The following is a 946,143-nucleotide window of genomic DNA, read 5'->3' on the forward strand; positions in this document are numbered from 1 at the left end:
ACGACAAGGGTACCAGCCCCAGGAGGCTCAAAGTCTGAGGCCTACCCATCTTGCGTTTTCCGCCCTGCATCTTACATGGAATACAACCTACATGGCAAGTCAAATCCAGACGTATTGACTTAACTCAGTCAACATCTTGCAAAAGTGGTACAAATCATAGATTAAAATTCGCGTGCTTATATTTGTGAGTATATGGAGAGACTCAAGAAAAGGGCTTTCCTTGTTGAATGGACTGCAGCCCAAGATTAGGCTCCACAGTGAAATGGAAATGGGTTATAAGCAGGAAGATTCCTAAAGCCTGCCGATGGGGCCTTTGTGCTGCGCAGGCTCTCTGCCACGGCACCTGAGCAGTTCCCACTGTCATACTGCCCGGCTGCCCTTGGCCTGATATGCCCTGGCAGAGCTCAGAAAACAGTCCTCTAGATGGCAGAGGCTGCCGCATTTCCCCGAAGAACTGGCATCAGGACTTGTGAGATGTCTGGTATCCATTTGAGCTCTGAATTACTGATTTGCCTGAACCTGATATTTCGTGGCTGGGTTCAAGGCCCTCCCTCATTCAAGTCAGGAATACAAGGGAAGCTACAGCTAGCCTGAGCTGATTGACAGCAACTGCCTATTGCTTTTGGTGACCTCATTAGTCTTAGGGGGAGCTTAGTGGACCCAGGTCCCCCACTCTGTTAGGCAGCATTTCAAAAAGTGATCCAAATTTGGGTTGCAGAGAACCCCTCCCTTGGTCGTCCAGCCAGACCTATTGGGGCCAAGAAAGAGACCTGTGGGTGGGAAATGAGCAAATCAGATGCCCTCTAAGGCTCCTCCCTTGTGGCCAGAGAAAAGGAACAGCAGGAGGAACTTGAAAGATACAAAATTGTACCATTGATCAAAAAGCTGAGCCCACTCTTCCCTCCAAGGTGTAGGAACAAACAAGCTCTACTAAAACAAAGTTGACTTCTTATTGTTACCCTAATGTCACCAAGTAGCCTCAGAATTCAGCCCTCAGGATGTCGCGGTTCTGCTCAGACAGGAGTTAGCACCGGTCCACCCCATCCTGCAGGGTCAGGGCTGCACTGAGCCAGTGTCGGTGAACTAAACCAGTGTCTCTTCACTCTGACTATTACAATCACCTGGGCAGCTTTCACACCTAGCAGGGTCCCACATGGACCAGTCACAACCGCAGGGGGTGAGTTCAGGCATGACTGTTTTTGAAAAGCTCCCTGGGTGATTGTAGTGCTCAGTCAAGGTAGAAACACTCGGCCCACACGCCACTCTCCTCACTGCCTTCCTGCTCTGTGACCTTAAAATTTAGTGGTTGGAGTTTAGGGTGTGGAGTTTGCCTGGAAGAGAGTGATAAAGATTTGGAGTGTTACAGGGTGAGGTGAGGTTTTTCTTGCCGTAGCATGTATCTTTTGCCCATGCATACCATTTTAAAGTGATGTACTTTGAAGCCCATGGGTGTTTGCGTGTCAGAAACAATGACCTCACATACCCATAACTGTTTCAGTTTTCAGTCCCTGGCCGATGTTGGGTTGTCCACGTGACTGCTGGTTCTTGAAGTGAAATACCAACTGTTCACTTTATCAAGCACCATTTGCGGGGAACATCACATACATTATCATTTAATGCTCACAGCAAGTGTATGAAATCTGTAGTAATATCCCATTTTATAGATCCTGAAGCAAACTTGGAGAGGAAGTTGCTAAAGATGACACAGTGAGTAAATGGCCGAGGCAGCGTTAGTTAGCACTACAATCTAAACTACAAGGCCAGTGTTTTTAAAATTCAGTAATTTGAGTTCCAACTGAAATATTATTTCCTGAAAACTTTTTATCATTATCTTAAATTTGCAAAACGAACCTCTATCACTACTCTAAAGGAAAACGCATCATCACTGGTCATATATGAAAGCTAACCATAAAAATGAACCACTGGTGTCACATGGACCTCACTTGGGGAAATGTGTCCAGAGCATTCTGATGTGTGCGATGATTTAGGTTGGGCTGGGAACTCCCTTAAAAGAACCGTATGAGCCATGTCTATGATAGGACTCACTCAAACAAAATGTGCCATTAGACGACCTTCTCATTTTGATGCCTCAGCAATACGTTTGGAGGATCCCATATCTAAATCCCCTGGATGGTGGTTTTATTTCCATCATCAAACCAGATTATAAGGAAAAGTTTGTAAACTTGCCCATTGCTGTTCACCTACTAGATTTTTTTTAATGTTTATAACAGCATTATTCATAATACCCAAACCTGAAAACAACCCAAATCTCCAACAAGAGAATGGATAAATGAAGAAATGGATATATTCATGTAATGGAATACTAGACAGCAATGAAAAAGAATGAGCCACAGATACAATAACATCGATGAAAACATCAAATAACACAAATAAAAAACATGTTGCTTAAAAGAGAACAGACCCAAAAGAGTACATACTGGATGATTTCTTTCAAGAATAGGCAACACTCACCATGGTGATGGAAATCAGAACCATTGTTGCCAACAAGTGTGGGTATTGATTAGAGAACTTTTGGAAATGATGGAAATGTTCTATATCTTGACTTACACCTTATACAAAACTCATCAAAATGTACACATAAGATCTATGCATTTCACCTATGGAAAATGTACTCCAATAAAAATATTAACACTGCAAGTCACTAGAGAAATGTGTGATGACATTGTCTGAAACCTGGCTTTATGATCTAGAATCAAAGTTATGATTACTAGTCTCCCCTGAGTTGAAAAAAAATACAGTTTATATATGTCAAACTTACAAATATTCACGTAGAGTGGTTTCTCACACAAAAGATTTTAGCACAAAATTCTTCACAGTTATATACACAAGTCTACTTAAAAGCTGAGAGCTTACCAAAATTTAAACAGAATCTTAGAAAATACATATTTAAAAAACACTATATGGGAGTGTCCTTTTGAATGAGCTACGATTGTATACATTTACGCCTGTGTTGACAAGATGTGAGTTGAGAAGCAAAAACTTGAGCTCATGTTTAAATGTGTTGCCGAGAGAGAAGTGTGTCACTCCTTTTACTTAATGGTCCAAAGAGATGTCTAAATAAATACCTCACCCACCTCGGTGCAGGGAAGAAGTGTGGATGAAGAGCCTGTCAGCCAGAGAAGTGTGAGCAGAAAAACGGTCAGTGAAATCAGGCAGAGCAGCTAATGGGATTTTTTAACTCTGCGAATGCAGGGCAGACTTTGAATTCAAAGAGGATCTTTGCTGTAGGTCAAGGAAATCCTTGCAGGAGAGGCAGGGAACAGTTTTAATTAGTGTGCAACTGGGGAGGGAGTTGGAGGAGATAGCAAAGGAAGCAAACCATGGTTGGAATTCCATGGGGCAGTTTCCATCCTGATGCACGGCGGCCCTTTGCCGGTCTACCAGAGGCTGGACTGGGCCTCAGAGACCTTGTGCAGCCCTGAGCTGCCACACATACAGAGTGATGGTTCTTCGCTGGTACTGGTCAAGTCTGCCTTGCTTTAGAAGATCTTGACTTTTGTCTCAAAGCCTATTCATCCTTGTAATAGCAGTTTGCTGTTATTCACCCACGTGATGGCTTAACTCGCAGTCTTTATGAAGACACTTATTCAGGACAATCCTTCATGGCTGCAGACACAAAAAGGAAATTATTAATAAGCAAATTATGACTAGAATTTTATCTGTTTTAGTGCCCTTCCCTGTTTCTATGTCAGCAGCTTCTCTGGAAGCAGCTGGCATGTCCCCGAAGTGGTTGTTTGTGCCTTATTGCCGTTGCCTAATTCTAACTTGAAATCACTGAAAAGCATTTTGGGCTATCATAATCGTTTACACGGGTCATAACTCGCTCTTTCATTATTAAAGCCCCATCCAATGGTTGGGGGAATTTTGACACGATGGCCTATTTCACCCTCCGTTCATATCCCAGTGATTAGAGAGCTGACCAATACATTGTCCTGTAAAATAAAATTAGAAAGATTTGGTGCTGGGTCAAAGGTGTGATTCTGAAATTAAGTGGGGAGATATCAATTTCCTCCTTCAGAAATCCCTTATAACTGCTCATTTACTCCCCAAAAGGCAACACCTCTGAAATTTGCCTTTATTTGTTGGGAATGAAATGTATTTGGCTGCAACGCCTTGGTGAGCTGCCATCTACTAAGTACGAATCTCATAAAATGACTTCAGGGAGTATGACACTGCTGCAGGGTCTCTCTTCAGGGTTCTTCAGAGTCTGTGGTCATTCCCGTCCAATCCTAGGGAGCTCTCTTTCCTTTCCAGGTGTGAGTACAGTGAGGTGTGCCCAGCTTTCTGGGGACTGGAGGAAGGGATTCAATCCAGATGGGCTCCAAGTTGGAAATGACCATCATAGGAGGAAAGCTGGCATTTAGAGAAATGGCTGTGCTTTGAGAAAGGCATTTTAGCCTTCACAAAAATATTTTGTGAGGACAAACAAAGAAGCACATTCCATAGCTGTATGATTTGAATATTCGCATGTCTGTCAACATCACTGCAATCATATCTGGCCTCAGTGGCCAGCACTCTCCTTCTTGTCTCTAAAGTGTGGTCAGAAGATAATCGTCTGTTTATTTAGTTTACAACTAATTAGGTGCCTCTTTTTTCATTTGTATTGCATGTATTCTACTTTTTAATCACTTTTTTTTGACACTTAACAGTTCTATGGAGAAAAGCTGTCAGAGGATAGGTGAAGTAGTATGGAAACTCATCAAGCCTGTCACCACAAAACATCTTAATTGGTGAAAAGCTGGTCCAACTCCACCTGGAGCTATTAATATTGTTCTTTGAGGCCACGTGACTGCGTCGCAGAAGTATACTGTCACCGGGGGGTGCCAAAAAAATGTATACACATGACTTGTATTCATCTTTTGTTATTGGTATATATGGAGTATTACAATTTTAATAGTTTTTTCCTGTCTTAAAATGTGTATACATTCTTTTGGTACCCTCTGTATTTGGCTGATAAAGTCCCCATAAGTTGTAGCTGCAATAAGATAAGTTATACAGGTTTTGTGTTTTTTTTTTCCTCCCTCACATACTGAAATGAACAGAGAGAGATGGACCAGTGCTAGTATGGTGGTTCTACGATGTCTTCATGGATCCAGGCTCCATCCTAATTTCTGGGCATGGCCCTCGTCCTCATTGCTTCCTAGCTGGCTGTAGGAGCTCCAGCCATCACATCCTCACTCCTCAACATGGAGAGAAAAGTTGGGAAAGTAGACCCTGCTAACTGAGTCAGCCTCTTAAAAGAGCTTTCCTAGAATCCTCACCTATGTATTTCATTGGAAAAGTAGTTTTTACCTGGGCCCATTGCCACCTCTGCTCATGGAGGGGTCCTGTTAGTAAGGAAAATGAGGGAATGGAAAAGGGAAGGCATTATCAGTCTCTGCTCAGGATACAGATGATGCTATGAGATGATCCCTACACGTCCATTATTCGCGTTCCTATGAATGTAGGCTCCAAGCCAGGAACCCATGTTGTATTAATTCTATGCTTGGGCAGAAGCCATAGTACCCATCCCTCCCTAGACATGAAAGCTCACCAAAGCTGGATGGAATTCCTCAAGCTCAAGTAGTCCCAAGGGCACAACTCTCCAGCAAGTCAGGTTCAATGTACTGCTCCATTTCGTAGCTTAGAAAGCTAGTCATAATCAGCCATGTGTGGCCACAACGCCCACCCTCCTGGTGGCTTTCAATCTCTGAGGCACAGAGCCACAGGAGTCCACAGAATTACCTCAGGAGCCAAGGGAGGGACTCTGGGCCACTCTCCCCGCTGCACCAAGAGCAGCCCACCATGAACAGCTTTCTATATCACATGTCCACATAAGATTGTTTTAGTAAGCTTTCTACAGCTAAAAACAAAACTAATGGTAGCCATTTTGTAGCCAATGACTGCTCCTGACTGGCAAGCCTGGTGGAGTTACAGTAGCGGCAGCCTTCCTCAGCCACCCAAGCGAGAGTCCCTACAACTCACTGTGCATCTGTGGAGCATTCCCCAACAGTGTCCTAAGCACTGTGGGAAACCTGGAGACTGATGAGGCTGCCATCACCCCCAAGGCCTTGTAGCCCCCCTGAGCCCATCAGAGCCAACAGCAGCCATCACGACTGGGTTCAACTGTCAAGGAAAGCCTCATTGAGAGAGAGGACCTCAGCTTCAGGTTAATTCATTTCACATTCATTCTAAGCAAATGCACCAGGAAATAAATGAGAATACCAGGGGGCTAAGGAGAAAACCAGTTCAATCCAAGTGTGGAAAAGTCAAGAGGGAGAGGCAGAAAGAGGTAAATGGGAGTTTCTCTCACTGGTTTTGTTTGAGGACAAACCTCCTGATGTTAACCCTTTGCTGAGTGTTTACTAGGATATTAGGTGAAAGGACTGTGCGAAGTGCTCTCTACCCACATTATCCCCTTTAATTTTCATAACTCCTAAAACAGTACAAGAAGAGAAAATTGTCCTCAGAAATGGAGAGTCAGTGGCCCAAGTTCATATCAATTGGAGATAGTAACCTTGATCTGTTGGATTCCAGAGTCCCCATTAGCCCTCGGGGTCTCCCTGAGGAAGCAAAACAGCAGTCACCTCCAGCCCTCATCTAATCTAAACGCGTATTTATGCTAAAGTAAGTCCACGTGATGGCCGCTCTCCCAGCCAGAAATCTCCCTCTAGCTTTCTACCAGCTTCCTGGCCAAATTAGGCTCCAAGAATGCAAACTAGTTTTAATGTTCACCGTAGCAAAGACAACTTGGAAAATAACCTTATTGGCTCAAATCAAAGTTGATGTTTTTAAAAACAAAATTATAACCAGAGGGTAAAGGGGGTGGGGAGTGGGAGCTGAGGGTAAAGGGGATCAAATATATGGTGATGGAAGGAGAACTGACTTTGGGTGGTGAACACACAATGGGATTTATAGATGATGTAACAGAGAATTGTACATCTGAAATCTATGTAATTTTACTAACAATTGTCACCCCAATAAATTAAAATATATATATATGACAAAAAAATAATTACAAAATGGCCTGTTCACAAACTGCTGAGTCCTGGCAGGTCTGCAGCAGAAGACCTCACAGAATCAAATAAACCCAAGAGACCACCTTCCCATCTGGGGCCGGCCCACTGCTACCAGCTCAGCCTGAAGGAGCAACTCCGTTGGGAACGTTTGAGGCCTGGGCCGGAGGACGGGCAGGGGTGTGACAGTTCAGCCTGGGAAGGGGCTGGAAGCCTCAAGGGGGAGAAGGGCCCTACCCTCTGCCCCAGCTTCGTGGGGAAAGGCCATCCCCAAACAACAGCTCACTCACAACCCTGCAAATGTATAACAAGGGAACTATGGACATTCTGGAAGATGATGAACACTTTTATCCTTCTCTGCGCTCTACACTCACTCTTTACTCCTCACTCCACTTCAAGGGCAGAGGGGGGACCACCCGATGAGACTAGAAAAAAGGGAGGTAAGCTCAGCTGCCTGAGGTGAAAGCAGGAGTGTCTGGCCTCCGTGCAGGGACCGATCACCAGGCCGGTTCTGCGCTCCGGAGGCCTGGAGTCCTGGTTGGGAGAGTTCAGTTTCCCCACGTAGCTATAGAAGCCCGCTTTTTGCTCTGGTTCAAGCTATAGGTCCCACTTCACAACTGAGAACGTTGATAGGGTGTTTTAACACACCTCACCCCTGTGCAATTCCTCCAGGGTTCTGGCCTCAGAGAGGAGTTTGTCTGGCACATCCGAACCTGTGCACTGCGTCCGTATTGCCCAGAGACCAAACTGAATCTCAAGCTGTAAAGCAGGCCTCCCATCCTTCCCCGGGAATAGACAGGAAGAGGGCTTGTCTTCAGTCCCTGGGGTGACGCAGGGGGAGGGTTACCGGAAGTCCCGCCTCACTGACCTGGGCGCGCGCCCAGCAACCCTGGGACAGGCTTCCGGTTAACGCTCTGTGGAACATGGCGGAGCCTGAGCGGAAGTTGGGTTTCCCACCCGTCCGCGCCCATCCCCACGTGGAATTTAAGACAGTCGGGTCCGAAGTGCAGGTCTGAGTTAACTACCCACGGGTCAGAGGCCGGAAGGGAGACCAGAGAAGCATGAAGGGAAGGTGTCCTGCAGGGACGAGCTCACGGAAGCACAGGAACAAAACACAAGAGGGGGCGCCGTCCCCATTAGCCCAGTCCCCTCACCCCTACCCCGCAGGGTTGAAATGTGGCACTAAAAATAATAGCATTTATCTGTGTCTTGGGCCCTGAGCAAAGCCATTCACTTGGATTCTTTCATTTTGGGACGTTGTGAAGAAGGTGTCGTTTCTTTTTATAGATGAGGAAGCCCAGCAGAGGGAGGTTAAGAAATTCACTCCAAGGGCCAGTGGCAGTGGCAGCCCCCGGAACCTCCTCCGTGTGTCAGATTAGCGACTGGCCCTCGGCAGGGGGAGGTCACGGAAGCAGGGGCAGGAGCTCTGCTCAGCAGCCGTAGCTCTCTAGGGACTGAGCATGGAGGTCCCTTTCTTTATGGGCCAAGGTGGAAACTGCATCCCAGCTTCCTGTGCTCTGACTGGGCGGGTAAGGAATGTCAGACCTGCCCTGAGCTTCTCGCCTCTCACCGTATCACTGTGTCCCCTCTGGGAGGGCCCTGCTCTCCCATCCCCAGTGTTCCATGTTCTGCACTAGCTCTAGGAAGCCTCCATTTCTGCTTCTCCCCGCCACCCACACACACCCCAGGCCTGCCCGGGGCTTCCGAATCACCTCTCTATCCCCCTAGCTCGTTACTCACCTCGGGTTGGGGTGAATGCTCTCCAGCCCATGTTGCCCCACAACCAAACCCACAGCTGCACACCTCAGAGTAAACGTGCAGCCAGCCAGTAACTTCCCTGGTTGGAGCAAGCAGGTGAATTTCAGGACACTAAGCAGCTCTCAGCACTCAGGAGACCACTTCATCCTTTTCGCTGAGTGAAGCAGTTTCCCATGTTCCTCGGAAGATTAGTTCTGCAAGTTGTCGCTAAGAAGAATTTCATGGTCAGGTAAGTCTGGAAAATGCAGCGGAGTGTGTCTCTCTTGGAGGTTCACAATGCCTTTAATGTTCGTGTTGGAGGCTCCAAGACCTGCAGTAAATACTACATTCAGAACTCCAGTATTTCTCAAATTTATTTGACCCAAGAACCTTCTTTTTTCTTTTAGAAACAGTATTCAGTGGAACGCCTTTGTGCAACATGACAGTAGATAAAAGTTATTTTTCCTCACTCAAAAATGAAGGTTCTTTTTTCCTTTCACAGTCTATACTTTTATAATTAAAATATATTTTCTAAGACTTGTAAGGTCTTCTTAAATTCAAGGTAGCCTAAGTAAAACCTGGGCCCATTTATTTATTCTATAGAGGTAAGGAACAGGCATATAATGTGGGCCAGAGGTGCTGATGCTAAATGATGTAGGGGTGTTCTATCCCCCCAGTAACTTAAGTAGTTCGCAAACTTTTTGTTCTCAGGACCCCTTTACATTCTTAAAAAGTATTGAGAACCCCAGAGAACTTTTGTTTATGGGGGTTATATTACTAATATTTATGACATTAGAAATTGAAACTCAGAAATTTAAAAAATATTTTAATAATTCCTTAAAAAAATAAACCCATTACCTGCTAACCTAAATTATACATTTTAAGGGAAATAACTATCATTTTCCAAAACAAAAAAAACCTGTAAGAATGGCATTGTTTTACATATTTGCAAATCTCTTTAATATCTGGCTTAATAGAAAACAGCTGGATTCTCGTACCTGCTTCTATATGCAATCTGTTCTGCTGTCACACATCATGTGGCCTTCATAACATGCCACTATACACTTGTGACAGAATAAGACTGAAAAGAAAAAATGATTAGTATTAGTATTATGATGATAATAACTTTGACATTGTGACCCCTTGAAAGGATCTCTAGAGCTCTCAGGTCCCCGTACCACACTTGGAGAACCTCTGCATCAAATGATCGGCCCAGTCTTCTTACTGCATACACCTGAAACATGTGGAGGGCTAGATGCTTCTCCCTATTTCTGGGATTAACACATCCATGACCAGGCAGATCCACCTGTCAGGGAGCCCTTGTCCTCTGGGGGCAGGGCTACCTAGAGATCAGCCCCGTCCATCAACCAGTATTACCCAGTCTGTCTGATGCTCGTTCCTCCCCCTGGCCCATTGCTTGTCACCATGGTTGCTACAGCCCAATGGAGTAGGGGTTCAGTTTGCATGTTCTTGACTCAGAGGTTTTTAAAAAAGCTTTGATGTATAGAATTTCATTAATGCCATAAGGGCCCCAAGGTAGCCATTGTCTAAACACAGATATTGCCTTCATTTGTAAGCTGCCTAATTCCTGCAAAAATGAATTTAAGCTTTATCTATAATCCATGCCCTGTTCTCCTGCAGGGTTTGAGTGGGCTCATGATGTGCGTGAGCCAAGAAGAGCTATCTTTTATTCGTATTCACAGATAGGAGGAGGATGAAACGGTGATTCATCTTGGCCCTGGGGAGGTTTGAAGCCCAGACACAAAGGGGAACAGAGGGAAAGAAAGACACTAGCTCTGGTAGATCCAAGCACAAAGTAGCCCCTCCCTTGGGCCAACCCCCTAAAACCATGTGAGATATGGGTCTAGATGAGTAGGACCTACGTGGATCCTTGTTCTGTAGCATCCCCCAGGTGAACAATCAGACACAGCTAACGACTTTTCTGCCTGCACTGAAATGAGAGAAAATGAAACCCTGAGGATCCTGCTTTGGACCCTGGCAGTAGCTATACCACTGTTCCCTTTGTAAGAATCCGTGTTCATGAGGCTCAGAAATTTTGATTTTGGAGTTGGGTGGATAGGACATAGTTCCAGTTCACGCACTAACTAGCAGGGTGACCTTGGGCAAAGCACATGGCCCATCTGAGACTACTTTCATCATCTGTAAAATGAGTTATTGTGGGATTTGCTGAAATTGTGCATGTATGAAGTCGGACAATTAAGTTCGCAAACTCATCCTAGAAAAAGTGCTACATACCTCATTGCTGAATATCACTATGGTCACCTTCGAAGTATTCCCCTTGGGAAGCTATGCACCAACGCCATCACCTAGTCCACCCTTCAAAGCAATTTTGGAACTCTTTTTCTGGAATGGCCATCAGAGCTGCCGTTGTATTACCCTTGATGTCCTGAATGTCATCAAAATGTCTTCTTTTAATATTTCCTTGATCTTCGGGTATAGAAAGAAGTCATTGGGGGCCAGATCAGGTGAGTAGGGTGGGTGTTCCAATAATGTTATTTATTTACTAGCTAAAAACTCCCTCCCAGACAGTGCCATGTGAGCTGGTGCATTGTTGTGATGCAAGAGCCATGAATTGTTGGTGAAAAGTTCAGGTCGTCTAACTTTTTCACACAGTCTTTTCAGCACTTCTAAATAGTAAATGTAGTTCACTTGTTTGTCCAGTTGGTACAAATTCACAATGAATAATCCCTCTGATATCAGAAAAGGTTAGCAACATCATTGCAACAAGTTCACAAACTTAATTGTCAAACCTTGTAAGCACAAAGCACAGTGCCTGGCCTACAATTAGCACTCAATAAATGCTAGCCATTTTTTTGCACTCTAGCTCACATTCTAACACGATTAGAGGCAAAAAGTGCAGGCCCACCCTTGACATTTGCAGAGCACAGTGAAATACAAATGGAAGGCTGCATATTATATAGATATATAGACATGTAAAAGATATAAATCTAATAAACTGTTACAGGTTTCATATATTTATCTTGACAAGTATTTCTTCATAACAACAAAATATTTAAAGCATGCCATAAGGTATGGTTTTCATATGACTAAAAGTTTACAAATTATCAAATCTGACTAAATTTAATATTATTGCATGTATCTGGGGGGTCAGATGATTTGGTAAGTAATAAACATGAAGACAATTTTCTATTATAAATACTTCTTTCATAAAATATTTTTCTGCCTTCATTTTAGCAAAACCAGAAATGATACAGTTATGGTCAGTATTTTTACATAATTTGTGTTCCATTGATAGTAATAATTTTAAATAAAATTATTTAAAGTGCAGTATATTTAACATGGAGGAGTATATTTTTATCAAAATGTAAATGGAAGCTCATGTAAAAATAAAAAACATAAAATATTTGTTTTAAAAATACCATTTACATCTACAAAATTCAAAATGATAGAAAGCAAAATATAAATTCTAATTCATGAATATAAAATTTTTAATCTAAGAATTTAAATAACGCTGACATTAACTTTGAAATTTGATTAAATCTTATCTATTTTGATAAAATGAAACTTTTCACAATTCTAGCATGCATATCCACCTAGGTACCAAAATAATTATTTTCATGCTTCATGCATGTTAACCTCTAGAGTATCATGTATACAAATTTAAAGTAATATGAATTAATACTGCAAAAGCTTCTCATTGCCATGTACAACTGTTATGAGTACACTACTCCTTATTGACTACTGTGGGAACCTCACATCAGAACAACAAAAGGCAACAACAACAAAAAAGTCAAATAACCCAATTAGAAAATGGGCAAAGGACCTAAATAGACATTTATGATACACAAATGGCCAGCAAGCATATGAAAGATGCTCAATATCACTAATCATCAGGTGAATGCAAATCAAAACCACAATAAGATATCAATTCACATCAATTAGATAGGCAACAATTAAAAGAAAAAAACCCAGAAAATAACAAATGATGTCAGCAAGAGTGTGGAAAAATTTATTTTAAACAACCCTTGAGACTTCCAGTTTCTGGTCCGTCATGTAAGGAACTTGGAAATCATCACTCAATCCTAACAGTAAGTAAAAAACTGAACAAACTGAAAATCAATAACTCTTCTTAGATCTGCCAGAGAATTGAGATCGCAGGGCAGATTGCTACCACCAGACCAGAAACTTCCATGGGAACCAGTACCAGGGTAGAAAATCCTAATCTGTAATTGATGAAGTGGTGGAAGCTCAGTAATTCATTAGTCTCAACTCCAAGGGGGCCCAGACTTGCGGGTGGGGGCCTCACACTTTTGTGAGTTCTACCGCCAGAGCCCTACCAAGTTCTCACAGTGAAAAGCCCCATGTACTTCCTGCAGGAGGAGGGGAAGGATAGGTATTTTGAAATATGCCTGAGCATTCTGTTCTTAACGAGGCCTGCCCTCAAGAGAAAGTATTTTACCAGAGCCTTCCCTACTGGGGTTTTAAATAGAGCCTAACCAGCTTGGGGGAAGGTAAACACACAACTCTACCCTCCTCAACTTCCTGTTTCACCTAAGGTGGAGGGAAAGTTGAGAAGCACTTGTGAAGGTCACAGCCCAGGGGCACAGGATTACTAAAAGACTGAGACCTAATTACAGGATTATAGAATTATGTCCGCCCCCCACCCCCTTCCCTTACCCTACAGCACTAAAGGCCTACTATTTACTTCAGTTCCCTTTACCCACTACATCATGTCTGGCTTTCAACAAAAAATTACAAGGCATACTAAAAGGCAAAAAATACAATTTGAAGAGACGGAACAAGTATTAGAACCAGACTTATAAGGCAAGGATGTTGCTTCTATCAAGTTTTGAAAGGGGTGTTGATGTCTCCAGCTATAATTTTGGATTTGTCTGTTTCTTTTTTTATTCTACTCATTTTGCTTCATATGTTTTACAGCCTTGTTGTTGGTGGATACACACTAGTATTGCTAACTTGTTTTCTTAGTGAATTGATCCTTTTATCATGATTAAATTTCTCTCTGTCTCTGGTAATTTTCTTTGCTTTGAAGTCTACTTTATCTAACATTAATTTAGCCACTCCTGCTCTCCTTTGGTTAATATTTGTATGATATATCCTTTTCTATCCTTTTATTTTTTTCACCATTTCAACCATTTTTAATTGTACAGTTCAGTAGCCTTAAGTGCATTCACATTGTTGTGCAACCATCACGACTCTGTATCCAGAACATTTTCATGTTCCAAAACTGAAACTCCATACCCATTAAATCATAACTCCCGACTTCTCTCTCCCTGTCAGCCCACAGAAACCACCATTTTACTTTCTGTATTCTGAATTTGACTACTTTAGGTACCTCATATAAGTGGAATCATACAGCGTATGTCCTTTTGTGACTGGCTTATTTCACTTAGCAAAATGTTTTCAAGGTTCATCCATGTCTTAGCATGTGTCAGAATCCTTCCTTTTTAAAGCTGAATAATATTCCATTGCATGTATACACTACATTTTGTTTATTCATTCATCCATCGATGGACACTTGGATTGCTTTCACCTTTTCAGTATTGTGAATAATGCTGCTATAAACATAGATGGACAAATCTATTCAACTACCCACTTTTGTTTTTCTTAGGTATATACTCAGAAGTGGATTGCTGGATCATATAGTAATTAATTTTAAGTTTATTTGTTGAGGAACTGCCATATTTTTTTCCATAGTGGCTGCACCATTTTACATTCATATCTGCAGTGCACAAGAGTTCCAATTTCTCAACATCCTCACCAACATTTGTTATTTCTTGTTTGTCTTATTTTTTTTAATAATACCTATACTAATGGATGTGAAGTAGTTCTATCCTTTTACTTTTTATTTGCTTTTATCATTATATTTGAAGTGAGTTTCTTATAGACAGCATCATGTTTTTTGGTCGACTCTACCAATCTTTTAATGGATATTTTTAGACCTTGTACAGGTAAAGTAATTATTAATAATGTTAAGGCTTAAGTCTGCCATTTTATGTTTTATGTTTATTCTCTCTGTTTTTAATTTTTCTTTTTCCTGACTTCCAGTGGATTATTTGAACATTTTGTAGAATTCCATTTGGATTTATCTATAATTTTTAGTGTATCTCTTTGTATAGCCTTTTAGTGGTTGCTCTAGGCGTTACATTATATATTCATAATTTATTAATCTACTTGTGTCACTTTACTAGTTTGAGTGAAGTATAGAAACCTTACTTCCCTTTATTTCCCTTTACCCTCCTCTGTTTATAATATCACTTCCTTTAATATTTCCTCTACATACATTGAGAACCACATTACATGGTGTTGTAATTTTTGCTTCAAACATCAAAAATAATTTAGAAAACTCAAGAAGAAAGAGAAAGCCTATTGTAATTATCCATATTTTTTCTTACCAAGTTCTTTCTTCCTTCCTGATATTCCAAAGTTCCTTCTTTTTTCATTTCCTTTCTACTTAGCGAACTTTCTTTAACCCTCCTTTGAGGATAGGTCTGCTTGCAACAAATTATCTTAGTTTTCCTACATCTCAGAATATCTTGATTTTCCCTTTATTTCTGAAGAATATTTTCGCTGGCTATAAGATGCTAACCGTTCTTTCTGCATTTCAAAATAGTTATGCTCTTTCCTTCTGGCCTCCATGATTTCTGATGAGAAATACACTGTCATTCAAATTGGTTTTCCCCTGTAAGTATGGTATTGTTTTTCTGTGGTTGCTTCCAAGGTTTTTTATTTGTCTTTAGTTTTAAATTTGTTAATTATTATGTGTCTTGATGTAGATTTATTTGTGTGTATCCTATTTGCATCTCACTCGGATTCTAGAATCTGTAGTTTGATATCTCTTGCTAAATTTGGGAAGTTGTCAGTGATTGTTTCTTCAAATACTTTTTCATTGTTTTTCCTTTTTTCTCTTTCTGGAACTCCAATAATACAAATATTAGATCTTTGGTATAGTCCCACAGGTATCTGTAGCTCTGTTTGTTTCAGTTTTCTCTCTGTTGTTTAGATTGGGTAACCTCTATAGTTCTATCTTCCAGAATCTTTTCTCTGTTACCTATATTCTGCTGTTGAGCCCATCTATTGAGTTTCTTTTTCTTTTTTTCAATTTTGGTTATTGTGTTTTTCATTTCTAAAATTTCAGGGTTTTTTTTTTTCTTCTTTATATTGTCTATTATATTGCTGATAGTTTCTGTTTCTTTCCTGAGGCTTTCTATTTTTTCATTTGTTTCAAGTGTGTTCATAATGGCTTACCAAAGCTTTTTATCATGATTGCATCAAAATCATCATCAGATAATTCCAGTATCTCTGTCACTTCATTGTTGGCTCTTTTCAATTGTCTATTTGCACTCAGTTTGAGATCTTCTTAGTATTGGGTATGATGAGTGATTTCCAGTTGAAACTTGGACATTTTTATATTATTTTCTGTTTTAGCCAGCATTCTTTGACACTGTTCAAGTAGGCAAAGGGGAGGCATGGTGCTTCATTATTGTCCCACTGATATCCATGGGTGAGAGGGCTCCTTATTACTGCTGGGTGTGAGTTTTGGCTCCCAACATGATCTCCACGGATACGACCATGGAGGTGGCCTTGTTACCACTGGCCGGTGGTGAAAGTCCTGTGTCTCCATTAGGTCTTCCATGACACTTACCCAGCCAGGGATGGGGCTGGAGGAGACATTTCATTATTCCTGAGTAGGGGGTAGTCCAAGCTCCCTGTGTGGTTTCCATTAACACCATGGGGAGGGGGCTGCATCATTGTCAGGCCACAGGGAGACAGGTCCAGCTCCCTACTTGGCTTTCTCTGATACCACCTTGGCGCTGCTGGAGCTCCTGAGTATAGCTCATGCGGGTACAAGTCTAGGCTCTCCACTTGGCCTTTGCTAGAGGAGGTGAAGGAGGGGGCCACAGTTTTTTCTGTGGTGTCTGGCTGGAGTAGAGTTTTCTATCTTGTTAGCCACTTTCCTGGACCTTTGGCTAGAGAAAACAGACTTTTAGAGGAGCTATTTATTTATTTATGTATTTTGTATGTGCTTGTCGCCATTTCCAGGTTCTTCAGCTCCAAATCTTGGATACATGAGGCAAAAAGAAAACCCAGACTGTGTTATTCCTCAGGTCCAAGTTCCCTAACCAATCTGCCTTCTTTTCTCCACCTTTCAGTCTCTTCTTATGTTTGGTTTATATGTAATGTCCAGGGTTTTCAGTTGTCATGAGCAGGAAGAATAGGGAAAAGTATGTCTACGCCATCTTCCCAGAAGTAGGACTCTGAGAGAATGGTTTTCAGCCGTGGATTTTTAAAAAATGAAGCTAATATTGAGAACAGCATGATCTTTAGTCAAAGTCAGTAAAGACAATCGTTGTTTTGTGTAGCCAAAGGCAAAAGAGTGAACATCAGCATTTACTACCCTGTTCTGAGCCACGTTAACAGTTGTACCATGAAAGAAATATTCCTTTGTGATCAAAACCATCTGGGAAAGACTGCATTTTATGCCACTCCCTTCAGGATTGTCAATGCAGTGAGCACATTAAAGGCTCTGAGAAGATGTGCAGTAAAGAATGTGCTTAATTTTTTAATCCACTCTTTCCAAAATTAATTTGAGCATGACACATGTTTTCCCAGAACATCTAATAATATCCTGGAATAGTATCTACTTTGGAAATACAGAGCCACACCCATAATCCAGGGAGTTATCTCAGGACACAGGCTCTACAAGGGCGGGGACTGGCATCTTACTATGTGAGCTGTCCTCCCAGGTCTCCGGAAGGGTGGATATTCTGTCTTGATCGAACATGCATAGCAGGGATTGGGAACATAGTAATCCGTTGCATTTTCCCAACTCTAGTAACCGCTGCACTCTTACTCTCCTTTCTTTACTTATTTATTTTTATCCATAGGCTACCTCTACAAGGTGAGAGGGGAAAGTGTTAACTATCCTCATTTTGCAGGTGACAAACAGAGGCCCAAACAAATGGAAGTGTGTTCCTAGAAGAGCCAGATATAGATCTGTAGCCTTCGGACTACAAAGGCCTTCATAATTACTGAGTCTCCGCAGGTTCCTGTTGGAGGCCTGTTCTGCCAGATGCGGGTGTGGTGTCACCTCCTGGGCCTGCCCTTGGGGGCCTCCCTGGCCCAGGCACACCCATGGGGCTTCTAGGACCTCACTCCCTGCTCATTGCCCCATACAGGGAGCTTCCAGGATGGCCTTGCTGCTTTCCAGAAACCTTTGTTCCATGGAAAACAAGTGCTGTTTTCCAGAACAAAAACTTCTGGGGAGGGAAAGGGAAGCGAGAATCCTAAATACAGGATGAGAATCAAAATTGCTCCCTGACCCTCACTTCCTCTTCAGCCACCACAACCCACTGTGTGAGTGGACAGAGGAAGTGGCCAGCACTTCAGAAAGCATTTTTACTGAAAAGAAATGTTCCCAGTAAACAGAACATCCAGTGGCATGGCCCCTGCTCCCAGAACAACAATAGGGACTTGTCTGCTGCTTTGACTGCAAGGACTCAGGAGGAGGAAATGACCACGCTCTTATTTTGAAGAAGCTTCAGCTCGAGGGCAAAATCGCCAAATAATGTGAGATGCGGGATGATACTATAAAAACTCAACTTGTGTTCCAGACAAAGCTCCTATCTGAAGCCGTGGGCATTTATCTTTCCCTGTGGTGATGTCACAGCCCCCCTTTTCTCTGCAAATGGTCCAGAGGAGGGCAATTCTTTAGTGAGGGAAGAGATGAGAGACAGAACAAGGGATTTTGTGGTTCACATCACTTGTCTGACTGGCCTTTCCAGAGAATGGAATTTACTGTTGCCTGCAATTATACCTTCTTTCTTACTTAACAGTCCTTCTTGCTACTAAGGACATTAGCTCAGGCATTAAATTTCTAAATAGTTTCCCCACTGATCAGACCTGGCTGCTGCGATGGCTACAAGCTTCCTTTGCTTTAAGTCATATATGGCTGCTGCTAAAATCCAGCTACAACCTGTAAGGGGGAAAATAGTGTCAATCCTTTACTCTTTAGGTTGGATTAGCTTTTCCAGCTTGCTCAGATAGTCTCAAGGAATCAGACATGGACACAAGGCAGATGTGATTGGGAGAGAGGGCAGAGAAACATAGAGCACGCCCAAACAGTAGGTCCAAGAGGGGCCCATAAAAGTCACTGTGGTCAGCCTGGGGCCAGCATGAGAGAGAGCCCCAAGCAGACTCGAAGGAGGTGAGAGAGAGGGAGGGATGTAAAAAGTCAGGTGAAGGAGCACAGCAGAACTGCCTTAGCCCACACAGCTCCATCCTTGGGGGCCCTGGCATAAATACAGTCCTGTGGGTAGAGCTGAGAGGAAGGAACAAGGACAGTCAATTCATTTATTTTAGCTTTTACTTTCCTTGCCTTTGAGGTCAAATTCATAAAATCCTCTCTAAGACCAAGGTCCGTAAGTTTAGTATCTGTGTTTTCTTCTATGCGATTTATTGTTTCAGGTCTTATATTTAGGTCTTTGATCCATTTTGAGTTAATTTTGGTGACTCATATGGTGACAGACAGCAGTCTAGTTTCATTCTTTTGCGTGCGGCTTTCCAATTTTCCAGCACCATTTATTGAAGAAGGTTTCTTTTCTCTATTGTTGTTTTTGGCTCTTTTGTCAAAAATTATTTACCCATATAAATGTGGGTTTATTTTAGGGTTCTCAATTCTGTTTCATTGGTCTTTGTGTCTATTTTCCTGCAAGTACCATTCCATTTTAATTATTGTGCTATGTAGTATGGAAAAAAGTATAGCGGTTTCTCAAAAAATTTAGAGTGGAATTACCATATGACCCAAGCAATCTCTCTTCTGGGTATCTAACCCCAAAATTTGAAAACATTTGTCTGTAAAGATATATGTACCCCTATGTTCATTGCAGCATTATTCCCAGTGACCAAAACACGGAAACAACTGAAGTGTCTTTCCATAGATGATTGAATAAAGAAGTTGTGGTACATATATAAGTGGCATATTACTCAGACATAAGATGAAATACTGCCATTTGCGACAACAGGGATGGATCTTGAGATTACTAGGCTAAGCAAAATAAGTCAGAAAAAGTCGAGCACCATATGATTTTACTCATGTGGAATATAAAACTGAAAGCAACAAACAAACAGGAGAAACAAACAAACAAAAACTCATAAACACAGACAACAGTTCAGTGGTTACCAGAGGGAAAGGGGAAAGGGGGTCAAACATACGGTGATGGAAGGAGAACTAACTCTGGGTGGTGAACACACAATGCAATATACAGGTGATGTACTATAGAATTGTACACTTGAAATACAATTTTATTAACCAGTGTCAACTGGATAAATTTAATTAAAAAAAAAAAAAAAGAACAGTCAAGACAGCCATTCTCCACACCCCCTCCACTGTGTCCTGGGGCAGTTGGTTCACCTTCAAAACAACCTTCTCCTTGGATTACATCATCTCCAAGGTCACTTTTCAGTTCTAACTTTCCATGATTTTAAAAAGCATTTTAGGATATTTTTTTTTGTTTTCTTCTTTTCCCCAGATTTGCATTTTTATTACTTATTAACCTCAGCCAATTACAAAAGTATATAAAGTAAAAAGCGAAAGATCCCCTACCCACCTCCCCAGCCCCATTTCCCCCAGGTCGTGGCTTCTGGGATTTCATTTCTATACAATTGGAGCAGAGAGTTTAAAACCATGCTCTGCGGAACCACAGGTCCCAGTTCAAATTCATTCCCTGCTCCTTCCCAGCTCTGGGGCCTAGAACACAGCTGGCCTCTCCTGCTTTTTTCTTCATCTGTAAAACTAGGAAAGTAATAGTATGTATATTACTATGGATTAACACATATAAACACAACAATGCCTGGTGCGCAGTGTCAGTACACGCTAGCTGGTTTTGCTACAGCAGACCTCCACATGTAGTAAGGGAACATGAATACAGTGGGCCAGTGCTGCCTGGAGGAGTCAGCCAGGCAAGTGTCAGGACCCACTTTGTGGGTGTTTTACAGAGAGAAGGAAATGCTGAGTAGAGCAGAGAGAAGGAGCTACCCAGAACTGGCACGTCACACACTGACATCACAGCACCATCCCTTCAGCCAAAGGAGTCCTCCAAAGGACACTGGACAATCCAGTTAAAATCAGGGATCTGAAAATGACTTTGCAGAAAAAGCAACAGAGGGGAAAACTGAATTTCCTATTAATAATGTAGTTTAAAAAAAAATCCATTCCATGCAGAAATTCCCCATTGAGCATTGTTTGGCAAAGAACACTATGGAGCAGGGAATTCAATGCAGACATACTTCTTGAGGCAGAGAGCAAACAGAATCCCTCCTATCCCCATGCACCCCTGACTCCCCTGGGTCATGTCCTGCCTTCTTCAGCCTCCACCCAAAAATGGGCTGAAGACATTTCTAGATTTCCCAGCAGGTCCTCAGCCCAAATGCGTGCTATCTGGATTCTCCAGCTCATCATCACAGCAACTCACCCCAGGGCTGATTTGGTGTCCTGTGGCTTCAGGCTCCTCCATCAGCCAGTCCCCACTGAGAATTTCCCTCCTACCCGAGTGCCAGCTGCCCTTTCCGCTGATTCTGTAAGACTATACGTGATGTAAAAGGGTATCAGGAGCTGGCAGGAAAAGCATGGGCTTTGGAGTCAGAACCTGACACAATTTCCGTAAATCTCACTCTCCTCATCTCTAAAATGGGCTAATAATGGTGTCAACCTCAGGCTTGCAACAAAGACGTAAGTGAGATGATAATGTAGGTAGAATACCTAGCATCATGCCTGTCATATGCATGATAAAAATTTGTCCCCTTGTCACTTCCTATTGCAATTAGATGTTTGTCAGCCTGTCTGTCCCACTAGACTATAAGCTCCTCAAGGTAAGAGCTATGTTTTATTCATCCCTATATCTCATTCTCTATGGCTCCCGACTCTAAAACAGTGGTGGTATATAGTAGGTACCCAGTGTTACTGGTTGTTGATTGCCGTAATAGTGCTGCATAGCAAATCAAACTTTAAACTGTCATTATTTAGCTTCTGGTTCAGCAATTACACTGTCTAAGCCAGGCTCAGCTGGGTGGTTCTCCTGGTGTGGGCCGCAGCTCATGTAGACTCTGACCTGAGGAACGAGGCGGGCAGGGCAGGGTGGTGGGCTGTGTGTTTCTCACCAAGCAGCAGCTGAGTGTGGGCCTGTCCACATGGCAGCCGGGAGGGTTCTCAGAGTGGAAGAGTGAAGGGCTCCTTGAGGACCAGGCTTGAAACTGGCACACTGTCACTCACCAGATTTTACTGGCCAAAGCAAGTCCCAAGGCCAGCTCAGATTCAAAGGATAACAAAATAGACTCCATCATTTCATCTCTTAATAAGAAGAGTAGCAAAGTAATACTTTAAAGGGCATGGATTCAAAAAGAAGTGAGGGAGTTATGACCATTTTTGCAACTTACCACACCCAATTTTTTGTTTTGTTTTGTTTTTTCTTAATGAAAGAGGTTAGTTAGAGAAAAATGAATCAAAAAGGCAATAAGAAGAAAAGTCCAATTTCTGTCCTCAGTCATGGGCAAGGACATGAATTCCAGGTTGCTCAATACAATCAGGAGGAACATGACCTCTCAAACCACTAAGTAGCTGAGCTTTCTCTAAGGTACAGTAAAGAGAATATGTGCCAAGTGAGGGATAAATCAAGACACCCCTCTCCTGGTGTCTTGGGAAGGCAGATGAGCCTGGATTTATTGGGGACACTCAGCCTCCTGACAGCAGTATAATTACAGACTCCAGCGTCATTAATCAGCCATCACTGATGACTGAGGGAGTCTATAAACCCCGAAGTCTCTCTGTTCCAAAATTGATTTGACTTAAAAACAATTATTTAAATTCCGCATACTTGAGCATTTGGCTTAGGAGAAAGAAGGAAAAATATCAAAGGAGAAGTCTGTGTTTTTTATTAACCTCTAGAGCATCTTTTTAAGCCTTTCAGCAATTTGATGAAACTTCTGTAACACACACACACACACACACACACACACACACACACACACACACACACAGCGTCTATCAGAAAGACTCACCAACACCAAATGAAAAGGATTAGCAAAGTCCCCATTCCATCTCCTGCAGGAAGTCTGGCACCCCCCAACATATCGATGTCTTTCTAGGCATGGGCTCACCTTCTGCTCAGTCCTTGCTACCAGCTGCTGCTCACTGTCACACCCATTCCTTCATTGCCTCCCCCCTCCCCTGGCCTGTCCTCCCTTAAGATGTCCTGGCATTGCTCAAAACCTCGTTGCCTCCTTTCCTGCAAAATTCTTTGTACACAGCCTCATGTAACAGATTTTACTGAAGGTTTTGTGGCCCAAGGGGGTGATTACGGCACAAAGCAGAAAGCAAATTCACTGTCAGACAGACAGTACGGTTCCTAATTTGGTTGCCTCTACTTGTCAGCAGTGCTTTTTCTCAGGCTCTGTCTTCTATATGCTCCACCTCGTGCCAAAGCGCTATGCCGCATGCACTCCTCAGAACTCTTTCTAGACCACTGTGGTGTCTCCCTGCTGGTCCGGTCTTCCAGCTTCTCATCCCTTCCCCCTCCTGGATACCAACAAAATGTCAGCGTTTCTTATTTTCCAGGAGCTGTTTAGCCTTATTTTGTTTCATCCTTACCCATCCAGCTCAGGAGGATCTCCTTTCTCAGCACTAGGGAGGTTCCTATAATTGTTTCCCAAACAGAAGTGCAGTTCTCCCACTAAGAATAATTCTTCAAAGAAAAATTGCACTCAACTGAAATAACGCATGCTTTCTGTCATCTGTCCATTCTACCCGCCATGTGATTTGCAAGTTCAGAGAGCTGTGTCTCACCTCTGGGCCTGACACCACAACCAGAAAGGTCATTCCTTCAGGTGAAGGGATTATATCCTAAAGACATATAATCAACATTTTATTTGGAAGAAGTAACCCCTTAAGCTAGAAGTTCTCAAACTTTAGTGTAGATGAAAATCAGCTGTTGCACGGGTTAAAAATACAGCCTCCCTCGTTCTAGCCTGTCAGTCTGATTCTGAAGAGCTGAGGTAAAACCTAGGAATCTGTGTGTTTGAAAGGTGTACCACATCCACCCCTTTCTCAGATAATTCTGGTGTAGGGGATCAGCTGACCACACCTTGAGAAACACTGCTTTTCTGTTTGACCTACAGAGAGGAAAGTGGAGACACCAAGGAGCAGATTACTATCTGCGTTGGTTTCCTGTGGCTGCTGTAACAAATCACCACACATTTGGTGGCTTCAAACAACAGAGATTTGCAGAATTATTCACAATAGTCAAGAGGCAGAAACGACCAGTGTCCTTTGATGGATGAATGGATAAGCAAAATTGGTATATACATACAACGGAATGTTATTCAGCCTTAAAAAGGAACAAAATTCTGATATGTGCTGTGACATGGATGAACTTTAAGTGAAATAAACCAAACACAGAAGAATAAACAGTGTATGATTCCACTTATATGAAGTACCTAGAGTAGTCAAATTCATAGAGACAGAAAGCAGAAGGCTGTTTGCCAGGGGCTGTGGCAAAAGGGGAGGGGAATTGTTGTTTAATTGGTACAGAGTTTCAGTTGGGGAAGATGAGAAAGTATGGAGGTGGGTGGTGGTGATGGCTGCACACGATGACAATGTACTGACTGCCACAGAACGGTACACTTAAAGGTGATTAAGGTAATAAATTTTATGTTTTGTATATTTCAACAGAATTTTAAGAAGCTAAAAAATAAAACCCAGATAGTTATCCCCTCACAGACCTGGAGGCCAGGAGTTGAAAATCAGGACCAATGGGCCGCGACCGAGGTGTCAGCAGGGCTGCACTCCCAGTGGCCGCAGGGCAGAACCTGTGCCTGATTCTTCCAGCGCCTGGTGGCCACCAGCGTGCTTTTCTGTGGCCACATCACTTCAGTCTCTGCCGAACCTGTGGGTATCTTTTGGGGCCATTTTTTCAGCCCACCTCACAATCCGTCAGGGTTCCGGGGAATGGGCCCAGAATGGGGGCAGGAGAAGAAGAGGTGGGTCAAGAGCCTGGATTTTGGCCCCAGGGAGAGAGGGTCCAGGGTGTTAATGGGCGTCCTGGGCAGGCGAGGGCACCCGTATGCAGCTTCCTGATGTCGGGGTGCTATTCTAACCCAGAGGGCGGGGCCAGCTCCACGTGGATCCACTTGTCCAGGAAGGGTGGCCAGGATGCAGCCACGGGCCCCACAGATCCTTCCTGGGTGCCGTGGCAGGTACCCAGACACCCCCCACCATCACATGCTCTGGGGCTAAAAAGGAGGCAGGAAGTGACCACAACCCTTTTCATGCCCGGCTTGGAGCACCCAGATCTGAAGGTAGGACAAAGAGCCAAGTTTTGCTCCTACTGTGCCAAGCACAGAGCTAGCTTCATCCCCACTTCAGCTCTCGGAGGGGTGTATTACTCCCCCCTTTACAGATGAGGTACCCGCTGCTCAAAGAGGTGAAGCAGTTGGCTCACAGTTATACAGCATGTCCATCCTCTGAGTCCATCAAGGTGAAAGGCTCCAATTCGAGTTGGACAGACCTGGGTTCACATCGTGGCCTTGTCCTTACTGGCATGTGGCCTTGGACACAACCTATCTACACCTGTTCCCTCATCTCTAAACTGGAGGGCACTGCCGCCACAACAAGCGTCTACCTCATGGAGTCAGTTGTTAATGAAGATAAGCATAGTGTTGAGATTGTGTTTTGGCACCAAACATGCCCAGATAACCAATATTAATATTCTCAACCCTGCCCAGGCACAGAGAGCAGGGCCCACCACAGCCAGGCTCCGCCCTCCCCGGCCGGTGGGAGGGCCTGCGGCAAGCGAGCAGCCCCTGAGCTGGGCTGGTTAGGAGGGGACTTCTAGACAGAGGAGTGCCTGGGTTTGCCGCAACTGGACTCATCTAGTCCTGCCCGCTGCCTCCCCGGGCGAGTCCATGATTAACCCTCAGCAAAGCAGAGGGCCGGGAAGACTCATAATTCCCCATTCGTTCACCACCACCTACTATGTTGTTCAGCTCCCTCAAGGACTTCAGCAGGCCCAGCCTCACCCCCACAGCCACAGGGCTGGCAGCCAGACTGGGAAAAGCAGGGGGTGACCCCCTCCCCTGCCCTGGGCCTTTCGGACGGTTTGCCTGCACAGGAACCCTTTGCAGAGCCATCAATCCAGTTGCAGGACAGGCCCGTGATTGTACACGTTGTTTGAAAGCAACAACGAGTTATTTCAGCAAACACAACTGACCCAACAATAGCCTAACTAGCATTGGCTCTGGCAGTCCCCAAGCCCAGGGTGCCCCAAGAGAAACAATTGTGGCCCCAACTGAGCTGCCCCAGGTGCCCCAAGGCCTAGCTGTGGGTAGGCAGTGGGATGGCACTGAGTCCCCTGAGCTATACTCTGGGCACATCTCACACTCAGGAGGGAATCCGCCCTTTGTTGAGCACCATTCTATGCCAACCCGTCTACCTCATCACGGGTGGGGGGGCTGGTACCCTGTAAAAATGCCCCATGGCTGTGCCCCAAGGCCTCAGTGAATTTTTCCCACATGAACCTCCTACCCTCAGCCCTGGACCTATGTGCTGCTACCCAGTATCTCTAGCTCCTGCCCTGAATCCCCATAACTGGCCTCTCCGTCCTGCCCTTCAGAGAACATGGTGTGACAAATCCGCTCCCCACGGTGCTCACTCAGCGCCTTGTTGGTTCACTGCCAAGCACATTTCTGTTTGTCACAGGCCTTGACCAAATGTAAAAAGCCAGTGCACACTGGCTCCAGGGCTCACGCCCAGCCCTCATGGCAGCACACTATCTTTTCATCAAATCCTCCTTTAAAAGAAGAACTGCTGCAAGCATAGCAACATGACCCATGTAGACTATGCCACATCTATGACATCAGTAACCAAAGAAAAATGCACTCCTAAGTCTTGAGCAAATTCTTCATTTTTATTAACAATTTTACTTAGCATCTACAGGATGTGGAGCTGCAAAGGGCCTTCACAAGTATAAAGTCCAGTTCTTAGTTTTAAAAATTAGGAACCTGGAGCAAGGATGTCCTCCAAGGCACACAGCTGGGACTAGAGTTTTAAATTGTGTGGCACTCCCTCTCCCCCCATACGTTACTATTATTCCTGCTCACAGGATGACAACCTGGATGAAGGTTCAAAACTGGAACCTTACCAGGACTTTCCTCAAAGGAGGATCTGAGCCTCTGTCCTGGACAAGTGGGAGCTTGTGGGGCTGAGTCAGGGGCCTGGTGAGTCAGGGTGATCCACAGGAGAGGGTTAGGAGGTAAAACTCGTCACAAACAGGCACAGACTGATCCAGGGGTTTTTAAAGATGTCAGACAGACGGGGAATCCAGCTCCAGGGCCCCGATGGCTTCAAGGCTGGGAGGTGGGGCCTGAGAAGGAGCTTTCTTTCCCTGTAGGGCTGCAGCAATGGGATGGTTAAGTGGCATAATGGCTCTTGCTTCCTGTTCTTATAAAACTGGACAGCTGTCTAAATTGCTCAACCCTAAGTTTAGAATCTGCTTTTCTTCCTATTACTGTGGAGTAGAAGCTTGTTAACTGACTCAAGATTAATCAATTTCAAAATCAGCACAAGCAGGTCAGTTTTGTAGGTGCTCAGCTGTATGAACAAGCTCCCACAGACCTGCCTTTCCCAACTCCCAGCGCAGGGCTCTTCTCACCAGGCCAAGAAGCTGTTGCTCATGCACAGTCTGAATGCATTGAAGAAAGCGTTTAGTTTTTACCTATGTTTTTGCCCTTCTGGGTTTGCCTGTTTGAATCAAATAAGGAACTAAGGATTTAGCTAATTTGTAAAGTTTATCCAGCTCCAAAAGGAGCAGCAGGTCCCACAGAAGGAGCAGTTAGGTCAGCCATTAGTCCTCAAGCCAACTCCCAGATGGGCCTATTACTCTGGGTCTCAGTTTCTCCAATTAGAAAAATTAAGATAGAAAATAGAGAACAGATTTACCTAGTGAACGTTGCACAAGCACTCTTCAAGGCATGTAAGTACATAGTATATAATTTTGTATGTTTTTTTTCTTTAAAAAGGTTTCCAAATTACGTATGCCTGAGACTGTATAAAACCTCATCCATCCCCAAATGGGTTCATGTACCTAGTTCAGAGGCACTTAATTCAGATTTAATTCAGATTCACAACATTTTGAAGAAGGAACCCAAACTTCTTGAGAGAAAGACTGGAAACCATACAATCTTATCTCTACTTTTGCCAACTCCTTTTTTCCCCATCAGATGTTGAAGATGTTGGTATCCATAGCCGGCTCACATCAGATATTCATTAACATGATTCCATCTGAAAACCTACAGAACTTTGGGTTACAACGCCATCTCTTATTAATGAGATGAGGAGCCTCCACTGTGAAAACTAAAACTAAAACTCATACAAAATTCAGCTGGGCTAATTTGACTTGAAGGTCACAGAGAGGAGAAAAAAGAAGTAGGGAAGGCTATGAAGCAGAGAAAGATTGGCAGCCTGGTCTACAGGACAGGAAAAAGCCATCGCCTTAGCATGGGGCCACCTTGCAGCACAGAGAAAAACATCACTGAGCCCCTGCTAATGTTCCAAGGAGCAACTGAGGTCGCACTCCAGAAAAGACCCCCTTCTGTTCTGAAAGGTGGATCACATGATGTGTTGTGAAGGGAGTCAGCCATTCATTGTTCATTCAACAAATGTTTTAAATATTGGTTGCTAGATGCTGGCCACATCGTGATGAGCAAAACAGATGTGTCCCCTTCCTCTAGTCTGGAGGGGAATGCACACAAGCAAAGATATGGTTGCAATTCAGTGAGATGTGTGCTTCAATCGGGGAGTTACAAGGTATTAGAGGAGCACAAAGAAGGTATCTAATCAGATGCAGGGAGTCAGAGGAGACCTGTCCAGGGAAGTGAGGAAACAGCCGAGACCTACGAGATGCGCAGGAATGATGAACCAGAAGCAGGAATGGGAGGCGCATTTGGGCAAAATGAAGGGGGAAGCAGCTCAGTGTTCCTGAAGCACTGTAGACCAGCTGTGTGTTGCGTTGCAGGAGGAGGGTGGGGGAGACATGACTTAAACAGACGCTGGGTCACACATAGGTTCTGAAGCCCAGTAAGGAGTCTGGACTTTACCTGAGAGCTAATGAGAATGACTTGATGAAATCAGCCAGATGGTTTGGGGAGTGGACTAGAGAGAAGCAACAGAATAAGGAGACCAGTTAGGAGGCCACGGCAAAGACGATAGTGGGCTTGATGGGAAGGAGATGGGAGGGATGGGGAGGTGTGTACAGATTCAAAAATATTAAGAGGCACAATGGATGTGCTTTGATAATTAGTGAGAAATGAAGTGTGAGTTGTCCGAGGAATCTAGAGTGACCTCAAGTACGTCTGGCTTGAGCAGTTGGGCAGCCAGATGGTACAGGCATTTGGAAAGACAGGGACTCCAGAAGGAGCATGTTTAGTGCTTCTGAACTGAATCACCCACTAGGATAAAAGGAAGCGTCAGAATTTATAGCAGAAGGTCAGGTTGAAAAGCCCAAGAAAGATTAACTTAGTAGAATTGTGGAGGTCAGAGACAGACGGAAAAGGCAAGAGGTTAAGAAATTCAAGGGAAAAGATGGTCAGATGAGCAGAGCAGTCTATAAAACCATATGTACAATAAAACAAGCACACACGCACAAAATATATACAAGGAAAAGACACTGGCCATATATATCTACACGAGCACTTTTAGCAGTAGCTATTGCTCTGTAGTGAGATTACTAATGATTTGTATTTCCTTGCCTTTGCTTGGCTGTATTTGCAAGCTAAAGATTATACAATAAATGTGTGTCATTTTTTATAATAAAAACAAGTTATTTTTGAAAAGTGGCTATGTAGATGAGGGAAGATTATTAAAGGGCTTTTAACTGAAAGTGAAGAGGGCTTTTAACTGGGAAAGGTAATAACAACAGAGCTAGTGGACAGCTGAAGGAGATAAGTAACGCAATTTACTGCCTCACAAACTTGGTTGCATATTGGGGTCACCTGCAAAGCTTAGAAAATACTGATCCTGGATCCCCCTCTAGAGATTCTGATTTAATTGGCAGGAGGTGTGGCCTGAGCTTTGGAGACGTTATCACGCGCCCCAGGTGATTTTATCATCAGCAAAGATGGAGAACCGTTAATGTAAAGTAAGAGGGGTCACTTTCAGAATAGCGTCCTGAGTTCATTAGAAAGGAGTGAGAAACTCAGGGAGGAAGTTATGGTGGTAAGGCCATGAGGCAGGGTCAAAGGTTAGCAAGGAGATGGTGTCCCCTGAGTCAGACATGGGGTCAGTTACACAGCAGGCCCTAAAATGATAGTGGGGGAGGTGAACTGAACTCAATCTTTAAAAAAAAAAAAAAAGAGCTCCAAGAAACTGCAAAATCTGGGCATTTTACACAGAAAGAAAATCTATAGTCTAGAGTCTTGGAGACTCTGCAGTCAAGAAGAAATGGCAGCTGGTACCATGTTCAAGGCAAGAGACTCTGGCATCCTGAGGTGTCATTCAGCAGAGGCAGTGACATGACAGCTACTCAGTTGAAGGCCCTCAAGTTCATGGACTACAGTGTGTACACTAAGGAATGATTTTCAAACATACGCCCCGGGCTGCATGCGGATTACAGGGCACTTGGCGGAGCTGTGCTTTGGCGACGTGGGCTCAGGGGCTGCGGGTACGGAGGCCTCTTTCAAATTCTGGTCCCACCGTCACCATCCTGTTCTTCCTGGGTGAGTTATTTCATTTCTCTGACCTCACTCTCTTCACCTGTGAAAAAGAATAGTAATACATGTTTGACAGGTTTCTCAGGATTAAATGCAATAACGCTGTGAAAGCAGCTAATAGATTTTTTAAATATTTTGTGACTGCTATTGTTTGAAATAGGAAAATAGCTGTGAGAGTCATTCTGGACCAATGTCTCTAAACCTCATTTCCATCTTCCATCTGATATTTCCTCCATTCTTATTTAACTTTCTAAAATATAGTGGCTAGAGCAAACTTTTTTTTCCTTAGTAGGAGATTAAGGACATGGAATTGGTAGCCCTAAATAATGTACAACTTAAAAAGCATAACCAACAGACTCAAAACTATTTTTTATGGAAAAGAATCTTGATGCCAGACATCATCAGTGAATGATTATTGAAATTTAAACTCTAAGAGAAAAAGCAATTGTGGTGAAGTGTATGGGACTCTCCTATTTCATTAACTCTGAGATGCCTTTGGTTGTAAGATATATCATCATTTTATATGTCATTAAGGAAAAAGAATGTTCCTAATTAAACTATGACACAATGATTTCTTTCCTCATAGAAATTTTTTCATATTGAAAAAGACCTTTTAGATTTAAACATCTATTGTTATCATGTATCACTCTTACACATATCTAAAAAGGAAAACAGTGAAATAAGTTGGTCGAAGTGTTCTGTGAAACTTGTTCACATTCAGTTTAACTCTCCTGAATCACTTTTCGGTCATCGATGCCCGTGTTTTTCCACACAACAATGTCCTCTGAGCTTTCGAGTGAATTGGTGATACACTCTCTTATTAGCACGCATATTTTCTTTTAAGCCACTGACATCTTTTTGGAAGCTTTTTTGCCTAGCGCAGAGAGACAATCCTTTTACCTTGGTAATGAAACATAACTCAGCTTTATCTACTTGTGGATATCTTCCTTGCTTAAGTCCTATAAAGCTATGCTTCTCAAACTTTCACGTTCATACAAATCACCTGAGGATCTTGTTAAAAAGCAGATATAAGACAGGTCTTGGCGAGAGCCTCTGATCCTGCAGTGCTCACGTGCCCCCAGGTGAGTTCAACACAACTGGTCACAGCACCACAGTCTGAGTAGCAAAGCGGTAAAACAGTGCTTCGATGGGTTGCTTCTTTGCAAGAAAATGTGGAAGTATTCTTCCTGCAGGAAATGTTTGCTTCCCTAACATCAATTGTATGCCCTACTGCCGTTTTCATGCCCTTCTACGTACACAAGTTTTTCATTTCAATGCCAAATTAGAGTATAATCTTTTTGAGGTTATTCAAATGGCAGTGAAGTTCAACCTTTGTGGCCTCCGAAATGCACATAATTCATTGATGTGATAGTGGTGAAAGGGTAGGACACAGTGTTGCACCCTAAAGCCAACTGGAATGTACATTTAATGATAAGCGCCACCCCAATGTCAGAGACGCTAAAAAGTGCAAAAAGGCAGCACTTCAGCTCAAGGAAGTATGGAGAATCTGTTGCAAACCTCTGTCCTGTTTTAGCCTCTACTCTTTGCAGTTATTTTCTACTTAAGAAAATGTTGAAATCAGCTTTAGGAAGTGTGAGAGAGAACAGTAATAACCCCAGTGTGGTTCTGAATGTCTGTTTTTTGACCTTTTGTCTTCTATGCGAATGGAACACAAGCGTGGAGGTTGTTTGGTGTGTGAGAGTTGTTGATATGTGTGTTTACAGCTGATTCCTCAGTGGCCGGAATCACCTGATCACTTGTAGAAAATGCCTAACTGAGTTCCCCGCACCCTACTGAAGCAGCATCTCTGGGGGCCAGTCCTGGGAAACTGTCTCACCGAGTCCCCAAGGAGAAGCCAGCACCACTGAACCTTAAGAACCACCAGTTTCATGTCTCCACACGTTGCTGAAGGATTCAGTCCGTCAGTCTCTCTGGGTAGGGGGCCCTACCATGTACCAAACACTGCTCCAGGTGTCAAAGGGAACAAACACCAAGCGTCCTGACACAGCATCTCTCTTTGCCCCGCGGAGCTTATGCTCCAAATAGGTCAATAGGATACTGTGCTATAGGCTTTCAGAAGGGGAATGGAAAGGAGGAAGAAGAAGGTTGCTTTCAATGCATGTGATTGGAAAAGGCTTTGTGGAAAGGTGGGAAATGTGCTGGGTCTTGAAAGGTGGATGAAATGTGGATAGGACCAGAGAAGGTACAGGTGTTTCAGGCAGGGGGTACAGCATACGCAACAGCAAGGAGGCAGAGAGCGCTCGTCATGTTTAGTACGTGGAGAGTGGCGAGGTGTTCTAAGGAGGGGGTTTCTGTCACAGAATCATGAACTAAATGCTTGGAAAGCATGACGGGAGTAAGGCCAGGCCCCAGAAGTGCTTGCTCTGTTCTATCTGGTCTCTCCATTTAGAGTTTTAAAATTTATGTCTTATTCTTCTCTTTTCTTTATCCCCTCATCTTAAACATTCTACCCTCTTTTCAGAGGAGGGGAGACCAGAGCCTTTAATTTTTCATCAGTACGTCAGCCCATATCCCTCCTTCCTTTGTGCTGGCTTCTCCTGCCACTCAACTGGCTTCTGCACAGACTCCTCTGTCTTACCCCCTCTGCTGTCCACTGGTGCATGAGGGAAAATGCACGTTCACTGCAATGTTAATCTGAGCAAAACAGAACTAGAGAGGAAATTTTGCTGCTCTGTTGCAAATAGCATATGGTAACTTCCAAAAAGCCAAATAAATGATTTTTTAATCATCTGCTGTTTAGGATTATCCACGCTCCTTTTCCTCAGCGTGGATAATTGAGGGTTAGCTATATTTGGATTTCAAAGCAGTTTGGCCTTTATTCAAATCCAAGGCTCTCAGTTTGCACCCCACCCCTCCGTGGGCATTCGTGCCTGTAATTAAACTGATCTGTGAGGGCAGGGTCACAGTTACCTCTGATGTGAGTGGTTACCAGAGAAAGATGATTGGCGTTTTTACGTTGCACGCATAGAACCAAAATGATAGCAACTGACTCCCTTCAGGACAGATGCCCTTTAGCGCTCTGGGTCTGGGATCCTGTTACCTCTAGACATTTCAGTCTGCCCTCCAAAAAAATCTTTGGGGGACTTAACATCTTTTACGGTAAGGGTTTAATATGGTTCCTGTTGGGTTTCATAGTGATGCAAACAGAGATATTAGAGATGATTCGTTCTTAAGGTGGGCAAAAATTGGCGCACGCACACACTCACTGGGAGCTAAAATTCTGAGTAAAGGAGAATGGTGAATACAGCACAGTTAGAAAAATCCATCTGTTCCCTGCGTGTGTGTGCAGTTTGTGTGTAAAGAGGAAAGACAGGCAGCCTCCTAGAACACATCGGCTTCCGAGAGCAGGAGGTGTGTTGCTTCAAACAGAGCTTCCCTGGGTGCAGGGGACAGGTGGGGAAAAAAGAAGAGATGCAAGCCAGCCCTTCACCTGGATGTGTTTGCCACCTAGAGAAGGAGAGAGGAAAATTTTAAATGAAAACATAGGAAACACACACAAAAGAAGCACTGTAGGACATCCTCAGTAGCTGTAGAGGCTGCGTACACTGTTGGGGTGAGAGCTGAGATGCTGGGAGCCAGACTGTCGCTGGCTGAACAGGGGGCCTGGGCAGGTAGCTGAGTACCTTGGAGGAGCTGGGCTATTGGGACAGGGGAGAAAGGTCAGAGCAGGGCTGTACCCCCTTCCAGCTGGATACGTTGGGAGGATGCATCGGCTAAAGCCTCCTGGGCTCTCGCAGGGACTTACCCACTCTATGTCCCTCAAGTGTGCGCTCCTGGTTGCCAGCAGCCAAGGGCAGCGTTATCCTGAAGCCCATTGCCTGCGCCAACCCACGGGAGCAACCCCATGCCCTTGTTTAAGGTCAGAAGCAGGAAATGGGTATGCATGTGTGGCACCCCACCCCTTCTTTGCTAAAGTCAGAAGTAGAGAGTCACACCCCAGGCACCCGTCACTCACCATCTCCCCCAAATCACACCACAACAGCCGTTCCTCATACCTCTCCCCATCCGCACTCCCACCACGAGCACCGTGCGCCAGTGCAACAATTGTTTTCTGCTTTGCTGGCTGGCATCAGCTGGCCTACAAGGAAGAATGTCTTGGCTCAGTCCAGGAAGGCCAGCTTTGTAGTTGGGCCCCCCTCTCTCTCGCTCCTCGGGCTCCTCTCTCTGTGTCTCTGCCTCACACCAGAGAGCTTGCTCTTCTTGCCTGTATCATCTTGGAAGAGCTGCCATCAAGAGTCCCTGTACTCACATGGAGCTCATTACTGAATATTTATGCACCCTGCCTGTCCCATCAGCACCGCACAGACACGCAGCCAGCAGCCCTGCACTGCCAGCTGGCTCACCACCGCAATGCTGAGCAAGGAAAGCCATCCAAGGCGTCACTTCCCTGCCCTACGTGGAGAGGACAGCCCGGCCATTCTTACAATTGAACCACGAACCACTCCCATCGACTCTATGATGGTTTCTCCCGACCATAGTGGTTACTCGTTAAAGAGAAGCTGGATTCTTTCTTAGAAGAAAATTAAAGCCACATGGAGAAAGAGAGAGTGCCCTCCATTGCAATGCTCTTGGCAAGAGTCACAGATTGTTTAACCCAGCTTTGCTCTCGAGACATCCGGCACCCCCAGTCATCCAGGGGACAGCCCAGAGGACACAAATTGCCCAGAAAGTGTACAGACGCGTCTCTTGGGAGCACAGCCTCCGTCCCTAGTTAGTATGTAGTGATCCCCCCAGAGTGTCAGGCACTGTACTGGGCCCTGAGTGCAAAAGCAAGTTGTTGCAGCCTCCCTCTCTGACAGGGAGGCTGGCCAGCACACCCTGAGTGCAGGGGAGGATTTCAGGCTGTCCCTTTCCGCTGTTTCATCCTTCAAAGCTGCCTGTACATCTTGCTTTATACCCTGCAGACTGCAGCTCTGCCTCAAAGGCTAACGTGTGTCCCTCTGGCTCGAGAGCAATGAACTGTCCACCGGCGGCTCTCCAAGCAGGAATGGAAAGCCTGCATTTCAAATGAAGTTTCCTCTAAAAATAAAAATAATAGTAATAAAAATAAGGCACTACTCTGGTGTTTCCCATCCGTGTGCCTGCCTTTTATGGCCTGGACTCTTGACTCTCATCAGAGTTGTTTACAAAAAGCTGGTGACTGAGCATAATGGCGGCTCCAGGATTTCTATATGGGGAGCCATGGTGGTGGTGGGGGGTGTTTATTGAACATACTGGTTCCTTGGGGGATGCTGATGGAGACCGCAGGAGAGTTAAACCCTCTCCCACCAGCCCTACAAGTTCTTGGCAGCACCCTAAATAGAGCCTGTGTTGCATGAAGGAAGCCAGCGCTGGGAATGAGGAGAGCTGCAGCCTGTTCCAGCTCTAATAGGCTGGGGGACTTTGCAGGATCCTAGAATTTTTTTGAAGCTTCAGGATTTTCATCTGTAAAGAGATTCGGGTTGGACCGTGTCGTCCCTAAAATCCTTCCCAGTGATTCTAGGCCTTGGAAGAAGGAAATGAGATTGGAGATACAGTCCCCAACCCAGAAAAAGATACTGATGGGAAAATAAAGGTCCAACATAAAAAGTTGCATGAAACTACAAATGGTAAAAGTGATGGAAAGTTCCTGCTTTTTGTCCACCAGCATCTATCACCACTATTTCTAACGGAAGCCCCTAATTTCCATTTAGGAAGGTCATAGGGTTCTGCTTCCAGAAATGGAACCTATCCCTATAATATATCCTGAGTCCAGTTCTGTCACCACCCCCCTGTCCCAGCGATAGTTGTCTGTCCCAGCTTCCCATTGGCCCTCTCCATCCAGGAGCAAAAATCTTTTTGTTGTTGTTACCAATTTTATATGCATGTTTTCTTTCATTGAAATACAATTGACGTGTGCCATTGTGTAAGTGTAAGGTGTACGACGTATTGGTTTGATATATTAATACATTGCAATATGTTACTACAGTAGCATTAGCTAACACCTTTATCATGTTACATATTTGTCATTGCTTTTTTGTATTGAGAACAGTTCATATCTAGTCTCTCAGCAGCTTTGAAGCTCGTAACACGGTATTGGAGACTATAATCACTATGCTCTGCGTTAGATCTCCAGGACTTACGCATCTACTAGTTGTAAATTTGTACCTTAAACAGGAGCTCCGCAATCCCCTCCCCTCAGTCCCTGGGAACCGTCATTCTACTCACTGTTCTTACAAGTTCTGATTTTCAGATTCCACAGATAAGTGACACCATACCGTATTTGTTCTTTCTCTGACTTACCTCACTTATCCTAATGCCGTAGAGGTCCGTCCATGTTGTTGCAAAAGACAGGCTGTCTTGCTTTCTGATGGCTGAATAGTATTCCACTGTATGCAGGTACCACGTTGTCTTCATCCCTTCATCTGCTGACAGATCCCTAGGTTGTTTTCATCTCTTGGTTATTGTGAATAGTGCTACAGTGAACAAAGGGGGTGCAGCTATCCCTTCATGTGAGTGGTTTCATTTCTTTTGGATAAATACCCAGGAGTGGGATTGCTGGATCACATGTTAGTTCAATTTTTTTATTTTTTTGAGGAACTGTCATACTGTTTTCCATAGTGGCTGAACCAATTCATATTTCCACTAACAGTGCACAAAGGTACTTTTTCTCCACATCCTCGCCAACACTTGTTCTCTCTTGTCTTTTTGATAATAGCCATTCTAGCAGGTGTGAGGTGGTATCTCCCTGTGGGCTTGATTGGCATTTCCCTGGTGATTAGTGATGTTGAGCATCTTTCCATGTGCCTATTGGCCATTTGTAGGTGGAAATCTTTTTCAAACATAACTCATATTGTGTCTCTTCCCTTTTAAAAAGCCTCCAGACTCGCCACTACTGTCTGAATAAAACTCTGTTTCCTTCCCTTGGCCCATGAGGCCCAGCATTTCCTGGCCCTGCTCCTTCTCCACCTCGTCTCCCATAGCTCTCAGCCAGTCTGTGCTGCTCTGGCCACACTGGCCTTTGTGGCTCTGCCTTAATCAGCCTGGATTGTTCTGCCTCAGAGCCTTTGCATTTGCTCCCTCTGCCCAGAATGTTCTATACCCAGATCTTCATCCGTCTTCTGTTCACATTTCATTCAGGTCTCTACTCAAATGCCACCTTCTAAGAGAGGCCTTCCCTACCCACATTGTCTAAAACAGCACTTCACCCCACCCCACCTCACTCTCTACCCTCTTAATCTGCTTTACTTGTTTTCTTTTTTAATAGCTCGCATCATTTCCTAATTGTGTATCATTTTATACAATGTACTTGTTTTCTGTCTCTCCTACTAGTAAGTAAGCCCCAACAGGGTAAGAGTCTGATTTGTCTTGTCCCCTGGTCCAGCGAGCGTGGATCTCAGGACTCGGGCAGGACACTGAGCTGCGGACGCACACTGTTTCCGCTGCTCTAAGTGTTGTAATCGTGTGAGGCCAGGGCCAGAGCTGTCAGACATATCCGGGAACAGGGCCAGCCCAGGGGAAGCAAGACCAAGAGACAAATCCTGGTGGCATCCGTAGGGCCCTAAATGAAGCCAGGGCTGAGGCTGGAACTTTCTCTGGGCTTTTCAGCCAATGTCAGCCGATACGTTTCTATCGCATTGTCTAGTTAATCCTTACAGAACACCAAAGTAGCTCTGCTTCCCACATGTCCCAGATGACAAACTAGGATGAGGATAAACCAAGTTGAATGACTTAGTCAGGGTCGCACAGTCAGATAAGGGCTCAACTTGAGCTCTTCCGACCACAATGCCGTGTTAAGCGCTCTCCTCCCATGGCCTCAAAGACCCTTCTGTGGAAGGCAGCAGCCTCGCTGACACCAGAGCCTGGAAAGGGGTGGGGTCAGATTAGCCTCAAAGCATAACCAATTGCTGTTTGTGTTCACCCTGTGTAAACAGGGCTTTTCTTGAAAGCACTCTGCCTGCTTTTGCAAATAACTATTACAAATCTTTTCTGCAGCAAGTCTAGTGGAGACAAGTCAAACAATGGCAACAGATGTTCTCCAGCCTTAGAAACTAATGGTGTCCACCCTTGTCAGACAACATGCCTGACAGGATCTGGGATTCGTAGTACCACAGGCCTCTGATTTATCTGGTGAAGTAACGTGGCACCTCACAGACATTTAATCCACATTGTCCGTCGGCCCCACCAACAGTGTATGAGATGAAACTCCGTATATTTTAAAGAGTGAGAGATGCGTGGCCCTCAGCCTCCTCTTCCATGAAGTCCCCTGAGGAGGGCTTTGCTGGGCTGTGGTCGCAGCCACCTGGCCAGCCCTTCCCCCGGAAGAGCTGCCTTCTCAGAGCCGAGCTCACACTATGTAATCCTGTGCCCACCTAGGCCTGAGGATCTTTCCAGCAGCCACCTGCCGATTCCCGGGCTGGATGTTCTCAGGAAGGAGCCCACAGGGAAACATCTCAGCCTCATGTTCTCCCATATGCCCGAGGCAGCTAAATAGCGTCCAGTGATGTGTGTGCTGGAGGCCGTGCCCGGGCTTCTCAGCCAGGCCTCCAGGCTCTTAGGGCTGGGAGCGCCACTCCTCCGCAATACCACGTCCTCTTCTGGGCCTGGCTTAATGCCCTGCTGAGGCTCCCCTTGGGTTCCTTTCCAGCGCCAGCCTGCTCTGCCACTCAGACCAGGGCACACCTTAACCTCAACTCTCAAAGGCCCCCCATGAGGGTGGTGTCACCTGTCTCATCATGTCACCTGCAGAAGTGGGGCTGGGAAACTATACAGCATGGAGTCCGCATTCAGCTAATAAAGATGGGAAGACAGGTTTTATCTGGATCCAACTATCGACTTCCTCAGGCAGGTCTCAGATAACTAGAATTGGGAGAGAAAATGCCAGTTTTTGTCTGCCTTTGGACAGAAACTTCTAAGCTTATACAGTTGACCCTTGAACAATGAGAGTGTGAACTGTGCGGATCTACTTATATGCAGATTTTTTCCAGTTGACCTGCTCAGTTCAGTTGACCTACAGTTCAAATCCATGTCATTGGAGGGTCAACTGGTGATTGGAAAGCTGCAGATTCAGAGGCCAACTTAAGTTATATACAGATTTTCGACTGTGTAGGCAGTCAGCACTCCTAACCCCCAAATCATTCAAGGGTCAGCTGTACTAACTGACCATCTGGCTCCAGACCCCTAAGAGCCAAGCAATCCCCACGAATCTATGGCCTTCTAGCAGAGAGGTGCCTCAGACTCAGGGAATTTGGCTCCACCTGGGAGACGGGGGTTCAGTGAGCCCAGGACAGGATTGTTACACATGTTTCTCTACCTCCAAACTCCAAAGCCTTGAATTTCATAGACATAAAGGAAAGGCAGAAGAAAATCTGAGAGGTGACCTCACTTGACAGGTAGGACAGTCTCACCCGACAGTGGACTATCAGCTAAATATCAGCCACCTGCTGGGGAGCCACATGGAGCAAGTGACCGGTGCTTCTGCCTTCTTCATTCTCTCCTGTGCTGGAGAGACACCACTAGACATCAGGAATCTCCTCATCATTTGCCTCTAGGACAGCCAAGTTCTTGCCACCTGGGGAACAAAGGCAACCCTGGCAACCATCACCTGCACCTCGTGGCCAGCGAGCCAGGCATTTGGCTCCCCGCCAGGACCTCAGCAGGAGGCTGGCAAGTGGCAGACACCCCAAAGCCAGAGGGACTCAACCCTCCTGAAAAGAAGCCACTGATGAAGGCAGGGACAGGGTGGATTTCTTTGGGAACAGCGGCTATAGTTCAGCAGGAAGCAAGCCATGCATTTATTCATGGCCAAGATCACATGTCACCTTCGGTTTAGCTGATTTCAGGAAAGCGCAGCTATCTCTGCTCTAGAAGGTGGTCTGTGGTAGGCTTTCTCTGAAGCTGTACTGGGACACGTATGGTCATAATACTGCTTCTGTCCACAGTAACGGCTGGCACTTTCTAACTACTGTTCTAGGTACATGGTTATTAATTTTTATTAGAACTTTATCAGATAGCTACTAAAATTATCCCCCTTGATAGATAACTGAGGCACAGAGAAGATGAGTATCTTGTCTGAGAGCACATGGCAAGTGAGTGGAGGAGCTGGAGCAGGAACCCAGCTGCCTCTGGAGCTCTCCACAGATTGGATGTGAGGCAGAGGCCGCAGGTGGGTCTACAGTTCTGTCAGGTCAACAGTCAGGGACCCATCAGATCCAGAGGGATGTGGTAACAAAGGCCTCATCTCCTAACAGGGTGGTTAGGGTTGGTGTTTGTGACTAATGTCCAAGATAAGTGATTGGGTGACATACAAGCTCCATCAGTGTTCCAGACAGGTGGGGCCGGTGAAGCAGAGGGAGTGCCAGCATCTCAAGGGCTGGGGAGCTCCAGCTTCTGCTTTCCCCAGACACAAGTTCCCATATCAGGAAAGAGAAACCAGGACAAAGTTCAAAGAGTGTGCCCTGGTCCGTGGGCGCGCTGCAGAGTGGAGGTGGGAGAAGAGGAATTTCTTGGGAACCAGGACAAGAAGAACCTGAGGTGGAAATAGGTGGACTCGATGTACTGAATAAGGAACCTAGAATTTGGGGACAGAACTCCCCGAAAGAGCTGTGTCCTGGACTGGATGGAGTTGTCTGTCTCACCCTCTGGCTTTAACTGCTAATCTGCAGGGAGATTGGCCCCCGGAGGCAAACACACACCTGCATTGTCATTTACAGAGAAGGAGGAAGAGAAAAGCCATCTTGGCGATATTTCTAAAGCCCTATCTGAAATGGAGGCTTAAAGGAGGGGCCCCTCATCTCAATGACAACTTCCGCAGTGAGAGTCTACATTTAGCCACTGGAGCATTTTCTGTCTTCACACACACACACACCACAAACACACACACCACAAACACACATGCAGACACACACCCCGTATCAGGCTATGACCCATCTTCGGGGCCGTGTTCTGGAACTGTGCCGCACTCTCATCATAGGAACTTTAGAACTGCAGTGACTAAATCCCCTAGGATAAAGTCCAGTGAGGCCTTCTTGTTCTCAGTTCTGTTTCCCAATGTGCAGTGAGTTTCCAGCTGACGGCACCACAAAGCCAGACGGTGTTTCAAATGATCACTCAGTGCCAGAGGGAACGGAGGGACGCCACCCAAATTTCTCCCAATAATCACAGTTGCCTCATAGTAGTTCTTTCTGGGAGGGAGACATAGCCAATGTCAATCCCAGGAAAGTCAGTAAATTCTCTTGGGTAGAAGTGGTGCATAATGATGGGGTTTAGACCCAAACTCATAACCTGCCCCTCACTTATTTATCATTACTTACAGCCTCACTTTTTGTTGGAATCTCATCATTTTAGGTGCAATACAACTCCTCTTTCAGATTCTCTCCCTCACACACATCAGAGCTGCTTTCTAGTGAGAGACAGGCCAGTGAAGGTGTATTATTTGCAGGGTGGAATCTCTACCAGGGGGCAGGCAGACACTTAGGGCATTTCTGAGGAGCAAATGAAAACCCAGACAGTCCAGTGGTATTGGTCCAACAGCCACAGGAAGGCATGCAAGCCTGGAAGTCTCTGTGGCTGGCAGACTCCCTCTGCTACTCTGCTAACCTTTTACCTGCGGTCACTGGGGGCAGGGAAACCCACTGCTCAGGCTGGACCTTGTTCTCCCAACCACCTAACTCCTGGATCTCTGAGTTGCTGTTGCCCAAAGCATGGGATCTTTGGGTTTGTCAGTCTCTCCATGCAAGTCCTCTTTCTTCAGTTCTTCAGAGTCTGAGCTGAGCAAGACAGAGACAGCAGTAGCTTCAGAGGGTGGCAAAGGCTGTCTGTGGCCAACTTCAGCAAAGGGCATGGCTTGAGGCATCCCTGCTGAGACTGTTGGGGATGGATGTCACAATGCTCACGGCCAAGTTCCCCCAGAGCCTCAGGGTCTCAGCAATTAACGTCAAAACCCTCTTTTGTAGGCTCCTCCCAAAATTGTTCCAAGAAGTAGCCCTAGTGGCAGACAAGTGTAAATATGTGCCCCAGGGTCCTTCTCAAGCTAGGGAATTATTTAAAGTCATAGGTCTTTCTATTTCATGCAAATGTTGCATTCTACTCCATACTTATTTGTTTAATATAAAAATAATGTATTAATTATTTACAAGTTAAATTACAAACTTCACCCAGAAGTCTTTAAATTAAATGGACTCCCTAGGAAATTGCCTGCTTTTTATTCTTATTCCCTGCAATAGGATTTAATTAGGAATGGTCTTATCCTATCAGTTACTACCTTAATTGGAATAATAATACAACTTCCACTACCGTTTATTGACAGTAGAATTCCAGACTGAACACTGTGTCAAGAGTTTTACAGGTTTTATTCCACTGTTGGTTTTTGAGATATAATTCATATACCTTAAAATTCACCCTTTTAAAATACATAATTCAGTGTTTTGTAGAATATTCCCAAGGTATCATCACAATCTAATTCCAGAAGGTTTTCCTCACCCCCAAAATAAACCTGATACCCTTCAACAATCACTCCCTATACCCCCAATCTCCCAGCCCCTGGCTACCCATAATCTACTTTTTGTCTCTGTGGACACCTGCATTCTTTCAGATCATCCTAAACAACACCTTTGTGAGGATGAGTAAACAAACAAAGGCTCTGAGAAGTTGGGTAACTTGCCCAAGTCACATGTGCAGTAAGTGGCCAAGCCACAGTTTCAGTGCAGGTCTGTCTGACACCGGAGCCTGTGCTGGTAGTCACTCCCTCATTCCCTCCATCATGTCTGCCACTGCTCGCGTCCCAACAGGTACCCTGGTTCAACCTGAACACATGGAAAGCCCAGGACCTCACTCACACCTGACTTCCACGGAGCCACACAGCAGGTTTCTACATTGCTGGGGACAGTAGGGGAGGAACGTTTTTTTTCCCCTTCTCCTTATAGGTTCTTTTGACTGGCCTGTGAATGAAATTGACGTAAGACACAGTAACGGGAGAATTTAATTTTTAAGTTTAAATTCATACATACGGAAGCCTCATGTAGACATGAGAGATTCAAACACAGGCAAGTGAGGCTTAGATATGCCACACTGAGCTAAGGAGAAGGGGGTAGGGATCAGGGGCTTCAAAGGGAAGAGAGACAATTCACAGGAAGATGGGAAAAGCAGCTGTTTGGTCAAGAAAGCCTTGCCAGGCAGAGTCAGCAGGACTTTGAACAACAGGCCCTGCTGAGCTCCCCAAAGCCCATTCTCTTTGTAGTGATCTCTGCTGATAGTTCTCTTCCTGGGCCAGACCCTCTAAGGTCTTTAGGCAGTTAAGGGGGAGGTCAAAGCTCTTTCTGAGTCCTTTGGGCCTTGATTGTCTCAGCTCAAAATAATCCACATATCAAAGTGGCATATTTTGGGGTCACATATTCTCCCCCTCAAGATCAAACCATTCCATCTTTGTTTGCCTTTGGGATGGGGTTTGTCCTCAGCTCAGCCCAGATACATGGTTCCTTCCACCTGTAGGGCAGGGTTTGTACTAGAAATAGGGATCTTGGCTGAGAATTAGGATGGGACCGGATGCCTGGAGCTGGAAAGCGAGGAGGTGCCAAGAGCGGAAGCAGAGGACACCAAGAATCTACCTCACCCACCTCAGGGCTTTAGGGACAAGTCATCCTGTTCAGAACCATCCCAGGGGCTTATCATGGTTGGGAACCCCTGCTCTTTTTATCTGGAGCAAAACCAGTAACTGTTTCCAGGACAGCAAATGCAGAGGAGAGTGGAGATGAGAGAGGAAAGCTCCTTGCAGCTTTAGATGTCTAACATAAACAAGCGCCACCATTAGGCCTAATCATCAAAGGAAGCATTTTTTCCAGGTTGTTGACTCTTGATGTGCACTGCCCCTTCTACCAGAGCAAAGATAAAAGTTCTCGATGGCAGCATTGTTTACGTTGGGACTGCTGTTCAGTGCAAAAGCGGGAGTGTGTGGGTGCTGGTCCCATACATTTCAGCGTGTGTTTAGGAGTGGGTGTCTCTGCCTCCCCTGAGGCCTCCCCTTCAGCACAAGTGCTGAGGAGAACAGGGGAAAATGATGCCTTTTAGCTGTGACCTTTCTGCTAGGAAATCTCTCAGTTGATCCATTCTCGATATGTTTAATGTGATATTTGCAGGGAGGATGACCTTCATTAAATGGTAAGGTCAAGTGCACCATTGAGGAGGGAGCTGAGAGACACCATAAAAGTGACAAGGATATGAAGAGGAGGGAATTCACAGAAACCTGCCTCCCCCACCCCACCCCACCCCAGGGTGTTCAATGAATCCAGAAGGGTTGAAAAAAGGTCTCTCGGGAAATGATCACAGCTTCCCAACACTGAAGGGAGCTGAGTCACTTGCTGATTCACCAGCAAGGGCCACATACACTCGATAAATAAAAGCAAAGGGTGAAGTGAGGCCTGGCTGCCTCAGAGCTCATTTTGCTGATCCCTCACGAGGAGCCAAGATACTTAATTTAATGCAGCTGCTAAAAGGCATGGACTGTGGCAGTTCTGTCTAGAAGCTTCCCCTCCCCACCCCCATTCTGAAAAAGCCAAGATACCAAAAGAGTTTCCTAAGGGCCCTCAGAAAGAGCAATAAACAGAAAGGACAACCAAGTGTAGCTGCTGGTGAGTGTTCAAGGTCTGCGTGTCGTTTGTGTGTGCCTATAGAGGTAAACAGAGCATGCTGGGTAATAGCCAAGGTAAAGTATTATCCTTAAGGCCCTAAAGATGTCGTTTTTTGGTTCTTGTCTTACCAGTTTATTTTCCAGAGCCTTTGAAATACAGACATAGTTCACATAGGGAAGAAACAGCATGATGAAAACAAGAAAGCATGTGTTTGGGGGTCAAGAGCATCTATATTTGTGTCCTGACTCTGGCTTTTACTAACTAGGTGACGGGGCAAGTTATTCAAATTCTCTTAGCCAGAGCTTCATTGTCTGCAGAATGGGATTATCGATTGAGGTTCTGACTGCAGGTTACAAAAAGTCTAAGTCAATACTCAAAAAATCCAGGGGTTGAGGAGCTGCTGTCACTGAGGGCCAGAGGGCCAGCAGCAGCTCAGTCTGGGCTACTCCCTTTCTCTATATCTGGCCGATCCGTTCCACCACATGCTGAGCCATGGAGAAATGGTTACAGCTGTTTGAGGACTTATCAGCACACACAAGACCAAGAGAAAGAGAAAGACTCTCTCCAGTAACTATCTCTTCAGAAAAAGCTCATTGCTTTCCCAGAAGCCCTTAGCTAACTTTCTCCTGTTTCTTATTGGCCCAAAGGAGTCATGTACCATTTCTTAACTAATTGCTGTCGCAAGGAGAATGCCATACCTTGACGGGCCTATCGATGGCAAGTGATTCCTCTTGGATCAAGTAGGTCCATGTCTGGAGCTGGGAGAGAGATCCTTACTGGGAGAGAGGAATGGATGATGATGATGCTTAGGTAGGCAGCAATTCCAGTAAAAGTACCCATTGCACAGAAATTTATGAGGATTAAATGAGACAGGGGAAAGCACTTTGCCCAGCCCTTGGCACAGAGTGAATCTCGTAAGGGAGATTTTCTCAGGGTGAAAGGTGGGGAAGAATACCACAGATGAAGGGAAACCAGAAATGAATCACTCACATATCTGGGGATATGGGTTAGAGAGCATGCTTCTAAATTCATTGAAATTATATTCCAGTAACTAAACTACCACCCCACCACCACCCCCAAACAAACATTTAGTGTGTTAGTGTTAAGATCATTTTCCAGATGCTTCTGAACTCTGCAGTAGGAATCAGAACACCATTTACTGGCTGAGAAACACAACGTGTCCAAGCCTTCATTTCCTCCCATGAATTTGCTCCCAGTTAATTCCCACCTTTGTAAATGGCCTTATATTGTTTCCATTGGTGCCACAATACTGTCCAGTAGAACTTTCTGCAATGATGGAAATGTTTTCTGTGCTGTCCAATATGGTAGCCACTGGACTCATGTTGAGCTATTGAAATGTGGCTAGTACGACCGAGGAGTTGAACTTTCAATTTCAGTTACTTTGAATTTTAATTTTTATAGCCACGTATGGCCAGTGGCTGCCGTAATGGATGATGCATCCCTAGGCTGCAGCTTCCGGAAGGCTGATACAGCTGCAAGTTTCTGCTTCCTCCGTATCTTACCTTAGCCTTGAGTCAGGTGTGGGGCCCTTGGATGGGCCTCCTTAAAGGCATCTGGCTGATCGACTACGTGACCCCAGTTTGCACAGTCGTAAATAGCCCTGTTCAGCAAAGGTGAAATAACAGCCCCGTGGCAGCTTGTGGTACAATGCAGAAAAATGGAGTTAACCCGGGCACTGAGAGTGAAATGCCACTCGCTCCATTCTCTGCAGCAATGGATTGCTTCATTATCCAGGTCATTATCAAGTCTTCCCCTGCCTAGTTTTGCACGTGTGCCTGTTAGTTGTTTGTGTAAATAAGAATGTCCTCCCCGCCTCATCTTCCTAGCTCCTGGCCCTGCCTTCTGAGTTGATGGCCTCCCATGCTGGTCTCCCCCTCACTTGGGCACTTGCTGAGATGAAACAGGCTTGAAATGGTGAGAGGAAAACACCTACTCCAGGAGCCCAGCAGACTGAATACATTTCCGCTTGACAGCTGAGAGAATCACCCCTTCTACCATTGTGTTCAGGAAACGAAATGCCATCACTGACACACTCTCAGGAGTAACAATGGGCCCCGTGAACGAGGCCCTTTCTTCTCTGAGCTGATCGTTTCCTTGGGCACATGTTAACCTCTCTCTCCTGACAGCCCATGATCCCCAGGTACATGTGATATCTTCCCCACTGTTGTCATCAAGATGATCAAAGCTCTCCCATCTTTAAATCGGATCCAGAGAGTTTGGATCTGGGGGTTGTCTTGCAGCTGAGGTGTGGTAGCCTATTCATAAAAGCTCCCCGGCATCTGAACTGAGCCATAAAGCTCAATTTGCAGATGAGATCTACTCTTCTCAGGGTATTTATTATGGTGTGTGTGCCACCCAGAGGCTGCTGTCTTAAATTCAGCCTCAGTTCCAGCCACCAGCCTGTCGTCTCATTCTCTGTCTCTCATTTTTCCACGTCAAATAAAAGACGTCAAGAAATCTGTCTCCATTCTGTTTCTACCATCTCGAAATTGGCTCTCTGTGATCCCAAACCTTTCTGTCATGGAGCCTTCAGCCCGAGGGAGGCCTGCTCGACCAGGAAGTCTTTTCAACACTTTCTAGGCTCTGTCAGAGGAAAAGAACTTTTCAGGCGGTCATAAGACTGAAGCACGATGCTTAAGAAAGATGAGGTGAGACCGCGTGTTCTGTCCCAAACCTAGAAGAGCTCTCTGAGGGCCATGAGATGCACTGAGCTGCTCTCTGCTGGCTTCTGCATGGGGCCCGATGGCCAGGACTGAAGATTCATTCCATCATCCCCTCCCTCCTGTGACCACATCTGCAGCCCACAGCCTGGGTGAGTGTCCCTAGTATGGACACCACGTTAGGGAAACCAATACCAAATATTGTCACTGCTGTTTGTTTAGCTTTACTGTGGTAAGAGGTACATAACATAAAAGTTGCCATTTTATCCATTTTTAAGTGTCCAGTTCAGTGGCATTAAATGCATGCACAGTGCCGTGCAACCATCACCGCCATCCACTTTCAGAGCTTTTTCGTAATTCCCAGTGAAAACCTCCATACCCATTAAACAGTAATCCCCATGTCTCCCTCTCTTCCTGCAGCCCTGCTAACCTCTATTCTACTCTGTGTCTCTCGGAGTTTGCCTGGGTTAGGTAGTGGAATCATACAGTTTTTGTCCTTTTGTGTCTGGCTTAGCCAAATATTTGTAGTTGTGGCTGACTTACTTGGGTTTTGGAGGCCTGGCTTTCTTTTCTGTTTTCTCTGGAGCAGAGATGGGAAAGCAGTCAGCAAAATGAACTTAAACCTTGCCCTTGAGCCTCTGCCAACCACGGTTGTGCTCTCTGGCTGGGTGTGCCTCTGAAAATTGCTGCGGCATTGAGGGAAGGAACCACAGCTCCAAGCTCTCAAAACAAACAAGGAAGGGTCCATTGTTTGGGCGCTTAGGCAAATCAGGCCCTTGGGGGGCGTTTTCTGGCCCCATTTGAAAGGGATCCTGAGAAGGCTGTCACTGAGAAATCTGACAAGAAGGGTGGCCACCGCAGAGCCTGTGGGTAACTAGAGAATCTGATTTGGGAAGTTTGGGGCCAGACAGGCAAGAGGCAGTTCGGTGTCTGGATGAGTTGGGGAGGATGAGGAGGGGTGGTTTCCTGTATGTCTGGGGATAACCTGAGGATTCAAAGGGGCGATGTCTACACTTCTTTTCTTCCCTCATTGTATGGAGAACTGATTGTGTACTAGAGAGTCAGCTTCTTACTACACTGACAGAAAGGGCCCTCTTACAGAAATGGCTTTTGCTATATGTGTAGGTTTTAGTTATTTTTATGTTATGAAACTGTAATCTTGATAATGCCACTTCCTGGGGAGAAGGGATCGGAGCAACAGAGTGGGCCATCTTCATAGTAACAACATTTATATAGCACTTAATGGTTTATAAATTACTTTTCACAGGCGTGACCTCATGTCTCATCCCAGAGAATATAAGGAGCTAGGGAGAGTTTATAAGGGGCACAGAAAGGGGTGCATCATTTTATTGGTTTCGAGAAAATGACGATCATTTCAGATCGGTAAGTGGGCTTTAAGCCTGAGCTAGCTCCTTGCCTGAAAAAGAAAGACTTAGTGGGACATCCCCCAGGAACAAGAAAACTGGACATCAGAGAAAAGCATATTTGATGGGGAATTATAGCAAACTTGAGATGTGCAGGACGCAGTCTCCTAAAGCTGACCTCTAGGCCAAGGTTTTTTAGTTGATAAGAAGTGTTGAGTTAAATAGCATTAACATTTATTTACAGGACTTCTCAGATCCTTTATGTTGTACCTATTGTGTTGTGTGCATTGTGACTTTCCAGAGGGGGGCCAGATTACGTAATGTTCCCACTCCTGTTTGGTAATGGAATAGTGTTTGAGACTGTGGTTCCTTAGGACACACTTTGGGAAGTGCAGATGAAAGACAGTGAATCCCTGGACCCAAGGAAAGACCAGAACCACCAAAAGGTAGAAACGAGAGCTTTCCAGGAAGGTGTACGGGGCTGAGTAGCTAAGCAGAATGATCTGAAGCCCAGATAAGGAAAACAAGACAGGAAGGGGCTTACTCCTGGAGTGAGTACAGAACAAGTCTGAAGAGAGAATGTCCAGCTGCAGAATTTCCCATGCAGTCTGGCTCATTTGAGTGTGGTCAGTGCAGCCTCTGCCCTTCCATCTCTACCAGGTTGACAGCAATGGGATCAGGGAAAGCCCACATCCCCTCAAGTTCATAGGGATTCAAGGGCAAAACCCTTCACGTGGGCATTCAGGGACACCACAAATCACTTTCTCCTATGGGAATCACACTAAAAAGGAGCCATCAACACAGGCTTGGGGACCCTTCAGTCATGCTGTTTGGATGACATGTTTGTTTGAATGGGTTTTTAATTCTTATCTTGTGTCAACATAAAGGTTATCCGGTCTATGAAGATGAAACTAATTCTAACAGATACACCAAGCCATATTTCATATTGTGTTTCCTGGTCTTAGTTTCTAACTGCCTGCCCCATCAATGAATAATTTCCTCCATTAAGCCCTGTTTCCCTTCCACACCCCATTCCTCAGGGAAGAATGTTCCCTCCCTGTCTGACACAAGTCCTAAGTCCCAGTGACCTCTTCCACACCCACCCAGCCTCTCCCCGCTCTAAATCTAGCAATTAATACTGGAACCACACATCTGGGCCTTGTACTCTTTTCAGCACCATTCAAAATACTATTAGGAATGTTTTACACTAACGACTGTTTGAGGAGAAGCATGGTTTCATGTAAAAAGCACTGCCCTGGTAGAAAAACAAGTCATTGACTCTGCCCTCGGCAAGCTGCAAGGTTGGACGGGGAGAACCGGAAGGGGATCTCTTCCTTGACTTGAACCTGAGACCCCCTGTCTCGGCCAGTAATGACTTTTCCACGTTATAGGAAGCAGATGGGATTTTAATGGACTGTGACTATTGTCTATTTTCTTTAAACAACATACACTGATATCTATCTGGTTGCCCCTTCCTGGAGATACGATGCATAGTCAGAAAAAGGAAAGTAAAATTTGCGAATTCCTACTTAAATCCTTTATTTCATAAATCATGCTTCTTTGCTTTTTTATTCCCCCCAATTAAGAAGAGAAGACCCTGGCCCTTCTGTTTTCTAGATAAAGTATGGGATTCATTGGATAGCAACCCAATGCCACATTTTTCGCCCTGAAGAAAACAAAACCAAACAAAAAGGATCATTTCTTGATATATTAATAATAAATATTAGGATGCTCTTAGCAGGGGAAAGGGCAGGGGGTAGAGGTTGGACAGAGCAGTGGGTAGAGGACTTTGTGGATTTACCTTTTAACGAAGGTTCTGATTGTAAGAGTTTTCGCCATATAGTAATTCAGGAAGGCATACATTTGTTTTATGTTATTTTCTGTATTTATCTTATATTTAACATAACAGGTTGAAAATGGGAGAAAGGAGAGGTCACATTTTCCCATGAGAGCTGTCTCCTTGTCATGTTCATCTGTAGAGAGCTATGGATTCTCTACCGACCCGCATCTACCCCCACCTCCTGCCCATTGCTGAAGAAGCAGTGTTGGCTCCAGAAAATGGAAGAACCCAATTTCTGCAGAGGGAGATGTGATAGTAATAATGGCTAATACTTTCTGAGCATTTCCTTCAGCTAGTTACAGTTAAAAGATTATATATTTTCTCTTCTAATCCTTACAAAGACCCCATGAGACAGATACTTGCATTATCCCCATTTTATAGATGTGAAAACTGAGACACAGAGCGGTTGAGCAACTTGCAGTTCAATGCCCAGGTTAGAATTCAAATGTAAGCAGAATTCAAATGATTTTGCTTATCATTTATTTGACTCAGAGAAGAAAGGAAAACCATCGTGGCTACTCTTCTAGGTGTCTTGCATTTCCATTTCATTGAAATAAAGAATAAAGCATGGTCTTGCCAAAGATGGAAGGAATTTCTAATTTTGGTAGGTTCTTGGAACAGTTGGCTTAAGCCAGTTTTGCTATGCCAATGAGCAGCTACAAGCTCCTGGTCTCATCTGAGTGTGACATGCTCTAGTGACCAACTGTCCAAGTATGCCCAGAACTGAGAGGTTTCCTCAGACATAGGATTTTCAGAGCTAAAACTGGGCAAGTCCCAGGCAAACTGGGAGAGTTGATTACCCTAAGTGGGCAGGGACAGTGTCCCCCAGAACAAAGCTCAGGTGACAGCTGATTCATTGGGATGCATCTGTGAGCCACAAATAGCCATCAGACAGAATACCAAGGGATGATATCTGGTCGCTCAGAGCCTGGCCAGGCAGGCAGCTGCCTAGGATTGAGTTAACATCCTAATGCAAAAGGCTGAATTAATCCTGACATCTAGAAAAAAGAATTGATGATAGGATAGGAATGATTTGAATGAGAATGAAGTTTACATTTCTTTGTATTGGGTCATAAATCCTCCTCGGACTTTTCATCAATCTAGACCGTGTTTAATTCTGTCAGTCACTCTGAGGCAGCACTGTGGTCTTAACAGACAAGGATTTGTACACACTGCTGTAATCCCTGGCCGTGGAGCAGGGCTCAGGGCATCCACAAATGTCACAGGCACCTCTGCAGCTGACTTGGAGTTGTTAATACTGTTTAGCTCACTGTCAGCGGGGATAGAATTCAGCAGAGGCCACACGCCTTCCCACCAGGGTCCATTTTTTTCTGATCGTGTGCTGAATAGGAGAGGCAGACGTGGAACTGTAGTGTCAAAGGTGGAAGGGACATGGCAGGAGATGTGTAGGCAGGGGCCAGTGAGGAGGGGGCGGGTGGGAGAACAAGGACATTAAAAATGACTACCGCGTGACTAACTTGCATTCTGGTTCCTCTCTCTATTTCCTTCAATATTCATTGAGCACCTGGGGGGTATTTTTTCTAGGCAGTTGGGATCAGCAGTGAGTATCATTGATGAAGTTCATGTCCTTGTGGAGTTACATCCTGGTGAGGGAGCTCCCCTTCTGGAGAAGCCTACATTCTAATGCCTGGGCCTTGCAGTCTTGCTGCATTTGAGGCCTGTTCATTACAGACTTCATACCTAGAAAGTCAACATGTTACGTTTAAGGATCTGTACAAAAGAAAGTGTTTTTGAAGCACATGCTTGGGAAGGGTGACGGGTACAGCTGCTTCCCCCTCTGCATGTACTTCTTCCTCAACGAATATCTCTAATCCAATCCTGAGACCACCCAGGACAGCTGCACAGGTTGCACACTGCACAGTATCATAATGCACAGTATAATTACTCTTCGATCATCCTCCTGCCCTCCCCTGTCTGCCTAACGCAGAAATCCTGTCACCACACCCTGCCAAGGGGTAAGGCCTTTGAACGTCTCCATAAAAGAGAGTTTACCCTTCTCCTAATCCTCAAATCTTGACATGATTCTTTGTTCCTTCTAAAATGAAAATTGATCTTATTACTCTATTCAAAACCCTTTAAGTCAGTGACTTTCAAACTTTAGTGAAATATGTCTTACATTATGACCCAGCACACATATACACACCTACACACACACACACACATACACATAACAAATACCATCCCCTCAAATACATATACTGCATTCTCTTTTCTATTGAGAAAATACAGTGGTTGAGGGTATGACTGCAGAGCCAGACTCTGGGTTTCCATCTCAATTACCCACTTACTGGCCACATGACTATATTAGTTTGCTCTGGCTGCTATAACAAATAACCACAACCTGGTGGCTTAAAACAACAGAAATTTATTTTAGTACAGTTCTGGAGGCTAGAAGTCCAAAATCTAGGTTTTGGCAAAGTCGGTTCCTCTGAGGGTTATGAGGAAGAATCTGTTCCATGCCTGTCTCCTAGCTTCTGGAGACAGCCAGCAATCCTTGGTGTTCCTTGGCTTGTGGATACATTGCTCTGCTCTCTGCCTCCATGTCACATGGTGTTTTCCCTGGGTCTCTGTCTTCAGATGTCCATCTTCTTATAAGGATACCAGTTGTATTGGATTAGGGGCCCACTCTACTCCAGTATCGCCTTGTCTTAACTAATGGCATCTACAACAACCCTATTTCCAAGGGAAGATACATTCTGAGGTACTGAGGGTTAGCACTTCAACGTATCTGTTTTGAGGGGACACAATTGAACCCATAACTGTGACCTTTGGCTAGTGCTTCAGTTTCTTCACCTGCAAAATGGGGATAACAGTAGGACCAACCTCTGTTGGTCAATGAATTAATAGCAATTACATAAAACTCTCAGAACTGTGCCTTGAATGTGGTAATTGCCGTTTAAGAATTTACTATTATTATTTTGTTTTTATATGCTGGTTATGAACCACTGGATTGATTTCACATTCATATTTTAAAGAACATTGCTTTGAATATACTTGATGCATTGCTGTCAGAATAGAACTTCAACACCCCCCGCCCCCATGCACACATAGTTTCCAAGGCCTTCATGCACAATCCCTGCGGACCACAGAGCCTCCGCTAGCCCAGTCTGCCTACCCATGGTGAACTTTTCAGTTCGTAATCACTGTTGTTCCCAGGACTTCATGCATGCTCTCATTCAACTTCTACCTGCCTCCTGTCATCTGGAGAACTCCTACCTTATCCCTCAAGTCTCAGAGATCACCTCCTGTAGGAAGTCTCCCCTGACCACCAGTTATGGGTTACTGCCTATGGTTCTCCCTGCACAGCCCTCACACACTGTATTGTTAATGCCAGTTTCCTTGTCTGTGACCTCCCCTACAAGCTCCCTAGGAATTGCATCTAACTTATTAACCACTGTGTGCCCAACATCAGGGTCAGTGCCTGGAAAACACTCTTGGTTGCCTACCAATACCATTTCTTCACCTAATTGAACCTGCTTTTGATCTAATATCAATGACTCTAGAAGACTAAGGGACATCTTAGGGTGAATCATGATTGCTCTGTTCCAATCATGGAAACCCATTCATCTTGCCAGGAACTGATCTAGGGATGGGCAATGTGACCCACTTCTGGTCTATGAGGGAAGGTCTGCTGGGGCGACTTCTGGAAGTAGTTCCAGGAACATTCTAAAGAGTTGTGTGAGAGAAAAGAGCCCAGGCCTGCCTCTAGGTGGATGGAGTGACACCCATCTGCGGCCATGATGACAGAAGCACCTGGACGAACGTGAACCTGCTAAGGGTGGCAGAGCCAAAGTATGGAAGGAATCTGAGCCCTTGAGAATTCTGCTAAGACTTGACATGAACTAGCCCTAGAACTGCCCTACCTATGCACGTCTTATACTGAGATAATACCTTTTCCTTATTGTTTACTGGCATTTAGGTCAGGTTTTTTTTGTTGCTTGCAGCTAAAACCAACCCTACTAATACAGGTACTCAGTAAATATTCTTGAATGAGTAAGTGTGTATAAGCTAAACATGCTAAAGAGGGAGAAGAGAGAAGAGAACTAGAAAGCTGACCATGTACCAAGAGCCGGGAAGGAGAGGACTCTTTTATGTGCATGATGCTGTTTAATCTTCACAGCAAACTTGTAACCACAGAGGTTTTACCCATGTTAGATATCGGGAACCTGCAGCTCAGAGAAATCGTATATCCAGCCTAAAAGTCACAGAGTTAATAAGGGCTGGAGCTGAGAAATGTTTAATTAACTGTTTTATGAAGACTTAGTTCAGCATCTTAGTTGAGACTTCTCATTTATAGTAGAGGATTTTTTAATTCCTGTTTTTGTTTTTTTCATTTGCACTCACATTGAATTTTCACCAGCTAGTTTAGAAGTTAAGCATTCTAATTTTGATCTTATTGTGGTCACTCCTAACTTTTGACCCATACTCATATTTACCCCTATTAACTTCTCAATCCCATCTTTATCTCTGTCTTCTCCTCCAGAGTAGGATGTATTATGACTCCTATGAGAGCGGCCCCAAGACACTCTCATGTCACTTGGTCTCCCTAACTCCTCTCCTGCCTGCCTCCCATCAAGTTAATATTGCAGTTTCTCCAGGGTTGCCAGCAGCTCACACTACTTGCCATCTTGGCAGGAAGCCTGGGTGTGGGAAATGCGTCCCACACGTGTCTAATGCCAAAACACATATTTTCACTATATCATGAGGCCTGCATAGACACATGTAGCCTACAAGTATATTCTCCTAGTAATCTTAGAAACAACAAAACTCATTTGTTCAGCTTTCTGCAGCCTTTTTCTCCTCCCCTTGGGGGAAATGAGTGACAGGAACAGAGAATACAGTCTTTCCTCCGCCCGCCAGAATGTCTGCTTCCTACAGCCAGCATTTCACAGATGAATGCTGTAGAAAATGCCTTAGCTGCCTCCAAGGAATTTCAAGTGCTTTCCTCCTGTTTCTGAGGGAAAACAAAAACAAACAAACAGACAAAAGCGGTCCTCTTTGCAGCCCAGTGCCAGCAATGGCTGAAGAGACAGGGCCTTGTGAGTTGGAAATCACATGCCCTCTAGTGGTCATGTGTAGGAAGTCCCAGCCAGATGGTCATTTCTGCAGAAAAATCAGCCAGGAGCCTGGTAGACAAAAAGACAGGACGCCTCAGAGCACCTAAATAATAAACTTTAATGATGGAAAGCCACCTGCTTTAGAATTTTATTTAAAATATCAAATACAGGTCATGGGTATTAAAATGGATATCCAAGCTGTTCACAAATCCTGGCAGATTTTGTTGAAGTTGCCCTGGCATTAGCCTTCCAGCACTGAGCCCCCCTGTGGTTTGGACGGGTTCCCGAAGCAAAGGTACTGAGCTAGAGGAAACCCACTTGCCAGAATTCCTCCTGGGCAGGGAAGGCTGTTTCTGATGGGAATACATTTGGTAAGAAGCTGAGATCTGTGTGGACAGAATGGCTGTGGCTGGATCTCGGGAAGGGTTTATTTTTTCACTGCAGTCTGAGAAAGGGAAGATGGAAAAGATGAATGGAAAAGTGAGAAAGCCAGATGAGGGGAGCCTGCGCTGTCCTGGATGTGTGAGCTCTCCCGGTGCCTGCCCACCACATACCCCAGGAAACCTTCACATGAGTCTCTGCGGCCTGCCAATGTGTGAGGGATTCTTCTGGGCCTCTCCTAGGGGAGCTGAACTCTGCATTGGCGTTGATACAAAAGTGAAAGTGGCACATGAGCACAGGCGTGGGGTGGCCTAGAGAAGCACAAGAAGCAAGCCCAGAACTCACAGGTATCATGGGAAGGGACTGGGCCATGATTATCCAAGTTTAATGCCATCTCTGTGGCGGGAGGGAAACCCTAGCTGGTAAAGTTGCACAGGCGTAAACTTATAGTCGACGTTTAAACGGGTTGGGTTTTCAGAGCCAACAACCAAACTTAACAGCAACTCTAGCCTGAATGCCAAAGTTCACACAGTAATACGGGTAAGATAACTTGATAATGGTCCATGCCAACTCAGAAATGAAAAAATGTGACATTTAGTTTCAGGAACAAAGGCTGTGATCTTAAAACCATGTAATAAGCTGCTGAAATTCCTTCCGATTTAGTTGTTTAAATTTCCCAAGGAGGGTTGGGGGAAGACAGGGAAGACAGACTGGGATGAGCAAACCGAGGTCCAGAGACTTTTCTGTGGGAACATGACAAATGAGTAACCGATCTAGGACTCAAACCCAGGTCTTTAATTGCAAATCCCACAGTTTTCTCATATTCTACGTTGCCTTCTCATACAGAAAGCTCATTTTAATAATTTTTTTAATGGTGAAATAATTTCAATTGGGAAAGCTCAGTCAAATCCTTTACTCTGCCCTAATCTACTGCTTTTCTGTTGGTACTGGAAAAATCAGTGTTATAACAGCCCTAAAACTGCCAACACATCTGAAAAATATCTAGCTTTTCATCAGAGGATGAGACCCAACTGACCAAATAGAACTGAAATAAAGCGAGTAGAACTGCTCTTCCCCATATCTTTCATGCGTGCCTGGAAACAAAATTTTCATTTCTTTCCATTGAGATTTCTCTCCTCCAAAATAACCCAGGTATGTGGCTTTGTACTATGTACCACCTTACACGTGGACACGTTGAGAGCAGGGTGAGGAGTTATTTATCTTTGCCTTCCCATGGTCTAGCACCTTTTTGGCACTTTCTGGTAACTGGGAAGTGGACAAATGCTCTGACATGGGCAGCAGGAGGAAGGATTCGTATGCTTCTCCAATTTCACAGTGAGAGACAACAAATGAAAATAAAAACCAAGGGCTAAGTCATGCAGAGCACACATTCACCTCATCACTAGTCTGGAGAGCTGCATGCCAGAGTCACAGTTTCCCCAGAAGTCTTACAGTTTGCATGATGATTCATTCAGATTCCTCCAAATGCCGTTTTCATCCTCCCAACTGACTTGTGCAGGCACGATCAAGTGTGGACAATTTGGAGTCATTGGCTTTGTTTCTCTAATTAAAAAAAAAAAAAAGTACATGGATTTACACAGCCTCTCTTCTCCAAAGAGCCCAGCATGCTTTGCCCATCTGGTGTCTCGTTTGTCTTCGTTTCATCCCTGTAAAGTCAATAAAGGGTGTGAGGCTGGTGTTAAGGCCAGGGAAGGTGAGTTTGTACGTTCAGTGCTACTCACCACAAGGGGGAGCGCATGAGCGCTCCGCTACATTTGCCCAGGTAAGCGGCGGGCTCTGCTCCGCCGGCACCCAGATCCCCGCCCACAAGCAACCCCCACCTGCCACCTCTAACAATGGAGAGAGACAAGTGATCACAGAATTGCAATGTAGTGTGATAAGAGCAGCGCTGCGGGGATAGATTAGGTATGGGTGTGAAGAATCGGGGGTGGACACAAAAGGGAGGGAGTTATTGAAGGATTTAAAAAGTAAAGCTTCAGCATAAATTGTCGTAAGTGAAACAACTGGGAAAAAACGACAACATTAAAGGCTTTTTAATTAGTTAAATTAATTAAATCAGACTTTCCACTTATCAAAATCACTGTACCTTATATGTTTTCTATGCTTGATTGCCAAATTTGACCAAAAAGACTAAACTATTTTTCTCTTAATTACAAAATAAATAGAAAAACTACCACCTCCCCCCCAAAAAGTAAAGCTTCAAATAATGTGTTAACAAGCATGTGGAGAAGTTGTGCACTTGTGCATTGATGGTTTGACTGTAAAATGGTTCAGCTGTTATGGAAGTTTGGCAGTTCCTCAAAAAGTTGAACATAGAATTACCATATGACCCAGAAAACACACTCTTAGATACATACGAAGGTCTTACAGTTAAGTTCGCGAACTTATCCCATAAAAAATGCTACATACCTCATTGCTGAATATCACCATGGTCACCTTCAAAGTACTCCCCTTGGGAAGCTATGCACCAATGCCAGCGCCTAGTCCACCCTTCAAAGCAATTTTGGAACTTTTTTTCTGGAATGGCCATCAGAGCTGTCATTATATTACACTTGATGTGCTGAATGTCATCAAAATGTCTTCTTTTCAGTGTTTCCTTTATCTTTGGGTAAAAAAAGAAGTCATTGGGGGCCAGATCAGGTGAGTAGGGAGGGTGTTCCAATACAGTGATTTGTTTACTGGCTAAAAACTCCCTCACAGACAGTGCCGTGTGAGCTGGTGCATTGTCATGATGCAAGAGCCATGAATTGTTGGCAAAAACTTCAGGTCATTTTCATCTAACTGTTCCACGCAGCCTTTTTAGCACTTCCTAACAGTAAACTTGGTTAACTGTTTGTCCAATTGATACAAATTTATAATGAATAATCCCTCTGACACCAAAAAAGGTTAGCAACATTGTTGTAACAAGTTTGCGAACTTAATTGTCAGACCTCGTATCTGAAAAAACGGAACACAAGTACTGGAACAAATCTTTGTACACACATGTTCATAGCAGCACTATTCACAACAGCCAAAAGCTGGAAACAGCCCAACTGCCCATCAACAGATGAATAAACAAATCGTGGTTCTATTCAGGACTGAAGTACTGGTACATACTGCAACTTTGATGAATCTAGAAAACATGATGCTTAGTGAAAGAAACTAGAAACAAAAGGTCACATATTCTATAATTCCATGACAGACTGCAGATTGGTGGTTATCGGGTTGAATGGGGACTGAGTGCTTAATGAGCATGAGATTTTATTTTGAAATGATGGAAGTGTTTTGGAACTAGATAAAGGTGGTAGTTACATAACATTGTGAATGTACTAGATACCATGATATTGTTCTCTTTATAACAATTAACTTTATGCTCTGTGAATTTCACCTCAATAAATTAAAAAAAGATAATGAAGCTTGAGCCAAGAGGTTACTGGGAACAGGAGAACAGCCGGATCGTGACAGATGGCCCAGAGGAGGCCATGTGAGTCAGAGCATCATGTGTAAGAGGAAAGCAGCACAGGACATACAACGTGGTGGTGTGTCTGGGACTGCTGGAAGTAGTCGTGCGTGTTGGGTGGGGGTCCACAGGAGGAGTTCGGAGAGGGCTCTCCCAAGGAGTAGAGAATTAGATGACAAATGGGTCATGTATATATTTTCAGTAAGTCTGTCCTGTTACAGGCAATTCCACATGGTTAGACAACTGACCGAGTGAGGGTAGGAGTTAGCTCAACCAGGGCACGTTCCCAGCACTACACAGAGAAGACCAGACTTCACCTGAGGCCAGAACCAAGATTTTTCTCAGCAACTATCTGTTCTAGGTCTTTCTCTAACCACCACTTGAACCAATGAATGGTCAAAGCTCCAGAGTTCTACTCCATAAGGCAGGAGTGCAGTCATTTTTTTGCTGGGGAAACTTCTCAAACCTTTAAGTTACACTCCACGGCAGATGTTCTGAACTTTATGGTGCCATGACCTCTGCGGGCTTCTTCATTCACAGAAAGTGTGAAATAACATAATCCAGGGGTGGTTCTAATTACGCCGTAGCACTAAATGACATTCTGTATAAACAGTTTTCTGAGATATCTGCATAATGTGATATAAAAATATCCATGACTTCTCCTGCTGGAAAACATCACAGCAGTTGCTAATACTATGGTAGTTTGTTGCCTCTCTTCCTGATGGAAGGAAATGCTAAATTTTTGTTGGAAGCTAATAAAACAAAGCCGTATTTCACACAGCCCAGTTTAAGAACCTCTGCGTGACAACCCGGAAGGGAGGTTCTGAGGCAGTAGCTAAAGCTCTCATCCTGCAAACTGATTGGTTGTCACTGGTGTCTAACAAAAAGAAATCGAAAGCTTGTGCATGGAAATATGGGCTTGGGCCTATTCTCAGCCCAAGGTAGGAGACAGCAGGCAAGGGGAGATGCGATGAGCAGAAGGAAAGCAGTGGCAGGTGGGATGGATAGGAGGGTGCCAGGTGGGGTGTCAAAGATGAAGGTCAGCAAGAGGAAGACATCTAGATGGCATTTAGTTTTCCTACCTGCTTAGGTGGCTGGGAATGTGGTGGTGGCTGCTGTTTTTTTCTGTGTGGAACTGGTCAAGCAAGTTCTGCTGTGAGGTTTGTATGCTACCAACTGAGCAGGGTTTTAGGAGTGACAGCTTTTCTCAAGCAACTGTGTGCGTGTGTGCGCGTGTGTGTGAGTGAGTGACTGTGTGTGTAGGGGTAGGACATGTATCTTATCAGGCACGTGGCAGCAAAAGGACAAAGTGCAGTGTACCTCTCATTCTATCCTAATGACCATGAGGCAAGCCCACCCCCTATTTTAAAGAATCCCATTCCCTGTAGTGACTATAAGAGGCACCTAGAAGGAGTGACTATTAAATGTGTGCCTTACTCTCTGTCCAGGCCCACTGCGCCTCCCAGAATCACTGCAGCTGCCATGTACCCCTCACCTCCTATTCTTTCCTCTGCTCATTCTGTATCTCTGCTTAAAAGCCGTTACTCTTCAACTTGGCCCCCAAGGCCTGACATGCTCTGGCTCTGATGACCTCCCCTCCAGGCTCATCCTTACTTATTCCCACCACTCTCCCTTGACCAGACAGCAGGCCTGGGCCACCAGCCTCTCATTTCCCAGGTGTGCCAGCCTCTTTTACCTCCAGGCCTGTCTGTGTGGCTGTGGCCTTTTGCAGGTCTGTCTCCACCACCAGGCGAGAACAAGGCCTGTGCCTTATTTATATGAGTTTCGCCTCAGTGCCAGGAGAGTGCGAGTGCAGAATTATTGTGTGTATTAAAAGTGGAACGGCAAATTAATACTCACTAAATACAACGGAATCTAGCTAATGAGGTCACGTGTTAATCTGCATGGGCTGCCACAATAAAATCCACAGATTCCGTGGCTTCAGCAAACAGAAGTTTAATTTTTCACAGTTCTGGAGGCTAAGATCAAGGTGCCAAAAGGTTTGGTTTCTCCTGAAGCCTGTGGGCTTGCAGACAGATGGCCGCCTTCTCGCCGTGTCCTCACGTGACCTTTTGTGCAGGTGCCTCTCTGATGTCCCTTCCTCTTATAAAGACACCAGTCTTATTAGGTTAGAGTTCATTCTAACAGCCTCATTTTAACCTCATCACTTTTAATCTCAATCACTTTCATCTTAACTTAATCATTAAAGACCTTATCTCCAAATACAGTCACATTCTGAGGTACTGTGGGTTAGGGCTTTGATATGTGCTTTTTTTGGGGGGGTGGGGACACAATTCAGCCCATAACAGGTCTGGAGCCATGTATTGAGCAGGATACATGGCACCCTGACGCAGTGGAATGGTTTTGCATCCCCTCTCCTGCCCCCTACATCCTATGCTGCCATTTAAATGTCATAAATATAACACCCGGCAAATTGAGACTGACACCCATGGGCACCAGCGCCTTTTCCAGGGTCATAGCTCCCTTTGCAGGTTTCTCCCTAGCAGGGCTGGAGCTAAAGGGGAACTGAGGGAACATTCTACAATCACACTAGCTCAAAACTGAAGAAAGGCTCTTCTGAAATAAAACTTTCAGACCAATTTGGAAATAACTGAACAACTAGTAATCACTAAATTAGAGGCAGATTTTGTCTTGGTATTCACTGGAGACCTACTCAGAGAGCAATACCCAGAGAATCTTAAGAAAATCAACCCCAGTGTTTGGTCCTTCTGGATCCCCAGAGTACAGGCTTCTCGTTTCACTGGTTCTTGCTGCCTTGCAGCTCTTGGCCCTCCTACAGCTAGCTTTTTCAGCACTGCTGAGGCAAGTATGCTGCAGTACACAGATTCAGCTTTATGTTTGGTTATGGACTGTATCATGTCCCTGCCAAAATTCATACGATGAAGCCCTAACCCCCCAATGTGACTATATTTGGAGATAAAGCTTTTAAAGAGATAGTGAAGGTTAAATGAGGACACTAATTTAATAGGACTGGTGTCCTTATAAGAAGAGGACGAGACACCAGGACTCTTTCTCTGTCTCTCTCTCCCTCTCCCCACATGTGCATAGAAGAAAGCCCATATGATGACACATTGAAAAAGCAGTCATCTGCAAGCCAGGAAATGTGCTCTCACCAACCTTGATCTTGGACTTCCAGCCTCCAGACCTCTGAAAAAAATATATTTCTGTTGTTTAAATCACTCAGGCCACAGGATTTTATGGCAGCCCAAGCAGATAATACACCCTTGTAAGAAAGGCAGAATCCCAGGTCCCACCCCAGACCTACAAATGAAAACCTGCATTTGAATAGGTTCGTTCATGTACACATTGCAGTTTGAGAAACACTGTGCAGGAATGCCTACTGCTGTAACACTCTATTCTGCTTTCGATACAGTAAAATGGGCCACTCGTGAACCTCAGCCCTACTGAGAGCTAACAGACAAATCAATTAGAAGAAATCTTTGTGTGTGTGTGTGTGACAAAAACATGTAACTGGAGTGGACATCTGATGTTTTGTCTGTCTAGCATGACTCTTTTCTGTGGGAGAACTGGTCTGTCCTGTGTAGTTCCCATAGGGCTAGTCATTCACATCAGCCCACTGTCCACAGGATGGACCCATGACCTGGCCTGGCAAATGATGCTACCTCATCTGCCTGTCCTCCGTGGTCTGTGAAAACATATGACCAAGCAGTTCCAAGCAAATTCCTTTGAGATTTGATGTATGGATGCTGAGAAAGAAAAGGTTTCTTTCTTTTATATCACAAACTATACAGAAAAAATTGCCAAGCTCCAGCAGGAAAAAAATGAGACCGATCTGCAAAGAAAACCAGAGATAAGCGATGGTGAAAGAGAGACCTGACAGCATTGTTTGGGCTCCCCAAATCAAGCTGCACCCTTGGATTTACCAGTTCTGTAAGCCAGTTTGTGCTTGCATAGTTAGAAATGGGTTTCGGTCATGTGCAACCACTATTTTCAGGGATGGTTCTTGTCACAAACCTTATTTGCTATAAAGCTATATTCCGTCCAGAGGTTGATCAATCTAGTACCCACATAGTTTAGTGTTATGTACTAGGCATCAAGGTGAGGGCCAGGGACACCATGAAGAAGACACAACCCCTGCCTTCGAGTTGCTGACAGCCTTGGGGGCCGGGGTTAGTGGAGAGTCAAAGATGTGAGCAAGGCATGCAATAAAAATAGGAAGCGCTGTCCTGGAGCTATGAGTAAATTCTCGCGGGAACATAGGAGAGAGAGGGAGAAACCTTGTGAGAACGGAGAACAAGTGAAGTCTTGACAAATGAGTGAACATTTGAATAGAATCTTAAAAAGTGGGAATTTCCCACGAGTTTGATATGGGGAATGGTGTTCTAAACGGAGGAATTAGCATGTGTGAAAGCAAGGATCTGTGAAACACAGGGGCTGTGCCCTGGTGGGAGCGCTGGGACTTGCCCACAGAGGGGGTGACTGAGAGGCATGGGGAGAGGTGAGAGTGCGGAGATGGGTTCAGTGACATTGTGAGACCTTGTGCAGCCAAGGAGCCGGATGTAATCTGTAGGCAGCAAGGAACTAATGTGGGGCTTTAAGCAGAGAAGAGTTATGAGCAGATTTGTAATTTAGTGAGATCCCTCTGGAGGTTAAATGGGATCAATGAACTGTGAACCCCCAATGGCAGACATGTCTCTGGTACATGGTAGTATTTAATAAGTATTTATTGAATTGGGAGACAATGACAGTCTCAGTGGAGGCAGTAACCGTGGGACTAGAAAACAGAAAAATTTGGAAGACGTTTTTGAGTTAGAACCAATAGGACTGATCAAACCATTAGAGAGGAAAGAAAAGAAAGCATTGAGAATGATTTAGCAGTTTCCCTCTTAAGCGATCAGATGGGTGGAAATCAGAAACAGGCACAGATTTTCAGGTAAAGATATTAGCCTCACTTTGAACATATTAGATGTGAGGGTCCTGGGAATCCAGGGTAGACTGTCTGGAAAGAAGCTGACACAGCAGATCCCAGAGCTCGGGAAAGCGGTCAGAGCACAAGAAGGGAGGGCCTGGAAGTCATGAGCACAGAGATACAGTTCAGAGAGCAGGTGTGAGTCAAGAGAATTACCTTTGGAATGCCAGAAGTTGTTCAACTTTTGATTCTCCAAAGGAATGTGTCACACCTGGGTTCATTTCTTTTTTTTTTTTTTTTTTTTTTCAGTTTTGTTTTTTAATTTCTAGCGTGAATGAGGGGAGAAGAACGAAAAGGAGCCATCTGCCTGGTTGAAGTGAGAAAATGAGATAGCTTGGTTTTCCTTTGCAGCAAAATGCACTGTGGCACTGTGAGTTTTCCTCACTGGGTGTGTGTGTATTATCATGTCAGAAAAGGGCAATTTTCAGCAATGTCAGATCACAGTCTCAGCTGCATTAGGGAAAATCTCCGTCTTGACGCCAGGGAACAGGGCAAGAACGACGCCTGGCTTACTCCTGGCTGTAGCCCTGTCTCTGTGCTGAGACCCCAGCCTGCAGCCAGCCTGGGCGCCTTCTCTACTGCTTACTGCTCGGGTTCATTTCTAATCGTTACATAGAACAACAATGCTCCTCCTGCCCCACACACCCTCATGTCCCCAAAACAACAGTGACAAAAGCCTCCACACTACGGATGGGGATAAAGCAACCAAGACTCCAGCAATTTGACCTCTCGGTGTGCCTGGGCCATAAACAAAACGTAAGCTTCTTGAGCTTCTGACTGGCAACTGAGGTTGGACCGTGCATAGGGAGAAACATCTCAGCACCCACTGAACCAGACAACATTTGAAGTACTTGTGTCACCCCCAGGAGAAGCACAGAGCCAGGTAGCCTTCCGGTCTTTTCATTGTCCTGCCAAACTGGCCGCGTGCTCACTCTCCCTTGCCAAGAGTCCTTGCCTGCTCCTCCACGGGCACCTGATAAGATGCCACGGTCCTTGTGATGGGCACACACATGAACGGAGGGGACAGGCAGCCGGGGCCAGGGAGCCAACATTCCATGATCAGTTGTACCAGTGGTTCCAGCTAAATGCTCTGGTTTAACTGAGGTTCATGAACCTATCAGAAAGCTGATTACTTTTCTTCTTATATGTTTTTCTTTAAAAAAAACACAAAACACAAATTAACACAGAAAGAGATCTCTGCTATAATAAGTGACAGAAGCACTCTGTATAGCAGTATTATGGTATGACCTATTTGAGCTTTTATAAAAGTGTGTGTGTGTGTGTGTGTGTGTGTGTGTGTGTGTGTGTTAAACAAAAGCCTTTGAGGCCAAAAGTCCTCAAAGAAAGGGTTTATTGAGTCATATGTAGGCAAGAAAAGGACCAAGTCCTGGGGCGAGCAGCAGGGCTGGACCAAAAAGATGAAGGCCCACCATTCTAGAATTGACAGGGCTCTTTTACAAAATGAGTTTGGAGAAGAAAGATGTAAGTTGTTTTGAAAGAGTTCTTATTGGCTATAGATAAGGGGGGGCAGGAAAAGGTGAAGAGGGGAAAGTTCTGGGATAGGTGAATAGTTCACAAATAGTTGATGCTTTTGGATTGGCTGTAGGCAACAGTCTAGGATGTTCATTCATAGGCAGGATGTGATGGCATCTGGTGACAGTCTTTTCTTTCTAGATGACCAGCTGAAAGAGCTGCCTGGAAGTTGACTCAAAGTTTCAACATAAATTCAGGAATGTGAACAGTCTTTTGTTGGTTTCAGCCATGGCTGTTAACTGATTAACTTCCCTTGTCTCTCCCACCCTCCGACCTACTGTAATTTAATTTAGGACACCTCAGACTTTTTCTCCTGTTAGAATATACCTGAAGAATCACACGCAACACTGGGAAGCCGAGATGAGGAAGGTGGAATGGCGAACTTTTACTTTCTGCCCTTCTGTATAGTTTGCTTTATTAAAAAAAAAAAAAAAAAGTCGTTAATTTTCAAATAAAACTTTCTTCAAAAAGGATTGAACATTTTAATCCATCATAGAAAACAATCCAATATTTAATACGTTCCCCAGGCTTGTGGTGAATGTGCTCACTGAACATTGTGGTTTCAAATAGAAGCTCTTAACCAAGTTAATACAAGTTTCTGATGAATGACTGAATGAGAAGGTGGCCTCTAGAGTGCCTCCCTTTCGGCCTCCCTCCTCACATAATCCCTCCCAGGTCAGGTAAGAACTTGTCTGGAGAATGTGAGTAGGAGAAGGGAGTTACCACAGTGGTACATATGGGAGTCACTTGTGAGACCAGAACGAGCGCTGATTCCTTACTACAGGTTCATAGGGAATGTAATACTCTGCCCAGACTAACCCCAGTTTATCATACCCAGCCTACAGTTGACATGAAATTCATAAGCAGGGCAGTGGTCAAGTCTAAACCTGGCTTGTCCCTGTGTGCAAGGCAGGTGGGTGCATGTTCTGGGCTGACTTCTTTCCCTCAGTGAAAGCTGGATTCCTGACTGGTTGAGGTACCCCCCCTGCCAGCCTGGGGAAAGGCCATCAGGAGCATAAATCCTGGGAGCCTCCGCAGAAAAATCAGAAGAAACACTGAAGAATCAGGACTTACTGGCTCAGAAAACACTTCATACGGACAGAGATAAGGAATTCCCATTTGAGGAATTTAATTATGAAATTAAGTAAAATTAAAGAAACATAGAAGTCAATTTGGGAAACAATATACTCTCTATTACATTTTTGATGCTTTTTAAATATCAGGAAATTGGAAATGCTGACATCAGTGACAGGTAGCCCAAACAAGAAAGACAGTCTCTTTACATCCTGGGACACTGCCAACAGCTCTACTGCAAGGACCCCACCTGCCCTGGGCAGGGGCAGAGCATTAGAGAGGAAGCCTGAGAAGATTCCTCTCTGTCTTGGAGGGGGTTCAGACTGTTCACAGGAGCTCTTCCTTTTCTAGGGGGTCTTAGACCTCTCACATTCCTTTCACAGGTCCTGTCAGGGTGTCGGTCCCACAGTCCTACCTGCTCATGTACTAGGAGGTGTAGGACATTTTGCCTGCAGTCTGGAAGGTATATTTGTTGATTGGCATATGCCACTTCTTACTGAATAAATTCTGCCTTTCTCACTGAACTATTTGTTGGGAGTAGGGGCTAAGTTTTGGTCTTCTAGGGTCAGCTCCAGATCCAGCACATGGTAGGAAACCAAAAATGGTGATTATCTGTAATGGGAAATTTAAGGGCAAAATTTTATAGCTGTTCCATACTTATAAAATGTAAATATCATATGATATTTTGTAACTGGTTAATTTTATATGACTTTCTCATTTTTGTACTTGTAAATATATGTATGAACCAGGTAGACTGAAGACTCTGATATTAGAACTTAATTTAATGTTAGAATTTCAAGATTTTTTTCTTGAAATACACAAACTATAATTCACCCTTTTTTGGCTGTTTTACTGTGGGGATGTGTACTGTGAATTTTCTGGAGCTGTGATTCCCAGAATCCCCTTATGGTTCTGAGACAGAGTTGGCCAAAAGAGGAATTTGAGTAGGGTTTAGAAGGCAGGAATCTGGTAGCCATTATTCTCCAAAGGTGACAGACACAGAGGTGCAGACAAGTCCCAGGTTATCCTCACCCTCTCCCGCTTTGTGTCCAGCTCTTCCCAGCTGCCAACACTACTGACCAACAGCACCCCCCCGGCCCTCCACCAGAAGCTTGGCTGCAGACCTTCAAGAGCAATAGTTATGCAGAAGTCACACCTTTCACCAACTCTCCTTCATGGTCCTAACTCTGGCAAGTAGATTTATCTGGTTTCCCAGATAGATTCCCCTGCACGTTTCAAATTGCCCACCATGACAGCCCCTCATGGAGGGAGGCAGATTAATGACTTTTCTCTGATTCCCTCACCCCCTCCTTTCAGGCCCTGCCTTCCCCAGCTTCTCCCACAATTGATTAATGAACCCCGTCTTCTGTAATACTCCTTGTAGTTCTGCTTCCCTGATTAAATCCACACTGGGTCTCTTGCCTCCTGCTGGAAGCAGTCAACCAGCCAACAAGATTTCACACCAGAGTTAAGAGTTGGCTCCATACTTCTTGTTCCTGCAGAAAGGTGTATACACATGTAAACTCAATATCTATTAATTCTCAGCAGAAATAAACATGAGCCACATAAGGCAATATTCTATGTAAATTCTCTTTCTTGTGATCTAAAATGAGGACCTGCCTTGTAAAAAGGCTAAGAAGTTAGTATTTTAAATTGTCCTTTTTGGATTTCAAAGATAGTGTCAAGTAGTAGTGTGAGTGTCAGTTTTCTTTAAATGTTGAGGCCCCAGTTTTACCTGCTCGTTCACAATAGCACACAAAGGAAAAGGAAATGGGAAGCCATAGTTTTTATGCCCTGTTTAAATAGTAAGGCTCCCATCTTTAGTCTTGAGCTGTGTATAGCAACAACACAGTAATAATAAATATTTTTTTCCACCTTCTGAAAGTATATTGCACAGGAGCTCTCCCAAGCACTGACTTCCTTTATTATTCACATATGTCACCCCCTTACATACCCCCAAGTGTCTCATCTCAGTCTCTGCCAAATGCAGCTTCTCCTGATCATCTCATGAATTCCTCCATGAGCTACAGACAATTCTTGTCTGCCTCTTTGCTTTCTCTACACTTTATTAGGTCCCCAAGAGGCCATCCTGAGCCCCAGATGCCTCATCTGTTGTGACTTGAGAGTATTCTGCTATGTGGCATTAAGTGTGGCAAGAGGACTCACACACAGTATCACATACATTACCAGAGTGTCACACACACAAAGGAAAATGGCAATTTAAGGAAACCTGTTAAGTCACCAGAGAGGCATCTGCCTGTAATAGAGATATGTATGCTGTTCAGTGGACAGGATAAGGAACTAGAATAAAAATGATACCAGACGACAAGTAACAGAAAACTGGGAAGAGCTAGGTTCTATCTCACCCTAACTCTACACTAACTTGTTATGTGGCTGTGGGCAAATCACACATCTGTTGGGGCAGAAGGAGCTAATCACCCCAGTATACATTTGCCCTTCTAGAGTATCCACAGTTTATCTGAGCATGTGACAGCTAGGAACAAAGACGATTTCCCAGGCTTCCTGGCAGCAAGATATACCCATGTGACTAAGTTCTGACCAATGGGATGTAAAAGAAACAATGATTTCATGGAAGTTTCCAGAAATTTCCTTAGACAACTGAGACTGTGCCCTTCGCCTTTTTTCTCCCTCCTTCTTGGGATGTAAAAATGTTAAATGGAATTCTGTGTTGAAACATATCAAGAGCCACACTTTACTGACTGTGAAGTCAAAATCTGTAAGGAGCCTGCGTTGCCAATGACTGAGGACCCCCCACGCCAGATTTTAATGTGATAGAACAATACATTTCTATATTGTTTAAGCCACTGTTTTTCAAATCTCTGTTACATTTAGGTTTAATCTTAACAAATACAGAGGGCGCCAAACAAATGTGTACACATTGTAAGAAAGGAAAAAGCTGTATGAAAATGGTAATGCTCTATCTATACTGATAACAAAAGATGAATACAAGTCATGTGTATACATTTTTTTGGCACTCTTGGTATATATGTTACTATTTTTCAATAGTATTTAGATGCTGTTAAAATAAATAAGATAAATATCCAATTGAAATGTTATTGCATTAGCGATATTTTTAACAATATGTATTTTTTAATTAGTAGAAACTTCTATTGCAGTTTTTCTGGAGATTTTTGATGCTAAAAAAAAATCTTTATTCTCAAAAATATTGGGACACTGCTCTGGAGGTTGGGCAGAAGTTGTAAGTGAATAGAGGAAGAAGCAGAAATAGAAGAAAAGCCCCACGCTTGCCTTTTCCACTTCGCACATCCACCTGGTTAATCTCCTTGGCATAATGGGAGAAAGAAAAATAAAAGCACATGGGGGGAAATCGCCTATGGCCTCAACAAAGCTCAGTAGCGTACTCAACAATGTCCCTAAGGTTTGTCCCCAAGTGTCCCAAGTTATTTGCTTAGCTGGGCCTGGTTTCTCCAGGACTCGTGGTGTGAGCGATTCAAGTCTTCAGTGATACAGGGATAAGTTTGACTTGTTCCTTTCCTCACCACCCTTTGTCACTTCTTGTCTGTACTTGAGATAGAATCTTGACAAAGCTCCATGCTCAAATTCCCTCTAGATTCCTAACCCTTTTCATCTTCCCCCTCTGTTGTTCCTCATTTCATCACTTTCAGCGCTCTCCGAGTTATGGTTTCCTTCTCCCTCACCTCTCCTGGCTGTCTGCTAAAATGCAAAATAAAAACGTTTCAGAAAAACAGCGATCCCTTCATCCCAGGGTACTAATTACATCTTGATCTCATGTCAACTTAGAGGCAGAATGCAGATCGTTTGTTGAATATCACAGAAACCCCATTGCTCCAAGTACTTTGATTTCATTTTTCTGGTCTTGACGGGAAGCTCCGTGGATCACAGAGAAAGATCAGATCAAACAGTACATTAGATAGTTTTCTCTTAAAGGCCGCAGCGGCCTTGCCCTAAACAGCACTCTTCTTGGAGCAGTTTTCTCTCCAAGATTTCTCCCAACGACAGTCTGGCTTCTCCTTCCTTTATTTTCTGTCTCTCCTCCCTACTCCCTTTTCTATGCAGAGTATTTGAGTTCTGCTCCTGCTCTGAGCCCATTTTTGCACAGCCCATCTCTGCGATTCATACTCTCCAAGGAGCTTAACCAAACAAACGCCTGTCGAGTGACAGAAACCTTCTCTGGAAAGCAGCTTACCCATTCTCTCCTGTTGCCTGACTTTGCCCCGTGGGACCTCACCTTCTCTTACAGCTTATCATATGTATTTCTTACAAACAAATATCACACCCTTCTCAAGGAAAACATTACCAGCAGCTAAGAAAATAAACTCTCAGTGTATGCTTCTGCCTTCTGGATTTCTATGGACACACTAACCTTATCTCAGGTGTATCTTCAATTACCAATTTATTTCCTGGTTTGTTAATTTCATGGGCTCATTGAAAAGAATTCAGTGCTTTCCCTTTTGCTTTTCTTTTTCTTAAAATTACCATTTGTCGTGAGCAAGATCTAGACCGGGTCTGCCTATGCACTTAAAGGCAGGTGGACATTATTCTTCTAGAAAAATACTTCCTCTTGGGTTTTAATATTTGCAGATAAAGAAATCAAATGGATGTTTAGCAGAATGGACATTACTGACTTGATCTTGGGAGACTGAAAATGGAATCAAGTGAATCTGACCATTAGCTCTGACCATTTACATTACACGTATAATTTCCAGCAGATCCATTAGCCTCTATCGCAGAAGGAAAAAGCCATAATTCCTCAGTAGGGCATATAGGTACAAAGACCATTTTATTTGCCTAGGACAATACTGGTATCATTTTAAACAGAAGCCCTTTTCATTCTCAAAAATGTCCAGTTTTGGACAATAATCTACGTGCTGACCCTGGGTGAGGCACTGACCGTCTGGCTCCTAGCATGATGACTGGCCCTCGGTCGAGGTGGTGTCTGTAGTGCGAAGAGTGTCGGCTCTGTGGTCCGGTGGTCTGGATCCAAGTTCTGGCTTCCCCACCAGAGAGCCCTAATCAGGTAGGGTTCTGAGCTACAAATGACAGAAACTAACTCCGGCTGATATAAACAGAAAGGGAATTTACTAAAAGAATTGGGGTAGTTCATGTAAAATTGCCAGGAAAACTGGAGAACCATGATCCGAGGCTAGGCTTTTAGGGCGATACCCAAAAAATCACATTGCAGAAGTGGTCTGATGGTGGAAACTATCGCTGTGCCCTTGAGTGGTGAGCTGCCTCGGCCTGCTCCCAACTGGCAACACTGCGGCCCTAGGACCTGACCTTGATGCAGCCAGCACTGGCCCTGAGAGGGCTCTCCATGGCCTCTGCTTCTTTATGTTGCAGAAAAGCTACAAAGTGGAGCTCTGGGGTTACCCCTTCCCCGTGTCATTTTTATACATCTCTTAAATGTTCACTTTTACTATGCTTCTGTGGAAGCTCCCCCTGTTTTTTTTTTAGTATTGTTGGTATGGAATATTATATTAGTTTCAGGCATACAATACAGTGGTTCGACATTTTTATACCTTACAATGGGATCATACACCTAATTCTAGTAATCATTTGTCACTTTGCAAACTTATCACAATATTATTGACTATATTCCCCTTCAAGTTTTTCACCGACTCACCCTCACCCCCTCCTCTGGCAACCATCCCTTTGGTCTCTGTTTCTATGAGTCTGTTTTGTTTATTTAGATTCCACATATAAGAAAAACCATATGCTGTTTATCTTTCTCTGTCTCACTTATTTCACTTAGTATAATACCCTCTAGGTCCATCCATGTTGTTACAAATGGCGAGATTTCATTCTTTTATACGGCTGAGTAATATTCCCTTGTATATGTGTACCACCTCTTCTTTATCCATTTATCTGTAGATGGACACAGGTTGCTTCCATATCTTGGCTATTGTAAATATGCTGCAATGAACATAGGGATCCATATATCTTTTTGGGTTAATGATTTTATTTTCTTCAGACAAAGACCCAGAAGTGGAATTGCTGAGTCATATGGTAGATCAATTTTTAGACTTTTTTGAGGACTCTCCATACTGTTTTCCATTAAGGCTGAACCAATTTACAGTCCCACCAACAGTGCACAAGAGTTCCTTTTTCTCCACATTTTCACCAACACATGTTATTTGTTGACTTTTTGATGATAGCCATCCTGAGCGGTGTGAAGTGATATCTCATTGTGGTTTTGATTTGTATTTCCCTCATGATTAGTGATGTTGAGCATCTTTTCATATGTCTTTTGGCCATGTGTATATCTTCTTTGGAAAAATATCTCTTTACATGTTCTGCCCATTTTTTGATTGGATTGGTTGTATTTTTGTTATTGAGTTGTATGAGTTCCTTATATAGTTTAGATAGCCCCTTACAAGATTCATCACGTAAGCAAGGGTTTATTTCTCGGTTCTGTATTCTGTTCCATTGACCTATGTGTCTGTTTTTGTGCCAGTATAATACTGTTTTGATTATTATAGCTTTGTAGTATAATTTGAAATCAGGGAGCACGATAACTCCAACTTTGTTCTTATTTCTCGTAGCTCCATATAAATTTTAGGATTATTTTTTCTAGTTCTAAGAATGCCATTGAGGTATTCAGTCAATTTACATTTAAAGTAATTATTGATAGGTATCTGCTTATTTCCATTTTGTTAATTTTTTTTTTTTGATGTTGCTGTTGTTCTTCTCTGTTCTTTTCTTCTCATGACTCTTTACTGTTGATTTGTTGATTTTCTTTAGTGTTTTGATTGTGCTCCTTTCTCTTTATTTTTCGTGGTTTTTGTATGTTTTTGGTTTATGGTTACCATGAGGTTCATATGTATCTACCTATATCTATAACAGTCTATTTTAAGTTGATAAACATTTTAGTTCAATCACATTCTAAAAGCACTACATTTTTACTCCCCCTTCCACTTTTTATGTTTTTGGTATCATGTTTTATATCTTTTTGTTTTGTATATCTCCTGATTATTTATTGTACTTATAGTTAACCTTATTACTTTTGTCTTTTAACTTTCATATTAGTTTTTTAAGTGGTTGATTCACTATGCTTATTGTATATTTGCCTTTACCAGTGAGATATTTTTTTTTCTTTCCTGTACTTTCTTGTTTCTGGTTATGGCCTTTTCTTTTCTGCATAAAGAAGACCCTTCAACATTTCTTGTAAGGTGGTTTGTGATTATGAATTCCTTTAATTTTTGCTTGTCTGGGAAATTCTTTATCTCTCCTTCAATTCTGAATGATAACCTTCTGGATATAATATTCTAGATTGCAGGTTCCTTTCTTTGAACACTTTAAATATTTTCTGCCACTCCCATCTGACCTGTAAAGTTGCTTCTGAGAAATCAACTGATAGCCTTATGGGCTTTCCCTTGTATGTGACTTGTTTCATTCCTGCTACCTTCATGATAGCCTCTTTACCCTTAACTTTTGCCATTTTAATTACAATATGCCTTGAAGTGGGTCTCTTTGGGTTTATCTTTGTTTGGAAATCTCTGAGCTTCCTGGACATAGATGTCTGTTTTCTTCTCCAGATTAGGAAAGTTTTCTGCCATTATTTCTTCAAATATTCTTTCTGCCTCTTTCTTTTTCTCTTCTCCTTCTGGAATCCCTAATATAAATGTTAGGACACTTGATGTTATCCCAGAGACCTCTTATACTATCCCCATTTAAATAATTTTTTTTTTTTTTTTTTTTTTTTTTGCTGTTTTGATTGGGTGATTTCTACTATTCTGTCTTCCAGGACGGTAACCTGTTCTTCCATATTAACTAATCTGCTGTTGATTCCTTCTAATGTATCCTTCATTTCAGTTATTATATTCTTCATCTCTGATTCATTCTTTGTTACATTTTCTATATCTTTGTTTAGGTGCTTTCTGAGTTCTTCTATTCTACACTCAAGTTTGTTGAGCATCCTTACGACTGTTTCTTTGAATTCTTTGTCAGGCAAATTACTTATTTCCATTTCATTAGGGCTTTTCTCTGGGTTTTTTCTTTTCCTTCATTTGGGGCACTGTCTCACCATTTTGTTTGACTTTCTGTTTGTTTCTATGAGTTAGATGGAATAGCCATCTCTCCCAGTCTTGAAAAAGGGGTCTCTGTGTAGACTGTGTGTCAGATAGTTTTGGCAGTCTGGTTATACTCAGGGCATGTCATGTGGTGCCTGGTGTATGGCCTGGCCTAAAGGAGTAGGTTCCAGGTAGGGCAGACTGGTCTGTGTGAGCTTCCTTGCCCTTCTATGTGGGTGGGGCTGCCTGGTGTGGGAGGAGCTGCTTGGTACACATGCATGGCATGCCCTATTGCTTTAATTGTCTGTTGTCAGAGCAGAGTCTGGGTGGGGCTGCTCCGTGTGCACTTGACATGCCCTGCTGCTTTAGTTTTCTGTTGCCAGGGCTGCTCTGCATGCTTGCATCACAATGCCTTACTAGTTCCGCCCTTCCTTTGGGTGGGGTAGCCATGTGTGCATGCATAGCCTCACTTTGCTAGTTCTGCACCTTCTCCAGATGGGGCAGCCCTGGGTGCATGCACAGTGGCGCGGTGCCCCACTCACTCAGCACAGGGCAGCCCTGCATGTGGGTACTGCAACATTTTGCTAGCTCCACACTTTCTCCTGGAGGGGCAGCCCCACCTGAGTACACAGCACCCCACTATCTCTGCACTTTCTCTGGTCAGGGTAGCCCTGCGGGCAGATGCTGCAGTGTTTTGCTAGTTCCACACTCTCACCAGGTAGTGGAACCCTGCATGCTTGTGCAGCCCAGTGGGTGCACAAAGCAGCACACTTCCATACCCACTGGATCAAGGTGGAGGGACCCCTTGTATGCATGCTCTGGCACCCTCCTGTTCCTGCTGGATCTAGCTCCAGGAGGGGTGGCTGCAGACATGCTACAGTGGCCTTACAGGTCAGCCAGAGAACCTAGACAGAGCTCCCACCTGCTATTCAAGTGCAGATGTAAACAGTGGCGCTCACCTGTTCCTCTGGTCCTGGATTGTTCCCTCAGCTCCCGGAGAGCTCGCACAGTTACCGTTCTCTCTGTGATCTCTCTCTTTCTCTTTCTCTCTCTCTCTCGCTGTCTCTCTCTGTCTCTCTCTCACGCGTGCTTCTTGTGCAGAAACTGTTCAGTTGGCTTTCAGTTCTTTCTCAGAGGAATTGCTCTAAATATAGGTGTATATTCGATGTGTTCTTGGGAGGGGGCAAGCTCAGTACCCACCTATGCTGCCATCTTGGACGTGCCTCCTGGAAGCTCTTCTACAATCCACATTGGAGCTCCTGGATCTCTGATTTCACCATCTGGGAATGCTCTATTCCAATATTTGTATGAGCATACAAGTCAATGAGCACAAAACAGGCACTTCTGTGAAGCGATAAACCATCACTATAAATAGAGAAGAAAAAGGTATTGTAAAAATCCTGTTTAATCTAAACATATTAGAAGGACATGCTCAGACTTGGTTTAGAAAAGCAGTATATACTGACAAAAAATTATCACTAATCTACTCTTAAATCTATCCCCACAGTAAACTCTGATATGCCTTGGCTTTTTGTGGCTCATATTGAGCAATTTTTTTTAATAGACATTGTCCAGCTCTTCGGGATATGCACAATCTGGGATTTACACATTAGCCACTGTCCTTGCTAACTCAGCAGGTCTTTATCTCAGAGTCCTGTGCCTTTGAGCTCTCTGGAGAGGTCATGGGCAGGGAAACATGTTCTCCAGTCTCATTCAAATTTACTAGTTTGGCAAAGATGCCCAGGCAGGTGAATCTATGGAAAGACTGAGCATAGAGTCAGCATTAAATGGAGAGACAGATGCTATTCAGGCTGGTGTCTCTGAAGCTGGCATTCCCATCCCCAATGAACAACAGAGAAACTGCCTATGCTTGCCAAACTCCAAAATTAGAAAGCTGAGCTTGAGCTACTGTTGTTCAATGAATTTAATGGACAATGACAAGGTTTGAAGTTGATTAAAATGTGTTCAGCTCTCAATCATGCTCTTGGTTTAGAAGGTTCTCATTGTGATAGATGGAATTTTCTGGTTCGATTATAAACTACTAGTGAACTATATTTAAAATTTTTCAAATGATAAGTAAGTCCAGGTCTCAATTTTCATTCCACAATTGGATGCTGTGAAAAAAGAGTGGCAATTATTGTTTTTCCAGGTTCTCATATGCTGAGCTTGTGGGGTGCTTGTGAGACCAGAATGGAAGAAAACACAGGAAGCCAGGCTAAGTCTCCTATCTGGATCTTAATTCATCTGACACATAGGATAGGTTTGTTGTGCTTTCTTCTTCTGAACATTGAAGTTTTATAGAAAATAAATTTTGGACTAATTATAAAAATGATGACAATGAGGCTATTTCTGCTGAAAGAAAGACTAAGTCCAATTTTTTAAAAGCAAAACAGATGTAATTTATACATGAATATGAATAAAAATGACTGAATTAGGGGGGAAAATCTATGTTCAGTAGAGCTAATATGCATAAATAAATCAGAAGTTGACCTCATGGGACGTCAGCCAGCTTTTAGAGCAACTTGTACAAGTTAGAACAAGACAACCCCTTTTGAGTGGCGGAGCCTTGGGGACCACGGCTGTGCATTGGGGCAACAGTAGGCACATCCCAGGGTGCGTAGCTGGTGAGGGTCCTGGTTGGATGTCAGTGCTCCTGACCAGGTGCCGGGACACATCCCCTCAGATCAGCTTCTTGACGGGCTTTTCGAGTCCTGCACTGAAAGCAGAGTGTAGAAATACAAAGGCAATGGGACGGTAATGGATTGAATTATGTCTCCCAAAAAGATACAGAAGTTTTAACCCCCAGTACCTGTGAATGTGACCTTGTTGGGAAATAGGGTCTTTACCAAAAATCAAGTTAACATGAGGTCATTAAGTTGGGGCCTAATTTTAATATGCCTGTATCCTTATAAGAAGGGGAAATTTGGACACTGAGACAGACACACATGGAAGGAAGCCATTGTAAAGACACAGGGAAAGACCTCCACAAGCCATGAACGTCAGGAGCTAGGAGAGAGGCCTGGAGCAAAGTATTCCCATTTATCTTCACAGAGAGAGAGCATAGCCTTGCTCACATTTTGCCTTTGGACTTCTGGCCACCAGAATTATGAGACAATACATTTCTGTCATTTAAGCCATAAAGTTTGTGGTACTTTGTTATGGCAGCCCTAGCAAACAAATACAGGGACAAATAGTAGGGTTGCAGCAGACTGCAAAGGCTCTGAGCATGATCTGAACCAGGAGGTCAGGATTCAACAAAGACCACACTCGCCCAAAGTTGTCTCCCAAGGCTGTGTAAACCACGTAGCTAAGGCAAGAAAGAAAGAAAGAAAGAAAGAAAGAAAGAAAGAAAGAAAGAAAGAAAGAAAGAAAGAAAGAAAGAAAGAAAGAAAGAAAAGAAAAGAAAATAAGAGCCTAAGGAACAGATGCAGAACTGCAAACCTAAGGAGGAGGGAAGGAGGCCACCTCTGGAGGAAGGTGAGGGGTGCACAGAAGCCTGGTCAGAGTCCTGGGGCTGCTGGCGCGAGGCATGTGGGAGAGCTGCCAGCAGCCATCTCTCCAAAAGCATAGGAATACGACAAAAGTACAGGGCCTTGAGCCTACAGACTAAGGAGACAAGATCCAATGACAAGGCTTTGGGATGAGGAAAAGCACATTCAGAGCCAAGTGGCTTGAGCCATTCAGAAATGGAGTAAGGTTTTCTTGACTCCAGTCAATATAAGTGGGATGAAGAAAAACAGGAACAAACAGTTCTTCAAAATTAAAAATGTGTTTATGATATGTCAGTTTTACCTCCATAAAAAACAATAAATAAGATAGAAAATTAAAATGTATATTAGTGGTCACTTTCGGTGGGTCCTTACTACATACAAAAACCTTACTATATACAAAAAGTTTCCTTACTATATACAAAAACCAGCAAAACATTTGACGCTGTGGAAGGATTTTCAACTCCGGTCAAAGAGGGATACCCCACGTCTATATGGTTATATCACACCAAGAACTTAATTGGCTCCTTTAGGCCACATTTCTGAATGTTTTCCATTTCCTACAGATAAACATCAAGCCATCAATTGCATGCTGAATCCAAGGGAAATACCAAGGCAGTTGCCAGTTCAGAAAAGATAAAGTCTGACGGCCTAGGAGTGAATTTGCTGAGTCTCATGTTACATTTGTAGAGCAACCAGAACGGAACTGAGCCTGCAAGTGAAATGGAAATCAGTGTTTCAGAACAAAAATAGAATAATGCATGAACTCTCTCTGCTCTTGATCACATGTGAGTAGAGGAGGCAGAGGCGCTGGCTTTTCATTTCTGTTTATCATTCTTGTCTTACACATAAATGAACTGAGGTATAATCATAGTGTCCCAAGTGGATACACTTTCCTAGACAGTTCCAAATCATTTCGTAACCACATTCAGTGTAAATGTGTTTTCCTTGTAACCCATGAAAGGAACGTTACATTCCTCTGCCACACAAAATGCAAACATTATCCACATCTCCGATGAGCAAAAGACTGCCCAGATGTTTGTCATTCTGAACCCTTCAAATCAAAGAAAACCTGGGGATCTTTTTCTTCTAAAGAAAACTGTCTCTGACTCTTAGAAGAAAAGACCATAAATATATCATATATTCACTGTATATATATATATATATATATATATATATATATATATATATAACATTTTTGGAAATATGGATAATGACGAGAATGCTATTTTCAGCTTTGTTTGCCATAACACCTGAGATTGATGGGTTTGTATATGGCATTTACTATGTATGACAGAAGTGAAATGCTTTCATATGATGCCAAGCAAATAATCTCTGAAGAGTGTTACCTAGAACTTTAATTTTACTGTCTCCTGGAGATCTTTAAGGGAAGACCTCAAAGGTCATTTATTAAATACCATTAGTTATGGTTTCACCAGATTAAAAAGAGCTTTGAAAAACTGCAATAACTCTGTAGGGTCACTGAATCATCCAGTTGGGGGACATTTTAATCAGTAACCAGGCTCAACCATAAATCAATTTTATCTTGATAATAAAAATAATAAATACTTAATTGAGCCTTCTTTTAATCTGCTACATTCTACTGTGTGAAGACACTGAGAGGAAGACACACACACACAAACCATACACACAAGCCTACCAGTGAAATGACTGGATTAGAACAAGTCTATCTAATAAGCATTACACTAATGAAGTGGCAACTATCAATATCTGTCGAGGACCTATTTTATCCTGGGCTGGGTATCAGGCTGTACGTGCACCATCTCATTTATCCTCACAACTCTTTGAGGCAGATGTGATTCTCTCCATTTTATAGTTAAGAGAACTGAGGCTTAGGGAAGTACTTGCCAAGCATCCCACTGTCAAGAACTATGAAGGGTCTGAGATGTACCCTACTTGCAAGCTAATGAGTTAGCTTGCCACTGCTTCATGCATGCTGGCAGAAAACACAAAACTCCTGGGTCAGAGACAAAGGACTTTATTTTCCGGCACCGCAGACAGCATGAGCTTCATGCACACATCCACTATCTAATTAGCGTGACCAACCATCTCAGGTTGCTCAGGGCAGTTATAATTTTAGCATTGGATGTCCCAAACCAAGCAGGACAGTTGGCCATTCTAGTGCCCCTTGCCCCCTCTAAGTCCTAGGAAGGCAATGGGGAGAAACCCCGCTGTGATGCCCACTCTGTAAGCCGGACTCACAACTGAGAAACCCCCGGCTTAAGAACCCCCAGTCTTATAAGGGAGCTATTAGTAAATGCACACAACTCTTGCCCCCAAAAGAGACATTATTTTTATTATCTTGGATGACAAACAAATCTGCCCAGTGCCCTGGAGGGAGACACTGTGTCTCCTAAGACCATTCAGTATACAGACATCCTAGAAACGATGATCTAATACAAAAGCTTTCACAAATGCAGAAATGTGAGAGCGTCACAGATCTCCCAACTCCTGCCGCTGATGAGTGATGAAGACAGTATTCAAATCTAGATCCTACAGATGTCAAAACCCAGGAGCTGTCATCCCTCTTAAATTATTATGCTCAGATTTACAGAGTTAAGGCCAAAGAGGGTCAACTTTTCCTTTGGTTGAATCTTTGAACTTTTAGTCGTATTTTAAAAACTTAATGGTCTTTTCAATCTTGCATGAACCTATGGAATAGAAATTTGGAGCTATTGCAGAAATTACACTGTAACCCAAAATAAAATTAAGTGAGTCAGTTAATCTAGTTGACTTCTAAGGGCTCTTCCTGCCCTGAGAGCCTATGATTCTCCTTCCACATTGTTACTACTTGCTATTTTCTTTCCTCTTGTTGTGATAAATGCCTTATATGAAATTATATTATTCTGTCTCATTTTAAAGACAGGCAGAATTCCACCTAACCTATATATTGTGATGCCAGAGTAATTAAAAAACAGGTTCCATTATTTTTTTTAAAAAAGCAATTAAGATTATAGCATAGGAACTTGCTTTTTTCAATTTTTTTTTCTACTTTTCATTAAGTGTACAATGGTAAACATAGCGTCAAATCGGTGTGACTTTTATTAGGCTGAAAAAGTTTAAATTATATTTTTTCTCTCACATTCAGATCAAATTTCCTTTTTCTTTTTGTTTAACCTAAGGTACGAGCAGAGGAGGATATTACTGTATGATTTTAAAAGTTGTTTTGATTTCCTTTCTGGGTTGAGCTGGTTCTTCCGCCTATTGCTCTCTGGAGATCAAAGGAAAATGAAAAGAAGAACCAAATAAGCAAACAGAGAACGAAAGACCTGTAATAAGGGCGTTTCTGTATCGCCTAAGTGCTAGTTTGCTATGAGGATATTGTAGCCAAATGGGTGCACAGAAGTTAAGCAAAACATGAAAAAATTGATTAAAAAACAGTCCATCCTTCAAAGAGGTGACTGGTGATTCAGATGCCCTGAGGACATGATCACATCACCCAGAAACTGCCTGGATTACCTCGTAGGAATAATGGTGGTCCCTGTTCTGGGATGTCTAGGCTGCTCAGGGGCTGTGAGGATTGGCACTCAGAACTATTTCCGTGAGGGGAAATTATACACTCTCCCAGCAGAGGCCTTCAGAAGCCAGACCATCCATTTAAAGGCGGGAAGCAGAAGTAACACCACAGGGAGTGGAGTAGCCCTGGGCAGACTAGAGAACACTCATCCCACCTACAAATATTCACATTCAATTTGAACAAAACTTCCCAGATAGACTGTGAGGTAATTTGGAGAGTCAGAGGGCCAAACTGCCAGGCTGCCTCCCAGGCTAGCTCAGACGCAGACTGTTCCCTGGGATTTTAGTATCAGCAAGGACATGCCCATACAAAGCTTTGGTCTATACATCGGAGGAGGAAAAGTAGAACTATGACTTGCTTATCAAATGCATTTTGGTTGACAAGCTATTTCAGAACATGGGTCCTTGGGATAGAAAACAACGAAAGGGGTGTTTAGAAAGGAACTGTTGTTCTCTCCAAATGAATCAGGATCTGGCATGCTAGGAAAAGAAGCAGAACGCATTTTAATTGTGCAAGAAAGTTGCGCAAGCAAAGAAATTTCCTTGGCTTTAGAAAAAATACTCGTTTGAGACCCAGGGCCTCTACTTTCTCCTCCCCAACACAAAGCATGATGATGCCCCTGGCTTGGGAAGTACAGGCACCCAAGCCTCAGTGACACTTTCACTACTAACCTGACTGGGCTTCAACAAAGCATAGTGCTGCTTTTCTGAAGCACATTCCACTGGCTGAAAAGCAGAATGCTGGCATTTATGTAAGGTCCTGTTCTCATGTGGCTTTGCTCTTGAAATCAGCTCTTCTGCCTGCCTGACCCCTAGATTCCACCACCCAACTCCCATTTTATACAAGGTATTCTTTGCATCTTCTTTTTTATTTCTTCTTTCTCTTCTGCTTAATTTTTGACATTTCCATTCTTTGCCAGATCCCATAACACTTTTCTGACCTTTTCCCTAGTTCACAGGCTGACATCCTTTTCTGGTCCTTTTGTTTTTATGGAATACACACCGGTTGCAGATTAAAACCCTTAAAAGGACTGTTTATCACAACTGTTGGTCATTGTTGTCTTCCAAAGGCACTAGTAAGATTTTTTTTGGTGACTTGGATTGGTGGCCCTCCCTTTCTGAAGTGGAATTCTAGACGTTGGAGCAGCCAACATTCCTGCTGACTATTATTGGTACCGCACAATTAAGATCAAAACACCTCTCACCACTGTCCTGCCTGGTATTCTCAACATCAATAACATGTGTTTTATTTTGTGCCAAGCACATACCATGTGATCTGAATAATAAACAGATTCCACTCTCCTAGCCCTCCCCCACCACCAAGCACATGCAAAGATTAAAATGCTGCTGTTGCAAGTTAGCTTTGTTAATAACCACTCAGGGGATGGAGAGACCCAGAATCCAGAGTCAAGGTTCTTGTCCAAGCATCTTAAAATCCATGGACTTTGTATTTCCCACACCTCCGTGCAGACATGGGATTTCAAAGGGTGTATAACCCAGCACTACAAAGCAAAGCGAATAAAATGAAGGGATTATTTTTTTTAAATCTCTTTGGTTAGTTGTGATCATATAGAAAGGACGAAATTGTTTTCATATTATCTACCTTGGAAAGGTTTCCTATTCAGAAACCAGATTCATGGGTAATGTAATCCACTAAATCTATTAATACTATACTATAAAAATTTTAGTATATATACCTGTCATTTTTTTTAACCTCCAACCAGTGCTATTAAAGAGCAGATTATTTTCAGAAAGTGGGTATTCTCGCGCAACTTCTTTCCAGGAATAGTTGAAATCAAATTCTACAAGGCCTATCAGTGTCTTCAGATTTTCATTCATGTTCCAATTTCTAAAGCACATCAAGCACCACGTGCACCCACAGCACAATACCCAAGACAGAACAGAGCACATGTGTCTCTTTCCAAGCCCATCTACTCTCCAACCCACACAAGCACACATCTTTTCCTTAAAGACTGACTATTGCCATTGCTTTCATACCCACAGAGAAAAGAAGGTCCAAAGTGGGGGCACCTGTGAAACCTTTCAAAGAAGAGACTTGGCTTGTGATTTCATTAGTTTATTACTTTGTGTTTCCTAACAGGATTACCATATGTTTAGGAAAGTTATTTTTATAATTAAAATGGGATTAATTAATAGGATTGAGAGAATTTTAAAACCATCTAGAAAAATAAGATGACGCACAGTTGTATTTCTATTTCTTTGTTTGAATAACAGAATTACCTCTTACCCAAGATGACCATGAAGTTGGTATTTACTTCCCCTATATGTTTAAGCACTAGAAACATTGCAGTTATTGTAGAAAGACTTTAAGGAAAGTCACTTTCCATTGAGAAACCATGTGGGCTATTTTTCTTTGAAGAAATGCAGTTTTAAAAGCACAAACTAAGAAACTTGATTCCCTTTAAACAATTACTTCTAGAGGACCTGTGGGTTGGTTCAAATCTGGGATAGTATGAAATTTCATTCGTCAACCTCACGAAGCATTATGAATGGGGAGAGAGACGGTTGCAGGAGCATCTCATAGGTATGGGTGGGGTCCCGGAAGTCTGGGGGCCTCGACCAGGGCAGAGGAGTGTCATGAGAAAACTGAAAGCTCAGAGGCAGGAAGACAGAGCGAGCAATAATCACTTAGAAACTGAAAGCCCATGTGATCACAGCAGAGACCTTAGCTATCAAGAGTTCCTGAAAAGACATTTTCCAAGCCCCCTAAACTTTCACTAACAAAAGGGAGCTATAATAAACTAGATGAAGACCTTTTTAGTCCAAGTCAAATGAAAAGGAAAAGAAGGTAGAAAAATGCCTGAAATCGAAGCACACGTTGACACAGTAAGCCAGCGTATACGTCCCACAAATAACCTGAACTGAGGACTAAAGGGGACGTGAACCAAAACCACGCAGTTTTGTTCTGAGCCTTTGACTGTGTTAATATGAAACTCAGCTCCCATGTTGCATACTCTGTCCTCCCGAAACAAAGTTGTGGGTTTGTCCTCAGCACTTCATTTTCTATAGAGAGACAAGTTTTGTTTCCTGTATCGAATAGCGTTCTTTAAAAAGCAGCATGTCAGCTAAACTGACGGATGACCCTCGACATCACAGAGACCTCCAGACTTTACATGCCTCTTGACATAATTCAACAGGAAGTGCACAGTGAGACCCCTGGAGTATACTCGCCAAATAAATAAACAAATAAACAAATAAATAAACCTGAACTGGATCAATCCTATCAGATCTAAACACCAGTTTGCAGCAAATGCAGAGCACAGGAAAACATGAAAAGCCCAAGAAAATCCAGAATATTGCAAGTTCTACAGGAATACAGATCCAGCTTCTTTAACAAAGAAGAAAGATGGCAGGGACCTATAAATTTCAAAAAGGCTTAACAGATACGTTAAATAAATACAATGTGTACATTGGTTTGGACGCTTATGTGAAGAAACTAGAACAAAAAGATTTATGAGGCAATCAGGCAAATTTGAATACTGAATAACTCTTTGATGATATTAAAGAATGACTATAAATTTTGCTTAGGAGACATGATAGTAATATTTTAAAAACAATAGTAATCATCATGGTGAATTATATAGCACCAGAGATTTTTGCATCTACATAGTCCATGGTGGAGGGAGAAATCTGGGGGTGGGGTGGGGGGTAGCAAGAAGAGGTTATAAATGAAATAAGATTGGCCACGTGTTGATAATTTCTGATTCTGAATAATGAGTGCATGGCAGTTTGTTATGCCATTCTCTCTACTTCTGTATGTTTGAAAATATCAATAAAAAAATTTTTTTTTATTTAATGAATAACAGCATTGAAAGTAGCAAAATTTCTTCTAGAGGAGACTTTTGACATATAGAGCAATAATTTATATGTGTTTTTAATTTAGTCAAGAAAGTTATCAAAGTGTTGCTTGTTACCCTGACATCATTATGTAAAGAGCTTCTAAAAAAGCAATAACCAAAATGACCGACATACCAACAAACTAATAGAAGAATCAACATAATTTGTAAATAAATAATTTACAACAAAGAAAAAGCACATGAGTCTTAAACATTAAAAGATGTTCAACTTCACCTGTACTAAAAGAAATGCAGATTAAAAATAAAATTAAATGCTATTTTTCACCTATCAGCTTGACAAAGATCAAAAGTTGGCATATTGGCAAGACTGTGGGGGGAAAGGCATTCATATATTTCTAGTGGGAATAGCCCTCCAGAAATATTACAAATGCCCATACCTTTTGATACAGCAATCTACTTCTAGGAATTTATCTTTCAGGTAAACCAGCACACACTTTGAGGCAAAGTTGCATTTATACAGATTATTAAATGCAACATTACTTGAAATCGTAAATGGTTAGAAAACAACTTAAATTTTTATCAGTTAACATTTGTCATCATAAATAGTTACAGAAACCTGTTTTCTTCTGATGAGAACTTGTAAGATCTATTCTCTTAGCAACGTTCAAGTATACAGTATGGTATTATTAACTACAGTCACTGTGCTATATATTACATCCCTATTACTTATTTTATATCTGGAAGTTTGTACCTTTTTACCCCTCACCCATTTTGCCCACCCTTCAATCACCCCCACCCTTGGAAACCACCTATCTATTCTCTGTGTCTATGAGCTTGATGTATTGTTTTTGTTTTTAATTTTTAGATTCCACATATAATTGAAATCATATGGTATTTGTCTTTCTCTGTCTAACTTATTTCACTTAGCAAAATGTCCTCCATGTCCATCCATGTTGTCACAAATGGCAAGATTTCCTTCTTTTTATGGCTGAATAATATTCCATTTGACATATAAAATGGTGCATATATCTTCTCAAGTGAGTTTTTTGTTTGTTTGTTTCCTTTGGATAAATACGCAAACATGGTATTGCTGGATCATCCAGTAATTCTCTTTTTAATTTTTTGAGGAACCTCCATACTGTTTTCTATAGTGGCTATATCAGTTTGTATTGTCACCAGCAGTGCACAAGAGTTCCCTTTTCTCCACACCCTCGCCAACACTTGTTATTTCTTGTCTTTTTGATAATAGCCATTCTAACAGGTGTGAAGTGATATCTCATTGTGGTTTTGATTTGCATTTCCCTAATGATTAGTGATGTTGAGCACCTTTTCATGCACCTGTTGGCCATCTGTATATCTTCTTTGAAAAAATGTCTGTTCAAATCCCCTGTCCATTTTCAATCAGATTGTTAGAGTTTGCTACTGAGTGGTATGAGTTCTTTATATATTTTGGATATTAACCCCAATCAAATACATGATTTGCAAATATTTTCTCCCACTCAATAAATTGTCTATTCATTTTGTTGAGGGTTTCCTTTGCTGTGCGGAAGCTTTTTAGTTAGAGATAGTACCATTTGTTTGTTTATGCTTTTATTGCCTTTGCTTTTGGTGTCATCCAAAAAAATCATCACCGAAACTGATATCAAGGAGCTCAATGTCTGTGTTTTCTTTAAGGAGTTTTATGGTTTCTGGTCTTACATTCAAGTCTTTAATCACTTTTAAGTTAAGTTTTGTTTATGGTGTGAAAGAATGGTCCAGTTTCATTTTTCTGCATGTATCTGTCCAGTTTTTCCAACACCATTTATTGAAGAGACTGTCCTTTCCCCATCATATGTTCTTGGTTCCTTTGTCATAAATTAATTGACCATACATGCATGAGTTTATTCTGGGCTCTCTATTCCATTGATTTATGTGTCTGTTTTAATGATTTTTAGATTCCACATATAATTGAAATCGTACAGCAATACCATACTGTTTTGATCACCATAGCTTTGTAATATAGTTTGCAATCCAGGAGCATGATGATTCCAGCTTTGTTCTTTCTCAAGATTGTTTTGGCTGTTTGTGGTCTTTTGTGGTTTCATACAAATGTTAGGAGTGTTTGTTCTATTTCTGTGAAAACTGCCATTGGAATTTTGATGGGGATTGAATTGAATCTTTAGAATGCTTTAGGTACTAAGAACATTTTAACATTATTAATTCTTCTAATCTATGAGCACAAAATATCTTGTCTTCAATTTCTTCCATTAACGTCTCCTTTGACATCTTTTGAGTTTTGAATTACATGCATGTATTATCTGTTAAGTAAATAAAAATATAAAAATATTCAGAGATATTAAATTAGCTGACTAATTTGTAGGAGACGTAAGACAGAGTTTTGCAATTAAGAGATAAAGAAGTACTGTTTTCTCAATAGTAGGATGGAACTTTCAGAGGAAAAGGGGCTATGACATCGTGAATACAGGGGTCTGGGATACCTGTAAAGGGATCCCCAGGCTCAGAAGCCCACCCCCTATCATGTGTAGTTCTGAGAGAAGGTTCTCATCAGCCAGTATGTCTTAGTCCTCTAAGCCCAAGGCCCAAGTGAATATTTTCTCCATAAAGTCATCCCCGTTTTCCACATCCACCTAGAGCACATATAATGGGGAGACAGCAGAGAAGACACTGAATGAAATCAAAAGAGAAAACAAATCACTAAAATCAACTAGTAATAGAGAGTGAAAAAAAAAATTACAGCAAAAATTTACACTATGAATCTCCAGGTCTAGTTTTTCCATTAACGGGAAAGGCAGGGAGGGCCTTGGGCAGGGGAGGGAAACCAGCAGTGGAGCAGGTACACTGGCCCACAAAAGGCTGGTGGCTGGCAACCTTTCAAGGCATCTCTTTCCCAGGATCCAGGCTGGCTACCGTTGGAACTCCTGGCAGAATTTCTGGTACCTGAAACTTTCTAATGCATGGAAGGGACACTCATCCCTGTGACATATAATGTATTATTAGCATTTGCTCTTCAGAGAGTATGCTGCTCTTGGCCTATTTTCTTATCAGTGTTTTCTACTGATTCCTATCCTGACTTTTCAGATGCTTGATGGGTCTGTCAAACTCCTGGATAATAATAAAGATGAGGCCAACAATGGATTAATAGCCGCTTCCAATAATTTCTCTGCCATTTTACAGTGTTTAACAACGAACTTGCCTCTCTTTATCTCCTTTTATGACTTTTTCCCACCTGTAAAATAGAGGTAAATAAATTTTTACTTTATAGGAGGTGGGGAAGATAGGGGGTTACAGAAATGAGTGTTTTCACTGATCTTTTCTCAAGTGTACTTCTATAAACAAGTGACTATTATTATCTTTTAATGAAGTCTATTTGCCTCTTTGCTCTAACACCCACCACTAACACCTCAAGGCTCCAGGCAAGAGAAATATACTCTCCACTGTTTACCTTGTTATCAAGATTGACTAACTTCAAAACTATGCCCACATGCTATCCTGCATACAGACTTGTTTTATTTCTGGGGAAATCCCCCATCTGTAAAAGCGTCTGTCTATATGATAACTTGGAGCAAAGATCCCTACGTATATCTCTGAATTATTAATGGATTCGTAGTTTGGGTCCAGCAAATAGAGGGAGAAGACAGCACAAGTGTGCTGCTAAAGAATACCAAGAATTGAAAATGTCCCTGATGGGAACAAAAATCCTGGTGTTTGGAGAGAGAGAGGGGAGAGGAAGGCACACTACATCTTAAAAACCAACACAGGAAGCTAGTGAACCTGCAGGTACTGGAAGCTCAGAGGCATCTTACAAAACAGGGGCAGGGCCCCTTGAAGGGAGCTTCCCTCTAAACCATCCTGCCACATGAAAGTCATTACTCTCTGGCTAGCTTTCTTGCCTGTCATTTTTGACACACTCATAGATTTCTCATACTTTTAGAACTGGGCATTAGATACTCGTCCAGTGTGTAACTGATGTTAAGGGGGGAAAGTAAAATATAAGATGCACACTGCAAAACTATAAGTGCATGAAGAAGGTAATAATGGCTCCCCGCACACAAATTAAAAGAAGAAAGTACTCTGATGAAAGTGTTGTATAATTTTGAGATGTTATTAATGTCTTTCATGTTATATTGTCCTTTCATGTAAATGACAGAAAGCTTTCTGGCAGCCTCAATGTCATGAGAAGCCATTTTACTGGGCTTCTAGCATGACTAAGCACAATCCCAGATACTGCAGCCCTAGTGTGAACTACTCTCCCACTGCTGTTTACTAGATGAGCTACTACCTTCAAATGAGGTTTATAAGCCCATTTAAAGAGTAATAACATGTTGCTTTCCTTGGTTGAGACTTTGATCCTGATGGAGACTGTAGTACATCCTCAAAATAAATAATTCCGGCTCTGCTCGTCTGACAGTGTGCACAACAGGCCTGGGCTTTAATGACTAGCATAAGATAGGGCAATGAAGAGCCCACCACCCTGAGGAGGCACCCTGTGGTTGTACACATGCCTCAAAGGAGTCAGACTCAAGACTCTGGACCTCCTATTCCTGTGGAAGCAGAGGTGGTGGCAGAGCGGGGAAGAGTGTGCTGGAAGAGGCCCCCAGACGGAAAAACACATTGGCCTCATTTTCCCTTTCCCCCCTTCTCTACTGGTGTTTCTACAGTTAAAAGATTGTTTGTTTCTTTGCTAGTTATGCCACTCTTTTATTATATCCCCATTTATAGTCTTGTCGTTAACTTGTAGATATACATTTTCCATTTGGGGCCAAAAAGCTAACGTGCTGCCTAGTAGTCTATGAAGCTCATGGACATATGTGGGGTTGGGATGAGTAGCATACGGAGAGGATGCCCTGTGTGTGCTAAGTATTTATTCCCTTCATATTTCTCCTGAGGGGTGGTTGTCCTTTGATATCCTCCTTGCCTTCTGCAACACGCAGATAATCAACGCGATCTGGGCAACAGTCACACAACTGTTCTGGTGCTACAGACACATGCCATCCAATATAGTAGCCACAAATCACATGTAGCTATTTATATTTAAATTGATTAAAAACTCAGTTCCTCAGTTGCACCAGCCACATTTCCAGTGCTCAAAGCACATGTGGCTCATGGCTACCATGTTGGTGAAAGCAGATATACGACATTTCATCTTCACAGAAATTTCTATTGAACACCATTACTATAAACCTTGTCAATCGTAGAAGGAGTCCTCTCATCTCATCTTGTACATCCCCTAGGAGACTGACACTTGCTGAAAACGGGTATGGGGTTTTGTAACCTCTCACACCAGCTCCTAGTCCAGGGCCCTGCAGAGAAAGCCACTCACAAAATGTTTGCCAGATGACATGAAGATCCCTTCCCTTTGCTCCCAGAGCATCTACCTAACTCGGTCACAACACTTTAATACACTTTCCCCCCCCAAAATCTTATTGTTTTTTTAAATTGAGATATGATTGACACATAACATGATATTGGTTTTAGGTGTACACCATGATTAGATATTTGTATATATTGCAAAATGATCACCATAATAATTCTTAATAGTCATCACCATACATAATTACAAAGTGTTTTTTTCTTTTGATGAGAACTTTTATGATCTACTCTTTTAGTAACTTTCCAATATATGATATAGTGTTATTAACTATAATCACCATGGTGTATATTACATCCCCATGGCATTTGTTTTATGACTGGGAGTTTGTACCTTTTGACCCCCTTCACCCATTTTGCCCACCCCCCACCCATCCCTGCCTCTGGGTACCACCTGTCTATTCTCTGTACCTATGACTTGGGTTTTTTAGATTCCATATATAAATGAGATTATATGGTATTTGTCTCTCTCTGCCTGACTTATTTCATTTAGCATAATATCCTCTGTGTCCATCCATGTTGTCACAAATGGTAATATTTTTCCTTTTTTTATGACTTAAATAATATTACATTGTGTATACCACCATTTCTTTATTCATTCATCAATTGATGTACACTTAGGTTGTTTCCATATCTTGATTATTGTTAAGTAATGCTTCAATGAACACAGGGTGGATGCATATATCTGTTCCCATTAATGTTTTTGTTTCCTTTGGATAAATGCCCAGAATTGGAAATGCTGGATCATATGGTAGTTCTGTTTTTAATTTTTTAAGGAACCTCCACACTGTTTACAATCCTGGTTGTATCGATTTGCATTCTCACCAACAGTGCACCAGAGTTTCCTTTTCTCCATACCCTCGCCAACACTTATTATTTCTTGTCTTTTTGACAATAGCCATTCCAATAATAGATGTGAGATGATATTGTGGTTTTGATTTGCATTTCCCTGATGATTAGTGATGTTGAGCACCTTTTCGTGCACCAGTTGACCATCTGTATGTCTTCTTTGGAAAAATGTCTGTTCAGGTCCCCTGCTAATTTTTATCAGATTGTTCATTTTTTGCTATTGAGTTGTATGAGTTCATTATATATTTTGGATATTAACTCCTTATCAGACACATGTTTTGCAAACATTTTCTCCCATTTGATTGGTTGCCCTTTCATTTTGTTAATGGTTTCCTTTGCTGTACAGCTTTTTAGTTTAATATAGTCCTACATGTTCATTTTTGCCTTTGTTGACTTTGCATTTGGTATCTTATTGGTTTTTATTTATTTAAAAAGTAATATAAAAACTAAGAGAAGATAATAAAAACCAATAGGTAATACTCCTACCTATAGGCAGCTACCCTTAATATTTTGGAGTATTTTCATTCGTTTATTGAATAAGTAGATAATTTTATTGTATAAGTGAGGTATAATACTGGTATATACTGAGGTATAATTTGCATACAGTAAAATTCACCATTTTTATGTGATGTATATATAATGTATGATGAATGTAATCACCACCACAATCAAGATACAGAACATTTCTATCAGCCCCAAAAGGTCTCCTCCTGGTTCTTTGTGGTCAAACCACTCTCCCCACCCCTTCCTCTGGCAATCACTGATCTGATTTCTGTTCCTGTCGTATTGACTTTTCAAGAATGCCATATAAATGGAATTATACAGTAAGTAGATTTTTTAGTCTTATTTTTTTCATTTAACATAATACTTTTGAGATTTACCTCTGTTGTTGTATATATCTGTTCATTCCTTTTTATTGCTGATTACTGTTCTATTGTATGATATACCACAATCTGTTTATCCATTCTATAGTAGATGGGACTTTTGGATCATTTCTAACTCTTGGCAATTACGAATAGAACTGTCATAGACGTTTGTATACAGGTTTTTATGTTTTCATTTCTCTTGAGAAAATTACTAGTACTTGGATTGTTAGTTGTGTAGTAAGTATATGTTTAATTTTATAACTGACAAACTGACTTCCAAAGTGGCTTTACCAATTTTCATTCCCACCAACAATATATGAGTTCCAGTTGCTCTGCATCTTCACCAACATGTTGTATTTTCTTTTTTCTTTTTTTTTCTTTTTTGGTTGAGCCATTCTAATACATATGTAATGTATTTCATCATCTTTGATTTGCATTTTCCTATTGATTAATGATGCAAAGCATTTTTTTATGTGCTTATTTATTGTCAACATCTCCAGTTTTTGTTTGACTCTTTTGCTTATTTTTTAATTGAGCTGTTATTGAGTTGTAAGACTTCTTTATATAGTTTCGATGCCAATATTGATCAGAACTGTGTTCTATAAATATTTATCCCAGTTTGCAGCTGGTCTTCATTTTTTTTAACAATTTTTTTTTTTGAGGAGCAGAAGTTTTTAATTATATTGAAGAACAAAAAGATATTTCTGAGTGCCTGTCATATGCTAAATTTTAATCAGCACAGGAGATAAAGTAATGCCTAAGCTTAAAATTGTACTTTTCCTTTCAACAAAATTGCCATCTATTAGTTTCTATCCTACCTTTTCACTATCTTAGCATGAATATTTTTCACATTTTTAAATATTATTTTAAAGCATGATTTATAAATGTGTACATAATGCTCTCATAGCTATATTTTAACTTATCCAATTATCCCTCTTTATTTTGGGATGTTTTTGTTGATTCCAGTGAATACTGAATAAGAGAAAAGAAATACATGATTATCATCCTGGTGCAGATATCACTGTACACATCTCCAATTATTTTGTTAGCATAAATGCTTACAATTGCAAAGACTGGGACAAAAGCACAGCACTTTGTAATTGTCTCTTTTGAAGGACTACAGATGTCTGGAAGAAAAGATCTAGACTTTCCCTCCTTGTCATGCGGGTATATGACGAAGAGCCTGTCAGGTTGTAGGTTCAGCATATACTTGATGGATGAGTAGTTGGAGAGTAAAAGCATTCCACTGAACTTCATTCTCTCCCCTTCCTCCTGGGAAAGAAAAATACGAGTTCCCTTAACCATCTACCTTGGCTTCTCAGATGGAGGAGTAAGAAGAATGTTTTCTTCTGAGGGAAAACTTGCCGAGGAGATGCATGTTCCCAGAGAGCTAGGTGACAAGCCCTGTTGCTGCTCAGCAATGCCCTTAAGGGGCCCCGCCCCCAGCTGGTATAAAGCCAGGGTGCAGTGGGGCAGCCACAGCTGGCACTCAGCCTCCACAGCACCAGCACCGGCACACGCCATGGCAAGGGAAGTGCACGTCCTGCCCTCCCCACTGAAAGGGGGGCATCCTCCCGCAGGTAGGCTGCCCACCTGCCCTCTGTCCTGTCGCAAGCAAGGGCTTCACGGCTGCTATGGCCCATCCTTCCCCAGAGGCACCCCAACAGAGCACAGGTGCTCACCCTCCCATTGCACCTTTTAACTTCATGCAACCTGATTTCCCCCTATGTCTTTGACCTTTCCAGGCTTGTGTATAAAACCACTTGGGGATTTGTCTTGACCTGGTTGAATTGAAACCTAATTATACATAGGAATACAAGGGTTTGGGTGCTTGGGAAAGTGGGAGGGAGGGAGGTGGGACCTTTCCTTCCTGCCTGTCGGTTAGGGGTGACAACAACTACACCTGGAAGGGGATTCACTGCCATGGAACCCTCCTCCCTAGAGATTCGAGCTCTAAGACTCAGTCTCCCCTAGATGCCTGTACAGCACTTGACTTCGCAGCCAGGCAAATGAGCTTCCACATGGAAGAGAGCAACCGTAATTCTGTCTCCCACCTCCAGTGGGTTGGGCAGTGTTATCAGTGATGTAGTTTGCCTGTCAACAAGCTGAGGAGCACTTTGTAATAAGGACCGAAGCATTGGAGAGGGCGGACTGGGAAAGGCAGCTCTCAAGGTGTTTTGCAAAGCATCCACAGTTCTCTCTTTTTTTTAGTTTTAAATGTGTGCTATTTATATCAACTCTCTGGAGTATGGAATTAGTTTTATTGTACTTAACCATATGGCCATATACATCAACTAAGGCATACAGGCCTATTTTTAGCCCGTTGTATGTTCTTTCAACTGCCTGCCTTCTTTTTTTCCTTTAAGAAAGATCTCAGAAGCTTTATTGTTTTGTTGTTGTCTTTCTCCATTTGTAAAATATATTTATTGGTATAAGTCTTTGGCACCTCTAAGCCAAGTTTATTTCAGTCAACTTTGCCGTGGAGGATGAGGGCCGATACAAAGTGTGCGAGGTATGGAGAACTGACTCAGAGGGTCAGTGGGTTTCCTGGTGGACGCCCCACTGAGAAGAGTCAGAATTTTTACTACTAATTCTGAGTTTCCCGTTCTGGGCACCATGCCCGAGTCTCCTATGGCTGACTCCTGACATTTTGTATTTGTAATTCAACTTAGCAATAGCTTAATATTATCTGTACTTAAAATTAATGGCATTAGCTAATGGTCAGGAACTATATATGCAAATTATTAGAAGAGCAGTCATTATGTAGATAAAGACAAAAAACAAAAGAACACCATTCTCTTCCCAACACTTCCACCCCAGTCCTTAGTATAAAACAGTTAAGCTAAAACCTGATTTGCTAAATCACATTTATGCACAAAGAACACAGAGATAAACTTAACCAAATGAAAGTTTGAATAAAACCACCAGGAACTTTCTGTCCCCACCACTAATGATTGCTAATTACTCTGTGTACATAGCACACCATGACTCCATCAAGCATGTCGCAATGCCTCTGGCATGACAATTAATTATTATGAACTGTGACACTACAGATAAGAGGTTTGGGGTAATGAGAGTGGAGATGAAGGCAGACTTTTGCCTCCCCACTGAGAGCAAGGGAACAAAGAAGCCTCATCCTTCAGCGTGTCTCGCTACCTATTTTAAAGCTGAACCAGTTTGCTATGGTGCAAAATTTTATTTATGGAACAAAAACAATTCATCACCAGAATTCCATGAAATCTTCACCTGATTTTTTATAAGGAATAAACAGATCCATGAAAGTACAAAGCAGACGTGATAGGATGCGAAGGGTCTGACATGGCCTTTGGACCCAGACAGATCTGAGTTTAATCTCTGCTGTTATTTCACATCTCTGAGCCTCAGTTTTCTCATCTCTGAAACAGGGAGTAAGAAATGCCATTGCTATTGTAAGGTTGTTATGACAATTAAAGGAGATAGCTTATGCACGTGAATGTGAATCTCCGTAAAATGCAGGCCTAGTGAAACACATAGCTGTTGGAAAGAATTATCCTCCACAGTCGTAAGACATCAGGGTGTTTGAGGGGTGCATTAGGCACTACTGCAGTCGTCAGACCAAAAGGAAGCTGCAGTGCAGAAGATGCACATGCCTGCCCCATCATAGTTAAAAATGAAACCACTCAAAAGGCAGCCAGCTGTAACTCTTCCCCACCTACATGTGGAGTGCTTAGCGGTTTTTCTTTCCTGTATATTAATACATTGCACCTCTGTTGGCCCTGGTTATAAATTTTATGCCACACTACATTAAACATGACTACATTAAACATGAGCTGTCCTGGGATCTAGCGAGCTTAGCTTTGGATTTTCTGCTTTTTTTCATTTGCCTCACTTTTCAGTTTTATAAGAACCCCATTACACGAACAGCCAAAAAATGTGTGCATAGAAGGTGATGGAGGAAACCAACTACGTAATAAACTAGGAAGATCAGGAGTTCCTGCATTTTTCTTTTCTTTGTTCCCTGCACTTTTAAATTTGATGTAAGTCAAATTTGATTTAAATCAGAACCATCAGAGGGGCCACCACTGAACCCTCAGAGAGAATCAGTTTTCTGGCTCATTAAAGAGAGAGGGAAGTTTGGGGAGTGTATCCCCAAGTGTGAAACCATAGTTGCATAAGGACCAGCATTATTTTTAAAAAAGCAAAATAACAATAACAATAAAACAATAAAGGCTTCATTCTCTCAGCTCCAGTCTGCTCAAGTCAACTTATGGGGTTTGATCTCTGAGGTTCGAGAGAGAAATTGGGAGACCCACTACCCCAAGCATCACGGGGACAGGGGTTTGATGAATGCAAGGACAACTACCATTCTCTCAACACTCATTGTGCCCCTGGCACTGCAAAGAGCCTTGTAGACATGACAATAGCCCTGCAGACTGATGATATCCCATTAGCCTTGTTCACAGAGGAGCAAACTGAAAGTCAGCAAGGTTGAGGGACTTGCCCAAAGCCACACGGCTGGAGGGCAGTGGGGCTGCGATTTAAAAATAAAATGGGCCCCATGCCAAAGTGTTCCTGCTCTAAAGCCCTCTCTCCTTGTTCCACAACTTTCCGATGCCAGTCTTTTGGGTCTTGAATGGCAGCTTAAAATTTGCTGAAAAATCAAATGTAAATGCAAAAGAAATGTTTTGCAAACGTCTAACCTTTTGTTTAAGGCTGTCAAATTGAATATTTTATTAATATGGCAGTTGTCTTTGCAAACATCTAACCTTTTCATTAAAATCTTCAAATAAAAGTTCTAAGTCACAACGCAGAGTTTGCACAAACCTTTGTGTTGTTAGCTTTTTCACATACATTTTCCACTGATCAGCAAAGAAAAAAATAAGCTTAATTTTTCTTGCAGGACTTCCTTTATCTTGACTACCCTCTACTGAAAATTGTGCAAAATGTCCTAACTATAAATCTTAACTGGAAAATTATTACATAGCATTCTAAACTCAAGAGTATGCTTTTGAAGTTATCAACTTGAAGTTATCAACTACAAAAGAAGCCACAACAGTATAACTCTTACTCAGAGGTAGGAAAGCAAAATTTCATTTTCCCCACGTGCATTTAGGTTTTCTAATGAAACTATCCCAAAGAGTATCTCTCTTTTTCACATTTTTTTTCTCTAGTTCATTTTGCTAATTGAGAGGACCTAAAGACTTATGTAATTGTATTCAAAGGCCAGCCAAAATGTTAAATCAATTAATATTTCACTTTGTCCAATTCCAGTTTGTCCTTCTACAAAAGTTCAAAGGACAATATAGTCCCAAAACATGGAATTATGTAAATGATTACAAATTTAAATGAACTTAGTTACAGCAAGACTTTGAAGATGTCCTACGCATCAGACCTACCTGGCATAAGCTAAATGGGCAAGAACATGGTTGTGTTGGGTTGTAAGTGTTTATTTACAATAATTTAAATAGACCTCAGGAGACTAGTGTGAGCAGCAGAGCTTTGAACTTGACCCTCCCATCAACTGGTCCCATCTGGTTCAGTCACCCTAATGTAGTGAGAGCCTTAATCTATATCTCAGTGTACCCATTATAGTATGGGACTATTGTCCTCTGCTTCCTTCTACTGTACATGACTGACCAAGTGAGATTACCTACCAGAACCAGTTTGATACAAGAACAGTGCTCTGGAAATCCAACGTGTGGTTCACTTATGCTTCCTAAATCACTGTTAAAGCCCACAGCCCTACCAGAGAGGATTCAGACTCCTGGATGGAAGTAGGAATCTTCTGGGAGGATTTTTAATTTCCCCTCAAATGTCTCTATTTTATTGTTAAGAATGAAGGACTCCTATTTTTGTGTTCTTTTAAAATTTCTTTTGGCATTTGTCTCTCTGTTAAGTGCCTTATATTCTTTCGGATGGGAGAGAAGTGATAGGTTTTCCTTTGTAAGTAGATGGGAAGAGTTAGAATCATAGTAAGGACTTCATAATAAAGACCATCTAGTTCAACTTCTACCAATTCACCAAAATACCCCTAAGATATTCATGGCAGGTAGACTTCTTTACTTTAACACACTGAGGGACAAAGGACATACAAATGTACTAGGCAATCTACTTCACTTTGAAAAAGACAAACTGTTACATGTAGCCAGACTCTGCTTCTCTGGAATTTTCATTGTTTGGTCTTCATTCTCTCCTCTGGAGAAACATAAAATAAATGTAAATTATAATAACTACAAATATTTAAGTGCCTACCATGTACCAGGTACTTATGTCACCTCTATTCTCTAGAACAACCTGAACAATCAGTATTATTCCCTTTTGAAGGTTCCAGAAACTGAGCCCCCGTGTGGTTTAAGTATCTTGCTCAAGGTCACAGAGTTCAGGAGGGTAGAGCTCTTGGACCCTATATAATATTTTGTCACCAAGAAACTATTTCTTCTCCCACATAACAGCCTCTCAGATCTTTGAAGATGGTACTCTAAGCTCCCTTGAGTCTTTGCTTCTTCAGAAATGATCTTTCCAGATTCCCTAGTTCCTCATATGACACGACTCCCTTCTCCACTCTGGTCACTCTCCTCCGGACATTCTCTGGATTATCAGTGTCCTTTCAAAAGAGTGACACAGAGCTCTGCATTCCAGAGGTCTTCTCATTTTTCACTATTGTTAGTTTTAACGATAACAATTTGCTTCTGTAGTTGGCAATAATAATCAGTCCAGATGGAAGAAAATGTATAGAAGCAAGAGCATCAGGGAAAACAAAAGGAGCAGTAAAAACAAATAATAATTACCATATACCCTATTTTAAAAGCACTTGTCATAAGGAAAATAAAAAATACTGTTGGAAAGGGTACTGAAAACCCAAGCTCTAGCTCTCTTATTTGATTCTTCTTGATAAAAGAGACAATGATGCTGTGAAGACCACCACCCCTCACACAGGGGCACACACTCTTCAGTCTTCCCAAAAAAGTCATCACTTGATTTATTTCACCTCTGTATTCTATGGCTGTTCAGAAGGTATTTGCACATGATCACATTTCTGTTGCTGATTACTTATGAATTTAAAGGAAACCATATATGAGAATAACATTTTTCCCCCTAGACTGCGTCTGAAATTATAAAATTTTAGTGAGAGACTTTTATAGGCAATAAAACAACTTGGTGATTCAAAATGACCAAGTAGAGTTTTTTCCATGAATGCAAGTATGGTTTCACTGTAAGACTTCAATTAGTATAATTAACTACATATCTTCTTAACATGATGAAACAATATATTTTTGAAAAAATATATACATGGCATATATATACATATATAAACATATATATGAACATATATATATAAACATATATATATATGCCTAAGTACATATTATGCTTAAAAGGAAAACACTAAAAGCAATCTTAAAAATTAGGATGACAAAGACATTTACCATCACTACTATTTAAATTATTCTGAAAGAAATAATGTAATTCTTTGCATGTTAATCATTTTTGTACCTGGAAAACCTAAGAATCAATAAAAAAACTATTATAAACAATAAGAGAATTCAGTAAGATCTGGATATAAGAGCAAGTAATATAAGGACAACAATCCGTTAGAGTTATAATCAAAGACTAAACCCCATTTACAATAGCTACAGCAACAACGAAGATAAAATGCATAGGGGATAAATCTAATAATGTGTAAGATTTATGTAAACAATTTACTGAGGGACTCAAATGAATATATAAACAATGGAAAAGTATATCATGTTTTTGAATAGAGAGCTACTAGGAATATAAAGATACAAATTTTCCTTTTAAAAAACTCTATAAATATAAAGCAGTATCCTTAAAAATAACATCAACAGTATTTTTTATAGGAAATTGACACACTGATTCTAAAGTTCATGTAGAAAAATAAATAAGAATAGTGAGTAAAATTCTGCAAAGGAAATGTGACAAAGGAGGACTAATAACACTGTCAGATATTAAAATACATTATAATACTACAATAATTTAAATAGAGTTGTAATGACATATGAATGGAACAGAGAGATTAATGGAACACAGTGGAAATCTAGAAGTAGCCCCCCACACACACACACAAATATATATATGCATATATATACACATGTGTATACATACTTGTAATATACCTGTATATACACATTTACATATATATATATGAGAACTTAATATATGATAAAGATGGCATTTCAAATTAGTAAACAAAATATGGATTATTTTTGTGACTTTTATTTTATTTTTTAATTGTTAGTTTCAAAACAATGTAATAGTTAGACATTATATCCCTCACAAAGTGTTACCCCGCTCCCCCAATCTACCATCCCTCTGACATTGTATATAGCTGTTACAGTTCCACTGACTCTATTCCTTATGCTGTACTCCACATTCTGTGACTATATATATATATTAAATTATAATTGACATTCAGTATTATTCAGCTTCAGGTGTACTCTGAAGTGGTCTGGCATCTACACCGTCCATGAAGTGGTCTCCCTAATAAGACAATTGTCCATCGGATACCCTACAAAATCTTTACAACATTATTGATTATATTCCCCACACGGTCTTTTGTACCCCCATGGCAATCTGGTGGTTACTGCTTATGCTTTCCGATCCCCTCACCTTCTCCCTCATCCCCAGCCCCTCTCGTCTAGCAGCCCTCAGTTTTTCCTCTGTATTTCTGAGACTGTTTCTGATGAGTTTGTTCATTCTGTTCTTTAGATTCCACATATAAGTGAGATCATATGGTATTTGTCTTTCTCCGTCTGACTTATTTCACTTAGCATAATGTTCTCTAGGTCCGTCCATATCGTTGCAAATGGTAAGATTTCATTCTTCTTTATGGCCGAGTAATACTCCATTGTACAACTGTACCACAGTTTCTTAATACAATCATCTACCAATGGGCATTTTGTTTTTTTCCACGTCTTGGCTATTGTGAATAGTGCTGCAATAAACAGAGGGGTGCATAGATTTTTTTTGAATTAGTGTTTTGGATTTCTCTGGATAGATACCTAAGAGTGGAATTGCTGGGTCATAAGGTAGTTCTATTTCCAGTTTTTTGGGATACCTCCATACTGCTTTCCATAGTGGCTGCACCAATCTGCAATCCCACCAACAGTGCATGAGGGTTGCCTTTTCTCCACAATCTCACCACCACTTGTTTGTTGATTTATTGATGATAGCCATTCTGACTGGAGTGAGGTGGTATCTCATTGTGGTTTTTATTTGTTTTCCTCTGATTAGTGAGGTTGAACATTTTTTCATATGTCTGTTTGCCAAAAAGATGGATTTTTTAATATTATCAGAATAATCTTTAAAAAATCTATCATGCCTCCACATGACTTATACAGAATACATTCTAGAAGGGTCAAGGATTTAACTATTATGATCAAAGATTGGTTATACAAAATGAAACCATAAAAGTTCTAGAAGGAAATAAGGAATAATGTTTATAAAACATCAGAGTGGGGATGACTCCTTAGTGATACAAAACTAATAAAAACTTGACAAAAACAGCAAATTTCTGATTGCAAAAACATCATTAACACAAAAGGTAGTAACTGGTAAAATATTTTATATTTGTGATACATCTCATAGATAAAGAGCACCTATGAATCAATAAGAAAAAGACAGGAAAAAGACTAGCAGTCCAATAGAAAAAAAATGAACAAAGAATTTGAACAATTCATAAAAAGAAAATGGCTTCTAAAACACAGACCCAAGCTCAAGCTTTAATAAAATATAAAAATGCAAATTAGAACAATGAGATACCTTTTTTTAAACTTATTGATTGACACAATCAAACGTTTTCTAGCTCACATTGTTGCAAGGAGTAGGGGGAAATAATCCCTCTCACTGTTGCTGGTGAGATTGTAAACTGCAGCAACAACCTCCATGAAAGGACAATTTGACAAGATTTAGCGAAAGTCCAAATATACATGCTCTTAAGAACTAATAAGATCACTTCTAGGAATTTATCCCACAAGTATACTTGCACTTGTGCAAAATTATATTTATAAAACGATATTCATTGCAGCATTGTTTGTAATGACAGTGGATTAGAAACATCTGAAGTGTCTAACATCTGTGAATTGGTTAAATAAACACAGAATGTTCATATGATGAAAATACAAAGATGTTAAAAAGACACCTTTCTATATATATATTGAAATAGAACTTACTTGAAAATATATGATTTAATGAAAAATATGAACAAACAAGATGCAGAATGATGGATATCATATGCTGCCATTCAAAAAGTAACATGTAGGTATACACATTAGAATATCTGTGGATGAATACAGAGGAAACTTACAGCATTAGCAGTATCTAGGGAGATGAACCGGAGGCTGGGAAATAATGGTAGGAGGGAGACTGGAGACCTTTCATGCTTTTTGAATTGTGTGCTTTATATATGTATTATAATCAAACAAATTAAATAATCATTTTAAAAGAACAATGACAAAGTCAATTCACAAGGGCATGGAGAAATAGAACAGGCTTTCCTTATTTTTGACTTTATGGGAGCTGGTTTTAGAAAATTGCCCATCTGACATTCCCATAAAAAGAATTAACAGGTTGAAACAAATCAATGGCCATTTAGTTTTTTTTCTCATTTGAGCTTGTCAGTTTTCAGATGTGCAAATTTTCTGGGAACAGAAGAAAGTATTTGCTTTGATTTGCAATCCGAAATGGGTTGTTCCTTTTCAAAGTTGATTTCATCTGACATTGTTAAACACTTGAGTTGCTGTTAGGTCATCTGTAGCCTAATTAACACTAATTGATCTCTTGAATGGCAGGATTATTAATGCAGTTTAATTACTCATTACAATATCTGAGCTTAGCCAACATCGGAGGTGGGTATCTGGTGGGATCAGAAGCATCTCTGTTGAATAAAATGCCTGTTATCACCTCATACCCTGACTTTTGGCTCATTCTCGGAATTTGGCTTTTGAAAGCTTTAGTTGAAAAAAAAAATGCAAGCCTTGCACAAACTTTAATCTTGTGGGAAAATAGGAGGGTCACATTGTAATTGTCAGTTGCTATCATGAAGAATGTAATTGGTTTGATAACAAGGAAAAATGGTTTTCATTGCAATACCTAAGGGAGTATGTTGTTATCGTCCTCCCCAAATCAAAGATGTAACGGGCTGCCTTTTTAACCTCAGTTCCCCTTCTCTTAACGTAAACAAGCAGACCTCTGGGTGTTTTCCCCTCCCCACCTTGTTTGCACAAAACATATTTTTTTCTTCTCTTATGTGGTTTGTGGGTAGCTTTTGTATTGTGTTGTTTTAGATAAAAGTTTAGATCTTTAAAAAATAAGTTGTAAAATTCACTTAAATCTAAATTCATACCTTGAATACCAAAGCAAGCCTTCTCTTGCTGTTCTAACCTTGATTTCTGTGTTGATGCTTATTTGTTTATAGTAAAAGCTGGAGGAATGCGAATTTCCAAAAAACAAGAAATTGGCATCTTGGAGAGACATACCAAAAAAACAGGATTAGAGAAAACAAGGTAGGAGACTGCTTAATTTCTTCTCCTTTATCAACTCAAGGAGTTTTGAGTGACCTTCCAGAAACCAGAGGCCTCCCTGTATTTTTCCACAAACCAAGGCCCCTGCGGTATTTGCTAAGCAGGGTTAGAGGTAGCCACCAAGCTGGGGTGGGCTGGGGGTCAAGATTGGGGAAGCCTGGTGCAAGGTGACTGGCTACCTACTGGAAGACTCTTTCAGGAACTCCATCACTACCCCGACCCATCCTCCTGCTCTGCGACTCCAGCCTGGCTGTCTTGTACTTAAAAAACACGATCCTAAATGCATTGAAACCTGAAGCACGTCCCTTTATCCTATTTTCACATTAGCCTTTAAAATATTCTCCCTAGGCTGCACTGTTTGCATAATATGCTTTTTGCTGAAGCAAATCTCCTAAATTAAAAATAAATGCCTTTTTGGTTGTTTTAAATTCATCACTCAATTATTTAGACACTACTAATGGACACTATACTTGGCAGAGCCAGAGGCTTATAAATACTGAGGCTGGTTTCTTCCTGCTCCTTCCACCATAACCTTGGTACTTTAAACTATCCCCAGAGCTAAGCAGAGGGCTGTGGGCTGGATGGAATAAGCAAGTGGTCCAACCACCTTATGCCTGGTTAAGGAAAATGAGTGCATTCAAAAAGAAAGAAATGTGTGGAACTGGCTCCTCCAAGTAGTGTAATGAGCGGTGCTTCAGAGACTATTAATTTCAAGATAATTTCTATAGATGAGTTGATAGGTGTTTCAAAAGGAGTCTATTAGAGGATGTTCACGGTACCACCGTAAGAGTTAAAATGGCAACAGTCTCAGAAAGAGAATTAGGAGAGAAATAGACCTTGGAATTTATCTAGTTTTAGATCACTTTTAAAGTTTTCTTTCTGATATCTGTGAAGGAACTTTTTTGAGGATCTTTTCCACTTTAAAATAAAATACTCATTGGTGGCATTAGCAGTCAGTTTTTATTTCTCTTGATACCAGAAAATAACCATCACATGATGAAAGCAAAACTCAAGAATGGGGTGGGAGTCACATATTATTTATCTTCTGACCTACAATCTAGGACAGTTCCTAGAATAGAGAAAGCACTCTCTCTGTAAATGATACCTGACTATTGTTGAATTGCAAGCTGGTCAATTTTGAAAGCCTATTCTGCTACTAAAATGTGTCTTAAGCACAAGCTCTGTTTATAGTGACAAATTTTTTTTAAATTAAAGTTTATTGGGGTGACAATTGTTAGTAAAGTTACATAGATTTCAGGTGTACCATTCTGTATTACATCATCTATAAATCCCATTGTGTGTTCACCACCCAGAGTCAGTTCTCCTTCCATCACCATATATTTGATCCCCTTTACCCTCATCTACCACCCTCTCCCCCCTTACCCTCTGGTAACCACTAAACTATTGTCTGTGTCTATGAGTTTCTGTTTCTCATTTGTTTGTCTTGTTCTTTTGTTGTTTTTGGTTTATATACCACATATCAGTGAAAGCATATGGCTCTCTGCTTTTTCTGTCTGACTTATTTCACTTAGCATTATAGTCTCAAGATCCATCCATGTTGTCATAAATGGTCCTATTTCATTTTTTCTTACCTCCGAATAGTATTCCATTGTGTATATATACCACAACTTCTTCATCCATTCATCTATCGAAGGACATTTTGGTTGTTTCCACATCTTGGCCACCGTAAATAAAGATGCAATGAACATTGGAGCACACATGTCTTTATGGATAAATGTTTTCAGATTTTTTTGGGTAGATACCCAGGAGAGGGATTGCTGGGTCGTATGGTAATTCTATTCGTAATTTTTTGAGGAACCTCCATACTGCCTTCCATAGCGGCTGCACCAATCTGCACTCCCACCAACAGTGTATGAGGGTTCCTTTTTCTCCACAGCTTCTCCAACAAGTACTCCCTAACTCATTTTATGAGGCCAACATTACCCTGATACCAAAACCTGGTAAGGACAACACAAAAAAAGAGAACTACAGACCAATATCTCTGATGAATACAGATGCAAAAATCCTAAACAAAATTCTAGCAAATCGAATGCAACAATGCATTAAAAAGATTATTCATCACGACCAAGTAGGGTTCATCCCAGGGGCACAAGGATGGTTCAACATACACAAATCCATCAATATGATACATCACATAAACAAAATAAAGGACAAAAATCATATGATTATATCAATTGATACAGAAAAAGCATTTGACAAGATACAACATCCATTTGTGATTAAAACACTTAATAAAATGGGTATAGAAGGAAAATACCTTAACATAATAAAGGCCATATATGACAAGCCCTCAGCTAATCTCATAATTAATGGAGAAAAACTGAAGCCCTTTGCTCTACGTTCAGGAACACGACAGGGTTGTCCCCTATCGCCTCTGCTTTTCAACATAGTGTTGGAAGTCCTTGCCAGAGTAATCAGACAAGAGAAAGAAATAAAAGGCATCCAAATTGGGAATGAAGAAGTTAAATTGTCACTCTTTGCAGATGACATGATGTTATATATAAAAAACCCTAAAGACTGCACCAAAAAGCTATTACAGTGACACTTATAACATGCCCGGGCCAGGGCTCAGGAATCATAGCTTGGAAATGACCTCCTAGCTGGCAGCTAGAGGACAAGTCATGTTTCTGTGCACCTCAGAAAATGGGGACTTAATATTCATTTTAACATCAATTGAACATGCAGGACAAGGAGTTGCCTAGAGAGTAATAAACTGGCAATTGGAACCCTCTTTAAAAAAAAAAAAAAACTTAATTGTTTTCTAGTCGTCATTAAAAGATGGAAACTGAACTACTACAGAACTTAAGTAGCAAGAAATAGCTCTAGCTCTCTCTCTCTCTCTCCCTATTTACCAGAGACAGATATAAGTAGGTGGGACCTGAAACTTACAGAATTGGGAGGCCATTTTGAGAAAATAATAAAACGTTACAGATCTGAAATGGCCACGGCCCCTCCCAGGGCCTTGGAAGGAGCCTGTGCAGTGAGAGGCCCTGAAGCTCAAGCCTCGTGAGCTCCACCATCAATCCCCCTCTGCCGTTCACATGTGCTTCATGAGTGTGTGCACGGGATGTGAGTGCCTCATCTTCATGGACAAACAGCTCTCTTTACACTTCCTTGGAGAATAGCTTTTGAAAAATATATCCTAGAAAATAGATTTCTAGGCATCATCAATCTATGTCCATTTCCTAATAACTTCTATCAGCCAACACAAACCATCCAGAAAAAGAAAATACGCCAAGTGCAGAGTTTCCTATAAGAAATTGTACTGCAGGCTCAGCCCTAATTGAAATTCTTCTACAAAATAACTTGGCCTGAGAAAAGAAGCCAGACACAATAGAGTATATATTGCACAATTCATGTTATGACGTTCAAAACCAGTCCAAACTAATTTATGGGGCTTTAAGTCAGGGTAGTGGTTCTCCTTAGGGGGCAGCTGGTTAGACTCGTGTTTTAAGTTTGTGAATATCCACTAAGCTACACACTGATACTATCCTATTTGCACTGTTCTCATGTGTGCTATACTTCGATGAAAAGTTTCAAAAGCAATAATAGCAATAACTTGGCCTACAAAACTTGTGGTAGTGCACGGGCACACAGAGGCAGGAATTCTTGTCTTCTAGATATAGCCAAGCAGAGTGAAAGCTTAAAAGCCAAGTAGACTGCCCTCTATATAAATCATTTAGCCTCGTCACTGGGAATACTTTCAGGTCCTACATGAAGTATCTTTTTATCTTCGCAGTGTCATTGCAAATGTTGCCAAAATACAGACGATGGATGCTCTGAATGACACGCTGGAGAAGGTGAGCCGTGGGTGAGGTGCGTCATGGGATGCTGCCAGTCTATGGTATTTACCCAGCAATCAGGCTGCATGGGTGAACGAGCCAATGACCACTGAGGTTTTTTCCAGCTCAGAGGTTTGATGTCCTTGTGAAAGAATCTGCTCTCAGTCTGAGGAACACAAAGAGGTCTTGGTGAGAAAAGCTGTTTCTCCCAAATTCCTAATATCTATTTAATAAATAATCTCAAAATTAAGATAGAAAATAAGGCAAGAATCATGACACTGAATTGGCAGAACTTTCCTTTGCCATCCCAAATACTTCTTAGAAACATTGGCATGTTTTTATAAAAAGGTAGCTTTGTGTATTGGGAGTTCACCAGTCTTTGGCCTTGCTCCCCACCACTGCATTCCCTAAGGAAATCCTTGATTTGAGGCGAGGTGGGCTAGTGGAGGGTTGCATGGTTTGGGGCTGGAGGAAGGCTGGGCACTGGATGGGTTTATCCAGTAGTCTGTTTACAAAGGTGTTTGACCACTGTTATTTTTATTTCTATGTCTTGGATTTCTTCTAAGTAGCTCAAGGCACCAGAGAGAATGTGGTTTGGTTTTTGATTTAAGAGTTTGTTTTTAAATTTTGTAGGTTAGCTGAGTGAGGGTCCTTATTTTACTTACAGAGGGCAGATACACTGCATTTAAGGTAATGAAGAACCACTCTTTCTGCCGCTCCCACATTTATCGAAGGGAGTGGACTGGGTGTCCTTTATAGAAGGCAGACTTGCTGTTGCTGCCAATATGTGGGATCTCAAAAAGATTAGAGCAGAAACTATGCAGCTAGACCTCTGGGGCCCCATTTGGCACTGGCTCCTCCACTAATGATCTATATGACCTTGAACAAGTTATTTATCCTGTGCCTCAGATTCATCCCTTGTAAAATGGAAATAAGGAAGAGAACATATTTCATAGGGATATTGTGTGGAATAAATGAGTCTGTGTACAGGAAGCTCTTAGCACTATGCCTGGCACGGAGGAATCTGTTTGCACTCTCTGTTCTGGTTTTATGGCAGTGAAATAAAAGATGTATCTGAAGTCCATGGGATGCAAGGCAGATGGTACAAGGCAAGATCTTGATTATAGGCTATAGTTACAGCCTTCTAGTAGTGGTGGGGGCGCTTGGTTCTCTCATCAAATAGACTTCAGGTGAGGTCCTAAGTGATGCTTTGCCTTGCTGGCTTTACAAGAAGGGCAGGGATGGATGACGCCCTGACAGGGCAAGACAAGCTGCCCACTCCTGCATCTCATTCTCTTGCTCCTGCCCACTGAACGCCTCTTCCTCAGGGGCAAGAGAATGCCACAGTTGTTAAGTAGAACTGAATGGCATGTTCCTCTAGAATATATGTTACCCCAAAATAAAATATTTGGAGAGGTCAATAAAGGTTGATTTTATATTAGGTATGATGCAAGAGTCTATACTATTTTTTATAGACATATGTGCATATGTTGGTGACATAAAGGTTTTTTTTTTCCCTTTTAATTAAAAGTATCACTTTATTTCAATGGTAAAAAATCAAATAACAATAATAATAAGTTGCATTTGGAAATCATAAGAAAACATTGAGATGGTGTGTTATTACGAATATTGTTAATAGCAACTATACCTATTTTAAAAACATGAACATTTAGCTCGGTGTTTACTGGAGTAGGACTGTGGCCGAGACTGCATAGGTTACTGGCTGACACAGGTTTCTGCATCAGCCATCAGGTGCCTGGGTCTTATGCTGGCTCTGTCACTCACTAGCTATATGTCCTTGCTCAGGTTTCTTCACTTTACTGTGTCTCTGTTTCCTCATCTGTAAATGCAAATGTGATGGATAGTATCCACTTCACAGAGATGTTGTGAGACTAAAATGAAGTTTTATGACATGTGCACCTAGCACAAAACCAGACATAGTCAGTAAGTGTTAGCATCTATTCCCAGGCAAATGTCCTACAGGGTATCGTTTGGAATCCCAGGCAAAGAATAAGAAGCCAGAAAACCAAGTCCCAAAATTACCACAAGTGACTACTTCTATCTTGAATATGGAAGTTGGTGGGATCCACGTATTTCCTTACAGTTAAGAAAAAGTCCTCCTTGAATCCATAATTCAACCTGAAGTGTAATAGGATTTCATAGTAAAGGTCAACCTGGCATGGAAGAACCAATGCCTCTTAAAACACAGATCGGCTGATTTCAGTGGTTGTCCGGAGCTGGGGGTGGGTGGAGGGCTTGACCACAAAGTGAAAGAAAGGAATTTGGGGGGATGATGGAACGGTTCTATATCTTGATTGTGGTGGCAGTCACAAACTGTAGATACTTGTGAAAACCCGTAGAACTGTATAAGGGTACGTTTCACTGTGGACAAATTATATCTTAATTCTTTTAAATGAAAAAAATGCATAAACTATAAAGCCTCATACAACAAAATTAAGAGACATAATAGATGTAGAGATATAGATATTGATATCTGCTGATAAATTTTCATGTGCAATGCAATGATTTCACACCCACACACACACACACACACACACCCACACACACACAGACACACACACAAAATGTACTGTCATGAAGACCTAACTTCACGCAATTGTCAGGAAGAAATACAATAAAATAGCAGAAATGAGGGTCACGTCCTCTGCATTTATTAACATTCATTCATGCCCTCAACTAGAATTATGTCTAGTTCCAAGAACCCATGCTTATTCTCATGCCAGTTGAAGAACTTAGAGTCTAAGGCAGCAAGAGTACAGCCCAATTCATAGGCTCTCAATAACAATTTAATCATAGCAGGGAATTTCTGTCCATATGCTGTTCATCTCTGGATACCGTACTTTAAAACCAATAACCTAAGGTTTAAGATTTGGGAGATTGAAAAACAATTCACAAACGGTTGGAATTGTACAAATCTAAGTGGGAAACAGCCTAAAATTTCCCATCCCACTGTTTTCCCCACTCCTCTCTGCACACAGACATCTCTCCTCACTACTTTCCTCCTTCCCTCCCTACCTTTCCAACCAGCCTTTCCCACCTCTTCCAGATCTAAATAATGAGAGAATTCGTGTTGCCTGGTGACAGGCCATATGACATGGTATTCCTGACAGAAAAGGAGTTATGTAACCCTGAAACCCTAGGCTAAAAATCTGGGAGACCTGGTCTTCGACCAAATTCCACTTACTTTTTAGAGGTTGTTTGACCTTTTAGAAGTCACGTAGCTCCTCTGAGATTTATGGTTGCTCATTTACTTAATTTTTTTAAGGCAGGGAGTGAGAATGATACTGCCAAATATATTAATTCTCTGGAAAGTTATGGAAGTTAAATTTGGCCACAGTTGTGACACTTCTCCGAACTTAAAAGTACCCAGTTAAAACATTAGTAACAGGGTTGGGTTATGGTGTGGGAGGGGTTGGAATGTTGAAGCCTAGTTAAAGTTGGGCCCACTTTTCAAATTGCCAGATGCCACTGCCAAAGTGAGTGAGATGGATGTGAAATGGAATCCTGGGGGAGAGGAAACTATCAAAGGCATCTGCACATCTAAAAAGGTTTCTCTTGTTCTGTAGATTAACATCACCGTAGGAGTAGCCTTGAGTTTCATTGACTCGAGCTGAATGTTTTGTTTTAAGCACTTTGCTTAACAGGGTGTGGAAATCTGAGTGCCCACGTTCAAGTTGGAAGTTATCACCCTAGAAAGATGAATGAAGAGCTGCCAGGCTGCAATACTACCTGACTTCAGGCTTTAAAACAAAACCTGCCGCTGATTTTCCTGCATCTAGAATTTCTTTCACAGCTCCAGTCGTAAAGACTTTCAACATACTTCTTTTGCTTTTTCTCTGAAACTAAAAATATAGGTTCTGAGGTCAGACCTACCCAAGAGGAAGGTAAATTCTCAATGTGGGAGTTTCTACTGATCTCCTTTCCAAGTTCAATATGTCGGCCCTTATGTGATAGAGCCACAGCAGGGCAGAGTCCTTACACATATACTGGCCTTGAATTCTTTCTCTTGTCCGGTTACCCTAGATTCTCTTACCCTAATGAATCAGACAGGAAACACTTTTCATTCCACAAACGCTGTCATTTTACAAAGACGAATTATAAAAAATCCAAAGCTGCCCCAAAGTTAAGATCCCAGACTGAAGCACAGCTAGTTGTAGGTTGTACTCTAGAAAGCTATTCCTACTTGTTTCTAGTTCAGACTTGAAAATAAAATCTTCCCCTCTCCATTGATACAGAATCTACAACAGAGAATTAAGGCATTTAAGGGGTTTAGTATTTTATTTACAGTTTCATCAATTTTAACGGAAGATTCTTTGTAGACTTTCCACCCCCTATAACCAGGGGGTAGATACAGGAGAAAGAGAACTTCACACTATTGTTGTATATTCAAGAGTTGCTATGAAGTCCTGTTACTGCCTTCCTCCCAACCCCCACCCCCGCAAAAAAAAACCTTGAACATTTGTAATTGAATTATGGGCAGTTTCTCTAAGGCGATAAAATCTTTGCCAGAATTATTTCCCTTTCCTGCTCAATCCCGTTGATTTTTTTCCTCCTCAACTTTCCCAAACCAGTTACAAATGACCAACAGGCTCCAGGGGTAGTCTTTCATTCATATTGATCTGTGGCATTCCCCTCCTGAGAAGCAATTGAGCAGAGCTTTTAGAACCTCAGTTAAATGCCTTAATTAAGATGTAACCCCTAACCCTGTGCATTACTGGTGAGAGTATAAAATGATGCATCCACCATGGAGAACAATATGGCAGTTCCTAAAAAATTAAACATAGAATTGCCACATGTATCCATTTCTGGGTATATACCCCAAATAATTGAAAGCAGAGTCTTGAACAGATATTTTGACACCAGCGTTCATAGCAGCATTATCCACAATATCAAAAGGTGTCCATTGACATATGATAAACAAAATGTGGTATATACACATGCAACAGCCCTAGAAAGGAAGGAAATTCTGACACATGCTACAATAGGAATAAACCTTGAAGACATTATGCTAAATGAAATAAGCCAGATACAAAAGGACAAATTTTGCATGATTCCACTTATATGAGATACCTAGAAGAGTCAAACTCATAGAGACAAAAGGTAGAGTGGTGGTTGCTAGAGGCTGGGGGAGGGGGGATGAGGACTTACTGTTTAATGAATACACAGTTTCAGTTTTATATGATGAAAATTCTGGAGCTGGGTGGTAGTGATGTTTACACAACAATGTAAACATATTTAGTGCTACTAAACTATATACTTAAAAAGTTTGAAATGGTCAATTTTATATTAGGGTTTTTTTATATTAGATTTTTGCCACAATTTTTTAAGTGATCAAGAAATGTAGCCCATCAAAGTGGAGGTAACCCTGGAAATGATCAAATAATGTATTAGTGTCACATGAAGCAATAGTGTGTTCAAACGTACTGTTCTCCTTTCCCCTTTCTTTTCCCATCTCCACCCATCATCACTCTCCTGCCTTAAGAACAACAATCAACATTGTGGCTTTCTCTCTTCCCTCTCAACTTGTCATCTTACCTCATCTCACCTTGGCTAATTGCCCAGATTTCTGTTAAATCAGAATTACTTGTTCATTGCCTTTCTCACCCCCCTTTACGTTCGATTTTACGTAACTTGCCAGGTTATTCTTCCTACCTGTATGTAATCTTTTGAATGTGATTTAGAACTAACCTGAAATAATCCATCTGTTTCAGTTGACACGAAAGACACCCAGTCTGGAAGAAAACTACTGAAGTCAGTGACCTCTTAAGTTTCCTTCTAGCTCTAATGTTAAAAGAAAAACAAAACAAAACACTCTACCATACTATCAAATGCATGTCATGTGGCCTGATGATAATTGATCTGAGAAAAAAAGTCTCCAGCTCTTTTTTTTAGATTCTAAGGCAGCATTTCTGACCAATATCTCAATTGTGTTACTTCCTTTCTGCTAGAATGCCAGCCTAGACTGTCTTTGGGTTTAATTATTATATAACTTGTACCTGCTCATGGTAAAAGAACATTTTTAGAAAAATACTGATAGACAAAACAAAGAAAAAGACTAGGAATTGCCCATGATTCTATCCCTCAGAGATAACCATTGTTAACACTTCAGTGTATATTCTACCAGCGTGTTTAATTTTTTAAGACCAAGAAGAAAGGACTTTCTGGAGTTAAGTGTCACATGAAAGGCAATGCTGTGTGCCTAGAGCTCAGGGACATTTGAGAAGAGGTAGAAGGCACATATGTTTTCCCTGGCTTAGGAGAGCCCAATCAAACCATAAACAACGCGATGCTTGGGGTCATGAGCAGTTTATCTCCCCTTTTATTTAATTTGAGTGTCAAGGCAAGGGCATCTAAGCCCAATAGTGATAAATTAAATTCCTAGTGACCTGAGGCATCCCTTCCTTGCTCGCTAAAGAAGGTTTCCTTAGGTACCTTTCTGTTTGTATTGATCGGCTTGAAAACCAAGAACTGGAATGGACCCAAAAGGTCACTGGGTCCAAATTCTCCTCCTAGGAAAATTGTGTCTGCAGTGCTTGCAACATTGGGCATCCTTTTGATTTTTAAGCTATCCTTAAGGTAAATTCCATAAGGTCTCTTGGTTCTGTATGCAATTCCCCTTATTGTCAAATAGTCTCAATCTGTGTTAATTTAAATCTATTTGAACCTGTTTCCTCATACATGTCTTCTGTGGAGATGACTAATGAGAACTTTTGGAACCTGATGCCAGTGCCTCATTCCTCAGCCTTTTTTTTCACCAGGCTGTTTAGATTGAACCATATGAAAGGGCCAATGTCACACCATTTTTTAACCTGTAAAAAGAGCAATTTCACTTTTGTTACAACCTAAGAAATAACACTAACTCTTCCTAACTTCTTTCAGAGGTTCTTTATTCCTGATCTTTTGACAGTGGAGGGGTTTTCCCCCTCAAAACCTTTTCCACTGTTCCCATAGCCTTAGAATATGGTGATCCGTATATGCACACTGGTGCCAGAATAATTGCTAATGTTATAGGACTGATGCAGAAATAATTAACCATTCCTACCTTTTAACATGTCGCTTCAAAACATGGATATTAATGCACGTATACATTATGTATATTGTCTTCATATATTTTATAATTTTACAGATTAGAGACAAACTAATAAGGGAAAACCCAGGTTAACACATGCACCCACGGGTCCAGAGCTGGAAGTGGCAGGGAAAAAAGAAATATTATCAAAGAAGTAAACAAAATTGTGAAATGCCCCTAAACAACTGTATTGCCTTCTACTACTTTAATACTTCATAGCCAGAAAGATTCAATATGCTTATTTTTTTCTTTCTTTCTCACATTTAGCTCAGCCATAAATTTCCAGCAGTAGTGCACATGGCACATCAAAAACCCAGACCTGCTCTGGAGAAGGTCACTCCACTGAAAAGGATCTACATTATTCAACAGCCTCGAAAATGTTAAGCTGGGACGTAAAACACAGCCATCTGGCCAACTGCCTCGAACATCTGACAGCTTAGCAAAAGGACCAAAAGTGTCCATAGGCCTAGTGTACTTGCTTGGTAAATCAAACAGCTTTTGTATCTTCTCTTTCAACTATAGATAATAAAGTACTTGAAATTGTAAATCCACTGCATACTTAGGCCTCGTTTTGGCCCAGGGCAAAATCCCATTGATATTTACATAGGAGATTCTGTTGAATAAGTGGAGAATCCGGAATACTTGACTATTCTATCCCACGTCTCTGGGCAAGCTCTCATCTCCTTGATGCCGACCCTGAGTTGTTCTACCTACAGCGAGCTCCCCTTGCCAGCAAAGATTAGAGAGGCGTATACTCAGCTTTGCAAAGGCCAATATTCTATGCAAACATGGAGAGTTATTCTCAGTGTGTTTGTCTTAAGACGCTCAAGTTTTCACTTGAGGTGAAATGTTTTTTCCAGTTTCACACATAAATACATAATTTGTTTTGACGGTTTAGTGAGGGAAAATGAAAACATTAGATATACTACAAACATATTCTCTTCTGCAAACGAAGCAGGGTGGGAGGTTGAATTTAGGTTCAGGGGAAGATTTGCTGAGGGCGTCCCAGAAAGTTCATGCTCTAGAACTGAGGGGATCATGATGACAGGGCATTATGGTTGGGGTAGAAAGTTGATTTTAATTGGAGGAGGGAGAGAAAGTGTTGCCATAGCTAAACCTACTCTAGCTCGCCTACCGTCCACAACACATGCGTGCACACACACATACTCTCTTCATATACTCACATATAAATAACCAAAGGGATCCTCAGGTGATGGTAAGGGACAGCCCCATTCTGTTTCCACAGAGATTAGCTGTCACTCAGAGTCCACCATTTTGTACCTCTAATTAATAATGCTATCTGACAGTCCACACTTCTCTGTACCCGAGAATGGAGTCAGCACGCTCGTCCATCATTTTACAGGTTGACAATCCTTGAAGTATGACCTGGTGCCAAGCCTGTCTCTGATTCCTGGCTAAGTCCCTGTGGTCATAATGATGCATCCCACCCCCTCCCCTGTGTTATTTGGTTCTTTTTCAGGAGGAAGAGAATTGTTTGAGACAATACCAAGCCTCAGTCAACGACAGCATGAGTCAATAAGACAGTCCTAACCATCCCACTTTGGCTTATCTCAGTTCCCAGTCTCTGGGACTATTGTCAGGAATATTCCAGAAAGGTAAGTGTGACAAGGCAAATAAATGCACAGAAGTTCAAGGTCAGCCACCACTTCCCCAGGGGATAGTAGCAAAGGATAAGCCAGGCCGTGGGTGCTAGCTGGACCATTGAACTGAGATTAGGAGATTGAGGTTCTACGTCTGATCCTTGTCAAACAAGCATAATAACATCTGACTCCCCAGATGAACCTTCCCTGTGGCATACTGGGAAGAACACCAAATAGGTAATGAGATTTGTAATAAGCCATTTAAAGAGTAGTGAGAGCAAGGGGGTGCTAGGATGACTATTCTAGAAGCTGCCAGACCCACAGTAGTAGGAGAACTATAAGAGATGGTATAAACTGAGGCTAGAATAGAAATTCAAGGGAAAGCTGAAGATTTGAGCTAGAATGAAGCAGGAAGGAAACTGGGGAGGAAGATAAGGGAAATGGGAAGCGGAGATGGCAGCACGGCGACATTTGACTTTCCTGAGGATGAAGGTGAAGGCTAACCACCCAAAGGAAGTTAGAAGAAAAGAAGGAGCCATTGTCTCTGTCTGGAGATGGAAGATGTATCACAGGGGGGAGAGGCTGCTGGAAGGGAGACTCTGCAGTGAGGAGCCCAATATTCATTTAGGCCCACAACTGTAGCCATTTAAGTCACCAAATCATAGAAGTAAGAAGTTTGGTGTGAACTTCAGAAATGAAAGGAAATTGGAATTATCGTGGAGAATGTATCATAAGAAAAAAGAATAGGCCAATTAGAGAACTTTCTGGTGTCATGGCCGCACATATAGGAAGCCAAAGGGGCTGTTGTTCCTTCTCTGTCCTGAGGAACAAGCCTTTCATGGATGTGCTGTGGCTCCACTCAGAAGCCCCCTATGATGTGTTCACAGGCCCAGCAAAAGCCATGGCTGGGGCAGGGGATGTCAGTGCAGGCAGGCATGAGAATGGGTTCTTTGGCAGATCCTTTTTTTTGAGCTCATTTCATTTCAGTGTAGGAGACTCTGTGCGAGGCACCAGAACACAAAGATGAGTAAGACACTGCTCCTGCCCACCAGGAGCTCTTAGACCAACAGGAAATAAGCATGCCAGCAAATCAATACAAAGAGCAAGTTTAGAAATGACTTGGTGGGAGGTGGGGAACATGCTAGAGAAGAGGCTCATGAAATCACCTGAGGGTCATGTACAGTCAAAAACAATGTGTTGACTGTGGAGATCACTAACCCACATGCAGATCTTATTTCTTTTTTTCAATTATTTTTCTTTCAATTTTTTTATGTTGGGGTGGTGGATTTGACAGTATTTTTATTTTCTACTTTCTTTAGTCCTCTACTTTTCAAGTTTTTGGTTTTTTTTTTAAATATAGTTTCCTACTACAAACAGAAAAAGTCATTTTAAAGAAACAAGAAGTGATGTAATAAAGAAATATATGAATAAAGTGAGTGTTTTTTTCCCTTCACATCCATGTCTTAAAATCACAGAAACTTGAGATTAGCAAGGTCCTAAAAGAGCTACATGCAGATCTTTAATAAGCAAACTTTAATTAAGCTTTTTATTATGGAAATTTAAATACACACAAAAGTCAGGTGAATATTATACCTTCAGGTACCCATCACAGAGCTTCAAGAATGTGGCCAAACTTGTTTTATCTATAGCATCCAGCCCCCCACTTCCTCTTTCTCTTACCTCTTTCCTTCTGGATTATTTTGGATCAAATCCCAAACATCATAGAAACACTTCAGTATGTGAGCTCCAAGAGATAAGCATTTGTGTGTGTGTGCACTCTATCTAGCTCTATCTTTGTGTCTGTTTCTCCCTCTGTAAACTGAATTTTACAAATATTGTGGAGCAAAAGGGAGTATTTATGTAAACCACCCAAGAATATTTAATCATAAAATGGAGACTGGCATTGCGTTGCTAGCCACAAGTGCCAGAAACCAAAACCAAAACAAAACACACACACACACACACACACACCCCTAAGCCAGTAACACCCACAGAAATGACTGCTGGAAATTTTGAGAAAGCAGGGGAGGTAGAAAATAAAGATGGCTTTCAGGCTGAAAGAAAGAAAAAGGTAAGCATGAATTTGGTGGCAGTCAATACGAGGTATAGGAAGAAAACTCTAGAGAAAATTATTTCTTGCTGAGGAAAAGGATATAGAGAACACTTAAAAATAGCTAGTTCTGAGATCACTCAAAAGAAATGGGGTTAAATAGGAACAAAAGAAGATAAATTAATCTCAGGAAAAATTGAAACAAACATTTATCAGGTTCCTTCTGTGTGATAGGCTTTCTTTAGATGGAACCCAAGTCCAAGGAGGATATGGCTGGCATTTGGTGCACATTACAAGGTGTGATCAAATATGGTGAATGTTTACATTAAAAAAAGCTTATAACAGTAAGACACAATCCCCCTCAAAATACCCCCGCTCACTTAGAACACACGTATCCTATTGTTCTTGCGTCTTTCTGCAGTTCTGGAAGTCCTCTTTCGTGAGTGTCGTACATGTACTTCTTCCACTACTTCCCATTGTCCCCCCAACCCAGGATTTTGTTCACTGCTCATAGCACCCTGGGCACTCCCCATTCCTCACGCCATCTTACTGGATGCTTTCCCCATCCTAGTCTCCCTTTCCTCACTTTTCTCCTCTCCCCCTCCTCCTCATTTCTGTTCGGTTCCAAATCAGAAATTAGTATTTCTTGGTTTGTCTTGACACCTGGAAAACCACATCTTCAGGGAGTCACCTTACCCCAAAATAGTCTCCCTGACGCCAGCTGTCAGGATGTGAACATTTTTATCCAAATATGATAGAATGGGTGCATGGTTAATTAATTAAATAGATAGAGCAAAGTGACAGAGAACCTGAGCCAAGAAAAATGAGGAGCCAAACGAAAAAGATGAGAACTTTCAAAGAAAATTTGAAGGGCTGAAAGAAAAACACACAAAAAAAATTAGGGCGAGCAGAGATTCAACTAAAAATACATAATAGAGATAGAATTTTGAACATAATTTTGCATATCATATTTCATGAAATCCTTGCAAGAATCAAGAGAGATGGTAGCTATCATCCCATTGTACAGAAGAGAAAAATGAGCCTCAGAGAAATTAAGAGGTTCCCAAGGTTTTATAGCTTATTACATGAGGAACTTCTCTAGGAATCTTACTCCCAAATCTAGAGCTGTCTCCGTTACCCATGAGAACACAGGCTGGAGCCAAAGCTTAGAAATCTCAATAAAAGAGAAGATCTGGATGGAGTAGTGTTTACTTAAGAAATAGAGCTGAATTTGAAGAGAGAAATCTGCGTGTGAAAGGACTGGCTTGGGACGAAATTCCTCAATAGGGGAAGAGCCATTCAAGTTCAGATTTTCAGATTTTTGTTTGAAACACGCAATATGGAAGCTTGAACAAGCATGGAAGTGAACCAAGTTGGGAGAAAAGTTGCAATTTATAGATATGAACTCTGAAAAGGATGCCTCCCCTGTGTACAGCAAAAGGCATGAGTTGAGGCTGGGGGAGATGTCAAGTGCATCTTGGGAAAGGAGCCACGGCAGTGGATAAACAAAAGGTGACCTCTGCTGTGAAGTATTTTTTATCAGCCTGTAAGATGTGGTAACAGAGATGTGAATGCTTGCTACCAGGGATTTCCAAGTCAATCTAAATAATTGCAAAAGCATATTTTGAATGACCTGTATGCCTGACTTATGAACAGGCATGCCACAGGGCTTAGGCTCAAGATTGCACTGGTGGTTTCAACCCTACTGGAGTCAATCCCATCACTACTAAAATTACCAGAGACATGTGAGAAAAGAAAAGAGGAAGACAACACATAAATGTGCCTCGTGAATAAAAGTTTCAGGATAGTTTGAAGAGGAAAGAAAAATGAAAGAATTGAGTCATCATAGGCTTGCTAAAGTCAAGAAACTGTCCAAATTAGTCAAAACCATATCTATATTAAAAGCAAAATTTATTATAAATAAAATAGGTTAACTGTTTGGGTCCAGAAGGATTTTTTTTTTTAAAGGTCTAACAATTGTTCGGGTTTAAGAATCGTTAGATTGGCGAGAGGGATATTTATTCAGGGCAGATGCCAGCCATTTAAAAGTAGTAGGATTGAGAGCATCGCAAGCAAAAATTCTAGACGTGAAATGTAAAGTGAAAGGTTTTATTTCTATTCATGTAATGGTAGAGATTGAGATTAATTTCTTAAAACATAGGGAACTCGGTAAAGAAGTGAGGAACTGAAGTTGTTCTCCCTGAAGATTTCAGAATAATGGAACATTTGAAAAAATGACATAAAAGGAGCTTTCCAAAGGAATATAGCCAAAGGCTTTCTATAATAAAATAGATATTGCCACAGAAGCATTTAAGAGCGAGCACAGACAGAAAACCAAGGTGAAGACACTGGGGCAGAAATAGCAAAATCAAAGAACAGATGAAACAGAAGGGAGGTGAGAAGAGCAGAAGAAGGTCAGGCAAGAACAAAAACACTCCCTTCAGAAATCTGAGGTCTATAGGAAAAGAAAGATTGTTGCAAGATTAAAATGGGCAGAATAAGGCACCAAACAAGAGACTAGATATAATGGAAAGGTTTAACCGAACGTATCAAGTGCAAGGAAAGATTGAGCAATGAGCTTGGCTGAGGGCTGATGAAGAAACAAACGATCTGACAGAGGACATCGTGGGTCAAATGGTTCAAAGAGAGCCGGATTTTGAAGCAAGGAAGCAGTCGGGCCGGCAGACATGCTGCTTAGTTCTACCAGGCTTTTAAGAACTGAGCAAACCGCTGTTTTCCATGGCAGACGATGGAGAGGACAGTGAAGTGACCTGTACAGTGAAACAAAGAGTTCGTGATCATATTTTTAAAAGGAAAAAAGGTAACTAGATTTTTTCCTTTTCAAAGGTAACGTTGGGAACTAGACGCCACTCTCTTTATAAGCATGGAGTAGGAGGCTTTGGGAGGAAAATTTCCACAATATAATGGAATACTCAACAAAGTAAAAAAAGAAAAAAAAAGTCTGGAAAGGTGTGAAATCACAAAACAGGCCAGGAGCTTAGCTAAATGACAATGAGAGTGGAAGTGGGAGAGGATGGGTGGTACCTTGGTCACACAAGAAACTGTAAAAAAATGATCTTTGCTATGCCTGCATGGACTGGCCGCTTCACCTCCCTTCACTGTAGCACTGAAACACACCAAAGAGAGGAGCTGGGGTAGGATTTATCAGTCTATTTTTATCATGCAAGAATGAAGGTCCAATATTGGCACATCTGATTTTTTTCCAAAAGCAATCTGAAATATGGTTGTGCGTGAAATCTCCTGATTTTTGTATATTGATTCAACTTTTTATTTTTTTTTACTGTGCCCTGTGCAGACCAAACGACTCCAGCCTGCAGGTTGGATCTGGCCTAAGGACCACCATTTTATACAAGCTGTGGTTTTCACCTGAGGTCGGCCCAATGATCTGAAGTTCCTGATGACCTGGGGGATGGAAGAGTAGGGCTTGCGGTGGGGGTGCAGGAAAAGAAGTTACCACAAGGAGAATTCAGCTGAAAGCAGGATGCAAAGGAAAAAGGGAACAGCTTACTTCAGGCAGAGGCCTGCTTTAGTTTCCTCCGGTGATATCACCCTGAGTTATAGAAGGTTTGTGCCAGGACTGACAAAGTACAATACAAGGTCATGACAATGAAAAACCAGGGAAATCTGATAATATTAATGGTATGGACAGATGAAGAGGGTAGGCCCATGAGGATTTTTACTTCAATTTTAGAGGGTGTAGAATAGTATAATAGCTATCGTTTGTTGAGAATTTACTGCATGCCAGGGACCTTCCATTATATCTAATTTCTAATATTTACAACAACCCATTTTGCAGATGCTGAATGTGTTGTTCAGAGAGGTTTAGACCCAAAACATCCCAGGCCTTTATTTATACTTTTCCTTTGACGTGGAGAGCCCTAGTCTTTTTTGCCAAGATATTCACTGCAACATTATTTATAGCATTAAAAAAAAAAAAAGACAACCAGTGCTAGGTATATACCCAAGAAATAAAAACATATGTCCACACAAACACTTGTACACAAATGTTCATATCAGCATCATTCATTGTAGCAAAAAACAAAACAACCCAAATGTCCATTTACCGATGAATGGGTAAACAAGGTATAGTATATCCATACGCTAGAATATTATTTGGCAAATGAGGTACTGATTCATGGCAGAACATGGATAAATCTTGACAACGTTATGCTAAGTGAAAGAAGCCAGTCACAAAGAGCCACATATTGTATAACTCCATTTATATGAAATGTCAAAATAGGCAAATTTGTAAGCACAGAAAGTAGATTCGGGGTTGCCTAGGGCTGGCGGGAGTGGAGAGGCTTGGGGGTGGCAACTAATGGGTATGGGTTTCTTTTAGGAGTGGTGAATATGTTCTAACATTGATTGTATTTATGGTTACACAACTATGAAAATACTAAAAATCATGAACTGTATACTTACATAGGTGAATTGTGTGCTCTATAAATTATCTCAAAAAAAACTGTTAACCAAAACAGAGAGAGAGAGAGAAATTGGTTTTGAACCATCAGTCATGTGTTATGAAGTACATAAAGAAGGTAATGAGGGTTGGCACTGTTTTTATATTCTAGCTCCCTCACCTAGCAAAGCTGGGGCCCCTGCCCTCTGTGTTGGGGCCTGGCTCTGCCCCCAGCCTTCCACTAAGCAGGGCAGCTCCAAATATACTCTTGGCACTTGGACCAGAGCTAGAAACAGTAACAAGTGACAGGTATCACATACTCATTTCATATGCTGTATCTCATTTACTTCCCACGACAGCCCTGTGAGAAGGGTATTGTTATCATTTCCCTTGGAAGAAAGAGGAAATATTTAGTCAGGTTATATCATTTGCTAAAGTGTGAAACTAGGAAGTTGTAGAGCCAGAGTGCAAACCCCAGGAGCCTGATGTCTCAGCCAAGATTTTTAACTACAAGGCTCCAGAGGCCAGCGAGTTCCTAAGACTAGGACATCACATCCTCAGACACCGTTAGTGGGATTGGAAATTGGTGCTCTCCTTCTGGAGGTTAATGTGGCAGGATATGTAAAAAATCATAAAAAGAGGCATAATTTTTTTGACCCACCAACCCCACTCTAGAAATTTATTCTACAGAAATCATTGGACACAGTGACAAAGATATACATAAAAATAAGAATTTTCATCAAGGTGTTATATAAACACTAATAGGCCAAAAAAAAAAAAAGTAAGAAAAATCCACAGAGGATTGGTTAAATTCCAGCACAACACATCCCTCTGCCATGGTGGCTGAGCTCAGGAAAGGCGTGGAGCAGCTGGGGAAGACAGAAGGGGTAAGAATAATAGGTGAGTAGGGGGGAAGGCTACTCCCCAAAACCAGGTCATAAATCCCAGCCTAGGCCGACATGTGTCACAATCAGGAAAATCACCTCTTTTCCACCCTCCAAGTCTTCACAAGGATTGTATTACTGACAGAACCATTCTTCAATGTTGTTTACCCGAAACATGACATCTGACATGAATGTGTGTGTGGAATGCTTCTGAAATACAGGGGGGAAAATTAGGCCTTGGGCTTCAAAATATTATCTCCAAGTAGGTTGAAGCAGCTGTATGAGACTCTTAATTGTCTGACAAAGCCATAGGGGTTGGGGGCAAGGCCAGCCCCTTTCCTTAGACCTCTCAGGCTTATTGCCACACTCATATTTCTCCTCTTTCTCCAACAGGAGGAAGCTCGGCTTTGAGTCAGGAACAAAAAAGGAAGGTCTGGAGCTGGACCACATTTACCACTGTTGTAGAGGGAAGCAAACAAATGGATTTAAAACAAGGTATAATTTATTATTTTTAAATTACTTTTAGACAAAGCGTAATTGAGGAATCTTCTTCCAACCCCATTATTGAACTAGAATGGGAACATGTACAACTTTTTTATTTAGGACTTTGGGAAAGCTACAGGCTTTTAGAAATGAAGGGCTTGATTTGTACCAAAAGGAAGAGGAAAACAATCTTCTGAAGCTGACTGATGAGTGTGATCTGGAGTGTTTGATGATCTCCATACTGTCACGCTGCATTGCCTTCCTCACCTATAACAGGAGATTGACCAGGGGTCCTTTTGTACAATACTTAAATGAAGATGGGCCTTATGTTTCGGGAACATTTCTTTCCTCCAGAAGACTCTCTTGTTCATATTCACCATAAATTCATGAAATTGATAACGGTACTATAGTTATATTTTTAGGAAATACGTACTGAAACATTGAGAGGTAGAGGGTCATGAACCTCGGAAGTTCAGGCACAAATGAGTGATAGATGATAGATAGATAGATAGATAGATAGATAGATAGATAGATAGATAGATAGATAGATAGATAGATAGATAGATAGATAGATAGATAGATAGATACAAAAATGATAGATAGTGCATATGGGATAAAATGTTAATAGGTTAATTCCATAAAGGGCACACATTATCTCCTTTGTGCTATTTTTATTTTTGTATTTTTTTTAAATTTGAAATCATCTCTAAATCAAGTGTTAAAAAAGACTCTAGGCCAGAGACTAAGAATACACTGTTGCTTCTCACATCACGCTGGGACTATTTCTGACCTACATCTGGTATTACTTTATTTTTTATAATTATTCTAAATAGATGACGTATTTACTATATGATTGAAAAATCTGAACGCTATAAAAATGTAGGTAATGTGAAATATCACTCCCACACCATCCACATCCACTCAGTTACCTGTCACATCCTGCAGATAACCATACTTATTAGCTTCTAATGTATCTTTCCAGTGATTATTTATGCAAATATGAGTATATAATTCCCCTTTTCTTAGTAGGATATGCTGTACACACTATTCTGTGCTTTGCTTTGGTGGCATAGCAGTCTATCGTGCAGATCTCTCCATTCTGATATTTCTCTAGGATGCTCTCTCCTAGAAATGGATATAATAGTTGCTTCCTTTACTTACACAGAATGTATACCCACCCCTAATACTTGGTGATGGGTTAAATTAAATGTGCTTTGAATTTATATTTCACAGCTGAGTAGAAAAGGCAACTTCTAGGTTGTCAAAGGTCAAATTCAAAATGTCTAGACACTTTCTTGACTATTCTGATCAGTTTTGAACATCAAGGAACAATAAAACTTCAGTCATTTTTCTTGCAAGAACACCAAGAAGAGGGGTTGAGTTTCTCACATTTTCATTGTTCCTTCTTAAAATACCTCACTTTGAGAATTTTCAGACTATATTTGTTTTGCGTTCCTGCTCTTTACTATACATGGCTATAGCCCAGAGCCATCGAGAAGATTAAGTTTGTAAAAGAAAAGTTTCTAAACTGTTGAAATATTATGACCAAATGTCATAATATTGTCTGCCTACAATGCAATTCAGTTCAGTTCAGCAGATATTTATTAGACCTTGTGCAAACTACTGAGCTTTAGAAGTTGTGTAAGATATCGGTCCTGGCTTCAAGGTGCTTACAAATATAGTCATGTGCCACTTAACAACAGGGATATGTTCTGAGAAATACATCGTTAGGCGATTTCATTGTTGTGCAAACATCATGGACGGCACTTACACAAACCTAGATGGCATAGCCTAGGCCACATGGTGTAGCGGTGGCCTATTGCTCCCAGGCTCCACACCGGTACAACATGTTACTGCATTGAATACTAGGCAATTGTAGCACAGTAGTAAGTATTTATACATCTAAACATATCTAATCATAAAAAAGGTACAATAAAAATACAGTATAAAAGATAAAAATGGTACACCCATGGGGCACTTACCATGAATGGAGCCTGCAGGACTGGATGTTGCTCTGGGTGAGTCAGGTGAGTGAGTGTGAAGGCCTAGGATACTTCTGTACACTACTGTAGGTTTTATAAACACTGCACACTTAGGCTACACTAAATTTATAAAACAACACAAGATTAAATCAAGCACAAGAGAAAATGATGCGATCACGAGATGCGATAAACAAGAGATGTATGAGTCTGCTGCCTGTTTAACACAGCACACTGTTTTACAGCCAACTTTTTAATAAATAGAAAGAGTACACTCTAAATTAATGGTATAAAGTATAATGTAGTACCATGTTCCCCCGAAAATAAGACCAGTCTTATATTAATTTTTGATCCAAAAGATGCATTAGGACTTATGTTCAGGGGATGTCATCCTGAAAAATCATGCTAGGGCTTATTTTCCGGTTAGGTCTTTTTTTCAGGGAAACATGGTAAATACATAAACCAGTACAATAGTTGTTTATTATCATTATCAAGTATCATGTACTGTACATAATTGTATGTGCTATATTTTTATACGTCTAGCAGTGCAGTAGGTTAGTTTTTGCCCGCATCACCACAAACACGTGAGCAATGCATGTTCTACAACATTATGACAGGTACATCACTAGGCCATAGGAATTCTTCAACTCCATTATAATCTTGTGGGGCCACCATCGTATGCATGACTCGTCATTGACGGAACTATCATTATGCGGTGCCTGACGGCAGTGTCTCTTCCATGTAGAAATTGCTATGCGATACAAGCAGGCACTGGAAATACTGCAGGAGCACAAAGGAAGGATACCTGGCCCTGCCTCATTAGAGAAAATGAGCTAAATGACAAAAATGAGTAAAAGCTGATCAGAAAAAGAAGGATGGGAGCAGCAGCGAGGAAGGCCGTGAAGTCTCATGAAGACATGAAAGTACCTAGTATAGATGGAGAAATGACAAATGGCTCAGTGTTATTACAGTTCAAGGCAGCAAATAGCAGAACATGTACCTGGAAAGGACTGAGCCTTGTATGGGCTGCCAAGGCTCTAGGACTTGACTTGAATCTGGGCATTTATCGAAGGAAGGAGTTTGGGCAGGTTTGCCTTTGAGGAGGCTCATCTTGGCTTTGACGTGGCGGATGGATTTGAGAAAGAGTTCGATCCATAGGCAGAGAGCCATGGGACGAAGAGGAGGAGGCATATTTTTAAAAATTTGGACAACAAACAGTGCGGGGCTTGGTGATTATTGGCTGTGAGTGGGAGGAGACCAGGAAGACCCAGGGGTTCTGATTTGTGTGACTTAGGGAACGGTGGTTCCATTAAATGAAACAGAGAAACAGAGAAGGAGGAGGGAGGTGATGATATGAGTTCTGGTTGACATGAGTCATGTTGAATTTGAGGATAGCAGGCTGATGCAGCTGTGACTGATGATCAGAGGAGAGTTCTGGTATTAGAAATGTAGATTTGGGTATTGTATTCATTTTCTTAGGCTGCTGTAACAAATTGCCCAAATTTAGTGGCCTAAATAAAACACTAATTTATTCCTTATGTATTGGAGGTAAGAGGTCTACAATCCATCTATCTCACTGAGCTAAAAGTCAAGATAGCAACAAGGCTGGTTCCTTATGAAAGCTCTAGTGGAGAAACCTATCCTTACTTTTCCCACCTACATTCCTTGGCTCATGGTCCTTGCTCCATCTTCAAAGACAGCATTATAAAATCTTACTGTCTTCTTTTATAGTCAAGACTCTCTCTGCCTCCCTTTTATAAGGACACTTGTGATTACATTGGGTTCACATGGATAATCCAGAATAATCTCAAGAATCTTAACTTAATCACTTCTGCAAAGTCCCTTTTGCCAAATAAGGTAATATTCACAAGTTTCAAAGATTAGGACCTGGATATCTGAGGGGACCATTATTCAGTCGTTGGCATTACGTTAATGAGAATACATGCAATCAATGGGGTGGATGTGTGTATGGAGAGAAGAGCCTTAGATCAAGAACAGATCACTGGGAGCACTAAAGTTAAGGGAGTGAGCAGTGGAAGAAAGAAACCAAAGGAGATGGAGAAGGAAGTCTGAGCAGGGAGGGGAGGGCCAGGAAAGAGCTGGTGTTATGAGGTGGAGCATAAAGAGTAACAGGGAGGAGGGAGTAGCCAACACCTGAAGTTGCGTAAACCATCTGGAGGTCCTAGGCATCTCTTCCAGGACAGCATAAGTGAAGCACAAGGGGTAGAAAACACATGGCAGTGGTTAGCAGTACTGGCAGTGAGGAAGGGTGGACCGCTCTTTCAAAACGTTGGCTGAGAAGAGAAGAGATGTGATGACAACTAGAGAAAAAAAATACAGACTCAAGGGAAGTTATTTTACTTTATTCTGCTTTGTTTCTAAGAAGATGTGAGTCTGAAGTATACTTATAGGCTGTCAAGAAAGAGCCCATAGATAGGAGAGGCTAAAGATTTATGTGACGGTTGGCAGGGGGGTGAGGAGTGGGGGGGGCGTGAATACCTGATAGAACAAGGTCCCAAAGTAGGCTGATGGATGTGAATTCCAAGAGCAAAGATAAACAAAGTTTGAAAGAGGCCTATCCTTTGATTCAGCTTCTAGGAATGTATCTTGCAAAAAAAAAAAAAAGAAAAGAAAAAGAAAGAAAAGAAAAGAAAAAACTTAAAATTTTATTAAAATGCTCACATAGAAGAAAAAAAATGTACACGATTTTTCAAAGGCAAAGAGATATGTACAATAGCGTTCAAGGCAATGTTGCTTATAATAGGGTAAATTTGAAACTATCAGCAAAGGATTAGTTAAGCTCTGGAGTTGAGAATAGCTTTCAAATCTTGGAGTAGAAATGTTGCCCTATATAGATGATTTCCAGACATTATAAAAACCAGTGTTACAGAACTGATAACAAAAGATAGAGCTGCTATAGACCCTACAAACAAGTAAAAACTGGAAAAAACATTTCTAGTCTACCTAATATATAAAGAATTCCTTCAAATTTATTTTTAAATGACAACTTAATAGAAATATTGACAAAATCTATAAACTGACATTTCATAGACGACAAAAGTAAAATAGCTAATAAATATATATTTTAATGATAATCTCATTAGGAGTAAGAGATATGTAATAAGATGCTATCATTTTGCCTATAAGATCAACAAAAATTAGAAAGATTGATATCTATTTGTAAGGTTATAAAGAAAAAGACATTCTCAAACATGGTTGGTAGAATTTAAATATATACAATAGTTTTAGAGTGCAATTTAGGAAAATCTGTCAAAATTTTAAATGTACCTGACTTTTGACTCAACAATTCCACTTCTAAAAATCTATCTTAAGAATCTACCTAAGAATCTACCTCCACACATACCCAAAAAGTTATGAGTAAGTATATATTTTACTGGTTCATACTTTTCTACTTGCCTGGAATGGTGAAAAATTGGATGTGACCTAAATGTCCAGTTAGAGAAGAACAGTTAAATCCAATATGCAGCAAGTATATAATGGAATACTGGGAAGCAATTAAAAAGAAAGAATTAGATCTAGATATGATAAATTATATGAAGTTGGTTTATAATATTTAAGTCAATAGCATATATATATATATATTTTCATATTCATTCCAGGTATAGCAGAATCTCATTTTGGGAAACAAAATATATTTCTATGTGCTATACAAAATAAAGATTCGATAATACACACGTCAATCAGCATGGATGAATCTCAGATTCATTTATGCTAAGGGAAAGAAGCCACATTTAAAAAGCCGCATACTGTGTGATTCCATTTATATGACCCTCTGTAAAAAGCAAAACTAAAGGAACAGAAAACAGAACAGCGGTTGCCAGGGCTGGGGTTCGGAAAGGAGATCACTATACTAGGGCACAAAGGAAGGGTTTTGTGGCAATGGAAATGCTACATATGTTACCTGTGGTGTTGGTGCCACACTGTGTGCATTTGTACACCATGAAGGGTGAATTTTACTTTTTGTGAATTATATATCTGACTTTTTAAAAAGAGCAAAAAGATTCCCAGTAAACTGTTAATAGTAGTTACCCCTTGGAGAGTGGGAGTGAGGGAGTATGGGAAAGGAAGAATCTTTCACATTTTACACTTATGTATAATTTGGGTTACTTTTTAAATTAGTTTTTAATTTGGGTCATTTTTAGTACACATACACCACTTATAATTTTTAAAAGTTTTGATAAATATGACATACTCAAACAATGGAACATTATACAGCCATTAGAAGTAGGTTTACATCTAAGACATAAAGGCATTCACAGTCACTATTACGTAGAGAAAAACAAATGGTACAACAATCTACATCACAGTTTTGGCAAAATACAATAAAATTATGTGTATACATACATACTTAGGTATACAGTTAGATGTGGTTGTCTCTGTGTGTGAGTATATATGCGTGTGTGTGCAAACTGGGAGATTAGCCAACTAGTTAACAGTGATTTCACAGCATTTACTTTGGGGGAGTGGTGTCCTTGTGGGTTTGTGAATGGGATTACTTTTATTTTTAACTTTGGTTGAATGGTTATGAGGGTATATAATTTTTGTAATTAGAAAAGATATTATGTTTTTAAGTTGCATAACGTAAAAGGTTGCTTTCACCAAAAGGACTGTTCATCCTCTGAGAGTGCAGGCAAAATCTGTACCTGATATAGAAAACTTCACAGGCTGGAGAGTAGATAGTAGCTGTGTCAGTAATTTCAGCCTCACTTTGCTCACTAATAATAGGTCACCTGGTGAGAGTGGAAGGGAGTGGGTGTTGGGGAGTCTAAGCAAAGTGCGAAAGTCCAGAATAAATTTTAAGAGGTAGGATAAGGAAGGACATTAAGTTTAACTGAAAAGTACTGTCAAGGTAAAGATTACAAATGCCCTGAGGAGCTGGGCCATGAGACGAATGTGGGGTTGGAGGCAGGGAGGGTTTCAGCTCCCTGGCGAGGGCAGGGGTATCCAAGGTGGGTCCTGGTGTCTACAACAGCCCAGTGTTGCCATTACTCCAAGGAAAGGCAAAACTACAGCTTTTTAGATGAAATCATCCAATTGAAAATATTGGCAACTAATAAAATGTTTCAAACACTATCCAAACAAAACCAAACAACCCATGGCTGTGGGACCAAAGGGTGGTAGGGAGGATACATTTTTCCCCCTAATATTACCCTAGGTAATGTTTTTATTCCCCTGTTTTTACAGCCCAAGACTTCTCAACTCGGTGAAGCTTGCTTCAGGGGGAGGTAAGATATATTTCAGAATAACAACCAAAAAAATCATTGCTCAGTTGTGATGCACAAAACACACCTTTTTGAAAGAACATACCAGCAGAAACAGTAGTTTTGAAATTCAAGCCTTTGGTGCCAAGAGCCAGGTTCTTGAGAGAGAAAAAAAGGTTTTCTATATATGAAAAACATCCTTTTAGAGGCCTAGAACAGGAGCCTGGCTCTCTCTGAGCCCATAGGAGAAAGAATGCTACAAGATGTAGGGGCAATTATACCTCAAGCAAAGAGAGTTTGACCACTTGGTGGGATGGGGGGCACTTATGACCTGCTTTGCTCCTCACCTCCTGGGAGGCGGCAGTCTCTTCCAAGCCCCTAGCCAGCACTATTCAAGTAGCAACCTCAGTAAGACAAGTCTAGACAGAAAGAGGGCATGAGCTAGCCTCTCCTTTATAAGCCTCTGTGAGTCTCAGGAAGCCTGGATGGTACCAGAATTTCCCACAAGCCTCGGAGGAGATGGAGAAGATGAGCCAAGAAGGGATCACCATGGTGAGTGATGAAACAACCCTGAAGCTGAAGTCTTTGCGGTGGACTGTCCAAGTCACGGCAGCCCCCACCTCATGTGTAACAATACGAACAAGCATTTCAGGTGATTCTGAGGCATACTGAAGCTAGAGCACAAGTGAACTGCTATTGGAGGTACAAGCGTGAAGTGGAGATGAGGATATTGTAAAAGAATGACTCCAGTGACCCAGCGAACAGACTAAATCTATACTTGAGGTACCAGCAATGCAGGGGCAACCAAAAATGAAAAAAAAAAGTTTTTAAGAATATTATATTCTCCCCTGACTTCCTTCCTACCCACTCTCCCAAACGAACATTACTCACTGTGAGAAACAAATCAGAAACTGGACTTCCTTATACTTTTTAAATTACATCTAGGACATAGGTACCATAATTTTTTCAGTGCCTAGGGCATCTAATCTGGCCCTGATTTTCAGGTGAGTAACTGCATGACCTTACCTGGATAAGCTAAGGAACAGAAGATGCGGACACTGGGAAGAAAAAGGAGGGCTCATGGGTTGGAGGTCTTCACAGAGTCGAAGAGCTGGCATGATGGGAAGGAGGCTGTAAGGAAAGGTGTGGTCAGAACCCCCCTGAGGACAGGCTCTGGGAGTCACCATGGAGCTGGGTGGCTAAGGGGAGCTAGAGAAGAGGACGGATGGTTGAAAAAGTCACCAGAATAAAAAGCGTTGTAGGATGGAGAAAAGGACCGTGAGTCAGGTACCAGTCTTCAGTGAAGAAGAGAACCTCCCCACCCTGAACAGGTGCTGGATGCCCTCAGTTTGCTGCATATAACCTGTTAGCCACACATTTCCATAATTGGACTTTCATTTAATGTAGCCCCATAGCCATGTGACATTGAGTAATAAGTTTATATGGAATGCTAACATAATTACACAATTGATTAACAACATTATTTTTCTCATGTTTGTCAGATTTCAGCAGAATTAGCATCGATGTGAAATATTAACTCTGTACTATACCACTTGCTTTGTTTCCCAGTAAACACAAAAACTTCTCAATTTTTCAGTTGACGAAAGGAAACCTGTTATCTTTTGAAATTTTTGTATTTAAGCAGTTAAAGGTGGACCCAAGCTACCAGGGGAGTCCATTCTGTGCATTTTTACTTGACATGCAAAGTGAGGTTACATAGAAAACTTTTTATTCAACATAAATGCCTCTAAGTCTCCAGAGAAAATTATTATCCAGAAAAGTTTTGTTTGTTTGTTTGTTTTAACTTGTTTTCATTTTCTCTGCACCAGACTAAGTATGCTTGAGAGAAAACAGACCTCAGGGAATCCAAACTCAGTGTTATGATATCCAATTCTAAATGAATTAAAACACTTTTCCTACTGAGATGAGTAGAAAACAGGCTATAGTTGACTCCTAGTTAATCTTTAGTTTTACAACACATTAGCCTGTCTTTTCGCTTTAACAATGTAAGCATCTGATACTAATCTTTCTTCTCAAATAAACTAGAAGTCTGGCTCTATTCTATCTTCAAGTTTGTAGCTAAGTATCTATGGTTTGAAGAAAGAGGGAAAGTCAAATCGGTTGTGGTAGAATGCATTTCTGCACACATTATCAGACATTATTGAAAATGGTGATATAATTACTGCCATTTTAAATGCTCAGCTCTGCCTAGTAAAGGAGGTTCTTTTAGTTTTCCCAATAATGGTCACTTAATTTCCCTTATTTCGTTTTGCAAATTGAGACTTCTGCAAGATCTGAGACTGCATGGGGTCTAATCTAGGAATTTGTAGGGTGAGGGAAGTCCTTGTGAAAATGAAAACAAGCAGTTTGTATCCTTGATGAAATGAAGTACTAAATTATCCATGTAGAGAGAAGGGGGAAACTTACTGAGGACAACCGCAGATAATATAGGAACACTTTTTATTTACTTTGGACTCTTGTCTAGATATACATCCATTTACACAATAGTGTGATATGACTGCAAATGCTCCCCTGGTCTGGGAGAGATTGCCAGGCTTGCTTTCCTTTGCCCTTGGAATCTTCAAAACTAAAGGGGTGTGTTGTATGAAGACTTCAGGAAAAATTCTGACAACTACTAAGTTCTCCTGAGTGGGAAGGTTTTTATTACACTTTAAACCAGTCGTTATTATTTTCCTACTGATGATGCTGTGAAAAATTACCACAAACTTAGTAGCTTTAACACACACACACACACACACACACACACACACACACACACACACACACAGATTGACAATTTTACAATTTTACAGCTGGAGATCAGATGTCCAAAATGGGTCTCGTGGGCCAAAATCAAGGTGTTGGCAGGGCTATGCCCCTTTCTGGAGGCTCTAGAGGAGAACGCTTTTTTCTTTTTCAGTTTCTTCTTTCCTTTTTTTTTTTTTTTTAAATAAGCCCCCACATCCCTCCATCTTGAGAACACGCAACTCCAACTTCTGCTTCTGTCCTCACATCTCCTTTTTCTGTCTTTGATCCAGTTGCCTCCCTTTATAAGGACCCTGGTGACTACATGGGGCTCAATCAATAATCTCAAGAGCCAAAATTAATCACACGAGCAAAGTCCCTTTTGCCTTGTAAGGTAGCGCGGTCACAGGTTTCAGCGTTAGGACGTGACGTTGCGCAGCCTACCACACCAGGCCCGGACGCGTTAGCTCAAACCTGGGACTCATCCTGGCTTTCAGTCACCACAGCTGGTTCAACCCCCAACAGGCTCTGCAACACCTGCTGCTAGATGCTTGACCCTCTCCACACCCTGCTTCTGTTCTGATTCACCAGAGCGCCCAGGACATAGTTGCATGGCCCTGTAGAGAGCTGTCGAGTCACTAGAGAGGACCCACAAATCATTTCAACCCACATGAAACAGATGTGGTGAATAAGCATGAATTAGGATATAATCAAAATATACTTTTATTTTTGTCTTCTACTGTCCTTTCAAAACTTGTTCAAGGCAGGTGTGATCCTGTCCCTGCCTCTCTAGAGGTGCCCCAATGGGGGCATTGTTAGCATTTCAGGCAGGACAGTTTTTAGGATATTTAGCATCCCAGGCGCTTGCCCTGTAAATGCCACAAGCACCCTCCCCACTCATCATAGTAACAATCAAAACACACTCCCACACATTCCCTAATGATCCCTAGGGAAGTAGGATTGCCGGAAATCTCAGGCAGGCCCATGACTTATCTGTTTACTCTCAGGCCCTCAGGAAGTAATGGTTTTATGGTCCTGCCAGCTCACAGACATTGTGTTCAGTAATTAGGATGCCTGAATCCATGTGAAAACCAAAACTCTGATGGATTTAGGGCTGCTGCTGGGGAAACCCATTCAGGGCCCCACCTTGCTGCTTGAGTGGGGAAGGACTGGGAAAAGGGAGCCACAGAACTTTCCACGTTTCTGGCTGAGGGCTTGATCACAACGGACTTTTCCTTTTGGGGAGTACTATTGTGGGTGTTTTGGAGATTCCCATCTGGGAAGCTCTGCTACAGCTCTCAAGAGGTGTGGAATGCATTCCATTCTCAAAGCCACACACCCCAGTCCCTGTTTCCTGGCAGCACATCCACACACCACACTTCACCTCCCTCTGGGGTGAACATTTTAGAGTCAGGGAACTGCTTCTTCACTCAGAATACGGGTTGTGGCCTCCTTTTTGAATGTCACACCTGTGGCATCTTGGCACCTAACTGAGACTTCCATTTTAACATCTAATTGTGGACAGAAATTAAGAGAATAATTTCAAAACAAATAACTTAGATCTTGTGGGGGCAGAGCCCCAGAAAGTAGTTTCCAGGCTCTCGGCCTCACATAGACAGGTGCTGGCTCAGGTAGTAAATGGCCATCAATGTGATTGGATGGCCATCAGCTGTGGCTAGTTGGCTGTCAGCTGTCACCAGTGAGCCATTGGCCACTAATATAACTGCTGTGGCTACGCTAGCAGAGAGAGAAGAATGGGGGCTAGCAAGAAGGTGGTGGCTGGGCTGGCAAGAGCGGATTGCAGAGAGGCGGATGCCGCCAGAGAGAATATAGTAGTATGACTCCCCTACCTATGGCTCCGTGGGTGTTCCTTTTTGGCCTCACCACATCCTGCGTTCTTATGTGGGGAGCGGGAACGGAGACCCCGCCTGATACCCTGCATGACAAATGGCGCAGCGAGCAGGGTCTCCTGCACGACAGATCTCATTTCTGAATCGCTAAGAACCTGTGGGTCTCTGAGTTTCCCCACTATTGTAAAGTGCATACAATTCGTTTTCGTAATCCAATACCTTTTCACCCTACATTTGGAAGATAGCACCCGAAATGTTCTTGTGTCTGGAAGAGTGTTTACGAAGGTTCCCCCTCCCCCCTTCCCATTAAAACTCTTTTCTTCTCTTTTGTACTAATTCTTAAAGCTCTTCACCTGCTGCTTTACTTTCCAGTCCCTTCAAAATGAGGTGTAGGGACCCACAGATAACTTCTCATCCATGTTCTTTTTTGACTTTAAGGAATATCTGGAACACAGAGGGGTGACTTCCTAAATATGATGAAAATATAATGGCCTCTTTCACAATAACAACTACCACACACATATGTTCACACAGATTTTCTCCTTTGACCCTTAGGAGGCAAGGATAAGGCAAGTCCTCTTTTACAGATGAAATAAGTGAAACCCAGACAGAAAAGGAAGGGAACTAAGTTAGTGAGCGCTGCTATATGCTGGGAGGGTGTTTATACATGTATCAGCTCATTTAATGTCAGTAGTGAATATATAGGGTAGGTGTTATTATCTCCCCCAGACAACCTCAAAAAGGTTAAGTAATTTACCCCAAGTAACACAAGCCAGTAAGTATGCCTGTTTGCTGCACCACACATTTAGTCTCCTCTGTTGCACTAGAACTTGATCAGTTACCCATAAAATGCTTTGATATTCACCCACACCAGAAAAAAAGATTTTGGGGTGTTTTGAGCTGTCAGTTTTATCAGATTTTAATGCCAGCAAAAGGCCAGATGGCCAGAAAGAGTAGACTTTTATGGTTCCCAATTTTGCATTTAAGGGTGAGTGCAAAGGAACATGAATTTCAGGAAATAGCAGTGCAAGACGTTGCACATCTTTGTAAAGTTTTGTGAGACCAGTCACGCCAAGATAAACACTGGATCACTTCAAGTGAGGCAAACGGGTTGCTATCCCGTCTCTACCTTGCTCATTAGGAGCCTGGAGCCCAGAGCTCCAGGGTCTGGGGGTGGAAGGTTAAATCCCAGAGCACTCCTGTAAACATTTCCAGGACCTCCTTCACCCTTTGTCAGCAGCACATTAAACAGCTTCCTCAGAGAAAGGGGCCCCTTCTTCGGCAGACCTCCTGCTGGGCATGGCCTTCAAGCCTGATTCCTCTCTTTCCTATCATTTTAGGAAAGCCCTGTTGCTCCCTTCGTTGCAGAGCTCTGTTCTGCTCTGAGTACTCAGGCTTTACGAGCCCCTTGTCCCCTGAAGCTTGACAGCTCTTGCCGACTCTTCTATCCAGTGTAGCATTTCATAATACCTGGTATCCCTGGTTGTCATTATGCACATTCAAGTACTGCTGCAATCAGGCCTTTATAAATAATTGAATTGTGACACAGAACGGTGTGATGCAAGCTCAGATGATGACGTTTCACTGCACACAGGAGATTCGTAAGAGAACAAAGAGCATAAATATTTAGCAGTAATGACGTGATCACCATACAATAGCAACCAAAGTGGGAGAGACTGGTCAGCCCTGTTCAGAGGACCCCTGTCTAAGAGGATGACACATTATTATATGTAAATAATGGGGGAGAATTAAGAAAAGGACATGGCAAGCTTCAACTCTAAACGACTCCCCAGAAGGAAACTTCTCTCCCCTAAACCATATAACCTCAGTTCAAAGCAATTTTATGGTGCCAATAATTCTGTAGTTGGTCTGTATGCACACAATGAACTTCTTGCCTTTCAGAACAATTGATGATGGAGTAAAGCACCCTGGGATTGTGGTTAAGAATTTGTCCCAGCAGCTGTTCACCATCAAAGTGGTTGAAGCACAGGCTGTGGGTTTACAACAGCAGGTCTGCACTGCCGAGCGATAAGGTTCACTGATGCCTGCATGAGGCTCTTTCCGGTTGTCAGGGAAAAAAGGCTCAGATGTCTGGCCTTCAATGCACAGAAGAGTAAAACTCCAAAGTCTTGAAAGTCATTAAAACCTTGGGCTCTAAAGTCAGGCTGACTGATTCAAACACTGGCTCTCCCATCTGAGTTGTGTGTAAATTAATCTCCCTCAACCTTCATTTTGTCATCTGTAAAATGGGAAGATCAATGTTTAACATAAAATAGTTGAGATTAAATTAAATAATGCTAGTAAAGCACTTAATACAGTGTCTGGTGTTCAAAACCATGTTAGTTTTTCTTCATAAAAGGACACCATTAAGAAAATGAATCGGGTCTGAGAGGGAGATGTGACTATGGAGGAAGGGTGAGAGAGATGCAATGTTGCTCACTTTAAAGATGGAGGAAGGAGGCCATGAGTCAAGAAATATGGATGGCTTCTCATGGCTGCAAAAGGCAAGGGAAGAGATTCTCCCCTAGAGCCTCCAGAAGGGAACACAGCCCTACCAACCCCTTGATGTCAGCCCCACATGAGCTATGTCAGACTTCTAAACTCCAGAACATGTTTGATCAAGGAAACAAAAAACTGGAATAATTGCTATGAATAAAGGATTTATTATGGGGATTAAATACCATACAATTGTGGAAATTAGTGAAGACATTCATGGAAGGTTAGTGGTGGTGCACCTGGACTCAGCAAAATCAATATGACTAGCAGTCAAGAAGGAAAGATGGACGTAAAGAAGGACAGTGAAGAGAAAAGACAAACTGGAATCTACCAACTAGAACTGTATCCATTTCTCATCAACTTCAACCTCAGAAAGAACCAAAATTTTCTCCAGGGCAGGTTCCATATTCCAGACTTGCTACCCACTACTCCCATTGTGTATTGGCAATGCAATTTCCCCTCATTGAGAGGATGGATAACCAAAATCAGTGCAATATCCGAATTTTGAGATTTGGTTACAGAAGACTGTGGTTTCCACCTTGCTAACAGACCCTTTCGTCCTCGTGTTGGCTTTCATGAAGCTGCCTTGTTGGAGAGGGCCACATACATGTCAAAGAACTGAGAGCAGCCTCTGGCCAACAGCCAGTAAGGAACTGAGGCCCTCAGTCCAGCAGCCCATGAAAAATGACTCCTATCAGCAACCAATGAATGAGCCTGAAAAAGGTCCTTCATTAGTTGAACTTTGAGATGTCCTCAATTCTAGCCAAAATCTTGAGTACAGTCTTGTGAGAAACTCTGAAGCAGAGGACCCAGCTAAGCCATAACTGGACTTCCTACAAAGAGAAAAAGTGAGATAATAAATGCATGTTGTTTTAAAATAAATAAATAAATAAATAAATAAATAAATAAATAAATAAATAAATAAATAAAAAGGAAATGAATCAGCAAGCCACAGACTGCAAAAAATATGTACGCATATTAATCTGAAAAAGTGTCCATATCCAGAAAATATTGAAAACTGTTACATATCAACAATAAATAGATGAACCATCTAATTTTTTTTAATGGGCAAAAGAGGTGAACAGACACTACACAAAAATAAAGATACACAAATGGGTATTAGCACATAAAGAGGTTCTCAACATCGTTAATCCTCAGAGAAATGCATATTAAAGCTACAGTGAGATACCATTTCACACGCAATGAAATGACTAAAATCAAAAGGACTGACCACTAAATTCTGGCAATGGTGGGGGAACGAGACGTCTTGTGTATGACTGGTAGGAGTGTACAATGGTACAATCCCTTTGGAAAACAGCCTGGTATAAATTTAAGCATATATTAACCTTATGACCCCAAAATTAAACTCCTCAGTATTTATCCAAGAAAATGTAAACATATAGTCCCCCCAAAGAAGTCAATATGAATGTTTGTAGCAACCTTCTTCTTAATTGGCTCAAACTGGAAACAATCCAAATACCCATCAACAGGAGAAAAGATGAACAGATAGTACACATCCCGGCAATGGAATATTGCTGAGCCATAAAAAGAAACCAACTATTGGTACTTGCAACGACATGGATGACTCTCCAAACCACTACCATGAGCAAAAGTAGCCAGACACAAAAAGGACATGGTATATGAAGCACGAGAGAAAGCACGTTAATCTATAGCGCTTTCCGGTGCAAGAAGGACTGACTGGAAAGGAGCACGAGAGAACTTTCCGGGGTCACAAAAATGTTCTATCAAGTTTTGGTTGGTGGTTACATGGGTATATACAATTCTCAAAATTCATAGATATGAACATTTAAGATCTGTGGACATTATTGTGTTAAATTGTACACAGCAAAAAAATAAATGAACTACTAACTATTTTATCATTATTACAAGAAACCATCTCCTCAGCAACGCCATAGTCCTGTGGAGAACGGGAACATGGTTTGCATCTGTCGAACACTATAACATTTTGTGGTCCCATCAGAACTGAGCATCTTGTGTTTCCTAGTAATTTTGTACTCTCAGGACTCAGATCCTCTCTCTGAGAAACTTCTACTGCTGCCTCTATCTTTGTCTTTTGGCTTCTATTGTAAATTTTCCTACTTCCCTCTCTCACCCCCAGAGGCAGTAAGATTTGGTAAGTCGGCATTCTATTGCATCCCTATTGGTCTGATTTCTCATATCTGGCCACCTCAGAAGCCTCTGTTCTCTTTACTTATGACATATAGAGTTGCCTTTGTCAGAATCCTATTTTTTTCCAGTTTTATTTAGATATAATTGACAGTAAGTTTAGTTAACATCCATCATCTTATATAGGTACCAAAAAAGGGATGTGTGTGAGTATTTTTCTCCTTCTGATGAGAACTCTTAGGATCTACTCTCTTAACAACTGTCAAATATACCACACAGCAGTGTTAACTATAGTCATTATATTGTATATTACATCCCCAGGGCTTATTTATCTTATGACTAGAACTTTGTACCTTTTGACCACCTTCACCCAATTCCCTCACCCCCATCCTCTGCCTCTGATAACCACAAATCTGAATCTTTTTCTGTGAGTTTGGTTTTTGTTTGGTTTTTTAATTCCATGTGTAAGTGAGATCATATAGTATTTGTCTTTCTCTAGTGGACTTATTTCACTTAACTTAATGCCCACAGGCTCCATCCTTATTGTCCCTAGTGACAGGATTTCCTTCCTATTCATAGCAGAATAATATTCCATTGTGTGTGTGTGTGTGTGTGTGTGTGTGTGTGTGTACGTGTACGAGTATGATCCAGCCCACTCTTTGATTTCCTCATTTGTAAAATAGCGATAACAAACGTATCTACCTCATAGAATGGCTGTGAGAATTAAGTGAGTTACATAGTGGGAAGGGCTTGGAAACAGTTACTATTACAGTATTGTTATTTCCTCCTTTCTCCAGCCCAGACTCACAGCAGTCTGTTATGCCATGAACGTATCTTGGCAGGTCCTTCTGTGGCACCTGCCTACTCACCTCTTGTCCTCCGTAACCAGGTGCACCAGTATGACCATAATAGTTATTTTAAATGTTGAGAAGCTTCCACGCAGGTGTACTGTCCCCACCACCACTACCCCTCCCCTGGGACACTCAGTTTTCCTGAGAGGCAACCAAAGGGTAAACACCTTTCCTGGGTTTCCAGAGAGGGGCTCCAAGGCCCTGTTCAGCAGAGCCCTCCCTCTGCTCCCCCTCCTCTGCTCTTGGTTCCAGCCTCTCAACACCCTACTTGCTCCTTCCTCTCCCAATATTGACCTGTCCAGATAATAATAGGCAGCTTTAAAAAAAAAATGTTGCTACAAGCCCTGGGGCATATATTCAAGTGTACCATTATACACAAAGAATCTCATATGTGAATCACTTGAGTTTGATTCCATTTAAGAATCATTTATTGAATTTGGCATTATGCTAAGCTGAGGGCCACCGAACAATGAACTCTTCCCAAATCCTCAGCTACAAAGTGTCCTCAGCTGGTAAGACCAATTGAGCCCCAAAGCAAAGGGCCCAATAGGTCCTCTTGACCCTGGGGGCTCAGCCCAATCCCTGGCCCCCTGCCTGTTCCTACAGAGGTTGGTGACAACTTCAGGGCTCATTCTAACCTGGTTCTCCGGGCGTCCAGCTACTTCCAACTTAAAGCCTGTTCTCCTCCACTCATAGTCTTCTTGTCTTTACACCCAGATGACCAGTTTTCCCTGCTTTTGTTGGAATTAGATACAGTTTATTTCCTTGGAAGGGATAAAGAGACATTCCTTTTTCACCGACTTACTGCTAGAGGCATAGACTTGAAGAGAAACCAGAGTTTTGCCACCATGAAGCTGCTTTTGGGGATATTGATTTTTAAGCTCTTGATTAAGAAATGAGACTCAGAAAGAACCTTTGGCCTTCCCCCCCATTCTTGCCCAAGAGATTCGGATACAAAAACCTCCTTTAGGAGGGAGCCTTGGCTTAACCACCCTAAGAAACTTCTCCCTAGCTTTGGTCAGGAGACTCCAGGCCTGTTAGCGACATACCCCCGTGTCCCATTGTTTCTGAGGTGGCCAGCTAGACTGTTCCAGCCACGTCTCTTCTGTTCTTCCTCAACAACCTTTAAATCACCCACTTCTGAAATCTAATACCTCATCCACACCCTTTCCTCCTTTGTCCAGAAATGTCTTATATACCCAGTGTCGCCTCACTGTCTTTGGCATTTTCATGCCTGTGTGAATTCCCCATGTGCCTGTGTTAAACATCCGATTTCCTCCTGTTAATCTGTCTCTATTAATTTGATTATTGGCCCAGCTAGAAGAACTTCAAGGTGGAAGGACAAGTATTAATTTTTCATACATGGAAGCTGTAATCTTATCATAGTTTCAGACCCAACCCAAGGTGGAAGTTTGGGGGTGGGGGAGACATTCACCACAGGCCTCCCTTTTTCTGAGACTTCCCCACTGTTTTAAATGTTAGCGGCAGAAGTTCTGTTGGCTCAGGAGTGGAAGGAGGCACAGCCTGTGTGTGAAGGAACAGATGGCTGCAGGGGGGTGGAGGCTGAGCTGCTCCCACCGCCCTGCCTCGCTTGTCCTGACAAGTTCATCGACATACCACAGCCTGGGGATTGCAACAGCCGCCTCCTGGTCTCCCCACCTCCGCTCTCCCACTACCATTTGTCCTCCACTGAAGCCAGCCTTCTCCTCTTCAGTGAGGAATCCTGACGCACTCTGCTCAGCAGCCTTTGTTGACTCTGTAGGGTACAGGATAAAATGCCAGCTCCTCAGCTGGGCCCAGGTCACCGTCCATGCTCCACTAATCATGGAGTGCTCTTGTCACATGACCCTCCTATATCATTCCTCAAGTTCTTATACCTGCAGCCACTCCCTAGACTCTGCCCCAGGGCACAGGCTATTCCTTCCACCCAGAATTCCTAGGACCTTCCCTTACATCGTTCCCATCTGCCGAACTCCTATTCATCCTTCAATATCCATCTTCTGAAAAGCTTTCCCAAAGGTCCTTGTGGGAAGATAGCTGTTGCCTCTTCAGGGTTCCCTTAGCACTGGATTCATACATCTAATACCACATATTTTAGGTTTTCTTATAATTTGTCTGTTTACGTATCTCTATGTAAGACCCCACTAGATGGTAAGTTCCTCAGGTACATAATTCCTGTCATAAGTTAATGTTCATTATACATAGTGAATAAAATACTGAAAAGTCTAACACACACTACTTATAGTCTCTTCTTAAGCTTTAATATGCTTCTCAATATTATTGATATTCTCATGTCTCCCCCTTTTCCCTCCCCATTCACCCTTCCTGGGGCTTAGGGGTTCTAGGAAAAGGGAATTATAATGACTATGAAGTAAGGCACCTGGGTCTCTAGAACCTTCTGTCTTCTCTTTTCGGATGCCCTTTTCTCCCTTTCAGAACCCTTTCCTCCTCCAGATGCCCAGAGGGAGAGCAAAGCCAAATACCCACTGTTAGTATGTGATCATGAGTTAGACATTTAACATTCTAGATTCATCTGAGAAAGTTGAGATTTGAACATGGTGATGTCTAAGGTTCTTTGTAGTTCTAACAATCTATAAGCCATAAAGTCATTGGAATTCTAGGCAGTCCCAAATAATTGGAAATTTACTTCTGAGCAGAGGGCCTGTCAGTGTTCCGTACGATACCTATCTGTTTATCTGTGAATAAGGCCCCCCACCCTGGTGATAGTGCCTTCCTATGCTGGCACAGCATCTCCCCCCACTTCCGACCCAAAGCTACCTCCTAAGCTGTCAGCTCAGTACCTTGGAGACTTTGCTTTTGAGTTACTCACTTTGATGCAGCAGCATTTTAACTGCTACAATCTGAATAGTCCAAACTCTCCATATCAAAAATGCCTTGTGTTTTCCCATCTCCTGAAGTTTAAAAAAAGCCACCACTCCCATACTGGACTATTCACAGAGCCTCTTAGAGGTGGAGAGGCCTGGGTCTTTGTGTTTTGTGAAGCTCTCAGTCAGGGACTAAGAACAACTGGGCAGGTAGCACATTACACAACTGTAGGGGGCACCCTTCATATCGAGATCATTGTGGATTTGTATGTGCATTAGAATAACTTTTTGGCAGGTAGCAGCAAGACATCTAAGGAAAAGGTACATTTTCTTACACAAAGATGCTTTGAGTTTAGCTATAGTGGTAACCCCTTTTTATTAAGGAAACTATGCCAAAATAGGGTTATACAAATTGTGGTAGACTGTTAATATTTCCATGTAACAAACTTGTATTTTTTAATTGTGTTAAAATACACATAACATAAAGTTTAGCATCTTAACCATTTTTAAGTGTACATCTCAATAATGTCAGATGCATTCGCATTGATGTACAACCAGTCTCTAGAACTCTTTTCATCGTGCAAAACTGAAATTTTATACCCATCAAACAATAATCCCCATTTCTCTCTCTCCATAGCCTCTGGCAATCACCCTTCTGCTTTCTGTCCCTATGAATCTGACTACTCTAGGTTCCTCATATAAGTGGAATCATATAGTATTTGTCTTTTTGTGGACTGACTTATTTCACTCAGTATAATGTCCTCGGGTTCATTCATGTTGCAGCATGTGACAGCATTTCTTTCCTTTCTGGGGCTGAATAACATTCCATTGTATGTATATGTACTATATTTTGTTTATCCATTTATATGTCAATGCATACTTGGATTGCTCCTATCTTTTGGCTATTGTGAATAATGCTGCTATGAACACACAGAGAAAGTTGCATGATGAGTAACTCTTTGGGCCTTTTAGAGTACCTCTGAGATTACTTGTACAACCTCATTTCCTTCTGTGGGTATGAGGCCAGGATGCTACTGCTCCACCCATACCACTGTAGACTCTTTTTAAATGGTCCCTCTAACAGGGTTCCCTTGCATAATTGGCAGCCAGAATAACTATTTTAACACCCCTCCTCTAAACAACAAAGTTCTTTTCAGGCACAATCATGAAATGGAATGAGTAATAATGATAGCCAGAAAAGAAATGCAAACAGTATTAGTTTTATGTCATTGAACTTTCATATACGGACAACTGAAACGGTCTACAGCCATACAGTATACTGTCTGCAGTAAATAAGTTTGCTCTTCCAGAAAATTCTTGATCAGGATTATAAAGTTGAATTTCCTGAAAAATTGACTTATCCAAACAATAGAATATCAGTTTGCCCTTAGCAGGTGTCTTAGTTTGGGCTGCTAAAACAAAATACCATAGAGTCGGTGGCTCAAGCAATAGACATTTTATTTCCTCAGCTCTGGAGGCTGGGAAATACAAGATAAAAGTGCCAACAAATTAGGTTCTTGGTGAGGGCTCTCTTCCTGGCTTGTAGACAGCCACTTTCTTGCCATGTCACATATGGCCTTTCCTTAGTGCATGCACATAGAGAAAGAGCAGCTCTGCTGTCTCTTCCTCTTCTTATAAAGACACTAATCACATTCATAAGGGCTCTACTCTTATGACCTTATTTAAACCTAATTACCTTCTAAAGGCCTTCCTTCCAAATACCAACACATAGCGGGTTAGAGCTTCAACATATGAATTTGGAGGGGACACAAACACTCATTCCAAAGCACTGGCTGAATAGCTCCTTCTCAAAGCAATAGTTAGTTCAACTGTGCTTATCAAACAGTTGTTTACTTTTTGAAGACTCACTTCAAAATCCTAACTTCACTATATTAACCAATACTCAACAATTATATCATGAACTTTGTCCAATCCCAATCAAGCCTGACATTGAAAGACCCACCATAAACCAGACCCCAGAAACCTCATCCATATCCTACCTCTGACCTCCCTCTTCTAAAATGCTACTAAGACTTCATCAAGGTAGAGACTTCCACAGGGCATCAGCACTCATCAGTATAATTAAGCCAGTAAAACATATTTTAATAAAAAACAAAATAAACATAGGACACAAAAGGAAACATGTAATGGATTGGTGCTTTGAAAAAACATTAATTTTTCTTTTTTGAAAAGGGGGCAAAACCTTATACCTACGCTAGTGTGATGCAGTAATGAATGGAATTACAGTTTCCATTCTCAAGACTTCACCTCTGCAAATGTGTGGATGACTGTCAAAATCAACCTTCTCTGCGTGTTTAATAGGAGTAGACAGCATAGCTGTCTCCACTCATATGAAACAAAGAACACTTAATTATTTTAATTTTAAATATCTTCTTCCAAATAAAGCAATATATACACAGATAGTTAAGAAAAAACTTACATAAGGATGAGAGTGGCAGAGATTCATAATGATCCCATTTCACAGTAAATCCCAGAGATTGTAATACTGTCCATATCTTTGTTTCTTCAGGATGAATTGTAGCAGTTTTCAAATGTCTCTGCAGTTAAAAAAAATAAATTCCCTAAAATAACTTTACCAAAAGTTCATCATAAATTTCTACTGTATTTGGTTAAAAACTTCCCCAATTTTACTTTTGCAAAAATCAGAGAAAGTGACTGCATGGTGGTAAATATTGGTTGTATTTGATTCTTTACTTTGGAAGGAGGATTCAGCGCTTGGTGAAAATGAATGAAACGTTCAAGCATTATTCTTTTGATTTCTTCTGGCAATGGAAGAACACCATCTTTTGTTGTTTCTCCTGACATTCTTCTTTGAAATGTCCACTTCCTTAGGCTTTGTTTGTTTTTTTGCAATGGTATTTTGCACCATTTCTATGTGCTGGTTTTTACTGAACAATTTTAAAGCTTAGCATCTCACTGTACATTGTTCTGGGTTGATTCTGGCTGTTTGCAAATGTGTGTATGGTCACACAGAATGCAGAATTAAAGTTACTGAAATTCTGTTTGCCTTTATAATCACTGTGCTATTGATTATTTCAAATCTACAATTTAGACTCAGGGATATGTGGTTTAACTGTGCCCAAACTGCGGTCTAATGGTTTCAGTTTATCATGAAGTTAACTCCTGAAACAAATGCTTGTAGCTGAGCCTGCACTTATTACAGGGCAACTGTATAACTGGAAGTTCTACAAATTAACTCCCATGACATTAAACACAAAGTTTACAGAGGATAAGTAATCAAAGTGTGCTAATTGGAGATATATATATATATATATATATATATATATATATATATATTAAAATAAAACTATATATATAGTTTTATATATATATATATATATATATATATATATATATATATATATATATATATATGTATGTATATAGTTTTATAAACAGAAACCAAAGTACTTATTTAGAATTTAGGTCAGAAAAAACTTTTTTCAAGGAGAATTAATTCATCACTGCCATTGTTTAGAATTGCGAGTGGATGATGACAATAAAAAGCAGGCCACCTTTTAGTTGGCTTTATTGTTGTTTTTAAATTCCATTTACACAATGCACCCCTTACTGTATGCATGAGAAGGATTGTTCCCACTGCCCTCCCATCTGCAGGCCAGGAGCTCCTCAGGTCAGCCAGGAATGGAAATTGGGGAACAAGCAAGACTTAGGTGAGGCTGAGATGTACTTCAGCAGCAAGACTTCTTCCTTGTAAACACATCACCGTGTTTCTTTAGTTCTCTGCCTCTCAAGGATGGGGACCTTATGTCCAGCTCGGGGGAATATCCTAATTAGCCTAAGACTTTGTGCTAATTCAGTTCTCCTTGCCTGTGATTGGTTTACGTGTGGATTTCTAGCAAAAGAGCCTAGAAGAGAAGTCTGTTATGAGGGCTTTCAAATAGCTCAATGTACCCCAAGTATTGCCCATAGCTAAGACTTATAAATAAATCATAAATAATGTCATAAATAAATTACATACACACGTGTATGTATATATGTACGTGTATGTATATGTACGTATACACTGGAAATAAGATGATTCACATATACATATGTACATTAGAAAAAAGATGGCACATATATACATATATGTCACCTTGTTTGCAATGTATACTTTTGAGATTAATAAAAATGCATTCACATAAAGGAGGTGCTAAATTCCTAGTAGCTTTTTGTCTTTATGTACTTTTTTCAGTCAAAAAAGATACTAAAAGTACAAATACTGTCAATACAGGATCATGATTTATCTTTATGTTTAACAGCTGTCCTCTTGAAAGGGAGGACATTCTTTGTCATCAAATAGCCGTATCATCAAAATTTTCTATCAACCACTAGAGGGCAGTATAAACCAGCAAAAAGCCCAACCATGCAGCCGGCGGCAGCATAATACTGAGACCTAGGCCATGAGAACCAGCCACTTCATTAGAATGGCCAACTTAGGCAAAACAATTCAAATCCCATGTTTTACAAACTCAAAATGAAAATACCTTTACTAATTCCCATGAGAAATATGTATACTCTAACCAGTTAGACAACCTTAGACATTAAGTGTTCAGAGTCCAGGGTCAGAATGACTGGGTTTGAATCTCACCTCCACCCCAAATAGCAGGGTGACCTTGGGAAAGTGTTTCTACCTCTCTGTTTCTCTCCGTAAAGTAGATACCAGAAACATAGTTACAACAGTGCCTGCCTGCACACAGGACCATGCTGCTTTAAGTGTTCGCTCTTATTGAAGGTTAAGCATTCAGGCTCTGGAGTTACACTGTCTGGATTCGAATATTGGCTCCACCAAGCTAAACAAATAACTTGATATGTTGGACAAATTACTTTTCTTAATCTCAGTGTTCTCACCTATAAAATAGGGCTGATAATATCAACCCCATGGCAACCGTCTGAAGATTAAATGTACATTAGCTCTTAGCACAGTGCCTGGCACATAGTAAAATATATGTTTATACATGGTATTATTTTTAATATTCTTTTTATAATTACTAATAATGTTATCATTAGACTTCTAATGGTATACCTTGAGGTATACTTGAGAAATGGAGTACATTTTCTGATTCTTCCTGAAGCTAAAGCGGGATCCTGACCACAAGCTGCTCAGCACTGTTCTAAAGCTGTGTCTCTACCAGAAAACCAAACTGGAAAGTCATACAATTAAGTAGAGAATTTGATCTTTGTCAACAGACAATGCCTGCAATTTCTGCCCCTTTAAAGCTTCTTTTCTTTTTGGAAGGAGGTATTGTGTTAGGATCTTTCGAAAACTTGGAGTGTCTGCTCTAAGACTGTGCACAAGTTGTCTTCCTTTGTTTATTTCTGGACAGACCTTCACAGTTCAAAGTGAGCATCTGCTTTCCCATCAGGCTGGTGTCTGCCTAGGACGTCCTTGTCATGGAGCAAGGGTGGCGTGGGGTTGCCAGCCTGGTTTACACCCTCCTATCTCTGTGAAGAAGCCTGTCTTTTTTGAAAAAAAATCATCCTTCAAAGTGATCCAAAAACATCATCACTCATTTTAAGTGCTTTACTGTATCTGCCAGAAGAGTTTGAAGGGGTTGGACGGTGGTCTTAGCATGTGATCTCTGTGAATGACTGCCCCCCTCACCCCCATTTGTTTTTTAATGTTACAACAAAAACGAATTGCCTTCAGGAGCTTATCAGTAGTATGGGAGGATTTATAGTTTGCCAAAATGAACCAAGAGGGTCAAAATCCCACAGTTACCAGCCAATCTGGTCAATCTGGGGCAATGGATTGACTTTCTGTCCATTTTGCTCAGTCTCACCTCTGAGATTCCTATCCCACTAGACATCACCGCTGCTCAAAGCAGCCTCATTGTTACCAGAGCTCCAGTGATGGTATCATGGAAAGACAGACCACGGCCGCGTTGGACAGCTGTAAGCGCTGGATCACTTCCAGAAGAAACCTTCCCCATGTGACTCAGTGAATCAGTTTTTACCAAGAGTTCAAAAGACTTGTCCGGAAAGTCAGAACTTCTGCAGCTGGATGACTGGTGTTCCAGGGTAATCATGTCTTCCCTTTCGATGAAAAAACTGAAGTACTTTGTAAAAAAACGTGACAACAGTTTAAGACATTAGAAAGATACATACTCCCACTCAAAAAAAAAAAAAAAAAAAGAGGCATTTTCATGCACTGTAGAAACCATTCAGAGGCAAAACATCACATCCTAGTGAATATAATAGGGTCTTGCATCTCCCTCTTATTTGAACACAACTCTCATTGACTTAAAAGTGGTATTTTCCAAACTGGTTGCAAGGATGAATTGTCCTCTAAACAAAGCAGGATGCATTTGTTCTGGTACAATGGCTTCTCTTCTTTGTCTCCGGATAATTTGATACTGCATTCATTCATTCAAGTGTGACTCTCATTTGAAAAATTTCTCAATGAGACCATTTAAAAAATATTTTTGAATCTGGAGCTTTTATGACTAAGGCTTCTATCAGCCTCCAACCTTGTCCCTGTTAGCTTAATAGAATTAGTAAAAATTGACCTTTTGAAGTAAAATTTTCCATAGTAAATTTCAACTGAAAGGCGATTATTTTTCCCCTAAAACTTTGTTTGGACTATGCATGTGCAGTTTGTGCCAATAATTTTAAGACTAGGGATTTTCTACGTGCTTCAAGATTCTTTTTCCCCCAGATAAAATGATAGGTTATCAGCCTTAAGACTTGGAAAGGAAGGGAAGTTACTTAAATGAATTTTTCTGTCTTCCACATGCCTTAGGCTATTTCAAGAAGAGTAACAAATCTTTAAGTGTTTAAAAACAGTGTTCTGGAAACCAAAACTGCAGGTAACACTATTTTCTCTCCTGGGAAATGTACCCTATCAATGGCCAGTCTCCTTGCTACCTACCTTCTCCAGTCTCACATACTTCCTGGCCCCTTAGGTCAGAATTCCCATAAATTTCAGTCCCTGCCATTTTCTCAGGGCAGAGGTGATACCAGGAAGAGGAGACTCCAAAATCACATCTTCATTAACTCAAACAGAGCAAACTTGCAGGGTTTACATTTTAAGCCTATGAATCTTCTTCGTGATGGTTCCCATGTCTCATGAAATAAACAATGTGGAAAGAAAAATATTATGGGCTCTATTTGCGCTTTTTGTTCTGAAAATAACTTATGCAGCAGAGGTGCACTGGTGGCCCATGCCTGGGCGAAGCTCTCTGACTTCACTCTCACCATTGCCTCTTCCTAATAAATACCCAGCTCACCAGTTACCACAATACCTGCACACACACAAGAAAGCCCAAATTAAAAGCTCTCTTTAATACCAAAGGTAAGATAGGAATTAAATTTTGGACTAACCAGAAGGCAGTCTGGTTAGTGGTTTTGTTCGGCCTTCAGCTTCTGTTTTCAGCATATGAATAAGGTTTAGAAGAATAATCAGTATTTAAAGTTCTTGTAGATCCTTAACATATAAATAACTAAGACAACAGATGAGATTGTTAAATATCAAAGAGGTTATTACCACATCCTAAATTCCCCCTTGAGTGAGAAGTGAATGATCAAATTCAGAAACACTTCATTTGATAAAGCTCAATGTAATCCTTCTCGTTGCTAATCGCCTCCCAGGATTTTGCTCTTCGCTTGAACAAATTAACTGAGGGTGAACAATGATCAAAAGAAAAACTTAAGAAGAGCAAACTCCATAAATTGCTGGTGAGTCTGAAATACAGATCAGAAAAAAAAGTCTTTCTTTAGTCAAATAGAGATCAGAAGCAAAAGATACAGATATAAGCAAGAAATACCCAGTATAAAATACGTAGTGAGAAAACAAAAACAGGAAGGTTTGGAGTGGGGTTAAGCGTATCACAATCACAAGAGAACTTTGTGGTGCCGGCTGGCTCCTCTCAGCCCTCTTCCTGTACCTTTCTTGGCAGGTCCAGCCTGAATTATGAGGAGCTCCCGATTTGTAACCTCCCATGCTGACCCCATTCCCTCCATACATACACACACACCACCCCTCACACCTATTTTCTTTTTTATAAATAGGGTTTACACAAGGCCCTTGAGCTGAGCTGAAATGAACAGAGGAAATTTGCATAGGAATTAAGAAAGGCCATGCTTTAAGAAATATAATAGTAATGTGAAAATCACTTCTGGAATATATCCTACAGACATAACTGCACACATACCTAAGGACTTGGGTAAACAGTCATTTATTGTAGTACTGTTTGTAAAGAAATAATTGGAAACAACTCAAGCATCCATCAATAGGGGCCTGGTTAAATAAGACTCGTCCCCACAATAGAATCATATGTAACGGTAAAAAAAAATGCTAAGTCTGAAGATACTCTCCAGTATATCTGGTACTGAGCAGTGTACATAGTGTGTGATTTCTTGTGTAAGAATGGAGAGGAGATAGGAATTTATATTTGAATTTACTTAAAGAAGTTCTGGAAGGAAACGTAAATTAATGAGAGTGTCCCCTGAGGCTGCACAGTCAGGGATAAATAGGAACAGAGAGGGGCACATCTCAATGAGTCAATATTTAAATCATTTTTGGTTTTTCCACCATTTGCATGTATTATCTACTTTGAATTTTTTATTTAAAATAATAATACAACTCAACAATAAAACAACCCATTTTGTTTTAGAAAAGATATGAATGGCAACTACATACATGAAAAGATGCTCAACATCATTAGTCATTAGAGAAATGCAAATTAAAGCCAGAATGGCTCAAATTTAAAAACCTAATAATATCAAGTGCTGAGGAGGATGTGGAGCAACTGGAATTCATACATTGCTGATGGGAATGCAAATGGTACAGCCACTTGCAAAGGCAGAGCACTGGTTTCCTATATAATGTTTAGCATACATTTACCATATTATCCAGCAATTCCACTCCTACATATTAACCAAGAGAAATGGACACATATGTTTCTCCCCAAAAAATAAAATTCCAACACACCTGTACACAAATGTTTATAGTAAAGTTAATTGTAGTCACCAAAAACTAGAAACAACCCAAATGTCTAACTGGTGGATAGATAAATCCTTATATTGTAGAATACCACTTAGCAATAAGAAGGAATGTATCACTGATACACGCAACAACATAGATAAATTTCAAATGCATTCTGTTAAATGAAAGAAACCAGACTCAAAAGACTACATAATGTCAGATTCCATTTATGTGATATTGTGGAAAAGAGAATACTGTAGAGAAAGAAAACAGATCAGTGGCCAGGGGCTGTAGGTGAAGAAATGTTTGCCTACAGAGACACTCAAGTAAACTTTTAGGGGTGATAAAATTGTTCTATATCTTGATTGTGGTGGGGAGAATAACACAACAGCATGTATTTGTTAAAATTCATAGAATTGTGGGAAGGCTGGTTAGCTCAGTTGGTTAGAGAGCAGTGACGGTTTGATCCTCACGTGGGCCACTGTGAGCTGCACCCTCCACAACTACCGTGTTTCCCCGAAAATAAGACCTAGCCAGTATATTATATTATATTATATTATATTATATTATATTATATTATATTACATTACATTACATTACATTACATTACATTACATTACATTACATTACATTACATTATATTATATTATATTATATTATATTATATTAAAGACCTGGTCTTATATTATAGTAAAGTAAGAACAGGTCTTATATTATACCATATTATATAAGACCGTTCTTATTTTACTATTAATTTTTGCTCCAAAAGATGCATTAGAGCTGATTGTCTGGCTAGGTCTTATTTTTGGGGAAACACAGTAGATTGAAACAACTGCTTGACTTGGAACCAATGGGTATAAGAAAAACACACTTAAATAAAGTTTTTTAAAAATTTGTAGAATTGTATAACTTAAAGGAGGTGAATTTTACTATATGTGAATTATATCTCAACAAGCTTGACATTTAAAAAATCATAATAAAAAATAGGAGGGAGACTTGGTCACACTGCTGAAAACCAGATTGCAGCTGTTAACAGTGGTTCTGGTCAGTCACCTCTCCCGACAGCCAGCACCAGGGTGATGGCGGTAAAGACGGAGAGAAGCAGGCCTAAGGGACATTTTGGAGTGAGAAGTAGGAAGACTTACTAATGGACTGGACATGGGACAGGAGAGACCTCAAGTTATCGAAGGAGACTTCGAAGATTTTTTTTTTTTTTCCTGTGTGTCTTAGTCGGCTCAGGCTGTTATAACAAAAATACCATCAGCTGGGTGGTGTAAACAGCAAACATTTATCTCTCACAGTTCTGGAGGCTGGAAAGTCCAAGATCAAGGCACTGGGAGACTGGATGTCTGATGAGGGCACACTTCCTCGTTCATAGATAGCTGGGTTTTTGGTGTGTCCTCATGTGGCAGAAGGGGCAAGGAGCTCCCTGGGGGGGTCTCATAAAAGGGGACAAATCCCCACCTTGAGGGCCCCACCCTCATGACCTAATCCCCTCCCAAAGGCCCTACCTCCTAATACCATCACACTGGGGGTTAGGATTTCAACACATGAATTGTGAGGGGACACGGACCTTCAGTTTGTAGCACTGTGCCATTTGAGGCAGCTGTAGAGCAAAGACTACCAAACAATTCTGTTCCAATCCCACCATGAATTATCTGCAAAACCTCTAGCAGAGTCTGTGAGTGTATGTAAGAACTGGAATAATAATTCACAAACTGGAGAACATGAGAGAATTATTTTGTTATTGTCCTAGAAATTAAAGAACAAAGAACCATTCCGGGTAAGGTCTTCTCATGTAAGAAGGGCTTCTCCGAGGGAAATGCTTTCCATTCCAGGAGGACCACAGCAAATAGATGAAACTCTGTTACTTGTATTTCCTGGTCAAGAAAAAATGGCCTAACAAGGAAAGAAGGGGATAAAATGGCTGAAATGTATTCCATTTATTGTCAATACTAAATCATTATGATTTATTGGTATTATTTTTTCACCTGTAAAGTTGATTTCTTGTGCTTGCACATATATTTCCTGTGGCTGATTATGGACTGACAGGTGATCACCTATTAGCTTAGCTTCCTGTTAACATGCTGACCCCAACTGATCTCGTAGTGGAGAGCCAGGCAGTTGCCTATGGAAACTTCAGTTCAGAGTCATTTGGTCAAAGTGGCTAAACCAGATCTTGAAAAGTCATGTGAAGTTCACCAGGAACTCCTTTTGAGTTTGTGCTAGTGAAACAACTTTGTGATGAAGGGTGAAGACCTTGACAGACTGTAGTAGCAGAGCCCAAACCTCCTATGTATAACCTCTTATCTTCTTTTACACACATACATACACACGTGTACATACATATATGCGGATATATTCGGATTATAAAAATAACACACAAAGGCTGTAAAACATTTCAAAAGCCCTTTCCCAATTCCACTTCCCAGATATCCACTCTTAGCTTTTTATTATGTATTCCTCGAGATTGTCTTCTACACAATACATGTTTAAAAAGGCGAAAGATTTATGTGATCTGAAGAGAAACCAGAGTATACATGTTTAAGAGTGTCACTTATATGAAGATAATTTAAGAAGTTCAAACCAAGATATAGACACTGGATAGTAATACTTCTATGATGGTTAGGAGGAGGAAATTATATGAAAGGATATCTTTAAATTTCTCTAAAGGACATGTCTAAATAATTTTTTAACTTGGAAAGTATGAATCTAGAGTTGTTTCCTTTGATGGTTATTAAGTGAATGTGATAGAAAATTCATGTAAAAGAGTAAAATAAAATTACAGACTTGTCTGATGCTATGTAAAGATTCTTAGCAACAATATTTCAAAAAGAGTTAATACACTTAATTTATGAGCGTGAGAGGGTTCAGAAAGTGCTACTTCAAGTTATGGCACCTTGCCATGCTGAATACTTTAAGCTGAAGGAATTTGAGATACAGGAAGGACTCTCTGACATTCCCTTTCTCCCTGAAGCAGCCCATAAGACCCTCGTGTAATAAGTTCTCTCCCTATACCCGGAGAAAAGGAGCATTCTTATCTTCAAAGACAGAGGAATCTGTACAAGCAGGTTTTGCTAAGTTTCCCCCAGTTTACTAACCTTAGCTCATACACTTTTGTTCAATAACATTTTTTCAATGACTTTCCACTCTTCATCAAACCTAGTATAAAAACACTCAGGTTTAACCATTTCTTGGTGTATTCACTTCCTCATGAAGTCTGTTGGATCACATATTAAATACATTCATATGTTTTTTCTCTTCCTAATCTGTCTTTTGTTACAGAGCTCCAACCAAGAACCTAGAACGATGGAAGGAAAAGGGTTTTCTTTCCTCCCCTAAAATAGAAATTGTTTTTCTCGGATAGTAATACTTTCTAAATAATATAATAAATTATATTCTGTAATGTATTTAGCCATTCGAATTGTTTAAGTATTTGAATTAAGAAAAAATAGTGATTAATAACTAGTAGGTAACTAACAGCAAGATATTTTGTTTTTCTAGACCTAACCTTATTCCAGAAAGATTAAGAACATCTTTTTTTTTTTTAAGATTTTATTGGGGAAAGGGAACAGGACTTTATTGGGGAACAGTGTGTATTTCCAGGACTTTTCCAAGTCAAGTTGTTGTCCATTCAATCTTAGTTGTGGAGGAGGGTACAGCTCAGCTCCAGGTCCAGTTGATGTTTTTAGTTGCAGGGGGCACAGCCCACCATCTCTTGTGGGAGTCGAAGAGTCAAACCGACAACCTTGTGGTTGAGAGGATGTGTCCAACCAACTGAGCCATCTGGCCACCTGGGAGCTGAGCGGCAGCTCATTGTCTTCATTCTAGTTGCGGAGGGTGCAGCTCGCTGGCCCATGTGGGAATCTAACCAGCAGCCCCGTTGCCCAGAGCTCGCGCTCTAACCAACTGAGCCACCCTTCCGCCCCTAAGAACATCTTTACCTTGAATGTGTTTTATATCACCTTATACACAATTTATTTTGGTCACAAAAATATTTTGGGCAATCAACAAATAGCTAGACATGGTTTGAAAAATCAACTAATACTACAAAATTTATAATAACAAATAGTAATGACAGCAACAAAACAACAAGTCTTGGCCCCAGAAGTAGATTCTTCAAAGACAGAGGCAACTTCTAATCCAGTTAGCTGTTTCTCCCCCTATATTTCTCCCCTTACATTTAACTCCTTATTTTCAGTAATACTTTATGCTACCATATATTGGGTAGACAATATTAGACATGATCTACTCACTTCCTACTATGGACAATAAGGAGTTAATGCCCTTTTGCCACCCCCTACACACACACATACACACACACACACACACTTTTGCCACCCCCTACACACACATTGTATCTGTGATGGTTAATTTTATGTGTCCTGTGTATTTTCCTGTGTATTACAAGAAAGGAATACTCTGATTACATTTCTTTTTTATACAATTTTTTTTTCCTGGCGTTAAATATTGTTTATTCAGTTTATTTTAGTGTGTGTGTGTGTGTGTGTGTGTGTGTGTGTACTTCATATATATAAACTTTTCTTACACTTTTCCAATTCTCTTCCCAACAATGTGGTCAAGCCCCTCAAGTATTCTAGTAGCTCATTTTTTTCCTAAATGGAGACATCTCTCCTGGATCCTTCTATTTCTTCTGTTTCTCTCAGGACTGGTTGATTTTTAGAACTGCTACTTTTTGTCATCCTAGGACATTTCTTCACCATCACTCTAGTAATTCAACTTGCCTCTTTCCCTGTCTCTTCGCTCAGATCTTCCTCTTTCTTGGTTTATTCCTTTTTTTTTTTTTTTTTGGTGGCTCATATGCTGCAGAAGCTTTCTGAAATAAAGATGCACATTTTTTAAATTTTTGAGATTTTGCTTGTTTGAAAACATCAACATCTTTTTTGCGATTCTCATATTTAATAGTTGGGCTGAGCAGAGAATCGGGTTGGAAAGATTGTCGCTCAGATTTTTGAAGGCATTGCTCCATTAGCTATCAGCTGCTAGTATTGTTGCGAGTGCAATGCCATTCTATTTCCTTGTAACCTCTCTTTGTCTCTCTGGAAGATTTTAGATTCCTTTTATCCTTAATTAGAATTTTATAGTGATGTGCCTTGGTATGGGTCATTTTTGTTTCTTGTTCTCATGGGGATCTTTCACATTCTTTAGTCTGGGATATGTTTCTATATTGTATCTGTGATGGTTAATTTTATGTGTCAGCTTGACTGGGCCACACGGTGCCCAGATATTTGGTCAAACGGTATTCTGCATGTGTTTGTGAGGGTGTTTCTGGATGAGATATACATCCAGTATTGAGTCAGTGGATGAGGAAAGTAAATTGCCTTCCACGATGTGGGTGGGCCTCATCCATTGAAGCCCTGAATAGAATAAAAAGGCTGAGTAAGAGAGAATTCACTCTTTGCCTGACTGTCTTCCATCTAGGACATCAGTCTTCTCCTGCCTGTAGACTTGGCTTAGGACTGCAACTATATACCGTTGGCTGGCTTTCCTGGGTCTCCAGCTTGCTAATTACAGATCTTGGGGCTTGCTGTCTTCCATAATCATGTGTGCTGATTCCTTATTATAAATTTAGTTTATATATATATATATATATTTCCCCTAAAATAAAAGGCCCAAGTGAGAGGTAACAAATGTTTATTGGAGATCCAAAAGAATAGTTATTCTGGAAGCACTGATTCAGGCAGAAACCCAAATAGTGTTCTAATTAGGAGGTGAAGGCAAGGGGTGTTTATGAAAAAGAGAAGGGGAATAATTACATGAATGAAGAAAGGGATTTCTAGGCATGTTACTAAGGTAAGGAAGGAATTTCTGTAGGTGCACAGAAGTCAACATGGCGATGCTGATTCTAAAGGATGTCTTTCATTTTCAGTCTGGTAGTCATAACAAATCATTTCTTGAAATACAATGCCATCTTTGGCCCAATCCAAAGGTTGTTTTGCTCACTTTTAACATTCCAAATGTTTGAGGAATAACGCACGCAAGAGAGCGCCTCTGGGACATCAGCCGACTCCATTTTAAAGTGGCTCCATTTATATTATTTATATATTGGCTTTAACAATGAAATAACAAGGTCTTTAGTTAGCCGAAATGAGTTTATTTGGGTATAGTAGAGGAATTGCAATTCGGGACCAGCAAACTATGGTGAACCATAGGAAAACCTGAGGAGACAATGGGAAGGTCAGCTTTTATTGGGTTTTAGGAGGAAATTGGGAAGGGCTGTGGTTGGTTTTTTATTGACTGCAAGCAGTGGGCCACTTATAGTTGCTGGGTCAGAAGGAAATCCTCTTTCTTCCTGTTGGGGTCTGCGAGCTACGGTGAGTGATATGTGTGAGCCCTCCCTTCATGGCTTCCCAACTCCACTTTTGATTTATATTTCCTTTGTTTATTTTCACAATATATACATCTCCTATTGGTTCTGTCTCTCTGGAGAACTGAGACTAATACAGTATATTGGACAATTTCTGCCTCTCTCTTTTGTCTACTCTCTGAAATCCCTATTAATCTGATACTGAACCTCTTCACCTGCCCTACTTTTCTGAATTTTCTTACCTTTTCTCTTCTAGCTTTTTTGTTTCACTTTTGACAGATTCTCCAATTTTATCTTTCAACCCTTCTATTTAATTTTTTACTTAAATCAACATATTTTTAACTTCAAATGGTCTTCCTTTTTCTTTGGTTATTCCATGGTCTTAGAATTCTGTTTTTATTTCTTGGACACAAGGCCCTTGCTTACGTTTCTGAGGATATTAATAGTCTGTTTGATGTTTTCTTCTACTCCATGCACTGTCTTGGATTCTTCTGGGTTCCTTTTTTTTTTTTTTTCCCTGTTTGTTTTCTGTTCTCTTGCCAGAGGCTTTCCTCAAAAGTCTGCCTGCTCATATGAAAAGTGAGGTGCTAAATGGGTGATTGGAAGCTCTGAGCACATGAATAGGGCTTGTGACTGGTGGGTTTTACTGTGGGGTAATCAAGTGGAACGCGGACATTTTACTGGACAACCGTAAACGTCAATAGGTCTTTTTTCTTGGCACTTCTCCAAAGAATTATCCAGTCTGAGTGAGATGTGTCATAAGCCTTCCTGCCAGCACTCAGAAGGCTGAGAAAGGCCTGAGGTGTCACCAAGGGATATGTAGCCTTTCACTTTCAGTTGTGCCTGTCGTGCTCCCTGAGTCCAGAGTCTCTTTGGCATAATTTCTCCAGGAATCAAACCTCCCATTTCCTGCTGGGTTTGGGGGTGCATAATCACTGGACTTCAGGGAGTGGGGTAGAAGTTCAAGGGGTCTAATTGCTCCTTCTACAAGCTCTCAACCAATTTTCCTATGTTTATCTCACATCTTGCCCCACTTTGAAGGTACATGTAAAAGAAATAGTCTGAATGTCTCAGGGAAAACTGAATGCTTAGAAAGAATTAAAATAAAATTGCAAGTGAGGAAACCAGGGAAGAATGAAAACATAGTTCTAAGTGGATAAACGAGACCTTTCAAAAAGCAGATCAATGCTTCTAATAAAGTGTCTACCTGATAATCCACCGTGGGGGTGGCTGCAGAGCCCCTGTTGATTTTTGTGTACTCTTTGGTGAAGACAGAATGATTATGCCCTGGCACGGTTTTAAAACAGGAAGAATGAAGGTTTTAAATCACTGTTTTATTGAAGGGAAAACGTAGTCTGCACCAGAGGACTCAAAAAACCCAGGAAGTGAAGCGTAGCCAACTGCTGCCTGGAGGTATGGGGGGGTGGGGGTCTGTACCTGGATCCAGACCAAGTCTGTTTCAAGTTTATTTGATTGACAATTTCACTTTGAAAAGAGTGTTTCATGGGACCTTTGGGAGCTGTCAAACTCTGCCCCAGAGCAAAAGATTAACTGCTCTGTGGACCAGCGGGAAGAAGCCTAGTAAATCAGAGGCCCCTTGTTTGTGGATCTGTGGGCTTACAGGTGGCAATGTAACAGGCTGTGCCTCTCTGCAGGCGCCTCAGGGACGTCACAGTTTATGGGTCAGAACTAGCCATGTGGATGGGAAGGAGCATCTTAATCCACTCTCCAAACTGCTGATTAAAAAATGGACTTGACTGAGCCTACAAAAGAAAAGTTTCCTTGAATTATCTATCTTCTGGAAGGATTCCCAGGAAGCTGATGACAGTGGTGGCTTCTGGGGAGGGGAGCAGCCCTTTTGTGTCTTACGGCAGGGGGTGGTCAAGTGTAGCGGGTAAGAGCATGACCCTGGAAGCTTTGGTCTGTCCTGTAGTGTTTGTATGGGTTTTTGCCCGTCAATGGTCTCGGCTGCAAAAATGGGGATTATAATGAGGATTAAATGAGTTCATTATATGGAAACAGAACAACGAACATAGTAACTGCTTTACAATTCTTGGCTTTTATTATTACATGTATTCGTATGTTTTACTTATTGAAAACAATGTTTTAAATTTATGTTTTTATAAATCAGAAATATTTCTATAAAGCAAATAATTATCTCATAATCTCTCTGTTTTCTGGGATTTTGTTTTTATAAATAAAATTGTCTTAGTTAGATGCACCTATAATGCCCCTTCCACCTTCCCTCCATCTTCTTTCTTTGAATTTTATTCCCCATGATTCTGCTCTGCCAAATGCAGGGCTCCCTTTAGCTATGTGGTAACCTGGAAGGGCGAGGGGTCATTTTCATCAGTCACCCCATAGCCCAATTCTCCAGTTCACCTGACTGCTCGCCAGAGAGTTTATCACTAGCAGAGGAAATGAAGTAATCTCTACTACACCTCAGGCAGTCCCCTACCTGATGAGAAGAGGGTGCTGTCTTCCTCCATTTTATTTTGCAGTTAGTAAAGGCAAGGGAATTCCTTCTCAAATTTATGCACAAAGGACTAGATGTTAAAATAGAACCACCACCCTACTTTTTCTATTAAAATTTTTTTTCAAATATACAAAGAGGTAGAATAGTATAACAAGCCCCCATATATCCATCACCTAGATTTAACAATATTAACTTTGCCATATTTGCTCCTTTTTTTCTTAATCAGTTTAAACAAAATTACAGAGTGTGACTTTTTTAAAGTAAATTATGTGGTGTGTGAATTATACCTCAATAAAGCTGTTTTTAAAAAGAGTACAATTTAAAGTGTAAGATTCAATGTTTTTTTAGTATATTCACAAATATGTGCAACCATCATCACAATCGATTTTAAAACATTTTCATCACCCCCAAAAGAAACCTTGAACCCTTTGGCTGTTAACCCCACGTTTCCCCACACCTCCAGCCCTAGGCAACCACTCATCTATTTTCTGTCTCTATTATACATTTGCCTATTCTAGACATTTCATATAAATGGAATCATACACTATGTGGCCTTTTGTGACTGCCTTCTTTCATTTCGCATAATATTTTCAAGATTCATCTATGTGTGGCATGAGTCAACACTTTATGACTGAATAATATCCCATTGTTTAGATAGACCATATTTCATTTAACCCTTTATCAGTTGATGGATGTTTGGGTTGTTTCCACTATTTGACTGCTATAAATAAGACTGCTATGAACACTGGTCTATAAGCAACATGACATTTCACTCCTAATTTTTTATTTTCATCTCTAAGAGATAAGGACATTTCCCCATATAGCCACAATACAATCCAAATTTGCAATCGATCTAATAACCCAATCAAAATACAAATTTCTCCAATTTTCTCAAAATGACCTGTATGGTTTATCAGAAGCCAAGTAATACAGTGCTTTAATGTATTACATTTGGTCGTTATACTTCTTGAGTATCATTTAAGTAAAAGAATGTCATACCGCCCCCTTTTGTCCTGCTATCTTCTGGCAGCCTATGAGAAAACAGCAGACAGGGCTTACAATAGCCTCAATTCTAGTCATGTTCATTCATTCTTTTTGTGGTGACTTTTAATCTCAATCCACAAAATTCGTCTAATTTTCTTTCTCTATACAGAACATTTTAAGCCCTGCTCTTATGTACTAAGTGGTGGAAACTTCATCATGGTCAGTTTGGGAGTTTAATTTCATCTATCCCCAGAGTGACATCCATGTTCCTGGGTGTTTATGGACTGTGGACATGTGCAGAATGGTAGGTCTTGAGTCTCTGGGTTGCCAGGTCTCCATGGCATCTACTGAGACACCTATATTGCCCTCTGTCTGCTCAGCCCATGCAGCTCTCCTTAGGTCATCTGGCCTTTGGGCCTTGGCTGTGATATTCTTGAGCACACAAGAGTCATCCTATGGCTCCTGTTTTCAGCAGGGGGATTAGGTATTCAATGACTGTTTTAGGTCTCATTGTCTAGATCTGTGCTGTCTAATATGGCCTCCAGCCATAGGTGGCTACTGAACACAATAAAAATATGGCTAATCCAAATTAAGATGTGCTGGACATACTAGGTTTCAAAGATTTAGTACAAAGAATGCAAATATCTAATTAATAATGTATATATTGATTACATGATGAAATAATAATATTAGGATGTATTGGATTAAATAAAATATTTTAATAAATTTTATTTCACCTGTTTCTTTTTCCTTTCTTTAATGTAGCTCTTTACTAGAACATTGAAAATTATATATGTGGATCAAATTATATTTCTGTTGTACAGTGTGCTGGTCTAGACTTTCCACGTGGCCATTTCTTCCCTACCTTTCTATGCCACACTGAGGCAGGGGGAATTCTGGTGTTTTATCAACTCCACAAGCTCTTCTTCGGAATGGGGTTTAGTAGGGTGAGAGGTAACACTTAGGCCCTTTACTTGGGAACACACATCACTCTCTCACTTATTTTCTCTTTTTCAACTATCCTTTCTCCTCCCAGTTAGACCATATTTGGTCAGCAGATGGATAAAACAACTTTTTAGCCAGTCTTCTACATCTTTTGTTCATACCCACCTGAGCTTTTGAAAGTCAAAAGCCAAGAATTTGATTATGGTTCTACTGTGTTATTCTTACCATGAGGCGATCTGTGCATTGAACACCCTACCTGCTGCTGGAATGGGGGAGGTGTGACTTAGAAGTGGAAAATCCTGGGAATGAACACTGTATCAGTTATTATACCAAAACATTACCCATCATCTATCATTCCAGAAATGGGTGCTGTACAAAGATTCTGTGTCAAATATTGTGCTAGGAGCCAAGGACACCATGGTGAATGATACCCAGGTCTTACCATCAGAGTATAGGCCTAATGAGTGATGTAAGTATGTAAATCCATAGGTGCAATGAAATGTTAGAGTCATGCAGCTGAAATATGTGCAGAACACAATAGGGCACAAGGACTAGACATGGGAGTAGAGCAACCAGGAAATGCAAGTCAAAGTGCTGTGGAAACTACAAAGTTCTAGGGAAACCAAACACTATATTAAGGACTGTTTTAGTGCCTCAGGAAAGTCACTGTCTGAGCCTTGTTTTCCTCAACTGAGAATACTGTGGTTGATTTTGACCTATTCGCTCTACTGTTCTGAAGGAAAATTGTTCGTTCAACAGATATAACAAACTGTTAGCATGGTTAGCATTTGATGGTGGGATTATAAGGGACTATTATTTTGTTCTGTATTACCCAATTTTTATATAATGAACAAGTATTGTTTTATAATCAGTAAAAAGTGAAAGAGAGAGAGAGAGGGAAAACAATTATATTTTAAATTTTGCCTTTGCTGCCAAACTCCTTGAACTAGTGGTCTATACTGGCTCCCTCCACTTCCTCCCCATCCACTGAATTCAACCATTGTAATTTGGCTTCCACCCCCTCATCCAAAGGTCTCCCATGGCCTCCTACTTGCCAAAGCCAATGACCTCTTTTCAACCCTCATCCAACTTGATTTCTCCACAGCATTGACACAGCTCTTTAAACTTTCTGCACTATTTAAATTGTAGAAATTATGTATCTACACTACAAAAATTGAAAAACTATCATCTACAATGCCACTATCATAATACAACCAAGGCCATTTTGGTGGATTTCCTACTAGTCTTGGTACTTAAGCAGAGTTTTACATAATTATGGTATGAATGTATATCTAATTTTGAATTCACACCTCCCTCTTGAAACTCTCCATTATTTCCACAAAATAATTATTTCCTAGCTTTTCCAGAATTCACTCATCTCTCAAACTTGCACACTAACGCACTAATGTGCATACAAATCTCCTAAAGCACTGACTAAAATTAAGATGCCTGGACCCCACTCTACCACCTCACAAAGATCCTATTTCACTAGGATAGATTTCAGCTTAAGAGCCTACATTTCCTGCTTTCTGTCATATGGGGTCCAGAGGCACCACTGAGAAACACTGCTGCAGACATATTCCTCCACTACAACCAGTTAACCAACCAACCAAAAACCAAAAACAACCCAAACTAATGTTTCTTAATCATCAGATTCTCCGGGGGTGGGATCTGAGTATCTGTATTTATGTATTTTTAAGCCCTCCTGGTGATGCTGATGGACCACTGCCTTATCTATAACCATACCATTCTATCTGCATTTCCCTGAACTTTCAAGTCTCAGTGCCTTTGTGCTGTTCCCTTGGCCTGGATTTCCATTCTTCTTCACATTCATCCTGAAAGCCCAGCTCACAGGTAGCCTCCTAAGTTAAACTTCGCAGAGGCTCCTCTTCTAATTCCTCCATCTTCCTTTCCAACTCACATATTTGTGTTAGTCATTTAAATGTTTTTGTCTTTAGGCTGGGCAATGAGCTACTTGAGAGAAACTGTAGTGGCTGTATTAGTTATCTATTCCTGAGTAACAAATTACCCCAAAACTTATTGGTTTAAAATAACCATAAACATTTATTATGTCACAATTCCACAGTTTCTTTAGTTCAGGAATTCAGAAGCAGCTTAGCTGGGAAGCTCAGGCTTGAGTCTGTCATGAAGTTGCCATCGAGGTGTTGGTCATGGTTGGGGGCTGGAAAATTCACTGTGAAGATGGTACACTCAAGTGGCTAGCAAGTCCGTACCAGCTGTTGGCAGAAGGCCTTACTCCCTCTTCAAGTAGACTCTTCACAGGGCTGCTTGAGCAGCCTCACAATAGGGTGGCTATCTTCCTTCAGAGCAGGTAATCCAAGAGAGAGCAAGATGAAAGCTGCCATGATTTTTATGACCTAGCCTTGACAGTCACACACCATCACTTCTGCAGGATTCTGCTGGTCACATAGGCCAGACATGATATAATGTAGGAAAAGATAATGCAAAAATGTAAATACTGGAAGTGAGGATCGTTTGGAATAATCTTTGAGGCTGGCATATGTGTTCTTTTTCTCTATCCATCACACCTTTCTTTGTGTGGGGAACACATTCTGTGTTGTACAGCTGGGGTAAAACACCTTCTTCAGCTGAAGGAAAGTGGGTAACCTAGGCCTGGCCAATCTGAGTACTCCACTCCCGTGGCCAGAGTTGTCAATCAAAAGAACATGTGATCAGCTAAGGCCAGTTAGAATCTTCCTTGATTTTTGATGTATGGATTCTGAGGGGGGGGGCAGGTCTGTCTTTCTATGCTACTTTGAGCTCTAGGAATGATCTAAGCTGGAGCTTCTTATAGCCATTTGTTCAGGTCATATTGGTGAACGCTATCTTTAGTAAGAGAAAATGAGACCAGCACACGAAAAGAGGCAACGATGAGCAGAGGTGAAAAGTAAAAAAGGGAGTCTTGATGAAATAATTTGAGCCCCCTTAGTCCAGCCATGCCTGAAATTTACATCAGACTTTTCAGTTACATGAGTCAATAAATTTCCCTTTTTGTTTAAGTTAGTTTAAGTTGCATTCCTACTACCTGCGACCAAAACAACTCCAACAAATCAGCAGGGTCCATGGCTTACTCTTCTTGAATTTCCAACATTGGGTTCAATTCCTAGTACTCAATTCAATTTGATGAACACATTAATTATTATATTTTTACATAAAAGCAATCCAATACGTGCACACATTGGAGATGGTTTAAAAAGAATTGGCAACTTGCCAAGCAAGTAACAGTTACAAGAACCCTAAAAAATCCGAGAACCTTGTAAAGTTTGGTCATCTGGCAGCTCCCCGGAGCCATTTTGTTAGTCTGCTGTGTTCATGGTCAGTTTCCAGCAGTCCTGTGTGATGTGGTTGAGTGAACTGTTTGCCAGGATCCTGAGTACACATAGAGCTAGGCTGAGAAAAGAAGACTGCTGGAGATGCATGCCATGTTGCCTCGGTGACAGGGAAATGGGAAAAGGCCCTGAGTAGACCTCCAAGCACTTGCTTTATACCATATGTGGGTAAAATTATGTTGCAGAAATGAAAGTGGGTAAAGGACATCCATAGAATTCTGGCTGCGAGTTGGTGGTGTCTGTCCTCCTCTAAGAACCTGCCCAGAGATCAACTTGCGAAAGAAAGGTGCAAGACCAGATTTATAGCAGCAGATCAAAAGAGTTCACCAAATAACTGCGCTAGTAATCAGATTATCCCAACTCACGCCCTAGCTGAGGTACTGAAAGGAACAGAGAAAAATATGGCTTCATGAAGGAATGTTTTGCTGTGGCTTAGATCAGTCATCTCTCATGTGTGAGCAGTTGTTCTAGTGTAGGATGAGATAGGGAGATAAGAAAGGAAGGAAGTCAAATGTGGAAAAGAGAGAAGCAGCTTGGCTGCTGCCTGCTTTTCTCTTTAAAGCCTCCTAATGCTTGGCAGCTTTGTTGCGTCTAGGAAAACTGTTATACACATCATCAACCAAGTGACAGATCTTTATTTTTAATTCATCACAGAAGCCCTGCTGCCCAAATGATGCCTGACAGAAAAATCTCTTGTTGGTAAGGGCCTTTTCTCAAGCCAAGGAAAACCTCAGAATTCCTTAGTTTTCCCCTGGGCTCTTATAGCAAGTTCAGTTTTCTTTAACTCTATAAACTCCTGAGGCTCCTGGTCACATACCAACTGCTATTTTAAAGAAAGGAAACTCTGGTGTCTATAACAGTAAGAGCTTGGATTCTGGAGTCAGACTGCCTGGGCTGAAGTCATTCCTTCCCCACTTACTTGATCTAGGACAAGTCATACTTTGTGCCTCAGTTTCCTCATCAGTAAAATGGGGTTAATAATAATTTAATAGTATCTCTTCATATAGTGGCAAATAGTAAATGAATATGTATATTCATATATATGTGTGTATATATATATAGAGATAACTATAGATACATATTTATATATATAGAGAGAGAGACAGACAGAGAGACAGAGAGAGAGAGAGAATGCTTAGAACAATGCCTGACATATAGTAAACTCTATATAATTTTTAATAGTATTATTGCATAGACAAAACCATATTTCTCTATAAATTTCCCTTGAATCTTCGTCATTGTATGTAATTTTGGGGGGGGTCCTTCACTTTTTTTCATTTAATACAGCTCATTGCAACTCTCTGTGGACCAAACGTTATTAATGGCACACAAGTGTCAGTGTCTTAGTAAGGCCTCTGCCAATTTATGTCCTTAGAGCCTGAGCCTTCTCAAGTGCAAACACTGATTAGCAAATCAATATGAGTCAGGCATATCGTCCTTGTGATCTCTGTGAGCCTGAGGCTGCCAACTAGAACCTTCTGTGAAATGTTCACTTGAACAGAATGCCCCGATTTCCAGCCACACTTCTCATTAAACCAGGTGACAGAATCGTGCATGAAGTGGCAGGCACAGGACTCAACACCCAGGGCTAGAGCACTGTCTGAACTCATTCAAAATTCATGCCCTATTTTTTTTTAAGGGCAAGGTCCTGGTTTGGTATATATATCTCATAAGCACACATTTCAGCAGTAAAAAAGTTATTTCTAACATCTCTTACGCCAAACAATAAGTCCGCTCATGTAGCTGCAGAAACAAATAGTTGGCGGAGCTGTAGTAGTCCCAGATTCCAAGTCCAAGGTCCCAATTACGTCCCTTCAGTGCTCACAAGCCACCACCTGGAGTGTGTATTCTCCATTAGAGCCCTTCAAAGTTCATTAACGACTCCTAGGGTGAATATTAAAACGAACTTTTAAAACACACATATATCTTGCTGTCTAAACTGAAGTATTTAAATTATGACAAGAATCACCTAAGGTTGGGAAACCCTCAGAATGTAATTAGATGTTTTGGGGGGAGTTTTTTTTATTAGGTGAAAAAGCCTAAAATAGTCTACCTATTGACTCCAAATTTTTGAAGATATTCATAGTTTCCCCATCAAAAATGAATAATTAAAATAGTATCAACTGATAAAAGGCTCTCTTTGCAAGGACGCTCTTAATTTTTATAATCACCATAGTGTTTTCAGAGATGTGGGTGGGTTGGAAGTGATTCTACACGTGACTCAGACACCTCAGAAGCGACACTAACTCCAGCTCTTTTATACCAGGATTATCAGTGGGAAACAGTCCTCAAAGAAATAGATTTTTGAGGAAACAAATGGAAGTTTGGAACTTACCTATCAGTGTATTCACATAGAAGATGTTTTTTTAACTTTTACTGTCTGTAGAAAAACAATGTTGGTTTATGGTATGAAAGCTGTGCAGCAAAAAGAGCAGAATAGAGTTCATTGACATGTTTATTTACTTCACCCCTTGTTTTTGAAATTGAACTAAAAGGAGGTCACAGTAGGCAAAATATTAAAATATAGATATTTGTTTTTAGTGTCCTCAACGTTATATAAGTGTGGCTCTAGTTGATTGCACAGAGGAGAGCAGGAGGGCACAGATTTTCTGCAGGATAGGGAAGAGAAGGCAGAAGGAGGAACGATTAAGAAGAGCAATTGCCAAAGAGTGGCTTTGTCCTGCTCAAAGTGGAAGGTGTATCGCTAAAAACCTGAACCGAAGATTTTGGTTTTATTTTTTGTTGTGTTGTTAGGGGAAATGAAGGAACCCTATGATTATCGAGGTGTAGCAATTCATTGGAATGTAAGCATGAAACTGTTTCACTGATTCCAGCCTCCTAAGGTGGAATCCCTGGTGGGCAGTGGGCTCCCTTAATATCTTAATGATGTCTCCATCCAGTTCCATAACTTCCCAATCCCATTTCTAATGCTCAGTCCTATTCATTTTTAAATTTCAATCTCAAAAACAACACAACGCTAAACTTCATTGTCAATCTAGTGGGAGGGGCAGATGTGTCTGCTTTAACATGCCATCTTCTCCCTCTTCCCTAGAGAGGACCACCCTGGGTTAGGAGGATGGAATGAGAAGCAACATCTCCTTACTAGACTCTTTAGAGGGGCAGTGGGTGCTACCACCTAGGTTGCCGCTGCCTCTCTAATGCCAATAGATTTTCTTCCCCCACCACAGCTGCCCATGTCCCTGGGTCACATGTCCTGGGTCACATGTCTTGGGTCACATGTCTTCAGTCACATTACTTGACATGGAGTCTGGCTCAGGCTCAGCCTCTTCTCTCTGTCAGCCCAGTCCTCCCCCTCGTCAAGTGGTCCTTTTGTCCAACACCCTCTCGGGTGTAATACTGGCAAGATGGCTTGAGCTCAGCTACTATGTCTACTTCACTTACAGGAAATTCTGTCCTTGCAGAGCAAATGGTGGAAATGCAGTCTGGAGCCTCATTAAGAGTGAATTAGAGCACTTTATAGAAAACAAGGGGAACAATAAGAAACAATCTGTCATTAACTCGAAAGGAATGCACCATTCCTAAAAGTAATTCAATTCCAAGCTGAGGCAAGGAGTGGGTAAAGTGACACCGCAATCCATCTCCTGATTCCAAACATTAATTTAATGTCCAGTACAGAGATGGAGAACACATCAGATGCTTTAACTGATAAGAACAGATACCACACTTGATTTTAGCTAATAGGCAGAGAAAGGATACAGATCCCCCTTAAGCCGCACCCTTTGCTTGTCGTACTTGAGGTGGAGGCTGACACCTCCAGACCTCCCCAAATCTCCTCAGTGCTCTGAATCTGTCCCGGATATTGCTCTGACCTGGTATAATACTCCTGAAGAAACATCTTTCTCACTGAAAATGTTCAATTCTGATGTGTTCTTCCTGAGGCCTGATCCAAATACCTCCTTTGCATACTCACACTTACTAAACTTAATTAGGCAGCTCCTTCCTCCTAGCTCCCATATTTTCTGTACCCCTTTGGGAGTCAGGGACAACTCTGGGACTTAAGTCAGACTTCATTATGAAAATTTTCAAACATAAATAAAAGTAGAAAGAATACTGTAATAAACTGGCATGTACTCACCACCCAGCTTAACAATTATCAACTTGTGACCAATCTATATCTGTACCTACTCTCCCTTCCCCCTGAACCATGTATATAAAATATTTGAACTTTTTTTATTGTTTTAAACATAACTGCAATACCATCAACACATCTGAAAAATAAAGAACAATTCTTAATTATTATTAAATATCAGTCTGTATTCAGATTTCTATAATGGTTTAATTAATTGGGATCATAGCAAGATTTATCTGTTGTATTTGATTGAACATTGCTTGCATTAATCAGATTACATTAGATTATGCTGTAGTAGCAGACAACTTGAAAATCACAGTGGTTTACAATAACTGTGTTTTTTTTCCTGCTCACGTGAATTTCCATTGTGAGTCAGCTCCATATCCTTTTCATTCCTGGCCGTGGACTGAAGAAACAGTCCCTATTTGGGATACACCCACTTCCTAGCAGATGGAAATAAGTAATCCTTGAAATATACAATGACTTGTAAAATTTCTGCTCAGAAGTAGCAACCATCACAGCTGCTCACATTTCATTGGTCAAAGCAAATCACATGACCAAAGCTCATGTCAGTGGGGAAGGAGAAGTACACCTCCCCCACAGCAGAGGGCAGCAAATGTTGGGAATAATGCAATCTATTATAATTTATAAATCCCTTTTAACTTATAGGTTCCTCTCCTCATCTCCCCCCTGACCTCCAATTTATTAGTTGAAGAAACTGGGTTACTGGTGCTATAGAATTTTCTATATTCTGGATTTTGCTAATTGTCCCCATGATATACTTGTTTAACATATTCCTCTGTCACCTCTACTTCTTCTAAACTTGTAGTTAAATATAGAGGCATTATCAGATTCAGGTTCAGATTTTTGTCAAGGATAATTACTAGGTGGTCATGTAATGTTATGTTAGTTATCTCATGATCTATAACAAATTATCCCCAAACTTAGTGGCTTAAAACAACACTACTAATGTATTAATATTATCTCATGGTGTCTGTGGGCCAGGAATTCAGATAGGACACAGGGGAACGACTTCTTCTTGATCTATGATTTGTGGCGTCTTAGAAGCTGGGGTCTCAGAATCTAGAGGACTGAAGTTATATGAAGGTTTGACTGAAGTAATATAAAGGTTTGACTAAAGCTGAAGTTTCCTTGGTTAGCAAGTTGATGTTGATAAGTTGCTTCTTTCTCTGTGGGCACATCCACAGGGCTGCTGGAGCATTCTCATAATATGGTGGCTGACTTCCCCAGGGTGATTTATCCAAAGACCAGTGCTGGAGCAGCAATGTCTTCTATGACCTAGCTTGTGAAGTCATACATTGACACTCCTATTGGTCACAAAATCATCCCTTATTAGTGTGGGAAGTCTACACAAAGGCATGAGGTTTATTGGGGGCCATCTTGGAGGTTGGCTACTATCTGTATCAAGTGGCTTTTGATGTTAAAAAAGACAAGTAGAGACAATCTACATCATGTTCTATAGGACAGTGGTTTCCAGCAGTTGAGATGTCATGATCCAGTTGAATTTCAAGTGGAAAAATATAGGGCCTAAATAAAACTACTAGGTCTTTATTTTGCCATGTAAAAATCATTTTAAAAAATGCAATAAAAAATAAAAGCAACCTGTTAATTCTACTATCGGTAGTTTTTCACTTTAAAAAAGTAAAAACGCTTTTATACAGAAATGCATTATCTCAGAATGAAGACTTATCATTTTAGATGTGAAGCAATGAGAAGTCTCATAAATAGCTGGTGGGGGTATATATTAGAGGTGCATTTGGAAAACATTCTGAGGTAAAGTTGGAGTCACATAACCTATCACCCAACAGTTCCACTCCTAAGTATGTACCCTAAAGAAATGTTCACACATACACCAGGAATCATGTACATAACAGCATGCTAATAATAGCCTTAACTGGAAACAAACCAAATGTCCATTAACAGTAGCAGAGACACACAAATTTACGTATATTCATACCATATGATTCTCTATATATAAAGTCCCCAAATAAGCAATACTAAAGTATAGTGCTTTGGGAAGCATGCTTAGATGAAAAAGCTTTTTCTAGGAAAAAAAAGCAAAAGTGTTATTATTGTAAAGGTCTGGGTATGGTTACCTTTGAGGGGAGGGAGGGTTTTCTGACAGTGAAGAGACACAACGTGGGGACTGCTAGGGTGCTGGCAATGTTTTATGTATTGGTCGTTACAAGATACTGCCTTGATAACTCATTAAGCTATACATTTTATGTTTCTTCTGTCTGTGTGCTATATTTTGCCATAAAAACAGGGATTTTTAAGAAGGAAAAAAATTGTCTTTTTAATTAAAAATTTTAGCTTTCGGAAAAACTTTTTTTTAAAAAAAGACCATCTGTTCTTTCCCGGCTCCGTTATCCCTCTCCCACCCCTTTCTCCATGCGGGATGTCAGTAGGACCTCTGCTAGTTCCAGCACTGGCAGCTTCACACGAGAGACTCTCACATGTCCCTGACTCAGTGGAGCAGGACTGGAAGTGGTCACACAGGCATGCCACACATACACGCACACGCACTCCGGGGCCTTCCCTCCCCGTGCTTCCGGAGGAAGAACCTTTGTTTCTCTTTCCAGGCTGGGGGGAATAGCCTCTCCTGAAGAACTCTGCAGCCTTCACAAAAGGTCTCCCACGTCTTGTTCCCTGACCATCTGGGCAGGAATGACAGTAGAGTTGATGACTCTTCTGACAGGTACTGTCAGCAAGCCGGGCTGGCAGCCCCAGTGCCCGGCAGTGCCCTGGACTAACAATGTGTGGTGCTCAGTGCTGTCATTCTCAGCAGTGGGCCTGTACAGTCCATTTTGGTACTGGGCACTTTTCACTTCCTGTTACACCACTGTTGAGGGAACATCTATTTTATACCTGGGCTTGTGCTAGTTGTTTTACACTGTAGAATGCTTTATAACTTACAGTGTTTTATTTCATTTTCCTAACAATCCTGTGACATAGATAGGATATATCTAATTATTTCCACCTTTCAAAGAGGCCCTTTGAGGCCCCCAAGGTTTGAGGGTCTTACCTAAAGTCACTGTAAAGGGCTACCCGTACCTCTGAATATTTGCCATACCCACAGCCTCTTGGCAGAAAAGCACTCCTGGGTAGTTCCTCAGACACGGTTTTCTTGATGGTGTCTCCTGACCCCAACCCCAAACCCCAGTCCACAGCTGACTTTGTCAGAAGTGGTTACATGACTCAAGGGCAGCCGGGCTATAGAGCAAAGAAATATATGGGGTGGCTTGGAAAAATACATCTGCCCGAACAGGAATGATAGTGATTAGGTAGATGATTATATTATCTTGAGAGCAGTGTGTGAAAAATACAAGGAAGCTGTTGTTATAACAGGAAAAGCTAAAGGACACCAGAGATGAGAAAGTTGTACACAGATAACTAGGCAGTCGGAATCATCAAGAAACAGGGACAATGAGTAAGAGTAAGAAAACTGTGAATAGAAAACATATACCAATTTGATACAACTGCAAGGTGAGTTATCTAAATGGCGTCGGCAGGAGCACTGACAGCAAATTTCAGGGGACTAAGTTCCCATAATGACAGGGAAGCAACATTCCTGGTGCTGAGTGGGCTTAGTCAGCTACTGCAGTTCAGTCTCTCTCTCTCTCTCTCTCTCTCTCTCTCTCTCTCTCTCTCTCTCCCTCCCTCCTTAAATTTGAGCAGATGACCAGGCTAAAAAGACAATGATCAAGGAAGACAGCCTATAGGCAATGAATATTATATCTTATCTGATGACAGATAAGAGTAAATCCTTATTTCAAAGTACTGATGGAAAAGTAGCAGAGAGAAACTAAGTAAGTTAGAGAATCAGTCTAGGAAGACTGCCATCTGCTTGACAGTATATAGAGGTTTTTTTTTGTTTTTTTAAGTGAAGAGAAAGAAATGGAGTGGAGGAAATTATCAAAGAAATAATAGTAGAAAAATCCCCACAAGTAGATGATGTGACTCTTCAGAAGGTGAGGTCCCACTGAGTGCTCAGTGAAACAAACAAGACAAAGAAACCAAAAGCCATGGCATATCTTCACACACTCCCGGAAGACCAAAGGAAAAGAGAAGAGTCTAAAAGCTTTAAGAAAGAAAACAACAGATGATACATAAAGAAATTTGTAGGAAATGACACTAGACTTCTTAATAGCAACACTGGATGCCAGAAGACAGTTTTGAGAGAAAAAGAGTTTACCGATTAATACTCAGTTAAGCTGTCAATCAAACTTAAAGGAGGAAATAAAATGTCTTTCGTCATGCATGTCCTCAAAAGATTTACCTCCCAGGTTCCCTTTCCAGGAAGCCACTAAAGGTTGGTCTTCAGCAAAATGATTGAGTAAACCAGGAAAAAATACACTATAAAATAACAACAGCAAAAAACCAGGAAAGCCACGAAGGGAAACCTCAGACAGTGCAGGAAGCTTAGAGAGCAGCCATTCCACATTCAAGCAGGATGATGGGCTTTGAGAGGGTGGTCTCCAGGAAAAAAGATGATGATTACGTTTAAGAGTTTGGCAGAATTTGTATCTTTATGATAATGAGTTTCACTGATTTATTGCTATGTGCTTCATTGTTTTAATTACTATAACTTCATATATGTTTTGTTATCGAGTAGAACATCCTTATTATCTTCCTTTTCAAAATTTGCGCTTTTGGGTTGGATTAAAACAACTTAAATTGCAAGACAAAAACCTGCTTTTGAGTGCATGAAAAATATTACTGGGATTTTTATTTTAAATTTTCCATGGCAGTGATGTAGGGTTAATATTTAGCTGGTATATACTGCTTAGCTCTTCCGATTGTTTACAGTTTGCATTTATTTTGATTGCTTGATGTATATGACATACCAATTTTAAATATTTTAAAATCCCTGTGGCAGAGAAAGCTAGCTGGGCATATAATTGCCCAACTGTACCACATTTACTAGCCTCCTTTGCAGTTCTCATCAGTAAAGTATGAGTTGAAGCAATGAATGCCACTTCCAGGTCTAGCCAATAAAAATACCCTTCATGCTCTTTCCGCCTTCTCCATTGCTTAGAATGGTGATGGTGACAACCAGAATCACTTTGGAACATCATAAAAGTGGCAGAGACACTGTAATCCTGGATCCCTGAAGGAAAGTGTAGGTAAGAGATGTGTGAGCAATCACCTCCCATCCCCCAGGACCATTGCTAGTGTCAGGGAAATTTATTTGAACTATTACAGAAGAGGGAAATAAACTTCCTATCTTTAAGCCATGGAAAGTTTTAGCTCTCTGTGTTATTGCAGCTTAGCCTATCCTAACCAATACAATGATTAAATGAATATTGTTGTACTTTTTGAGGACAATTTGATAGTACTCATCAAAATAGTAAAAGCAGAAATGTTTTGATACAGCAATTACATTTATAAGAATGTATCATACAGAAAAACTTAAGCAAGCAGGGAAGGTTTTATGTACCAGGATGTCCACTGCAATATTATTCATAGTAACAAAAAACCATAAACAATGCAAATATATATCTTTAGGGAAATTATTAAATAAAGTATAAGTTTCTAATGAAATGCTGTGCAACTATTAAAAACAACAAGCTATGTGTTATGAGGAAAAATTATGTCCTTAAATTATTTAATGAATAAAAATTTGCACTTTCTGAGAGTTCTATAAAACAATATATAAATGTATATAAAACATGTTAATAATATATAAATAGAGAGGGTGCCAAAAAATGTATACACACTTTAAGGAAGGAAACATTTGTATTAAAATTGTAATACTCAATATATACGGATAACAAAAGATGAATACAAGTCACGTCTGACTTCTGCAATTACAAGAGGTGCTCAAAGTGGTTACCATCACCGTCCAGACACTTTGGATTATGGCGAACTACTGCTTGAACTACATTGATCAAAGTGTCCACTTGTATACATTTTGGGAGCATCCCCGCTATGTAAGTACACCATATATATTTTTATGTGCATAGAAGAAGGTCTAGAAAGTGATATACCAATATTAATTGTAATTAACTTTAAAGAATAGGCACATGGTTGTGGTTTTGAAGTAGTCTGCAGTACTTCAGTACTCCTCTCTCCAAAAGGTGAGGTCCAGTTTTCCTCCCCTTGAGTGTGGGCTGGTTTTAGTGTATGTGTGTGTGCATGTGTGAGGGTGTATGATTCCTGAGATTAGGTCATAAAAGACATTTGGCCTCCTTCTTGCTTGGTCTTTCAGATCACTCACCCTGGGTACAGTGAGGTTCCACCTTGTATGGTGAGGTCCATGTGGCGGAGAACTGAGGCTTTCAGCCAACAACCAGCAATGAGTGTGTGAACGTTTTACCTTGGTAGTGGATCCATCAGCCCCAGTCAAGGCTTCAGATGCTATAATCCCTGGTGGCACCATGACTGCAACTTGTGAGGGACTCAGCCAAGAACCACCCAGATAAGCCACTTTGCATTTCTGACCCACAGAAACCACATGAGATGATAAATGTTTATTGTTTTAAGCCATTAAGTTTGGGACCTGATTTGTTCTGCAGCAATAGGTAACTAAAATGAATATGAAAAGAAGGGTAGGGGATAACATTTTACTTAAGAAAATTTTTATATTCCTCATTGTTTATATTTTTATAATTAGCATTTGTAATGTAAAAAAAAACACTTTTTAAGTTAAAACAAAAAGGGCAAATTTTGAGAAAAAGTACTAACTCATCCTCTACTGAACCTAGAAAGAATAATACATATTTCAAAAAACATGTAAGAAACTCTTTCAATGACTAGTAATTGTGACTGCGTATATAGAGAAACAGGCCAAAAATACATAAGACATCTGCTCCTGGTGACACAAAACATAGACATTCCCAGTCATCAATCATTATTATGTTTTTCTGACTGAATATTACCCAGTCCTCCCTGACTTGCGAAGGAGAAAACCACAGAAGGGTATTTCTCTCAGTTGTACAAATGTTTATGTTTGTGTTAACAAAGGACAAAGAACTCTTTTCTGATTATTTTTTTCCTTAGAGAACCAGTACTTAAATTTGCAGTATTAATAGTAACGCCGCTATTTAGGACGCAGTTAAGAAGTTAAGTATTTAACATCTGCTTCTTTCTCATCTCCTCCATAGCCTTCCTCTGAATTGTACCCATGAGGACTTCAGTATTTGTCTTTTGCTCACATCATGTCTTCTCTTTTATCCAATCATCTTATCTCCGCACTCCTTGAGCAAACGCACCAAATCAGTCTATCTAGTTTGCAGAGTAAGGACTTCTAAAAAAAATACCATTGACTTAATGACTCCCCCTGTTCATAGTTACATTTAATTCCTCTTGAGCTAATGGCACCCGGGGACCGATGTCTGCTTCCTGTAGCAAATATTCCCATCATTTCTTCTTCTCCACTTAAAACATGCTTTAGCTCTTACTAAAGTTAAGGGCCCCCGAGTTCTTTGTGTGAGTATTGTACGTGCTGTTGTATGGATTTTATCCAGGTACCAGATCTTTTAAGAAGTGAATATTAATCTTGCCTGTTATATATAAACTAAACATCTGCAAGTTTCCACGTGTAATGATACCATCAAGGGAGGAAGGAGTGTAAGAGAAGAAGGGGAAAAGTCATTAAAAAGAGAACGTGAGGCTAAAACAAAGGAATCTAGACCTAGACCGACTGTCTGAAAGTTAAAATAATTGTTCAACTTGAATTACATCATCAACCCAAGTTGGGGGGCTCAGGGCATTCCAATCATGGCCATTCCAGCTAACCACCCAAGTAGTGTAAAATCTGCTCTTAACCTGTTCCTGTTCATTTTTAGTCTCCAGGCTTAATTGTGTTCAGACAGGAATTTGACACCTATTTGACTCACATAAGCTGTGTTAGTAAAACAATGGTCCCAGCACCCTCCTGAGCCCCCTTTGCTAACAGTCAAAGCATCCACTATAACGTTCCCCAAAGAGAGTCAAGGTCTCTACTGTTTTGACTATGGAAAGCAGGTCTTTAGGGTACTGTTTTATGGTCTCCTTTGGATTGTGGTGGGCAAATAAGAGTGAGATAAAGTCCAAATAAACTGCCTCTGAAATTCCTATGCTTTTGTGGATTTATTTGGTCCTTTGATGTCTTTTTTCCCCCTCCATTGGAATGTTTCAAATATGCACTTAAGTCACCCCTAGAAAAGGCTGCTAATGTAAATGAATGTGTGTTTAGAATGGGCTGTCATCTTAACCTTCCCTGAGATGCAAAACCCACAAGACACAAAGGGTCAATTGGAATTACCTCTTCTGTTTCTTTAAATATGAGAGGTTGCAGGGTTCAGATTCCCCGTTCCTCCTGTCTCTCTATTTATTCAGGTGACTTAAATTTTGGCTGTTATAAGGAGGGGCTGACCCTCAACTCCAGGACATTCCTCTTAAAATTGAGTTTTGACTTCCATGCCTTACGGATTATTTTTAAGAGTACTCTTTGAGTCTCTGATACTCTAGCTTCCCAGTGATTTCTATTTTTAGAAGTCTATGGAAATATAGGAGGGTGTAATATGAAGTACTTGAACTTTTATTATAAATGCTCTTTAAGTTTAAGAACATTTTATCATAAAAGTAATGCTAAAGAAAAACTGAGAAGCAGGTGGTAAAGTCATCTGTAACCTATAACTGAAACACAAGTACTGCTAAAATAGACCTACTCAGAGGTGAGGTGGGACATTGACCCATCCATGCACCTCCAGCTTGGTATATTGAAGCTAGTGAGCACAGTTGCCTAGCAGCTCTAGAACCGATGGTGCTGTAAAAGTGGACGGACTGCATTTCATACGTAACAGTTTATCACAAGCATTTTTAGGCACAGTCTTTATAAGAGAACAAATTATATTCCTTCAGGTTTATATTTATTTTTAGAGTGTACTTAGAAAAATCAGAATCTAGCTATATGATATCAACCTCTTCAACTTTGGTTGAATACTTAAGGTCTTACTGTTAAATACAGAGTAGAAATGAGACACAAATAAAAACCATTTTAAGAGCTTAAAGAATCCGCCTTTCCTTGCTGAAAATTACATCCTTCGTAGAAGCAGGTCAATGGTAGCTAGCCATACTCAGCCTAAGACTTCTAGATAGATTCAGCCTCTTGGACATGCTTGAGTTAGTATTTCACTTCAAAATATGAATCCCTCTCAGAATTAGTATATTCAGAGAAGTAATAAAAAACATATACATAATACTTTTAGTGAATTTCTCCAAATTTCAAGCACTCCCTAGGGATTAAAGGTGAGGCTTATATAAAAGCAAAAAGAACTCTTTAAAGAAATTGGGCATCACCCTGTGTAATAGGAGACATTCTGAAGAGACCACTTGAAGGTTTTTGAGGAACAGAAATAGCATGTTGCTGCCTCTCAGTTTGATGGCACTATCCGTCTGACCCACTTGTCATCCCTAGTATCTCCTCCATAATCTTGTTTTAGTCATTTTTGTTTCTGTTCTTTGGGGGCTCTGTTTCAGATCCTTGGTTAGATTACCTCGGTAGGTCACCTCATTATATCAATGAGGCCAAGGAAGTATCGACATTTGACCTGTGGAGAGAAGTATTTCTTAATAATAAACGCTTCTCTCCACTCTCTATCCCCCTATTTCACCCCGCTCCCCAAGATTGTGAGGTCGTGAACAGGATGCTACAGTAGGAGGCTTGAAGAAACATGGAAAAAGCATGAATTTTGGAATCAGATGAAACTGAAATCAAATCTATTTATTAGGTAGGATTTTTGGACAAATTACTTGACCTATCTAAATCTGAGATTTCTTGTCTGAAAATTAAAGTTAAACAGTATCAAAATTTGTTCTGAGAATTACATAGCATAAGTGATGGGACACCCAGCTTATACATAACAGGCACTGAGGAATGCTGTTTTTCTAATGTCAGTGCATTTACCAACTCTTTCTGGTGCTCTCCTTCCCAGCACACGACAGGATTGCACTTTAGGACCCATTTTTGGTTGGGTGGAGCTGTGGGACTGTTTCTAGCTAATGAATTGTGAGCAAAAGCAACACATATTTGAAACTACCAGTGCAAGCCCCTTTTCTTTTGACATGGTGACTGGCAACATTCAAGACAATGACTGTTCTCTCAGCTTGGGTTCAAGGGCTATAATGAGGAGAATGTCCCTGTTTACCCATGAAGGGTGAATAGAATAAAGAAGAAACAAATTTTGATATATTCAGCCACTAAAATTTTTATTTATTATTAGTGCAGCCTGACCCACTATCCTCTTGCTTTTTTCTACTTGAACAACAAAGTATGGAAACTAAGAGAAGATGAACACAATTTAATTAGTGGATTGTGGAGGCGTGTGATAGGTTTTCTGATTGTTTGCTGGTCACATGATGAAGTTATATTTCCAGACTGAAGCTTTTCTGGCGTTGGGGATGGATCCACATTTCAGCCCAAGTAGAGGAGCTTGGGGAAACAAAGATATGAGGAAAGCTATTTATGGTGTCATATACTAACTCATGGGAAAACCTTGAGAAATGTCCCAGGGCTTTTATGTATTTTAGATTCACTTTTGGTTGAATCAACAACATTCTATTCTCCCTACCCCTCACCACCAGTCTTACTTAGAATGCATTAAAATATTCTTGAGTTCCAAAGAAATTAATCTATTCATAAATAAAAATTTAAAAAAAAAGCATCTCTTGGAAGTGAACATTTCTTTCCACCATATATAATGTAATTTTGGAAAAAAATAAACATTAATCAAAGTATTTAAATGTCCTGTTCTCTTCCCGCTCATAAATTTACTAGGTTTATCAATAAAATTATCTCCTTAGAGGGCCAGTTGAATATAACCTACCAGTCACAGCAGTGAAAAAAAAAAAACTATAATAGAATGTCAATTTCTATTTCTAAAAATGTTATTACAACCAGTGTCTCTGAGTAATGAGAATGTTTACCAGCCCTAGTTGATAATGGAGAACTTGATGCATTATTTACCATAACTAAACTTCAGAACAGTACTTGTGAACCTCTCTTATTGCTCAGTGCAATGATAGCTGACCTATCATCATGATACTTTATAGAAAAATAAAAGGTAACCTTTATTAAGGTGTTACTATTTGCAAGGCGGTATGCTGAGTGCTTAGATCAGGATTGTATTCAGCTGCCTATAGCAGAACACTGGCCACAATGGCTTAGCCAAAATGGAGTTCATTTTTCTCATGTAACAAGAAATCCGGAGGTAGGTAGTCCACTCCTGGCACAGCTGCTTGAGAAAGTCATCGAGGACACAGTTCTTCCTAGCATCCTGATCAACCATTCTCAGCATGGAGCTTTTGTTCTCTTAGTTGCAAGACGGCCGTTTTTCTTCCAGATATCCCCATTCTACACAGAATTAAAAAGTAAGGGCAATGAGCACATCCTACTGGGTTTGTCACCCCCCCCCACTCCCATCCCCCCCTTTCTTTTTCAGAACCTGTCTCTTTCCTGGAAACCCCTCCCAAAATAATAAAATCATAGGGTCACCGTAAGTGTAAGGGAGTCTGTGCGGGGAGTATTTTAGCTGGGCACATTCCCATCCCACACAAAAATCTTGTTTCTGTTAATTAAAAGAAAAGGTAGAATGGATCTTGGGTAGACAACTAATCATATCCTCCAGTAAACATTATCCCAGATCTTTGCAACAAAGCTATGAAGTAGCTACTGTTCCCCATGAAGTGGGGAAACCCCACTTCATGCCTTAGGAATTCAAGGCATAGGAGGCTGAAATAACTTACCTAAGGTTACACAATGATAAGTGGTAAAACAGGAATAGAAAGCTAGGCACCGTTTTTGGAAGATGATTCTCAAGTAATCACAAAAGGCAAAAATGGAAAGCTGATCAAGTTTGGACCTTGGTTCTCCTGTAAGTCCTCTAACTGCTTAATCAATCACACAGAGAGCCAACCCAGGGCATGGCCAAGGTCTCTCCGGCAATCTGCCAGCAGGTCCCTATGGGAGACAGTTATGCTTCATACTTTCCCTGCTGTAACCACATTCTCTCAGACTCCAAACAGTCTTGAGGCAGCTGCGACAGGCATCTGTATGAGCCTGTTAATGGGGCAGAATTCATGAGTCCAAAAACTTGGCACATCGTGATTTGGGAAGCCACATAGGTTATGGGAGGGCTGAATCAAAGGTGTGGCCTTTCTGCCCTTTGGGTTATGAGAGTTTTGTTTCAGGCATGGTGGAAGGCACTTCCGGCTCAGGGAGAGAAAAAATTGTTTTTGAAGCAAGTAATATTTACAAATATTCAAATAGTCATAAAAATGCTGTTTTTTGCTTTTCTTTTTTTTTTTTTAATCACCCTGTTATCTTTATTCATTGCTGTAGTTAACTTTAACAACGCCTGGCTAGGGTAAAATACATGAAGTATGGAAACAAGAAGAAAGGCTGAGCTAGGAGAGCAGAGGCACTGGGAGCTAGCCAGTGTTCTCAGGTTGTAAAATAAAATCTCTAGACCAATCGGACACTGGCCTCAGGCCATGGCAGTGATTAAAGCCAGAGCTATAAAAAGTGCTATGGTGGGAATGGTTAGGGGGTTGTAGTGTGTGTGTGAGATGTGTGTGTGTGTGTGTGTGTGTGTGTGTGTGTGTTGGTTTGTCTTCAAAGCAGCTTAACATGAAACATAATTTTCAGTTGGTGTGGAGTCTAAAAATAAAATTAAAGACTCATTTACTTTTGTTTTTTAATTAAGAACTTAAGCAACTTTACAGAAGAAAAGAAGCCTAAGAAGCATTAAGTTCTAAACTAGTTACATCACTCCAAGTTGCCCTGATCTTTGTTCAGATACTTTCATGTATTTTTACACAATTGTAATTCTTGTAGCAGACATATAATTCTGGGTTCGACTTTTTAATGTAAATTTATTTCATATGAACATTTTCATACGTATTTGAACTATATATTTCTCTTTTTTAAAGCTTTTGAGTATTTTGTTACATCAATCTGCCATGATTTGCTTAATCATCTCCGTATTGTTGAGCATATGGGTTGTTTTCGTGGTTTTGTTGTTATAAATGATGCCACTTCCTACATCTTTGTATAACTTCTGTATTTCTTTTTTGCCTTTAGGTTATTTCTTTCCATCATGTTCCCCAAAGTGGCATGATTTAGTCAGTGGATATGAAGTGACTTATCTCAGTATTCTGACTTACAGTGTCATCAGCAATGTAGAAATATACCTGCTTTTCCACATCACTGGATATGCTGATTATTTTACCTGTTGTCTTTCAGCTTCACATCAACCCTTCCATAATCTGCTTTGAAATGCTGGCTGGGCCTAGGAGACTGCAAACCACATTTCCCAGGCTTCCTTTCTAGCTGCTTCCTGTTCGGTTCTACCAATAGAAGATGCCAGCAGAAAATTAGACGGCATTCAAAGGAAAGAGGGGAGAAGTCATAGTTCCTTTTCTTTCTGTTTCTGGCAGTATCTCTAGAGATGACTTCATTTCCGGACGCCCTCTCCCCAGTACTCCAGCCATCCTGTTTACCATTTCCAGTGACACAGTAAGAAGTACAGTCCTATTCTATAGTATTATGGTGTTTCTTCTTCCTTTTTCTACCCTCAGCTGCTTTCTGTCTTTCTGTCCTACTAATCTCAGGGTTACCTACCTTTCCCTGTTTGACCTTTCAGCTCTTTGAACAACATAGTTTTCTGTATTAAATGCTCTCTCTTTGAAATACCTAGCTTGGTTTCTTTCCTAACTAGACTCTGATGTACAAGCTGGGTTTTATCATTCTAATATATTTTTTATTAGGGTAATGTGTATATAATGGCTCCCCAAAGTTTGATTTTTCATTTAAAAAAAATCACTAGTGGAAATGCATTTTCTTAAACTAAAATATTTCACCCATTTGTCATCAATTTAATTGCATGTTTTTAAGAGTAATGATAAAAATCTCTAGTTGACTACATCTATGTACATTATTTCAATACAGTAAATAAATTACTTACATTAAACAGAAAAAATAATAGAACCATAAACATTTCATTAGCAAACATAATTGATTTATAAATTTAAATCTACACTTACGATCTTTATTCAATTTTATTAGCTTATTTTTCTGTTTTAGCAAATATTGTAGTAAGTTTAGTGGTGGCCCCCCAAAATACACATCCATATCCAAATACCTGGAACTTGTGAATGTTACCTTATTTAGAAAAAGGATCTCTGTAGATGCAATTAAATTAAGGATTTAGGGATTAGATCATCTTAGATTATCTGGGTAGGGGCCCTGAATACAATAACAAGTGTCCTTATAAAGAAAGGCAGAGAAAGATTTGTGACAGACAGGAGACTAGAAGATGCCCACAGGAATATGCATTCTCTTCTATTGGAAGTAAACAAGGCCATATGAAGATGGAGGCAGGAACAGGGGTTATGCAGCCACAAGCCAAGAAATGCTTGCAGCCATCAGAAGCTGGAAGTGGTAAGGAAGGATTCTCTGAGTCTTCAGAGGGAGCAGAGAGCATTTGGAGTTCTGGCCTCCATAACTGTGAGAAAGTGAATTTCTGTTATTGTAAGCCATAAAGTTTCTGGTAATTTGTGGCAGTAGCCATAGGAACCTAATGCAAGTATGAAACAATGTCAGTATTTATTGTTGAAAACTATTTTTTGTTTATTCCATTTGTAGTATTCAAAGTATTAACACATTAAAAGGGAAAAGAATCACATAAATATTGCCATTAGGTAATTGGGTTTCAGATACTTCTTTATTTGTATCCATCTCTTATTTAGTATTGGCCCCCACTTTTTTTAGGTGAGATTTGTTACAAGTTGTTCTTGTTCTGTTCTTTTCCACTTTGCTGATGACTGTAATAAGCCTTATAATTAGGCCTGTGTGTCATTCATGTTCAAGGAGAAACAAAACCCATTAGCTTCTTATTGAACCAAGACTCTTACAATTAATTTATCTTTGCCTGTCTGTTTTTTCCTTCCAGACCTTTTTATTTCATTTTTAATCTATTATCCTTTTCTAGTCCTTTATTTTGCTTCTTGTTATATCTGTGATTTCCAATCTAGTTTTTTTTATTTCCTAATTGTAAAAATCCACCAAAGATTCTCCTTGATTATTTCTTCCCCATATTGTTCAAATTTGGAGAACTTTTGTCTGTAACTCATATTTTCCAACTGTGGTAGATATTTATGGTTTGCTTCTCCCTCAGATATTCATTCGGGAATGCAACCTTTTCTAGTGTAGCCTACATATGTCAAGGCAAACTAGCCACCACCGCCTCTAACGGCAGAGATAGGCCAGGATTGACTTAGGCCAATCAGCACATTCCACTTCCCTGTTCAACTGTCCTTGATCTGCAAGTGGACATTGGACCTCAGATGGTCCAATCAAGGTGAGTTTCAGGACTCTTGCTTGGAATGTTGGGACAGGAATGTTCATTCTCTTCTATGGGATATAAACAAGGAAGCACACAGCCCATTTGCAGTTGGTAGCCATGTTACATTGTCAAGAGGAATCAGCACTAAGATGATGAAGCTCGTGCTATACGTAGCTGAGAAGAGGATGGAAAGAGAATGGATCTTTGCTTTACCTATGGCCTTGCCACTTAAGTGAGCCAATATAACACTTTGTTATTGGCTAGTCCTTTAAGCTGAGTTTTCTTTGATTCTAGCCTTAACTGGTGTGTCAAGTAATAATTAATAAGTCATTTTTATTAAGACATGTAAATTTGAGTTTTTGAACAAGAACTATAATACCTGTTACCATTTGTTACCTATTTTGTGCCACTATATTGAAAAGTAGTTATAATCTTTGTTATTAAAAGTACAAGTCGTGTCAAGTGCAGAGGGAGAAAGAATAGCACAGGACACACAGAAGTAACCCATTTCCACAAACAACTTTAAATTGAATAATAGGCACTCTCTCATTCTTAAAATGTCCTTGAGCCACCTCATTGCAGGGAACTTCTGGGGTGCAGGGTGGTCTTTCGTACACATTGCTTTGTGACTTTTGCTATCTTACTGTTTCCTCTTACCTCTTCACCTTAGAAGCAAACACAAATTCCTCTTCCTGTCACACTCAGAGCAGTCTGGCCCTCATCTGTCATGTCTTGCCCTCTAACTCATACTCAGAACCAAAGTTCTCACTTCCTGACCCAATGAGTGTTTTCCCTGTACAGACCTTCTGAAGAGGAATTCTCATGACAGTTATTAAGATAAGTTTCACCTTGGGTTGCAAAGAGGTTAAATCACTTTGCCCGGGGCTCATAGCTAAGAAGAGGAGAACTGGGCTGTGAATGCAGATCTGTCTGTCTAAAGCCCAAGGTATTTTTATCACACCATGGCAACTCTCAATGAATATTAAAGGTTGCTGTGTGACTTCTGAGTCTAGGTTAGAAAAGGCCATGCGGCTTCCCTTGCTCTGGGGAACTCGCTCTGGGAGCCTTCAGCTGCCATATAAGAGACAGTGGCTATGCTGCGGCTGCCATGTGGAGAAATCACATGGAGACAGATGCCTAAGGAGCTCCAGCTCTTCTGGGTCTTCCCAGTCCAGGCACCAGACCCCACGGAGCCACATTCTGACCAGCATGAGGGATCCTGAGTGAGCACTACCTTGCTGAGCCAAGTCAAACCCTAGCTTGTCTTGATATAAAGACACCAAGTTTGGGGTAGTTTGGTACACAGCAATAGATAACTAGGAAAAATGCGCCATTTGTATTCAGTCAATCATGCAGCATGTTCTTTGTCCTTATGGAGCTTACGTTCTAGCAGAAAACGCTGTGAGACTCACTATGACCAGCTTTTAAGCTGCTCTGCCATTTGGTCATCAGCCTTATTTATTGAGAAGAGCCTTATACAGATCACTCTTCTCAAGGGCCTCTGGATTTTATATTTTAATCAATATCTGTAGACTTTGCTTTTGATACATTTGTTATTTTAAGTGACAATATATAGGGCCTTCCTTTTAATGGCGATTTTATCTAACATTTTGATTTTCAACTTCCTGAGTATTTTCTGCCATCTGATTTTTTAATATTAAACTTTTTGTTTTGAGGTCATGCAGTTGTAAGAAATGATACAAAGCTCTCCTATGCGCTTTACCTAGTTTTTCTCAAACAGTGATATCTTGCCAAACTATACGACGTGACCACAAGGATATTGATATTGACATAGTGAAGAAACAGGACATTTCCATCACTACAAGGATCTCTTCTGTTATCCTTTTATAGCCACATTCCCCTTGCCCCCTCCTATTCACGCCATCTCTGACTCCTGGCAACCACTAAGCTGTCCTCCATTTCTATAACTTTGTCATTTCAAGAATGTTATATAAATGGATCATGCAGTATGTAACTTTTCAGAATTGCCTTTTTCTTCATTCAGCATAATCCCCTGCAGCTTCTACCAAGTTGTGTGCACAACAGTTCATTCCTTTCTATTGCTGACTAGTATTCCATGACATAGATGCACCACGGTTTGTTTGACCATCCATCTGTTGAGGATGTCTGGGTTGTTTCCACTTTTTGTCTACTACCAATAAAGCTGTTATAAATATTTGTATATACGTTTATTTTTATTTATTTATTTATTTATTTATTTTTGTATATACGTTTTTGAGTGAACGTAAATCATCATTCCTCTGGAATAAACGTCTAGGAGTACAATTGCTGGGTCTTATGGTAGTCTCACGGTTAGTTTTCTTTTCTTTTTTTTTAAAAGAGATTGCCCAACCATTTTCCAAAGTGGTTGTATCATTTTATATTTCCACCAGCAATGTATGAGTGATCCAGTTTCTCCACATGCCACCTGATTTTGAAATAAGATAAATATAGCTTCCCAGATAAACATTAGGACATTTTTTTTTTTTTTTTCTCCTTTTCGATAACGGTACCAATTCCTTGTCAAGATTTAGGCCTCTAACATCCTGGTTGGCTCCTGAAGGTAGGATGAGAGCGTCGAGAATTAGAAAGAGCAGGAAGAACCTAAGAGGATACCATCCAATTTTAACCCCCAGTGTTGCTGTCGTATTTTTGGTTCCTGACGTCTTGTTTTAACCTGTTTCTATTCTAATTGTATCCGTAATCTCTTTCCCTTCAGGTGGTCTTTTCAAAGGCACTGAAAACCTTGAAGAGTGAGAAGCAATAGATTAGCTGTAAAAGCAAAAAGAGGTTTAGGAAGAGCTTTGAATTCACGGAAAGGTAGCAGGGCTTTAGCTACAGCTCACTAGGAGGTCAAATCAATCTTTACCAAGTAGCTGTTTTTTAGAGCAAATGCTCTAGGTAAGGGGTGACTTCTCTAATGAAGCCCAGTAGTTTAATTTCTCCTGATAATTACATAGTGCCCTATTTTCTCTTAGGCAGACATGACTCCTGTTAAAGCCATTGAAACAGTTAGACGTGACATACATGAAAGTTATAGAGAGCAAACGTTTATATTTAAACATTTCTGCCCTAAATCTAAAATGTTCAGATCTTTAATAGAACTTCTAATTATTGTATTAAAATCCCAAGACTAGTTGAAAAACTAGTCTTCTAGATGGAGGAATCCCGCTTTATGTACATTTTGGCTTGGAAGTAGCTTCTATCTATTCTGCACTGCCCTTTCGTGGAGACACCTCTCTCCCTTCTAGAAAATTCATCATCATCATCAATAGTATCAATATTCCTCCTCTTTTTCTGGATTAGGTTGTCTGATCATCAAAGGGGGACCAGCAAATTGATTTTTGAACAAAACCAAAGTTTCCATTTTGGCTCGGCTCTTCACCCTCTTAAACCAAAAGTTTTGGTGGGTGCTATTCTCTGATTTATATTTCTTCAAATAAATACAAATATAAAACTCCTTTGCAAAGGAGTTTTCAATAGTGCTTGGTCTTACAGAACATATTTATATGAGTGAAGCTCCTAATCTCATGAGTGTTTATCAATACTATTTCACAAAATTGAAAGGATGGTTAGTAATTTAAAATGTAAATAAGATTGTAGTGGCACTTGCAAAGAATCTCAGCAAGAATTTTTTAAAGAAAACATTTCCTTGAAATGAATATATTGTGTATTTAGGAATTTCCATATGTCGATCTGCATAAACTGAGATACACACGTATTGTACATATACTACAATATCCCTCCTTAACACTAACACAGGAAAAAATATAACTCTATAAATGGTTCCTGACTACTGTTTGAGACAAGAACTGCCAATTTACCCCCAGATGAGCCTCTGAGAGTTTAATTGGAGTTATTATGTACTACTAAATCATCTTTAAGGCTCTCTTCCTTTCACATTTGGCAAATGTGGCATTCTGGACTGCTCCAATCAAGCCTTTAGGTTGTTATTCCAACCAAACTGGTCCTAGATAATGGGGAGGGAAAAACACAGTTTGTTGTCTGTTAAATAAAAGTTGGCTTTTGTAGAGCATTTTCTAATTTATTAAGTGCTTGTCACCTTATTTTATTTCATCTTCCCGACAAATGTGTGAGGCGGCAATCCTATGCTGTACTCCTTATTTCACAGATGAGGGAGACAAGGCTCAAAAGGATAAATGAATTGCCAGGAATTACAATTGCCAAAGTCAGAACTGGAGTCCAGATATGACGACTCCTATGTGAGTGCCTTTTTATACAACTTGCTGAGAGGAGAGAAAGCACCACTCCCAGGGTGGAGAATATTAAAATGCATTTGTTATACTCAAAGTTAAACGGCACATTTCTTTTTAAGCCAGCTTAGCCACATTCAACAACATTTATTGGAGGGATTACTACCTGATTATATTACCTCACCCTTCCTGAACATGGGAAATTTCTATATCTCCTTATAGATCATTTCACCATCAGAAGATTGGTCTAAATCTATATTTAAAATGCTAGTCAGATGGCATGCCATCTTAAACCAGATTCTCCCAGGCTTTTAGTTACTCCTACATTCTTATAAGGAAATGTGAACCCCTGAATCTATCTCCCTACTTTCTTTCCTCGGTGGATTCCTTATCGGTTTAAATATTAATAATTCACTGCCTCACCCCTATTGGATGAGTTTCTACAATATTGCCAGGCCATATGCTAGACCTGAAGAGGTGTTTATATGTCCCATTAGATGACTTTTTTAATTTAACTGCCTGGCTAACTGTGCACAACTATGGCTTTCAATATCCCTGGACGAATGTCTGCCATTAGCTCACATCTGACCATGGCACTGGTATGTGTGTGTGACCATGGATCATTACACACGCACGGATTGTGTAGGGGTATGTAATTTCATTGCTTTTCCCAACTGATTTCTACCTATAATCCAACTATTTCAGTATTCCCACGCCTTTAAAAATTCCTTTTCTCCCCAAAATGTTAAAAGGGAAAGGAAGAACGAATGGACCAAAGTAGAATGAATTCTGTAAACATTAAAAGATACTCCAAAGTAGGTGAAAAGTGTTTGTGGGCTGAATTATTTTGAGTCTGGATTCCCTACCTTGCCTTAATTTTTTTTTTTAAGTCCTGTCTCAGTTTTTGTATTTAATTATTACACTGTTTTAAACATTTCACTTCTCACTATGTATTCTATACTACACATACTATATAATAAACACTGGCTATGATCCTAACTTAGGCTTGATTTAAAATAGAAGTACTTAAGAATCTGAGCAAGAGAAAAAGCATTGTAACATGCACAAGCTACATTCTTTTCACGCCTTCCTCAGCCTATTGCCCTGGGATGTAAATTGCACGGTAAAATAACCAGTTTATTTGCTGTTTTCTTGCATTCTACTGAGAAAAGCTACATTGCTGGCAGACTGACAGAAACTTTAAAAATGGAATCCAGTATATGGTATATATGTTTGGGAATGTGTTCAGTATATAATAGTCATGTGATCCATATTTCTTTTTCAGTTCGAATCAACAGAAATGTAATGAGTGAGCTTTTTAAACTTAATGGGATGAGCTGAAATACCCCCAAGAAAAGCAAGAGGTGATTCTTGCTCTCCCCTCCCCCAAAATACAAATAAACCATCACCTAACAACTAACTAAAAACATTTTACATTTTTAAAAGGAAAAGCAGAGTTTAAAAAAAGCATTAAATATCATTTTTTTGAACCTGTGCTCAGCTAATACTTCACATATTTGATGCTTAGAAAACGTTCAAATATTTTCTTACAGACTTGATCTTAATGGGTCCCCTTTTCCCCCCTCATCCATGAATTTTTATTACTTGGTGTTTTTGGCCTTGTCTTCTATAAAATGTACCATTTTCACTCACAGCTTCAGACAGCTTTGATGTTCTTAGTATAACATACTGTATGTAATGTTAGCTGTTTAAAGCTGGAGATCAGATTGTGCATAATAACATATGTAGTTTGGATTATATAAGCACTACAGGAAGAAGGGGAGACAGGGCCCTCTGTGTACAAATTTCAGATTGCTAGCTATATGCCTGTTTCGAATATTAAGCACTCCTAACTAGGCAGTGATGAAGTTACTTCTTTCGTGACTGTGACTTCTGAAACACTGAAGACATTTTTTTCAACTAAAAAGAATCTAAAGACGATTCCAGTAATTAACATATTTACTTTATGTGTTTTTCTACTTGCTACTTAGGGAGCTCTGAGGATAGAGGGGAAAAAATGAATCTCACTGTCTTCAAAACCGAATTTAACTACGCTATTTCATCAAAAACTTGGTGAATATAGCTTAGAAGAGCCCAAGACAGAACGTGATACAAATTGTCGATTTCAGCCATTATACATTTCACCAATTATAAAGAAGTCTGAGGCAGGGAATTAGACCAGTCTATTTCTCCAGGATTGTTTCTTTTATATCTCAATAGTTCAGATTAGTTAAAACTACCATGGAGTTTCTCTTTTTTTCTTTTGTTTATGTCATTCTTTCATCATTAAGGTGGCTGTCTGGCTTTTTCATCTATTGTTGAAAGATTGCTAACTTTTATGCATTTCAAGAGAAGTTAAATAAAATACATTACAGTGTTTTTCAGCAATGAGACATTTCAGAGTGAAGAAATAAGTCAACGGTTTTTCTGGTTTAATAAGTTGATAGTTTACTTTAAATATTTCTGTCTTGCTTTGTTTTAGAACTTCAATGCTGCTGATATGTTTACTGCTCAAATATCAGTGCAGAAATAATCAGGCCTTTGAAACTATGGGTGAAAAATCCAGCAAATTTCAGCATTTTTTATTTACGTAGAGCGATTAGTGTGGCATTTTGCTTCCTGCCCCTTTTCGTAAGAACTTTAAGTATGGACACTCCCCTCCCCGGATATCTTTACATTGGGAAGCTCTGCGTGAGGTTGAAGTTTTTATGGGGGAACTTGTTTAAAACAGTTGTCTTTAAAGGCGGGTTTGCCACAGCAAGGTTAGAGGTTGCCAATAAATCCATTTATAGGAACTTCTGTATTCCCAGTTCCAGACACACCGTTGGGGTGACTCGTGCACAAGTCCCGCAGGCCACACAAGGCACAGCAGTCCTGGTTGATCCTTCGGTGGACAAGGCTGGTCTGGTCTGGTCTAAAGGGCTTTGGGTGTGGAGTGGGCTGAGCCGCCCAACCTGAATAGGAATCCCAGGCTGCCTGGGATTCTTAGGGGAAGCCAGCGAAACCAGGACTCCTGAATCAGTAGGCCCTATCCCGGGTCTCGCTCTGCTGCGGAATAACAAAACATTTTGGGAACTTGGGAATTTCATTCACTCCTACCAGCCAAAACAATAATAGCATCTTTGTATTCTCCCGGCTCCATACCTACTCCTCCCGCGGATAAAAGCCCGTCGTTAGCCTTCGGTAGATGTAGCACAGACAGCACAGGGCCAGCCTGGAGCTGTCAGAGGAGGCTGTAGACACCGGGCCCCGGGGACACCAGGGCAATCTCCGGTCCCTAAACGTCCCCAATTCGCTCTGGCGAAAGAAAGACACAGCAGGCAGGCGAGAGATGCTCCTTACACCTTCGATTACCTTAGCACATTCTTGCCCAGAAAGTGAGTGTTTAAGTGTGTGTGTGTGTGTGTGTGTGTGTGTGTGTGTAGTTAAGTGAGGCAGAGAAAATTCAAGACAGTCACACAAGTCACCCTAAAGAATCCAATAAAACTTCAGCTTTGTAAATTGTTCCCATATGTCCTTCTCGGTTGTTTTTAAAAAGCAGCAAGGAGGGGAGGCCGGGTCACTTCACTGATTTTAAAGAGACTGAAAAAAAGACTATCACCCATCTTGATCCAGTCCGGGAGTGGCTCAAGCTCAGACTCGAGGGACTAGCCCCCTTGAGGAAAGCTGGAGACCTGGCCGGGAGAGACGGAGCAGGGGGGCGCCGGGCCTGAACCCCGCGGAAAGTTCGAGCGCCGCGATTCAACGGGTCCCGGGAGCCGCGGCAGCCCAGGGCGGGGAGGGGTGCGGGAGGCGCGGCCCGGGCCCGCGCGCGAGAGGAAGGTGCCTTCGGGAACACGCGCAAGGGCGGGGATTCGGGCTGCCAATGAGGCCCTGGTGTGGGCCGTGCGAGGCGGGGGGACGGGCGGGATCGCAGCCTTTGCTGTGGCAGCTGCAGCAGCAGCGGCCGCCTCGGAAGCGGGAGGAGAGGCAGCCGCGGAGCGCCGAGCTGGCCGCACCCGGAGGCCCAGCCCTGGGGGTGGGGAATCGCGCCGAGGAGCTGGAAACTTTCCCAGCAGGTAACTCCCGCCGCCCTGGCGCCACAGCAGGCCTCTGTGCGCCCGGGGCACGGCCAGATGCAGAGGAGCAGAGGGGAGGAGAGGGTCCTGGGGAGGAGGAGAGGGTGATGGGGAGAGTGGAAAGGCATGTGGGAAAGTTTCTGGATCCTCCCCCGCCCCCCACTGGGTACACCAAGGAGCTTTCCGGGGATAGGAACAGACATGTTGGGCACCCCGGGCCTTGGTCCTGGCGTCTCTGGAGAGTCTGCGCCTTCCCTTCGCCATCCCCTCCTAGCTGTACCGAACCGGCCCCCGGCGGAGCTGGGATTCGAGGGCACCCAGGACGCACCACCCCCCGGCCTCCTCGCCCCCTTTCTCGCCTCCTCTGTAGCCCTCGGGCTTGGCAAGGGCTTGGGCTACGCCTGGTACCTGGGGCGGGGGAGACGAGGGAGAGGCGCTTCCAGCACCGCGGAGTCCAGGGTGACCCCCGCGTGTAGGGGAGCACGGATCGCGAAGTTGCTGGGTGAACTTAAGCCAGGGAGGGTGATGTCGTAATACCCCAGTCTGGGCTGAAAGTCTATTGCTTCGCTTGGAAGAACATTGCAATGAGCATATCCATGTTCCTTTGGGGGTGGGGGGTGAGCCAGGTAGGATTAGGTATTGAGGGGAGCTGAGAAAGACGAGAATTGTATCAAAATTGTGAATCCCCCTGTTGTTTGGAGAGTGGTCACTTTGAGAGTACTTATGTCAGGGCGCACTGTCTTCCTGAAGGACTTTGGGGTGCAGGCGAACAATGCTGGGGGTGTGCGGGGCTCCCGGCTTTGGCGCGGCAGCTTTCCGGAACGGCTGGCTAGGAAGGAAGCCCTAGGCATTGTGTGTTGTGTTTGCAGGCAGAAATGTCTCTGGACAAGCGTTCTCAAAACTTACTTGACTTATTGTACAAGGCTCCGGGAGGAAATGCGGCGGTGGCCAGGTAGAAATAAGGCGCCGCGGCCAGGGAGTCGGAGGACGCGGGGCTGAGAGACTGTAGTCTTCCCCTCTCAACTGCCTCCAGGCCACTCGCGGCAGCCCCAGCTCCCCATGCCTGGAGTGATGGGACTCGTCGCGGTAGCGCTGTTCCCTGTTGGAGTCATCTCGGAGAGGTTAGGAGGGCACCTTCATCTTGAACTTGACCCGAGTTGCAGCGCCGTCTGGGCGGGTTACAAGGTAAAGAGGAGCTGAATCTTCCCGTGGGATGGGCCTCCAGCTCTGGCACAGAAAGGAAGTGCCTGGTTCAAGATCTATTGAGGAAAGGGCTTAGGATCGCTGAGGTCCCTAACTCTGGAAATACCAGACCACCAGACTGCAGAAGTTAATGTGTTTGAAGGCGGTAGGAATGGGAGAGGAAAAGAGAAACCTGGTTAGTTGGTACAGAGAGTTGGTGTTTCTCTGTAGTGGAAATGAAGGGAGTCTGCATCTCTGCTTTCACCAGATCGGCTGCTCTCTCTGTTTTTCCTTCCTGGGTCATCTTTATTCCTGCCAGGCTGGCACTCCTGGGATGGGGGGAGGGGAAGGAGAAGAAAGCAGTTGTGAAGCTTCTCTGGCTAGCTTGGAGGTATTCCCATGCCTGGATTTTAACAGCTGCTTCTTGATTGCTGGGAATGAAAGAATTTATGAGGGACTGAGAGATGTTCATTATAGTAGTAGTATGAATGTTTTACTCATTTAAGCTACTTAAGGATCTCACGAGGGACCTTCTCTAGAGTATGCCATTTTCTGCAAAGTTTGTGTCAGCCAGAATGCTTGGTGATTGTCAGTGAGAATGCATGGTAAATCTATCCTGGCAGAATTAAGACGAAAAGTATGCAGGAGAAAAGGAAATACGGTATCTGACATCCTTCAGGACTTCCTCCCAGGGTTGGTCCTGTCACCTGCCAAGTGAACTCGGTCCAGGCTTCCGCACTGTTGTGATTTGACAATAAGGGATGGGAAATAGTGTCATCGATTTTAATGGAGGCAGGAAAGTCCAGAATTAAGTTTAAAGCTCCCTTTCATGGCCCTGTCTCTCAGCTGGGTTGCCACAAACAACTTTTGCGGGGACTTGGAAGCTATGGTTTTCCTGCTTTCTTGGTTTAACCACCAGAATGTCCAAATTATCATAATTTATGTCCACTGTGGAACTAAAACATAACTGATTCATAGTCAGCCCTTTTCTGCTTCCCATAACAGCCTGTAGAAAAAAGAACATTTTTGTCTCTTTAACCACACACAATTTCTTTGGTGCCATAGTGGGTTTTTGATACTGGGTGATTGAGGACACAGTTTTAAAGGCAATGGAATCATCTCCATTAACTGTCCATTTTTAGGTGACATCCCTTTCTAAATTGCTGATTAATTCTTTATCTCCCAGGGAACATTAAAACCAGTATCCCTGGGCTAGTAGAACTGTAATCCATATTATAACGATGCCTGCCCATGTAGCTGGAGGTTAGTGTTATGTCAATGTTTCCGTTAGACTTTTCTAACCCAATTGTAAAGGTTTTGTTGGGGTTGGGTTGAAAGTAGGCTGTGAGTCTCATAGCCAGAGAAATGGCTTTATTTTTCTCTTTCCGAGGAAAAGTTTAGTTTAAATTTTAAGTTACAGGAGTAAAGTTTACAAAAGCAAAATAACGCAGAGGATTTATACGGATATGTAGATGTTCCTCGACTTAACGATGGGGTTACGTCCCGATAAACCCAACATAGGTGGAAAATATCACAAGTCAAAAATTCGTTTAATACTCCTAACCTACCGAACATGCACATCATAGCTTAGCCTAGCCTACCTTATATGTGCTCAGAACACTTACATTAGCCTACAGTTGAGCAAACTCATCTAACAGAAAGCCTATTTTAGAATAAATTGCTGAATATCTCATGTAATTTATTATATGTATCACTTTCACACCATCATAACGTCAAGAAAATTGTAAGTCGAACCATCATAAGACTGGGACCATGTGTGTGTGTTTGTGTCTGTTTGTCTTTCTCTCTCTCTCTGTCTCTGTCTCTGTCTCTTTCTCTGGGGAGGGATATGTTTTAGTCCTAGGATAGTTTTGTTTTGAACTGTCTAAATACATATTTCATTGGTGGAAAACTAGAATCTCTCCCTAAGCCCCCACCAGTTTACAAAAGTGTTTCCTGTGAAAGGCTCTTAAGCCTTTCTGGCCCTTGATTTTCTCAACATTATCATCCCTAAAATGCAATTACCTTTCAACCCTAAAGTTCTATGACTCTCCAAGAGTTTGAGAAATGCAGGCATTCTGGAGTCAGTGCTATAATATTAGAACAGTACTTTGGGGTTTATAAAGGGCTTTACTTACATATTTCATCCCTGAACCCTCAATTCAGTAAACTGAGGTGGGGCAACTTAGATCCATTTGCTCAATAGCATCTATAAATGGTGGAGTTTAACTTGAACCTAGGTCTTCTGATTCTCCCTATTCCTCCACTGTACCTTTCTTTATTCAGGGCATCGACCTGTGAATTGGCTAAAACCTGACAAACAGACTAATGTTAACATGTTGTAGTTTCCTACAGTATTTCATGTATGGGTTACTCTGGTTTTAGAACCCCAGCGTTAATATCTATGCTTTTATGTCAACCATTAAAAACAGTTCACTGATAATGGTAATAAAACTTTCTCCCATCACAGAGTTCAGAAATACATATATCTCAAACTAATCATTTGTTTATTCTCAACTTCTATTTTATTAAGTAAGCTTCAGGGTAAAGTGTAATTTGTAATCTGGACTAGCACCCCAGACAGCATTCTTGAGGAAATCACTTCTCAAATTTGTATGTCTTTTTAAAAATAAGAAATATACATATTATTTGCCTTTCATCTTATCTTTCAGTTTAATTTACAAAGCCTGGATGAATGTCTCTTTTTTGGTGTTACCCTTTTTGGGTTCTTTTTACTGATATCTGGATAAATCAGGTTTTGCAGCACTGTGTGGGCTAAGTAAATTCTTCCCTTATAGTACTATTGGTTTAATGGTAAAGAAATAGTAGGTTGCAGGTGACCCATTTTCACTAAATGTTTGCAGGGTTCTAAATGTTTGTCCTGTGTCCTGCTTGCCTACTTAAGAGCACTGAGTACAACTTGACACTCGTGTGGAAGCTGGTATAGATTTTCTTTAAAAGGTTCTTCATAAAATTCTGTGCTAAACTGTAAGCTCTTTTATGTCTTAGCAGACCATCCATTTTCAGCTTTGTAAACTTATTCTAAATATTAAGCAGTAGTGTCTCAGCTGCATGAAGAGGATGTGTCAATCAGTGCCGACTGTCTGACGGACTGATGGTAACAGCTGCCATTGCTCTGTGTGTGAGGAAAGAGATTCACGAAGCAGTATTTGCTAATGAGGGTGGGAGACTTTGTTATCCATGTACCAGAAAGGGATGAGAGCAGCAAAGCTGAAGAAGAACTTCCAGTTTTTTCTTATCAGAGAATGGATTTTGAATGACAAGGGGATTTTTGGTAAAGAAGCCTGTGGGGGACATTATCTTGTGGAGTGAAAGGGGTTCTGGTTTGGCTGGCTGTGTCACTGAGGATGGTTGCCCTTCCAGGGTAGATGTTGTCTTTAGGAGCTCCTGCAGGTATGTGTGATCAAGGAGAATATTCTGGAAAGAAGAATCCCATAGGCAAGAATATCAAGGACAAGAAAAGTGTTGCAGAAGGATGGTATCGTCCCTGGATTTTAGCACAGGTTTTCCCACTACCACAGGGGAAATTTAGTAAAAATCTTCCAGCACCGTTGTATATAGATGTGAACCCAGGATGTTCACCCATGTAGCCCAGAGCCAATGACTCACCACCTTCCCTGCCCCACCCCAGCACATCTAGGGTTACTTGCCCATCATGAACAGTGGCTTTATTACCTCTGGGAGTCAGGGTGGGGTGGGGCAGTTTCTAAGAAACACTTGGCTATGACCTTTTCATGCATACGTAGTAATGCAAAAACAGGGTCCTATATTATATGTGCTTCTGGAGAAATCTGAAAAAGATTCGATGTACAAGGGTGTGTGCAATATATTTGCACAGTTTAGAGTACAGTATATCCTTACATAATGTGCTTTTTTCCCCTGTCCTATCAGTGCATTCTTCTTTGGCATTATTTTAATTGCTGTTTAGTAAGTTTGTTACATACATTACTATAATGTATTTAGCCAGTCCATTCTTTACATTTAAATGTGTTGGAAAGAAATATCTCTTAGGCTAGCAGAGCCCTTTGGCTCAGATGTGATTTCCTCATCATTAAATCTCAAGACCCAGCTCAGAACCCAGTACACAGGGGTACCTGGCTGCTGGTAGCTTCATAACCTCACATCTTCAAGAAACTGACTCTTTGCTTTTAGTTCCAATTTGGGGAAACCCTGGAGAGAACCTGATTGGACTCATGCCAACCAACGGAGAGGTATGGTTGGCAGTCCCCATGAGACCCACAAGATGTGATTATGGGGAGACAAAACGTCCCACAAAGAAAGGGGTTATTGTTAATGGAAGAGGGAAGGATCTGGGTAAACAAAATACAGGATGTTTCTATTGTAGGATATGTTTCCAAAAGTGGAATTGCTGTTCATAACAACATACCAATATGCCAAAGGGTATGGACATTTTTAATGTTCCTGTGTCATACACTCCACAGTGTTGAGAGTAGTAGATGTTTTCACATTGTGTGGGGATTTGAATCGCTGTGTTTATAGGCACTAGTGTAACAGAGTATTGAATTACTGCAAAAAACTCGGGAGGTGGTCATTATTCCCATGTAACTCATTATACACGCCTCTTTCTGCCATGCTTTATACTAAATTACTTGGGATTAGTAGCATCAATTATTAATGTTTATTGAGTGCTTGCTGACTCTGATGTTTGAATTTAAAAAACATCTGTGGAAATGAAACTGTAGTGTTTTCTTCCCTCATTGTTCTACATAAATAGAGTGCTATGGCAGGGATGGTTTGTTGTCCATGCCACCGCATTCCCCATCCTGCTCCCCTTTCCTCCTTGTGGCTTACACAGACAACTGTTTATTTTCTCGGGATTCAGAGCTGGGTTCAGCTAGATGGTTCTTCTGCCTGTGCCTAGGCTCACTCATGCTCTGTTGGTTACATGATTTACTGCAGGGGCCATTGCTGTAATAATTTACCACCTTATTCGATAACATAATCCTGCTTTTGATTTTCCACCGGCTGTGTACCGCATGGTAAGTTGGGTGTGTGTCTCCTTCCCCGGGGAGTGAATCCTGATTAAAGCAGTTTAACTTTAGGAATGCCATTCCTGTTTCTGTTGACTGGTTAATGACTAGATATGTGATACTATTGGGTCTCACCATATTGGGAATCTACGGTTGTCAGCAAAATAGAACAGATTGACTGTCTGAGGCTCACAGAGTACAAACATGGAAGGTGCCTAAGACGACAGTGACTTTTTTAGCTGCTGAATTAACCAACCCTAGAACCACTGTGACTTTCTCAAGTGAGAAAAGAAGTCTCATTATTGTTTGAGACAGTGATCTCCAAAGTGGAGTGTACTAGATCATCCAGTATGGGAGGAAGAAAATATTAAAACTTTATCTAAACAAAAATTAAGCTTTATTAATATTTAATAGATGGGTCGATGTTGGTTGGTATATATGAAAGTCTTCTGTTACTTAGATGATTTGTGGTCACTCAAGGGAAGAGTGGGGCATTGTACAACCTGGTGGCATTGGCAATAGTACCTTCATTCTTTTTCTTGCCTTTGGTGGACTCTATCCATGTAAATGGATTTATGGATTATGTTACCTAGTTTTAAATAAACTGACTTCCATAAAAATTGGCACATGGCTTAAACAGATTCTTGCAAAGAAATTGTAATGAAATAGTGTAAGTATATAGGAACAAGAAAATGTCTTATTTGGAGATTAGGAAATGAATTTTAAATCAAATTTAATAGGAAGTTGGTATAAAAATTGTATATGGGTTTGTATAAATAAATAAAAACAATAATACTGTTTGAATTGTTCTCATCCTTTAACAAGTTTTTTAAATCAATTAAATTTTTTTCAATTACAGTTGATATTCAGTATTATTTTATATTAATTTCAGATGTACAGCATAGTGGTTAAATGTTTGTATAATTTACAAAGTGATCCCACTGATTAGTCTAGTACCCACCTGGCACTATACATAGTTATTGTAACATTATCAACTATATTCTCTATGTTGTGCTTTACATCCCCATGACTATTGTGTACCTACAATTTGTACTTCTTAACCCCTTCATCTTTTTCACCCAGGCTCTCAACCCCCTCCCATCTGGCAACCATCAGTTTGTTCTCTGTATCTTTGAGTCTGTTTCTATTTTGTGTGTTCATTTATTTGGTTCTTTAGATTCCACATGTAAATGAGATCATATGGTGTTTGTCTTTCTCTGTCTTATTTCACTTAACATAATTAATACCTTCTCGGTCCATCCATGTTGTCGCAAATGGTAAGATTTCATTTTTTTTTATGGCTGAGTAATATTCCATTGTATATATGTACCACATCTTCTTTATCTGATTGTCTATTGGTCCATATTTGGCTATTGTAAATAGTACTGCAGTGAACATAGGGACGCATATATCTTTTTGAATTAGTGTTTTATATTTCTTCAGATAAATACCCAGAAGTAGAATTGCTGGATTATAAAGTAGCTTTAAAAAGTTCTCAAGGAATGTTTATAATGTACTCACTTCATTAGTATAGACGTGTAATTCATAACTCTAGTGTTTTAATTGTGTAAGTTATATACAACTTATAGCATAGTGGGAGTACATATTTAATTTTTTACTGTTCATGCTGCATGAGCAAAACAGTTTTAAGACCACAGTGTAAAGTCATTTATAATCACTTACTTTTGTTATTTGCAGCTGAAAAGACCATAGCTGATTCAAGGACAGATAAGAGCAGTAGCTGTCCCCTTTTTATTCATAGCTTTCAAGACTTTCCGTGATATGGTTCATGATATGGTTCGTGACTGTCTTTTCCAGACCCAGTTGTCCTCTCTGTGCCTCTGTAAATGCCACTGAGCTCCTGCTCATTCTATAACTGTCACGTACTATGTGTGAATTTTGCCTCTGAGGCGCCTGTTCTCCCCTTCCTCACCACTGAAATTTTCATTGTCCTTCAAGGCCTAACTCAAATAAATAATGTTTTATTTATTTATCTGATTTCCCCCTTCTGCATTTAAATGTTTCCTTCTACTTAACCCCCCTAGCACATTGCTTGTACATTCATTATAATGTTTCACTCTTTTTGCCTTTTATTATTAAGTTGTCCACCTCTTTGCTTTGCCTGTAGATTGTAGACTTCTTGATGGTAGGGGTCCTGTCTTGCCTTGGTCACTTTTTTAAATTGCTTTTTTGCCCTTCTGAGAGAAAGGGAGGGAGACAGAGAACCCACAATTGTTAAACATGACTCTATGCCAGTTCCTGTGGGAGGTTTCGCTCCCCTCCAGCCCTTGACAGCCTTGGGAGGTAGAGAGCTTCATGTACACGTGAGGGAGCTGAGGGCAAGGCACACACATGGCCAAGACAGGAGGATTCAGGATCCAAATCTGGTCATGTTTATTCCAAGGCTGCTTGGTCTGTCCTCACGCGTGTTGCCTGCAGTTACACATTGTCCTTTTTCTCATGTGGGATCACTGACATGGGTGAAAATGGGAAGCTCCTTGGGATGATAGTGCAAAAACATTACTGGACATTCCTAGGCAGGTGCAGTGAGTTCACAGGAGAGTCTTCTGTCCTAGTGGAGTGACAGGAAAGGCCTGGAGGATGAGATCTATGAAGATCTAAATGCCTGTGGACAGTTAGCTGTCTGCAAATACCACCAAGCACAGTCTTGGGAGATAGACCTCAGTGGTGGGGTCTGGCTTGAGCATCCCTGTTGGGAGACAGGAGCGTCCCTGTTGCACGCCACATTGCTCAGCTGAATCAAATTATTTATGCCGATATTCTCTCCATGGTAAGGATAATTGAGGGTTGACAAGTTGTCAGCTTTCAAGTTGCGCCATGTTAAATATATGTTATCATGATGGAAAACAGACATCTCTCCAGGGTTTTAAGGGTCAAATGACAGAATGTATATGAAAGGGTTATGAATGTAAATTGCTTTCCAGATGCAAGGGAGACATCAAATTTGATTGTTTCCTTGTAGTAGTGACTTCTAGCTCAGATTTCTTTGTTAGCCATTTTTGTCTTCTTTTAAGAGTATTTCCAAAGTTTTAAAGTGTTCAGGCTCTTAAATGGCCTAGGATGCAGTTTTTCTCAAACAACAACAACAAAAAGAAACCAAAAACCCAACCAGATATTCGTTGAAAGCTTGCTATAAAACTTTTAGCCATGGAGTCTGTAGAATGTGTGATAAGGTAAATCTGTCCTGGGATCTAGTTTTTCAAGTACCCAAAGGACCCATGTATAAGAATGGGACCACTTCTGGTGCATAAAGATGGAAATACGGGGAATTTGAGGTAAATTATTGGAAACCCTTAAGTACCACCTGAAAGACTATTAAAGAGTTTTGATTTCAGGTTTTTGTTTTGTTTTGTGTTTTGTTACTGGGAAGTCTGTAACTTATTTCAAGGAGTCTTTGGAGAGCGTTAGGGAAACCATTGAAAAATCTCAAGGTTTTGAAAGTGGGAAATAGGTGTGGTTTGACAACTTGGATGAATTTGAAATCTATTCTGTTGTAGATTTCCAAGAAAATAGATTTGAATAAGTAAAATATAACCGCACTTGAGGGAATTTTGCAGTGGCATTTTCATATTATAGAAAGAGTCCTACTTAAAATTAAAACATGTTAGCATATAAAGCATCTATTTCTTTATAGATGCAAAAATAAAAAAGTTACAAATAGATACAATTGTGAATTTTTTATTATTCAGAGTTCTTGAAGCATGTATGGACTCAGAGAGCCTTACCTCTCAGAGTGACCTATGTAGATAAAACAATAATTCCCAAAATGGGTTCCATGGGAAACTGCTTCTCAGGAAATTAATAGATGTTATGAAGGGAAAGTTCTATGTTCAAATAAGTAGCAAAATCTAGGCTAACCGAAGTAAAACAGGTAATTTTGCTTTTAATTGCAGGACTTTTGAGCACAATTATTTCTAATGTTCATTCTGAATCTCTTTGAAGGGAAACAGGGTATTTAGTATTTCTCAAATGCACTGAACTGTAGAAACATTTTTGCAAAACATCTTTGGGCCTGAGAACAATGTTGGGTTGTTTAATTTGCTGAAGTATTTTAAAGGATATCCCATCATATAATTTCACCTGACAAACTTCAGTATGCATTTCTAACTAAGGACTTAAAAAAAATCACTACTCATTATCACTTTTAATAAAATTAACAGTAATTTCTTAATATCTCTACTTGTCCCCCAAATGTCATTTGTCACCATTTTTGTTTTTTGGAACAAGGATTCAATCAAGGTTCACATAGTGCACTGCGGGTTGTTGTTTTTGTCCCTTTAGTCTTTTTAAACGTAGAAAAATACTATCTCACCACCCGTTCCCCCCACCCCCTCACCCCGACTTTTAGAATAGAAGTGAAAGGATGTCCCATATTTTGAGTTTGTTTCTTTGTGGTGTTGTTTACCTTGTCCCTTTGCCTCCTGTATTTCCTATAAACTAGAAGTTACATCTAAAGGCATGTTTAGATTCAGGTTAAATATTTTTGGTAAGAATAGGTTCTAGACTATGCTTTGCCCCCTCTCCTCTTACTTGGAAGAGACATTAGTTTAGCAATTCATAAGTAGCTTTTTTTTTAATATAAAGAAATAATGGCTTAGCGTATGTTTGGAAATTAATTTTATTAGTATATCAAGGGGATGCAAGTTTAATTTATCCCACTTGTGGTTGGAACATGGTGGTGTTTTGAATAGTTGGCCTGGTTAAATGGATATACGTTTTCGGTATATTTTAAGACTATGAACCACATGCCTCTTGGGTAAAATGGCTTGGTGTTAAACATTTTTCGTGGTTGAATTTGATTCAGAATGACAGGGTACCTGAATTGTAATGGTAGAACATTATTCCATAAAGATTTATTTCTAAGCACATTCATTTAGGAATATGCATTAATTCTACTTCTATTTGATAAGGTTTAGCAGAATATTTTTTCTGATAAATGCTTATGCTAATTTGAAATATACCCATAAATCTAAGTACACCCTCAAGGTAATAATTTCTTTTCTTTTTAAAAACTTTAAAAAATTTTTCATTTACAATTGACATGCAATATGATATTAGTTTCAGGTGTACAACATAATGATTGAGTATTTATATAACTTATGAAGTGACTCAGGGTGATAATTTCATACGTATGTTGTCTTGGAAACTCAGACATGTAAATAAAAGTTCTTGTCATAGCTGACTTTGCTAACTTAATTTGCTATTTAATTTTTTCCCTCTTGATATCCGTCCAATTGCTTGTTGTATGTCTGGGAAAAAAACAAACTTAAAGCAATTTTGTGAGTCTTAATGAAGAATAACATGGTATATATAAAGTAGCTTTGTGTGATGAATGGCAGCCATCCTGGGTAGTTCCCAGCGCATTCTTACATTTATTTTAATCCCTTAGCAGACAAGAACAGTTACATACATTAAAAATTGCCTGATTTGAATAATAAGGTGTCTTGGACAGAATAGGTACTTTGTAACTAGAGTGGTACACTAAAAATATACATACACACACTCCTTTTTTCTCCTTCCCTTTTAAAAATACAAATATATAGAATATAGTGAAAAAAGCATGATCTTTGAAGCCAGATGGACTGTGGTTTTGTGTGTAACTCTGTGCAGTTTACTTGACCTCTGTTTCTTTGTTTGTAACATGGGGTAGTAATTCCTGTTTCACAGGGTTACAGGGTTTTTGTCAAGACTAAAGGTGAGAACCTATATAAACCCCTGCCCACCATGCTTGGCTCAAAGGTGGCAAAAACACGTACTCTTTCTTCTCCTTTAAACCATATGTGTATTTTAAACCTCAACTTTCTGGATCAGTAGTTGAATGGAAGTTTTTGTTTGTTCTGAGTATTTTTGAAACTGCTAATTTTAAGGTACTTGTTACAGAAGTCCAGATAAGTACTTGATTTCAAGATTATCTGTATAGTTAGTTGCTTGTACTAAAACAATTAGATGTTTATATGAAATGTTTTGAACAAATCGAGTGGGACAGTTTTAGATGGTAATAGATAGAGGAAAAGGAATCAGAGAAGAAAGGATATTTTATTATTGGCATGAGGATATTGCCAACAAACTGTCTGGTTTTAATGAAAAGGAGTATTTTAATAATCTATCGACTTAATATGTCTGTGAGAACATGAGACTCCACAGACTTCAGTAGAGTTTTGTTTGAGTGTGGTTTAGAGTATTAAACTTTTTTATTTAGATGGAGTAAGTCTGTCACTTACACTTGTCATATGTGTGTTTGTGAATGGGTCTGCCGCCAACCAGGACAGCTGGCTTCCTACACAGGAGAGGAGTCCGTGCTTTCCCCACAGGGGGCTCCCATCCTCACAGTGGAGGGGGAGGGGAGCATTCTCCATACTTTGTGCCCTTCCTGTTCAAGACTCACGCAAAGGGAGAAGGAATATATCCTGAGTTTTGAACAGGAGAAGTCAAGGAACCATTTGGAGGCTGCTTATGTAGACATTTATGGGCCTGGCCTTGGCATTTATGGGTAAACAAGAAGTGTTCCCCTCTATCAGTTGTCCCCAAATGTCAGGACCTGTGGCTGTTATTGGCTTGTACCAGAAAAGTTCTCAAGGAGACAAGGGTTTACACTACTCTGCCCGCATAGTACCTATTCTCTGAGGATAGACTTGCGTTCAGCTGCACTTGAGCTTTTTACACTTTTTCCCTACCATTGAGCAACAGTTTGTTTATCCCTTCCTTTCTGAAATGTTTTGTTTACCCAAGAGGGACCTCTTAAACTGTCCAGCTCCACCTATCATCAGTCAAATCAGGAGGAATCAAGGTGTGTGATTTTCCCCTCCAGTCATGGAAAAATGAGGAGATACCATTTCTAGAGGGATAGTGATTGCATTCTGAAAATTCCGATGGAAGTGTTAAAGACATTTCACCTTCAAAGGGCTTGTTTTGCTTCCTTCATTAAGAGCGGCAGTCTTAGCTACCTCAACGAATATTATATCCTTATGAGTTTTAGAAGTAAAAAGTTACCATGAAGGTGTTAACTGTTTGACAAATTAGGAACTGTTTTCATTTGTCAAGGGGTGGTGTGGAAGTCTTGCATTAATTTTTCCAACAAATATTTCTTGAGGGCTGTCATTGTGCTCTTCTGAGTTTGAAGCCAGCTCTGTGTCTCAGTCTGAGGTGACAAGTGTATGCATAGTACACATGTTAGAGAGACACATGTGTGGCAGGAGAGGAGAGGAGAGGAAGGGGAGGAGGATGGAGAGGGGCTGAGGGGGGCTGGGGGGAGCTTCAGGGAGGAGCCCTTTGCCACGTGGGGAAGAGGGTGAGGGGCTTTCTGTGAAGGGCGCACCATGAGCAGCGGCTGGGAGGCATGAAAACACAAGTCATGTTTGGGGTGTTGTTACTAGAACAGATGGTGCTTGGCATTTGGGTGCAGTGGCAGGGAGGAGAGAGCCAGATTGCAAAAGGACTTGCATGGCAGGCTAAAAAGTATGGATTTGATCCTTTAAAGCAAACGATAGCTGTCAAAGGTTTTAAAGCAGGGAGATGATGTAATCAGAGCTGTGTGCTGGAGAAAAGCATTGGCAGTGGTGGTGTGGAGAGATTGGCATGGGGACAGATGGGCGGCAGGGCTCTCTGCTATGAGGCTTTTGAAGTAGGTCAGGTGAGTGATGATGTTTGAGCCTGAGTTAGTGGGAGGAAGGGAACGAATGTTAGTTGAATACCTTTTGTTGTGAATTTGGTGTGCATTAGCTCATGTAAACTAAGCAAAAAAAACTTTTCATAGAGTGGTATTGTCGTCATCCTCATGTTGCAGAGAAGGAAATGGGCTCACAGTCACCTGAGTCACCCAAGATTTGAACTCAGATTGACAGTCCTGTGCTTTTAGAACAGACAGAGGGAGAACCCAAGGAAAGCTGTGCATGGGAGATGATTTTTGAGGTGGAATGGGAGCTTCTTCCAGAACAGAAAGGAATACAGCAGGTCCTCGAATAACATTGTTTTGTTCAAGGTCGTTTCATTATAACATTGATGTGGTGCAATGAGATGCTTTAGAAAGTTAACTCTTGTTTGTATCAATTAGCCTGTGGTAAAACTGGTTTCCTTATACATTGTTTCGCTTAACGTCCCAGAACCTATGGATGATGTTAAGCGAGGAATTACTGTACTTGACAGCTGACTGGAGGTAGAGAGCAATGGCTGTATCCAGGTGGGGCAGCAAGGTGTGGACAAGTAACTGATGAATGATACAAGTAACTGAGAACTCTTTCAGGAGGGGAGAGGCAAGATTAGGGCCCCCCCTGGGATACCCAGTGGGAAATGCCCAGTAGGCACTTGGAAATTTTGTTCTTGGAGCGACATTCCAGCTTCCCTGTAGAAACTCCTTTAAGTCCTCTGGGTAGGTTTGGGGTAGAACTTCTGTAGGAGGGAATGGTTAACTAGCCCCTATCCCTGTAGCCCCTAGTCCTAAATGGTATTTATTGCACATCAGAATTACCCAGGGCACTTTGAACACACATTTGCAGGCCCTGCCCATAGGAGCTGGTTTACTGGGGTTTGGCAATCTGCATCTATATCAAGATCCTGGGTTGAGCAAGGTAGGTTATAATGGGCTCATGCTTTTGGGAATGTGTGGCTCTGAATGGCTTAGGCTGTCTTTTAATTTCACTTCTTTCAGGGAGATTTGGATAGCTTCTTAAACAATATGATGTTGACCTCTGGTAAAAAGTAACATCTAGGAAAACTGCTTGTTTTTTAGGAATTTATATACATTCATATTTAATTCTGCCAAGGATGCTTTTTAGTTATTTGTATTAATGCTCCAAAGTAGGAAGTCCTGAAAATTAGGTTTGTCTTTATATTTTAAGTGGACCTTTGGCAAGAGGTTTCTAGTGAAATTAGACTCTGAGTATTCTTCTTGCTTATGAAAAAGAGGTTGAAAGAGGGAACCTAGGATATGGAGAGTGGGGTGTAATGCCCTGGGTTCTTGGTTTGCCCAGGAAGGGCCTAGGTTATCACAGATTAAAAGTCACTCTATGGGGATCTAATCTACAACATGGTGACTCTTAATTAGCAATACTATGTTATATTTTTGAAACTTAGGAAAGTAGAACTTAAATGTTATCACTACATGCACACAAATGGTCATTATGTGATGGGATGGTGATGGATGGGATGGTTATACCCTAACTATGGTAATCATTTTGCAATATATACAATATATACTGAAAAGTACTCAACTCTTTGAAATCTGGGTTTTCAACCCAATCAACCAAGCAGTTATTAGACCATTTGCTTGTTATTAGTCATTGACTGCAGCCTAGGTCCCTCTCCCCTTCCTCTCGGTCAATTGTGTCTTTTGAAAATTGAGATATAATTGACATGTAACATTATATTAGTTTCAGGTGTACAACATAATGATTCGATATTTGTATATATTGCCAAATGGTCACCACACTAAGTCTAGTTAACATCCATCACCACACAGTTATAAATGTTTTTTGCCTTGTGATGAGAACTTGTAAGATTTACTTTCTAAGCAACTTTCAAGTACACAATACACTATTGTTAACCATAGTCGCCATGTTGTACATTACATTCTCAGGACTTATTTATTTTATAACCGGAAATTTGTACCTTATTACCCCCTTCACCCATTTAACCCTCCCCCCCACCCCGCACACACACACACAAGTTGTGTCTTTCTTGGGTAAGTGGAGACTTTAAAGACAGACAGACTGGGTTCAGTTCCCAACTCAATCCCTTAGTCTCTGTGTAACGTGGGCAGGTTACCCCGTCTCCCTGAGCTTGTTTTCTGTGACTTTGCAAGGTGGGTTGTTTTGGGAATTGAGTGACATAAAGTCAAAACACATAGATCTGAACCTAGCCATCCTCCCTTAATCTTGGGAGGGAGGGCGAGGACTGGAAATGTGCTTCATTCAACCAGTTTAGTGCCTACTTAATTCTAGTCGGCAGTGTATTAGGGCGGACTGTGCACTGCTTCTATTTATAACCATTTCCTACCTTATTCTGCCTTTCCTCCACAATTAGGAGGCATTCTTATTTGGTTGTGGCTGATAATAGCAAACAAAGGTGGGTTTTTTTTTGGGGGGGTGGGGGTGGGGTAGTGCTTGTTTTCAGCCTGTGTGTCCTTTTTGTCAGTGCCTGGTTACCCTGGGGATATTTTTTGCTTCTTTGCCTCTCCTAGTAGTGAACAAGGTTTGGGTTCATTAACTGCATGCTGCTGATCAGTTCATTTTTCTCATGTGTGGGAGGGAAGGGCGGCTTCCTCCTGTTTTCCCTCCTTTGCGAAGTGCCATCTCTACTTCCTTTGTCAATACAGGGCTTCCCAGCTCCTTGTCCTGGTGGAGGGGGGCAGGAGGAGGTCGGCTTGCTCTTTGGTAGGTTTGTTCAGTCAGTGCAGAAAAACCATTTGAGCCCTTACTTAGTGCCAGATTCTGTGCCGGTGCCTTTTCTTAAATTATCTAATTTCATTCTCTTAAGGGCCTTAAGAGGAAGCAGGCCTTCTTCCTCACTGTACCCAGTTTGCACACGAGGGTTCATGTCCCGCCCCAGGTCTCATCGCAGGTAAACAGGATCCTCTACCTACTCTTGCCTTGCGACCCTTCTGTCCCGCCCCTTGCCCACTGATAGGTGTTTTCTGGGAGGCCGTGTCTGTGCAGAATTGGTCAACTTTGAATTCCTTTAAGGGTGCTGGCCAAAGTTCAGCTTTAGTGAGTGGTCTGGGAATTATAGAGTTGGGGAGTGGGGAAAGAAACTTGAGATGTAACCAACAGTGCTCAGAGGGAGAGCAGGCTGATGGAATTAAGCAGGAATATTGCAGGTACTTCAGACTACTTTGTTCTTTTTTTATTTTGAGTGGCTCCTGGAAGACTCTGCCTGGGTATACTAAGTTCACATTTGTGGATGCTATAGACAAGAATTGCATGTTCATGACCTCTTTTTTTGTTTGTTTGTTTTCTGCCATTTTAGTCCTACATTCTAGGTTGCTTGTGACTGCCTTTTTTGGGGGGGGGGGGAGACTACAGTGCCCTTAGATTATCCACAATAATTGTGATGTCCTATCCTTCAGGACCTGTGTACGTGACCTCTTCACTTAACTTTCAGCATCAAAACGTGTAGGTGAACAGCGTAATGGAACAAGTAATGATTCTGGAGTAAAGTAGACTTGGTTTCAGATTTTCAGCTCTCCCTTCCTTAATGCTTCAGGGTCTCGGTTTCTTCATCTGTAAAATGGGGATCATTGTACTCAGTAAGAGATAAAGTTTGTCCAGTACATCTGAAGTAGGGCTTGACACCTAATAGGTGTTCAGAAGTGTCCTGATTCATTTTAGCTCGATTCAATGGGTATTAAATGTATTTTGCGTGCCAGACTTTGGACTAAATTCTGGCAGTCACAAAGATTAGTAAGATGTACTTTCTGTCCTGCAGGAATTTAAAAATCTGGTGGTCAGGGCTGACACATACAATTTCATCATGAGGAGGTAGAGTGCCAAGGACCTAGGCTGTGACAGGAGCTGAGCACAGGAGCATTTCCTCTGCTCTGAGATCCTTTCCTTCCAGAAGGTTATACCTAAACCCTCTCTTGAAGGATTGAGTAAGAATTCACCAAGAAAAGGAAGGTGGGTTGGGTTGCAGCCAAAGCAACAGCATGATCAACGGATTGAGTATTTAGGAGAATAATACCCAGCTTGGGTTTGGCTGGAAGCAGGGCATACTGGCACATGAGCCCAGAGAGCCTGGTATCTGTGAAGGTACTGGTGGGCCTTGCTGAAGAACTTAGACGATGTACCATTTGCTAGGTTGGAAAATCAAAATGTAAGGAAAAATAATTATATAAATAGTGTTAATAACATTGTGAGACATTTTTATAGTATAGCACACACTCTGATTAAATAAATGGTGCGTCCACACAGTAGAGTGATTGGCCGCTGTTAAAAGAGTGAGGTAGATTTATATGTGCTCTTAAGGAAAAAACTTCCAAGAATATTATCAAATGACAAACATATGCATAGAGTATCTTTGGAAGCATATATAAGAAACTACTTATGGTGATTGCCTCTGAGCAGTATCTAGGGGGTAGATGATAGTCTTGTATGTTACTGCAGACCCTTTTGTGCTGTTTGGCCATTTTTCACATGCATGTATTTCTTTAAAAAAAAAAAGAAAATACTGTAGAGAAATGACTAACGTTGTATATTATCAGGTGAGCCGGAAACCAAGCAGCATAGTGTAAAAATAACTCGTGCTACTGCACTGTAATGCTATTATGCAGAATGCTAGATTATTTCATCTTCTGACAATAATACCATTCATGGGGGGGATTTAGAGTTTCCCACTTTCACATACATTATTTCAGTCAGAATTAATCACTTCCATCTGTGCTGTGCTTTCAGCAATTAAAATATTTTAAGAATTATAAATGTTAAATGATGGTTTGTACAGTTTGGAAAGGAAAGAAAAGAATGATATTATTTAATACAATATTCATGATCTTATTACTTTCTATTTGCATATGCCCTGGTACAAAACAGAATTGGAACTAAAATATATCTTTACTTATAGCCTTTTCTATTTAATACGATTCCATGCATTTCCCCAGGTGTTGTGTAGTTGTTTTTCCTGTCTTTTTGAATAGCGGCAATTTCGTAGAACCCCATCATTCCCTTCCCCGTTGCCCCTTTGAATCACTCGTGTTCCTGTGCTCTCTATTACAGTTGTTTGATTTTCTGGGTTGATGTTCATCTCTCACTAGACTGCTGGGGCAGGGTGGCCTCTTTGTCACCAGACTGCAGGGCACAAGGAAATGGCTCAGCAAGTAATTTTGAAGGCACGGATGTTCCTTTTGGGCTTTACAAAAGCATTTTAAGATAGAGATGGTAGATAGGGGCTTTTTTCAGCCAAGGAAAGATTCAGGTTAAGCAGTGCCCAAAGTCACACAGCAGCTACCTGTAAGAGGCTGAACTCAACCTTGAATTCAGTTTTCCACTATTCTCGAAATCAGAATTTTCAGTCGGTTTTGCTGGGGAAAGAGACGGCTGCGTTTCAGTTAGAGCCAGTAAATAGGATTTTGACATTTTCATGAAATTTAATTGTTCCAGTGGATATAGAATCTGGTGATGGGTGAACTGGTTTCAAACCCCAGCAGCATCTTTGACAATGACAAGTTGTATGACTTTGGGCAAAATACTTAACTTCTCTGGGTGTTAGTTGCCCATCATTTAAATAGGTCTAAAGTGCATGTGGGCACCTAACCTCCACAGGGCAATCAGAATACACATAAAGTTTTTAAGATGGCACCTGGCGTGTGGTAGGGGCTCACTAAATACTAATATAACTCTTTTTCCTGATGGTTTGATGGAAAAGAATAATTAATACCAGTGTTGGTAAGGGTGATGGGAAAATGAATACTCTCATACAGTGTTGGGAAAATAAAGGGGGACAAATCTTCTGGAAGCCAACCCGTCAATGTGCTAATTTAAAACATGCTAACTCTTTGATCCGGAAATTCCAGTTCTAGAAATTTCTGCTAAGGACATAATTGTACAAACACATAAAGTTACATTCCATGGATATTCACTGAAGTACCACTTCGTAGCAAAAATGTGGGAAAGCCAAATATTTCCCTCAAAAGGAGCTTGGTGAAAAACTTTGTCACCCATCCAGTGGAATAATGAGGAGCTTTGTCCAGGGTGAGAGGGCGCTGAGCGCTGAGTCAGGTGGAAAGATGTTGTCTGTCTACTGTGAAGCTGACAACTAACAGCAGGTTACAGAGCAGTATGTATGCTGCAATCACATTTACGCTTCCCCCCTTTCTAAGTATGTATTAAGTAATTGCTTGACACATTTAGGGGTCTCCTATGTGCAGGTGCTAAGCGAGGCCCCATTAAATGTATTTGCGTACATCGAAAGAAGGTCTGAAGGCTCTTTGGGTGATAGGATTGAACGATTTTTCCTATTTACAAAATTACTTGTATACGCTTTTTTCATTAGTTATATATTTTATAATCCATATTAAAAAGGAAAAGAAACACAGACCGTCTTCCTCTACTCTTAAAAAAAATAAAAATAGAGGCATTTCCTTTCTCTCCACCTCCAAATTTCAACCCTTAAACTTTCGTCTTAAGTTTTTAAAAAGTTAATTATTAAAGTTCTCTTCTGTTTTTTTTTTTTTCTAAAGAGAAGACATTGTCTTTTATCCTGAATTGCTTTTGCTCCATAGCAAATAACATTTGAGTGTCTCTAGTGTGAGTGAATATGCTAAGTTTTGGCATTGATACTACAAACATCTACAGTGTGGATTTGCCAATATCACTCTAAATCATTTAAAGAGTGCTTAAGGAATGAAGTCATTTTAATATGAAAAACTCTTCAGGTGGTTTGGGCAAAGTAACTCTAGTGTACTTGACATATCTAGTTTTAACTTTCCAGGGGGATTTGAATCTCAGGACAACAGTGATTAAACTATCAATGGGTCCTAATCTTTCTTATTTCATGGTTCACAGAATATAATTGTTCTGCAATTAATGGTAGAAGCAGAACCTCTTTTTGTGGGGAGGGGAGAATCAGTAGAAGGGGAGGAGAAGGATATAGAGAAGAAGAGGGTAATATATTTTAGAATACATATATTTAGAATAGTCCTCATTGAGAACGAAAATAATCAATCTTGATGTTCATGTCTCAATTTGAGATCTTCATATTTCGAAAAAGTTGAGCTTTTTATATTTTACATTTGCAGTCATTTAAAAACCTTACAACTTGTAATCAAGTTTATTTGTGGGCTTTGTAATATTATTTTGCTAAATCCTAAGTGGTTAACTTTATTGCACTGGGGCTGGAGCATATGCTTTTAGATTTTCAAATTGAATTCTTGGCATCATATATGAACTATATTGTAAAAGAACTGTTTTGAGAAGAAACTGATCAAATATCTTTCTGTTTTAGAAGGGATACTGAAGATATGTTTAAGTCTGCTTTTGAGTTTGTTGAGACATATGACACCACTCTAAGTAGAAAGATGACAGGCTTGAAGCCGGACAGAGCTAAGTGTGAGTTTAAGTTTTGCCATTTAGGAACTCTGTGGCCATTTATGGGGCTAATGCTTCCTCGCCTTGCTGGTTGTGATTATTAAAAGATAATGTGTGTAAAGCTCCTGCTGCCTTGTCTAGTGAAATGTTCAGCAAATACTAGTTCCTCCTGAACTCTTACAGTTGAGATGGGGATTCCCTGAGTGCGTTGCCATTGTGTTTGTACGAGGGTGTCCTATGGCTCTCTCTGTATTTATACCCGTGTGGGATCTGGTCTGGAGGTGGCTGGCTAGTGGCCACAGTGTTGTACTTTGAAAGTTATGACAAGCTGAGAGTTAGTCATCATTGCCATTGAACTTTTCAGTGTAATGGATGGTTACCATATGTTTCTTTATGTTACTCTCTTTTAAAAAGCACTTTTCTAGGAATGGAGTGTAAATTCCAATGTAAAAATGTTAATCTTTGAAAACCCAGGCTCCTGTTATCAGCCACTTGAGTGTTATCAAATCTGCTAGAGGCTAACCAGATCCTATTAGGTAATCCTGCTCCCCCCCTGCCCCCCACACCCAAGAGCTTTGCCAGAGGACGGACTGCTAGAGGTCCGGGCACTTTCAACTGAAGCGCATATGGCTGTCATTGCTTAAGATCTTCCTTGGGTTTTTGTAGAACGGGATAGTGAGAAGACTTCCAGGTGCATGGATGGACTTATTAATACTACCTGTCTCCACTGACTTGCATCCTTCCTCCTCCCTCTCCCCCCCATTTAAATCTTTCCAGTCTTTTAAGGCTCTGTGCATGCCCCACATTTCTCAAGATGCTTTCCAGACAGTTCTCAATTCCACTCTTGTACGTCTTTCTGTAGTAAACGTATTAGCACAGGCACCACTGCCGTTGCCTTTTATATGTTAGTCTCAGATTATAGCTGACCCGAGGGCATCCATCAGCCAGCCATGCCTTTTGCTCATACATCTTTGCATCTTACCTGGATGTGACACAGAGCTTGGGACACAGCTGCTGATTTTGTTTCTTCCTCTTTGCCTGGTCCAACACCGTCTGTCTTAGAAGAATACTATGTAAAGTTATCCACACAACAAACAGTCTTCTCTCCTTTCATTTTAATTAAAAAATAAGACAAAAAGGAACTTCAGAAAGAATTTTTTTGGTGTATGTCCTTCTTTCAATGTTTACTTTTCGTAGACATACATGTGGATTATATATGTTAAAATGATATGCTATACTGCATTTTTTATTGTATAGTTTGCTGTTTTTGCATACACACAACTATGGTGTATATTACTCATATTAGTATGTATTTTACAATTGGTTTCTAGTGATTGCAAGTAATTCATATTCCAGGCTATACGTATACCACAATTTTAAACTACTTATCATTGCATTTTAAATAGCATTGCAATGAACATTTTCCGCCTATAGTTTTATTGAAGGACCTCCAGCAATTAAACTGTTAAAATCAACTTAACATAGTTTCAAAAAATAAATTTGTAGAATCTGTTCATTTTAGGAGTATCTGAGTAATCCCTGGGGTCTGGGACTGTTCTAGGTATGGTGGGGTACACTCAGAAATAGGTAGTAAAGGATTAAGGATAAAATAAAACATGTACACCGATAGAAAGTGATATTAGGTATTTAAACAGCCTATTTATTTAGGTAAGATAGGCATTCAAGAATTTATGCAGACATCCTAAGTGTCCATTAGTAGATGAATGGATAAAGAAAATGTGGTATATATTTTAAAAGGAGAATAATATTTAGCCTTAAAAAAGAAGGAAATCGTGTCATTTGCAACAACATGGATGAACCCAGAAGACATTCTGCTAAGTGCAATAAGCCATACAGAGAAACACACTGCACGGTATCACTTATATGTAGAATCATGAAAAAGAAAAGAGGAGTTTAACTCAGAGAAACAGAGTAGAAAAGTGGTTGACAGGGGCTGGGGGTGGGGGAAATAGAGAGACTTTGGTAAAAGAGTATAAACTTTCAGTTATAAGATAAATAAAGTCTGAGGTTCTAATGTGTAACATGGTGACTATTGTTGATAACACTGTATTGTACAATTCAAATTTGCTCAGACAGTAGAATTTAAATGTGTTCAAAATAAAAAAGAAAAGAAAAGAAAAAGAGGTAAATGTATAAGATGATGGATTTGTTAATCAACTCAAGGGGAATCCCTTCACAATGTATACACATTATCTATCACATTGTGCACTATATATATCTTATAATTTTATTCATCAGTTATACTTCAGTAAAGCTGGAAAAGAAAAAAAGAACTTTATGCAAGAACTGTACACAAATTAAAAACAAAAACCAGAGAGGGGTGTGGGTGTAGGTGTGTGTCCTAGGTGAATGCAGACTGTGACAAAACAATCTACCTGATTTAGCAAGTATGACACAACCTCACTGAAGGGGGTGAGGACCAAAGGCAACAACCTAAGTAACTTTGGAAAATGGTGTTTCGACCAGTAACTATAAGGCTAACGACAAAAGGAACTGTACAATTACACTGTATACTGGTTGGTAAAGTTGTTTCTCATGGGAGTACAGATTAACAATTCTAAAACGACATGTATTCAGGAGTCGAACAAATAAGTACATGGATAGTGGATGGTGGGAGCTGGATTTCCCATGGGTGGAGAGAGAAGTCACAGGTAAGCAAAGGCAGAGGCTGCAGTGAACAATGTGGTACTGGATTAGAGGCGGAAACATCAGTATGAATTTATGTTAGCTTAATATTGATACAGAAATCATTACAGATGGGTGGTGCATACACCGGTTAGTGGTTAGTACATATATACATTTCCTAGATCTGTCCACTGAGAAGACTTGGAAGCAGTGACACCCCAGAAGCAACAACATACCCAGATCTTGGTTTCTAAATACAATTCTCCCACAAAAGTAACCAGGGCTCCTTGGAGAAATGGGTAATTATAGATCTAGAGCATCTCATATTGCAAGAATATAAGGAAGTACTCAAAAAAACAAAGAATGTGGGCATGTCAAAAGGACATAGGGGCCAACCTCAGAGAGCTCCTAATAGCCAAAGCTGGAATGATTTAAGCAACAAAATAAACAGTGTAGTACTGCATTATCACCCAAAGTGTAAAATAAATATACATAAATTTATATAGGGTAGTCATCTGGTACAATCTATTCATATAGAATAGTCACCGCATTACACATTAGAACCTCAGACCTTATTCATCTTATAACTGAAAGTTTGTACCCTTTTACCAAACTCTCTGTTTCCCCCACCCCCTAGCCCCTGTATAAATTCTTCCTTATAGAAGAATTCCAAATAATTTATGTAAATACTTACTCCTTCAGGAGCTGGTACTTAATATCCCCCACACCTTGAGTGAGTGACTCGCTTCTAAAGGATGGAGTACGGAAAGGAGTAAAGGTAAATGTACAGGGGAGAAACCTGACACACACTATCTTAACCAAATAATCAAGGTTGACATCAGGAAGTCATGCTGTTAGCATGTACCCTTAATTTAATGTGATAAGAAGGGCACTTTGTATCTGGGGTCCCCCCACCAAAACCTATAACCTGAGACAAATTCCAATTCAGGGACATAATACAAAATACCTGACCAGTATTCCTCAGAATTGTCAAGGTCATGAAAAACTGTAACAGATCAGAGGAGACGAAGGAGATAAGAGGATCCTGGCTATGGATCTGGGAATGGAAAAAGGACATTAGTGGAAAAACTGGTGAAACCCAAATAAAGTCTGGAATTCAGTTAATTTTTTAAAAAGATACTAAAAATATCACCACCACCACCCCAGCATTTAAGTATGAAAACATTCAAATATAAAGTTGAAAGAAATGTACAGGGAACACCCACATACCCACTACCTAGAATCTACAGTTCGGATTTTGTGATTGCTGCTTTGTTACATACCTACCCAGCTGTCCACCTTATTTTAAAAAGCATTTCAAAGTAAGTTGCAAACATCACTACACATAACCCCCTCCCTGCTAAACACAAAACCAACACCTATTTAAAATGTCACTTCTGCCAAGGTTGCCGTGCTGTGCCTACCAGGCACTCAGAGTTGATGTGGCTGTGGTTGTGCCCTGTTGAGCATAGAGGACGAACAGCTGGAGAGGACGGAGGTTACCTTGGCACTTTCAGAGGGGATCGTGCTTCGCTGCAGTGAATCTGTGTTTGGGGGCCCTGGGCCGTCGGGGGGGCCTGTGAGTGTCCAGGAAATAGGAGCTCTTTTCCTGCTCCCTGTTTCCAGTCCCTCCGATGGCATTGACCAATGTAGGCAGCTTTTAAGATGGCCGGAAGGGTAGGCGGGTCTGGACGGGGACAGTGCTGAGTGCTCACGTTGTAATACATAGCGCCTGAGCATTTATTTGGGGGAGCGCAAGGCCTCCCTCCCAACACCTTTCTTCCCTCCTCTCTGGTCCCCTGGGAAAATAAAAAGAGGTTTTAGCTTGGGGGGTGGGGGTGTAGGAGGGCTGATCAGCTCATCAATCAGGAGAGTGTAATTATGCAGAAAGGACAGAAATCACTCCCTGAAGGCCACAGACTTGGGGATTTGCCCAGAAGAGGACCTTACAGCTGCTAACAGTAGCCCTATTCAGCTTGGGTGCATAATGATTTTAAAACTAATCGGGAACCAAAGCCGGAGGCTGGGGACAAACACAAATATCTTGTTGACAGAGCAAACATCTAGATTTTGTCAGATAGGAAGTTGCTGAGGAAGGTCAGAGTGATGTAATGGTGTGCGCCAAGCTTTCATCCTTAAACAGATGGGCCCCCAAGGTACCATCTGCAGCTCCCTGGGGCCCTTCGAAATCACTTCCTATAAAACAAATCGTCATAAGTCAGTACTGAGAAGTGAGCGTGGAAGCCACATCTGAAGTAAAACTACACAAAGGAAGGAAATTTCCACTGGAGTTACCCGCTTCCTCTTCCTCCCTTGCCTTATAAATACACCTGAGACATTATTTTGGTCCGTTTTCTTGTTTAGCACTTGAGTATCGTTGCCTCCCCAAGTAACCATCCAAAGTAAACTTCCCTTTATCCCCTTCAGCTCAGAACTGCACTTTTTCCTACCTAAGCCAGTGTCAGCTGGATAATTTTCATAAACTGTCTTGCTATTTTGGGTTTTCTGTTTTGGTTGAGGAGGAAGTTGTATTTTTGTTTCTGGTTTTTTCTTTCATCAAAGGAGTATTTGTTCTGGGGAGGCAGGAGGAGGAGGGATGTTTCTCAGTCCAGATCAGAAGAAGAAAATATATGGCGTCATATGTAAGTAGCTGATTAGGAGTCTTAATTGGTGATGTTTTTAATAAAACATTTAATAAAATCCTTCAGAGCAGAAAACTGCTGTACTCATCTTTGGATTTATTCGACAGTTACTGGCACCTCTATGTGCCAGTAGATTCACAATGGACCGTGTAGCCTCTGTTCTCAGGGAGAGACATGGTGAGAGGAAATGGCAAAGTGAAGTTTGCAGAGGTTAGAGGAGTCGGAGGAGGAGGAGGAGGAGGAGGAAGAGGAGGAAGAGGAGTGAGGGGAGGAGGTGGTCACTTCCTGGAGGAGGTGATTCTTAGCTGCCTCTCAAGGGAGTATCTAGATGAGGTGTGGGCTGGGGGGACAGGACAGAGCTGAGGCGTGGAGGGTAAATAGTGTGATGTGTGTGGGAACAAAGTGGGTAAGTGTGGAGTGCAGGAGGGAGCTATAGGATCGGCAGATGGAAAGGTCGATTTGGAATAGCAGCGGAGAGGAAAGCCCGGGGAGGTGCGTGTGGATGCGTTGGAGGGTAAGAAGCAGAGGCAGGAAGTTGGGGTGTCCGCAAATCAAGCTCACTGGCTTGGTTTTTCTGGGTGAAATGGAGGAAAGGGCATTCGCTAGAGCAGGGTTGAGGAGAATGGTGATGAAAGTTTGAGATGGTTGTTGAGGGCAATGGGGGAGGGGCTTTTGTTTTAGAATACTGAGGGCCTTCCTGAAGTGCGGTGGCATTTCTGTGAGTGGTTTGACTTCTCTTTGGGGACTTTGGGCCTGGGGTTCAGGTGTGGGGAAGCTGAGTTGTAGTATGGATTCCCATGGGAGTGGCATAAGAAGAAGTTTGCCGAGAATGGAAGGTGCTGGCGAGAGAGTGATGGGGGGATCAATGGTGGGGTCCACGCTGCTGGGGAATGAAGCAGGGGCACCCTTCCTGGAGTGAGGGGACTGTGTGTGCTACAAGGATGGAGGTGGTGTTCGTCAAGCAAGAGAACTGCGCTGTGCTCTGTGGCTCTACGGGGTGGCCCTGGGAATGGCTGCCCGGTCAGGAGTCAAGGATTAGAGGCTCAAGAGCAGTAATAGTGATAGTAACTGTGGTCACTTACAATGGCTGTGTGCTAGGCACTGCTCTAAGGGCCTTGAACTGTTAATTCTACAGCAATTCTGTGCATAGTACTCTTATTATCATCCCCATTTATAGGTGAGGAAACACCCTTCAGAGAGGTTAAGTAACTGCTCACATAGTTCCTAAATGATGGCATTCTAATTTGGGGTGTCCAAGCCCCTCCTCCCACCCCGTCCCTCACACCTGTGCTCTTGTTTCTTTAGGAGCTGACCTTTGTCTGAAGAGAAAATCGTGAATTAAGTCCCTTCCCACTTTTTTTATTGGCGAGTGAGGAGAAGTTACCAAAAATAGGTAGGTGACAACTGAGAATTTTGAATCTCAACGAAGGATGAATTTTTACATGAGGTTGGAAGGGAAGTGTGGGCTCAGCCAACACCTCCCAGTGGAAAGAGGCCCCGTCAAAGGGGGCTGGAGAGAATGGGAGATTAGTGTTTAATGGATTTGGGAAAGTTCTAGACCTAGGTGGGGGTGATGGTTGTACAACAATGTGAATATACTTAATACCACTGCAGTGTACACTTAAAAATGGCTGAAATGGTAAATTTAATGTTGTATGTATTTTACCACAATAAAAAATAAAACGGGGATGGAGGGGGAAAATGATAGTTGCTGCCATTTATGAAAACTTTTCCTGGTAAAAATGGACACTTATTAAATACATGAATATATGGTGGGGATTTTGCTGAATACTTCATGTGTATTTTTCATTTAATGCTCACTTTCAGAGATAGGTAAACCCTGTTGTACTGATGAGGAATCTCAGGTTAGAAGAGATTTGGCAACTTGCCGAAGGTAATGCATCCAGAAAATGGTGGAGACTGGGCTTCACCAGAACCTCTTGACTCCCAAAGCCTTTACCAGGAATCCCTAGGGAATTTAAATGGAAAGAAGTTTCCAGAGGCTGTGGTGAAGAGGGAGAGGGAGTGGTTTGTTGGTACAGGAAGGACCGAAGAGGCAAAGTGCTGGATGAGGAGAGGAGGGTGGAGGATGGGTGAGCAGCTGGGCCACAGGGATGAGATGTCGGATGCAAGGACAGTCCTGTTGTGTCCAGATTGGGCATGAGCTGTGATGGAACTGGTGGAAAGTCCAAGTAACACTGATCTGGGGAGTCAAGGGCTCAGAAGGGGGTTGGGGGCTCCAGAGAAGCATAAGGGCACAATATGGGGGGTATCTGCCATCTTCAGACAGTCGTGTCAGTAGAAGAATCTTCCCATATTGGGACCCGCAGTGGGAGGAAGGGCTGGAAGTATGGACAGTGCAGAGAAGGGGCATAGCCTGTACCCCCTTTGTCACCTTCCACCTGAACTGCCTTCCTTCCGGCTGCTCATTAAGTCTGAAGTCAGCAACCTGATACTGGAGTTAGGTGCATGAATATGGGGAGGAGGTGGCGGTGAGCAAGAGGAACTGTTTTTCTAATGCTGCCAGCAATCTGCCTTTGTAGCCCATCAGCAAACTGCAAACATTTTGCTCCAGGTTTTCTTTCTTTTTAGCAGAATGCTATAAAACATATATACGTATGAGGAAATAGATTTGACCTGGCTCCTCCCGAAGTTTTTGAGGTTGTGACCTAAAACTCCTAAGGTGTTTCCTGTCTTCAGTGTTGGCCAATGGCATTTGTGACTCCCGGCGGGAGATGAGGGCCTGTCTCAGATATTTGGATTTAGTGAGGTGTTTGTGAAGTGATCTAAGCTGTTTATAAAGGAAGTGCTCTCTTGGGGATTCCTGTTACTATTTTACTTCACGTGTTTCCTTTGGATTCAGCACAATTCTTTTATTCTCCTGCTCATAGTTTTAGATTCTGTAGTGAAAGGCAGGCTGCTCGAGCAATGCTTTCTGTGTAACAGTGGTGACCGTGGCCTGTGATTGTGATTATATAATAATTTTGAATAAATAAAGAGATGTCCTCATGGAAGGGCAGCCTGGGCACCAGCATCATTAGGGATTAAGTTGCACTGCAGTTAAATTTTGCAGCTGTCAGATGCGCAGCCGCACCTCAGCTGTAACCTCCAGGTGTAAATGGACCTTCATCAGCATCATCAAAAAGTCAGTCCTGGGAGCATCCGGGGAGGTCAGCCGCGGATGCTAGCCACCAAAAGTCAGGACCTTGTTCCTGGCTGTGCTATGTTTTACCCCCAGTAGCTGGCGGGCTCTATAGAGCTTAACTACAGTTCTTTTGAAGGTAAGGTAGAGAGTCTATGTACTTGCTGGTGCCAAATTCCGATGAATCATTTAACTGTCTTCTTCTCTGCCCTTTTTCTCTGGTTAAGAAACATTTGTGGGCTAGGTAGAATAAGGCAAATGAAATTTACCTTGAAGTGAAAATAGGACTAAGATAATGATAACTAAGGTAGCCCTTAGTTTGGGGAAATAATAATGGCTAACGTTAGAATGAGTGGCTATCTTTTGGGCCAACTGTCTTTCTGGTGTTATCTAATAGGCTCCTTGAGGACAGGATCTTGTCTTTCGTTCACCGCTATCTCTTCCAGCCAAGAGCAGTGCCTGGCATGGAGTAGGTGCTCCAATAATGAACTGATTGCAGATAAGGATTGTGAGCTACAGAGAGGTTCGATTGCCTGCCCAATGCCACACCATTAATAACTGGGATTCCTTGACAGTACGTAGGTGAAGAGAATGTAAAGTGCAGAGAATAATGTCGTCAGTACCTCTTCATGGAAAATATGATATGCTATGGCTTTAGAAGTTTCTTGAGTTTTGCTAACGTAGATTTATCCATTAAAGATATTAATTTTATAAGTAATTTTATTAAAAATAAATATTATGATATAATTTTATAATTACAATGTTATGAGGAATAAATGAGAAACAGAATAGTGCCTGTACTTTGTAAGTGCTATATGTGTTTGAAAAGTTGCCTTGAGTGTCGTCTGTTTTTAAAAGGAGGTTTGATTTTTACTTGGTTTTAATTTTGAAGAAAAGACAAAAACATTTTTTTAAACTATGGAGATTCTCTTTAAGGATAGACCTGAATAAGGAAATATAATTCAGAGATATAATAAGAAAGCCAAGCAGGAGGTCTCATTTTAGTAATAAGAATATTATGTTATCATCTAAACAGTGCATGAATACAAAATATTTTATTAGCTGAACAACTAGAACCTATCATTTTAGCAGGAATTGTCCATAGAAGACCAAGACAGTGTGTTACAAAAAAGTGCTATTGTTTAGCTCAGTAATCTAAACATTTTTGACATAGCAATCCTATCAATAAAATACTTTTTGCTCATACCTACAATATTTGTACATTTATGAATTATAATCACATACTTGTTTACTAATAAGCTATTTGCATTATAAAATACACAAAAACAGAACTTAAAAAATGAGACAAATAAACATGATTAGACCTTCTAGTGTTTTCTTTCTATATCCAGGAGATCACCTCCACTCTCTTCTTGTGATCTGATTTACAAAGACTGAAAGTAATCTAGAAGAGAAAGCACATAGCGTTTTTTGGAGCAGGGTTTGCTAGTTCTTAGAATGGTATGTAGATGAGAAAATTGACAGAGGTAAACTGCCAGGCAGATTGAGTGTAGGATGTTTTGGGGAGTAAATTAAAAAGCTATCCCTGACCATCTGCTTGAAAATGTTGGTGAGATGGTCACCAAATCACACTCCTACAGCTTAAAGTGTCCCTGTTAGAATGGTCTAATCACTTCCTCATAACTGATTATGCTGGACATGCTGAAATAGAGGAAAAATATAGTTCACATACAAAGTATGCAATATTGCTTTTAAATTTGAAAGGTATTTCAACTATTTGAAAGGAGTAGAACTGAATGGCGTAGTAAGGAAGTCAAATTAATTATTTGGAAGTGAAAAGTGGAAATACGATGCAATCACTGGAATTGACCGTGGCAAGAGCTGTGGGTGAATAGAGGGATAGTGAAGAGGCGACTGTGGTCGCAGCCCCCAGGAGAGACCAAGGTGTAGGCTTCTGAAGTCTCTGAAAGGCAGGAACAGAGCCTGGGACACTTATTGCTGTTGTGGAATATTATTTGATAGTAAGTTAGTCTTAGTTTCCTCACAGAGTAATGTTTTCTAAGATTGTCAAATACTTTTCCTGTTTCTGGATTTAAAAGATGACATGAAGGGAAACTATCAAGTTAACAAACTACTGTTGGCATACCTGCAGAGAGTCCTGTAGCAGCACTCCAAGGTAGAAGTCGTCAGCCTGGCAACATCACTGCCCGCCTCAGACCAACAGGTGGTAATGAATACGAATGAATTTGGGGTGATGGTTGAGGTAGACTGATCGTCTACAGTCTTCTATCTCTGGGATTGAGTATAACTACTGTGATAGATTGGGAATTTCAGACAGATTTAGAATTCAAATTATTGCTTCTGGAAGAACTAAAAGCAGACTGGAGAAATAAATGATAGATTGCTCAAAGCTTTGTTTTCATTTGAGATTGCACAAATCTATGTACTTAGTACTGAACGGAAAGTGGAATTTGATAGCATTTCAACAGCAATGGCATTTTATTGATTATCCACAAATCAAGTACTTACGTGCTATTGGAGTGTTTTCCACAGAGCATTTCACAACAGGAGAGGGAAAAGGTCTCTTCTGAAAATAGGTGGGCCAGTTATTAAAGAACCAGAGGAAATAGCAAATACGGACCCTTGGTAGGTACCTTCCATTTCTTTAGGAACTTCCTTGGAGGATGGGATCAATGAGGTCCTAGTCTATGGCAGCATTCAGCTCTGGAGAAGTTTTCTTACATGATAGATATAGTAAATATTTCTGTCCTTAATTTTCCATAAAAGAGGCTTAGTCACTCTCATAAATAGCTGGTTGATGTGTTTGTGTCTTAGATGGGGGATCTGAGAAACTGTGATAGTCGGCAAATACTTAGAAGCAACAGAGATAGAATTAGAAACTGATAAAATAAGTATTTGGGGTTGCTGGGAGTCCTTGAGAAAAGTGACCTCACTGAAAGAGTGACTCAAGGAAAAGTTATACTGATTCCAGAAACATTACTCATTACGGGAATGCAACTGGGCCCTTCCTCACCCTTTGAATGAGAAGCCGTGGGAGCGTCAATGGAGGGCCTGGTCTACAAAAGGGGTGCCCGTGAACCCCGCGAGCCCTCCTCACCATTGATGGTGTCGTAAGGAAAGAGTTAATACTAACACATGGCTCTAGTGGACAGATTATAATCTGCCAATTCTGTTTCAAGGATGTGGGAAGGAAATGATATTTAGAACTGTGTGTTTGTAGAAATGAATGAAAGCATTCAACATTTTTGTCTGAGCGACTTTTGGCAGATCACTTGTTCACACTGGGTCTCCATTTCCTCATCTAAAGGTAAAAGAAAGGTTTATTGGAATAATGTCCTAAAGCCTCTTCTGGTTCTAAATGAGTATGTCCATTCTGAATAGATGAAAGTAGGAGGTGACATTAAACACTACCTACAGTGTATGTTCCACGTACATTATGTGCTACAGCTCATTTAATCCTCATTATTGCATTCACTCCATAAGTCAGACCCGGGAGGTAGGGATATCACGATTCCCATTTTACAAATGACGGTGAGGAGCACGATCACATGCACTCAGCTACTACTAGTAAGTGGCTGAGCTGAACATGTGATGACAAATGGTCAGAATAATAGTAACAGTGATTCATCTATGTTTTGAATGAAATGAAAACAAGTCAGTGTTTTGGGTGTTAGAATTGTTCTGTTTCCTCACAGGTTACTTAGAAGCAAAATAACATTTTCGAAGATAGAAAGATATCAAATTCTACCCTCGAAGAGGAAAAACTCATTTTTGGTATTATTAGAATTAGGGGGCAGTAAATGACACCCCGGTTTTCCTGTCTGTCTGAATTCTGAACTGGGTCTGATAGAAATGGGTGAAAGAAGACGTCAGGAATTCAGATTGCAACATGTTTTTTACTGACAGAACTAATATTGGAGAATATGACTTAAATAGGTGTCAACAGTGGGCTTCCTAGTACTGAATTCCACAATAGTCAGTCTTGCCTGGCTGCGCACAGGCGGTGCTGGATGGTTAAGGCTTTCCCACATGGAGGCCTGCTCCCATACAGCCAGAATGTTTGAGAAGACCGAAATGTGTGCGTCCAGAGGGTAGCTTGGCACCAAGAGAGTAACTGGTTCCCTGTCCCTAGTTTCTGTTCCCAAGCTTCAAGGATTAGATAAGTCATTAGGGCTTCTAGAAAGGGGTGAGTGAGGGGCAGGAGAGAGGCCCAGACGGTAAACCAGTGGCCTGGTCTCCACACAAAAGGACACAGGAACCAGTCAGACCCCCCCACCCTTTGCTCCCCACCAATAGCAAATGCTCTTCTGTTTCTCAAGGCCTACAACATTCTAGATAAATTGTTTTCTTCCACTTGAGAGACTGGCTTTTATAAAAGTGAAGTTGGATTTCGAAATAAAGCAAAACAAAAAAGCCCCTAACCATAGTGTTTTTGCTGAGGCCGACATGGCTGTTGTTTCCATTTTAGTAGAAGTCAAAGCAAAATGTTCTGGCATGTATTATTCACTCCATGTTCTAAGAAAGTCACTGTAATTGATTGTGCTACTAGCAAGGTCTTTCAGAAACTGAATTCAAACACATGCCTTTGGAACTTTAAAATAACTTGGTCTTCTAGATTTTTTTGAGAGACGGTAAATAGATCGAAAACTTCAGGTAAATAAAAGCTGCTCCTTTCCATATAGCTGCTGAAGTCTGCCGTGTAGGAGACCCAGTTTTAAAGTTGTTCTCTCTCCTCACGCTATGTTTTCCTAAGAGTAATGGAAGATATTCAGACTGAAAATTATTGTGGGCAACTGGCTTGTCATTTTCTAAAGTAACATTTTTATTCAACAAATTTGCCCAACTAAGTTATTCATAGGGATTACAAAACTTGTCATTTAGAGTAGAAGTTGGGATATTCAGGTCATTTAGAAGGCTGTGGTTAAAAATAAAATGACCTAAATATATAGCTCTACTTTTTTTTTTTTTTAAGGGAAATTTAAGCTTTTAATTTTTGTTTGACATTGGTTCTAATTCTGTTTCTATTGGGAATGTAAGTAGCTACTCTTTCAGTGTTCTAAATAAAGGCAATTCCTTCTTCTTGTTGGTTCTTTCTCATCGTATATATGGCACTATGTTTCAGCTAGATTGCGTACACTCTGTATCCTTTCTGATACATGATGGGTATACACGTGAGTGACAGAAACTGGAGAAGATGGTAAGCAAATGACTCTTCAAGAAAAATTGACGATGTTTGTTCCTTACTTGTTCAGATCACTTCTTTTATATTTTAAAAGAAGGAGCATTTGAAATGTGAACGTGTCCCAGTCTGCTTTTAGGCAGTAACTGGAGCATAAAATGTTGAAAATCAATTATGTATTTAGGGAGATGAAACGGGCTGACGTATTGAAGGCATATTGTATTCTGTTTGGTGGATAAAGCAGAGCAGTTATGTCATATTCCTGCAGTAAAATTGTGTCCCAAGGGAGTGAGACACAGAGGATAACACATCCTAATGTACCCGAACTTCACAGAACATGGGAGTATTAATAATGTACTTGCTATTTGTCCTGGGAAAAAAAGTCCTGTCTTAAACTTTGGCTCTGCTGTTTTGCTTGTTGGCTGATAAGTAAAGAATTTGGGCTTTTTTTTTTTTTTTTTAATACATTCTTGGCTCTGATTTATAGCAGTGTGGTCAATTTGCAATGCATTATACATTCTCTGTGCTAGTTAGGTGGTAAGATCTTTGTAGGAGAGGACAGAGAGTTTTAGATTTCTTCTGTCACCCAGTGTGCCCAACACAGTGCTGACTAGCTACCTAGTTGTTTATCGATGTGGATACTTGTGTGGGTGTTGTCTCACGTCCACTTGATAGGAGAGGCCCCAGAGCACTCGGTTGTGTTGAGTCTAAGGCCACATGGTTGGTAAATAGCCGTATTCGTCTGCTAAGGCTGCCATAACAAAATACCCCAGACTGGGTGTTTTACGCAACAGAAATGTATTGTCTCACAGTTCTGGAGGCTGGAAGTCCAAGGTCAAGGTGTCAGCAGGGCTGGGTCCTTCAGGAGGGCTGTGAGGAAAGGATGTGTTCCAGGCCTCCCTCCTTGGCTTGTAGATGCCTGTCTTCTCCCTCTGTCTCTTCACATCATCTTCTCTCTATGTGCGTCTGTTTCTGTGTCCAAATTTTCCATTTTTATAAGGACACCAGTCGTATTATATTAGGGCCCACCCTAATGATCTTATTGTAACTTGATTACATCTATAAGATGCTGTCTTCAAATCAGGTCCCATTCTGAGAAGCTGGGTTCGGATTTGAACATGAATTTTGGGGGTACACAATTCAGCCCATTGTAGCAGCAGGCCTGGGCTTGCACTCTCTTTTTGTCTCCTAATTCAATAACTTTCCCAGCCCTGTTTAATATTTCTTGCTTAGTTCATATGCAGCTTGGGCAGGAAAGGCCAAACCTTCTATTCACAGAAATACCAATTCTTCTCCTTGTAGTTTCCTGCCATGCTCGTTTATACTGAAGCCATTTCTTAGATGATGATAGTTTTTCTTGAGGCTGGTTTTTTTTTAGCGTGTTTTAAAAACATTTATCTTCTCCTCCTTTGATCCCTGAAGTATAAAAATACTTGTCATTTGATGTACACATTGGTTTTAAAGAGAGATAAACTGTTTATTTTGCCTATGATCTTTTCCCTTTTAGTCTTTTTGGACTACATTTTTTGTCTTAGCAGAGGGAAATGATCATCAGTGTTTTAGTTTAAATATAGGACATACAGCCACTTGTAGTTGGCCTCTTAATTATCTGGCAGCAGTGGGAAGCAAGGTACCAGGTAGTTCCCCCACCCTAAGTTTGGGTTGGTATTCAGAATGTAATATTTAAAAGATGAAATATATTGCTATATACTATCATTTTGAATTCTCAGTAATATTTAAAGGACTCTTTCTTGCCAAACAATGTTTGTGCCAAAAAGGCATCAGTTTATTTAAGAAATTTCCAAGTGTGGTACAGTTTCTTCTCAGAGAGAGATAGGTGTTGTTTGCCTGACTCAAGATAAACTCATAGGGGATGGTCCTATAAATGTTAGGAAAGAAATATTTGCAGTGATTCTGAGTTGGAAGACTGGAAATACATACTGGATATACCGTGTGGGGTGTGTGTGTGTGTGTGTGTGTGTGTGTGTGTGTGTGCACTTCTCAGGTTAAATGCGATTTTCAAAATAGTTTTACATTTGCTTATATTGTATATACTTTTTTTTTAATGAAGGAAAGATACCAAAGAAAGCGACAGTATGTAGAAATTTAAAAATAAGACCCTAATTGAAATGGTTTGGGACATTCTCTTGTGGGTATTGATTTACAGCCGGGACTCAGTGTGTATGTGTGTTTTGAATGCCATTTTGAACAGGTGTGGAGATCAAAACCTCTTGTCACTGTTGCCCAGCATCCCACAATTCAAAGGCAGCCAGTTACATAGTGCTTGGCAGGAAGCCTCCCGTTTGGTATATTTGTGAGGGAAAAGAGAGAATGAGGTGTCTATGTGGAGCCTTTTATAATGAAGGAAGATCAGCCCGACTGCTATAAGCAGGTATGAAAAGTCTGTCCCACCAGCTTGGTACTATATTTGCTACAGATGCATTCCCATGAGGTGTCCAGATTAAGAAGAAAGCCCACTGTTGTGCTGCACAGCTGTTAAAATAGTTAATACTGTTCTTCCTAAACTATTACGGGAAATGCAGTATGTATTTGGCTTTTGGGAACATGAACTTAGAGTGCAGTTGAGGTTTTTGCCATCATTAACAACTTAATTCTAGCACGTGGCAGCAGACCAAATTATACTGGATCTAGTACTTCATTTAAAAAAAATTGTGCTAAAATATACATAACAATACAGATGTCATATTATAAAGATGTACACCTGAAACTTATATAATGTTATTAACCAATGTCACCCCAATACATTTAATTAAAAAACGAAAAACAATAGGCATGCATGCAAACATTAATAAAGTAAAATAAAATATACATAACAGAATTTCCATCTTAACCATTTTTAAGTGTTTAGTTCAGTGGCATTAAGTACATTCAAATTGTTGTACAATCATCACTGCCATCCATTTCCAGACCTTTTCATCACTCCCAGGAGAGACTCTCCAGCCATCATACAATAACTCCCCATTCTCCTCTTCCTCTGCCTCTCTAACCTCTGTCCTACGTTCTGTTTTGTGACTTTGCCTCTTTTAGGTACCTCATACAGGTGAAATCATATGTGTCCTTTGTGTCTGGTGGATCAAGTGATTCTTACATTGTATCTGAACAGCTCTCACCATATGCCATGTTCTTTGTGATCCTAAAATACTTTAGTAGATTACTTTAGAATATTAAAGTTCTAGGACAGAAGTTTGAAACACATATACCTTCAGGGACCAGAAAGTGGTAACACCTAATATTTATAAAGCAGTTGCTATGTATCAGACACAGATCTAAGCACTGTGCAGGTAACAACATGTTTCCTCTCACATCTGCCCAGTGAGTTAAATACTATTAATACCCCAGTTTTGCAGATGGGAAACTAAGAGATGAACTACTTGCCTAAGATAACCATGGCTAGCATGTAGCAGAGTGGAAATTCCACCTCAGTGGTCTCTGCTCCAAGAGCATGAGCAGTTCAGCAGCTCCTTGGTTGTGCGCAGGAGAAGTGGGCAAAGAAAAAGGGATCCGATCCTAACCCTAACCCCTAACCCTAACCCTAAGAGCCAGCGAGGGAGTGAGCTGATGGTAAATGGCAACCTATCCTCAGCCCTACTGTCGTGGTTAATTAAAGGAGCAGTGGAGATGGAGGTGCTACTTAGCTAGGTGCTACTCAAGCAGGTTGTTGCTGAGCAGGAATGCAGCCTTAATGCTGCTGGCACTTGCAAATTTCCAGGAGAAGCTGGAACTCTCGATTTTAAGTGTTGGCAACCTAACTTGATGACAAACAAAGACAAAGCCAATGGGCCAGGCAGAGAATCTGTGGCTCAATAGTTTGAGATCTTTGCTCTGGAGGTTTCAGAATAACCTTTTACTTATCCAGGCCCCTCCACAGTGTGTACCCCTGAGTCACTCATGACTTGCCATTGTTTGGATCCAGAGGCAGGGTCTTGCTGATCTTTGTGTCCCCAGCTGCCACTTTCATATAGCAATTTTCAGTAAATGTGTGCTGAGCGAGTGAGTCTTTACAGCACTCATGATTTCTTCCCTCCTGCTGCCAAGGGTTCACTGAAAGTCTAATTTAAAACAAAACAAAGCTAGTCGATTTTGAGAAGCTTATGTCCTTTCATGTAGGGCTTCGTAATTTATTGTTTCATTTTGGGCTCCTTTGATTTAACAATGCTGATTGAAATAGGACTTTAAAGTGTGTTTTTTTTGTTTGTTTTCCTTTAGAAAAATCCCACCAAAGACATGCAAATATATGCTGTATATAACACATAACGAACCTGAACCTTCTTATTGTAATAACAGCTGCCAGTACTTATGACATGCTTACTGAATGCTACCCACTGTGTTCAGGAATTTACGTGCCTTCTTTCTTGTAATTCAGAGTCAATCAATTAAGAATATGTGAATTTAGACTGAATTTTAGAATTGGAAGGGCTTAAACACATCTAATCCAGTTGGCTGACGTTGCATATGAAGGGTCAGGGCCAACAAATTTATGAGACTAGAGCAAGGTCATACATCTGTTTCATGGTCCAGCCCAAGCCCTTTGGACACACACATCTGTCAAGTCGTATAGACATAACCCTCTTGGATACACACATCTGTGTGTACTATAGCCAGTGCCTCCTTTTTTCTGCCCTCCCATCTAATTGTCTTTTTCTAAACACTGTAGTGCCTCTACTTTTATATTTCCATCATCTGTTGGAAAAACAGGGCTTGTTACGTTAAAATGTAATAATGTGTTATCACTCATATACACAGCTTCTGGGCTATGGATACCAGAGTATTTGAAATGGTTTGCTAGCACAGATGTGGTTTTGGACCATCTGTTGTACTTTGTGAGATGCTTGGAGTCTGGAATGAGAAGAGGCTAAGAAATGAGACTCAAATTCTTACTCATTAGCACAGGACCCTAAACTGAAAGATCTGATCATCTTTCAGATAATACTAGAAATGAGAATGTTAGGAGAATGTTTAACTTAAAATAGGTAATTTACATATTGAATGATATAGTAATCCCCACATTCATCTAATATTTGACCCTTTGCCCATACTTTGGTAGATGTCAGCCAGCATAATCTGAATTCCTGAGCCTGGTTCCTCCTTTTTTGCCCCCTTCCTTTTTAAATCCATGTTTGAAGTTGGAAGGCAAGGTTTGGACCTTTTTTCTCATTCAAATGAAAATTATTAAGGCTTTTCTTTTTAAAAGTTATTTTCCCAATGACAAAAGTAATCTATGCTTCTGGTACATTTTTTTTTTTTTTCTAAACACAGAAAAGCAATTTTACCATTCAGCAATCTACTGCAGACATTTAAAATAAAATAGTAAATTTAATTTTATGGAACTTGAACAGCATACAGCTGAAAATTAAAACTGAAGGAATTGCTGAACTTAAGATAAATGATTTTTTCAAATTTAATGTCTCTCACACACATTTAAAAGATTGCTCTAAAGTTAAAAAAATAAAGTATATGAAGGAAATTGACAAGCCAGCACAATAATCCAAATGACTGTGACTTCAGAGTTCCTGTGTTTTCTACTTTACCGTATTGTCTACACGCAAGAGAAGGATAAGCAGTACAGAGTGGTGATAATTAAAGGCTGGCGTGTGTGATACAGGCCATGAGTCAAAGTTTGAGGAGGACTGGAGAGGGGAGTTGTAAACTCCCATTTAAAAAATTGAAAACGGAAGAGAGCTGAAAAATTTTCCTAGAGAAATTAATAGAGCGATCAGTATCTTTTTCATCATTTTGAAACTGTACAGGAAAAAAGTTCTGCTACTTAAAAATAGGTTTGAAAACCCTGGATATATGTTATTTTTATTTGCTTACACCAGCCTTGGGAGGTAGTCCTACTTGGATCATTGAAGACGTGAAGGCGAATGGAGGGGAGGTGATGTGAATCCCTTGGGGTGACACCGCTTGACAGGGGAGTGGCCAGAATACCCTGTTTCTCAGCTGGTGCTCTTAGCGGTCTATTCCTCAGGCAGGAGATGTAGGTATTGCACAGGTACAATTATACATCCCTGGCAGTCTTGTTTTCCTGAGCACAGTTGCAGTTTTGGAACTAAGCAGAAAAGTCCTCTGCACAGTCCAGAACAGTGAGTTCATGTGTGTTGTGTTATATGCACCTTTTTCCTTTGTGTGTGCCCGGGGTCTCTTTTCTTTTAACTGGAGGCCATTTGAACTGTGAACACTGATGTGTGTTTAGGGGTTCTAGCCACAAGAAATGCCAGTCTGGAAATGAGAAGTGGAGGCAGGCTGGAGGAGTCGGTATGTTTGGCTGTGTAAGGACGTCAGCTTGGGGAGAACACATGCTGTGCAGTCTGATAGACCTTTCTAAGATCCGTTGGCAAGATCCCTTGCATCACTGGGTTTTTGCTGATGACTCAGGGCTAGGTCTTGTTAAATGCCAGAAATATTTATCTGGTGCATGCTATGTACTGGCCCTTAGGCATATGATGATAAACAAATTAGGGTCCCTTTCTTACTCACAGACTACGAGGGCAGATGGTTTCATATGCAAATACAAGACCATGTAATAAGGGGTACATAACAGAGATGAATGGGATATAGTGGAAGCACAGGGAAGTTGAGACCTCTGCTTTGGAGAGAATTGGATGGAAAGTGGGGGGTGGGGAATAAATAGGCGTTGTCCAGGTAGAGCAAAAGGACATTCCAGGTAGAGCGATCTGTGTATTCCAGCTACCTAATAAGGTGGCTGGCATCTGGGTAGTAAATGTTAGAGACAGTTTGACTGTAATAGGTAACCTGGGGCTTTTAAAAGTCATTACAGAGATCGTCAAAAACATACAAGTCGTGAGGCATATAATGAACAGCTATGTGCAGATCAACCAGCTTCACAAATACTAACATTTTGCCAATCTTCTTTGACTACTCCTGCATTGTATTTTCACTTGTAAAGAGTTCAGTGTGCATCTCTAACTGATAAGGAAAGATTCCCATCCCACCTCCATGCCGTTAGCACACAATAAAATAAGGGTAATTCCCTAATACCCATCCAATACCACTCCGTATCCCCTATTAACACAGGTTTTATACTTAAAGGGAACAGTTTCATGATCTAAAATATTCATTTATTTAGCACACCTAATTTTTCAGGGATGTTGACTAAGTGGGACATTAATGCCATGTTTTTATTTTTTTTCTTTAGAATGTTATACAGTTTACCTGGTCTTATTTCTGATCGTTTTAACTTAGACTGGCCCTGATGGAGGGCTGTGCCTTTTAACTTTTTATATTACTTATTTATCGTCATAGCAAGGCCTTTTCTAGGATTCGAAAAGCACTCAGACTCTGAGGGCTAGGTTATAAATGGTTTAGGGTACTCTGACCAGCTAGCTCCTTGGGTTTGCTTCAGTTTTCAGCTGTCAGGGTTTTTAGTTCATGATTGGAAGTGTGGAGTTAATTCTATACGAGACTACCACTGCAGCCTTTGAAAGCTATTTCCTCGCATGCCTTCTTGGTTTATTCTGTACTCAGGTGCCAGGCTTGTTGCGGTCTCTACAGGTTCAACTTGCCTCCCGGGATTGGCCTCGGTGGCCCTCCATTTTGATGTTTCCTCAACTACTTCATCCTTCTTTGGTTCCCTGTCCCCTCTCCGTTCCTCCTACCCTGAACTCTAGCCTTTAATTATTTGCTAATCTATATCATTTATAATTCTCTTGTATGTAAGGAGTATGAAGCAGTAGAACGGATGGGAACTGTGGAGCCAGCATAATCTGAATTCCTGAGCCTGTTTCCACCTTTATTTCCCCCCCTTTTAAAAAATTGTGAATATATATATATATATATATATATATATATATATATATATATATCTCATGAGATCTAGCCTCTTAACAAGTTTTGAAGTGTACAGTACAGTATTATTAACTGTAAGCAAATGTCTAGCCTTTTTCTTCTTGCGTCACTGAAACTTTATACCCATTGAACATGTCCCCATTTCCCCCTTCCCTCAGCCCCTGGCAATCACCATTTTACTTTCTGCTTCTGTAAGTTTGACTACTTTAGATACCTCATCTGAGTTGGAATCATCCAGTATTTGACCTTCTGTGACTCGCTTGTTTCACTTAACATAAGGTCCTCAAGATTTGTCCATGGTGTAGCATGTGACAGAATTTCCTCCTTTCTTGAAGGCTGAATAATATTCCATTGTACGCATATACCACACTTTCTTTATCCATTTATCTGTCAATGGACATTTAGGTTGCTTCTACATCTTGGCTGCTATGACTAATGCTGCACTGAACATGGCAGTGCAAATGTCTTTTGGGATCCTGATTTCAATTCTTTTGGAGAAATACCCCAAAGTAGGATTGCTGGATCATATACCTATTTTTTTGTTGTTTTTTAGGTTTGTAATATGGAACTCATGTGCCATGTACTTCGTGACATACAGAGTGGGTCCTCTTCTGTCACGACTCATTGGGCAGCTGCTCTTGTTCATGTATATTCGCTGTGCTTTTGTCATAGGTAGCACTTCTTGCTTTACTAACGCCTTACTGTTTTTGACCATGTGTCCAGTAACTTTGAAAATTAGTTTGGAGAAAAGTCATCACTTTCTGAAAAAAAAAAAAAAAGAAAGAAAGAAAACCAAACTTTTATTCATTGGTCACTCACAACAGCTGTGTCATTGAGGAAGTGTTGACACTGCTTTTGGTTTTTAAATGACTGTGTGTTATTCCTTCCCAGGACTGAAAAAATTGCAAGGTTGGAATTTTCAGGATTGTTAACAAGATCAAAAAACAAAGATATAAAGCCAAGGGGGAAAATTATGTCTACAAAATAGTGGTAGAAAGCAGAAAATGTTAGAATTCTGTAGAAAATGATAGGTATTGCAAAAAATAAGCTTTGACCAGAAAATGAAGTTTGCTGGTGTTCATGTTATTTTGAAGTGAAAGACAGTTTAGCCAACTAGGGTTTTTAATATTGTCTGATTTTTTTTAAGGATATTGATAAAAAATGTACATATACATTTAGCTGTTTTAAATAGGAGTTTTAGAAGACGACTTAATTTCCAAGGAGAGAAGAATTATTGGGTTACTTTCATATTTGTAATTCCAGTAGCCATAGGTTTAACTTTGAAGTGGTTTATAAAAAGCCCTCTGATTTCCTTCCATCCAGGGAAGACACAGTTGTAGTCATTTCTCTGATACTCACCCGGTTTCACCTTAGAACCATTGAGACGGTGCTGTGGCTTCAGCGTAACCTGTCAACAGGAGGGTTTCTCAGGGGGAAGATATATCCTATTTTCTCTTGCTTGGTTGATGTTTTGTTGCTGGGGTTTTAATTTTCAATAGGGTAGGATCCAAATCTTGTGACTTATTTGTGATCTGAGTCATTTCCTAGTGAGGCCCAATTTGGGCCTGGAACTCCCCCGCCCAGGGGTGGGGGACATGTGGTGAAGGCAGCAGACCTGGCGTTTGCAGCTGGGAAGAAGTCCAGCGTGCCAGGGGGAAAGCACAGAGGTCTTCAGTGCTAGTGGCCTCGGAGATGAGAGGGAGGGATGGCCCAGGGCATCAGAGTCGCCTGCCATGGGTACCCATGTGCCCTGACCTGCTGGGGCCATGTGGGTTCAGGGTAGACCTGCAGTGGGGGGACGTCCAAGACAAGGCAGCACCTCCGCCCCCAAGGGACTTGCAGATGATCAAGAGAGGGGCTTGGGCTCGCTTATCATGACTGGGTTAGCGGGTGAGTGAGGCTCGTGGAATGCAGGAGAAAGAAGCTGAGTTATTACACGCAAGTTCAGAGCTTGTTAAGCAGCAAGAGCAACTTAGCCCGAGCTGTTTAAATCTCTAGTCTAGAAATTTCCGCCGGATTGAGCTGGGAGGGGAAGATGGGGGCGAGGGTCAAGAGGCTTCAGCTGTGGGGAAGGAAGGTTGTAGAAGCTGAAAACAGCAGGCTCAGCCTGGGAGCCCTGGGCAGCCTAGACCTAACGAGAGAGATTTTCAGTACCCTGGTTGGGTCATTGTAGCCTGTTTATAAACAAATGCATCTTAGAGTGTAATTCGCATGCTCAGAAGTGAGTTTAAAACAAGACTGAGAATTACTTTTGGGAATCTGGAAGTAAATTGAGTTTTTAACTCAGTTTAGATAAAAAACATTCCTTGGACCAAGTGTAAATCATAACCTTATATTATAGAACTACAAGTTAAATTCATTAAGGTACTGTCTTTACTAAACCTGAAGCCAATCAATACTTTTGAATGCTGTTACTTACCAGACGTGAATATGAAGCGACCCAATATCTGTCCTGAATAGATGAATGATTGAAGCTATTTGAGATTAGGTTGCTTTAGATCAAGGAAAAACTCACCCTAACCTCTGTGGTTCACATAGCCACACACAATGGTGCAGGATTTATTCCTTGGCTCTATGTCCCTTACAGATTAGATTCCAAGATAAACCGAAGCTTGCCCCATCGATTACCGAATCTAACATTTAAACCTAGTTCTCCCTTTTTTTTTTTTTTACTCTATAAGAAAGTAAGAAAACCAGTACCTTTAAAGGTTATAGAAATGCGTGGGCTGTTTTAAAACACTCATTTAATCGCCTCCCTCTTACAGTCATCTGGCTGTAGGGCTTCCAGACAGATTGAGCTGGCAGAGGGTCTCCAGGCATTAGCTGCGACATGTGGAGATGGGGGCATGGTGTCCATACAAAGATGCAGTCCCTCTGCTCAGGGAAGTTTCTAATCTGATGAGGAACTTTACTCACAAATACCACAAGAAAAGGTCGATGGGAAGCGATGAGTCTGTGGCGAGTTGAGAGTAGCTAGATGGAGGTTCCTTGTCAGAATGGCAATGCTGAGGGTTGTTTGCCTGCCTTTGAAAGTCTGTCCCTGTGTTCAGGGCTATTGGAGACCACAGAGAGACAGTACATTTGTGGGGACAGAGTCCCAGAGAGCAGTTTCCAGGCTCTCGGCCTCACGTGGAAAGGTGCTGGCTCGGGTAGTAGATAGCCATCAGCTGTGACTAGTTGGCCATCAGCTGTAACCAGTTAGCCATTAGCCCCTGATATAACTGCCGTGGCTGAGCTAGCAAGCGCGGATTGCAGTTAGCAAGTGGGGTTGGTTGGTAGAAAAGCTGACGGGAGGTTGCGGATCATGTGGCTCCTGCTTCCTACGTCTCCAACCCAGCCGCCAGCGAGAATATAGCGGTATGACTCCCCTATCTATGGCTCCGTGGGTGTTCCTTTTTGGCCTCACCATATCCTGCGTTTTTATGTGGGGAGCGGGATCAGAGACCCTGCATGACGACATTGCAGTTGGATGCAGTGCCCATTCCTTTTTTTTTGAGAACTTGGGTCTTAGGGACTGAGGTTGGTTTGGACATATGGGCATCTTCTCCGCCAGATGTAGTGGCTGGAGGGCCACTGAAAGTGTAATAACGTTTTCTTCGTGCCCTGGGTAATCTCAGAGCCACTAATGGTGCTTTGGAATGCTTTGTTTTGGTGTTCTCGGACACTTTGGGGGATTGAAATGCTATTTAAACTCTAAAAGCCTGTAACCTACTGTTTGGGATTTATAAGTTGTCTCCTGTCAGTCATACGTAGCTTCTCTGGTCTGTCATTGTATCTTGATCTAGCAGTTGTTCTCCACCCTCTTAATTTATGGTGACCTGGGAAAACAAATATTTCCCTCCTGTTAGCACTGTATCTAAAGTTTGGGTAAAATAGTTCTCAGATTGGGGCCTGGGAAAGAGGTGTTGGATAGAGATGGGAGAGGTTGGGAAGTTCTCTTCTGAACTGTGAATTTAGTCTCGATTTTGGCAGCTGGAAAGGCTAAATAAATTTGGTTTCAATCTGTTTACTGGATAGTTGAGGTTGCTGGCTTATGACTTCAGTCTTTCTCCTCTCCCCCACTACTATTAAATCTTTCCCGTCCTTGCCAGGTTTGTTATAGAAAAGAGAGAATGAAAATTTTCTCAGAGAAAATGAGAAGAAGGTGAATGAAAGAAAACCTGGTTTGTCAGTCAGCCACTCACTGTTCTTGAAACCTGAGATGTACGGAGCCCTGTGAAAGATCCAGCGGGATGATGTGGGCCCTGCCTTCAAGGAGCTTAACGTTCAGTTGGGAGAGAAAACAAACAGACCTGAATCCCTCAGCTGAAATGTAGTAGAGGTTTTGCATCGGGTATGAGTTCAGAGAAGAGTGACTTGGGTCAGGAACGTGGAGCTAGCAGTGCTGGGATCCAAGTGGTACTTGAGTGGGTGGCCATGCAGTATACGTTGGAGAGACCAGACACATTGGGAGACCAAGGAGGAGGGTGCGGTGATGAAACCCCAGATAGGAAGTGGCAGAGGTTGTGGAGAGACTTAGCAGCACGTCTGATAAACCCTTTCAAAGGCAGAATCCGTGAGAGCTTGTGACTCGTTCACAAACTGTTGTGTCTCTGTGGTTGATTAAAATGCAGACTCTTGGGTTCTACTCCAGATGTTACGATTCCCTTCTTATTTAGTTGTGACTGGTGTCCAGGAATGGCCCGGGTCATTCTGGTACAGATGACAAAGGATGAATAAGGCAAAGCTGATTAACTCCCCCATGAGAGACAGAAATTGGAAAGAGGCATCCAAGCCTGATTTTTGTCATTATTACAGAACAGGCAGAGAGCAGGTCACTCTAAGAATTAAAGAACAGTGGAAGTGAGAACAGAATTAGCTCCTCAGCTGGAGATGGTGTTTTTGCAGTCCTCACCCTTCATCCAGGTCTGCTGCTTCTCTTTCGTTTCCAGTCGCTATCACATCTGAGAACATCATGATGCTAATTGAAATCAAGTTTGGGTTCAGCCCTCCTATGAACCAGCCGGTTTTATGCCTAGGAAAGCTCTGTTCTTTGGGCATTGTAACTCCAGGCAGAAATCCTATAGGGAGTGTGTGCATTGTCCGATTTACTGAGCAAGAAAATATGGTTAGTACTGTTATTAGAAGAACCTGGAGAAATCATAGTGGTAAATACAGTTGAGTAGTTTCTTCATGTGTTTAAGCCATCATATTAGAGCACTTCTCACATTGTAAATATTTGACATAGGAATGTTCTTTACAGATGAGCTTTGAATTGTGACCTCGTGCCAACTCGATGACAGGAGCCATTCAGGGCTTATTGAAGGAAAGACCCAGGCTGTCCCCATGCCTGTCTTTTCCCTCAGGGGAGGGTACGGTGCCTCCACACCCTGCACCCACCCAGTGATCATCACCGATAAGTTGTTCCTCACTTCAAATTCCTCCAGCTCTCCTCCCTTCCATTTGTCTTTTGCCTCCCACCCCTCTTTCAGGCATAAATATCCACCTCCAGATGAAAGAAGAGACCCTGGGAATAGGTCAGGGGTAGTGGTCTGCAGTCCTGCCTATGCATTTGAATCAGCTGGTCAGCTTTAAAAAGTACCAACATTTGGGCCTCGTCCCCAGAGATTTTAAGTCTTCGGGGCATCAGAATTTTTAAAGCCCTCTAGGAGATTCTGGGGGGTGGTGAGGATCAAAAATGACCTCAGTGTACTCGATAGATGTAACAGAACACCTGTCTCAAGGAAACCGCAAGATTTGAGATAGAAATAGGTATTTTTAAATAATGCCCTTTGGCCACTCAGGTCTCAGATGCAGGCTGGATCCCCACAGGGAGACAGGGAGTTCTCCTTCTCCCTGTTTTCCTCCTTTGTTCAAGCCTGCTTTCTATAAGCACCAGCATTCAAAATGAAACAAAGCGAAAACTGGAGCTTTCTTTTATTTGCTTTAGGGTTTCTGTGGTATTGTTTTCCACTCTGTCGTCAGAGTGGAAGGTGAGCGGAGCCTCCTCACGAACTGAACTCTCAGATGCAGCCCATTGGGACGGAGTGGCCTCATCATGCTGCCTCAGAACCTCTGGGCCTCGCTTTCTAGTAGAGCCTTACTCAGTGCTGCAGAGCCCTGCATACCCGCAGGAGATGGACTGTCTCATGAAATCCATGGTCTCATCGGTTCATGAATGCATACAGCAGTCTTTGTTTTGTCATCTGAGGAGGCCCAAGCTAAATTTTTACGAGGCTACTTGAGAGAGAAATTTTTTTTGTGTGTGTGTGTGAATTCTTAACTTCTGTTGGATAAACAACTTTGAAGCCTCTGTTGAGGGAAACCTGAATAATTCTTCTCAAAAGCATTTTAATGTTTATTTTTTTAAAGCCAATTGGAAATTAGATCTGAAAATAAAAAGCTAGTGATGGGCAATTGATGGTTATTCTGCTAGTCTCTAAACTCCTGTGTTTAGGTCCCATAAAAATTCCTTCGGCAAATATGTTTTGTCATCCTTTGCGTTTTACGTGAGAATATTTTGTGGCGTAATGCTTCTTTTTCAAAACTTTCTAGGGCCCAAGCTTTTGATTGTGCATTGAAAAGGCCTTTGAACAGAGGAATGCCAAAAAGTAAAAAATTCCATCTTTTTGCTAATTACCAATTCATTCTGAAGGACAAAAAAACCCGAAAACTCGGTGTGTAGTTTCTCTTCTGAGTCTGGTCAGTGAGTGATCTAACTGTAGTTATAAGTAACTTCTCAAACACCACTCAGAGTTTCTCTGGTCCTGTTGACCTCCCTTTTTCCTTCCTGTAATTACTGGATATGGCCCTTAAAACCCATGTAGGACCAAATACAGAATCTAAACTCTGTGATCTCATCACCACAAAAACAGGCTGTAGGGACAGTCCTTCTTCTCTCAGGAAGCCACCTCCCCTTGGGAACTCTGTAATTTATAGTGGTGCTTTTGGAGTCTTCAACTCAGAGAGGACTTTCCCCCTTGCCCTTACAGAAGTAGTGTAACCAATGGGTTGCTGTAGGTGGAGAAGAGAAAGTATGTGTGTGCATAACCTGTTACAGATCTGCTTTTCAGGGCACACATGTGGGTCCTCTGGGCAGAGGCTCTGCCTGACAGCGGCATGTTGCGGGTTGTGATGGTGACTGTTTTATATTGTCTGTCGGTTGTGGTTGGGACAGATGAGAAGCCTGCCTTTTCTGCTGAGGTGTGCTTTATGAAAAGAGCTTGGCTGTAGTACTTGTAGCAGCTGTGAGATGGATTCCCTCCCCAGAGGCCCAAGTCCTCTGTAAAGTGGCAGGTGGTCCTTTTTGTGAGCGGATACTAGGAGGATGCCTCAGATATTTGAGCTACTGTTCACCAGGTGGTGCTGTCCTGCAGTGAATGCTTACATGCTACCCAGTGAGGTCAGCAAGCTGGTGAAGGAAGGAGCTGGGGTGCTCAGAAGCCTGGGCAGCATTTGTTGCTGAACATGACATGAGGTTGCTGAACATGACATGAGGTCTTTTTGAGGAGGTGACACAAAGTGACCACCTGGTCCGTGTCACTTTCTTCTCTGCATTCTGCGTGAGTGAGAACTCAGCTGTCTATGAATTGAGGGGAAGACGGAACCTGTCCCCTGCATCACCTGGTTTCCTGCCAGAGAAAAGCTCCTGCACTTTGTTCTCGTCTTAGTAATCCTGGTGGGTAAGGGGAGCCTGTTTTCTAGAGCTCCTCAGTAAACAGACTTAAAAGGGAGAAACGGCCTCCCCCCAGCCTTTGCGTGCATAAACCTACTGGTGCTCCGCTGTCCTGCTGAGGGGATTTGGTTGGCCCAAACATGACTATCCATGTTTTTGTCCTTTTTGTCAGTGAAGTCCAGCAGTGTTGCTGGCAGCAAGGAATTGACTTGGGTAAGAGCCTGGTTGTCTGTATGTTTGAGCATAGATAGCACCCTCGAAAAAGAACATTTTTCTCGGATCGGTGTAGCAGTGAAAAGAATGTTTCCCAGGGACACAGACTGAGTCAGTGATGGGAAACCTCTTGTTGGAATCCTTCAGTCAATAAGCACGCACCGAGCATCTGCCTCTACTTCTGATAAGAGCAGGAGGGTGGTGTAGGAGACGGCAGGTGAGACCAGCCCTTGAGAAACTGGTAGAAGGGAAGGTCAAGGCAGAAGGAAGCCAATGCTAGAATACAGGTACCAGCAAAGTGTTCTGCATGCACAGTAAGGACAGGCGAGATGCTGTGGGGGTGGGGCGGCCCATACAGGTGATACTGGAGCTGTGCATGGAGGGTGACTAATTTCTACAGTGGGAGAGAGGTGTTTCAGGATGAGGGAACAGGGAGAGCAAAAGTGTGAAACTGGGCAATGTGTTCAGAAATGGTGAGAGAGCTGGGACCAGTGAGGACTGAGGCAGGAAATAGGGAATGAGGTATCTAGGAGAACTTCAGAACCCTAAGGGTTTTAGAGAGGTTCTTGGCTTCTTATCTTAAACCTTTGAAACATTTCATTGTGTATTGGGCTGCAAAGCCATTAGCATCACTTGGAGAAAACCTGAGATAGTGGAGGAGGTAAATGGGACGTAGGACCTTGCTCAAGATAAGGGGCTTTTGGTAAACGACCCTGGGCAGCTTGAACAGAAGGTATCAGAAGAAATGAGTTCTCTCAGGTTTGCCTCCCGGTCACCCTGCTTTTCCCTGGGGTGAGAGTATGTACATGTATGCTGATGTCTTTCCTCTCCATCATGGCTTCGTTGGGATTTTTAGGGAGCTTGTAACTGGTTTTAGAAAACTCGGTGCTTCTTGTCTCACTGTGTGAGTGTACTGACAGGTTTTCTTTTTTTCTAGTTTGCCTTCCAGCTTTCTGTGGTTGGCTTGTTCAGAGGAACTTGCCTGGTGCTCCCCAGTGACACAACCCCTCTCTGTTGCAAGCAAGTGGAGTCTGGGGTGAGGCGAGGTAAGTGAGACCTCTGAGGTGAGGGAGAATCTGTACTCAGACAGACCAAGTTTTCCAAGATATGCTATTTTCTGAAAAATTTGAGGGCTTCAAAGATAAATCAGGTTTTTATTGAAACAAATTTAAGGATCATTTTTTTTAAGAACTCAAGTGTCTAAATTACTATGTTAAAACTCTTTTAATAGTATGGATGCTTCAGTACATTCTTTCAAACCTTTTCTGATTTTACTTAATTGTTCCCACTTCAGGGTATTTTGCTCTTTTTATAGTGTCTGGCACAGTACTTTTCCATGGAAAGCATTTAATTTGAGTAAATGCCTTAATATTTTGCTTTACAGTTTGCATACATAGAGGTACAAGTGATAAAAACTTTGCAGATTTTTAATAATGTCAGACTGGCTGTGTGTTCTTTACCATTGTCATTCTCTTGTTCCCCATTCCCCGTGAAAAACTTTGTGAAGTTTAATCACAAGCCAGGAGACAAACAAGGTGATGTTTACAGCCTGCCTTATCCAATGACTCTTCCTAGATTGGTGTTGTAGGGTCACACCAGTTACAAGTGTCTTAGGTTCTGTCTCCTGTATATCCTGCACGCTGTCTTGTCAACTTATTCTGAGTTGTGTTGTTCCCTTCCACCAGGTTTCAAGGAGGGTTTTCTAGTTGTGTGGCTTTAGGAACTTTAGGAAAAGTTGTTGAACTGCTCCTGTATTATGGTTTTGCTGTGCTGTCATCCTACATGTAAACTGTGAAACAAAAAGACCTACTTCAAGGGGTTTCGTGAGGCCAGAGACTCTTGATGGGTTGCGATTTTTGTTTTGTCTTTTTATTTGCATTCCTTACCTCCACTGTGTAGCATGTAGTAGGACTCAAATAGTCCCGTTTTCTTTGAGAGAGAGCATTGGCTCGACTGGAGTCGCCAGTCCCATCTGAAGTGAGCACAGCTGGGGCACGGCTCTTGCTGAGGCTCAGCTGCTCACAGTTGAGGCAGTGGATGGAGCAGCAGTCCCCCGGAGGTCCTGGACAGAATGGCTGACTGGGGGTGCTGAAGACTCTGCCATTGAGCCCTTCTCTGGGGGTGTTGGAAATGCTCCTCCATAGGAGATGGGGACCAAGGTTAAATCTGCTTCCAAACCTTTGTGAACTCTTGAAACGTCCATGTGATGTGCAGGTGTACTTGCCGTCTGTGCGGGGCGGCTGGCTAGCAGGCTTTCATATTCTGCACTCAACCCTTCCTGCCGTGTCTTGCTCATCTGTGAAGACGATGAGCTTGTTCATGACCCCGAAATGTTGGGGGGATCCTTTTAAAAGCAGAACTTCTCAACAAGAGCATGTCAGGGCAGTGCAGATCAGAATCGCCCATGAAGCTTTAAAAATTAGGATACCGAGACTCACCCAGGTGGGCTGAACGAGACTTTCGGGCATAGGGAAAGAGCCTTTGCAGTATAGGTTTGTTTCTTTTTAAAGCTCCTCCAAGGGCGATGGTGTGTAACTTCTTGAAACATATTTGTATGTGGAGTAGACTTAAAAACAAAAACTCTTTCTCAGCCTGAGCAGATGTTTGGGGAGAATTATTTTTGAACTCTCCTAACTAGTTTAACCAGTTTATACTGCCAACCCAAACATTCCCTTGCTGTGCCATAATTTGCATCGCAGGACCATTTTATAACTTTAAAATTGCCTGTGACAACACTTTCTATGGTTGTTAAGTATACAAGGAACGAGGAAAATGACATTGAAGAACAGTTTACTAAATTTAACAAGAGCTTAGGTTTATTTAGAAATCCAGGTGGGAATCTGCTTAAATGGAATTTTACCTAAGTATGCAGAGATTTGCATATCTAAACCAAAGCCTTTCGTCCTGTGGTAACACATTTCTCAAAGTAACATTGAACTAGCAATTTAAGTGTATTGCCCTTGGAGATTTATTGGACAGGAAATTTATTTAGTAAGTTACACGTTTTTTTTTCCTCCTCCAGTTTTTGGATGGCAGAGAATTAGCCAATTTTTCTTTTCTCCTTCCCTGGGACCAACGTCAGGAAGTAGCTAGGAGCTTAAAAGGAAAGATCATTTTAAACAGTTTTTGTGATTTTTAACTACGCCTCTTTTGCAATTCCCTTTCTATGAAAGAAAACCTTGCTATTTGAGGTTTTATGAATTTGATGGGTTTGATGGGGAATGGGGCGCTTCTGTTTTGAAATAATTTACTGTTTAGGAGGGACCTTACAGATGACCTATCATCTGGATTTCATCGCCTCAACTTCACAGAAACTGCTCTTGTTAAGGTCACAAATGGCCCATGATAGGACTCCTGACATGACTTTCCTGTACAACTAGATACTGCTGTCCACTCTTCATTTGCAACTTTCTCCTCTGGGTTCCTTTGCAACATTCTTGACTGCTTTTCTTTTCCTCCTTTCATTTCTTTCTAGATCCTGCTGTGTCTGCCCTTAAATGTCCCTGTTCCCTGGGCTTTCATCCTTGGTGGTTTTCTTTTAGTCTGCTCAGCATTTTGGGGGGACCTCAGTACTTCCATGACTTCAGCTACCACCCACATGTAATGGCCCTCAAGTCTCTGAGTTCACCCTCATCTCAATCTTTTGGGCATTTCTACTTGGATGACTCATATGTACTTTTCACTTGGGATATCCAAACTGAATTCATGTCCCTCCTAATTATTGCCTCCATTCCTTCCCCCCTCCCCCCACTCACATCCTCTCACCCCCAGGCTCTGTCTGCGTTCCCATTTTGGTCATTGGCACAATTCAAGCCGGAAGTGTGATTCATCCTTCATGCTCCCTCAGTCAGGCCCATATTTTAATTGGCAATGAAATCCTTTCATTTTAAAGTCCTAAATAAAAAAGGAAGAGGCCATTCTATGGACATTTCATTATTATGGGCTTTAAAAGTTGTACTTGGCAAACTGGTAGTCATGGGGATGTGAAATACAGTATGGGTAATGTAATCAATAATGTTATAAAGATCGTGTAGGGTGCCAGATGGGCACTGGACTTACCAGGGGATCACTTCATAGATTATGTGGGTGCGCCTGACCACTGCGCTGTACACCTGATGCTGATGTAGAATAATATTGAACGTGAACTATAAGTAAATATATATGTGTATATACAGAGGGTGCCAAATATATATATATATATATATATATATATATATATATATATATATATATATGTATATATACACACACATTTTAAGAAAGGAAAACTGTATTAAAATTGTAATAATCTATACCGATAACAGAAGATGAATACAAGTCACGTTTGACTTCTGCAATCACAAGAGCTGCTCAAAGTGGTTACCACTGGCGTCCAAACACTTCTGATTACGGCGAACTACTGCTTGAGCAACGTTGACCAAAGTGTCCACTTGTGTACATTTTTTTGGCACCCCCGGTGTGTTTATGTGGTCACAGGATATAAAGTACAGCATAGGGAATATAGTCAATGGTATTGTAACCGCTATATACGATGTCAGGGGTAGTAGCCTTCGGCGGGGGGGAGCTTATCACTTTGTGAGGGATGTAAATATCTAATCATTATGTTGTTTTGTACACCTGAAACTAATGTAATAAAAAAAGTTTAAATAAAAAAAAATCTGTACTTGGGCTTAAATAAGCAGATACAATAATGAGACAGTTACGACCATTACGTAATACACATTTGATGCTAGGCATAGTCCTAGCTACTTGTCATGCGTTATTTCTAATTTTCACAGCTATTCTGTGGTAGATCATCTCTGTTATAAATAGGAACCTAAGGTTCCTAGAAATGAAGTTACAGTCTCAGGCTCACAGTGGGGTTAGGATTTGGGGATTTTAAATCTATGGGTTGGTCTGCATGACTCCAGAGTCTTTGCCATTGTGTCACTCGGTCTTGCTCTGGTCCTGTAACGCTGCAACTCTGCTTTAACTTTTGGTGAGTAGCCTGACTTTGTTGAAGGCAGGAAACTGGGTATTGTTTATTATATGTATGTGTTATGATACATATTTTTTCTTACATAATAGGTGCTAAAGACAAGACTTTTAATGGCAAAACCACGGTCCTTGTCTTCGGTGGCTTCATCCGGATTCAATCCCTGATTCTTCTGTTAGCTGAGCATTAGCTGGGTGGCCTGAGATGAGGACAGTGGGATCACGCTGCAAGTCCTCGCGTGGTTTTTTTATGCGAATCAGATAGAGTGACATGAGAGAAAGTACTTTAAAATTCAAGGGCATTTTTGAGAAGTTCTTTTTAGTTGTGGAAGTCGATAATTGGCCGGCGTGGATGAGTCTGTCTTTTTTGTTTATAAATGACAGCGTGAGAAAGTATAAACTCTTCTGGATGTCTGATCATGTCGATTGAGTCATACATGTGTCGGCAATAATAAAGACAGAAGGCTCTTTCAAGTAAAGACCTTGTTAATAAGTATAGTACGTGTATACATAGTAAAAGATCTAATTTTTATTCGTTCTGAGCATAACTATTTTAGAATGGATAAGGCTATGATTTACAAAACCAGGTAGTTCATATTTAAGTATAGGCAGGTGAATGAAAGCAGAGTCTACTGAAGTTTTCTTTATGCTGTTAAATTGATCTTGGGAGGGTGGGTTTGGCTACGTTTTATGCTGTACTGAAAGGAACCCTAAATAGTGGCACAGATTACTGTGTGTTTTGTTTCCTCATAGACCTCTCATTTTGCTTATCCTGAAAAGAAAGCGCTGTTTGTTTTTCTTCATAGTTCTCCCTTTCCCGTTATATTTTGGTAACAAAATTTTTCTGAGGAGAGGGTCCCCTTTAATGAGTATGTAAAACCACTTTGTCATTGTGGAATTTAGAAATCGTTTACCCTTTCTAAGTCTCAATTTTTTACAAAATTGCCCTATAAGTTTGGGGCAATGCCATGTATTTTGTGGGTGGTTTTAACTGCAACGTGACAGATAATGTCCCTGAAGCATAGTCAATCCTTGGTGAGGAGTAGCTTTTACTGCCCAGATTCAGTTACCAGAAGCCTAACTTCTCTGATTTTAAAAAGGCTTAAACTGATCTGTGAAGAAAAGATTCAGGAAGAAGTGAGATGGAAAGGAAGGGAGGAGAGTCTAAAGCCATGGTTCTTAGGAGGATGGTCCCTAAGGCACAGCATCATCATCAGCTGGGACTCGTTAGAACCATAAAGGCTCAGCCTCATCCCAGACCTACAAATGAGACATGCTGTGGATGGGGCCCAGCCCCGGGGTGGCTTACCAGGCCCTACGCACTCTACTAGGCCTTAAGTTAGAGAAGTCGAGCTGCAGGCTTTGAGGGTAGGTCAGTGGGGTAGTGCTGTGCTCCCCAGGGTGGTGGAGGGCGTGAAGCGGAGGTCAAACTGCTGAGACTCCGTAATTTGATCGGACAAGGAAGCCGTGAGGAGGCAGAGTCTGGTGGATGAAAAGGGGTGATACTTGTCAGTAGGAACCTGGAACGCAGGCTGGTGAGTAGGCTTTGACGGTAGAGGAAGAGGAAGATGAGTTTAGTTTTGGACATACTGAGTTTGTGCTGCTGGTGTTGATGTCAGCAGAGGTAACACAGTGGGGGAAACAGATTTGTGAGCCACCCTCATGGTGGTGGCGGTGGAAAATGTAGTTTTCAGATTGTTTATCTGAGGAAAACAGTGCAGAGAAAAAGAGAGCTAAGATTGGTTGTTTTGGAATTGGATATTTGGGATTGTGGCATCCAGTTTCTCTTTCAGAAGGATAAGTATCAGTGTTTAAGAATACATGATGATACCATTTTAGATAGAACCAAATTATCACCATCACGTTGGAGCTTTGTCATAAAGCTGTCTTTAGGCCTCATGCTTGTGCCATAGAGGCTGTTCTCGGCCATCATTTAACCTTGAGATCCAAGACTTAGTGTGCGAACAGAAGGGTTCTAGTGTGTCTTTCCTCCAAGACAGGAAGTGGAGTGCTGTGGTCAGAGTGAAGATGTGCTTGGGGCAGGCTGCTGAGTTTCTCCAAGTATCAATTTCTTCATCTGTCAACCAGGACAATTATGGTTCCTACCTCCTCTTTGTGAGGACTAAACAAGATACTTCCCAGTGACAAACTTAGCAGAGCCTGCCACTGGGTACATGTGTGCTTTGCTCTTATTTTCATGGTGGTTTGTTGGACTTGTAGAGTAAAAGTTTTCTCTTTGACACAGATTTACAGTATTATTAAGAGGAGGTAATTATCAGAAGTCATAATATAACTCTGAGTTGAAGATGAATGGATTTGTGGTTTTCAGTGAATTTTCAGTACATTGAAATATGGGCTTTATTAGGTTTGTGAGAAGGCATAAGGGAGTTGGCTTGGGAAGTTTGACTGCATAAAAACAAGGACCAGATATTTAAAAAGTTATTTTATATCCAGCTTTGTTGCAGACTCACATATTTTCCTGTACGAGAAAGATGTTTCAGTGAGACCATAAAAACTCAGTACATCTGTGCAACATCTTCATTATATCGAGAACAATTTCTCATCCACTGTCTTGGATTCAAAGTCATTCAAGAAACATGTGTTCCTGTTTTCTGCTGGGTTTTAATTGGACTGTTTGGACCACACACTTCTATTTAGGAAATAACTTTGTATCTGTGCTACATGTACATGTGTGAAGAACCTTCTCAGTTTAGAGACTGTAGCTTCTGAAACTCGGCTCCCCTCCCTGCAACTTGGAAGAAAAGTGACCTGTGTGCATACGTACGTTCATGTGTGGTTTCTGTGCCACTTCACAGTACTGATTTTGTTCCTTAGGTCTGAGCTATGTTTCATCCTGTCTCTGTGTATTAAAAGAAGTGGTGACAGAATCCATGATCAAAGGTTTCACTGCAGAGCTACTAAGGGCTTTAATTGAACATTTCACTGGGTTTTAGAGAAGAAAAAAAATCAGATGTTCGTACATAGCGTGTCACATGACTTGAAGTGTAAAGCTTGAACTTTGAGTTTGATTAAAGTTTCATTGGGACTCCTATAAATGACATTTGTAATCTTCATGCGTAGGAATTCCTCTGTAACTCAAAATGTAGCCAAAGTGTGTTTTGCTTTTGGGTCGGTTTGAATGCCTCCAGTTTAGCTCAGACCTACTATCCCAGCTCTTCTAGAGCTACACAAGGCTTGCATCTTCCTGGGAAGTGTAGCTGTTGCCACAGCTGAAACAGGGAGCCAGACGTAGGTAATTTTATTAGCCCAGAAAAAGTCTTATGCTCTTGCAGCTGTCGTAGGTCCTAACCATGAAAACAAAAACCGTCTCAGTTATCCACGATCCATGAGAAATTGGCAATGGCCCAATGTATGTTCATGTATTTTGGACTCTGAATTATATTTATTTTTATACAGGCATCCCCTGATTTAGGGCACACAACTGGGGAACGGCCTGACTCTGTGAGACAGTGGGGGTGGGGAAGGCCAAGCCTTGGGTCCTGCCCTTGCTAGGAAGCCAGATCCAGTTTACTGGAAGACTATACTTGTTGGATCTTAAATGCTTTTAAAAAGCATAAGGAGAGCATCCAAGAAAGCAACAAAACCAATATAAAATAGACTTGTGTCAAGTAGTCAGCCTGGCTTTCTTGTTTTTATATATTGTCCCACACTGTACATTGCCACAGGCCTTTCTCCTTCCATGCCAGGTTGGTTATTGTGGGTGAGTTTGTCATTTGGCGGTGATGGACTTACTTGATAAATAGAACTTTCACAGACTACTCTGAAAATGGGACTTGCCAGGAGCGGTGCATATGGGGCATACCCAATCCTGCTAATGTTTGCCAATCAGTAAATTGCTGTTTAGTTTTCTGAATTTCAGTGGTTCTGTGAGGGGGATAAAACTGAGCTGCTGTTTCTCTAGAAGCACGTGAGCTATTATGGCTCTTGGCAACTCTGAGTAATTGTTCCACTGAGTCTGACCCTGATTCTCTGGTCAGGGTCCCTCACCCCTGGGTCACTGGATGGACTTCAGGACTTCTGTGAACTGGGATGGGTGGAAATAAGTTTGACATCCTTACTTGCACTAATCTCTAACCAAAATGTGGCCTTTCCTCCAATCATGACAGTGGGCCACAAACCAGGTGTATCATTAGCACCTGTGGCTTTGGCACATAGAAATTACAGATTTTTGAATCAGGTTGTTGGAGATAGTTTAAACTGTCATTTGTGCCCATCACTGCTTAGAGAACTACAGTAGCTGTAAGAACTGCAGCTGTGTCTTGTATTTTATGCCTTAAGCACACATTAATATTACCACAGATTTGCTTTTTAAATATTTTGATATCTGCGTTTCATTATAACTGATTTTCCTTGTAATCGTATTTTTTTTTTTTTAATTGGGGAATACTGGGGAACAGTGTTTTTCCAGGACCCATCAGCTCCAAGTCAAGTTGTTTTCAGTCTAGTTGTGGAAGGCTCAGCTCACTGGCCCATGTGGGAATTGAATCTGCGACCTTGTTATTATGAGCACTGTGCTCTAACCATGATGCAAACTGGCCTCCCACTGGAGGCTCAGGTCCAAGCTCAAGCCATTGCTTCTCGTTGGCCCATGTGGGAATCAAACCGTCGACCTTGGTATTATGACTTGAAGTGTAAAGTCACCACTGAGCCAACCAACTTCCTTGTAATCGTATTTTCAATGTCAAAATCATTCAAAACATTCTGGTTAAAGGGTGTAGATGGCTGAAGTGGTTCATGGCACTTAAAAGGTCACAAAATCCTGCCTTGGATGGCCCCACCCTTGTGCTTTGAGACTGGGTTTGTTAACATTAAAAAAAAAAAAAAAAAAGTCTTAACATATTTAGTTTTTGTTTCCTGGTATGACTTATCCTTGACTTTTATCATCTAGAGCTATTGGGGGCTATTGCAGTGAATTAAAAAATAAAGCCATTGCTCCTTCCCACGTGATCTTTCTCACAGGCCGCTGTGTCGGGCCCCTTTAAGACGGCTTACTGCAGCCAAATGTGTATGGCCGAGAATGGTTTCCCTTACAAATTTCAGATAAGAGCCCAGTGATGCATGTGTTATATTTGCTTTAGCGATGGGAGGAGAGATGCTGCATGGCTTGTGTGGATTGGATTCAGCTCTCCACTGCAGGCATACCCTAATTTATCTGGAGAACTTTATGCTCAAGGCTAAAACCTTATTACGTCTATTGGACTGTGTAAAACTGCCCAGAGAAAAAAGTCTGTCCTCAGGCCATTCTTTACCTCGTCCCGTCACCTTTTAACAGGTTTCATGCAGTTCATTTTTTGCGTCCCTCTTTCACATAATTCTTACCTTTTTGGTAAGTGTTAGGAATAAGGGACGCATTGCCCAGATAACACAGAGGTCTTTGCCCCAAATAATCTTACCCACTGGCAATATGGGCCACCTCCCAGTTTCTCCCCTAGTGAGCTTATGAATTTAAGTGCGTGCTCATTTTAGCATGTATTTTTGTTGCATGATGCCTCCACGTTACACACATTGACAGTACTATAGTTTGAAATAACTCTGACAATTTGGATGTCTAGCAGAACTTGTGGGAATAGAGAGTAGGTGTCTCTCAATAGAAGTAAATTCTCTTTTTAAGGATAGGTTTGAGGCATGGCATGCTGCTCTGGGAGTGGAGGTGTGTGTGTGTGTGTGTGTCCCTGTGTGTCCGTCCTTGTGTGTCCATGTCCATCTACCTCATGAGGCCCCTGACAGCTAGTCTCTCTCACTTATATCCAAAAAAGGAGGCATAGGGTAGGGATTGCCTGGTCACGCTCTGGAGCCAGACTGGCTGGATGGGCACCCCAGCTCAGCCCCTGTGAGCTGTGTGACCCTGGGCCTGTCACTAGCCTCTCTGTACCTTTGTAGAATGGAGATACTTATATCTAGACCTTCTGTAGAGGATAGATTTGGGGATTAAATGACTAGATGCTAAGTGCTGAGAGCAGCACCTAGAATATAGTTAGTGGTAAGTTAAGTGTCGCTGCCTGCACATTAAAATCACCTGGAGGGAGTTTTTTGTTTTTTTAAAATAAAAAACAAAAAACTACATCAGTACTGAGAACTCCGGTCCTAATGAAAGTAGGACCTGGGGAGGTTATAACCTTGTTCAGAGCATCATAGCAAGTCACTGACAGAAGTGGAGGAAAGGTTTTAATGTCTTATATTCTGGGGCTTTAAGTGAAAGCTCCATCTGTCAGCTACATAAGCAAGAGATCTTTCTGTAATGAATAGCTGCCTTTCACCGGGCATCTTTGAAGTTGTCTGACCTTTTTCACTTCGAGTCCAGATGCAGTGTAATTTAAAAAATTTAATTTTTTTAGATTTATAATACCAGACTTCATTCAGCTGGCATTGATTGATGGAGTGCCTTTTAACACTTTTTGAAAATTGGGACTTTCTGGCATGTCTTCAAGGTCTCTTCTCCTTTCAGACTAAAAGCCTATCACCCGTGCCATAGACTCCTCCAAGCGGCTCTTTTTTCAACTGTGGTGATGGTTTATCTGCTCTTGTGATGATAGTCATCTTATGAACAAAAAATAAAGTTTCCTCTTTAAAATTATAATACCGACAGGGGTTCGACTGATATTTTCCAGTTGAGCAGGAAGGGAGCAGTATTCCTGTTAGAGGAGTCTGTGAAAGGCAAAATCACTCGCCCGTAGTCGTTTTGTTTATGGAATGCCTCTTACCTTTATTCAGGGAGTTGTAGTTGTTCCACGTCAAAAAGGTGGCCAGTGCGGGTGGGAGATCATAGCTCTATTGTATGATACAAATGGAAAACTGAACAGGAAGGAGAAGGGGAAAGAGAAGAGACTATAATCAGGGCGTGGTTGTTATGGAGCTAACGGCCATAATGAGGGTTGGGACGTGGGTCTCCAGTTGCTGTAAACCTGACACTGGGGGGCACCCTGTGACCCTCGTCACATCCTCTGCAGAGCTGTGAGAGAGGATGGGACCACATTCAAAGACTTCTTCATCTTCAAACCCTAGGTGGTTCTCTGTGAACTGTTGTCTGATGGTCCCGCGGGGCCCAGCGTTGATGTTGGCTTTCTCCCAGGTCTCCTTCACTGGGTCCATAACAACCAACCAGTCACTCCCATGCAAAAGCCCCCGTGTATTTGAGGCTTGCATTCTGTGCTCTCCTGGTCACCTCCCTGTCTCCACTCCCCCAAGTTCAATGAGGACTTGGGAAGTGGCTTCTCAGTGCCTGAGCTTTCAGGTCAGCCCTGGGTTCAAGGCCCAGCTCTACCTTTATTAATTGTGTAACCTCAAGAAAGTTGTTAGAATCTAAGTCTCTGCTTCCTTCTTTATAAAAAATAAACAGTAAACTATCTCAGGTTATTTTTGAGGGTAAAATGAGATTATATGTGTACGCAAAACTTTTCATCTCACCTGCCATAGAGTAAACACTAGTTATTAGGACAGTGCCTAATAACTAATCCTGCCTCCTGCAGTAGCATCCGAATGACCTTTCCTCAACCAAGAATCAAGCTCCTTGACTTTCTTGCTTCCAACAACTCCCTTGAGGCCATTCTGCGTTACCAAACCATGATATTAGTCTTTGTGTGGGCTTTATCGTTGCCTGGTATTATTCCACATGAAGTTTATTTAAAAGGACCAGACTTATTTTCAACTTTTTCATTCACTTGGTCCGACTGTGCTTGCTCTTTGATGTCTTTGAGATACCATGCCTGTTGTCTCTGGCTGTCATACCTCGCAAGACCTCACTCCCTTCCTGGCTAGCCTTGATTCCATGTGCTGTTCATCATGTGTAAGCCACATAATTTTGACCATAAACTTGGAATTAGTACTTGGTGCCAGAAGAATTCTTAAATTATTAGTCCAATCCCATCATAGGAGAGAATTGCCATTAATTTTGATTTCCCTTCCATAACAGCCCTGATGCTCCTTCCTTTAAAGAGATTTCTTTAATGTTTGTTGTACCTTATAAGGTACATTGTTAGGTACCGTGGGGATTTGTATAATTCCAACATTTTTCACTATGACTTTGATTGGTAACCATATTGTCAGTACAAAGTGGGATGTGGAATTAAAGATCCCTTTTGACTACCACGGCTCAGGAAGGCTTTATGGAGAAGGTAGTGTTAAAAGTTGGACTGACAAATTCCTTCACACTATACAAAAGAGACTCTTGTAGCCTTAAGGAAGTAACTTTGTGGTATTTTGCTCCAAAAGTGAAATATCCTTTTTGCCAAGTAGTTACCAAAATGAGACCGTCTTTAAACAAACGTAGGTATAGTCATTTTCTTGAAATACCAACTTGAAATACCAACTTAGGAGAATCAGATTTTTTAAAGATACTTGTCCTGAAACAATTCGTATATCTTCCTATAGAATATTTTAACTATAGATTGAAAGTGATTTTAATCTAATAGGAAGTTTCCACTTAATTTTGTACATCATAATTTAAACATTTGAGTTCAAACTTCATGCCCAGAACTGTATTATATTTACGTTACCTGTGACTGTAAATTTACTATGCTTCAAATAACTCTTACTCAAATCTGAAGTCTTTTTGCCTACGTCAAACCTAATTATAAAGAACAGTAGACTTAGAGGTGCAATTTATAGAAGAGGTTTGAATAAAGAAGACCAAATGGTTGGGCTTATGTGTCTTAGGGAATAAATTATAGCCTAATAATACCATATTTTCCAGCTATGCAAGTTAAGCAAAACCAAAGGCTAAGCCTTTACTCATTATCACAGTTGCTTTCTGTTTGCTTGATCAATAGTCCACTCTCCTCTCTCTCCCCCAGCTTTTCTAGACAAAGCATCTAAATCCCAGAGAAGTTCAATGACTGGTTCCCAGTCACAACGCCAGGACCAGGGCTATAGGACTAGCTCTCTTGATTACTATGTTGTTTCTACTACAGGGGGGAAAAAAAAGTGAGAGCGACCTCCTGGAATTTCAAGTATTCATCAAGGGTTGGTATTTCCCAGCCTCATGGGATCTCTAAAAGAATGTTGAGATATAACTCTTGCTTTCAGAAAGCTTCTATAAGGCAGTTTCCCGTGAATTTCCAGCTAACAACCAGTGTGCCCCCTGTAGCAGACCTCTTTGTTTCCTTTGCGGTCTCTATTCTGTTTTGTTTTCTCCCATTTGCTCTATTCTATATTATTTATCTTATAGGCTGTTTCAAACCTCCCACTGCCACCACCCATTTCCTTTCTTTTGATAAACACTAAAGGTTGCTAATGCAAAGAATAGTTCTGAAGCTAGTCCCACAGAAGACAAGGTGATTATTTAGATGAGTCTTATACCTTACAAGGTTGAGAAAGAAATTTTGAGCCCCTAAAATTGAGGATGTTTTTGATGTCTCTCCCTTCTCTGGGGAAAAAAATTCTTAAAAATTATGTTTCCAATATTTAGTTTCCAGTATTTTCACTTGTCAGTATTGCTACTCTAGCATTATTGATTTATTTTGACAAAACAAAAGAGGCACTTTCAGAGACAACGTTGCTTTGAGGTCAGACGGATGGTTTGATGGGAGAAGCTCCTTCAGATGGAGTGTGTACAAAGTGGGTGTTTAGTTATTCTGGATAACTGGATTATACGATTTTTATTATCTTGAGATTTTAAGGTTAATTCAGTTGTGGACATGAAGGGATTTACAAAACGCAGCATTTTCCTCCCTTGTATTTCATTGCTTGGTGTCACGTGGATTTAACTGAGTTTACTTGAATTCCTTGTGAGTAAGAATTTATAGGAATGTTCTTCGTAACTTATAAACTGCTATAAATGTTGGTTAATTGCTTGATTTGGAGGAAATCGTTCATCTGTGTTCATTGCAGCGCTGTTAAATCTGTCAACAAATACTGAGAACAGAGTGGATGTGAAGCCTGTGTTCTGGCTTCTGTTTGTATCTGTTAAAGAATAAACATAGTCCCTGCCCTCAGCTCACAGATTTGACCTGCAGTTGTATAAACACGCAGTATGGCACACTCCAGAAGAGGAAAATTTTCATGCTAGTGTTACTCTGTGATTTCAGACAAGGAGGTCGTCGTGATGATACTGCATCTGGTTGACAGCGGAAATAGATTTTTGCCTTGTTTTGAAATCATCTGTCTTACCTAGGGCGATTTTTGTTATAGTTTCTATACTATTGTAATCACTACATAGAATTCTAACACATAACTGGGGGACACTGTGCCTAGCCCCAAAGACTTTGTGTTAAAGGAGAAATCCAAGAAGTGAAAGTAAACTTGATAGTTGATTTAACTTCTGGGGGTTTTAGAAGGAAGTCTCAATGGTGGTTAGGAAATGTAGATGTTGAATGATAGTAGAAAAAATAAGGACATTTGCATGACTTCAGATCATTGGTCTTCTAAGGATAATGTCACATCCTCACATTTTATTTTCTTTGAAATGAACATTATAGGCAATTTTCTCCCATTAGTTAATTTCAGTTTTTGTAGCCTAGAGGCTGGTCGTACCCTCTTCCTCAAAAGTATATAATATAAAGAAATGATAGCTGAAGTTCTCTACTTTTTCACAGACTTATTTTTAAATATTCAAATCCAACCATATATTTGTACTACTTGCTGTTGTAGAGTCTTAGGTTTTATGGGGCAGAAATTGAGGTATTTGGCCAGTATTTGAGTTATACCTGTGCGTGTTGGTCTATAATATAATTTAAAGTGAAAAATAACAATATACCTTATGTTATGCTAATATTTGTAATGTTTGTCTGTACGTACTTCCTTATCACATGTATGGTCTTCTAGTAGCAACTTGATAGCTTCTGTCAGTTCCTTTTCAGGGCTTATCATTTAATCAGTTGGGTCTGAATTACTGTGTCTGGAAGGCTGGTTTGTATCATTTCTGTTTGGCTCACTTCTGTGGTAGGACCTGCGTTCACCCTTTTTAGGGGTAAAAAATGACAGTAGTTGAAGTTGCTGTGGGAAGGGATGTGTGTGTGTGTGACGACGATGCAGACTTGTCATTCAGGGAGAGGCTGCTGGCTGCCCTCACGAGACTGTTTCATGGTAGCATTTACATTCAAGAACGTATTACCGTCTTCCTTTCGGTGCTCAAACTGGAGTCAGAAACCCAATATTCTCCATGTCTTAAATGGATGATACTTGGCTAAGTGATTCCCTTTAACAAAGCCCATGAGAACTTTTGTTTAAAGCCAGAACATCCGTTTATTAATTTATCCCCAGAATCATATTTGTCAACAAGCCAGTCAGTTGTGTTGGGTTGATTAGACCAGCACACTATCTCCCTACTGTTGTTAGGCTAAGCAAGGAGCCAAATTATGCGGTGCTCCTCAGTGGGAACAGAATCAGAACAAGGGAAAATAGTTCTGTGATGCCAGTTACATACACGTAGCACTGGGCTCCAAAAACCTGATGGGTTCATTTCCGGAGTTGGATATGGGTGTGTGTGTCTATAAGTACATAGATATAGTCTAGACAATCTTTTCTGGACGATACTGCCAGTGTTGGCCCCCAAACTATTACTATAGGTGCTTTTTCTGATGACCCAACACCCCTTCAGATGATCATAGTCTTTAGGTCCATTGATGAAAATCAAGTTTTGGGGCAACCGGATGTCTCGGTTGGTTGGAGCGTGAGCTCTGAACAGCGGGATTGCTGGTTCGATTCCCACATGGGCCAATGAGCTGCGCCCTCCACAACTGGATTGAAGGACAACAACTTGGAGCTGATGGGCCCTGGAGAAACACACTATGCCCCAATATTCCCCAATAAAATTTATAAAAAAATCAAGTTTCAGTTACATGTTTTGGGTCATGGATAATTGGGACTCCCAGTGAGTCTGCATATCTCCACTCTGATCACAATTTAACTCACTGGGAGCAGTCTTATTTTGTTCCCTTTATGTGTGTGTGTTTCCTTACTTTTGCACTCAGGTATAATCAGTTTCTCCAGGTCACAGTTTGGGTAGCTTTATAGAATATAAATATAAGCTGTTACCCTTGACTTGCTATTTAGGGAGGAAAGCAGAAACTGAAAAAAATTCTTAACAGCAGATATCTGATAGCCTCTTTCACTTTACTAAAGACCACTGACGTAGAAGATGTGACTATCCTGAAAACAGCTGAGCTTCCCCCAAAATAGGACACAAGGTCCCTGGGATGCCCAAATCACAGTCTCCTAGTCCTTGCCCTGTGGGACGTATATACCAAGTGGCACATTGGCTGGGCTGTGGATTGTTGCTGACTAGGGTGATTAATCAGGATTCATCTGGAATAGTTCAAAAGGGACCTTGGACGAGCTCTGTTGGCATGATTCCATTAATAGTTTTATTTTTAAAGTATATAGTCCTTGCTAAATGACAGGCACTGAAGGTTGATTGATTTATCTGGAGAGGAAAATACCTGGGCTTATTAGGCATCTATTTACTTATTATTTACTTTTGCCTGTCATTCTTTATGCCACATTTTACATGGTTTCTTTTTTAGGCACTACTGTCAGGAGAAATTTGTGTTTCCAGAGTTCCCCTATGGAAGTGCACTGTGGCCCTCTTCCAGATTCAGTGCTTGCCCTTTAGGTGAAACCCACATCTTTTCACCAGGGTTCATTCAAGTAGCATTTGTAAAAAGAATTAGGCTCTAAGCTGTGCCCCTTTTGTGTGCAAAGAATTGTTGTAAGATGATTTAACCCTAATAAACTTCACTATCACATTCTCCAAATTCTGCTTAAGATGTTATCTTTCTAGTATCTCTCAGGTGTGTGTGTTTGTTGTTGAATTTTTTTGTTTGATTACTGTTGCCCAAAGCTTTCATTGCTCTGAGAAGACAGGCCAGTCCAGAAGGAGGACCCTGGCTGAGAGTCTGCAGATTTGGATTCTGGCCCTGCCTTAATTAGCTGCCTGACCCCTGGGCAAGTCAGCCTCCCAGGGTCTCTGTTTCTTCGTCAGGAAAACAAAGGGCTTGGAAAAATAAATACAGGCCAGGACCAAATGATAAGAAAGGTCACCCTGTGTGCTTAGTCGTGGGATTCTGTGAATGGCAGCATGTTGAAACTCTTCATGCCTCTCAGTGGTCCCCACAAAACCTGTGATTCACTTTGGGGTGGTGAGACCATGTAGGGTGTTACACAGAGGCCATTTTAAGCATTCAGGCAAACTAGGCAGGTTTGGGAACCCTGATCTGTGTAGGAGTTTCTCCCTTCCTCCCCCCTCTCTCTGCTCCTACCTCTAGTTCTTTCTTTTTTCTTTCAGAAGTAACCTGCCTGCCTTCTACCTTCCTTTCCTTTGGTGCATTGGGTGTGCTGTGATGGGTAATACAACCCACTCAGATTTGTTACTATTTGGAGTTGTCCAGCCATCTCATCTCCGTGGAGGGAAGAGGGAGCTAAAGGAGATTGTTGAAATAGTGAAAATAATGGTCCTTTTGTCTGTCTCTTGCTGTCGGGATGGTTTCATGTTTCATCTTAGGCCTGGGCCATTGTGTTGTTTTTACATGCTCAGGACAACCCCGCTTAAAAATACAGCTCATTTATTGAAAGGATTCAGCTGTAATGCCACTGGCCTGTTCCACTTTCCTCCCCACCTCCCCAAAGAGTCATAACTATCCATAGTACAAACCCACTGTAGTGTATGCTGTTTGATCACGTCCCCTGACATCAGGGTTAAAATGTGTTCCCACTGTATTTATTTTGCAACTGCTTATAAGGTGTCTTTCATTCTGATAACCTTCCAAAATGTTTTCCTTGGGGTTATATAATCACTAGCATCTGTAAAACATGTCTTTAACTATGTAACTTCCTTCTTAACCATTATCTTTTTGATTCTCTGTTTTAATGTTTTCTTTTGATGAACTGGGGCTGGGAGGACCTGCATTCCTATGCCAGACACCTTATAGTAATGTGCCTAGATTTACCGTCGTTACTTTAATTAGATATGGAATGCTGAGAATGCACTGTTGTGGGTTTTTTAAAAACTTTTATAGCAAGACCGTGAACTTCTGATCACTTCATTAAACATTATAGAACACTCCTTATGTCTTTAGCATGTAGTTTCCCATCTTACTTTATTCATAGACCATTAATGTAAAACTCAGGGCACCTTTATATCACCACTAAGCAATCTGTTTGTATGAACACAAGTTACCTCTTGTGTCAATATGCTAGTTACGGGTATATTCTAACTTACAACCATTAATTCCTCTTCCCTCCCCTCCTTTTCTCTTTAGAGGCAAAGGAGTATCAAACATGTTAAAGGCTGTGCTGAAGAAGAGCCGAGAGGGAGGAAAGGGAAGCAAGAAGGAAACAGGTATGTGTAAAAGAATGAATTGGCAAGCAAACATGGTGGGTGTGGAGCCGCAGGACCCCACCCCAGGCTGGGCAGATGTCAGTGCATCAGGAACCATCAGAGAAGAGATATGGGTTAGAACAAACAGCATATTGGAACGACATGTAGTTCTGAACTTTCTTTTGAGAAGCGACTTTGAAAATTGAGTTTGGGTTCTGAACCAACTCCTTCCCTAGAAGATGTGTAAGGTTCATAATTTTAACAGGGCATTCAGATCCAGACTTTCACGTAGAGACATTCAGGGATGGCAGGTGTGTCCAGGAATTCGGTTTCTAGAAAGCCCTTTCCGTTTTCCCACATGTAATTGCATTTTATATGTTTGACCAACTGCTGGCTGACTGGTCCTCATCTTTTGAGTATCAAGTTTCCCCCCAACAGGTGTAGCCCCACTCAATGCCAGACTGCTTAATTTTCATTATGATGAGAGCTACTTAATTTGGCTTGGATTTCATTTCTGTTTGTAGAGTTCTGGTACGTATGTGGTCATTGTGACTCTACGTTCTATCCCATGTGATGAACTCCAATAAGGTTATTTTGGTGATCACTTAGTGTTATACCCCATTTCTCTCTCTAGGAAAACTACATACTGTCTACTTGTATTGCATAATGAAATTCTGTTAGTGTAGATTGATTTCCCCGTAATGTGCCATTTCACTCTGTAAACGCATGTTAATCCAGAGTTGGCAAATGGCTGGTTTTCCGAATTATTGTATTTGAATATGGCTGGTTTTCCGAGTTACTGTATATTGAATATAGCTGGTTTCCTGAGTTGTATATATTCAATATACATTTATTGTATATATTCAATATACATATATTATATATATTCAATATACAATAACTCGGAAAACCAGCCATTCGCGAACTCTGGATTAACATGCATTTACAGAGTTTTAATTTCTATTAAAATATAAATAAGCATGCTTATTTTCGTAATATTACTTTCCGTAAAATTATAGCTAACTTTTTAATTCAAAAGATTTTGTAATACCTTATGATAAGATTATTAATATCTGTTATTTCTATACTTATATATAAAGTGGACTTAAAAACTTTTTGGTTATATGGAACCTAGACAAATTTCTTGTTTATTAGTTATCCCTTAAACCAAGTCTGCAAAAATGACAAACTTACCTTAAAAGTAATCTTTGTTGTCAAGTTGCTGTTAAGATTCCATTAGTAGCTTCTCATTAACGCATGAGTAAACAGATACAAAGAAACCAGTTTTTAATAATAGAAACAGGAGGCTCTAGTTAGTTCTTAACCTTAGAAAATCAACCCCTAGTTTTGAATAATTAATTAGAACTGTTACTATGGAGAATTTTCAGTTCCCATAATTTCTGTCCAGGAGGACATTCACCCTCTGTTGGGTCACAGCCAAAACATCCTTCTCTTTATTTCTCTGAAAGGAGTTTAACAAAAAAAATTTTTTTTTTTTTTTTCCCCAGTTTTGGCTCATCTGACTCATCTCAGGAACTTTGTTGTTTGCTTCGTTAGATGCCTTTGTAATTTCCAGCATAAAGTTAGATCCTAAACTATCTGGCTAGAGCTGCCAACCAGTGGCCAGAGTATCCAAGCCAAAACTCCCCCACTTAGTGATGGAGTCTTTCACAACCAACTTGCCATCCATTTTGATCAATCCAGGCTCATGTGAAATAACAGTATATAAATGGTACTCAGCACCCTGTCTTTCAGATGGGCCAGACAGTGAACATAGTTTGCATTAGAAACTTTTTCAGTTGTAGCTCATGTGATTTGGGGTTTAATTCCCCCGTGTCTTTAAGAGCAACTACTGTTTTTATTTTCTGAATCACTTCTTCATAATAATTCCCACACGATGGCTTTTCACTAATGCAAACCAACTTGAAAAAGTAATGGGAACGTTTCTCATAAAACATCTGTATAATATGTGCCTTTTTCCTCTTAACTACAACCTGGTTGTATTAGTTGGGGAACAAAGCAGATGGAATTTTAAATCTTGAAGTTATGTCACAAAATGATTGGGGAAAATACTTGGAATTTGACCATTCATATGCTGAGCTCTGTGCCAACTCTCATTATATAAGTAAATCATAGCTAAGTTTCTCTGTAAATTGAAATTGGCTAATCTGAGACTCCTCTGAAAGTTGGGTAATAGTATCTCCTGCAGTACGGAAAAATTTTGCTCTACTGTTTCCAATTAACACCAATCTTTGTTGCAAGCACAAAGGAAAATTAATTTCTATGTACTTGAACTCACAATCCTAGAAATTTAGGAAATATTCATGTCTAAAATACTGAGCTCAGCTTTTCCTATCCTTTGTAGATTGTTTTTACAGACAATCTTGAACTACCGTTTTATGAACCTATTGTGAAAATTCGGAAAATATAATCACTGAGTTAAATTTAGTATTCTTCAAAAGAAAACAACTATTTTTTTAGAAGTAGTATTGAATAGTTGGTGTACCCTCAGCTTCTATCCCTAAAAGAAGATATCACATGTACCTACTTTAAACTAATGGTAAAAACTTAGCAGGAATTGAAATTTGTTATATACATATATACATATATATATATATATATATATATATATATATATATATACACACACACGCATATGTACGTATATATGGATATTTGAAATATGTATAGTGAGATATTAAACTATTGAAAGCCATTGAGTAAACTCTAAAAATAGGAAACATCTTTTTTATGATTATGGTTTTTTTTATCTAGGAAGTGCTTATAGCTGAGCAAAAAGTGTTTTCTGGATGCTATAGAATCATACTGGAGAATGCAATATTAAAAACTTTAAAATGTGTTTTGGGAAAGTAAATTTACCTCATCTCGACCATTCCATGAGTGTGAATGAGCACTATCTTTCTCTTGACCTTGAGTTGGGCCTAAGGGAGCAAAAATCAATATTAAACTATAATGTGGGGGATGCCAGATGAGGGCATCTATTTTTTCTCTTCTTGCTCTTATGTTAGGACCTTGATCTAAAACAAGTAAATGAGGTGTTATCTTTATTTTGAAGCTCTCTAGAGAGATCTGCTACCTTTTACCATGTCTCTTTAAGTGACCTATACTATCACAAAATCTTCATGTTACTATTATTAAACTTAATTTGAAAAATGAAATAATTACTGTATTCTAAGATTGAAAGTTTTCTGTTATCAAATCTGGATCTAATAAGAGTTTAGAGTGAATATAATATCAACATAAGAAATTAATATCTTTTATGTATAGCAGCACTGTTTAGAAAATGAATAGGAAAAAGTTCCCATTTTATGATAGGAAAAAAACTTTAAATATCAACCTAAGAAAAAATATACAAGCCTTATATGGAAGACAATAACAAAACTTTACTGAAAGTCTTAAAGGGAGACCTGAATAAATGGAGAGAAATACCATATTTCTGAATGGGTAGATTCATTTTTTAAAACCACTAGATTTTACAAAATTATCTATACTTAGAGCAGTTGTAGGTTCACAGCAGAATTGAGACGAAGATACAGAGATTTTTTTGTATACCCCATGTCACCCATGCACAGCCTCTTCCATTATCACCATTCCCCACCAGAGTGGTGCATTTGTCGTACATACATTGGTACATTTGATGAACCTTGGTACATTTGAATCCACATTGACACATCATAATCACCCCAAATCCATAGTTTACATTAAGGTTCACTCTTGGTGTTGTGCATTCTGTGGATTTGGACAAATGTATAATGACATGTAACACTATTATAGTATCATATAGTGTATTTTCACTGCCCAAAAAATCCTGTCATTTGTGTGTTTTTTTTTAACACAGCATACCCAGTTGATTTAAAAAATTCATCTGGAGGAGAAAATGCTTAAGAATAGCCAAGGAAAAATTGAATGTGTGGATCAAGTGCAACTAAATAGCTGAGCCCGGTTCCCATGCCTGTGTTCTAGCTGCAAGAGAGGCCTGACAAGTGTGTATTTGTACTTCTTAGCTTCTGTAAGACAAGGTGGACTTTACCTCCCACCAAGACGCACATTGCAGAGTATTCTTCAGTCATAGACACTGGGGAGGTCCCTTCTACTTCAAAAACAAACCAAGCACAGAGATCTAGTATAACTCATTATAATAGCTACTGCTTCCATGTAGCGAGTAAATGGCTTGGCTAGTGTTTTGGACCTTTTTTGCCTACTGGTTTATAAGAAATGAAACATAATTTTATCTGACATCTGTGATACAGTCTAAGCTCACAGTTGATAGTGTTTTTGTTTTTCTTTTAATCCTGGCGGTAGTGGAATCATTCTGGAAGCATTAGATAGGCAAGGCCTCTTGTCCTTCTAGCTCTTCTCCTGCTCTCTGCCAGGCTTGAATCCATAGTCCTTTGCCTTATCCAACTCTCCTAGTTATTCTGTATTGGTGTAGAAGTAACTTCAAGTTAAGACAGAAGAGCAAAGTTCAGTGAACATTTAATTGTGGTACTGCCTCAATTAAAATATAGACTGATTAAGGATAGGTTGCTTAATATGCCAAAATAATTATTTGTTAGTCTTTCCCTTTCAATTTAATTATCTGTGTTCTTTTTACAGTGAGTGGGGGGCTTAATTTGAAGCAATTTATTAAGAAAAAAAATTTGACCTTCACCTTTTAATCGTTAAAACCCAGCTGGTTGGCGAAATACACTTGTAATGGTATTAATTAAGGCATTGGATAGTCTCTAAGCTTGAGTATGTACTGAATTAATCTGTTAGCTTTGCATCTAATCCTTCACTTTGAATTTGTAGTAAAAGGAAGCTGTTTGCCTCTAAAGTTTAAAAGCCATTGATGTGATTGTTAAATGTGGTATTTTAAGCCATTCCAGGCTGCAGTCTGGTTTTCAGTGGTACCTTCTAAAAATGCCTCAATACAAACGATGCTTTGTTTTATCTGGAAAATATGAAGCTGCTTTTGATTATTCTGTGCTGCATTGCCAATTTTCTGTGGTTGTGGACTATTATTTAGGAATTTAGTGCAGTGACTGTCTTGCTGAGGTCTGGATATTTGGTATCTTGTTGTTAACTGACCCCAAAAGTGTTTTCCAAGCAACAGAACAAGCAGAAGTAATTCAGACTAAAGGTATTGTATTTCTCTTTACCGGGGCATTTGAACAAATTCTGTAAAATATTAGGACACGATGTAAACATAGAACAGAACCCAAGCTGGTGTTTGGTAGGAGCAATAATGCTGTTCCCTCTGGTGTGGTTGATCCCTTTATCAGTTTTTCTCTTTGTTGTCCCTCATACATGTCACAAAGTCTAGAAACAACACGGCTTTTAGAATTAGAAGATACAGATGCAAAGCTGGGAAGCTTGATCACCTCCCAGTTTATTTGAACTCACACAAATTTCTTAACCTAGGTAAGCTACCTCACAGGGATGTTGTTGGATTAAATAAGAGAACCTCTTTGCAAAATTGTCTCGCTTCACATCTGGCTCTTGCTCGATATTCACTACAGCTTTGCTTTCTTGAGAAAACTCTGTGATACCTTAAAGAACAAACAAAACGCTTCCAAAACTTCTCGTTCCTTCCCTGTTAAAGAGAAAGCAGGACTGATCTCAGGCAAGAGTGAGGTTCTAAGAGCTTCTTTCCATAACTTGCCATCAACTTTAGATACTAAAGGCTCTTCTGCTCTCTTTACCCTTTCCCTCATAACCAAAGTCGGAAAGCTCAGAATTGTTTGTTGTATGATGGTTTATACTTTGAAAATCATTTATTTTACCTTTTAGCGTATATCAAGTACTTGCATTTTATCTTTTTTCTTTGTGAAGTTAAACTGAAAGGCTTTTACCCTTACTCAAGAGATTTCAGGAGTTAGCAAGCAGCCTTAAGAAGAGATTTCTAAGTACAGTTTATAAAGTTTCTGAGATGTTTCACCTCAACACATCCTTAACTAATGAAGGTTTTCATATATGGAAGCCCTGTCTCCTGTCCTCTTTGTAGCTTTCCCACAGGTTTTAGGGAAATCTAACAGATGAAAGAGTTAGGGAAGGAAGGGAACAAATGCTTACTGAGCATTTATCATATGTCAGACACCTACACACAGTGGAGCAACCTGCTCTGTCCTGACCTTCCTGTTTCCCGTGAGGGGCATAATTAGAGAAAGCTCTGGACCGAGAAGAAGGTAAAGTCAAGACTCATCCTGGATCTCCCACTTTTTATGGCCAATAAGACCTTCAGCAAGTCACAACTTATCTGAATCATCATAAAGGATGTGGCAAAATTCTCAAACAACAACACTTATTTACTTGGATCCCTTTTTGCAAGTATCTGTGTAGATGCAATAGGAAACTTAATATGAAAATATAAATTAACAATTCAGAGCCCATTCTTTGATCAACTCTAATTTCATTTGACCAATACTTTTTTCATTAAAGCTGCTTTTCTGTAAAAGACAAAAAATAATGATCCTCTTTTTGTATAGACCTCGTCTTCAAAGAGCTTTGTCATGTGTAGCTTCTTAATTCCCATAAAAAACTCCATATTTGAATTTTCATGTGACCTATTTGCATTTCCCTGAAGGGGACTTCCAAGGTTTATTTCTATTTTACAGAAATGTAAAAAACTTGATTTCATAGACTCCACTGGCAGATATAGTTACTGAGAGGGAAGGTGATCTACTAAAGACTTTTACCTCATTGGACTTATTTTTGCCATAGAGGATGATCTAAATGTATTCTTCTTCTTAAGGGGATGCGGGCTTTGACCTTGCATTTGTCCCACAGGATGGCCATCAGGAGTAACCAATTTAGATAGACTTGGCCCTCGTATAGAGCATCACATGGAGAAGCCGTTTTTCACATCTGACACCATGGAGTTAGAAAGTAGGCTTTGTGTCTCTCAACTCTCTCTGTCCCACATTCTCCCCACTTTGGTGACAGGCTAGTTATATCGTATCAGCCATCAAAGTTCCCAATGTAGACTCAGATTCTTGTCCTGTGTTCTGGGGACCACAGCACTATCTTAAGGGTAAAGAGAAAACAAGACCTGAGTAGCTGTTTTTTTAATTTTTTACTCAAAGTTTATTTGTGTCAGAGAATTGCCCATTTTTAAGGGAGTTTGAGGACATCAAACTGCTAGATTTGGTACATGATGACATTCTCTGTGCCCTGAGAGTGTCCCAGAGCACAGGTTACTGAGGAATGATGATGTCTCTGATACAGGACATGCACATAGGTGGCTCGAGTGGTTTGGGCACTTGTCTGGAGTTTTTATAGATCATCGAAATGGCTGGTAGTAGAGGCTGAGAGCCTGGATGCAAGCTCCAGGTTAAGGATGGAAGAGAGCCACCTCTACACTGCTGACGTCCTGAGGACTATGCTTTTATTTGTTTTCAAAATGGAAAAGTTTATGTATTAATGCCTTATATTTTTGTAAGGGTTTGTTTGTTCCTGCCCCACCCCAAGCAAATTTTCTAGATGACTTTAGAGTTATGTAGAGAATCCTTTCCAAGTACCATATATTAAAACATATTTTGATCTTTGATGGTGCATTTTCTTGTTGTCTTAGTTCGTGCTACCATAACAAAATATCATAGACTGAATGGCTTAAACAACAGAAATTTATTTTCTCTCAGCTCTGTTCTGGAGGCTGGAAGCTTGAGATCAGGGCATCGGCATGGTTGGGTTCTGGTGAAGGTTCTTTCTTGCACACAGCTTCCCCGTGTCTTCACATCACAAAAGAGAGAGACAGCAAGCTCTCTGGTGTTTCTTCTTATAAGGGCACTAACTCCATCATGAGGGGGCCACCCTCATGACCTCATTTAAACCTAATTGCCTCCCAAAGGACCTGCCTTCTAATGCCATCACATTGGGGTTAGGGCTTCAACATAGGAATTGAGGGCAGAGCACATTTCAGCCTATAGCACTTGTCTTGATTGTTCTGAATACAGACAGAATACCTTATTTCACTGATTATAAAACACCATTATTTTATGTACTACTAAGTAAGAGAGAACTGCTGTCAATTAAACTGACATAATACTTTTAAAGTTTGTTATACTTACTGTTTTCTTTTAGAGAGTTATTTTTACATATCTCCATGTTTTTCATAAAATAGAAGGAAAATGTAAATAAGTTTGTTGAGATATTTCAAATTTATATTTAGAGCCCGAGCCTCCTAAATCATTTTTTTAATGAGTTGTTAATATCCAGTTTCCACACGACATGATCTTCTCAGCCATTAACAGCACAGATGCTGTGGTAGTTTTTGAGTCCTTCACGATATTCTCCCGGACTTTTCTTTCAAGCTGCAGACCTCTTTCCTGCAAATTTGATGACATCCTTTTCTGATCTCAAAAGGAGGTTTTAATGGAAGGCTTTCAGATGAAATCCAGGGTTCTTATTCTTTCCACAGTGGATCTTAAGTGGTTTGTTGACTAAAACCTGAAAGGGGTTACACTTGTGTAGTCACTCCGCCAGATGTAATAACCCAGCTTTCACAGTGACCGCCTCGTTGCAACCGTTGACTGGCTGATAGCGATTTTAAGATGCCATCAACTATTACAAATACATTTGGGCTTTGGAAAAGTTAAAGTGAAAATAAATATGGTCTTTGAATCAATGCCCAATATAGTATGTGCTCATTGTAGAAAATTAGGGATATATGGGTAGGACATAGAGAAAAAGCCCTAGGGAAAAAAATGAAAAAAAATCACTCCATGATATTCTTTATCTTTTGCGGTTTCCTTTTTAATGTCATTAATCTTAGGAAAATGCCTAATGCATTATTGTACCAATATACGATTTTGTTTGGGCTCATTTTAATTGTTTCCATGTTTTTCTCATTCATTAAGAAACTCTGGAAAATACCCTTTGTACAAATCTCTGATTATTTTAGTAGAACGTTTCCAGGCAAAGAATTAATAGTGAAAGGAAATGAAGTTTTCAGAAGCTCATGGTACCTCTTGCCAAATTGTTTTCCAGAAGGATTGTATTGGTTGCCACCTGTGTAAGCAGTGTATGAGCGTGCCTGCTTGCATGACTTGCTATTAATGGGTATTTGTGAATTGTAACAGTCTCTGCCATGTTTATAGATTAAAACATGTATTTGTTTTAAAATCACATTTCTTTGAGATTGATAGACCTCCTTAAATATTGAGTGTCCATTTATATTTTCTCTTCAGTGGTTGTCTTTTTATGTCCATTTTACTTTTTTTTTTTCTGTTGGGAATGTACGAAGCTCTTCAGTCTGGTTCTTCTCTTTTCCCGGTGCCGTCCCTGGTGTGTAATAGTGGGGTTTCCTTATCAAGTCATTCACAGGGGAATTTTCATTGAAGCTGTTGATAGTGAAACTGCCTGTGTTCAATGGGTAGAAGTGTGTCGTGCATTGTTAAAATTTCATGTCTGTGCTAAGGCTGGAGATCCACCAGTCTACTTGGCTTATATTTAAGAAATTTATTGTATAGAGAAACCAGAATAAAAGCATAACACTAATTCAAATGAGTCATCAGGTTTTCCACAGTACTTGAGAGCAGCCTGCCTCTGTGCACTGTCCAAAAGTCTAAGTGCTTCCTGAGACCTGAATGTGCCGGAAGCCTGGTTACTGGTGAGTTCCTAACAGCAGGCAAGGGTAGTTCCAGATAGTTAAGTATCTCCTTAATTACTCTACTTCTGAGTGGTTTTTTTTTTGGTTTGTTTTTGTTTTTTGTTTTTTTTATCCATGGCTCATATTCTTAGATTATTATGTACAGGAATTCTTTTTCAAATTAAGATAAAATGATGAAATAAAAGGTTTTAGATCTGGAAGGATCTTACAAATTGAGTTCAGTGTCTTCATTTTTTGTGGACTATTAAGAAAAGGGGCATTGAGCAACTGCCCAAGGTCATATAACTAAAGTAAAGATGGGGTCAAAGTGTAGTTTTTGATTCCAAACTAGTTCAGTTTTTACTATATCTCTGGCTGGCTTCCTTATGTTTATCTCTAGCACTGAGTAAATAAAGAGGAAAACATATCCCTAAAATAGAAAACAGAAGATTTCTCTTATAATTTGTTTCTCCAGGGATATTTATTTTGATTTTTTTTCCTCTAGAAGTGTTTTCTTTTTCCTTCACTAGAAGGATTATTTTTGAAATTCTTACAAGGTCTCAATCTAGACTCAATCACTGGGAGTAATATCTCTATTTCTTTTCTATATCTTAAAGCCCATTTCTGTTTGGTGTCCTTGAGACTTTTATAAATCCATCCTATTATTATTATTTTTTTTTTGTCAAGCCACTCAAAGACCATAAATGTAATACTAGTTAAATATAATATACAGTTATTAAAAAGAGTTGTACACTGGTATTTTTCACTCCCCAAAGGCAATTAATGTTAACAGTTTATTTGATCTTTTCTAGATATTTTCTGTGCACATATGTGCACATGCATGTATATATACAGAGGGTTCCAAAAAATGTATACACACTTTAAGAAAGGAAAAAACTGTATTAAAATTGTAATACTCAATATATACTGATAACAGAAGGTAAATACAAGTCATGTTTGACTTCTGCAGTTATAAGAGGTGCTCAAAGTGGTTACCATCAGCATAATTTTAATACAGTTTTTTCCTTTCTTAAAATGTATATACATTTTTTGGGGCACCCTCTGTATAGATGTATAAATCCTTAAGAAAACCCACATGGACTTTACAGTGTGTTTTATTTTGTAAATTACTGTGTTGATTGAATGCACCTTTAGGCCTTTTCTTATGTTAGCACATACTAATATATATAGGTTTTTAAAAAGTTGCTCAGTATTACAATGGATAAATATCCTATAACTTATTTCATTATTCCCCTATTGATGATTGTATCTTTTTTGTCGTCATTGCAATCAATACTAGAGTGAATCTCCTTGTATATAATTGCCTGTGCTTTCAAAAGAGTAGTTACAAGAAAAACTATTGGTTAACAAGTGTGTTCATTTATAACATTCCTAGATTTTGTAAAGTTGCCCTTCAAAAAGGTGGCATTAAATTTATAGTTCCACCTTCAATATATGTGAATGCTAGTTTATTTACATGCTTACCTGCATAGGTTATAATCGACCTATTTCATCTTTGCCAGTATGATAGGGAACACTTATATCTCATTCTTTTAATTATGCAATTCTTTAGAATGAATAGAAACACATCTTTTTTTTTTTTAATTAAAGTTTATTGGGGTGACAATTGTTAGTAAAGTTACATAGATTCAGGTGTACAATTCTGTAATACATCATCTGTATAGCACATTGTGTGTTCACCACCCAGAGTCAGTTCTCTTTCCATAACCATATATTGGATCCCCTTTACCCACATCATACTGATTGGCCCTTCCAAACAGTACTGCCTGGATTTGTATCCTGGCTCCACAGCTTACCAGCTGTGTCAGCTTGAGCAAATTACTTAACCTTTCTGTGCCTCATGGGTCACTTATGAGGCTCAAATGAGTTATTATAAATTGCTTAAATCCATGCTTGGCAGCTAGTGTATGTTATATAAGTATTTGTCAAAAATAAAGATGTAAATTTCTTTCTCTGTTTATTTAACCTATTTTTCTGTTGGGTTTGGTAGCTGTTTTACTATTTTGGTGAGATTAACCAGTGATCGTTTACTAGCTTGAGTTCTAATCAAGTCAAGCATGTCATGTTTAATTTTGAATTATAAAACCTAAAAAGATTCATCTAAGTCATCCTTCATTTTCAGTAGGATTAAGTGAAGGATTTTGTTTTAATTCTATAAGTTCCATGTTAAAAACTGACTGCGAGGTTACAACTCATTATTTCAGAGAGGTCAACTTTCTTTCCCTGCTTTGTTTGTGAGTTTTGATGGTGCTAATCTGATTAAACCTCTTGGCGCTACATCCTTAGCTCTAAAATTCTGAAGATTAGAGGTTCTGGAGTTTTCCCCACACACACATCCATTAAATTGTTACCATGGTTATTGGACTCCCCAAATCTCTTCTGATTTATGGAAGCAGCATCTTAAAGATGAATAAGCATTCTGCTAGTTTGGCTTCAGAAAACTTAGTAAGAGTTCCAGTTTGAACATATATATATATACATACTAGTTCTCTTTGAACAAGTTGTTTCATTTTTATGAACCTCAGTTTTCTTGCCTGTAAAATGAAGGTGATAATCTCTGTGTCAAATGAAATGAAGTTTGCTTTTTTTTTAAACCTTAGGCGTGATAATGTTGACAATGTGGGGAATTTTTTGGTTTGTTTCGGTTTTTCCACATAGTATGCTTGATTTTTGGTAAATGCTCATTAAGCAAGGAAATAAAATATACAAATATTTAAATTGCTATCAAGAGTTTTTGATACTCAAATTTTTGAGGGAGGGGTGACATACCTCTTTTTCTTCCTCAAGATACTGAAGAAAGCAGGAAGTGAAACCACAGTTCGCTAGGAAGTGAATCCCTGGGAGGAGAAAAGTTACCCTTTGAGTGTTTACTATGTATCAGACTGTGTCAAATGCTTATGAACAGTTACCTTACATAAATAGCTTATTTGGAAAGGTTAAAAAATTGGCTTAAGACTACACAATTACTAAGTGCTTCTACCCAGGATTTGAATCCAGTTTATCGCACTGTCTCCAAAGTCTATATTCAGGGCATTATAGCAGCCAGGTTGCTTAGGTTCCCAGGTCTAGTTGTTTAACTTCACTATTTCCATTTTTGCATCTGTAAAATGGGGATGCTAACAGTATCTACCTTCCAAGATTGCGGGTTGTCCTGAGGATTCAGTGGGTTAAAGTGCTTAGAAAAATGCGTGGACTATAGTAAGCATTTTGTAAATGTTTGCTCTTATTATAACTTATGGTGATTTCTGTACCATTCTGGCTTCTGTGCTTTTCTGCTCCTTGATCCTCTTCTCCAGGCTTGAGATAATGGCGGCGTCTTAGATATTTTTGTTTCATTTGTTCCATGGTCTGTGTGATAGGCATGACCCTGGCCACTCCATCTGGAGCAGATAGAGGACAGAGCTGTGGTGATGGGTCTGGCCTTAGCGGAGTGCTGTGGGACAGTTGCTGTAAACAGTCTGGGAGGGCATGTGTTCACTAGGAGAGGGGAGGGGGAAGGAATGTGAGGCCTGAATGCAGGGATCCCCTACCAGAATTCTGCAAAGATGTGCGTGCGCTCAAAGGTGCTCTGCCCATGTGATTTGGTGTGCATCTGGGCTTTACAAGCACAACCTCTAGTTTAGTTGTCTAGTGCTGTGATTCCTGAGCTTGGCTGGGTCACCAGAGCCACTTGTGATTCAAATTCCCATCAGACTTACAGAATCACTCACCATCAGTGAGACCCAAGCTTCTGTGTTTTTTAAAAATGGTTTTTGAATGGGCAGCCAAGCTTGGGAGCCACTGGTGTGCTGTTTGTTCCTGTGTCTATGCAGGGATAGCTCCAACCAGCCATGGCAGAGGGATGTGTATGTGACTGAAAATTCTTAGGAGAAAGAGCTCCCCCATGATCCAGTAAACCCTGTTCTTGGCAGCCCTACCAAGATGGATTTGAAATACAATGTACAAGGAGATGAGTGAAAAGATTCCATTACAGAAATAACATGGGACAGGATTTGATCGAAGTAATTTGTCAATATAGTTTGCTTGGTTCTTGTGTTTATGCCGATTTCTCATCAACCTTTGCTGATTCTCACACTTGCAAGTTAGATACACAAAAACAAATAGCTATTGAACATAATTTTGATGTTTAATTTACATAAAACTGCATAGAAATTGTTAGAGGGCCGTTTTTCCAGAGTGATACTAGAGAATGAATGAAGTGAGTAGCTTGCATTCCTTTTTATATTTGAGCAATCATGATTAGAGTGGAATGTTAACATGGTTAGCTGTGCTGAGACAATATTGACATTGTTGCTAAGATATTTTACCAGACATGTCATTGAGGCTGCTGTTTTGAAAACTGAGCAATGATCTTTTTTGATGATGGAGGAGGAATATAGCAAATAAAATGGCAAGGGCAGAAAATGTAAAGTCATCTCATTCTCTCCCCACTCCCTGTCCCCTCCCCCCAACAATACAAGCCTGAAAAGGATCTTGTTAAATGGCCACACACACACAATTGATTTAGTCTGCTTCTTCCTAGACTGTGCACTGAATTGGTTGTGTTGCATTCTTAATGTGTTTTTGTGGGGAAAGAATCTTTAAATGCTGCCTAGTAACTTTGAGCCATTTTTCACCAAATGTTTATAGATCCCATTTTCCTTGTAAGGAGTTGAAATAAGATAAATGGTAGCAGCTCCCTTTTAGTCTCTCTCTTGTAATGAGGCCTGCTGGCAGACAGCTTTGCTGACGGGACTGCCAGAGTTTGGATGTGAGTAGTTAGTGAGGGGGTGGTGTACTGGTTATGGTATTGTTCTGAAAGCCTTTTGCCTCCACTTATTTTTCCACCCCCAAAATGTCAGCATGTCCAATATGACAGAATGTTCCTGATGATTATCGTTCAGAGAAACATGACTTGCTAAATTATCTGTGGAGGATAATTTCTTAAGCTGCAAACAGTACTCCAAGCTCAGTATGCACCTTGGTAGGGGATCCCTGTGGCGTGGGAAGGCAGGCCAGTGTGGTGCCATGTTGGAGAGTTCTGACTATGGGCTCAGACTGCCTGGGCTCAAATCCGGATATGCCATTTAGAGGCTGCGGGACTCGAGACAACTTCTTTAGCCTCTCTAGGCCACAATTGCCTCATCTATAATGGGGGTAATGACAGCATTTACTTTAAATGGAATAGTGTATATAAGTAAGCTAATGTATATAAAATGCTTCACAAGGTGTCTGGTATACAAAGTAAGGTCTTAATAACTGTTAGCTTAATCATTTTCATTCTTAGGGCAGATACATTCAATAAGAGAACTCAGTAAATATCCGGATGTTACGTGGGTACTCAGTGTTTAGGTCAGGGTAGGTGAGCTCCAGCGGTTATGGTGGGGCGCGGTGTGTAACTGAGATGAGAAATGGCTTTAGGAGTTGGAGATCCAGTGTAGAGTTGCGGTCCCCAGGGCTGCCGTGCCACCCAACTCCCAGGGACTATTTACACAGGGTTAAGATGGACAGCATGATGGTTCTACCCTCATCATTCCTCACGTCACTCCCTTCACCCCAAAAGAAAGTTCTGTGGGAAAAGTGGAGTTCTTTACGTTGTTATAAATTAAGCAGGTATATTCGGGTGGTGATTTGGGGACTCCTTAAGAGAAGGATTAATTGTTGGAGATGAGAGTTAAAAGCAGAGAAGGCAGTGTAGACAAAGCTAGGGCCGTGAGGTTTCTTTTAATTACTTTGAAGTACGTCTGGTAAGGAACTGGATCTTGGACCGTCGGTGGCTATCGGAGGAAGCCAGTCTCGAACTTGATTGTGAAAACAACCAACAAGGAAGACCGTACGACGTTAGAAAGACCTGGGAGAAAGATGACTATGGACAATTTGGGCTAGATGGGCAAGGTGGATTGAATAAAACCAATGCACACAGGGAGAGGTGCCTGGAGATGGAAAAGTGAGCCCTCCCTCTGGGAAAGGACGTCAGGAGAGCAGGAACTTGCAGGTATCCATGGGGGTGGGTGGGCTTGCTGGGAAACCTCTGGGAGTAAAAGGAAGATGGATATAAATTTATGTTTCAAATAAATGTGTAGTGGAAAATAAAAAGTGTTATAAAATATCCTCACAAAAATATCAGAACATATGTCTACCTTAAAATGTAGAAGAAAGGGAAAAACGCCATCAGTACTTCCACCCTCGTAAGCGTAACCACCATGGACATTTTACTGACCTTCCTTCTAGCCTTTGGTGGTGCATAGTATGTTCCCATTGTCATATGGCAGATGCAGAATTGTGGGTACTGGCTTAAAGGTTTATTCCACATGTTGTAAAAAAAATCAAAAAATCGTTGGCCATATGGTAAACTCAACTTCTTCTTTTTTTGTAATTTCAGTTCCTTGGCACTGAAAATGGTCATTGTGGTGTTGTGTTACTCTGCTGGTTTGGGAGGATGGGAGGGGTGAAGAGAGCTTTCTCGGCCCCATATCACAATCATGTCAAAAAGGTTAGCCATTGTTAGCAAGTTCTGGCACAGGGTGCTATTGTTTTAAGAGGTCACAAGATAAAGTAAGATTCTTTCTGCTCTGTGGGGTGAAGGATATGGTTCGGAAAACACATTTCCTGAATGAGAAGGTAGTGGAAGCAGAAGAGGGGATGCTGAGTGAAACGTTGGAAAGCTGGGCTTAGGTGATAGTTTATTGCCTTTAAAAAAAAATCATATTCCCAGTGTGGCATAATTAAATTTGATTCTTAAGTAACTTTTTTTTTTTCCCTCGGAAGGATAAATGGGCCATGCATTTTCTGAGCTTTTGGGTTTTTGAGAATATTTTTGTTTAATTGGTTAATACTGCACTTAATAGAAAGTTTAGCTTGGTTTTATAAGTTTTGATCATGCTGTTTGCTCCCTCAGGTTTCGTAGATGTTGCTTTTTGACTTGCAGCTTTTGATGTTGAGAAGCGTTGTGAATAGAATGTGTCCTCCCAAAAGAAAACATTGAAGTCCTAATCTCAATACCTGTGAAAGAGACCTTATTTGGAAGTTGGGTCTTTGTAGATGTAATCAAGTGAAAACGAGGTCATAGTTGATTAGGGTGGGTGGGCCCTAATCAGTTTAACAGGTGTCTCTCGAAGATAAGAGACAGGTACACGGGGAAGAATGCCCTGTGATTACAGAGGCAGAGATTGGAGTGATGAGCCTACAAGCGATGATCACCAGAAACTAAGAGAAAAACATGGACCAGATTCTCCCCTAGAGTCTTCAGAGAGAGCATGGACCCTTCCCAACAACTTGATTTTGGACTTAGAGCCTCCAGAGATGTGAGAATACATTGCTGTTGTTTAAGCCACCCAGTTTGTGATACAAGAAGTCTGATGGCATTTGGGTTCTAGGTTCCAGTTCCTATGAAAGTCTCTGTGATTTTGTATCCCATTAATTTTTTTTAACTAACCTGGCTGCTTGTGATAATTATTTCTTAAACTGTCGACTTCAATTTTTCCAGGAGGTATCTAGGTGTGAGTCTCTCTTCAAGGAAACAGCCTAGAACATAGTGGGTTCTTTTTAGTATGAAAATCTCAATTCAAAAAAGATTGTTTTTCTTTTCTCTGACTTTTTAAAATTAATTTATCATGTCCTTATTTCTTCTCAGAAACACCTTTTGTTTTCTATATCTATAATCTTTTCTCACATCATGAAAATGTTTGCCCCTTTCCTTAGCATCCTGGGGAGACCACCTCAAGCTTGTTCTTTATCACTGAGTGGACTTTCTCTAGGGTTAATTCTACTCTTTATGCCTGAAATGTGGGTCATAATTTGGCAATTACTCTTTTTAAATCTTAGTCTAACCTGCAGAGAAAGTAATCTAAAAACAAAGCACCATATAAAGGGTATAGAGGTCATCCTATATCCTAGTGAGTATCCAAGCAATTTACTGAATGTTTTTCTCAGTTGTCTTTCTTTGAGTTTTCAAGAAAATATTCCCTTTCCTGTCACAAATAAGCTATATTTTCTCAGTCTCCCACCATGTATTGTTTTGTGAGTATTTGGGGGATTTGATTTTCATCAAAAGAGAAAAGATCTCATCAGCCCCGGTTTGCCTGAATCTGCTGGTTCCTGTTGGGAGGCTGGAGTGGGTACCACAGCAGACACCAGGGGAAGGGATTCGATGTCTCTTCCACCTGTGGGCTGATCTGTGGTTAGCTCACCAAATGTTGTAACAAAAACAAAGGAGGCTCCATTGTCATCCTTGAAATTACTGGGAATTGTTTTCTGTTCTGGCACGCACTCCCGTATCTTTTGGTGTATATGTGGTTTTGGAACTTGTGAGTTTTTGTCTTTTACTTTTTAGTTACAAACATTTTATTGGGGTGCTGGGAGAGGCTGCTAGCCAGAGGCCGTGTTAAACGGAAATAAGAATTCATACCTATACCCTACCCCCCTACAGTAGTGGCTACTCCCACTATTCCTTTCACCTCTGTGTTCCTTGCTCCTGTCCTGCCTCATTCCTTTCCTTTTCCTGCCCTCTCCCTGGCAGACCTAACGTTTCCCCAGGGCTCTGGATTCTCCTGTGAAAGCTGCACCCACCAGGGTGCCCACACTCTCCCCCAACAGCAGAGATGACCAGGACTTGGGAGAGAGCCAGGATGAAGGGTGGGAAGACACGTAGCATGTGCCTGCACGGAGCCCATTGATAACGGGAGCAAGTACGCTCAGTGCTGCCGAGAATCCACTCTCCTTCAGAACAGGGCACTGGTGCCCTTCTTACTCTTCTGTCCTGTATCCACCTCAGCCAACTGGAAACAAGCTCACCTCCCGGCGCTCAGCGCCGCACACTGTCACTTGAAACAGCCTTTGTGGAATAGAATGTCCTTTCACCCACTTGCCAAGTTAGGCCATCCCAGGTGGCCCGTTTGGACTTGAGATGATTACATCTACACATGGTTCAATCCTAGAGAATGGAAATTCCAAATATTTATAGGAAACGTATGCACATGGAAAAACATGTAAACCGTGTAAAACCATGTACTTCCATCCGTGCTTCCAGTTGGTGAGTTTCTGTTCCCAGAGGCAGCCACTACTGCTGGGTCCTGTGTGTCCTTCTGGAAACCCTCCATGCATGTGCAAGTGTGTATGTTTATGTATGTTATGTAAACACACAGTGTGTCTGCACATGTGTATATACATATATATATATACACACACACACACACACACACACACACACACACACACACACTTGAGGAATGTACATCCTGAGACTTTTATTTTAATCATGTGATGATTGAGTATTCCCTCAAGTTTCTTTTTCTTTTCATCTCTTCCACTTCTTTGTCTTGTAATAGGAGCACAGACATAATAAGAACACAGATGTTTCAGATCTTTTCTCTACCTCCTTGCCTCCTTGGTTCTCAGTTCTTGCTGCACGTGAGAATCACTTGGTGAGCTTTCACAGCGAGTACCTGAGCTGTACCCCAGGCCAGTTATAGCAGTGTCCTTGGGAAGGGCTCACGCTTGGTTTGGTGCAGAGACTGACGATGAATCGTGTTCCATAGCAGTAGGCCTGGCAGACCTGGGTCTGAGTGTGGTGGGTCCAGCGGGACGCAGGTACTGAGGATCCCTGACAGGGAAATGCAGAATAAGAAATTCCATGCAGATGTCAGATGAAGCCTGCCAGGGTGCTTTGGTGCACAGCTGTCTCACTCCTTCATGTACGGGGCCAGGCAGAGTGGCAGGATTCTTTGTGCTGTGTGGCAGGAACGGCATTCTGAGCACCCTCCTCAGGCAGAGACCGCAGGCCCCAAGGCTGCGAGAGTTAATGAATTTACAGTACAAAGTGAACCGAGAAGAAACTATTTAGGGGGCTTGATGACTAAACATCTATCTCAGATTCACTTTGCTTGTATGGTGACAGCATAAGGTGTGACTGAAAGAAAATTAATGATCGCTGGGCCTGGGTGCCTCCCAAATGAAGTGTTCCAGGAGTGCTGTGGAGCTAATTAACCAGCCAGCACGAAAAGTGAAAATAGATGAGGGAACAGGTTTCTTCTCACACTGGCCGGGTACTGCGTGGAGACCTACATATACTATTTTTGGGTTTTCCTATTAAACATACAAAACGACGTAATGTTGACAGGCCTGTATCGATAGTCTTTTCTCAGGGGAGTGGTCCCGAGAGAAGGGACTCTGCCTGGGTTCACACATAACTCTGCCACTTGCCAGTGTCCTCTGGCAAGGTCCTTGGTGCTTTCTGTGCCTCAGTTTCCTTACTGAAGGAAGGGCATAATATTAGCACCTACTTCTTGGAGTAGTTGTGAGGATGTGACCTAATAGATAGGAAGAATCTAAAAGACTATCCTAACATAACATAGTACTTTTTTTTTTTTTTAAGTGCACCCCCCTGGGGCTTGGGAGTGGGAGTTTTTCTGAGGTCATATGCTCTTAAAGCTCAGAAACTGTTGCATGACGATGTGTTTTCAAGGGAAAACTGACAATTTAGAGAGGAAATGCCAGTCTGTTTACTCATCACCTGTTTCAGGACAAAGTACGTTTGGTTTTATAACCATTGAGTATTAAGAATAAAACTGTGAAGATAGTATTTACTGGTTTCTGTTGAGAACTCAGTTGGTAGAGTTTTGAAGACAAAAAAGTAAACTTGTCCCACTGACCAGATTTTTGTGTTATTCTGGGGGTTAGCTGCTGTGTTGCCTCTTAGCGGTATTGTTTGAGAATTCGTCACGACTGTGTGAATAATGTTTTGGAAAATTGCTTTCTTGGGTGCATTAATCTTTCTTTTTGAAAATGTGCATGAACAATCAGTCTGGCTGGATACTTGGGGAGCTCCTGTAAGATGTAAAACGGTTTAAAGTGCTTTCAGTTACAGAGAGAGCCTTCTGAAGTCTCCAAAAATGATATCGGATCTTGTGGGAGGAAATCTTTTCCGATTTTCTAGGTTTCTGTAAATATATATGAGTTAGATGGTTATAAACCCTTACATTGGGAAATATGTTTAAGAAACATTAGTGTACTCCCAGGCAGGGACCGCATAAAAGATGCCTAACACCTTTTAATGCCCTAGTTAAGTGTATCGCACAAGTCCCGTTTTCTGGAACTGGATAAACAGAACATCTTTTCTCTTTCTATTCTGAGCTTCCATATGCCCCCTCCTCCACCTAACCACTTCAATAGCACAATAAATGGAAATCTTGTTTCCTGCATCTGCAGACCTATTTACCTAAATGTCTGAGCTCACCCTTGCCTTTCTCAGGTCTGCTCTTTCTGAAATGTGCTTTTACTTTCATCTCTGTGGCTTCGTTGCCCTTGTTTTTCAGTCTTCTCTAATCCTGCACTCCCTGTACTGTAATCTATAATGTTGGACTTTGCCCCTCTGCATAGCTTCCTTTAAATATGCATTATCTCCAAGATTCACATTTTCTTCCATTATGCATTTAAATCCCTTTTCACAGTCTGTAACAGTGAAAAAATTTAAAATAAAGACCCATTATCAAAAGCCATTTCTGCCAATTTAAAATGCCTTATTGAATGGCTTTACCCCCTTTGATAATTCCATTATCTTTGCAAACTGTGACTTGGATTTACAGTTCTTTTGTGCGTATGTATGTGTATATGTATTTACTTAATGTTTATGACAAACAGGAAGAAGCTTATGCCCTTGTGTCCTTTCTAGGCTTTTATTCCTGGAACTCAGAGAATTGGTGATTTTAAAATAAGAAAAGGTGTGTGTGTGTGTGTGTGTGTGTGTGTGTGTGTGTGTGTGTGTATGAATGACAGAGGCCATGTGTGACCTGTAAAGCCTAAACTTTCTAGCAAAAATGGCTGATTCCTTATAGATTTAACTCATTTAAAATCATGTCTGTTTGGGGGAACCTCCATTTTTTTTTTTTTTCAGAGTAAAATTCTTAATCTAATGGAGTAGTAAGTATATTAGAGCCTGAGCTGACCTGTTGGTGGGACTTTGGCGAGAGATTCTAACCTGCAAAGTCCCACCGACTGGCCAGCTCAGGCCTATGCCCCAGCGTCCTGTCTGTGAAACAATGTGATTGGCCCAGATGCTCTCTGAGGTTAAACGCGTGTTGGGCTGGATGTGAGTGTCTGTGGTGTGTAAATGTTCTGTGGGAAACACCTGCCTCTGGAGGAGGGTGAGGAGGCCTGGTAAGTCATCCATGGGTGATATCATTATGGTTTTCCTACTCTGGAGAGAATGCATCATCCTACCTGGCCTGGGCATTTTGGCTGCAGCAACAGGAAAGGTGATTGAAGTGTGTTTCCTGTCACTGAATTGAGGTGGGAATCAAATAGATCACAATTAAAGGAGAAGCATCTATTCAAGGTGAAAAGAAATGTGCCAGCTGTGCTGATCATTGCAGTGAAATGTTTTTAATTCCTCTTAAACCTCCTTAAGCGTCTGCTGAGGAATGTTAAATCCACTGGAGAATCTCTGGTGTTATGTTGCCCAGACCAGTATTGTGTATAAGTCTCGTGGATGCCCCTGAGAGATTGTCACTTTCTGCCACTGGCATTGTCTACATCCTTGTGATGCTCTTGGACTGACTTTGACCTGAATCCCTTTGCCCTCATGCAGTTAAAGTGCCAGGCTCCACAGGCCTGTCTTCAGCTTCTGAGCTGCTGGGTCACTCCATTTGCTTTGTGCCGCCTGTTCATACATAAAATTCTCTCCCTGCTCTGTGCCTTTCTAATAAAAGGAAACTGGAAGTGGGGGATCTTTCATTGTGTCTGAAAAACAAACCAACAGAACAACATGCTTGGGACTGATGTTACAGTGAGTTGTCAGAGTAAACTTGAAATAGAAACCCTTCCTCCCCAAACCCCATCTCTAAGTCCCGTTTTATTGCCGACCACATAAAATCAAAGTGTCAGAGCACAGCTGCTCCAAAGGCTGCAGATCCTCATGGTTACGGCATGCTTTGGAAACTCACCCCACCAGACTTGCAGTTAATAAAAATATTTGTTCTGCTTGATATAAACAAAGTATATGGGCAGAATTCGTAATCAGGAAACTCTAATTCTCGTTTGCCCTTGAATCCCCAATGTCTCTTATATCATATTGGAGAATAAGTATTTAAGATAATAACCTTTTCTCGGTCATGAGCTTTACTTTTTATTTCTGGTGTTGTCACAATAGCTGTGTTTCTCCCTAATTTTGTGTCCCCATCCAAATTAAGGAACTTGAAGTCTGGGTCTTTTTTTTTGTGTATAGGTCAGAAATACTCGTGTGAGAGTAGGGAAGACAGTGCCTTGTCACAGCGCCTGCTCCTACCAGGCCGTGTGACTACCTCATCAGTGATTTAGGCAGCATAAGGGCAGCCACAGGGCAATGAGGCTCTCTTCAAACCACATGGAAAAACCAGTGTCACCTCTTCAAGGTCCTCCCTGCACATCCTATATGTGTAACCCGCTGGGGTTGTGGGCTGTGGCCTCAGTGCTTTCCAAGTTCTTGTCTGTCTCCCAGTGTTTCTTGCCAAACATCCAGGAATCAGTGACCAGGCTCTGTTCTTGTAAGCACAGCACCTGTTTACATTCCCAGGATGAGACTGATGTGGGAATGGGACTGGTCATGAGAGCCAGATATTGGACCAGAGAAAACAGCTGTCCCTTCTGTTTCCACAAGTCTCCGCAGTGTGCTGGGCATTCCGCCCCAGTGGGAGCAGCCTTGTGATGCATCCCCAGCTCTGCCTGGAGATCCATTTCATTGCCAGACAGTCGAAGGGGTAGCAACTAGGAAACTGCATGCCCTGGCTCAAGACCTCAGGGAGGTGGTTTATGAAAGATTTCAGGCTTGACCATGGTAGAGGAAGACTAGCTCCCAGGTCCCGGGAATTGGAGGTAGTGGTATCTTACACTGTAGCCTCAGGAAGCAGGGTGGGCGAGGGTTGTAGGAGGGCCAGAGTGGGGACGTGGCCATTCGCAGGGACTTAGGAGGTAAGGTTCGCCACTGACTCCTGCCTGCTTCCTTCCCTCAGGGACAGAACAGTATTTGTCTTGGGCGTGAATACTCTTGTTATTGAAAATTCTAGTGAGGGTTACCTGGTAATTCTTGTTTTTTGTTTCTTCAAATGCCACTCATTTGGGCAGTTAGGGATAAATCTTTGGTTCCCAAGTTTATTAAAACCCCTTCAAGCATACCGTGTTTCCCTGAAAATAAGACCTAGCCAGACAGTCAGCTCTAATGTGACTTTTGGAGCAAAAATTAATATAAGACCCCGTCTTATTTTACTATAAGAATGAGTCATATAAAATATAATATAATATAATATAATATAATATAATATAATATAATATAATATAATATAATATAATATAATACTGGGTCTTATATTAATTTTTGCTCCAAAAGACGCATTAAAGCTGATTGTCTTATTTTGGGGGAACCATGGTAGTCGGCCCAGGTGAGACCAAAATTACCTTTCTGATGTTGCCATTGCGGGACCCAAGGCTATTCTGTTCACAGCTCTGCTGGTTTTGAGTTGCCTTTGAAAATCAGGCATGAGCTTGTTTACCTATTTTAAACACCACCCCTTCCAGGTCTGCGGAGGAGTGACTCCCTCCTAACGTGAAAAACAAGTGCAATGATGCAATTGGATCTGGATGGTTTGGGTTGCGTCTCCTTTGAGCCGTGTGCACAAAGACCTGCAGAAATTGAGTTCCTGCCTGGCTCAGCAGTTTTCAACTCAAATCCAGGCCTTGATTTTTTGGAGTCAGGAAGGCCTGGTAAGGACCCATTGGATAGCATTTGTCAGACTAGTTTGCTTGTGGGAACCTTTCTAAAGCTTTCCAATTGTGCTGTATATTAGTTAACACTTGAAGATGTTTTGAATCATCACGATAATGATTTACCTCCTCTGCTGGCACTTCCTAAGTTGTGTCTTAGTGATCAGTCAGAGAGGAACAATAGGAAGAGAGTTTGTGATCAGAGTACTTGAGGATTGTGTGTGTGTGTGTGTGTGTGTGTGTGTGTATATATATATATATATATATATATATATATATATATATATATATATATATATATATATGTTTGTTTGTTTTTGTTTTTCCAGGGAGGCTGGTGGTAACCTACATACTCCCTTCCTTGTGTTCCTTGTATACTCTCTTCACTTTGATTGTATCCTCTGTATTTTTTCTTTGAATCTGCTTACTCTAGAATGTTTAATTTCATAGTAGTAAGCTTATTTGTCCTTGAATTCATTTAGGGGCTGAATGCCAAGGAGAACCTGCTTAATAAGTGAGCCATGGTTACAGTTTCATGACTAAGGGTTTGGCTTGTTGAGTTACAGGAGGGTGAACCTAGTGCCATGGGGAGTGTGGCGGGAATCAGGTGAGAGAAGGGACGCATGGGGTGGGGATGGGGGTGGAATAGTGAAGTAGGCTAAAACTCCCTTGGACATTCTAATTAGAAAAAAGTGGTGGGAGGCCAGGGAGTTGTGCAAAGGATCTCAGTGTTTGAATCTGTTCTACTGATACCTTTGTAAGAACAATAACCCTCCTCCCTTACTTTAGGCTCAAATCAAAGCTTCTTGCGGGTCATTCACACTTGATATAATCTCAGATTTGTAGCTTTATGTACCCAGTGTTACGAATGAAACCAGTCGAGTTGGTATGGTGCTTACAAAGGTGTATGAGGAAGAATTCATTGATGCTTGAGTGGTGAAACTTGATTTTCCCCCACAGGGTAAAAAATTATGAGTGGTATGAGAAAAAAATCATTAAAAATATATTAAAAAGTATATATGGATTTAACACACACATACACTATATGGGAATTCTATTCTAAGAATATAGTCCTTAGGAATTAAATTTGCATCTACCTGTAATGCATGGTCTAATCTAGGATTTGGTTTTTTTTCTCCACTCCAGGAAGTGACTTTGGTCCAGAGACTTCCTCTCCGGTCCTGCCGCCTGGCCATGGTGGTGACTTCTCCGCGGGCAGTCTTCCTGCGGCAGAGGACACCTACAGGGTGAGCTTGGCCAAAGGTGTGTCCATGTCTCTGCCTTCATCACCTCTGCTGCCTCGACAGTCTCACTTGGTGCAGTCAAGATCAAACAAAAAATCCCCAGGTAAACAAGCAACAAAATAGTACCCAAACCAGCTGTCTTGGTTATATACATAATACGCATATTGAAGTTAAGCAAAACTGGTGCTTAGAAGAAATCTGGGAGAAGTTGTTTTTTTGTTGTTGTCATGGTAACTTCTGGATGAAGGAAACCTTTTTAAAAATTTTGAACAGACTCATTTCTTTAGTTCAACCTATATATAAACTCTATTGGATGCTGAGACTAGAACTTTACGAAGATTCAAAGTCTTGTTATCAATATTAGTGTTAACCATTGGTTTTGTTTTCTTACTCATGAATTAAGAAATGCTTTTATCTAAATTCATTGTGGTGTATTTAAAGGGTTTGGATTTTGGCAAGTGTAATCTGATAACAGTTATTACCAAGTATTCAATTCTGATGTATTTTCCTTGACTACATCATTCAGCATTTGAACAGCTATAAAATTTAATTGTTTGTGAAAATTCTGACTTGTAAATCAGTGAGGGCAAAGGACTCATGGATTACTTGTTTAAAATATTTTCAGCTCTCTCACGCTTACCAGCTTTTTGTACTTAGTATTACCAATAAAAAAACCTACATTATTTAACTTGGAAAAGTTATGAATCAGACGTGAGGAAAGCGTTTCCAAAATGCCGATACCTGGAGTCATAAAAGTTCTTTGATCTTCTTTTAGGTTTGCTGAGTATTTGTTTACTGTGGGCAGGACAATTTTGGGCCTTATTGATCATATGGCCAGTGCAAAGATTCTTCTCATTTACACGTAAACATGTTTCGAATTGGTCTAAAATGTACCCTGGGGCTGTAAAATTGATAGTCTGTTTTTCTGGTTTCTGAAATATTTGTATTTCTTGAGATGTCATATATGCATTATTTCTGAATCATTTAGTGGATATTTGCAGTTTGTGGGAGGGTATAATTAAGAGAGCAAATCTTAAGGCTTTGAATGTTAGAAACAGAGCTAGGGATTGGTGAGTATCCAAAATATTTTATTGTTCTAGAACTTTCTTATTTTGGACAACATTGTTTACAATCCAGTTATTGGCTGGAACTTGGAAACCTTTTCGGTATGAAGTGATTTCCTGTGCCAAGGAATCTGACCTGTTTATCAGTATTTAGGGAAATTCCTGGAATGTCCTTTCTTCTCAGCCCTCCCCCTACTGCTGTATCTCTGTCAGACTTCTTTTAAATCACAGTTTTCACATTGCTTTTCTTGCTGGTTACCCCATTGGAAACATTCCCTTTCTATAAATTGTGCACAGCATTTTACTTTTTCTTCTATCAGCAACGTCAATTAGTGTGTTTATGTGCTTCCGGTGTCTGATGGTGGAGGATGAGCATGATGTCTTTTCTAAGTATACCTCATCTATATAAAACATAATACAGAGAGTTCCAACCCCATCTGGATCTTTAAGGAACCTTAGTTGAGGGTAATGTCAAGTGCATAGATCTGGCCATTAGGACAGTTTTCCTTCCTATACCTGTGCACCTACACACATGACATGTTGCTTGGGGCTTAGGACAAGTGACTACTTGAGAGACGAGAGATACTACATTTCACATATAATTTCATTATTAATAAATTCAGTGTTTGTTTTAGTAGGACTTAAATCTTTTTAAATAAATGTATTTCTCGTTTTTTTTCCAGCTTTATTGAGATACAGTTGACATATAACATTGTATAAGTTTCAAGTGTAAAACATTGTGATTTTATATATGTATATATTAGAAAATGATGACAGTAGGTTAGTTAATACATCCACCACCTCATCTAATTGCAATTTATTTATTTGTTTATTTAGTGGCATTTTAGTGGGATGTTCAGTAGCAATGAGTGGCATGGCTACCCAGGAGGGTCTCAGAGCCTATAGGCACACCAGCAGGGGAATCGCTGAGAAGCCCTTGTCTCCTGCACCCTGACCAAATTTGATATCTTTAGTTTTGAGAAAATATCCTGGCGTTTGTTTTTCTCTATTGGAACAAAATTTACTTCTGCTGAATTCTTTTCAAGGCCTTGTGAATAGAAGGGAGTAGTTCTGTAACATTAAACCTTTTAATGGATTAAAGAAAATATTCTGCATATGAGATGCTTTTGGTCCAAATAGCATTTAAATACATTAAGCAGATTCTTCTCTAGCGGAGCAGTGCTTGTGGAGTGCTCAAATTTGTGCGGCAAATTAGTGTCTCATGGTGGTACTTTGGCTTCATTCCCTTCATAATTTTAATTCAAAAAGGAAGGTGAAGGGCAAAGGTGCTTGCTTCCCAATGGCACTGACTCAGACTACATCCGACAATAAACAGTATTTTTACACACACAGATTTCTGCGTAAGCCATATTGTTGGAAAACTATCCAGAGCCCTGATGTTCTACCTGCCTGTAAAAATAGCTGACATATGGTTGTGAACGTCCACTGGATTTAAAAACAGTCATCCACTTAAAAAGCTAGCACTGTTGTCGCTCACGATACAGTAAACACGGTGTGCTGTGTGAGCAGCACCCCGGTGTGGAGCCATCCCCCTCTGCTCCCCCACCCCAGCGGGATCTTATCTTTCAGACTCAGCTCTGAAATTACCTTGATGACTTCTGTTCTCATTTTTAAGACAAGACCCCTTTCTCTTTTGTTTAATAAGGTGCTTTAAAAAAAATCCAAACCTGTTTTACTTGTTTGGATAGAAACTCTTCACTAATTGATGCTAATCAAGAAACTGTCAAGGACCGAAACTATTATTCTAGCAAAGGTCAAATACTATAAACCCCTGTGATAGGCACTCACACAGCCTGTAGTGATGAAAGTTTGTATACCGATAACAATTGATGATTAGCTCCTAGGCTATGGGAACCCTGCGCCAGGGACAATTTCATTAACCTTTCAATAACACGGCCCCACATTTTACGTGATTTTCTTACATTCCACTTATATTGCTGGTTATTATGTTCTATTTACTGTCCTACTACCTTATGCAATTTGTTTGTATTATTTTCACTGCTAGTCAGAATATGCAGTGAAATACATTTTCCAGTAATGAAAATAAGAACCAGTATCCATTAAAGTATTTCTGTGTCTATTGCAAGCCTTTTTGGATTAAGAATTCATTAATATTTGTAATGTATTCTTGCGTCTTCCAGAGAAGAGCAAAGCCCATTTCCTGTGGTTTATTTATTAGTAATATCATTAGTTACTTTATATTTGGATTACATTTCCCTGATCACTTTGGGCTCATTATGAAACAATCACAAGGTAGGGCATGAATGAGAAGCCACCTTTAAAAATATTTTGAGGGCGTAGGACAGCAGATGGTAACAAATGGGTGATGCTGCTTTTCTTATCCTTGCTTGTATGGAGACACTGGGTCATGCTGGCTATTTGCACCTTTGCTGCTTCCAGTTCCAGTTCTGTCACCATTGACAGAGCTGATGTAGCAGTTTTGAAAACCCCTCTGGCTGTCTGTTTCTTTAAGGGCAAAACCTCAAAGCTGACAGGCTGTAAAGTGAAAGACTTTGATTCTCGGACCATGAGTTAATGTCTGCCAGGGCTTTCCCAACCCCCTCCCCTCCTCCAAGAGTGTTTCTTGTAGAAAATTTGGAAATCCCAGCATAGAGACAGAACTACTCTTAGCATTTTGATTTTCTAGTGTTTTTTTTTTCTCAATCTACATCTAAACCTAAAATCACATGTGCTCTGAGTTTTTCCACTTAATATTATATCATGAGCAATTTCCACTTTGTTTGAAGAACTTGATATTTAATGTCCATTGTTTTAACATTCCATAATTGATTTTTATTCGTTTGATGCAGAAGTACTCGCAGTTTAAAAGGTTAAAAACAATTACGAAAACCGCAATTACATTTGCACCAACCTAATAACTAATTTCCAGTTTGGGGATATTTATATTATTTTTTAGAATTTAGAAAAAATTGTAGCATGAGCCAAAATGTTTTGTTTTGCTGTATAATGCACATGAATTTTTAATTAAGGTACAATGCACCTAAAGTTGACCATCTTAACACTTTTTAAGTGTATAGTTCCATAGTGTTAAGTACATTCACATTGTTTTGCAACCAGTCTCCAGAACTCCCGATGGGAATATTTTTGTCCGGTAATTTTTAATGCACAGCTGATAACTCAAAAGTGGCAGGTTCCCAGAAGTGGAATTATTGAACTAAATGGACTGCATTTCTAAAGATTCCTGATACATACTGTCCTGTCATTTTCCAGAAAAGCTGTATTGATTTCACATTCCCTCCAGCATTCTTTGTGAGGCTTCTTTTTGAAGTTAACATCTTCTGGGAATGGTCTCAAACGGATGGCGTTGGTGGTAGGTGCTTTTCAGGCCCAGTTGTGGACTTCTGAGAATTCGGAAGAGGACCCTGAGAGAAGTCATTCTGTAACCTTCCTCTCTTGAACTTCCTTTCTGTCTACACTTGCCATTTTCTTTCTTTCCACGGTACTGTGTCAGGGGACTTATCACAGCTGAGTCAGATCAAGTTCATGGTAAGCACAACACTCAGCTGGCTTCCAGTTTCTGCAACCCCACAGTCTCTGTTTCGCGCTGTGCATCATGGAGGGTCAGAGACATGTTAAGGTTGGCCAGGCCTCCAGCGCACATCTAGTAAGGTCTCTCTGCAAATATGGAAGCAAAGATGGCTCATCGCTAAGGCACGTACCCCAATGTACAGGTTATCGGTGGAACTTAGCCTCAGCCCAGATCCCGCTCCCTGTCCCCAGCACATTCTCCTATGCCAGTCTGCACTGTGCTATCTGTCCATGTGTGACACAAGAGCTGTAAATGACAAGGCTTTGGGTTCTGGTTGCATGTACATTGGGGAGGTCTGGGGCTCACACATGCATCTGTGAGGCTTCTTCTTGGTGAGGTGGAGCATCACACAGGAAATGCACAGTCCCAGCACACATCGGCTTGTAGAACCAGCTAGTTCTAGGTCCTGCTTTCACCTCTGAGTGGTCAGGGCCACAGTCAGGGATCTGAGCTTCAGCAAGGACAGTTCACTTCTGAATAGGGTGACATTCTTTGTTTCCTGCTAGAGACTTGTTATATGGTAGCTTCCTCCAAGGAGTAGGTGACCGGCCTGTGCATACTGCCATGCATGGCTCTGACCAGAACGCACACACTTTCTCCTGTTCGGAGTTTGTACGTAGAACCATGTACCTGTGTTTGCTCCACTGTGAACCTAAGGACCTTTGAGGGCCATCCATTTCCCTGCTTCACCCATACACAATTGGGCTGTTCCTTGGAACCACCCCACAGTTTTAAAGAATACTGATGCGTGGGTCACATCTTCTGAGATTCTGACTTAATGCACATGAGGTATTGCATTGCGGTTTTTTTATAGGCTTCCCAGGTGATTCTCACATGTAGCAAAGTTTGAAAAACACTGATGAAAGAATGTGATTATCTTATTCCTTTCCAGATAAACTAGACATTTATCTCTATTTTCTAAATTTTAGAAATTATATTTGAGGAAGAAAATACAATTTGTACGAAATAAAGATACAGTAAATTTTGGTTCCCTCCACAGCCCCAGAATGACAACTACATTTGACGGTTGGTGGAGTGTCTTTCCTGCTTTGTTTCTGTAGTACACAAACACAGTGATATAGTTCCCATTCCCTCAAGCACTGGACATGTAAAAGGTTCCTGGTTTTCCACTAAAGAACAGTAGGAGAACATTCTTCTATATTAACATTCAAAGGCATCTCTGATATTTTCATTGAATAGACTATAAAAATGGGATTAGCGGGTGAAAACTTATTAATGTTGAAAATGAATTTTTATATACTTACTGGTCATTTATACTTCTTTCTTTGGAGAATTTTTTGTGATGTTTGTGCTCTGTTCTACTGGGGCAATATATTTTTCTTACTGAATCATCATAGCTTTCTTCTTGTTTATTTTAAGGCTATCAGTCATGTAAGTTATTAAAATTTTTTTCTCAGTTAATTAGCTTTATAGTGTTTTATGACTCACAGTTTTTTTCTCAATTCAAATTTAAATATTTTTTCATTGTGATTTACTCCATTGCATTTTTAAAAAAAACAGCTTTATTGAGGTATTTTACATACCATCTAATTAATTTATCCATTTAAAGTTTACAGTTCGATGTTTTTTATCATTTTCACAGGGTTGTGTGCGACCATCATCACAATCTAATTTTAGAACATTTTTATCTGCCTTTAAAAGACAACATTCCCATTAGCACTCACTCCACATTCCTTTCTACCACCCCACACCCCAACCCCTATGCCCCCACACACACACCCTAAGTAACCACTAATCTGCTTTCTGTCTCTATGGTTTGCTTATTGTGGACATTTCATACAAGTAGAATTATACAATATGTAGTCTTTTGTGACTGGCTTCTTACATGTAACAGTGTTTTCTAGGTTTATCCATGTTGTAGCATGTATCCCTACGTCATTCTATTTTATTACCAAATATTGTATGTACATGCCACACTTTTAAAATTCATTCTTCAGTTTATGGACATATGGGTTGTTTCCATTTTTGGCTTTTATGAGCAATGCTACCATGAACATTTGTGTATGTCTCATTTTTGTCTGATGTAGCTATTCATTTTTTCTTGGGTAGTACCTAGCTGTGGAATTGCTGGATCATTCGGTAACTCTATGTTTAACCTTTTCAAGTACTGCCAAATTGTTTTCCAGAGTGACTGCATTTGTATTCACACCAGAAAAATATTGGTTTCCAATTTCTCTACACCTTGGCTAACACTTACTGTCAATCTTTTTTATTATAGTCATGCTAATGCATGTGAACTAGTATCTCCTTGTACTTTTATTATTAAGATGTACGAATTCTTTGCATATTCTAGATACAAATTATGCAATATGCAGATATTTTCTTCCATTCTTTGGGTTGTCTTTTTTCATATTCCTGATACTATTGTTTCAAGCACAAAAATTTTTGATTTTGATGTCTAATTTATTAATTTTTTGCTGTCCTTTTGATGTCATATCTAAGCAACTATTGCCTAATCCAAGGTCACAAAGACTTATACTGTTGTTTTCTTCTAAAACTGTTACAGTTTTAACTCTTACATTAGGTCTGTAATCCCTTTTGTGTGTTCATTTTTTGTGTATGGTGTGAGGTAGGGGCCAACTTCATTCTTTTACATGTGGATATCCAGTTGTCCCAGCAGCATTTATTGAAAAGATAATTCTTGTCCCATTAGTCTTTGATTGACCGAGTCATTGCTGTGCCCTAAACCATCTCTGTTGTTCCACTTATTCCTTTGCTTATTCTCTTCCCTAGGCTGTGTCAGAACTTTCTCTGTCAGAGTTGGCCTCAGGTGTGGCTCTCATCTCTGCTTCATCCAGCCTTCCTTTATGTCTCTCCTTTTCCCTACGTGAGAAATAACTTCTTGCTCCAAACACTTGTAGCCCTGTGCATCCACCTCCCTCTTCACAGCCTCCTATTGCATTTCTCTACCCTGGCATTCTGTGAGCACCTTGTCTTTGTTTCCCCTTGGAAGCCTAGAGAGCAGAATCTAATCATGTCCTTCCATTACCCTGTGAGGGGGCACAGGGCTGTACCTGTTCAAATGAATGGGATTTTAGTAGTCTATATTTCTGCTCCATGTGATCAGTTGAAAATATGAATGGACGCATAGCAATTTAAGTGGAACGATACCTTGCGTTTATAAAGCGAGGAACACACTTTCCCCTTATCTAGGGAGAACTGATACTTTAATTAAGGTCCTACCTCTCTCTCAGGGCTTTACTCTCATCAAGCAGAGATCAAAGGGGAGTAGGTTTTAAACTGGGTTTGTTAGCAGCCTTCTAAGCCCTGCTTTTCTATGCTCCTGTCACTCTCCCATTTTCTTAGGCTTTTGGCATTTTGGCTGCATGTTTTCCGCCACCTGAGGTTAATGATGACTGGAGGTTTTATCGAGTCACACTTTGTAGCAGTGTCAGCTGCACCCTGTGGTGGTGTCAGATGGCGGCTAGAACAAACCCAATCTCATACTCAGAAATGAGTGTTTTTACCTCAAGAAAATTGATGGGGGCAGGGGCAGTGGTGGTGGGAATCTTCTTTCTTCTTTTTGATCATTTCTGATTCACAGAGAAACACACAAGCCCACGGAAGCTATTGTATCTGTATCTAACATCAATGAATGTTAGTGTAAAGTAGAAATAGAAGGAAAGATTGATGTTTCAGCTTGAATTCTCAAATTTGTTGTGAAAAAGTCTGTGTGCCGGCAGGAATGGCTGGCTGTGTTCCAGGCAGAGGGGCAGGGGTGTTCAAAGCCTGGAGTGGGGAAACTCAAGTGAGTACAGAATGGTGATCTCTAGAAGACAGGCTAGTGAGAACTACAGTGCCTTCCTTACAAAAGGAAAACTGGGACAATGGGAAAAATCTGTTGTTAGTGCCTAGATCACGGACACCAATAAGCTTTGCCTCTGGGCGTTTATGTAGAGTAGCTAGCTAACAGTGTCCTGCAAGGAACCCTTTCTCTGCACAAGGCTTCTGAGAAATACAATGGAGGAAACATTTTCAAGGAGGTATGTGGTTTTCTTGTCACTTCCATTATCAACAAAATCCATCTTTATTGGTCAGAGGTCCCAAGTGGTAGATAATGAGTTCACTTTAAAAAACAAATAGATTTTATCTTTTAGAGCAGTTTTAGGTCACAGCAAAATGGAGTGGAAGGTACAGAGATTTTTTTTGTGTACGCCCTGTCCCCACACGTGCATAGCTTCCCCCATTATCACCATCTCCCACCTGAGGGGCACATTTGTTAAATCAGTGAATCTACATAATCAGCCCAAGTCCATAGTTTACCGTAGGGTTCACTGTCAATCTTGGACATTCTGTCACTTTGGACAAATGTATAATGACATATATCTATCCTTATGATATCACACAGTGAATATTTTCACTGTGTGCTTCCCCTAATCATCCCTCCGTCCCCACCCAAACTCAAACCCCTGGCAACCATTGATCTTTTTACTGTCTCCATAGTTTTGCCTTTTCCAGAATACCATCATATATTTGGAACTCTTTTCATACTGACTTCTTTCACTTAGTAATAGGCATTAAAAATTCCTCCATGACTTTTCATGGTTTGTTAGCTTATTTCTTTTTATTCCAATTGTATGGAAGTACTATGTTTTTTTGTTGTTGTTTGATTTTTTTTTTTTTTTTCATTCACCTACTGAAGGGACACCTTGGTTGTTTCAAGTTTTGGCAATTTTAAATAAAGCTTCTGTAAACATCTGGTATAGGTTTTTGTGTAGACATAAATTTTTAGTGCCTTTGGGTAAATACCAAGAAGCACGGTTGATGGATTGTGTAGTTAGAGGAAGTTTAGTTTTTGTAGGACACTGTCAAATTACCTTCCAAAGTGGCTGTACCATTTTGTATTCCCACCAACAATGAATGAGAGTTGTTGTTGTTCCACACCGTTGTTAGCTTTTGGTATTGTCAGTGTCCTGGATTTTGGCCATTCTAATAGGTATGTGGTGGTATCTTGTTTTAATCGACGTTTCTCTGATAACATATAATGTGGAGCATCTTTTCATATGTTTCTTTATCTGTGTATCTTCTTTGGTGAGGTGTCTGTTAAGGTCTTTGTTCCATTTTTAAAATTAGATTGTTTTCTTATTGTTGAGTTTTAAGAGATTTTCGTATATTTTGGATTATAGTGCTTCATCAGATGTGTCTTTTGCAGATATAGTCTCCATGCTCTTGACATTGTCTTTCACAGAGCAGAAGTTTTTAATTTTAGTGAAGTCCAGCTTATCAAGTATTTCTTTCATGGATAATGCCTTTGGTGTTACATCTAAAAAGTCATCACCATACCCAAGGTCATCAGGATTTTCTCCTCTGTTATCTTTTAGGAGTTTTGTAGTTTTGCATTTTACATTTAGTTAAATTTTTGTGAAGTTAATTTTTGTGAAGGGAATAAAGTCTCTGACTAGATTGTTTTTTTGATTTGTTTCGTTTTTTTGTTTTTTTTTGCATGTGGAAGTTCAGTTGTCCAAACACAATTTGTTGAAAAGACTCTTCTTTGCTCATTTGTATTGCCTTTGCTACTAGGTCAAGGTCAAGGTCAGTTGAGTGTATTTATTTGGGTCTCTTTCTGGACTCTGTATTCTGTTTCATTTATCTATTTGTCTGTTCTTTGTCCAGTACCACTCTGTCTTGATCCATGTAGCTTTATAATAAGTGTTAAAGTAAGGTAGTATCAGTCATCCAACTTTATTTTTCTTCAATATTGTGTTGGTTATTCTGAGTCTATTGCCATTCTATATCAACTTTAGAATCAGTTTGTTAATATCCACAAAATAACTTGTAAAATTTTGATTGGGCTAGCATTGAACCTATAAAGCAAGTTGGGAAGAACTAATGTCTTAACAATATTGAGTCTTTCTATCCATGAACATGGAATATCTCTCCACTTATTTAGTTTATATTTAATTCTTTCATTAGAGTTTTGTAGTTTTCCTCATATAGGTCATGTATATAGTTTGTTAAATATATACTTTATCATTTTGGGGGGTGCTAATGTAAAGGGAATTGTTTTTAGTTTCAAATTCCACTTGTTTATTGCTGGTATATAGGGCATTGATTGACTTCTCTGTATTAACCTTGTATCCTGAAACCTTGCTACAATTGTTTATTAGTTCCAGGAGTTTTTTGTTTGTTTGTTTGTTTTTTCAGTCTTTTGGATTTTCTACACAATCATGTCATATGTGAACAAAGACAATTTTGTTTCTTCCTTCTAACTCTGTACAGTAGCTCCCCCTTAATTGTGGTTTTGCTTTCCATGGTTTCAGTTACCCAAGTTCAACCATGGTTTGAAAGTATTAAATGGAAAATTCCAGAAATAAACAATTTATAAGTTGCACACCATCCTGAGTAGCATGATGAAATCTTTCGCTGTCCCAGTCTATCCTGCCCAGGACATGAATCATCCCTTTGTCTAGCATATCCATACTGTATACGCTACCCATCTATTAGTCACTTAGTAGCTGTCTTGTTTATCCAATTAACTGTTGTGATATCACAATGTTTGTGTTCCAGTAATCCTTATTTTATTTAATAATGGCCCCAAAGCAAAAGAGGAGTGATGCTGACAATTGAGATATGCCAAAGAGAAGCTGTAAAGTGCTTCCTTTAAGTGAAAAGGTGAAAGTTCTTGACTTAAGGAATGAAAAAAAATCGTATGCTAGGCTACTCATATCTATGGTAAGAACAAATCTACCCATGAAATTGTGAAGAAGGAAAAAGAAATTCATACTAGTTTTGCTGTCACACCTCAAAGTGCAAAATTTATAGCCACAGTGTGTGATAAGTGCTTAGTTAAGATGGAAAAGGCATTAAATTTGTGGGTGGAAGATATGAATAGAAAACGTGTTCTGATTGAGGACAATGTGTTTCACTAGAAATTATGGAGTTTATATGAAGACTTCAGTAAGGGATCCTCTGAAATGATTGACACCAAGACATTTACTGCAAGTAAGGGATGGTTACTTGCAGTAAGAGATTCAGAATAGGTTTGGCCTGAAAAATATAAAAACTGGAGAGATAGTGAGTAAGCACATTCACATAACTTTTATTACACTATATTTTTATAATTGTTCTATTTTATTGATGGTTGTTGTTACTCTCTTACTATGCCTATTTTATAAATTAACTTTATCATAGATATTGATTATAGGAAAAAACATAGTATATGTAGGGTTTAGTATGTATAGGAAAAAACATAATATACCGGGGGTGCCAAAAAAATGTATACAAGTGGACACTTTGGTCAACATTGCTCAAGTAGTTCGCCATAATCAGAAGTGTCTGGACGCTGATGGTAACCACTTTGAGCACCTCTTATAATTGCAGAAGTCAAATGTGACTTGTATTCATCTTTTGTTATCAGTATATATTGAGTATTACAATTTTAATAGTTTTTTCCTTTCTTAAAATGTGTATATATTTTTTGGCACCCTCTGTATATATGTATATAGGGTTCAGTACTATCTGTGATTTCAGACATCCACTGGGGAACTTGGAATGTATCCCCCATGGATTGGGTGGGGGGGAGGCTACTGTATACTTTTTCTTTTCTTTTTTTTTTTGCCATATTACAGGAGTTAGGACATCCAATACAGTGTTGAAAAGAAATGGGGAGGGGGGCATCCTTGCCTTTTTCCTGATCTTAGTGGAAAAGGTTCTAGCTTCTTACCATTAAGTGTGATATTAACTATAGAGTTTTTTTGACAATATCAAGTTGAAGAAGTTCCTTTTGATGCCTACTTTACTGTGAGTTTTTATCATAAATGGGTATTGCATTTTGTGAAATTCATTTTATGCATCTATTGATATGATAATGTGATTTTTATTTCATTAGGCTGACTAAATTGATTTTCAGATGTTGAACCAGCCTTGCATTATCTGGTAAATAGGTTTTGAGACTCAATTTTCAGTTAGTATGTAATTGGGGGTGAGACTGTGTTTCTTACACAGCACCGAGTAATTCTCGGGATACCAGCTGGATGTCCTACAATTCAACTCGATTTTGACACTATCCACCCAGAGATATCATCAGATTCTGCAGGTGAAGGGGTCATTCCTATAAGACTGTTCCCAGCCCTAACTTCAGATGCTGGTTGCAAGCCCAGTTGTAACCAGTGCTTCTAACCAACTGGCTATAGTTTGGAAGTTTCATGACCCCCTCCTTGGACCTCAGATGACATCATAAGTCCACGTTCTTACCTGTACATATGACTGACTGGCTATAAATTAGAGGTTCCCATGCCTCCTCCTTCCCTGGTTTTGATTAATTTGCTAAAGCAACTCACAGAACTCTGAAATATTTTACTTATTCAATTACCAGATTATTATAAAAGGATATAATTCAGGAATAGCCAGATGGAAGGGATGCATAGAACAAGGTATGGGGAGAAGGTAAAGACCTTCCATGGGCTCTCGGAGCATGCCACTCTCCCAGAGTGTGCACATACTCACCAACTTGGAAACTCTCCGAACCCAGTCCTTTTGGGTTTTTATGGAGGCTGCATTACATAGGCATAATTGATTGAATTATCGGCTGTTGGTAATTGATTCAATCTCCAGCCCCATGCCCCTCCCTGGAGGGTGAAGGGTGGGACTGGAAGTTCAAACCCTCTAATTACATGGTTGGTTCCTTAGGGAACCAGCCCCCATCTGTATGTCATTTCCAAAAAGTCACCTAATTAACATAACAAAAGACACCTTTGTGCTCTCCTTACTTAGGAAATTTCAAGGGTTCCAGGAGCTCTATGCCAGAAATGGGGACAAAGACCAAATACATGTATCTTAATAGAAATTACAATATCACACCTAAGATACATCCTACTTGATCATAATTTATAATTACTTTTATGCATTCTTGGATTTGATTTGCCAATACTTTGAGGATGTTTGCATATATATTCATGAGAGATATTGGTCTGTAGTTCTGTTTTCTTGTGATATCTTTGTCTGGTTTTTGATATTGGAGTAATGCTGGCCTCATAGAATGAGATATGAAGTATTCCCTCTGTTTCTATTCTCTGAAAGTGATTGTGGAGAATTGGTATAATTTATTCCTTTAATGGTTAGTAGAATTCACCAGTGAACCCATCTGGGACTGTTGCTTTCTGTTTTGGAAGGTGATTATTTATTGATTCAATTTCTTTAATAGATACAGGCCTATTCCGATTGAGCTCACTTTTTGGAAAGTCTAGGAGAATCAATTATCCACCATCAATCAGGGCTTTGTGAGAATGGTTTTAGCTAACTGAAATGTTAACGATCCTGGTAGGTGCAAAATTCTCCATCCACCCCAGGCCTGGGCAGGTTGGAACTGGATTCATGTCCCATTTGGTTATAGGTGATTCTTCACCTGGGATACGGGGTTAGCAATGCTGCTTCTCTCATAGGGTAAGTGAAATTTAAATGAAATGGAGACTGTAAATCATAGGGCCTGATCCACAAGTTCTCCTGTGTTGGTTCCTCTTTCAGTGTAACCATCTGCCTCGGAGCCCATCTTCAGCTTCCTTCAACTGACTCAGTGGGTGCCAATAGGTTCCTACAGTCTCTAGCCTCTCGATTGTTTATGCTCAGCCAGATGCCCTCCAGTGGGATTTCACCCTCAGATCTGTATGTTTTCTGGCAAGCATATGGCTTCTTGATGTGCAGGAGACTTTGTTCCCTGTGAATAGGACATAAAAGCATCCTTAACACCGTGACTGACCAATATCGGGGTTCTAATTCCAGTTCTGCCACCAACTGCTTGTGTTAAACTCATCTTCTTTTTGTTTGTACGATTTGTGTAAAGTGATTAGAATCTTACATCTGTAAAATTGCCCTGTAAAGGAAGCCAGCTCTTCGAACTAGTGAAGCAAGTGCAAAGGTTTAGAAAGTAGTAGTTCTTAGCAGAAAAGAGAAATTTAGGTAAAACAAAAAGATGGGATGCCTGGTGGTACCCTGCCTCAATAATTTGTGAAGTTCTCGTGAGCTCTCTGGAAATGAGAGATGAACCTGATGGAGATCAAGTACTCCCAAAATGGTCCAAATTTGCTCACCAGGTAATGAGAGCAAACGTCCAATGGAAGTTGAGCAGTTACTTATTATCCGGAGCTATGCATGAAAGCACAGGTACAGAGTTGTTCCTTACTCAGGTAAGTGATAAAGTCAGCAGGTAAGGCAGAAACCTTCATGTCAGGTTACACTTGAACATCCCCCTTAAACTGCTCTTAAATGCCATATGCAGACATACTGTCTCTGGATGGAAGAGCTGTTTGTCTTCCGCCATTGCCATAGATTGCTGTTTATTTGGTGAAGTAGATAGCTTGTACTTCAGTCTGTATGGTACCAGAAATACGTTACACATCAGTATCCCATGACGTGAGGGGAGCGTGGGGGCCAAGACTGGCTGAGGGGGTAGCAGGTACAAGTCTCTCACCCTCCAGAATTGTCCCCCATGTTGTGTAGCACATTTGGTTGAATGCAGGTGAGGTAATTGTGCCCAGGTTACAACTCCACAGCAACTCTGGAGGGAAGTGTCATTTGAGAATGCAGAAATATTATGGACACTTCTGCCTTGGGCATTTTGATGTTTCACAAGGACTCTGGATGTTAAAGGTCTTCAGTAATCGAAAGAAAATATATGCCTGTTGTGCACATCCTTGAGTCTAGTGTTAATATTTGATTTGGAAATATTTGATATGGAAATTAGAGGTCTTGGAATGAGGCTTACAGGCTGTTGTGTCAATCAGAAAATGATTGTGGACTTCCAGCTCTTTAGCAAATAAATTCTATAGAGATTCCCTTTATTAAAAATAGTTCATTTTTACAAAATAATTTTCATTCTTTTCTGTTCCCATTAAAGCTATGTGTGTTTACTCTAAGATTTGAATGACTATATACACTCATATATATGCATTAAAATTAGAGTATATGCGTTGAAAAGATTCTCAGAGTGCGTGATTTTTTTGGAAGTTGTGAGGTTTAAGCAGATCTTATCTGCATTAGGTAAGTTTGACTTCCTGTATGCTATCCCATGGTCCCTCGCTGCCTTCTAAATGGAAAATTTCTACCCAAACTATGTAATATCATGGGAAGTTTCTGGCCCTGCAAGATGGACAGACCTGGGTTCAAATCCCCAGTCCTGGTTCTTAGTAGCTTGGTGTCCTTGGAAGTTACTTGACAGCCTCTTTGATGCATCATTCCACATCGGGCAATGAGAATAAATTATCTACCATTTAGTTTGAGAGGATAGAAGCAATGTTTGCAAAGGGCCTGGCTCCTAAAACACCTTTGAGAAATGCTGCTGCCACCTCTAGTTTTTGAGGTTAGGTAATTTGCCCCTCTCTCCTGTGTCAGCTTCTCCATACTGCATTCATCCTCTTTTGACTCCAGTCTGTTTCTCTGATCTAAAGGTGGGGAAAGCCCCAGTGCTTCAATACAGGGATCTTTAAAGTCTAATAGTTGATATTTGGATTTGGGTTAGTAAATTTTGAGGAAACTGTACAAAACAAATTGTTAATATTTGGATTTGGTTCGTAAGTTCTGGGCATGGGTTTGTGGAAAAGATAACCCATTCACAGCTTCTGCAGAAGGTTCTCATCAGCTGTTTCATTGGTTTTCATTTCCTGTGGTGTGTGTTGCTCCAGCCAGATGCCTTGTTTGTTTATTCTTGGTCCTATTGTAGCTCTTATTGAAAGTGATAAAGATCAGCCAGTGAGAAACACAAGTAACTGAGTTTGGAGGAGTGTGAAAGCAATTCACAAGGAAGCAAACTGATACCAAACATTTTGGGGGCGAGGGCACAGAAACCCACCATCATCTGTATGTTATCTTGAAGTGAGGGTTGATTCTGCCTGGCTGAAAAAGATGCCCCAGAATGGCTACCTCAGCCCTATGTAGACTCTCGGTCAGGAAAAAAATGATGTCAGCCAGCCAGCTAGGTGCAGAAAGTACACACTGAACATTTTCTGAGGACTTGATATATACTCAATGGTAGCTTTCACAGTATATTTTTCTTAAGTTCATGGTGTTTTAATAAGTAATTGAGGAATAACAGGTCTTTTTAAGGCAGGAAACATTCCTGTGGCTTGATACCTGCGTCCCCTTGACTTATTCTCACTGTTGCTTGTAGGTTTCTTGAGTCCAACATGTTTTCCCTGAAATGAGACAGAAATGTCCTAGTGGGCTGCTCAAGAAAAATCACATTTTGATCTGCATCTTGACTTCCTTCCATTATTTTTTGTGGCTTACTTGCCCTGCTTATTCCTTTCAGACTGGAAATCCTTAGGTTGTGTGCCCTTGGCTTTTAAGAATCGTCCGTTTTTATGGAGTAGTGCGCTCATGAGCTCTTTCTTCCCCCGGCTTCCTTGGACTTGTTGGTCGCTAAAGTAGCGAGAGAGGTTCCCAGGTTCCCTTTCATTACAAGCGTATATACTATGTAGGTGGATGTGATTTTTTTTTTTTTGGTGGTGACCTTCATTTTTCTGAATGGCCTCCGAGGCTCTCAGAGTTACTTCAATCATTTTTTACCCTGATTTGTTTTATGCAGGTTTCTTGGGCATTGGCTGCATGTTGGGCTCTGGGCTAGAGATGAAGTTAATAAATACTTGGCCCTAAGCTTTGGGGACCTCTCTCGGCTTAGTGAAACAGGTGATGAGGGTTCAGACATTGAGGTGTCCAGGAAGTGTTGTGACGTCATGGAGATGAGCATGATTCTCTGGGGGAGCTAAAAAGGTTCCTGGTGTATGTGACATTGGAGAGGGTTCTTAAAACATGAATTAGGGGTTACGTGGCAAACAGGTGCTTCCAGGGGCCAGGTTGGGCAGGAAGACTGTCCCACAGGGAAGCAACAGCCCCGCACAAGGCCTGGAGGGCACGTAGGAATGTGAGTGGGTGGCCTGCAGTGGCTGGAGCTCACGAGGCATAATGAGGCAGGTAGCATTAGAGACGATGGAAATACAGTGGGAGCCAGGAAGGGTTTTATTCTTTTGGCAGTGGTGCTCTTTGACAATTTTTAAAATAGATGAAATAAATAGATTTGGGTTTTAAGAGGGTAACTATTTCATGCAGGCCATCTTGGAGTTGAGGTGACTGGGTGGACTCTTTTGTAATGATCCCAGGGAAGTAGAGTGGCTTAGACCTCTGCCATGGCAGAGGACAGTGGAGGGAAATGGAGGTTGGTTGGAGAAAGTTTTAGGAAAAAGAATGTGTAGGTTGTGGTGACCTGTTTGTACATGAGAATTAGAGAAGGAAGAGAAGTGCAAAATTACGCAGGGCCAGGGCTTGCCAGCCCTTTTCATATCATGGAACTTAGAGGAAATATTTGTCCAGTGGTTGGAATAAGTAGACTGTCCCTTGGGCACTGCCCTAGACTTTATAGCAATCCAGAGAGCTGAGGGATACACCTCACCTCACTCCCTTAACTCGTTCTTTGCACACCAATTGGGAAGCTTGCTAAGGGCTCTAGCTCGGTTTTCTAGATGAATTCAGATTCCAAAAATTGTTGGACTGCTGGCTTTACACTTTACCCCGTGTCTCCAAGGTGGTCATTATTCTCGTATTTTAGGTAAGGGCACTAAGGCTCTGACAGGTGGCATACAACCCGATTCCTGGGATTCCCAGGTGATAATGTTTCTGTCCTGTCACAGGCGTAGGTAGCGGTGTAATGGACGACAGTGTGGATGGAGTACAGAAACTGGTTGGTCAGCCAGGGCAGTGAGTTTGACTTTGAGTATCTTGAACTTTGAATGTTCTACAGATCACTAGCTTCAAGGGAGGAGGAAGAATTTCAAGACATGGCATATACTGTGGCAGATGCTGTGAAGGTCAAGGATGATAAGGAATGAAAAGTGTCTGTTAGTTTTTGAAAATGTGGTAATTGATGACCATAGAGCAGAGGTGACAAACTTTCTCTGTCATGGACCAGATAGTAAATATTTTAGGCTCTGAGGGCCATATGGTCTGTGTTGTAACTGCTTAACTTTGTCATTGTGTTGCCGATCAGCCATAAATGTCAGTATAGAAATGCATGGACATGTGTTTTCTGCTTACATTTAAAAAATAATAATCCCCAAACTTTATTGGCCATTACCTGATTAGAATATGCCAGATGAGAATATTGTACAGAATTTTTTACATAGAAATCTTTACCTCTGTACCTTATGCACTTTATCCATTTGAAACATTTTGCTACATCCACTGTTGATACGGAATGACAACCTTGTCATTTTTTTTTTAACCATCAGAGCACAATTCATAGTATGAATACATTTCTGATAAATCTAACCTCCCCAAACAATGCCAGATTTGTTATTTTAATATATTCAACATTAAATTCTGTATATAGAGTCAAATCTATATCAAGCCCTGCCACTCAAAAGAAAAGAAAGTGTTTACATTTTATTTATATAAACAGGTAATGGGGCAGAATTGGCCCTGAGTCCATGGTTAGCCATCCTGACTTTTGCCTTAGAAGAAAGGAAAGGGAGAATGGAAACAGTCTTTATTCAGTGCTTACCATGTAGTAGACACTTGAGAAACATTTTTAACTCTGAGGTACAGGTACCAGCCCCACTTATAGTTGGAGAAACCCTACAGCTTAGATAACTTGACTGAAGGGTCACAGCTGGGTCACGACTAGCTGGGATTTGAGCTTCAATCTGCCTGATTCCAAAGCTACAGTCATTTCCACATCACTTCATTGCTGCCCAAAGCAGCAGACTTAGGACACATCCCTCTCAAAGGTACAGGCGGCACAGAGGCCAGCAAGCTCTGCGTGCCTGCCATCGTTCTTCCCGTGACCTTCCATGGCGCTGTGTTTTTGGCTGCATCCTTGTCTGAGTCATCTCGGGCTGCCGTAACAAGGTGCCACAGACCAGGTGGCTTAAACAACACGTTTATTTTCTCATGATTCTGAGGCTAGAAGTACACGATCAAGGTGTCGGCAGATTTAGTTTCTCTTGAGCCTCTCTCCTTGGCCACCTTCTTGCTGTGTCCTTACATGGTCTTTTATCCCTGGTGTCTCCCTGTGTGCCCAAATTTCTTCTTTTAAGGACATGAGTAAGATTGAATTAGGGCCCACCCAATGGCCTTGTTTTAATAACTTAATCTCCTCTTTAAAGGCCTCATCTCCAAAAACAGTCACTTTCTGAGATACTGGGAGTTAGGTCTTCAACATATGAATTTGGGGGAACACAGTTCAGCTTGTGTTCAGCCTTCCTCTGTGATGAATGTCAAGGGATTGTCAGGAACACAGCCTAAGTCTCTCAATACAGAAGATAAAGGGAATGTCCCATATGTGAAGGTGTCTCTTAATTACCATTTGAGCCTTGAATGAAGGTTTTAAAAATAAACCTTTTATTTTAGAATATTTGTAGATCTATATATAGAAAAGTGGCAGAGTGGGGCCGCCCGGTGGCTTAGGTGGTTGGAACTCCATGCTCCTAACTCCGAAGGCTGCCGGTTCAATTCCCACATGGGCCAGTGGGCTCTCAACCACAGGTTGCCGGTTCAACTCTTCGAGTCCCGCAAGAGATGGTGGGCTCCGCCCCCTGTAACTAAGATTGAACATGGCACCTTGAGCTGAGCTGCTGTTAAGCTCCCGGATGGCTCAGTTGGTTGGAGCGCATCCTCTCAACCACAAGGTTGCTGGTTCAACTCCCGCAAGGGATGGTGGGCTGTGCCCCCTGCAACTAGCAATGGCAACTGGACCTGGAGCTGAGCTGCGCCCTCCACAACTGAGATTGAAAGGACAACAACTTGACTTGGAAAAAAAAAAAATGTCCTGGAAGTACACACTGTTCCCCAATAAAGTCCTGTTCCCCTCCCCCCCAAAAACAAAAGAAGAAAAGTGGCAGAGATAGTTCAGAGTTCCTATACAGCACATAGTGTGTCCCTGTTATCAACACAGTACATTAGTGTGATACATCGTCACAACTAATGAACCAATACTGACACATTCTTGTAAACGAAAGTCTATACTTCACTTGTGGTTCTTTATACCTAATATCCAGGATTTTATTCAGAATACCACATTACGCTTACTTGTCCTGTGTCTTTAGTCTCCTCTTGGCTGAGACACTTTCTCAGACTTCCCTTGGTTTTGATGACTTCGGCAGTTTTGAGGTGTACTGTTAGGGTATTTTGTACAATGCCACTGTGCTGGGATTTGTCTGATGCTTTTCTTATCCTGAAGCTGAAGGAAGACCACAGAGGTTAAGCACCCTTCTCATCGCATCGTGTTGATGGTCCGTACTACCAGCATGATTCATCACAGTTTATAATAACTTTGGTCACCTGACCGAGGTAGTGGTTGCCATGTTTCTCCATGGTAGAGTTACTCTTTTTTCCTTATGTCCCTTACCATTCTGAGCCCTTTGGGACACCATCACCATGCGCAGCCTAGCGTGAAGGGTGGGGCGTTCCGCTCCCCTCCTTGAGCGTATCTACATAAATTATTTAGAATATTTCTGCATGGGAGAGTCCTCTCTTCTTCCCCATTTACTTATTTATGGATTAGTATAAATTCATGGGTAGATGAAATTTCAGCGTTACACTGTGAGGCAGCTAACTCAGGCACACATTGCCTTGTTGGTGCTCAGTGAGGCTGATCAGCTTTTGAGGGGGCCAAATATACTGGGGGCAGAGGGTTGCTTCCTCAGCAGCTTAATTTCACCATATAGACTGTTAACCATAGGTGGGTTACCTGAAATCTTAAAGAAAAAGCAGTTCTGCACTTCACGCTCCTAACTCCTAAGGGGCACAAACAAACGTTGTCCTGATGGTTAAAGAAACTCGCTTGTGGCTTTTGTCTGAAATTATCATCGAAGCAGCGCCACCGTGTGGTCCATGCTGAAGATCAGCGTGTTCTAGGAACAATTTCTGCAGAATTCCATGCGTCTTTCCTGACCTGTGTGCTGTCTAGTAAAAAAAAGTACCTAAGAAAAAAAACATTTTAACTTCTTCAAGAAAAGAGAGAAGCTACCTTCTTACTTTGCATTTATACATGCCCGGGTTTACATAAACAGTAAACACTTTAAAGTAAAAATTCCCAGTTTATTTCTTTGGGCATATTAACCTTTAACTTTTAATATATGTCTTACGGTAAGCTTTGTTTTTTTTTCCCCTGGTTATTCAAAATTATTTAATAGCTGAGGTATAAGAGTGCCACAGGTTGAAATCCTGTTCTTCCAGAGCTATTTTTCTTTGGCTATAGGCAGGTTGGAGACTTAATAGTTTCATTCTTCTTTGCCCAAATGTTTGAAGATGTGTTTGCCCTGAAGCCTAAGATGGTTAAGCCTGTGTGGAAAGCAGCCAGGGAGCTTGCAAATGCCTGCCATGATGTACGGGAACGAGGGGTGGCTTCAGATTGGCAGCTCTCTACCTCCTAGAATATTTACATCCACAGAAGGAGTGTTCAGAATGGGACAGGTGGGCAAGTTGGTGGGATCACTTAATATGGCCTTGTGACTGACCTGGGTAAATGCTAGCAGGTGCTAAGCTGGAGGTGAGTGTGACAGCTGGTTAAGAGTTGGTTTTTAAAAATCAAGAAGCAGCTACTCTTTTTGTTGTAATAAATCAGTGTTAATCAGGATTTCTAAATTATATGTTTGTCCTGATCAGTTTTTGAGAGGATGGAGAAGTAAAATTGTAGTTGCTTTGACAGATAGAGAAAAATTCTGAAGGCACCCAGACACTAACTCAATTATGTGTCCTGAATCCAGGACACTGATAGAAAGGTAAACGTTGCAGCTGAGAGGCTTGTGCAGGTCAAGGTCGCCGCAGGGGGTGGTTAGGTATGTGGGGAGGAGATGCTCTCTGCCTGTGGTTCTTCATCTGGCTCCTTGTCAGTGATGTCATGGGTTACCTATGTCCTCTGTGAGCACAATTTGTCCTGTTCATACTTGAAAGAGATAATGGCTAAGCCCCAAAATATCACTCTGCTGCTGGTCTCTTAGATTCCTGATGTTTTCAAGAGGTATTTCAGATAATGGCAATCACGTGCCTTCAGGTGTGACCTCCTCACCAAAGAGGTCAGAGAAGGACATTTGCCTCAAGTTCCCAAGCACAACCCCTGCTTGGCGCTAACTTTCAGTCTCGGAAGCGCCTGTTGTGGGACTCTCTAGGATTATTAGAGGCCACTTGTGTTTGACCTGACACACCAACCCTTTGACAGTGCGCGGAAATATTGCGGGCTGCCCCCCCAACCTCAGAGATAATGTTTCAGAGCAGTGCCTCCTCGGTACAGACGCCAGAAACACAGAGGAGTGAATCTGCTGGGGAATGCTGACAAGTACGCAGTGATGACAGCGATTCAGAAGGACTCTGGTGGCTCCTGAAAGGCTCCAGAATTCAGCTGAGGGACCAGAGGCCATGGGAGAGGGATAGGCTGTATATAGTGGTGGACATGGGATATTTTTACCTTTCTTTTCTTTAAGATGAGAGAATCTTGAGCTCCTGTGAGTATTTTGAAGTTGACAAGACTGACTTTATACAGTGAAGAGACTTGTTAAAATGAGCATTTTGATGTCTGAGGGCCGCATTTTGTGTACAGATGATGATAAGACTTTCAAATTACCATTCAATATATTATAGTTCAAATTTTAAAACATGGCTTTCTATAAGCCTTTAAATTCAATTTATAAACCTTATGTTTATAATTTAATTACAATTATACATTTAAAATGAATTTCCCTTAAATGTAAAAATTACCTATTTCAAGTAGGAATGAAATCTAATCGGTCAGATACTCTGATATGTTATATTTTAAGAATGTTAAAAATTCTCTACTAGATATATTCCCATCATGCCCAGTGATGGCAAACTTATTCCTAAATGTAAAACAATTATATCAATATTTTGGGCTTGACTTATTTCGTCAGCTCTTCACTTAATTCTCAATCTTGCTGAGGTTGCAAGACAACCAATATGGTAGATCAACTCAGGCAAGGTGAGGGTTGGTCCAATAATTCATGATCACGGTATGTTACTGTATGAGCATTAAGTTTGGTTTCAAGTAAAAAACAATCAAATACTACATAATTGCTTAAGACGAAAATTTATTTTTCTCTCTTTTTAACAGTCTGGAGATAAATGCACTTCTAGGTGTCATCCGGGAACCAGGCTCTTATCTTGGAGCTCACCATCTGTTCTATGAGTTTCCTGGGGCTGCCATAACAAACTACCACAAACTTGGTGGCTTAAGACAACAGGAGTTTAATCTCTCTCAATTCTGGAGGCCAGAAGTCAGAAATTAGGGTGTTAGCAGAGCTGCCCTCCTTCTAAAGACCCCGGGGAGAAGGTTTTCCTTGCTTTTTCTAGCTTCTGGGGGTTCCAGCTCATCCTTGGTTTGTTTCTGCATCAGTCCATTCTCTGTCTCTGTCTTCACGTGGCCTTCTCTGTGTGTGATGATCAGATCTCCTTCTGCCTTTCTTTGATGCTGTTACTTGTGATGGCATCTCAGGCCCACCTGCATAATCCTGGATGATGACTTTGTCTCACAATACTTAAGCACATCTACACTGACTGTTCTTCTAAATAAACTAACATTTGCAGGTTCCAGGGATTTGGTCAGGGACATATCTTTGGGAGCTATTATTAGCCTACCACAACCTCCTACCACAAGATCAACCTGTGGTCCGATGTGATTGTTAGAGCAACATTTCCTGCCAGAAGGTGGAAAGAGAGAAGAGCAAAAGGGAACCTCTCTCAGGGAGGGCAGCTCCCTTTAAATAGTCTGCCTTCAAATCCCACCTAACACTTGCCTCCCAGTGGCTACATTTACCTAACTGCCCAAGAGGTTGGAAAATGCCGTCTTGTATTCCCTAAACTGCACTGTTCTGCTAAAGTATAATTTTTGTTTTCAAAAAGGCAAAACTATGCTATGCAAATAAAGAAAGGTCACATGTCAACAATTTTATTTAGCTCATTAAGGAAGGAATGAACAAGATGTTAAAACCAGTGTAAATGAGAATTTGGATTACACAAATTTGTGTTCTCCATCAGTCAAAATTCATTTGCATTGCTATGGATAGGAACCATTCACATTGCTATCAGTTTTATGCAATTTGCAGATCTGTAAAATAGCCCAGTTGATAGAAAGTCAATCAAGGGTACACACCTATAGAATGAGATCGCCCTGGAGAGTCTGCTTTACATAAACAACTTCCAGCCCCCAACTGAAGGAACATGCTATAATTTCTCTTGTCTCCTTCCAAGTATTGGGTACTTTCAAAAACAGTGAACAGTTAAAAAGTAGGGCTCTCTTACCAAGATGAAAGGGAGGCTACATGCTGGGGCTTGGCCTCTCAGTCGGTCAGAGATATTTGCCCAGGATAGAGGCTTGAGACAGCTAGAGTGATACTCCACTGTACAAATGGCCACCCTAAGTCAAGCCCCCCCCCTTTTTAATGCAAAATTTTTATTTACATACACCAATAAAATCCTTTTTGTTGTGGAGGTCTGTGAGCTTTGACAAATGCATAGAGTTGTGTAACCACCACCACAATCAAGTACAGGACAGTTCCCTCACCCTAAAATATTCCCTCAGCCTTTTGAGGCTGGCTTTTTTCATTAGGAATAGTACGTTTGAATTTCCTCCATGTTGTAATGGGTATTAATACCGCCTTACTGCATGGATATACCATAGTTTATTTGTTCACCAGTTGAAAGACATTTGGGTAGCTTCCAGTTTTGAATGATTATGAATAAAATGGCTATAAATATGTGCATACAGGTTTTGGGGTAAGTATACATTTTCATGTTTCTCAGGTCAATTTCTAGTTGTGGAATTGCTTGGTCATATGGGAAGTGTGTTTAATTTTATGTGAAAATGCCTCTGTTTTACAAAATGGCTGTACCATTTTGCGTTCCCGCCAGCAATGTAGGAGAGTTCCCACCGATCTGCATCCTCACCAGCAGTTTTTAATCATCAGGGGTGTTTTTTTTTTCTGTTGTTGTTTGTTTCTTTTTTAAATTTTAGCCATTCTAGTAGGTGTGTAGGTAGCTCATTGTCCAAACTGGACCCCTTAATTGATGGTCTCAGTTCACCTTAGTCAGATTGTAACCAACATCCATGGCTAATCTTTTGACTTAATCAGATTAAATGGATAAATCCTATCCAGAGCAACAATTCTTATAGATATTCCCCTATAGAAACTGCTGGATTCTGCATCTCTCTCCCTTTTCTTTCCCTGGATCTTGGCACCCTGAGCACAGATGGAAGTAGTAGCTTTCATGGATGTGACAGGATGAAGACCGTTGCAAATGAGGGTGGAGCTCAGGAATGTTCTACATGTTCCTTCTGATGGCCATTTCCTCTGTGATGTAGGACGTGAGGGAACCTGTGTAGGGCGAGGAGTGCATGTTTGAGGAGGATGGAGATGACCTGGCCACTGGAGAATGGGCAGAGAGCTGATGGGTGAGAATAGGACTGCCCTCTGCATAGCGCTGCCCTCTGCCCTCTCCAGGATGGTTAAGGAGGGGTCATGAAACACCTCCCAACAGATGGGAACCTCTGGATGAACTGGGACCCATGCTTTTCCCTGCCACCCCTTCCCCCGACATCCCCTGCCTGCAATGGAAAGTGAATGCAGTTAGAACAGGATTCCATAGTAGCCACAGTACTGTGTGAATATTTCAAAGCTATTCCCAAGTCAGGAAATCCCTTAGAAGTTACTAGTTTATAGCAAACAAGTGTAATTCCTTTGAAAAGCAGAAGGAAGCCTTTTCTTGTCAAAATTAATAAATATTTGTGTACCTACTGAGTACACAGCACTGTGATAAGCACTGTAAGGAAGCCAAAGAGTAGCAAGGTTCTCTTCCTCAAGTTGCTTTCCTTCTGTGTAGGAATGGAAAAAGTAAAACCCTCTCTCCCCATCTCCCTACACTCCCTCTGGTAGTGATGTCACCCCCACCTCATCCTCAGGCCCCGCTTAAGTCCTTCCCTTCCCCGCTGCTGTCCTTCCCAAGTCACTTAACACTGGGCCGTGACTGTTTCTGTCTGATCTTCATACTTGACTGTCAAGCTGCTGCAGAGAAGGGGCCAGGTCTTGAACAGCTACATCAGACCAGCTAACCCAGTTTTCAGGCCTGAGCGTGTGCCCGAGTCACTCAGTGGTCTGGACTCGGGCTGAGAATTTGCATTTCTAACAAGATCGCAGGAAATGCTGTTGCTCAGGTCTAGAGCACAGCTGGCCTGAACCCACAGGGAAAGTTCTCAAGGACCCTGCTTCCTTCTTTTTGGGAGTCAGTTTACTATCATGCAGCTGAGGACTCATTTTCTGCTAGTGTGAATAACAAGAGAACCCTTCCCCTTAATAACAAGAGAACTCCTTCCCTAGTTCCTTAGAGAAACTCTGAAATTTCCATTCCAGGAAGGACTCAGCTCTTTCTTCCAAGGACATGTTAAAACCAAGGTGTGTGGTTATTCATTTGTGACATTTTAGTTAATGGTTCTTATAATGAAATCAACTTCAGGTATTAGATCCTTTATGGTAAATTATAATTACTACCAGAGTTAGAGGAAGCAAGGGCTAGAGATTTCATCCCTATAAATTCACTCAGGTAAGAATGAAAACAAAGCTCAGACTGAGTTCTGCCCATATGTAGATTTATTACCAGGTTGGCATGAGGCAGCCATGTAACTAGTTTCATTTATCTAGTAAAGTTCTAGCTCTGTCCTTTGAGGGGGTCGGTGTCCTGACAGCACCTTGTATTCAGTGTTTATCTATAGCAAGTCTCTCTATTTCATAGACAATGTATTCGTTTTCTATTGTTGCCCTAAGAAATTACTACAAACATATCAGCTGAAGACAAATTTCTTACCTCACAGTTCTGAGGTTAGCAGCCCAGGCACAGTGTGATACAGCTGGGTCTTGGCTCTGGGTCTTCAGCGAGGCTGAGCTGAAGATGTTGGCAAAGCTGCTTTCCTTTATGGAGTCTCAGGGGATGGAACATTCCCAGGTTCCTTCAGGTTGGCAGAATCCAGTGCCACGTGGCTATTGGATTGAGGTCCCCACTTCCTTGCTGGCTCTCGCCTGGGGATTGTTCTCAACTTCTAGAGGCTGGCTACATTCCTTTGCTGGTGGCCTCCTTCCTCCATCTTCAAAGCTGGCGACTGTCAAGTCCAGAAGGGTGGAATCCTTCTCTCGCTTTGAGTCTCTCTGACCGCATGCCCCGCTTCTGCCTCTTTTGACCTCCTACTCTGGGTATGGAGGAGGTCACGTTAGTAGTAATAACTCAGATTGCATGGACTCGTTACCTTCTTCTCCTTGCACAAGCTCCCAGGCCCTTACAAACACGTTTCTGGCAGTCCCCCAAGGGGCATGTCACACGTGTGCATGAGCTGAAGACTGACTCTTGGGTCTTCCTCTTCTGCTTTTCAGGGGTTGTGTGATGACATTGGGCCCACCCAGTAACCCAGGGTACTCTCTCTAGTTTAAGGTCAGCTAAATATTAACCTTACATCTTAATTCCATCTACAGAGTCCCTTCATAGCAGTGCCCAGGATTGTATTTGACTCAATACCCAGGAGTCGGGAATCTGGGAGTGACATTTTAGGATGCCACCTGCCACAGACAGCATTCCGGGCATCCTGCTGTTTTGCATCAGGGGCCTAATAATTCCTTGGAATCAGGAGCTGGACCTGGGGCCATTTATTTATCCAGTCCAGGGTGCCTTTCTCAGGGCCTGCTAGATGTTTATACCTGGCTCATACAAGGGCCAGAGGGCTCCTGTGATATTTCTAGTCAGTCTCTCACCACAAATACCATGAATTTCACCACTGAAAATAAATATCCAACAACCATTACACTAATTAACAAAGTCAGTAATTTAGCCAGTGTGAGTGTCCGCTTCTAACTGCGAGTGTGCCGGTCAGCCTCACCTTGGTGCTGGTTGGCGATGAGGATGGCTAGTGACTGACTTGCGGTGACCTCTCTTGAGTGTGGCTTTTTTATTTAAAGCTAGTTAAGTACTCCTGGAGTCTGTATTCCAGATGAAGGCAGTACATTGCCTTTAGGTGACAGATTAGAGCCAGCTGACGCGTTTACAGCACACTCTTTATGAAGAAGTGTTTTGAAGCAAAATTCAGGCGAGGTAATAAAGACACTTGTGCCCTCAATTGAGAACCTCAGGAGAGTACGGTCCCCGCCTGGTTCTCACCCTGTGCTGGGCGTGCAGGGGACTTTTGTAGATACCTGTCTAGTAAAGTGAATTAATGCATTTCTATGCTTTACTATGTACAGGAATTACATACAGTATAGGAACAGTATGACAGCTCAACCTACATTGGCAGAAAATGGAAACATGACCCAGGTTATTTTGTTGAATTAGTTTATTGTACTCATAGTGCTGTAAACATGTGCACTACAAACAGACTTGAAATTTTTTGTCAACAATTACTGTAATGATGCCTTATTGAAAGGAGCGTGGCTCCATTTTGATGTACTGTCTTCCGACTAGATTTAAGCACCTCATGGTAATGGACGTTTGCATTCACACAGTGCCTTGTGCATTGTGTGAATGAATAAAGGCTGTCCACCCTTCTTAAAAAAACACACAAGTATTCGAAATAAGAAAATGGAGGCTTATCCAGAGTAGTGTCAGGTAACTTTTCTATATTTCATTCAAGATCAGCGGGTGACCTATTTTTTCCCCTCTTGTGGACCTTTTTTTCCCTTCCCTAGAATTACCATCTGAATTTCCCCAGACCTCACTTGTCTTTGGGTATGGATGAGGTCATGTTAGTAGTAATAACTCAGATTGCACTGACTTGCCGCCCTCCTCTCCTTTCACAAAGCCCCAGGCCCTCGTTAAGTGTTTCTGGAAATTTCTAGAAGTCCCTGAGGGGTATGTTACATGTGCTTATGACCTGGGAAGCCCTTGCTGCTGGGGCAGCGGATGCACTTCTCTCCTGGATCCTTGCCCCCCATCACCTCCCAGGACCCAGGCACATGGGTCAGGGGAGCCTACTGCTGCCTTTTGTTATTCCCTCGGGTACAACCATCTCCAGCAACCTTTTAAGGGTTTATTTACAGCTTGTCTCCTGCACCTCCTAGGAGAAATCCAAGTGATGGACAACATCTGGTGCTTGCAATTGCCCTTCCCTTGAGTTGAGGCATTCTGACGGGGTCCATTCATCATCTGGTTCTATCTTCCGTCTCAGACAGGGCCTCTCACCCCTCACAGAAGGGTCGTGGGCGGTCCCACCCATTCATTCACCTGCTTCAGCTCAGCAAGGGACAGAGCAGCAGGGTGTCAGCCCAGGTCTGCGTGACAGAGTGCTCCTGTTAGGCCATGTTAGGCCACATTGTCTCCTTTCTCAGTCCCAAATTGTATGTCTCCTCCTTTCTCCCTCAATACTTTATTTTTGGGGTTCAGGAGAGACAGGGGTCCAACTTTGGAATCCTAGGTATCATCCTGTCTAAAAATCCAAGACTGTGATCTGATAGTTAACCACAGTTGACCATTTGGAAATGACTAATGATATTCGCTTTAGTAATAAAGCCCCCCCCACCCCAAATCCTCTTCCTCATCTCCTTTTCAGTTTTTTCTCATCTTGTGAACATTTCCCAATGTGAAATGAAAACCTAGACCAGATAAAATTGACAGGAACCTTTACTATGAAAGGTCAAGACGCTAAAAAATTTTCTAAAATGATGACGCAAAGTGCTACTTTTCATGGGCTCCAGATGTTGTGAAGAGATCTGCTTTAAATGCAATAAGTAGCCTCAGGTGTTCTGAGTTCCAAATAGTGTGTGTGTGTGTGTGTGTGTGTGTGTGTGTGTGTGTGTGTATAACTGAAACTTTTCAGAAATGAAAAGTAACCCCTGCCCTTCTCTCTTTCACTGCCTGGAGATAAAGCCCAGTTTAGTTTATTTCTGCCATCCCTTTTTGCAAAATATTCCTTATATGGCAGTTTCTAAGTAGCAAAATAGTCAGCTGTGTGATTAAAATGTCAAAAAGAGTAGGAAAACTGGCCGCTGGGAAAAGTGTGTTTGGGGGTTTACATGCAGGCACCAGCCTGGATGGGGAGAAGGCTGTGCCTCTGAGGCTGTGGAATGAAGTGATTAAGGGCCCATTGCCGCTCACTCCTGGACTGACCCAAGGACCTTCTGTGCAGTGAAAGGAGCTGGCAGGAGCGCTCTTCCTGCACACCGCGTAAATGGGCACCTCTGTAAAACCTCTTTGGGGCACATTTTGTGTTTCTCTTGAACTTATGAGCTCCTTAACTTGGAGAGCCCCCTCTCACAGTATCCTGTGACAGAGAATGGGGAGGAGGAGGCGGGGAGAGGGAAGAAGGAGGGGATGGGGATGAGGAAGAAGGAGAGGATGGGGACGCAGAGGTGCAATGAAGTGGATTTAACTTATGATCAAGAGCAATCCCCATTTCCCTTACACCCTGTAACTGGGAGTACTGGCACTCCAACCACAGCCCTGACCCTGCTGAGACCCTGAGAGGAGAAGGGTGGTCTTCCTTACAGGCCCGCCCTCTGTCCATTGCCCAGGAGTGAGGGAGGTGAGGTCGGGGTGACAGGGAAACATTGGCTTCTAGATGAGCAGATTTTCCAGCTAGTACCTGACAGTCTTTTCTTGCTTTTAAGAGCATCTTGCCTTACAACCTAACTAATATCTGGAATACCATGCTTACTGGATAATTATTATATAGTATTACATGCTGGTCAATTTGGGGAGATTAACCTGATAACACTTGGTTTATGTAAAAGGGGGGAATCATTTCACTTTAAGGTAGCTTGTGCTTGGGAATTTTGAGTATTACATTTTAAACAAAAAGATGGGTGGAAAAGTGCTGGTCAGTAGTTTCCCGTGAGTAAGAGAGTGTTGGGGAGATGGATGATTTAGTTTTGATCTACGTTGATCACTTAAGAAGGAATGTGGCCACTTCATTTAGAGGGAGTTTTTCCTTTCAGTGGCATAGAAATCATTGTCCTTGTGGTTTAATGGGTGACAGGTTAAGTGTAAGATCAGGGCCTCATGATTTCATAACTGGTGTGGCCTCCAGCTGTCCTCAGTCTACTCAGCGGACTACCTCACAGACCCTGAATGTCCCTTGTCATGGTAGCCCCTTATGTAGTGGATGCCATAGCTCTTCTCATTCTGCAGAGCATTCCTCGCCTTTTCTCTGATTCCTCAGAGTTCCTTTTATAACCTGTTGTGGGGTCTGTCTCTCAGGGTAGGGTCTTTCCTGAACTGTCTGATGATCCTAGTTTGTATGTAAGTATGAGGTGCTAAAACGCTGATTGAAACAGGTGAATGTCTTGAGCATGAACTTTGTGGTAACGTGGTTGGTCAGGGATCCGCCACTTGTTTGGAGTCACATCCCCAACCGTGATTATTTATAGGTCTTTCCTCTTGTTCAGTTTCCCCAGAGAAGAATCTTCTAGTCCCTTCCTGCCATGGCATCTCTCCTCCCATGGTGGGTAAGCTTACTGTCAGTGTTCTTACAGCTGAGTGGGAGGAGGCATCCATCGGCGACCCACCATTCTTCATGTAGAATTTCTCTCCATCCCAGTGTTTTAGTGTAACACTTAGGAGTTCAGTTCTTGAGTGTCCATGGTCTTGGCAGTCAGCCTTTCCAGAGAAAAACTCAGCCTCCAGGACACGGGAGGTTCTGGGAGAGGGGGGCCTTACTCTCCCTTAAATAGATTTTCAACCCATGATCCTGTATTTGGCCCCACCCGTGCCCCTGCCTTCAGAGGGTTCTCCTGTCTCTGAGACTGAGCCCTCCCCGGTGCTCACCTTTTCTCATTGGCTCCATCCACTGCTCCTCGGCAATCTATTTCCAACTTTCAGAAGTTTGGTTTCTTGCCTCTGGTGGTCTCCTTCCCCATTGGTCTCTCTCAAATCTCTTTACTGCAACTTTAATGGTGTTTGGAAAGGGAGTGAAGGCAAATGAGTGTTCATCTGCTCATGTTTAATGGAAAGTACACACAAATTCTCTAAAGAGCAATTGAGAGGGGGAAAGAGTAAAACCTCTATGGTTATAAATTCATCTTGTTTTATAGCATTTCAGGTTCAGCTCTTTGTGAAAAGCAATTTAAATAAAAGGATCATGTTGGAGAGCAGTTGTTTATATTCACCTCATAATATTTTAACTCCTAGTAAAAGTTAGGGGAGATCAGAGACAAGTAAGTATGAATAAAAGATTTGCTGACTATACAGCCGAGGTCCGTAGACGATTGGGTGGTGGAAGGTTCTACTGCCCTGGCCTTTTCTATAAATGCATGTTTAATCTGGATTTCCTCGTCTTACAAGTGCTGAGTGGTGGTTTAGTGTAGGTTTAGTTCAAATCTGCACAGACTGCAAAACTACTTGAATTCCTGCTTTGCTCTCTGTGGGCCATGATCAAATAGTTTAACTGATGGGAGCCTCAGTTTCCTGACCTAAAAATGGGGGGTAAATAGTGCTTTTCTCCCAAAGTCATTAGGATTGAATGAGTTAAAGTTTTTAAGTGCTTAGCCTTGTGTGACCGCTGAATACACGTTTTATTTACTTTGGTATATTCTAGGCCTCCTTTCGTATCTAGCCTCACTGTCCATTGTGGTAAGCCTACGTCTGCCCGCCTCCTGGGGCTCTGCTCTTCACACCCTCACTCCTCAGTGTTGAGTATTTCTTACAGCTAGTGGTCAGCCTCTGAACAGAACACAGTTCAGACAATTAAATGGGTGGGCATGGATGGTTTCTGAAGGCACTGTGGGACATTGGGTTTCGACGTTCTAACCATTCATGATAACCATTGTCCATCCATGTGAAAGAATCCACATTTTAAGAGAGTACTTACTATTAGAGAATATTTTTGAAGGCTGTATGGGGTAGGTAGATTGGGAGCCTGGAAGTAGATCTCTTTAGATCTGCCGTTACTATACCCTGAAGAGAAGGTGAGCAGAAACTCATAGGTATCTCTTGAGCAGTGGCATGGTTGCTGGTTGGGGCAATTGGAATCATGGAACAATAATAATAAAAGGCAGTGTCTCCCTTAAGTCCTTTAAATGGGAGAGAGCAGATGATGAGAGAGAAATATGTCCGTGATCTCTTTTACCATGAGGAATAGGTCCCAAACAAAATGTATATGTAGAAAGGCTCTTGTATTTGTCCTTGTTCCATGTCTGCCTACCCTGTTTGGGCCCTTCCTCCTAGTTTCTGGCTTCCCCACAACAGATATCTTAGCTTCCCCTCTCCCCCCCGTCTTTCCTTCCATGCATATTTCTATGTTTTAGATAAAATCTGAATTGCACTTTGTATTCTGCTGTATGGCCTGCATCTTCCACTTATATTGTGATCATATTCTTCCTCTTCTCTCATTACCAGTTCATTTTAACCTTTAAAAAACTCCCTTTCTGACAGGGTTACATAAATAATGAAGACAGCCATATGATTAAATACTACATTAGCCACTTAAAAACCCTGGTTTCTAAAGTTTGAAATAATATTCCTTGTTGTTAAGTACTGTAAGCTTCTTTGGTGATGTAGTTTAGTTTAAGCTGTAGCACATTATAGCCGACTGGGAATTGGATTATTTTATGGTAATATAGATGCTTTTGCAGGAAACCTTTAGATGGCAGCATCTCTCACCATAAGCCACATTCTGAACAGAATTTCTCAGATGTATAAGATGTTTGACACAGAAGGATGCTCAGAATTCACCTGACTCATCCCTTCAGTGTATGGGAAGGAGCTGAGGCCCCAAGAGGGTCATTGCTGAGGCTCGGGGCTGAGCCAGCGGGCAAGCTCTGGATGCCTGTCTGGCCCTCTTCCCACCACCCTTTCTCTTGCTGATGTGAAATGTTCCCTAATTCTGTGGCCTTGTTAAAAGCACACTTTCAGTATGAGGCAACAAGGGAAAATGAGAGTCCAGTGGGTGATTTTGGACCAAATGGAATGTGATGTTTGAAAGGAACAGACAGAATAGGCAGTCTTTTTTATTATTTTTTTTGTAAGCAGTTTTGTTTAGATATAATTCTCATAGCATACAGTTCATTCATTTGAAGTGTACACTACAGCAATTTTTAGCATATTCACAAGGTTATGCAACCATCACCACAGCCTAATTTTAGAACATTTTTATCACCCCCAGAAGAAGTCTCATACCACCCCTTGGCCCTCACCCCACAAGCCAACATATCTTCCAGCCCCTGACAACCATTCATACTTTGTTTCTATAAATTCTCCTATTCTGGATATTCCATATGAATATGATCATATAATATGTGGTCTTTGGGAACAAGCTTCTTTCACTTAGCATAATGCTTTCAGGTTTCACCCATGGTGCAGCGTGAATCCGTACTTCAGTCCCTTTTATTGCCCAATAATATTCCGTGGTGTGGATGCATCACATTTAGTTGTCAGCAGTTGATGGACATTTGGCTGCAATGAATAATGCCTCACTATGAGCATTTCTGCGCAAATTTTTGTGTGAACATATACTCACATAGAAGTGGAATTGCTGAGCTATGTGATAGCTATGTTGACCTTTTGAGGAACTGTCACCATGTTTTCCAGAGTGGCTGCCCCTGTACATGGCACTAGCAACGTGTGAGGGTTCCCTTCAGTCTTACTAAAAATTCCAAAGTTTCTGATAAGTTGGGGTTGAGGGAGAGGTGAGGGATAGGACTCTGTGGCTCCCTTGTGTCCCTGAATCACGTGCCGGATTGGCTGCTGTGCCTTTTTGAAGGCAGCTGTGTCAGCTGCCAAGAAAGCAATCATCTTCTCTGCCCCACACAATTGCCATGCGTCACCAGTCTGATAAAATGCCTGTGTTCTACGGCTGCTCAGAGTGTGCTGATAGCACAGACTGGCTGTTTGTAATCCTCGCTTTCTGACTTTGGAGATACCAAGCAACCCAGTCGTCTTTGCCCCAGTTAGAGAAAAATTCCAAATAAAAACCCCTTCGCCATAAGCCATCCAGGTTTGAACATGTCAAAATCACTTACTTGACATACACCAAAGACAGCTGTGGAGACTTCACAGCAAAAGAGCAGCTTTTGTTTTTGTTACGAGTTTACATTCTCGAAACTGAGCTTACCCGTTTCTTCTTTGGCAGCTCAGACTGGACATTCCCATGTCTGTACTGAAATGACTGAGCATGTGTACCAGTGTGTGTGTGTGTGTGTGTGTGTGTTGAAGAGAGGGAAAAAGGGCTGGCTTTCCGTTTAGGCATATTTGGGTCTTGGTAAGGACACACACTGTACATTCTCAAGCTTTGTTTGCATCTGGAAAAAATTAGCCACACTCAGATCTTTCCCACTGCAGGTCCCGTCAGGAAGCCCAAGTATGTGGAAAGCCCCAGAGTGCCTGGAGACGCAGTTATAATCCCTTTCAGAGAAGTGTCCAAGCCAACAGAGTCTAATGAGAATGGTAAGAATATGTTTTCAATGATTTTCCCCCCTAAAGATTTTAACTAATGACACTTCATTTCTGAGTGAAACTTGAGATGCCTCTTGCAGGAATGCTTTGCAAAACTGAATGTGTTTGGGAAGTATTTTTCCTCGGGCAGTTAGAGAGCTATTCAACTAACATAAATTCTTGGAATTACATACACAGTGTAGGAATAATTGAGTGGGTGCATATGCATTGTTTAAGGGTTGACTCTTATTTCCTCTCGATTTTGACCTCCCTGGGCTTGGGGGGATATGAAAAACCAACCAGTAGACTGCTTCCAAGACTTTGTGTTGTTGTTGTTATTGTTGTTGTTGTTATTTTATACTCCAGCATTTTAGAACATTCAACAATGAGCTTTGGCTGAAAAGCTGAAACTTTAGCTGGATGAAGCTTATAATAACTAGCTTTTTAAAAAACCATTTGGGAGCCTTTGAAAGCTTCTTATTTAACATCTAAAGTTTTTCTTTGGGGCATATTGAAGTGGGGCAAAAAAAACCCAAATTGATTGAAACCTTTTCATGAAGACATTTGATGTTTTGCTTTTTTCCCCCCTATATCTGGAAATATGTGTAATAGACATTAAAACGTATAGCATTTCATGGATGTATTAATAATTCTCTATTTTTAAAAAAAATCAATTTAAGAATTCACCTGTCCCTGTCTTGGGGTGAGGGGTCCCCCAACTCATAACTGTGTGATCCTTAATTCGTGTTTTGAACTTACATCCTATTTTCCTAAAGAAACATGTGGTGAGGAACGCAGACCTAGGTAGGGAAGCCTAGTGTACCCTCAGCGTGGACACAAGCTTATGTAGGAATGCTGAAAGACGACTTAGGAAAAGTCATCCATATTTGCATGTTGACATCCCTGGCACTCTCCTCTCCCGAGTTGTGGGGTTGGGAGTACAGCTTCTTTATGTTCTAACCACCAAGTGTGCGCTGTGTTTCTGCTGATGTATGGTGGGGAGTGGGTATGAAATGGGACCTGGTAGGGAGATGGAGTAGGTGGTGAGGGTGAAAATAAAGCTAAAAATGAGCTGAGAAAGGAGAGCTTGGCAGATGCAAGTCAGGAAGAGGGGTTTGGGGTGGGTGGGGGATGGGATGAAGCAGGAGCTGGGCATTTGGTACAGGGAAGAGGTGCTGTTGCTTATGTCTTGGCATGAGAAATTCCACCCCTTTCCTCCTGTCCAGGCACCCAGTTGTCAGGTTTAGATAAGAGGCTCACATTAGGATTTGTGCTGAGGACGGGCGGACTGCCGTGGGTGAAGAGGTGAGAGTCCACAGTGGTGTTTGGTGAGGACGGCCGTCCTGCAAACGTGAGGGCCTTCTTGATTGTGACTTCCCATGTGCAAGGTGTTTGTATGTCGATCTGTTCTCTCATTTGTATTCTGGGTGTCGAAAGGAAAGTAAAATCCTGTTCCTCTGAAGTGAATATCAGTAATCAAATGTATGGGCTGTTTGCCCATTTCAGAATAAGTCTGCCACCTCTTACCCTTATCCACCCCACCCCAAAAGCTTTGTAGTCCTGGGGGGTTATGTCCCTGGCATTTTGGCTGGCTTAGACCCCCCCTTATATAACCTCTTCCTCCCTGGAGGGGCGTATCGTTGAGGTCCTGTTTAGAGTTTGTGACTCCCCCTAGAGTGAGAATGGGGAAGAAATTTAGAATTTTTATTGGGCAAAGAGAAGAGGTGATAAATAGTTCCCACTGTCTACTTTCCTCCCCTTACCCCAGGCGGAATTGGCTGTCTTTCCGGGGGTGAGGACACAGTCTTATGCTTGGCTGCCAGCTGAGCTAAATTCAAGCATAATGATTGATGTTGCTGATGTAACCTGCAATTCACATACACACTCACTTCTGAGACCTGAGCTCTTAGATAGGGCATCATTGTCTCCATGAGGATTGAAATTGTGACATACCTGGGCTGCAAATACCCACGAGAAGTTTCTATAAGTTTTGCCTAGGTTTAAGAAATAGAGTACATTTTCCCCTTTTTGGGTCTGGGAAAGGGGCGTAGTTCATGTTTGTGGGCACACAGTCACGTGTGAAGAGCCATGATGTTGGTGAAAGCCCCAGCAGAGTTATCTGATGAGGAGGAGATTGCCCAACAAAACTCAACGTGGTAATTAGTAAAGGATGGTGTCTGTTGTAATTCCCATGAGCTCCTTTAAATTCCAATGGGGTTAATTAAGTTTGCCATATTAAAGTGGAAATTTTATGTCCAGGTCATTGAACCTAGAGGAAAGGCTGGGACGAACTAAAACTAATTGAGTTTTTAACCCCAGCATGCACAGCTGCACGATGGACAAACCCTAACTCCCGGAGTTTCATATCAGCATCATCAATTAAGTTTTCATTTAAAATTTGGGCTTATGCTTTCTGTATTTCCTTTGAGCATTTTTTTAAATCTCTAAGATGCTTTTCTGGGTGCTATCAACAATAGCATTTCAGTACTCACCAGACTAACAAACTATTGAAAACAGCTCCTCATGAAGTGCTTTTGAATTTTCACATAGAGTCATGAAATATCAAGCTATTCCTAAATCTTTGTAATACCCTTCAAAGACTAAGCTGTTTTACTCTGTGGTCTTGTAGCTCCATAAATTCTTGATTCTTAGCTCACTGTTTAATTTTAAATCAAAACCAATGAGCACTCTGAATTTGTTCATTAATTTATAAGTAACTGTGTTTATATGTAATTTGCATATTTTAACCATCTGGGAAGAGGGTTATATGGGCAGATGAATATTTTTAATGTAAGCAAAGAACCTGTTAAAGTTTGCTTTAATCTGGATACACCTTTAGGAAAAGACATTCTACTTTATTCAGTGTTTTAAAATATTTTTGAAAAACAGCATCTCCTACTCTGGAAAAAAAGAGTGACTTAATGAGGTACTCAAATAAATTACAGTCCCCTCTTTCCTGTCAAATGGTCCTAAGAAGCTGTGTCACATAGAATAAGTTCTTCACAAATAAGCTTCCTATTGCTAAGCCATCATATTGTTTAGGGGGGAAATGTCATTTACCCACAAAATAATACCTCTGCCTTGCAGGAAAATACAAAAACAGATAAATTAGAGAAGAATACTAAATTATAATAGGATTTGCAGCTGTGTTTCTTTGCATTAGGGGCAGCCATAATCTATTTAGGTTTGCTTCAATCTATCATTAACTACTTGAGCAAGCTGTGATGGGGAGGGGTGAGAAAGTTTTAGTCTTATGAGTCATTGCTAAGTGAGTATCAATCGCGGAATATGATGAAACATTTTTTTCTGGCAATCTGGCTAGCAAGTAAAACTAACACATATGAAACAGCAGAATAATGAAACACAAAACTCTCTTATTGGGAGGAGGAGATATATGTTTAAGTATGCCTTATGTTTTTGGCTACTGTTTCAGACATCTTTTCAGAAAGATGTAGAGAATGAAAAAGATATAAAGAATAATGGTACTTGTCTACCCCCTACTCAGTTTAGGAAATAAAACATAACTATATTTTCCTGTGGTTTACATTCCTCTTCCTTTCCTGTTAGGTAACCTTGCTCCTGCTATTTAATTTTCAGCTTCTTAGAATGGTGATGCACTATTTGACCAATGGTTGAATAAGGTTTTAGTTAAATGAAAGTGCATACCTGGTATGTGTGTGGTGGAAAGACTAGAGATTGAGTATCCATTCATCCTGCGTTTCCTTGAATAAATATTAATTGCCTTCTTATGCTGTGAAAAGCCCTATGTTGGATGCTATTTGAGATGGGTTAGCAAGCATAGGTCTTTTCTTCACAGAGGCTTAGAGTCTGGTTGGGGATTAAAGGCCTGTATACAGAGTGACTATAAAACGAGGCAGTTTTGTTGGCTAATCCAAGCTGGGTCAGGAATCGGGTACAGATGGAGGTGCTGAGCCAGAAAAGACTTAATTGGACCAATGGCTTAAGATTTACCTGACAACGATGCACAGGATGGAGTGAGGCAGGAAGTAGAGTAGGATCAAGGAAAAAGGCTAGAACATGATTTCAGTAGTTAAGTGACAGAATAAGATCTCAAATTAGAACAGGATTGGGAAAGCAGAGGTGATGAATAGGCAGACTCTTGAGGGATGGCAAGGATCTGGAGCTGTTAATGACAAAGATGATGACCTCAAGGCTTTGAGAATACATTAAGAGGTCATTGGAGGAGCGGGAACTGTCCATTTTCGTTTGAGTTCAGTTTCAGGCATGTTGAGTTTGAGATGCTGGTGGATCATCTAGGCAACAGTGTCCAATAAACAGTTGGAAAATCACACTGGGACTCAAGAAAGAGCTCAGGATATCGACCAGGCAACCATTTGCTGAGCGGGAACATGATGAGACTCAGTGTCTTAGACTAGGGACAAGGTCACTGAGAGAAAAGAACTGCAAAGCTTTGGTATTTTATTCATGAGCTATGAATAAGGTCGAAGAAGCACCAGTGAAGCAGTAGGAAGAGAACCGACAAGACCATGCAATATCCCGGAACCATGGATTTTTCCCTGTGTGTCTTTTATGACAGTTGCCACTTTCCCCCTTTCAGGACAGAGTATTTGCAAGGTCAAAGTCCACAGGAATATCAGAAGAGGGAATAGACTGTTTTTTTAAAAAAACACGCACCCAAATTCCTGTGCCTAACAGGGCAGTTTCAGGAGAGTTCAGGGTGAATGAGTTTAAGTTGTAGGTAGGCGATAAGGAAACGGAATTGTTGAAGATGGATCCCTTTTTACCCCAAGTTGCTGGGAAGGGAAGGGAAGATAAGAGATCAGTCACTAGGGTGAGGAGTGTGTAAGACTGTGGCTTCTTCATTTGTTTTTAAGAAAAGATAATTTAATACAAGTGGACACTTAAAGCAGAGGTTCTCAAAGTGTGGGCTGTGGACATCTAGACATCCTCAAGTCACTGTCAGGGGTCCATGAGATCAAAGCTCTGTTCGTAATAACACTAAGAAGGTATTTCTATTTCTCTTGCATTGACATTTGCACTGATGGTGTAAAAGCAGTCATTGGTAAAACTTCTGATGCCCCAGCACACACAAAGGTAGGGGTACCTGCTATTTTCGGGTCACACGTGGTATTTTTCACCACCACTGACTTGCACCAAAAATAATAATTCACTGAAGTATGTCCTTGACAAAGCACTGAAAATAATGAATGCTTTAAAAATCTTTACCCTTGAGTACTCATCTTTTTAATATTCTGTGTTGAGGAAATGGGAAGTCCACAAAAGCACTTCTGCATTATGCTGAAAGATGATGGTTGTCTGCAGGAAAAGCACTTGTGTGGTGGTTTACATTGCATTCTGAGCTAGCCATTTTTTTTTAATGGAATATCATTTTTACTTGTAAGAATTACTGACAAGCCACAGTTATTTTGGAATTGGGTATTTGACACAAATTTTCTCAAACAGGAACAAAAGGAACATGTCGCTTCAATTAAAAGAAAAAAAAAAAAACCTGACAAGATTAGTTGCCAATGATGAAATTTGACCTTTCAAGTGAAAATTAGATTTTTGGGAATTTGCATCTGTCACATTGAGCTTGATGGCTTCCCAGGACTTTTTAATTGAGATCTGTGGTGATATTAATGAATGTGATATTTTGGTATTGTATAATAGAATGTGTCAACATTTGCAAGATCTACAAGACCAGTACTTTTGAAACGACCCAAAGCATGATGTTACAAAATCTTGCATGGGTAAAAATCCATTTGAAGTATAAAATAGACCATTGGATTTTACTATAACAGAGTACAAAAAGTTCATTAATATGGATTCAGAGTCCAACATTGGAACTAACCTTTAAAAAATAGCTACTTGTCAAGTTTTGGTGCAGTATCAAAGATTATCTGTAATTAACTGAAAAGGTTCCTTTCTTTCCCAGCTATTAATACATATCTGTCTGAGGCCACAATTCTTGACACACTGCAACCAAAAAAAACATACCATAGTAGATTGAATGCAGAAAGAGACATGAGAACCCACTGTCTTCTATTAAATCAAACATTAAAAAGAGATTTACAAGAATGTAAAACAATGCCCTTCTTAACTTTTAAAATTGAAAATATAGATTTTTTAATTTAAAATGTTATTTAACATGTATAAGTTTTATTAACTTAAAACGTATTAACATACATTTTTAAATTCCTATTTTTAATTTCTAACATGATAAGTATCAACAGACATAACCCACATAAGTGAAAGCTCTTTGGAGTCCGCAATTTTTAAGACTGAAGCCTGAGACCAAAAAGTTTGAGAACCACTGCCTTAGCGTAATGAAAAGAAGAGAGGGAGAAAAATAAAAACATGAGAAAATTAACCCAGAATCTCTAGACTTGAAGGGATGAGGACTTAGAGATAAGTGGCCATATTACTGAAGAGAAAAAGGCTAACTCAGGACACATTTTGAAAGAAGAAATGGTAAGATTTGTTGACAATTTCAGTACGAACTGAATGAGATGAAAAGCTTAAAAATGACTTGTATGTTAACTTCGTTTTTGTATTACCGACTAGAAATCAATTATTGACAGAACCAGAGCAGGTTCATAGGTAGATGTTCCTCTGTAAATACTATTTTTGGAGATCCGAGGAGGAGAGTATGGTGATGGCTTAGGAGGAGGAACAGCCAGAAAGAAACAGGAAAATGCTTATAAACAAGAAGTTAGGCAAGCAGCAGGCCATGGACAGGTAGAGGCAGAGAAAGGGATTTAATATTAGTCAAGGCCACGTCTCGCTTAACAAACTTGATTCAGAAGTACTGTCTTGGAAACTGCCATTACATCCAGTTATCAAGGTCACATAGCTAGCAAATGACCAGACGTTGTGTACAGTGCCCAGTGCTCTGTAGAGTTTGAAGAGGATGAGAGTGAAGACAAGGCTTCTCGTGATGGAATAACCATTGGTTCTCTCCAGGGACAGCCATGGTTTTAATGGAGTCAGGTTTTAAGAGGAGGGAATGATTAGATGGGACAGGAAAGCAGTGTGTGCCAAGTTGTAATAGTTTGATAACCGGTAAAGGGAGGGACTTTGTTGTCTTGAAGGAATAGTAAATTCAGAAAGTTATTGAAGGCAGAAAAATTATAAACAGAAAACTATTTCTTTTAGGTAAGAGAAACAGAAACATATTGAATATAGATTGAATCCATGAAACCAGTGGGGGGGAAAAATGGGCTCTTGTTGTTAAAGTTGGTGAAAATAATGACCAACTTTGATATAGCATCTTACCTCAAAGGTGTGTGGCTTATAAGGTGTTTTCCACATTTTTTTGAGCCTCACAACCTATAAGAAGTGGATTATGGCCACTTTCCTAATGAGGACAGAAAGTCATACATAGGTAGAGGGCAGAGGAAAGGGTCCAGAAATAGAGTTAGCGTACACAAGTCCTTTGTTCTGTCGGGAGGGGTGAGGGGATGATTATAAAGGGCACAAATAGGAATGAAGTAGGATGATGGTAACTGGGGAGCTGCTCAGTGTATGGGCTGCATCCGAATGTGCATGCCCCAAACATGGCCCAACAGGTGTGAAGAGCTCAAAAAGGGAGAGACGGGAAGTGACCAAGAAATTCCCTTTGCCTTTCTCCAGTGGTTATTCCACAATGGTGTGATATGCATGATTCCTTGAAAAGTTATTGGGAGGAATATCACTCTCCATGTGCCTAATGGATTCCTAGGGAGTGAAGCCATTACTCTCTCCACTCTGAATACAGCCATCATAAATTCTTTGGATATTTAAATCCGTGGGATGTGAAGTTGTTACTAAAAGATGAGGTCTTTCTCTCCAGCCCTTATCCCGCTGGTATTGGGTAGGGTACACCCATTATTAACGAGTTATTTAATATTAACTACACAAATGAGAATAGAATCTCCCTTTAAGGTGTCCCAATGGATTATTGGTTTGGCGGTCATTGTGGAGTAAGAATTCGCTTAAAGAAAATCCTATCTGACTGTTGAAATCTCAATATTCGTGATCAACTATGGAAGTAGAAATCCATTTCCATTTCCCAGTCAAGTGTATCAGGGTGAGTTCCCAGGCTCCTCATCTCTTCTAAACTGTCAGTGTCACACTTCACCGAGGTGTCCTTCTGCCAGAATGAAAAGTTCAGTGAGAGAAGGTTCTCTGCGTTAGGGAGGGAAAGATGCAGACGTCTTGACATGGGTTAAGGAATTCAGACTGAAGGGGGCTTTTGAGGGGAAGGTCACTAGGATGACATTTGAGAAGAGAGAATAATACGAAAAGACAGTTGGAACTTAATGGACGAAATAAAATTACAGTGGCTTCATGGATGCATAAACGGAAATAAAGAATGTCTGTTCGTTCATCCTGAACCTCAGTAGGGTTTTGGAACTTTGGTAGCAGCAAAGTCCAGGCTGCACAGTTAAGAGAACAAGTTAATCATGAATTTGGGAGTCTCATGTCAATTCAGACATTCAACCTGGAGTCGCCACTGCTCACCAACTTATTTGAGTTGGGGACGGGGTTGGGTTGGATGACTAGTTGTCTGTGTGTGTGTGTGTGTGTGTGTGTGTGTGTGTGTGTGTTTAAAACCTTGACAATCTGGAGTGTCTGTCATCAGATGCAGTTGGAGGCAGCAGTGACTCTGCCGGGCATCCCCACCCCCTGTAGCACCTACACACGACACAGGGTCTTGGAGCAAACCCCAAGTGAGCCACAAGCTATGGCCTTGTTTGTCTTCAGGGTAAATTTTGTGACAGCCAAACTTGTGCAGCTGCTCTTTCTGCTTCCACCGCAGCTGCCAACTGGGAGTAGTTTCTGGCTGTTTCCCCAGAGTGTTTCAGGTTGAACTAGAAGCTAGACATTCTGGGGCACAGTCACAACTGGGTAGCAGTGTAGAGATTGTTTTGGAAGGAAAGAGGGGCGTGGAGTAAAGAGATTGCTGAGTTCTGCCCCCTCACCCACGTCCTCCCCTTTCATCTGCATCCTGTTCTCTCCCTCTGGTCCAGCTGCCATCGAAGATAAAGCGGCTGCTGTGCCTGAGCCTTGGGGCGAGGGAGGCGGTTCTGTTCTGAAGTGGTTCAGCCCTTGGGTGTGCCTGGGTTGTGTCGATCTGGTTTGGTTCCTGCCTTCCTTACCCATGTGCCCATGTACCTTGAGAAACAAAATGCGGTTGGAGATCTGTGGTGGGAAGGAATCTTCTGTAGAGTGGCTCTGAGGGTGTGGTTGATCCACCCTGGGGTGGCTCCCTTATCCCTGTTGGTTTGAAGCCACTGCCCCTTCATGTTATGAGTTTAACTCAAGTGATCCAGAAACGTCAGGGCTCGCTCAACCCAGACAATCAGGCCTTGGTTATTTCACGCCTACAGTTTTCTGGAGCAACTGAAAAATATCCACACTGGTGAACAGCTCTTCTTCCCACCCCAAACATTGGGAGCTTTTGAGAACAAGCAAGGGGTAGGGTGCTTTTCCTTCCTTGAAGATACAGCTGCCTCGTTTTCCTTGTAGCTGCCATCTTGGGAGTATGACTCAGCAAAGCTGATGTGTGAATGAGAGGCACACAGATGGTCTGCTCTGCACTGCTTATTTTGATTTTTGTGGTTCCTTACAAAAAGGCAAAGTTAGCATTGAGCTTTGGTGGTGATTGTGTAGCTCAGAGGTAACATTGCTATTTTTGTTGGTCTTTCCTCATTGTATTTTTCTAAGACCAGTATCTATTATCTGCAGATTTACAAATGTAGGGAAAATTTGTTCATGAATGAATGGATCTAGGTACCTAGACAATTGAACAAAAAAAAGAACAAAACATTAAGATGAGTGACTATGTTACAGGTTGCGTATTGTTCTTACGTTCTAACTTCTGGAAGCAACATTTGTCTTACAATTTATTTCATTCCCTGATGGATGCTGATTTTAAAATGTAAGATAGGTGTTAGAATAATGTGAATATCGTTTTTTCAACCATAGTTAAGTACGTACCCTTAAGCTTTTGCATACAAGGTTAACCTGCAGTTCAACGTTTAAATCAAGTCCAACAGTGAAGTTCTCTTCAGTGCAACAAGCCAGATGACCAGCCGTAGGGAGACCAGAGAAAGGAAGGGCTTCCAAGCATGCCTGTGACCTTCAGGTAAAAGGTGCTTCCAGCATTCCAGGGGAGTGCACTAAGAACACAGCCCGATTTGTCCACACCTCCGAATGGACAACACGGTGTATTTATTCCTGGGTCCTGTCTCTTAGGATACATTTCACTGGGATTTAAAAATCATTTCAATGTGGGCTCCTGATGATTGGCCCTTGAGTTGGAATCCTGGTTGTCTTTCATTGCCCTGGAGTATGCAGAACACGTTTCCACCAAAGTAGTCATGCCCCTGTCTGTGTAATGAGAGCTTACATTTCAGTTTTGCCCCAACATCTAAGGAGCCTGGGCCTCTGTCAGCATGCCTCTTGGGTTTTAGTTGATTTCAGCCTCTTGTGGGCATTGGCCACACTGCACTTGTTAAGAGGACGACGCAGGGTAGGGCAGGCCTTTTGCTACTTTTGGTGTCTGAAGTACCCGTTTTTCACATGACAGGGACATAGGACTCACTGTCAGATAGTGACACCGTGCTCTTCTGATTCAGGTCAAGTATTTCACCCTTTGCGTTGGGACTTTCTCTTTTACTAGTTTCCTAACCTGTCACAGCCTCTTAATTAGAATGTATTGCTAGAGGACAGGCAGCAGTGTCAAACTTTGCGCATTTTATAAAAATACACGAAAGCACCAGACAAGCAGCTGTGGTGCCAACTCCTCCAGATGCGATACTGAAACTCCCCAAAGGAGCATCTTCATTGTTTTCTTTCTTTGTTCCAGAAGCAAAGGCCGATAATGAACCGAGCTGTTCGCCGGCAGCTCAAGAACTGTTGACAAGGCTGGGATTTTTACTGGGAGAAGGGATCCCAAGTGCCACACACATAACCACTGAAGGAAAAAATGAAACCATGGTAATACCCGAGGACAACTCTGCATTTCGTACCTGCTCAGAGGATGAACCAAGGGATAAACATCTTATCGTCCACCCCTCCTTGGGAGGGAAAGCCATTGTTCATTCCGGCAAATAAGTTTGGGCTGTTGTGTATTGACATTTATTCCAATTGTTGTGGGTTTTTGCAGTGGGGAGGTGGAGAGAAGCAGGAGGACGCAGAACTTAAGAAAGTGTCCACATTAACCTTCCGGGCACCACCCGGAGAGAAGTGGTTAAATGAATCAAAGTGGCTGAGAGAATTCCTTAGTAATAATACTACTTTTATCTTTATAGCACCATTCTTCTCATCTGGCTGCTTTGGTATATGCTTTCCTGTGCTTTTTCAGCGGTTGAGATTTTGGAGGGTCAGTGGGGTGAGGAAAAGATTTATAGGAGATGAGGCAGAGACAAAATGAGATGAGATCAAATGGTTCATCTGCCAGAGAGCAGTCCTCATCCTAGGGAACAGCAGCCTGCCACTTGGAGATGAGATGTCCGTTTGAATAGCAATGAGGGGCCAGAGCTTCGGCCCCCTGCAGGGGTCTCTGCAAGGGTGTCATGCCTCGATTGAGATTGCAGTGACCACCAGCCTCCTTCCCCTGATCCCAGAGCCCATAAATCTTCAGCAAATGAATCAGGTTGCAGCGCGTGTGAAACATTACAAAAACAGAGTCCCCAGATTTTCCGTACAGAGGTCAAAGAACCCATTTGTCTTCTGCAGACTTGAAATGAAAGGAAGTCGGCCTGCTTGCCATTTCTGTGTTACAAATGTGCGTTCCTACTAAATTATTTCTAAGACTGCCCTTTTCCATAAAAAAAGAAAAATCACCAGGGAGGGAAACAGAACAAGGGCGTTTCTCCTTTAAAATTTGGGAGACCATATAGGTATGAAGCTCCAGAGCGTTAAAAACTGTTTTCGGCTTTCCTGTTTTCCGTTTGATTGTTCTAGCCTCAAAAACAAAAGAATGTGCAGAAGCGTCCGGTGTGAGCCCTGCTAATGCCTCCTTCCGTTCGTCTTACAGTGCACAGCTCTGAGCCAAGGTATCAGTCCTTGCTCCACACTAACAAGCAGCACCGCATCTCCTAGCACCGATAGCCCGTGCTCAACCTTGAATAGCTGTGTCAGCAAGACGGCAGCCAACAAAAGTCCCTGTGAGACCGTTAGCAGCCCTAGTTCCACCCTGGAAAGCAAGGACAGTGGAATTATAGGTAAGAAGCACACTGCTCGGTAATGTAATGGCTCAGTGCACGTCAGCCAGAGTGTTCATTCACCGGGCACTTCTTAAGAGGGTTTAGCGTGGTCTGTGAAGGTCGGTCCACCAGCGCCCGCCCTGTGCTTTGCAGACAGCACCGCCTGTGTGCACAGCCGAGAGAAGGAAGCATCATCGGCTTTTACACTCCTCAGTGTCTGTTTTATAACACTAGACTCATTTGGTTAAAAAATTTCCAGATCAGATCTGGCCGGTGACATTACAAACGTTACGAAATGGCCCCCCTCAACAATGAATTGCATTTATTGGGGATCGGGTCCCACCAGGACACATAACAGGGCAGTGAAATCCCTGTAATATTGTCAAGTCTTCCCAGCCCAATCTCAAGGTCACTTACGTCCGCATTTATTTTCAGGTGTTCGTTCTTCAGTTTCTTATGATGGGATCTGACTACGGTTTTGAGGCCAGGATTTTCTAAGGATGCCCACTCTGTGCCTCCCTCACCCACACAGTCGGGGTGGTTGTGCTGAATTGAGGGTCAGGAGACACAGATTGTAGTCCTGATTTTTAGGCTGTTTAGCGAGCTGACTGGAGCAACCTTTAACTGGGTCCTCTGCACACTTCTTTCCTCTGTAAAATGAAGGATTCTAATTAGTTCAGTAGCTCCTAGTCCTGGGTGCACATTAGACCGATCCAGGGAATTTTAGAGCCCTTATTTTTGTATCCTGTTCCAGACAGACTGCATTGACGTTTTCTGCAGGTGGGCCTGGGTGTCTGTGTGTCTCAGGTCTCCAGCTTGGCGCCTTTCAGATAACAGACGTGTGGGACCCCTGGACAGGTTGTTCGGGGCCTCCTCTGCTGAGATCACGCTGCTGTCTAACATCGGCGGCGCCCTGCTGAACATTCCAAATCCTTCCTTTTTGCTGAGTTATGCACATGTCCTTGAAGGGTATTTTACATTTTATTAAAGACTGCACCCCACTTCCTTCCACATTAATAGGAATCAAATGGAATGACATTTGAGCTTCTTATTTTCTTCAGTGACCTGCAGTTTCTTTCAAGTACTTGGCAAAACTAGGTTGCAGGTTCACCGAGTTTGTATTTTGGAGATTGTCCCAGGAGATCTGTGTGATCCCTGGGACTGGATTGTGGGCATCCTGACGCCGACCTCACCGTCACGTTGTGAGAGACCCTCAGTGTAAGGAAGGTGGCCTCTTTCCTCAGTTCTCACTTGATCAGGCTTTGCTGGGTTTTTGTTTCGTTAATTGCTTTATTGAGATACAATTCACATATCATATTGTATTCACCCATTTAAACCATTGCACCATTTTTGGTACATTCACAGTTGTACAACCATCACCACAATCTGATTTCAGAACGTTTTCATCACCCCCAAAAGAAACCCTGTGTCTATTAGAAGTCATACACCATTTCCCCGCTCACCTCCAGCCCTGCTTGATCTACTTTCTGTCTCTATAGATTCACTGATGTGGGACATTTCATATAAATGGTAGGTTGAAGTTTCGGTGGCAAATTTAAATTCTCCTCACTCAGCTTAAGCCTCTCCAGTGAGCTTATCTGGCTAGTTCCCCATCCTCAGCTCACTCTGCTTCCCCACCTGCTGTTTGTTCTCGTCCAGTTAACTTTTCAGTGTTACTTCTGATCTCATGCCCTGTTCCTCTGTGCGCTGTCCACCGTTGATGACATCTCTGGTATTAATTCTGTGATAGCCAGATGACTTTCTTTATAGCATTCTTAACTCTTCTGAGATTTCCTGTCCTCCATGAAGTTTATTTTCCTTCAAGGAGTTGGCCAGTGCTACAATTGGTTGTTGTTGACAGACTTTTGCTTTTCATTGTGTGTTCTGGCATTGGCATTGCATGCTTCTTACTACAACCAAGTCAGTTTCTTATTTTGACAGTTGGAACATTTTCAATAACAGAAAAAGACATTCATTCATTCTTCTTTCTTGCTGTCTCTTTTTTTCTCTCTCTCTCTCATTGAGATACAGTGCTGCAATTTAAAGACTGTCCTAAAGAGAGGAAAGAAAAGTTGCTGGTTTGCTTTTTTGTATGGTGGTGAAAGATCGAGCTGGAGGAATATTGAGGCTGTTACGTAGTACTTGATAGTAGTATAGTTCTGCTTAATCCCAGACTGGTTAGTCCCCTTATTATATGCTCTCCATAGCACCTCAATATTTGTCTTCAATTTACTTATTCTTGTTTTATTATTTACTTTTGTCTTTATACTGAGAGGGGTCTCGTCTGTATTATTCTGGCTCCTCGCATAGTGTGGGGAATGAGACATTAAAGAAAGAACATTGTTGCTGCTATCAAGTTTTGTTGAAGGAGGGAACACTTAGTTGGTTTATAAAGAAGCTATCCAGGATTCTCATTCCAACTTGGCATTATCAGATCTTTCAGTCGGATTGTCATCTGTATTTTAAGCTGTGTCTTGTCCTTAAAGTTCAATGACACATTTCATAGCATTGAAGCTGTCCTTCCTTTTTTGGCCAAAGTCAACATATTTCCTTAACTCAGCAGACAAGAGTGGGCGGAATCAGGATGTGGAAGACCCCCAACCTCTGGAGCTTGTGCTTCTTGTTGCTTTAGCTGATCTCTTGCAGGAGATGAAGACCGTAGGTGGCTGAGAAGGAAACACTGTGCTGGTGACAACGTCCCTCTGTTCTCTCTCCTTCTGTGACCTGCAGAATTAGCCTCTGTTGCCAAGGGACACATTGGAGGTGTGGTAGGGAGGAGAAGGAAAGCAAGCAAGTATTTCCTCTCCAGACAGACTGTAGCCACAGCTCTTTGAAGAGGCAGGAGTGGTGGGGCCAGAGGAGGGAAAGCACTTCCTTCTGCATTAATACAGGGTGTGCAGGTTCCATTGCTTCTGCAGAGAGCAGGGACCTGTGACTCAGTTGTGGTTCTGTGATTGCTGAGGGTGGGGTTTTCTTTTGCTCCCTGAAGAACAATGCTTTGTTTTTATAAGGTGTAGCCTGGGAATGACGACCTTGGGGCATCTTAAATGTTTAACAGAGTAAAAGATGAAGTCCAGGAACACAGTGATCCTAGTGGGCAGAGATGGAGGTGAGATACCTTGACTTGCTGATTTGGAAGGCCTTGCAGCTGCTTGTTAAATAGGCTGGCTCAGATCTGTGTCCCAAAGTACTTAGCGCTGGGAGAAGGGAGCAAGAAGCTTTCTGTTTAATTTTCCATTTGAAGTTGTTGACGACTTATCAACCTGTAGAACTGAGGTTGCAGTGGCAGAGGTTTGGGGGCGGGCTGGTATAAAGTGCACGCAGCTGCCCTGGCAGGACAAGCTTCGGGGAACAACAGGCTCCCCTACAGGGCTCAGGGCAGAGTTCCATGTACAGTATTAACAGTTTATTTAGGACATTCAGGGGACATTTCAAACAGTGCTAATCCATCCTTAAACATTCCCAGACTTCCCCTTCTATTTAAGCTGATTTCCATCGTGCTGATTATATTTGATCTAAATATCTTTGCCCAGCAGGGCCTGCAGGGAAGCTTGTATTCACAGATGCCCAGACAGCCTTCTCAGGACGGCCATGGGTGCCCTACCTGTGTTCTGTTTCCCCTGGTTTTGACACATTGCAAGGGAAGAAAATTTCTTTTTAGGGACTGCTTAGTAGAACAAAGGGCAGGCTAATGACTATTTGAAGAATTTATTGGACCCCTTCCAGTCTTGCTCTGTGGAGGCCAGTCTTAACAGAACCCTCCCCACCCCCTAGTCCAACTTTATTGTTATACAGAGGGGAGTCCCACGTTATCCTATTTCAGGAGGCCAAGTTCTGCCAACGTAAGTGTCTTTAGAAGTATAATAATTCTGTCATGTAGAAATACTGTCTAAGCTGGATGGGATTAACTGAATTCCCTATGAATATCTTTTTTTTTTAAAAAAAAAGTAAAATTCCTTAGTCTTTACGTATTGAAATCATTGGCATTACCTAGAAGTTAGTGTCTGATTTTTCAAATTTGCAACGTGAAAACCTTTTAAATGTGAAGCCCAGCTGTACCCAATCACCACATAGTAGCTTTTCAATTTACTTGCTTTGAAAAGGAAAACTTTATGAAGAAGTGGCTTTTAAAGGTGTTTCCTCCATCCCTGAGAAAACATTTTTTCTTAGTGATACTCCCTTGATATAGCTTGCTTCCAGCTGTTACAAATGGAAATTGTAAACTGTATTAGTCCCAGCTTAGAAAAAAAGTATGTTTTCTTTGGAATCTCTGTGAAAACCAATCTTATTTAAAAAAAAAAAAAAAAAACACCACTGAAAATAGTGGGTTTTAAAGTACTTTTTGATTTAAACATATTGTTTAATATTTATATCTATATTATGGTCATTATTTTATGTGTGTGTGGGTATTTATTTCAAGGAAATGGGCTTTTCTCTATTTAGGAAGAAAGAAGATGGATAATAGACGAGGAGAAACAAACAAAGCCCAGCTTTCCTAGCAAGATTTTAAAAAAGAATAAATCCTTCCCATCTGTTAGTAGATGTGGCTAGGAGGAGGACTTCCAGGTAGCAATTAGAAAAATTCTGGCTGAGAAATAGACCCCTCAAAGTCAGTCATCCCTTCTGTTCCCTTCTTCTACTATCGGCGTGTAGCTGCTGACGTTTATGGTCTCCAGATGGTTTTGCAGCGTGCTTCCTTTTGAGAGCTGGAGGTAGACAGCTCCAGGAAGGGAGGGGAGGGGTGGGGAAGGGAGGGAATCCCGAGAGGGAGGGGCGGTGGTCACATCTTCCCCACTAGGTGTGTCTCCTGCATAGAGTGGGTGTGTCATTTACCTGCCAGGCTGCCCAGCACCAGAGCCACCACATTCCACCAGGCCAGGTAGCTTTCAGGATGATTAATGCTTAGACTTTGAAAAGGGTAAAGCAAGCACTTGGGCTCTTCCTGCTGCCTTTCCTCTTTCCCTGGGGGCGGGAGCAGGGGAGGCTTGCACATGCTTTTATCCTTCTCACTTTGAAGCTGAGAGGCAGGTATAAATTTAGGCAGGGGAATTCCTCCACAGAAACATTTCTCCTGCAAAGGTGACTTACAATGAAATAGTGGACACTTGAGTTAGTATATCCTACTGGTGCTTACCAATACTTGTTTTTCTGCTCAGTTGCTGAGGACATTTAAAAAAAACTTATTGTGGGCTGACTTTCATCTTCTGAGTCTCTTCTATGCCCTCCTAGCTTGTAAAATGAAAGTGGTTCCAGAGGTAGCTTTAGACCTTTCATTTCCTGGACTTTGTGTCAGAAGGGAGATGATCAGATGCAGAGTGTGGGATGCAACGAGGAGTAACTTGTACTATATTTTCATTTTTAACTTGTAAATCCTGCCCTTTTGATTTTATACTAATGCTGCTCTGTTGCCACCTGTATTACCCTGCTTGCTACTAAATTGAAATGCTTTGAAATTAATTTAGTAATAACTGTTTAGTGTTTCAAATCTGTGTTAATATCCATTTTATTACATTGCCTGCAATTTAAAAAATCATCTTTAATTATAGATGCTTCCTTTCTTTCTTTTTAAATCTCAGTTGAAGGAGGAAAATTTGCCTTTACATATAGAATTCTGTAATTTGCTTAATGTGGGAAAGAAATCCTTAGTGATGATTTGAGTCAGGAAAGCACCTGCTATTATTTTTATTCAGACTGTGGTTCAGTCAGTGTAACAAGCATTTATTGGCACCTACTGTGTACCGGGAGCAAGTTTGCCCAGTACTGGGACAAGGGACAATGAAGATAAGGCCCGGAATCTATTTCAAAACTTGTCCACCTGTGAGACCAAAGAATAGTCTCTTGTCCTATGGGGGATCTCGGCAAGTTGTGCATGTACAGACTCTTTTGACCTGACTGAATAAATTGCTGAAAAGAGTTTAAAACATGGCAGTGGTTGCCACCTCTGTTGGAAAATATATGTTGTAGGTGCATAATAATACCAGCCACTGATAGGGCCTTGCGCTCTTTTATGGAAGATTCCTGAACTTCATGGCGTCATTTGACTATGTCTGAAGCTGCAGTGTCTGTATCTTCAGTGTACAGCTTATGGAAGCTTTAAGCACTGTGCCCTCAGGTTTAAATCCACAGGCTTTGCTCTGGAGACTGTAGTACCTGTTGTGTCAGGCTGTAGGGCCATGTGGCTGAGCGAGGCGGCGGGTTTGTCCTCCCCTCCCCCACCACCCTGCTCCAGCTGATCCTTTAGGTGTTTCCACAATCAAAAGCCTGAAGAATTATGCTATGAATGCATGGCTCAGGTCCCTGGCCTTGCTGCATGTCATAGCAGAGCACGCCTTGCGCAACGTGGTGAGCCCTGAGCTGGAGATTTGGTACAGGGATCTGTCTGTCACAAGCCTCAGCACAGGGCCCGGTGCAAGCACAGAAGGGGAGTGGGGCTCTGCAGCCCTGCACTGCACAGGCCTGGCCAAAAACACCGAGCTGTTGTCCATGGAAAGTTGCAGAAGAAACCAGAAAGTCCCTTGGACTTTCTAACTAACTCTGGCCACCCTCCCTGTAGCATTCCAGGGGAGGGCAAGTTGGCCTGAGTGCCTTCACGGGAGCCCTTTTCTTGCTGTGCTGAGGAAGTTACGAGCAGTCACCCCAGGTGAGCCTCAGACACCTTTCCCTGTGCGGCTTGTTCGTTTGTGGGTGGGGTGGAGGGAGAAGCACAGTCTGGCATTTCTGGTCAGGAGGTTCCATTCAGGATGTTTTTGTCCATGCAATCTTTCCCTTTGTCACTCAGGGAAATCTGCAATATGTGGTGGCAGCCGGAACCCTGTGTGGCGTGAGTGCAAAGGAGATGGGCAACACTGCTGTCAAGTCAGTAGGAGCAGGGTATTTGCGTGTTGCCTCCTTGACTTGTCTCTTTGATCTTTCCCTACCCATTTATTCTGTCTTTGCTTTCCCTTTCCAAAACTGTGATCTTTATTCGGTCAGGTAGGAGGAGGTTATATCTGCATTAGTTGCATTTTCCCTTTTTTACTCGTGTCTTTTCTTCTCCCACTTTTATAAGCAACTATTAGGTGTCTTTCTTGTTTGATCTTTAATTCCCTGGTTTAGTGTTTTAACTTTCAAACTGTTCCTGTCAACCATTAAGCTGAATATAGAAGTTTAAAACTGTTTGTTATATTTTTTTAGCGCTACTTTATTTTTCTTCAGTTGTAGGGGAAGGAAAATTATTCTTGAGTCCTGATGAGCTGTGAGGCCCTTTACATATGCCCTTGTATCTGATTTTCTCCACAACCCAGGGAAGGACAGAGGCTCTCGAGAGAGAGCCCAGGCTTTGGAAATGGAGCATACAAGACAGTTAGGGAATGCTTGAAGAAAATGTCACCTTCCGGTTTGTTTTCATCCGTTCCAAATGTATATTTTTGTGTGTGGTTGATATTATAATCAGTTAGAGAAGTACATGTGCATAATTTATACGTACATGTATTGGGGGCACAGTCTCACATTTTTTCCTACTAAGAGCGTGGTATGAGCAGAACAGCGTAGAACACCCTTATGGAGCCCAGCGAGACTGCAGGGGCTCTGGGGCTTTCCTATCCACGGGGCTCCCGTGAGCACTCAGTGAGTTGAGATATGATAGAGGTTTAGGACAGAGCCCATGCGTAGTGAGACTGTTACGGTATTCACGGTAGCCACTTGTGGGTTTTCCTAAGGGTATTTATTTATTTATATTTCACTCCTCCCCAATGGATTTGAAATGTTCACAGACATTTAGTAAAACAAGATTTTTCTGTTCAGAAAAGGTGTGAGTTGGGGAAAGGAAATAAGAGCAAGAGAAAACATGAAGTCAGGAGTTAGGCTCATAAGATTTTCTTCGCTATGCTTATATAAGTGGGAAGAAAGTTTTATTCTTAAGTTTCCTAGTAGCCAATACACAGAGAGAAACATAATCAAATACATCAGATGACGTTTGTCATGTAAAGACAAAAATATACCCTTTCCTAGTACTGGGCCCTGAGAGACATATCCACACCCTGGGTCCTCAAAACGGGAGAAGCAAGGTTTGAACCCAAGCCCCTTGCATTTTTCACCTCTTTTCTACAGATCAGAAAGAATCCTGCTCTATCTATGTGGCATACATTTGTTATCAATGGCCCTTAGTGCCTAAACAATTCTGAACTAATGGTGTGGTCAGTTTAATTTTCTTCTTTATGATCTTTTAAACCTATAACTTGATTTAGATCCCATCAAAGTACTTATTGGGCCTTGGACTTAAACTGATTTTTTTTCCCCTGATTCTATTTTAAGTGTGTATTCAACATAGAAAGAACCTTCAAACGGCAAAGAAGGGGTGAAGGAAAATCAGGAAGGAAAAGGAATATATTTTTATTGCAGAGTCTTATATAGCAACACATTCGGTGACTGAGTGGATGGATCTCTCTGCTTCCCACACCCCCGCCCCCAACTGGTGGCTGCCTTCTGGCTGCTATGAGCCCATGACTGCCCTCTCTCAATTAGCCCCCTGCCCAGGGGCTGCTGTTTTTAACAAGGCCGACTTCAGGAACTGCAAAATATTTCTTAGCCACAGATAATTACAGAGTAACTTTTACGTGTTGAACACTTTGCAAGGCAGAGAGAGTTTTAAAACCCACTGCATGTGCAATCAAAAGGACTGGTATTGACAGTCCATTGAAAGGGAGGGAGGGAGAGAGGGAGGGAGAGAGAGAGAGAGAGAGAGAGAGAGAGAGAGAGAGAGAGAGAGAGAGGTTGTGGTGGTCATGTGTGTGTCCTAACATATTCTGAAAGTGCTTCGGAAATAGTGTAGCACCGTGGGCTAGTATAGTATGTCTGGTTAAATGTGCTATTACTGCACAAGAAGATAACACACTGTCCCTGGCTAAAAGGAATCGTCAAATTATACAGAGAGTGAGAAGTAGCCCATGTGAATCAGTGAGGAGCACCAAGCCTAATTCAGCACTACATCGTGCGGCACAGCCTAGCCTCATAGCTTGCTAACACTTAAGGACTGATAAAACTCATTCACAGAACCCTACATGTTGGAAGAGTGTTTGAGGCCCCGTATGAATGATGATGACAAGTCTTAATTGACAAAAACTGGCATCTATACTGGTTAAAGGAATAAAATGTTAGCATTTTTGGGTCGTTAGGGCACTTTTAAGATTATCCAGTCTCCAGAAAATGTCAAACGACATACTTTTTAGGGTTGGTTTCTTTAAAGCCATTGTAGTTAAGATGCATGTGTGTGTGTGTGTGTGTGTTTTAACTTGAAGGTGACTGGATTAACTTAATTAGAAACTTGGGTTTCTGTCAGCCTGGAAGGAAAACAGGATTTTTGAATCGCCTGTCGTTTGTTGTAAGAACCAGCTTTCTCTTTCTGGGAGTCTGTGGAGCTGCCCTATTTCCTATGCTGCTTAGGTCGTGCAGGGAAACTGGACTCGTTGGGCCTTTACCTGCCCCACTGAATCTGCCTGAGGGCTTAATTGTACCTGAGCTGAGATGAAAGTACACTGCCTGGGCTTCCAGCCATATAGGTGGGTCTGGTATTGGATCCCAGGGAGGAAGAATGTGAAGTGGGGCAATCTTAGTGGAGCATCTTTGTGGGAGGGTCCTTGGCTTCAGAGCTTCTCATTACCCGTCTCTCAGGGCCCTGGTGAGTGTGGACGGTGGAATGTGTATCCCAGCTGAACTTAGGAGGGCAGGGGGAGAGTTTCCTACTTACAAACATATTATAAACTTCTAATATCCTGCTTTTGAAATGGCGACTCCATCTGGGACTTCCCATCTCAGCTATTGTTCCTGCAGCTGGGGGCCTTCCTCCCCCACCCACTTTGCTTCCGCTCACTGCCAGGACCTGAGTGGTGCCACTCCTCAGGCCTGGGCACTGTGGCTGTACTGTGAGAACTGGCCTGCAGCCCTGCAGCCCAGGAGACCTGACCACGCTGTCCCTTCTCTCCTCCTCTGTGTCCTGGGACCTTGAAGTCCTGCTTCCGGTGCTGTTCCTTGTAACAGGAAGTTGGAAGTCCCTTGTCTCTGTTCCCACTGCTAGAGGTCTGAACGAGGACTCAGATCCTTGTGGGTTTGATTCTGAAGTGTGTGGCACTTAGGGAGAGCAACTGAGGAAACACACCACTTTGATTTCCTGTTTAGTTTCACCTTAAGGACATGTGTCTGCAAATAAAACAGCCACAGTTATAAAACCAAACAAATCACCCCCACCCCCAGTCTGGAACTTTCCTGTAATCTTAGATATTGAGATAGCCTGGGAACCTAACTAATTGCAACATGTCTACAAGGAAAACATCCTGAGTTCCAAACACTGGACTTATTGTGACACAATCATAATTTGTTAACAGGGTTACTATTAATAATTATGATTAATAAGCAGTATTCTCATTAATAGAGTCTTCCTGTGAAGCACTTAGCACAGTCCCTGACAGGGTAAACTTCCGTATGTGTTAGCTGCTGCTATTACCGCCACCAGCAGCATTTTTAGAATGGAAGGAGTCACTCTTGCTATACTTATGCTCCTGTGAGTGGTGTATTAAAAAAACACACAATGAAGGAAGGCTGTGACTGATTCCAAATAGATGGAGAGATGAGTGTTAACACTCTTGATAGAATGCTTGGAGGTGCTGGGACTAATCACAGACACCCAAACGGTGTGACAGGCCTGTCCCAAATCAACTTACCCTTCGATTAGAGGTATGATACCAACAATCCCTAACCAATACCAATGAGCTAAAATGCAGTGTCTGACCATAACTGGAATAGAAGTTTGTGCGTTTGCTCATTCACCGAGCAAGCAAATGTTGATTGCATCCTTAGTATGTGCCAGGAGCTGTGCTGTTCAGAAAAGGAAGAGGTCAGCTGATGATAGATACTCTAAAGAGGGAGACTTCAGTGTGTAGGAGGGATTTTTAAATAGAAAGAGGGGCAGTGGAGCAGCAGACGCCAAGGCAGTTTTAGAGCTGTGACAGAATTCCTTGTGGTCACAACGAAGAAATTGTTTTGTCTTTACTTCTAAACCTTAAAGAGCATTGTAAAAATAAACCAAACAAAACCCTTCGGACACTTTGATCTTGGATAACAGACTCTGTTGGAGCTAATTCACCAGCCTGCTCATGGTCTGTTGATGAGACAGCTTAATCCAGGCAGCTGGGTTCTGATGCAGTCTGACCCAGTGCACCCCCATTTCAGTCTAATAATTAAGGGCCTAGGCTGCTAGGATCCAAGCAGGGAGTACAAAGGGATCAGAGGACATGGCTGGCCCCTCTTCTCAAGGACACAAGCCAGTATTGGGTCCGTGGTGACCTGTGCTTGCAAGGGGATCGCATATGGCTCTGTGCCTTTAAATTGGAAGTGGCTGTTTGTAGAAGCTGGATGGGGTGAATATTCCCACTTGGCATCATCATAGTCTTCCTCTTCTGCCTACATGTTCTTCTGCGCTGGTTTTCTTTCTTAGAGGTTAAATTTTAATTCTGCAGTCAAGCATCCTTCGGGTGTGTGTGTGTGTGTGTGTGTGTGTGTGTGTGTGTTTTCTGTGTGCTACTCCCACAGAGGATTTCCATTCTACGCTGCTAAAGGAATAAGTCAAATCAGCCTCTCTGGATCCTTTTGACCTGATGGTATAAAGTTTAATTCTAAAGATTAAGTTCTCTGCTTGACTTTATAATTGTATTCTTGTTTTTATAGATGTTTCTCCTGCATCTTTTCTCCATTAACCATTGTGCTTCCCTCCCCGCCTTACAGAAATGTTGTTAATTTGGAAGAATTATTAAAAGGTCCAAAGGAATTTAATGAGATATGAATTCTTTTGTGAGCAATTCATCTGTGTTTAAAAAAGAGGCTACATCGTCCCCAAATTATACAGATACACTGTTACAGATAAAAGCTATGTTTTAGATAGCTTTTTCATTATCTTCTTAACACAGTTTTTTCCTCCCCTGTAGCATGATTTAGCAGTTTATTTCCCCTGATAAGTAACATTCTTCTAATTTACCAAAATACATGGTATGAAACATACTTTGATAAAAATCTGGGTGGACTGGAAAACGTTCCCTTCATCATGGGGAGGGAGAGAGAGAGAGTGTTTGTGTCTGTGTGTCTTAACTCTCAACAGCCCCAGCTTTGCCTGGCATCCTTCAAAGTATTTTGGTCTCTCATTTCAGCCACAATTACAAGTTCATCCGAAAATGATGACCGGAGTGGCTCCAGTTTGGAATGGAATAAGGACGGAAGCCTAAGGTTAGGGGTGCAGAAGGGAGTGCTTCATGAACGCAGGGCAGATAATTGCTCCCCAGTGGCAGAAGAGGAACCCACTGGGTCAGCGGAGAGCGTGCTGCCCAAAGCGGAAGCCTCAGTTGGAGATGGTCCAGTCCCTTATTCTCAGAGCTCCAGCTCACTAATAATGCCACGGCCCAACTCAGTTGCAGGTAAGGCCACGCTTCTCCATGGAAGGGTTATCTCACTGTGTCTGAGGTGCCCCGTGTTCACTCTCTTCACTTGGGAATCTAACCCAGATACGAGCCAGCTTTGTGATTGTGGGCCAGGCACTTACCTTTTCTAGGCTTCAGTTTACCTGTGTGTAAACATGAGAAGACCGCACTTAATGGTCTATACGTGATCCTTCCACTCTAGAATTCTTTAAATCTAATATTTAGACTTATATGGCTGTTTGTATATGAAGGAAGAAAGTACCAAAAACTCTGTCTTTGTTTCTGTTATGTTAAGCCCGAGTAAATGCATGACTTTTTATTACATCTTGGTAAACAGGAATTGTTGTTTAGAGTGAGTTTGTTAATATCAACTCAAAGAATTGTATTTTTACTTTTCAATTATGGCTGACATTCAGCATTGTTTTATATTAGTTTCAGGTGTATGGCATAGTAGTTAGACATTTATATAATTTACGAAGTGATCTTCCCGATAAGTAATATCCATCTGGCACTATACATACGTAGTTATTAAAATATTATTGACTATATTCCCTATGCTTCACTTTACATCCCTGTGAATGTTTTGTAACTACCAATTTGTACTTCTTAATCTCTTCATCTTTTCCCCCAGTCCCCCAATCCCCCTCCCATCTGGTAACCATCAGTTTATTCTCTGTGTCTATGAGTCTGTTTCTGTTTTGTTTGTTCATTTCTTTGGTTCTTTAGATTCCATGTATAACTGAAATCATATGGTATTTGTCTTTCTCTGTCTGACTTATTTCACTCAGCACAATATCCTCTAGATCCATCCATATTGTTGCAAATGGTAAGATTTCATTCTTTTTTATGGCCACGCAATATTCAATTCTATAAACGTACCATATCTTTATCTAACCGTCTATTGATGGGCACTCAGGTTGCTTCATAATCCAACTTTCAAACTTATTTTTTGTAATTGAGGCCCATCAGACAAATAGGAGGTCCAATTTCTGTATAATTCTGTTAGAAGGGCTCTCACAGCTTAAAACATCAGCAGTGGAAATGAAAGATCTCAATCAAGAAAAGGAAAACAGGCCACACAGACGTGCCTCAGCAAGATGGGGCAGCTGGACCTAAGAAAAGACAGACGTGGTGACTGTTGCTAGTGGACTGGTCAGTGGGTGGTTGTCAACCAAGGAGAACAGAAAAGCAAGGGGTGGGTGAGGGAAAAGAACTCTGCACCTGAGCTGTCATGCCTGCTTTTAGGTCCTGAGTTTCTAAACTTGGTGCCCTTGTCTCGAATTTAGAAGAGGAACTTGCTTCAGTCATTCCTTGTTACCAACATAATGCTTAAAATTTCTCTTCTACTGGTACATGGACCCAGCTTCTCTCTTCCTACATCAAAGGATTTTTATGCTGCTCCTTTGGGAAAGGGCAGGCCACTCTGGTTGTCATTGGGTGTTTTTGTATGGTGGAACTCTGAAGCAGCTGATAAATAAGTGGCCCTAATGGAAAAGTTCTGAGACACAACACTAATTCACTTTCAAAGGAAATAAAATGGCCTTCTTCCAGAAGAGGGGTTTAGTATGTCTGCCAGAGAGAAGGACTTACACGTAGTGAGTGATGGTTCTTCCAGAAGCTTTTGTGTCCTCCCACCACCATCCCACTACCTACAGCATAATATGTTGTACCCAAGGCATTTTAAGCAAGATTTACCTAGTTATAATGAATGGCTCATTTGTATTATCCCAGAACTTGATGGCTTTATTGACTTCAACAGAATAACAAAATTGTATTCAATTTCATGAAGTTATTTGAAAATTAGGAAACACATTAATAAGTTAATTCAACAGTGTTAAAAGCACCCCATTTGGAGTGATGTTTTCTGCTTGACGTTCTTTCATGTGGTTCCCTGCCATGTGAAGTGACAGTGGGTGTGAGCTGAGATTTCCCAGGGGTTTGCAGTGATTATAGAGCAGGGCTTTCTGATTTCTGCTGTGCTCATTCATTAGCTTCTATGTATGCACTTGAGTTAGACCTCCTGTGGAATGGGAGGGTTTTACCTCTGGGTTTAAGCAGTGGGCCTGGTCTAATGGGTTTTGCGCGTTTCTTTCGTGTTGCACATTTTATAAACTTAAAAACATATTTTGAAAGGAAATAGGAAAGTGCATTATCTCATAGTATCTGTTGATAAGCTAGGAGTCTAATAGACTCTTTATTGCCAACCCTCACACCCCTAAAGCTGAACGCCAGTCAAGAGGGAATGGGAAGATTTTTCAAGTATTGCTAAAAAGAATAAAAGATTCAGGTTGTATAGTGCATGCAGCACTATTTGTCTAGAAGGCAAGCGGCTACAAAGAGGTCAGTAGGCAACCCTCAGTGTTAGAGGGATTACAGTAATATGTAAATCTCTCAGAAGTATTTGCATGTGGAGGTCCATGTAAATACAAATAAATTGTCATTTGACTGGAAACATCAAATGATTTGATTTGGTGTATGCAGAGTAAGGACTGGCAGGTGAAGAAAGACTACTCCAGGCCTCTGTTCACTCTGGTGCTGGTTCCAAAGGACCTGGTCGCTCAGGGCGAATGATGGTATGCAACCAAGCTCTAAAGTTGCCAGCTATTACTGTCATTGAGCCTGTTAGAAAGAACTGTGGTTGTCTGCCTGCTGTTAACTAGTACAGTGAAATTTTTATGTAAAAGATTATAACAGTAAATTGGCTAGGTTTGGAGATTGTTTCACTATCCAGAGATTTTCTTTGCAAAGGTATTTGTTAGAGTGGAATTGGTTTAGAATGGTGCAGTCAAGTCATTACTGAATGCCACATGAAAATGTATGGCACAGGCGCCTTATTCCTTTATTAAAAACAGAATGAGAGGCCTTAATGCTCTCTTAGATAATCTGGACGTTGGATAATTAGGACCTACTATTTTTGCCTACTTTTTTTCCTTTCGAAATACTTCCTAAGTGAATCACAGAGCATTGTGTTTAGTTTGCCAGGAAACCAACAAACACAGTGATCAGCCAATTTTATTCAAACTCTCACTGGTAATCGCCTGGACTTAATGGCATTTGTCTTTGATAGGTTAGTCCATGATGCTTCAATAGATGTTTCTCTTTGCTCAGCTTAGGGGAATCTCCTTCTGCTCCTACCCCCACTTTAACCCCCCCCTCCAGAAAAAACTATCCTGCTGCATATTAGAATGATATTACAATGTACTTCTGACCCAGGTGTTAGACTCAATATATGTGTACAATAAGTGTACAATTAATTTTATGGTAGAGATATTAGCAATATTTTTGCAACATAAAATTATTGCTTTACCTCTGATTTTTCTTGGCCCTAACTCATGTATAGGATTTTGAAAGCATTTATTGTTAAACAGTAGAAGTGAGTCTGATTCTTGTACTAGTAATGCCCACGAATCTACTGTAGGCAAGTGAGAGAAGAAGGCAGAATAGGGTCCAAGCCACCGGCCCTGCGAGATGGGGAACCCCTGAGTGCAAAGCTAGGCAGCTGAAGTTTCACTGCTCCAACTCTCCATTGTTTCTCTTGTGGCTTTGACATCGCCTTAGAAAGCAGAGGTAGCTGGCAGCTGGTGGCTCGCAGCCCTGCTGAGCTGTGGACCATTTCGATGCAACTTAATCATGTTTAAAATAGAGAATCAGACAGAGCTGTGAAGTTGCTACGGCCACTGATGGCCTACTTTGAAGCTGAAGCTGTGGTGATTGGAAATCTGAAAACAGGCATTGGAAACCTCACCGTCTCCTGCATCTATGTCAAAGGAGGGCTTTGTTGCAATCATTTCGTTGGGATCATTTAGCTCTTTCTGGTCCCATACTCTTAATCCTTTTGGTTGTCACAAAATTATAAACTGAATGTCGTGTTTTAAGGGGTCAGAAGAATGGAAATAGGAAACTCTTTTGAGGCTCCCAAGATCTGTGTGTTCTCCAGAGCTGCAGCAGCAGGTCAGACATTCGTGGCTATTTTGGCTCTGAAGTGAACTGGCTTATGGGTTACACTGTGGCTGTACTTTCTACCTCGGCCTCGGACATGTGGGGGTATTCATGGTGAGGCGTTTTGAGGAGAGGGACATTTGCAGAGGCCTGGGTCAGAGGCTCAGGTCCCAGGCAGGAGCCTAGAAATGGGTTCCAAGCTGCATTATTCTAGGAAGCAGGGGTTATGGCTGTGGCCTTCACCTGCTGGCCTTCCGGGAATTTTCACAGGCCTGGTTATGAAGGACCTGGAGAGAAGCTAGAGGCTGCTTATTGAATTTGCGTAACTTAGGCCTGTTTGTAAGTCCTACATAAGGAATTAGCTGAATTTTTCTAACAGGAAAGACTTGCGTATATATGTGACGTAAAAACAGGCAGCGGATATGTACCTAAAGGATACAGAAGCATAAGTGTCTGCTGTTGTAAAGTCACAGTATCAGATGTTTCTCTGTGAACTGGGGAGGTGAGCAAGAGGGCCCCTTGTTGATTGCCCCTTGGAAAATGCAACAAGGGGGAACACGCCGTCATAGATTCCAGCCATGCAGCTACCCAGGTGCTTACTGAATGAAGACAGAGAGGGGTGGTGCTTACCGTGAGGAAAGAAAGGACTGAGGCCTCATGCAGATGGTGCAGGCCACGGCTGGATGCTGCGTGAGAGCCAGGAGGTTTTCAGCAGACAGATGGCCCAGGTTGACTTCTGTCCCTCGAAACTTGGTCCCACTAATGATTTCTCCAGCCCTGAGAAGCCTCAGCCCTTGGAATGTGACTTCCTCTTCCTCCTTATTTGCCCTTAGATGACATCTGTGTTGTATGATCCTGGAAGATCACCAGATGTCGAAGAGCAACAGTACTTTATATTGGGCCACTTACCCACAAACCAAATTAGGTTAATTTTATTTAGATTTATTGTGACCTAGGATGTATATGTAATTAAGAGGAGATTTTTCTTTTCATTTTTTTAAAGGCACAAACACATACTGTATATTTGCTTCTAAGATTTGCTGAGAATTAATAAAATTATTTTGCATTGGTGGTTTTTATAATCCAACTTGTGTATATATTTGAATAGACCCTTAATGCTTTTTAAAAGGTATCTATATGCCGTGAAATGTACTGATTTGATTAGAGGCAAATGTGATTACTTATTTTCAGAATTTTTAAAACAGTATGTACATGTATAATCTGTTATATAAGTAAATAAATAAATTTGAAGCTTAGGAACATGTTTATTTCCAATAAAGTCCACATGGCTGCTTTTACTCTCCAGAGCTGACTTTCAGGGTTCTAAGCACTGTGGAATTGTATATGTAGAATCTGCTCACTTAATTTAGCAAGGTTGAAATTCTCGCAACTGTGGAAGGCTCGTTGGAGCTGCAGAGAAGTCTCTAGTACCACGCTGCATGTTTGTAGTAAGGTCTGGAGCTTTACCGACGCTTGGTTGTCAAATTTCTTCATAAAGATTTATGTGGAAGTCCAGCTCTTTCCAGGAATAATGGAGAATTTTCCAACAACATCAACATGACTTTGGTTTAAGAACAAGGAGCACTTGGCTTTCTGCCAGTTTTCGATGAACAACATTGCCAGAAAAATAACCCGGGGCGAGCAAACAAAACCAAACTCACCTTGAAGTAAATTTTGTGGAAAGCCTAAATGGAATTGCTTAGTAATTTATAATTTATAGTAGTTTGGGTATGTTATTTAACTCAACTTTGAGGAGACTAAACTTCAGTTTAATATTACAGCGACGAGCTCAACCAAATTGGAAGATCTGAGTTATTTAGATGGGCAGAGAAATGCTCCTCTTCGAACGTCGATTAGATTACCGTGGCACAATACGGCCGGAGGTAGGGCACAGGAAGTTAAAGGTATTTGTCCTTGTATCTGCTCTGACAATAGGTGTGCTGAGCTCATTCACTAAACAGTGAAAGCCTGTGAGAACCAGCATTTAAATCATTTTTGAAACAGGATGTGAAGGGTGTGTATGCTAAACGTTTATCTGTAAGGCGTCCTAGGGGCCCCTCCTTAACAATATTTTGGGCTCCTTCCTTAAAATATCTGATTAACTTGCTTCTGGGGTTGACAAATAATTCTGCAGTATGTTATTTTGAAGTGAGGCATAATTTAACACCCCCTACATTTTTTTTGTCATTAACAGAGAATCAGCTTTATTTCAGTTCCTTGGGCTGTAGGGGCCACCTCCTACATCCACTTGAAATGCACAGTTGGGTGGGCGACAACTTGACCATAAGGGGCAAAGTTCCATGATACCTAGACGAGAGCTGGGGCCTTGTCTCTAGGGGAAAACACATTTCCATTTCACTCATACAGTCGTGGAAGAAATGTGTCTTAAATACTGTTTCAGATAAACTGATGAGGCATGGTTTGGCCCTTTGCTTCACTTTCTCTAATCCTGTGTGTCTGCCTTGAGTCATGAGACTAATTTAGAGGCATGAAAGGACTAGAAAGTCAATTTACTAGGACACTTTCCAGGACCATGATAAATGAGGTATTACAGAAGTATTAATAGGATCAGATTGGAAATACAGATATCTTGTGGGGTAAAACTAAAGGCTATACAAAGAGTAACATACATGCAATGATAAATTGAGTTTTCTCAATGTATAAAATTATGACATTCTTCTAAAATAATGATTTTTTTTTTCCTAAGCGCGATTTGCTCCCTACAAGCCTCAAGACATTTTGTTGAAACCCCTGTTGTTTGAAGTACCAAGCATAACAACAGACTCTGTGTTCGTGGGAAGGGATTGGCTCTTTCACCAGATAGAAGAACACCTGAGGAACACAGAACTGACAGAAAATAGAGGAGCCGTGGTTGTTGGAAACGTGGGCTTTGGGAAGACGGCAATCATTTCAAAGTTGGTGGCACTGAGCTGCCATGGAAGCCGCATGAGGCAGATAGCTTCCAACAGCCCCAGCTCACCACCTAAAAGTATGTCCATGTTTAACTACTTGTCTGGTTTATTAATATAAGATGGATGGAGGAAATTGCCATTTGGATAGACATAAATTCCCCGTTTTCCTCAAGTTGTTCCAGCTGCTGCATCAAGTTGGCAGTCACATGCTGGAGAACTATTTGGATGCCTGCATCTATCCTAAAGCCTGTGTAGCTGTAACCTGGGGTGAGACTAGTCTTCTCTGTGTCCTCCCAACTGCAAGGCCCGTCTCCCTCTTTACATGGGGCAGAGGTGAGGCAGGGAGGCCTGATCAGGTGCCCTGGGGAATTTTTGGTTCTAAGACCAAGGGGAGTAGGCTCCTGGCAGAACAAGCCCACCAGGAGCTGTGCAGAATTCTTTTGTCCTCTGTTCTCTGCAGCCATTATTGTCTATACTGGTTTTACCAAAAGTATAAAAAGTAACTTAGAAATGCGATGGAGTAAGCCTAAGATTTTATTATCATGGCTTAGTTTATGTGCAATAACACATTAAAATAAGTGTCTCTAACATAGTTAACTGGGAACAAGTGAGCTATGCAAGACTTAAAAAAAAAAAAAAGAATTTAATAAAGGAAATGAGAAATAGCAGTTCTCCAGGGAGGGCAACTGGGTGGATGGAAGACAGGGCTGAGAGGGCACTGGTGTTCTCATTTGGAGCTTTACATTTGGTGCCACGTTCACTCGTTACCTGTTAAAGTGCTCTCCAGGTCTAATCGAGAAATACATTCAGTATCCCACCGTACCCCTTTTCTGATGTTGGAAATCATGGCATCGGTCTCTTTTCTCTGCAGCTTCAGATTCCTCCTCGGATCTCCCTTTCACTGCATTGCTTTCACCAAGTTCGTCTACAAATGGTACCAATGTGGCTAAAACCCCTCCTGGGTCTGGGTCTGAGACTCCTGAGAACCAGAGACCAAAAGAGGATGCAGTGAAATACCTCGCTTCTAAGGTAACCTCCCTGTGCTACGAGAGGCTGAGAGAGAGGGATTGATTTGCTAGTTTGGCTTCTGAGAAATGAATTATAAAATGGATCTTAAAACAGAGACAGCTATGACTTCATTCAAAAGTGTAGCTTTGGATAAAATTGTGATGGAGTACTGTAAGTGAAAGGTATTAATGAAAAGAGATGTCTTAATACACTGGCCTTGGGCTTTTATTAGTCTTAAAAAATGGAGTGACAGAATTCCTCAAGCAGCAGGAGGCATGACTGCACTCCCCACAAATCCGTCCTTACGTTTGGTATGAGCGCAGGAGATTGGGAGCCTTTACCCTGACCTGGGCACCTCCATCTGCGCTCCGTTGCCTGGGGCCCTGGGCTCTCAGCGTCTTTCTGTCTGAGGTTTCTTGTGATGTTGTAAAGGAGACTTGGCTGACTTTCCCTCCCGAAAGTCATGGCCATCAAGGTCTTTCTGAAATTTTCCATCTGCTCAACATCCATCACAGGTTCGTAAGCCACCCTCCTGCATTAAATCTGTGGCGTCTGGCTTCTGGTGAATTGCTTGGGTTTCCCCAGCAGCAGTGGTGTGAGTAGGTAGAGCTGGAAAACCACCAGAGGTGGGCAGCAATGAGGGGAGGGGCGTCTAGTGAGGAAACCTCCCCAGAGGTCAGTTGGGTGCAGGGGGACTGAACGAATGTGTCTCCGCCCTAGATCCCTACTCCTCACTTCTGCTTCCGTGGAACTGACAGCCCCAATCGTCCTTTGTTCATGCATGAGCAATCTGGAGTGAGGGATTAGTGCAGACTTAAAAGCCACCCCGCTACCGTGATTTTTCACACCACTTTGTGACCTGCAATAAGAATTATACTAGCGATCTGGTGTTCACACACACGTGATCACATGCACAACTGAAGCAAGCACATTATAAAACTATACTTATTCTTATAGCATATAAAATTCACTTTATTTAGAAAAAATGCTGTTTGGTTCTGAGTTGATTTCATGATGAACCATTGAATTGCCAGACTTCGTGCTAGATGGGCTGTGGTACAGGCTGTCTCGGTGGTGGTTCGTACAGACTCATGGGTCCTCAGGTGTTGCTGCTAATCTCTGTTCAGCTGAGAGTGGAAGAGCCGTCAGCTTTCCTCTGAGTGTTGATACATTTGATCCAAAACAGAAGGCATGTGGAGGATCCAAATTGGCCACGTCTACTCTTACCACTTGCTTCGCAGATCTTTCATCGATGATCTGTGTCACCCTGGCAAGGCATTTAACCTGTGTGCCTGCCACCCTCTGCTGTGAAGGTAGTTCATAGTTCTTGGCCTACGTACGTGGGGGTTGTAGAGCTGAAGGGGACAGCGGGGACTCAGACGCATCTGAAAAACAAAGCCCTTGACAGAAACGGTTTTGACCTTTTTCACCTTCCTACCTCATACCTATATTCCTCAGTTCATACTCATTTGGGAGAGTATCGGGTTTTTCATTGATTTGCCGTGTACCTCTCACTCCCAAGCGAGTTCCGCATCTGGCCCTTTCCTGGTGGGTCTCTAACACATCACCTGGTGCCACTTCATATCTATGCCAAGAAAGGGAACACTCGTCACCCTCTCAGGGCTTAGGCATGAACCTCTCTTCTCTTCTGTGCTCTTTCACACAATAGGCAGAAATCTTGTAATTTCTGATTTTGATTCTTCAAACGATGTCACAGTTGAACTTCTCCATGGTGCTGCTTGGGGATGGAGGGCTTGAGCCAGGCTGCCCTGCCCCTCCCTCCTGCCAGGGCCAAGAAGCAGTTGTGATTTTACAACCTGGCCTTTATAGCCACCGACTATAGTATCTGCTTTTTGGGAGCAGCAGATGAGTTTCCAAAGGAGATGCTGCTGTGTTCACAAACAGTAACACAGTGAATATGGCACTTTTGGATGTTGAGAACATTGGGATTGTTCGGAATTGCTTCAAGCCAGCGTAGGCTTTGGGTTTCATGAATGACTTGTATTCATCTATATTCAGTACAGAGTAACTTGTGCTCATCTCAGTGCTAATCAAGACGCATTTGTGGCTGCCATGAAAAGTCTGCCTAGAACTTGGCAAACCACGTGAATGAATGAAGGAATAGCTGCATCAGTTAAGCTAAATCATGTCTCGGTCTTGGGGAATAGAAGCAACATACTTTGTGATGTCAGCAAATGGGAGAATTACGTCCCTGTTTGAGAGCCTGGAAGGAGCTGTGGGAAAGAGGGTGAGGTGATGCTGACGGTCTGCTTTCCCCGTAGGTCGTGGCCTACCACTACTGCCAGGCCGATAACACGTACACGTGCCTGGTGCCCGAGTTCGTGCACAGCATCGCGGCTCTGCTCTGCCGGTCCCACCAGCTGGCCGCCTACCGAGACCTGCTGATAAAGGAGCCCCAGCTACAGAGCATGCTGAGCCTCAGGTCCTGTGTGCAGGACCCGGTGGCCGCCTTCAAGAGGGGAGTGCTGGAACCGCTCACAAACCTGAGAAACGGTACCTCCCAGCAGCCACCCAGAGCCCCCTCTCTCATTAGTAACTCAGAGTCCCCAGGGCGGTCCTCAGAAGAAGTGGGGCAGCTTGGTCCTGGAGTGGGAGTGAGGTGGGCACAGGGAGAGGATGTGAGGATGTGGGTGAATCAGTGTACTTCTTGGTCAGCTTCCTCAGAATCGTCTCCCGAGGAACCCCCCACCCCCACCCCACCCCCCACCACCAAGTGGTGTAATTTTAAATGCAACATCTCTAATAAGAATTAACTCCACAGTTGAACATTTCCAAGGTAGCTAATTTGTAACTGTAGGATAGATGACTTATGCCCTAGAAACTGTTGCCTGTATATTTTTGCCTCCTGCATAGCCGGGGACTAAGTTGACTGTTTAGGGAACTTGTCAGCATGTTTTTTCAGGCCCTCTGCTCAGTTGAGTTGAACCTAAAGCCATTTCTGGAAGTGTCCGTTTGATTTTGTTGCCCTTGAATATTCTAAAAGGTGGGTGGGGGGGGAGGGGGCCATTCGTGCTTTTATGGGCCCTTTGGTTGTTCCTCCTTGCTCCTCACCTTTTGAGCTAGTTTACCTGCCTTCATAGCACTTCTGCCAAAAGGTGCTGGAGAGAGGTAATAGAAATAAATGTCATCATTTCTCCTGGGCAGAAAGTTGGTGCTAATAGAAAACTAGATTCAGCCTTGTGGGAGTGAGCTCTGTTCTAACAGTCTATAAAGCAGAGCTGTCACCCCCCCAGCTGGCTCTGTTCCCTGGGCTGGGTATGTCATCCTTTGGGGGTCAGTTTTCCTTCCCAGAAATCCATTGAGGGTGTTCTACTGGGGAGCGGGGCGGGGGGACTGGAGTTTTTACCCGATTTCCTCTCTGTATGTTATGTTTGCTGTACTCACCCCAGTGACAGTTTATGAAGAGCTAAATAGTATCATACATGGGTGAGATTCTGCTAAGTGTATGTAATGCAATATGTTTCTGAAAACTGTTTCATGAGAATTGGTGTTCTTTTGGTTCTGTGCTCCAGTTTTTATGATAAATTTAATAGAAAATATGCTTCTGTGTAAACCATTTCTTCTATATGTAAACCTTTTTCGTTTTTCCTAACATTTTAAACTATGCATTAAAATACACTGGGTGGTGCCATCTTATACAAATATATAATTTCTTAATTAAAAAAACATTTTATCCTTCAGAGCAGAAAATTCCTGAAGAAGAATACATTATTTTGATAGATGGCTTAAATGAAGCTGAGTTTCATAAACCTGATTATGGAGATACGCTTTCTTCATTTATTACCAAAATTATCTCTAAATTTCCTGCCTGGTTGAAGTTGATTGTGACTGTAAGAGCAAATTTTCAGGTAAAAAAGAATTTTCAAATCTCTTTCCACATCTCTGTACTTAAATTTTACATTGATTAGTACCAACAATTTAAACTGTTGTAAACCGTTTAGCTGCTCAATTGAAAACTATATTTGGACTTGGAAATTTTAGTGCAGAGAGCCCCAAATGAGCTAAACTCGGACCTTTTTACCCCGCAAGGCACATTTATCAAAATGTCAGGTAAGTTTCCTATTAGCATTGAACTGTACTTGTGCTTCTAAAATGGAAGTGTCCAGTCCTGGTTTTCCATCATTCAGTTCGAGGGAGCTGTTTGAGGATCTGGCTAACAATTCTACTGGAGTTGAAAGTTATTCCTCCTAGTAGTTATTTGAATCGGTTTGTAATGGGACTTTTTTTTTTTTTAATGAATGGAAAAGGGAGGGATGAAAGAGAGAGATGTTTGAGGTCTAGTTTGAAGGAAGGTCTATTTTTTCATAAAACTTAAACCTGAGGTAACACATGCAGCAAGGTGAAGAGTGATTTTTAAAAAATTCTTTTTTCATCTTTCCCTTCGTTTGAACCTTAAAATTGTGTCTTAACAATCGACTCCTCCCTTCTGTCCCTGTCCATTTTCAGTAAAAACATTAGACGTTAGATTTTGATTTTTGCCCTTTTATGATGATCTTTATTTAAAAATAGCATTTGGGTTCATTCTTTTCTCATTAAAAATGGCATTAGACCTCAGTCAACTTGATGTTTGTTTTTAATGGGTATTTGATTCAGACCCTTTCTGTCATTTTTCACACAGTAAACAGAATCTGGCAGTCGATAGATAGAGCACAGGACAAGAGTAGTAGCAGAGTAAGTTTTCAGAGGTTCAGTTAGCATCCCTGTAAAATGAGAGTAATTGTATTCAGCCTGTCTCCTACAATTATTGCATTTAATGAGGACATATACTCATGATAGTGGGAAGTTTAAAGGAAACGCGAAATTCATCTCTGCTGTTAGTTGTCAGGGTGGTGCGTGTCTGTGGGAAGGGACGGAGGACTTCCACCCGCGGGTGATGCTCTGTCTAGTTGGTGTATTTGACTTTGTGAAAATTAATGACACTGTACGGTTATGATTTACGCACATCTGTATGTATATTATCCTTCAATTTAAAAGTTTACCAAAGAAGAGCAACTTACAAAAATGATCACGGGCTATGCTGGAGTTCCCAGTTTTGTGACAGCAGGCTGTCACTGGGCACAGCCTGGGGGCAGTTTCAGGTTTCCTGGTTTGGTTACCAGCCGCAGTATCTGATACACTAAGAGGGATGCCTCTTATCTCGGCATCTGGCTGTGTTCTTAGATGTACAGTGTTGGTTTGTGTTTGTCCTCGTTATATAACCAGTTGCACAATGTAAGGATTATGGGTATCAGGTCACCTCGCGATCTCACTGCCCCTTTACAAGTATGGCCAGGTGGCATTGTCTGCAGAGGCTCTTCCATCACTCTTGGCTCTGAGTCCTTGGATCAGGGCCTCGGGAAAGCCTTATGCGATCTCGCATCAGGATTTCTTTCACATAAGCTTTTTATCTTCATCTTATCCTATTACAGGGTTTAATACAAAACAATGAGTCTCTGTAATCCACAAAAATCCTCCTTGAAAGAAAACTAGTGAATCTGGTTCAGAATGCAGCTGACATGAAAAAAAAAAAGGACAGAAAAAGAAATCTCAGTGGAGTGACACGGGGGGTTTTGTGTTTCTGCAGGAAATCGTGAGTGCGCTGCCATTCATCAAGCTTTCCTTAGATGACTTTCCCGACAACAAAGACATCCACAGCGACCTGCATGCTTACGTCCAGCACAGGGTCCGCAGCAGCCAGGACATCCTCAGCAACATCTCCCTGAACGGCAAGGCCGACGCCGCCCTCATTGGGAAAGTGAGCAGCCACCTGGTCCTGCGAAGCCTCGGCTCCTACCTGTACCTCAAGCTCACTTTGGACCTCTTCCAGAGGGGACACTTGGTCATCAAAAGTGCCAGCTACAAGGTGGTGCCTGTGTCTCTGTCTGAGCTCTATCTGCTGCTGTGCAACATGAAGTTCATGACCCAGTCCGCCTTCGACAGGGCACTTCCGATTTTAAACGTGGCCCTCGCCTCCCTCCACCCCATGACAGACGAGCAGATTTTCCAGGCTATTAATGCTGGACACATACACGGGGAGCAGGGATGGGAAGACTTTCAGCAGAGGATGGATGCCCTCTCCTGCTTCCTCATTAAGAGGCGAGACAAAACCCGCATGTTCTGCCACCCGTCCTTCAGGGAGTGGCTTGTTTGGAGAGCAGATGGTGAAAACACAGCCTTCCTATGTGAGCCCAGGTATGACAGGCTGCTTTCTGTCAGCTCTTTGCAGGGAGTCTAATGTGCAATTGAGGAAGGAATTTCAAACACAATTCACGTTTTTTCCTTTTTTTTTTTTTTTTTTTAATGGAAAGGCAACACAGAATGAATAATTCAGGAGGGGCAATGGAAACTTCTCCCTGCTACTGAACAAAAGCTAGACTTTTAGGACTCCACAGTACATTTGGATGAAAAAGAAGCTAGACAATGCCTGAGTGCCATTTCTTTGCCATCTATTCTTTTCTAGGCCCCATCCCCTGTCACAGGTGTCACACTGAGGTGGGAAACTGTGATATCAGCTCCAGGGAATAGCGGGCTTTTCTAGAGGCTGTTCTCAGCCCAGTTTTTTGTTTTTTTTTTACCATGGGGGTCTGTGGACTGTCTTGGCCTCCCAGTGCCACCACTTCCCCACCACCTCGTGGGCATGTAGCATCTTGTCCCGAGGATCATATGTGTCTGCAGGCCCAGAGGGAAGCACAGTGATCACGTCTGGCTGCCGTGTTTTGTATTTGTGGTTCAGCTCATTGTAACAGACTGGAATACGGGGTCAGGAGGATGGAGGTTCAGGTGCCCCATTTATGAGATGGTAGTGAGGCAGCTGCATCCAGGGAGTCAAAGGTTCCACTGAGGATTTGCAGCAGGTCAGGCTAGGATGCCATTCTCTTCACTGCCCCAGGGATAAGGGGCGTGTCTGCCTGTCGTGTGGCCTGGTGCTAGGCAGCGTGAGCGGCCGGGAGATTTGAGGGTATGGGTGCTTCCAGATTAGAGTGTGCTCATGTCCATCACATCTGTCTGGCTGTGGTTGTGGCCGTGACCTGCATCTTTGCTGTCTTGAACAGCCTCCGTTCTCTGTGAGTCACAGTTGCTCCTGACTCTTGTAACTGGTCTGGTAGGCTGCTAAACTGTCCTCTTTGGGCTGGACTGGGCATTCTGGGCAATTGAACATATGCTGGGGTCCAGAAATGAATAAGAACTTAGGAGCTTCACACCACCTTCCTCTCCACAAATATTGGCAATGATGACCTAACAGGTCTAGCTGCTGTTTCATGTTGTGGATAGTGTTGTTGTTTTAGGTGACGCTGGGCTTAAAATTTATCTTTTGAACCTGGTTTGGGGCAAAATAACCAGATTATTGACCGAGACCATTATCACTAGGTAAACCGTGTGTCGTGACCTATTTAGCCAAGTCAGGTTATTTCTAGGAAAAGTCAGATCATTTTCTGGGAAGACTGTCATTGAATTTGTAGAGACATAAACACAAGTTAAAAGACTTAAGCAGCGGGTGTAGACTTGTTACTGTGGTTTGAGGCAGAAGGAGTTGGACTGTATCACAGTTCAGCTGTGCTCCAGTTTGGGTGGCGTGTGGCACTGAGGTGATGCAGCCTGGGCCACCGCTGAGAGTGGGGTGACTAATGGGTTGTTACCCACGATCGCAGACTCCTGAGTGCTGATGTGTTCCTCTAAGCAAGCGAGGGAACTTACCAGGGGCAAAGCCAGGACTAGGCTGGGGCAAGAGAGGCACCCGGGGTGCAAAGCAGTTGTTACTTCTCAGGACTGTGCAAGTGCTCAAGACCCCTATAGTTCTTGAACTTCATTCAGCAGGCAGACAATATATAGGACGATGTTGGAAGGAAGCTACTGGATTTAGTTCAGCCAAAGTTTCTGCAGACCGACTATGTGCAGGGTACTGTGCAAGAACAGAGATTCCTGGGTCCAGGTCCCAGTTCTCAAGGGCTTCCCACACAGGACGGTGGGTGACGCAGGCAGTGATAGAGTTAGAAGGGAGACACACTGCACATGGGTCTTCAGGAAAGAAAGACAGGCTTCTGCAGGGGGAGCCCATTTCTGGAAAACGTGTCACATGCATGGTAATATTTGGGTTGGACCTTCAATGATGGGTAGCATTTCTCATCCCACCCCAAATGGTTGTAATGTTGCCCCGATATAGAGAAGAAGAAGAAAAAGAACCCAACACTCAGAGACAATGACACTTCACTTTTTATTTCTGTCCCTTTCCATGCATTTTAAACATTCTCCAAATTATCTTTCCTGTATTTCCTGTGTTAAAATGCCCGTTCTGCTTGTTTTGCTTACCACTTCATAGACATTTTAGCAAGCTGTTTTAAAGTCTTAGTAAAGTGTCATTTTTCTTGGCTGAGCAAACCTCCTAGGAAGCAAATGATAACGTCCTTCACCAAACCCTCATTGTGGGGCCTTTATGCTGTTTCTGAGTTTCTTATAAACATAAAAACCTACCGTGAATACCTTGGTACCTTGCAAGGAAGCAGTAGAGTTTGAGGGAGCTCTGGATTAAAATCCTGTTTCCAGTAGTACCTTGTGTAATTCTTTGACAAATTAATTTTCCAAGACTTAGTCTCCTTATCTGTAAGAAGAGTATCTGTCTCCTTGCTGTGTGACAATGGCTGTTACACGAGAGAAGTATTTATGGGGGTCTGCTTCTACCCTTCTTTCTCTTCCTACCTTCCTTCTTTCCTTCCTGTTTTTGATTATTTCTTAGGTTAGAATCCAGGAACAGAATTATAAAGTTAAAGCATAAAGTTGCTTGGAGCCTTCATTCACGTCAGCTAAACTTAAACTTGATTCATATTTTGCAATATTTGCTCCATCTGTTATGTCTGCTGAAGTAAATTACAGACTTCACAATATTTTACCCTAAATAATTGATTATGCACCTCAAAAAAAGAGACATTTTCATACTGAACTACAATACCATTACAACACCTAAAATATTAACACTAATTCATTGATATTATTACACATTTAACTCTGCTCATATTTCTCTACTTTCTTTTTTTTTATTTTTTTTTTTTTAGTATAGTTGAATCAGGATCCAGATGAGGTCCACAAAATGAATTCTATTTTGTCTCTTTTTAAAAATCTACAGATTCCTCTTCTCTTTTGTTTTTTCCTTGCATTTGTTTAAAAAGAACAACTGGGTAGTTTGTCCTGTTAGTTTCCCTTAATCTGAATTTTGCTGATTGTGTTTTCGTGGTTTTTAATGTGCTTATCACCTCTATTGTCTATAAATTGGTAGTTAAATCTAGAGGCTGCATGAGATTTAATTTTATTTAAACTTTTTTTTTTTTTTTTTTTACAAAGATACTTAATAGGTGGTAGCGACGGTAGAGGCACTTAACATCTTAATGTCTCTCAGAGCCATTAATGATGATTTCCTGGATCCATCAGTTCATTAGGGTGGCCCAAGGACTCTTAATCTAGAACAGTCTCTGACCTACTTTGCTTTCCGCATGTCACTGACTTGAGGAATGAGTGGGTGGGATGCCGATAGGTAGAATGAGGCTGCTGCAGGCAGGAGGAGCTGTAAGGCATCGCATCAGAATGATCGGGCCGTGTTCTGGCAGCAACAAATCTAGTTTGGCTGGAGCTTTTGTCTTGGAACGGAGTTGCGGAAAGAGCTGACAGAAGGACTGCCTAGGGAGCGTGGCATTTTAGCAGTCAAATGCTTTGAAGGTTCTGGAGTGCAGATCATCTGTGTGGACAGGAGCATAGCAGGGGTAGAGCCTGAGGACCACTGTGACAAACAGAAGCGAGTGCTTGCCGAGTCATGCTGTGGGATGCAGGGTGGTGGAGGAGACAGGCCTTGCTGACATGAGATAGACAGGTGTGGCTGGCCTCGTGGGCAGAGTCAAGAAGAAGGTGCCGTCTCAAGGTGTTAAGCCTCAGAAGCGAGGAGGGGCCTTGCTCTTAGGAAGGGTAAGAAAAGCCAAAGGTGTGGGGTGGGTTTTGCAGAACAGGACTAGCTTTCGTTTTCTGCACTTTGAGCTTGTGGGTTGGTGGAACCCCCGGGTGGACAGGTACTGATGGCGGGTGGGGACCGAGGTTGGAGGAGAAGTTGGAGTTGAAGATTTGGTATCATTGGTGGAGAGCTGGTGGTAGGACTTGGTGAGGAAGTGTAGTTAGAGGAAGGGTGCGCTGGAGTGTGGGGACTTGGAGAAGGATTTCAGGGAAGGAGGTTAGGGGTATAAGCTCCACAGAGAGGTGATAGAAGATGAGGACTAAGAGGAAGCCGTTGGCTCTTCAGTTCATGAAGTGGGTCCCGGGTCCTCAGGAGACGCCTTCCTTTCGTTTGTGAGGAGTGAAGGAGGAGAGAGCCAACATCCTAGATGTTTGGTGGAAGGGTGGAGAGGTTTGGGGCTTTGTCTGTTTTTAACACAGGTGATTAGGACGTTGTTGGAAACACGGAGACAGTATGGGGAAGCACAGTCTCTAGAGAAGGAGAAATCGGAAATGGCAAGGGAATGGGGGCTACGGGGTGGGGGGGGCAGTGTGCCGTCTCTCTGTTGTCTCTGCATCGGGTCATAGCACCACTCGAGCTGCATTTCATCGGGTTGACGTGCCTCTCCTCTTGTCGCTGAGAGCTCCTCAAGGGAAGTACCTTCCATTGTTCCCCACAGAATCCCCAGTATTGAGCCTGGTGCTGGTTATAAAGGGGATGTTAATGAACGAATGAATGAATTATCCGGGTTTGCTGATTAGAAGCATGGGCTCTCACATTGGGTAGACTGCTCAGTTCAAATCTCTGCTCAGTCATTTACCAGCCGTTTGATCTGGGGCAAATGAACTTACCTGTCCAGGCCTCTGTTTCGTCACATAAACAAATTGGGAATCAGAATACTTAGTGGTTCACAGGTATGTGCAGGTAAATGAAATATTCAGTTAAATTTCTGCATGTGGCATATAGTACATCCTGAAATGTATCAGCTTTGGAAAATGAACAAACTCATGAATGCCGGTAGACTTAGAAGGGGGCCCATGACCCTGAGAGCAGGAGGGGAGGAAGAAAAGGTCGATTGCATATAGAGGAGCACGCTATCCAGCGATTGCACGGTGAGTTGTCTCCTCAGAGTTAGGAAGCCATGTGCTCAGCTGAGAGCACGGGAAACCTCGGCCCAGCCACCGAAGGGCGCATGGTCATCACACTACTAGGGCCAGCATGGTACTTAGTTTAGCATGTCCTTGTTGTGGACACAGTTGGTGTGGCCGCAGAGCTCAGCAGACTGGGAAACTGAGGATGGCTTAGCCTGTGGTGGAGAGAGTGGCCCAGGCTGGAGTGATGTGGGCCAGGTTGAACCCTGGGACTGGCCCATGGATAGGCTATGGGGAGCCTGTGGGAGCAATGGAAGGTGGCAGAGAGCGGTTTCCATGGGAACATTGAACAGGAGAGGTGGGAGAACGGGAGGCTCCCATCTGAGAGGGGAATCCAAGCTTGAGGTTTGGGAGTTGGAGTATGAGCCTGGAGTACAGGCTATGTGCTCATGTGGGAGCTCCAGACCCTTACAACACATTGGACTGGACACTCAGTGGCCTTAAAAATAAAAGGCATGCCTTCCCCTATAGAATGAAAGCATCTCTTGGTCTCCATCTGCCTTTATTTCCTCTTCTCTAATGTAGTTTGTAACCTAGTTGAGAAATAGACATGTATCTTGATAAATACCGTTGAAATGATGCATATTTTTAATCATCTAGACTAGCAATATCAGAAAACACATTTAGGAGAATGCATTTTTTTTTCTATAATGTTTATCTTTTCCTCCACAAATACCGTGTTGCCCTGAAAATAAGACCTAGCTGGACCATCAGCTCTAATGCGTGTTTTGGAGCAAAAATTAATATAAGACCCGGTCTTACATTATATAAGACCTGGTCTTATATAAGACCTGGTATTATATTATATTATATTATATTATATTATATTATATTATATTATATTATATACCCAGTCTTATATTAAAATAAGACTGGGTCTTATATTGATTTTTGCTCCAAAAGATGCATTAGAGCTGATGGTCCGGCTAGGTCTCATTTTGGGGGAAACACACTACCTGCTTTTCACCCCAAAGTCAGCACTTCACAGTTGTTAGGTTGATAGAAATGAAAATAATTCACACTGTGCAGAAGTCGCTGCTATTGGAGTAAGCAACCCTCAGCATCTTCTCCAAAGAAATGGGCTCAGGCAAAGGAGTCCATAGGAGATGGAATGGGTCATATAGGCATAGAGGGGAAAATGGATAGGATGGCTTCTCCATAAAAGGGTTAGTGGTGGGCTCATTGGTGGTGTCAGTTGAATGTCCACCATGTGCCCAGACATAGCAAGCCCCCTCATGCATCTTAGCTTTCTTTCCTCCACAAGGATCTGTTTTCCATCCAAGCCTAGAATTCTAGGTGTTTCTGATCATGAGCTGCTGCTGTGCATGGCTTGGTTTCTCTTCGCATTGTAAGTCCTTGCCCTTCGGCCCAGGTCTACCCTAAAAGGTGATTATCCTGAGAAGAGGCTGAATGCCAGGTCCAGTGATGGTTCTCTGTCTGTCCATCGGTCCATCCATCTAAGAAACACACACACATATTTTAGTACTTACTAAGTGTGGGGCATTTGCTCCGTATGGTGACTGTATCTGTGACTTAGACAAGACCCTCAGTCTCATGGAATTTACATTTTGGTGACTGACATCAATCAATCAATAAGGTGATGAGAAAGTGTTGGATGAGGGACCGACAGTGGTTGGTTCCAAAGATAAAGACCTGCCCTGTCCTAGGGCTTCTCTCTGCAGAGATAGGGGAATCCAGAGGAAGGCTTGAAAATGATTTTTGTCAAGAGGCCAGCTTTCCACCATTTTGTGTGGTGATGCTGAAGTGCCAGGAGAATAATTCAGGGGTTGTGTGGCGATGTTGTCACCTGAGGGCCTGTGGTGTTGTGGAACAGGGTCTCTTATTATGAGCCTTTGTGTTTCTTGTCCTAGGAATGGGCATGCTCTCCTAGCGTTCATGTTCTCTCGACAAGAGGGCAAGCTGAACCGCCAGCAGACCATGGAGCTCGGCCACCACATCCTGAAGGCGCACATTTTCAAGGTGAGACACCTAGCACTGTGAGGAAGGGTTTCATTGTTGTGGTCTTGTCTTTTTGCGTTTTTGGTTTGGGAGATTTTCGACAGGTATATCAGCCCTCTCAGAGCCCTCCACAAGCTCCATTCCAAACACAACCCGCTACCTTCTCTGTGCAAAGAACCACTGTTCTGACTTACAGTCACACAAGTGTGTATCTAAATGCTGTTGTCAAGTCTTACCTTTTCCTCTTTTATGTTTCTTTTCGCCTAAAGTCTGAACCTCATTCCCTCCCTTTTGTTTCCTTATTATCAAAGACTGTGAGTTACTTGACTTCTAGTTTTGCACCTTCTGGATTTTCTGATTGTGTTCTTGTTTCTTATGATCTAGTTTAGCACGTTCCTCTTCCCTCTGGATTTCCTATCCTTTGGTCTTTGTATCTGGAAGTTTAATCAGATTCAGGCTTGATCTTTTTTTTTTCTCCCAGGGTATTATGGTTACTTTCTAGTTAAGAGTTTAAACTCCATGTAATTCTAATACGGGGTTTCTTGCATCAGGAGGCACGGCATTTGTGCTTGCTTCTCTTGGTGTGATTCTGTCGACCACGACAGGTCTCTGCCTGGACTCGTTCATTCATTGGGGGTTACAGAAGGGTGATATTCTGTCATTTATTCTTCCTTGGATTGACTGGAGAACTTCTATAAAGAGAAGAAACTTGCTTCTCATTGGCTATCTCTTTCCCCAGGTGTAGCAAAGGCAGGCTAGTTCCCTCCCTTGGCTTTAGGGAGGGAAGGGTCACAGGTCCGGGCATTCTTTGTAGGTATGCGGCAGCACTTCTACCATATGTGAGCTTGTATCTGCTCCCCCACCCCTGCCCCCACGGCACACACGCTTTCAGATGGATGCTGCAGGTGGGAAAGGAGATGCTGAGGCTGATTTGTCTCTGATTACTTCCAGGGCCTCAGTAAGAAGACGGGAATCTCTTCAAGCCATCTCCAAGCCCTGTGGATCGGGTACAGCACCGAGGGGCTGTCTGCCGCCCTCGCCTCTCTCAGGAATCTCTACACTCCCAACGTGAAGGTGAGCAAACCCTCTGCGGCCGAGAGCCAGAGCCCCCAGTCCCAGCACCTTCTGCCCATCCCCCAACAGACCTGCCCTCCCCCTGCACTGGGTGTTGGTTCGAGGAGGTGCAGGAGCTCCTAATGATGCTTTTTCCCTGATGTAAATCACACAGACTTGAAAGCTCTGTTACCATTTCTCTTCTAGAAGGTTAGCTTTCGTTCAGGCAGGAAGATGTGGGCAGTCAGGGGCTGCTGTGTGAGCGCGTGGAGACTGTTTCAGAGCGGATGTGATAAGGAAGCAATTCACAAAGGCAACCAAAGGTCAGAGGGAGATTTGCAGAGAAAATGGATTTTTAAAGTGTCCTAGGTTTCTAATCTGGACTATCTCATAAGGGTTCATAGGAAATTAAGCATTGATGAGTGACAAAAAGCAGTGGATACACAGGGGAAAACTATTAGTAACGTTTTCGTGTACATGTGTATTTATGACCATGGAAAGCGGATTAGGGTCAGCCTGCTGCTGAGCCAAGAGCTTCCTCAGGCTTGGTCAGTGGCTGTCACGTCACAGTGTCTTGCTGAGCTTTTTAGGGTAGATTTTCCTTCCTCGTTCTGAGAATCGCAAGCACACTGAGGCCAAGTACCTGATTAAGGCAACAAAGAAGGGTTAACGCCCATAGCCCGTGTGGCATTACTGGTTTACATTGAAGCGGCCTGCAACCGTCTCTTCCAGTGCAAAGTAAAATGAGATGGTAAATGTTTTCCAGTTTTAGATTCCTCACCCACATGACATAGGAGCTAGACTCCAGGCCTTTCTGCCACAGGCCATACGTGCCAGGCCGACACAGAAGCTCTGAGTCAGATTCCCAGGAAGTCGGGGCCTCCCTGGCCCTCACCTGCGTGAAAACAATCACACCTGTCCCCTCTTAGTAGGACGGTGGCCTGATGTGGTCATGCAGCAGAGGACAAAACCGGGGACGTTTCTGGGCATTTCTTCCACTTCTTACTTGGGTTCATCAAACTCACCTGAGAAGGGGGCTACATGCTCCAGAGAGGATGCTGTGGGGGAAATTCTCAGGGGGACACTCCCAAGAGACTTCTGTGCCTTTCCTGCCCTGCTGTCCGCACACCCCACCCTCAGCACTCGTACCTTGGACGTGTGTCTGGGAATTTGGGCTTGAAGAGGGCTTTCCATGTCTGCTCCTCTTCCCTGACTTCCTGGTGTATTGTTATCTCTCTCTCTGTTTTTAATTCACATATAATTGACATATCATATTTCAGGTGTACAGCCTAATGATTCGATATTTATATATATTGTGAAATGATTACTACAGTAAGTTAATATCCATCACCACATAGTTATACATTTTTTTCTTGTGATGAGAACTTTTAAGATCTCGCTTAACAACTTTCAAGCAGACAACATGTTATTGTTAATTATAGTCGCCGTGCTGTACAGTAGATCCCCCATCCCAATACAGAGAGGGGAGGGAGGAGCCGTGCTGACTGAGGACGCTTCATGTCAGAAGGACCTCACCGTGGTCTGACGCTGGGGCAGCTCCCCCAGAGCCCTGCTGCCCAGAACAGGGCCTTGATGTTGGTTAGCGAAGGACCACTGCCTCCAGGAGCGCACAGACAGGGTCTTCGCCAAGATGAGAGTGCTGCCTCACAGGACTCAGGCCCCTGTTGGACGTGATGGGCAGGGGGCACACGGGATTTCATTCTGACACCCCTGGGCCCAGGGCCTGGGAGCAGAACACCACTCGCTGGAGAACTGCTCGTGGGAATCCCGGGCTTTGCGCTGCTCCTTAGCACGTTTGCACACTCTCCAGACTTGCAGGTTGAGTGCTTGTGTCCTGACTGAACTCCACGTACAAGTTTGTGGGGCAGGTGGACAGGGAAGCTGCTTCTGTAGTTTAAGGAGAACTAGCTTCAAGCCGCTTCTGCTGATCAAAGGGAGCTCTTCCTTTCTAGACTCTAAAAGAAAGGCGGAGCGCACCGCTGAGTTTAGACTTCACCTAACGAAGAAGCCATATGAAGAATTTTTGTTTTACTTAGCTTTTATAGGAATTAGGGTTGAGCTTACTATAATAACATTGTTTCCTCTTTCATTTGAGCTAAAAGTATATCTTTTGGCTTCTCCGTAATTAATAAAATTCTATAATGATAGCAAGGAAGGAAGCAATAAGACTGAAAATGGCAATATCTGTTTTCACTTCTTTAATGATTACGGGCACAGGAGTTATTCTTTAAATGTGAAGAAAAGTAAACGGGAAACATCATACTCGGTTGAATATGCGTTTTTAAGACAGTAAATTAAAAGGTACAGTGTAAAATGTAACGAACTCGACCCTCCTGGGATTATAAACTTTCCTCTTTAACATACTTGCACTTTTAAGAGTCATTCATCTTTACTTTGTTTTCCAGAACTCCAGTGTCACCTACATCTACACTATCCCCAAAATTCTATAACTTGGTTATAGAATTTTAAGGCTTTCCATTATCCTTCTGTTTCTTTTATCTTTCAAGAAAAAAAATAAAAAGGGTTTTCACAGAATCTTGAACAAATTACAGTAATTTAAAATTATGCATGCAATTAAGGAACTTTTTTTAGAGAGTATTAAATGTTGTCATACGGGAATGGATGTCATTTTGAGCAATAATTGCAGTTTGCCACTTTGGTAAATTAAAGTGACTTGCTCTGGAACGATTACTTGGTAGATGAATTTTAATTTTAGTAGCAAGCCAGTGACTTCTAGCAATGCAGTCTCCTGTTACCAGGCCAGCGTCGTGCCAGCCCAGGCCCTGGCCGGCCCACTGGGGTCCTTGCCACCAGTGCCTCCGGGCTCCCTTCCAGCTGGCTGTTTTGCTCACACTGTCCCATCAGACGAGTTGCCAGCCATGGGCTTCCCAAAGCTGTGGACGTAAGAGAATTCAGCTCAGCCGAAGATGAGGGGAGGAGACAGAATTAGCCATGGATTTTGGCCTTACGTCCATTGTCTGAGAGGATCCAGGCATATTCTTTTCCTTTTTCATTTTATTGCAATCCTTTTATTACGCTTTACAGATGTTGCGTTTTTTACAAATTAAAGGCAAGACCCTTCACCAGAAACAACCAGTCATGTTCTGCATGCCAGTTAGGCAATACACATTTTAAGTCAGTTGTGTGGATGTTAACCTCCAATATACTGGTGAGAAAACTGAGACTCACACTTTCCAGCCGTGCTGCTAATGCCTCTCCTGCTCTCACGGTAACATCTCCTCGCCTACCCCCGACCCTGTTTTTAATTTTCTTATACCCATTAAATCCAGATGTTTATAGATAATATTGCTGTTTCCACATTTTATCCAGGGAGAGTGTCTGTGGTGGAGATGGTTGGAAAGTTTCCATGTAGTTGGGAAAAAATGTAGAGGGTGAACCATATAAACCCCTTGCTTGAACGCAGAGTAATCTCAGTTAGAGCTGCTGCTTCCACCTCTGAACTGCTCTATGGCAGTAATTAGCTTTGTGCGTAGAACTAATCTGCGTCTAGTCCCTCTGAGCCTCAGTTTGCTCACCTATGAAATGGAGGTCACAAAAGAGCCTGTCTCACAGTGATGGGAAACCTCATTGAGATGTTAAAGCTCTTGGAAAAATACTGGGCATTTATTACATAGTCAAGTGAGTTACTTTTATAAGTGCTTTGTCTCCTTTCTGGAAACTGAGACTCTGCTGTAGGTACCTGAAAACTTCTGGATGTACCTGTTGGTGGTGGGGAAGGAGCACTGCCTGCCATGACTTTTTGATGGGTCCAGGTGACTCACGTCTGCCCTCAAATAAGCATAAGGTCTGCTGCTGCTCTGTGCCGGTGAACAGCCCAGGGAGACCAGACCTCTGGGCAGCAGGTTCCTGGGGCAGAGCACCCTCCTGTTCCTCCCAGGGTCAGGGGCCTGGCCTCTTGTCCCTTCTGAAGATTCCATGAAAGGTGATTGTAACAAAAGCAATTAATATTTATTCAGCACTTACAGGATGCTGAGGGTTGTGCTAACCGCTGTGTGTGTGTGTCTGTGTGTGTGTTATGTTCATTTTTAATCTTCACAACAACCCAACGAGGTGAGACTTTTTTTATCTCCATGTTTCAGGTGAGGCGGGGGGAGGGGGGACAGTTAGTAGCTTGCCCCAGAGCACACAGCTGGAGGTACCTGGCACTGGGCAAGCCCATGCTCCACAGGTGCACTTATCACGTGATGTGTTTACAGCCCTGGCTGCCAGCTAGAATCACTGGGGAGTGCCGCCGTGTCCCAGCCAAGTCAGAATCTCCAAGGGTGGGGCACAGGCATTGGAAACTTTCAAGCTCCCAGGTGGTTTCATTGTGCAGCAGGGTGAAACACCTGGGCTAGGAGAAGGTTCACAGACCGGTTGGGGGTTAAGTAGTAAAAATACCCACAGCATTGCACCAACAAAAGAAATGTTTTACCCAAGAAGCACATGAAGTGTGAATTGATGACATATATGCAGCTTTAGGAAAGCTTTGCCCTTAAGCATATAGTCCAGGTAATGTCTTGTAAGGTATCCAATAAGACAGTACCTGAAGTACACCTTCCAACATTGTTAACAAAGAGTACCTGTCAGGTAGAATGGGGTCGTGTACTACTCTTTTCTTAGGCACCTGAAGCACAGAGAGGTTGAGTAATTTTTCTGAAAATCACACAGCAAGTTAGTTAATGGGCTAATTGGGGACTCAGACTGTTTAATCTATCATCTTTTCCTCTTAGGTTCATGGATCTTAAGAGGGGGTGGGATTAATGGGAGAGGGGAGAGGGTGACTGGCTGTCAGAGTCACCCAGGAATTTACAAACCATTCCTGCCTGTCCTGTGGTAACCAGAGCCTGGTTTTCCCCTCAGTGATGTCATGTCATGTGTGTTTTGAAAACACTGTAGGTTTCTTCTGTACTCCTCTTTCTAAGAATTGATTTCCTAGGCCTTGATAAAATTCCCAAGTATTTCACCAGCATTCTATTATTTTCATACTAATGCTAGTTCTCAAAGGGAAATAATTTTCTACAAAACCCTTACTTTTGTTTAGCACTTACGATTTTAAAATACTTTCAAATCATAATTTGAATCTGGTGCTGTTTTTAAGAGCATGTCGATTTGTGGAGCAGGCTCAGCAGGGATTAGGTCGTGTGATAAATGTCAGTGTTAGGACAGGGACACCTTTTCTGATTTTGCATCCATGTGTTCTCTGCCTTTCCATCCACAAGTGCTGGCAGGCAGCGGCAGGATGGAGGCAGGGTTGGGGCTGATGTGGGTGGGGTTAGAAGATGGTCCCCTCTGATGGGTGTAAACAACAGGGTGGGTGCTGGCTCGTGGGGTCTCCTCAGCGCTTGTACATAGTCTGTCCTTCCTTCAATGTAAGTAATGTCCCAGAGGCGGGGAGGCTCTGACGCATGGGCCATGCTGTCGTGAAAGGCCTTTGTTTGCCAGTCTTCTCTGTGAACATTGGAATCTCACAACCAGAGTCCGGTGCAGTGGGCTAAGCTGGAAAGTGGGATGCGGAGGGGATGGGGAGTGCCTGGGTTGATGTGTGCGTGGGGGTGTGGTTGTGTGTGGACACGTGTGTGCCCATGGGGGGAGTGCTGGGAGTATTCATTTTAGGGTGGGGCAGGACTTCTCTCTGGTGACCTATAGGAAGAAGGGATCAGAGACCTATAGGAAGTGATCCTTTCTCATCCGTATCTATGGAAAGGGCATTCCTGGCAGAGGGAACCGTAAGGATAAAGTTCAAGGGGCTGGGGTCTGCTTGCCAGTGTTGTAGGGCAAACACTGGGCCCAGTGTGGCCACAGTGGGGGAAGAGAAGGGAAGGATGCTAAGAGAGGAAGTCAGACTGGATCACGTCGGGTTCAAGCTTCTGCCACAACCACGACTTCAGATTTTACACTTGGAGTTCTAACCTGTCTGTCTGCCATCCCAGTGTTTGGAGTCGTGGTTTCACCACCTGGTAATATTCATTTCTATGAGTTTGTAAAAAGTCTGTCAGCTACTCTTGTGGACACATATCATTGAAATAACTTGAATTTTATATGACTTATCGTCTCTCTGTATCTTTTAATGATCCCATGTGTCTCTAGTCAAATGAATGACACGGTCTCTGTGGTTTTCACACTGAGTGGGCCGCCCGGGAGGGCTGCCAGATTCTGTCAGGGGACTGATCGATGCTACTGGGACCATTGAAGGGAACTGTTTGAAGAAATGCAGTGGGCATCTTAATGGGTGTTAAAGGAGTGTCGTTTTCAATGATCTGGAGATGTGCAGAAGATATTAGTATAACTGCCTTTCCATGAGGTATTCAGTGATTTTATTTTAAAATATGTAGCTAAACTTCCCGATCTGTGGAGCCACATAGTTTAGTGGGTGGTGGATGTGTAATTAGAAAAAGATTATTTTCTGGGAGTTCTGTGCTGTCCCGGGTCACACGACCATTTTCATGTGTTCTGCCTTTTCTTGTAGGTACACTCCTTGTGAAGAAAAGAGGATTTGCATTTACTTTGGGGCCTTGTTAGCTCATTGTTACACATGCAATCCTGTGATGATTATTTCATTGCCAGAAAAATGAATTTTCCATTTTTATTTAGATTCAGCAGTTATTTCTCAAAGTGTGGTCCCCAGACAAGCAGCCTCAGTGTCAGTTGGGAACTCATTAGAAAAGCACGTTCTCAGGCCTCGCCCCAAACCTACTGAATCAGAAGTCTAGGGGGTGGGACCTGAGAATGAGCTTTTTTAATTTAAATTTTTAATTTTGGTTAAAAAAAAAAAAAGAAAAACCCCACATAACATAACATTTACTCTATTAATTGTTTTTAAGTGTACAGTTCAGTAGTGTTAAGTATATTCACATTAGTGTGCAATAGACCTCCAGAAGGTTCTCACCATGTAAAACTAAAATTCTATACTCATTAAAAAAAACTCTCATTTTTTCCCTCCCCCCAGCCCTTGGCAACCACCATTCTACTTTCCGTCTCTATGAATTTGACTACTCTGGGTGTATATAAGTGGTATTATACAGTATGTGTCTTTTAGTGACTGGCTTAGTTCACTTAGCCCGTCTGCAAGGTCCATCCACGTTGTAGTATGTGTCAGAATTTCCTTTCTTTTAAAGGCTGAATAATATTCCATTGTATGCACATAGCACATTTTGTTTATCCATTCGTCCATCGATGGGCATTTTCGTTTGCTTTCCTCTCTTGGCTGTGTGATGAATAGCGCTGCAGTGAACAGGGCAGTGCAGGGCTTTCTTTGAGACCCTGATTTCATTTCCTTTGGATACGTACCCAAAAGTTGGAGGGCAGTACATTTAGGAACCTCCACAGGGTCTACCATAGCTGCTGCGTTGTTTTACATTCCCAGCACCGAGAATGTGCATTTTCAGCACAGTCCAGGGAACACTGGAGCACACTCAAGTTATGAAAATGAGGAGACTGCCCTTCTCAATAAATGTTGTAAATGTTGTGACATTGCATGAGAAATTAATCTTGTTGGGGGACGTTATCCAACAGGTGAGCCGTCTCCTGATTTTGGGAGGGGCCAATGTGAACTACAGGACAGAAGTGCTAAATAATGCCCCGATCCTGTGCGTCCAGTCACACCTCGGCCATGAGGAAGTGGTCACGCTGCTCCTGGAATTTGGTGCCTGCCTGGACGGCATTTCAGAGAATGGCATGACCGCCCTCTGCTATGCGGCAGCCGCTGGCCACATGAAGCTGGTGTGTCTGCTGGTCAAGAAGGGGGCGACGGTAAGCAGCAGCCTTCCCCAGTGGGTGGGGACGTGTCTTCCTATCCTTGGTAGAATAATCAGCCGGGCCCATCTTCTTTTGCCTCTACTTTGTTGAATTGCAATGAGCAGAAATCACCACATAAACAGAAAGGGTGGAGCTACAGATACTCCTCAGTGCGATGTTGCGTGATGGGGATGCTCGAGTGTGCAGCGAGTGTGCAGCCTTTGGAGAGCGAGGGGCCGTGTGCTTTGCTCCTAAGTTCTTACTCGGCTTAATATTGCCCATTGGAGGCCGGATACCAGGGAGACTCTTGGCCACCAGCGGCATGAGTAGGGCCTTCCTTTCCAAAGCCTGCAAGTATGGACCTAGAACTTATCACAGAATTTAACACAGCACTGATTGGTTGAAAAGAGTCAGGTTTTTTTTCCTCTGCTTATCCCATTTCATTTCATGTCTTTTAAAAAAATATATAATAAAATGAATTCTGTGGGTCTAGGCAGCCCAGAATCCTCATTTCTCCGCTTGCCAGCTAGGACATTGGGCAAGCTGTTGAGCCTGTGGGCCTCAGGCTTGTCATCTGTAAAATGGGCATAACAACACTATATACCATAGGGCTGTTGTGTGAGCATTTGATAAATCAATATATTAACATTAATATGAAGTAACAGTATATTATTAAAAAGTTACTTTAGGACTATCAATGTTAATAGATTAAATGAGAACTCTGCCAAGCTCACAGTAACTCTATTTAGGTTTACTATAAGCACATTGGGGGGAGATGCCCTTTTGAATAACTAAAAGAAATAAGTCAGTAATATTTGTCTTTATAGTTAATTAAGATATTGAAAGTTCAATGAGCAGACATTAGGCTTATAAGAACCGTGGGAGCCTTTTGGGATTCTCTCTCAAAAACACAACATTTGGGACAGATGAACCTTAGCTCTTGGAAGAAGAGAAATGTTGCAGTTAAGCCTCCCTAGTGGGCGTATGAGTGACCATCACCACGCCTCCACTTCCACAGCCAAATTGTGGCTTAGCTTTATTTGAGGCTAGCAGCCCCTGGCTATCACAGCGGAAAGCTCTGTAGGAGAAAGGAGGGGTCATTTAGGTGGCGCTTGCAAAGCTTCTGGGTGTGGGTGAAGAACATCCCCAGAATTTACAAGTGAGGAGAGGCTGGACCCTCTTATTATACTGTCTAGCCCAGTATTCCCTGGTTTAGACAGGGAATGATGCATTGTCTGTTGCCTGTGGACCTTTAGGAGATATGTTGCTCTCCAGAAAGATGCATTGGAATGTGAACTCCATGTACATATGCGTTGGGATGGGGTTTGCACAAAGCATTTGTGGTGCACTTGTGTTCTCAGAGAAAAGGTGATGCTAAACGGTGACCTTCTCCGTTCCTGCCTCCAGGTGGACCACTTGGATAAGAAAGGCCAGTGTGCACTGGTCCACAGTGCACTGAGGGGCCACGGGGACATTCTCCGGTACCTGCTGACCTGTGAGTGGTTGGCCGGTCCTCCCCAGCCAGGCGCACTGAAGAAGAGCCAAGCTCTGCAGCAGGCGTTGACAGCGGCTGCCAGCATGGGCCACAGCTCGGTGAGTGGGCCTGCAAGGTTCCTTTTTGGGTAACTGGAAGCTGTAGCCCAGTGGGGTTGGTGCGTGTGCCAATCCCCTTCTGAGTTGCTCACCTGTGATGCACGGGAAGAATGAAAGAAAAGGAGGTTTTCAAGAAGCAGCAGTTGGCTTCACCACATGTAAAGATCTGTTGGCATCACAGCCTTTCCGTGCAGGACAATCCAGAGCCCAGTATCGAGGGTGGGTGCATGCTCAGGTATGGGGGCAGGCTGCTTGCACGTGGAGCCCTTCGCAATATTTGTCATGTTCAGTCTCTGCTCTTTCTTACCTATTTCCCTCTTCCTTCCCTCTTCCGCTTTTATTCTTCTTTTACACTCTTGCTCTGCTGTCTTACCTTTTTTTTTTCATGCTTTGGTTCATTCTTTTGTCCTTGAGATCTTTTAAAAATAATCACATGGAATCCTAATTCTAAAATTGCTCTTGAGTATTTTTAAAAATAGAACTTCAGTGCTCTGGTAGGATGTAAGAATGCGTGTCATTTGCAGTCCCTACATTGTTGGAAAACTTCACGCAGTAATTAAATAGAGCACTTATTTCTGGTAGGCTGTCGGTATTCCTCTGTTTGAAGATTTAATTGTCATCTCCTGACCCGTGTCTGAATTTAATAGTATTGTAACTGCTTCCTTCCATGGATTTCTCACTCTGCATTAGCCTCAAGCAATTAGAGATGCCAGTGTTTGGTAAGCTGCTTTATCACAATGATTTAAAGTAAATTTGGTTGCAGAGCTGGCTGACTGGCTGATTTTTTGACATTTAAAACACAGGACAGACAGATGTACACGTACACACACACCTGTGCACACACATGCAAACACACATGGGCACTGCTGGCTGGCTAATTGTTGGCATTTAAAACATTAAAAAAACACATATGTAGTACTTCAACCGAGACAATATATATATATATATATATGGCAGCAAGTTGAATGCAGAAATGTATAAAAGAATGCAGCTGTCTTGTCTTAAGACAGACATAAAGAAATTTACAAAAATATGAAACAATGCCAGTCAATTGACCTGAATGTTTTAGTTTTGGAAAAAATATTTCATTAAAAAAATAACACATTCCATAAAAATATGTTAAATGTGACCAGGTAATGGGTTTATTATTTTTCCTTTAAAATGTAACTAGAAATAGTTTTTAAATACCCATACACATAGATACACAGAAAGCAAGTTAAATACACATCTCAGAAAATGTAGATGTTTTTCCTTTTTAAACTGTTCCCTAAATCTGGGTCCAGAGTCTGAAAAGTCCTCATAGGGAGGACAGTGAATGCCACATGTAAATGAGACCTTTATCTGAACTCACATTAAACTCAGTTCGTTTTAACGCTGGCTGGGAGGAGTACTGTACTAATGCACCCTCAGCTCAGTCAGTAACCATTGCATGGAAAAGGGCAGGATTCTTTCACCAAACCACTTGAAGGGTGTACGCGGAGGGTGTCTTCGCTTCCTAATGCTGTTGTAACAAGTGACCACAGACTTTTAGCCACTTCAGATAGCACACACCTATTCTCTTACGGGCCTGGAGGTCTAAAATTAAGGTGTCGGGAAGGCAGTGTTCCATCTGGAGGCTCTAGAGGAGAATGTTTTGTTTTGTTTTGTTTTTCTTTTTTTCTAGTTTCTAAAGCCATCTGTATTCCTTAGCTGTAGCCCCTTCCTCTGTCTTCAAAGTGCATCACTTTACCCTGTGCTTCTTCCGACACATCTCTTCCTTCCTCCTGTCCCTTTTATGAGGACAGCTGTGATTATGGGAGGTGTACATGAGATAGGCACCTGGATAATTCACGATACTCGTCCCATTTTAAGATCCGTAATCGTACCTGCACATTCCCTCTCGCCATAGAAGGTAACGTTCCCAGGTTTCTGGGACAAGGATATGGACATATTTGGGGGCCATTATTCAGTCCACCACAAAGGGTGTGGATAGTGAGATGAGAAAAATGGTTTTGTCATGGTCTCCTGTCACTGCTGTTGCTCAAGGTGAATGCTAGCTCTGGTTCAGGGCTCAGATATTTGTGTTTCCCCACGAGCCAGCACTCTGCCTCCACACCCGTGACCCAGCCTGCTCTTTGACGAGGAAGACTCCTGTATGGAAAGAAAGAATAATGCTGTCAGTAGAAAAAAAACGAACCATCTGGACAATGCTATTTTATTTTCCCGCAAAAGTATACGTCGCCTCATTTTCTTGTGAAAATGGATTCACCATCTTCTGGTGATTTATGCAGAAACTGCACTTTGTATGATCCCCCATGTCCTTTGTTGATTAGGCTGGCATATTTGGGTCATGTTGGAATTCATTAAAATTCTGAGTACCTGGTAATCCTGAACAATGTTGCTGAAATTCACTGAACTTTTTTTTCCCAGTCTGCTCAGAGTGAAAGTGTGAATAGCATATGAATTATGCTTGAAAACGGTTTTCATTATATTTTCTCTTCCTTGTGCAGCATGAGATAATCATGGTTAAAAAAACAACACACTCTCTCCTTTGATACATGGGATATAATAAGCACATATGGCTATGAGAACTCATTAAATCACCTTGCCGCTTCTGACAGGTGGTCCAGTGCTTGCTGGGACTGGAAAAGGAACATGAAATAGATGTCAATGGCACCGACACGCTGTGGGGAGAAACAGGTAATTATAGTTCCACTGCTTATAGTCTGGGCCAGCTTGACGTTTTAGCCCTCATTTTGGCCCAATTGTTTTAAGAATGACTTGGGATGCATATATTCTTGTTGTTAGTTTATCACGACGCATTTGAAGCTTAGAGCTTTTAAAACTTCCCAAATGAACAGTAAAACATTTATAGAATCATATATAATGGGAATCATTTTGAATTAGACTGGCAGTGCCTGTACATCTGGTGAATGGCAGCTAGAAATACCTGAAGAAGGCGTTCCTTTATCCTAAGCAGCCTGGTCTTCCTGTGGGCAAGGCAGGAACTTCCAGCCCCGCGTTCAGATGAATCAAAGATGCTCAGCAGGAAAGGCTGTGGGTCTGCCTTGCAGGATGAGAGCAGGACTCGGGCCTCCTGAGGCTTACTTAAAATGCTTAATGCAAGCTGCCAGGTCCGTTTGCGTTGATGCCGGGTATGTGTGTTGAACTGTTGTGTGGCAAGGTAAGCCCACGGTGAGTGTATCTTAATGAAGATCTGAGTTGATTACCTGTCAGGTTAATATAGGGAATGCTTTGAAATTTTCCATTTGACTGAACGGGTATTAGAAATGCAAGGCTTTAAGTTACAAGTAGTTTAATCGCTATAACCACAAGTGTTTACTATGCATTTCCAGGCTGAGTCCTGAGTGTTTACGTAGTGTTTGTGACTTCCATTTCTCTTGCACAGATTTATTTCTGAATGCTTGTCAATCATTTCTTAACAAGCCAAATGGTGGTATGGAGAGTTAGTCAGCGACCTCGTACTTAGGAAAAACCTCAGCTTTTTGGGGGTGGGGTGCAGGCCTGCACTTCAGAGTGTCCTGGCACCCGCCCTCTGGGGCTGCCACCATGCGTGTGGCTTGCAGTGCTAGTTGTGATGCCAAGAGAGGAGGTGGCCTGGCCCCTGGTTCCAGGGAGAATGCAGGATCCCCAAATGGGGTTGGACGACAATTAGGCCTAAACGTGTGTAAATTTAAATACTGCCTGTGATTCTTTATGGAGTCCTTCCCCCACCCTTTTAAATAATACAGGCTGCTCTATAATTTGGTGAAAGCAAAGTGTCCATCCACTTCCATATTGCGTTTTGGGCAGCAGGGCACCCAGGTAGGTTAGTGTGTGACTTTGCTTTGTGCTTAGCCAGAAGCTCAGAATCCTTGCCTTTTCATGACCTACTTTAGCAACTTTGGACAAATCACTTTGACTCCTCGTCAAATGCGGTAAATAGTATCTGCTTTCTAGGATGGTGGCAAAGATAAGGAATCTTGTCTAAATGAACCTAATAATAAGAACCCCAGAGGCTCTTGGCACCTAGAAATCCTGACTCATGAGCTTTCTAGAGGAACCCAGGGCTCTATTTTCTTAACATACATCCCAGGTTGTGTCCGATGGCTCTTGGCTTCAGGGCACATGGAGAGCCATTGTGAAAGCGGTCTGTAGTGTCCGACTTATGGTGACACATAATGAGGGGTCCCATGATGGGGATGGGGGTGAGTGCTGGTTGCAGTGATGACACTGAGCTCAGATGGGACTCGCCAGCCTTTCATACTGAAGACGACTTTTCTTCCTGGAAGAAACATCCAGAGAAGGGCTGCATTGGAGGGCTCTGTGTAAGCGGAATAGTGTGTCTTTGCAGTGACCCATCCTGCATTTAAGTATCCCACTATCCATTGAGAACCTGCTGGTTGATAGCTAAAGAGAAACCATTGCCCTCCTGTCCGTCTTAATGAAAAGATGATCATAGCTCAGCCCCACCCTTCCAGAGCCTCACGCATAAACGTCAGACTCCTTTGCAGCCTGAGAAGTAGTTCACACCCTTCCTCAGCGCACATCAGGGTATAAATTTTATCAGCCAGGAGTTTGAGAGACTTTCTTTTTATTTAAACCAAGAAACTAAGCACTGTTTCTCAGGCGTAGAGGGCCCCAACAGCTCTCTGTGGACTGCATGTCAATAAAATCAGTCTTCCCTTCTCTGCGTTTTTCTATCTGGTACCTTTCTCCTGTGTTTCTTCAAAAATGACCACCAATATCTGCTACCCCGAACCCTTCTAATTTCCAGGTCTGTGGCTGTCAAAGGAGTCCTTTGAAATCTCACAGAGGATGTTTTAGATGAGAGAATAGCTACAGATTTGGGGCTTTGCACGAGTGTATACTGCATTGCCCAGAGTGAGGCCCGTGTTTGGGGTTCAGCCATGTAGGGTCCACATGACCTGACCCCAAATGCCTCCTGGAACAGAAGGCCTGATGATGAGATGGTGAGGAGGTGCCTCAGCTCACAGTCCTCTTCCCACCGAGTGGCGACCTGGAAGCTCCGGGCTGTTAGTTGCTAGGGACTCTTGGAAGTGAAGGCAATTGTTGCACTTCCCGGTTTTGTTTGGGCCTCATTCCTGGGTGTGGTCAGTGGTGCTTTGTGTGTAGCACACTCTAGGATGGAGCTTGTCTGTCTCTGGCCCCAGCTTGAGGGTAGGATCCCCAGACTGATGCTGTCTGGGGTCTGGGGAGATGATGGAACAACTGGAAGCTTAGTAGGAAGAATGCAGTTCATTATTTGTCTTTGAACCTTTGTGTAAGTTTATACAAGTCTGTCAGTATAGCTTTGTCTGTGAACAGCTTGGCTTTAAAATACCAGCTGATGAGGTTACAAGGCAGCGTCTCTTGGGTCTCTTTTTGGCTCACCTGCCCAGATTGGAAGGGGCTCATTGTTTTCTGTTAGCAGTGCCCCCCTATTTGGGGCACAGTTACCTGCCCATCTCTTCTCTCACAGCCGCATTCCAGAAGTGGGGGTGCTAAGTCTGAGCACAGAGGCTTTCTCCACTTTTCTGCCACAAAAGACTCTTGCAATCTTAGTGCATCTACTCTGCGCTGCAAAAGTGTGGTTTTCATGCCTGGAGCTGATTGGAAGTAGCAGGCCTTTGGTGAGAGATGATGACAGCTGACAGCCAGAGAGGAGGGGACACAGGGAACGGCAGACTCGTGTGAGGTCCCTTGTCACTCAGGCCAGTCTCCATGGGGATGGCTGGAGTTGGGACAATTGTGCATCTTTAGTTACTATGTGTCTCCCTGCTGATGACCCAGAGTCATCAAATGTCATCACAGAAAGAGGATGGTTCCCATCTTAGGTTTAAATAGACAAAAAAGTGTATAATAAATTTTTAAGACTGAAATGATAGCAGTGTTTTCTTAGGGTTTATTGCAATAAACATACAGCTTTTAGAAAACTGACAGAATATCTCTGTCTGTTTTAGAGAGCAGAGAGCTTAATTTATGTATGTAAGTTTCCCTTTTCACCGGCATCTGAGGCCATTTGATTTCTGGTCCGATGTTTAGAGTCCAGCCCTTCAAAATTAGTTCTGTAAACCGGTTCTCGTGCTCACTCAGGTGGAGAAGCCACAGGACCCACAAGAGAAAGCTCAGAGCTTCCGAGGGCTGGGCTTGCTGGTGCATCTCTCCACGCAGCAGCTCTGCCCAACAGGCTGCGAGGGCCTCTTCTCCTTGACATTCACAGATTTGCTCGGTCTCGGTCTCTTGGTTTCTGGGCAGCCTGGTCCATGACAAGAACCCATCAGATGCAAGTGTTATCTCTGTTTTCAGGCATTCCACAGTCATGACAAGTAAGTGCTGGCTCCCACTACGTCCAGACCTAACTGAGTTTCTGTTTCCATGTCAGTGTTTGATGTGAATGAGCCCAAACAGAAATTGATCCGAGATGTTTAACTGGTAGCCTCACGCCGTGGTGAACTGTCAGAGGAACTGTGTTTCTAAACTCCAGGCAACTGTCAAGTTGATGAGCCATCTGTGTTTCTGGTCAGAACGTCTAGCTCTTTGCAGGGGAATGGAGGCCCTTCCATTTCAGCATTTGCCATTTTACGTGCAAATATGCCTGTCTCATAAGCAAAGCTTTCCCCACCCTGACTCCTTTAGGTCACTTTGCAGTTCCCTTCGTAGCGCTTACCACTTATAAATTCGATTGTTGTGGTTGCTTATTTGATAAAAGGCTGTTTGGCCCAAACTGTGGGCTTCAGGAGGGCAGAAACATCCGTGTCTCTTGTGCTCACCTGTGTGTACGGCAACTGTCTAGCCTAGTGTTTCCAATAGAACCTTGTGTGATGCTGGACACACGCTCGTTCTGTGCTGTCCAACCTGGTGGCCACACGCCACTGGCCTCGTCTGGGGCTCATCACAAGGTGTCGACTAAATGGACGTGTGAGTTTACAGAAAACAAAAAAGTCATGTACTTTTTAAGGCAGGTGGCATTCACTCTGCAGAACGATTTGGGAGAGATTTTGTTGTTGGAGTGGGAGGGGTAAGGCGCCCCTTCACCAGCTGCTCATAAGAACCCAATCTTCTGGTTTCTTTGTGTCTGTCTTAGCACAGGTCATGTCGTGCTGGATACCAAGCTGACTTCGAAACTGTGGTCCTAGGCACCGATGCCACACATGGGCTGTGAGTGTGGTTGGTGCTGGATGGCTTCTTTAGGAACACAGCTATTAGCACCCACATGTGGTGTGGGCATGGCCAACAGGACAGCATGGCTAGTGCCAGCCCCATCTTTGTATCCATAGCATCTCCCTCCCTGCTCCTGTCACCCAGCTACCTGCCCCAGGGCGTGCTGTGCCTTCGTGCTGTTGTCCCCTTGGAAACCCTTACAGCTTTATAGCTGGTCTGCCAACAGGCCTTGAGCTCTGGGCTTCACGCACGGATAGGATGCCGTCCTGCCCCTCAGCTGACTGTTCCCAAGGGCTGCCTCTCCTAATTTCTGAAAGAGGATGCTCAATAGAGATGGTTAGAAACTAGGGTTAAGTTGAAGAGATCAGTGTGGGCTTCCCAAAGAAGTTTAGTCCTTGTAAATGGTATGTTTTTTCATTGCTAAAGCTGTTGAAAACAAAAAACAAAAACCACCTTATTTGCCTCTATTTCTAAGAAAGGCTGAATTTTCTCCACTGTAAACTGCGTAGGTTATTTAGCTACATAGCCCTCACTTTTCGTAGCACGTTGATGCAGTTCAGTTCAGCACATATGCTAATCACAGCTCACTATCCTCTAACTCTCGACAGAATTCTGGGTAAGACCTGGCTACCTCTGGAACCTGAGTCTGAGGCCTAGCCCTGTCCGCTGGGGTGGGGGGCGTTTCCAGGCCAGTCTTGGGGGAGGGAGTCCTCACACCTGTTTCCTTACTGGGCCATGAAACGAGGTAATGAGTTGTATTTCATCCTTGGTGTTTTCAAAGTTTCCCTCTTGTCTCCATGGAACTTTTAATTTCCCACTCTGTGGTTCTCTCCGCCCCACTGGAGGTGAGGTGTCCTTCAATTCTGACCCAGGCCATAAATAACTGAGCCTATCGTACCCAAGGCCACCCCTGAGCATGGTGCATACACCCCAGGGAACAGATGGCTTATGGTTGGTCTAAAAATTACCCTTTGTTCATTCGAATTTTGCCTTATTTATTTATGTATTTATGTATTTATTTATTTATTGTCTTTTGAGAGAGGAGAGCTGTTATTTGGTAAGAATTTAAAGTAAATTTAAAACTTAGTGGCTTGAGGTTGACATTCATTTATGTATGTATGTACATCTGAGGCAGAATTTCAAGCGAGAGACTGGAAGGAAAGGTGTTTGTTCATTGATTGTTGGGGCACGTGGAGAATTTGTGTTAAGGAATTTGCTAAATGTATCTTGTGGATAAAAGCTAAGTGACTTGTTGTACACCTAAGATGCTTGATTTTTTGGCGGTCCTGAGCATCTCACTGGCACTGTTGTTGGAAAATCCTTGTCAACGCATTCCTTCCTCTGCGAGTGTTTAAGAAAGCATAGTAGAAATCGAGGTTTCTGTCAGGCCTTACAACCGTAGAAGTTCTTGATTGTCCTTGGCATAAAAGCAAAATGGGGGGGTAACCTAGGACCCTAGAGGGTGTGAGGGAAGGGATAACTTAGGATATGGGTGTATCCAGGATCCTAGATGTTTCAGAGAAGGGTAACCCATGACTTAGGAAGGGTAGGGAAAAATCAGGGTACACAGAACCCTGGAGAGTATGGGAGATAGGGCAGCTTAGGACCCTGAGAGGAGGGGAATAGGATGGAGTGACATAGGACCCTGTAAGAGGAGTGACAAAGTGGGGTGATGTGGGATACTGAGGCAGGGGGTAACCCAGGCTCTGGAGAAAGGGGGATGGGTGTGGGGATCACCCTAACAGTAGAGGGGTTTTAAGGTTAAGAACTAATGGACTAGCTTTGTCACACTGCTTCCCTTTCCTTCTCTGACATGGATATGTTCTGTAAACCAGTCCTCTCTGCGGAGAGGACAGCAGAAATCAGCTGACTGTTGTGTCCCTGCCCTACAGTGTAGGGGAAGGGCAAGGAGTGGGGTATGTTGAAAACCCGCAGAATACATCTCAGGGGCAAATGCACTGGTAGCTTGACCCCTTACGAGAACTCTGTTCACACCCTTTATCATGTTGCTTTTGCGATAGAGTTCATCATTCTGGTGAGTGGTTCCTTCACATTCATTTTTAAAAACACAAACTTTCTGCTTTCGTCGTAAAAACTTGTACTTATCTACATTTTGGTAGCTTAGAGCATCTTTACCTACAAACACTGTTGCTTACTCTTTCAATCCATCACCCCTAGATGGGCTACAGTTGGTTCATTTGCACTCCCACAGAAAAACCATAATTGATTTTTTCAAATTCTTATTGAAATGACATTTGGATTCTTTCTTTCTTTTTTTTTTTTCTTTTTTCTTTTTTGAGAGCGGATGTGTGCTTTACACTGACCCCTGCGTGGTGTCCTGCACATAACTCTGTCCTCCCCAGCACATGCTCAGCTCTTTAAGGAGAGAAGGAAGAGCAGAGCACATCATACATGCTTTAAATTTTGGTGTGTAAGACGATCTATCAAAAATGAGAGCAGGCTCAGCACACTTTAGAAGTGACAGCTGTTCAAAGCTATGATCTTCTGATAGATTTTTTAGAACAAAGTCTGTATGAAATGTGATTTATGTCGTCCATGTTTTAGGAAATTGTTTTAAATTGAATTTGTTATTTATAGCACACATTATTCCTCAAAGGATTTGAAGAGGCTTATTTGAAATAATACACATATGAATAGGAAAAACAACAATAAAGTCAGGAATAGGACATGAGTTGCAGCACAGATGTTCCTGCTGTCCTGTCTGAATGCTCCGTGGGCTGAGCTACCGTCTTGGCCTTCGGCTGCCGTGTGTCCAGAAGGGCATACAGTCATTGTAGATCATTCATGTTGTCTGTGGGAGAAAGCGTCACAGTTCTTTAGGAGAAGAAATGTGTTTTCTGGCACTCTTGTTCTGAAACGACATTTACAGTCTGTTTGATTAGTTGGACATTTTAAAAAGAGACTTCCTGGAGGCAATCGCTTGGGAGTTAAGAACTCAGACTCCAGTCCGACGCCTTGACTTCCGGTCTTCTCCCTGCCTCCCACTAGCTGTGTGACCGTGGACAAGTTGTTTAGCATCTCTAGGCCTTATTTTCCTCGTCTGTAAAACCAGGAGGAGTGGTCCTTGCCTCATAGAAGTTAGTGCTGTCTTAAGTGAATTTATGAATTAATTCTGTAATGCAGGAAGCACTTTATCGTGTCATACTAGTGTATTATGAAAGGGTATTAGGATCTTCCTATTCTTACAGCATGGCTCCAGGTTTCGTCAGCTGCTTAGGTGTAATTCCTGACTGACACGGATTGGTTTCATGATTTGAGGCAAATGATGTAACTCGTGTGACTCATTTCCTTCACCTCAATAGAATAGACATACTTGTCATCTAATTCAAAGGATTCAGTGAGAATTCACCCAGAGTATTTTGCCCAGAGCTTGGGAATTATCAGTGTTCAACAGATGTAATATACTGCAAGGGTTGTGATAAGTTGATTGTTAAAATTATTATTGTGCTATATTATTAATTTATACTATGCATTTGGTCTTGATAGAGTATTGAAATGAATGCTTAAAAGAATAGAATCTTAGTTACTTTGCGATTGCTTTACATATATGAAGGATAGAAAATAATTTTGGTGAAGTCTTACTTAGTGGCAGTTGCACATTTTATTTCTCTAGAGAATTGCTTGGCAATTTCAGGCTCTTGTTTAATCTGTAATCTATGCACAGAGACTGACACGGTGTGTTTTGAGACTGACACGGTGTGTTTTTTATAGTAGAAACTTATAAGGTGTCAGGAGTGTCCCGGTTACTCAGATTTGATCCCTGCCTTGTTTTCTTTCACCCTGCGTAGGTAGTTCCTTGGGAAATGGGCTGAGATGGGGGTTGAGGCAACATTTTTATGTGATGCTTGGGTGCTGCCTAATGCCTTGTAACAGAGATACCCTGTCCTTGGCCCCAGCCCAGCCGGCCGGCCTGCCCCTACAGGCCTTTCTGGAAGACTTCTGCCACCTGGGAACAATCAGGAAGGTGTTCCAAACAAGGGCCTGTGAGATTCAGAGAGCATGTGGGTAGTGCTGGTTTCCTGTTCCTAAGGTCACTGAGTGGCTGTGCCCGTCCCAGCATGGGCTTCGTCAAGGCTGGGGTGCTGGAGGCTTCCCAGGGTTTCCTCTCCCAGTGCCGTGCCATCTTTCAGTAAGAGCAATCTTATTGTGCTTCACATTGTTGAGGAGTAGATCAAATAACTTCCCTTGGTGGAGACGAGGAAGTTAGAGCGGTTGGGAAGGTTCTATCTAACGGAAGCCCTTCCTCCCTCAGCCGTGGAAGGAAATGCCTAATAAAGTGAGGCTTGAGACTGGCTTCTGCAAATCTTAGCCCTGTCCCTAGAAGTGGAGGAGAGGGTGTTGTCTGGCTTTTGGGGGAGGGGGCACTACTCTCATTCACTCAGGACTTTGGGACCTGCTTCTCTGAGGGCCTCCGTGTGACAGGCCAGCCCAGCCCCAAATGGCCGTAAAGCCTGGCAGGCCACCGTCAGCCTCTGTCCTAACTGCTTCTTCAAAGGTCCGTTGTTAGAAAGTGGAGAGAAAGGGGCTGCCGTTCCCAAAGAGATTTTCTGTTTTTTAAATCATAGAATCCCTAATTACATTTTGCCTCTTAGATAAAATAGCTGGGAATTTTCTAGCGTCTCATGGGTACTTTTTACTTTTGTTCTTCTCCTTTTCAGTTGGGTGGTGTTTGTCCAGTGAGCCTCCACTTGAGGTGCAAACATCACCACGTTTGTCACACCTTTATGGTTTCTATCTGATGGTCACAACTAGATGACATTTGTGAGAACCCTGCTGCTTGCTACTAATATCAGCACTTTTGTTTTTCTCCTTTTGCACTCATTTTTATAAACGATGAAAAAAGTCAGTATGTTAGTAAATAAATTGCACAGATAAACACAAGTGTATGAGCAAAGCCGAGCCACTCTGCCCACATCACTCCCTCAGCCATGTCAGGCAGGAGAAGGTGCTTTTCCACACATGCGCACCGTTTTTACTAACGTGCTCAGCTCTGACCTTGGTGAGTGGTTTGGGTCATCAGTGTGTAGTGTATGAAAGGTCATTACCTGGAATATGGGAACTGCTCTGTGTGTACTGTCACCCTTCTCTCAAAGTCTCTAAATTGGAGACAGAAGCATATAAGGGCAGGGGTTTTACAGGTAGTGCATCCCAGTGTATTTGAGTGACAGATCTACCATAAAATGTTATAAACATCCCTGTTTCTGGAATGACTGTGTTCCTGGCAAGTTGACAGTTGAGTTTTTGTAAATCAACTCTTCACCCAGGGAACTTTAATACATAAAAGATTCCTGCAAATGATCCATTTCACAAAGAACCATATCTCACTGATGTTTTCAGTAAGCTCACATTGTTGAGTGTTGATTGGGTTTTCTTAAAATGAATATCTGCCATGGCAAATCTCCTCATGCTCTGAAGACAGAGCACAGTATTGCTGAGCTACAATTACTCAGAATCATCAGAAAATGATACATGTTTTCATGGACATTGAATTACAAAAGTGCTATCGTGTTAAGGATTGTGCAAGTAAAAAGAAAAAGAAACAGTGTCCAATTTGAGCCCTAAAAAGTGCCATGTGTTCATTTTGATTTTACAGTCTTCATTTCATACTAAGTCTTTTTTCTCCTTCATCTTGGATTTCATTGGCCAGTAGACAAGGATTGCCCCTCTGCAGGGGTGTGCTGTCCTCCTTTCCTGGTCCCCGCTCCTGTTTTCTCGCCAGGCCAAGTGTGTTGACCCTTTTTAGAGTCTGGCGGTCAGCTCAGAGGTCAGCCTTTTCAGCAGAATAGTTGGAATTCTTGAGCAGAGTTTTGCCTTAATTATGTTTGTTTAAGCAAGTAGTTGACTAGTCTTCAGTCTCACTTATTTCCGAATATGGTGTCCTTAAATCCTTGTGGCTGCAGAAACTCGTGATACATCCCAGCCTCTGGCTCAGGGGGATGTGGCCAAAGGTTTCAATCTGAGTAGAAAAAGGAAAACACAGGCCCTGTTGTTTATCGGCCTCATTTGAAAATGAGCATCTCATTAAGAAGTTCTGTGCAGAATGCGATCCATGTTGGGCCCGAGGAAACGCTGTGGACCCTCTGACAGCCTGTGCTTTATCACCTCAGAAGGAAGTTCATCACTAAATGCACGGCCAGTCAGGCCATAAAGGAAGAGGAGGACGGAAGCCAGGCCCGGGGTGGCGCCCTCGGCCGCTTGTCAGCTGCTCCAACTTCTGGCTCCTCTGGCGCCTCCATAAAGCACAGGGCCCTATTTTCAGTGCTGGGTTATCACTTCTGATGTGCTGTTGTCACAGAAATCCCGTAGCAGCTGCAGCAGACATTCTGATTTAAAGACACCATTTATAATGCGCGTGAAACTTGTTTACCAACTAGAAGAGAATGGACCGTTAAGGTGGATCTGCTGCTTCAGGTCTCATCAAATGGAAGAGCCCTGAGTTTCTTCCTTCCCATGGTTGCTCCACACAGCTGCCGTGGCCCGGCCTACAGTGTGTGTGCGTGTCTCTGTATTCCTTCGTTCCTTGTTGTACTCAGCTACTGCCGGAGGCGGAGGATGGGGAGACCTTCCCTGACAAGGAAGGTTGCAAAGGAGCAGTAGGGCCACGTGATGCCTCACTGCCCAGGCCTTCCATCTCACGAGCCACTTGCAGGGCTCCTGTTCAGATTCATCCAGAAAACATATGTGGATGTGCCCCAGGGATTTAGGAATCCTTGATATTAACATCATGGCAGGGATGAGCTGCGAGGAGACACCCAGGGCGGCAGGGACTAGTGTTCTCTCACAGTAGGCACAGGATCACCTTGGCCACTGGATTTCAAACATTCTGGCTACAGGAACCCCCAGTGCCACCCCAGTGCATCAGTATATAAAACTGATAAAAATTCTGTTCTGTCAGTGGCATTTGTTTATCATGTATTCACAAGTTTAGATGTACCATCAGGGCCGATGAGCTTGTTTATACACAGATAGAAATGGCGCTGCAGTTGAGATCAGCAGTGCCTTACATTTCACGTTTGTGTTTTATTCTGGTTGCACTGTCTAGAGAAAGTCAGTAATACAGATGGCAACTATTGTTAAAAGTGGCTCTTCTTGTAGTTCTAAGAAGTTCTTCGAATAGACAGATGACAGGAAAGCATTATTAAGATTGCCGGATGACAAGCCAGTCTGGTCACACATTCCCTGCCTCAGGGACCGAGGGCCGGAAGCAAAGTGAGAGCTGACTTGCCCTTCTGGAAGGGGAGGGTTTGCTCCCCCCACTCAGTCTCCTCTGGCCTGGCCTTTGCCTCCTTAGTCCCCAGAATAGGACTGCCTGGCACTCGCTCGCACACTCTCACAGCCCCTCCACCTTGCTTGCCCCATCAGGCCGTGAGGCCCCTGGGATGGAGGCAGAGCTCAGGTGATCTGTCAGGCAGATGTGAGTGCCTCTCTGTGACGGATCCTTGGAAAAGTCCATAGACAATTCGTTCCTTGGAGGAACTGCTCTCCATCACAGGAAGATGACAAGTTTACATCCTTTCAGTGTCTGGCTCCTGGGGGTTCAACCATGGCCAGGCTGATGGGAAGCTGAAGTAGGTACAGCTGTCTGTTCTGAGAGGGGGTCTGAGGAGGACAGCGGGCCCAGCTGTGCAGGTGGAAAGCTGCATTCCTGAGCTGTTGGTTCCCTTAGTTTTAGGTGCCAGGAGAGCAGGACCCAGCAAGACCCAGGGCTTCACACTGAGCCAGGCCCCTCCCTTTCTAAAAGGCGGCCCATGCCTGGGCCTCTTCCAAGACTGCTTTGGCAGCGCTGTGTTCCCGAAGTACAAGTCGCCCTGTGTCTGTTCTTTTGTGTTTTGTTTCTTGGAATGGATGTAGAGTTTGTGAGACTGGCCCATGGTATTGTATTTAGCTGCATAGCATTTATGGTCATTGCGATGTAGCAGTCCATTGTTTGACCATACCACAACTTATTGATGCATTCTACTGTTGTTGGCCATCTGGGTTGCCTCCAGTTTGGAGCTGCAGGGAGCCCTATTGCACGAGTCTCTCGGAGCATTCCAAGGGCACCACCACACATGCATCCACAGGCGGGGCTGCTGGGTGGTCGGACCTGTGCATCTTCAGCTTGGCTCAGTGGTGTCGGGATGTTTTCCAGAGCAGGTCACATAGCCCTCACTTTCACCGGCGTGTGAGCATTCCCATTGTTCCACATCCACTTCTCAATTATTTGACTTACTAGTGAGGTTGGGCACTTTTCATAACAAGTTCATTGGTAACCTGGACTTCACCTCGTTGAGGGCTTCTTCCAATGTTTTCCCTGTTTTCATACTGAGATGTCTTACTGATATGAAGGGACACGTGATTTATTCTGAAAGTTGGGCATTTGTAGGCAGAGGCTGTGTCTGTAAACACAGCTGTCCCAGGAACAGAGAGACGGCATCACACCTGACTCTCTCCTTCCTCTGCGGCTCTGTAGATGTTCCCTCCTGAACTCTCCATCCCTCCCCCTTGGCCCCTTCCTGTCCTCTTTTCCTGAAAGCTTGTCGTCTGGCCTGAGGTTGTCCCCAAACCTACTGTCCCTCCCTCCAGACATAGCCGAGGCCCCTCTTCTAACTAAATCTCTCTCCTTGACACCCTCATTAAGAATCATGACTTGGGGGTGTGGAGGCACAGTCACTGATGTGAGGGCATCCTGAGAACCCTCGCTCCATATTCTTTTCCCCTTCATGCCGTTTTGATCCTGGGCTGACCTCCCCACAGCACCACTGCTGCCAGCAGGCAGCTCACTGCCTCCAGAATCACACTGGGATTTTCACCCGAGCACCCAAGGCCCTCTGTAATCCGATCCCCCTTCTTTCTGCTTTCTTGACATTCTTAATTTCAAATCTTGACTTGTTACAGAGATTGTAACCCCCAGGTCCACAAAGGCAGGAGTGATGTGATATGCTCTTGACTGCCTCGGTAGTTATTGGTTCTCGTTGAATGAAATGTATGACTCTAGGGTAAGAAGCCAGGCTGGACAATAATACTGATCTCTGTTTGCCTTGCACTGTCTTCAGGTTATCTCTTGCTGTGGAAAAACAAACAAAACAATAAAGCAAGAACGTAGTGACTCCTGAATCTACAGTTTGGGCTGGGCTCCATAGGGATGGTGGCTCACCTCTGCTCACACCACTTTAGCTGGTATCTCTAGACTCGGTCTGGAGATCCATTTCCAGGATGGCACATGCATGGTTAGCAATTTATTGCTGGCTGTCTGCTGAGAGCTCACCTGGGACTGTCCACCACGCACAGGCCTCGGTTCTTCTCAGCATGGCGTCTGGGTTCCAAGAATGAGTGTTCCAGAGAAGCAGAAGTTGCCCATCTTTTAGGACCTGGGCCCAGAGGCTACCATAGAGTCATTTCTGCTATGTGTTATTGGTCAAAGAAGTCACAGAGCACACCCAGATTTCGGGGGTGGTGGGGAGGGTGAATATATAGAGCTCTTCCTCTCAATGGCAGGAGAGTCCAAGAATTTGTGGCCACTTTCAGCCGCCACATCTTAACCGACTGCTCCTCCCCTGTGACTTTCCTTTAGCCCTGACTGCTGCTGCAGGACGAGGGAAGCTGGAAGTCTGTGAGCTGCTGCTGGAGTATGGAGCTGCTGTGTCTCGGACGAACCGAAGAGGGGTCCCACCTTTGTTTTGTGCAGCCCGCCAGGGACATTGGCAGGTACCCAGTGGGCCCCTGAGTGCTTCGGAAACAATGAGTGGGGATAGAGTTCATTATTGCCCATCTCCTCTGGGCCCAGATGTGGCTCCCCTGAACCCTGTCTTTTTGACGTTCTTGGCTTCTGCTTGTTCTGTGGATACTACTTGCTAAAGGCAAGCATTTGACGGGCTAGCACAGTCAGCCGTGTAGGCTGCTAACCAGGTCTGAGAGCCACAGCTGCTTCCTGTTAACTGGGGAGGGGAAATGGAGTGGGTGGCCCCCATCCTGATAACAGAAGACTTGCTTTGTCATGCCTGTTGTTGGTGTGGTTGTGTGGCCCACTTGCCCAGCATGCTTAGAGGAAGAGTGGTTCTGTATGCTTTTTGGAAAAGGACGCCTTTTCCCTCTGGTCCAGCTGTGATTTGGACTGACTGCTTTTACTGTGAATGACACGTTGCTGCCTTTAATTCAAGGGAGCAGGGGATCCTTGAGAGCAGCAGTTCAGTCACGTATTTCATCATTCTGTAAACAGTGGCCGTGTACCTACCCTTGCCTGGTACCAGCTTACACATAAGCAACAAACAAATAAATGGATCTTCCCATGTTCGGTATAGGAAGAATTTTCTAGACCCAAGTTCACACCATGGCCTCACTCACTTCTCTCCTGATTCCTGCTAGCTCCATTGGTAGGAGCTGTGAGCGGTCCCCTCCAAGATTTTGGCTTTTCTCCTTTTATTTCCAAGAGCTTGGTGTGTACCATCCATTCCCTGTTACCCTCACAGCTTCCACACGGTGCCCTGGCTAATCCTCTCTCTTAGCCTCTTTCCTCAGACATGGGGAAGTTGGGAAAGCATTTGTTAGTGTATCAAGAACAAGAAAGCCATGGGAATATGCCCCCCTCCTGTTGTGGTGACAGAACAAACATCATGCCAGAGAGAGACTTGACTACCGCCTGGATAAGCCAGTCCCGCTGGGTGGTAGTTGCATGAGAGTCCTCTCTGGTTTTTTGTTTTTGCTCCCCAACCTCATCACATGTACTGTTTAAAGCCACAGTCCTCAGCTGAGACTCTCCTCCAAATTGCCCTCCGTGAAGGTTGAGCCATCCACCAAGCCCCAAGTCCTAGGAAAGCAAGCAGATGACTTGGGGGTGTGGTGGGTGACTGTTTTCCTGCACCCCACTTCCCCTGCTCTGTGCCCTTTACTATGAGAATGTCACTTCAGTGCTGGCATGGGGACCACGAGCGTTACTCGCCCCCCTGTAGTTCTGCTCAGTTATCCCATATGCCCCGCTGTGGCTGTCTGTTCATTCCTTGATTGTGATTGGCACCCCTCCTCCAAATGCCTGTTTCTGCCTGGCTTGGGCATATTAAAAAAAAACAAAAACAAAAAAAAACACAAAGAATACATTTGGAAGAAGATTTTGTTCAAAGGAATACAACAGAAAAATTTTATAGGCCACACATTACACAACTGATAGAGGAGTTTTTAAAAGAAGAGAGTCTTTTTACTATTTTTAAAGGTGGAAAATCCTGCCCAGGTGTAGAGAACATGATATAAAATACGGCAGGGAGATTGTAATTTTGAGTGTTTATTTCAGATTGTGAGAATGCTGTTGGAACACGGCTGTGATGTGAATCTGAGTGACAAGCAGGGCAGGACGCCCCTCATGGTGGCCGCTTGTGAAGGGCACTTGAGCACCGTGGAGTTTCTCCTTTCAAAAGGTAATGGCAGCATCCGCCCCTGCATAGGTTTCCTTGGATGACAAAGAAAAGAGTTTTGGCAGACTCCTTCAGTGCTTCCTGATTCAGAGTATCAGTCATTTTGTTACGGAAAATTTCTAACTTACACACGTAGAGAGAATACGTAACAAAGCCCACACACCCATCACTCAGCTTCCACAATGATGATCATTTTGCCAAGTCGGCTTCAATGTCACAGCCCCTGCCTGCCACATGTTCGGGCCAGGTGTTCGCAGCTGTGAGACGCTGTGTTCCTGGGCAGGGTCTCTAGGGGCTCACGTTCTGTGACTGGACTTGTCTTCCAGGTGCCGCCCTTTCTTCTCTGGACAAAGAGGGTCTGTCAGCATTAAGCTGGGCTTGTCTGAAAGGCCACAGGGCAGTGGTCCAGTTTCTGGTTGAGGAAGGAGCCGAGATAGACCAGATGGACAAGAATGGCCGCACTCCTCTGGACCTGGCCGCCTTCTATGGCGACGCAGAGACCGTAGGTACCGCAGGTGGTCCACCCGGGCCCACGCCACAGAGAAACCCAGGACCCGGAACATCTCCTGAGTGTGTGAGGCTGTACCTGAGTGTGGCCAGTGTGTTTGTGTGTGTTGTGGGGTAGCTTTCATGTTTCTTTCATTCTGTGACATACAGCTATCAGAACTATAGGAAAGATTTTCATAGATTCTTAAAAAGCTTAAAAATAAATGATTGCAAACTATATACAACAGACACATACATGAATGTGTGTACACACATGCATTGTAGTTTAATTTCCTTATAGTAATCCATATATAAATAGAATTCCTGTATAGATCATTTAAAAAATCACTTTTAGGAGTGGTCGGTTAGCTCAGTTGGTTACAGCGTGGTGCTAATAACACCAAGGTTGCTGGTTCGATCACCACATGGGCCACTGTGAACTGCGCCCTCCTTAAAAAAGGAATAAATAAACAAACAAACAAATATCACTTTCATACATATGAGAAATTACTAATCAAATAACTGATGGGTTTGTTTTTAAAGCGATACGTCATTGTCTAGAAGTAATATGTTATCAATAAAATGCTTTGGGCACTATCTTTATCTCTGTGACCCATGCCTAAGTCTAATCGAGGGGATAAACCCTTAAACTAAGAACCGCAAAATGTCTTTCAGGGTCGCAACAGTGTCAGGATCCACATCTCTGGTACTAGCAAGTCCTAGAGGAATAGTCAGCCCTTGAGAATGATCACTGTTGGACATTTAGAAATGTCTAATGTCCACATTAGCTAGAGAGACAGGTATCGTGTTGCTAGGAGCTGTAGACCTTGGAGCAAAAGCCGTCCCCGCCCTGCACCTCTGTGCCCGGATGCTTTTAGAAGGCAGTGATATTAGAGTTAAATAGTTTCACTTGCCTAGACATGGTAAACTGTACTTAATATCGATTTTCAAAAACAGCTATTTAAACCTCACATATCCACACTTTTACTTTTCAGTTCATACTACCTGACAAAATCCTGTAGCTTATCAACATGAGTGAAAAGTGAAGGAATTTACCATTCTAGTGCCTTTTTAAAAAATTGGGATAAACAACACAACGTAAAATGTACCTTGATCTGTTTCTAAGGGACGCGTTCCGTAGGGTTAAGTACAGCAACACTGCTGTGCCACCCATGTCTGGACTTTCTTATCTTGTAAAACTGAAGCTCTTTCCCCATTAAACACTTCCTCCTTATCCCGCCCCCAGCCCCTGGCAACCTCCGTTCTACTTTCTGTCTCTCTCAATTTGCTCTGGGCATCTCGTATAAGCGGAATCATACAGTATTTGTCCTTTTGTATCTGGCTTGTTTCCCGTAGCATAATGTCAAGGTTCATCCATGCTGTAGCATGTGACAGGATTTCCCTCCTTTTTGAGACCGAAGAACATTCCATTGTGAACGTTTTCTTTATCCGTTCATTCTCTGTGGACACTTAGCTGTCCTCCAGCTGTGGCTACTGTGAATAGTGCTGTTATGAACATGGGTTTACAAATATCTCTTTGAGATCCTACAGCTTCTTTGAGATCTATCCACATATTTTCAGATATAGACCCGAGAGTGGAATTGCTGGACCATATGGTAATTCTGCTTTTAATTTTTCGAAGAACCTCCATACTGCATCCCAAGTGGTTACACCATTTTCCATTCCTACCAACAGAGTACAGGGTTCCTATTTCTCCACATCCTCGGCAACATTATTTTCTGTTTTGTTTTGTTTTCTGATAGTAGTCATGCTAACAGTGTGAGGCAATATCTCGTTGTGGCGTTGATGTGTGTTTCCCTAACGATTAGTGAGGCTGAGCATCTTCTCATGCGCTTATTGGCCATTTGTATGTCCTCTTTGGAGAAATGTCTGTTCAGACCCTTAGCCCACTTTTAAATTGGGTTATTCGGGATTTTGTTGTTGAGTTGTAGGAGTTCTTTATATAGGCTGGATATTGATTCCCTCTAGTGTCAGTCTGAACACACAGCAACTGATAGGATCTGTCTATCAGATCCCCGTGAAAATCTAAACTGGCTACAGTCTTCTTTTCCAGTAAGTAGAGCGATTTGAGTGGCCAGTGTGATTTTCCCTGTTGTTCTCTGTTTAGTCCAAGTGAAACTATTTTGTCACATCACATCAATCATACCAGGGTCTCAAACTTGATATCTTTATGGTCCCAGGTCTCTTTATATCTGGTCTGTATCCTAAGCCTTAAAGTGAGTTACAGTTGGGTCCCTCTGATCCCAGGCTGCTGATATGACCCACTTGCTGTACCCAGGCTGCCCATTGCCACAGCCTGCCAGCACACTGGCGCTATTGCACCGTCTGCCTCCTAAGTGACAGGAGATGAAACTGTGACTGTCTCGTCTCTGGGGCCTGGGAGGTGGGGCGACACAGAGACAGGTGATGAGGTGTGTAGACCCATCTGTCCATGAGTGCATGCACACAGCATGTCCCTCCCCCCTGGGAGCGGTCACCCGCCTCCCTCTTTGCTGCTACCAAATTTAGCAGAGCGGGTTTTAGGTACGGGTTGCAGCTTCTCTTCTCTGCCAGCAACTACACTCAGATGCAGAGGGGGTGTGTGGCCGTGTTCCCACCGTGAGCCGCTGCTCAGGGCCTCTGTTCTCCACGGCAGGTGCTGTACCTGGTTGAGAAGGGAGCCGTGATCGAGCACGTGGACCACAGTGGCATGCGCCCCCTGGACAGAGCCATCGGTTGTCGAAACACATCTGTCGTGGTTACGCTGCTGAGGAAAGGCGCCAAATTAGGTCAGTAAACACCTCAGTGCAGCAGCGAGAGAAACGTCAGCTTCAGATTTCAGAGTACATGAGGGACAATACAGACTTACATGCTCCCAGGTTAACACGTCAGGTGTTTGGAGATTTTTTTTGTCCCTCTCTAAGGCTTATTTAATCATAGTCACCTAACATGTTTAAGTAGCTCGTAATATTATTTTGGTCAGAAGCAGAAGCTGACATTGAAGGATAGTCTCGAATTGCAGGGGATTCGGGATGCCCGGGACCCCCACGGGGAGCAGATCCATTCCACTTTGTGGGGGTGGGGCCGGGTCAGGAACCACTGTTCTAGGATAAGCAGCCAGGTAGGTAGGGAAGTGGCAACCCCAGCACAGTTTCCGTGAGGGAACGTTCATGTGGTTTACTGGAGATAAAGTGGGTAGTTACTTGAAGATAATGTCGGGGGCGGAGAGTTCTGAGGAGGGAGATCCCCCTCCATGTGGCTGGTTGGAACATGGCGCACCATTCAGATTGTCTGAGGAAACATCCACCAGATCATCACTGTTTTGGTTTGATAGGGCAGAACTGGGGCCAACAGCAGCTCTGAGGAGCGGACTGTAATGAAGATGATGACATTAGCTACGCTTAGTAAGCTGTGCACAGTATAGGGAACTTTTCTAAGCTGTTCCGTGTTTTTTACTTACCCTCACCTACCCCATAAAGAGGCGGTGATAACACCAACCTGTTCCACGCACAGGGAGGGAAATTGGCAAGGTCTGATGTCCGAGTCTTTGCTCTTGAGCACCACTAGCTGTATGTGTTTACAAGACGGTTGGAGAGAAGTTCATGCCGGTGCTATGGGCTGGGAGAAGTTAGATGTAGACGTGAGCAGGGAGGGCCGAGAGCGTGAGTGGTGGGAAGAGGGCAGAAGGGCCAAAGTTGAGGCATCTCAGAGTAGATTTAATGGTAGACTGTGCAGCAGAGGGCAAGGAAATGCTAAGGATACACCTCCACTTGCCATCGCTCATGGGCACTGTAGGAAACTAAGGAAATTATTCTGAAGCCTTGTTTAATTGATTTTACCCCAAATCTCCATCAGAAGGGAGAGATAGGTCATGGCTGCTCTGATGCATTAGTTTCCCCGTACTTTTTCACTGGAATAACAAGTTTGTGCCAGATATAGTTCCCCCTCTTAAGTGCTTAGTTCAGCTTAAGACAGACTAGAAAGGAAACTGCTCCCTGGAGTCCTGCTCCCTTTCCTTCATTGTGTTGTCGTCTGGGGGCCTGCAAGACACAGAAGCAGTGGTCCTGTGCGGCTGGTTCTCTGCTGTTTGTGATCTGAGCAGGGGTGGGGCCACAGAAGTATGGAACTCCTTTCCTCCAAGGCCATCGAAGTGCCTCTGAATGCATGTTTATTTTGCAGGAAATGCTGCTTGGGCGATGGCTACTTCCAAACCTGATATTTTGATTATACTTTTACAGAAATTGATGGAGGAAGGAAACATGATGTACAAAGTAAGTGGTTTCGCCCTTTTCTATGATGTGGTAATGGCCTGCGAGCAACCTCTTCGTTTGGTGTATAATGGACGTGGCTGTGCTCCCGCACAGAATTCACGCAGCGTAGCTTTGACAGAAGTTCTGAGAGATGCTGACCTGGCCTCACGCCCAGGCTTTAATATCTTAACGGCAGAAACTTCAAGGTAGAAAGCACTTCTCATTGTGTTTGAAAACCATTATTTCTGAATGACTCCTGTGGCTGTACCAGTGACTTATGGCCTGAAGCCTTGGTGTAGAGGCAGAGTTGCTTCTAATTTAATTGGCACATCATACAGGAGACTCCTCAGTGCACAAGGTCACGAGACACACGGGAAGGGGACACCAGGAGACAATTTCAGGAGAAAAGAATCATCTCCCAAGCCTTGGTTATCTTATTTTAATATCTATAAGCTTCTGGAATTTAATACCTATAAGAGATATTTTTACTGAAGACAACGCAGTAATATATAACACTCAGTTTCTCAGAAGGTGTATTTTTTTCCGCATTTTCCCTTAGGAATGAAAATATGATTTCCAGATTAATAAATATGACTTAAAGTAAATTTTCTAACATAAGACATCAGTTTCGATCAAAATCAAACATTTACTGGAAAGGGCCAGAGAGTAAATATTTTAGGCTTTGCTATGTGGTCTCTGTCACAACTATCAGTTTTGGTGCTGTGGCACCAAGGAAGCGACTGATAATACATCAGTGCATGAGCCTGGCTGTGTCCCAACCAATCAAACTGTATTTGTAAAAACAGGTGGCAGGCCAGATTTGGCCCAGAAGCTGTAGTTTGCCCCGTTTAGATAGATGCTTAAGCCACTTGTGTAGATCACTATTCTTTCCATGTCTGTGATTAAACAGAATTAAAAGATTATGCAAACAAAAACCTAGATGTATGACCATTTTAATCCTTTTTACCATGAGGCTGCTGCACTTGTTATGTTTTAGGTTTTCCCTATTCTTTTTTTAATAATAACAAATAAATAGGCATATAGCATGACCCAGCAGGGTTCCCGGCTTGGAATCAGTTTGCAATTGAGTTCAGAGTGTGTATTGTTGTGGCTTTGAAGTGGTTTTAATGTGAATTTTGGTAGGCAATTATGTTAGAAATACCAAGCCATTTCCAACAGACTTCATACCTGCTGCGCGACGGAAATGACTGAGCAAATGGATTTCTTTAGCCTTGAAAATGACTTGCGGTGCTGTTCTGATTTTTTAAAGCCCATGCTTTAGTTCCTCTTAAAAGAAAAATTATTATTCTACAGCAAGCTGTAGGTTTATCCACAAGACTCGACTTGCCATGGGAACTGCATCACATTCCATCTGATTTCTATTACACTTAGCATTAAAATATCTCTAGATGAGAGATGCATTCATGAAATGGTTTTCAAAAATATATGAGAAGATAATCTGATGTGTTACGATTGATAGTTATCAGTTTGGCCATTTACAGACACCTTCCTGTAGAACCGGCTTCGCTCTTGCTGTGTGAAGCACACACTGCAGACGCCTGTGTGGACGGTTCCTGCTGCTTAGCATTCTGGTTCTGTCTACAGCACTTCCTTCGACACGGTTTTGGTGGGGGTTGGGGGTGAGAAGAACCTCTCCAGGATCTTCAGGATGTAGGAGCTTATTCATCTTGGAGCTTCTGGTAAGGGGTAAATGTCTGATTTTGGGATCCTAGAAAGGGAAGATGAAAGAGGCAGCCCAGAGGTACCAGTATGCCTTACGGAAGTTTCCTCGAGAAGGATTTGGAGAGGACATGCGACCATTCAATGAACTGAGAGTTTCCCTCTATCTCAATTTGTCTCGCTGCCGAAGAAAAACAAATGTAAGCTGTGCTCCCTTATTCTAATCCTTTAGCAGTAGAATGTTTCCACAGTGGTGAAGGCCCTTCCATAGGCCAAATCACAGGACCTCCAATCCAATTTGTGTGGCATCCAGGAAGCTGCTTCTCTTGGACAACCATCATTTGATCCCTGTCACTACCCACCTCTCAAGATGCTGAGAGAATGCACTTGGGTATGGGTTCCTCTGCTTCAATGAGAAGCAAATGCAAACCGCCCCTCCACCCCATCCCAGCTGTGTATTGCCAACATGGTCACGAGTGGCCCATCCCCAGATTCAAAAGGAAAGGGCATGGGATAGAGTTCAACTCCAATGTGTGATAATCTACCTAGTGCTTATTCTGTTTGCTTAGACCCTTTGCCAGTAACTGTTTAATTTGTAATAAATAGTATCTAACCTCATAGTTAATTTGTAACGAGTAGCTAGATTTGTTTCAGTACTTCTTTCTTTCAACCTTTTTTTTTTTTCCCTTCACCTCCGACCACCAAGTCTATTGACCTGCCCGCTTCTCTGCCCATATATTCCGCCTTCCTCCCTGTCAGAGGATGAAGCGTGTGTGCCCTCTCTGAAGCTGGTCCTCCACTGGGTGCCATCTGCTCTAGCCTTTTGGTGCACTGCTTCTCCCACTGCCTTCCTCTCTCTCTCCTGAATCATCAATTCTTGCTTCTCTATGGATTCTTCTCTTAAGAATATTAATAAGCGTTAACTAGCTCCCAACTTGAAAACAAAACCAAAAAAATAAACTTACCTTGCCTTTCACCTCTCTCTTGTGATAGCCTAATTCTCTGCTAACCTTTAGAGCAAACCTCCTATTTAAAAGTTGCCTGTGTTCACATTTCAGTACTTCTTTTAACTCATGTATTTAAATATTGACACCAGGACTTTGGCATGGCAGAAGAATTTGCCTCCAAGGCTCTCGAATTGAAACCAAGGTCTTATGAAGCCTTTTATGCCAGGGCAAGAGCGAAGAGAAATAGCAGGTACTGTCTGGCGTTGGATATATGACTAGAGAGGTTTTTCTTGTGCTTCTGTGGTATTAAAGCTGCTGGGTGACTTTGGGATTTCTGATTCTAAGCCTCTCATCCCGTTTAAGACTAAATTGGTAGCTTCCAAGAGGCACAGGAGCGGATATTGTTAGCAATGGCAAAACAGGCATTTTCTCCTGACATCTCATTAACTATTCCACCACAGCTAACACTTAACTACAACATAAAATTCCTAGATTAGTCCATATTATTGGTGAAAGTGCCAGCTAGAGACAATAAGAGGAAGTGGTGGGGACGAGGGGAGGAGTCAAATAAGATTTTTAAGATAGAGGTGGGCATGGTGAGACGGGAGGGCAAAGAGAACTGCAAGAGGATTCTGACGCCCACTGATTTATGCCTGTTCTCACTCCCAGCCCAGTGGTCTTTATAGAGATATCAGGCCCTGAAGCTGCGCAGATCTGGGTTTAGAATTCAGCACGCCCCCTCAGCTGAGGAACTCTAAGCTAGTTAGTGGGTCCTGTCTACCAGAGTGAGTGTTCAAAATTCACTCACCTACCTTCTCTTTCCTTTGAGTAGAGCTATTTTATGAATAGTTACATTCAGAGCATGTGCTTCCACGGCTTGTAATTGTATCTTCTCTTTCACTATAAAGGCAGTTTGTGGCCGCTCTGGCTGACTTGCGCGAAGCTGTGAAACTCTGTCCCACCAACCAGGAAATCAAGAGGCTCCTGGCCCGGGTAGAGGAGGAATGCAAACAGCTCCAGCGGAGCCAACAGCAAAAACAGCAGTGCCCACCCCCAGCCCCACCCAATGACTCAGATAACGAAGAGGACGCCCCGACCCCTGGATTAAATGACCACTTTCGTCTTGAGGAGGCTGAAGAAGAAGAAACTTCTCCACCGGAAGAATCCATTCCCCTGACTCCCAGGTCCCAGCCACCCTCGGCCGTCCCCTCTGCGTATATCCGAAACCTTCAAGAAGGGTTACAGTCCAAAATGAGACCAGTCTCACCACAGAACAGGCCAGGAATCCCCAAGCCCCTGAGGGAGCCTGGAGCGCAGCCAGGGTTGGTTATGCAGCCCACCAAGCAGGCGCAGATAGTGAAAACCAGCCAACATCTGGGTTTCGGACAGGCTGGCGTGAGAAACGGTAGCACAAAAATTCAGGTCTCTTCTCCGAATCCTCCCCCAAGTCCCATGCTGGGCAGAATCTCTGGAACTTCTGCTGGCAGCAGAAGCCAGCATTCAGAGGGAACAGGCGCTTTCACGGTGGGGGCAGGTTCTGGCCGTTTTGGGGATCGCGCAGGCCCCAGCCACAGTGCCCAGCTGCAGCACGCGGAGAGTGGCGCTGCATATCCTTTACCAAGCAAGATCAAAACCGCAGAGAGGCTTCTGTCTCACGCCTCCGTGGCCGTGGATGTCGCCCCTCTCAGCCAAGGTGGGCCAGTGAGCTGCAGCGACTTGCGGCACCCATCTTCCCTGACCAGCTCAGGCTCCTCTGGTTCTCCGTCGAGCAGCATAAAGATGTCAAGCTCAACCAGTAGTTTGGCTTCAAGCAGCAGTTTTTCAGATGGCTTCAAGAGCCAAGGGCCAGATGCTCGGGTTAAAGATAAGGCTGTTACCCAGGTGCAGAGTGGCACCGCTGAGCACAGACCACGCAATACTCCGTTCATGGGCATCATGGATAAGACCGCGCGGTTCCAACAGCAGAGCAATCCTCCAAGCCGCGCCTGGCAGTGTCAGGTCCCAGAGGGGCTGCTGACAAACACAGCTTCCGCCGCGGGCCTGCAGCCCTCGAACTCGGAGAAGCCCTCCCTCAAACAAGCAGCAGGATATAACAGCCAAGCCAAAACCTGTTCTGTTTCTACTCTGGGTGGAAGTGCCCACAATGGGGCACAGGTGAAGGAGCTAGAAGACAGGAAGTGCCAAGTCCCAGCCCACTGTCAAGACACCAGGATCACTAAGACTGTTTCTCATCTGTATCAAGAAGGTATCTCTAAACAGCAGCCTCATATCAGTAACGAAGCCCACAGGAGTCACCTTCCTTCAGCAAAACCAAAGCGGTCCTTCATAGAGTCAAATGTGTGAGCCTTCCAAGCGACCCATTTGTAGATTTTGGGAAACTGTGTGTTGGCTCCTGCTGGTCACATGATGGTTTTTTGTTTTTTTTAATGAGAAAAATTATTTTTAACCATATACTTTTTTTCTTTTTTCCTTGGGGATGGATCAGCTACCATTGATTTTATTTTAAATGTGGGAGAAAATTTCTTTGATAAATAGCCAGAAGTCACCATAAATAACAATGCTACCCAGAATCCCAAACTACAATTAGTTCTGCCCGTTAAGTTACAAATTGAAGATAGCCAAGAAGAGATTAACTCATGCTTTTCTCCTATGAAGTTTTTATCACTTTTCTCCTAGCCTTTGCCATGTGGTAAAATAATATTTCATAGAGAATATAAATGTCTCGTGATAGGTTTAACTCATGACATAATATCCAGATGATCTATTCTGAAAAAGATGGAATTTTCAAGTTACAGTTCCATTGAGTCAAATCCATATATATATAAGACCTAAGTGATTTCTAGCTGAATATAAGTGTGACTATAAATATTCTATAGCTGAATTTTTTCTTTAATGAAAATTACAAGAACATCCAAGTATTGTTCCCTTGATAGCAGTTCCCTGAAGAGGATTAAGCACTTATTTCCATGTTATGGTTCTCATTAAACACATTTTTATAGCACCTTTTTGGAACTATATTCCCACTTCAAGGTGTGTTAATATTTGGAAACAGTATTAAGCCATTTGGAATTATGATTGGAGGTCACGTTGGATTTGGGCTAAAATACTAAGAATATAGCATTCTTGGTGACACATAAATTAGCTCTCTACTTGTTCCGAAACTGCTTTTTAACAATGATAGCATTCCTGGAACAAACCTCCCAAGGTCCTTTCAGGACAATATTTAATTTGGATACTTAAGGTCTGGTCGGTTGGTTGCTTTTGTTTTATTATACATTCATTGCTTTGTAGTCACATGTTGTACATAGTAAATAGCCAAGTTGTATTCAGACTTGTAAATATAACTATTTCAAGTAGTTAACCTTTAAAAAAAAAAGTCATATATCTGCATGTTCTTTGTAAGCTTCATCCATGCTGGTTATTGCACTGAACGGTATATTATTATGGCATGTTAACAGTGTACCAGTAACGGCACTTTATCTCATTTATATGAACACCTTTGAGGTGCTACTTAAGTCCAAACTGATGTATTATTAATTTGTAAAGATAAGGTACAGGAATGAACCTTAGTTTAAAGGTATTTTTATATGAAAATGGTGTGCTTTTGAAGGATGTTCAAATGCTAGTTTGAGAGAGGTGGGAGTGTGTTTGTTTTATATGTTGGGGTGTGAAATTTATTTTCTAGAATTGGAGAGGAGGAAGTTCTATATTTACAGAATGTTTTAAAAAAATGAATAGTTGTAATGAAGTTCCTGTGAACATTGTTATGGTTTTGTACGGACAGGAATCTTCGGTGTCATTCTCCAACATTTGTTCCTGTTGTATTTTGTACAGCTTTACCATTTTTTATAGGCTTTTCATGAGTTCTGCTATAACTACTATGCTTATTTATTGTTTATTGTTGTTTTCTTTAATAATTGTGAAAGTCTTACTCTTTTGTTATGTAGTTTGTTTCTGCACAACTACTGTACTTTTCCATATGGAATAAAGACTATTAATAGAATTTGTTTTGCATTAAATGAAACCATGGTTAAGTAGAGAATATCCTGATGAAAACTATCAGCCTCGCTTTAATCCTGAGTGATTTTGTTACTTTAAATAGTGAAAAGCCTATTTTTACAGAACAACTACCAAACGCATATTTAATTTCATTTAATAATTTCAAAACAAGGGTGACAGCTTCTAGAAATCCCAGAATTTTCAGGGGTCAAAATTAGTCTTTTTGCCCGAAATAGGAAGAAAGCACGAAGAAGAGCATTCTCTACTTTTCTTACCTGTTCCAGAAATCTTGGTGTGTGTTTTTACTGGCAACAGGATGTCTTTAACTCTCAAACATTATGGCAACACACTGAACACTGTGTTGATACGAAAGTTGGATCATCAGCGCATTTATATTCTCTTTCAGTTTAAAGTGTGTATTTGTCTTACTAGCCATGTATTTCAGTTTCAAAGTAGTGTGGATGAGCGTGAACATTGTGTTGTACTGCCATAAAATCCGGACTTGGAATTCCCTGATCCTGCTGCAGGTTCTTGTCTGGTTATTGCTATTACTAGCAAGGCGAAGTAAGTATTTTAAGTCCTTCTTTAAAGGTATGTATTTAAAGATTAAAAACAGTAAACTGGATGGGAGAGAAAAAGAGTTCTTTGCTAAGAGATAATTCTTGTTGGATGACTTCCAGGGAAGACGCTAGTGTATTAGTAGCATTTGTTATGCATTCAATTATGATTTTGATATGTTCTTAGTCAAGTTATTTGGTTCAGTCACCCCAGAAAAAAGCAGTCTCCTTGGGAAGCTCCTCGTCTGTCCTGAGGACTGAGCAGTGGACAGGTGAGTACTGTTCCCAGGTAGTCCTGAGGGGACGCTCGGGCCTGGGGAGTGCAACAGAGGGTCTGTGTGCCGTCCCTTCCTATGGGTGGTTTTGGATTTGGGTTTGTTTGTTTCTTTGTGTGTGTGTGTGGAGGAGGAGTTGTTGGCTTTGGTTTATTTGTGTACAAAAACAGAAGTACTTCACTTTGGTAATTATTGGCATCTTAGTTTTCAGCCAATTTAACAAACTATCTTGGTGAAACAAAAATCACCTTCTTTAATATGTTTTTAAAAAATAACCAATCTTTTACTGTTTTTCTACAAATAACTTTGATTTTTAGTAATTTTTATGTCAAAACCAGCCAGCCTCTTTTGGAAAGTAAGTCTATTACTTTATCCAAACAATATATTGGGTCAAATGGTGGACTCTATCAACTGAAAAAAACAAAACAAAACAAACTCTTGCTAGAATTACGTTAGCAACCCTTCTCTATAGGATATGATAGAAAAACACCTTCGAGAACATGTTCCCAACCATTTTTTGTCCTCATAAGTAAGAAGGCGAGAAGCATGTGTAGTATGGGGGAAAAAAAATACTCTTCTAGAATCAGATTTTGAATTCTAGCTATAACACAGAAGGAAATAAAATTCAGTAATACATTAGGATGACAGAAATTGTACCAAGCAGCAATTATAAAGAAAAGGCATTTGGAGATTTCTGTGGTAGCTGGGCTTTCCACCTTTCTGTGAACATACAGTGTATCAGCTACAAGTTTATAAAATATAGGAAAAGTCTGACTAAATATATAAGGTAATTACATTGCTTTTCTCCTTTTATTTGAGAGATTCGAAATTTTTGAACAACCACAATGACGATCTGGCAGATAAGCACACTGAATCTGGGTCCCTGCCTGCACTTACTGTTTAGTTGTAATAAGCAGTCCCCCTAATGGCTTCCATTCTGGTCAACAACTGATGACAGGTATGTGAAGTCAATACAACCTCAACTTCCTGAACTTGAATTTTCTTCTAAGTGAATACTTTTCAGGGCGTTGTATTAAATATCAGACTATTGTGTAAAAATCTGTAGTCACCCTAGCTTAGAATATTATGTGAGAAATTTATGAATTCTACATCCTAAAGAAAAAAGGCTAATTTGCCACTTCATATTTTTCAGCAAAGTCAATTTAATGTATTCGTGACAATTTATTCCATTTAACTTGTATCTAGGTTTTGGACAATGAAGAAAAATATTACCATCTTGAAAATTTAGAATCCAACAGAATTGCTCATTAAAGATGTCAGTTATTTTCTTAATTTAGTCATAAACCTACAATTAATTTGCTACAAATTCTCTTTAGAAGGATTCTGAAGAGTTATCAAATGAATGGCTTCTTAACTAGGATTTAAAAATCTGTTCTAGGTTCCGATCTTCGATTGTAATGGGATATGACATATCTAACAAGAATAAATATGAGCATTGCAATTTCAAGTCAAAGCAAAATTTTATTTCTCTACAGGTTACGATTTTTTTTCACTAGTACAAAACGGCTTTTAGAGTAAAAATGGAAAAGAAGTTAGATGTGTTATTTAGCCATATTTTGAAGAATGAAAATAGACAGTAAATAGCTTTTATAGATAACTAAGAAGTTTACCTTTATCCTTCTGTTTTGCTTTTAATAATGTCTGATTAGTATTTACCTTTAAATCATTCAAATGAGATCACTGAAAAAACATAAATAACACAATATAATATAAACAGTTTTATTTTTGTTGTGTCTCTAGCCATCGATTGATGGCCATTTTCAGAGTCCTATTTGGTGTAAGTACCACTGAAGGAAGAACAAGATTTGTCATGGGACTTGTACGTTTCTTTTTGCTTATCCAGTTTTCCATTGCTTCCTTTTCATATGAATAACCATCTAAACAAAAACAAAAACACACACAAATTATTTCCAGTGTAGGAAAGAGAAATTAGGATTAAAATAAGTTGGGTATAAAAACTCCATTGCCAACGCCTTTATCGTGATTTAAATGGTATTCTTGTGTTCTACCACGACTCCCCAAATATTTCTTCCACAACACCCTAAATTCTACCATTTAAGATGCATATTAAGATTGCAAGGTTACCTTGAACTGTGTCAATATTTTACTACTTTTTGAACACTACAACTGAAAAAGAACCCTGTCAAAAATTCAGATGTAGCAGAAAGAAAGAAAGAAAAAGAGCCAGGTAGAGTGGTACTGAAGCTACATTAGAGCTGTTAGCTACGTGTGTAAATTAATGTGGCTAAAGATGAGAGACAAGAGCCTTAGGAATAACACAGCAAAACTTTCCGAAACATTGAAAAGTCAGGAGAACAGATACTGAGCGATTTACAGAACTCATCCTACTAAGGACCTGACAGTAAAGGGATTTATGATGCAAAAACAAAACAAAACATGGACTAAAGTTTTTAATACCATGTACACCATGTTCTTGCAAAATTTGTTACCTTTGCACATATACAGATTGGAGTTTTTGCTTCACTACACCTTTTAATTCTGGTAGCTCTTTCTCTTAAACTGAAAATCTTAGTTCCTAATTACATGTATACATCAACCTATTTGCTTTGATCTACAATGCATACAACTGTTTCAAACTAGCAATGCCAATATATTAGTAAGCAATACTGTGTTTGGAAATCACTTGAAAAAATTCTTGTTTGATTACGTTACCAACTTGACATACAATTTGGTCTATTTGCTTCCCTTTTTATCTTCCCAATTTTTAGAGATTGGTTTAGTTTTCATGATTTATTTTAACTTTGTAAAACTTCTAAGTGGTTTCAAAACTTCTAAGTGGTTTCAAAGTAAAAACTATAAAACAAGGTACGTTCAGAGGAGTCTATTCTATCTCTGTTCAACTCATGTTCCCTCCCTTCCCTTATAGATAACCCTGTATATTTATCCTACACACACAGTACATACACATTCTTACATAAAAGCTAGCATACTATTTTGTATCTGGTTGGTTTGTTTTTTACTTAACTATACCTCATTTGCCCCCGCAGTACTCCACTGTATGGAGGTATTGGTGGACATATGGGTTGTTTCTAATCTTTGCCTTCTACAAATAATGCTGCAATGAACAGTCTTACCATTTTTGTGGGGGAGATTCCAGAAGTAGAACTGCATCAAAGAGTAAACGTATATTATTGTGCTATATACACCAATACTTCCATAGGAATTCCACCATTTTTTTTTTTTATTCTTACTAACAATGTTGAGAATTCCTTTTCCCCAAAACCTCACCAAGAGAATATGTTGTCAAACTGGATTTTTACCAGTCTCTCGTAAGTCTCAGGTGCACAACATAATGATTTGATACATACACACAGGGTGCCAGAAAAATGTATAGATTTTAAGAAAGGAAAACTGTATTTAAATTGTAATATTCAATTTATATCGATAACTAAAGATGAATACAAGTCACGTTTGACTTCTATAATCACAAGAGGTGCTCAAAGTGGTTACCATCACATGCAGACACTTCTGATTACGGCGAACTACTGCTTGAGCAGCGTTGACCAAAGTGTCCACTTGTGTACATTTTTTGGCACCCCTGGTTTATTGCTAAATGATCACAATAGGTCAAGTGAACATCCATCACCATACATCATTACAAATTTTTCCTTTTTTCTTGTGATGAGAAAAATTTTAAGACCTACTTTCTTAGCAACTTTCTAATACACAACACAGTATTATTAACTCTAGTCACCATGCTGTACATTACATCCCCAGAACATACTAAATTTTATAACTGGAAGTTTGTACCTTTTGACTATCTTGACCAATTTCACCCACTGCTCCACCTCCGCCCCCACTTTGGTCAGCCATCAATCTGTTCTCTAGATCTCTGAGTTCAGTGTTTTGTTTTAGATTCCACATATAAGTGAGATCGGACGGCATTTGTCTTTCTTTGACTTATTTTACTTAGCACAATGTGTTCAAGGTCCATCCATGATATTACAAATGTCAGGATTTCCTTTTACACACACACACACACACACACACATTTTCCTTATCCATTCATCCATTGATAGACACCTGGCTTGTTTACATGCGTTCCTTGGCTATTGTAAATAATGTTGCAGTAAATGTGGGAGTGCAGATATCTTTTTGAGTTAGTGATTTTGCTTCCTTCAGATAATTACCCAGAAGTAGAATTGCTAGATCATATGACAACTCTATTTTTAATTTTTTGAGGAACCTCCGTACAGTTTTCTATAGTGGCTGCACCAATTTACATTCCCACCAATGGTGCATGAGGGTTCCCTTTTCTCCAAACCTTGCCAACACTTCTTTTTGATAGCCATTTCTGACAGGTGTGAAGCGGTATCTCGTTGTGGTTTTGATTGGCATTTCCCTGATTAGTGATGTTGAGAATCTTTTCATGTACCTGTTGGCCATCTGTATGTCTTTGGAAAAACATCTATTCAGGTCCTCGGTCCATTTTTTAATCAGATTATTGGGAGGGCAGGTTTTTGTTGTTGTTATTGTTTGGTGTTTTTTTTTTGTTTTTTTTTTGCTATTGAGTGGGATGAGTTCTTTATATATTTTAGATATTAACCTTTATCAAATATATATTATTTGCAAACATTTTCTCCATTCGGTAGGTTGCTGGTTTTTTGTTGTTGTTGGTTTCCTTTGCTGTGCAGCAGCTTTTTAGTCTGATGTTGTCTGGCTTGTTTATTTTTGTTTTGCTGCCTTTAAAGAGTCATCAAGACCAATGTCAGGAAGCCTCCTACCTATGTTTTCTTGTAGGAGTTTTATGGTTTCAAGTCTTATATTCAAGTCTTTAATCCAATTTGGGTTGACTTTTGTGTATAGTGTAAGAAAGTGATCCAGTTTCATTCTTTTCCATGTGGTTGTCTAGTTTTCCCAGTAGCATTTATTGAAGAGACTGTCTTTCCCCCATTGTATATTCCTAGTTCTCTTGTTGTAAATTAATGGATCTTATATGTGTGATTTTATTTCTGGGCTCTCTATTCTGTTCCATTAGTCGATGTGTCTGTTTTTATGCCAATATCATATTATTTTGATTACTATGGCTTTGTAATAAAGTTTGAGATCAGGAATCATAATACCTCCAGCTGTGTTCTTTCTTAAAATTATCTTGGCTATTTGGGGTCTTTTGTAGTGCCATACAAATTTTAGAATTGTTCTATTTCTGTAAAAGATGCCATTGGAATTTTGATAGGGATTGCACTGAATCTGTAGATCACTTTGGGTAGTATGAACAGCTTAATATTACTTCTTATCCATGAGCACAGACTATCTTGCCATTTATTTGTGTCTTCCTCAATTTCATTCCCGAATGTCTCACAGTTTTCCAAGTACAGGTCTTTCACCTCCTGGGTTAAATTGATTCCTAGGTATTTCATTTTCCTTGATGCAACTGTAAATGGGATTGTTTTCTTAATTTCTTTTTCTGATAATTCATTATGGATGTATAAAAAATGCAACTGATTTCTGAATGTTAATTTTCTATCCTGCTACTTTACTGAATATGTTTATTGTAACAGTTTTTTGGTGGAATCTTTAGTGTTCTGTATATATAGTATCATGTTATCTGCAAATAATGACATTTTTACTCCTTCCTTCCTTTCCAGTTTGGATGCCTTTTATTTCTTGTCTAATTGCTCTGGATAGGACTTCCAATACTATGCTGAATAAAAGTGGAGAGAGTAGGCATCCTGGGTCATGTTCCTGATCTTAAAGGAAAAGCTTTCAGCTTTTCACCATTGAGTACTATGTTAGCTGTGGGCTTGTCATATATGCCCTTTATTATGTTGAGGTATGTTCCCTCTCATATCCTCTTTGTTGAGAGTTTTAATCATAAGCAGATGTTTGAGTTTTGTCAAATGCTTTTTTTATACATATCTATTGAGATAATCCTATGGTTTTTACCCTTCATTTTGTTAACGTGGTGTATCACGTGGATTTACGAGAGCCATCCTTGCCTGCCTGGAATAAATCCCACTTGATCATGGTATAATATTCTTTTAATGCATTGAATTTGGTTTGCTAATATTTTGAAGATTTTTTTCCTGTGTTCATCAGGGACAAGGTCTGTATTTTTCTTGTAGTGTCCTTGTTTGGTTTTGTTATCTGGGTAATGCTGGCCTTCAGTTTGAGAAGAATTCTAATTCTTCTTTAAATGTCTGATTTATTTTTATATATATGGAATATTACTACGTCAATGTTTTACTTCTTTTGGATTTTGATTCCAGATTAGGAAGTGTCTCTATTTCCAGGTTATCAAAGAATTACCTACATTGTCTTCTGGGACTTGTAAAGTTACATTTTTTTATGTTCATATCTCTGGTTCACTTGGAATTAATTTAGATGTACAATATAAGTGATGAAGCTAGTTTTATCTTTTTCCATATGGCTATTTAGTTGTCAGAATACCTACCACTTGTTTAAATTAATTTCCCACTGATTTAAAATTCTGTTTTCATCATTCACTGTATTTCCAAACACACTTGGATCAATTTCGGATTTTTAAAGATTATTTGCCATTGGTCTGTCTATTCATATGCCAGTCCCACATAGTGCTATTTATAGAGGCTTTATAACTTTGCTTTATTTTCTTGGTTATTTGTTGGGTGTTCTTTCCAATGGAACCTAATAATCACCGTCTGAATCTCTAGAAAGAAACCTAATAGTCTTCCTATTTGTTCCCAGTATACTTTACAATGAGGGATGTTTTATAGCTTTCTTCATGTCTGGTAAATTTTGCATACTTATGTCTAGGGATTTGCTTTTGTTATTGTAAATTAAGTCGTCCTGTATACCTTTTAAAAGCTTTTTGTTCTCTCTCAGGCTATTTATTCCTCTTCAAGTTGCTAAATGCCGATTAGCTCTATTAGCTATTGTCTCAACTCCAAAGCCATCCATAATGCTGAGAGGCACGCTAGGGCCAGGATACTACACACCACATTTCTGCTCTGCCAGCTGGCTCCTTGTTAAATCCTGGCATAAGATTATCTAAAGGCAGACAAAATCAGGGTGAAGGCTGCTCCTAGTGTGTGTGGGGTCATGGCTTTCATCTGACAGGGGGAGCTGGTTACACTCTCCAGATTTATTGGTGTGCTTCACCATCTGCACTGCCCAAATTTCTTATCCTTCCCCCTTTAGAGAAACTAGCACCAGCTGGGTAGCTCCTCCTTCTTAGAGGCCTGGTTTTAAGAGACCAGGTGAGGCTCTGATAACCTCAGCTTCTTCCCTGAGTCCCAGAGATGGTAGATGCTTTCTGCAGATACTCTGTTACTACCTTTTTCTTGAGCTATCGTCACATGCCATAAAGTCCACCATTCTAAGCATACAATTCAGTGGTTCTTAGTATAAGACACAGTTATAAAACCATCACCACTAACTTCAAAACATTTTCATCATCCATTAAAAACACCTTGTACCATTAGCAGTCACTCTTCCCTACCCTGGCAACCACTAATCTATTTTGAATCTATATGGATTTGCCTATTCTGGACATTTCCTATAAACAGAATCACACAACAGGTAGCCTTTTGGCTTCTTTCACTTAGCATAATAATGTTTCTGAGGTTCATCCATGTACCATATATTTGTTCCCTTTTATGGCTGATTAACATTCCATTTTATTTACCCATTCATCCACAGATGGGACATTTTGGTTATTTCTACTTTTTGGCTGTTATCAATAAGGCTGCTATGAACATTTGCAAGGGTATGTACAACTTTTAATGTTAAATTCATATATATATCAGAAATTCATATATATATCAGAATTTAACATTAAAAGTTGTACATACCCTTGCAAATGTTCATAGCAGCCTTATTGATCAGTTTCTGGATCACATGGTAACTAACTTTTTTAGGAACTGCCGAACTGTTTTCAACAGCAGCTACACCATTCTCCCTTCCCACCAGCGATAGTTTTGCACATCCTTAGCAGCACAAGTGATTTCCCATCTTTTTGATTCTAGTCATCCTAATGGATGGATATGAAGTGGTATCTCATTGTGGTTTTGATTTTTCATTTCCGTAATGATATTGAACATCTTTCTAGTGCTTATTGGCCATTTGTGAATTTTCTATGGAGAAAGGTCTATTCAAATCCTTTGCCTATTTTTTAATTTGGTTATTTGTCTTACTGTTGAGTTGTAAGACCAGTTTGAGTAGGTAAATAGACAGCAGATCCTCGAATAACATCATTCATTTCGACATCCTTTAGTTATAATGTTGATGAGATGGCACAGGAACTTAACTCTTGTGTATGTTAATTAACCTATGGTAAAAAATTGGTTTTGTTATGTCATTTTGTTTAAAGTCACAGAACCTACCAATCTATGTTGAGGTACTCAATTTTTTATAAAAAGCCGAGCATGATGAACCTCAGTCTCATAGGGTACCACCACACTGGCTTATTACCGATAGATGCGCATGTTAGTATCACTGAACTATTGTGAGTTCAGTGACAGCTAATTCATTTGCCACTAGGCTAGATAAATCTGCCAATGGCATGTTTTTAATCTTCCAGGTGAGAAGGGCCCACTTTTGTTGTTAATTTCTTAGTAATAGTCCATTGCAGTGACAATACTGTTTGTGCTATTTCTGGTGGTGGTGTTTACATATGGTTATGAATGTCTTCTGTGTTCAAAAAGATGTATTTTCTATTTGGGATTGAGAGGTATGATCAAAGCTATTACTGTGCTGTCTTTCTCCCACATCACCTGTAGCTTCTGCGTCATGAGTTGTTGCTGTGTTTGGGACTGTACAGCTAGCGATGGTTGGCTTCAGCATTACATAGTATCCTCCTCTTGTTAAGTTTGGGGGTCTTAATTCTACTTTTGCAGACACGTATGTAACCCCTTCTTTATTTTTAGTTGCAATTGTCTCATTTTTGCCTATCCTTTTCTTTCTAAGCTTTCTGTATCCTTGTTTTAGGTTGGATTGCACTTTGTTAGCTAATCTCAAATATTTTGTCTCTTTAGGATCATCAATATGTTTGGTAATAACAGTTCTAGCGTTCTTTTTTATATTTTTATAAATCGCATCGTAGGATTTCACGATAGTAGGAGCTGGTTTCATCAATTTTGATGCTTAGGGAAGTTTGTATTGATCTACTGGTTACCTTTCCACTAATATATTTTTAAAGAATATTATTAGTATACATTGGTTCCTCACTATAAATATATAACTAATACATCCAATTAGGCTAGTATTTTTCTCTCCCTCAGCATCTAAATTTCAAATAGGCTTTTACTCAGTTAATAATCAGCTTATTCAATTTTCCATATCCTCTCCCTTTTTAAGAGGTGTATTATATCTACATTGTTAAAGCATATTAACATCATATAGTACTTTGTTACCTTTAATTGAATTCCCTTAAGTAAGTGAATAATGTTTCCTTGCCTACTTATGAGTCTCAGTTTCTTGGGTGGTAGAAGTGAATAAAATGCTAAATCATTCTATGGTACAGGTTATCTTCTGTAGGAAAGTCAGTTACACTGGCCAGTTAAACACCCTAGGTTTAATATCAGCTTTCCATGGTATTGTGAAATAGTGATTCTTTGAAATAATCAACAGTTTTCTACGGATGACAGAGAAAGCAGGACTTCTGAGTGGATCTTATAAGGTTTGAAAGTGTTCTACCAAAGTTCATCCCAAAAGCAGCAAGAGGGAGTATCAGAGATTCAAAGCAAAAAACACTTTCCCAGACCTACATCCACACAGAGCCTCTCATGCATGAAAGCAATGAAACATTACTGTAATCAAACAATCGCAGCTGACAATATTGATACTCCTGCTCTTTTTTAAAGCAACTAGAGTTAGTTTATTTGAAATCAAACCTGTGTTACCTGGGGAAAAACTGACAATTTTTAAAGAAATAATATTGAACGTAATGTACACTATATAAGTTTGCTTGTTTTCACTACCTTTTAAAATTTTCACCCAAACAGTACCATTAAGACCTGTACCTGATAGTTCTAGGGAGTAAATATTCTGTAAGCTCCAGTCACAAAATTTTATTTCAAAAATAAGTTCAATACTTAGATGATACCAAAATAATAATAGCTATTATTTTTAAGGTACCCCAAAATTTCTTGCTACAGGTTCAAATGGCTTCACCCTAGTGAAAAGTCTTAGCTCAAAGAAAAACCTGACTTCGCCCACTGCTGCCCACCTGTGGTCCTGGGAAATGGACAAAGCAAGTCCAACACCTCTCTAGGGCCCTCTTCCCACACTGGAATTCAACAGATGAGCACACAAAGTAACACAGCCCGACAACAAAGAGCATGATTAGCGTCCTACAAACTAGTACAACCTGTGAGTATTTCTAAAATAATGAAAACAATATACTGTAAAAATATTAAATACTCATACAGCTAATTGTATATCATTAGACTGACCCAGAGCACTGTTAACTTATATTAATCCATCTAATCTGCACAACATTATGAAGAAATTGATGCATGGCCTAAATGACTTTCCAAGGTCACACAAGTAGGGGGTGACAGAGCTGGAGTATAAACCCAAGCAGCCTGGCTGCAGAGTCTATGCTCTTCAGTCACTGAAATTTAGAAGACAACCTCAGAGAGAAGGTTGAATAGGTTAATACAATCAGAATAGATGGCTGGTAGGTACGTCTGAGAAAATTACCTAGAGAGTCGTAAGAGATGAGGTATATAGAACGAGAATGGCTTAAGATTTTCCAGAACTGATAAAAGGCATGAAGTTTCATTCAAGAAGCACTATGAGAGAAAAATGCATAGCAAAGAAAAAACTGAAACAAAATATCAGAATTAAACTGACATTACACTTGCAACAATGGAAGCCAGAGAGTACATTCTTACTACATAATTAAGGTAAAACACTGAAATTTTTAAGAGAAAAAGCAGAGTGGTTAGGGAGGGTTTATTAGGTTTTCACAATTCCGAAGTGATGAATTAACTGTGAACACTGATTTTTCTAAAAAGATGTATAAATGAATTAACATTTAAATGTTCAGTATAGACCTGAAAGGAATAAAGGACAAGAACAGATGAAATGCCTCACTAGTGGTCATTTCTACTCCTCACCCCACGCCCCAAATTAACATTTAGTTTTCCTGTAATTCTCATCAAAATGTCAAGATTTCCTTTTGTTGCATAACAAAATTATTCTAATATTTAAATAGGCAAAAATTGGACAAGCCAATTTTTAACTATGTTCCTTTCATTATTCTTTTTAAAACAAAATTTAAACTATAACTGCTTACCTAGCTGTGTAAATAAGTGTACCTGTATATACTATGAGCATTTTTTTCTATAGAGTTATTTGGAGAACAATGTCTATCAACAGAGTAAGAGTTAATTTACAGCACAACATGCTATGAAACATTGTCCTGTATTGGAGAGTGACGTAGTTCTGAATATGTACTGACAGGGAATCCTACGTGATACATTAAAGTAAAATAAACATTTTTCCAAAGTATGTGTCATACCCCATTCGTTATAGGACAAATTATAAATGGGTAGAAAAATATCTGGAAAGATACACCAGAGTACAGAAGGTTCTCATTTTCAAAATATAGTTTGTTTTTCACCAAGCACATGCTGCTTTCATAATTTAAAAGGATAGATGAATAAAAATACTGTAAGAATGCTGAGATACAGGCAGAAACAGGCTTTGGAAATTTTTCTGAGGCAGTTAATTCAATAGATATAAAGTACAATGCCTTTCAAAACAACAGAGGGAAAAAGCCAAAACAGACACATGATCAATTCAGAAAAATTCAAGAAAGGGGAAAAGGGAACTAGAAGAAAGGAAAATAAATTGTGAACATATGCTGGCAGGAATTATCCCAAATGTATCAATCACAATATAAAGAAATCGGTTCAATTCTATTAAAGATGAAGACTTGAGTATTTTTCAAAAATTAATTCAACTGTATGTTTTCCACAGGGAACACCTCTGAAACGAAATACCACAAAGAAAGGCTAAAAATAAATGGATAGTGACACTTCTGGGATTATGCAAAGCGAAAAAACCTGGTCCCAAAAGGTTATTTACTGCATGTTTCCATTCATGTAGTACTTTTGAAATGACAAACTGTATAAATAGAGGACATTATGGATGGAAGTGGAAAGAGAACAGACAGGTGATGGATGTAGTTATAGAAAGGCAACAGAAGGCATCCTCGTGGGTCCGAACTGTTCTGTCTTGACTAGTGGTGGGTACTCAAACCTCCAAAAGGGACAAAACTGTGTAGAACTTAACGCACACATGTAAAACTGGGGAACTCTAAATAAGGTTTGTCGCTTTCATCAGTGTTGCCAGTGGGGGAACTGGGCAAAGTGTACAGGATATACTCTTAGAACTGCATATGAACCTACAACTGCTTCAATAAAAGTAATACAATTTAAAATAAATGGGTGATACCACAAAGGTTAAAATGAAAGACACACTAAATGTTAATAAGCCTATGGAGCAACTATTAACTATTAGGTTGGTGCAAAAATAATTGCAGTTTAAAAGGTTAAATTGCAAAAAACGCACTTACTTTTGCACCAACCTAACAGAATTTTCATACACTGCTGGTGAAAGTATAAACGGATTCAACCACTCTTAGTAACCATATATCTATGCCTAGGAATACACCCAATAAAAATGCACATGTATGGTTCACCAAAACTCATGAATAAAGGCTCAAGGCAACACTGTTACTAATAGCCAAAAATGACCATCAGCAGAATGGAGAAATAAATCATAGTATACTCACACATAAAAATTAACAGATTACTGCTTTGTGCAACAACATGGATGAATCACACACACGATGCTTAATGAAAGAAGTTAGACCCAAAAGATACTTTGATTCACTTTAGATAAAGTTTAATAAAAATGTGCTTATGATTAATCTCTAATGTTAAAAGTATATTGATTACCCTTGGTGAAACTGTTTATTATGTGAAAATTCAAGATGTACACTTACGTTTATTTTAGGAAAAGACTGAAAGAAATAAAGTATGCAGCTATAAACAAAAATAAAGCAAGAGAGCCAAGGTTAAAATGAGACAAAATTAAATGATGGCAACATTAAATGATGCCAACAAGAATATTTTGAGGTGATAAAAAAATGCAAACCACTAAGAAGAACACAAATGTAATTTGATAAACTCACCTATTAAAAGCTAGATTTGAATTCATAAAAGTCTGGTTAAAAACTCTCCTACAAAGAGAATTCTACACCTAGATAATTTCACTGATAAGTTTTGTCAAACATTTAAGGAAAAAAAATAATAGCAACACTACATAGACTTAAAATATGCAGGAGAGGAGCACTTAACTAATTCATTTTGTGAGGCCAGAATTACCCTCATATCATGTCAGACAGACATTACAAGAAAACCACAGCTAATATCCCTCATGAACACAGATACAAAAATATTACAGATATTAACACATCAAAGCCAGCAATACATAGTAAAGAGGATAATTGAAAACCCAAACACTCCACAAAAAATCTTATAACAGATTCAACCAACTTGCAGGATACAAAATCAACATACAAAAATCATTTGTGGTTCTATACACTAACAATGAAGAGTTTAAAGAGGAAATTAAGGAAATTCCATTTATAAATAGCATCACAAAGAATTAAATACTTAGGTAAATAAACTTAAGCAAGGAGAAAGATTGTACATTGAAAACTGAAACACTGCTGAAAGAAATTAAGATACAAATAAAAGTAAGGACATCTTGTGTTCACAGATTGGAAAACTTAACTGTTGAAATTCTCATACTATCCAAAGCAGTCACAGGGGCATTGAAATCCTTATCAAAATCCCAGTGATGTTTTTTGCAGGAACAGAAAAACCCATCCTAAAATTCATATGGATTCGCAAGGGATCCTGAAAAGCCAAAACAAAGCTGAACAATTCACACTTACTGATTTCAAAGTTACTACAAATTGATAATAATCAAAACAATTTGGTACTGGCATAAATATAGACCAACCATAGAGAGAGTCCAGAAATAAACACTCACATGTTAATCAAATGTTTTCAACAAGGTGCCAAGACCATTCAATGAGGGAAAGAACACTCTTCAACAAATAGGGCTGGGAAAACTGGATAGCCACATAAAAAGAATGAAGTTAGACCCTTACCTTATACCATATACAAAAATTAAATGGATCAAAGTCCTAAATGTAGAAATTAAAACTCTTAGAAGGAAACATAGGGGGAATGTTTCATGACATTGGGTTTTGTAATATATTGAATATGACATCAAAAGTACAGGCAATACAAGAAAAAACAGGTACTGGACTTCATCAAAATTAAAAACTTGTGTATCACAGGACTGAGTGAAAAAAAGGCAACCCATACATCTGACAAGGGATTGATGTCCAGATGATACAAAGAGCTCCTATAACTCAACAATAAAGAACACCAGTCTGAAACATGGGTGGAGGAATTTAATAGATTATTTTTCCAAAAATATACAAAATGGCCAATAAGCTCATAAGATGCTCCACACCTAATCATTAGAGAAATGCCAATCAAAACCGCAATAGCACCTCACATGCATTAAGATAGCTATCAAGGAAAAAAACAAACAAGTATTGGTAAGGATATAGAAAAAGTGGAACCCTTTGTGCATTGCCAGTGGGGATGTAAAATGGAACAGTTGCTATGAAAAATGGTATGGTGAGTCCTCAAAATATTAAATGCAGAATTACTATATGACCTAACAATTCCACTTCTGGGTATATACCCAAAAGAACTGAAAGCATGGACTTGAGCAGACACTTGTACATGTTCATAGCAGCATTACTCACAATAGCCAAAAGGGGCAAATAATCTAAATGTCCATGGTTGGATGACTGGAGAAACTAACATACAGTGCAATATTATTCAGCCTTAAAAAGGAAAGAAATTCTGACACATGCTACAATGTAGATGAACCTTGAAGCCAAACACAAAATGACAAACACGGCATGATTCCACATACAGGGTAGCTACAGCACTCAAATTCAGAGAGACAGAAAGTAGACTGGTGGTTACCAGTGGCTTGCAGAAGGGGAAAATGGCAGCTGTTATTTAATGGGTATAGAGTTTCCATTTTGGAAAAGAGTTCTGGAGGTGGAGAGTGGTGAAGCTGCACAACATTGTGAATGTATTTAATACCATGGCACTGCACACTTGAAAATTGTTAAAATTATTGATTTTATATGTATTAATACCATATACAAAAAATCAATGAATGTAATTGTGGCAGGCAGAATAATGACCCCGGAAATACGTCCACATCCTAATCCTGGAACTTGTGAATATGTTACATGGCTAAAGGGAATTAAAGTTGCAAAGGAATGATGGTTGCTAATCAGCTGATTTTAAGACAGGAAGTCATCCTAGATTATCCAGCGCAGCCCGATATAATCTCATGAGTTCTTAAAAGCAGAGGAGAAAAGCAGGAAAGTGGGTCAAAGACATGCAATGTGATGCAAAGAGATACAACCCACTGTTGCTGGGTTTGAAAGATGGAGAAAGAAGGCCACAAGCCAAGGAACGTGACAGCCTCTGAAAGCCAGTGGATTTGTTTCCTATTGCTTCTATATCAAATTACCACAAACACAGTAACTTAAAACAACACAACTTATTATCCTACATTTCTGCAGATCAGACTATGACATCAGTTTCACTGGCCTAAAACCAAGGTGTTGGCAGGGTGGTGTTCCTTCTGAAGGCGTTAGGGGAGAGTCTTTTCTTGCCTTTTTCAGCTTCTAGAGGCCTGAATTCCTTGGCTCACAGTCCTGCATCACTCCAGTCTTTGCTCTGTTGTCACATCTCCATCTGTGGCTGACTCTCCTACCTCCCTCTTTCACTTACAAGTATCCTTGTAATTACATTGGGTCCATCCAGATAATGCAAGAGAAATCTCCCCATCCCAGATCCATAATCACATCCTAGATTAGCAAAGCTGCTCTTCACCATGTAATTATGATAACATTCACAGGCACTGGGGCCTAGGGCACGGACATCTTTGAGAAGCCATCATTTCATCTACCAGAGCTGGGAACAGCCCTCAGCGTACAGCCAGCAAAAAGACAGGGGCGTCAGTCCTACAATCATAAGGAACTGAATTCTACCAACAACCCAAAGGAGCAGGAAAAGGAGTCTCCCGAGAGCCTCCAGAAGGGAACAGAACCTGCCAACACCGTGCCTTTAGCCTGTGAGACCATACTGGACTTCTCACCTACAGAAATTTTCTAAGCCACTAATTTTGTGGTGATTTGTTAGGGCAGCAACAGAAAACTACATAATCTGTCATGTTATAGGCTAAAGGAGAAAAATGTTATTTCAAAGGACAAGCATTTTAAAACTTCTCGGCAACTTGTGATAGAAAGGAACTTCTTTAACTTGATAGAGGGCAGCTAATATCATACTTAATGGTGAAAGACTGAATGCTTCCCCCTAAGAGCAGGTAAAAGAACATCTACTCTCACCATTTCTTTTCAACACTGTACTGCAAATTCTTGGCCAGTGTAATGAAAAACAGGAAAAGAGAAGAGTGGGGGAAAGGACGCAACAACAACAACAACAACAACAAAATCTAATTTTAAAAATGGGCACAGCACTTGAATACGCATTTCTCCAAAGATGATATACAAATAGTCAATAAGCATATGAGAAGATGCTCAACCTCACTAATCATTAGGAAAATGCAAATTAAAAACAATGAAATATCACCTCACACCCATAAAGATGGTCACTATAAAAAAAAATAGAAAATAACAAGTGCTGGTGAAGATGTAGAAAAACTGGAGCCTTGTGCACTGTTGGAATGTAAAGTGGGGCGGCCCCTACGGAAAACAGTATGGCAGGTCCTCAAAAGTTTAAAAATAGAATTACTATGTGATCCAGCAATTCTACTTCCGGGTATACATCCAAAAGAATTGAAACCATGATCTCAAAGAGATATCTGCACACCCATATTCATAGCAGCATTATTAACAATAGCAAAAATGTGGAAGCAACCCAAGGGTCCATCAATGGGTAAATGGATAAATAAAATGTGGCACATACATATATACAATGGACTATTATAAAACATTTAAAAAGAAGGAAATTCTGCCATTTGCAACTACCTGGATGAACCTTGGGGATGATGGTAAATTCTGTTGTTTTACACACACACACACACACACACACACACACCCTGGATACGTTTTTCTGTAGAAACTGAGAAAGTGATTCTAAAATCTATATGGAAATATGCTAAGGACAAGAACAGCTAAACAGTTTTGAAAAAGAACTAAGATGACTTATACTAACGTGTTTCCCCCAAAATAAGACCTAGCTGGACAATCAGCTCTAATGAGTCTTTTGGAGCAAAAATTAATATATTATAGTAAAATAAGACCGGGTCTTATAAGACTGGGAATAATAATAATAATATGTAATATGATATATAATACCGGGTCTTATATTAATTTCTGCTCCAAAAGACACATTAGAGCTGATGGTCTGGCTAGGTCTTATTTTCGGGGAAACACGGTACCTGATTATAAGACTTACTGTAAGTTACAGTCATCAAGGCACTGAGGTAATTGGAACAAATATAGATACAAAGATCAGTGGAATAGCATAGAAAGTCCGGAATAACCAGTGATACAGAGTCAGTTGATTTTCAAAGGTGCCAAGATAATCCAATGGGAAAAGATTTTTCAAATGCTGTTGGGCTGGAACAATTGGATATCCATTTAGGAAAAGAAGAAAAGTTTACTTTGTCTCACACCACATACAAACATTAATTTGAAAAATATCATAGACAAACAAAGTTTTAAACTACAAAACATCTAGAAGAAAACACGCTGAAAACAGCCTGCCTCTGTTTGTGCTGCAGACTTTCCTAGACAGATTTCTTTGATAGGACACTACAAACGTTAATCATTAAGGGAAATATAATAAATTGGGCCACAACAAAATTAAAAATGTTTGCTCTTTAAACGACATCATTAAGAAAATGATGAGGCACTTCCAGTCAAGATGGTGAAGTAGGTAAAAGCTGTGCTCATCTCCAGCCACAACCACATCAAAATTACAACTAAATTTCAGAACAACCATCATTGAGAACCACCTGGACAAAAGTCCTATAACTAGGGACATAGACGAAGCCTCGACAAGGCTGGTAGGAGGGATGGAGACAAGGAACAGGCAGGTCCCATGCCCATGGTGCAGAGATTAAGAATTGGGAGAGATAGCTTGGTGCAGAGATCGCCCGAGGAGCAAGAGGTCCCAGACCCACACTGGGCTCCACAGCCCAGGACACGAGTGCTGAGGAGTCCCCATAATGTCTGGCTGTGAAAAATAGCAGGGATTGTGTCTGAGACTGAGGGCTGCTAGAGTCCCAGGCATTCCTCTTGAGGGGCCAGCACACGGACTTGCTTGCTCACAAACTCACTGGCTCTGGACTCCAGTGCAGGGGCAGCAGTTTGAAGGGTCCCAAGGACAAATGGGGAGGAACTGAAATGAATAGCTTTGAGGCAAGGACTGGAGGGGCAGGGGTGAAGGCTACACTCTCTGGGGACAGAAGTGCTGGCAGGTACCACTGTTCCTTTGTTGAGAGCCTCTCCCACCCAGCCAGCAGGTGCAAGCGAGTGTCAAATCTGTGCTCTCCATTTACCTGGCTAACAACATGCACCCCCACCTGGTGATTCGCTGAGACTTTGCGGCACACAACGCGTGCATCCAGCCCAACCCTCTTCCACCAACTTTTCCATACAAGCAGCCTGTCTCTGTGCTGCAGACTCTCCTAAAATCTCTGACAGGTCCACAAACCCCAAAGAAGCAGTAGTGGGTCTCAGCGTGCCCTGTGTGTCTTGCTAAGTAAACCCAAGCCTGGCATAAGCAGTGACGGGTCTCAACCTGCATTCTGCCTCCTATCAGGTCCTGAGCCTGGCATCAGCTACAGCCAGTGTTGGCCTAGAAGGTAGCTTCAGCTGAACAGCCACAAGCCTGGCACAAGTGGTGGCTGGCCTCAGCTCACAGCGTGGTGCCCATGAAAGGGTCCCAAGGCCAGCACAGGTAGCAGCCAGCCACAGATCACATGGTAGCTCCCACCATGGGGCCCCAGCCGGGCGCAAATGGTGGCTGACTGTGAACAACACACCAAGGAGCCTGCTTAAGACCACACCAAAGCACCATCCAACCAACTCCACAAACAACACACCTGAAGAACAGACTCAGTCCCACTAAAGTGACTCCTGATGCATGGGGTCAGCCCCTGCACAGAAGCTCATCCACTGTGGTCACAGCCAGCCCTCACAGCCAGTCAGCCTGAGGGTCAATCCCACACACTGATGTACCAATAGGAATCCAGTCTCAACTACAAGGGTTGAGCACAAAAGCCACACAAGGGACATCACTGGAGCACTCAGCCCAGGTGACCAGGGAGACTGTGCCACCAGGCCCCAAAGGACACCTACTACACAAGGCCACTCTGCCAAGTCTGGGAGTCATGGCAGCTCTACCTAGAAACAAACACAGAGAGGCAGCCAAAATGAGGAGACAAAGAAACAAGTCCCACATGAAAGAACAGGACAAAACTCCGTAAAAAGAACTAAATGGAATGAAGACCAGCAAACTACCAGATACAGAGTTCAAAACACTGGTTATAAGGATGTTCAAAGAACTTAGTGAGAACTTCAACAAAAAGATAAAAACTACAAAAAATAAAGAGTCAGAAATCAAAAATACAATAACTGAAATGAAAAATACATTAGAGGGAATCAAAGCAGATGAGATGAAACAGAGGAACAAATAAGCAATCTTTAAGACAAGGTAGCAGGAAATCCAATCAAAACAGCAAAATAAATAAACAAATAAAATGAGGACAGTGACAACATGGATGGCCCTAGAGGGTGTTTTGCTAAGTGAAATACCATACACCATACAGCCAAATACCATATGATCTCACTTATCTATAGAATCTAAAGAACAAAATAAATGAACAAACAGAAGCAGACTCATAGATACAGAAAACAAATTGATGTTGCCAGAGAGGAGAGGTGTTGGGGACTTGGGTGAAAAAGGAATTAAGAAATATAAATGAGTAGTTACAAAATAGTTACAGGATGTAAACTACAGCATAGAGAATACAGTCAATAACGTTACAACAACTATGTACAGTGCCAGGTGGGTACTAGACTAATTGGGGGATCACTACATAAATCATACACATGTCTAACCACTATGCTGTACATCTGAAACTAACATACAATAATATTGAATGTCAACTGTAACTGAAAAAAATTATTATTTTTTAACAAAAAAGAACCTCTGGGATAACATCAAGCATATCAACATTCGCAGCATTGGGGTACCAGAAGGAGAAGAGGGGGGAAGGGAATGAAAACCTATTTGAAGAAATAATGACTGAAAACTCCCCTAACCTGGGAAAGGAAATAGACATACAAGTCAAAGAAGCACATAGTGTCTCAAATAAGATGAACCCAAAGAGGCCCACACCAAGACACATCATAATTAAAATGCCAAACAGAGAATTTTAAAAGCAGCAAGAGAAAAGCAGTTAGTTATCTACAAGGGAGCTCCCATAAAACAATCAGCTGATTTCTCAACAGAAATTTTGCAGGACAGAAGGGATTGACACAAAATAGTAAAGTGATGAAAAGCAAAGACCTGCAACTGAGATTACCCAGCAAGGCTATCATTTAGAATCGAAGGAGAGATAAAGAGTTTTCCAGACAAAAAAATTAAAAGGAGTTCATAACAACTAAAATAGTACTACAAGAAATGTTAAATGGACTTCTCTAAGTAGGCAAGATCCAAAATACCAGGGGTGCCAAAAAAAATGTATACACATGACTTGTATTCATCTTTTGTTATCACTATATATTATTATAGTTTTAATACAGCTTTTTCCTTCTTTAAAATGTGTATACATTTTTTGGCACTGTCTATATGAATAACAAAACATATGAAAGAAAAAAACTCACTGACAAAGGCAAACAGTAAAAGCAATGGATCAACCAACAATAAAACTAGTACAAAGGTTAAAAGGCAAAAGTATGAAGATCATGCTTAATTTCCGCAATAAATTAAGGGATCAAAACACACACAAAATAAATAAATTATAACAAAACAAACATGGAGGGGGAATAAAAATCATAGTGATTTTAGAATGTGTTCAGACTTACACCAACCATCAACTTAAAATAGACTGCTATAAACATAGCTTGGTATAGAGAAGCAGATGGTAACCACAAACCAAAAATCTATGAGACAAACAAGAAATAAAGAGAAAAGAATCCAAAACAATATATGGAAAATACCCAGATACAAGAGAAGAGACCAAGAGAATAAAAAAGGAACAGAGAACAACTATAAAAATAATCAGAAAAGAAAATAATAAAACTGTGATACATATCTATCAATAATTACTTTAAATGTAAATGGACTAAATACTCCAATCAAAAGACGTAGGGTGGCTGAATGGATAACAAGAAGTGTACATACTCGTATGCTGCCTATAAGAGACCAACTTCAGAGCAAAAGATACTCAGAGACTGAAAGTAAAGAGATGAAAAAAGATATATAATGCAAATGAAAAAAGAAAAGAAAAGAAAAGCTGGGGTAGCAATACCGGCAACAGACAAAACATATTTGAAAACAAGGGCTGTATCAAGAGACAAAGAAGGGCATTTCATACCGATAAAGGGATCAATCCAACAAGAGGCTAACTATAACTCTCGTAAACATCTACACACCCAACAAAGGAGCATCTAAACATATAAAGCAAATATTGACGGACGTAAAGGAAGAAATCAACAATAATACAGAAATAGAAGTGGGCTTTAACACCCATTGACATCAATGGATAGATTATCCAGACAGAAAATCAATAAGGCAACAGTGGCCTCAAGTGACACATTAGAGCAGACTTAATTGATATTATTAGTACATTTTACCCACCTCTTTTCTGTAAACTGTCCCTTCTACCACTATCCTCCTTATGATGCTACCCCATTTATGTACAATGCTACCCTTCACAGTTAGGCAAATCACAGTACTACACCTCATCCCTGTAGGGACTACCACTGGGGTAGGCTCCTGGCTCAGGGGAGGGGAATGAGTTCTTTGGGAATTTTGGAGTTGGCACTGGTAAGGAATGTTGTAATGGTCTGTCTCTGGTGGTTGAAATTGCAAAATGTAAAATGTGGGACCTATTGGTGGTTGTGTTTTTCTACCATGTGGAAAAAGGCACACTGAATATCACAGAATGTGAATATTCAGATGCCTCTGAATAGATAAGAAACAGAACCCTGACTGTACTCAAGTCTCCATTGTGTTCCTATATACTAACAATGAAATATCAGAACAAGAAATAAAGAAAATGACGCATTTGCAGTTGCAATAAAAAGGATAAAATACCTAGGAATAAACTTAAAGGAAGTGTAGGAACTATACACTGAAAACTACAAGACATTGTTGAAAGAAATAGAAGAAGACACAAAGAAATGGAAAGATACCCCCTGTTCATGAACTGGAAGAATTAACATAGTTAAAATGCCCATAGCACCTAAAGTAACACAGAGATTTATAGCAATCCCTATCAAAATTCCAGTGGCATTGTTCAAAGAAATAGTACAAAAAAATCCTCAAATTTGAATGGAACCACAAAAGACCCTGAAAAGCCAAAGCAATCCTGAGAAAAAAAGAATAAAGCTGGAGGTATAACAGTCCCTGACTTCAAATTATACTACAAAGAGACAATAATCAAAACAGCATGGTATTGGCAGAAAAATAGACACACAGATCAATGGAACAGAATTCGGAGCTCAGAAATAAACCCACAAATATATGGGCAACTAATTTTTTGCAAAGGAGCCAAAAACACACAATGCAGAAAGGAAAGTCTCTTCAATAAATGGTGCTGGGAAAATTGGAAAGCCATATGTAAAAGAATGAAACGTCTTAGACTGCTATCTGACACCAGACACAAAAATTAACTCAAAATGGATTAAAGACTTGAATATAAGAGCTAAAACAATACATAGAAGAAAACATAGGCTTATGTTTTCCTAACTTATGGACCTTGGTCTCAGAGGGGTTTCTGTGAACTTTATTCCAAAGGCAAGGGAAGTAAAAGCAAAAATAAATGGATGGGACTACATCAAACTAAAAAACTTTTTCGCAGCAAAAGAAACCACCAACCAACCAAATGGGAGAAGTATTTGCAAACAATACCTCTGATAAGGGGCTAATATACAAAATATATAAAGAAATCATATAGATAACAAAAAGAAAAATCCAATTAAAAAATGGGCAGAGGACCTGAACAGACACTTCTCTCAAAAAGATATACAGAGAGCCAACAAATATATGAAAAGATGATCGGTCTCACAAGCCTATACGGGAAATGCGAATCAAAACCACAATGAGATACCATCTCACACCTGTTAAAATGGATATTATCATTGAGACAAGAAATTAGTGTTGGAGAGGATGTGGAGAAAGGGACACCTAGTACACTGGTTGGAATGTAAATTGGTACAACCTTTATGGAAAACAAAAAGGTTCCTCAAAAAATTAAGAATGGAGCTACTGTATGACCAAATCCCTCTTCTGGGTATCTACCAAAAAAAATTGAAAACACTTATTCATAAGGATACATGTACCCTTATGTTCACTGCAGCATTATTTGCAAATAGCCAAGACATGGAAACAACCTAAGTGTCCTTTGATCAATTATTGGATGAATAAGATATGGTATATATATATATACAATGGAATACTACTTAGCCACAAGAGAAGATGTAATATTGCCATTTGTGACAACATGACTGGATCTTGAGAATATCATACTAAGTGAAATAAGTCAGACAAGAAAAAGACACGAACTATATGATTTCACTCATATGTGGGATATAAAACTGAAAACAACAAATGAACAAGCATAACACCACAAAAACTCAGAGACACTGAACAGTATCGTGGTTACTGGGAGCGAGGAGGGGGTGTAGAAGAGGGTAAAAAGGGTCAAATATATGGTGATGGAAGGAGATTTGACTTTGGCTCGTGAACAAACAGTGCAATAAACAGATGATGTTTTATAGAATTGTGCACCTGAAACTTAATATAAAACTATTATCCAGTATTACTCCAATAAATTTAAGTAAATAAGTAATAAATAAGTAAATAAGTAAAAACCGGAAGAAAATGTTTACACTTATAGAAATGAAAAATGCTCCTGCCTATAAAAGTTCAGAGCAAGAGAAACAATCAAATATATTAAAATGATACTAACAAAATAAGACTCCATATGATTAGCTCCACTAATAATGTGGACACAGAATATAAGGTTGGTATTTAAGTCCCTCAGTTAAGTTAATTATCAAGGAAGATGAATAAATCTTTTATACCCAAGCATATTTAAATGGTAAACTGCCATGTAGAAAAATTTACTGCCTCCCTAGCAATGTAAGGAATACAATTTCAAACCATTAAACTCACAAAAATAGAGTTATAAAATTCAGTAATCACAAAACTGGAAAAACAGGTACACTTAAATATACTGCTGTTAGCACTGCAAATTTTTTTTTCTAGAAAACAATCTAATAACAAATCCAACAAAAACTATCAAGACTACTCTTTTCATGTTCGTAACTTATTCTCTGATTGGTTAATTCTGTTTTGGAGCACATGCCATGAAAATAACTCTAAGTACTGGTAATAACAAAAAGAAAGGAATACCAAGATATCAGTGCAATGCTCTTTGCAACAGAAAGATTTGCAAACACATACATACACCAAATAGAAGAGTCAAATAAACTGTAGCATAGAGCCTCAATAAAGTTATTAAAACTGAAAATTACGTAGACTAAGTCAAAATATAATAATGTAAAAATATAAAGTTTTACACAAAAAATAAAAAAATACAATATGGATTCACTGATTACAACTATGTAAAGTATGTATATCTATTTATTGACAAAGATTAGAAATTAATGTGGAATAATACAACTTTATAATCCTTAAATTCTTATTTCTGTAAGGCTACTTAAATTCATGATGGACAAAGTAAATATAAGAGATCTCAACAGTCTACCCTAAAAGACAGTACCTTAACTTTACAGTTTAGTAATTACACATTTCACAAGTTCATTAAAGCTTGTAAAACTTATTCCTTTTGTTTCTCATCTTATGCAAACCTACTCAACCCAATTTTATTCATTAAGAAATACATAATGTTCAATAGATCACCTCAGGTCTAATAAGTTTTTAAAAAGAAAAAGCAAACTACTTATAAGAAATAAAGCAGGAATTTTGAATATTTTCCATATTTAAACAAATTTCTATGAACTGTCTACATTATTTATTCATTTAACACATAATATGCCCTGAAACTTAGAATAGCATCACACATACCTGATGCGATGACAGGATCTTGCATCAGCTCCCTAGTGATTGGACATATAAATTCATCAGGAATTTCAGAAGAAAGCGTTTTCACCTTTGTCCTGAGCTCTTCAATTTTCCTCAGAACTTTACTACGCAACCCTAAAGATTCTAAAAAGAAATCATTCTGTTAGGGCTGGAGAATTACTGGTTAGCTTTATGCAAGTCTTTAGCAAACAGAAGAAAAGTTTTATCTACTACAACCAAAAATCTTCAGATTTTTTACTACCTACTGTTTTACCACATAGAAATGTTTTCTTTATAATTTCTTTAATGAATTTCTGTAGTATAAAATACTGTATGGTTAAAATAAATCAGCAACTATAAATTGTTTATTCTAAACAACCTTAGATTCGGAAAGTTCCTCAAGAATTTCAGATTGCTGAACTACTAACATACTACAGAAAATCAGAAAAGGCTCATTATCATTGGTTATTTAGACAACAAAAAATTTCCTAAAAATCATTTTAAAAGGTGTTCAGCTTAATAATGTAAACTTTCCATCTTATATTTTAAACTTTATAACATTGGCTATATTATTCGCTAATACTCATATGAAACACAATCACAAATAAAGTTCATCTGTGAGTATAAGACCGTACAGACAAGTTTCATTCATTTGTATCTTTACTTTCATCTTGAGTTTTTTAAATTACCTTAATTTGCAATTTCAGGAAGTTTAGTACAATTAATTTTAGGAAGTTTAGCATTATTATCTGTTTACATGTTTAGAACTAGCTGACAGTTTTACTTTAAGTGGAGGTGTTTGGGGGTGCTGTGGATAGAACAAAAGAATTACATTTCAGAATGCCTAATAGTTCCCATAAAAACACAAATTAGCTTTCCTTCTGTTGGGAGGGAATTCTCCATGGTGTTTACACACCCCTTATGACACCTTTTGTCTCTGCAATATCTTCAAGGATGTTTGCAAACATCCTTGGAAGATAGAGGTAGTGTCTCCCTTCCAGTCAGGGGGCAGGTTTGTTTCCTGATCAGTAGGAAAATAATGTCTTCCTCTTGGGCTGGTTTGCTAGTGATCCCATTATAAGATTGGCGGGGGTGGGTGGGTAGGGGGGGAGTCCTGAGCTCAAGTTTCGTCAGCTGTGACACAAACATAAATTGCACACACAAGACTTAGAGGGAAAGGGGAACCAATCTGAACATGAAGCTCATGCTGCCTGTGTACCATAAGCTGTTTAAATCTATTTGGACTGTATCTAAGAAGTGTGGCAAGTCAACCCAGCAGCTGCCTGCCTCTTAGGGACTGCTTCACTGCTTTCCTGTGACTGCTTTCCTATGTAATTCACGAAACCAAATTGAAGATTTTTAAAACAATTTTTTTTAAAGTATCACATGTTTATAACTCTAACATGTTTATAATTAAACTCTACATGTTTATAATTAGCAGCCATCTCATTTAAAGGGATAATTATGCAACATATAAGAGAAGGATATAGAAGCATTTAATATTCTGAAAAATATATATATTTCCCACTCTGTCAAAAATATTATACATGTTTGCTAATATTTATAATAGAAAATATACAAAGCTTATTTCAAAATGCCCCATGAGCAGCCGGATGGCTCAGTTGGTTAGAGTGAGGGCTCTTAACAACAAGGTTGCCAGTTCAATTCCCTCATGGGATGGTGGGCTCTGCCCCCTGCAACTAAAGACTGAAAATGGCGACTGGACTTGGAGCTGAGCTGTGCCCCCCACTACTAGATTGAAGGACAATGACTTGGAGCTGATGGGCCCTGGAGAAACACACTGTTCCCCAATATTACCCAATAAAAAATAAAGAATAAAAAAGCCCCAGATGAGAAAAGGTTAAATTGGGTGCTATCTTTGTCCAATTTTAATGTCATTTAAAAACAGAATCAGATTGCTTTGCCCTCAAGGATGCAATTACGTGTCAAATCCACAGAACTTAGCCAGAAACAAATACCTTCTTTTGTGACTGGGGGTAAGGAGTGAGTGTATTGCTCAGAAGGAAAGGCCTCTTACCAGCTGAGGGTTAGTAAACCCTCACTCAGTAAGGGAAATGGGCTGTATCTGGCTATACGGGCAGACCTCAGAAGTGTTGTGGGTTCGGCTCCAGACCACCACGATAAAGCGAGTCTAATCTTTTTGCTGGTGGAAAGTCTTGCCTTCAATTTGTAAAAAATGCAACATTTGTGAAGTGCAATAAAATGAGGTGTGCCTGTATGTACTATAACCCTAAAAAGGCATCTGGTTCTTAATAAATTAGATGACAAGTTAAATAGGCTACCAGCTCCTGTGCTCTCATCCCCACACCTTATCCACCCCTGGAAATGCTATTATCATTGAAAATTGATGGAGTTGAAACACAAATAAACATCAAAAATAGAGAACAAAACTCTGAAAACCTGTGAGGAAACAGAGGTAACTGGGTTCCAGAGTGGGGGATGGGAGAGGACAGCTTACAGCAGAGATCCGCATACACATAATAAAAGAAAGGCCTTTCTACGTGTCCCCTTCACTCTTCCCAGCTTTGCCCTGTAATGTGGTCTCCAAAGCAGCAACACCAATATCAGCTGGCAGCAGGTAACACAACAGCGTGACTGCCTGGCACTAAAAGCACAGGCCATCAGGCTGGTCACTGACTTTATCATCACTCCAATGCCCCAAGAGACAACAACAGAACCAAAAGCTGCTTTCCCCGGGCAGGGGCGGAGGGGGGACCCACTAAAAACTACTTTATATTTAAAATAAATAAATCTTATTTTTTAAAAAATCAAGCTTCTGACTAGAATGACCAAGAGAAAACAAGACGTAAAAACTATTAGTAAAGAAAGGGAAATATGACTACAGTTACTGTAGGGATTTTAAAAAGGATTTGGAGAAGACAGTGGCAGGAGAAGTACAGTTTAATTTCTCTGAATCCTCACATGAAAACAGAGAACCTAGATAGCAAAATCAAGCCCTACAGACATTTCCAACAAAACAAGGTAGCTGAGTATCCTCATGAACCCCACAATATAAGTAGGTGACAACAAATCACCAACATCCATAAGAGCTGAGGATAGCATCTGTGTGGAAGGATGCAACAGGGCATCTGATGAGCCTGAGGAAAGGAGACCCCAAGATGCCCAAAAAGTATTCACTGGCCTGTGAGGTCATCTAATTAACAGCAGCAGCTGAACTCTAGGGGTTATGCCCACTCAATAGCAGGTCAGCCACTAGTAACTAGATTTGAAGGGACTGTTTCACTTTAATCATGTATAAAGAAAAAAAATGGTAAACTTCTGTTACTTAACAGTATATGCAATCAGGCAACAAATTAAAATCCACACCAGAAAGTACAGTATTATTGGGAATTGAAATGTGAAACTTTCAAAATCGGAGGATGTTAAAATGGTTGATGCACAAAGTTTGAAACAGCATTTGATATAACTTGATATGATCATTTTTAAATTAGAAAATGATAAAGATGTCTCATGTGCTTTTGTGGTTTCTTGGAAACACAAGAGCAAAAGGTAGAGGGAACCCTTTGGAAAAAAACTCATTCCCAATTAGGAATCTATGATTGATAATTATTTGAATATAAGTGTAAGGACTGACATGATATACAATAGTTCCTTGATATTTGTCATTCCAAATTTCAACTATTACATTATCTACAGCCTGAATTCAATCATTCTAAGGCTTCATTCCACACTGATTTCTCTTGGAGACTATGTCCATCAATTACATCTTCACTATATGTAAAAAGTTCATTTTTCTTCATACTCATGCAACCTGGTCTTTACCCTCATGAATGTACCAAAAATTCCCATTTTTCCAAATCCATTATGACCAACTCTTCCTTACACTAGTCTCTAAATCCAGCCAGTACTCGAATGGTGTTAGGCCAATGTCAGCTTTACCATCCCCAACCCCTGGGATAAACACTTATCTTTCGTTGTTTTAAAAAGGTGGTATAAAGTTTTAAGAATGGATAGAAGGTGATATTTTGAATATTGGTGCTCTTTAAATCTATATTTTTTCTTCAATCAAATTAAATATCTGTCCATATTAAAATCATTATTGAAATATTTAAGGGCTTGTCCCAGAACCAATACTTTACTTGCATAACTATTTTAGACTCTCTGAAACTATATTATTATATTCTTTGGCACACTAAACAGAAAAAAGGTATACATTTTATCATCTTGCCTAACTAAACAAAGTTCAGTAATTTAATAAACATAATTTACATAGACCACACATGCAAGAATTTAAAATACTTACAGTATCATACACTATGACAGACTTATCCACTGATCTTTAAAAGAAAAGAAATGAGTGAAAACTTCTATAAAAACAAAGTAGAGCATCTATTTAATTAGTATTATAAAAATAACTTAAATGACTTTTTAAGAAAAGGCTGAAATATTGATATGTATTTAGAATGCAGTCTCTTTTTATTCATATGTATGAACTTTTATTCAAAAAACTACATGCCACATATGAAATTTAATAGACAGTTATAAATTGTATTAAGCACTAGCACATGCTACACACACACACACAGAACAAGCATCTGTGATGCACACATAAGATGCAATCCCACATCGAGTTAGTAGCTCAAAGGGAAAAACCACTACAAGGAAAAGGTATTACTTGCTACTTGGTTTTTGTTTCAGATGCTTTGTTCTTTATCATTGAAATGATTGTGCCTTAATTACTAATTAGGCACTCAGTTTTGGAAATTATAATTCTAAACTTGATATGGATTCTACATGGTTTCCTTTAATGGCATACAAATTAAAAACAACCATCTTAGGTTATTCTAGTGGTGAAAAAAATCATCAAAGAAAAATGCAATGCTATAGCAAAATGTGAAATTAAAAACAACAAATATACGTCTATATGATATTTCCCCCTTTGGAAACACTATACCACAATATATGTTGCAAGGGAAGAAAACATATCAATAATACAAGGGTTACTAACCTGTGCACAACTTTAATAATATTTGTACTTGTTATTAAAAGGTAGTTGATTATAGTCTGACCACAGGAGTCATACCTAACGGAAGCCTTAAAATTCCCTTCAATAAGATTTAAAATTCTTTTTAGTAGGCTATTCAGTGTTGATGATCCATTTGGACTGCAGAATCTTTGTCATATGTTCAAAATAGGAGTTATACTTTAAATGTTCAAATATAAAATACAAGAAAATGGGAAGCATATAAATGCATTCAGGATGTCAAAAAAAAACCACATATTTATAGCATTAAATGCTAAAGTCCAGCCATAAAACACTGAGAAATCATACTAGCAGCTAACATTATTTGAGCATGTATACGCTAGACATAATTTTATAGACATTCTTATTTAGTCCTAACTTCCCCAAGGTACAAGGTATTATTACTGGAATATCTAAAATTCTTAGGGAAAAACTCCATTATTTCTGGGCATCCTAAAGAAAGAAAACTAAAAGGAAATTCCACTTTCTGAGACTGCAACTAGTGCAATGAAAACTAACTCATCCTATTGACATAAGCTAAATCATCATTAGTGATCTTACGAGCATTGTGCTGGGAAGACAGAAATTAGGGCAACAAGCAAGAGTCAACATATGGGGATCGCAAGCAATACGGCTGAACATATACCCTGTTCATGGACAGGAAGAATTAAAGTTGTTAAAAAATCCATACTACCCAAATAAATCTATAGATTCAATGCAATCCCTATCATTCAAATGACATTTTTCACAGAACTGGAGCAAATAATCCTAACATTTATATGGAATCACAAAAGACCCTGAATAGCCAAAGCAATCTTGAGAAACAAGAACAAAGTTGGAGGTATCACACTACCAGATATCAAACTATACTACAAGGCCATTGTGATCAAAACAATATGGTACTGGCATGAAAAAACAGACAGAGAGATCAACAGAATAGAGAGCCCAGATACAAACCCACACCTATATGGTCAACTAATTATGACAAAAGAGGCAGGAACACACAGTGGGGTACAGCCAGTCTATTCAATAAATGGTGTTGGGAAAACTGGACAGATACATGCAAAAGAATGAAACTGGATCACTTTCTTACACCATATACAAGAATAAACTCAAAATGGATTAAAGACTGAAATGTGAGACCTGAAACCATAAAACTCCTAGAAAACATAGGCAGTAAATTCTTTGATTCACTCTTAGCAAGATAGATAGATAGATAGATAGATAGATAGATAGATAGATAGATAGATAGATATAGATAGATAGATAGATAGATGATAGATAGATAGATAGATAGATAGATAGATAGATAGATAGATAATGTCTCCTCAGGGTAAGGGATAAAAGAAAATATAAACAAATGGGACTATATCAAACTAAAAAAGTTTTTGCACAGCAAAGGAAACCACCAACAAAATGAGAAGACAACCTGCTGAATGGAAGAAAATATTCACCAATGATATATCTGATAAGGGGTTAATAACCAAAATATGTAAAGAACTCATACAATTTAACATCAACAAACAAAAAGTCTGATTCAAAAATGGGCAGAGGACTTAATAGATGCTTCTCCAAAGAGGACATACAAACGGCCAACAGACATATGAGAAGATGCTCAACATCACTAATCATCAGGGAAATGCAAATAAAAACTGCAATGAGAGGGGCAGCCGGATGGCTCAGTTGGTTAGCGTGCAAGCTCTCAACAACAAGGTTGCCAGTTCAATTCCCACATAGGATGGTGGGCTGTGCCCCCTACAACTGAAGATTGAAAATGGCGACTGGACTGGGAGTTGAGCTGCACCTTTCACAACTAGATTGAAGGACAATGACTTGGAGCTGATGGGCCCTGGAGAAACACACTGTTCCCCAATATTCCCCAATAAAATTTTTAAAAATATCTTTCTGAAATGTTTAAAAAATAGTAACAATAATATAAAAAAACACAATGAGATATCATCTCACACTTGTCAAAATGGCTATCATCAATACATCAACAATCAACAAGTGTTGGTGAGGATGTGGAGAAAAGGGAACCTTTGTGTTGGTGGGATTGTAAATTCCGTGTTTCCCCCAAAATAAGACCTACCCGAAAATAAGCCCCAGTTAATATCGTCAGATGGATGCATTCAGCACATTATGACAATGTTCCAGAAGAAGATGACGAAGATGACATGACTGTATTTGAATAAATGTAGATTGTTGTACATGAAAAAATAAGACACCCCCTGAAAATAAGCCCTAATGCGTCTTTTGGAGCAAAAATTAATATAAGACCTGGTCTGATTTTCAGGGAAACATGATTGTTGCAGTCACTATGGGCAATAGTATGGAGGTTCCTCAAAAAATTAAAAATAGAACTACCTTATGACCCAGCAATTCCACTTGAGTATTTATCCAAAGAAACCCAAAACACTATTTGAAAAGATATATGCAGCCTGTAGCATTATTTACAATACCCGAGACATGGAAGCAACCTAAGTGTCCATTGATAGATGAATGGGTAAAAAGATGTGGTACATATATACAATGGAATATTACTCAGCCATATAAAACAATGAAATCTTGCCATTTGCGACCACATGAATGGACCTAGAAGGTATAATGCTAAGTGAAATAAGTCAGAGAAAGACAAATACCATATGATTTCACTTATGTGTGAAATCTGAAAAACAAAATAAATTTATATACAAAACAGAAATAAACTCATAACTACAGAGAACAAATTCATGGCCACCAGGTAGGAGAGAAGCTGGGGAAATGGGTGAAAACCTGAAAGGGATTAAGAAGTACAAATTTCCAAATATAATAATAGTCACAGGGATGTCGAGTACAGCATAGCGAATATAGTCACTAATACTGTAATAACTATGTAGGGGTTCTAGATTTATGGGGGTGATCACTTTGTAAGGTATGTAAGTGTCTAATCTTTATGTTGTACACCTGAAACTAAGATGTTAACTGTAACTGAAAAATAACATTAAAGAAAAATGTTTTTAAGTGACGCTGAACAAAATCACAGAACTAAAACTTGGTTCAAGGTCACACAGGCAGTAAGTGGCAGGGCTGGGATTAAAACAGTTCTGTCTTCCTAAATCCCACATTTTTGGATTTCACGCTTCCTAAAATATCATCCTCCATGAGTATATTCAAAATAAAATTGGTTTATAATGGGCACACACCCTGACACTTTTAGTCTGAAAAAAGCAGATGAGATGGGTATTCAAATTTCACTAAAGCTTTCACAAGATATCTAACTTTAAGCAACATAATATCTGATAACCCTTCATGATACAAATTGCAACATGTACTTTTATGTTACTACCTAAGCTGATTTGTTCAATGGGATTGTTAACAATGTTGCAAAGAGACAGGAAATAAAAGACGATTTGAGTTTTGGAAAGGCCATATTAAGCCTTATGCTAGAACAAGAGAGGGTCGCTTGTTAAAGCCACTCCTTATTCATGACTATTTATTTACTCATGACAATCCTAATTCATGACAATCTATCATTCACATTTATAAAATACATTTAAAAAATAAATCAGCATCTTGTCAGGAAGAGGAGGGATATTTATTTCCCCTCCCTTCTGAAATAAGATTCTGGGCCTCTCTTCTCCCATTATAATGCTATAAAATGAACAACACAAAAACTGTATGAGTCTCACTTAACACTTTTTCCATGATTCAGAGAGTAAGGGTAGTCAGGATCTTGCAGTGTATTAGATTATCACTACGTACGAACATCAACCATCACAATAGAGAATTAAAATACCTTTAAGGGCACAAGCATTGTTTAATACTTCCCTTTTATACACACTACCGCAAATGGCAGGGAGCTGGGCATTAAGAAAGCCATAAATACTTGATGAATTTCATACATTTTGCCAATTAATCTCTCTACTTAAGAGTGGAATGCACAATATGTCCCCCCAAAACAATAGAAGGCAATCCAACTTTGTTTAAACTTTCCCTGATTTCAATTCTAAGGCAAAGGAGAATTACTATCACTGCTTTTTGATGATAAACTATTTTCATCTTTTGAGATGAAAGAGTCACATCTAAAACAATGACAACATGGCAGATTACTTGGCAAGGATTGGAGCATTTGGGGAAAGAATGATCAGGCTTAGTCCAGAACATGTTAAGTGCACGTTGGAGCCTCAATGTCTTGGCTGGAGCCAAAGCTGCTGTGAAGGGACGTCAATGTGGGTTTGAATGCTATGGTTTGTGAGATCAGACAGGAAAGTTTTAGAAAATCCAATGGCAGGAAGGAGAAAATATACAAAAGTATTCAAACAGAACATATAAAGTAATTAAATCATGCTACTGTGTCCCAAAGCACTTGCTTCACAGAATACATAGCTTTGAAAAATAAAAGCCAAGATTACTATTTTCAACACAGAACTAGAAATCATAAAAAAAGTGACACAGTGGACCTGAAAAAAATAGCCAAACAGAAATTCAAGAACCAAAAAATTAACCAAAATTAAGGACTTGTCAATGGACTAGTTTAATAATCACATTAGATAAAGTGGAGAAAGAGACAGTAAAGGGGAAACCATTCAGAATGAAGCACAATAAATATAAGAATGAAAAATAAAGGCGAGGATAAGAGATGTAAAGTTTACAGTAAAAAATATAAGTTGCATTTAATTGGAGTCTCAGAATTAAAGGAGAGAAAGAAAAGAACAGAGGCAATATCTGAAGAGATAATGAGTAAGAATTTTCCCTAAACTGATGAAATATTATTCCACATATTTAAGAAACTCAGTGTGCACTCCAAGCAAACTACATTAAAAGAAACCCAAGTCTATTAAAGTAAATGTAGAAAAGCACAAAGAGAAAATTTTGTGAGCAGCTATCAAGGGATAAAAAAATTACAACCAAAGAAGCAACAGAATAAAACTGACCACTCTATAGATATGCACAAAAATATTTCCTAACTACCTTGTGTTTATTATAACAAAGCAAGGTTGGTTTTACATTTGAAAAATTCATATAATTTACCACACTAACATAATAAAAGAGAAAAATATAATCATGTCAAACAATGTAGAAAAAGATCATTTGATAAAAATATAACACCTATTGTTGATAAACAAAAAATTCCTTACAAACCAGAAGGAATAGAAGAGCTAATAAATGTTATCTTCCAAAAACCTACAGTGATCATATTGAATAATGAAAGTTTCCCAGGTGCAATGAGGAATCAGACAAAGATGCTCTCACAACTATTTCCATTATCCTGGTAGTGTTTGCCAGTTCAACAAAGCATAGGAGACATCCACGGTATAAGGATTAGAAAAGAGACAAAATCCATCATTATTAACATGATATGATTTTGTACATAGAAAATCCACAATTAGAATCTTTATAGATAAAGCCATTGTTTCCCATGTATTTCTCTATATTAGCCACATCTTTTATAACAGCAACAAAAAAATTAAGTACCTAGAAATAAATCTAATAAAGATGAGGAGGGCCTCTACATAGAAGACATTAACCAAAAGAAATCAAGACAAATAAGTGGAGAAATACGCCATATTCATGGATTAGAAAAAATCAATAGCATAAAAATGTCAATTCTCCCCAAAATTATCAGACTCAATATAATTCCAATCAAAATCCAAACAGGTTTGTGTGTGTAGAGGGAGGGAATTGGAGGCAATTTGACAAGCTAATTCTAAAATTTATATGGAAGTGTCAAAAGCCAGCAATCGCCAAAATATAAAGCTTCAGAAAGACAGAATGGTACTAGAGCAAGAGTGAATAAACAGAAAAAAAAGAAAAAAAATGAATAGCAGGCTGAGAAACAGACCCACACACATGGGGTCAGTGATTCCTGACAAGGCAGCATATCAAAATGGTGGCGAAAAGCGGTCTTTCAATATGTATCACTGGATAACTGGACATCGATATGGACAGAAATGAAACTGGATTCCTATCACACATTACACATACAAATCAAATTTGAGAAAGAACAAAGAAAGTTTTAGAAGATAATATCTTCATGACCTCCAAACATAAAGAAACCAACTATACTAAAATTATAAACTGTGAAAAGGCAAATTCACATGGTAAGAAGAGATATTTGCAACACATATAACAAATACATGGCTCATACATAGAAATACAGAAAAAAAACATATGTATATACCATATGTATATATGTGTATACGTGTGTGTGTGTGTGTGTGTGTGTGTGTATTTTTTTCTAACAACAAATCAGTAAGAGATAATCCAGAAGAAAAATGGGCAAGAGACTTCAAGAACAGGTACTTCACAAAAGAGGAAATAAACATGGCCAATAAATTTCTGAAACGGTTCTACCATCATTGTTTCAGGGACATGCAAACCATAGTAAGATATGTGTATCTTAGTAAGATGTGTATCTACCATCATTGTTTCAGGGACATGCAAACCATAGTAAGATACACGTATGTGTATACGTGTGTGTGTGTGTGTGTGTGTGTGTGTGTATTTTTTTCTAACAACAAATCAGTAAGAGATAATCCAGAAGAAAAATGGGCAAGAGACTTCAAGAACAGGTACTTCACAAAAGAGGAAATACACATGGCCAATAAATTTCTGAAACGGTTCTACCATCATTGTTTCAGGGACATGCAAACCATAGTAAGATAACACTCCACACCCATCAGAATGGTTAAAATTAAAAAGACCCACCATACCAAGTATAGGCTAGGATGTGAAATAACACTGCTATAGGAATATTCAACTACTTTGAAAAGAATTTGGTGTTACCTGCCAAATTTGAAAATACAACTATGCTATGAGCCATCAATTCTATTCCTATGTATTTATCCTACAGAAGCACACAAACATGTATACCAGGAGATACAGAGATAGTCACGGAATTGTTATTGTAATGCTTCTCAACCGGAAATAATCTACATGCTTGTCAACATTCAAAGGAATATACTATAGTATACACATGCAATGGAGTATTAAACAGCAATGAAAATCAGTACACCATAGCTATATGCAGGAAGATGAAGGAAGGTCACAAACATAATGGGGAGTAAAGGCAGCCAGCCACAAAATAATCCACACTGTACAATTTGTCTCTGGTCAGTTTAAAAAGGAGAACACAACACTGCGTATAACCTGAGGTGCTGTCCCCAGAAGGCGGGTGCTTGGAAAGGGAGGATTCCGGAGCGGAACCAGCAATGTTCCATTTCTTGACCAGAGTAGTGGTTACACAGGTTTGTATCGCAGTCATTTATGAAGCTATTCTCTTCATGTTTTGCATACTTTTCTGTACATCTGTCTTATTTCCTATCAAAAAGCTTTAAGGAACTTCAATAGCTTACCCCGAGACGAGCATCTGCCCATTATGAGAAAAAGCACAAGCCAGAACAGGGGCGTGGTGCCCACGCAGTGTACTCTTGTATTTTAATTCAAATCCTGCAAATTACAAGGCAAGAAACAGTATCAAGCTGACCATGCTTAGAATTCATTCTTAAGTCAAAGCTATTTCACTTATTTATTCAATAATCATTCAATAGTCTTTGAGTGCCTAAAGGACTCAAGCGAAAACCATCTGCATGCAACTCAGGTAGTAGAATGCAGTGTGGTTAAATGGTTTCAAAAATTCAATACTGAGTAGAGAAAATGGTGTGCTCAGCAAACCCTAGGCAAGGGGTTGTTATAATTATCCAATTACTTTCAAAATATAACATTTTAAACTACTCTGAAATGTTAATTTATGCTATAATCTTGATTTTTAATTTGAAAATACATATATATTTTAGCTAATATATGTACCAATTGCCCAAATGTCTAAAAAGAATCAAATATCTATAGTTTTTAAAATCTGATAGTAAGAAAACATTTTCTCATTCCATAAATAAAAAATAATCAGTGGTAATTTATAATCTTATAAACCTAATATGTCTTATAACACTCCAATCAAGTATAGTTACACTAAAATCTTTTTTATGCTTTCTATAAGTACTGAAGAGATATATCACAACTATTTTAAAGGTAAACCAAGGGAATTCAATATATTTTAGTGACAACCTAACCTATAAAAATAATAAGAAGTTCGCCTGGGGAGACAAGGAACTAAGTGAAATCTATAATTTTCTTAGACCTAATAAAAACTTTTTTGAAGTGTTAATGGCTCTTTAGATCCAAGAATTTAACTAAACAAAAAGGTCATTAGAGCAAGTAAAAGTTCCAACAAATAGCAAAATACATGCATTTATTTTACTTCTTTATTATTAAATATGCATTTTATTTCTATTCAAAAGAGAAAAATACGTATTTTTATCTGGGAGAACAGACGTGGGCATCAAAGGCACTGTGTGGAATGTACATATTAATAAGTAGGCACAATTAATCAAAGCAAAAATGTTAAGTTTCAAACCAAATGAAGACCGAAAAACTGGGAATATGACCATAAGAGGTTATATTCTCAAGTGTGACCATAAGAAGAGGTTATATTCTCAAGTATAAGATCCTTATGTCTATCTACTCCTCTGTACAAATAAGCAATTAAAATTAATTACAAATGATAAATGCTTTGTAAAAAGGCTTTAACTGCATGTTTATAAACTGTTATGTATGTTTTTTAAAGAGTCAGTGTAGAAACACATTTTCCAGACAATGTATGAAAAGCTTTACTTTTGAACAATTTTATTAAAGATACATTGTGTTTAGAGCATCCACATATATGACTATATTCATGGTTTCTTACAAGAATTTTACTTTGATAGGAGCAGAATAACAGGATAAGTAAAAGAACTCTTATCCTCATCAACATGTCATTGAACGCATTAAAAGAACTACTACATGTAACCTAATAGGCAATGAATTAACTAAATTTCCACTAAAAGAAATGTATTTGTTTCCTGATAAAATGCCCTTCTCTATATACTAGTATAATGACAAAGATTTTCTCCTTGACCAAAGTCTCGCCAGGCTATTCTGAGCCCTCTGTTTGACTAGGTCTTGATCTTGGCCTATAAAGACTTTAAAACAGTTTTCTAATACCCTGTTTCCCCGAAAATAAGAGCTAGCTGGAAAATCAGCTTGAATGCATCTTTTGGAGCAAAAATTAATATAAGACCTGGTTTATATTATATTATATTATAAAGACCCGGTCTTATAGTAAAATAAGACCTGGTCTTATAGTAAAATAAGACCTGGTCTTATATTAATTTTTGCTCCAAAAGACGCATTAGAGCTGATTGCCTGGCTAGGTCTTATTTTTGGGGAAACACAGTAGCTCAAGGTTGCATCTCCTGGACACTAGCCCCTTAAAAGTGCCTGCGTGAGAAAAAATAAAGGCTTCCCCAAAAATCTGCTGTTTGTTCCCACCAACACCTGAAGATAGGGCCCCTGACTCCCAGGCTCTGTGGGAGGGTAGGAGCCTAACTTCCACAAGCACAGATTAGCAAACCCAGATGGGTTTCACATGGATCACTAGCCCCCTTCCTGCTTTTTGCAATTTTTCACTTCTCTGACTCTTCAGAGCCCCTACTTACTCCTCCCCCGCCCCCCCGCCTTATTCCCTCCTTCTCCACTTAAAACACCCAGTCACCTCTGTATAAACTGAAGTTGTGATCAGTTCATGCTGGACTCTCTTCCCACCGCAATAGTGTATCACTGACTAAAATCTGTTTTTACCAATAAATAAATAAATAAATAAATAAATCTGTCCTTACCACTTTAACTAGTGCCCAGCTTTGTTTATCTTTGACAATAATTATGAACGAAATGTAGTCTGTGATTTAACTGGAACTTAATAGTTAACAAATAACAAAATAAGAACATTAGGCATCTAAAGCAAGAAGCCCAATTGACCATATAAATGATTTCCCATTAAAATGATAATGAGTGAATTAATAAAGATATAAATTCACATCAATGAAGGGAACAGGAAGGGAGAATCACCAAACCAGAAATTGAAACCAATTCCTAAATTGGGAAGGCAGGAAGCACATTAATTGATGCAGCAGTATGGTGGAGTAACAGCCCAGAATATCAAGAAAAAGCTAATCTGCCCTAGAAAGCTCCCAAAAGACTTGAGACTGTCAACAACTGGGGGAAAGGAAAGTCAGAATGACACAGATATAACCTGGAAACAGAAAAAGTAACTAAGTCTGATTATGAAATTCTCAGTGTCTGCCTCCAACCCCCGCCTGACCCCACCAGAGTATGCAGCTCGAAAGCCAGATGCTTCTCTCCAGGCAAAACATTTCTAAGGAAAATAACTACTGCCTCGGTTGCTCCATGGCAGCTCCAGAGCTACACAGCACCCAATTCTCTAAGCCCTCAATTCCTCCCCAATAAGGGCCAACAACACCTCCTTATCCTAAACAGAAGCCAGCGACAGCAAACCAACATGTGCACAGAGCTTCTAAACATCTTATTATTGTCTAATTCTTAAATGTAAATGGCATACTAAGGTTCACCAGACATTTGAAGAAGGTAACCATATGAAAGAGAAAGATCAGAGTAAACAAAAACAAAGGGCCCAAGAACAAACAAAGATGATCAGGAAACAGAAGGGAACTTCAAAACAAAACAAAACAAAAAGCCTCTAATTGGCATCCTGAGGAATAGAGAGGATCTTCTATTCATATAACAAAATAAAGGACACTATGAAACAGATACAAAGGAGAAGATGAGCTTTTAGAAATTGAATATGCCTGATGGTATAAAAAAAATCAAAAGAAGATTAAAAGATAAAGCTGAGGAATTTTTCCATAAAGTAGAAAAAAAGATAAAAAGATAAATGTGTGTGGGGGAGGAAATAGACAAAGAATCACATCAGGAGGTCCAACAATTAATGTGAGTTATGAAAAAAGAGGAAGTGGAGAAGAAATTATTAAATAATTAACATAAAGGAATACTGCATTCCAGTATTAATGTAATCACCTGAAGGAGTAGTATAACACATGAGGAAAAGATCCACACACTATCAATAAACAATAACTACAGTGAATACATTTAAAATGTGGTGTAGAAACTGTGAAAACCACCAAAAGTTGATAAATTGCAAAGGGGTAACCTGTGGTAAGCAGGACTGTGTGTGGTAGAGGTGAGGCCACAATCAACAGTGAGTACACAATTTTTAAATCATGCCCATGTACTACTCTGATTAAAAGTCCTTAAAACATTTTTATAATCACTTTTAGATATCCAGATTCCTTAGGTAAAAGACTAATTAAAGTAGAAATTTTATCTGAGACACAATTTTAGAGAACTACTAGTTGAATACATACCTGACATATGGGTAAAAGAAACAACCCAAATTTTGATCTGGCAATCCTGACCACATGATGCCAATCGAAAAAACTGAAGACCTTGTTCTCCATCTAAAAATGTAAATTTGTTAAAAATAAATACACAAAAATTGATAAAAAACATTTAAACCAAAAAATTTTCAATTTCTTATACTGAGATCTGTTCATTCTATTCATTTAAACCATATTCACAAGCAACATCAATTACCTTATACCATATAATGAAGTGTCGGTTAAAGAATTTCTTTTGAACAAGGTACTTCAAAGGATTATAACTTTAACTCCTAAAATTGCTAAAACAAAATGTCTTTTTTATGTACCTTCCACTAAGGATATAACTGAAGGGTGCAGGGACCAATATTGAGACTCTAAGCCTAGGGTATCCTTCAACCCAATTTTTAGAGTCCACGAGTTAGCATTGATAGAAAAAAATTAGAAAAAAAGTCATTTATGATGAGTGTTAAATGCTTAATTATTCCCAACTTAACCTTTTAAGGGATATATCCATTTCTTAAAAGCTTAGTCTATAATTCATATGGAATAATAATGAGAGATTATTATCCCATATGATTTAATCAAGACAAAGGCTAGAACTGTATAAATCCAAAATAACATCAATTCAGTCCATATGATTTGGTGGAAAATATTATATAAATTAGGGAATTGAATCAGTAGATTTAGTGTCCCCCAAAAAAACCTACTAGTTTACGCTTAGATGGATAATTTCAGTGTATGTTATATTCCCACTAGATAAGCTCCTAAATACTTGTGGGTAATGTAAATATTGATACCATCAACTTAATTTTATATGAGTTGCACCACAGATGTCACTTCATCAAAGAAAGTTTTGGCACTCACATGTAGTAAGATACAATTAAGAAACATAATAACCATCTTAAGACAAGGTATTGCAAATATTCAGTATATGGTATTTAATTTATACACAAGGGTATATAATTTTTTTTCTATGGACTCTGTCTTGGTGAAAGCACATATACTTTATTAACATATAACAAATCAACTTCTTTCTCATTGAAAGTTTTTCTAACTCCATGGGACTTCCATATTTCAGTAACATTTCTGTTTTTATAGCACAGGTTCAGCCAAAAGACATCCTTTCTCAGAGACATCTTGATGGATATAGACATTAAGTTTTTTTAATACAAACATTTTACTCAATAAACGGCTGAGTAAAATATTTAAGTAATAGAGTCAATTAAGAAGACTATTTTTTTCATTGTTTCTTGACTAAATAGATCCTTTGAAGTTAATTTCAAAGTTTAGTGAGAATTCAGCTAGGACAATAGAAAATTATGGAGCTTACAATGTGCCTATGCTAAATATCTACATATATTTAGAAATATATGTTTCTTGAGGAAGATATTTAAATTACAATAATAACCTAATCCAAATTTTATCATTTAAAATCTGGAGAGATCATTTATCCTCAGGCACAAATGGGATTATTTTTCCTTATTTGAGCAAAATATCACAAAGAGAAAAGAGTCAATACGTTGTAAGTATTTACAGATATTAACACATGCCAATTAAACAATAATAAATTAAAATTCATACTTTGTCTTTTAAGAAAATATAGCAATTCTCACAAATTCCTATAACAATCCCTTTTAAAGCATGTATCAATCTGCTTCAGGGAATTTACACAAAAGGTTAATATCTATTTCAAGGTTAATATCTATTTTGGGTAAAATAAAATACATAATTAAAATTAACATATACTTCACCTACTACCAGAAAAACTTTAATTTACCTACTTCTAGAAAATTTGAAATTTACAAGTATAGTTTGCATTATATTGCTACAGGCTAGCACTGGTCTGGCAACAAGACTGGAGGGAGGGGGAAATGGAAATTGCATCCTAACATAGAAGACAAAAATAAAAGAAGGAAATGTCCCAATTCACTCTATCTATTTAAAACCAAGTATCTATATTGAGGAGTTTGTTATTTTTCTAAAAACTAATTGTGCTGTCAAACATCTTATTTTATAAATTTAGCTTTTGAAAGATTAAATAAGTAAATGGAAAATGTAGCTGCTGTTTCCATTTTAACTTCATACCTCTATTTAAGTATCAGTATACTATATTTTAAAAATCACAGTATAGGGCGGCCTGTTAGCTCAGTTGGTTAGAGTGTGGTGCTAATAACACCAAGGTTGCCGGTTCGATCCCAGCATGGGCTACTGTGAGCTGCACCCTCCTTAAAAAAATTAATAATATAAATAAATAAATAAATCACAGTACAACCAGTAGGATTAAGACCTCTAAATTACCCTATCAAGGAATCCAGATGTATTGTACCAAGTTGAGTCATCCCCTACATATACTAAAGAACCTGATTTCCCCATATATTTCTTTATTTCATTTTGATCAAAAAACATAAAGGATGAGTCCTTAAAATGAATGAATTAAGACAGTCCTTTGTTTTATTAATGATGAAGTGAAAATGAATAAAAGAACAAGAGTCATACAGATTACAAACAGGATTCACTAATGCTTAAAAGAACAAAATAACTAACCAGAAACTGGCTGTGAAGAAAAATCGCAGCAGGTAATTCCAAGATCATGTGCTTTTTCACTATGCAGACACCTCATTTTATCATCCCACACGGTTAAATCTCCACATGAGGAGCCAGTGACAAAGAGGCTTCCATTAGGAGAAAACGCACAGGCCACCAAGGAGCCATCCTTAACACTACCACATCTGGAATAAAAGCAAGAAAAGGAGGTTTTCATGTCAGAGCATCTTTTATTTTATTTCACCATCTCTAAGAGCAGCTTGATAAATGTCTATCACAGAACTAGAAAGAAAGGGCAATAAATGCCTATAGAAATAAAATATCATTTATTTGCTACAAACTGAGACATACTTTTTAAAAATAAGAGGATTTAAACATTATCTTAACATGTTCAAGCCTAAACTATAGGGATCCAAACCAAAGTTCACATATCTTCATATTTTTCCATATGGCAAGTCAGTATGAACATACTGAAATCTTCAAAACTTAACAAAAGCAATGATAACCAACAATATCAATTATAGTTGCCTATTTAAAAAAAAAAAGATGAAACTATTTTTATTGAAAAACATTGGAATACTATTTGGCAGTAAGAAAAGATGAAATAGGACCACTTGTGACAACATGGATGGATCTTGAGAATATCATGCTAAGCGAAATAAGTCAGACAGAAAAAGTAGAGAACCATATGATTTCACTGATATGTGGTATATAAAACTGAAAACAACAAAAGAACAAGATAAACAAATGAAGAAACAAAAACTCATAGACATAGACAATAGTTTAGGGGTTACTAGAGGGTAAGGGGAAGAGGAGTTCTAGAAGAGGGTCTAATATGTGGTGATGAAAAGAGAACTGACTCTTTGTGGTGAACACAATGTGAGATAGAGATAATGTATTACAGAATTGTACACCTGAAATCTTTGTAACTTTACTAACAATTTTCACCCCAATAAACTTTAATTTTTAAAAAAAAAGAAAGAAAAACATGGTATTGGGGTAAAAAGTACTTTCAACTTTTGTATTAAAATCACCCAGAAGCAACAGTAAGGACTTTCAGCTTCAAATATAAATTCTTTATGAAAAGAAAATATTATGAACAAATTAAAATTATCTTGGGAAGATACAGAATCACTGTGCTACCATGCTAACGGTATCATTTTCTCAATTACCTAGGACAAATAAACCGGTAAAAATCCAACAATGAGTGCAGTGTCCCATCCAGTGCTTAAATCTATTGCAATAGATATTGCAGAATGCATCACCTGATAAGTGAAAAAGAAGATTCCTCAGCTGACAGCTGTATTTCATTCAAACATTTCACTGTTTCTGTGCTTTCTCTTTAAAATGTTTATTAACCACCACCTGAAACAAAGCACTTTCTACCCAAAGACCTACATCTAAATAAGTAAGTTATTTACCAGCTGACATTTGTGCTCTGATGTTGGGGGTTAGGGAAAGGGTAAGGTATATTAGGCTATTTTAATTGGTAACATTGAAATATTTATGATTTTTAAAGTGCTTAATGTCACTGAACTGCTTAATGTACACTTAAAATTGGTAAATTTTATGTTATAAACATTTCACCACAATATAAAGATAAAAATATCTGGTTTTAATGTTGGTAAGTTGTAACAGAACATTACTTATGTAATTAATTGATTTGTTTTTATCCAAAAGGAGTTTTTCAGGTGTTGGGTTGTTTGTTTGTTTTAGAAATGATAATACAACACCACACTCCTCACAAGGTTCTTTTTTTCTGGGCTTGGTCATTCACTCAGCAAGAATTCTCTTCAGGAAATAGCTGTGTCTCTTTAGTAAGACTTACCTACAATAACTTCATTATTAAGAATACTTGAGCCATGAGCTACAAAAATAAAACCTAAAATTACTAATCCTATTCAAAAGATTGTTTTCTTTCCTCACCACAGTAAAAATCCATAGAAGTGTAACAAGATTAACCCTTATTTTACAAAAGAAAGACTGAAAATTTAAAATTCTCCGAGCCAAGCCAATCTATGAGAATCATACTAAACATCAGTTTTTATGATCTTCAGAAGACAGGTCAAAATGTTTCCTTGCATTGTCTGAAACTTATCTGATTCTTAAAGTCATCAAAATATGCTTCTTTTTTCCCCTTTGTTTGGGAGACCTGTTAAAAGGATTGAAAATGGAAAGGGTTTAAACAGTCCTACCTATACAACCTGTACGACTGCGCGTTCCACAAAACAACAGTTCCATCAGCTGCACCTGACACAAAACAGGTGGCATCTGGGGAGAAGCGGCACACCCTCACGGGGCTCCCACTGGGCTGTTCCATCACTGACAACGTCTGTCCATCGTGCGGATTCCACAGGACAGTGGTACCATCTGTTGAACATGAAGCCAAAATGTGTCCTGAAGGGGAGAAACAGCAGCAATGGACCGCATAGGTGTGAAATTTCAGTGGAGAGTGTGGCACTTCAGTAAAGCCACTTAGGGAGTACAGGCGAATTGTTTTGTCCAAGGAACAAGAAGCCAAGAGGGACGAGGAGAAGGCACAGCAGTTGATATCATCACCGTGATCAGCTAATGTGTAAATTAGTTTCACCATGTTCTTCATTTGAAGTAAAATACCCTGCAATTTAAAAATAGATAATGTTTACTTATCCTAGAAGGCAAATAAATGCAATCTGAATCCATGTAAAAGGGCCAAAATCGATTTAAGAATTTGTTCAGTGAAAGCGCCTACATTCATATTTTTAAAGGACAATCTATTATACCATGGATAAGGATAATGTGGAGAGAAATAACACATTTATAAAAGTATAACCTCTGATGATGACCATTGTCACCATTGCCACACCAATAAAATTCCATAATTCCTAAAAAAGAACTTTGTCAAATAACTTCAAACTGATTTGACAATGAACATCCAAAACCTCAGGTATTTACTTCATCTTTGAAGCCTTTTCCTTAACTCTACGTCTCCTCACTGCCTTATTCCAGATCTGCTCATCTCAACCCAAAAAAGATTTTTCACAATTTTAACAAACCGTCTCAGCCGCTCCTTCCAGCGGATGGAGCCAAGGTTATTATTGCTCTGCCTTTAAGATGCAGAACTGTAGGGTTCCTTCATAAAGACTAACAATGGTTTCATTCAAAATTTAAGTAGCAGCATTGTAAACTATGTCATAGCTCATTATCTTGTGTGATAAAGAATAAAATGATATAAAAGATTTGAGGTGAAGAACCAAATTAATAAATCCAGGAAACCGAGAAGGAAACCAAAGATAAGGAGTGGCAAAAATGGTCTTAGCCAGACTGCACTTAAAAGCAAATTTACTAATTTAGAATACAATCCAAACTCACCACAGCTTACAAAACCCTGTATGATCTGGCTCTTGCCTGCCACTCCCTCTCCCTGGCTTCTATCCAGCCTCCCTGGTCAAACAGATTCCGGTTTCCCATCTTCATGAAGTGGCTTTCCTATGTTGAAATTCTCGTCCCTTGGATTTTGGGATCCTATTTCTCACTCAGATCTCAATTTCCGTGTCCCTCCTCATTGCAGGTTTTTGCAATCTAAAGCAGCCACTCTCTAGCCTAGCACATCACTTTAATTTAATCCACAGGGTAGTAACTACCACCATCTGCTGTTCTCGTTATTTGCCTCCCCTCCATTAGAATGTAAGCTCTTAAGGAGTAGAGGTCTTGTCCATCTCTCTCATTTCTGTATCCACTGCATGCAAAACCTGCGGTGCTCAAATAAGTATTTGTTGAATATATATATATGCATATATATATTTCAAATCCAGTTGAGTTCTGGCCTTTAAATATTATATGAACGTAATACGAAATGATTATAAATTTAAAACAAAGCTACCAATACTTTAAAAAAAAAACAGTGAAAAAAAAATGGTATAGAATGAGTGATAAACAGCCCTTGAAGGCGTGGGTATAACCTTGGATTTTAAAATTCATAATCTCTTGTTCTAATCTTATTTACAGAAATCTCTACAAACAAAAACTGGAGGCTTTTCCCATTTTCATCTTACCCCAAAGGTTCGGCCTTTTTTTTCAAACATAAACTCCAAAAAAGCCTGAATCACAAACAAAAACACAGGTGAAAAATCCTGGTAGATGATGGCCTGTATTATTGCACTGAAAACAAAAAAGAGCAGGTGGTGCTTTCTGGTGTAGTCCCAAATCCCAGTTGTGCAAAGTGCACATAGGTAATTTTCCAAACAAACTTTGGCTTCCACACCCTGGTGGCACTTAACTGCCTTTGCAGTTTGAGGCCACGCAGTCGGAAGCCTCGGGGTGTGGGCGTGCACTAAAGCCAATCTCCAGGCAAACGCGATCAATTCGCCTGTGGCAACACACTCATCCTCATCTAATCCAAATCAAAAGCGAAATGTGCCAAGAATCCCCCAAAATAAAGCCCCCGACTTACTGCCCCCGCACGCAGGGACCAACTCTGCAGACTAAGTGACCCTGGCGGGAGGGCGGCCTCGGGACCCCGCGCTCACCCCGCGGCCGGCGGGGAGCCGGGCCTTCCGGGCGCGGGGACCGGTGCTCGCGCAGGGCCCAGCTCGGGCTTCCACGCCCGGCCGGCAGGCCCCGCTCGGCTCCCGGGCCGAGGCCGCACAACAGTGCCTCGCTCCCGTCAAGGTCCGGGCGGGTCCCCGTCGCGCGCTTAGATCCAGACGCAGAGAGACGGAGGGTTCAGAGCCCCCGATCAAGGAGGTTCCGTGGGTTGATCACGGTCGCGCTCCCCGACCAGACGCTGCCGGCTATTAAACAAGCCAATGGGAGCCGCCCCTTTCACCTGGAAGACAGGCGGCGCGCGGGATCCGCCCTCTGGTGCCCAGCTAGCGGCGTGAGCCACGTGACCCACAGGTGAGGCGGGCGGGCCCGCGCAGGTGAGGCCGGTGCAGGTGAAAAGGGCGGGGCTGGCGCCCGCTCCCACCTCGAAGCAAAGGGACAGGCCACGCCCCCAGGGACGGAACACGTCGCGGCGCATGCGTGCCCTTCCGCTTTCTAATCTCTAAATTCTGGCTGGAGGATTGGGATGGGTTTTGAGTGGGGAAGAGTCTTTAGTTGAAATTTTTTTTCAGTTAAAGAAGCTGAGGTCCTAAGGTCTAGCGAGTGTCTGAAATGTGGTTTTAAAGGGGCACAATATCAACTATCCAGTTATTCCAGCTCAAAATTTATGAATCTCTTCCCTCCCGTAGTTCACCATAATCTGTTCTTTCAGTCACCTCTCTGATTGGTCTTTTCAGTTTGGACTAGCTCTGACCTCAGCGGCCCATGACTGGGTGTCTTTTTGCCCTCGCCTTTAAGCGAAGGTTTCCCAAATATCTCCTTCCAGGACAGGCTGCTGGCACCTGGGCCCCAGTCCTGCGGTTCCCGCTGTCACGGGACAGGTCCGAATGGACATCTTGGTATCACCTAAATTCGATGCGCATGTTCTCCAGCCTTTCCGATTGTTTTCTAGCGTCACAAATGGACCATGGTTTCCAGGTGTAATTGACAATTGTGTAATTGACAATTAGTGGTCTTGCCAATTCCTTTTGTAATTAAAAAGTTGTCTAGAAAAAAGTTCCTAGACATACGCTTGTTAACTAAATGTATGACACAGTATAGGACTATGTATGTTCAGATGACAATCAAAGATACAAGTAACTTTTATTTTTAATCCATGGAAATTTAGTTTTCTTTAATGAGGAAACATTCAAATTTATCAAACTGAAAAAACAAAGTTATATATTTGAAGAGTAATAACCTATGCTCAAATTTAAAGGTGAATTTGAGATAGCTAGAAATTATTTGTAATGAAAAAAAGACAAAAGGAAAAGGAGATCAAAATCCATGGCTTTGAGATGCTCCTGTGATTTTTAAATTAACAAGTGCCTCATGATTGAGACTTTGAACACCTGATTACATACCAAAGCATTCCCCAGCAGTATTTTTCTAAAAACAACTTTTTGCTTGTAAAAATAATAGAGCTCTCTGTAGAAAATATTAATCAATTTACAAAAATTCCTGCAAACTGTCTTTTTAAACTTAAACATATATCCCAAGCATTTTCCATGTCTAAAATTTCTTCAGTATCGTATTTTTCTGCCTAATGGTCCACATTTCCAGAAACATGCCGTAGTTTATTTAACATTTTCCCTGTTGTGGATGGTTATTTCAATATTTTGTGATTATAAACGAAAATGGATTAAACAACTTTGTACATAAATCCTTATCCATGTTCATGAATATCTACTAAGAAAATTGTTAATATTTTTTATCTTCACTAATTTGATGAGTAAAATTGTTATAATATTCTTTAAGCAAAATATGTAAAAGAAACCCCTGACTACGCATGCCAGTAGTTTAGCACGGAGATTTCAAAGACAATATGGTCAGCTTTGCCTATCCTGCAGGAAAAGGCAATTTCAGAAAGGGAAGCCTTATTACAGCTGATCTAGTCTATGAGTTTGCAATTTGGGATATGTTAATTAAAGTATCTTGCCAATATACTAGAGAAATATTGTAAGAATTAATAGAGGTCTTTGATCACTGAACTAGTTATCTTCTCTCACAGGACAGAGTGTCAAAATAGTTGGAACTTTGACTTGGAATATTAAAAATTTGAATATTTTATGTATTCATTGCTTTAATTAACTGTGGTCAATAATTAATCTTATTTATCATTAAGTTCTGTTTCTTGTAATAATGCTACTTGAGAAATATAAAAAACAATTTTAAATAATATATTTAAAGAAAAACTAACTGTTCAATTAAATAGTAAGTGATACATTCTCTCAAAATACAATTGTAATGGGAAAAGAATAGGTGTAAATCAATTACTAGTGAGTCACTGATTACTAAAATCTATGGTTGAGAGTAAGCGAAAGCTCAAAGGAGAGAGAGATGATGGGCTTTGGAGTAATTAGGAAAGGTGGGTGTAAGCATGGATCTTAAATAGGCTTGAAGTATGGGCCTGTTGAGGGATGAACTTGGGAAATACCCAGTTTTCACAGTAAATACTCAGGGATGTATTTGGGTTGTTTTACTTTGCAGGTGACCCAAGTCCAGAGTTACCAGAACAGTTGGGCAGGGTAGAGTACAGGATGTAATAACTACCCTGTTTCCCCGAAAATAAGACCTAGCTGGACAATCAGCTGTAATGCGTCTTTTGGAGCAAAAATTAATATGTAATATGTCTTATATGTCTTATATTAATTTTTGCTCCAAAAGACGCATTACAGCTGATTGTCCAGCTAGGTCTTATTTTCGGGGAAACAGGGTATGTGCATGTTCAGTTTCCAAGAATGATTCAAGCTCAACACAATACAATATGAAGTAGGACAATTAAGTTCGTGAACTTGCCATCGTGTGCTTACGTTGGCAGCACTGTACAAACAGCTCAGTAAGGTTTCATAACCTTGGTATATCAGTGTCTCACAGCTGTGTTCGTGTCGACATGTGACGGTGTTTTGCTGAGTGGCATTCATTATTGTTGCTGAGTGTTTTTGTGTGCCATAGCGAGAATGTCTGTCCGAGCTTGAATTAGAAAAACGAACAAACATTCAATTTCTTGTTAAACTTGGCAAGAGTGGAAGTGAAATCAGGGACATGTTAGTCCAAATTCATGAGGATAATGCCATGAAGAAAATGTCAGTGTACAAATGGATTAAATATTTTTCTGGGGGGAGAGAACACATCGCTGATGAAGAGAGGTCAGGCTGGACAGTAACGAGAAGAACTGATGAAAACATTGCAAAAATTCGATTGTGCGTTAAAATTGTCGAATGACTGTGAGAAGCACAGCAGACCAAGTAAACATCAATAGAGAAACAGTTAGGAAAATCTCAACTGAAAATCTTGGCATGAGAAAGGTGTGTCCAAAAATGGTCTTGAAGGAGCTCACTGATGTACAAAAGCAAAGGAGAGGCGAAGTTTGCCAAGCTTTTTGGAGAGGCAAGACAATGTTTTGCGCCGTGTTATCGCTGATGATGAAACATGGGTTTACTGATATAACCCTGAAACAAAGTATCGAAGTGCACAATGGAAGTCATCCAATTCTCCATGACCAAAAAAGTTCCGTGAGTCCAAAGGAAGAGTCAAAATGATGTTGCTAACCTTTTTTGATATCAGAGGGATTATTCATTATGAATTTGTACCAAATGGACAATTCACCAAGTTTGCTATTTGGAAGTGCTGAAAAAGCTGCATGAAAAAGTTAGATGACCTGAATTTTTCATCAACAATTTATGGCTCTTGCATCATAACAATGCACCAGTTTACACAGCACTGTCTGTGAGGGAGTTTTAGCCAGTAAACAAATAACTGTATTGGAACACCCTCCCTACTTACCTGATCTGGCCCCCAGTGACTTCTTTCTTTACCCAAACATAAAGGAAATATTGAAACGAAGACATTTTGATAACATTCAGAACATCAAGTGTAATACGATGACATTTCTGATGGCCATTCCAAAAAAAGAGTTCCAAAATTGCTTTGAAGGGTGGACTATGCGCTGGCATCAGTGCATAGATTCCCAAGGTGAGTACTTCAGAGGTGACCATAGTGATATTCAGCAATGAGGTATGTAGCACTTTTTATAGGATGAGTTTGCGAACTTAACTGTCAGACCTCATACAAATACAAATGACTTTTGTATACTGACCTTGTATCGTGCAACTTTGCTGAACTTGTTACATAGATATGTTTTATTTTGTATTTTCATTAGTATTTTCTATATATAAGATCATATCATCTGCAAATAGAAATAGTTTTGCATTTCTTTCAGTCTGGATGCCTTTTCTTTCTTTTTCTTGCCTGATCGCCCTGGATAGACCATCCAGTACAATGTTGACTAGAAGTGTGAGAGTGGACATCCTTGGTTATTCCTAGTATGAGGGGGAAAGCATTGAATCTTTCACCATAAATGCGATGTGAGCTGTAGGGATTTTGTCAGTGTCCTTTATCTGGTTGAAGAAGTTCTATTCTACTTTGTTGAGCATTTTATCATTAGAAGATGCTGGATTTTTTCAAATGCTTTTCTTGCATCTATTGAGATGAATATGTATTTGTTTTTCTGTTGCTTTTGAGATGTTAAACCAAGCTTGTATTCCTGGGATAAATCTAATTTGGTCATGGTATATAATTCTTATGTATTGTTGGATTCAGTTTACTAGTATCTTGTTGAGGATTTTTGCATCTAAAGACGTTGGTCTCTAGTCTTCTTTTCTTGTGATATCTGTGACCTAGGTATTGGGGCAAAACTGGCCTCACAAAATGACTTGGGAAATGTTTCTGAAGTCTTTTTATTAGTTTTTCATTAAATCTTTCGTAGAATTCAGTGGTGAAGCCATTTGGGGTTGGGCCTATCTTTGTGGGTATTTTTATTACTAATTCAATCTCTTTGCTTGTTATAGGACTATTTATATTTTCCCTTTTTTCTTAAGTTGCAGTAGTTTGTGTTTTCTAGGACTCTGTCCATTACCACCCAAGTTACCTAATTTGTTGACATTCACTTGTTCATAGTATTCACTTATAACCTTTATTTCCTGACTTTAGTAATTTGAGTCTTTTCTCTTTTTCTCAGCGAGTATAGCTAAAGCTTTGTCAAGTTTGCTGTTCTTTTCAAAGAACCAATTTTTTTGGTTTAATTGGTTTTCTCTTTCTTTTTGTTATTGTTTCATTAATTTCTGCTCTAATCATTCCTTCTTTCTTTGTGCTTGCTTTAGGATTTTCTTGCTCTTCTTTATCTATTAGAAGTTTAGGTTATGGATTTGAGATCTTTTTTTTTTTTACATAGATATTTACAACTTTAAATATCCCTGTAAAGACTGCTTTGGCTGAAGCCCAGTAATTCTTTGCATTAATGAAATCTACCACTCATATTACTCGTCTTTAGGTGGATCACGATCTGGGTCTCCAAATAGTGTAAGTCATTATCCACACAATTCCATAGCAGCCCAAACTTTCACTGGGTCAAAAGGCCCTCCAGCCCCTCTGTGGGGACACAGCCCCAGAAAGCAGTTTCCAGGCTCTCGGCCTCACATAGAAAGGTGCTGGCTCAGGTAGTAAATGGCCATCAACTGTGATTGCATGGCCATCAGCTGTGGCTAGTTGGCCATCAGCTGTAACCAGTGAGCCATTGGCCACTAATATAACTGCTGTAGCTACACTAGCAGAAAATGGGGGCTAGCAAGGAGATGGTGGCTAAGCCTGCAAGCGGAGCAATGAGGGTTGAGAATTGTGTGGCTCCTGTTTCCTGTTTCTCCAACCCAGCTGCCAGCGAGAGTATAGCGGTATAACTCCCCCATCTATGGCTCTGTGGGTGTTCCTTTTTGGCCTCACCATATCCTGCGTTCTTATGTGGGTAGTGGGAGCAGAGACCCCGCAGGCCGCCCCGCACGATACCCTCCATTTTTCTTGGTTTCTATTTTTCATCATGACATTTCTCAAAAGCAGTGTTTCCCCTTTGAACCCAGGGTGAAATACATTGCAATCTTTTCTGACCGTAACAGATGACCACAGTTCGATCTATTTGCTTTTCCAAGATCCTCTTAATCTTTTACCACACTTTCCTCTGTGGTGCATTCTAGTTATTTTCTAGGACCCCTTTTTAAGTGACAGGATATAGAAAGGTGGGATGTTAAGCCCTACTGGACCTACTTTCCTCTCCTTCTAATCCAACGGTTTGATAGCCATTCTGTATCAGGATAGCCTAGGATATGGTGTAGTTACAATGAACCACAATGTCTCAGTGACTTATAAGAAGAAAGAATGATTTCTTGCTTATATGTCCATTGTGAATTAGCAGGGAATTCTGTTCGGGACCTAGGCTAACAGATCATGAATTATTTTGAACATTATTAGTTGCTGTGTCAGAGGGAAGAGAGAGAAATTAAATGCTTGGCCAACGAGAAACACATGATACTTGCATTCAGATTTCTTTAGCCAGAACCAGCTTGTCAAATGGCCCCACTCAACCACAAGGGGTGTAAGAAACACAATTTGAACACTTGCTCAGGAATGATAGAAGTCTGATTTAATGGCATTAATGACTATACAAGATGGTAGATGTTGTCCCTTTTGAAAGGAAATGAGACCAAAGTTAGAGTTCCCTTGAAAGGGACTAGATCACAGTTAGAGACCAGAGGGAAGCAATCTGGAGAATTACAGGGAAATTCCACTTTGTATCAGATGACCATTCTTTTCCACCGACTGAATTCACCTGGGACCTCTTAGTTAGGTCCATTATTATAGACAGGAACCTCTTCAACATGTCCCAGAAAAGAGCTGTACTCTATTAGAACATTACCAAGCTTCAAGATAAGATTATAATTTCTGCATATTCATGAATTATAGCCCAAATATACATAGAGTAAGAGTTATCCTTTCCAAAGCAATCATTTTGGAAAATCAAACGTTTTTCCCCAGCATAACTGTTACCTAAAATATATTTAGAACCCCAATTTTAGCATTGCTTTCAAAGAGTGTGGCTCATTCTTTTGAATATATTCATTGATTGGAAGGTTTTATTGGCAAAGGTTTATTGGGTACCTTTAATGTCAGACATTATATAATACTAGATTCTGGATGTTTAAAAATGTGTATATATATATATATATATATATATATATATATATATATGAAACACTATATATATAATATTGTATATGTATATACATAAAAACACTATATATATTTAAAGATAACGCATTGCTAAATAAATATATAAAAAAGTTGACTGGAAAGGCATAATTAAACGTGAATGTAGGGCTGGCCCGGTGGCTCAAGTTGTTGGAGCGCCGTGCTCCTAACGCCAAGGTCAGCGGTTCGATTTCCACATGGGCCAGTGAGCTGCGCCCTCTACAGCTAAGATTGTGAACAACGGCTCTCCCTGGAGTGGCTGGCAGCTGGCAAGAGCTGCTGTGACCTGCTGTGAGTGGCTGACGAGGACAGGCAACCCACTGCCTCAGCCGGGGGGAGCACAAGGCTCATAACACCAGCATGGGCCAGGGAGCTGTGCCCTACACAACTAGACTGAGAAACAACGATTTGAACTGGAGAGGGTAGGGGAAGCAGAAGAAGGGGGAGGGGGGAGTTTTAGAGGAACTGAAGGAAGAAGTAAAAAATAAATAAATAAATAAAAATGTGACATAGCTGAGAGAAATTACCTCAATTTTGTGTAGTTGAGGTTTTCAAAGGTTTTTTTGTTTTTTTTTGTTTGCTTGTTTTTTTAAAAAACTTTTATTTATTTTAAGTGTGTTTTTCCAGGACCCATCAGCTCCAAGTCAAGTTAGCTGTTTCAATCTACTTCTGGAAGGCGCAGCTCACAGTGGCCTATGTGGGGTTCGAATCTGCAACCTTGTGATTAAGAGCACGTCGCTCTAACCAACTGAGCTAACCAGCTGCCCCTTCAAAAGTTTTTTCAAAGGTAGAGTTATAATGTGGCCCAAGCAAGCATAAGAGATCGTATTGAAGCAAAGTAGATAAGGTTCTACTAGTTTTCCTGTATTGAATTTTTTTTATGTCATATTCCTGGGGAGGGGAAATTTCAATTCTCTTAAAATACTTCCCTTATCTCCTTGTTGGAATAAAATTTTATAATAAAACGCAAAGCTCTTTCATTTCTCAAATGGAGATATTTGATCTGCAAATAACTTTGAGAAAGAGAGAGAGAGCCCCTGTGAGGGCAGAGCCCCAGAAAGCAGTTTCCAGGCTCTCGGCCTCACATAGACAGGTGCTGGCTCAGGTAGTAAATGGCCATCAACTGTGATTGGATGGCCATCAGCTGTGGCTAGTTGGCCGTCAGCTGTAACCAGTGAGCCATTGGCCACTAATACAACTGCTGTGGCTACGCTAGCAGAAAAAATGGGGGCCTAGCAAGAAGATGGTGGCTGAGCCTGCAAGTGGCGCAGTGAGGGTTGCGAATTGTGTGGCTCCTGCTTCCTGTGTCTCCAACCCAGCCGCCAGCGAGAATATAGTGGTATGACTCCCCTACCTATGGCTCCGTGGGTGGTCCTTTTTGGCCTCACCGTGTCCTGCTTTCTTATGTGGGGAGCGGGACCAGAGACTTTGCATGACACCCTGCACGACAAATGGCGCAGCGAGCAGGGTCTCCCGCATGACAGTGCCCAAAAATGAAATTTACAAAAAAGAGTAAATGATTCATTTTCTTGTTGAGGATATGTTAAATGGAAGACTAAATGAACAGAGTTTTAAATTTCTTGAAAGTATATCAGGGGTAGAGGGGATGGAAAAGAGGAGCACAGAAAGGGGTGCAATAAGGTAGCAAGGACAGATCAGATCCATTAAAATTTTGATTAAAATTACTGCTTTTAACAAATTTCATTTTTGGTTGAAACAAGAAAAAGAGATCACCTTGCATTTATGGTAATTTAGTTCTTTTGTGTTCAAGGTATATCCATAGATTTTCACTTGTTTAATTTTCACTATGGTTAACAACTAAATAAATATTAATTTACTCCCCACATACTGTTTCAAGCTGATGATTATTTTAATAGTAATGGATTGTTTGGTTGTCCTTGCTCGGTCACTACTTGAGTGATAATGTAAATCTCAACTTGAGGACAAGCATAGTTTTTTGTAATTTACAGAGCAAGCAGGACTGAAATGGAGAAAGTTCAGGTTAAAGCCTAAGTTATCTTAATAAAAGTATAATGTTGTGTATACTTGTAATTGTATGGTAGCAGAGGGTTCAGAAATTTTTCTTTTAATATTTGAACACAATGACACTGATTTTAGTTATTTATTTATTATTTTTTTACATTTGAAACTACATAATTTTACTAACCAATGTCACCCCAATAAATTTAATGTTTAAAAAAGATTATAATAAAAATAAAAAATTAAGGAAGTGCCTTTTTCTTAGTATGAGTTTCAGACTTTAGTATTTTGAAATCACAAATGACATCCCACAAACCATCTCATATGACAAGATAGAGAGCTATAAAGTATAAGACTACGTTTTATTGGAATTAACACTAGACTTGAAAACAAAAGGTTTCACCTTGATTCCAAATTCCGTTTTTAACCAGTTGTGTTACCTTAGGAAAGTCAAAGTGTCTCTCATCTTTAGTTTGCTCATGTGTACAATGTAACAGGGATAATGGATATGAAAGTATTACATCTAATATAAAGTACTTTTTTAATGTGTAGTGTATTTGTGTGATAGTAGAGAAAAAGTGGAAACTTTATCTGTTGACTTTCTCTTATATCATTAAGCAGAAATTTACCATGGTGACAAGGGAGGAGACAACCACTCAGAAGTGACTGCCTTCATTCTTGTAGGCGTCAAGGTCCATCCAGAACTCCACAGTCTCCTCTTCCTACTATTCCTGATTGTTTATGGGATGGTCCTTCGGGGGAACCTTAGCATGACTGGCATGCTAAACACACCGATGTATTTCTTCCTAGGCAATCTCTCCATCATTCACCTATCCCATTGCTATTGTACCCAAAACCATGGTCAACATCCTGTCTCAGAAATAGACCATATACTTTGCAGGTTGTGTGGCGCCAATGTTTCTTTATGCACTTTTCATAGTAACAGAGGCCTTTGTCCTGGCAGCCATGGCCTATGACCGTTATATTACAATCTGCAGCCTCTTCTCTATACTGAATGACACTGGTTTTAATGAGGATATGCCCAACATAGGGCAGAGAGTGTAAAAGTCATTTGCATAACAAATGAGCCACACATGTATAGTAGCAAGTGTTATGTAGCTCAATTGCAGCCCTTTGGGGACCATGTCCACTACTACTTGAACAGCTACTCCTGTTGAGTTAACAACAATAAAGACATCAGTCCAAAGCAGCCAATATTGACCACGCTTTGCTTGTTTCGAGGATATAAAATTTTGCAAGGACATAAAAATAAGATTATTTTTAAAAGAAAATTATCACTCTTGAAAGATTATTCTTTTGTGTGTGTTTACTTTATTTCTCATCATGAGCCCCTCAGACACCAGACATGTTATTATCAAATAAGTCACTTACATACCATCTAACATAAATTAACATAAGCATGTATCATCCCTAAGGCAAAAAACCCCCATGAAGAAAACTCCCATGGAGCATTTGGCAGCTCTATCACCACAAAAACCACATACTTTATTCACAGCACCACCTTGTTCCCTGCTCCACGTGGTATTTTTGATTAAGCACCAGCCCCTTAAGGCATCACTGCAATATTTGGTTTACAGAAACTGACATATTTACATAATAACAGCTGATTTTCACATAAGTCTTCACAAAACCTAGGGCTTTAGGAAAATACTCTGGTTTTGAAGCATTTTAAAGGTAGGGATATTTTCTTCAAAACTTTTCTATTCTCCTTCACTATTAAAATCCATTTTCTGAGGACATTATCTAAAGCACCACTTCACCAGGGTGGATGCTCCATGAAGGCAGGGCCTGTGCCTGTCGTGCTCACCAGGGACTCCTCAGAGCCCAGCAAGGCATCACGTCACATTTCATGAACACTTGACTTTGTATCTCAGGACTTATTAGACTAATTTATATGATCCATTTTTCTTATTGACCAATGTGTTCTATGTCTACCAATAGAGACACTTCTCCTATCAGAACCTAAAAATGTATTTTAATATTTTCATATTGAAAATGTGAAGTAAACGATAAAACTTGGTCCAGAGAGGTTCAGAGACTCACGAAAGTCACATCACTTGACTTAAAATCACCCTCTTCCACCCAGTCCATTTGTAAAAATCAAATTTAAATTTCCTGTTTTTTGAAAAGACTATATTTTCAGGTTCATTAAGAAAAACTGAAAAAAAAAACTAGTTTGTAAAAGTCTTTTATTGTATCCGTGCCACACATAGTAGTGAAAAATAACACTCCTAAAAAAAAGAATGCTACCTTTTCCACAACATTTTATTTTAAATAAAACTTCAAGTACTCTTACATAGGTACAAAAAAAATTCTGATCTATTTGCCTCCAACAGGCCACCACAACACACAGTAGATAAAACACAGTGGTTACAAATGTCTTTTAAATTTATTTCTGAGGCAAGGCAAATGGGAGGAAAATGTTTCTATGAAAAAATACTGTGTGTGTAGGAAATTGTCACAATTTTATTCCACATGGATACAAATGATTATACTTTAATTTAGGCCCTGGTGGCTTAAAATTATATAACAAAATAGAAAAATGGAAAACTAATATCCCCTACACCCTGTTTCAAAGGCAGGCACTACCAAGATCAAGGAGACGCCACAGTGTTGGTAGAGGATAATTGCTGTACAAGCTGTATAGCTATAATTACCTTCAGACTAAAATAAAATGCTACAGTCCTTCTAAGGCATAAACAATAATGTCTGCAAACAATATGTACACATAATACATATTTAAAACAAGACTTAATATAAACAATAATGAACAGTATATACAGGTCAATTTTTCTTCACTGTCTTGAAATACAATTTAACTACACAAGTGATGCAGCAACATATATATATATGTATATATATATAAATGTACTTGTAACTCTACAGTAAAGTTTATTTTTGGTGCTTTTATAGCACATCAGTGTAAACAGTTTAACTTGGCTTTGTTTTATATTTTAAAACATTCCTTGTTGTAATTTCAAGATTTAAAGCAATTTTCTAGTTCTTCCTTTTCACAGAAAACGAAGATTCTGGATGTGGTTTAATCATAAATAATTCATAAAATTAAATACATTCACTAAAAAATAAACTACAAAGTAAAAAAATGAAAAATAGATATTTATTGAGAGGGAAAGGAGAACCATTTCCCACATTAGAGCTCTGGTGTTGAATATTCAGTGCGATTTGATATATTTTAATTGCTATTGCACTATAACACCCTTTCCTTTGAAAATTCTTTGGGTGTGCTTCCCTGTTCTACCTAAATTAGCTGATAAATCACACAAACCAATAACCAAGGGCCTTGGTTGTTGTAGGAGTGAAGCCTTTAAAAATGGTATCATTCTTCTGATACTTTTTTTTTTTTTTGTGATACTTACTTTAAGGAAAAAAAGTCATTATGTATGTGCCTTGCACATTGATGTAAATACAGTTCACATTGCTGGTCTCATTTGTCCTTGTTTAAAAGGAAAAAAAAAAGATTATTATAACTTCAGCTCACTTTGAAAGTATCTGTCCACTTTTTTTCAAAATACTTCCTCATACTGTGGCCAGCTCTGCCTATATCAGAATCATCTTCATTAAATGTTTCACAGTTGTCAAAAACCAGCCTGACATCTAGGGCAAAGGATTCAAGGTTTGGATACCTGAAAAAAAACAACACATCATTTAGAGGTTGCTGCTATAGGGTGGCTTTGTTTTGTAAACATATGAAAAAGTAATAAAAGGTAAAATGAGAACGAAAACTGAAAAGAAAAAGAAAGATCAGGATAACTGCGTTTAAAGTGATATAAAAGGTATTATACCCTCTTATATGGAACATTTGAAAAAACTGCATGTGCTCTGAAGCATACAGGATTTATAGACAGGTAAAATGGGAAAACAGATTTCTCTGGAGATCAAGATACAGTTCAAGTAGCTAGTATTTTCCCCACATCCGATTTCCTGGTTGACCTGTATCACAATTCTCTCTTATAGGACTCATCCCACTGACTAGTTTGTCAACTCATCTGACCAACTGTAACACTTGCAGTAGCCCTATTATCTACATTCAAAAATATTTAGCTGCAGTAGAAATAAATGCTTCCTATGCACTGTAAACATCACACTTGCCCTGTGGTTTTTACGTACATCCCCGATGTGTCATTCTGTGTTAAATTTTCCCCATTTCCCATTTCTCCTCTCTCCAAATATGCTCTTTTGACTGGAGTATGATGATCCAAATCAAGCAAAAAAACAAAAAAAAAAACAAAGCATGTACTGTCTTTTTACCACAGATAACATTATGAGGAACTGGCTTTCAATAAGAAGCACTGTGGCTTCAGAATTTTGGTGGGAAAATCTCCCTTCTCCTCTGTCTGAACATGAAGAAGAGAACAGAAGGTGAATGAGTCTGCCCAGACTTAGTGACAAGAAAGAAGTGGTTCATCTCAAGCTAACTTAAGCCAAATCAATACATTTTGAAAGAGGGCTTTTGGAAATTCATATTTAAATGAATTCTAATGTACAATAAGCTGGATAATAAAGTAATGTATGCATTACAAATATCTGTGAAGCATACACTGAATCTCTTAGAGCAGGTAAAAGTGGAATTATTTCTGCGATGAAATACCTCGTACATACAGTCTTCACTCCCTCCTTCTAATATTTACTATAATAAAAGAAATAAAATTTCTTTATCCATAATGAGCTCACACAGTTAATTCATATAACTATGCAAACTCATCCATTTTCCTATTCTTTTGCGATTATTATCTTTTATTGATGTGAAATTCACATAACATAAAATTAACCGTTTTAAGGTAGACAATTAAGTGGCATTTAGTACATTCACAACACTGTACTACCACCACCTCTATCCAGTTGCAAAACACTGTCATCACCTCAAAAGGAAAACCTTATCCATTAAGCAGTTACTCTACATTTCTTGCTATTCCCACATCCTGGCAGGCACCAATCTGACTTCCTGTCTCTATGGACTTACCTATTCTAGATATTTCATATCAATGAAATCATATAACATGTGGGAATACTTTTTATAAAATATTTTAAAGTTACTTTGAGAAATATTTATCTCTTTAGACTGCTCCTTACTATAAAAAAAGGTTAATGATTAATGCTTGGGAGGCTGGAACCCAGGAGAGAATTCTAGGTGAGATTCTAGGTGAAATAAATGGGCCCTTCTTTTAAGGAAGGATGGGCAGCTGATGGAAGCCAGAAAGAGTCATTAAAGTAGGTACTTCCTCCCCTCTGTTCTATAAATTTCTAGGTTAAAAATTTGAAATAGTGTTTGTGAGTTTGGGTTCCAGCTCCTAAGTTTGGGTTTAATAAAACAACTCAAAGTTAGAGGAGCCTGAATCCACTGAATTTTGCCTCCCACACAACTTGCAACACAAACAGGATTATAAAGAGCTGCTTCTGCCTCTGCCTGCTTCCACTGTGACCTTCCCCTACACTGACTAGGAATCATTCTCAAAAGGGAACTTCGATTTTGCAGCTCTTTTGCTAATTTTGTGTTAATGTCTAAGCCTGTTTGTTTTGGGGATTTGGGGATTGAAGTTTATCCTCTATCCAGGAATTAGAAAATCATGGAAACTAAAGACAAAAGTGAACTTAAACATGGTCAGGTCTTCCTGTGTAAATCTTTGTCCTGGCCATGCTGATTATAAAGTCCAGTGGGCGATCCTTCTAAACATCTGATTACTTGGATAGACAGGAAAAACAAGAAGCAAATTAGTCCACATCTAGACAGCAGCTTTTGCTGTTTGGTTCACATGAGAACCAATAGTTTTAATGGTAAGAAATGTTTTCTGAATTTGGGCAGGTCCTTTCTATAATTTTAAGAAAAATAAAGAAGAAATAATCCTTTGAAAAACTGACATTTCAGCTTTCTAAGAAATAAATTAGTCATTTGGCCAATTCAGTAAATCATTTGATGTATGTGACAGGGACGCTGATCATTATGAGTTAAGTTCTACTCAACTCTTCTAAGTTGAATAATTATGGATCATGATGATTTTCATCAAAAAGGCCCAGAAGAGCTAAATAATATACTGTATAATAATGATAACAACAGCAATGATAATGTAATTAAACTACGTTTTATAATTATTCTTTCAATGTAAACTTCCTTCTTTTTTCATATTTTCTGTGACTTTACCAGAAGTGATGGGTACGGGCTACATTAAAAGCCAAACTGGGATGTAGGAATAAAAAGGGAGCAGGGGAGAATGGCAAGGAGAGTATAGCTGCACAGCTCCGGGCCATTCACACGTGGGATGCTTTTGTGTGGGCTTGTTCTGTGAGTGAACAGCCTCGTTCTTGTGGCTCGAAGATGGCCCAGTGTCCAGAACCAATCAATTTCCATTAATGCTGTTCTCTGACAAAGATCAGCTGGCCTTACAAAGATCATGAACTGTGGCCAGGAAGACACGTCATTCTTTGGATAGGGTCACAAAGAGAATTTCCCAAACATAAGACCTCGCCAGACAATCAGCTCTAATGCGTCTTTCAGAGCAAAAATTAATATAAGACCGGGTCGCGTTAGAGCTGATTGTCTGGCGAGGTCTTATTTTTGGGGAAAAACAGTAATTGGCTTCTTCCACATTTAATAAATGCATTTTTAGTATTCTCCAATTCATAATAAAGCTTTTAGTATTTAAATTTCCAATGTTCTTCTATCTCTACTTTGTAACAATCTGAAAATATTACAGAATCAATTTTTGTTAAACCCTCATGCGATGATGTCAATCATCTGACACCTGATGCAACGTACAAGCTCCAGCTTACATGTCACTTACTTTAGGAGGCGTCCCTGATATTTTTCCTTACCTTCCAGGCTGAGTTTGGTGCCTTTCTAATGTCAACGCAGCTTGATAACGTTCCTTTTTAATTTTTTAAATAATTTTGATTGACTTGTCTTTCATACTATACTACCCTAACAAAACACACACACACGCACGCACGCACACACACACACACACACGCACGCACGCATGCACACTCCCTTCCTCCCAATCCAAAGGCAGGTCCTCTGTCTTTGCTATAAATTAATGCAGTTTTGGCTCACTAGAAAAATATCCAGTACATCTCAAGCATTCAGTAAATATTGAACTGAAATGATTTACTTACTGTCCACTACTTAATTTCTCTCTAATTGTGGAAAAATCCATAGGCTTCTTAATAACTTTCTTATAACCAGGAACAAGTTTCAAGTTTACAGGAAGTAGAAAAGGCCATGCATCCTCATGAGTTTCCATTTCAGTAAGGATCATACTAAAGAAAACAATGTTTAAAATCAATATCTATGCTTTGGAGTTATTATTTTTATTAAAAATTTAGCTTTCATAACATCTTTCAAGTAAAAACAATGCAAACTAATTTACTAAAAAGAATTCATTTACCTATACTATAGACTTTACGTTTTCCTATGTATACACACTGTCAAAAAGTCTCCTTACATATGGTAGAAGGTTTCTTTTCTTTTCTTTTTTTTTAAGGCGGGTAGAGCTCACAGTGGCCCACGCAGGGACCGAGCCAGCAACCTTGGTGCTACCAGCACCACACTTTAACCAACTGAGCTAACCGGCCACCCCTGGTAGAAGATTTCTGAACAAATAAGATGGGATAATATGAATAGATAGAACATAAAAAGTAAAATAATACCTGCAAAGGGCTTGGTCCTTGGAATCATCTCTTTTAGGTTTCTTAACAGAAGTAAAACTTTCTTGTTTTGACAAGTTAATAGAAGTATTTTCCTCCATCTTTCTCTTTTTCAGGTCTTTGTTTCCTCTTTTTAGTGAACTACTTGTCGACGCAGAGTCTTCATCTTCAGTATCCCCTGTTAAAGTTACTTTCTTTCCTTTCTTTGAATCATTATTCTTTTTTCCTTTGACATGAAGTTTTTTGAATTTTAGAGTTTGACCACTTGCCTTTATTAAAAAAAAAATAGGGTATAAGAAAAAAACTGTTTACAGATGTTTTATTATATTTAATTATGAAACTCTGACAGGACAAATAAAAAATATTATCTCTGATCCACAAAGTTGATCATTTTATTATTTTCAAGAGAAATCTATTAATTTGTTTGCCCATAATATTAGGCTAAAACCTAATAAAGCATGAAAAAAATTTATCTTAAGGATTCTTAAAACTTGAAGATGCTGATCTCATGGCAATCCATCACTGGTACCACAGACCTTGGTGGTATTCCTTTAGTCTAGAGGTCACTAATTGAATGAATTTAAAGATACAAAAGGACTATCATTTAGAGCACAACATAAGTAAGAACAAAGGTGAATATAAACAAAAAGATAGAGCTTATTAATAAGAAAGTTGAAGAGGTAATTAAAAAGCTAGGCCAAAACATGATAAATAGCTTATGAAATATCAAATAGAGAAAAATCTTTTGTAAGATCAAATAATACTAGAAATTGATTTTTTTTTCTGTATAAAGGAAAAAAAGCATTTTCTATAAGAAGATAATTCCACAAACTTGTGGTTGCCAGGTGTGAACACAGCAGTGGTGAAGTATGGGGAAAAAGAAAAGAAAAGAAGTCTGTTTTGAGGAAGATAAAGAAATAGTACAAAGGAGATTATATTTGGAATCAAAGGTTATGAATTCCAGCTATGACTCTGTCAGTGACGAGGTATGCACTTTGTGCAAAAATATCTACGAGACCCTGTTTTTCTCATCTATAACATAAGCAACAGCACTGGCCAGGTCATTCATGCTCTAAAATTACATTAGAAAACAAAACAAAACAAAACACCATACTTCAGTGTGACCTTATGCAATCTAACCACAACTTGCAGGCAGCGCATTGATGTAACAATCGAGCCCTCTCTCCCCCAAGTCAGCAATAGAAAAATAAGTCTGAATTTTGAGTTCAATGTTATAGTAAATAGAATAGATCACAGAAGAGTGATATGCAAAGTTACTGTAAGGTAAGAATCTGACTGGAGTTGAGTTCAAGATTGAAGGAGAGAAATTGGAGGGAACCACAACAGAAACCTTTCTAAGAGTTTTCCTGCAAAGGGAAGGAGAGAAAAGGGGGAAGTGGATCGAGGAAGAAGTGAGGTCAGAAGAATGTTTTTGTTTAGTTTTCTTTTTCTTTTTTTTTAAGATTTTATTGGGGAAGGGGAACAGGACTTTATTGGGGAACACTGTGTACTTCCAAGCCTTTTTTTCCAAGTAAAGTTGTTATCCTTTCAATCTCAGTTGTGGAGGGCGCAGCTCAGCTCCAGGTCCAGTTGCCGTGCTAGTTGCAGGGGGCACAGCCCACCCTCCCTTGTGGGAGTCGAACCGGCAACCTTGTGGTTGAGAGGATGTACTCCAACCAGCTGAGCCATCTGGGAGCTCAGCGGCAGCTCAGCTCAAGGTGCCGTGTTCAATTTTAGTTGCAGGGGGCACTGCCCCCCATCCCTTGCGGGAGTCGAGGAATTGAACCAGCAACCTTGTGGTTGAGAGCCCACTGGCCCATGTGGGAATCGAACTGGCAGCCTTCGGAGTTAGGAGCATGGAGCTCTAACCGCCTGAGCCACCGGGCCGGCCCCTGTTTAGTTTTCTTAAGGTGGGAGAAATAGTAGCATGTTAGTAGGCTGATAACAAGAACCAGTGGAGAAGGAGAAATGGGTGACGCAGGAGAAGAGAGAGCTGCTGGAGACATACTCCCAAGGAAGTGAGAAGGGATAGGATCTGAGGGACAAGTTGGGAATTGGCTTGGTTAGAGGTACCAGCAATTCATGGCAACAGGAGAGAAGGTACAGTATGTGAGACCAGATACAGGAAGGATGGTAAACGTGGTGGAAGATTCTGGTGATATTTTCTTCTGATGGCTTCCATTTTCACAGTGAAATGGGAGTAAGGTCATCAAACGAGAATGAGAATGGAGACAGAGCTGGAGGCCTTCTCAATGCCTTGAATTTAAAGGGCCTTGTGCTTTTTCCAGCCATGTTCAGATACAAAGGTATAGGTACTGAAGAAGTCAGAGAGCTGCATTAGCCAGAAGACCAAGTGAGAAAGAGACCCCAAGGAGCCAATGGTGGACGCAGTGATTATGGTCATGGGATACTGACACATTATAAGCCAGGTTAGGAGGAGAGAGAGGACATGAAGAGGGAGAGTGACAGTGAAAAGATCTTAAGATAAATCAATTAAAGGTTCTGGTAAAAATCAAAGAAGTGTTGGAGAAAGGGGACTAGAAAGAAAGAAAGTGGAGAGATGGATGTTTGGAGCTGAGTTTATGAAGAGGCAGTAGTTACTGGTAATGATTAGGTCAAGATACTAAACATGAAAGGGAGTAACTGAGGTAGGGAGAGCCTAGCGGAGTCTGGCCCTCGATACATGCTGAACCTTTCGTACTTTTTACTCCTTACTATATGAGAGTTCAAAGGTTTCTCATTTAAGGTGACTGGAAAGAGACTTAAAATGCATAGGACCTAGCAATTCTACTTCTAGGTATATACCCAAGAGAAGTTAAAACATATATCATACAGAAACTTGTGTGTAAACATTCATAGCAGCATTACTAATAATAGCCAAATATGGAAAACAACACAAATGTCTATCAACTGATTAATAATTAAACAAAATGTGGGATAGCCGTTTGACTATGAAAAGGAAATATTGATACATACTAAAACATGGATGAACTTTGAAAATATTGTGCTAGGAGAAAGAAGTCAGACACAAAGGCCACATATTGTATGATTTAATTTAAATGTAAGAACCAGAATAGGCAAATCCACAAAGCTAGAAAGTAGATTAGTGGTTGCCAAAGGCTGAGAAGACAAAGGGAATGAGGAATGACTGCTAATAGGCACAAGGATACTCTTTTAGAGTCATGAAAATATTCTGGGATTAAACAGAAGTGATGTTTGTAGAACTCTGTGAATCTATTTTTAAAAACCACTGAACTGTACACTTTAAAAAGTTGAATTTTATGGTAGATGAATTATAGCTCAAAAAATTCCCGTAACTCTGCAATTTACATGAACGCATAGGTACAGACAACAATTGGTTACTAAAGGGGAAGAGGGGTGGTGTGAGTGAGAAATGGGTAAAAGGAGTCAAATACATGGTGAGAGATGGAAATTAGGCTTTTGGTGGTAAGCAGGTTACGGTGCATACAGATATCAAATTATAATGTTTTACACCTGAAATTTATGTTATTAACCAATGTACCTCAATTTAAAAAGAAAGCTTAGCTTTAGATCAGCTTTACCTTAGCGATGCAAGCTGGACAGAACCAGTCGCCGTCTGGTATAGTTGTGATCCTGGGTCTATGGCAGTATGTGTGACAGCCTTTGTCACAGCCGTCACAAAGGAGGAGCAGTTCTTCATTATCTCCCTTGCGACAAATCTGGCAGTACTATAATACATGAAAAATCATTTAAAATCAACACTCTGCTGTGAATAACATTCATCGGGATATTAAACACACCATACTTCCTAATTTATATTAGTAATGAACATTCCGCTTGCTAACAAAAATACAGTAGCCATACACATCTATGTATCTCTCGTTACACAGATATGGACCACATGACGGGGTGAGCAGTTCCATTGGGGTAAATGCACATTTCAGGTACACTGCAGAGAACAAAGCTAGAGGTCGAATGCCTGCACACACTTCAAAAGCATGTACACATTAACATATGAAATAATTAACATGACATTAGAGCACATAAAGCAATGAAGAGCTGTAATACATGGTGTTTTAATTTTTAAATATATTTCATTTTTTGCTTATCTTAGCATCCTCATGATATCCTGAGAAAAAAATAAGTAAGAGTTAACTTTTAAGATCAAAATTAGGAATTAGTATTAGTGTCAGAATTATATATCATATACATAATAATAAAAATATGTCCCTATATTTTGACTAAATAATCCATCTATTTTTTGTGTGTGTGATTCAAAAGTGTGTCAAAACTAGGAATCTTTGAAAATCAACCCAAATCAAACATGTGTCACAAGTGTAGAAAATGGATCCTACAAAATGATTTCTAAGGAAAATAAGTTGATAACAATAAATTAAATCAACGAATTTAAGAGGTCATTATTTATTTTCAATAACTAAAAATGAAATTATTTCTTTCCTGTTAAAAAATTTCTAATACCATTAAGAATGATAAAATCGGTAAAGAGAAGATTTTTTCCATGCATACTTATTCTGTATAACAAGTTTCACAAAGGAAAAGAAGGAAAGTTAGATAAGTAAAACTTTCGATATGGCTTTAAAAAACTGGTAAGTACTAACATTATATATTGACATTTAGTTTATATTCCCAGCCATAGTAGAAAATGGCCTGAAGTCAATATATTTAAAAATGAAAATATTTAAACTGTAAATCATTTATACTAATTTATGGTTTGTATTTATATACTCTTAAAAACAAAATAGCTTCACTGTTCAAATTTCATTTTTTATTTTTAATATAATTAATCAATCTGGGAAAGTCTAAAATAGTCTTATACAACACAGTATGCACACCTGTGATAGCTTAAGAATCGTATCAATACGGCAGATATATACTATTTAATTAAACAAATATCTATCAATTATATGAAATATATAATACTCAAATTAACATGTGTACTAAGAACAAAACCAGCAGAGTTTAATGTTCCAAGAGTAAATATTTATTTTAAGACCTTGCCTAATACTAATACCACATCGTTAAATACCTTAATACAGTGTTATTGCTCCAAGTTTGAGTTACATCTTTAAAACTTGTATTGTAAAAATATTCATTGAGAAATAACATTTGGAAGATTTTATTCAAATCCTTATAACAATAACACTTAAAAATCAGATTTGTGAACAATAAGTAAATTCTCACTGTTTTCTACAATAAATAACTAAAACTACCATAAAGTCTGTCTTACATCTCACATCTAAAATTTAAAACTAAAATTATTTTTTGATACTTATTAAGAAAGGGTGACACATAACTGAGCTCACAACACTTTTGAAAAATCACAGTAATAGCTCACAATATGTTAGAACAACTGTATTAACATTTGGTTAATTCCTTTGCCTCTATAGTAAAATATAGCAGAAGTTGCCTACTGTTTAACATTAACAATAATATAAAGCAAAACATTAGCAATAATATAAAGCACATGGTGGGCCGAGAATTATCTGGTGGCAAACTATAACAGCTTCATCTTTCCTGGTAAGCGTGGTCTCTGGCCAAGAGGGTACTTCTAAAGACACTGAGCACTTTTATATTTTGTTATGACTTATTATGAGGATCTGTTACATTTCAAATTAAAGGTTATAAAGTGCTCATTAACCTGTGAATATGAGAGTCTTTTTAAGGTAATTTCATAGCAAATAATGTATTGTGAAGCATTAAGAAAAGGAAGATCATAAGAGACGGAGTTAAATAATGATAAATGTATGTGAGTGACATGGAAAAGGTTCATGAATTTGCAAAAACTGAAATAAAGCTTTGGATAGCAGAAAGTAAGTATGCTAACACAAAGCACCATCTGGTACAAGTTTGGGGTTTCTCTGTATAGGCTGTAACAAAACTGTTCACGTCGTGGTGATTGTTTGGTTCAGGTGAGGAAAATAAGTGTACAGATTTCATTTGGATATAGGAATTCAATATTTTTGGTCATTATAGCCTAGATTTCACCAAATATATCTTGAGTGGTGACTTTAAAACTGGTTTTAATACTAACTTTTAGAAGAAAAATTATTTTTACCTGGTAAAAATGTTACCAGGTGAACTGAACAATGCCTTCAAACTTATAGCAAATTCTAATCTGGATTGGAAAAGACTTAAATTTGATCATATTGTGAAAACTGCAGATTCATTACTCCATGGATATTTTAGGAAGAAGTGAAAAACCACAAGAAACCAAATTTATTTGTACAGAATGAATTAAGGCCTTGAGTAGTCTAAGCATAGAGGCAAAAACAAAGAAAAGAATGCTAAATTATTTAAGGAGCACTTCTTTGGGGAACAACTATTTTAAGTAAAGGAATTTTACCCTTATCATTCATGAAAACAAATCTCAGACATTTGAATTTTAAAGCTAATCTGTAATTCAAAAGCAAACATTAATCAATAAAAGCCAACATATAATAGATATTTCTATATATGATATATAAGAAGGAAGAGGGACATGCACATGATTTAAAATAACTATCTTTCTGGGAAATATAAGAAATACAGCTTTTATTTTGAACACATAGCATTTGGTGCTTGGTACAAAGTCGAAGCCACTACATGATAATAGCTAACTGGGTTTGAACAAAGAAGGTGAAAAACAAGTTTTAATTAATTATTAGAGCAAAGGAATAAAAAGACCTACTCTTCATATCATCTATATCAGATGCCAAATACCCGATTATCACTACATAAAGTAAGAATTCTCTGCTTATTTTATATTTACTTATCTATGCATTTCTTAGGATTAAAAAAATGAAAATTGATAGAAATATAAAGACATTTTAGGAATACAGTAGTACCTCGGTTTTCGAATGTCTCCATTTCGGTTTACAAACGCTGTAAATTTTATGGATCTATGGTATCATTAGATGGTAAAATTCATGCTAAATTTGCAGTTTTAAGGGTTGATTTTAAAGGTCTGGAACGGATTAATCCACTTTGCATACTTTCTATGGGGAAACAGCGCCGGTTTTCGAACATTTCAGAACTCGGACTCCAGGAACGGATTACGTTAGAAAACCGAGGTACCACACTGTACAGTGAATGTATGTAGCAACTGGAGCGTTTACAAGAGTGAAGGGGCCTGCAAAATATTTAGATGAACAACTATTATGTTGACAAAATGTAGATGAAAATTTAAGTTATGAACAATATTCAAAGGAGGGAGGATCAAGATTTAAAAAAAACAAAAGATAACACATTCGGTAAATTCCTTCAAAAAGCTCAAAACAAGGAAGAAATTATCAAAGTATACAGCATTTAAGAATAAGCAATTTCTCAAGTATAGCATATGTTATTTTGACAACAAGAAATGTATAATTAAGAAAGACCTGGAGGTTGGAAAAAAAAAAAAAAACAGAACAAAGTAAATTAGTTAGAGTATTTCTTAAATAAAAACACTTACAACTTTCATAATTGATTTTTCCCATGCTATTGATTTCTGTAACTGCTGAATGCACAGAGCTACCTGTGCAGCACTGCGAGCTTCTGATAATGCCCTTCTCCATACCCTGAGCCCTGGAGCAATATCCTCTTCAATTCTGCATTGAAATATAGAAAAATTAAGTAGGTCATGTCCACATTTATGGTTACTGAATGTGAAACAATCATCACACTGAAAGCCAAGCAATGACAAAAACATGTAACAGCCAATAAGTATAAGGTTTAAGCAACTAAATTTGATGTAGTGCACAGACTGCGGCTACGTGCCTCAAAGCTTAGTCACGATCAGGTAAATGTAAGATCACTTTGCGGGATTATCAATGCACATAACAAAAAAAACAAAAAAAAAAGTTTTTACAAAGCACCATGCAAATAGCATGATCCATATGGATCACAGACATACAGGAAGATACATAGATAACAGGCAATAGAAAATAGGCTCCAATTAGCAAAGAAGCACAATAATTTTTCAAGTTAATCTCAATAACCTACCCGTCACCATCACCACTAACGGATGGTGCAGGAGCAGGGACAGTAACTGTGCCCACATTATCCAGTTTGATCTGAATGGTGGTACTTAAGGGGCTCTTCAGATACCTTCTTTCAATGTTCCGCTCCAAATCAGCCAGCCTCGTTACAGCTATATCTAGGGGGTTGTCACTCTTCCGCTCTAGTGCCTGAGCACTGCTTTCTTCTTCGCCAGTAAATTCTCCATCATGCTCCTTGCACAATTTAGAGAATGACTTATGTTCAAAATATACCAAGTCCTCCCTTTCTGATGCAGGCTCTGGACACATCCAACCCTATATATCAAGAGAATAATGTTATTATGGTTTCCTCTTAAAATGCCTGATGGGTGAAATTACCTTTAGCTAAAATACAGCAGCAGACACCAGCAGATCTCAAGGATCTTTACTAAAAGTTTTTAGCTTGTGTGTCCTAATGGTGGTAGGTAGAAATAAGAACAGAAAATTAAAATAAGCAGTTGTAAGAAAATTTAATAACTTTTGATACTATGAGAGCTATAATGAATATCAGCAAAGTATTCTGAAGACCGAATGCTTATTAATTTCACAGGACTACTTAAATGGAAACCACTCGGTAGTCTCTGAACTTTGCTCTTCCTTTCCATTTTCATTTCTTCCACCACTCTTTTTCACAGGTCCTTGTACTCACCGTTTTTCCTTCGACCCCAGGAACTTTGCATAAGCTGTTATGTTTGTCTGTATAGCTTTTCCCTGTTCCTCTTCACCTAGTTAACTCCACTCACCCTGCAGCTCTCATGTTAAAATTTCCATCCTCAGGAAATCCTTCCCTGACCTCCGTTAGGAGGTAAATCTCCCTATTACAGGCTTTCATAGGTTTATATAATAAATACTCCATAGTCCTGTGACTGTCACAATTTGATACTACTCTGATTATTTAACATCTTTCCACCTCTAAATTTCATGAAGGCAGGGGCCATGTCCGCTTTTACTCATTCTATCTCCATCTCAGTGAAAGCCAATAGAAGGTATTCAATCTACGTATTTAATCTAAATAAATGATCTTACAACTCAGCTTGCTTATATTGATCCTCTAGCTCAAACTCCTTCAGAGTCCCTACTGTTTAACAAAATCCAATTTTTACCATGATATGTAAGTACCTCGATCTACCTTTTTCTGTCATATTCTCATTCATGCATCTTATACTGTAGTCAAATTCCACATCTCGCTGAAGCTGAATAGTGATGGGTGTCGACTGTGGTTTTACATATATATATAATAAAATAATTATCTCTTAAATATTTAATAAAAAGGATAATGTTCATTCTGATTTTAATTTAATATGCACTTACTAAGTACCTATTATTAAGTACATATATATATTCATATTCATGGGATGTGGAGTGCAGCGCAGGGAATGGGGTCAGTGGAACTGTGGTGGCTATGTGCGATGTCGGAGGGGTGGTAGATTGGGGGAGGGGGTTGTCACTTTGTGAGGGGTGTAAATGTCTATTTACTATTACATTGTTTTGTAAACCTGAAACTAATAATAATTTAAAAAAATGAAATAATACATAATAAATAAATACCTACATACATACACACATACATAAATGGCGGCGAAGGTGAAGGGGGATAAAAGGTCCAAATTTCCAGATACAAAACAAATAAATCATGGGATGTAATGTACATAGGGAATATAGTCAATAATATTGTGATGATGTGGTATGGCGTCAGATGGTTGCGGGACTTATGGTGATCACTTCTTTAGGTATATAAATGTTGAATAATTATGGTGTACCCCTGAAAGTAATATAATATTGTATGTTAACTATATTTTAATAAAAATATTTTAAAAACCCAAAATAAATTGGGAAAAAAAAGCACAGAACAAAGAGGTATGAGGAAACTGTGGGGTGATGGAAATGTCCTGTATCTTAATGATGTTGACAGTTTCACTAGTGCATACATTCATTAAAACTCATCCAATTTGCACGTTAAGTGGGTTGTTTATTAAATATTAATTATACCTCAATAAAGTTGTTTTATAAAGTGCACATAAAAAAACAACACACAGTCCCACATCTTGTCACCCCACAGACATGTCCTGAGTTTCCTGATCCTGGTGCTCTCTGCTCACGCTGTTCACTCTTACTAGTGTAGCATTCCCTGTTCTCTGACTTTCAAAAGTTTACTCATCTTCTCAAGTTCCATCTCCACTTGATGAAATCTTCCCTGATCTCTCTCAATCTCCACCAGAAATCAAGTATTCTTCTTCTAAATTCATTCATGATTCTGTACCTCTCTACAATCAATTACTAGATTCTGCAAAGATGTACACATGTCTTATCTCCCTATTATAAGGCAAGCTTTCTGAGGATAGAAATCATATTTTATCTTCTATTGTGGTGTCCACTGTCTGATGTGGAATAGGTACTTATTAAATTCATATTAAATGAAAATCAGAATGAACATTATCCTTTTTGTTAAATATTTTAAGAGATAATTATTTTATCTTATATATTGGGAGCAATTCTCCCTGTTTAACTCAGCAGAACATTTACAAAGGATGGAATTATGAATAGTACACATAAGTGCAATATAGGTACAAGTTATGTCAAATAAACCTCACTCCCATATTTTGAAAGAAATATTAAATTGCTAAATCAAGGGAATCCTGTAAACATAATATATTTTGATTTCTGTAAGGCAATAGATATGACAAAAAAAAATGAAGACTGGATTAGAATTAGAGAAGTCTAGGTGGTTGCAAACTATATCCAAAGAATGGTCATTGACAGCTTGTGACCTCAGGAAAGGTAATCTGTGCCAATGTCCAAAAGCCCTGTGTTTGGCTTGTCCTGTTAATATACTTATGAATAACTTCGTTGATTGTTATTAAAGCTATAGGTGACTTAAAACTAGGAGGGAAGTTTAATAGCCTGTATGACAGAACTAAGATAAAACTAGTTCCATGTGCTGAAAAATGTACCCAAATGAAACTAATAAAAATAGAACAATAAATGTAAATTTTAGCTTTGACGTTTAAGCAACTAATCACAGAAATACCACATGTGATACGACACACTTAAAAGCACTCTGAAAGAGGCCCAGGGTTTTTTTTTTGTGAGTGTTTTTTTTTTTTTTTATGGTGCACACTCAGTGAAGCATGCACTCTATATGTATGCTAAAAAGCTGGAGAATTCAAATAGCATTAATAAAAGTATAATGCTGGATTAAGAAAGTAAAAGTACCACGAACACATTTGGACATATCTATGTACAATTATGGGTATAACGTTTTAAAAAGGATATTGGCACTAGTGTTTATTCAGAAGAGAATCATAGACCTAGAAACTGTTTCACAGGACTTATGGTTAAAGAATTAATTAGTTTGTAAAAGCAAAAACTTAAAAAGAGACACAGAATCTGTCTTTAGAGTGCTGGAAGAGTAATTAGGCTTTGCGTAAAGTCTTAGTAACAGAACTAGGACTAGAGACTTTCAGATTTTTCCTACAATGTAAAAAAGAATTTCTAAATTATTCGCGAAGTAATTTCTATTTTCTATTAAAAATAAAAATGAATGCACCACGTAGTTAACATGTCTGCACAATGGTTAGTTTCTCAGGGTAAATATATAAATCTATTTTCTTTTTAAGGAAAAACAATTAGTAATATCAGGTATATAATTAAATCTTTATAGATGTTAAAACAATGTCTGTTGGTTATTTTCATCACTTATGTTTTTAGATTCTTCAAGACTACTATAATTCAAATTCATTTCTAGAATAATACAGAATAATTCAGCAATGCCTTATTAACAGGATGTTAAAACACCCCACTTAACAAAACAAATTCCACTTATCAGCTACCGAGAACACAGCCCAAGAACATCTAAGCAGCCAGATAAAGTCAATGCACCAAAATCTGAGCATGTCTCCATGAAAATCTTTTAGGTCCACACTCTGATTTTATACATAACTTAAAGAAGCTTGATGATCTGCACTGTCAACCAACAGCCAATTAGAATTGGAAAATTAGATGGTGGAAGTTGGAGGAAAATATGGCTAGTAGAACTAATCAAATTAAAACCAGCAAGTAGTAGCAACTGACCATGAGAGAGGACAAAGACAGACTATAGAAAGCAGATGAAGTAGTTTAAAAAGCGAAACACACTAGGATCATTTAATGTAGGGGCAAAACCTCTTTGCTGAGGGAATTATTATCTAAAAATTGGTCTTCATGCTGATGTCCTGTGTCACCAAGATAATTTAAATCAAACTCATTATTCTCAATTTAAGAAGGCAGTATAATGTATAACATAAGTGATCCAACAAATACGTTAAAAATTATGGCACTGAATGGAATAATTTTCATTTCTCCAGAAAATTAACTTGTGTGGAAGATTTCATTTGCTGAAGACGCCAGATAAATGAGGCATTTAAAAAAATATTGCTTTATAGTACCAGGAGGAGGATACATAGTTTCCTAGCAAATGGCTTCAGAAAATGATAAATTTTTGCTTCCCAAAGTTGGTAATTATGTTTCTGGCAAGAAAGGGATATTTTATTGCTCTGGAAAACAACATTTTTTGGAGATGCTCAAAAGTTTCCAAAAGCCAGCATTAAAGTAATTATGCAGGAAAGTTTTAATCATTGGATAGGATAGTATGATGACATTTTTTATCATTCTGAATAAAATATGAAATATCAAATCAAATTACACGGTAACTACATTTTCTACACCGTATCATGTATCTGTTTCACCCTTATTCATCATCCCTCCATTAATTCTCTGAGACAGCATCATATTATCAGTTAAGAAAGACCTTTACACTTCTCTTTATGAAACTAAAAATTCTTGCACCATGTTTACCCAAAAATAAGACCTACCCAGGCAATCAGCTCTAATGCATCTTTTGGAGCAAAAATTAATATAAGACCCAAATTATATTATAAAATATACCCATGTTATATTATATTACATTATATTATATTATATTACATTATATAAGACCCGGTCTTATAGTAAATAAGACCGGGTCTTATATTAATTTTTGCTCCAAAAGACGCATTAGAGCTGATCGTCCGGCTAGTTCTTATTTTGGGGGAAACACGGAAGGTAAAATTACTTTTTCCTGTCCATTGGAAGCCAGTTTCGTTCATCACTTGTGGTAATGCTCAGTAAATAAATTAATTATTTAATTAAAACTTTACATATATATGTAGGGTGTGTGTGTGTGTATCATCACATATATTTGGCTATACCTATAATCTCCAATTTTAAATTATATAGAGTGAAAATCTGACTCAAAACACGGCTTGTATATATTGGGGTTCCTGGTCCTATAATAAAACACTAGAGTAGGACTTTGAGAGAGCATTATTTATCATGGAAAACACTGTGATATTCTGCTTCTGGTAAAGAATAGCATACCAGAAATATTTCTGAATACCATTAAGGAAGCAGCAAGATTTAGTAAAAAGAACATGGGCTCTGGAGTCAGACAAACTCGGTTTGAATTCACATTTAGCTGCTTACTATATGACCATTCGCAGGTTACTTACTTTGAGCCTGGTTCCTTACCTGTAAGATGGGGGAAATTAATTCAGGATCGTTTTTGAGAATTCAATGAGGCCAAATGAAAACACTACGCGCAGTAACTGGCGCATAATAAATATGTTACCTTCCATTATCCTAAAGACAGATTTTATTCAAGGTCAATTTTACCTTCACTTGCAAACTTGCCGATGCAACTCTCCTTTCTAGATCTTCTACCTGTTGGAGAATACTCAGATCCATTTCCATTGCTTGTTCTTCCACTGACCAGTTCTCCACAATGTCTCGAGTCACCTGGTTTTCTTCATTTTCATTTAACTCAATAATAGCAACTACATTTGAAAAGAAATTATTTTTAAAATCCACTTTATCCCCCAATGATTTCCAGAACGTGCATAAAATCCCAGTGGTAACATGTACATGTAACTTAATACATACAAATATTCTTTTTTGAGAAACCAAACAATATGTCTGCAGGTTGTAAAAGTTCTAAGAAACTAATACCAATTTAAGAAATGTAAATAGTAACTGGTGGTTGAGAAAAATAGAAAAAAAAAGCCTATTAGTAATAAACTAAGAATTAAGACATACTAAAATATGTTTTAAGATAAAATAATTAATTCTTATAACTAAGCAAGACAGTAGAAATCTCTTTTAGGTACATACCATCCTTATTCTTGATGCAGGCTTGAGTAATGTAATCCAAGTGTTTCTGAATTTGTTTTTGCAATGCCTTTTCCCTTATTCCTCTGAGATGTAGCACTTTGAGCAAAGCTTTTAAGTCCTCGGGGTCAATAATTCTCCACCAACCAAACTGCATTTCTAAGTCAAGATAAATGTACAGATTTTATACAAATATTTTGAATATAAAGTATGGTACAATGCCAATCAAAAGATTTATAACTATATATAAAACCACCAAAGATTCAGATATAACATAGGAATCTATAACAATGAAATAAAGTCATTATTAACTACCACCTGAATGTACCTACCTTCTGGAATAGGTTTTGGACTAGGAAAATCTACTGGTTTTGCTACTTCAACAGCTGCAGGTTGAGCTGAAGAGACTTTTTCATTCTGTGGTACTGGAGATTCGCTTTTACTTGAAGCAACATTGGGAGTCAAAAATGAATTACCATTTCCTTCTGATAATCCCAACCCTGATCCCAGAGTAGGTAAAGGTGATGTAAATGGAATATTGGAAGCAAGCATGCCAGTGGGCCACCCACAAAACTGGAGTCCCATCATAGATACGCCACTTTTCATCTGCAAAAAAATAAAACAATTTAGAAGTGGAACAATCCAAGACGTTTGGAAAAATGTTTAGAATCTAAATTATTTTTAAAGCTCTGAAAACATATTCTTTCACTTATCACAATTACAGGAAAATTAAATATAATAGCCATAATGTCAAATTCCATGTTCTTATTTGCTCCCCAAAGTAATTTCCTTTTATACTGAAACAGTAATAAGTTAAAAATTAAAGAAGCCTTTGCCTAGACTTAAACTAGAAATCAGTAGTTCTGATGAAGTTGGGTGATAGCAATTCTGACTCTCTTCAGTTTTTAAACTGTAGCAGAGAGAGTGTTATAAATATTCAGCTGATTCCCCTTGAGTGAAAATCTTCATGGTGGCGAAGATCAAATGAGGCAAAATTAAAATGAGTTACTGACCTGAAGAGGTGATAAAGCAAATGGATTTAGGCCAACAGGATTCGGAGTGGATGATCCAAGAAGTGGAGCTGGAGCGGGTGACGGTGACTTAGACGGTGGCTGAGACTGAGACTGAGGCGTCACTAAAGGAGCTGCTGACACATCCGCATGGGTAAGTGAAGTGTCATCACAAGGTGTTCTTGGCAGAAGGCTAAACCATTGCCTATTCTTTTCAGTCAGAGTTTTTAACAACTGGTCACTGGGGAGAGGACTGTAGAACTTCCCTGGACCACCTGAACTGGTATTAAATAGATGACTAGAGTCCGTCTTTTCCATGTTGCTCGGCGTTGCTGTTGACTGAACGCTGCCTAGTGAATGTTTCCCACTGTTCTGGCACGACAGTGTGCACCCATTTGCACCACTACTTGACTTTGGGGTCACTACATCTGACTCAGGAGGCATTTTAGCTACTTCTAAAAGCTTGCTTAATTTTGAAAAAGAGCCAGGTTTCTGAAGAAATAGATTTGTGTTATCCTTTTCTTTAGACTCTTCCTTTTGCTCACAGTGATCTGGATTTGAACAACTTAAAGTGTCCTCAGGAGTCTCAAATATTTCCTCTTTGATCTGGATACTTTCTGCCTTTTTCAGTTTTTCTCTTTCTTTTGCAATTTCTTCTAGTCCTACAAAAATTGAAAAGTATTATGAAGACCAGTTTTTCCAGATTAAACTAATATAGTAATTATATTTTAGTACTATTTATCAAGTTATATGCATTAATATTTTAACAAACTTTTCTAGATACTTAATACTCTCTATTTCTTCCTTTTTTATAGACTAGATTTTTTTTGGTCATTGGAAAATTAATGTAATTTTGTAATTAATCATTACAAAAAATAAAAATAAAAAATATTAAAAGCCCTAATACACAGCAAAAACTACCCTTAACATTTTTGTATAAATCCTTCCAGGATTTCTCTATGCACATACAACACAGACTTAAACCTACACATTTTAAAAAGGCAATCATGTTATGTACATAATATTCTAACCTACATGTGTCACTGACTAGTATTCTGTAATGCTCTTGATGTGTCAATAAATATATAACTACACCATAAATGTTAATGGCTACGGAGTAATCAATAGAATATATCATAATTTAAATCATCAGTCTTCTATTGATGCCTATTAATTGGTCCCAGTCATTCATTAAACAATGCTGTAACGATGAATGATCTTGTATCTCTATCTTTGGACTTTCAATCTTTTCCTGATTTACTTCCTCAGGATAAATTTCTAGGAAAAAAACTTATTGATTCCCAAGCAATATACTTTTCAGAGTTTTTGAAACATACTGTCTTGGAAAGCCTAGATCAAGACACATTCATAGCAGAAGTACACACACAAGAATATCTGTTTGCCTACAACCGCAATGAAACTGAATGCTAGAGATTATTTTTTGTCTTTGCCAATCTCTGGGAGGTAAAAATGTAAATGGTATTTTTTTCTGACCACTAGTAAGGCTGAACATCTTTTCACATGTTTACTGGTATTTCTCCTTTGTGAACTTCTGGTTCATATTTTTGACCAATGTTTTAAAAATAATTTATATGAACTCTTTTAAAAATACAAATACACTGCTTTATTCAATTTGAAAGTAATATACATTTAAGGTAAAATACTGGAACATGAGAGGTATAAAATAAACCCGTTCTGCCCTATACTCTCTGTCCCTATTTCTACCCTTTAGAGGTAGCCATGGTTCAATCATGTCTATACAGCCTTCCAGAAATCTTATATGCATATATATAACTATCATTTTGCACTATTACATAAATGGGATGCTACTATGCACTTTCTGCAACTTAGAATAAAATCCAGACTCCTAAGCAAGGCCTACAACCCTGAAGGACGTGGTTCCTGAAAAGCTACACAGCCTGTCACCACTCTTGTCCTTGCTAACCTTGCTCTCCCTTGCTTCCTTTATTCAGCTTCGCCAACGTGCTGTTCTTCTCTTTCTTGGGGCCTTAGCACTTGGCTGTTCCCTCTGCCTGGGACACTGTTTTGTTGACTGCCTCCTTATGCTTTATGTTTCAGATTGTCATTTCCTCAACAGAGGTTTTTCTGATCACCTTATTGAAAGTAGGTTCCCCATCCCATTCACCTTAGAATGTCTTTCTATATATTTCCGTTGCAGAATTTACCATCATACACATAACCTGTTTATTTATTTTCTATTCTATCCCACACCCATACGCTAGAATAGAAATCAACAAGCATTACATAAAGGCAGAGCAATGTCTGCCATGCTTATTACTGGATCCCAAACACATAACATGGTGGCTACTATACAACAGAGGCGCAATGAAATAAAAGGATGAATTTAATATTTTCAGTATAGACCTTAGATGGCTTTCTATGGCAAAACATGTAACTGTAGTTCCCTTTTCTCAATCAGCTGCATAACATACTATGTAATTTATTTAACCAATCCTCTATTAATGTTTGAAATAGCTCTCACATGCTTCTCTTGAAATTAGTTTCTATCCCAAATTAAAATCCTATACCGCAGACTTATGCTTCTAGCCAATGTGGAGTAACAGGGACTAGATTTACCCTCTTGCACGAAACAACCAAAAACAGAAAAAATATAGGAAATAACAGTTTGCAAGAAACTGGATAGAAGGTGACAAGGACAGAAACCAAATGCAGGTAAGTCCTCTGATTGCCCCAGCTTACTGCCTTGGGATCGTTTCCAGGTTACAGCTCAGGGAGGAGGAATCCAGGAGGAATGTGGTAGACTCCCTGAGCTGAGGAGATGCAACTTTGAGTACATGGAGCACCAAAGTGGCTACGGTGCTCAGGAGAGTACTAGAGAGGACAGAGCTGCATGGAGAGAGGACTTGAGAGATATCAGAGAGACCCCTGAGTACTCAGTTGAATAACGATCAGTGCGTATGTGTGAGGAACCTCCCTAGACCAGGGGAAAAGCCACCTGAAAGTCAGTGGCAGGTCTCACACAGGCTGGCAATAGGACTTGTTCCTTCCAACCAGACTGGGAAACCTCAAGATTCACAGGTGTGAGGGAGACAACTCAGAAGGATCTGCCTCAGTTGTTAGAGGATAAATAGCCCTAGACTGAGCGAGCAGTGTTCGCGTCCTGCCTAACACAGTGAAAAAGCAAGCCCTGAAAGGATCAAACTTTCCCCAAGGAATGTAACTGTGTTTCAGTTCAACAAAGCTCAAAAATATTTATAGGACTTCAAAAATATCCAGTACCCAACAAGGTAAAATTCACAATGTCTGGCATCTAATCAAAATTAGAAGGTGTGCAAAGACACAGGAAAACATGACACATAATTAGAAAAAGCAATGAATGAAAACACGACACACAACTTTTTAAAAATCAATGAATGAAAACTGACCCTGAACTGACAAAATAGTAGAATTAGCAAAGACATTAAATTTGAGAAAAACAATGGCTGAAAAATCTCCAAATTTGATGAAAACTCTAAAACCACAGATCAAAGAAACTCAACAAAATCCAAGCAAAAGAAACATGAAGATAACTACACCAAGACATATCATGATCAAATTGCTCAAAACTAGTGATAGAGAAAATCTTGTAAGCAGCCAAAAAATAAAAAAAATCTCATACCGCCTATGACCTTTACGTACGTCTGCACATTTGCCCCAAGAAGACGATACTATTTCATCACCTCCAATTAGGCACATGTGAAGACTCACAAATATTTTCCTCATATACCTGTGCAGATAAATTTCTTTAACTTTATACAAGTTATTAGCCAGTAAGGAAGTACTAATATTTGTACTTGATTTATTCTGAGAATTGGTATCTCAAAAACCTTGTCATACATTCAAAAACAAATCAACTGACTGACCGACCAACCAACCAAAGAATTTTTACTGGTTTGAGAATGGTAGATGACTTCCCATTTGTATCTAACAAAGTAGATTGACCTAATAATACATTATTTAAAATAAAACAAAAAACTTTTACTTATTTAAGTGTGTTTTTCCAGGACCCATCAGCTCCATGTCATGTAGTTGTTTCAATCTAGTTGTGGGGGGTGCAGCTCACAGTGGCCCATGTGGGGATCGAACCTGCAACCTTGTTAAGAGCACCGCACTCTAACCAACTGAGCTAACCGGCCGCCCTAATAATACATTTTAATATGTGGCTGTCTTTAACTTTATATTCAAATTGCTTCATTATAAATAGCTAAATCTCTAATTAAAATGTAAAATTATTTAAAATATATATAAGATTAGTATAAAAAGATTCTTTAATAGTAAATAATTTTTTATCTCCTATTTCACATAATCGCCTGTTTTTTCCAGCCGTTACTTCTTTGACATGTGTCACTGAGTATTAATAAACATCTTCAAAACAGACTAAAGAAGAGGAAGACAAGTAAGAGATGAAACAGGGAATGCTGTTCACTTGACAAATTTCCCTGATAGTAACTACAAGTACATAATGACGAAGAAAATTCCATTTCCTAATTGAAACAAATCTTAAACGTAACAAGTTTGCTATATAGTTTTATCAGAATTACTGTGAACCATCTCAATTTACCTAACAGTTGATGGACCCCAGGGTTCAAGTGAAATTTTTTTCCCCTTGGCTCTCCTTAGTTGGGCTAAAGGAGGCTAAAACTTTCTAACAGACTTGACTAAATTCTAAGTGAAAGACAGATAAAGAATGCAAGAAATGTAAAAACATTGGCATTTAGAATAGATCTGTTTAATGGCTTCCTCCCAGGGTTTAAGACCCTTACCCATTCAATACAGCATACCCTAGGGGTACTTTCGTGTTTCCTTAACTATCATTGTGCTACCACAACCCAGTCCCTAAGAGATGTACTGCTTTTATTGTGGAGAAGACTAAAGGAAGCGGATTCTTATCAGGTGTCCATCTAGAATTGATTTTATCCTTCCCATTCTGATCAAGGAATTGTTTAAATGATGACTGATACCATCATACCGTCACCCTTTAGCTAAGATTTCCCCCACATATCCATATCAGAAGTTAGGTTTTATTCTTACAGACCTAATGCTGTAACCTTATCCTAATACAAAATGGAAAAGTAACAGTCACATCACAGTATAATATATATAATTAACAATGAACTTTTTTCATTTTCCTTCCAATACTGAGTAACTTATCTATAATCTAACACACCCCAAATTGTTTTAAAAAAAAAAAAGATAGTGAATTCAGGGGAACAAATCCTTGGTTTTAACTGAGGGGGTTTTCCTCCTCCCACTTTCGTGAGGGCCAGCAGATGGATAGTGGGGCCTCTAGCCAGCTAACGTCCACTGTCCTCAGGTCCTTGACTCTTGGCATGTGTAACCCCTGGCACTGTTTCTGGACCTAGAGGTCCCTTGATATATTTGCTGTAACTTAGAGAAACTAAATGCTTTCTACCCTTCTCACACTAACCCACAAACACAGAGCAAAAAGAGTGGGGTATAGTGTTTCGCCTCTCACAGTGATCTTGTCACACGTCCAAGTCCTGTGGAACCATTACGGGAGCCGGGAGCTCCAGTGTACTGTTACTTCTCTGCTTGTAAACTGCCTTCGCTAATAAACTTTGCTGCTGTTGGCACTATGTGTCTTATATGTGACCAAGCATCTGCTACAAGTCAGTGTCCCACAAAGTCCTGATGTCATGGATTTCTGGAAGGGGAGCACCCCGGGGTGGAAGAATTTCTCCTCGGGGTCAGTGGTAAATCACTTGGTGGCATTAGGATGGTCCCAGAAGCCCTCAGTCTCAGTGGTGCACTAATGAGGGAGGCAGGTGGTGGGGAGGCAGCGTGACACTCAGTTCTGTCCCCCCTCCTTACCAGTTTCTAGATTTTCATGAGTCCTAAGGGAGAGGATGAACTAGAAAAGGTGACGGCAGCCCCTTTAGAAGGGAAAGTGGGGCAAACTGCCACCATCCCTCTGTTGTAACCTAGGAGGCAGCTGGTCCCGGTGGGTATGCAGCGTTACCGTGAGGCACGCTCTCCAGGAGCCTCAGTGGTGCAGCTACAGGAGGAAGCTGAGCAGCAGTACAGACTAAGAGCTGGGTTGTCAGCAGGCCCGCTACCACAAGCTCTGGGCTTGCTTGTTTGCACAACGAAGGAGGCGACAGTGGTGCTCAATGAAGCTGAGCAGGGGGAAACCCGTGCCCATTACAGAATGAGCAGTCTGTGCTGACCAACAATGCTGGGACAGGCCCTGCCCCCATTTCCAAACTGGCAGCAGTGCTAAAATATATCCCCACTGGGGTGATTTTTCTGGAGACTCTGGAATGTGAACTAGGCCACACCCAGAGACGAGCAGCTGCAGACACACTGGCTGTGCTGCGCGATGATAAGAAAACCCAGGGCTGGAGAGCGGGAGGCCTGACGACACGCCTTTGGTGCAGAGAAGGGTGGGGGATGGAAGCAGGGCCGTCCACCTAAGTGGGCAATGGTTTTAACCTTACTCCTCATCTGGGAGGCACGGTTAGAAACAAAACAGTTCTTTTAGGTCGTACACACCCCATCTCAGGGGAGGAAATGCAGAGAGAGAGTCTAATAGGGGGCACAGGTTTCTGTACAAAGGAAAAAAAGGGGAAAAAGGAACAAAAGAAGAAAATAGGCTAGATTTCTGGCAGAGGCTCCCTCCCACCAGTAAGTGTGGTATTGCTATAAATAGGATTGGGAAGGCAGAGTTGATGGACTGTGTAATTCTAGAGTGTGGGAGGAAGCGTGGTCCTATTCAAAAAATTAAAAGACCAACTGAGACTGTGCAAGAGAGACCTGTGAGATGAGACACAGAATACTGAATGGTTCACAGGTTTGAAGAGTTGTTAGGAGAGGGGGAGTCGCCAGAAGATTAGGTAGAGAAGGTACCTGGGGAGGAATCTCCTTCAAAGATTAGAGCTATTAAGCCTCACCCCATAAACCAGGTGGTAAGATCTCACAGCCTCTAGATTTCTGAAAAGGACTAGGAGAATAGAACCAAGGAAAATACCCTATATCATCTTGACTCTTTTGAAATGAGATTACCTGTGGGAATACTCAGTCATCAGCTCCATCTTACGAGTTTCATTTAACTCCTGACGCCAGGCTTTTCTGTAACCTGATCTGGGCTCTTTCAAACTTAAGGAGGACGAGGGCTGGGCTCAGTCCCGGTCCCCCTCCCCTCCGAGAAATGGCTCACCATACTCCTCAGTTCAGTATGCAAGAAGGAAGAAGAGCCTCAAACATGTATCAGTTTGCTAGAAATGAGGGACCAAGAATCTGCTGTTCCAGAATGCAAAGGAGCCTAGGCAAACAAGCTCCTCTATTGTGGTTGAGATTTGGTGTTACCTATGGCCGAACATCTCAGTCATTGCAAAGGCTTTTGCACCCTTTGCGTGATGGACCTTTCAGTTGTTCCATCATCAGATTGCATAACTGGCATGGAAATATTGGGGTATTTAAGTCCTGTATTGGTATGTCCCCATATCAGCTGGACATATTTATTGTGACCTTTACTGGTAGTTTCCATAACTGTTGGCCAGGTACGTCGCCAAAACCCAGCTATACTTAACAGAGCTGCCAACGTTGTGCAACAGGGTTGCATACCTGGAGGAGAAAGAGACTGCATTTCCTAAACAAGAATAAATTCAGGTAGGGGTACTGAGAAACACCATTTCACAATTTAACAACCCTGTTTGACACTAGCAGAACAAGTGCTTATGACCGAGGTCTCTGGTAGAGGCTCTGATGGCATTTGTTAGCTTTGGGTATCTTATTTTCTCTAGCCACTGAATGATATATACCTCTTATGGATATGGAATCACTGTACCCCTTGCATGTGCAGACAACGTACATACTATTAGACTGAAGCATTTGTTATATACTGAGGTTTCCAGAAATGATACAATCAAGCAATTGGAATTCCACTCATAGTGGCTGCCATTCAACAGTGGGCTTGCCCACATGGTATTGAGGGGTTGGCCCGGGCTTCCTTTTACCCACCGGCTGTCTAGCATGCTGGAATAGAATTCTAAAAGATAGCCGCACCAACCTCTTCAACAATGACCTCTATAAGACCGTCTAGTCTGGCTGCTCTCTACTGTTTGTACTTTGAACACTGCTTATACCTTATAAAGGTCCCTTCCCTTTGGCGAAATACCTTGGCATCCTGGAGTTGAACAGGAGAAATGAAGACTACTTGGTGTGCAGGCCCCTAAGTTTTCATACCTCAATATTCCTCTCCTTCTGTGGCATATGTCATGATCTCAGCAGGTAGCTGGGAGGTCCTGTTGTTCATATTACAAATGAATGGAGGGATACAAATGTCCATATTTCCTGCTTTACAGATGACACTTGCCAGCTACACCCACAGGAAGGGAAATTTTGATTCTCTCTTTACAGTTCTAAATTTTCATTACACACTCACTCTACAAGGAGGAGATTTTGCTGCAGTACTTATCCCCATACTGTGTATTCTATCGGGAGGACATCTTTGGTGGGAAAACGGCCACTGCTGGATTCATGTGGAACTTACTGTTTCAGAAAAAAGGGACAGACTATATGGATTCTGCTTGAGCATGATACTGACCACAGAAGGTGAGAAGGTGGTTGAAGTGTGAATAATTCTCTCTTCACCTTTCTCACACATATTAACAACCGGGACTGAGTAATCCTGGGTAGCTAATCCACACAATGACACTCATTTCAAAGCTATCCCAGTGTGGGATTTGTCATCCTCAACCTATTTAACTGTGGAGGACCTTCTGGCCATTCCACTCTCAGACCACCGGGCAAGTACTCCCCATTGCTCCACAGTCCTCACTTGCCCTGGCCACCCACAATCCTGCCCTTCCTAGTTACACTGTGTAAAACTCTCCTTATCTTCTCAGGGGCAGACATCTCAGCTCCCAGGGATCCATGCCCCACATCACGGGCACCTGGGGGCACATTTTTCCACTTCAGACCTGCAGTTGAGTCTGACCAACAAACAGCACCCTCGCAGTATTCTAACCTGGGGAATCATGAATGCAGAGTGGATACAAAATGTAGCATTGAATCAGGCTGGCTGGCACTCTCTGTGATCCAACGGAACTTGTTTTCTTATGTAAAAGGCAGGTCCTTCTTACTTCTGCCCTGGACAGAACATCATCTACACACTTTTGGAATAACTACCAGACCTTTTAAAACGACCCAAACTGGCCAGATAGCGCAATGGTCAGAGCATGGTGCTAATAGTGACTCAGTATCCCAAAGGCACTGGGGGCTTTCCCAGTGGTGGTCTCTAGTGCCAGCATCAGAGCCGATCTGCAGACGTCAGGGATACAGGCTTGCAGCCTTGGGTACAAGGGCTCTTTCCTTGTATAGGTGCCTGTGAATACGCTGAGGTCTAACCCACCATCAGCTACTCGGGGGGACATTGTCATTCGGAAGGCTTGGGCTCTTATCACTGGGTGAATTAGTACTCATTGATTTCCTTGACTTGAGCAATAGTACACAAATGCACGACTTTGGGCTATTTGTTGGCCATACAGCCACGTGGCTTAGGGGAGCTCTCCATTTCCTAAAGTTGCAGTATTCGGTTTGTTTGGGAATTTTTCTGACTACTTGGTATCTCCCTCAGAAGGCACCATTTAAAATCCAGTTGATAACTGTTCCAGATTGGAAGGCATAACCTAGTGAGCCACCAAGGGGCAGGGGTTGGACTGAAGGGGAATAATCCCTCAGTGTTAGCTAACTGGCTACAAGGGCTCTCCTCCATCCCTCTTCCCTAAGGCCCATCGGCAAGCCAGCTGGTCACCAAGCTGCTGTGCAGAGGGTTAGTAGGGCCCTGAGCAGATGCTGGCACTGTTCCCAAGGCTCGGGATGTGGACCTTGGCCCTTTGAATTTAGGCGCCCTAGTGTTGTCTCTGGGTCCAAGGGTCCTTTGGAATATATGTTGTTGCTTACAGAAACAAAGGGTTTTCTGCCTCCTTTTGGACTACCCTAAAAATGTAGAGCAGTATGAAGGCAGGAGCCTCTCCCGCAGTGCTTACTGCTGCTGTGGTCTGTAACTGGATGTGGCACATCCCATGGAGCCACATGGGGGCTTAGGAGACTCTGGGCGCTTTGTTCCATCTCTGCTCTAACCTCCGCTGTTGTCAGCATCGTACACTTCCCTTGTGGTGCGGGTTGCTTTGCATCTTGTACGACATGGATTTAATGCTTTTCTTTGGAGCTAATCCAAGACCTAGTATCTGCTCTATATAATATTGTTGATCATAATGATACTATAGGGAATTTTTTTTATTTGTACATTTAAATCTTTAAATAGATGAATGTCAAATCTAACTTTATTAAAAACAGATTACGTTTTTGGGGAACTTTTAAAAAGTGATAAATGATAAGAATATAGTACTCTATTCTATTACTCTATTAATACTCTATTAACTTTTATTATCCATTTATTTCATGGTAGTTACTACCAATCAGTATTTATACTTCTTTATTAGCCTTTCTCTCAGATAGAGGACTGGCCTATATCCTGAACTTATATGCGCTTGTTCTTTGTCTTCATATATGATATATACCTTTCATATATGAGTTAGATTGTGAGCTCTTTATGGATAGAGACAAAAAAGAATTAATCTCCATAGTATTAAATACAAGGCACAATATAGGAGCATAATAAACACTTGATTAAAATCATGATTTTTTTTCTATTTTAATTAACTGTAAAATAAAGAGAAGGAATCCACATCTATTTTATAACTTCCACAGCACTTAGAATATAGCAGATGCAAACTCATCAATGAATTAATAAAAATGCTATGAGAAAAAAAAGTTTACGTGAAAAAGTTTTCCTTCTTTCACCCTGTACTGTGCTTTGACCACAAATAATCGTATAAAGTACATTAATATTTACATATCATTAGGTAGACTTTTAGATCCATTATTTGACATGATCCTTATAACAACCAAATAATTTATACAGTGCCTGTTAAAATTCTGTCATAGAGAGGGGAATCAGCGTCCTCTGAAGTTAAGTGGTAGGCCTGAATGCAAACTGAGATCTTATAACTACAAATTCAATCCATGTTAGTTAATCTGAGAGACCTACATTGTTTTAAAAAGTCTCCTGTAAGCTATTCTTATAAATCTTACAAAGACATTTAATTATTTAGTTACTTACTTAACGTATTGTTAGTGTGCCTGGGCACATAAAGTACTATGCTTAATACTTTGAGAGAATAAAAAGTTGTACATGAGGATTATAAAATTAAAATAATATAAAGAATACTATGTGTATCAATGTGCCAAAATAACAGTACAATTATTTGGTTTTCTAGGAGTTCACAGATCATAAAAACTAGTTCCATTTAAATAATTTGGGGAAGATTTTTATAAAAGAGCTAGGATTTGGGCTGGATCTAGAAAGACGGGTGAAACTTCAATGTTGAAGAAAAGGCAAATTAGCTTTATATTGAACAGAATTTGGCAAAGTATAGTACACAAATACACAGAGAGTGGAATGCACATATGTTAGCAAAAGTGAGTAAACTGGTCTACATAAATTCATACTGGAGGATTTCGTTTTTCTTTCTGTTTTTTTAATGGCTCAGGTGATTCTTATTACAGCTAAAGTAAAACCATTGGCCTGGACATTTCTTTATTTGCTCTTAAGCTTTAACAAGGCTCTGCACCTCCAAGTGACTCACCATTTTCTCATTTTAAATGAGATTTCTATACTAAAACTTTCATTTAATTTCATTCTAAACAAACTCTTCCCCTTGACTCCTTTGATTCAGTTTAAAGCATCACAATTTTTCTACTGAGGATTAATTCATCAAATTTATCTCTGATCCCATCTTTCTTACATTATATTCAATAATTCAAATAATTCTATCTTAAAGACACCTCTGTCTCCCATTCTGCCTGTTTGCACCTGAGATTAGAGACTCCCTACTTTTTACCTACTGGCATGGTCTCACAACTGATTTCTCCATCCCTTTTTATTCCAATCCAGTGTGTACTTCGCTCCCAGGTCAGTGTAGCTCCCCTGCTTAAATTAGTCTCTGAGATCGCAATCTAGTGGTAAAGATGATCACATATGCCAAAAGTTATGATAAAATATTAAGTGGGCTGTATAACATTTCCCTGTTTTGAGCACCTTAAGGCACTTTGTGTTTATGCCTTAGATGGCTCTTACCTTACTCTCTGATTTGCAAACTCCTAACATTTCTTACAGTTGCCTCTAGGGCCACCCCTGGATTTGTAAGCAAGTATATAGGGTAGAGGTCTATCTGGAGGGGCTAGGAGTTCCCCAAATACATCAAACAGAACAATACTATTATTTAAAGGTATTGGGGTTCTGTATAAGATTTTTTTATTTAAACAATTTATTAAAACTAAAAAACTAAAAAAGTTTACCCATTTCTCCTACCTCCCGTCTTCCCACCTCAGGCAACTACCAATCTATTTTCTATATCTATGAGTTTATATTTTTTATATTTTTGTTTGCTTTTTTTAAAGATTCCACATATAAGAGAGATCATTTGGTATTTGTTTTTCTCTGTATGACTTATCTCATTTAGCATAATGCCTTCAAGGTCCATCCGTGTTACTGAAAATGGCAAGATTTCATTCGTGTTAATGACTGAATAATATTCCATTATATATTACACACACACACACACACACACACACACCACGATTTCTTTATCCATTCATCCACAAGGATGCAAGTTCTTTCTATATCTTGGCTATTGAAAATAATGCTGCATTGAACATGGGGATGCATATATCTTTCCTAGTGGTTTCATTTTCTTTGGAAAAATACCCAGAAGTGAAATTGCTAGATCATATGGTAGTTCTATTTGTAATTTTTTTAAAGGAACCTCCATACTGTTTTTCATAGAAGCTGCACCAACGTACATTCCCACCAACAGTGAATGAGGGTTCCCTTTTCTCCACATCCTCGGCAACATTTATTATTCCTTTTTTTTTTTTTTATTAATAGCCATTTTAACAGGTGTGAGATGATATCTCATTGTGGTATTGATTTACATTTCCCTGATGATTAATGATGTTGAGCATCTTTTTATGTACCTGTTGGTCATCTGTGTGTCTTCTTTGGAAAAATGTCTATTCAGATCTTCTGCCCCTTTTTTAACTGGATTCTTTTTTGCTATTTAGTTGTATGAGTTCTGTATATATTTTGGATATTAGCCTCTTATCAGATATATGATTTGCAAATATATTCTCCCATTTAAAAGTGTCTTTTCATTTTGTTAATGGGTTTAGTATAATATAGTTCCACTTACTTATTATTTTTCAATTAATTAATTGGCTATATTTATTATTTATCATTTCATTTTATTCCATGCTTAAAATATTTTTAAATATACTAAGAAACAGTATAATATTTTTAATTATACTAAAAATAATGCAATATACTGTCAAATCAACATGCTAACCCATTTATATCAAATTTTCAAAAGAAATAGAATACAACTAAAGCCTATGTGTACCCTCCCTGATTCCACCAGCGACTCCTGCCCTGGGAAGGCAGAGCATGATTCTCACACATTCTAATGTATGATTTTATACTTTTGTTTCATATAATTTGAATCCACAGGAAATATATTATTCTGCAAAACAGTAACAACACTGTTTATTATATGCTAATCCTTACATGCCAGCCATTATTCTAAATACTTTACATGCATTATTTCAATAACCATTCCCCACATAAGATTTTTATTGGAAAAACAAAAAAAGGGTGGTTCCGTTGCTAAAAACAAAAGGCTTAAAAACAACTGCTTTATATAATTTCTGTTCTAGACAGGTATGTGATTAATCAATCCCCACTCCCCTTTGAGCCGCTAAATTTCTACATGGCACCAATTAGATTACGAGTTATGTATCTTCGAACTTCCTGCAGCGCCTAGAAATGCCTGGCACATAGTGGGTATTTAAAAATAAAATGTGTTGAAAGAAGTTTTTGCCTCCTTTTATCACCACAGGGTAACAGCTACATCATAAAACCTGTAAGCACTGATATAATACTTTTGGCCCCATCAGAACTTAAACATTTGGAAATACCCAGTCATAGAGTTTTGAAAACCTCAATTTAAGGCAGTTTATTGAGCACATAAATTCTCTATGTACTGTGCTAATTAATGTAACAGCCAACAGAAAGGGAGCCAGCAAAAGAAGAGTCTAAAGGTAGAATATCAAGGAATACTGTGGTAACATAAAACTCAAGAAAGAATTTTAATGGAGAAGGAGGTGATCACAAGTTTCGATCATGAACAAGATTTCAAGAGGAATGAGCATGATGAGGAGAATCTAAGATTCGAGCAGGTTACCTCCAGAGACACCATCAGGATGGGTGCTGGTTGCAGAGGTTAAAGAATAAACCCCATGTTGGAAAATATGACAATGGGACGGAAGGGAAATGGAGCAGCAGCTATAGAGGATAATACAGGTAAAGATCTTTGTCCACTAAGTAAGAACAGGAATAGCTTCTGTTTATGTTAGAAAGAGTAGCAGAAGAAAAATCATGGACAGGGAAGAAATATTTATCAGTGAAAGGAGCATTATGAGTTAAAAAGGAATAAGAATCCAAGTTTTACAATATTTATCCATAAAGCAAATTTGATTCTGGAAGTTACATTGAAGGAGTAACAGGGTTTCAAAAAATATGGCTCTTACATTATTTTGTAATAGATTAACAGTTCCTACCTTCGCCACTCTCCATGCCTTCTACAAAAATCCCCCCACACTGGGGAAGAATCCAGTACCGGCGTCTGTAACGATCCTGGCCAAACATCATCGAACGTAAAGAGTGAGAAGCGTCAAAGAGCTTCCTTCTGTACTGACTCTGTTGCTGTTAAAAAATGAGGCATATAATTAAGCTATGGATGTTAAGTGCTTTAAAAATTAATACATGACTTTATACTTATTATGCCTTTAGAGCAGATAAATTTCACTACTGGGAAAAGATAGCAGAAGAGCTAAATATTGCACGTCTGTCTTCAATTTCAGTAACACTTATAAAGATAGAAATTATTTTGAGGGTAATTGGAATATTTTTCATACCATAGATTGAAAAGGTAAGTTTTATTGTATCAGGTATCTATCTTATAGTAAATCATGTCTTATACTTGACAATGAACAATGTGATCAAGTACTTTATTGAGTCAAAGCAAATTGGCTCAATTACATTGATTAGTGTATAACAAATAATACTCATGTATATAACTGACCATACCTGTATTTGCTTATTTTTATCTCATCTGTAAACCTAGGCAACATCTGACTAAATTTTGGGATAAATTTTTGATGAATCTAATACTAATATCTCATATTAATCTCATAATAATTTTAAAAACTCATTTTTTAACAAGACGCTCATCTAAAACTTCACTAATGCTACTGAAATTAGTTTCTAATGAGAAGTATGTAAATACAGAGGGTGCCAAAAAATATATACACATTTTTAGAAAAGAAAACTGTATTAAAATTGTAATACTCAGTATTTACCGATAGCAAAAGATGAATACAAGTCACGTTTGACTTCTGCAGTTACAAGAGGTGCTCAAAGTGGTTACCATCAGCGTCCAGATACTTCTGATTAGAGCGAACTACTGCTTGAGCAACACTGACCAAAGTGTCCACTTGTATACATTTTTTTTGGTACCCCCAGTATATACAGTTTATAAATGCAATAAAATCCACAAATGTATTAACGTAAATTGAAACATAAAATACATGTTTCATAAAAACATGAAACTGTTACCATGAAATTCGACGTGAATTTTAAAAGTAATTAATTCCAAGAAATAAAACCATGAATTTATGGACAGTTTATATTTAAATAAAGAACTGAAGAATATAGGCCTTGATTAAGTTTAGTGCTGTGTCTTAAGAAGCAGGCATTTAACCTTACCATTAAACTTTTAAGGTTTAACTGTGAGAAAGATTTCTAGAGCTCTTCATTTTAATTATTTACAAAAAGCTTGTTTTTATTTAGCAGCCAAAAAAAACTAATGTCATACAAGGCAGATTTTTAAAACACCGCAAAAAAGATACAAAATGTAAACCAAAAGTGCTTACTTTACTCAGTTTTTCAATCTGTTTTTCTAGCTCTTCAACACTTGCTGCTTGGTCACCTTCATCCTATACATAACAAAATACAGTATCATTTACCTGTTTTTAAGATTTATTTATTTAATTAATCAACAAATATTTAATGAAAGCCTCCTATAGGCAAAGTACTAGCATAGGCCCTTTGCTCATGAATCGGAGTCACTTCTTGCTCTCTATAACCTAATAATCTGGTAAGGAAACACATAAAACACTACACTAAAAAATAAAAACCACCACACATTAGGAAGCAAACTATAAGGATCTAAGAGAGGTAGAGATTAAGAGTCATGGAGTTCAGGGGAGGGTGAGATTACATCTAGTGGGAATCTATACCAAAAAGGCTATATAGAAGAAGTTGTGTTTTAATTCGCTACTGAAGAATGGTTAGGAATTGACTAATCAGAGAAAAGAGGGAAGGGCATTCCAGAAACAGTTTGACATATCTCGACATGAAAGACAGATGGAAAGGTAAGGTGAGAGATAAGGCGAAGATGAGTTTAGGCCTAAACTGTCTAGTGCTGTAAATGCTCGGCAATGGACAATATAACATAATCCTTTGCAGGGGGTTAAACATCAGAGCTATGCTTTGGAAAGATTAATATGGCCATAGTTGTTAAGATGGCTTGGAGCAGGTTAAGGACTAGAATTGGCAAATCTAGCTAATAGACTGCTGCAATGAATAAAGGAAAAAGGAAGGTGTGGGCCTTAATAGGTAAAAGAAACTGAGAAAAGCAAGTGGATGTAAGAGATATTACTTAATACATAGTTAAAACTGTTAAGTCCTGGCAACTCATGGATATGAGGCAGAAACGGATGAGGGAGATGAAGAAAGGAGTATATTATGATGTTAGGGTGTAAATCTGGGAGACTACAAAAAATAGTACTACAAACCAAAAGAAGAAGAGCAAAGAAGAAGGTAAGTTATATTTTTAACACACTGAGCTTCTAGAAGGAAAATAATCCCTACTATATACAGTACTGATTTAATAAATGGAAAGTTTATGTGTGATTGTATGAAATTTTTCATTCGAGAAAACAAATATAGGAAAAGTACCCCCAAGTTGTGTGTTTTAGAGGGAAAGTCTGAAGTATAATAGAAAGTATATAGCCTTCTCTGGATCTCAGCTGCACTATTTAATATAGGCAAATTACTGAACTCTTCTAAGTCTGTTTCCTTAACTGTAAATTGGTGATAATGTTATCTGTAACATGGAATTTTTGTAAGGACTAAATAAAAACAGATCTGAACGAATGGCAGAGTTGCTGGTACATAATATGTAAATAGATTCCTTTCCTTCTTTCTGAAAATTGTACTTTAATGAGAAGACACAGACATATCCTAGGTTTAAAAAAATAAGAACTTGTTTTTGATGTTCATTTTCTATAAGCATTTTTTTAAAAACCACACTGCCACCAACTACTGATGAATAGATATTTTTGAATCAGTATGATTATTTCCCCAATGAAAGGAAGTGAAAGGAAAACCTCAACAGTGTTACCATTACCTATCATTTATCCACTCCTTATCCAAAAGTAGGGAACCAAGTTACAAAGGCATTTAGGAGTATTATTTTTGCTAATGGTCACATGATTTCTGTCTGGGATTACAGAAACCTTAAAGGAGAACAGGCTCGCTGACCCTTAAATCTTGATTCTCGAATAGATACTTAAAAACATATCTATACTATTCTAAAGTGATCTTTTGACCAGTGGGATAAATGTTTAACAATTTGATGATGTAAAAATACAGTTCAATCAACAAATATCTGAAATACCAAAGTAACTATGTATTAGACAAATTAACTGCCATTTCTAAGACTCTTCCTATGATGCAAAAGAAGCAAAATGTCTAGTAAAGTTTTATTTAAAGAAGTTTTAGCTAATATTCCTTATACTTTTAAGAGACATGAAGGAATCTGAAAGACCAGAGAGAAGGGCAACAACAAAACTAAGCACATAGAATCTTTCCCAGCCATGGTTCTCCATGGTTTCTCAACCAAAAGAGGGTTATTACCTAACCCTATGTGTTAACCCATCACATAACCCTATGTGTCAGAGTTAATTGTCTATATAACCTCAAGCTCACATTGGTTTCAATATTAATATAAGTATTAGGGAAAGATTCCATGTGTTGAAGGAATGAAGAGTGAGGAGAAGAGGGAATCATCTTTCAGACAAAGAGCAACTTAATCAAGAACAGTATCTTTTAATTGAAAGGGATCACATGAGTCTCAATGGAAAGGCTCCCTGCAATTAGTTTTTTAAGAAGTGTAACTACTAACACTCTACCTATCCTTTAATCAAGAGGTCAAACCTATTTTTGCAGGAATAATGTGCCTATCTTATTGATCAGGTTAATTAAATAGTCAAAATTTTATTTTATTGGGAAATTGATAAGTGGCTACCAGGTCTTCGTTACAAAAATTAACTCTCAATTCATTTAAAGGAAATGATAATTTGGCTTCTTAGGTCTTAAAGTACTCATTATTTTTTTTTAAAAATTAAACTGTTTTGTTACATTAATAACAAGATATACATTTGCTAGGATTTTGATCAAATAAACCCTATAGTCTAATTAACTATAATTTAACACTCATTAAAAAAAACAAAATATTACTTTAAATGCACATCTTGTCTAACAACCAACAATTTTTAAATCATTAATATCAATTTTTAATAGTCTTTATCTCCCTTAAAGAAAAAAAATATATGGTTTGTCAATTCTCCTTTTGAAAAAGGAAGCCAGGCAAAACAAATAATTTTGGTAAATAAATTCTAATTCAGGGGGATAACTACCCAGTAGAATATACTGAAATCTCAATAGAGAGTTGTCAAATTTGTGATAGTTAACAGTTCAAAACAATTTATAATACTAAGTGCTAAAAGGAGTGCTAATTCTGTGAAAAGATGATTAATATTGATCAGAAAGGTATAATTCTTGCTATGGAAACAGTTCCACTTGACAAATGAAGCAGACTGGTTATAAATGGTATCTTTTGTTTAGGTAATTACAATACTGATATCCAAATTATATATCTTTCACATTATTAGTCATGCATGAGATATATGATCCAGTGGTTTCAAAGTACAACATTATGAAATAATTTCTGTAAGGAATCTCAATGTAGTCTCCTTTTCAGATTGGTACTCTTAAAAGAAGTAAAGCTCACTCCAGTGATTTTTATCATTCTGGTTTAAAATATAACATTAAGGGGGGTATTTATGAAAATATTCTATATTTATGCTATTTTTATGTAAGAGAATTGTGTAGTATGTGATTTTATTATTATCCACATTACCACAATCAAAACTGTGATTCAGTAATTTATCAGTGGTCCTGATTAGATATTATTTTCACATTCCATCAGTAAAGCCATCCCTTTAAGTCTTCTTTATTTCTGTAGCATGACTGAGTTGATGTAAGAAAGGGAAAGAGTTGTTTCTGGATTTCCTTAGCTGGGTACTTCTGGCATCGAGGGAGGAAGGAATGGTTGGCTGTACAAGTATATTGTTTCTCGAGTACCATTCTGTAGCCCTATCAATATTTCTAGCATTCTTTTTTGGTAAAAGACTTGAACTTTTATCTCTCTTTTATAGATATTCATTTCCAAGGCTTATGGTAGCTTCCTTAAACACACACACACACACACACACACACACACACACACACACACACACAGGCTGCAACCTTGACTCCGCCCCTTTTGGCTACTCTTCAAAGCTAGCCCCTTTACCATGATTGAATACCTTCCAATATCTTTAGGGATATTAACTCATACCATTAACTATTCTTTTCATCTCTTTAATCTTCAATCCCTCTCTCTTATTTTATTGACACTTGCCCTTCAACCAAAAATCATCTCAAGTCTTTCCTCTGAAAAGTCCTTCGTCTTTGCCCCCTCTAGAGGCTACCCTTTCCTCTAATGCACAATGCTAAAAACTGTCATCTTCACGCTCTCACTTTGTATTGCTCACGATCAATCACACCTGACTTCTGCTCTCACCCCTCTAATGAAACTGTGCGGGCATAGCTGGCATCAATCATCCCAGCTGCCGTTGTTCTAGTTCCAGACCCCTTACAACTCACCTAAACTACTGCAAAATCTCTTGCCTGATCTTCCTACCTCTGATCTTGCCCTACCTGAATCTATTTCTATCTTCCATAGAGCTGCCATCGTGAGTCACTTAAAAATCAAGTTTCGCCACGTCATTCCCTTACTTAAAACCCTTCAGTGATTTCCTATCACTGAAAAATTGTAAAATCCTGGTTCATGCTTGTTGCCTATGAGGCTCACTGGTAGTAAGTCCCTTAAAGCACACTGTGATTTCGGGCTTCTGTGCCCTTGCTCATATTATTCTCTCTGCCTGAAAAACTTTTCCCTGGCTTCTTCCTCAGGTTAACACTCAGCCCAGCTTGTAGCCACAGTGAATGGGTCCAGAAAGCCTTTGCGAGAATTTACTCCTCAGAAAGGTTAAATGTCCTACCTGTGGGCCTGCCTAGCATATTGTACATACCTCTATCAAAGCAGTTAACACATCACATTTTCTTATTGCAAAAAAAAAAAAAAAAGAATGAAAAAAAGAAAAAGGAATCTGCAGTTCTTTGGAGAACTCTTAAGTCATCATATGAAAAGAAAAACTTAACTTCTTTTACTCAATGTAAGCACCTTCTACATGTAGGTAAATATTGAATAAGGTGAATATTATAATATTATAATATTCAGTTTTCAGATGAAGATAGTGAGGCAAGTAAGTATCAAAATGGAATTTAAACCCAATCCATTTGACTCGGAATTCTTTGTTATTTTTCAGTATGTTACTGTGTTAGTTAAGTATTAAAATCAACCTAAATTTGATCACCTCATCTTCACAGATATCAGTCTTCTTTCCTTTTTTGTCTTCTTTATCTTCTTCATCCTCATCATCTTCATCGGCTTGATCATCACTATCTTCGTCGTCATCATCATCGTAATCACTGTCTCCTCCCTTCCGTCTTCGCTTTCGTCCTGGAGTGGGTGTGCCTAATGGATGTTGTTCCTCCCCAAGATCTATGCCACCTGAAGTGTCTCTTTTGCCTGTTTTCTTAGCATGAATGATTCTGAGCCTTTAAATATGAAAAAAAATGATGATATGGAAGAAAAGGCGCCTCTCTATACTTTTTAAAGAGCATAATGTGAGTTTTAAGCAAAAATACCTAATAGTATTTTTCTCACCATAAGCAATAAATCAATGACAATAAAAATTAGAATAAAGAAAATTTAAGCAATATGTTTCCAGAAATTACAGAATATATTAACTTTCAAGAATAATTCTGGATACCTCTTTGGAATTAGAACACATTTAAAAAAAACAAAAAAACAAACTTAGAAAGCTGAAAAGTCTAACTCCAGCAATGGCCAAGTGATAATTCCTGATCCCATAGTATCAGACTGAATAAATTTCAATTCAAATTACCACAAAGAAACTACCCTCTTAACATAGAAGTTGAATAATTTCAGCATTATATTTCCCAGCAGGAAGCTAATTAAGTTTTAATGCTGAATACATTTGGATATGGTAGATTCTCTGTAAAAGCAAACTTTAATTAGAAAGCAATTAAGAAAAAAAGTGATAGTTCCAAACAGATTCTATTTATGACAAAAGTAACCTGATAGTAACAACAATCTTAGATAATGTGATTGCTTGACTTCTTTGAAAGAAAAAAGATAAACGGACTTTCTTCTAAGTTTGAAGAATATAAGCTCTATAAATCTCATTATCTTTTGTCCATTGTAAACTCTGGCCCCGAGTTTTATTAATTTCATATCTCATCTTAATTAAGCTTTACCTTTTCTAATTCTTAGACAAAATAAATTTTGAATTCTATCTTTGTAATTCGTATGTTTTACTGGGGAACTTGTACAAAGGGAAAAAAGTATATTAATTTTAATAAAACAGAGCTTACTTGCGGAGTTTACCTTCTACCATCCATTTATCTCTCCTCAAGTTTGACATATAATCAATGTTCTTGTCGATTTCACTGCCAATGCAAAAATTCATTGAAAACATAAATTAATCCATTATGCAATACATTAATTTGGTAAGGAAATTGATGTAGTATTTTTGTTAAGTAAAAATGACGACTGCCAATTAATAACAAAAACAAGTGAAAAATTATATTAATATAGTATCATAGATAAGACACGTATAGAAAACTTAAAATGTCCAGCAATAGTAGAAATGCAAAATGCTGAAATATTTTGATTAACCCTTTTCCTAAAAAGATAAAGAACTAAAAGTAATATAATTAAAAATCTGTAATAGCAAGAACAAAATGAACATGGATTTGTCACCAAATCTTGAAATATTACAGTGGAGGACTTACTTTGACACTTAAATGAGATTAAGTACTTTTTTAAAAAGTACGAATTAAAACATCAGTAAATTAATAATACTAAGGTCACATTAGCACATAATAAAATCAAAAGTAGCTGGACAATTCTATGAATGGGTACTAAGGACAATCAGGTAGTTAACGATTGTCAGAAGTGTGAAGGAAATAAAAATTCTGGATTGTTACAACAGTGCTAGATTCTGGCACCATAGCAAGAAAAAATATTTTTACATTTCAGTATATAAATAATAAAATGCTTAAATAAACAAAAGAGTTTACAATGATTATATACAGTATGATCCAAATTTTCTTTTCAATGGATTGCAAAGAAATACATAAAAACATTATTAGTCATCTCTGAATGGCGAGATTAAGTGTAATTTAAATTTTTTTCTTTGAGCTAGTCTATAACTTTGAAATTTTCTATACGCAATTTGCACTATTTGTGTAAGAAAATTCAAAACAGAAAAGAATTACCAGAAAACTCTGGGCATATGCTTACCTCACCACACTCTTGCTGCACGCCAGTTCATTGATGAGGAAAGCCAGGACTGAGGCTTTCTGTGCTGGAGTGTGAGCCTGAAAAGCTTTTGTCTTCAGGCTTTCAGTAAGCTCAGTTTGTCCACAGTGGGCTTCCATAAAAATCTGCAAAATCTCGGAAACATTGTCTCGATTCACACCAACATTCAGCAAATGTTCTCCAAGGGCTGTTTTGGCCTATAAAATTTTGTCATTTTTATCAGTATTGGTCATAAACATTCATAACGTAAAACAGTAAGATTTCAAAATATTGATATTATTTGATCTAGATATTACTGACAAGGGCTTTATTCACATTTTTGATGAAGTGGAGACAAAAATAAGCAGGACATGATAGACAATGCAAGTATGTCTAATCTTTCTATGCCTTCTTCAAACCCTTGGTTAAAAATTAGGCAGGAAGAGGAATATATAAACTCATGGGTAGAAACTGTCTATCATACCTTCTTTGACTACAGAGAGTATCCCAAGCTTTTCCAGGCTTTATTTAGACATTCTGTTGGGGGGTAGCTGCTGGGGGGAGATGGAGGGTGCAGCAGTACTTTTATTGTGTTGTCTGGCTCAAAGGTGTCGTAGGTTTTAACGCCTGGTATACTGAGTGAACGGGGGATGGAGGAAAAAGGAACGGGTACAGCTGGAAGCTTCCCTCTATACAATATTCCCTAGAGCAAGGCTGACTGAAATGTGTATCTTAATTGGAATTAGGATAACTTTGAACACATTGAGCATCCACTAAGCAGTACAGAGTCTTCACATGCTGGTCTCTGGGCGCCTGGATTAGCCTCCATTACTCAGTGATTCAGAGAACGCAGTATAATTTCAAAAGGCACACATAAGTTCTAATTACTTCATGAATTATGAATTCTGTTTTGCTAAATATCACTTGGGTATTTCCTTAAATCAACTTGGTTTTTGCTGCAAGCTAGAGGGAAAAAGAGTAATTTGGGAAGGTTCTACATTCTGTGGCTTTATGAACCTGGTTTTTCTAGGTTTGTACCAATTGTAACCTGAAGCAAATCTACATTTAACGTTATGTAGAAAAAACTGGCTCAGTCTATACAATCTGCTGCTAACATGCTACAGGCACTTACAGCACAAATTAAAAAAACACACGAAAACTTCCATACATTGTTTTTCTTTACCTTGTATCCTGTAATTAGACCTGGATCACATACAGCAGCTGAGAGGAGCCTCACAAGCAAGTCTTGTACTTCACCCATGCTGTCCCCTATATTTAGCAATCCCTCTTGAAGAACACTCAGGTTTGGAACATCAATATTCACATCAAAGCCCAAAACTTTACCAAAGTTTCGTAAGAACTGCACCACCATGAGACAGTCTGAAAATGTACTTCCAGAGAGAACAAGTCCTGGAATACGAGGCAACTCTGGCAAAGGCTGAAAATAAAATAAAATAAAATATAATTTAAAAGCCATGATTGTATATATTCTGAAGTAAAACGAGTTATCTTTCTTTCTCTTGCATTGCACCGGTGGTTTTCCCTCCTGATGGTAAATTCCCTGGGAATATTTCTGCAACCCTGTGGTACTAAGCATAGGATCTTGAATGCAAGGAACCATTAATAAATTTGGATTGAACTCAATATGAACTTAGAGCTCTCCAAAGAGTAACACTAGTTTTAATTACCTGACATATTGATAACACATGGGTTATATAACTGGATAAAAATTAGATACCATTAAGAAGGAAACCTTTCAAAAGTACTTTCCATAGACATACTCAGTAGGGCACGTGCATTAGTTTCTTCTAATCATGGAGACTGATTTATAATTCACACTCTTTTGGTAGCTCGGAAACAATGTACATCTGTCGGCTGTATGTTTGCAAAGGCTGGTACCATCTTTGGCTGATAAATGACCAGAACCCATAACCGTATCAAGAACCCAGTTATACTGCAACTAACAGTCTTTGGGTTTCCTAAATGTAGTGAAATATTAATACTGCATATTGAGTTTTGATACTAAAATTAGAAAGCTGCCACTTCTGCTACTTCTCAATCACGTTCACATATTAAACTTTAATGACTAAACTGTAGTACCAGTTGTCGTGGACATGTAAAAAATTAAATAAACCTGTAATCTAAATTAAAAATATTCTGTCCATGAATGGGATTCAATAACAGTATTTTAAATTTTGATTGGAAAAAAATGTGACCTACAAGTATTTCTATTTATCTAAACTGGTCCTTGTTCAAAAATAATCCTCCACCCTGCATTTAATTAACTAACCAAAGATTCTTTTTTCTACTAACATTGTATGGAAGCACAGAACTGGCTGATACTATATAAATCTTTTGTTTCATTTGAAAAGCATTTAATTCTGAGTTTTCTTTTTTCCTAAACTGTATCAGACATACACATTTCTATATAATTCTAAAAATTTGTATAACAAAACTAACAAAAGTGAGGCTTAAAATGGACTTATATTTGATATAAGACATACAGATTTAAGTAAAAATAAAACATGCAAGAAAATAAAGTTCACTTAGGATTTTAAAAATTGCAATGAGCATATTAAATGTATTAACTAACCTATGTACCCATTCTGTGCTTAGGAAATTTGACTAAAACTAGTATGTATACTTTCATTTTTATCTAAAAGCATTTATTCTAAGCAAACAAATAGAATATTAATATAATTAAATCCCCAGTAGGGTATTAAAATTTTGCTTTAAGCACTTTAGAAAAGAGTTTACGTCAATCGAGAGATAATTATTATTTGTATATCAGTTGAATATGGCATATAAGTAAATATAGATGCTATTGACCAAGTAGAATATATTACTGAGACAGTATTATAGAGATAACATGCAGTATTGACATAATTTTCTAGAAATATCATCTTATCTATAGTTAAACATAACTAATGTCTACTCATAAGTGTGTGAAATCAAAAAAGATTATTTTGCTCTTTCTAAATTTCTACTGTTATGTATTTTAGCAACATTACATGTTTGTGAAGCACGATGAAAGGGTAAACACACAACTTGGGGTGGACACTTTTCTTGGCTTTCAAGATGATGAACAGTATGGACTCCAGAGTTTAACAAACTGAGGCCTGAATCCAAGTTGCCATTTATTAGCTGTGTCATCTTGGGCAAGTTGCTTAACCTCTTTGTGTCCCCTTTCCTCATCTGCAAATGGGCACAAACACCAGCTCCACAGGATTCTTTTATGGAAAAGAATTCATGTAAAGCACTTAGCACAGTGGCCGGTATGCGATAAACATAATAAAAGTTAGTTACCATTACTCAAGCATTGAAGGGGGGTATAGATTATAAACCCTAATTTATTTAACTATCTATGAGGATGTGAGGAAAAAGTTAGACCTTTCTGTACCTAACTGCCTGGGAAGAACCAAATAAAATATAGAAAGCCTATCTACTTCTATAACTCATCTTTGTAGATTTCTGCAGTATTTCCACTTAAATTAAAAAAGCTTGTAGTAATCCACTTGTATATTAAGAACTGCCATTATCAGCTCAGGAGCTCTGCTGAGGTATATTGGTACCCACCCGGGAGAGGCAGATTGACCTACACTTGGAGCTCCACTGCTCTAGTTAAAAACAGAAGGTTTTCATAATGGCAGCTCTGGTAACGGAATCAGGTGAGAACACAGGAAAACTTAAATGTATTAATGAAATGGTTTACATGATACATCACCTTTTGGTCTGCTAAGCACATGTCTTCATTAGGCTTCTTTAGTTCCTTCGCCATTTCTAATTCTAATCTTCGTTGCTCGAGTTTACGCTCTTTATTTAATCTTTTCTCATCACGTTTTTCTTGCTTCAACCGTTCTTTTTCCTTAAAAAGAAAACCATGTTCACATAGTCTCTTTAATAATTGTGTTTGAAAACCTCCAGTTAAAATTTAAAAAGTGATCAAAATGTTAATATCTTCATGAACAGAATTCTCTTAGGAGGTTTAGGGATGGACTTGGAATTACAGAGAAACAATGACTTATTGCTTTTCAGTGTTTTCACTCTTTGAATTTCAAAATAACCTTATGACTGTATTTATAATATATACATATGTTTTACATATATATAAATAAAATATCAATGTTACATTAAACCCAGATTATTCTATTATTCAAAGTTTATTCAATCCTTTCCCAGGTTATAATACGAGAATAAAATATTTATTAATAAATGTAGGCATATAAAATGTACATGGGCAACAAAAAATTCACATCATAAAGTTAACTAATATTAACACAAATGTTTATGGAACTCCAAGACGCAAGGGAGGATTTACAGTAGGAAATTGGAACCAACATGTTTGAACTCGCAAAAGCAGTTCTTTCAAAATGAATTAGCTAGTCTTAAGATAGCACCTGCGATGGAATAAAAATGTTATTTACCACTATAAACACTTAAATGAATGTGAAATGGGTTCTGAAGACAATTCCAAAAGCTTTCAAAGAATATTTTGGGTAATGGCAAAAACATAGAAATAATCATCCTTTCTCCTTGTTGCAGGGATGACATTCTGTTGGAAGAAGTCAAGAGATTTTCTATAATAATACCAGTGTCATTACTTTATTGTCATATCTCAAACACAATTCTTACTTATTTAAAGGAGAAATAACACTAGAGTCATCAGGCAATTCCAACCTACTACTTCACACATCTGATACATAAAGGATGGGTTTACTCTAGTAAGGCTGATAATGTCTCTTCTTGATTAAAAATCTTTTATTTATCAAAATAAAATCTAACTCCTTACTTTGATATTCTTTGTAGATGGAATCAAATTATTTGCTGTTTCTGCTGAACATCTTTTGTTCCCTTACATCCTTATGTGGGTACACTCCAATCAAAAAGGTCATTATTCCCACCTTGCATATCTAAATTATAATTAAACACTACTATTCCCTTTCACCAATTTCTCTTTAATTCTCATAGTTTTTCCCTGTAATTTTAACATTTTTATTGTTATTAATGGTTTTATTGCTTCCTGTACCATATTAGCATTTTTGTCCATATCCTAACCATCTCCATTTTAATTACCACTGGTAAGACAGCACACTGACTGCTGGGGGAGGCATGCCAAGGGGGAGACAGAGAGGAGTGGAGAAGGATATTCCAGGCAAAGAATTGAGAAAGCACAGTGTGTTTGAGAAATTGCTAGTGGTTTCAGGACTGCAGCATTAGCTGCAGATTGAGTAGTTGTTGAGTATCATGACACACAGCCAAAGGCTAGGTAATGAGGGTCTTTTTACATGATATGCTCAAGTTAAACTGTTCATTTTTACAATGCCTCTACACTTCTGCATTACTGATTCATGCGGACATTTGGAAGGAAAATGATAAGGAAGCTTTATTATGAGATTATTCACACCAAAAAAGTTCTATAATAGATCTTGTCAATTGTAAACTAAAAGCAGTTTCTGACGGTCTAATGACATGAAATACACACAATTAATATGTAACATTCCCACCATGCAGTATATATAGATTTTCAAGTCAAATTATCATTGGTAGAACAATTTTCACAGAAGCAGATTTTTAATTTTTAAACACCTGAAATGTTGCTCTACGAACTTTTCCAAAGAAGAGAAGTCTGAACTTTTTAGTTACTCACCAGAATAATGAATTAAAATCACAATAGAAAAACTGTATTAAATGTCTCTCACAGATTTCAAAGTAGTTTGTGTAATTTTTTCTACTATATAGATAGGACTAACCAAGAATTCTTAATTATGTTCAAAATAGTAATTATAAATATAATAATTGAGCCTATTATTCACTAAAAACTGTTGAAAATGGATACCATTTCCTTTCAAAAAGAGAGAAAGGACCCACGTGGCATTAACACTCTTTTCACAGTGCCAAATAACATTATTGGCAAGCTGGGGGCCTACACACACTTCAGTGATATGTAGAAAAGCAGTTAGAATTTATTTAATGCCATGAGATAAATGTGGCTTATATTCTTGAATATCAGTTTAACCTAGCAATATGCAATATTTCTCCCAATTGAAAAAGCATGGCTATAGTATAAAATAGAATGTAAAAGTGACACCAATTTTTAGAATAGAAATGGAGATTTCAAGAAATCTTAGAAATTTGTAGGACCTTTATGACTTAAAGACAAGCATCCATTCTTGTCTACTACCGTGTTTCCCCGAAAATAAGACCTACCCAGAAAATAAGCCCTGGCATGATTTTTCAGGATGACATCCCCTGAACATAAGCCCTAATGCGTCTTTTGGAGCACAAATTAATATAAGACCCGGTCTTATTTTCGGAGAAACACGAAATAATATTTTCAAAGGAAACAGAGTCTCTAGTGAATTTTAATGACTTGTATAGAATTCTGTGATTCTGGTACAAGATGATTCTTAAAGAACCAGAGAGAGCTTTTAGGGTTCCCTCAACAATCAACTAATAATTCAAATGGCATATAAAGACAGTCACAATCTAGCCCACACAGTTCTGGTCTCGTATCTCATGATTCTCAGTGCATTTCCCATGCTAATCACATTGTGTGATACATGTGTGTTGAGAAGAGAGTGTAATCAGTGTGAGGCACTGCTTGGGTGATGGTTAAGGTGATGGTGATGATGATGAAGAAAGAGAAGGAGCAGGAGGAGGAGAAGGAGGAGAAGAAGGAGGAAGGAGGAGGAAAAGGAGAAGGAAGGGGGAAGCAGGAGGAGAAGCAGAAGTAACAAAGCCACGACAGGCGTATACACAAGGTTAAAGTGACTAACCCCTCCTTGTACCTTCATCCTCCCCGTCCAGGTCCAATTTAGTTACAACACTGTACTTCTGTGTATGTCATCCCCTCTGCCAACAATGCATAGCTCCTTCTCATTTCACAGAACTAAAGTCTATTTTTTTGCTCTTCCCACAACTACTTCAGGCATTTTAACATTTCTTATTTGAGCTTCACATATTTATTATAGCATTTATTGTACTCTGTGACAATTACTTATTTAAAGTTGACCTCTCCCACATGAGTGTGAGTTTCTAGAGGTCAGAGGCACAAATTTATTCACCTGTTTCTTGATAGGCCTATTTAATTCCCAGTAGTACAATTTGCCAAACACCTCAAGAAAGTTTTTAATGATTTTATCTTTCCCCCTCTCAGGCCTATTATCAGTTCAAATTTCCTCCCACTGGCCTTATTTCCGACTATAATAGTTATTATATGTCTCTAACGGACCTAGTCTGTGTGCCTCAGCATAAATATTATTTAAGCATTTATGCATTTGCTAAATCTACAAATGCCACATAAAGATAGGTTAACATTTGTACTACTCATTAAACATATTCAATTGCCATTTTTTTCTCTACTTTTCATATTTCACTGCGTGGACAAACATAATTGATGTCTTCTATTTTCAGTTATACAGAAATCTTGTATCCAAAAGCGGAGTTCAATACATTTAATAATAATATTCAGGTGATATTTAGGAATTTTAAAATACATAAAATGTATTTTTCACATCTATTCTAACATTAATTTCTTAACAATTTTAATTGTCTACATTGTGATTTTACATGCTTGGAAACAGACCTCCCCCCATATCAAAATTAAACAGACTTATTATATGATAATTTTTCCAGAAATTAAAGTTTAAAGTGGAAATGACTTTAGGCCAAATGTGAAGATGTTGAAATTTGTGTAGTATTCTCTCTTCTAGACTTAGTATATTGTCTGAAAGAGCCATATAATTACCTAAGCCTTTTCTTGACAAATTAATTTGCCTTGCTTGATCCTACATCTAATTTCTATAATATTATATTTCATTTATATGTCAAATATCAGGAATTCACAATGGAACTTTCTGATTTTGTAAGATCAGTTAACAACAGACCTTTGACCTACCAGAGATAAGTCTTACTAAACTTAACATAATATGAAAGGAATGTTAAAACATATTTTACATTAATATTGGTTAAATTTCAGGGCAATAACTTAGACTTTCCTCAAGATATAGCTCGAGTATATTTTAGCTTGATTATAAATAATTACAAGCAAATTAGTAGGATTCCTCTCAATTTTTTTTGGCCTTCATTCCCTCTACACACCCCAATTTTCTAATGAAGAAATTCTTGAAATAAATGTGGATTCTTGGAATATAAGTTGTTTATCATAAAACATCTTTTTATCATCTTTGTTAAAGTAATGGGATTTTCTGTATCAAAATATTACTAATGTCTTAGTTAAGAAGTCATTCAAGTTTCATTTCAAAGTTGAAACACGTTTTGATAGCAAATGCATTAAATTTAGAATATCCTAAATAGCCCAAAATACAGAATAAAAATGTTTAAATCAGTTTTTTACTCACATAAAAATATTATTTTAGGGAATCTAAAAGAATACATTAAAGTATTTCTAGAAGTCTATAGCATAATAACAAATGCATGAAATACATTTATTCTATTTTAGAATTATAGGAGTTTAAAAACCAAACAATGAATGTGGTACAATGACCTGCTATTGTAAAGTTTTACAACTTACCACATTGCAAAACAGGCCATTTTTAAAAGACCATATTGCAAAGATGTCCATGTTTTTTGCATTTTACGATTCTACTGGGTCTCTTAGGTGTTTGTTCTGGGCATAATTAGGAGAATACATTTCTTTTGACAGCAACTTGTACTTAAAATTTCAAAGACATAAATGTAATTTAAGAGACACAGGTTTACCTCAGGGTGCAAGAAGAATAAAAGTGTAAACAAGATTAATAATACAAGCCATTTATGGAAGACAAATATAAAGAATAAAAATGATACCGTTTTATGGTCATATATTGAGTATGAGTAGAACAATTTTTTTTAAAGGGGACTTTGTTTACATTCAAAATATTATGAAAGTTAAGTTTAAACAAATGAAAAAGTTATGCATCACATAACTGAAGAAACGCTTATATTTTATGTTTTTGATAAAAATTACATTTTATTTATATTATATTTTATCAGTATAAAATAATAGTTAAAAAGAACAAAACCTAGCAGTTATCACAGTTTCATAAAATCCACCATAAGTATTACACAAGTCTGTACTTACTTTAAGTATCTTTAAATACTATGTAGAATAGCTACTGTTATACAAATATCTCCTAAATTAAAATCAAAATTGTTAATAATTCTTAAATCAGATAGATTTTAATATATCTAAATTAAATTGATAAAAATTCTTTCCAAGATCTGCTTTCTTACATGACATTTAATATTTTATTATACAGTTAATATAAAATATGTTTACATTTGTTTTGAAATAATTATACAAATACAATATATAAGTGTAAGTACAATATGTATGTACATAAGTACATATATTCTAACTACAATACGTTAAGTGTAAGTATGTCATATTAGTACACTTACTACGTTTTAAACTGAAAAATGGGTTTGCTTCAACAAAACTGTCTATATGTGCAATTCTACTTTTTATTTTTATTTTTCACTCAGTAATGATCAGTATAAATATGGGATTATAAAATATCCTCACGACTTGAATCATGGGAGGGTATACATATTTTCTGCTTTCAAATTGTTTATTAGATGACTTCCAAAACCTGAACTACTCTCTTGTATTTTATGGGTTTGTCCCCTAAAGTGCTGACACAGTCATTCTGTGAGAGATGCATGTTTAACAACCTTTTGTAGTTTACTGATCCCTGGGGAGACATCCAAAAGACTCTGCTACAATTACTATGGTTGATTATTCAGTTAATATGAGTAAAGTGATTATAAATGTGTGACTGGCACACTTTTAAGTTGTTATAATGAAACAGGAGATTTTGAGCTATTTTGTCATGTTGCTTAAACCAACCTAAGGTTCCAGTGATAATGAAAGCATATGTATTTCATATTACTTGAATTACACTTGGAAATATGCCTTTTCTATTCATGAGGCTAAATACTATTTATTCTTTCTTACATTGTTAGGAAAACATTTATGAGCTATGATGATATACTAATGACCTTTTAAAGTTAACATAGTTAGGTAATTTCTATATGTCTGAATATTCTTACTAATTATAGATTTTTATAAAGGAACAACTATAAAAATTACATTTCTAAATTAAAGAACCAATAAAAGTTGGGATTAATTACTTTTATTGAAAAATATAGAGTTAATATTATATCAAAGAGTGAGATGAGCATAGTGTACATAAAGAAATACAAAAGTGGTGTTTGTGTTACACTGTGTTTCCCCGAAAATAAGACCTAGCCGGACCATCAGCGCTAATGCGTCTTTTGGAGCAAAAATTAATATAAGACCCGGTCTTATTTTAATATAAGACCGGGTATAATATAACATAATCTAATCTAATCTAATCTAATCTAATCTAGTATAATACCGGGTCTTATTTTACTATAATACTGGGTATATAAAATATAATATAATACTGGGTCTTATATTAATTTTTGCTCCAAAAGATGCATTAGAACTGATTGTCCAGGTAGGTCTTATTTTTGGGGAAACACGGTATTATATGAAGAGAATTATATGAAAAGATAATGATGTACTCATTCCTTAATTATTTTGTTTATCCTCAATTTGTTTTCTTAGCACATTTAATGGCCACTATCATCTTAACTCATTCATTTGTTCATTAAACTTCAATTTTCAAAGGACCTACTATATACTTGGCTTTAATCAAGGAACTGGGAATATAATGGTAGACAGACAGACAAGATTCCTGTCCTCATAGACCTTACATTGTGGGAGGAGATAGACCATAAACAGGTATAAAATAAATAAGATGATGAAATGGACTTCCAGAGATGGGGCATAAGAAAAGGCAAAATTAGTTGTTCTGGAAAGGCCTCTTTGACAAGCTAACATTTGATCTATGACTGAACAACAAATAAGAACCACAAAGACCTTTCATTTAGGAAAAATAAAAAGACAAAAATGACTAGAATACAGTACATAAGGGACAAATTGTCTGATGTAAAGTAGGAGCAGTAGACAGAGGCCAGAGCCTATGGGACTGGTATGTCATAGAGAGGAATAGACACTTTATTATAATTACAATGAGAAGCCACTGCATAGTGTTAAGATATAATCTGGTTTATTTCCTGAAACGATCACTCTGGCTGTTCTACGGATAATGCATAGGAGTGCCGAGGAAAGCAAAAAAGTATACAGGGAGCCAGGTTCTTTAAGTTTTCATGCTTTAAGTTATTTCTTCATGTATATAGGCACATATTTACTTTTCCTTTTTTTGGTTTTACATTTTGGCACGGTTGATTTGACATTGCTTTCCTAATTACTTAAGTTTCATGTGGCAGCCCTATCAAAAACTTGTATTGCTCCAATACAAGTGGGTTAATTTTCCTTTAGTTCCTTCTCACTTTACCTGATACTTGTTTTTATACTTCTAAGTACTCTAGATGAAGGGTGAGTATCCTTTATGCTACTCATGTGTCTTTTTTCTGAGAATGAAGGTAGCTAGGAAGGGAGAACTGTACCTGGTTTCTCATATCCCTTTCCAAATTTTATTATAAACACTGTACCTGATTCACTCTTTCTCGTCAAAGGTATATCCTTTTCCCATGAAAGGTATTCTTGGTCTTCGATGGATTCTTAGAAGATTTAATTTTAATTATCTTCATTTATCCTGTGGCTGCTACCTTCCACTCAATCTTACCCACCTCTCTTCAGTAGCTTTTCCCACTCTCCTCCCAGGCTATAGGGGCAAACATGATAAGCCAGTGAAAGAGATCATGTTTTTCAGACCTTTTGGGTACCTTTTAACACTCGTTTAGATAATCTTATTCTTACTATGCTCCTTAGTCTCCCTCTCAACTAAATTTAGTATGTCTGGAGATAATGACCTGGTTTATTTTCATTATTCTCGCTTCTTTTGCTTTCCTCCCCACCAGGAAAAATCAGAATGACAAGCCGTGATTCTTTCTATTTCTGTTGATAAGAAACATACTTGGTAGGGAAGAATTTGTCTCTTGAGGGACCACCCAGATTTTTTTCCTGAGTTACTCCCTTAGTTGCTTCCTCAGATTCCATCTCTCCAGATTGGAGGAAATTAGGTTGAGCTTCTAGAATTTTAATTAAACTTTTTCCCTAATCTCCCCACCACCATACTGCTTTCAGAAGGTAATAGAGATACCGAGTTTCCCCGAAAATAAGACCTAGTCGGACAACAGCTCTAATGCAGCTTTTGGAGCAAAAATTAATATAAGACCTGGTCTCATTTTAATATAAGACCAGGTAATATAATATAATATAATATAATATAATATAATATAATATAATATAATATAATACCGGGTCTTATATTAATTTTTGCTCCAAAAGACGCATTAGAGCTGATGGTCCGGCTAGGTCCTATTTTTGGGGAAACACAGTAGCAACCACGCCAATTCCTGGAATTTGTTACCTCCCTCTTTCCCTGCCTGTTCTTTTTCAGAGATAATCGTTATAAATCCATGTGTACATTCCATTATTGTGTTAGGTATAGAGGGTGTCAATGGGCCTGGATAATTAACAAGGTTGGGGGAAGACAGCAGGAAAAACGTTAGGGCAAAACTTCCATAAACTTTAGTAAAGACTGCTTAGAAGAGATTGAGAGGGTAATCTATGTTAGGCGTTCCCAATTCTGGCTATGCATCTTGCTGGGCCCACTCCAAATAGCTAACACGCAGTAATAAGCAACTGTAAGCACTATGCGGTGCCAGGCATTGTTCCAGGAACTTGATACACACACATTCACACCCACTGAATCATGAGAACAACTCCTATGAGATAGGAATTAGTACCATCTCCACTTCAAAGATGAAACATTGAATCACAGACAGGTTAAATACCTTGCCCAAGGTTATATAGCTGAAAAGTACTGAAACCAGAATTCGAGCCTAGGGAACTTGGTTATAAAGCCCAGGTTCCTAAATAATACACACACTGTCTCTACATATCGGAGTTGGTAGTTCAACTATAATGGTAGTTGAAGCCAGAGCGAGGCTAAAATACTGAAACACAGGTCTCTCAACTTCTAGATCAAACAGTGGCTTTTTCATTAATTCTCATTTCCTAAATGTTTATCTCACTTGATCATCTCATGATCCTAGGAGGCAGGCATCATCAGCTCAATTTTAAAGAATAGCCTGAAGCGGTAAAGCGAGTTGGTTCAGAGCCAGCAAGGGAATCTGAGTCTCTCAAACTCCAAAGCTCTACTTACCACGGCTATACCTCTATTCAACCTTTCTAATGCAGAATATATTCCTTTGTAACATATATTTTAACCTTTAACTGATTTCTATTAAATGCCAAATAAACTCATGTTGACTTATTTCAGTAATTTTCTTATTCTGAATTATGTGTTAAAAGTCTATTTTAAGGAACACACTTAGGCCTAATTTTACACATAGAATGCTAAAGATAATTGAGAGGGCAGAAGTCCATGGTTGGGTTGACTAGCATTTGAATTAGGACACATAGGACTTGTCTAGGCATGCTGTAATAGCAATTTTGTGAAACTCTGGTTACAGTAATAAATAGCTAATTTTATCCAAACTAATGCCATCTTCTACATTAAAAAAAGACAATTAGAATCTCAGCCAAAATAATTAACACATACATTCAAATCCTTCCTGCATTCTTTTATGTTCCAACAGTTATATCACTAATCTTTGGTTTGCTTACGAAAGCCCATAAATCATGATAAACCCAAGCTCTAAAAAGTATATATTTAGAAAAGCCAATGCTTTAGGAAACAATATTAATTTATAACAAGGTAATATTTTTCTAGAAACATACACTTACTTCTGCTTTCTTACGAGCTTCCATAGCTTTCATAAGCATCATGTGTTGTCGCCTTCTCTCTCGTTCCTATTAAGCCAGATAAAATTAGGAAAATAACTCAACCATTGTTAATTTTCATAGTTTGACTTTCAAATGGAAAAACAAAACAAAACAAAACAAAACTCAGTATAGCATGTTTAGCATTTATAGACAAGTCACAGTAAATACTAAATATAAGACAAGAATGGCCAGTCTGTGCATGTTTTAGTTCAGGTTTAGAAAGCAAATACAAGAACAATCAAAAGCAAAAGGATAAAGCAATGAACATGGAGACAGTGTAAACAGAAGCATACAAGATTTACTTATGGTCAGTTGTGATGCTCCTTCAAAAGCTGGCAGAACAAAAAGCATAATGGTTGGCTGGAACAGGTCAGTTACCTTACATCTGCTATTAGACAAACCACAAATATGTACTATAGCCAATTAAACTAAAGGTTGTGTTGTTGTTCAATTTTTAGATCAGGCATAAATTGATTTATAACCACTAACTCATGGTTTTAGAATTAGTTATTTTTATTTCAAGTACACTATCATTTTGTAAATCCAATAAGCCACCAACAAATTAGAAAGTTATTTTAAAGCTTTAATATCAATTTAATCTGGTCGTGGTTCATATACCAACACCAATGAAATGGGATATTCCTATTTACTGATGTCTGCCACTTGATGCGCTATTTAAAGCCATAAAAGCTGCACCATGGGCTTAGTAAGTGGAACATAAAAGTCACAGTATGACAATAAGGTAAGCACTAGATTACTTTGATAATCTCATTTTCTTTTAAGATAAAAAAAATCAGTTATGTTATTTAATCAATTCTTTTTGCTTAAATATGTGGGGTCCCCCCAAAGGGATATTTCTAAAATTTGTCCATAAAACCAGAATATATTTCATATTCTCTCATCAAACTAACTCAAAATTCCCATTGTATTCAATGGAAGTTTTGTGTCTAGAATGATGGGAGAGTATGGGTCATAGTTGTCTCAAATTGTATAGTAATCTAACTTTCATTGTGACATCAGTAATGAAAATTTAGACAGCAGCCTTCCACAAGGCTTGCACCATTCAATTAAAAATCTTGGAGATGTACCATACTTCTTTATAGACAGACAAGCAGATGTATGCAATGCACTGTGCTGTAAAGCCATGCAGCAGTATGTAATATGACAGCAGCCAGTGCTACACTTTATGCATTGCTATGACAACCATATCACAACCAAATCACAATGCGGTGTTAGATGTACAAAAATAAACATACCCATACCATATCTAGTCTATGCCTCTCCAACTCCTGGTAGAAAGAGTTGGCACAACATTATGAAACAGAAATCACAGAGTCATGAAACCAACTTTTAACCCCCCCAAAAGACACCAAAACCAAAGCAAGGCAATAAACTGTAAGATGAAGGAAAAACTTAAGCAGGGATTATATTGGAAATTTTAAAGAAAATATTTTGAAGATTTTCCCCAAAACAGACTTAAGAAAAATTATAAAACGTAAATTTCAACAATTATATAACTATATGTAATACAGACCTGATGCTTCAGAAGAACAGCTTGTTGTCTTCTCATTTCTTTTTCCTTCAAAATAAGAAACTTTTAATACATGATTTTTAGGGAACATTTAGAACACGCTATATAAAAATTCATTTTCTGAGATTCTATAGTCTTCCATTAGGTTGTTGCATCATATGAAATTGCAAGTATTCAATCATTTTTTTACTTGTAAAATGGTAATTTCATATGGTTCTACCTAATACATAAAAACTGTATGATAGGAGCAAGGACCTTTATTTATTCAGTAGCCATTTAAACTTAAAATTCAGTGACCTCAAAGCACACTTCAATGGCACATTCACTGAACTGACTAGCTACATGGTCAGAGCATATTAGATACAACGGGCATATATATTTTATTTTATTATTTTAATACATTACGGTATAGCCCTCAAATCTAGTTGATTAGAACTCTCTCTACTCTGAATATAAATTCCCAAATATACTCTATAATAAATAGCACCTGCATCATTTCCATATACCACATATAAATGTGACAAGAAACAATGGAATTCAATTTGGTATTTCTATGGTCACCTATGATTTACTGCACCATCCCAAGGAGGTGGGGCTTAATGCAAACAATTCTATGAATGTCACCAATTTAATACTTGTATAAAAGTAAGATATAGATGAAATTAATATTCAAGGCAGTCATGAAAAGGGGTAGCAATCTAAAGAACAAAGTAAGAGAGTCTGTACAGAAAAAGTAACAGACATTTCTCTGGTTGTGTAAGATATATTGTGGTGGCCACAGGATCACTCAGTTGCCCTGTTTCAGTAATCAGTTATGAAAAAAATAGAAGGTAAGGAGTGGAACATGTGTGTGTGTACGGTGCAGGTGTCCAATTCTCTTACACTTCATGCCAGAAAATCAAAACCAAAACAACCCCAAACAACCTGTGAAGTTACAATAATTATAAATGGTTAATTTTATTATTGGTAAATAACAGTTGATAAAGAGGTTTTTCATTTCTGCAGTCTTTTCACTTTTTATAGTTAAAACAGTTGCCAGACATTGACAAAGAGAAAGTTATACTTTAAGGAGAGAATCAGATTTGGGACACAATTTGAAACATAAACATAAATGACACAAAATAGCTTTCTTTGGGGAGATCATTCTTATCCAGCAAAGCTAGATACAGGTATCATGCAATAGTTTGCATTTCTGATTTGATGCCTGCTATTTAAAGAGCTCAAAGCATCACATAAAAACCTATATAATGAAATTACACACACACACACACACACACACACACACACACACACACTATACATACAATAAAAGTACACATTATACACATGTTGTATCTGTGCTAAACATTTTTTCAGATAGTCAATTTTGAGGAGAGCTACTTTTTTTCATATAATATTTTTTTCATACAGTTTTTATTTTTGAAAAACAGAAACTCTCATTCTCATCTAAACTAACCTTTATTCGTTTCTCGGCCTCCAATAATTTGGCATTTGCCGCTTCTTCCTTCTTTTTCTTTTTAGCCTGTGCACGCAAAACAGGTCTCAAAGTCATGCAATAGCACCACCACAACTTCAAACAATCTCAGACTTGAAAATGGAGCTACATGCCTCACAAGGTACAAAACTATATGTAACATGTATGCAGACAATAACCGATTCTCCCCCAGTTAACATTATATTCAACATACTAATTTCATTTTCAATATATAGATTAACATTAAGAGATAAAAAACCTCTTAAACTGATGAGTATGTCAACTTTTCTGTCTTAATACTGTTTAAAGTCTGAATAATTGAGTTTGTTATTTTACTTTAAAACAATCACAGAGAAAAAGAGTCTATGTCATGTATTAAATTTTTCTGATTTTGAAAAGTAAAACATGATCACAGGAAAAAATTTAGAACACAGGATATATTTTAACTGATAAATAAAAGTTATTTAAAGAATAAATCAGTAACATTTAAAAATTTGCACATGTCCACTTTGAAATTTCTTTAATATTTGAAATTTGAGATATCGAAAGCCATCAGTGACATTTAAATGAAACATTATATCTGATTTTCCCTAGCTGTATTTTGTGGTTAAATTCATATATATTTTTAATAGAATGAAAACTTACAATCTTTCATGAAGCACATTTTGAATATCAAGATTATGCTATCAAATTTGAGCTTCATAACCTTAAGTCATGTATTATCTAGTAGCTGCATAACTATCTAGTAGTTATTCTCAATTTACTTTAAGGTAGAAATATTTTCTATTAGGGGTTAAATTAATTTAAAATGGGAAAGGAAATGTCTATCTTGCTAGAAGGAGGAAACCTGTAACATAGAAATCCTCAGCTATGTGGAGCCCTCAGGGAATAAATTGTTCTATAGAGAAATAGTTTCCCGAATAAGTGACAGGTTGTAATAATTTTAACCATTAAAAGTTTATTTTCACTATTTTAAATAGAAATAATTTGGAGACATATGCCTGCTTAGACACAGTACATTAAACAAAATTTGGCTTTTTCTTGATGACTTGGGACAATTATTCTGAACATCAACTATCATATTGCACAGTTTGATAGAGTAATGCCTTTCAACCACTCAGGTGTTGAAAACTGCTTACTATTCAGCTAAAAGGTTAGACTGTCGCTAGGCTTTTGAATCCTATATGCTGGTTGGAGGTTTTTTTTTTATTTTCCCTTGCTGCCTTTTGGCTATTACTTTTGCTGATGCTAACTATGTCTCCTGGCCCTATTCCATCAGCTTGCAGAAATCAGAAACCAGAAAACCAAGCTGGCTAAATTGGTTCTACATCTAAAATTTACTTTCACTTTTGTAATGTTTTATTTCTCAATTAAAAGTAAATATCTGACTAATGACTTTTCTAAAAGTAAAGAACATGAGTTTTAGCATATGATCTTTCTGACAACCATACTGGCTATCCAGAGGTTTTCCCTTCTTTTTTCTCTTTTGTCTTACTTCCTGGGTTTTCATTGTTAGGATTAGATGATCCTGTTAAATAAGGTTAAGACAAGGTCTTACTCTATGCCTTATGTTTAAAGAGAATCTCTGACGGGCATATTAATTTGTATGAGTGAGAGAACTTATAGGTAAAACTTTTATTTTTGCAGACATTAAACTATATGACTATATTGCTAATTATATCAAATTTAAGAATTCTACCTCTAGAATTTGCTGGGCTCGAAGTTCTTTTTCCATTCTGATTTGTTGTATTCTCTTAATTTTTTCCTGCAGGAAAAATGATAACTTAAGATAGTAAAATAAAATAATCCAGGTGGAAAGCATTTAAGTGGAATCAAATAACAGAATTACCAAAGGTTACCCATGGTGGGTGTAAAATTTAATTACTTAGTTTAACATTAAATGTATGTTAATGTCAAGTCAATGTGATTTTATAAAATTTCTCAAAATAATTTATAAAATACAAGTGCTAAATAAGCATATAGAAGCCAAGTAAACCAAACTAATTAAACTCATTTAATCTGTGGATCTTTATAAATATTTTCGATTACAAATAATTATAGAACAGTATAGTAGAAAAAATCATGTATCAGGAATCAGAAAACCTAACTGTAGTCCTGAGTTACTGTCATTCATTGCATGATGTTGAGCAAATAATACCTGCTCTTGTAATAGGTATTACAAGGAAATAGGGAGAGGTGCTCGCCCTTTCTCAGAATGTCATGATTAAATTAAAATGCTTTAACAAAGTATACAGTGCCACACAATTTTAATAGATGATTAACAACTATTTCCACAGTATAATTTCTTATTTCACATGGTAAATAACATGATGACATTGTTTTTAACTACTACCATAAGCCAAATTCGGAAATAATCTATAACACTATTTAAAAATGGATTAGAGAACGTTATGTTAAGTGAAGTAAGTCAGACAGAGAAAGACAAATACCATATGATCTCACTTATATGTGGAATCTAAAGAAGAGAATAAGTGAATGAACTAATCAGAAAGAGTTTCGGAGACATAGAAGAAAAACTGACGGTTGCTAGCTGGCGGGGGGTGGGGATAAGGGGGAAGGTGAGGGGATTAGAAAGCACAATCGGTAACCACAAGATGGCCACGGGGTTACGAAAGTCAATTTGGGGAATATAATCAATAATGTTGTAAAGATTTTGTAGGGTATCCGATGGACACTTGTCTCATTAGGGATGAGATGATGTAGATGCCTGATCACTGCACTGTACACCTGAAGCTGAAGCTGAACAATAACGAATGTCAATTACAAGTTTATATATATATATATATATATATATATATATATATATATATATATACACACACACACACACACACACATATATATATACACATATATGTGTAGACATATAGACATATATACATATATGTATATATATACATGTATATATATATGCATATACTTACAAGAAGTAGAGTACAGCATTAGGAATAGAGACAGTGGAAATGTAATGGCTGTATGCGATGTCAGAGGGGTAGTGGATGGGGGGAGGGGGGTTGACACAGTGTGAGGGATATAAATAATAAACGTCTAAGTATTACTTTGTTTTGTGCACCTGAAACTAATAAAAAAAATTGTAAAATAAATGGATTAATTACAATAACATTCTAGAGAATGATTCATACGACATAACTGGCAGTCACATTGTCTAAATTTAATGTATTGTTTTAGAATTTAGTGATCATCAAAATTTTAGTAAGAACTTTACACTTTCACTTTTAAAAATGATCTCATTCTATGAGCACATTGCTAATAATTTCATGTTTATAAACCTCTTTGAAGGTCACAAATAGGCACTGATGAGAATAAATACATAGCTTTAAAAAAAATTCAATCTTTCTACTTGCAAATTCTATTTGTGCTAGTATTTCCAGAGCCAACACGTTTTATAATGCTATATATTACAATGCCCACTCCAATTACCAGATGCCAGTTTACCTTTTGAAGTTATACCATAATATGTTTTTAAACATTTCTTTTTTGCACACTGACGTTATTGATTCCCCATAGAGGTCTACCACAGACCTCTAATGTAAAGGCAGCTGTCCCATAATTCTGAGACTTCTGGAAGTACTGCTATTTTAGAAGACTGATCACATTCTATGATTCTGCTGTTGGTGATCCTTTCTTGGCATTGAATATTAATTATAGCTTGCCAAAAATAAAAACCCAAGTGTGTCTTTTGTTTCATTTTCAAGTCTTAGAGAAGATTGGAGACTTGATCCGTATTTGAAGCATTTATTTAGATGAGAACTTGAGACCTAAGTAAAACATACTCTTGATTTATTTTTTCTGGTTTTGTCAATCATTAGGTTATAAGGTGTTATGATCTCATGTCAGCAAAGTCATTGAGTGTTCTCTTATGCAGAGATAGATATGAAATCTTGGGCTGAGTACACTCGGGCTAGAGCTTTATCTAAACTGTCCAAGTGATTTATATATACATGTACATATATTTGGTAGTGCTGTCATGAGCATTAACAGGGAGAGACATTAATAATAATAAATGATTATAATATAATAATTGAGTACCTAACCACTGAACTGGACACTTTACATAAAATATCTTACTGATTACGAACAACAACAACATAGAAGTTAAAACTATCTTCTTTATTACACAAGAGAAAATTGAAGTTCCTAGAGAGTAAATATTTTGTCTAAAGTCAAATAATAAGCACAGAGCCATGGTCAGATTCCAATGCCTTTGCTCCTTTTGCTTCATAATAGTGCTTCTGCAAGCTTCCAGAAAATTGGCTTGAGGACTATCTAGTGATATTTTTGGCCTGCTGGTTAGAAAATAACCCAGAGGATAAGAAGCACCTGCTATTATTTTATTCTAGATCTAATGCTGACTTTAAAATAGGCATTATGTAACTGACTATGTGAGTAGACCTATGTTATACTTTGATTCATTTTGTTGTCTAGAAGGAATAAGACTATGGTATTCTAAAACTAGTCAGATAAATATCTTGATGAATATCAAAAATCAGATAATTTGTATTAATGTTTCTGGAAACTTGGGACCCCAGTGCTTTTCTGAGGAGCAAGCAGCAAAGACTATGTATATGTAGGTTGTACACTTCAAGACTTTATGACAACAAAGCTGAATTTAAAGTGCTGATGGGAGTTGATGAGTCTCCAGCCATTAGGAACTAGGATAAGCAATTTAAAAAAGCGTAACAAAAACACTACTATTTCACTTTAAAATAAGATATGAACTTATTTTTACACATACATGTAATACATAGAAACTATTTGCATTTTAATAAAGGCATTCATTAGACTATAAACTTATTAAGTCAATCCTATAGTGTCTTTAACAGTTGATAATTAACAGACTAAGGAAGGATTTCGAGTTTATAATTGGCTACTTCAAATTACTGTAGAAGTATATCATGGTTTGGTATTTTATATCTATCTTTTAAAAAGTGAGCATAGGCACTTTACATGCATTATCTCATTTAATCTTCAAATGATGCAGTTATTTTCTTTTACAGAGGAAATAGACTTAGAGGTTAAGTAATTCATCTAAGGTCACAAAATTCTTAAGTAGGCTGCCTGACCAGCTAAATTCTTTGACTGTAGGCTGCCTGACTATCTAAATTCTGAATCCCAATTCTATTACTATATCAACTTTCTCTAATTATACTGCTTTAGTCAATTTTGGAAGGAACCTTAGAGATAACCATGTCATACTCAACCCAAGTCAATTATTTAAGAAAGATTTATATAATAGCATAATTGACTTCACTTCATACTCAGAAATAATTACTTGCTGTTTAAAATTTTTTAAACAATAGTAAGTAGTTTCCCCCCAATTTCCTTTTTCCTTTCTGCTTTCATGGTTACATGAGTATGTGGAGATGGGAGAGCAGTTCACATATTCCCATCTTAAATGAAGTTGAATATTTTACCACATAACACTTTAAGAATTTAAAAATTACTTCATCTACTGATACTTAACTTCGAAAACCACATATGAAAGGGATATTACAGATATACAACAGAATGCTAGATATATTGAAATAGCGCTTTCTTCATTTTTTGCAATTTTCAATTTAATTTTTAACTCTCAAAGCATTCAGAAGCAATGGTGGAAAATCTTATTCTATGTAACATGAATGTATTTTCTTACTAGTATTATACAGACTTTAGAACAAGTTTTTGTTACTAATATTTTAACATTTAACCACTATCCTTCATTACTGATACATCACAAGTTTGATAGTTGTTCAAGATGTCAACTTACAATCAAAGTTTATAAGGACATTAAAAGTACTTACACAAATTTATGTTTGGTAATCATTTCCTTAAAAACTTGGAAGTAGAAGGTTTGGTTTAAAAGTGACGTGAATTTTAACTAATGGAAAATGAAAACTTTCTAAATAAGATACTTAATATTAATGTCAAATAGTTATTTCAAATCAAAATGAAAATAATGTGTATATATATAAATAGATCTCGAAAATAACACCTGTATTGTAAAAATCAGTTCTGATGTGTAAACTTACCTGTTGTTTCATAATCTTTATCTGTTCTTTTTGCTTTCGTTTTTCCTCAGCAGCCATTATTGCTATGATGAAAAACCAAAGCACACACATCATCAGAAAAGGAATGAAGAAGAAAAGCCTTTTATAAATTAACCAATACTCACTCTTCAAGTTTATGTATCATTTAAATCACCCACCTTGTTGTTTTTTGGCTTCTTTGGCAACCCGAGCCTGTTCCTGCTTTTGAAGTTTTCTCAAAAGCTTTATTTGTGCTGCTTGCCTGGCTATCTCTGAAAAACACAAAATTTCAAGGAATATAATAATTAACAACTTAACACAATTGCTAATCTAAAAACAACCTAAAAACCGTGTGAAACTGTTATCATCATGAAGGACATAATTTTTAAGAAAATTGCCTGAGGTTAGATACCAAGTGGGAGAATGGTTGGCAGAAAAATCACATTCATTTTCCCTAGACATTGCCAAACTATTTCATCAAATATGATTCCATAGACAGAAAGTACCCCAAAATAATACTTCTCTTAATTCTCATCACAGAGGCTAATTTAGGTACACTTTTTCCCACACTTTGTGTAATCTCCACTTGGTAGGAAAGTAGCTGCTAATATGTAAAAAATAATTTGGCCTGAGTCTTAAAAATAACAAAATATACAAAAAAGAAAAAATAAATAAAACAGATACAAAGCCCCCTAAACTTAATATTTTAATTAGATATATAAGTGGTGAAGTTTCTGAATCCAGTGAAATTTGTATTTATGAAGGAGATGGTCTAACTCTAAATAAAAAGAGTAGAGAATGCTAATGAATTTAAAGGACAACTTGGTTCTCATAATTTTTAAAGACAAATATATGAGTGGGATAGACTGACATAATTAATTGTCACTGTTCTTTATTCATCCCTCTACGTATGTCATTTGTAACGTGACTTTGCAGCTCCTTTCATCAAGAAGTGGAATATATTTTCTTGTCCCATAATTCTGAGCTCTGCCATGTGATCTTCTTTGGCCAATAGGATACTTGCAGTTGTGATGTAAGATAAGTTTGACAGTGTATTTGTATTCTACTTTGACTTATGTGTCTTGCCCTTGACTATGAGAACATGTTTGGGCTAGGTTGATGGGGGTTGAGACATATGGAGCCAGCTGACCCCACATGTGAACAAGCCCAGCCAAGATCAGCAAAGCTGCCTAACTTACCTCCAGCTGATTCCATCTACACAAGTAATCAATGCTTAGTGTTGTACACCTTCTGAAGTTTTGTGGATGGTTGTTTCCCAACATTATTGTGGCAACAGGTAACTGACACAGAAAGCATATAATGGCATGCCTTCTCTGTTAGTAAACTTGGTCAGAATACTTCTAACTACAAAAGTAATATATACTACAACTCATAAAATCATTTCAGAAAATACCACTTTACATTGTTTTAAGCTTTATAGAAGATGAAGAGTTTTAAGAAACCTATATATTATATTCATCAATGATGAATATGATTGGGTAATACCTAAATCACTTGAGAGCTACTAATAATTTATTGAACTGTTGTATTAAATTTACATAATCTTATTTAATCTTCATAACAACCTTATGAGATAGGCAACATTATGCCCAGCTTATAAGTGAAATAAATAAAGTTCATGGAAATAAAATAGCCGAGCCAAGATATAAACCCAGGTCTTCCTGACTCCACAGTCTATATACTACTACTTCTAGAAACCTTAAAGAACATTTGAACACCTTGAGATTTTAGATAAGAACTTAACCCTATTTCCTTGTAACAGCAGAGGTGAAGTTGGTTACTATAACTGATTTTCTATCATCAAGACTTAAAAAAAAGGGGGGAGGGAATATAAAAGAGTCTAATTTTATCTTGCACACTGGAAGTGTTAATGAAAGATGAAAGGGAAGATGATGCTAAAGGACATCTCTAATCTTCCAATAATTTTCAATATTGGGGGCTATAAGTATCATCAAAAATTTCTGAGCTACATATAAAGGATCACCTGTTCACTAAATACTCTGGGAAATAAAAATCTATAAGCTGGCTGGCAGTATCAGCAACTTCTGATAATAATACACGGGAAGAATACTGTTCTCATCTATGATACTAAGAGATAAACATTTAACATTTAAGAATTGAAAGCTTTCACTGCATTCTGTTGTAAAGACCTAAATATGTCTTAAAATATAAAGATGTGTTCAGTCGTTAAAACAATGTTTCCTGGAAAATGTTGCTTAAGTTTGCCCTTAGTTCCAAGCTAAACTGATGCTCTCTAACAGAAGTTTGGCTTAGGAAATTCTATACTACACATAGGTGAATATTCATGCATTAATACATCAGTCAATTTCTAGCCCCACAGAAATACACAGTAATTTTTTTTTAAACCCTTAGGACAGAAAAACATTAAAAAAGCTCAACTCATATCTTTCACTTTACCAAGGAAGACACAATTTTGATTAATCACTAAAAATTTATATACGTTAAATTTTACATTATGACCAGTAGGAGATGTGAAAAAACATTTAAAAAAATTAGGAACACTATGGAGAAAGGAGAATGAGTTAGTTAGAGACGTAGAAAATTCACTAAGGCTCTAAGGAATAAAGTGCTCCTAATTATCTTCTTATTTATTTGCTCTATGGTTGCTGAAAACATTACCTGTTAAAATTAATTTTTAAATATTAATTCGAAAAATATCTCTTCTGGTTTAAGAAATTGCTTGTCTGCTTAAGTTTCAAAGATGAAAGTTTATTTTTGAAATAAAGTTTATTTCCAAGTAGAATTAGGGATAATTTGGATATTCCACATTTCTCTTATTGTAAGATGTGTTTTTAGACATGTCTAAAATCAGAAAGTGTCTGACAATTGACAGCACTTTTCTTTTTTAGAGGTACATCGTAAAATAATGGTGCATTGTATAAACTATAGCATCTCAGATTCTATATGAGATGAACAAGTGCTACTTGCTATCTTAGAAAATTTGAGATATTAATGTTATTGATCAATTAGAAAGCAGGTTAATATATTTAGGTTGAAAGTGTTTTTCATATTCAAACCTTGTCAGACTTTTATCTGTATTCTCTGAGAAAGTAGCTCTCATTTCACAATGCTTAGATGTACATTCAATGTTTGCACTTATTTTAACTGTTCTGAACCTTTCTTCAAATTATGTCCAATATTTCTGTCTAGTTGAGTCCTAGCAAGATAATAATATATAACAGAAACTTTTAGAATACCCTCAGATAACCACCCCAAAAACTGTAAATGGAGAAGTCTTTTAGAAATAAAAGGGGTAATAATTTGTTCCTACTTTCTTTCCTCCCCAAGAAAAATCATGCATACAACACCCCACATACTCATAATTAGCAATAATTACATACTGACTGTTAAATATTTAACATTTATATACATGTTGAGAAAGAACATATGTACACAATAAGCTCAAAGGTAACAAAATTTGCAAAATGCAACATAATACAACAAAGGAGAACTATGTAATAGAATACAAACCAATTTGAAATCTAAAGGGAGAAAAACCATTGGGTAAAAATTGAATGATTAACTTCTATTATGATAAAATAAAATTTAGTTAATTTTGCGAATACAGAGTTGCCATTTTGGACTCTAAGTATTAATATTGATATTAGAAATAAAAAACATGCATGAAGAATCCATGCTTTGGGTACAAGTTAATTTTAAGCTTTCTTATTTTATGCAAACAATGCACATTCCCTACTATGATATATTCTTCAGAAGAGTCAGTGGTTTATTCACAATACTAATTATAAAAATTTACTATATACAGCTTTATCTGTTAATATACAGTATTAACTTTTTGAAAACCTTCACTAGTTAACTACTTAGGAGAAATGAGTCTTAATAGAAACCAAATAAAATAACATAAAAAATATTTAACTAACATACTAAGACTGAGAAAAACTTAGACGACATTACATTTTATGCCAAGCAATAAACTACATGCCATTGGTGGAAGTATGAAGTGGTGTGACCTTTTTGGAGATAATATTGCCTGCTATTTACCAATACTGAAAATGCACATATCCTTTGATTCAGAGATTCTAATTCTAGGATTTTGTACTATAGATAGCTATACCAACAGAAGGATGTGAAGATATGTGTAATATTAGGTGGTGCAAAAGTAATTGCAGTTTTTGCAATTATTTTTAATCTTTTAAACCACAATTCCTTTTGCACCAACCTAATACACATGTATTGCAGCATTATTTGTGATAGCAGAGATCAGGAAATAGCTTAAACAGTCATCACAAAAAAACTGATTAAATGAAGTATGGTAAAGCAGTAAATGCCATCACTTATTACTATTCGGCCATTAAAAAGCATAAAGTGTATTTACAAGCCCTGATACAGAAAGATTTCAAGATAAATTAAGTGGAAAGAAAATAAGCTGAACAGTATGTGCACTATAAGTCCAGTTATTTTAGAAATAAAAAGGACACATATTACAACATATTATATATTCATATTTATGCATATATTATATATGTGAGTGTTTTGTGTGTGTGTGTGTGTCTACACATTTCTAGATAGATGAATAAAAACCTGTTAATGATTTCACTTATAAGTGCCTTTTATTTTAAAGTGAATATAAATTAGTGTCTTTTAAAGGATTCTCTTCTATGAGCTTTTGTTGTGCATATTTATTTTATAACAAAAACAAAGCAGCTACAAAGAAGTCAAGATGATGGTATATACAAAAAATAGAAATAAGTCAGGCTTTTCCCCCCAAAAAAAAGCCATGAGTAGTAGTAGTAAAATCCTGTTAGTCTTTTATGTCAATTTTTATAATTAAAACTTTATTTTACACTGATATGTTTATATATACGCTTGTAAATACAACACACAGTACATATATTGATATATATTCAGACAGCCTGAAGAGGCTTCATATTTGTAACGTATAACTCAAACTCATAGCAGAAATTTTTTATTTTAGTTAGCTTTCTCTGTGTCGGACATAGCAAGGGAACTTCATGTTGATAATTTATGTATAATTTTAATTCATAAATACATTAGAGGTTATTATGAGCACTTTGTGCTTGATAAGTAATTTTTTTTGTTGATCTTAAATACATTTTGATTCAAATCTATTAGTTGGGCATTTTGAAAATTTATGTAATATATCCAGATTGCAGAAGAACCCAAGCTAACAGACTGGGGTTACTTACCAGTAAATGGAGTTCTCTGACTGAAAATTTACTCCACAGATCCACATATTTTGGAGTTATTCCCTTGTACCACCTCAAGGAATCGGGAGCTGTTAAAATGAGAATTTCCAGAAGGTTGGCACAACCTTAAGGTGTGTGCCAAGTGCTGGTTGATTCCCTTTCTGTGCAAGCCTTAAAAGCTCTTTACCCACCTTTGTAATTCTAAACACATAGGGTATGGTGTATTTGAGAGTATGGCTCTTGAAAGGAGCTTACGTAATCAAAGAACTCCAGTTACCAGTGGGACTCCTTATTTTCTTATTTTTATTTTAACACAAATATCTACTTTTTAGAAATTGAGAGCAGTGTCAATCATTCATAAGTCAAAAACGTAAGATACACTTCTACTTTTTAGTATGACTTTTGCAGTGTCAAACACATTATGTCTCACCTTGAGCTTGCAGTTTTCTTAGTAATTTGGCATCTGTGTTATCTAGAAATTCAGCACTGCCAACATTTGGAGGTCGGCCCTTCCGACGTCTCATCCTGGATTCCTCTCTGGCTCGCTGCCTGTCTGGGTTTGGTGGCCGTCCTCGGCGACTTTCCATTGCCCTGATGCGAGGAATGACATCCTCTTCTTTCAAGAGACACCACTGCATTCCCTTTTAATTAACATTTTTGAGAAATAATATATTACAAACAAAATAAACACAAGTGAGCACTATGTCAGAAAAGTCTAGGTAAATTCACCGACATTTTGAAATTTTAAAAGCCTGTACAAATTTTACAAATTTTATTTTTGAACTAAATTTAAAATTGTTCATGGCCTTTGGCATATTTTTGGTATTCTTACTTTAATGACTTGAATTTTAAATACATAGAGAGAATTATATCTGTATCTATAAACATGAACATAGACATATATATTTTAATCACCATTTCTGAACTATAATGACCATAAAGTTGGTAGATATTTGAAAATATTAGTTGTGTGATGATACCCCTATGGACTGTTCTCAAGGGTTATCAGTTCAGCCACACATAAGATTGCTCGAATAATAGATGCAAGTTTCTCTTCATAGAAATATTATAGCTAATAAATCAAAAAGAAATGTTAGAGTTAGAATATCAGCATTTTGTAATAGCTGATGAATTAGGAAATCTAATCATTGAATATGAATGGTTGCCAATCACCAAAAAGAGAGACACTCAGACAGTTTACTCCATCACCTATAATTAGTCTTGCCCCACTAAAAAATCAAAACTGGATTTGACTGCACTGTACACCTGAAGCTGAATAACACTGAATGTCAACTATAATTTAATATTTATATAGTCACGGGATATGGAGTACAGCATAGGGAATAGAGTCAGTGGAATTGTAACAGCTTTATATGATGTCAGAGGGGTAATAGACTGGGTGAGGGGGATATCACTTTGTGAGGGGTATAAATGTCTAACTATTACATTGTTTTTTATACCTGAAACTAATTTAAAAAAATGCAGTTAAAAAAAAACCACTGGATTTGATTAAGCCTCTAGGCTTAATTACTATAACTTCACAGGAAAATAGGGCGAAAAGTATATGTTAAACTACACAGCAAAATCCAGTCTATAGAAAATTCTATAAATTACTGAGTTTCTTCAACAAGTAAATTTCAAGAAGTAAACAGACTGTGGAAAGTTTAAAGGAGACTTTAAAAATGTATTAAACAATCCAGTGTGTGGATTATCCAGATATTGATTCAAATAAACTATTCAGAAAATTACAATTTCAAGAAAATTGAAAAACTTAAATAATAACTGATATTTGAGGATATCAAGAAATTATTTTAAAGTGTGATAATGGTACTGTGGTACTCTTGTAGAAAACAAGAGTCCTTACCTTGTTTTAGAGATATAAATTGAAATATTTACAGATGAAATAAAACGTACCAGATTTGCTTCAATGAATTATGGAAAAGGAGAAGCAGATGGGGGTATATGTCAAACAGCGTTGGCCATGTGATAATTTCTGAAGCTGATGATGGATGCGTGGTGTATATTATTCTGTCTCCTTTTGTGTCTATTTGAGATTTCTCATTATAAGTTTCCTGACAGAACCATACAACAATATAATGCTGGTGTGTTATAGGAATAATCCTGTTCAGTGCATAGATACAATCTGAGTCTGGTTTTCATTATCCTCCATATGTCAATCAAAACAAACACATTCTTATATTACCTTACTTAGAGTAATATGTCCAAAGTACTATGCTTATATACAGGAAATGTATCCTTTTAAAATAATTCTTCTAAAACAATTGTTTTATTATATCTTCTTTTTTTTTTTTTAAGAGCTAATTCCTTTAGTGTAATGGTTAAGAAAATTTTTTAAATGTGTTTTTTGTCTTAGAAGAATTTCAAACTTGAACCACTGTGGGCAATTCTGCAATCAAAACCATTCAAAAGTTCTTGAGTTATATTTTATGCCATGATTCCTAACCTGGGGCAAGGAGTCTATGAATATCTCATTCAATGGGTACTAAAAATACAAATACTATTCCTGTTACCATAACCGAGAATAGTTACAGCCACATTTCAGCACTGTGCTTTTATTCCAGGCATTTTGAATACATTATATATTTTAATCCTTACAACAACTCTATCTAATATAGGGGTTCTTATTGTCCCTACAGGACAATTGAGGGAATTCAGGTCCAGTGAGGCTAAATAATTTCCTGAGGAAGAACAGAGATAATAAGGAACAGAACTGTGATTTGAACCCAGGACTGTCTCACTCTAAAAACCTGTGCTCTTAACCACTACATGTACTTCACTGATGTGACAAAGATATTCTTATACTTGATAAGTAACTAATCACAATATTCAGCCACGAAAGCTCAGCCAAGATGATGTCAACAGAACTGTCACAAAAATAATTAATGCATGTAGTCCATATCTATATGTTAAAAATAATAACTATACTAATTCTTTTCAGTAATTCCCATGTTAAAAATGATTTTGAAAATTAATTCTGAGGAAAATAAGGATTTTTTGCTGAGATTTCAAATGAAGTCAACAGGAACAGTAGTTGTACTAACTGCATTTTTAGGCCATAAACCACTAAGAAGGAAGCCATCAAAACAATTTTATGTTCACCACTATGGGAAGCTTTTGATTAGTTTAGGTTTTCATTTTTCTATTACGGTCTTAGGCACCACAGCACCATGCATCACATAAATTGAAAAATATAAAAGTGACATTTGTGGCACTTGAAGTTGAAGAGAGAGACTAATAAAAAGGGTCTGTATAGGAATCTGCATTCAGTCTTTAAAGTATCTTCTTCATAAACTTTTAGCAAGATTTAAAGAGTTTGATCAATTATCCTTTTTTTTTTATCCAGTTACAATTTTTACAGTTGTGCTTTTATTCATTGAGGAAAACATACCTGTGTCAGAAAAGGAATAGACTATTTGGGGCCCAAAACTTACCAGAGAAATATAGTGACATTATTGTTTACATTCTGCCCTTGGCATTTATAAAATAAATACTTTCTAAGGGAATTACATATATTGGGCCACATATACTATCTTCTGACTCCTGGATTTTAGAAAATGAGAAATGGATTGTTAGGAAAATCAGAAGCTTATATTATAGCTTTAATTAACTGAGTAGCCAAAATAATTGTGGATAAGGGAAAAAAAAAAAGAAGCATTTTTCTCAATAAGTTATTTTTCAGGAAAAACAAATACAGTTTACATCACTTGATTCATATGCTATAAACTTTTTTCTCAATTAGAAATTATGCATCAAAATAGAGTTAGTTCCTTAATTCTTTTTCTTAATTTCTAAGACTTAGACAGCAAATTGCTCCTAAAAATAATCTTTCTTGATCAAAAATTAAAGACATGGATAAAAAGATGATAGATAATAAACACTATGGAGGTGGTGACAGATTGTCTATTATTATACTATTATAACACCACTTCCAAGAGTTATTAATTTACATTTTTAGCAGTAACACATTCACTTCTATAAATACTACAAAGAGAAATGCAAAAGGGTTTGTGTTTTATTTTAGAAGACTAAACAAAATAATTAAGGTAAATAAGTAAATTATGTAAGTACACTATATACTGCACACTGTATGCATTATAAAAGTACACTATCAGACTATAAATATTATAAAAATAGTTAGCACTAGTTAAGCATTTGTTGAGGCACCTACTCTGTACAAAGGTATAACATTCTCTAAAAGTAAACTAGAGAAAGTCGTCTCCCTAAAAGGACCAACATTTTTAAGTAGGACCTAAGGCTCAGGTTATTCCAACACCGGTGGTTTAAGGACCATGCTCTAAGAAGTTACGAATTCTGTTTAGAGGTTGGCACAGAATTGTCCACTTGCAGGTGGATTTATTTATGGGGAGAAAGCAGTATATAAGCAAATGAAGTAAACCAGTCCACCAAAGCCAATTCACTGAATGATCCATTTGCCAACTTACTGCATCTTTTTTTTTAAGTTTTATTTTCACTAAGACTTTGCTGTAGTAATTTCACCGTTGATTTTTAGTCCCAGGCCACTTAGTGTCAGTTTCCCATGTTAACATTTGAGATGGCTAGTTCTTCTCAAAGGCTCAATGTTATGTAAGTGAACAGATGCAATTCACTCATGTTTTTCTGGATTGGGACTCATTCTATCCCAGGAAAACAGCAGTGGTGAATATTTTAAATCTGGATTAAGGTATTTGGTTTGACAATTTTAGGTCTGTTAGTCATCATTCAGTGAACTGATCATTTACCAAATAGTTTTTGGCTAAATAATTTTCAGTAAATTTAACCATGGCAGTAAACAAAGTTAATTTTTTTCACTGCCTTTACCTTTAAAAGTATACTTTTAGAGTCCTTTACTTCTTCATAATTAGTTTTTTAAAACTTTTAGAATGTCATACCTAAAAGGGAATTAATCTTAAAGACCTCCTATAATATATATACTTCACATTACAAAAGAGGGAATTAAGGCCTAGAAAAGCAGGCTTCAGTTCTTCAAACACAAGATACAGAATTACCCTGCTAGAAATCTAAGAAAAATTTTAGAGTACAAGCAAAGCAAGGGCATCAAATATTTTTGACAGAACTTAAGATTTCATATTTTAAGAAAAACATTTAAGTTACTATCATGAGAAAAATAAAAATTTTGTTGGATTTCCTTACATCTACTTCATTATAGTATTATGTCTATTTTTAGCTACTTTATGGTGCCATAGGTAAGCAGTGAGAGCTTCATAAACCACAAACTTTACAACATTAGGTATTATTAATTTACTGTTATCACAGCTTATTAATAGATAGTCAATAGCAGTTTAAGAAAGTGAAACAGTATGAACAAAACTCTATGCTGAGAGGTGGGTGTCAGCTATGAAAAAGTTGAGAAAGATGTGGTTTGATACAATGGTTTCCACAATGTTGACTATGCTTTCCAGTTACACTAGGTTACCTCGTAAGAGTCATGACTTTTAAATATCTTCTTAGATCCACACTTGGATGTATAACATTGGCCTCCTGGTATAGGCCCTTGCCTAGTCAGCAAAAATCCTACCTGGCAGATTAGTGACATAAATTTCCAGACTTTTAGATTTCTGGTAGTGATCTTTCATGTTCTCAGAGCCCCTATGTGCCCACAGCTGTTCCATTAGGTGTGACAGTTAACAGCAGAGTTGAATTAGAACCCTGGTTGTTGACTCCCAATCTTTTGTTCTTATTTGAAATAATTACCAGCATTGCAATCTTGCCAGAGACCATTTGTTGCCTGCTTTATTGTGAAGTCTTCCTTTATTCCTCATTAACAAAACCCTGATTTTAGCCGGACAGCATTGTTTAGTGTTTTTTCTTCCGCAGGCAATAAGCTCCTCTACACCAGTGATCTTACCTTCTATTTCTTTTGTACTCTTTAGTTTCTGTATGAACCATAATTTTTCCTCAAAGCCAGTCTTTCGAGTTCATTTCTATAGTGAAATGTGTTTGCAATGTTCTTTAGGGAAAATAAATTTGGGGGAAAATATGCCTGGCACATTAAGTATTTGCCACAAATATCCATTGATGAAATGACTAAGAGAAAAGGCTCTTTTCAGTAAGATTATAGACATTTTTCATTTCTCACAACCTTACGCCACTAAAACAAATCTTAAAATACTTCTCAAATAGAGAAACCAACATTTTCTAAGTCACTTATAACTTGTTCCTTCTTTGTATCTTTCCTGTCCCTTGCTTTTTTAACCTTAACACAGTTATTATCATTACTCTATGCTTGTGAACTTCCTGGTTGAAAAAAATATGCTTAATTGTTCTATTTATGCTTAAAAGTTTTGATCTCTACAATTCAAAAAAAGTGATTTTCATAGATTATCCTATATTTCAAGATAAACTTTGTCATTAACAATTTATTTTGAAGCCTCATCTATTCCTAATAAATATCTTTTACCTTTTTACTTACATTTACATTAATTGAAAATAACTATTTTATATTTACCAAAATCTGTCTAGCTCAACCTTTCTTTCTATTATTCTGACACTCAAAAACAAAAGAAAATGACAACAATGATAAAAATTAGGTTCAAAAGTTCTTTATAATGTAATGAAGAAGCCTGTAAGAAATCTATTTATCTTAGGCTCTTCTCAAAGGGGTTTAACTGGCTAAGATAGTTAACAGAATTTCATTAGAAAGTAGCCAGCCAGTATAGCATGGACTTATAAAGAGCACTACAGCTCATTTTTGTTCCTTGAAATCTATCATCCTTAAAATCACAGTTTCTATAGAAGCTGGTAGGAAGTATTTGAAGTCGAAGTATCAAGAGATACTGACAGGCAGCTGATTCTACAACTCTCTTACCACCTTTATAGACTGAAATAATTAAAACTGATAATGAATGGATTAAAGCCGCCCCCCTCTCCAATTCTGGGGTCAAACTTATCTATTTACTTGAATTAATGACTTCTTTTTTTTTATTATTTTTAAGGATAATCATTAGATTGTTGTCCTGTAGTTAATGGTAAATTTACTTAAATTTCAGTAAATATGAGCTCTCATACCTCTAAAATTACAGTATTATACACAAACGTAGTCAATATTTTCAACAGTTTTTTTAAGTAGTTGGTTTTGTTTATTGGTTAAAAAGAAAAAATGACTGCATGCAAGTTCATTTTCCACAACTTAACAATGAAACTAAACAGAATGCATTACTAATATACACCCTTCCAAACTTTGAGAGATGGCTTTGTAATATTATTTTCATACTTTCCAATTAACTTGTTTGTAGCATCAATAAATTTTTGCTGTTGATAAAGATATGTATAATCTCTACCTTAAGCTCAGAAATATAGTAAAAAATGATTAACTTATACAAAATAACGATGGTTCATACTGCAGATATTATCTTCTAGCAAAAATTATCATCTCCTAAATCTCATTTATAAAACATAGAGTTTTGAAATACCATAGTTACAATTTTTGAAATGCCTTAAACAACGTTAGAAGTTACAGAATTAATTATTGGTAAGGTTTTCTGATATGTTTTAAGAGAAAAAAGAAAAATGTAATGGACAAAATATATTTTCCATTGCGAATGTCTTGCTACAAGTGATTAAGAATACTAATGAATCTGCAGATTCAGCACTTGCTATCAAACACCCAAAAACGACATAGAAAGCTTGAAAAACTGCAGCAGTAACATGTAAAATCGTTATATACAATCTCCATGCATTTGGATAACTGAATGATTAGCTTTCTTCAATTATAAGAGGTATTAGTATTTATTTTTATAAATAGGAAACTGTTTTCAATATTATATATGTAATACAAGCAAATTGTAGAAAATATGAAACATGCAAGAACTTAGAAAGAAAAATGATCCATTGTACCACCAAACATTACATCCATCATTAAATGTTGACACATTTCCTTCCAGTCTTTCAATATGTATAGTTTTGTTTATATATATATGTTGCCATGTGCCATTTATACAATTTGTATAAAGGCAGATATTGCAAACACATACAAATCATCACTGCGTGGTAACAGTGTCTTTGTCCCAAATTACATTTTACATCTTCTATAAAATTTAGGCCAAAGTTATTAAACATAGTTGCTTTAACAAAACATATATATTTTTTGTTCATTTTCATAGACTATATAATTATGTACATTTCTAATGAACTATATGCTTATACCTATTGATCATACGATATATAGAAATGTATATGGCTCTACAACTATATGCACCTCTAAACATTTTCTAATTACTTACCTTTAGTGTTGTTCTTGAAAAGTACCCTAAAAAGAATACAACTAATTTCTCTTTAACTGAGAGAAGTGCTCTCAAAATTGCTAATATTTTCCCTTATCAGTCTGCTGAAATGTTGGCAGCTTAACATATTCTGGATTTAGTAATTCATCATATTTCCTTGAATGGACTTTATCTCTCAACAAGATAATATGCATTTGGAAAACACTGATTATGTTTAATAAAAAGTGAATGGATGTCAAAGAATATTCTGCTCTGCCTAATGAGGCTTTAGAGATTATGTCTAATTATAACTAATACAAAACTAAAAATCCTTTATGTATTGAACAGCAATTAGCTTTCCTCTCAGAGCAAAAATGTATTGATCTTAAAAACAAAGATATCTTGGACATAAATAAGACAGGTGAGGGTTTGATAACACGAGCTAAAAGATTAAAAAATGAGAATTTTTAAGTAAACTTATTATTTCCTTCTAATATGCTTTGTCACTAAACAACTGATCCACTATATATGGAGTGTGTAAAATAACGCTGTGGTTCTAAAATTCTGAGAATCTGTTTGGTGACAATTTAGTGTAAGTTAAACTTTTTTTTTTGTTTAAAAAATAGAAAGAAAAATAGAAAAATCCTCGAATATATTACCATAAAAAAGTTAAACCTCAGAAAGATATATTTTGGCATTATAGAATTACCAATAAACAGACAAGTAGATCTGGATATAACTTGTTCCTTAAAAAGTCATGGACAACAATGAAAAAAACAGGTCATACAATAATGCAAAAGAACATTGTCAGAAACCTCTAGCTTTCTTTATGTTCTGCCTGGTTGAGGCTGTGTGACCTTAGAAAATTCCCTTAATCTTTGAGCTCTCAAAATAAACCTCTTACAGAATGAGTAATGTCTTTTCTATTTCTATAACTATAAAATTAGAGGGTAAGATAGGATTGAAAAGTCTGCCTATGCACAACAGAAAATATTAATTGAAAAGAAATCTTTCTGTGTTATAATGGGCCAAAAGGAAGAAAAGGTTCAATCAAGAAAATATCAAGTTCAGTCAGCTGAGCATTTTAATCTTTTGAAACATTTTCATTCATACAATCTCATTTTAACTTCACCATAATCCTATGAAACAGAAGTAAAATTATTATTGTCTCTGTTTTGCAGATAAAGAAATTAAGGGTAAAGGGGGCATCATTTTGTTGTTTGATCTCACAAAACTATTTCATGGATTAGCAAGAATCAAGGTCTTCTCACTCCTCAACTAGGACTTTTCAATACAGTTGAGGAAACTCAAGTGAAAATAAGCATATGCAACTGAATCCAAGTAAGAAACAAAGGCAAAACATTAAAGGGAAAATATAGGCAACGAGGTCTCTGTGGTGGGTTTTTTGTTTTGATCAACGAGGTTGTACATTTAACCCTCAAGCTCAAAGGGAGCTGTGGTGATATTTTCAGTAGTATGTAAAATTAATTTAAAAATTCAATTTCTGCAAAAAGCAGAAATTTTACTTACCTAATATTAAGGAAATCCTCCCCCTTCCCCCAAATTACCAAACTTGTGAAAATGGATCATGTAGCATGGCATAATCAAATGACAAGGTCTTTCCAAAAAACTAAGGCACATTTGTCCTCTTTGGGTCTGATTTCTAAACATCTTTTTCCTATTCAAACTCATTTTTAAAAACCTGTTTACCTTTCTGAAAATTAATGCTTTTCTATATTTCCCATGAACATGCAGATACTTTTATACCTGTACAAACTAAAATTATTGACAGAATTAATAAACAGCAAAAAGTTTACTTTAAAAATTTGAAAAGATCTATTACATCAAAGTTCCTTGTTACTGTAACAGCAAATTGAGGCCTTGTGAGTGTTTACCACAAAGGTATATGTATAGCTATACAAATTAACTAACAAAAGGCAATGTTCCAGAGTGTAGTGAAATTTAATTCATTCAGTTTATGGTACTACTTTTTGGTTCAAAGACTATACTTTTTAAAAAGTGGATACCTGCGGTCCATCTCTGGCTTCATAGAAGTCACCCACTCTTATTTTTGCACTGAAGCTGAAATTGTCCCTTGAGATATCCATTATTCCATTTCTGCTGAGATACTGAAAAAATCACATATTTTTCCACTTCAGGTTTTAATAATTACAACCCAGCCTTGATGTATAGCTAGCTATCTTCAGGACACTAATGTTTTGCATATTCTATCAAGGGGCTATGGGTTTTACAGAAGATCGATTTAAGCTAAGTACATTAGTCCCGTACAGAGAATATTTTGCATCAAGGAACTTTATCTGAGAAAGGAGTGCACTTTTTTTCATAAGCATGCGTAATAGGCACCAAATGTATGTTATTTGGTGAAAGGTATGTACCTTTATTACTTCAGGGTACTGCCTAAGTTTCTTTCCACATGGAGCATAATATGCTACTTCTCCTTGAAGGCGCCCTCCAAAGTTTCTTATTCTTGTCTCTCTCTGCCAGCTACACATAACAGAAATGAGGGTTATAACATACTCAATTTAAGAAAACTTCTAAAAAATAAAAATAAAAAAACATGTTAAGAAAACATGCTCTTTAGAAAACATAAAAAATTCTAAGGAAACAAATATAAACCCCGATTATAAGACTCAGATACATTTACTAGTAAAATTATTTCAAGTTTTAGCTAAGTCATTCAACTAACAATTAATCAAAGACTCAAGTTACAAATACTAAATTCCATTAATTTTTTTTAGAAATCATAACTGGTAATACTTTGGGTATTGAGACATATTCAATAACATGTCAACGTGTACTGATTTTTTTACATGTGAAAAGCTTAAAGTGAGAAGAGTAAAGTAAACCTAGTTTTCTGCTTTGGAGGATCATGTACTTCCAGTATGGAAATTCTTAGTTCGAATGAAACCATTTCAGCCAAACTCTGGTCAAGTCCCTCGGTTTGACCCACAGCGGCTTTCCCTGTTCTTTAATTCTATCTTCAGGAAAACTTGAGACTCTTAACTGTGTCCTTGCATTTTGCCAAATGACTTGCTCTTGCTACTTTTTCAGTCACATTCCCACCTGGCTGCATCCTGTCCCAGCTCTGCCATAAACACAGCAGTTAGCCTTAATTTCAGTTTTCTGATATATTAACTTCTTTGCCCTTTCTCCTAGCTCATCTGCTCTAATAAATGCAATGCACTATAGTCACTTCTTTATTTATAGTAGAAAATGAGAAATCAAACATGCATAAATACTATGTGGGGGAGAAACAAAAAGGGAAATCTTGTTTAGCATACCCATATTCCAAAGGAATACGCAGCTCACGTTCATCTGTTACTCTTCTTCTTTTGGATGTGCCTTCAAGAGAATTCAACCAGTTAACATCAAAGACTAGTTTACGCAGATGACAAGTTTTTGATAGGTTTGAAACTTTTCTTTTAATAAAATATCTTAACGACTTGGATTAGTGTTTTTCTGCAACTTGTACATTATTTTTAGATGGCTTTCAACAAAACACATTGTATAAAGTAGAGGATTTCTTTTTTCTTTGGTCTACATGACAGAAAAAACTGATCTTTCTAATGAGAGTACAATGGAAGGTAAAAATATATAGCTTTCCTCTCACTTTTTGTTATTAAAAAATATCTAAAGAAGTAGGAGAATAGTAGAGGTTTCAGAAAACTATGTACAGTTGTTTTCTTTGAAAATTAGTTTTAAGATACTAAAAAATTTCAACAGCTGGCTGACACATTTAAAAATAATATAACATCTATGTTTATATGGTCAAAAACACTACTAGGTCTTTTAATTACTAACCTAAAGTACAAAGGAATCAGATTATGATTATACGTAAAATTTTTTATAGACAACAATTAAATTTCACAAATGCATATACATGCATTTTAAATTAGTAAACTATCATACTGGCTTGTGGTAAATGAAAGCAAAACCAGAAATTTCCAAGAAAAGAACGCAACAAGTAAACAACAAAGTATTTCACTATTCACCTCTATATTTTCTTAGCTACTGAAATAAGAATAGAGAATAGTTTTGGAATGTTAATGTAAAAACTTGTAAGGAAGACCTCTAGAAGTTTCTAAAAGGTCAAATAAAAAAAAAGATGTAGTACATTAATGGAATAATAACGCCACTCACTGATGTAAATGACACTGGCTTATGTGTGGGGCAGATACACAATTGTATCTTAAGTAACCAAGTGAGCTCATTTTTATAAAGTACAGAAAAAGTACAGTGTCCATCAAATACTAAATTCTAGAAGCATAAACTAAACATGGAAGCAGGAATGTATTTGAAATCAAGAGTTGTCATCATGCAGGTTCTAAAAATGGAAGCACAGAGAATAAAAACGGTAATGGGTCACACCCTTCGAAAATACATGCTGACCTTTCGTCGCCAACCTAAAATCTATGCGTAACACTTGATTCCAATGAGATCATCCTCAGAACACTGAATAAATGAGTTCGTGCTATGGTTTGCCTTCTACTTTACAATAATAAAAATAAAGTGTAGGTACCAGAGTGTGGACTTGAAGTAAGTGTGGAAGAAGGTGTGCCAAGAAAAGCAGGTGACTGGGATTCAGAACATAAAGCAGCAGAAGCAGAGCCTGGGGCTTTTGCTATGTGGAGGTTACGAGGTGTTGAGTGAGCTGTGAGACTGATGGAAGGGCTTTTGACAGAGGAGGTTGTTTTATTCAGTTTCATTGAAGTTTTCTCTCCTTCAGTATCACTATCTGATTCATCTTGGTCTTTATCATCATCATCATCATCTTCTGATCCTTCTGTATCTGATTCTGAATTACTATCTGATTCTGGGAAGTAAAAGAAGCATTTGTATATTATAACTAGATAATCACCAACAGTTTGCAATTTGTATCTAGATGGAATAGTTCAGGAATCAGCATCTGTGAATGGGAACTCATATGAGCAACTTTCCTGAAGAGTGACTGTAAAAATTACTGTTACAAGCTATTTGAGTACAATGTATGCAGGCTATAAATCCTCAAAACTTCATTAATAGTATCCATTTTACTCAAAACTTGAATCATAAAACAGGTCTTCTCATATGACACTACTCACATGATGAGTTCTGCTTAGCAGCTTCAAATCACTTTTAATATAATGGAGAAACTAAAGTACAGAGGGAATATAATTGACTATTGAAAAGAATAGATCCCAAAAGCGTACGAAGTACACTAGGCTCAGTAGGAGGAAGAGAAGAATGCAACTACCATCATCCTTTCACCTGGACTTTGAGATAAAAGAAACTTCTGGAGGATATTCTTGGCTTTGTTGGCTTTAGCTATTCTATGCAGATTTAAGGCTTCACAAAAGATCAGAATTACAGAAATAATTGTAAGAGATAATTTAATGACTTAATAATTAAAGTTTGTTCTAGCAATGTAGTCCTATAAATGTATTCAGTCTCTCAGATATGTACAGTCTATTCCTGAATGAAACTTGTTCAACACAGGACTGATATTTATACTGTGTCTTAACGGTTCCCAGAACGACAGCTTTTGTGGAATTGTGTTTCATGTAGTATTACCGGCCTACATTACAGTTCATTATAAAAGTTGTCTTTGAAAGTTTGCTAATATTGACATTTGTTATCTATCATGCAAAGTTGAATACCAGGAAAAAATATTATCAGGAAAAGTTGTTCTTACCTTGACCGAGGAGGTTGTTTTTACCTTATACACACTTTATTTAAATTGTATGACTGACTATATTTTCCTATTCTTATTGGCAGCTAGAAAATTTACAATTGGATTTGTGGCTGACCAGTAACAAACCCAAAAACTTTTACAATATGTATTTCATCTTTGTATTTACAATTTAAGCTATCTTAAATTTTATGTTTTCAATCCTCTGTTGAACAAGAAGGAGGCTTAAAGGGAGGAAAACAAAAAGAAGTGAATAAAAGAAAACAACCAAATCTAGAAAGGGGTATCAAAATAAAAGTAGGGGGTACTCTATATGTTATTAAGTAAATTCTGTGTTACTAATAGACTTTCACAGAGATTTAGGTTTTTAGTACTTTCTGAATGACTGTGGCTACAATTTTACTTTTGTTCAAAATATCTAGTGACACATTTTAACAAGTAGCAGAAAAGAAAAAAAGAACAAATGAGTGATCCTAAATTAAATGAAAATTAAGCAAATCCGTGAATTTATTTCTTAATTCATGAGTCATTTATATTCACTTTAAAGTTATTATTATTTAATGTTAAATGAATAACGAAGCTGAGAATTTCACTTTGGATTTCCAATTTCAGTTACTCCTGTATTTTACCAGCTCACTACAGAAACGCACATAGCTGTACGAAACAGTGAATGACCATGATTTTTTTAAGTCTGTGAATTAAGAACCTCTTTCAAATGTTTTGGCTCACATAGCAGTCAGAGAAACACCTCAAATTTTAAAACAGACAATAACCTGATTGGCTGTCGTCAGATTCGTCATCTTCATCATCCTCCTCATCTTCTTCCTCATCATCTTCCTCTTCATCCTCATTTGAATCTTCAGAATCTTTACTGCTGGGAATGTCAGAATCTGTTCCTCTAAACTGTTCCACTAATGATTTTGCAGGATGAGTGTGATGCTGGGCTTTCACTGTGTTCACATTATTGCTGGCTGCTTTTTCCTTCCCTTGACTATGCAATATGGGAGAGGCTGAGGGCATTCCAGTTGTCTGATTGCCAGGGGTCCTTCTTCCACTTGTACTCAGGTTTACAGGTGAGGAAAAAGGGGTGCTACTCGCAGTAGCAATGTTTTCATTAATCTTACTCTGCATCTTAGTTTTGGTAGTAAGCGCGAGAGGGGCTTCTTGAATGACACTTTGAATAACTCCATTTGGTTGGTGATTACCTAAAAGTGCATTTGTCAAGAATGGATTAGGGTGGTTGTTTTCTAATGTTTGTTTTGGATGTGCTGGTGAACTAGAGGTTCCTTTTGGATTTGACAAAGCTGCAATAACCTTCTTCAGGCTCTTAGATGACTCCTGTTTCTTTAACTGTGCTGGGAATGTCTGTTTATATTGTTCCTGTTGAAAAGTAAGTTAAAAAACAAAACAATATACCATGAGAACAAAGATTACTTTTAATTGCCTTCAGTATCTGATAACAGTATCTTAAATAATGATTTTAAATAATGATATACAGGTGCAATAAAGGCAGTGGAAGTGATAACTAGCTGGTGGCTGAAACCTTGGCTAAACATAATATATTTAAAATACAATTAGGCTTTCCCCCTTAAGATGTGTTTCCTGACTGTCCCCACTCTCTTTACTGTTGCTCCTATTTCCTCAATAGTCCAAGCCTGAAACTCTGAAATCATCTTTTTTTCTTTTTTCCGAGTCAGCCATATGACTGTCTTTTGGATTCTTTCATTAAAATATTGCTCAAATTGGTATTGCTTATCATCATTTCTTCCTAGCCAACTCTCACCGGGTGCTATACACCAATGCCAATTTCATCTTAACATAAGTTTAATTTTATTACATAAGTTTAATTTTGTTACATTAGCTCCTTGGTCAAAGGCTTCAGTGCCTCCTTTATCATTGCAAACTTTATAAAAAAGCCTAAGTACTTACTTAAATTACTTTCCAAGTTGGCACTTACATACCTTTTTAGGCTAACTGGACTGTTTGTCATGCCCTGTTTATTTCATACTTTCAACACTTTCATATTTTGCTGTAACTATTTTCTCTACATGAAATGTTCTTCTCCTACAAATTTTACGCGGATGAAATCCTGTTCATTCTTCAAAATCTAACCCAAGAAGTTTGTTCCAGCCAGAAGCATTCACCTTGGTTTAAAACACTTCTGCTCTTGAATTATGTGTTGCTGGTAAATGGCTTAACCTCTCTGAGCCTTAGTTTCTTTATCTCTCAGAGTTTCGTAAAGATATATAAGATTGCGTGTGGAGAAAGCCTAGCTTAGCTACATTTATTAAGCAAGTGTTTAATAAGTGATTTTCTAATAGACAGTCATACACAATTCTTTAAATAAGAAACACTTAAGAAACTCTTAAAATATTAAGAAACCTTTCATAATACAAATACTTCTTGATATGACTGTAAATTCATTTATCTGAGAGTGGAATATATACTAATAACAATTAAAATAGCCCCCAAAATGTAATTTTTAACGTGCTCCATTTACTCATGGAGAGTCAATAATGTGATGCTACTACAACACCTCCTGGTGATTGAACAATGAATTACAACTCATCACATGCATGATATTATGACACCATTGGTCGTTCCATTGAGATCAGTGATTCTCACATCTGGCTGCACAACAGATCACCTGGGAAGCTTTTTACATATGCAATACCTTAGTCTCAACTCAAGAGATCCTTATTTAATTGTTCTAAGGTGATATTTCTTTTTTAAAATTTCCCATATGACTTTATTGAATACTTAGGGTTGAGAATTACTCATTTGGAGTCTCAAAAAAGCCCAGTTTGTTCCAGTTATTTTTTCTTAACCCTATTCTTAAAGTCTTCACAGTAAAATAAGAGTCAGTGGATTAGAACACTGTGACTTTGTTGAGAAAGAAAGACAGCATATTGTAGTGGTTAAGAAGAACTCTTAGTACCACGCTATGTAGGTTTGAATTCTAGCTCCATCACTGACTACCGGTGTGATCCTGGGAGTTATTTAAGCTCTGTGTATCTCAACATGATCATCTGTTAGTGGTCAACATAACATTAGTAACACAAATGTGTCAATGCACACTCAGCACTTAAAACAATGCCTGGCAAATAATAAGTGCTCTACCAGTGTTATCTAAGGTTTACAAGGCCTACTGATAATTTTGTAACCTAAAGACAGGCAATGTGTTCAAACACAGTATTTTTTCTCTACTCTGGGCTGGTTCTAGAATAAAAAAGCAATGATTATTTAATTGCTAAAATTCTACTGGACATGTGGATGTAGACTACACAGTAACATAAAATCAGTAGCAAGAAAATAAAGATTAAAAAAAATTCTCTGATGAGTGGTTCTGGTTTTGTGTAAATAAAAGATACTCAAAATATTTTGTATTTCATATAATTCACAAAGAATAGCAACGGAAAATGAATCTTTCTAAAGGATTTTTACACTTAAAATTGCTAAATTTAAAGAGGTAAATAACTTAAGAATTCATTTCTTTATAAAAGAATATATTGATATTAGAAAAAAAGGACATTGATTTTAAACAAAAGTAACTGTCAAGTATGTCTTATTCAAACATATTTCTCCCCTTACTGCTAACTCATTAAACCAGCAGGGAAATGACATGATTGTGTTGCCAAAACTATGTTAAGGAGATGCATATGGAAATATAAAATCAGAGAAATTTAGTTTTCTGATGTGCATATTTGACAAAGAAATTATAAAAATAAGAATACAATTTAATTTAAAACTACATATTGTTGGATTACATCAAAGCTCTTTTTCTAATAATAAAATCCTTCCAGAAATAATTTTAACTCACCCGTTTGGATCGCAATTCACTGGTCAAAGGACTAGATTCTTCAGAGGTATTTTTATTCCCTGCTTTAAGTACGTCAGGAGAAGGAACTATGAGTTTCATGTAAGTTTCCTTTTTGGCTTGGTTTACCAAAGATAAAGGTTTCACATTGGACACCAATCCCGTAGACTGTATTACACTTGTATGTTTGTTCACAGATTCCTCCTTTGCCTGAGAGCTTTGGAAAATAAATGGAAGCTGCTGTGACAAAACCTGAGGCTGCTTCTGCTGGGATTGGAATGATGAGTGAGTCTGGGATTCAGACACAAGAGGTAATGGCTGGTGTATTCTTTTTTCCTGGGCTTTTTCAGTTGTTTTCTGTCCATCTGCTTTTGGGTCTGAAATACCATGTAATAGCACCTGCAAATAAAAGTTAAAAGTCAACTACTTACCATTTATTAAAACAAAGGACATCCAGCAGTAAAATTTGGGGGAAAAGAGGACTTTAAAAAGTCCCTTGTGAGACTTACAGATCTATCATTAATCATTAGATAATGATAGATCTGTAAGGCTCACAAGACATATACTAAACGTCTCTATAAAAATGATTCTCTATCTCCTCTTTTTCCTCCTTTTGCAAAAGAACTAAAGGCAATAATTAAATTTAAACTTTATAAACTTCGAGAGTCACGATGAATCAGTTAATCCCTAAATATGAATCATGTGTGGATACTGCCAAGGGAACTGTTTATACCTGGTTGTTACTTTTATGTTGTGCTTCACTCTCGGAATCAGAATCATCATCTTCACTTTCTTCAATACTTTGATCTTCTTCTTCATCTTCTTCTAGGTCATCTGAATCACTGCTACTAATGCCTTCACTGGAGGTGTCTGATGACGTGCCCGAATCACTATCACTGTTGCTAGAACTTTCCACAGCTTTCTTCCTTGGTTTCTGGACAAAGACAAGATTGTCAGCAAGACTTTAATTTTAGAAAAAAATCAAGTTTCAGTACGAAGTATGCTCTCTTCATTTTCAAATGATTATTTTCAATCTCAAAATGTCATTTCAGGAAAAAGGAAATAGTCACATGCTGTAAAGTTATTATTCAACAAACTGATCAAATTAACTTATCTGACAGGAACTCTCTGATAAAATGTCCAAGCTCTGTCATGTACAGAGTATTGGAAACATCAGTATTACAAAACATCAATATAACAAAACACAAAGACTAATTTACAAAATAATAATTCCAATTATGATATGGATCACATATATTGAATTTCTATATTTAGCTTTAGTCTTCTTTCTTGATGCAGATAGCGAGTCAGCAGCCAAATATTCACATATAACATGCCAAACACACCTTTCTAGGGGAGGGACTACAGTGCTGTCAAAGACAAAGTCCTTGCCTTCAAGAAACTTACATGGTGGTGGTGGTGGTGGTACAGTAGACAGATGATTAACATAAAAGCAAATAATTCCATACAGTAGTAAGTACTATAGAAAAGATAAGATGGGTAGCAACAGATTTATAAGCTGCTTTCATTAGGGTCATCTTTAAAAAAAAAACTCTGTAGTTTTTTTTTTTAAAGATGGCATGAGAAACGGGGCCCACCCCAAGAGTGGGTGTAGAGGTGCAGGTTCCAAAGGTTTATGGTGTGAGATATTCATTTGCAGAACTTGCCGCAAGCAGCAGACCCCTGGGTCCTGATCCAAACTGGGCACAGGGATCTGCGTCAACAAGCACTTCACGTGAGTCTGAGGCAGGTGGTTTTGCAGAGTATACGCTGACAGTGTGCAGAGTTTGTGCTTTATAAGGTAACTACTTTAGACCCCATGAAAGAAAAAATAGATGTGAGTAGACTAATCCAAATATGAGAAAAAAAAGAGAAAAATGAGTTTCAGTTTCACCAATTTCATCTCCTTAGTCCCTATTTGTGTGTGTATGTGTGTGTGTGTGTGTGTTTGTGTGTGTGTAGGTAGGTAGGTAGTTCTTTTATATTCAGACATAATTAGGTAGTATGTCTATTTTCTGTCATTTAAACATTTTAAAAATGAGTCTTCTTAGGTTCATCAAAAAATGATCAAAGAGCTTATTAATCTACTCCCCTCCCCCATCCAATCTGGGAAAGCCTTTCAGAACCCTCTCCTTGAACTTTCATTTCACTGGATACTTATTTCTTCCAATAACAAAGCAAACACGTATTCAAGGCTATTATGTACCAGGCATAGCTGCTCCAGTCTCTAGGGATACAAGCATGTGACAAAAGACGGCAGCTCTGCCTAGTGGGAACAGAGTGAAGAGAATCAGCAAACAATATAAATAAGTGTTTGTAGTGATAAAGACCACGACTAAAACAGGATAACTGGATAAACAGTGTGTGTTGGCGGTGGGGTGAGGTAAAGATTTATTTAGATGTTTTATCAGGTAAGACCTTTCTGAGCTGGGACCTTAATGGAGGACAAGAGCCAGTCACCTAAAGATAGAGGAGAAGAGAGTTTCAAGACACGGGAAACAGCAAAGGAAACAAGTTGGATGTGTTCAAAGAATGGAGAAGTCAGCTAGACCAGCTACGGCCCAAGGAACATGGGAGAAAGCCGTAGGAAATGAGGCTGCAGGGATCAGGAGGGCCAGAGCCTACAGGGCTTGGGAGGCCGGGCGAAGGATTTTAGCCTGAGTGAGACAGGGAAGCCATGGAGGGAGTGCGACCACGTGATATTTTAAAACCATAAAGAAAAAAAATTTATGTTTTAGAAAGACTATTTTGGCTGCTGTGGTAACAATAATTTGTATGGCAGCAGGAATAGAACGTATTCAACCTTGAATTGTTTTATTTTATTTTTCCTCAACAGGCTGTATGTTTGTGTATTTCAGTTTGTGACCTTGTTTAATTTAAATTATCTGTATTTATTCTAAATATACATGCAGACTAAATGAGGGAATTGGACTTAATCAGGGATTTCCAATGAGCAGTATGCAGATATGTAATTGTGCCTCTCAGAAGGGATTATCAACATTAGCTGAAGAACATTTCTTCAAACTACACATGAAAAGGGCTGATGAAGCAATTTTTAAAAAGCTTTTAAAACGGAAAATACTGACTATGAAAGTATAGGATTTTCCTTTTTAGTACCAATGCCCTTCATCTCTGTTTTACTTAAACAACCAACGACCACAAATTCATGCCAGACCGTGTATGAGGCAAAGGTGGTCTTCTTCTGCGTCCCACATTCTAGTATCCCTCACTTTGACAGCCAATCTCTCTCTAGTGCTGTTTCTATGAGATGTATAAACACTACCACGCTACCTCAGAATCTCTCTTTATATCATTAAAGAGATGCCTCTGTCAGTTTTTACTATCCACTACCAAAAGTCGTTTTTCTTTTAATAGCACTAATTCTGCTTCAGAATGTAAGTGTAGATTCCTTATTAGACCTGAGGACAAGAAAAGTCTCACTCGATGCGCCTTGTACAATTTGGAGGTACTGGAGCATTTAGACTTTACTGTGTTATTGCAGCACTACTTCCAACATGGAGGATGGTGTAAAGCTTAAAAACATGGACATTTAACTTTTAGAAATATAGAAATATGTCCGATGATATTATGTCTGGGATTTGTTTCAAAACACTAAGGGAGTAAGGAATGTGTCTGGCAGCAGCGCAGACAGGCCCTCAGAGCTCACACTGATGGGAATGCCTTTGAAACAAATCCGAAGGAACAAGAGCAAAGAGAACTTGAAGAGCAGCAGTGGAGAGTGTGACCCTGAAACCTGTGTCCCTGGAGGGAAATGACCAAGAATCTCTCAGCATATTTGCGGAGCGCTCAGTGGGGCGGCTTGAGGAAGAAAGGGAATGTTGATCCTGGGGCCTCAGTACGGTCCTGTTGAATCTTGGTGATGGTACAGTGAGGCTTGTTGGCTTTACCAGGTGAGCTTCCTCAGACCCTCCTGTGTCTTGCCATATTTTGGAAAACACCAATCTTCTGTTGAGAAGAGAACAGCAACCTCTAGAGGAAATATTTCTATGAAATACACTGGGCAATAGAGGAAAAAAATCTTTACTTATTCCATTGATCCTGGAAAACATATGGAGCTTTGATGCTGTCCTGAAGAAGGACAAGGAAAAATTGATGACATCAGAACATGTTTTCTGTTCATGTCTTTTCATCTTAACTAATCACTTCATCATGCACAGTGGCCGAAACTTCTGCAGTTTGAGGTGTGACCGACAGCAAAAGTAGCACAAATTTCCTTTTCCTTTTTTATGGATAAAAGATTCATTTTACTGTAGCTCTTAGCAACCTCAGAATATGATGGCTTTTCGTTTCTTATTGAGTCAAGAACTTTCACCTTTTCACTTAAAGGAAGTACTTTACAGCTTCTCTTTGGCATATCCAAATTATCGGCATCACCACTCTTGCGCTTTGGGACCATTATCAAGTAAAACAAGGGTAAGTTGAACACAAGCACTGCGATATCCTAACGGTCGATCTGATAACCAAGAGGGCTACTAAGTGATTAACAGGCAGGTGGCATGTACAGTGTGGAGACGCTGGACACAGGAACGATTCACGTCCTGGGAAGGATGAAGTGGGACAGGGCAAGATTTCACCACGCTACTCAGAAGGCACACGATTTAAAACTAATGAATTGTTTATTTCTGGAATTTTCCATTTAATATTTTCAAATGGCAGTTGACTACAAGCAACTAAAACTGCAGAAAGCAAAACCATGAGTGGATAAGGGGGAATTACTGTAGTAAGTTGCTCACTGGGATGCCAGTGAAATTCACTGGGTGGTGTGCCTGACTGAGTCACGACTGCAGAAAAGCAGCCAATTGGCAAGGAAGCCACCAATGGCAGCCACAGCATAAGCGCAAGAAGAGACCGGAAACAGGAACAGAAACCCCTTCCTCTTCTAGTGTTTCTCCAGGATCCTGTATTGGCAAGGTCTAACATTGTGCCAAGTGGCAAAAAAGAAAAGGCTGAATTTAGAACTGAGAGGCATTAAATTAATAACCTGTACCATAGGGGATATAACAAAATAAAACTGGCCATGAAGTGATAACCGTTGAACATGAATAACGGGTACACAGGATTGTTATGCTATTCTGCCTACTTCATATATTTGAAATTTTCCATTAATGTTGTTTTGTTTTTCTTTTCCTAAAGCACGGACTCTGGAGTCAATCTGCCTGACTTCAAATCCTGGCCACTTACTGGCCAGCTATTTTGGGCTCTGTTTCCCCATTTGTAATAATAGTACTAATCTTAGTATGGGTGGGGGTAGGATTAAAATAGATATTATGTGCAAAGTAATCAGCACAGAGTGGTATGTAGTTAAGTACTGAGATCTTAGCTATTATTACTATTTGTGTTATTTACTGGTGCCGACAGTTTTACTTTTACAAGATCCATAATATTAATACCACATAATAATAATAAACATCTGCAAATATAGGAGTGGGTAATTCACAAAAAAATTATTCCATAGATTCAGGTAGTTTGCCCTTTAGAATGCTTATATGTAGATCTGTTATAAGTTTGTCCTTGAAAGAACAATTTACCTTATCCTTGATTTTGTCAGCTCTAGCATCCAAAGGCTGGTTTTTGTTTTGTTCCTGATTACATTTTCGATTTCCTCCACCTGAGCTTATACTTTTAGTTTGTCCCACGGAACTTGAAGCAGTAGTGGATAGTACTGATGTGTTGATACCAGATACAGATGATGTACTATTTCCATTTATTGACCCATTTACACCTTGAAAACAAAAATAAACATTTTCATACAATAGAATATTATTGAGCAATATAAAAGAATGAAGTACTGATACGTGCTACAATGTGAATCATCTCGAAAATATTATGCTAAGTGAAACACACCAGACACAAAAGGGACCATATTGTATGATTCCATCTGAGATACTGTAGTCACCATAGGTAAATCCACAGAGATAGAGCACTACCGAGTGGTTGCCAGGGGCTGGGGGAGGTAAGAATGGGGAGAAACTAGTTAACAAGTATGGGGTTTCCTTTTGGGGTGAGGAAAATGTTTTGAAATTAGATAAAGGTACTGGTTGCACACAACTGTGAATGCATGAAATGCTACTGAATTATTCACCTTAAAATGGTTAATTTTATATTTATGTGAATTTTATTTCAACTTTTAAAAATGTTTAGAAAGATAATTAAAGTCAAGTACTCTCCCTTCAGAGCATACTCCCCAAAAGAGTAATTCAAGTGAAAAAAAGATAATAATAAGCCATCTAAAATGCTATTAGAATTTGTAAATGATATTCTAATAATAGTTATCAATTACAGAAATATTGATGACCATTTGAAAGAAAAAGGTATACTAGAACATTACTTTTAATGAATTGAATGCTTAATTACAGAATAAACAATATATTATACTGGGTTATATAAAAAGTAATGAGAACACAGGAAAAAGCAGTGGAGTTGGGAGTTAGAAGACCTAGGTTGAAATCCTGACTATGTTACACCAATATGTAATCCGTATTTCCTTGAATAATTTATTTAACCTTAGTTGCAAAAAAAATACTAAATGGTATTTAACCTTGGTTGCAAAATGAGAATACTTCCAATCTCAAAGAGTTATTACAAGGATAAAACAGGACCATGTGAAAGTGTCTAGAGTACAATGCTACATAAATGTTACTCAACTTCAACTCTACTCAAAATAGGTATGGGAAAGGAGGATTTGTAATAAGTTAATATGGATACCTTTTTCAGGGCCATTTCTATTACTTTTTCCTGAAGTCCTTGAATGGAATGAAGAAGAATCATGATTCTGGGCTGGAGGAGCAAACAGTGGTGGAATTCCCAGTAATTGTGGAAAGAAGGTTGCCCCTGTTCGAGTATGAACATCTGTTGTTCGCCACCATTCCGCACCTCAAAACCAAACACCAAACAAACAAGCAAAAATATTTGAATTAACTTTCTAGTGAATCTAACAATGCTTTTTAGATTTTCACTCCTGAAAAAATATTTAAAGTTTCATCTTGGAACAGAATTGCTGAATTACACATAGTTCTGATCATCTTTCTAACTGTAAGATGGCTAATTAAGAGTCATACACTCATCACTCCACTCATTAAGATAGCAACCAAGGGTTTTCACTAGGCAGCTTTCTTGAGTTCAAGGTCATGAAGAATAAAGGTAGCCTATGGTTTTAAAAACAAAATGTAAAACTTGGAATATTAAAGAATTATTTCACTCTTTGATGACTTATACCATCACTTTCTAAAATAGGAAAGAAACAAAATATTTAAGACTATACAAATCTGTTTTAAAACCTTAGAATTTAAGGTTACCATCTACAACCAAAGATAAGAATTTCCTCCAATTACATGCAATATAAATCTGGCTCTGATAAATCGGGCTGTTGAAATAATAATACAAAGACTACTGTAATCCCATATAACTCAAATGCATCTATGGAAGAAAACATTCTATAGTCAAACAAAAACATAAAGACAGCAAAACCAGAAATCCTTTTTTTTTCTTTTTCTTGGACTAAGAATGAAAAGTGCTCAAAGAAGATTTCCAAAACAACTCATAGTAAAATATAGAAGATTTATAAAGTTTCTCCCTTTGGAATTAATGAGAAAAGCTTGAATTTTGATTATATGTCCTCTCATAAATTATAACAATGATTGTTTTATCAACGTAAAATGACGAAATGGTAGAAAATCACCTAAAGCAATTTAGATATTCAAACAGTGGCTCTCAGTTAAAACTTTTAGAAAAGGAGAGATGCCAAATTTTATAGAATACATTTTTCAAGGAAGGGTGAAGATTAAGAAAAGATTTGAAATAATCCAAAAGAAAGTCTTGTATTGCCCCATCTAAAATCTCAAAAACAATCTTTCCAGCTGGTTAACCTGCTATATTACCAAATTAGTTATTACCTTTGAGGCTAATCTTCCAAGAGATATGCTATATTTTTTTCATTGATTGTAACAATCATAAGGAAATTAGAGGGAAATAAACCCTGATAATATAGCATGGAAAAAAATCGATACTGTCAGTATACTGCTTTATATGATCTTTAAGCTTTCCGAGGAATATCACTTTCCATTAAAAATAGGATGTAAAATAATGTGCATCTTCACTATCTAATGGCAAAATCTGTTTGTTTGTTTTAAAAAAAATGTTCATGGTAGCTGCCATTCTGAAAGGTCTGAAGAACAGTATATGCAGGAAACTGCAAAAGCTATTCTTTTGCATGGCAGGGAGGCACTGCTAGTGAAATGACACCAAAGCGTATCAGCAGTGCCTGAATGATGGGAACTCAACCAAGAATAACTATACAAAAGCATTAATCATTTATCCACTGTTTAGATGAAAAAAGTGTATTTAGATAGGAAGGAAAACTGCGTATTTGGGGCTTGTATCAGCACAGTTGGAATCTATTGTTATTTATAGGCTTGAAAACTAGGTGCCATATAGCTGACAAAAAGGGACTGAGGTTTTCCAAAGATATTTGTATTATTCAATACAGAGTTCATAATTAAAGCATTACAGTTGAATGTATACACTTTGTAAATAACCAACAAATTGGTAAGGTAATCAAAGTGTAGTAACATTCAAATACTTTAGACATAAACTCAGAAAAAACATAAACATGTACTTCTGGTAAATAAGTACATTGTCAATGGTAAATAAGGACACAGTACAGACTAGAAAAAAACAATTGGAAAATGTGTGTAATTAATAAGCTGATATCACAAGTGAAAAAACAAGTAAATAACATCAATTGATAAAAAGATTAAAATGGTAGGGCTCTGACTACAAACTTTACAAATGTCTAATATTTCACAGGAAATAATATAATTTTTGTTAAATGAAAGTTTATCTTCTAAATTGAAGAAAATTTAAAAAAATGTACTCACTCATAAACTAGCTAGTTTAGATCGTGATGTATACAAAATAAAGATTCCATAAACCAGCACATGAATTTCTAAATGTATTCAAAGGAGGTTTACAGCACAGAAGCAAAATTAATCATACTTAGCTGAAAAATCCTAATATTTAAGAGGCTATACTGAATCTCAATTGGAACCTAGAAGATATAGCAGAATTTGAAAATCTTTCATACTTGATTGAGCCAGATACTTCACAAAATTCATGGAAATACAACATAAAAAATTAATGACTAAAAATTATATGTATTTTAAAAGAAATTACCATGAAACACTATTTCAATATGAAATAAAAATAATTTTATTATACTAATAAGCATTAAATAATTTTGCATCTGCCAATTTAATCATCTGAAGTGCAAAGTAATTTAGAAGTGCATACAATTTAAAAATAAATTCTTCCTCATTTAAAATTCCTAGTAATTTCTTCCTTGTGTGTCTTTATTTATTCATTCATTCATTCATTCATTTATTTGATGATTTCAAAACTCTGGCATGTTGGTTACCCTTTTAACCCAAGTCAACTACAGGGAATTTAAATTCAATTTGTTATACCAAATCTACAACTTAATTAAATGAGTCCTCTAAAACTAGGCATTTGGCAAAAAAGTATGCTTCTATAGGCATACTTTTACCACGAAAGACTCTGTCTTGTAATTGCTTATCCATCTCCTAAAAACTATAAGCATATATTATGCTAGTATATTTCTCAGTGCCTGGCCTAGTACACAGAACATAGTAAATGCTCAAAGAAGTTTGTACAATAAATGAATGAGTGAAGTTTATGCATGCTAGGGGAATTATTAAATTTTTTATAATACAGTGGTAGCGTCAACATTATTGAAGACCAGATGAAGAATCCTATGTACTTGTTAACCATCATTCCAGTGCAGAAGGTAATGATGCGGTAATTACACTGTGGCCAAGAAAGCTCAAAAGCAATACTATCTATAATAAACTATGACAAGATAAAACAATTTTAAGATATCAGTAACTATATTAATATTACCTGTTTTGATTTTTATTCAGCAATCCTGTATTTCAGCAAATATCTATTGAATGCTGATCTTGTTAAACAACTATGCTAGAAACTGACTGAATTAAATTTCTATTAGTATTTTTAAAGCAAATGATAAGACTTAGTTTAAGAATTTATTTTAACTTTTTAGTCATACTACCCCTCCTCTCTTCTAGACTGAACTAAAGGAATAATACGACTCAAGAAATAGTACTTGAAATACACATTTAACCATCTTCCCATTATATATATGTATGTGTGTATGTGTACAAATATATATATATATATATATATATATATATATATATATATATATATATATATATATATATATATATATATATATATATATATATATATATATATATATATATAGAGAGAGAGAGAGAGAGCACTTGGCAATTTATTAACGATTAAAGTGGGAAAGAGAAAATAATTACAGGTACTAATTATGTATGCCAAACACCGCATTCAGCACTGAAACATGGCTTATCTCCTTTAATCTTCACAAGAATCCTAAGAGTCAGGAAGTATTATTATTATTATTATCCTCATTTTACAGATGAGAATACTGAGGCTGAGATGTCAGACGACTTCTTCAAGGTCACACAGCTAAAATGTAGCAAAGCCAAATTTAAATTCAAGGTTTATTTGTGTCTAGAATTATGCTCTAATTTTTAAACACCCCTTACTAAAATTTATTAAAGTAAAATTAATCACTGGAAACACTTAAATTTTAGACTTTTAAAATAATATAACATGACAAATTGTAGATTGTATGTGTAAGTTAAGCTTTAATTGTTGTTTTACTGAACTCCTGAATTCTCACAATCTATAGAATTTGGGATAGTTTTTGTCTTCCTGCAATGTAAGTAGTGCAAATATAAGTTGTTTTGATTGAACATGGAAAACTATGGAAATTTAAGAGCCAAGCTCATCGTCCTTACCAACTGCAGAGAAATGAGAACTCAAAATAAAAGTATAGAGATGTTAATGTAAGAACTGGCCTTTAGTTTTCTATTGTAAGGTTATGCGATTTTTAAAATAAATAAAGCTGAAAAAACCAAACTCTACACTTACAATACATAAACATTTCTGCATATCACACTTCAATAAAAAGCACAAGAAAAACTTGGCCGAATTATTCACTTTTGTTGCAGATGCCTATTTTTTTAGCTAAACATTTGAATACCTAATTAATTGCAATGCCATGTAGCACACATAGTGTGGAGTTTTTTGCACATGATAAAATAGGATTGAGCAAATTCTTCCACAAGAAGTTTTAATATACCAGGACATTAGACTGTTCTTTTTGTTCAATTTAATAAACAAATTACTGCTTGAACATTTTTCAAGCTTTCCTCCTTTCCTTGAACACTGTTTGTAAGAGATGTTTACCTGGAAAAGATGCTAGTTGGGGATGTACGGCTAAGGCTGTGGGTGTACCAAGTGTCCCCAAACCACCAAATTCTGAATGCCCTGAGCTGGCTGAATGTAGACCAAAGACTGGGTGGCTGGCCATTGGGAAGGCACTCGACACTGTGGACAGGTTAAACGGTTGATCCCCAGCTGCTCTGAATAAATGTCCTGGGAGGGAAAAGAACACACTTAAAAGTTGTACTATAAACACAGGTGAGATTTATCTGATTTCAGCATTCATAAATTTGTTAAAATTTATCATTTATCTACTAAATTTTTATTTTACACTTTCTTTTGCATTTCTACTCTTCAAACCCTACAGAATAAAATGTTTCTAGAAACATGAAAGTACTCTGATGCGCATAGTTAAAACAAATGGTATAAACTTATTTGAGATTTTAGAAATGATGTTTTAAGTAAATAATTTCCACTAATTATATACACTTTGACCTACAGAAGTGAGGCAAACTTTCTGTTAAAACATCAATGTATTATCAAAAAAATTTTACTCATGAGAAGGAAAACAAAAACATCTTATTAAGGTTGAAAACCAATGAAATAGGTCCAGAACCTGTCACCCAGTCATTGCTCAAATTATCATACACTCTAGGCAGTTTCCAGTTTCCATGCGCCAGAAGAGAAGCTATGTTCTCTATTCAGTACCTCTTAGATGAGGAGAGTTGATCCCAAAAGGGGATTGTATTCTAGCCTAATAAAGCAATGGATAGGACAACATAAAGATTTACTAAATAAGCTTATTAAGATATTTTTGCACCGAAGGCAGGTTATCAATATAAAAATCATTTTTAACTTGGTGATAGATCATATTCAATTCAAATGTGTGACTTTTCAACCTCCACTTTTACTCTAAAGAGAATCTAGTACTGAGTTATCACAACTCCAGGAAGGAGTGTTATACAATCAAAAACATGACTTGTTTTTCATACTATGTAGGGATTTGGCAGAAAACTTGTTAATACTTGTTAATCTTTCTTTTATTTCCAGGAAATAATTACGTTTCCCTAGCTTGATACTATTAATATCATACAAAGAATATCCAACCCCACACTCCAGGCTATCTTAAGAATTTACCCTGTGAAAGGCATTGTGCTCCGTGTGAAAATAAGAAAAGCCTTCCTTATTACCTCCTGTTTGTATCAGACCTGACTGTGCATTGCAATTTAATTAGTTTTAACACAACATGTTTGAAGTAAATTTAAAAATGTAAGTTAAAAATAACTATGCTTTTTATCATTCAGTTATCAACAGAAATCATTCCTCTTTGTTTTCGTTCCCTGAAAACTAAAGGAAAGCCATCAAAAGGTCAGAGTACGCCCTGAAAGACTATATTCTTTACTGAAATAACACTACATTTTTATTGAAATATTAAGATCTAAATAAACTGCACCAAGTCACAAGTATGTCTCATATCAGCCTATAAGGTTAAAAGTTACCACTGAGGGTCGAGGTCCCACTATAGTAAAGCAATACCCAGATCTCACAGGAAAGATCCTCAAAGTGCTTTTATTAAGGAAGGCCCCACTGTCAGAGGGGACGACAAGAAAGAGACAGACTTGGGTATCTTTCCCAAGTCAGCCAATCTTTGTTTTTGTTCATCAAAGCATACACAGAAAATTTGTGAATCTGGCGCTTTTCTTTTTATCACAGTTCTAGACTGTATTAGCACTGAAGATCACTCAAAACAAAATAGGACATCATAATTGGAGAAAGTTCAAATATCACTGTCTTTAAGACTAGTGATAGACAGAGGAGAGAGAGAGTGAGTTTAACAGCAAATTCTCAAAAACACAGCTAGTTTCTCTAAAGAAAACGAGCCTGTAACATTAAGAAGCAGTATTTATTTCCACATGTGATTGCATATAAAATCTCACATTCTCACCAATCAATTCAAATTCTGAATCAGATGTCCTTAATAAAATGTTTTATTTACAAACATACTGTGATCAGTTACATTTCCTTCTACATCAGTTTTCTTTTCTTTTTTTAAACTCTTATTTTAAGTGTGTTTTTCTAGGATTCATCAGCTCCAAGTTAAGTAGTTGTTTCAATCTAGTTATGGAGAGCACAACTCACAGTGGCCCTTATGGGGGTCGAACCGGAAACCTTGTAGTTAAGAGCACCACGCTCTAACCAGCTGAGCTAACCAGCCGCCCCTACATCAGCTTTCTTGATAAGCAAGTTGAACTGACCATTCTAATTTAGGGATTTTAGCATCATTTGTCATTTATATTTTAAAATGATAATTCTTAAGCTATATTTGTCAAATATACATACATATATTATATATATTTTTATATGTGTGTATATATGTATATGTGTGTGTGTGTATATATAATATATATATATATATATATCTCATAGTGATTTAATACAAAAAATGAGGATAAACTCAAAACAACCCAAAAATATAAATGGTCAGAACAGACTGAAATTATAAAGCATCAGAAACTGATAGAAATACTTCTACAACAGCTAATAAATTGGTAGTAAGCAGCATTCTTAGATGTATAGTTAAAACATTAATTTTGATTGGGAAAAAGCAAATGAGCTAAACCTTGGAATCTCATGGACAAAAAACATGAGCAATACCTAAATGAAATTGTCACTCTTGCAGCAATAATTAAGAACAAATCATACAATCTGACAATGAAAAAGTTCTTTTTTAACTCTAAAGAGTGAAATATCTAGTATAGTCCTGTATACAGAATCACATCTATGCCTTGCAACATTACAAAGAGGCTACCTTACTCTTTTTTCGTATTTTTTCTTATAAAATTCTGGGGAAGATAATTAAAACAAAGAAATCACCCAAGTGACAATGGCATCTATAGGGCCTGTTCCTTGTTGATGAGAAAAGATTCACTTTTTGTTTAGTAAAGAAGATTAGGACCATATAGTGGTTATGGTAATACCATGAACTATTAAAAATACACATTAGAGACTTTCTCTGCTATATATATGGATAAAGTTGTACCACATGGGGAAATATTTTCATAATATATTTCATAATATTTACTAAAATTTGCATTTATAGCAAGAATCTAGATAGAAACTGACTGTTAGTATTGTTTTTCTATCACCTTTTAAGAAACACGAATATTAATTCCATGTAAAAATCTTCCAGAAGTATTCTGTTATTTATTCAACAGTTTCAGTAATTCAGACACTTCATGAACACACCTATTAAGTATCAGGTGGTATGTTTAGTTACTGGCATACAAGAATGAATACAACATAATCCTTAACCTCAAAGAATGTGTGGTTTGACCATAACATAAATAGTATAAGACTATTTTTTACACTACAATGTATAAAACAAGTTAGGTGACATTGTGATATTATAAATTAGCACTGTCTTGCACAGGACTAAGTAACAGATCCCAAATACCTAAAACAGTGCCTCATACATAACAGATATACAATAAATACCCGATAATGAATCAATTCACTACTCTCTGAGAAAAGGTACATCGCTGGGACTGATTCCACAGGCCTTCAATGTGAACAGGAATTTGTCTTGAATCTTCATTTAAATTTGCAAGGATGCATCCTAGTATCCTTCTGCCTAACTTCACAAACCTCTGGTCCTGACTGGTTTTTTTTGTTTCTTTGTTTTTTAATTACCACTTGGCCCTTTGTTCCTCCTTGATTCCATTTAGGTCACATGCTGAATTTGATCATACAAAATAAAACCACCTCCAAGATCTTAAATTCTTAAGTCCCACTCTAACCACAATTCCCACCTCTCCATTTCCTTCTTTCTCACCATGATTTCTGGTCTCTCCCAATCTTCTACCACTCCCCTGACACTATCTATTTCCTTTCCTCTCAATCTCACCATCTCTCCTGTGTTAACCTTGAAAGAAAATTCTTATACCTATATGTCGACTTCCTTCCCACTTCTCAGAATCATATATTTCTGCCACGCCCCAAACCTTCTTTCCATTTTGTCTGTAAAATTACTAAAGTTTTCTCCATCACTCGATCCCACTAATCTTTACTCTACAATCCTCCTTCTAACCTCTCTGTGTAAATCGGGCATTGCCAACTGCCTCGTCCTTATTAAAACCCATGTTCACCTTTAAGCTCCAGGTCATGGAACGATCTTGATCCTCTTCTTAACTACGTATATCTTGCAATACTACTACTGTCTGCTTTTTCGGATTTCTGTTTTGCTCTTTTCTAAATGTAAGCATTCCCAAAGATTTTGCCCAGCTATCTCTTTTTTTCCTTTTCTTGTTAGGCTTTCTTCCTCAGTTATTTCATGTGCTTCCACTGTTTTAACAAACACTTCTATATGAATGAATTCTAAATTATGAGCTTAGCTCCTTAAGAGCAAAAATTGAATCTTGTTCATCTCAGTATCCCCAATAACTGGCATAATCTGAAATACAATAGGTATTTAACAAACGTTTCCCACTGCTGTATTTTTGGTCACATGTTTCTTCTACTTCACACCCCGCCCCCCCCCCCATGCCTACATAACATGCTCTTTGACTCCTTTTCCCTTTTATAATCAAATCTATCCTTCCCTAACCATCTAAAGACATATTGGCCAGGAATATTCCTGAATCTCCCAGACAGATATGTTTTGGGCTTCCTTTGAACATTCGTGATTATTTACAATCTTTCACGCATACCATTACTAAGGTACAAGGCTAGAATGGAAAAAGTAACTTCTTAATCATTTTTACTTTCTACAAAACACTGCATAAAGCAAACTGTTATCAGTTGCAGGGAAGACGTTTACTAATACCTGCTGTGGACAGCTCTACAATGGTAGTTTTCAATTCTTTGTTTCTCTATTCCTTTAAAAGGCTAGAATAACCAGAAGTCATTCTTTAAATGATTAAAAGTACATCTCACTTTTTTTCTCTGCTCCAATTGTAAAAGGCATTCACAATGTTACTAGACGCTCTTTGGGTAATCAAAAGCTGATTTAATGACATCTGTGTTGTGGCTTTAATCTTATACAACAAGGGGTGCTGTTTTGATTACTCCCAAGCTTCCAGAACAATGCCAGTCTTCACCAACTGTATTGAAATTTCGAAGTTCACAAGGTAATTTTTTATCATAGATTGGCTCAAAGAATATAACTACATTTAAAACAAAGCATATTCTATATTAATAAAAAAGCAGAATGTTTTCTGAGATGAAACAAAATACGACAAGTGAAAGTGGCTCTATTAACCTAACAATTGCAAAAAAAAAATTATTTGTATTAGAACACTCCACTTTTGGAGAAGTAACTTTTTTCTACATTAATATGACTAACATCAGAAGAAGTGCCAAATAAAAGCCTGTTATGATTAAAACTCTTAAATTTTGCTCAGAGAAAACATTTGCAAACTGATAAATTATACCATAAAATGAAAATACTTTTACAAGATCACAATTATTTTTAACAGATATTAATATTCAAATATAGTTTCGATATAATGAATGCAACTTTTATTTTAGTTTCAATTTTAAGTGACAGGTAACAATGTGCACATTTGGCATAACAAAAATTAATATACATCTGTAATGACTTATAATAAGCTGAATACTTTTTAGCAGAGCTTTTCAAATTCTACTAGCCAATCTATGTATAAGTGATTAACGGCGGTTACACATAATGCCAGCGTCTCAGCAACAAAGCCTGGTAACTGCAAGTGTCTTTATTAAATATTAATGAACTTCATGACACAACACAAGAAGGGTTTTTTCCTCCCACAAGAATGAAACAGGACAAACACTGTACTAAGGCCTTGAACGTAAACTACCAGTGAACAAGAGCTCCTACCACTCAGGGAAAGTCCAGATAGCAAACTAAAACAAAATAATTCTGAGGAGTAAGTATGTTAAAGCATCGAATCTTTTAAAAAAATCAAGGAGACTGCTCACTATGATAGCACCCTACATATTGTTTTTTGTGTGCTTAAAATATCTTTGTTCTTTCATTGCTACACAAACTTGTTGCAACACGTCTTCAAACTCTTGTCTCTAGCTCTTTAAAATTGTAAGCAGAATTTTATAGCACTGCAAAGTCAGCCTCTAGTATACAACCTGTAAATCCTCAAAAATGGTAGCGCATTCAAATAGAGGTCATATGAGCACTAGTAATAAGTAAATGTAATAACCAAAGTGATCATTATCAAAATTACTATTAAAGAAATGCTCAAATGACTGGCTCACATGTTAAAATTCTTAAATATATTAATGTTTACATATTTAGAAACTCAAAATGTACAAATTCTATAAACTTGAACTTTGATTAAAGGACAAACAGAAAGAATTCTATAGTTAATGGGGACAAAACATTTCTTCCCATATAATCATTTCATTCCTGTATTTTCATAACTTTTTCAGCCAGTTAACCTTTATATTTTAACATTTAAAAATATTCATGACATTGAAATATTTTTATTTATAAGTATGTATTTTGAGATAATTTTAGACTCAAAAGAGTTGCAAAAATAGTACAGCATACTAACACCTCCTCTTAGCTTACCTCATCTTATTAACTTACATGATAAAACAGAAAAAAATAATTTTCAAAACGAAGAAATAAGCCTTGATTAATTAATTAAAATAAAGAATTTATTCAGATCTCTTTAGTTTTTCTACTAATGTCATGTTTCTGTCCCCAAATCAAATCCAGGATCTCACATTACATTTGGTTGCTGTGTCTCTTTAATTTTCTCCAACTTTTGACAGTTTCTCAATCTTCTTTGATGACCTTGGTACACTGAAGAGTACTGGTCAGGTATTTTATAGACCGTCTCTCCATGTGTGTTCAACTAATGCTTTCTCATGATTAGAAGAGGTAATGCATTACTAGGAAAAAGTACCGAATGCGCCCCTCTCGGTGCGGTATCTGGGGTCTATGATGGTGCTATGTAGTACTGATGACATGAATTTTCATCTCTTGTCTAAGTTGTTATGTGCCAGGATTCTATGTAAAGTTACTACTTTCAGACACTCTTTTTACCGGGGGGAAAAAAGTCACTAAAGGCCTAGGTAACCTTGGGAACAAAAGCTGTCACCCTATAAGATTGAATATGGTGAACAAGCTTTTGATTCAGTTCAGCAAATGATGTATCAATCTTCAGGCAAATAACTGTTCTTAAAAGATAGGAGCAGTTCCTCATTTGCAGTAAGTATTTCTGTTAGATCAAATGAAAGGATTCAGAATTCATATATTAAAATGCTAAAAAAACATAATATTTGTATGTACTTCTATATTCAATATAAATGTACTTCAATTTTAATCATGGAATAGAAAAATGTAACTGAAAACAATCTAATTCTAAGATCTTGTTTTGCTTATGTTTCAGTATATTAAAAAGTCTTAGTTTACCCATAATGAACAAAAATTATTAAAATCAGCTTTGAAAAACATACTGGGTATATTAACTTGTTGGGACTGCCATAACAAAGTACTACAAACTAGGTGGCTTAGGATGACAGGAATTTATTGTCTCCTATTTCCAGAGGCTGGAAGTCTAAAATGAAGGGGTTGGCAGGGCAGCGCTCCCTGTGAAGGTGGTAAGGAAGGTTGTATCTGTTCCACACTTCTCTCCTAGCTTTTGGTAAACATAGGCATTCTTCCTATGTCTTCACACAGGCTTCTCTCTTGTGTATGTCTCTGTGTCCAAATGTCCTCCTTTTATAAGGATATTAGTCCTGTTGGTTTAAAGCCCACCCTAACAACCTCGTTATAATGTGATTGCCTCATTTAACCTTGATTACCTCTGTAATGACCATATCTACACATAAGTCACGTTCTGAGGTCCAGGGATTAAGGACCCCAACATATCTTTTTTGGGAGGAAGACACAACTTATTCCGTAACACCGGATTTCTTTTTAAGAGTACTTAATTGATTTGAAGCCATTATTTTCCTTTAGAAGTTTACTGCTAAAATTCCAAATTAATATTACAAAGTTCTAGTCATAAAAGTTATGAAAAATAATATTTCAAAAACATGTTGTGCCTTGTGATCAAACCTCTCATTAAATAAACCGACTGAGGGAGGAAAAAAGCTAGACAGTTTAACATTTGAGGGCCTTTATTTACAATTTATAGCTATCTACAATATAGACAACTCAACTAAAAAGAAAAGTAATGTTAATAATAGTTCATACTATAACATAAATACTCAAAGAAACTGAAATAAAAGTTTAGCATTATTTCCAAACCCTTAAGAACAGGCCTATTTCATTCTCTTGATTCTCTAGACTGTAAACTAAACTTAAGCCCTGGTTATCTTTTAAATAAGAAGTTCTAATTAAATAATAACTTTGCACTTTCAGGGTTTTACTTATTCATTGCCTCTTCACTAAGGTCAACTGATCTTTTAAAATTCCTTACTCTGTGGCTTATAAAGCCTATCCCAACTAAAATCTGCAAGTCATTTGGTATTACTAGGGCAAAGCATAACAGCCTAGAAAACTTATTTGGGTTAATTTATATCTAATTTTCAAATCCTAGTCTTGAAAGTTCATCTCTCCTTCCATTCCTTTCTTCAATAATTGTTTCTTGAGTATATATTTTTGTGCAAGGCAGTTAATGGAGACATAATAATAAAATAAAAACTTATATGGTCTCTATCGTTTAAATGTAGAAGAAGGGACAAATGAGCAAAACAGCAAATGTATAATTACAAATTGTGAAGAGTACTATGGAGGAAAATATGAGGTGCAAAAACAGATAATAGTGGAACAATTACATAGACACTATGAAGAAAGAAGACTTCTCTAATTAATGTCTCAAAATATTTAATCCGAGATAAAGCACGCAAGATCTTGCAGAGGGACAGCATGTTTGAGATACTGAGTTGGGAAAGAATGTTTGTATCTTTAGAAATGAAAGGTCAGGGAGGCTAAAAGATAATGGGAAACAGTGTGAACAGTAACAGATAAATTTGAAGTAGGCAGCGATTAGATCATGGAGGGTGTTATCAGGTTAAAAGTACGGAACACCCAATTCAAAATAGTTAGAGAAAAGGTGAATGTATTGACTTACATAATACAAAAGCTTTTCGAAAAGGCTCACTTTAGATAAAGAAGACTGATTGAAAGTTTACTAGGAACAAATTCTCTTTCAGATAGGCCCTTCCTTCCTTCCTCCCAGGTTTGTGGGACTAAAGGGTATCCTTCCTCACTAGTTCCAATAAAAATCCCAGAATGGAATCTCTTTGTCTTTGATTAATCTGATTTGCATCATGTGCCCATTCCTTAACCAATCACTTTTGTCTGGGAAATAGGATGTTTGGAATGGCCAGACTGGGTCATATGGCACCCTCTGGAGTCTTAGGTGAATTTTTTTTTTTAAGTTACTTTTTTTAAAAATGGAGGGGGAACAACATCAGGTAATGGTGGGGTAGTAGTGAAGTGGTGGCACAACTCATCCACAGAAGGTAATTATAAAAACTGATTTAAAAAATAAAACAAAACACTAAAGATACTGGAAAGCAACCAAAAGCAAAGAAAAACCAGGGGAGAGTTTAATCTGGAAAAACAGTAACAAGAAGTGGTAAAAAGTATGACTTTGTGGTGTTTTGGTCTGATAATGCTGCCTGAACCTCACAGCGATAACTACAGAAAACAGTGGAAGAAAAAAAAGAACAGGCTTATCAACTAAAGGTGCCCAAGGTCAGAATCCAGGAGTGAGAAAATATCAGAAAATTTAAAGGGGAAATCCTGGCAGTGAGCAAATCACAGAAAGAATGAGACCCAAATTCAGAGTTTAAACTACCCAAACAGCCAGCTATAAGAACACTGTGCGTGAGTGGAGGACTCCAGGGACGCTGCAAAACAGCAAGCAGAAAACAGAGAGAAAGAGAAGGCTACACACAGCAGATCTGTTTATTTTGACATAATTCTTAATTTAATGAATTCCTTCACCATGATTAGCTTAGACAGCAGAAAGCCTGAAGTGTCACAGTACAAAGTCCAAAGCTGGCACAGCAGCTGTAAATTAGAGGGAAATCTTACAAGCAAGGAAACCACAGAGAGAAAAACTCATCTCTGCCTAGTATTTTCTGGCTGACTCACAGTTCTTACTTCTCTGGCACAAAGGAGACCAGAACCAAAGTGGGCCAGTCTAGACAAGCAGCAGTGGGAAGCCAAAACACAGAGCGCAGATTGTCATCAGTATGTTTCTGACCACAATGTAACTAAAATGGACATCAATAAAACATCTAAATGTTCAATTACTGATTTGTAAACAATGCTTCAGTCAGACAATTCACAAAGAAAAATAGAAAATATTTTTACTAGAATGATAATGAATGAAAACTTATCAAAATTTGTGGGATGCAGCTAGAGCAGTCCTTAAAAGGGAAATGTATGATGTTAATGGATAAATATAAGAAAAGGAGAAAGGTCTTAAATAAATGATCTAAGCATTCCCTTTTAGGAAAGTGGGTGGGGGTTGGGGGGAGAAACTCACACTCACAGAAAAACAAAGGAAATAATGAGGGCCAAAATCAATGAAACAGAAAATTAAGAAAAGTCAATGACACCAAAAGCTAGTTTGTCAAAAAGATCAATAAATTGATAAAGTTCTAGTCACAAAGAAAAAAGAGAAAAGGCATAAACTATTAATATCAACAATGAAAGAGAGGACATCACTATAAATTGTACAGACATTCAAAGGATAAAGTACTACTTGGAACAACTTTGTGCCTATAAATTCAATGACTTAGAAAAAAAAGGATAAATTCCTTGAAAGATATCAACTACCAAAGCTAACTTAAGAAGAAAAAGATAACCTGCACAGTTTTATACTGAAATTTAAAAAGTTGAACTCATGGTTCAATATCTGTCAACAACAACAATTTAAAAAAACCCACAAACAAACAAACAAAAAAAAAACCTTCGAGACCCAAATGACTTTACTGGTGGAGTCTACCAAACATTTGGGGAAGAAATGATACCAATACAATACAGACTCTTTCAAAAACGGTTTTCAAAAAGGAGGGAGTGGTCAACTGTGTTAGTTCTGCAGAGAGGCTGAGTGAGATGAAGACAGAAAAGTGACTTTGGTGTAGATTGAAATATACATGAAAGAAGAGGAAAGGAGAAAGTATACGCGGCTCTATCTTTTGAGAAGTTTGGCTACAAGCAAGGCAGAAAATAGGACAATAGCCAGAAGAGCATTTGAAATGGGGGAAAAAAAGGATATTTAGTAGCTATTGCTTTTTAGGATGGGAGATACTACAAACATGCTTTTATACTAATGGACATAATCCAGTAAATAGAGAAAAATTAATGTTACTATATAGAAAGATTGAAGTCTTTGAAAAGTCTTTTATAATCTTTAGAAAGGAAACATTAGATATTTCCTGTTGTCTGTGGCAGTTAAGAGTCATATCATTTTAAGTTTAGCATTTATTCTATTTTGTTTAATTTATATTGTTATACAGAACAGTATATCTGAAGATTTACAGTAAGTATACACGAGCTAGTAGATGCACTAATGAAATACAATTTTACTCTGAAGAACTGTTAAAATAGGAATAAAGCTCATATATGTGTATCTATATCAGAAGTTTATTATAATACATAGGTGAGAAGGTGTGGCGGGGGGGAGATATCACCAGATGAGTTCAAAGAGGTAGATAATTAGTTCATTTAACATTTGTTCCAATCTCCTTTAGTGTACCCTCCTGTGACGCAGAAGCTGGGCAGCTAAACATTTATTTATCAGTCTTTATTTACATTTATTTACCAGTCTCTTGCAGCCAGATTTATGGATGTAATTTAAATTCTGCCAATCAGATGTATTTGGAATCAATTAAAACTTGAGTTAAGCTGACAGATTGGCAGCACGTGAGGTATCCTTTTTGCTGGTGTGGATCTAGCAGGCAACACAAACAGTCCTTGAGTCAGTTATGTTGGTGGGTCCCCGTCACTGGATTACAGACGAGGTTGTGGGTTATGGAGCCATCAGCTGGAACAGCGGTATCCTGACTGAACCAGAGGTGGCTTCCTCACACAGGCCACTTAAACAGCAATGCTCTGAACTCCTTCAAGGGGGCCAGTGGCCAGCTGCTCAATAATTTTATAAATACCTAATTCCCAGGTTAAATCTCTTTTTGCTTAAAACAATTTAGTTAGTTTATGTTATCTCTAGCGGAACTGACTGATATATCAACCAACAACTCCTGGTGGTGATAGTTCCCAAACCAAAACCCAATTCAGTCTCTCACAAGTGGCCTAATGTTGTATAACTTTATACTTTTCAAAGTAATACTAAATGAGAGGTATGTGAAATCTTGAAAAATAGATGCATAACCTTGGAGGTAAAGGAGGGATTCTTAAACAAGACAAAAAGCATAACCATAGATAAAAAATATTGATAATTCTTACTATATTAATATTGGAAGGTCCATTCATCAAAAGACAATATAACATAAGAAAGACACAACATAGACTGAGAAAATACACCTCCCCAAAACATAACTGAAAAAAGGATCAGCGTTCAACATACAAAAGAGTCATAAATCCATAATAAAAAGATATAACCCAACAGAAATATGTACCAAAGCCCTAAACAATCACTTCAAAAAGAGGAAATCCAAACGGCTAAAAACTTACTTCATATTCATCACTGACAAAAAAATCATCAAGTCTGACAATGACAAGTGTTAGCATGGCTGATAAGTATCAAAATTCTAATACACAGTTGGTGGGAAAATAAATTGGTACTACTGGTAAGGCTGAAGACATTGTCAGAAAAGGATGCTTATATGTGTTAGGACCCATGGATAACAATGGTCACAATATTTTAATTGGCGAAAGTTGGAAACAATGCAAATATCCCCCAACAGTAGTGTGGATATAAAAATGGATGCATATTCCATTTAAATGCAAAGCCAGGCCAGGCTTTGTCCATCTGTGAGAATGTAAGAGCCAAGGTGGTGTTTTAACAAATACCTACTGTTTGTAACATTGAAAACGACACAGGAAAAATGGGACAAAGAAAGCTTTTGCTCTGGAAGACTGATAATACCTCAGGAAATGGGATATATACTTGTAATTCACATGTGACAAAATTATCTCGACTTTACTGATAGGGGAAGAGCATTTGAAGCAGTACACTGCTGTGGGTAGAGGCAGATTTTATACTTTTAATTGGGGATTTGGGGTTTTGCATTTAGATCACTTTAGCTGATGGCTAAATAGCAAGATTTATATTTAAAAGCAAATAAAAAGCATAGAGATGTGTTTTATTAAAAAAAAAAAAAAAGGTTACAGAAAACAAACTGTGCCTTTTACCATTTAAAACTCATTTCCCTCCACACTTCTCATTACATCACTCTTCACCCAGTTATCCAGGTCATGTCAGGGCTTCTCTCTCACAACATCGCCTTATCCAAATTCAGTCATTACACCCCACAAGAATCTACCTAAATATCTCTGGAACCTTGTTTCTTTCCCCATCTCCAACAAGTCTTTAATTTGGGCCCTGATCATTTCTCACTCAGATAAACATAAAAACCTCCTTAAATGTCTTTTGTGCCTCTAGTCCCATCCCCATGGCAAATTGGTGCTCTACCTGCCGCTAGAGCTGTCACTTTCAAAGCAGTGTGATCATACAAAACCCTTCCACTTGGATGACATATGAATAAAAATAATGGTTACAATGTAGACACATACTACATCCTAGGCATTATCTTATTTATGCTTATAATGCTGCCAAATGGGTGTTGTTTTATCTGTTTTATAGATGAGGCAACCAAAGCTCAAAAAGGGGTAAGAAATTTACCCAAATTCACATAGCTAATAAGTGGACAAGCCAAGATTCAATTTCAGGGCCTTACAGTTATAAAATCCTTGCTTTTAATCAATCCATTATTCTGCCGAAACTTCTAACCAGGGCACATGATGTTCTAAATGATCCGACCTTAGCCTACTCCCCAGCTTGACCTGTCCCTCTGCTCCACTTAGCCATAGCAGATACTGCCTCCCCATTCTCTCCTTTTTCCTTACTAATAACCTCTATTTTCTTCAGGACGGCAATATGTTCAGCTAAAAACTTTTTTTCTCCTGGCCTCCCTTGAAGCTGAGATTACCATTCACACAGTTCTGATGAAAGAGATGTAAGTGGAAATCTCTAGATGGGGTTTCTGGGAAAGTTCTTTAAAAGGGGTCAAAGGGAAGGGCATGCAACTTGTTGTGCCGCCACCCCCTCCCAACTTCTTTCTTCCTAGAAAACAGTGCTGTAGGTGGATCAGCCCTCGTACAGCCATGAGATACACACACAAGCATCAAAGTCCCTTACTTCAGAAGACAGAATATAAATTAGAAGGAGTCTGGGTCTGTGGTTGGCATTACCCATCCCAGTACTGCCCATCTGGGGACTGGGTTGGAGTGTTTATTCGCCATGTTTTCCTGTTGATAGTTAACTGCTATCTTAACTGATACATAGCCTAAGTTGTGGCCTTACTGATGAACTTGTAATTTCTTCAATATACTACGATTTAACATGCTTGTACAGAGGTAGGTGCCTTGCAATTAAGATACATATTTACATCAGTCTCTTTAATTTAAGAGAAAAGCAGGAATACTCCAGCTTTAACTAGACAAATTTTAAAGTGTATCTGTTTTATTTATTCAGCATTTTATAAGCTTCCATTTGAAGGGTTCTATCTTAAAAATGGTTTGAAAACCAGTGATCTATCGAACAGTTTAGCTATTATTGAAATTTCTCAAAATTCTATCTTTGTATTAGGCCAAATGACCACAAATCGCCAACAAATCCACTCTGTAAAGTTTAATTGTACAACTATGCTTAAATACTACTCCCTGAGCTTTCACTCAGAGCCAATATGTGGAACAGTCTGAATATCTGTGAAACTGGCCTGTTGGATATTAGGCATCATTTGGCTTTCTAAACAAAGGTTCTGGTCGCATATTCCCCACACTACTCAGGGCCAGAAAATTGGTTTTTTCCTGAGGAACTGAAATGCTTACTAGCACTAGTATGTGAGCCATGTATCCCATTATTTTTTCCCTTTATTATTAGCAGCTAGTTTGTTAAATGTCTATTCATTTTTGGTGGCTTTCTTCAGTTAATACCTTTTTATTTTTTCAAACGTATCTTTTGATATTTTCGTTGTTTTGTTTATTGCGCCAATACATTTGTTAAAAGCTGTCCCAAATTATTTTTTAGAAGTAGGTGAGTTATTTTTTTAAAATCATACCTTAAGGAGAAAAGAGATACCGTATTTCTTACATTCTGGTAAGACCAACAAAACACATATATGCAGATGGCCTCAGACTAATCAATCTTTATTGCAGTGTTATTTTCTATCCAAGTTACTGTAATAAAATGAAAGGTACTTTATGAAAGGCAGCCCTCCAAGGTTCCTACATGTTATCGCTGGGTATGCCAAGAATGCAAGGCCTTGACCACTCTTTAGCCAATCCATTTCTCAGGACTGCATTTGCACTGGTGAGCCCTGAAGGATGAAACAACATCTCCTTCCAGACAAAGAGTGGGTTTGTTATCATTTACTGTAAAAGCAGAGGATTCCCTAAGCTCAGTATTCCTTAGCTGTGACATACAACCATTTCACTTATAAGATCCAACTGGGCTCCTGTGTGTCACCCCTGGGGGGCGCAGGAGGCATGGGGAGCCAACGCCAACATGACGCTCATGCTATTTGCTGTGCCATAAGTAATAAAATCTCTGACCCGGGAGTCTCATGTCTTCTGCCAGCATCCATAATGGGAACAGGCTAACATGTACATAGATATAATCCCAGATCCTGACCAGGTATTGATTCAAAAGAAATCAGTTGATCATTCAAAGTTTGAAAGCAGGTTTGAATTACATCCTTTGCAAAGCAGAGGAATTCCTAGATAAGCCATTAATGAAGATGACAGAGGATGGTCAACTATTATTAAAGTAACTGTTTAAAACAACAGAATGTCCTCAAAGGGGCCATTAAAGAATTGTTGAAGTTTTGACATTTCAAAGATGAAAATCCTATTTTGTTGTCTCTATATATCAAAAAAATTGAGGAGACTCAAATTGTTTAAGATAGAGAGGCTAGGTCCATTACCACTCCATAATTTTATTTTAAAATGGAGAGAATTATCAGACAATGACTAGGCCAAAAATAATGAATCAGACAAAAGACAGGGAAATAGGATAAACTGAGTTATGCAGGACAACCGAGCATTCTCTTAAGTAACCTATGTGTTGGAAGTTAATAACAGGCTTTACTTTAGACAAAAACCACAATACTGTGAAAGTTAAAAACTAACATCATTTTCCTAGAAAGTAAAAAAAATCACGCTGTAGGTACTAAAAGCACAATGTATTAACAAGGATATAATTTCAGAATATAGAAATAAACTATACCTTCATTCACGGTAAGTATTTCAACATAAAAACTCAACAACCTTTTTAATTGGCAAATAAATGATAAAAGTTATTCCTTTCCAGACAAGGAAATTTGTGATATTATTCAACAACTCTGCATACCCCACCCCGCTGCAACTTCCATCAATCACTATAAAAAAAATAGTGCCCATCTTTGTCTTGTGCACCTGAAACTAATTAAAAATAAATTAATTAAAAAAAAGAAAATAGTGCCCAACGTGGCTAATCAAAATCGTAAGTAAGTCAAGCGTCACCAATTCCAAAAACTGAATGAGAAATACGTGATAGCAGTGTGTCCAGAAAACTCAAGACTCTATACTCAATAACTGAAAAGTTCAACATAAAAACAGGACATTTCTCTAGAAACATTACATATGTTAAAGACATTCAGAAAAAGTTATAAAAAGCAAGAAATAAAAATTAAAAAAAACAACAACTATGTGCTATCACTTGGACACAGTAATGAGGTAAAATGCCAAGAATGGCATTACCTTTTCTGAACAGAGCTTATCATCAAACGCATTTATCAGTTATATGTAGCCATCATTTTATATACAAGGGGAAGTTGTTAAATGACTCAACCAAGATTATGCAGGAGAACAGGGATTTTATTTATTTGTCAATGTAATTCTATTTTATTTTAGTTATTTTGTAATCCCTAAGAAAATTTTAGAAAAGTATTCTGATAAAACAATGACAAAATGACATCCTTCTTGTTATTATTCCACTGATTAAAAAAATCAAAATTAAACAAATACATATTTGAAAATTTGCTAGGGTATTTTGTTAGCAAACATTCCATATTTATGGATTTCGCTTACCCCAAATTACAAATCTAGTTTAGAAAAAGTGAAATATAATTTAGTTCTACTGCTTACAAACATATAAAATTATCTACACAACTAAAACTCTTCCTAGTGATAAAGGAATGAGTTAGTTAAGTTTAGTTGTTTTAAAAAAAAGGATGTTTTCTACCAAACCTGTGTTGGGGCAAAGGGTGATTTTTTGGGGGAGGGGGTAATTTAAAATACTTTCTACATTATTAATCAAATTGAGGCTATTTTCATTTCTGAAATAAGCTCTCTTTTTCAGCAACACAAACTTTGTTCATGTTTAAGAGAAACTTGTCATGTTCTAAACTCTTAAAATATTTTCCATCAAGTAAATGATCTACCTTAGTATACAATACATCTGTGAACTGAGGTATTTAGAGTTTGTTGAAGGTCATTTCAAACACTGAAAGCAAATTTAGGGCAAAGGGTTTACGTAAGGATTTACTCTTCCCACCAAGGATTCCTTTGTATTTCTTCACACTTTCATGGGACTATTGTTTTAAAAAGACTTTGCATGTATTAATTTATAATTGAAATGGTGACATTAATATTAAACTCAGACAGAGGACTTCCAATAAGCAAGAAAAGCTTGGAATAACCAGTGCTACCCCAGTGTGCTAAAAAAATCCAGAAAAAGTAGAGATCAGATATTCAGTAGAGACCTAGCCATTGTTCAACAGGTCAATGAGGTAATGAGAACAATTTATTCAGAATTCAATAAAACACTATGAACACAAATTAGTAAAGAGATGGCATTCTAAAATTGAGTTAGTAAAGGGTATTTACCACATGGGTTGATTGTAGAGCTAAGTGAAGCAGCTCCAGTGGAAAGGCCGCCTTTTGAAACCGATGAAGCCACGGAAGGTATAGAAGATGAAGTTGGGATAGTAGAGGAGGCTGTTGAAGATGGTAACCGTTCTCCAGACTCCATTATCTATGAGAGGGAGAAAAATGTTGGTAGTATTAGATAATGGGATTATTTAAAAGAATTACACATACTTAAAATAAGTCAAACTTTTAGGCATACTTTCTAAAAATATGAAATAAGTTGGAATACATCTTCTTCAGAAAGATAAAATATGGAATAAACAAAAACATTATAATTAAAAATGTCAATTTATGAAATAATTTTAATGTTAAGTATACATTCCAAATCCTCTTTTAATAGACCTACAGAGTTTCCTTATATCAAAAAGTGCATTAATAGTGGTTTGAATAAAGTAATTTCACAAACATGTGTGTTGCCACAACCTTAGGAAAATTAACATATCAACTTCTTATTCTTCCTAAATCACCTCATCACCTATTCACTTACAATACCTATACTGTCTTAATAAATCAAGAAAATACCACCACATTTAAATGGACTGTAACCCTCCCTGTCCTTTAAATCCAGATAGAAATATACTTGTAGGTCTTAAGCATCCAAGAATCTGACTGGGTAATCCCCACTACAGTGAGTCCCCCCAAAAAGATAAATACATTTTAGAGGTTTTACTAGAGTCAAGTTTGAACTATAGTCTCAAAATGGCCTTTGCATGACTGATTTATAATGACTGAACCACTTCTAAGCATCTTTATTAATTTGCTTAGCTCTTTTGGGTACAATTTTACATTGGTCTTATTGTAATAATTTAAGTTGATATTAAAAACCTAGAATAGAAATAGGTGAAGAGGGTCAAAAGACATAAATTTCCAGTTATAAAACAAAATAAGTGATGGGATGTAATGTACCGCATGATGACTAGTGTTAACAATACTGTATTGTATATTTGAAAGTTGCTAAGAGAATAATCTTAAAAGTTGTCATGACAAGAAAAAAATTTTAACTGTGTGATGACGGATGTTAACTAGGCTTATTGTGGTGACCATTCTGCAATCTATAAAATATCTAATCATTATGTTGTACACCTGAAACTAATATAGTGTTACATGTAAATGATACCGCAATAATTTTTTTTAACCTAGAATAGGTTATGGACATTTTAATACTTTCTGCATACACTGATCCCACAATTAAGCAAGTCACTCATGGAGTTCATAGTTGTTTTGAGGAATACACAACTTATAGGAAGAAACAAAAAAAGATTCTGCTTACCTATAAATTTATGGTCAACCACAAGTAAACTTTCATCATTTAAATAATCTAACAATCAAGATTTCTGTAGGGATTCCATCCCAATTCATATAATTACTATATGTTTTCTAAGAAAATAGTTTGATTTCATTTAAAAATGCTGACCAACTAAAATAATACAAGGTTAATATTTAAATGTTGATTGAATCCATATGGTACATAGATGGTTTTTCTCATAAGATGAATACATATGGTAAAGGTAATCTCAGGTTGCACATAGCATCATTACTAAGACCATTTGAATGAGTTTTCCAATCATATACAATTTAAAAACTTCATATTCTGGAATGGCTGCCAATCACCTCCAAGGGTACCATGTTTCCCCAAAAATAAGACCTATCTTTTAGAGCAAAAATTAATATAAGACCCAGTATTATTTTATATTATATTATATCATATCATATCATACCCGGTCTTTTACTAAAATAAGACCAGGTCTTATACTAATTTTTGCTCCAAAAGACGCTTTAGAGCTGATGGTCTGGCTAGGTCTTACTTTCGGGGAAACACAGTAATGGTACAGCTATAATGAATGTGGCCATATACACAGAACTTTTTTTACCCTTTATCAGCATTCATCATGGAAAGGCATACTTAGTACTGATGACTACATGAAACTAATGCTTAAAGGGCAAGTTTTGGGTCATCAAAGAGTAACTAATAAGCTTTGAGACATGAGACTGTCTGACGGCAAGGCCTATCTATAGCTGACACCTTTCTCTACAAACTATTTTCACCATCTCATTTCACTAAATACAAAAAATGTGGATTTTTTTTACCTAGATGGAGTTTACAGAAAAAGACAGTTTTCAACTCTTATAGCTGGCAACCCCACTGTCTCAAAAAAATTCTAAAATGTGCTATTTAAATTTATTATAATGTAAAAATAATAAAAGGTGTTTTTTTCAAATGTGCCATTATACTGCACAGCAAAAATAATTTGGTGATATAATATAGATAAGCACTTTAGCTGATTTCTTGGCATATAAGAGCTCAATAAATAATAGTTATTATTTTTTTATAGTATAGTAAATTATAAACTCTAGGTATATTTCCTTCTGTTGATATAACTTGATTCAGGACCAAAGTAAGGAAAACCCAGAAGGCAAAATGGCAGCCTCTACAGACTGCTCATTGAGGATTACTTTTTCTGGACATTTACTAAAATTGAAAATATACAGATATTGGATCTTGCAATCTACTTTTGAGAATCTATTCCATAATAATGAAGAACTTGTAGGTTCTTTATTATAGCATTGTTTAAAAATAAAATTTAAACCTGGCAATAAGAAAGAGTGGTACTAGAGCTAGTAGTAGTATGAGGTATGGGGGCCCTTTTTAGTTTTAGCAAAAGTGCAATTTTCTCTTTTATCTTGGTTCTTTTTGTTAATTTAAGTGGGAAGGGGCTTAACTCTTTTTTAAAAATATGCTTATGCAGACATTTTCCTTAGAAGTTTTATTATACAAATTATATATATGTATTATTTTATTTCAACTATTTTGTTCTGAGATATATATTGTTAGTCAGTATGATCTCTCAGGTGGCTGGGTATTCTCCTTGTATGTAAAATACTCTTCTTTTACACTGGTTGTAAGTTTTAAGTATTTTTCTTCATGTTTTAATAGGTATTTCTTAGTTCTAGTAACCCAAAATTTGGTCAATTACTCCATGTTCATCTTACACATATCCTCCTTTTCATGTTAAAGAAATTTAACAAATCTACTCTAACCTTTGTTACTCTAGAATAAAGATTAATATGTTTGAATTAACAAGGATTCGCTTTTCAAATTTTTCTTTTTAAGCTAAATATTATTGAATTCACATTTTATTAACTATTGTCCCCGACTAAAGCACAAGCATAGCACCAGAATCATAGTCATCAACCTGAAATTTAAAAAGTAAGAAGGTGATGCCTTTGTAATAGTGAATAAGCCACAAAACAATCACTGGCTTAGCATACTATAAGAACTATTCAAAGAAGGTTTAAAATACATGTGTGCCAAGGGATGCTAAATGCAGTAGTTGAAACTATGAAGAAACACAAGATATCTGCATAGATGCAAAGCATCTCCTCCAGAAGATTTACTAATTAAAAAGGGCAAGAGTAACTTCACAGTGGAGAAACTATAAAACCTGCAACAAAACATACCGACATCATTTATCTTCTGCTCCTCCTAGAAGGCCATATCACCTCTGTGGTAGTCTTCCCAATAATACACAACCTCAGTCAAATCATGAAAAAACATCAAACAAACCAACACTGCGAGACCAATTACAAAACAACTGACTATTATTCATCGAGTCAAGGTCATGAAAGAAAACGAAAGACTGAGAAACTTCCATAGGTTGAAGGATTAAAGAGAGACAACTAAATGTGGGATCCTAGGTGGATTTTGGAACAGAAAAAAGATACTAGTGGAAGAACTGGTGGGATTCATATAAGGTCTATAGTTTAGTTAATAGTACTATACCAATGTTAATTTTCTCATTTTTATAATCTTGATAATTGTACCATGGCTACATAAATTATTAAAATTAGGGGAAGCTGTGTAAAAATACATGTGTACACTCTGTATTTGTTTTGCAACTTTTTAAGTCTAAAATTATTTCAAAATAACAAGAAAAACAAAAAAACACAAAGTCTGGCACACAGTAAACAGTCAAAAAATACATATGCATTGGGGTTGAAGAATGTAAACCTAAACCTAGAAGAAATGAAGATACAGATTACATTGTGTCAGTAAGACATTTGGTAATAGATGTTATCTGGGTTCAAAAACTGTGTCAAGCTCATTAGCTATGACTTTGTATAAATTATGTAACTTCAGTGAATTTCCAGTTCTTCATGAGTAAAACGAAGGTGTAGTTGGGAGGATTAAATGAGATAATCATGTAACGTGCTAAGTACCTAGCATTCAATAATTGTCAGCTATTGTTTTTAATAAGTGAATTGTCTGTGTGTATAATTAGCCATGTGTACATGTGGCAGTAAAAGAAACTTAAAGATATTTTTAGATTATTCATTTCAAGTACTATTTCAGAGTCATGTCTGTTTAAAGGTTATATGTATGTTTCGCATGCTATATTTTTAGCCAGATAAATTTTCTGTTAAGAATTAAAAATGAACACTTCACAACTGTATAAGTAACAATGAAACTTTCAAAATAAGGGTGCTTTACCAGGGAATTTTCAAAATTAGGTGGAAAAAAATATCGATGAAAATTAATACATTAATTTTCAGTTGAAAATATATAATTACTCTATGACCACAAGAGTTATTCATTATTGCAGCATACTGTATAAAAATTGGAAGAAACCCATTTATTCAGATTATTTAAGAAAAACATGTTCATTAAAATAAAAACAGTTCAGGTATTCAAGAAACATTTCTTTCCAGATTTCTGTTATGACCAAGTATTCAGATCTGATATTTGCACATCTATAATACCCTTTCATTCTGATGCTATGTGTTAAGAATCCCACTTTCAGGCAGCCGGATGTTTCAGTTGGTTACAGCACAAGCTCTGAACAACAGAGTTGCCGGTTCGATTCCCACATGGGCCAGTGAGCTGTGCCCTCCACAAATAGATTGAAGGCAACAAGCTGCCACTGAGTTGCTGGAGAGGTGGCCAGATGGCTCAGTTGGTTAGAGCACGAGCTCTCAACAACAAGGTTGCCGGTTCAATTCCCACATGGGATGGTAGGCTGCACCCCCTGCAACTAAAGACAGAAAACAGCGACTGGACTTGGGGCTGAGCTGTGCCCTCCACAATTAGATTGAAGGACAACGACTTGGAGCTGATGGGCCCTGGAGAAAGACACTGTTCTCCAATATTCCCCAAAAATAAAAAATAAAAATATTAAAACAAAAAACAAAAAAACAGGAATCCCACTTTCATCTTAGGTTCCAAACCACCAACAACCAACCGACTCTTTTTGGCCCAAAAGAGCCCAGATCCCACATGATCAAGATGAACAAAATATAATAACATAACTCCCCCACCCACAACACACTCACCTATGGAAGACTATCAATCACTAGGTATGCATTTTAACATTTGGCCATTTATGAGAGTATACTTTCTAATGTATAACTTCATAATTATTTATCAGCTAACCAGGTAGGATAAAGATGACTAAGGCTGTAAATTAACATATTACACAGCAGTAAAAAATAAATTTGTTTATATGAACAACAGGAGGAAATGTGTGAAAGATGACGAAGTGATCATAAATGATTTGATGCATTATACTCATAGATCTTCCCCGTGTTCTAAAGTAGTTCTCAACCAGGAGTGCCTTTGTCACACTTGCTTCATCCACTCGGAAACATTTGGCCCTATCTGGAGACATTTTTGATTGTCACAACTGAAAGGGTGCTTTTGGAGTTGCACAGATAACAGGCCAGGGATGCTGCTAAGGCATACCATGCAAGGGCATCTCCCACATGGAGAATTACCTGAACCAAAATGTTAGTAGTAATGCTGAGGCTGAGAAAGCCTGATCTCAAGTATCAAAAACTGCATTACTGGGAATTCAATTAACCAAAACTGTCTGTTAATTAGTAATTCTAGATATTTATTATAATAAAATGATTCAAGTTGGCTTAGTACCATTGCAATAAATGAGAAAATTACATTCAACCTATATTTTGGGTCAGCACACCTCTAGAGTCTATTATTTTACATTTTGCCCTAATTGTTTAAACTTGACAAGGAATGAGCACATATCATAATGCTCATTCATGAATTTACTGTATTTTACTAAGATGATATTTACACCAATCCTGAGAACAGACAAAAATCAGAATTATCACAACTTCTTCCCTGAAGGATGCTTCCTCTATACTGTAAAATGATTCAATGATCAGTTGTTAATGATAACACTGTTCAAATTCATGCATATACAATGTTATTTTTTTGTGGAATCATAAAAGTTTTTGGACACTGACAAATGCTAGGTGTAAGCCTGAACAAGTACAAATAGGCAAAGGCAAGGCATGTTTGCTAAAAAATATAAATATGATCAGCTGCCCTGTGTTTCAATTATAATTCCTTTATTATTGAAAGTACAGCTATAGAATAGACTGAAGATTCAGAAAGTAAACATAAAAATAGACTTAGATATTTCTCCTGGAAGGAGTTTTTTAAAGAATGTCTTTATCTTGGCTAACAATACCAAATGTTCTCTGCGGGAATTCAAAGCACACAAGTAGATTTGCTGAATCACAACTTCTTCTTACAATGTAACCTCAAGTGAAAATAATAATTAGAAAGAATATCATGAAATAGTCACTATGCTGCTTCTTTGGTTTAGTAGGACCACTAACAATAGAGATTTGCAAGTCCCATTGTTTTTTAAAAGTTCTGATAACGACTGTTATAAACTATTCCTTTAGATAATTTTCAGGTAACTGAACATTTGAACAAATAATGTTGCAAGATATTAAGTAGCAAAACAAAAACCAAGCAACACATAAAAAATAATTTTGTTAAGGGATTTTGAGAAATAGGCAATGAGGCAGAAAGAACTTATACAGCAGACAAAATTATTCTTAGAATATAACATGTTTGAAGGGAAATGATTCTATATATTTTTTTTTATTTACCTACATTCAGAAATAGTTATTTGAAAGCATTAAGTATATTTTGGTTTAAAATATGAATATATAAAGTGGATCAATTTCCTTTGCTGCTTGACACATTTTAACTACCTTTGTAAGCAATCGAACAATTAAAACCCAAACGAAAGTGGGCTGACAATCGGGTACTGTGTGTTGCAGCCTATGATCGGGAGCAAGTCTCAGACACCCCTAAATAATAGTTTCCCTATCTGAAAAATGAAAGGATTAAATTAAACTAGACTTCAAGTTCCAATCTGAGCTTTATCAGGTTGATGGTGTTAACACACACACACACACACACACACACACACACACACACCCTTCACATTGCATTAAAATATTTAACAATTTAATTCTATTTTTTTCAATCCTCCTTCCATTGCCCTTAGTTCTAGCTACAAATGTGTATCATGCTAAATTATAGATTTCTATTCAATCTTTTAAAGATTTACTCTTGTCTTCTTTGTACCTCAAGAGACATTAGGATGAGAAAATCATCCAAGAGTAAAGCACTGATTTTTATACTGCTCAGTAAATATCTATTCAGGGAGAATTCTTTTCCATCCAAAGGATTAAGTGTGCTCTTGCATCAATGAGGGACTTGTGAGCAAGAGGTTATCTTAAGATATAAGGAAAGATATAAAAGAAAATTAAAGGATGATCTGAGCAAGATTTATCATGTATGAATCAACTAAACCATACGTAGATCTATTTAAATATTAACAAGAATTAGAAATTTCTAACAAGGGTACAAAGGTTAGAAGTATATATTTAAAAAAAAGACAATGTCTGGTTAATTGATCCTTTCATCTACAAATACAACAGGTCCCCCCCCAAAAAAGCAAGCAAAAAGACCAAAAGTTTTGCTTAAACTAAGAAGCACAATTAAAATTAACTGAGATTTCTAAGACACATTTCTGGATAGTAACCGAGGCCGATGCACAACAGATTGAGAAAATAAAGTAGGATAGCAAAGAGAAATCACATTACTCTATATAAGATTTCCACATACACTCAGAAGCCAAAGAAAGATGTCAAAACATATTATACATATCTGATGCAATAGAATAAAAACTCCCTTTCAATAGGGCAGAAGCAGAGCTTCCCTAACAGGGAAAACAACACACTTCTTAAAGAAAAAAAATGAGGGTAAGAGTGAATATTGTGCAAAAATATTTTTTTCCTAGTCACCCTAACATTAGGTTTGTCTTTCTAATATTATCACTCTGTTGTTTCAAAAGTCTTCAATTTATCCAAGAAATATATTCCCACATTTGGGTAAAAATATATGTGAAGGATGTTTGTTATAACATAGCAATTGCAAAAGACTTAAAAACAAAAAATTCCATCAGTAAGGAATCGTTAAATTATGGTACATTTCTTTAATAGAATACTATACAGCTGTTATAAAAGAATGAGGCAGATTTATACTAGCTAATTGGTAAATGAAAAAAGTAAAGTGAGGAGGAATAAAAATGTCAAGACCTTATGTGTGATAAAAATGGGAATATATTCTTATGACTCTATGATCACAATATTTCTGGAAAACTATATAAAAAACTGGTAACTTTGTTTACTTTTGGTAAAGTGACTGGGGAATTGGAATCTAAGATGGGTCAACTATTTTTCACTGCATATCTTCCACCACTTGAGTGATTTACCATGTGCTAGTATTAATGACAATTAAATAAATTTTTAATAAGAGAAAGATTTCTAAAGGTTTGTTATTGCTAGAAATTACCCTTCAAAATGTTCTGCAGGGAGTTCTGGTTCAAGGTGATGAGGTAGGAAGATCCTGAACCTCCCATTACACACTGAGTCTACGGCTACTTATGGGACAACTTCCTCTCAATAAAACCTAAAGGCTGGCTGAGTGACAACTACACATCAGGCAACAAAGACAAAACCACATTGAAACAATAGGAGACGCGGGGACACAATCGTGCCATAAACCTCACCCTGGTGTGAGGACCTACAACCAGGAGGGAACTCAAACACAGAGCTTCTCCCTGAGGGGTGAAGGGGCTGAATCCCACATTGGGCCTTCCAACGTTTAAGGCATAAACTTGAGAGACGAGCCCCCCAAACATCTAGTGTTGAAAACCAACAGGGCTCACATGTGGAGACGCACAGGATTGTAGTGAGCTGGGAAACTGCTCTTAATGGGCTCACTCTGGGACCCAACGACCAAGGGCCCAGCTCAGAGGCAGGTGATCAAGCCCAGACTTAAAGTGACGGAGGCTCACGTTTATATTAAAGCGTTGACCTGAGGGGCAGGCATCTAATCTAACACACACATCTAGGATCCTGCTGGAACACTCACTGGAATGGAGACTGGGTGGGTCCATCGTCCTTATCCTTTGCTGTGCTCCAGCGTCTCTTAACCCTGAGATAACTGAAGACTTTTTCCAATCTCTCCTCATCTTTATGACCAGATGAGAGAAGAAGTAGTGGGAAAGAAGACCTAGGGAGATGAGAGGAGTGGGGAGGGAGTGAGGTATGGAGGGGCATAAGGAGGAAGGAAGACTACGATTTCAGAGCAACACCGCATCACTGATAGTCTACACTACCAGAAAGAAAAAAAAATACATTTTCCTTGAAGTAATTTTTAACTGATGAGTTTTCATAAAAGTACAATGCCACCCTTCATTCTCATCCAGGAGGCACGAAGGTCCACACCCCACTGTGTTTTCCATATGCTTCACTCAAGCTTTCTCTATATAGACCATATCATCTAACTCTCCAGATAGGACGTTTTGTTATTGAGGTAATCCTTGACCCTCAATAGTGGGTCACGTGACCCCACTCCTGTGGTCATAGCTATGCAAACCAGACCCAAGGAGACAACGGCTAGCCAGAAATCTATGATGGGTATTGGCCGCCTCTAAAAGATGCTATGATCTAATCAGATTCTCTCTGACCGGACGCTTTAACTAATGGAAACAGGGCGACTTATTGCTGAGACGGAGATCATAAAGGCTGTGGTCCTAAGAATATACAAGCTGGGGAAAAAAAGTGTGTTGGAAAAAGTGTCGGAGGGCAGATATACAGAGAAGCTGAGTGGACCTGAGAGAGAGATGAGAGTACGGTCAATCTCAGGTTATTTCCCTTAAACGTGACTTTTGATTTTCTTATATTCCCTGAGACCTCCCTATCCTTTCCAATATCTATCCTTTAATTTGAGTTTCAGTGGGTTATTGGTACCTGCAACTGCAAGAGACTGACAGGAAACTTCCTAACAAATATCCTAAAGCTGTATCTGACCAATCCTAGGCCACAATTTCCCATCTTTGAACTATAAAGCACTTTGGCTTCTACCTAGGAAGCTGCCAATTACATTGACCTTTTACTGCTCTGTATTTCTTTTATGAATTCATTGTATTATTCAACACATAGCCAACATGTTTGTTGTGTCTTCGTTTCTGAAATCAGTAAAATGGGATTAATTACACCTACTTCAAAGGCCTGAATTCAGAAGAAAATATCTTAATTTCTTCAAACTAAATATCCAAGAGTGGGAAAACAGCTCATTAAAAGTCAGTATTATTTCTTTTGTAAGTTTAAACAAAAACTAGTAAAAAATATAAAGAGCATTTCACTTTCAAGCAGATTTCTTTCAAGGTAAACCTGAGTGGATGTTCAAGAAGTATATTGGGCTATCCCCTATTCACCTGCCTCTCAAAAAGTGTTATCATTAGCTTAGCTGTAGATAATAGTATAATTTAAAGTTTTGTTTTAGATAACAGTGAAATTTTCATTTTACTTTTTAGAAAACGAAAATAGTAAAACTGCTTTTCCTGAGAAGATAGTACATAATTTTATAACTTCCAATGTTCAAAAAATTAATTTTGTTCAGACTCCAGCTCCTTTTTTCAGTAATCTAGAGACCAAGTTTTCTCCTGTATAACATTGAGTATCTCCAAAAATTCACAAATAATTATGACAATTCACTTTAACATTCTATTAACTATAAAATTCAGTCAAATTATGTACTAAACTGTCCTTTTAAGTATGCTCTTATTTTCTTACTATCTTCTGAGTTGCATATAATTTGTCCATGTCTTACTGTACCAACATTAATATTAATATTGCTAGTTTTTATTTGAAGGATTCAAGACCCTCCATAACGCTTTTCAGAGAGAATTTAACGGCCTACCTTCATAATACAAGGCTCTAAGTATATAGCCTATGTGTCTTTACATGACTTGCACTAAATACATGAAAACAATTAACAGTTAAATACAGTAATATAATGAATATAACTAGGAGCCATTCTTTTAATATTTCAGCAAAGTAAAACAAAGTACCAACTCAGTAATAAAATCATTCTAAAAATGAACACTGAGATGATAAAAATGTTTAAGTACCTTTTATAAGTATCTTACTGATTACTAAAATAATACATGTAGTCTAGTAATAAAACCATATACACCTATTGGAACTACAAAACTGTACTTTAATTGCTCATCTAAATATTCCATTTCAAATGTTCAAAAGTTAAAAATGTTTTGAGTTTCTCAAAAGGCTAAAACAAGAGTTATCATATGACCCAGCAATTCTTTTCCTAATTATATACCCTAAAGACATGAAAACATGTCCACACAAAAACTAGTACACGAATGTGGAAATAATCCAAGTGACAATAAACTGATAAATAAATACGCAAAATGTGGTATACCCATACAATGAAATATTATTCAGCAATAAAAAAGAAAGAAACATTGATATATGCTACAACACTGAAGAACTTTGAAAACATGCTAAATAAAAGAATCTGATCATAAATGATCACATATTGCATGATGCCATTTATATTAAATGTTCAGAAAGGTAACTATATAGACACAGAAAGTAGATTAGTGGTTGCCTTTGGCTGTGGGAAAGTAGGAGAAAAATGGGATAATGGGGATTTGGGGGGGAGGGATGATGGAAATATTTAACTGATTGTGATAATGGTTACACAACACTGTGAATACACTAAAAACTGAACTATATACTTTAAATGGGTGAATTGTATGGTAGGTGAGTTATATGTCCATACAGCTTTTATATATAAAAAAAGAATATTTGGATCTCATGTTGATTAAATGCTACTAACTTAATGCATTCTATTGAAATTTTAAAGTCAGTATTCTCAATTCTAGCCTCTTTATCCAGACTAAATGTAGAACACACCTAGCATGATCTTTCATGTGTCAATAATCAAACTCTCTCAGGCACTCATCCATTTAGTTAATTTTACATCTATAGATACGGATATAGATATAGATGATATACATATAGATAGATATACATATATATATAGTTACACACACACACACATATTTTCTAGAAGCATACAACCTTCCAAGGCTAACTCAAGAAGAAACGGAAAACTGGAACAGACTGATTACTACCAGGGAAATTGAATTAGTAATCAACAAGCTCTCAACAAACAAAGCCCTGGACCAGATGGCTTTATGGCGGAATTTTACAAAACGTTCAAAAAAGAATTATCACCTATTCTCCTCAAACTATTACAAAAAATCCAGAAGGAGGGAAGTCTCCCAAACACTTTTTAAGAAGCCATTATCACCCTGATCCCAAATTAAGACAAAGACATTACAAAAAAAGAAACCCACAGGCCAATATCCCTAATGAACATAGATGCAAAAATCCTCAGCAAAATAAACAGAATTCAGCAATACATTAAAAAGATCATACACCATGATCAGGCAGAATTCATTCCTGGGGTATGTAAGGTTTGTTCAACATCCGCAAGTCAATCAATGTGATACACCATATTAATAACATGAAAAATAAAATCATATGATCATATCAATAGATGCAGAAAAAGCATTAGACAAAATCCTGCAGTCATTTATGATAAAAACTCTTAAGAAAGTGGGAAAAGAGGGATTATATCTCAAAACAATCAAGGTCATATATGATAAATCCACAGCTAACATCATACTCATGGGGAAAAGCTAAAACCATTTCCCTTAAGATCAGGAACAAGGCAATGTTGCTGACTTTCTCCACTTTTATTAAACATAGTTCTAGAAGTTCTAGCCACAGCAATTAGACAAGAAAAAGAAATAAAAGGCATCCAAATTGGTAAGGAAGAAGTAAAATTGTCATTATATACAGATGACATGATACCATATAGAGAGAACCCTAAAGACTCCATCAAAAAACTACTAGAACTGATAAAAGAATTTAGTAAAGTAGCAGAAAACAAAATTAATATTCAGAATTCAGTTGCATTTGTATATACCAATAATAAAACATCAGAAGGAGAAATTAAGAAAACAATCCCATTTACAATTGATTCAAAGACTATAAAATACCTAGGAATAATTTTAATCAAAGAAGTAAAAGACTTGTACTCAGAAAATAATAAGACACTGAAGAGAGAAATTAAAGAAGATACAAATAGATGGAAACATATACCATGCTCATGGATAGGAAGAACTAATATCTTTAAAATGTCCATACTGCCTAAGGCAATATACAGATTCAGCGCAATTCCTACTGAACTACTGAGGACATTTTTCACAGTAATAGAACATATAATCCTAAAATTTATATGGAACCATAAAAGACCCCAGATAGCCTCGGCAATCTTGAGAAATAAGAACAAAGTGGGAAGTATCATGATACCTGACATCAAATTGTACTACATGGCTACAGTAATCAAAATACCATGGTACTTGAATAAAAACAGACACATAGAACGATGGAACAGAATAGAGAGCCCAGAAATAGATCCATGCCCCTACGGTCATTTAATCTACAACAATGGAAGCAAGAATTTATGGTGGGGTAAAGACAGTCTATGCGATAAATGGTGCTGGGAAACCTGGACAGACATATGCAATAAAATGAAGCTGGTATTTTACACGACATACAAGAATAAATTCAAAATGGATTAAAGACTTAAATGTAAGATCTGAAACCATAAAACTCCTAGAAGAAAAGATAGGAAGAAAGTTTACAGACATTACCCAGAGTAACATTTTTATTTATATATCCCCTTGGGTAAGGGAAGTAAGAATTTATAGTAGTAAAAAATTTATAAACAAATGGGATTACGTCAAACTAAAAAGTTTTTTCACAGCAAAGAAAACCATCAATAAAACAAAAAGGGATGCTACTGAATGGGAGAAGATATTTGGCAATGATAATATCTGATTAGGGGTGAATATCCAAAATTTATAGAAAACTCACTCAACTCAACTCCAAAAAAACAAACAACCCAATTGAAAAATGGGCAGAGGACATGAAGAGACATTTTTCTAAAGAGGACATACAGATGGCAAACAGACATGAAAAAATGCTAAACCTCATTAATCATTAGAGAAATGCAAAAATAAAAACCACAATGAGATACCACCTCACACCAGTCAAAATGGCTATCATCAATAAATCAACAAACAACAAGTGCTGGTGAGGATGTGGAGAAAAGGGAACCCTTGTGCACTGTTAGTGGGAATGCAGATTGGTGCAGCCACTATGGAAATTAGTATGGAGGTATCTCAAAAATCTGAAAACGGAACTATCTTATGATCCAGCAATTCCACTCCTAGGTATCTATCCGGAGAAATCCAAAACTCTAATTCGAAAAACTTTATGCACTCCTATGTTTATTGCAGCACTATACACAACAGCCAAGACATGGAAACAACTGAAATGTTCATTGGTAGATGACTGGATTAAGAAACTGGTACATTTATACAATGGAGTATTATGCAGCCATAAAGAAGAATGAAATCTTACCATTTGCAACAATATGGACCTAGAGAACATTATGCTAAGTGAAATAAGTCAGATGGAGAAAGACAAATACCATATGCTCTCACTTATATGTGAAATCTAAAGAAAAGAATAAACGAATGAACTAATCAGAAACAGTCTCAGAGATATAGAGGAAAAACTGAGGGTTGCTAGATGGAGGGGGGTGGAAATGAGGGAAAAGGTGAGAGAATTACAAAGCACAATCAGTAACCACAAGATTGCCATGGGGATATGAAAGTCAGTTTGGGAAATGTAATCAATAACGTTGTAAAGATTTTGTAGGGTATCCGATAGACACTTGTCTTATTAGGGAAACCACTTCAGGGATGATGTAGATGCCTGTTCACTGTGCTGTACACTTGAAGCAGAAGCTGAAAAGCAATAAATGTCAACTACAATTTTATATATATATATATATATATATATATATATATATATGCATATATAGTCACAAGAAGTGGAGTACAGCATTAGGAATAGGGACAGTGGAAATATACAGCTGTATGCAAAGTCAGAGGGGTAGTAGATTGGAGGAGGGGTGATCACTTTGTGAGGGGTATAAATGATAAATTTCTAACTAGTACATTGTTTTGTACACCTGAAACTAATAAAAACAAAAATAAAGTTAATTAATTAATTTAAAAATATGTTTTAATGAGAATGCATGATAATTATTAAAATTTATATGGAACTTGATAATTTGCACACCAAAAAAAGTTTGCACATATAGTCTCCTTTTACCCGAAGAACAAATCTTGAGGTAGGTAGGTTTGATATTATTATTTTAATTTCACAGATGAGGAATTCTGAGTTAATGTGTATCATTAATGGTCAGTTTTTAAAAAGGAGAGTAAAAGATTTAGAAAAACCTCTGGTTTCTTATAAAATTTTTATAAGAAATAAAAATGAAGTAGGAATAACTTTTTAAATTTTCATAAATACACGTATCAATAACTAAACAAACTGCTTATCAATTTTCAGTTTCTGAAGTGGACAAATGCTGGTCAACAAGACCTACATATTTCCTTTAATCTATCACTCCAAACTAAACATCAAATATTAAGGACTTGTGTGAAGGACAATGCTTGTCAATCACAATGCCAATTTTGAACCCACTCTCCTGTTTCTACTTGATTCTGCTTGTCACTCTTATCAGCTTTTCATTTTTCCTCATTTTTCTGATTTGATGGTTCCATTTATTGTTTGTGTAAAACCTTGGCTTCACATAACTATTTTGATACCCTACACTAACGCCAGTGCTTCTGGCTGCTTTGCTGCACACCCCCATATCCTTGTTAAAAGTAGTGCAAAGTAGTCTTTATCCTGCATTCCAAGTCTTTTATCAGTTAACTCAACCCCACTACCATAATAGTAGAAAAAAATTTACTTCATCCTCATGTTGAAGCAGGCCCACTCTATTGTGACTATGATTATCAGCTATTCAAACGATCCTTTTGGTCTCCTGTACTTTTGTACTTAGAAGCAACAATTCTTATCACTGCTTATGCTTTCTTACTGATCTATACAACTGAATTTCAATTAGGTGATTCTAAATATTCTAAATAAAAAGCAGAAAGGTGTACCAATAACCAACCAAATCTTATCTTCATATCCCCAAGTAAAAGAGCAAAATAACAAGGAAGAAAACAGCTCTGGGAATAAGGAGGCCTGGATTCCATTTCCAGCTATGCTACTAATTAATAGCTCTGACACTGGTCCATTTAACATCTGTAAATTATAGTTTTCCCATATGCTTGGGACTCTACTTCTTAAAATACATCAGTAATGCTTTTTTTTTAACCTTCTGCAAGTCTAATTCAGAATGTTCAAATGTGCTATCGGTTGCCTTGTCCATGAGGCCTTTCCTAGCCATATTATTTAAAAATCATCGCTACATCACCAACACCATTTCTCCTTTAGATTACCATGTAAATTACTATATATTTTATTTATTTTTCTTAATTATTTTTGTCTGATTCTTCCACAGGACTGTTGACTAAAGTATCGATTTTGTTCACTATAGTATTTCCAGGAGCCTAAAACAGTCCGGCACAGAAAATGTGCTCAATAAGTATCTGTTGAATGAATGAATAAATGAATGAATGGACGAGCGAACGAACAGCCATCCAAGAGGTTTGAGAATTTCAGCAACTCTTTAACTCCAAAAAGTCATTAACCTAAGAATTCTCCTTCCCAATATCTAACCTTAGATAATTTTGTGCCTGCATATATATATATATATATATATATATATATATATATATATATATATATATTCATATAGATATAATATATATATATATGAACTTGCTATGGCTATATTAATTCAGTTTGAGGCCTAACAGGTTTATCCAACATTATAAATTCCTAAGTACTTACCAGACTTGTTCCACAACTGCGTTCCAATAGTCACGTGACTGGCGACATTTTTATAATAGAGGTATTTAATAGAGATAAATAAGCCTGAGATTCTAAACCACATAAACTATTCACTCTCTTCTGCTGGTTCTGCTTCCTAAATATCTTCTATCTATTCCCACCATCATCTCAGTATAATCCCAACATCGCTTCTTCCTGTAAATACCGCAATAGCCGTCTAAGGGATCTCTCTGCTTCTCTTTGTCTCCAATCCTCCACAAAGCCACAGGGATGCTATTTTTAAAAAATAGTAATATCTTTAATATGAAAATCTGATCCTGCCACTCCCTTACTTAAAACCTTTCAGTATCTCTACATCACATGCATGGAAAAATCCCAGGCCCTTTGTTTGGCATAAAAAGCTTTTCCTAATGAGGCCTCTGACTTCCTCTTTGGTCCCACTCTCTTCTTAAACTTTACCTTTTTCTAAATATACTATAAACTTGATATTTAATTAAAGCAAAAGCATCACTCTGGTACATTTATCTTACCTCCAATCAGCCTAACTTGTAAAACACACAGTACAGCTTCTTCTGTTAGCACTTAGACCTCTTCTCCTAATTTTAATAACCCGTTGAAACGTAAAAATTTAACTTTCATTCAAGTCACCTATTTGTACCATAAACTTCCATATTGATACCAAACTGCTCAAATTCATTACAGGTAAAGAGTTACACTCCGCTGGTTCATTTGTGTTAGCTAATTTTATTTTACTTAAAACAGCAATACCCTGGGGTCTGCTGAGTCACACCAGGTTTATGAGTCTCATACTGAACATCTCTCTCAAGACATGTATTGGAGTTCCTTAGAAGACAGATAGTGAGATTCCATTCAGATATACAGCAAGATAATTTTTATATAAATACTATACACAAATACATAAAAGTACAGATCCACAACATTCCTCTAACCAAGTTTCACGTGCATTAATTTGGTTCTGCTGTTCAATCTGTTTACATAGGTTATATTTTAAACAAAGATGCAAAGAGCAATTGTGTTTCAAAATCTGGCCTTAGAAAATAGAAGCTCATTTACAAAGCTCCATGTTTATTATATAAACACAATCAATTTATTTTACATCTTGATGAACAGGAATAACATTACAAAAATGACTTAATAGTCTCAGATAAAGTAATAAGCCCACTACAAAGAGTGGGACTCATCCACTTAGAAAATTTGATCAAACGAAGTCTTCATTTTAGAATTTAGTGAAACAGAGGAGTGTATGATTTGTTTCACGGTGGAAGAGAATTCTAGCATAGTACTTTCACCTACTAGGTTTTCAAATATTTACTGTTAAATGAATTCTTTACTACCTAAGCGAGTTTTACCTTAGGCTTCCTTTAACGCAATGATTTTCAACCCTGGCTATATATTAGAAACGCCTGGGGGATCTTAAAATTATTATACCCATGCCAAGGCCCAACTCCAGATAAATTATGTCAGAATCTCTGGGAGTGGGGGTTACGCATTAATAGTTGTGGAAAGCTCTCCAGGAATCAGAGCGGAAAACCACTGCCGTAGTGCTTTGAAAAACTTCAGTTCAACATTGCTTGATTATATCAATCTCGAGGTTTGAATGAAAATAATAATCAATTAATGTCCACTGTACTATAGTGTTCACCAGCCTGGTGTATAATATTAAGAATAAGGCTGTAAGGCTGACTAAAATAAAAAAGAAAGAAAGTCAAACAGGGGGGAGGAGGAGGGAGAGAGGGAAAGAGAAAGAAAAAGAAAGGAAGGAAGAAAGAATAGAAAGGACAGAAAGAAAGAAATCTGCTAAAATGAGGTGGTAGAAGAGATTAAGTACAAGAGTAGGTAAAATGCACAGACAACCTGGATAAAAAGATCCCAGGAGAAGAAGGCAAGAAAACAGAATTATCATCTTAAGGTCCAAAAGCCAGACTGGGGGATAAAAAAAAGAAAGACAATAATTCACACAAGTAACAGCAGATAAGTATAAAGGGAACTTCTATAAACTAGAACTGACAACCAAAGAATTTAAAAATAATTGGCTTTACTGTTAATGAAGGCTGTGCATAGGACACGTGCATAAGCTAACTGTGTAGTATAGACTGTCTACACTGCGCCCAGGAGAACATGCAGGGTGGTTTGTAACCAGAGCAGGTGTGAGAACTCCCCGCCACCCTCGTATCCTAACAAGGACAGAGAAACCTGAACCAAGAATCTCTCCTTTCAAGAGTCTTCTGCCTTTTCCCAAAGAACTCTTATGAGGGCTGGCTGATAAGTCGGCTGTAAGTGGAGTATTTAAACCGAGGATTACATATACGTTAGGCACACTGACAAGAAGTAGGGAAAACAGGACTGCCACTTCTCCAAAAAAGTTTCTGTAAGGACATGAGACTACATGTGACTGGGTAAGGCTCTCCAGCCACCCATGAATCCCTTACCAGGTAACCTTCACCATGGTCTCTCACTCCTTGACGCTCCAACTCACCCACATACAGAGGGATCCAGGATGATGGGAGGGAACAGGACCTCGCAGTGGAACCTACTGCCCCAGTTACTCAGCTCTGAGTGGTACTATATGCCATGTTACATCAGGATGATTGAATATCCACAAAGTCCAGTTTCAATATCATGTATGACGAACAATTAATGAAATAAACAGACTAAAACAATCCTATCATTCTTAGGCAATAAAAATTTTAGAAAAGCTTCCAAAGAGGGATGGCGCAGCGTTCTATTAACTGCTTATTGAATAGAATATCTCCCGGTACTTGTGCAGTAATTCCACAAAGAACAAGATAGGCGTAGTTCAGGAAACATCCTAAAACTTCAGGAAAGATACTATTCATACTTAGGTTACAGCTTAGAAAAGAGGGGCCTGCCTTTCACAAACAGTGTATCTATTAAAATACAGATCAGCAAGAGAAACATCATTACCAACAACGCCTTGTTCTCCTCCTCCCCCCAAGTTGTGACATCCTAAAAACTTTCCTTTTGAAGTTAGAGATGAATCGTTGAGTACCGATTTCTACCCTCAGTAAGTTGTGTTCTAGAGTGAGAGGAGGGAAAGGGAAAGAATGAGGTAAGTGAAAGAATCCAGCAATTAAAATATCCAAAGAGATGTAAGAGTCCAAAAATTTGCCCTATTAGTGGGACTGACAAATAATCCACCACCACTTACATACAAGCCCGCTGTTCAGGATCAGGTAGACTACTTTGCAGGAGAAGTTAACAGAAAAGCAGTGGTACCTCTAATAAGGTATCTAAACTAGGTAAGGAAAATTACAGATTCATGGGACCCCCAAATAAAGTTCGCAATAAGAGGGACATTTAAAAGATGCTAGATGGCTATTAAAGAAAACCCGGTGGCAACAAAGGAGCAAGAAAAGGTGGCAGCAAAGGGAAAAAACTTGAGGATTCCTTCTAAAATGTATCCTGATATATTGAGGAGAAGTCCAAAATCTGGAGAAATCAGCTAAGAACTCTAGAAAAAGAGTATTAAGCAAAGGATCACAACCTGACTCAGGAATAATATCCAAGCTCCAAATCGCTACAAGAGAGTAAGGAGATAAAAGGAAATCTGGATAATCTTGGAAGGAAGAAGACAAAAAGGGGACCTGAGAAGAACAACAGGCAAAGACACCCTCAGTTGTCAAGTTCATCCACATTTGGTTTTAGATTGAAAAAGGCCAGTGTTTCCCGGCCACAAACATACCTTGAACCCCACTCCATCCAGTCTAATAGGGATACTGGCAAAAAGGTCTGTGGTAGGTAGTATCCTGGAACGACTGACAGATGTGGGAGACTTGGAGTTTATGGCAGAGACACACAGAGACACTAACACTAACCCTATATTCTTAATGGACCTGGAAAAGCTTTCAAAGTAAATGGAACATCACATCAACCAGTACAGGGGACGATTCTTCAAATTGGAATATTAACCTCCAAGTCTACATGGCCAGTTTGTTTTATTCATATGTAAACAGTGGGAGCACCAGACTCTAGATAGAACCTCTCAAGAAATCACAAGAAATTAACTGAATGACAAAATTATATCTAAGAATATTAATTAATTCCAAGTATTAGGTTGAAAACTAAGACTTGGAAAGGTATTCCCGGAAAAAAGCAGTGGCATCTCTTAAAAACTTTCACTTGAATTTCACATATACTAGCTCCAGAAAGTTCTAAGGCATTAAGTTTATTTGAACGTGTCTGCTTATGTATCAGGATTAATTTAATTTTGGAAAATTAGATTGTTTTTTAATCAGTGCACTAAGATACTAGGGATCAAATTAGATCCAGGATTCATTTGATGCTTCCTGCCATGTGACAACTAATCTTCTAAACTGAATGATAAAAGAATAATTAAAAAGAATAATGAGAAAGGAAGAGTAGATAAGAGTTAGTTATACTAAAGGCACAAATACTTTTAAAAAGAAGAAACTTAGAAGTTTAAAAAAGAGGTTCGAAAGGGACCATATTGTTTCTAACCGTAAGTAAAGATATTTTGAAATAGTATTTCTAAATAATACTAAGATATTTTTTATTTGTACTATATAGACTGTTACACAGCCTAATAAATACTCCAAACACCAGGGTTAAGCAGATACCTTGAAATGAACACTGACTTTGGCATTTTGTTACCCTCTTTAAATTTTCTAAAAAATGTATTTTACTGTCATAAGAACTCAATGTGAAATCTACCCTCTTAACAAATGCTTTAGCACACAATACATTGTTGTTGCCTGTAGGTACAGTGTTGTACAGCAACTCTCTACAACTTGTTCCTCTTGTTTAAGTGAACCTTTAGCCCGATGATTAGTAGTAACTCCCCATTTCTCCCTCCCCACCCCCCTTCCCTGACAATCACCACTCCACTCCTTGATTCTGTAAGTTTGACTATTTTAGACATCTTATGGAAGTACAATCTTGCAATATTGGTCATTTTGTGACTGGTGTATTTCACTTAGCATAATGTCCTCAAGGTTCATCCATGTTGTCACATATTGCAGAATATCCTTCTTTTTTAAGGCTGAATACCATTCCATGGTATTCATATCACCACATTTCTTTATCATTTATCTGTTGATGGACACTTAGGTTGTTTCTACACTTTGGCTGTTGTGAATAGCACTGTAACGAACATAGGAGGGGTAATATGTCTTCAAGATCCTAGTTAGAATTCTTTTGGATAAATACCCAGAAGTGCAATTGCTAGATCACTTTTTTAAATAGAATTAAGGTGTTTTTTTTTAATTGGGGAATATTGGGGAACAGTGTGTTTCTCCAGGGTCCATCAGCTCCAAGTCGTTGTCCTTCAATCTAGTTGTGGAGGGAGCAGCTCAGCTCCAAGTCCAGTTGCGTTTTCAATCTTAAGTTGCAGGGGGCTCAGCCCACCATCCCACGTGGGAATTGAACCAGTAACCTTGTTGTTGTGCTCTAACCAACTGAGCCATCCGGCCGCCCCTCTGGAAGCTCAGTGGCAGCTCGTTGTCTTCAATCTAGTTGTTGAGGGCGCAGCTCACTGGCCCATGGGGAATTGAACCAGCAACCCTCTTGTTCAGAGCTCACACTCTAACCAACTAAGCCATCTGGCTACCCCTATTAATTCTATTTTTAAATTTGTTTTCTTTTCCTTTGAGAGAAATATCATGTTTAAGGTTTTGAAGCCATTGTTAAGTTACTTTAAATTTTGTACACTGTTCAAGGGTAAAGTATATATTGGTTAGGATTTGTTCATACCTGATGCATTTCCAAAACATTCTTCATGAAGGTTGCCAGCTCCTGAACATCCTCGATTGGGATGGCATTATGCAGAGAGGCCTGGATGCCTCCCCTAGACCTACGTCCTTTGAAGGAGTTCATATTGAGCTCAAGAGCTTTATGTTTCTTTTAGAAGTCTTACAGTTTCAGGTCTTACACATAAGTCTTTACTTCATTTTGAGTTAACTTTTATGTATGGTGCAAAATTTCACTCTGTTGCCACGTGGATATGCAGTTTTCTAAACACTATTTGTCAAAAAGATTAGTCTTTTCTTATTGTGTATTCTTGGCACCCATTTTGAAGATCAGTTGACTGTGTATGCGTTGATTTATTTCTGGGCTCTCTTTTCTATACAATTAGTCTGTAAATGCCAGTACTATAGTGTTTTGATTATTGTAGCTTGAAAATATATTTTGAAATCAGGAAGTGTGATGCCTCCAGCCTTGTTCTTCTTTCTAAACACTGATTCAACTACTTATGATCTTTTCTGGTTCCATATAAATTTTAGGATTTTTCTTTTCTGTTTCTGTAAAAAAAAAAGGGGAAAAAAAAACCTGCCACTGCAACATTGACAGGAATTGCACTGAATCTGTAGATCCCTATCAGTGCTATTGACATTTTAACAATATGGTCTTCTAATCCCCTCTTTAAATTTTCTCTTTCACTTAGTTTCTGATCCCTTTAAATTCTTTGCTTTCTCACCAGCCCAGCAATGCCTCATAAAAGCATTTAAAATATTTTATCTAATTAATTTTCCAGTAGGTTATTCAAAGTATTTAAGTCTACCATACTTCTGTGCTCAGCTACTGTATTTTTTGCTTTTAACCAAGTGAAAACTTATTTCCCAAAAGTTTTTCCCAAGTCTAACCTTTGTTGATAACTTAGAAACCCTATAATCTCGTTCTCAATTCCTACTTAGGTGTGGAAAGACTAGGCTCAAATCAGTATTATGGCAACTCGCCTCAATGGTGTAAACAAAGAAAAAAAATAATTCCATGAACAATCCTGTGTCAATTTTCTGAAAATGATTATTTCAAACTCTATGCACCAAATATTCTCATGCTACCTTTTAATGAGAAATTTAAAGTAAACTTCTGATTAGTCTTCCTTTTTATTTCCAGAAATTACTTTTCTGTTGTTCTGAACAACATTCTTCTCAGGATGACCCATTCTATCTGTTATACTATTTCCATATTGAATCTACAAGTGTAATTTATTACACTTGTAATATTATATATCCCTCGTAGGTATTTCTGGAATTAGATCTAAATATTTCCCCACTACTCTTACTTCCCACTTCCTGGGCCATGTGATCTTATTAGGCCAGTGAATTAAGCCTGCCTTTTGGCTTAGGGGTCCTTCACAGATCTATAAAAATATAGGTAAACATTGTTCCACTAACTCACATTGAATTCCAGAATTTACACTTAAGAGTCATCTTTAAAATGTCAACGGAAATGACTCTAGTCTTCTCTCTCAGCCTTATAAAATATGAAATTTTAACATGTATGATAAACGAATTAATATAAAATGACAAAAAGAATATACTGGGAATATTTTCCAATTAGTATAATTAAGAGTGATTTTACTTTATAATGCTAAAAGGGAAACTTAAAAAAAAAAAAAAGCAACCTTAAAATTGGGCAGAAATATATTAAGTTATACTAATTACTTGTGGAAACATCCATTCTTATCTTTTTCAAACAAATTCTTAGATACTAAGAAATAGAAATTTGATGATCATGTTCTATAAAACATTACAGCAAAGTTTGGGTTACATACAACCAGAGGGCTTTCATATTTTATTAAACTTCACTTTAAAAGGTCACTCTTTATACATACACATGTTCACACACATAACACATGGCTTTCTGTTTCTTTACTTTTTTTTCCTTTTAGGAAAAGTATATAGAACATGCTGAAGCCAGTATTCATTTAATCTAATCTTTTACATATTCTGTAGTGTAACAATAAAAATTAATGCTTGATGCAGTCGCTATGGAAAACAGTTTGACAATTCTTAAAAAGCTACACATAAAATTACCACATGACCCAACAATTCCACTCCAAGGTATACATATACCCAAAAGAATTGCAAGAAGAAACTTGAACAAATATCTGTACATCTAAATGTCCATCAATAGATTAATGGGTAATGAATGTGATGTGTGTGTGTGTGTGTGTGTGTGTGTGTGTGTGTGTGTGTGTGTTATATGCCAGGGGTGCCAAAAAAATGCCTACACATTTGAAGAGATGTTAATACTTGGGTCAGTATTGTTCAAGCATTAGTTTGCTGTAATCAGAAGAGTCTGGACGCTGATGGTAACCACTTTGAGCACCTCTTGTAAATGCAGAAGTCAAACATGACCTGTATTCATCTTTTGTTATCAGTATATATTAATACAGTTTTTTCCTTCTTAAAATGTGTGTTCATTGTTTTGGCACCCTATGCATGTACCATATATATATATATATGCAGAGAGAGAGATATTACTGAGCCCTAAAGAGCAATGAAGTTCTGATACATGCTATCACATGGATGAACCTTGAAAATAAACATTATAGTAAGTAAAATAAACTTGACACAAAAGGACAATTATTACATTATTCCACTTATAGAAAATAGGAAATATCTAGAATAGGCAAATGTATGGGGACAGAAAGCATGTAGATTCAAGTTTACCAGCGGCTAAGAGTCAGAGGAAATGGAGAGTTAGCAATTAAAGGTTAGAGAGGCTTTGGGGTGATAAAAAAGTTTTGGAAATAGACAGTGGTTATGGCTGCAGAATACTGTGAATGTAATTAATGCCAATGAATTGTACGCTTAAAACTAAAAATGGTAACTTTCATGTTACATGTTTTACCACAACTTAAAAAACTTAATGTAATATACCAAAACCATTGGATTTAACACTTTAAATGGGTGACTTGTATAGTGTGTGAATTATATGTCAATAAAAACGCTATAAAAATTAATGCTTGAAGTCCTTCAATGCTTGAAGCTTGGATTTCTTTTTCTTAAAGAAGCCTTCCCTGGTCATTCTTGTGACGCTTCTCTTATTGTTGACGCATAGTATTTTACTTGTTTATATCACTCACTTAGCAATTAATCATACCCTCCTTTTGACATCTCTGGTGTTTTTAAATTACTGTTACACAATTAATATTTGATTATGCTTTGTTTACAAAACTAGATTAGTTGCTCAAATGATCAAATCAAGACCCATATTTAATATTTGTATTTTGTTTACCAAACAAGATTAGCAATACCTCAAATTGTCAAATCAGGACCCAGTAGCCCTCTACCATCTTCAAATTATCAAAATATAATTCAATTTTACACTTGCACAAATACATTAAATAAAAGTTTCCAAAACAAATGTTAAGAGAAAGCATTCTGGGGAAAAAAGTAATCAGAATACTCATTCCCCAGGCACTCCAATTAATCAAGGATGTAATAGATTTAGTCCAATATAATTATTAAAAATGGGCAATAATACTTCTAACAGAAAATTTTGATCAGCCAGTCATTTTTCTTTTACCCCAATTAAATCAAAGACAAGATGCTGTCTAAAGAAAAAATAAAACAAAATAGGAAAGAAATACACTAATATTTAACATAGAATAGCCCTACTTATCCATGGGGGACATGCTCCAAAACCCCCGTGGATAGTACCAAACCATATGTGTGTGTGTGTGTGTGTGTGTGTGTGTGTGTGTGTGTGTGTATGTATATATGTACATATATACATATATACATATACATGTATGTATGTATATATACACACACACACAAACTATGTTTTTCCCTATATTTACATTCCTATGATAAACTTTAATTTATAAATTAGACACAGTAAAAGATTAATCATAATAATAATAAAATAGAACAATTTCAACAATATGTCATAATAAAAGTTATGTGAATGTGGTTTCTCTCTCTCATAGCAAAGTAGCATCAATTTCTTCTTTCTTCTTCACAGTTTCACAGAGAGAAGATTTGTACTTACTATAGACCTTAGCAACCTCAGCACATAATTTCTTCTTTCATTAAGTCAAGAATTTTCATCTTTTCACTTAAAGGAAGCACTTCACAACTTCTGTTTGGTATATCTGAATTGCCAGCATCACTTTTTACATTTGGGGGCCATGGTAAGTAAAATAAGCGTTCTTTTAACACAAGCACTAGAAGATGGTGACAAGTCAATCTCATAACTGAGATAGCTACAAAGTGATTTAATGAGCGGGTAGAATATATAACATGGGCAAGCTGGGAAAAGGGATGTTTCACATCCTGGGCAGGATCTCAAGAGATTTTATCACACAATTCAGATTGGTGCACAAATTAAAACTACTTGTTTCTAGAACTTTCCATTTTACATTTTCAGACTGTGGTTAACCACGGATAATTGAAACCGCGGAAAGTGAAACTATGGATAAGTGCAGACTACTGTACTGATTTTTTTTATGCTTAAGAAGAAATGCTAGAATATATACTTGTAGTCCTGAACAGAATTAACTAAAATATGAAATTACACAGATAATTTAGTTACAATAAAAAAGGGTGCTTTAGGGCCAATCAAAATTTTTGTTTACATAAAAAGCTCATTTGATGATGACACTGATATTAAAATAAACTATACATTTGTGTTTGATGTATAATAATAAAAAAGAAGAAAGACTTTAGAGAAAGCAACAGGAAGGATATATATTTGATGCTTTGAAAAAATAAAATAAAAAATTGAGAAATGAAGAAAACAGCACAATTGATATAAAGCCATATATTAATAAAACAAAAATACAATCACTAGGTAAATTTCCTACTTATATCATGAGTATATGCTTAAAATGACCTTTTAGGCTAATTGGCTATTTTAATCCACAGCATATTGTTGTTTTGTGTGTGTTTTTTTAATTGGTACTTTTTAAATTGTGTAACATGTTTTTGCTAAAGTATTTCTTTCCTACAGAATGTCTCAATGACTTGCTCTTAAGTGTGTCTTTAAAAACATAAATGTAAACAATATTAACTCCTATGAAATTTAAGAAATAACATATTTTGATCTAACAGCAAAAGTTTTAAGTTTTTAAAATATGACATTATTACCTCAAAAGTAAACCTGTTTCAATGAACAACTACATTTCTATTCCTTACTGAAGTAGAACGACTTACATTCACTATTCCAGTGAAAATACCCACTGCCATCTCAGAGAATATTGCTTTTCAAGCCAACAACATTTAACTATTTATCAAATTCACTTCCCCCAGAAAACAGCCAATAAAGGGAAGCAAACAAAACATGGTTTCCATCAGACAAACGACATCATGAGTTAAAACTCACTCTTCATTAATTAGAAAGTCCTCATGCCCTTAATCTCTGAGGTTTTATCATTTACACATGATTCCAAAAAGATTGGGTTGTGATTCCCAAGGTCACAGCATATCAGAAAGGGATGAGGGATGAAGACGATGATCATGACAGCAGCTGTAATTTTCTAAGCATGTATCAAGCACCACAATGGGAAAGGGGCTAGGAGTGACGGGGAGTATCTATAATAGGTAACTGTATTGAAAGCGGTGTGGGAATTCAAGAGATCAACAAATGGCTTGATTCCATGATCCAGAATCTAAAACCCTTATGTCCGAAAGTTATCACTGTGTTACAATAGAGACTGACTAATGTTCAAAAACACAACTCCTTCAGACCTTAAACAAAAGTTTAAAATTTTACAAAGTTAAAAATATCGGGGGCAGCCGGATGGTTCAGTTGGTCAGAGCAGGAGCTCAACAACAAGGTTGCAGGTTCAATTCCCACATGGGATGGTGGGCTGTGCCCCCTGCAACTAAGATTGAAAATGGCGACTGGACTTGGAACTGAGGTGCGCCCTTCACAACTAGATCAAAGGACAATGACTTGACTTGGAGCTGAGGTGCCCTGGAAAAACACACTGTTCCCCAATATTCCCCAATAATAAATATATGTTTATTATTTTATAATAATAATGTATGATATACATATCACACATTTTAAAAATAAGAAGCATGGACAATAGAATCTAAAAGACCTAGATTTGAATCCAATATATCAATGACCTTAGGCAATTTTGATCTCCCTCAGGCTGTTTCTCCAAAAGTAAAATTAGAATAATATTCACCTTATGGCACTCTGGTGAGAATCAATGTAAAAGCACCTCGTACAGCTCATGAATATAGTATCCACTGGAACTATCAAAACTTAACTCCCCAGAATAATTTCTTCTTTGAGATAAACAATTTTATTACTTTTTAAATGTTGCTACATTTAAAGATGTTACTCCATAGTTCACAAATACGTAAAGTAAAAAATGTCAAGATTCATTTCCGTGTATAAAGAATGCTCTCAAATCTCATCATAAACCACCTCTTTGACATGAGTCTAACTCATTCTTTAGCCTCAATTTAGATGGTGTCTCCTCTGGAAAGCCTTCTCACAATCTCCACTTCCATGTCTAAGAGAGTTAAAAATCTATCACATCCACAACCAAACTCCTGATCACCAATCCTTATCCCAAACATGCTTCATGTGAAAACCTTCCCCATCTCATAGTTGATGGAAACATCTTTCTTCCAGTTACTCAGCCAAAAACCTTTTTCTCGTATCCCACATCCAATCCATCAGAAAGTTTTCAGTTGTACCTTAAAATTATCCAGAATTTGACTGCTCCCGTCCTTATCCAAAACCCTACCTTCAGTCACTTAGATTACTCTAAGAGCTTTCTAACCAGTGGTCAAAGCCTCCTACAGCCTACAGGGGACCCTTGAACAACACAGGTTTGAATGGCACAGATCCAATTACACGCAGATTTTGTTTTCAATAAATACATACAGTCCCATAAATGTATTTTCCTTTCCTTATAATTTTCTTAACACTGTCTTTTCTGGAAATTACTTTATTATAAGTATATAGTATATAATACAAATAACATACAAAATACCGCATTTTGCCATGTATAATGTGCACTTTTTTGCCCAAATTTGTAAGGAAAAAATAAGGATGCACATTACACAAGAGTAGTACTAATTCCAAATCTATATAAATGTTTTTAATCTTTTTATTTATACTTATGAGTTAAAAGTGTAACTAGAAATCAATAACAATATTCATATGCAAAATAATACCCTGGAGTACGATAATTGGTTTTGTTGAACTTAGGAAGAACTTGCAATGACGAAGAGTTCTTGGCCTTCTATGATGCATAAATACCGTAAATTTGTTATTGCCATGTTTCCCCGAAAATAAGACACAGCTGGACAATCAGCTTTAATGCGTCTTTTGGAGCAAAAATTAATATAAGAGCCGGTTTTATTTTACTGTAATATAAGATCGGGTATAATATAATATAATATAATATAATATAATATAGTAATACAATACTGAGTCTTATACTAATTTTTGTTACAAAAGATGCATTAGAGTTGATTGTCCACTAGGTCTTATTTTTGGGGAAACAAAGTCCTACATAAAATTTCTTGTACCTTGTATCTGTTCTTGTGTTTTGTAATTATTTGTTACATAAAATTTCTTGTAACATTATATGTTTAAAAAAATGCTAAAATTCCTTTCTAATACAAAAAACAAGTACCTAAATGTAAACAAATAAAAATTCGAATTAAAAAATAAAATGAAAGTTGTTTTTTTTCCCCTGAAAGTTTGGGCCAAAAACGTGGGTGCGCATTATACACGGGAGTGCATTACACGCAGCAAAATATGATATGTGTTAATCAACTGCTTATGTTATCAGTAAGGCTTCTGGTAAACAGTAGGTTATTCATAGCAGTTAAGTTTTGGGGGAGTCAAAGTGATACACAGATTTTTTTACTGTGCAGGGAGTCAGCACCCCTAATCCCCACATTGTTCAAGGGTCAACTGTATTCTCAACTCAGCAACTGAAGTGCTACTTTAAAAAATACAAGGCAGCGGAGCAGCCGGTTAGCTCCGTTGGTTAGAGAACTGTGCTCTTAAGAACAAGGTTGCTGGTTTGATCCCCGCATGGGCCACTGTGAGCTGCGCCTTCCACAACTAGATTGAAACAACTACTTGACTTGGAGCTGATGGGTCCTGGAAAAACACACTTAAAATAAAAGTTTAAAAAAAAATTAAAAAATACAAGCCAGACTTACTGAAGGCCCTGCAATGGCTCCTCTAAGTTTCTGCCACCCATTACCTCTGCCAATGCTTCCTCCTACTCTCCCTTCTCCCAAACTCTTTTCCAATCATACTGGCCTCTGTTCATAACTGAACATACCATGCATGCTTCCTGCCTCAATCCCTCTGCCTGGAAGTCTCCTCAAAAGGTATACGGATAGCTAACTTCCTTGTTCTTTGCTCAGAAATCACCTTCTCTGTAAGTCCTTCCCCAGACTCTACGACCCATCACCACACAGCCTTCTTATCCTGCCCAATTTCTGCCCCCCGCCAATACTTGTCACTTTCTAACACGCTACATACTTTAGTTATTTATATGCTTCTTGTTTATCTCCATTTCCACTATATGATTCACAAGAGCAGAGACTTTTGAAAGTCTCTTTACTGATATATCCCACGTGCCTAAAACAGCACCCAAAAGTGCAAATCAAATACGCAAATAAAATAATTAGATACTGGTGTTGCCTTTAGCATCCTGTGCTTACCTCTATTATAACAGTGAATGCACTGTATGGTATGTAATAGCCTGTTAATTTTCTGCCTCTTCCACCAAAACTGCTTCTTGAAATAAGGAATTTCATTTTCCTTTCCACCAGTACTTCCTTCCAGTGCCTGACAGTTAGTAAGCTCTCCATAATATGTGATAAATTGATGGGGAAAAAAAAAGAAAAACTATCTAAATCACAGGTGTAAACACCTTTATTATCTCCAGAATACAAACACAATGCTTAAAGGCATGACACTGAAGACTGGATTCTGGATTCTAGATTCTGTTAGAATTGGTCTGGCTCTGACACTTACTGGCTAAAGGACATTAATAAAATTAAATGCTCTACAACTATTTCCTTATGGAGACAACGATGATACCTGCACCTCATGTGATTATCATGAATATAAAATGAGATGACAGTGAAGGACTTCAGAACATGCTGCTCTGGCGTATTGGCTCAAAACCAGCAAATATAATACAAGACAAACACTCTGACCTTCCTTCTTTTTCTGAAAAGCAGGAAATAAAATTCCTGTATGAAAGCTGTCCTCCCTATACCAGAAGGAAAGTCACATTCTTATCATAAAGACAGAGAGTTGAGATCGAGAGAATTCTACACAAACAGACCTTGTTCAAGTAATTCTTATCTTTCTTTAGCCTTCCCACATAGTGTAGTCACTTTTTCACAATTGCCTCTTTGTTCAACCTACTATAAAACAAGAAGGTTTCACCATGTTCTTGGGTCTTCATTTCTTATACGGATTCCGTGACATACAAAACTAGTACTAAATAAATGTGTGTGCTTTTCTCCTGTTGATCTGTCTTACGTCAACCTAATTCTCAGCCCCAGCCAAAAAGAACTCTAAGAGCGTAAAGGTAAAAGTTTGTCTCGCCTACAACAGAATTAGCCCAGTGGTTTGCACATATTAAGCATTAAAAAATGACATCTATCATTTGTTATTACAATGTAAATAGAGGCACTACTATAAATCCTACTTCAGCAACTTGAGTAACTTAGAATATTCACTAAACAAACTTTAAGATGTACCACTAATGTATAATAAGAATTACTGAGTTACCTAAAATAACTTCGATAAAAAGCATTTGCAAAAAAGGTAACTTAACTCTCAAACAAAAGTAAGATTCTCTTTACATTATCCCGGAATATTTTTAAATATTTCTGGATGTTTGGTTCTATAACCATCTTCAGTAACTGCCTTCCGTGTTTAGTAATTTCATGTTTCCTTTAATATGACCAGGACCCCTGATATTAGAGTTTAAAAATTAAACATCTTATTATTTAGATGAATTCTATTTATAGACCTGTAATAGATATACACATTCTTCTCTCCACTCTGAATAAACTCATTTCCAGGAATGAGACTTTTGAGAAAAAGTTAAATTTAAATTATCTTTGTGACTCTTTACTAAATCACCTCCAAGCTTTCCACTTCTCATTTTAGTCATGTAGCCAACAATATGTACAATCCTTTTGTACAATATTATATTAAGAATTGAGCCTAACAGTTCTGTTCAAAGTAAAAGACCAATTACAAGGTACTTATTTTAAACCTTATTTGCTATATTTTATGATAAAAATAAATTTTCTATTATTTCCCTTTCTACTGTGACTCCTAATGTTTTCCTATTCTATCTTCACAGTCAGTTCTCCATTTTATAAAATACTTGTGGGAACTCATTTTCTTTATAGTTTCTACTATCATAAAGAAATAAACAAACATACACATTTTACTTAGCACTCATTTGGACAGTAGACAAGAAAACTGAGGTAAGCAGTTTAAATGATTGTCGCAAGACCACAGATGGAGTGACTGCCAGCTTTAGGATTAAAACTAAGAAGATCATTAGTCCCTTCTTATATTCTGAGTACTTAATATTGTTTTGACATCAAAAGGATCTCTTAACTAATTTAAGAACAATAATTTAATAATTAAAACAATTATCAACAATTATGACAACATATGTAAATCAATATATGAAATTTATTAAATAAGAAATACAATTAGTTTATCCAAATATTCCCTGAAAAAATTAATCTGATTTATTACATAAGTTATTTATAAGATTTTGCTTACAGTGCCAAGAAAGTGAAAGCTTAATATAATTTATCATTTCAGTATCTTTTAAAAAGCTAATTTCTTTAACCAAAATCTACAATAAGTAGGGTGAGATGGTTGGATTTCATACCAAACAGAAATACTTTTCATTTAAAAAAAAAAAAAATCCTCCAAACTTAAAACAGTAGTTTCTAACCTAATTGTAAACTTCAACTTCAGAATATATTTATAACAGATCTATCTATGAAAAGACAATGATAAAAAGTAAAGAAAACACCAAATACTATTGCATTTACAGGAGAAAAAGACATAGAGTACAACATTAACAGCTTACTGTGGAGAGTGGGTTTAATCAGGAAGTAGCCATTATCCTTTCGATTCAGAGCAGTGACAGCACTCCAAAACAACAAGCCGTGATATTTTTCAGTTAAAAGGCATGAAAGAATACCTACTATTGTGTCCTAGCTTTGCTGACCCCAAAGGTCACCATATGTCTTTTATCAAAAGCTATCATGAAAACAATCCAAGTAAGCATTTACAATGCTCTATTTGTTGAAACACCTAAAATCTACCTAACACAACCTCTCTCTCTCTCTGTTACTCACAAAACATGGCTGTCTTATTCAGAGATTAGCAATTATTGTAATGAGATACTGTCGGAGAGGGTCAAATAGTACTTCCTGCAGTTTACACATCTTGATTTCCTGGTAAACAAACTGAAAGGCAGGTGGAGCACTTAGATCACCAGTAAACGTGAATGCTCACGTGACAAAACTAAACCAGGTAAGGTAGACGTCTCAAGTAATTGTTCTTTTCTTAATTTTATTAACGTCAAAACACATAATAAAGAGTTCTGTCTTTCTTCCCTTTTTAAGAAGGGTTTATTCCTGACATGCATAGGGACCCAGTTTATAATAAGGAATGCATGACAAGTAAATCTGTTTCAGCAGGCTTAAAAAATTACTTCTGGCAAGTAAAATGTAAAAACAAGGCAATCCTAACAAGGCTTAAAAAAAAAACAAAAAACACAACTAAGAATAACTGCTCAAAAACCAAAAACCTGCTAAATATAAGGAAAAGTATTTAAATTTCAACTGCTTCAAGACAGTTGATAAAAGAAGTTTCTGAGTTATAACTAAGGCCAAAATTAAAATTTTAGTCAAAGCATAAGCCTATTTTTATTAGGACAAGCTCCTACAAAATAAGACTACTTTATAATTTATGTGGCAGTCTTTGAAAAAAAAGTTTTTCAATTACATGAATCAAAATTTGGTTTATATAACGTGAAGCTATTCCCATCATTTTAAATTCATACTTCATAAAGAACACAAAACAAAATATCTACCTGTGAGAATTTTTAAAATATTGTTAGCTTGAAAACTAAGTTTCCTTGTCCTTAGTTTTGTCCCCAAATTGCTTTTTTTCCACACTCTGAAATTTCTAGTACGGTTGAATGAGGGTTAACAAGGGGTATAAAATAAACACACACACTCTGTCAAAAGGATAAAGTAATTCACTATTTTAAAAATATTTAGTAGGATTTTTTTTTACTTACAAAATTGCATTTATCTTAAAAAACTCTGTATATACTAAGGCACATCATGTCTGTCTGTCCTAATTGTTACGAACATACACGCTGTATTTTAAATGAAAAGAGCTTTTAACAACCCTTTGACAACAATATAACCATATCAAGGCATTAAATTATATTACTTCAATCAAGTTTATATTTACTCTGCTTGCAAAATAAAATTCTAATGTACTTAAATAGAAAACAACAAAGTGACAATAAAATCAATAACAAAAAGAACATCCAAGTAGATTACTGCCAAGAGTATAGAATCTCAGAACAGGTCTCATTACAAATATTTAAAGAGTTGTTTAAAAGGAGTATGTATTCAATATTGAACAACATTAATGCAAGTCACTAATCACCACCTTTACTATGATGACAAATGAAACAGCAAATTTTCAGAAAACTATGATTAAGGAGTTAGTTTCAGCTGAATTTCTTGGTCAACTTAAATAATTCAAATATCATATAGTTATCTGGAATGTAAAACATAGTTCTTATTTCCTTTATAGAAAATTTAAGATATTATTCCTACTAAATAGGTAGTTTTGACTATAATCCAAATACCAAAACAAAATGAAATTTTAAATTAGAAAATTATTATTTCAACTATTTCAAATATCCATGACTATCTTAGTTTCCCATAATGGGTCAACATTAGAGAATAATAAAATTAAAATATAGAGATAAAATAAATTTGAAATTTTCTTTCACTCAAGGTAGCTCTCCTCAACAGTCAGCAAGTCTTGGTATTAAGAGTTTACAATTCAGTCAAAAGGGCAGGGAACAAAACCAGGATAATATACAGAGGGTGCCAAAATAATGTATACACATTTTAACAAAGGAAAAAAAAATGTATTAAAATTGTAATAATATATACCGATAACAAAAGATGAATACAAGACATGTTTGACTTCTGCATATAATACAAGAGGTGCTCAAAGTGACCATCAGCGTTTTATAATAGTTTTTTCCTTTCTTAAAATGTGTATACATTTTTTTTTTTTGGAACCCTCTGTATATGGTACCCTATGAGTTAGAAAAGAAAAAAACAAAAAACCCTGACATATGAGAGACTTCCTCCTCTAGGGTATATTTCAGCCCCACTTGTTCTCTTAGTCAGGCACTGTTCTGCAGGGCACACTTAGCACAAGAAACTATACCTGGTAGCTCTGTAGAGGCAGAAAGCTTCAGAATGGAGTCACTTGTCCAAGGGCAAGTCTAGAAATCACAGAGGAGATTAAGTCCTCCATGACTTAAGAAATTCAGGCAAAATGAAGAGGGAGTCAGGGAGGACACTCCAGGAGGAAGAAAGTCTCCTACTTTTATTTGCTTGCCTTCTGCTGGTAATAAATAAGCTTTACATGATTATTTATAGCCCATATTATCCCAAAATAATTTTAAGGTGATTTATAGAAATATGAGTAGTAGAACAGAATGCTTGCAGAATATAAAAATGAATAAGGGAAATAAGAGAAAGCAAGAAAGGTAAAACACAAGATAAAGATGGGAAACAGTATCATAACGCCTTCCACAATTGTAAGATGTGGGTGGTTCAGCTCTGAGCTTCCTAGTAATCAAAGTAAAGTGGGAAACAAGATCAAATTAGAAAATACTCAATCCCGGTAAGATGTATTTTACAAACAAGCACCAATGCTTTTCCTAGTACTCATAAATGAGAGAAATTTCTTCTATACTTTTCAATAATGCAACACTGGACAAAACAATAATTTTCTCAATAAGCGTCTTTACAGAAATTAAATACCAAATTTCATATAAAAGTTTTTTTTAACATTTCCTCATCACAAGCTAGGGTCTTAACATAATAATGAAAGGTTACCCAGAAAATAAACCATCTTGCTAGGAAGTCTTACATAATTTATCTAATCTGAGTCTTCAAACAACAACTAACAATCTCTGGAATCTCTTGTTAATTTCACAGTCCATTTTCATATTCCAAATACATATTTCATTTTCGAAATTCCAGTTCTTATGCTGGAGGAGTAAGTAAAATGGGCATGCAAGCGATTACTGTGGTTCCAGATAAGATGAAGGAGATGACACAGATGGGTAGGTAGGTCCAGACACTTGAAAAGGATCTCTCTTTTTAACTTAAAACAGTTCTCTTCTTTATTGGTGACCATCTAACAAAGATCCTGTTCAATTCAACAGCCTGGGAGACCAATCTATGATGATTATTATTCCTCCTCAGTTTGGTAATTCTAACTATGGTAGAGAAACCTGACTTAAAAGAGTTTCTAGATTCCTATATTCCATTCAGTCCGCACCAATTTAGATTCATAATAGTGCATGAATTTCTGCATACTTGTACAGCATTTACTTTTTATGTCATTGGTGGTGGAGGGTGGGGGGAGGACAGCAACATTAATATAAAGGGAATTTCCTATTTCCCGTATCATTATACAAGAAAAAACAAGGTTAACAACGGTACCATCTCAATATGGCATATATCTGGACTGAACACTACTAAAATTTAACAGTAATACAATTTGATTCACATGTGAGGTAAATAGGTAGTAGCAAATCATATATTCCAGTACTGTTGGATTCGTCTCTTCTTTGTCTCCCAGATGCCAAGTTTATGTTCTCCCACCTCCCAAATTATATTCATGTTGTTTTTCATTGCTTCCCCACCTCATCACTTTAGATCTCATCACTTTCAAGATACTCCTCCATGTTCAGAGCCTGACTATCAGGGCCCATAGAACCTTCTTTCTTTCTCTAGATCATTTAGCTCTATATCACTGTCTAGTTATTTTAGGGATCTTCCCAACTAGATTGTGAAGTTCCTTGTTTTCTATTACCCACTGTGAAGACTAAAAGGCGAATACTGTTAAGTACAAATTAACTTAATATGATGCATTAATAAACTGCTGTACATATATTTATTACAGTTCATGTTTTTCCAACATAACCAAGATATTTACTAGTATTGCATCAAGTGAGCCAGAAGGCCAGTTTTTGTTTTTTTTGTTTTTTTACTATATAGGTAATTTCTAAATGGTATATAATCAACCCATATTAAATAAAACCTTGGGCTTTTCTCTTTTCAAGCTTGTCAAAAATTTTTTCGTTGTGAGGAAAACTTTTGAGAACACAATAAAAAACCAAATAGATTTTGTAAATTACTGTCCGACCTCAAACTGATTAAAATTAAAGGACAATTGCATCCAACATAGTTTGATCCATATTTGAACTCATATACATAACCCAAATAATCACGCAATGTATTCACTTATTAAATGAATTCTTCCAAAGTGTAGCCAATGAAACTTGTTATTTCTGAATTTCCTATTTTCTGAAAAGTCAAATGTAAGTATAGGAATCTCAACGTACAATTTTGCTATTGCAAAAGGTAGTAATATTTACATTTGGCATAATACGTACACTTAACATTTTTCTTGCAATAAGAAAAACCATTCCTAACATTTAAACTTATGTTAGAAAGCATATGCTTAAGAAGCTCATGTTAACATCAGCTTCAATCAATAAAGATTATATTCTGTTCATTTTTAAAATTTTATGATAATTTAAATGGTTACATTGTTAACAACCTTATAATTGTTTACCTCAGAGAACAAAAGTAGGAAATATAGCTATAATATACAATGAAAAGCTTCTGGACAAATTTAACAACAAAAGAGAAAATATAATTCAGTTTTCTCTCTTTTCTGGAAAGAGTAAACCAAAAAAATCTCCAAATATATATATATATATATGTATATATATATTTTTTTCATTTATTTCAACATAATAGATACACACAGAGCCTGTGAGAATACAATATTCATTTTGCTGCAGAAGAACAGACATTGCATAACAATTAGATTTGCTAATGAAATCAACCATCAACCTGGAATACATATGTATTAAACCAAGACCTCAGTGTCATTTTCTTTTTGCATCGTTTGTTCTTTCTTTCATTTTTTCTTGACCTTGTCAGTATTTTTGTCCTTTAGATTTTGGAACTTTGGTAAAACAAAATCAAGACTATAATTTTATAGTGTAGTGCTTTTTATTCATCACATTTATTTTTAATGTAAATCCCAATTGTCCTGCTTCTATCAGCACTATTAATGTACCTTTAGGAAAAAAGAAAAAAAATCAATGGATACTACCAGAAGAAACAAAGGAGGTTGACTTCTATATAAAATTTTTGGATCAGGTCCAAAAAAAACTTTTATTAACATTTGACATAAATTACATATGAAAAGTTTTATAGCAACGTTAGCACTTAATAAAAAAATAAAATATTTTAATTGTAATAATATAATTCTCTCAGCAATTCTACTACTGACATTTATTAAGTGAAATAACATAGGGTTGAAACAACTATCAACATGAAAATTATTCTAATGTTTTCAGAAAAAAAATCATAATTTCCCTCCCCAAAAATACTCTACTGTCCTGGACTACAAAGTTAATTACCAGTTTCCATTTATCCAAAATAAGAAATTCTGAGAATTTTCTTAAAGGTTTATGATTTAAATTTATGATTTAGCTATTACAATTTTCTATAAAAGCCCAAAAGACCGAGAGTATTTGATACTATATATCTTAAAGAAAAGTGTTAATGTCCCTAAGACTTGATTTATATTTTTCTGAATATAAGCTATTTAACTAAACGACTGTCTGTCCTATTGGTTGTTCATTTACACAAATTAGGCTTTCAATTTACGTGCGCTACATATAAAATTAACAACCTAACCTGCTGTGGTACATAATTGCTACTAATTCATAACAATAATAACAGCTTTTTTTAAAAAAGCAGTATTTATACCAACTAAAACAGCCTTAACCAGTTTCGTATTTTTATTTTTATAATACCTTAATGTCTAACCTCAAACAATATTCTGTAAAATAACAAAAGTCAATCAGTATTACAGTTCTGTTGGAAAAGCAAACCGAATAGATCATTTCTTATTAAGCTTAAACTCTCTGAAAGTTGCCCCTGACAGTCTAATAGTTCTCAAGGCTATTTTTAAAATCTTGAAGGATGATTTTAAGCAAAGAACCATATAATTGCAGACCAGTCATTAATCCACACACAAATTATTTCCCTAGAAAACCCAGAAATTTCTACTAAAATGGCAAAATATATATCAGACTGTAGTGAGACAGTTTAAACAAGTGTCTATGACAATACTGAAAACCTACTTTCTCTAGGGCAAAAAATGTAATACGAAACTGTGATGACAGGTAGGCTTTGGAAGGTCATCTAGCTCCTTCCTACTGAAAGTGTGGTCCACAGACCAGCAACATTTAAATTGCTTGTTAGAAATGAAGACACTCCAGCTCCAGCACAGAACTACTGGATCAGAATCTTACGCACATTAAAATATAAGAAGCCGCAATCTAGAAAATACTTCAGCCTACCTAACAATTTGTAGACCAATTCCAGTTACTTCCAATAGTCTAACTCTTCAAACATCCATATTAAAATGAAGAATATTCAGAGTATAAATAATTTATTTGTTGGACTCAAAGCCCATTCCCTACCATTTCCTTAATTATCTGAAGTCTCACATTCCTATGGACGACTGATTTTCAATTTGTGGTAACACAAGGAATAAGCATAACGTCTTTTTTGTAAAATCTTGGCAGATATTAAATAAATGGATACAATTGCAGTATTTATACTCTCTTAACAACGACTTCAAATTATTCAGCAGAAGAGTTATTTCTTAAATAATTCTTGTGAAGAAGCCCAAGAGAGAAAAACGTAAGTGAAGGGCTGTTCTTTGGGGTTGGGGCGGCACAGCAGTAGCCAACGCATCTCAACAGAACCATTTCATACGACTCCTCAGAGGACAGTTTGAAAAACTGTGACTTAAAGGGACTACTTAAGAGTCTAAAAAACAAACTGAACAACTATTATACTTATACTATATATATTTATACAAATAAAGTATACTCTTCAGAGCAAGTCCCAAAAATCACTATAGAGAAACCCACTGTTTAGTTTATCCTAAAGTGTTTTAAGGTACGGACACTAGATAAAACTACATAATTAAGCATTTTTTCTAATTCAAATTGATCTTTCCTCAAATAGTTCTAATTGGCCAAGTAGAATTTTACTAATATGTTGCCTTTAATTAAATTATTTTAGTTAATAGTATGCCTACCACACACAAGGTTAAGTGCCACAAGGACAATACAGATGAATTGACAAAGTGCTCTACTTACCACCTTGGAAGGATAAGACAAATGCATGGAACATAACAAGTCGACCTTTGACCAACACCGATTTGAACTGTGTGGCTCTACTTATACACAGATTTTTCCCCCCATAAATAGTACTGTAAATGTATTTTCTCTTATGATTTTCTTAAAAACATTTTCTATTCTCTAACTTAAAGAATACAGTATATAATACATATAACTCAACTGTGTAACTCAACTGTTTGTTATCGAAAAGGCTTCCAGTCAACAGTAAGCTATTAGCAGTTAAGTTTGGGGGGAGTCAAAAGTTATATATGAATTTTTGACAGCGCAGGGGTCAGGGGCCCTAAACTCTCACATTGTTCAAGGGTCAATTCTAAATATAGTACCATGGGAGCAAAATTAACTGAGGATGTAGGAAAAGGCTTCACAGAAAAGTGACATCTTAGGTGGGCCTTGAAAAGTGGATAGGAGTTTGGAAGGTAAAGATGGCTAAGTGGAGGAACTAGTTAAAAAAGCATTGCAAGTTGGGGGGAAACATGCTGAGCATGCTGAGAATGAAACGCATTGGGTGCATTCAGAAAATAGCTTGAGATAGCTTGCAAGCTCCCCAAGAATCAGGAGTTGCTCCTTTTACTGCAGTACCTATAAAACTACAAAACTATAAAACTCAACTGTTAATATACCTGTATAGCATAATAAGAACATTAAATATCTACTGTTTCAATCAATCAATCAATCAATCAATCAATCAATCAATCAATGCAATTTAATCTGGCTAGTATATAGAGCATATGTAGAAAAGAGTGGGTGATATAGCTGAAAAGGCAGTTCAGGACCTTATTGGAGACAACCTTGAATAGCACTTTAAGTCTTTTAACACTGCTGGTAAACTACTTGCATTAGAAATACTGATCTAGCAGTTTTAAGTAAAATGGATTGGAGCAAGAAGAGAATTCCAATAGGGATACTGCAATATTTGGTCTGTTGCAGTAGTTTAGCGAAGAGGTAAGAGTCTGAACTAAGGTTTGGTAGAGTCAGAAATAAACATGAATATGAAAGATAAGTCAAAAATTGTTTTACTTCTTGGTTGGTCAAAGTAGAGCAGAAATAAAAAATTATATTGTAGAAGTAAAATCTGTTGAGCTTCACAGCATGTTCTTCATTGAGGGAGTGGGAGGGCAAATATAAAGAAAATCCCAAAGGTTGGCAAAAATGTAGAGCTGGAAATCTCTTATGCACTGGTGGTGTAAACTGGCATTACCACTGTAGAAAGTATTTAAGCAATACATACCGTGTTTCCCCGAAAATAAGACCTAGCCGGATCATCAGCTCTAATGTGTCTTTTGGAGCAAAAATTAATGTAAGACCCAGTCTTATTTTAATATAATATAAGACCCGGTCTTATACTCTATAAGGCCGGGTCTTATATTAATATAATAAAAGACCAGGTACAATACAATACAATACAATACAATATATAATATAATACAATACCGGGTCTTATATTAATTTTTGCTCCAAAAGACGCATTAGAGCTGATTGTCCGGCTAGGTCTTATTTTGGGGGAAACACAGTAGTAAAACTGAAGCTGTATGTAGTCTCTATCACAGCAAGTCCGCTTCTAGATATGTAACCCAGAAAAGTTCTCATAGTGCGCATAACTTATCACATACAAATATGTAAATTGCAGCTCTATTTGTATAGTGAAATGTTGGAAAATGAATAAAGTAAAAGACTGTGGTATGTTTACATAATGAAATATATATAACTGTATACAACAGGTAAAATAAAAGAACTACAGCTACACATTATCAACATGGACATATATCTTTATGATATAAACACGACTACTTGACGGAAGTAGAGATTTTGTTTACTTGTTTACTTCTATTTATCATTTTATTTAAGATAGGACAATCCTAAATAAGCCAAGAAAGGAGCAGATGGCTATGTTTATGAATGATCAATGAAATAAATCTCTGGAGGACATGGAATAAAACTTAAAAAGCATGTAAGGTTTAATGAAGAGGTAAAACAGTTTATTGTTTGTTTTTACCAGGACTGTAAGTGGTAATTTTATAATTGGAAGTGTGTGCCTTTGGACAGTTTCACCCATTTTGCCCAGCTCCAAGCCCCACCTTCAGAAAACCATAATCTGTTCTTTGATCTATGGATTCAGTTGTTTTATTTTTTAAGATTCCATATATGAGTAATATTGGGTTATTTGTCTTCTCTATCTAACTTATTTGACTTAACATAATATCCTCAAGGTCCATCCATGTCATTGCATATGTTAGGATTTCCTTTTTTATGACTGAATAATATTGCTGTGTGTGTGTGTGTGTGTGTGTGTGTGTGTGTGAGAGAGAGAGAGAGATGTGTGTGTGTGTATGTGTGTGTGCGAGCACACGCACACCACATTTTCTTTACCCATTCATCCATGTCGTTTCCATGTCTTGGAGATAGAAGAAGGAAAAAAAAACAAATTTTTAAACTCTTCTTTTGAAATAACTATATATTTAGAGAAAGTTGAAAATTACTACAGTGTGGTCCCATGTATTTATCACTCAGTTTCCGACAATGGTTACACCTTACATAACGATAGTGCAATATGAAAACCAGTAAATAAACTATAATGTGTATGTATAGTTCTAAGTCCCTTTATCACACGTGTAGATGCATGTAACCAACAGTACAGTAAGACACAGAACTATTCCATCCCTCAAAGATCTCTCTCTACTCCTTCTGTATAGGCACAGCCAAACCCCTCTCCTCCACCATCCCTAACCCTTGGTAATCACTAATTTGTTCCCGCTCTCTATAATTTTGTCTTTATATAAATGGAATCATGGAGTAACATTTGGAGATTAGCTTTTTTTCACTCAGCCTAATGCTTTTGAGATCTATACAACTGTTATGTGGACCAATACTTGGTACCTTTTTATTGCTGAGTAGTAGTATCATATGGTATGGCCACATCATACTGTGTTTAGCCACTCACCTATTGTTAAGACATTTTGATTGTTTCCAATTTTGACTATTACAAATAAAGCTGCTATGCACAAACATGTACAGTCATTTTGCTGGGATAAATGCCCAGGAGTGCGGTGGTTGGTTCATGTAGTAAGTGTATGCTTGTTTGTTTAAGAGATTGTCAAACTCTTTTCCAGAATGCCTGTACCCTTTTGCATTTCCACCAGCAATAAGAGTTCAATTTCTCCACATTCTTGCCAGCATTTGATATTGTCATTATTTTTAATTTTAGCTGTTCTGACAGATAAGTAGTGATAGCTCACATTTTGGCATTTCCCTGATGTCTAGTGATGTTGAACATTTTTTCATGTTTTCATTTGACATCGGTATCCTCTTTGGTGAAATGTTTCTTCCTGTTTTTTGCCCATTTTCCAACTGGACTCTTGGCATTTTTACTGTTGAGCATTGAGAGGTTTTACATGTCCTCAATATGAATCCTGTGTCAGAGATGCAGTATTCAAATATTTTCTCCTAGTATGTATCTTGGCTTTTCATCATCTTAACAAGGTCTTCTGCAAAGCAAAAGGTTTCAATTTTTATAAAGTCCAATTTCCTGATTTCTCCTTTTATGGATTGTGCTATTTGTTTTCAGTGTATAGGAACTCTTCACCAAGGTCCCATAGATTTTTCCTTATGTTTCCTTCTAAAAGTTTTACAGTGTCATGTTTTACATTTAAATCTATAATCCAAACAGATTTCTTTGACTGGGAAAAGGGGAAACTGAATGACCTATTTATCAGAAGGTCTTCAACTACTTAGTAAAGTTAATTTCATCAGCTACTGGGTACCCACTTCAAGTACGAAGCACTGAAGGTAGGTACAAGCTATAGGATGTAGAGCAGGATGTCGAGGAGAAAACACAAACATGTATTTTTATTTCATTGTTTTAAATGCTTTGACAGAATTATACATCAGTGCACCTGCCTTACCCAAGAAGAATTTGAGAGTGTTCTTAGAAAAGATTACATCTGTCTTAAACCTTTAAGAATGGAAAAATTAAGCTACTCACAGGGGGCTGGTTATGTCAGGAAGAGATAATAGTACTGAACAAAAGCAAAAGTACTATACAGCTACTGCCTGCTTTAAGGAAGTATAAATGGTCTCAATATTGGAAGCACTAACTACGGGCAATTTAGGCAAAATTTAAATGTAGGCAGGAGACAGATTGTGGAAGATTTCATATGCCCTGCAAATGAGATTACATTTTATTCTGTAGTGATGGGAAGCTAGTAATGGATTTTAAGTAGATGAATAACCTTGTTAGGTTGATGATGTCAATTAAATCGTCACTAAGAAGATGATGAATTTAGACACAGCAAGAGGAGGCAGAGCCCCAGTTAAGAGGCCACAGTAATAGCCCAGGTAAGTTATGATAAACCTACATAAAGATTTAAGCACGATGAGTCCAGAAGAAAGAATGGATTTAAGAAATATTTAGGAAAAAAAAAGAAAGCAATCTTCAGTGAAAAAGCAGACAGAGAGGGTGTTGGCTTAAGGAGAGTAGAGAAGAGAGAAGTTACGAAACAGCAACTGTGGAAAATCCTTTTATGAATTTAGTTAATCTGTAGGATTGTATAACACAGAATTTACCAAAGCATGAAAAAGACTAGTTCCCTAAGATTCTCTTTGAAGAAGGGTCAAATAAATTGGACATTCACAAAACCCTTTAGCACATTAGAAGATATACAGAAACAGTTGTTAAACAAAACCAAACTGTTTAACTTTGTTTAACATTAACCTTATGTTTCCCAAACTTATTTGACTGTGGAACCTTTTTTCACGCAATACTCATGCTATACAACCTGCTCTACCAAAACTACGCTGCGGACTGCTGGTTTAGCAACAGTATGGGGTTTGCGTAAGCCTAGAGCATAATTTTTTCGTAAATGTAGTTTTATATGAAATCTCTATGGCTTCATTTCTTACTTTCCTTCATGGCTCATGCCACTCCAGTGGCAGTAAGGATGCAGGTTTCCTCACTATCCTTGGACTATACCAAGCACAATCTCCCTCGGTGTCTTGGCACGTACTCTTTTCCTTGGAATAGTTCTCAGCCAGGTATGTGCATGATCAGCTCCCTCACTTTGCACAGGTCTTTGGCTAAATGGGGGGGTTATTAGAGAGGCCTTTGCTGACCACCATATAACAAATACTAATTCCACAACCCTGCACTTGTGACCCTTAATTTCTTTTATCTTTCTTCAGTGTCGGTTGCCATCCAACATATTAAGTATTCATTTGTTAACTAGTCTCTCTTTCACTCACAGACTGCAAGCCCATGAATAGATTGTTTTGTTCACTGCCTTATCCTTAGCACTTGCATGTACTAGACATTCAATAATTAGTTGTGGAAAATTTAGTCATCATCATTTAATCTCTGATGTATTCACATCATATAAAAGTACATAATAGGTGAATAGCTACATATCAACATATTCATTAATAGATATAGTATTCTCCTTTATGATACTGTGATTAATATTTTTCATGCCCACATTGTATCTAAAAGGTTTGACCAGTTGTATCCATTAAAAAGTAAAAGAAAAAGAAAAAGAACTCACTTCAGGATTTTGGAAGCCTTTAGCTCTACCCTTTCAAATTTTTCTCCTTATCAAAAATGACTGTAAAATCATTTTATAATTTAATAAGAAAATGCACAGACATCATTGTTTAACTGTTGTTAATTAGCTCTTTAACCGCACTTCCTTAGACACTGGTTTGCAAAAGATATAACCTGAAGCCCTGGATGCAGCAACCTTGACTCTCTAGGGCAAAGGGTTGTTTTCTTCCATGATACACAGTGATTCCTTTCTATAACTTTAGCAATGGTTCGACACTTTAATAGATTTAAGGTGTGCAATGCTTCTACTTTTAATTTTAGTCATGACTTATTACTTTTCGATATAGGTCAGCTGTCCAAATGAATATACTCCACATGATAATATACTTTCATGGAGACATATATTCCTCTAAAAACTGAAAAAAAAGTTCTCACTGATACATGCAACAATTTTTCAAAACATCTCAGTTATAAAACCTACAAAACCCTAAACATTTTAATATAAATTCAATATTTCTAAAAGAAAGGACTTTTAAAATACTCAAATATATCAACACAGGATATATATTTGAAGTGGTTCTGATTTAAACAAAATATCATTTAAATATATTCTTATTAAGGAATCAGAATATACTCCATGCATATATAACTTTGCACCCAGGTATAAACTCTCTATTCAACAATTTTTTTTTCTATACAGCAGTGTAGTGATGACAGACTAAAATGAAAAACCTGAATTATTTTCAATAAAAACATGTACAGTTGAACAGTAAATAAAAGTCTCTAAAATTATGTACTATCATTATGCAGCTGTCACGAATAACCAGGTGTATTCTTGATATTCGAAGATTTATTCAAAGAGAATAGTTTTCTTTTACCTTCATAATGAAAGATATTTTATGTGTATAATAACTAATAATCTAAGAGTCACCTAATGTTTTTCATGAACTATTTCTGTGACCTTGGTTAAATCACAGTCACTGAGACTTGGTGTCTTCACCTGTAAAATGAGTGTCTGGCTTTAATATTATGTGATTCTAAGAAAATACCCTTTCAATTAAACCCTATTGTTTTCACTCTGGCAAATTAACTGAGAAACATTTCTGACACCAAGAAATGCGTGTTCCCCTAAAAGCTTACTTCTTTAAAAACTAGACAATAAAACATATTTATGTTTCTCTATAATGAAACACCTCAATTTGTACTGAAATATGATAAGTACTGTTTATCCACTTTAGGCGAATAAAAGCTCAATTTATGAGAGCATAGAAAGAGTCCTGAATATTAGAAGGTCACAGCCTGTGTGCTGAGCTGCTAGCAAAACATCTATGATGCTCCAAAGCTGCCATTTTTCTTCCTTGACAAAGACTCCATCTGCCACTGAGCCATTTACAGCCGCCACGTCAGAATATCAATGATTTCCAACCATTCTCCAAGCCTGCTTTCACCTTGACATCACCTCTGTAATACATCTAAGGCAGATGATACATATATCCCCAACTACACACATGAACCCCATGCGTTATTCACCTGATATGTATTTAAACTGCCCTCTCACATACCATTTTCATTAATGCTCAGTTGTAAAAAAAAATTTTAAAGTATACACATTTGCTTTAATCCTTGTTGTTTTACTTACATGCTTTACATCAGATATATTTGTAAAACTTTAAAACCTGAAAAGACTGTACTGGGTAGTTTTCAATAATAGCTTAGTAACTAAGACAACAGAATTGTATCATACATCCATTTAATACAACCTGCCATAAAATTATTGCATATAAAACAATTTTATTTCCTTAAAAATTGAAAACATAAAAGCAATGAAGAAATGTTGACAAAAGTTCTGATTTTGTACTCACATCAGTATTCTTGACATTGTAAACAATTAAAACCCATTTACTTAGCAATAAAAGAGGCTAGAGAATTTTTCAATTCTATTTTGTTATTTCCTACTATTTTGTTTAGTAAAGTCTTAGAAATAGGTGCAAACTACTAAGAACTATTAAAACCTCTTCTTCAATCCCTTTTAAATACAAGCATGTATTTAATAATAATATAATATAAATAAATATTAATATTTGTAAATAGTATAAACACTTATACTATTTATAAACATATTTTTATTACTTTATTATAATAAAAAATGGAAGTAATACCTTATTTAAAATATTACTTTTATCTGAAAGCAATTCTCTACAAAATAAAGAATGAATTAAGGCCTATTACCTGTAAAACGTTAAGGGGAATACAAAATAGTTTAAAACAAAATTCTTGGCCTCACGTAGAGGAAATAAAAGCACTCATGAAAAAGATCTAAAAAGACAAGGCACCTTTTAGTGAGAGGAAGTGTGTTACACAAGAAGGAATTCTGGATTACATGTTAGGAGACTTAAGTCACATTACATCTCTGTTCTGTCCGGTCCAAGTACTTACGTTAGTCATTGAATTCTAGGAAAACCACTTACTCAACTGTAAAGTAAGGTGAGTAGAATAAGTGATATCTAAAGTCTCTTCCTGCTCTAGCACTCTATGATAACAGGGTATCATGAGTCTAGATGTGAAAAGGTTGCAGACACTAACTGACCCTATATTTTCAAGTAGCGCTCCCTTTAGGTAGATGTAGCCAGTACTAAGAAGAAAATGAAATCTGAGTTGGTTTTTTAAGAATGTGGAGCATTTGCATATATATGAGTATGCAGAAGTAGAAAAAGAATCTTCCCCAAAAAGGAACAGCATAAACAAGGGTGTGGAAAAAGAAATCATGATTTCAGATATGTTAATGTGGCAGTGTCATCCACAATGAGTAAGAAAGGGAGACAAGAAACTGAAGACAGAGCAACTAGTAAGTAAATTAATAAAGTGATGTAAACATGACCTAAATAGAGTGGTGGTGGGAATGAAAGGAGACAAAGGACGTAAAAGAAGGCGAAGCTAGATCATAGGCCCTTTTAAGTTTTGATTCCCTAGAGCCAGACGAAGGAAAGTAATCCAAAATGATACCAGGGTTCCTATACTTATGTTGAAAATGGTGATACTATCAACAGAAATTGGCCTGAGATGTGATCTCCTTTCTAAAATAACATGAAATAAAAAGTACAATGCATTAAAAAGAAATAATGTATTATTTCTTTCACCTAATTTTCAGAAACACATGGTGCTAGAGTCTCTGCCATAAGCTGTTTAGCACCGTCACTCTAAGGTTTGGTTTTCTAAAATGAAGAGTTCTAGACTTAATATGATTTTAGGATTCTGAAAAGTTTTATATAACCCAGCATCTTAATTTCTGAGCACACTTAAAGTTGTAGATGTAAGCAAACTTTTGAAACAGTCTCAATCCTGACCGATTTAAGTTTTAACATTATTTTTGTATATATGAAAAATACAAAGTACTTCATCCTAAAATAATAAGAACAATTACTTTCACCTAACAGGAACAACCAAAAACACAGCTGCCACAAAACTAAAAGCAGAAGCAGCAGTTTCAAAATTAATCCTGCAATTTTAATCCTGCATTAGTCACTAGCTAATTCATTAAATACATTTTACTAGGAAGTAGGGGAATGCCAAAAGTGGATCCAGTTTCCATGTTTAAGCATATCATTTTATTAGTGAGCTAAAATGAATGTATGTGAAACAACAGAAAATTGCCTTTTGGTGTAGACTAACCCACAAGCCACAGACATTATTACTTAACATCATTTCAGAGGGGTGATGAATCCTGAAGTGCAATCTGAAAAATGTAATGGATATGAACTTTGGTTAAAGGTGAAAATATCTTTAGAATGTTTCCATTAAACACAGAGGCCATAATCAAGTTAAAATTATGTTTCATAGTTATTTTTGTACAATGATTACTCATCATTTCATGAAAAACCTCATATTTATTCCAATATCATGATTCAAAATATATGGAGGATTTATAAAGAGTGTTTCTAGAGGGATGTGTCAAACAAATTTTTTCTAAACATTGACTTATAATTTAAAACATATTCTGAAATAATTTGTACTCCAAAAATAATTTTTTAATTAATAATTGTCATTTCATCAGGAAAGTAATTAAATTTAATACACGTACAAGAGCAAAGTTAACTTCTATTAACTTGCCTTATTTCTTCCAGCAAGTATGCTTACAGTAAATAATTAAAACAGCATATCAGAGCTTATTACTCTTAATTTCTCAGTACTTACATTAACATTACACTCAATTAAAGACATAATTAAATTTTCAGGTGCTGCACATGTTACAGTGTGGTAAATTTTTATTCTGTGAAAAAATATCTCTATGCACTCATGGATGTTGATCTCCAAAATGGCTCCTTTATTAAAATATACCTTTATTTTATTTGAAGATTGAGGTGACAAATAAACTTTCTCTATTTTGTCTAATAGATCCAAGATTCAGTGTGCAAAAATGGTAACAGTATATTACTTCAAACAAGATGAAGAAAATGGACTTGAAATAATCAGAGTGTTGCCTATGAAAATGCAAGTACAAATTCAGCTAATAATGAACTCAGCCAGCTCTCTTCAAAGATATGAAGATTCTCTTTTCATTATTACCATTTAACTAAAATAAAATCAACTCTTTTTCTATCTCTCCAAGTGAAATCCACATTAAGATAAAAGTCTAGAGTTATTGTAAATGTCCAGTAGATTCTTTGACCATTGCTGACAATATCTGCATGGCAAAGGTATAAATGAGTTATTGCTGCTATAGTGATTTGATAATTGGTTTGGTCCTCACTCAAGTAGTCCTCATATATTAATCTCTCTTTAAATGATACATTAGAAAAGAACAATTAATTGAAAGTTAACAGGATCACTCTATGGGTAGAAGTAGTATATACAGATTGATGAACACCTGAGCAAATAACCACACAGACAAATTAAAAACCTAATCAATCCAATTTCTTGGAAACAAGTTTGAGGGCTTAATTTCCAAAACTGTGATCAGTGACATATGTGAATAAGAGAGGTCTGTCCACAGACAGCTTACAATTGAATACTGTAAGTTGAAACTTCTCAAGAAGTTGCATAAACTGTTTCAAAGTATTTTTAAATGAGGTAACAGCATGTTTAAATATCTATTTTTAATAATAAGTAAAATAACATTTCCCAGTAAGCAAAAAAAACCTTAAATGGATATCATGTGTGTTAGTGAGTGAAAATCGGCTGAGAGGCCTCATGATACTCAATCCCTATATCACACAACTTAATGCTTATAGTTGCCATGAGGATTTTGTTGCTTTTTCACATTTTTAAAATTTGTTAAAGAATAGAAGCATGAGGTGAATTGATATGGAAATGAAGCAAATGAAGACATAAAATGATAATTCAGCAAATTCATCTCAAGAAGATCTTCCCCAGATCCTTCAGTTGTATTCATCTGATCAAAGTTCTTATATAACGTATCAAGATGTCCTTACTATGTCAAAAACCAATGTAAAGAAGAGAAACCGTAATGATAATTCTTTTTATATGAAAAAATCAAACTGGATACAAATATCTCTTTTCTGAATTGGGATAAAAAATTATAAAACAAAACCAATCTATTTGTTTAGTTGACACTGTATTTTTTTAGTTCAAACATTAGCAAATGAAAGCAATTTTAAATGTTGTGATACAATAAAATTTAAATCTGTACTTAATAAACAAAATTAAAATGTCATTTTAAAATGTTGATATCACAATAGTGAATAGCTTGAAGCAATTTAACTGTCCATTGGAGGATGAATGGATAAAGAAAATGTGGTGTATACAGAGAATGCCAAAAAAATGTATACACATTTTAAGAAAGAAAAAAAACTACTAAAATTGTAATACAATAAATGACATTAGCATTCATTTTATTAACGCCACCTTTTGAGAGAACGTCATACTACATACACATTGCTACCATCATTTAATTCAACTTTGAAAAGTAATACATAGATAACATCTCTTAAAATGTGTACATTTTTTTGGCACCCACAGTACATATAATGGATTATTATTCCGCCTTAACAAGGAAGGAAATTCTGACACATGCTACAACATGGATAACTTTTGAGGCATTATCCTAAATGAAATAAGCCAACACAAAAAGAAAAATATTGTATAATCCCACTTCATAGAAACAGTAACTATGATTGTCGGAGAGCTGTCAGAGGCCAGAGGGATGGGGAAATGGAGAGTTATTTAGTGAAGGGGTAATGGAGAGTTACTTAGTGACTATAGTTTCAATTCTGCAAAATGAAATAGTTCTGGAGACTGGTTGCATAATACTGTGAATATACTTAACACTACTGAATTGTACAACTAGAAATGATTTAAGATGGTAAATTAAACTGTATGTCATGTATTTTTACCATAATTTTTAAAAACGAGTCCTTTACATGCTTATGCAGAGATGTCTGTCTTAAAAGTTGATCAAGTATGTCTTGAATAATTATAAATAAAATTGTGTCCCTTGCAAACTAGAAAAAAATTGTCTTTATGTATTAAAAAATTATCAGATTAAATTAAAATAAGGGCATTATATTTATTAATCTACTGATCAAATATACAAATTTTTTACTAAAAATCAACTTACTATATGTATGCAAAAACTGATTAGAGATTATATTTCCTAAAGAGATTCATAAAATTATACATTACTAGCAAAAAGGTTTACGAGCTTTAAAAAAATCTTTAAAATTATGTAAACAAATAAATTACAAACAGCAACTATATGAAATAATAAAAGTATAGTTATCCTAGAGAGTAGCAGAATGAAATAACTAGTTTATTACTCAATTTGAGAAGAAAAAGCTTACTGGAGACGGCAAATAAATTTTAACAATAAATAAATGGTTCAATATAAGAAAATTGATCAGTGTAACACACAATATTACGGTAACAAAAGGGGCGGGAATCACATGGTATCTCAGCTGACATAACCCATCATTCATGCATGATATTTAAAAAAAAAAAAAAGGTTGGCACCTCAAGCTGAGCTGCCTCCCGGATGGCTAAGTTGGTTGGAGTGCAGGCTCTCAACCACAAGGTTGCCAGTTCGATTCCTTGAAAAAAAAAAAAGGACTCAGAAAACTAGGAATACAGAATAACTTCCTCAACATGAAAAGGGCATTCTGAAAAACCCACAGTTAACATCATAATAAATGATGGAAGATCAAAAGCTTCCCCCTCGGATCAGGAAGAAGACAAGAATCAGGAAGAAGCCTGCTTTTACCCCTGAACATTATGGCCAGAACATCCAAATTGGAAAGAAAAAAGTAAAACTATCTCTATTTGTACATCACATGATCCCGAAGATTAAAATCTCAAAGACTGGGGGGGAAAAACAAACAAAAAACAAACAAAACAAAACACACACACACACACACAAAATCAGCTGTTTCTATACACCAGCAATGAACAATCCAAAAAGGAAATTAAGAAAACAATTCCATTTACAAAGCATCCAAAAGAATAAAATACCTAGGAACAAACTTAACCAAGTGGGTGAAAGACCTGTATACTAAAAACTACAAAACACTACTTAAATTAAAAAAAAAAAAAAAATTAAATAACCTAAATAAATGCAAAGACATCCAGTGCTCATGGATCACAATACTATAGATTCAATGAAATCACTATCAGAATTCCAACAGCTTTTTTTTTTACAGAAATAGAAAAACTAACCCTCAAATTTAAATGGAATTGCACATGGCCCTGAAAAGTCAAAATAACACTGAAAAAGAAGAACAAAGTTGGAGGACTCACACTTCCTATTTTCAAAATATAGCAATCAAAACAATGTGGCAATAGTGTAGGGAAAACATATACTCGTTGACCAATGGCATACATAGAATTGAGTGTACAGAAGCTAAACCCATACATCTATGGCCAACTGATTTTTGACATGAGTGCCAAAACCATTCCAGTGGGAGAAAAAAAGAGTCTCTTCAACAAATGATACTGGAAAAACCGGATTATCTGTATGTAAAAGAGCAAAGTTGTACCCCTATCTTACACCATATATGAAAATTAATTCAAAATGGATCAATGACTTAAACATAAATAAAATCATAAAACACTCAAAAGAAACATAACAGTAAGTCTTCATGAACTTGGATCTGGCAATGGAGTCTTAGACATGACACCAAAAGGACAAGCAACAAAGGAAAAAAAATAAATTAGATTTCAAAGAATTAAAATTTGGGGAGCATTAAAGAACATTATAAGAAAGAAGATATTTGCAAATCACATATCTGGTAAAGGTCTAGTATACAGAATATATAAAAAACTCTTACAACTCAACAATACAGATATAACAAACCGTTTAAAAAGGATTTGAAAAGAAAATTTCTCTTAAGAAGATACACAAATGGCCAGTAACTACCCTCAATGAGGTACCACTTCTCACCCACTAGCATAGCTTTAATATTAAAAATAATAATAACAACAACGAATATTGGCAAAGATATGGAGAAACTGGAAACCTCATACAATGCTGATGAGAATGCGAAACAATTCATTCACCTACTGTGGAAACCGGTTTGGTGGAGTCTCTAACAGTTAAACACAAAATTAACACCTAACCCAGCAACTCCAATCCCAAACATCTGAAAACAAGTAGTCAAACAAATATATGCACATGCATGTTCATAGCAGCACAATCCACAATGGCCAAAAAGTGGAAACAACCCAAGTGTCCATCAATAGATGGATAAACAAACTGTGGTATATACACACAATGGGATATTCAGGTATAAATAAGAATGAAGTGCTGATACCCACTACAAGGTAAATGAACCTCCAAAATAAGTGAACGAATCCAGATACAAAAGGTCACATATGTATTATTCCATCTATATAACAGCTTCAAAATAGTTAAATCCATGGAGACATATTGCTGGTTTGAGGTGGGAGTTTGGGTGAAATGGACAGCAACTGCCTAATGGGTATGAGGTTTCCTTTTTGGGGGGTGAAAATGTTTTAGAACTAGATAGAGATAGAGGTTCCACAATATTGCTCTAAATTGTTCACTTTTAAATGGTTAATTTTTTGCCTTATGAATCTCACCTCAAGAAAAAGAAAAGTTTATAAAAAAAGAAACGAATAGGACTTGATCAAGTTCATTTCAAATGTGAAAAAGAGAAGAGCATTATGGGATAAGAACATTAAAAAAATGCAACAGTTTTTTAATGAGAAATATTTGTCTTCAATTACTTATTAAAGGTCTCCTCTCTCAAATTTTTCCTCCCTCCATCTCCCCTTTTCTCTCTCCATATATATATTAGTAATTCAGATGTTGTACCTTCTCGGTTGGTCCTGTCATTTCTCTATTTTCTATTTCCTTTTATCTAATTTCTGTGAGATGTCCTTAATGTTATCTTCTAATCCTTCTAAGTAAGCTTTTCATTTGATATTTTAACTTATAAGAGCTTTCTGTCTTTTTTTTGCCTCTTCTTTTCTTATAGCAAACTCTTCCTGTGACACATTATCTTCTCTTACTTCTCTTAAGATATTAATTATAATAGTTGTTTAAGTTTTCTTCCTCCTCTAGAGTCTGTTTCCTCTAATTTGCTTTTTTTCGACTTATTTGTTTCGGTCTCTGCCATTTCTAACACAAGATTTCCTCAAATGTTTGATGAACCATGCCCATCCACTCATATTATAGAATCGAACTTTACAAACCTGGTTAAAATTCTTGTGAATTTGTGTGGGGCTTGTCAACTGTGGACTTCACTTTTGGGTGATCTGGCTAAGGCATGTCATGGGGGAAACCCCGCTGACATTTTTACCTTTAGGTGATCTCTCTAGAAGCCAAGTGAATAAAGATTACTGGAGACCACAATATTCAGTATATATTTAATATATACTGGAAGTATTCAATATATACTGGAGTATTCAATCTCCATTTTCCTATGAAGGCCCTGTCTGCAAAGGTATTATATTTCATGTACCTTAATCCAGAGACCCCCGCGGTTTTATCCACTCCGGAGGCTAAACCTCCAGTCTGGTACTGGCTGTTAAGTAAAGGAGACCTGAGGAATACAACATAAACCTTTTATAGTTTCATACTGTCTATGTATTTAGGGCTTCAAGTGCACATATAACTCTCCCCCTCCGCGGCTGCTGCCCCTTCTGGGGATACTTGAAACTGATCATTTCTGAGTCCTCAAGGGTTTCAAAGTTTCTTTCAAAGTTGCAGTGTTTCTTTGCAGCCTTCCTCATTGTCCACTGATTATTCAGTTCTGTTAATCTGCTAAATCGGTTACTACTCATCGTCTACTCTCCAGCTTCCAGAATTTTGTTGCTATTTATTCCGCTCCTATTTCTTTGCTTATGCCTTTTTCTTGGTGTGTTTCCTATCAAATTATGGTGCTTCAGCAGTTAGCTAAAGGGTGTATGTTCAAGCCACCATCTTTTGCAGAAACCCGGTAAAGGTTTCTCTTCCATGTCCTCTTCCTTAGTCTCACGCAGTTTTTTCTACATTAAAAATCTTCTTATATAGGATGATGCTGGATCCAGGGGTAAATTCTCTGGTGCAATTAACTTTAAAGTCAGTTTTTATTAAATAAAGCCTTGCTATCCTTATCCTTACTTGAAATTCTGCTGCTACTGCTACTTTTCTTTTATCTTTTCTTTTTATAGTCACTCTATTCAATACCACACTGTCTTTTTGATTCAATAGTTAAATTAATCATAAGGAGGAAATAACCCCTTCTCCTATAGTTCCTTCAATTCTCTCAGCATAATTATGTCCTAAATAGCATTGTGCTGGTTTCATTTTTCCTCATGTCATATCCTGGCATGAGGGTACTCTGCGTTTGCTTGTAAGTTTGTACTTTCTCTTTAGGCATTTGCCTATGTTTCATACAATTTAATTTTTCTAAGAATCTTTGCTCTGATATTTGACCAACAAACTTACAAAGCACGTGGTTTTCTCTACGGTTATGTTCCATTCCAGTTGTTCTGACATGAATTTCATATCACTCTGGCATGTGTAATTTGCGACAGCACATGCGTAATATTACTGTAGGAAGCTTTATATATCTACCCAGAATTTTGAGTGGTGGAAAAATTGAAGCTCCTAATAGAGGACCATCAGAAGATCCTATCACCAGCTTAGAAATAAATTAATTCCCTTTTTAAAATCACATCTCCCCCTCAAAATATCTCCAAAATTTGTTATGAAGCCTTCCTTCAAAATTCTTAAACTTTTATCTTCTACCACCTCATGCACACTTTAAAAAATGAAGAATAAAAGGTGAGCGAAAACAGAAGGAAAACGGGCAGCAATAACAAAAAGAGAAATAATGCTTTTTCACCCTCTACTTAGAAGAGAAATCCAATTTTCTCATGTATACTAAGTCAGATACCACTTGTATATTTCACTGTACATCTGAAATCATAAACTATTTCTAAAGACTTTTTGCAGCATAAGCATCCCTGTTGAAATAGTGTTATCTAGCCCCTACTGTGCTTCAAAAGGCAGGATAGAAAATCTCCACAGAACAAGTATTGTTGATGAGGCCTTTCCCAACCCCAGAGAACACACCATCCGTTCTAAATTCAAAAAAAAAAACATTGAACATACGCTTTCACTGTGGCACTTCAACATCTATAATGACTGTTTGTGTGGCTATTTCTCCACCAGACTATAAGGTCATAAAGAAGAGACGAGGAACAGTAACGTTTTCCATCTTTATACATTTACTAAGTAATTCAAAAAGCATTACGTAATGTTTCTTGAATCAAAGGATAATGCATGTCCATTTCTATTAAGATGATGGACACTTCCTATGATAACATGGATATATAATTTAAGAACAAGACAGCAGAATGCCTCCAAAAATATAAATTTATACAAAGCATATAGAATTTATAAAAATTGTTTTAATGCCACCAATGGCTTCCTCTTTAAAAGCCTCCAATAGGACAAAAGTTGAATGTGGAACATTTTCAAATAAACATGGGATGGAGGGAAATAAAATCAACCAACAACCAAAAACCTTCCAGTGACTTATCTTCACATTAGAAACAACTTCTAACTACTTTCCTACTTTCAATGACATCTGCCTATCTCTATTCTCCTAGCTCACAATCTTCTAGCCTCACTGTCACTGTGATTCCTATTTCCTCAGATAGACACCTGGCTGGCTCTTTCTGGTGATTCATTTCTCAACACAAGCAGTTCCTCCTCATAGAGGCCTTCTCCAACTTTATATGTATATTGCTATCAATTCTACCCTGTCCCCACCATATACACTATCACATTTCTCCCCTCCTTTGGAACTCATCAAGACTTGAAAATATTTATTACTTTACTACTGTTCTCCTAATTGAAAGCAAACTTAATGAAGGAACTTATCTTATTGACCATAGTATCGCCAAAACCTAGACAGAAGTATATAAGTCAGTGTTCCATATATATACGCTGAATGAATGGATGAATAAATGAGTGACTGACTGAATGTGAAGCACATAATATATTCACTGATTGAATGAATGCTCACAGTTCCTATCTGGGGAATATTCTGTTAGACAGAATATTTGAGAACAAGCAACTTCCCATTTGACAGTATATATCATGTCTCTTCCCTTACTGAGTATCAATATTACAACAGAGGTATACAAAAATAAAGATAATTAAATAAGAAAGAGACTGGCAGTACATAAATTGTTTGAAGAATGCATTTCAGAAAAATCACCTCGGGTAACACACACTAGCTGATTCTGGAATACCTTTCTTCCATATCCTGTTTCTGTCATTCAATTAGCTAGCAAATATTTATTGAGCAAGTACTCTATTTCTAAATATATATACTTCAACATAAATTAGCTTTTTATTCTTTGAGTAGAAACATCTTTGAATTTAGTTAGAGACAAATGAATTTGAATTCCAGTTAATTTATGTTAACTTGGAGAAGTTATTTAATATCAATAATTCTCAGATAAAATGATACATGGCAACAATCTGGAATATTAATTAGCCTTCACTGTTAATTCTCCTATAGAGTACAGGAATTGAGAAGTGGAAGAAATCATAAAAACATAACAAACATGTTTGTTCTAATTGTCACTGCTGAACACTGTGGTTTCACATTTTTACTGAGAAGCAACAGGTCACAAGCAGAGCTAACAAAATTAATATAACCATGACTGGGTTTGGACAGGGTAAAATCACATCCCTCAAATATAGTAGGCATTTAATTACCATCTGCTGAAATAATAAAGTAATGAACAAATTCAGGTCATGAAAATTTAAGCTTATAATTTCTTAAACATTGCCTAATTTATAAAAAATGGGGTAGTTAAGATGTTAGATCAAGACATTCCTGGATTATGATCCTCATTCTACCAGTTAATCGTTGCATGACCTTAAGCGAGTTCCTTAACCTCTCTAAGCTTCAATTAAAATTGGGTCATTGACAATTTAAATTTCAATTCATACTTCAAACACTTCTCATTGCTTTTAAGGTAAAAAGAAAAAATATCCTTATCTTACTCTATTATATCTTGTATCTTTCAATTGTTAATCTCAAACTATAATCACTGCTCTGTCCTCTACCTACATTGGCTTCTATTATTTCCTTCCAAGTACTATGTTCCTTACTTATTTACCTATGTAGTTATCTTTATTGGAGTTCTTTATTTCTTCACTTGGTTTTTAATTACTGTCTAGTGTCCTTAAATTTCAACCTAAAGAACCCCCTTTAGCATTTATTTTAGGCCAGGTCAAATTCCCTGTCTTAAATATGCTCGAAGAGCTAAAAGAAACCATGGACAAGAACAAAAGGAAAGCAGGAAAACAATATAAAATGAAAGTGTCAATAAAAATATATAAATTATAAAAGGAAACCAAATAGAAAACTTGGAGATAAAAAGTACAATAACTGAAATTAAAAAGTCACTGGAGGGTTCAACATCAATTTTGAGCAGGTCGAAGAAAGAACCAGCCAACTTGAAGACAGGTCAATTGAGATTATCCAGTCTGAAGATCAGAAAGAAAAAAATAAATAAAAGTGAACAGAGCCTGTGGAATCTGTGGGATACCATCAAAAGTGCCAACATACGCCTTATGGGTGTCTTAAAAGGAGAAGAAAGAAAGGGGCAGAAACAATATTTGAAGAAATAATGGCTGAACACATACCAAATTTGGGGAAAACTATAAATTTACACACCCAACAAGCTCAGGGTACTCCAAGTAGGATAAGCTCAAAGAAAATCACACTGAGACACATTATAGTCAAACTGTTAAAAGACAAAGATAAAATCTTGAAAGCAGCAAGAGAAGTAACTTTGTCATGTACAAAAATCCCAATAAAATTAACAGTCAAGTTCTCATTAGAAAGAATGGAGGTCAGAAGGCAGTGAGATTGTATTTTTTAAGTGCTAAAAGAAAAACAACTGTCAACCAAGGATTCTATATCTGACAAAACTATACTTTTAAAATGAAGAAGAAATTGAGACATTCCCAGAAAAATGAAATAAATGAGATAAATAGTAATAGCAGCTAGCACTGTGGCATAAAGAGAAGCAGTGCAGCATAATAAAGAAACAGGCCCATGTCAAAAGGCCTGGGTTTGAATCCTGAACTTCACTGATTAATAACCATGTGACCGTAGGCAAATAGCTTAACGTCCGTATAGCTCAATTTTCCCAACTGTAAAATGAGGATAACAACAATACCTCCCTCATGAAGTTAGAACGAGGATGAAATAAGTTAACACAATAAACTCACAAAACGGTGTCTGGTACATAGTTAAGCATTTGAAAGTTGACTATCATTTTTATTGAGGTTCTAAAAATATTAGTTTTTATTTCCTTGAACTTCTAATATTTCTATGAAACAAACACTGAATATTGAGAAAATATGACACAATAATGAATTTTTTATAGGAGAGTTATGGATAAATAAAATCACAAAGTTATATTTTGTAATAATAGTATTAGACTAAATGTTTTGTCACCACCTTTAGCAAATCCTCTTTTATCAGAGGTGCCAATAAACAAAGTAATTGGTGAATGTACTTTTTGTCCTCAAGCTCAGCCTCTGAGAAAGATGCTTATGGATTCTATGGTATAGATTTATGCTTTTTTTTTTTTTTTTTCTAACAGGAATTTATTGGGCAACAGTGTGTACTTCCAGGACTTTTTCTTTTCCAAGTCAAGTTGTAGTCCTTTCAATCTTAGTTGTGGAGGGCGCAGCTCAGTTCCAGGTCCAGTTGCCATTGCTAGTTGTAGGGGGCGCAGCCCGCCATCCCTTGCGGGAGTCGAACCGGCAAACTTGTGGTTGAGAGGACGCGCTCCAACCAACTGAGCCATTCAGGAGCTCGGCGGCAGCTCAGCTCAAGGTGCCGTGTTCAATCTTAGTAGCACGGGGCGCTGCCCACCATCCCTTTCGAGACTCGAGGAATTGAACTGGCCACCTTGTGGTTGAGAGCCCACTGGTCCATGTGGGCATAGAACCGGCAGCCTTCGGAGTTAGGAGCATGGAACTCTAACCGCCTGAGCCACCAGGCCGGCCCTAGACTGATGCTTTTTACATACACAGCCCAACACTACTATTACACCTAAGATAATTTCTAACAAAAAGTCCTTAAAATTAAATATTCAGTTAGTGTACACATTTCTTGGTCTTATAATACTTTCATGTGTTTAAATCTGGCCTCAAATATAATCCATACATTACAACTGGCTGACATATCTCTCCAGTCTCTTTTAGTCTATAATTGCAACCAGCACATCTCCATGCCAGTCTTTTTTTCCATTAATATTTTCAGTTGAAGAAAATAGGTCTTTTGTCTTTTAGAGTTTCCCAGTGTGGACTTCCTGATTTTTATCCTCCTGATGTCATTTAATATGTCCCTCTGTCCTTACTATAACTCTTATAAATTAGGCTGGATCATATCCAAGTTTGTTTTTTTCTTTTTTTTAATATGGATGCACAGCTTCATGATGCTAGTGTGTACTTTAGTTAGTAAATACATGTCTTTCTCAAATAAAACAGGAATGATAAATAAAGATGTTAGGAAGATTAAATTAGTTACTATACGTCAAATGCTGAGCTTAGTACCTGACACACAACAAGCACTCCATAAACATTAGCTCGTTATTCCACTACACGTAGAGAATTAACAGAATTTGCTATCAGAGTAGATGAGAGTTTTTGAAGGAATAGTTCAAGATAACTAATATTTCAGACTTGAGTGGTTGAGAAGATGATGATATCACTAACCAATACAGGGAATATGTAAAGAGGGCCAGATTTCTGGGAAATTGGGAGAGAATGAGCTCACATTAAGACATGTTGAGGGCCGGCCCGGTGGCTCAGGGGTTGGAGCTCCATGCTCCTAACTCCGAAGGCTACCGGTTCGATTCCCACATGGGCCAGTAGGCTCTCAACCACAAGGTGGCCGGTTAAATTCCTCCAGTCCTGCAAGGGATGGTGGGCAGCGCCCCCTGCAACTAAAGATTGAACATGGCACCTTGAGCTGAGCTGCCGCTGAGCTCCTGAATGGCTCAGTTGGTTGGAGCATGTCCTCTCAACCACAAGGTCGCTGGTTCAACTCCTGCAAGGGATGGTGGGCTGTGCCCCCTGCAACTAGCAACGGCAACTGGACCTAGAGCTGAACTGGGCCCTCCACAACTAAGACTGAAAAGACAACAACTTGAAGCTGAATGGCACCCTCCACGACTAAGATTGAAAGGACAACAACTTGGCTTGGAAAAAAGTCCTGGAAGTACACACTGTTCCCCAATAAAGTCCTGTTCTCCTTCCCCAATAAAATCTTAAAAACAAAAAAAAAAAGAAACAGGTATGTTGACATTAGTGCCTGTGGAATAGCCAGGTACAAATGTCACATACAGAGCTGAAAATAGAGGTTCTACAATTTTAAAAAGAAGTCTGTGGGCAGGAAATAAAAGTCAAATTTTGAGAGGAAAAGGAGCTCAATGAAGGTCACAAGACTGCAAGACCACTTGAAGAAGGAATTGGCATTGAATAAAGAGAGGTAATAGAACTTCAAGAAAAGGAAATGATGTATGTAAAAGATACTCCGACCAAAGCATCGCTGTATGTTGTGGTTATAGGCGTGTTACGACTAGAAAACAATCTATGTGTAGGAAAGTAGAGAGAAATGAAGTTATGTACATAGGACATGGCTAACTTTGAATGGCTTTCATATATAGGAATAGGTAATTCAATTTAAGTAGAAAATAGGAAGACACTGAAGCAGTTGGTAAGACAGCTGAACTCTATGCTGTGGCAACATCATACAAAAATCTATCATAACAGAACTGGAAAGTTAGAAAATATACTTGCTGTATTATTGTAGAAGATTTAAATTTATGCCAGTTTTACTTCCATCTAAGCTAAAGGGAACACTGCCGAGGCAATATCCCAAAGGTGGGAGGATGGTGTCTTTAGTACCTCTATACCCCTTTCTCATTCCCTTCTCTTGTTTCTCCTCTATCTGGGAAACCAATGATCTCAAGCTGCCATAACTATATAAAACTACATATTTTTTGCAATGATGCAATGTCTTTCTCCCTGAAGCATTCTGGTTAAATCTCTACGTTCAGTTCTAGCCTGCCACAAAATCTTTCATTGTCCTATCACCACCCTATATATTCTCTGATTATCAAATTAAATAATTCACACTGGTACAACACTGTAAGTGTTCCAAATCCCAGGGGATATTTAACTTAAAAAGAGAAATTTGTAAATCTGTATGAATTTCAACTTATTAAAATGTTTAGGCCCCACATGTTTTCTATATATTTATCCACTCTAGTTCAATCTGGCAGATGACTGAGAGGCACCCCAGCAAAGGCCAGTTTGTTGCAGAAATACCTGCTGCGCCACACCTGGGTACAAGGCATGGTAACGGACTCTAAGGGGACTTCAAGAATGAGGAAAACAATCTATACTTTTACTAGACTGTAGGGACTATACAGTCTAATAGGTGAAAGAGCAGAACATACATCTCATCTAAGACAGGTAACGACCCTAAACATAAGTTACATGTAGACCCTTATGAAGGAGAAGAAAACATCTTGTGAACACATGCATTGATTTTAATTAACAAAATCATTACATTACTGATATACATAGAAAAGTAAAACTATGAATAAGAATAAACTCTTCTTGCTTCCATATCTTATTCAAACACAGTACCAAAACAAATTTACAAAGTATGCACATAAAAGCTACAAAACTACAGATTTCGAATTATCATATCATGGTTTTGTTAAAAAGAAATCACTGTACTCAACATGAATGCTGACTGCTACTTCCCCATTACTTTCCAGTTATATTTGAGTTTGCCATGTCTATCTTATAGGTCTAGTGTTCCCTAAATGATTCCATATTCCCACCATTTCTTTGTACTCAAACCACTACAAAGCTTTAATTTAGCTTACTCTGATGTCATCTGGCCCTCACTTGGTACAAATGAAGCATTTGTACATATCAAATCTAGTTTTTGTCTTTTCTCATTAGATTGACATAATTAAATACAATCATAGCCCTGAAAGTACATGGCAGTAATTGGTTATAAGGTAACTATCCCAGATAATCCCAGAATATGCTTATACTAATTTATTTTATGTTAACATGGAAATTTGTAAATTCTTGTAGCAAACTCTCTCTCCCCACGGAGAATGTATGTGCATACTCAGGCCCAAGGACTCCAGTGTTAAATAATGCTATGATGGAAATAAATACTAGAAAGACAGAAATAATGGGGAAATTAAGTCCAACTGCAGGGGGATTCAGAGGTTTTATGGAGCAGGTAACATCTGAGTAGAGCTGTGACTTTTGTGTTTCGTGCCAAATGTGTAACTTTTCTAAAATTTCCTTTCCATAAGACTGACAGGAAAAATATGAAACAACTAGATTAAAAAAAAAAAAAAAAAAAAAAAGACACAGGAATATTCAGGGGTAAGGGCCATAAAGAAAAAATAATCATGAATTTCATGAACAAAAGTTGAGTTTTTTCTGAGAGGAAAGAAAACCAGAGAATAAATCTATAAGCATTAGACATGCCATTCACAAAATAAATGGCATGTGGAAAAGTTTACATGTACTAGCTTATATTATGATGGAAATGTACTTATTGATATGTCTTAACACATTCACATTAAGGAGAGCATCAAGAATATGTGTATTACAGTGTGAGGGATATAAATGATAAACGTCTAAGTTTTGCTTTGTCTTGTGCACCTGAAACTAATTAAAAAAATAAATTAAAAAAAAAAAAACAAAACAAAAAAAAAAGAATATGTGTATTAGTTAGATTTTTTTTAAACATCTATGACACGTTAACCTAAGTACCTTTTGATGCTATACAACAATTTTTCCATTTATATCAAAATCTTTTCTCCAGTTTTCATTTGTGCATTTATTTTAAAACAAATGCGTCAAATATCATAATCCCATAACTCAGTCTGTAACTCCCTTCTTGTCATCTGTAAAACACTTTCTGTAGACTATACTTGTACTTTATTCCTTGACTAACATGTCTGTAAATGTACATCTCAGAACAGAAGTATGCATTGGTATTCTAGAAAATATGAGAGGAAGAGAATGAGGTACTAAGAAGATTAAATTTCAAGTCACTTTAATTCAGAAAATATTTACTTAGTCTAGGTGCTAGATCCCTTGCTCACTACAATAAAATTAAAAAACCCAAGCAAAGTAGAAAACTAGTTTTTCTTTTATGTTCTCTGATGCTTTTAACATGACTTTTAAGCTTTGTTAAGTTACTGTCTTTTTTGTTTTTCAGGCAGATTTATTAGTCACTCATTTAGAATTTGCACATAAGAACTAATCTTTAAGCCAAATGAGTGTGTAACATTGCATACTTTCATTTGTTTAAAGAAGTTTAGTTGGGTCTCTTCATCATGGTGTCATTTATATCTGTAGTCTCTCATACAGAGAAAGCCATGTCTGCTTTTAGCTTCATTAATGCTAAAATAGCACAATTAGGGGGGAGACGCAATAGGGGTGAATTGTGGTTTCTTCTATCCAAATATACACTTAGGAATAAATAATCTGTAGGAAGTAATTTAAATGGCTTCCTACATACTAATTACATACTAATTACATACTAATTGTAAACATACTGTTTACAATTCAGACTCTAGTAAACAAAATGTTTAAGACATGCTTTATAACTTTACTGTATTAGACTTTTAAAATTTTCATATTTTAGATGTATTAGTTGGCACAAAATATGGAAATTCCTATGTAGACTTTAACCTCGCTTTATTATGCTCTGCTTTATGGCGCCTCACAGATATTGCGTATTTACAAATTGAAGGTTTGGGGCAACCCTGTGTCGAGCGAATCTATCGGCACCATTTTTCCAAGAGCATTTGCTCACTTCATGTTTCTGTGTCACAATTTGGTGATGCTTGTTATATTTCAAACTTTTTATTTATTTGTCGTGGTAGTCTGTGATCAGCGATTTTTGACGTTACTAGGGCAAGATTCTCCACCAGCAAAAAGACTAGGACTTGCTGAAGCCTCAAATAATGGCTAATATTTTTCAGCAATAAAGTATTTAATTAAAGTATGTACATTTCTTCAGACATAATGCTATTGCACACTTAACAGACTATAGTATAATATAAACATAACTGTTACTTGCATTTGGAAACCAAAAATTTCACGTGATTCACTTTATTGCGATATTCACTTCATTGAGGTGGTTTGGAACCAAACCTGCAAACCTCGGAGGTACCTAACTGACATTTTAAATTTGTACTATCTAACACTAATATTTCTACTCGTGTGTACATTATAAAATTATATAGTAGCTCCTTCTAAATTTCAAGTTTTAAGTTATACATTTCTATTGGTAGAGATTGTCTAAAAAATGTAAGTAATATTCATAATAAAATTTTGAAGAGGTATAAAGGAATTTTAATAAAAACAGAAAAAGCCACTTTAATTATTTTATAAGTTGCTTTGTATGTAGTAAAACATTAAATAAGAATATTTAAAAATAAAATGCAACCACTGTGTTAATAAAATTACATATAAACAAAACTGCATGAAAGTGAAATTGCATGAATACTCTCAGAGAAGACAGGATTTGGGGAGATTTGAAAAGGAAAAATCTATGTCCTATTTTATTATACTTCCTATACATGCCCTTTAGAGAGTGTGAATCAAGCAGGAGGTGATCACAAAACAGAATAGTATAAATGATAACGGGATAAAGCAATATCAGGGTTAGGCCAAGATCTCGCACTATGTGTCTTTGGGCAAGTAACTTGACAGATGATGAAGATGGCTATGATGAGAGGTCAAAAGAATTGTGTATGTGTATGTGTAAAACACAGCCTCCGTGCTGTGTTTTACAAGCGTTATTTCATTTAATAGTCACAACATTCCTCATACGTAAATATTATCTCTGCTTTAGAGAGTGCAAAACTGCATCTTAGACTATGTAATTGACTCATGATCCCAACAGCTATATAAATATCAGAGCACAAACTTAAAAGAGTTTTCTGACACCAGTCCTTAACCATTATGCATATTATTTCCCTTCAAACTCCCGGGACCTCAGTTTTCTCAACTGTTATATAAGAGGAATGTAGCACGACCTAAACTATTCTAAAATTCATTCTGGCCTCTTAAGATGTTGGCATTCTAGTGAGATCTGATCTGCTTTCTCCAAATAAAAGCACATTATATCAATAGATCTAGTTAGCTTCCTTGCTGGAACTCAAGTAAATCAATAAATTTATCATTAATATATTTAATGTAGGAAGTAGAAATTCATTTGTTAAAGCTTACAAATGAAAGGGACACAGTGTGTAAGCAAGGTAAATTTGGGTGTTTGGGATCTATTTCTGATCTTTATGATACATTTCATGCTCCTTTGCATATATCTGTAAAGGAGCAAGCCATACAGTCAAACAAGTAAGGGGGAGGAAAGGCAACTAACACATAACATTTAAATCTTATAACAATTCTTTTAAATATATGTAATACATCATTTTACAGGTGAAGATACCACTACACACGAGGCTGACTTACTAAACGTCACATACCTAAGACGCAGTGGCATGAGTACTTGAACGCTCTCTGGTTCTAAAACCTATGCGTTTCCTATCCACCTGCTTCCTATTGGGCCAATTTGGGATCTTCATACATTAATGTACTTATTTCAATTTTAATCTAAGAAAACTTAAGATACTAATTAATTTAGCTATTTCTGGGGTATTTATGATTACTAGCAAATATCTGCTTAATACTCATTTGCTGAGTACAGTTGGAAAACATGTAGTCAGATATGCAAAATATGAGAATGTTATCAATAACATAGGAAACATAAAAATTAAGCATTAGCAAACTACTAGGGAGAGAGGATCGCTTTCAATTAGGAAGATCAGGGAAGGCCTCAGAGGGATGATTACATGTGGACAAGGCATTGGAGAGGAGGTTTGATATCATCAGAAGAAATAAAAGCCCGAAAAGAAAATAGAGTATTCTAGGGAAAGGGAACGACATGAATGCAAGTATGGAGCCAAAATGTACATTCAATGTGGAGTACGTCGTCTACATTGGGTACAGTGTAGGATTCTTTTTCTTGAATAGTAGGCTATCTGGTTCTAATACGTTAGAACCAAACTGATGAGGGATCTTGAATACCAAGTTAGAAAGTCTGTATTTGATCTTGTAAGAAATGAGAAGTTACTATACATCTTCTACTAGAGATATAAAAGAATCAGAGCAATGCTTTAATAAAATTCACCTGAGGATTGTGTATAGGCTTCAATGGAATTGATGATAGTCAGGAAGAAGGAAGGTCAGTTAAAAGATTTTGACATTGCTGTGGATTGTCCCTTAGAGGAAAAAATAGAAATTCTCCCGAGTTCTGAAAATTTCTGATGAAAAAAATACATAAGGTGTGTATTATATAAAATATAAATATTCACCGCAGCGCCAGCTCTGAAACAACGTATAACCTCCCTCTCCTAACCACAGCTTCTCTTTGGGCTCTTACTTTATCATCTCATTTCACCAGCTTCTCTACCTGGGATTAGTCCTTTATCCTCTCCATTTTCTCTGAAAATATCACACCTTCCCTGGCCTCACTTTATTCCAGCCCATGGTCAATACTTGAACTATTCTCTCAATAGCATCCTAAACCTGAATCGGTGTTGAAATCTACCCTCTCTTCTTCTCTCAGGAGGATGGAGAAAGCCTCACAACCCTGACATTATTACAAAGTAAGCGTTTCTATTTTCAGTCACTTATGAACCTCTCAGATGAATATTTCTTAGACTTTAACTTATTTAACACCTGATAATATTGAACACCACCTGTCTTCCTGAAATTCTTGAACTTCAAACAGTTGCAATTAAACTCTAAATATTATCTTTAAAATGCACTGTGAGAGTCAGCATTTTTAAATTAAAAAAAAAACAACTAGCTTTTTCATCCAATGCTAATTTTAAACTTCCTTGATTGTAAAAGCACTAAATAATAAACAGAAGGTTACTACATAATTATTTTAATACAAACTATTCAGTTAAGGCAATAAAGTGCTGATTAAGAAGAAACAAACAAGCAAAGAGCTACAAATCAGAGAGAGTTAAAATGCTCCCTTAGGAAAATGAATGAAATATGCCATAAATATCTGTAGACTCACTGATAATGATAAAACCTTTAAAAACACACAAAAAAGTTCTCTATGGCCTCTACAAAGTGTTAAACCTAATAAATAAACCAGTTTTTCAAAAAAGTTAAAGCGTAAATACAAAGATTATCTATACATCACAGGGATGTAAAATACAGCAGAGGAATATAGTCAATGATATGGTAACAACTATGTATAGTGACAGGTGGGTACTAGACTAGTCAGGGAGATCACTTCATTAATTATATAACTATCTAACTACTATGCTGTACACCTGAAACTAATATAAAATAATACTGAATGCCAAGTGTAACTGAAAAATAAAAAAATAAAAGATTATATATAAATTTACTTTTCTGATAATTATTGCTTTTATATTTAATAAACAATTAAAACAAGATTAAAGGAGCAGACTCATTGAGTATAAATAATTTACTCTAAACTTACTTCTCCATTTTTTAAAAGGAGTTTTCAAAAATGCCATAAAATCTCATTACTGTAATTGAGATTTTAAGAAGTTAGAATATACAATAATAAGGATCAAAGCCTTAGATAAAGTTTTTCTTTAACATATGTCCTTATACACAGTAGAAATTAATATTTTAAATAAAATTAAAGAGGAAAAGTATCAGTTACTTCAGAGAACTATCCCTTTTCAACAACTCTCCATATTTGGAAGACTCTTTATAAATCATTTAAATATCAATAAAAAATTTAAGCCAGAGAAGCCTAATAATCCTTTCAGTCTGTTTTCAGTCTTTCCTTAATTAGTGATTTCAGTCTCAAGTAATTTTATTTTTATAATTTTTTTCCTAGTATAGAATCACCTTAAATGTTTTGACATTTTTCAGTAAAAACAAAAACTGAAAAAAAAAAAAAAAAGATGTTCAGATTAAGATTCACACAGAAATATGTTAATATACAATGAGGCATATAATTTCAGTTATAAATTAAAAGTAATTCTCATCTTAAATCATTTTTATATCATTTAAATGTTTTTAAATCATTTAAAGCAACATTTTTAAAGTATTTATACAACTAGAAATGTGAGATGATTCATTGAAAATGTAAACATTCAACTGGCTGTTGAAAGAACAAGTAATAATTTAAAATTATAAATACTTTCTAACCCAATTCTCATTCTCAGAGAAAATAACACCCTTAAAAGCTTAATTATCATTTTGGTCTTACTGTGATCAATGTGGTCAGTCTTGTGACATCACTGTTGAGAAATCTGCAATAGGAAAACAGAAATAGAATTCAGCTAAATCATACTTGAGTAATTTCAGAAATAAAAAGTTTGTTTAGAATTTTTGTCTTTCTTGATGGTGTAAGTCATTTTAAATTAATCTAAAGTTGTCGGGAAAAGTACAATTGGCATAATACAAATAAAGATAAAATAGTTAAAGTTTATTTATAGGTCATTATTTATTATAGGAAATAGATTATATTTTATTTATAATCAGCAACACCCCGGGGTTAACATAATAAAACATATTAGTAAATAAACTATAGAACATGTGGGATAGTTTTGTTTTCAAATATTTATGAGAACCGCATTGTTTTAAATATACTACAAACTAAAGACAGGTATTGTTTATAGATACCTTTCCTCTGTGATTAAATTAGCAGTTCAGCTTATGGCCACCATGTGATCTACTTATTATCAATTAATAGGAGATGATGCCTCACACAAAAACTTATGAATAGTGACAAAACTATTAAACATTGAAAATATCATTGGGAAGAAACTATACACTATAAACCCAAGGGAAGTTGAAGTTATAAGTTAAACTATTTCCTAATCTACAGATGATTTAGAGTTCTTATCCTGCAAAATCCAAGGTTTTAGAAATTTCTTAATTAACAAGGCACAATTTAAGGTAAGCTTTTAATTGTTCAGTGTTAAAAAGTAACACAATGTTATGATGTTTTAAGATTCACAATGGGCTCCATCCATTATTTCATCAGAGCCTCATAACCATTCCTTCAAATAAGCAGGAAAGAGATATTCCTTATTATACACAAGGGGAAAAATAGATGATAGAGTACATGTCCAAGCACACAGAACTGAGTTTTTCTTGGTTCCTTTTTTATCTCACACCGTCCATGCAATCCATCCTGTTGATTTTTCCTTACTCAAAACATTTATTACTGCTTGTCACCTTGCTAATTTAAGATATTGCTCTCTTATAGTACCATTATAGTCTCCCTAATTCTATTCTTAATTCAGTGACAAATATATCACCTCACATCACTTTCTAACCCAAATTTGTCCAATGGCTTACCCATCACTTAGAAAAAAATCCACAGTACTTACGTACCATGGCCTAGTAGGCCATCTGTCACCTTGTATTCTGACTATTACTCCCGCCACTCTGTGTCTCTACTATGTTCCACTCACAGTGACCATTTTGGTATTCCCCTTCAGTGGTTCTCTCAGCCTGGAGCAATTGTTCCTCATGTCTTTATAGAAGTAGCTCTCTCACTTTCAGGTCTCCTAACAGATGCCACCTCCTCAGAGAAGGCTTCCTGTACCACAACAGACTTTTTAGCTGCAAGCTCCCTGAGAGAAAGTAACTGGAGCACAGGGAAACCAGTAACTACTCAATAAATAGCTGCTGAATGAATGAGTGAACAATTACCTAGTGATTAGCTACTTCATCTAGCATTATGCCCAGAGGGAAGCGTAAGTAAAAATTCTTACAATTACTCTCTATTTAAGGAAAATATACCAGTACAAATTGGTACACATTTTTAAAAGTCACTGCAAGGAGTTTGGGAAGCTTTAAAAAAAAAAAAAAGCAGAGTGTGGTGTGAAAGTGGATGCAGTGAATTAAGGTGTGAGACAATGAGGGTCTGTATAGTGAAGATGAGGAAATGCAGAGGGAACGGAAACCCAAGGTACATCTTAAATAGAAACAAGAGGACTTCATGCCAAATTAAGTATAGGAATAAAAGAAAGCAGAGAAGGAAAGGTTACCTCAAAAGTCCTCCCTCACCTGGGACACAATGAAAGAAACCAGTAGTGGTGGGATGGGGTGACTTTTATTTTGGAGAGTAAGTAAGCCCAGTGTTACCATAGGCTATTCAAATGGAGATGTGTCCCAACAACAGGTAGAAATTGTGATTTAGAATAGTCCACGATTTGGAAATCAATCCTGTAAGAAAGTACAACTTAAGCCAAGAGTGTGAATGAATGTACCGAGTGAATGAATATGGAGAAAAATCAGACTTATCCAGCAGAAGTTGCAGGATACCTATAAATAAGCCTCATGAGAAACAAGTGAAGTGGCATTCTATCATGTTTTGTTTTGAAGTTTAAGAAATAGAAGGCAAAAGAGGAAAGATTTGTAAGGAGTAGAAAGTGTTAGCTTTAAATGATGCATGGAGGGGTCAGAGAAAGAAGACTGGAAACTTAATTCTCCCTAAACTAACCATGCCTCTATTGTACTAAATCCGATGAGAAGAAGGCTGCATATTACACTCTATATCCAAAGACCTGCCTTCAAGGAACCACTTCCTAGCATTATGCTATCAACTTTAATCAACACAAAAGAAAACGTTCTTATGAGGGTAAAGAGTCAGCACAAAAAGTTTTCTTATCAAATACATGGTGATGGAAGGAGAACTGACTCTGGGTGGTGAACACACAATGTGATTTATGGATGATGTAATACAGAATTTTACACCTGAAATTTTACTAACAATTGTCACCCCAATAAACTTAAAAAAAAAAAAAAGTTTTGTGATAGAAATAACTACACTTTCTCTAAAATTCTGTAATTCAAAAAGTCATTAAATTTTGTTAGTTACATTCAAACATTTTAACTGAATAAAACAACATTTGTAACTGAATACAAACAGATAAAAGTAAATGTTCCATTTTATTTTTTATTTTTGGAGAAAAAAATACAAGATAATTAAGACTAAATCTATAGTTTAAAAATGCATACTGAAAAAAAAAATAATAATAATTTTTAAAAATGCATACTGGGGTAGCCGGTTAGCTCAGTTGGTTAGAGCATAGTGCTGATAACATCAAGGTTGCCAGTTCGATCCCCACATGGGCCACTGAGAGGTGCACCCTCCTTAAAAATAATAATAACCTAAATAAAAACAAAAATAAATGCTTTACTTAAAGCCTAAAGCTTATATTAGGTTGGTACAAAAGTAATTGCGGTTTGAAAGGTTAAAAATAACTGCAAAAACCGCAATTACTTTTGCACCAACCTATAATATAAAACACTGGAAAAGGCATTCCTTCATCATGGTGGTAATTTTTACAGATGGTTTACACTGGGTACTTGGAAATGCACGAAGAAAAAAAATGCATGAAATTAAAATGACAGTAGAGGTTAAAAGCAGACAAATCTTAAGGCTTCTCATAAAAGTCCTAAGTAGCTTTTACAAGGAAAAGGTAACGCTTTAAAATCATCTTGAAAGTAGAAAACATATTCCAATAACACATATTAAAAGTAATATTACCTTTTATGAAAATATATTTCAACTAACATATTGATTAAGAGCTATTTCTCTACAAGTCACCATTTTAGTAAATATGCACAGAGAAAATGTCAACTATATTTATTCTCAGAAAACACCTACCATTGTTAAACTGTGATGACATGAGTATTTTTCCAATAACTAACATGTAACTATCTTTATTATTTTTTCTTCCTCCTCTGCCCCAAATCAGAAAACATATTTCCTTATGTAATCAATTTTAGCATACTCAAGGCTTAACCTTCACTTGATAGTATTAATACATAAGTTTCAATATACTCAAAGGATATTTATCCCTACCTAGCTTATTGAAAAGATTCAAAAGAACAAATGAATACAATCTCTATCTTTTTTTTCAATTCAATTTGAATACACGGATTAGCTCTAACATTCATTTAAAATAATTATCACTAAAATATTTAATCATTCATTTATGCCAGGGGTGCCAAAACAATGTATACACATGACTTGCATTCATGTTTTGGTATGGGTATATATTGAGTATTACAATTTTAATACAGTTGTCATCCTTCTTAAAACGTGTATACATTTTTTTTGGCACCCTTTGCATATCAGTTTAATGTTTTCTCTGTGTTCTATGCTTTTTTCAAGGTGTGATTATACAATAAAAAAATTATTTCTAAAACTTACATGTGAAAAATGTAAATGACATGTTACTTATAAGCTGTTTCAATCTACATGGAAGTCTGTGTCTATCATTCTCTTTTTAAACTACTAAAATTACATATAATTTGGCATACATTTTTAAAAATATTTAAGCTAATTTTACTTTTGTATTAGTTTCAGGTATACAAAACAACATAGACATTTACACCCCTCACAAAGTGATAACCCCAATAAGTCTACTACCCCTCTGACACTGTACACAGCTATTACAACACCATTGACTATATTCCCTATACTGTACTTCACATCCTGTGACTATATATATATATATATATAGAAGTATATATATAGTAATTATAGTTATCCGTCTGACACCATACATAGTTTTTACAACATTATTGATTATATTCCCCATACTGTATTTCACATTCTCAGGACTACTTTGTGATACCAATTTGTACTTCCTAATCCCTTCACCTTCCTCACCCATCCCTGGCATATATTTTTAAGGCTTCATAAAAACTTTATAAGACTCTAAATATGCTTCTACCATCATCTAGCTATTTCAAATCCTGACTGGTATTATTATTATTATTATTATTATTATTACTTGGGGAAATTATCTGGTAGGGGTGGGGAGCACAGGCTTTGACAAGCCATACTGCTTTGGGAGGGAAGGCGTATACTTATAAATAACAGGAAGCTATACACGAGGGAATCTGGGGAACATGTGACCTCCTACTAATGGAATACTCTATCTTGGGCTGTGCAAAGGAACGGATATCAGATGCACTTCCTCCCTTAATGTTCACAGAGGCTGTAAAGGCAGTAGTTTTAATGATTCCTGCTATACTGATCCATGCTAAAATACTCTGAAATTAATAAAAGGCTAGAATCTTTTACTTCTTAAAATTGACAACTGACTGAATCTCTGAAATAAAGTGCTCACATACTTGCAGAAATGGAAGAAACAGAGTTTTACAGATTCACCGATTCAAAGCCATCAATTTTTATTTTGACTATCTGTAATTTTTTGATCAGCAAAGCAAGATCATCAATGCTAAGGTTCTCTATATGGGCACTATTTGGCTTTGGAGACCTCACAGGGCTTTCTGGTAGGTTAAGTAGATCTCTAGTTCAATACCATCTGCTGTTGATTAATTGAATACCTGCTGTTAGAATTAAGAATCAGGAGTCCACTATCTGCGCCAGAGACACTCAGTAAGTTAGGGAGTGTGACTCTACAGCCTCCCAGTAGAAGTCTAGAAATAAAGCAAATGAGAGTTTCTCTTTTAAAACCCCCAATTTTATCATATCACAACCTAAATCAAGGTGAGGTTTCCCTTAAGAGTGAGTGCTGCCTTTAGCACTAAATAAAACCAAAAGCAAAAACAAAAACGCATGTACAGTCATTTAAAACCTTAAAAAAATGATTGACCAGGATCCTAACTTTCTGTCACCCTCGCCACACTACTACTCTCTTCGGCCAAACTAACTCATTGTCAATAGTACCACTCCTGGTAAAACTAAATATAAACAGCTGATATTTTGTATTTTCAACGACTTCACACTTCTTATTAAATAAATTTACATTTCCATAAACTACTAAAATTATAAGTTCACCATCCTTACTGCAAAAAGCTCTCAATCCCTCAAAATGTATGATATTCTACATTTGCAATACTTGTCCTTATTCTTCTGTGATTAAAATTTCTCTAGAAGAGATATTAATTCCCACAGGTAAACTCACAAAATTTTTAGACAACTAACATAAGCCTTATTATACGAAGTTTAGCTACAGCTCAGATAGAAACTTCATCATTTTGTTGATAACAAAAAACATGCAAAAAAAAAGCACAACTGGCTATTAGACTTGGGGACATTTTTTCTTTTTTAACTTAAGTATCTATAAGCTGTGTGGTTTTCCAAACTTCACCACCCTATTCTTTCAACATTAATCAACACTTATCAAAATCTTTACTCACAAAGTTCATAGTTTCCTGAGTGAGAACCATAAATGGGCATCCATTAGAGGAAGAAGGTGGTGGCACTGCCAACAGGTGTTGAAATACTCTTGGGGTTAACATATACACAATATCCAAAAATGAACTAATCACTAGGGTGAAGTAATATAATGAAGAGCTGCATCTGAGAAAAACTGTATGTTGTTTGAACGATACTTTTATTTCTCCAACGATGAGTTCTTTAGGAAATTCAATTCAAATTGTAGCAACACAGAGAGATAAAGCTTTTAGGAATTACTATTAACAGAGAGGTAAAACTTTTAGGAATTACTATTAACTAAGTTATAACATATCTGAATATGAATTATGGGAAAATTTTAGTTTTTATCAAAATTAGAGTCCATCTTAGTCCTGTCAACAAATGCCAGATCAATAATTTGCCACTTACATGGTTGCCTTTTTAAAAAGCCACCTCACTTGAACAAGTCAGCAATCAAGACAAACATAAGCTCATAATTTTATAAAGGTTGCATGTATCAAAGCTAAAAGACTGAAATTAAACTATTCCAATCCAAAGCTTCAAAGATACAATTCAGGTTATGGCTACAAATACTGGTAAGGCAATTAACCAATCTAACAACATACAGTGAAAAAAATATTGTTAGATCCAATAACTACAGTTGCCATCACTAATAACAAATACTAGGTTTCAGGTAATATATATTTTACTCTTTTCTATTAAAAGAATTTTGCTATGAATATTTAGGGATATTAAAGATTACTGCTATTTTGTTTTTCTTAGAATGATTTCATCATAAACAAGAAATCTTTCACCATGGGAATACATAACCCTTTGTCCTCATTCAGAATTTCAGCATATATTCATTATGTACCTTGGGCAAGCTCTTAGTACTTCAGTTTGCAATCACCATAATTATCGACTTCACAGGGTGTTGTAAAGTTTAGTTAATTATGCTTATAAATTTTTGAGGTACACAGATGAAAGAGTGGTGCAAGGAATAGATACAATTAATATGTACTTGATGAAAAAAAATGCCACTTAAAAACATTTAAAAGAAACAACATGGATGAATTTTAAAAGACACTATACTAAGCGAAATATATCTGTACTATAGACTGAATACCTGTGTGTCCCCGACCTACATGTAATTCATATGTTGAAATCTAATCCCCAATATGATGATATTTGGAGGGAGAAGATTTGGGGGTGATTAGGTCATGAGGGCAGAACCTTTTTGAATGGGATTAGTGCCTTTATAAGGGAGTCCCCAGAGAACCTCCTTGCCCCTTCCACCATGCGAGGTTATAGCAAAAAGATGGCCATCTATGAACCAGGAAGTGGGCCCTCACCACACACTGAATCTGTCAGCACTTTGATCTTGGACTTCCCAGCCTACAGAACTGTGAGAAATAAACTTCTGTTGTTTATAAGCTACCCAATCTGTGGTTATTTTTGTTATAGCAGCCAAAACAGACTAAGACAGTCAATCACAAGCGGACACACACAATATGATTCTTATATTGTGATATGAGGTTAGTAGTAGAATTCATAAGACAGAAAGAAGAATAGTTATTGCCAGGTACTGGGGGAGGGGAGAATGGAGAGTTATTGTTTAATGGATAAAGAGCTTCAAGTTTGGAAGGTGAATAGTGGTCATGGTTGCACAACAATGTAAATGCCCTGAGACCACAATGAAGTAAGACATTTCAGGAATAGCAAGTGTAGAGGCCCGAAGATGGACAGGCTTGGTGTTTTCCAAAAAATAAAAAGGAACAGGGCTGTCACATACTAAGTTAGAAGACAGTGGTAGAAGAGCAAGGCACAGACCATGGAGGACCTGGAAAGTAACAGTAATAGTTTGGATATTATTCTACGTGTGTTGAAAGCTATATGGGATGTTTTCCCTAACGGAGCGATGTGATCTAATTAAAAAGGACACTCTAGTCACAGTATACAGAACAATCTTGGGAATAGGGAAGAAAGAGAAAACTCAAAACACAGAAACCAGTTTAGAAAACAACTATAGTAATTCAGGTGGAAATGAGGTACTATCATGGTAGCCATATTGGTGGTAAGAAGTGGTTGGATATTTGGTTGCTGATGGACTAAATAAGAGAAAAAAGTAGTATAGTCAAGGCTGACTCCAAGATTTTGGACAGATCAACTGGGTGAATAATGTTGCTAGAGACTGAGATGGAGAACACCAGGGTACGAGTAGGTTTGGCGGTGATGGTAGTGATAACATTAAGAAATCAATTTGGTTTTGGCAAAGTTAAGTACCCAAGTGAAGAGTTGCAGGAAAGATGACATGATCAACTGTGACAAATGCGACTGGAAACAACACTTACACTTAGGGCTGAGAAATGACCATTGGATTGAGCAGGATACATCTCACTGCTGCCCATGACAAGAACGTCATTAGAGGAGTGGTAAAGACAAAAGCATGAACAGGGTGAGCAAACCAAAGAAAGTGCAATGAGGATGTAAAAGCCATTTACATGAACAACTCTTTGAAGGAGTTTTGCTATAAAGGATTGTAGACAAATTGTACTAATAGCTGGAGGAGGATGCGGGGTCTTAAAAGGTTTTTGTACTAAAATGTGGGAATTATAAAGCATATTTATATGCTGATGGGAAGAGCTAGAGAAGGGAATAAATGAAGATGGGGAAAACTACAGAAGCACATCAATGATTACTAAGCATCTAATAAATGCATAAATCTGACCTTGCTGCTAGAAATACAAAGATAATAAATAAAGACATGTAACTAATTTAAAGATTATATGGAAACTATACTAAAAATCATAGGGGAAAACTCCACATATAATTAAATTAAAAAACCTTTAGAAACATATCATTTTGTAACAGAAGCTGCCATGGTAAAAACATTAGGCGTAACAAGGTTCACGTATTTTATGATATGACAGCAATGTTCTTCTAAGCGACACATACGCAGTTGCACAGTGTAAAAATAATGCCATAAACAGCTTTTGCTTCATTATGCACAGTAGGGCTTAAATAGGACTAAGAATAGACAATAAGAACAGCATTTTAAAAACTGTCTCCACTGTACTTTCACTTTCCTTTCCTCTGTAGTGAGCCATTTTCACTTTCGGATTTCTAGAACCCATCTATTCTATAACTCATCACTCTACTCAAAACAGAAAGCAATTCACATATCAATCATTTATACAAATCTTTATCATTTCCAGAGTTCTCTTTACTCTGCTTAGTTTACTCTTCACCATGTTCCCTTGCTTCCTTAAAAATGTGAAGAATTAGATAGTCATAAAGAATTTGAAAGATATCAAAACAATTGATTAATTATATATTAGTGTAAATTCATTTATATGAGGTCGGACAATTGAGTTTGCAAACACATCCTGGAAAAAGTGCTACATACCTCATTGCTGAATATCACTATGGTCACCTTCGAAGTACTCCCCTTAGAAAGCTATGCACTGATGCCAGTGCCTAGTCCACCCTTCAAAGCAATTTTGGAAACCTTTTTCTGGAATAGCTATCAGAGCTGTCATCGTATTACCCTTGATGTCCTGAATGTCATCAAAATGTCTTCTTTTCAATATTTCCTTTATCTTCGGGTAAAGAAAGAAGTCATTGGGGTCCAGATCAGGTGAGTAGGGAGGGTGTTCCAATAGTGATTTGTTTACTGGCTAAACACTCCCTCCCAGACAGTGCCATGTGAGCTGATGCATTGTCATGATTCAGGAGCCATAAATTGTTGGCGAAAAGTTCAAGTTGGCTAACTTTTTCACGCAGCCTTTTCAGCACTTCCAAATAGTAAACTTGGTTAACTGTTTGTCCAGTTGGTACAAATTCATAATGAATAATCCCTCTGGTATCAAAAAAGGTTAGCAACAGCGTTGCAGCAAGTTCGCGAACTTAATTGTCGGACCTCATATGACATCAAAAGCAAAAGAAATGCAAGTCAAAGCACAAGTAGTCAAAGAAAAAACAGATAAAGTGAACTTTATCTAAATGTAAAATTTTTGTGCTTCAAAGGACACTATCAAGAAAGTGAAAAGACAAAAACCCAAATGGGAGAAAATATTTGCAAATCATATATCTAATAAGGGAATTGTATCCAAAACATATATTAAAAACTTAAAACTCTACACTGAAAACAAATAATTTTTAAATAGACAAAGGATTCGATGGACATTTATTCAAAGAATATATACAAATGGTGAATAAGCACATGAAAAGATGCACAGCATCGTTAGCTATTAGGGAACTGCAAATCAAAACCACAAAAAATACTACTTCATACCCACTAGAATGACTACAATGAAAAAGACAGAAAATAACTAATATTGGTAAAGATGTGGAGAAACTGGAACCTACACACATTGCTGGTGGAATTGCAAAATGTTGCAGCCACTTTGAAAAATATTTGGCAGTTTCTCAATAAGTTAAACATAAAGTTACCATGTCACCCAGCAATTCCATTCCTAGGTATATACCCAAGAGAACTGAAAATATATGCCCACATAGAAATATACATATGTAGACTTTGTACACAAATGTTCATGGCAGCATTATTCATAATTGTTCAATATTCATAATTATTGAAATATCCATCACTGATAAATGGATAAACAAATTGTTCTGCATCCCTACAATGAAAGATTATTTGGTAACAAAATAGAAAGAAATCCTGATACATGCTACAACAAAAATGACCTAGAAAATATTACGCGACATGAAAGAAGCCCACCATAAAGACCACATATTCAAAGATTTCATTTATATGAAATGTCCAAAATAAGGAAATCTATAGAGAAAGAAAGTAAATTACCGGTTTCTAGGGCCTGGAGGAGTGGGAAATAGAAAGTGACTTCTGGCTTATATAAGTTGTTTTTTTCATGGGGTGATGAAAATGTTCTAAAATTAGTGGTGATGATTATACCACTCTGAATAAATTAAAAACACTAAATTGTATGTTTATTTAAAAGGGTTCATTTTATAGTATGTGAATTATATTGCAATGAACCTGTTTTTAAAAAACAGTTGAGAGACATGTAGTAAATATTGAGAGAGTCTAACAAATAACTAATAGAAGGGTCATAAGAATGAAATGGAGGAAATGATGATGTAGCAATATTTGAAGAGTTAACAAGGGTTTGTTAGAATTGAGGAAGGAATTCGTTTCTCAAATTGAAAGTAAATTTTGTGTCCCAAGAAGGATAATAAAAACATCTAGACATGTCAATATAAAATTGTGCAACATTAGGATAAAAAGGAAATCATAAAAGATGTCAAAGAAAAAAGATCACTTCATAAGGAATAATGACAGACTATTCCTCAGCAACAATAGAAACCGAAATAGAATGAATACCTTCAAAGTGAGAAATTTTATTTAAAATATGATCATATGTTCTTTAGTTTATTTTTTATTATATTGGAGGAGGGTTATTTTAATGTTGATATTGTTTCTTTACTAATTATTTATTTACTCGTTTTTTTAAATCCTGAAACAATTTTGCTACTTTATGTTTTTCCAAAATATTATCCATTTTATATAAGATTTCAAATTTATTGAGATAAAGTTGTTCATTTTATTTTATTACTTTTTAGATGCATGTGACTTTAAGATTTTTATATCAATAATTTCTGTCATCCCTGATAAAATTCCTACCTTTGATATTTACTTTCTGGAAATTAATATAATCAACCCAGTTTCTTTTGATTAGTATTTGTATAGTATATCTTTCATATTCTTTTACTTTTAACCTACCTATGTTTTTATATTTATTTAAAAAGAGTTTCTCTTCAACAGCCTATAGTTGGGTCTTATATTTTTATCTAACCTGACAGACAATCTCTTCCTCTTAAATGGAATATTCAGATAATTTATATTTAATGTAATTATTGATATGAATGGATTTATATTTACCATCTTGCTAGTTGTTTTCTATTAGTACTATTTTTTTGTTCCTTTTTCTGCCCTCATTTGAATTAAATATTTTATTTATTTATTTATTATAAAAAAAGAGGAAAGATAGTCAAAAATAAAAAGACTGATTCTATGAAGCCAGTTAAATTTTAAAAGCAAAACCAAACCAATTTCAGTTGCAAAATCCTAAAAAAACTGGTAAATCAAATCCAGCAAAATATTAAAATACTATTAACAAATCCTGATTAAGTAGGTTTTATTCAGAGAATGTAAGGACGGGTCTATTTCTGAATAGCTATTAATGTTAGTGACAATATTAATGAATTATGGCATCTTCTCAAAAATGTAAAAAATCTTCAATAAAATTCAGAACTAAGTTGTGATTAAAAACTTGTATCCCACTTAGAAAAAGAGCAGGAAAGGTCTTTAACATGACAACATACCAATAGTCACAAATAATAATTAAAATAAAGAAGCATTCCCAACAGGGTCAAGAAAAAAACTAAGTGTTTGTTTTTACCACTTCTAGTTAATACAGTCCTGTAGCTCCTACTCAGTGAAATAAGTGTGTAGGATTTCAGGTTGGCCACCAAGCTGAAGTCTCAATCCACAACCAGTATCAACCTCAAAACCAACAAAGATATCATCTCCAGATGACCTCAGACCACAGACCACAGCTTGCAAGCCAACCCCAGACTTCCAGTCACTTCATCTGTGGCATGAGGAGCAGAGAAAAAGGCAACTCTGCTAAACTCTGTCTGAATTCCTAACACACAGAAACCATGCGATACAATATAATAATTGTTGTTGCTTTAAGCCAGTAAATTTTGGGTTACTCCCTGAAATAATGAAACAATAGGGAATTTTATTTTTTAAATATAATCACAAAGTAAAAAACTAAGTTGGGGGCAGTAGTTAGCTCAATTGGTTAGAGCACTGTGCTCTTAACAACAAGTTTGCCGGTTTGATACCCATATGGGCCAGTGTGAGCTGCCCCCTCCACAACTTAGATTGAAACAACTACTTGACTTGGAGCGGATGGGTTCTGGAAAACAACACGTAAATAAATAAAAGTTAAAAAAAAAAACTAAGACTAAATTCACAATTTTTTAAACTTCTATACAACAAAGACACTTTAATCAAAGTGAAAAGACAAGGCACTGAGAGCAGATATCTCCAATACATATAGCTGTCTAGCATACGAGTAGAATAAGAAATAGACAATCAACCTATTTTGAAAAATAGGCCAAGAACATGAACAGACAATTCACAAAAGAAACTTAGATCACTAGTACACATGTGAAAGATGTTCACAGGTGACAAGTAGGTTTTATTCAGACAATTGAGAAAAATTACAATCAGTTCACTTAATAACAAGTCAGACTGATAAAAATTGTAAGTCTGATAATATCAAACTCATTCAGGATCAAAAGAAAAGTGAAAAATATTTGGAATCTTGATTATGAAGAATGTACTAAATTCAGTGTATTAGAAATGAATGATGGCATTACCAGTGAAAATACAGTAATTGGATAGCATGGAAGCAATTTATAGAAAGATTCAAAACAGTGCTATTTTAAATAGATGCTCCCATAATAAATTTAATAATGTATATAGATAAAACATTCTACTTGAATATCTCTGACCTAGAAAATTAAGATTTAGACAATTGTGTAATCAGACAAATCTCTGAAAGCATAACATAAATTTACACGAAAGAAATGTTTATTTCTATTAGCAACTTTTAAAGTTACCTGTATTCTAGAAGATATATCTCTTTTCAAAGATATAGTAATTAAAATGCAATGGATTCTGAATACCAATATTTTAATGGAAAATGCTTTGATTTTATTAACTGACATCATTTAAAAACGAAATCTATGAAAACACTCTTAAGTCTTCCAAATTCGAAACTTCAAAATTATCATATAACTTCAGGCTTCATTGAAAATAGTTAGAATTTATTAAAAAACAAAAAGTTACTTCTTGAAATAGGCCTACACTTAAACAGAACTAGAACCTATACTTTATCTCTCTGGTCTTTGGAGTCTAAGGTTTACAATAATCACCTGATCTTTCAAATGGATGTTTGCTAGTCATTCCTTACTCTTTGAGGGCAGGAAATGTGCTTCGTGCATCTCTTTTCCCAATGCCTACTCCATAATAGGTATTCAATACATAATTATTTGTTGAATGAATGAAATGGATCTAGCCCTTAGCACAAACATGGTCTCAAAATTTCACAGTGAATTAGAGCCAAAGCAACCGTTTTAGGACAGACCCACTCTCTTTTCGCAAAGGATTCAGGAAATTAGAGGTGTTATGTATCCCCAGGAGCTCTACTCTTTCTTACTCCCCTACTACCTTAGGCTTTATGTAAAATTCCCTTGAAGGTACAGACAGCTCTTTAAAATACAATAAAAAATGTTTTACATGTTTTATATATGTGTGTGTATACATGGGAGTGTCACACATCATAGACTAATTATGACTCAAAAAGCCAAGATCCATTGCTAATGTAGGTTGTGAGATGACGAGAACTGGGATAAAGTCACTGGATTTAGAAAAGAAAATATAACTCACGATGCACTAAGATACTATTTCAGTACAGTAGTGGAAACAGAAGGTAAATTATAATATGATAATCTAGTTTAGACTTCTTATATTTATGGACTACGTATGTAGCCAATTCTATTAAGTGTTAATACCACAATAAAAGAACAATCATAATAGAAAGAAAATTCTACATTCTACGTATCTGTAATTCAAGCGGAAAGGTAAGCTATTAACTATTTGAGGTTATTATATTTCACATACAATTTGATAAGACAGGAACATTAAAAATAGAATAACTTTTTTTTTTAAGTACAGCAATTTGTTAAACAAATACCTTTTATTTTTCTAATTTTTGTCCTGAAACAGGAGGAAACATCAAAACATTTTAAAAATGCCGAGGACTAAAACTCCAAATTGCAAGGTTCAGGTGGTAGGTGAGAAGTAAACAAAAGTAACAGTATGCCATTAGAGGAAAAGCAAGTCATTTATAGAATAAAATTTATTCCTGTACTACATTATTTACTAACGAAAATAATGATGCTAATAGTTAACAAATAACCAACTAGTAAGCATTTTTTAAGGATGTATTATATGCATCGGACTATATTCAAGGCAACTAGTCTCTAATCAGGTTCACAAGAAATACAAAACCTAGATCTACCATATGTTCTTTTTCCTTCTTTTTTTCTCCTGTTAAAATAAACATAATGTAAAATTTACCATCTTAGCCATTTGTAGGTGTACAGTTCAATGGTATTAAATACATTCACATTGTTGTGCAGCCATCACCACCAACCATCCCCTAACACCATATGTTCTCTTAAGAACACTCTTAAATAATTTTGTACAGTAAAACTAGTGAGTAAAAGGGCAAAGCAGACAATTCAATGAGTTAATTACAATGAATGAAACATAAAGGTGGTCACTTACAATACAAGTATCCTGTAGTATTCTGGCCTGGATTGTGTAACCTGAATCTAATCATGAGGAAACATCTGATGCACAACAAATCAGAAGCATTCGATTAAAAACAAAGTACAGCGGCATGTGTCTTAAAAAACATCAATTTTATAGATGGCAAAAAAAAAAAAAAAAAAGAAAAAAAAAGGCTGTAGAGAAGTTACAGATTAAAGGAAACCAAAGAGAACTGACAACTAACTGCAAAACTTGATCCTAGACTGGATTCTGTGTAGAATGAAAGAAAAAACACAACGGATGATATTCGGTCAACTAACAAAAACTAAAATATGCACAGGAGATGAGTGTTTGGTAAAAGTTTACATTTTTCTGAAGATAACTGTACCCTTATTCTTAAGAAATATACACCGAAGCATCTAGGGGCCATTACTCTCAAATGGTTCAGAACAACAACCACAAAAGCAGGTGAATGTGGAAAAAGGGATAACGGCATTATGGGATGTTCTACACTATTCTTACTCCTGCAACTTTTCTGCAGTTTGAAATTACATATAAAGAGTTAAAAACTGTGCTTAATTAGGTAGAAGCTACATATGGAATTCTAATTCACAATACTAAAGATTTTAAGAAATTATTAACATATAGCTCTTCCAAAAAATAATTTAAATAAAAATACAAACATACATGTAATTTCAAAGCCCTGTCAGCTTAATACACCTAAATTGTGAAGAGTGTCAGATCTGTGCCTTTCATGAAACTGGATAAATATAATGGGGTCAGTTATATCAGGACATTCTGTATCTTGGTCAGTAATTTTGATAATGATTCAGTACTTGCAGGAAATTACCTCTAGCAACGTTCATAATGTTACAAGTGCTGAAAATGTTTTTTTGCATCACTGAATTCAGTTCTCACTAACTGAAAATGAACGGGTCAAAATGTTTTCCGTTGACTCCATCAGAGTGGTGACTGACAAACATAATTCAATAACAGATACAAATTGTTATCTTCTTATCCCAACTGCCAAAACAAAATTTGGATCCAACTGTTCTTTTATAGTGAGTTTTTCTCATGGTTAAACCATCTCTGTTTGTGTCTATGTGTGTCTGTATATGTATGTTGTAAATGTGAGATAATTTGCTACCGCTGGATGGAATTGTGAAAATTAATAAATTAAAATTAACTGATTTGAAGGCAAGCACTTATAAGGAATGGGTATTCTAAAATTCTCAAAAATATATAAACTAACTCAAATGCTTTTCAAGTTCATGTGATCTAAGATTAATCCTTAGTACTAAATAAAAGCTACTTTAACTTTGTTGGTTTAAGTAGAACAGAGATGTCTTTCAAGTTATTGATATTAAACATATATACATTTTACCTGGGTTTTATAAAAATAAGTCAAAGTTAATAACTGATTTTGATGTCCATGACATGTTTCTAGAGTTCATAAAATGTGTTCATAAATTTAACTTCTTAGTTTTCACTAGAAATTGAGGTTTTAAGGGTTAAAATCTCAATATACGTAATTAAAACTGCTAATAATAGGAATAACTTCACAGGGTTCCAGAAGAGTCCCTGAAACACCTGAAAAAGATTTGTTTTCTCTCCTTATAAAAGAGAAATTTCACACCAATCAGGTTTTTTTATTTCTTTTTCAACGTTAAATTATATGGGAAGCATTGTAAAATAAGTGATGAGAAACTTCTAAGATATATTGTATGGGTAAACAGTGGTGGTAAATTAAATGAACTGGCACTGTGGAAAACCCAAGATGGCCACTTGGTTATTCAAGGCTCCCTGGCAAACCCCATTTTTCATGTTCACATTCCTTCATGCATCATAGTGCATTTAAGTTACTTAAATTAGATGAAGGGACTTATGAGCTGACATTATGGAATGGAGACATCTTACACTATTGCCTAGATTTGATAAAGTCACTTCAAGAAAATGCCAAATAGGTAACCTCTTCCTTTCATGGTGAGCTTCCAAGAGACAGACTTTAAAGATCACTGACTGCCATATGGAGATTTTGTTTATTGGAAAGAACATCAAACACACCCTCCAACCTCTTTGGAATGAACCTTATCAGTTGCCAGCTGTGAATGGGCATCTACCCCTGTCTCTGACACTCGCCTCCACCTACAATGGACACCAAAGACTCCTTGAGGATGAGAAGCCACCGCCATGAGAGGTAGACAGCTATCTCAAGACAGCGACGAGGCCTGTACACCTATGGATTGATGTTGAACTCAAAAACCAATTGCTTGATTGTCTTTACCTGTCTGCTAATATTAGTCATAATAGTTATAGTTGTTCCTCAGATAACTTTTAATACTCTTTTTATGGTTTATGTAAATGTTATACTAAATGCAAAATACAGAAAAATGAGAGATGGCAAAACTCAGATCATGATAGTTCACAGAACAGAAATGATCCAGAGTATTTTTTCGCGATGAAGGCTGTAAGATCTGACTGCCTTCCATTTACTTGCCATCAACACTTGCGACTTACTAAGAATGAGCCTTCCTAGTGCTGTGAGACCACACTATCTGACTAAAAGGTTGGTCATTGAGACATCCTTCTGATTGATTTAGAACAAGTGGGGAATGATGGACAAAAAAGGGGACTCTGTAATAAATCTAACAAGTCCGGTGAACCTCACAGGTGATCTGATCATAAATTTCTAATGGGGCAGGTCATGGTGGCTAGTAATGCCCCAGGCATGTAACTGCTTTAGCAAAAGGTCTCTCTTTGCCCTAAGTAAGCATATGCATTGTTCTTATGCATCTAGGTTGACACATTTTTGAAATGCCAGAAGTATTCCTCTTTTCCAGACCCCTCAGAGGTGTAATCACCCTCAAGGGAGCACATTACCTTGTTAACTATTTTGTACCTTGCTTTCTCCCGCTCTCACGTAATCTTTCTACATTTCCTACAATATTTCTACAAATATATAAAGGAAACTGCAAAACTGTCATTCTCCAGAGCATTTGAAATCTTGCTTTCCGGTACATTGTCAATTTGGCTCAAATAAACTCTTACAAAAATTCTCTACAGGTTTGGATGGTTCTTACATTGACAGACTGAATCAAAATTTGGGAATTTAATCCAAAGCCCATCAAAATTCAAAGGATTATTTTCTGGAACTTGACAAAAATGGTCAAAATATACCTGAAAAATAGCTAACTGAAAAATTCTGAAATAAATTCTCAAAGAAGAAGGGTTTACACTAAGAAATATCAAAACTTAAGACAGATAGCAACTAAAAGTGAGGTACTGAGGAAGAACTAAGAAGATAAAAGAAACAATTCAAAGAGTACACAAACAATCCTGTGAATTTATTTCATATATACAGAGGGTGCCAAAAAATATATACACATTTTAAGAAAGGAAAACTATTAAACTTGTAATACTCAATATATACAGATAACAAAAAATGAATACAAGTCGCGTTTGACTTCTGCAATTACAAGAGATGCTCAAAGTGGTTACCATCAGCGTCCAGACAGTTCTGATAATGGAGAACTACTGCTTGAGCAATGTTGACCAAAGTGTCCACTTGTATACATTTTTTTGGCACCCCCAGTATTTAGTAATTATCTCTAGATGAAGAAATTTCTGTATTACCTTAAGTTTTTTGTATTGTTTTTTTTAACAAAGAACATACTCTTAAATACTGGGGGTTGGGGAGGGGAGCCATTTTCACTTACAAACAAAATACAGAGGGTAAGGAGATGTCAATATGTCAATTTTTTGACATATTTCTCCAGAGAAGACATGCATTAGAATTGAAAAATTCCCACAAAGAATTTACCATGTTTTCCCAAAAATAAGACCTAGCCAGACAATCAGCACTAATGTGTCTTTTGGAGCAAAATTAATATAAGATCCAGTCTTATTTTACTGTAAGACCAGGTCTTATATAAAATACAATATAATATAATATAATATAATATAATATAATATAATATAATATAATAAAATAAAATACTGGGTCTTATATTAATTTTTGCTCTAAAAGATGCATTAGAGCTGATTGTCCGGCTAGGTCTTATTTTGGGGGAAACACGGTAGCAATGAGTAATTGGTAGTGACCTTCCTTGAAAAGAACAGTTTCACTAGAGTGATGGGAATAAAAGACAGACTACAGTAGAGTGCAATAGTAACAATTATTTTCAAGTTTTCCTTCATCTTCATCCTCAAACTCCTCCCAACCTACCAAACTATTATTATAACTTTCAACAGGATTTCAAGATTCAATAGGGCTAGTACTATCCTCAAGGACCACATAGTCTAAGGTCTACACATCTTTCCCATCCACCTGCCCGAGTCAAAATTAACACCTCTTTTCTCTATGGTCCTGTAATACTCTGCACACCTATTCATAAATATTTATGGTTATTATTTACATTTCTATATATAAATAATGTATTACTTATATTTCTACAACCCCCATTATGTTATATGGTGCTTGATATCAAGCAGAGCTATTATGTGTCTCAAGACTCATAAGCACAGAATCCTTCATAGAGCTTAGGCACTCAGCTGACTACCTGAAACTTTGAATTTAGTTCCAAAGATGCTAAATCACTGTGACAAATCTGAACCTCTCCTAAACAAAATTAAAGAATAAATTCAGAGAGTTCGTATAAAAGAACTAAGCAAGGAATGACTGAGTTTCCCTATGGCTATTACTTTCTATTTAAGAACAGTCTGCACATGGATAATCAGCTATCATGATTGGCTGTGAGCATTTCAGCATTTTGTTTATTCTTAACAATTCAATTAATAGTGTGCATGACTAGGCAATGAAGTTAAAAAACTAACCATGAGTCAAAGATCACTGAAATGTAGTTTAGAGACTTTGTCAACACTCTCTTCCTGAAACTCGAGAATAAGTAAACTACAGAACATCAGCTGACTCAATTTTGTTGTTTTACTCTAGACTATCATTGTACAATGTTTCTAAACCAACAGCATTGATCTTTATGATGAAATTCTGAACAAGCATACTATATTTCCAGAAATTATAAACTGCCTTCCTTCTTGAAGGCTGCCTAAATCAACAGAGTTCTCAGAGATTTCATTCAGCTTTAAAGCCATATTGTTATGCCAAATTAATCTTAACAAATTGATACATTTCTACCATTTTACTATTTCTATACTGAGAACTTTAAACTAAAGAGTATCTTAGTTTAGATTCTAAAAATCTACACATCTATAATTTGATGTAATACTATTTATCACTTGTGTTTATAAATTCAGCATAGAATTCTACAGAGCACTGGACTCAGGAAGAATACTTACGTGCTTGTTCATTATACAACTACTTTATTAGCTGCGAAATGAAAAGACTGATCATATAACCTAAAGAATGTGGCAGACAGCAAATTTAAAATGTTCAAGAAAAGAGAATAAAATAAAAATGGAAAATACAAGTAAATTCAATTCAATAGGCATTTACTAAGTGCTTTCCATATTCTAGGCAGAGTTATATTAATACATTTAGGATATAAAGATGAATAGACCGAAGAATTCATTAAGTTGAGAATGCTTAACAAGTCTTTACCCCAAAACAAGCAAGAACCCAAATGACATAAGTAAAATTTCCGTTTAGGGTTGAACCACACCATTTGCCACTAATTTATTTATGAACCTGTCTATGTCTAAGTTTCCTAAGCTGTATAATGAGGAATGCAGACTCTAGATGCTTTACTTCTAAAATTCTAGGAGTTAAAACAATGTTGACAGACATTGGGATAGTAGAAATAGTAGGCTCAAATCAACAAAAAGAGTAATTTTAACATAATTATGAAACCCTCACAGTGATACTAGTGTATAGTAAGAATATCAAATTTCAAAGATAAAAATTTTAACATGACTGGATTAAAAAGCTCCAAAATACATCCAGGTCTAAGGGAAGAATCCATACATCTAATCACAGGACACTAAGTTGAATTCTACAAACAGCAGCCTATAGGACCAATACTCATAAACATTAGTAAAATATTTTCCCCTTAAGATCTAGAAACTTACTAAATTCCTAAAAAACCAACAGCTTCAAAACATTACCAAGTTATAAGTTATATATATTCAGAAGTTCAACTAAATCTGGATGGCCTTACTGAAAAGTTGGGGAAATCTGAACTTGAATCCTGGATTTACCATATACTAGCTGTCTAATTTTGGGCAAGTTATTTAACCACATCTCAGTTTCCTCAACTGTAAAGTGGAATAAATATAGAACCTATCTCACAGGATTCTTGTGAGGATAAAATAAACACATGCATGTAATACCAATTTGGGCAAAAGATGTTAACAGACAATTTATAGAGAAAACAAAAGTGGCGATAATGTGAAAATATATTAAATCTTGCTAATAGTCAAAGACATACAAATTTGAAAAATCGAGTCATCACTATGCACAGTCAGATTATCAAAGGTTAAAAAGAAACAACAACCACAAAATACCCAAAATTGAGTAAGGTGTAACAGGGAATGCACTCTCATATAATTTTAAATGTTGCATATATTTGTTACTATCTGGAAAACAGTTTGGTAATAAATACCAAATTATTGATCCAGCCACTTCTCTTTTAGGAATTATCCTGTAGAAATAATCACAAAGGTGTAAAGTCAATCTACAAAACTGTTCAAGATTGAACTACTCATAATTTGGAAAACTATGAAATCATGTTTATTAATGTGCATTTATTAAATTTTGGTGTATCCACAAAATGACTTTGCAGTCATTAAGAAGTGATTTATATTCTCCATAGTCATGAGAAAAGTGCTTCACAACATACTTTATTGAGTAAAAAGGCAAATGACAAGACACCAGAGTATGACCTTGTACTTATAAACGTATGGGCACATTTACAGAGGAGAAGAGGAAATTCGATGTCACTACAATGTTAGTGGTTACTTCCCAATAGGAGGGTTTGAGGGATGTAACTCTTTTATATAAACTCTTCCTGCATCACTTAAACTTTCTACATTATCCTTATAATGAGAAAAAAAAAGTTTTCATTCTTTAAATAATTTCTAAAAACAATTCTAGAACTAAAAAGGAATACTAATTCCTCCTCCATTGTTTTCAGTGAACAAAACGACTGATTCAAACAAAAATTATATGAGGAAGGGAAAACATACTTTGAATGTACTCTAAGGTTAGATGAAACTGACAGCTCTGGGAAAACCAAAAATAAGACCAATTATGGGGACAAGATTCAACAGTATCTCTATCTTAAAACATATTTAGTATTAGACTACAGTCCTTCTATACACTACAAAGACTAAAACTAGGAACCTGAATGAGGAAGAGAATGGCAAAAGCAATAGCTAAGAAATTTACTAGGCACATTCACACTTAATATTGCTTTTCAAGTGACCCTTAAGGTAATCGAAAGAATTATTCAACATGAGAAAGGAACTAGTTCATTTATGTCAGAGGACTTATGTAACTTAAGAAAGCTGTATCAAACTGATTTAAACCTAACTTGTTTTCACTTGTCACTATTACCTATCAAAATATCACATGCTGATATAAAGAAAAACCTATAAAATATACCATGAAAACGATTTTTTCCCTTAGAAAAAAAATCTAGTGCTTAACTTTCCTATGTGAATTCAGGAAAAAGTACTAAATAAAGATTGAATTCAAAGCAACACGAGCAACATGAAATAAGAGTCAAGAAACTGAGGGTATGGTTCCAATTTTCCATTACTCAGTCTCCATTCCCTTATAAGTAAAATAAGAAGATTGAGGAGAGCTCCAAATACACTTCATAAAGCATCAGTGATATGACATATTCTTTGAAAGAACTACATGCTCCATGAAAAGAAAAGTTCTATTGGAGAAATAAGTTCAGGAAATTATGCACACCATTTACCCTCTTTGGAGAATCACACATTGTACTGAAGAAAATCCTTAACTTTGTATAACCCAGTGTTTCTCATAATTAGGGACAAACTAAATGGCAATACAGGAATGATTAAAAATTATACTTCATTCTCATGGAATGTAAGGTAAAGCATAGTGATATAGTTAATAATACTGTATTGTATATTTGAAAGTTGCTAGGGAGTAAACTTAAAAATTCTCAACACAAGAAAAAAACATGTAACAATGTATGGTGAGAGACATTAACCAGACTTACTGTGATCATTTCACAGTATATACAAATATTGAATCATTCTGTTATATACCTCAAACTAATATAATGCTATAAGTAAATTATATCTCAATATTTTTAAAATCCGCTAAAAAAAGAATAAGCAAATTTGGGGGTTATTACCATTTAGATACTATCTAAATCCAGGTACCATGTTTCCCCGAAAATAAGACCTAACTGGAAAATAAGCCCTAGTATGATTTTTCAGGATGACATCCTCTAAACATAAGCCCTAATGCGTCATTTGGAACAAAAATTAACATAAGACCTGGTCTTATTTTCAGGGAAACACGGTAGTTGAATTATTTCACCAAGAGAGTGATTAGAGTTAAAGAACAGAAGTTATGTAAGGACTGAGGCCCGGGGGCATGGGTGGAAGAAATGAAGAGAAACCAGCAAAGAAAAGGAAAATAGAAAGCTAGGAGGAAAAAAATATGTCAAATTCTGAAAGATGAAAAAAAAAAAAAGAATGTTTCAAGAATAGAGTGATAAACTGTATCAAATACTACAAGTTTTGTTAAGAAAGATGAGAACTGAGAACGGATTAATGTCACAGAGGTCACCAGGAACACGGCTAAGAACAGTTTCAGGGAGTTGATGTGAAGCAAAAGCATGACTGAAGCCAGATCAAGAAAGAATGCTAGGAGAGCATTTATGGGTAGCAAATATAATTTTGCCAAATGAAAACCAGAGAATTAGAGCAACAATGAGGGGAATGAAAGGTCAAGAGAGATTTTTTTTTTTCCTAATATGTTGATAGTAATAATCCAAGAAAGGGGAAAATGATGATACAGGAAGGGAGATATTTCATTAACATGAAGGAATTACAGGAAAGCAAAAGGGGTTTATCCATCTTTTTCTTTTCTCTTTGGGGGGTCATAACCATCTAATAAAACACAAGATTGGTGTTTGGGAGAGCAGGTGGTGATTGTACCAGGACTGACCTCCTAGAAGTACCTCAGAACAGGGCAGATCTCTTTCAGATACTTCTCAAAGATGACTTGACTTGGTGTGGGTCATACTAGACCCATGCAACAAAGAAGTTTTTCAAAGGCAAAGCTGAATGGGGATCATTTCTTTCCAGTACCGTGTTTCCCCAAAAATAAGACCTAACCGGACAAACACCTCTAATGTGTCTTTTGGAGCAAAAATTAATATAAGACCGGGTATTATATTATATTATATTATATTAATTATATTATATTATAAAGACCCGGTCTTATATTTCATTTTATATAAGATCGGGTCTTATATTAATTTTGCTCCAAAAGATGCATTAGAGCTGATTGATCGGGTAGATCTTATTTTTGGGGAAACACGGTAAGTCCTCAAATAGTTTTTCTTTTTGTTCCCACTATTTGATTTTCATGCCTAAGAAATCTTGTTTGTTCTCAAACCTATTAAGGCTAGTAAGATTTCATACTGCATTTATATAATTTAACTAATTACAATGTAAAACAATGAAATGAGTGTAAAAAAAGGTTATTTCCCTGAAAATTAAATCCTACTAAAAAACTTGATAAAGGTAGGGTTTTGTTTTTTTAAAGTTACTGTTAAATTAGATGTAGGTAAGGCAACTATAAAATATTGGCAGAAAACATCATAAAAATGTATAGGGATTCTGCACCCAGAAAGTTGTGAGTGTCTTAAGTTCTTGCTCCACTTTAAAGAATCTGATGTAAAACTTTAATTTTAGAGGTGTGTGTTCAAGAAAGATACAATGATTTCTAATTAGGGAATTCATCCTCAAAGAAAAAGTACTGGTTGGCCCCCACAAAAAAGATTTTTTTTAAATGCAAATGAATGTGAAAGTTTTAAGTTATTAAATGTTTACATGTATATGTATGTGTATCTTTTTCTATGATTTCCCATTTTGACTTTTTTGATTAAATGAAGAGCTATAAGCTCTGACTGCATTGGATAAGAAGTTTTTGTTCCTATAAGTTCTGCAAATAACATAAGCCTTTTTTTTAATTTAAGTATCCATATTAGAAAGATCCTAAATAAAATAGTTAACATATTTTCCCTTCCTCCTTAAATAGGAGTCTGTTTTTTTTTTCTGACACTCGGAATCATTTAAAAAAATCAACTAGATATTTGCAGTGCATTAGCTTTACAGCTGCAATATAATGAAGCCCTCATTAAATGACTAGGACTTTGCCCCTAAGCTGAAGGGCACCCGCCAGACTGCTTCCAAGTTTTCCAGTTCTCTCTTATCAGAAGGTTTTTCAGCTGTGACCTGTTTGCTGCCTGCTGAATGCTTACTTAAAAATAATCTTTTCAGTATCAGTGGCAGAAATAAATGACTTTTTTCTTTTTTCTTTTTTTGGAATCTACAATATTTATATTCTTTTTTATTTTTTTAATTTTATTGGGGAATATCGGAGGACAGTGTGTTTCTCCAGGGCCCATCAGCAGCAAGTAATTGTCCTTCAATCTAGTTGTGGAGGATGCAGTCCACCTGCCCTTGTGGGGATCGAACTGGCAACCCTGTAGTTCAAAGCTCGCACTCACCAACTGAGCGATCCAGCCGCCCCTAAATGACTTTTTTCTTTATATGCCTACTTATTCCATATTTTCTTATCAAAAGTTATCTTTACATTGCTCACTCGGAAACTTTTTTTAAGTTATGAGTAAGACAGACTTAATACTTAGAATTTAAATGTATTAATAAGTCATTTTTATGTGTGGTAAAGATGCAGGTTATTGTTTTTACAATATAATTATTTATTCCACAATTCCAGCCCTAACATTAAAATGTCACATTAAACCTAAAAACCCATTGCCATTTAATTGTTACTTTATTGAAGATGCAGAGTTTGCGGTAATTAGAATTAGAATTTTACATGTGGCACAGCGAAAAAGGATTTCAGAGGATCTCAAGACTAAGTTATTTAACCCTTGAAAGTAATCTGTTTTCATTTTGTGACCCAAATAGTTTCGTTCGTTTTGTTTTGTGTGTGTTTGTGAATGGTGCAAGGTTATATACAAATCTGCTAAGCAGAATTAATCAAATCACCTAATTCCACATACAACCCAGAATTTGTCTTGCTAATTACTAGTAAGCTTTTTATACAACTACCTTAAAAGTGTTAATCTTCAGTTGAACAAGTTTATCAACTTTAGACTTAAATTTCTTACTTTAAAGAAAATTAAGCAAGATTACTAATTATTCTTCCTTTTCTATATCCAAATACCACTGGTATAAATGAATTAATCATTAAAAAACTTAACCAGATATTCTAAAGAATAACTAAAAATGCACTGAAAAATTAAAATTATTCAATATAAAATATACTTCAACTGGAATAATGTAAACTCTAAAACTAAATATGTAAATTAACGCATAAAAGCTTCAATTTAGATTTTCCGTGAACATTTTGATACTACAAGGTCTTACATGTGCAATGTTCCCTACTAAGGATACCACCTCTCTTCTCCTACATCTTCCACAATGCCAACAGACATACTGTTCTAAAACCTAAATCTGACTTACTCTCATCATGCCTCACCCCCTTTCTAAAAACTTAATAAAAAGAACCCACAACTTGAATGATATCCCTTTTCATTGATCGTCTAAGCTTCACCTTCTAACATTATTTGCTAGCACTTCCTGTAATCCTTGAGTACTTGAAGCCTGCCTGTCCCTTACTGCTTTGCCCACTTGGACATACTTCAATTCAGCCTTCAAAAATTTGCTAAGATGTCAACTTTGTTTAACCACTAATAGTTATTGACTATGACTATATTACCAAGTTTAAGGTCTAGTGCTTGGTGTTAGAAATATGTAACTTTTAGTTGAAAAGATGCAGTCCTTGCCCTCAAATAATGTAATAGTATGACTGTCTCTCTAAAACCTTACCCCTCTCACAGCTACCTCTAACTATTCTGATACACTTATCATACACTATTGTTAATTATTTACGTGACTGTTTTCCCTATTAGTCTGTGAACAGGGAGAAAAGCAACTGTGTTATTCATCTCTATACTCATAGCACCTAGACAAATGAATTACCAATACTGGTTGCTCAATGCTGCAGTGAATTGTATTCAGTATACATAGCATGAGCAAAATAAAAGCCAATGAAAAGAAAATGCCTTTACAGCCACACCTTGTCATTATATAAACATATTTAAAGGAGCTTTAATTTTAATCTACGGTATAAAAATATTAGATTTACCTATGAATTGTGAGTCATCTTAGCAAACAATAACTCCAAAATATGACTTGAGACCAGTGTTTCACAGGCGTTACTAATAACTGAATGGCTGGCTCCTCACTGATGTGAGCTGCTCCACACCTTGCAGATGGTTAGCAGCATTGCTGGCCCTGCCCTCTCAGTGTCAGTCGCTCCCTTCAGTTAGTGACAAATCAAAGCATTCTGTTTTTTAAAAGGCCCCTAAGCGAATAATTCTCCCAAGATGAGAACTCCTGCTTAGTTTTGTGACTTTGTTTAACTTTAATTGCAATAAAACATCTAGCCCATAAAGAATAGTTGTGTGCAACTCTAAAACTAAATATTAAAATACACGTAAAATTAAAAATTCAATATAAAATCATTTCTTCAAATATGAGGTACAGATTTAACATATTTAGCCACTCTAGCTTAGGGAAATATACGTAAGCACAAGAGACTTAGCAGTCTATTTAAGTGTAGAAGGAAATAATAAAGTTAAATTTTTATTGGGGAAAAATAAGAAAATTTGCTAACTACTAACACTATTATTTAATATGTGGATTGAAGCTGGCACCACCCTTGGAGTTGAATGTTAGGCAGTTATGTATCACATGTGGTAACCAAGCTATCCTGTGAGAAGAGTGAATTCCACACTGTAGAACAGCTCACAGAGGTATCCTTACTCATTTGGTTAGCGTATTGTCCACACTGTATAGGTCTATGGGAACCTGGATTTACAAATTACATTAACTATTTTAAACCAACTTTAACAAAATAAGAGTGGCTTAAAAAGATTCCTTCAAAAAAAAAAATCATGTATTGAATATGCCATAATCTGAACATCGTGTCCCCTTAAAATTTATGGTAAAAGCCTAACCTCCGATGCGATGGTGTTAGGAGGGAGAGCCGTTGGGGGGTGATTAGATCCTGAGTAAGTTTAATGCCCAATAAAAGAGGTCCTAGAGAGACAGATCCCTTGCACACTCCACCATGTGAGGACCAGAAAGATGGCTACAGTCTACGCACCAGGAAGGGGGCTCTCACCAGACTCAGAATCTGTCAGCGCCTTGATCTCACAGCCTCCAGACCTGTGGGAAATAAATTTCTGCTGTTTATATACCACCCAGTCTATGGCATTCTGTTAAGCAGCCCAAAGGTACCAAGACAATATAACACTAGATAGAATCACAAAAAAACAACACAAGAATGCCAAAGCTGACACTTCTACTTCCAGTTATGAGCTACATTATGAGGAGAAAGCAAGTATACATCAGCAAAAAATAATTATGAATTTAACAATAAATGATTTGGAATATAGAGATCTACTATTGTTGATAACCATCAGCCTAAGTGTTCAATGCACTTTAAGAAACTGGCTAATAGTATAAAGTCTTCATCATTAGCAAAATATTTTAAGATACTATTTAAACCATCTTTATCTCATTTTCATTTTTATTTATTGGTATATTGTATATCCTACATCATATATTAGAATATAAGTAAATTCATGTAATTCACAAACAAATATACATATATTGGTGATCTATGATCTAAAACATTTTTACTGATAGGGAAACATAATCAAAACATTTAAAAACCATTATTATAGAAGATTGGAGTCTAAATATATAGCCTAAGAAGAATTTCCCAGACCTTAGAGTGAACCAGATTTAAAGACAATACTAAAAGAAAAGACACTCAGTAAGAAGCAACTATTGTTAATCATCCATTGAAAGAAAAATCAATTAAAAGTCCTTTGAAAATAAACAAAAATAATACCTTTGGGAAAATATTTAATATACAAATTGAAAATTTTAAACGCAGCCACCAGAGGAAAAAAAGCTTTAATTTAGGTTTCTAAAATGAAAAAAAATTCGAAAAAGTATACTATTTCTTAATTGCAAAAAAAGGAAAAGAACTGAAAAAAGCAAACTTCTAGCAATCTCTAAAAGTTCATCTATTCACAGTGTGAAAATTAATAAACAGAAACTTCATTTAAAATGGAGTTGGGAGGCTAGAAGAGAGACCTCTGACACACGTGTCGCTCAAAGCACACTGCTGACGCTAAGAGAAGAGACTTACTTCGCTTCTCCTAAATGACTACCTGGGCAGGAGAAGAAAAGATTCCTCCTTGTCCAGCCAATGGGAGACTGCCAAAACATTTTGCCCACGGTAGACTTACATCAAACAGTATCAAATTTCATTCACTAAAAAACATGTACTAAAATAATATTTATGAATGAAAAGCACATTAAAACACTTAAAAGTATAACAGTATGGAATGGATAGTAGTCTAACCATTCACAAGAATGAAAAACTCTTTTCTAAGCTATCAGAAAAGCTCTTTCCTAATACCTTTCTAGGCAAATGAACAAGTCTGAAGCAAATGACAGTTCAGTTCCAGGCTTTTTCCCCTCTGGTCGACAGGCTCACTTTGCTTTCATATTTCTATTAAAACAGGAATTGTAATGGGACAAAGCTAACTACAGGTGAAGAGTCAGAATGCTCATTAATTTCAGTTGCTGCCTGTCTTGCAAGTTCCTTGGTCCACTTCTGTTTCTATGGTAACATAGGTAGAATTCAGGAAACAGAAACAAACGCTTTAAGGTCATAGTTAAGCGGGGAGAGTCGAGTATTGAATGGCATATACAGTGATTTAATTTTAAGAAAATAATCTGAAATGTAAAAAGAAGGGAATCACAATTCATACAATCTTAAAGATACTCAAAGAGAGAAACATGCCAGTGCAGTATTTTTTCCTTGATTGTTTTCATGGATAAGTATTTACATCTTACTTATAACTTTTCTAAAAATTTCATTCCACTCCTACTGAGGGTGGCCAAACACCAAAACAAAAACAAAACCTAAAAATCACCAAATTACCAGACTCACTTTCTAGTAAATAATTCACAGTACTAGAATTAAAGCTTTTAAATAGAATAGCATATTTTGTGATTCTAATTAGGACTTATTTTAGACTTTGATTGTCTTTGAAAAGTTGATTCTAGTATGGCCTTTTAAGTCAGGCAGAAGAAGCTCCATTTAAAAGTAAAAATAAACCTTTCGTTAATACTCACATGAACCTTTCATATATATGTATTGTCTTATACCAATACAACACACATAACGTGTCTGGAATGGACATTTCTTCAGTAGATTTTCCAAGTATTTCTGAGGTCACCTTAAGTTTATGAGTATCCCAAATTATGACTTCATTAGGTCCTTTAAGTGATTTATTCTTTTCCAAGTTGCTTTACGTTCAAAATTTTTTTCTTCCTCTCTCACAACATTGTCACTCCAAAAAGTCTACGTCGCTGTCTGTGTCTGTCTCTCATCACTCACTCTGGGGGAAGCAAGCTGCCATGTCAGAAGCAGCACTATGTAAATGACCATGTGACAAAGACAGGAGGCCTCCTGCCAACAGCCAACAAGAAACTAAGGACTGCCAACATCCATGAGCGCGTGGTGGCAGAGCCACTGGTCTCAGCGGAGCCTCAATATGACTGACTGCTGTCGCACCTGGAAGTTTGGCAGACACCTCATGAGAGATCCTGGGTTAAAATCACCTAAGTCCATCCCACACCCACAGAAACTGAAATAAATATTTGTTGTTTTAAACTGCTAAACTTTATTTTGCTAAACAGGATTAGATAATCAATAAAGTATCTTATTCACCTTGTTTCCTCCCACTCCAACTCTCAGAGTTCCTTGCCTAGAGTAAATGACAAAGAAAAGCATTAAAATGTAATGCAGTTTGGACAAAACTCATACCAAAAGTGTTTTCTCTACTGCTAAGAGAAACAGAAAAAATTAAGCCCCCACCTCTATGTAACAACCGAAATACTAAAAAGAAAATAAATGTTCATATATAAAGCTATGATGTGATAAACTGTAAAAATCAGAAAACAGAGAGTATGTCCAAAATCTACATTTAGGTTCTATCTACCACGATTTTCCTCAAGTGAACATACAAACTTTGGCCAAACTTTTATTTGTTATCTTTTTCTACAGACAATCTGTAATGTTCCTCTATTTAGCTCTTGCATCCAAATCTTATCCCTCTTTGTAAGAAAGTTGCTAAGAGGAAAAAGTGTGAAATATTTTAGCAAAGGCAAAAAAAAAATTACCAACCCCCTACCTAGGACATTTTACCAAGTTACCTGTGCCTTTCACTTTTGTGTATGTGTGAGCTAAAAATATATATGACATAACATTTACCATTTTAACCATTTTAAAATGTACATTTCAGTGGTATTAAATATATTCACAATGTTATGCAACCATCGCCACCATTTCCAGGCCTTTCATTTTCTTTAAACTAAAATTCCCAGAGAATAAAAAAATTAAACTCGTAATATATAATATTTTAAATGTGCATTAGAAAACAAAACAAAAAAATACTTATAAAAACAAAGTCAGGACCTTTGTAGAACCCAAGTTTGCATAATTAAGGCAAATCTTTGATAAACTAGACTAATTTAATAAACTTGGTTTTTAAAAAGTTATGGCTTTAACCAAACAAGCTAACATTAATCCCATAAAATGTTTACAATTTTGAAAAATATAAATTTCTATGTTCAAATAATTGAATCATTACTCTGGCTAAAATTTTTATTTCAACAGTAACTATGTTCTGTACCAGATAGCTTGAAGATAATTTTCAAGACCCTTAGGTAACCTAAAACCTTGGACTGATATTACATTGAGTTAACTAAACAATTATTAAATACCTAGATAATTTTTAAGTAATATACAATACTGAAACATTGATTACTAAGCATAGTTTTAAGCTTATATACTTTTGCTTCTTATATTAATATTGACAAGCTATAGTTCTGGGTCATGTTAATGGAAGTGTCCATTTTTGCCACTTTAAGGTATAAAAGGGATATGTGTGACTGTAAAAAGTTATGTTATGTGTGTTCCTGAGTTCTACACAGTCTACTAAAATGCTGGTATATGGCAGACAGACCTCAATATCCACGCCAAACATTTCTCTCTGAAACAGAAATTAGCTTGGTTAAAAGTTAAAGCCAACGTGAGTGGTTGAGACTATGCTAGGAACAATAGTGACAGAGAAGCACAGCTGGCCATACGCTTTTTTTTTTCTTTCTTTAAAAGCTTTGTTGTAAAGGAAGGATTCTAGGGGATTTGTGGTCTCCTGACCCCTTTCCACTCTTAGAACTTATTGAGGACTTCAAAGAGCTTGTATTTTATGTGGATTATAACTATCGATATTTACTATATTGAAAATCAAACCTTAGATACTATTTTAAATATTTATTTATTGCTACATTTGAAGACAGCAATAATGAATACATTGCATATTAACACCTTACTAGTAAGTAAGATAAATAACATCTTACTATTGTTTCGAAAATAGTTCTGACCTCATACATTCCCTCAGAGAGAACCACTGGACTCAAGTAAAGTATCCATTTGCTCCAGAATATGGAAGATGATAATGAAGAACCTAACTTGGAAATTGCATTTTATTTGCCTTGATTTATAGTAGCCAGTTCTAAAAAGAAGCTATGAAACATTTTAAATTTTAGCAATTTCTTTCAATGTTGATGGGCTTGCTTCCTTTGGGGGTATTAATACATTCATCTTCAATAAGAAAGGCTATTCTATGGCCTCTATGTAATGTGCCTAAATAGAAATCCCGTATCCTAAGGAATAATATTCTGTGCTTTAAGCTGACTTTATTACATCCTTGATTATCTACAGAAAAGAAAAAGAAAAAGAAAAAAGGTTCCCCTCATCTATGAATCAGGGGTTAAAGAGAAAACCAAAGCCCCAAAATGGAGTCATTTGTACTAATGCCCATGATACTAACAGCCAACATACTGAATCCAGATTTAAAAGCTGATTAATTGCTATTTCAACCTTCTCCAGGAATGTAATCTTCATCAGTTGGTCTGGAATTTTCTAGTCAGTCAGTACCAATGAGGTAATCGGTCACATGGGCCCTCTCTATCTTCCCCAAGGGAAACTGAGGCTATCTGCCTGATAAGACCACCATCCTGCCCTAAGGGAAATAACCTTGTCTGAAACAAACCTTCATTTCTTTTGCTAATAATTTTCTTGTCCTGTCAGTTTCTGCCTATAAAAGCCTTCCATATTGTACATCTTCTCAGAGCACCTCTCTACTTGCTAAATGGGATGCTGCGTGACTTATGAATCACTCAATAAAACCAATCCGATCTTCAAATTGATTGAATGTTCCTTCTTTAACACAGCAAAACTATGATCTTCTATGCTTATTTTTATTGTTACTTTCGTTAAATAGGTAACCAAGTATTGTTTCTCAGGCACTCAGGATTCTATTTTAATCAAGCCCCAAATCTTCTAACAAGTCTCAATTTTCCCATTCTACTAATCATACCCTAAATATAGAAAATATAAAACGTTTTACAATATTTTATGCTAACACTATCTGTGAGAGTTCCCAGTGTGCCTCAAGAAACCCAAAAGATTTGTTACTTCACCTTATAGAAATATAGTTGCTAGAAAGAATTAGGTTTGTTTGATATGTTACTACTGTAAGAACACACGGAAAATGTTGCCAACGTATTCTTTCCTAGATTGAGTTTGTATAAGTAAAATGTTATAAACATGCATATTCCAGAAATTTTGTTTTGTGAGGAGTCCCTGGAGATATGGCAGTGCTGTCACCCTCCATTATATTTTTATCCTCAGGGGAAAATACTGATCAAAATCTTCATGAAACAGTTACATACTATACCCCAATAGAAAATTTTACACTCCTCCATCCTGCTATTATGAAGTTAAAAAACAAATTAACCACAGCCTTTAAGTCTGTTTTCCACAGACAGCTTTTGTTTTACTCTGATGGTTACTTTACTCTGATGGTTTCTTAAAAACTATGCAACAAGCTATAGGCCAGAGTTTTGTCTCCAACAAGGGGAAGGATTGTACCAGGTACTTCAAACTATTAGTATTTCAAAAAATAGAGTATCAGCACAGGGTGCTAGGGTGACATCTCTCAAACAACTTTCCGACCATCTTTTGACTGTGTCAAGATTTCCAGGACCCTTTTTAGTCTAGAATCAGACACCTTCATAACAGTAGACAGCCAACCCAAGCTCCAGAGAAACAAACAAAATTACACAATATGTAATAAATTGATGATAGAAATTTTGATTGGAATATTATTGGTATTGTTTTAATGTTCTATTTTCCTTCATGTTAAACTATCTATAACCACAACAATTTAGTAAACTCTGCTTCTGTAAACCAAAATGAAACATTTAAAAAATAGTATCTGATTCTCACTAACCTTCAGAATTCAGAAACTCTTCAGAGAATCTCCTTTTCATGGCAATAAAAATGTTTGCATATATTCAATAATAACTTGATCTTTTTATCAGGATATAATTGGACAAACTTAAAGTTTTACCTGGAGTGTCACATTTGAGAACAATGGTCACTCAAACAGGTATGACAAGGTACTTGTTAGGAGCTAAGGTTGGCTTTATTACAGATCCAACACCTATAAAGCCCTACCAGGAAAACTGGTCTGGTCCCTGGCTTACAGGGCCTCAGCCTTACAGGTGATAAGATCACTCACTTCCTGGCAGGCCAGGAACATTAAGAAATTTGAGGGATATTTAAGGACACCACTATAAGTAAAATCTAGTAGTGTAGCTTTTAAATGTCCTAGCTGAGATTCCTTATAAAAAGCTACAGTCACAGTAATTTCGTAGCCTTAGTAGTTATACAATGGTTTATAGGCTTCAGATATGCAAAAACAAACTCAAGGAGCCCTATGTGGTTAACACTCTTACTGCGCCTATGAAAATAATCACCTATACCTCACAATGAGACAGCCTTTTTTAGAGATCAAGAAAAATCCTTAAGCTTATTACGATCACATCCCTTTGTACATGTACCAAAACCCTTTTTTCTAAACAATTCAAACATAAATATAAATTCCCAAAAAAACTTAGGAATATATGATTAACAATTAAAAATATACAAATTAAAATGAAATCATTCCCATTAAAAAATACAATGAAAAGTCCAGTGGCAGGAGTATAAAATGTTACAAACTCTCTCAGAAGCATTTTTGGATACGTGAAATGAGCCTTATTAAAATCTGATAGCATCCATTGGCATAATACCTCCTAAAAATTCACCAAAAAAGACCAAAACTAGTGAGTGAAATGCCATCATCAAAGAAGCCAGGAAAAATAACATTATAACAAGACTCTGATTCTATACACATATGCCAAGAGTACCACAGAGTGCAGTGGTACTCTTTTAGGAAATAAATGAGAATATTCTGGTATGTCCCAACCTATAACTTGCAAAACTGAAGTTTAGGGACATGGAAGACCTGGAAGCGACGTAGACATCACAGAGGTTGGGACCCATGTTTACACAGCAAAACGACATCAAGGGCTACCATTTGACCTCATCGTTTTAATTTTCCTCAAGCTGTTATTAGAGTTGAAAAGGAGCCAGCTTTGCAGGTGATGATCAAATGTGACTAAGCAGACATAAGTAAGCACTGACTCACCATACAAAATCCATAATCCCCAGTATTACAGGCTGGCCCTTCTCCTCCTCCCCATCTGCAGGTATGCCAGGCGCTCCCTAAAGCAGAGGAACTACTAAAAATCAAATGTTGACACTCACAGGTAGGACCACAGTTACACCCAACAGCACAGATCTCAAGAGATTCAGAGAAAAAGTTCTAGGAGAAAATATATTCAAACTATATTTCCTGTTACTCAGTTCACCATGATGCTTATGCCAAATACTAAAAATGATCAACATCTAAGAATTTTTAAGAAAGAATCCTAGGTTACAAGAGGTAAAAACAAAACAACAAAAAATTGACAATGCTTTAAAAAGTTGACCTTTAGTTATCTAGTTCAACATTCCTCATAATAAAGATTTTAAAGTATACAAATGGAAATGTACTATAGATAACAAGTGTTGATGGCAGGTTGGGCCTTAACATGGGCATTAAAGAACAGTTTTACTAGCAAAAAGGCAAATATCAGACAAATGACAAAAGAGAAATACAACAGGTTAAGATACTGAAAAATGCTCACTCTAGTTAGTCACAGAAATGCAGATTAAACAAGGTACAATTTTTTGCAATGGAATTGGCAAGAACTAAAAATGATGAATATCCCCAATCCAATGAAAGTGTAGTAAACAGGTATGGTTATATGTTGCTAGTGAGATATAAATTCAAAATCCTTTCAAAAGCCAAGTTCATAACCTATATATTAAGAGCCTTAAAGTATCCCAAGCCCTTAACCCAGAAATTGGGATTTCTAGGAATTTATTCTATAAAATAATGCGAAACAACAACAAATAAAAGCATTATGCATAAAAACGTTCATTGAAGCATTCTGTATAAAGGAAGGAAGGAAGGAATCGATCTGTGGACATGCACAACCATGGGCTCCACTATCAGCACTCCGCTGGGACCCAAGGGAAGAAGCAGATACGGGGCGGTAGAGAGCTGGGAAAATGTCACAAAAGCAACTCTTCATGAAGGTATTAGAAAATATGCAGATTGTACCAAGCACAAACAGGAAATAAGAATTGCATACAGGGCACATCAGGTGAGAAAGCACGGAGTCATGAAGGCCTATTACTCAGGGATCCATAACATGCATGGTATGTCTTTCATGTATTTAGGACGTGCTGCCGCCTCCCATCTCCCAGTGCTTTTCAGAAACTAGAGTTTGGCAGTGGTATAAACACACACAGAACAATAAACACAAACACAAATAAAAAACATTAGGCTGACTGGGTGTGGTTATTCAGCTATGTGTAGTGTGACATACCAGGAGGGAAGTAGAAGGGCTTTAAAAAACAGATGACAGTGTGTATTAAGCTAAACTCATCATAATACATGTATGATGTATTTATTAGAAAGAATATCTAACTACTGGCAAGTGGTAAGCCACAGCCAATCTCTAATTCTCACTGTCTTCATCTGAAAAGAAGGAAATAAGTGTTCAACTACATCAAATTATTGTTATAGTTATACGAAATAGATTTGAATGTAAGGCAATCCAATCTCCGACCTCCCCAAACTAGCTCAACCCCATTCCTTTAAATTATTATGTACCTCATATTTATCCTTCTGCCTGTGCACATTGCTATTAGTCTAGTCATCACCTGACAGCAATTTCTACAATAAATCGCGGGTCTTTCCTTGAATAGCCTCTTCTTTCTATCCATTGAACAGATTAATATCAACTCTATCTTTCTAAAACAACTTTTTAATCATGTCCCACCTCTGCTTAGAAAAAAAATCTATTAGCTAACCTAAAGTCCCCTTTCCAACTTCATCTCCCATTCCTTTCAAACAAATTTCAGGTAGGTTTCCCTCCATCCTCTCCTTTGCTCAGGTTGCTGTTCTAAGATAAAATACTGTCTACTACTTCTTTTAAAGCCCAAGTGAAGTTTCACCATCTCCTTGAACCCCTTTAATCCCAACCCATATATTTTTTACATTCTAGGGGATATCAATAGCAATACTTAAGCATATGAACTATCCTGAACCATGTGACCTTCATATACAGTATAGACTCACCTTATTAGGGGGGAGTAGTGTGGGTAGTTGCTAGTATTAAAATAGAGTAAATATTATCTTTGACATAGACCACACTGGAGACGAATATACTGTTTCTCACTCAGTAAGTCCAACACAGCCACTTTCACTGCCAGTTCCAGATACCCATAGCTGGCCTGCATTTAGGAGGTATGATACACGCACAAAATATTTATATTAAGACCTAAGAGCCACAATTAGCGTGAGATGCTCACGCCCTGAGAGCTACCAGGAGCAGAGCACCTGACTCCTGCATCCTACCTAGAGCATAGTTCACTGAGTGAAAAATGGTTCTTAAAATTGTTTTCCTTCCCCATTCCCAATTTTTTCCTAACATAAATAATGGAATTTCCATGAGTTGAAAGCACAAAAGATGAGACTTCACTGTATGTACATCCATCCTTTCTAAGTAAATTGTGAACTCCTTGAGCATAGTATGGGTCATGTATTTTAGTCGGGGCATCTTGAATTGTTTCTAGTTATGAAGAAACAGAGATGCTGACCTGATTCTTGTTCTCAATTTAATCATCAATTTATTAACTAATCACTACTGCCTAATATGGAACTATTAGCACAGCACAATAGTGCCAAACATGAGAAACTAATAAGTGATTTTTTTGTTTCCATGGATAACTACAGGATTACTTTTAGCTCCCTTGTGAAGGGCTGAGATTACAAATATGGAAACAAACACACCAGGTATGTGTGGTTAATGTAGTTGGTACCCAGTTTACTTCGGCTACAATGTATCAAATGATACCTACTAGAATAAAATATTTGCAATAAATAGCCAAAAAAAGCAATGACTTATTTCACAAAAGATGTCTCCCATTAAAATGAAAAAGGTCAGATTCAAGATACTGTATGTCATAGCACACTTCATTAAAAACAAAAACAGATTTCACAAAATAAATGAACAAACAAAGCAGAAACAAACTCAGATACACAAAACGTTTTGGTGTTTGGGAGATGGGAGGGGTGTTGGGGAGTTGGGTGAAAAAGGGGAAGGGATTAAGAAGTACAAATCCGTTGCTAACAAAATAGGGGTATGTAAAGTACAGCATAGGGAATATAGTCAGTATTGTAAAAACTATGTATGGTGTCAGATGGATACTTGACTTATTGGGGTGATCACTTCATAAGGTATATAAATGTCCAATCACTATGTCGAAACTAATATAACATCGTATGTCAACTGTAATTAAAAAATAAAAAAATCATTTTTTAAAAAAGGGAAATTCCGGTCACGTTCTATTTAGCTCCCCCCCCACCCCCACCCTCAGCATGCCTTGCTCCTACCTGCCCATTTCACACATAGTACAAAAGCATTTACACATTCTTTAAACAAATTCTTTTATGAGTTTTGGCAAGTATATCCATGCACACACTTTCTGGAGAGGCAAGGGGAAAGAGCTTTTTTACCTAACCTGCCAAAGTTACTACATGTTCTCTTCCTGGACCAACTGTTTACTGTTTACACAGCCCTTCTCTAACCCTTTCACTTCCTACTTCAAATCCCCAAGGTATGATGATAGATAAGAGTTATTTTCTCAACAAGTTTGCTGAAAATAAGAATGACAATGCACAGGAATTTAATGCTAAGATACTTAGACCACAATGGAGAAAATCTTGATACTTTCCAAGAGGACTCAATTATATAACAATGTTACAACCTCTTAACCCCATTTAAAAGCTTTCTTTAAAACTGTTTGTCTCCTCTTTTTGTTGTTGTTATTACTCACCTCCTCACAACAATTCCTTTAGCTCAGCCTAACGCCTTTTAAAATAAGAGATTTGATTCCCAACTTCTGTCGGTTACTGTTGCTCTCAGACCCTATTTCTTTCAATATGCTACATTAACAAGCCATAAAAGGAGAAATACATCATCAGTGACTTCCAGGCGGCTCCCTGATTTTTTCAGATGTCCAAGATGGGCTCTGCTGCTTCTGTCACCATAATGGTTTATATTAACAATAATCTTTCTCCCAAGGAAGTGCAAAAGTATGTTTTAACAACCATGTCATCACGAAAACCGGAAAAGATAATAAGTAGGGCTTCTCTCTAAACTCAGACACTAAACAGCCTTCTATTTCCACTCATTTCCACCTTTCATTTACCTCAAAACTCATTATCACACCAGACATCCAACAATGATCATGCAAAGCGATTACGGTAGAAATTTGAAATGATTATACAAACATTGTAAGGTTTTCTTCTGCACATTTCTTGCAAGTAAAGGTTCATCACACTATTGCAAATAAGAAAAATTAAACAAATTGCGTTATCTTAATGCAGCAATAATGAAGCCAAGAAAAGTCTAACCACTGATCTTGTTCATTTGTGTTTGCATTTTTTTGACTCTTTCTTTTTAATACTCTCTATTTTTAGTGGGATTTCTATTATTAGTGAAATTCAGTAGAAAGGTAACCAAGCAGGGGCTATGAATTTTGTTGCTTTGGATATTCCAATTTTGGGCAGTCCTGCCAGTCTGTCTTGTTTCATCCAAAGGAACTAAAAGGTGGAAAGGAGTTTTCCTGAGTCAGTCATCAAATCCCCTTGAAGGCTAGTTCCTCACCACCAAATTTAGAAAAGGCCAACAGAGATGATATCTTCCCTACTCTCTGTGGCCAGCAGGTCTGACCATGCATTAGGTTTCAAGAAAAACCATTTATAAAAGCACAGAAGAAGAAATGAGGAGAAGGGAGTGGTTCTGGTTAATCTCACATGAAACATGGTATTTGAATAACTGAGGAGAAAGGGCAGTTCTGTCGCTTTTTACCTGGCCTTCACCAACCACAAGCCTATCACTGAAATGGATGATTTGAAACTGATTAACCCACCTTCTCCGGAGAAAGCCAAGCAGTCAATTTTGAAAGCAATGGGAGAAAAAAAGTAGGATCCCAGGACATTTTCTTTTCCTCCTGGGAAAAGAGGTGTCGATTGGGGTGACCTCAAAAAGGTGGCAGAACCACTCCAGATGCCCTGTAGACCTATCTTTAATTTATTTGTCTTGTAGAGAACTCATGCTGTCCTTTGTTGGATCCTGTCTTCCTGGTCTCTAAATATCCAGTTTACACATTCTTCTTGATCTAATTCAGTGCTACTTAAACCAAAGAACCTTTTCTAATGATTCCAACCAGAAGTCATCTCTGCCCTATTCTGAGCTTTTAAACTTTTATCCAGTCTTCCAAGACTAAGCTTGAAGACAGCATTCAGTATAAAAGTTATGAATGAAGGTAGCTGTCACCCTTTCCCCTATTATCAGTACTAGGACAATAAGTGTATTAAATACCTGTAGTTGTCCTTAGTGAGTCAATTCATTTTTCAAGTAATGGCTACATTTTTTTCTATTTCGTTGGGTTACTAGTATTTTTTTTTAATTGAGTCCATTACCTCATATTTAGTTTTATCTAAACATAATTATCTGTTGCGGGGAGAACCAGAAAAGGTAGAGAAAACCCCAAACCTTCATTGTGGTAAAAATCTAAGGATTTTCCATGTGATCTATCAAGAAGTGGGGGAGGACGGGGAACTAGATTTATTTGAATTTTACTTCCTTTTATTTTCTCATGTTATTCCGTGATGATATGCTATAGAGCAGGGAGATAACTGAAAGGACAACAGTCAAAGGGAGAGACAAAAATGGCATAGCGTAATTCACAAAATGACTAACATAACCTCAAATGTCAAGTTAACTGTACATATAAAGTTATTAACCTACGCAACTCAAAACTAAAATGTAACACATCGTCCTTTAATAACCTTTGAATTTATTATTTAGAAAAAGTACAGCTTACTATCAGCTAGATTACATTTGGCCATCTATTCTGTTATATTACCAACATATCCAGCCATTTGTGAAGCCAAGAAAGAGTAAAATGTACTCTTAGCACTGGTACTCAACCTTGAAGTGCTAAAAGCTACTTTATCATCTAGTGAGAGGACAAACACATGCGTGCACATGTGAACCTAACACTAGGTTGTGTGGAAAGCTCAGCATAATCACCACCCTTGTAAATCATTACTCAGGTATCCACTTATTTTAACCGACACAAATCAAGGCAGAGCTCCCTGTGATTCCTACTTACAAGGATATCTGAAATCACATTTAACATTCTCTCCTCGCGCTCTTCTCATTGAAAGATTGGAATACAGGTTTACTCCTCTCCTTTCAATCCCGACTCTGCAGCACAACATGCAGGAAACTATCATAGTTGGACTAGCTGACACATATCATTTAAATACTATAAGGGCACAGCTGTGCTTAATATTCCACAAGTAACCTCAAAAAGCAGAAGAGACTTCTCATTAGATTCCTTCTAAAAAAGTAGAGTATTTTCTAGTTTTAGAATTAGCATTTTCTAATCCAATTATAATGTCTTGTTGATTTTCCTATTTTTGACTTACACACTCATAAGGTACACGTACTATCCCTTTCCTACATATTAGATGAAATTCTTTTACGGGCTAATCAATCACAATTTATTGCTTGTGTTGTTTCCTAAAACTATTTGTAGCTAGTAAAATATACATTTAATAATATTTTCAAATCAAAGATAATTCAGTTATGTACCTAAGGACAAAAATCATAAAACATATTTTCCAAAAAGTACCATGATTATATAATCTGGGTTTGTTTGGTTTTCGTGAAGATGAGCTATATGATGGGTAATACATTATTGACCTTTTACACTTGGTTCCTTCAAAGCATCTTCATTTTACTCAGCATTTAGTTTAAATTAAATATTTAAAATTGAAGCTGTTCTATGTTGCAAACACAGCTAAAATGAAGAGCTTCTGTGGCAGCAGTGACCAGATTCTAAATGCAGGTAGATCAATAAAAAAAAAAAAAAAAAATCCACCAAGCACAGGCTCCATGTGTGAGTGGAATGGTTTATAATAGCTTGCAAATGACTATGTGCTTGCTGTAACCAGCTGTTCTTAAATTATGAATATGCAACCAATTCATGTTAAAGCCAAATCCCAGCACTATTTCTACAGCGAAATCCCAGTAGTTTTGCTTGTTCTACATGTTAGCTCTGTTAAGGATACAAATAGCAGTAAGCTTCCGAACAAATAGGACCAAACTATTGGCATTTCATGCACTGGGTCCATTATCACAGCAGGGGATGTCAATCATCAGTACATTCCTATAACAGCTCAGGCAATATGACAATGATCTCGAAGGAAAAAAAAAAAATCAAAATCTCTGCAGCATACTCAAAGTCCTGACAACCTAATGCTTTCGTACTTCAGCCAATCAGATTGCCAGACCTGACCTACTAGAAGATTTGCATCAAGCTTGAAACATTCAAAAACATCAATCATAAAAACAAAGACAGGACATTGAATTATACAGTATTAACCTCCAGGGTTTGCATACAAAGACCTTAGATTTATTTATGTCCCAGCAAGTTAAGAGCTTCAGTACACCGTTCTTTACACCAAACTGACTGCCAATTTGATGAACCTCTCTGCCCTCAGCAGGAGTGCACCGTCTTTGATTAATGAGTGCATGCTTCTGGAAAAGTGTTAAGAGGAGAAAACAGGAAAAACACACAATTATGTCTACAATAGCTTAAGCATCAATGCAATAACTATCTTCAAACCAAACGTTCCTTTTTCCTTTTACATACACACACATGTGAACACAAACATTTGTAGAGGTTCTTATCTATATAGTATCTTCATTATTAGTATCATTGCTAACACAATTTTTATTTTGAATAAAAGGCATTCAAAAACCAGTGTACATGCCAAATTTCATAAATTATAAAAACAAATACTTTAAACGCATTGATTGTATTTAAAAAACAAATTGAAAACAACTCTTGCACAGTAAATTTTTAAATATGTGAGATAAAAACTGTATTTTCACCTCATATTCTTATAAAAGCCTATTCATTCTAAAAGCTCAATATTTAACTTGCAAATATCAGAACTATTAAATATCTTACATCTCAAAAGGTATTGACTTGCCACAAATCACAAAGCAGTCAAAATAGATTTGTCATGTAAACTCATGTTATTTTTCTTCCAGCAAGCATGTTGCCACTATTTTATGACTACACATGTAATTGTAAATTAGCTAAATATATTTATTGCCCAAAACTTCAAAGTTAATATGAAATAGAAAAACTTATGAGAGTTTAAACTTTTTGTGACTTTTTATTTAAAATTGCCCTCCTTTAAGAAAGCCAATGATGAAAACTTCTTAAATTATGGGACACTTATTTGCAGAATTAAGACTGTATTATCTGTAAAAATGAGCTAAGCATTGAGATTCCTTTAAAAAATCATTTACATTTTATAACTCAATTTAACAGTTTAGTTTATATGATGAATATCTGCCTTGACACAAATATGTTATGAGTAAATGTATTTCTTAAAAATTGTATCATAGGCTAAGATAATGATTTTCTTTTTAGGGAATGGTGTGGCTATTATATAAAAGGATTGAGAAAGCATATTACCTGAAAATAAATCTTAGCTTTAGTCTAAGTAATGCATGCTCTACTGAAAGGGAAAGCACCTCTATAAACTTTTGATTTCAGGAAACAATAATTCTGGAATCACTCAACAGTGTATTACAAGTGTTTGAAATTCATTTATATTGTATAGTAAGTCCTTTTAATGGGATTTCACTACCCAAATTATATATTCTAATCATCAATTTCACATTTTAAGTATTTTAAAGGCAAACTATTTTATTTGAAATGTTGTAAATTTTATGCTCTTTGAAAAATTGTTTGAATGCATAACGTAGTTTTAAAACTTTAAATTAAAAGTCAATAAATATTGGGACTAGAAATGAGCTCCTAACAAAGTGATAAGCTACATTATATCCTTAAACTTATCATCCTAAAGTTTTTTACACAAAATTTTTTTAATGTATTTTCTGTTGAGATTATTACTATTTTTCTTTCCCCCTTCCTCTCTTCTCCCACCATGAAAAAAAAAGTAGCAAATAATTAGAAAAAGAAAACACAGGCACCAATGGAATGATCTGACCCCATTTTAGTACCAGTTTGATAGTTGAAACTATCAATAAAATTATTAGTGCAATAAAAATGATTTCAATTTTTAAGATAATTAAATGCTACAATTATTTACTATCTTCACTTCCTTATAAACAAAAACACAAAGCTGCCCATTTAGTCAATAATTATTTTCTGATTATCTTGTACAACAAAAGTTTAAAGAAATATTTAATCAAAAGGGTAAACATTTATTAAAGTACTGTATTTTTAAAACCTCATGTTATGAAATATTTAACTTTATATAATCAAAAACCTTAAAATACCTAAGTAGGTAATTCAATTAACCCTTCAGAATATCAACTATATTAAATATCATTCAATCTGGATGATATAATTTTACCTAGGAGTCAAAGTCACCACATTTCTGTGTTTGTGATAAATCATATCTTCTTTTGGTAGTTCTAGCTAGAACTAGGTCAAAAACTCAGAATTACAACTTACAATCTCTTTCTTTGAGAAATATTTAAACCTAAAAGTAATCGGGTTCTAACATATACATTCACTAATTCAAGGAGATAAGACAGAAAACATGAACTTTCACGCAACTGTGATATCCTATATCTTGTATAGTAACACAAAAGTAGCAACAAAGACATTAACAATTGCAGTTCAAGCTGGGAGTGACTGTTCTGTTTCAATTCAATGACACCACTAATGGCTTCTTAGCAGCTCCATGAAATCAACCAGCTGTCAAGTTGATGCATCAGAAGGAACAGTTATGCACTCCCATAAGAAAAAGCAACACATCAGGATGTTTGGCAAAACATCTGCTCCTTTACACTGCAGTTCTATAATAAACATGCAAACAAAGAAATAGGAGAAAGGGCAACAGAATTAAAATTCCAAGGTTTCCATTACAGACTTATACGCATTTTAAATAAATGGCTTATAAAAATGAAAACAAATTTCTGCCAAGTTGAATACTTTTAAGTTATTCTAAATCTTTTGAAAATCCTAAATATAATTACTCAGATTCTTCCAGAAAGGCAAAAACTACATAAAAATGTTTACATTTTTAAAACTGAGAGTAAACTACATTCACCAAGTAAAATCATCATGTTCTGCACAAAACTCAAAAACACTAAAATATATCTTTTTCATTTAGTACTAAAATATATCCTTCCTTCATTTAATAAGTATTTTAGTAAATTATGTCAACAGTATTCTAATAAACGCATTTCCAAGACTAAATAGCCTAAAAATATTTTTCTGTAGTGTTTGAAAGAGTAAAAGGCTACTATACTCCAGGACTAATTTAAGATATGAGAACAGTAAAGATACTATTCTCTGGGTTTTAAAATGTGTACCTACCACTCTCCAAACCATTACATGAATACAACAGTATTAAGTTCTCATAAATAACTTAATATTTTTAAAGCATACAATTTGATTTCCTTAAAAAAAAAGAAAAGAAAAAAAAAAGCTTGTCATCACAGGCTTTAAATAATTTTACATTCAACCATTCAAACATTTGGAAAATCTTACTTTTTTCTATCTGAAACTTATAAGTGCATCAGTGTTGTCCAAATTATTGATTAGGCAGCACAGTGACAATGTACAGTGTTTACAATAGGTGTGAGACATCAAATGTACTTAACTACCATTTCCTTAAACTGCTTATCCTCTGTTGCTTGCTATTTATAATCTGCCAAATCTTCTAGTCCTTTGTTGCATGTATAATTTAGAACCATCTGTTCTATGTGCTTTTAACTATTTAAACATTTTTCACCTACCTACAATTCACATAAATGGCAGACATTCAATTCAGTCAAGCTTTCTATATAGCATTTTACATAAAGCAAATTCCTAGACAAATAGCATAGCAGATAACACCAAAGAAGGCTGCTACAGAGATAAAAACATACCACACACAACATAAGTTTTTATGTCTTAGACCAACCTTTTCAATGTATTCAGAATTGTTTCTAGTAGCCTTTTTTTTTTTTTTTGAGTTAATTGTAGTCAATGTTTTTCCCCAACCCAGAAGACAAAGAGAATGCAAATTAAATACAGACAGTTTCATGTCCTTGTTAGAAGAGAAGTAAATATGCTGACTGCAAATGACTACAGGAGACAGAATTCCACTTTCCCATTCAATTTACAGTGCCTCTTATTTATATACTAGTCAGTGTATCATTAAGTTTGATCATGTGACCAACTAAACTTTCGTGATGTGAAAAACTATTTTAGACAAGCAAATTTAAACAACACTAGTTTTTATTGTTTATCTTTTCATAATGGCTGACAGAGCTTCTAGTTTGAGGTTATAAAATATATTTTAAAATCAATTCTGCCTTTTAAATACTAACCACATTTTTGCCATTTGACTTAATACCTGCTACTAAATTTTAAAAGTATCCTGTATCTCCAAGTATTTTCAATAGTTATATATTTTCAAAATGTAAACAAGTATGTATAAAATAGAAAATTTAATTATAAAAGGAGATCTAGATAACCTAAAATAAGTATACGTAAATATTAACCAAGCTGATTAAAGAAAAATGCACAGCAGAGAGTGAAGTAAGAAAGGGAATACGGCTGACTAAAAATAACAGTTGATACCTTTAAAGAATAAAAAACACATAGACAAAAGCTGTGAATACCAAAGGACACTATAAAAGTTTATACCATTTTTTGCACACAATTTTCCACCTGTTACCAAAACATAAAATGTGTAGCTGTTGAGGGTTCATTCTGAGAGCAGAACACAAAAATAAACCGCACAATTCATCGTTAACCAGTAATTTACACGGTCCTTTAAAACAGGGAAAAAATTAAGCGGAAAATTTCCTCTTGGGACAATTTCTCGATAAAGTTTACATGACGTCACTGGGCCCCCTGAACATTCCCTAAACTTTGAGTCTTATCCAGACACACTTTTTGCCTTTCTAAGGCTTCTTTCCTTTCCTCAAAAATAAAAGAGAGAGAGAGAGAAAGAGACTTGGGAATAAAAATTGCCCAAGATGGCGAAACGCTTGTTGTTTAGAGGGCAGAGGGAAAAAATGGAGGATATTGTAATATACACAAAGGGATAAATTTCAACTCGGCCAAGCACTGCAGCTGCTTCTCCCTTTATAAGGAAGCAACACACAAAAGATAAATACAGAGGGCCAGAAAAGAAGAGAAAAATCTCCCAAACAGCAAGGCCAGGTCTGACTCTCCAAACACTTCCTTCCTTTCCCAAGTCCCAATTCTGGGGTTCGTGGAACTACTTTAAGGGGAGGGGAGCTGCGAAAGGGCAAAGGGGGAGGGGGAGCGACAAGAGGATTAAAAGAGCGAAGAAGAGTTGAGAGCAGGCGGTTGTTCCCCGGGAAGAACTGCTAGGAGACAGACATTTACAGTAGGAACAGCTATGCTCCCCTAACCCCCGGTATAGAGACATATCCATCTTCCCAGGTGTTCTTCCCAGTCCCACCTGCCCCCACTCCCACCCCCACCCCCACCCCAGCTTATTTTCAGTAAACTCTAGAGCTCCAAGCTATGCAGGGAAAGAGCAAAAGAGGCCAGAATTGGGGGTGGAGGGGGGTGTGAGGGTGGCCGGCGCAGCTAATCAGTCCTGGAGGAAAGAGGGGGCGGAGGCAAAAAAAGGGGCAGCAGTAGGCGGACTGGTGGGGCGGGCGGGGGTGGGGTGGGGGGGTAATCTTGAAACTACCCCGGCAAGAAGGGGGGGACCAGCGGATATTCCCCGGCAGGAACATTGATCTCGACAATGCCAGAGATTGTTGGTTTTGAGGTGGTTTTTTTTTTAAGAAGCAAAACTGTTGGCAGCGACCTGAGCGCTGGAAGCTAAAGCCAGGAAGCAGGAGACGCGGAGCCCGGCGTCCGCACAGGGCGGCCGGCACAAAGGCGGCGGACCCGCGGCGGCAGCAGCAGCGTCTGCCCGCGCCCGGAGGCACGGCCCGCCCGCGGCCCTGCTGGACCGAAGTCCCGCACCGGCAGCTAGGAATAAAGTTTACGTTCTCCTGAGACCGCACCCCCCACCTCCCACCCAGGACTGCGCACCTCCGCGTCCTGCTCCCCCAAACTCCACTCGGGACCCCAGCACCACCCCAGCCTCGCAGCCAGCACAACAAAGAGACACACCGACCGGCGAGGGTAAACAGCCGCGGCAGGGCCAGCAGGGCGGGCAGGGCGGGCGCCTCGAGATAGCAACTCCGGAGTCTTCCCTGATCGCAGGAGCGTAGTTCCTCCTTTTCAGTTTCTACCGGCTTTATAACATTAGGAATTTTCATCTTCACCCGCACCCCTCACACCCGAGGATTTGTAACTTACCTTTACTTTCGAACTGAGAGTTGCGGTGGATGGGATTTTTGCCTTCCCCAGATGGTTGAAGGTTACGATTTTTGTTTTTGGAAGCCCCAACACCTCCTTATTCCTATTATTTTTGCAAGAAAAGTACAGAGTTGGAGTGGAGGTGAGATTTGTGATCGGGAAAGCCCTTGACTCCCTCCTTCTCCGTCTTCCGCCTCTCTCTCTCTCTGATTAGTTCCTATCCAGCAGCAGATTGAAGCAGGAGATGATTCTTCTCAAGGTTTGTTCAGCAGCTTCACTTCTAGGCGAAGGCTTCATGAACCAAGTGACGTCAACCAACAAGGCTTCTCTCTCTCTCCTCTCTCTAACAATGAAAGTTGCTGTTAACAAGGGAAAAAAGAGAGAGAATTGTTTATACCATTTCAGTTCCAATAATAAATGACCTATCAGCTCCTAAAGGAACCAAGACAGGGAGGGGGTTGCTTCTTCCTCCCAAGAATACTGTAGCTTTGAGCTTGCACTCTTCCTTGTCCCAGGAAAAAGTTCGGAAACTTAAATGTTGTGTTTTGCTTGTAAAAGTGGAGAGGACAGAAAATAGGAATCGAAAACGTAATTTTTCAAAACCGAAAACATAATAGGGAACCTAGATTAACCATTTTCACCTAAACTTTTTTGTCCATAAACTCAGAATGTGGTTGTAGTCTATAAGCCAACTAAGTTAATATGCCAAGAATTCGTGGATGTTTGGAAGTCAAAATAAAATAAAAAGAAGGACGCAAAATGGTCCCGGGATTAACCGCTACTGCTCTAACACGGGCAAGTTAAGCAGGCTGTAATGTTTATGCAGTTAAAATTTAAATAAAACATGTTAAAATAGTAAACCGTTGTAAAGTTATAAATTAAAACTGTAAAATTATAAATTAGTAGTTTTTCCCCCCAGTTTCTGAGAGGGTATAAAAAAGAGCAGGGGATAGCTAATTGCAGGAATTGACCATTTTTTAAAATATCAAAACTGGTAACCCGTTGCTCTATCTTTAAACTACACACGAGGTATGCTATTTGTCTACCACCAGAACCTCTTTGAACTTTGTTTTTTACCCTACAATTTCCCCCCCAATTCCAACATTCTGAAACCAGTAAAGTTAGACTAAAGTGCACATTACCCACACACATCCAATAGCTTCCTAAAAATGATTTCTTAAAAAAAGTATTTTCGTTGGTTAACGCTTTATTACCCAAGAAGATACATATTTTAAAAATGTTTTCATTGAGGTAGTTAGTATTCCCCCATCACGCAAAACATTGAAGTCTGAAAGTTCAGATAATTAAAAATTACATAATTTAATTTTCAGGAAGAAGAGTAAAGGAAAGGCAAGCTTTAGAAAACATAACTTGACCATATATGTATATTTTGTACATATAAATGCGGATAAATGTATCTTAAAAGACGCTATTGTTTTTTGTTTCCTCTTCAGCCACTGGCTGTGATTTTAATTGTGCTGGAGGATCTTCATTAGTATTAACACATGGGGAGATTTCACAAAGCTGCTTCATTAGGAAAAAAAAAAGAAAGCCTGGCAGACTAGGTCTTTTTGCATGCACTGAGAATGTCAGCCTTACCTCGGTCATTTGTAACATAATAAGTGCAAGTACAATGATTGCAATGCAGGAGCACTGGGGGAAGGGCGGAAATACTGCCTGTCTAATAGGGGTATTTGAAAAGAAGGCTGCTCATTACATAGTAAAATGTATGCTAAAAATTAGTGAAGATGATGTCTCAGGAGACTGATGCTAAATAAATTAATGTGCTGATATGTTTTTAATTATTATTTTTGTAGTAGTTTATTTCATTCTCAGGATTCACATTGAGCAGCAAAGCTGTGCTAGCACTTATTGATTTTTTTTCCCTGCCACATTCCCGGAATACAGATTTTAATCATTTCACTACACCACACTCAGTAATTTCATTAAAAACTGGAACCTTCCATCCCCAGAAAAGCATTTAATTTCAATGACATACAATTTCTCTCTTAGCAGAAAACTGTCTGTACAGTAAAAGCTGGCCTAAGGTTCAAATGCATAATTTAATCCTGAGTTTTTCCATGCTCTGCATTCCTTTGAAGCTATAATTTGAGTAACTACCTAATAACTGTAATAAGGACAATAATTTCCTTTAATATATTATTAACTCATATTTAATTAACTCAGAGGCCAAGCTCTGTACATGTATGACTGGGTCAACAGTTCTACAATTTCAAAATTTACTAATAATGTTCCAGAAGGAAAATATAGATTAAAATGTAAGTGTGAATTTAGATATTCCCTCCAAAGCAACATGCAAAAAAGTTCATGATTTTTTATATAATGGTGGTAATTACTCAAACAGTATTTAAAACATTTGGAAGTAAACAAGGCACTTGACTGATATTTCTACATATAAATAAAGTATAATAATATTTTAACAATTCATTTCTGACACTTTGCCTAATCACTAGCATAACTGTTGAAAACATTCATTTCTGAAAAGATTTTTTAAAAGGGCTACTAGATTCAAGTTGTCTCAGTTTTCATAAAGAATTCTTTTAAAACATTTTTCTTGAAATAAATGGCCCTCTTGAATAACTCGAATAACTAAAGATGTATATTTTACTTAAATACTTTACAAAATATCCTGCAAAGCATGGTTCAATTTTTGTTTCCAATGTTTTGAAATAATATTGAGTTTAAAGATGGCACATTGGCTTTCCAAACAATAGGTTTCATAAGGATATTTAATTTACATTGCCTGATTTTTAGAGAAAAAAACCAGTGGGAAAAATATTTGACATAGTAAAATTCATTTATTAATTTAAAGTTTGGATATATGTCTAATCAACAGAAAAAATGTACATATGTAATGAAAGTGATAAACTTATATAAAGTCTCATATTAAAAATTCCTATCATTCTCCTGGGTAATTTTAGACCACAGTTCAAAAATGTTTCTAAAGAATATATATAATTTCAAGTTGAAACAGCATACAATACAAAGTTGTCTTTTTCTTGGGTGAACAATGAACTTAAGAGTGTAATCAAATGTTGGAATAAAGGATAAAAGTGATGATAATGAAGAACTTGATTTTATGTCTTTAAAATATTTTTAAAAGAGTTTTATTATCATCAAGGGCTCTTTATGTAGTTTGGAGAATATTTTTGCCACATTCTCAAAGATGAAATGCCGTTAAATGGAAATCAATTAATTAATAAAATAATTGGTAAAAAACTCACATAGATATCTAAAATTCATGAATTCTTGTATTTCAGTAATATAAAAAGCTTCAATTTTTATGTGAAAATATATCTAAACTAATTTGGTGTTACTTGGTAATTCAAATATATTAATTTTCCAATTTAATCTGTACTTTAAAAACTGATTTTTAAAAATAATGCTACACTAGAAATTTAAAACTGGATTATTCCAGTATTTGATACCCTCTAACTAAAAAGTTGCACTTAATATTCTTTAGTATGACTCCTTCCCTTTTTTCATGTTATCACATTTGATTGTCTCAGAGATTACGACATAGAGTTGGGGGTGGGGGAAAAAAAAAAAAAGAATTACTGTAGTTATAAAACAATCTGGCTCTCATAGCACTTAGTCTTCTACCTAATATCATTATCTAAGTTAGTACTTCATCATGTACAGAGTTGTAAAAGAATTAAATGATCAAACAGATCTTTTCCAATATTACTGATAATTATTTCTGAACTTCTATATATGATATATACCTATCCCATAGACTAATTATGCCACCCCTATAGTCTCAATTATTGCACTTTCTTCTTTCAAGTAGCATCTGTTTTTAGGACAAAAACAGAACTTCATAAATAGGTAGATAGAGAGGTAAAGATGGACAGATATCTTAATTTACTACTATAGGTACTGTACATGGATCTTCAAACAGTAAGGAATTGCCATGTACAGAGAACAAAGTCTAGGAAGGCTGACTACAAAAAGCCTAAAGAATGAGATATCCAAATAGTAGAACAAGCTGGCCACTGTCATGTCTTGTTTCTGTTTCATCGGTACAGACTAATGAAGCTTTTCATTCATTGAACAAACATTTGAGTGCTTGCTATATGCTATGCACTCTGCTAGACGCTGGAAAAACATGAAAAGCTCACATTCTGGTTGATGTTGAATGTAGGAAATTCCAGGGAGATTAGAGACTCGCATAAATTGTATTATAAAGATACAAATAATAAAGTTTTGCTAGAATAAAGAGGATGATGCAACTAATTCTTACTGGGAGTCTGAAAAAGCTTTATCAAAGAGATGCTATTTGAACACCATCTCAAATACTGACAGCTTACCAGGCAAAGGGAGGAGGAGGTGGATTCTAATTGAAAGAAACCATAAGTTTAAATACAAAGGATTATTAGGTGTGGTGTCCATTCACTAGTGAGAACTTCAGTGTAACAGGAATATCCAATGTGAGGTGTGGAATAATGGATGAAGAAGGAAAAGGAGGCTGGGACGTGAGAGTGAAAGGCCTGATGTACCATGTAAACTGGTTGAGTTTATCCTGAGAGACAACAAAAGTCAGCAAAGGAGTGACATGATCAACCTTGTTTTAAGAGAACAATAACTGTGTAGGCAGTGCAGATGATAGACTGTAGTATGAAAAGATTGCTTAACAGTCCATGAGAAAGATGGTAAAAGAACCACGCATTGGAGGTTTAAAGCTAGATATTTTTGAGGTAAAATGTGGATTTATTTATTTATTTATTTATTTTGAGGTAAAATGTGTGACTAAGTGAAAACAGAAAAAGAAAAGGTAGAACTAAAGTGAGACCACAGAGATTTCTGTCATAGGGAATTGGGTAAATGCAGGAGTCATTAAGTGAGGTCCAAAATACATGAGAGAAAATAAACCATAAGGTAGTCTGGAATTAGAACTTGAATGTATACTTTATATGTCACTTTTAATGGAATTATCGGCATCAACTGGAGCGCTTTTTCAAAAAGTACATATTCAGGCCCAATATCCAGAGAGTCACTAGATCTGAGGTGGGGACCTAGTTCTTTTTTTTTCAAACTCTGACAATGCTTCTGATAAACACTCCTGATTAAGAACACTGTTATAAGCCCAGCTGATTATTAATTAAAAACAAAAAAACAAGAAAAGGCCAGAAAACACTGTAAATGAAGAGCATTGGGAGTGGTAGGTGTGTCATATCAGATATTAAAATATGCTATAAAGCCTTTATAATTTAACACTTGGTATTGGCATGTGATAAAGAGACCAACAAAACACAAAAGAAAATTGAGAAACTGACCCAATTCCATATGGAAATTTAATATAAATAAAAGCTGTGTTTCAAAGCAGTGAAGAAGGGATGGATTTTTTAATAAGTATTGTTGGGGTAACTGGGTAGTCATAAGAAAAAGATGAATTTGGATCTCTTCCAAGAATAAATTTCAAAAAAATCAGATATATAAATATAAAAATTTGAATCACACATGTACTAGGAAAAAATATGGGTCAATTCCTGGAGAGTAGGGAAAATATTTCTAACAATGGTCAAAACTAAATGCAATGAAGTAAAATAGTGGTAAATCACAACATGTAAAAATAAAAAGATTATGTATGGCAAAAATAATATAAAACATACCACAACCAAAGTATAAAGACAAATAAAAAACTGTGAAAAAAAATTTGTAACTTATGTGAGACAATTTAATAATCCTATATATAAAGAGTATCTAAAAATAAATAAAAGACCAACACCGTGATAGGAAAATGGCAAGAGATCTGAACAGATATTTTACAGAAAAAGAAATGCAAATGCTTTTAAAAAGAAACATTCTCAATCTTGCAAATTAAGAACTACTGAGATACTATTTCTCACCCAACATATTGGCAAAAATCCAAGTTTCAAACACAGCCTGCTAGTGAGGTACTTGTGGGCAAAAGTGACTCTCAACTATTGCTTGTTGGAGTGAAAAATGGAAAAACCCCAACAAGAGAGAATTTGACAGCATCTGGCAAAGTTACATATGCATTTATTTTTCAACTAGAAAATCCCACTTCCAAGAATCTGAACATTTAAAAATATACAAAATAGGTATATAAGAAATTATTCATTGAAGCATTATTTGTTACAGCAAAAGTCTGTAAATAATACAAATGTCCTTTATAGGGAAATGGTTGAATTAATTATAGTACATGTACACAGTGGGGTACTAGACAATTTTTAAAAAGGAATGAAGAATATATGTAGTGTAAAGTATTTCACAGTCAAGCCTAGTATATATTGTTAAGTAAAAAAAGCAAAGTAAAGAATAATATGAATAGTATACTACCATTCATCTATATATTTGCCTATTTTTTTAAATAAAAGGAAAAATCAAAACCTTAAAAAAATGGTTATCAATAAGGAGGAAGGGAACAGGATAGTAAAGATAAAATAGTAGGAAGAGTTCTCATAAGACTTGCTTTGTAGATATGATTTTTGAACCATATAAAATCATCTACATAATTCTAAAACAAATTTAATACAAAAAGCAATGCCATCAAAATGAAAGCCAGATAAAATAAATGAACTTAATTGTATATGGAGTTGGTGGCAAACCGATACAGAGAGAATATGCCAAGTGATCAAACATGGTAATTTTTAGGAAGCACATACAAACACAGTAATTTCATAGTAAATCCCTCATTCTAGGATATAATCTAAGAAAAATAAATTTAAAGCAGGAACAGGCACTTAAATTGTTACCAGTAACCAAAATTTTTTGCTATTAATTGGTGCTGTTGTAATGTTGCATATATAGTCTGAGAGAAAAAGCAAATGAGTAATTAAGTTGGTATATTTGGGAATTAATTTTTGGTATGGGACAAAAAAAGGAAACATATAAAATCAATGAGTTACATAAAAACTCTGTGATCCTCAATTTGAACTGGGTTTAACAGAATGAACTCATTACATGTTTTATATTAAAAAATACATAATTCTGATCTTAAGGAGAGGAGATCCAAGATGGCAGAGTAGATAAACATGGTACCTGCTTCCTTCGGGGAACACATTAAAATTACAACTAAATTACAGAACAATTAATCTGGAGAGCCATCTGGAGTAAGCTGAACAGAAGTTTAATAACTAAGGATATAAAAAAGAAACCATGTCAAAACTGGTAGGAGGAGCGGAGACACAAAAATGGCTGGCCCCAAAACTCCGTGTGGCAGTTGAGAACTAGGAGGGATATCCAGGCCATGGAGGTTCCCCCCAGAGGAGCGAGAGACACTAGCCCCACACCAGCCTCCCCAGCCCAGAGTACTGGTGCCAGGAAGAGGAGCTCCCACAATATCTGGCTGTGAAAAACACTGGGGATTCCGACCTTCGGGGTGGGACGGAAGGCTGCGGGAAACCCAGGTGTCCTCTTAAATGGCCTGCACACAGACTCTCTCACTTACAGACACTCACCTTAGGCTCCAGCAGATGGACAATAGCTCAGAGAGCGTTGGAGGCATACAGGAGACAGAATGAAATGTGTAGCTTCAAAGCAAGCACTGAGGACAGTCGCCATTTACCCTGTGTGGGGTCCATCTCCCAAGCAGCCTGCAGGTGGTCGCCATCTTTCCTGTGTTGAGCCCGCCTCCACAGGCCAAATCTGAATCTAATTGGTCTGGTGAGCTCTGTTGCTCCACCTTGCTGACTCACCTGGAAATGGCCCTACCCAACTCCCCCAATGCCAGAGGCACTTTCTCCAAAGCAGCCAGTACCACCAGCATTGCATTCTTTCTTGTAAAATTATCAAAGTCTGCAGGACCCAGGCAGGCGGCAGCTGTCCTTGGTGCTCTGAGACTGTTGCTGAGTAGCTCCAGGCTCAGCACAAAACCAGAGTCTACATTAATCTGGTGAGCACAACTCTTCCCACTCTAGTGACTCCCTGAGACCCTGCCTCACGCAACTTACATACTGCACGAGGCGTTATCAGTGGCTGACCCTTAAGGGAACCAACAGGTGGCAGCAGGCTTGGTGTGTCCTGGCTTTTTTGCGGAGATACCCCAGGCCTGGTACTGGTGGCAGCTGTCCTCAGTTCATATTGTGGCTTCTCCCACGTGCCTCCAGGGTTAGCACATAGGTAGCAAACAACCGTGGATCATTTTGTACCTCCTACCAGGTAGCCCCCAACCAGTCACAGACAGTAGGTGACCAGGGCCTGCACTGAGCCCCTCCCAAGAGACCTTAGAACCAACATACCTGGAAGTTAGCTTCAGACCACAGCAGAGCACCACCCAATTAGCCTCAGAAGTGGCACATACAACAGGCAGTATCAACAGGCACTGCTGGAGCGAATCTCATTCAGTGGGATAAGCCCACCACACAGCAGACTTTAAGCTGTGTACATGGCCAAAACCCACAGCCAATCAGACTGAGCATCAATCCTATCCATTAACAAGCCAATGTCAATCAGGGCTCACAATAACAGGAGGGAAAACACAACCCACTCAACGGACTGAAGCAACTGGAGCCGGTGACCAGGGAGATTGTGAAGGGCCCCACAGGGCTCCTACTACATAAGGCCACCTGGTGAAGACTGGCAGACCTTTGGAAGACTGAGCAGATCTGCCTAATACATAGAAACAGAGAGGCAGCAAAAATGAGGAAGCAAAGAAATACGTCCCAAATGAAAGGACAGGAGAAAGCTGAACTAAACAAAACTAGAACAGAAACAGAACTAAACAAAATGGAGGCAAGCAACCTACCAGATACAGAGTTTAAAACAATGATTACTGGATGCTGAAAGAACTCAATGAGAACTTCAACAAAGAGACAGCAAGAATAAAAAAGGACATAGAAACCATGAAAAAGAACCAGTCTGAAGTGAAGAATACAATAACTGAAATAAATAATCTATTGGAAGGAATCACCAGCAGACTAGATGAAGCAGAGCATCAAATCAGCGATTAGGAAGACAAGGTAACAGGAAACACCCAATCGGAACAGCAAAAAGAAAAAATTTTTTAAAAAATGAGGATAGTTTAAGAGACCCCTGGGACAACATCAAGCATAACAACATTCACATCACAGGGGTACCAGAAGGAGAAGAGAGAAAACAAGAGATTCAGAACCTATTTGAAGAAATAATGACTGAAAACTTTCCTACCCTGGTGAAGAAAATAGACATACAAGAACCGGAAGCACAGAGAGTCCCAAACAGGCCCACACCAAGACATTATAATTAGAATGGCAAAGGTTAAAGACAAAGAGAAAATCCTAAAAGCAGCAAGAGAAAGGCAACTAGTAAATTATAAGTGAGCTCCCATAAGATTGTCAGATGATTTCTTACAGAACCTTTGCAGGCCAGAAGGGATTGGCACAAAAAATAGTCAACATGATGAAAAGCAAGAACCTACAACCAAGATTACTCAGCAAAGCTATCATTTAGAATTGAAGGACAGAAAAAGAGCTTCCCAGACAAGAAAAAGCTAAAGGAGTTCATCACCACCAAACCAGTATTACAAGGAATGTTAGAAGGATTTCTTTAAGATTGAAAAAAAAAAAAAAAGGTCAAAATTATGAATAATAAAATGGCAGTAGCTAAATATCTATCAACAATTACTTTCAATGTAAAAATGTTAAATGTTCCAATGAAAAGACACAGAAGGGCTGAATGGATAAGAAAAGAAAACCCTTACATATTCTGCCTATAAGAGAATCACTTCAGATTGAGAGACAGACAGAAAGTAAAGGGATGGAAAATGATAGTTCATGAAAATGGAAACTAAAATAAAACAAAAAAAGCTGGGATAGCAATACTTACACTGGATGAAAAAGACTTTAAAACAAAGACAAGAGATAAAGAAGGACCCTGTAATCCTGCTTCTGGTTATTTATTTAAAGAAAGCTACTTCGAGGGGACATGTTTATCCATAGGTTCATTGCAGCATTGTTTACAATGGCCAAGATATGGAGTCAGCCTGGGTGTCTGTCAATGGAAGAATGGATAAAGAGGAGGTGGCATATATATATATATATATATATATACATACAGTGGAATATTGCTCAGCCAGGGAAGGGAATGGATTCTTGCCATCTGCGGCAGCATGAATCAACCTGGAGGGGAATGTGCTGAGTGGAGTGTAAGACAAAGACGGTCAGATGCAATGTGATTTCACTTATATGTGGAATCTAAAGAACAAAATAAACAAAACAGAAACAAACTCACAGACACAGAAAATATATTGATGGTTGCCAGATGGGAGGAGGGTTGGGGGTGAAGGGATTAAAAAGTACAAATTGGTTGTTACACAGTAGTCATGGGGATGTAGGGTATAGCATAAGGAATATAGTCAATAATATTGTAATAACTATGTTAGGTGTCACATGGGTACTAGACTTGTTGGGGTGATAGATGGGAGGGGGTTGAGGGGCAGGGTGAAAAAGATGAAGGGATTAAGAAGTAGAAACTGGTAGTTACAAAATAGCCATGGCAATGTCAAGTAAAGCACAGAGAATATAGTAAATAATATGGTAATACCTATGTATAGTGCCAGGTGGGTTCTAGACCAGTTAGGGGGCTTATTTCTTAAATTATATAAATATCTAACCACTATGCTCTACACCTGAAATTAATATAAAATAATATCGAATGTCAACTGTAATTCAAAAAAATTAAAAAGGGGGTAAAAGGTAAAGGGGAATATGAAAAAAAACAAATGTACTGCTTAGTTCACCCATTGTAAATGCCTAAAAACAAGGACCATTGCGGTAGCAACAAGAAGACATCTGTGTGCTCAGATTATGGTCTCTAAACACCATTTGCCCCTAAAAACAATTCCTTCCTATGGTTCCTCTTGCAGGAATTGGCTGTTGGAGTCGCTAAGCTCGTGTGTCCCGGCAGTGTCAGTGGCTGCAGCAAGAGAGTTTGGTGTGATGTCGCACACCATTTTGCTTGTACAGCCTACAAGAGGACAGAAGGCAAAATTGATGCTGACTAAATCTGTGAATGAATGCATGGAAGGCATTTGTGAAATGTATGAAGACCAGCTGAAGAAAGTGAATCCCAACAGCCCCGCTATCACATATGATATCAGTCAGTTGTTTGATTTTATTGATGATCTATCAGACCTCAGCTGTCTTGTTTACTCCGACATACCAGCCTTACAACTGGATTAAAGGGAAGACCTACCGTGCTCCTTTGCCGGCAGGCCCAACAGGACAGGAAATATTCTTGTTGGAAGCATTAAGGCGATAGGGGTGGATTTGAAACACAGATAGGTACAGCTGTAGTAGAAGTTTTCTATTATAGTAACCCTGTTTCCATTTTGGTACACCCTAGCCAGGATTTAATGTATTACATGAAATGTGAGGATCACATTCAAGCTGAATCTTCCAGCATCCCTGTTTCTTTCTTTCTGTTTTCTTTTTACTTAAACATTTTTATGATTATTTAGACAGAAGTTGTTCTTTGTCAGCTAATGTTGGTTCCAATCCTTCATAAACTCTTCATAGCTGTTTTATAACATTCACTGCACTACTTCTTCTTCAAGTTGGAGTGCAAGGTAGTGATATAGTTTAGTTATGTCCTCAAGATAAAATGTTAGGAGCGTCCGGATGGCTCAGTTGGCTAGAGTGTGAGCTCTGAACAACAGGGTTGCCAGTTCAATTCCCACGTGGGCCAGTGAGCTGCTCCCTCCACAACTAGATTGAAAACAACGACTTGACTTGGAGCTGATGGGTCCTGGAAAAACACACTGTTCCTCAATATTCCCCAATTTAAAAAAAAGAAGAAGAAGAAAGAAAAAAAAAGAAGCCTAGAATACCCTATCATACCAATGAGCATGAAAGCTATCAAAGATTATTTGGGTCATGTGAAAAGGCCTTAAGAACCGATTTAAAGAGGCCAATTTGAAATGGCTCCCACTGGTCAAAGATGAACAACTACAATGGATGCAAACAATAAATATATCCAACAATAAATATATCTTAATATATGAGTCCATAATGATACCTAAAAAAAAAACCTCACTGTCACCTTTGAAGAATACTAGGAAACCAATTGACTATTTTGAAACTTGGTAAATAAAGGAAACAAATTAATAATTTATTCAACATTTCCTATAAATGTACCTTAGGAAACCTTATTTGAAACTATATTTGTATGTATGTATGAATGTACATATGTATATACCGGGGATGCCAAAGAAATATATGTAAGTGGACGCTTGGGTCAACGTTGCTCAAGCAGTCGTTCGCCGTAATCAGAAGTGTGTGGACGCTGATGGTAACCACTTCGAGCACCTCTTGTAATTGCAGAAGTTAAACATGACTTGTATTCATCTTTTATTATTGGTATATATTGAGTATTACAATTTTAATACAATTTTTTCCTTTCTTAAAATGTGCATACATTTTTTTGGCACCCTCTGTATACCTTAAGATTTCAACATAAGATTTAGTGTTTTTTTTAACTTTAAAAATATCATTGGTCTGTACTAACAGTTACTGTGATCAAGCGTACAATTTACCTGTGAGTTTCAAGGCAGACAAAACAAAGCAGGAATATACCATTCTCATTATCTGGTAAATAAGAATATTAACAGTTCATCAAGATGAAGTTAAAACACTGAGTAACATATCAAACAAAGTTTTTGAAGTAATTTTATAGCAAGTGTATAGACATCATTTGTATGGTCTTTCCCATAGCAATCTTCCATGAAAACTAAGGGCATAATGATGAATATAATTAAGTTGATTGAGTTAACTCAACCTGTTGCTCACCCAAGTCCGTCATATAAAGCTGTGCACATTATGCACAGCAGCATTCCAGCGGCAGTCATGTGCTGAATAAACTCCTACCAGCTCCTGAGAGTCAAAAGTTAAATTGTCAGAAATTCTCAGGAAAGCTGGTTGTTAAACACAGTCATTACCAAAAATAAATATTTTCAAACTGAAATCGTATTATTAATAAAAACAAATTCTCAAAACTCACATTGTATTATGCTTTACGATCATCTGTGCGCTTGAAGTTATTTGTCACTTGTAGAATGACAAAAAACAAACAAACAAACAAACAAACAAAAAACCCTAAAAACTATATACAGTGGTGTGCCACTGCCCATATCTTCCCAATTATGTGATCAGTGATATAATGTTACAGCTTGAAATTCACCATGGTGCGAATCGGCAAACACTACACATCAGGGCATAACTTAATGCTTTGTTGATAGTCTAGAGACTTAAGAAAGTGACGGAAAAAACATTAATGCAAATTAAACTTAAAGTGTTACAGTGAAATAGGAAAAAAAAAAGTAAAATAATAATCTCCCAATATTTAAAAACTATTAACAAGTTATAAGATGTCACTCACCTCAATGATGAAAAAATGAAGTCATTACATTTTCATCTTACTCATTTATTTAAACAAAACATCAATGACCATTTACTATGTCAGAATCACATTCTTCAACAATTCCAACTATAGGTTGGCTACAGATAGAACTATAGACACAAGAGTTTGGTAAAAATCAACTAAAGCATTCCATGAGAATCAATTGGCTATAGAGACTTTACACATATATACATATATGTGTATACATATACATATACACATACTGTATACACACACGTGTGCACATGTGCATTTACACACACACACACACACACACACACACACACACACAATTTTTAGTCCCAGAAAGATTTACCAGCACACCTCTGCACCTCTGTTGGGGAAGACCACAATCTTTAGCACTTAAGGAGTGCACAGTCCAATTTAGAGATGTTAACACCCCAGAATATCTCACACAATGTGATAAATACTCTAATAAAGGTTTTCAAAGTAAAATGAGTGCACTTCAGGAGAGTGATTATTTTTTCTGGGTGCAGGTGGGGGAAGGAGAATACATAGCATAATTTGTGAAAGAGTCCACGTCACAGTGATTAAGACTTCTTTGCATTATAGTTTGTACCAATATATTATTATCAGCATTAAACTTGGTAATAATTTAGCCCTGAAGGATAGTTTCAAGCTACTCAATGTAATGACACATGCCATTTGAGCAAGCACTCTGAAATCACAGAAATGGTCTTTTTTTTAAGGTCATGCAGAAGTATTTTTATCTCCCATTTGATTTCAAAAATTCATATGACAACCTTCCGTCTTGACAGACACCATGCTTCCAGTCGGAAAACCAGAGTTTAATATTCACTGCTCATTTATTTTCACAGCATTCTCAAAATTACAGTCAAGGACCAGAATTCAACCAGAAGCACAATCTTTACTACTTCCTTTAAAAACTGAATCAAGATCAAAGTCCATATTGTTTAAAGTCCACCATTGTGCTCTGGGAATAACGCAGTGTGAGAAATGATATTCAAATGTCAACTCTTTAACTAGTGTAGTGGTGTTGTCCCTTGTCCTATAGCTTATGCTTTGTCAATACTGATTCAACACACCTTTTCCAGAAAAATTTTTGACTTACAAATAATCATGAACCAGATTATTTAAAATCTCTTTCCCTTATCATGGATTTTCAGTGATTAAAAAAACCCAAGAAGTTGTCAAGCTCTTCTCCCTCATAAGTGAACTGTACATAGGTAAAAAGTTTCTTAGTACTCTTCCCATAGAAGGTCTCATCCAACTGAAAAGCCATGTATCTATTAGCATGCACATAGTAGAGTAACAGTGTTTTCATATTGTATATCATTGATACTATAGTGTCCAAATATTACATTAAAGAAATTTTGCCAATAGTTGCTTCTGACTTCTCCCTAGACATAATTATTCATTATTTTGCTGCTGATTTGATAAACTCAGCAACTGTGTGATTCTGTATCAGCTTTTGTTCTGAGTGAAACACTGAATTAATAATTCCTTAGCTTTAGTTTCTTCTCCACCTAAGACAAAAATACTGGAAAGCATTATTTTGTGCTTATTCTGGGAAGCTTTTAACTATTTTACCAGAATCATTTACCAAAAAATATCATTAGGTTTTGTTTAAAAGAGAATCAATGACATTAAACTATCCTTACCCAAATTGAGTTCAAATTACTTTTTTATAACCCCTCTCTCTCCCCCCATCTGTTCTCTCTCTCTGTCTCTCTCTCTCTCCCCCTCCCTCTTTCCCCCTCTCCCTCTTCCATTCTTCACTGAAGAGAGGCAACCTAATAGAAATTACCCTCTGAGAAGGAAAACAAATAAAAATTACCTGGAAACTACATAATATAGGCTGGATCTTTAAAAATGGCTCTTTATATATGTTATAAACTGTGAGCTACCTAGTATGGCTAAAGTATACAAACAGAGGGAGACAATTCAGTTGGTTTTGGTGGCAGATTTTATGTGCAGCTTTTGTAGGAGGAATTGGGTTTACTTCTTTGAGATTTTGTTAGAGGTTGCCCTAACTACTCAGGAGAGGGAACATATCTTATTTCCATAGGGAGATAGCCCTTGTGAATGAGATCTTTCTCTCAATTCAGGAGTCTTGAAGGCTCTGCTTCTGCCAAGAAATCATCTCTCATCCTTCTCTTCTCACCTTTTAGTCATTTCTTTCCAGCAGCTATTTCTATTTTCACATGGTAAGGAAAAAAAAAAAACGATGTAAGGAGACCCTATACATCTATCCCTCTACTATTTTATGTGCATTAATCATGATTCTCAAATTCAATAATAATCTTGAGATTAAGATAAATTTTGGGGACTAGGTGACCAGCCATTGTACACTTCAGCAAATCTGTTTCTTTCCTTGATTATCATCATTTGAAATATATGACATGAGATTCTATGTTGTTTCTAATTTCTGGTTACTGCTAATGAAATGTTTTGTTTTTCTTCTGGTTCTGTTGTTCTTATAATTTTCTAAAAATTGTTGTAGCTCATATCATTAGGTATCAGAGGAGGGAAATTCTTAGCTTCTCTTTACCATCCTTACACAGGAATCTCTTTTCTTAATTGAAAACATGCTTAATTGAAAGCATATTAATTATTTTTAGATGATAATGATACATAATAACAAAGCTTACAATCTAGTGAAATTTTTGTCTCTAAAGCCTAAAGTCCTTTAATATATCTTTTAATTACTGTACCACACCATGTCTTTTCTTTCATTCAGTCATTTAATTATTCCAGAAATACTTACTGAACACCCATTATGTGGTAGGTACTATTCTAGGGATATGACAGTGAAAAAAAAAATAAATAACTTGCCCTCCTAGGGATGACTTTCTTGTGGGGAGAGATGGGCAAAAAACTCCCAAGCAAATACATAGTGTGTATCAGGGTCAGCAAACTCTTTCTGTAAAGGGCCAAACAGTAAATGTTTTAGGCTTTGTGGGCCACATGTATGTTGCAAAAACTCAACTCTGCCACTATAGTGAAAAAACAGCCATAAGCAACATGTGAAAAAGTGGGCATAGCTGTGTTCCAAGAAAATTTTACATGAAAAAAACAGGTGGTAGGTAAGATTTAGCCCACTGGCCATAGTCTGCAAAGTCGTTATATACGATTGTGAGAAATATTGTAGAGAACAATAGTGGAAAAGATGTACAAGAAGTTCTAAGAATAATGAAAAAAGGTCTCAATGGTATTTGAGCAAAGACAAGATAGTCCGTCATGGAATAAGGCATATAGACATAGGGGGGAAGGGCTTCCCAGGCAGAGGGAACAAATCTAGAAAGGTCTTGTGGCAGAAATATGCTTAGTTGGTTCATGAAACACTAAATAGGCTGATGTGGTCAAGAACAAGAACATCAAGAGATAGGTCAGAGACTACCATAGATGCTGCCATATTTTGTAGGACTTTTTAAGCCATTATATAATGACTTTGAATTTTTACCCTGAGTAGAAAACCACTGAGTGACTTTAAGCAAAGAAATGACATGGTCTGACTTACCTTTCAACAAGATCTCGCTGGCTGCAGTGTTAGAACAGACTGCAGCAAAACAAGAATGAAAGTTAGAAGACCATATGTACGAGGTCGCTAAAAAATCCAAACAAGGAATGATGATACTAGCTTAGAATTGATGGTAGTGATTGAAGAAATGGGAAGTGGTCAGATTCTGAGTATGTTCTAAAGGTAGGACTAAAAGATCCGCTGATGGATTGGCTATGTGCAATAAGTGAAAGAATGAATGATGGATGACTCCATAGATTTTGTTCTCAGGAACTACAAGACTAAAGTTAGCATTTATTTATATAGAGAGATTGCAAAAGAGCTGTTTCGGGTGAAGGAGTTACAGGTTTGGTGTATATCAACAGATTGGTTTGGTACTTGTTAAGAGCTAACTAAACATCCAGTTAGTTAAGTACAAAGATGGCTGTGTAAGTTTGGGGTTCAGGGAAAGACTCCAGGCTGGACATACAAATTTGGGAGTTACTTGCTTATAGTATTTAAAGTCTTTATATTAGTTTAAATATGAAATGGTTGTTCACGTTGGAAGATATATAAATGTCAAATCACTATGTTGTGCACCTAAAACGAATAAAGTCGTGTATGCTAAGCACATTTTAATTAAAAATGTAAAAATAAATATGAAATAGTTGCCATCACCAAAGAGTGACTGCAGAGAGATTAAGTCCCATGGTGCTGTAATACTTCGAAGTTAGCGATGAGGAAAAATCAAGAAAGTAAATTAAGAATGAGTAATGTGAAATGAGTAATGGTCTAAAAATCAAGTGAAAAACATGTTCAAAAAGGACATAGTGATGAACTGTTTCAACTTTCATTGATAAGCTGAGTAAAATACACATTACAGATTGACAATTGGATTTGCAACACAGACATCACAGCTGTTTCACTGAAGTTTTAAAAAGTCATCTTTCAGTTCATGAGTATGTCTTCATAAAGTTTTTTCTTCTACGGTGGTTTGGGAAACATATTTTCTGAGGACTTGAAAACCTGAAAATACTTTTAGATTCCTTTCACACATGAAAAAAAATAAACATCAGTTGAGCACAAAATTCTTAAATCAAGCCTTTCCTTAAAATCTGTTTCCTCTCAGTCTTAATGGAACTTACAGTTCAGAACATCCTGATTTTTGTTTCCTTATAGGTAACATGGTAACTCTCAGTATTTATTCCTCTTATTATAATTAAAAAATGGTGGCAAGTAGATGTAAGAATGCTTCTCTTTTCTGTTGATTATTCTTAATTAGGCTGAAGTGTTTAATTGGAATTCCTAAATTTAAAAAAAAAACATAATTTTGATTTCTGCTTCTTTTGCAGTGCTTTATACAAAGTTGGGTATATTTCAAATACAATATCATTTGCATATTTTCCTCTTTTCCCCTGCTTACAGGGTAAACTCAAGATCACATCACTGATTTGTCTCATGGTCATTTAAGTACACATTGCCTCTAGACTTAAATTTTATCAGTGAATTCTTAATTTCCTTAAAGTCCTTATATCACTAAACTCCCTTTGTATCTAATCCTGAGATTTTCTATTCTACTTTCAGTTTTCTGCTCAACTTTTATCAAGATCATACTTGATAAATTTTTAGTGTTAAACTCTTTGACTTAGGGGATAATACTCATTTTCTAAGGTTCTATAACATGTTTTCCATAAATTGCTTAATGACTATTTTCTATTTTCTTTCACCTTAATGAGGTGATAGCTCCACCGATTTAACGTGTGCCATAGGCTACTTTATGCACTTTCTTTGTGCACAGCTTCACAGGTTATAGCTGAAAGGCAGGTTGATATATTATACCTATATGTTTATATATGAGCGTGTGAGTGTGTATTGCTTGTTATTCAATTCCCAGTATCATGTAAGTCTTCATCAAGTAGTTGGAATCTTCTAGGGATCAGGTGACTTCACCAAAAATCAATTTATTAAGAGCTAATAGTCTACTGAATGACTGGCTTGCTAAATGTATCAAACTCATTAATAAGTGATAGTTAAAAGCTTTAATATAGAGAAAAATATAATGAAACTTCAGAAAACAAAATCTCAGTGTTTCATGTGGAAAAATGTTTTTACATATTTTTAAAACATTTTTTTATTTGGTGTTGTTTGGGCTAATTCTGATTTTTTTCAAAGCTTTTGAATTTAATTGAATAAAACCTTTTAGTTTAACTTAATTTGTAATTAATATTTCAATTTCTTTCTGTTGCCTTTGAATACAATTTAATTCGAAATCGGAATTTTAAATTATCATCAGTTTATTTTTGGCAGTTTTAATTGATATATACAAGCAACTTTCACTTACACAATAATGGATGTAAAAATGACGGTGTAACTTCACACATAGAAAGTTTTCTTAGTAATTAGTGGAAAAAAGTATAATTGTTCCATAACCTTTACAAATTTTTGTCAAAAAATTGAAAATGTTTACCGTTGGCTATAAATTTATAGCAAAATTTAAAAATTAAAACTAATATATAAGGGGGATCAAATATATGGTGATGGAAGGAGAACTGACTCTGGGTGGTGAATACATAATGGGATTTATAGATGATGTAATACAGAATTGTACACCTGAAATCTATGTAATTTTACTAACAATTGTCACCCCAATAAATTAAAAAATAATAAAATTTAAAAAAATTAAAACTAATATTTATTTATAACTGTAACTTTAAAAATTAAAAATATTGAGATTAAAATGTTTTCTAATTTCCATGTTAAAAAAAATGATTGAGTCGTTTGAACAGACTTGCCTTCTCCTCTTCCTATAAATTAAGGTTAAGAAATAAGCACCACCTTTTCTATGCCTTGATAAATTTCACATACTTTTTAAGTCTGGATAAGCTTCCAACATTTTATCTAGATATTTTTTACTGGATTACTTCCTCTGGGGTATCTTAATCCTTTTTATCACAACCATTTCCCTCACTTATGTTGATAACTTCACCTTCACTAAATTCCTCTGACTTAATATCTAGAGTCTTTTGAATGACAGCAGCGTCAACATTTCCATGGTCAAGTAGTTCATCTATAACTCCATCTAAAACCATGATCCCTGGGCCCGTAGTGAGAGGCAGCCCTGATGATCTCTGACTCTCCTTCAGGGTCATTCTTCCTTTATCTTTAAGCATAGTGTATGTTTCCAACTTAATAGGTCTATGATCCTGTCCTGTACAATCAAGAAATCCTAGAGCCACCCTTCATTCCAACCTGCTTTCTCTGTCCTCTTTCATTTAAATTGACAGTGTCTTTGCTGGTATAATCACATCTCTTATTCCTGGCTTCTGCTGAAATGGTTGATTAAATCCATAAGTTGCACCCATGATCTCTTTAGCAAATGGTTGTTCAGCCACACCCTTCGTGTTCTCTTCAGAACAAGCTTTTCATTTTTTGCAATATGGATAGGCTGAAATTTTTTCAAACCTCCACGTTTTGGTTCCTTTTGCTTAACAATTATATCTTCAATTCATCTTTCTCCTTTCACATTTTACTATAACAATAAGGACTCAAGCCTCACCTTTAATGCTTTGCTTAGAAATCTCCTCTGCTAAATATCCAATTTCATCACTCACAAGTTCTGTCTTCCACAAAATCCAGAACACAGCTCAGCCAACTTCTCTGCCACTTTTTAACAAGGGTTGCCTTTCCTCCAGTTTCCAATAATCTGTCCTCATTTCCATTTGAGACTTCACCAGAAGAATGACCTTTAATGCCCATTTTTCTACCAACATTCTGTCCATGATTATTTATGTATTCCCTAAGAAGATGGAAGCTTTCTCTTGAGCTCTCCTTTTCTTTCTGAGCCCTTTAATGGCCTTCAATGTCCATATTTCTAGCATACACCTCAAAACTCTTCTAGTCTCTACACATGACTCAGTTCTAAGGCCACTCCCACATTTTTAGGTATTAGCTACAACAGCCACCCCACTTCTCAGTACCAAAATCTGTACTAATCAGAGATCTCCAGAGAAATAGAACTAGCAGGATACATGTACAAAGCCATTTATTATAAGAAATCGACTCATGTAATTATGGAGGCTGAGAAGTCCCATGATCTGCAGTTGGCAAGCTGGAGACGCAGGAGAGTTGATGGTGTAGTTCCAGACCGAGTCCAAAGGCCTAAGAAACAGGAAAGTCCATGGTGTAAGTTTCAATCCAAAGCAGAGCTGGACAAGACTCCAGAAATGCTGAAGGCAGGAAAAGACATGTCCTAGCTCATCAGTTGGGCAGCAGTAGTTTCCTCTTACTCATGGGAGGGTCAGTCTTTTTGTTCTATTCAAGCCCTCATTTGATGAGGGCCAAGCATATTAGAGAGGCAATCTGCTTTACTCAGTCTACTGATTCGAATGTTAATCTCATCCTGAAACACCCTCACAGATATACTGAGAATAACCTTTCATCAAATACCTGGTCATGGCCCTGGCAAGTTAAAATTAACCATAAAATTAACTGTAACAGTCAGCCAATTACCTTTTCTTTTCTTTTGATTATTCATTTTGGTAAAATGTGTGTTGGTCACTGGGAGTCAAAAAGGTAACACAACTACATGCTTTGCTTTCTGTACATGAACTGAATGTCAGATGTGCAGTGAAAACCCATCAACAGACTTTGAGAAAAGTAATATGACTGGTCACTGATCATGGTGTGCCTCTGTTATATAAACTTTGCTGCTGAAGGGCTAGCCACAAAGTTTATACTTCATGCAATTATTTACAATAAATGCTCTGTGGTAAACTAAATTTGAATCATGTTTTTAGGGGATGGGTGTAATTTAATTGAACATGCTGATTTAAATTTGTGCATATTAGAACTGTGCAAAATGAGGACTTCTTGTAATTTGCACACAATAAATTGTACATATTTCAAGTTTATAACTAGATCATTTTTGTCATGTGTTTATATATATATACATATATACATGTGTGTATATATATAGATAGACATATACTGTGAAATTTCAACATAATCCAAGATTATGAACATAACCATTTCCCTCAAAAGTTTTCTCATGCTCCTTTATACCTCTTTCCCATGCTTCCATATTACTCAACTCTGTGATCACTAGGCAACCAAGGATTTGCTTTTAATGGATTAATTTGCATTTTCTAGAATTTTATATAAATAGAATCATGTAGTATACGTTCTTTTTTGTCTGCTTTCTTCCATTCAGTGTAATTATTTTGAGAATCATCAATTTTGTTGCATGTATAAATTGTTCATTCCCTTCTATTGCTAAGTTGTATTCCATTGTACAGATACCAGAGTTTATTTATTTCATCAGTTGATTGAGATTTGGATTGTAATAGACACTTTTGGCTATTACAAATAATGCTGGTAAAAAAAATGCTGGTACAACATTTCATGTGGATGTTACCACTTTTTTTTCCCCTTCTTTTGAGCATACACCAAGGAGTGGAATAGCTAGATCATATGGTAGATATATATTTAGTTTTTTAAGAAACTGCTAACCTGTTTTTCCAAAAAGACTATCCATTTGACATTCCCACCAGCAGTGAATGAGTGCTTCAGATCTTCCACATTCTAGCCCAAACTTGGGATGGTCTCTCTTTTTAATATCAGTCATTCTAACAACAGCTGTGTAGTGGTATCTGTGTGTTAATTTGCACTTCCCTATGACTAATGATGTTGTATATCTTTTATATCCATATTACCATCTTTATGTCTTCTCAACTCGAGTGTCTGAGCTTTCCCTCCATTTTCCTATCCTTTGACAGGGCCTGGGATATCTCTCAGCGCAGTAAGCTGAGGCAATCGGAGGTTCATCTTGCTCGATTCCCCTCTTCTCAGGGAACAATGTCCTTTGTTACCTGATGTCCAGCATCTTGAAAACACTGCTTTCATATATTCTTTTTCCCCCATTTATTTTAGAAGAGGGTAAATCTTGTCCAGTTACTTCATATTGTTCAGAAACAGAAGTCCCTATTAATTTACCTTTAATTTTTAAAACATTTCTGTTAAAAATCATAGTAATTATAATTCCCACCACATGTTATCAAGGTACTTCCTTTCCGCATCCCTGTGGAGAAACATACTCGTGTATCCCAGAGTGCAACATCCTTATTCTACCAGTTACCTACATGGTGAATATAGAAAAAAATAGGAAAGAGCTGGTGCGGTATTATGGCCATCTTAAAAAAACAGTAATGCAATACCTGTACAGCTTTCTGTTATACAAACCTCATTTCAATCAGGGGAACTAAGCACAAGGAAAAGGCTCTACATTTTGCCCCAATTACTAGAACTGTCTTTATTCTACATAGGGAAACATGTGAGTTGTTTTTCCTACTCCAGCTCTCCCTTTGGAGTTAGTGAATACACATTGTACAGTTTCCTAATCACACTACTAACCATTTTAATTTTTTGGCAGTAGTGTAGGTTTTCATGTACTGCTGTTTTCACAATTACACTCGTGGGATCAGCTATGACAGGGTTACTAGGAAGATGTCATTTTTTAGATATTTTTATTACTGAAATATAATTCACTTTCCATAAAATTCACCTTTCTAAAGTGTGCAATTCAATTTTCTTTTAGTATATTCACACATCTGTGCAATCATCACTGCTGTCTAATTCCAAATTTTCATCACCCTAAAAAGACACCCCATACCTATTAGCAGTCACTACCAATTTCTCTTCCCCCAGTTCCTAGAAACCACAAATCGACTTTCTCTCTCTATGGATTGGCTTATTCTGTACATTACATATAAATGGAACCATACAATATATGATCTATTGTGAGTGGCTTCTTTCACATAGCATAATGTTTTTAAGGTTCATATTGTAGCATGAATCAGTACTTCATTCTGTTTTATTGCTGAATGGATATATATATATATATGTATATATATATATATATATAATATTATTAATATGTATTTTATAAAAATATATACAATATATTTATAAAGTATAAATATATATAACATATATGTATATATACATATATGTGTGTGTGAATATATATAAAAAACTTTCAAGTGCTGGTAATTACGAATAAAGCTGCTATAAACACTTGAGTGAAAGTTTTTGTGTGGACATAAGTTTTCAACTAATTTGAGTAAATATCAAGGAGTGTGACTGCTGAATCATATGTTAAGAGTATGTTTAGTTCTGTAAGAAACTGCCAAACTGTCTTCCAAAGTGGCTGTACCATTTTGTATTCTCAATAGCAATAAAGGAAGAGTTCTTCTTGCTCCACATACTTGTCAGCATTTGGTGTTGTCAGTGTTTTAGATTTTTGCCGTTCTGATAGGTGTGTAGTGGTATCTCATTATTTTAATTTGCAATTCCCTAATGATATATGATGTTGATCACCTTTTCATATGCTTATTTGCCATCTATATATCTTCTTTGCTGAAGTGTCTGTTCAGATGTTTAGCACATTTACAATTGGGTTGCTTATTTTCTTATTGTTGAGTTTTAAGTTCGTTGTATACTTTGCATACCAGTACTTTATTAGATGTGTGTTTTATAAATATCTTCTCCCAGTCTGTGGTCTGTCTTTTCATCTGTTAACAGTGTCTTTTTTCAGAGCAGATTTTAATTTTAATGATCTCTAACTTATCAACTTTTCTTTCATACATCGTGCTTTTGTTGTTGTATCTAAACATTCACTGCAAACACAAGGTCACATAGATTTTCTATGTTATCTTCTTGGAGTTTTATCATTTTGAATTTTACATATAGGTTTATGATCCATTTTTAGTTAACTTTTGTAAATGCTGTAAGGTCTGTGTCTAGATTCAATTTTGTGCATGTAGATGTCCCGTTGTTCCAGCACCAGTTGTTGAAAAGACTACCATTTCCCTACTGAATTGCCTTTGCACCTTTTTTCAAAGATCAGTTAAATATATTTTTGTTGGACTATTTCTGAGTTCTCTATTTTGTTCCATTTATCAATTTGTCTATTCTTTCACCAATACCATACTGTCTTGATTACTATGGCTTTATAGGAAATCTTGAAACCGAGGAGTGTCAGTCTTCTGACATTTTTCTTCTCCATCAATAGTGTGTTGGCTATTATGAGTCTTATGCATTTCCATATAAACTTCAGAATCAGTTTGTCAATTACCACAAAATAACTGGCTAGCATTTAGATTGGGAGTATGTTGAATCTACAGATCAAGTTAAGAACTGATATTTTGACAATATTAAGTCTTCAAAGGCAGGTACATGCATTATCTCTCAATTTACTTAGATCTTTTTTATCAGAATTTTATAGTTTTCCTTATATAAATCTTGTACATATTTTGTTATATTTATATATAAGTATTTCATTTTTTTTGGTGGTAATGTGAAAGATACTGTGTTTTTAATATCAAATTCCAAGTACTCAGTGCTCGTTTAAGAAAGCAATTGCCTCTTGTATAGTAAGCTTGTATCCTGCAACCTTGCTATAATTGGTTGCTAGTTCCAGGAGTTTTTTGGTTGATTCTTTCGACCTGAGAACAGAAAGTTTTATTTCTTCCTTCTCAATCTCTATACATTTAATTTCCTTTTCTTGTCATGTTGCATTAGCTAGTATCTCCAATATGATGATGAATGGGAGTGGTGAGAGTGCAAAAGCTTGACTTGCTCCTGATCTGAGAAGGAAAGTACATAGTTTCTCACCATTAAGTGTGATGTTAGCTGTAGATTTCTTTATAGATATTCTTTGTCAAGTTAAGGAAGTTTCCTTCTATTCTCAGTTTGGTGAGTTTTTATCATGAATGGATTTTGGATTGTTTCAAATACAAATTCTTTTTCTGCATTTATTGATATGATCATATCATTTTTCTTCTTTAACTTGATGTAATGGATTACATTAGTTGATTTTCAAATATTGATACAACTTTACATACCTGGAATAAATCCCGTTTGTTCATGGTATATGATCCTTTTTATATATCATTGGATCCAATTCGCTAATATTTTATTGAGAATTTTTGCATCTGTGGTTCCTGAAAGATATTGATCTGCACTTTTCCATTCTTGTTACTTGTCTGTCTGGTTTTGGAATTGAGGTAATGTTGGACTCACAGAATCAGTTAGAAACTATTATCTCTGCTTCTATTTTCTGGAAGAGATGGTAAATAATTGTTATAAATTCTTCCCTGAATGTTGCTGCTCAGTTTTTAAAAAATTATTCCTATTATTATTTTGTAATAAGTTATGTGTTTCAACATAACTTAGTGGTCAATGATTTGGCCAGTTGTGCTCACATACCTTGATGTGATAAAGCTTCTACAACTTACCAATAATCTGTATGTGGGATGCAGAACACTTTCAAAGACTGAGCCACCTGTCTAGTTTCTTTTGATTTTTCACTTTCCACCAGGTGTTCCTGGCAGTGCCTTGCATATGTGTAGTTTCCCAGTTAGCCAGAGATATGTGGGGAGCTTACCTGAGTCCCTATATACCTATCTCATTTCCAAGATTGCCCATCAAATTTCTGGCTGGTCCACCTCTCACCCCAACTGGAACTGCAACTTCTGGCTAGCAAAATGGAGGTTTATCCTCATCATTTCCATCCTCATTTGGCCAATTTTAGTTGGCAAAGACAGGGGTTTTCACTCTTCACCTCTGAGTTCTACTCTGACATCAAATGTGGCAGTTTCCCTGACCAGTCAAAAGCTGATAAAACTACCATTCTTGTCCACCAAGTTGGGGAATGAGGTATAGTAACAGTTCCAGATAAGAATGCCACAGCTTCCCACTATTATTACCTGTAATTGCATTAGTTTTTAGGAAGAAATGTTGATCAACATGTTGTCTTCTTTTGGTTGATTTCCAGTGCCCTGAAATAGATTTTTGACTAATTTTTTCACTTTGTAAAACATTTCAACTTTATTGAGGTATAACTGACATATAAAATTGTAAGATATTTAAAGTGTACCATTTACATTTTAACCATTTTGATATATACAATTCAGTGGCATTATGAACATTCACAGTATTGTGCAACCAGAACTTTCCAGAACTTTTTCATTGTACCAAAGAGAAACTCTGTACCCATTAAAAAATAATCCCCATTTCCTTCCCCCCTGCACAGCCCCTGGTAACCTCTATTTACTTTCTGTCTATATGAATTTGCCTATTGTAGGTACCACATATAAGAGGAATCATGCAATATTTGTTCTTCTGTGTTTGGACTTATTTTACTTAGCATGTTTTCAAGGGTCAACTATGTTGAAGCATGTTTCAGTACTTCATTCCTTCTTGTGGTTGAATAATATTCCATGATGTGAATATACCGTATTTTGTTTATCCAGTCATTATATGATAGAATTTGCTTTCCACCTTTTGGTGGAAAGAGTGCATATTATAAGAGTGCATGAAAATTTTCTGAAATTTCTTCTATGGGTATATGTTTTTATTTCTCATGAGTATATACTTTGTTGTAGAATTGACTGATGCATGTTTAACTTTTTGAGGAACTGCCAACTGTTTTCCAAAGTGGTTGCATCATTTTTCATCCCCACCAGCAGTATAAAAGGGTACCAATTTCTCCATAGCCTCACCAATATTTATTTTTAAAGCATCATTGAGGTATAACTGATATACAATAAACTTCATATCTAAAGTGCACCATTTGGTAAGTCTTGCCATATGAACAGAATACACCTATGAAACCATCAGCACAATCAATATAGTGAATATACCCATCACCCCACAAAGTTTCGTCATCCCCTTTGTAATCCTTTTCTCCCTTTGTCTCGATCCCTGGCCCCAAATAACCATTTATTTACTGTCACTATAGATTTGCTTGCATTTTTTAGACTTTCATGTAAAATAAATCATATGGCATGTATTCTTTTTTTGGGCTTGGCTCCCTTTCTTGTATATTGCTGAGTAGTCCATTTTTATGGATATATCACAATGTGTTTATCCATTAACCTGTTGGTGGACATTTTGGATGTTTCCAATTTGGGGCTATTACAAATAAAGCTACAAACATTGCAATACAAGAGTTTATGTAGACATATGCTCTTTTGTCGTGGGTAAATTTCTATGAGTGGATGGGCTGAATCAGTAGTAGGTGTATGTTTAAATTTTTAAACAACTTTCAAACTGTTTTCCAAAGTGATTTTATAATTTTACATTTCCACCAGCAGAAAGTGAGTGTTCCAATTCCTCTACAACCATGTCAAGACTTAGTATGGTTAGGCTGTTAAATTTTATTCATTATAATTGGTGTGTAGAAGTCTTTCTATCTGTCTATCATCTATCTATCTATCTATCTATCTATCTATCGATCGATCGATCGATCGATCGATCTGTCTATCTATCTATCATCTATCTTTGTGTGTCACTGTAGGAGGTTCACAGAACATAAAATAAAATGAACTATTTTAAAAGGACTAATTCAGTGGCACTTAGTACATTTAGAATGTTGTGCAACTATCACATTAATTGGAAAACATTTTTATCACCCCAAAATAAAACCCCATACTAAGTAGTGATTTCCTATTCCCTCCTTCCCCTATCCACTGGTAACCACCAATCTGATTTCTGTCTCTGGATTTACACATTCTAGATATTCCATATGAATTGAATCATACAATATATGGCTTTTTGTGTTTGGCTTCTTTCACTTAGCATAATGTTATTGAGGCTCATCTGCATTATAGCATATATCACTATTTCATCCCTTTTCATTGGCTGAATAATATTCCATTATATGGCTATACCCCAATTTGTTTATCCATTCATCTGTTGATGGGCATTTAGGTTGTTTCCACATTTTGGCTATTGTGAATATAGCTGCTACAAACATTCATGTAAAAGTATTTGTTTGAGTATCTGTTTTCAGTTCTTTAGGGTATATTTGAGGAATGGAATTGCTGGGTCATTGGGTAATTCTATGTTTAACTTTTTCAGGAACAGCCCAATTATTTTCCATAGTTGCTGAGCCATTTTATATTGTCACCAGTAACATATGTATGAGAGGTTCCAATTTCTCCACATTCTCACCAATGCTTGATTCTTACTTTTTTTCAGTGGTCAACCTAATGGATGTGAAGTGGTATCTCACTGTGGTTTTGATTTGCATTTCCTTGATGACTAATGATGCATCATTTTGTGTGCTTATTAGCCATTTGTATACTTTCTTTAGATAAATGTCTATTTGGATCTTTCACCCATTTTTCAATTGGTTTTGTCTTATTGATTGTAGGTCTTTATATATTCAAGTACAAGTCCCTTATCATATATTTGATTTGAAAATATTTTCTCCCATTCTGTGAGCTAGCTTTTCAACTTTTTGATAATGTCCTTTAAAATACAAAAGTTTTTAATACTGATGACATCAAATTTATTTATTTTTTCTTTTGTTGCTAACTTAAATAAATTTTATTGTGGAATATTGGGGAATGGTGTGTTTCTCCAGTGCCCATCAGCTCTAAGCCATTGTCCTTCAATCTAGTTGTGGAGGGCGCAATTCACCGGCCATGTGGGAATCGAACCTGCAACCCTGTTGGTTCAGAGCTCGCGCTCTAACCAACTGAGCTATCTGGTCACCCCTTTCGTTGCTAACTTTTAAGAAACTCTCAAACCATTTTCAAAAGTGTCTATACCATTTTACATGTCCACCAGTAAGTAATATGTGAGTTCTAGTTGCTGCAAATCCTAACCAACATTCAGTACTAACATCTTTTAACTTTATTCATGAGTGTGAAAGGTGTCTCATTTTGACTTATTTGCATCTCCCTGCTGACTAATGTTGAGCATATTTTCATGTGCGTATTTACCTATTCATACATCTTTTTTTTTATGTACCTGTGCAAAACTTTTGTCCATTTTAAAAATAGATCATTTGTTTTCTTTGTGACTTGTGTAAGAGTTCTTTTTAGGTCCTAGAAGCAAGTCCTTTGAAATATGTTTGCGTATATTTTCCCCCACACATGCATTGTTTTTATTTTCTTAATGGTGTTTTCAAAGAGCAAAATTTTTACATTTTTATTTTAAAACACTAATTTATATTTTCTTGTATGGTTCATGATTTTTGAATCCTAATAAAAAATCATTTTCCTACACCAAGGTAGCAAAGATGTTTCTCCTGTTTTTCCCCCCAAAATTCATAGTGTTAGGTTTACACTTGAGTCTATGGTTCATTTTGAGTTAATTTTTCTTCATGATGTGAAGTAGGGTCTAACAATTTTCTCCCATATGAAAAGCCAGATGTAGCAATATCACTTATTGAAAAGATTTTCCATTTCCTCACTGAATTACCTTGTTACTTTGATGAAAATTAGCAAATTATGTGTGTGTAAGTTTACCTTAAGAACCAAGGCCTATCACTTCACAAATAACAAGTGTCTTGATTACAGTAACTTTACCCGAAGTCTTGAAATCATTTATGTAAGTCCTTCTACTTTATCATTTAAAAATTTGCTTTGCCTACTCGTTTGTTTTTTCCTAAATTTCCGAACAAATTTTAGAATCAGCTTGCCATGTTTCATCAAAATAGTTCAAGTTTTGACTGAGATTGGTGTAGGAAATATTGATCAATTTGGTTAGAAGTGACACCTGAACAAACTTGAATGTTCCAATCCATGAAAATGGTATTTCTCTATTAATTTAGTTGATCTTTAAATTCTCCCATTATTGTAGCTTTCAGGGTAGAAGTTGTAAACTTTTTTTGCTATATTTACTCCTAAATATTATCTTTTTGGTGCAATTGTGAATGAAATTTAAACAAATTTCCCAATTACTTGCTACTAGTATGTAAAAATACAACTGATTTTTGTATCTTAACTCTGAATCCTGTAACACTATTAAATTCCCCCTTTTGTTCTAGTTGTTTTGCAGACTCCTTAGATTTTATAGGAAAGAATCTTATAACTTGTAAAAAGAGACAGTTTCACTTCTTCCTTTATGAAATTTATGCATAGTATTGCTATCATTATTCTGCCTTAATGCAATACGTAGGGCATTTGGTACAATAGTAAATATAAGTGGTGAAAGTGGACAGTTCTTCCATGTTTCTAAACTTTGGGGCAAAATATTCAGTCTTTTACCACTAAGTAGGATGTTAATTGAGAGTTTTCAGTAGAAACACCTTATCAGATTAACAAGTTCTCCATTATTCCTAGTTTGCTGAGTTTTTATCATAAGTGTGTGTTGAATTTTGTCAATTTTTTTCCTCACATTTTGAAATGATCCTATGCTTTTCTCTCCTTTATTTTGATACAGTAAATTAATATTGATAGAGAATTAAATATTGATCCAGCCTTGAATTCCTGGATTAAATTCTCTTTGTTCATGATATACCATGTTTCCCCGAAAATAAGACCTAGCTGGACCATCAGTTCTAATGCATCTTTTGGAGCAAAAATTAATATAAGACCGGGTCTTATATATTATATTATATAAGACCCTTATATTATATAGACCCTGTCTTATATTATAGCAAAATAAGACCGGGTTTTATATTAATTTTTGCTCCAAAAGACGCATTAGAGCTGATGGTCCAGCTAGGTCTTATTTTCAGGGAAACACGGTATGCAAATAGCCAATAAGCACATGAAAAGATGCTCAATATCCTAAATTATTAGGTAAATGCAAATCAAAACCAGTAAGGTACCACTTCATATGCACTAGGATAGTCAAAATAAAAAAGACAATAATAAGTGTTGGTGAAGATGTAGAGAAATTGTAACCCTCATACACTGCGGTAAAATGGTGTGACTGCTTTGAAAAAGAGTTTGGCAGTTCATCAAAATGCTAAACAGAGTTACCATGTGACCCAGAAATTCTATTCCTGGGTATATAATCCAAATTAAAACATGCTCACACAAAATCTTGTACACGAATCTTCACAGAATCACTATAGCCATGAAGTGAAAACAACCTAACTGTATATCACGTGATGAATTGATAAACAAAATGTGGTATATTCATACAATGGGATATTATTTGGTAATAAAAAAGAATGACATACCACATATCAACACATGCATTAACAAGGATTAATCTTGAAAACATTAAGAAAAGGAAGCCAATAAAAAAAAAACCCCACATATTTATGATTCCATTTATATGCAATGTCTAGATTAGGCAAATCCATAGAGACAAAAATCAATGACTGGTTGCTTAGCACTAGGATGGTGTGGGTGGGGAAAGGAGCACGAATTGGGATGACTACCAATTTCATTTTGGGCGTTGAAAATGTTCTAAAATTAGATCATAGTGATGGTTTTACAACTCTGTGTTACTAAAAACCACTAAACTATACAGTAAGTGGGTCAATTTTATGAAATGTGAACTATACTTCAATAAAACTATGAAAAAAATGCATAACCTGAATTTAATGAGAAAACAAGACAAATCCACTTTTAAAGAAATTCCATAAAACAATTGGATTATACACTTCAAAAATGTCATTCTCATAAAACACAAAGAAAGACTATGGAAACAGCACAGATTTTAAAAGACTAACAAAATATGACAATGGAATATTTGATTATACATGAGAAAAATAAATGTTATAAAGAAAAATTAGGACAAAGAACAAATTTTGAAAAACAACTCCACATTAGATTGTAGTAGTATTGTGTCAATGGTGAATTTTGACTTTCATAATTATACTGTAATAAGAGAATATCCTTGTTTTAAAAAGATACACGTTGAGGTAAATAAAGGTAGTAAAGGGTCATGATGTCTGCAACTATTCTTACACAGTCCAGAAAATCAATAGTAAGAATAATAATGGTAATAATGTGTATAGAAAGAAAAAAAGAAAAAGCAAATGTGGAAAATACTAACAATTATGAATTGAGGTAAAAAAAAAAGAAAATTCTTCCATAAGTTTGAAAGTAGAACTTTTCATTTTTCAAAAATAAAAAACTTAGGGCCGGCCCGGTGGCTCAGGCGGTTAGAGCTCCATGCTCCTAACTCCGAAGGCTGCGGGTTCGATTCCCACATGGGCCAGTGGGCTCTCAACCAAGGTTGCCAGTTCAACTCCTCAAAGCCTCGAGTCCTGCAAGGGATGGTGGGCAGTGCCCCCTACAACTAAGGTTGAACACAGCACCTTGAGCTGAGCTGCCTAACGGATGGCTCAGTTGGTTGGAGCATGGGCTCTCAACCACAAGGTTGCCAGTTCAATTCTTCGAGTCCTGCAAGGGATGGTGGGCAGTGCCCCCTGCAACTAAGATTGAACATGGCACCTTGAGCTGAGCTGCCGCTGAGCTCCCAGATGGCTCAGTTGGTTGGAATGCATCCTCTCAACCACAAGGTTGCCTGTTTGACTCCCACAAGGGATGGTGGGCTGTGCCCCCTGCAACTAGAAAAATGGCAACTGAACCTGGAGCTGAGCTGCGCCCTCCACAACTAAGACTGAAAGGACAACTTGACTTGGAAAAAAAAAGTCCTGGAAGTACACACTGTTCCCCAATAAAGTCCTGTTCCCCTTCCCCAATAAAATCTTTAAAATAAATAAATAAATAAATAAATAAATAAATAAATTAATTAGAAACTTATGTTTTGAAAAAAAATTAAGTTTTTCTTTTTCTACAGTCAATTCTGTCAATAGTTTTGGATAAAGAAACTGTGGTACATATATACACCAGCATATTATTCTGCCATAAAAAAAGAATAAAATCTTACCATTTGCAACAATATGGATAGACTTAGAGGGTATTATGCTAAGTGAAATAAATCAGACGAGAAAGACGAATACCATATGATCTCACTTAAATGTGGAACGTAAAGAACAGAATAAATGAACAAACAAAACAGAAATAGACTCATACAGAGTACAAGCTGACGATTGCTAGATGGGAGAGGGTTTGGGGGATGGGTGAGAAAGGTGAAGGGATTAGGAAATACAAATTGGTAGTTACAAAATAGTCACAGGGATGTGAAATACAGAATGGGAAATGTAGTTAATAATATTTTAAAAAGTATAATGTCAAATGGGTACTACACTTATCGGGGGAATTACTTCATAAATTATATAAATGCCTAACCACTACACTGTACACCTGAAACTAATATAAAATAATATTGAATATCAACTATTATTTTAAAAACATATTGTTATGGAATGTACAGTACAATATTGGGAATATAGTCAATGGTATTGTAATAGCTATGTACAGCAGCAGAGGGGTAGTACACTTGTTGGGGTTATCACTTTATGAGGTGTGTAAACATCTAATCGTTATTAGACGTTTTGTACATCTGAAAGTAATAATAAAAAAAAAGTTTATTTCATTATCATGGCTAGAAAAGATTTACCCACTCTTAGAAAAAGGAATACATCCATGTTTTCTTCTAGTACCAATATGGTTTCATTTTGTACATTTCTATTTTCACAGTTTAATTTGGAATTTATTCTGGTGTATGGTGTGAGAAACATTTCATTTATAGCTTTTCCTATGTGTCTGTCTACTTTATCCGAACAATACTAGTTTAAAAGTCCTTCTTTACCCCACTAATTTTAAATGCTGTTTTTACAGACATGTTTGGGTCTAATTATGGATTTTTTATTGCATTTCAATAGGCTGGAACCACTGTTTCAATTATATTAGCTGTATCCTATATTTTAATATCTAGAAAAACTAGCCTCCCCTCATTGCTCTTTTCAGGATTTTCATGGTTATTCTTGCTTTTTTAGTTCTTCCTAATAAACTTTATAATCTACTTTTCTTTCTATAAATAAACAAAAATCCCAGAGGGTATTTGTATTGAGGTTTAAATTTCAATTTATAAATTAACATAGTAACTGACCTTTTGATGATAAGTTTTATAGCCAAAAAAAATATGCCTTTCTATTTGTTCATGTTGTCTTTGAAATCTTGCTGGGTGTTTTATATTGTATCTCATGTGGTTTTAGGCATTTTGTATTAAGTTTATACCTAGATCTTTTTTGTTTTGCTATTGAAAATTTAGTCTTCTCTTCCATTACATCTTCTAACTGCTTATTTCTTTGTCTGCATAATGGTGTTAATTATTTTGTGTTTAATTTATAAACTGCTGTTTAAATTCTTATTGTTTTAACCAGTTTTTCCATTAAGGTTTTGGGATTTTGGGATATAGAATTATACTATCTGCAAATATAAATGATTTAACTCTCCTTTTACAATTTTTAAGCCAACTTCCATGGCAATATCATGTATCCTTATCTTTTTCTGACTTAGCGGCAATACTTCTATTGTTTCTCTGTTAACAAAGATACTTAACACAGCGAATTAGATGAATACAAAACTGTGGGAATCACTGGAGGAACAGGTTCTAAAAAGACTCTTAAAATGACTCCCAGAACAAAATCACTGAATATCTTGAACCTACTGGCTAGCAGCAAGTCAAGAGAAACAGAAAGTTGCCTTCATTTCACTTCATTCTTCCAAATTTTGCAGGCATGCATTTTATTAGAGAAACGTAATGTGCATTCAGAACCCTAGCAGCAAGAGATTCAGGAAAAGTAATTTTTATCTTTGCAGTCTCTTCAGTACAAGGCACAATAGAATGCAGTTTAACGGACGTTGAATGAGCCAAACAGCTCTAAAATCCCTCTGATTCTTCTATCAGAGATAGGAAAAATTTTGTTTGCATTAGAAAACCATTCTCCATTTCTACTCAACACAGGATAGGTAAAGTAAGTTCAAGGTAAAGAATGTGATAGCAACATAAGTAAAACATTATAAAGGATAAACTTTTCCATTTATAGATTGATAAAACCCAAGAAAGGCTGCCTAAGACATAGTATAAAACAGATTAATTTTATTTTTTTGACATATTTTATTCAAATACCAGTCTGATCACACATGATCCAAGACATTCAAATAATAAACCAAAAATAAACAGATGTTAACTATTGATGTTCAAACATTATAGTTAATGATGCCACACTCGCATATGATTTTGCAGGCATAAAACCACATCCACATCTCAGTGGCCACCAAACCATGCAGCAGAGCTTCCTTAATTCTGAGCTGTTTGAAACTACCAGTTTGAGCACTGCTGACGCTTTCCAACTCTGAATAGCTGTAGAGATCTCAGCAAGCGTTGCAGGAACCAGCTCCACCTTGGCACAGTGCCAAAATGGCTAAAGTCACAGCAGCATCAAACTATTTGTTTTAGTATAGAAATTCTACAAGGATTCTGTTTATGTGTTGATCTATTTACTATGCATCTTCCCATTTAGCAACAATAAATGTGAAGCCTTTTATTAAATTATGAATCACGTCTAAATTTCCTCTTCATAAAATTCTAGATGTGGACAGTTAACAGTTGTCACCAATCTAACATTTTCTACTTATTCTTGTTCAGAAAAATCCAGTGGCTATATATGACTTCTAGTGCAAGCCCTTTCTTTAAAAATTGTTTTATCTGAGAGGCAGTTTTTTTAAGACGTGTGAAGACATTTTTTATACCATTTATTTGCTGCTTTCATTGACATTTTTTTAACTAATCTGTCTTACGTATGGCCTGATACTGTTAAATGGGAAGAATCTTTAAAATAAGTTTTAAAATATTTTTTCCTTCTAATTCATATACTTATTTATTTTGTTATATTATTTGATTACATTTGTCATCTGAGTATGAATAAAATAGGGACTTTAATTATGTATGTACATATGCATGTTCCTTGATTTTTGTTCTAAGATAAAGCACATGACAGGAAAGAATTGTAAGCTTTCTTCTTCCTGCAAATACTTAGGAAACCCTAAGAATGAATAAGAGGTTTAGTAAACTTACTGATACCAGTGACTTATTTCTTTGTGATGCTTTATAGCTATTTGTGTGTCTGTATATATGCACTCAGTTCTGTTCAGTGTTATATTTTATTTCTTCTAGATGACAGTGGTAAACCTTAAATGTTTTTCGTCCAAGTGGAAAAATTAAAAATATATAATCATATTAAAATGGAGTCATCAAAGCAAATTCATAGAGACAGACAGTAGATTAGAGGTTACCAGTGGCTGGGGAGAGTGGGGAGTTATTGCTTAATGGTTACAGAGTTTCTGTTTGTGGTGATAAAGTTTTGGAAACAGCAGATGGTTGCAAAACAGTGTGTATGTAATCAATACCACGAAACCGTATACTTAAAAATGGTGAAAATGATAAAATTTATGTTATGGATATGTTACCACAACATTATTAAATGGTTAGAATAGTCAATTTTATATATATTTTAACCACAGTCTTACAAATGTGGTCATTCACTTACAAGAAAGATTGCTCCCTTGAAAATTGTTACATTTAGTTAACTAAGATGGAAATACTAAATACATCATAGTCTCAGATCTCCATTTCTGAGCTAGATTTTACCTAAGAATTTCACAGATATGTAATAATCCATAATTCATCCCAATTATGCTAGAAATTGAGTTTTCCCTATTAGATAAGTCATTTAAATTATAATAAATATGGTAAAACTTTCACATTTTAGCTGAGTCAAAATACGGAGAATGAACAACTAGAAACCTAAGACAGACTCCTGCAAGAAAATGGATGTCAGCTTTTACTGAATAGCAGTTCTGAACTGTGCTGCAAGGAATCTTCAATGGTGATGTGATGTATAGACACCAATGCTCATAAAGTTATCAATAACCATGTGCATTTGCCTGAAAAGTAACAAAAACATCAAGTGTGATGTAAGAAAAATCTCAAGAAATAAGACAATATTAACTCCTGAATACATACAGCTCCTCTCATTTTAGAGATAAGAAAAAAAAACTTCTTCCCTAATTTTTTTTAAGTACTTTTTGAAAGATTGCTTTCAACATAGTGCAACAGTATTTTGTAATAAATTCTTTAAAGATATTCTTAATGTTTTGTTAGTTATTTTTTTGCTAATTATATGTAAAGACTAAAAATTACCAATAAACCATGAAATTAACATTAAATGGATCTTTAAAAAGAGGCAAATGATCATTCACTCTTTTTTATAGTATCAAAGAGAAAATGGAAAACCCAGAAGAAATTACAATGTACCTTAATTGTTAAACTATATTTCTGATTTCATATCTATCTTTAAACATGTAGTATGTAAATATTTCTGATTTCGTATCTACCTTTAAACCCATACTGTGACAATGGAGAGTCAGTCTAAGAAATTGTGGTTTTACAATACACTAGTTAGTTGAGCACAGATGACTCATTCTTAATTCAGAAATTTAGTTTTTCCCAAATCCAGATTACCATAACATTTAGAAAAATAAAAACAAGTACTATTGTGGATTTGTTCTTTGTTTTCTCATCTCTTTCCGGGGAATTATGCTTAAGGCTGTATCAAGTTACTTCCAAGCACAAGAAAAACAAATGCTATATTGTTTACATCCCCACCTAGTGGTCTAAGATTTCTGTTCTTCATGGTATTAAAAAATGAATACTTACAATATGAAAACTAAAAAAAGTTATCTGGAAACAATTAAACTAAAACTTTATAGCTAAGAGAGGTATTAGATTTTCTAGTCTTACGGTATTCCAACTAGAGGATGCAATGTTTTATCAGGAACTATGTGAAGCCTTCAGAAAAAAAACATGGAGTATTTTCCCAGAGCATCTATTTTACTTAATGCTATGTATTAAGGCAAACACGTATTTCTTATTAGGAGTACTTCAGTTTTAAAAGCACAGGGTCCAAACTTACTCTATAGAAAAAGAGCCTGATGACCTGAGTAATTAAATCACTCGCTTGAGTTCACTCAAGCAGATAGTAATAGAGAGGTATCAATAATGCAGGCATTTTATACCCTCTCCATTACAAAATAGAAGCCAAGTTCATGAAACATGAAATACTAATTCCAACTACCAAATTGCTGTACACTGGGTTGTGTTTTTTTTTGTATATAGAATTTTTTTTATTTTAATCCTCAAAATTTTCTTTCACTTATTATCATAGCACACTTACAGCCTGAAGCTAACGCAAAATCCAATTCTACATTCTTTTATAAACTTTGTTTAAAATTATAATATTGACTTCCCTGGGGAGTAGTTATTACATAAATTTTAACATATGTACAGATTCATGATGCTACCACCACAATCAGGATACAGAACACTTTTATCACCACCCCCAATCCTCTAAATCCTTTGTACTGTACCACTGTAGCCACACATTCTCAGTCCTTAGCCCCTGACAACCACTGGTCTGTTTTCTATCAACATAGGTTTGTCTTTTCAAGAGTACTCTATAAAGGGAATCATATAGAACATAACATGTTGAGAATGGTTTTATTTCAGCGTATTGCCTTTGAGATTAATACAAGTTGTTTCATCTATAAATAGTTCATTCCTCTTTATTGTTGAATAGTATTCTATAGCATATTACATATTATATGGGATGGTGTATAATGTGAATATGTAATATTACATATTATATGGGATGGTGTATAATGTAAAGAGAAGACCATCGTTTGAGGTACTTTATTCAGCCATTGAAGCACTTGTGGGTTGTTTCAGTTTGGGGTGATTGTGAATAGGGAGTTTCCACAAGCATTTGGGAGTAAGCTCTTTTCTGATTTTTAAATGTAGGTGATTTAATATTAGAAGCCTTCCATAAATCAAATATTATATAGAATGTGACACAAAAATGTAACTTACACACGGGTAAAAATTTAAGTACTTTCTATGCCTAAATTACATCATCACTGTTCAGGAATTAGCATTAAGAAGACAATTATTTCTACTTATATATAGAAAAAGGGAACTAGAAAGATTGAATAATCCAACTTCCTTTAAACATGAGCATTTATTATAAACACTCAAAAACTGAGAAGGGAGTGGCAAATAATTGGGCCACTGTTCGCCCTCCCGCTGCTCATGGCATACATCAATAAGCAAGCACACTTTGCTGTGCAGCCCGATGTGGCCTCCAAATGCTCTGTGCACAGCTCTAGGATGCCGCTGCTACAGAATCGGAGCTGGGACTCCAGTTACAACACATTTTCCATTTCTGGTTTAGGGGAAATTATTCAGAACAAACTGCAATCTCTATAAAATTATTTTAGCTTTTTGAATAAATAATGTTATGCAGCATTCTTATTAATGTAAAATTGACATGCCATGTTATGTTACTTTCAGTTCTACAACACAGTTTAAGCATTTATATTCCTTATGATGTGATCACAAGTCTAGTAATGATCTGTCACCATGGAGTTATTATGATATTATTGTCTATATTCTCTGTGCTATACATTACATTCCCGTGGCTTACTATTTATTTTATAACTGGAAGTTTGTATCTTTTATTCTCCTTTACCTTTTTCATCCATTCCCATCTGGTAATCGTCAGTTTGTTCTCTGTATCTGTGAGTCTGTTTCTCTTTTGTTTGTTCGTTTTTTGTTATTTTTTCGAGATTCCTCATATAAGTGAAATCATATGGTATTTGTCTTTCTCTGCCTGACTTATTTTACTTAGCATAATACCCTCTAGGTCCATCCACATTGTTGCAAATGGCAAGATTTCATTCTTTTTTTATTGCTGAGTAATATTCCGTTGTATGTCTGTATGTCATATACAGATAAAGAAGATATATCTCACATCTTTTTTGTCCATCATCTATCGATGGACACCCAGGTTGCTTCCATATCTTGGCTATTGTGAATAATGTTGCAGCGAACAAAGGAGTACATGCATCTTTTTGAATTACTGTTTTCATTTTCTTCAGATACACCCAGAGGTGAAATTGTTGGGTCATATAGCAGTACTAGTTTTAATTTTTTGAGGAAACTGCATACTGTTTTCCAAAGTGGTTGTATCAATTTATAATCCCACCTACAGTACACGAAGGTTCCCTTTTCTCTACATCTTTGCCAACACTTGTGTTCTGTAGCATTCTTTAGTCCTAGGCCTATTACCTTACAAATATTTGATTTTTCATAAGATAGAGCAAGAGAAAAGGCTGATAAGGTAGTTCTAGGCAGCCATTAGTACCAGATCAAAATCCAAAGTATTACAAGCGAAAGGAGTCTAATCTTGGAAAAAGGAGGAAGAGGAAGTGGCAGAAGTAGAAGAAAGAGGAGAAGGTTACAATCAGTTGAGAAGCTGTTAAAATCTTATTTGTCATCCATCGGATTCAACTAATTCTTCCAGTTTTGTGTCTGGCACTTATTTAATAATAAGACTGTGTTTTCATGTCTTCATACTACCTAGACATCAGTGTTAGATTCTAATAGTATGAAGTACACACTTGGACTCCCTTCCTATATTTTAAACACAAAAATTGATAAAAGTTTAAGATAGGTTGTGAACAGATGGTGGCAGAGGAGAACCCAGTTTCCCCATCCCCCTAGAAAGATCAAGGATTGTACAGCTATCCACGAAAAAAAATCAGCTCTGTGAGACTTCTAGAGCACAGAACAAAACAAACAGAATAATCTCCCAAGGAGAGAAGGAAAACAACTTCATTTTGCCTGTGTTGTCCCATCGCCCAACCTGGCACTGTTCAGCACCAAGAAGGAACTTCCCAGAGTTCCTCTCACCAGGAAAGGAAGAGCAGGCGAGTGACCAGCTTCTCCAGCCTCTTAGGTAACTGCATGAAGGTACTGCTTCAGTTGCACCTGCCCAGACCAGCACATCGGAGATGTATAGACAGCTAGGTGTGAGGAAGAAAAGCAGAGCCTATTACTAACTGGCATGCAGCAGGAGTGATCGAGGTTTACAGAGACCTGCTCTGCACACAAACTCAGCAGATTTTACCACTGACAAAGGCAACAGCCAGCAAAGCCTTCAAGGAGGCCACCCTCCGCCCAGCAGATTTCACCAGAATCCGCCCCACAGGAATTAGCTAACCACATCTGCACCAGTGTAAGGCACGAGCTGGTTGCATCTCTTTGCGTCTCCCCAGCTTTGCCAGAGCCCAGCAGCCACACCCACAGCCAGCTCTGGCTTCTGCAGCTGCACAATGCAAGACGCCAGTCCAGACTTACCTGGCTGACCCCAGTATCATGCTCAGGCCGAGCCCTTCCAGCTGTGCACTTGCACACCACTGGCCTGACGCCCATCGGCCTCCACCACAGTGCACACACCCACAGGAGTGTGTGTGCACCCATAGATGAACACAGATAGCCAGGGACCAATGGGGCCAGGCCTCCTGTCACTGGCTGGCACCACAGTGCTCACCTGCAGCTAGCCCCTCCAGCTGTGCACCTACATGTCCCCAGCCCAACCCCCATTACCAGCCTCTACTGCATGTGCATCCTCAGCATCAGAGTGGGCAGCCACAGGAGAATACAATGACAGCCAGGGCCTCTGCAGCTGCCAGTATGCCCGTAACTGCCCCCTGCCCTTGCCCCATTACTACATGCCTGTCTGCAACTGGCCCTGTCACTACAAAACACCTGCAGCTGACCCCTGCAGCCAAGTATGTGCATACCACTGGCTCCAGCCCCCATCGCACTTGCCCTAGTCCCTCGCTGCCAGACCTGGAAAAGCCACCGAGAATGCCAACAGCCTTGCTGTCACTACAGACCTCCTGCAGTGCCAAGGACCACACAGTTGTCAATGCTATGGACCGCAGGGGGCGGAGCCAGAGGACAGCACGCCTTTGCTGGACCTGGTAACGCCACACAGCCCCATACTGGGCACCATGCACTACTAAAACCAAGGTTACAACATGATCTATCATGCGTCCACCCAAAGGTGAAAGGCTTCCCTTATCAAAGTCAGTCTGTAAAGTCTGGAAGAGGTGACTACTTCTTCAAATGCACAGACACCTATGCAAAGCTACAGGGATTATAAAGAATCAGGGAAACATGTCTCCATCAAAGGAATACAGTAAACCTCTGGTAACTGGCCCCAAGGAAAATGAGATCCAGAAATTACCTAACAAAAAATTCAAAATAATTGTTCCACAGATGCTCAGAGAGCTACAAGAGAACACAGATAGACAATTTCACACTATTAGGAAAACAACAGAAGAACAAAATGAGAAGTTCAATATAGAAATAGAAAACATCAAAAGAACCAAAACCAAAAATTTTGGAGTTCAAGAATACAGTGACTAAACTGAAGAATTCAGTAGACAGCTTCGACAGTAGACTTGAACAAGCAGAACAGAAATCTAGAAGACAGGTCAGCTGAAATTATGTACTCATAGGAACAAAAAGAAAATAAGAAAACCTATAGTAGTTACGGAACACCATCAAGTGAAATAATGTAATGCATCACTGGAAACCTAAAAGGAGAAAAGAAGGAAAAAGGGGTATAAAGCTCATTTAAAGAAATAATGGATGAGAATTTCCCAAATCTGGGGAGATATTTGGACATTGAAGTTCATGATGCTCATAGGTCACCTCAAAATTTCAATATAAAACAATCTTCTCAAAGACACATGATAATAAAACTGTCTAAAACCAAGAACAAAGGGAGAATTTTAAAAGCAGTAAAAGAAAAAAATGCTCTCATACAAGGGGACCCACATAAAGCTATCAATGGATTTCTTAGCAGACAACTTGCAGACCAGAAGAGAATGGGATGACATATTCAAAGTGCTAAAAGAAAGAAACTGCCAACCATGAAACCTTACCCAGTAAACCAGGTCTTCAGAATTGAAGGTGAAATAGACTCCCTGATAAACAAAAGCTGAGGGAATTCATCACCACTAAACCTGCCTAACAAGAAACTCTGAAAAGAGTTCAACCCGAAAAAAAAAAAAAAAAAGGACGCTAATTAGTAACATGAAAACATAGGAACATATACAACACGCTAGTAAAGTTAAGCATATAGCCAGATTCAGAATACCCTAATGCTGCAATATGGTGATGTGTTAACTACTTAACTCTAGTACAAAGGTTAAAGAGCAAAAGTATTAAAAACAGCTATAGCTTTGACAATTTGTTAAAGGATACATAATACAAAAAGATATAAATGGTGATATCAAAAACATGAAAGGGGGGAGTAAAAGGACAGAGTTTTTATATGCAATCGAAGTTAAATTGTTACCAATGTAAATAGACTGTTATATACAAAAGATGTTTTATGTAAGCTTCATGGTAAGCACAAAGTAAAATCTACAGTTGCTACACAAAAAGATAAAGAGAAGAAAATAAAAGCATACCCTACAGAAAATCATTAATCCACAAAGGCAGGCAGCAAGAAAAAAAAAGTAATGAAACTATAAAACAGCCAGAAAACATAAGATGGCTTAGTAAGTCCTCACTTAGTAATAATTACTCTAAATGTAAATGAACTGAATTCTCCAATCAAAAGGCATAGAGTAGCGGGATGAACAAGAAAACAGGACCCAACTACATGCTGCCTATAAGAGGCTCACTTCAGCTTTAAGGATACTCATAGGCTTAAAGATAAGGGATAGCAAAAGTTATTCCATGCAAGTGGAAATCAAAAGAGACAGGAGTAGCTATACTTACATCAGGCAAAATAAATTTTTAAGCCACAAACTCTAACAAGAGACAAAGATGGTCATTATATAATGATGAGGGAGTCGATCCATCAAGAAGATATAACAACCATAAACATATATGCACTCAACATTGGAGTACCTAAATATATTACGCAAATATTAACAGAACTGAAAGGAGAAATAAACAATGCAATAATAGCAGGTAACTTCAACAGCCCATTTTCAACAATAGATAGTTCATCCAGACAAAAAGTCAACAAGGAAACATTGGGCTTGAACCATACTCTAGAGCAAATGGAACTAAGACATACAGAATATTTCACCCAACAGCAACAGAATACACATACTTCTCAAGCACAGAGGAAACATTTTCAAGGATACATCACATGATAGATCGCAAAACAAGTCTTAGCAAATTTAAGAAGATTGAAATCATACCAAGTATCTTTTCTGACCACAACGGTATCTGACCACAACAGGAGAAAAGCTGGAAAATTCACAAATAAATGGAGATGAAATGTTTTCTTGAATAACCAATGGGTCAAAGAATAAATCAAAAGGCAAACCAAGAAATATCTTGAAACAAAGAGAACCACAACATAGCAAAACGTATGGAATGCTGTAAAAGCAGTTCTAAGTGGGAAATTTAGAGATAAATGCCTACATTAAGAAACAAGAAAGATCTCAAACAAACAAACAACCAAAACCCCCGAAAAATGAAGAACGTCACTTTTATCTCAAGGAACTAGAAAAATAAGTACAAACTAAGCCTAAAGTTAGCAGAAGGAAATAAGAAAGATTAGAGCAGAAATAAATGAAATAGAGACCAGAAAAATAATAGAAAAGGTCAATGAAACTAAGGGCTCTTTGTTTTTTTTAAGATAAATAAAATTGACAAACCTTTAGCCAAGTTAACTTAAGTGTGTGGAGCAAAGGGAACCTCTGTGTACTATTGCTGGGAATGTAAGTTGGTACCGGTACTATGAAAATCAATATGGAGGTTCCTCAAAAAATTAAAAATAGAACTACCATATGATCCAGCAATCCCATTTCTGGGTATTTACCGCGCCCCCCCCCAAAAAAAAACTAATGAGAACAGGATATTGAAGAGATACCTGCACCCCCATGTTCACTGCAGCACTATTCACAACAGCCAAGATATGGCAACTTGGTGCCTTATAAACCCACATTTATAGTTCGGCATGTCGGAAGCTTGAAGTGAGTTGTGTAGGGTAAAATCAAGGTGTTGACAGGTCTGGGTCTTTCTGAAGGTTTCAAGGAAGAATCTGTTTCTTGCTTCTTCAGTTTCTAGAGACTGCCAGAATTCTCTGTTCCTGGCCACACTACTGCAATCTCTGCTTTGCTATCCTATTGCTACCTTCTCCCCTACTAACCCTCTTGCCTTTCTCTTACAAAAACTCTTGCGATTATATTTAGGTTTCACCCAAATAATCCAGGAAAACTGTCCCATCTCAAGATCTTTAATCACATCTACGTGTCCTTTTTGCCATAAAAGGTAATTTCTTTAGGTTTTAGAAATTAGGATATGGCTATCTTGGCGGGAGGCATTATTCAGGATTTATGTTATACAGCCTATCCCTGGTGTAAACACTGATGTACAGTTTTTTGTGTGAAGATAGTTTTCATTTCTCTTGGGTAAATACCTAGGAACAGGATAGCCAGGTTGCATGGTAACTGTAGGTTTAACTTTCTAAGAAACGGCCAGACTGTTCCAATGTACCTGCACTCCTTCCGTTCTTTCTGAAGCACACAATTACCTACTGCATAAACAAAGAAAAAGTGTTCATAAAGAAAAAATGGAACAGATAAGTTTTTGGTTTGACAATATTGTTTACCAAGATGATAGGACAAATTCTCAATAGAGAAATATATAGAAATAAAAAAAACGCATTTAAGAGACCGGACTTTTAAAGGCTCCAACATATATCTAATAATAACTCTAGAAATTAGCAAATAATGGAGGAGCAATATTGACTAAACAGTTTAAATTTTTCCAGAATTGTGGAGATATTTAAATCCACAGATTGATAATGCACAAGAATAAAGCCACACCCAAACACATCATGATGAAAATGTGGGTTATTTAAAGATAAAGAGAAAATCTTAAATCTACCAGAAAAATATAGATTACCTAAAAGAATGAAAATTAAGACTGACAGCAGGCATTTCCCCAACAATAGCAGAGGCCAGACATTAATAAAGTAATTTAAAAAATCTACAACTTTTTATGTGAAATACTGGGATCAGACATATTTTAAAATTAAGATTTTATGAGGGGATAGAAGATGTTAGAAAATTAATATGGTCTGTACTGTATATTACATAGCACCCCCAGTAGCACATTTAGACAGCTCTGAGGGATAAGGCTTAAGTAGCAAAGTAAGAGGAAGGAACTAGATGTTAGGTTCCTGAAGTTTCCACAGAAAAACGATGAGGTAGAGCCATCATAGTAAAGATCTGACAGAACTGTACTAACTTTGTTTGGAACCAGCAAATTAGATCACCACTTTGCATGATTTTGTTACCTTGTTTCTCTGTACTGTTTATGCAAAAACTATAAAGAGTTAAAAAGTTTCCCCGACCTTTTCTCCCCAAAATCCCTCTCCTGCTCCCCAGAGGTCCACTCTTAAATGTTTCTGGTCTACAATTCTAGAGTCACATTTTCCAAATTTTTTTTTTTTAATCTAGACTCAAAATAAAAATGTATTTTACACCACAACCTAGAGATCATCACTCCCTCACACACATAAACATCTGAAATGTTTCAGTAACAGTAATTACACTTCTTATGTGCCAAACACCGACATTTTGTTCTGTTTTATTTAGCTTCAAGAAATGCTGATTGTGACTTATTAAATTGATTTCATGAAACACCAATGGGTAGTAACCTGCAGACTGACAGTAACTAGAAACTTTCTGTGCATGTATAAACATATATATCTATATATATCTATATATATATCTATATAGATATATATATAGATATATATATCCTTTTTATATAAAAATGGAATCAGACCATACAAATTATATCTTTGTTACATTGTAACTGTCTTTATTCATATTTCTTTTTACATTGTTTGTTAAGATACTCTTATTGTCACTAAGAGTTAAAGCATAGCTATATCCTCATTTGCACTTTCCTAATTCATTATTCTATTCTATTTTCTAAAACGATATAGAATAGAGTCATCTGATGTAGTAGTAACCTTCTCTTATGTCACGGACCTAAGAAGTATTTTTAAACCCTTCACTAAGAAATGCTGCATTTTCATATACAGAATTTCCTGTCAAACAGGCCAAATTGTCCACATCATGTTCATTCACTAAAGTGGAATTTGAGGGTGGAGGTATCATTGCTTGAAAGAGTTATGAGCAGTGTCAAGATCTCCTTCCTTTATGTCCCAACTATGTCCTTTTACGTAGGCGTATTGAACTAGACTGCTTACTTATTAGTTTTGTTATGTAAACTTTCACAAATTTAATCATAGACCTCTATGCTTTTCATAAAAGGGAAATATGACAAAGTGTTTCCACGGTATTTAAAAGATGCAAATAAAATAAACAAAATGTACTACTGATGTTTTGGTATAATTTTATTAATAATTTCCAAGTAAAAGATACCAAGTATAATATAAATATAATTTTTATTTAGAAAAAATAAGCATCTATGAATTTTAAAAATGTAACATTTGGTAACTGACATAACAGTTTAAGAACACTGAAGAATAACAAATAGGATATGCATCTTCCAACTTTTAACTTTTTTTTTTTTACTTTTTTTTTTGAAATGATTTCAAACTTATAGAAAAGTTACAAAATAGTACAAACGATTCAGTGCCAAGATCTTGGTTTCTAAATATCATTCTCTAATAAAAGGAACAAGGGCTCTGGAGAAGTAATCAATTGTAGGGTTAGGGCAGGGAAAACATAAGACAAGGCAGAAGCGTTTTACAGTACCAGAAAGCAAGAAACTGCTCACAAACCAAAAGGATGGAGACATGTCAAAAGGCCAGAGGAGTCTACCAGAACTCCAAACGGTCAAAGCTGGAACTATTTGAGTGACAAAGTAAAAAATGTGTTAGATTATAACCCAAAGAATAAAACAAATATATACAAGTACATACAAATGTAAATAAATGATAAATAAATAGGGGAGAAGAGTCAAATCTTCCTTACAGAGGAATCCAAATAATATATACAGAGACTACCCTACCCAGGAGGTAAAGCTTAACCTTTAATCTGTCCTCTTGCCCCTGCCCCTGCTTTTGAGTGGGCTGAACTTAGTGACTCTCTTCCAAATATAGTGGGAAAAACCGGAACTTTCCAGAGGAGAAACGTGGTAGATACTACCTTCACCAAGGTATCATGGTTTACGTCACCAGAGATAGATATCCTGTTGATATAGCATCTACTCCCTGATATAATGTGATGAGAAGGGTTCTTTACCTCTGTGGTATCATTTCTAAAAACCCATTACCCCAGTTTAATCATGAGAAATACATGAGACAAACCAAAAATGCGAGGACATCCTAGGAATATTTCACCAGTACTCCTCCAAACTGTCGAAGTCATGAAAAATTAGTAAAGACTGAGAACCTGACAGAGACCAGATTGGAGAGAGATGATGAATAAATGCAATGGGGTACACCCTGGATTGGATCTTGGAGCAGAAAAAGGGCATTAAATAAAAAATTGTGAAATTTAATTCAAGTCCGGAGTTTGGAGGAATATTCATGGAAAATGGGTGAAATCTGAATAAAGTCTGGGCTTTAGTTAATAGTAACGTACCAACGTTGGTGTCTTAGTTTTGAAAAATATAGCATAGGAATTTACAATGACATTAGACCAAACTGAAATTGGGTGAGGGGTGTACTATCTTTCCAACTTTTCTGTAAATCTTAAATTATTCCAAAATAAAAGGTTCATTTTTGAAAAAGTACAAAGAATTTCCATACACACCTTACTCAGATTCCCAAAACTTAACATTTTGCCACATTTGCTCTATCAGTCTCTTTCCTCTACAGATTTTTTTTCAGAATTTGATCACAACCTGCAAATATCATTCCCCTTTACTCCTAAATATTTTAATGTATTTCCTTAAAAAAAACCACACATTTATCAAAATAAGGAAATTACCATTAATACAATACAATCTAGAAACTTTCACATTTTGTCAATTGTTCTACTAATGTCCTTTATAACAAAAATAGAATCAAATAATCAAATAAAAATAATATAATTGCTTCTGTCTTGGCCCATGATCTATCCCAGGGTCACACATTGTATCTAATTGTCCAATCTCTTTAGTCTTCTTTGATCTGTAACAAATTCCTCATTCTTTGTTTTTCTTGACCTTGACATTTTGAAGAGTACAGGCCATTTATTTTGTGAATGTCCCTCAATTTGGTTTGACTAATGTTTCTTCATGCCTAAATTCTGGTTGTGTATTTTTGCAAGAATACCACAGAAGTGATGTTATGCTCTTCTCAGGGCATCCTACTAGGATGCATGATGTCCTTTTGCCCCAATACTAATAAAGTTAACTTTGACAACTTGATCAAGTGGTGTATCCACTGCAAAGTTGCTATTTTTTTCCATCAGTGATTAGTAAGTATCATGTTGGATGGTATTTTGAGGCTGTAAAAATATCCTTCTTGTCGTCAACTCTTCATGCATTAGTTGTATGATCCATTGATGATTCCTGCCTGAAACAATTTCTGGTTATTCTTACGTATTTGTATTTCCAAATGAATTCTATGTCAATTTGTCTAATTCTATAAAAAAACACATTGGTATTTTTATTGAAATTATGTTAAAATTATAAATTAGGGAGAACTGTCTTTTCATTGGCTCAAATCTAGTTTTGTGGCTTTCAGAAGTATTTTAAAGTTTTTCTCAAATAGTTTTTGTATACTTCTTGTTATATTTATTCCTAAGGATTTTATTTTCTTTGTTATTTAATTGGGGTTTTCCCTACCACTATATCCTCTGACTAGTAAATGTTTGTATATGTAAAGGATATTGAAATCTGAATGCTAATTTTATAGTTGGCTAGTTATTGAATTATTTCATTGCTTGAGTTAATTTTATTATTGATTTCTCTAGAACAGGAATCCACAAACTTTTTCTATAAAATGTCAGATCGAATTGTTTTCAGCTTTGTGAGCAAACCATTTCTATCACAACTATAGGGCAAAAGTAGCTACTACAGGCATGCACAAACAACATGATGTGACGAGATTTAGCCCCCCGGCTACCTAGAGTTTTCCAGGTATACTATTGTATCATCTACAAATAGAGATAATTTTATTTATTTTCCAATTGTTATGCCTGTACTGATTTCTCTTGTTTAATTGCACTGCCTAATATTTTAGTAAAATGTTGAACAGTAGTGGAGTTACTGGGTATCCTTGCCTTGCTCCTGATGGTAGTAGTGAAATTGCTACTAGTGTTTCCCATTAAGAAGCTATTAAGCGATGTCAGAGGGGTAGTAGATTGGGGGAGGGAATTATCACTTTGTGAGGAGTGTAAATGTCTAACTATTAAAGTGTTTTGTACACATGAGACAAAAATTATTTTTTTAAAAGAAAATATCCATTAATTCCTGTTGTATTGAGTGTTTTTATTACCGTGTTTCCCTCTAATGCGTCTTTTGGAGCAAAAAGTACTAAGACCCAGTATTATATTACATTATATTATATTGCATTGTATTATATTATACCCGGTCTTATATTAAAATAAGACTTGTATTTGTTGCATTGTATTTTATGTATTGTATTGTATTGTATTGTATTATTATTGTATTGTATTGTATTGTATTGTATTGTACCCAGTACCCAGTACCCAGTACCCAGAATGTGACTGCATTTGGAGACAAGGCCTTTAAAGAAGTAATTAAGGTAAAATGAAGACATTTGGATGGGACCTAATGAAATGACTGGTGTACTTATCAGAAGAAATTAGGAAACAGACAACACAGACCAAGGAGCAACCGTGAAAAAAACACAGGGAGAACAGTTGTTTACAGGCCTCAAGGAGAGAGAGCCTTCAGAATGAAATCAACCCAGATGACACCTTGATCTCACATTTCTAGCTTCCAGAACTGTGAGAAAGAAATGCTGTTGTTTAAGTCACGCAGTCTATAGTATTTGTTATGGCAGTCCTGGCAAACTAATATATAAAATATACAATTCATTGGTTTCTAGTATATTCACAAATTTATGCAACCATCACCACAATCGAATTTCAGAACATTTTCATCACTCCAAAAAGAAACCTTGTACCTATTGGCTGGAACTCACAATTCCTGCTTTCCTAGGTCCCTGGTAACCACTGATCTACTTCCTATCTCTATGCATTTGCATATTCTGGACATTTCATATAAACGGAACTCATATGATACGTGACCTTTTATGTCTGGCTTCTTTCACTTAGTATGTTTTCAAGGTTCATCCATGTTGCATGTAGCAGAAGTTCATTACATTTTATGGCTGAATAATATTCTATTCTATGGATATAGTACATTTTATTTACTCATTCACTTGTTGGTAGACATTTAGGTTATTTCCATATTTTGGCTATTATGAATAATGATACTACGAACATTCACGTATAGGTGTTTGTGTGACATGTGTTTTCAATTCTTTTTGATATATATATATACCTATGAATGAAATTGCTGAGTCATATGGTAACTATATCTACCTTTTTGAGGAACTGCCAAATTGTTTTCCAAAGCAGCTGAACCATTTAAATTCTTACCAGCAATGTATGAGGTTTCCAATTTTCCACATCCTCACCAAAACTTGATAGAGCCACTCTATTGTGTATGAAGTACTATCTCATTGTGATTTTGATCTGCATTTCTCTAATGACTGATGAAAATGAGCATCTTTTCATGTGGACCATGTTTATGTCCTCTTTGGAGAAATGTCTACATAAATCCTTGGTCCATTTTAAAATCAGGTTCTTTGTCTTTTTACTGTTGAGTTGTAAGAAGTTCTTTATATACCCTGGATACAAGTCCCTTGTTAGATGTATGATTTACAACCTTTTTCTCCTGTAGGTTGTCTTTTCACTTTCTTGATGGTGTCTTTTCAAAGCAAAAAAATTTCAATTTTGATGGTGTCCAATTTATCTTTTTCTTTGGTTGCTTATGCTTGAAGGTGTCAATCTAAAAAAGCCACTGCTGAATCCAAGGTCAGGAAAATTTATGTCTGCTTCCTTCTGAGAATTTTATAGCTTTATATTGTATAGTTTTTACATTTAGATCCTCAACCCATTTTAATTTTTGTGTCTGATGTGAGATAGAGGACCAACTTCACTCTTTGCATATTGATATCCATTTGTCCCAGCACAAATTGTTGAAAATACTTTTCTTTCTCCATTGAACTGTCTTGGCATCTTTGATGAAAAGAAACTGACCATAAAGGTTAAGTGTTTACTTCTGGACTTTTAATTCTATTCCATGGGTCTATATGTCTATCTTTGTGCCTTTTTTTTGGTGTGTGTGTGTGTGTGTGTGTGTGTGGTAGTAATAGATATTTTCATTAACTGAATTTTTTATATTCATTTCCTGTTTTCTTTTAAAATTAGCTTTATATACTTCAAGTTGCTGTCACTTTTGCATTTCTGTGAACTGGACCTGCTGTTTGGGGCAATTTACAAGATTCCTAGTTCAAGAATGTCCAGTTTTGTTGTATAGTTTCCTTACAGATTGAATTTGGGGCCAGGGCAGTGTGAAGGAAGTTGCCCTTCAATTTTTAAATATATTTTCCTGTCTTGCAGAATCCTAAATTTTCATCTCTTGCTTCTTTTTTTAATTGTTTAGTTTCCAAAGAGCATTTATGTCTTCCTTTTTTGCCCTCTTCTCCCCCAAAGAGTTGTCTTTCCAAAAGTGACTCTTTGAGTCTTATACAAACTTGTCCCTTCCTGTGGTCTGCTCTATCAGGATGCTTTTTCCAAATATTTCAGTATTTGGGAAGGGATTTCTTTTCCTTGAAGTAATTTTTAGATCAATCTTAAGACTACCACTAGCTCTCATCTTGCCCTGTGCAATTTTTTCCCAGACCACCCCTGCTCACCACCAAGGTTTGCACAGGGGAGTAAATGATGGATTGCCATGATTTGGTATTCATTTTTCTACTGACAGATAACCTGGAGCTTGATCATTCTCTGTGTTCTATTTACATTAAAGTATGGGTTATGCATTTTTATTTGATCTTTACTGTTTTTTTTGAGATATGTGGAGAGATTCAGATTCATGCATTGACCATTACCTCAGCTACCCAATCTTTAATTTATATGTAAACGTTTTGTTTGTTTTTCCTGAATAATGCACAATATTGTAACCAGCTAATGTTCACTGTCTCAATGGCCACTACAATGTAAGGTAAATTCTTATTAAAGATTCTGTACTCCTACCATAGCATTCAAGCAATTCATGAACCATATGGTATCTAATCAATGGTGATAATAGAAGAAAAAAATTGTTAATTAAAATACAAAATAATGCAAAAGTCTTATATGCAAAAGGAGCTACTTTCTTTTGTTTAGGGTCCTCTCTCCACTGGACAAATTATTTTTCTTTAAACAGTCAAATTTAATAAATTAGTAGTTTATCATATTGTCTATGAGAGAGAGTATCTGATTCACTGTCTATACTACTTTTGTTTTGTTTTTTTAGCTTTTCTTACCAGAACAGGGCCCATGTGAAAAACTTAATAACCACAACATTAACAATAAAATTCAAGGGAAATTAATCTCTTTAAATACAGATATCTTATAAAATATGCTTATCTATATATACTCAATAGAAATTGCTGTGGAATACTTGTTTTAGTAAAGATATTTCTTTAAATTGCTCTGACTCAGTAGTTTTATTCTTGGAGCTACAATAGCATTCTTGAGGTGGTACTGCACCAATTTTACTTTGTACAGGAATTGATTCTGCAAATTTGGAACTACTCAGTTTCCATCAGTTAAATACTACGATCTTAATAACTTTGCCTCTCTCAGCTTTTGTTTTTTCATATGAAATATGTAATTAATTTGATAATACCTATTATGAGAGGTTTTGAATCATTTAATTAGTATCTGTAAAATACTTTGAAATTTAGAATGAAAAGACTCAGTGCAAATTACCAATAACTATAATTTTGCCTACTACCTAATACTATGCTAACCTTCAATGCCAGCACTCATTGTGGTATCTTAATGAAGCTAAGACTATCTCCAACAATCTATTATTCTCCTCACTATAAAAGTATTTTACTAAAAGGTACTGCTGTATCATATATATAAGAATGTTTAGCCCTTTCTATCAAATACTATGTATTGTGTTGTATTTCAAACACTCTATTTTTTTTCTTAATATAAAAATATTGTAATATGAGCTACTGGTACTTAATAAAATTATTTAGTCCTTCCTATCATATTCTATACAATGGTAAATTGACTTTTAATACTACTCTGAATCAATGCTTCCTTTCTTAATAGTTCTTGGGCTTAAAATCTGTCTATTCATTTTACTATTGAACCCAAAAGCACTAATGATAATTTTTAAATTTCTAATGGCTATAAACATTTCTTACATAATTAAATAGTATCTTAAGCTAAAGATTTCTCAGCAACAAAAGAATATTTACTCTATCTGTCCAAAACATATTTAATGTATATGCACTACAAGCAGATAATTACCACTTAAATTTAAGCAACTTGCAAATAACAAAACAACATGTTTGCTCATTTATTTAACATTTACTGAGTGCCTAAAGTTTACAAGGACTGTCCTCTGGTTATCACAGATATTAGAAATAGCATGTGGTGACACAGTAAGGAATATATAATGGGTTTAGACATACTCAGTATCCTCATAGGAGGTGATGACATACAACTGAGGAACAGTCTCAAGTATCCCTTGTAAAACTGTGTATGCCCTTTCATTGGAGACTTCAGGAAAATGCAGATTAAGTCAATATTTAAGTTGGCCCAAGCATATCAACAATATTATTAAAAAGCCATGGTTAGAAACAAACCCCGAATTTTCCAATTCTATTCTTCATGGAGCTTAAAATAAATTTCAGTGGATACATGCCCTTTACTATTTTCTCTCTCTGTACTTTGATTAATCAGTCACACGAATGCTAATTCTGACTACTTTCTATTTGAATCCTACCCCTACTTCTGGGTCCAGTTGTAATGCCACACTCACAAAGCCTACACTTGATTTTACTCCTCCGGTATTACAATGCATTCTATCAACTGAGAATCCTAGAACCTGATGCATTGATCTTAGCTAGTCATCTCAACTGTCAACAGTTTTGGGACTTTCCTCATATGGCATTACGATGCAAACTCCTTACTCATAGAAATTCAAGTCAAACACGTAAGGATCCTTAAAAATTGTTCAAAAATTAAAAGATGCCAAGTAATGAAAATGTGACTACCTTCAAATTTTCTCTTCGCTGAAATATATGAACATTTAATACTATCTTTCATTGCTAGTATAAATCACTAAAGTTATCCTAATAAAATTTTCGAAGTGTTTAAAACAGAAACTATTTTAAGACAGCTTTAAAACATAAATGAAAAGTATACTGAATGTATGTGTTAAATTATGAAGCCACATAACACAGCAAAAAAATTGGCATAAAGTTTTCAAATTCTGTGTCTTACCAACTGCCTTAAGATAATGAATTCATTTTAAATTTATTATATTAACCTGTAAATTTATTTTAAATAAATCATAAACATAATACTAGACAGACCTTTTTGGATAAATATTCAAAGCTTTGAGAATTTGGCATTAATACTATAGTTCTATTTCATATCTTTATTTTTAAATTTTTGTTAAATTTATTGGGGTGACATTGGTTACTAAAACTATATACAATTCTATAATGTTTATATATGGCATTATGTTCACCACCCAGAGCCAGTTCTCCTTCTCCCTTTACCCTCTTCTACCACCCACCTCCCTTCTTACCCTCTGGTAACCACTAAACTGTTGACTGTGTCCATAAGTTTTTGTTTTTTGTCTTCTTCATTTGTTGCTTTCAGTTTTATATCTCACATGAGTGAAATCATATGGTTCTCAACTTTTGTGACTCATTTCACCTAGCATGATAATCTCAAGATCCATCCTTGTTATTGCAAATGGCAGTACTTCACAAGTAATATTCCATTATATATATGTACCACATCTTCTTTATCTAATCATCTATAGAAGGACACATTGCTTGTTTCCATGTCTAGGCCACCATGAATAATGTTGTGATGAACACAGGGGTACATACATCTTTATGGATAAAGGTTTTCAGATTTTGGGGGGTAGATACGCAGGAGAGTGATTGCTGTGTTGTGTGGTATTTCTGCTTTTAATTTTTTGAGGAAGCTTCATGCTGTTTTCCACAGTGGCTGTAGCAATTTACATTCCCACCAGGAGTGTATGAGGGTTCCTTTTTCTCCACAACCTCTCCAACACTTGTTATTATTTGTCTCGTTGATAATAGCCATTCTAACAGGTGTAAGGTGGCATCTCATTGTGGTTTTCATTTGGATTTCCCTAATAGCTTGTGAAGTTGAGCATTTTTCATGTATCTGTTAGCAGTTTGTATGTCTTCTTGGGAGAGGGATCTGTTCAGGTCCTATGACCATTTTTAAATTGGATTGTTTGAATTTTTTATTGTTGAGTTATACAAGTTCTATATATGTTTTGGTTATCGGCCCATTTATTGGAGGAGGTGTTTGCAAATATCTTCTCCCATTCGGCTGGTTGCGTCTTTGTTTTTTTGATGGTTTCTTTTGCTGTGCAGAAGCTTTTTAGTTTGAGATAGTCCCATTGCTTTTACTTCCCTTGCTTTTGAGGATAGATTCATAAAATACTCTCTAAACCCAAGGTCCGTTAAGTTTAGTACCCATGTTTTCTCCTATGCAGTTTATTGTTCCAGGTCTTTGATCCATTTTGAGTTAATTTTGGCATATGGTGACAGCAGTTTGGTTTCATTCTTCTGCACATGGCTTTCCGATTTTCTCAGCACCATTTACTGGGGAGGCTTTCTTTTCTCCATTGTATGTTTTTGGCTCCTTTGTCTAAAATTATCTGCCATATATATGTGGGTTTATTTCTGGGTTTTCAATTCTACTCCATTGGTATGTGTGTCTGTTTTTCTGCCAATACCATGCTATTTTGATTACTGTCACTTGTAATATAAACTGAAGTCAGGGAGTGTGATAACTACAACCTTGTTCTTTTTTTCTCAGAATTGCTCTGGCTATTCAGGGTCTTTTGTGATTCTATACAAATCTATTGATTTTTTTGTTCTATTTCTTTAAAAAATGGCATTGCAATTTTGATGGGGATTGCATTAAATCTGTATATTGCTTTAGGTAATATGGCCATTTTAACTATGTTGATTTTTCCAATCCATGAACACGGAATGTCTTTCCATTTCTCTGTGTCTTTTCAATTTCTTTTAATAATGTTTTATAGTTTTCAGTGTATGGGTCCTTCACATCCTTTATTAAGTTTATTCCTAGGTATTTTACCCTTTTTGTTGCAATTGCAAAAGGAATTGATTTTTACGTTTATTTTTCTGAAATTTCATTATTAGTATACAGGAATGCAATGGATTTTTGTACATTGATTTTGTATCCTTCAACTTTACTGTATTTGTTTATTGTTCTAATAGTAACTTGGTGGAGTCTTTAGGGGATTCTATATAAAGAATCATGTCATCTGCAAACAGTTTTTGAATTCTTCATTCCCAATTTGGATACCTTTTATTTCTTTCTCTTGACTGAATGCTCTGGCTAGGACTTCCAATACTATGTTGAATAACTGGTGAGGGGGGCATCCCTGCCTTGTTCCTGAATGCAGAGCAAAAAGCTTGATTTTCACTGTTAATTATGATATTAGCTGAGGATTTGCCATATGTGGCCTTCATTATTCAGAGGTACTTTCTTTCTATACCCATTCTATTAAGTGTTTCAATCATAAATGCATGTTGTATCTTGTCAAATGCTTTTTCTGCATCTATTGATATGATCATGATTTTTATCCTTTATTTTGTTCATGTGGTGTATCACATTGATTGATTTGTATATCTTGAACCATCCTTGCACCTCTGGAATGAACCTCACTTGATAGTGATGTATAATCTTTTTAATGTACTGTTGTATTCAATTTGCTAGTATTTTGTTTAAGATTTTTGTATCTGTATTCATCAGAGATATTGGTCTGTAGTTTTCTTTTTTTGTGTTATCCTTACCAGGTTTTGGTATCAGGGTAAAGTTGGCCTCATAAAATGAGTTAGGAAGTATTTCTTCGTCTTCAATTTTTTGGAAGAGATTGAAGAGGACAAGTATTAAATCATCTTTGAATGTCTGGTAGAATTCACTAGTGAAGCCATCTGGTCCCGCACTTTTGCTTTTGAGGAGGTTTTGGATGATTGTTTCAATTTTCTTACTGTTGATCAGTCTGTTTGGATTTTCTAGTTCTTCATGATTCAGTCTAGGAAGGTTATATATTTCTAAGACCTTGTCCATTTCTTCTAGATTATTGAATTTGGTAGCATATAGTCCTTCATAGTATTACTGTGTGATCCTTTTTATTTCTCTGGAATCCCTCGTAACTTCCCCTTTCATTTCTGATTTTGTTTGTGTCTTTCTTTTTCCTTAGTGAGTCTAGCCAGGGGTTAGTCAATTTTAGTAATCTTTTTAAAGAACCAGCCCTTTTTTGCATTAAATTTTCTATTGTCTCTCTCTGTTCTCTATTTCATTTAATTCTGCTCTAATTTTTATTATTTTCTTCCTCTGCAAAATTTGGGTTTCATTTGTTCTTCTTTTTCTAGTTCTTTAAGACATTATTTTATGTTGATATGATACGTTATGTTGTTACATTATGTTATGATTTAATGTTATGTTATTTATTTGGGATTTTTCTTGTTTCTTGAGATAGAACCGTAATGATACAAATTTCCCTTATAACTGCTTTTGCAGCATCCCAGTAATTTTGATATGATGTAGTTTCATTCTGATTTGCTTCTATGTATCTTTTGATCTCTCCTTGATCCAGTCATTCTTTAGTAGCTTGTTGTTTAATCTCCATATTTGTGGGTTTTCCCAGTTTTTTAATGCACTTGATCTCCAATTTCAAAGCACTGTGGTCAGAACATATGCTTGGTGTGATTTCAATCTTCTTAAATTTGTTGAGGCTAGTTTTGTATCCCAACATATGGTCTATCTTTGAGAATGTTCCAGGTGCACTAGAAAAGAATGTATGGTCTGGTGTTCTGGGATGAAATGCTCTGTAAACATCATTTATATCCATGTGGTCTAATGTGTCATTTAAGGCTGATATTATTTCCTTACTGATTTTCTGTTTGGATGATCTATCCATAGTTGTCAATGGTGTATTTAGGCCCCATACTGTAATTGGTTTTTTTTGTTTGTTTGTTTTTTCTTCAGTTTCTCCTTTTAATTCTATAATATTAGTAGCTACTTTATATGCTTTGGTTCTTCCTGACTGGGAGCTTATATATTGATAAGTGTTATTTTCTTGTTATATTGTCCCCTTTATCATTGTGAGATGTCCATCTTTGTCTCTTGTTACCACTTTTTTCTTGAAGTCTATTTCTTCGGATATAAGTATGGATATAATCGTTTTTTTCTGGATGTCATTTGCTTAGAATATCATTTCCAACCCTTTCACTTTGAGTCTATATTTGACCTTGCAGCTGAGATGTGTCTCTTGAAGGCAACACATGGTTGGATTTCGTGTGTTGATCCAATCTACTACTCTGTGCCTTTTTATTGGAGAGTTCAGTCCATTTACATTTAGGGCATTCCTACAAGCATTTTATCTTTTGTTTGCTGGTAGCTCAGTGTCTTGATTGCTTCTTTAACTTTGTGTTTCTGTTATTTTAGTTTGGTGGTATTCTATGATTTTTTCTCCCCATTTTTTCATCTTTTAGGATGTTATGTGTCTCAGCTCTGGATTTTTTTTTTTTTTTTTTGAGTGGCTACCATTAAGTTTATGCAAAAGAAACGTTCATATATACAGCAGTCCATTTTCTTCAGCATGCATCTTATCTCCATCCCCCTTTGTAAATTCATATCTTTACCCCTTCCCTATTTCATGTCTTTAACATCTATGATAATTTGAATTTGTACAGAAAGTTTATGCATATATTCTGAAAAATCTGTTTTGCATTTAAATATAAGATGTAAAAAAAAAAAAATGCTGTACCTAAAAATGCGTTGGTGTACCCAAGTTCATCCAGGTTTTCTCTTATGTTATCTTCTATCATTTTACAGTCTTGTATTTTACATTAGGTCTATGATCCACTTTGAGTTAATTTGATGAGGGTGAAAGGTCTGTATCGAGATTCATTTTTTTCACATATTGATGTACAGTTGGTACAGCACTATTGAAGGGACTATTTTTGCTCCATTTTATTGCCTTTGCTCCTTTGTCAAAGATCAGTTGACTATATTTATGAAGGTCTATTTCTGGGCTCTCTATTCTGTTCTATTGATCTATTTGCCTATTATTTTGCCAATATCACAGTCCTGATTCCTGTAGCTTTATAGTAAGTCTTTAATTTGGTAGCATCAGTCCTCCAACTTTGTTCTTCTCCTTCAATATTCTGTTGACTATTCTCAGTTTTTTGCCTCTCTGTATAAACTTCAGAATCTGTTTGTTGATATCCATAAAATAACTTGCTCGGATAGTGACTGGAATAGAATTGAATCTATAGATCAAGTTGGGAAAAACTGACATCTTGACAATATTGAGTATTTCTATCATGAGTATGGAATCTCTCTCCATTCATTTTTTTTATTCATTTGATCAGTTTTGTACTTTTCTTCATATAGATTTTATCCATATTTTGTTAAAGTTATATACCCAAGTATTTCATTTTGAGAGGTGCTAATGTAAATTTTGTTGAGTTTTTAATTTCAAATTCCAATTGTTCATTATTGGTATATAGGAAAGTCATTGACCTTTGCATATTAATCTTGTATCCTGCAACCTTATTATAATTGCCTATTAATTCCAGGTTGTTTTTTGTTGACTCTTTCAGATTTTCTACATAGACAATCACATCATCTGTAAATAAACACAGTTTTATGTCTTCCTTCCCAATCTATATACCTTTTAGTTTCAAATTTCAGCTTTTTAAAAAAACTTTTATTTCTTTTAAGTTTGTTTTGCCAGGACCCATCAACTCCAAGTCAAGTAGTTGTTTCAATCTAGTTGTGGAGGGCACAGCTCACACTGGTCCATGTGGGGATCAAACCAACAACCTTGTTGTTAAGAGCACCACGCTCTAACCAACTGAGTAAACAACTATGCTCAAATTTCAGCTTTATATAGGCACAACTGACATACAAAATTGTAAGATATGTAAAGTGTACAACATGATGACTAGACATACATATACATTGTGAACCACTCTGTATATCTTTTCATTTCCTTATTGCATTAGCAAGGAGTTCCAAGACAATGTTGAAAATAAGTGCTGAGAGGAGAGGAGACATCATTGCTTGGTACCTGACTTAAAAACTTTTGAGTTTCTCACCATTAAGTATGATGTTAGCTGTAGGTTTTCTCTAGTCTTTATCAAGTTGAGAACGTTCCCCTCTAGTCCTAGTTTGCTGAGAATTTTTATCATGAATGTGTGTTGGATTGTTTTTTTCTACAAATGATTTTTCTACATTTATTGATATGATGTGATTTTTCTTTTTTAGTCTGTTGGTGTAAAGGGTTGCATTAATTTTTTTAATGTTGAAACAGGCTTACATACCTGAGATAAATCCCATTTGGTTATGACATATAATTATTTTTATATTTTTGTGGATTTGATTTGGTAATATTTTGTTGAAGATTTTTGCATCTATGTTCACAAGAGATAATGGTATCTAGTTTTATTTTCTTATAATGTTTTTATCTGGTTTTGATATAAGGGTAATGCTGGCCTCATAGAATGAGTTAAGAAGTATTCCCTTTGCTTCTGTCTATCCTTTGAAAGAGACAGCGGAGAATTGTTATAATTTATTCTTTAAATGTTTTGTAGAATTTACCAGTGAACCCCTTTGTGGGTCAAGTGCTTTTTGTTTTGAAGTACGTACGTAAGTTATTGATTCACTTTAATAGATAAAGCCCTATTCATGTCACCTATTTTTTTGTCTGTGTTTTGACAGATTGTGTTTATAAAGAAATTGGTCCATTTCATCGAGGTTATCAAATTGTGGGCATGAAGTTCTTCATAAAACAACTTTATTACCCTTTTGATTTCCATGGCATATGAGAGATATCCTTTCTTTCATTTCTGACATTAATTTGTGTCCTCTTTTTCTTACTTAGCCTGACTAGAGACGTAATGATTTTATTGATCTTTTTAAAGAAACAGCTTTTGGTATTGTTGATTTTTTGGTTTAATTTCACTGATTTCTATCCTAATTTATATTTCTTTCCTTCTGCTTACTTTGGATTTGATTTGTTCTTTTTTCTAGTTTCCTAAGGTAGAAACGTTGTTTCAGATCTTTCTTATTTTCTAACACATGCATTCAGTGCTGTAAATTTCCCTCTAAGTACTACTTTTGGGGTATCCCATAAAGTTTGATATGCTGTGCTTCTATTTTATTACGTTCCAAATATATCTAGATTCCTTTTGCGATTTCTTCTTTGACCCATATGTTATTTAGAAGTGTGTTGTTTAATCTCCACGTATTTGGGGATTTTCCAGGAACTTTCTCGGATTGATTCCCACTTTAATTTCATTATGGTCTAAGGGCAGACATTGCATGATGTCTATTCTTTTAAATTTGGTAAGGTGCATTTTATGTCCCAGAATGTGAACACAATATACTGGGTAATTGGAATTGCTATAAATAGGTCTATAGTAATGTAATGGTAAGGTGTGTTGGAGGGAAAACATTCTCTAGTCCTGTGATTAGGTCTTAGTCTTTCAGTGAGCGAATGCTTCTGATCTGTGAACTTCACAAGAGTTTCTCAGTTTTTCTCTACCCCCTTAGGTGGAGCAGGATGACTCGAGTTGGGTGGAGTTGGGTATTTCGCTTTCCTAGGCTCTGGTAATACCTGAGCAGGTTAGGCTCTGGTTAACTAGTTCCCCAAAGGATAGAGTTTCTTAAGAAGTAAGAAAGAGTGTTCTGATGTATTTCAAAATGGTTCCTTTTCTCCTCCCCCAATAAAAGTCCAATGGGGTTTTTCTTTGGTATTTACTGTGGGAATCTAGTGGAGCTCCTGTCGGTGAATCTCACAACATTGTGTGGCCCCCTATAAATGGGTCTACCTGGACTTTTTAACTCACAGAGTTGTCTACTCTGAGTTCCAGCAATTCAATTATAGTTCAGATTTTCCTACCTAGGCACTGTTTCTTGTGGTGGTTTCAGCTCCTGAGTCTCTGCTCCTGTTAGCAGCAACTCCCTGTATTCACCTATCTCCAATCTTTGGGGTAGTAATGTGCCTTGGGTCTTCTCCTCCCATAGATTCAAGAGTTGTTGACTTTTCAGTCTGTTCAGCTTTAAATTTTTTTCTTTTTTAATTGGGGAATATTGGGAAACAGTGTATTTCTCCAGGGCCCATCAGCTCTAAGTCGTTGTCCTTCAATCTAGTTGTGGAGGGTGAAGCTCAACTCGAAGTCCAGTCACCATTTTCAATCTTAGTTGCAGGGGGCACAGCCCACCATCCCATGCAGGAATTGAACCAGCAACCTTGCTGTTAAGAGCTCGTGCTCTAACCAACTGAGCCATCCAGCCGCCCCCAAGTCTGTTCAGCTTTTTACGCATTGGTAGGATGAAGTGTAGACAGAAAAGTTCTTTACATATGAAACCGAAACTGGATCTTTAACAGGAATATATGGTCTCATTCTTAAGGACTGAAGACCTCTATCATTTGTTTTTTCATAGATAAAGGTAATTTACTCATTCATCTGTTTGAATTGATAGGATGCAAAATATTTTCTAAAACTTCAGGAAAAATGTGAAATGTTCTCTTATTACTACTTTAAAAATTACAATATAATATTTAATAGTTGTATCTGTATCTTAAAAATTCACTTTACATTTTATTCTTCTTAAAAGTAGTTTTCTTTTTTCATCTACCTTATGTTAATAATTTTAGTTCATTTCTTTTCTACTATGCATTATTTTCCTACGTAAAATAAATTAGGAATATTGCAAAGAATGTCAGTGCACTTTTGCTGTGAACAAAGAATCCACTTTCTTTCTGCTAGAAAGAAAACAAGTCTTTTAAGTAGGGCATAAAAACTTCAGAGTTGCTTTTCTCTCATTTTGGTTGATTCAGAAACAAACTGCTGTAGTATAGTTCTATATACAGTATAGTTCTTCCTATACATTTTTATACAGAACTATAAATGTATAGTTCTTCCTATATATTTTTCTTTCAATATAGAGAATAAATGCTAATAGTTCCTATGTGGCTTTCTTTCAAGCATAAGTATGGCCAAATATTAACAGTTTCTATTTCTGGACATTATCAAGAAGAATTATTCAAATTTAACTTTAAACTCTTTACCCAAACTTTTCATATACAAATTTTCATCTACCCAATTAACTTTTTAATGCTACAATTTGATTACTCTGTTAATACTAATAAGGCCTTTGAAAATCCTGATGTACTATTTTACAAAAATAATTGTATCTTAGGAGTACACTAGTAATTTGTATTACTATAACTAGCAGCAAAATTGATGTACCAGGAAAACATTTGGTTATCAACTCAAGGAAGTAAAGTCTGACACAAAACAGTCATATCAATATGTTTATAAACCTGTTAAAAAGACACGAGGGTACCAAATATTCATTAAAATTATGTTTCATATTTTCATTCACATCCTAGGACCCTAATATGTAAATACACTAAAAACTTTCAATTCTTTATTATTTGAAATAAAGTCCATAAGATTAAAAAAAAACCTTAATAAATGGACTTGAAAACAATGAAATAATCACCTTACTGAGAAAAGCCTTTCCACAAATTTAGGCAAAATTAACTGTATGAAAACAAACAAAAAATACTGAGTTAATATCCTCTAAAAACTGAATTAAAATATCATTTTCTAAATGCAGAGTTCTTAGCTTTGAAGAGATCAATATTCAAACCACTACAAAATCAACCACCACCACATTTATGTGCTGCGCTAATGATAAGAATTACAAACATTAAATAAAAAATATATTTAAAGCATGTCACCATTCTCACAGCATTTATGACATAATAAAGAACAACGTAGGATTTCTTCTACATTGTCAATGGTACAAAAGGCCAACTTGTCGAGAGGCTAATGCTCCATGGTGAAAACCTTAGACTGGACTCTCGGATAGCAAATAGGTTTATTTAAGAAACTAAGTAGTATATATGTGTAAAGTGCTTTTTCAATTATTATGATATAAAAGTATTTTTTCAATTATTATGATATAAAAGTATTGATGAGGTGGTTTTAAATAATTGAAGTATATTCAATGGCTGTAGCAAACTTCTGAGAATGGGAAAACAAGAATAGTGGAAAAAACAAATTAAGCTAAGTCCAAGACAGGCTAGCAGTGTAACAAAGTGTATAATGCAAAGCCAGTAAAATGTATTGGCAATTCTGGAGGAAATAGTTACCATTTCTTTTTATTTTTTTAACTCTTCAACAGCTATTTAAAAAAATTTTTTTATTAGTTTCAGGTGTACAAACCAATGTAATAGTTAGACATTTAAACATCTCATAAACGGATAACCCACCCCCCAAGCTACTACCTCTCTGATATCTTATGTAGCTGTTACAATACCATCAACTATCTTCCCTATGTTGTACTCCACATCCCGTGACTATATATACCTATATATTTAGTTGTAGTTGACATTCAAGATTATTCTACTTCACCTTCAGGTGTATAGTGCTTTGGATACAGTCTATGAAGTGATCCCTCTGATAAGTCCATTGCCCATCTGGCACCTACAAGATTCTTACAACATTGTTGATTATATTCCCCATACTGTATTAACTACCAATTTGTATTTCTTAATACCTTTACCTTTTTCACTCTGTCTCCAACCCTATTCCCATCTATCACCCTGACAGATCTAGTGCCTAGTTATCACAACATTATTGACTATATTCCTTATGCCGTACCCTACATCCCCATGACTACTGCGTAACAACCAATTTGTACTTCTTAATCCTATCCCATTTTACCTATCCTTAACGCCCTTCCCATATTAAAAAAGTCCCTCTACGATTCCTTGTAATACTGGTTTGGTGGTGATGAATTCCTTCAGTGTTTTATTGTCTGGGGAAGCTCCTTATCTGTCCTTCAATTCTAAATAATGGCTTTGCTGGATAGAGTAATCTTGGTTGTATGTCATTGCTTTTCATCACTTGGAATATTTCCTGCCACTCCCTTCTTGCCTGCAAAGTTTCTGTTGAGAAATCAGCTGCCCGTCTTGTGAGGGCTCCCTTGTAGGAAACTAACTGCTTTTCTCTTGATGCTTTTAAGATTCCTTTTTGTATTTAACCTTTGGCATTTTAATTATGTGTCTTGGTGTGGACCTGTTTAGGTTTATCTTGTTTGTGACTCTGTGCTCCCTGGGCTTGTATATCTATTTCCTTCACCAGTTTAGGGAAGTTTTCTGTCATTATTTCTTCAAATAGGTTTTAAATTCCTTGCTCTCTCGCTTCTCCTTCTGGTACCCCTATAATGCGAATGTTGTTATGCTTGATATTATCCAGGAGTCCCCGTAAACTCTCAACTTTTTGGTGTTTTTTCTTTTTGCTTTTCTGGTTCGGTGTTTTCTGCTAACTTATCTTCTACATTGCTGGTTGGATTCTCTGCTTCATCTAATCTACTGTTGATTCCCTGTAATATATTCATTTCCATTATTGTATCCTTTATTTCTGACTGGTTCTTTTTCATGGTTTCCATATCCATTTTTATGCTTCCCATATCTCTGTTGAAGTTCTCCCTGAGATCACTGAGCATTCTTATAACCAGTGTTTGAACTCTGCATCTGGTAGGTGGCTTACCTCCATTTTGCTTAGTTCTTTTTCTGGAGCTTTGCACTGTTCTTTTATGTGGTACATGTTTCTTTGTCTCCCCATTTTGGCTGCCTCCCTGTATTTGTTTCTATGTATTAGGTAGGGCTGCTGTGTCTTCCAGTCTCAGTAGAATGGCCTTATGTAGTAGGTGTGTTGTGTGGTTCAGTGGTGCAGTCTTTCTGGTCACCTGAGCCACGCACCCCTGGTGTCCCTTGTGTGGGTTGGGTGTGCCCTCCTCTTGTAGTTGAGCCTTAGTTGATTACTGCACTTCAATGTGAGGGACTGACTCTTGGGCTCACTTGTTGTGAGGACTGGCCTTGACTACAGTGGAAGAGTTGTTGTGCAGGGGCTGATCCTACAGAGCAGGATCTGCCTCAGCAGGACTCTGGTGCCTGCCCAGTTCGCCCCTTGGGTGTGCTTTACTTGGAGGTGGCTGGGTAATGCTCCAGCTAGTTTTGAAGCTTGCAACTGGGGGCGCCAACCACAGGACCATCTTGGAGGGAATCAGGTATAGGTCAAGTTCAGCCCCAGCCTGTGCTCCACCTGGGACCACCCGGCAGGAGTGACAAAGAAATCCACAGACGGCTGCTGCCCTTGCTGTGCTTGGAAGAGTCTTGGGAGGCCAAGCCGTGAACCGCGGCCCACTGCTGCTAATACCCTGCTTAGGACTGCTCAGCCAGAAGTACAGGATACGCTCAAGCCAGATGCTGCTCATCTGGGTTCCGCAAACCTTTGAGAGACCCTAGGAAAATCTGCAGCTTGAGCCAATGCAGGCACCAATCTGCATAAAAAAGCCACTGGAAGTGGCTTCAGTGTGCCATAAAGTTAGGCGGGGCTGGGTCTCGAATTGCCAGGGAGTGGTGAATGAATGGTGGAGAAATCAGAGATGGCAGCTGCCCGCATCTGCAAGCGAAGAACGGGGCGGGCTCAGCACAGAAACAATGGCCTCCACCAGCTCCCCAGTCCAGGAGAAAGCTGTCTCTCCAGCCCCCCCCCCCCCCCCGTCCTAATCCGGACAACTCAGTTTCGCCCTTCCTCCCCATATGTCCTTGTCGCCTCTCCAGTCACTCCCCTAGCACTGCAGCTCAGAGCAAGTGATTCTGTTGGTGGGTATGTCCGTGCACAGTCCCTTTAAGAGGAACGCCTGGGAATGCAGCCACATTTAGTCTCACTCAGTCACAATCTCTGCTGGTTTGCACAACCAGAAATTATGGGGACCTTTCTCCCCAGCACTGAAATCCTGGGCGAGGGTGAGGCTGGGACTTCTCATTCCTCTCAGTGGTGGAGAGGAGCTCCACAGTTGAAATAGCCCTCCCGATCTTTAATGATCACACATGAGTGTGGGACCAGCCCATTCCGCATCTCTACCCTTCCTACTAGTGTGGAGGTGGCTTCTTCTGCACGTCTTCAGATGAAAGGCTTCAGATCAGCTTGATTTTAGGTGATTCTCGATAATGGTTGTTTTGTAGATTAGTTGTAATTTTTATGTGGTTGTGAGAGAAGGTAAGTACAGCATTAACCTATTGTGCCATCATGGTTCTCTCAACCTGGTTACCATTTCTTATAATTGAATAGGTAGGCGACAAATGCAGAACAATATTAACACAAGAATAAGATTCAAAAAGGAGCTAAACAATACTTAGTTTTTTGTGTGGTTTCTAGTTCTGAATAATTTTTCAAAATAAAAAATCCAGAAATAAACTCAGTATGAATTTAAAAATTCAATATATGGCAAAGGTAGCCTTTCTAATCACAAACAACAAATTATTTAAGAAATGTTACAGGCACAACAAACTGCACTGAGAAGAAAATTAATTGGACCCTGTTATTTTATTCCATATGTAAAAATTAATTTGACTTTAATTAAACAACCTAGAAAATCCAGGATACTGCATGATACAATACAGGGATAGGTAAGATTTTTTAAGCTAAGCCGGGAACCCAAAAGTTGTAAAACAAATCATAGACACACTTTACTATATGAATGTATGTATGTCAAAGTTGACAGGCAGATGATAGAGTGAAAAACACTGTGAAGACACGACAGAGACGTAGTATCTATTACAAGTTGAAAAGAATGGATAATCAACCAGTATAAACAGGGATTTAAAGAAGAGATACTTTTGATTGAAAAAAATGCATGTTCAAACATGCATGTTGAAATCTGATGCTGTTTTATAAACGGTAAAATAAAAAAATCTATATATGAGTATTTCTGTGTCTACGTGTATGTATGCGTGATATAACTAGTTTTTTAAGGTTGCATGACCATGTAGAAAAAAATGCAGGATACTCATTAATTTTGCATGAACGTTGTAAAGTAGTAAATAGAAGTGGGAGAGCCAAATTAAAAAGGAAAAGAGAAAAAAAATTAAAGGGAGATAAAGCAGAAGAGAAAAAAAACAAAAGAAAAGGACTATACTAAAATAGCTAGTATTGGGGCTGGCCCGGTGGCTCAGGCGGTTGGAGCTCCATGCTCCTAACTCCGAAGGCTGCTGGTTCGATTCCCACATGGGCCAGCGGGCTCTCATCCACAAGGTTGCCAGTTCGATTCCTCGAGTCCTGCAAGGGATGGTGAGCAGCACCCCCTGCAACTAAAGATTGAACATGGCACCTTGAGCTGAGCTGCCACTGAGCTCCCGGATGGCTCAGTCGGATGGCTCAGTCGGTTGGAGCGTGTCCTCTCAACCACAAGGTTGACGGTTCAACTCCCACAACGGATGGTGGGCTCTGCCCCTGCAACTAGCAATGGCAACTGGACCTGGAGCTGAGCTGCGCCCTCCACAACTAAGACTGAAAGGACAACAACTTGAAGCTGAACGGCACCCTCCACAACTAAGACTGAAAGGACAACTTGACTTGGAAAAAAGCCCTGGAAGTATGCACTGTTCCCCAATAAAGTATTGTTTCCCTTCCCCAATAAAATCTTTAAAAAAATAAATAATAAAAATAAAATAAAATAGCTAATATGTATGATGTAATCACGTATATGCATTGTTATAAAATTGTACAGAAATGTGGACATGAAAAAAAATTTAAGATTAAAAATGGGATTGCAATCAAACTTGCCTGAGGAAGTACCCAAAGAATTTATATCAGTATTTGGATGCTTTTCTGCTTGAAGTCTCATAAAACGTAGTCTGTAATGGCCATGGAGGCTGAACATACCATAGTCTCCAATTATTATCATTCTGAAGTTGTATGTGTGTGTCTAGCTTGACCATATTAAAGGAACAGGGATCAGTTCAATCTGTCTGGTTTTACTAAAGTTTACCCCAGTGGTTAGCACACGTTTCGTAAAGTACCACGCAGAAAATATTTTAGGCTTTCTGAGGCATATTGTCTGTCACGACTAATGAACTTTGCCATACATGGTGAGTCTAGAGTCAAGTTATTTAATAGAACACTAACTTAGGCATCGCAGTGAAGATATTTTGTAGATGTTGTTAACATCTACAATGTTTTGACTTTAAGTAAAGGAGATTATCCTTGATAATATGATGGGCCTCATCCAATTAGACTTGAAAACAAACAAAAAAAACATGCCAGCTCTTCTGGAGAAGAAATTCTGCCTCAAGACTACAGAATCAACTCCTGCCTGGCTTGCTACAAATTTCAAGCTTGACAGCCTCCACAATTGCGTGAGCCAATTCTCTAGACAGCTACATAGGATAGATCAGATAGATAGATATTGTATACTATTGGTTCTGTTTCTCTGGAGAACCCTGACCAATACATAGATGATACAGAAACTAATGGGACTGGCTGTGTTCCAATAAAACTATTTACAATACCAGGTAGAGGGCCTGATTTGGCCTGTGTACTATAGTTGGAAAACTAGTATTATCAATAATAAAAGATAGTTGCTTTTATTAAAAACTCTGTTTTAGGCAGTGTGAAAGGTGCTTCACATACATATGGATTCCAAGTACCCCATAAATTGGGAATTGTTCCTGAACAGGCCAGATATTCTAGAGCACCTATCTATATGAGGAGGAATGATCTTCCTAGAACAGTGAGATCTAGACCATAAGCTTAAGTGTAAGAAAATTTCTCAGAGAGAGCTTCATATGATATTCTCTTTACTTGTTTTTATATTGTTTTATCTATTAGCTTTGGGGATTGAACATTATTGCTGATAATCCAGCAGAAGTCAACCAACAGAATATCTTGAATATTCATTTATTAAATATGGCACCTTTTAATTAAACTTGGTAAGGGGAAAATTAAAATTTACAAAATTACTAAATCAGGAGTTTAGTGATTCTTTATATCAAAGATTTAAAGCAAAGGACCTTTAAGTAATATATTCCTTAGAAGGAAGAGTCCTCAATCTATAAACTATTGTTAAATAATAAATACTCTGTATTTAAAGTTACCTATAACTAAATAGTAGATCCTCAAATTGGTTAATGCCACAAGGTTCCCTTCTCCAGGGACTCCCATATGAGAAGAAATTGGCATCCTTTGTTTTTAACTCAGGGACCTCCCTATTAGCACTCTCCTCTCATCTCAGGTAATAATACCTCCTGTTCCTAAAAAGTTTAAGAAATAACCTATATTTAAAAATGGTTTGATTTACAAAAATCAAATAAAACCACACTTTTTCAAGATCACACCATTTGTGCAAAGTAAAGAATAGCTATAAGATTGCCCTTGTCATAGAGAAGTTTCTTAGAAGGTAAGGATGAGGGATAATAAGTGAGAAAAAAAGAAACTTTGAAATTCTATGCCGAAAAGAAAATTCTAAGCTATCAGGTAGTTGAAGAAATAAATACTTAGTATAAGAGCAAAGGGGGAGGGGTGGTTGAAGAAGTAAATACTTAGTATAAGAGTGGGGGGGGGGGCAGCCGGTTAGCTCAATTGGTTAGAGCACTGTGCTCTTAACAAGGCTGCCGTTTTGATCCCCACATGGGCCAGTGTGAGCTGCACCCTCCACAACTAGATTGAAACAACTACTTGATTTGGAGTTGATGGGTCCTGGAAAAACACACTTAAAAATAAATAAAAAGTTAAATAAAAAGGAGTAAATGGCTGTTATGACCATGACCAAATGACAAATTTATAAAGTAAAAATGGAAAGAATTAATAACAGTATGATAGTAAGACCTTACTTTAAAGAAGCCAAGTACAAAAATGTAAACTAATGTGAGTGGTATGGGCAAGTGGTGAACAAAGATTTAGACAGAGAAAGGTGTGTCAAAGTTGGTCATAAGGATAAAAAGCTCAGCAAAGGAAGGTCAAACGGGGTAACTATAAAAAAATGCAACCATGGAGCCTAAATTGGTCAGAACAGCTCTGATTTTAATGATTTTGCCTGTCAAGTCATTTTGTTCTGATTCTTCAGAAAATATAGTTACTACTGTACCGACCTCTTCATATCCACAATTCCTATAAAATTGTCTCTAACATAGGAAAATCACAATTGTTAACAAAATTACCTGGAAACTCAAATCACAGAAAGCCCATTTAAAAAACAAAAAAAACAACTAACCATTCTTAAAGAAAAAATACACTTATCAGTGGTCTTTACCTATTTACTAGTATTAATAAGAAACTAGAGTCTGGAAGGTCTGTTTCTCTTAGGAAATTCGTGCCAACTCACCTCTGCTGGTAACATGAGTGCTGGGTGGGGATGAAGCCATAATTTGCCAAAATCTGAGCCATCCTTGCCAGGTTTGAGGGTTCTGTAGAGAAGTTACTACTACCAGGTCTGACTGCCATAGCTCAGGAAAATAGTGCTGTCATTCCTCTTAGTGTAGAATATACTTGAGAAGATGTTTAAAGGACCTCTGTAATATTAAGTCCCAAAAAGACAGCATTAGTGGTGGTTTGGACATGGAAAGTAATAGCTATCAATTATGTAATGTTTACTATGTTCCAGGAACTGATACAGTGTCTCATTTGATCCTTTCAACAAACCTATGGGGGTATAGGTATTGTTATTAATCCCATTTTACAGGAAACAGGCTTAGCAAGGTTAAGGATTGCTCAAGACAACAAACATAGTAAGAGGCAGAGCTGGGATTTGAACTCATGCAATCTGGTGCTTCAGGGTGCATACCAGCATATACTCATAACCACAGTGCTACAGGGATACTCAAGCAGGCTGGGAAAAAAATCAGTTTTCTAGAAAGGGCAAATTAATTTCCTCAAAAGTAGTCTGTGTTCACTTTATCCTACACCAGATGCTTAATCTTCAACTCACATCCTAAAAAATTAGACTGGTATTTGTGTGCCAACTGTAAATAATAATCAAACTTTAAACCTTTAACAATTATCATATTTTACAATTTAAAATCATTGACAGTCTGTTAGTCTCCAAGACAGTGAAATGGGGAGATAGTAATAGTGCATCCTTTAGATGAAATGACAAAATACTTATAAACCTCATACTTCATTTATTGGAACTATTTTAAATCCAATGAATTGCTTAAAACCACGTAATAAAACAGGTCACTTTAGAAATCAAGTGTCAGTATGCCTGCAAGTTCCAATAACTTAATACTTACTGGTAAAGAACTTTTATGTTTGATACATTATTCAAAATCCACATAATCTCACCTAAATTCACACAATATTATCTAAATCTATATAAATTTTGGCTTTTCCTCTAACCTACTCCCTTTCATGTACGTTTTAGCATTCACTTACATCTCAGTTTACCACATTTAATGTTTTGTAAGTTTCATCTAATTTCACCAGACCACTTGCCTCACAATTTTCCTCCCTCTTTCTAAATGGATGAATTTTTACTGCAAAAGCTGTTGCTACGCTATCAAAGATCAGTATCAACGATGTAAAAAGACATGACTGTAAAAGTACACCTCCAGCAAAACTGAATTACCGAAAGGAACGAATCGTCCAGATCGGTTCCAACCCTGCAAGGGGAGGGCTCCCGACGTAAAATCGGGCGGGCAAGGAGCGGGAGGAGGGGAGGTCGGAAAAAGCAGTGCTGGAATGAAGTCAATGCGAAACATCCACTATGCCACTTACCAAGGGCAAAAAGAAACGAACAAAAAAAAAGCTGAGGGGTATTTATAGCAGTGGGCCCTGCAGGTTCGCTGGAGGGAGCACGAGCCTGTAACAGGGACTAAGGCGCCGGGGAGCGGAGGACTAGCTCACAGCCCCTTGCCAGCTGAGCGAGGGCGGCCAACCAGGGTTGGGCCTTCAGCGCCCCGCAACCTGGCGCCCGCACATTCGCCGGCCCAGCCGCCAGCCCACCGGCCGACCAGCCGCAGCGCTTACCGGTGGCGCCTCGCTGCCTCTTCCGGGACAGCCCTTCAACGGTTGCCGCAATCAGAGCACCACCCCGCGGTGGGGCACGGCGAGTCCTCCGGTAGCGCTCGGATCGCCGCAGCGCGGCCACTCTCGCGAGAAGACGGCGGAGTCCGCGAACTGCGGGGGAGGAGGAGAAGGGAGGGGCATTTAACGGTGGCAGCTGGTTCTGCGCCGGATCGGGGAGTGGGGCGGTCGCCATTGTGTTTCGCTGCCGACTACTGTGCCTCAGTTGGAGTCTTAGAACTGGGCGGAGGAAAGCGACGGTGTGGTCCTAGGACTGGGCGGGTCACTCCCTGTTCAGTGCCAGCTCCGGAGCCGAGGTAATAAGCTGCACAGCTCGGGCTTCTCCTGGGGGAAGTGGTTCTAGTCCAGGCCGCGGGTGGGGGAGGGGAGGAAACGTAGTGTAGGCCTGGGGGGAGCGGAGGCCGCTTCCTCCGCGCACCGCGGGGTACGAAGGATGCCGGGCGCAGCCTCCTCTGCCGGTGGCCCTCCGTCCCGCGGTGGAGTTTGTGACGGGCGGAGGGGCTCAGATCGTACGTCCTCCAGACGCGTGGTGGGCGAGGGCAGGGAGCTTGAACCTTTACTTTGGCGGCCTCCTCTTTCCGTGGGTTAAGGAGAGCCCACCGGAGCGAGGTAGTTAGTGAGCGCGATGTTGAAGCTGGCGAGGGTTCGGGCTCTACCAACCCAGCCTCGAATTGAAGGGTCTTTCTCCAGCTTCTTAGATGCGGGGAAGATTTGCTCATAGATGTTCCAGTTCTTGGATATCATGACACGTTGGGGGCTTTTGGTATTGTGGTAAATTATATGTTCTTCAAATTGAATATATATTTAAAAACGGACCTGTTTGTTGGCGTAAGAAAAATACAGAAGGCGCCGGTAGTAGAGTGCTCCCTCATTTTTCATGAAACTGCATAGTAAAGACTTCAGAACGTGTACAAACACATCAAAACTACTACAATTAATACTTCTTCCTGCGTACAGATGTAAATAATATATGGGGGGAAACTCTTGTCTTGGTAATAAATTCATCACGACTAGTGTCGTTTGGCACTCTAAAGAGTAAATGTGCCCTGTTAATTTGAATTTAGTAAGATTTTTTTCCCCGGTTATATAGGACTAATTAGGTATTTTTCTTTTTTTCCCTATTTTAAGTCTCCCCTTTTCTTATCCCGTTTATCCGTTTCTGTGTGGAACTAAGAGGTAAGGTTAAAGATGAATTTTTAATTTGAAAATCAAGTAGTATACTGTTAAGGCAGACATAATGTAGCTAGGGTTTTTCATGAGATAAAATTTTGTTTCAGAAATGGGCTCAGTATTTCATTTACAGCTCTACAGCATTTGTGATGAAACATCAGTGATGTATGAAGCGTTAGGGTCAGAAGATCTGGGTTTGAGTATTGATTTTGCCGAAATTATTTAACCTCTCAGATTTCCTTAGAAGTATAGCAGTTAATTCCTAGACTTGAAGAGGGCATTCAATTAGATGGGGTAGTGTGTAGCAGTCAAGATACTGGTGGACCTAATACTTGTGGAGTGTATTTTTAATGGATACAAACAGTTGGAATTGATATCTGATGTCCAGTTGTTTATATTCACGAATTATGGTCCGAATAACCTTAAAGTTTTTCTCTGCCTCTAATGTGTTCCCCATCAAGTGCTGACTGCTTCACACACAACATACATATTTATTTAAGTTCTCTGCTACAAATGTTTTTAGGTAAGAACTTTTTACAACTCTTATTTTGCCCTAAATTATACCATAGATGTAAGCATGGTGGGTATGCATAATCTTGGGTTCTTTCCAACGTTACATGCTGGGTCTGATATTTTGAATAAGATTAAAAATTCCTACTTACTTAAGTACAAGTGATTACTCCTTCTGCCACATTGGCAGAAGAGTTTATTTTCCTGGATAAAGCACAAAGATGCCCCTATATATAGACATGCCCAGAGGTTTTACTTGAAGGTGCCACATAATCAACTTGGATGTAAAAAGTCATCCATAGCACCGATTCAGCCAATTTTTAATTGGCTCTATCCACTTCACACAATTCGTCATCTGGTATATTGTCAAGAATTACACACATTTTAATAATTATATTTTAGGGAAATAATTGTAATAGTACAAAATTATTGTATAATATAAAACATTTTTTTGATAATTTGTTATTTGTTGTAGCCTGGCTACTAGATTAGGGCTTCACATTACAAGAATAAGCTTGACAGCATCTACCCTCCACAACACACACTTTAGTCATCAGACTAACATATCAACAACTATTGCTATTATCTTAGTTAAGTGCATGGTAGCACTGTGGGAGCATAGAAGAGGGGTGTTTAATCATGGGGAAAATGTTACCTGAAGTCTTGCCTTAACTGAGATGGAAGGATAACTAAGAGTTTGATGAGGAAACTGCAAAGTCATGGAATCATGGTTTTAGGACTGGACAGTTTGTTCTTCATAGCTGAAACAAATTGAATGGAAGGTTAGCATGACGTAAAAGACCTTCTGTATTTTACAAAATTAGTGCTCTATGGGAATGGAGAACTATTGAATTTCTAAAGCAAATAAAAATGTTTTTGTTATCTTTGCTGATACATACTTCTGTTACTACAGATAATTAAGTGCCAGTGCCGATAATAAAGTGGGAAATGCACAGGCTTTCATCAGACCTCATTTTTAACCAATAAATTTAAGAACTAATCAATCTTGTAACTTAATTAACAGAAGCAACAACTGATCACATCAAGATGATTTCAATTTAAAATGAGTAAAATTTTGAGTTTCCACTAAGATACACTTGAGTTTACAAAAGCAGAATTCTGTTACAATGAAAATAATTTATCTTCTCACAAATCATTATTTTACAAAAATTCTATCTTTGATATAATTGCTAATCATAAGATGAACCCAAAAGAGGGGGATAAAATTATAATTTGAGAGTTGGCTGGGTTTTAATTTTCACTGACCTTAATTTTTAACTTTTCTACTCTGGTCTCAGCTCATGTGATCAAAGCTGGTTTTTCTTGCTCTCAAATATATTTCTCTGTGACTCTACCGGTTAGACTAGATCAGTTGAATACCTGGTTTTAAAATCACCTACTGCTCTACACCCACTTTTGTCAACAGCTTTAAAAGAGGGCAAATTTTGAATCTTAAAATCTAGTTCTCATCTTTCCATTATGATCATTGCACTTCAGTGTAATGTATTTCTCACTTTCCAGGAAAAAACCCTAAAATGGTTTCCACTTGATGAAGATTGAAATTTGAGACTTAACACATTAAACATGTACTTCAAAGGAGAACAGATTATCTCATAAAGTACTGTAATGTAGACTTAACATCATAGTAATATTTCTCATGGAGATGTTAAACTTTTTTCTACTTATATTTTTTAAGACCTGGGTATACTAGTACCTGTGTCTTAAATATTTGTAAGCTAAAAATCAAGAGGCATTTCTCAAAAGACCTAAGAAGTTCTGTGCTTTTAAAGTGCTTGCTTCGTGTGACCACCCTTAGCTTCCACGTCTCCATGTTTACGAAGATCAAGAAAACACTAGGACTTCCTTTGAGGAAAAAAAATTTCCCCAGAAGCAGATTTTTTTTTAAACAAAAGGATATTATACCAAGTGGAGGTAAATAATGGAATTGTAACTGTGTTTATATTTCTGGAAGACAATTGACTGTTACAGTACACTGGTATTTTGTGTGATAACTTGGTCCTTCATGCCATGAATTTATTGTATAGTAATGTTTGCTAATTCAGTAACTACAAGTCCCCTGCATTTTTAAGACAAATTCAAAGACCCTGAAATTGAATCAGATTTTTCATGGGTGTATGTTGATGTAGTAATTGTAGGACAGTAAAAGTTAGGATAAGTTATGAAGCTTTGTTGCTGCATAGCAAACTGCCTCAAAATTTAGTGGATTAAAACTGTTTTTTTTTACAGTTCTGAGTGCTTGTTGGACAGTTATACGGGTTTTGCCTGGGTTGTCTCATGTACCAGCAGTAAGCTGAAGGATTTCTCCGGCTGCAGGTTCCAAGATGGCATCACTCACATGTCTGGCAGTTGGTGTTGGTTAACATTTAGGCTTTGCTCCATGTGTTCTTTTATGACCAGGGGTTCTTAAAACAACAACCCAAGAGAAGTTAAGTGGAAGCTATAAGGCTTCTTACAGCCTGGCAGATCATATAATGTCACTTAACACTGCATTCTTTTAGTCAGAGTAAGTCTCACGAGGTTAGCCCACATTCAAAGGGTGGGGAAGTAAGATTTCACCTCTTCCTGGGCAGCAACAGCATCACAACGCAGAGGAGTGTGCAAACTTGGATGGGAAGGATTTATAGCTGTATTTTGTCATTTACCACAGGTTGCTTAGAACATTTTAAGAACACACATCCTTATTGATGTCATGATTGGGATTTGTTTTAAAATAGTGAATAAAATAAAAAACATGATAGGTTAATTGTTGAAGACTGTTGATTGTCCATGGAGGTTCATTATTGTCTCTACTTTTGTGTGTGTTTGAAATTTTTCATAATGAAAACAATTTTAAGACATACTCAGGTAATCTCAACTGCATTTTGTGAAGTTTTTACCTTGTGAAGATTTTAACCTTACCTTCCACTTAGTATTTACTAGAATAGTACTTTATTGTTTAATATTTATTACTTTGTGGCATGTAGATACTAACGAGTATAAACCAGCAGCACTGCAATTTAGAAAGCGAATTAGTCTTTGTTTTTTATAGATTTTATTGTAATATAAGTTGTGAAAAACATGTCTTTTCATTTGCAAATAACTTTTTCTGTTATTTATCAAAGTAAGACCAAGTACATTAAATAAATTTTGGAAAACTAAGAAAAAAGAAGAAAACAAAACCCACCCAGAGATACAGTAAAATGTCAATGGCTGTTTTTTCCAAATTTTTTATGCGTGTACTTATGTATGTAAGGTATATAAGTTTCTTTACCCTCCAGTGATTATCTTCGTATACATTAATGTGAATGAGTTAAAAAAATTTTTTTCTATGTGTTAAAGACAAATTTCAAATAATGAAAAGCCAATAGAATGTCTACTAAGCTGTAAGGAAAATCTTTTAACACTGATGACATTGCTTAATAATAGCTAGCATTTCCTGAATGCATACGATGTGCCAGCAAAGTTCACAGTGTACCTGTGAAGTTGGTACTGTTATTCCTATTTTCATAGGTAAAGGAGTTCATCATTAGAGAGATTAAGCCTGGAGTCGCACTAAGTAAAGGAGACAGCTTTGAGTGCCAGCTTTGACAGACATCAAAGCTTGCACTCTTAAGTATCCTGTTTTTATAAATACAATAGTTAGGAATTGGCTCATGTGCTGAAAATTGGGCAATGCTTAATATATCTTGCCAAGCCTCAGTTTCCTATTTTGGAAAAAAATACCCTTTATTAATGAATGCATTTAAAATAAGAGAAGGCTTAGTTTTTGTTTTGTTTTTTAATATGGATAGGGCTAGGGCCTTTTTGTTAATCTGGTTATTTGGTTTATGACTACTGTGTGACTTGGCAGATCCAGAACAAATCTCTTTATAAGCAGAATCAATGAAAAACTTGAGTGTTATACTGCTGTTTCTCTGATCTTAGGAATTCACAGCTTTTCCAAATTTAGTAATAAACCCAAAATCCAAGCCCTGTTTGATAGGCAACTTGTGGTAGTGCTCAGGCAAAAAGCTTCACTCTTAAGTAGGGTGCTAGGTAGACCTCCTCTGTGCCATGCGTTTTCTTATATACTGCCTGAAGTTTTTCAGTTTACTTTTTCACAGTGCCCAAACTCTACTAATTAGATGTAGTCAGTGAAGGGGCGGGGGCACTAAAGCTGACCAGATGGAAGGTACAGTACTGGGAGAAGGCAAGGAGATACTGTATGTATACGGGAAAAAGTAAATCAACGTAAGTGATTGAAAGTATTTTCTCCCCAGACTGCTCCTCCTGTGTTTTGTAAACTATTTCTGACATGCTTCTAGACCTTTTCTGGGCACTTCGGACTACTCATTCCTTAAAACCAGCTCGTGGTAGTGTGTGTCTCCTTGTCCTCCACTCCCAACTCCGTGGGAAAAAGTGTGTGCGCGCACATGTGTTCTAGTTCTTCAGTAACTGAAGAATCCCTCCCCACCACTCTTTTCTATTTGAGATGTATTGTCTCTGCCTTCTATCCATTTACTTTGGGCCTTCACTCATTTGTCTTGGAGCCACCGTATCTCTTCCTAATGACTTGTTCTTAATACTGATTTACTTTGGGTTTTTTTGTTTGTTTACGTGATGCTGGTTCAAAATCTTGAGTAGCTCCTAAGCCTGTAGCCTGTATCAGTAGTTTGTTCCCCCACAGTTCCACAAAGGTAATACAATTAATTACGGAGTTTCAGTATTATGAGAATTGCAGGAAGCTGTGTATGAATCTATTAAGGTTAGGCAAAATAGGTAAAGTTTTGTTAGACTACTAATTGTTTCATGTTTAAGAACTCTAATTATCAGGAACATAATTTCTGGGATCCTTAAGGAAAAAATGTACAAATTACTGGTGGTAAAAAACTTCAAAACTGTTGCCTTATTAAAGTACAGACTCCTAAGCAGAGAACACAAGATTGCCTTTACTGTCTGGATATAATCTGCATTTGATTTCCTTCAGAGTCCTTCCCGTGTTCCTCTCCCTTTCCATGCCTTTAATTTCACCCCCTCACGCTTACATTTTCAACATCTTTAGTATCTTTATACCTTCTTCCTCTTTTTCTGTTTTCATTCTTCAGAGGTCAGCTCACCTCCTTTGAAGTCTCTTATCTGGAACTTTTGGCTTACTGCTCAATAGTCCCATAACATTTTCAGATTTTTTAAAAGTATAATGATTGTCAACAGTCTGGTTTGAGTAATCTAGCTATTAGTATAATTGTTAATTATTCTAGTTGGTATTTGTTGGTGTTTTTGATGCAGAGCCTTCATCAGTTTTGGGAAATTTTCAGCCAGTAGCTCTGGTTTTTTTTCTCTGCCCTAGTTCTTTCCTTCTATATAACTCAAATGTACTAAAGACTTTCTTATTCTTCCTTAGTGTCTCTTAAACTCTCACCTGTGTTTACCATCATATGTTTTTCCATGATTCAGTCTGGATAATTTGCATCTAGCCTATTTCCCAGTTCCTTATTTTTCAAATTCATCAGTTCCCCGCTTTGCTACCTTGGGGCTCCCTCTTCTTCTGGTTCCACTGACTTAGCAATGGATTGATTTTTTTTATTTTCTTTTCCTTGTATTTTTGTATGGTGTAAATTTTTTTTTAAACTAGTTTCAGATGTACAAAACAATATAGTGATTAGATGTTTACACATCTCACAAAATGATAAACCCTAAAAGTCTGCTACCCATCTTACACTGCATAGCTATTACAATACAATAAGACTGACTATATTTCCTATACTGTACTTAACATCCTGTGATTATGTATATTTTTTAAAATTATAGTTGACACTCAATATTGTTTTATTAGATTGGTGCAAAAGTAATTGTAGTTTTTGCAATTATTTTTATCATTTTAAACACAATTACTTTTGCACCAACCTAATTAATTAGTTTCAGGTGTACAGTGTAGTGGTTAGGAATTTATATAATTTATGAAGTGGTCTCCAATAAGCCTAGTACCCATCTGACACTATTCATAGTTTTTACAGTATTGACTGTATTCCCCATACTATATTTCACATCCCCGTGACTATTTTGTACTACTAATTTGTACTTCTCAATCCCTTCACCTTCCTTATCCATCCCCTCAACCCTCTTTCCTTCTCGCCGCCATCAGTTTGTTCTCTGTATTTATGAGTCTATTTCTGTTCTGTTTGCTCGTTTATTCTGTTCTTTAGATTCCATATATAAATGAGGTGATATGGTATTTATCTTTCTCTGTCTGACTTATTTCACTTAGCATAATACCCTCTAGGTCCATCCATGTTGTTGAAATATGTGGTGTAATTTTTGATTGAATGCCAAATCCTGTAAATGAAAAAACAGTAGAGACTTTGGGATATGTGTGCCTGGAAATGTACAAACTCCGCTTCTGTCTGACTTACTGTGGGGGGTTGAGTTGGTTTAGGATGTAGTTGAGCTGGGTTTGAGCTTTATGATTGCTTTATTGACCTTCAGATAAAGCACATTAAGCATCACATAGTGGCCGTTCACTGTTGCAGTAGTGGACAGCCGCTCCGTGGTGCTTCACGCGAGACCTGGGCTGGCAGGGTTCCTTTCAGTATTCTTTCTCTAGCTGCAGCGTCAGCAGTGGACTGCTGTTGCTTCTTGGACCAAAGCTCATGGTGAATGGGAGTGTTCTTAGCTCTGTGCATCCTTCTCCAGTCTTAGGCAACTCTGTGTGCCTTATCCTCAGAGGTGGGGCTGTCCCAAGATTTCTGCCCTTCTCCCTGCCTCCTGCAGTGGAGTCTAGAGTGCAGGCAGATTACTGCCACCACCCCGTCACTTCCAGCTGATCTTTGCCTTGTACTGGAGGAGTGTCTGGGGCAGGCAGGTTTCATAGCCCTTCTCCAGTGGCCACAAGACCATCTGCCTTGTATAGATGCAGAAATTGGATTTCCTACCCCTTTCCTAGCAACAGCTGTTCTTACCTTGTACTCACGCAGAGTGGAGCATGGATGAGCCTAGCCTCTTCAGGTTCTCCTTCTCTTAAAAATAGGCAGGCCCTGTGTGGTCATACTCCAGAAACGGAGACTGCCAGGCCAGGCCTCCTGTTTGTCCTCGTTCTTTCTTTTGAACACCCAGTGGAGGCCTGTGGAAGAGACATTTTATATTGAGGTTCCCAGAGTTTCTAAACTGTCATACTAGCAAATATTTGGCCTTCAGGACTTTAAGAATTTGAGAAAATTTGACTTGTTTCTTACCAGCTTTTATGGTGGTCATCTTTGTCCCATCTCTCTTTGTTGGAGGGTCTTGCCATTCTTTGTATTTCAGTTCATTTGAGTGCCTTGCAATCTCAGTTCTGGTGGACTCAATAAAAGTGATATAGTAGATTATCTGGCTTATTCATGGTAGAGTAGGAGTGATTTGTGGCTATCTTAATACCAAGGAGAGATGAAACACTTCCCCCCAATTTTGTGTGTTTTATTTTGCTTGAAAATATTCAAGTACAGAAAAGTTGAGAAAACAGTAAAATTAATATCCATATAACCTCACCTACATTCAGAAGTTAATATTAGTTGCTGTATTTGCTTTGTATCTATATAGGTTATATGTAACTTTACATGTAGTGCTTATTTTCTAAAATATGTATTGTTATTTTAGAACCATTTCGTATTAAGTTGGAGACATCGCGACACGTTGCTAAAATTCAGTCTATATTCAAACTTCCTGGGGTTTTTTTGTTCTGTTTTTTTAAACTTTTATTTAAATGTGTTTTCCAGGACCCATCAGCTCCAAGTCAAGTAGTTGTTTCAGTCTAGCTGTGGAGGGCGCAGCTCACAGTGGCTCATGTGGGGAATCGAACCAGCAACCTTGTTAAGAGCACCGCGCTCTAACCAACTGAGCTGGCCAGCTGCTCCCTCCTGTTGTTTTTTTGAATAAGGATTCAATAAAGGTTCATGCATTGCATTTGATTTTGTTTAGTTTCAAACTAGAACAGTACAGTGCTTTCATATTTTTTTTCTTGTGACGTTGACTTTTTGAAGAATCCATGCCAGTTATCTTACAGAATGTTCTCCATTTTGGGTGTGTCTCATCCTTGTGTCATTTACATTTAATTATGTTTATTGTATTTTTCAGTTCTAAAATTTTAGTTCATTTTTCAAGTGCTTTGATTTTTATGTGTTCTTTTCCCTGCACATATTTTTAAGCTCTCTTCATTTAAGTATTGCAAATATAGTTGTTGTATATAATCTACCTGAAATACTTGATTTGACATTTTTGCTAGCCTATTTTATCTCTCATGTGTTGCATCTCAAGGACCTTGTTTATGGTGCCTTATTTCATTGTATGCTTAGTTATCTCCTGCTCATTATACTTGAAAGATTGTAGATATAATCTGAAGCCTAGCATGAAGGCATATTCCTCCAGGAAGATTTGTGTTTGCTTCTGTCAGGTACTTGGTGGCGTACTAGGTTAGGACCACCTTAAACCTAATTGAAGGTTTAACCTTAATTTGCTGTCCAGGAAATAGCAACCTTAGCTGCCAACATGCACAAGAACTGGTTTACTTCTGGTTTGACTCTTACCCTGTTGTTGGAGACCTTTGGAGTCCAGCTGATTGTGATGCCTAATAGATTCCAAACCTTGTGCATGTCTGGGGTTTGATTTCCTTATGTGAGACTGGCAAATTGAAATTTAAATTTTCTGGATTTACAAATACCCTGAGCGCAAAAGTGGCTTTTTGTACTTTCATATCTTTCAGATTCCCGTTTTCCCTTTATTATTTACGTAGTAATTCCTTATTATCTTGTCATCCCTTCATTGCTTTGAAAAGGATGTTCTTTATGTTTTATTTAATATTTTTCATTGATTGAGGGGAAGGATTGGTTTGAATATTTTGCCATTATCAAGAACTGAAGATTCTCCCCCATAACATTTTGTATATATCTGCTATTACATCTTATCATAGTATTTACATATTTATTTAATTCCATTCAGTCCCCTACTCCTGAAATATGAGTTCAGGAGATGTGCTAAACTCTGGAAATGTGATGGTTAAGCACTCAGTAACTAACTCTTAAAAAGTGAGCTGGAACTAGGTTTTTGTTTTGTTTTTTCCAAGTGGTAGTTGGAAATTAAGTGAAAAGGGTAGGTTAGAGTTCTGGATGCTGGGCCAAAGAATTTAAACTTCCGTTTTAAATTAGTAGGAAACAATTGAAAGATTTATTTTGGGAAATGGTGCCATTATTCGTAGGATAAAATACAAAAGAAGAAAACTCGTAGATTAATGGTGAGTTTTCCTTTAGACAGAGCCTAGCTTGGTATTCTTAGAGACAGACTTTGTTGGTTTATTCAGAGTAGGCCTGATATCCAAGTAAAGTCTTGTTGAAAAACATTGTAAAATTTAATTTAAATTTGTTTGTATTCTAGTGTAAGTTGTGAGATGTTTTTCAGTTGTGTTTAATTAGCTTGTGATTATGAGACCTTGGTAACTTACAGATAATATCAAGCATAGAACCAGTTATAGAATTTTGCATGTCAGATAGAGTTAGTGCCTTCAGGCTTTTTACCTGGACCGAATAGATTTGAATTGTGCTGTTTTTAAGTAGGAAAACCTTTTTTTTGGTATAAAGATCCTTTATAATGTTCCAGGCCACCTAAAACATGAACTTTCCTTTAACAAGCTCTTCAGAGTTTCCTAGGAGAATGAAATTACCTACAAAAAAAGTAGTCAGTTTTTTTAGTATCTAACAACCCCACGGGTTTATGAAATAGAGCACATAAATTGTGGAGTTGGTATGAATACCTGTTTTCCACTACTGTTGCTTATGTCAGTCACTATTAAAATTCCTCAAGGTGAGGGTACACTTAACATAATTAAAAATATGACTATGTAAACTAACAGTTAAATAACAGCTTTACTCAAGAGACTTTATTTCCAAAGTCGAAAAATTCAGTAAAGTAAAACTCCCAAATATTAATCATAAGATTTTTGAGGCTTTGTGGCTCATTACCTTATTTTCTGCATTTGAAGCAAGTTCTGGACAATGGAAAATGTGGCCTTTTGCAACTGTTGGTGCCTCAGCTTTGGTCATATTTGTTGATAAGGAACTTAAGCACATTCCAGTTGAACCCATGATGCTAGGACTTCGGGGAGTCTCAGAGTACGAATTGTGTTATGTAAGTTGCATAGAAATGATGAGTGCTGTATGCAATTGAGTTGGAAGACATGGAAGACGGGTAACTATCTCTTATGCGTATGCTCCACTGTCCTGACTTCACCTATAAAGCACAAGTTCAAAGATGAAATTAAGAAGCTCAAGATGTCAACAGCAGAGCTTTTAAACAAGCTTAGGGCCCTGAACGTCTGTATAGGTCACACTATGAAGCCAGCCCTGGTGTGGTACGTTTTTATCTTATCAAACAGAGCTTGACTGTCCAATTGTGAAATCATATCATTGTATTGACCATTGTGGAAAGGTTATACATAAGATCTTTTCTTGTGTTGTACTCTTTTTCTTTTTAAATTTATTGGGCTGACATTGGTTAGTAAAATTATATAGGTTTTAAGTGTACAATTCTATAATACATCATCTATATATCACGTTGTGTGTTCACCACCCAGAATCAGGTCTCCTTCCGTCACTGTATATTTGACCCCTTTTACCCTCATCTACTACCCACCTCACCCCTCACCCTCTAGTAACCACTAAACTGTTGTCTGTGTCTATGAGTTTTTGTCTTGTTTGTTGATTTCAGCTTGTTGCACTCTTTAAGTCTTGATTAAAAGCATTAATACCTTTCAAATACCTTTTTCCTGCTAGTGTGTTATTTTTGCTGATACCTTTTCCTTTCTAGCACTTAACAACTAAATTATGTGGTTATGTAGCTTGTTTGTTCTCTACTAGACTACATCTTCTTGATAATCACTGTCCCATTTGATGTCCCCGCACCTCATCCCCTTGTTTAGTATTAATTAATGTGCCTAGCACATACTAAGCAGCTAAAAAACTATTTGATGAATGAATGAACTTAAAAAGATGCCTTATATTACCTTGTAAGTGGTCTGGTAGAAGTTTTTCAAGGACTGCACTTTTTAATTTCTTTGCTACTTTTTGTGCTTTTGACCTACAACTTACGCAACCAAATTATATAAGTTCTCTGGTAACACCTACGTTGTCAAAATTCAATCAATTTATGTAGAAGAGTTGCCAAAAATAGTTTCATATGGTATAAATTTTCTCTCTCAGAGGGCTCTGCCTCTTTGCCTTCTCTCAAGAGGTTTGTTTTGAGCAGATTTCCTACTAGGTTAGTTTCATTCTGCAAGTAAGAAGGGTATAAATATAGTCAAAGTAAACAATGAGAGGTAGGATTAAGAAGCATTATTATTGTTGAAGAAACATCTGTAACCCTGTACCTCTTAAAAAATATTTTCTTTCTGTTTAAAACCCTCAGATCACAAATAAGGTCCCTTGTTTAGTATTTTCATAGCCTTCTTGATAAAATAACTAATCTGCTGCTTGTCAGATCATTTGTGGGCTTTTGCATATCATGTCAGTGTTTTAGCCATTAATATTCATCCTAATGTATGCTTTCTTTAAAAGTCTAATTCGTAACACCTCTTTTAAATAAAATTTTGTACAGATGTATAGCTTATAAAAAGCTGAAGTGATCATATGCTTTATCATCCAAACCAGGCCACTTGCAAGAGACAACGCAAGCACTATTAATAATTGTCCTGGGGTAATGAGCACAAATTAGGACTTTTCTGGCCATAAACTAGGACTGTTCTAGGCAAACTAGGAACTATGATCATCTTACTTAACAGGAAAACAGCAGTCCTTTGCCCTACCCTGTTCTCTCATTCGTAGTCCCATTTTCCAAAGGCAGCAAACCTCAACTTTTAGCTCTTCTAGGATTTACCTTCATGTTTCTAAATGATGTGTTTGTACTGTTATTTCATGATTTTTCAATATTATATATGTTTTCCTTATTCATCATTGTCCTTGCTTCCCCTAACCACCATCAACCCACCTCGTGTTTGCAGTAAAATCAGTAAACTGTTTATATTATTATAACTATGTAAATAGTAAAGAGTTCACCCAAACACAGCAATAGCTCCTTTCTTGATTAATAGTTCTATTTTCCAAAGTTAGAAAATTTATTAAATTGCCCTTGTTCTAAGTACTCCACTTTTCTTTTCCAATTGCCACATACCAAAATAGTTTCCATTTGATGCTATTTTTTTTCTTAGAACTTTGCTTCCATTATCTGTCGTCCTGCTCCAGTCTTGATAAGTTTCCTATGCTTTCTACTTAACCTTTGTTACTGTTTCTGCTTTTGTGTCTGGTTCTTCAGTTCCTCACTCCCATTTCGCTAGCACATGCTCTTCATTTAGCTTCCTCTGGTTTTTGTTTTATTTTTCGATTGGTTTTTAAAAGATTGTGCATATCTGAAATTGTGTCCTGTTCTTCTCCATCTCACGTTTAGTTGTCAGATTGGAATTCAAGCCAGACATTTTTCTCGGTACTACAATTATTGCTTCATTGTCTTAAAGGTGTTTAAAGGTATAATTAAAGAAGCCATTCTGATTACTTTGGTATGTGACCTGTTTTTTCTCTCTTGTAACTTATAGGTGTTCTGAAATTTCACGATGATAAATTGTGCTTAGTGTTGGTCTTTCTTTGATTTGCTGAGTACTCTTGAATCTTTCAATGTGTAGATTTATATCTTTAATTCTAGATTCTTTCATTTTTTTGATAATTATTTTCCTCCATTTTCTTCTCTCTCTTTATAACTATATTACAGCCAAATGATAATTCCCTTGGACAATTCTCTTATTTTCAAGTTACATTTTCTACTTCTGGGAGGTTTACTCAGTTTACTCCCAATTCTTACGTTGAATTTATTTCAGTGTATCACATTTTTTAAAAAGTGTATCACATTGTGAATTTCCGTAGGCTTTTTATTATACTGTATTTGCTTTCTCAAGCATCCTGTTATTATTTATGAATGAATGTCTTATCCCTTTGAGGATAGTAATTAGCTTCTTTCCCTAGATTTTCTCTCAAGTCCTTTTTTTTATTGTTAACTTTGTTCTTTCATATAGGAACTCTTCCTTGGATACCTAGTGATCCTTGATGTTTGTCTATTAAGCACTAAAAAAGTTGATTAGAAACTCTTGGTGACTAGTGGACTTTGCTTTGGAGTAGGTAAACTAGCTTTGCAATTAGGAGCATTCAAAATGTTGATATCCAGAAATCCTATTTCTGGTGTTCCGTTTGGTGATTCAAGAGTAAAAACAACGTTGTAGAAACAAAACCAGGAAAGAGTCCTTGGGTCTCAACATTGAGTGTATAGATTTTCTTTTATTCCTTATACTTAACCCCCCCAGAGATGATTGTATATTTGGGGCGGGGGGGATTGCTTGTGAGATCCTTATTCTCCAGAGAACAAATATCCTATTTTTAGGAGAATGAACCTAGGGGAAGACTTTGGGGTTTTACTGCTCCAACTACAGATTTTAATTCAACAACTGTCTTTTCAACCCTTTTTATGGTACTTTGAACCTCCAAGTCTTGGTTCTCTCCAGAGTGCTAAGGTCAAATGCTTTGCTTGTAGTTCTACCACTTTCTAAGTACCTAGGGTGTAGTTTCATCCTCTGCTGAATTATTCTACTTCTACTTTGGATTTTCCAAACATACATTGAAATCTCTTGCCTTCTATGGCCCTGCTTCCTGTTCTTTTCATGGTAGAGCTTTTGGATTAATGCACTTCATTTTATAGGGGTTTTGAAAAGAGGGGCCAAAATAAATGTACTCGTATGAAGATAACCTGTCATGTTTAACTAGAAATTCAAAATTGTCCTTTTTGATAAGCTTTCTTTGATTTAATCATATTCCACTGTATAGCTTTTACTCTGGTTTTTCATTAGCTAGATATTCTTAGTTTAATTGATATTGAACTTGTGTTACATCTTTTTCTTGTTTGCTGTGTCTTCTGCAATATAGACCATATATTTTGCTTTTTGCTCTCTTTATCCTCTCTTCTGTTATTCCTGATACCATATTTTTAGACAGGTATTATTGAAAAAGGAAATTCTTGTGTAGTAACTTTTCAGGTAGAAAGGTGATTGATCCAAGACTTATAAGTTAACAAGCATTTATATGCTTAAAACGAATTAGGTATTTTTAACTTAAGTGTTTAAATTTGAATGTTTTAATATAGCAAGTATATACGATACCTTAATCCAAACTAAGCATCAAGTAAGTGAAGTATATCTGTTTATACTTTCCTTAATTTCAAGAACACTCCCAGGACAATAAGGGAATAATTTTTGACCTTGAAAGTGGGTGGGAGAAGTTGAAAAGATTATTGTGATTTCTTTTTATTTGCTACTTTCTTTTGCCCTTCTTTGTACTCTCAACACTGGTGGCATCTCAGTTATCCAGAGGCCTCATTGTAAATCCTTTCCCCAGGAAACTTAATTTTTATTTTATTTTATAAAAGTAATATCTTTATAGCAGCACTATTTGTAATAGCCTAAAACTGGAAACAGTCCAGTGTCCACAGTAGAATAGGCAAATGAATTCTGTGTGTGAATTCTATAAAATACTACATAAACCAATTAGAGTGAACTTAATACAACTGCACGCAACAATACATATGAATCTGACAAATATATTGTTGAGCAAATGAAACCAGACATAAGAGTACCCTTTATATGATTCCATTTGTATATAGTTAAAAATCTGCTATAGTAGTGGTTACTCTTGGGCTGGGTTGAAGAATGTTTAGTGAAGAAAACTTAGAAATTATTTTCACTTTTGAGAAGGGGAGATAGACAGGAAAACAAATTACCACATAAGGTAGAATGATGTCTTAATAAAAGTATGTACAAAGGGGAAGCTCACAATGGAAAATGCTTGTTTTAAGACCATGACCAGGAAGAGAATGGGGAATGTGTAGACTTTCTAGGCATACAAAGGCCTATGAAAACATTGTGTTAAGGAGTGTGCAAATAGTACAATGTAGCTAATGTTCACAGTACAAGTATTGAACACTAATAATAGGTAAGAATAGCAAGATAATCAAGGGCAAATTCATGTAGGATTTTGTGGAGAGACAAAATTGACTAAGGAAAAGAGCCCAGGCTTTGGAAACAACAAACCTCAGTTCCTTATCCCATTTCTGTGTGCTGCATTTTATGGACAGTAGGGAGCCTTTGATAGACTTTAGACCTCTGCTTCATAGAAGAGGGGTGATGATAGTCTCATAATTTACCATGCCAGATAGAGTTAATTTGCTTGGTTAATTTTTATTTGAGCTGATGATAAAGGAGGATTAAGAATAGAAGGTTTGCATGTTTTCACAAAGGCAATTAATCAAAATTTGCATTTCACAGGAAACCTTAAGAATGGAGTCTAAACCTTCAAGGATTCCAAGGAGAATTTCTGTTCAACCATCCAGCTCTTTAAGTGCTAGGATGATGTCTGGAAGCAGAGGAAGTAGTTTAAATGATACCTATCACTCAAGAGACTCTTCATTTAGACTGGATTCTGAATATCAGGTAACCTCTTAATTTGAAATATATATACACAGTCTCTCTTTTAGAATCTTGGGGGCCACATGTTTGTTTAGATTTTAGATAAATAGTAGTGTGTGTTTATAACACCCTTAGCTGAATCTGAAGCATTCTGTAGTCAAACCACATTTGATGTGTCTGCAGCAAAATGAAAAACTTTTGGACTTCAGAATTATGAATAAGGGATTATAAAATCATCATATTTTACAAATACTTGGGAACCTTTTAACTTAAAAAAATAAGTATCAATTTAAGTATAAATTTATGTCAGTGTGGAAGATTTTATCAAAAGACTAAAAAGTTGCATCTTTTTAAAATTTTTTATTGAAACAAGCCCAGTTTATTTGTTCACTTCTTGCATTTGAAGTACTCCTTGATGACATATTTGGCCTGAGACTTTGCCATAGGCCTTAACCACCACACACCTGCAACCAACCACTTTACAGGGTTTTCCCTCTCTGTTGATTTTACAGAGGCCTACCCATTCCCCTAATTTCTTGTTGTCATCAACCTTAATTAGGTTGATTTGGTGTTCAGCACAGAGGGCCTCCACCAGCTTGATGTACATAGGTTCATCGCAGTTGGATGTAAGCACACAAAGATGAGCTTGGCGCTTGCCTGAGGCTTTGGCAGCTTCGTAGAATCCACATACTAGGCCATTGTGAATGAGGGCGGTCTTCAGCATCTCTGGTAAAGCAGTATTAACGTCCGTTACACCCCCAGCAGCAATGCTTTCCTTCTCTATGGCGGTGAGTTATGGTGGAGCTGAGTCTTGAATGCCTCCAAGCTATTGTGTGGCAGTAGGGAAAGAGCTGCATCAGTTTTCCTGAACATTATGTTCATTCATCTGACTTTTCTCTGTGAATATACAAAGCAGTGATGGAATAATGATTGTTGTGTTTTTCTTTCTTTCTTTCTTTCTTTTTTTTTTTTTTTTTTTTTTTGACAATATAGTGTCTAAATATCTTGCTTTAGTGGTAGGTGATTGTAAAATTAATAGGCTGTTTTGTGAGGATATATTACTAACAATCTTTTAGATGAATTTGGGTTAATATTCTACAATAAACTATACAAGTACTCTTTTCTTGACGTAGCTAATTTTCCTTAGGACTGACAGCATTTTGGGGTTTGAAAAGGCTTGTTAGGGGTATAACACAGTAGTTCTGGTGTAAAACAGTAGAAAGCTCAGAAAGCATGATTTATAGGTTAAAACCCCAGATCCTTTAGCTATCACTTTACTACCACCTCCCCTTCCACTCCAGCAGTAAGCAGCCACTAATCTACTTTCTGTTTCTCTAGATCTTCCTATTTTGTAGTTCCAGATACATGAGTGGAAACATACACTGTATGGTCTTTTGTGACTCGCTTCTTTTACTTAGCACGTTTTTAAGGTTCATCTGTGTTGTACATATCATCAGTATTTCATTCCTTTTATGGATCAATAATATTCCATTGTAAAGATGGATATACCACATTTTGTTTATCCATTCATCGGGATGGATATGCAGGTTGCTTTCACTTTTTGACTATTATGAATATAATGTTGCTATAATCATTTATGTGCAAGTTTCTGTGTGGACTTAAGTTTTCAATTATTTTGTGTATATACCTAAGGGTAGAATTGCTGAAGTACATATATGGTAACTCTGTATTCAGTTTCTTGAGTAATTGCTAGACTGTTGTCCAAAATGGCTGGACTATTTTGTATTTCCACCAGCAGTTGTATGTGAGGGTTCTGACTTCTCCACATCCTCGCCTACGTTTATCCTACATTTTGATTCTAGCCATCCTATCGTGGGTGTAAAGTATTGTCTCATTGCAGTTTTCATTTAGATTTCCTTGTTGTCTCATGATGTTGAGCATCTTTTCATGTGCTAATTGGCTATTTTTATAATTTGGAGGACTGTCCATTCACATCGTTTGCTCATTTTTAAATTGGGGTATTATTTTCTTACTGAGTTATAAGAGTTTTTAATTTCAAATTCCACTTTTTCACTGCTGATATACAAGAAAGTGATTGACTTTTGTATCTTAACCTTGTGTCCTGCAACCTTAACTATAATCATTTAGTATTTCCAGGAGATTTTTTTTGGTGATTCTGACTGATTTCTACATAGATGATCATATCTTCTGCAAATAAAGTTTTGTTTTGCTTCCCAATCTGTATACCTTTTATTTCCTTTTCTTGCCTTACTGCATTAGCTAGAACTTCCAGTACATTGTTAGAAAGGAATGGTGAAAAGAAGAATAAAGTAAGCCCAAAGTTAGTATAAGGAAGGAAATAACAAAGATGAGAACATAAATAAATGAAATACAGTCTGCAAAGAAAATAGGAAAGATAAGTAAAACTAGCCTTTGTTATTTTGAAAGGATTAACAAAATAGACAAACCTTTAACTAGTCTCACAAAGGAAAAAAGAGGGCTCAAATAAAAGAAATGAAAAAGGAGATGTTACGCATGATAACACAGAAATACAAAGGATCGTAAGAACTACTATGAGCAGTTATATGCCAGAAAATTGAACAAGCTATAAAAATGAACAATTTCCTAGAAACACACATCCTACCAAGACTGAATCATGAGGAAATGGAAAATCTGAACAGACTAATAGCAAGGAGATTGAATCAATAAGCAAAAACCTCTGAACAAATAGAAGTCCCGTACGAGATTACCTCACTTGTGGATGTTACCAAACATCTAAAGAATTAGTACCTATCCTTCTCAAACTCTTCCAAGAAAAACGAAGAGGAGGTAACACTTCCTCATTTTATGAACCCATTAATATCCTGATACCAAAACAAGACAAGGTTATACAAAAAAAGAAAATTATAGGTGAGTATCCTGGATGAACATAGATTCAGAAATCCTCAACAAAATATTAGCAAACCAAATTCAAGGATCATACACCATGATCAAGTGGGATTTATTCCTGGGGTGCAAGACTGGTTCAACATCTGCAAATCAGCCAGTGTGATACATCACATTAATGAAATCAAGGATAAAAATCATGTAATCGTATCAGTAGATGAAGGAAAAGCATTTAACAAAATTCAACATCTATTTATGATTTTTAAAACCTCAACAAAATTGGTGTAGAAGGAATGTACCTCAGCTTAATAAAGGCCAGATATGACAGTTACACGGAGAACATCATACTCAGTGGTGAAAAGCTGAAAGCTATTCCTCTAAGTTCAGGAACGACATGAGACAAGGATGCCCCCCTCTTGCCACCTTTATTCAACACAGCATTGGAAGCGCTAGCCAGAGCAGTTAGGCAAGAAAGAAATAAAGCAACCAGATTGGAAAGGAAGGAGTAAAACTGTGTATTTGCAGATAACATTGTATATAGAAAGCCCTAAAGATTCCACCAAAAAAAAACCTATTAAAACTAATAAATTCAGTCAAGTTGCAGGATACAAAATATACAAAAATCAGTTGCCTTTCCACATACTAATGCACTATCAGAAACTGAAATTAAGACAAAAAATTCCATTTACAATTGCATCAAAAAGAATAAAATACCTAGGAATTAATTTAACCATGGAGGTGAGTGAAAGACCTGTACACTGAAAACTATAAGACGTTGATGAAAGAAATTGAAGACACAAATAAGTTGAAATCTATTCCATGCTCATAGACTGGGAGAATTAATATTGTTATAATGTCCCTACTACCCAAAGCAATCCACAGATTTGATACAATCCCTATCAAAATACCAATTTTTTTATATATATATAGAAATAGAACAAACAATACCAAAATTTGTATAGAATCACGAAAGACCTCAAGTAGCCAAGGCATTCTTAAGAAAGAAGAACAAAGCTGGAGGCATCATGCTTCCTGGTATCAAAATATATTACAAAACTAGTAAGCAAAACAGTATGGTATTAGCATAACAGCAGACACATAGATCAATGGAACAGAACACAGCCCATAAGTAAACCCACGCATTTAGGGTCAAACAGTTTACCACAAAGGAGTCGAGAATGTACAACGGGGAAAGGACAATCTTTTCAATAATTTTTGTTGGGGAAACTATACAGCCACATGCCAAAGGATGAAACTGCACCACTATCTTAGACTATACCCCCAAATTAACTCAAAATGGATTTAAGACTTGAATGTAAGAACTGAAATCAAAAAACTTCGGAGGAAAACATGGGCAATAAGCTCTTTGACATGGGTCTTGGTGATGAGTTTTTTGGATTCGACACCTAAAGCAAAGATAACAAAAGAAAAAATAAACAAGTGGGACTACGTCAAACTAAAATGCTTCTGCACAATGAAAAGGGAACCTACCAAATGGGAGAAAATATTTGTAAATCATATGTATATCTGATGAGGGGTTAATATCCAAAATATCTAAAGAAATCACACACTTAAATAGGAAAATTTTTTAAAAATTATTTTAAAATGGCCAGAGGAGCTGAATAGCTATTTTTCCAAAGAAGATGTACAGATGGCCAATGGGTACGTGAAAAGAACATCATTAATCATCAGGAAAATGCAAATCTCAGTGGCAGTGAGCTATCACCTCAAATGCCTTCAAGTAGCTGTTATCAAAAAGACAAGAAGTATTGGTGAGGATAGAGAAAAAAGAACTCTTGTGCATTGTTGGGAATGTAAATTGGTGTAGCCGCTATGGAAAACAGTATGGAGGGTCCTGAAATCTAAAAATAGAACCACCATATGATCCACCACTTACAATTATGGTTATTTATCTGAAGGAGAGACAAAAACACTAATTTGAAAAGATAGCTGTACCTCATGTTTATTGCAGCAGGATATTTTGTATCCTGCAGTCAAGTTGGGTAAAGGGGGTCAAAAGGTACAAACTTAAGTCGTGGGGATGTAATGTACAGCATGGTGACTAGTTAATAATACTGTATTGTACATCTGAAAGTTGCTTAGAGAGTAGATCTCAAGTTTTGAACAAAAGGTAAAAGAAGTTTGCATTGGTTGTGGATATTAAATAGAATCATTGTAGTGATCATTTCATAATATATACATATATTTCAAATCATTATGTTGTACACCTGAAAGTAACATAATGTTATATTTCAATTATGTCTTTTTAAAATAGAAAAGGAGTAAGAGGAGACATCCTTTCCTTGTACCTGATCTTAGTGGGAAAGCTCCGAGTTTCTCAATATTAAGTATGTTAGCTGTTCTATTCTTTATCAAATTGAGGAAGTTACCCTCTATTTTTAGTTTGCTGAGAGTTTTTATCATAAAAGGGGCATTGGATTTTATCAGATGCCTTATCTTCATCTATAATATAGTCATGTGGTCTTGTTTCTTTAGCTTATTGATAGACTAAATTGATTTTCAGATGTTGACCAGCCTTACATACCTGGGTTAAATCCCACTTGGTCATCATGGTGTATAATTCTTTTTATACTTTTTTTTTGGATTCGGTTTGCTAATATTTTCTTGAGGGTTTTTGCGTGTATCTTCATGGGAGATACTGGTTTGTAGTCTTTTTTGTTTGTTTTGTTATTGTTACATCTTTGTCTGGTTTTGGTATTAGGGTAATGCTCTCCTCATAGAATGAGTTAGGAAGTATTTTCCCTGTTTCTATCCCTTTGAAAGAGTTTGTAGAGAATTGGTATAACTTCTTCCTTAAATGTTTGGTAGAATACACCAGTGAACCCATGTGTGCCTGGTGTTTTCTGCTGTGGAAGATTACTAATTATTGATTCAATTTATGAGTTGGAAGAGTTTATAATTTTATATATTCTAGATACAAGTTCCTTATTAGATGTATGACTTGCCAGTATTTTCTCATTAACGTTCTTTTTTACTGCACTGTTTTAAGGGCATTTGTTTTGGGAATATTTTTTAAACCAATTTAGAAATAGTCTCCCAGCTAGCTCAGTCGATAGAACATGAGACTCTTAAACCAACTTAGAAATAATAATTTTCTGAATGCAAAACCGATTCATATACTAATAGTAAATGAATAATGATTTCATTGACTATCCTTCCAGTAAACCTCTTGTTGGAAGGGTAGCTTAAATAAGTATTATGAAGATAAAAATAAATAATCTGAAATGAAAAATGGATGCCTGTTAGTTATAGAAAATTGGGGATATTCCCTTTTGTTCCATGTGGATACAACATTTATAGCTATTAAGTTTTCAAACTGTTTTATTTATATATGATTTCTCAGATATACACTGTAGTACTTCACCTACTTTGGGCTATTAAGTAGCCCCCTCCTTTTATTGAGTTATAATTTGCATACCATACAATTCGCCTTTTTTATACCAGACAGCCTTTTGAGTTGAAAGTAATTCATGGAAAATGTTTACCCCAGGAGCCAAATCTGTTACCCATTCTGTGTAGACTGGAAATTTAGTGAAAATGAGAAAGAACTCCATGAAACTTGAGTTGAAATTTAATAACTTTGTATTTGCTTTTTATTTTCATATGTATGTTTATAGTCTGTAGATGACAAATGCAGAAAGATTAATTGGACTTAATGAATTAAAAAACTTTGTCAAAGGATACCATGAAGAGTGAAAATACAATGAATTCTTACATCCTAACTATAAAGACAACTCACTTTAAAATGGTGAAAGGACCTGAATAGACATGTCTGCACATATATGCAAATGGACAATAAACACATGAAAAGATGCTCAACGTCATCAGCCATTAGGGAAATGCAAATACACACTACAGTGAGATACCACTTTGTACCCATGAATTGGTTAAAATAAAAACAAGAACAAGAGTTGGTAGGTTGTGAAGAAATTGGAACCCTCATACATTGCTAATGGGATTGTTAACTGGTACAGCCACTTTGGAAAAAAGTTTAGTAATTCTTCCAAAAGTTAAAACTTTGAGTTACTGTGTATGACCCATCACTTTGACCCAAGATCTTGAATATGAATATTGATAGCAGCATTATTCATGATAGACAAAAAGTGAAAATGACCCTAAAGCTATTAGGTTGATGCAAAAGTAATTGTGGTTTAAAAGGTTAAAAATAATTGTAGGGCCTGGCCCGGTGGGTCAGGCGGTTGGAGCTCTGTGCTCCTAACTCCGAAGGCTGCCGGTTCGATTCCCACATGGGCCAGTGGGTTCTCAACCACAAGGTTGCTGGTTCAAGTCCTCGAGTTCCTCAAGGGATGGTGGGCTCTGTCCCCTGCAACTAAGATTGAACACGGCACCTTGAGCTGAGCTGCTGCTGAACTCCCTGATGGCTCGGTTGGAGCGTGTCCTCTCAACCACAAGGTTGCCGGTTCAACTCCCGCAGGGGATGGTGGGCAGTGCCCCCTGCAACTAGCGACGGCAACTGGACCTGGAGCTGAGCTGTGCCTTCCACAACTAAGACTGAAAGGACAACAACTTGAAGCTGAACGGCACCCTCCACAACTAAGATTGAAACGACTTGGAAAAAAGGCCTGGAAGTACACACTGTTCCCCAGTAAAGTCCTGTTCCCCTTCCAAAATAAAATAAAATAATAAAAGAAAATAGTTGTAAAAACCTCAGTTACTTTTGCACCAACCTAATACTTAAAACATTTTTTTTTAATTCAAGTATAGTTGGTATACAATATTATAATAGTTTTAGGTGTATCAGCTAGTGACTCGACATTTTTATACCTTATGATGTGATTACCACAGTAAATCTAGTAATTATCTGTCACCATGCAAAATTATCACTATTACTGACTATATTCCCGTTCACCTTTTCCACGCATCACCCCCCACCCCCCTCTGGCAACTGTCAGTTTGATCTCTGTTTCTGTGAATCTGTTTTTGTTTTGTTTGTTCACTTGTTTCTTTTTTTTTTTTTTTTTTTTTTTTAGATTCCACATGTAAGTGAAAGCATAGGGTATTTGTCTTATTTTACTTAGCATAATAGGATGGGTCCATCCATGTTGTTGCAAATGGCAAGATTTCGTTCATTTTATTGCTGAATAATATTCCTGTGTGTGTGTGTGTGTGTGTATGTATACATCACATCTTTTTCCATTCACCTGTCGATGGACACCTAAGTTGCTTCCATATCTTGGCTGTTGTTAATAGCGCTGCAGTGAACGTAAGGGTGCATATACCTTTTTGAATTAGTGTTTTGGATTTCTTCAGATAAATACCCAGAAGTGGAATTACTGGGTTATAAGGTAATATTTTTTAACCTTTTAGGAACCGCCACACTGTTTTTCACAGTGGCTGTGCCAGTTTTCATTCCCACCAGCGGTGCACAAGAGTTCCCTTTTCTCCACATGCTTGCCAAGCTAGTTATTTGTTGACTTTTTGATATAACCATTCTGACAGCTGTGAGGTGATACCTCTTTGCAGTTTAGATTTGCATTTCCCTGATGATTGGTGAAGTTGAGCATCTTTTCATATGTCATTTGGTCATCTGTATGTCTTTGGAGAATTGTCTATTCATGTCCTCTGCCCAATCCAAAACCACCTGTTATCTACAAAGCAGTATATTTTGCAGACAGACTTATTCCCTGATTTTATTTGGCCACCAGTAGTTCTAGACAGTGGAATAGATAAGATAGTATATTGTTAAATGATTCTCATACTTTATTGTTAAAAGAATTCAGAACGGAAAAAAAAACTAATTTCTTCAGACAGGATATTTGAACAGTGGATCAGGAAAAGGTTTGATTGTGAATTTAAGCCAGCAGAAAAAGTTTTGTTTTTCTTTTCCATATACTGATATTAACAAGCATTTTTGTCTCTGTGATGACATATAGGTTGCTACCTTTTAGAGTTGGTCATGAAAATTGTTTCCTTTGTAGTGAGTGTTTCTTTATCTCACAAGTAGCCAATGCTAGGAAACTGATTTTAAACTTACTGTTTATTTCTCACATTGTCTCTAAATTTGAATTTTTACCTTTCATAATTGCTCTGTTTCTATTACTTTTATTGTAAGAACTTACTTCTTGCTATTCCAGTGACTTCGTAGTTGAGTTTTCTACTCTCTGTTTATTCTACCCTTATACCTTTCACAATGCTCTAAGGATCTTTATAAAAAGTAGTTGATCTGATGCTATATTCTCCTTGAATAGTTACCAAAAATAATATTTATTTGCAGAAGTACTATTCAGTAGCAATTTGTTTAGTCCATGCAAAATGAGAAAAATAACGACAAGTTATGGATTTTGTACAAATAAAATGTATTCAATTTAAAAGTCTTTTATTCTGTTATATCCTTCGTGTTTTATGAGCACACAAAATGCCCTTTTAAAAAAATTGGGGACAAGATTAGATGGTATTTGCTATTTTAGATTTCCTCGTTAAAAGTGGCAATTCTTTCTAAATTTTAAACATTTTTTACTTTGGTCTCTGAAATCCAGATGTATTAAATCATTGTCATGCAGGGTAATTTTCCTAATACCCTGATAATGGCACGGAAAATGGTTTGGTTTTGAATGATCTAATGAGTTTCATCTCTTGTGCTATTCCATTTCAATGATTGAGGCTCTGGAGTACGTGGTGCAGAAGGCTTGTGAAACCAAGTTTGTGCTAAGGTGAAGAGTGCCACATTCAATTAGCAAAATATTCTCTGGGCAAGGGATGGATAAAATCCTGATGTAGCCTGTTCCTACTTTTTCAGCTTTAAATCCTCCTCTTTTCTGTATGTGTGCAGTTTATCTGTAAAGTTCCCTTAACGCATGCAGTATGCTTCTCATAATTGAAGCATATTAGAAGATCAAGTAAGTATTAATGCTACAGAACAATTTCCATCGTAGGGTGGTTAATACATCCTGTTGTGTTATCTGTTATATAATCTCCTTCCTCATTTGCCTGCCCAGTGAACTCTTACCACCTTCTATGAATCCTCACGTGATTTCTTCAGGCTCTTTTCTGTAAAACTTTAAACATACCTCCTGTTAGTCTTATTTATATTATAATTATTTATTTACTTGTTATCTGTACTCTAGAACTCTTAGATGGAGCACATTATTTGGTTTCTTAACATTTATCAACTGAATGTTAGATTAACAGACTGAATTTATGGTTCATGATACATTCCATTTTTAACTTTGTCAAGAAATATAACACTTGTAAGAACATTGTTTGCTTTTAATATTCTTTAATAAAATCAACTGCACATACATGTTAAAATTATTTTTTAAATGTTTTCCCTTTATTCCCTAGAAATTACTTTTATTTTAGTCTTAGGTGTCTCCAAGCAATTTAGGATTGTATGTCAAATGTATCTGTGTGTGTGCGTGCGTGCGTGCGTGTGTGTGTGCCTGCCTGCCTTTCTCTCCAGATAAGAACTTTGCAATGAAGGAAACTTGTTAAAATAAAAGGACAATTTCAGTAATTGGGTTGAAATGTATTCTTACTTAAACCTATATTTTTAAGGAGACAGCTATCCTTTTCCTTGTGGTGCATTACATTGGGTACACTGCTTAGCCAATTAAAGAGTTAGGGAGAAATAAAATAATTTATACATTGTGAGTGATTTTTCTGTTTTGTGTTTTATTTTGTGTATGTATATTTGTACATTATTGTAATAGAGAAAACCTTGAGCTAAGAGTTTTAAAATATGTACTTGTTTTAGCTGTAACTTGCTTCATTGATGAAGAAATTCCAGATATTTAGATTTCTTTTAAAACATACTGTTTATAGTGTTATAGGATTATATTTCTACAAATGAACATTAGAGTCAGGATAAATGTTTTATTACTTGAAAAATTGTATTTTTATAGTAGAGTATTCACAATCAGTTTATATTTTAGTGCCTTTCTTGCTATTTTGTCCACCTCTAAGTACAGGAAACAGGTTCCTCAGAATGTTGAAAAGTTAAACTGGGAAAACAAAATGAATAAAGTTTTTACTCTTCAGTGTTTCCTAACAAAAGATGTTTATATACAGTTATACAGAAGACTTAATCTAAAGCAGATTTTTCACTCAACAAAATACAATTGCAGTATGAAGTAAAGGGACAAGTGGGTAGGAGGGAAGAAAGATTGAAAAATCTGCATGGTAGAAAAAATTGTGTATGTGAGGAATGACTGGTCCTTTGGGAATGTATTAGAGTGTTGTAGATTAAATTTAATATTGAATGCAAACAATTTGTTCTTTACATTTTTTTTTTTTAAATTTATAGTCTCCATCTGCATCTGCATCTCCATTTCAGTCTACATGGTATAGTGAGTCTGAGATAACTCAGGGAGCACGCTCGAGATCACAAAACCAGCAACGGGATCACGATTCAAAAAGACCTAAACTTTCCTGTACAAACTGTACATCTACCTCAGCAGGGAGAAATGTTGGACATGAATTAAATGCAGTATCAGGTAACAATTAAATTTGTTTATGAGTCATTATATGTGTATTTTGGACTAAAGCCCTTTTCCCAAGACATGGGAAAAGCAAGTAGAGCACACGTAAGGCAGTGAATCAGAAATGTAATGGAGTTTCCAACATCCTACTTTAAATTAGTGCTAGAACTGAAATTGACTCTCCATTTTGAATTTTTGTTCTAAATTTCATACAAATGTTTTATACAAACAGGATATTTGCAAATGTTAATTGATTGGAGTAACTGATAATGTATGGGGATCAAATTGGTAAAAGTGGCATGGGAGATAAATTTTTAAATTGTTACTAGGAAAGCCAATTTTTCTGAAGTAGATTAAAAATATTTTAAGGCATATCTTTTGTAAATGATAAACATTGTAGTAATATATTTATTTTCAGAAAATATAGAAATTCTTTAGTTAAAAAATAGTTGGTGGCATTGTACTAGGAGTTCAGAAAGCCATGATTCTAGCCCTCTAGCTGTGGCATTGGACAAGTCATTTAACCATTCTCGGATTTAGATGGCTTATCCGTAAAGCTTTATGTTTGGTATTTTGTACTCACAGACACATTTGTTGCAAAAATTGAAAAGATCCTTTGTTGAGAAGGCAGGAGGCTCCCTCCTCACTTACACTCTTTAAATGAAACACTAGCCAGTGCCTGAAATAGTTTTAAGGTGAGACAGAACTTGTGATGACACAATTGGAGATAAAATTCTTAAAATGCATATGTATTACCAGTTGAATTAGTGTAAGCGATTCCTTTCTATTTTAATAGGCAGGACCGCCATGGGAAAGACACTGCCCATCTGAAGGATATTAAGAGTAGTGTGATGGGTAAGAGCAGACTGACCTCAACTTTGTAGACAAACACCACTGTGCAAAGATTTTTGTTCTCCTCTGCTCTCTAAAGGCATAGCATTAAATAACCCTGGGCCATTTTCCTTAATGAAGAGAAATTATTAAGGCTATTGGGACTAGGAGAGGAAGAACAAAAATTTCAAGGGAAGTAGCAAGGGGGGGGAAGTTTTTAGACTTTAATTTTTAAATTTATTTTTAAATGAAATATCTAACAAAATTTAGATTATAATTGCAACGATGCCTTAATTCTTAGAATAGGCATGAACCAAATGTGGCAATGACAATATTTCTGATAAATACTAGTATTACGTAACCTACAGTACAACAGCTTCCATTACAAGATGGCTTTCATTTTGATTTTGGCTGGTTTTCAACATCACTTTCATTGATTTCATGAAATTTTGCATCTTTGGCAAGCTTTGCATTGCATTTTGTTCTGTAATCATTTACATCGTGCTTACATTGTACAGTCAGGTGTTCTAGAGAATGACTGAGACGTTGGCATCATGGACGGGCATAGATTTGTGTTACAGGAGAATGTGTTTGAGTAGGAAGTAAGTGATGAGTTCATTAGTGAAAAATTTTATGTTTTGCTAAATTTTGTTTGTGATTGCAACTATGTAACTGGGGATTCCTTTTATAAGTCAGTGTATAATACCGAAGATTTGTTTTCATCAGAAACCTGAAAGCTTTCTCTGAATTAAAACTTGTTTGATTATTTTAAGATTCTTCTTGGAGGCATAGTCAAGTTCCCAGATCTTCATCAATGGTACTTGGATCATTTGGATCTGACTTAATGAGAGAGAGGAGAGATTTAGAAAGGAGAGCAGATTCCTCCATTAGTAATCTTATGGATTATAGTCACCGGAGTGGTGATTTTACAACTTCGTCATGTATGTATAAACTGTATTGTTATATGTAACTTATCTAATGTTATATTTTCCCATTTATGTATATCACTAAAATCACAGTGCAAAAGAATAAATGAAGTGAATCTTACGAAAATTTCAAAAAAGCTTAATATGTTTCCTAGTACCTTATTTGTTTTGCTTTTAAAAATGTAAACAGTTTAAAATAGATGTGCATGGATATCCAGATTCTGTCTGCTGATAAATGTTTACTTGGATTTTTTTTCTTTTAAGAAGGTATATGTTGTAAAGTACACTAAATAATTCTTGTATACTCCAGTATAAATTGCCTTATGTAGTGTAATAAGTAACTACTTATCGTTAAATTTGAACTAAAGCTTGAAATCACCACTTTAAGACATAATTTAGAATTACTTTCATTAAACACAGACACACTTTTATTTTCATTCAATTGAAATAAAGGCCCACATCATTTGTCAGTGTACATAAGCTTTTGAAAAATAAAGACCATAAAACAATAGTACTAAGTAACTGAAGACAAAAAGTACTAATTGAAGTAGACAAATATAGCAGGCAAAGTGGAGTTAGATTTACATAGAAAATGCATTTGTTTTTAAAGGTTTTATTTTAAATAAACATTGGTGCAGTCCTTTGCTTTATTTAAGACAAATGAAAACATCTATTTATTTGCTTGGCTTTGCATGCAGGAGCTTTATTGGCTAGTATTAATAGCTTCTAGGTTTGGGGGTGTAAAAGTACAGGATAGAATAGATTTACCCCTAACAGTTTATCCTTTTATGAGACTGCATGTGTTAGCTCAGTTAGCAATGTAGCTCTTAGACTAGGTGTGTGGATGAGTATTCTTTATAAAGGACTGCTAAGTCTCATCCCATTTGAAATTTAGAACCACCAATGGTGTACTTCTTGTTTGTTAGTATGGGTTGGTTTTTTGGTTTGTTTGTTTGTTTGTTTTTTACCAGTGGTTTACTTTTAAAATTGCAGTTGTCAGGGCTCTATTATTAAACTCATAGCTCTCAGCCAATATTAAAAAGCAAAGGTATGTTTGATAAGTAACCAGGGATAAGAATCACTTGTTACCTTGAAAGAAAAAAAAAGATTGGAGAAATTTTTAGCTGCAAGGTTTGCCATAAAATCTCAAGTGTGATAATATTTGTATGAAATGGCTTTTATACTTATTGCAGAGTAAGAAAAATGTACAAAACCCTGTCTCCCTAGTGTTATTTTGCTTTTATTTGTTACAAGAGTATTTACATTGAATTATTTAGCCCATTTAAAATTTCTTATCTGTTTAAATATTCTACCATATCAATTTCTGATCAACAAATTCAACTGTTCTATCTTCCTCAAGTTGGTATATTGATATTTGCCTCTCATAAACTCATTTCTTTTGAGTTTGTAGTATTGATGTTATACAGCAGTACTGGATTTTTTCAAAGGTATAGAAAGAAAAGTACATTTATGCTTAACTATAATAATAGGTAAGCTGTGTAGTTGTAGTAGCAGTATTCCGTTTGAATCCAGTGTTTCATTTTGACACTAATTAGTAGGTAATACATGCAAATTTAATAATAGTAGAATTATTTCACATAATTGGTTATTTTTCCTTTCTTTCAAAAACAGATGTTCAAGACAGAGTTCCTTCTTCATATTCACAGGGAGCAAGACCAAAAGAGAACTCAGTGAGCACTTTACAATTAAATACATCATCCACAAATCACCAAATGCCTTCTGAACATCAGAACATACCATGTTCTAGGGACTCGAGTAGAAGTTCTTTAAGATCAAATTTTTCTCCAAGGGAAGTGGAATCTCCTCAAAGCAGTGCAGAGCCTGGATTTTCTTATATTTCAAATAGAGATGACACCTCCACCATAAGCAATTCAGATAGGGTTGGTTCATCTCAAAGATCATTTCAAGACTCTTCTGACAATGAAGGTAGACGTACGACCAGGAGATTGCTGTCACGTATAGCTTCTAGTATGTCATCTACTTTTTTTTCACGAAGGTCTAGTCAGGAATCCTTAAATACAAGATCATTGAGTTCTGAAAATTCTTACATTTCTCCAAGAATCTTGACAGCTTCACAGTCTCGTAGCAATGCAGCATCAACTTCTGATGTTCCCGATAGTAGGTCATCTGAAGCTTCTCAGGGATTTCGATTTCTTAGGCGAAGATGGGGTTTGTCATCTCTTAGCCAAAATCATAGCTCTGAGCCAGATTCGGAAAATTTTAACCAAGAATCTGAAGGTAGAAATACAGGACCCTGGTTATCTTCCTCACTTAGAAATAGATGCACACCTTTGTTCTCTAGAAGGAGGCGTGAGGGACGAGATGAATCTTCAAGGATACCTACCTCTGATATACCACCTAGATCTCATCATATTTTTAGAAGAGAATCAAATGAAGTGGTTCACCTCGAAGCACAGAGTGATCCCCTTGGGGCTGCTGCCAGCAGAACACAAGCACCTACAGCATCGAGCAGTGCTGCCACCGGTGGCTCCACATCAGAGTCGGCGCACAGTGGGCGAAACACAGGAATAACCGGGATCCTTCCTGGTTCCTTATTCCGATTTGCAGTCCCCCCAGCACTTGGAAATAATTTGACTGACAATGTCATGATCACTGTAGATATTATTCCTTCAGGTTGGAGTTCATCTGATGGAAAAAGTGATAAAACTAAAAGTGCACCTTCAAGAGACCCAGAAAGACTGCAGAAAATAAAAGAGAGGTAAATTTGAATACCTATTAAGCCCGTAAAACAAGAGCTGATTAGAGAAAGAAGTCTTTATTTCTTACATGGCTTCTTAAACATTGATATCTAAAATTTTTTCCCTTGAAATTTACAGTAAGATGTTAGTTTTGATACTACCTCTTAGACAGAAAATGGATGAGAAGTAACAGCAGAGGTAGGCACTGGGACATAGATTGCATCAAGAGATAATCTAAAGATTATTTTTAACCAGCTTTGGATAAAGATGTATGCAAAGTCAAAAATCTTAATCTCTTACTCTATTCCTTGGTTAAGTAGTGTTACATGGGATTCTTTTTAAGATTTTTATAAAATATAGCTAAAATACTTAAATGGGATTGTTAAGGGGGTCCAAGTGGTCATGGCTTATCAAGACAATCTGTTTTAGACTTTACTAAGATGATTTATTTACTTGTAATTCTCACCTCAAATCTTTTTTGGAATGAAGTAAAATCATTTGCATAATTTGTTTATTTTGTTTTTGAAGTCCAGGTATATACTGAATATTCTTTATGTGTTGTGACTATTTGGTAGACCAGTTTAAATTCAGGACGTAGAATCTTTTTATATAAATGAAATCTTTTTTAGAGTTGAAGATTGCTTACAAATCTCTGGTAAAAGTGAAAAGGTGAAAGATCAGAGGTTTTATTCCTAACTTGATTAATTTTGCATTTTAGTACAGTTGCTTAGTTTTTTCACCCAGTAAATTCTAATGTTAAAATGGGATAGAGTAGTACATGTAAAATATATTTGTAGGAAGAAAAGACTATGTAAAGTTAAGGTGGGGTGTTCCGTGCTATTTTTTCTTGTTCATAAAGGCCTGATGTAATGGAATTTGGGGGAGTATAGCTGTTATATCATTTTAGATTTTTGTTTTAGATTTAAGAAGGCATTCAAACCTAATTCTGGGGATAAAAGGAGCTTCACACGCTTTCTGAGATGTTGGGCACTGGGCTGCTATACAGCGAGTCCCAAAAACATGGACACACATTTTAAGAAAGGAAACTATTAAAATTGTAATACAGTGAATGACGCTAGCATTCATTTGATTAATGTCATTTTTTGAGAGAATGTCATACTACACATGGGTACTATAATTCAATTCAACTTCGAAAAGTAATATGTAGATAACATCTCTTAAAATGTGTACACTTTTTTGGCCTCCCTGGTATTTCCATTTTTCCTTATATAGGACAAATTATACCACATGACTATTCTCCTGCTTTTAGTATATGTGCTGCCGAAGCAAGCACAATTCTCCTGCTTTTAAAATTTGCAGGTTTTCCTTCTTGGAGAAAAATTTACTCTGCCCTGATAGTATTACCTTTGATGTTACTGTAGCAACTCCCTCTGATTGCAAGCTGTCTACTGAAGAATGTAGTTAACTATTATATTTCTTGTGCTCAAAGTTAGGTTACTTTGAGTGCAGTGGTGTAAGCTGAGGGCAAAGTATTAACTTTAGTGATTTATAGAGAGAAACAAATTAAGCAGCACCACCCTGTCTGGTTAGGTAGTTTAAAATGCAGCATTTTTTAATTATTTTGCCATATCGTTTGTGTGTTAATAGCGTTATTGCATCTTTTGCTTATCCGTGATGATTTTAAGGCACTCTGCATTTAAATTATAGTGGTTCCCCCCTTATCTGAGGTTTCATTTTTTGTGGTTTTTCAGTTACCTGTGGTCAGCTTCAGTCTGAAAATATTAAATGGAAAATTCCAGAAATGAACAATTCATCAGTTTTGGGCTCTTTTCTGAGTAGCATGATGAAATCTCATGCCATGTAGCTCCATCCTCCCTTGGTGAATATACTGGAAATCATCCCTTTGTCCAGCATATTCACCCTGCACTTAAGTGTACAATAAGCTATTTTGAGAAAGAGACCATAGTCATATAACTTTTATTACAAAGTATTGTTATAGTTCTGTTTTATTAATCTCTCACTATGCCTAATTTATAAATTAAACTTTATCACAGGTATGTATGTATAGGAAAAAATACAGAGAGAGTTTGATATTATTCGCAATTTCAAGTATCCACTAGAGGTCTTGGAAGGTATTCCTCGCAGATAAGGGGGGACTACTATAGTAAGAGTGTAAAATAATTGAATTTCCGAAATAAAAAATAGTTGAAACTATGAACCAAAGAAAGTTAAATCTAAAGGTAAAACATAAATATTTATACTTGAGATCGTACCTCTGGTTAAGCCAAGACGTGAAAGTTACCTAACAGCTGTATATCTATTCCTCTTTCTACACATCTATTGTTGAATTCATTAGGAACCCATATAATTGTATGGGTTATTGTCCCTTTAAGATATTTATTATAATTGTCATTCTCATTGTAATGGTTTTTTTTGTGGTGGTTGCTGTTTATCATTTGCTTTTTTCCCCCCAGAGAGCGTGAGTAGAAATAATAATAGAGATATTATTTGGGATTATGTATGACTGGAAGTGATCAACCAAATGAGTTATGATGGCTCTGTTTACGAAATGCCCCTTCTTTTCCAGCCTTCTTTTAGAGGACTCTGAAGAAGAAGAAGGTGACTTATGTAGAATTTGTCAGATGGCAGCTGCATCATCATCTAACTTGCTGATAGAGCCATGCAAGTGCACAGGAAGTTTGCAGTATGTCCACCAAGAGTGCATGAAAAAGTGGTTACAGGCCAAAATTAACTCTGGTAAGATTTACCCTTTTGTGTATTTTGTTTTCACAATTTTTCCAAGAGATGCACATATGTATACATTTTAATTAACAAATCTGGTTATAATTTATTGATTGTCAAATTTATACTCAAATTAGAAGTGTCTTGATTCTTGATCATTTTTTGAAGCAAAACATTAAAGAGCATTAGTCTTGATTCATAAATTTATAGTAGTGTTTCTTATATTCCATTTACACAACAAAGTATTTACTTCTTCATAGGTATAATGAAACTAATTTGTTATCGTTGGTGGCCCTTATATCACGTAAGATCCCTTTGAGTCAAAGAAACATACTTATATGTACCAGCTATGTGTGCTTGAGAAAGATTGTTTCTAATGCTGTTGTCTAATAGTCTATTGTTGTGCAGTAATAATAAGTTTACTGTAGGGATGTATTTGTTTATTGAATGCCTGTTAGGGAGCCAGGCACAGTTCTAGATGTGAGATATAGATTGATAAACAAGACACTTGCACTTGTGGTGGTTGTATTGGGTATTAGAGGAATGCCTTGTTGAGGTAAGGACATTTAAACTGAACGGAGAGGGGCCAACTAATCAAGAATGAGGGCAAGAGCATTCCAACAGAGGGAACAACCTCAAGTCCAAAGACTTGAAGGTGGGAATGACTTAGAACTGAATGAATGTTGGTGTGTCTAGACTATAATTTGTGGGCAAGGAAAGGGATAATGCTGTTGGAATGAGAGGTTAGCAGAGACTACCTCATTCAAGACTTTTAGAGCTAATGTCTGAAGCTTAACATTTTTATCTGAAGGGCAGGGAAATGAAAAGATCTTACTTATATTTTGGCTGTTCTGTGGTGATTGGATGTTAGCGGGCCAAGAGTAGAAGCAGGAGGCCAACCAGGAATCTCTTGTGGCCAACCAGAAATCTATCTTACAAGAGGTGGTGTCGTGGTGGTGGCGGTGGTGGTGGAGGAGGAGGAAATGTATGGATTCAGGTGTGTTTTTGGAGATAGATTCTGTAAGACTTGTCAATGGATTGTATGTGGAATAAAGGAGGAAGAACAATCAGGGAAACTCGTATTTTTGCCATGAACAACTAAGTAAATGGTAGGGTCATTTACTGAAATAAGACTGGGAATGGAATAAGTTTGGCACAAGAAATCAAGAGTTCTATTTTGGAAATACATATGAACTGCTTATTAGATAACCATATGGAATTGTCAGCTAGGCAGTTAGCTAGACAAGCCTGGTATTTCAGGGGGTACCAGCACTAAAAATTGCAGTTTGGGGACTCATGAGTACATAAGTAATATTTTAAGCTTTGGGAATAGAGCAAGAGTAGATATTGAAGAAATGAGCCCAGGACAGAGCCCTGGGGCAGCCAGATGTTTAGTGGGTACAGAGAAGATTTTGAGGAGGAAACTCAGTTTGGTAAGAAGAAGACTAAGAAAATGGAGTGTTATATAAGGCCAAAAGAAGAACGTATTATAAGAACAAAGAAATGACAGTTGGGTTTGGTAGCATGAATGTCCTAGATACCTTGTCTCAGTGGAGTGTGGGGGTCAGAGCATGACTAGATTGGACTGAGGAGAGAAAATGAGGTCAGAGGGGAAACATAGACCAACCCCTCTTTGAATAATCTGTATTGTCGGGGAGATAGGAGATATAAGGAGTTGGAGGGTTATATGGAGTCATGGGACATGTTTTTGTTTTATTTTAAGATAGATTTTAGTGCATTTAAAAAAATTTTAACAAATAACAATGGAGAGAAAAACATTATGAAAAGGAAAGGGAAGGATGGGATCCAGAGTACAAGTAGAGTAGCCTTTAGTAGGAAAAAGGGTACTTCATTTCAAGAAGGCTAATGTTGATATGGATGTTGATCGGTTTGTTGCTTTGGTGAGAAGATGTCAATATAATTGTTTCTGTTTTCTTAGTAAAGGGAAGTAACATCTTTAACTGATTAGGGGACAGTTTTAAGAGATTTAGTGTGTGGGGAGGAAATAACATTCTAAGATGTTTTCAGGAAATACTAGTGTTCATAAAAATCAGTGACCATGAATGTTGCTTAAAAATGAGATACATGTACATTTTAGAAGCAGTTTTTAGGTGCTTGGGTATAGCCATGGATGGGTCTCAGTTCAGTGGGGTTGGGACCTTTACCAGACAGATATAATGAAGGGAGTTAAAGGTATTTGTAAAGACATAATTATGATCATGGAAATTAAAATCAGGAGTGGGGAGTAAGTACATCAACAAGTGAGTAGTGAGAAAGGAGTAGGGTATTTTTGAGTCTCGTTGACATTAAAGACAATTGCCAGAGTAGGTGAGCTAGAGTGATGAACAATTGTAGGTACACAGGAGGAGAGGATGCTTAAGATACAGATGTAGGAGAGTAGTGCAGTAAACTGATAACAATGTCAAGAGTATGACCATAGAGTGGATAGCTGAGTGGGGAAGGATGATATTAGAAGCAAGGATTTTGAGGAAATCAGAATCAAAAGTGAATGGTCTATGTGGATGTTGAAATAGCCAGGAATAAGTTGGTAAAAAATATAGCCAGATGTTAAGGTCATTAATGAATGAGAAGAAACTTGGAGTTTCAAAACAGCAATAGGTGGGAGTGGCCGGTTATCTCAGTTGATGAAAGTGTGGGGGGCATCTATCCCCACTTCTTGGTTCTGGGGTATAAGGGGTTGGGGGGGGGAAATGGCTGCAGAAGAATATGTATCACTAATGGGTACTGTGGTTCAGGCACGAAGTTGAAGAGATCATTCAAACGAGATTGGTTATGAGAAGAATTTAATTATGTTAGACCATGGTTACCAGAGGACATAGTGAAGTAACTAGTAGGGTGAGAAAGGTGGGAAATTAGATCAGATTAATAAATCTATATAATTGTGTGAGATTGATGGTCTGATAATAATACCTTGGTGACATAGGCAAATAGGTTGTGAGGCATGATGCCATTAATTTTAATTTTAATCATCTGTTGGAGGAGGCAGGTAATCTGTTCAAGCTGGAGATAATAAGGCTATTGGGAAACTGTCTTCCTGCAGCCAGGTAGCAAGGGTTTCCTTGGGGTGTGTGGGTTACTTTATTTTTTTTAATCTAGCCTGATTCCAAAGCTGTAGGACAGACCATCTCACCAGTATCAGCCTCTTGGCTGTATGATATTATGACAGTCTCACAGGCTTTATTAGTCACTGCCCTGGAGTGTTGTTAAGATTTAAATGAGTGCTCAGCATGGTTCTGGACACTTAGTAAGGGCCCAGAAATGTTAGCTATTACCAAAATGAAAAACAACTTGTCTCATCTTCTGATATGTTTGCAATTGGTTTGTGTATCTGGGGAAACAGTGTATTGTGTAAGAACATTGGCTTTGGAGTTAGACAAGCCTAGATTGGAATAATGGCTCTAACACTTAACTATACGATCTTGAGTTAAGTTTTTTAACATTGGTTCTCACCCTTAGCTACTGATCAAAATTACCCATTGGAGTTTTAAAAAATGTAGATACCTCAAATCCATTCTTGAACATTCTTACGTATGTCTGGGGTTGGGCCTTAGCTCCGCAATGAGTAAAATTGAGTAATACTTAACCTCATAGGGCTGTTGTGAAGTAAAATGAGATGGTGTTTATAAATAGTTTCTCACAGTACTGGACACATGATAAGTACTTAAATGGGTTTTTTAAAGATGTGGTCAAATGAATGTAAAGATCTCAAGATCTCAACCTTCCTGATAAATTTTCACAAGACTTTCTCATACTTACCATAAAGATCCCGTCTGGTAGAAGATTCATTCTAGTAGAGAGTGATTTAAACATTTATTAAGCAGTTGCCGTATACAGACTGTTAAATGATATACAAAGATGAATGAAACAAGTGTAGTACAAGTTCAGGCAAATGTAGTCAGGGCCTCCTGTACTGAGGTGGGGTATAATGGAACGAGCCCTGGATTAAAGGAGGTAGGAATAAATGAGTTCCTCCCAGCTGGATATGACCTTCTGGAATCTGTGCGTCACTCATTCCGTGAAAGAGAAAAATGAAGCCCTAATGATATAAGGTAATTGTATTAAATGATCTCTAAGGTTCATTATGCATATTTTGTGATCACCATAGTTTTCCTACTTTTGAATCAGAGAATAGTTTTAAGAAATGCCTGATAAGAGAAAGCCTTCTAAATGTCTTTTACATTCTTTATATTTTCCATCAGGTCATAATACAGACTTATCCTGAATTTAGTTCAGTGGTACAATACTAATTTTCAAAAATTAAGAAAGTATTCTAGGTGCATTTTAATTTCAGCATCTTCATGTGTGCTAGACTCCTAAAACAACTGTTTTATTTATGTACTTGAAATATAGTGAATATCTTAATGTAATTTGACTACAGCACACTAAAGACATTACCTGAGAATAGCGTTCACTTCCCTTTCAGCTATTTTCTAGAGAATGCTTGTAAGTTACTACTGCTCTCTTGGACTTTATGCCAAATTTTATTATTTAAAGAATTGCTGTTACTAAGTAACACTAATTCTAAGAGATTTATGAGCTCTTTGAAGATAGGGGTTACTGCTTGGCTCTTTTCATTCTGAATCTCCAAAACCTCTTAATATTGCTTGGTACGTAACAAGTACTCAGCAGGTATTAGTTGAATTAAATTTAAACCTCTACCTTGTTAACATGACTTCCTTTAATTTTTAGAATGTTTTTTTCAGTTTAAAGCCCTATCTAAAAATAAACACAGGAAAGGCGGGGTGGGGGCTGCATGTTTAATATGACAAGACTACTACCTACTTAATTGTAACCAGAAGCTTAGTAACCACATATTGAAGGAATATGGAACAGAAGGAGCTTTTCAAAAAAAATTGTTGTAAAATACATATAAAATTTGCTCTTTTAGCCATCATTGAGTGTACAATTCAGTGACGACATGTGCATCCACAATGTTGTATGAACATCACTATTATCTGTTTCCAAAACTTTTTCATTACCCCAAACGGAAACTCTGTATCCATTAAGTAGTAACACCGTCCTCCCAACCCCTGGTAATTTCTGATTTACCTTCTCTCTGAATTTGCCTATTCCACGTATTTCATATAAATGGAATAATACAGTATTTGTCCTTTTTGTATTTACCTTATTTTACTTAGCATGTTTTCAACGTTCATCTGTGTTGTAGTATGTATCAGGACGTCATTCCTCTTATGGCTGAAAGGAGCTGTTTTGATTTGAACAAAAGTGGATTCCTTTTTTACCCTCCTTAGCCTAGGGATCGTGCATTCCTTAAACCACAGAAGATCTTAGGTATATACAGAGGGTGCCAAAAAAATGTATACATGTTTTAAGAAAGGAAAAAAACTATTAGAATTGTAATATGCAATAGATACTGATAACAAAGGTGAATACAAGTCATGTGTATACATTTTCTTGGCACCCCCAGTATTGTCGCCTTACAGATGTTGGCCTGGGTGAATGTATGTAGCTAGTTGTTTGAGACACTATTAGGTTGGTGCAAAAGTAATTGCGATTTAAAAGGTTAAAAACAATTGTAAAAACTGCAATTACTTTTGCACCAACCTAATATATTATTAAACATTGTTTTCATGCCATCTTGCCAAAATACTTAAAGAGGAAGTAGGAAGTACAGATGACGTTCCATTCTCAGCTTCCCTTGATCAGGAATGTATGAGTATCTGGGAGGAAAAACAACAGCTATAATGGGTTGAGGCTTAAATACCATAGAGTAGGACCTAACATGCGCATCAGCTGTTGCTGGTGCTATTTTAGGAGACATTACTAGGATACCGCCGTAATGCACTCTCCCTCCCTCCCTCCCTTTTGATTTTCTGTATTCTAAGCTGAAAATTTACAAAGAAAAATGTTTTGTGGAGACATAGCAAAACTAAGCTTTGTTTATTATTTAATTTTTACCAGGTTCTTCATTAGAGGCTGTAACCACCTGTGAACTCTGTAAAGAGAAGTTGCAGCTTAACCTGGAGGATTTTGATATTCATGAACTACATAGAGCTCATGCAAATGAACAAGTTAGTATATTTTGCCTAATTTGGTAAGTGTCTGTTCTATGCTTAAAGGACAACTCTTGAAGAAACGATTAAATCATGGTCAGAAAACCAGCATTAAAATAAAAATAATAATAATGTTCTTAATATAATTCTCTGTTACTGCATTAGCTATTACAATTTTTTAATTTTAATTTTTCCCATAATAACTTTATAACTGAAAGGCAAATAACCAAGTCACAGGTTTTAAATTTATTAAGATAAAATACATTATATTCTTTATAAATAAACCTGAAAATAATAAAGACTTAGGAAGGTGGTCCCAAAGTAGGCATGCCAACTATATCTCCCCGGAGATGTCTTCAGTTTTGAATCCCTCTGAGTGCTGAAATATGATTATAAAACACATCCTATTTCTGTATTTTTTATGTTAGGAATAATTTTTATATGCATATCTGACCCACATTCTTCCTACTGTCCTGGTTCCCTTTCCTGCCCTCCCCATTCCTGCCACCAGCTTTATGTTGACCAAGTTAATCTTATGAAATCTTTTATTCCAAGTTTACATTCTTTCTCTTTCCTTTAGTATTTGTATCATTGCAGTCTAGCTGTTATTTATATAATGAATAATGTTAGTGTTTTTTTATCATATGAAGTTTTTACAAATTTTTTTTTCATTTCTCAGATATTTCAGTGTGTATTGATAACTCCTTCCCAATAAATGAATTACTAATTTTTATTTCTTGGACAGTTTTAAATTTTTAAAAATTTTTGAGATGTTTAAATTATATAGTTAGAATATGAAGAGCTTAAAGGAAAACTCTTGGGGAAAAAGAAAAGATGATAAAGGAGATTACAAGAATGATCCTAGAGCTGTACTATGCAAGTGTGCTTAGCATATTTGTTATAAAAAGAGATATATTGTGGTGAAAGAAATCATGAATCCTTAAAAAACACTTTTTAAATGAAAGAATAATTGATCCCCACTTTTTTTTGACAACGAAATTCACAAAACATAAAAACCATTTAAAGTGAACATTTCAGTGGTATCAGTACATTTGCAATGTTGTGTAACCACCACCTCTAGTTCCAAGACATTTTCATCTCTCCAAAAGAAAATCCTATACCCATTAAGCAGTTTCTCCCTATACCCCCTTCCTCATCCCCTGGCAACCACCAATCTGCTCTCTGTCCTTATGGGTTTACCTGTTCTGAATATTTCATATAAATGTAATAATGTAGTATATGATCATTTGTGGACACCCTTTTAAACGTGGGAATAATGGAACCCTTTGAAAATCACATTAAAACCATGGACACGCCTTACAAAATAGAAGTATAAGAAACAAAATTTGTATATAACTTAAGAGATTCCCAGATTCCTTGAAGCTAATTTTTTAGATCCAGGTTAAGAATCACTGATCTAGTGAATGAACCATTAGGCAGTTGATGGAGCACAAATGCTACACTAATACTAACTATTGTTTTTTTCTCTGATGAGCCAGTTGTCCATAAAGAATACCACTTTAAGCAAGGAATTTTTTAAAATTCCCAAGGAGTCTCTCTAGACAGCTGAGCATTGGTTTTTTAAAGAATGGGAAAATATGGAAAGGTGGATTTATGGCCAAGAAGTTATTTTGTGTCTTCTCAAAATGAGAGTAGGTTTCAAAGGATTATTTTCTCCTGCCATTCTCCCTTCTCTGGGTGCTCCATCATGTCTCTTAAAAGTGTTGTTTGGCTTTTCAGTTCAACCAGGAATGTTTTAACTCCAAGGATTTTAATGATCTACATCTTAAGTAACTTAGAAGTGGTAGGAAATGTTAGGTGGAGTCATTGTAAAAATGACAGTTTTGATTAAGCTTCCTGCCTTTAACATCTTTATTCTTTATGAATCATGGATTCTAGTGGTCTGACAGCTACCCTCATTTTAAATGATTAGTTTAATATGGTTTATATTTCTTTATCCAGTGGCTTCATCTTTTTCGAGGTAATAACCATTAACATTTTTTTACACTTTATTTATGTATTTATTTATTTTTGACATTCAATATTATATTACTTTCAGGTGTACAGCATAGTAGTTAGACATTTATATAATTTAACAAGTGATCCCCCTGACTAGTCTAGTACCCACCTGGCACTATGCATAGTTATTACCATATTATTGACTATATACCAATAATACAGTCTTTATGCCCCCATGTGCTTCACACCCCATGACTATTTTGTAACTACCAATTTATACTTTTCAATCCCTTCACGCTTCACCCTGTACCCAAACCCCCTCACATCTATCACAGTGATAAATCTATTAGGTTGGTGTGAAAGTAATTGCAGTTTTTGCAATTATTTTTAATCTTATAAACCATAATTAGTTTTGCACCAACCTAATAGTACACGTCTGACACTATACATAGTTATTACAATACTATTCACTGTATTCTTTATGCTATACCCTACATCCTCATGACTACTGTGTAACAACCAATTTGTACTTAATCCCTTCCCCTTTTTCATGCTCCCCCAACCCCCTTCCATCTGGCAACCATCAAAATGTTCTCTGTATCTATGAGTTTGTTTCTGTTTTGTTGGTTTATTTTGTACTTTAGATTCCACATATAAGTGAAATCACATTGCATCTGTCTTTCTTTGTTTGGCATACTGCACTCAGCACAATACCCTCCAGGTCTATCCATGCCTCCACAGATGATAAGAACCCAATCCCATCCATGGCCGTGCAATATTCCACTGTTTATATGTACTACCTCTTCTTTATCCATTCATCCATCCACAGACACCCAGGCTGTCACCACATCTTGGCCATTGTAAACAATGCTGTCATGCACATATGGATGCATTTATCCCCTCAAAGTAGCATTTTGGGTTTCTTCAAATAAATATCCAGAAGGGGATTACTGGGTCCTTCTTTGTCTCTTGTTACAGCATTTGTTTTAAAGTCTATTTTGTCTGGTGGAAGTATTGCTACCCTGACTTTTTTGTGTTTGTTTCCGTTTTCGTGAAATACCTTTTTCCCGTCCCTTTACTTTCATTTCAGTCTGTGTGTGCCCTTTGATCTGAAGTGAATCTTGTAGGTAGCATATGTAAGGGCCTTGTTTTCTTATCCATTTAGCCACCCTATCTTTGATTAGAACATTTAAGCCGTTTTCGTTCAGAGTAATTATTGATAGATATATAGTAGTTATTTCCATTCTATTAATATATTTTATCTTTTCATCTTAAATAAGTCCCTCTAACTAACATTCCTTGTAATACTGGTTTGGTGGTGATGAACTCCTTTAGCTTTTTCTTGTCGGGGAAGCTCTTTATCTGTCTTTAAATTCTAAATGATAGTTTTGCTGGGTAGAGTAATTTGGTTATAGGTCCTTGCTTTTCTTCATTTTGAATATTTCCTGCTACTCCCTTCTGGCCTGCAAAGCTTCCGTTGAGAAATCAGCTAACAGTCTTATGGGAGCTCCCTTGTAGGTAACTAACTGCTTTTCTCTTGCTGCTTTTAAGATTCTGTCGTTGTCCTTAACCTTTGCCATGTTAATTATGATGTGTCTGGGTGTGGGCCTTTTTGGGTTCATCTCGTTGGGACTCTGCACTTCCTTCTGTTTCCTTCGCCAGGTTTGGGAAGTTTTCCATCATTGTTTCTTGAAATCGATTTTCAATTTCTGGCTGTCTCTCTTCTTCTGGTACCTCTATGATGCAAATGTTGGTACGCTTGATGTCCCAGAGACCCATTAAACTCCTTTTTTTTTTTGCTGTTTTTATTGGGGTTTTTGTTTTTTGTTTTTTGTTTTTGCTACCTTCTAATTCTCTGATTCGATTCTCTGCTTCATATAATCTGCATTTTTTTTAGTGTTTTTTTTTAAATAAATTATATTGAGGGATAGTGGGTTTCTCCAGGGCCCATCACCTCCAAGTTGCTGTCCTTCAATCTAGCTGTGGAGGGCGCAGCTCAGCTCCCATTCCATTCGCTGTTTTCAATCTTCAGTTGCAGGGTCACAGCCCACCATCCCATGCGGAAATTGAACTGGCAACCTTGTTGAGAGCTCACGTTCTAACCAACTGAGCCATCCAGCCGCCCCTCTGGAAGCTCAGCAGCAGCTCATTGTCTTCAATCTAGTTGTGGAGGCACAGCTCACTGGCCCATGTGGGAATCGAACCAGCAACCCCACTGTTCAGAGCTCACGCTCCAACCAACTGAGCCATCCGGCCACCCCTCATCTAATCTGCTTTTGATTCACACTAATGTATTCTTCATTTCAGTTATTGTAGTCTTTATTTCTGGCTGGTTCTTTTTTGTATTCTATCTCTATTTTTATGTTATCCTATCTCTTTGTTGAAGTTCTTACTGACATCATTGAGCATCCTTATTACCAGTGTTTGGAACTCTGCATCTGGTAGATTGCTTGTCTCAGATTTGTTTAGTTCTTTTTCTGGAACTTGGTTTTGTTCTTTTATTTGGGACATGTTTCTTTGTCTCCTCATTTTGGCTGCCTCCCTGTGTTTGCTTTTATGTGTTAGGTAGGCTGCTGTGCCTCCCAGTCTTAGAGTGGCTTTATGTAGTGGGTGTCCTGTGGGACCCAGTGGTGCAGTCTCCTTTGTCACCCAAGCCGGGTACTCTAGGTGTGTCCCTTGTGTGTGTTATGTGTACCACCCTGTTGTTGCACGTCAGTAGGAGGGATTGACCCTTGGGCGGATTGGTTGTGTGGACTGGCCATTACTATAGTAGAGTTGATGTGGTGCAAGAGCTGATCCTACAAAGCAGGGTTCACTTTACGGGGGCTCTGGTGCCTGTCCAGTCTTTCTGCTTGTGTTGTCCTTGGAAGTAGCCTGGTGATGGCTCCAGCTTGGTCCAAAGTTGGCCACCAGGTGTGCCAGCCCTGGGGCCTCCTAGGAGGGGACCCGCTGCAGGCCAAGTTTAGCCACAGCCTGTGATCTTCCTGGGGCCACCTGGCATGAGCCTCAAAGTAATCCTGCACTGGGCTTGGCGGTGCCTTGATAGGCCAATCTACGAACTAAGGCTGGCTACTGCTGTTGCTGGGCTTAGGGCTGCTAAGCCAGACATATGGGACACGCCAAAGCCAGATGCTGCTTGTTTGGGTTTTGTGAACCTGTGAGAGATTTTATGAAAGTCTACAGCATGCGCTAACAAGTTGTTTGTAGGGAAAAGCCACTGGAATCAGCTTTGTGTGCCAGAACGTTGTCTGGGGCAGGGTTTCAGAGAATAACTAGGGCAGGGCAGACAAAAGGTGATAGCCGGTTTGATGGAGACTCAGGTATAGCATCTGTCTGCTTCAGCACACAGGGAGGGGGAGCGCTCAGCAAAGAAACTGGCTTCCACCAGCTACTCCCTCCGGGAGAAAGCTGCCCCTCCAGCCCTTACCCTCAGTTCTTCCCTGTATGTCCCTGACGCGTTTTGAGCTGCTGGCCCAGCCCTGGAGCTCAGAGCGAGTGAATCCAACAGCAAGTAAGTCCATGCACGGGCCCTTTAAGAGGAGCGCCTAGGACTGCAGCAGCTCTCCATCTCACTCAGCCACAGTCTCTGCTGGTTTTCACAGCCAGCACTTACGGGCACTTGTTTCCCCAGCACTGGAACCCTGAGCTAGGGAACCTGGTGTGGGACTGGGACCCATTGCTCTTCCAGGTGGGCGGGGTGGGGGGGAACAATGTTCCTCCTCTGCAGCTGAGGTATCCTTCCTGATTTGTAATGGTCACAGGTGGGTGTGGGACCAGACTGTTTTGTGTCTCTGCCCCGCCTACAATTCTTACTAGCTTCTTCTATATGCCCTTAGTTGTAAGGCTCCAGTTCAGCTAGACTTCAGGCAATTCTCAGTGATGGTTATTCTATAGTTTAGTTGTAACTGATGTGGTCCTGAGAGGAGGTGAGCCCAGTGTTTACCTACTCCACCATCTTGACTGGAAAGCCACTATTAACATTTTTTTAATCTTATGGTATGTATGATTTCCTTTTAACTAAAAAATAAGCGAATTAAGTGACACATTTAAAGAAATTAATAAATAAATTTCAAATATCTTGAATACTCTGTAGAATCTGATAACTTGCTGAAGTTGGTACGAAGACTGTACAATTCTTAACTAGAGATGAGTTAATTGCCAAAAAATGGTACAACTTACAGGTACTTTGCTGCTGTTTCCCCGACAATAAGACCTAGCAGGACAAGCAGCTCTGAATGTCCAGCAAGGTCTTATTGTCCGGGAAACACAGTCTATAAAAATTACAGGACAATTCCGATTTAAATAACAGTATATTCATGATTTGTAGTCTTAGCTTCAAAAAAAAAACACAGTTTGGCATCGAACTATTTGAGGAAAAGATACTCTATTTCCTTTTTTAGTTCATTTTTGTAGTTACTGTAGCCTTTAAATTAATCACATTACATAAGAAACACTTGACCTATCAGAATAGGTTTTAGGTATACAGTATATTGATTTAGTTGTAGATGAAATGGTAATTTTAAGTAAGTATTTATAGTCATTTATTTGTGCAAAGAAATCTGTTACGAGCTTTTTAGAGAACTAGAGAATTCATTCTACCATCAACTGATTAATAGTCCCACTTTATGTAAATCATTACATAAGGGAAGACTATATGAGCCTAAAGAAGATATTCACACACTTATTTGGACTCATTATTTGGCATTAGTAAAAATCTATGAAATGATGAAGGGCAGCCTTTATTCCTGATTTAATAGATGGCTCCATTATCTCTTACTAGGAACTAGACATGAATACATTTCCACTAGTTTATCAGTATGCTGTGAATATCAGTCTCGAGTCTACTAATTTTTCTTCATATTCTTCTTTTTCTCTTGTTTGCTTCCCTTTTGAAGGCTGAGTATGAGTTTATCAGCTCTGGTCTCTACCTAGTTGTGTTATTGCACTTGTGCGAACAAAGCTTTTCTGATATGATGGGAAATACAAATGAACCAAGCACACGTGTCCGAGTAAGTAATACTGGCGTGGGGGGAAAAGAGAGGGTGTGATGCCAAGTGTTTGTTTGGGAAGCAGATTGTTTTATATGTTCACATTCTGTTTCCTTTTGGAAGCTCTTAAATTAAAATGAGTCTTAAAAATAAAGATATTGTAGATTTAATAGCAATTGCTGTCTTCCTTCTATGTCAATTAGGCTAATTTTCTCCTAAAGCTATTTTAGAGAAATAAGTAATTTTCTAGCTTTTTAAGGTAATTGGAATATGTCTCAGGGAAAACATAATTGGAAACACTAAGGAAAAAGGCTCTTTTTAATTGGGGGGTGGGGTGGGGGGACGACAAACCACCTCAGTATACTAGCTTAAAAACCTGAAACTGAACTCCAAAAACCAAGACAATGTGGGAGATAAACTTCAATTTGTTACTGTCATGTAAAAGATTACCAATGTACTAATTTTTAAGTGTGTCCATATTACAAACTAAGATATGGACTATTTGGTGTTTACTAATCTGTACACTATTACCTTAATTTAACACTTAGGCTACCTTTTTTTGTTTGTTTTTGGTTAGGTTTTTACAAGTAAATAATACGGTTTGCCTCAGTGTACCAGCAGAAGTTTATACTTCGCTGCTTTTCCCATTTTGTGTAGCAAAGGCTAGGACTGCTTACATTTCATTCCTGTAACATGAATACTTCATATCTTGAAATGTGTTCATAAACATATCCTTTCAACATTTTTACATAAATGTTCATTTTGGTGATAAAAAATTAGCAGTTTATGGTGAGGTATAAAGTTTCTATTTTAAAAATAATCAAACGATTGTGTGTAATACTGCTTCTAAATTGGTGAAACGTTTTCTGTAACCATCATGTGACCATTATACCTGTGAGCCAATTGACAGATTATTTTCATTGAGAGAAAAGAGAATGAACTATTTAAGAGCATTCAGAATTTGAGCAAAGATCTCTTGACTTCAGGGTGCTTTAGAATTATAGTACCTAAATTTAGTTAATGCCATAAAATGATTTCTAAAACGGTGACTTATCTCTTTAGAATGAATAAACCACATAAAGCATATTAAGATCTGTTGAATTAATGCGTTTGTAAAAGCTATATACAAGTTAAAGTGCAAGTCATTTTTATGATTTTTTTAAAATACAAAATTAAATGTAATACTCCTACAGCTATCAAATTTAGGCAGAAAAGTATTGATTCCTATTTTTAGTTTTTTTTTAATTGACCACTAAAATTGTATTTATTTGATTCCAAATTGTGAAGCTTTTAATTATTTTTTCTTCATAATTTTTTGAAGTGTTATATTTATGCAAGAGGAATATCATTGGATAAAATTTTGTATCTGCTTCCAATTTCTACATGATTAATACATGATTTCTATGTGACTAATATTTTTTAAAAACTTAAAAAATATATCCTTAAGTTTTGTAATTTTTGATGTGGGGGGAGAGTGACCCCTATTTTAAAGGCTTAAAATGATGTTTGACTTTTTAAATAGAAATGAATCTCCTTTACTGATTCTATCTTTAGATCCATTTGTAACGTTTCAACTACTGTATTTCTTTCTGCATTGTTTCTAGTTTATTAACCTTGCAAGAACTCTTCAGGCACATATGGAAGATCTCGAAAGTAGGTGGAATTTCCCCTTCCCAGACTTGTTGAATTTACTTTTGCAAATTAAAGCCAGCCACAGAGCAAACCTAAGTATATACTATATCTATCAAATTAGAGCTTCATTTATAGGCTTAATTGATTTGGGAAAGATGGGCTGGGCAACTGACATTCATTTTTTAAAAACATACATTTTTTAAATTATTTTAATTTTAAGGTATGCAAGGATGTAATTTAAACCACCAGTATTTTATTTTAAATTTTATTTTTGATCACCTTAATTTTAACACTTAATGAAAGAGACATGTTTGACTGCTAATCAAATCACACTTTTTAATCCATTAGATGTTGCGTGCGTGCGTGTGTGTGTGTGTGTGTGTGTGTGTATGAAATTTTACTGTTAGATCATAAAAGGTTTTCCCTGGGTTTACATATAGTTGTAGGAAAACAAGGGTGAAAGAGTCCTAATTCTGAGTCTCTAACAGAAGCCATAGGTTTGGGTTTTGGTTTTTTGCTCCTTGTTCAGGTCCTCGTAGACCTTTAACAGACAGCCAGCTCTGCCAGCAGTTCCAGTCTCTTCACATCACATTCCAGCATTAGGACTTCTGCCTATATGAAGGCACTTAATCACAAATCTTTACAGGCATCTCTACAGCTTAACCTCTTCTCAAAGTCCCACAGTCTCAAAGGTGCTTCATACCAGGTGGGCACAGTTATTGGTGTCTCTGAAATAGTACCTGGGAATTCAAGATTACCCGACCTAGTACTTTTCCCCCCAAAGCAAGTGTCTCTCCGTGATCAGATTCCAGTACATTCTTTGAAGTATTTTAAAATATATATTCTCCAGTTGATTACCTTCTGTACTCATCTCCAAAATACCTAAAGTTTATCTGTAGTGGGCATAACATTTTTACCTTTAAAGAGAGCTCGGCATCCTTTGAGGTAAGGTTAAAGAAGGAATTAGTCCTCATAAGAACCTTTTAATTCCTTGATTGTTGAAGACATGGAATTTTGTCATTCTGTACTATTTTTAAGTCTTAAAAGTATTAGAAGTACAACCATATGATGCATTTTTCAGAATTTTAGTTTGTATAGTATATATGAAAATGATAGTATATAAAGGAGTCAAGTGGAATATAAAACAAATTCATGTGGTATAAATCTTTTTTTCCTTTATACCTTTGTGGTTCAGTTCCATTATGTTTTCTAATATAAAGATCTTTTTTTGTGAATTATAATTTATACTTTGTCAGATATGATTATAGTAATTTGTTTCAGTGCACATTTTCCCTAGCTTTTTTTTTTTTTTTTTTAAATCTCATTTAGAATTTAGTTTCCTAAACGTTAGCATTGTCTACTCCCGTCCTGTGAAAGACAGGAAAATGATGGAGGTGAAATCCACCCAGGCTCAGCTGAGAGTGATAGATGTCATAGGTGCTACAAGTTAACTCCCAAGTACCAGAGTATTAATACATTCTGAAAAAAGGTTCCGACTGAATTTTCTTCTGTGGAGTAAATCAAATAGAAAACATTAAGTTCTCTGCAAAGCTATTTTAGTTTTTACCTTGATACTGCTCCATAATAATAGCATAAAAGTTAACTATACTATTTACTCATTCATGAGCTAAGTATATATTTGATACCATTTACTAAAAATGAATTTAAGATTTTTGCAGGGTAAACAAATAGACTGAAATATGGAAAGTAAAGTTTCCTCTATACGTATAGTGTAATTTTCTTATTGATTCTGTTTGCTGGGTGCTCTTAAATTGTCTGTTACTAACACAAGAAGTGTTATACGTTTAACCTTTCTGCCCTTAATAATAGGGGAAACGCTAGTTAGATGTTTTATTTTAGTGAACGTCTATTTTCCTCAACATGCAGAGCGGTTTACAGAATATGTAGTTTTGTACTTATTATGTCCTTCTTAAAGACATTCCAGGATGTTTTATATTAAAAAGTTGAGCCACTAATGATTCTGAGTTCAGAAATGTTGGAAAAGTGATGTTTCTGACAATGAGGAGGCATAGGAATAATCTCAATGAAAGGTTTTTTTACTAAATCCAATTATTTTAACATAGGCTATGTCTACATGAAGCTTTTTTGACTAGAGCTTTTTCTTGGCATTATATGGACATAGCTTTGATGTAATTTGCAAGAACGCCCATAACCTATTATTCTATGTACATTTTTTTTCATTCTCATCGGATGCATCTAACATGCAGCAGTATTAAGCCAGATTCTACTCCGGTGTGTGAGAGCACTTGCCTTAAGTTCACTTTTTCTCTAGTGTATATATCATTAGCTACTATGAACACAAATTGATCTCAGAGACTTTTTTAGAAGACATTCTTGAACCACATTTTTAAATACTTTCATTTTTATATAAACAAACATAAAATGATGTGGGGTAGGGGTCTTGTGGATGGGCATTACCCCCAGTTGAACCACCCTAACCCTGTCATAACCTGTCATTTTGACCAAACAGTATACCAAATTGGGATTTTATTTTACAAGTCATTGCTGTGCTGGCTTCATATTTATACTTCCATTCTCGTCCCCCTTAAAATCATTCTTGATCATCCTGTGTTCTTTCAACAGCTTCAGAGGATGATTCTGAAGAAGATGGAGAGCATAACAGAACGTTTGATATTGCCTAACTGCACATAAGACAAATGGATGATCTGTGAACAAGTGTTTATTAAAGCTGGCAATTAAGTATGAATTAATTTTGTGGGGAATGCCTATTGAATACATTATCTATAAAATGAATATATATATATATGCACGTGTATGCATATATATGTATTCATTCTCTAGTGTGGCTGAATTCAAATTCTACTTGCTGGACCTTTTAACATGGCCAGTGACTGATGTTTATAAAGTGGTAATCAAAAGTATTTTTCTTTTAGGTGAGTGGGAAAGTGTTAACCCTTGTTTTAAATATCTAAGCAATGCTGACAACCCTGTTTTTTGTGTTCTGATTATTGTAGTCATATTTATGAAAAAGGTTCGTGTTTTAGTCTCCTGCTAGTGAAAAAAGACAAAAATATTCTTTCAAAGTAAAATGCTAAATGGCACCTAATTATTTTTCTTTTTAAAATGCCTTAAGTTGCAGTCTCATTTTCATAATCATTTGCTTCCGGTGTTTAAAAAAAAAGGGAAGTATGTCATGAAAAGTACTATATTAAGTGTCCAAATTTAATTTGAATTCTAAATTCCTTAGCAATAAAATGTAACTTTTAAAAAAGTATATAAATATAAAATGTATAAATGATGGATAAAGTTTTGTATTGATTTGAAAAATGCAGATTATATTTGATAGGCCATGGTATGTAGATATTCCTTTTAGGAATAATACAGCTATAAATTATATCAGAATTGCCAAGTGCTATTTGGTAAAAAAGGAAAAATTACTGCAATCTCAAGTTAATGGAATATTTTTAAGTCCCACATTCAAAGTTTAAAACACTGGTTTTCAGTATGTTTTTTAGTGTTGTCACTTCTTTATAGATAAATATGATATAAATAACCTGTTTGAATCTGGGTCGTTTTTAACTGTTCCTTGCTAATTCTGAACATGTATTTGGTGACTTACTATTTTTCACTACCTTTGGAAAACAGGTGAACATTACCTATTCACCATGAATAGATCTACACTGTGATCATGAGTTGTGTATACTTCTGAAACGGTATATTTTCTCTTCAACATCCTTAGGATACACTTAAAAACACCTTCGGGTGGTTTCAAATTAAAGTCTTATGCCATGGCAACACACTTCTTTTTCCGAACCTAAATAGAAACCATGTAATTTCTCAAATATGACTCAACAGTTTGCCCCTAGTTTTGTTGGTCTTAATGTAAAACCTTGGCTCGAAATAAAGTGCATACTGATTGATTTACTTTATAGTTTGAGATGTTTCCTTTTAAATTGGTGCTGAAAGTAGACTTCAAACCTTATAGGCAAGAATTTTATTAAAATTTCAAATTCCATTCTCTAGAAAGATAGAAATGTTTCTAAATATATTTGCTCAACTTTTACCTGTTATCTTTGCATTGCCTTACTGAAATCAAAAACACAAAACTGTAAGGATGTCAGTTTCAGTATCTATTCTATGGGTCCTTAGGGATATTTTGAATTTAAAACATTTATAATTTTAGAACTCAACACGAAAATTGTCTTCTGCTTTAACACACAAAACTTACTTAAAATTTTAAATTAAATGGTAGAAAACATTCCTTTGGTGTACATACAATTTTTAATAGTTTTTTATATTAAATGCAGAGATAGTGGCTTGGGGTTTATAGTATTCTAGTAGTTCCTTAGCACCACTTAGTATTTCAATGTTGTATTAGCTTCCGATATTCCGTAAATGTGAACTAGAGGGAATAAGAAGTCTTTTCATTGGTTATCACTTTAAAACTGAACAAAAATAGAGACCATGCACTACTCACTACAAAAAAATGCAAATTCCTAGGAAAGTGTATTTAAAAGTAATGTTATTCTCTCTAGCTATCTGCCAAACATAAGAATGTATACAGTATGACTAGCTAGAACCAGGATGTTAAAGAAAGCATTTATACATTCTGAATGAAAACCAGCATGCATATGTTATTTGTTATGTTAAACATAAGTATGGATTTGAATGATCCTGTCATGTGTTGACCACCAAATAGACACAAGGGCCTCTTTACAGATGTTCTGATACATAAAATTAAGATTTAGCACTTCATTACCAGGGTCCTTTAAGGACTTGGTTGACAAATTAAATCAAACGTGGAAAATTTTTAAAAGCCATTTTGCAAGAGCTGTCATTAGGTAGAAGTTATCAAAATCAAAAGAAAATTAGTTGTATGGGAGTTGAATGAAAGGGCAGATTATATAGCAACAATGGCCAGTAAAACTTTTGAAAATGGGAATAGTGTATAATTTGCATTGCCCAATATGGTAACTATTAGCTGCATGTGATTTTGAGCACTTGAAATATGGCTAATGCAATTAAGGAACTGAACTTTGTTATATTTAATTTTATTTAAATAGCCATATGTGGCTAGTGGCTAATGTATTAGACATTATAGAGATTTGTGACAATTAGAGACAGTTTTAAGAAAGATATAAGATCATTCTTCTTAAAGGACTGGTAGAATTTGAATAGGAAAAGCAAGAAGGAATTCCAGTCTAATGTTCACTATTAGTTACGACTGTTAATAGCTTATCAATAATAAAAGTGGACATCTAAATCACTACACAAAATCTTAGAAATTTGAAGCCCTTAAGAGCATAATTGTATAATAAAACTGGTGTAACATTTGCTCTTTTAGTACCAGATAGCCATACTGTATAGTCTTCTGTCATCACTTTGTAGTTATTCATGTCTTGTTAAGAGTAGTGCCATTAATTGTGAGGAGAGATTTATTGATTCAGGTGGCCAAGGAAACAACAGATGGCACAGCTGGGACTTTTTGCCTTCGTTTAAGCTTGAGAGATAGTGTACCTCCCTGTAAGAAAAGTATTCTCCATAAGATAATTGATGGGATGTGGGTTAGGCACAGAGAGTTACTTACCAGAGCTTTCCAGTTTCTCAGTAGTGTAGAGATAATTTTATGTGAACTCTATACAATCTTTAGCTTTTCTAATACTGTTTTTAAACTGTAAAGAATGCTAAAGAAAATAACTTGTTGCAGCTTCCATTTTCATTTTTAACTCCTAAAATAATTATTTTCATCTTTGTCTTAAATTATACAATAAATGTACTGAAAACTTTGAGCATCATCACAGTAGTACATAGTGTTTTTCTACAGTTTTTGCTTGCATACTTTTTATGTCATTGAATGATAAAAGTTATCAGTGCTTGGGGAGCACGAGATACCACATATAGGAATAGGTATTGTGAGAGGAGAAAAATCTTGAAAGGGGCACTGTGATACAAGTATTACCCTGTTGCCTACTTGCCTGGCATGGGTGTAATTTTTTTGTTTCAAAAAGTGTATAAAGTTTAATTAAAATTCTAACCATTGGTGGTCAGTGCTAAATACTGTTTGTTGTCCAAAATGGTGTTCCAAAAGTAATCAAATTGTAAAGTGATGTGAATTAATATTACAGGAATTATCTGCTGGAGTAATCAGTAGGAGTGATATTTAAATGTATAGAATCTATTTTAAAGTCAGGTTTATTACTTGTATCATGTTTACTAATAAATTGCTAAATACCTAGTGATTGCTAAAGCTATAGTGGAAGGTAGAATTTTTTTTTTTTTTTTAAATTCAACTACAAGGTGGTTCAACTAAGTGGGAGGGAAGATAGAGCAAGTAAGACAGGTAGACTGGGTTTTTATTTTTATCTGCTTTGGCTTTAAGCTGTCCTTCATTGAAGTGAAAGGTAACATTTAGTGACGTGGTTAAAAACCACTAACATATCTAAGATCATCCCTTTTCCAAAACTTTTTATAGTGAACCCAAAGATTATTTTTGATTACATGAGTATAAGGAATGTTACTGAATAAGGAAAATTACCATAAAATTCTAATTTTCATTGTCAAGTTATATATTAAAATCTGGCACAGGAATCACTGTCAATGTATTTGATGTCTTAATCTGAGATTTCCAAAATTTCAGTCAAATTGAAGAGCATGTTCATTTTCTTCTGCAACTACCAAAACACAGTCGTCATTATAAGGTGATCGGGGTGCAGTTGAAAAAACTGTGGTGAAACCAGAAGCCAAATTTCTTTTGTACAGGAACCAAACGATTGCTCCCAAAACTGTCAAAAATACTATGCTAGCAATCACCAAAGCTGATATTAAAATGTGGTTATCTGAAAAGGAAAAGACAAAAGAAAATATGGGTAATCAGGATACACAAGTTGCTAGTATGACATTTTGGGAGATACAAATACAGTTTCCTCATGTAAATATTTACCTATTTTTAGAATTTCTCACACTGATGAGAAAAACATTATACATTTATTACTGTCAAGATTTATATTTCTGAGCTTGGACTATTGCCATACTTTAAAATTTCAAGTAAATTTTGCAATTATCCACTCCTAAAATCCTAAAAAAATTTTTTTTTGTCTTTTAAGTTTATTTAAATAACTATATGTGTATTCCTGAAATAGTATGTACAACTTTACAGCTATTGGCTATTCAAAACCCTTGTAATCTTTCTGTAAGAATACAATAAATCAAGCAGAAGTACTCGGCTTAGGAGTTAGTAGGACAGTGCTTTGAGGAAAGTATTTGTATTTAGTAATAAAAGTATTAATATATGAAAAAAGAATCCCAGAATTATTTTCTCTGTACAGGTGTAGTTTTTTGCATTGTTATTTTTTGAATATACTCATAATGTTCCTTTCTGCTAGTACTTGTTTAAAGTGAGAGTTGGAAAATTTAAAGCTTAGCAAAAAATACCTGGCCAAAAGTTATTTATTAAGGTGAGGGAAAGCTATTGGTATTTTTAAAATATTGACAGTCTTTTTTTATAGAAGTTGGGAGACGTGGGAAATAGCCACAGCTCAATTCTCTTAAAATAGATAAAAATTTTGTACTGATCACAATTTATTAAGGTGTGTGGGTGTGTTATGAGCTATTTATGTGAAACAATGTTAAGCCAAGAATTCTGGAAACTGAGTTCAAATGGGATTCTTTCAGTTAATTGTGTTAAACTTAACAGCCCATTTGTAGCATAGCACTCTACCAATGTGAACAAACTGATTTTAACGAACACACTATCTATTAATGAATGTACAATATATTCAAAATCAGTAGTATCTAAATAGGGATGATCATAGCTCAACAAAGAAAAATTTAGTCTAAGGAGCACAGTAATTGAGACAATGGTTCACAGACACAATTATATACCTTAATTAGGATACCTAGTATCCTAAGAACTGAACAGCATCCAGCCTTGGTGAGGCAGAGTCAGTATATGTGCTTCTTGTATTTTTTACATTCTGCAAGTGACCTGTGGCCAAGCTGTCTCCAAGGCCTGCTGCATACTAGTGAAATGTGGAAGAATGGCAGTCTTGAGGCAACTAATGAATGGTGTATTAAAACTATGTAAGGTTTTCTATCGAATAAAGGATAGTTCTACATTAGAAAATCTATTATCACAGGAAAAATCCCTTACCCACTTTACTGAGTAAATAATTGCTATTATCTAATACTAATTTAAACTAAAAAGAGCAAAAATAGCTTTTAGCTTGAAAAAGGAAATCTTCCTTAGCCTAGTAAAAGGAGGTTGACGAATCCTGTAACAAACATATATTAAAACGTAAACTTTCACTCCCCTCTTTTCTCAAGCCCATACAATTCATCTTCTCCACCTCAGCTCACCAGTGATCTCTGGTATGACTAAATGCAGAGGGTACATCATTTCATTCTGGTACTGCTGCAGCTGGAGTATTAGCCACTCAGCCTTGAGACATTCTCATTTGGTTTCCCTGACATTGCTGTTGCTATCTCCTTTTCCTTTTTTTCAAACTGCTCCCTCCTAATCATCTTTCTGGACTTAAAACTGCTTGGTTGAGCTAAATCATTTTAGCCTTTTATGAAAATATGAGTGTGTAGCCGATGCGTCTCCTCACTGTACTCTCAAGTCCGTTCTACCTCGAATTCCTTAGTTGATAACACCAGTAGCCACTGCCGAGCCATGCAATCTAGAGTTATCCTAGACTTGACATTCACTAATCATTGAAAACTACACATTATGTCCTTTTTCCCAGTCAGACCATTCTTATTCCTGCCTCCTTCACACCCTAGTTCTAACACTGATCGTCTGAGGCTCAAAGTTTTAAAAATGATAGAAAACTTTGTTAGACTCATTACAGGACAATTTGAGTGCTTACTGTGTACATATAACCCTCCGATTTTTAACCTTTTTATATATGAAGAAACTGAGGCACAGTATTTAAATGACTTGCCCAAGTCCTTTAGTAAGTGGCAGAGAGAAAAAAAAAATCCAAACATTCACCTAGGTTTATTCTGATCCATCCTCTTGGATAACCTTTCCTCCTTCCTGCCTAATACTAATATCTACTTGTCTTTTGAGATTTGCCCCAGGATCATCTGCAGTAAACCTTTGTTGAATCCAGCATGGGCTAACTTCCTCTTTCCTGTGTGCTTACCACACCATGTATATCTGAGTGCAGCTACGTTCGCTCCTACGGGGGTCTTCTAGCCCACACCTGTATGCAAGGGAACTCCGTTACCAAGTGCCATTCAACTCTCACCTGGTTGCTTCAACTCTGGTACTGTTTGTTACTCCATGAAGTCAGACTAAACCTAATCACCTTATGACAGGCTTTCACACATGCTTCATTTCCTTTAGATCTTCATTCTGCTCAAATACGGCCTTCCTTGGCCACCCTACAAGAAACAAGTCCCCCCTCCATTTCTCCCTGTACACATCCTTTTTTTCCTACAGTGCAGTCACCGTCTGACATACCACATATTTGCATATATTTAACCTTCCCACTACGATGTAAGCTTGAAAGCAGAGGCGTTTTCTATTCACTGCTCTGTCTTCAATGTCTAATAGAAGAAAGCTTGAAGTACAGTAGTAGTTACACATATTTATGAGATACATTTTTTAGTGAATTCAAAGATAGCTGGCATCTAAAGACAAAACGTTGCCAGATCTTTGAACTATTCGTGACGTTGTTTTCAGACCCACCATAGACCTACCTGATTTTCCTACACAGGTTTGCATGTATCTTTTTTCCGTAAGTATACAAGTACATAGCATAAAATTTATGGTTCTGCAAGGTATGCAATGAAAAATACTATGCTCCTCTTGCCCCACTAATTTCTATTCCTCAAAAATCATCCCTGTTTGCTCTCATGCTTCTAAGTAACATGCTTACACTGCTTTTCCTGATTTTAAAAAAATAATCATGGTAAAGTACTCATAACAAAATTTACTGTCTTAAATAACAATTTTTAAGTAGTATTAAGTACATTCACAATGTGCTATGTTACCACCATTCATCCATAGAACTCTTACAAACCTAAAACTACATATTAATAACTCCCCATTCCCCCAACCTCAGGCCCTGGCAACCACCATTCTACTTTCTGTCTCTGAGGCTGACTACCCCAGGTACCTCATATAATTGGAATCATACAGTATTTGTCCTTTTGTGAGTGGCTCATTTTGTGACTGACTTAGCTTAATGTCCTCCAGGTTCATGCGTGTTGTAGCATGTGTCAGAATTGCCTTTTTAAGGCTGAACAATGTTCCATGATAGTATATATACCATATTTTGCTTATCCATTCATCTATTGATAAAAATTTGGGTTGGTTCTACCTTTTGGCTATTACAAATACTGCTGCTGTGAACATGGGTGTACAGATATCTCTTTGATCCCTCATTTCACTAGGAGTGGAATTGCTGGACCATATGGTAATTCTATTTTTAATTTTTTGAGGAGCTACCGTATTGTTTTCCATAACATACCATTTTACATTCCCACCAATAGAGCACAAGGTTTCCAATTTTTCCACATCCTTTTCAAAAATTGTTCTCTTTTGTTTTCTAGATAGCCAACCTAATGGGTGTGAGGTTGTGCTTTGTTTGATTTTTTTTAATGTTATATTTCCTCTTACAGAAGAGGGAAAATTAGATATTCATGAATTGTCATTAAACATTCCTTTTCTCCTTTTCCATCATAGTTATATTATGGCATGCCCCAAACTGAGACAAAATGTTAATGATACACATGGTGACAAAGGAGTTGTATCCAGAATTTTAAAAAACAAACTTTGAATCAAGAAAGTGAACCAAATAAAAAGGGCAAAAGACTTGAACAGAAGAAGATATCCAAAAGGCTGATAAACATAAAGGTTCTCATTATTCATCAGGGAAATGAAAAAAATTACAATAAGATCACTACACACCCATCTGAATGGCAAAATTAAACAGATTGACAATACCACCCACATACCATGGGATGGATGTAGAAGGAGCAAATGGAACTTGAAAACATTAGCAGTAGGAACAACTTTGAGAAAGTATTTGATGGTTTCTAATTAAAAATTAGCCATCCTATGACCCTGCAGTTCTCTTTGGAATATACTCAAGGAAAATGAGAACATTGGTCCAAAGAAACATGAGATTGTTCATAGGCAGCTCTGTCATATTAGTGCCAAACTAGAAATGATTCAAATAAATGAGAATGGATAAACTGGTATACTTACAAAACACTATGCAATAGAAAAAGTACAATGTATATGCACAACGTGGGTAAAAAAAAAAAATCCCTGAGTGAAAGAAACTACATTAGAGTTACATTTATGTGAAGTTCAAGAAAAGCAACTCTTAACATACGGTGACAGCATAAATGGTGGTTACCTGTGAGGTGAGTGGGGGTAGGGTAGACATTTTTGGGGATAGGGCACAAGGGAACTTTTTGGAATGATGGAACTGTTCTGTATCTTGATTTGAGTGGTAGTTACACAGGTATCGATATATATAAGCAACCATCAAGTTGTACATTTAACACGTGCATTTTACCCTTTGTTATTTATACCTCAAAATATGGAGATTAAAAGCTGTACTATCCAATTGGCAAAAATCCAAAGTTTTATAACAGGGACTCGTACGTTGCTTCTGGGAATACTAAATGATGGTACAAGTCATCTGAAACTCAGTATCGATCGGAGTTACATATTCACTTTCAATTTAGCAATTGCATTTCAGGTCATTCAGATAAACATGTATTTGTGCAAGGTGATTGATTCATTGCAGCATTGTTTATGATAGCAGATGTTTGGAAACAGGCCAATAGTAGTCAGGCGTTGGTTAAATAACCACGTATATCCATTGAATGGAAGAGTGCATAATTGTAAAAAAGAAGGAAGATCTATAGGTAATGATATGGAGAGAGATCTAAATCATATTAGTGACTAAAAGGGGCAAAATAAGTCATCTATCTCACTTTGCTCATTGGCAAAGTTGAAGAAGAAACGTAAATGGTGCCCAGTAAAGTAAAGGTAGAATTGGGGCAGAATGGGAGACAGGCTTTTCAGTGTTTGCCTGGTACAGTTTTGCTTTTTGAACCATGTAAATATATTACCTTTCACTTTTAAAAAAATGCATTTAGTAAGCCCTTAAGACAGATGCTTCACGAATTGCAATTACAACTGTAAAGTGAAATTCTTTTCAACAAAATATACAGTCATTTCCCACAAAAACACACAATGGAGTTCAGTGACAAAATATAATTTGGTGTTTTTAAAAAAATGTTCATTTTGTATGTAACTTGCAGTTAATCATACTTAAAATGTCAAGTCTTATTACTAAGCTGAGAGACTTTTCTACATTCTACAAAAGTTGCTCTACATTAAAATTATTTTTTAAAAGGGTCTTAAGTAGTACTTTAACATGCCAGAATCTTAATATAGTTTGACTAGTGGGAAAATTTTTAATACAAGACCATTACTTACCTGATAAATACTTCTTTTTATGTGGGACTATAATACAAAAGAAAATCAAAATTAATATTTAAGTATGCTTTGTTCTAAGACTACTTTTAAACACTTTCACAGTAAAAAATGAATCCTTTAATAGCTTAATATCCTTATTTCTATTGCTTGATCAATTGTCTATGTTACCTGTTTTAAACTTAGTTTTTAAAAAATGATATAGAGGTCTAACAAAATGCATTAGCTTGGCTGGATGGAAAAAGAATAAGGGAACTCAAGAAACAGACAATGATGAGGTAAAGGAAATAAGATTTTAGTTGGAGAGTGTAAAAAGCATAGTAATAAAAGTATACAACTGTGACTACCTCATTAGTAAGGATTTGCTCCCTATTTCTGATGTTTCAAAGTTACAGTTTAATGAAAAATTTGTGTTTTTATAATGGTGCCCTGAGGCACAATACATAAAAAGAACCAATTTTTTTAAAACCCCATGAATACTACAATTTCCATGCTACTACCATGAAACTGACAGATTGAATATAATCACCATAAAACTAGTCAAGAACTTGTCTGAAGCAAGTAAAAAAATGTATCTAATTCCAGATGTAAAGAAAGGAAATAAATCAGAGGCAGATGTACTGTTTTGGTTTACAGCGCTGAAATAGAAGGGGGCAATACTAAGGATGCAAAGTGAGGAAATGGCTGTGACATGTTTTAAGTATCCCAAATCGTATTTTGAAATTTTAAGTGTCTTTAATGAGAAAATTCTTTCTAAAACTTAGAACAAACTTTATCTAATGTTTAATAATAACATCAGAATGTTGTGGGAGAGGATAATTTTGTTCACCGGAAAGCATTCTGATGGATCAAAAAACTTATATTTTAATCCAGAATAAATTATAAACTACAATACAATTTTTCTTTGCTTACACAGGAGATATTAGTTTTTGTACAGAATCATCTTCTTTGTAAACTAACAGAATTCTGCAATCTTTAGAATTCTGGAATCAGACATTATTCTTCACCCCTCCCACTGTTCAATCCAATCACATGCCAAGAGGTTATGATAATTTGAACAACAAGAAATTTTGACCTCTCGCAAGCTCTCAGAATAAGCAAACAGAATAAAAGTATGCATGGTTCACCTGATCCAGCCCTACCTCTGAAATGTAAAAGAATTACATGCTTGACTTCCAAGAGACTTGGGAACAAACCATCCTAATACATTCTGAAGTCTTCCTCCCTGTATTGAGGCACACTTATCTCAAAGAAAGTTAAAAACCAGCCCTACTTTCCCACCCCTCTTAGAATGGAAAAAGGTCTCCAATTATACTTACTAGCCGCTTTACAAAGGGTTCCTTGCACAGAGGGAACTTCACAATTTCCTTTTTTCCATTCGCCAGTCGTGGTGTGCAGAAAGGCACAGGTGTCAACTAGCTCTTCCTCACCATCTTGGTCTGCCCACTTATCAAATGTCATATTTGACTTATCAAACCACTTGAAACTCTCATCTGTCAGTTAAGAATATTTTCAGCATTATCACAGTATAAAGGAAAGCCAAAGAAAAGGGTCTAGGATTAAAGGTGGGAAATTACTACTGAAGTATGTCTGGTCTAAACTTTTGGTTGTAGGATTTAAATTAGGAATATATCCTGTGTACAGGTAAATCAGGTATCGGTTCAAGAAGGTTCTGAAGATGTCATTTGTAAAGAAAAAATACAACATTTTAAGGGAAGTAGCCAAAAAAGAGTTAAATTATTAACAGTGACCTTAGTCATTTCACTTCGAAAATAATTATACATGTACTTTCTATTTTTCATAGTGACAATAAGTACATGTACACTACATAACCTTGATAGCTCAGTCTACCTGTATCCTATCAATCATTGACACTAATACTGATTTTTCCAACCCTGCCGTATGACAAAAATACTGAGCCAAGAACCACATTTTAATCCAGACAAAAGAATCAACTTTGACTTGTACATGTGAAGTACATTGAGTTGCTCTGGGAAAAATTATGGTGTAAGTCATGAGTGCATATTGAAAATACAGTCTGTGGAGACCAGAGGAAACATGAACTAGAGAATTGAAGAATCTTAAAAAGTCATCAATTTTACTAATATTAAGGAAGTAAAAGTGATATCCCTCAAGGTTAAGGATCACTTACCATCTGTGTCAAAAAACATGCCTAGTAGGATATCATCTGGACCTTTCCATTGCTTTTTCAAAGTATCCAGTATAAAAGCATTTTCTTCTTCATTATGTATGCTTATCATGTCTGCTCCTGAAATTATTTTAGGAAGAAAAAAAGTCAGCATGTTCCCAGAACCCGTGAAAATCACGTGAAGTATTAAAATACATGATTATAATACACATTACACTTTTACAGTTTTAAAAATTTCAACTTGAGAATATGCACATTTCTGAAGAGTATATAATCATGAGAAAAGTAAAATGTGATACATTGAACAGAATCAATGTATAATCTATTTCATTCGCCTATAGTTGATAATCTCATAAACAACAGGGAGACGAAATACCATGGGGAGGCTTGAGCAGTCAAACACATTTATGCATCTCTCAACTTTTATTTTTCCCACTACAAGCTTCCTCTAGCAATCACGCCCCTCCTGTCCTCATTTCACAAATGTAGGGAGGAGTAGCTATGACCACACCCAGGAGAGCTGCAAAGGATGAGGGCAACTTGCCAGAACAGTCCCAAAACCTAGTGAAGTTTTCAGTAACAAGTAGTTTCAACCGGCCTTCATGTTCCAGCTGCCCGAAGCCTATGCCTTCCCATGTTTTCCTCCCTGGTCATCCTTAGAACTGAGTCCTGGTTAAGGAAACTGACTGATACAGGAGATCCTCGTTCTCACTGGATAGTTGATTTTTCCTGGGAGTCACCTGGTTCAAGAGTAAGGAGCAGCAGCCACATACATTTTGTCTCACTTTTTTTTTTCATCCTTAAAACCTATAAGCTACATAGCACCCTATAAATATTAGCAGTAACTTGACTTTTCCAAGAGGTATTTAACCTTGTTTCTGAACCCAAAGATTCTCTTAGAAATTAAAAACTTCCACTGTCAATTTTAATTGGACAATACCTATGAGAATGCTAGTGGAGTCAGTTTCTTTCATGATATTGTATGTTTTTGCAAGGTAAAACAATGTGACATCAAAGCTTATACTCAGCAACCAGAAATCTGGTGGGGAGGGGACTAAACCCTGGGGGAGACAAGTAACAGGTAACATCCTTTCAGCTGTACTCAGCTAAATAAGGAATATAACAGAATGTTCTTCAGAAACGTGACTTTCCAGCCTCAGAAATTGCAAAAGTAGTAACTTTCCTATTATTTTCCAAGAAGTTGTTCATCCTACACATATTTTAAAGTTATCTTGGAGACTTTGTTTACAATGAATTAAAATACAGGGAGAGATGAAGAAGTCTTGCCTACTACTGAATTACATTCTTCCCAAATCATCCTGACAAAGTCTCCGGAAAACTTCAGAACACAGGCATAGAATGGAGAAAATGCAGGTTGGGTTCCAAACCACTGCAATAAAATGAGTACCGTGTTTCCCCGAAAATAAGAGCTAGCCGGACAATCAGCTCTAATGCGTCTTTTGGAGCAAAAATTAATATAAGACCTGGTCTTATTTTACTATAATATATGTAACATAATATATATATATATTTATATATAAATTTTTGCATATATAAATTTTTGCTCCAAAAGATGCTTTAGAGCTGACTGTCCGGCTAGGTCTTATTTTCGGGGAAACATGGTACGGCAACAAAGCGAGAATTACCATAAAGCAAGTTGTAATCGTTTTGCTGGTGGAGGGTCTTTCCTTCAATTTGGGAAAAAATGCAACATCTGTGAAGTGCAATAAACGAGGTATGCCTGCATTGTCTTAGATCAGGTTCTCCAACCTGAGCGTGCATCAGAATCACGTGGTCTGTGCACTCAGTTTCTGATGCAGGAGTGAGATGGGGGCCTGAGAGTGTGCATTCCTAACAAGTTCCCAGGAAATGCTGCTGCTGCTGCTGATAGAGACCACACTCAGAATGACAGGAGGCTTAAATAATAAGCTGTATTTGACATCACTCTAAAATGGGTAAATTTTTTTGTAATAAGTTAACAGTTAAGTGGGGAAGAGAAAGAGCTCCTATTATGTCCTGATATGGTAAGAAAAATCAGTATTAGGTTATTACCTTTACATCTTTTAAAAGAGCCTTGACCAAGAAACTTACAGAGAGAAAAACTATAGGGACAAAAATGTCCCAAAAAACATACCATATTGTTAAAAAAGAAAATCACAAACTAGGCAGACTAAAGCTCTATTATAAATAAAAAGGCATACACCCTAACAGAAGAAGAAAACTGTTCTTATACTGTGAAAAGGGCAATTCACCCTCACCAAAGGAAATGTAGTGAAAAATATAATATCACTGGTAGAGAAATGAAAATTAAAATAAGCAGACTTCAAACAGCGTTGACCTTGGGTGTAGAAAAATAGGTACTCATAAGTGGTCAGTTGGAGTAAAAATTAGTACAACAAATTGGAGACAATTGGCAAGATGTATCAAACGCCCTTAAAAACATACATATTCTTTGACCCAACAATTATGCTAAGGCAATCTTTGGCTCTGCTCAAAACAGGCACACTCGCTAATGTTCATCACATTGCTTATGACACTGAAAGACGAAATAATAACCAATATTAGAGGATCAATTAAATCAATTATGGCATGTCTATGTAGTGGAATAATGTATAGTTATTAGGAAATATCTATTCTATATTTACAAACATAGGTAGACATTTTTAAGGGAAAATGCAGATTACAGAATAGTTTGCCTAATATCCATATATATGTGTATGTGTGTATGTGTGTGTATATATATATATAATTTTTTTTAAAAGCAAATATTGAAATATATTTGCCTAGGGGGTAGGGGAAAGTCTAGAAGGATACTTACCAAAATGTTAATTCATTATATTTCCTTAGGGTGGTACAATTTAGGGTAATTTTGTTTTATTTTTAAAATATGTGAATATGTGTTTTTCTAAGTTTCCTACAGTGATCATGCATTAATTGCATAATTAAGAAAGAACTTTTAAAAGAAAAAAGACTGACCTTTAAAATATGTAATAATGCTTTAAATAATCCAAAATCAGGATTCAGCAAGATTCTCTGAGTCATATCTCCATTTTTAAAAACTGATGGTTCCAGCTGCTATCACCTCTTGTCTGTTAAATGCCATATAGACTTTTAATCTCTTTAACCCTAGTACTTACTTGTACTTACTTGTGAAATGTGACCAAAATGCCACACTAGAAAAATCCTCAAGGGAAATATTTAACTAAGTTATAGTTTAGGCTTAAGTGTTCAGATATGAGTTTTTCATCATTTTTTCTGACCTTGTAGCAGCAAGTGGAACTTAAATGATTCTTAACATTGTAATCTAAGTAAATACTGTATAAACTTAAATTACTATGTCAGGCAAATAAGACACACTTTCATTTTCTTTAACAAATGACAGCATAAGTCCCTGAAGAATATACATGCACAAGCAAATTTCTTTTTACAATGTATTAGCAATGACAATGTATTACCTACTGAGATGTAATTTGAGCCTTTAATTCTTTTTATGGCTAGTGACATAGCTCATAGATCACAAGCAGGAAAGACTGAAAATATTTTTTCTATTATAATGATAATATATAAATTAAAAGTAAATGTTGCAAAATAAAGAAAAATTTTAGCCTCTCACAGTTATTTTCCTAAATGAATAATAGTATCAAGAAAAAGGAAAGGTAACATCAAGTAAATTAGCTCAAAGCACTGGAAATCTTTCTAAATAAAGCTGTCTGCAACACACAAGTCACTTATTTTCTACACATACCCCTAATGATAGGTTTCAGATACAATTTTGTATAGCTGTGAAAATTTTATAACTCTAAATATAAATATTCTAGTATTCCTTATGCTTTTTCTCTGCATATATAGCAAACACAATTAATTTCTACCTATTGTTTTAAACCAAAACACTATCCTAGCCAAAAATAAGTAACAGTATTATAAACTAATTTTAGCTAATTTCTGAATCATCAATGAAATGGGTATTTCCAGCATGGAAGCAAATGAAGAGGATTATCAATGGTGAAGTTATCAGAAATATATGAGAAATTTTTTAAAACCAGTAAGACAATCCGAATTTATACATCTTAACTGGAGAAAAAAGACAGTAGTCTTTAGATACAAGATAACATTGTATAAGCAAATTTGTACGTAACAATTTAAAATTCCTAAATGGCTGCCATGCTTGAAAAAAGAGTTAATGACTGAGTCAAGCAATCAAAAATCAGGCCACAGAATTGCTGGGTGTTTTCAATTTTGTTTTGCTTTGTGTGCTAAAGAAAAATAGCAAATCCAGCTAACTATAGCTGAGCTGTAGCAGAAGTCAGTCACAAGTATTGTGCCTCTGTATAGTAAGCAGTTGCTTAACTGCTTACGAGAAGTATTAAAGCTGGACAATGAACTTTCAGCCTGTGGTTCATACACACTGTTAATAACAAGAGTATAGGAACATGTCTCTTACTGGCTCTCAGCCTCTAATATCATTTCTGTTTATTGAAATCTGTGTTTATGCCTAAGTACAAGAGGGTGCCAAAAAAATGTATACACATTTTAAGAAAGGAAAAAACTGTATTAAAATTGTAATACACAATATATACCGATAACAAAAGATGAATACAAGTCACGTTTGACTTCTGCAATCACAAGAGGTGTTCAAAGTGGTTACCATCCGCGTCCAGAAATTTCTGATTATGGCGAACTACTGCTTGAGCAGCGGTGACCAAAGTGTCCACTTGATACATTTTTTTGGCACCTCCAGTATAGCTAATATAAATGTTTCTTTTTTTCAAAAGATAGAATACAGTTGTAGGGGAAATCCCATTTTAAAAATCTTGTAAGACCAGCAAAATTCCTATTATTCAATACCCTTGAAATGAAACCAAATTGGCATATTGAAAATTTTGTCTTGTTTTTCAAAGAGCCAGTGTTCAACACCATTTAGCAGGTGAGAGTTTTTCAGAAGGAAACAATATGTATTGAATACTACATGGCACTTAATAGGATTAAAAACTCCTATACTTAGATTTATTCCTTCTATAATAAGTGAATATGATTTTAATTAAAGTGTCCCTAATACAATTTGATATTCTTCCAAAATGTTATACTGGTGGGTTGTCAGAAATTGTGTTTTTCAGGTAAAGTGCATTTCTAAATGTTGAAGTGATGAAGATGGCTAAGACAAAATTTAATAAAATGATCAAGAGATCTTTAGCTCTCTAACAGTAATAAAAAGCACGAGAGAATCAAGGACTCTCATCTCACCATCATGGATATTTCAGTTGAAAAAGGTGTTAGTTCACCTCATAATTTACTTTCAAGCTGATGAGGACCACAACAATTAGAGGCTTAACAGCAAGGATGCACTTTGGACCAAACAGCCAAATACATAAAGCATACCCAAGCACACCGTTTTAAAAATAACATTTTTATTTAAAATATTTTACAATGTGAAGTTACAACTACATTTCCCAGAGAACATTGAGCATTTCCTCTAACAAATAGCCTTTTTCTCATTTTTCTTTACTGCAGTCTCATGTCATGGTCCCATGTAATCTGACTTCTGCCCACACACATGCCCTGAAACAGCCCGTTCAGGGCAGAATAACAAAGGGATTAAGAGCTCTGGTCTGAAAGTCAGACAGACCCAGGTTTGAATCCTGGCCAATTATTACCTGTGCGACCCTGAACAAATAACTGAACTTCTTCTCTTGAGGAAAGGAGGCTAATAAACTACCTGATAGGTTTGTTAGAATAAGGAAAGCCAGTTCAAATATATGATAGCTGAAGCACACAGTGCCTGCACAGAGAATGCACAATAAATAGACACTGTTGTTGCTAAAATCCTGTCACTCTTCTTTGGACAGTATTGTCTAATATCTGTCTTCCAACTCAAGAGTTAACGTACATGCAATTCCACTGCCTGTGCCTTGTGTGTTGTAGAATAAAATTATAAGGACCCAGGTAAAAGGGAAATATGACAAAAACCACTATTTTAAAAGAAACTGGTGAACACTATTTACTGATCTGTGGGAAAAAACAAAAAGAATAACTTCCTTACCACGGTCAGTACAATGACTTCTCACATCCTCTATGCTTTCTACTTTGATGGTTTCTTGAAGAAAAAGATAACAACTATTTTGGAACTGAACCCAGTTGGAGGAAGGACAGTCTGTGTGGAAAAAGAGAAACATTGTTAAATAACTTGAGAATAAGATTTTCATGAATTCCTGAAGAAAATATTAAATTTTCACAGAAAGTAAAGAAAGGTAATTACCCTCGATAATTTAGCAAAAAAGGCTCTCAGTCTTTGTTAAAAGAAGAAATTGATGAGTGTGATAGGAATTTATTTTTCTCCATTGTCTATGTGGGAAAAAAGAAGTGTGCAAATGATTCTCTTCTGATATTACAGAGCCAAGTTCTAAGTCATTTGGTTGCTTAGGAATTCAATCATAAATTATAGCGTTATTGCCAAGGTAACAAACTATCAAGGAAGACAACCAGTCAGAATCACAAACTCTAAGGTTATCTTCACAGCATGCAGTAACAATTCCAAAAGTCTTAGTTTAACAAAATCTTCTTGTTAGAATTATACCTCCAAGAACAGAGAAGAAAACAAGTTGCTAGGTTATGAATATTCAGACAAGTTTTCTTTTTTTCTTTTTTAGAAGTTACATATATTTATTTTTCTCGATCAAACAGTGATCAGTTTGATCACAGCCAATTGAACAGATTAAGTTTTGTTTGTTTGTTGATTTAGACAAGTTTTCATATTGCACGGGAAAACAAGATTGCTGTTCTTAATTTAACATCTCACCAAAGCACACTCTTTGAACTAGTTCTATGAAACAACCATCTCTCTTCCTCTACTGCTGTGGAGTAGAGGTGCCTCTTCTTTGTTTTTGTCTTGGTCTCTTTTGTTGTTGTTCATTATAAAGGTATATATTTTTAAGCCTTGGTTAAATAGGAATGGGAAACACTTTGCTGAATGAATCCTCTATCTTCTTCATCCCTCAGTAGCTTAATTTATCATCTCTTCAGCAGTTCAAACACTTCCCTTACCAGTGTATTCATCTTTTCCTTCTAGAATCATGCTGTTTCTTATATCCTAAAATATAACCAGATTGACCTCGTTGCCAATTCTAATACTGCTACTGGAATATTCTTGAAAAGTAAACTTTTTATTAAAATACACCGTAGAATGTGCAAGTCATAAATACACAGCTTGGTGAATCTTCATACATGAACATACCCATATAATTATCAGCGAGATGAAGAAACAGAACATGAACCTCTTTTGATCACCACTCCCCTCCAAAGGTAATAGGTAATAACTATCCTAACTTGTCACACCATAGATTAATTGTGCCTGTTTTTGAACTTCATAGTAATGAAATTATTCAGTATGTACTCTTTTGTGTGTGGTTTCTTTTGATAAACATTACTTTTTTTCTTCTTAAATTTATTGGGGTGACAATTGTTAGTAAAGTTACATAGATTTCAGGTGTACAATTCTGTTTTACATCATCTATAAATCCCATTGTGTGTTCACCACCCAGAGTCAGTTCTCCTTCCATCACCATATATTTGATCCCCCTTTACCCTCATCTCCCACCCCCCACTCCCCTTACCCTCTGGTAACCACTAAACTATTGTCTGTGTCTATGAGTTTCTGTTTCTCATTTGTTTGTCTTGTTCTTTTGTTGTTTTTGGTTTATATACCACATATCAGTGAAATCATATGGTTCTCTGCTTTTACTGTCTGACTTATTTCGCTTAGCACCATACTCTCAAGATCCATCCATGTTGTCACAAATGTTCCTATATCATCTTTTCTTACCGCCGAATAGTATTCCATTGTGTATATATACCACAACTTCTTTATCCATTCATCTATCGAAGGACATTTTGGTTGTTTCCATGTCTTGGCCACCGTAAATAAAGCTGCAATGAACATTGGAGCACACGTGTCTTTATGTATAAATGTTTTCAGATTTTTTGGGTAGATACCCAGGAGAGGGATTGCTGGGTCATATGGCAATTCTATTCGTAATTCTTTGAGGAACCTCCACACTGCCTTCCATAGCTGCTGCACCAGTCTGCATTCCCACCAACAGTGTCTGAGGGTTCCTTTTTCTCCACAGCCTCTCCAACACTTGTTACTATTTGTCTTGTTGATGATAGCCATTCTGACTGGGGTGAGGTGATATCTCATTGTGGTTTTTATTTGCATTTCTCTGATGATTAGTGATGTTGAGCATTTTTTCATATGTCTATTTGCCATTTGTATGTCCTCTTTGGAGATAAACATTACTTTTATGAGATTCATTCATGTTGTAATGTGTAGCCGTAGGTTATTCTTTCTCATTGCTATATATATTGTATGAATTTATTCATTCTTTTGTTGATGAATATTTGGGTAGTTTCTATTAGGTTGGTGCAAAAGTAATGGTGGTTTAAAAGGTTAGAAATTACAAAAACCGCAATTACTTTTACACCAACCTAATAGTTTGTGGCCATTACAGTTAACATGCTATAAATATCCTGGTCCACATATGCATACTTTCTTGTGGGTATATTTCTAGAAGTGGATTGCTGGGTCATAGAGTATATACCGTGTTTCCCCGAAAATAAGACCTAGCCCGACAATCAGCTCTAATGTGTCTTTTGGAGCAAAAATTAATGTAAGACCTGATTATTATATTATATTATATTATATTATATTATATTATATTATATTATATTATATTATATTATATTATAATTAATTATATTAAAGACCTGTCTTATAGTAAAATAAGACCAGTTTTATATTAATTTTTGCTCCAAAAGACACATTAGAGCTGATTGTCCGGCTAGGTCTGATTTTCGGGGAAACACGGTACATGTGTCTAGCTTAGCAGATACTGCAAAACACTTCTCCAAAGTGGTTACAAATCTTACAAGCAGCAAGTAGGTTTTTAAAAAAAATCCAGTTTGATAATCTTTGTCTTTTAACTGGAATATTTTACTTAATACTGAATGTAATTACTGACGTGTTTGAGTTTATGTCTACCATTTTACTATTTGTTTTCTATTTGTCCTACTTGTTTTATGTTCCTTTTGTCCCTTTTTCTTCTCTTTGGATTAAACATTTTTAAATTCCATTTTTTCTTGTCGTCTATTATTTTTATATTCTTTATTTTTATTTCTGTAGTGGGTACCCTAAAAACTACAACATGCAACCTCAGTTTCTTGGTACCTAAAATAAATTTGTAATTTTATCACTTCTTAGACAATGCTAGGATCTTAGAATATTTTAACTTCCTGGACCTCCCTTCCTTTATTGTTTTATTACTATTTTGCATGGTCAATGTTCCTTTAGATTTAAACACATGTTTACCCATCTATTCTGTTGCTCTTTATTTCTTCATTTCTTCATTTCTGGGTTGCTAACTGGGATAATTTTCCTTTTGCCTGAAGAAATTCCTTTGGTGTGGCTTTAAGTGCAAATCTACTACAAACTCCCTTAATTCATGATTTTCTGTAAACATCTTTATAGTGCCTTCATGTTTAAAGGATATTTTTGCAAATACAGAAATCTAGAATGGCAGCTTACCTTTCATTTAAGATGTAATTTTATTATTTTTTGGCTTTGATCCTTCCTAGTGAGAAGTCCACTGTCAGCTTAATTGTCGCTCTTCCTGGCAGCTTTCAAGATTTTGTCTTTATTTTTCAGCAGTTTGACAGTGGTATGCCCAGTTGTTTTTGTTTTGTTTTGTTTAATCCTGTTAAGAAATCACTGTACTTCCATAATCTGTAGCTTATTTTCATTGGTTACTTTTGGAAAAGTTCTTGGCCATTATCACTCCAAATAATGGTGATACTCCATTTTCTCTCCTTCCTTTTTGGGATTCAAATTACGTATACGTTAGACTTTTTACCATGTCCCATATATCCTCTTTGCTCTTTTCTATATTTTTAATACTTTTGCGTCTACATACGATCATTTTTTTTTTTTTTTTTTTTTTAAGATTTTATTGGGGGAAGGGGAACAGGACTTTATTAGGGAACAGTGTGTACTTCTGGGACTTTTTTTTCCAAGTCAAGTTGTTGTCCATTCAATCTTAGTTGTGGAGGGCGCAGCTCAGCTCCAGATCCAGTTGCCGTTGTTAGTTGTTAGTTGGAGGGGGCGCAGCCACCATCCCTTGCGGGACTCAAGGAGCTAAACCGGCAACCTTGTGGTTGAGAGCCCACTGTTCCATGTGGGAATCGAACCGGCAGCCTTCGGAGTTAGGAGCACGGAGCTCCAACCACCTAAGCCACCGGGCCGGCCCCCATACTATCATCTTGTTCCTTCTGGTTTACTAATCTACTCTTCATGTTTAACAAAAATGCTGTGAAACCTATCTATTGAGTTCATAATGTCATTGAATTTTCAGTTACAGAATTTCAATTTGTATAGATTTTTATAGATTCTGGGTCTCTGGTGAAATTCTCAGTTTTATTATCTGTATCCTTGAAATTACAATAGTTAAAGTCTGTTTCTGATAGCTAATTTCTGGGTTACCTGTTGGTCTGTTTTCAGTTTTTGTTTTTTCCCCCTTTTGGTCTGTGTCTTGTTATGCCTGGTAGTTTTGTTGTTGTTGTTGTTGTTATTTTTTAATCAAATACCAGACACCATGGAGGAAAACTGAAGAGACTCTAGATGACATTCTCCTCTAGAAAGGACTCTGGCATGCAGCTAGATTATTAAAGATTACCATAATAATGCCAGGGATGGAGTTGAACTGAGGAAGCATTAGAGCCTTTGTGAGGCCCAATATCCATGGATCTCAATTAAAAGCCTGGATCTTAACTGGAGCCCCTCTTCTTTGGCAAATTAAACTCAAATTTTTGTCTCCTTAAACACCATGAGACTGCCAAAAACTCTGCTCTACTTTTAGTGGCTTAAAATTTTGGCAACTCTCCTAAGGGGAAAAGTAACACATAACAGTATTGGGCTCACCTCAACAAACTGCCTTAGCAGTTCTCTGAGCTGCACATATAATTCTTATGGAATTTTCTCTAGATTTTCTAGTTGTTCTTCAGGGGAGCGTTAGTCTCCCACTCATTATAGTCAGGGGCAGTATTCCCACTTCCACACTTCTGAACAAGTTACCAATTATTTCTCATCCATCTAGCTATTACTCATCCAACAAACAGTTGCGGAGCAACTCCTATGTGTCAGACAGAATGGGTAGTGCTCAGGAGTAAAGAGAAAGGGATATAAAGAGGAATGAGCCCTACATTGCCAAGTGCTTAGTCGAATGGGAGAGTCAGACATATACATAAAAGATACCACAAATGTATGACAGGCAAAATGCTATAAGACTAGAAGAAAGAGTAAACAACTTGTAGAGTAAGGGACATTTCAGAAAGGAGGCAATATATGAGCTACAACTCACAGGATAAATGAGATTGCCATGCAGAAAAGGAAAAATACAAAGAAATTCCAGGCAGGGACTACATAAAAAGCACAATGCCAGGCATCTAGTTAGGAGTCAAATATTCATTGAATGCATGAACTAGGCAGGTCTCTCCCTCCTCCCCCTTCTCCCACCTGATAATGCTTTCTGTATTAAGACAAGAAAGAGAAAACAAACACTCATTTCCAGAATGAAACTCAAATTGAAAGTCACAAGGGCAGAAACTCTGAAATGCAAACTTCGATTTTCTTTTTTTTCTTTTGTTCTTCTGCTACTTTTCCCTGGTTCCTTCTGTTGCTTTTTCTTTAGCCTTATGTAATTAAAACAACAATAACATTGACATAGAAATGGACTCCATTACACATGTAATCTGAAACACTTATAAATCATTGGAAGGTCTTGAACCAGGAGTTCAGAAATGCTCTCCTGTATTATTTCTAGTCAAAGCTACACATAGTATTTCCTAGTATTGGTAATAAATAACTCAACAATATTTAAACAATCAATAATTTTTAAAATACTGTGTATATGGAATAAAGCATCTCTGTTAAGTATGCAAAAGTATAATCAGCACCCAGTGAAGTAAAATGTACAAATTATTTCTTTGCATACTTGTAGTTAGTTCTTACGCTTTTTAAATTATAATGAACTCTGATCTCTAAATCATCTATTGATTAAAGTACACTCTTATTTCAGTGGCAGCTCACCTGTCAATTCTCCATGAAGTGTCCACCCCTCACCTTCCTGTAGCCTCTGACTCCTCGGAACTTCTCCAGTACTAGGCACTGCACTATGTGTGAGAGATCCTTTCTGGTTACGAAGACTACAGGTTTGTTCAGGTTACCCCAAATAGTAGAGATTTATTGTAGAGATCCATGTGGTAACAACAAAATTGAGGATTCTATGTCAGCATATAGGCCTCTTAGGCTTTTTCATACCAGGTCCCCAGCTTGGGCTGCTGCCCAGCCTAGAGTAGTCAGCCTTTGATTTAGGAAAGTCTCCCAATTTTGATTAGGGTGCTGAGCACAACATGGCACATGCCATGGGGACCTATGCATAAGAACCATAGGTAGCCATTCTTAGAAAAGGGGATATGTTATCCTTTGATGACCTACAAACAGTCATACAGCACTGATTAAATCCTGCTCTGTATGCTAGTTATCTGGTACTTACCCTAACTTCCCAATTGGGCTGTTAACTGCATGAGAACGGAGGCCATGTCTTAAATCTAACTGTACCCCCAATGATAGCTGTCATAGTGTCTTGTACATAACACAAGACAGCATGCAGAGGAGTGGGACAGTGCAGGGTTCTAAGCATATTAGGCTGTGGAGCAAAGTCTGGTTCTGACTTCATGATCTTGCCTATGTAACGTAATGTTACTGTGCCCCGGGTTCCTTGTTTGTAAAATGGGAATGATAACAGTACCTATCTCCGGTTGTTGTGAGAAAATTGCTCTAGGTGCTAGGGATTCCACAATTAACAAAAAAGGGAAGAAAATTCCTGCTGTCCTTTAGCTTCTATTCCAGTTGAGGCAGATACACAAAGGCAAGATAAGTAAGTAAAATAATACGCTCGATGGTGTTTTATATTTACTTGGTATGTTAGTGATCTATTCCTAGGTAGCAAATTAGCAGGTTAAACCAACAAAAAAAAACCCTTTATTATCTCACAGTTTCTCTGGGTCAGGAATTCAGAAGCCGCTGCTCAGCTGGCTGATTCTAGCTTGGGGTGTCTCAGGAAGGTGCAGTCAAGATGTTGGCCAGGGCCGCAGCCATCTGAAAACTGAACTGGAGCTGAAGGCCTCCAAGAGACTCACGCATACGGATGGGGAGGTGGTGCTGGTGGTGGATAGGACGCCTCCGTTCTGCACCGTGTGGACTCTCCACAGGGCTGCTCAAGGGTTCTTACAACATGGCAGGTGGCTTCCCTTGGAGCAAGTGATTCAAATAAGAACCAGGTAAAAGTGCAATGTCTTTTATGATCCAGCCTTAGGAGTCCCACTCCGTTATTCCTGCAATTTCCTATTGGTTATGTATGTCAGGCCTGTTTCATGTCAGGCGGTGAGCTTCACAAGGGTAGGAATCCCAGGAGGTGAGAATGATTGGGGCCATCTTGGAGGCTGGCAACCACAGAGATAATAAGTACTAAGAAAAGTGAAAACAGGGAAGCAAGATCCTTAGTGTAGGGTAGGGGTTAGGGTTGCAATCTTAGAAAGGTTTCATTATAAAGATGACATAGAAAAGCCGCGTGGGTATCTAGGTCAGATGGACAGAACAGCACACACAAGGCCCCTGAGCTGGGAGTGAGTATGATGAGGATAATGGCAGGCAGAACAAATCGAAGACCATTGTTGAAAAGTAAACAAGCAACGCAGGAGAAGACCACAAACAGAAAAAAGCTACAGGCAGAAAAACAGAAAACAGTTGACTCACTTCCTCAAACCTTTCAACTGCTTTCTGCTGAGGCTCATGTCAGCATCAGCAGTAACTCCAGTGAATCCAGCACTGACTCGTTCTTCTCATGCGGCAGACCAGAGTGTCTGTCCCAGAAACCAGCTTTACACACTACTCATGAGATACAGTTTTACTCTGCGAAGAACGAAGAACAGCGTTCAAATAGAGGGTGGATGCCTGCTGTGAGGAAAGTTGTTCAAGTTCATGAACTTCGTGTGCAGAAGGCTAACCTAAGTCTACCACAGACGCTACCTATGTGTGGTGCTATCATCCTGTTATATGAAAACCTGCCTCCCCAAAATACTGCCCCAACTTTTCAAGGACAGGTTCTGTAATATTTTCTATAGAATATATTTCCATAAATATACTTAGCTACAAAAAAACAGAAAACACCTGCCCACAAAGCTCTCTGCAGTGTTTATCTGTTACTCTTCTTCATAGCAGTCCGAAAAGACACATTGATATTAATAATGCACCTAAATGACTCTTTATGGATTTTTTAAATTTTATAATTCTATCGATTTCATATGTAGAGAAATGAAGCAGCTTGATGAAAATTGTAAATGCTTGTACTTAACGTAACTCCAAAAGTTTCCATGTAGTGCCTCTGCTAAAATTACCATGTGCTAAAGAATAAAATGGCATGTCTACAGGGATATTTTGCACTACCGGTTCAGTTCTGACAGAACTCTCTGTTCCCTTATAATTTCCTTTTTTTAACAACCAGGCACGGCATAAGAGGAAGTGCTCCTTGAGACATACTTGTTCTGAATGTTAACGAAAAGGCAAAGACTGTAGTTTTTCCCCTTGTCAATAATAAGACCTTTGTCCTTCTCCCATTAAGACTTGCAGTCACTTTCCACAAGGGCAACTGTGGCAGAGAGAGGAAGAGGAGCCAAGGGCAACTGTGGCAGAGAGAGGAAGAGGAGCTGTTTATTACATTTATTATGTACGGAGGAGGGAGAGCTGTTCCAAGTCCCTAAGTAATCTAGAACCCAGTACACTGGGCTGCAAGATCTCCCTGAATCTCAAGGAAACCCAGACACTCTGACACTCCACGTCTTCTCCACATCACCCTTCCCAACCTAGGTTCCAAGATCTCTTCTTCCGTCTTACCCCTTCACGTCCCTTCTTAGAAGAGCTGTCATGTTTATTCATACGGTGGGCCAGTCAGTGTTACTCTGCCCTTTTCTCACTGGGCATCACTAGTCTATTTTCTAAGAGAGTTAGTCTCACGATTTGCCCTCAAAATCTAAAATAATCCACAGGAGGAGTGAAATACGTGAAACATATCATTAACTGCGGACGATAACCCTGTTGCAAAACTAGTTTTCAACATATAAGCACATTTTTAAAAGCTTCTCGACAATGAAAATAGTCCTGAGATAATACCTGTCATTTCACTTTTTCATTGGATAACAATAAACATTAACATTTCAAAATTTACAAAAATATGTCTGAGAGAATTTCTCCTGAAACATAACTGGGCCATCCACAAGGGTCAGAAAACGTCATATCAATAGATTAAGATGATTTAATGCTTTGAATTCAATTCTGAGATGAGTTCATGGCAAAAGTAAAATAATTAAAAAGAAATCGCAATCTCATTATCCCCCTACTTTTTAAATCATTGATGTGATTTTTTTGTCCTTTTATTATAATTTAGAATAAAGTAGAGACACAAATCAAAACAAAACAAAAATCTACAAGACAGTCAAGTCTCTGCTGTTATGGAGCTTCCTTCTGGTAAGGGGCGGCAACAAGCAAGAAGACCATGAATAAACAAGATGCATTCAGATAGTACTGCGTGCTTTGAAGAAGATAAAACATACAGATGTGACATAGAACGTGGAGTGTTCAGGAGAGGCCTGAGGAGTGACATATGAACAGAGATCTGAATGATAAGGATGGCGGACGCTGTGCCAAGGACCAGGGTAAGGGAGGGTGGTCTGGGCAGAAGAACCAGCAGTGGCTGAGTCCCCATGAGGTCGATGTAGATAAACAGAGTGAATGGCAGGAAGGGTGGTAAGATATGACATCAGGGTGTAAGGCCAGAGCATCTCATGTAGGCTACGGCAATTCAAAATTAGCAACCTACATCTTTATGAGTTAGTGTTTTCATATTTTGGGGGTAAATACTCAGAAGAGGAATTGCTGGGCCATATGGTAGTTATATTCTTAATTTTTTGAGGAACCTCCATACTGTTTTCCATAGTGGCTGCACCAATTTATAATCCCACCAACAGTGTATAAGGGTTCCCTTTTCTCCACACCCTCTCCAACACTTATTTCTTGTCGTCTTGATAATAGCCATTTCTGACAGGTGTGAGGTGATATCTCATTGTGGTTTTGATAGGCATTTTCCTGATGATTAGTGATGCTGAACATCTTTCATATGCCTGTTGGCCATGTCTATTCAGATCTGCCCAATTTTTCAATAGGATTTTTTGTTGTTGTTGTTGTTGTTGAGTTGTATGAGTTCTTTGCAGCATGATTTACAATAATCAAGACATGGAAACAACATAAGTGTCCACTGATGGATAAATGGACACAGAATATGTGGTATATATGTACAATGGAATACTACTCCATGTACAATGGAATACAGCCACAAAAAAGATGAATTATTGCCATTTGCAACAACATGGATAGATCTTGAGGGTATTATGCTAAGTGAAATAAGTCAGACAGAAAAAGACAAAAACTGTATTTTACTCATATGTGGGATATAAAACAAAAGCAATAAGCAAAACAAATTCATAGACACAGACAAAAGTATGGTGGTTACCAGAGGAGAAGGCGGGGGCTGTGGCAAGGGCAAATTGGTAAAGGGGGACAAATATATGATATAAAGTCTAGTGATGAAGGAAACTAGACTTTGGGTGGTACGCATGCAGTAGAGTATACGGATATTAAATTACAATGTTGTACACCTGAAATTTATGTAATGTTATTAAGCAGTGTTACCTCAATAAATTTAATTTTAAAGTGTTAAAAAAATGAAACAGGTCTGCTTCCACAAAAAAAAAAAAAAAGAAACCTAGATTCTAATCTACGTGATGACTACAGAATGAGGATTTACTCTGAACATGTTTATATTCACTCATCTCACTACCCCATGGGAAATCACGGACCCAGTAAACATATACTGATCATTTACTACATGCAAAAATGACCATTACAGAAGAACTTTTTGAAAGGGATGCCATAGAACCTTATTCAGGAATTGAAGAGTGTTTTGTTCACTGTAATTTTCAAGATAATAATGAAGAGCAACATAAGATCACATACACTAATAAAATCCAAAATAACAGAGAACAGTAACAATGATTTCCATTTCAACTTTAAATTTATACTTTATGCAATGCTACAGGAGCTTTGCTGTTAAGATCTTGCCATTCAGGGGGTGGCCGGTTACCTCAGTTGGTCAGAGCGTCAGAGCGTGGTGCTACTAACACCACGGTTGCCGGCTTATTCCTTGCATGGGCCACTGTCAGGTGAGCCCTCCTTAAAAAAAATAAATAAATAAAAACAAGAGCTTGCCATTCAGCTAAATCTTTTCAATAACCTTGAAAAGCTCTTTCTTGACTTAGTTCTAAGCCGAATATGATTCCTGATCTTGTCTGGATAGGAGATTTGTGAAGTATTATGATGAAAAACACATGGTTTTCAGCCCTGTATCATCATGTATGTGGATGTGTTCAGTAACCATAAATATTTAACATATCTCCCCACCAAGTGGCACTCAGGATGTTTTCTAGTTGCAAAAATTACCCTTCATTTTGTATGAAGAGAACAAAGGAAGGAAACCAAGATGTCCCGTACCTATAGTGGGTACTAGACATCGTGTTTGCACTTAATATTCACAGCTAGCCCTGGGGTTATTATCTCCATTTAATGGAAGCACAATGAGTTGGGTAACTTGATCAAGGCCACACAGTTTGTAGCTAACTCCAAAGCTCATGCTCTTTCTAAATTAATCCTTAAAGCCTCCTGACTGAGAGCTGATTAGTTAATAGCATTGATTTATTCAACGTACACTTCTTCTTAAGCTCTTAGAAAGCCTGTTTAACCATGCTGGACTTACAAAAGGAAAAAGACCAAAACTTTCCAAAGATAACTTGTCCTCTGTTGCTGATCAAAACATCTCTGAAGAAGAGAGCTATCAAAATCTAGAAATTGATTTTTTTTTAAGTCTGACAAGAAAAGTATTTGACTAAAGGAGGAAAGCATGGTCACCCAAAAGGTGGCTTAAATGGATATTTAGATGTTACTGGCACGTAATGAGGAGACGTTAAGGAGGGTTCAAAACAGTCCAGTCTTCCCAGAAGCTCTAGTCAAGCCTGGTCTTTGACAAAACTAATGAGCTCAGTCTGAACAATGTGAAAATCGGTACATCTTGTTTTTGCTCCTCCCCAGGCAGATGACATAACTGGTCATAAATGCTGATGGACAAAGGCTTTCAGGAAAGGAACATTGGATTTGTACACAAGTTCTGAGCTGCTTACTCTGTTGCTGCCTCCATCTCTGAGATCCTTTAAAACATTCCTGCCAGTCAGCAGGCTTCCAGCAGGAACTTATAAAGTAGCAATGAAATTCGGGAGGGTTGGGGGGGGCGGATCTCAACCTCTTGCATAATCATTTTATTCAAAACCACACAAGTATTCACTTAGTTCTTTTCTTGCTCTTTAATTCCTGGAATTGTTCAATCAATGATGTTTTGGATGGAAGTCTTTCCCCAGAGTTGACCCAACAAACATTTTTGACATGCGTGTACCGGAAACTTATTGGAAAAAAACCCCAAAACGCATATTCAATAGAATTGTCTATTTTTCTCAGGAGTCATTTTGGAAATGACTGACTGACTAATCATGTGTAATTTTTCAGATGTCACTTGCACAACGGCACACTAAAAGATTTTTAAATCACACGACCTAAGTGGAATCCAAGCTTCGCCTGCTCATGTCCCATTTCGATCCAGAGGTTATTTGGCAGAACTGTTTTCCTGTTTCAACAACTTGAACACTAACCAATTGTACAAACAATGCCGTAAGCAAGAGGGCCTGCTTTCTCCCATCCCCACCCTCCATGCCCGCTGCGCAGAGCTGGGGAAATCTCCGCAGCCAACTTCCCCAGCTTCTCATTTTAGCCCCAAACGGCCCTGAAACTATGTTCGTCGTGGCATTCTAAGTCCCTCAGCTCTCCTGTCAAAGAGCCCCCGTTTGGGGGTCCCTACCCGCGAGTGCGCCGAGGGTGTGGACACAGTAGAAGGGGCAGGATACTCTCGGTTGCTCTGCGAACCCCTTCCTGGGGGCGCTCTTTTGGAACCCACAGAAAGGGCAGGGGCGTGGGGGAATTCGGCACCAGGGCCCACCGGGGCGCACAGGGTGGACGCGCAGGTAGGGCGAGAGGCCAGGTCGGAATGCAGCCCCCCGAGAACGCCTCGGGAGGGGACGGAGTGGAGAGTCTCCGCTGATCAGGGGCGAAGGCGGTCGCTCCGGGTCCCGGCTCCCAGGCCGAGGATGGGACGCGCGGCAAGGGGGCAGCTTACCCGCGACAGCGACGGCCACAAGGCCCAGGAGCAGCAGCAGGAGCGAGGGCAGCGTGGCCCGGAGCATGACTCCGGGTGCGGGCGCCGAGCGGCGCGTCTCGGAAGTGCGGGGCGGTGCGCCCCCTCCCACCCAGCGGACCGCGGGAGGGGCGGGAGGGGCGGGAGGGGCGGAGGCCAAGCTTGTCCACTGGCTGTGCGATCCCGGCGGCGCGCTGCCCGCTGCAACAGCTCTGCATCGCTCCGTAATTTTTAAAAACTTTTCATTGCAACTGAAATAATTTCAGACTCTCAAAAATGTTGCAAAACCAGTGCAAAGAATTTCCGTCACGCTTCAGCCAGCTTCTCTAAGTATTAACATCGTCCTTAATTCCAATACCATGATCAAAGCCAAGAAATGAACGCTGGTAGACTACTATTAACTAATCTACAGCTCCTGTCACATTTCGCCAATTGTCCCTCTAATGTTTTTTTATTTTTTTTTCAGTCCAATCCAGGAACATACATTGCATTGTGATGTCATATCTCCTTGGTCTTCTCTATTGTGGGACAGTTCCTAAGTCATTCTTTGTCTTGTTCCATGATGTCGACAAGTTTGAAAAGTACTTGCCAGTTGTTCTGTAGAATGTCCTTCAGGTTTGGATTATCTGATGTTTCCTTTCGAGGGAGATTGGAAGAACAGGACTCAGGTTGTTTTGTTTGGGACATGAGTACCGTGCCCTGTCCAGGGAGGGAAACGATGTCAAGTTTTGTCAATAACCATCACTGGTTAAAGGGGTGTCTGCCTGGTTTCTTCTTTGGATTTAATGGCCAGAAACCTTTCAAAGGCTCCTCCCCATGGACTATGTCCATCAGATAACTTTTCTATGTCACCAAAGTCTGCATTAAGTTTCTTTAAACTATGTTTGCACAACACTTGGAAGGAAACAACCCTGTCGACACCATCCTGAACCTTTCAGAACTGAGACAATAAATTGCTATTGTTTAAGCCAAAACAAACAATAAGAAAAACAAACCAAACAAAAAACTATGCTTGCCAAAATATATGTATAAAATATGCAGCTATAACTTGACTATGAGGGCCCCTGGCACCAGACAACACAATGCACAAACCAGGGTCAGGCCAGGCTTCTTATTTAAGCCCTGACAGAGCCTCATGCCATTAGCAATAGAGTCCTTTAAAATTGAGTTTCAACTCAACCATAAAAGCACAAACAATTAAAAAATGTACAAATAATATGAACAGACACCTCACCAAAGAAGATGTACAGATGGCAAGTAAGCATAAAGACTCTCAAAATCAAATATCATCAGAGAATTGCAAATTAAAACGAAAATGAGATACCACTATACACATATTAGAATGGCCACAATCTAGAAGACTAACCACACCAAATGCTGGTGAGAATGTGGAGTTAGAGGAACTCTCATTCATTGCTGGTCGAAATGCAAAATGGTGCAGCCACTTTGGAAGACAGTTTGGCAGCTTTTTACAAAACTAAACATACTTTTACCACGGATTCAATAATCATGCTCCATGATATTTACACAAGCAAATTGAAAACTTATATATACACAAAAACCTACACACAGATGTTTATAACAGCCTTATTCCTAATTGCCCAAATGAGAAAGCAACCAAAATGTCCTTCAGTAGATGAATGGATAAACAAACTGTAGTACATCCATACAATGTAATATTATTCAGTGCTTAAAAGAAATAAGCTATTAAGTGATGAAAAGACATGGAGGAACCTTAAGTATGTATTGCTAAGTGAAAGAAGCCAATCTTAAAAGGCTATACATAATGTACTACATAATATTTTGGAATAAGGCAAAATTACGGCAAAAATAAAAAGATCAATGGTTGCTAGGTGTTGGTGGAGGGGGGCAGGGAGTGGGGGGAGGAGGAAGAGAAGAAAGGAGGCATGAATCGGTAGAGCACAGAAGATTTTTTTTAGGGCAGTGAAACTATTCTGTATAACACTGTAATGGTAGGTATCATTACACATTTGTCAAAACTCATAGAATGTGCAGCACAGAGATGAACCCTAATATAAACTATGGACTTTAGTTGATAATACTGCATCAATATCAGATCATCAATTTTAACAAATGGTAGCACACTAATGCTAGACACTAATGATAGGAGAAAGAGTGGAAGAGATAAGAACATATATAGAAACTTTATACTTTCTGCCTAAATTTTTTATAAACCTAAAACTGCTAAAAATTAAAGTACATCCTAAAAAAATTAAGTCTAATCCTTTCCAACCCTTTCTAACCCTTTCTTTGCCTGTGATAGTCCAGTATGAAATGGAGTGATTGCACCAAGGAAACTAACCAATGGGGTCTATGAGGAGAGTGGTAGAGTGTTAGAGGTGGTAGGGCCATCTTCATTTACTGATAAGGAAACTGAGGCCTAAAGAAGGGACGTGACTTATCCGTGGGCACAATGAATGCCAAAAAAACGGACCAGAGACTAGGTCTTCAGCTGGACTCTCCCACCCATTCCAGACTCAGCCCCTTTGCCAAAGTATCAAGATCTTGCTCAATTTATTTCCGTTATTCTTCTCAGACTATCAATAATGGGTTTACATATTAAACCGATATCCAAAGAGAATCCTTCCAAAGGTACACTATGTTTATATATTCAAACATTCTAATTTTGGATGCTTCTGTCTCAGTGAATAAACAAGTAATGAACAGTTCTATGCAATCATGCAATTGAAAAAGTTCTCTTCACCCCCACCTCAGGCACCAAAATATAATTTATCTACGTATGTGGATTACTTTGCATTAAGATAATTTTCAAATGATGGTTAGGTTTACAATAGAATTGGCATCCTAACAAATCAATTTAATTTAGGCAAATAACCCATTTCAACAGTGTTTTGTTCCTAAGTCACTGGAACTTCGGAAGGTATTTTTGCACACGTCCTCATTTTTTATATTAATATGACAAAATACACTACTTACTGCCTCTCCGTGGAACAATGTTCATTGAAGTCTCTCGTTACGATGTCCTACTTTCTAATCACACCTCACACCTTTTATTTTTCCATCTCTTTCACTCTAACTTACCTCCTCTTTGATCTCATTGCAGACTTCAGTCCCTTAACTTCATTTTCCCCAGGGTTTTATTTCTCCCTTCTCCACCCAGTCTGGATACCATGCCCTATTTTGTCCTCCGTTACATCCACCTTGCCAGCTCCGAGTCTGGGGTCTCTTCTTTGTTTTTTTCTTTTTAAAACTAAAATTGTTTTTCCAGCTTTATCGAGATATAATTCACATATAACATTGTGTAAGTTTAAGGTGTACAATATTGATTTTATACACTTATATATCACAAAATGATTACAACCATTAGCTAACGCTGTCATACCATCACATAATTACCTTTTTTTGTGTGTGTGTGGTGAGAACATTTAACATTTACTCTTAGCAACTTTCAAGTATATAATCAAGTATTGGTAGCTATAATCACCACGTTGTATATTAGACCCACAGAATTTATTCATTTTATAAATTAAAGTTTACATCCTTTGTCCAACATCTCCCATTCCCGACCCTCCCCACCCCACCAAACACCAGCTCCTGTTAACCACCATTCTACTCTTTGTTTCTAGGAGTTTGGTTCTTTTAGATCCCACATATGAGTGAGATCATCTAGTATTTCTCTTTCTACGTCTGTCTTATTTCATTTAGCATAATGCCCTCAAGGTTCATCTATGTTGTCACAAATGGCAATTTCCTTCTCTCCCATTGCTTAGTAATATTCCATTGTGTGTATATGTATAGATATATACATATACATATATATTATATCTACATATTATATCTCTCTATCTATCTATCTATCTATCTATCTATCTATCTATCTATCTATCTACAGAGTGTGCCAAAAAATGTATACACATTTTAAGAAAGGAAAATCTTGTATTAAAATTGCAATACTCAATATATACCAATAACACAAGATGAATACAAGCTATATGTATACATTTTTTGGCACCCCCAGTATCTATCTATCTATAGCTATATCTTTATATACTAAATATATATATGTAACCATCTTTATGTACTTTGGATATACACCCAGAAGTGGGATTGCTGGATCATATGGTAGTTCTATTTTTAATTTAATTTTTTAGGATGAGATCTTCTTTACAGTTTCCTTTTCCTCAACTTTATTGAAGTAACTGAGGACAAGTAGAGGAAATCTATCAATTCTCCTGATAGTTGTCACAAGTATATGGCATTTAATTTCATCTGAGTTCTGTATGCTTCTTATTTAATCCTCATTATTCTCTTCAAGCTGAGACCCCATTCACTACCCATCTTTCTCAGCAGAATACCTTACCTTTTACTCAACAAGAAAATGGGGCCTATCAGGTGATGACAAACATCTTCAAATACTTATCTGCTCTCTACGGTTCTTTCATGCAGGTGTTCTTCTTGTGGCCTCAGAGAAGAAGGCACTCTTCCCCCATCCCATGTTTTCATTTCTTCCCTTTTCAGCTTCTAAACTAATGAATCTCTTTCCCCTCTCCTTTGGGGAAAAAAACCTTCTTCAACCTTTATTCTCCCTGTACCTATAGCCCAATCCTTCACCTTCCCATTTGCACCATGCTTCTCAAATTCTCACATTCCCCATTTCCTAATTTCCTTTTTACTTTTCAGCTCACTTGCATGTGGATTCTGCAGCATTTCCGTTGGCTAAGATCACTAGTGTTTCCCTCATCCCTAGAGTTGTGTGGGGACAGAGCCCCAGAGAGCAGTTTCCAGGCTCTCGGCCTCACATGGAAAGGTGCTGGTTCGGGTAGTAGATGGCTGTCAGCTGTGGCTAGTTGGCCGTCAGCTGTAACCAGTGAGCCATTGGCCACTAATATAACTGCTGTGGCTACGCTAGCAGAAAATCGGGGCTAGCAAGAAGATGGTGGCTGGCAAGTGCGGATTGCAGTTAGCATGGTTGATTGCAGCTAGCAATTGGCAGAGTATGGCGGAGTGTGGATTGCGGATTCTGTGGCTCCTGCTTCCTGTGTCTCCAACCCAGCCGCCAGCAAGACTATAGAGGTATGATTCCCCCATCTATGGCTCCGTGGTTGTTCCTTTTTGGCTTCACTGTGTTCTGCGTTCTTATGTGGGGAGCGGGAGCGGAGACCCCGCCTGATACCCCACATAACAGAAGGCTATTGAGGAAGACCAGTAACAAGGCCAGTGCAAATAATGCAGGGAGAAAAAAAAAAGATAAAGGCCTGAACTAAGACAATTAACACGTTGCGTACGGCGGGGTTTAAATCCCTCGTGAAGATTCTTGTGACCCGTACGCAACGTGTTAATAATGGACATAGCCACTCTGTGAGAAGTCTGAGGTAAAACTAACAGAACTGTTGGATTACCGAAATGAGAAAGAGGATTTGAGAGTGACTTCTGAATTTCTAGCTTGGGAGATGTGGGGTACGGTGTCTTCGTATAAATTGAAAGAATGTAAGAAGAAAAACTGGTTGGGGAAATAGAAACAAGTTTCTAAAAATTTGCTTGTGATTAATTTAGCTTGGAAAAAAAGAGAAATACTTGTATACTACTTTTGTTGAGATGTAGATATTGTGAGAATGTTTTAATTTGGAATACACAGGGAATTAAAGGGAACTTTGTACAGATTATGAGGTCTTGTAGAAAAAAATGTCTTTAAGATTCAGTTAAAATTTGTCTTAAGGAAGATAAAGTAGTTGAACTAATAACAACTAGATCTTTGTTTCTGCAAGAGGGTGTTAGGATTAAATGAACTTAAGATAAAGGAATCTGAATTCCTAACTTTCCCTAGCATAATTTAGCGATAGGGTCAGTATTGGAGGTTACAACACTACAGCAGCCATTTATTTGCAAGGGAGAATTCCCAGGTAATTAAAGTGTCTTGCCTTAGAATCAGGGAGGGGAACACGCTGTGTGTTGGGGGGGGGGGGCGTGGAGAAGGGGGAAAAAAGGGTGGTCATTGGTACCACTTCCAATTTTGTCTGCGACACCTGATCATTATAATGTCTATTGGCTTGCTTTTGCCTCGTTTTGAGAGATCAATTTTGTTAGACCACATGTGTGGGTTGGGTTAGTTAGAGAAGACTAGAAAAGGCTGTCTTCCGTTCTTCTGAGACATCTGGTATAGGGGGAAAAAGGGAAGAGAATACAGTTCTGGTCATGGTGAGAAGGACTTTCATGGAGATCGTCTGGTGAGAGTTAGAAATACGAACCTGGAACTAGATATTTGAAGCATTGACTTAGAAGGGGGTTGATGAATGCCTTTGGGGGGGGGGGGGGAGGGAGGTAGTGGACAGGCTCTCCCGAGGGAAGCACACAGAATGAGAAGTAAGGGTACCGTAAATAGAATTTCTACTGATCTGATAGTTAAAAGAAGACACGCTGATTCGGAGCAATTTGAAAAAGGGACTAAAATCAAACATTCAGAAATGTAAGCATGATTATATTTATTCTTTAAAAATACACAAATTCTAAAGGTGCCGCTTTTATTTTACAATAGCTGGACATTATTTCTTGTCATACTATATGCCTAACATAGTAAAGCCCTACCTAGAGACATTTGTTTTCCAGCAAGCATCACCACTTTTACAGCATCACTACTACACACTCGTATAGCTGTATTTTTCTTCATTTCTTCGAAGAAAGCCTTAATGCCTAAAATTGTACAGGTCATAGGCCAAGAGAACTAGTCTACCGAATTTAATAAAAAATATTTCAGAACAACTATACTAAGTTTTAGACTATTCTAAAACTGTCTTAGAAAATTATTTACAAAGTTATCACAGTGTAAACATTCTAAACTTTAAAATAAATCTATGGATTTTTATACAAAAATATTCTAACGTACAAATATAAGTTAAAAACTGAATAAAACATTCACCATGTCCAGTGCAAGCTATTATTAAAAAATATATTCTAGGTGGTAAATTTATTTATTTATTTATTTATTTATTTATTTATTTATTTATTTATCTATTTATGGAGGGCACAGCTCACAGTGGCCCAGGAGGGGATCGAATGGCAACCTTAGTGCTACCAGCACCACCCTCTAGCCAACTGAGCTAACCCACCACCCGTAGGTGGTAAAATTTAAAGTGATAACCACAGAACAGTATTTCCTTAATCATTCATAATTTTAAACATTTTAGTAGTAATCACAAGGTTTAGAGTTTCATTGTAAAATTTTCATTTTTACAAATGCAAGATATACAGTTTCCTTCACAGACCCCTTCTCTTTGGCGCATGTAAAAAGGCAACAAAGTAATAAAGATTTCTTAGTCAAAAGTAGACATACCCTGTACAGTATATAAATCATAAAATTTTCAAAAATTCTTTGCAGATTCCCTTTAAAAAGGAAACAGGTATGATTTGTACATAAGAAAAGACAAAAGAAAAATCAATCTACAAATAATGTTCCCACACTTTAGAAGAATATTAAATACTAAATATTTAAAAGCCATTGTTTTATGAATAATTATGAACAGAACAAAACTTTTACATTTAATTTGGTATGAAATGTAATTCGGTATGAAATATATTTGTAATAGTGTAAGAAGCATCTTGCCAAGAGGCATCATTTTGTTGTGTAAAAATAAGCATGTCCCTCATTGCTTAAAATTTTCCCCCAAATGCTACAAGTGACTATTTTAAAACAATGTTGATATTATTTACAGTTGTGTTTTTACCTTGAGGTACTAATTTTGCATTTGGCCAGATGTTCATAAAAATTAAAAGGGAGATGTGTGGCCTTAATGTGTCAATTTAAATTTTCTAAGAGGTTTTGTTAAAATGCCATTAAAACACACATAGTCTAGTCACCAATCACATTCTTATATAGAAAACATGCATTAAAATTATTACCCTACAAACAATTTGGACTCTCGTTTCAGCTTCGGTTACTCTCCATTCTATTAAGTAGAGTTATATACATGGCTTTTTTTGTAGATAATTAAGCATGGAAACCGGAATAGCAACTAAACAACTACTTACGACTTCTACTTTGGAACATTGTAAATACTGACACTGGGAAAATTTCAAATGGCTCATTTTTCCTAAATCATTAGTGCAAGTTAGCAAACTTTTAGAAGAATTTAGTCATGGAATGAAGGAAGCATAATCTCATCTTCATTCACTCCTGGTTCATATCGAACTGAAGAGAATCCTGCCCAGTGAAAACGATTCCTTTGGAAGAGGAACCAAATTAGTCCGCTGATGAGAGCTAAGACACTTAGCACAGCAAATGTGATAGCTATTCCTCTGTAATCAGGGCCTAGAACAGGGAAAGGTTTAACATGAGAGAATATAAAAGTGATCATTATTGACTGTATACATTCAGCTGTGTGTCACATATGTAAACCCTTCATAAATTAGATACAATAAGCTCCTGATTGTTTCATAGCATGAATACAGAATTCAAACTCATCAAACATTTAAGTGCTTCTTGTCATTTTCAACTGTTTTCCTTTTTATTCAAATTCTCTTCATTGCTACAGCAATTTTCTTCCAAAGACATTCGAGCACTAGCATTATTCTCACTTTTCCTTCCCATCACCCTTTTGAGAATATCACTCTCAGTATATTACCTTGCTTTGACAGCAAATTGTTAAGAGCTGTAAATTTTTGTGTTTAACCTACCAAGAGCCAAATAAAATATCATTTGCTTTAAAATGATTTAAGCTTTTAGGATGACCTCATTTAGTTCCTAGCTTTTCAGTTTCAAATGCAGTCCCAGGCCCCTTCTCTGCATACTGCCGAGATGGACTCATTCTGTCCAATGCCTTTAATAGCATCTCTGTGCTAACCTCCCTTCTCTCTCATACATCCAACAGCATATTATGCATTCCATATGGAAATACGGACAGTTAAAAATGGCCCAAACAGAATTCTAGGTTTACACGACCCTAACATTGCTCCCACCACCCCCCAAAACCTGCCAGTCGTTTTCTATTCCACTCAGAATACAACCTGAACTCCCGACCATTGCTTCCGGAGCCTGAAGTGTCTGTCACTGGCCTACCTCCCAGCTCTTCCCTGAACACCCATCAGGCTCGTTCTGCCTTAGGCTCTTTGCTGCAACTGGTACCTATGTCCAGTGAGCTTCTTCCCCGGATGTTTGCTTGGCCAGCCTTTCAGATCTCAGCTTCAAAGTCTCCTGCTCTTAGCCGTCTTCCCTGATAACCCAGAGTAGCCATCCCCCTGATCTCGATCACAGAGTTTATGACTATTTGAAATTTCCCCTTTTAAAAATGGACATGCTTGGTTATTATCTGTCTTCCTCTACCAGATTGTAAATCCTGTGAGAAAGTGTGTTTTATGTGTCTTTTTCACAGGTGTACCCCAACACATAGAACACGGCATGACGTACAGTAGACACTCAAAATATTTGCTGAGTCAATGCACGATTATGTAGATACTGATAACCTAGAATTGGGGTTTTATCTTTAATATTTGTGCACCAAAATAGACATTTTTATCCTAGATCTTCAAAAATGTTGCTGTGGAAAATTTAGAGATCTTTCTCTAGAAATGAACTTATGAAGATAAGATTTTTACGGTTATTTTATATATCAACGCATGATGAAAGATGAATTCAAATCATGATTTCCTAGATACCCAGGGCATTTTAAGTAATTACATCCAGTTTTACAATGTTGTTAAGTTATTCATGAGTTTTAAGCAAATGAAGAGAAAGGAAGCAAACTAACTGTAGAGCCAGACCTTTGAGCTTTTACATATTCAAACTATAGAATAAAATACACCTTAAGAACATTTTCAAAGAAATGATCTTAATACTCTGGCAGCTTCCATTTTTCTTAGGAAGGAATTGTACAAAGTTTAGGTTGTTTATAGTTTCCTCTGGAAGTCCTAGGCATCTTGTGCATTTCCTGTCTCTTGTAATCTATTTTTCCGAGGGAAAGAATCTCCATGACTCAATGATACTTTTTGATATACATTAAGGACTAAATACTTCAGGATCAAATACAAAACTTTGCATATTACTGAATTGTACATTTATGTCCTAACCTGGTCTGCAAAAATGTTCCCTAAGGACAGGTTACATACTTACCCAGAGGAACTTTGCAGACAACTCTTCCATAGCCACGTGAACATTCAACTTTTATCCACGTTTCATTTGAAGCTAACAAAATGCTACATTTTCCACCATCACTCTTACGTTTATTTGCCCATTTGGCAAATGTCACTTTTGATCCATCTAACCAATTCCAAGACTGATCTAAAGAAAGAAATTAAATAGATGTTTATTGCCATGAGATTACTAAGGTAAAAAGGCATGCAGCTCATACAACTCTGTCACTAAAATGAAATTTATTCAAAGGGAAAAAATTTAAAAATTAGTCTATCAGTTGCACTTGTCACAGTTCAAGTGCTCAATAGCCATATGTGGCTAGTGACTAGTGTATTGGACAGCATGGACACAGAACAATTTCATCTTTGCAGCAAGTTCTATTAAACAATACTGACACAGAACGTCGTGTTTTGATTAAAGTGCAGAATTCTTACATATTTATTGTGTGAGAGACAGATTGCTAAAGACCTATATCCCCTCCCTCTCCCGCTCCAATTAAAAAGCTCCTATCATTGAAGGTATGCTAGTGGGGAAGGAACGGTCCATCAGGGTCCTCCCCACCATGACTCCATTTTTGTTTTCCAGCTGAGATAGCACCACCTTGTGGTGATAGCATAAACACAATTTACAATTCATTTAGACAGTTAACTTTGAACCCATTCGCTTTTTGACAAGTATTTAATATTTTGGAATTCACATTTATTTTAATTATTTAGAATTCAACTTTGCATAAAATGTTAAACAGATTTCCTATTATTCTATCAAATTTGTACTCTGAATTCATTCTTTATCAATTCCAAGTTCACTCAAACCCTGTAGCTACCGTGTTTCGCCAAAAATAAGACCTAGCCAGACAATTAGCTCTACTGCATCTTTTGGAGCAAAAATTAACATAAGACTCGGTATTATATTATATTAGACCTGGTCTTATATTATAATAAAATAAGACCGGGTCTTATATTAATTTTTGCTTCAAAAGACGCATTAGAGCTGATTGTCTGGCTAGGTCTTATTTTTGGAGAAACACGGTACTATTCCTTATTTAAAAATTCTTCCACAGATCGTTTTGAACTAATTCTCTGTAATTTTACTAAACTGTTTTGAAAGAAAGATCACCATTCAGATTTAATTTTGCTTTATGGTAAAAATGTTCTAAGAGGAAAGGGAACAAGAAGAAGAAAACTTTCTGAATAACAGAGTTATAAACTGGAAAACATGGGGTGATAGACATGAGAACTCTAAGGGAAGTAAGTGAGGGAATGAATCCTTGTAGGGGTGCAGGGACACAGATATTGCTGTAGAAGAAAAAAAAATATCCTGTTGATCTTAAGCCTCTAGAACAACTCCAGGTGATGTCAACTGATTCTCTATTTCTTTAGTGTTTTCCATCACTTACTAGTTTTCCATCATTACTAGGAAGTCACTCCCTTATTCATTAGGAATTTATAAGCCTCCCAAACAGCCAGCAGACCTAGCTTATTCATCAATAAGAAGCATGTGAATCAGCCACCACTTGACATTCTTTAGCAAGACTGACTTGGTATTTAAACAAGTTAGAACCCTGAGTACAGAACACATACTGATGTCACTTACCGGCAGCCTGTTGAGATAACCCAAGCCAAACTCTCATGGTAATATTATTATGTTCCCTCATCAGTCTGCTCACAAATTTATTCTCATCTTCATCCTCTATAGTAACAATAACTGCAGAATCATCTGTTGAAGGAAAACAACCCCCAAACTAATTAGTTTCATGCAAACTAGTAGTTTATTCTCAACCACCCATTCAGAAAAAACAAAAAAACAAAAACAACTATCATGATCAAGATCATTGAGAAATTCAAACTTTACGCAGAGAATGTTTTTAAAATCTGGTATCTGTCAGATTTTTAAAAGTATAGCATTAATAGCTTTGTAAAAAAAGTGAGAAATGTTTCTAGATTGAAACTTTGCACTTAGAAATTTTACGTTCCTTCAAAATGTTTACCTGGTAATCTTTTTTGATCTTGGAACTGCCTAACCAGTAAGACCTTTGTGTATCAACAGCTAATGATGAGCAATGGGGTATGTGATGGTATAAAGAAGTGTTTCCTTATAGATTTTAAGCACTCTTTCCTCAACAGCCGTTTCTGTATAAATTTGCTTCTGTTAAAATGAAAATTAAAGCAAATAGGTTTGGGATATCGGAGAGCATTAGCCTTCCCTTCTTCTTTTTTTTTTTTTAATTTTTTTTTGGGGGGGAGGGGAATAGGACTTTATTGAGGAACAGTGTGTACTTCCAGGACTTTTTCCTTTTTTCCAAGTGAAATTGTTGTCTTTCAATCTTAGTTGTGGAGGGTGCCATTCAGCTTCAAGTTGTTGTCCTTTCAGTCTTAGTTGTGGAGGGCGCAGCTCACCTCTAGATCCAGTTGCCGTTGCTAGTTGCAGGGGGCACAGCCCACCATCCCTTGCGGGAGTTGAACCGGCAACCTTGTGGTTGAGAGGATGCGCTCCAACCAACTGAGCCATCCAGGAGCTCAGTGGCAGCTCAGCTCAAGGTGCCATGTTCAATCTTAGTTGCAGGGGGCTGTGCCCACCATCCCTTGTGGGACTTGAGGAATTGAACTGGCAAACTTGTGGTTGAGAGCCCACTGGCCCATGTGGGAATCGAACCGGCAGCCTTCGGAGTTAGGAGCATAGAGCTCTAATCGCCTGAGCCACCGGGTCGACCCCTAGCCTTCTTTTAATATTATTTGATATGTAAAGGCACTGGTCATGCCCATTGTAAGTTCCTAATTGTATGGAATTGAAACAGTGAGTATTCCTGAAGTTTGATAGGTCACCCTAAATCCATAAAAAAAAAATGGTGCTATCACCAGCAAAGGTATGGAATTATTAAGCTAATAACTAAACTTGGAAATCAATCCTAAATGGAATCAAATAATCTTCAGCAGCAATAAGTCTGTCCATATTTGAGCTTTTGTGGTGGGGGGATTTAACGAAGGGCAAAGGAAAGCCTTTATTCCTTTATAGATCACCACAGTGTGCAGGCAGGTACTTTATATGTTATCTTTTTAAATATTATATCACATAATCCTGTAGAGGAGGTTTTATTACTATTTTACAGAAGAGGAAACTGAGGCTCAAGGAGATTAAGTAAATTGGTTAGGTTTACACAGCTAGCCAATTATAGAATTAGAAAGTCAATCTCAATCTTTGTAATAATATGAATAATAATGTTATTTGCAGGGCACTGTGCTACATTTGCATGCATTCTCTCATTTATTCATTAACTACAACAATCCAACCTTTACCCCTTTACCCAACTTTGAAGTAAGTACGATGGTTGACGCTTGAACATGGGTTCAAACTACGTAGGTCCACTTATATACAGATTTTTTTTCAATATACAGTTGGTTCTCCATATCCCTGGGTTTAGCATTCACAGATTCAACCAATTTCAGATCAAAAACAGTATTTTCCATCCACAGTTGAGAAACCATGCATACAGAGGGCCAACTGTATGCACTGGTTCTATCCCACCATATATAAGCATCTGAGCATCTGTGAACTTTGGTATCCATGGGGGGCCTAGAACCATTCACCCTTGGATACTAAGGAAAGTCTGTAGTTAAATTTTGGGGGTGTCAAAAGTTATACATGGATTTTTGACTGTATGGGTGTCAGTGCCCCTAACCTTCTCATTGTTCAAAGGTCAACTGTATTTTTGTTCTTCTTGTTTTCAGATGAGAAAAGAGAAATAATTATGTAACTTCTACAATATCCCTCAGCTATAAGTATGAGAGTTGGGATTTGAACCCAGACCTATTTGCCTCCAGGCTTAGGTGTTTAATCCCCACAATAGAATGACAATAAACCTTTCTATTTTCTCCTTTAGAAGCAAGAAGCTTCTGACTGCCAGAACATATAGATAGCTCACAATAGTTTCCATCGTGTGTGTGTGTGTGTGACACACACATACATATAACACAGAACAGTTCCCACACAAGAGTTCCCACCATGTAGTAATAAGGAGATTTAAAAATCTCCACAATACTTAGCAAAATAAATGAGATAAATGCCAGCTGCCTCGCTAAATTGCTACCTAAGGATGCAGGTCTCTGAATTACTCGAGGTGGTCTCCTGGAAGTCATTTCACATTTACTATTGGCTAAAATTTATCATGGGAGAGAGTCAATCATTGCCACTCTTTCTAAAATAGTTAAATTTGATCCCTTATGGTGTTCAGACAATGTAAGCCATTCCGATTGCAGAATGGATAAACAAACCATGCTTCTTTGATTTGTTACCCTGGTCAGGCTAAGTTTACTTATTAATAACTAAGTAATGGAAAATATGCAATTTTGTATTTACTACTTAACCAACTTTACAAAAAAATTTACCTCTTAATCCCTTCATCTAAGCATATCCAGCTATATTTAAAACCACTTCACTTGTCAGTATTTTCACAAAACAGTTCACTTAGCAATTTTTATGCTACTTCTTCCCACTTACTTTCATTTTTCATATACTTATTGACCTTTTTAAATGGCTATTCCAATATTCCATTGAACTCATATATCATAAAATACTTGACCACTTCCTCACCACATTTAGGTTATAATGGGCATTATTTAGGTTATAACGCTATTATCAATAGTGAGTGCTTTAAAGATATTTTCAAAAATATAAACATTGTTTCAAAATATTTCCTTATGAATAATTTCAATGATTAAATTATCGAGTCAAAGAAAAATCAACAAATTTTAACTCACCAACTTCTGAACAAAACTGTTTGGCTTCTGAGAAACTATGCAATGCTTGGTTAGCCGTGTAACAGTGGCCATTGTACTGGATCCACTGTGATCCGTTCCCTTTTGTTCTTGGACATCTCGATGAGGTTGTGTGAGAAGACATCTCTTTAGCTATAAAAATGTGAGAGATAACTGTAAAAGTGCACAGAAAAAAATGACTGACTTTTAAAAATCTCATGAAATGCCCCTATTTGGAACTGTGGCTTCTGTGGGTAAGAAGCATTCAATTCAATGGACACATCAGAGAAAGCCACAGCCCATACTCCAAGAGTATATACCTTCTAAGTAGCTTTTTGGAATACTATTTTTAAAACTTAGAAGACAGAGGAAAGTACTTAGCCCTCTCAGATGGATTTAGACTAAAGTAAAAACAATTGGAAAGGCAGAATAGAAAAAAGACACAAAGACAGGCTAGGCAGACTTGAACCTACTTTGAAATAATAATTAAAATTCTTTTTCTTTAGATTCCTTTTTAGTTTTGATAATATAAACCTAATTTCGCCTTGCCATATACAGAACTACTTTGAAAAATCATAATCACAAGTGAAAATTTGGTAGTATGTTTACAAAGTGCAATATATCAGCAAAGCAAAATCTGTCTCAGACAAACAAACAAAAAGAGTAGGTATGGCTTTTCAGCTCTTAAAATTCCCCTGGTTTCCATTTAAACTGTTTAATTTTTAATTGTGCTGTATAACACCAGAGCTTGTGTAACGAAGCTGGCACCTCTTAATACCCATTATTAATTCCAACAGAAGAGAGTATCAGAACTGGAAAGGAAATTGTCAACATCCTATTGGTGAGGTACAGATTATTTGAATCAAATATCTGACCTGGTCTGGTCAGTAATCTCAATGCAAACAATTGCTTTGTACACAGTATGTATGGTTTGTATGTCCTCCGCTTACTGAAGGCTTTCCCTGCTTTTCTCTCTACTGCATCTCAATTTGGTAGAGTTCTTATGTGTGGTTCCTGTGACTCCAAAAGAATGGCTGCTGCCATTTCCTTCTTCATCAAAGGGCTTTCTGATGGCTCTTAATTCCTTCTGCTTCTCTATCTTCTGTTTCTCCAGCTGGGCTTGATCGTCTTTGAACTTTGCTTAATTGATTGGCTTTTGCCTCCATTCTTTCCACTCATGCCCTTGTTTGAGCTGTAAGTCTTCCTTCAGTCTGACAGTTGATAACTCCTGGATAAGTTTCCTAGCGACTGATGATCAAAGCTCATTTGCAAATTCATTTGTCAAGTCTGTGAGACTTGTGACACCTTTTCATTAATGCTGGAGGGAGAGGTTTCTAGCAAGTTCTTGCTTTTACCACCTTGCGAAAACAGCTGCTTTCCCAAAAATACACGGCTGACAACTCCAACGTTGCACAAAGCAATGATGTGGGTTGCTTCATTAGGTGCCAAGCATGTTGAACATTGGCTACCAATGCATGGCTAGGCCTGGGGGACTTTTCTGAATGGCTTGGCTTTTTAAGAAAATTCTTCTTATACTGGGAAAATATGGAAATCCCATATCTTTAAAGTGTATTTGTTTCTAATCCAGTCTGCAACTGGGCTGTTTTAGGCTGCATACATTTTCTTTCTTTACTGCTATTCATGGAGTTATGCTTCCAACTCTTGCATTTTTTTTTTTTTTCTGCAAGGGCCAGCATTACGCTGTTTGTTCTATTCCTGTTTAAGAAGAGTCAGGTTTTTGTTTTGTTTTTTAATTGTGGTAAAATAACATAAAATTTACCATCAAAACTATTTTTAAGTACATAGTTCAGTGGTATTAAGTACATTCACATTATTAGGCAATTATCATCACCATCCATCTCCAGAACGTTTTCATCTTACAAAATGGAAACTTTGTACCCATTAAATAACAACTCCCCATTCCTACCTGCCAACCCCTGGCAACTACCATTCTGCTTACTGTCTCTATGAATTTGACAACTCTAGATAACTCCTAAAAGTGGAATCACACAGTATTTGTCCTTTTGTGACTGACTTATTTCACTTAGCATAATGTCTTCAAGGTTCATCCATGTTGTATTATTTGTCAGAATGTCCTTCCATTTTAAGGCTAATAATATCCATAGTATGTATATATCACATTTTGCTTATCCATTCATCAATCAATGGACACTTTGCTTGCTTCCACTTTTTGGCTATTGTGAACAATGCTGCTATGAACATAGTTCTACAAATATCTGTTCGAATCCTTGGTTTCACTTCTTTTGGTTATACACCCAGAAGTGTAATTGCTGGATCATATGGTAATGCTAGGTTAAATTTTTTGAGGAATCACCATACTGTTTCCTACAGTGGCCACACACCATTTTATATTCCCACAGGTAATGTATAAGGGTTCCAATTTCTCTACATCCTCACTAACACTTGTGATTTTCTTTCTTTTTTTGAAGATCCAGTTTTTAAGTTGGCTCTTGTGTTACTTTCCCAGGGCTGCCATAACAAATTACTATAAACTTGATGGCTTAAAACACAGAAATTTATTTTCTTACAGTTCTGGAAGCTAGAAGTCTGAAAATAAGGTGTCAAAATGTTGGTTCTTTCTGGAGATTCTGAGGAAGAACCTGTTTTGTACCTGTCTCCGAGCTTCTGGTGGCTACTGTCAATCCTTGGCTTTTGGCTGCATCACTGCAATCTCTGCCTTTGTCATCAGATGGACTTCTGTTTGTCTGTGTCTGTCCTCTAACAAGGACCATCACTGGAATTAGGGCCCGTCCTAATTAAGTATGATCTCCTCTCAACTAATTACATCTGCAAATACTATTTCTAAATAAGGTCACATTCTGAGGTAGACATGAATTTTGGGTACACTATTCAACCCAGTACAGTACTGAATTTGTGTTTGATTTTGTTGTCATTCTCCTTCATCCTGTAAAGTCTGTTTCTCTAACACAGATGTCCTCTCCATTTCTGCATGCCTTATCCTATATCTCATGTATTCTATATTTTTCCTGAAAGATTACACTTATCTTCTGTTCCTAACAACTGAGATGTCAGTTCTTGATTGTGCCTTTATTCCTCATTCTTTATATCATTCTCCCTTTCTTGTATTCACTTGTTTCTCAAGATAAGATTTTCACATTTTCTTCTGCCTGACTCTGTTCAGTTCCAACTGTTGCATCTTCTCTTGAGGATTCTTCAGAGCAGAAAACAGGACACACACTGAGACTCAGAAGTTTCAGAGACCAACACCATCATCATCTCTTGGCCTGTCCTAAATGCCTCTGCAGCTCCTGGATGGTTGAGGTCCTCGTACTTTCCCTCAAGGTTCATGCTCTACCACCAGGGGTGACCCCAAGTCCAGCCCCTGCTGGAAGCAGCTCCTCCCTTAGATTTTCAGGATCATATAAGTTTGGAAAATACATAGTTACACAAAGTTAAACAGACCTCTTTACTACAGAAACTCTCAGAGCCATCAATATGGTAGGTCCCTGGAGGCATTTCCCAAATTTACATGGTATGGAACGCTTTTTAAAAAGGAGCATCTCAATCTTTGAAAACAGTGCTAAATGAAATTAAAATTCACAAATTCCAAAGTAAAACTTACCTAGTGATAGAACAACTGAGAAAGTCTTTGGGAACAAATTCCCTAAATGGGTATATTGTATTTATTTCTCTTCACAAAGTATCAAAATTATTTTTATAGGATTTGTGAATAAAACTTATTTAGAAATCTATAAAAATTCCTTTGAGTACTTAATTAAATGCATAAAACAAACGTCATATTTTAATAAATATACAGTTATTCGAAATCAAGTCTTACATTTTGTAGGTTTATAACAAATAGCACCATCCTTAACAGACTTGCAGTTTTCATGGTTCCAAGTTCCTTTTGGATCCAAAAGAACACAATTTCCAACAGATTTTTTTTCTTTCAATGGGATGTAGTCAAAAGCACTGCCATCAGACCATTCAAAATTTGATTCACTCCCCTGTTTTAAGAATAACAGAGATAACCTGAATCCAGATGTATGACTTCAAAAAGAACATAAACAAGAACACACATACTTTAAGAAATATTGGAATGGAGTGTTAATTATTTGCTTATAAGTATTGTAGGTCCAGATCTATTTATAAAATTGGGAATTTACTTTTGATGCATTAATTTGAGACAATTGCTCTGGCACAATTTAAGTAGGATTTTAAATCTAGAAACAGAGTTACTCTACAGAGTACAGGAACTCTGTCTCTAGATTTATTCTTTTTAATGATGGGTTTATATAACACTTGAAATTAAATGATGTGCAAATGGCTTCCTTTTGTCTCAATTACAGATTTACAATCCTAACCTTGATATTAGTCTTGATATTAGTTTTTTTTTTTTTTTTTTTTAATGTTGTATAGCTTTGTGGTTTGTGTCTCTGGCTACATTTTTTCATATTACAGAAGCCATCAAGCAGCAGGGGCTGGAAGAGGAAAATACTTCCCAAGAAACTCATATGGGACGATCAGTTTTGATTTTTCCTTGATTCTATAATCCTAATTTGCCATCCTTTCTTTTATGTTTCCCTCTTTGTTCTAAAGATTATTTAGAGGTGGACAGTTAGCTCAGTTGGTTAGAGTGTGGTGCTAATAACACCAAGGTTGCTGGTTCAGTTCCCGTATGGGCCACTGTGAGCTGTGCCCTCCTTAAAAAAATAAATAAAAAAATAAAGATTATTTAAATTAGACCTTCACGTCTATTTTTTGTATACTAGCCATTATTATAGGTACATGAATATAGTAATTAATAGGCTTCAAATAGTGGCACAAAAGACGTGTTTACCAGCAGAGTATCCTCAAATAGTGCCAATTTCTAAGGGGAAAATGGGAAGAAAATACATATTAGTCCTAACGTTAAAAATTTTACATGGCACCGTATATAAATTTTTATGCTAATCTCCAATATAATCCTATATTAAGGAAAATATGATCACTCCAATTTTACACATGAAGAAGTAAACTTGCAAATTAAATAACTTGCTCATGATCACCCATCATGTAAATGGAAGACCCGCCATTTGTACTGGAACTCGGGTTTCTTTTCTCATCCTGTGCTATTTATTCCCTTTTCACAAGCTTTCCAATTGGTCTGCCCCAAATAGGTTTCAGAAGTGGTGCTGCAATATTAACTCACTGGGCCCTGGCAGTGTTTAGGGCAGCTGCAGTCCTGGCCATTTGCTTTAGTTCACTCAACAAATACAATTTTCTATTTGTTCTGTGTTGTGAAAAGATAAGGAAGCACAATGCTATGCAAATTGAGTCCTAGGACTTAATCTGAAGTTATACTTTGAATTGATAGTTTATACTCAAATTTCCAAACTTCTAACATGTTTGGAAATTTTCTGGAAAACAAAAGAATACTTACATCATGACTTGAAAGACCAACCCACAGTGGAAATCCATCACGCTTTACGATATCTTCCAGAAAGAGCTGGCCATTTTGGTCATGAACACTTGCCAAATGACCTCCACTTTGAGAACACATGTTTAATGCTTCATACCATGTTACTTTTTCTTGAATAACATTATAAATACCATCTTCATATGGAATAAACTGTGGCAGAGTCGTATTAAATTCTTCCTTGTAGTCAACTATAATTTTTAAATTAAGTGTTATTGATTAAATTTAAATTATTTAAAATACATATTTTGGGTAAGATTGGTCATGCAATCACTTCAAAAGTTAAATGAAACTGGGTTTCTTATTTAGAAGGGAGGTCAATGCATACTTTATTTGTCTTATTGCTATGGCAAATATAACAGGCTCTTAAATATTACAGTTTTCTAGTTGATTAAAAAAAGGCATAAAGGTTGTCTTTCATTTAGGGAGCTCACATAATAGCTGGGGACAGAAAACAACAACACCTGAAATGAAGGCAAAACAATTACCCACTAGAATACAAGGTCGGACAATTAATTTCGTGAACATGCCACCATGCGCTATGTGTGACTAACTAGAGAATGAGAGATTCATCTGAGGGTATTAGAAAGCTAGCTTGACAAATTAGGTCTCCAGAGGTTAGGATAGGGGGAATTAGGACTAAAAAGAAATAAGGTAACCAGAAAGCAAGCTAAAAAACAAACAAACAAACAACAACAAAACCACAATGGTGAGGATATTTCAAAGGGACACCGGAGTCAAGTGAAAGATCTCCTAATGGTGAAAGCTGGAACAATTTGAGCAACATATTAACTAATATAGTATATTGGATTGTAACCCAAGTATAAAATAAATAACCATGAGCCCATACTGAATAAATTTTAAAATGGAGGAGAACAGAGAAGTCTCCTGTGCAGTAGGATTCCAAATAATTTGTATAGATACTCCCCTCTCAGGAAGGTGGAGAATAGCTCTCCACTCCTTAAGTGTGGACTGAGTAGAGTGACTTCCTTACAAGGAATACAGTATGGAAAGGGGGAAAAAAGAGTAATTTTGAAGTGGAGAACGCTGGGAAATATTACCTAGAGCCAGTTGCTCAAGGTTAAAATCAATAGCGATGTCATGTTGATAGCATATACCCTCATATAATGTGATGAGAACGACACTTCTGTGTTTTTTCCCTAAACCTCAAACCCAAAACCCCTATTTAATCATGAGAAAAACACCAGCCAACCAAAATTGAGGGACATTCTATCAAATACATGACCAGTGCTCCTCAAAACGGCCAAGGTCATCAAAAGCAAGAAAAGTCTGAGAAACTGTCATAACCAAGAGGAACCTAAGGAGACAGGAGGACTAAATGTAACATGGTATCCTGGATGGAGTCCTGAACAGAAAAAGATTATCAAGTATAAACTAAAGGAAAAACTAAGGAAATCTGAATAATATATGAACTTTGGTTAGTAATACTCTATCAGTTATTAGTTGTGACAAATGTACTATACAAATGTAAGATGTCCATAGGAGAAACTGGTTGAGGTACATACGGAAATTCTATGTACCATCTTTGCCACCGTTCTGTAAATCTACAACTACTTTAAAATGAAAAGCTTATTAAAGATGTAAAGAAAAATAGAAAGAAGGTGAAAGACTTCTTGACAGGGAATAAACATAAATAATGGTGCAAATAAGGACAGACATACACTGTACATGGGATAGTAAAGAGATCAGCCTGATAGAAAAATATCCTTACTGAGCCAAGAATGGGAAAAGAACTGGGGCTGGGAGAAAGCCTAAATTTTTAGAATAGACAGTGACTTCTAAAAACTCTCCAAAGCTTACATGGAATCAAATAATTGATAAGAGAAAATCCCTTACAAGGGAGACTGTTGATGGAAATGATGACTGTGACAGGCTCCATGTTAGTGAAGGGCTTAGAACAGAGTGGCCATAAAATCACGGTTTTTAAGCTGTGGAAAATTTAAAACTGACATACATTTAGACATAGATTTATTTAAGGAATCAGGCAAGGTTGAGAGACATTCAGTTTTAGCCAGGAATGTCAAAACTTTACCCACACACACTTTCATATTCATAAAAATCTTATTCATCCTTCAAGGCTCAACCAAGTTTTACCTCTTCCATGCATTACTTATTTTCATTGATCTCTTTTGACTTCCCAAGACATTTAAACCTGAACCAAATATTCTAAGACTCATCTACATAAAACAAGGATGAAGAAATTGATGCTGTCTCTCCAGCTACATTTTACTCCTTGAGATAAATACCATGACACCAGGGACGGTGTCTTTCTTTCCTCTGTAAACTCAGTAGCACCTCTCATAAGACTGAAGACAGAGGAAGCACTCAAAAAATACAATTGCAAGATTCCCACTAGTGGAGCCAGGCCTTATATGCTCTTTTCCTGGAGTGGAAACTCTATATTAGCGTACTTACCCATTTCAATTTTACAAACAAGAATGCTGTGCTGATGATAGTAATGTACTTCTTCAGCAGCATTCAAGGTTTGAATATCCCAGAAGCCATCAGTACTCAAACCAGCAAAAAACTGGCCATTTTTCACATCTGGTCTTCCTGCTCTCCAGTGCGTATATGACAGCGAAGTCTTATCAGACCACATAAGAGAGTTATCTAGAGAAGAAACAAATTTTTCCATGCTTAGAGATTAACTCAAGACTAGATTTATAATTATGAGGTAAATATTTCAAACTCAAGTTTTCTATTTTCTTTCCCACCTCCTAAAAAGATGTATCATTATATGCATCCCTCTAAAATATTTTATGATTATAACAGTAAATCATGCTTATTTTGAATTTGGAAAGTACAAATTATAAACATAAAAATTAAAATTCACTTATAATTCCACCATCCTACAATAACTTTACATTTTGTTATCTTTCATCAAATATTCATTTTTCCTACATGTACATTTAATTGCAATGAAAATGAATGTAACTATTTCACAGAAAATAATACATTATAAAAGTAGTGATAGAAACATCTTCTATAGACCTAAACCATGCACAATTGTGCGCATTTATGATTTTTGACAAGGATGCCAAGACAATTCAATGATGAATGAGTAGTTGCTGGGAGAACAAGTATCTACATGTGAAAAAAAAAAAAAATGAAGTTGGACCCTTTTTTTTCCTCCATATACAGAATTAACTAAAAATAGATCATAGACCTAAGTGTAAGAGCTAAAACTATAAAGCTCTTAGAAGAAAACATAAGAGGACATCTTTCCATGACCCTGGGGTAGGTAAAACCTTCTTAGATATGCACAAGTGATAAATAAAAAATAGATAAACGGGACTCATTAAAATGAAAAAGTTTTGTATTATAAATTATGCTGTCAAGGAAGTGATGGCAGAAAATATTTGCAAATCATTTATTTCACAAGGGACTTATATCCAAAATATATAAAGAATGCTTAGAATTCAACAATAAAAAAGATAATTTAAAAAATCCAAATAGAGATTTCTCCAAAGATGACACAAATTACCAATCAGGACAGGAAACAATGCATAAAAGCATTAATCATCAGGGAAATGAAATAAAAAATCTCAATGAGATATCACTTCATACCCACTTGGATGGCTATAATTAAAAAGACATAAAAACAAGTGTTGGCATAGATATGGAAAAATTGGAACTCTTAATGGAAAATGGTACAACAGCTTTGGAAAACAGTTTGTCAGTTCTCCAAAGGATTAAACAAAAGACCCAGCAATTGCACTCCGAGGTACATACCCAAGAGAAATGAAAATATATATCCACATAAAAACATGTACTACATGAATGTTCACAGCAGCATTATTCATAGTAACAAAAAAGTGAAAACAACCTAAATGCCCATCAAACTGTTGAACATATAAATAAAATGAGGTATATTCATACAATGGACTATTATTCAGCCATAGTCTAGAGTAGGCAATCCGTAGAGACAGAAAATAACTCAGTGGTTGCTGAGGTTTGGGAGAGGGGAGAGGGAATGAGGAGGGACTACTAAGAGGAGTGATAGTTGTAAAGCTTTCTGGCTACACTAAAAGCCATTAAATTGTATGTATACATTAAATGGCTGAATTACATGATATGTGGCTATATCAATAAAGACTGTGGAAAGACAAGTTACTAAGTCTATTAAAACTATGAATTGGTATGAAGAGTGATGTGATTATTACCAACGGATACCCCTTGTTGTTCTGGTTATTTCTACCTTCCACTGACTACCATCTCCCAGGCATCATATCTAACTAAACACCTGCCTGTAGCAATGACACACTAGCAATATTGTACTTATGATTTGGTCCTTGCTTGCTGCTTTGTATCACCTTGTGTCCCCAGGTCCCTCTTTCCCTCTCCCCGAATGCTAAAGTTACAATTTTCTGGCTAATACGATAGACAATGGTATATTTCTAAAATTGCTATTCAAAAGGGTCTGTTTTTCACTTGGTTTGAAGTATCTTTCAGTTGACATGTGGCTTCTCTTAGTAACTTCTATTCATGCCCTTACTTTTGAAAAGTCAGAACTTTCAAAAAAACCAAAACAAAATCCTTTGTATAGGTGGTATATACAGTTAAATATTATTTAAGTATATTGAAGTACTAAAACACAAACAAACCTATGCATGTAAATTAAGCCAGTCAGAATAAGGTTTAAACCAAATTTGCTGTTTGCTTGAGATATCTTTCTATATATTGCTCATATGTCTACTTATTTTAATAGAAATTTTGTTACTCATACATTTGATTTAAAAACTTAAGACGATTAAAAGCAAGTCTACAGATCTGAAAATACTTTTCAGGATGCAGGATACATTGTCAGTTGTTTCTGACAATACAATTAACAAAGTACATCAAGAGGGTACGATTAAAATCTCTACTTATATCCTGGGTTTGTTCTCCACTGCTCCATACGGGACCACCGTTTCCTCAGTCACTTTCAGATAGAGTCTGGGAACTTTCCACCTAGTTTTTCTCCATTTTTTCCCCCATTAACTCACCTGCAAGCCATAAACATTTAAGAAAAGGCTTTGCAACTCTAAGAAAGACAAGTTAGATCGCAAAGAGAAGGCTTTTTGTAAAATGTTCAGATTTGAGTAATTTAGCTTCTTTTCCTACCCTCTCTCTGGCTATCATTGTCCTGTGCCCCTTATTAAGCCCTGTTTTTGGGTAAATGTATGCTTTTGATGCTTTATGCCCACAGATGGTTTTCTTTTTTCCTATTTCTAAAACTTCTATGATTTTCAGGAGATCTTTAATTGAGCATCTTTTAAATTGGTCTTATCTCCCCTATTCTTAAAGTCTGTGTTTAAAAATTTTTTTATAGCAATTCTATCTTTGATATGTGGTATTTAGTCCTGATTCCAATATTCTATTGTCAGACTACACGGGTCATTTTCTTAATGTATGCCCAAACCAAGGCAATAAATCCAAAGGTACAACATTAGTACAAGTGTAATTCTGTTCTCACTCATCCCACATACATAGTACAGAAATAAAGTAAGTATTGGAGCTTTATATGGGAGTTCTATCATTTTTTAGTTAGTCTTGAACGGCTAGAAGGGAGAGTAGAGAAGGGAAATTATTTTCCACCATTTAACTCTAAGCTTAGTGGTAAAAGCATTTTAATGTCAAGAGCTGAAACTGTCTTGGCATTTGTATAAGTTATGTAAAGAGCATAATTATAATTTTGTATATTGATAAACATATACTTTGAAGAACTATACTTTCATAGCTTGATAAACAAGTAGTTTATAATGAAGTATGAATATAAATGCAGAAAATGTGCAGATTTACAACTTACTTTCATAAATGATACCTAACATGACCCATGAAGCCATATAATTGAGGTGCAGAAGTTGCTCAAGAACAAAGTTATTCTCTTTTTCATCTCGAATACTCAGAATATGTGATTTTTGATCTGTTAAAAGAAAAATAGTCAACAATTTTAAAAATTACTTACCTAGAACACTTTGTTTTGTTTGACAGATTTAGAAACTTTTATTTCCCAGCTTAATACACTCCCGAACTTAAACAATAATGAAAATAAGAAAAGCATGTCAATTAAAACAATCTCATTGTACTAAAATGAATAGGTTAATTAAAAAGTTTTTAAACATTTTGATGTTAAATTTGGTCTTATAGAAAAGTGATAAACTAGTAGCTGAGTAGAGAATTTAAAACATTGATTCACTTCACTTTTTCCCACTTAAAGCTTATTTTGCGTTGCTACAAATCCACCTGTAGTAATGAAGCATTGTCAAAGACTATAATCATTAAAACCTCTTGGATGGGCTAAAAGACAGATGTTCCTTTTCCTTAGAGATCACTCTTATATTAGGGTTAAAAATGTTTGGTATTTCCCAAAGTGTGTTCTTCAGGAAATTAACAGTTCTTCAGAAAAAGGCTACAAAAATAAAAATTTTGCAAATATTGGTTAAACTAATTAAACAAAGTTAAACTTAGTTTATTTATGCCAATATTTCTTAAAGTGTAGGCTAACGTACATGTGGTGTCCAACCAGAAGCGATGATGTAGCCTTTTCCTAAGGATCCTTTATGTAGAACATCTAGTGTTCTACACAGCACACTTTGGGGAATAACAGTTGGATACTTTCCAAAGGAACTTCCCAAAAAGTTCAGAGGCCTTGGATCCTCAGTGGAGCTCATATGAAATATCTGAAGCATCTGGAGAACTGAAAGTGTGAAATATGTACCTCTTTTAATCAGAGCTGCTGCTTTGTGGGGTTTCTACGCTTTCGACCACTCACACTAACCTAATTTTCACTTTGCCCACAGCCTAGCTTGGTTTAACATCCAGTTCTCCACTTTCTAGTGTCATTTCTTTTCCTTTCAAAGCACAACCCATTTTGTTTATACATGTAAAGATAGACTAGTTGTCTAATGGATGGCTGAAAAAAGAGGTAACTCCTATACTTTCCTTTTTTAACTAAACACAAATTTTAATATTTTGTCATTGGTAATGTAGAAATTAGGAGATGAACATTTTTGAGATCTAGTTACTAGTGATAATTAGAAATATTTATAACATACTCAGGTGAGATTTTTTTAAATGAGCATAGTGCAATATATAATGACCACATAATATACTTACTCAGTTTCTGGCACCTAGAATGAACATCATTTTGTGTTGTTGCCATATATATATTCTTTGCTATCATGAAGTTGTAGCAATAGTTCTGAAATGGTATCCATGGAGTATTTAAAACAGGAGATGGACATCGAATACTGGTAACTGGTTTGACCTCTCTTTCAGTCTCATCTAGAAAAAGAATTAACGATCTGAATATTAATTTCAGATATAAATATAAAATCCTGTTAGTAGTAATTAGACTTGATTTGTAGGAAATATTCAGGCAGCCAAGAAGTAATAGCCTGCTGAAGCTTGTCCTGTTTATACTCAAATATAATGTGACCTCTTAACTGGCTTTCTATAGGAAGAAATTATTTAACACAGTAATTTTCTTTCTCCTGCTGTGGAGTGATTGGAAGAATGTAAAACATGAAGTGCTATTAGGTTAAATACAGTTTCTGTCTGTCTTCATCTCCAAACTTCAAACACCAGGGGCCACCTGAGAGAAACTATACAAACATATTAGTAATAGGTACCTAACCATAACTTTGAGAATTCATCTTCAAGTTTCTGGTTACTTATATCTTTTCTAATTTTAAAGGAACATTTTAATGAAGTATTTGATGTTCTACATAAGTTATTGTTTTAACCAAAGTAAACAGAAATAGTTGAAAATCTGACATCTAGAAAACCTGATTACGGCTTTTTTTTTTTGCATTTTGTGAAAAGGCCATACATTCAAGAAGATGCAACTATAGATATGCTCTACTCAAAGCGAATCAAACCACTTTGGTACGTAGTAGATACATTCAGAGTCTCTCCCTGCTCACAACTACTCTCTTCATCTGTGAAGTAGTATCTTCTTTACACCCCAAACTCACAAATGTGGACCCTGGCAGTTGTAAAACCTCTTTCTTCTGTCTGAGCTAGAGATTGCATTCCTGACTCAAGCTGAGTCCTTCAGATTCTCTCTGAGAAATTGAAAAATGGAACTCAGAGACAGTCAATTCATCTCCAGTTATGGTTATAATTGAAAGCTGCAGAGCTGTGATGTTTGACAGAACATCAAACATCTGTGAGCAGACAGAAGCAGAAAGTATATAAAGAGAAGAGTGTAGATAATAGAGAGAAACAGAAAAGCTAGACAGAAGACAGGATCTCTGGGCTCCTGCTTCCCATTCAGTTTCTGGTTCCCATTCTGCACGAGGCTTAGCTCTATCCCCATTTTCGAGGATCTAAATCTCCTTTTTTGGCTTAAGCTAACTTGAGCTGGTTGCTGTTACTTACAACCAAATGAAGCTTAACAATGACTCATAGAAGAAAATTTAGTTGTTGATGATAAGAATTATAAAAGAATTCCCATGAATATAAGTTTTCTATAAGAATTTAAACACAAAATAAATGCAAAATGAGGCTAATGGGAACTTGAAACTAAAACGTCAATCACCTGTGTCAGCTGACAAAGATAAAACATGTCTAAAATAACAAATTAATGACAAAATATTTAATATATTAATTCGACTTGAATACAAATGTTCACAACAAATTTTTATGTAAAAAAGGACACGATTATAATTTCTTTATGATTTCTGAACTAGATTTTATGAAACCACTCGCCCAAAATTCCACTACTCATGAGACTGATCATAATTCAAGAATTAAAATATTTGAATTTAGCATACTTCCTGGATAGTAGCAAATAGCACCCGGTTGATAAGAATCACAATCAGATGTTTTCCAGAATCCATCAGTGTCTAATAATACACAGTCCTCAAGTTGTGCATTATTTTCTGTCCAGCGAGTAAATTGAAGATGTTTCCCATCTGACCAACCGAAGTTGAGTTCATCCTACAAGGAGCAGAAATACATTTCAAGAGGCAAAACTTCATATTACCCCATTTGTATTACTTTTATCTTATATTTCACACACACTTATACTGCACTTAGTATGTGCCAGGCACTGTTCTAAGTGCCTTACAAATATTAACTTATTTAATCCTCACAACAACCATTATATTCATTTTAGAGATGAGGAAACTGAAGGCATGTAACACGTGCAAAGTCACGTAGAATACAAACCGCAGTGCTTGGATTCTACTCCAGGTCATCAGGCCCTAGTGTTCACTGTCTGAAATATCATGCTATGCTGCCTCACACATAATTGGTACCATTGGTTGTTAGAAATCAGAAAGCCAAAATGGAGTGAGGACCACTGATGAAGTGAGAGACAACATGTAATCGTGGAAAGAACATGGGCTTCCGAGCTAAGCATACCTAGTTTTGAATTCTGGTTCGGTCACTTACTCATTTTTGATTGTGAGTTTACCTCGCCAAGTTTCTACCCCTTCATCTATTAAATGAATGTGACACTTAACGTCATGGCTGGAATCAATGGGATAAAGTGTAAAACACATAACTCATTGACTAGCTGGCACACACACAAAAAGCTACGTAAATGTTAGCTCCCTTCCTCTTAGCCCCTCAGACCTGTGGATCTCACACCACTGTTTTCATGCTTGTCTTTGGGGAGGAGCTTCTTTACTCACTATATTCTATTGTGCACTCAGTCTGTGAACATCTGTCTTTATATCCTGCTAAGTGACTGACCAATCACCTATCTTGAGAGGCTTTACAGAGTAGGTACAGGAGTCTAGAAGGTGAACTGTGGGGTCCAGCCCTGTCTGAACTTCCCCATGGTGCTGCCAGAGCACGGGGCCTTACACAATTGCCTAAGGAGCTAAGCTTTTCTGGGGCTCCAGCCAATTTTGCATCACTGGTTTATTTGGAATATTGGGCAAAGGTCACACACAGTCTCCTTAATAGCAAACATGGTCAAGCGTCAATACTACCAATGTTGCATTCTGACCTGTTCTCCACCAGAGTTCCATTTGTAACCTTGTGACCAGCTAATCCCCAGGCAATGTGGCCCCAAATGTGGCCTTTTGGCCATGTGACATTGCCTGTACTCTGTATTGCCCTGGATTCAGTCCCCTTTGCTGCACTCCCAGGTCCTGGGCGGGCCTTTGGAATTTGCATTCCTCCTAGATAAATCATCCCACACCTTCTATCTCCTTACTGAATACTAAATCTCTTTATTAAGACAATATGTATCTCTTTACTAAATTCTTGACCTTAATTAAAACCTATCTTTTCTAAGAGAATAATTTCCTTTCAGCACCCACAAGGGAAGGTTGTTTGTTTTTCCATTCCCAGTATCACAGGGCTACGAGAATGGGGTAGTAGGTATTTGTATCTCCTTCAGTCATTTCCTTTGAGGTTTATGCCCTTCTTTTCATTGCCAACTCCCAGATTCCCTGCCTCTCTCTGACATTCACTGAGGCTCTGGCCCCCTCGCTCTTCCCTGGCATTCACTAAGGAGATGCCCCATGTCTTGCTCTGTCCCCTGGTCCCACTACTGATTCAGGGACGTCTATGTCCACGTGGATGACTCACCTGGTTCCCAAGCCTTCTTGACTTCCGCTACTTCTATGTATTTTCACTTCTATGTACTTGAGTGACCCAGTGCCACAGCCATACTCTACACTTTTTATATAACCCAGAACTGCTGCTCTGCAGACATTGTAAATATGCCTTAGTTCGGGCCAACATCGTGCCCTGCATGAATTTTTTTCTACAAGAAACTCTAACTGGTCTCCTATCTCTAGATTGCTCACTACCTCCCCCACTTCCTGCCCAGTATAATTTTTCTTAAGTAAAAATCTGGTACTATTGTTATTGTGTTTAAAAATCCTTCAATACCTTCACGTTGCTTTCAACACAAAGTTTTATTTATTTATATCCTGTCAGGTTCCAAAGATTTAAGGCAGCTTATGAAGATATATAATAAACAGCTACAAAGAAAAACACAGGTGAAGATAGAAAAATAGGATGAGAAACAAGACCTAAATCATTAAGTGGGGGAAAAAAGCTACAAAACAGTATGACCCCAATTGTCTTAAAAATAAATATATGTACATAGAAAAATAACTTGAGGATATATACCCATTGATTAAACCATATTTATCACTAGGTACTGCGATTACAGGTAATTTAAATATTTTTCTTTTAATTTACTATAACTTTAAAAATTTTCTACGGTGATGATATACTTTTGTTTCAAAGGTGTAATGTGCTTGAAACTAGGAAATATAATAACTTATTACCACCCTCACAAGAGACACAATGATGGGTTTTACATGATACCAAACACCAAAAAGAAAGTAAGGAAAAGCAACGTTATGAAGAAACTGATACTGTGAGATCTGGGGAAGCAGATTCAGCTGATGATCTGGCTTGACCTGGGGGTACATTTTAAAATATCCAGAGTCTTGGAGAAACTATTCTTCAAGCAATTTCTAAATACTGCTTCTTTTAATTGAGGTTCTGGTAACTGCTGGTGGTAATGAATCCAAAGTTTGTCAAAGATAATGTTTACTTCTGAGTGTATCCTCCAGTTTAGCCCTGAGTTGGTGTTAGGACTAAATTGTCTTCCATCACATTTTCTCCATGCAGCCCTAAAACCATCTTTGTATATTCAGGGTTTACATAACTTAGGTTTGCTTCAGAATGCCATGGACTCCTCTCTCCTACTCTGCCAATTACCCTCTCTCTGAGATTTGATTAGGAATATTAGTCTAGGTGACATTTGTCTAACTTGGGCGTGCAGCTGCAAGGGGCAAAGGTCACATCACAATCTTTGTAAATGGCACCCCCTACGTAGTGCATAAGGTATGCAGCTTATGTACTGGTCCTGTATCTTACCCTTCAGTACATCTCAGTGGGCAGAGTATTGAAGTATTACATAGGAGGTCTAGAAACGAGGCAAAAATGGCCTATAATGTTGAAAGGAATACTATAGCTTTGTTTATTTATTTATTTAAAAAACCCTATTAATTATAACTGAAAGTTTACATAGCATAAATATTCCCATTTGTGCTACATGTAGGTAGTTTAGTGTTGGGAATTAATAAGAGAGCAGCATTCCTTGCAGGGCTCTAAAATAAATGAAAAATACCTAAGACATCTATCCAAGAGCTTGAGATGTGGCAAAACATTATTCTAATCCCTTCTTAGAGTGATGTAATTTCACTCTGCGGATTCTGAAAGGGATGAAAAGGATTCTTCAACACGATCTACAGTGCTTCTACCCACACAAGCCCATTTGATGTTTTAATTCTTCCCTTCGTTGGTTGAGGAGACATGGCCACTCCTGATTCCAGTTCAGTCTTTCAGTGGAATAAATAAAAAGAAGCGCTCAGCTATAGCTGTCCACTAAACTTTTTTCTTAATTTACACAATAAAGCATCAGACCCTTCAGCACTGGAAAGACCACTGCCACCACTAAAAATGATGTAATTCACATGATTCATTCCCTGGAGTAAAATTTTATGATTTCTGGTTTCTTTTAGTCTTCTGTGAGAGCTGTGATAAAATCTCAATAAAAAATGTTACATTCCATCACCCAGTCCTGGCAGCTGGGACTGAAAACTTACGTCTTGACTGGAGAGTCCGATCCATAAGGAAGCGTTATGAAGGACCGCCTGCACAGTTAGGTACGCCTGCTGGTAAGGGTCTGTGATGCTCACCAGACGCATGTTATGTTTCTCACACTCCCTGAGAGCACCGGACCAGGTCAGAGTCTTCAAGATTATTTTGTACAGATTATTTAGATGCTTTACAGTTTCTGAGGTATTCTTCAGGGTTGGTGTGCCTCCAATTTCTGTGCATAAAAGAAAAAAAGCTCACAAAATCCACCCACTCTGTAAGTCACTGGATATTTTTTCAAAATTTTCCTGTAAATAATGTACTTTAGATATTACTTATCTATTCATTTATTTTAGATTTTGGGTGGAAGAACTATATCTTCATTTATGCCTTCAGTAAAATGTATGAGCTACAACATTTGCTTTCTAAAATCAGAAGAAGATTCTGTTTCAGTTGATCTAATTTAGGAAGACAAAAAGCTATAAATAAAAATAGCCTGCGATAAGATTACCATTTCAGGTTGGTGTCAAATACTTCCTTGGTTTGAACTGCTTCACCAAGAGAAGGTGTTAGGTGTTCCATTACAAAGTTTTCATCTGGGAGCGCTCCCACGAGAAAACGTACAAAACCATCCACGAGAGGAGATATTTAAATTATTGCTTTACAGTACTTTTCTGAATAAGGCAGTTCATAAAAAGTATGAGACAAACGAGCAACGATTAATTTAGGGAAATGTTTTCAGAAGTACACAGATTATCTACTTGAGGTTCTCATCACATAACAAGGTTTGTTTTTTTTAAATCACTTGTTAAAAACTTATTGTGATCAATGAAAATAAGTTAATACCTCTTGAAGTATCTTTTTGAAAATATGGATGATTCCTGTTTTTAAGTACACATTTTAGTTTTATTTGGATTATAGGAAGTCATAGACAGTGACCCATTTATAGTGTTTCACATCCTTTTTTTAGTGCTAAATGTAACGTGCATGTTTATACTGAACTCAATTTGAAACATTAAACTTTCTCTCCTCCTTTTCCCATGATAGAAAATAAAGTCTGAAAAAATGCTAGAGTAGAAAGGAGAATAAAATTCAACCATAACTTATCATCATTAGACAACTCTTATTAACAAATTCTGTCTGATACTTAATTTTGATATTTAATTAAATATGGCAATACTTGAAAAAAAACTTATTCCATTTGAGATAATCTGACTCACTGAGCCAATATGAATGTAGTCATGCTGAAATTTTGTGGAAGCTATACGATTACAAATTAATATTAATTCATTTGTAAGATTTTTGTGAAAAAGTACTGTACATAGCTAATAGCATAAAATACCATAGGTATCTAGATAATAATCTGTACCTGAGTATTTCTGACAGAGAGACAGAGTATGGCGTTCACTGCAGGAAGTGAAATTCCACGTTCCAGTAAAAGGTGACTTCCGGTGGTTGAGCATTAGGGCACAGTGGTAGCGGGACTCTTCATCAAAAATCTAAACAAAAAGGCAAATAGGCACAGGCAGTCATGAAACGAATAGGCTGAAGATCTTAGCAAGGGAACTTTACATTCCAAGTTGGATTTTTCCTCCTATAAAAAATTCCATTAAGAAGCTGACTATGAAATCCCTAAGAAAATGCTGATGAACTTCCAAAGCCTGAGAAAAGGGCAATTAACTTTAGAAATTATAAAATAAAATAGTGGCAATATTGAGAAATATATCTTCAAAACAGATAAAGAAAAAGTTAGAAATGACACAAGACAGAATTACACTAATATTTAACACTCTGCTATTATTCCTGATTAGCAAAAAGTAGTGATTATTAACTCAATTTATTAGATGTTTATAAACTTTTTATGACAAATTGTGTATCACACAATAGAGAACTCACCTTGAAGCATTGATCCTACACTGGTCACTACAAAAGTTCATAAATATAAGTATTTATCTAGATTCCATTCTGTGATCACAAATCAATAATAATAGACGTAAAATTTTATTCAATGTATACTGTCCTTATACTTTTCTGTCTGTTTGAAACATAACACATTTAGAAAAAAAAGAAAAGCTTATCCCAGGAGATAGAGATTAAAAAAACAATAACAATTACACACATGCTGCTCAATAAACATTAAACCAAAAAATAAATACAGGAAAGAATAATATGAGCAATATTATAAGGGATAGGAGTAAAACTTTATGTGGAAGCAAATGTGTATTATTATAAATGTATTCTGTATTTTAAAGGACAGATGAACTAAGATTAGAAAATCATAAAAAATATAACTCCAAGAAAAACAGGACAGAAAAATGTAGTAGTACTGGTAACTATATCTCAAGTAATTGTAGTAGAGGGTGGAGAAGAGGGAGGAAAAAAACAAAAACATGTATCAGTTTTTGTAAACATCTAAATAAGAGAAAGGAATTTCTCTAAATAAGAGAATCCACAAAATAAAATATGTGGATTTAAAAATATGATAGCATATGTAACTTTAATATATTTGAAAATCTTAATGAAATAGACAACTTTCTTGAAAAATGCAAATTAGCATAATTGTTATAAGGAAAGTAGAAACACCAAAATATACCAGGAACTTTAGAGAAAACTGAAAATTAATAATAAATAGCTCATTTTAAAAACTACGTGTCACATACTGTGCTAAAAGCCTTAAATGAATTCTTACGTAATCCTCACATCATAGTGCAGTTTCGATAGTATCAGATAAAACATTATAGACAAAAAATTGGGGCTTAAGAAAAGTTAGGTGAACTTCCAAAGGCATACTAAATGGAGTTCAAACCCAGACAATTTGACTCTAGAATTAGGACGTCAACTACCGCACTAAATCCCTTTATTATTAAAGAATGATCTCTGAAAAGGATCCTAACATCACATGGATTTGTAGGTAGTTCCTTCAAACTTTCAGGGAAAGATAATTCCCCAGGTTGAGTACTAATTATAAAACACAAAGGCAGAAAGCTAGATCAGTTCATCTTATGAAGCTCACATGATTAGAAAAAATATCTGACAATATGGCATAAAAAAATTAACTGTATGAACAGAGATGAAAACATTCCCAAATAAAATTCTAACAAATCTAATTCAGTAGAATAGTAAAATGATAATCCACTTGGAGCAACTAGATTTTATGACAAGAGGATAAAGATGGTTTAATATAACATCTATTAATGTATTATACTACGTGTCAATAGGCCTAATAGAAAAAATTATATGACAATTTCAATAGATGCTGGAAACAGGTTTTAGAAAACCCAGTACTTATTCCTGAATAAAGATTCTAGTTATAGGATGACATATCTTAAAGAGTCAACATCATATACATATAACAATGAAAGATTGCACACAGTTCCATTAATAGTCTTGATCATGCCTAGGATAGTGTTTATTACTTCTAGTATTTAACATGGTTCTAGAAGTCCTCCATATGTAATGAAGCATGAGCTGTTATTTGCAAATTATGAATGTCTAATTAGGAGACCTAAGAAAATCTATTGAAAAACTGAGAAGTAATAAGAGCTTTTAGCAAGATGCATGCCTATGAAACACATATATAAAAATCCCCAAACAGTAGCTTTCCTATATATATATATCAGTAAGAAAATCAAGAAAAAGCTGCCATTCTCAATGGCGGTAAGAAAGAGTACCCCTATAAAAACTTCTCTGAGAGATCTAAAGAAAGACTTAAATAAATGGAGAGATATGGTATACCATATTCTTAAATTGGAAGATCAATAAAAAGATGTCAATTCTCCCTAAAATGTTGTCAAAGTCTCATCAGAAGTTTTTAATTTAATTGTTTTCCTTGGAAATTGACTAAATGTCTGGAAGAATGGACAAGAATAGCTAAAAATATTTTAAAGGCATATAATAAAAGATAACTAATCTATTATGTTTTCTTTTTTAAATATGGTAAAATTATAGTATTGAGATCAGGGAGTATATCTTATACATGCATTTCATATATGATAAAGGAAGCAACCTATATTGCTTTTGACAAATGGAAGTATATACAATAAATAATGCTAGACAACTGGCAAGGATTAGGGAAAAGGATTAAGTAGTCATTGACAACACAGACCATATATCAGGGATGTATCATGCTGTCAGAAATAAAAGGTAACCTAAAAAACAAAATGAAGAAAGTAGAAGCATACATTTAAATACCATTAACATGATGGACTTTCTGACCCAAAAGCAATGGAGGTAAGAAAGGGAAATAAACAGATTTGAACAAATACAAAAAATAAAATAAAAAAATAAATAAAAACTTATTCCTGTAATAAGTTTGGTATTCAGACCTAAAGAAAAAAAGCTAGGGAAATATTTGCAATAAACACAAGAAGCACAGGGTCACCACATTTAATATTCCCATAGTCATAAAGTCAGTAAGAAAGAATTAATGGGCAGATGATAGATGAATGGGCAAAGAATAAGAACATCCATACTTGATAAAATTCAAATTACTGTTGAATTTATAGAGGCTTGTTTTCATTAGAAATCAGAGAAATAGAAATGAAAATATAATATACTTTAAACCACCAAATTAGCAAGAATTGTTAGACGATAACACTCCTTAGAAGCAATGTGGTAGAGAAGCTAAGAATGCTAGCTGTGCAGGGAGAGGCAGCGTGATCACTGGCAAGTTACATGACTCTCTATGTCTGTCCCTGCATTTCTAAGATAGGAAAGGAATAACAGACTTTTCACATCTATTGTGCAGATTAAATGAAATAATGCCTGTGATGTATTAGCAGAGTGCCTGATACATATTAGCTGCTCAACAAATGTTAGAAATTATTAATAGGTGGGTAAGGATAGAAGGACCATCGTAATATAATGCCGACAAAAATATAAACTTATAAATCTTTCTGGGAAGGAATTTGGTAACCAGAACTTTATTTATTTCTTTTCATCTGGCTATATGCCCTCCAAAGTCTATCTTAAGGAGGTAACCTGAAATATAAGCAAAGAATATGCACAAAGATGTCTACTGAAGCACTGTTTAGGATTACGTAAAACTGGAAATAATCTAAATACCATTGCTTAGGTAAATGATGGTGTATCTATCAAAAAGTACCATGCAACCATGAAAATGCTTATCAAGTACAGCTTTTAATGGCATAAGAAACTACTTATGCTATAATACTGTGAGAAAAGTAATAGAATACAATAGTATATATACTATATGATCTTATCTATCTCAAGAAGACAATATATAGAAAAGCCTTAGAAGAAAAAAAGTGCTGAAACATTCATTGTGTGTTCCTAGATCGTGGTTCAAATATCTTGTGAGACCCATTTAGTAGATCATTGCAATGGATCTTGACTCACATTTGTGATAATGAAATAGGATGGGTATAATGAATAGATTAAACTACAGTAGCGTAGAATAGAAAGAAATATCAATATGCAGAAGCTCTAAGGGTAAGTATTGTTGCCTGAAACTATTGTGTCAATGCAATATTATTTTTATATCTATGTGCTGGATGGTGATTTAAATGTATGGTTAAAAATTAGAAAGCCACTGGCCTAAATATAAGTGGGATAAGGGTTGATATTTTTCTTTATTGTGTTTACTTTTCTATAACTGTCAAATTTTCTATAATAGCTAAGGATTATTTTGATATTTACTTTGTCCAAAATCACATATGATTCAGAGTTCCCTTAGCCACCAACACCAATCTTGAGCAAAGTTACATTGCACCAGGAACATTAGTTGATTATTATCTAGGACGTATTTTTGGAATTTGACTTTAAAGTTAATTTCTTAATCTTTGTCCTTGGTGCTAAAGGTGGTGTGTATCCAGCAAATAGAGAAGACAGAAGCAGTTTCATGGTATATGATAACTATTGTTAATACAACGCCTTCTTCCCTTCTATAGCTTCTTTACATTTAGTTCTTAGGGAAAAATGATCAACAATCTCCATTTTTGTACTTTTTGCCTCAGGAGCCTGAGGCTGACAGCTCCAAATCACAAAATGTTAAGTAAAGCATTTATAAACCGCTTCTATTTGCAATTCACTACTTGGTTGTTTTACATGGTTGTGAAACAAGTGCTATGGATCTGATGCTATTGTGAAAAAGCAGGGCATATACGGTACATGAAGGCCCGTGAAGTTCCAGTTGTTCTTCTTGTGACAGCTTTATTGAGATATAACTCATTATGAAATAATGCACCCATTTAAAGCACACACTCCATAGTTTTTAGTATATTCAGAGTTGTGCAATCATTACCCCCAATCAACCTTAGAACATTTTCACCATCCCAAAAAGAAACCCCATACCCTTTCACCATCATCCCCAATCCTTTCATCCTCCTTAGCCTCTGGCAATCACTAATCTACTTTCTATCTTTATAGATTTACCTATTCTGGACGTTTCATATAAATGGACTCACAAAATAGTCTCTTGTTGTTAAACCAATAATTTATGGAAGACTCGAGGATTTCACAGGGCTACACAGATTGATTCAAAAAAACTTACATTTGTTGGTATTTGTAGCCTCCGACCAACCAGTAATGGGTGAAAGTTACTGTATGTCAGCTCTCTGTTATCTATCCATTTGTTTATCCTTTCATAGGCTGTCCAGCGCAAACCAATCCATAAAGTAGCTTCCATATCCAGAAGCAAGACTGTAATAAAATCTGAAAGAGATTTTTTAAAAAAGCATTTGACTTATTCAGATTAACAGTATACTAAAAATGTCAATGCATACCTATTACTTATGCAACTACCAAGACAGTCTTTTACCTACTCTGTAAAAAAAGTAGTTTAATTGGATTTTTAAAATATGTTAATTCTCCTCAGTCTCCCAAAACTAACTTGGCCCTAGATCAGAATAAAACATGTTTCCAAAACAATTCTGCTACCTTGTTCTCTCTGGTTCATCACCGTAGGAAGAGTGCCACCGTAGGAGTGACAAGTCTCGCTTGCTTCAGAAAATATGACAGACTTGGGTTTGATCTTTAGAAAACACTGCAAACAAAGAACATATATGAAGCACAAAATTCAAGACATGAGAAAGCTCACATAGGAAACAAATGCCTCATTTTTTTAGAGGGCTGCTAATTTTTTTTCTGTGAGACATGGAAATATACAAAGTAGTACCATAAGAATGCAGACGTTTACTCTCAATTTAAACAACTGAAGAGTGATTTTCAAATCAATTTTTTAAATCTCCCATTTATTGAGTACTTCCTCTGTGCTGAACAGTTTGCATAATATTATCTCATGTAACTCTCACAATGGATGGGGAAACTGAGGCATAGGGCAGTTAAGTAACTTTACCCATAAGTGAAATAGCCATACAATGGTATGGTCAACACTGGGACTCTGTTATACCTGATTTCAAAGTCTGTACTCTTAATTATCACCTCCTTATAGATTTTTAAAAACCCCACATTTTAAAAGAAATCATCCCTAGCCCTCTGTTCCTTAGCAGACTACTTTAATTCGAATTTACATCAACTGTGTAAATTAATTTAGTCCCAGGACCTTGGGGGGGGGGGAAGATTGCCCTAATTTTAAAAAGTCAAAATATACCCCTAATATTTTAACTTTCCAGCAGATGATTTCAGCTCTCAGACACATCTCTTTTTCTTTTCGATGTTACGATCATGTTAGCGTGCAGTAGTATGTTCCAAATTGTGTTTCTTGAAACATTCTACAAAATGTTTTTATTTCAGCCTCCCTACAGACTGGAGTGGCCAGCGAGATATAAGTCACTGGGAGGTTTCTAGAAGACTCTAGAGAAAACACCCTGAACTTGAGTTTGAAAGTCTTAGGTTAAGGATGGTAGAGCCAAAAGACAAAAGGAGCTTGGTTTTGAAGACTTCACAGAGCTTACATACTAACCCCAGCCTACTTACCTTCAAACTTCTTTTACGTAATAAAATAAAGGTTTTAACATACTGTAGCAATCTCTCTTTTTAGCACCTAAATACATTTCCTAAGAGATACATATACCAACATGGATTATGCATCTCAAAGAAGCAAAAATAGAATGTAGCATTTCCCAAACCTATTTAATCATAAATATCACTTGGGAGGCAAGATCAATGATTAACATTTGGTATGTGTAGTTCCCAAAAAGTAGTTTGGGAAACGCTGGTATAATTCTATTGGTAGATGCTGCTTGGGTGTGTTCTTTAAAGGGGAAAATTTATCAGCCAGCAATTTAGTCAGTTTCCTATATGCTATCGAGATTGTCCTGACTATTCAATGTCTTATTATCCATTGACAGGATAAACTTCAGCAAGCATTAACAGTAACAGAATAGGAACAGTGTTTTGAAAGACCTGTAGGCATGACTAACTTGAGAGTTAGCTAACTTGGTTCCTGGCAACGTAGAAGATCAAGTGAGATGTTTGAAATATGCAGAGGCTGTCTTGTTGAAGTTATGTGATGGGTTGCCGTTCTGCCACAGGCCATACAGCCATCACAAAAGCAATCATCATTTGCACAGTGTAGCAATTCTCTTTTTACCTTATCCAGAAAAGGAATCCAATCCCCAGAGCATTGTATTTTAGCTGCAGAATCTGGACTATATTTCTCCAATGAAGATACATTGTATTTTTCACAGATGAAGGGCAACCTGGTGCTACAGTCTGCTGGCTTATTTAAATCTGAGAAATGAAAAGCGGGATTAGTGTGGTGAGAATTTTCTATTCAGCACATTTTAAAAACAATCCAGTAATAAAGACAGTCTCTTTAAGTCAATCTTCCCCAAATGGTTAAATATATATTCCTTTTCTTCTCTAGCCATTTTTGTCTTCTATTTCTATTCATATAGCATACCAATATTGCCTCTAAAAATGCACACATTTGGTGTAACGACCACAGTTACCACAGTTCTTGATGGCAGGAAATAGAATTGAAGACGGCTAATGAGGGGAAAAAGGAACTAAATTATATTTTAGAACTGCTGCCTGTTTACCTTTGCACATGTGTCTATGTGCTTATTAGTTATGAATGTGGTAACTTTATTTTTAAGTAATTGTTTCAGGATACAGGAAGTCAAAATATTCACAGTGAAAATGCCTTTATTTGCATTTGGAATTGGAGTTATGCTCATTAGCCATAAATGAAGCTATCAAGCATATAATCAAAAAGAAAGCAAGATTAAGCTAGTAATTGAACCTGAATTTCACATATTATATAATCAACGTTAAAGGATTTGGGAATTGATTTTACCCCTAAGCCAAGTCTTGGCAGAAATATACAAGCATTCTTCTCCGAATGTGAAAGGAAAGTGATGCCACGGATGTCGTGAGCTGCAGGAAAATGAGAGATTTGATTACTCAGAACGTAGTTGCATGTTTCATCCTGTTTGTTACTGTAATTTTACTTCCAAATTTAATGTGATGCCATTATTTTATACCACTTTATTCCTGATGCTAATATGCAAAAGGACTTGGTTTCTCTAGTCTAGGAAGTTTATGGATTCATGTTCAAAACTAATTATAAATAGTAATCCATTCAGTAAAAGGAAATTTGATATTGCTTCTTTCAAATGATAACTTTACAAAGCATAAGTGAGATCGCATACTACATAAAGTGATGGTCCATTATGTGCTGCTGGTCAGTTCTCACCCACCACTTCTGTTCCTCATCAGATATCTGAAAAACAAACCAAACATCCATCCTTACATATGCTGAGTTTTAGAGAAGAGTTGTGATTTAAATACCCTGTCTCCCCATAACCACAAACCACTAAACTTTCCAGACATTCCATTACTTTGGTCTCTAAATTACACAAATTACCAGGTTCTTTCACCAAAAAAGCAGTTTGAAAATTCTTTTTGTCTTCACAGGCCCTATTTCATACGCAGAAAACACGGTTGCTATAATTATGCATATTCATTAGTTGGATGTATAGTGTCCTACTGCAATTTTTGTACATTTTGGCAAGATTTTTGAAATATTTTTCATGGAATAAATGTAAAAACAAGAAAAATATTTAAAAAGATGTCCTGTTGAATTACATTTGCTATTTTGTTTTTGATGGCTTTCAGTCCGACGAAGGATGTTAAGGTAGCCAGAGAGCTGTGATTGCTAGCACAATACAGGACAGCCTCTTCGTAGTTTAAACGAGGATCAGCAACAAACCAATATTCACTCCCTTCTATTATAACCGCAGGCCCATGAATTCCAGCACGCTCTAAAAGAGAAGAATATCAGAGTTAGGTCTGTGCAAACCAAACCGCGCCCTCTAAGCATGGATTACTGGTCCAAACTATTTATAAATAGTAATCCATTTAGATCACTGCCTCTCTTTGGCCTGAGCAATGCTGCCTGAAAGGAACCCGGGACTCCTGAGCCATGAGTGACTCTGTCACCCAGTCACAGAGAAAGACAAATCCAGCCTCATAGTCTCATTCCATATCAGCCAACCACCTTCCCTGCCTGGAGATACCTCATCTCACAGACGATGTGATAAAGAACATGCTGGCACTTAGGTCTGGGCTTAAATAATTAAGTAAACACATTATTGAAAAAGTAAAAGCAGCATTGGCTACATTTCAATTTTCTTAACTCACCTGGATTGTACCAGTCTGGTGTTTTGAGAGTACGACCTGTATAAGGAAGAAAGCAAGTGGCTTAAGTTTCGTATCCAATTACAGATTGTGGCTATAAGCGCCTTTAATCTAACTCAAGAGGACTTGCAGTATTGCTGAGTTTTGTCCATTTCTGGCCAAACCCTTTCCTTTCATGTTATGATTGCTTCAGACTGAATTTTGTGGGGCCTATGCTATAGCTGTTTTAGTGGCAACCAAAAAGGCAGATCTGTTAAATATTCATAAAGTATTATTAGCAGGTATTCTGCCTTACAGCAGGGAAGTCACAAAGGAAGACGAGATGGATAAATACAGCTAATAAAGTACTAATAAGTAAATGAATATACCTTTAAACACCATAATTATAGACTACAATCCTCTCTTAGGTACTTTTGGCTCAGCATGCTCAATGTTCACTTACCTTTTGGAATCTGGCACATCCATTCAAGTTTTGTATCACAAGCAAAAGGCCTTAAATACACATATTCTCTGTCAGAGAAATACCACCTTCTTCGCCATGGCCTATCCGTGACCTAAAGGAGGAAGAGGATTACACAATATTTTGAAGTTGATGCACTAAACTGTACGCCCTATGGTCTTTTAACTGTATTTTAGCTCCAGCACCTAAGATATTTGTTTAATGAATGAATGAAGTGTTGGAACAGTAACAGCCTAAGCACGAGCCTTCAAAGGGTCTGGCACAGGGAATATATCATAAGGTCATGTTTATGTCCAAAATGCAAATTATTGTGGGTGTTTTTTTTTCTTTTCTGTTTTTGTTGATATGAAATTGTAGAATCTCACACCTTTAAATTTGGGAAAGATCATGTTAGAAAAGAATATTTGGTTCAGTGGTTTCCAAACACCTGGCTGTATTAAAGCAGATCTATGAAAAGTGACATAAAAGTCTGGCCTTAGGGGCCCAGGCTCCTTCTCTGACGTTGCTCTTTATTCTTAGGATGTTACCCTCCTCCACATGGTCCAAGATAGCAGTTGACAAATTCCAGCCAGCAAGCAGGGGTGTAAGGAATGGGGACGGCATGACCTGGGAGGATTAGCCATTACTTTTTGGACTATTTTCTCTTAAGGCCCTGATTCTGGTGGGTGCTGTGGCAGGTGAGGTAAGTTTCTCCTAAAACACTGCCCTGGCTGGCCTTATTCCGGATGCAGGCTGCATCAGGGTCTCTCTTATCTAGTTTTTGGTAGTTTTTTCCACCTTTTCTCACCTGAAGACTCTCCTTACATAGAACATATTGCATCAGTGTTCTGGAAATTTCACGAGCTGTCTGAAGTTTTCACCTTGTCATGTGTTAAATTGAGAATTCTATAAAAATGGCATGATACCATGCAGTAATGCTTTACCGTGGCCTTCTCAGTTCTCGTCCGACCTTCCTATAACATTTCTGGTCAATTGCTGTCTTGAATCTCTTTCTTGGGCTTACATAGCAAAACAGATATTATCTAGATGTCTCTTCCTTCCTTATCTTCTTACATTTTATGTGTTGGTCATTCCCTCAAATCTACTTCTTGGCCCTTCGCGCTTTCTGTTTATGTACATTTTCCTTTCAAATCTAGTCTTTTGCTTTCTACTTACTATAGGATATTTCTTACAGTTAGCTTGGATTCAAAATATCTAAATTACAATGCACTCTTTTCCCATAAGCCAGCACCCCTTTTTATTGTTTCTATAAATGTCTAGTCATAAAGCATAGAGGACCCAGACACGTGGATTTAAATTTTAGTTCTGTAACCACATACACCACTCAGTGTGCAAATGTCTTCCTTGTAAGATGAATTTGGTATCAGTACCTACCTCACAAGGTGGTTTAAGTATTAAGTGAAATAATTTATGTGACACGCCTAGCATAGCACTGCCTAGCTCATGAGTTAACAAGTATTAATGGCTGCTATCATCATCATCTTTACCACAATGACCATCATTCTTCTCCCCTGACACTCTTGCTTTTCCATGTAATTTATACATCGTCTGCCATAACCCTTGTAATTGCTTATTTACTTGTATTTATCTTCTACTAGACTGTAAGTTCTGTGAAGACAACGACTGTTTTCTACCTTGTCATAGATGTGTCCCCAGAGCATGCAGACTGCTTGGACATACTACTTATGGAATGAATACACAAGTGAATTCTGCAAAGGGAGATGCCTAACTGGTCTTTTATGTCTTCTGTTCCGATTTGTTGCATTTTGAAAACCTGTCTTCAAGATGAATTTTCTCATACCCACTTTAGTTTATGTCAAAAACCTTTCAATAATCCATTGCCTACCAAAAAACAGCACAAACTCCTTAACCTGGCAGCGATCTAATTTCCCAACTTTGTTTTCAACCAAAACACCAATGAAAACTTCTTGATCTGTCTTCTGTTCTGCTCACGGCCTTAGCCTCTCCGTTCCACTCCTACGTTACCTTACACAACTTCCTCATACCATTTCCGTATTAGAAAACCTAACCCTATCCTACCTGACCAAACCTCATCCCTCCTTAAGGCCCAATTCAAGTCCCACCTCTTTCTGGAAATAGGCCACAGGCATCACTTTCTCTTCTGTGTTTCATTAGCCGCTTCCTCAACCCACTTACTTGGAGTTTATTACTACATAGTAATAAGAGTTGTCTTTCTTGAATATGAATTTTATCTTCTCAAATTAAGTATAAATTAGGTTCCCTGAGGGCCGGGCCATGGGTATATGTCTTACTTCCCATCACACCTCCTATCATGCTCCATACACAAACGGATCATGGATCCGTTGCCTGAATGCACGCGATGCCAGCTTTAGTTTTAAAATATGCAGATTGTCCAGCATTGTACTGACCTTGACAGCAGCACAATCTCTGATATCATAATCCTGCTGAAACTCATTTTCCATGATAATCGTAGACACCTTAAAAGACAAGAGAGGCTTGAGAATTCAAGACTGATGTATAAATATTTGCAATTTAGATGTAATTTAGGCAGCTTTAATAACCCAAATGCATTCCTATGCCATGGAAGGAAAACTTTTTCATCTCTTTTTTTTATATCAGGATGCTAAATCATGAGAGGACTTAGAAAATGTCATAATGTCAACAGTTTCCAAATAAAGGAAGCTGCAGTTTTGGAAGTGGAGGGGTAACAGTGTATTAAGTTCATGGTTAGAGTCACAGAATCAGGAACTTGCAAAAGACTTTTTTTTCTCTCCCTTTTTTGCATCTGTTGAAATGCTGGTTATTCGATGACCTATTCTCAGATGTGCTGCAATTCTAAAATGAAAGTCAAGGGATTTTACGTTTGGAAAGAATACACACTGAATTAACACAATTGTAGCAAGGAGCAAATATTTAATATCTGAGAATAATCCATCCCTGTAAGTATCACCTAAAACTTCTCTTTAGGGTAATGTAAATATTTGAAATAATATTTAAGGACATTTTAAGGTACCTTCAAATAAATCATTTCTCCCAATAAAGATACTTCATTTTTTACATAACCCTTATATTTTTAGATAATAAAAATAAAAGCTTCTCCTTATGAAAAAAAAAAGAAAAAGAAAAAAATCAGTTGTACCACCCCAAGATGACCACAATATCTGAATATCTATATTTTTATATTTTTGGACTATATATAGAGAGGCTATACTTATGTTTGTTTTTTTAAAAATAACAATTAGATTAGTAATTTCCCTCCCCCCACACTTCAGATTTGTGAATCTATTTCATTTCAATAAAGATACAAAATTAAGTTAATGGTTGTATGTGGATATATTATTTAACAATCAACTACCTTGTTATTGAAACAAATACTCTTTCCATATTATCCCAAATAAAAAAGTTAAACTTACTGGTGTGCGATCGCTCCATTGCCAGGCTCCTTGCAAGTCAGGGCTCCTTTTGTTCAAACCTATCCACAGCCAACGCTCATTACTACGTAAAAAGGAAGTGTTGAATAAATCTGAGCACAACATTTGGCAAAAATATTTAGCATTCACCATATCTAAAATGCTTAGGACATATATGTTTATTCAGTTTATTTCAGTCACAAACTGAAACGCATTGTTTCAAGCTATGTAAAGAAGTCTTCTGAAATGAAACTGAACCCTAAATATGGGGTAACTATCAAAAAAGTACTCCATTTTATAAAATTAAATTTTAAGTTCTTTCCTTCACATAAAGGCAAAAACTATGCTGCTTTGAACTTAAGAGGGAAAAAAAGTGTATGATTATTCCAAAACTTCTACTGCAGAGCTTCAATATTAGACAATGTTTTCAGTTACAGTCAAATACAACAACAGCATTTCCTTAAAGCGTCTGTCCATAACACTAGCAAATCTTTTCTTTAAAATGCAGAACACACCATTTGGCTAAATTTTTATTAAATAAGATTTTAAAAATGTATTTAATTCCCACTGCTCATTCAGTTTAAAGTAAACAAGTATTTTCTAAATGCCAAACTCTATGGGCTACGCCAGAGCAATATAATTAAGCAATCGCTTAAGTGATTATATTTAACACTCATAACTACTATACCTCTACGTACAAGGCACTGAGCCACGTGCAATGGTGATACAAGACCTAATATCCACCCTCAAATTGCACAAAAACTAGTCAAGGAGACAAGATACATATGAACAAAGAAAATATAAGACCATTTTTGAAAGACATCAAATGATATAAAATTTGCATACATTGTTGATGCTATAAAAGTTCAGAAACTGAGAGGTCATTGTAGACTGCAGGAAGTCAGGAAACATTTTGTGAGGTTGATAGGACAAAAGACAGTCTTCAAACAATGGCTAATGTTTCTTTTGAGCCATAATCTGAGTGTTTATCATGTGCCAGTATTCAGATTGGCTGAGAGGAAAAAGGACAGGTATTCCAAGGAAGAATATATACAAGAACACATAGAGGCAGGGACATACATTGTAAGTGACCCCTTTCCCTCAATGAAATGTATGCTCTAGCCAGGGAGATATTGCCAATATAAATAAAATGATAACCATGAAAAAATTTTCTCTACTTCTAACCCAACTTGAAAATATTCTCTAAAATGTATTACACTTTCTAGGCCTTAAAAAGTGGACCATTTTCCATGTAATTTTTTAGGTGATGTTAGTTTCTTTCCATATAACTTAACCTTCTGATTGCATATACTATGTATCATCAGTACATATGAGTGTTTATTATATATGCATAACAATGTATGTGTTATATGGACATAAATAAAACACATATTAGAGAAGGGATAGGATCAGAATCTAAAATTAATTCTTACTCTCAAGTTAGTAGAATATATGGAATATATGGAATGTACAGCTACAAGACCACTGGGAAATACAAGAAGTCTGCCTTTAAAAATTTTGCTACAGTGTTTCCCTGAAAATAAGACCTAGTCAGGCCATCAGCTCTAATGCATCTTTTGGAGCAAAAATTAATATAAGACCTGGTGTTATGTTATGTTATATCATATTATACCCGGTATTATATTATATTATACTGGGTCTTATATTAATTTTTGCTCCAAAAGACACATTAGAGCTGATGGTTCGGCTAGGTCTTACTTTCGGGGAAACACGGTAGTAAATCAAAGGCTAGAACAAATTTAATTTTACATTAATTCCTCATTTTTTAAATGAAATAATTGCTTTACTTCTTTCCTCTATCAACATTCCCTCATATTTTAATACCAATGAGCACTTTTCCATCTTTTCAACTTCTAGCTTTTCAACTGACTGCAATAGAATGAGAGGATTGTCTCCTTTCAGTTTTTATTGTTATACTGTTTTGTTTCATCGAGAAAGATCACCAGTTTGTAGACCTAAAATAAATGCAGTGTAGACAAAGCCCAGTTTGATTTTAGTAGCCATTGGAGAACTTTTCAGTTTGTGTCTTCGACCAATCAGAGCTTTCTTACAGCCTCCCAAATTTATCATTCTTCCTAATTGTGGGATAGCTAAACCACAGGGTCTAGGTAACTGGCATATACAGTATAATTAAAGTCAGAAAGCTAAAATAAAGAGGAGGTTAAGTTTTGGGGAATTTGTGCATAATTTTTAGTTTCTCTAAAATAAGCACTAGATATTTTATCTTCTTCACACTATCAACAGTACAACCTGAAAAATGATCACAGGTCACTTGTCACATGCATTTATTCTAGTCAGTTCCACAGGAAGGCTCTTTAGAGATCTTTCCCCAACCTGTCCATCTAATTCTCTCTTAGCTCCAACTTTCCCACTTAGAAACCTCTGCTTTCAAGCCCATTTTTCCCTTCTCTGCTGCATCTCAAGAGAACAGTTTCCTTAGAGAGCTGAGTTTGCCCTATCGTCCAATTTTTCTAATCTTCACTACTTTCTGAGATTGAACTTCATTTCAATCCAGACATTTATAGTTTTCAGCTTCCATTTCAAGAAATTCATTAGTGTGTTATAAATAAATAGTAGCCACTTGTGTTTTGTTTTGTTTTGTTTCTGTGTGGTAGAAGGTAGAAAATATTTCCTCAATTATAGCTTTTCCTGGTTTGACTTGATTTATCTATAGGCAGATAAAGAAATTGGGAATCATGTTAATCATTGCACAACTCTAATATGGATTTTAGAAAATTTGAGAAAAAAAAATTGGTTGTAACTAGAGAATCAAATCAATTGAAATTTTCTCTCTATGAATTTCTTCCACTGTAAGCACTAGGTAGACAATTTTAAGGCTGTCAGGCTCAGAAGGCATTGCATAAAAGGTTATTATGTGTATTTGTGTTCAAATTCCTACTCTCAATCAAATTTCCTGTTGCATTTGGTTCCTAAAAAACATATCTCAGCCATAACCTGCAATAAATACTATTTGATGAGGGTGTGCTTAGTCTGCAAAGCCTTAGATTTATATCTAAATCCATTCATGCCACATCACAGGAGGTAGAGCACACGGCAGCAATGGCACTGCAAACAAGGCTTTCTTCTCTAATCCTATGACTATTTTTCTTCTACAGTGGCTTTCCCTGGTGGGCTGCCATTAACAGTTGCAAAGATCTTAAAGCCTTAATGACTTGGTGCAGCATGAATCCTTTTCATTGAAACACAAATAGAGATGTGGGTGGAACGTAGATTGTGAGAAGTATACAGTAATCTGATTTAACTCCTTGCCATGCAACACACAATTTGGGCAATGGACACCTTGCTGAGAAAGGTCAATTCCTGCAATAAAAAGCTAAGGTGTTCAAAGAGTAAGCTTTAGAATCATTTTCTCATATAAATAGGTTGGCTTCCTTCCGTTCCTTCAAGTCATGGTCACAATTTTGCTTTTAGAATATGGTGTCTTCCTAAGTACAGAATGGGCAAATGATCTCTTTATTAATGGAGAGCATATTAAGCAGACAACACAGTCTGTTTAACATGGCAATGTGTTAACTGCTGGATTAAGAATATAATAAAATATGGCCCCGATGAGTAAAAGGATTATGATTTGTTTTTTCTTTGTGCTTTCCTGTTTTCTAAATTCAGTATATATTATTTTTGTGATCAGAGAAAAAGTTAAACATTGTACATTGTAAGTTACACTAAATGTTAACTCTGTTTATAATTGGGAACTAGGATTTTTTTTTCATTGTTTTTTATATTTCACAAACTTTACATAATGAACTTGTACTACTTTTTAATTGGGGGTGGAAGGAACCTCAGCAAGTATGGTCAGAACAAATCAAGAAAGATTCCTTAATTATCTCAGACTTCAGCTTTGTTTTCTAGTGTGATCTATTTCATATATAGAAGCTCTAAAGGATCATTTATATCATATGATATTTCATTTTCCAGCAGTTGATTCCCACCAATAGCTACAACCTCATTGCTTAGTAGTTATCTATGGCTCCCTGTTCTTCTCAAAGTTTCCTCACCACTTGGTTGATGTTGTTCAAAATCCAGTTTGTTTATGTCAGTATTTACTGAAAAATACTTTTCTAGACACACAATATTGTGTGTGTTACATTTGAGATCTAGGGGCCAGTAAGTTGTTCTGCTTCAAATTCTCCCTTCTGGGAGGATGAACAGGGCATTAGAAAGGCCATGTTCCAGAGGCAGCTACCACAAGGCCTTGTGTCATCCAAAGCCACCACACCTGAGGCTTTGGTCATTAACATAGTGAATGTCAGAAATGGGTTATATCAGCAAAATGAGAAGCTTGTAAATCAGCAGGATGTTAGAAATGCACGCTCCCTGGTGAAATGGAAGTTATTCAAGGTATGAGGAATGGCTAAAATCTTTAGAGATACTCTCACCCTTCATGAAAGGGTACTAGAATCTGGTGAGGCTGGTAGCCTATTAGAAATGGATCTGGGGCTTCAGCTCCAAATGGACCCATGTCCTGTCACTGGGACAGGTGATTGGAACTGCCTGATGCCAACTATTCGTGGATTCTTGGAAGAAATCCTACATTGTCAAGGTGTGTAATTCTGAGGCATTATTATATAGTGCGTTAAGAAATTGGGTTCTAATGGGTTTAAATATTGGATCTTTTCCTTCCTAGCTATATAATCCTGGGCAAGTTTTCTCTGTGTCTCTTCTCATTGAGATAAAATGGGTGTAGTAATAGTACCTGCCTCATAGGTTGCTGTAAGGATTAAATCAGCTAATAGAAAACACTTAGGACATTATCTGGTACATAATAAACATTATGTAAGTGTTTGTTATTATATCAGTCATTAGTATTTACTTTTTGAAGTCTAGCCATGAGCTTGGTAATTCTTTGTGCTATTGATGACAGGCTTTGATATCAGAATTAGACTAGTTTGTGAAAAAAAACAACAACAGATACTAGCTTCAGTTTCTATGTAATAGAATACAAGCTCTTGCTTGTACTATTGAAATACATGGTAACAATCTCTTTTGTAAAATGTGAAGGAGTTCACATGTAGAACCATGTAGTTCCCACTTCTTTTTGAAGATATTCTTTGTCAACTTTTTCAATTACTTCCATGGCTATTGGATTATTGGGTTTCTACTCAGCAACTCAATTGTATAATAATTTGTATTCCCCTAGAAATTATTCATAATTGTATGTATAATAGTATAGAATTATGTATAGTATTCTTATCAATTACAAAATTTCTCCATGAAATGGGTTTTATAATCCTTTACTGAGGATTCATTGTAAGTATCTGTTTTCTTTTTTTATTTTCATGATTTAATCATCAGTAGTTTTTTCCCCCCCTGCATATTCTGGTCTCACACCCTTTTTTATGTTCTGTTTTCCCTGGCTCCTTCTCCTACATTACCTTTCAAAATATTATTGTTTCTTCCAAGAACATTTTTTCCAATTACACATCCCAGAAACACTTTCTCCTTCTTCTGAATTCCCATGGTTCCTCCTTATCTAGGTGCTAGATTTTTCACCGCACTTTTCTTATCCCTACTGTTGGACTTTATTATGCTATGCAAAGGATGGTGTCTCTGTCTCCGTCATCTTTGAATCTGTCAAAGTATCATGCACATAAAAATACTTGATGTTCAATGACTGCTAAGCACTCAAGGACCCTTTTAGATAATAAAACACATCAATTCTGAATACCTAGAAGACATCTAATTTAGCATAGAAGACCTCATGCTAAAAGTATTACCTGAACTGGTCCATTAAAAAGTGAGCAAATGTCTTTATTTCATCCATATGATGGAAGCTAGGAAGATGTCCTCCAAGGGCTTCGCAGAATCTCTCAGCTTCTTCCCAGTTCCTCTTTCTTACAATTCTTTCTATATGAAATAGCTTAAGAAGATACAATGTTAATTTGTTTTCTGGTGTAATCAGAAAATAGTCATCATTTTAAAGTCAATTGTAATCAAATGTATGGGCCCCTGAAATGGATTCTTATAGGTGTAATGATGTAGGTACATGTGCATATATTGTGTCACAGACAAATCCAGCTGAAAGCATCACGAAAGGCCAGCCCAAGTGCTAGTCACTGTTGCCAGAGGGATGACCCTCATCAGCCGGGATGGGGAATTGCTCCAACAAGATGCCATGTTTTCCTGCATTCCTAGGACATTGAGAGATCAACTGAGGCCATAAAAGATGCATATGAATGGTTTGGGAGGAAACTTCTGCAAAGAAATGTGTTAACAATACAATTTGGAACATAATACACTGCGCCCTGCACAAGTACAGTATTATCTTCTGATGAAGAAGAATCAAAGGGCAGACTGCACTCGCGTGCGAACATTGACAGAAGGTGGCATAGCAAAACTTGCCACTTCGGATTGTCTCTCTGGTTTGTGATGACTAATTTTATGCCAAAAAAACCACAGTCATTGCAAAAGAAGGAAGAGCAGATGACGCAATGGTAGATTGAATTATTGGTTGCAATTCTTCAGTTTCCTGTGACATAATTATATATTCTTGCATGGCCTCCAGGTGGGTGAAGTATACTTCCCTGTGTGTTGACTTGGGGCTCCGCCATGTGATTTGCTGTGATCAATGGGACGTTAGTGAAAGTAAAGTGAACAGAGGCTGAAATGTGCTCACATGGCTGGACTTGCCTCTCAGTGATTGACCGTGAGAACAACCCCCGATAGCTGCTGCCCATTCAGCTGGGTCAAAATGAGACCCAAATTGAAGGGCAGCAGAACCCAACTCAGAGCCTGGAGCCCAGCATAGCCAACCTGCAATTGAAAGCAGAGCTGACCATTTAAGCCCAAACTTGATCAACCAAACCCTCTCTGACCCAGAGATCTGGTTACATGAGACTAAATGTTTATTGTCATAGCCACTGAATTTTGAGGTGGTATGTAATGATTTCTTTGTGGGAACAGTTGACTGATACAGACACTAAAACAAATTTTTTTACATTGTAAAAACTGATAGAACTCTTTCTTTGATAACAAGAATTAGAGGGATATAAAAACCATAATCAAAGTGTCAGCATAGCATGAAGCTCACCCAGCTTCCCAGAAAGAAAGAACCCTAGGAAAGAGCCAGTTCTGACTCTGGCCCTGCTCTTTTGGGTAGGAGATGACTTTATGTGGGGATGAGCTGTGTGACGCCAGAGGTTCAATGTCAGATGCCCTCCCAGACGAGGACTCTGTGCTCCCAAACACTTTGGTAGTGACATTCGTGTCTGGAGAGGAGCATAATTTGTACAAGGTAATGGACTAGGGTAGTACATAGATAACTTTATTAAGGAACTGAACAAGAATGTTACTTTACCTTATAACAAGAAAGACCGGAGGGGAAATTATGCCAGCCTTCAGGACAGGCGTCTTCAGGCTTAGGAGGTGCTTCTTCAGACTCAACAGGCCCACTGATTTTCTTGCAAATTGAAAGTGCTCTGAAGCTTCTGCAATCTTTCACCTCCCACTTCCCCAAAGACTTTCCAGTAGCCATAGCCACACACCCGCCTGGAAAAGCTGCAGTTGAATCGGAAAGTTTAATTAAAAACTACATTTTAAAATTAAACCTGAAACATTTTCCAGTGCCCTTACTCTTTATGTGAGCCATGGTGGAGAGAAAGAATAGGAGAGAAATGTGTTCTTCATAATGATGATGATGTGATGACGACAGTAATATAGAGAAGTGTTTGCTACTTGCCAGGTTCTATTCTAAGAGGATTAAATGAATTGAATCCTCATGAAAAACCTATCGAGTGGATTCTATTGTCATACCGAGGTACAGTAAGGAACAGTGATTTGCCCAAGGTCAAACATTAGTAAGTGGTTGATCCAGGACCGGAATCCAGGCGGTCTGTGTGCAGAGCTATACCCTAAACCACTATGCTGCTCAGGATAGCTTAAGCGGTTCATATCAGCTTTGAGCCACTTTGAACAGTTTTTAAGCAACTCAGTAACCCTCAAAACAAAATACTTCAAGATCCAGATGTAAACGAAGGGCTGGCAGAGGAGGGATGTATGTGTTTACTATTTATTTTATGGCAGCCAGAATTTTATTTATTCACAGAAACATTAAAAGATAGTTTGTATTATAGAATCCATTTTCCAGATAAGAATAAGTGACTTGCTCACAATCATAGTGAATGGTAGAGTCAGGACTCAAACCTACAAAGTGCCATGTTCCCTTTCCGTTACACCACAGCGGACCAGGGTGACAGCATACATCAGAAGTAATGAGGACAACTTCTGTCCCACCAAATAGAGACCCTGTATGGTCTCATGTCTCATAGTTATACATCGACAGAGAGAGGAACAGGGAACTGGGAAGATAGCAACCTGTGTTACCTTGGATGGTGTCCTATTTTTCCTCTGTTCTACCCATGGCTTGTCTATTATTATAGATCAGGCTGGTTGAAGCTGGGAGTAATAATGGTAAAAGAGCTTAATGTCCATCTTTCTGGCTATAGGACTGAGAGAATAGACCTTGTAGCTACTTCCTGAGCATCTCTCCAACCACATGAAGAATGTAACATGGACTCTAAGATGTTTGAGTGTATAAAAGAAATCACATGTATTTTACATGATTGAATATTTTAGTTTAAGATGAGATTTAATGAACCAGGATTAATATCTGTATCTCCATTTTCTCCTAGTAAAAATATGATTTTTGTTATCAATACCACTCACATTTATGACGATGACCCCATGTGTTACAAATTTTGTGGGCATTCTCTATTTCAAATATTGTATTTAATGATACACTCACATGTTTTAATTTCTATATTATGAAAATTAGTCTTCATAATCACATTGTATAAAGACAAAAAAGTATAAATAAAAGGGAGAAAAGTTGAATCCTTCATAACTGGTGTCTTATACAAAGCCAAAATCCTCTAAAAAGCATTGGATTAGAAATCAGGAGATTTGGATTTTAGTAATTCAATAACCAGGTAACCTTTGTCAAGTAAATCACCTGTCTAGCTTATTTTCTCAGCTCTGAAAACAGAAGGGACTTCTGAGGTCCTTTCCAGCTCAAATGTTCTGATTCTATGGCTACTTGCAGTCAATGCTTTAGGCTGGTTAAAGGAGGATGAACTAACTTTCAGAATAAATAATCCCTACACTATATTGTCTCCTTACTTTTCATCCATTGAGGATAATAGAAATATACACATTCAATTTGGGAGAAAGAAGTTAAGAATCAGAGAGATGAAAATATAAAGTGCCTCACAATGAAGCTTCTAGATTCTGCTTGATACTTATATGGAAAAGATAAAAAACAAACACTGAGGTTTCTCGCTCTATTCCATTAGCGAGAACTGTTTTCTAGCTTCTTTTACTGGGATATTCCCATGGATTTCATAGGGAAGACACAATCACTGCTTCTACTTATGATCCCAGATAGACTCTAGACGTGAAGGTCATAAATTCCCTCACGTTTCAAAGGTAAGTGAAGAACATATTTGGGAGTATGCTGTATTTCACAGGTCCCTGTATTTTTATTACTTAAAAGGCTAAGACACATACCTGGCTCAAGAATATTCCAGTTGGAAAAGGTTACAGACCGCTTTACTCCACCAACACTTGCCCAACTGTACTCTCCACGTGAACCTACATCTCTCAGGCCAGTCCAGAAGTATTTTCCTGGAGCTGTAGTATACTTTTTAATCATATCATTCAGGTATTCTTGTTCAAATCTATAAAACAAGAGTCAAATTAGTAGGTGTTTTTACATTGACTAAATTATTATATAAATTAAAGATGCACTTTTTCTTAGGAAGATTATTTAGCAAAGGAACTCAGAGTTAAACGTTCAGTAGGACATGTTTATTGATGGGCACACCTGCTAGTTATAGTCAAATTGCAGTTGGTTCCAAAAGGGACCTCATCCTTGTAAATCTTGTAACAGATTTCTCCATGTCTCTTCCAGCCCTAAATCAGAGGAGAAATATTATCAAACTGTCTTCCAAACTTGATGACATCCCCTTTGACAAGCAAGGTTCTTCTACACTACTAACACCTCACAACTTATGGAAATTAAGGCAATGGCCAGGGAATTCATACATGTGATGGGGATGGGGCACAATTTCATAGATAATCTCCACAAGACTATGAACCTGCGTCAGACAGCAGGTGTGACTTAGTTTTCTTGGCCCCCAGTGCCTTGCTCATCATAAAAGGATAATGTTGTTGGTTGAATTATTTTTGAACAGGAATAACATAAGTGAGGGAAGTAAATATACCAGCATTGAGGATAGTAATCTCATACATTTTTATAGAAATTCATGAATAGGTAACTCTTTTCCCCAAAACTCTTTTTTGTTCTGTAAGAACACCAGTATTCACTGCACTCTGACTTGCTCTAATGTAGATGAAGAGAAGCTAGTAATTCTTCTATTTGCCAAGTCTGAACTGTTTAAGTCTCAACTACCATCCCTAACCAAGGAGGTGTAATACTGCTTAGAAAATGTTTGTAGAGGTTTTACATACCTCATTTGGAGGACACATCTTATCAGATCTTGCATCACTTATTTGTTCTCCCTTTTTCTTACATACGTAGTTAAGTTTCTCTTCACATGATTGGACTTTCCACTGACCTAGCTTTTAAAAAAAAGAAAAAAAAAATTTCCCACAAGAGACATTACTTGCCATATATTTAGAATTGAACTCTAAGTTATTTTTAGTCACGATAGTTTCAGCTCACAAAACTAGGAAGTGGGGCGAGGGGAAGGAGGAGGAGAGAAAGAATACAAATGAATAATGAAATATGAGAACATACTCCTAGAAAATGCTACCCAACAGGCTTGCGTTATTTCAGAATCACCTCAAGGTCACAATGCGGATGAATTTCATTTTCTTATAAGAGCAGCAATAAAACCATCAAAGGATATTTAGTACGCATGTCGGAGAGAGAACTCAGCCCACAAATCATTGCCAGTGTTCTAGTCTTCTTCCATATGACATGGCCAAAGATGATCCACAGGTTAAACACTTTTGGGCATGTCAACTAACCTGCCTGTCTCCGTTTCCTCATATGTGAAATGATGGTTAGAATAGCCACTCTTCAAGAATTCTAGAATCAAAAGTATCTTCCAACTCTACTTCAGCTTAGATTTCAGTCCTCTTTCAAATATACTACTTAACATATATTTTGCTTAATTGACTAAGTCATCCTGTTTTCTTCAAATTAAATTTCAATAAGTCAATTGTGATAAAGTTTCCGAGAACTGAACTTTCTAGTTGGACATTTGGAATGCTGCCTAGGTATGCTATCAGTTTCCTCTTTTGTATGGGAAGTCATTTTCTATCTTCGATACTCTTCTAAAGACATCTTAGCTATTCTTTAAAGTAGAATACCAAATGTGACAACCTTCTAAATTAATCTTTGGCACCTTTCCAAATACATCTTCACCCTTGAAACACTTCTAAATACACATACTCCTTAATGCTTCCACTTAAGTCTCTCTAGAATTTTGGGTGACACAACCAGCCTCCTAAACAATTAGGAGTCCATAGGAAAGTGATACAAACAAAATACAGAGGTACATAATGTCCTTTCTGCTCAAGATACAGCTTATTTTGGACTCTTAACTGAAGCATGTTCAACAAATGTTTAAGCATTCTGCATGAGTAGAATATTCTCTGAACAAAGTTAGACCTAATTTTTTAATAAACATATTTTTTTTCACTGCTCAAAGTAGGATTAATATAAAACTTAACCCGAACATGAATTCAGAAGATCAGATGGCTACGTCTAAATATCATACTGGTGATCCTGAGAGAAAGTGGCTTATTAGAATCAATCTGGCACAAAAATCTGAATCCTAAAGCAATTCTCTTGATCTGTTGCAGAGCTGATACTCTCATACAGGAAGTAGAATGCTTATTTAGTCATTGTTTTATTTACCTTTTCTCAGTAGATACCAGAGAAACAATCTGCAGGGCTTTTACTTTTTATTTTCTTTCCCAGCTTAAACACTAATATCCCAACCAAAGTACTCTTAATAGTATTATCAGGTATAACAATAAGAATATAAATAAACCATTGGAGGTTTCCTACCGTTCCTAAATAGGAAACACAGTTGGGAGTCTTATTGTAAGGAACACTTGGCTCATTCTCATCCCAGTACGTTAGAGTAACTTCAGTACCATCTGACCACTGAAATAAAGCCGGAGTATTTATGTTCTTCAGACCTGTCCATGTTTCTTCTTTGGCATCTAAAAGAAAATGTTTTACTTGTTTGGTTTTACTCAATTACATACTTCAGTATGTACACTGTTCCTGATCTTTATGTTCTGATATGGGGCTTTAAGAGCCTTCATGGTATTCTCTTTTTTCTTTTAAAGTTTTAATTTAGAAGATAGTTCCTTAACTGCCCTGTTAAAATGTGGATAAGTTAGTCAGGCTGAGTGATGAGGGCTTTTCAGGCCACTCCTGCGGGTAGAGCACACAGATGGAACAGCTGTACTATGACCTGTAGGCTGGGTTTCCTGATATCTGATTTTAGATAAATCTTGCTTTATGGGGAATAATAAACTTATACAAATACAATCATAAATATCCCAATTAGAGTAAGAATATTGTCCATCAGACGGCTACATGTAAATATCACACTGGTGGTCCTGAGAGAAAGCAGCTTATTAGAATCAACTTAGCACAAGAATCTGGCGCAATTCTCTTTATCTGTTTCAGACCAGAACAGAGACTCTCAGACAGGAAGTGGATTGCTTATTTAGTAACCGGAAGGAATATCCTGCCTTCCCAGGTAAAACAATTGGCACCATACCGACACAGAATAGGTATCTACTATTAGCCATTACTATTAGTGAATCCTGGGAGGAGGTTATAATACTGCCAGTGGAGTGTATTTTTGTTCTTTAGTCTTGAGCTTTCAAATAATTACAAAAGTGAAATAATCATCACTTAAGTGTTTGGAGAACTTAATAATCATTTAACTTAGGAGAAGAGGGAAATGATTCAATCAATGGCTGTACTGTCAAATTGGTAGCCACTAGGTACCAATGTGGTTATTTATATTTGTAAATTAATTAAAATTAAATGAAACTAATTTCCCCGAGCTACATTTCAAGTGCTCCAAAGCTACAAGTGGCTGGTGTATTGGACAGCACTGCAGAAGATTCTATTGGCCAGAGCTGATCTATAAGGATCAAACTGTAAGCTTTTCATTCCTGCAAAGAGTCTGAAAATAGGGATATTTTAAAATGTTTTAAACCTCTCAAATAGGATATTTTAAAAACTTACCCCCATTATGGAGTTTTGTCACAACCACTTCCACATCTGCTAAAGAATGAATGCTGATGAGGTCACTGCTGAACTTCTTGCATTTCATATGTGCGTTATCCCAAGAATCACTTTCATTTACCAGCAGATAGCAAAATCCATTATTTGGCAGCCAGTCTGCACCACAGCGGGTATCTGAATCTGTCCAAACATCTGGGGGGAAAGCAGCTATTTATATTCCAGTACAGTTACGTCTACTTTGAATCAGTAACATTACAAATTCTTCTTTCTTGAATCATAAGGTTTCTGGAAAAACTGGGGAATGTAATGTCAGCTAGTACAGTGACATGAGTTTATGGGGTGCCTAATGTCAACACAACATCATAAGAGAGACTGCAAGGATCAGATGATATGACCTTAATGTGATACAAATGTCTATATGGCTGGGCTCAGATGATTTAAGGAGGGGCTGCCCTTAGTTCTAGTGGACAGTAGAAGGTGTGGGGTAAGCCCGTTGCTGACTAATCTCCTCCTTGGTGTGGGATTTGTTAGGTTCCTCTCCAGCTTCTGCCTCTGAAAGATTATGAGTTGAGTCTCCTTTTCATGTATAGTTAGCTCAGCAGGGATATGCATTAATGCTCACTGTCGAACACAGGACGGGCTGACTTAAGGAAAAGAGTAAGAAATTTATACACTCCACATCAGGAGAGGGCAGTGGTGGAGGGAAAGGACAAAGGGCATCTCTGGACCTCTTCTCTTCTCCCCTGCGAGACCTCTAACCATCATGAAATTAGTGATTCTTTGTTTTGGCCATGACAAAACTCACCCAAATGATGGTCAAGAAAGATTAGAAAAAAAGAATGAGGTCTAAAACCGTACAAAATACTTCCACTCTTCTTAACAGAACTAGAAAGTAGTTTGGTGACTCAGATTTCATGGATTTGGAACTGTTTGGGATGTTAAAAAACACAGCATTTTAAAAATGTGGACAGTTTGGTTTCTATAAAAGGATAAAATCCGGGTTCAGCTAGCTTTTCACATTTGCAAGATAACTCAATTAACGTTGAGGTTCTGAAACAGCACTTATTATATTTTACAATTTTGATAAAGGAATGGAGGGGGGGAAAATCACACATAATTGATCTTAAAACCATCATTTTCCTATTCTAGTCTTTGTCTCTATGAATTCATATTTTTATAAGATTAAAATGGTAAGTAGACGTATCACTTTGTTCTGCTCTTTGTATTTTCCTGCTGGTGCAGTTATTTTAGTAAATGCATATTATTCAATCATGTGGAAACATCATGATTTACTTAATTATTGCTACTACAGGGTATTTATTTGACCTATCATTAGCCCCCCTGGTTTATTTTCATTTGTGCTGTCTTTTCTAGTATGCCTTTTGTTACATGAGCTAAATTTAGTTTGAATCAACTTAGAAGATAAGTGTTCATTTTCCCCTCTTATTTTAAAACATACTTCCTTATTCTATACACTTATTTTTTCATCTTAAAGAGATAGCTTTATGCTCCTACCAGTATGTGGATAAGAAAATCTATGTTTTATTCCCTTCCCTCAACATCCCTTAAAGCAAGACATTTTAGAACATCCTGTTTTCCTCTGAGTTTGGAGTCTTAGTTTTTCTTATTCAGTAAGGATTTAATCAAATACCAGGCACTGTGCATGATAGTAAGGGCAATCCCCTCCATTCTTCCAAAGGCTCCTCAGAAAGTTCAGCTGCTCTGTGTCTCTCGTACCCTCCCCGGGAAAATACCTCTCCTCGTCCACATTTTGTCCTTCTGCACCTCTCCTTTTCTACCTGATTAATCAGCACGAAGCCCGAAAGAACCAGCCTGGCAAAGAAGGACCGAGGAGGGCTGGGCGTGGTGGGGCAGGAGGCGGGAAAGCCTGGCCGTCCTTTCTGACGCCTCACAGAGGCAGGTAATAATACATGAGACCTGAATGTGTAGCAGCATCCCCAGGAAGCTTCCTACAACACAGATATGTGGGTCCCACCCTGAGAGCTCCTGGGTCGGTAAATCTGGGGTAGGTCCTGAGAATCTGCATTTCTAACAAATACCGGTGACACTGATGTTTTTGGTCTGGGACTACACTTTGAGAACCATTGCTCTAGTAAAAAACTAGCCACCTTAGAAATATATTTCCTGTCTAGAATATCTCTGCCTTCTTATGGGCATAGACCAAACCAAAGCTTTCCTCATATATAGTTGATTATAGCTAGCCACAGGGGTCAAAATCAGTACTTTTCAGCATTGGCCATATTAGGTGAAAGAAAAGTAGAAGAAATGGATTGATTTGACTTCACAAAACTGTGATTTTAAGAACTACAGGAAGTGAGAAAGATACCTGTTAATTCCTCTGTATTATTTAATGGTTTCTTGCAGATGTAGGGCAGTTGAGCTTCACAGGCAAAACTCTTCCAAAGACCAGATGTGGCATCCATGTTTGCACAGCTTGACCCACCTATGGTAGGTGCACTGGGCATAGCTTAAATGATAAAATTTTCCAACAGTTAAAAGCAAAAGGTTAGAGCCAGAGTGATGGTTAGAAAAGATAATTTGTATTCCTAATATTCTGCTTTTATGGAAACCCATAAAATAGTTAAAAACTTCTGCTAAATTGAAATGTATAAGTCTGAATGATCAATCATGTGCTTAAATATGTCTTTCTTCTAAAATATAGAATCTAGGGGGAAACACTCTGATATACTGTCGTTAATTTAAAAAAACAAACCTCCAACCAAAATTCAAACCTCTGCCCCTAGTCAACATCCATGTCACATCCTGTGGCCAGTAGCTCTTAATCTGCTACTCTATACAAAAAATATACTAATTTATGATTCTGTAATGCCTTTAAGACCTTGAATTAAAGTTTAAATTATATTCAAAGATTCTGCTTACTGAGATAATAGAGAATTTATTTACTAATAATGAAATCTCATTAAAGTAAAATGACCTATTGGTATTTTATTGAACTTAACTCATTTTTTAAAAAAATATGTTCAGAACACTTTTGTATTGAAATTAATGTTAACTTTTAGGTTCTACATTTGTCAGAAGCCTAAGGTTTTATTTTTTGACAAGGTATTATATCTAAATATTGCACATCTCTGTGATAAATCACGAGACACCTTCAGACTTCTTTACCCAGGGCTAAGTTCTTAGAACCTGGAAAATGGACCATTAATAGGGTTAGAAGAATACAGTGGAAATGATGCAGTATGCTTTTAGAAGCAAGATCATTAAGAAATTTTACAGTTTTTGCCTGGTCAACTGCCATCCAAGATACTCGTACCCAACCATTGTGACTGCTAAGCCAGCCACTTGGACAGAGGCCACGTGGACAGAGATGACCGTTCTGCCCTTGGCTATTCTAGACGTCCCAGCCCTGGCTCCAGACATGTACACTCAGTCTTTGCCACTATCTGACTGTATGAAGTCAACTGTATAAAGGACCCCAAGTGACAACCAGCCAGCCAAGCCCATTAAACTCCAGAACGCAATTAGAGAAAAATAACAAATTGTGATTATAAACTGCCTGACTTCATCATTAACTGAAAGTGTAACCCAACTTATCTACACCCCAATTTTCTCATTTGTACAGTGAGGATGACCAGAGAATTGTTGTGTGGATTAAATAAAATTAAATTAGGTAATGTGAAAAAAAGGTATCTAAACCTTCCTTTTGGGAAAAAAAAAAATATTTTGGCTAACTAGGGTTTTATTTGTTTTATTCACTACAGATGTTTCTTTAAGGTATTTATTTGTGGAATATAACTATTATGTTGCCAGTAACTGGGTGCTATAGTGGAAGACCCCAAGAGTTGTAAAATGAGGGAATATTTCCATATTAGAGTTAAATTCCAGATGAAACACAACATGGGTCAGTCATAGATATGTCAAGTCCTCTAAGGGACACAGAATGGCTCCTGGGCCCCGTGGTGGGGTCCATTCTGCTCTTACTTAACCATGTGCGGTTGCTATAAAGGTTAGAGACAAGTGCTCAGTTGTCCATGGTGTGGTTCAACGTGGCCTCATGGTATCAACTAGACTATCACGGCATAATGGCTATAATGGCTGAGCCTAAGAAGGGCTTAGGAAAAAGAATTCTTCTGAGAGTTGTCAAGATTTGAAATTTTTTTAAGTTCTCAGTGAGTGGGCAGCTCGTCCTTACTTACGTGTGTGTGTGTGTGTGTGTGTGTGTGTGTGTGTGTGTATTTATAGCTTTTGCTCTGTGCAGTGTATGTGGAGGAGGGAGCAGTTACCTGGGTCCCAGTTGAGAAAGTTTAATGGCTTCTGATCAGACCATTCCCAGCCTCTAGAAGAATACAACTGATTTAAGCCAATCCAGAAAATTCTTGCAATGCCTTCTTTTTCTGTAAGAATTATACAATTTTAACAAGCGACAAAATTACCTAAGCTATTACCTAAGTCAGATTTAAGTTTCTACTAATAGCATTATCTGACGGCCTCGATTGTAAGGCAGGCATCCCTCCCTGTAGGAGGCTGTCCATCCAACAAGGCAAGTGACGCTGACAGACAACAAAACCTCAGACTATGGAGAAACGCCAAGGCTGATAATTCAGTTCTGCTTTCCCATTAGCTTGTGCAATTCCTTTCTTCTAAGGTAAGACCACAATCTTTCAGAATAGCTGAAATAGCTGTTCAGAATAGCTGTTTCACTACTTGTAATCCTCTTGTCAGAAGGCAGTTATATAACAGGGAGATGTAAAGTACAGCATAGGGAATATAGGCATTATTTTCTAATAACTATGGATGGTGTCAGATGGGTCTTAGACGTATCGAGGTGATCACTTTGTAAGGTTTATAAATGTCTAACCACAATGTTGAACACCTGAAACTAATATAATGTTGTACGTCATCTGTAATTTAAAAATGAATTTTTAAAAAGCAGTTATTTAGAAAAAGCAAAAAAGCAGTTTCCATTGCATGTCTAGATTTTGAAGATCGGATTGTATTCCAGACTGGCAGTTTAAATTCATTAAGCACATATTATTTGTCAGGTACTAAAGATACAAAAATAAGAGTTCCTGCCCTCGTGAGGATTTCAATCTAGTAGACAGATTTTGTGGACCTCCAAAATGGTAAAGTGTTACCAGTACTGTTTCAGAAATATGTACAGAAGCTGTTTGGTATACAGCTCTGAAGTCCAAAGGAGGCATTTAGACTGGAGTTACAGAATTGGAGACCCCCCCCCCACACACACACACACTACAATGGAGATGTATCATTCTATGTTATCAATTGACAACAAGATGCCATCAGTAAAAAATAGAAAGACAGAGAAGCAGAAACAATTTAAATATCAGGCCACTTGCAGATGTGTCAACATGCATATACCCAGAAGCAATGGATGCAATCATGCTAGCATAGGTCCATGTGTATTGGACAAAGAGTGTAAGGAATGTGTGAATTATGGTAAGGATTTTCAAACCACTGCCAAGGAAGTCAACAGGTTCTTATTCAAGAACCTGGTAAGACTTCATTGACACCATGATGAAAGAATGTGTAGATATTCAGGGCCAGGTAGAAGAGATAGAGCAACTGATAAAATGGTCTACAGAAGACAAGACAAGGATGATATTGACAAACAGGAAGAGCTCACAGGTTGGAGTCTCTGTAAATTTGTTAAAATAGTCTCAACAGTAAAACACTTGATAATAATTTCTTAATTACTCCCAGGGAATTATGTATGATGTATTATTGTGCTATATATAGAAAATCTCTATATCTGTATATATACATATGAAATAATTATATTTTATATGTACATTATATTACATACCTATAAACAGTTTTTAAAGTATGGATATGTTTTCTACATGCAAACCACACAGACATATCTGATATACAGGGGGTGCCAAAAAAAAGTATACACATTTTAAGAAAAAAACTGTATTAAAATTGTAATGCTCAATATATACCAATGACAAAAGATGAATACAAGTCATATGTATACATTTTTTTGGCACCCCTGGTATATTTTGTTCCATTATATATATCAGATATAGCTGTATGATTTGCATGTAGAAAAGTGTATCCACACATTACTTTTTATTTAGATCTATATCTATGTGATTTGTACAGAGAAAACCATATCCACACTTTACCTTATATACATATCCATATGATTTACATATATAAAACCATATCCATATTTTTAGGGCTTTTTGAGGGTACTTTTGACTATACACAATTTTTGCCTTACTGCAGACTTTAGACCTCAATGTCTACACCAGGTGACTCCACTGGAACTGACACCTAGGCAGTCGAAGAGGTCCCCTGGGCAGAGCACAAATAGCAACAGCAAAGACAGAAGGAACCAAGAGCAGTAACACAGACACCAGCGTTCAAGGGATGGGCAGGAGTCCAGAAAGAGAGCGGTGGGGATAGAGGCCCAATTATGGCTCCACCAATGAGCATATGTGAGGTTAGGAGTGAACAGAAAAATATACTGCACTTTCCAAGAGCTTGACTGTGGAAGAAAGAGACAGGGCTTCAGGAACAAGAAATGTATGTGTGTGTATATATATATATGTGTATATATATATATATATATGTGTGTGTGTGTGTATATATGTGTGTGTGTATATACACACACACATATATATATACACATATATGTGTGTGTATATGTATGTGTGTATGTATATATATATACGCACACATATATACACACACACACATATATACACACATACATATACATACATATATTACATCATGCATGCATATATACATGTATATATACATATATAATGTATATGTATATATAATATATACATACACATATATACATATACATATATAATACATAGTGTATGTGTATGGAGCAAAAATTAATATAAGACCTGGTCTGATTTTACTATAATATAAGACCGGGTCTATATAATATAATATTATATGATACGATACGATACCATACAATACAATATATAATATAATACCGGGTCTTATATTAATTTTTGCTCCAAAAGACACATTAGAGCTGACTGTTTGGCTAGGTCTTATTTTTGGGGAAACAGGGTATGTGTGTGTGTGTGTGTGTGTGTGTGTGTGTGTGTGTGTGACAAGTTCCAGTGAGTGACCTGGTGTAGACATTGAGATCTAAAGTCTGCAGTAAGGCAAAAAACAATGCATAGTCAAAAGTATCCTCAAAAAGCCCTAAAAATATGGATATGGTTTTATATATGTAAATCACATGGATATGTATATAAGGTAAAGTGTGGATATGGTTTTTTCTGTACAAATCACATAGCTCTAAATAAAAAGTAATGTATGGATACACATACACACACACACACACACACATACACACACACACACACAGAGGGTACCAAAGAAATGAATTTTAAGAAAGGAAAAAACTGTATTAAAATTGTAATACAATAAATTACGCTAGCATTCATTTGATTAATGCCATCTTTTGAGCAAATGTCATACTGCACATTGCTACCATAATTCAATTCAACTTTGAAAAGTAATACATAGATAACATCTCTTAAAATGTGTACATTTTTTGGCCTCCCCTGGTGTGTGTGTATATACACACATATATACACATATATATGTATATGTGTATATATAGATACACACACATATATACAAATAGATATATACACACACACATATATTTAATTATAGTTGACATTCAATATTATTCAACATCAGCGTCAGGTGTACAGCGCAGTGGTCAGGCATCTACACAGTCTATGAAGTGATCCCCCGATAAGTCCAGTACCCATATGGCACCCTACATATCCAAATCTTTTCACTTAGGGTTTGAGTTGCAGTTTAATCTTGCTACCTCACCCCATTTTCTGAACATTAACCTCTTTTTAGTCTCCATCACGAGATGTATTTTGAATGGATGGAACAGGATTATATTTGATAAGTTTTTGCTTGTGGGTTTCAGTGTTGAAGTTGAAATACCAAGAGAAGACAGAAAATATATACACACAAAACAACATACCTGGATATGAAAATAGAGGAAGACAGACAGCATCTTTATAATTTTAGTAATTTGCTCTACCATATGCAAGTCCAATTTACCTTTAAGATAAGTTAATTCAGCAGCATTGTTGATGCTCAATAAGTCAGCTCCTTGATTCTGACATGAAACATAAGCTTCTTTCCAGGAAAGAGCTGCCTGAGTATTAAACTGGTAGCAACTTCCAGTCTGCTCATTCTTTTCCCAATTACCTTCACAGCCATTTTCTGTTGATAAAAACATACGCAGTGATCATAAAGTAAGGGCATAATGTTTTCTATTACTTAGAATGCTTATAAATACTGCAATTCAATCTGCGTACTCCTAGGATATGCTAAGCTTATTGCTGGACTAGCCCACATTTTGATTCTTTGGTTACACAAAGAATTTGAAGTCACAGGACCCCAAATGACTCAGGCTGGTTAAAGCTTCCACTCTCCTGTCTTCCCCTCTCCCTTTATCCCCTATCAATTACAATGCCATATTTCAGCCCATGCCTGCCCTCTGCCTAAAGGTAGGAGTCTTCAACTGTGCTCACACTGTTAAACCCCTCAGATAACAGAAAATAAGCTCATGTGAAGATGGTGTCAGACTGCAGAGGGGTTTGCGCACAGCCTGAAGATATGCTGCTTAAATGCTCAAGATTTAGAGCCCAAGTGGCTATGTTATTTGGGGACCTCAGTGCAAGTTTCTCCTTAATATTTTAATAGATGATATAATATACAATATATAATTAATATTATATGATTATCATTATATATGTATATGTATATGTGTGCATATGCATACAAACATATATATTCATTGTATAACGCACATATTATTTTCTTTAACAAATATTTAAAAAGCATGTACTATTTCAGGCAAAAGACCTTCAAGCTGTTTCCTGGATAAGACAAATAGGTTTTGATGCAACTGGTTCCCAAAAATAAACTCAGAGATTCCCATGTGCTCGCTACGATGGGAAAACCCAGTATGGTTACATCAAGTGTGTCCTATGCTTCCCTCTAGGGGTTTCCAAAGGGCCTCCCATAACCAGTCACACATCTCATGGCCTTTCAAACTGGAAGGGCCCTTAGATGTTATCTAGGCTAATGTACTCATTTCACAGATGGGAACAAAGATCTAGAGATGTTGTGGCAGAGCTAGAATCAGAGCACTGGTCTCTAAGTCCGGTCTTACTGATTTTCTGAATGGCTAACACTGCTCCTTCGGTCACTTTCGAATGTCCTACATAGCAACAGGGGTTGCTGTGAAATTTGGTGAAAACAAAATAGGTGGATTTATAAGTATACTGCTTACAGATTCCTTATTACCACTGAGGCCCTATGCTTGTAAATCCAGAAGCTTCCACTGGAATGGCAGTGTTTGCTATAAAATAAAATCTCCATGGTTTAGCAGTTCTTGACTTTGAAAAACTCACAGTCTTGCTTCTTCCATAAAACTAATTCTGGGATGTGCTCCCCACACATCAGCAGCAGCAGCGTCTGGGGACTCATTAAAAGGCAAATTCTTGGGCCGCACTCTAAACCTACTGAATTACGATTTCTGGACATGGGCCCCAGAAATCTGTGTTTTAACAAACTCTCCAAGTCACTCTGTTGCATCCTAAAGTTTGAGAATCATTGGCTCAGTATAACCTCTTCAAGTTGTTTAGAACGCTGCATTTTGAAGCACAGCTTCTCTCAAGGAGGGGTTGGCATTACTAGGTCATCAGGTTGGCTGCTGAATGAAGCGGAATAGTATAGTCGTTTGGGTCAAAGACTTCGGGGCTGGATTTCCTGGCTTTAAATCCTAGCTCTGAAATTAATCAGCTGTGTGACCTTAGGCTAGTGATTTAACTCCCCTGTACCTCACTTTGCTCATCTGTAAAATGGGGATAAATAATATTTCCTACTATATAGGGTGGTATAAGGATTAAATGTGTTAATACAGATTGAGTGCTTGGAATAGTACCTGACACTTGGCAGGACCCTATAAGTATTAATACTTAGGTCTGGAGCTGTTCCCTTTTTCTTTACTACAGATTCTCCCAAACTGTTGCCCATGAAAAGCATTTCTTGAATACCTACCACACATCAGGTACTGTGATCCCCTATAACTCTCACCTGATTGGTGAGTTATATACCAGGTAATGATGCAACTGCTATGTCTCTGTCTCTGTCTCCCTCTCTCTCGCTCTCTCTCTCTCTTTCAGTGAATTCTTTAGCACACCTTGAATCGTTTTCTTCAAGTAAGAAGCAATTTAAAAAAATACCCTGACCAATATATAGGAATGGCAGAGAGAACAATGTCACCAATTTTGAGAGGGCCAGGGATGTCTGTCTCTTTTGCCCCCCTCCCCACTCTTGGTTGCAGGCCATAAACATATTTAAGTGTCCACCATCCTAAAAGTTTGTCTTCAACCTCTCTCACTCTCAAATTTTCCCCCTTCCCTCTCTCCTTTTCTTTCCCATAAAACTTAAGAGGCTTACCCGCCTTCCGGTCACGCTTCAGCCCACTATAACCCAGCTTCTGCAGCCACTAGTCTTTGAAACTTCTCCATTAAAAGCCAGCAGCAATTTCCTAACTGCCCATGCCTTTTCCACTTCCTCTCCCTAGGATATCTGTGCTACAGAACACTCCCTCTCATCACTTGTCTTCCATGACACCACCCTGCCTTTGTTCTCTTCCTGGCCTACGTCTGAAAGCAGTTTCATAGCTACACCTTACTTCTCCCTCTTTCCTCAAATACATACCCCTTATCTAGGATAATGTTTGTTGTCATCATTTTTGAATCATCTTGGACTCTTCCTTCTCCCTTTGCCGCATAGAAAGGGTTTCCGTTGTTTTCCATAAATAAAGTTTACTAGCGCATACCTACCTGGTTTTAAGCAGATGCCCCACTTTTGATCATATTTAAAATCTAAGGTCGTTGCACACCATGGCCCGCTGTGACTTTCATCAAGGATGCATTCATGATGCCAGGTCCCATTAACCAAGAATGGAAATTCACAGGGTCTCCCATAGGAGTTCCCATCTCTGGTATATATCTCTGTGGGTTGGAGGGGAAAGAGAAGAATTAAAAACTGGATAATCAGTTCCAGCTAACTAATTTCTAAAACTGCTTTGAAAGAAAGATTGTTGTTTTCACTTATGAGAACACACTATCTAGACAGCCTGCACAGTGTGAGAACGCAGAGCTTGGATGCTGACTGCTCAGGTCTGGAATTGAAAGCTGGCTGCCCCACTGACCAACTGCGTGGCTGTGGGCAAACTCTCCAACCTCTATTAGCCTCAGTTTCTGCATCTGCAGATTACGAATTATAGTTCTTAGCTCATGGGTGTTTTTCATGAGGATTCAATGAGATGACCCATGTAAAGCTTCATTTATTGTGGTGTGATAAGAGCTAAAAGATCACGGCTTGATCCAATAAGGATCAACTGATTACTGTGGTTGGCAGAGTACTTCACCAGAAGGGGTGCCCTGCCTGAGATTACACCTATAGTCTCTTTTCTTTTCTTGAGGAAAAGTGGGGCCAGAAAAGCCCATTGGAATCACTGAGGGTGGGTATGGACTTTGGAACTGACCATGGAGTTAGAGAGATGGACCAATAGCCCCATTCTTCACAGACTGGTAGTAGAATTGAGGCTGTGGGTTTAAGGAAATGGCAGGAAGAACCAGCTGCTGGATCTCGGTGCACTTTTGGAGAAGGGCAGGATGTGGTCCTTCAGGTTATGAAAGAAGAACCAGCTTTTACTGGGCAGTCATAGGACCCGCTGGCGGCCAGCGAGGCAGCAGAAGTAGCTTTTTCATTTTCATTTTTCCTGGTACACGGAGAGGAACTGAAAAATTATTCTAACCTCAAGTATGTCTGGAAATGCTCAATACTTATGTTGATAACAGTCCTCTTGGCAAGGTGTTTTTATAGAACTGCTAACCCAGTAACCTTTTCCCACCTCCTTAATTTATTTAAAACTATGGTCAGTCATAGAGGAAAAACTGAGGATTGCTAGATGGGGGGGGGGATAAAGGGATGGGGATAAGGGGGAAGGTGAGGGGTTACAAAGCACAATTGGTAACCACAAGATTGCCATGGGGATACGAAAGTCAATTTGGGGAATGTAATCAATGATGTTGTAAAGATTTTGTAGGGTATC

General features: G+C 37.9%; 6 protein-coding genes, 1 long non-coding RNA gene, 1 other non-coding gene and 3 pseudogenes across 60 annotated transcripts in view; 5 read left to right on the forward strand and 6 right to left on the reverse strand.

The window, feature by feature from the left end:
* The first annotated feature begins 94,833 nt into the window (after nucleotides 1–94,833).
* On the forward strand, nucleotides 94,834–154,826 carry DAPL1 (death associated protein like 1). 4 transcript variants are annotated; one of them, XR_012497667.1, is made up of 7 exons: nucleotides 94,834–94,991; nucleotides 104,825–104,912; nucleotides 108,691–108,751; nucleotides 116,091–116,305; nucleotides 117,304–123,059; nucleotides 125,172–125,273; nucleotides 132,446–133,942. XR_012497667.1 is itself a non-coding variant. In XM_019727208.2 (4 exons), the coding sequence occupies exons 1-4, from the start codon at nucleotides 94,934–94,936 to the stop codon at nucleotides 116,205–116,207; spliced, it is 324 nt and encodes a 107-aa protein (XP_019582767.1). In that variant the 5' UTR covers nucleotides 94,834–94,933; the 3' UTR covers nucleotides 116,208–116,374. The 4 variants fall into 4 exon arrangements, 2 of the variants coding, with proteins under 2 accessions (XP_019582767.1, XP_074192979.1); XR_012497668.1 differs by having other exon boundaries at nucleotides 117,304–117,439; XM_019727208.2 differs by lacking the exons at nucleotides 117,304–123,059; nucleotides 125,172–125,273; nucleotides 132,446–133,942 and having other exon boundaries at nucleotides 116,091–116,374.
* A 17,083-nt stretch (nucleotides 154,827–171,909) lies between these two features.
* LOC141568112 (U2 spliceosomal RNA) lies at nucleotides 171,910–172,101 on the reverse strand. Its single transcript, XR_012491129.1, has one exon. It is a non-coding gene; the product is annotated as a U2 spliceosomal RNA (small nuclear RNA).
* Nucleotides 172,102–195,962: 23,861 nt separating this feature from the next.
* TANC1 (tetratricopeptide repeat, ankyrin repeat and coiled-coil containing 1) lies at nucleotides 195,963–413,279 on the forward strand. Of its 14 annotated transcripts, none has more exons than XM_019727214.2 (28): nucleotides 195,963–196,098; nucleotides 223,921–224,008; nucleotides 247,550–247,658; nucleotides 265,800–265,879; nucleotides 291,324–291,524; nucleotides 327,314–327,418; nucleotides 338,241–338,371; nucleotides 339,414–339,600; nucleotides 351,756–352,019; nucleotides 357,743–357,865; nucleotides 358,669–358,950; nucleotides 359,745–359,902; nucleotides 362,164–362,395; nucleotides 363,584–363,750; nucleotides 365,466–366,073; nucleotides 372,874–372,982; nucleotides 373,913–374,035; nucleotides 381,551–381,787; nucleotides 383,180–383,365; nucleotides 385,966–386,044; nucleotides 400,083–400,216; nucleotides 401,793–401,916; nucleotides 402,240–402,415; nucleotides 405,056–405,188; nucleotides 406,579–406,670; nucleotides 408,383–408,529; nucleotides 409,426–409,526; nucleotides 410,185–413,279. In XM_019727214.2, exons 4-28 carry the CDS (start codon nucleotides 265,819–265,821, stop codon nucleotides 411,617–411,619), a joined length of 5,595 nt encoding a protein of 1,864 aa, XP_019582773.2. In that variant the 5' UTR covers nucleotides 195,963–196,098; nucleotides 223,921–224,008; nucleotides 247,550–247,658; nucleotides 265,800–265,818; the 3' UTR covers nucleotides 411,620–413,279. The 14 variants fall into 14 exon arrangements, with proteins under 14 accessions (XP_019582773.2, XP_074192922.1, XP_019582774.2 ...); XM_019727215.2 differs by lacking the exon at nucleotides 195,963–196,098 and adding an exon at nucleotides 196,946–197,283; XM_074336821.1 differs by lacking the exons at nucleotides 195,963–196,098; nucleotides 247,550–247,658 and adding an exon at nucleotides 196,945–197,283.
* A 2,290-nt stretch (nucleotides 413,280–415,569) lies between these two features.
* Nucleotides 415,570–463,364, reverse strand: WDSUB1 (WD repeat, sterile alpha motif and U-box domain containing 1). The gene is given in 9 exon segments (XM_074328884.1): nucleotides 415,570–416,005; nucleotides 439,547–439,703; nucleotides 443,829–443,862; nucleotides 451,883–451,976; nucleotides 455,804–455,896; nucleotides 458,363–458,547; nucleotides 460,558–460,732; nucleotides 462,795–463,101; nucleotides 463,170–463,364. Coding segments are annotated over 9 exon segments (1,398 nt in total). The 3' UTR covers nucleotides 415,570–415,847.
* A 10,811-nt stretch (nucleotides 463,365–474,175) lies between these two features.
* Nucleotides 474,176–714,732, reverse strand: BAZ2B (bromodomain adjacent to zinc finger domain 2B). Of its 30 annotated transcripts, XM_019727231.2 has the most exons (40): nucleotides 714,518–714,732; nucleotides 696,275–696,311; nucleotides 693,626–693,687; nucleotides 664,926–664,968; nucleotides 593,093–593,240; nucleotides 575,050–575,238; nucleotides 570,433–570,600; nucleotides 569,256–569,449; nucleotides 564,440–564,640; nucleotides 563,710–564,105; nucleotides 560,663–561,269; nucleotides 558,741–559,034; nucleotides 557,503–557,563; nucleotides 556,597–556,705; nucleotides 556,228–556,329; nucleotides 546,391–546,601; nucleotides 540,930–541,022; nucleotides 540,754–540,815; nucleotides 536,400–536,465; nucleotides 534,683–534,748; nucleotides 533,230–533,274; nucleotides 532,952–532,984; nucleotides 531,657–531,722; nucleotides 521,574–521,714; nucleotides 519,033–519,287; nucleotides 517,853–518,067; nucleotides 516,922–516,996; nucleotides 515,838–516,081; nucleotides 510,945–511,007; nucleotides 509,571–509,715; nucleotides 494,853–495,511; nucleotides 494,172–494,445; nucleotides 493,843–493,998; nucleotides 493,348–493,508; nucleotides 487,625–487,935; nucleotides 487,095–487,230; nucleotides 483,226–483,372; nucleotides 479,666–479,931; nucleotides 479,132–479,275; nucleotides 474,176–475,647 (listed from the first exon to the last, which is right to left on the reverse strand). In XM_019727231.2, the coding sequence occupies exons 5-40, from the start codon at nucleotides 593,235–593,237 to the stop codon at nucleotides 475,494–475,496; spliced, it is 6,654 nt and encodes a 2,217-aa protein (XP_019582790.2). In that variant the 5' UTR covers nucleotides 593,238–593,240; nucleotides 664,926–664,968; nucleotides 693,626–693,687; nucleotides 696,275–696,311; nucleotides 714,518–714,732; the 3' UTR covers nucleotides 474,176–475,493. The 30 variants fall into 30 exon arrangements, with proteins under 30 accessions (XP_019582790.2, XP_019582791.2, XP_019582788.2 ...); XM_019727232.2 differs by lacking the exon at nucleotides 696,275–696,311 and having other exon boundaries at nucleotides 693,644–693,687; XM_019727229.2 differs by lacking the exon at nucleotides 696,275–696,311.
* LOC141572325 (uncharacterized) lies at nucleotides 713,893–716,319 on the forward strand. Its single transcript, XR_012497708.1, has 2 exons — nucleotides 713,893–714,340; nucleotides 714,732–716,319. It is a non-coding gene; the product is annotated as an uncharacterized LOC141572325 (long non-coding RNA).
* Nucleotides 716,320–725,192: 8,873 nt separating this feature from the next.
* On the forward strand, nucleotides 725,193–726,735 carry LOC141567491 (enhancer of rudimentary homolog pseudogene; annotated as a pseudogene).
* A 62,480-nt stretch (nucleotides 726,736–789,215) lies between these two features.
* Nucleotides 789,216–843,287, forward strand: MARCHF7 (membrane associated ring-CH-type finger 7). Of its 7 annotated transcripts, XM_074337055.1 has the most exons (11): nucleotides 789,218–789,404; nucleotides 790,237–790,284; nucleotides 806,141–806,305; nucleotides 817,413–817,602; nucleotides 819,192–819,359; nucleotides 820,977–822,084; nucleotides 824,613–824,782; nucleotides 830,711–830,820; nucleotides 837,657–837,770; nucleotides 839,354–839,402; nucleotides 841,986–843,287. In XM_074337055.1, exons 3-11 carry the CDS (start codon nucleotides 806,153–806,155, stop codon nucleotides 842,042–842,044), a joined length of 2,121 nt encoding a protein of 706 aa, XP_074193156.1. In that variant the 5' UTR covers nucleotides 789,218–789,404; nucleotides 790,237–790,284; nucleotides 806,141–806,152; the 3' UTR covers nucleotides 842,045–843,287. The 7 variants fall into 7 exon arrangements, 5 of the variants coding, with proteins under 5 accessions (XP_019582816.2, XP_019582814.2, XP_074193156.1 ...); XR_002137005.2 differs by lacking the exon at nucleotides 790,237–790,284 and having other exon boundaries at nucleotides 830,711–830,843; XM_019727253.2 differs by lacking the exon at nucleotides 790,237–790,284 and having other exon boundaries at nucleotides 789,219–789,404.
* LOC109445241 (small ribosomal subunit protein eS12) lies at nucleotides 806,669–807,074 on the reverse strand (annotated as a pseudogene).
* A 2,412-nt stretch (nucleotides 843,288–845,699) lies between the features above and the next one.
* LY75 (lymphocyte antigen 75) overlaps nucleotides 845,700–946,143 on the reverse strand; it is a 110,339-nt gene continuing 9,895 nt past the window's right edge. The window contains exons 3-39 of one of the 2 annotated variants that reach the window (XM_019727252.2): nucleotides 944,867–945,037; nucleotides 942,066–942,230; nucleotides 938,258–938,368; nucleotides 936,340–936,480; nucleotides 933,993–934,184; nucleotides 932,790–932,947; nucleotides 931,220–931,330; nucleotides 930,573–930,661; nucleotides 930,257–930,426; nucleotides 928,050–928,249; nucleotides 926,470–926,612; nucleotides 920,717–920,798; nucleotides 919,712–919,780; nucleotides 917,304–917,415; nucleotides 916,865–916,900; nucleotides 916,310–916,485; nucleotides 915,874–915,944; nucleotides 915,519–915,598; nucleotides 914,811–914,950; nucleotides 913,196–913,301; nucleotides 912,810–912,970; nucleotides 907,668–907,797; nucleotides 906,307–906,533; nucleotides 902,497–902,662; nucleotides 900,836–901,003; nucleotides 899,526–899,642; nucleotides 896,153–896,347; nucleotides 893,681–893,907; nucleotides 892,097–892,265; nucleotides 888,280–888,429; nucleotides 885,119–885,241; nucleotides 883,505–883,672; nucleotides 860,013–860,123; nucleotides 853,979–854,095; nucleotides 853,146–853,319; nucleotides 851,830–851,856; nucleotides 845,700–846,199 (exon numbers count right to left, since the gene is read on the reverse strand). In XM_019727252.2, the coding sequence (XP_019582811.2) occupies nucleotides 845,997–846,199; nucleotides 851,830–851,856; nucleotides 853,146–853,319; nucleotides 853,979–854,095; nucleotides 860,013–860,123; nucleotides 883,505–883,672; nucleotides 885,119–885,241; nucleotides 888,280–888,429; nucleotides 892,097–892,265; nucleotides 893,681–893,907; nucleotides 896,153–896,347; nucleotides 899,526–899,642; nucleotides 900,836–901,003; nucleotides 902,497–902,662; nucleotides 906,307–906,533; nucleotides 907,668–907,797; nucleotides 912,810–912,970; nucleotides 913,196–913,301; nucleotides 914,811–914,950; nucleotides 915,519–915,598; nucleotides 915,874–915,944; nucleotides 916,310–916,485; nucleotides 916,865–916,900; nucleotides 917,304–917,415; nucleotides 919,712–919,780; nucleotides 920,717–920,798; nucleotides 926,470–926,612; nucleotides 928,050–928,249; nucleotides 930,257–930,426; nucleotides 930,573–930,661; nucleotides 931,220–931,330; nucleotides 932,790–932,947; nucleotides 933,993–934,184; nucleotides 936,340–936,480; nucleotides 938,258–938,368; nucleotides 942,066–942,230; nucleotides 944,867–945,037 (5,156 nt within the window). In that variant the 3' untranslated portion in view covers nucleotides 845,700–845,996. Of the gene's footprint in view, nucleotides 846,200–851,829; nucleotides 851,857–853,145; nucleotides 853,320–853,978; nucleotides 854,096–860,012; nucleotides 860,124–879,863; nucleotides 881,708–883,504; nucleotides 883,673–885,118; nucleotides 885,242–888,279; nucleotides 888,430–892,096; nucleotides 892,266–893,680; nucleotides 893,908–896,152; nucleotides 896,348–899,525; nucleotides 899,643–900,835; nucleotides 901,004–902,496; nucleotides 902,663–906,306; nucleotides 906,534–907,667; nucleotides 907,798–912,809; nucleotides 912,971–913,195; nucleotides 913,302–914,810; nucleotides 914,951–915,518; nucleotides 915,599–915,873; nucleotides 915,945–916,309; nucleotides 916,486–916,864; nucleotides 916,901–917,303; nucleotides 917,416–919,711; nucleotides 919,781–920,716; nucleotides 920,799–926,469; nucleotides 926,613–928,049; nucleotides 928,250–930,256; nucleotides 930,427–930,572; nucleotides 930,662–931,219; nucleotides 931,331–932,789; nucleotides 932,948–933,992; nucleotides 934,185–936,339; nucleotides 936,481–938,257; nucleotides 938,369–942,065; nucleotides 942,231–944,866; nucleotides 945,038–946,143 lie in introns of those variants that run through there. The other variant, XM_019727249.2, reaches the window with a different exon arrangement.
* On the reverse strand, nucleotides 888,436–891,606 carry LOC109445242 (centrosomal protein of 57 kDa; annotated as a pseudogene).

The sequence above is a fragment of the Rhinolophus sinicus genome, linkage group LG01, assembly GCF_036562045.2.
Source record: "Rhinolophus sinicus isolate RSC01 linkage group LG01, ASM3656204v1, whole genome shotgun sequence".
NCBI classification, from domain to species: domain Eukaryota; kingdom Metazoa; phylum Chordata; class Mammalia; order Chiroptera; family Rhinolophidae; genus Rhinolophus; species Rhinolophus sinicus.

Coding starts and splice junctions, on each gene's coding strand:
- MARCHF7 (XM_074337055.1), top strand. CDS start 806,153: ATGGAGTCTAAACCTTCAAGGATTCCAAGGAGAATTTCTGTTCAACCA. Junction 824,783..830,710: donor ACAGGCCAAAATTAACTCTG/GTAAGATTTACC, acceptor AATTTTTACCAG/GTTCTTCATTAGAGGCTGTA. Junction 830,821..837,656: donor GAGCTCATGCAAATGAACAA/GTTAGTATATTT, acceptor TCCCTTTTGAAG/GCTGAGTATGAGTTTATCAG.
- DAPL1 (XM_074336878.1), top strand. CDS start 122,977: ATGCAAAGGAAAAAGGGAACAGCTTACTTCAGGCAGAGGCCTGCTTTA. Junction 123,060..125,171: donor ATCACCCTGAGTTATAGAAG/GTTTGTGCCAGG, acceptor TTTCTCCAACAG/GAGGAAGCTCGGCTTTGAGT. Junction 132,487..151,183: donor GAAGCTTGCTTCAGGGGGAG/GTAAGATATATT, acceptor CTATCCCACTAG/ACATCACCGCTGCTCAAAGC.
- BAZ2B (XM_019727230.2), bottom strand. CDS start 593,237: ATGGAGTCTGGAGAACGGTTACCATCTTCAACAGCCTCCTCTACTATC. Junction 575,239..593,092: donor CTCTACAATCAACCCATGTG/GTAAATACCCTT, acceptor TTTCCCTCCCAG/GACATTTATTCAGAGCAGCT. Junction 546,602..556,227: donor AAGCCAGAGATGGACCGCAG/GTATCCACTTTT, acceptor GTTAATTAAAAG/GGAATGCAGTGGTGTCTCTT.
- TANC1 (XM_074336787.1), top strand. CDS start 290,036: ATGATGCAATTGGATCTGGATGGTTTGGGTTGCGTCTCCTTTGAGCCG. Junction 359,903..362,163: donor TGAAATACCTCGCTTCTAAG/GTAACCTCCCTG, acceptor CTTTCCCCGTAG/GTCGTGGCCTACCACTACTG. Junction 401,917..402,239: donor GGAGTTTCTCCTTTCAAAAG/GTAATGGCAGCA, acceptor CTTGTCTTCCAG/GTGCCGCCCTTTCTTCTCTG.